The 1,153,433-nt window shown below is 39.1% G+C and overlaps 3 protein-coding genes and 3 long non-coding RNA genes across 26 annotated transcripts; 2 read left to right on the top strand and 4 right to left on the bottom strand.

The window, feature by feature from the left end:
- The first annotated feature begins 191,544 nt into the window (after positions 1-191,544).
- LOC100444581 (peptidyl-prolyl cis-trans isomerase A-like) lies at positions 191,545-192,042 on the top strand. Its single transcript, XM_054556423.2, has one exon. It carries the CDS (start codon positions 191,557-191,559, stop codon positions 192,040-192,042), a length of 486 nt encoding a protein of 161 aa, XP_054412398.2. The 5' UTR covers positions 191,545-191,556.
- A 24,032-nt stretch (positions 192,043-216,074) lies between these two features.
- MAST4 (microtubule associated serine/threonine kinase family member 4) lies at positions 216,075-785,402 on the top strand. 21 transcript variants are annotated; one of them, XM_054556424.2, is made up of 32 exons: positions 216,084-216,768; positions 375,731-375,884; positions 404,638-404,762; positions 486,418-486,492; positions 515,353-515,384; positions 533,204-533,239; positions 579,864-579,944; positions 669,849-669,937; positions 705,207-705,276; positions 710,980-711,058; positions 715,799-715,956; positions 717,898-717,973; positions 719,730-719,939; positions 725,457-725,558; positions 729,457-729,589; positions 734,042-734,109; positions 736,372-736,457; positions 745,557-745,765; positions 747,165-747,303; positions 748,918-749,050; positions 749,928-750,093; positions 751,977-752,078; positions 757,537-757,659; positions 757,843-757,955; positions 760,095-760,222; positions 760,570-760,805; positions 764,812-765,012; positions 768,054-768,283; positions 768,876-768,998; positions 775,857-775,993; positions 778,012-778,193; positions 778,529-785,402. In XM_054556424.2, the coding sequence occupies exons 1-32, from the start codon at positions 216,406-216,408 to the stop codon at positions 782,416-782,418; spliced, it is 8,049 nt and encodes a 2,682-aa protein (XP_054412399.2). In that variant the 5' UTR covers positions 216,084-216,405; the 3' UTR covers positions 782,419-785,402. The 21 variants fall into 21 exon arrangements, with proteins under 21 accessions (XP_024102826.3, XP_024102827.3, XP_054412399.2 ...); XM_054556425.2 differs by lacking the exon at positions 579,864-579,944; XM_054556427.2 differs by lacking the exons at positions 533,204-533,239; positions 579,864-579,944.
- On the bottom strand, positions 356,919-357,800 carry LOC129059689 (uncharacterized). Its single transcript, XR_008525709.2, has 2 exons — positions 357,475-357,800; positions 356,919-357,174 (listed from the first exon to the last, which is right to left on the bottom strand). It is a non-coding gene; the product is annotated as an uncharacterized LOC129059689 (long non-coding RNA).
- On the bottom strand, positions 362,335-365,225 carry LOC129059691 (uncharacterized). The gene is made up of 3 exons (XR_008525711.2): positions 364,988-365,225; positions 364,028-364,218; positions 362,335-363,946 (listed from the first exon to the last, which is right to left on the bottom strand). It is a non-coding gene; the product is annotated as an uncharacterized LOC129059691 (long non-coding RNA).
- Positions 602,252-610,140, bottom strand: LOC129059690 (uncharacterized). Its single transcript, XR_008525710.2, has 4 exons — positions 610,032-610,140; positions 607,118-607,221; positions 606,276-606,362; positions 602,252-602,408 (listed from the first exon to the last, which is right to left on the bottom strand). It is a non-coding gene; the product is annotated as an uncharacterized LOC129059690 (long non-coding RNA).
- Positions 785,403-796,493: 11,091 nt separating the features above from the next.
- Positions 796,494-810,988, bottom strand: CD180 (CD180 molecule). The gene is made up of 3 exons (XM_002815612.4): positions 810,734-810,988; positions 800,050-800,216; positions 796,494-798,798 (listed from the first exon to the last, which is right to left on the bottom strand). The coding sequence occupies exons 1-3, from the start codon at positions 810,821-810,823 to the stop codon at positions 797,070-797,072; spliced, it is 1,986 nt and encodes a 661-aa protein (XP_002815658.1). The 5' UTR covers positions 810,824-810,988; the 3' UTR covers positions 796,494-797,069.
- Between the last annotated feature and the right edge of the window lie 342,445 nt (positions 810,989-1,153,433).

Below are 1,153,433 nucleotides of genomic sequence, written 5' to 3' on the forward strand. Positions count from 1 at the left end.
GTAGCCCTGCTCCCAGAAAGGAGAAAACAACAGCTAACACCACTGCCTGCAACACCCTGGCTAACCAGAAGTCCTGAGTCTGTTAGCATTCAAGAAAACCAGCACATTAAGCCAATCTACAACCGAGGACTCTCACAGAGTCTACATCACTCTCCTGCCGCCTCTGTCAGAACAGGTGCTGGTATCCATGGCTAGGAGACCTGAAGATGGATCACATCAATGGACTCTTTGCATACATTGCCTAGCACCAGCTTGGAGCCTAGTAGCCCTGCTGGGTGGCTCAACCCAGAAGAGCAATAACAATCATTGCAGTCAAGCTCTCAGGAAGTCCCATTCCTAGGGGAAGGGACAGAGCACCACATCAAGGGATCACCCCATGGGACAAAAGACTCTGAACAGCAGGCCTTGAGTCCAGATCTTTCCATTGGTGAGAAGTTTCTCGCAACAGAGACACAATGGGAGTGCTGGGCATAGCAGGGGAAAGTCTGCACCTCTACCCCAACAGGCAGGCAGCCTCTGTAATCATGAAGGGACTTGGAAAAGGAGTCTTTGTTCCCCACTGGCACTCCACTGCAGACACAGCTGGGCTCCCCCGACAGGAATGCAGCATGGATGCACCTGTAGACAGCCCTCCTGGAACAATCCAGGGTGAGCACAGCCCCACAGGAGGAGAACCCCACAGATTCAGGCCTGCATGAGCAGCAGAGTCATAATTCCTCCCTACTTGGAAGGTCAACATTCCTATAGATGAAAAAAGCTCCCTGTCCGATCTGAATAGCCAAAACACTGGAACAGGAGTAAAGTTGTGAGGTGAATAGCTTTACTGTTTGCCTGGCAGGAGAGCTGAGGTAGCCCCCACTCTTCACCCTGATAAAACCTCAGCACATCTAATTGAGAGCTCCTCCAGCCACCCTCATCAAGTCTGGGACCTCAGCCCACCATTGGGTATTATATCTACTTACCTACCTTAGCAATAACCGGTGCCTCCCCAGCGTTACCTCTCCTACTGGCCTGAAGTCTGAATCATCAACTCAGTAAATAAAGTACTGGGGTAAAATTAAATAAACGAAGTGTACACCATGAGAACAAGATAAGTTTCAAGACATCCCTGCCATTCCAACTCCATAGGCGACAATGAACTTGCCCACACACCAAGAATATAAATACAACAACCAGCATTGGGGAAAGCCAGTGCACTGAGACGCTCTATAACTAAGGAACCCATACAAAGTCTTCACCTCTACAATCACCAAGAAATAAATTAGGCTAAAATAAACACTAAAGTCTGATCCTCAAGAAGGAAACATAAGAAATAAAAAAACCACACATTCCAATCAAAAATAAATTCAAAAACAACTTGAAGAAATAGTCTACCCAAATGAGAAGGAACCAGACAAGTAATTCTGGTAATTTGGAAAAAAGGTTCTATAACACCCCCAAAATGTCACCCTAGCTCCCTAGCAATGGATTCAAATAAAGAAGAAATCTGACTTGCCAAATAAAAAATTCAGAAGGTTGATGATTAAGCTAATCAAGGAGATACCAGAGAAAGGTGAAAACCAGCTTAAAGAAATTAAAAAATAATACAGGATATGGTTGAAAGATTTTCCAGAGAAATAAATATCACAAAGAAAAAATAATCACTATTTTTGGAAATGAAAGACACACTTAGGGAAATACAAACCACAGTGGAAAGTTTCAACAATAGACTAGAATGAGTGGAAGAAAGAAATTCAGAGTTTGAAGACAAGGCTTTTGAATTAACACAAACAGACAAAGACAAATAAAAAAGAAGTTAAAAAATTAACAGTCTCCAAGAAATATGGCATTATGGTAAATGGCCAAACCTAAGAATAATTGGTGTTCCTGAGGAAGAAGAGAAATCTAAAAGTTTGGAAAACCTATTTGAGGGGATAATTGAGGAAAATTTCCTGGCCTTGCTAGAGATCTACACATCCAAATACAAGAAGGTAAAAGAATTCCTAGGAAATTCATCACAAAAAGATAATCACCAAAGCACATAGTCATCAGGTTATCTAAATTCAAGATGAAGGAAAGAATCTTAAGAGGTGTGAGGCAAAAGCATTGGGTAACCTATAAAGAAAAACCTATCAGATCAACAGCAGATTTTGATTGGGGTCCTATCTTTAAACAAAATAATTGTCAGCCAACTATTTTGTATCCAGCAAAATGAAGCTTCATAAATGAAGAAGAGACAAAGTCTTTTTCAGACAAACAAATGCTGAGAGAATATGCCATTACCAAACCAGCACTGTAAGAAATGCTAAAAGGAGTTCTAAATCTTGAAATAAAACCTTGGAATACACCAAAATAGAACCTCCTTAAAGCATAAATCTCACAGGGCTTATAAAACAGTAGCACAATAGAAAACCAAGGTATTTAGGCAACAAGTAACATGATGAATAGAACAGTACGTCACATCTCAATACTGATGTTGAATGTAAATGGTGTAAATGCTCCACTTAAAATATACAGAATGGCAAAATGAATAAAAATCTACAAACAAATATCTGCTGTCTTCAAGAGATTCACCTAACACATAAGGACTCACATAAACTTAAGGTAGAGGGGTGGAAAAAGATATTCCATGCAAACTGAAACCAAAAGCAAGCAGAAGTAGCTATTCTTATAGCAGACAAAACAGACTTTAAAACCACAATGGTAAAAAAAAAAAAAAAAAGACAAAGAAGGACATTATATAATGATAAAAGGATTAGTCCAACAGGAAGATATTACAATCCTAAATATATATGCACCTAACACTGGAGGTTCCAAATTTATAAAATGATTACTACTAGACCTAAGACAGGAGACAGCAACACAATAATAGTGGGAGACTTCAATACTCCACTGACAGCACTTGACAGATCATCAAGACAGAAAGTCAACAAAGATACAATGGACTTAAACTATACCCTAGAATAAATGAACCTAACAGATATTTATAGAAAATTCTACCCGACAACTGTGGAATATACATTCTTTTCATCAGTACATGGAACATTCTCCAAGATAGACCATATGATGGGTCACAAAACAAGTCTCAATAAATTTAAGAAAATCAAAATCATATTAAGTATCTTCTCAAACCACAGTGGAATAAAACTGGAAATTAACTCCAAATGGATCCCTCAAAGTTACACAAGTATATGGAAATTAAATAATCTACTCTTGAATGATCTTTGGATTAACAATGAAATCAAGGTGGAAATTTAAAAATTCTTGAACTAAAGGATGATAGTGACACAACTTATCAAAACCTCTAGGATACAGCAAAAGCAGTGCTAAGAGGAAAGTTCATATCATTAAATGCCTACATTAAAAAGTCTGAAAAAGCACAAATAGACAACCTAATGTCACACCTTGAGGAACTAGAGAAACAAGAACAAACTAAACCCAACACCAACAGAAGAAAAAAATAACAGATTGGAGCAGAACTTAATAAAATTTAAACAAAAAAATGCAAAAGATAAATGAAACAAAAAGTTGCTTCTTTGAAAGGATAAATAAAATTGATAGACCATTAGTGAGATTAACCAAGAAAAGAAAAGAGGAGATCCAAATAAGCTCAATTAGAAGGGAAACAGGAGCTATTACAATCAATAATACAGAAATACCAAAGATCATTCAAGGCTACTATGAATACCTTTACACACACAAACTAGAAAATCTACAGGAGATGGATAAATTCCTGGAAATATGCAACCTTCCTAGATTAAATCAGGAAAAAATAGAAACTCTGAACAGAACAGTAACAAGTAGTAAGATTGAGTCAGTAATAAAAAAAATTTACCAACAAAAAAAGTTGAGGACCAGATAGATCCACAGCTGAATTCTATCAGACATTCAAAGAAGAATTGGTACCAGTCCTATTGAAACTATTCCAGAAGACAGAGAAAGAGGGAATCCTCCCTAAATCATTCTATGAAGCCAGCATCATCCTAATACCAAAACCAGAAAAGGACATAACAAAAAAGGAAAACTATAGACCAATATCCCCGAGGAACATAGATGCAAAAATCTTCCACAAAATACTAGCTAACTGAATCCAACAGCATATCAAAAAGATAAGACATCATGATCAACTGGGTATCATACCAGGGAAGCAGGGCTGGTTTAACATACATAAATCAATAAATGTGACACATTGCATAAACAAAGTTAAAAACAAAAATCATATGATCATTTCAATAGCAGAAAAATCATTTGACAAAATCCAGTATCCCTTTATGATAAAAACTCTCAACAAAATTGGCATAGAAGACATACCTCAAAGTAATAAAAGCCATCTATGACAAGCCCACAGCTAACATTATGTTGAATGGAGAAAAGGTGAAAGCATTCCCCCGAGACCTGGAACAAGACATGGATGCCCACTTTCACCATTCTGTTCAATATAATTCTGAAAGTTCTAGCCAGAGCAATCAGACAAGACAAATAAATAAAGGGCATCCAAATTGGAAAGGAGGAAGCCAAACTATTGCTGTTTGCTGATATGATTGTACACCTAGAAAATCCTAAAGACTTATCTGAAAGGCTCCTAGATATGACAAATGAATTCAGTAAAATCTAAGGATACAAAATCAATGTACATAATAAATGAGTAGCACTGCTATACACCCAACAATGCCCAAGCCAAGAATCAAATCAAGAACTCAATCTTTTTTACAACAGCTGCAAACAAACAAAACCAACTTAGGAATGTACTTCACCAAGTAGATGAAAGATCTCTGCAAGGAAAGCTACAAAACACTGCTGAAAGAAATCATAGATGACACAAATGGAAACACATCTTATGTTCATAAATGGGTAGAATCAATATTGTGAAAATGACTATACTGTCAAAAGCAATCTACAGATTCAATGAAACTCCCATGAAAACACTGTCATCATTCTTCACAGAACTAGAAAAAACAATCCTAAAATGTGTATGGAACAAAAGAGAGCCCACATAGCCAATACTAAGTAAAAAGAACAAATCAGGAGGCATCATATTACTTGACTTCAAATTATACTACAAGCCTGTAGTTACCAAAACAGCATTGTACTGGTATAAAAATAGGCATGTAGACCAATGGAACAGAATAGGGAACCCAGAAATAAAGCCAAATACTTACAGCCAACTGATCTTCGACAAAGCAAACAAAAACATAAAGTGGGGAAAGGACACTCTATTCAATAAGTGATGCTACTATAACTGGCACTCCACACGTAGAAGAATGAAACTGGATCCTCATCTCTCACCTTATACAAAAATCAACTCAAGATAGATCAAAGACTTAAATCTAAGACCTGAAAAAATTCTAGAAGATAATAGAAAAACTCTTCTAGACATTGGCTTAAGCAAAGAATTCATGACTAAGAACCCAAAAGCAAATGCAACAAAACAAAAATAAATACACGGGACCTAATTAAACTAAAAAACTTCAGCACAGCAAAAAGGACAGTCAGCAGAGTAAACAGACAACCCATAGAGTGGGAGAAAATATTCACAAACTATGCATCCGACAAAGGACTAATATTCAGAATCTATAAGGAACTCAAACGGATCAGCAAGAAAAAAAATAATCCCATTAAAAAGTGGGCTAAGGACATGAATAGGCAATTCTCAAAAGAAGATATACAAACAGCCAACAAACATATGAAAAAATGCTCAACATCACTAATTATCAGGGAAATGCAAATTAACATCACAATGAGATACCACCTTACTTCTGCAAGAATGGCCATAATTTAAAAATTCAAAAAATTATAAAATTTCCTTCAGTTCTGCTCTGATTTTAGTTATTTCTTGCCTTCTGCTAGCTTTTGAATGTGTTTGCTCTTGCTTTTCTAGTTCTTTTAATTGTGATGTTAGGGTGTCAATTTTGGATCTTTCCTGCTTTCTCTTGTGGGCATTTAGTGCTATAAATTTCCCTCTACACGCTGCTTTGAATGTGCCGCAGAGATCCTACTACGTTGTATCTTTGTTCTCGTTGGTTTCAAAGAACATCTTTATTTCTGCCTTCATTTCATTATGTACCCAGTAGTCATTCAGGAGCAGGTTATTCAGTTTCCATGTAGTTGAGCAGTTTTGAGTGAGTTTCTTAATCCTGAGTTCTAGTTTGATTGCACTGTGGTCTGAGAGACAGTTTGTTATAATTTCTGTTCTTTTACATTTGCTGAGGAGAGCTTTACTTCCAAGTATGTGGTCAATTTTGGAATAGGTGTGGTGTGGTGCTGGAAAGAATGTATATTCTGTTGATTTGGGGTGGAGAGTTCTGTAGATGTCTATTAGGTCTGCTTGGTGCAGAGCTGAGTTCAATTCCTGGGTATCCTTGTTAACTTTCTGTCTTGTTGATCTGTCTAATGATGACACTGGGGTGTTAAAGTCTCCCATTATTATTGTGTGGGAGTCTAAGTCTCTTTGTAGGTCACTCAGGACTTGCTTTATGAATCTGGGTGCTCCTGTATTGGGTGCATATATATTTAGGATAGTTAGCTCTTCTTGTTGAATTGATCCCTTTACCATTATGTAATGGCCTTCTTTGTCTCTTTTGATCTTTGTTGGTTTAAAGTCTGTTTTATCAGAGACTAGGATTGCAACCCCTGCCTTTTTTTGTTTTCCATTTGCTTGGTAGATCTTCCTCCATCCTTTTATTTTGAGCCTATGTGTGTCTCTGCACATGAGATGGGTTTCCTGAATACAGCACACTGGTGGGTCTTGAGTCTTTATCCCATTTGCCAGTCTGTGTCTTTTAATTGGAGCACTTAGTCCATTTACATTTAAAGTTAATATTGTTATGTGTGAACTTGATCCTGTCATTATGATGTTAGCTGGTTATTTTGCTCATTAGTTGATGCAGTTTCTTCCTAGTCTCAATGGTCTTTACATTTTGGCATGATTTTGCAGCGGCTGGTACGGGTTGTTCCTTTCTATGTTTAGTGCTTCATTCAGGAGGTCTTTTAGGGCAGGCCTGGTGGTGACAAAATCTGTCAGCATTTGCTTGTCTGTAAAGTATTTTATTTCTCCTTCACTTATGAAGCTTAGTTTGGCTGGATATGAAATTCTGGGTTGAAAATTCTTTTCTTTAAGAATGTTGAATATTGGCCCCCACTCTCTTCTGGCTTGTAGAGTTTCTGCCAAGAGATCCGCTGTTAGTCTGATGGGCTTCCCTTTGTGGGTAACCCGACCTTTCTCTCTGGCTGCCTTTAACATTTTTTAAAAACCCTTCAAAAAATTAATGAATCCAGGAGCTGGTTTTTTGAAAGGATCAACAAAATTGATAGACTACTAGCAAGACAAATAAAGAAAAAGGAGAGAAGAATCAAATAGATGCAATAAAAAATGATAAAGGGGATATCACCACCGATCCCACAGAAATACAAACTACCATCAGAGAATACTACAAACATCTCTATGCAAATAAACTAGAAAATCTAGAAGAAATGGATAAATTCCTCAACACATACACTCTCCCAGGACTAAACCAGGAAGAAGTTGAATCTCTGAATAGACCAATAACAGGATCTGAAATTGTGGCAATAATCAATAGCTTACCAACCGAAAAGAGTCCAGGACCAGATGGGTTCACAGCTGAATTCTACCAGAGGTACAAGGAGGAACTGGTACCATTCCTTCTGAAACTATTCCAATCAATAGAAAAAGAGGGAATCCTCCCTAACTCATTTTATGAGGCCAGCATCATCCTGATAGCAAAGCCGGGCAGAGACACAACCAAAAAAGAGAATTTTAGACCAATATCCTTGATGAACATTGATGCAAAAATCCTCAATAAAATACTGGCAAACCGAATCCAGCAGCACATCAAAAAGCTTATCCACCATGACCAAGTGGGCTTCATCCCTGGGATGCAAGGCTGGTTCAATATACGGAAATCAATAAATGTAATCCAGCATATAAAGAGAACCAAAGACAAAAACCACATGATTATCTCAATAGATGCAGAAAAGGCCTTTGACAAAATTCAACAACCCTTCATGCTAAAAACTCTCAATAAATTAGGTATTGATGGGACATATCTCAAAATAATAAGAGCTATCTATGACAAACCCACAGCCAGTATCATACTGAATGGGCAAAAACTGGAAACATTCTCTTTGAAAACTGGCACAAGACAGGGATGCCCTCTCTCACCACTCCTATTCAACATAGTGTTGGAAGTTCTGGCCAGGGCAATTAGGCAGGAGAAGGAAATAAAGGGTATTCAATTAGGAAAACAGGAAGTCAAATTGTCCCTGTTTGCAGATGACATGATTGTATATCTAGAAAACCCCATTGTCGCAGCCCAAAATCTCCTTAAGCTGATAAGCAACTTCAGCAAAGTCTCAGGATACAAAATCAATGTACAAAAATCACAAGCATTCTTATACACCAATAACAGACAAACAGAGAGCCAAATCATGAGTGAACTCCATTCACAATTGCTTCAAAGAGAATAAAATACCTAGGAATCCAACTTACAAGGGACATGAAGGACCTATTCAAGGAGAACTATAAACCACTGCTCTATGAAATGAAAGAGGATACAAACAAATGGAAGAACATTCCATGCTCATGGGTAGGAAGAATCAATATCACGAAAATGGCCATACTGCTCAAGGTCATTTATAGATTCAATGCCATCCCCATCAAGCTACCAATGACTTTCTTCACAGAATTGGAAAAAACTACTTTAAAGTTCATATGGAACCAAAAAAGAGCCTGCATCACCAAGTCAATCCTAAGCCAAAAGAACAAAGCTGGAGGCATCATGCTACCTGACTTCAAACTATACTACAAGGCTACAGTAACCAAAACAGCATGGTACTGGTACCAAAACAGAGATATAGATCAATGGAACAGAACAGAGCCATCAGAAATAACACCGCATATCTGCTACTATCTGATCTTTGACAAACCTGAGAAAAACAAGCAATGGGGAAAGGATTCCCTATTTAATAAATGGTGCTGGGAAAACTGGCTAGCCATATGTAGAAAGCTGAAACTGGATCCCTTCCTTACACCCTATACAAAAATTAATTCAAGATGGATTAAAGACTTAAACATTAGACCTAAAACCATAAAAACCCTAGAAAAAAACCTAGGCATTACCATTCAGGACATAGGCATGGGCAAGGACTTCATGTCTAAAACACCAAAAGCAATGGCAACAAAAGCCAAAATTGACATATGGGATCTAATTAAACTAAAGAGCTTCTGCACAGCAAAAGAAACTACCATCAGAGTGAACAGGCAACCTACAAAATGGGAGAAAATTTTCGCAACCTGCTCATCTGACAAAGGGCTAATATCCAGAATCTACAATGAACTCCTACAAATTTACAAGAAAAAAACAAACAACCCCATCAAAAAGTGGGTGAAGGATATGAAGAGACACTTCTCAAAAGAAGACATTTATGCAGGCAAAAGACACATGAAAAAATGCTCATCATCACTGGCCATCAGACAAATGCAAATCAAAACCGCAATGAGATACCATCTCACACCAGTTAGAATGGCAATCATTCAAAAGTCAGGAAACAACAGGTGCTGGAGAGGATGTGGAGAAATAGGAACACTTTTACACTGTTGGTGGGACTGTAAACTAGTTCAACCATTGTGGAAGTCAGTGTGGCAATTCCTCAGGGATCTAGAACTAGAAATACCATTTGACCCAGCCATCCCATTACTGGGTATATACCCAAAGGACTATAAATCATGCTGCTATAAAGACACATGCACGCGTATGTTTATTGCGGCACTATTCACAATAGCAAAGACTTGGAACCAACCCAAATGTCCAACAATGATAGACTGGATTAAGAAAATGTGGCACATATACACCACAGAATACTATGCAGCCATAAAAAATGATGAGTTCATGTCCTTTGTAGGGACATGGATGAAATTGGAAATCATCATTCTCAGTAAACTATCGCAAGGACAAAAAACCAAACACTGCATGTTCTCACTCATAGATGGGAATTGAACAATGAGAACACATGGACACAGGAAGGGGAACATCACACTCTGGGGACTGTTGTGTGGTGGGGGGAGTGGGGAGGGATAGCATTAGGAGATATACCTAAGGCTAAATGGCAAGTTAATGGGTGCAGCACACCAACATGGCACATGTATACATATATAACTAACCTGCATATTGTGTACATGTACCCTAAAACTTAAAGTATAATAATAATAATAATAATAATAATAATAATAATAATAAAAGAAAATGTAATAAAATGTCTTACAAAAAGGTAAAAAAAAAATTATAAAATTGATGTGGATGTGGTGAAAAGGCAACTCTTCTACACTGCTGGTGGGAATGCGAACTAGTACAACCATAATGTAAACAGTATGGAGATTCCTTAAAGAACTAAGAGTAGAACTAGTATTTGATTCAGCAACCCCACTACTGGGTATCTACCCAGAGGAAAAGAAGTCATTATATGAAAAAGACACATGCACATGCGTGTTTCTAGCAGCACAATTCGCAATTGCAAAAATATGGAACCAACCTTAATGCTCATCAACCAAGTGGATAAAGAAAATGTGATATATATATATATCACATTTATATATATATGGTGTATATATATACCATATCACATTTATATATCACATATATATACCATATCACATTTATATATATGGTATATATATATGGTATATAAATATATAAAGATATATGGTATATAAATATATACATACATATATACACACCATGGAATACTACACAGCCATAAAACGGAATGAAATAATGGCTGTTGCAGCATATTGGATGGAGTTGGAGGCCATTATTCTGAAGTAACTCAGAAATGGAAAACCAAATATTTTATGTCCTCACTTATAAGTGGGAGCTAAGGTATAAGGATGCAAAGGCATCAGAATTATATAATAAACTTTGGGGACTTTGGGGAAGAGTGGGAGGGCGGTGAGGGATAAAAGACTATATATTGGGTACAATGTACACTTCTCGGGTGATGGATGCACCAAAATCTCAGAAATCACCACTAAAGAACTTATTCATGTAACCAAACACCACCTGTTCCCCCCAAAACTATTTAAATAAAATTTAAAAGTTGTAAAAAAAAATGCAAAAAAATGTGGTACCAAATATACTGCAAAAAGAACACTTGTCTACAGTGTGAAAGGAAAATAAAAACTTGAGACCCCAAACTCATGTTGCCAAAGGGAAAAGTTAAGCTCAGAAACTGAGTCACACAAAAAGACTGCCTTTTTTTATTGTTCCTAAACAGACGGCTGTAAGATAGAAGGCCACACATTTCCCCAGGCAGCCTCCCTCACTCTGACAATGTAAATTAACAGCACATCTTCACAGGTACAGGACAAAGACAAGACTAGAAATTGTTCCTCTGCCTACCCAGGAGACAAATGCATATTTGACTTCTTCCACTACCCTATGTTTATCTTACCTTATGTAAAATGCACATTCATGAGAATGTGACCACTCACCTCACTACATACCCTTTCTCTTCTTTTTCTTTTCTCTTTTCCCTCCTGCCCATTTTTCCCCCTTTAAATATTGAAGCCTTCAAAACCCTCTTTAGAAAAAGTGGGGGCCACAGATCCTACTGTGACTTGTGTCTCTTTTTCCTGGGTGCATCTTCAACCTTGGCAAAATAAACCTCTACATTGATTGAGATCTATCTCAGACACTTTTCTGGTTTACAACATTATGAGAGTTGAGACAGGAAGGCCTTGTGGACCTCAACGTGGGACCTGCGTATTGGGCAGCTCAAATTTTTCACTGTTCTGCACGTGCCCATGAATGACTGTGAAGGCCCCCAACCTTGATTCTGAGATCACAAGCAGATTTTAGTAAGTAAGCAAATTTGCAAATTTGGAATCCATCAATGATGAGGGTCAATTGTATTTTGCTTTTGAAATATCGCTTTTTGCCCAGCTTTAAGTTTTAACTTGTGGACTTTGGTAGATTGATCTCACCGATGGCCTTCATATTGGTCTCCCACTGTCAGACCCCACCCTGCAACTCTTGGTTCCCTCCCACTTTGATTCCGGGCTTGGATTAACAAACCTGATATGAGCAGAAGCTTGAAAAGCACATGTGCATTTTCTCTTTCTCTTTTGGACCTCAGCCATCACCATGAGAACATGCCGGGCTCACCTGAAACAAGGGTAAGAGAGACAAATGGAAAGCAGAGTAGTCCCATACGAGACCATTCTAGACCAGACAACCCTGAGCAGCCCACTGGTTGCCCACAGAAGAATGAGAGAGCCCAGTTGAGATCACCCCAGCCCCGTTCTGGATCCAGAGACCACGAGAAATAATCAGTCATTTTTGGTTTAAGTCACTATGTCTTGGATGGTTTGTTGTCCATCTGTAACGAACTGATACGGGACTTGAGCATCTGTAGTTTCAATGTAGGGATGTTAGCATTCAAGATCTTCTGGAAGAGCACCAGGCAGCTATTGATACTACAGCTACAGATCAATGTCTCTGTCTTTCCATCACGTGGAAGGTGGAAAAGGAGCTCAATCATTTCAACATAGAACAGGGCTTGAGAAGAACTGAGAGTATGGTTTTTCACATCTGGTTTTCCCAGGCCTTGATGAGTAGGTGCTCGTTCCTTTTTTTCTTTTTCTTTTTTTTTTTTGAGATGTGGTCTCACTCTGTCGCCCAGGCTAAAGTACAGTGGTGTGACCTCGGCTCACTGCAACCCTTGGCTGACTGTAATCTCCACCTCCTGGGTTCAAGCAATTCTCCTGCCTCAGCCTCCTGAGTAGTTGGGACTACAGGTGAGCACCACCACGCTCAGCTTATTTTTGTATTTTTAGTAGAGATGGGGTTTCACCATATTGGTCAGGCTGGTCTGGAACTCCTGACCTCAGGTGATCCACCCACCTCGGCCTCCCAAAGTGCTGGGATTACAGGTGTGAGCCACCACATGCTGCTGGTGCTCATTCTTTTAATTGAGCTTTAGCTTGATTAAAACACAACAAGTTATTTTTTAAAATTCCACTGATAATGGTAGTTATTTTATTAATTTTGCACTGAAAGAAAAAAATCAGGCAGGAAAAAGGAGGGGTAGAGGTGGAAAAAAGGAAGGGAAATAATTTCTCATGTTACAGCCTCAGAACATGAAGGGAAATTCACAAGGGGTACAATACATCAATAACTACAGTATATTTCTCTAGAAAAGCTGCCGGCCCCAAGGCATAATAAAAGTTACACTTAAGAAGACCATAAGCCTTTTAAAAGTCACATTTTGAATAAAAATAATTTTCTTATAAAATATTAATTCTCAAAATGCGTTGTAAAATATGAACACAAAATGGCTTAGGCTATTTTTATTTCAGGCAATAAAGCTAAAAATTCTTAGAGAAAATGACAGCTACTAGAATGTAATTCTCAGAGTCAATGAGTGAAAATGTGAGTCTGAAATTCACTCAGATTTGATTGAATCTTGGAGTGCACATTTAGTGAGCAGCAGCAGGCTCTGTGCTAGGCACTGTAGGGCTCACCCATCCAGGCTGTCAGAGAAACCTCAAAATACAGCTGGAACTCAAAATGCAATTTCAGTGAAACTCATCATTGTTTGGTTGCTCTGAATTTATTTTCTGGACACTGAATTTTAAAAATGAAAAGGTAGATATGAACTAAAGACACAAACTAGAGGTAATTATTTAAAAACAGAAAAAAACCCAAACTCACTTATTAAAGAACAGCTCTCAGTGGAACTGAAAATTCTTTAATTAACTGAAAATTACCTTATGAAAATTTATGCGAATATGATACTTTTCAGTTACTGCCAAAAGGATCAGTTGCCAGTCTTATGAATTTTACTATTGAGGTTTTGGGTACAACAAATATTCATTTTATGATGCAGTCCTATAACAGTATGAGTCCCTGAAGTCAGACTCTCTGGGCTCAAATCTTAACTTTACCATTTATAAAATATAGATTTTAGGTAAGTTTCTTAACTGCTCTGGGCATCAATTTCCTAATATGTTAAATGGAGGTATTAATATCACCTGCTTCATATCTTTGCAATGTGCATTAAATGAGATGATATTTGTAAGTGTTCATTCTATGTTAACTATTAGTAAGTATACATTAGCCGCAGCCAAGAACAAGGCCTTTCTCTGACATTTTCCAAATCCATTCTCTGACCCATCCCTAGTGTTGGTTCCAGTTCCATCCATGTTAATGCTTTCCTCTTCTTTTCCCCAGTAGTAAACGGATTTCAGGTATTACTATGAGAATCGCACCAGGTACACTTCCCTCCCTAGAACATGTGAAATCAAATACTAGTCCTTCCAGATTTGGCTGACTACACCTAAATCAGCTTCTTTGAGTGGGAGACTAGAGGAAATGCGGACCAATGGTCTCAAGACTGTTCAAAGAACCTGTTCCTGGGCTGCTGCTGAACCCTATAATGCCACTCTCCTCTCCTCCCAAACTTTGCCCATCTCTTCCTGCCTCAACTTTCCTGCTTATCTGCTGCAACCTAGAAATCCCCCCTGGTTGTTGGATCTGCAAATTCTCTGCCCAGGGATGGGCCCTATTGATGACAGAGTAAACTGAATGTACATCCTTATTCTCCTCCTAACACTTTCAAATCTATTTAAGTGCAATTCCAGTCCAGAGCCTCTGGCAACTCCCTATTGGACTTGCTGAGCCAACCTCCTGATTGACTATCAATAGATCAATTCTCATCTTGCCTTATTTAACGTATATGCTCTCTTGAGCTCTTGTTACATAAGCAACATAAAGTGTTGGGGGGTCACGAGGGGTAAGAAGTAATTTAGAGTTGTAGGATGAGGTCCAATTTGGAAAGGCTTGACTTCAGCTGACCCAGCCTCTGGCCATAATTCCATGTCGCCGTCCACACTGACTGTCATCAATCTTTCCTCTTCCAATTAGCCCCCTTCCCTAAAGAACAGTGACTCACCCACAGTTACATGACATCCAGTACCAAAGCTAATTAGAAGTTAGGTCTCCAAGCAGTTCCTTTCCTTAGCAAAAATTCCTTGTGTTTTCAGAAACTGGGGTTTAAAACAAAGAGAAACAAAAAAATGCTGTGATAGAGGATAATGATGCCCCTTTGTGAAATGGAATCTGCATTTACATGCCAGCATGTTTGTTTGGGATTAATAAAAAATAAAGGAAGACTGAGGCAGCTGTAATATTATTTAAATCATCATAATAACAGTAATGGCTAACATTTATTCAGCATGTACAATAAGCCACACATTGTGGCAAGAGCTTTCCATATTTTATCTCAGTTTGATTGCCACCACCCTCACAACAACCCTATTTTTCATTTAAAAGACCTATAGTAGTGCTAACCATGCACTCGATAAATAAAGAATAATACAGATGTGACAGGGATAATATTTTCCAAATATTAAGCCAGTGCATTGGAATTTTTATCCTCTATAGTCCCTGGTAGCCATTTTCTCCCTTATTTTGTCCCTGGGAAAGGGGCAGGATTGTTTGATGTGACGTAGGAAGGTCAAGGATAGGAAGAAAGAGGAAGAGGAAATCCTTTTCCCTCCGTCCCCAGGGGCTGTGGGAGGAAGAAGGGGATCATATGGGGGAACAAAGTGATAGAAACATGAGGCCTCTGACTGCTTCCTCTGGCTGGAGTCCAGGGGGATGTGTGAATGTGTCTTTGTGGTGGGACGAAGGAACACTGTTAGTTGAGGTAAAAGTTGAAATCAGAGGAGATCCTGGTGAGACATCCTGTTTGGGACTCAGGGTGAAAACTGCCTTGCTGAATGAATGACAACCTGAGCAGCCAGGCTGTAAGGCGGAGAGAATGCCTGGACCCTGAATGGCAAGAAGCAGGTCAGCAGTGATGACTGAATAGCTCCCTACTGTTCATGCCGTTGGTCTTCTTAAGTAACAGAATCCCAATTTGGAGGTTATCATTGACTCAGTTAAAAGACTACTTTTCCCAGTCACCATTTCAGCTGGAGTGGCCATAGAACTAAGTTATGGACAATGGAATGTAAGCAAAATTGGAGTGGAACTTCTGGGAAGGCCTCTTAAAGGAAGCCAGCCTAGTAGGGAGATCCTTCCCATCCTTATTTCTATTATGTCCTATAAATTTCTATTGCATTATGCCCAGAAAACCGGACATAATGGCTGGAGCGACAGCTGCCATCTTGTCCCACAAGTTGATCTTGAGGACAGAAACATGTGCAACAAAGCAAACAGAGAGATAGCCTGGCTCCATGATGGCTTCATGGAACCACCACACAAACCCTGGATTATCTCCCTCTAGATTTTTTAAAGTAATAGACTTAAGCCTCATGCTCTAACCCTTCACTATTTTAGTTTTTTGTTAGCTAGAGCTGAGTGTGATACTAAGAGATAGAGCCTACTTTGTGTTAGGCTGAAGAGATCGTGGAGCAGGTGAGCATGAGGAAGTAAGTTCACAGTGATTGAGGTGAAGTGAAACTGCAGCTAAGGGCTGAGAGGCTGGCTGCTTAATCTGGGATTGAATGGGAGCCACAGCAGATTCCAGTAATTCACAGTTCCAGCAAGGGCCCGACTGAGGCCGAGTCAGCAGAGAAGGTTCACCAGGCTCTGCTTTAGCCAAGGGAATGGACAACATGAGAGACAGACACTGCCATTGGATAGCAATGGCCACCCTGCACCCAGGTGAAGAAGGGGGATCAGACGAGTCAGTAGACAGCACAAGGGTAAGCCCAGGTGGATCAGATTTCCCCAGAAAGCTCCCCAAAGGCCAGCTGTTACCATGAGAAGGAGAAACGGGAGGGAGAGAAATGGTGAAAGATTTGGTGTTAATCTGAGAGAGACTGAATTAACTAAAAAAACTTATAAATGTTGGACTGGGCTTATTCTCACTGGATTGGACTAAAGTTGTTTTCTTCCCCTACTATCTAGTTGGCAGTGAAAGGTATGAAAAAGATCAGTTCAGACACAGAAAAAACAGGTACTAGATACATTTGTTTTGTGGCAGTGAAAGGTATGAAAAGGATCAGTTCAGACACAGAAAAAACAGATACTAGATACATTTGTTTTACAGATCTGAGTATGGTGCCTAAATTGGCTTCACCATAACAAAGATATTTTTACCTCCATTTCACAGACGAGGAAACAAACTTGGAGTTCAGTAAATTTAAAGTCACATAGCTATTAATCATGCCCATACTTAGTATTTCTATGTCTAACAAATTTTAGATATGGGGATCCAACCTGCTTCAGTACAAGAGAAGAAGGATTGGGTAGTTTGCACAGCCAGAGTTTACTTGCTTTGTGTGTTCAGTGTTGGGTAGTGGATTGAATTAGAATTTATTTTCAGAGCCTCTCCAAATTCTAAACTCCTTTCTGCTAGGTTATGCAGTATTTAGGAACTCAGTGATCTTGATCTCACTCCAAAATATATCAGCATATGGATATAAACCTATCATTCTTGTCCACTAAGATTGTCAACATATACCTGATTTTTTAAATGAAAGTCAAAAGCCTATAGATTGGCTCCATACATAAAGTGGCAAAACTGAGTCTAATAGATTTAAGGGATACTGATTTATCAGGGTATAGCTAAAAGGAAGTGAGAAAGGCAAATCCTAAAACACTGGCCTTGGATCCTTGAGCAAGTCCCCATAGCTATGTTTTTCATTTTTCATGCATTTATTCATTCATCAAATTTTTTTTTTTTTTTTTTGCCTCCAATAAGCCAGGCACAGATTGAGTAGGGAAGAAAATAACTAGGAATAGCGGGTAGAGGCTGATCTCTCCATGCCCTATTATCTCTTTGTCATTTCTGCAACCTTTCCTACCTCAAATATGCCAATTATTCCAGAAAATTCTATTCAAGCCCTCAAAATAGAGAACATCTAAAATACAAACATCTTGTAAATTAAATGTCTAGGGTAAGAGAAAAAGTGAGAGAAATGAATACATAACACCTCCCAAAGGAAGGATTGCTCTCACTTAAATTCTAGACTTCAGTTCTACAAGTTATCAGTAATATCTGTATTTATGATTTATATACTTGATTTATGTATTTATAATTATGATTTATGTATATTTATCTATAAAATGTTAAATTATTAATTTGACTTCCTCTTTTCCTAATTGCATACGCTTTACTTCTTTCTCTTGCCTGATTGCCCTGGGCAGAACTTCCAATACTATGTTGAATAGGAATGGTGAAAAAAACCACGATTATCTCAATAGATGCAAAAAAGGCCTTCGACGAAATTCAATCCTAGGAATTTTTTATTTTTTTTAGATGGAGTCTTGCTCTGTTGCCCAGGCTGGAATGCAGTGGCATGATCTCGGCTCATTGCAACCTCTGCCTCCCAGGTTCAAGTGATTCTCCTGCCTCAGCACCCCAAGTAGCTGGGATTACAGGATTGTGCCACCACACTCTGCTAATTTTTGTACTTTTATTGGAGACGGGGTTTCATGATGTTGGTCAGGCTGTTGCTGGTCTCGAGCTCCTGACCTTGTGATCCACCTGCCTCGGCCTCCCAAAGTGCTGGGATTACAGGAGGAATTTATCTTTTATTATTATTATTATTATACTTTAAGTTCTGGGGTACATGTGCAGAACGTGCAGGTTTGTTACATAGCTATACATGTGCCATGGTGGTTTGCTGCACCCATCAACCTGTCATTTACATTAGGTCTTTCTCCTAATGCTATCCCTCCCCTAGCCCCTAACCAGTGACAGGCCCTGGTGTGTGATGTTCCCCACCCTGTGTTCATGTGTTCTCATTGCTCAACTCCCACTTATGAGTGAGAACATGCAGTGTTTGGTTTTCAGTTCTTGTGTTAGTTTGCTGAGAATGATGGTTTCCAGCTTCATCCATGTCCCTGCAAAGGACATGAACTCATCCTTTTTATGGCTACATAGTATTCCATGGTGTATATGTGCCACATTTTATTTATCCAATCTATCATTGACGGGCATTTGGGTTGGTTCCAAGTCTTTGCTATTGTGAACAGTGCCACAGTAAACATATGTGTGCATGTGTCTTTATAGTAGAATGATCTATAATCCTTTGGGTATATACTCTGTAATGGGATCACTGGGTCAAATGGTATTTCTAGTTCTAGATCCTTGAGGAATTGCCACACTGTCTTCCACAATGGTTGAACTAATTTACACTCCCACGAACAGTGTAAAAGCATTCCTATTTCTCCACATCCTCTCCAACATCTGTTGTTACCTGACTTTTTAATGATCAACATTCTAACTGGCATGAGACGGTATCTCATTGTGGTTTTGATTTGCATTTCTCTAATGACCAGTAATGATGAGTGTTTTTTCATGTGTCTGTTGGCTGCATAAATGTCTTCTTTTGAGAAGTGTCTGTTCATATCCTTCATCCATTTTTTGATGGGGTTTTTTCTTGTAAATTTATTTAAGTTCTTTGTAGATTCTGGATATTAGCCCTTTGTCAGATGGATAGATTGCAAAAATTTTCTCCCATTCTGTAGGTTGCCTGTTCACTCTGTTGATAGTTTCTTTTGCGTGCAGAAGCTCTTTAGTTTAATTAGATCCCATTTGTCAATTTTGGCTTTGTTGCCATTGCTTTTGGTGTTTTAGTCATGAAGTCTTTGCCCATGCCTATGTCTTGAATGGTATTGCCTAGGTTTTCTTCTAGGGTTTTTATGGTTTTACATCTTACATTTAAGTTTTTAATCCATCTTGAGTTGATTTTTGTATAAGGTGTAAGGAAGGGATCCAGTTTCAGCTTTCTGCATATGGCTAGCCAGTTTTCACAACACCATTTATTAAATAAGGGAATCCTTTCCCCATTTCTTGTTTTTGTCAGGTTTGTCAAAGATCAGATGGTTTTAGATGTGTGGTGTTATTTCTGAGGCCTCTGTTCTGTTCCATTGGTCTATATATATGTTTCGGTACCAGTACCATGCTATTTTTGTTACTGTAGCCTTGTAGTATAGTTTGAAGTCAGGTAGTGTGATGCCTCCAGCTTTGTTCTTTTTCTTACGGTTGTCTTGCCTATACAGGCTCTTTTTTGGTTCCATAAGAAATTTAAAGTAATGTTTTCCAATTCTGTGAGGAAAGTCAGTGGTTGCTTGATGGGGATAGCATTGAATCTATAAATTACTTTGGGCAGTATGGCCATTTTCACAGTATTGATTCTTCCTATCCATGAGCATGGAATGGTTTTCCATTTGTTTGTGTCCTCTCTTATTTCCTTGAGCAGTGGTTTGTAGTTCTCTTTAAAGAGGTCCTTTGCGTTGTTGTATTCCTAGGTATTTTATTCTCTTTGTAGCAATTGTGAATGGGAGTTCACTCATGATTTGGCTTCCTGTTTGTCTCTTATTGGTGTATAGGAATGCTTGTGATTTTTGCACATGGATTTTGTATCCTGAGAATTTGCTGAAGTTGCTTATCAGCTTAAGGAGATTTTGGGCTGAGATGATGGGGTTTTCTAAATATACAGTTATGTCATCTGCAAACAGAGACAATTTGATTCCTCTTTTCCTAATTGAATACCCTTTACTTCTTTCTCTTGCCTGATTGCCCTGGCCAGAACTTCCAATACTCTGTTGAATAGGAATGGTGAAAGAGGGCATACTTGTCTTGTGCCAGTTTTCAAAGGGAATGCTTCCAGTTTTTGCCCATTCAGTATGATATTGGCTGTGGGTTTGTCATAAATAGCTCTTATTATTTTGAGATACGTTCCATCAACACCTAGTTTATTGAGAGTTTTTAGCATGAAGTGCTGTTGAATTTCGTTGAAGGCCTTTTCTGCATCTATTGAGATAATCGTGGTTTCTGTCATTGGTTCTGTTTATGTGATGGATTACATTTACTGATTTGCATATATTGAACCAGCCTTGCATCCCAGGGATGAAGCCGACTTGATCATGGTGGATAAGCTTTTTGATGTGCTGCTGGATTTGGTTTGCCAGTATTTTATTGAGGATTTTCGCATTGATGTTCATCAGGGATATTGACCTGAAATTTTGTTTTTTTGTTGTGTCTCTGCCAGGTTTTGGTATTACGATAATGCTGGCCTCATAAAATGAGTTCGGGAGGATTCCCTCTTTTTCTATTGTTTGGAATAATTTCAGAAGGAATGGTACCAGCTCCTCTTTGTACCTCTGGTAGAATTCAGCTATGAATTCATATGGTCCTGGGCTTTTTTTTGGTTGGTAGGCTATTAATTGCTGCCTCAATTTCAGAACTTGTTATTGGTCTATTCAGGGGTTTGAGTTCTTCCTAGTTTAGTCTTGGGAGGGCATATGTGTCCAGGAGTATATCCATTTCTTCTAGATTTTCTAGTTTATTTGTGTAGAGGTGTTTATAGTATTCTCTGATGGTAGTTTGTATTTCTGTAGTATTGGTGGTGATATCCACTTTATCATTTTTTTATTGCATCTATTTGATTCTTCTCTCTTTTCTTCTTTATTAGTCTTGCTAGTGGTCTATCTGTTTTGATCTTTTCAAAAAAAACAGCTCCTAGAATCATAGATTTTTTGGAGGGTTTTTCGTGTCCCTGTCTCCTTCAGTTCTGCTCTGATCTTAGTTATTTCTTGTCTTCTACTAGCTTTTGAATTTGTTTGTTCTTGCTTCTCTAGTTCTTTTAATTGTGATGTTAGGGTGTTGATTTTAGATCTTTCCTGGTTTCTCTTCTGGGCATTTAGTGCCATAAATTTCCCTTTACACACTGCTTTAAATGTGTCCCAGAGATTCTGGTACATTGCGTCTTTGTTCTCATTATTTCCAAAGAACATCTTTATTTCTGCCTTAATTTTGTTATCTACCCAGTAGTCATTCAGGAGCAGGTTGTTCAGTTTCCATGTAGTTGTGTGGTTTTGAGTGAGTTTCCTTTTTTTTTTTTAATATTATTATTATACTTTAGGTTTTATGGTACATGTGTGCAATGTGCAGGTAAGTTACATATGTATACATGTGCCATGCTGGTGAGCTGCACCCACCAACTCGTCATCTAGCATTAGGTATATCTCCCAATGCTATCCCTCCCCCATCCCCCCACCCCGCAACAGTCCCCAAAGTGTGATGTTCCCCTTCCTGTGTCCATGTGTTCTCATTGTTCAATTCCCACCTATGAGTGAGAATATGCGGTGTTTGGTTTTTTGTTCTTGCGATAGTTTACTGAGAATGATGATTTCCAATTTCATCCATGTCCCTACAAAGGACGTGAACTCATCATTTTTTATGGCTGCATAGTATTCCATGGTGTATATGTGCCACATTTTCTTAATCCAGTCTATCATGGTGGGACATTTGGGTTGGTTCCAAGTCTTTGCTATTGTGAATAATGCCGCAATAAACATACGTGTGCATGTGTCTTTATAGCAGCATGATTTATAGTCCTTTGGGTATATACCCAATAATGGGATGGCTGGGTCAAATGGAATTTCTAGTTCTAGATCCCTGAGGAATCGCCACACTGACTTCCACAAGGGTTGAACTAGTTTACAGTCCCACCAACAGTGTAAAAGTGTTCCTATTTCTCCACATCCTCTCCAGCACCTGTTGTTTCCTGACTTTTGAATGATTGCCATTCTAACTGGTGTGAGATGGTATCTCATTGTGGTTTTGTTTTGCATTTCTCTGATGGCCAGTGATGGTGAGCATTTTTTCATGTGTCTTTTGGCTGCATAAATGTCTTCTTTTGAGAAGTGTCTGTTCATGTCCTTTGCCCACTTTTTGATGGGGTTGTTTGTTTTCTTCTTGTAAATTTGTTGCAGTTCACTGTCGATTCTGGATATTAGCCCTTTGTCAGTTGAGTAGGTTGCGAAAATTTTCTCCCGTTCTGTAGGTTGCCTGTTCACTCTGATGGTAGTTTCTTTTGCTGTGCAGAAGCTCTTTAGTTTAATTAGATCCCATTTGTCAATTTTGGCTTTTGTTGCCATTGCTTTTGGTGTTTTAGACATGAAGTCCTTGCCCATGCCTATGTCCTGAATGGTAATACCTAGGTTTTCTTCTAGGGTTTTTATGGTTTTAGGTCTAACATTTAAGTCTTTAATCCATCTTGAATTGATTTTTGTATAAGGTGTAAGGAAGGGATCCAGTTTCAGCTTTCTCCATATGGCTAGCCAGTTTTCCCAGCACCATTTATTAAATAGGGAATCCTTTCCCCATTTCTTGTTTTTTGCAGGTTTGTCAAAGATCAGATAGTTGTAGATATGTGGCATTATTTCTGATGGCTCTGTTCTGTTCCATTGATCTATATCTCTGTTTTGGTACCAGTACCATGCTGTTTTGGTTACTGTAGCCTTGTAGTATAGTTTGAAGTCAGGTAGTGTGATGCCTCCACCTTTGTTCTTTTGGCTTAGGATTGACTTGGTGATGCAGGCTCTTTTTTGGTTCCATATGAACTTTAAAGTAGTTTTTTCCAATTCTGTGAAGAAAGTCATTGGTAGCTTGATGGGGATGGCATTGAATCTGTCAATTACCTTGGGAAGTATGGCCATTTTCACGATATTCATTCTTCCTACCCATGAGCATGGAATGTTCTTCCATTTGTTTGTATCCTCTTTTATTTCCTTGAGCAGTGGTTTGTAGTTCTCCTTGAAGAGGTCCTTCACGTCTGTTGTAAGTTGGATTCCTAGGTATTCTATTCTCTTTGAAGCAATTGTGAATGGGAGTTCACTCATGATTTGGCTCTCTGTTTGTCTGTTATTGGTGTATAAGAATGCTTGTGATTTTTGTACATTGATTTTGTATGCTGAGACTTTGCTGAAGTTGCTTATCAGCTTAAGGAGATTTTGGGCTGAGACGATGGGGTTTTCTAGATATACAATCATGTCGTCTGCAAACAGGGACAATTTGATTTCCTCTTTTCCTAATTGAATACCTTTTATTTCCTTCTCCTGCCTAATTGCCCTGGCCAGAACTTCCAACACTATGTTGAATAGGAGTGGTGAGATTGGGCATCCCTGTCTTGTGCCCGTTTTCAAAGGGAATGCTTCCAGTTTTTGCCCATTCAGTATGATATTGGCTGTGGGTTTGTCATAGATAGCTCTTATTATTTTGAGATACGTCCCATCAATACCTAATTTATTGAGAGTTTTTAGCATGAAGCGTTGTTGAATTTTGTCAAAGACCTTTTCTGCATCTATTGAGATAATCATGTGGTTTTTGTCTTTGGTTCTGTTTATATGCTGGATTACATTTATTGATTTGCGTATATTGAACCAGCCTTGCATCCCAGGGATGAAGCCCACTTGATCATGGTGGATAAGCTTTTTGATGTGCTGCTGGATTCTGTTTGCCAGTATTTTATTGAGGATTTTTGCATCAATGTTCATCAAGGATATTGGTCTAAAATTCTCTTTTTTGGTTGTGTCTCTACCTGGCTTTGGTATCAGGATGATGCTGGCCTCACAAAATGAGTTAGGGAGGATTCCCTCTTTTTCTACTGATTGGAATAGTTTCAGAAGGAATGGTACCAGCTCCTCCTTGTATCTCTGGTAGAATTCGGCTGTGAACCCATCTGGTCCTGGACTTTTTTTGGTTGGTAAGCCATTGATTATTGCCACAATTTCAGATCCTGTTATTGGTCTATTCAGAGATTCAACTTCTTCCTGGTTTAGTCTTGGGAGGGTGTATGTGTTGAGGAATTTATCCATTTCCTCTAGATTTTCTAGTTTATTTGCGTAGAGGTGTTTGTAGTATTCTCTGATGGTAGTTTGTATTTCTGTGGGATCGGTGGTGATATCCCCTTTATCATTTTTATTGCATCTATTTGATTCTTCTCTCTTTTTTTCTTTGTTAATCTTGCTAGTGGTCTATCAATTTTGTTGATCCTTTCAAAAAACCAGATCCTGGATTCATTAATTTTTTGAAGGGTTTTTTGTGTCTCTATTTCCTTCAGTTCTGCCCTGATTTTAGTTATTTCTTGCCTTCTGCTAGCTTTTGAATGTGTTTGCTCTTGCTTTTCTAGTTCTTTTAATTGTGATGTTAGGGTGTCAATTTAGGATTTTTCCTGCTTTCTCTTAAGGGCATTTAGTGCTATAAATTTCCTTCTACACACTGCTTTGAATGTGTCCCAGAGATTCTGGTATGTTGTGTCTTGGTTTTCTTTGGTTTCAAAGAACATCTTTATTTCTGCCTTCATTTCGTTATGTACCCAGTAGTCATTCAGGAGCAGGTTGTTCAGTTTCCATGTAGTTGAGTGGTTTTGAGTGAGATTCTTAATCCTGAGTTCTAGCTTGATTGCACTGTGATCTGAGAGACAGTTTGTTATAATTTCTGTTCTTTTACATTTATTGAGGAGAGCTTTACTTCCAAGTATGTGTTCAATTTTGGAATAGGTGTGGTGTGGTGCTGAAAAAAATGTATATTCTGTTGATTTGGGGTGGAGAGTTCTGTAGATGTCTATTAGGTCTGCTTGGTGCAGAGCTGAGTTCAATTCCTGGGTATCCTTGTTGACTTTCTGTCTCGTTGATCTGTCTAATGTTGACAGTGGGGTGTTAAAGTCTCCCATTATTAATGTGTGGGAGTCTAAGTCTCTTTGTAGGTTACTCAGGACTTGCTTTATGAATCTGGGTGCTCCTGTATTGGGTGCATATATATTTAGGATAGTTAGCTCTTCTGTTGAATTAATCCCTTTACCATTATGTAATGGCCTTCTTTGTCTCTTTTGATCTTTGTTGGTTTAAAGTCTGTTTTATCAGAGACTAGGATTGCAACCCCTGCCTTTTTATGCTTTCCATTTGCTTGGTAGATCTTCCTCCATCCTTTTATTTTGAGCCTATGTGTGTCTCTGCACGTGAGATGGGTTTCCTGAATACAGCACACTGATGGGTCTTGACTCTTTATCCAATTTGCCAGTCTGTGTCTTTTAATTGGAGCATTTAGTCCATTTACATTTAAAGTTAATATTGTTATGTGTGAATTTGATCCTGTCATTATGATGTTAACTGGTTATTTTGCTCATTAGTTGATGCAGTCTCTTCCTAGTCTCGATGGTCTTTACATTTTGGCATGATTTTGCAGTGGCTGGTACCGGTTGTGCCTTTCCATGTTTAGCGCTTCCTTCAGGAGCTCTTTTAGGGCAGGCCTGGTGGTGACAAAATCTCTCAGCATTTGCTTGTCTGTAAAGTATTTTATTTCTCCTTCAGTTATGAAGCTTAGTTTGGCTGGATATGAAATTCTGGGTTGAAAATTCTTTCTTTAAGAATGTTGAATATTGGCCCCCACTCTCTTCTGGCTTGTAGGGTTTCTGCCGAGAGATCCGCTGTTAGTCTGATGGGCTTCCCTTTGATGGTAACCCGACCTTTCTCTCTGACTGCCCTTAACATTTTTTCCTTCATTTCAACTTTGGTGAATCTGACAATTATGTGTCTTGGAGTTGCTCTTCTCGAGGAGTATCTTTGTGGCATTCTCTGTATTTCCTGAATCTGAATGTTGGCCTGCCTTGCTAGATTGGGGAAGTTCTCCTGGATAATATCCTACAGAGTGTTTTCCAACTTGTTTCCATTCTCCCCGTCACTTTCAGGTACACCAATCAGACGTAGATTTGGTCTTTTCACATAGTCCCACATTTCTTGGAGGCTTTGCTCGTTTCTTTTTATTCTTTTTTCTCTAAACTTCCCTTCTCGCTTCATTTCATTCATTTCATCTTCCAGGGCTGATACCCTTTCTTCCATTTGATTGCATCAGCTCCTGAGGCTTCTGCATTCTTCACGTAGTTCTCGAGCCTTGGTTTTCAGCTCCATCAGCTCCTTTAAGCACTTCTCTGTATTGGTTATTTTAGTTATACATTCTAAATTTTTTTCAAAGTTTTCAACTTCTTTGCCTTTGGTTTGAATATCCTCCCGTAGCTCAGAGAATTTGATCATCTGAAGCCTTCTTCTCTCAGCTCGTCAAAGTCATTCTCCATCCAGCTTTGTTCCGTTGCTGGTGAGGAACTGCGTTCCTTTGGAGGAGGAGAGGTACTCTGCTTTGTAGAGTTTCCAGTTTTTCTGCTCTGTTTTTTCCCCATCTTTGTGGTTTTATCTACTTTTGGTTTTTGATGATGGTGATGTACAGATGGGTTTTTGGTGTGGATGTCCTTTCTGTTAGTTTTCCTTCTAACAGACAGGACCCTCAGCTGCAGGTCTGTTGGAGTACCTGGCCGGCCGTGTGAGGTGTCAGTCTGCCCCTGCTGGGGGGTGCCTCCCAGTTAGGCTGCTCAGGGGTCAGGGGTCAGGGACCCACTTGAGGAGGCAGTCTGCCTGTTCTCAGATCTCCAGCTGCGTGCTGGGAGAACCATTGCTCTCCTCAAAGCTGTCAGACAGGGACATTTAAGTCTGCAGAGGTTACTGCTGTCTTTTTGTTTGTCTGTGCCCTGCCCCCAGAGGTGGAGCCTACAGAGGCAGGCAGGCCTCCTTGAGCTGTGGTGGGCTCCACCCAGTTCAAGCTTCCCGGCTGCTTTGTTTACCTAAGCGAGCCTGGGCAATGGTGGGCGCCCCTCCCCCAACCTCTCTGCTGACTTGCTGTTTGATCTCAGACTGCTGTGCTAGCAATCAGTGAGACTCCGTGGGCGTAGGACCCTCTGAGCCAGGTGCGGGCTATAATCTCCTGAGGCACCGTTTCCTAAGCCCGTCGGAAAAGCACAGTATTCGGGTGGGAGTGGCCCGATTTTCCAGGTGCTGTCTGTCACCCCTGGAAAGGGAACTCCCTGACCCCTTGCGCTTCCCGAGTGAGGCAATGCCTTGCTCCTGCTTCGGCTCACGCACGGTGCAGTCACCCACTGACCTGCACCCACTGTCTGGCACTCCCTGGTGAGATGAATACAGTACCTCAGATGGAAATGCAGAAATCACCCGTCTTCTGCGTCACTCACGCTGGGAGCTGTAGACCGGAGCTCTTCCTATTTGGCCATCTTGGCTCCTCCCTTCTTGAGTGAGTTTCTTAATTCTGACTTCTAATTTGATTGCACTGTGGTCTGAGAGACTGTTTATTTTGATTTCCATTCTTTTGCATTTGCTGAGGAGTGTTTTGCTTCCAATTATGTGGTCAATTTTAGTGCGATGTGGTGCTGAGAAGAATGTATATTCTGTTGATCTGGGGTGGAGTGTTCTGTAGATGTCTATTAGGTCTGCTTGGTCTAGAGCTGAGTTCAAGTCCTAGATATTCTTGTTAATTTTCTGTCTCATTGATCTGTCTAATACTGACAGTGGAGTGTTAAAGTCTCCCACTGTTATTGTGTGGGAGTCTAAATCTCTTTTTAGGTCTCTAAGAACTTGCTTTATGAATCTGGGTGCTTCTGTATTGGGTGCATATATATTTAGGATAGTTAGCCCTTCTTGTTGCATTGATCCCTTTACCATTATGTAATGGCCTTCTTTGTCTCTTTTGATCTTTGTTGGTTTAAAGTCTGCTTTATCAGAGACTAGGATTGTATAGGATTGCAGCCCCTGTTTTTTTTTTTTTTTTTCTTTCTATTTGCTTGGTAAATCTTCCTTTATCCCTTTATTTTGAGCCTATGTGTGTCTTTGTACATAAGATGGATCTCCTGAATACAGCACACCAATAGGTCTTGACTCTTTATCCAATTTGCCAGTCTGTGTCCTTTAATTGGGGTATTTAGCCCACTTGCATTTAAGGTTAATATTGTTATGTGTGAATCTGATCCTGTCATTATGATGTTAGCTGGTTATTTTGCCCGTTAGTTGATGCAATTTCTTATAGTATTAATGGCCTTTATAATTTGGTATGTTTTTGCAGTGGCTGGTACCAGTTGTTCCTGTCCCTGTTTAGTGCTTCCTTCAGGATCTCTTGTAAGGCTGGCCTGGTGGTGACAAAATCTCTCAGCATTTGCTTGTCTGTAAAGGATTTTTTTTCTCCTTTGCTTATGAAGCTTAGTTTGGCTGGATATGAAATGCTGGGTTGAAAATTCTCTTCTTTAAGAATGTTGAATATTGGCCCCCACTCTCTTCTGACTTGTAGGGTTTCTGCTGAGAGATCCACTGTTTGTCTGATGGGCTTCCCTTTGTGGGTAACACAACCTTTCTCTCTGGCTGCCCTTAACATTTTTTCCTTCATTTCAACCTTGGTGAATCTGATGATTATATGTCTTGGGGTTGCTCTTCTCGAGGAGTATCTTTGTGGTGTTCTCTGTATTTCCTGAATTTGAATGTTGGCCTGCCTTGCTAGATTGGGGAAGTGCTCCTGGATAATATAGTGAAGAGTATTTTCCAGCTTGGTTCCATTCTCCCTGTCACTTTCAGGTACACCAATCAAACGTAGATTTGGTCTTTTTACATAGTCCCATATTTCCTGGATGCTTTGTTCATTTCTTTTCACTCTTTTTTCTCTAGTCTTGTCTTCTCACTTTATTTCATTGGGTTGATCTTCAATCTCTGATACCCTTTCTTCTGCTTGATTGATTCGGCTACTGATACTTGTGTATGTTTCACGAAGTTCTTGTGCTGTATTTTTCAGCTCCATCAGTTCATTTATGTTCTTCTCTAAACTGGTTATTGTAGTTAGCAATTCCTCTAACCTTTTTTCAAGGTTCTCAGCTTCCTTGCATTGGGTTAGAACGTGCTCCTTTAGCTGGGAGGAGTTTGTCATTACCCATCTTGTGAAGCCTACTTCTGTCAATTTGTCAAACTCATTCTCCATCTAGTTTTGTTCCCTTGCTGGCAAGGAGTTGTGATCCTTTGGAGGAGGAGAGGCATTCTAGTTTTGGGAATTTTCAGCCTTTTTGTGCTGGTTTCTCCCCATCTTCGTGGATTTATCTGCCTTTGGTCTTTGATGTTGGTGACCTTCAGATGGGGTCTCTGAGTGGGTGTTCTTTTTGTTGATGTTGATACTATTCCTTTCTCTTTATTAGTTTTTCTTGTAACAGTCAGGCCCCTCTGCCGCAGGTCTGCTAGAGTTTGCTGGAGGGCCACTCCAGACCCTGTTTGCCTGGATATTGCCAGTGGAGGCTGCAGAACAGCAAAGATTGCTGCCTGTTCCTTCCTCTGGAAGCTTCGTCCCAGAGGGACACCCGCCAGATGCCAGCGAGAGCTCTCCTGTATGAGGTGTCTGTCTGACCCTAATGGGAGGTGTCTCCCAGTCAGGATATATGGGAGTCAGGGACCCACTTGAGGAGGCAGCCTGTCACTTATCAGAGCTTGAATGCTGTGCTGGGAGGTCTGCTGCTCTCTTCAGAGCTGTCAGGCTGGGTCATTTAAGTCTGCTGAAGCTGCACCCACAGCTGCATCTTCCTCCAGGTACTCTGTCCCAGGGAGATGGGGGTTTTATCTATAAGTCCCTTACTGGGGCTGCTGCCTTTTTCTCAGAGATGCCCTGCCCAGAGAGAAGGAATCTAGAGAGGCAGTCTGCCTTGCTGAGCTGCGGTGGGCTCCGCCCAGTTTGAACTTCCCATTGGTTTTGTTTACACTGTGAGGGTAAAACCACCTACTCAAGCCTCAGCAATGGCGGACGCCCCACCCCTCACCAAGCTGGAGCATCCCAGGTCGACCTCAGACTGCTGTGCTGGCAGTGAGAATTTCAAGCCAGTGGATCTTAGCTTGCTGGGCTCTGTGGGGTGGAACCCGCCGAGCCAGACACCAGAGGGAATCTCCTGATCTGCTGGTTGTGAATACCATGGGAAAAGCACAGTATCTGGGCCAGAGTGTACTGTTCCTCCCAGTACAGTCTCTCACAGCTTCCCTTGGCTAGGAAAGGGAAATCTCCTGACCCCTTGCCCTTCCGGGTAAGGCAATGCCCCACCCTGCTTTGGCTCACTTTGTGTGGGCTGCACCCACTGTCCAACCAGTCCCAATGAGATGAACCAGGTACCTCAGTTGGAAACGCAGAAATCACCCACCTTCTGTGTCAGTCTTGGTGGGAGCTGCAGACTGGAGCTGTTCCTATTTGGCCATCTTGCCAGCTCTCCCTTTTTCTTTTTTTTTTTTTTTTTGAGACAGAGTCTCACTCTGTTGCACAGGCTGGAGTGCAGTGGCATCATCTTGGCTCACTGCAACCTCCACCCCCGGATTCAAGTGATTCTCCTGCCTCAGCCTCCTGAGTAGCTGGGATTACAGGTATGAGCCACGACACCTGGCCAATTTTTGTATTTTTAGTAGAGACAGGGTTTCACCATGTTGGTCAGGCTGGTCTTGAACTCCTGACCTCAGGTGATCCATCCACCTTGGCCTCCCAAAGTGCTGGGATTACAGGTATAAGCCACTGCACCCAGACAAAATTTATCTTTATAGATATATTTGAACATGTGCCAAAAGGTATTTGCTATAGCATTGTGTAAAATAAAAGAAGTCAGAAATAATCTAAGTGTCCATGAATATGGAACTGATGAAATAAATTAAAGTATATTTCTATAGTGGAATACTCTGCAGCCATCAATAAGACTGAAGTAGAACTAGAGATCAAGTTTTACAGATCTTACATGGGACTATTTTAGCACTTTGTTAAGTGAGAAAATTCAAGGGTCTTCCATATGTCAACATGATGTTATTATTTGATAATAGCCTGTGAGGTGGGAAAATTTATAAAGGAAACAAAAAAAGAAAGAAATGTTTCTTTCTCGTTATTGAAAAGCACTTGCTAGATGAAAAACCCTGAATTTGTGCGTTATGCCCTGAATGTGAGTCTAAAAAGCAAACTGGTTCCTTATATTAATATAGATCTCTACAGTCAGCTAAACATTTTAATGCTTATGATGTGGCTGAGATAAGCAGGAGCATCAATCAGGAGTCAGACTGCCTGTGGGTTCCCACCAGGTACTGTCCTTGCTTTTTTTCTGGGTGAAGCAGGAAGGAGTGTGAGGAAAGCCGAAGAGAGTTCAGAAGAATCTGGTGGAAACAAAATGGGGAAGGAGCAGTAGAAAGCGTGAGACAAGGGCACTACACGCCTTTGTCTCTCCATCGATCTCTCTCTGGTGTCTCTATCTGATCTTCTGTCAGCAGGAACACCTCCTAGTCTGGAGATGCTGCCCCATGGCCCATATTTGGAGCTGATGTGCCGAAGGATAGAGAGGAAGAGAAAGCTGTAGTTCCTCACCAGAGCCAAGCAGGCCCCCTGAGAGGGCGAGTCAACCAGGCATCCCTACAGCCTGTCCCGGCAACTTTATGTGCCTGGCATTTAGGGTTCATTAATCATTCAGTGGGACAGATTCATTGTAGCCAAACAGCTCTGTGTCACCATTTCCCTTGTGAATAGAATGTGAACATAATTAAATATTTGCAAAAGGTGGGCGACAGATGGGCTGTTTAGAACAGCCTCATTTATGGTCATTAAATTGGACTTTTTGAGAAAGAGCACCTGGAATGGTGATGGTCTCCTTCTGGGAAGGAATTGTAAACCCCACACTATCTGGTGTCCGGTTCCATGAGCTTTCCCAGAATCCCAAGCGACTTTCCCCACAGTCCCCCGCCCAGGTCCCCAGGTCTCCCCTCCCTAACCCAGATGCCACTATAGATCCTGCTTTCTTTCTCTCCCTGTCTCAGTACACAGGGACTCATCCAATACCGCTCAGGTCCTTCACTGCAGAGGAGCAGTTTTCAGCTCTTGGAGAGCAGACAGTGGGGGGATATGGGCCCTTACCTCTGGTGGCATGACGCACAGTCACCTCTGCTTTAGCTTGGCCCATTCCTGAATCTTCTTCCTTTCTTAATTGTGCTTGGGAGTGAGGTACTAAACTACAAATATTGTTATACAGCTTGTTTGTGGAAGTAATAAACAGCTCTCATGAGAAGGCTGACGCGCATTAGGCTCTGCGGGCATGGAGATGTCCCAGAGTCCTGGAATCTGCATGTCTGAACTGCAAGGGATGATGGAGGCCTAACTCCTCCTTTGGCATGTTTGGGTCCCAAGTTCAAGAGTTGTGAAGTGCTGTCTAAGGATGCACAGCTGGTCCTCAACACAGCTGCACTGGAAGCCAGTTTGTTCAATTTCAGAGGTGTGCTTAGACACAGTGATTTGATATGTGGGTGGGGTGGGAGGAGGTTAGTTTTCCAAGGAAAAGGGAGAGGCTCTACTTTGTGGTTTCTTTTATTCTGTGGCAACATTAGAGCCCTGCAGGAGTCAGACCCAAGGACATTAAATGCCTACATTAAACTCTGAGGGCTCATGCATTCCTTCACACTCTCATCCTAAGGCACCCAGTCTCCTCTAGAGCTTCAGCCACAAATGATCCCATGTCACCCTCCCTGCCTCCCTCATGCATCCAGTCATCCCTCCTGAAGGCCTAGGGCCTCCTTCTCTCTGAAATCCTCCCAGCAGCCCCCGCCAGCCTCCACCACTCCTGAGGAGCTTTTTTTCTTTTAGGTGGAGTCCTGCTGTGTTGCCCAGGCTAGAGTGCAGTGGCGCAATCTCGGCTCACTGCAACCTCCGCTTCCTGGGATCAAGTGATTCTCCTGCCTCAGCCTCCCAGGTAGCTGGGATGTAAGCGTGTGCCACCACGCTGAGCTAATTTTTGTATTTTTAGTTGAGACAGGGTTTCGCCATGTTGGCCAGGCTGGTTTCGCACTCCTGACCTCAGGTGGTCTGTCTGCCTTGGCCTCCCAAAGTGCTGGGATTACAGGCATGAGCCACTGAGGAGCATTTTATACTCTGATGGAAGTGTTGGTAGATTCTGCGTGTCTGTCCTGTCTTCTCAACCTGCTTTAAGGAACTTGCGAGCCATGTTTGAAAAGGACAATGAAGGCTGGTGAAGCACAAGTGCCACGAGCTTCATAGGGGCCTCATGGGCCCCTTGCAAATTTGACCTCCTGCTCCATGGCACCTGCTTTTCCTCGGGCTCCAGCAGAGGAAAAGTCACGTGGGTTGGGCCCTGAAGCAGGCGGCTCAGGGAAAGCTTGAGTGGAAACAGGCTGGCTCGTGTTCCTGTTCTCTTGCTTGATTTGCTTCTTTTCTTCATTGTCCATCTCTGACTTGCAGCCTTTAGCTCCAAGCTGGTTTCTGCTGCACCATCTAGGAGTGTGGCATTAGAGGAGATGGGCTACTGGGAGGTCTAAAGTTCCTACTTCTGCCACTATCAACTATAGGCCAAAATATTGAGGGAAAAGACAGAATAAGATGAGAGATTTCAGTGAGATGTGGGAAAGAACTTTTCAATCATTCTGGTACCTACAGCCATCAGCACACTCAGAATTTTTGAAACTCTACCCAGAAAGCCTTAAGGATGGCACAGGAGGAATCTTAGGTGTGATTCTGTTCTGAGGTGGAAGGATATATTAGAGCTGTGTTTTCCAAACATGGTATTGGATGCATCCAGTGAATCATATATATATTAGTCCATTCTCACACTGCTGATAAATACAAACCCGAGACTGGGTAATTTACAAAGAAAAAGAGGTTTAATGGACTCACAGTTCCATGTGGCTGGGGAGGCCTCACAATCATGGTGGAAGGCAAAAGGCATGGCTTACATGGTGGCAGGTGAGAGAGAGTGAGAGCCAAGTGAACAGGGAAACCCCTTCTAAAACCATCAGATCTCGTGAGACTTAATCACTACCATGAGAACAGTATGGGGGGAATTGTCCCCATGATGCAATTATCTCTCACCTGGCCCCTCCCACAACACATGGGAATTATGGGAGCTACAGTTTAAGATGAGATATGGGTGGGGACACAGCCAAACCATATCAATATACAAAACGTTAGATGATATATGGATCAACATTGCTTATTTTAGCATTAAATATCCTAATTTTAATTAATCAAATAAATATCCTAATTTTAATATGCATTAGAAAAAAGTATAACTAGCACAATTAAATTCTAATTTTATGGTTATTATAGCCTAGCATGAGGCTAAATAAAGGTGAATCAATGTATAGTTGATTTAGGAAAAAATATTAAATGAATAGAATTATAGGCATGATGCAGGAATGGCAAAAACCACAGAGGTGGCACACAGAGGGCAGAAGCCAGGGAAATGGTGGACTCTGTGACAGAGCTCCCACCCTGGTTTCTCACTCCCACAACCTTTGTAAAAGTCTCAGCATCATTTAGATATCGAAGGTCTCCTTTCACCCACTGTCAGTGTTAAAGGCATGGTGACAGGAGAGATTTCGCTTGGCTAATGTGAATTTTAGGTGTTTGGTGAGGAGGCCCCTCAGCCCGACCTAGGTAATGAAGAGCTCTTCTCCCTGGCAGCGGAGGCTGCTCATCATCCGCCATGCAGCATTGGGTGCACAGCCACTGATGAAGATAGAATGACCAGGCCTGCAGCATTATTAATGCCAGCGTCGGATCTTTGAGCATCTGTAAGTGAAACTGTGACATGCCCTTCATTTAAGCCCAGGAGGACAATGAAAGCTTGTGTGCAGCTTGAATGGAAGCCAGGATCAGGCCTGTTGTCAGAGTAAAGAAATTCATTAAAGAAGGTCTCATAGCAAGGGCTGAAGAGAGGAAAAAAAGAGGAGGTGGGTGCTGATGGAGAGGCAGCACATTAAAACTTTGTCCCTTGTGACAGGATGCAAAAATGTCCCTGCTACTTGAGGAGATTTATGACACGGAGGCCTGGGAGGGTTTTGTGAATGCTGCTGATTACCTAGTCACACATCTGTCAACCCTCCTACTCCCAAGTCATAGGCCCATTTGCCTTCTAGAATCAGAAAAAGGGCTATCATGACATTTCTGTACAGACAGTAAGATGGTCGAATTCCCATCAGGAGGGTGTGCACCCAACAGAGAATGAAGGCATCTGAAGTCCAGTACAGATAGTAAAATGATAGTTTGGGATCCAGACATTAGTATGCCTGGTACAAGTCTGCAAACTTAAAGGGGCAAGGCAAGTCACATAACTTGAAGTGTGCCAGGAGTAAAAGTGATGGGAAGCACCAGAGATCATGCCGCCCACCTGGAGGGCTCCGTGCCCCGTTTAAAGGGGCAGCCACTGCTTAGGACCAGCTAATTGTTTCAATAACGGAATTCAGGCCATTGTTCCTAGACCTCCTAAGGTCTCAGGAAAAGCTAGACATAGATATTTTTAAAATATATAAAATCTTCCCATTTGAAAACATTTAATTTACAGTTAAAAAATTTTTTTTTGAATTCTTAAACAAAAAAAAAAAAGAGAAAATACTAGGTGGATCAAACAAACCACATCCGTGGACTGAATCTGGCCTGCGGGCCTCTGTGGTAGGCAGAATAATGGTCACCCAAAGATGGCCATGTCCTAATCCCCAGGACCTGTGGATAGGTTATGTCACATGGCAAAGGAAAATTAAGGTTATAGATGGAATTCAGTTGCTAGCAAGCTGACCTTGAGATGGAGAATTCCCTGGATCACACAGGTGGGCCCCATGTAATCACAAGGATCCTTAAAAGTGGATGAGAGAGACAGAAGAGTCAGAGACAAAGTGATTTGATGTGAAGAAGATGCAGTGCAACATTGCAGGCTTTGAAGATGGAAGGGGCCATGAGCCAAGGAATACAGAAAGAACTGGAAGCTGGCAAGGGCAGGGAAACAGATTCTCCCCTCCAGCCTCCAGAGAAGAACACAGCCCTGTTGACGTGTTGATTTTAGCCCGGGAAAACCTGTTTTGGACTTCTGCACTACAGAACTATAAGGTGATGAGTTTGTGTTGTTTAAGTCACCAAATTTGTGTGAATTTGTTATGGCAGCAATAGGAAACTAGTACAGTCTCTATTTGCAAACTCTGATATAGAGACTGAGAGGGGGAATGGTAAATACAGTGAAAATAGAGGAATACTGTAAAACTCTATTTGTCTTTTCTAATAATGAGGGATAAATGGAGAGGATAAATGCTAGGCTTGGCTGCTTAACTTCCTTAGTGGCCAATTTGATTAAAAAATACCTGCCCAGTTAAGCAGATGCATCTGAACTTTTAACTATGAGACACCAAGGCCAATACCAGGGGCAGTTTTTGGATCAATGGCTCAGGGGATCTCTAAGGCAATGGTACCCAGTTTACAGTGGCAGAGATCCTTAGTGTTTACCACTATCTGTGGGATCTGCTGTATTTCTCTGCCTCCCTTGTGGTTGGGTTGGGGCCATATGGCCAAAGGGGTGTGGGCAAAAGTGACATAGGCTACTTTGAGGCCTGGTCCTTCAATAATCCCATATGATTTCCTCACTCTTTCCCCACTGTGGTCACCCTGGAGGCCTTATATTCCAGATGATTAAGCTATAAGATAGAGAAGGGCTGTTCCACCTGTGCCATGAGCAAGAAATATACTTTTGTTTTGTTGAACCACTAAGATTCTGGGACTGTCTGTGGCAACATTATTTACTCATTAGTTACTGAGTCTACAAAATGAATAAAACAAGATGGCAGAGTGGATGTGGAGAGACAAGTGAGTTGAAAACCCAGGAGAGATGTGTGCAATGGTTCAGAGTAGGACCATGTTTTGCCAAGTGTGATCTGTAAACCTCTAATGAAGACTGAACACAGGTAGGTGGCAAACAGAACATTCAAAAAAAGTTCATAGGCATACATTTATTTGACTATGTATTAGAAAATATTTTATCCAGCCTATATATCTACCCTGTAATTTCATAGATATTTTTTGCCTAGGAGTCAACTAGGAGTTTTATATTTTAGATTTAAAAATTATTAAATAAAAATATACAAGTGGTATATAGGTATGGAAGAAAAATGTGAAGGTGGCATTTGAATAACTGAAATTTGGGGACAATGGAAGTAGGCATAGGAAAATAAAGGTGGGTTGCAGTATATCACTGGAAAGAAAAGACAGCCACCATGGCTTTTGCTATAGGTAAGACACATTTTTTAGCTCTAAAATTCTAGGATTTAAAGGAGACCTCAAACTACCAGCTCCTTGTTTCCTGTAAAATCATGTACAACTTCTTATGCCTGGCATTAAAGACATTCTAGATATCTGAAATCTAACAATAGCTTAACCTGCCAGTTTAATTTCTATTGACCTGTGCACATGGTTCTACCATTGAATTCCACCCAACTTGTAAGGCACAGCTCAAATCCCATTTCCTCCATGAAGCTTTATGGTATTGCCCCCAGATAAGAGTGATTTCACCCTCTTTAAAAGTCTTAGGGCACCTATTCCTGGTACCACCCAGACATTTGGTCTTTAAGTAGAGTTCCTTGTGTAAGCGTCTTGCCTTCCCATTTAAATTGTAAGCTCCGATACCAAAGCCTCGCAGAGACACAACAAAAAAAGAGAATTTTAGACCAATATCCTTGATGAACATTGATGCAAAAATCCTCAATAAAATACTGGGAAACCGAATCCAGCAACACATCAAAAAGCTTATCCACCATGATCAAATGGGCTTCAACCCTGGGGTGCAAGGCTGGTTCAACATACGCAAATCAATAAATGTAATCCAGCATATAAACAGAACCAAAGACAAAAACCACATGATTATCTCAATAGATGCAGAAAAGGCCTTTGACAAAATTCAACAGCCCTTCATGTTGAAAACTCTCAATAAATTAGGTATTGATGGGACGTATCTCAAAATAATAAGAGCTATCTATGACAAACCCACAGCCAATATCATACTGAATGGACAAAAACTGGAGGCATTCCCTTTGAAAACTGGCACAAGACAGGGATGCCCTCTCTCACTACTCCTATTCAACATAGTGTTGGAATTTCTGGCCAGGGCAATCAGGCAGGAGAAGGAGATAAAGGGCATTCAATTAGGAAAAGAGGAAGTCAAATTGTCCCTGTTTGCAGATGACATGATTGTATGTCTAGAAAACCCCATCGTCTCAGCCCAAAATCTCCTTAAGCTGATAAGCAACTTCAGCAAAGTCTCAGGATACAAAATCAATGTACAAAAATCACAAGCATTCTTATACACCAATAACAGACAGAGAGCCAAATCATGAGTGAACTCCCATTCACAATTGCTTCAAAGAGAATAAAATACCTAGGAATCCAACTTACCAGGGATATGAAGGACCTCTTCAAGGAGAACTACAAACCACTGCTCAATGAAATAAAAGAGGATACAAACAAATGGAAAAACATTCCATGCTCATGGGTAGGAAGAATCAATATCGTGAAAATGGCCATACTGCCTAAGGTCATTTATAGATTCAATACCATCCCCATCAAGCTACCAATGACTTTCTTCACAGAATTGGAAAAAACTACTTTAAAGTTCATATGCAACCAAAAAAGAGCCCACGTCGCCAAGTCAATCCTAAGCCAAAAGAACAAAGCTGGAGGCATCACACTACCTGACTTCAAACTATACTACAAGGCTACAGTAACCAAAGCAGCATGGCACTGTTACCAAAACAGAGATATAGACCAATGGAACAGAACACAGCCCTCAGAAATAATGCCACATATCTACAACCATCTGATATTTGACAAACCTGAGAAAAACAAGCAATGGGGAAAGGATTCCCTATTTAATAAATGGTGCTGGGAAAACTGGCTAGCCATATGTAGAAAGCTGAAACTGGATCCCTTCCTTACACCTTATACAAAAATCAATTCAAGATGGATTAAAGACTTAAATGTTAGACCTAAAACCATAAAAACCCTAGAAGAAAACCTAGGCAATACCATTCAGCACATAGGCATGGGCAAGGACTTCATGTCTAAAACACCAAAAGCAATGGCAACAAAAGCCAAAATTGACAAATGGGATCTAATTAAACTCAAGAGCTTCTGCACAGCAAAAGAAACTACCATCAGAGTGAACAGGCAACCTACAGAATGGGAGAACATTTTTGCAACCTACTCATCTGACAAAGGGCTAATATCCAGAATCTACAATGAACTCCAACAAATTTACAAGAAAAAAACAAACAACCCCATCAAAAAGTGGGTGAAGGATATGAACAGACACTTCTCAAAAGAAGACATTTATGCAGCCAAAAAACACATGAAAAAATGCTCATCATCACTGGCCATCAGAGAAATGCAAATCAAAACCACAGTGAGATACCATCTCACACCAGTTAGAATGGCGATCATTAAAAAGTCAGGAAACAACGGGTGCTGCAGAGGATGTGGAGAAATAGGAACACTTTTACACTGTTGGTGGGACTGTAAACTAGTTCAACCCTTGTGGAAGTCAGTGTGGCGATTCCTCAGGGATCTAGAACTAGAAATACCATTTGACCCAGCCATCCCATTAGTGGTTATATACCCAAAGGATTATAAATCATGCTGTTATAAAGACACATGCACACGTGTGTTTATTGCAGCACTATTCACAATAGCAAAGACTTGGAACCAACCCAAATGTCCATCAGTGATAGACTGGATTAAGAAAATGTGGCACATATACACCACGGAATACTATGCAGCCATAAAAAATGATGAGTTCATGTCCTTTGTAGGGACATGGATAAAGCTGGAAACCATCATTCTCAGCAAACTATTGCAAGGACAAAAAACCAAACACCGCATGTTCTCACTCATAGGTGGGAATTGAACAATGAGAACACATGGACACAGGAAGGGGAACATCACACACCGGGTACTGTTGTGGGGTGGGGGAAAGGGGGGAGGGATAGCATTAGGAGATATACCTAATGCTAAATGACGAGTTAATGGGTGCAGCACACCAACATGGCACATGTATACATATGTAACAAACCTGCACGTTGTGCACATGTACCCTGAAACTTAAAGTATAATAATAATAAAAAAATACATTGTAAGCTCCTGAACAAGATTAATTTCATTAAATTTTTCATACTTCCTGACAATTTTCAGGAACATACAATCAACATATTCATTGTTACTTTTTGTTGTTAAACATCTGTTTCTCATGCTTCAGAGCTTTTCAAAACACAAGCCAAGAACTGCTAGATATAGTAGAATTGAGCTCTCCTATGACATGAGGGTAATTTATTAAGCTTTATGTTTGAAGAAATTTCTAGGCTTTAATGAAGATGGCTGTTCGGAATGTCACGAGGTTTGCTATTCTGTAGTTTATTAAAATGGTCAGACTGTTGGTGAAATGTTTTCAGGCAGGATGTTCAAATAATAGCAACTGCTTAAGCAAATAGACCTCATATTTAAATAATAGAATTTTATTTCTCACTTATCTAATAGTCAAAGCAAGTCAACTTTCCTTGACTGACTGGAATGTGGTCGTCCAGGAACCAAGCTTCCTTCTGTCCCATGGAAGAGAATGCCTTAGCCATTCTCTAAGACCTTGTCATGTGTATCCAGCTGGCAAAGATAAAACAGAATGTCAGGCAATGACAACAGGATTGCAACTCACAGCCCATGGGTGAAAACTAGTTACATGGCCACAGCTAGATGTTATAGGGATAGGAAATGTAATCCCTAGGTGCTTTCCATCACAACTCTTAATTGTGCATGCTCTTTAGTCCATAGTTAAGAATTAGGACAGCCCACCAGCTGTCTTCCAGGTTTACCCAGCACTTAATTTGACTTACAAAGAGATGTGGAGGGGTTTGGGAAATAATTGGAACAACAAAGGAAAACACGAGGGAATAAAATGACCTGAGAAACAGGTGAAACATAAACAAAGCCCATCTGGAACCTTAAATTGCTCTCTTAATATTTTTAGGAGATGAAGAAAGCTCAGGTACTGGAGTGCAGGTATGCTGAGTTCTGGAATAGGAGAAGCATGGAGGGAGTGTGGTTCCTTTAGTCTGTGTGTTTCTAAGAAGATTTATTTTGGGATTCCCATCAAGTGGAGGAGTAGAGTTGCCACGCACTTCCATCTGGATAGCTGGCCAGGATATGCTGCTTCTGTGATTGTAACTACTGGATATGGGAGAGAAGAGCAAATAGCACTGGCACTCAGGTAGAACACTATTTTCTTTCATTGCATTTTCACCTGTTCTTTTATTTGAACTTTAAAATAATTTGGTGTAATAGGGAATGTTACCATTTAACAGATTAGAAAAGTGAGACATGGAAATGACCCAAGACCTCTCATTAATGTCTGAGTCAGGACTAGACCCTAAATTTCCCAACTCTACATTCAAGGCCAATTCTATTACAACACAATCTACTTTCTGGGAAATAGTTGGTTTTAGGCAAACATGAGAAATAGGTCAATTCTGTTCTCCAATCTTTCAGATTTTCTCTTCTATATGCTTTTGCCATCTCAAAGATCAGTTCCCTAGTTTCAGACAACACTTGCTCTTATTCCCTTGGTTGTGTCAACTTGTCCCTCTCCTACGGCCATTGACTTTTTTTCCTAGGCTAAATCTAAAGAGATGTGGCTCTATGAGTGGGCATCCTATGGGAGGATCTTGGGAGCATGAGGGCCTGTTCCAGCACCTATGAAATGTAATTAGACAATCACATGCTTCATAAAGCCAGTTCTGCCTTCGGCCAGCATTGTCAGAACCATCACTTCTTGCCAAAGTATAAATCACACAAGTCAAATTTTATAGCTGTGAAGAATTTTAGAAATCAGCCAATCTAGCTATTTATGTTTTGGCAATAAATATATGAGTACTTGAAAAGACATTCATTTCCACTAGTGATCAGAACAATGCAGTTAAAATGAGAAGATAGTTTTTCCCTGTCAGATTGGCAAAACCAAAAATTTATCCAGTGTTAGAAGGGGTTTGGGAAAATTGGCTCTCTTTTTATGTTGTATGTGTAGATTAGTAGATTTTTTTTGGTGGGTGGTACTTTGGCACATTTCAAAGCAAAAATTTAAATATTGGTGGACATAGCAATTTTACATCCAAGAATCCCTATACCTACGGAGGTGCATAAAGTTATTTATGTTCATAAATAATTGTGATTAATTATAATGAAAAAATAGAGAAAACCTAAATGTATTTCAATAGAGGAAGGGTTAAATTAATTATGGAACATTTATATTGCCATATTGTGAAATTTTGTGAAATTATTAAAAAGAATGAGTTAAAAATGTAAAATGGTACAATTGCTTTGAAAACACTTGGTGGTTCCTCAAAAAGTTAAACAAAGAGTTACCATATGACTCAGCAGAATATACCCAAGAGTACTGAAAACATATGCCAACATAAAAACTTGTGCATGAATATTCACACAGCATTATTCATAATAGCCAACAAATAGAAACAACCCAAATGTCCATCAGTTGATGAATGAATAAGCAAAATGTGGTATATTCATAAAAAGAAATATTATTTAGCCATAAGAATAAGTATTGATATATGCTACAGTGCGGATCAGCCTTGAAAATATTAAACTAAGTGAAAGAAACCAGGCACAAAAGGCCACATATTGTATGATTCTGTTTATTTGAAATGTCTGGAAGAGGCAAATCCATAGAGACAAAACATAGATTGATAGGTTCCAGGGACTGGGGAGAGGAAGAGAATGAGGAGTGACTGCTAATTGGTATAGGGTTTCTTTTGATGATGATTAAAATATTCTGGAATTAGATAGTGGTAATGGTTGCACAACTTTGTGAATAATATACTAAAAACTAATGAACTATACACTTTAAAAGGGCAAATTTTATGGTATTTGAATTATATAATATCTCAATAAAAAAGAATGAATTAGATTTAGTTGTCTGAAATTAAGAGATGTCTCTGGTCCATTGTAGGGTTAAAGAACAAGTTGTAGAACAGTATATAGCCTATTCTTACAACATAACAAAACAAACTATATCAGTCATGGTCCAACCAGAAAAATAGAAAGCCCTCTAAATATTTAAAACAGAGGAAATTTAATTCAGGGAATTGATTGAAAACGTAAAAGGTACCCTACAAACTTAGGAGATAATATTATCACAGCCCAGATGCTGAGGCTGCTTATTGTGAGCAGGAACCACAGAGGGTCTTTCCAATGGGAGCTGAAGCCATAGAAAAATTGCAGCTACCACCAGAGATGTCAAAACAACCAGGGTGATGGGAAGAAAGGCTTTTGGCTTCTGTCTTCCTCCCACCCTCCAGTCTTACCCTATCACCTCGCCCCCGCCTCCCTGCCACACACACACACACACACACACACACATTGGTCATATCTACTTGGAAGCCAGAGGGAAAGAGAACCTGAGAAAGCAGTTCCCAGAATAGAGAAAATGTGGACCAAAGCATGGATATAAAAACAAACAGGCAGTTGCCCTACATGATCAACCCCTTTTGCAAACTGGCATTTATTCTTATTTGCCTAGCGAGGCATTTGTCATACAAATCAAAATGTTCTACTCTCTCCCAACAAGGGGAGACCCAAGGTCTCACTAGTTATCATATCCATTTCAAGTGCATGATTTCCAACTGAAATTATCCTTCCCAAAGGTCTGGATGCTGCTTCTCCTAGTCTAGATGCCTATTGACTTAGTTGAAAAGTTAAATATCACCAACAATCATCATTTTAAAAAAAGGGAAAAGGAAAGTAAAAGGAAATAATTGAATAATATAAACCTAACAAAAATATTTATAGCTGCTAGGGTCCTCATTTCTGTCACTGGTCATGAGACAACAGTTAATTTTTATAACTTCCTCTTTCTATCACCCATTCTCTGTCACCTTGCCCTTACTCAGCACTCCACCTGGTTGGGGTCCTTGACCTGGTAGGGCGACTGAAAACACAATTCCTAAAGTCTCTGAGTCTTTAGTGGCCATGCCTTTGCTGGATTGTTTTAGTCTTCTATTGATCTTTACTTGGAAGTAATAAGAGGCATCTCAGCATATCTTCTGGCTCCAATGATGGCCTCTTTACCTCCATTGTGTAGTAGCAACCCAATTTCCCCCTTGTTAATTTAAATCGATTTCATTTTCTGTGTTTTGGTGCAGTGACATGAGGAAATCCAAATAGCTAGATGGCAATTTCCCCTTCTACTTCCTGTCAAAGCAGTCCTCACCTGGAGACAACTCCAAGATTGCAGGAACAGGAAGCAAATCTCTAAGAATAGGTATAATAGTTAATGGAGTTGATCCTTATTCCTTCGTTCCCAGACTCATGTGTTCTGGCTACAGAAGAAAGAGCACCAACTGTTTGTTGCAGTTAAAAGCATATATTGCATTCTATAGCCTGGTACCAAACCTCACAGGGTGTTGTCTTTCATCTCGCACTGTAAGTGAGTCTGCAATGAGCCATTCCATCAGGCCAGCTGCTTCTGGGCAATTGAGGAATATGGTAAGGCTGGTAAATTCCATGAGTGTGAAGCCATTGCTGTACTTCCTTCAGTATAAAATGTATTACTTGCCCAGAATGTTATGTGAGATACCATGATGATAAATGAAGAACTCTTTAAGACAGTTCCCTAAGAACTCCATGGACAGTGGCGCTGACAGTGGTGCTGACAGAAGAATGCAGAGCTCATTATACCAGGGAAGTTTTGGCATCCTGATGTAATTGAATGTAGGCAGTTGAATCCAAGTTTCAGTCAACCAATCAAGAAAACTGTAGAAACTGTTTCCAGCTGCATGAGCTAGAACATTGTCTGGAATCTTGAGTAAGTGAATCCTTATTGATAAATTCAGCCTCATCTCATGTTATTTTCTATTCTTGGACTCTCATCCTTACAATTTACTTGCACAGCTGTTCTCCAGGTTCCTGCTCACACGAATTAGCATGATCTTACATTTCCTTTGGTGCATAAAATATTTTTTCCCAGAACGGATGTTATTGTTCTTCCCTGAGAGTACAGTGGTATCTAATTCTATTTATGCATCCAGAGCAATGAGAACTCATAGAAGTAGGTCTGGAGGAGAATAGTATCCCATTGCAGGAAGCTGCCTGAGATATGATCATTACATTAGAGATTTTAAGTAAGGGAAGGCTAGCTTTCACAGACAGGAGAAGCTGGTCTGGCTCCACAGAAAGGGGGCCCAGAGGGATTTGTCAGTTCAAGCTTCTAAGCATTGGCAAACTACCCAAATGTCCTCTCAAGACTTGGGATCCCATGTCTTCTCAACTAATGTCCTAACATTAGCCTGTGAGATGTGGCTAAGTTTTGTGTTAGTTTACATTGTAACTTGCAATGTGCACAATCAGATTTTGGGCCAAATCTTCAGCTGTCCACTCAGTGGTTACTGGAAATAGATTATTTTAAGGATGCTAAAGAAACCCATTGGTTCTGTACCTGTGCCTGAGCTGATAGTTTCTTTTCTGTAAATGTTCGGCACCTTTAGCAGCAGGAGCCACCCAATAGCTTATACCTATTGAGTGAACGAGTTACAGTTGTTATTTAATGACAAAGACATACTCTGAGAAATGCATCCTTAGGTGTACTTTCACAAACTTAGGTGGTACGGCCAACTGCTCCAACCACCATGGTATATGAGGTCTGTTGTTGACGGAAACATTGTTATGTGGCACATGACTGTATTTGATCTTCCAAAGCCCTCTCTTAACTGGCACATTATCCCGAGCAACCTTTAGGTGACAATTTAAGTAAATGTGTTGCCACTGCCTGCCACATTTTACTTCCATTTGCAAGGATAATCACAATATTTATGCTCTACCAGGTGAGCAACCCAAACCAGAATTTGTCTCTTCCTCCACCTTCCCCTCCTTCCTCCCTCCTCTCTCCTCCTCCTCCTTCTTCCTCCTCCTCCTCTTCCTCTTCTCTTTCTTCCTCTTCCTCCTCTTCTTTCAATAGTTTTTGGGGGAACAGGTGGTGTTTGGTTACATGGATAAGTTCTTTAGGTGTGATTTCTGAGACTTTGGTGCACCCATCACTCAAGCAGTGTACACTGCACCCTGTGTATTATTTTATGCCCCACCCCCTCCCACCCTTCCTCCCAAGTCTCCAGAGTCCATTGTATCATTCTTATGCCTTTGCATCCTCATAGCTTATGAGAATATACAGTGTTTGCTTTTCCATTCCTCAGTTACTGCACTTAGGATAATGGTCTCCAACTCCACCCAGGTTGATGTGGATGCCATTATTTCATTTCTTTTTATGGCTGAGTAGTATCCCACGGTGTGTGTGTGTGTGTGTGTGTGTGTGTGTGTGTGTGTGTATATATATATATATATATATATATATATATATACACCACGTTTTCTTTATCCACTCGTTGTTTGATGAGCATTTGGGCTGGTTCCGTATTTTTGCAATTGTGAATTGTGCTGCTATAAGCATGCATGTACAAGTATTTTTTTCATATAATGACTTATTTTCCTCTGGATAGATACCCAGTAGTGTGATTGCTGGATCAAATGGTATAAATAGTTCTAGTTTTAGTTCTTTAAGGAATCTCCATACTATTTTCCATTGTGGTTGTACTGGTTTACATTCCCACCAGCAGTGTAAGAATGTTCCCTTTTCACCACATCCACACCAACATCTATTTTTTTTTAATTTTTAAATTATGGCCATTCTTGCAGGAGTAAGGTGGTGTCACATTGTAGTTTTGATTTGCATTTCCCTGATAATTAGTGAGGTTGACTATTTTTTCATATGTTTGCTGGCCATTTATATATCTTCTTTTGAAAGTTGTTTATTCATGTCCTTAGCCCACTTTTTGATGGGATTATTTGTTTTTTTTCTTGCTGATTTGTTTGAGTTCCTTGTAGATTCTGGACCTTAGTCCTTTGTTGGATGTATAGATTGCAAAGATTTTCTCCCACTTCCTGGGTTGCCTGTTTACTCTGCTGATTATTTCTTTTGCTGTGTAGAAGCTTTTTGGTTAAATTAAGTCCCATCTATTTATCTTTGTTTTTGTTGCATTTGTTTTTGAGTTCTTAGTCATGAACTCTTTGCCTAGGCCAATGTCTACAAGAGTTTTTCCAATGCTATCTTCTATAATAGAATTCTTATGGTTTCAGGTCTTAGATTTAAGTCTTTGATTTTTGTATAAGGTGAGAGATGAGGATCCAGTTTCATTCTTCTACATGTGGTGTGCCAATTATCCCAGCACCATTTGTTGAATAGGGTGTCCTTTCCCCACTTTATGTTTTTGTTTGCTTTGGTTGGAGATCAGTTGGCTGTATTTGGCTTTATTTCTGTGTTCTCTATTCTGTTCCATTGGTCTATGTGCATGTTTTTATACCAGTTCCACGCTGTTTTGCTAACTATAGGCTTGTAATATAGTTTGAGGTTAGGTAATGTGATGTCTCCAGATTTGCTCTTTTTGCTTAGTCTCGCTTTGGCTATGAGGGCTCTTTTTTTGTTCCATATAAATTTTAGAATTTTTTTTTTTTTTAGTTCTGTGAAAAATCATGGTGGTATTTTGATGAGAATTGCATTAAATGTATAGATTGCTTTTGATAGTACGGTCATTTTCACAATATTGATTCTACCTATCCGTGAGCATAAGATGTGTTTCCGTTTGTTTGTGTCATCTATGATTTCTTTCAGCATTTTTTTGTAGATTTGCTTGTAGGGATCTTTCACCTTTTTGGTTAGGTATGTTCCTATTTTATTTTATTTTTTTGCAGTTGTTGTAAAAGAGGTTGAGTTCTTGATTTGATTCTCAGCCTGATTGCTGTTGGTGTATAGCAGTGCTACTGATTTGTGTATATTGATTTTGTATCCTGAAACTTTACTGAAGAATTTGTTTCTTAATTCAGAATCTGGTTCTTAAAACTTGTGCAAGAACTATATCATCCAGCAAAATAGAAATTTTCTGGTGTTTAAAACAAAATGAATCTGCAACAAGGTGAATACACTTAACACTACTGAACTGTACACTTAGAAATGGTGAAGATGGTAAATTTTATGTGATGTGTTTTTTAACCACAATTTAAAAAAACTAGTGTGAGTCTAGTATAGAGAATTGGTTTCATTCATGAGTAGGAAGTGAAAGAAGTAAATAGGAGAGAAGTCATCCAGTGATCAGCAGGAAGCCACTCCTGCCCCTCTGCTGGAGGGACAGAGGGAGGGGATAATGTTTCTGGACCTTCAAATCAAGGTCATCCTCTGGGAGTTGGAACCTAGTGGGCCTGTCATATGGGTTCCGAAGCTGAGGAGGAGGTGCCAGACAAAGCAGAGAGAGGCTCTTCCTCCCTCCTACCCTCCAATCTTGTGTCAGTGCCTTCCATTGGCAGAGGTGGCCAAGAGCCCATACAAAAGCAGAGCAGGAGAAGTGCAATCAGTCACTTGACCTGTGTGTTAATCTCTTTGTAGAGAGATGTAAATGCACAGAAATAGTCTCCAACAACAGACTTATAAAAAATAATACACATAGTATTCACTAACAATAGTATATTACTAGCCACTGCAGAGACAACCTATAGTCCCTGCCCACAAGAAAATTATCATCTGGGTTCGGGGTTGAAGGAGGAAACGGAGTTATGAAAAAATATAACACAAATAGGTTTTTGAGGTATATACAATACTGAAAGAGCACAGTGAAGAGAACTGTGCTTTCTTGGGGGCTAGGGGTCATCAATGAACACATCACGGAGTGAGTAAATTCTGACTGGGCTTTAAGGCCTGAGTAAGAAGTTTCCAGGCAGAAAAGGGGAGGAGATATATTCCAGGCAAAGGAATCATCGTGTACGACCAAACAGTTGTACAAAGATTGATTTGAGTTATTATTGACTATTTATTCTAAGTATGAGGTTCTATCTTTGATTAAATACATTGTATTAATTTGATCAGATTTCTTTTTTGATTTTGGGATTATCTTTTGTTGTCAAGTCTCAGACATTTTCAGAGGTCCTTAAAAATCCAATGGACCATAGCACTATGCCTGTGGTGTCTAATGTTTAAAACAGTCCTATCTGGCCCCAAAGAGAAGAAGCTATAACCATGTCAACAGGCTGTTCCATTCTTCTGTGCCAGGACATGTGGCAGCTCAGTACCTAAGAGGGCATACAAAAGGCCATCTTCCTGCCTCTGCTGATCTCCCACAGACTCCTCTGTAGCACATCTCAGGCCCTTTTCAGGTGGCACACATAGAGCAGAAGCCCCAGGAACTATGCCTTTTATTTTGGAAGAGAGGATGGTCAGTAACCAAAAATGACAGCTAAGCAGTCAACTGATCCCATGAGTGACCCACTTCACTTCTCCACCTGCACATTGGAAAGCTCCAGGCAACTGCTGGTGATATCAAGGGTAAAGTGGGGAGTAAAGGGTCCTAGCCCTTCCATTCACAAGTTAACACATGCACACACTCCCAAATAATGTTTTATCCAATTTGTGTGTTATGGACTGAATCATGTCACCTCCAAATTTATATTTGAAGTCTTAACCTATAACGTGACTATATTTGAAGATAGGGCCTATAAGGAATTAATAAGGTTAAGTCATAATGGTGGGTCCTTAATGTGATAAACGGGTTCCTTACAAGAAGGGGAAGAGACACCAGATCGCTAAACCTCTTCCCCATACCAGCATAAAGAAGACGCCATATGAGGGCACAGTGAGAAGGTGGCTGACTACAAGCCAAGAAGCAAGCCCTTGCCAGAAATCAACCCTGACAGCAGCACTGCCCAGTCAGTGGTGGTTGTTATGGCAGCCTGAGCTGACTAATACACTGTTCTTTAGATTTAAGTGATGTATTCCAGATTACATATAAAGTCCAAAGGGTGTTAGGGAATTGGAAGTTGGGTCTTTAGTAAGCCTTGCAACCTATTATAGTCTCTCTAGTTTCTAGGGGTGATCATGAGACAGAAAATATAAAAAATATAACAAAACAAAAAAGACAAACAATTGTAAATGAAAATCACAAAACTCATAGGAATCAAATGCTAAAAAAAGAGTACAGTGAACAATTAGGAAAAAATTCACCTAAAAAATTAATTTTATAAAACAATCTTACAAAGTATTTATAATAATGCTTAAAATATTCAAAGAGCTAAATTTAAAAAGAATCCATAATAAAACGTAAAACTTTGAAACAGCATTAACAAAGGAGAAGTGAAACAATAAGTGAATATGGAAAAGATTAAATTAGAATATTGGAAATAAAAAAATGTGATAACTGAAAATTTAAAAACCCAATAGATAAGATAAAACTTTAGGCTGGTCACAATCAAACATGGAATTAATGGATTTGAACGTAGTATTGAAGAATTCATCAGGATGCAACATAGAGACTGAAGAGAATTTTTTTTTAAAACTTGAAAGCACATTTGGGGGACAAAATAGATAAATAAGAAACCATAACAGATATCTAAATAGGGTTTCCAGAAGAAGAAGGGAATAACGAAGAGCAATCTTTGAAAATATAATAGCTGAGGATATTCTTGAATTGAAGAAAGACATGGTTTCTATTGAAAGTGCACCTGAGAAACAAATAGGATAAATAAAAGTAAGCCAACACTGAGACACATTATGGTGAAACTAAAAAATACCAAGGATAAAGCCAAAAATGCTCTTACAAGTGATCAGAAAGAAAAGACACTTTATCTACAAAGAGAAACCAGTAAGACTGACAGCAGACTTCTCATCAGCAACAATATATGCCAGAAGATAGTAGATTAATTTCCTGAATGCATGGGGAGGAATTAACAGTCAACATAATATTTTACAGTCATTTAAACTATTAATCAAGAGTGAGATAAAAATAATAAAACTGTTAGAGATACTGCCTCTAAAAGAGTTGACCATTCTCAGAAATAAATCATTACTTTTCTTTTTTGAGACATGATCTCACTGTCATTCAGGCTAGAGTGCAGTGGCATGATCTATAACTCACTGTAGCCCTGATCTCCCAGGCTCAAGTGATCCTCCCCCATCAGCCTCCCCAGTAGCTGGGACTACAGGCACGTACCACCAGGCCTAGCTAATTTTTCTGATTTTTTAGTAGAGATGAGGTCTTGCTATATTGCCCAGGTTGGTCTTGAACTCTCGAGCTCAAGCAATCCTACCTCCTCAGCTTCCCAAAGTGCTGGGATTACAGGCATGAGCCAAGGTAACCTCCTTAAAAAAAATCTTCTTTAAGATGAAAGCAAGCCCAGAGAAAAGGCTGAATTACAGTAAACAATTTTGTGCATACAAATAAATAAGTCTATTTTAGAAAATTGTTTCTTAAAAAAAATTTGTTTTTTTATTTCAATAAGTTTTTGGGGGAACAGGTGGTATTTGGTTACATTAATAAGTTATTTAGTGGTGATTTCTGAGATGTTGGTGCACCCATCACCCAAGCAGTGTACACAGTACCCAATATGTAGTCTTTTATCCCTTGCCAACCTCCACCCTTTCCCCCGAGTCTCCGAAGTCCAAAGCATATGCATCATTCTTTGCCTTCGTGTCTCAAAGCTTAGCTCCCACACATGAGTGAGAACATACTATGTTTGGTTTTCCATTCCTGAGTTATTTCACCTAGAATAATAGCCTCCAATTGCATCCAAGTTGCTGTGAATGTCATTATTTCATTCCTTTTTATGGCTGAGTAGTATTCCATGGTAATATATATACCACATTTTCTTTATCCACTGGGCATTTGGGCTGGTTCCATATTTTTGCAATGGCAAATTTGTATGTGCACAATTGTTTCTTGTAGCTATTTATTTATTTTTATGCACACAATTTATTACCAAGATGGTTCTTTCATAAAAACATGGTTCTTTCTTTAAAAAAGTTGGTAAATTTAACAATTTGTTTAAAAATAATTAAATTTTTTTTGTGTGTGTTGAAAATTTGAGGGTTAAAAAAGCATAAATAACCAGGTGGGGAAAGGGGGTGGCCATTGTTTAGTTAAAATGTGCTAAGTCCTTTTCATATTCTAGAGGAGGATAGAAATAATGAACAAATTTAGACTTTGTGAGAAAATTTATGGCTAAATGTTTATGTTAAAAATTTAAAGATAACTGCCAAAGAAGATAAACACAGTTTATAGATTGCAAGTCAGCAGAGGCAGGGAAAGCAGAAATATACAAAAATGTTATCAATCCAACAGAAGGCAGTAAAAGGGATAGGAAATAAAGATAAAGGATGGTAAGCAGAAACACAAAATGTAGTGGCAAAAATAACTCCAACTCTATCAGTGACCAGAATAAATGTAAGGAGATGAAATTCACCTATTAAAAGATAGATTATCTGACTGGATTTTTAAAAGAGAAAGACAAGTTATATGCTGCACACAATAGCTGCACTTAAAGGCTGAAAAGAAAGCATGGGAAAAGATATGGCAGGCAGAAACTATGCAGAAGAAAGCTGAGATTTCAAAGTAACTTGAATTTAAAGTGGAAAGCAGATGATTCTAAAATCTCAGATCTTCTCTTTCATTTTTCTTGAGGATTCCACAATGACCTACTGCATATCTATTCAGGGTCTCAGTTATCTGCAAGTGTGAGATGTGCCAAACTGACATCATTTTCCTTTCTAGGCTGTCTCTGAAGCAGTTACTGGCCCTACTCTCCACACAGCTGCCCAGTTACCTTTTGTCTTCAGGCCTGTCACTTTTCTCATTTGGTCTTGCATTGAGTATTAGGGCAACCAAAACATAGACTGTATTTCTCACCAGGGCCCAGAGGCTTCCTGGAAAAGGCATGAACTCATACCTTTGAGGAGAGTGCCCCACTGGAGTGCCAAGAGCAGAGGCAGGCTCCCTGCAGGCAGACACAGTCAGCAGCAAAGAAATTGGGACTGAACTTTCCTGTCAAAATTGGGTCCTGTCACCCCTGTCTTGTTTCTCTGATCCAGCTCTACCCAAGAAGGAGCAGAGTGGAGCAGCAATGCTGGCAAAGCCAACAGCAGAAAAGAAAGCTCTGCTGAGTGGTGAGAAGTGGCTTCAGGGGGACAGAGGCTGGGAGAACAGCGAGTGCTGTAAGGGTAGTGGGTGGGTGGTAGGGAAGGAAACTGCCGGATACAGACCCACCACTGTCAGTGTGTCAAATCCTAGCCCATCTGCACGCCTGCCTCAGATAAGACAGGAAGGGGGAAGCGGGGGCAGGAAGTGTGGAAGCCTCAGAATATTTTGGCCCTGCTTGTATTTGACTATGTCAGTTCCAAAATGTTCACCTCAATCTGGCAGACGACAGTGCCTTTTACAGCAACACAAATCAAATATTCTATTGGGTCGATGCAGAGCAGTCATTAAGCGACCCACCTCGGGGAATTGGATGCTTCATTGTCGTCAAACTGGTACTTTGCTGTCAAGCAGGCACACGTCCGACCGCTAAGGCATGGTTATTTCATGACCCAGACTCGACCACGGGGACAGTAGCTGCAGCACCCTTGTAAACCCCAGCCTTCGTTCTGCACAGATCAGCACTCTGCCTTAATTGAATTACGTAAATATTTATTTTTTAAAATGCAACAATGAGGCAATTGCTTAAACAGAATACATGCATTTTTGGTGGCTCTTTCTCTTCTGTACTTAAGGGGTCAAAGACAAGGCAACCCTCAAATAGTTTGCAATTCTGGGAGTGGCCAGAACATAGAAAAGTGTCTGAAGAGCAGGAAGGAAGCCCCTCGCTTTGACAGGCCTATGGGATTCCCCCAGGGGCTTAATTACTCTGCTGTCATGATCCTCTGTTGCTGGCCAGAGACTGAGGCATGGAGAGACGCTTGCACAGTTCGAACACACGCCTTCCCATCCTGGCTCTCGTTTGAAGGGGAAGCAGCCAGGGCCCTGAGCCCTAGGAAGACCCGAGGAGGTAAGGGCCCCACCTCCTCCAAGCCCCCAGTGGTGGGCCACTGAGGCCTGTCCATCTGCCACACTGCCTTGGTTTTAATGAAAACTGTCCATGTGCTGCTACCCACTCCTAATTATCTGTGCTCTGGCCTGGCTGGCTGACGTGTTTATTTTGTGGCTGCCAGACTGGTGGAGATGGTTCTTTCATAAAGAATCACACTGCTTTCAAGTTGAGTTTTCTTTTTGCCCATCATTTGTTTTTGCAAACATTTCAGGATTAATTGAACACTGTTCCCCCTTCCAACCAAAACACATGCTCGCCTTCCCTGCACAATATGGCGATCTTGGCATTTGATCATCTCTGCACACTTTCATTTCTGAGTCCCCAGTGCTGACAAAGACCAGTCTCAAGTAACCCCAGGCCGCTGTGTGGGAGAAAATTGAGTTTCATTTCAGATTAGCCTCTTCAGTTTCTGTCTCTGAAAAGCTCATTTTCTATAAATCTAAGTTTGGATATCTTCAGGTTCACCTTGAGCATGCAGCTGCATATCTTTTGCTCGTCTTTTTAATTATCACTATGGGTTTGGAAGTTTCTACAATATGTCATGTTTTGAGTAAGGGAAGAAGGAAGAAAAGAGTTAGCTCTGGGCAGACATTAGAAAGTGTCAAATAAAAATTGTTCTTCTCTAACATAATTTGACTATTAAGGCGCCACTGAAAAAAAGTAGCCAGGGATTAAAATGACTGTCTCCTTTATTTCTACTATTGCACACCTCATTTTGTAAAACAAAACAAAACCAAAAAACTTTCTATCAACCCCATTATCACCCCCTCTCTGTTTCTAGTGTTGCTTAATCCCAGTTGCACAGAAGAAACACTTGGGTGTTTTAAAATGTACCAATGTGTGGCAGGCAGAATAATGGCCTTCCAAAGATGTTCCCATCCTGACCTCCAGGATCTGCTGCCTTCCATGTGATTAAGTTAAAGATCTTAGGTGGGAAGACTATCCCGGATTATCCAGGTGGGCTCCAAAAGTAATCACAAGTGTTCTTAAAAATAGAAAAAGGAGGCAGAAGAAGAGCGTCAGAGTGAGATGTTACCATGGAAAAAATGCACAGAGAGATGCAACTTTGTTGCCTTTGAAGATGGAAGAAGGAGGTCTTTGGAGGTTTGAAAGGGCAAAGAGGCCAGGCACAGTGGCTCATGCCTGTAATCCCAGCACTTTGGGAGACAGAGGTGGGAGGCTCACTTGAGGCCAGGAGTTCGAGACCAGCCTGGGCCACATACTGAGACCCCATCTCTACAAAAAATAAAAACATTACTTGGGTGTGGTGGCATGCACCTGTAGTCACAGCTACTTGGGAGGCTGAGGTGGGAGGATGGGAGGATTGCTTAAGGGTAGGAGATTGAGGCTGCAGTGAGCCGTGATCATGTTACTACACTCCACCAGCTTGGGTGATGGAATGAGACTGTGTCTAAAAAACAAAAAAGGCAAGGAAACAGATTCTTAGAGTCTCTGGAAGGGTCTGTAGCTCTTCTGACACACTGAATTTAGCCCAATGAGACCTGTGTTGAACTTGTGACCTATAGAATTAGCAGATAATAAAATTGCATTGTTCTAAGCCGCTAAGTTTGTGGTAATTCATTTGCAGCAACCATAGGAAACTGATACATCATGTACATTTTCTCTAGACTACCTAAACCCAAATTCTGTGAGGTGGAGCTGAGGCATTAATAAGGGTTCAAAGCTCTGCAGGTGATTCTCTTGTGCAGCAGGACTGGCATCACTGGGTTGCACTGTTTCCAGGTCCTCACTCCTCCCTGCTCCTCAGCCCCTTACAATCTGCTGCTGGGCTCCCAAACGCCTCCGAAGCTCTTCTCACACACCAGTTGCCTCCTTGCTGACAAATCCCCTGGACACTTCTCCCTTCTTACTTTACTTAACACTGGACACTAGACCATTTCCCCATCCTGAAGCAGTCCCCTGCTTCAGCTTCCCAGACATCACGCATCTACTGTTTCCTTTGCCTCTCCCGTCATCCTTGTGACTCTCTGGCTGCTGCTTTTCCTTGGACCAATCCGTAAGTGTCGATGCTGGGAAGGCTGCACGTTAGGGTCTGTTCTCTTCTCACTCTCTATACTCTTCCCAGGATGTTTCATCTATCCCTTTGGCTTCTATGTAGTGATGGATACCTACCCTAAATCTTTTGCTCTGATCTCTTTCCTGCCTTTCACAGCCATATATTCAACCATCTATCTCAAGCCCACTATGTCTAATGCTGAACCCATTTTCTCTACCATAATTTCCTTCCTCTATGATGTTGTTATCCATGTGGCAACTCAAGCCAGAAACCTGGAAAGCATCCTGTCTCCTTCCACTCCCTTGCCTGTTCCTCACTCAAATCTGATGAATCACTTCTCTCCATCCATTCACTACCATCTTGGTTCAGGCTACCTTCATCTCTACCTGAATTATTGCAAGAGCCAAAGCCATCACTCAAAGACAAAAATGCCATGACTCTGTGTAAAATACTTTACACGGTATTTTATAGTGTGTAATTTATAATTGTATTTTATAATGTGTATTTATAATGTGTATTTTATAATTTTATATATGGCAAAAATGCCATGACTCTGTGTAAAATACTCTGTGTAAAATACTTTAACATCTCTCTCATTCTAAGGAATGAACTCCAGCTTTTCACTTGTCTTCAAGACATAGTGGCACTTTGCTCCTATTTTCATGTCCAGTGGCACCTCCTCCCTTGCTGGCCTCTATCCTCACCCCACCCTCTCTCCAAACTCTATGTCCAGGCCATTATGAACCACCGTACTTTAGTCATCTGAATTCACTATGCTTACTCTTACCTCAGGCTTTGTACATGCCAGTCTCTCTTCCTAAACATATTCTTGTCCCACTCTGGGACTAGCTAAGTCATCCCAGGCATTGATCACAACCTAGCTGCTGCCATGGACTTTTGTCATTTTTTTAGCTGCTTAGCATCCATTCATCCTTCCTTCAGTATCCTGATTTCCTTCTGGAGAATTAACCCTTTTTTCCTTTGTATCCCCTTGATTGGATGGTAAATCTATGTGTCAGGCCCCTGTTGCAGAAGCTAAAGGGTGTAAACTCATTTCTCTCATGGCCCTGGTACAAGGAGGTAGATGAGCTGTGACCTAAGCTGGTCAATTAGATGCTTTCTTCCAGGACTTTGAATCTTGTACAAATAGCGCAAGGATGAATGAAATTGAAATCCCTCCATATTAGTGGCAGGGCTCTGACCAGAGTGTTCTGGCTCAGAGATACTCCCTGGGTTCCTGCTTCCTAACCCTTCAAAGCTGCTTTTCTTTCTGCCCTTTATAAGCCTGTTTCCCAGATTTTCTGTTTGTACTCAGTACCCTTCCATTAAATTCTTTTATATTTAAGTTAGAAAAACTTGGGTTTCTCTTAGCTCTTTAACTATATTTTCTTTGGTTTTGTAGCCTGGATTAAAAGCCTCTCCTATGGGCTTATCCTTCTCATGGTAGTTATTTTTTTTTTATTTTTATTTTTTACAGAGACAGAGTCTCGCTGTGTCACCCAGGCTGGAGTGCAATGGTGCAGTCTCAGCTCACTGCAACCTCCGCCTCCTGGGTTCAAGCAATTCTCCTACCTCAGCCTCCCCAGTAGCTGGGACTATAGGCACACGCTGCCATGCCTGGCTAATTTTTTGTATTTTAGTAGAGACAGGGTTTCACCATGTTGCCCAGGCTGGTCTCAAACTCCTGAGCTCAGGCAATCCACCTGCCTCAGCCTCCCAAAGTGCTAGTATTACAGGCATGTGCCACCACACCCGGCCCTCATGGTAGATATTACAGTGTATTAAAATGGCACTTTACTTCTCTTTCTCTCCTACTAGACATAAGCTTTTTGAGAGCATGCACAATACCTTGTTTATTATTGTATACCCAATGCCAAGGACTGTGGCTGAGATATAGTAAGCATTCAATAAGCCTTTGAGAACAGTATGAATGCAGTTTCATCCTTTGATGTGAACAAATAAATGTGGAAAAAGCTTATAGTCTATTGATCCCAATTTTTCCAAACAAGTTATTGCCAGCTTATTTAAATGATTGCCAAAATTTTTCATTAAGGCTTCCTCTGCCTATGGGCAAAGCATGTAGACAATTGTGCAAAGTGTAAAGCAAACCAAATCAAACCCAAACTGAAAATATCAAAATAGAGACTTCCACTTCCAGGAAAATGAGTAGACATACTTTCCCCTATTCCATCCCCTAAATGCAGCAAGACTTCCTGGACAATATACATAAAACAAACATAAGAAGATTCTGAAAGATGGAGAGAAGAAGGCAGACCAATGAGGGACCTCAGAACTCATGCAGTGATGTGGTGATGAGTTCCCTGAGTTTCCTTTTTGCTTCATATGTCTCAGACTCAGAGCTGAAGAAGCTAGCAACCTGGAAACACTAATGTACACTAATGTATAGACAGAAAGAACTCCAGCAAAAACCTGTTCTGTCTAGGCAAAGGACCAAAAAAGGGATAGCCTAGCAATACCAACACTAGAGAAGGATGAGTGGGGAGCCTAGGATGTCAAGAGGTACCCAACTTCACTCCTGCTGGGGTGCTGTCAGAGAAGGCTGAGTGGGGAGCCAGGACTTTCATCCCCAATGGGTGGTAACGAGCACCTTCTTTTCTCCACATGGTATTAGTGGGAACCACCCAGGGAGGCTGGACTTTCACCTCCACATGGCAATAACAAGGTGTGTATTTCCCCTTCCAGCTGGGGAGGATTTGTGGCGGCCTACTGGGAATGCAGAACTCCCATCCCACCTAACAATAGTGAGTAGCTCCTTTCTCCAACCAAATGGAGCCTGTATGGAGAACACAGACTTAAACGCCCACTTGAAATTAATAAGTGATGCCCTTGTGTACCCTGCCAGAGTGGTGTCAGAGCAAGCCAACTAAAACAAGGTTTAAATAAGATCCCAAACCATAGTACATATTGTCTAAACTATCTAGGTTATTTGTTTGTTTGTTTGTTTGACACAGAGTTTTGCTCTTGTTACCCAGGCTAAAGTGCAAAGGGGTGATCTCGGCTCACTGCAGCCTCCGCTGCCGGGTTCAAGTGATTCTCCTGCCTCAGCCTCCCAAGTAGCTGGGATTATAGGCATGCACCACCCCATGCGGCTAATTTTGTATTTTTAGTAGAGATGGGGTTTCTCCATGTTAGTCAGGCTGGTCTTGAACTCCTGACCTCAGGTGATCCGCCCGCCTCAGCCTCCCAAAGTGCTGGGATTACAAGCGTGAGCCACCGCACACAGCCAAAATATCTAGGTTTTAATAGAAAAAAAATAGATTTTTTTAAAATAGAAATTTTATTGAATTTATTAAAAATAGATTTTTAATAGATTCATTATCACAAGAACCAGTGAGATCTAAAAGAAACACAATCATCAAGATGACACAGTTGTTAGAATTATATGACATAGATTTTAAAGGAGATATCATAAAAATGTCTCAACTATCAATTACAAATGCACATGAAACAAATGAAAAAACAAAACATCTCATCAAAGAAATATAAAACCTCAGCAAAGAAAGAGAAGCTATAAAGAAGAACTAAATGGAAATTTTAGAAGTGAAAAATATAATAACCAAAATGAAAAGCTCAGTTGACGGACTAAACAACAAAATAAAGACGAGAGAGGAAAGAGTCAGTGAACTGACAATAATAGGAATATCCAGTTTTTAAGAATTGTGCAAAATAGACGTACATAGTTTCAGGGTACAAGTGATGATGTGATACACTCATATAATTTGTAAAGATAGAATCAGCGCACTTACGATACCCATCTCCTTAAGTATTTGTCTTTTCTTTATACTAGAACCATTTAAATTTTTCTCTTGTAGCTATTTTGAAATATACAATAGACTAGTGTAAACTATAGTCATCCTCTTTAGGACAGACCTAAAGAAGCAAAGTGAAGACTTTGCTTTAGAAACTGAACTAATAATTACCATCCAAAGAAGGTGTATTAGCTCATTTTCACACTGCTATAAAGAACTACCCGAGACTGGGTAACTTCTGAAGAAAAGAGGTTTGATTGACTCACAGTTCTGCAGGCTGCATAGGAAGCATGGCTGAGAGGCCTCAGGAAGCTTACAATCATGGAGGAAGATGAAGGGGAAGCAAGCACATCTTACTATGGTGGGGCAGGAGAGAGAGAGCTAAGGGGGAAGTACCCCACACTTATAAATCAGCAGATTTCATGAGAACTTACTCACTATCATGAGAACAGCAAGGGGGAAATCTGCCCCCATGATCCAATCACCTCTCACCAGATCCCTCCCCCAACATTGGGAATTACAAGATTTGGGTGGGGACACAGAGCCAAACCACATCAGAAAGTGAGACAGTATTTGCAGTCTGAACCTAACCAGATTGATGACCTGCTAAAATAACAACAGCAGCAGCAAAATCATCACGCTACAAATGATTTTAACTGGAATGAAAGTCTACACAACAAAACATCACGTTGTCAGGATGCAATCCCGAATTACTCAATAAACAAAGAACCCAGAAATGTGACCAATTCTCAAGGGAAAAAACAGTCAATAAATGCCAACCCATGTAAACCAGACATTCGATTTATCAGACAAAGACTTTGAAGTATGAGTATGCTCTAATGAGGGAACATAAGCATACCTGAAATGAGAGGAAAGATAGACATCCTCAGCAGAGAAAGAGAAACTATAAAAAGAGCAAAATTGGACATTTTCAAACTGAAAAATACAATATCTGAAATTTAAAATGCACTGGATTGGCTCAGTAATAAAATGGGGAGGATAGAAAAGTCAGTTAGTGGGAAGCTAAATCTGCAGAAATTAACCAATTAAATGACAGAGGAAAAAGATTGTTCTTTTCAGTTCATTAAAATGTGTATGACTATTGAAAGGAAAAACTATAACATTGTTCAGTGGGATTTTCAACATATGCATATATAATACATATGTATATAATACATATGACAACTATGACATAAAGGTCAGCGATGGAGGCTAAAAGGATCTGTGTGGTTTTAAGACACCTACATTTTACTTGATGTAAAATATTAATTCAAAATAGAGTGTGACAAGTCAGGCAGGTATGTTGTAATTCCCAGAGAAACCACTAAAAAAATAAGAATTCTGAGATATATCCAAAATGCCAATAAATGAATTAAAGTGAAATTTAAACTAAAACATTTAAATTAAACTAAACTCAAGTAACCCCAAAGAAGGAAGGAATGAAGAAAAAGAGGAGCAAGAACAGATGACCTACACAGAAAACAAATAATAAAATGAAGACCTAATCAACCATATCAAAAATTAAATAAAGCATAAATTTAAGCACACCGAGAAATTCACTTTAAGTATAAAGGCATAAACTAAGAAGACAGTAAAGGATGCATCAAACAATAATAGAAGGCTGGAGTGGCTATATTAATATTAGACAAAGCAGACTTGAAAACAGGGAATATTACCAGCAGTAAAGGGGGGCATTAAATAATGAAAAAGATATATAAGGAGATCTAACACTTCTAAATATATATTCAGGAATTGTTGTATTAACAGTTTGATAAAAAAAAAGTTGATTATAATTTTTTTTTTTTTAAGACAGAGTCTCACTCTCTTGCCCAGGCTGGACTGCAATGGCATGAACTTGGCTCACTGCAACATCCACCTCTCAGATCCAAGACACTCTTCTGCCTCAGTCTTCCAAATAGCCGGGACTACAGGTGCTCACCACTACACCTGGCTAATTTTTGTATTTTTAGTAGAGACAGGGTTTCACCATGTTGGCTAGGCTGGTCTCGAACTCTTGACCTCAAGTGATCTGCCTGCCTGGACCTCCCAAAGTGTGGGATTACAGGTGTGAGCCACTGAGCCCAGCCTGATTAGAATTTTTAACAGCTTATCTTGGCAATGTAGGCAGAGTCTAAAAAGAATAAGTGTAGTCTTTATTGGAAATTTAAAAATAGTAATTATGGTATCCCGTCAGTTGTTTCCCAGTCTGTGAAACATCCCTTGGAATTGCTTGTTCTGCCATCAAACAGGGTAGGAATCTTGAGCCAATGTGGCAAATGGTTTCCGACAGGCTGACCCCTCATTTCTCACCCTAACAGGTGTGAGTGTTTGACACTATAACTTTGACCTGGCATGAGTAATCATAAATGATCCTACATGCTAACAACAATATTCTACTTATTGCCCTCAGTCCTAGTTTGCAGAATGCTTTCTGCCTACCAACTTACTGAAAGAGATACTGCTGGAAACCAAAGCCATGGCCTTGGAGAGTCTCTCATCTCCCAGCTTGCATGGCCCCCTCCTTCTTGACTGCAGGAGACCCCGATGGGTGTGTCTGACCTGACATGCCACTAGCAGGTGTTTCTTGAGTGTTCTTCTTTCCTGGGGTGGAGAGTCATGATCTGATTCTGATTCTTTTTATATTTTCTCACAAGGTAAGGGAGAAATTATGGGCCAGCCTATCTACTGGCTTTTGACCCATTTGCTAACTGTTCTACAAGTCACAGTATAGAATCTACAAAGGGAAGTCAGGAATCAAAAAATGTTGGTGGATTGCTGCAATTAAATAAAACCATGAGGGAATTATAAGAAATAAACATCAAGTCCAGGTTTATGTTTATTCTTTTCGTATCTTTTTTTCTTCCACCCCAAAGATATTGCAGGTTTATGTTTAAAAGATCAATTTCATTAAAATCAGCATATAGGAGGCCACTGTAAGAAGCCCTGAGAAAATTGGTAGCAAGGTCACTAAGAGTGAAGCAAGCAAAAATCAACTTTAAATGGATGAGGACAAAAAGCACACACATACCCACACGCACACATAAACCTACGGACTATTCTCAGTCATGACGATCATTGCCACAACCCTCAATAAAATGTGTGCAAACAGATAGCATATTAAAAGATTAATATTACATGACCGAAGGAATTTATTCCATGAATGTAAGGGTGTTTCAATATTTGTATGTTTATTAATATATTTCACATTAATGGATTCAAATATTATAGAAAGAGTTCCATCAATTTTTTGGGAAAATTCAACATCTATTCCTGATTTTTAAAAAAAGTTTTAATAAAATAAGATTTAATAGATATTACTCTGTTATGCAAAACCCAGTATTAAGCCTATCAGGAAAAGAGTAGAAGCATTCCTATTAAAATCAGGAACAAGGAAAGAACACAGCATCACTAGTGTAATTTATCATGGCCTAGTGGAGTTTTTCAGCACAATTAGAGAAGAGAAAGAAATGGATGGTTCAAAAGTTGGGATATAGGACATAAAGTTATAATTATTAGCAGATTTATTTGCCTCAAAAAATCGAAGAGACAATAAGTTGAAATACTGTTATAGTCAGCGAATGTAGCAAGGTAACTAAATAAAGGTCGTATATGGAAATCAATAGCTTTCATATATGCAAATTATAATCAATAAGAACAAGAGGCCCCCAAGGGCAAATACAAAATACGTGAAATACTTAAGAATAAACTTAAGAAATGTACAAGATTTATAGGATGAAAACTTTAAATACTAATGAGGATCACAAAAGGACACTTGAACAAATAAACAATATACTAAACTGATAGAAAATTATATCATTATAAAGATATTAATTCTCCTTAAGTAAACTAAATGTATAACATATTGTCAATAAAATGCAAACTGTAGTTTTTTTTGGAACTAGACAAGCTAATTCTAAAACTTATATGGCCCTGATTGCTTAACAGATAAGGCTTTGGCCTCCTAAAATTTATATGGAAAAAATAAACAATCCAGGAAAGCTAGGTAAGTTATGAAAAAAAATGAGGGAACTGTTTCTACTAGATATAAAAACATAATATTCAAAACAATGTGACACTGAATGTTAAGTAGATAAATAAACTAATGGAAAAAAATTAGTCTAGGAATAGATCCTCAAGCATTGAGGAATTTATTTTGTGATTTTTCAAAGCAGAGGGTGAGCCGATTATATGTTGCCATTTACCCCCATTCCCAACCTTCCATGCTCCCCTCTGCCACAAATATGCTGGCTGGAAGCCAGAGTGCCACATTTCTGGATTTTCTTGTCAGCTGCCTATGGTAAGGTTCTGCAACTGAGGGGCACTCACTGGTTGGAACTGAGGAACAAGAGGTGAGAAGGAGCCATTTTTCTGCTTCTGGTGCCTCTTCTGGCCGCAGGGTAGCATCAACAGCAGGTAACTTGGGCTCCACCAGCATTAGTAAGAATGGCGGTAGTTTGAGCAGCATCCTTAGAATGTAAGTTCCTGGGTTCCTGCTCAATGTCTACAGGAATGTTCCAAGAAAGCAATGGCCCTGCAGGCAGCACCTCAGCAGTGAAAATAAACTGTTGGTTTCCAGCCCAGGGGCACTAGCAGCATCATGATCACAGACTAATATCCCTTTCCCCTGTTGCTTCTTTAGCCCTTCCAATTCTTTGTCACAAACTGTTTCATTAATTTATTCTCTGCTGGAAATATCTAGAGTACTTCCACATTTCCTAACAGGACACTAGCTGATCAAAGGAGAACATAGCAATTATTCAACAAATGATATTGGTGAAACTAGGTACAGTAACTCCTCACTTAACATTGTCTATAGCAGGGGTCCCCAACCCCTGCTATCAGTTTGTGGCCTGTTAGGAACCAGGCTGCACAGCCCGAGATGAGTGGCAGGTGAGCATTATGGCCTAAGCTCCACCTCCTGTCAGATCAGCTGCAGCATTAGATTCTCACAGGAGCATGAACCCCATTGTGAATTGCACATGCGAGGGATCTAGGTTGCACACTCCTTATGAGAATCTAATGCCTGATAATCTGAGGTTGAACAGTTTCATCTTTAAACCATCCTCTGCCACCCTGGCCCATGGAAAAATTGTCTTTCATGAAACTGGTCCCTGGTGCCAAAAAAATTTGGGGACTGCTGGTCTATAGGTAACTGGAAACTGGACACATAATGAAACTAATTTTACCATAGGCTAATTGGGAGAAACAAGAACTAAGTTCCTATGGCATATTTCTGGCACAAAAAAAATCACCAAACTTCTAAATAAATATCCCCAACAGTTCTAATCTTAAACATTGAAATAAGTATGAGCTATACAAACATTTAAGAAAGATTAATAAGAATCAGTAAATGACTAGTCAATTTGTGGTAAGTCAGTGAGTAATGGCAGGTGTAGTGGTGGTGGGTTAAATGAAGGAATAAATGTTTGCAAAGTGAAAATTGTGAGGAGCATCTCTTGCCACTATGCAGTTCCAAAACAGTCGTCAATGTGGCAGGTTTGCTGAGTGCTTTTGTACCTCATCGTTTATTGTTGTGCATTTGCATGATTATTGAATACTTTATGAATTTTTACTTTACAATAATTTGTATTCATTCATTCCTTTTCCAGCCGACTTATTTCAGTTCAGGGTTGTGGTGGCCAGAGCCTATCTTGGCATCTCAGGGCATAAGAGGGGAACCAACTTTGGATAGGATGTCATCCCACCACAGGGCACACTCCCACGCACTCACTCTTGCTCACACTGGGACAATTTAGACACGCCAATAAACCTAAGGTGCATATCTCTGGGATGTTGGTAGAAACTAAAGTACCTGGAGAAAGCCCATGCGGATGTGGGGAGAATGTACAAATTCCACATAGAGAGTGGCTCTGGCTGGAAAGCAATTTATTTTTCTCGTCAATGTTATGAAGAAATGGTGAACTAAACAATGTTATTCAAGGATCTGCAGTCAACTTCTGGAACTAAAAAAAAGATTTGATTCCTTACCTCACAGCTTATACCAAAATATATTTTAGGTGAATCAAAGATTTGAATATAGAAGAAAATACACCACAAAAATATAGAAGAAAACAGACCAGGCACAGCAGTTCATGCCTGTAATCCCAGGACTTTGGGAGGCCAAGAAGGGAGGATCATTTGAGCCCAAGAGTTTGAGGCCACTCTGGGCAACACAGTGAGACCTGTCTCCACAAAAATTAAAAAATTAGCTGAGCGTGGTGATATGCAACTGTAGTCCCAGCTACTCAGGAGGCTGATGTGGGAGGATTGCTTCAGTCTCAGCTACTCAGGAGGCTGAAGTGGGAGGATTGCAGTGAGCCATGATCATGCCACTGCACTGCAGTCTGGGTGACAAAGCAAGACCTTGTTCCTCCACCAAAAAAGAACACACACACACACACACACACACACACACACACGTATGTGTATATATATGAACACATGGCAGATTGTTAACCATATGCTCAGAGAGCTGAAGGTCTTTCTTTCTTTCTTTTTTTGAGATGGAGTTTTGCTCTTGTTGCCCAAGCTGGAATAAAATGACACAATCTTGGCTCACTGCAACCTCTGCGTCCCGGGATCAAGCGATTCTCCTGCCTCTGCCTCCCCAGTAGCTGGGATTATAGGCATGCGCCATCACATCCAGCTAATATTGTATTTTCAGTAGAGATGGGGTTTCGCCATGTTGGTCAGGCTGGTCTTGAACTCCTGACCTCAGGTGATCTGCCCGCCTCGGCCTCCCAAAATGCTGGGATTACAGGTGTGAGCCACCGCACCTGGCCCTAAAGGTCTTTCTAAGATGCTCCAAATAATAGAAACATTTGAAAATTTAATTTCATAAGAAAGTTGGCATGAAAAAAAAATCCCACCACAGAGGAAGTTAACAGACAAACAGGGAAAATATTTGCAATTCATGTCCTCAGACAAACATCAAAACCCCAACAGAAAAATCAACAAAGGTAATGGACAGACAGTTTATAGAAAGGAAATATGAATGGTTTTCTTTTTCTAAAAAAAAAAATCAGAATTCATGAATGAAGCCATCTGGTCCTGAGCTTTTCTTTCTTGGGAATTTTTGAATTAATGATTCAATCTCCTTACTCATTATTGATCTGTTCAGATTTTCTATTTATTCGTGATTCAGTCTTGGTAGGTTGTATGTAACTAGAAATTTATCTGCTTCTTCCAGGTTATCCAATTTGTTGTGATGTCATTTTCCATACTACTCTCTTATGATCCTTTTAATTTCTGTGACATCAGCGCAAGGTCTCCTCTTTCGTTTCTGATTTCATTAACTTGAGTTGTCTCCCTCTTTTTCTTAATCTAGCTAAAGATTAGTCAATTTTGTTTATCTTGTAAGGTGTTGGATGTCTATTACCTTGATTGTGGTGATGAGATCATGGGTGTTTGCATATGTTCTAACTCATCAAATTGTACACATTAAATATGTGCAGTTTTTATATATCAATTATACCTCAATAAAGCTGTTAAAAAACTCACAATAAGGAAATTGCACATTAAAATCACAATAGATACCATTTCCACCTATCATATTGGCAAAGATAAAAGCAAGTTTGATAACTCACTGTGGCAGTTTTAAAATATATCCACAAATTCTTGGATACTCCTTTCCTTTAAGAGGTAGAGCTTAATTTGCCTCCCTGTGAATGTGGTTGGACTCAGCGACTCACTTCTAATGAATAAAACATAGCAGACATGGTGGTTTGTGGCTTCTGAGACTGTCATGAAAGGCGTGGCTATATCCTACTTGCTCTCTCTCTTGGATCACTCTCTCTGGGAAAGGCCAGTTGCTGTCAGGAGGACACTCAAGAAGTCCTGCAGAGAAGTCCACATTGCAAGGAACTGAGGCTTTCTGCCAATAGTCATATGAGATGTTTTGGAAGTGGATCCTCCCACCCTCGATGACTGCAGCGTTGTCCAACCTCAGAAGAGTCAGCGAGGCAGAACCACCCAACTAAGTTCCTTTAAATTCCTGACTCACAGAAACTGAGAGATGAGATAATATATGCTATTTTAAGCTATTTAGCATTGTGGTAATTTTTTTTTTCTCTGTGGCCCAGGCTGGAGTACAGTGATCTCGGCTCACTGCCACCTCCACCTCCTGGGTTCAAGCAATCCTTCCCCTTCAGCCTCCCACGTAGCTGGGACCACAGGCACAAGCCACTACATCCAGCTGATTTTTTGTGTTTTTGTAGAGATGGCGGTTTCACCATGTTGCCCAAGCTGATCTCAAACGCCTGGGCTCAAGCGATCCGCCCATCTTGGCCTCCCAAAGTGCAGGGATTATAGGCAGAGCCAGAGTGCACAGCCTACTGTTACTTTTTACACAGCAATAGATAACTAATGAACTCTTTCTGTAGTGAGGTGTGTGGGAATAGGCACCCTCATAAATTGCTAGTAAAAATATAAATCAGATCAACGTTATGGAGACATATTAGACAATATCTATTACAGTAAAAATGTAATTCCACATTTAGGAATTATTTAATTAATATTTCACACCTGTGCAAGTGTATCATCCAAAAATACACTTGCGCAGGTGTGAAATATTAACTAAACAATGTTATTTATTGTAGCAGTCTTTGTAATGACCAAGGACTGAAAACAATCTAAATGTGTGTCATTACTAGGACTAGTTAAATAAAGATGGTACATCTATATAATGAAATTCTACACAGCTATTACAGAGAATAATGTAATTCTATAAACAAAGAACAAAACCATGTGCACAGTATACTACCATTATATTATACAAAAGAAAAGAATGTGTATAGTTTATCTTTGGATAGATACACAACAGACTGGTAGTGGAAAACATGGGACGCAGGAGTGGGAGAGAACTTTTCACTGTATGTCTTTTTTTGATACTTTTTGAAAGACAATTATTTTATTATGTGTGTATATTAACTATTCCAAAAATGAAAGTATTAGAAAACTAAAATAGATGAAAGGTCATTCATGTTAAGAGAGTGTTTATAAAGTGTTGCTGAAATAAAAGCCTGGAAAGCATTCTACTAAAATCATGATAGCTAGGAGAATATCTTCATGCATGGAATATAACTTAAAGTTATGACCTAAGCCATTGTATTTCCCTCTGTCTAGAGGAAGAATCGATTTATAGGAGGTGGATGGTCTGCTTAGAGTCTAGATAAAGAGAAATCTAATAGGAAGGATTTGTTGGTTTTTACACAGACCACGAGAGAAAGGCAGTATTTAGCAGACATAAGTACTTTAATATTAGGGCAGTATACTTTATGTGATTCAAGAACATTCTGGTTTTTTTGTTTTTTGTTTAGGTTCCATGCTCAGTAAACTTTTAATTACTAATTGTTTCCCTAGGGTTTTACAAGCTATCTGCTTAATATTAGACACAAGCATCAGTCACTGCAAAAATATAGATCTCATTAGAAATTTTTAAAAGGTATTTTCCTTTATACATCAATCTTTTTGGAGTTGGATTTGTGTGAATCAGGCCAAAGAGCCAGAACAGCAATGACTGCTCTAATATGATGGAGTTTCTAGACACATAAAACTGAGGAGGAGAATCCACTTAGATTCCATCAGCCTCTGAGGCCTAGTAGAGTAGCCAGCCAATCTCTCTAGGAGAGTTTATTCTCAACTTCTAAAATGCAATAAGCATAATAGAGCAAAAAGGAGAGCATGTTGAATAGCAGTTCATCTGAAAAATCCCCATGTGGTTTGATGATGTGATCCAGCTAAGAAGGCTGATGAAAGCTCAGGACCCATCATTACATAGGGACCATATAATTGAAAATCATCACCTCCCCGGGTTCTTTTTCTATTTGGAAAATCTTTGACCTTTATAATTTGAAAGAGGTGTGACCTAAGATCCTGACAAATTTCCAGATTTTCTGGCACCATTATAGGATATCACTGGCACTATGAAATACATGCATAATAAAAGTCAAATTAAGATTTGGATATGGGGAAGTCAGCTAGGCTCACTCACTAGCTGGATGATTTAAATGACTTAACTGTTACACTAACCTGGTAGCATCAGTTCCATTTTGTTTTGTTTGTTTCTTCCATAACCATAAATGACTACATTGGATAGGCCTTTAGAGTCACTCACAAATAACTGAAACTGCAAATGTTAACTTGGTGATTGTCAAAAGCCAACTCTACTGACCCTAGCTCTGGGCACCTCACTTAAAGGAATCATTGACTAACTTGAGAGGTTGAGCAGGGGAATATTTGTGTTTACCTATACATTATCCATCCATTCACTTACTCATTTGTTTAACTTATATTTATTGAACATCTCTTTGCCAAGAGCTATAGTATGTTTTTGGTAATCTGCTACTAGAAACAGTAGAGGGAACTTCAGATGCACCACCAAAAAGAAGATTTAAAGGGGACATGACAGCTGTTTTCAATCATGTGAAGAGGGAGAAGGCTTATCTATGTTTTTCCAGAGGGCACAATTAGGGAAAGTGATAGTGATAAGAGGAGTCAGACTTGGGCATAAATTACAGAAGATCTTTGCCTTTGTGAGCTGACCAACAATGGAATCCACTGCATTGCAAAACCATCTTCTGGCAGGTCAAGAAAACTGCCAAAGCACAGATAAGGAAGATGGGGCCCAGAAAGATTTAGTGACCTGGACAAGGGCACATGGCCAGTGAATGGAGGGCCTGGCTTGGAACCCAGAATGCAAGGTAGTCCAGGTCATTCAACCCTTGGCCAGTAATGATTTTAATTTTTGCTTTTTCAACCACAAAGCTTCATGATGGATTGTAATTTTGATGGAGTACATGCTCCAAGGCGAATGTGTGGGAGTGAGTCCCTGAGCTAGCAAGTAAATACCCATATCTCAAACAGACTTTGAAGTTCCATGCATGTGGAATACACAATAATTCTTGTGATGTATAATAATTTCCTTTTGCTTCATTATGAAAAGCAGTTAATGCTTATGGTAATGAACAAAAAGTAAAGAAAACCAAGAAAGTGAAGGTTCCTATCAGAAATATGAAGGTTTGCATTAATTAGAGTGGCATGTTAAATTCAATGATGATATGCATCTGTGAGGTGCAATTGTTTCATTGAATGTTCCATAGTTTTGGCTGTCTGCCACAGGAGCATTTGAAATGTTTAAGGAAATGATCAAGAAGAACAAGTATTCTGTACTCATTCCATTGTTTTCCACAAGTTCCCTTGTTCTTTTGCTCTAAATAATTTGAACACTAGTTGTGGGGATAAAGAAAAGATCCCTAATCAATTCTTACAAAGTGTGGGGAGGTATTGCACACAGGTGTCTCTTGACACGTGGCTTCCCTGCAGGTCCACACAGCCCATGAAAGTCCCTGGCTCCTCTGACTTGTCAGATGTTCCGGGTTGGTGTGACTCCAAATACAGTCTCAAGGACAGACACCAAGTCTGAGATGTTTCTGCCTTTCCCTTTAAGGAATAGGCCTATTTTTGTCAGCTCTAGGCCTGAAGGCATTGTTTCAGAGTCAATCACTTTAAACATTTCCCCCAGGACAGCAGAGGCAATTCAAGCTTAAACAGTGAAGCCATAGCAAGACTTTTCTGGAACTTCCCAGCCCTCCATGTTTCCCTAACATAGTATTCTCAGAGAGCAGGCTGCAGATCACCAGCAGCAGCAGCAGCATTAGGGAACTTGTTAGAAATGCAAATTTTCAATCCCCACCCCCGAGGCACTGCATCATAAACTCTAGGGGAGGCCTCAATGAGCTGTGTTTTAGCAAGCCCTCCTAGTGATACTGATGCAAGCTGGAATTGGAGAGCTGTTAGAAGGCCTTCAGGAGCAGAAAGAGTGACTTGGGTTTAATGGTTGGTTTGATGTCCAATCTTGGCCAGCCAGCTTTTTCTCCCCCAAAGGAGTGCTCATGGAAGCCAAAAATGATCTGAACATCTCTGTGTGCATCAAGAATCTACAGGGTTTGTCTGGGATTTCCCGGAGCACAGGGCAGTAAGTAGAAAATGCTGTTAGATGCCCTCTGTTTGGCTCCCTGTGGTCTTGCTAAGGTTTAAGTGGCACCCAGATTTTTCATGAATGGAAACAGAGATGTCAGCACACCCATGATGAACCATGAACAGTGATCCAGCTCGTATAAGCTGTGCCGAGACCCCCAGACCAGCTGCTTTTTGTATATTTCTACCTACAAAGCTGTCAATGCAGCAATTTTGCCAGCTCCAATTTTACAAGAGAAAGCCAAAACCCAACCATTTATATGATTCATATCTTTTATTACTAGAACTTTACCAAATTAAATGTTCAATAACTAAAATAACAAATTCTCTGCCTCTCTGTATGTTGTTCACCTAGTAAATACTTCAGTCTCCGTTGCTTGCCTCCTCCCTTCCTCACTTGGTTCTTGTTTTTCTTCTTTATGGCAGGCTGCGTTTATGTGACAGCTGTTTTACATTGATATAAACATGCACCCCACTCCAACCGAATAAATGTCAAGAGAACAGCGGGAAGCTTATTTCTTCCTGTTACATCCTATCCCTGCTATCAATGTGTGCGCCCACTAATGACAAGCAACATTTGCAGAGGCCACACCTGGAAGGTTGTCCACATTCCAAGAGAGACCAGGGATAAGAGAGGTCTGAGTTATAAACCCAGAGTGGACTTTCCTCAGCAATAGTTGGTCACACCTGCTCCCCGTTTATATTGTCAGCATGTTTACTGAGGCCAGGGTAAAAAACCAGAGACTGCTAAGAGGGGAAGAGGTGCGGAGGAATAGGGTGGTGGAAGGGGAAGACCTGAACTCACATCAGCAACCCTGAAACAATGTCTCCATAATGCAGTGGTTTGTGATTTGGAGAGAGACCAGCAACACTTCCGGATTTTTTAAACAAAAAACATGATATTGGTCTGAAGTGTCATATTTCCAGGTGGTGCTCTGTGAGCAGAGGGTTAACTGTTTAATAAAGTCTTTCTCTTTTCATTGAAGGCAGTTGATTTCAGACTTTAACCCTGAAATCTCTGCTTTTTTCCCTGTGATCTGGAGGAAAGAAAGAGGGAAGGAAGGGGGGAAAATACCATAATTTAGATACTCATAAATTCTAGAGAGAGTCTTGAATACATGTTCTCACTGAAAAATTAACACTAAAACCTTGAGGTGTGGTTCCCTCCAGCTGGAAAGGGCTCGGGAGGCTCTCCTGTGCATTTTCCCTCAATTCCTGGCTGGAGGGCTTGGGGCCAAATAAGGAACCAGTCCTTGTTCCACTGCTTAAGTGATGCCTGTTGACAGCCTGTGTGAAGTAAACTTTGGGTTTGTGGATGAAAGTGGGCCTCTTCCTATAAACCTCTCCCTGGCAGTTAAAGAAAACACAATCTGTTATGAATAGACCAATCTGGGTTGGCCTTTACCTGGATGGCAGAATGCATTCTCTAGTTAATTGGTTTTTTTGTTTGTTTTTGGTTTTTTGTTTGTTTGTTTGTTTGTTTTTAACCAAACTCCATGTGCTAAATAAAGGTCAGTGGAACAGTAGGCAGCCTGTTTCATTCTATTATGTCTCTGTCTTGCTACAAACCAGTTTAGCCTCCAAATCTTCCTGACAATACAAGGCTTTGAGGGTGGTGCTGCCACAGAGCTCTGCATGGCAGGGCTGTCCTGCTGTTCTATTAAGAGTCAAGATCCTGAACAGCATCAGGATCCCGTGGAAGCTGGGGTGAGTGAGATTGTAGCTAAACTGTGGGGCAGGGTCTGACTCAAGCTCTTGGAGGGTCTTGTGCCCCCACTGGCATCCCCAACATGGAAACTTCCCCCCTAAACAAAATTCTGGGGCTGGGGGTTGTGGGTTGGCAGGGGGTTGTTTGGGAGAAAAGATCCAGTACATGGTTAATGTAAAGACAGTACATGGGTTATGAAATGGAGGGCATTCCTAAAGAAATGGGGGCCCCAGAGCATATCAGTTTATTTCCCCATATAGTTTACCATGTAACAATTAATTACATTAGAGTGAATTACAGTAGGAGCCCTGAAGGTAACATATATAGAGCGCATGCTATGTGCCTAGGCATTGTTCATAATACACATGCGAATTGTCTCTCCTGTCCTTAATACTATGGATTCTCTCATTTGATCCTCTTAATAATCCTCTCATGCAGACACTCTTATTGTCCCCAATTTCACAGATGGGTGAATGAAGTTTAAGTAATGTGCCTGGGGTCACATGAGTAATTTAAGTGGAAAACCAGGGGATTCTAAATCAGGTGCTGTAAACCTAGCCTTTAAGCTTGACCACTATCAAGAATGAATCTCAAACTTTAATAGGCAACGAATCATCTAGAGATCTTGTTAATAGCAGAAATGGATTCTGCTATTAACAGGTCTGAGATAGGACCTGGGATTCTGCATTTCCATCAGGCTCTCAGGAGCTGCTGGTGCTGCTGAGCTGCTCCAGGCTTCTGGCCACCTCTGGGTAAGAGGAAAACAATTGGCCCAAGGGCCCCGGGTCTGGCCTCCTCTCTCTGAGCAGTGTGTTTCCCATTGCACCATCTCTCCTCCCCTCCCTGAAACCCAGGAAGGAGACAGGGAAAGGAACATCTGAAATTTTCGCTGTGACACTTACTCCTAGACTTTGGAGGAGGCCTCTGCATCCATGGCTATGCATCCCACCCTCTTCCTGTCTTCATGACCCTAGGGGCCAGAGTGTCCAGCAGCAGGAACATTAAAGCTGTACCGCACAAGGCTGTTGATTTCCCAGCCCCAACCCCTACCCTTGTCTCTGTTCTGATAATTTAAACTACATCTTACAGCCACAAGAAAACATTTTTGTGCATTTCTCATCTGTACTACTAGTGTAATGGAAACCACCCTGGATTAGAAGGCAGGGGCTTGAGTTCCATCCCTAGTTCGCATCTTTTTTTTGCTCAGAGGCTAGAAGCTTAACGTTTCTAGGCCTTCATTTTTTCTATTTTTAAATGGAGCTAGTAAAACTCATATGGCTTGGATCTGTGGCCTCACCCAAATCTCATGTCAAATTGTAATCCCCAGTGTTGGAGATGGGGCCTGGTGGGAAGTGATTGAATCATGGGGGTGGATTACCCTTTTGGCACTGTTCTCATAATAGAGAGTGAGTTATTGTGAGATCTGATTGTTTAAAAGTGTGTAGCACCTCCCCCCTCTCTCTCTTCCTCCTGCTCTGGCCATGTAAAGACATTCATTCAGCTTCCTCTTTACCTTCTGCCATGATTGTAAGTTTCCTGAGGCCTCCTCAGCCATGCTTCCTGTATAGCCGGCAGAACCATGAGCCAATTAAACCTCTTTTCTTTATAAATTACCCAGTTTCAGGTAGTTCTTTATAACAGTGTGAGAATGGACTAATACAAAAACGAATCCCCAATGTGTGGCCTAGGGATACTCTAAGGACTAAGAAACTTGCATTTATGAAACAATTTGAGCTTCCTTGGAAATAAGTGCTCATTATGGAAATGTGTACATAATAATATAGGTATTGCCAAAGTCTGTGAATGCCTTCTGTGGCATTCAGCAACTTATTAGGCTTAATGAACAGTTCTCCTTCTGTTTGGTTTTAAAAACCTTACTCATTACAGCATTTCCCTGAAGTGGTCAAAGGAAGTGGCTTGCTTGAAATTCATATTTGATTTCATCATCAGTCAAATCCCACTCCAGTGCCAAGAAACTGCATTTCTAGAGACCGAATTCCCTATGGCCAACTCAAGCTGTAGTATCAGTGAGTGGCCAGGTTTCTATACATAAACAGGCAAAAACGGGACAATTCCATTGGCTGTACTAGAGGCAGACACCCTGAAATGGAACCCAAACTGCTTCTTTGTTTCCCTAAAAATAGCCAGTCATTTGGTGATTTCCAGACAGGTTCATATTCCCATCGCCAGTCTGGGGGAGGCGGGGCTGGATTCGTTAGAACAGCAAGAAAAGATTTTCCCAGCATTCTGGGAAGGAATGTAGGCTGAAGAATGTGTGTGACAGGCACTTTCAATTTCTATCCGAAGTGCCACTTTGCACTTCCTCTACAATGTGCGGAAAAATTGTTTTTTTGTCTAAGGGCATGATTGCTTTATTCAGAAAAGGAGACATTCGCCTGGAGCATTGTCTGCCTGGGAGTCGGGCAATCACGTTGTTGAGACGGTGATTTCTCTTGTACATGGAATGTCTTAACAATGTTTCTATGACTTCATTACAAAGTTATGTTTTTACTTCCTCTGTCTCTTGGCATACAGCGTGGAGTTCTCCTGCCTTTTCCCGTTTAATTTTCATTTGTTCCGCAGCTGAATGCATTGCAAAGTGAAGGGTTCACATTGCTGGTGATAAGGCTGTGGAATCAGAAATCATTGATAAGCATGGGGCAGGGCTGCACAAATCTAAATGCACTAAGAGACCTGAAGGGTTCGTTGGTTTGTTTCCTGCCACACAGATTATCTTTCAATTTCATGTAAAGAGATGAAATGGTATGTGGGGTTTGCAATTCACCAAATGTTCCTCAATCTAATCAGTCACCCCTCACACAGACCATCCCCTAAAGGCTGGTATATCTGGCTGCTCTGGTCTGCTTCTCTCATTTGTTGCCCACCTTTTCTAGGTTCCTCTATTTCCTCTTCCCTCCACTTCCTCTCTTTTTCTTCTTTTAAGTCTTTACTTTGTGTCTGGGACAGCCTCCCACTTTCCTCCCCACCTCACTTGAGATTGAAGTCAAGATGTTCTCCTCTAGTAAATCTGACTACTAGTCAGATTTATATCTAGATGTAACCCACTATGCAATCCCAGCATGCCCACCTCAATTTTCCTTTCCCCTCTAGTTTCCAAATATCTTTAAAAAAAAGTCAGAATTGGCTATTACCTCTCTTGATAGGTGTGAATCCAATATAGTGTTCCAAATATGAAAATGTACCTCTTTTCTATAATCCCAGCACTCTGAGAGACTAAGGCAGGTGGATTCCTTTGGCCTAGGAGTTCAAGACCAGCCTGGGCAATACAGTGAGACCCTGTCTCTACAAAAAATACCAAAATTAGCTGGGCATGGTAGTGTGTGCCTGTGGTCCCAACTACTTGGGAGGCTAAGGTGGAATGAGCTGTGATTTTTGCCCATGCACTCCAGCCTGGGTGACCTGTCTTGAAAAACAAGCGTGGGGGGATGGAGAAAGAAAATATGCTTCCAGTTGTTCTGAAAACAAAACCAATTCCTTATAATGTACACAAGTATTCCCTGCACCCAGGTTGTGTTTTGAGTCTGTCTAAATTGACCACTGTTGTCTTCTACCCAGTTCCCTTTTTGCCCTCTCCAGAGAGCAACACACTTAAGGGCTCAGGGAGGACTGGTTTATTTCAAAGTTCAAGATGCCCCATTCTTCAGAATTGGACTCCTTCTGCTGTAGCTTTCTCAAGTTGCTGGCCACTGCAGGGAAGCATGGGTCTCACCACCCGCTTCTTGATGGCTGTTTGACCTTGACCTTGCAAAAGAGGAATGATAGTATATACCATGTGGGATTGTTGTTAAGGCTAAGACAAAATAATTTATGTAAAATATGTAGCATGGAGTCTGGCGTATATTAATGGAAATGAAAATTTGTTAATTCTTTCATTTGTCAAATACCTACAAAGCATGGAAAGAAGTTCCATTTATGACATGAAAATGCCTTTGCCCACTCTCCCCCACCATGCACAGCCACTCCTCACTCCATAGGGAATGATTTCGATTCACAAATCAATTCTCCCTTCTCCACTCTCAACTTTTATTTTTGGCCCTGGAGGCTGATACGTTCCAGCATCCTAGCTAGCTGATACGTTCCAGCATCATAGCTAGAGCTGGCTACGACTCTATACCAGTGAAGAACCATAATAATCATTGTTGTTATGAGATGGACAAAAGTCCCCTCCTGACTTTTGGGGAAGACTTTGTCTATATGGCTTTGGAATTCTCTGTTTTTACATTTCTTTCTTTTTTTTTATTATTATACTTTAAGTTTTAGGGTACATGTGCACAACGTGCAGGTTAGTTACGTATGTATACATGTGCCATGTTGGTGTGCTGCACCCAGCAACTCGTCATTCAACATTAGGTATATCTCCCAATGCTATCCCTTTCCCCTCCCCCCACCCCACAACAGGCCCCAGTGTGTGATGTTCCCCTTCCTGTGTCCATGTGTTCTCATTGTTCTACCCACAAAGAGTTGGTTGACATAAAGCATACAAAATAGTTTGCATTTCCTTTACATTAAGAGATCTTCTCTCACTTATCCAACTCAGTGCATTTGGTAAGGTATATTTTTAAGACAACTTTTCCAACAGTGGAGGCAGCTGCTGGAAAGTTTTTTTTTTTTTTTTCATCCTAATAAAAACACTCAGGACACTGCCCTGGTCTCTCATGAATGTATTCTTGCTGGTAATATACTTTGGAGGCACTGTTTTACTTTCATTTTAAGTGCTTTGGACTTTAGGGAATTGAGTCTTGTTTTATTTTGATTTGTTTTAGTTTAGATGTGTGTGTGTATTTGGCAGGGGGTGGAGGGGTGTTTCATTGCCTGCCAGCCAGCCTGTCCTCTTCCCACTTTCTCACCTTTACTCTTTTCTATCTATCTTTTCTTAAGGCTTCTTTTCCCAAAGGAATGAACAATATCTATATACCTCTCAAGCACTCAGTAAGATTCAGCCCCTATCAAACTCTAGAACATCCTTCTTGGTAATTTAAAATAAGGATGCAGAGAGTATGGTCTCACATAATGAGCCCTGTCCAAGTTCTAAATCAGTTAATTCAATGGTCAATATACTGACCACATGCAGGTCAATTGCTCCATAATCACTAGCCCTTGATGTGATTTGATTTACCTAGATTGACCATTTGGCTTGACAACTTAACTGTTCTGCAATTTAATATGTTGTTTTTCTATTATTAATTATGACTGTGGAAATAGCCAATTAGAGAAGAAAACTATTCAATAGGGATACTAGGAGGACACTTCTAAATCTCTCTGTCAAAATCACTTTCAGCTGGAACAAATGTACACTAAAGCTCTGAACAAAATTCCTGGGCTGATCACTTTTGATTGATTTGGCTGCTTAATTTAGTCAAAGTACCTACCAATTTGATCAGGTGGCCAATCTGACTGATAATGTATATCTAACACTGCATGTACCCAACAGTGCATTCAAAATGGTCTCTATAGCAACTGTTTTCATTTATTCATTTACTCATTAATCCAACATATATTTATTGAGCATCCTACTGCGTTCTAGGGGTTCTGAAAACTGGAGCTACAATAAGAAACAAAATAGTCCTTGCCATCATGGAGTTATGTTCTGTGGGGAAATAGACCATAATCAGGAGAGCAAATAATCCATATAGTAATTTCATTTTTTATTTTTAATTAATTAATTATTTATTTTTGACTCAGGGTCTTGCTTTTTTGCCCAGGCTTGAGTGCAGTGGCACCATCACAGCTCAGTGCAGCCCCAACTTCCTGGGCTCCAGCAATCCTCCCCCCTCAGCATCCCAAGTAGCTGGGAGTGAAGGTACAGGCCACCTGGCTAATTTTTACATTTTTTGTAGAGACAGGGTCTCACTATGTTGTCCAGGCTGGTCGCAAACTCCTGGGCTCAAGCGAGCGAGTCTCCTGCCTCAACCTCCCAAAGTGCTCGTATTACAGGTGTGAGTCACCACACTCAGCCTGTATAGTAATTTTAACAGAGAGAGGTGCTCTAAAGAAAAAGAAGGCAAAGGGTTGGAGAACAATAAAGAAGATCATTTTATATTAAGTGATGACAGTGAGCCAGTCTGCAAAAGTGACATTTGAGTCAGTATGGCAAACCCACTATGTTGATCTCTTCCTGTCTGTCTACCCATTCTCTTCTGGGAGAAATCCTGGAAAATTTTAGTTTTAAATCAATTTCCCTAATATCTACAAAAATTACTTCTAAACTGGCACACACCATGGCTGTTTCTAGAGCTTTCATTTCTTCAGGTTTTATCAATTGTAGAAGATAGTGTAGATGAGCAGATTTTTTTGAAAGCCACAGTTTATGATCTCTTCTTTGTCCGTTCAAACAGGTCTTCTCTAATTTTTGCTTTCATTTGTGATTTAAGAGCCTTTATCTTCCCACAAAATAACATATATTTAAATAGAGCTTAAGCAAGTGCTCAGGCAAAAGTCCATTTCAGAATGTAGAGATGAAACAATTATACCACAAATAAAGTGTCTCTTCCTTCCCAATCCTACTTCTTAAATAACATTTTAGTCAAATCTCCCAAAGCTTATTCCAAAAAAGAAAATGTCTTTGAAATTCCTGTAGTTCCAACCATGAAATGTGTCTGTTGTGAGTTTTTAGTTTCCTGTCAAAGGTTTTTTCTTCCTTACCAAAATCATCTAAATAAAGTATCTGAAGCAATTGGGATTTGCCCACAGTTTGTTTAGTTGAACTGAGAGGCTAATTGGATTTAGGAGTTTTTCCAAGGGGAGACCATGGTTGCATGAATGAGTCATTGCCTACCCGTGTGGATTCAACATGTATAAAAGAGAAACATGCAGTTCTGTGCGTATATGGAAGCAGATTCCCTCAGGGCCATTCTTCAGAAATAATAATAACTAGCATTTATTAGTGCTCTCCAAGTGCCAGGTATTGTTCTAAAACTTTTTAAAACTTATTTTTCAAACTCTGTGATTATCTTCCTTTTATAGATAAGGAAACTGAGATGCAGAGAAGTTTAGTAACCATTCCAAGATCACACAGCTAGAATGGTCAGAACCAGGAATAGAACCTAAGTTGACCAGATCTGGAACTCACCCTCTTTGCCTCTCTTTATACAACCTCTCTCAGTGGCAATCACTGGGAGTTGCATATGCAGCCAGTGTGTACAAGTGTGACATCATGAGCTGCTTATGTCCTGGCATCCTTCCTGGTTAGTTGGTGGCCCATTCTGATTGGTAGGTGCCCGTGCCATACTGATTGCTAAAAATTTTGATTCTATGACAGCTTTAATCCACTTACCACATCTCCAAGCTCTGGCTCTATGTCCTATATCTCATTGCTGCAGAGGCTAACAGGGTGTCAATTTTGCTGCTCAATTGTAGCAGAAATACAGTACAGAAACTGAAAATGTTCTTTGTATTCTTTAAACTGTAATTCTTTAAACTTTGTATTCTTTAAACTCATTCTTTAAACGAGTAAGCTGCTTCCACTTACTCATTTGATACATGAGGAAACTGGGGCTCAAAAGTGAGAAGATGTCCCCAGATGCACTCAGCTCTGTCCTTGGTCTAGAACCCAGGTTTCCTAATCACTGGGCATCCTACTGTATACACCTTCTTCCTCCCCTCAACTTCTTCCATGAACTGTGGCCTCAGAAAAGCTCAGAGTGTAGACAGAGATTAGGGAGGGGGTTTGAGAAGGGTAAAGAAAGGTGGAGAAGGAGAGTAACATATTTGCGACATGGTATCCCATCAAAGCATTTTGAGATATTGCCAAAATGATTGATTTCCATGAAACTGCTCTACCTGGTCCTACTGATCACTCCTCTCTGGTCTCCTGTGTGGCTTCATTACCCCTCCCCCAATATATAATATTGATGCTCTCCAGGGGTCTCTTTCAAAGAATACATTCAAGCCTGTTCTCCTGGCCAAATTTAACTGACATCACTTTACTTACCAATGACACATCAATGATTTATATCTATTTCTAGGCTCCTCTCAAGATATTTCAAGCTGTCTATGGCCTCAATGGCTCCAGCTCAACATATCAAAAAATAAAACCCATTACTTCCTCCCCAAATCTAATCTTCCTCCAATATCCCTCCTCCATGACCCCGGTCTTGGTTACCACCAACACCATGAACCTGGCATTTGAAACACTATTGCCCTCTAACTCACCTTCTATTAATTGTCAAGACCTGTTGATTATACTGATGAAATCTCTCAAATCTATCTTCTTCCACCATACATTAATGCAGGCCTCCTTATCTTTCTCCTGCATTGAAAAACAATGTTGAATTAAGTCTAATATACATATACATTTAGTATACAAATAATTGTACACCTGAACATACCCATATGACCAACACCCAGAATCAAGAAGCATAGTATTACCTGAACTACATCGAAGTCCTACCTTCTCAAAGACTGGTGGCTGAAATTTCACTGCTGATGTTTGTTCATTTTCAGGCCCCAATAGTTACCAAAATTCAGATATCCAAGGTAGAGTAGTATTTCCAGCTATCATCAGTTAATGTATAGCTAAGTGTGTGAATGATTTAAGAGCACAGTTAATAAATACAGGGAGAAAGAGCATGGGCCACTGGGGAATTGAGAGACAGAAATTTACTCAAGGGTTGGAGGATTGTGAGAGAAGTGGTTGGAGTTGCTGATCTACACTGCCACAGATAAACCACCTGCCTGACTGTTTCATTGAGGACAGGCTCCTGTGGTAATGAAATAGGGTAATGATATCCCCTTGCTCCCAAGTGTTCTGCTCATTATTTGGATTCAGTGATTTGTTGTAGAACTTGAAGGAGTCAGAAATAATAATAACAAAAATAAACGTGAGGGTGAAACTCCTGAGGCCTTTGAAGTTACAGTAGGTGAGACCTGAGACCTTCAAAGTCAGAGTAGGTAAGACCAAAGAATTGAAAATCCATTTATGAGAGTTTACCGAACTCATGTTATATGAAGTTCATTCTCTGCCTCAAGATAGATCAAAGTAAAATTCTCTGTGTTGAACTGCATTTCAGGGAAGATCTTAAATAGTGCATTATCCGTAATTTAGTCCACGGGAAGGAGCACCTTGCAGCAAGGCTTGTATAGATAGCTTTCTTTTTCCTTTTCTGCAGGGGCCTCTTTCTCTAACCTTAAGATTGAAATTTTACCTCCAACTATATTTATGCTTTTGGCTACTACTGCCACAATCCTACCTATTTAAATAGCTATTTGTGTAGAAAAACTCTCTAGTTTTCTTTATAGCCATTAGAGAACACTCAGATTTATTTTTGATGACTTGAATATCGATTAATATTACTGGTTAAAGATTTTGAAAAAAGGGTCTGCTTTAGGCTGGCTCTCATGCCAAGAAGAATTGATACATGCCATGGAGTTATGTCAGAATAATTTTTAAGCCCAATTGAATAGTGAGAAAAAATTTTCAAACGCAATTGAGTTGCTCCCAACTCTATCAGACACTATTCAATTGCCCTTGAAGATATAAACAGGCAACTCAATTCCGTTTGATTTCTTCAGAAACAACAGGATGGCTGCTGAGTAACTCAACTGATTCTCACCTTCTCAGGCAGAGCTCAGTTATATTAAAAAAAATGAAGGACATATGATTAAAGGAATACTTAGTGGATGTCAGTTAGCAATTAATCAGATGCCTCTTTGCCCTGCAAAAGTTGGGGTATAATGATGAAAGGAAATATTTAGGATACAGTAGCACTCACATACCACACATTTATTCCTTCATTAAGCAGTCTATGCAATGCCAGGCAGTGTGCTAGGTGCTAAGGCTATAGAGATCAGGTAGAAAGACTACAGTCATTTATCTCCCCAGCTCTATTCTCCTTTTTCTGGTGACAGTCCCTGATTTGGGGATGGGGAATCCACCCTCCATGCTGAATCTGTGCAATCTAAAGACTTTTATCCCAAAATTTAGGGGTAGAACGTGTGATCTTGGCTTAAGCCAATTACTGCATTACATTCTTCTGGCCACAATAATTGATTTAAGAGATGCCACGAAGCCTAAACTGGTCTAATCAGAGTGAACCTCAGACTTTTAAGAGAGCTTTCCACAACGAATCTTGCTCTTTCTGCTACCTGAAAGAATGCTTGATCTTTTTTCCACCTGAAAGTTGTTGGCCAATAAGTTCATTTCACCAGCACAAAGAGAGAGCTCAAAGAAGTTAGGGCTCATGATGGAGCTTAAGCATTAAGCCACCGCAGCAGAAGGCTCAGCCAAGGGATGGTGAAGAGTGGTTACAGTGAATTATTTAAGCTCAGAATCTAATTGTAGTGGAAGCTAATTCTAAACCCCTGTACCTTATAGCCCCATATCCAACTTTTTGGGTAAGAGATTAGCATGAATTGCTCAGTGGATCTAGACAGAAAAAGAAAAAACCTGAGCTGAGTCTGTCTTCAATCTGTATTAACTTAGGATCAAGAAAACTGAGGTTGGTAGAAAGAGAGCAGTAGAAATATAATAATATTTATGGGGGGAAAAGGAGTGGTTGGATTCTTTCCTTCCCTTTATATGCTCTTCATCTTCAGGATGATACTGACTCAACTGAATGAAAAGTGAAAAAAACAGTTAAAATTTCTAAATATGTGACCCTAAGTAACCAGTACAGTCCCCCGGCTTTTTAGGGAATTGATTTGCTGTCTGAGTGACCTGGCCAAGTCAGGGACAAACAGCCTTAGTATAAGCCTTTAGAGTGTAAAATACATAGAAAGTAACCAACAACTCTGAAAGATCTTAATGTGACACTATGGAGTGAAGTGGAGAACCCCCTAGTTCACTCAAAATGCATGGTCTTCTGTGAAGTACAAATTGAAGCAGAAGAGTGGAGGGCTTGGTTACTGAGAACAGCCTGGAGAGACAGTGGGTAGTGGCTGACTCTGAGATGCAATTTGAGGGACACAAAGAAAGTCGCTTTTCTGACCTCATGATTTTGTTAGGAATTTGGGTCCATTTAATATAACAGGAGAAATGTACTGCCTAATAACAATCTAAGAGGAGGCATGAAATCACGTAGCCACGTCATATGGCTTTAAATGCTGCTAGATCATGTGTGTGGCAATGACAGCTGCTATCCCATGTATATAAATTTTAACATTGTCATCATCACTTTCATCATGATGGCAAATATGAGAAAAATGGGGCATGGGCACTCAACTTCTAGCTCTCTATCTGGTGTGCTTTCCTATTCTTCAGAGGCTGGAGAGCTAAAAGAAGCATTTGCTAAACACCCTTACAGCTAGAGTTCTTGATGACATTAGGTTTCTTTAACTAGATCCACCCAAAGGAGATTTGAAAGGAAAAAGTGAGGCATTGGACATCTTTCTACTGTTTTTGCAATATTTTTCTGGCAAGCACACTTGTGAAGGTGCTCCACAGCACCTTCTGTGGAGGATTTTCTGTAGCAGGATTCCGGTGTCCAGTCACTGGCTTCATGGGCATCAAGAGGTGAGGTGTGGAGCACTTTTTTTTTTTTTGAATTTTTTGCCAGTGCACATCTACACATCTAGCAGGCATGGGTGTAATCTTGGAGCTTCCAGTTGCAGCATCAGTAATGTCCTGATCCCTGGATCACAGCAAAGATACCATTGGGAAGTCAGAAATTCTAGCGGGAATCTTATGAGTATCTACTTTCCTGCCTGAGGCCAAGGTAGCAGTTCCCCCTGATGACCAGTTGCATAGGGTTGTTCTTGGAGGCCCAATCTAGCTCCCTATTCTAGCCTTTCTTATGAATTTGCAAGTACCTGTGACTCTCTACTAAATCTGCTTTCACTCAAGGTAGCTAGAGTGCTTTGTATTTTCTGCCAGTGAATGCTGATTGACACAATCACCATGATCCAAAAGACACACATTGAAAAGGTAGAAAATAGTGGGCAGGGGGTGGGAGGAAGAGAATACACAAAGTGACTGAGTTTTGTGCCCAAACTTAGTAGAGTGAGGAGAAATAATTAAAATCAGGAAATCTTCAAGCAAAAAAGAAAAACGAAGTTAGATCCTAACCTTACAGCATACACAGAAATTAACTCAAAATCTATCAAAGACATTAATGTAAGACTAAAACTATAAAACTGTTAGAGGAAAACAGAGGGGTAAAGTGTCACAATATTGAATTTGGCAATGATTTTTTCTTGGATATGACACCAGAGAAAGGCAATAATAGAAAAACTAGGTAAGTTGGACTTCATCAAAATTTAAAACTTGTGCATCAAAGGACAATGCCAACAGACTGAAAAGGCAACCCAGAGGCTGGGAGAAAATATCTTTAAGTCATATATGTGATAGGGTTTAATATCTATAATATGTATTTTTAAAACTCATACAGTTCAACAACAACAAAAAAATAAACAACCTGATTCAGAAATGGGTAAGGAACTTGAATAGACATTTCTTCAAAGAAGATATACAAATGTCCAATAAGCACATGAAAAGATGCTCCATGTCACTAGTTCATTGAGGAAATGCAATTTAAACCATAAGGAAATATCACTTCACACACATTATGATGACTATTATAAAAAGCCACCATAATCAGAATAAATTTGATTATTTGAAATCAAATAATCAGAAAATTACAAGTGTTGGTGAGGCTATGGAGAAATTGGAACACTTGTGTACTATTGGTGAGAATGTGAAGTGGTTCAGCCCCTGTGGAAAATGATATGGTGGTTCCTCAAAAAATTAAAAATAGAAATCACAATATGACCCAGCAATTCCACTTCTGGGTATATATCCAAAAGAAATGAAAGCAGGGTCTTGAACACATATTTGTATGCCCATGTTCATTGCAACATTATTCAAAATAGCTAAACGGTGGAAGCAATTCAAGGATTCTTCAGGGGATAAATGTATAAACAAACTGTGATATATACATGCTCTGGAATATTACTCAGCCTTAAAAAGAAAGGAAATTCTGGCCGGGTGCGGTGGCTCATGCCTGTAATCCCAGCACTTTGGGGAGGCCGAGGTGGGTGGATCATGAGGTCAGAAGATTGAGACCATCCTGGCCAACATGGTGAAACCCCATCTCTACTAAAAATACAAAAATTAGCTGGGCGTGGTGGCACACACCTGTAGTCCCAGCTACTTGGGAGACTGAGGCAGACTGAGAATCACTTGAACCCAGGAGGCAGAGGTTACAGTGAGCCAAGATCACGCCACTGCACTCCAGCCTGGGGACAGAGTGAGACTCCATCTCAAAACAAAAAAAAAAGAAGGGAAATTCTAACTTGTGCTACAATATGGACGAATCTTAAAGACATTATACTAGGTGAAATAAGCCAGGATAAATTACATGCTTCCACTTTTATGAGATATCTGGAGAAGTCAAATTCATAGAGGCAGAAAGTAGAATGGAGTGTGAACCCCGAATATCTGAGACAGGTCTCAGTTAATTTAGAAAGTTTATTTTCCCAAGGTTGAGGACGCACTCCCATGACATAGCCTTAGGAGGAGGTCTTGACGACACATGCCCAAGGTAGTCAGAGCACAGTGGTTTTATACATTTTAAAGAGACATGAGACATCAATCAACATATGTAAGATGAACATTGGTTTGGTCCAGGAAGGCGGGACCACTGGAAGAAAAGGTGGGAAAACTTGAAGCAGGGAGGAGGCTTCTAGGTCATAGGTAGATAAGAGATGAATGCTTGCATTCTTTTGAGTTTCTGATTAGCTTCTCCAAAGAAGGCAATCAGGTATGCATTTATCTCAGTGAGCAAGGGGTGACTGAAAACAATGCGAGGCAGGTTTGCCCTGAGCAGTTCCCAGCTTGACTTTTCCCTTTAGCTTGATGATTTTTGGGGCCCCAAGATTTATTTTCCTTGCACATTTCCCCCCGTTTTCTTTTTAAAAATCTTTTGGAGAAAGCATTTCAGAAGAAAATGAGTCTCTGGTCCCAGGTTTAGTCTGATCTCTCTTGGCTAGAATGGTTTATTCCTAAACAGTAGGTCCTGAGTTATAACGAAACTTCATTTTTAGCAGGTTGTGAGGTCTCATGTCCTATGAAGAGAAAATAGGGGGAGGAAGGGAGAAGAAGAAGAACAACAGACAAAAGAACAATCCTGGAAAATCAATAGGCTACATTACTCTGAAATCCATACATCAGCAGGAAGGTATGAAAATTGCAGTTGTTTTTATTTATTTATTTTTTTGAGACAGAGTCTCACTCTGTCACCCAGGCTGGAGTGTAATGGCACGATCTCGGCTCACTGCAACCTCTGCTTCCCAGGTTCAAGTGATTCTCCTGCCTCAGCCTCCTGAGTAGCTGGGATTACAGGCACGCACCACCACACCTGGCTAATTTTTGTATTTTTAGTAGAGATGGAGTTTCACCATGTTGGTCAGACTGGTCTCAAACTCCTGACCTTGTGATCTGCCTGCCTCAGCCATCCAAAGTGCTGGGATTACAGGCATGAGCCACCTCACCCAGACAGGTTCCTGTTATTTTCTTCTGAAATTTGAGTTGTCTAGCTTCAGTTCCCAGAGCTTTACAAAAGCACAGCTTAGTTTTCAGTGACTCCAAATTAGGAAAAATGGAGGAAAAAGAAGGAAAAAAATTGAAAACATTATTTTGAAGTCTTGTAGCAAAAAAATTAGAATTTGGTCCAAACTGTAGAAAATAATAAAAATGGAAAAACATTAAGCAAGACTAGAATCTAATTTTTCTTTCTCCAGTTTACCATTTTTATTAAAAACAAATCATGGTAGGACCGATTTGCTTTATTATACTTGGTCTGCTTATTTATATATGGTGTAGAAAGAATAATTATTTTTTACATAGGCTTTTAAATTGGCTTTGATGGAACTTTGTTCCATAGAAGGAATCTCAGACAAGACTTTTTTAAAGCTGAGCCCAGCCATGGATTTTTACCATCAAATATCTGTGAGTTGGGTGAATTCCTCTCCTCTTGAGGTTCCAAGATAAACATGGGGGCTCCCGGGCCTGTCAGAAAGTGTCATTCTTTACTTACCACAGGTCAGGAACCCTGTACAGGGACTGTATAGACAAGGTATGAGGCCAGTTTTCCCAAGGGGCTTTTATTGGCTCCATAAATCAAGTTTGATTCCTTAAAGGAAAGCACATCATTCCAGTCAAAGCCTTGGTAAAATAACCAGTTTCTCCAATTGTGCCCTATTATAAAGGAAAACAGATTCTTACTGCACTTACGCAAATAACTGTATTGCCATAAATTAAGAATAGTCACTAATAGTTTCCAAATTCTAGAGAAATCAGGTACAAAGGAACAAATATGTTCTAAATTTTGTTCATAGTATACTGAATTGTTAAAAGCTGTTAATAGCTCAAAAGAAAAGATTCCCTGACTCTGAAAAAACAAAACAGAGGATCAGCAACGTTTTAAGCAAAAAGTCAAAAAGATTACTTCAGTCTTCTACTAGTTCAGTCCATGTAGTTAATTCCTGTTCTGCTTGATAATCATGAATATTTTAGTTCTCCATGAGCCCTGAAAGTTTTTCTTTTGTTCTGATGTCATAATCTACAAAATTATCAAAAACTTGTATTCAAGAGCACCTGTTAAAGAGTTTTACAGCTGATTATAAAACGACCTTCTAAAGAGGACCAAAACAAGATAACAATTGTCTGTGAATGACAAAAACTGTTAGGGCAGCCATAATCAAAGACACAATTGAGAAGTAAATTTGTTACCTCAGTGGCACACAATAATTTAACATAACAATTATAATTATTACCGATAATGTACATGAAGTCATATCAGAATTATAGGAGTTTGCCATAATTTCAGAATGCATACAAATAACATATTTATATAAATACAGCTCAAAGAAAACAAACACCACTTCATATTTGACAACGTTCTTGTATAATTTTTATACCAAATAAGCCAAATTATATCATTTTTGGACTCTAGGAAAACTAATATCTTAAAGGATTAAGTCTGTCAGAAAAAGGCAGAATTTAAAATTTGATTTTGGAAAGTTTGTCAAATATCAAAGGTTTAGAACACTTGATATCACAGGACATTGTAAAATAAGTCATTCATTTGAACAAAGTAATAATGCAAGGATTTCAGAAAAAGGGCAAAAACCTTAATTGTTTGAGAGAGGAGACTTAATTTTCCAAACAATAAGCCCTAATAAAACAGCATGAATCCAAATTAAATTTGTTTTTCAAAAATTTATAGACAATGTATAAAATTTTAATCTTGATCATAAGATATAACTTCCATAAGCCTTTTATAAGCATTATACACTTGATTAAGGAGTTGGTTAATGCTTCAAGAAAACCTTGTTAATCTGACACAGGGATCCATGTGCTGGTCTTGCATCAGTGTGCCTTTGATATTAATGATTAATTTATAGAGAAACAGAACTTATTTTATCTCTCAAAATTGGCCCTTGCAATTGCACATGCCCACCTCTTCCATGATAGTCATTGGGCCTTGAGGAGTTAATAGCTTTAATTTCTGGCCCTGTGTCTTAGGAATGCAGTTTATTTTGATTGGCATCTTCTACCAGGCCTGAAGATGAGGCTTTAATTGCTGTCAGTGTTTAAAATTTAGCAGGACTTGGTGTCCTTTTTAGACCCAGGAGTCAAAACCCTGTAACTCAATGTCAAAAGTACTTTAAAAGCACATACAGAAAGATACACAGATGTAATAACCTTAACTAAAAAAAATTTTTTTAATCTCAGTTTTTTTCCTAAGCAAACCAAAACTTAATAATAATGGCATAGGAATTGTATTGATAAACCATAAAATCTGTCAGTTACCAAAAGGCAAAAGAAAAGATCTTCTGGACTGCACAGAATATTATTTTGGAAGAAAACACTTCCTTTAGACCTTTAAGAAAACATTGTTAGCATTAGGTCACTACAAACAGAACTCGAGGACAGAACTTACATGAACTGAAAGTGAGTTGAAGGAGAGCATTACTATTTCATACCCTTTAAAAGGAGAGAAAAGCCAGATATGGTGGCTCATGCCTGTAATCCAAGCACTTTGGGAGGTCGAGGCAGGTGTATCACTTGAGGTCAGGAGTTTGAGACCAGCCTGGCCAACGTGGCAAAACCCCATCTCTACTAAAAATACAAAAATTAGCCTGGCATGGTGGTGCACACCTGTAGTCTCAGCTACTTGGGAGGCTGAGGCAGGAGAATCGCTTGAACCTGGGAGGCAGAGATTGCAGTGAGCCGAGATCATGCTACTGCCCTCCAGCCTGGGTGAAAGAACTAGAGATGGTCTCAAAAAAAAGAGAGAAAGAAAACCAAAATAGTTTAACTTTAGGTTAAAAAATTAAAATCTCATATAATTTATTAAGAATAAGTCAATCCCTTGAGAAAATTTCATTGTTCTAACCAATTATTTAGTGTTTAAGTGTTTTTTTACATCAAGCCCAATCTCTAGAAAGATCATTGTAATTTCCCTTTAATTATAGACAACATGATCTTGTAAAAGTTTTTAAAATAAATCTTCTTATTGTGACTTACACAGGCCATACATGATATGCTTGGACTTTCTAGTTTGTCCTGAACATCCGTCTTCCTTAAACAACCAGTCATTTTATTCTAGGACTAAATTTACCATACAAGATTCTTTCTCCATAAAGTTATTTCTCTTAAGCTTTCTTACGAAAAAAAAAAAAAAAAAAAAACCTTTATTTTTATAACTTTCTTTACATCTGTCTTATTTCCTGGTTCCTTTTACCTCATTTTATACATAACCTTTAAATAAGCTTTGAATTAGATAAAAATTGTTCACCTTTTTAAAAAGGAAGCACATTTTTTGAAAGAATGTTTTCCTACAAATACATTTGTATTGGAAAATACCCAAATAATGAAATATCTATTATTATTACTATTTTTTTTGAGACTGAGTGTTGCTCTGTTACCCAGGTTGGAGTGCAGTGGCACAGTCTCAGCTCACTGCAACCTCCGCCTCCTGGGTTCAAGTGATTCTCCTGCCTCAGCCTTCAGAGTAGCTGGAATTACAGGCATGCACAACCATGTCCCACTAATTTTTGTATTTTTTGTAAAGGAGGGGTTTTGCCATGTTGGCCAGGCTGGTCTTGAATGCCTGACCTCAGGTGATCCACCCGCCTTGGCCTCCCACAATGTTGGGATTACAGGCGTGAGCCACTGCATCCAACCTGAAATATCTATTATTTAATTTAATATAAGTTCAGATTCTAAATTATGATGAGTTTGTCTACAAGTATTTATCCAGTTACATTTACCCAATTATTTTATTTTGATCATTTACGTAGATTATTTATGAAAACTGTGATTGTTATTATATAAAGTTATGGAACCACCACTGCAAAATTATAACTGAGACAATGAAAAAGATCTGACCTAACTGACTCCATCTTGCTTTTAACCTCCGAACTGTCCTTGTTCATTCCTGCGTGTAGGCTGAACTAACTTTGGGGGGAACTTAGTTTGTACTTTAGCTTTGAAACAAAGACAATAACAGTTCTTTCCCAAAACAAATGTTACTGCCTATGGACTAGACTGCCTAAAGCCACAAGATTAGAAGTTGTGGTGATCTTACTAAATTCAAGATGTAGCTATTTTCATTAAACCAATATCAATGTCTTATTTATTAAAAATTACACAAGCAAAGATCATCCTGTCTTGGGCTTGGTTTATAGTTTTTTAAACCCTATACCAAATTTTGACACCTTATAGTATTTGGCAGGGATAAGTATGAAACTGCTTAAGTAATAAATGCAAACAAGAATATATGCTGGCAATTCTTAAGACATTTCTAATATTATTATACTTTACCAATAAGTTTTAAAATAGCTTATTAAAAATTTTATTTAAGTTACATAAACTTGAAAAAGCATTTGACTACCTTTTCTTTTTTCCTTATAATAATTAGGGCTCTTTTATATATTTTCAGTAGTGAAATATTGGGTACACAACATATAAACACATAGATGTATTAGGTATGCTGATAGAAGTACTTCTTATAGATTCATAAAAACCTTTTTCCCCATCTTATACTTTCAAATTCTTGATAACCTGTTTCAATAGGTAACCTGTATCAATTCTTGATAACCCTAGGCAGTCGTCAGCTAAATAGTTTTAAATTTGCATATTAAAGGAAACAACTCAGGTGAAAATAAAATAGTAAAATTTACATCACAAGGTACGGAGAGAAAAAGTCTGGTGTGCTAGAGAGAAATGAAAATGGATTTAATTGCCAATTAAACATAAAATTACATACATTGTAAAGGCCTTTTAAATACACACACACACACACACACACACACACACACACACATCCTATAGCTTTTGCTTCAGAACTTTAACCATGAGATAAATACAAATTCACTGGCTTGCAAACAAAAAACCTATTGGGTCCAAACTGTGATTTTTTTTTTTTATCATAATAGAAAAATAACAGCAGATTTAAAGCAGGCAGAAAATAAAATAGAGAAAAAGGAGAACTTAGGAACTCTATAGTTTGCAGGTCGACTTTAGGGCTCTTTTTCTTTAATGTAAATGTGCACAAAGATGATATTACTTCCATTTTACATAAACTCTGGCAAGTAGAGGTGCCATAAAACCTACAGAGTGCTTGCAAGAGGGTCATTCTTCTTTTTTTCTCCTCATTCTTAGATTATTTGTTTCACACTTTTTTTTTCTTAAGAGAAGGAACTGAGCTGTAGCCTAGGGTTTTTGTGTGGTGGATTGATGTGTGCTGCTTGTAGACAGGACTCTACAGTGTGTCACCAGTGAGTTGTTTCCGCCCTGTTATGTATCTCAGTTTCTCTCTCCAGAGGTCTATGACCTCTGAGAGGGCTCCAAACACTGGGTGATCAGCCCTTATATGCATTTCCTAAATGAGGCTTTTTTTAAAAATTATTTTTTGTTGGGGATTACCCTTCAGGGATGCTGCATGTTGCAGAGGGTCAACCCCATAGACACTCCCATGAGGACCCTGATCACCCAGGGATGCCTTTCAGCTGGGAAGAGGAAAATGCCCTTTCTCTTCAGAGCTGAGAAAACTCAGTCTCTCATTTACCTATGGAAACAACAGTTCAGTACCTCATGCAAATGTGCACAGATGAACTGAACTGAGATTAATTTTGGGACAAAAAGCAAATAGAGAAGACCCTTTAGAATGCATCTTCAAACTAGAATTAGGATCTTTAAACAATAACTTTGTAGGAGGAAAAAAAACAACAGCCAAGACTACTTCCTTTAAACTGTGCTCAGCCACCCCTACTTTGTAGCTCTCATTCACCATTACACACGCCAAGGTCAAATCCTCTCACAGTACAAAGTAATCTCTGGTATCCCCAAAGCCAAAGAGGTCAGGTCATGCAATACAGGAAAACAGAGCTTTAGACCTAAGAAGAGTCTGCCCATGACTCTTGAAACTCCACAAAGGAAATGGAACACCCCAAAAGGGGTGAGTGGCACCTTTGTTCTGAACTCTTTAAAGAAGTTCAAGTCATTAGAAGCCTTCTCTAGATTTTTGGTACTGTAGATGCCAAAAGGGGGTGGGAGATATAAGGTGGAAGAAAATAAGTGAAAGAACTTTTTTTTGAAGACAGGAAGGCAAACGCAGAAACCAAGTGCATGTTTTTTGGGTCTTCCTGCTTTGCAGCTGGGAGGAATTTTAGCCAAATCAGAGAGGCTTTGTTAAACCGTAATTTGGAATTCTCACTTGGATTTGACCAAGTCAGGTAGAGTTGGTCAAATCTGTTGAGAGAAAGACCAGAACAAACAACAACACAACCCCCCAACAATATGATCACTGAGCGCTCTAATGGTAAGGAGAAATTAAGACAAGTTGGTTGTTAAACTTTAGCCAAGATAAAACCCCAATTCTGCTACTTACCTAAGGATGGGTCTCAGGCTGAAGACTGCCCTCTACCATCCTAGAAGCAGGAAAAAAACTCAAACTTGTCCTCTCTACTGGGAGTGAGCTCAAACTCCGTAAAGAAGTTACCTGCCTTCCATCGTCATGGAAACCAGAAATCTTGCCTTCCTTGTTGGAAGCAAGTAAAACTAAAAAAAAAAAAAAAAAAAAAAATGGGGTTGGGGGAGTTGTACAGCAAAATAAACTTTGGATCTTGACCAAAATTTGGGAGATCAGGGATTCTCTGGAGAGTGTGCTCCCAGATCTCAGCAAATTGTCCATAAAGTTAGCTCATGCTGATACCAAACACCAATAGAAGATTTGTCAGAATCCCTTCATGGTTACCAAAAATGTGAACCCTGAGTATCTGAGACAGGTCTCAGTAAATTTAGAAAGTTTATTTTGCCAAGGTTGAGGACACATGCCTGTGACACAGCCTCAGGAAGTCCTGATGACATGTGCCTAAGATGGTCAGAGCACAGTTTGGTTTTATACATTTTGGGGAGACATGAGACATCAATCAACATATGTAAGATGAACATTGGTTTGGTCCAGAAAGGCAGGACCACTCAAAGCTAAGGCAGGATGATTTGAAGCAGGTAGAGGACTTCCAGGTCATAGGCAGATAGGATAAGATGGTTGCATTCTTTTGAGTTTCTGATTAGCCTCTCCAAAGGAGGCAATCCGATATGCATTTTGTTTTCTTTTGAGATGGAGTCGTGCTCTGCCGCCCAGGCTGGAGTGCAGTGGCACAAAATCTTGGCTCACTGCAACCTCCGCCTTCCAGGTTCAAACAGTTCTCCTGCCTCAGCCTCCCAAGTAGCTGGGATTACAGGCACCCACCACCATGCCTGGCTAATTTTTGTAGTTTTTTTTTTGTTTGTTTGTTTTTTGTTTTTTTTTTAGTAGAGATGGGGTTTCACCATGTTGGTTAGGCTGGTCTCGAACTCCTGACCTCGTGATCCACCCACCTCAGCCTCCCAAAGTGGTGGGATTACAGGCGTATCTCAGTTGAGCAAGGGGTGACTTTGAATAGAGTGAGAGGCAGGTTTGCCCTGAACAGTTCCCAGCTTGACTTTTCCCTTTAGCTTAGTGATTTTGGGGCCCCAAGATTGATTTTCCTTTCACAGGTGGTTGCTGAGTGGGGAGCAGATGGGAAGTAATTGTTTAATAGGTACAAAGTTTTAGTTGGAGAAGATGAAAAAGTTTTGGAGATGAATGGTGGTGATGGTTTCATGACAATGTGAATGTACTGAATGTCACAGAACTGTTCCCTTAAATGTTAAAATGGTAAATTATAGTTATGTATATTTTACCATCATTTCAAAAAAATGAGGAAAAATCTAGGCGACAGGTTTTCATCAGGAAATACTAAAAGAGACCTTGGTATGATGTGGAGAAAGAAAGACTTAAGAGGCAAAATACAAAATCATGGGAGAGAAGTTCTTGGGTAGCTTGGAGAACAGATTTCATTATTTGAGAGTCACCTATCTCTAAACTTTTAGAAGAGCAATACATAAATATATTTCAGTTAGTATTATTATATTTTCAATGAGAAGTAATATACATTTGTATAATGTTGATGTGTGTTACACTCAAGACAGAATTTCATGGATCCCATATGTCCATGTTTAGATCTCAGACTTAATGCCCCAGTAGGACATTTTAATCTATTTACAATGTAAAATAATAATGATAATAATATAATTTGAGAATTGGCATGGAGTAATTGTCCAGGTTAACTTGTAATAGTACACCATGTATTTGCTGTAACTCTTCTGTGTGACATCATAGTGAAGATTTGATTCAATTATGGAAGATAATCTGTTGGGAAGAAGTGCCAATGATGTTTTTAAAAGAACCTGTGAGTCCTGGAATACTTTGATTTCAAAGTAATTAATTCCAAGGGGAAACTTTCTGAGATGAAATAGTGAGGTTATTTGGCTATGAGAGCTTTCGTAGTCATGAGGAAAAAGGGAAGCACAATTCTTTTGTTAAATTAGCATTGCATCACAAAAAAAGAGCTAAAAAATGATTGATTGCAAGTATAATGTAGGGAATAGAAGCATCTGGTTCAGGCATAAATAACGTGGCTCTTCAACATATGGCACTAATTTGCGTTTAAGCCTCTGTAATCTCACCTTTTCAAATTGCTATGACTTTCTCAAGATGGGCTACTCTGGGTATCAATGTGGAGCAGATAGCACAGGGGGAGAGCAAGTGTCTCCCTGGCCTGTCTCTGAGGAAGAAGTGTTCAGTATTAAGAAAGGGCTTGTGGCAAGTGTGTGTCTCTGGCTACAATTCAGCCACAATCACAGCTGAAACCCGAGAATGAAATGGCATTAAGTCCAGTCAGAAGGCTTTAAAGGTTTAAATTCTCCCTATTTCTGATGCAAAACTGAAAACCTAGCTTTGGCAAAGCACAAAAAGATAACTTGTTTTTTTTTTTAAGTCCTGCATCTCCATACCAAAGAGAGTTAGACTATATTTAGAGTCTAACTTTAACAAAACCAGAGAGGACTAAACAGCCCCTTCAAAGTTGGTGACATTGAATGGATCTTCCTTTTCTTGTCTCTTGAAGAAGAGTTGCAGCAACATTCCCTCTGACTGTGGTGTGTCTGCCTTCAGGCTTTCTTAACCTCCAGGCAGCCACGCAAACCCTGGACACTGGGCTTCTGCACTCTGCTTCTAACAACTCACAGAATAAGAAACTGGGAAAAAATACATTTGCAGAGAGGGCTGTAGATGCCCAGTATTTCTGAGATCATATAGGGTAATGTTTCCTTTGGATTTAACTATTGAGAAAAATGTCTCTTTGGGAGACATTTCTCCTCGGGTAATGCCACATTTAGGCCTAGCTTTCCTCGATTTTCGGAGGAAAGGGTTCTAACCCATGGCAGGATCCAGCCTGCTTCACTCTCAACCTGACCCTGACTCAAGGCAGCTCGGTTACTCAGCCAGCTGCAGCCATGATCTTTGGCATCATAATGCAGATTATGTCCTTTTTCTAATCTTTGGGAACAAGTTCTGTTCTTATAAACAGCCATCCTGTCTTCTCATGGGAGAAACTGTGCAACTTTTCATGACCCTTTCTCATAAATCTAATTTTTAAATTGATTTTTTGGTAAAATAAAACAATAAAAAAAAAGTTGTTCTCTGAACTGACTGGTTGCCTGTCTCCCTCTGGTCCGCCCCCTACCACTCTTGAGCAGGAGTCTCACACAAAGTCCCAAGTGCCCAGGGCTAAAAATGAAGCTTTACCAGCTCTGAACCTTTTCATATAGATTATCTCTAATGGTTAAGATAAATATTTGTCTTTTCATTTTTTTACTTCATTGCCGACACACTTGAATTTTCCTGACAGTAGAATTGCTGAGTCTTATCTCTTATCTCTTTGTTGGGGTAGTAGCTTTTATTTCATGTTCTGCTCCAGGGAAACACAAGCAACTGATTTTGTAGAATTTTTCTCCCTCAGAAATGACTCATGTAATTGAGGGTTTTGAGGCCATGTAGACGTAGCATATGCTTTCTCCACTTTTCTAATACTTGAAAAACCTCATATTGGCGTCTGATACATTTTTAATTACTGATTTTAGCTCAGATTTTCAAACTATAAAGCTCTTGTTAGATTCTAAAGTTATCTCTCAAAGATTTATAATCTTTGCTGGGTGTGGTGGTTCATGTCTGTAATCCCAGCACTTTGGAAGGCTGAGGTGGGCGGATCACCTGAGGTCAGGAGTTCAAGACCAGCCTGGCCAACATGGTGAAACCCTGTCTCTACTAAAAATACAGAAAAATTAGCTGGGCATGGTGGTGGGCTCCTGTAATCCCAGCTACTCCAGACCTCAGGCACGAGAATTGCTTGAACCTGCGAGGTGGAGGTTACAGTGAGCCAAGATCGCACCACTGTACTCCAGCCTGGGTGACAGCAAGACTCCGTCTCAAAAAAAAAAAAAAGGTTTATAATCTCCATGAAAGTCTGTCAACTGAATAGTAGATGAAAACCTAAGTTTGGATCCATAATAATTCCCTGCTGCAGTAAATACAAACGACCAACTGAAATACAAACAAACAACACCTTCTTGTCCAATTTATTTTTTCCTGTATATGTGATGGCTGCTAAACATGTTCATTTCCCCAGTAAACTGCTCTTCTTAAAGAGCATATACCAATAGACTGGGGGAGGGGATAATTTAGGGGACACAAGATGAATGAAGGTGTATCTGTGTTAAACTCCATGTGACTACCCCTATTGTGGAAACTGAATTATATTTGCCCAGATTACAAAAATTGATTATTTGCATACATTTCCGGCAAAACTTTGGAAATGCCGAATTATACCAGTTAGGACTTTCAGATTATAGGTTGAAAGCATGGTCAAATGTATTTGGTAAACATAACAGTTACTTGTTGTCTGTGTGGCAGCAAAAGCTCTGGAAAAATCTGCAGCCAGGAAGGCGATGAAAGGTTCTGGGCACTTGGTGCTTTCTAGAATGGAGTTGTGGCTCTGTACAGCACTTTAGAAAGCCAGAAGCAGCTGTCAGCTTGGGCAGGCTGGGAAAGTGCATGATATCAGATCAGTTTGAGCTTCTCTCATTATTATGCTTGAAAACTAAGCTCTGATTTTTTCTTATCTTGCCCAAATTCCTATCTAAGGGGTCTGGGGATTCATGAACTACAAATCATAAATTCTCATCAGATGGGTTTTATTTAACCCTATATATTGTGACTTACTTTCCAATCTGACTCTGGCATAATATTATGTGACAAAGAAGAAAATCAAAATATTTTACCCCAAAACATGTTTCTTTGCCATACTTTGAAATGACCCTGCAAAACCATCCTTTGTGGGGAAAAATTTGCATCTGTAAAGAACCTCTATTAAGATAGCTAGATCTTTTTTCTTCCAGGCCCTCCCAATCCTGAAGAGATTAACTGAGAGTCTAGCACCTTTTAAAGATCTGAATAGGAAACATGTGTCATCTATTGTCTCTCAGGGCAGCCACTATGAGACTTCAAAAGAACCTTGGTCTCCACAGTCTTTCATCTCACCCAGAACATTTCCTTTCTATTGATCCCAGGTCTTTTTTTTTTTTGAGATGGAGTCTCACTCTGTTGCCCAGGCTGGAGTACAGTGGGGTGATCTCCACTCACTGCAACCTCTGCCTCCCGGGTTCTAGCGATTCTCATGCCTCAGCCTCCCGAGTAGCTGGGATTACAGCTACTGCACCATCACACCTGACTTTTTTTTTAATTTTTAATTTTTTTATTTTTAGTAGAGACGAGGTCTCACCATGTTGGCTAGCCTGGTCTTGAACCCCCGACCTCAGGTGATCCGCCCGCCGCAGCCTCCCAAAGTGCTGGGATTATAGGCGTGAGCCACCCTGCCCTGCCGATCCCAGGTCTTTAGACAAATTCAACCAATTGTCAATCAGTCAACCAGAAAATGTTTACATTTACCTATAGCCTGGAAGCCCTGCCTCTCTGGACCAAACTAATGTATTTCTTAAATGTATTTGATTGATGTCCATGCCACCCTAAAATGTATAAAACCAAGCTGCACCCCAGCCACCGTGGGCACATGTTCTCAGGATCTCCTAAGGGCTATGTCATGGGCCATAGTCACTCATATTTGGCTCAAAATAAATCTCTTTAATTATTTTACAGCATTTGACTCTTCATCGACATGCTTCATCTAGGTGCTAAATCTGATTAAATCTAATGAAACTTTAAAAAACAACCTCTATGTTTTCACAGGAGTTATAAAAATTATCCATAGCAAAAAGAGTTATTCATGTAAAATTTTGGGGGACTTTGCATGTTTACTAGAAGATTGAGAAAGTGACTCTACTTTTGCAAGCTATTTAATTCTTTTTCTATTTATTTTCTTCTTCACTTTATTATTACAAAGAAGAGGCACTGTGCCAGAAGTTAGCTAATGTGAGCAATATCTAGGCATAGTTTGTATATGGGAAATATAGGTAATTAAATGAAAACATTACTTTTATAAATACTCAGTAACAAATGAACCCCATGGGAAGCTTCTGCTTTGTTTGTTCCCTTCTAAATTCACCTTTTGCTTTCCTGCCCCTTTTCCATTTGTCCCAGCTTGTACCTTCTCCCTGTCTCTACCTGTTAATATTACATGATATTATTACAGCACAAAACACGATCCTTTATGAGGGAAGATATGATCTCCACCTTTGACCTTCATACAACTTAATTTCTGTGCCAGGCACTTGACACATTCTGAGAAATGGCTTGTATTAGAGTTAACACAACAAAGGTCCTGATTTGATTGGGGCAGTCCAGATTTACCTCAGTTCCTGGCATCCCTTCTTATTTACCATTTGCCCTCATTTTTTTTTTTTTTTAACAAAGACTTACTAATAATGTCATTGAAATGAGCCAGGATGGGTTTCATAGATCTCCACTTTGCATTTCCACTTTATGCCACAATGTCATCTAGCAGTTTGGGGGATTTCACACACTGAACAGAGTTCTTACTTGAACATATAGTTAATTATAGAGATGACTAGTGGTAGTCTCTCTCTTTCCCTGATTTTTTTTTTTTTATTATACTTTAAGTTCTAGGGTACATGTGCACAACATACAGATTTGTTACATATATGCTTGTGGTGTGTACATATGTATACACGTGCCATGTTGGTTTGCTGCACCCATTAACTCCTCATTTACTTTAGGTATTTCTTCTAATGCTATCCCTCCCCCATCCCCTACCCCACAACAGGCCCCGGTGTGTGACGTTCCCCACCTTGTGTCCAAGTGTTCTCATTGTTCATTTCCCACCTATAAGCAAGAACATGCAGTGTCTGGTTTTCTGTCCTGGCGATAGTTTGCTCAGAATGATGGTTTCCAGCTTCATCCATGTCCCTACAAAGGACATGAACGCACCCTTTTTTATGGCTGCATAGTATTCCATGGTGTATATGTGCCACATTTTCTTAATCCAGTCTATCACTGATGGACATTTGGGTTGGTTCCAAGTCTTTGCTATTGTGAAGCGTGCCGCAATAAACATACGTGTGCATATGTCTTTATAGTAGCATGATTTATAATCCTTTGGGTATATACCCAGTAATGGGATCACTAGGTCAAATGGTATTTCTAGTTCTAAATCCTTGAGGAATCGCCACACTGTCTTCCACAATGGTTGAACTAGTTTACACTCATAAACAGTGTAAAAGTGTTTCTATTTCTCCACATCCTCTCCAGCACCTGTTGTTTCCTGACTTTTTAATGATCGCCATTCTAACTGGTGTGAGATGGTATCTCACTGTGGTTTTGATTTGCATTTCTCTGATGGCCAGTGATGATGAGCATTTTTTCATGTGTTTTTTGGCTGCATAAATGTCTTCTTCTGAGAAGTGTCTGTTCATATCCTTTGCCCACTTTTTGATGGGGTTGTTTGTTTTTTTCTTGTAAATTTGTTTGAGTTCTTTGTAGATTCTGGATATTAGCCCTTTGTCAGATGAGTAGATTGCAAAAATTTTCTCCCATTCTGTAGGTTGCCTGTTCACTCTGATGGTAGTTTCTTTTGCTGCACAGAAGCTCTTTAGTTTAATTAGATCCCATTTGTCTATTTTGGCTTTTGTTGCCATTGCTTTTGGTGTTTTAGTCATGAAGTCTTTGCCCATGCCTATGTCCTGAATGGTATTGCCTAGGTTTTCTTCTAGAGTTTTTATGGTTTTAGGTCTAACATTTAAGTCTTTAATCCCTCTTGAATTAATGTTTGTATAAGATGTAAGGCAGGGATCTAGTTTCAGCTTTCTACATATGGCTAGCCAGTTTTCCCAGCACCATTTATTAAATAGGGAATCCTTTCCTCATTTCTTGTTTTTCTCAGGTTTGCCAAAGATCAGATGGTTGTAGATGTGTGGTGTAATTTCTGAGGCCTCTGTTGTGTTCCATTGGTCTATATATCTGTTTTGGTACCAGTATCATGCTGTTTTGGTACCAGTACCATGCTGTTTTTGTTACTGTAGCCTTGTAGTATAGTTTGAAGTCAGGTAGTGTGAAGCCTCCAGCTTTGTTCTTTTGGCTTAGGATTGACTTGGCAATGCGGGCTCTTTTTTGGTTCCATATGAACTTTAAGGTAGTTTTTTCCAGTTCTGTGAAGAAAGTCATTGGTAGCTTGATGGGGATGGCATTGAATCTGTAAATTACCTTGGGCAGTATGGCCATTTTCACGATATTTATTCTTCCTATCCATGAGCATGGAATGTTCTTCCATTTGTTTGTGTCCTCTTTTATTTCATTGAGCAGTGGTTTGTAGTTCTCCTTGAAGAGGTCCTTTACATCCCTTGTAAGTTGGATTCCTAGGTATTTTATTCTCTTTGTAGCAATTGTGAATGTGAGTTCACTCCTGATTTGGCTCTCTGTTTGTCTGTTATTGGTGTATAAGAATGCTTCTGATTTTTGCACGTTGATTTTGTATCCTGAGACCAAGATGGCCAAATAGGAATAGCTCTGGTCTGCAGCTCCCAGTGTAATCGACACAGTAGACGGGTGATTTCTGCATTTCCAACTGAGGTACCTGGTTCATCTCACTGGGACTGGTTGGACAGTGGATGCAGCCTGCGGAGGGCAAGCCGAAAGAGGGCAGGGCATCGCCTCACCCAGGAAGCTCAAGGGGTCGGGAGATTTCCCTTTCTTAGCCAAGGGAAGCCATGACAGACTGTACTGGGAAAATTGGGACATTGCCACGTAAATACTGTGCTTTTCCAATGGTCTTAGCAAATGGCATACTAGGAGATTATTTCCCTGACATTTTTAAGATGTAGTGTCAACTAACATTTTCCTTTCAAGGACAGCTGGCAGGACACTCACTGATAAAAGCAAGTGCTTGAGATGCAGGCAGTGGAGGACAGCCTGCTCCTGCCAGCCTCAGGTGGTGGTGGGAGGGATTGACACTGTCACTCCAGCTGGACACTGGGGTGCTCCAGCTGAACAGTCCTGACATCCATTGTGCACAGAGAGAAGGTTGTTGAAATGCTCTTATGCAGCAGTTCTCTCCTTTATCATATGGTGCACACAAATGTTGATTTATTTTATTGTTTGGTAACACTTTTTTATTTCACAAAAAATCCTATCATCAGCTCATCAGCATGAGCTTTATTATTATTATTAAGATAAAACCCACAAACAAAGAAACCCCACTATTTTAACCAGTTTGAAATGTAAAACTCAGTAGTTTTTTAGGATACCTGCAATTTTATGTAACCACCACCGTCTAATTTCACATTTCCATCATGCAAAAAAAAAAAAAAAAAAAGCCTTGTACCTGTTAACAGTCACTCTCCACCTCCCTCTCCACCTGTTCTCTAGCAATCACCAGTCTATTTTCTGTCTTCAGGGACTTGACTATTCTGGATATTCCATAGAAATAGAATAGCAGAATATGTAGCCTTTTGTGTCTGGCTTCTTTCACTTAGCACAATGTTTTCCAGGTTCGTCCATGTCGTAGCATATACCAGTACTTCATACCTTATTATGGTTGAATAATATTCTCCCGTATGGATAAATTACATTTTATTTATCCATTCATCAATGAGTGAACATTTATGTTATTTCCACTTTTTTACTATTATGGATAATGCATCTATGAACATTTGTGTATACAACATGTTTTCCATTCTCTTGAGTAGATATCTAGGAATGGAATTATTGAATCATAGGGTAACTATGTCTAACTTTTTGAGATACTGCAGAAGTGTTTTCCAAAGTGGCTATACTATTTTACATTCCCACCAGGAATGGAATGTATGAGGGTTCCAATGTCTGCACATCCATGCCAACACTTGTTAATGTCTGCCTATTTGATTATAGCCATCCTAGTGGGTGTGAAGTGATATCTCATTTGGCTTTGATTTAAATTTACTTAATGACTAATGATGCTAAAAGTCTTTTCATGTGCATGTTGGACATTTGTGTATCTTCTTTGGAGAAATGTGCATCCAAATCCCTTGCTCATTTTTTAACTTAGGTGGCTTGTCTTTTTATTATTGAATTGTAAGACTTCATTATATGTTTGGATCTTAGACACTTATCAGATATATCATTTGCAAATACTTTCTCCCACCAGTGGGCTGTCTTCATTCTCTTGATAGTTTTTTTTGAAGTAAAAATGCTTTTAATTTTGATGAAGTCCAATTTACCTATTTTCTCTTTTGTTGCTCATGATTTTGGTGTCATATTTCAGAAACCATTGCCTAATTCAAGGTCATTAAGACTTATACCCATGTTTTTTTCTAAGGGTCTTATAGTTTTATCTTTTACATTTAGTTTTTTTTTTTTTTTTTTTTTTTTGTCCCTTTTGAGTTAATGTCTCTATATGGTATCAGGTAAGTGTCCAAATGTATTCTTTTCTTACGGATATTCAGTTGTTCCAGCAACATTTGTTGAAAAGACTATTCTTCCTCCAGTGAATGGTCTTGACATCCATAGTTATAGGATATTGCTGGACTCTCAATTCTATTCCATTGATCTATATATCTGTCTATCTTTATGCAAGTAGTACACTCTTTTGAATACTGTAACTTTGTAGTAAGTTTTGAAATCAGGAAGTATGAATCTTCTGATTTTGCTCTTCTTTTTCATAATTGTTTTTGGGTATTCAAGGTCCCTACTTTGCCTTAGCTTAATGTTCACTTAGTGATTAAATAAATATTGCTTTCAATGCCTGGAACCAAAAAAAAAAATTCCCAGTCTTTCCAGAGGGGCTCTGTTTGTGTATCAGGTTTGCCTTCAACACAGCCAGGATGTTTACTCCCCTGCTTTAGTCTGTACTTCCCACTTCTACAGAGGTCTTTCCTGAGCATGGACATAGCTCTGGGCATACATGTAACCTGCTAGTTTCCTAGGACTATGTCAGAGCTTTTCAAAGACCTTATTCCCTAAAGCATCTCACACCCAACATTTTTCTCTGAAATATTTTGGTTCATCTATTATTTGCCCCAGCTGTTATTAATATGTATTGCATCAGCAGGGACTGAAACATTTGCCCATAAATGTTTTTGATAAAAGTTTTCTGCTCCCGTATCAGCTTTATCACAAGGGGAGACTACCAGTCAGATGACATCAAGGTAAGCCATTTGCGCAGGTCTTCCAGGGAGCCAACAGACAGATCAACTAAGGACAATTTACATATGATGTGTTTTCTGCACTCTCCTCTCCTGGTAAGGTACAGGGAATGTAAGCTATTACTATTAAGGCTACCATTGAGATGGGGAATGGAGGATTGGACTAAGGTAGGTTAAGATGCCACAAAGCTCATTGTTACTGAGATCCAGCTCATTTTTCTTGAATAAGTGCTCTCTGTGTTGCTGCAAGCTTTTAGTTAGTTTTCAAAGTTCTAAAAAATTTGTGATCATTTTTGCCATTTTTTTTCATTGCTTTTATGGAGGAATGGGTTTTGGGAGTTCCTTATCCATCATCAATTTTCTCTCAGCAACGAGCTTTTTAAGAACACATTTAATAAAAAAATTAAGAACTGAATTTTAGTTTCTCAAGAAAATCAATGGTAGATGTATAATCTTGGCAAAAAACAATTCATTTTTACCATTCACCAAAGAGGTAGTGATGATTTTCCTGACCACTTGAATGCAGGAGATACAAATTTGCTGAAGAATTATCAAGATCTACTTTAGAAGTAGTTATTCTATGAAGACTGTATCTGAGACAATTTCACATGTGTAGCTGCAGAAGTTTATTTACATAGTACAATCTGAAATATGACTTTTTAAAAATAGAATGATTGCTATTCTAAATAGATTTCTCTCATTTTGACTCCTAAGTTCTCTTGTGTATGTACAAAAAATAGAATGATAACTGTCAATGTGTTGGGTCCATTAGCGAAAGAAGAAACTTACAAACATAACTGAGGACTGTTTAATATTTGTGATATCAGATGCTTCAGAGAGAAAAATCAGTCAAATTGATACAAATGGTGGTTCATTTTTTTCATCAAATTCATGGAGTCAAAGTATATCTTTTGAAAGTTCATTGCATTGAATTTGAAATATTTGACATCAATGTAGATTTTATTGTAAATACAGTTCAAAAGTTTAACATTGAAAATAAAATAATTTGTTTTTATACTGTTAATATAAATACAAACTTTGGTAGAACACAGCATTACAGCAATAGCAATGTTCTTAGTAAATTAGGAAACAGAGTAGAAATGTATTTGAAACTGGTTGTGTGCAAACACAATTGATAATTGTGTGTTCAAACAAGCTGCAGTATTCTACCAATCAAAATAGAAGTTTTAGTTATCAGGATTTACAAATATTTTTATACATGCACAGAGTAACAGAACTATGAAATTTTCTGACAAAGCTGATGCTGAATACAGAAAAATGGTTCAATTTGGCTGTAAAATATTTTCTCTCTTCATTGTCCTTCATCAGTTGGAATTTAGAAAATGCTGTGCCTTTGGAGAACTACTTTGTAAATGTGCCTAAGCAACCTAACATGGTAGTATGTTATTTTGTAAACAAGTCTTTCAAATTTTGACTGCATTTTGTTCAAAAGCTAGCATTTACTAATACACAGAAGCAACATCCTTGACAAATTTTATCCTATAAAATTAATTGCCAAAGAAAATTAGTCTGAATAGAGACAGAAAGGCAGTGCTTATGAAAATATTGAACTCAAATATTTATGCATTTTAATTTTTAAAGGTAGAATTGATGCTATCCTCCATTTAGTAGAATTTACTTTGAGCTTCCTGTATACCTCAGCTCCTGTAAGAGTGTATTTTCTAATCTAAAATATTATAGCCGGGCCAGGTGTGGTGGCTTATGCCTATAATCCCAGAACTTTGGGAGAACAAGGTGGGTGGATTGCTTGAGCCCAGGAGTTCAAGACCAGTCTGGGCAACATGACAAAACCCTGTGTTTACTAAAAATACAAAAATTAGCTGAGCATGGTGGCATATGCCTGTAGTCCCAGCTACTTGGGAGGCTGAGGCGGGAGGATCACTTAAGACTGGGAGGTTGAGGCTACAGTGAATTGTGATCGTGCCACTGCACTCCAGACTCCAGACTGGGTGACAGAGAGTGATCCTGTCTAAAAAAAAAGAAAAAGAAAAAATATATATGTAGTCTACCAAGAGAATTCTGTTTAAGATATCAACAATATCAAATTTAGTAATTATAAATGCAACTTTGAAAATATTAGAATAAATTTTATGAAAAATAAGGAAAAATTATACAAAATATACTTTAAAAAGTATATGGGTCAGAAAAATAACAATTATATACCATTAGAAAACAGACATAAATTTGAAAATTAATTAAAATACATGAATATGTTCTAGGAATCATTATTCTGTTGTTTAATGTTCAAATAATCAATATAAGAAATTTTTGAAAATTTCAGTTTAACATACATGGACATGTAATTTTGTTTGTGAATATGTTCATTTAAATTTTCTATAATTTAAATTATAGAAAGTTTATATTTGAAAAGTTTTTATATTTGAAAATAGTTTGAACAGAACAGTTTTGTTGATCCAGTTATATCATGATACCAATTTGTTAGTTAATAAGAAAAAGTCTGTAAAAATTATGTAACTGTGGTTATTCTTAGTGCCTTTTTACTCTCAATGATATCCTGGTTTGGATGATAAATTATATTACCCTAGTTATAATTATTCGTAATGTACTCAGAATGCCTGGACTTCTGGCTAATAACAATAAATTTATATTAAGTTCTCTCTCCTATAAAGCCCACCAAAATGGCTTAAGAGAATAAAATGCTTTAAGTCCATAAAGCCAAAGAGTAGAGGCATGGAAACAAAGAATGCAAAATGGCAAAAATTGCTGTAAGATTTAAGGCAGATGGATGGGGGTAACTTATTAAACAGAGCCAAGAGGCTTCAACCCACCTTTGTGCCTACAGAGGGGCAAGCCCATCACTCCGAAAACCCCAACAGCTTCAGGACGTGTAGAAAAGCATGGGTGAGGCATGAGGGTGAAAACCAGGGGTGTTACTGAGAGAGCCTGGGTAATGTAATGATTACCAGCCTTTCTCAACTGGGGATTCTGCAGAGGATTAAACCCTGCAGAAAATGGTTTGAGCTACTAATCTCTCAATTCTCCCAAGGATGGCACAAACTTACTGCCTCTCTCCATGCATGGGAGAGAAGTTTATTCATTCCCCATAATGGATGCCTTAGCACATCAGAGCTGAAGCCTCTTGCAGCACCCCAGCTTAGAAGGACCAGCTGGAACCTTCAGGGCTGCCTGCCACTCTGAGTAGATACTGTCGAAAACACTGAATTTTGAAGGCCTTGGGCCCCTTCCTCCACCTTACTTCCTGAATGCCAGCAACAGGATTTATACTCTGCTGAGGCAGATTAAAAGATTCTTCCCTGGGGAGATTGAAGAACTACAGAGAAAAGACCTACAAATACTGATAGTGAAACCCTCCAGTTGACAAGCCCTGCCCAGACCCCAAGTTTTCAATCAACATTTTAGAGTCTCCCTCTTACATATGAGTGTCAACAGATTGCCAGAGGTTTGAAGGAGCCATGGGTGTGAAAGACAAAGGCCAATATCAGCAAATAGAAGAAAATAAATTCCGAGGCAGCAGAGACAATGAGAAATTGCAAGCTTTAAAGTAACTGTTAACTAAAAGCCTCAGAGATACATTGCATCCATGAAACAAAAAGAGTCAGAAATGTGTTAGATATAAACGTTTCTGAAGAACATTTTGAAGATAAAGTTGAGGAAATCTGCTAGAAAACAATAGGAAAAAAAAGGAAAATAGGAGGAAAAAATGAAGAAAATTAGAGAATGAATTGAGAATCTAAAAAGAATTTTAGAGCTAAAACATAAAACGGAGAGGAAATCATTAAGGAAAGTATATAAGATTCCCTAGACTGAAGGACTCACATCTCTAGACATAGAAGGTTCTATCAAGTTCCCTGCACAAATAATAATTTCAAAATTATCCATATTAATGCATGTTAAAGAGGGAATAAAGCAGGTCACATGCAAAGGACGAGGAATCAGCCAGGCACATGGCTAATACCTGTACTCCCAGCATTTTGGGAGGCCACGGTGGAAGGATTGCTTGAGCCCAGGAGTTTGAGACCACCCTGTGCAACATGGCAAGACCCCATCTCTATAAAAAATTTAAAAATTAGTTGGGCATGGTAACATGTGCCTGTGGTACCAGCTACTTGAGAGGCTGAGGTGGGAGGATCACTTGAGCCTGAGAGGTTGAAGCTGCAGTGAGCTATGATTGCCACACTGCCCTCCAGCCTGGGCAATAGAGTGAGAGGCTATCTCAAAAAAAAAAAAAGGGAATCAAAGTGACAACAGGTATCTCATTGGCACCACAGAAAGCTTGAAGGCAATGGAGCAAGGCCTACAAAGTCTGAGAAAAAGAATCCATGTTTAGTTTGTATAGTGGAGCCAAACATACTGTTATTCTAAGCTCCTTGGCTATTGTTTTAAGCTACTATTAACCTCTTGCTCATCAAGTTGCTTATTTACTTCTCAGAGCTAGCAGGTATCTGGAGTTTCCCTTGAAAGAACCCAAGATTTTCCCTTATTTCCATGCTTGGGTGGCCTGCAGGCCCCTAAGAGGCATCCCTACTCCCAACCTAAAATTCTTAACCCAGATAAATTATCAATCAAATATGAGGGAAGAATAAAAACATTTTCAGACACTTACCTCCCATGCATACTTAAAGAGTAACTAGAAGATGTTATTTAGGAAAACAAAATGAGATGAAATAGTTCCCTTGACCCCTTTGTGGGACTCATGAAGGGATGGCTCACTTACTTAGCTCACAGTGCTCAAGCCCCTTGCAGGAAGGGGAGCACGCAGGTAAGCGGGTGCAGGAGCTGGGGTGAGTGCCTTTGGGAACTAGCAGGGACAAGCCCTGTACTGGCCTGTGGCAGTGTCTAGGGGTTGCCCGTGACCTCTAAAGCCCCAGAGGGCAGGTGTTACAGTGTGCTCTTTTAGCTTTGCTGTCCAAGGATGGCTTACATGTTAAACAGCTCAGTGGAGAGTCAGTGTGACAGCCTCTTGCACCCGGACTTGGGTCCTTATCCAGTGCCCAAGAAGAAAGAGATCACATGGACTTGAAGGATGAGGAATGTGGAGATTTTATTGAGCAGGGGAAGTGGCTTTCAGTGGATGGGGAGCTGGAAAGGGGATGGAGTGGGAAGGCGGTCTTCTCCTGACGGTAGTCTTTGACCATACTACTTCCCCAATCATAGTTTCTGATGTCCAGCTGCTTCTTCTCTCATTGGTCAGACACTTCTCTTTTCTGTGTGTATGTCCTTCTCTGCCACACTGCTCTGCTCCTCTGCCAGTGGAGCATATGGTTTTTATGGGCACAGCTTAGGGTTTTTATGGCCAGGCCAAAAGGCAACATTTGGGTGGGAAAACAGAAACGTGAAGTTCTCATTTAGGGCCGTGAGTTCAGGCTTGAGGGCAGAGCCCTTGCCAGGGATCCTGCCCTCTTCTACTTCTTCTACTCAGTATTTCCCTGCCTCTTGTCTGTATCAGAGGGACTAAATCAAGAAAAGAGGAGTCAAGAGATCCAGAAATGAAAATCCAAAAGCAGTGAAGAGAAGTCCCAGGATACCTGTGTACAGCAGCCTGGGTATCAATCAGCTCCCAATGAGACAGAAGGACCAGGGATGCCAGGAGGGAGGTCTCCAGGAATGAATTGTGACCAATAGATGTTGTAATAGGTCTGACTAATGAAAAATAGTGTCAAGAGCAGTTTTATAGAGCTGTTGGAACTGTAGGAAGAATCAGCAAAAGGCACACTGAAAATTGAGCAAATGGGAAAACAATAAGATCAAATAAAGAAAATCATAAACATTACTTGGCTTAGCAATACACAACATTCATTCAACCATAATTGTATACACCTTAGTATTAAGTAAACAAAAAATTGTGATTTAATCACTTTGGGAGATTGACAGTAGAGGAAAGGAACCAAAGTCGTAAATGAATCTGTCTGTAAAAAACACTTTCAACAAAACTTTACCAGGCTCCTGTTGTGTGTCCAGCTTTGTGCTAGGCTGAGAGAGCAAGGTGATGAAGATGTGTCTGTAAGGATTGCACAGTCTGATGGGAGAGATTGCAAATTAATTTCTGTTAATAAGCTGTTTCCAGCAAATTCCCTGAGGCCTTGGTTACAGGTGTGCCCATTCCTTTCTGAAAGCTCGAATCCTTTAAATGGATGGCAATTTACACTTTAAAAAGGATTCTTAAGTTAGCAATATTTTCACTGCAGGGACCTTTTCATTGTGAGCTTTTGGTACATTTACTATTTATTTACACACAGTTCAGTGTTGTATAAAGTTAGAGACAGGCTGCAATCCTGAATTTCCCTTCCCAACCAGGTAGAGTGTTATATCCTTGGATCTTAAATATACTCAAGGAATTGCTTAACTTTCTCCTCACTACTCTATATTTATCTCTTGGCAGGGGACTAAGCTCCACTAGGCTTGCCCATTTCCTTGGGCCTCTATGAGTACTATAGTTCCCCTAGGATTCATTGTATTTATGGAACACTTACATGATTCACTTGATTCAGAAACAAGATGATTGTCCTGCTTTAACATACCATTGGGAGGAGGTCTGGCAAGATCTGAAGGTGAACAACCTCTTTGACAAGAAAGAGGGCATTTCCTGGTAGGAAAATGTGATTTAAAAAAAAATTAAGCCATTGGACCTCTCCATCAGAAAATGAAATCTTGAATCTTTGAAATTTCTATCCAATAGAATATTCTGTGATATGAGAATGTTCTGTGCTGTCTAATACCTTAGCCCCTGTGGAATTGGATTTGTGTGACTATACAGCACATTGGACTATGAGGCTATTTAGTTTTTAACATGTGGTTGGTGAGAACAAGAAACAGAAGTTTTAATTTCATTTAACTTTAATTCATTTAAGTTTATAATTAAATGGCCACATGTGGCTAGTAGCTACCATGTGGGACAATGCAGGTCTAGAGAGAAGCTGTGTTATCTGGTTCAATAAGTCACTAGATAATTTTTTAGGATTTTCTGAACCTCTTATTTTCTCTTGTTTAGGAACTAATAATAAGAACCTAGAACTATAAGGGCCTGATTGATTATTTTAGAGAGAATGTAAAAAGGGAGAAGTAGAGATAGGCTTAGGAAATAAAATAATCCAAGGTGGAGGCTGAGGTAGCAGCTAGACATGAGAAAGACAAAAGTAGTGTCTTTGAAAGATGAGAGTGATGGGGTGGGGGAGGGAAGGAAAGGGAGGGAGGTTGAGGGGGAGAGAGGAGGGAGAAAGGGAAAAAGGAAAGAAGAAAAGAAGGAAAGAAAGGAAAGGAAGGAAAGGAAGGAAAGGAAGGAAAGGAAGGAAGGAAGGAAGGAAGGAAGGAGGGGCCCAGTGGGCTTTCGTTGCCTGCTGCCTAGACAGAGACAATTTATCAAGACGGGAATTGCAGTAGAGAAAGAATTTAATTTATGCAGAGCTGACTGTAGGGGAGACCATGGTTTTATTATTACCCACTCAAATCAGTCTCTCCAAGAATTCAGGAATCAGGGGTTTTAAGGACAATTTGGTGAGTAGGGGCCAGTGAGTCAGGAGTGCTGATTGGTTGAGTTGGAGATGAAGTCATAGGGAGTTGAAGCTGTCTCCTTGCACTGAGTCAGTTCCTGAGTGAGGGCCCACAAGACCAGATGAGCCAGTTTATCCATCTGGGTGGTGTCAACTGATCCACTGGGCCTGCAAAGTATCTAAGCACTCATCTTAGATTTTTCAATAGCGATGTTATCCCCAGGAGCCTCCAGCTACATGACTCCTAAACTATAACTTCTAATCTTGTAGCTAATTTGTTAGACCTACAAAGGCAGTTTAGTCCCCAGGCAGGAAGGGGGTTTGTTTTGGGAAAGGGCTGTTACCATCTTTGTTTCAAAGTTAAAGTTTAATCTAAAATCCTCCCAAAGTTAGTTTGGCCTATGCACACGAATGAACAAGGACAGCATGGAGATTAGAAGCAAGATGGAGTCGGTTAGGTCAGATCTCTTTCACTGTAATAATTTTCTCAGTTATAATTTTTGCAAAGGCAGTTTCAGAATGAAGGAAGGAACCAAGGAAGAAAGCTTAGAAAACATATCATTGATGAAAGACTGAGCCTGGGGGCTACAGGCTGCTAGGAGAACCCAGCCTACTGACAGATCACACTACAAGTAGTGTGAACTCAATTCTTTTATTCATCTTATCAAATTAACCACTCATTTATCTGAGTAATATCTTCCAGTTTAAACATTTACATTGCCATGAATAAATGAAAATGCATTTCACCTTGGTAAGCATAATCAAAGCTATAGTTTTCTTTAAAATTAATAGATGAAGTCTAATATATACATTTACTAATTAGCTATTTGAACACCATGTGCACAATGGTACATGTACACAAACACACACTGATAATCTTACCTTACCTCATTTCCATAAATTACCTAAATCTTCCCTTAATTTATTGACGGAAGAAATATGAGCAAAGAGCCCAAGGAATTTCCTGTCATTTCTCTAGAATGCATTATGTCTTCCCCTCAGCTTGGCAGTAAGGGGCCTTAACCTGAAATGTACAACTTGAAAATTTTTCACACACACACACACACACACACACACACACACACACACACGTGTGCTGCTTAGTTTTTAAATAAGTCTTTGGGTAAATGAATAGATGACCAAAATCATCTCGTAGCTTACTTTCTATCAGAAGAAATAGCAAGTTTCTTTGGTCCAGATTTGGTCAAATGCCTTTTGTCTTCAGAAAAGTATTAAAATTTATCCTAAATTATCATAGATCTGTAAATCTAGGCTCCAAAAGATACTCCCTTTGGAAAGTAAAATGTAATAAAATTTTAAATAATTCAAGTTTGACTCACAACATTACCAGGGCTCATTGCCTCAGAGAAACCATTACTACATCAAAGGGGACTGTAGGAAGAATTAGTTAAAACTCTGTAGGTTGATGAACAAGAATTGATTCAATGGTGTTTATTTATAATGAACACAAATATCTATAGCAATACTTGGAGTAATATGCTTAATTATATTTAGAACTTTATGCTGGGTTCTGAAACACTTGTTGACTTCTTTCAAAAGTCAAGACTCGCTCCACAAGTCTTTATTTAAAGTGCTTAAGAGATTGGCAGGTTAGCAAATTTCAGCAGATTAGTGGGAAAAAAACAGCACCATTCAGGAAAAGAAAAAACAGACATTTTGGATAAAATATTCTTCACAGGGGCTGAAATTTTAGCACCTTTTCTTTCTCAGCTTCTTCAGTTCTTGTACTAGAAAATTATAAGGGTACAGATACATTTACAGTGACATATATTTGTCAGTCAGTGACATTTATTGGGTCTGCCCTCTGCAGAAACGTGAACTGACATAGTGTGAGGGATTCAAAAGAACTGCAAGACCAGATCTTCCTCTCAAGAAATTGCACCTGAAAATAAATGAAAAGCATATTCATAGAATAACACAGCAAGAGCATATGAATAGCGTAAAATCTCTAGGTACATAATTAATGAAGGCTCATTGAGTAGAGGAATTAAGAGAACTGGGTCAAGTTAATCAGGAAAAGTTCTCAAGGAGTGACTTTAAAGCCAGATTTGAAAGGTGAGAAAGAGTTTAATGGAATGGGGTGAGAGGATACATCCCTCATTGCTTGCCTATCCCTGCTTACAGATGAGTGTAATTTGGGGCTTGTGCAGCCAATGTCATTCTTCATATTGGTTAATGGTGTGACTGAAGCAAGGCAGTGTTACACTGAAAATGCTGCTCAAGTGCCATGTTACAGGGCAGGCAGGGGACAGGTTGGTATTCTATGATCCTCCTCTCTGAATGGCAACTTCCAAGCTAACCTCAGATCAAAAGAAATAACAAGAGTACAGAGGCTTCTTAAGAAGAGGCAACTGAGGTCAGGAAAACATGCTGTCCATTTGGAAACAAAACAGTTGCTAAGCAGAGCTGACTGGAGGCACCATGAAAGAAGGAGGGCCCATAGGGGAATGCGCCCCCTCTGGACCACGGGGGTGGCAATGGAGCGAAAGGAAGCCCAGGTGTTCCCTACAAGGTAGGGAGGAAGTGTGTTGCTACCTACCAGGTGCCAAATACCTGCTTCTGCTCAGGTAAGGTGATTGCCCTCTCAAGGAGCAGGGATGGCCTGGGGGCGGTGGGTGGCAGGAAAGGCTATGAGTTCAGGCGATTATGATACGGTGTAGCAAATGTTATCCTGTAGGTGAGTGAGAACACAGTGAGGACCCAGGGACATGTGTTGCCTGGGAGATGTCTGAAGACCACAGAGCTTGTGAGTGACATTTGACTTTTGAATCAGGCCGTGAAGACTCAGTAGTCATTTTCTAGATAAAGAAGGTTGGGAGGTCATTTCAGGCGGCGGGATAAGCCAGTAAGAAAATATAGAAGCATGAAAGGGATGTTTGATGTTTAAATTATACATTTATTTTGTGAGATTTTTCTGTGTCTAAAAAGGCGCAATCTGCACCTTAGAGGAAAGACCCCTACCTTCTGGGCAAGGGAGAGAGAAGGAAGAAATGTTGGTCAGCATACTTGTGTAAAGTAAAGCAGTCTCATGAATCCAGCTGCTCATTTGTAGGAAATCCCAAGGTCAGAAGAACGTGTTGGACTGCACCATCAGGGAGCTGTCAGCAAAATCCGGACTGTGGCAACTCAACCGGCCCCACTTGCACTGTAAGGCAAAGAAAAGGACTGTGGAGGCGTCTGTAGGTCAAAAGAAATTTAAAACACATTAGTGAAAACCTGGACCAGACAGAACTATAGTTTTTGTCACTTGGTGAAAAGGAAAAACATAAAGGAACACAAGAAAGAGACTTCTATGGGAATTTGGGACCAGGGCACATGATGGGATTTTTGCAGTCACTGGAAAGTTCTTTTCTTGCTCTGAATGGTGGGTATAAGGGTGTTTGCTTTAATTGTTCATTAAGCTTAACATTTATTTTGTGAGGTTTTCTGTAGAAAAAAATTTTAAATAAAATTGTAAGTAAAGCTTTTCCAAGGGTGAACTGAGTTCCATGCAGAGATGAGTCTCACTTGTAGACAGAGGTCTTGCTGGAGCCAAACCCAGGACCATCTTAACTGAGCCAGAGAGAGTCTGACAGGAAAGATTGAGCCTGCTAAAGGCAGCAGAGATCAGCTCTGCCTTACTCTGGCTGTGAGAGCACTGATGCTGGAGGCACACTGACCCGCCTGGTGAGCCATCCGCTTCCACACCTGCCTTTCCCAAGACAGCAGTCTGTATCAAAAAACAGCCAAATAACAAACTATATGCATTATCCTAGGTTCTCCTTGCTAGAATGCAGCAGATATTTGATTCCTCCAATTACTAGGTAACTTTTAATTTTAGGTAAGTTGGCTGAAAGTGTATTCATTAACTCTTCAGTTTGCCTTTTAAGATGGAGATCAATGTGGGTCTAGGGCAGAAAAAAAAAAAAATAAAAGCATGTGCAATTCTCTCCTACCAATAATCTATGCATTGTGCAGGCTTGGTGTTGACTTTCAGATCACATCTCCCAGTTCCTGAGACAGTCGCACATGTTTGTTTTGTACTAAGGAGTTAAACATCTCAAATGGTAGGTGTCAGCATTCAGTGTACACGAGTGCAGCCAGACATTAAGCAGGATCTAATAAAGCAATAAGTAATATGGTTAAACAAATACATTCCCATTGCCCTTGTCTTCTTCAAACATCTAATGCAGATGTTTCCGTCCTTATTAGTTCAGTGCTTTGCTCTCTCTCTGCTTTTCCCCTGGCATGGTGGAAGCAGTGTGTCTCGAAGAGAGCTTTCACATAGAGAAGGCTGTCAGCCTCTCTTAAATATAAGCAAGTAAAAGTAACTAAGGACTGTTTGTGTGTGTGATGTTTTTGATACTGGTCCCTGTAGTCATTCTGGCTTGCTCGTTTTAATGAGTAAGGTTTGGTCCTTGCTGTCTTCATATGTATTATTAACTCCACACACACAGGTAGGGAGGATATGTAGGAATAACAAATCAAGGATCAGGTGCTTCAGGTCAACAGGATGTTCACAAACATACACTTTTCAATGTCATGACCAAGGTCAATTGAAACTGTAACACCACTTGGCAGACGGAGAAGAGACATAGGGAGAGCTTTCAAAGTTTAGAGGAATGAACCAGCAAAAGTTAGCCAGCATGTATTAGTTATTCATATAAGAGAGAGCTCACTTTAAATATTAGTTTTCATGCTGATCTTTTGTACAGAATTTGTGGGAGGCTAAAACCTCAGCTTCCTGGTATCCTTTTGAAATGAGTTATTCCGGATAGCTGAGCATAATGAATAGCCGAAAATTCATCTAATTAAGCACAAAATATTTTTAAAAGCTTATTGGGTGGAACTTTCTGGAAAATGTTTTATGTACTCTTCTGAGTGGCCAATAGAAAGAGTACAGACTTTATGTTCTCATTGTTCAATTCCCACCTATGAGTGAGAACATGCAGTGTTTGGTTTTCTGTCCTTGCAATAGTTTGCTCAGAATGATGGTTTCCAGCTTCATCCATGTCCCTACAAAGGACATGAACTCATCCTTTTTTATGGCTGCATAGTATTCCATGGTGTATATGTGCCACATTTTCTTAATCCAGTCTATCATTGATGGACATTTTGGTTGGTTCCAAGTCTTTGCTATTGTGAATAGTGCCGCAATAAACATACATGTGCATGTGTCTTTACAGCAGCATGATGGTGCCTGTCATGGGGTGGGGGGAGGGGAGAGGGATAGCATTAGGAGATATACCTAATGTAAATGACGAGTTAATGGATGCAGCACACCAACATGGCACATGTACACATATGTAACAAACCTGCATGTTGTGCACATGTACCCTAGAACTTAAAGTAGAAAATATTATAATAATAATAATTAAAAAAAAAAAGAAAAGAAAGAGTGCAGACTTTAAAAACCAAGAAAGCTGGAATACTCACAGCCCTATTTACTAATTCAATGTCCTTTGGTAAATTAATTATCTTACTGAGCTTCTGTTTCTTAACCCTGTAAAATGGGCACAATTGCATTATATAGTTGAGTATCAAGTGAATATTGGTTAATTGTGAGAACTCTTCATTACTGACCTCTCTTAGGCTACCAGCCTGGCTCCAGTCTTTCACATTTTAGAAAGACATTGTCAGCAGGGCACGGTGGCTGATGCCTCTAACCCCAACACTTTGAGAGGCCAAGGCAGGAGGATCACCTGAGGTCAGGAGTTCAAGACTAGCCTAGCCAACATGGCAAAACATTGTGTCTTCTAAAAATACAAAAATTAGCTGGGCGTGGTGGCAGGTGCCTGTAATCCCAGCTACTCAGGAGGCTGAGGCAGGAGAATCACTTGAACCCGGGAGGTGGAGGCTGCAGTGAACTGGCTGAGATCACACCACTGCACTCCAGCCTGGGAGACAGATGGAGACCCTTTCTCCAAAACAAACAAACAAAAACAAAAAACAAAAAAAGAAAGACATTGTCTGGAAAAATGCTGATGTCTCACCTGGAAGGCCACAGAAAGGGCGGAAGGATACACTTGACGAAGTTGGAAGAATCCACGGTCTGAGGGGTTCTAGAAGGAACTGGGATGTTTGTGTAGAGCTGGTTCTTAGAGCTGAGTATGCAGCATCTGTGTGATATGGTTGAGAACTGAAAGTTTCCCCTGCCATCTACCTACCACCATAGGATGCCCTTTTGGGGTAAGACATTAGTCCTCTAGAACTTTTTTATTACACGGGGTCTTAGAAGGTGTGTGACAGACATGGCAAGACAACACACAGATCCCTCTTCAAGGAAGGACATGCTGCCCAACTGCAAGGCGTGTGCTTAGCCACAGCTTCTAGCTGTTAATTCAGGATCAGCCTCAGCTTACTGGCCAAGATCACACTCTTTTTGGAACATCTGCCACCCAGTGTCTGAGCAAGGGGATGATAGCTGAGGGCACTGAGAGCATGCTTTTTTCTTCATGGCTTTCAGCCAATGACTTTGGAAGACAGCAGTGCTAGGCCCTGGCCATTTTGGCCCAACTTTGGAGCCCTCTGCTGGGCAGTAGCTCCCATTGGAATAGCAGAGACTGTCATATCTGTATCACCATCTGGGGTTCTTCCTGGCCGATCTTGTTTCCTCTTCTTTCCTTTCATAGTGTTATTCCCTAGTAAACCTTTTGTACACCTAACCCTGTCTCAGCATCTGTCTGCTTCCTGGAACAGAATGGGTCTCACGTCAGCTAGGGCGGGGAGGAAGCATTAGCACAGTTTAGACCAGTGAGTCAGGGACCAAGAATGGGGCAGACCTCTGCACAGTTTAAAGAGTATGAGAAAAGTTGTGAGGGCACATTAGGGGAGACTCCAGGCAGCCAGGAGACAGCTGCAAGAGTTGGGGTTAGGGAAGAGGGCAGTGCTGTCTTCTTCACCATGAGCTGAGGACCGGACATAGAGGGGATCCACTCAGGGTCACGACAATCAACCAGGAACGGGGACAGACACAAGGCAGGCAAGGAAGCTGCTGAACTGTGCTTTACACAGGTGATCTTCAACCTCACAATAACTCTGCTAAGTTCGATACAAATAAGAAAAAATGAGACCCAGACAGGTTTGATATTCGTTTGAGCTGGAAATGGTGAGAGTCAGCCTGTAGCTCCCTTGAGCTGAGACGCCTCTGGAAAGAAGAAGATGAATATTTCATACTTTTTTGGGTCCACACAGCATCGTTTGCCTTTGGCAATGGGTGGTATTCATGCAGCCCTGCCTTTCTCATGGTGAAGGGTGGGGGGCAGGGAGTGGCAGAACGCAGGCTGACCAATCAGATTACTCAAAACCCCTGGATTTAAGGAATGATCTGGGGAGAGCATGTGACCCAAAGGGGCCAATCAATGTATTACCCTGCCTAGGAAATGATTTGCTAGTGCAGTACTGCTAGGTCTAGGGTGTTTTGAAATGTTCTGAAGGGATTTTTGGTGACTTCCTTAAAACGAAGATGTCAACTTAAGTTTAACTACTATAGTCAGCAGATTCTCTATAATCTTAGAAATGGGAGGTATAAGGACAAGTTTTAATTGTTCAATACATAATACTTAAAAAGGAAGGGCAGGAGCAGTGGCTCAGGTCTATAATCCCAGCTACTCTGGAGGCTGAGGTAGGAGGATCACTTGAACCTGTAGGAGTTTGAGGCCAGCCTGGGCAACATAGCAAGACCTCCATCTTAAGAAAACAAAATAACTTAAAGGGAGGGTTGTTAAGTATTATTCTAGACTTGTACATGGAAAATAGATACTGTCTAGGCCTGAAATCCCAGACTCCAATGGCTGGTTTTATACCTGTCCCATCGTCAGGCTCCACTGAGCTGCTGTTTCGTGTCTCATTGGTTTTATGAAACACTTGCATTAGCTGGGGGTTATGGTAGTTCTACCCTCAGGGAAAGTGCTGCTGCTTCTTCTCTGGTTCTAAGATGATATATCTGACAGAGTCCTTGAAAGTACCTCTAGCACTCCTTGTTTCAAAGATTGTGAGCTGTATTGTACACAGTTACTCCTACGCCAACTCTACCCCCAGGGTTTGGTTTGAGAGATGCATTCAGTGTTCAGCCCATCACCCTCGATTGCTGACTTGCTGGCTTCCCCAGCTCTCTATTTCACTGTCTCCCACCCTCCACCACATCATAGTATTCAACAGCTCATTAGTATATGTAGTAATTAATTATACATTAATTATTATATGTAATAATAAACAGAGCAAATAGACTTGGCCTTGTTTTAGGTATTGAGGATACAATAGTGCACAAGACAGACAAGTAATTGCCTCCTTAGGGTTTCTATTCTTGGGATAACTCACAATTAAATGCAAGTTGACATTCAATTAACTGGCCCACCTTATTCCATAAACACACTTCTCTGTGTCCACATACATCCTTCCCCATGTCTTGGGGGAGAAACTGTCCCTCTACCTACCACTTTGTTACCTGGGATATTTCCTATCACCTCTTGATTCCTCATGGAAATTTCTCAGTAAATCAATTCCTCACTTGGTTTGCTAGTTTCTTCATTTGACTGGCTAATTCCCTCTGCATGTAAATATGAGCCAGTAAAGTGAAGGGCTCATATAGCCCAGTCTTTGGGTGGTACTAAGAAAACAAATGTGGCAATACAGGTAGAGATTGCATGAAAAGCAAATACCCTGTACACACATTAATGCATTTTATCCTTTAGTGTGTGTCATTAGTCAGATTTCTAGAACCCTTTTTGAATGAAAAAAAATTAAACTCTTGACAAATAGTGGTCTCACAAAGATGCTACCAACTGGTAAAGTCTTTCTGAAATAATTAGCTCTTTCCATTTTCTGATAATTCTGTCTAAATGTGCTTTATATATATTGAGACTATTTGGTTAGATGCACACAAATCCAAAATTGTTTTTTTAAAAAATTTTTGGTTAATTTCTTCCAATTATCAGAGCATGAAGTCCTGTTTTATGCCTAGTTATTACCTTAAAGTTTATTTTTTCTGGCAATATTGTCACAAATCTCTTTTATTATTCCCTTATTATATCACTGCTATCTCCTTATGTTTAAACATTCTGTGTTGCTAAGTTTCAGACATGACTCTTTTAAATAGCTTATAATTTGATTTAGTCTAGTTTAAAAAAAACACAAAACTAAACACGAGAGCCCCCGTCTTTTAAAGAAGTTGAATTCATCTACATTTGATGCAATTTCTGAGGTATTTGAATTTATTCTGCCTTTTATGTTGTGTTTTCCATGTATCATTGTTTGTATTTCCCTTTTGTTTCCTTTTCTGACTTCTATTGGGTTTAAACTTTTTAAAAAATCAACTTTTTTTTTTTTTACTAGTTTGGAAGCTACACATTTCATTTCTATTTTTGTGAGTTTTTCTTTAAAATTTTGACATGCACAGCTAACAACAAAATCTAAATTATTGTTGCTTAGTATTTTAGTTCCATCTTATTTTCAAAACTTTCAACATTAGAAATTATTATTAAAGCATATTGAATTTACCCACAGAAAAGAGGCCTCTTTACTCAACATTGCACAAAACTTCTTCCATCTGGGTTCAATTTACTTTTTTTTTCTGAATTATGCTTTATACTAGTTCTTTCCGTTGAGGCTATGTGGGTTGTAAACTCAGTATTTGTCTCGAAACGTCTTTATTTTGGCCTTACTCTTGAAGAATAACTTTGCAGGCCATAAAATTGTAAGTTGCCTTCTATTTTCTGTGAAGATTTGTTTCTATTTTTTTTTAATTCTATTTGTTGCTGATGAGAAATTTACTCTTAGCCATCCCTCTATAGACACTCTGTCTTCTCTGATTGTTTATAAAAAGTTTTTCTCTTGATCCTTGCATGCCGAAGTTTTGCTACAATATGACTCAGTGTGGATTTATTTATATTTACCTTGCTTGGGGCTCGGTATCAACCTAACGATCAAGCATGTAAAAATTCAGGAAAATTCCATACCATTTTTTCAAATATTGCTTGTCACTCATTTTCTTTGGACCAACGGTCAGCAAACTATGACTCATTGGCCAAACCTGTCCATTGCTTGTTTTTGCAAATAAAATTTTCCTGGAACCTAGCCACACACATTTATTTATATAATGTTTATGGCTGCGTTTGTACTACAACTGCAGACTTGAGTAGTTGTGACAGATTGTATGGCCTATGAAGTCTAAAATATTTACTGCTTATTTCTTTACAGAAAAAGTTTGACAACCTCTGCTCTAGACCCCCATTCTGAAACTTCTATTAGACATAAGTGGGCTTCATTCTCTACTTTGTGTCTTTAATTCCTAGTTTTCGTTTTTTATAATTTTATCTCTCTGTGCTGCATTCTGGGTAATTTTCTCTGGAACATGTTTTAGTTAATACATTCCTTTAAAATTATGTGTAATCTAATATTTAGTCCATCAATAGAATTATTTATTCAGTGATTATTTTTCATTGCTGGAAACGTGTTAATTAAATTTTAAAATCTGTTTGTTCTTTGCTCATTATGGCATCTATTCTCCACCTCTATTGCCCATTTTTAATGTTTTTAAATTGATTTATCGCCTTGAGTTTTTATGGTAGTTAACCTTCTGTTTGTATCTGCTGGCTCTTATTATGGCGCATCATGTCCTTTAGTGGCATGTTATTTTTGTTTGTGAGCTCATCTTCAGTGAAGATTTGATTTTTCTTCCTGTAGTATTTTAGTGTGTCCCTGGGTTTTGGACATATTGAGAGGTGACAGCGTGCTGGCAGCCCTTGCAGCCCTCGTTCTCGGCGCCTCCTCGGCCTTGGTGCCCACTCTGGCCATGCTTGAGGAGCCCTTCAGCCCACCGCTGCACTGTGGGAGCCCCTTTCTGGGCTGGCCAAGGCCGGAGCCAGCTCCCTCAGCTTGCAGGGAGGTGTGGAGGGAGAGGCCTGGGCGGGAACCGGGGCTGTGCACAGCGCTTGCAGGCCAGCACGAGTTCCGGGTGGGCATGGGCTCAGCGGCCCGGCACTCGGAGCGGCCAGCCGGCCAGCCGCCCCGGGCAGTGAGGGGCTTAGCACCTGGGCCAGCAGCTGCTGTGCTCGACTTCTCACTGGGCCTTAGCTGCCTCCCGGTGAGGCAGGGCTCGGGACCTGCAGCCTGCCATGCCTGAGCCCCCCCCCGCCCCAGACCCCCGCCACTGTGGGCTCCTGCGCGGCCCAAGCCTCCCCTACCAGCGCTGCCCCCTGCTCCACTGCTCCAGGGTGCCCAGTCCCATCGACCACCCAAGGGCTGAGGAGTGCGGGTGCACGGTGTGGGACTGGCAGGCAGCTCCACCTGCGGCACTGGTGCAGGATCCACTGGGTGAAGCCAGCTGGGCTTCTGAGTCTGGGGGGTACTTGGAGAACCTTTATGTCTAGCTAAGGGAATGTAAATACACCAATCCACACTCTGTATCTAGCTACTCTGGTGGGGACTTGGAGAACCTTTACCTCTAGCTAAGGGATTATAAATACACCAATCGGCACTCTGTATCTAGATCAAGGTTTGTAAACACACCAATCAGCACCCTGTGTCTAGCTCAGGGTTTGTGAATGCACCAATGGACACTCTGTATCTAGCTAATCTAGTGGGGAGGTGGGGAACTTTTGTGTCTAGCTCCGGGATTGTAAACGTACCAATCAGCACCCTGTCAAAACAGACCAATCAGCGCTCTGTAAAATGGACCAATCAGCTCTCTGTAAAATGGACCAATCAGCAGGATGTGGGTGGGGCCAGATAAAAGAATAAAAGCAGGCTGCCCCAGCTGGCAGTAGCAACCTGCTGGGGTCCCCTTCCGGGATGTGGAGGCTTTGTTCTTTTGCTCTTTGCAATAAATCTTGCTGCTGCTCACTCTTTGGGTCCACACTGCCTTTATGAGCTGTAACAGTCACTGCGAAGGTCTGCAGCTTCACTCCTGAAGCCAGCGAGACCACGAACCCACCGGAAGGAACAAACAACTCCAGACGTGCCCTCTTAAGAGCTGTAATACTCACCGTGAAGGTCTGCAGCTTCACTCCTGAGCCAGCGAGACCACGAACCCACCAGAAGGAAGAAACTCTGAACACATCCGAACATCAGAAGGAACAAACGCCAGACACGTCGCCTTTAAGAACAGTAACACTCACCGCGAGGGTCCGCGGCTTCGTTCTTGAAGTCAGTGAGACCAAGAACACACCAATTCCAGACACAATATCTTACTAGAGAAGTTTTAATTTTGCTTTTTTTCAGATATCTCAGAGATTCACTGCTCTGGAATCAATGTTTACATTAATTTCTTGGTTTAATAACTCCTGCACGTGTGAACAATGAAAATTTGCACTGCTTGTTGGTACATAGTATATAGGCTTGGGATTTGGATTTTTTTTTAACTGTAGACGTTTATCTCTCTACTCAGACCCCGTAATAGAGATAAACATCCTGTGCCTTACCATTTACTTTTCTGAGCCTGTGGCAAGAAGTTTGAAGTTTGTTGGGATACCTTTTCATCAAGGAGGCAACTCTTCCAGGGTTCCAATTTTGGCTGGAATCTTGTTTTCATGATTTTACCTTGAGGAGCACAAGGACACATTTTCTGTTCTCTATTCTGACCTCTAGCTTGGGATAGTGCCCTAACCAGGTTTGATTCCTGGATTCTATCTTCTACCATGTCCACTCACAAGTGTAGCACTCTGGCTTCTGTTCCTCATCATTTCCTTAAAAAAAACAAACCCCGAACATATAGTAAAGTTGGCATTTTTGAGGTTAGAGTTATATGAATTTTAATACATGCAAATTTGGGTAATTAGGATAGAGAACATTTCCATCATGGCAAATTTCCTCATCATTTCTTGCAGCTAGAGATTTATTTTAAGTTCAGCATTGTATTCACTTTTTATGTTGTCATTTATGTATCATTTCTATGTATGTGTTTTAGGAATGGGAGCCGGTTAACTCAGTTTGCCATGTTTTCAGGACCACAAGTCAGCCCGTGCCCATTCTAACCAAAACGCTCATGGTAGTCATCAACAAATAATCCAATCATCTCATGTATTAGGGTTCTCCAGAGAAACAGGCCTGTAGGATGTGTGAATGAATGTATACAAAGAGGTTTTATTTAAGAAATTGGCTCATACGATTACAGAGGTTGGTAAGTCCAAAATCTGTAAAGTAGGCTGTCAGGTTGGAGACCCAGTAAAGAGCTGATGTTGCAGTTCAAGTCTGAAGGCCATCTGTTTCAGAAGTCTCTTTCCTCAGGGAGGTCGGGCTTTTGTTCTATTCAGGTCTAGAACTGATGGGATGAGGCCCATCCACATAAGGCAGGGCAATCTGCTTTACTCAAAGTTATCTAATTTAAATGTTAATCTCACCCCAATACACTCTCGCCCAAACATCCAGAATAATGTTTGATCACATATCTAGGCACCAAGGCACAGTCAAGTTGACAGATTAAAATTAAGCATCACAAGTCTGTCCCTTGTCAACTTGGCACCCGTATGCATCTTCTTAAACCATACTTAATCATAAAAATAAAGACAATAACAGGGTCACATTTCCACCCAACATGATACAACTATCTCTTTTTTTGTTTATTTTTTGAGATGGAGTCTCATTCTGTTGCCCAGGCTGGAGTGCACTGGCGTGATCTCAGCTCACTGCAACCTCCACCACCCGGTTGAAGTGCTTCTCCTGCCTCAGCCTCCCAAGTAGCTGGGATTACAGGCACCCACCACCATGCCTGGCTAATTTTTTTGGTATTTTTAGTAGAGGCAGAGTTTCACCATGTTAGCCAGGCTGGTCTTGAACTCCTGACCTCAGGTAATCCTCCCACCTTGGCCTCCCAAAGTGCTGGGATTACAGGCGTGAGATACAACTATCTTACATATAAGTGAAAATGTACTACTACTTTCCCCAGAAGAGGATTCAAAGTCCCTGAGTGTTGCCTACTCTTCTCCTTGATATCTCAGAACTTAAATACTTTGATAAAGACAAGCTAAATATTATGATATATATCTTATGCTAGGTGATAAAGGGATAAGAGTAGGAAGAAAACAAAGATGTTCGATACACAGATACACATATAACAAAATAAGGAAGAAATGCTCATGTGAATGACAGTCCTTATTTCTGTAACGGGTCATGTGGCTGTAGCTGGTATTTATAACTGCCTTCTTTCACTACCTATTCCATGTTCCCTTTGTTCTCATCAAGCATCTTAGCTTGTTATAGTTATTTATAGTTCTTTACTTGAAAATGGGGGTGGGGATGACATCCAAATCCTTCATTCCTGAAGAGTCTGGGCCATTTGTAGCCCAGCCCAGATTGGATTATTGTAGTTTTCCATTGACTTTAATCACAGGACACTGTAATAACAAGAGATGCCTTAAGGGAACTCCTATATTCCCGATGTAGTCTTCATTACCTCCATTGTGGGATAGCAGTCTTATTTCTCCCTGGTAGTCAGAATCAACCACATTAGCTAGTATAGCAACACCCTTCATTGTCTGTTGATTTAAAGGCATAAGGATCCCAAAATGGCTGCATGGCAGAATCATTACTGTGATCCTGGTTGAACTAAAACCTCTAGGCTAGCAGAGCATAAGGTCACAGGGACAGAAAACATTTTGCTAGTGAGTCAGTAGGAGTAATAATGATGCCACTCCATTACCATCCCTTGATTCCTGGACCCACGAATCTTGGCTGTGAGTACTATACATCCAATAGTACTACATATTGGATACTGATTTAAAGTGTATACAGCCTTACAGAGAACCTTGCCCCAGCCCTGCAAGATGTTGCCACCTAGATGGCATGAAACTGTAAGGCCTACCTGTAACAGAGTCTTCAAAAGGCCATACCAGTGGTCCATCAAGCCAGCTTCTTAAGAATGATGGGGGACATGGTAAGACCAGTGAATTCCCTGAGCATGGGCCCATTGCCACACTTGATTTGCTGTGAAGTAATTTCCTGGATCAGAAGCAATGCTGTGTGGAATACCATGATGGTGGATAAGGCATTCTGTAAGTTCACAGATGGTAGTTTTGGCAGAAGCATTACGTACAGGGAAAGCAAATCTATATCCATAGCAGAGTCTTTTTATTTCTCCTAGCACATAATGTTCTGGGTCAATCCTCCTTTCTAAAACAGTATACAAACATAAACACAGCTTATTGACTTGTTGCAGGTACCATTAAAAAAAAAAAACTGGCAATGTGGAAAGCCCATGAAAGAATTAATGGTATTTAAAAACCAGAACAAATTTAATAACCCTTTATATAAATTTGCTGCATCCATGAAAGTATGGAAACATTCACATTCCAGAAATCAACCTCAGTTACAGAAGTTAAAACCTCTCCAAATACATACCCAATTTTCCCTGGTACTAAACACAGTCATCTTCTAGAAAGAAACACCAGTGACCCATATTTTAAACTAAAGCACACACTGCTTTTCGTAAAAAAGCAAAGTCATTTAAAGCAGCTAATTAAAATACCATTTAAGCAATTACAATGGGTAACAGGATCATAAAATCATTAGTAAAGTAGAAGTTTGTCACTGAAGATTCCACATGATCTTATAGACTAGAAGTAGACTGGTCAGGCTTCGTAGACATCAGCTAAGTGAAGGCACCAAACTCCATTAAGTCCTCAAATTTCAGTGTCTTTGTTTTTTCTGAGCATCACTAGAACAAGAAAGAAAAAGCAATGGTAAGAGAAATATTCCATGACCTATGATAGGGATTAGTTTGAAATTTTAGCCATAAAAGCTTAGTGTTGTTTATATATATATATAAGTCATCTAGGTCAAATACTTACTGAATACTTATATATGCTTGTGCTTTGCTGGCCATTCTGGGGAAGGATAAAAGAGGTATTCAATGCTATGAGACGCTTCAGCCTAACTGAAAAGACTTGGACAATTAAAGCTCAGGGCAGTGAGTATGACAGAGTACCAATTAGACGTGAGAGGTAGTGACTGCAGCAGATCTCAGGGAACTGTGAGATGCTGACCAACAGCACCCCACCCTTAGCAGCTATTCACAGCAAGGATGAATTCACGACCACAAATAAATTAGGTATTGTTTGGTTCTAATTTGGATAAAATATTTTTATAACTTAAACTACCCAGTCATCTGTGTTGCCTGGAACAAGAACTTCCTAGGAGGCCTAGGGATTCTGCCCTGCTTCAATTATAAATTCTATGCCCCACGGAGTTCTTATTCTTAAACCTGTAAGGCCTGGCCTAGACACTCCCAGGCAGGTGGTGAACAGTGTGAAAGGACAAGCTAGCAGAGAGCCTCTGCCCTGGGAGCAGCACATATCTTGGTGCAGCCTTCTTGCCAGTGCTATTCTCCCTAACTTTGAGCTTCCAAAGTCCCTCTGCCTAGGTGTTCCAGCTATACTTGATCCTTTTACATTTCCTGTTCTCTGGATGGTACTTGCCTGACTGATGGGGTTGGCCTCCTGTTTCCAGTTCCATCTACTTCCGTCCATGTCCTTCACGGCTTCTCTGACCTGTCATGCCAACAGATTGCTCATGTTGGTAGAGCTCTGAATCCTAAACAGCCTCTCTGAAGCCCAAATTCACTCTATTCTGGATGATTTCACTCTTTTGATCTGGAAAAGGAAGAAAAGTCTTTAAGTGATTGTCCTCAGAGGTACCGTGTTGGTGTTCTGCTCCACTTATGCTTTCAATGTGGCTGTGCCTCAGGCTCCTGGCTGCAGCCCATTTCTTTTCTCACCTCCACTCTCTCTCCCTGGACAATCTCATTCCCCTATGCCTGTAAGCTTCATCTTTCCTCTGATGAATCCCCAGCCCCTCCTCCAGGTTTTAGAGTATCTGAGCTGGCCAGGGACCTAAGCTGCAAGACACAGAGGCTAACTCAAGCACTAAAGTAAATTATCAAAGAGATATTGTGTAGCTCCCAGAGTTGTTCGAAAAACTGGAGAACAAGACAGGGAAAATAGGCTGGAAGAAAGGGAGGCAGAGCTAAGCCACAGCATTTGTCCAAGGAGGTCCCTACTGCCCCAAACACTGGACACTGCAGTTTGTTCTGCCAGTGTTACTCCTTGGGAAATGGGTGTTGTTGCCACCTCCAGAATGAATTCTCCACTGACCTTGCTTCTTTGAGCAACTTGCTCCTAATTCAGACTCTCAGATGGGTACATCTGATTGGCCAAACCTAGATCATGTGTACATATCCTAGCTGCAAGGGGGCCAGGAAAACAAAAATCTGGCCTTTTAAGATTTTATATTGGGATATGGGCTGTCCCTCATCAGGATGCATTCAGTGGGGAATTTTCCATCTATCCAAAGCAGATGACATTGGACAATAGAAATAAGTGAGAGAGAAAGGGAAAGCAAAGAATGGAAAGGAAAGAAAAAAACACAGAGACATGTTTTCAATTGCCCACTGTACAGCTTTACTAGATCTACAAATACCTCAAACTATGTGTCCAAAAGTGAACCCTCCATCATTTATCCCCAATGTATTCCTCCTCCTCTCTTTTTTTTCTTGGTATCTGATTGTTTCCTCATTCATCCAGTCACTCAAGCCCCTAAACTCGGTTATTCTCCCTCCCTTCTAATGACTCTTGTCATCAAATGCTTTGGATTACATATACTTTATGTTTCTAAAATACATCTCTTTTTCTGAAAGGTCACTGCCATTCCTTCAGGTCCAACACTCATCAGCTTTTGTCCAGATGAGCACAGGAGCTCCCTATTATTCTCCCAGCCTCTAACATTGCTCCATGGCACTTGTCACAGTTGCCATTGCATTTGTTATGGGATTATTTGATTGTCTGCTCCCCATCATCCTCTTGTTCTACTTAATTCTGCCCTCCTAATGCCAACTCTTCGGTTATCTAACAGTAGAACAGTGAGAGAACCATCTCTAAATAAATGGAATTAGGCTTTTTTATTAGAATCTCAGATGACTACCTTCTGCCTTTTCTCACCCTGAGAATTGTGACTATGGAGTCACAATGTTCCCCTGTAAACCTGACTCCTAGAAAAAAAGTAAACTGAAAGGAAACAAATGAGAGGCTAAGTACATCAAATTTCTTCTCAGGTCATCCTGAGTTCACTAGACCTGGAATGGAGCATGGTGCTTATTCTCACTGTTGAGTTAGAAGTATAATAACTAGTCTGTTAGATGGTGTCCAGTGGGCCACCTGTCTTAGTATGTATCCTTTTCTCTTCTCTCCTGCACTGAACCTGGACTGGACCTGTGACTCTCTTTAACCAATAGAACTTGGCAGAATCTAGTGCTGGTCCTGGAACTAAGTCTTGAGAAGACCTGGAGGCTTCCACTTCTGTGCTTTTGGAAATTCTGAGCTTCTGTGTTAGAAGAGTAGCTACCCTTCTGGAGACACTACATGGAAAGACCTCATGAAGAGGCCGTATGGAAAGGGAGAAGCCTTGTCCAACCATCTCCACCAAGGCCCCAGGCATATGAGGGAGCCAACTTGGACAATCTGGTCCTGTTGAGCCCCCAGATGCCCACAGTCTCAGTTGACAACATATGGAGCAGAAGAACTGCCCAGATGAGCCCAGTCAACCCAGTGAATCATGAGAATAAGGAAATGGTTTTTGCTTAAAGCTTTTGTTTTGAAGTGGTTCCTTATGCAGCAGTAGATATCTGAAACAGGGGGCATTGATTAGGTGTTTAGTCTTCTTTAATTATTCATTTAACTGAACTCCACTTCCAGGCATTTAGTATGTTCTTCTGTGGGTTGATATTAGCTATTGAATGCAAAACCCCTGTAGTTCACAATCAGCACAAGTCTTTGATTTTTTTTTAAAGGTGAACTCATTTGATGGCCCTTATCAATATTTGAAGCCCAGAAAAGCACATACATAACAAAACCAGGGCTTCAGGCTGTAAATGGAATTGGCTCGATTCTTCTTACTCTCTTCTGCATCAGCCTTAGCATGGCACCATTACTGTGGTCCATGAGATAGCTGTTTAGGGCCCTGAAATAGATTGATCTGAAGTTCCCTTGGCAAGGAATAAAGACAATAATAGGTAGAAGGATGAAGAAGTTTTAATTTAGAGAAATTTTATGAAGTAAGAAGGAAAATAAAAGTAAGCCAAACTGAATAATGTCCATCGTGTTTACAGATGCTAATTCAACCCACTGGCACCAGGGAATGAACCTTATCTTGTGTTGACATTCCTCCTCACATAAGTAGATTTGTCACTGGGAAGCAGCTGTCTGGCCAGGAACTGTGTCTCCCAGCACCCTCTGCATCTAGATGTGGCCACATGACTAGTACTTACCAACGGAATGTCAGTGGAAGTGACGTGTCACAATGAGCCATGGCTTTTAAGAAGTCATTATTTCTTTTCCATGTTCCCTTTCCCATTATGCTGGCTGGATATAAGTGACATCAAGGCCCTAGGGGATGGCAGAACTCCCAGATGGAAGAAAGCTGGATGTCTGAGTCGTGGCAAGGAGAGCCATTCACCAACTAGGAAACCACCTAGAAATATTCCACAGGAGAAATAAACTTTTGTTGTATTTGAGCATTTCAAAACTTGAGGTTTATTTGTTGTAGCAGCTAGCATTTCCCTAATGAATATAGTTGTTCACTTATTTGAAAATTCACATAGATTTTTCATAGAGGAGATCATTACTAGTTCTCAAATTATGGGGGAAGTTCATTCATTTTCCTTCACCTCTATTCTTACATCTATAAAATGGGGCTAATGCTCTGCATCTCCAAGGATTGTTCTCATACCAAATGAGACACTATGGTATCTCATTTATTGAACGTTACCATAAACCAGGCCCCATACAAAGCACTTTACGTACCTTATCTCATTGAATCATCCCAATAACCCTATGAAGTCATTTCAGTTAGCCTCCATATTTCACACATGAGAAAACAGAAGCTTAGAGAAGTTAAGTACTTGTCCCATGTTACACAGCTAGTCATGGCAAAGCTAGTAACTGAACATAGGCAGCCTGACTTCAGAGGCCACATGCCCAGCACCAGGCCTCTCTGCCTAGGACAATATAGAGCACCCAGCATGGAGCCTGATAAATAATAAATGAACAATAAACACGAATTTTATTTTCCCTCCACTTTAAAGAAAGAGACAATACAAAACCTAAGTGTAAACATATACATTTTTGGTTAAGTGCACAAAATACACACATACACAAATTTACACAACCTTCACTTTATTCACAGATATTCAGCTAGTATGTTTAAACTAGAAGTAAAACTAGAATTTCCTGGAGTTCATGGACAGCACTGCTGTACAACATACATACGTCATCTCAACCAAGAAGGTTATTTTGTACTCATAGCCCAGCTGTAGCTGCATGCTTCAAAGAAGCAGCAAGAACACTGAAGAAATGAATCCCAACATGACTAATGCATTTGAAAGTTGCTTGTGAAACATTCATGTTATCGATCTGCTGCAGGAAAACTGACAGAAAACCTAGCTCAGGGATGGACATTACTGCAGGAAGTGCAGAAACGCTGGGTCCCTAAAGTCTTTCTCATTTCATTTAATATACCACATATTTCTTGAAGCAAACTAGTTTAAACACCTAGTCTGAAGTATATCTTAGAAATAGAGTGAACTTGATAGTTTTGGTCATGCAGCACTTTGTATACCTGAAGTACTTTTTAAAAAATTACAAAACCATAATGGGAATGCTAGTGCTTTCTCTAAAGTCCTATCAACTATTATTAGACTGTCTATAGAACCCAAGCTCAGAGTGCTTTTTCAAAGAAGGTGCAGCAATTTTCCCCATTCTAATTGCCATACCAAGAGTAATCTGTCTTCTGGGCTTTGGAGCTGCTGAACCACTTTATTCTTTTGCCTGAAGTTTCATCAAGGCAATATGCTTAATCAATGTTTGCTGATGTTTATGGTCTAATGCCTACTGACAGCAGGTGCAAAAAGAAAAAAAACACAAAATGAATCCCCATTTGCATAAAAACCTTCCTTAAATTCACCAGCATGCTGTTTTGCTGTAATTTTAGTAGACAGGTGATTTTTCATGGCACCTTCATGAGTTGCTTTCTCCCCTGTCGCTGGCTCCATTTCTCTACCTGCTGTCCCCAGAAGCTGTGGTCTTATTTATGCCACATGTGGTAGCCCCTTTCAGACTATCTACTCCGCTCGTTGATCAACTCTCCTTAGTGCTTGATTTTCATATTCTGGCCCAGGAAACAGACTCTATCCCTGAGTAACTTAGAAGCTGTTGCTAACTTATGTGTCAAGCCATGCCAAAGGTGGGCTATGGGAGATAGGCGTGTTTGGTTCCAGACCACCACAAAAAAGTGAGTCACATGAATTTTTTTTGTTTCCCAGCGCATATAAAAATTATGTTTACATTACATTATAGTTTATTAAGTGTGCAGTAGCATTATGTCCAAAAATATATATTTACACCTTAATTTAAAATACTTTATTGGTTAAAAATTGCTAACAATCTGAGCCTTCAGTGAGTCATAATCTTTTTGCCAGTGAGGGGTCTTGTCTCCATGTTGATGGCTGCTGACTGATCAGGGTGGTGTTGCTGAAGATTGGCGTAGCTGTGCCAATTTCTTAAAATAAGAAAACAGGAAAGTTTGCCACACCAGTTGGCTCTTCTTTTAATGAAATATTTCTCTGTAGTATGTGATGCTGTTTGATAACATTTTACCCACAATAGAATTTTTTCAAAACTGGAGTCAGTCTCGTCAAACCCTGCCACTGCTTTTTCAACTAAGTTTAGATAATATTCTGAATCTTTTGTTGTCATCTCAACAATGTGCACAGAATCTTCACCAGGAGTAGATTCCATCTCAAGACACCATTTTCTTTGCTCATCCATAAGAGGTAACTCCTCATCTATTGAAGTTTGGTCATGAGATTGCAGCAATTCAGTCACATCTTTAGGCTCCACTTCTCATTCTTGTTCTCTTGCTATTTCCACTGCATCTGCAGTTACTTCTTCTACTGGTCTTGGGCTCCTCACAGTCATCCACAAGGATAGAAATCAACTTCTTCCAAGCTCCTGTTAGTGTTGATATTTTGACCTCCTCGCATGAATCATGCATGTTCTTAATGACATCTAGAATTGTGAATCCTTTCCAAAAGGTTTTCAATGTACTTTGCTAAGATTCATCAGTGGGGTCACTACTTGTGGCAGTTATAACCTTACAAAATGTATTTCTTAAGTAATAAGACTTGAAAGTTGAAATTTCTCCTTTCAACTGGGCTACAGAATGGTTGCTATGTTGGCAGGCTTGAAAAAAACATTAGTCGCTTTGTACATCTCTATCAGGGCTCTTGGGTGACCAGGTGCATTGTCAATGAGAAGTAATATTTTGAAAGAAATCTTTTTTTCTGAGCACTAGGCTCAACATGGACTTAAAATAGTCAGTAAACCATGCTGTAAACAGATGTGCTGTCATCCAGGCCCTGTTGTTCCATTTATAGGGCACAGGCAGAGTAGATTCAGCATAATTCTTAAGGGCCCTACGATTTTCAGAATGGATTTTCAGAATGGTAAATTGGCTTCAGCTTAATGTCACCAGCTGCATTACTCTCTTAACGGGAGAGTAAGCCTGTCCTTTGAAGCCAAGCACTTATTTCTCTCTAGCTATGAAAATTTTAGATGGCATCTTCTTCCATTAAAAGGTTATTTCATTTACACTGAAAATGTGTTTAGCGGTAGCCACCTTCATCAATGATCTCAGCTAGATCTTCTGGATAACTCGTTGCACCTTCTACGTCAGCCCTTGTTGCTTTACCTTGCGCTTTTATGTTGTGGCGACAGCTTCTTTCCTTAAACCTCATGAACCAAGCTCTGCTAGCTTCCAACTTTTCTTCTGCAGTTTCCTCACCTCTCTCAGCCTACATTGAACTGAAGAGTGTTAGGGCCTTGCTTGGGTTAGGCTTTGGCTTAATGGAATGTTGTGGCTGGTTTAATCAGGTTTCCGGAGTAGTCAAACTTTCTCCATCTTAGCAATAAGCCTGTTTCACTTTCTTATATCGCATGTGTTCACTGGAGTGGCACTTTTAACTTCCTTCATGAACTGTTCCTTTGCATTCACAACTTGGCTAACTGGCACAGAGACCTAGTTTTTGGCCTAGCCCAGCTTGCTACATGCCTTCCTCATCAAGCTTCATTGTTTCTAGCTTTTGATTTAAAGTGACAGATATACGACTCTTCCTTTCACTTGAACACTTAGAGACCATTGTAGGGTTATTAACTGTCCTAATTTTAATATTGTATCTCAGGGAATAGGGAGGCCTGAAGAAAGGGGGAGAGATGGGGAAACAGGAGACAGACAGGGAAGCGTACACAGCATTTATCAACTAAGTTAATTCACTATCTTTTGCGCTTGGTTTAAGGCACTCCAAAAATATTACAACAGTAAAATCAAAGGTCCCTGATCATAGATCACCATAATACATATAATAACAATGAAAAAATGTGAAATATGCCAAGAATTACCAAAATGTGACACAGACACGAAGTGAGCACATGCTGTTGGAAAAACGGTGCCAACAACTAGATGCAAGGTTGCCACAAACCTTCAATTTGTAAAAAAAAAAAAAAAAAAAAAAAGCGATATCTGCAAAGCACAATAAAATAAAAATGAAGCACAATCAAACAAGGTATGCCTGTATCTTTTCAGAGACCTCAGAATAGCTTCACTGACCCAAACAAATCTATTTCCAATGGTATACGATGGAAGGGAACTTAACCTAGGGAAGTCCATTAACCTTAATGATAGTCACTTAGCTAATTACCCTTCAATGTGCATCTAACTATAGCCTTGTCCTCATTATTATTTATTTATTTATTTGCTGAAGCGAGGGAGATGAGTGGCTCACCTTTCTGCTCCCCATTAGGGAATGGTAGCTGATAAACTGAAGACAGTGTACAGTGCTTCAGGCAGGCATTTTTTCACTTTGGCTTCTTTATTTCAGTTGACCTTAGATTCTTTTAGGCTAAGGTGACAGTTTATTGTCCATTTCTGTTAAAGGGGGAAAAAGGAGAAGAGCTTGGCCTCTTAGAAAAACTCTTATTGATTCTCTGGGTTATTAGTGTTTCCGTGTCTACTCCTGTCCTGCCAATATGCAGGGTTGCATTGAAGATCATGCAAACTCGAATGTCGGTTTTAAACATTAAAGTACTATTCAAAGTTAAAGCATTACTTTATCATGCAGAACTCTTAAAATTTTGGTAGCACCGTGCATTGACAGCAGACTGCTTTGAATCTCAGGGAGCTACAATTAAGGCTGCAAAATAGAACCACAACACTAAATGACTGTTTAGTTTGCTCTTTCTTGAGGCGGGGAAAAACACACCAACTGCCTTAAACAGAAGCACTTCACAGACTCCCTGAGGACATGATACACATTTGAAAACAACTGAGCTGTGAATGTACCACTGCTTCTCCACCTGTGTGGCTTCTCCCTCTACCACACATTATTTCTAAAACACTATAGGAAGATCTTGCTACATCAGCTTTAAAAAATAATTTATAAAAAAGAAAAAGAGATGGGGGTGGAAACCAAGTCCTTCAAGGGGTTCAAAGGCTAGGCACAGAACAACAAGGAAAGAGAATTAAACAAAGCCATGCGAGAGAAATCTCAAAACAAGATGCTTCAGAACCAATAGAAATGCAAGATCAATTGTGTCAGCAGATCAAAGACAAGACCCAGCATAGTGAAGAGTATTAACTATCACCAGGAGAGATGCATCCTACTTACTAGAGTGAAACAGACACTTTGTTCCTCTAAGGTGATAAGGCTGGCTTTTAAGTAAAGATCAACCAAACTGAGCAAAGCAGTTACATTTTCCCAGAAGACTGTGGTTAGGAACTGAAGAAAAGGTAAATTCGCTTTATAAAAAGCATTCTAGACAGCTTAGTTACCAGAAAATTTAGAGGCAAGAGTTCAGCCTCCCTGTTAGAGGAGCTATTGTATCTAAACAGGGTCTACATCCCCTTGGCAGGTATTTTGTAGGAAGATTTCCTCTGACTGTGCTTTAGTGAGTGACCCTTGCTGTTTATCTGGCAGGTACGCAAAAAACCTGTTCCTCAATTTTAATTTAGCAGACTTAAATAAATGTATTGTTGGCTAAGAATCAGGAGCATGGCATGATGGTAACAGTCAAGGTAGAAAGACTTGGCAGGAACTACTGGACAGATTTGTCCAGACTCTATTTAGAGACCTGCAGGAGATGGAGAGTGATAGCCTGCCAGTGCTCTGTCAAGCTACCAGGAGTCTGTATTCATCCCAGTACTGGAATACTTAAGACAATGCTTGAAATGAACCATACTGTTCATGCAGTGCCAATGATATGCATACCTAGAAAAGTAAAAAGGTAACCAAGTATAACTAAAACTGAAGTCTTCTGAATGTCTATCTTTTTGGTTAAGATAAGAAAGAGTGCTCTTTTACCAAGATATGATAAGTACCCATATTCCTGATGGCCCACAGTCAATAGTAAAATAATTCTCAATTCTAAGGAGCAGATGGTGTAAACAGAGATAAAGTATCATGAATGGCAAGTGTGATTAAGCAAATGATTCAAAATGCAATGGAACTGTCATATAGTGGTTATCAATGTTGATATTCACTATATAGCAATTCCATTGTATTTTCTAATAGATGAAGACAGAAAAATGGGACAATTTGGCTATTAATTGAATATTTGTGTGGGCTGGGAAATTATTGTATTGTAAAGTAAATTATCATTGCCATGGGGTACATGAGAAAACGGAACCACGGAGGAGTAAGTTCAGCCGATTTGTTCTAAGGAATGGGTAGGTGTGTGTGGAATGATAATCCAGCTTCGGATTTGTTGATTACCTCATTGTAACATAGTGCCTACCACTGCTAAGTCCATGTCAGGAATGTTTATCACAGACACAGTCTCATAAGTTCATAAATAGGTTGATTTGGAAAATTATCTCTATGAGATTCCAGACAGCTTGTCCTTCCTGGTCCCCTCCCCAAATCTCTCACTTGATAGAGTTTAGGCAGAGGTTGGATGAAAAACCTTAAGATTTCTGATTAAACTTGGCATTTACATTAATTTCTTTGGCTTGAATTATAACTTGGAACAATTTCTTTGATAGATTTTGTATTCTACTCAGAGCAAAGCGTCTAGCATACTTCTTACCTGTTGAATGAAGACGCCAAAGACATTAAATGAACTGATAAGCTAATTTACTTACTCTCAAAGTATTTTTAAATCTCCCAGTTGGATTGTGGATGCATCCACTGCTTCTTGAAGTGCTTTACATTTTTGCTCAATATTCTGAGACTATATTATTATATGTGAACAAATTGAGTGAGCCTACGCCTCTAGACTGTAAACTTCACAACTGCTTCTCAGTGCCCGCTGTGGGACAGGACAGCTAAAGCAGGCTGGAGTTAGGCATTTCTCTTCCCCCAGGTTAACTTCTGATAAAACCCCAGCAGGTTAGAGTCTGGTTAGAGTTTCTCCTGAGAGCAGGCCTTGTTAAGAACAGAGTGCTTCTGGCATATTTCCAAAGCATTCCTTTTCTCCTCCCATTACCGGAAGCATGAGGGGGATTTTCCTTTGATATTTACTATGAGAACCTGGTTAAGCCCCGGGAGATAAAACTCTCAAAAGTATGAGAACTTCTCTATGACTGGGCTTCTCTGGAATTGTTTTTAACTCTCAGACTTGTCCACACATAGCCTCCAGCAATTTGACAATTACAGTTCAGGATTTCCTACCCAAGGACTGGTTTCCAAGGCAGTTGCCACCAAGTCTTTGGTAAGTCTTGAGTACGCACACACATTTAAAATAATTTTTTCTTTCTGGTGAATGGAATATTTTATCTTTATAAAGTATCCCTCTTCATCTCTAATAATGCTTTTGCCTTAAATTTTACCTTTCTAATGTAGTCACAGTATTTTTATTTTGGTTAGTGTTTGGATGTTATATTTTTTTCCATTGTTTTGCTTTCAGTCTTTCTATATGCTGATTTTTTAATGTTATCTCTTATAATCATTTTTTTTTGTAAATTCTAGCTGCTGACCTTTGTCTTTTAATGGAAACATTGAGTTCATTTAATTGTTGCTGTGTTAGGAATTAAATCTACCATTTTATTTTATTCTTGTTATTTCCATCTTTCTTGCCATCTTTTAGATTGATTAGAGTAGTTTTTATTATTCCATTTCTCACCCTGCCCCTGGCATGGTGGCTGTTCTGATTATCTGTTGTTACATAACAAACCAACCCCAAACTTAATGACTTAGAACAACCATTTTAGTTTGGTCATAATTTTGTAAGTTGGGAACTCAAGGAAGGATTTGGTTGGGCAGGTGATTTCTGACCCACATGGCATGGCTGTGGAATGAACTTCTAAGATGGCTTCTTTACTCATATATCCAGGCCATGGTGCTCTTTGGCCAGTCTCTCACTCCCTACCTTCCACTCACTCCATATTGTGACTCATCTTGTAGAGTTTCCCCACGTGGCTTGTTCTTCTCACTGCACAGTTATTTAAAATACAGTCATCCCTTGGTAGCTATTGGGGATTGTTTCTAGGACCCTCTGCATATAGCAAAATCCAAAGATGCCTAAGTCCCTTTTATAAAATGACATAGTAGTATATGCATATATTAAGCACATCCTATCATACACTTTAAATCATCTCTAGATTATTTATAATACCTAATACAATGTAAATGCTGTGTAAATAGTTGTTATACTGTATTGGGAATAATGACCAAAAAAAGTTTTTACATGTTCAGTACAGGAGCAACAATTTAGATTTTTTTCAAATATTTCTGATTTGCAGTTTGTTGAATCCATGGATATGGAACCCACAGATACAGAGGGCTGACTGTAGTCACATTTACATGAAGGCTGGCTTCCATGAGGCAGAAGTAGGAGCTGTTAGACTAGTTTATGAATTTCTTGGAATTGACACAGCATCACTTTTGTCATACTCTTTGTCATATACTTTGTCACAAAGAAGTGACAGAGCCCACCCAAATTCAGGACAGTAGAGAAATAGTCCATCTCTTTTTAGGAGAGAGGCAGTATCACATTGCCAAAAAACACATGGGAAGATAGATATTGCTGTGGCCATACATCTGCCACTGATTATACATATACAAAATTATATATTTTTAAACTGTTTTTGTTTTGTTTTGCTGCTTGCCTAGGGGTGGAAACATATGTACTGACTTATTATGGTTTAGTATACATTAATACTTTTACCTCTTACTGGCCAATGAAAAGATCTTAGAACACTTTAAATCTCTCCATTCCCACATTTATGCCATTGTTTTTATGTATTTTAATTCTGCATTTAATTAGAATCACACCAGAAATTATTACCACTGTTTTATACATCAATATTCATTTAGCTTTTTCCACATATTTGCCCTTTGGTTGCTTTTCATTCTTTCCTGTATCTTTGAGCTTCCAACTGGAATCATTTTCATTGTATGTCCTTTAGTGTTTCTTATAATGTGTGTCTATCAGTCACAAATTAAGTTTGTATCTTCTTTTTTGTATATTTCACTTTCGTTTTTGAAATTCTTTTTACTGATTACAGATTTATAGTTTGCAGGTATTTTGAGGATATCATTCTATCATTCTATTGTCTATTGACTTTCATTGTCTCTGTAGAGAAGTGTGATGTTAATCTAACTGTTGCTTTGAAACTCCTTTGGCTGCTTTTAAGATTTTTCTTCTTTCTTTCTCTTCCTTCCTTCCTGATTGTTTGTTTGCTTGCTTGCTTTTAGTAATTTTGTCATTATATGTCTTGTGATTTTATATTGAATTATTCTGCTTGACATTTTTGGAGCTTCTTGAAAAGGAGGCTTCATGATTTTCACTATTTTTTGGAAAATTATCAGCCATTATCTCTTTAAATATGGTTTATGTCCTTTTCCCTTTATCTTATTCTTCTGGTACTTCCAGTACATGTATTTTAGATCTTTTTCACTGAACTCCTGTCTTTTATACTCTTTCTTATATTTTCTATCCTTTTTTGTTTCTGTGTTTCATTCTGGATATCTTCTTCTTCCAGTTCATGGATTCCCTCTTCAACTCTATCTAGTGTAAAATTAAGCATGTAATGAGTTTTTAATTTTAATTATTGTATTTTCCCAGTTCTAGATTTTACATTTTATTCTTTTAAAATATAGTATCCAGATCCAACATGGGACTATTTATAATGTCTATTATTTCTCTTGGTTTTAAATTGAATGTTCTTGTTGGTTCATGTGCCTGATTATTTTTTGCCATCTACTGGTGATTATATATTTTAAGATATAGAAATAACTTGAACCATAAGAGGATTTACCTTTATTCTTGGAAGGCAACAAGGGACATGGCTATTCCTTAATCTTAATGTAGGGATTGATATTATTTAAAGCTAGTCTTTAATCCCAGTGAGGGCCAGATTATTCTAGTTCACCTTTGTTTCTAAGTTACAGCTTCTAGGGGTTCTAACAAAAATCATGAAAGTTTATTTGGGACTTTCCTCTTTCATGGTTTCTGGATTCCAATTTTTATTTACTTGATGAGGCTAACAAAAATCTCTGCTTGGCTGGGCGTGGTGGCTCACACCTGTAATCCCAGCACTTTGGGAGGCTGAGGCTGGTGGATCACCTGAGGTCAGGAGTTCAAGACCAGCCTGGCAAACATGGTGAAAACCCGTCTCTACTAAAAATACAAAAATTAGCCAGGCATGGTGGTACACGCCTGTAATCCCAGCTACTTGGGAGGCTGGGGCAGGAGAATCACTTGAACCTAGGAGGTGGAGGTTGCGGTGAGCCAAGATTGTGCCACTGCACTCCAGCCTGGGCAACAGAATGAGACTCCATTAAAAGAACTATATGTATATTTTTAGTGTTTATATATATATATTTATATATTTATATATTTTATATATATATATTTATATATTTATATATTTTATATATATAATCTATAAAATATATATAAAATATATATTTAATATATATAATATATTAAATATATATATTATATATATTTTTATATGTTTTTATATATTTTTTATATAAAATATAAATATATATATATACTTCTCAGTTTCTCAGATGACTTATTAAATTGTCAATGCTCCCAGGAGATAAGCAGATTTAAGTGCTGAGCTTACTTCTCTGGTGTTTCTTTCTTCTGTATCTTTACCTCATAATTTTTCATTGTTTTACTAGTTCCCCTGTGTTTTCAATTTTCCTTATTAGATGGATGTTCCACATTACCCAGTCCAATATTGACAGAAACAGGAAGCCTAGTCTCAAATAATTTAATTATAAAACAAGTTTTGAATTTTACCTCATCCTCAATAGAACTGGGATTGAGTCAGAAAATAATGCAAATATTGAAATATATTCTAGTTTCCAGTTATTTTTTAAACACAATAGAATGTGTGAGGCTTAACTTTTCACAAAAGTCAAAGCAATCATAAACTGTTAAATAACAAATTGCCCCGTTTTAAGTTCTTATACCATTCTCACCCACCCATGTTAAACCTTCCAATTTACATGACAAAATCAGCCTCTATTTCAAAATGAACTTTTACGCTTGCAGAGAGAAGCAGAAAATCACTTTCACAATCCAGAAAAGGTCAATTCGGCACCACAAATGGAAAGGACAATAATTGATAACTGCTTATAATGCTCACAGCTCAAGTGAAAAGCAGTATCTAAAGAACACATTTTATGTAATTTTAAAACATCTATTGAGCAATTCCTGGCTATAAGAGAGTATGCTAAGTTCTACAGTTGATTCACAAAGATGAATGAATCATAGTCTTTCCTACAGAAAATTAAAAGTTTTTCAGAAATTTATAATTATCTATTATTCAAAGCAGAGTCCTACCTGATATTAAGATATGTATTATAAAGGGAGAGTACAATACAAAAGTGTGTTGCTTGTCAGGAACAGGCAGATGACCCAATGAAACAAAAAAGAAAGCCCATTAAAAGACTCATAAGTACCTGAAAACTTGGTATATAACGAGGTGACATCCCAAATCAATCTAGAAAGAAGGGGTTAGTCAATAAATTATCCTGAGACAAATGGCTTTCCACCTGAAAAACTGAAATTGATCTTGCACATCGAGTAGAATATATAAACCAAATGTAAAAAGTAAAATCACAAAGTTAATGAAAAAAATGAGAGAATGCCTTTATGACCTAAATTAAGAATCTCTTAAATAAGACTTAAGAAAGCATAAACCCCCCCAAAAATTAATGGGTTTGTATCAATATTAAAGATTTCTGAATAACAACAGGAACCATCAATAGAGTTAACAGATGAGTAACCTTCTTGTTTTTTTTTTTTTTTTTGAGGTGGAGTCTTGCTCCGTCGTCCAGGCTAGAGTGCAGTGGCATAATCTTGGCTCACTGCAACCTCCGCCTCCCGGGTTCAAGTGATTCTCCTGTCTCAGCCTCCTGAGTAGCTGGGACTACAGGCGCGTGCCACCACGCCCGACTAATTTTTATATTTTTAGTAGAGACGGGGTTTCACCATGTTGGCCAGGATGGTCTTGATCTCCTGACCTCGTGATCCGCCTGCCTCTGCGTCCCAAAGTGCTAGGATTACAGGCGTGAGCTGCTGTGCCCAGCCTACAGATGAGTAACCTTCTGTGAAAAGATATTTATGGCATCTAAAATGGACAAATGGTTAATAAACAGCATATACAAGTAATCCCTTATTCAGGTCTCTACCCAAATATTACCACCTCAGAGAAGACTTCCTTGAGTTTCTGAACACCACTGCCTCCTTACTGTCTATTCCTTTAACTTACTTTATTTTTCTTCATAACACCTATCAAACCCCAACATCATATTATATGATTATTTGTTCATTGTTCTTTCCCTTCCCTAATAAATTCTAAGCTCTATGAGGTAAAGGGTTTTTATCTGTTTTGCTGAATTTATTATCTTAGCACCTAGAACAATGCCTGACACACAGTACATGCTCAATAAAAATTTGTTAAAAATGAGTGAACAAACTTCTGAAAATGGACAATCCCACAGAAAAGCATCAAAAGACAAGTATAGGGAATTCCAGGAGGGGGAAATCTAAATGGCAAATATATGAGGAGATGGTTAGTCTGACATCAAAAAATGTGAATGAAAAGAAGCTTGAGAAAGCATTCTATGTCCACCAGATGGGCAAAAATTCAAAAGTCAGAAAATAAAAAGGGAAGTGGGCAAATGGAACCTCCTAAACACTGCTAGTAGGAATGTAAATTGGTACAGCCATTCTGGAAAGTCATCTGAAAACATTCAATAAAACTGAGTGTGTACATATCCTACAACCCTAATTACCCCACTCCTGGATGTATAACCAGAATAACTCTCACACTGATCCAAGAGGGGTAATGTATGCAGATGTCTATGGAAGCATTGTTTGAGGTAGCAAAACACAGGAAACACTCTACATGTACTTTAGTAAAAGACTGAAACAATATAATATGGCAAGTATATTCAATGGAATATTATGCATCAGTCAGATGTAACCAACTAAATTTACACATAACACCATGGAAAGAGATTTTCATTCCTTTTTCCTAATTAAAATAAAGTAATAGAATATTTTAAATACAATGGATTATCTAAAAGCAGGTAGACAAAATAAATGGCTCTCTGATGATTACATAATTTTTCTGAGTTTGTGGCTCTTGGTAGGAAAAAGATTCCTTATTTCTCATAAATACTTTTTTTTTTTTTAGCAATTTTGGGAGCCTAACATCTACTCATCCTAATCAGTTTGTTTGTATTCAGGAGACTCATTTTCATCTGCAAATTCTGGTCAGTTTTAGAATCTGTTTAATATCTACCTTGGGGAATGAAGGGCTATCCAGTGCTGTTTCTGGATCTTAATTCACATCATAGCTTTGAAATTGAACAAAATTTACTAATTCAAGGTCTCTCCAACTGGGAATGTTGTTAAAATGCAAATATGGATTCATTAGATCTGGAAGGACCTGAGATTCCACATTTCTGAAAAGCTCTAAAGTATGGCTAATGCCATGGATTCTCAGACCACACTTTATGGAAGGGGTTGTTCTTAGGGAATCTGAGATCTCACCCAGGGTCCAGGACAATCCCTAGATTTATGTACATTTAGCAGAAGACTGCTGAAGGGGCATCTGGGGAACTGTAATGTACAGCTTGCTCCCCAAAGTCAGAGTGGAGAAAGATGAACATGTTACTCTAAAGAGCTCCTGTGTAGGAGGTGCTGATGCTGGCTCACACCTGAGCCAACTGCATGCATCTCATCCTAACTCCATGTTTAGTGACATCCCATTGGTATTAATAGCTTGAATCAATATTATTAATATTAATAGCTTGAAATCAGTCTTGGGGTCAGTATTTACACTATGAAAATTGGCAAATGCTACAATTTAGGGCTCTCTCCCCAACTCTGCAGAGAGCCAGTCTACCAGTACACCACTCTGACCAGTATTCAGTAGGAAGACCACTACAGATGACCTTGGTGTGGACCCTGAACAGCACAAGTGGGAACTATAATTTCCCACCATGGTTTCTGGTTGTGATAAGAATCCAATTTTAGAAGAATCAAATAATAACCACCTCTGACAGAGAAACAGAGAAAGTTACATGGGAAAATAGAAAATAGGGCTTTAAAAAGAAAGTTCATTTCCCTACATCCATGTTCCTCACTCCAAGCATGTGTAGGCCAACAGTAAAGGAACATTACACTTGCAGAAGGGGTCTGCAGCAGGGGCTGATGAACTTTTAAAAACAAATTTATCATTTTAAGTATTCATACATATTAAAGTCAGGGAGGGAAAAATAGAGAAAATATATTATTTAGAACAGGAACACTTTCATTAAAGAATTAGTAAGTCTTTAGTGTTAGCTAAGAGCACAGAGGAATCAGTGCAGTAACTGAGTAGTTGAGTTCCTACTAAGAAATTCCTACTAAGAAATTGCTTCAACTTACATTTAATGGATTTAGACAAATTCTGTGCATTTTGGGGGGCCATATTTTCCTAGCTTGTAAAGTAAGACTAAAAATAGCTTTTGCCCATTTCACCTCCTCACAAGTTCCATAGCATGTTGGGATAATAAATTAGGTTGAAATGAAAGTTAGGAAATATCTGAAAATGATTTTGATTTAGAAATAAATGCCTATGTACTAGTTATTATTACCTGCAGTCAGAGGCTCATGTCTTCCTTGGGTAGATTCAGTCCTAATAAAGCCCAATTGGAAAGTATAGTAAGTATGTAAAAGAAGTAAAGGCTATGGAAAATCTCAGTGAGTGACCGCAGGAATGAGCAAAGAGACTGACTAACATTCCTCATCCCAATGATGTGTTGTCATCATTGTTACTCTCCTATATTACACAAAAAAGTCCTATATTATAGCCACTAGCTGTGTAATTAATGTCTGTTCAGTGGCCAACTCAGGGCTTTCATTCCTTCTTCTAGGCATTTATTAAATTAATATTTGCAAACATTTTAGGAGGTTGAACTTTGACATGCCTTTTCAAGGAACCAGTCTTGTCACATATAATTTATATTCAGATTCAAAATTGTAGAAAAATGGCAGTTACAAGAGGTATAAAATATAATCAAGTTTGCTAAAAGTAAAAGTAAATGGTAATCATATGTGCCTTTAAAAATATGGGAGACTATTTAACAAATTATTTCTATGGCTCTCTCAGGATGCTGGGATTATGGATGATACTGATTTTCTTTTATATATTTTGCTTCTCTTTCTAAATTTAAAAAAATAAAGATTTATTATCAGAACAAAAACCCACACTCTTTTTTGGGGGGGTCAGTTTTCCATGTTTAAATCTGACACTTTCAACAACATTTCATAAGACCTCAGATTTATAAGGCAACACCTTCAGAAAGAGTTAGGGCATGTAATTTGATTGTTCTTCTGTACTGCCAGAGAATTTTATATCTGGGATATATTTTGAAGCATCAACTAAAGCTTGTAGAGCCTCATAGCTCTACAAGAAGCTTTTGCTTAGATGATGAGTTGACATTTTAGAATAAGCTGATTTGTCAAGTCACAGCTGAAAGTGAAGATTTTCTATCTCACTCTCCAGCACTTCGTCTTCTGGTTCATTCTGCTTCTTTCTGTTCCTAAAATCCTATAACTTGCACAGGCACAGCTTGCCAGCTGGAACTAGAGTTATGGCAAACTAAGCATTGACATCATCTGGCCAAACACAGAGCCAAGGAAATGAACATGCCTGATATATGTGTATCCTGATTTACTTTGGAACACTATTCTATGGCTCAGAGAAAGTCAGTTGTACTTTTCCACATTACATCCCAAAACCCACATACCACTGGCCAAAGATAAGAGTGTTACAAATGGCAAGGAAAGACAGGAAAATCCACCATATCATATGTACTCTGAACTGTCTGATTAGGGAAAGATCGTGTCTTTGGTATTATGTTTAGAATATTTTAATTCCAGAATTTCCATTCTAGGCTATGTGACTTCACCTGCTTGTAATTTGCATTTTACGAAAAGAATCTGTAGCCCCTTAGGAGACATTACTTCTTCAATCCTCCCTGTGGTCCTCTGGGAGAGATGGGGTCAGGCATGTTAGGGAAGAGAAAGCAGAAATTAGGCTTTCTCTTAGGAAATCTATTTAGAGGCTTGGACCCCAGTTCAGAAAGGAATGTGAGCTCCTGAGTCCATTGCTGGGGTTCCTGCACCGGGGAACCCCTCAGGGAAGTAGCTCCTTTACTTCAGCACACCCTGTCTCTGATCCATACAGTGAATTTAAGGGACCTTCTGGTAGAAGCTCCACTCTTCATCAGTCTCTTTCCCCACAATTTCTTTAACTCCCCAGTGTATTCTCAAATCTCTTTTGAATTTAGCTCAAACATATAAATTATTTTGTTTGGTCCCCTAGTGTTGACTTGTGGTTTTCAGGGTCTTTATTCAAATTGAAAAAAAATTGTTTAACACAGGGATAGTATTTTATGATTTTTGCCACTATTCACAGCACCTGCCTAGCACAGCATAATGTACACCATATCCTGCACCTGTCTCATCCTTCACCTTCTCATAACTCCACCTATCTCATCCTTCACCTTCTCATACCTCCACCTATCTCATCTTCTACCTCTCATACCTCCACCTATCTCATCCTCCACCTTCTCATACCTCCACCTATCTCATCCTCCACCTTCTCATACCTCCACCTATCTCATCCTTCTCTTCTCCTTCACCCAGCATTATTTTCTGATTTGTACTTATTGCCTATTGTGTGTCTTCCCCCCACTAAAATGTAACTTCCTTGAGGCAGGGGCTTTCTCTGTTTGGTTCATTTCTGAATCCCCAATGCCTAGCCTAGAACAGGGCCTGGTACTGTGGAGGTCCTGAATAAATATTCACTGAAGGAAAGAACTAATGCTTAAAGGAGGTGTTCAGTAAATGCAGTATGTAGGATGTATATTTTTGTGATAACTGATTGTTGGGAGCTGGTTCTCCAGTTAGTCTGCTCAGATGTCTTTTTTTTTTTTTTTTTTTTTTATCTTGCTTGCAGAGTAACCAAGCAAAAGATCACAATTGATAGCTTTGGGGTTTACAGAGATGATGAGCCCATTTTTAATGGAGACTAGATGAAGGAGGGCAGAGGAAAGTCAGTTGAATTTCGTATTTAGAGGAGACACGTTTCCTGGCATTGAAGAAAGCTGTCAGCCCAAACAATTCAGAAAAATGTACCACCTAATAGAGGGGCCAGAGGGAGGTGCCACTGAGATGCAAATAGGGAATCAAGCACTTTGCATTTCCTCAGGTTTAAAGAACTTTAGCACAGGCTGCACCTGCAGGATACTTGAGATGAAGAAACTGGAGTGCAGGGAGATGAATTTACTCAATGTTGCCCAGTGACATAACATCGGAGCTGACTTCCAGTCAATGCAGTATACAAAATACTCTCTAAGAAGTATTAATTTAAAAATAAATCTATTGGTATCCCACACCTAGAAAACTTCTGTGGTTTCTCTTAATCCAAAAAGTATCTTAGTTTTACAGAGTCACTGATCATGTAGAATTGAGTGCAGCATTTTGTACAAGCTTCTGGTTGCAATCAGCTCAAACTAGGTTATACCTTGGTTTAGGTAAGTGAAGCAAACCTTATAGGAAGACAAAAGTTCCTAATCTCACAGAACACTTAAGTAGAAATCAATTTGTTCCAGCAGATACTTAAATTGCCTATAGCCAGTGAGTACAGGAATAATCATCATGTAGGAGTGCTCTTCAGGGCCCCAGCTTTGAGCCTCTCTCTCAAAAAGCTGAGCAGGAGTTGACTCTGTCACTTCCTACCAGGCTGACAGCTTGAGGGCTGCTTATTGACAAGGAGCAGGGCAGAAATGCTGTGCAGATGACCCGCACAGGCCTTGAAGTCCTAGAAGTCAAGATATCAGCAGGGCTGAGCTCTTTCTGGAGACTCTGTTTCCTTGCTATATTAGTCTATTCTCACATTGCTATAAAGAAATAGCTGAGACTGGGCAATTTATAAAGAAATGAGGTTTAATTGCCTCATGATTCTGCAGGCCGTACAGAAAGCATGATGCTGGCATCTGCTCGGTTTCTGGGGACACCTCAAGAAACTTACAACCATGACAGAAGGTGAACGTGGGGCCAGCACTTCACATGGCCAGAGTGGAGGAAAAGAAGATGGGGGACGTGGTACAGACTTTTAAACAAAAAAATCTCCTGAGAACTCACCATCACGAGAACAGCACAAAGGGGATGGTGCTAAATCATTCCTGAAGGATCCACCTACCATGATCCAATCAACTCCTGCCAGTCCCCATCTCCAGTGCTGGTGATTACAATTCAACAAAAGATTTGGGTGGGGACAACATCCAAACCATATCACTTACCTTTTTCAGCTTCTGGTGGCCATCAGCATTCCTGGCTCATAGTCCCTTCATTCATGTTAAAAGTCAGTGATGCAGCATCTTCAAACCTCTTCTCTCTCTGGCCTCTGCTTCCATCATCACATCTCCTCTGACTCTGACCCTTCTGTTTCCTTATAGAGACCACTGTGATTACATTGGGCCCACCCAGGTAATCCCGGAAATCTCCTCATCTCAATTCCTTACCTTAATTACATGGGAAAAATCCCTTTTGCCATGCCACATGGACATTTTTAGGAGCCATTATTCTTGGGTTTGTTTGTTTGTTTGTTTGTTTTTTTGAGATGGAGTCTCGCTCTGTCACCCAGGCTGGAATGCAGTGGCACGATCTCTGCTCACTGCAACTTCCGCCTCCTGATTTCAAGGGATTCTCCTACCTCAGCCTCCTGAGTAACTATGATTACAGGCACCCGCCACCACAACCAGCTAATTTTTGTATTTTTAGTAGAAATGGGGTTTCACCGTGTTGGCCAAGCTGGTCTCCAACTCCTGATCTCAAGTGATCCACCCGCCTTGGCCTCCCAAAGTGCTGGGATTACAGGTGTGAACCACTGCGCCTAGCCCATTATTCTTTTTACCACAGTGATCCCAGAAGCAAGTCACTGGCTTGAACATTCTCATTCAAAGAACAATCAGCCTTAGGTCCTCTTGTGAGAATGAGCTTAGTTTCCCAGAACAGAACTAATAAATACACGGGCACGGTCTTGCTTCTGGGTGAATCGTAGTCTAAAAATGATTTGGTTTGGAGAAAGTTGGAGCAGTGGCATGGTCAAGCAGAGCTTTAGCATACACCAGACTCAGGGTTTAAAGCCCAGCTTCACACTTGCTATAGGACCTTGGGTATGTTTGTTTAATTATAAGCAAACGTTTATTTTCTTAATTATAAGATGGGATTAATAACTCTTCCCTCATAGGGTTATAGGATTAAATAAAATTATATATATAAGAATACTTAGTATGATGCCTGGTCCATAGATAATGCTTCATAAGAGTTACTTCTTTTAACTCCTTCCTTAGTGATTAGACTGAAGGTCAAGAACGTAATTACAGTATGACCAAAAGTAATTAGGTTGAGAGTAATAAAATAGACGTTGAGCAATGATATTTTAAAGTAAACTCAGAGAACACACCCACACAATCTAATGGGGACTGACAAAATCTATTTCTTCTCGTCTGGCTTTAGTCTAATTACATTTTATGTGTCTAAATTGAATGAGGCTGTGCAAAGGAAAACCTGACCTGTCTCATGCTTATGCTTGAAGAATCGTAGAAACCAATTGGAATTTCTGCCATTCCCAAATTTGATTGAAACATATGATCTCAGGATTCAATCAGTCTTTAGGTATCATCCAGAACAATCTTCCAACAATGCCAGCATTCTTTGCTTGTCTTTGCTCAAGCATTTTCCACAACGAGAATTTCTCTGCCTTTTGAAGTAGTTCATTGCATTGTTGGCCAGTTCTCACTAGAAAGTTTCTCCTTATTTTTAGCCAAAAAACTAATTTCCTAAAGTTTCTATATTTTGATTCTAATTCTGCCCTCTAAATTTATAAAAACTTAATACAATTTTCATATAACAATTTACCCACTCTGACTCTTTTCCTCTCTAAGTTAAAATTCCAAACTTTCTTCAACCATTTGTTATTTACTATTGTTTTCAGATCTTTCTAAATCTCCTAGTTGCACTTCTCTTATTGTTCTCTGATTTATCAATGTCCCTCCCAAATTGGGTCACCCAGAGCTAAACAGAGTATTCGAGATGTGATTATATTCATGCACAATATGTGAAACATTTATTTTTGTTGGATCTGGATCATATGTCGATTGATGAATTCTGATTGCATAAGTTTTGTTCAAAGTAGTCACATAAGACTGTCATTTGGCTAATTACAAGCTTGTAGTCAATCATATCCCCAGGTTCTTCGTAAATAAGCATTTGTTTCCCCCATCCTTATCTGTTCAATTGATCTATTATAATGTTTGTTGTACAAACAGTGTTCCAAAATGATAGATAACAAGGAAATAAGTGACCCAGAATCTTACTAACATGACATCAGCAATTTTCAGTTGTTCATGTTCTCACACATATGCTTATATAAGTTTTATATAGTTTTCATCATAACCTAGATAACATTTCATACCCTGACTTTAAAGTATAATATATTAACATTTTCCCAAACTACTACACTATCTTTTATAATTGTATCTACCCAGGCTGGAGTGCAGTGGCATGACCATAGCTCATTGCAGCCTTGAACTCCTGGGTTCAGGCAATCCTCCTGCTTCAGCCTCCTGGTAGCATGCCACCATGCCCAGCTAATTTTTTAATTTTTTGAGGAGACAGGGTTTCACTATGTTGCTCAAGCTGGTCTCAAACTCCTGGCCTCAGGCAATCCTCCTGCCTTGGTCTCCCAAAGCACTGAGATTACAGATGTGAGCCATTGCATCTGGCCCTGTAATTATATATTAAAATAGCTGCATTAAATTCCATAGTAAGATGTATCATATTTATCCAACCATTCCCTGTCTTGGACAGGGAATTGAGGTTGTTCTATTATTTTACATAAAATTTTTTCCTTTGGGGGATTTTAATATGGTCCTTGAAATTAAATGACTCCTTCGGCCAAAAATCATAATTTTATATTATTCTGTTTTAAATTTCCTCCTTTTTAGTTTTATTCCTAGTCCAGATTTCTGTGAGATGGCTTTTCTAATCCCCTTCCTCCTTTTCACCTAACATCATCTTTCAATTCAGAACAAATATAACAGAGAGTAAGTAAGACAAGAACCTGAGACTTTAAGCTTTAATATCCACTTTAATTCCTTCAGGGAGCTCATGACTATCTCATACTCATGTAACAATCTCTATCAGTGCCAGCCTAAGAGCTCCTATTTCAGGGGCAGATAGGAAAACCATCCCTATCGCAAATATTCCTTTCATACTGGCCAGCTGATACCTGCAATTAGTGGAGGCCAAATTTTGTAAGTTAGTTGGAGGCAGGCTCTGTGTCACTTTCACGTAGTACTGTGTTCCCAATTAGTCATTGGAGGATCTCAGTGCATATTTGTTAGTAGAAGGAATGAAAGAATACAGTATAATTAAAGATAAGACTTAACAATTTAAATCAGCCTGGGGGAGATACCACTTCATTCACACTAATGAGTAAATTGCTGGTATTAGTTATTTCCCTGAGAACAGGTTTTACTATAAGGAAGAAAGTGTAGGAAGCACTCCGGTTCTGTTTGAGAGAAGAAAGTGATGGGCTTGGGACACGTAAGAAAAAAAAATACATTATAATTTTGCCTATGGCCAGCCTTGTACTTTATAAACCTATCTATTAGTGCTATTACTAACCATAGAGACTTGTAACTTGTAGGGCCTGTAGATTCTGCATTATAAAATGTGTGTGAGATGCGTTTGTAGCCTTCTGTGTATGATTTCTGACTGGCCTGTTTGACTTGGGCTGATGCTATTAAGTAACTGAACCTGCCTTTGATGTTACTACAGAAATGTCTGGGGGCGGAGGTAAGACAATGGGTAAAAGTAAAGACTTGATAGTGTGTATGTGTATAAAGCTCTACTACTACTTGCTAAAGATCCAGCAGGGTGTAGATGGTAGATTTGTATCCTTTCCTGACATTCTTCACTCAAGTCAGGATCTGACCTAGGTAGGAAGGAATATTAGGGTGACCAGTTGTCTGAATTTGCCCAGGATTCTCCAAGTTTTAATACTGAAAGTTCCATGTCCAGGAGCCCCTCAGTCCTGGGATAATGGAGACGATTACCCAGTCCAGGGGCTGTCAGCAGTTTGATTCTCTGAGAATTAAGTTGAAAAGGGGCAAAATATCCCCAGATTTTTAGATTGTATGGCCATGCCCTTTGGCGTGGTCTATGGAGGGACCGTGCTACTGCAGATTAACTCATTTGTATTTTCATTCATATTTGCATGAGTATGTTCACCAAACCATCACTTAGAACTGTGTTCTGAAGTTAGAGGACAGCTGATAGGAATATTCTGATGGGCCCAGGGAAGTGAGTATATGTCTGGGAGTGATGCTGTAGTGGGTACCTCAGTGGCACTTTCTGTCCAACCAGAGCAGTAAGAGACAATAGCTCCCTTGAAAAAGAATGGAAAGGCACCAGTTATTTATAATTCAGCTTATGATTTGTGTTGATTCATCTTTAGGTTCCAGAATAGAGACACTCTCCAAGTTACTAACTTAGACTTTCAACATTCATATAATTAGTAGGACGCTGCTTTTCCTCTTGCCTCAGAACAGCCACACTGCCCCAGCATTTGGGTCTCATTTATTAGAGCATCACAAGCTGTGCTGGGTTGGAAACATCTCCTGGTGGTGGATTCATGTCTTTATCCTCTTTTTTTGTTCTCTTTTGTTTTTTGATTTCCACAGATTAACTCATTACCTCTTCTATACACACATGTTGTTTTTAACTTCCCCTCTTCCCCTAATTTTCTAGTCATCTCAGAAAAAAATTTCTTTTGCCATGTTATCCTCTTTTTCCCATCCTGTTTGCCTTTTACAAGTATCTACGTTCATATGTGTGTGTTTATATGTACGAATATGTGTGTGTACACACACAGATATCTATATCCTCATAGCCTGCTTAGATACACCTGTTTCAAATAAAAACGAGGGGCAGAGATTTGAGTTAAATGTATTATAGTAAAAGACCGGGCGTGGTGGCTCATGCCTGTAATCTCAGTACTTTGGGAGGCCAAGACAGGCAGATCACCTGACGTCAGGAGTTCAAGACCAGCCTAGCCAACATGGTGAAACTCCATCTCTAGTAAAAATACAAAAAATTAGCTGGGCATGGTGGTGCTCACCTGTAATCCCAGCTACTCAGGAGGCTGAGGCAGGAGAATTGCTTGAGCCCAGGAAGTGGAGGTCGCAGTGAGCTGAAATCGTGCCACTGCACTCCAGCATGGGTGACAGAGCAAGACTCTGTCTCAAAAAACAAAAAACAAAACAAAACAAAACCAAAAAACTGTATTATAGTAAAAGCTCAGGACCTTCCATTTCTAGAGCACTTGGAAGTGCTTGAAAGATTTCCTTCAAAATTTTTACAAAAATTTTACCAAAAAAATATTATGCATCTGCTCCTTTGCTTTCTACTAATTTAACCATCCCTTTCTCAAACATGGTATTCAAAATAATAGAAGAAATAATTTCCTACTCATATTTTCTTGTTTTCTTTTTAGAAAATGATAGGTAGCATTGTAGTAGCACTATTTTCTATTTTTTGTTCTAAATCTAAGGCATATGCATCAATATTAGATGTTAAGGCTTTATGCAGTATATGAAAATGTAAGCACTATTTTGTCAGGAATCATTAGAAACAGAGGGAAAACAGGTGTTGGGGTGGTCTATGGAATGCTTCTAGATGTTTAGGGTAATAACAGGTTCAAGCACGTCAGGATTTTGTGCTGTGGGCCTTTATTTGTTATGGGAGAGGCCTCAGAAGTCTTTAAAAAAAGACCTGCAACCTTAGATGTGCTTGGAAATACAGCAGAGAGTCCCAGCATATTCTAGCAAGTTTTGTTATACTCCAGTGAGTTCCGGCCTGAGACCATCACTGAGGGTGCTACTAAGAGGATATCAGTCCTGCGTGAGCAAGAAGTGATCAGAATTGTGGATCTGTCCTGCAAGCGCAACGTCTCCCAGCCCATAAGTAAGGAAGGGGCATTTGTCTTGCCCTTGCAGCTGAATCTGCTTTCCCGGCTGTTGGAATGAGGAGGGCAGTTCTAGGCCATCAGAGTTCCAAACAAAGACTTAAATTACATTTGTATGCCAGAGACTTCTTGTGTTTTATGAAGGTCTTTTCATTAAATCCCATAGCAAACCTGTAAAACACAGCTATTATCACTATTTTATAGATGCTAAATAATTTACCCAAATTAATAGTATATTTGACTTCTCTCCCTCAGCTCCAAAGAATCAAAGCCCTGTTGATTTTTCCTTCAATATGCTATGCATGCTCATTGCTCCCCTGTCATTGTCACACCATCAACCCTGTTCCCAACCAGTGTCACTTCATGCCTACTCCCTGCAATCACCTCCTAACCACTCTCCTGTCTCCAGCCTGCCTTGGCATCAGGACATCTGAATAGCCAAACATTGCTGCTAGGGTTCAATGTTAGAGTCAATGTCATGAAACTGCTTTAGCTATGTCACTTCCCTATTCAAATTGTTCAATGACACCTCCGCCCCCATCCCTCTACAGGATAACGAACAAACTCTTCAGCTTGACATCCACCGTCTTCCATGATATTTCCTCAGCCTGCTTTTTCAGCTTTAGTTCCTCTCACCCTGTGTGACAGTCAAACTCTTTGTATCTTAAACAATTCTTACTCTCCACGTCCACACTTCTGCTTATCATGTTTCCCCCCACCTGAAATTCCATCTCTCCTTGCAGATATCCTCATGTTTCCCTGAAAAGCCACACTTAGGGTCTATACCACCCCACTGCTATTAATCTGTAGAGCCAGGTGACATCTTTTTCGTTTCTCTTTAATGTTGTTACTTTATTCTTTATGGTTATTAACTTTTCATGAATTTCCTTATTTTTCATGTTTTCTCAGTTATATAGGCAGCTTGGAGGCAAAAACCATGTTTTCAACTATTTTCATGTAGAAAGATAATATTTTGAAATATTAATCTTTGTGCTTTTGTTTTCTTCTTGTCCTTGGAAGTGACTTTCCTCCTTTCAGGCAGAGGCGTCCACACTGCCTCAAGCAGAAAGATGCGAGCAAAAGAAAAGCAAGAGATTGTCAATGTTCTTGGTGTGTTTTTTGTTTTTTAAACTTTTTTAAAAAATTGTTTAAACAGATTGTTTAATCTAACAATTAATTGTTAAAAACAGATTAATTGTTTAATCTAACAATTAATTGTTAAAAACAGATTATGTAATCTAACAATTAATTGTTAAAAACAGATTAATTGTTTAATCTAACAGTTAATTGTTAAAAACAGATTAATTGTTTAATCTAACAATTAATTGTTAAAAACAGATTAATTGTTTAATCTGTTTATACAGATTTTTTTTTAAGAATTAATGGGGAAAGTATGAGGGTTTTACACCATACCCAGAGTTTGTACCATAAAAATGGAATTGGAAAGAGGATGTGGCTTTCTAGAGGCCTGCATATTATTCATGGTGCACTCAGCCAAGGAGGCCTCTGTCTGTCTCAAGATTGTACCGACACCTATTCAAAATGATCCACAAAGACACCTACTGCTAATACCGTGGTCCAAGACATTCATGACAGCACCAACAACCCTCAAAGATGATGAAGGCTTTGATGCCCTGGGGGAGATGGAAACAGGAAGAAAAAGCCCAGCACTAAGACTTGGGCAGGACCTTGTATTCTACTCTCCTTGTGTCTGTGGTGTCCCACCCAGTGGTCACTAGCCATGTGTGGCTATTGGGCACTTGAAATGGGACAAGTGTGACTAAGGAATTGAACTAAATAGCCACGTGTGGCTAGTGGCTACTGTATTGGATAGAGAGGCTTTAGAGAGCCTGACCTAGTCTACCTGATTCTAATGACTATCAGTGTCCAGCATAATTCCTGATACATAGTAGTCACTCAATAAATATGTCTGGAATGAATTGATGATTCACACTGTACAAGTACTAAATACATGTTGACCACTGTTCAAGATGGATGTGAAGCCTGTCAGCTTCAATGTTCTCTATCTACTGATCTTATAGAAGAGACTGCAGCTTCTATGGGGAAAAAAAAAAAAAAAAACTATAGGAATTGATTTTTCTAGGGTTGCATAATTCCCAAACCATTAACATCAACAGATAGCTAGCTATTGGGCCTGACAATCACTATACTGCTTTGAATCTGAAAGCATTTAAACCAGGTTTGCCAAAGATTTAAATTACTTCCATTGTAACACTGGGAACAGAAGTTAGGTAACATGCTTTCTTACTTCTTCTGCTTAGTTCAGTGTTATTGTATATTATACGTGTAACCTAACTGTCCCAGATGTCTGTGGATAGAGACAGGGTCACATTAATATTGAAATCACAGCGCTGCAGTAGTTCAGCGTCTCTTCATGTCTCTCTGGTATTCTTACCAGTATTTCTGCTGCTGCTGCTTTGTAATAGAACACTCTCCAACTGGACAAAGCCTCCTTGCTCTGGGAGCCTCCCCAAGCCCTCAGATGGCCCAACCTTCAAGAACACCCTTAGCCCAAGGCTGAGCTCCATTTTGCTTCCTAGGCCCTGAAGCAGCTGTCTATGTTCCAAGTCTCATTACAGGTTTTATATTTACTTGTTTCATTTCATTTTGCTTTGCCTTAATAAACAAATAAACCTTTGAGCTTCTGGCTCACCCCAGTCTTTTGAGGCTCAAAAGCAGTTCATCAAGCCAAAAGATAGGCTGAATCAAGTAATCAACAAATACTTGTGGGCTCTACCATGTGTAAAACTTCTATCTTTTTCAACCGGTAGATACTGAATCCATACCATAACACTTAATATCTAGACATCTTGCCATACTCCTACCTTCCATGTCCCATTCCTTCATCTTGAAAACCTGCAACTCCTGTGCATCTCAGTCCATGGAGATACAGACCCATTCAGGATCACCAGTTACACAAGCAGACAGATGCCAAACCAGATTGGGTGCAGCTGGGAATCAGTACAAATCATTCCTTTAATCCAGAGGCTGTCAACCCTTCCTGAGGATCAGAATCACCTGCAGGGCTTGTTAAAACAGAGATTGCAGGGCCCCACTCCCAGAGTTTCTGATTTAGTCTTGGGTGTGACCCATGATGTTGCAGTTCCAACAAGTTCCCAGGTGATACTGGTACTCATCTGAGAAAAACACTTGGAAAACCATTGCCTTAATTATTTGGTGGCCAGCTTTCTGGGGGGGGAAAAAAAAGAAGCATATTTGGATTGGATGTATGATAGTCCTCCAACTTCATCTTAGCTTTCACATGCCCTAAAACATTCCTCAGTAAAGACCTTTCTTGCCTTAATCCAAGAAGACAACAAGTTTGAAATATGAGAATTCTTAATACCTTCATTCTCAGTTCTAAAAAAAAAATCAGCTCGTTTAGGGTTTCTGTAAGCTCTTGGGCAACTTGGTTTGTAGGTGGTAGAAAGCAGTGATTCACTGCTTTCTGTCAAGACATTGTCACTGTCAAGACATTGAGTCATTTAAGTAAATCCTACTGTAAAGACTTGACTAATTAGGTGGAGCTCTATCTGCCATGTGAGCCCATAAGAGTCCACTGTCAGATGGAGAGTGTTCTTCCAATGATATCACATAAATTACTGCAAAACAATGTAAAACAGAAAACAACTCATTTTCTTTTCATCATTTGGATAAAATTTCCCAAAAGCCACGAAACATTTACTTAGTTCAATTAATCCATTAACAAATCCAGTTATAATACAGATGTTTTATCCACAGCTCAGCTGGATGAAATGTTCACTATCACCAGATGTTTTGCTGTCAGGAAGATACAGCGTCACTTGAAATGTTTTAAGAACCTGGATTTTTCTCTATGTTTAATCACTCTTCTGGTCAATAAATTCTACCTTCAGTGTAACCACACTTCAGTATGGCAATTTAAACTCCTTTCTCCTCGTTTCTATCTTGTGTATCGGTAATGAGCAATAGTGTTAATTATCTATCAGTAATTATTCTTAATTTATTTGAAGACAGTCACTCTTTATCTTTTTCATGCAAAATTACTTCCAGCCCCTTTTTAAATTTCCCTCATAGATCCTAATTTCAACTCTTAATTTGTTCATAACTGTTCTCTAGGCTCTGTTTTTTCCAGGCCCTTCTTTGAAAGCTCAGACACAAATTGGGAATCCCTTGCTCCTAACTGACGTGCCCTCATCACATGGGTCCTGAGGTGAGGGCTCCTACTCCAGGCTCTTCAAGGAGCCTCTGGAATTCCTGGATGCCCCAGCCTTGTTCTGCTAAATCTCCCACCCACGACTTGGCAAAACTTTGCATCCGCATCTCCTCAGGTTTGAGGAACATGGTGATGTTGCAGGGTTTTGTTTTTAATAGTTAATTTAAAAAATATCAATGAATTCAAAGAGGCTACTAGTTTTATACAAATTGATTCAGTTCACAGTTAAGTGAAACTAACATTGAGTCCAATTAATGAATGCAGCTCTGCTTGGTTCATTTTCATTTGGGGTACACTTTAGTTTAAGATGAGTTTTACATAAATGAAAGTTAAGACAGCTCTCATGGATATGTGATGAAAATCATAACTATCTTTTTAACTGCGAGAAACCTATGGCTCTAGGCTACCCCTAGGGAAGAATCAAGCTATAGATAATGGCAGTGTCCTTCATTCTAATCCTCACCTACCCACTTAGTTACTGAAGCCTGAGGCCCTCCAGCCTCCTTTCTTCCAGCAGATTCTCAAATCTCTGGACAGCAGTTATCATTTTAAAAAAAATGATTCTGCTAGTTATGATAGAAGAGGATGAAGTTCTCTCCTCACAAATCACACTTAGATTGGCAATTATCGACCTTGGCTGCTATGTTAGTTATTGCTGAATAGCAAATTTCCCCACAACGTGGTGGCTTCATTCACCCTTTGTTACCTCACAGGTTTTGTGGGTCAAGAATCTAAGTACAGCTTAGATTGTGGATCCTCTAGCCGTGGGTCTCTCGCAAGGCTACAATCACTGAAGACTCTCCACTTCCCAGTTCACTCACATGATTGTTGCCAGAATTTATTTTCTCATGGGTTGTTGGTCTGAGGTCTCAGTTCCTACTGACCTTTTGGCTGGAGACCCCCCGCTTAGTTCCTTACCAGATGGCCTCTCCATAGAGTACCTTGCGTCATGGGGGCCTGCTTCAAGGGCCAGAAGCAAGAGGGCAGGAGACCAACAGTACCAGTCACATGACTGCTGTAGTCTTTAGTAATGGAATTATAGAAGTGGTATCCCATCACTTTTGCTGTTTTCTGTTTGTTAGAAGCAAGTCACTAGGTCCAGCCCACACTCAAAGAGGGGATTACACAAGAGCAAGAAAAACCAGAGTCAGGGACTATCGGGGTTCTGCCTACCACTACTGCATATTAGAATCACGTGGGGGAGGAGCACTTAAACACCCGTGCCCATCCTGCACCCCAGACCATTTAAATTAGTTTTTATCCATGAATAAGGTATAACTTACATATAGTAACAAAAGTACACAGTTGTTTAATTACCACCACAATCATAATATAGATTATTTCAATAACCCAGATAATTCCCTTGTACCCTTTTATAGTCAATCCACTTCCCTACTCCAGCCCCGGTAACCACTGATCTACTTTCAGTCACCACAGTTTTGCCTTTTCTAGAATTTCATGGAAGTAGAATCATATAGTACATAGTCTTTTGTGGTTTTTACTTAAAAGAACGCTTTTGAGATTCATTGATGTAGTTGCATGTATCAGTAGTTTCTTCCTTTTTTGTTATTGGGTAGTATTTCATTGCATGTATCTATGATCATTTATTTGTCCATTAATTGGTTGATGGACTTTGGATTGGTGTTTGGCTGTCATAAATAATACTGCTATGAACATATGAATATAAGTCTTTGTGCGAACATACATTTTTGTTTTTCTTGAATAAATACCTAAGGGTAATTGTGGGTCACATGGTAAGTGTATGTTTAACTTTACACAAAATTACCAAACTGTTTTCCAAAGTGGCTACTGCATTTTGCATTCTGACCAGTAATGTATGTGAATTCCAGTTGATCCACACCCTCACCAACACTTGGCAGGCTTTTAAACTTTAGCCATTCTGATGAGTGTGAAGTGATACTTCATTGTGGTTTTAATTTGCATTTCCCTAATGACTAATGATATTAAGCATCTTTTCATGTCCTCTTTTTTTTTTTTTTTGCAAATATTTTGCCCATTCTTAAAAAATTTGGAGTGTTTGTCTTCTTCTTATTGAATTGTAAGTGTTCTCTATATTATCTGGATACAAAGCATTTAACAGATCTATGTTTAACAAACATGTTTTCCAAGTCTGTGTCTTGCCTTTTCATTTGCAGGACAGTGTCTTTTAAAGCAGGAGTCCCCAGACCCCAGGCCCTATTCCTCTCGGGAACCAGGCTGCACAGCAGGAGGTGAGCAGCAGGCAGACAAGGGAAGCTTCATCTGTGTTTATAGCTGCTCCCCGTCACTTGCATTACCGCATTACCACCTGAGCTCCACCTGCTGTCAGATCAGTGTTGGCATTAGATTCTCACAGGAGCACAAACCCTATTGTGAACTGTGCATGCGAGGAATCTAGGTTGCGTGCTCCTTATGAGAATCTAATGCCTGATGATCTGTCACTGTGTCCCATCGTCCCCAGATGGGACCGTCTAGTTTCAGGGAAACAAACTTGGCGCTCCCACTGATTCTACACTATGGCGAGTTGTATAATTATTTCATTATATATTACAGTGTAATAATAGAAATGAAGCACACAATAAATGTACTGCACTTGAATCATCCCGAAACCATCTCCACCATCCCCCCAGCCCCCCGGTCTGTTTGTCTTCCATGAAACTGGCTCCTTGTGCCAAAAAGTTTGGGGATCACTGTTTTAAAGAGCAGTTTTTTTATTTTAATGGAGTCAAGTTTACTTTTTTTTTCCTTTATAGTTTGTGCTTTTTGTGTCTAAGAAATCTTTGCCTAATGTGAGGTCACAAATATTTTTTCCTGTGTTTTCTTTGAGAAGTTTTATAGTTTTAGCTCTTACATTAAGGTGTATGATCCATTTTGAGTTAATTTTTATGGGTGATGTAAGGTAAGGGCCATGTTTCTTTTCTTTCCTTATGAATGTCCAATTGTTCTACATGATTATTTCACTACAGAATTCCTTTGGTACTTTTATTGAAAACCAGTTGACCATACATTAGTGAGTGTATTTATGGACTCTGCTATGATCTATTGATTTAAATGCCTATTCTTACATAAATAGCATATTTTCTTATTGTAGCTTTGTAGTAAGTCTTAAAATCAGTTAGTGTAAGGTGTCCAACTTTGATCTTTCTTTACAAAATGTTTTGTCTGGTACAAGCCACTTGCATTGCCTTATAAATTTTAGAAAGAGCTTGTATATTTCTACAAAAAGACTGATGAGAGTTTGGGATTGCATTGAATCTATAGAGCAATTTGGAAAGAATTGACATCTTTACAAAATTAAATGTTCTAATGCATAAGCATGGTATACTTCTCCATTTTACATCTTTTTAAGTTCCTTGCTGCAATGTTTTACAATTTTCATTGTACAAATATTGTACATATTTTGTTAAATTAATATGTAAGTCTTTCATATGTTAGTGCTGTTATAAATGCTGTTGGATTTTTTAAGTTTAATTTCCAAATGTTGCTTAATAGTGTTTAGAATTACAGTTGATTTTGTATATTAGCTTTGTATTCTATAACCTTGTAAAAATCACTTATTTGTACTAGTAGCTATCTTTTTACATTTTTTAGGACTTTTTACATAGCCTGTTTCACTGCTTCCTTCCTAACACATATTTTATTTCTTTCTACTGTCCATTGTAATTTTACTGCTTTCTTTCCAATCTATATGCCTTTTATTTCTTTTCTTGCCTTTCTGCATGATTTTAAGCATGATTTTAGCTGTAGAGTTTTTTTGTACATGCCCTTTATCAGGCTAAAGAAGTTCCTTTCTATTTCTAGTTGGCTGTGAGTTATTATTCTTAGATGCTGGATTATGTCAAATCTTTTCCTGACATCTATTGAGATCATCATATGTTTGGTTTTTCATTTTGTTTTTAGTTTGCTAATATTGTGGGTTACATTAATTGATTTTTGAAGTTAAACTAACGTTACATTCTTGGAATTATATCCACGTGGTCATGATATATTATACATTGTATATATAGCTGGGTTTAATTTGCTAAAATCTTATTAAAATTTTATTATTGTTGGACCTTTATTTAAAAGGGATATTAGTTCTGTTGCTTTCCTTTCTTTGATTTTTTTTTTGTTTTGGTATTAAAATTAAAACAATGCTGACTTCTTAAAATGGAAATACTTGAATAGAATTTGTATTATTTCTTTCTTAAGTGTTTTGTAGAGTTCATCAATGAAACAGCCTAGGTTTGACATTTTCTTTGTGAGAAGGTCAAATTACAAATTTGGTTACTTTTCTAGATATGAGACTGTTCAAATGGTCTACCTTTTGGATGAGTTTGATTATTTTTATCTTTCAAGGAATTGATCCTACTAATCTAAGTTGTCAAAATTATTGGTAAAAAATTATTCATAATATTTTCTTATTATCCTTTTAACATTCATAAGATAACTCTTGATATTGGTAATTTGTGTTATATATTTTTAAAGTAATCAGTCTGGCTAGAGCCTTATCAATTTTATTGATCTTTTCAATAACCACATTTTTGTTTCACTGGTTTTTCTCCAGTTTTTTTTGTCTCATTTATTTCTGCTCTTGTCTTTTTCTTTTATTCTACTTATTTTAGTTACAATTTGCTCTTATTTTTCTTGTTTATTAAAATGAGAAGCTTAGATAATTAAATTGAGATCTTTTATCTTTTCTAACATAAGCATTTAATGCTATAAATTCCCTTCCAAGGAAATTTTAAACTGCTTCCCACACATTTTGATATTTTTTTGTTTTCATTTTTATTCCATTTAAAATATTTCTCATTTCTCTTATAGTTTCTTCTTTGTCTTCATTTGTTATTTAGAAGTATTGTATAATTTCTAAATATTTGACCATTTCCCAGATATCTTTTTGGTATTTTTCTCTAGTTTCATTCTTTTGTGGTTAGAAAACATATGTCATGTGACTTCAATTGTCTTTTTCTTTTATTCTACTTATTTTAGTTACAATTTGCTCTTATTTTTCTTGTTTATTAAGATGAGAGGCTTAGATAATTAAATTGAGATCTTTTATCTTTTCTAACATAAGCATTTAATGCTATAAATTCCCCTCCAAGGACATTTTAAACTGCATCCCACACATTTTGATATTTTTTTGTTTTCATTTTTATTCCATTTAAAATATTTCTCATTTCTCTTGTAGACTTGTTTTGGCTCAGAATATTATCTATTTTGGTGAATTTCAACGTGTGCTTTAAAAATATGTATTCTGCTATTATTGGATGAACTATTAAACATAGTTTCAAACAGAATCAATTATGTTAATTCGTTGATGGTGTTGATTAAGTCTTCTATACCTTTATTATTTCCTGTTTACTTGTTTTATCAATGACTAAGAATAGAATTTTAAAATCTCCAATATAATTTTGGTTTTATCTATTTCTTCTTTTGTTCTATCAGTTTTATTATACTTCATGTATTTTGAAGGTCTATTATTATATGCATATACCTTTAGGATTTTTATGTCTTTCTGTGAAATATCCTCTCATTACTATGAAATGTATTATTTCTTGCTCTAAAGTAGGACTGTCCAATCTTTTGTCTTCCCTAGACCACACTGGAAGAAGAATTGTCTTGGGCCACATATAAAATACACTAACAGTAACAATGGCTGATGAACTAAAAAAAGAAGTAGCAAAAAAAAAAAAAATCTCATAATGTTTTAAGAAAGTTTACAAACTTGAGCTGCATTCAAAGCCATCCTGGGCTGCATTCAAAGCCATCCTAGGCTGCATGCGGCCCACAGGCCATGATTTAGACAAGCTTGCTGTAAAGTCTACTTTGTCTGATACTAACACAGCTATTCTGGCTTTTTGTACTTAGTGTTTGCATGGTAAATATTTTTCAATTCTTTTACTCTTAACCTATCTTTGTCTGTACATTTAAAGTTAGTTTCTTTTTTTTTTGTAAAGGCATCATACAGTTGGGTCTTGCTCTTATTTTTTCTTAAAATCCCTGCCTTTTAATTAAAGTACTTAGGCTATTTACATTTAATGTAATTATTTCTATGGCTGAGCTTAAATATAATATATGACTATTTGTTTTTATGTTTGTTCTATCTACTCATTTCTTTTCTATTTCCAGTCTTCTTTTAGATTAATACTTTTTAAATGATTTCATTTTATTTCCACTCTTGGCTTATTAGTGACACCTGTTTGTTTTGTTTTTTTTAATGGTTACTCTAATGTTTACAATATACATTCTTATTTTATCTTGACTAATGTCAAATAATATTATACTATTTTACATATGGTTTATGAATCTTGTACCTGTTACTTGCACTTCTGTACTTTCACTGTGTGTAATTGATGCTATCAATTTTACTTCTTCATATGGTTTGTTTTACGTGTTTAGAATATATATTGTTTTACTTTAAACAGTCAATATTTTTTGTATATGATTTTTAAAAAGAGATAAAAGCAATATTTTGTATTTACTCACATACTTACCATTTCTGGCTCTCTTTAGTACTTTATGGATTTCCATCTGGTATCACTGAACTTCCTTTAATTTTGCTTATAATTCATGTTGGTTGGTAATGAATTTTGGTTGTTTAAAATATCTCTAGTTTGCTTTCAAATCTGAAGATATTTTTATGAGTAAAGATTTTTTTTTTTTTATTTAAGTTAGTTTATTTTTAATTTTTGTGGCTACATAGTAGGTGTACATATTTATGGGGTACATGAGATGTTTTAATATAGGCCTGCAATGCGTAATAATCACATCATGGAGAATGGGGTATCCATCCCCTCAAACATTTGTTCTTTGTGTTACAAACAATCCAATTACATTATTTTTAGTTATTTTTAAATGTACAATTAAGTTATTATCAACTGTAGTCACCCTGTTGTGGTATTAAATAGTAGGTCTTATTCATTCATTCTAACTATTTTTTTATACTCATTAACCATCCCCACCTCCCCAGGAAAGATTTTTAGATTGATATTTTGTTCTTTTCATATGTTAAAGATGGCTTACCATTGTCTTCTGACTTGCATAGTTTCTTGTAAGAAGCTTGATACTATTTTGTCATTATCCCTTTTTACATATAATATCTTTCTTCTCCAGCTACTTTAAAAAATTTTTTCTTTATCAATTGATTTTGGTAATTTAATTATAATGTGGAAAAGTACATTTTATTTCATTCTGCTTGAATTAATTGCGCTTCTTGAATCTGAAAGTTTATAGGTTTTATTAAATTTGGAAAATTTTGACCATTGTTTAAATATTTTTTGTTCCCTCCCCTCTTTTTTTCTGAGGCTCTAATTACACATATATTGGCCCACTTGATAGTGTCCCACAGGTCACTATTACCCTCTTCTTAGTTTTTCATTTGTTTTTCTGTTTCATTTTGGTTATTTCCATTATTATGCCTTCAAATGTATTGCTCTTTCCTTTCCAGTGTCTATTTACTATTAATTCTATACAGTGTATTTTTTATTTAAGATGCTAGATTTTTTTTCTTCAGTAGTTTATTTGGATCTGTTTTATATAATTAATTTTTTTCTCCATGTCATGGTCATGTTTTCCTTTATCTTCTTAAACATACAGAGCATATTTATAATAGCTATTCTAACAATTTTTTTTTCAGATTCTTGTCTGCTAGTTCCACCATCTCTGTCATTTCAGGCTATTTCTGTTAATTGAGTTTTCTCATGCATTTAGTTCTTATTTTCCTACTTTATTGTAAGCCTGTTAATTGGTTATTGGTTGCTAGATGTTGTGAATTTTACATTGTTGATTGCTGGATTTTGTGGTATTTGTTTTAATAGTGTTGGATTTTTGTCCTGGTGTACAATTAATTTACTTGGAATCAGTCAAATCTTTTAAAGACTTCATTTTAAGTTTGTTAAATTAAAAGAGTGGCCTTTAGTAGTATGGGGCTAAAGAATATCTGATTCCACCCTACACCTTATAGATTATGAGTACTTTCCACTCTTACTCTGTATAAACTCTGGGAATTGTTCTGCCTAAATATCCTGATGGTTATTTTCCTGGCCTCAGATAGTTTCTGCTCAGACACACACAGATGGGTATGCAGCCAAAGACTCAAGAGGACCCCGCTATAGATCTCGTGAGCTTTTTCTCTGGGCAACTAGTACTTTGACCAACAATATTTTACTGCCTCAGCCTCCCTGAACTCCTCTTCCTGTATTTTTACCTCAAAGAGACTACTGAACTTTGATTTCCTCATCTCTGCACTGCAGTCTGAACTGCCTCCTAAAGCAATAAACTGGTACAATTATTCAGCTGACCTTATTTGTTTACCCTCTGTCAGGAATCACAGTCTCTTGATATCTGCTGTTCAACATCTGTGTAGTAGGCACCTTCTAAGATGGCCCCTAATGCTCCCAGCTGTTATGGTTTGGCTCTGTGTCCCCACCCAAAACTCATCTCAAATTGTAATCCCCACAGGTTAAAGGAGGGACCTGTAATCTCCATGTGTCAAGGAACGGAAGTGATTGGATTATGGGGGTAGTTTCCTGCATGCTGTTCTTGTGATAATGAGTGAATTCTCACAAGAACTGATGGTTTTATAAATAGTAGTTTTTCCTGCACACTCACATTCTCTCCTGCTGCCGTGTGAGAAGTTCCAGCTTGCCTCCCCTTCACCTTCCACCATGATTGTAAGTTTCCTGAGGCATCCCCAGCCATGAGGAACTGTGAATCAACTAAACCTCTTTTCTTTATTAAATTACCCAGTCTTGGATATTTCCTTAGAGCAGTGTGAGAACAGACTAATACACCCTCCTACTGGCCTTTGTACTTATATAACCCCCTCCTCTTGAGAGTGGGATGGATCTAGTGACTAACAAATAGAATAAAAGCAAGTGTGATAGGATGTTACTTCTAAGATTAGGTTACAGAAGGCTATGACCTAACTCACAGCAGACTCATGCTGGCTTTTGATGAGGCAAGCTGCCATGTTGTAGAGGACCAGATGGCAAGGAACTGAGGGCAGCCTTTGGCAAACAGCCAGCAAGTAACAGAGGACCTCAGTCCAATGGCCCACAAGGAACTGAATCCTGCCAACCACCACCTGAGTGAGCTTAGAAATGGATCCTTTTCCAGTTGAGCTCTCAGATGAGACCACAGCACTGAATACCTTGGTTGCAGCCTTATGAGAGACCCTGAGCCCAAGGACCCAGTTAAAACATGCCTGGATTCCCGAACCACAAGAATGGTGAGACAAAAAATTGTGTGTTGTTTTAAGCTGCTAAGTTTTGGAGTAACTTTTTACTCAGCAATGGATAACTAATTTCATCTGAAAATCATTATTTTATATATTCTGTCTGTTTTTGTCCTGTCATTTAAGATATAAGGATAAATGAGGTCTTTGTTACTCTATCTAGGTCAGAAAGAAGTCCCAAACCATTCAAATTAATATCTCTAAAGACAAGACCAAGATATTAATAGTTTGTAAAGCTTTTCAGATGATATCAATATACAGTCAACTACAAAAGCCACTGTCTTAAATCAGTGATTCATAACCTTTAATATTTGTGTGAATCACCTGGGAATCTTGTTAAAATAAAAATCCTGTAATCCCAGCACTTTGGGAGGCCGAGGTGGGCGGATCACCTGAGGTCAGGAATTTGAGACCAGCCTGACCAACATGGTGAAACCCCGTCTCTACTAAAAATACAAAATTAACCAGGCATTGTGGCAGGCACCTGTAATCCCAACGACTTAGGAGGCTGAGGCAGGAGAATTGCTTGAACCTGGGAGACAGAGGTTGCAGTGAGCCAAGATCACGCCATTGCACTCTAGCCTGGGCAACAAGAGCGAAACTACTTCTCAAAAAAAAAAAAAAAAAAAAAAAAAAAAAATCCTGATTCAGTAGGTCTGTAATAGGACCTGGGATTTTGCATTTGCAACAAACTCCCAGATCATGCTGATGCTGCTGGTTTGTGGACCACATCTTGAAGAACAAGGATTTAGATTATTGAGTGCCTTCTGTTTATTTCATCTGTTGAGAAACTTTAAGTTTCTTAACATCTGTACCAAAAGATATTTGAGTAGCTTTATTCTCTAATTCAAAAACACAACTCTCCATTATTGAGTGTCTCATTAAGTTATTAATTCAGCAAATATATTTTTTATATTTCTTGTATGACAACCTCTTTGCTAGATGAATGAGACACGGCCCCCTATCCCTTGTAATCTGCAGCCATTCTCAGTTTAATGGAGAAAGCAGACATGTAAGGAAGTACTTTATAATGCAGGCAGATAAGTGCAAAACTAGAAGCACAAACTAATTATGAACTCTCTATTAGGGTGCAATGATCAGGGAGTCTTTTGAAGAGGTGATATTTAAGTTAGGTTTGGAGATATGAATGGCCTTCCCAATGTGTGAGTTGGAGAGCGATGTTCGAAGAGAGTAAATACTAGGACTTCCAGCTCTGCTTCCTCTCACTGCTGGAGAGCCTTAATCTTAGTGTTTCAGGTCTGGATTTTGAGGCCTCAGGCCCAGATAACTGTTTGTTGTCATGCAAATTGGATTCTTGGTGGTCTTCACTGAAGTCTTATAATCTGGAGATAGGTATGCAGATTACACCTCACTGTCTTCACCCTCTGTGTTTAAGCAAACAAATTTAAGAGATATTATCTTACTTTTAGTCTCAAATTGGTTTTATTATTAAAAAGTTTCAACTGTCAAAAATTAACATTTTTATCTCTACTCATTTTATCAGAGTGGAGTGTAGGGGCGGGGAGTGGAACAGATAGACAACGCATGCTTCACATTTATTTTATACTTATCAGTGTTCCTGACTGTTCCTATCAGGAGAAATACCTGTTGTGAAACTTCTTTCAACGCCCTTCCAAATATTTCAGATTAACAAATGAAAGTAATAGATGACCCTAACTATGCAGAAAGCAAAGCAGAAAAGTTTAAGCTTTTCTCTACTGGGACCGTAGGTAAGAGACTGTTAGCTTCCTTTGTGCAATGTAGGCTTATGAACTGAGGATAACCTAGAGTTTTTCCCCTTGAGGTGGAAAAATCAGTCCCTCTGTATCTCTCCACAATTTCTCAATAAATATTGGAGAGAAGAACAGTACTAGGTCCTCCCCACAGTTAGAACCTGAGGCCTCTTTGCTGTTGCTACACTGAGCCTAAACTCAGTGCGGCTAAGGGAATAAAATGTATACTTTCTAAGTATTCTGTGAGGTTTGTGGGCACTTTCCATCTAGACTAGCTTAGCTGAGTCCAGATGATTTGCATTGGCATCACTTATACACGTCAGGATTATTTAGGAATGGCTGGGACAGAGCTTCTATGTGATAGGTCTTTCATCCTCCAAAAGGCTAGCCCAGGCTTATTCACACAGTGGTGGAAGAATTCCCAGAGAGCAGCAGGAGACAGAAAATGCCAATGTGCAAGCAGTTTTCAAGCTTCTGCTTGCATCACATTTGCTAATGACCCACTTGCTAAAGCTAGTTACGTGATTGCAGATCCAAGTGATGAAATTTACTCCACCTCTTGATGAGAAGGCAGCAAAGTCACGTCGAAAAGGATATGCATATAAAGAATTGCAGTCCACCATAGGCAGCCACATCTTGCTTCTATTCTCAACACTCAGGTTAAATCATCCCGCACATCAGCTGTTCCTAGCCAGTCAAGTAAGTACAGGCTGGTCACTAATGGTAACTTTCAGAATTACTTGTTTGTTCATCTGCAAGCTTGACCCACTTGTTATTTATCTCCCACCACACAGCCACTTAAGTGGCTGCTCCTTTGAACTCTTGTCTCTTGTCTTGTTCACTCTCACTTGCTCACTCTTTTACCCTGAACACCTAACAATTCTGGCCTCTGCACATGTAGTTTCTTCAGGCTGGAAGGCCCTTCTACAGTTTATTCCTCTAATGAATGCCAATGCGTATTCTAATCCATAACTCATATATCTCTGCCATTCAATCCTCTCATGACCTCCTCAGCTGGATCGAGATAAGCTCTTACACCTGTGCTCTCAGGTCACCTCATGTATAACACTAGGGTTGCACTGTAACATCACGTCAAAATCCTTTATCACTCCCACTGGCCTATAAATCTCCAAGGTCAAAGAAAGCTTTTGGTCTTCTTCATCTTTCTGTAGATGCCCAGTAATTGTTGATTGAGTACATATGGTGCATAGTAAATAAGACATAAGTAACACCATACGCAGGTAGGTTATGTGGTCTGGTTGGAAAGACAATATATTTGCCTGTGAAACATCTGAAGAACAATATAAATTATTTGCTGCAAGAAATAAGAGAGGGAAAAAATATTTCCTAATTCAGTTTCCGGCGTCTTATCTACCTTAAGTTCTTCCCTTTCCATCATATCTTTTTGTCTCTCTCCACCACCAAATCTAGTCTGTCATCATTTCTCTGCAGCTCCAGTAACAGGCTCTTTGGGTTCCAATCCTGCTCACTTTTTGACCTCATACAAGTTACAGGTTATCCTCTGAAAATCTCCTTTTCTTCATCTGTTTTCTTAGGATCTGTGAGGATTAAATAAATCAAGACATCTAAAAGCACTTGGCCCAGTTCTTGATTCACAGGAGAGCTCAGTAAATATTAGTGTTTCTTAAGGTGCACAACATCACTGTTACGTTTCCAGGTCACTTCTACTGCTTTTGTTCTGTCCCTAGTAATTCCTTTCCTGAGTCATTACGATCACATTCTGGAGACTCTTTCCCCTAACCCATCCTGCAACTTTTACCTGTTTGCTTTTTCTAAAAGAAATCTGACCACATATTTTGCATGCTTCAAAACCTTCCTTGTTTTCCATTGCCTGCAGAATTCAATTGGAATTCTGGCTAAGGAGGCCAGAACCTGAAGGGGATGGGTTCCTAGAGCCAGAGCCGCTGGGAGGAGGTACTCATCCAACTATCACATCCCTGCTCCAGTGAAAGAGGACTGCCACTCAAGAGGGCTCATTTCTGGAGTGTTTACTCTATGCCAGGACTATACTGAATACTGTACCTGCCTGTACCTCCTTTAATCCTCTCAATACCCCTATGATGGCAATGTTATTGCTATCCTCATGTTATAAATGAGGAAACAGGCTCACAGGGCTTAAGTAATTTGCCCAAAGTTGCAGGTAGGAAAATAAAAGGTGCTAGGGTATTTTAAACCCTTGAACTCCACCAGCACTTCTCTTAAATCATCTAAAACCATTTTAGGGTCTATTTATTTTAAGACATTATTAACAAAATATGCCTAAAGTAATATTTAGTGCTTAAAGACATCACAAATTCTGCCAAAGTGGCAGAGAGGCTTCATTCACTCTTGTTAGCTCATTTAGCACCAAGATTTGCTTAGTTTTATCTTTTGTTCCCATGCCAAACCACAGTTAAATCTTGGTGTTTGGTGGAGGCTTTTCCTGAGCACCACGTTGCTTATAATTTAAATCTCTGTAGAACTGTTTGTGTTCCTGTAGGGAGATCCCTTTACCTGGAGTTTTCTGTAGTTGGCTCTGGGAATGCTGAGAGTGCACGCTTCATCCTAAGTATGTGCATGCACTGCTTCTCTCTGGCCAAATTGTGCTTACCCATAGCTATGTTGTACCTGGTTTCATTTCCCCAAGTATGTGGTTTTCTGCCCTTGTCAAAGCCAAGGATGAGTGGAGCAGTGAGTCACGTGTGATTGTCACTGTTTTCTCTACATTTTACAAGAGAACCCACAGAGACTTAACATGTTTCCATTCTTTTACCTGCTCCTTCTTAGATATAATAAGAGATCAGAGAAAAGTGCTGTGAATCACTTGGCAATGATGAACAATTGCCTACGGCAGAGAAATGAATATGTCAGGCGTGTGGTTTTTCCAAACCTAAAATATTTGCTTTCAATGCACTTAGCAGAGTTTTAATTACAGGGTGTTAAACCCTTGGAGGTGTCATGGTTACTCAGCACTCAATTTGATGATCATATGTAAAATAATAATAGCTTTATTGAGATGCAGTTTACATATATTCACAAAGTTGTGTGACCATCACCACTATCTAATTTCAGAACATTCTCATACTCCAGTAGCAAGCTCTGTATTCATCAGCTATCATTTTTATTATGCTCCTCCTCCAGCTCCTGGCAACCACTAGTCTACTTTTTGTCTCTATGAATTTGCCCATTCTGGACATTTTATAGAAATAAAATCATACAGCATGTGGTCTTTTGTGATTGGATTCTTTCACTTAGCATAATGAGTTCAAGGTCCACTCATTTTGTAGTATGTATCTGTACTACATTCCTTTTTATTGACAAATAATATTCCATTGTATGGATATACCACATTTAGTTTATCCTCTCATCAGTTAATGGATATCTGGGTTCTTTTCACTTTTGGGATGTTATGAGTAATGCGACAATGAACACTCATGTACAGTTTTCTGTGTGAACATATGCTTTCTGCTGTCTTAGATATAGACCTAGGAGTGGAACTGCTGGGTCATATGACAAATCTGTTTAGCTGTTTGAGAAACTGCCAGACTATTTTCCTAAGTGGCTGCATCATTTTACATTCCCACAAACAGTGTATGGGGGTTCCAATTTCTCCACATTCTTGCTGACATTTATAATTTGTTATTTTGATTATAGCCACGTAGTGGCTATGAAGTAGCATATCTTTCTGGTTTTTAATTTTTACTTTTTGCAATGGACTGAATGTTTGTCTCTTCCCCGTCTTTCTCCTCCACCTGCCATGTGAGGAAATCAGGAAGAGGGCTCTCACCAGAACCTCACCATGCTGGCCCCTGATCTCAGACCTCCCAGCCTCCAGAACTGTGAGAAATAAATGTCTGTTGCTTAAACCACTCAGTCTATGTTATTCTTGTGATAGCAGCCCAAACTGACTAAGACATCATGGTAAAATAGACATAAGATAAAGTTTATCATTTAACCATTTATAGGGTACAATTCAATGGTATTAACTGCATTTACAATGTTGTGCAACCATCACCACTATCTATTTCCAGAACTGTTGCTGTTTCCCAAACAGAAACTCTATAATCAATGAACAATAAATTTCCCATGTCCTTTCCCCATTGAGGTTTGACTTGTGTTTTGCTAATGGCTAATGATATTAAACATCTTTTCATGTGCTTATTGGCCATTTATATATAAATATATATATATATATATATCTTCTTTGGAAATATGTCTGTTATGTCTGTTCAAATCTCAGCTCACTGCAACCTCCGCATCCCAGGTTCAAGCAATTCTCCTGCTTCAGCCTCCTGAGTAGCCAGTTTTACAGGCACACGCCACCACCCCCAGCTAATTTTTGTATTTTTAGTAGAGACGGGGTTCCATCATGTTGGCCAGGCTGGTCTTGAACTCCTGACCTCAAGTGATCTGCCCACCTCAGCCTCCCAAAGTGCTGGGATTATAGGTGTGAGCCACTGAGCCTGGCCCCTTTGACCATTTTTAAATTGGGTCATTTCTCCTTTTATTGTTGAGTTATATATTCTGACTACAAGCTTACTATCAGGTATATTATTTACAAATATTTTCCCTGATTCCATGGTTTCACTTTCTTGGGGAAGAAAGCACAAGTTAGTAATTTTGATAAAGTTCCATTTACCTATTTTTGTTGTTGTTGTTTGCTTGTGCTTTTGGTATCATATCTGAGAAGCCATTGCCTAATCCAAGGTCACAATAATTTACCCCTGTATTTTCTCTAAGAGTTTTGTAACTTACATTTAGTTCTATGATCCATTTTGAGTTAATTTTTGTATATGGTGTGATGTAGGGATCCAACTTTATTTTTGCATGTGAATGTTTAGTTCTCACAGCACCATTTGTTGGAAAGCCTATTCTTTCCCCCATTGAATTGTCTGGCACCATGACTAAAAATTAATTAACTGCAAATGGACTTTCACATGTATTCCATTCATCATATGTCTTTCTTTGTGCCAGAACGACACTGTCTTGATTACTGCAGTTTGTAGTAAGTTTTAAAACTGGGAAGTATGAGTCCTCCAACTTTATTCTTACCTTTCAAGATTGACTTGGTTCTTTTGGGTCCCTTACATTTCCATATGAATTTCATGATCAGCTTGTCAATTTCTGCAAAAAAGCCAGTTGGGATTTTTATGGAGATTGTATTGAATTTATATATCAGTGTTAGTAGTTTTCCCATCTTAATAATACTATGTCTTTATACCCATGAAGATAATTTTCCATTTATTTAGGTCTTCTTTAGTTGATTTAAATATTGTTTTATAGTTTTCAGCATATAAGTCTTGCGCTACTTTCGTTAAATTTATCCCTATTTTATTGTTTTGATGCTATTACAACTGTAATTATTTTCTTAATTTCATATTTGGGTTGTTTACTGCTAGAAATACAATTGATTTTTGAATATTGACCTTCTATCCTGAAACCTTGCTAAAAGTGTTTATTTATTCTAATAGTGGTTTCTGGTGGATTCTTCAAGATTTTCTAAATATAAGATCATGTCATCTGCCATAGAGATAATTTTACTTCTTCCTGTCCAATTTAAATGCATTTATTTCTTTTATTTTCTTTCTTTCCTTTTCCTTGACTAATTTATTTTATTTTAATTTTTTTAGAGATGGGGGTCTTATTCTGTCGCCCAGACTATAGTGCGGTGGAGCCATCATAGCTCACTGCAGCTTCAAACTTGGGCTCAAGTGATCTTCCCATCTCGGCCTTCTGAGTAGCTGATACTATAGGCATGCACCACCATGCCTGGCTAGTTTTTTCTCATATTTTGTAGAGACAGGGTCTCACTATTGCTCAGGCTGGTCTTGAACTTGGGCGTCAAATGATTCTCCCACTTCGGCTTCCCAAAGTGCTGAGATTATAGGCATGAGCCACTGCAACCAGTCTAGAATTTCTTTAGTCAGAAGAGAAAAAGTCAAGAAGGGCAAGGCCAAGAATGTCTAGGAGCCCAGTATGTTGCAAATAAATCTATTTGTTGATATTCGTATTTTCTCATTCCCTGATTAAGAGATCTCTCTTCTCTGATTCCCCCATTTAGGAAGGAATGTGTAACTTAAGGCAGAGTACTTCTTTTAAAACATGTTGTTGGACGTTACCCAGTGATCCATCAACCAGCATTCAACCAATTGTCTTTCACCTCCAATCTCCTATCTTATCCTAAACCACCATGTTGGACACAAGGGGTAGAAAATATAAAATTTAAACAATAGAAACCGATGAACTTAGGTTGCTTTTCATTTGTGTACCCCAACCACCAGATTATGGTTATCAGTTTCTTCTTTTTGGCATCCTCACCCTAGCTTGTGATATCTGATATATATATTTTTTCTGTATACCCATCTATGTCAGTGTTGGGAAATAAATGTCCCAACTTCGGAGGCTATGTTTATCATCTGGCCTCTGCTGCATGTGTATTACTTAGCCTTCTTATTACCTGGCCAATATAGAGAATTTAAAGTGTCTTCATAAATCTAATTTTAATTTTCTCTCAATAAGAACTGGAAAATATGTCTAATTATAAGGATGCTATAGACTACAATAGAAGAATATTCAATTCCTACTAATAACCCTGAGAAGTCTGAAATAATGTGTTATTTTTGGAATTACTATATTACACTTTAGGCTGGCACAGCTATTTTTCAGGGAAGCAGCTGTAAAATAATAGAAAGAACAGTATGTTATGAGTGCAGTCCTGGGTTCTTGTTCTTCTGCAATTAGCTTGGTGTGTGGCCTTGGCTAAGTTATCACTTGAGCTCTCTGGGCCGGAAATGAAATGTTTGAACTAAAGAATCCCTCAAGCACTGATATTCCATGATCCTGTGATATGAATGAGAGGTGCTGTATGTAAGCCTAGTAAAGTGGGTCTGTATGCAAGCCAGTGCAAGAAGGCCGTAACTTTCAGGAAGCACACTGCAGAAATGATGTCACCATAGCTACCAGGGCAGCAGAGTCTCTTGAAGAAGGACTTGCATGAGAGTTTCAATTTTACATCCCAGCACACTAGCTTGCATTGTCTTTCCCTCCAAAGACCACAAAGCAGGAGGGGAAGCATATGACAACATATGGTACTGGAGCATGTATTCTGTATGAGATAATTCTTAAGAACAGAGTTCATCTAAGCAGAAGGCAATACAAATTCACAATCTCCTGAAGATCGTGAGTGTACAGCCTAGGGAGTTTCCTCTTTGATGTTCCTCCCACTCTAGCCTAATGGCCATCTTGGAGTAGGGTCAGAGGAAGGCCCAGAAAAGGTCCCCTAGCTATATGCTTGGAGCCATTGCTCACCAATATGTGGCATGTCCCAGTTTGACCAAGGCAGAGTTACTTGTTATATTAGTTCATTCTCACACTGCTATAAATACCTGAGACTGGATAATTTATAAAGAAAAGAGGTTTAATTGGCTCACAGTTCTGCAGGCTGTACAGGAAGCATAGTGGCTTCTGCTTCTGGGGAGGCCTCAGGAAGCTTTCAATCACAGCAGAAGGCAAAGCAGGAATGAGGTGTTTCACATAACAGAAGCAGTGCAAGGGGGTGTGGGAGGTGCCACACACTTTTAAACAACCAGAACTCACTATCACAAGGACAGCACCAAGTGGGGGATGGCGCTAAACCATTCATGAGAACTCCACCCCCATCATCCGGTCACCTCCCACCAGGCCCATCCTCCAACACTGGGGACTATAATTCGATATGCGATTTGGTGGGGACACAGATCCCAACCATATCACCTACTATCTCAGATTATTATTATTATTATTATTATTATTATTATTATCATTTTGAGATGGTGTCTCGCTCTGTCACCCAGGCTGGAGTGCAGTGGCATGATCTCAGCTCACTGCAACCTCTGCCTCCTGGGTTCAAGCAATTCTGCCTCAGCCTCCCGAGTAGCTGGGATTACGGGTAACTGCCACCACACCTGGCTAAGTTTTATATTTTTAGTAGACATGGGATTTCACCATGTTGGCCAGGCTAGTCTCTAACTCCTGACCTCAGGTGATCCGCCCACCTCGGCCTCCCAAAGGGCTGGGATTACAGGCATGAGCCACTGTGCCCAGCCTCAGATAATTATTAATAGGACCCTTCTCCTCTTTAAAGTCTCCTGGCTTAGACAATAGATTATATGATCACCATAAGAGCATGCTTATTCCTAGGTCCACCCATTTGTTTTTTTAAGTAATAAAATAAAATGTTGTTCAATTAAATCCCTTCACTTACTTCATTTTCTAACAGTATCAGCTTCCATCTATTGTGTACCCACTTGCAGCATGCTCTGGGCCAAGGTTTTAGACGTGAAATCTTATTCACAGTGCCTTAGAGGGTATCATTAGTCCCCTTTAGATATGAGGAAACTGGGGCTCTGAGAGGAGAAAAATAGCAGATCCAGAATTTGAACCTAGGTCTGTTGGCATCAGAAGCCTTTTGTCATTATGCTGCTCTGTGTTAAAAATAAATAAATAAATAAATAAATAAATAAATAAATAAAAGAAAAAAGAACAGAACAAAATATTTTTAACCTTCAGGAAAGGTATATTGTCTCATTTGTATTTTTAGATTTAGAATGCTGATTAGTGAAGCACTTCAGATCCTGGCATCGACACCCATTGTGTCTTCTCTCTGTTCCTCAGTTTCCTCTTTGGGAAAATGGGACTAATAGTAGTTTCTACCTCATGGCAGGGTTGTAAGGATTAAGAACTAATATACATAGAGTGCTTAGAACAGTGCCTGGTGCACTGCAATCTCTTCTTAACTGTTAGTGTTATTGTCATCATCACCACCACCATCATCACGTGATCATTTATACTTGAACGAAGCGCCCCCACTACACATGCTTCACTAATAAAGCTCCTGCTCTCCAGCACCCTCGGCTCTTTCCAACCGCTGCACCTCAGCCCGCCTGCCAGTTTCCACTTACCTTGCCATCTGTCTCTGGTTGTATAATTTCTCATTAACATCCTTTTGTTGTTATAATTTCAATGAGTACAAAATATGTAAGAATTTTATGTTTTTACTGCAGAAACATAGTTTTTCTCCTTCTGTCTACCACCTGATTCATCCAGCTTTGAAAAGCTGCAGGGCTCTGCAGCAATACTTGAAACATTATAACTTGAGGAGGGAGAAAACTGGGGTCTGTGTGACCATTTCTCAATTTTGCAATAATTCACAGTATCACTTCACCCCCTAGTCTCTTTAGCTCTGAAATGGAAAGAACAACATTTAGTTTTGAGATTCTTATACAGAAGTTATAGTCTTAAGGTAAAGAATTGGTAGATAACTATTGACTTAGGCATCATAATGGTTGAGGAACTTAAAATGTTGAGAATCACATAGAAAACATACAATTAAGTTAAACATAATCTTTTTCTTATTACTCAAAAGAATAAAATGTTCATTGTTATATCTTATTTTCATATATGTGTATTTCTAAATTGTGTGTATATATATAAACAAAAATGAGATCAAACTGAAGTACTGTTTTGCAGTCTGCTTTTTTCCTGTTACAAAGTACTGTAAACATCTTTCTATTCCAATAATATTCAGTTCTTTTTCAACTATTTTTGGCAGCAGAACTAATTTTCTGAAAGGAACCACCCTACATAAGACAGATAAAATTAAAGCTTTTGAGGTTGAAAAAGGAATGTGAGAGCCAGGGCATCATCCACTCTGTCTCCCACTGGTTTTCTTCTTCCCCACCCTCCAGTTGTTGCCCCTGCTATGGTTTGGATATGGGTTGTTTGTCCTCACCAAAGCTCGTGTTGAAATTTGATCCCTGGTGTGATGGTGTCGGGAGGTGGGGCATAGTAGGGGATGTGTAAGTCAAGAAGGCAGAGCCCTCATTAATGGGGCTATTTTGGTAGTGAATGTGTTCACATTCTAGAGAGACTGGCTTAGTTCAGGGGAATGGATGAGTTGTTATAAAGCCAGGAGGCCCTATGTTTCTCTCTTAACATGTGTCTGCTTCCCCTTGAGCTTCTCCGCCATGTTGTAACACAGCATGAAATCCCTGCCAGAAGCCAGGGCCATGACCCTGAACTTCTCAGCCTGCAGAACTCTGAGCCAAATAAACCTCTTTACTTTATAAATTACCCAGTTTCAGGTGTTCTTTTGTTGCAACACAGAATGAACTACGGCATCTGAGGCACCACCAAAGAACCCTGTGGATCCAAGGATCATTACAGCATGCCATTATATATTTAATGAGCGTCTCTTCATTTAGGTTATTTCCAATTTTTTTCTTTCATAAACAACACTGCAGTGAACATCCTTATAGCTAATCTTGGCATGTGTTATTTATTTATTTCCTCAGAACACCTTTTTAGAAGCAGAATTTCTGAGTTATAGTATAAATTTTTTTAAAAATCAATATTGCAAAAAATGTCTTTTTAGAAAGTCTGTACAAATTAACCTACTAACCTTGGGTATTTTCATTACAAAAAAATCTTGGCCAAATGTTTTGGTTCATGGCAAAACCAGAAAATTTAGAGGAAACACCAGATACCATTAAATAGAGGAAGAGAGACGAGAATCTGTCACCCCACCCTCTCTTTCCCCCCGATACTCCCTCCTTCCCTCAGTCTCCACTTCCCTCCCAAAGGAATTTTGTTCTTTAATGTTTGCAGAGATCTTGAAAGCAAAGGCCCTACCCTCTAAGAGCTTGCATTTTAAGGTTAAAAGATAATAAAATGTGGAGAAAAGTTTGCTCATTCCTATGAACTGGGCTTAGGACAAGTTCTAACATAGAAAACACTCTTGAAGTAGGAATTCAAGAGTCAAATGACCCTAAGAAAGTAGGCACTTTGGAAGAACATGGCTGGTAAGGGCAGATAGATACAACCTGGCCATATAATGTAGGCTTACCCACCATGATAATCATTCATTTGGGCCACTGGGCACTGGACCTATGACTTTAGTGTTCCCAGTTTAATAGGAAGTCCTTGAAAAAGCCATCTAGGAGACCCTTCACGAAATCACTTCCAGCTACCTGAGGGGAAAGTGCTGTTTCCGGTCGTCTGCCACATCACCTACAACTCTGAGATATCATGGTGTGAATAAAATCACACTGGGTTGGGGGAGCAGCCATGGGTAAACAAACTGTGAAATATCATCTCCTTCAATTTGGGTAGAATTTTTTTCCCTTTTTCCTCTTAAATAAGAAATTGGCTTAATTTTCTCAGGAGATTCTTATGTGCTTTGCATTGAATATCTTTTGAATTCAGGGAGATCTCTACAGATTTCTCTGTGGAGGGAAAAGAACTTGAGGAGAGAGTTGGTAGTGGTAACCTTGGGTACACAGCAATGCTTTACTTTTCTATTTGATTACTCCTATTTTAGTAGGTCTCTGAAGGTCTTTAAGCTAGCATTGTACATGCACTTCAAAGAACTTCTAAATTAAACTTAAAAGTCTTTCCACAACAATTTCCTAAGATATAAATCATCTGTTATACCACAGGTTACCAGAGACCCCCAACTCCAGATTCAATACTGCACCAGGGCAGTTGTACAGAACTGACTGCCTTTTTGAAAACCTGAAGCACACCTCATCTATTTGACTCTACTTTCCTAAAGATTCTCAATGCTGGCTGCACATACATTGGCACCACTTGGAGGACTTTAGTAAGAGATGCCTGAGCCAGCCCCTGATATTTGGACACAATTGGCCTGGGGTGGGGCTGGACATCAGACTGTTTTAGGAGTTCCCCAGATGATTCTGTCAGATTCCTTTGAACCAGAGCAACTCCATCTTAAATAGGAGCTAGGTAAAATGAAGCTGAGACCTACTGGGCTGCAATCCTAGATGGTTAAGGCATTCTAAGTCACAGGGTGAGAGATAGGAGGTCCGCACAAGATACAGGTCATAAAGACCTTGCTGATAAAAAAGGTTGCAGTAAAGAAGCCAGCCAAAACCCACTGAAACCAAGATGGCCACAAGAGTAACCTCTGGTCATCCTCACTGCTACCCTCCCACCAGCGCATTTACAAATGCCATGGCAACATAAGGAAGTTATCCTGTATGGTCTAAAAAGGGAAGGCATGAATAATCCAACCCTTGTTTAGCATATAATCCAGAAATAACCATAAAAAAGGGCAACCAGTAGCCCTTAGGACTGCTCTGTCTATGGAGTAGCCGTTCTCTTATTTCTTTACTTTCCTAATAAACTTGCTTTCACTTTGCTGTATGGACTCGCCCTGAATTCTTTCTTGCATGAGATCCAAGAACCCTCTCTTGGGGTCTGGACGGGGATCCCTTTCCTGATGGGGATCAATTTCCTGGATGGGGATCAATTTCGATTAAGAATCTTGAACTTTACCAAGTACTTCTCTAATTTCATCTTTTTGTCTAAGAATTGGGTTGAATTTAAAGTAGTCACTTTAAGGAAATTAAGAAAAATAAAGAGAAAGATTAGAAGAGAAAAATTTCTCCATTTTAACAATGCATTTCACTCTCCTAAAATACAGCATAAATATTAGGGCAAGGTCATTAACTTACCTGGAGGAAGGCCGAGCACTGGGGCAAGGACATGGGCAGTGTGGGAGGAGACAATATGATATTAAGATTGGTTTAACATATGAAACACCTTCTTACAGTGTCACTGCTAAATAGTTGGAATGGTTAAGAGCAATCATTCCAAGCCAAGTTCTTGGTGCTTCAGAAGGCTGCCATACTTTTTCCTCTGGATCAGGCGCTTAATTACTTCATTTGTCTGAGATCTCATCGTGGAACTCATTACTAAATCCATCAGGACCTTGAGGGTGTCAGGATGATGTAGCAGTCTTATAAATTTCTTTATATTATCTAGTAATTCTTATTGTACATTAAATGCTTCAGAATGACAGAAAGATGTAACTTATCATTGTGACTGGGAATGACTTTGAAAACATCTTTTTCTCGTTTTAAGAGGAGAAAAGAACAATGGAAAGAGTCTTTTAAATCTCCAAATTAGTATTTAACTAAGTTAGCACGAAACCTGTTCTCTTTCAAGCCTTTGATTGCTTTATTAGGAGTAATTGCTTATCTTGGTTTAAGAAAACCGTATATTTACTAATTCATTCTGTAGTACAGAAACAATAAAAGCTCCACAGTGAGTCAATACAAGCCTCTAATTTCTCCTTACCTAAGAAATTGGTAATTCTTCTTTAACTGTTGTAACAATGAGAAAAGTTTGGTGCAGGCTGGGTTACTTTCTTCCAACATAGTAGTGTATCCATGTAGTTGCCTCCTTTGATGTTTTTAGAGATGCTTTCCTTGTTGCAGGTCCCTTGTAACTAACTTCAGAGAGTTAGACTTTGTTTTTTTAACCTTGGGAAGGTCTGCTGTAGGTCTTGTTTATGAGAGCACTCCAAATGTTCCGTCTGTGGGATTTTCTTTCTCAGCTCTATAGCTTTGGGTAGGGTGTTCTAAAAACCTTTGAAGCAGAAGAGTCATTTCCTGTTTGGAGGCCTAAGAGTAAAGAAAGCCCTTTGTCATTGCTCAGAAATGGGGAGTCCATGACAATTGTTGTGCAAGAGCATTCAACACTCACCAGGTAGAAATGGGTAGATGGGGATGTTGCCCTTTAATCACTTCTTGCTCAACATCATGTAGGTTATAATCAGCACCGTTCTAGGCACTGGAGATGCAACAAAAGGCAGTGTTCCTAGCCCCAAGGAGCTTATAGTCTGGTGAGGGAGTCAGACAATTATGGAACCATGTGACTAGTGCTATGATAGAGGTATGCAGGCACGGGATGGGTGCTATGGGATCATAGAGAAAGGTTACTTAATCCAGAAAAGTTAAAAGCATTTAAAGTTTTGTTAAGTAGCATAACTTTTTGAAAGTTGATTACTCCAAAACAATCTGGGAACTTTCTCTAAGATATTTTGTAGTTCTATACTAAAATATATACGTAAATATATTTATAAAATAATGAATAATTTTTGTGCTATGTTTGTTAAGGTAGCATTTTATTATTATTCAATTTCTTTAACCTTTAAAATGTGAGATCTATCAGGAGGCTGTCAGGGAAGTTTTCCTATGAAGATCTTACCAAACCTGAGACCTACAGAACAAGTGTCAGTAAGCCAGAGAAAGCCAAGAAGGGGAGAGGGTGTGTTCTGTGTTCTGTAAATGGAAACAGCACATACAAAGGCTGGGAGAGGTAGGGCGTGATGGCTCATGCCTGTAATCCCAGCACTTTGGGAGGCCAAGGTGGGTGCATCACCTGAGGTCAGGAGCTTGAGACCAGCTTGGCCAACATCGTGAAACCCCGTCTCTACTAAAAATACAAAAATTAGCTGGCGTGGTGGTGCATACCTGTAATTCCAGCTACTGGGGAGGCAGAGGCGGGAGAATTACTTGAACCTGGGAGGCAGAGGTTGCAGCGAGCTGAGATGGTGCCATTGCAGTCTAACCTGGGTGACAGAGCAAGGCTCCATCTCAAAAAAAAAAAAAAAAAAAAAAAAAAAAAAAAAGGCTGGGAGACAAGAAGCAATGGATTGGGAAAGTTGGGTTACTTCTTCCCATCCTGCATTGAAGAGGGAAGCCTAGAAGTAGGATGGAAGGGGGTGGAAGAGTAAGCAGGGGTATGACAGTGGAGAACCTTATATGTTCAACAAGGAGTCCAGGCTTTATCCTGAAGCCAATGGAAGAAGAGGGGATAATAAAGGCCTTTGAACAGGACTGAGACAAGATTAGATTTTTGGAGGATGAATTGGAAGAAAAAGACTGGAGGCAGGAAGACCAAGGGGACGCTGATGCAATAAACCAGGGAAGAGAAGATGGCAGTGTGAACTTAGGCAAGGGTCATGGAGAATTGAAAGAGATGATGGACTACACAGTTACTTGGACTGGATTCGGTGACTGGCCAATGTGGGGATGAGAAAGAGGGGAGAATCCGATTCCACCTTGGTCACAGCCTGTGGGTCCAGGATGTTTTGTAGGTAGAAATGAGTTTTAGATATATGAGTCTAATTATACATATTTTAGGTAAATTTGCTGTAGAGACCAAGATAGCTTTTCCTTTCAAATCTCTATTGCATGAAATCACCTTCTAGCTTAGACATCTTAAAATGCAAATCTCAGGAGGTTTACTTCCCCAGGGAGGTACATCTGTTCTTTCTACCAATTGGCGTGGGTTTTGGACCTTGTTATTTTTGAATCAGTTACAGTCTCCCTGCCAGCTGAGGGCACATAACTTTTCATTACTGGCAATACTGGAGTCAAGGAGCCCTGCCTATCCTAACTCTAGGTCTGGAGTTAGAGCCCGTTGAGTCTGTGGTAGTTCCTTTTGCTTTTGGTATTTAGTTTGTAGGAAAACTGAGAGGATATTGAATTTCATTAACACTTCCTTAGAAGCACATTTCCTTAGAAGCGTGAATATTGCCTGAATTCTGAACACTCTGAATCTTCACCAAGAGAAGAAACAAAATGCCGTGGCAAAAGGGTAGGAGTTGTCTTTGGTTCTCCTTTAGCTCTAGTCCATTTCTTGACATAAGCTCCCTCCATCCTTGCAGACCTACCCCCCATTTGGTATCTATTGACCTTCATTATGCCCTAACCTGCCTTCCCTTCCCCTTTCCTTGAGAATTTTACATATTTTGCCTTTCCATGTTGAACTATGTGTATCCCCTTCCTCCTCGGCCCTCCCCACCATAACTGTGCTGTTGTGTTTCATCCATAAGATAGGCACTCTGCCCTATTCCAGCTCTTAAACCCTAGTGTTCTTCAGAATCACTGGAGATGCTTATTAAACTCCTGGGCCACTCGTCCTGTGTTTCTGAATCAGGAGAGCTGGGCCAGGGCCTAGGAATCTGCATTTTAACAGAAGGTACCCTCCCCTGCTCCAGGTGGTTCTGACTTGGTAAGACCACTCTTTGAGCAACCCCATACTCTGCTGTAGCAGAACAGCCCTGTTTTTTGGTCAGGAAACCTGGGTTTAGTTCCAGTGATGCCCTCCACCAGTCCTTTGGCTTTGGGGGAGTCACTTCAACTCCCTGAGCTTCTATTTCCTCATCTAAATCCTGAAGAAGCAGGGAGATACATTACACTGGAGACCTAAACTCGCTTGCCCCATGGCCTTCCCTTCTTTCCTGGCTAGAAAACCCCAAATCTGGATGGCTCTACTCTCTGCCTTCTCTTCCCTGCACCCAGGCTACTGAATGTGCTGAGAGAAAGTCATGGGCCCAGGCCAGTGGTGCTGCCCAGATTAGCTTTCAACACCATGCAAAGGATCATGGCCCTCCTCCTGTCAGCAACCTCTCTCCTGCCTTACCAAATGCTCTTCTTTCTCCTCAAATGTCAGGCCCAGCCATTCATCCTGCATCTTAACATGTGAACTTACGTTTCAACCTACAGAGAAAGTAGAAGCCACGACAGGAAATCCCTTAACTTCCTATCACCACACCTACAAATGCACCGGCTTCCATACCTGTCCTTTCCTGCTTCCTTCTATTGCATTGTCTCTCCTCTGGGATATATCATTTTTATCTCAGATGCTCTGGATCTTGCTCTTTCAGGTTCCTCTGTCTCTCCTGTATCTTCCACCTCTTCCCCTCTTCAGTTATATTCCTACCACCCAGAGATTTGTGCTGTTAACATATTGATATAATCCTTTCAGGTTTTTAAAAAATATGTGTAAGAGTACATTTTAGTATACCTCGTTGGAATTTTTATCAATTAAATTTCAAAATGGAGTTAGGGGGAGCAGAGTTACTATGTTATGGGACCTATAGGAATTGGGCCTTACAATTGTGGGAGGAGAGAAATGAAGGCCCGAGATGAGAAAATTGGAGAAAGACAGCAGTCATTTGTCAGTCATCTGAGAAGCCAAGCGTTTCCTCCTGGATTATCCAAGTGGGTCCAGTGTGACAACAAGCGTCCTTATAAGAGGGAGACAGAAGGATGTGACTAGAGTAGTAGGAAATGTGATGACAACTGGAGCCACGCGAGGGTGGGGACCTGAGGCAACACATGCAGGTGGCCTCCACAACTTAGAAAAAGCAAGGGAATGAATTCGCCCTTAGAGCCTCCAGAAGATACCAGCCCTGCTGACACCTTGCCATTAGCCCAGAGAAACTGATTTCAGACATCTGGACTCCAGAACTGTAAGAAAATCAGTTTGCATTGTTTTAAGCCACCAAGTTTGTGGTAATTTGTTGTAAGAGCCCTAGGAAACAAATGCACATATCCAGCCACAAAGGGAGACCACCAAGGGAGCATCTCTGGAGAAGTCTGTAGAAAGCTGCTGCCTCTGTAGTTATGTGCTCTAGAGATCTGCAGGCAGCTGGTGCTGGGCCTGGGACCACTGTTGGTTGGTCAGCAGGGCTAGAAACAAGAGGACCTGGACATAAGAGTAGAGGAGAACTGGACCCCACTAGACACTCCTTTGTCTGTCCTTACTACATCTGACCGAAAATACCTGCAGAAAGCAATGGCCACTTTGTCACCTCTAAATTTCACACAAGCTCCTCTTGAGCCAGGTTTAGCCCATATAGGGAACAGAACTCTGGGACCCATAGTTTCCACCTTAACCAAGTTGACACAGCACATTCCAATATAGGATCATATGGTTTTATTGGTCTCCCACCATACTGAACATTATGGCAAGAGCAGTTTACTATATCGCGGGATATTCTTCCAAACTAATTTAGAAGAAACTGTGATGAACCATTATTTATTTAACTTTCCTTCTATTATTGTTAACTTAGGATGTTTTCCATTTTTCTCTATCAGAAACAGTGCTGCAGCAACTCTCTGTGCATACAAATATTTGTCAGTATCTCTGACATTTCCTGGGAATGGATTCCTAGAAAGGAGATTACTAAATTAAAGGAAGTGAATTTCTACGGAGCTTGATGATTCCTGCCAGACTGCTTTCCAGAAGTGATGTATCAGTTTTCATTCCTATTAACATTGGGCTCAGGCCAGCATTGAATATTATATTTTAAATCTTTTCAAAGAGACATTTCTTGACTATCTCTGATACTGGTGATCATTATTGGCTCAGGAATTGGATGTAAAGTGAGCTAGCTGGACTGGTGACACCTTCCCTTTACCTCCGGTGGGTTCCTACACCTTCAGAAGCTGCACCCTTGATGAAAGGGGACAACCTGTTCTGGTGAGGAATCTAGCATCTTTCAGTCAAGAACTTGGGGGAAGTATGTTGCTTAAAAATTAAATACATCCTCAGTAAACACGTTACGCACAAGAAAAACTGATGTTCCTATATCAGAAATACAGAAACGGAAATAGAAAGCAAGTGACTTTCCCAGGTATAGCTAGCAAGTCCCTAGCAGGGTCACACTTAGCATTTACTTTCCTAAAATTTTCCATCATGATTTAAGACATTTCAAAGCATCTATATTGTGCCAAAAATTAGATTCTGCATCACATATAGGAAAGCACAATTTTTGGCTTATTGCTTAAATACTAAGTCACATTAATTGGCTGTTTCCCATTGCAAATATTTGATTTAATAAGGATCTTTTCATCACACATAATTTTAAATGATCTTTTTGATTTTCAGCTTTGCTGCAACACAGATGGAACTAAAACAAAATTGTATAATGCTGAAGTGACCCAAGGAGAAAACCTCTCACACAGATAATTTTGTGCAGAGAGTGAGTAAGCAGTCTATGCCACATCTTCCCCAAATTTATATTTTAGCTGAAATGTAATGGTTAGACAGATAGTCAGTAATTGGTACAGTGAGAAGAGAAATTAGTTCTGACTTATCTTCTCTCCAAACTGCAAAGTGTATTTTTATATACAATTTCAGAATTATAATAAAATGATCTAGTTTCCATTTATCAAAATGAGCGATGCTGAATGTCTGATGACTGGCTTGCTTTCTGAAATCTTATTTTAGAGTTATCAGACTGTCTGAGATCTTTGGGAAACTTCTGCATTAAGTGAGCCAATTGGCAAATAAACATCTACTTAACATGTACAAAACTATACAAGGCTGAGATACAGAGGATGTGGCAGAGATGATCAGTGGTTATCTCAGAATGGTCTCTGAACCAGCAGCATCAGCAGCACCTTGGAACTGATCAGAAATGCTTACCTTACACATAATGGATCAGAAACTCTATGGAGAGGCTGGGCAGTTGTGTTTTAACAAGCCCCATGATGTACGCTAAAGTTATCTAAGAACTCTGATCCCAAGAAACAACTTAAAACACGCACACACACAGGAGTCAGCTCTGGAAAAGAGGAAATATTGTGTCATTAGCATATCAGAAAATTTGAAGAAGCCCTGAAAGAGCAAAGCTGATGTGTTCACATTCGCAGAGGAAACCATAGCCCAAATAATGTAGAAAAAAATATATTAGTAAGGGAATGAGAATGTTTTAGGAGGAACTCCAGAATAGGAGAATACTAAAAATGGCAGGGGCAAAAAAAAAAAAAAAAAAAAAATCGAAGAAATAATATAAGAAAAATTCCCAGCAGAAGCCGCAGCGGCCAGGAGCCCTGTACTCTCAGCCATGGTGAATCCCACCGTGTTCTTCCACATTCCAGTGGACAGCGAGCCCTTGGGCCGCATCTCCTTCGAGCTGTTTGCAGATAAGTTTCCAAAGACAGCAGAAAACTTTCGTGCTCTGAGCACTGGAGAGAAAGGATTTGGTTATAAGGGTTCTTGCTTTCACAGAACTATTCCAGGGTTTATGTGTCAGGGTGATGACTTCACACGCCATAATGGCACTGGTGGCAAGTCCGTCTACGGGGAGAAATTTGATGATGAGAACTTCATTCTAAAGCATACAGGTCCTGGCATCTTGTCCATGGCAAATGCTGGACCCAACACAAACGGTTCCCAGTTTTTCATCTGCACTGCCAAGACTGAGTGGTTGGATGACATGCCTGTGGTCTTTGGCAAGGCGAAAGAAAGCATGAATATTGTGGAGGCCATGGAGCGCTTTGGGTCCAGGAATGGCAAGACCAGCAAGAAGATCACGAGTGGACAACTCTAATAAATTAGAGGGGACAACTCTAATAAATTTGACTTGTGTTTTATCTTAACCACCAGACCATTCTTTCTGTAGCTCAGGAGAGCAGCCCTCCACCCCATTTGCTCGCAGTATCCTAGAATCTTTGTGCTCTCGCTGCAATTCCCTTTGGGTTCCATGTTTTCCTTGTTCCCTTCCATGACTAGCTGGATTGCAGCATTGAATTAAGTTTATGATTATGAAATAAAAACTAAATAACAAAAAGAAAAGAAAAATTCCCAGAGCTGAACAGTGACACGTTTTCAGATTAAAAGTACCCACAAAATGCTAAGCAGGTTGGAATAGACACATCTTGGTGAAATTTCAAGACACTAAGGATGAAGAGAAAGTTTCTAGAGAGAGAGGAGAAAAAAGAGATTACTTAAACAGGAGAATCAGTTTGGCATCAGAAGTCTCATCAGAAACGCTGAAGACTAACAGGCGCTAAGGAATCACTTCAAAAATTTATGAAAAATATTTTGAACAAAGTATTGGGTTCCTGGAAAAACTAACATTCAAGTTAGAGGGCAACAAGAAAATGACAATTTTAAGCGCAAGAAGTCTTGTTGCATTAAAGAATTTACGAAGGGGTTAAAGTTTAAAAATATTGAGCCATTTGGGAAACTGTATTTTAGTTTGAGAGAAAGAAATATTTGGATTACTGTCAGAATAATTCCCAAGAGAACATTTAGCAAGATTACACATTTTTAAAAACAAAAGCAAGAATAAAAGAGAGAGAGAGAAAGAGGAAGAGGAAGGAAGGAGGGAAAGGGAGGGAGGGAGGAAGGAAGGAAGGAAAGGGAACGAAAGGGAAGGAAAGGAGGAAGGGAAGGAGGAAGGGAGGAAGGAAGGAGGGAGGAGAGGAAGGAGGGAGGGAGGAAAGGAAAGAGGGAGGGAGGGAGGGAGGAAGGAAAGGAGGAAAGGGATGGAAAGAAGGAAGGGAAGGAAGGAGGGGGAGAGGGGCAGGAGGGAGGGAGGGAGGAGAAAAGGGAGGGAGCAGAAAAGGGAGGGAGCAGAAAAGGGAGGGAGGGAGGAAGGAAAGGAGGAAAGGGATGGAAAGAAGGAAGGGAAGGAAGGAGGGGGAGAGGGGCAGGAGGGAGGGAGGGAGGAGAAAAGGGAGGGAGCAGAAAAGGGAGGGAGCAGAAAAGGGAGGGAGGGAGGAAGGAAGGAAGGAAGGAAGGAAAATTTAGGAACAAGTTCAGATTTAGCAGCTTAGTTAAGTGGCAGAGAAAAGCTATTACCCTCTGATATCCATTTAGTGGCTTATGTAAAATGAACCGGTTTTGAAGTCCAGTTTCTTCCACTTGGAATTTTGGGTTTTACATGCACAGCAAGTGTGGCTAGTACTGCATCCTTGTCCTCCCTTCCACGGCAAGGGCAAAGGGCAAAAAACAGATGGACTTCCCTAAAGATTCATCATTGTCACCAGAAGAATAGCTGAGTTTCCTATAAGAGACTAGATGCCGTCTTCCTTCATTTATGCAACTGGGGGACAGGAAAGGTATTGTTTGTCCTGTGCATCAGTAGAGCACTGGTTTCCTCACATACCCATATAGAGCAGCTGGTTGTACTCACTTTGTCTCCCTTATTCTGGCATACAGAGAGTGTACAACTCAGCCATTCAGTGACAGTAGTTTTTTGACCCTGAAATATGTAAACAGAAGGATGGTCCAAAGAAATCACGAAGTAATCCTCTCATAAAAGTAGTAATAGCTAGCTTTGTGTACAGACAGATTTCACATAATTCTGATGCAAGCTTCACAAACAGTCCCATGAGGTGAGAAAGAAATATAATCATTATTTTTTTTTACAGAAGAATAATTTTAGGCTCAGAGGATTAAATAAAACATTCAAGAACATGCAGCAAGTTAGTCAGTCTGTCTCACTTAGTGAGGACTTTCTGTGTGTCAGAACTTGCTGTTCTGAACACGTCTTTTAAAAAGGGAGGTAAGTCCCTCAATGGGGAATTTATTGGCTAGCAGAGGCAGATGGGTGGTAAACATGTAAGGATATAGCCATAAAGATAACTTTAGGTATGGGAGATTGCCATGAAGAGGATAAAATAAGTCAAGTCACAGGGGATGACTTGAGCTACGGTGGGAGAGGAGCTGCTGCTTCAGAGTGGGAGGAGTTGGGGAAATTCTCTGGATTGAGACCTGAATGTTGAGAGGAAGGCATAAGAGGATTGGGGAAAGAGCAACCCTTGCAGAGGAACAAGCCCCTTGAGACAGCAATGAACTTGGCATGTACAAGGGGTACAAAAACAGACCAGTGTAGCTGAAACGCAGTGAACAAAGACAAGGCTGGTAGGAGACAGGGTCCAAGAGGTAGGAAGAAGCCAGTCATGTAGAACTTTGTGAGCCATGATAAGGCGTTTCGGTTCGGGTTTTATTCTAAGTGTAATGAGAAGTTTTGTTTATTTGTCTTCTTAAACATCTTTACTAAGGTATATTTTATATATCATAAAATTCAACTGTTTTGAGTGTGCAATTCAATGATTTTTATAATTGAATTAATTAATTTATAATTATAATTATATATTAATTAATTATAATTCAGGAGAGCAACCATCAACATAAATCAGTTTTAGAACATTCTTATTCTTCCAATAAGATCCCTCAGCCCACTGAAAGTTATTCCTTTTTCCATGCAGCTGCTAATCTACATTCTGCCTCTCTAAATTTGTCTTTTCTGGGCATTTCTATAAATAGAATCATACAATATATGGACTCTGGTGCCTGTCTTCTTTCACCAGGCATAATGTTTTTGAGGTTAGGTAGGATATGTTAGTAGTCTGCTGTTTTTTTATTGCTGAACAGTGTTCCATTGTATGGATATGCCACAATTGGTTTATCCATTTATCTGTTGATGAACAGGTAGGTTGTTTCCAGTTTTTGACTATTGTGAATAATGAATGCTGCTATGAACAGTTGTGTACAAGTCTTTATGTGGACATGTTTTCTTTCATTCCTCTTGAATACATACCTATAAATGGAATTGCTGGGCTATATAGGAATTTCAGACATTGCCAAACTGTTTTCCAAAGTGACTGCACCATTTTATATTCTCACCAGGAATGTATGAAGCTTCTCATTTTTCAACTCACCAACATTTTTTGTTGTCTGTCTTATTTATGGTAACCATTCTAGTGGGTATGAAACTATACCTCATTGTGGACTGAATTTGCATTTCCTTAATAGTCGACTAATGATGTTGATCGTCTTTTCATGTCCTCCATTACCAATGGAAGAGTTGTAAGCAAGGGAAAAGATATGATATGATTTGTGCTTTGAAGACCAATCTGGTTACTAAATGGCAAGTAGATTATGGGCATTTGGCCAGTTAGGAGATGATTGCTATAATCCAGAGGGAGATAATAGTGTCTTAGACTTGGGTTATAATAATGGAGGTGAAGAGAAGGAGTTTGAATAGAGATACATTATGAAGGTAGAGACAGTGGAAGTGGCTGATGGATTGGATATGGGATGTGGGGAAGAGAGATATTTAGGCAAACAACTGGGTAGGTAGTGGTGCCATTTTTTTGCCAAGGGGAAGCCTGATGGTGGTGATACTGGGGGGTTGGTCCTAAACAATACCTATTTTGATCACACTGCATTTTTGGCATCTATTAGACATCCAAGAGGAAATGTTGAATATGTAATCAGGAGCTCAGGGGAGAGTTCTGAGCAAGAGATAGAAATTTGAGTCATCAGCATATAGAGGGAATTTAAAGCTTTAGGACCCAGGGAGAGAGTGTAGATAAAAGAGAATGGAGTGGAGAATAAAACCCCAGAGGCATTTTGAAAAAGTTGCTTATGGAGATCAGAGGGTAAGGAGGAAAATTTGAAAATTAGGATTGAGGTAAAGTTACGCTAAGGGAAGCATCAAGAAATATGTTCATTGACTGTACTGTCCATGATGTAACCACTAACCCATGTGGTTCAGTGAGCACTTGAAATGTGGCTTGTTGAATTGAGATGTAAGTACAAAATACATACTGAATTTTGAATATTTAGACAAAAACAGAAGAGTGAAGTCTCAGTAGTAATTGTTGAAATGATATTTTAGATATACTGGGTTTGATAAACTGTTATTAAAATTAATTTCACCTATTTGTGCTTTTAAAAATGTGGACACTAGAACATTTAAAATTGCATATGTGGCTCATATTATATATATTTTTTTGGGAGGCAGTACTAGTCTATAATGTTCTACCTACAGTCTCATCCTGGTTTTCCAGAAATGTTACTGTGGCACTTTAAGGCCTGTGTAGGAACTTGAATTTATATAAGAATTCTGTATTTCCCCCCTTCTCACTACTGCACTTGACTATTAAAAATTTTTTTTAAAATAATTCTGTAGATATTTGCTACAAAGCTTTCTTAAGGTGCTACTAGGCATAGATGACATCAACAACCTAAAAGAAGAGTGTCACTGTCTTGAGTATTTTGAGTATGTGTTTACATTGTGCAGACAGACCAATATTTTAGCAAAGACAAAGCCACATGGATCATTTGATCTTTGTTGAGCTGGGAAACTGCAGTTAAAATGGAGATACTGGCCGGGTGTGGTGGTTCATGCCTGTAATCCCAGCACCTTGGGAGGGCGAGGTGGGCGGATCACCTGAGGTCAGGAGTTCAACACCAGCCTGGCCAACATGGTGAATCCCCATCTCTACTAAAAATACAAAAATTAGCTGGGCGTGGTGGTACGTACCTGTAATCCCAGCTACTCGGGAGGCTGAGGCATGAGAATCACTTGAACCTGGGAGGTGGAGGTTGCAGTTAGCCGAGATTGCACCACTGCATTCCAGCCTGGGCAAAAAGAGTGAAACTCCGTCTCAAAAAAAAAAAAAAAAAAAAAAAATGGAGATACCATATCCTTGATAGTTGTAAGACTAACATGTCCTTGCTGGCTACAAAAAAGTTCAATCAAATAAATTCCTTCTTCCATCTGGTTAAATACAACTTGATTACATGAAGAGAAACTTAATTGTTTAATAAGGTCACCATATGAATTAGAAATGACTTGATTTTTTTTCTTTTCTTTATCATCTTTGAGATTCTTTACATACAATAAAAATCAGTTTTTCATCAAGTTCTTGTCCTATTGCTATTATGGCAAGAGTTTCCCTTTAGAAATAAGAATTCCCTTTGGCTGGAAATCATAGAGGCAAATTGTGCAGATACAAGGTGGTGAGACTTCTTCACTCTTTTCCCTCACCCCAGTGAATGAGGTCATTTGAACAAAGTAATTCCCTCAAAGGGGTAGAGTTACACTGTTTTTATGTTTTACACGACAGATGATTGGGCAGATTTCATACATAACCCCGTGGGAGATTTTGCAGTCTCAATATAGAAATTTCCCTAGTGCTTCTGATTAAAATACAGAATCAAGAGCTATAGTAACAGCTCATCCATTCAGTTCAATGGAGGATTGGAGGCTGAGTTTTGTATAGGTTGTTAGAAAATGGGAGCTAGGGCAGGGCACAGTGGCTCACACCTATAATCTCAGCACTTTGGGAGGCCAAGGCAGAAGGATTGCTTGAGCCCAGAAGTTCAAGACCAGACTGGGCAACATAGTGAGACCCTGTTTCTACAAAAAATATTTAAAAATTAGCTGGTTATGGTGGCACACACCTGTAGTCTCAGCTACATGGGAGGCCGAAGCAGGAAGCTCACCTGAGCCCAGGAGGTCAAGGCTGCAGTAATCTGTGATCGCACCATTGCACTCCAGCCTCGGTGACAGAGTGAGACCCTGTCTCAAAAAAAAAAAAAAAAAAAAGAAAAAAGAAAAAAGAAAGAAAAAGAAAAAGAGAAAAAAAATGAGTGTTAGAAAATATTATTAATCGGTCATATTGATCCAGGTTTCCAGGTGGTCATTTCTATAAGGCTAGATCCTGCCTGTCCTACATGTGGAAGTTCTCTGAGATTTTACAGTACCTTCCTCAGACAAACTTTTGGAAGAAGTATGACTTTTCTGGATGTAGAATACAAAAATTGTTCATTTACTGCTTTGGTTCCATGTATGACGACCTTTTCCATTTTAGTTTGCTGTAGCCCTTTTAGAGTTCTACTTTCTGTTAATATTTGTAACTGCTCTTAATATTCTATTATTTTGTGTGTTATACAAACACAGTTAACATAAGGAGGAGAGGGTTCAAATTTCTATCACTTAATTTTTGAAGATCTTGAAAAGAGATGGTTCTTTTATTTAGTTCAGGACTGAAGGTAGGGGGTTTTTGAAAACATGCTGCTGGGCTTCTGAGAGTAAACCTTATGTCAGCAACCCCTTTATATGTTAGATACATTTTAAGGGAAAGAGAGATCATTAAAGAGAGAAAGTGGTCATGCTCTTCAACTCTGTAGTCCTGGGAACCAGCCACAGGAATAATAGTGTTCCAGCCAGAGTAATCAGAGCAGATATGGCTAATAGATTTCAACCTGAGTTGAAATAATAAATGATTGATAGGAGCTGCCTGCAGCCCAGCTGTGTTAGAAAGGATTTTGAGGCCACATCTGGGTTCATAGGACAAAGTGTGATTAATGATGTCTGCCATGGTTGTGAGAGGAGGTAGTGGTGGTAGCCATGCCATGTATTTTTAATCCCCGAATGATAATCTTCTGATGAACAGAACTATTCATCCATGAGGTTTCCAGATTGCAGTCGGAAGATTATGGGCATATTCGGACAGCATGGAGATAAGATGCTAATTCTATTTGGGCTGAGTTTATTCAACTTGTAGTCAGAATGATTTCCTGACTTGCCAGAGCCAGTAAATTGGAGAATAAAGTATGTAATATCTGTATTCCCACTGCTTGGCTTAAACGTAAACACAGGACCATAATGCATCCCAATATAGGCGCAAATAGGATGTTACACAGAAAATGGGATATTAGGCTGTTTGAATTATCATTTTAATAAAAATCTTGTGTTCTAGAAGGTAGGGATGGATTCCTTTTTACTTGCCTTATTTTATGCTTTGTTTAGTCAACACATGGAAATGTAAAGAAGAGAGTAATATTTACCCATAATGCCTCTGCCAGAGATAAATATTGCTAATATTTTGGTGTGGAACCTTCTAGAGTCTTTGCTATGTATATGTTTAAATCTGTTAGGATTATATCATAGATCCTGTTTATAGCCTAAAGTTTTCATTTAACAGAATTTAGACTTCCTTCTAAGTTAATAAATATGACTGCATTATAGTATTTAATGGATCAGTAATACCATCACTTTGATGAATACCCTTGTATATAAATATTGTGCACTAATTACTTCCTTAGCATAATTTGCTAGAAAAGCATTTGCTAGGTCATATTTATAAATGTTTGTTTTTATTTTAAGGGCTTTGATACTGTCTTCCAAAAAAGTATTAGCAATATACTTGATAATTCTTGAAGAGTATGACATAAAAAGCCCAATGCATTTGCTAAGATTGCTACTCTGAGAGGACAAGACAGCCCGAGCTGCCCCATCCACACACCCACACAGTCTCTTTCTCTACTCGATGATATTATATATCTCGATTGTAGAGACCGTAATAATTCAAAACTGCAGCAGCCAATTCAGAAGCAGGTATGTGCACTTGGAGCCTATGGAGTGGAATTGGATAAGATCACAGCGGGTTGCTCGATTCTACAGACTAAGCATAGTTCCAGCTGTCCCAAGACTGCTGAGCTCTCCCAAGGAACCAAGCAATTCTGCCTTGTACTTCCTAGGACTTGCTGGGCTCATGCAGACAGATTATGCAGATCCCCTGCTTCCTTCTATTGATTAATCTTTGAGGTTACCTGCAAGCCTGTGGAGTTTGAGAGGCTGGAGAACGGAGAGCTGAAGTCTAGAGGAAGACTGGGATTCAATTTCCTGGGAGCGCTTCCCCTCAGAATGAACATTCTAAGGAGGGTGGAGTTAGTGACCTCCTTCAAGGAAGGCTCCCACTGTCAGTGGGTCAGTTTTATTTTATCCAAATGTCTTTTCTTTTCTTTCTTTCTTTTTTATTTGTATAAATTTAAAGGGTACAAGTACAGTTTATTCCTCCTGAGACGTATCTATCTTTATCCCATTCCATCATTTTATTTTGCCTTTGTCATTTGTGGCATCTGAACAAGTGTTCAGTGTTGCGTATAAATATAAAAATAAATGACTCATACATCATAGTTAACAGTATCTATAAAAAGTAGGAAATTAAACCTTAAATAATCTATGCCTATACAATTTAGGGGAAAAAGTTGTTACTGTTTCATTTTCAAATAATAGAATCAGTATTTTGTGATTCTAACTTCAGAGATTTCATTCTCCCTATAAATTGTTGTGTTGGTACCTTTTTAAAACTAGTAACCAGAGCAACTAGAGCTACCTCTGCACATTGGAATGAAGAGTGAGCTAGAAGGCATGATAGAAGACTGTGAGCTCACGATTTGCAGGGCGAGTTTCCAAACACACCCAGCCTGGAATGAACAGTCATTATCAGTGGTAACGGAGTTTAATTTCTGACCTAGAAAATCCATTGTGGAAACACACACACACACACACATACACACACACACACCCTTCCCAAGATACTAGATAAAGAGAGCAAATTTTCAAATTCCATTTGTTTTCTTTTGTCTTTCTTTTCTTTTTTTTTGAGACAGTCTTGCTCTGTCACCCAGGCTGGAGTGCAGTGGTGCGATCTTGGCTCACTGAAAACTTCCCCTCCTGGGTTCAAGTGATTCTCATGCCTCAGCTTCCCAAGTACTGGGATTACAGGTGCCTGCCACCATACCTGGCTAATTTTTGTATTTTTAGTAGAGATAGGGTTTTACCATGTTGACCAGGCTGGTCTCAAACTCCTGACCTCAAGTGATCCACCTGCCTCAGCCTCCTAAAGTGGTGGGATTACAGGCATAAGCCACCGTGCCTGGCCCCATTTGTTTTCTAAAAACAAATTTAAAAACTTTTAATTTCTTATTATCAGGCTATAAATAGATTTGATGCCTTTCCTAATATGTGGACTATGCTATATTGTTTGGAATTGTGCCATTTAACTTGACTTCTTTTTACAAACATTTTTAGTTTCACTAAATATTTTTTAAACATATGACTTTTAATGACTGCATAGTTTTCCACAAAATAGATATCAGATTAATTTGACCAATTTCCAAATTATTTCTTTTTATTATAATAAATTATATAATAAACATCTGTATACATAAATCTTTCTATGCATTTCTGATTCTTTTCTTAGGATAAAAATTAGAATTGAGCCAGTCTGAAGAATTTTATCCCATTTATATTTTAACTTATTTTTAAAAATTGAGATTATATTGTATATATAGACTGTCACTCAGATTTTTCACTTGGCAAGCTGTGGGCATTGTTCCATGTCATTAAGTATTTATTGAAAACATGATGGTCTGTTTTAGGGGCCACATGATAATGTACCTTTTGAATATACTGTTATTGATCCTTTTTTAAAGCCATTTTCCTCCTATTGAATTATCCAGTTGTTTCTACTTTTTTGATGTTATAAATATTGCCATTGTGGACATCCTTGCACATATACTTTATTTCATTAAGAAAACATTCTATCACCGAGCTTCTTAATTTTTTAAGAAATTAAAAGTTTTTAAATTTGTTTTTAGAAAACAAATGGGGCCAGGCACGGTGGCTTTTGCCTATAACTTCCAAATCTCCGTTTCCCAGTGGATTATTTTGAAGAAAATAGCCCAGGACATTTTTGTTTCATAAAGTACAATAGGAAAGTGATCATTTGGGGGCAGATAACAGCATTACAGGGTCTTTTTGTTGGACATATCTGAAGTTTTTAACTCGGCAATTTCTTAGAAAAGTCTTAGAAGATTCACAAGAAGTAGAAAACAACATTGTTAAAAAATGTGATTTTCAAGCAAACACACTGTTCTTAATTTTATATTAGTAAATTTTAGGTTTTGCCCGATTGTCTGAAAACAAAGGAGTCATCATTAGGATATTCTGGCCAAAGACTGAGATAGAGAAAGTAATTGCTGCCCTTCCTAAATAAGCAAATGTTACCTTCTGAATATCCATAAATGGTAAAAAGAGAAAATGCTAAATATAACTAGAAGACATATTTACTTTATAAATTGTGTAAAATGTTCTGTAATTTCACTTAATGCTTTTAGTGCTGCATGTAGGAAGAAAGAGAGGAAATGTGTGGTTCATAGGAGGAGAAAAACTGTTCATTATGAATTCTCTAGAAATGCAGTAACAGGCTTTTTAGAGTGTGATGTATCATGTACCCACCCACTCTGAGCTGTGTGAGGGAAACTAAAACTATAAACACATCCCTAAAATATTTAAGTACGTCAGAGATCAGGTATCAGTAACAGACACTCCCCATCCTTAGAATCCAGCCATATTATCGCTGCACAGAAAATTGTCAGCCTCTTTCTCACCCACACTCGCCAGCTTCCTCACAGAAGCTCCTTTCCTAGTTAGTCAACAAATATGTATTCATTACTCACAGATGATCCAACAAGATGTTAGGTCTTGCTGTTAAATCTTTCCATTCACAATACTATTAGATCAAAATTATTATTTCCAAACATAGGACCAATATTTCCTTAGTTCCATTTTTGAAACCATCTGTCTGCTTCCTCTTTTCTTCCCTCACTAACTTTAAGCCCTTTGGTCTCTCTTTGAAGCAGTCATATTCAGCCTTCTTTTCTTCTCTTGTTTTCTTTAGTAGCATGTTGTTTTCTTATTTATCCCACCATTTTTTTTTATTTTCAGCATTATTTTCCCAACTTTGTTCTATTTTCAGGCTGCCACCTAAGATTTGATTGAGTCTTACCTTATCAACCGCTCTCCCTTTACATCCTGGTAAAAAACAAAAACAAAAACAAAGCAAAATAAAAACAATAAAAACTACTGTCAAGGCCAAACATTCACCCCTAAAATTATTGCCTTGCTTTTCTGCTAGTGGAAAGTTAGCCCTACTAAGGTAAACTTATTTTATATATACCTTTATTAAAAATCATAAGTTCTAACTAGAAAAGGTAACTTTGGAAAAGCTTTGCTTTGTAACCCCAGACCATTTGGAAAGCAATTTTACATACAAAATCGTGATTCAGGATTGACTGCTCAAAACAGAATCAGAGACTTGAAGAGATGGTAAGAACTTCTAGTTTGGGGAAGAGAATGTCCTAGGATACTCATGCTGTAATTGCAGAGGAAATATCAATTTCCACTAATATTTGTAGAAATTTGGAAAGTGGGTGGGGAGGGAGAGGAACAAGGATGTGTTCTAAAAAGAAGAGAGCTACAGGAGAATTGCTTTATCAATAGTCTAGAAAAATAAGTGGTTTCAGGAATGTTCCATAATCAGAAATAGACAGAGATGTACTAATAAAGGAAAGTGATCCAGAAATTTAAGATTTGATTCTTAGGAGGATAAAGGGTAAGTTAATCCTATTTAAACTCAGGATAAACCCAGGATTAAATTAAGCAGTGATTAATAACAAGGATTATGAGAAAGGAAGATGCAATTGTATCAAGTATCTGACATTTCTTTAAATAATATCCTAATTATATGTCCTATTTAAACAGAGCAATTAGTAATACTAATAAATATTTGTGCTTGTCTGTTTTAATAAAAAATTTTACTTTCATGGACAGAAGCACAATTACAGGGGAAAACATACTGATCTTTCTCACTTAATAATGCTTATGGGACATCATTTCTGGGAGCAACAAAACCATAACCACCACTAACAATATGGCAGCTAACACTATTTATAGTTTAAACGTTTATAGTCCAAGTCCTAGTGATGGAATAGAGTTCTTTAAGAATTAACCTTAGAAACCAAAATTTACCAAATGATAGCAAATGCGAGGCCAACTAAGAAATAAGTAAGTTGCCTTTTTCCTAACAAATAATCATCAGCAAACATTTTAAATTATATAATTTGATCACTTATTATGTGCCTAACCAATGTACTTGTATAATACCTTTGAAATATTATCTAATGTATTTTTTGGTTCCTGTAAAGTCTTAGTTGCCCTGTTTCCTCCCCATTGTATCAAAGGTATTTATTGTCTAAGAAATGTTGTATACTGTAGAATAAAGCAAGTTTTACATTCAAGAAAGTTTTCAAAGTCCAAAGCAAAGAAAATAGGACGGGGAGTTCAGGAAGAGAATGTGTGGAGTGTTCTAATTATTATTATTGCATAACAAATCACCCCCAAACTTAGTAACTTAAAACAACCATTCGGTTTGCTTATGATTTGGGAGTCAGGAATTTGGGAAGGGCTTGCTGGAGGGATCCTGAGATACTGATGAGGGCTCCAGTCGTCAGAAGGCCTGACTCAGCTGAATGTCCAGGGCATCTTCCTCCTTGAAAAGCAATTATACTAGAGCTCACCTGGGCTCACCAGAGTGTCTACATGTGGTCTCTCCAGCATGGTAGTCTCAGGGTGTTTGGACTTCTTCTAGCTTCCCTAGAGCAACATTCCAAGAAAAACAGGTGGAAGCTACATGGCCACTTATGACAGGACCTTCCAACTTATGCAGCAATCCTTCTTTTGGTTAAAAGCATTCCATTAACTAATAGAGCATTCTATTGGTTAAGAGCAAATCCCTAAAGTCAACCCATATTTAAGCAGAGAGGACCTAAATCCCACCTTTCAGTGGGAGGAATATCAAATAATTGGAGGACATGTTTAAACTGCCCCCCAAGGGACTGGATCTTAGTTCAGTTTTGTCAGATCTATAGACTTCGAGTAGTTGTCAAATTGTTATGGTGGAGAGAAAGGCTGAACAGGATTCTAAGTATATAGACACTTATGGGAGAGAGACTGGAATAGAGTCCAGTGAATAATCTAGTTGGCAAGAGTGCAAGGTTTGTGGAGAAAGGTCGAGAAAGTGTACCTGAAAAGATTGTGGGAATTTGCATGCTAGGCTAAGAATTTTGGTATTTACCTTATTATCAGTGGGTAGCCCTTGACACACAGGAGAGTGGCATGATCAAGGCAGTATTTCCAAAAGATTGATCTGGCATGGAGGTACAAGATCATTGGAAGGGCCAGACTATAAGAAGGGAAGTCATTTATAAGGCTGTTGGAGTAATCTTAGAGTGATGGGGCTTACTTGAGTCAAGGAAATGGAATTTGACATGAGAAAGAAAGGATGATTGGAGAGTTATGGTAAGGAAAAGTCAACAGACTTGATGACTGATTGGTTATGGAGAAAATCTTGCCAACTGGAGAGTTAGTTGCATCCTATGGAGGCAACACAATGTAGCTCAGGTTTCCTGTGTGGGCAGCAATGTGAAGAATTCTTCAACTCTTGAGGAGGTAGCTCCTGTTCCTACACTAGACATCTAATTGTAATTAAATAAGTACAATTAATCTTCATCCAAGCAATATAATATGTAAGATCATGGTTTTAAATTAGGAACTGCAATAGGTCAACATAATTGTGAATTTCTTCATATTTTTATTTATAAAAAGCACTCAAGAAAACATAATAATAACATTGAGAACAATAGCAACCAACAATTGAACTTCATACTATCTGGAATTTTACCCTACTCAAGAAGAGCTCTTGGCTTCCCCTGTTGGTAATCCATATTTCCATTGGTATGAACAGGCTAAGAATGGATACAACTCACTGTTTTTATTTATGGTCCATTCTACAGCTTTGAAATTAAGTTGATATTGTGTGTTAGCAGATATTCATTACCTTTCTAAAATGCCACTTAAAAAACTGATTGCTTGGGGAGTAGGTGGCAAAGGAGAAATCTCATACTCAGATGGTTGATCCCATTCATAAAAGGCTACATTTAGAAATTCTCCTGTATTTACGGTATATACTGTTACTTCTACTAGTGGGCCAGGCTGATTCTCCTGGGCTTCTTTGCATCTTTTCTGTTTTAAAATAATCTTTATCTTGTTTCTGGAGTAAAGCTTTTGTGTTCTGTAAAATATTATGCATGTTGACAGCAAGATATAAATAATGAACCATCTAAAGCAACATTCCAGCTAGCTAACACAATTTGAGAGGCTGATTTATACTGGAATTTTCAAAAAAAGCACAACAAATGAAAAGGAGGGAAGAAACAACCACTAGAAATGAAAAAAATAAGATATAAACAAATCTTTCTTCACAAAGAACATCCCACGTGTGGATGCCTGTGAGACTCAGAAATTACTCAGTCCTAGAAGTTGTGAGCCAAGTCTTCTCTGAGGTGCTTTTCTTTCCCCCCAAAGAAGTCATAACAGGTATATATAGAGAGATCTATAATGCCCTTCTGTTGGGGAAATGAAAGTACTTTCAAAACAATCTCATAACATTGTGATGGAGGAAATGATGGCAGGTTTTATATTACCCCATCATACAGGTGATGGAGGCCCTGATAAATGGAGTCAGTGGCAAAGTCACAAATAGCAGCCAGGCTTTCTGATGTACAGCTAAGACTTCAGTAGTTAAATGAAAAATATGTTCCTGGTTTGCTCAGCCCTTTCTCATCTTTCAGACAGAAACTTTCTCATTGGTTTTAACCTTTGTTCATTCCAGCACAGACATGCATTCCCCCCACTTCCAAGAGACAGGGCTCTGGACTCTAATTTTAAATTTGAATCTTATATGACAAAATTATATCACAAATAATAAATGCTAAGATCAAACATCAAAAATACAGTTGGAGAGTCAAACTCATAAAAGCAGAAAGTAAAATGTTGGTTGCCTGGGGCTAAGGGGAGGGGAGATGGGAAGTTGCTGTTCAATGTGTATTGTTTCAGTTATATGAAAGAGTTCTAGATATCTGCTGTAAAACATTGTGCCTGTAGATAATGATAATGTTCTGTAAACAAAAATTTGTTGAGGCTGATTTCATGTCATGTGAGTTTTTTAACCCCAATTAAAAAAATATAATTGGAATATACCCCTGCCCCAACAATAATAGCTTTATGACCATATGACCATAAACTGACCTACTACAACTTTGGGGAGTACAGTGATACTTTACCATTTGGGGAGTTATACACCCCTTTTGAATCTGATAAAAGCTGTGCATGATCTCCCCAGAAAGATACACATCCACAATTACACAGGCTCCTGAAGCCACTTCCATGGTTCCATGAAAATCTTGGTTAAGAACCCAATATAGAAGGGAGAGCATGGACTTGAGAGAGACCTTGGATTAAATCTTTGCCCCATCTTACTGTGTGACTTTGAGAAAAACTATTTAATTTCTCAGCACTCATTTTTCTACTTGTAAAATGGGAATTATGCCCTTGAAGTGGGGTTATTGAGATTAAATACATAATGCACATAAAGCATTTAGTACAGTGTCTAGCATATAGAATGTGTTTAGTACGTGATAATTCTTTTCCCTGATGAGATATTTAGTGGAGAAATGACTCTAATGTTTGGAGCAGGCATGCTGAAGCTGATGCTCAGGCCCACATCTACCCGATGGCTGAAAACATTATGCTAGGGGCAGATTGGTACAATTAATCAAGGGTTGGAGCCTTTTAAAGTCAAATCATTTTGGTTTACCCTGTTAGCCAAATCTTTTAATACTCCTTCTACATTATGATGGTTCCCTGTGGTGTGAATCCCATCTTCCCAAGATAGCATGCAAAGCTCCCACATTTCTCAGTTTCTTTGCCGCCAGGGTGCAGTCATGTGACTTGGGTTCTGCTAATCAGATGCACATACAGAGATGCAGATACAGAAGTGATGCATATGAGGAAGCAGGTGGGGTACAGGACATCAATTCTGCAGGCACAGATGGTGGGAAAGCCAACATGGTTTTGGAATCATGAGGAACAGCCATTTCCTTCCCTGCCAGTTCTGCATTGACGTTCTGCAGACTGTGGAAGCTCACTCCAGAGCCTGTTTCTTCACTTCTTCCAAAGACTCAGTGAGTGTTCTAATGTCTTTTAATAATCCACTTCCTATTTAAACCAAATAGAATAGATTCCATGATTGGCAATTAAGAACCCTGACTTTCATAATGCTGATGTCCCACCATTTCATTTTATCTTTCTCCTGCCACAATTCCCTTGTTAATTCTGCAACAAGAATACGTGTAATAAGGGATCCTGATATTCTTACATGAGTGAAATTTACATAAGAATAGGGCTTTCCATAAACAAGGGGCATAGACTCTTCCCACCTTGATTAGTGTCCTGAGTGATGTCTTTGGGATGCCTGCAAGAAGAATTTTGCAGCTTTAGTCTCGAGAGCTCCTTAAGTGTTCCTTCCACCCTATTCACCATATTCATGCAAGCATTGCTTATTAATTTGGATGTTTTAGGAAGGCAAATAGTTGCAAAGAAACTACTATGAGCATGACAGAATAATAGTGGTTTGAATGGAAGCGTTCTATGCAATTGTTTTTTTATTAAAATGAAGTACTATTCAGGAACGAGGCCACTTTACTAAACAGATGCTTTTTTCCTCCTAAAATATTTTGGGTTCATTTGATCAGCCTATACAATCTTAAACTTTTTTTTCTGATAAACACAGACTTTTAATAAAGCTGGTTTAAAGTTGCATGGTGGCAATGTTCTCAATTCATTCAATAAGTATTTATCATGAACTACCATATGCCAGATACTGTGCTAGGTGCTAGCGCAAATAAGATGCCGAATCAGTAAGATGTAGTAAGCTCTCTTGCCCTCAAGACTCTTATAACCTAGTAGGAAGACAGACAGACAACTCCAACATAGCGTGGTGCTAGGATCTGCTTCTTCCAGAACTGGAAACGGTCTTCTTTTCTGCCAGGGCACTCTTTTTTTTTTTTTTTTAAGTAGTTTAACCTCCAGTAAGAGGGATTTCTTCTTATACCTGAAACGTTAATAAGATTGCTAAAATTTGGTGGAAACAGCACTCTTATCAAGGTCAGGAATACATCATTAAGTTTAGTATCATTAATAGCTTTTGGATTGCATTCAAAAATCCAGGTGGATTGCATTCCACCTGGACTGGGTGGAAATACAGGTCAGCACACCTGTATTTCTTAGGGTTCCTTGGTGGCAAGCAACTGCTGACTTTAGCTAATTCAATCAGAAGGAAGTTTAACGGTAGTTCAGAAAATGAAAGGAAAAGCTGGAGAATAAGACTTGGAAAAGTACTGGAACCATAGCTGCTCTGGATCTGGTTAATGGGAACTAATTGATAGTCTTGTCCAGATACCACTGATCTTGTGTTATTCTTCTCAAGATTCAAAGTCCAAAGATAGCCCACTCCTGGGTTGACAAGGTTGAGACTGCTCAGAAGGAAATATGTAATTCCTTAAAAATAAACTGGGATGTTCTCACCAAAAGAAAGCAGAATGGATATAGGCAGCCAGATTCCAAATATGTCTACCATTATGTTTATGCTTTGAGTATGAGATTCTCATGATGCTATCCATGGACATTTTCCTGGGTGGATATTGGCTTTGAACAGTGATGTTGCTACTTACAATGTTGTTCTCGACCCAAGCTTGGCCACTTGGTTAAGGCAAGATAGGAAAAAAAATTATTTTCCTTGTGTAAGGAGAAAGGAGGAAGGGAGGAATGGGGTCACTGAGGGCTGAAGTGGTAGTTCTCAATCTTGGCTACAATCAGCATTACCGAGGGACTTTTGCATTTTAATTATTTATTTTAAACTAATTTTAGACTTTAGAAAAGTTGTAAAAAAAAAAAACAAACAAAACCGAAGGAGTTCCCTAGTACCCTTTACCCTGCTTCTCCTAGTAACATAATTATAATAACAATATAATTATCAAGAACAGGCAATTAGCATTGGTACAATATTATTTAGTAAACTACGGATTTTTCACCATTTTTTTTCCTCATGTACTTTTTTTTTTATTCCAGGATCTTACCCAAGATCCCAAACTGTATTTAGGTGTTACTTTTTAGTTCCTGAAATGGTTCATCACACTTTAATTATCTTTCACAACCCTGATACTTCTGAAGAGTAAGAATAGTCATTCTGTACGATGCCCCTCAATTTGGGTTGGCTGTGTTTTCTCATGATTGAAGTTATGCATTTTTGTCAAGAATACCACAAAGGTGAGGTTGTGCATTATAGCAAGGGGCTCAGGATGTTGATATGTATTAATAGTGATGTTTCTATGGTTAAGTTGCTGTTTCCTAAGGTTTTCATTGTAAAGTGACTATCTTTGTACCGGTAAGTATGTTAGGGGAAGGATTTTAAGTCTATGCAAATCCTTTTCTTCTCAGACTTTTGCCCACAAATTTTGATGTACATTTTTGGGTCCTGTCAACCCAAAACAATGATTGCTGTGGTGTTCTAATGGTGGTTCTCTATCTCCCTCTTTTCTATGTTTATTAATTGGACTTCTATTGTGAGGAAGAGCTGTCTCTGCTCCTCTGCTTACTTTTAAATTTATTTCATTATTTATTTATATGAGTGTGGACTCATGGATATTTATTTTAGTCTATGACTTAAAACCCAATGCTATCATTATTTGTTATTATAATTTGAATTTATTATTCAAACTGCTCCAGCTTTGGCCATTGAGAGCTCCCTTAGACTGGCATCTGCTTTCTTTCAGTAAGATCCCATCTTTTGTTGAGCATTTCCTTAATTTGTGCACCATGAATTATTCAAGGCTTATCTTGTATTTTACCTGCTTCAGCCCTAAAATCAACCACTTCCCACCTGGGGAAGTCGTTAAATCCTAGTGTCCATACCCCAGTCCAAGCCAACCAAATCAGAAGAGCTTAGGGGTGGGACCCAGGTGTAGGTAGTTTTAAAAGTTCCACAGGTGATTCTAATGTGCAGCTGAGTTTAAAAATCACTGGACTAGAGTGGTACTCTGCTAACGTTAATGTGTCTATGAAGCCCCTGGGAATCTTATTAAGACTGATTGAGTAGGTCTGGGGCAGGGACCAAGAGTCTGCATTTCTAACAAGCTCCCACATCTGCTCATTGGCAGATTGCACACTAAGAAAAAAGGGGCTAGAAGATAGTATTTCTTCAAGTACCAAAAGCCTTAAAAAGTATTCACAGGGTTGCAAAGTGGCTTGTGGCTGCAGAGAAACTCACTATTTGCTAGCTAACTATTCAGCATTATTTTATTTTCTAATTAGTTGGCATTAGTGGTAGAAAGAACTACTTGCCATATAGCATAGATAGTCAAGGAGATTGCTCTAAGAATTGAAAATAGAAAATGACTCAGAAAGCAAACCTCCTTAATGAATAAAAGCTAGTAAATGTATTTGCCTGTCTTCTATTTCCTCAACAGGCAAAGAGTACTGAATACATCTTTTGGAAAAATGAAAAGTGATAAAAGAACATTTCATGCTGAAAGCATAGCAAGAAAATCCCAGATGTGAGTATCCATTTTGGAAAGACAAATGCAAAAGATTGGAGTCTTCTGTGGGAAATAGGTCACCATTTTGTATTTTGTTTAAACAGAATCCTCAAGGGAACATCATCCTCAGTTCTTTTTGTGTATTAGCTCAGATTTTCCAGCTGTTTTTAGAGCATGCATATTCCTGTCCAGCTGCTAAGCTGTCTTTGTCTCCTCAAGGTTGTTGGTCTCTAGGAGAATAAGAAACAGGTCCAAAGAGACACAAGGTGCAGTCAAGATCATTCCAACCACCTTCTTTCTATAGAGCCAGGCACATTTGTCCCATAAAATGTCTCTTTGATCTCCAAATTAGGCTCATCTTCAGTAATACTCAAGGCTCAGAATACTCGATACTTCTTTGGGGTAGTCCTTTAAAAATACAGATTCCCAGATCTTTGGGTGGGGCCAGGAAGTCAGCATCTCCCACTCCCCTGGTCATCTGATGCAAGTGTTCCACATATAACACATTCAGAAACTTTGATCAGGGAGATCAGATCAGCAGCATACTCCTCTTTGGTCCATCACAGGCTTGTTTTAATTCACTAACTTAGCTTACTTTCCCATCCTTCTCAACACCTAGGTCAGAGAACCCAACAGCGGCAATTCACATTATTCCTCTTCCTCCGCTGTTCTTTTTGACCATCATTTAAAAATTCTTTGACTTATCTTCTGGAGCTTTGTATAGTAACACTCGTTCCTTTCCTTAGATACAAACAAAAGCTTGAGAGGCTCCAGGGGCTATTCCTCCTGGCTGGATGATCAGAAACTTCCATGGTCTGTATCATGCTACATCCTCGGGTATAAATCAGAAACCCCAATCTAGTGCACCTCAACAGCCACCTTTTGATAGATGCTTACTTTGTCTTGAAATTTTACTTTATTAGTCATAGGGGAGTAGGCAAATCCATCATTAATAATGATAATAAAAATAGTCTACCAAAGTTGGATAATATAATCATCTTCATAATTCAAAGATAATCTGATATTTAGGATTTTTAGTGCATTAAATAGAAACATATTTACTTGTGATTTTGCAAAAATGTTCGTCTGAGTTCATGATGTTCTAATTTCATCTATGTAAGAAAGAAGGACAACTGACCTTCCTCCCAACCTAATGTTTGGGAGAAAGGTCATGACACTGGGAGTAGACTTAAGGGTATGGTGACTTTGCTGGAACATCGTTCATCTGGCAGAGACAGCTTGACATTCACAATAGGCCCCACCTACACAGCAGAGACTGGCAGAGACAACAGAGACTTCCAGAGGAAATGTCTCCCATCACTTCTGAGAAAAACATAGAAACCGGAGGGGGGCATTCAATCACAAAACACAATGAATACTTACTGGATTCCCAGGGGTGCTGTCCTTGAATCAAATACTTTGGGAGCATGTCTCACAGAACACATGGAAACTGATTACCTTGGAGTACGCTGACCTTGTTTCTCCTCGCCTTAGGCTAGTCTGGTTCTGTCATGTGACACTACATTATTGGCTTTTCAGGAGTTGTGATGATGTTGTTTTTATTTTTCCAGCTCCTGCCTATGGTGACACTGCAGAGAAAAAGCTGTGCTTTCACACTCACCTCTGGTCCCACAGTCTCCAACACTAGACACATTTATAAAAAGGTCTCTTGGAGGGGGCACATTCCTGACCACTGAGGAAAATATTTATTATTTAATTAACAAGATAGGAAAGTTGAACTTCAGGATTTAGATAAATCAAAACTGATTTTGGTCCAGTGGTTTGGCCATACCCCAGGAAATTTATCCATGGGTTTAACTAGGATACTTTTGGGGAACTATCCTGACTCTCTAGTCATGTTCTATTTATAGTTATCCTTTGAGTTGGCCCAGTTCTGGTCTGGATACTCTTAGCCTGAACTACAGTTTATTTCCCTCGCAGGTGGGTGTGGAGATGAACAAGTACACTTTTAAACTGCAAGTTTTGAAGTAGAGTTTGAAATCTATTTAGTGGACTACAACTAGCATCTTTATTTTTAATAAAATATAAATTTCAGGGTGCATTGCTTAAAGGATGGGTAAGTATTGTCTCATGACATTTTATTTGTATTTGTACATATGCATATGTGTCATGAGTTCCAGTGTGAAATATATTTCTTATTTGAGGTTCAGGTTTAAAAAGTTCAAGAAATACTGATCTAGTAATTGACTTTGATCTGTAGAGGTTAAGAGCACAAATGCTCGGACCAAATGTTCAAATCTGAATCCTGAGTCCATCATTTGCTAGCTGTGTGACTTTAGCTGAATTACTTAACTTCTCTGTCATAGTTTTCACATATTTCACAAATATGATATGAGAATAGTAATAGTAGCTACCTCATGGGCTGATATGAGAATTGAGTACATTAACATTTTGAAGTGCTTAAAATCCTGCCTGGCACAGAGTAAGTGCCTTAAAAATGTTTGTGGGAAAAACAAATATATTCCTCAAGTATTTTCTTTTACATATTGAATCAATACAGCAAAGTTTCTTCCCTATTGATATTTATAATATGGTATATACATATATATTTGAAAAAGCTGTCTGTTTTGAGTGGCATTGTATTAATACTAGAATGCCTAGGAAAGAGAGCCTTGGAATCAGATTGCTGGGTTCCAAACCACAGCTCCACTGCTTACTTGCTGTGTGACCTTTGCAGATCCTCAGTTTCTTAATCAATAAAGTGGGACTAATAGAATCTGTTTCACAAGGTTGTTGCCAGGATTAAATGAGACCATCCAGAGAAGACGCAGAAGACTCAGGCGATAATAACTATTGTCATTCTTGCTGTCAGTTATTCAGACCATGACCTTGCTCCTTATTTCCCTATGTACTGAAAAGCAACTCCTCCTCTTCTTTTATGTGCATGGCTGAAATTGTCATTTCAGTTCAGCTCTGGTGAATCAACCATGTAGGGGCTCAGATAAAGACCAGAACTCCTAAATAGGAAAGTAATTGTGAGGCCCGGGTTAAATTCGGACTGCCCCACTGTGCTCTCTCTTTAGCCTTGCTCTCACAACTTAGCTGCCACTAGACTTGACCTTTTGCCTCAGCAGGTCTTCATATCCCTGTGAATAATTCAGAAGCGTCACAATGAAAGCCTGACAACTGGAGTCCATTTTGCAGTATGGCTGTCTGAAGCAAGATAGACACATCGTATTTCCTTCCCCTTCATCTTGAGGGGAGGAAACTGATCAGGACAAAGGTTGCTGTCCAATATGATGAAGCCCTCTGTGTGATGTATCACTTGTAAATACCATGATAGCATGAAAGGCTCATTAGCTGAAGGGGCTTTCAATTAGGGTCCTCCAGTTCTTAAGGACCTTTGGCAAGGCTGCTCTGACAAAGAGAAATCTAAGATGCTCAAGGACCTGCTACTGTTTTTCTGTAACTCTTTCCTCTTCTCCCTCGCACATTTTTCCTGTATCACTTATCACAGCTTCTAAAATGGATAAGGGAGCTATATTATGCAGTATCAATCTCTCGCTTGACCATAAGCTGCTCAAGGGCAGGGGACCTGACTTATTAATCTTTGTATCCCCTGCACCTGGCACACATCTCAATCAACGTACATAGAACTGAGGCGGTTGAATTTATATCTCAGGTCACTGTGCCAGAGCTCAGAATGGGACTAGAGCTGAAGGCAAGAGAGGAATCATTTATTTCCCACTGCTGAGCTGAGTGCTGGCTTCCAAGGAAATTCCAGTCACCGGACAGGCAGCATCCTCCAGCCCCAGGGAAGGCCTTAAGGGTATTCTATTGGTACCTTTAGTGAAAGTTCTTTCTCCTAGTTCTTAGAGGTAAGGAAAATGAAGCAACCTGTCCTGTATCCTGTTGGTTTACAACCCAGGGCTAGGAGAATGTACATTGGAAAGTGAATCCTTTTCATCCTCTGCTTAGCTGATCATCCCGAGACAGACAATTGAGTAGGACCACAGAGCTTGGTCCTAATTAAATACAAGGACATACTTTGTTATCTTCCTCCCTATCAAAAGGTTCAAGTCTCAGACTTAACTTTTTAGTTTACAAACAGAAATAAAGACAGGAAATAGTCTTTTAAAAATGCTACGTGTATCCAAGCCTGGCACTTTGCTGATGCATTATATATATTTGCTCTAAGCCTGCCAAGACCAGTAGTAATGTAGCCATTTACAGTTGAGGAAACTGAGGCCCAAAGAGCTTAAACGGAAAAGCAGAGATTAGAGGTCACCCCCCTTTGGGTCCGCTCACTATACCACGAAGTTTCTGCCCTTTTCCTCCAACACGCTGGTGAGTCCGTGTGCGTGGGTGACTGTGTGTGTGTGGTTCCTTTTTTCCCTATAGAGCCCTCCTTCTTCTGGTCCGTCTTCTTGATTCCACTTTTTGGAGACAAGGCCCAGTTCTTCTCCAAGGTCTCACCATCCGCTCGCCGTCTCCCTCTGACGTCCCAAGGACGGTCAGCCACTCCCCCGCTAAGTTCGGAGTCTCAGCCCTTGGCTCCGATTCTGGGCTCCGCCCCCACCCTCCGGGGACCTCCGCCTGGTCCCTGTCCCCCGCGCCCAGGCGCTCCAGCGGGACCACGGCCCGCGCCTGGGCCCCGCCTCCCCTACCTGAGGCCCGCATGGCCGGGGGCGTCGCAGCCTCCGCCCACCAGCGCGCCTGCCCTGCCATTGGCTCTGCGGGCTGCCCGTCTCCTCGCTCCGTCCCGGAGGCAGGTTTTGCAAGGAGAAGCCGCAGTCCCGGCGGCTCGGGTGCAGCGCGGGAGCACAGTGGAGCGCAGATCGCGGACCCGAGCGGGCATGTCCCCGCGCGCGGGAGCCTCCGTTTGCCGCCGGGCCCGGGCGGCTGTGAACTTAGCAGCGGGCTCCTGCGGCCCCGTCACTGCCATGTAGTCGCCGGCGGGGCTCCCTGCAACCCGGGAGCGGCAGTGCCAGTGAGCCTGAGCCCAGGAGCCCGCGTCTTCCCCGGGAGGCGCTGAGTGCGCGCCGCTCCCCCGCCGCTCGGGAGGCACTTTGGGCCAGACAGGGAAATGGGGGAGAAAGTTTCGGAGGCGCCAGAGCCGGTGCCCCGCGGCTGCAGTGGCCACGGCAGCCGGACTCCAGCCTCTGCGCTGGTCGCCGCGTCCTCTGCGGGTGCTTCCTCGGCCGAGTCCTCCTCGGGCTCAGAAACTCTGTCGGAGGAAGGGGAGCCCGGCGGCTTCTCCAGAGAGCAGCAGCAGCCGCCGCCGCCGCCGTCGGGAGGCGCCCTGGGCGCCCGGCCGCCCGCCGCGTGGGCTCCGGCAATCGTGCTGCTCGAGCGCGGAGTCCTTGCGCTGCCGCCGCCGCCCCCCGGAGGAGCTGTGCCGCCCGCGCCCCGGGGCAGCAGCGCGTCCCAGGAGGAGCAGGACGAGGAGGTGGGCCTTTCCCCAGCTTGCCCACTCTGGGTTTCGGCAGCCGGGCGACCCCAGCTTCCCATCCTGCGCACAGGCAGTGGGCAGGAGAGCTCTGTGGCCTGGAGATAGGGAGGGACCACAAGCCCTCTGCCCCGAGCACGGGACAACGATAGTTAGGAGCCCCCCTATGGGTTATTGACTTCCCTGTGGTTGTTACCCCCGTGTGTATGTCTTCGTGTGCTGCCTGATGGTGTGTTTTTAAAATGTCAGAGAAGCAAACTCCTTCGTGTCTGTATCTGACTTGGTCGATCTGTGAGTGGATGCAATCTGGACGTCTGGCGTGTCCCCACAACTCAGCTCTGATTCTCCAAAGTGGGCGTTGTTTCCCACCGATGCGCTTGGGCCGAGGGGCAGGGAGTTGAGGGGGAGAAATGGTGCCTTGGGAGTAGGAGGCAGGGGTGGGCTGGGGGGCAGCGGTAGCCGCGGAGTTGCCCGCGGGGGTTTCAGTGGCGCCAGCCCCCTAGGATCGCCCGCGGGTGGTTTTGGCGCGTCCCCGCAGCGTCGGTCCTCTGGGAGAAGAGGACTCCCCGCGCTCCCTCGGTGGCGCGGGCGTGCGCGCCTGCAGCTCCCGTTCAGACTTGTTTCCAGCGTGTCCAGATGAACGCTTGTCACCAAACCGAGTACGGATCGTTTTACCTTTTGCGGGGCGGAGCAGGGTGGGGGATCTGTATCTGCCCAGTTTCCTGGAAGGATGTTCCTCCAGAACTTGTGGGTCGCTTCCTGACACACTGAGCATAGGACTCTGGTGTCCTCCTGGCTGCTCTGTCCGGCTTATTTTCTGCTTTTGGAGGACAGTTAAAGAAGTGTACAATTCTTCACGTCTCAGAGCCAGACTCAGTTTAAAAAAAAAAAGAAAGATTGTTTGCTTTGGACGTTTCTTGTGGGGAAGTCATCTTGATCAGGCAGGGCCACAAATAAAACATCAGCTTAACATAGACTTATTGTGAAATTAATTCCTGAGTGCCAGTGTTGTATTTTCCTCATCTTGGATGGGGTTAACTTTAGTAAATAATTGCTTTTGTCCCTTAGAGTAAGCAATCAGAGGCCCCCAGCCTGGAAGCAAAAACTGGATGTGGCACAACGTTGAGAGGAGGCGAGTCCTAGCCTGGCAAAGATGCAACAAGCCTTAGCTGCTTAGCTGGTTCTTGGCCAAGCCACTTGCAGTAACCATGACCCATTCCCTAATTCCCCTAAGCCCCCATTGCAAGGATCCTGGATAAGTGTCTGGAGGCCTGCTTTCTAAAACTGCCTCTGCTCCTGAGTAGTAAGACCTTGGGTATATCATTTCACTCCTCTGAGGTTCAGTTCTATAATCTGTAAAAGGAGGAGCTTCAAGGTAAAGTTCATTTTCACTCTCATACTCCTGTTTCGAATCAGGAATTTCAGATGAATCCATAGCTCCAAATCGATCCTAGTGGCGGGATGTCAGGAGTTTGCCGAGTGCCTCACCCACCGCAGAGCTACATCCTAGCAGAGATGATCAAACCCTGTACTGCCCCAGCGTTCCTCGCTGATTACATCTCCCTTTCAAGGTGCGGGGCATGTGCCACGTGTTTGCCTCTTAACTTCTGCCTCCACTTCTGGAGATGAGCACACTGGCACTGGGAAGCTGGGGGTGTACCCTAACTTAATGATTCACCAATAGATCCTAATTTAGTATTGCCGCTGGTGGAGAGTAGTTAGTTGCTTTATGTTCTCTATTTAGCTAGGAGGGTGCTCCATGGTAAGTGACATGGTCTTGCAGGTGGCGGGGAGGGATGTTGTTGGGGAACTTCTGATCCCCATTCTGTCGCTGATTTATTGCCTGGCCTCAGGGTGACAGTGCTTTGCTTTGTTGGAAGTGGATATAATGATAACTTATTTCACAGGCAGTGCAGTGAGAACTGGTTGATTGATTGAAACACATTTTGGAAAGTGGAATGATTAAATAACATGGGTCACTATTTGTGAAATCTCAGAATTGCGTGTAAACTGATACAGTATTGCAATTTGTTATGTAACTTAACCTGTGGCATGGGATGCTGGAAATTGCCCAGGAGCAAAATCTTGACTTGCTCTGAGAATTTTAAAGTGAAACGAAAACCAAACCGTGTAGTTTTGAGGAATGATAGTCTTTGTGAAAGGGGTTGAAGTCCAGTGTGCATTTTCTGATTCTTACACTGGTGATGGTATGGGGCAGGCGACTCTTCACCTTCACTGTTTGTGGGGTTGTGGGCCTCTTTAAGGAGCAAATGAAAACTCTTTTGCCCCTCTCCTCAAAAAGCACACCAGAGGATTCGGGAATGCCGGGTGATAAGCACTCAGTTTAGTGGAAAGACGTGGGTTTGATTTCTAGCTCTGCCACCTTGACCAGTTGTGGGATTGTGGACCATTCAACTTCTGCAAATCTCAGCTTTCCTACCTTTAATGGGAATAATAGCAATAGAGTTAGGCATTTTACACATGCTATCTGATTTAATCCTAGCACAGTAGCTAACATATAGCATCAAATGCCAAGTAAGTGTAAGTAAATATTAATTTTTTAAGGTCACTTTTGATGACATTTTGCAAAATAGGAATACAAAGTTGGGTTGTCCTGTTATTTTATTGCTGCATAACTTATATGCTACGTACTGTCAGAATTGGAGGCTATGTCTGCTTAGCTTATACTCATAAAACGGGAATAAACTGGGAAACAGTTTTTATTTGTCTCCAGTTATTTTGTGACAAGGCTATGTGAGTGTAATGTTATATTGTAGAAAGGCACTGAGTATAAAGCATTAAAAGACTTGTGTGCAACTCAAAAAATGGAAAGAGGTTCATTTAAAATTGTTATGTCTAGCTTGGGAAATTGATTATTTCTAAAGGGGTGTGTGTGTGTGTGTGTGTGTGTGTGTGTGTGTGTTTACAGTAACTTACTGTATCAAATTTTGAAGAGCAGCAAAATTCAAGTTTCTAGTATATTACAGCAGTGCTAATTTCTTTGGCAACCTTGTTAAACCTGTTTTGAATGTATTTAGTAATGTCAACAGAGTTTGACCTGTTTTTTACTTTATCTTACTGTCAATAATTATATAAACTTACAAAGTTTCACACACTTCAGTCTGTCCTTTAAGCTTTTGGTGTCTTAAAAACAGTAGTTTAATGTGACGGTAATGGTAGTTTTTATGTCAAACACATGACAGCTAGACATACAGCATGACTTTTGTTTAAGGAAACTTTATCTGACTTCTGCTCTTTCCCCAAACCTTTGAATTTGGGGTCCGTGTGTGTTGAGGAGGTAGCACACTTCATTTCTGGGAGTTAACACTGTCTAGATTGAAGGACTGTTCGCCTGATAACATCTCTGAGATTTGCCTTTAGGCATTCTGCCTTGTGCTTTTCCAAAACACCCTGTGATGACTTTAAGAAAGTACTTGGGTGCTGTTTGGTAACTGTCTCAGCAAACTGGCCCAGGGCAGGAATTTTGTCTTTGTATGCCTAGCACGGTACAGTTAATATATTAGTAGGGGCTCAGTAAATATATGCTGAATGAGTGAGAAAAAATGGCATCTATGAAAATAGTTGCACATTTGATTGAAGGGTGCCTGTGTGTATTCATTTATTTTGTCTTTTGTGAATTATGATATGCAAACCTCTAGATCTCTTATCAAGAGAAACATTGTGGATCACAGTGAGAAACGTACAATTTTTCCAGGTAAATTTTGAACAAAGTCAAATCACTGAGGTTCCATTCAGAATGCTTTTGAAGAGACTTGTATATTAACTGTTACTGACTCCTTTTCACTGTGTTTATTAGAACTTGAAATGTGCAGGGATCCTTAGAATGGCAGAAAAGGGCTTAGTAATTAAAAGGATTTCCAACTCAACAAGAGACAACCCATGTATACTCTGCTACACTAAGGGACTTATTTTGTTGATATAAGTTAGGAAATGGTTTCTCTTATTAACAGTAGGCTTACAGTGATAGGATGACTTTAAATTGTTCTATTAAGTGGTATATGAGCATGACGACTGCTTTTAATATTTTGGATGTGTGTATGGAGTGGGGGGTTTCCCACGTGGTACTAATGCAGTAGATGAGTTTCTGGTGTTTGTTGGTTAAGACATTAATAGCAAAAAGCAAGCAAGAATTCAGCAAAGCTTTTCATTGAATTTATATTTTATTAATCACAGAAGCTACATAATTCTAAAAGAGAAGTAGTGCATAAATCTTGGCATATTTATTATTTAGTCTACTTTTGGACTCTACCAAATTCAGTAAGAGCTACAAGATCAGAAAATCAGTCAACCAAAATGTATTGAGTCTGACTCTGAGACATTGTCCTGGGTGCAGAGATGGTTTTGACCCCGGGAAGCTTCAACTCTAGTTGGGGAGATAGTCACTAAATACATGATTATGAATTCATAGGTTTCAAAAAGTGGCAAATGGGGAACAGGCTGTGAGGCAGCATGTGGCTGCACTTGTAACTCACTGAGTCTGGTGTTAAGGACTGAGTCACTGAGGAAGTGATCTGTGAGCTGAGACCCCCAGGATGAGCAGGAGTTAGGTGAGGGAGGGACAGGTGTCATCCAGGTAGCAGGAGGCCTTGAAGCAGGAGAGAGCATGGGTCCATGGTTCTGAGAGGATTCTGAGTTGTTAGGTGTGGAGGAGAGAAGAGCATGACATCTCATGACATTTGATAGAGAAGCAGCAGCTGGGTCATACAGAGCTGTCTGGACTTTATTCTAAAGGCAATGGGAGCCATTGAAGGATTTGAAGCAAGGAAGTGACATGATCAGATTTGTATTTTGGGAGGGTCAGGAAGTATGAAGCCCACCTGCTGGGAACTGTTGGTATAGCCTGATTGTTCCAGAGTTGGAATTGATAACCTGAGAAGATGTTCCTTTAGTAAATTGTGTGGGGGTGAGATGGGATTGTCCCTAGTAGCTTAGGTACTCCAGGTATATACATATACCTATGAAATACATACATATGAAATACATATGAAATACAATATGAAAATACATACATATGAAATACTTTTGATCTGTTGAAGAGAACATCTTAGTGTTAATGCTACTTTTCACTGCTGTACCATTGTAACTCTAGTATTGAAGGAAAAACTTTATTGCCATGACGGGAGAGTGAGGAGAGGGCCTTGTGAATGCTCATTTCCAGAGTAAATTTCAGGGACAGAGTTACCTGGGGTGAGCATGAGGGGAGATGGTCTGAGGTTGTGCCTCTCTGTTACAGGAAGTGTGGTGTTTGGGTACTAACACGCATTACCAGAGTCTTTCTTGGATTTTCCTAAAGAGGAAAGGGTGAATACCAAAGAACGAAGGCTTTTACCCTTTCCACCTCTGGTCTGAGGTACTCCAGGGAATGTCAAATACTTAACATTTTGCCAGTGTTTTAGAGCCTGTAACAAAGGCTATCCACTCAGACCTAGTGGATACAGTGCAGGAATCCAGGTGGATTTTTTTTTTTCTAGTTTGGCTTTGTAAGGAAGGGCATGGAAGTGGGGTATAAAGCTGATAAACTGGAAAAAGAATCCTCGTAGGACGTGTCCCACAGTGAGAAGGGTCCATGACCTGGTGGCTTGGCCTTAGGGAAAGCTGAGTGGGGGCTAGGGGGTGTGCATCTTAGAAGAGATGATTGTATGTTTTAGATGAAAACCATCCTGTGTGTTTTCTGATTATGTTCTTACATTCTATAGTGTTGCCAGAAAGGGCTTGCGTTCTTTTCCTTCATCCGTTTGGAACTAGCAGCCAGTGTTTCCCTGCTCTGAGGTCAGAGTCCGTAGTGACTAAGGGGACAGACTTTGGCTAGGTTCTTATTGCTGAGGCTGTTTCCTCACCTGTAAAATGGGCATGTAGTTTTTATTCCTGAGGGTCATTATGAGGATTAATGAGATGTTTTATGTAGAGTACCCAGCATGGTGCGTGGTGCATCGTAAGCACTCCATAATGGTATTTGCTACTATTACTGAGTGTGGAAAAGCTGGTTTATGCGGAGTATTGGTACCGTCAGCAACATAGGCAGGTACATAATAAGCAAGAAACCTACAAGTCCCTTCCCTGATGGATTATGCTTCTAGCATATTTTGTTGGTAGTCCTGGTAGGCTCTTTCATTCATGAGTAGGTAGATATGTAACAGTTATCCCTTTTAATTTCATGGGCAGAGCATTCCTTATGAGGTACTAAGAGCAAAGCTTTATGGTACATGATTCATTAACACTTCTATTAAGACACCGTTTCTCTTTTGCTTATGGAACCTGTTCTTAGTGATCATTATTAAATAATATCCTGCAAGACTTTATGAACATGTAAATTACTAGCTGCACCCAGAGATTTAGTCAGAAGGCAGTGTGTCAGCGGTGTGCTGGGGCTAGTGACATGACTGTGTACTTCATTTCAGCTTCCTAGAATAATGATTTGGGGGATGAGAAGGAGTAGGAAGGAAATCAGGTGATTATCTGGAAGTCAACCTTGATTCATATAAGCATGAAAGATGGGGCAAGGCATGGTATGCAGCCATCCCAACTTCTCAGAGGGGAAATCTGTTAGGAATGCAATAGAACTTTCAAAAATACAAGAACTCCTGTATGCAGATTACCCAACACAAATTCTGTTTTGTCCCCTTGGAACAGTATAAACATTTTGGTTTTTAAGACAAAAATGCAAATAACCTAGTAGCCGTTTTGATATAACTCAAGCTGGTGCAGTGATTGCAGTTCACTTCTGTTCCAAACAACTAGTGTTCTGCTCTGTGCACTTGTTCAGGCTGACATTTACACAACTTTGCATCATTTAATTCGGAGGATCTTGTTCTCTTTTATGTGTCCAGTATTTTGTCTGGCTTCTTATTTGATGATGTTATTTTAGGTTAAAGTATACCAAAATACAAAATTAAGCAGAAGTTGGTTTCACCAACAGCTGCTGCGCATTTGTGTTTCTCCCTTTCTTCACCCTTCTCTCATCGCCCTCTCACCTGGTTCAGAATTCCTACGAGGGATTGGATAATAGTCACCTGTGCTTCCAGGGTTTGGAAAGAAAGCTATGCCCTAAATGTAAAATGCTGGTTCAGGACTGTGGTCCTTGGTACAGACACATACTCTGAAGTCACATCTAAGTTTATGGAACTTGTGTGAAATTCCTGGTGGCTATTCCAACCTCCCTTAATGAAAAGCAGTCACTGCTTATTTAATGATTTGAATTCATAACTAGACACGTGTCTGTGAGACAGCTTATAAATTTGTATCCTAGGCCTGTACTCTTGCCAGCCCATCAATTCCCCTCTCAGACACAGTCGATATAATTTTGATTATGATACTTACCTCCACTGAACCTTTCAGTCCAAATGCTTTGTAATGATACTGGGGAAGGGGGAATGATGGTAGGTGGGAGGGAAGATGGAATACTGACAAATCGAACTTCTTTTCTTAACTAATTTTATAGGCTATCATGTGGAAAATGAAAATTTAATTTTAATGTTCTTAGTTTGTGCTTTTGCGGTGTTTTCAGTGGGCAGCAAGATCACAAGTGCACGCAATTTAGTGTGGGTAGATGACTGTCTGTTAAACTCACGTCAGATGTGGGTCTTTTGGCCTCTGCCTTAGAACTTGGCTAGCTCCTTTTTTTAATAAGCTGAGAAGTTAGGTGTGTTCCTTTCTGGCTGGTGATTTTGTGCCTCTTTGTGTTTGTCTAACAAAAATAATCTCAGGCTTCCTTCTTAACATTTTTGTTTTCAGGCATTTCTTCATACAGAGATAGATGTATCTGCTGCAATGCAGGAAGGGCCTCAGGGCCTCATCAGTGATAGGGAAACTAAGTCAAATTGGGTTAAAGTTGGAGGTTAAACTATTATGTCGGTGTACACAGTCACTGAGACTGACGTTCACAAAATCCTCACATTTGAAATTACTTCTTAGGGCAGTCATAGCCAGTGAAATTGCATTATGGTATTGAAATGGATTGAAGTTGTGATGAAATCTATTTTGTGTATAAAAGTTCAACGACTAATTTCACAAATTAGTTTATGAAATAAATTAGTTCCCTATAAGCATATCTAGCTCCTACACAAGACAAACTCACAAAATTTGCTTTTTACTCACATACTTTTAGCTGGAGTGGCTTGATTGAAATAACCTGAGCCCTCATCTAGGCTTCATTTTAAGAGTGGCTCTGAGGATACTTAGATGCAGCCAAGAAGAGGAGAGGAGGATTGCTCTAGAGGAAAACTCAGCCCCAGAGAAAGAAATACAGAAAGGTTTTACTTCAAGAGGAGAGTTTCAGACATCCTAAATGAGCAGAATATATGCCTGCAAAACCCAAGAGAATGTTGACTTTCCTGTCCTCATGGCTCTTAGCAGACTAGTAAGTAGAAGCGCCCTGTTAAGTCTGTGCAACCTGAGTTTGAAAATTGAGGGTGCCTGAGGAGAGTGAATGAGAGGAAAATTACTTGTCAAGTAAGACTGTCCCTTTGCCTTACATTTTGGTACTTTACTGTTCAAAATACTACATTGGTAAATTTTAATTCACATACTTTTTTCTTTCCTTGGAATTACTTGGTTATTTGTTCTACAGTCATTGACCAAGTTTCCCTAATTGGATACCCTGGTTTATTGTTGCTTGGGGAGTGGGACAGTCCCCAAAGAGCCTGTAAGACCCCTGAGGGTCAGCTTTAATCCACGGTGATTGTTGGGTTCTCGCCACAATGCAGATTCCCTTTTCGGAGGACAAGGGATTAACGGGAAATTACAACTTTGAACTCTCTTGATTTTTCTCCTTAGAAACCTCAATATCATTTTTGTTTTCAATTTCCACTTTTGACATTAAAACATTTGTACCTAGAGAAGGCTTAGCCTAAGTGTGTGAGCAGCCTGAGGGCAACCGTTTTAGAATTATCAGGTAAGACTTGTTGGGAAGAGTTATGCTAGTAGAGTAACAACAATGACAATTTTGTAACCTGCTAAAATCATACCGTTTTATATTCTTTTAAAGTTATTTCTGAATCACCAGTTTCTGTGTATCAGATTACCTGTCATTCCTTGTTTTTATTCTTGCTTCTTTTTTTCTTCTTCTCTATCTATAGTTTTATCATCAGACCTTTAAAAAGAACACAACAAATGCTTTAGCTAGAAGATGGCAGAAAAGCCTCTTGTTAAACAGAATGTTTGGGGGCAAAGCCTTTTTTAGTTACTGAATTTTATGATTCATAAAAGATTAATTTGAAAGTTCTTTTTGTTCTCACCTTGTTGCTTACCTCTTTTTCTAGAATGTCATGGTATGTTTTCTTGCCTTATTCTGTGCTGAACAAGCTATTTTTTTTTTTTTTTAAATAATTGGACATCTTATAGTGTTTTAGGGCTCTCTGGCCATCAATCGTCTTTGAAAGCTATTGAAGATGTGAAGGTAGAAAGTGAGTATAAAATTGTGCTGTTAACAAAAGTAGTTATCTTGATTTCTCTTTTCTCACTTTAAAAGCTGAAGTTAGCAAAATAAGTTCTGTTTTTGGAGGGTTGTGCTGCATTATCTTTGTTCCCGCATTGTGCCAGGTTTTGCGTATATGTTGTTAATATTTGTAGTACTTACAGTTTTCACAGCCTTTTCTCATATTGCCTATTTTCTATAAATTTCTCTTTGTAAATCTCTCCCACTAGTTTGTGAACCCCTCAGGTGGAAACCATGTCGTATCAACTCAAATCTTTCAACAGGGAGGGTGCATGGCATATGGTGGGTAATAATAATAATAATACATTACACAAAATTGCAGTTGAGACATAATGTGTAGCAAAGCAACATTCTGAGAGTGAATTTACTCATTTAAATTAAATATTAAATGAGTATATGAATTTACTCAGTTTTTACACAAGCCTTTTTGAAATTCAATTGATAATTAAATTGGTCTACACTACCATGTTACGGCTAAGTGACCCATTCAACCTCATACAAGTGAGGAGGAGAATAGTAGGGAGATACTGGGACAAGGGCAGGTTTGAGGAGATCATCAAGCCTCTTGGTCGTCTCTGCATCCCAGAGCCTAGCACAGAACCTTGCATGATATGGCACACAATGATCAATTGCTGAATAAATGAGGATGCCATTTAGGGGATAGGTCCCTCTGCACTTAGCATAAAGGTTTAGATTAAGTGTCTGTAGAACTTTTGTTAAGGTTAGTACTAAGACATAAAGCTGCTATAATCCTGGGTTTTAGGACACCAGTTAATGGGATAAGTGAGTTTCTACAAATGAAGGAGTTTGCCTGTAACCCAATTCTTATTTACCTGTTGGCTTTGGGGAGTTGTATTCTGCCAGGATAATTCTTGGTTACTCATTAAAATCATACTTGTAGCAGTTAAGGCATTTTTGGCCACATGTTAAAAGGAATTATTTTGATTTCTGATGAAGTATTGACAGCTAGCTTTAACATGTTAACAGTAATATTGGGCTGTACTCAGTTCTCAGGGTAATGCTGCTGTGAGTGGAAACGGATTGCAGGAATTTCATCAGTAGTGAAAGTATTGGCCTGGAAATTGGGGAATCTGAACTCCTGCCTTGGCTTCTTGCTAGGCAAGTTATTAGCATCTCTGATCCTCATCTGTGATGAAATCAGAGGTCCTTCTTAGCTATAGTTTTTAATTTGCCTCTTATTACAAAATATTACCTTTAAAACTTAGTTTTCATCACTCTATACTTTTTTAGGAACTGTTGATTGACATTTTCCTTTTGACAGACTTGATAATTGGTGTTTTCTGATTTGTCAATAGGCACCTATTCTTCCTGTCCCACCTAGCTTTATTAAAGTATAATGGACAAAAATGTATATATTTATGGTGTACAACACGATGTTCTGATATGTATACATTGTGAAATGAAATTATTAAATCAAGCAAATTATATCCATCACCTCACATGCTTGCCTTTTTTTTTTTTTTTTCTTTTTTTTGGAGACAGAGTCTCTGTTGCCCAGGCTGGAGTGCAGTGGCGCTGTCTTGGCTCACTGCAACCTCTGCCTCCCTGATCCAGGTGATTCTCATGCCTCAGCCTCCCGAGTAGCTGGGATTACAGGTGTGCCACCATGTCTGGCTAATTTTTGTATTTTTAATAGAGACAGGGTTTCACCATGTTGGCCAGGCTGGTCTCAAGCTCCTGACCTCAGGTGATCCACCTGCCTTGGTCTCCCAAAGTGCTGGGATTACAGGCATGAACCACTGTGCCCGGCCTTTTTTTTTTTTTTTGATGGCAAGAACATTAAGGTCTATGTATACATTCTTGACAGGATTCTCACAAGGATCCTTACTCATGAATTCTGCCTTTCAGATAATGCTTATATAGGAAAATACGGATGACTTATATGTTCTGCTTTAATTCTTTTACACTTATTTGGTATGTCTCTGTCAGTATCCCTAGCAAGTGTTGAGGGTACTGTCTCTCACCTCCCAATCCCTGCGGAGGAGTTTGACTCCAGAGGACATGGTCAGTTCTGTGTTTGTCTTGATGCTGGAGCACTCTGTTGTGTCATCTCACCCATTCAAATGCTCAGGTTTCTGTGTGGCTTTTGAAATACTTAGATTCTTTGAATAGTCATTCTGAGCATGGCACGTCAGTTTTAGAATAAGTCTTGTAATAGATGGCTGGTAGAAGCAGCAGGGGAAAGTGGGGGGCGGGGTGTGGAGAATGTGAGTCTTCTTCTCAGTACAGGGTAACTTTAGAACCTGTGAATTAGGATCTTAACTGTCTGACCTAGGACTGTCCTTTAGAAAATGCTGTGGTGTGGCTATCTGTTGCGTTGTTTTTGAAGTAATCTTAACACTAGAAGATATTGTTCTAGATGGAATCACAAAGGATGGTTTTTGGCGCCAGCCCTTGGAGACTGAGTGTAGAATTGGATCTTTCTCCCTTAGATTTTTTTTTTTTTTTTTTTTTTTTTCTCCTGTAAATCCTTGGATCAGTGGCAGAGTCTGCAGGCTCCAAACAGAAAGACTTGGGTTTGGATTTTTCCTGCTGCTTGGGATGATTTTCCTTGGGCTACATGTCACAAGTCTATCACTCCTGTGTCCTAGACCAACTACTTCTGATTTTAAAAAGTTAATCTTTTATTTAAAAAGGTTTGTAGGATCTCCGTTTCCCTAGGCAGCCAGGGCTTTTCTGTATGTTCTGGACATTAGCTGCCCAGCCCTTAAAGTGGACTGAAAGTTTATTTGCACAGTTAAAGTGAAATCTATCAAAACTTGTTTTGTACCAATGCGCTACTTTTTTTTTGTTTTTGAGACCGCCTGGCTCTGTTTCCCAGACTGAAGTGCAGTGGGACCATCTCAGCTCACTGCAGCCTCTGCCTCCCAGGATCAAGCCGTCCTCCCACCTTAGCTTCACAAGTACCTGGGGCTACAGGTGCGTACTACCACGGCCAGCTAATTTTTTTTTTTTTGAAATACTGGGTTTTGCCATGCTGCCCAGGCTGGTCTTGAACTCCTGGGCTCAAGTGATCCACCCACCCTAGCCTCCCAAAGTGCAGGGATTACAGGAGCAAGCCACCATGCCCAGCCTGGTGTTTTTTTTGTTTTGTTTTGTTTTGTTTTTTTTTAAAACAAAGGCAGACAGTTCTCAGTTCTGGACTGAGCTATTGGTGAGTCATTTCATAAGTTTGTTTGAAAGTCAGTTTGGAACTTGGAGTGTATAGTACCATGCACTTCACACCCAAAACTAATGGGTGTGAAGCCAACCAAAAGAAACCACCATCTTGGCATACATCTGTGCTTTAGTTTCCTTTAGCGCCACTACAAAGTACCACACGTTAGGTGACTTAAGCAACAGAAATTTATTGTCTCACAGTTCTGGTGGTTAGAAGTCCAAAATCAAGGTGTTGGCAGGGTATTATTAGGTTGGTGCAAAATTATTTGCAGTTTTTGCCATTAAAGGGCAAAAACTGCAATTACTTTTGCACCACCCTAATGGTAATTGGTTTTAAATCACCATTTAAAGGAACGATCTGTTCCATGCCTCCTTGTCAGCTTCTGGTAGCCTCAGGTGCTCCTTGGTTGCAGATGGCCACCTTCTTCCAGTGTTCTCACATTTTCTCTCTGTACATGTCTGTCTCTGTCCACATTTCTCCTTTTTATAAGGATACCAGTCATTTTGGATTAGGGCTTACCCTAGAGACCCAGCTTGATTACCTCTGTAATCCTTGTCTACCTCCACATAGTTTTAAATGGTGATTTGGTTTCTAGATCAGCCTACAAAAGCCTAATTAGTCCCAGGATGATAAAGTCCTAGGAATGGGGTAATACTGCTAGAAATGGTGAAGAAGAAAAGGTGAATTTTGAACCTGAAAAGCCAAAGGCTGTTTTACACCCTGTTTTCCCCAGAGAGGTTGAGTGATACCTGGCCGCGAGCATCGCCAGGGCCCTCCGCCTCTTTGAGCTGCTCCTTCCCCTTAGTGCAGTGCGGCCTCTAGCTTTTTGTTAGAACACGAGTTCCATTGGGGGTGCTGAAGGCAGGTCTGTCTTTGCTATAGTGTTGGGCAATACACCAGCTTCTGAGGTGGATGACTATGCACAGGTAATTCTCAACATCTGCACACCTGGAAGAGCAGGGCTCTACCCTCCTAGGTGTTCTGAGTGAGGGAACAGGTAAGCTGGAAGAAGGAACCCACACATTCAGCCTTCACTTCCAGCCACATTGTGGCCCTGGGGAGCCTCTTGAAGACATGGCCATGACCTTTCTTTGTCTTTAGGACATCTTCATTGGATGCCCAAGACTCCTTCACAAATGGGGGCAAATAATTTTAACACAAAGCTAAATGTCTCCTACTGCTTTTCAGCTCATTTCTAACAGGAGATGACAGTGAAGGCTCAGAATTTTAAGAGACAAAGTGGTCACTTCAGAAAATCCATCAGAATGCCTTTAAAAATAAACCAAGTGCTATTACTAGAAATAGTTACAGCCAAGGGCCCTTTGTCCATAACATTTTTTTTCTTTGTGTAACAGAATTTCTTTCTGCAACATGTTCTCATTTGCATGTTCTGTCTCCTGCTCACCAGCAGACTTTAAGACTTTAAATTCTCTCATGGTTTTTCTTTGAGTTTAAACTCAGATAGTGGGATAGCTCCTGCAGATGAGGCTTTAAATAATTGCTACATGTCCTTGTTCCAGCGGCGACCTTACACTCAAATGTGTGTTTTTAGCAGCCTCTTTGTTTTTGGAACTCAGACCCACAGAGTTTGTGGACGGATGTCTGCATCATTTCAATGTTTTTATTTATTATGCTGCAAGCTGCTGGTTTTCTCTCCTCTTCTCTGCTTCCTCTTTCTGTCCTCCTCTCATGAGAGGGTTAACGCTGCATTGTGGAGTTAGTGCAATTTGTTCTTCTAAGAGATGGCAAAGGCCCCATCAAAGTAGTCTATAGTCAAGTTCTAGCAATGAGAGTGATTCCTTCAGAGCCTTTCTTGATATCTCTTTAGGGATCTTCTGTGGTATTTAAAAGGAAGTTGAAATATGGGTTTTAAAAAATGATAAAGACAGTTTTACCAGTTGATTTCATAATGAGAGGTGTAAGCCATTGCTGGGATACATCGGAAGGTGCTCGCTTTGTACTCTTGAAAAACCTGTAATCAGATGGGCACTGTCTTGAATTTTAAAATACTGTTACCTGCAGTTTTTAGAAATTTATTTTGACATTTAAGGACATCTAAAGATGTATATTTAATTACTACTGCTGCTTTCTTTTCATTTGAATGAAAAGTGGTGGATTATATAACAATTGCCACTAAGACAAGTTTTCTTAAATCTGAGTGTCATGGATGTTCAAAATTTTGTTTCTAAATGTGTAATACAGATTAATAACTTAAACTCTTAGATCTTGGGCAGTCAGAATAATTTGAATTTTGAGGGGTAGCTTTAACAGCTTCCCACTTAGGATGTCCTAGAAAATGAGGGCTTGATTACAGCAGGGTTTTGTGTGTATGGCTTGTTTTAACCCAAATTCACAGGCTGGAGCTATATCTCTGGCAGTGTTTAAAGTACTTGGGAGGTGAGTGGGTTGAGCCAAATCAACTTCTGAGGTTTAGGCTCCTTTTTTGCAGTGTTTCTTTTTCTTTCCCTTGCCTGCTCACTTGAACTTCTGAAGGGCAGAAAAGGAGGAAATATTGTTAGAGTACTGGGTGGGTGAAATGTAGGGTCCTGGAGAGCAAGGGTGTTATCTTTGCACTGTTTCACGTAACGAGTGCTGGTGAAGACTCCCTTATTGGTGGTGAGGTTTGGGACTCCCCTGAGTACCCTGGCTGCTGCCAACTCGGCTTGCTCTGGGGGTAGAGCTGGTGTGAAACTGCCAGTTCTTTTTCTTTGTCAAGTCTACAGGTATTGACCCTTGCTACTTGCAAAGGGCTGTAGGAGTTGGTGGGTGGGGAGGGAAGGAAGATGCAAAAGAGCTAATAGATCTGGTCAGGGCCTAAAGCAGCCTGTAGTTGGGTTAGGAGACAGAGCACACACAGTGACTTGACCTGAATGTGCACAGTGCACTATCAAGTGAACAATGTGAGTTAAGCTGAAAGTGCCTACAGGGAGGGAACCAACCTGATGGATTTATCTGTAAGTGGATTTTCCATGTGCCTTGATGATTTTAAGCATTGGAAAGAAGAAAAGGAGGAGGTTGTATCAGATTTAAATTATTTGGCCTATCAGATATCTTTGCTATAAATAGTTACAGTCTTAAGAAAGTCTTCTGCTTTTCTCTTTAAAAGTCATATTTAGGAGGAATATAATTGACATGTTGTGTCTTACATATTTTATGGGTAATTTTGTGTCTAATTAAAAATTACTGAAACAACATACTATGAAGATTGTAATGTTTTCTCTATTACCAGCTTATTTATGGCTTTGTGTCTTATCAAGAGTACTGTTTTTTAAAAAAGATTTGTATCTTGCTAGGTAATTAAACAATGTTTACAATTAATATATTTATATTTAAATAGAGACAGGGTCTTGCTGTGTAGCCCAGGCATTCTTGAACTCCTGGCCTCAAGCAATCTTCCTGCCTTGGCCTCCCAAAGTGCTAGGATTACAGGTGTGAGCCAGTGTGCCCGACCCAATTAATACCATCTAAGTCATTGTCTAAGGAACTTTTCGTTTCTGTTTGTTGTGGGGCCAGACTTTGGGAAGAAAGTATGTTTGATAAGAATTTATCAGATAACCCTTTTTTTTTTTTTTTGTAATATCTCTTTGGGATAGCATTTTCTTCCCCTGCTTTGGGATGTCTGTTGGTTACTCATTACTTGAAATTTGCCAAATTTAGGGTGGTGATGATTTTGGCCCAATTAGAATTTCAAACACCACTTCTGTCTCCCCTAAAGTATAGTTGGAAAAACTTCCTCAAGGAGAAACTCTCAGCCCCTGAGTTCTTGGCAGGAATCATGGCCCCCATCACAGTGGCGCTCCCTACATGGGTGAGGTCTTGATGTCCTTGTGGCCAGGCTGCCCCAGGCCCCAGGAGCTTTCTGAGATCTGTGAGCTGTGTGGACTTGCTGTTTGGCTGTTCTCAGCAGCCGCAGAGTAACTGGTCTTATAAAGCAGAGCCTGTGATTTTATAAGGTAGTTTCTCCAGGCCTCAAACCTGTCAGGGTGGCTAATTCTTGGTGTTTGCAGGTAGAGAGGGAAGTTAACCTATTGAGGAAAAACCTAATCTGTTAAACAAAAACAAACAAAAACAAAAAAAATCTTCTGGATTTTATATGTCTCTGTCAGTATTCTATAAGCATAGGGGAAAAATTCCTTCCTCACAGGGTTAGTGGATGCCAGTCATGGTTTACTGGTATGGGGCCATCTGTGGCAGCGTGGCTGCTCCCAAAATCCATGCAAATTTATAAAGCAAGGCAGCCAAGGGGACTGGTGAAAATGAGTTTATAGCATGAATGGGGAACACTTAAAGGAGAAGGTGCTAAGTATAAACGTCTAAGCCAGGATGGAACAATTAGGGCAGTTCAGCTTTTATAATTAACATTAAACTCCCAAAGGAACTTCTCTTTCACCCTACTTACTTTTCCCTGGCCCAGCACATCTTATCCTTCACCTTTCCCTCAGGAAAAATAACTATGAAAGCAGTCTGTGAGGCCCCGCGTGGGTGTCTGGCCAGTTCCACTACTTCAAAGATTCTCTGTCTCAGTTATTTTTATTATAACCACAGTGTGTACTCTGGATTTTTGAAATTTGTAGCTACAACCATGCTATTAATCTTAACTTTAAAAACTAAATATTCATCTTCTCTACCTGGAGCTCACAGACAACCTAGCACATGCATGAAATGATAGAATAGAAGCTATTCCTGAAGACTTTAGTCTTGGGGTATGTGAAGCCAAGGAGTTTATTGGCCCTTATTGAATTGGTATTTGGAATCTCTAGAACTCTTTGAGTCTTGATGAGGGCCATGAGATCCCAATCTTGGATTAAGTTTTGAGAAGAATTCTATTGGAGATTTTCTGTGTTGCAGAAGAGAAGACCATTTAAGGGACTCTCAATTTTCTCATTCCCTGGAGAGTAAGTTCCCTCTTGTCATTTGAACTGGCAGATTTCTTTTGTGCCAAAAAGACATGGTACTTCCTACACCTCCCAACGTGATGGGGCTGCCAGGATGCAGGTTTGGGGAGAGCAGGGACCTCATGGGACACATGCAGGGAGAGATCTATAGTTCCTTCGTGTTGGAAGGTGGTGGGGTTCTCTTGCTGGAGATGTTTTTGTCTGTAGCAAAAGACAAGGCATCCTTTCTGATGCTTTGTTTGGGGGTGGGGCACATGTGGCAAAATAACCTTTTTTTGAGCTGTTAAATCTGGGTCTTTCACTTTGTGTCGTCTTTTTCTGGTATTTCACACAGGAACCAGGACCCTTGTAAGGCCTTGCCTTGGGGATATTTGCCTGGCAGGAAACTGAAGCAGTTTGAATTTGAGGCTCCTCTTAGTTGCTTTGTAAAAAGTTTAAACCTACAGAAGAGAGAATGCTGTGTGTCCTGGTGTGGAGGGTGGTTTGTTTGTTTTGAGGGAAGAGAGAGAAAGTGAGCAGATTTCCCTGGGCGAGGAAGGGAGTCAAGATTAGTGGGTCCTGGGTTACAGGGGTTGGGGCCCAGTAAACCTTTTGGTGGCAGCCTGAGGCAACAGAGGACACTGGCTACTTGGTGGGTCTGGGGAGGCTGGACTTTAGACACTGGGTTTCCTGCCTGGCAGAGGTTCAGGTGCCATAGAAGCACAGATATGCTGATTTTACCGGCCTGTGGGTGACCATGAGGATTTTGTCAGCAAGCACAACAGGCTAGAGGCCCTTTTCTTTCTGTGACATCCCAGGAGTAGCTCTGAGGGATCAGTTTCTACCATAGGCCTTGGAATCAGAATGAGTTTGATCTCAAGAGAAAAGTGGCCAGGCATGGTGGCTCACGCCTGTAATCCAAGCACTTTGGGAGGCTGAGGTGGGAGGATCATTTGAGGCCAGGAGTTCAAGACCAGCTGGGCAACATAGTAAGACCCAGTCTCCCTTAAAAAAAAAAAAAAAATTAGCTGAGTATGGTGGTGCATGCCTGTAGTCCCAGCTACTTGGAAGGTTGAGACAGAGGACTGAGCCCAGGAATTTGAGGCTGCAGTGGGCTGTGATAGCACCACTGCACTGCAATCTGGGCAACAGAGCGAGATCCTTGACTCAAAGAAAGTAAGTATGGAGATCCAGACAGACTGAAAAGGATCTCTTATCTCAAAGGTCATGTTTTTCCTTCTATCCCTCCCATTTGCCTGCCCTCAGCAAGGTAGTTGCTTCTTGCATTTGGGCATTACCCAAAGGTCTGTTAATGAACTTACCCTTGCCATGTTGTGATGTTTTCTCCCCTTTCCAGTCTGCGAGCTACATGAGAGCAGAGCCCTTGCTTGTCTTATTCATCTTCATAGCCACAGCAGTTGCCTCCCAGTATGCAATAAATCTTTGTTGAACAAAGATTTGCACAGAGGAAAACTTTATTCTGCAGCTTAAGGGAAGTTGAAGCTCTGAAACAAATGCCAGCCACTCAGAGACTGATAGAAGAAGAACTCTAGGAAAGAGGTCCCTCACTTTACCACGTGGATCACAGGCAGGTGTGGTGCATGCACTTTTCACATTCAGTCCGTGTGACCCCCCTACCCCACAACCAGCCCCTATCAAGGTGAGCAGTTCAGAGTTGGATTCAAAGAAGAGATGTTTTAAATTTTTTTCTCTTAAATTTTAAGTATGATATGTTCAAATAATACATAGGAATTAGTTTCTAGACGTCTGGCGTTCTAGCTGGCCAGTTGTCACCCATTAGGCAGAACTGTCTCGAATAAGACCAGCTCAGGCTGGCTGGACATCTGGGACAGGTGTCTCAGGGCTCCTGGTTCTCTTCCCAAGGGCCTTCTCAGAGTGCTGGTTTAGGAGGGTGAAGCCCAGAGCCGGGCCTCTTTGGAGGTGAAGGGCTTCTCTTCTGGACTGACAAGTTCTGTAAAACCCCCAAGAAGCCAGGGTTTTGCTTTCTCAAGCTCCTGAACAGCAGGTGGCCGGGGCCTCTGTGTGAAGGGACAGCTTAAGAGAGTGCCTGGACACTGCACACTCTATCTTCTGAATAGGCACACATTTCAAAATGTTTGCAAAAGCAAATTCTGGACAAGAAGAGTAAGACTTCCTCGTGTAAATAATAAGTACTGCCCCTTTCTTTCCTTCTACTAATAAGTTTCCCTGACAGCACTGCTTGCTGGCAGCTCTTCTCTACAATTGGTTGCTGAATTGCAATGCTCAATTATCTGTGTAATAACATACTATAAAAACATAGAAAGCCAGGAAAAAATGGTTTTAACTAAAGTGGTTGAGTCTTGAAAAGAGACATCTTGCACATTCACATCTGGACTGAAAGGAGAACATTAAATCTGTCATTAATGATTTAATTGACTGGATTTTTTCTAAAAGGTAAAGGAAAGCATTAAAATGGAGTATGAGGCACTCAAATTACCTTCAAATACAACCAGGAGCAGTATCTCATTAAAATGTTTGAGTTTTCTGATGCCATTAATGAGAAGTGATTCTCTGTGGCTGTTTAGCTTTTGAAAGTGTGGCTAATGCATCGTAGCATGCTGTAGGCCTCCAAGAAGGCCAATGCTGAGCACTGCACAGTTGCTTTATGTGCATTATGGCATTTAATTCCATCCTCAATCTTCCACAGTAAGGTGGGGGGATATCGCCATTTCCTGGTTAAGGAAAGTGAAACTTACAGAGGTTAAATTTGCTCATGATTCACGTGATTTCAAAACCAGTGTTCTTTCACACTTTGGGTCAGTAAAAGCAGAGAGGGGTTATTTTTTTTTTCCTTTTAAAAGTTTGTCATGAATGGATGTATCAATTTATTAACAATTACTTTTAAAAATGTAGAAGATTATGTAGAGTGTAATTGCTGAGCTGTGCCTGAATTCCTGGCTCACAAAATTGTGAGTGAAAATGAAACAGTAGTGGTTTTAAGCCTCTAAACTTTGGGACAGTCTGTAGCACCCAGTAGATAACCATACCCTTTGTTCTTTCTGTTCCTCTTGTCCACATGCATGTTCACCCTCTGTCCACAATCCACCCGCTTGAGGAGCTTACCATAGAAGCACAGATTTGGAAAGGCCAGTGACCATTAACAAAGTAAAACATCAACGCATACTAATAAAGGGAGAAAGACAATGCTCAGGAAGGCCAGGAATGCAATAAGCAGAATATTTAGCTTGTGTTCCTGGCAGCTGGGGTTGGATAGGGAACTAGGTGCTGGGGCAGTATTTTTGGTCCCTGCTTTGACTCCATTCGAATCCCCTATGGAGCTTTGACATTGTCTATACTGGGAGACCCTGATTCTGGAAGGAATCGGGGAGGCCCATGACTGTGTGTGTCTGTGCGTGTTAAAAGGCCTGCCAGGTGGTTCTGTGAATGACCAGGGTTGTAAGAGCACTGGCGTCCCACCCGTTGCCTTGTGGAGAAAGAGAATCTTTACTGCCGAGTGCTCTTTCCTGCCCACGGCCTTTTCTGCGCAGGAGCTATGCTAGATGTTTGCATGCATCAGCCCTTTGATCCTCACAGCAAGTCTGAGGGTGCAGGGTAGTAGCCCCGTTTTATAGGTGAGAAAATGGGGGTTTCAGAGAACTCAAGTCACTGGGTCTTCCAGTAAGTGACAGGGATAGGATTTGAACCTGTTTGGCTTTCAAGTGTCTGACTTTGTTACTCTGATTTTCCCTGACCACCTCCCTCAGTGTAACAAAGGATTTTGGACACTTGGTTCTACTTGCATTGTTCATGACTATTTTTGTAACATGTAGAAGACTCTAGATTTTAGTGTATATGCTTTTGCTTAAATTTAAATACAAATTTATGTCACCATCCCAGCCTAACCTGTTGGATGAACATTAATGTCTCATTACAGAACTAAACACTTCGCTCTGTATTGAAGGGAGACAGACACGCTGGTTTAAAAGGCTTCAGATTAACTAGATGCGACTTTTGATGTTTACCCTGATCATTTTTGAGTGGATCCTCAAATAGCAAGGCAGCTATTAAAAGTGTTACTCCCATTAGGAATATTGTGCTTTTCATTCCCTTTAGTAGTCTGAGAATCACTAGTGCATGTTTTATAAAAAGAAAAGGATTTTTTTTTTCTGACTTAATTTTGCTGAACTGATGGATATTTGAGTATGTGAAGAGGGAGGAAACAGAGAAGGAAGCCTGCCTCTCCCTTTCCAGGGCATCAGTGTCTTTCTGTGGTCTGTAAGCCTGGAAAAGAATGTTTTCCAACAAAAACACCATTTTATAAATATAGTATTCTTTTCTTGGCAACGCACTAAATGCTGGCCTGTTACCCCAAGTCTTGTGGAGGGTAGTAGGGACAGTGGAAATAGAAGAAATTAGCAGGTGAAGAGAATAACACTGGTCTATCTAATACTTTTTGGTCATTTGTTAGTGCTTTGTTCCTCAAATAGAAGAATGGCCATTGTGAGAGAGTAACTTTTCCAGGAGTAATTATAGTAGATGGTTTTGCATTTGGGGACTTGACGGGGTCTTTGCTCCTGAATCTTTGAGCTCAAAAACACATCAGGGGCTTGCTGGGTACCAAATTATGCCTGTGCCACTCTCAGAGTAGGGACTTGGTGAGTGAGAGCCCCAGGGTATATGTATTTCACTCACTTGGAGCTGTCAGGTCTTATCAACCTTCGTTAGGAATATTTTTCTCCCTGAAAACGCATAAAAATTCATGTTGTAATATCAATGCCTGCAGGATCCTGTGGAATTTTGTTGAGCTGCTTATACCCTTTTCTCCTAATAGAAATATAGAGAATGATACATTCTCCTCAAATACACGGGTACAGATATGTGCTTGTGAATCTATACAGGAAGCTCATGTATGTGGCAAAGTAAGTTTGTTGAGGGGAATGAAATAAACTAATTTTCCCTCCACTGAGTCAATATGAATAAGATATTTCTATGCATAGTCTCAGAAGACTGTATTCTGGGGAATATTTTAAATTTTATTAACCTTGTACATATTTTGCCAGATTCCTATTCAGCATACTTCTTTATTTTATTACCATAGTGATGCTTTGTTTACTCATATATCTGGAAAGAAAATAATTTAGATTTAATTTTTTAAAAAAATTTATATCAAGGTCACCTTTTTTGTTGTTTGAAACAATAGATTTGTAAATTCTTACCAACACTGTATATGTCCTTGAGTCCTATAAAGAAAAAAGTGTTTTATATATTGTAAATATATATAAAATATCAGAAAGTAGGATATATATTATACAAGATATATAGAATATATGGGATATATATTATGCCAGAATTTTAGTATTTTAGTATTTTAAATATAGGTCTTAAATGGAATGAAAGACTTAGGTTGCTTTTTTTTGATGGAGTAAGGAAAGGGATAGTCCTTAAAAATAATTGTTACCTGGTGGTTATAGTTCACTGTTAGCAAAATATTCTATAGGACACATCATATCCCATGATGCTGAAGATGAAACCCTGGTATAGTAGAAGGTGGATGTTTGTGTTTTCTCTAGCACTTTCACAACAAAGTGATTATATTGTATTGCATGTAAATATTTGTGAGTGGGGAAAATATATAGAAGTCTACAACACTACTTTCCCTCCACATTAAAACCATATGAAGTTATGCCTACAAATTAAAATGTTGTAAAAGCTCAATACAGTTTTAAATTTTTCAACAGTTATGTAGTACTTCTTTATTCATAATAATAAAAAGTATCATTGTATGAAACTAGTATGGGCACATTATCTGTAATACTTGACGTTAATAATGGCACTGAACCCTAAGTGATGGCCTTTAAAAAAAACAACAAAGCATGGCCTTTAGTAAAACAAAACAATATGTAACATTTCTGTAGAAATGCTGTAGTAGAGAAAAATTTAGCTCTGTGAGCAGTAGTCTCATTTATGGGAATGGTAATTATCTGTAAGTTGAGACTTAAGATTTTTGTAGATTTTATGAGAAAATGTTTGCTAGTCCTTGTTTTTACATCTTTTTTTCCTCCTGCCTCTGTATCTATCTCTCTTTTCTCCACCTCATATGGGGACAATTCTGTTTTTACAGGTCCTGATTTTTTTTTTTTAATGTCTCACCAAAAGTGATAACTCATTTTGTTGGAATGGTAGGGAGCTCAAAAGTTGAGGATTGTGACTTTAGTTGTGGCTTAATCAGTCCAAGCAGGTGCATTCTAAGTAAAAGAGATACTGTTTTAATGCAAATGTCCCCCGTAATTCAGAGAAAGGGAGACATGTATAGGAAATGACACAGCAGTTAAGTCAGAATTGTTTCTAAATAGATTGTTTTTTTTTCCCCTGAATTCTCTGAGCACCAGCAGCAGTGTCTTGTTAAAGTGAAGAGAGATACAAATGAAGAGTTGAGGATGACTGTGTTAATTTTTTGTTCTGAAGGATCAGAAATACTTAAGAAAAATGAAGTCGGAGATTTACATAAATAGGTGGGAGCCTCAGTAGTGTCATGTTCATTTGAGAGTAGAATTTGATTCTGGGGACCTCAAATAACAGAAGATGATTATATTCAAAATGTCCAAGGCACTACTGTAAGGCAACTTTAACTTAAATGGCATGTGCCTTAACAGGGTGGCTTTGTGGTGAGGTTCTGGAATTTTTCTCATTCTTTTGTCTTGCAGTGTGCTATTGTATGAGTAGCAGTGAGAAAATGTTTGGATAGCATGTCTAAGAACCAGAGCATGCAGAGAAAACAGGGCTCTTATTCTACTTTGCATCTTAGTTAATTTGGTTTTTAGAGAAGCATACTATTTTGACTTGAAAGGCATTAGCCATATCTTCTTATTTACTTGAGTGGTGGTTACAAGAGTATTCTGTATTTATTTATTACACTTTGCTTTTATGTTTTTAGGTATTTTTTGCATATTTCACAATAAAAATGGTTAAAAAAAGTCACTAGTGTATTCTAGACCTTTCAAGTCAACCATACCAATTTATTCATTCCTCCGCCTACCCAACAAATACTAATTGAGCACCTACTGTGCATCGGGTACTGTTACTGGCACTGGGAATACAGTAATGAACAAAGCAAGCAAAAGTCCCTGGTCTCATGGGGTTTATATTGCATGGAGGGGAGGCAGATAATATGTTAGGCAATGGGTTAGAGCAGGAGTTGACAATCATCTTCTATAGAGGGCCAAATAGTAAATACTTCAGGCTTTGTGGGCCAGATGGTTTCTGTTGCAACTACTCAACTCTGCCACTGTAGTGTGAGAGCAGCCATAGCCAATACGTCCATGAAAGGGTATAGCTGTGTTCCAACAACACTGCTATTTACAGAATCATGCAGTGGGCCAGATTTGACCCACAGTCCTCCATAATTTGCAGACCTCTGTATTAGATGGTAGTGTACCCTAAGGAGAAAAAAAATGGAAAATGGAGTGCTGGGGTGTGGGGTGAGGGATATTTATAGTTTTTGACAGAATAGTTGAGGAAGATGTTTCCGTGAAAGTGACTTGTGTAAAGATTTGAACAAGATGATATGTTTGGACATGTGTCTTTCTGGAGAGACGGGGAAACAGCAAGTGCAAAGGCCTGAGATGGAACATATCTGGAGAATTCGAGGAATGGTAAGAAGACCAGAGTGGAGCAGAACGAGTGTGGGAGAGAGTTGTAGGAGATGAGATCAAAGGCTAGGAATGAAGTGTAAGGCCATGTCATGTGACCTTGTAGATCCTTGTAAGGCTTTTTTTTTTTTTTTCTCTCTAGCTTGGAAATCAGTTGCATAGTCACTGGAAGGTTTTAAGTAGAAGGGTGACAAGATCTAATTTTTAACAGGCTCACTGGCTTCTGTATGGATAATAGATTAATGAGGCTTGGAGTGAAAACAGAGAATCAGTTAAGGGTTACTGCAGTAATCAGGTGAGAGGTGATGGTGCTTGGAGCAGGTTGGTGGTAGAGGTGGTAAGAAGCAAACAGGCTCCGGATGTGTATTGAATATAAACTTGACAGGGTTTGTTCACAGAGTGAAAATGGGAGATGATAACTGGAAAAATCAAAGAGGACTTCCAAGTTTTTGGCCAGGTGAACTCAAAGGGGTAGAGTGCCATTTATGGAGTGGGGAAGATGTCGGACAACCAGCCTAATGACAACCTCGCTGCACAGAATCCCAGACCCAATAAAGCACCAGACTGAGATGTCAAGCTAACCAAAGTTATGCCATCTTCTGGGTTTGTGTGTGCCCTAATGGCCATAGGTGCCCTGTTCCTAAGGCTGCAGCTTGTGCTGTCCATGGTGGGGTTTGCTCATAGCCTTCAGTCTGTTGCTAAGTTATGGACTTTGTGTTACTATGGGTCCTTGAGAGTTCTGAATTCCTATGGGACAGGTGAAGATGACACAGATCCTTTGGGTGAATCCCTTTTGATCCATAAAGTTATCAGAAGAAACCCTGATATCCAGTGGGTCACCAGGGAAGCCCTCAAACACAGAGATGTGTGGGCTGACATCTGGTAGCTACAAGGGTTATGGCCTTATAAGAACCATTGTTCAAAAAACTAATACCAAGCCCTCTTAAATGCTTTTCAAAAAGTAGGATAGGGAACATTCCCAGACTCATTTTATGAGGCCAGTGTCACCCTGATTCCAAAGCCAGACAAAGACACCACAAGAGAAGAAAACTACAGGCTATAATCCCTGATAAACATAGATGCAAAAATCCTCAATAAAGTACTAGCAAATAACATTCAGTAGCACATTTTAAGGATCATACATCATGACCAAGTGGGATTTATCCCTGGGATGCAAGGATGGTTCAATGTGCATACAATGTGATATGCCACATTCACAGCATAGAAGATAAAAACATCATTTCAGCAGATGCAGAAAAAATATTTGACAAAATTTAACATTATTTTATGATTAAAAACTCTGAACCAAATAGGCATAAGAGGAACTTAGTAAAAGCCATGTATGAAGGACCCACAACTAATGCTATAATCAGTGGGCTAAAACTTAGTTTTTCCTCTAAGATTTGGAGCAAGGCAAGGATGCCGTATGTCATCACTTCTCTTCGACATTGTACTGGAAGTCCTAGGCAGAGAAAACAGACAGGAAAAAGAAAAGGCGTTCAAATTGGAAGGGAAGAGGCAAAATTATCTGTTTGCAGATGTCATGATCATATATACATAGAAAATCCTAAAGACTTTACAAAAACTGTTAGAACTGGTCAGTGAATTCAGTAAAGTAAGATATAAAAATCAACATACAAAAACAGTGGCATATCTATACATCAACAATAAACTCTCTGAAAGGAAAATTAAGAGAATCTTATTTACATTAGCAAGAAAAAGAATAACATACTTAGGAATTAAGGAGGTGAGAGACTTGTACATTTAATTATAAAATATTGATGAAGGAAATTTAAAACATAAATGGAAAGATCTCATGTTCACAGATTGGAAGAATTAATATTGTTACAATTTTTTTTTTTTTTTTTTTTTGAGATGGAGTCTTGCTTTGTCACCCAGGCTAGAGTGCAGTGGCATGATCTCGGCTCACTGCAAGCTCTGCCTCCTGGTTTCATGCCATTCTCCTGCCTCAGCCTCCCCAGCAGCTGGGACTACAGGCGCATGCTGCCACGCCTGGCTAATTTTTTTGTATTTTTAGTAGAGATGGGGTTTCACTGTGTTAGCCAGGATGGTCTCAATCTCCTGACCTCGTGATCTGCCCACCTCGGCCTCCCAAAGTGCTGGGATTATAGGCGTGAGCCACAGCACCAGGCCTGTTTAAATGTTTGTACTACCCCAAACTACAGATTCAAAGTAATTCCTATCAAACTCTCAATGGTATCTTTTACAGAAATAAAAAAACTAACCCTAAAATGTATATGGGACCACAAAAGACCCTGAATAGCCAAAACAATCTTGAGCAAGAAGAACAAAGCTGGAGGCATCCAACTTCCTGACTTCAAATTATATTACAACGCTATAGTAATCACAACAGCATGGTACTGCTATAAAAGCAGATATATTGGCCAGTGGAAAAGAATAGAGAGCCCAGAAGTAAACCTACATATTTATGGTCAACAATTTCTGTAAGAGTGCCAAGCGTGCAACGGGGAAAGGATAGCCTTTTCAGCAAAAGAATAAAATTGGACCCCGTCTCCCACTGGTCACAGAAATCAACTCAAAATGGATCAAAGACTTTAACACAAGACTTGCAATTGTAAAACTCCTAGAAGAAAACAGGAAAAACCTTGACCTTGGTCTTGGCAATAATTTTTTGGATATGGCAACAAAAGCAAAAATGGTATTACATAAAACTAAAAAGCTTCGGCATAGCAAAGGAAATAATCAAAATGAAGTGTTATTTTTTTGTACATGCAAAGATCTAGAGCACTACCTAGCATACAAAAAACATTAAATAACTATATTAATTCTCCTAACTCCGGTGGTCTCCCTGAGCTCACTGTGACACTTGGCGTTGTTGTTCCTTTCCTTCGTGTGTGTGTGTGTGTCTTCTCTAGCAAGATTATATTGCATATGGGATTCAGGTTGAGATAAATGAAAAGATAACCTACAGAATGGGAGAAAACCTACCTCTCTTGCATTCAGTTTCCTTCTGTGATCTTTAAGCCTGCAGAAGGATGTTTTCCAACAAAAGCACCATTTATAAATACAATATTTCTCATGGCAACACTATAAATGCTGGCCTGTCACCCCCATGACAGGGATATAATCCCTGTTGAGTAAAAATATTAGCAAACTGTATATCTGATAAGGGATTAACATCCAAAATATATAAAGAGCGAATACAACTCAATACCAAAAATACAAATAATCCAATTAAACGGGCAAAGTACCTAAATAGGTACTTGTCGAAAGAGAAAATTTAAATGGCTAACAGGTATATTTAAAGGTGCTCAACATCTTTCATCATCAGGAAAAAGAGTCAAAACCATAAAAAGACAACAGATAAATGTTGGCAAGGATATGGAGAAATGGGAATCCTAGTACACAGTTGGGAATGTAAATTAGTATAGCCATTATGGAAAACAGTATGGAAATTCCTCAGAAAATTAAAAAAGGAAGCACCATAGGGCCCAGCAATTCTACTTCTGGTTATATATTCAAAGGAACTGAAATCAGGATCATAAAGAGATATTTGCACTCATCTTCTTAGCATTATTCACAGTAACAAAGATGTAGAAATAACCTAAATGTCACTCAACAGTTGAGTAAAGAAAATGTGGTATATATGTGTACAATGGAATATTATTCTGCCTTTAAAAAGAAGGAAATCCTATTTGCAACAACATGGATGGAGCCAGAGGACATTATGCTAAGCAAAATGAGACACAGAAATATTGCATGATATAACTTAACGTAGAATCTAAAATATAATCTAAAATCTAAAACTTATAGAAGCAGAGAGGAGAGTAGTTATGGAATGATGTTAGTCAAAGGGTACAAAGTTTCAGTTATGGTAGATGAAGTTCTGAAGATCTAATGTACAGCATGTTGAAGATAATATTGTATTATATACTTAGAATTTGCTAAAAGGGTAGATCTTAAATCTTCTGATATACACATGTGTACAAATGGTACCTGTAGAGGTAATAGAGATGCATTTCACAATGTGTATGTTTTCCAAAGCATCAAGTTGTACCCCTTAAATACACAATTTTCGTGTTCACAATATGTAAATAGAGCTGTTAAAGAAAAATCATGGGTTCCATGCACTACTGATGGTTCTCACTGTATATCTTGGAGAAGGTGCAATACTCTTTTGCTGCACTGTTAGTACATTTAAGTAACATGTAAAATACAGCACCAATAACCAATTTAGGACAGTAATAACTGCTTAAAGTGTTCTGTAAATTCTCAGCTAGAACATTTGCAAGTTGTTTCCCAAATGCATTGCAAATTTGTGACAGTTAAAGTGCAGTAATGATTTAAAGACTGTAAGCAGTGTTTCCTGTATCTCATAAGACAAATGCTTTAGTCTTACCTTTATCTTATTAGAGAGTTATATGTCAGTGCTGAAAATGCCATGCTGTAAGGTATAAAAGGTATAAAATCCTTTCAAGGGGTGACGGTTGAGATTTCTGTTAAACGCGTAAGTGGAGATGTGAGGAAAAAAGTTGGATAAAAGCCTGGAAGTCAGGAAGGGACACCCAAGCGAGGGATGTTTGGGGAGCCTGCTGGTAGGGAAAGCTGTGGGACCAATGGGATCATTGGGATAGTTAGCAATGCCCAAGGCACTTCATGACTTACAGGTCAGGGAGATACGAAGCAACTAGCAAGGATACTAAGTCAAATGGCCAAGGATAGGAGGTTTGTATTAGTCTGTTCTCATGCTGCTAATAAAGTTGCAAGACTGGGTAATTTATAAAGGAAAGCGGCTTAATTGACTCACAGTTCAGCAGGGCTGGGGAGGCCTTAGGAAACTTACAATTTGGGCAGAAGGGGAAGCAAACATGTCCTTCTTCACATGCAGCAGCAAGAAGTGCCAGGCAAAAGGGGGAAAAGACCCTTATAAAGCCATCAGATCTTGTGAGAACTCACTCACTATCATGAGAAAGGCAGCATGGGGATAACTGCTCCCATTCTTCAATTACTTCCCACCAGGTCCTTCCCATGACACGTGGAGATTATGGGAACTAAAAGATGAGATTTGGGTGGGTTCACACCAAACCATATGAAGGTTTAAAAGGAAAACGGTGGTGTCCTGGAAGGAGCGTAAAATGGTATTTTGAGGAAGAGGATGTGATCAACCATGTTCAATGCTACTGAAAGGAAGGCAAAACTGAGAAGTAAGACTTCACCAGGGTAGCAGTCATAGATGACTTGGTTTAGAATACTGTAGATGGAATGGTGTGTTCGCGTGAGAATTTTTAGATCAATGGCTGCAAATAATTAAACTCGGCATACACAGTTTGGGCATCTGTGACCTGCATTAATGACGGCCATCTTTCTTCTAACCATTTATCATGGTCATTATCATTTTAGTATTATTAAAGAAAAAACTTCTAGCAAAAACTAGAGTTTATCTGTTAAAAAAAAAAAAAGCTGAAATAGGGAGCTGTAAAGCTGCTTTTACAACATTTTCATTGGTTTATTCCCAGTTAAGTCATGTGACTGTGGGATCTTGCATATTGTCAACCCAGTTTCATTGGGTTCACACCATGCTCTTTCAAACTTACTGGAAGTTTGAACAGATTAAGTACATTTCAGCACCTCTGGACAAAATGCCATCTGTGTTCTGCCCCCCAACCCACCCCACCCCCACCAATTGCTATTTTATGTTGCTAAAAACAAAACTTTCTTTGATTTTTAAAATTTTTTAAAATTGGTTTTTAAGTGTTTGTTGTTGTTGTTGTTGTTTCTTGTTTTAGAGACAGAGTTTTGCTCTGTTACCCAGACTGTAGTGCAGTGGTGTAATTATAGCTCACTGCAGCCTTGAATCTCCTGAGCTCAAGTGATCCTCCCACTGTAGCCTCCCAAGTAGCTAGGACTATAGGCACACGCCACCACACTGGATAAATATTGTTTATTTTTTGTGGAGGTGGGGTTTCACTATGTTGCCTAGGCTGGTCTCAAACTCCTAGGTTCAAGCATTCCTCCCGCCTTGACCTTCCAAAGTGCTGGAGTGACAAGCATGAGCCACGGTGCCTGGTTTTTTTCTTTTTTTTTTTTTGTAAGTAGGCTCCAGAACTGTAAAATAAGGTCATTGTGAGTAGATCAAAGATGTAGGGGGAAAATGCTGCTTATCTATTTAGCTAAAATGACACGTTGATTATTTACAGTGATTTCATCTAACGCACTCAGGTTGAATTCCTTCCTATTGATTATAGAGGGAATTCTACTTGTGCTCAGAGGATAAAATTAATAGATCGGGAAATTGGAGCAAAGGAAAAATTATTATTATTTTTTACCTTCAATCAACTTGCCCCAGCAAAGGGAAAATTAAAGGTAGAGGGGCGGGGGGAAAGTCATGGTGAAGTTAGCATACAAGAATGTATGATAGCAGATCCTATGTATTTGCTGGAAGAGGAGGGCCAAAACCTGCTTCTGGATTTCGTAGCATTATAACAGCCTTGGCAAAGAAGGAAACATGATTATGTGATTCAGTGTTCTGAAAGCAAAAGCAAAGCAGTTAGGAGAAGCAGAGCTTTTCTTGGTATTGAGGTCTGATAAAATTTTCCATAACATAGGAAATGTTGAATAGTGAACATACAGTGTACTCAACAATGTCCCTGCAATAGATAGTCCAGAGTTACCTAGAATTGTATAATATCTTACATTGAGAGATCATGCTAAAAGCATGATTACATTAGGGACCTAAACAATGTTATCATTTTTTTTGGAGAAAAACCTTCACAGCAGATATTGGTGTTGTCCACTTAAGGTCATCTTCATGTGCTTTGAAAGTTGAGAGGGAGAGTGCAGGCTGAGGTCTTTTGGAAATTGAGCCTGCATTGATAATCACCAGTATCCAGGGACAGACAGCCAAGGAAGGCTGGGCTTTTACTGGAATCCCTTTAGATAAAAGAAACATACTTGGCATATAAAATAAGTTCTCTTTGCACCCAGATTCCTGAAGAAGGCTTGTTGCAAAGTCTGGTTTTGACAGTGGTGGTTTTACTGCAAACTAGAAGAGGTGAGCATATTTTCAGGGAGATCTACATTTGATACCTGTGCAGTTAGCTCTGTGATGAGCCTGGCAGACTTGTGCCTTGGCCTCTCCCTTTGGAAGCCTTTTTCTTTCCAATCCCAGCTGTCCTGCTCTGCTCAAGTTTTAGCAAATTACTGAGAGCATTTCATATTTAAGATTTTGAACCATTTCCACCTGGGCCCACACATATCTCTATTTATCTCAGTGAAAGAATTTCAAGTGGAGCTTCAGTGTGTTTTACCACATTTATAGCAGCTGCTGTCTGCCTGTCTCCCATTGCATTGGTATAAATCGAAACGTGGTGTAATACTCTGAGATATTGTCAGACCACAAGGAATCGTCTGTTCATGGCCTCTGGCTGCTGGGAGCTGATGAAAGAATGGGAACTTGTGGACTAATATTAAAACACCTTATTAACAAGTTGTTATAGTGGTCAATAATTTTAACCAACTGGAAATATGTCTGAGTGGTTAATCACATTTGAATAGGAATATAGTTTTATTATCGCTTCTTGGCCTTTTGGTTAAGATCAAGTGTAGGAATATAGTTTTATTTTGAAACTTTGAAATATTTGCCTTAACTATTAACTTGTAAGTAACAAGGATGGAGTGGTGGGCTTTTTCAGAATGGGGTAAAAGGTTTAATACTAATTTTTAACTTGTTAGGTCAGATCTTTATAGATAAGAAAGGACCATACTAGGGTGTGGTTCTCAACACTGGGTGCATATTAGAATCGTTAGAGGAACTTGGAAAAAAAAATCCTTGGTCCCACTGTCTAGACCAATCAAATCAGACTCCTGGGAATGGGGCCTAGGTATTGCTAAAGTTCCCCAGGTGCTTCTGATGTGCAACCAGGGGTGAAAACCACTGCTCTAGGATGTTACAGACTCTGGCCATCAGAATGCAGTGATATCAAACCATAACTTTTTGGTTATAGACAATTAGTAAAGTCTTTAAAACTTGATCACTTTTGTTCTGCAGCATTATCATGTCAACTCCGCATCCTGTTTTCATCATTTTGGGAAAATTGTGGCTCTTCAAATACAATGGGGAATAGTTATAATTTTGGATTTTGTGATTTGGGGGGAGGTGACTTGGGTGGTATCTAAACTGAAGTTTATCCTTGTTCTATCTTGAAAAGGAGAGTTTGTTATAGGCAGCATAAACAAAGTTGTAAGGGGAGTTTAATATAGGTTATAAAACAAATTTACAAACACTTTAGAGTTTATGTTGAAATTTAAAGTATTCACATATATATTATTTTCTCTAAAGGTTCTATAAGGTTCCACCTGGCAAATCTCATTAACTGGTTTTTATCACAGTATGTATAGTTAGACTTGGACTATTTAGAGCTCTTTGAGAAAACATTATTTCATTATCTCAGTTTTCTCAGATAGCTTATCCCAGCAGAGAACATTAGTACTTAAAAATAAAGAAGTGGTTCCATAGAGTGATCTCTCTGAATCTCTGGTGCCATATACATTTCTAGATAATTAAACTGTTTAACATTGGCTCAGGAATAACATTGCAGACACATGTGCTAGGCCATAAAGGTGTTGCATTCAGGAGCAATTGGGAAGGCTGCTGTTTGTCCTTTTTCTGAGTGCCTTCAGACTACTGAGGTTTGGGTTCTACCTTATTTTTATTTTTATTTTTTAGTTTAAGCCTTGATCTGGCTTATACCTTATTTTTAATAGTTTTTCTACAGTAGCCTCCATGTTTTTTTCTCTTTTAATTTCTTCTAATCTGTCATGGATCTGGAAACCAGGTGATCAAATTAGTATTGTGGGCTAGTTAGAACTGTGGGTTAGTTAGAATTGTGCATCAAAAGGAATGAATAGGTTGTCAGTAAAGGCCTAAGGACTTCAACAAATAAAATCTGTGAGTTGCCATAAGTGGACTGAACTGACTTTTTGTTTGTTGTCTTCTGGTCCTTTACCTGTGTCCTAGAAAGCTGCGCTCGATGGTAATTTCTAAGTAGGGGGTAAGGAGTTGCTATACGTAACGTAGTAAATGAGGTATTAAATTAAAAACATTCCGGAATTTGGAGTTTCTGTGTTTTGTGTGTGCTTTTATTTCAATACTGGGTCTTGAATCTCTTATTTCAATCTGAATCTCTTATTTCAATACTGGGTCTTGCTGAGGAGGTAAGACACATATACACATGAAGGAAAGGAACCACAGTAGGGCTGAGTGTCACAGTGAGCTGTGGGAAAACAGAGTTGAGAGAGTGAATCATTAGGTAATGCCTTTTGTGTGCCAGGTAATACTTCGTGTGTACAATAAGCTCCCCAACAACACCCCCAAATAATGTAACTTTGGACATAAAGCTCTTGGTGATTGTTGGGTGCTTTGGAGCCAGGCTAACAGCAAAAGCTTGCCCTATATATAACCTCACAAGAAGATTATTTTACATTTTGCATGATTTAACATCTTGGACCCTTTATATAGTGTTGTGATGAGATTTTATTGTACGCATTTAATTCTTGAAAGAAACCTGTGAAGTAGATATTGCCATCCCCATTTTACCAAAGGGAAAATTGAACCAAAGAGAATTTAAATAATCTGCCAAGAGTTGTTCAGTTAATAATTGGCAGAGCTGGGATTTGAACTGAACCTAGGCAGTCTGACTTGAGACCCCCATGCTCCTACAAGCCATGCTCTGTTGTGTTGGGAGTTGCTTGAGAGTTCTATTCGTCAGTTGATTTTGAGTTTTTATTACAGTGATATGCTTAACATCATAAAATTTTTCTCCTTTGGATTATTTTCCTGGGAAAAATCCTTAAAATCTAGGTGTCATGGGTTAGATTGTAATTGCCTAAAATTTACATGTTGGAGTCCTAAGCCCCACCACTTCAGAATATGGTGCTATTGATAGTTCTACTGTTGTCAGCTTCTGAAGAAAGCTGTTAGAAGTAATGTAGAATTATTTCCTTAGTGTTTTTCATTTGTTCTTTTGCAAAGTAACTCTACTGGAGTGGTAGACATCTGGGGAGTATTTTTTAAATGCCAGCCCTAATGATGGGATTCATGTTATTAATAGAAATTGAGTAGGGGCTTTAGAGAAGTCATCTGGGCTAAAATCCCAGCTGTGAGATGGGAATGGCAGTGTTTGTCTAATGTGGTGTTTATTTAGTAGGTGGAGGGTATTAGCCATTATTCACCCCTACATTTGTGTACAGTGCACCCCTCTGCACACTGTCTGCAACCTAGAGATCTCGTTTCTAGTTTATCCAGGTAGTTCATTACAAAGTTCTACTGCTTAAGTTATTTTGATAAAGTGAGCTCTCTGTGTGTATGTATATATGTGTGTTTTATGGCTGATGTAGATACTTGGTAATACACAGTATAAAATATTTTCAAGACTAAAAATTATTTTGGCTTCGATATATAGAAGAATTTCTTATGTAATTCAGGAATTGTTGGTAAGTATGAAATGAAGTGTTTTATATATAGATAGGCAAAATACACATATACATATCTGTATAGATAAAACAGACATATAAATAGAATGATAAATCTAAAATAACAGGTAAAATACACAAATACACATAATATACACACTCATGTAAACTTAGTGCAAATGAGTTTGAATTTTTTTTCATTCATTAACCAGTAATTTATGTTAATTTTCCGGTAGTCTATTCAAATATCCTAAATTTAAATGACTACTTACCACTATGAAAAGGATGCTTTAGAAAAATGCACCACCTTTCTTCTGTGGCTTACATATTCACATCACCAGTCATGTACTCCTTGAGGCTCAAATACCCCAGTTTGAGAGTCTGATTCTGGGGCCTTCATTGCCCCTTTGCCCTTGTGTCTGAAAAGACCTTCAAGTTAATTTTTGAAGACAATCTGGTCATGCCTGTAGCTGTTTCTTTGAATGACTTTTCTACAAAGGTGAGAAGCCATCTTTTCAGGAAAAGATTCCTCAGCACTACCACCTCCAGGTTGTATGAGCTGTAAAACATTTGAATTTGTACTTGACAGGCACCCGAAAGATAAACATCGGGTATGTTACAGGGTGTACAACTGGGAATTCATAGACATGCAGTGATCTAACCAGATTGGGAGGGTAAGAGTTATGGAGAGTTGTCTGCAGGTTATACAGTCAATCCAATGTTTTTTAATTAAAAATATTTTATCACCATGCTTTCTTTGCCTGTCATTTGGTCCATTTGTATGGCAATATCAGGGGTTTCCAAAAGTCCCTCTGGCATCCTATTGGATTCTGTTGCTGGGAATGTTAGACTTTTAGTAATTAAAAACTTTAAAGATAGTTTCAAGAATTCAAATACTTTGTCAAAGCATTCATGGGGGGCTAGGTTTGTTTGTTTTCCAACTAGGTTACCTGCCTTTGTTGCTCAATTTATTTTTTTAAATATATGCCTATCATCTTCATTTTTTCGTTGCTGGATCAGTTCAGCCTACCAGACAGCTGATTCCTGAAAACCTAGTTTTAGATTTGGTTCTTCTGAATGGTGTTTTGGTGCAAGACCCTCAGCTTGCACTGTGGCACACTCCTGAGAAAAATCCCTGTGAAACCCTTATTTACCGTGAGGATCATGTTACACAGCTGCCTCATTATGAGGACACAGGGGAGACCTTCCCCTGCTCTCAGTACTGAAAGGAGTTGTGTTGTTCTAGAGTAACTGGTTTTTTTCTTCTTTTCCACTTATTTATTTATTTAGAGACAGAGTTTCACCCTTGTTGCCTAGGCTACTGTCCAGTGGTGCAATCTCGGCTCACCGCAACCTCCACCTCCTGGGTTCAAGTGATTCTCCTGCCTCAGCCTCCTGAGTAGCTGGGATTACAGGCATATGCCACCACGCCCAGCTAATTTTGTATTTTTAGTAGAGACAGGGTTTCTCCATGTTTGTCAGGCTGGTCTTGCACTCCTGACCTCAGGTGATCTGCCTGCCTCGGCCTCCCATAGTGCTGGGATTACAGATGTGAGCCACTGTACCCAGCCATGGTTTGTTTTTTTCTTAGGGACATTGTTTTTCATGCAACTCATCCTGTTTCTTCTTCACGTTGTCCATGACCACACAGCCACAAGGCCTTGCTATAGTGCCTAGAATTTCACATCATGGATTTTTTTTTGTTTTGATTCTTTAAAAAAATTAAATTCAGTCTTGTGCTCATCTTTTTTAAATTTTAGAAGATTCCTTTTTCCTGCTGATTTCTTCCCTCATAGAAAAAAATGCCCCCCTTTTTGGGGACTGCTGTGGGTGCTTTTTGGGACATGTTAGGGAGCAAATAATCATAATAGGCACTCAGTGAATGTTGAAGCCAATTTCATGTGGTCTTCTCAGCAATGAGCAATGGAAGTTGTTTACACTTTGTTGCAGCTACCTGAACCTTGGGGCTGTGTGAGAATGTTGGGCTGGGCCCAGGGTAGGGCTTGAGTGGTGGAATCAGCTCTATCTACCCCAGTTACTCTGTGCGGCCCAACTGGGCCCAATATTCTGAAGCCCAGTGTGAGCCCTCTGCTTCCTTCTCTTAGGACAGTGCTCTTCAGGGCTCCCTGGTGGTCCTGCCCCATCAGTGCTCCAGATGTGGCCAGATGTGCAGAAAACCCAATCCTGCCTCTGGGATGCAGGTCCTGCCATCCTAGTATTGTCTTTGAAAAGCTTTGGGCCTTCATTCACAAGTGACAGAGGTCTATAGCTTCTCATTGTTGTACATCAGGTACATCATTCTTGTTAGGCTAGGTTATACCGCACACCTAAAGAGCACCAAATCTTTCTGGCTTAAAACAGCATTATGTTGCCTATCACAGGTCCGTAGGAGACTCAGGCTCCCTGAGCAGCCGCCATTTCCAACCTTGCTGGTAACCATGCCAGAGTGAAAGAGCTCTGGGAAGTTTCTATCGGCAGTTAAATGGCCTGGTCTGGAAATGACACGTTAGTTTTGTTTGCAGCTTATTTGCTAGAACTTGATACCTGTTCCAGGCAATTCTGTTATGTTCCTGGAAAAGGAGACAACCAGAAATATTTGGTTCATCACGCTAATGACTAGATTTTGTAATTAGCATTATGTTTTGTTTTATTGTTTATACTTACCTTCCTACTTTTGTTCCAGAAAAATGTTTTCTAGGATATTTGAATTTCAGAAAAACAAGAAAGTTTGGGGCAGAAATTAGTATAGGAATATGAACTGGAATCAGGTGTGCAACTGTTGCAACATGTGCATCAAAACAAACTGTGTTTGTTGAAGGTAGACATTGAAAGCTAAACTTTCCAGCAGGCCATGTGAAAAGGAAACTTGTGAGATAGAAAACTTGACCCATAAGATTGTGGATTTTTTCTTTTCTTTTCTTCTTTTTTTTTTTTTTTTGAGACAGAGTTGCCCAGGCTGGAGTGCAATGGCGTGATCTTGGCTCACTGCAACCTCCGCCAAGATTGGGGATTCTTAACATGGAGATAGGGGAGATGTCTCTGAGTTCCCTGAAATTGTATGCAAAGTCTGGCATGTGTACACGGAGAGAGAGGAGTCATAGCTTTAATCAGATTCTCAGGGTTATGTATGACCATACTCCCTACCCAAGGTTAAAGATCACTGCATAAGATAGAGCCTTTATTTTTTTTCTTTTTTTTCTTTTTTTTTCTTTTTTTTTGAGACAGAGTCTTGCTCTGTCACCAGGCTAGAGTGCAGTGGTGCAATCTCAGCTCACTGCAACCTCCGCCTCCTGCGTTCAAGCGATTATTCTGCCTCAGCCTCCCAAGTAGCTGGGACTAAAGGCGCACACCACCACGCCCAGCTAATTTTTGTATTTTTAGTAGAGATGGGGTTTCACCGTGTTAGCCAGGATGGTCTTGGTCTCTTGACCTTGTGATCTGCCTGCCTCGGCCTCCCAAAGTGCTGGGATTACAGGCGTGAGCCACCGTGCCTGGCCAAATATAGACCTTTTAATCAGAAGATGCACCCTTGACTTCTGATGCTTAGCCCAAGCAGCAGTTCCTCCCCGGGGTAATTTTAGGAGATGGCAACGTAACAAGTATTTCCCGCACTTACAGTAGACATGATGAATTTCATAGACACGTTTATTACAGTGCTTTGCAATATAAGCTGATGAGATTCCACAGAAGCTAATTCAATAAAAGCAAATATGTGAGGGAGGGGGGAGGGTTGATACTCATTTGTGGTGGTGATTAGAACAATGAGATATGAGGCCAAACTACTTTTCTGCTGATCTGCCTAATCTAGATGCAGATGAGAGAAGAAAAGTTAGATTCCATAATCCTGTAGGCTAGGATCTCTAAACCCAGTTTTTGGTAAGTCATTGGTGGTAATGACATCGAGATTGTAGTTACCAATTGTGCCTGGGGTGTAGCTTTCCCGTGTTGCATGTTTTGTATGGCACAAATGGCCAGGATATACGGTATACTAAAGAGAATGTCATGCTACCTCCACTTGGAGATGAGCTGAAGGTGTGTCTGGAGAAGTGCTGAGATTGTCCTTAGAAATCTTTCTCTTGCTTAAGAGGATGGTTAGCTTCCATCTTTCTCTATGTTCCAGAACATTTTAAACATGCAGATTATATTGTTTGAAAGGTAAATACTTTATTAAAGTAATGTGTCATTATTGTTAAAATCTCAGAAACTTAAAATATAAAAAAAATCATTTGTATATACCAATGATCTAGAGATAATGCCATTGTGGAAATGTTGGTAGTCTTCTAGACTTTACGTACATGCATACACTTTTTATAAAACCAAACTGTGAATAATAAAAGACATATGATTTAGCAATCTAGTTTTTTCCCCCCACTTAAGCATTTTTCCATATTAGAAAAGCTAGACTTGTAAAAAGTAATTTTGTATTGTATAGATATACTAAAATGTAACTAATTTTCTATTCGGCATAGGATTATTTCCATTCTTTTTTTTTTTTTAATGTTGCAGTTGCAAACCATGCTTTGATTACACTTTCACATAAGTATTCCTGTTTGATCCTCTCCTTAGGATAAATTCCTGGAAGTCAAACTGGTGGGACAAAGAGTAGATACGTTTTTAAAATGTTGGATATGTATTGTCACATCATCCTTTAAAAAAGTAATATAATGTATATTAGTATTTTTTTCATGCTTGTGGGTAGCTTGCTTTTTTTCCTCCAATGTACTTGTGTCCTTGGACATTTTTCTATTAGGCAATCAGTCTTTCTCTTACTGACTTGTAAGAGGTGCAGATATTTTTAGAGTATTGATGTATTGATCCCTTCCTATCAAAGTTAGAAATTGTTATATTGGGGAAATTTTCCAGTTTTTTTGGTAGCTTGAAAATTTTATTTTTTTATTTTAAAACTTTCTTCTGTTACAGATAGTTTTGATATATCTTCTTTTTCTTTCTTTTTTTCTTTTGAGACAGGGTCTCACTCTGCCTCCCAGGCTGGAGTGCAGTGGCGTGCTCACAGCTGACTTTAACTTTGATTTCCTAGGTTCAAACTATCTGAACCTCCCACCTCAGCTTCCCTGGTAGCTGGTACCACAGGCACGTGCCACCACACTCAGCTAACTTTTGTATTTTTTGTAGAGGCGGGGTCTCACCATGTTACCCAGGCTGGTCTCAAGTTCAAGTGATCTGCCTGCCTTGGCCTCCCAAAGAACTGGGTTTACAGACGTGAGCCACCATGCCCAGCCTTTTGATATATCTTCTTCAGTTGTAATTTATTCCTCAGTTTTCTTAATTAAATTTTTATTGTTTTTGTTTCTGTATCAAATACTTCACATTAAATTAGCTGCCTAATCACTGTTAGGAACCTTCAAGAGCTCCTTACTCTTATACTTGTGGCAGCTCTACTCAGGGGTTCCTACCCTTCTTTGTGTCCTGAATTCCTTTGGCAGTCTGGGCAGGTCTTTGGCAGTGGTGTTCCCAGCCAGGAATGGTGGGAGTGATCCCTCCTGTTTGTAGGCAAAATGCAGATGCATGGTCTGGAGAGAATTTGAGGACAATATTAAAACTGACAAACAGCTGGCTTCTTTTTCTGTGCTGGCAATCTAAGTAAGTCAACAATAGAATGCCTCTCTCACTCTGGGTCACTCCTGCCTCTCTCCCCTCATTATACCTCTGTAGGGTAACTATCCCTTATCTGAAATTCTTGGGACCAGCAGTGTTTTAGATTTTTAAAAAAGATTTTCGAATATTTCTATATACATAATGAGATATCTTAGAAATAGGACCCAAGTCTAAGCAGAAAATTCATTTATGTTTCTTATATACCTTATACACATAGCCTGAAAGTAATTTATACCATACTTTAAATAATTTTGGGTAGCAAACAAAATTTCTGGACACTGAACTATTGGAAAGCAAAGGTATCACTCTCCCAGCCATCTCTGTGGACAATCACATCACCATCATTCCTGACTCTGAATCTATATGCCTACTGATAAGCAGTTATTTTCTTACACTTGTACTGTGACCTGTCTTGTGAGGTTAGGTGTAGGATTTTCTGCTTGGGATGTCCTGTCGGTGCTCAAAAGTTTCAAGGATGATGCTTGGGTTTTTGGTGTAATTGGGTGCCATTTACTAAGATGGGGAAACGAAGAACACTTTTGGGGGAAAAGCAGTAGTTAAGGGTTCTGTTTTGTACATGTTAAGTTTGGGATAGTTATTAGATCACTAAGTACCAAAGTTTAGTGGATGATTGGGTACTTGAGTTGGAAGCTCAGATAGCATGTAGATGATATTTAATGGCATAGGAATTGATGAATTGCATAGAGAGAAGAGAATGGGTCTTGGCTTAATCCTGAGGAGCTCTAATAGGTAGGGGTTTGGAAGAAGGGAACAATTAGGAGAGTAAGAAGGAAAAGCCAGGGAACTGAGGAAAAACCTAGATGGAATGATGTCATGGGAACCAAGAGAGGAGAGTATTTCAAGCAGGAAATGGTCAGTGTGTTGATTAGTACTGAGAGTCAGCTTGTGTGTGTGTGTGTGTGTTTTAAGAAGAAACAGAAAACTGGACAACAACAAAAAATTAGTTGGAGAAGGAAACAGAAGAGGAAACACACACCGTGTTTTGTACATTTGATTTTTGGAATTAAGTGTTTTACATAATTGTAAAGCAAAATTAAGACTTAATCCTTCAAAAGCAACATGTAACAAATGCACATAATTATATTGAGAAAGTGGTGTAACTATGTTCGGTGAAACTGTATCAAATGACTTTAAGCATGGTGTTTTAGTATATGCCTAAGGACAAAAAACAGCCCCAAAATGTTTCAAATGCTTTTAATAATCATATTGTTGATAATAGTGTTAGTTTCACTATTCTGAGACTGTTATATGTGTATGTGGGATAAAACAAATGAACTATTTTGGTGGTGTTCAGAACTGGGATTTTTGATGTGTTTATGAAAGGAGATAAAAATGTAAGATTAAAGCTAAGTAAGAACCTTGTAATCTTGAATTTAAATCAGTATTATCAGTATGAATTCATGATTTATTTTTATTTTAAAATTTTTGTTGTATATATTTAAAGCACATGACATGTTTTTATATTCATAGTGAAATGATTTGTACAGTGAAGCCAATTGATGTATCTATCATCTTACATGGTTACCTTTTTTGTGTGTGGTAAGAGCATCTAAACACTATTCTCAACAAATTTCCAATATATAATACAATATGATTATAGTCCCCATGCTGTACATTTGATCTTTAGACTAATTCATCCTACAAAACTGCAACTTTGTATCCTTTGACCTACATCTCCCCATTCCCCCTACCTCTATTCTGCTTCCTTTTTCTGTGTATACAACAACTATTTTTAGATTCCACATATGAGATAATGCAGTATTTTTCATCCTGTGTCTGGCTTTCTTCATTTAGCATAATGACCTCCTGGTTTATCCATATTGTCACAAATGGCAGAATCTCTTTCTTGAGGGCTAGTATTCCACTATTTGTGTAGATAGATGGATATCTCACAATTTCTTTCTTTCTTTTTTTTTTTTTTTTTGAGATGGAGTCTCGCTCTGTTGCCCAGGCTGCAGTGCAGTGGCACAATCTCGGCTCACTGCAAGCTCTGCCTCCTGGGTTCATGCCATTCTCCTGCCTCAGCCTCCCAAGTAGCTGGGACTACAGGCACCCGCCACCATGCCCGGCTAATTTTTTTGTATTTTTAGTAGAGACAGGGTTTCACTGTGTTAGCCAGGATGGTCTCGATCTCCTGACCTTGTGATCCTCCCACCTCAGCCTCCCAAAGTGCTGGGATTACAGGCGTGAGCCACCGCGCCCGGCGCACAATTTCTTTATCCAGTTGTCTGTTGATGAACACTCAGATTATTTCCATATCTTGGCTATTGTGACTAATGCTGCCATGAACGTGGGATTGACAGTGTCTCTATGAGGTGCTGATTTCATTTCCTTTGGGCATGTACCTAGAAAGGAGATTGCTGGACCGTATGGTGGTTCTATGTTTAATTTTTTGAGGAACTCTCATACTGTTTTTCATAATGGCTGTACTTTACAGTCCATTAGCAATGTACCAGGGTTCCCTTTTCCCTACACCCTCTCCAGCACTGTTGTCTCTTGGTGTTTTTGATAATAGCTATCCTAACATGTGTAAGATGATATCTCATTGTGGTTTTGATTTACATTTTCCTGATTATTAGAGAGTTTGAGCACCTGTTAGCCATTTGAATTTCCTCTTTTGAGACATGTCTCTTTAGGTCCTTCGCCCATTGTTAAATTGGATTATTCAGTTCTTTTGGCATTGAGTTGCCTGAGTTTTTCATATATTCAGTCAATGGACTGAATTTTGGATGTTCACCTCTTACCAGATATATGGTGTGCTCATTATTTATTTTTTATTTTTTGAAACAGGGTCTCACTCTGTCACCCAGGCTGAAATGCGGTGGTATGATCTTGGCTTATTGCAACCTTTGCCTCCTGGGTACAAGCAATTCTTGTGCCTCAGCCTCCTGAGTAGCTGTGACTATAGGCATGTGCTACCATGCCCGGCTAATTTTTCATATTTTATTTTTAGTAGAGACAGGATTTTGCTGTGTTGGCTAGCTGGTCTTGAACTCCTGGCCTCAAATGATCTGCCTGCCTCAGCCTCCCAAAGTGCTGGGATTACAGGTGTGAGCCACCGCACCTGGTCTCATGATAGATTTTAAAAATATATTTTCTTGTTCCTCCACTAAAAAGGCTTAGAAATAATGTTTAGTCCAGTGGCAGTGAGCATCCATAGCGCTCAGATTGCGGGTCTCTAAATATTACTTCCCAGCAAGAGGAACTAGGCTTTCTGGGAGAAATGGCTGATTCCAGGTCTGGTGTGGAAAATATAAATGATGAATCAGAAACAGCTTGTCAAACCAGAAAACAAGGAAGTTGTCAAAGACTAGTGAGGTTGTATTCAAAAGGATTCAGGAATCTCTCATTAGCTATAAATGTGACAGTTTGGAGATCAGTAAAAATAACAACTATAGAGGGTTGAAACACATTCAATATATTAAAATCTATAACTTCAAAATTATACAAAAAAACCTAATTAGTCACCTTTGAAGGATTGGCTTGTTACTTTGAAAATGATAAATAGGAAAAAATAACCAGTCTGCCTTTCCAATCAGAATTGCACCTCAGGATGATGAATAATTAATAATTTTCTCTTTATAGAAATATTTTAGCTAATAAATGAAGAATTGATACGTTTAGAATATTACCGTTTTGCACACCCTAATAAAATAATGGATTCAGGCAATGATCATTAATAACTCCTAATATCACACAGAGACAACTAGATGTTATGTATTTCCTGATGGAAGTAGACAGCACCACCTAGGATATATTCTTGAAAATAAGAATATAATTCTGTTCAAGTCTCTGGATCTAACTGCCAATTTATAAGAAATATAGTGGAAAGGGGAACATGTTTAATGATACCTTGTGGATGCAGTCAGAAAAATCTGAACCAGGGGAAACTGTGGATAGGACAAATTATAGAGTTTCTTCAGATAAATCACAAGTGATGAGAACATGGAAGGAGGAACCTCAACATTATAAAAAACTTAAGTGTATCAATTATAATGTATGAACATTATTTTCGTCTTGGTTCAGACGGACCAACATCTTCAGACAATTAGGGAAATTGGACAATGACTGCATATTTGATATTAAGGAATTACTATTCATTTTTTTAGGTGTGATAATGAGATTGTGGTTATGTTTAAAAAGAGTTATCTTTTAGAGAGATGTACAGAAACTTGATGATATGATGTCTGGGGAAGTGGGCAAGGACAGAGGAAACAAGAATGACTGCAGATTTATAATGGAAGCTGGATTTCTCTACTTGAAGTTGTTTCTTTTAAAAGTGACTGTTATTCTCACCCCCATCAAGAATAGCTAGATATAATTATGATGTTATTACTCATGATTATACACACTGAGAATACTCAGTTCTGAGACTATTCAAACAAAATTGGTGGCTGAGCATTTTGTCAAATATTGGTTCTGAATTGTGTATTGCACTCTCTTACAACACCTGATGTTTTTCCTCTGGGAGTTTAGGATGGGTGTGACGTTAATAATACCTTGGAGTGTTATTTGCTGTGGTTTCTATGTTGTTGTTTCTTATATCGCTGGAAAGCTGGGAAGAAGGGGTGCCATGCCATGAGTGTAAATTGAGCCATACCTTTTGAACATAAACTATCATGTAAATATGAATTTCAGAACATGGGCCATTTAATTTCTCTTTCAATGGACTGAATGATTGTTTAAAAAATATATATGGCTGACACGCTCAGATCTGTATTCTAGGGTAGAAATGTTTTTTGCTTGTCAGTTATCTGACATTATAGAATTAAACATAAAAACTACTTGCAGGATAGACTTAGAAAAAATCCACTTGGTATGTTTGTGTTTGCTTCCCATAAAATGTCAGGAACCATATTTTCTCAGAAGAAGGGACTATTTGGACTTCCAGGAGTGCTGACTTTAGGAAATCTGTGTGGAGCTTCCCTTATTACTGAATTGAAGCTCAGTAATATCTGTTGAAGCTATTAATGTGTTCCTGTGATATGAAAGAGACTATATATTACAATGCCCACATTTGTCTTCTATTTAAAAAAATTTGTTTTTCAGCGTTACTGTCACATGTAAGTTCAAGGTAGCAAAAAGAATTAAAAAGAGCCACAGTTGAAAACTGAAAGTAAACAAAATGGATATTTGAGAGGATTTTAGTGAGAGTGGTTTTCAGTAATTTATTGTTGTGCAGAGGACAGATACCCCATATTGCATCACCTTCAGACCAGGCCTCAGGTTGTATGTTTACATTTCTCTTTGGTTTCAGCTGTTTTTTTCTATGCCAGATTTTCCCTTTTGACATGATTTTGTTTTGCTAGTCAAAGTGAGTTTTTTTTTTAAACATCATACTCCTCTTGGTTCAATCTACCTCTGAAAAATTAAACTGTATTCATTCTGTTTAAGTCATGATTAAGTTTAAATGCAAATGGAAAATCCATTTGCTTTCCTAAATTGTTGCTGATGTTTCTGATTCTAAGGGATTTACTGAGCAGGAAAGAAGAGCAATAGCTTGTTTGTTTTTTTTTTTTCCCTTTAAATTACATTTGGGTGACCCAAATAGCCTTCAGAAGCATAAAATGAATTTTGACCAAGAGTTATATTAGTCATTATTGGCTATATGAGTTAATAATGTGTCCCATATTCTAGAGTCCTCTTATAAATAAAAGCGTTCATCTGTAAGCTTTAAAAAAAAATCTGTGTTCTTAGATTGTTAGTACCTACTGTATTTTAGTAGTCAGTAAACTGTTGGAGAAAAGTCCAGTTTGACTTGTTTTTTTTTTTCAGATTTAGAAGGAAAATTAAGATCCTACTAGATGTATGTATGAACAATATCCATAGCTTGTCAAATCTTAAATTCTTGGAATAGTAGCAAACAGCTTTATATAATAGGGATTTACTTACCAGACCTTCATTTCTCTGGGGATTATATTCAAGGGATATTTAGGAGATTATTGGCTTTATGGCCAGTTTGCATTTAGGCAGAGGAAAGGATGAAAATGCTGATTACAAAAGCTTACTGTGCCAATCAAAGTCTATGCTTTAGGTAACTTTTGTTCATACATTCCCACCATTTTTCTCTAGTTGCTTTGTTTCTTCATTCAACTTACTGAGAGAGAAATCTCTTTGGCTCAGCTTAGTTTAGAGATTGAATTTCCCTGAGACAGGTACCTACACTTTGTGGAATTATTATTGTTCCAGAATGGTAGTATCCCATCTGGTATGGTTGGCCTCCAAAGGATACAAGTAGGAATGGTCAAGCCTAAGGAAGCTGGAATCCAAACTGACACTATACAGTCTCCCAAATAGGGTTCTGGAAGAGATGACCATGAGGGCACAGTTCTGATGAGTTATGATTCTTTGTTTTGGACAGCTACATTTGAAGTAGTAGTTTTTTTTTTTTTTTTTTTTTTTGGTAAATGGAAATTAGATAAGATGTCATGTATAGGATATTCTTAGGTCTTTGAAATGTACTTGTCCATTGTCATTGCCAAACTCTGACTGTGGTGGGTATGGCCCAGTCTTTTAATTTTGGGAGGTAATTTATCAAGGGATAATACCCTGATGACAGTGTCAGAGTATCAGAACTAAGTGGAACCTTATGAATATTCCACTAGAAGGATTAGAGGTGGGGTCAGTGGATGAGCTTCTTGGGGGTGGGGGCTTGGAGGTTGGGGGAACTGGTCTATGTGCCCAGAGTCAAATAGAAAGTGTTGAGCGTGTGTCTGTTTCTTTTTGAAGGTGGGATGGGGAGGGGAGACACTGGGTCTTTAATCCAAATGATGGCACCTATGCCCAGGAAAGATTAGAACCACTCTAAACCAAACACTTTCATTTTGCAGATGATAAAACTAAGGCCCAGAGGGATGAAGAGCTGTACTTCAAGTCATTTTTCTGAGTCATTGGACAACTCTAGATTATGATCTAAGTTTCTATTACTCTGTCTGTTGTTTGTATAGGCACACTGATTCTTATAGACAGTTATCTAAAATGTGGCGTTATAAATTTCGTTCTTGAAGACTGTGAAGTGGATGGGGAAAAAGTTATTCCAGTTATTTCTCAGAATGAAGTGCAAAGACGATGCCTAGACCAATGTTATTTTAATAATATGATTAAAAATTCAGCTGGGGCTTTGGGGAAGTAGTAGTGGTGTTAGAAAGTTGAAAGTTGTGGAATATTTCTTTCACTTTTATTTTCAAGTACATATGTTGACCATTCTCAACCAGTGGAACATAGAGAAGGTATTTTATGCTTTAATTAATTTAGCAAATGTCTACATATAGAGGGACTTTAACACATTTTTTTCTCCCAACCACTCAAATATCTTGAAATCACACATAGTATTTGTTTAACAGCCCTTTTATTATTAAAAAAGTAAAGGTAAATTAGGTTCAAAGTTATGTGCTTTTATTATAAAAAAGTTTGAACTGCAGCGTTTACAATTTTACTTTTCACTTTTCAAATGCTGAAAACTTTTTGTCCTTCAAATTCTAGTCCATTCCACCTTTCTTTCCTTTTCCTCCTTTTCTCATATATGGAACATTCTTCGCAGATTTGAAATTTTTTCCATCTTTGGTTTTAAAACATTTTAGACAGAAATATTTTCTTCACATAAGACTTAAAATAGTTGTCTTTTGTTCTGTATTGCTAATGTTCTGATTTTGCTATAACAGGTTAAAATGTTCTGGAATTGAGATTGAGAGGATAGGAAATTATAGGGCATTTGCCAATAATTGAAACAATGAGATTTTTTTGTAGTCGAATTCCCCCTTCCCCATTTTATAGTCATCCACGCTACAACATGCAGTAGGTAAATGTTATAAACACTTTTTGCCATTCAACCAGATATTAGGATTAGAGAATATTTTGGTCATTAATCATTATTAATGGATATATTTTAAAAAATGTTTTATGATAAATCGTTTTTATTGTTTTTAGAGCCCAGCATTTATAAGGGATGCCATTGATTATAGGCAGACATCAGAAATTGAACTGTGACAACAACGTAGCAACATATATCTTAAATACCAATTATAGGCCCTGATTTTAACCCTTCTTACGGAAGCCTTGAGCTTCTCTAAGTGCTAAAAATTCTCTTCAATTGGTAGGCTTAAAAAAGTGACATTCTGTCCCTACTTGTCATTTCGGTTTATGTAGGAATAACAAAAACACGGTGATAAAGCATAAACCTAATATAATTTTTCCAGGAAGCTAGGATTGTAAGGAAGAATATAGCATTTATTACCAATATTCATAGAGATATTTTTTAATTCTGTTTTAACACCATGTATAAGAAAATCATTGTACCCTCTACTTCCTACTTAACTCTAATTCATGTTTCACTTATTTCTCAGCTTCAGTGGATGATGTCAGATGTGTCAAGAGCACTTTATGAAACCATTTATCATGACTGTGTAAGAATAGGGCAAATAACTCCAGAGTGCTGTAGCCCCAAGCAGCTCCGCTTGCTGACAGAAGCAAATGTCAGATTCAAGATAGACATCAGGTTTCTCTGTAATGCTGGGCTATATAACTTTAAAAGCTTATTGTTATCAATGTGATTGAAAATTTAAATGACTTAAAATAACCTTTAAATAAGGTGTCTTTCTTAGCTGTTTGTCTAAGTCATTCCTGTTGATTTCCTTTTTGGAGATATGCCCTCTGCTTCCAAATGTAATATAACATCCATTGGTTTTCCTAGCACACGTAACTGGCCATAATATTATAGGATTAAGATTTGGGGTTACGAATGTTAGTGCTTTGTATGCTGAATTTCTGGCCAAGTCAACTGCCTCTTCGTAGCCTGTGTCCCCATTCTCTCCTAAACACTTGGGATATTTTTCTAAAGTTTGGCTCCAGGATCACTGATTGGGACATCATTTAAATATTTTATACTTCTTAAACAAATCTTCAAATGTTTAAAGAAATGGTGAGGTAGGAGAGCCCTCTCTAACACTAGTCATTCTGGCCTCTGATTCACCTCTCCTCCTATTCCCCAGTGACTACCCCATGTCCTTGAGTACAACATCAAAACGTTTTTTTTTGTTTTCGTTGCAAAATATCTAAGAAGTTGTTTTTACCAAGTGACAGTGGGTATTGAATAAAAAATCAATAATGTATACAGGAGGTTCAAAGTTATTACCCAATGTTTTATATAAATAAACCAAATCTAAAAAATTTTATCTAGAATTATCTGCATTATTTCAAATAAGGAAAAAAAGAAGTTAAAATATCCTAAATAATCTAACTGTGGTGTAAGTGGTTTGTAGTTTGATTGAAGACTTAGTATTGGTATAATCAAACAAAATTCCTGTGGTGTGGGAGTGATGTGGGGTTCCTGGCTCCTGAACGTAGCACAGGAAGTAAATGCTCAATTATATACTCACACCTGGCCAGCTCCTGCCTCTTTTGCCATTGGCAGGCCATAAATGCTTCTTGAGAATTTACTACACCATTCACTTTTCATGCCTCTACTCTTATTGCCTTAAACATAAAGGAAAATATCTGGGTTTTTTAGTTGAACTTTAGAAATGTAGAGGGAAAGGTGGGAATTAAACCTAATTATAACTATCTGTACTTTAATTACTTCTGATAAGTCATTTACATTATTGATGCTCTACAACTTGAGGGAAATTCCTGACTTCATTTGAGTGGTTAATGTAGGCCTGTGTGTGTTAGGTAATGTGTGTGTGTGTGTGTGTGTGTGTGTGTGTGTGTGTGTGTGTGTGTGTGTGTGTGTGTGTGTCTGTGTGTGTGAGAGAGAGAGATTTAGTATTTCCTCTTTATTTTCAGGCTTTGTGGCAATGTGGTAATTTAGGCCATAATATAAAAAAAATCACAATTCTGAAGCTGCTTTTTGCTATAGATACCAGTCATTTTAGGGAAGCTTTACTCAGTTATTTTTACTGGAGTTTTCTGTGCTATGATTAGAACAAGAAGATTTGGGAAAGTTTAACTTGGCATGGCAAAGAAGGAGCTGAGCAGAAAAATATTTGGTGAAAAAAGAATCAAATGAACAGGATGCTCAAGAGTGAAGTTTGACAGAAGCAGGAAAATAAAACAGGGCGCCTGTGTTACGTCTCTTCCGTAATTTATATTTTGGTTTTTATACTGGAAATGCCTTAGGTGTATATTTAACGGTAGCAGAGAAAGACAGTAATGGCTTGGTGACTTTTTTTTTTTCTTAAATGAAATTATTCTGTTTTGTCTTTGGCATTCCTATTGAGTTTTTTACCCAAGACTCCAAAGAAAATGGCCTTATTAATTTTAATATTTCATTGCAGACTAACAATCTCAAAAGAATAGATTGGTGCTCGACTGAACTGTTTCCTGAGATGTTTCTAAATGAAAGCCTTGTCAAATATTTTATTTTTCTTCTGTGTTTCAATATTTGAATTGTCATCTGGTAGAATGACTTTAGTATGCTTGATTTACCAATGCTGCCAAAATGAAGTCGGTTTTTACATTATTTGTAGGGTAGTCATACTTGTAGAATTAGTTCTTGAAGTAAAAATCTTAATAGTAAGACTTGATGTTTTATGTTTATGACCATTCAGTATGAATTGGGGCTGTTTAAATTAAAAATATTTAAATTTTAAAAACCTTTAAATTTCATTTTTCTACTTAGAGTTGCTTAACTGGGTGTCTGGACATACCTTCAGAAGTATAAGTAATACGTGTATGCTTTAGATTTCAAAAAGTATATAAAGAATGTGGTGGTCTCCAAATGCCTGTGTTCTCTCCTTTGGTTGGGAGTTCAGAGTATTTCCACTTTTGTGATTCATGGAATGTGTTTTGTGATTCATAGAATGTGTTTCATGGAAGCCATTGCCCTAACACTGAATCAATCAACTTGGTTGTCTTGCCACTTGTAGAGAGTACTTGTGTATAAATCCTCTTATTTAATATGGGCCAAATTGTAGCTGTTGAGTTTTGTTACTCTGACATACTCAGGGTTGTCTGTCAGGTCAATGGATAAAGCATCAAATGAGAGGTGAGAACAATTGTATAATCAGTGCCTGAACACATGTGTTGGGCCAGGTTCTGTGCATGTCTCTCTGGTAAGTAGATGCACAGGAGTCTTCTATGAGTGGCCTCCACTTGATGTAGAGGAGCAGAAGTGGGCTATACCCTCACCCTTTTGGTGTTCACAGCCATCTGTGATGCCTTTGATCGAATCATCTGTCAAGTCCAGCCCATGTCTTATCTCTTCATTATAGTAGCTCTTCATGTTTTAGCCTTTAGTTATTTTAATTGAACTATTGGAGCATTCTCTGCTCAGAGATCATTTCCACTGGGAGGACTTCCCTGGTCCCATGAACTGGGTCACATCCTCTCCTGTGTGCTTCTGTAACACCCTGCCTTTGTTCTTTCTGCTGCCTCTTAGCACTCTGGACCATAGTGGCCTCTGTAATGACTGTTTCTCACTCCTCTGTAAGGACCTTGACTATAAGCACTCCCTGTTTCACTCTGAATCCACAGTGTCTGCTATAATCCCAGCACTTTGGGAGTCTGAGGTGGGTGGATTGCAGGAGCGCTGGAGTTCGAGATCAGTCAGTCAATACTGCCATCTCATACACTGCTATTTGGGGCATGATATTTTATCAATTTCTCAGTGATTGCCCATTGGCTTCTCACTTTCAGGGCCTATACCAATTCACCTTTTTTTTTTTTTTTTTCAAATGGCAGTCTAACCACTTCTTATAGGCTAATTGACCGTGCTCCAACTTGGACCATGTATTTCAGTCAACCATTGCCACAATAATGTTGAATAACACTGTCCCGTAAGTCAGCCTATTCAATAAACATTTATTCTCAGACTCCTGGTCTTGCTAGTTGGATATGGACTGACAGATCTAGGCTCAGCTTGGCTGGTGGCTCTGCTTCAAGCTGTGGTCTGGCCAAACTTGTCTCCTTGCTCTGGCTTGGGCTCATATCTGCTTCATATATGATCCTTCTTGGGTGCCCCAGGATGAAAGAGCAGAGACTACTAGGAAGCATTTCTCATGGTGATAGAAGCCTACCTGGCTCTATGGAAGAAAAGATACAGCCTGATCTGTAGCATTTGCCCATTTCTGTGGAGTAAATACTCCTACCACAGCCAATTTCAAGCCACCGATATGACATCACTGGAAAGAACAGCACAGTAGCATATCATTGTATAATATTTTTCATCATACAGCTAAAACAGACAACCTCAAAAGCATAAGTAATAGTAAAATGTAAAATAAGTTATGAATTTTGAGTATCATTGTTTTGCTATAATTTAATTCTAAGCTACTGTAATTTTTATTAGTATCTTTAGCCAACTGCCGTGTAAGTTCCTGAAAATTTAATCAGCATCATGAGCTGGTGCAAACTGGCTTCAGTATATCACTTAGCCCAAATACACACATGGAATACTCTAATACAGCAGTACTCCAGAACATCACTGGGTTAACACAAATACATAACATGGAATACTCCACTTTAATACATCAGTATTCTAATACATCACTGGGTTAACCCAAATACATGCGGTAAAACCTAGGCTCCAAACTGGCACATTGTCACTTCTGTTCATATCCCGTTGATCAAAACAAGTCTCATGGCAGAGCTCAAAGTAATTGGATGGGCAAGCACGCTCTGACTCTAGGAGGAGAAACTGCAGTCACATGGCAAAGGGTGTGGCTACATGGAGCGTGAAGAATTGGGGCCAGTGATTCAGTGAATCACTCCTGTTACATACTTGCCGTGTCACATAGTAGAGCAAAATCTATATTATGTTAACTGCACTTAATCCCATCTTTGAAGTGTTTAAATCATACTGCTGTGGGAGTACCCATGGCTATAAGTTCTGTTAGCAGATTTGATTGAGAATCTTTTTTTTTTTTTTTTTGAAAAAAGTATATCTCATACAGTGTAATAGCTGCTATTCAGGAAAGATTTAGGGGTAAAAAATGAAGTCTGAATTTTTACTCTCCATGTTGTGAGGCTTTCTCAGGAATTATAGATGCAGATTGTCATTTCCTAGTGGATTGCTACTTTATCATTTGATGTTTTTATACTTTTTCCCCTGAGGACCTTTGTCTGATATTATATACTCAGTCTTTGTCTCCCATGTTTTAACTTTGTGTGTCTTAAGTAGCGTTGATATCTTCATAAAATTTGTCAAAATTCCTTTTTTGATAGTTTTTAATTCACTTCTAATTTGGGACAGCAACCAATAGTGATTGTTACCATTGGCAACTTAATTAGATAAATTTCAGATATACTAGATGACAATGGATAAAAGATAGATTACTTTATTGCTGTGTGACAAATTCCTCCAAAATGTAGCAGCTTTAAACAGCATCATCTGCTGGTTTCTGGTGATCAGGAATCTGGATGTGGCTTAGCTGGGTGCCTTGGCCTCAACTCTTTCACAGCACTACACTGTAGGTGTCAAGCCAGGCCTGCAGTCTCATCTGAAAGCTCAGCTGGGGGAAGACCTACTTCCTAACTCACTCATGTACTTATTGCTAAGATTCACTTCCTCACTGCTATGGGACTGAGGGCCTCTCCTCACTGGCTGTTGGCCAGAGAACTCCCTCAGTTCTGTGCTATGTGGACCTCTCTCCATGGAGTGAGCAAAACAAGTCACAGTTTCTTTGTATGTCTGTAATGTTGGAAGTGATAGTCTATAATTTTGCCATGTTCTGGTCATCTGAAGCAAGTCACTAGGTCCAGCCCACATTTAAGGGGAGGGGATTGCCTAGGGACATCAATCTGAGGAGGTGGTGATTATTGAGGGCCATTTTAGTTGTTGCCTACCATAATTATGTTGTTGTATACTGGGTAAAATTGTTTCCCTTTTACAGATTAGGAAGTGAGGGAGCAAAGAAGTTAAATTATTTGTTTCAAGCCCTGGGCACTAGCACACAATATAACTGGTTTTTCAGCTTGGATCTTCTTCATCCAAGAAGACTATCTGAAACTTTGAGGTCAAAGCAAATGCTAGAATGTAAGCTGCATAAAGGAGATGTTCATTGTAATCATATCACACTGCATAGTGCCAGGAATGTAATAAGTATTTCATAAGTGCTTGTACTGAATGAATGATTAAATGTCAATGAGAGTATGACTTTCTTAGCTGTTCCTGTTCTCGTTTTCTTTGTGTTTATTTCCTTGACAACAGAAAAAGAGATGGTACAAACTAATGAACATTTAAATTAAAAAAGTTCATTAGCTTGGCTTATTTATATTATTGCAACTTGTTTAAAAATGGTTGCTCTGTTTTCCTAAGACTCAAGACTAAAGTAATATAACAAATTTGACAAAGTAGTTGTAATTAAAATTTGTTCTTTATTTCTAAAAAAGATGTAAAAAACAATTTATCTATCTACCTAAATATCCATGTTGCCTAAGAAATAGAATTCAATCTTTAATGCAAGCTGACAGAGAATAACATCGTTTTCCTAATTTATTTTTGTTGCCAGTTCTTAGCTCATAGTAGGTCTTAGGAATTCAGTTGCCTAAACGTTGTATGTCTGTTTATTTCCTTTTAACAATATGCCTGGCTTTGAGAATTGTCTTTGGAGTTTGGGCATAAATAATATTACATTTAGCTTTCTTTAGGTTCCTTTTTTTATTTGAGGGAAAAAAATTTGTTTGCTCTCTTTGAGGCAAGCGCTCTCATTGCTTCTCCCCACTGAGTACCAACCTTGAACATTTGAATCACTGTGCTCTTGATCTTTACCTTGTAATGTGTATGTCAATGCCTTTGTCAGCCCACGTGGCTCTGTCTGTAGGGAGCAGGTCATATCATAGCCTATGATGTCATAACTTTTCAAAAGGGCAGAGCTGTGCTAGATCCATAATAGATTTTCAATAGTTTATTCTTGCCGTCAATCTCATTTAGCTAGTCTTAAGTGTTACCAGTTGGTATAAGGACTTAAATATTCATCATTAATAGCGCTATGTTGTCTCATCTACCAGGGAATGGTAGTGTACATTCATCTGATGCAAATGATGCATGTTAATTCTTACTCCCACTAAAATCACATCATTTCTTCCCTTCTGCTTTTATCCCCTTTTACTGACCAAGAGGTGGCAGTTGTGGGAACTTGCATAGTCTTCAGTGTTTGTTACTTCTCTCTTTCCCTTGTCAGTACCTTAGCGACCGTTCCACCTTTGTTGGTCCACTGGCCTCCAGTCTTTTCTTACTTGGTGGATCCTGTAACTGCTGGGCCAGCCCCCTCACAGTGCCAGCATGACATTTCCTACTCAACCTGTGGAGGTTTCCTTTTGGTGATGTCAGATGTCAATACTTCAGTGTTGCATTCAAGGCTCTTTTTAATCTGGCCCTTCATAATCTGTTGCCATGCTGCCCAGCTTGCTCTCTGTTCAGCAGCATGAGTCTCACATGTGTCATTTCCAGATGGGCCAGGGTGGTTCACATCTCCTTCCTTGGCATCTGCTTTGCCGGCCTCCTCTCACTGTGCAAGGCCATCTAACTCTTCTCCAGCCCTAATTTAATTCCTCCACCAAAGCCCAGCATAAGTCTGGCTTTCTCCATGTATCCTCTGATGGCTACGGTCATTCATTTGTCTCTTTCTTCCTAGGTGCTTGCACACTTCCTAGGTGCTTGCACACTTTTGACAGTGTGCATTTTTATCTAGCTAGTGTGTCTTGTTTCTTCAATAAAGGTGTAAGTTCTGTAAAGGAGGAGCATACCTATTACTTTTTTCCTTAGAGCCTGGCATAGTGCTGAACCACATATGTGTCCCAGAATTCATTGTTCAACAATTATATATTGAATACTTGTGTTTTAAGAAACACTGTACCAGACATTCAGCCTCCATTGTTAAATGAATCAGATAAAGTCCTTGCCCTCATGGGGCTTACAGACTAGGGAAGGAAGCAGACATTAAATAAACACATGCTGTGATAAGTGCTGTCAAGGAATTGGTGTGCTGCGATAAAGAATAGGGGCTACAGATGGGATGGCCAGGGGAGACTCCTCTGAGGAGTAATGTTTAATAATGTCCTGATGCTAAAGTTTAGTGTCTGGGACATAGAAGTGATACAGAATAATCCTCCTTTAAGCAGTCAGAAGGGAGAGTGGTATCCATCAAACATCCTTCACCCCAGTCGTTTTTATGAGGCAACCAAAAGTGGTTTGGTTCTAAAGGACTGTGGTTGCTGTGGAGTAAGTAGATCTCTCCAGTAGCTTCATAAAAGGACTGGGAGCCCAGAGGTAGAGATGGAGTGGTCAGAGAAGAGACTGGGAGCTTGAAGATGAGGACAGAGCTACAGAAGGTGCTGTTTTGCAATTCTTGATTCAGAGGAGAAATGAGATAAGGGAAATGTTCAGGTGCACAGAGGAGATAGGAGAAAATTAAAGATTTAACTGTTGAAGTTTCTTTTGAATACAAATTAATTATCAAATACAAATTAAGAAATGAAGTTTAGAGGAAAGAATAATTTGCTACATCAATAAAACCATTTTAATAGAACAAATAACTTTTCATTTTATTGGTAGGTGGCTTTATTCAGAATTATGTTAAGATTGTTTTTAAGCAGGAAGCAAACAAGATTCAGCTCAAAGATGAGAGAATCACACAAAATTAAATATGGAAATTCTAGGTTGCTGGGATATGCTTTCTGTGATTATGTTTGGTTAGTGGCCAACAAGTGAATGCATCATTTCTTTTTTTTTTAGGGAATTTATGAATAGACTGAGTTCTGTCAACTTATTTACATTGAAATTGTAGGTTTTAATGAAAATCTAGGGACCTAGGTTCAGTTATATTTGTTTCAATATTATAAATAATAATAATAGTAGTATTTGTTGAGTGCTTTACTAAACGCCCAACATCGAGCTAAGTGTTTTGCATTCATTCCTTGGTTTTACCTTCACCACAGCAGCAACATTGTGAAGTAGGCACTGATTTTAGCTCCTGTGATCAGCTCAGACATGTTGCATTGTGATGGGAGTCTTAGAACTTTGGTGTTAAGTGCTTCATAACTGTCTTTAGGGTGTTGATGCTTTCATGTTAGAAGATTGCTGCTCATTAAAATAAAAAAAATTGGGGTTCATGGGATTTTCATAGATGAATAAGTTTAAGCATATTGTAGTTGAAGGAGTCGAAAGAAATGGAAGTGGTTTACCCAAGTTAGTGTAGCTGGATAGTAGCAGAGCTGGAACCAGAACCCAGATATTTGGTTCCTGGTCAGTAATAAAAGATGACAAAGAGCCAGTTTTAGAAACTGAGAGTTACTAGGAAGAACAGTAATCTGGATGTTGAGATTTCAGTTCTAGGAGTGAATTTGCCAGAGACCAATGATCTCAATGCAACGCAACCTTTTGTCCCAAGTTTCTTTGGCAGGAAACCAGTCTCAGGGTGGGTCCAGCCTGATTTGCCAGCAAATACGTAAACCTAGGGCTCCCTGAGGAGAGAATACAAAGATAGCTCTTTGCTACAAAGAAAGCACCTAGAGTAATTTCTCTCTCAAGTTTACACCCCAATTTTGGAAACAAGATGCATCACTTTGTAATTATTCTACACTTACTCATGCATCATAATGTGGTATGAAGTGCATGTGTGTTAACATTCATACTGTGGAAATTGCCTTATTAGTAAACAGGCCAACCTAGCTGAAACATGGTAGCTAGTATCTATTGTGAGGGCAAAAAATGGCCTGATGCAGAACTTTTAATATATTTAAAAAATTGCAGTCCACAAACTATTAGCAGTATTTCCCCCTATATTTATTTTTTTAACTTAGAAAATATTTATTGAAAATGTAAGCCCTTAGAAATTTAATGGCTTTGAAAGTTCAATAGTAGTGTATAAAAGCTGGGAATGGCATCTTGAAGGAGATAAACCAAGAATCTGGGAATGAAGAAAGCAGGGCATGTGACTTCCTAGAGGATTTGAGAAAGGCAGGCTTGGTGCAGGCAGCCACAGGTGGGCCAGAGGCACGAGAGGGCCTGGTGCAGCAGAGGGGCTGGAAGACCTTTCTGCTCTGTACTTGTCTTAATAATGGACTGACCACTGCATATCAAATATTGCTCTGGGTTAGAGTTTACTTAATTTTTTTACAGCCCTGAAATAATATAAATGTTGTCTCCACATTATCTTTCATAAGATTTGCCTTCTCTAGCATGTGTTCCTCAGAAATTGCCTGTTTGCTTGCTGATGAGGTTGGGAACGTTGTTAAATGCTGTTTCATTAAATTCTACATTTAACCCTTTTCCATTTAGACAGTAATTGCAATAGCTTCCCTGGGTATATTAACTCCATTTAACAGGGAAAAATAAGCTTGTATGTCTCACCCAGCAGTCACAGGGTTATCTGGTCTTTTGTAATTGGGCAAGAGGAAGCATTGAGGAATATTGATGAGAAGACTGTGGGGGTGGGACTCTAGATTCGATTAAAAAAACTCTGATATCCTCTCTTGATTAGGTTCACTGGTTTTTCCATGCAATGCAGAGACAATTCTAAGGTAGCTCACTTTATTGGCTAAAAGAATGCTTTTTGCATTGCAAGCGCACCTGCTTTCTGCTGTGTCTTGACTTTGTGAAGTAAGAATACCTCCTAGTTTTAAAGTACTCTAAAGTGTTAGGCCCACATATATTTTATAAATTACTAAGTGAAATGTTTTTCTTCTCTAGTGCCTTGGAAAGGAAAAACACCTTTGTTTATACCTGTGAGACATAATTCTTGGGTATGTAATGCATGTAAGTTCAGATATTAGGTGTAGTGGTTTCATTTTTCCCAAGCAGAATTGTATTTTGAGAGTTCGTATGTCTTACTTTACCCAGTAGTATCAAATCTCTCTCTCCTTTATCTATTTATTTTTGCAGTTACTGAGTAAATATTATTCACCCTGTTTCTAAGAAGATTCAATAAAGGTAGAAAACTTAAAAATGTTCATTCCAGAGGTTTTATGAATTATTTCTACTTCATGGATTGATTGCTGATCAGCTGAATAAATCATCGTCTTTGCCTTCTTTTAATGACTGAATCTAGTCACCATTCATTGTTGTTTGGGTGTTTGCATGTCCAGCCTAAATCAATAGCCTATCTAGTTTACTGAGAGACAAGTGTAGATAAAGATTATCATTGTTTTAACAGAGGACACTGTCTTATCACCAAGGAGATTATCTTCAGAGTCTCTAATAGTTTAGCAATCTGCAAACTGATTACAATTGGACAATACCCAGAGACCCCTTAACATTCTAATTGTATCCTCATGGAATAAATTTATTTCTATGCTAATATTGCTTAGAAAAGAAATTGCATATTCTGTGTTAATGTGCTGATATTCTATCCACCTCCCCCATTCAGTAGTAATATTTTTCTTCAGCATTTTACAAATGAAGGTAAAATAGGTATTTGTAGTATAATTTCCTGTATACATTTCCAGTTAATTGAATTTGCTTCTGTAAATGTATGGCTCTGAATGAAAGATAACATGTGTGAGTAATATCAGCAAGGAAAGTTTAATATCCATTCAGCTTGAGTTCTGTTTATTTCTATGTGTTCTTTCTTCTTACTTTGCTGCCTGTCATTTCCCTTATTCATGAAGATGACTGTAGAATGTGCCGTGGTTACTGATGGTTGTACAGGTTCCTTCATTCTAATGGAATGTGAGAAAACACAGAAATGGTTAAATGGACCCCACCCATACAGGTTGGGAGACGGCAAAGCAGAAAATAAATGAGGAAAGTAAAAAGTTGAAACATACTTCTTAAAATCCTCCATAGTGCTTTTATGTGGGGGAATATGTTTGTGTTAAACTATACGAAGAATAATTATATACAAGTTTAGTGTACGCATGTATATATTTATGTTATGGATACTAGTGAACTTTGGATGATCAGTTTGCATTTTCCAGTCCAAGGTAACCTGGTGCTGCCACTTCAGGACCTGCTGGTCATGCTGAAGAGAAGCATTAATTGGAATATATCCAGCGTATAAAGAGAGCTGAGGAATAGGAATAATTGAATACAGGCAATGTTTTTCTGCTTTTTAAAATCTGCATCACAAAAATATATAGGTTACATAGTTGGCTTTTAGGCATAATTGTGGACATACCTTTGATTCTTCAGCTAAACATTTTAGGTTGGCCTGTCCGGACTAAAAAGGAATGCAGTTCCATTCTTGAGAAAAACGAAGTGTTACAAAGACGGGCCTATTTCCAACCAAGTTTTATGTGAGCTTAAATGTGTTAATTGTAGAACTGTTATGGGTTTTTTTCCCTTCTTTCCTTTTAAATCAATATCAAATTAAACCTAAGTAAGTGGAATTGTCAAGGCAACAACTAGCATATAGTTTTTCAAGGAAAACACTTTACTGAGAAAAGAACAACCAGTATTGTTAAAATGAATTTGCAGAAAAGCAGCATTTTGTAAAATAAGCATTATGAGCTTGCAGGGTGTGGTGGGAAAAAAGCCTAGTCTTTGAGTTCAAACACTGTCTCTTTAATGGTTCCTTCATTAGTGACATTTGCATGTCCCCTGGGTGCCAGACACTATACTCTGGTTTAGGGATGCAGCAACAAATACTTTTAGCTGGTGGGATGGCTCACGCTTGTAATCCCAGCAGTTTAGGAGGCCAAGGTGGGAGGATCACTTTAGCCCAGGAGTTCCAGACTAGCCTGAGCAACATAGCGAGACCTAGTCTCTACAAAAAATTAAAGAATTAGCTGGGCATGGTGTTGCCCGCCTGTAGTCCCAGCTACTTGAAAGGCAGAGGCAGGAGGATTGCTTGAGTCCAGGAGTTCAAGGCTGCAGTGAGCTATGATTGTACCACTGCACTCCAGCCTGAGTGACAGAGCAAGACTCTGTTAAAAAAAATAAATAATTAAAAATTCTCACAACAGCTTGCAAGGTAGGTGGGGAAGCTACCTTGCAAGTAGCCTGGATGCCATGGATGGCATGTTGATGGTGGCAGGAGGCAGACAGGTTCCTGGGTGGGAAGGGGTGGGTCCCTGGTAAAACCCTTCCTTCAAGCCAGGAACAGCCTGAAGCCTGGGGACTGGGCTGCCAGTTCTGGGGGAATTCCACAGCCTGGAGTGAGAACTTCCTTGATGACTATTCGGCCATTCAGACGGTGGGAAGTATAGCTTCCTTGTTTGATAGCTGGGAAGTAGCAAGGCTGGGACTTGAACATGGTTCATCCGATTTCGACTCTGTTTTCACTGATGTATCACATTGCCGTATGTATCCATCTCAATTGGATGCTGTAGGCAATGAGACAATGGATTTGTAAACACATGTTAAAGTGTTTTCAATCTAAAAGCTGGTCTTAATATCCAGAGTTTTAAAAGATTTGTAGGCCAAATGGTGAGCTAAGCAACCCTGCATTTTCCTTTAAAGATTCTGTTTAAAGTCAGTTTAGGTTTATGTAGATCCTATAAGTCATAACTTAAATTCTGATGCATTTTTTGTCATCATGTATTTATTGAATCATTCATTTTGTCATTTGGCCAACATTGATTGATATTTTTCCATGTCTTTCATAGACTCTAGAGATGCAAAGATGAAGAAAGCATAGTCTTCATAAGCAGCTTACAGCCAAACAAGAGATCCATAAATAAGTAATGATAATGCTGTGTAGCACATGTGCCAGCAGAGGTGTGAATAACATACTGTGGGGATGACCTCACAAAGAGGACAAGACATTTGTTCTGGGTATCTTAGGATGAGTAGGAGTTTGCTGGGTGGGAAAGTGAAAGAGTGGCACTTGAAAGTGCCACATGCTTGTGAAGACATAGAGATGTGGTTGCTTCTGAAGACATAGAGATGTGGTTCACTGCTATATGTTATCCACAGATGGGTATTTGTTCTGGGTATCTTAGGATGAGTAGGAGTTTGCTGTGTGGGAAAGTGAAAGAGTGGCACATGAAAGTGCTACATGCGTGGCTGGGTGCGGTGGCTCACGCCTGTAATCCCAGCACTTTGGGTGGCCGAGGCGGGTGGATCGCCTGAGATCAGGAGTTCAAGACCAGCCTGACCAACATGGAGAAACCCCGTCTCTACTGAAATACAAAATTAGCCGGGCATGCTGGTGCATGCCTGTAATCCCAGCTACTCAGGAGGTTGAGGCACGAGAATCGCTTGAACCCAGGAGGCAGAGGTTGCAGTCAGCCAAGATCACGCCATAGCACTCCAGCCTGGACAAGAGTGAAACTCTGTCTCAAAAATGGCATATGCTTGTGAAGACATAGAGATGTGGTTCACTGCTATACATTATCCACAGGTGGGTATTTAGCCTCTCTATTCTCGAAAACCAGGGGATATGGGATTATAAAAGTCAAGCTTCACATCATCTGCAGCCTGATCATAACCGGGACTTACTTAGAGAGCATCTGTAAATATTTAGTAAAACTTCACTTCATGTTTGCAGTATCTTGAAATTTGTGGTAAATACAATAAAGCTGGCATGACTTGCCTGACCACGGTCTAGGAAACATTGTCTTCATTTACAAGTCAGTAGTTTTTGTAAGCCTTGGGAAGGATTTTAATTTGGGGGATAAAATTATTTTTTTGATGGTTGCAAATATTTTAGAAACATATACAAATAATTATATTGCTAATTACTAAAATAAAAGTAATATAATTAAATTCTGTAATTCAGACTTGTCAGTAATGGTGATTGGATTTCCCAACTCCTGTGTGAATTTCTAAAGTTAATTTCATTTAATAAAAAATGTGTCTTCTTGAAAACTTAATTTCTCTTAGCACCAGACTATTGCAGTCAGGCTTTCAATATTACTGCTTTGCTAAAATGTGAAAATTCACATGTTAGCATGTAGCATTTTTTTATTGCAGTAAATATGCTGAGTTTAATAAGTTTTGGGAGAGTAGTATTTCCTCATCCTCTAGTCATCCCTAATGTCTGTATCAGTCAGGATTAGATTCAGTGGCAAGAAATGCAACGTGAGCATAGTGGCTTTACCCTAACTAGAGGTTCTCTATATTCTCATTGAAGGAAACATGAGGTGGGCAGTCCACAGCTGGTACAGTGACTCCGATGTTCCTTTGGGAAATCCAGGCCCTTCTCTCCTGACATTCAGTCATCATTGGCATGTGTGTGTTCCCTCCTGGTCTTCAGATGATTGCTCCAGTTCTAGTAATTGCATCTGCCTTCCATGCGGGATGAAGGGGGAAGGGAAAAGACATGCTCCCGCTGTCTGCTTGGCTAGAAGCCCCTCTGGCCACCGTTTAAATTCCTGTCACTGGCCAGAACTGTTTTGTGGCTACTCATAGTTACAAAGGAGTTCAGGGAATGTAGATTTATTTTTTTTCCTTTAGTTTTTGCTAGGCAAGTTGCTCTTCTGAAATAACTCTGAACTTGGCTAATGAGAAAGAAAAGGAGGATATTTGGTGACTGCCTATAGTATTTGTTGCACTACCTGCCCCATCTAAGGGTTTTCAGATCTGCCTGTTCAGAGCCTGGGTCTTTCATGCACTTACCACATCACCTTTGGAGATGGAATTAATATTTCATCTGGCAAGAGAAAGACCAAAAAAGAAAACTCAAAGCCAAAGGAGACACCTGTATTTGCCCTTCATAAGTTAGGAAATGAAATGTGGTACAAAAAAGAATTTAATATTTTTAACCAAAGGGTACACTCTGAAGTATTTAGCAATGATTGAGTTCCAAGAGCTGTGGTCAATTTTATTAATAGGTCCACCTAAGTTTTTATTTTGAAAGAAACAGCGGGGTGTCATAATATTCTCTGTTATAAGCTAATATACTTTTTGGATGCAAACCAAACCAGAAGAGAGTCATGCATTATAGGTGATACTTCTTTAGTGGTGATAATCAAAACAAGTAGGTTTGCCCTATACTGTGCCCAGTATTCAGTGTACTAGTTAATCCCTTTTTTTTTTTTTTTTAATGAGCACTTATATCAGCCACTATTCTAGGCTCTGGGGATATAACAGTGAAGAAAACAGACATCTCTGCCTTCATAGAGCTTGAAATATAGAGTGTTGAGTGAATTCTATATTATCTGATAATTGGGGCTATTTAAAAAAAACACACAACATTCTTTGGACTATTCTTATTGCCCTTCCATTTTGCTTTCCTATCTTTCAGAGTTTTGTTGGCTATATGTGAGACATACTGGTTAATTAAGTTATAGTCTTCCATTTCAGAGAGGCAATCAAAAGTTGCGAGAGAAAGAGTTGTCTTTAGAGTCTGTCAAATCATTTAATTTTAAGCTCTTCATTTCACATTTCCATCATGTAAAGTACCTTAATTACAGAATCTTTTTTATTTTCTAATTAAATATTGTAATATAGTCAAGGATTTTAGTTCTGTAGACACTTCGTAATATGCTTAAGAGCACTTAATATTTTGAACTTTGGGCAATCCACAAACACAGTTTGTTTTAAAGATAAAGGGACAGTAGTATTTTAAAAGCTATAGTTTGGTAATTAGAATGGGAAGCATGCCGGATGTCTTTTATTGCTTCCATCTGTTTAAAGATAATGAAAATAAGAAATTGGAAAAAAAAATCTTCCAGGAGACTGTAGATTATTAGCCACAGAATATTCCCTTCTTTTGAAAAAATTGGGTAATCCCTTAAAGATATTTAGTGATAGTCCCTAGAGATATAAAGATATTTAGTGAAGTCTTTGATAATTTTTTGTTTTGTTTTGTTTTGAGACAGAGTCTCTGTTACCCAGGCTGGAGTGCAGTGGCTCAATCTTGGCTCACTGCAACCTCAGCCTCCCAGGTTCAAGTGATTCTCCTGCCTCAACCTCCCAAGTAGCTGGGATTACAGGCACCCACCATCACACCCAGTTAATTTTTGTATTTTTAGTAGAGACGGGGTTTCACCATGTTGGTAAGGCTGGTCTTGAACTCCTGACCTCAGGTGATCCACCCGCCTTGGCTTCCCACAGTGCTGGGAGCCACCACACCTGACCTCTTTGGTAATTGTGGTCTTTGCTTGCTGGGCCCTCAGGATTGTATATTTGTGCTTATGCTGTATGCCACCCACCTCAGTGCATGTGTGTATACATGGATTGTTTTAGTATCTTAATCACCAGCTCCTTTTTAGGAATGGTCTCCTTTGTGATACATTTATTTTTTAGGAGTGGTCTTCATCTATTGCTGATTTCTTAGCAGTGAACAAAACAGACAAAATTCCTGCCTTCATGGAGTTTCAATGTAGAAAGGAGACAATTAAACTTAACTTAAAAAATCGATGTCAAATGGAGAAAAATAAAGCAGGTTAAGGGAGATAGGGAGTGATGAGAAGAGTTGCTGTCTTTTACTGGTCAGTTATGGGAAGTATCCTTGAGATGATAGCATTTGAATAAAGAGCTGGAGGAAGTGAGGGGTGATTCACATGGATGTCAGGTGAAAGGGTGTTCAAGGCAGAGGCAAGAGAAGGTGCACAGCCCTGAAAGGAGCATGTCTGACTTCTGACTTGTTCAAGGAACAGTAGTGGAAGCCACTGTGGCTGGAATAGAGTGGGCAAGGGACATTATCAGAGAGAGAATGGGGCAGATTGTATAGGACCTGTGGGCCATTTTTAGAACTTTGCTTTTTATACTGGTTAAGAAAAAAAGTCAGTGGAAGGTTTTGAGCAAAGGAATGAAAGACATTTCTTAAGTCTTAAAACCAAGATTGCTCTGGCTGCCATGTTGAGGATAGATTGTGGGAGGCCAAGGTGGAAGGAGAAGACCATCTGGAGTTACTGCAGTGATACCCAGGAGTGGGGATGGTGCTGGGGCCAGGGTGGTGGTGGAGGTGGTGAGAAGTAACCAGAGTTGCATCCCATATGCATTTTGAAGATGAATTCAAAGATTCACTGATGGACTGGACGTGTAGGGTGTAAGAAAGAGAGGAGGTAACAAGAGTTTCTGGTGTGAGAATAGAATTGGCATTTACTGAGCTGTGGAAGATTGCTAGAAGAGAAGGTGCTGAAAATCAGGAGTTTGAGGCTGGGTGCGGTGGCTCATGCCTGTAATCCCAGCACTCTGGGAGGCCAAGGCAGGTGAATCACCTGAGAGGTCAGGAGTTCAAGACCAGCCTGGCCAACATGGTGAAATCCTGTCTCTAATAAAAATACAAAATTAGCTGGACGTGGTGATGGGCACTGGTAATCCCAACTATTCGTGAGGCTGAGGTAGATTCGCTTGAACCCGGGAGACGGAGGTTGCAGTGAGCTGAGATGGCACCATTGCACTCCAGCCTGGGCAACAATAGTGAAACTCCATTTCAAAAAAAAGAAAATAGAAAATCAGGAGTTTAGTTTTGGCCATATTAACTTTGATGATGGGCTTACAAGACAGCCAAGTGTAGCTATCTAGTAGGCAGAGGGATCTAAGAATCTGAAGTTAAGGGGAAAGAGCTAGAAATAGTACTTTGGGAATTATTATCATAAAGAAGTTATTTAAAGCCACAAGACTGGATGAGGCCGTGAACTTGTAGTGTAGATAGAGAAGAACAAGGAGAGGATAAGACTTGCTCAAAAACCAAGAGAAGAAAACACCCAGAATAGAAACATACAATTCAGAAAATGGGCACAGATTTTAAAATAAACTATCAGTATGTTCAAGGAATTAAAAGATGAGACTGTGAATTTTGTTAGGAGAACTGGAAATTTAAAAACAGATGGAAACATTACAACCAGAAAGTGAAATAGTCAAAATAAAGAACTTAATGGAAGATTAGACTCACCTGAAAAGAGAGTTAACTGGAAGGCAACTCAGATGGACATCTTCAGGCTGAAGCACAGATAAGAGCTGATGAGGTATGTGAAATGTGGGTGGAAAGTCTAATATACATGTCAGTGGAGTCTGAAAGAGGAGGAAAGGTGGAATAGAACAGAGCACTATTAGAAGAGGCAGTGGGTGAGAATTCCTCAAAACCAATTAAAGAGGAATGGGAGGAGAACTTGATATAGTGCATATAGAGAATATTTTCGAAGAGTTTTGTGTAAAAGAAATGAGGTAATAGCTATTGGGACATGGGGACAAGCAAGTTTTTCATTGTTTGTTTCTTTTTAGGTATTAGAGCATGCTTATATGCTAATAGGAATGATCCAGGAGGGAGACCAGTGGAACAAGAGAGAGTGGGGACAGTTGCACTCCATGTGCTATGTCTTTTAATGGCTAACAATGGCTGGGATCCAGTGGCAAGAGCAAGATGAACATTTCTTCATGACCATCTCCAAATCCCTATTTGCCTTTAAATTAATTAATGATGAAAGTAGATCTGCTGTAACAATACTGTTTCTTAGCAGAGAAGCATTTTAAATGGTATGATTCTTACTATCTTTTATTTGCTCTAGTTTTAATAACATATTTAATAGCAACATCTCTCTCGTGCCCTCACTCTGGTGATCACCTAACCCCCAACCCCGACAGACTTCTTCAGTATGAAGGCACTTAAGGACATCTCGGGATGTCTTTAGTGGTAGTATTTGAACTACAGAGTCGTTAAGACAGTCAACTTGGGAGACTGATAGCTGAGATTTGAATCACATTTTCTTCACTTATTGGGTGTGGAATTTTGGGCAGATTATGTAATCCTTCTGAGTCTCAGTTTCCTCATTGGTAAATGTGGTGGGACGGTATATTAGTATCTATTCTATGGGGTTATTGTGAGTATTGAATGAGACAATAAATATATATTCCTAGAGCAGTGCCTAGCACATAGAAAATAGTCCATAAATGCTTCTTGCAGCAATCTCTGGTTCTGGAAAAACCTATTGGAAGTAGAAGAGTAGTTCTTACATTGAATGTACGTTAGAGCCCCATTGGGGCTTTTCAAAAATGCCAATACATGGGTACTTTCCTTTGAAATTCTAGTTTAATTGGTTTAGGTCAGATCCGAACACTTCAGTTTTTCTAATTTGCAACCAGGGTTGCAGTGGTCCAGGAAGGTTATTCATTTAGTTATTCAGTATATTCCTGCCCCCAAGAATCTTTGTATTAGTCTTACATTTGCCAAGACCACATTTACAAAGGTACTTTTGATTGAGCCTTTAAACCTTGGCTCATATTTTTATTCTGGATGACTTGGAAATGTCTGTGATGGTAATGATGTTTTTCTCTTCAGACCGCTCTCTGATGGTAATGATGTTTATTCCTCCAGACTTCCAGTCAGCTAGAAGTGTACCATTCTTGCTTCCCATGTCATATCTGGTCATCTGTATTCTGCTGTATGATTCTCTTTCATGGAACTTGTAGTCTAATAAAAATTGCACAAATCACACCAAATGAATTGTGTGGTATGCCCCAAATAAAATGGAGTATTCATTGTTGCACATTTGCTTTTTTCATTTGACTTAAAATATACAGCCTTTGGGACAGTTGTTATCACATTAGCTCTACTATGGCAAGGAAAGCTAATTTAGTAGAGAAATTGGCTGGAGTGTCTCATCTAGTAGAAATAAGCATGAAACCACTTTGGTGTCTCTTCTTTTCAAGGACTGCTGTTTTTCCATAAAATGTATAAGCCAACAGTTTGATACTGAAGCCCCTATAATTCATGCAGCTGTGACTTTATCATTTTAAATATTACTTTCCTATAAATTAATAGTCCTGAGAAATGTGAGGCCATTTAAAAATCACAGCATGCAAATGAAATTTTGGAATAAACTTTTGGCGTAGCTAGTAAAGGGGCCAGGTGAGTAAACAGGTTGCCTATAATGAAGTGTCGCCAATGCTAGGGTAAGAATAAGGGTTGGTTTGTATGCAACCAAGTAGCAGGGCAGTCACTGGGACTTGACTGGCAGCCTGCCAGAAAGAGGCAGTGTCTACAGTGAGAGCTGCAGGATGAAGAGGCGTAGCCAGATGCAAAGGGAAGGAAAGAGGCGAACATCATGCTTTGGGCTAAGGGGAAGAGCATATGGGGGTCAGAAAACAGTGTGGTCAAAGGGAAGTTTGACCATACCTGTGTATGCCTGTCTTGCATAATTATGAATAGCCCCTTTTCACTCAGAGAAATGAAATGCTTTAGACCATGAGTTAGGTATCTAGTCTCTCTACTCATAGTTGAAATGGAAACTTGTACAAAGGAATGATAACAAGAAAATGTATGGACGTTTGATGCATTAGTTGCTCTTCTTTCAGATGGCCCCTCATTCACACCTAGGTAATTTCTCCATTTAGAAATAGTAGGTTATACTTAATACACTACTGTGCTATAACTGCTAGTATCTTGTTCCTCTGGGAGAAACCTTCTTTGTCTTGTTTTTCTTTTTTCATGAGATTCAGTCACATTTTAGGATATGTGATGATGTTTGCTGCTTATTACATTTCTCTCATCTTTTTATGTGGCCAGAACTAGGTCCCTAAATGCTGCTGGCAGAATTATAGAATGCAGTGATATCCACTTAGCAACCCCAGAGTCACAGTTTGTCGCCAATTCTCACCTAGTTAATTCTCTGTCCTTGTTGATGCCGAATTCCTACTCCACCACTTATGGTCAGTGAATTTTAATCTGTTCTTCATTTTACTGCAGACAGACTGAAATCTTAGGAACACTACCTATTTGCTTAATACGTTAGTCTATGGAATGTGGCTGCTGCTGCTAATAGCATCTCCAACAAATTATAATTGATTTTTTTCTGTTCTTCAGCAAGTGGTGAAGAAATCTGGTATTCACCTTGTCAAAATGCAATCCATTTTCATGTATTCATTGTAAATTAAAAATATTAAGGGCCAGGTCTAGTATTTATCAATAGTGAGCCTAGCTTTTAAAAGAATCGCATTTTGAAGTTTGCCTTATTTATTGAATCATTTCCTATTCACTATATGGTAAGGAAAATCTTCCATTTGAATTTAAATGAGGAAGTAATTCCATGGGATCAGTGAGTTGGTTCATGGCTTTGTACCAAATGCCAGATCACTCAGAGTACAGTGAAAGCTGTGCTAATTTGGAACAGTTTTATTTTATGATAACAACTGGAAATGTAAAGAAAGAATTAGAGTTATACTTTCTATCTTTGGCTTAATATTCTGTAATTAGATTTCAATACCTATGGTCACGAGGCCTAATGTAGGGAACTCTAATTTCTGAGTGGATTTTATACAGAATTTTTTATCCTGAGAGTCTTGTTTACAGCCTTTCTGAGTGTTAGTATCTTCTTTGCTTAATTACTTGCTTTGACTTTTAGTCTCCTTGCTTGTAGCAGATATGCAAGATGTTTGAAACTTAATCTCCAGGCTTTTTACTGACTTTATAGAAAGGGTTTGAAAGATCGCTTTTCTGCCTCAGTTGGTAATTTGTATCCATTTAAGAAGGGAGTATAGAGTAGGTTGTGGAGAGATGCTGAATTGGGGGTATGTTAGAGGGAACTAAGCAGATTTGCCACGTGTCCTAGTTAGATTTCCCCAAGGGGAAGACGACTCTTCTCTGTAAAATGGGGACAATAGTAGTACTAACCCCACAAGTTGATTGTGAGGTCTAAGTGTTAATTCGTGTAAAGTGTTTAGAATATTGCCTGGTACATAGCAAGTGCTGGAATGTTAATTGTTGGTTTGGTATAATTTTGTTTAAGAGAATCTTCAGGACATCAGACTTTCTCAAGAGAACTGTCCATGTTTGTGAAATATGATTTGTTTAATATTCAGAGGTAGTAGGAGGAAGCCGGAGGTGGGAGGAAACCTGGCTTTGACCAAATTTGATTGACAGCTCCTGGTTGCTGAGAGACTAGCAACAGTGGGACTTAGCAGATCTGCTTTGGCACAGTGGAAGGAGCTAGCGCGGGAGGAATCTCAAAACTACCCTAGACTTGCAGAGGGAAAAAAGCACCCAGGAAGTATCCAGAGCTCTAAAAATAAGGAGCTTACTGGATATAGTGAGACTGCAGCATCCTTAGTACATGTTCCTTTTTTCTAAATCTCAGTCTAGTGCCTGTATAAGAATTCAGTTAGAGGAAAACTGTAGAATCAGCATGAGAATTTCCTTCTCCTCCAGCATCTACCACATCTCAGGCTTAGTTTTCAGGGAAGCTGGTCTTAAAGAGATAGAAGGGTGATCTTCTCAACCTCTAGGTGGATGTGCTCTGGGGCGGGGATGCTGCTTGAAGACTCAACAATCTCGAAATGTGCCATAGCTTCTACAGAGTGGGCGCTCCTGGTGGAGAAGCGGGTATACCCTATGCGTATTTATTTAAAATGAGAAGAGATCAGTGGGTGTAGTGAAAAGTACCAGTTTCCACACAGCTCCTTTTCTTTGCAACACTGCCTGGGTAAAACATGTCTGAGGCTATTTGAGGATGGTTGCTGTGGGAGGAAGCAGGTGAGGATCACATACAAAGGACTGTAGAGTGTTGTAACCCAGTTGACATTCTCCCTCCTGGGCTCAGCAGCAGTGGGAGAGGTAGGGAGCAAATACCAGGAAAGCAGGGTAGAACTAAGGCTGCCTGGCTTTGGGCTGGGGAGTTGGACAGGTGAGGAGGGTCTGAACTTGAAGCTACTGGCTAAAGAAGGTATTTGAAGTGCTGCTTGCAGTGCCTGCATTGGAGAAAAGGAAACTGTTGAGGGCCTGGAGAGCTTGCAAGAGCCAAGAGGCACTGTTTCTGGAATGAGAGAACGAGAAGTACAGTGGGGGTGGGGGTGTGGAGGAAGGAGTTTTGCTTTTGGGTTGGGTTATTGGGTGTCGGCATTTGAAAGGTGACATTTGAGGTAAGCCTTGAATGAAGAATAGGTTTGCCAGGAAAAAATGGGCAAAGGCCAAGTCTGAGGATGAAGCTTATCTCCTTAGTGTGAAGTTGAGTGTCTGTCCGGCATTCAGGTAGTAGGAAGAAATGACAAGAGGTGAGCCTGGGAAGCCAGGTGACTGCTGGGACGTACCGGGTTTTCTAATGCCTTGCTCAAATTTGGTTGTTTACACTGCAGAATTGGGGTGAGTTCCAGCAAAGGTGTGGCAATTAACCTTTTGCACTGCCTGGTTATAATTTTTGTGAGGCCATTATGGAAAGTGACAGTCCTGTGCGTCTTCATCTTATTCAAAGGAAGTATAGGAGCAAATACGCCAAGGTCAAATATAAATGGCTCTTGGAGTTACTGTGATTTTTGGATTAGTCATAGCTCTTGCAGACTCTTCTCCAGTGGTACAAATAACCACTCCTTCATTGTGTATGGGTCTCAGTTTTAAGAAACATATAATTAAAATATTTTAATTTTTAATACAATCATACTAATTTGCAATAATTTACCAACTCCTAATAGTTGATTTACTTTTCTCTTAGGTGAATTGATTCCTTCCAGAGTTTATTATAAATCAGGATTGTGGAAGCCGTTTAATTATGTTACTTGGTGAACACAAACTATTATATTTTGGATAAAGTATACCACTTGACATGAAAGTTTGGCTGGGGAATTTCTCAGAAAAACTTTTTAATTGAAGGCATAAAGAAAAATATTAAGCAATAAATTTTCTTTTCCTTGAGGATGTCGGGCAGTGTATCTCACTAGAACTATTTTGCACTGACCTCCCTATAAGAACAAACAGAGAGTAAGTTCCCGAGAAGATGAAGGGCTGTGATTAGGCAGTCGACTAGAAAAAGTAAGCATGATTTTTTCTTTTTTTTTTTTTGCCCTTTTGTAACTCAAAAGGTGAGATAAGGATGTTACCTGAAAGTTTTCAAACAAACTAAAAACATTACTCACATATTACAGTTTGCCTGGGACAATCTCTATTTATACTTACCTCAGCATAATTATTAATAGTGCCCTTTCTCTCTGAAGTGTCCCAATTTGGAAAGATAAATCATTTTGTCACTATACCCTTCCACAGGCCTACCTCCTTGACACAACCATTTTTACACTGGTGTTGTATTTTAATATTTTACCATGCATTAGTTTTTTCTTATATGGTTGCTGTGATTGTGTGTGTGTGCCATTTCATAGTCTTGTTCACTTGATCTGTTATAAGCATTTTCTACTTTGCACAGTTTTTCTATTTTTTAAATTGCTGCTGTGTCAGTTAAAAATGCATTTAGGTAAAACCCAGCTGATAGTATCTTAACCAATAAGAAGTTTGTCTATTTATATTTCACTTGGCAAGGGCTGCTGCAGTTGCTCTAGGACATTACCAAGGATGGAGACTTCATCTTCCCATTCTTTTGTTCTTTGGAGCCTGTCTTTTATCCTCCTGCTGTGTTTCCAGCATCACATTTGTGTTCCAGTGTGAAGAGGGTACAAGAGTGAAGGGTAAAAGGGAACCTACCAGCTAAGTCTGTCCCTTGGCAGAAATCTTTCCCTAAGACCTATCTAGCAACTTCTCTGAATGTTTTCTTGGTTGGAACTGACTCCCGTGTTTACCCTAAGCTGCAAGAGTATCTGGGAAAATTTCCAATTCTGCATTGGAGGATGACCAGGAGGAAGGGGCTGTTAATGGCTTTTTGGTAGCCAGTCCACAAAGTCTGCTACAGCCATAAAATATGGTTTTGCCTTAATGTGGGAATATGGTTTTGGAGAGAATAATTTTCCTTCAAGAATTAACCACTCCCATACCACTACAAAACTCTATAATATCCATGACTGAGCAAGAGTGATGAGAGGTTAAATTAAGCTCTTTCAAGTGAGGTGCAGTGATCTTACACAAAGTCCAAGTTAATTTTTTTCCTAATGTAATTGTGAAAATAAAACCAACTAATTCACTCACTCTTTAAAGAGTGTGTTTCATTATCCTAGATTGTGGTGAGCCCGATCAACTTTAGAAGATCATTAAAAATGTGAAAAAAATGCTGTTTAATTTTTAAAAGCATCTTGTAATGTCAGTGTCTTACATTGGCAAACTATAATTTCTCCCATTTTTAGCTCAGTTAGAAACCCACCAATGATGTGCATGAATATTTTAACTTGTTCAAATCCTTCTAAGTGTCTTAATTTTGTTTGATTTAAACATGTAGTGTATTTTATTTAATATCTGCTGCTGCTGTGAATCCAAACCATGTTCAGTAAATTTTGGATACAAATAATGAAATATAATGGATTTACACACAGACATATGTAGGTTTTAGCTCACCATGTTTACCCAGATCATGTGTGCATATATGCATAACCTTCCTTGCCCTGAAGAAAAACTGCCCCTAACTATTGACACCTGGGAAACATCATCTTTTCATCAGTTAAAAGCTTTATTAAGTGAAATGTCCTTCCTTTTTCCCTCCCTTTGCTTTTATCCCATAGTCAATTTTTATTCTCTCCCATCCCCCACAGGCAATCATTTTAATGTACATCTTTTTATTTGAATGAGTTATTGCACAACCAGTATTGTTTCATTTGAATGTATTTTTGTTTTCTATCTTATATTGCTTATATTATTTGCATTTTAAAAAGGTATATATCCCCACGGATTTTGGAAGAAATCAGGAGAGAGAAAGGACACATAGTATCTTAAATTATACATTACGTAAATCACCATGTTTCTCAGGCCCCTTTTATATTGGCCTTTGTGCATACAGTTCTTGTCTCTTTCTGCCGCCTGTGATGCATCCACTGCAGTTTACTAACCACTTTCTCGTTGATGGGTTGCTTTTAACTTCTGGCCACCACAAAGAGTGCTCCAGTGAACATTTCTGTCCTCGTTGCCTTCTGGACCCGAGTGAGGAATTCCATGGGATTTATACCCAGGGGCAGGGCTGTTAAGTCATAGAATAATTATATACAGTACATCATTTTATAATACTTAATGCCTGATTGATCTCTCTAGTGGCCTGTCAGGTACATATCCCCCAGCCCTTACATGAGGGGTTCCCTGTCCCCCACATGCCTGTCAGCCCTTGGTATCTTTCAGCTTCCTGATATCTGCTGGTCTGATTGGTATAGAGTAGTAACTTTTTGTTTTAATTAGCGTTTCTCTAATTACCACTGTTTGAGCATGTCATCAAGTGCATATTATTTTGTGTGTGTGAGTGTTTTTCTCTTCAGTACATTGCCTTTCATATCCTTTGGCCATTTTTTTTAACTGGAATTTTTTTTGTTGATCTGTAGGGGTTTCTTGGGTATTGTAAAATTTAATCTTTTGTCAGTTTTATACATTTAAATTATCTGCTTACACTTTCTCAGCTGCTTATTAATTAACTTTGTCCATAGTGGTCTTCTTTAGATAGAAATTCTAAAGTTTGGTGTTGTTATAGTCATCAGTTTTATTGTTTTTTTGCAGATTCCTAGCCAATTACCTGTCTCCTTCTTCTTTTGTTGTTAGATGTTCTAAAAGTATTTATTGTATCTTAATTTTGCAGAAACATGATTTTTACTTAGCATCTTATGAGGTTACCATCTCTTTCTGAAACATAAATTGCTATATATTTATCTATTGGAACTACAGTAGGCTAGTGTGTTTTTTTTTGTTTTTTTTTTTTGAGACAGAGTCTTGCTCTGTCACCCAGGCTGGAGTGACGTGGCGTGATCTCAGCTCACTGCAACTTCCACCTCCTGAGTAGCTGGGATTACAGGCATGCGCTGCCACACCCTGCTAATTTTTTGTATTTTTAATAGAGACGAGGTTTCACCATGTTGGCCAGGCTGGTCTCAAACTCCTGACCTCTGCCTGCCTCGGCCTCCCAGAGTGCTGGGATTATAGGCGTGAGCCACTGCACCCTTCCTAGGCTAGATTTTTTTTTGAAAGATCTCTAGATGGAGTAGCTAAAACTTAATAGAAATGGAAAGTTTTAATTTCCTTCATGGCTTTTGAGCCTTCATCTTTCATTAGCATAACAAAGTGGTCATCTACATGAAACTATACCTTGTATTTTTATGTTAATTAAAAATTTAAAAACAGCATTATATAATGTAAGGCTCTCAGGATTACATAAAGTCTGAAAAAGTAATGAGTTGGAAAAGTCTATTCAACTTTGTTTCTCCAGAAGAGAACTTAGATACATAATGCGAAAGTTAAAACTTGACAAGAATGTGGTTAATCATTGGGTCGTACAACCTGATATTCCCTTAAAAACAGGAATGGTTATACTGCCTCGGAATTTTGATAATATAAACTTAGGAAGGATGACTTGGGAATTAAATGCTTTATTGTCCTATGCTGGAATAAAGTGTGATGACTAAGTTTTTTGGGGGAGGAAAAAGGTAGTAAGGCATGAGAGAGTAACTTTCTTTTAAATATATCCAGAGGCCAACCACCTGCTGTTTGCTGTAAGAGTGTTTCTGGACCCTCGTGGGCGAAGACCACTTAGCTATTCAAAGAAAAAAGCACAGGGATACATGACTACTACTTGGAGTTCTGGATCCATTGCGAAGGAAAAATACTACATTTCCTGTTTGTTTTTGTATTCTTGTTAAAGAGACTGATAAGATGATCGGAAACGGTGGGAACAAGCCTTGGTAAGAGAGATTAGAAACATAAGACAAGTGAAAAATTAGACGAATAGCACCTTTCAGTCTACATGAGTTCAGAGTCTCTCTTTTGGATGAATTGCATCCCAGTATCCTGAGAAAACCTGTAGATGGAATTGCTGAGCTTACAGCTGACCCATCTTTCAGAATTCCTGGGGAGTGAGAACAGTGTCAGAAGTGGAGATAGTCACTTCTCGTTTTCAAAAGGGGTAGGGGTGGATTCTGCTGTGTTGCTATGGACCCTGGGCAGAATTCTAGATTGATTAATCAATAGATTTGTAGGCTGTTGTCAGAGTCCTTGGTTGCAAACAACAGAAACCAAATCTGAATAACTTAAGTACAAACGAATATTTTTAGAAGGATATTGGATAACTTGATGGAAAAACTAGAGAGCCACTCTTAGAAAATGGCAGGCACCAGGAGAGGCCAGGCAGCTAAGAACACAGCCAGCCTGTGCTGAGGGAATGGAGGCATTAGAAGGCTGCCACAGTGCCCCTGCTATAGGATGGTCACTGCTGCTTGCTGGACTCTTGACTCTGCCTGCCGTATGAATTCTGAACTGCCCTCGCCTTCTGTGTCATGCACTCCAAACGCAGTCCTACATAGGCACACCTATTTGCTGAGCCTGGGTAAATTGTGCTCTAGCTGCCTGTGTTCTGTGAGACTATACATGTGTTTAGCTTCCTTTTTACATTCCTTAGTAGAAGGTGGAGTTCCCTCATCCCCACTAGGTCTCTCTCATTGGCAGAACCCTCAAACATAGGAAGGGTGTTCAGAAACTGGACATCCAAAAGGAACGGCAAACCTTCACTGCAGTAGTCCAGAAGAAGGGAAAGAGATTGCCACTGGAAACCAATGTGGTTAATGATGAGCCATTCATATCAGAGGAAATTCATCCTTTTTGATAGGATTTCTCAGGAAATGGTTGTGCTGAATTTTAGAAAGGCCTTTCCTGAACTCCCCCACAAGTCTCATGTCTCAAGTCTCATGTACAAGTCATAACTGATTGAGCATCTGAATCCAAAGAGTGTTGGGTAATGTGAGTGATGCCTGGAGGCATCTCCAGGGAGTGATCCTGGGCTCCTTGATGACTTGGCCAAGAACATCACAGGGAGGCTCATCAAATCTGCTTTTGAAGTTAAGCTGGAAGGGCTAGGGAGTGCATTGGCGAAGAGAATTAGGATCCAAAAAGATCCCTGTGAGCTGGAACAAAGAGCTGAATCTAACAGAATGAAATTTAATAGGGAATAAATATTACATCTTGTTCTGATGTTCAGGAAACCAGCTGCGTCTACGTGATGAATAAAGAAGGAGCCACTTCACAGCATCACATGTGAAAAATGCCTTCAACATTTTAGTTGAATGGAAATATGTGAGTCAAAAGTTTGACATCTTTTTAAAAACAAAAAACTCCTAGGGTGATCTTACAGTGTGTTAGTGGGAATCATGTGTGTCCATCACAAGGTAGAGATTTGCCTGATTTTGTGTGGCTTAGTTGACACATGAAATCTTCATTGATTTTTGGACACACTCAAGAATGCTTTTTTGGGCAGAGAGTGACCAAAATGCAAGTGGATATAAAAGTTTGGCATGTGCAGGGCAATTAAAACAGTGAGTTGTTACCCTTGAGACCTGGGAGACACATTAGCTATCTACAAATACAGGCAAGTGTCTGGAAGGAAGCACAGGTGGTGTGACCGTGGAGGGGAAGCGCTAGACCAGTGGATGTCAGTTGCAAAGAGGGAGGTTTACAATACTATGTACTGACTGTGCCTTGATGGAAAGTAGTAACTTGCACATCACTTGTGACCACTACTTGGGGCCAACTAGGCTCTTGGGGGATATTCAGATATTTAATGAGCATATTTGCCCATGTTACTTTCACAGGTCTTAAGTCTCCCTGAATGTTGAACTTCCCCAAGACTCTTTTCCTCACAAGGCTATTGAAAATTTTAACATCTTCATGGGGTTAGTGAAAGACTCAGAATAGCTTTCAGACCTGGGAATACGAATTCATCATAAAGCTGGAAAAGAAGGTCTTAATAGAGAGCAACATGAGACGTAAATATTTGATTTGAAAAGATGGGATCATAAACCAATCAGCGGAGCACTTGCTGAGAATGAAGTTTTTTCTTAATTGGCGCCAGGCTGCCATAACACAAGTGGCCGCTCTTTAGGAGCTTGTAGTTTTCACATTAAAGGCATTTTATTTTAAATGTATTTTCATCCTAAGATGTCAGTATGTAGAATTGCCTGACTGATCAAGGAAATTCTAAAGGTAATTGCTATGGGAGTTTAACTTGCCAGAGACCTAGAGAAGTCTCTTTCATACTTTAAAAGATATAAACAAGTTGCAAAATAATGGTTCTGTCAAGAAAATCACACATTGATTCATCATCCAGTATTGGGAGTTGGGCTAAATGTTTATAAAACATCTCCTTTTTGAAGGTCATCTGGTGGAGGGGTGGCTTTAGGATTTTGTAGATTTGCAGCCTGCATGATCGGCTTTCTCAATAGACATTTATTGAGTACCACCTGCAACCATTATTGCAACTGAGGAAAATTTTGGCACAAATACCCGGAATGGAAGTTAAAAGTTTTAAAAGTGGTATTTTCAAGGTTTTTGGCCTTTACAGTGCAAACAAGTACATGTATCTTCTCTAGCAATAGTATTTATTGAGAGAGATTAGCATAAAAGTAGTTAGCTTGCAGCACGATTTGAAAATTATAGCCTTGTAAAGGATCCCCAAGTTACAACGGCAATCACCAGAAACTGCATCGTAAAAGTCTGTGCTGGTGTCTGGACTAATTTCATTCCTTTGGCATTTCTCCTCCCTGTTTTCTAACCTCTCTTTTAGTTTATTGTTCTGGAATAATGAAAAACGTCTGAGGGTAAACACTGCCTGATATCCATTTTGCATTTGCTCAAAGTTTATGCCTTTGTTCATTTATTCAAAATTTGGTCAGCAACATTTATTGGGTGCCTACTGAGTGTCAGGGTACTAGTGGTGATTTAAAAAAATCCCTCTCTCCTGCATCTCTGAGACTAGTAAGAGAGATAGAAAAGGAAATCTAATGTGTTGTGTCTGCTATGCAAAGGGAGCTTGGGATGCCCAGAACAGAGGTGTGTGTCTGAGGAAGTGTTCCCAAAGAAGTGATGTTTAAACCATGTCTGGAAAAGTGAGTAGAAATGAGCCAGGCACATTTAAATGGCAGGGTGACTCCAGTTGAGAGATTAGAATAGCATCTGCAGAGGTTTGGAGGAGGAGGTGGTGGGCCTGGAGATGGATTTAGAAAGCATGAACTTTAGGGCAGGGTTCTTGTGATGTAGCTCTCTATCAGAATCGCCCGATGAACTTGTTGAAAATGCAGATTCCCGCATCCAATCCCTCCCCCTCCCCTTAAGATCAGTTTTTCTGGAAGTGGGACCGGGCATATCTGATTGTGAAGTCAGGCAGAGTTTGAGAATCTTCTTCTATAGGAATTGGAAGCATTGAAGAATCTAAAGCTGCAAGTGCTGTGACCAGGTGAGATTTTTAGGAAGATTTTTCTAATCTAATTTGCTGCAACATGGATGAACCTGGAGGACATTATGTTAACTGAAATAAGCCAGGCACAGAAAGACACATACTACATGATTTCGCTTACTCGTGGAATCTAAAAAAGCTGAACTCATAGAAGCAGAGAGTAGAATGGGGGTTGTCGGGGCTGGTGGGGGTGTGTACGGGGGGAATGGGGAGAAGTTGGTCAAAGGGTACAAAGTTAGGAAGGATAAGTTCTGAAGATCTGTTGTACCACAGTACTACAGTTAATAATTATACTTAAAAATTGCTAAGTAGATCCTAATTGCTGACCAATAAAAATTGCTAAGTAGATCCTCACACACACAAGTGTGTGAGGCAAGTATGTTCATTAGCTTGAGTTAAGCATTTCACAAGGTGTATACATATCAACTACAATTTTTTTTTTTGAGATGGAGTCTTGTTCTGTCGCCAGGCTGGAGTGCAGTGACATGATCTCGGCTCACTGCAACCTCTGCCTCCTGGGTTCAAGCAATTCTCCTGCCTCAACCTGCCAAGTAGTTGGGACTACCGGTGCATGCCACCACACCCAGCTGATTTTTGTATTTTTAGTAGAGACAGGGTTTCACCATGTTGGCCAGGATGGTCTCGATCTCTTGATCTCGTGATCCTCCCGCCTTGGCCTTCCAAAGTGCTGGATTACAGGTGTGAACCACCGCGCCCAGCCCCCCAATTTTTTTTTTTTTTTTTGAGACAGAGGCTCACTCTGTTGCCCAGGCTAGAGTGCAGTGGCGTGATCTCTGCCCATTACAACCTCCACCTCCTGGGCTTAAGCAGTTCTCCTGCCTCAGCCTCTCAAGTAGCTGGGATTACAGGCATGCACTACCATACCCTGGTAATTTTTGTATTTTTAGTAGAGACAGGGTTTTGCCATGTTGGCCGGGCTGGTCTCAAACTCCTGACCTCAGGTGATCGGCCTGCCTCGGCCTCCTGAAGTCTGGGATTACAGGGGTAAGTCACTGCTGGTAGCCTCAACTACAATTTCTGATTTGTCAATTATACCTTAATAAAGCTGGGGAGGGAGATGGTAAGAAAAGATTACTCTGACATGAAGTCAGGTGAAAATCATGCGAGCCTGGAGGCAGAGGGGATATTGAGATAGTTCAGGGGAGAGGTAAGGGCAGGGATTAAAGCTCTAGTGGGGGTTGGCAAGGAAAGCAACAAGTCTAAATCATGTAGAAGATAGAATTGGCCAGATTTAGTGGTCAATTACATGTGGCTAAGTGGGGACAACTCCTCAGTTTCTGGTAGAAATCAAAGACACCTTGTGCTCAGAGAGACATCGGGAGCACTGTTGTGGGAGCTGCCCTGGTGGCAGGTGTAGGCTGGGAGCAGCTTCTGTGTCAGAGTATTTTGCCCTCATTTCCTGAGAAAAGAAGATGGTATGTGTATAAACTCCACTGAAGAGGAGACCTGGTGAGATTTTTCTCTTCTTCATTTGTATACTCTCACCTTTCTTGCTTCCTCACTAAATATCAGTGTATTTGGCAATTCTGAAGTGAACCTGTTGCATGGAAATCATCCATAGTTATACCATTCCAATGATTCTAAAGAGGTGGAAGCTGTAGGCTTCTCGGTGAGGGTGTGGGGTTGCAGTCTCTCCAGTTGGGGAGGCACTTACCTTTGTATTCTGAGCATATATGCTTTGCATATGTCCTTCACAGCAGGCACGCAGCCTGCCACGTCCACGACTATTATTTGGCTCTAACCTTGACCACTGCCCCTGGGCTGATGGTGGAATTCATCGTCCTTCAAAGCCCATATTCTGAATTACTGAGCTCAATGTACACTTTTTTCTTTATGTTACAGTTAATATTACTTATATTATTTTTCTATTACACATAAACTTACAAACTCTCTGCATGTAAATTGGCTCCTTCCATCCCTTTTGGGTAAAGACTGATCATGAGCAGCTTGAAGAAAAAAGGAGAGCCTTCTATCCTTAGCAGAGAACCCAGTTTTATTTGTTTGGATTGGGCCTCTGGCCTAAATTTGAAAAGATGCACTTAAACTGGAGGTGAGCTGAGGAAAGGCTGAGAATTCACTTTGTTCTGAACTGGGGTCCCTCCTAATTTACTAGTTCCTGGCTCCTTTCATAGTGGAAGGATGTGTTAAATTGAAGCAGAGTTCTGTTGACTTTCTTTTTTAGAGGATTCACTTGTTTGTAATCTAATTTATTTGGTTGTCTTAGAAGAAAATAAGGGAAGAGCCACACAGCAGTTGCTAACCCTGTATCTGTGCTGTCATTCATTGTCTTTCCTGACTCCCTTTGTCCTCCAGGGTACTTCCTAAGCTCATTGACAGTCCCCTCCGTGTCTGCTGCCAGTGCCCCTCCTCCCTTAGTAATTAAAGAGGGAATGAGAATGTCAATTCAGCTTCTCACTGAGGGCTGGCGCTAACCACAGATCTTATTTTAGGGCAAGGCCTTTCCCCTCTAGCTTCTTTAAATCCCCTATTAATTCAGATGCTTTATTTACTGAACAAACAAGCTGTGATTTCACAGAGAACAGTGAACAGGGGCTATACTTCTGGGGGAGAGAAAAATAAAGCTCTTTGTGCCGTTCTGCTCATGCTGAAGCACGGGAGAGGTTTCTCCCCCTTCTTTGTGGTGTCACCCCCCAAAAAAGGCAAACCCGAGGGAGAAAGAGTAAAGAGTGCAGCAGTGTCCTGGTGGTTTTGATAAAAGTTCTTTTTATGGGCAAGATCTTTCAGGAGCCTCTTCCAGAGGAGGAGTCACCTTGACCTGGAGCAAGCGCACCCGAAGACATGCCACTCGGTCTGAATGCCCATGGGCTTGGGCCTCCCTGCCACCTGGGCTGGTCGTTGACACTCTTCTGGGCACAGTCCTCTGACCTCCCAGTCATGGTGGCACATGCCTTTGGCCACAAGGGGGACCAAGGCAGAGTATGTTTCCACTCCAGAAGGTATTAACAATGTGATACCACTCCCAAATCCAGCTTCACATTACCTCTCATACCTGGGCTGTGCATATGCATACCAAAGGTGCTAACTTCGCAAGTTTGTGAAGCAAAAATATATCGGGCTATCAGATTTAGTCTCAAAAGCAGTTTTCACAGTGACAGTGTTTCAGAGCTAGAAGAGATCCTTAGCATTTCCATTCTCCTTATTTAACAGAAAAAGACCCAGAAATATTAAATGATTTGCCTCAGGCCCTGTAACTTCTCAGTACTTATAAGTAACTGAGTCACAAAGTGAATCCAGGTCTCCCAGTACTACTACTAGATTTGCTTCCCCAGCTGCTGGGCAGGGATGACTTGAGTCAGAGTTTGGGCCAGTGTCGTCCAGGCCACCTGCATCAGATCACTTGGGGTCCATTGAGAATGCAGGTTCCTGGGCCCTACTTCAGAGTGACTGAGTCAGTATCCTGGTGGGGGCGACTCAGCAACCTGCATTTGAAACAAACTTCCCAGGTCCCTGTCACCACACTGGTGTTTGAAAATTGTTGTCGGAAGTCCTCAAACTGAACTTGGGCTCTGCCCTTGTTCAGTTGCAGGCTTCTTCCTGAATGTGCTTCTTTGGCCCTAATTCTTTGTATTTGTGCTTCTCATACAAAAAGGCACAGCTTGACTGATGAGAGGGCATTGCAGGAGGATCTGGGTGTTTTGGAAATGAACTATGGTGGGGATAGTGCAGTTAGTACTTACCCACCTATATCTCTGCTGTCTTCTCTGTCCTCCCAAGCTGCCTCTTCATTAAACAACAAACATTTTTAATTGTCATCGTTTTCCTGCACGTCTTTCCCCTAAGGGGCATTGGGCTCCCCTAGGTAGTTTTAGCATAATAAACTCAAGTTGGGCTTATTTGGGGGGTGGGTGATGATGCCTGGAGCATCAGTTAAGGTGACTGGTTACTCCAGAGAAGGCAGGAGGACTGGACAGCCAGACAGTCTATTGTGTGTGTGTGCTAACTGCTTAAATGTGTACACAGGTGTCCAGGCTTTATTTTACATCATAAACACATGTGCTCCCTGACCTACATGAGGGCATCTAGCTTGGACAGGCCTGCCGCCACTCTCTGGGATGAAGCTTCACATAGAAGTTATAAGGCTGCCCCATAGGTCAAGACCAAGAGCAGTCGTGAGTGGCCTCTCACCCCAGAAATGGATTAGAGTCCACACCTGGCTTTGAGTGGTTGGTGCCTGAACTGCGGAGGCACTGAGGTTAATATCATCAGCATTTTCATGAATACAAATTGGAGTTTCCGTGCCTTCTTGTTCTTATGAATTCTCAAAGAACAATGTGAGGAATCGCCTAGACGTTAAATGTTTTCACACATGAAAGGTGCTGTGTCAGTGCTGCTAACAGTGAATTGCATCAACAGCTGAGCTGAAAATAAAGATGGGTTCGTTGAATTAGGGCTCTGGAGTCAGATCTGCTTTGAATTCTGGGCCTACTGTGTGCCTAGCATTATAACTGGGAAAAGAGGACGGTAGTAGGGACTATCCTTAGAACTGTTATGTTAGATAATGCATAAAAGCATCTACTATAGTGCCTGGCAAAGAGTAAGGAGAGAAGTGAGCATTAGGTATTGTTGCCTTAGAGAGTGCCGTTGGTAGCAATCTACTTATCTGAAGAGGTGAAGGGGTAGGGAACAAATAACTGCATAAGTAAGCGAAGCAGACCATTTTTTTCCCCCTAAGAAAAAGAGGTCTTGCTATGTTGCCCAGACTGACCTCAAACTCCTGGGCTCATATGATCCTCAGCCTCCTGAGTAGCTGGGACTACTGGCCTATGCCACTGCACCCTGCTTCATCTGCATTTTAATTCCTCAAAGGCCCATCTTTGAGAAGGCTTTTTGTTGTATTGTAGATTGTTCTTTGGCTGTCCTCTTGGCTGGTGGTAATGAAGAACCCTGGATAGAATAAAGGGCAGGCGAAGGGATGGTGGGGCCTTTGGAGGAAAGGAAGACTCACTGGAGCAGTCCTACACCCAGGGCCTCCCTCCATCAGGAACAAGACCCTGAGTTTTAGTGTTGGGTATGCAGTCCCTTCTGATTCATCAGCATCTGTCTCACTGTCCCAAAGCATAAGCTTCTCTTACTCTGAGGTCTCATCAGCATCATTTTGGCTGCCCCGCAAAAATTAAATTCCTTAAACTTCCAATTCTAAATATGGAAGCTAGCCCTCTGACATCACTTAGGTTGAAGCAAGAATACCATTAAGAGCTAACTCTTGGATGCCCCTTTGGAGTTTACTTACTTTGATTTTTATTCTGGTCCATTGGACTGTTAAATGCTTTCTGTGGGCTGGCGACCCTTTGTATTTAAAAGGTACATGTAGTGGTGTTTCCCAGATTAACCTAGCATCTGGCACCTGACCTGATGTAGTAAACATCTGTCTCCATAGTGCTGTTCTTACATGTACTGTCCTGTCCTCTCTTAGTTGTCTTGCCTTCAGGCCTTTTCAAGCTAGGATCAAAGTTGATAGTTTACCAAAAGTAACGTAAGATGAAGATCTCAAAGGTAACTTTGTTGTCATGCTGGCATTTCTGGGGCAGATGTCCCTGAGCAGCCGTGCCCACCTGAAAACCACTCTGGATACATGCAGATGACCTGCCTTGGGGTTGTTAAGAATTGTCTGCCCCCAGAGGATTACCTGAGACTGGGATTTGATTTGCCCCAGGATAAGTAAGTTAGACTCCTGGGATCTGTCTTCCAGCTTGCTTTTCTAGCTCTGAAATAACCAGTAGGCCAAAGGTTGAACATTTGTTCCCCTTGGTACTATGAGGCAGGCTGACAGATGCTGCAGAGACTGGTATTCCCATCCACCTGGCACCCAAGCATGTTCTTCAGGATGAAAGAAAAGTTGGAGTGGAGGGAAGGGGGTTGTGCTGTGAAAGTAGGCATGATGCCTTAGGAATGACAGTGTCAGATCACATGAGTCGTGTGTTTTTCACTGTAATCTTTTAGATGTTGGAGAACAGGCTTTGCAACATTAAGTACTAATGTGGCCGTCTATTTTAAAAGACGTAGTAGAGTAAGAGGATGTTTAAGGAAGGTCAGTGGGTTGTGTTCCTCACTTCTGATGAAAGCTGGGGCAGTGCTTGCTCTGCAGAGCCTTTTTAAAACATCTTTCCATCCAAATAGGGCACAGATCTAAGTGGCCCTCTCCCTGCATGGCCATCCCGGCTAGCCTACCACAGGACTTAAAGGCTGACAATGAAATTGGAGGAAAGGGAAGGAATCTATTGTACAGTTGTTGGAGGGAAAATGTAGTTGTTTCTTTTCTTCCAGCTATACCAGGAGCTTTTTTTTTTTTTCTCTTTCCTTTTTTATGTTCTATTCTCAAAGAGTACTAGTTAATAATTCACATGCAGTTACCAATTAAGTAGAAATTTCATTTGAAGCGACAGTAGGTTCAATTAAATGCGTTTGGAAATCAGGTGCCTAAATTGCTCTGGAAGGAGTCTGAATATGTATGTATATATGCATTGTGAATGTGGGTGTAGGTGCATGTATGTTTTATACATACACATTTGAATAAAAGTCAGGGTTGAAAATCTGCCTAAAGGGCTAATTGCCAGTCACATGTCTAATTAATCACACATGTAAAATGTAACCCTTGCTTTGTGGGCTATAAGCAGAGAGATTTTCATTTTCATCCCAGTGTTCCTGGAAAGAGTAATGCTAGTAATTTTGGGGGGCTTACAATATAAAAGTTGGGGAAAGAGGAAGAGGGGTCACTGTCTCAGTTTAGAAATGCTGCAGAGAGCCAGCAGTTGATGGTTATTGAGTCAGCACCTGCTGCTCAGCGCTTGTGGGAGGTAAAAGGGCGTGATGCTGACTGCTACAATTCTAGTAAGTTCTTCTGGCATAAGAGCAAGAACAAATGGATATGGGGTTGGGCATGAGTATTTATAAAAAGAATAGCTGGCCAGGTGGGGTGGCTCATGCCTGTAACCCCAGCACTTTGGGAGGCCGAGGCAGGCAGATTGCTTGAGCTCAGGAGTTCAAGACCAGCCTGGGCAACATGGCGAAACCCTGTCTCTACAAAAAATACAAAAATTAGCTAGGTGCGGTGGTACACACTTGTAGTCCCAACTACTTGGGGAGGCTGAGGTGGGAGGATTGCTTGAGATGGGGAGGCAATTGTTGCAGTGAGCTGAGATCATACCACTGCACTCCAGCCTGGGTGACAGAGTAAGACCTTGTCTCAAAAAAAAAAAAAACCCCAAAATAACCTCCAAAAAGAATAGCTAAACACACAGTCAAATGAGTTATTCACAGATGATTTGGTGTATTTTAAAGGATCAGAATATAAAAGAGCTGGAAGAAATTCATAGGGATTAACAAAACATTTGCAGAATTGTTTTAATGGAGACAAACACAGTTGACAATTTTGCTTTCTTCCTAGAGAATTTTCTTCTAAAAGAAATCATTGATAAAATAAGGAAAGAAAAAAATCATTGATCAAACTAGGGAACAAAATTCCCCCACAGAATGGTAGTGATTAAGTAGGTGTTTCATAGAAACAACTAGGTTCACTGTAAGTTTGTCCTTTGAGTCGTCTTGGGGAACCATGTTTAGGAGAGAGAGCTTATTACCACATCCATTGCTATACAAAGAGATGTGCTTTCTACTAAAGTTTGCTTCAGAAGAAAGGGTAATGCTTGATCCTGTCACTTAACATAGAGGTTAAAAATGTGCACTTTAGAGCAGTGGTCCCCAGTCTTTTTGGTACCAGGAACCAGTTTTGTGGAAGACAGTTTTTCCATAGACTGGGAGGAGGGGTTTGGGGGGATGGTTTCAGGATGAAACTGTTCCACCTCAGATCATTAGGCATTAGTTGGATTCTCAAAGGGAGCACACAACCTATGAGAATTTATTGCCACCACTGATCTGACAGGGGGCGGAGTTCAGACGGTAGTGCTTGCTCACCTGTCGCTCACCTCCTGCTGTGGGGCTCACTTCCTAACAGGCCACGGACTGGTCTGTGGCCTGGGTGTTGTGGACCTCTGCTCTAGAGTCATACCACCCAGATTAAAATCTTGGCCCTGACAATATCTTTGTGACCTTTAGGGTAGTGTTAACCTCTCCAAGCCTCAGTTTCTTTATCGGTAAATGAGGAAAACATTACTCACCTCATAGGTGGCTGTAAGATTAACTGCATTATGTAGAACAGTACCCAGCACAGTAATCTAACAAATGTTAGCCATTAGTAGTTATTACTATTATTATTATTATTATATCATTATGGCTGTGTACACTTCCAAAAGTAGATGAAAAGTTTACGGAGAAGCCTTTCTGAGTAAGCAAACTAAAGAGTCCTAACAAATTTGCCAATTTTGAGATTTAAAAATGGGATCAAAAAACTGTCATGAAACTAAAGCTATTTTAATAAGACTTAAAGAATTGTTCCTTAACATTACTCAGCCATTCCCCATGAGGACAGGATTTTTCTTCATTAACTCTGCTGCCAGGATGGCATTTAAAAGTAGCACATTTTCTGGTATCAGGATTCCAGTTGGATGCTTCGGATTGGATTGCTTCCTCATTAGCCCATAGCCAGCTCTTCCCCTGTGATTCTTCCCTGCCCTCCAACCTACATTTTATGTTCTTTTAAAAAATTACTTTGTACGTTTCAGTCTCTCCCGGAAGTTGCCCCACCCCACTATCTTGTAAGAGTTTGTGAGCTCAGAGGGTAGGGACTACAGCTTATACATCTTTGGTATCACCAAATACCTAAGTTGGTGCCATGTACATAGAAGACATTTATACAAAATTTAAAAATTAAGAGTATTGCCACTGTATGTCAGTATTATTTAGCTAATTAAAAAAATTCATTTCTAGGGGTTTTCAACTTTTGTCATTTGTAAGACTGAAAGTCAAGTGTGCAAAGAATGTTCTTAATTTTTTTTTCAGTGGATTAGTGGAAATCCTAATTTCAACTAGTTGTTTGATTTCGTAGCTTATTTCTAGCAGCTTTTTTTTTGTTGTTGTTGTTATTTTAGATTCAGCGGGTATGTGCACAGGTTTGCTACATGGATAAATTTTTTAATGGTGAGGTTTGGGTTTCTAGTGAACCCGTCACCCGAATAGTGAACATTGTACCCAATACGTAGTTTTTAAACCTTCACCCCCTTCTTTTCCCTCATCCTTATGGGGTCCACAGTGTCTGTCATTGCCATCTTTGTCTATGCACACCGATTGTTTAGCTCCCACTTATAAATGAGAACATGCAGTATTTGATTTTCTGTTTCTGAGTTATTTCACTTAGGATAAAGGTCTTTGACTCCATCCATGTTGCTGCAAAGGACATGATTTCATTCATTTTTATGGCTGCATAGTATTCTACAGTATGTATGTGTGTGTGTGTATGTATGTATGTATACATATATATGTGTATATATGTATACATAGATATATGTGTGTGTGTGTGTGTGTGTGTGTATATATATATATATGCGCCACATTTTCATTATCCAATCAACTGTTGATGGATACTTTGGTTGAATCCATGGCTTTGCTATTGTGAATAGTGCTGTGATAAACATAACAGTGCAGGAATCTTTTTGATAAAACAATTCCTTTTCCTTTGAGTAAATACTCAGTAGTGGGATTTCTAGCAGCAATTTTATTTTTAAGGATGAAGTTTACCTTAAAAAATGACTCGATGTTAAGTTCAACTGATGTTTTTGTTTAAAGATGATGTGGCAGTTTTTCAGGTGCACAGGTGTGGCACACAGTGTTAGCTCATGATAGTCGTTGCATAAGTAGTTGGATTCTCCTTATGTCCAAATCTTATATCCATGAAAATTGTTGAGCATGTTCTCCATTGGGTAAACCTTTAGCTTGGTTTGGACATTAATATGGAATGGCCCACTCTCCATCTCTGGTCATGATAGCTTTTAGATTTGGCTTTTTAGCACACTTCCCAGTAGGTTCACGAGTCTCTGTCTTGGAGCATGTTGATGTCAAGTCTACCAAAAGGAATGGCCTATTTTCCAAGACTGCTGTGCCACATTGGTGTCAACTGGGCATATCAGTAAGGATGCCTGCAGTGATTTGAGACACCCACTCAAATGGATATGAAGTAACCTTAGGAATGTCCTGGCAGTCATATCTCCTGAAGTGCTGTCTGAATCTGATTCAGTCATATCTCCTGAAGTGCTATCTGGAAGTGCTACAATGGTTTCAGACCAAGTTTGGATGAACTGAGCCTTATCAGGCAGGCTAATTTCCACAGTTGCCATTTTGGAGGGCTGAATTCTGCAGCAGTTGAACTAGAAGGGGTAACTGGGACCTGACCTATGTTGAGAAGAGGTTGCTGTCTCTTTATACCTCTTATTCTGTTTCCTTGGACAAGACAAGTACCAGTCCCTCCAGAGACTCTCTTAGATCATTGGTGAGTAGAGTGCTATCTTTTTTAGTACTTCTGGAATGAGACAGAGGGAAGTATGATTTCTGTATGGTACCAAATTTACTTAGGGAAAAATGATTCCCATTCTAGTTTCAGTGATTTCAGGAGCTGAGAGCTAGTGTGACTTTGTGGACTCTTAGGCAATGGGAGGGGTGGGGAAGAACCTTGCTTATACTAAGACTGGCTGCTAAAGCCAATAGGACAGAGCCTGTGAGGACCTTCCCATGACAGCCCTAATAGTATGTTGGGACTAGGGATGTAGTTAACTGAAGAGGAACATTATGTGAAATTTAGCTGAAAAGCCCTACATTTACAAGTATGTCTCTACCTCTCATCAGAATAGAACCTCAAAAGGGCTTTTTTCCAAGCTTTTCAATGTTTATTCTATCCTTAGGAAAAAGTTGCAAAAGGATCTGAGGGTCTCTTAGTAACAATGTCTTCAGTGTCAGTAACTGTCTTGCTTAAACAGTTCCTTTTTTTTTTTTTTTTGCAATTTAAGCTTTAGTGAAAATTAAAACAGTGGGTTACTTTGATCTTTAGAAAATTTCTTCATATTTGTGAAGACCATTAATTGGCACTTAGTATTCTTGTCTTCAGGCTATCTGACCTGATGTTGCTTTATCATTCTGTCTTCTGAAACATCTTGTGAGCTCTTAGAAGAGAGACCAGGGTGAGGTGCAATCTCTACTGTCCCCTAATCAGAGTTTCTTCAAATCCAGGAAGAGGGGAAGATTTGTCTCCTTGGAGTACTCACTTAAACTGAGCCCTCATCCACAATTTAGTGCTTTTGCCTACTCTTGCCATTCCTGTCTATTGACTTTTATCATTTTTAGGTGAGCTTTTCCCTTCCCAGGTGTTTCTCTTTCTCTTACTTTGCTTTCCTTCCTAAACCTACCAGTGCTCTGTCTTCCCTGTTAAACTTCAGCCCAGTGCCTTATTGTTTATTTGACCCGCCTTGATCTGAAATATCCAGTGGCTTTGAAAGTCATTTGGAGTTCTAAGGCTGCCCTTGTCCCAGGTATGCTGGTTATCTTTTAGAGTTTGTCCGTCCCCAGAGTTGATAAATAACATCTCCAGTGACTATATAACTTTAGCTCAGCATTTCTGATTAAACCATTTACTGTTTACCCCAACAGTCATTAAAATGTACAGTGCCTGGTAGTGTATTGCACAGTGCTGACCATGTGGAAAGCATAAGGAGTGCAAGAAGGTAATGCCATCTCCAATTATATTTTTTGAGTATCCTACTAAGCCTACTGAGTAGTAGTAACTATAGGTCTTTTAGGCTTTTTTCACATGAATTGGGGACACCTAGACTTGGCCTCCTCTATTGGAAAGCTGCAGGTGTATCATAGGTCATGCTGTGGAAACTGAACAGCTGGAATCCTTTCAGTTGCATTAATCACCATAAGTAATGATTAATCTGTGTGAGACGATGGAAAAGCTCTGACTTAGGGAAACTCCACTCCTGTTCCCTCACTTACTGGGCATGTGACCTTGGACAAGTCATTAGCTTTTTATATCTCGGTTTTGTCATTCATCAAATAAGAACCACCATACTCGCCTTGTTTGCTGCAGAGAATTGTTAATTTGAGGGTCAAATAATGACTGTAGAAGCATTTGAAGAACTTTGGAAACTCTTGTCAGGGTAAGATATTCTGTGTTGCTATTTAGTAAGTATTATAGGATTCTGAAATCTGGGAAGGGGATGAATTTATATGCTTCTCTTATTTTAGAAACTCCACAACCCTTAATTGAGGAATTGTTGAAGTTTGTTTTCATTGTCCGGGATTAGAAAGGGCTTGCTGTATTTTTCTTCTAGTTATTGCTTCTCAGCCACGAGCTAAAATTTCAAATGCCACTGGCTAGCAGTTTTCGGAAGATTTTCAACTCCCTTTTCTACAAATACAAGAACGTTCTGAATGACCCTATGTTCCTTTCTCTTCCCTTGATTACAGTCACTTCATCCAAGCAATTTTAGCTTTTCTTCAGATACTTGTTTGTAGTTCTGAGAGAAGAAAACACCGTCATTTAAAGAACTTCTTATCTAGCACTGTTGAAAAATTGAGGAGGTGATTTTTAAGAGAGCCAGAGCAATGGAGGTTTTGGTGAAGGTGTCATCTGTACTTTGATAACCTCATTCCTTTTCTTCCGGAATATGAAGGTGTTCACTGGTGGTTCTGCTGATCACGCCTTTACAGGAGTGGCTACTCTTTCTCCAGCAATAGGTGTCCTGTGGGGCATCTTGAAGTAGAATGTTGATAATTGCTTTCAATTTTAGACTGGTAAATAAGAATTGGGCATTTGAATTTCAATATACTCACTGTGTAACTGTTATTGGGTATGCTTTAAGTGACCTGTAATACTGCTTCATTTAACTTTACCATCCTAATAACTCTCTTAGAGTGACAATAACTTAGGTTAGCCACTTGCCTAGGGTTCTGAAACCAAGTAAATGGTGGAGGTGGAATTGCTGTTGTTGTCAGTCGTTAGACTAGGTAGGTTTTCTTCTTCCTACAAATTTTATATACTAAAAAATTTTGAAAAAGACATTTTTCTTTGGGAAATTAGGGAATGTCAGATCCCTTTGGAGATGGTTTATTAAGAATTCAGTATCTTTTCAGTACCTATTGGTTATGATAGCTTAATTTTAAATTACTACTTTTTCAAGTGTCTTAACTCCCCTAGGGTTTTTGCCAACTCCAAAGAAATATCTCACATTAATGCCATTTTTTGATGTGCAAAGACTAAATTGAGTAAAAAACTTTTCAGAGTAGATGGATTACAGTAAATAAAATGGCTACATAAAAAATGAACTTGGTGTCTTAGTCCATTCAGGTTCCTATAACAGAATACTGTAGACTGGGTGACTTACAACAGAAAATGTATTTTGCACAATTCTGGAAGTTGGGAAGTTCAAGGTTAAGGTGCCACCAGATTCATTGTCTTGTTAGGGCCCATGTTCTGGTTCATGGATGGCTGACTTCTTGCTGTGTCTTCACTTGGTGGAAGGGCAGGCAAGGGACCTCCCTGAGATAGCTTTTATAAGGGCATTAATCCTATTATGAGGGGATCTGCTTTCATGACCCAATCACCCCCTCCACAAAGCCCTGCCTCCTAATACTGTCGCATTGGGAGTTAGGATTTCAATATGAATTTTGACGGAACACAGACATCCAGTCTGTTGTTCTTAGTAATGGCCATCTCTTCATTCTCTGTGGTAATGATTGTGAGTGTCCTAGGCTGAGAGTTTATTAAGAATGTACAGTGAATGCTGCACAATTTTATTTTGATTTTCCCCAGGGCAAGAATTTTACATGGGTAGGTGTAACAATTACAGGAACCCAAGGACATATATAAAATGTCTCTAGTGAAAGTCATCTTTTGTTTTTGTGTAGCCGCAAAAGATGCTACAGGTTACACTGCACTCTCAGGTATATTATATAAAGTATGCTTTTTGCGTTTTTGCACTCTCTCTCGCACTCTCGCTCATGTGCTCTGTCTCTCGCTCGCTTGCTCTCTCTCTCCAGAGCAATCTCTTAGGTGTTCAATTGCATAGTAAGAGAAACATCCCAAGAGTTATAAGAACATTTAACCTCAGTTCTAACTTCACTGGGCCTGAGACTTGAACACGCTTATTCTTTTCATTGCTTTTCTGTATCCCCTGTCTCCTTATATAAGCTCTTTTGTGCTCATGTTTTGTTTTTTGTTCAAATCCACTTCTCTTTTTGATTAGTCTCTCCTCTCTTGCTCTCTCTTTTTTTACTTTATTGTAGGGCTGTCCTGAGTCACATAGGCTAGACCCAGCTTGGGGAATAGCCCATGTTCATCTTCCATCCCTGGGAGATGAACCAGGGCTGTTCTGCAAGCTGGGCTTCCATCCTTTGAATATTCGAGGCAATAGGTGTTCCACATCAGAACACTTAAGCTAGTCTGTTACTTCTGCAGTGGACTCATTAAATCATTTTGCTAGGGGTCCTAATATATAAAACAACCAACTTGTTTGCATATCATCATCGCCTTTTGATTCCCTTACCGTTCTGCAATGATCCCACTGTGAGGGCTCTGGTCAGGGCCTGCTTTCTAGCTCATTGCTGACTTTCTTGCTATGTCCTCACTTGGTGGAAGGGGCAAGGGAGTATATACATACTCAAAGTATATATATACTTCAAAGTATTCCAGTGTGCTTTGAAGTAGGTTGGTGGTAGCTGTCAGCCAGCTAAGAAGAAAAGAGAAGAAGTGTGCTTACACAGTTGTCTGTCCATTGAATCATGAAGTCTATTGCTCATAAAAATATATTTCTCTGATTTTAAAGTTTTTTTTTTTTTGTTTTTGTTTTTTGTTTTGTTTTGTTTTGCTTCACTAACATGCTTCCAGGTGAACTGTAACAATGAATATCCACAATAGTACAAAGGTTACAAAATTCTACAAGATAGTTTCTAGGGATCAGCAGGTCTCTTGCTCTATTTAATATGTTATTGGGACTGAAAATGTGAAAGTGTGAATTTAGCAGCCAATCCCCCGGGAACACATTACTAATGTTCCTTGTCATGCTTTGCCTTGCTTTCAACAAGTCATTAAAGATCAGTGTTGTAATCACGTGAATTATAAATGTTTTACAAATGTTGACTGTGTTTGATACAGTTTTACAAGTGTAAGGCATCTAAACAAAAATCTAAGAATAAAATATTCCAAAAAGTGTGGAAGTTTTATAGGTATAACAAAAGCTGCAAAGTAAAGACTTTATTATTTATCTTTGTATTCTTTTAATAAGTTAAGCTCTTTTGGGAAAACCATGATTTGGAAATGAAATTGTTGAACTACCAAGTGTGTGTTTTGTTTTCGCTTCACCACAAGAAAATGAAAGAAATGCATTTGCCACAATTCACTAACAAGATGAGCAAGATGTGATTTTAGGAAGATTTGTTAAATGCCTACTGTTATAAAACGCAGTGCTAGATGCTATCAAATGTCTTAAGATTATAAAACAAAGTGCTAGATGCTATCAAATCTCTTAAGATTATTAAACAGTGCTAGATGCTATCAAATGTCTTAGGATTATTAAACAGTGCTAGATGCTATCAAATGTCTTAAGATTATAAAACAAAGTGCTAGACGCTATCAAATCTCTGAAGATATGGTCCTCGCTCTCCTAGAATTTTTAATCTAGATGGGGTGCCTTTAGAGAGCAAAAAAACTATAAGTGTACAAATGTGGAAAGAGAAACAAGCTAGCAAGTACTTTGGGAGGAGTAGGAAGTTCTTACCCAAAGTTGTAGTGATCACACAAAAAAAGCTTTATACAAGGGGAGGGATTTGCTCCAACACTGAAGTATGGAAACGGCTTAGGTAGCTAAGGATAGAATATTTTAGGCAAAGGGAATGGTACATGAACATACTTGAGGGGAAAACTCAAGCTAGATTTAAGTTGGCTAGACTGGAGGCTTACAGAGATTAAGTTCAAATTCATGGTGGCTGGGACTGGTTTTCAAGATGGACTAAGCATCAGAATTATCAGGGAGCGCATTGAAAGAATGAGATACACAGGACCCACCCTGGACATCTTGAATTTGAATTTCTTGGAATAGAGCCTGGAGCTTGGGTGTTTTTTCAAAAGCTCCCCAGCTGAGTCTGAGGTGTGGGGCTGTCTGGGAACCATGACATTGGCATGAGAAGCCAGTAAAAGTGTGCTGAAGTTCCACCCCTTTCAGTGGTTTCTGGCAGCCAACAGTCCCTCTCCCTTAGCTCATATAAGTCAGCTTGGAAGTAGGGAAGGTATTCTCCCTGCTGCTATTGCCACTTCCAAGCTACTGTTCTTTTTCCTTTAAAAATTTGCACTCCTCTAATGATCAGTGATGTTGAGCTTTTTTTTTTCTTTTTTTCCTTTTTTGAGTTGGAATCTCGCTCTGTTGACCAGGCCAGAGTGCAGTGGCACGATCTCGGTTCACTGCAACCTCTGCCTCCCGGGTTCAAGCGATTCTCCTGTCTCAGCCTCCTGAGTAGCTGGGACTACAGGCGTGTGCCACCATGCCCTGCTAATTTTTGTGTTTTTAGTAGAGATGGGTTTTTGCCATGTTGGCCAGGTCTTGAACTCCTGATCTCAGGTGATCTGCCTGCCTTGGCCTTCCAAAGTGGTGGGATTACAGGTGTGAGCCACCACGTCCAGCCAATCTTGAGCTTTTTCTCATGTGTTTTTGGCTGCATAAATGTCTTATATTGAGAAATGTCCATGTCCTTTGCCCATTTTTAATGCCTTTTTTTTCTTGTAAATTTGTTTAAGTTCCTTGTAGATTCTGGATATTAGACCTTTGTTAGATGGATAGATTGCAAAAATTTTCTCCCATTCTGTAGCTTGTCTGTTCACTCTGATGATAGTTTCTTTTGCCGTGCAGAAGCTCTTTAGTTTAATTAGGTCCCTTTTTACAATTTTTGCTTTTGTTGTAATTGCTTTTGACGCTTTTGTCATGAAATCTTTGCCTGTGCTTGTGTCCTGAATGGCATTTTCTAGATTTTCTTCTAGTGTTTTTATAGTTTTGCATTTTACATTTAAGTCTTTAATCCATCTTGAGTTAATTGTCTAAGATGTAAGGAAGGGCTTCAGTTTTAATTTTCTGCATATGGCTAGCCAGTTTTCCCAGTACCATTTTTAAATAGGGAATCCTTTCCCCATTGCTTGTTTTTGTCGGGTTTGCCGAAGATTGGATGGTTGTAGATGTGTGGTCTTGTTTCTGAGACCTCTATTCTGTTCCATTGGTCTATGTGTCTGTTTTTGTACCAGTACTATACTGTTTTGGTTACTGTCGCCTTGTAGTATAGTTTGAAGTTGGGTAGCATGTTCCCTCTATCTTTGTTCTTTTTGCTTAGGATTGTCTTGGCTATATGGGCTCTTTTTTGGTTCCATATGAATTTTAAAGTAGTTTTTTTCTAATTATGTGAAGAATGTCAATGGTAGTTTAATGTGAATAGCAATGAATCTGTAAATTACTTTGGGCAGTATGGCCATTTTCATGATACTGGTTTTTCCGAACGACAATGAGATACCATCTCATGCTAGTCAGAATGGTGATTTTAAAAAGTGAAGAAACAACAGATGCTGGCAAGGCTGTGGAGAAATAGGAACACTTTTACACTGTTGGTAGGTATCTAAATTAGTTCAACCATTGTGGAAGACAGTGGTAATTCTTGGAAGACCTAGAACCAGAAATATCATTTGACCCAGCAATCCCATTATTGGTTATATACCCAAAGGAATATAAATCATTCTATTATAAAGATACATGCACATGTATGTTGATTGCAGTACTATTCACAATAGCAAAGACATGGAATCAACCCAAATGCCCATCAATGACAGACTGGATAAAGAAAATGTGGTACATATACACCATGGAATACTATGCAGCCATAAAAAGGAATGAGATCATGTTCTTTGTAGGGACATGGATGGAAGTGGAAGCCATTATCCTCTCAAACTAACACAGGAACAGAAAACCAAACACTGCATGTTCTCACTTATAAGTGGGAGCTGAACAATGAGAACACATGGGGATATGGAGGGGAAAAACACACACTGGGGCCTGTTGGGGCGGGGGGTGGGAGGAGGGAGAGCATCAGGATAAATAGCTAAAGCATGCAGGGCTCAATACTTAGGTGATGGATTGATAGGTGCAGCAAATCACCATGGCACACATTTGCCTAGGTAACAAACCTACACGTCTTCCACGTGTATCCCAGAACTTTAAAAAAAAAAAAATCTGTACTCATTGAAGCACTTGTCTTTAGGCTTTAGCACCTCCTATGGGTTTTAGTATCAACCTCCTAGTCACACCCACTCATTCACTGATGTCATTCCTTCCTCCCTCACCTTTCACCCCTTTTCCTGAACACTTCTGTCATTCTCATAACTTGAACATCAACGTGATGGTCAAGTCAACATTCTGACCTCTCTGGTGCTCGGCTTCCTAAGTCCAACTATGTTTTCTTCCGCCAACTTCAGCTGCACACATGCATTCATGGCCATACTCTATTATAGCAATTGGTTCTCAAAGTGTGGTGAGTCACCCACTAGATCCTTTCAAAAATCTGCAAGATTAAAATTGTATTTATAATAATACTGAGACATCATCTGCATTTTTTTTTTTTTACTGCATTTACATTTGCACTGATTGGCAAAAGCAATGGTGAGTAAAATTGCTAGCACTCTAGTGTCCAACAACAGTACTAGTAGTTATTGTATCCTTCTGTCACTCACTTGCAGTAAATAATGACACTTTCACTTAATATCCTGATGAAGCACTAAAAAAAATTCTTAACTTTATTGTATCTTAACCCTTGAGAGTACTTTTAAAAAATATTCTGCGTGATGAAATGGGAAGTATGCATATAGCATTTCTGCACAATGAAATATGGTTGTCTCAAGGAAAAGCACTTGTGCAATTGGTGGACAGACTATGGTTATCAGATGTAGACATTTGGCAGACATTTTCTTGAATGGAAAGAAGTCAACTTCTCACTTCAAGGAAAACAACTGTACTTGTTGCCAGTGATTTTAAGTCTTCAAGTGAAAATTAGGGTTTTGGAAAACTTATATCTGCTACCCTGAACTTGAGAGTTTCCCAATATTTAAAGACTTTTCTCATGTGTCTGTTTTTGGAACATCTGTATAACTTAAGGAACCACTATTTTCCAAGTGACCGATATACGATGTTTCAAAATTATGCATGGATAAAAGATCCATTCAAAATGCAAGATAGACTAATACATTAATGATAACCATATCAGAAAGTTCATTGATATGGTTTGAAATTTTAATTACAAATAACCTTTAAGAAACTAGTACTTGTTGAGTTTTAGTGTAGTGTTGAAGAATATCCACAATTATCTGAAAGTCTGTTACAATAGTCCTTACTTTTTGCAACCACATGTGTCTGTGCAAGGGCAAATTTTCTTCAGGCAATTGAACCAAAATAAGATACCACAATAGATTGAGTGCAGAAGCAGATATGAGAATGCAGCTGTCTTTTAAGCTGGACACCCAAGAGATTTGCAGAAAGGTAAAAACAATGGCACTCTTTCACCATTATGCTAACATGTAATAGATTTATTTTTAAATGAATTATTATTTTTTATTTTCTTTGGTGCTTGAATCAGGGTGAACTATTATTTTTTAAATGTCTGCTTTAATTTCTAATATGGTAAATATCAACAGACATAATCACAAGGATTTATCATAGATATGACACCTAATAACATTTGTGAGTACAAAGGGGTCCTGAAACCAAAGTCTTCAAGAACTGCTGCTGTCCTAAGCTAAGTCAACACCCATAAGCTACAGCACCTCCTAACTCGATTCCCAACATTCCATGACCTAACCACCGCTTTCTATCCTTCCACTTGTGTGTACTGCATTTCTCCTTGGGAACCTCTGCTTCAGTGGCTCTACCTGTTTCGCTATCCACCACCCATCTCGTGGCCTGGCTTCCCTCCTAACCCACTTTAGAGTATGTAGTCTGGACTCCTGCAAAATCCCTTGCCTCTCCCTCACCTGATGGACTGGGCTTAACACAGCCCTGACTTTGTAAATCCAAGTACCCACACTCTCAGTTCCCGCAGCTGAGTATCTTGGAGACAGCTGAGTCATCAATCTCACTGGTGTAACCTCAGCTCTGCTGTCCCATCTTACTCATTCTCATTCCCTCCTCTCTCCTTGTCTCAACCCTACCCTCAGCTGTCTTACCCACCCCTTTCCACCCATCCCCACTCCTGCCCCCTCCCTTCTTAGGCTACTGCGTCCCTATCTGTTCCTGGCTGTCCTACCCCCTTGCTGGCGGCTGCTTCTCTCTCTTTTACAGGTACCTCTTTCTCTGCCCAGTCTACGGAGGTTGGAGTAGTTTCGGGTTTTATTCTTGGCTCTCTCCTCCATCTAGACATTTGCTTTAAGTGATGCAGCTATCCAGCCCTCAACTCTAAATACTGCCTGTAAGGAGTGTCTCCTGTATCTCTGGCTCCAGCACTGATCTCTCACAGGAACTCCATATTTATGATCCATCTGTCTGCCTGGCGTCTCCACTTGGATATCTGCTGGGCATCTTAGTAAGCATAACAGAGCTTTTGCTTCCCCATCTCATAAATGGCACCACCACATACCCTTAGACCCCCAAGATGTGAACTGTTCTTCATTCCCCTAGTGTTCTTCACATCCCCCACACAATTTCTGTGAGTTCTGTGGCCACTGCCTTTAAACTCTCCCTCCATGGCCATAACCCTCTTGTGGGACACCCTTATTCTCACTTGAACTCTTGTACTTCCTTGGTCTGTCTGCTTCCACTTTTACCTCCCTATGGTCCAATCTCTTGTCTGTCAGCTTTTATCTTGTTTAAAGTATAAACCAGTTTATATCATTTCTCTGCTTAAAATCTACTGATAGCATCTTAGTTCAACTAGGATACTAGTTTACCACCTCCAGGCCCTATGTGATCCAGTCCCCATCTTCCACCCTGACCCTGTCTCCAGCACAATCTCCCCCAGCCATGTTAGTCCTCTGTCTTCCTCGCTGGTACCCTGTTCTCTTCTCAGAGTCTTTGGGTTTGCTGTTATTTCTTCCTTAAATGTTCCCTGCCTTAGATCTTATAGTCACACCGTCTTATCATTTAATTCTCAGTCAAATGTTAGCTTTCTCAGAAGTCTGACTGCCCCAGCAGCACACCCTCCCCCAAGCCCTGGAATTCTTTAGCACATTGCCCTATTTTATTTTTTCTTCAGAGAACTGCAGGCCCTAAGGGGTGGAACTGTTTTTGTTGATGTTCATCCATCTCACTTTGAGCAGAAGTTCCAGAGGGATTTTTTTGTTAGTCACCAATCCATTAATTCTCTTTGTCTCATGGAACCAACCCAAATGCCCGTCAATGATAGACTGGATAAAGAAAATATGGTACATATACACCATGGAATACTATGCAGCCATAAAAAGGAGTGAGATCATGTCCTTTGTAGAGTCATGGATGAAGCTGGAAACCATCAGTCTTAGCAGACTAACACAGGAACAGAAAACCAAACACCACATGTTCTCACTCATAAGTGGGAGCTGAACAATGAGAACACATGGACACAGGGAGGGGAACAACACACACCAGGGCCTGTTGGTGGGGTGGGGTGGGGGGGGAAGGGAGGGAGAACATCAGGATAAATAGCTAATGCATGTGGGGCTTAATACCTAGGTGACGGGTTGATGGGTGCAGCAAACCACATGTTTGCCTGTGTAAGAAACGTGCATGTTCTGCACATATATCCCAGAACTGAAAAAAAAAAAAAACCCAAAACTCTTCGTCTCATAGTAGGTATACAACACATTTTTCTTGCATTAATGAATCAATTATTAACAGTGCAGCTGTGATTGTGAAACTAGATATATGATAGAAGCTGCATGGTTGCTGTTACAGACATTTTTGGTGTTGACTGCAGCCCAGTGTCTTCTGCTCTGTGGCTTTGCCTCTATTTCCCTCCCCTTCTCCCTTGAGACATAATAAGGGTGTTACGGCCAAAATGGAAACTGATAATTTTGTTTTCGCTATTGGCAGCAAAGAGAATAATTAACTGTAGTTCGAAAAGCAGAATTATATTACCTTTGCATTTCTTAGCAAGATATTTTATAGAAATGATTCTATTATTTCATTATGGAAAATTGTGATGGTTTATCACTCCATTGTAACCCCATACAAATTTTTGTTCTCGCTCTCTTTTTTTGTATTCAAATTATCTTTAATCTTGATAAAATCCTTTAAGCCTTAAATTTTGATATGATATACTTAAATGTTTTGAATTTTATATTAACCTTGTCAGAACTTGTTAAAATTAGGTAGGCTTTCGGAATTTTGTAAGCTACAAAGTCACACAGAAACAGAAAAACATTGCATATTGGAAGCCTTTATTAATAGTTAAAATATTTGGTACTTTTAAAAAACTTCCCAATGCAATGCTCGTATGGACCATTTAACAGTTTAAACCATTTGAAAGTATGGCTTTCTAGTCAGTTTCTCCCAAAGATTCTCTTGCATGAATGTGTATCTTCTCCAAGTGGCCTTTTGACTGAATATTCACCTGCTACGATGTGATGCAAAACTGACTGTGCCAGGCACGGTGGCTCATGCCTGTAATCCCAGCACTTTGGGAGGCCAAGGTGGGTGGATCACCTGAGGTCAGGAGTTCAAGACCAGCCTGGCCAACATGGCAAAACCTCACCTCTACTAAAAATATAAAAACTAGCCGGGCTGGTGGTAGTGGGCACCTGTAATCCCAGCTAACTTGGAGGCTGAGACACGAGAATTGCTTGAACCCAGGAGGCAGAGATTGCAGTGAGCCGAGATCGTGCCATTGCACTCCAGCCTGGGCAACAACAGAGTGAGACTCCGTCTCTCAAACAAAACAAAAAAACACAAAAAAACAACTGACTCTGAGCAAGTCCTTTCTCTGTATGGAAATGAGGCTGTGAGATTTAAAAAAAAAAAAAAAATATATATATATATATACACATATAGATACACATCGGTGTATTAGAACTTCTGAATAACATATTCAAGTGTCCTTTTATTTGTATAAAATGGATTGGTTATGGCTCTTTAGAGCTTTTAATATTAATATACTGAGATCATCTTGGGAATTATTTAAAACTGATTTGCAAATATGTTTTTAATGTTTTGTGTTGCATTATAAGTGCTATTTATATTTCCTAATAATAAAGCACATTAATCATGAATATAATCATTAATGTAATTAAGTAATTACCAAAATAATTATTGGTTATCATTACTATTGAAGTCATTACTAGTGCATTTTTGAACATGTTTCAACAAATCATGATTAACTTAAGGTTTGCATTCTAGCAAGTGACCAAAACTTGGCTGTTTCTTTTTATAGGTTGTATGGGCATGCAGTGATTCCCATGACCTTTGAGATAAATCATACAACTTGCTTTTTAATGAATTTACTTTAAATACATTTTGAGAGATTATGGAGCTGCTACTCAATGTCTTATAGTACCCAGCTGTGTTTTCTTTGTTGTTCTGCCTGGTTCTTTACAATTAGTAAGGTGCATCCCTGTGTCTCTCCTCACAGAGAGAGGTCTGTAGCTCTTATGTCTAATTTTCTGTTTCACTTCCTTGCTTATCTGTATTTCAAGCCTAGGTGTGTTTACCTGTCTAGTTTTTGTGGTACATTAGGCCTTGGTTTTCTGATGTAGCACATTGAGTTTCTCAAGAGTTCAAAGCCATTGCTATTTGAATTTGGATGCTTCTTTAGTTAAGTCTTCATTTCAAAGATTACTTTTTCTGTTTTCTGAACTTGGTTTTCTGTAAACACAACATAAATCATGGAAAAAGTAGTGCATTTGAAATAAAAAATAAGGTCAGGTCCTGATGCTGGAATTTCACTGCCTTGAGCGAGTTGCTTCAGCTTTTTTAACCTCCATCTATTATTTTATCAAATGGAAATGGTGATCATATCAACCTTATAGGTTGTAGGATTTTTTTTTGATGAAAATTCCCTATGAGAATTAGTTTTCACCTTTTAGAGGACTCTATACTACTTAAAACATGAACTTTGCAAGTTAAAAACTTTAGAAAATTAAATTCATATACAGTTCAAAATATACTAGACTTTTACATTCACTTTTGTCTTTATTCTTGTTACTGAAAAAATATTTTTCCCTGTGGAAATGTTTTGGGATATGATTGCTTTTGCTCAGATAATTGTGAGTCCTGAGTGAGTGCTACTCCCAGGAGCAGACTTTGAAGTTTCATGATAGAAAAAGTCTCTAATGTTGATTGGCTCCTTGGCCCTTTCCTCTTTCTCCCATCAGGGGATGGGAGCATTGGCTGCTGGACCTGCTGGCCCAGGAGTGGGTAACTGCCTTATGCAGAGCAGAGGATCCTCATCCCAGTGGTCCCTCGACTGCCATGGGGTTCACTCTTGTTTTTATTCACTTACTACCACCAAGTATTTATTTAGAACTTTCTACGGGCAGGCTCCATTCCAGGCTCTGAAGATAGTCTTTCCTCCCATGGAGCTGACATTAGGGTTAGAGGGAATGTGGAGATGGGCAACACAGAGATAGTTACGTTATGTCAGTGGTCCAGTGGCGTGCTAAGATAAAAATAAAGCAGGGAAGGAGGGCCATGGATGGATGCTGTGTGTGTATGTGGGGAGTGATAGTTTAGATAAGTTGGTCAAGGAAGGCCTTTCAGTTAGGGTAACATTTGGGTAGAGGCCAGAATGAAATGAGACAGCCAACTTTTAAGGGAATCTGCAGCAGGAGGCTTCCAGGCAGAGGAGCAGCAAGTGCAAAGACCCTGAGGCAGGACTGTGTTTGAAGATAAAGAGGTGAGTGTGGCTGGAGCAGAACAGGCAAGAAAGGAAGGGCAGGTTGACAGAGGAAATCAGAAAGTTACCAGAGACCTAATGAGGTAGGACCTTGAGGCCACTGTTAAGTCTTGGCCTTGTGTACTGAGTGGATGCAAAGCCACTGGAGGGTTTCAGTGTGAGGAGTAATATAATTCAACTTCACATTCTGAGAGAATCACTCTGGCTGCTGTGTTGAGAATAGACCACAGGAAAGTTGGTGGAAGCAGGGAGATCAGTGAAGATGCCCTTGTAGGAGTTCAGAAGGGGGATGACAGTGGCTTTACAAGGAAGTGGCCAGATGTGACCGGAACCTGGACCTATTTGAAGGGTGGACCTGTCAGGATTCATTATGGATTAAATGCACATCCTTGTGGCTCCCCTCCCCTGACGAGGTGGCTGGCGTAGCACTGCTAGTGCATTCTCCATCCTTCATGAGTGTGTTCCTCATGTGGGGAGGGGAGTAGGGGGTAGGAGGCTCTCAGCTTCTCAAGAATTCCTTTGGCATTTTGAGAAAGGCTTGATTCCCAGCAAACAGATTCAGGAAGAAGATGATGCTGACATGATAAGAGTTCTTAAGTTTTAAGCTTACTTTGTGCAGCATTTATGGCATGAGCAGCCTGAAAAATGATGCCTTTACCAAGTCACGTAAAAACAATAATATTGACCATCTTATATGTATGCATGGATGATCATTGTCATAAAATCACTTTACATTTTGAGTAATATCTAGGTTTATTAGTTGAATCGGTGGGAGCGTGGGGGTGTAGGGATAGGGAATGGGAGTAGCAAGATCAGCATTTTCTCTCCAGAGCCAGTGACCCAACTTCTGCGGGGTGAACTCTATAGGGATGCAGCAATGGATGCAGCAATGGAGTGTTGTTTTTTAACAGCTTTATTGGGATATACTTTATACACATAAAATGTGCTCATCTTGTGTGTACCATTCAATAATTTTTTAGTAAACATACAGAGTTGTTGCCCTCATGCTCATTTACAGTCACCCCCTGTTCCCTCCAGAAGAGTGGTTTTGTTATTCTTAGGCATGTCCAAGGTTCGGAAATAGTCATTAAGCTAGTATACAGGAGATCAAATCAGGAGGAAAGAAGTATGTTTATCTCTGCTCCAGTTTGATCTCTTTAGGCAATCAGAAAATGTGAGCTGTCTTGGAAACACAAAGATCGTAACATTTTGAGTCACAAACTTTTATAGGAACCTGAAGCATGAACACAACAAACAGCATTACCTTGTCCATTATTTTACATAAAGTACAAGAGCGTTATAGGTGGATGATGATGTTGGTCAGTGTGTTTTTAGTGATTGCCAGGGTAGAGGAAGGCCAAATAGACCAGTTTTCATTAACATTATAATGTTCCTAGGTTAGTATGTTCCAGAGTTTTATGATTAAGAAACACACTTCTTAAGTACCTGAGGTTTTTTTCCTCTGTAACCATTTGTATCTCATTTTATTAGACCACATCTATTTGGAGTGCTCAAATCACCCTTGCAGAAGTACACACAGTTGGGTTGACTCATTTGTTCATCAGAAAAATTAGCTGTAGTGTATCAAGTACGTACTAAGTGCCAAGTGTTCAACATCAGTTTCCTTATCTGTGAAATGGGGATCCTGAGAACTACCCATGGGTTGCATATAAATCAGTTAATAAGTTACTCCTGTCTATGTAACAGGCCTCAGTTTTGAGCTACAGGCTAGACTTTGTTGACCATAGAGCTGCTGTTCCATCCTTCATCTCTGTTGAAAGCTCCTTTCTTCTGCATCCTCCCTGTTGCTTGTTGCTCTGCTCTTCCACTCTTTTTTTTTTTTTGAGGTGGAGTCTCTCTCTGTTGCCCAGGCTAGATGGAGTGGATGGAGTGCAGTGGCACAATCTCAGCTCACTGCAAGTTCTGCCTTCCAGGTTCACGCCATTCTCCCGCCTCAGCCTCCCGAGTAGCTGGGACTACAGGCGCTCGCCACCATGCCTGGCTAATTTTTTGTATTTTTAGTAGAGACAGGGTTTTACCATGTTAGCCAGGATGGTCTCTATCTCCTGACCTCGTGATCTGCCTGCCTCAGCCTCCCAAAGTGCTGGGATTACAGGCGTGTCTTCCACTCTTAAAAGCTTGCTGCTAGTCACTGTTGTTCTTGCTCCTTCACTTTCCTCTTTCTTGTCTTTTGTGTATTCTTTTCATATGTGAGAATCTTGAGCTCGCTTCCTGGGAAGCAGTCAGGGAGAAGTTTCAGCTGTTTTAGAGTGCTAAGCAGTCCTAGAGGTGGGGGTCACTCAACCCAGCATGAGAGTTTTTGTGCTTCCTGGCCTAGGATCAAGCTGTGAATGTTAGGTGCCCACCAAGCCACAGAAATTGTTGCTCCACAGTCATCCATAGTTCCTCTACTGACCTAGTTCTTGGACGGAAATTCATTCCAGAAATGTCCCGTAAGCCATCTCTAGAGAGTGGAAATTGGAGGATCAGGTTTCCTGCTTTTTATTTACATGTGGTAGTTTGGAATTCTGCTTGCACAAATTCACTTGAGATTATCTAAAGACTAAACTTACTGTGGTGCTGTCTGCATTTCCTGTAGCTTTTTTCTGTTTTTAATGGGTATAGCATGAGCATGTTCAGAATGATAACACCAGAAACCTCACTGTAATTAAATACATGTGCTGCTTCAGTTCTAGAAAACTCCCAGGTGTGTTTCTAATCTCTGCTGTATATAGGGATTTTTTTAAAGATAAAAACAAAAGATATAAATGATAAAAGGAAATATGAGCCAAATATATAATTATACAGATGAATGTTGTGGTGTTATATTGGAGAGCAGAGTCAAATCATGTTTCACAGGAACGGTTTCAGGTTCCCCTGAGTCTACTTTGACACTTCCATTTAAAATGCTGTGAAATGAAAACCTAGTTGACTACAAAACTGCACTTTCAGAATGTATTTTTGTAGCCATATGCCTGGCACTTACCATTAACTATTATTTAAAAACTGAGCACTCAAAGCTTCATGATTTTTTAATCAGAAGATATGTTTTCCTGATTCCCTTACCATATATTCATTTTGCTGTAATAAAGGGTTAATCAGTCATGCAACGAAAATTAATAAATTCAAAACCCTTTTGCATATCATATGAATAGCTAGCACTTTTGAATACTTGCTATATGTTAGGCAGTGTTTGATGGTATGTATGTTATTTTGTGTCATTCTTTAATACTTCTTGGAGGTAGGTACTGTTATTATCCCCAATATTTAGGTAGGGAATCAAGGCTTAGTAAGGTGAAGTAACTTTCCCATGGTTACACATGATGTGCGTAACAGTGCTGGATTCTAAGCCAGTGGCCCTAGCAGGTTCTCTATGCTGCTTTGCATCTTAAAATATACTCAGAAAAAGAATCAATTGTGGAGTTTTAGTACTGTGAAGATTCCTAGGCTCTACTTTAAGTCACAAAATCTAGCCCCCCCCGCCCCAGATGATGCTAGTTAAGTTGATCCAGGGATATATCTTTGAGAAATATTGCCATACTATCCCCCAAATATGTTTTATCATCAACAGGACAAAGGATATCAACAGGACCAAGGACATTAGGGAAATGCAGAGACCTTAGATGAGTGAATCCATGCATTTGATAATGGCTGTAATCCACACCAGGGGCAGAGAGGATTCAGTAAGTGTCACAAAGTGAGTTGGAGGACAGAGCCAAGCCCCAACCAAACCCACCATTATTCATAATGCCATATGAAATGGGAGGGCAACTTAAAATTTAAAATTAAATTCATGAGAAGAAGAGGCAGTATTTGAGCTTCATAAGACACATTATCCTATATGTTCTTTTAAGGGACATTTAGTAATTATAATGAGTACTGTTCATAACTTCCTTTTGCTGAATGATATTCCACCAAAATGTAGAATTTTCCAAGAAAGTGTGTGTTCTGAGTAATGATGAAAGAAATAGTAAATTTTTTTTTTGTTAAAGTGATCAGGTAAAACCCTCAAACTAATGATTCATAAACATTCTTCATCTTCATTTAGTCCATTTTATTCTCCACACCTGGCTGTTTTGAATAGTTGCCATTATATGAAAAAGAGACTTAGCTCCCTGGTGTTGATCCAAAGGTTTTGACTTCGATTGATACATAGCTGTCTCAGAATTACTCATTGTTTATTAAATATGTTTATTATAAGAAACTTTACTTTTAGGCCTCATTAGAATGTTTAATAATAATAATTTCTTCATACTCTGATGTATGTTAGAGTTCGTAGTCAAGATGTATGTCAGATTTGTAGTCAAGAAACTACGGATGCTGTGCTAGCCTTTCAGAGTTACTGTAATTTCTACTTGGAGTTATAGGAACTTTCAAAGCTTTGTGGTGGTCTTGGACATTCAGAGTGTGGGGCTCCGTCTTCTGTCCCATAACCTGCTTTCCTGCAGAGAGGCCCTCCCCGTGAAGAGAGCCCATTGTCTTAATAAGATTCCAGTAAGAGGCTTCTGAATTCCAGTCCCTCCTTGGGGAGTCCTGTCAACTGGCCAGTGATGCTGAAAGTGCTAGAAGATGTTGCCCTTTTGTGGACTGGAAATACGTCACAAATGGGCTTCCGGCTCACCATTCATTTGTTTCAAGCTCACCACTCATTTCTTTCAAGCCATTGTTTCCAGCCAGGATTCTGACACCAGGTGCTGTGATAGTAGAGCCACAGCTGTGTGTTCCTCATCCCTGGGTTGGGCTGCCATTCAGAGAAGAGATCACTTGGTGGGTATACCAGTTTGCTAAGTCTGCTGTGACAAAGTACCACCAACAAGGGGGCCTTAAAAACAGAAATGAATTTTCTCATAGTTCTGGAGGCTGGAAGTTCAAGATCAAGGTGCCAGCAGGGTTGGTTTCATTATGAATCCTTGCTTCTCAGTTTGTGGTTGGCTCTCTTCTCTTTTTATCTTAACATATCCCTCTTTATCTTCCATACCTGGCTGTCCTAATTTCCTCTTCTTATAAGAACACCTGTCATATTGGATTAGCTACTTAACCTAAATACCTCTCTAAAGACCCTATCTCCAAATACAGTGAATTCTGAAGTTCTGGGGGTTAGGATGTCAACATGATTTTGGGGTATGGTGGTAGGGGGGAGCAGAATGTAATTCAGCTAATAATAGTGGGAAAATGTTAGCTCATAGACTGATGGAAACCAAGGGCAGGGGTGTGTGCTGTGGTAATGAATAGTGGCTTCTACACCCTGGAACCCAGGTTGATTTCTTTTGGTAGTATTTGCTCAGGAGTGCTTTATGAAAGACTTACCATGAAGACAGAACCTGTATTACCATTGATGACAGTAACAGCTACCGTTTGAGTACCTGTTTGTACCAGACTCTTTACACATCAACTCTGGTCCCCACAAGGACGAGGATGTTGCTGGTAGGTCCGTTTTAGAGAAGACTGAAATTCAAAATAATTAAATGACTTTTCTGAGTGTGCAACACCAACCTAGATTCAAACACAGCTCTGCAAAGCTAGTCCTAGTTTCACTACACTGTGTGGCCTCTGTGTCTTGCTTATTTTTATTTGCGGAAAGAGTGCAGGACTTGGGGTTGGAAGATGAGGTTCGTGCCTTAGCTTAACCATCGGAGTCTGACTACCTTGGGGCAAATTTAACTCTGTCTGAACTTTAGTTTCTTGACTGGTCACATGGTATTTGTGATAATATCTCTATCACTGGAAGTATAAGCATTACACAAGAGTGTGAACAAACCTCTCATAAGCTTTAGGTCATGTTGAATTTTGTTGTTAAAGGAGCAGTCCATAATTACACAGAGAATCTGGTAGTGGAGCCCATCATACCTAACAGACTTTAGGTGAGCCACTCTGAGCTTTAGTTACCTTTTCTTTAAAAAGGAAAGTAGTACCTGGCATGCGGTAGCCAGTGTAGACTGTTCTGACCTCCTTGTCTTAATTGAGTTTGCTGTTGGTTTCTGTTTTGTCTAAACTTCGCCTTCCATTTTCTGTTATTATGAGCACCAAGCATTCATTTTCCCTGGTGATAGTGAGCTGCATGTTTGGCTATTAAGGCTTTAGATGGGCAGGCTGTTGCAAACCTGTTTAGTAGTCATTAATCATTTAAAACAACAAAAGTACTATCCAGAAAGTGGAGTTTCAGTTTTCCATGCATTACCTTTGACCGTAAGTGAATTTATTTCCTGGGTGGTCGCAGTGTTTCTAAAAATATAAATGATCGGGGAAAAAAGCATTAAATGCTAAAATTCCTTAATAATGGGCAAATGGGATAGAAAATCAGTTGGCAATAAGAATTTTATATTGAGAGATAATTATGTCCTGTGCAGGCGTAATGCATATAACTTTCTTTACTAGTACCACAACTAGTTTTCAAATTTGGTGTTCTCTTTCCTCCATGTCTGTCACTTCTTTATTCCAAAGGCACCTGAAATATTTTTTTGCAGGTGGCTGTATTATAGAAATATTCAGTGACATTAATTTTTCCTTCTGTTGAAATTATGAAATATTACACATTTCCAGGAAAGCACCAAGAATATTGCAGATACCACCTAGATTTTGCTATTGCCGATATTTTGCTTTGTTAGAAATTAAAAAAAAAATTCTGAAGCTTAAAATTTACTGCCCTACTTTACAGGCACCAGGGAATTTGTTATGTTCAGGAATACTGAGGCATCAAAATGAATTTTTGAGACAGGATCTTGCTCTGTTGCCCAGGCTGGAGTGCAGAGGTGCAATCATAGCTTACTGTAACATCAAACTTCAGGGCACAAGCAATCCTCCTGACTCAGCCTCCCAACTAGCTGGGACTACAGGCATGTGCCACTGTGCCTGGCTAATTTTTTTCATTTTTTGTAGAGATGGGGTCTTGCTATGTTGTCCAGGGTGGTCTTGAACTCTGGGCCTCAAGCAGTCCTCCCATCTCAGCCTCCCAAAGTGCTAGGGTTATAAGCATGAGCCACCATATGCAGCCCACAAAATGAATGTTTAAGGCCAAATTGGCATTCTGGCTCTTTGTCTCTGTTTCTTTTTATAATTATTATAAAACATATCAATTATATAAATTCAGGTTATATATAAAATACTCATTTTGGTCAAATATTATAAAAAATAATCACCAGACTGTTTGAATCCCCACTTTATAACTTAGTAGCTTTGTGATTCCTAACCTCTCTGAGCCTTCTGTGGCACCTGTGGGTATTAAGGAGATTTTAAGCTTTAGAAAATGAAGTATTCCACCCAAATTTGGTGCCATACAGGCAAGTGGGCTGTGAGCCATTTTAGTGTTAGGACTGGCTGACCCCTTTTCCAGCCAGTGTTTTCTAGTGGCCCACCATATAGCTTGATACCCTTGACTCTCACAGTAAAAGGAGAGAGAAGTTCTGGTCTCCACTGCCTCTCTCCTTACTTTACTGAAGTCGGCCCTTGCCATCTGTGGAGTTGGTGTGATCCATTTCTGCTTTGATCCTACTGACAGTGCTGCAAGTTTAGCTGCTTCCATTTCTCTCCTGGATTTAGTAATTTTTAGTTGTAGAAGTGATGTGACTGCATTGAGATTCATCCTGATCTGATTTGCCAGAGGAAGCAAGCAATATTTGGTTTTCCAGATGGAGAAATATTGTGTGTTTTTTTAAACTCTCCCCGCAATAGACAGTGTCTGTTTTATAACATATAGTATACCATGTCAAGGTCAGACTATTTAGACTTTTATTCTTCTATTACTTGATAAGTGGACAAAAGAGAAGGGCACTTTAGTAGCATCTTGACCTTGTTAGGTGGCTGGGATTTTTCTCCCTAATCATTTTCCTTCTCTTTCATCTTTCTTCCTTAGATGTGGGTCTACAGACACACATTACATCTTCCATAGCCCAGGGAATTCCCTGGACTTGCCTACTAAATTCTTATTCTACTTTTGTTATATAAAATAATAGGCTGATTTTTTGGGGGAAAAATCTAGGTTATGGAGTCTTTTTTATTCACAAATAGGTATTCCTTCTGTGAAAAGCATTGGTTGGTTGGTTTGCCAGAAATGTAATTCCTTCTCTTGCGGATCCACTGTCTGGATTGTCAGTGGTCTTATCTTTCCCTTACTGTGTGAGAACAGCCAAGCTCCGGCATTGCTCCCAGGAGGTGCTTCCCCAAAAGGGATTTATTCTATGAGTCATTTGAATCTAATAATTAAAACAAAACAAAACAACATGTAGCTTTTTAAAAATTTGTTATTTATGTATCATGTATAGAGAGAACAGTATGCACATCATGTGCCTACAATTTGATGAATTTTCTCAAAGTGAATATGCCCGTGTAACCAGCACCCATGTTAAGAAAGCAGTTATTCCAGAAGCACCCTCACCTCCTTCAAGTCAGTGCCTCTTCCCTGAGATGAGCACTAACCTCTAACACTGTGGATTAGTTTGGCTAGTCTTTGAACTCTATATAAATGTCATCATACAGGATGTTCCATTGTGTCTTGCTTCATCTACCAAACGCTGCGTCCATGAGGATCATCCTTGTTGTGTGTGGCAATAGTTTATTCTTTCTCATTTCTGCACAGTTATGCCATTCTATTATTATTTACCTATTGTGATTGTGACAAATTATGACAAACTTAGTGGCTTAAGGCAGTACAAGTTACTTCTTTTCTGGTTCTAGAGGTCAGAAGTCCAAAATCAGTTTCACTGGGCAAAAATCAAGGTATTGGCAGGGCTCATTCCTTTTGCAGGATCTGGGGGAAGAATCAATTTCCTTGACTTTTCCAGCTTCTGATGGCCACCGAGATTCTTTGGCATGTGGCCCCTTCTTCCGTCCTTAAAGCATGTAATTCCAATATCTGTTGCCTTTTCATATCACCTTCTCCTCTTCTGTCATCAAATCTTCCTGCCTCCTCCTCATAAAGACGCTTTTGAGGCCCAGAGCAGTGGCTCATGCTTGTAATCCCAGCAATTTGGGAGGTCAAGGCAGGTGGATCACTTGAGGTCAGGAGTTTGAGAGCAGCCTGGCCAACATGGTGAAACCCCGTCTCCACTAAAAATACAATAATTAGCTGGGCATGGTGTTGGGTGCCTGTAATCCCTGCTACTCAGGAGGCTGACGCAGGAGAATTGCTTGAACCCGGGAGGCGGAGGTTGCAGTGTGCCGAGATCATGCCATTGCACTTTAGCCTGGGTTACAAAGTGAGACTCTGCCCCCCCCCCCAAAAAAAAAGACGCTTTGGATTATATTCAGGGCCTGCCTGGGTGATCTTGGATAATCTCCCCATTGCAAGACCCTTAATTTAATCACATCTGTAAAGTCTCTTGGCACGTAGAATAACGTTCACCAGTTCAGGAGATTAGGATGTAGATATTTTGGGGGGCCATTTTTCAGATTGCCATACCCATTGTGTGAAGATACTATCATTTATCCATTCTACTGTTGATGGACTTTTTGTGTTGTTTTCATTTTGGAGCTATTATTAATCATGCTGCATGAGTATTCTTAGTATTCTTGTGCATGTTGTTCTGTGACTGTTATACACACATGCTAGTGTGTGCATGCACCTACACAATGCACACTTATGTGGTATGTATATATTTAGGAACCAGTCACATGGTAAATGTAAGTTTAACCTTAGAACATAATGTCAAACAGTTTTCCAAAGTGGTTGTACCAACTTCTGCCCCTGCTAGTAGTATATGAGGGTGCCAGATGTCTTTTATAAAGAATAGAGCATAGTTTGGACCTGGCAGTTTTGTTCCAAAATTACACTCATTGTTAGCCCCCATTTTAGACCCTTTGTATGTATTCCAGGATTTTCCAAAGTGTGTTTAGATGAATAGGAATCTGCAGAGACTGTCAGAGAAAAGACTTGCTTGTCTTATTTTATCAAATGAATTACTGGACCTTGCTAGGAGCCTCACACTGCAGATGAACACGTTAAAGGTCTTAATCTTGTTTAACTTTATATTTGTTTGCTTTATGTCTGCCAAAGTGGATTGAACTTTGACTCAGTTTCCCTCTTTTGATATCTCAAAGAAATGGAGTTCCAAGAAATACCCTTTGAAAATTCTGGAATGAATCATAACTCAGAATGTTCTTTGCTGAAAAAGTAATGAGAAGTTTCCTTTTAGAAGGAAAAAATAAACCTACTAGTATGTCTTTGAGTATTCACTCCACAAAGACCTGTCTGTAGAGAAATAAAAACTATCAGAAAATGGGTTGAATTTGCTCCTGTTTGGTTTTGTTTTAGTGAAACCTATACGTTAGGGAAAGTTGATTTGCAACACTGCAATCTTAAATTTCACATCAAGGAACCCAATATAAGAAATAGTTTCTGGTAACTGAGAACAGTGTCAGTGGGATTCATCCAAAAATGTTTGTCCCTGATGTACTTATTTTTCCATCTGGATCTCTCCACATATTCCCCCATGCCTACCCCTGTTCTTACCTTTTTTTACTTCTGTAAATCAGCATGTAACAGAACAATCTGCCTCTTATTTCTTCTTTCTTTCGGTCTTTGTTTTTTTGTTTTTGTTGTTTATTTAAATTCTAATCTTGTTTGTATAGGTAATGGTTCTCCTTGTATCATATAAAGGTCAAGATCCTTGCTCTGGGGCACACAGCCCACCTGGAAGATACCCGGCTCTCCTTCCTTAAACAGCCCTGTACCTTTCCTGGGTCACACAGTAATCTGCTGATGGTGATCTGGGCAGGACAGGCTGACACTGATGGGACCATAGAATATGAGTAGAAGAAGCACTGAGAGTGGCTGAAATTTAGTTTTGAGGTTAAAATAACCAGTGTATGGATACCCCTGAGCATGAGCTCTATAATTACTTCACCCTTCTGCCTTGGCTTATGTTGAGTATCAAGCTAGACATGAATATATTCCTCAAATATTAGGAAATACATTACTCAAATAATATACTATGAAGTTTGGGCTTGTTTACCCTCCTCCATTTCCTTTGCATTTCTTCTTCAATTGAATCAACATCTTTACTAGAACTTTTTAAAAAGGTTTTAGTTTGTGCATTACTTATTGCAAATGTTTCCTAATATGCCCTTTTGTGGGGTATATTGTGATGCTTTTATTAGTATATTAGTTGTCAGTATTTATCTCTTTCCACAGTGACTGGTGAGGCAAGTGGAGAATTAGAACTGAGGTTCTAATCTAGTTTGGTGATCTCAGCTTTAGATCTGAAGACTTAGAAATGAGGCCTGGACCAGATGGCCTCTTAAGTTATTTTTTTTCATGATAGTCTAGTTCTGTCTCAGTGATGACAGTCACAATAGCTGAAATTTATTTCCATGTGACTGATACTCTCATAAATACCTTATATATATCTCAACTCATTTAATCCTGATGATAATTCCATGATGAAAGTATTCTTGTATTCCCATTTTACAGATAGGAAAGTTGAGACACAGAGCTTTAAGATCACCCAGATGGTAAGTGGAGGAGCCACCATTCACACATAGGTGTCTGACACCAAGTCCCCTCTACTTAGTCTTTCTGCTAAACTGCCTCTCTCTGGCTACACAGATGACTCACCCAAGCTGCTCTTTAGTCTCCAGTCTTTTTCAACTACTTAATATACAAGGGGGGAGACATGAGTCACCTGAGGGTGTGAAAATCAGGCCCTTTGCTAGTTGCACATGGATATGTTCTTGGTGGCCTAGTAGACTTCACTAGACACCAGTCTCTGTGCCTGTGCCTGTATCATCAAAACTGTCCATTAGGTTTTGGTGTTTTCTCCTTAGAGAACACAAGAATGAGGCTCTCTGACTTTAAAAATCTAGGAACTGAGAAGAACAGACCTCCCATTTATGAAGATAACATTGAGCACCTCTCTCTTGATGTGCCAGTGTCTGGACAGGCCTGGATGAATCCTGCAGCACAGTGATTTGAGTCATTGTCTTCCTTTCTTCATCTACATCTTACTTTGGTCCTGTGCTCATACTTGGCATTTCCTTCTGCTGGCAAATCTTGTTTCTCCACTGAAAGTGAATTCCTTGCATTTTCTTAAAGCCATAGCTGAATATAATATGTACAACTTTCTTCCATAGCTTTTTCTGCTGTTACTGCTTTTTTGTCTTTTTTAAACAATACCACTTTTTGGATAATGAATTGTTGCTTTGCTGCACACCGAGTGGGAGCCCCTGCTCACATCCGGTCACTGGAGAAACAGTCTGGTCTGTCTGTGGTACTTTATGTTCCCCACAGGTCCTACCTGTGGTTTTGCTGGGCTTGTTTGGTCTTCTGCCCTACTAAAGCATTGGCTTCTCTCATGTACGTTCTCTCCTTCCATTGATATTTGAATCTGTTTCCCCCACCTAAGGACAGAACTCTGGCAGACTGGTCTTTGAAGTCAACAGATATGGGTTTATGTTACCCCTGGGGTCCATGATGACTTTCCAAGAGGCACTGGGCCCATGGAGAGTAACAAGGAAATTATTTCAGATGTTCAGCTTCCCTATATACTCTTTCCCAAAACAGATCCACCTGGGGCACAACTGGACTAATGGGTTGCTTGGCTTTACCTCTCCCAAATCTCATCATGTAATGTTGTCACAGGAAGTAACCCCCACTCCTCAGAGTGCCAGAAAAAGGGACAATGAGAAGATTGTTGTATAGAGGGCATGAATCTAATGTCTTAGAAATTAGTCCTTTTGCAAATCAAATGTCTTCTAATTTTTTTAAACAAAACTGAACAGGACCCTGAACAGTTTGTCAAAAAATGATGATTATCATGTAATGTGCTTATGATTTTTTTTGGCGTAAATCTCAGGAATTTAAAGAATTAAGGGCCACAGCTATCACAACACTTCTTTCATTCTCATCAACTTATTGACATGAACAAGGCTTTTATTTTAATACCAAAAAATGGAGTGGAATTACTGTTGAAATATTGCTTATTCTGACAATAAAAATAATCATTTATGGATACAGATATCAAATTATCCTGTCCATCTCATTGAGGAATGCATTTCCAATAAAAATTTACTTTAATGCTATAACTTTTAATCATTATGAAATTATACATTTGTTCTGTCAAATTGCATTCTACTAATAGTTTTAATGATAATCTAGATTAGATTTTTAACATTTAGAACCATTTGGTCACAGGAAATAAAAAATACATTTTAATTTTCATAACTTTTTGTTGCAGAAGGAGTATGATAGTATGATCAATAAAAAACCCTAAAACATAAAAGTGTTTTGTTAGGATAAAATTCTGTGGGAGAAATGGAATGGAAATATAAATTGAAGGGAAAAAAAGGAACTATAAAAATTTGAGCGTAAAGGGAAAGGTTGTTCATGTATTTTAAACAACAATGGATACATTTAAAAGCTTGAATAAAAGCAGTTTCATTTTAAAATTTCAGTATTTACAGTATGCAAGAAATTATAAACCATGCCACTATTTAAACCTAGGATGAACAATTTTAGATTTGATCTCTCTCTGTGTGTGTGTGTGTGTGTGTGTATGTATGTGTGTTTTTAGAGAGGGGGTCTTACTCGGTTGCACAGCCTGGAGTGCAATGGTGCAGTCACACTTACTTCAAACTTATGAGCTCAAGCAATCCTCCTATGTCAGCCTCCTGAGTAGCTGGGACTACAGGTGCACATCACTGTGCCCAGCTAATTAAAAAAAAAATTTTTTTTTTTTTTTTTTTTTTTTCCTGTAGAGACAGGGTCTCCCTATATTACCCAGGCTGGTCTTGAACTCCTGGCCTCAAGCAGTCCTCCCACCTTGGCCTCCCAAAGTGCTGAGATTACAGGCGTGAGCCATTGTGCCCAGCCTAGATTTTGACTTTAAATTGTGTTAGAAGACATATGTATTTTAAAATTCTTTGTAGACCACTTCTCCAGGGCATCTGACCTGGACAGGTAGGGCTCATGATAGAAGCATACATCCCTTGTTCGTTGTGTTTTTTGGCTATCACCTTGACTACATTAACCATTGTAGTAGAATCCCATGACCAGAACTGATGTCACCTTTATCATTTATATCTTTCCCTTCTGTTTTGACTCAATTCCCAATAAGCCAAGCAATATCCATTCAACAAACACATGTCTCCTAGTGCATTATGCATGTGTCTCACAGGTGAAGAGGACAAAATTCTCCCTCAAGGAGCTCATTCCGTAGGGGGAGACCAGCCCTTATGATCCCAGATGATGAGTATTAAGCTGGAGGGAAGCAAGGCTTTCCATGGCACACTGGACCCTGAAGAGGAGGGTTTCCTAGAGGAGCCTGGACTTCAGGCTAAGCAGAGCCCTGGAGGATGGAGACCCAGGATGGGCCCAGGAATATCCAGCCAGGTGAGGGAGGAGGCTACCCTATAACTCTGTGGCTTGGAGGTGGAGAGAAGGGATTCATTCCTGGCAAAAATGCTGCTATTAAGATAGAAAGATAGCTATCATTCTTGAATTAGGGGTTAAGGGGGCAGGGAGATGCCTATTTCTATGGTTTTTAAAACATTTCTTCTCTAATTTTCTTATGTAGGCAAAGGTCAAAGTGGTTATTTTTACTATTATACATTAGTAGCTATGCCTATATTCATAAAGAAAAGCCTCCTTTTGCACTTTTAGTTTTGACTGTTTTCTAGCGAATTGTGGGTGAGTACCATATCCAATGTATTAATTGTGACGTATGGTTACACCCAGTGCAGCCTCAGCCAAGCAGTCCCTTGGGGTTACAAAGGCATAGAGTTAAATTTCCCAAGTTGGAAAAAGGCTTTCAGAAATGAGTTTGTCACTCCACTTGAAGTGGCTTTGCTACCGTTTCCCTGGGGAGGTTGCTAGGCATTTAATAGATCTCCATGTTAGGAAAATAAATTCTTTCTAGCATTGCAGTCTAAGGTGTTTTCCCCCACTCCTTTGCCTCAGATTTGTGGGGTGGAGGCTGCAGCTAATCTCCTTTATGTTTATATTTACAAAATGTTTCCAGATGATTATCTCTTCCTGATATCATTTGGCTAGTCCCAGGTATTCATTGTCTCAGTCATTCCCAGTTAGGCATAGCCCTGCTCACTGCCTGAGGGAAGGAAGGAGGTCGTGGGACCGCTGGGTCTAAGCCTAGTTCCCACCACCTCCCCACAGCTGTTAGCCTTCCTCCATCCCTGAGTTCTCACTGGGACATGAGGGACTGCGTTTCAGCTGTGACAGTATTTTGTTGCTCTTGGCCATTGCACAGTGGCTTACATCCTGTGTGCTTTAAAAAAAATGTCTCTTTCAAAGGCTCTTTTCAGAGTCTATAGGATGAGATGCACAGAGACAGACTATATATATTTAAAACCAGTGGGATTTTTTTTTCTTTCTTTTTTTTTTTTTTTTTTTCTTTTTGCTTTGCTGAGAAAAAGCATAAGCAAAGGAGAGGGACTCTATTTGAAGGTTTTTTTTTGTTTTTTTGTTTTTTTGAAAGCACCTTTTACAGCTTGTCTTTCAGTATAAATGATTAAGTTATGATGTCATCTTGCTCCTTAGACACATGCTCCTTCTTCTACATGCTGGCATTTTGGTATGGTGAAGGCTCTTTTGGTGTCTCCTGAACCTGAGGACCCCATGAGGGCCTGGGCCAGTTCAGGTGCCCAGGAGAGGCTGATATGAGCGAGTATGCTTGGCCCCGTGTGTGGTGGTATCTGTCTCAGGGCCCCTGGCTCTGGCAAGGTCATGTGGTACATAGCCTTTTCAGAGAGAGGGCCTGAGGGTTTTGTGGACAGCCTTAAAGATATCTATTACAGTGTTGTTTTTTCTCTTTGAAAATAAGAAAACTGAGCTGTTTTGAGAAATATCACTGAGGTTTTTTACTAATGCCTCATCTCCCCAAGTTTATCTGGACGTGCTCTGTTCTGGTAAAGCCGAGTTCCTATAAAGCTTCGTTATCCTCCTTGAATCTTCTTCCTCTTTTGTATCATGCATTCGAGGTCTTGTTCCCTCTTGTTCCCTCTTGAGCTATTCCATTTCTCTTCTGTGCTTCTTGCTTGACTTCGAGTATAGTTTGTGAGGGCAGCTCTGCATTTTGAAACCATGACTTGGCGTCATTCTTAGTAATAGCTTTGTAAATTCACATGCTTAACCATGTAGACTGTAACTTCCCTCTTCTTTGGTCTTTAACACCAAGCAGAGTTATACACTAGCATTACCTAAGCAACATCCAATTTCCAGAAGTGTCTAGAGGACAAGCGGCAGGTATTTCAAATGCAGAATGGTTAGGGTGAGTTATGGGAAGTGAACTGCATATGTTTGGGAATTATTTTCCTTTTGGGGGCTAAGAATCTAGCTACAGTGGACCAGTATGAGGTTGCATTGCTATAGGGCTAACCACCACCAAAAGGCACCGCCTTGGGTACCTCCTCTTGCTTGGCTATTTTAAAAACTTTCTCAAACCTAATGAGTTGTAAGAAAAGACATAACTATTTCTTTTTGGAGGAAATATAAACTAGTTTTTTTTCCCCTTATGAATCTTCCTCCCAATGGGAAATCGCAGAGAAACAGGGCGGGGAAGGAGGAATAAGAGTTTTAAAAGTTTTCTTCCCTAGGCTGAAGAATTTCCTATTTGTAAACTATCAGCTGACTAAACACTAAGACCAAGTGTTTAATGGGTTATACATTATTGTAAATTGTTTACAAAATGAGATGAAATCTTGTCCTATTGTTCAGTGTTTTACAGATTTGCTTTTCTTTTTCTTTTTTTCAATTTATTTTACTTTAAGTTCTGGGATACATGTGCTGAAAGTGCAGGTTTGTCACATAGGTATACAAGTGCCATGGTGGTTTGCTGCACCCATCAACCCGTCATCTAGGTTTTAAGCCCCACATGCATTAGGTATTTGTCCTAATGCTCTTCCTCCCCTTGTTCCCCACCCCCTGCTTTTCTTAATTCATTGAAATTTGGGCAAACACTATGATCTACTACATTGTTGAAACAAAATGCAATTAAACCAGACTTTTTTTTTTCCTTAAAGTATTTGTGTTTTGTGTTTTGTTTCAGAAAGATTTGTAATTACTTTGCCTGAATTTATTATGCTCGAGAATTTTCAAGCAGTTGTCATAGTCATTGTACCATTACCTCCTTTGAGGAGAGGGAAGAGTTATAGAGAGTTATGTATCAGCAGTAGGAACAGATATTCTTGTTCAAACGTAATAATAGTAATACCATTAATATTGCAGCTAATGCTTATTAAGCACTTATGTATTTCTGAGGTTAATGCAAAGGCCTTTGGTAGTTTATTGTGAAATAGGGTCTCATGTTTATTAATGATACATATTGTTTAATATGAGTTTATTAAAATTTTTTATCAGGAATGATAATTTTTTTTTCAAATGGAATGTTGGTATTTAACAATATGGTCACATATTTCTTGTGCAATTTTTTGAAGTTTTGATACCAAAGTTATGCTGACTTCTTTGAAAAATGAAATGGGGAAACTTTCCTTGATTTTTCTATACCATGTAACATTTTCAGTAGCATAAAAATTCCATTTAAAAAAAATTTGATAGTGTCCCCTGTAAATCATTGTCAGCATTGTCTATTTCCATATAGTTATTGAATTTTTCAGAGTCTACTTTGTGAATCAAATTTTGATAATTTATATTTTCTTAGGAATCCTCTCTTTGATTCAATGTATTTTAATTTTCAGCATAAAATTGTATATATTCTGTATACTTGTATTAAATTTCCTTTGTCTCTTTGGCTGTATCAATCTTCTTATTTCCTATGTTGTATAATTGTATTTTTTTCTCTTCCTTGATGAGCCTTGCAAGAGGTTTGTGTATTTTATTGATCTTTTCAAAGAACCAGCTGTTCCACTGTTTATATTCTAACTCTTTAATTTCTGCTTTTTATCTTTTTAATGCTTCTTTCTTTTGTTTCCCTGAAGTTTATTTGGCAGGGGTTTTTTCAGCTTGTTGAGTGGAATAATTTTTTATTTTCTTGTTTAATAATTTTTAAGGTGACTTTTTCTCATTTTCTCTCCCCTCAAACTTTAAACATCTGTCCTTTCAGCTTTGCTTTTAGCCGATGACCTTGATGCCTGCATTGGTGAGAAAATGGAAACAGAAGACAGCGTCCAGAGACTCCCTCATACCATTTCCCCACTGTCAGCATCGCCACTCCCACTCTCTCTTACTGCTTGTTTTCTTAGGTAACTATTCATGCTTCTGCCTAGAGCCAGTCCTTTCCTGTTCCCCATCCTGTCTCCTCTCGCTAGTCAAAAGAAACCTCCCAGCATTTCTCCCTACCTCTTACATCGTCAGACTTTCCTTCTCTCCTGCATGGTGAGTGTCCACACACAAGTATGCTGTCATTGTTTCATCTTCCATTAAGCTTCTCTTGCCCCCACTTTCTCACCAGATGGCTGCAATTTTATTGCTCTGCTGTGCAGTCAGATTCCTCTGGAGTTATACTTGTCTCAAATTCACCTCCCCCTACACTCTCTTGAACCCAGACTATAAGCTTTTATCCCTTGCTCCGTAGAGACTACTCTTGTCAATGTCGTAATCACTGCTCTCCACTGGTCATTGAAACATAATGGTCAATTCTCAGGCCTCATCTGGCATGACACAATAAGTTCTCACTCTTTTGTAATGTGTGGTCCTCACTTGGCCTCCGGGACACCTCCAACTCTTAGTTGTCTTCCTACCTCACTAGTTGCTCCTTATCACTCTCTTTTGCTGGTTCTTCCTTTTCTCCTTGACCTATTAATGTTAGAGTCCCAGAGTGTAGTCATAGTCCGTCTCTCTGATCTATTTTTACCCTGTCTTTGTGATCTATTATAATGGCCACCACCTATAAACTTATAGCCCCCGAATTTATATCTCTAGCTGTGAGATCTCTCACAAACTCCAGATCTGCGCATCTGACTGCTTACTCAATATCTCTACTCGAATGCCTGGTAGGTACCTCCAACTTAACCTGTGTCCTGAACTGAACTTCTCGTCTACCCACCAGTCCTGTTCTCCTGGACTCCTCCATCCCAGGAAATGCTTGCTTCATCTTGCTAGTTGCTGATGCTACATTGAAATCATTCTTTACTATTTATACTCCATATCTAGGCTATTGGGCAACTCTTTTTGCTTCACCTTCAAATATATCCAGAATCTCATCACTTCTCACCTTCTGCACTGCTGCTACCCTGGTCTAAAAGCAACTATTTCTCATTGCAAGTACTGCTGTAGTCTCCTAAGTGGTCTCCTTGCTTCCATCCCTGCCCTCTGCCATCTGCCCCACCCCCATGGTGTGTGCTCAACAGAGCAGCCAGAGTGATCCTTTTGAGATGTCAGCCAGACCACTCTTATGCTCAAACCTCTGAAGTTTTGAGTAAAAACCAAAATTCTTACATGTGACTTGGCCCCTGTTACTCCTCAGACCTTACCAACTCCTATTTTTTTAATCCCTCATTCCGCTCCAGCCATGTGCTTTCCGTGTCTTTTAGATGTGCCATGCTCTTGCCTCCTGGCTATTTTGAGCCTCCATGTAGAAATTTTTCCCCTGTGTAGGGGATAATTCCCTTAACTCCTTTAAATCTTCACCAAATGTTATCTTCTCCATGGGGCTTAGAGTGACCACCTGTTTAAACTGTAGTCCTTCTCCTTACCCATTTACCTGGTTCTGTTTTTTTTTTTTACATAGTATTTTAAATTATCTATCAAATTATATAATTTATATTTATTTATTGTCCACCTCTCTCATCAGAATGTGAATTCCAGCAGGGTAGGGATCTGTGTCTCTGTTTTCACTAATGTGACCCAAGCACAGAGAACAGTGCCTGGAATATTGAGGGAACTCAATGAATATTTGTTAAATAAATGAGTGAATTAAGGCTATGATTTTGCTGTGAGAAATATTGGCTGCAGCTCATAAAATTTTATATCCAGCATGCTCATTGTACTTAGTTTCTAACTAGTTTTCTGGGATTTGTAATCTATTTCTGAGTGGAGAGAGATGACTGGTTAGGGAGGCTGTCATAGCTGCATAGCGAGGGAGAGGTGTCTGGGGAGAGATACCCTCCTTACTTCCGAGTCAGAGTCTAAGGCAGAGAACGGGACACCTGCCAGATATGTAGCTGAAAAGGGATGTGTCTGAGTCGAGGAAGTGGTGGAATTATGAAGCAACTTCCCTCCATTTTAAATAAAATCTATTAATGGAGTGAAGTGAGGGTGTTATAAGCAGAAGCATGGGTATATTTCTGCCTTTTCATCACAGTGGGTACTTTTCAGATTCTGGCAGTAATTTGTGTTTTCAGCAGCCTTGGTTTCTGAAGGTAATATGAATATTTACTCCTACGTCTTCAGTGGCACTTCAGTGAGAAACTGGGAGAAGTAGCACCAGGAACTTAGGTACCATTTTAAATCAGGAATCTGTTAAGGTATAAGTTCTTGGAAGCCTTTGTCCAGAATGTTGGTTGACCATTTCTCAGTCCTAAAGGGTTCTTCTTTCTATTGGTAATTGAAATGATTCTTCCTAAACACAATGGGATCTATTTTAGATTCTAGAATCTTGCTCTCTCATATTAAGCCCTATTTATTAAATGTCCTGAGAAATAGCCTAGAACTAAGTTTGTTCCACTGCTGTAGAAGTGGCAGTGCTGTAGACTGTAATTGCTGAAAGAAGGGTTAGCTATGGAACTGCTGACTTTGCCCTTTCAGAAGGCTTCCTTCTGGAATTTTTAAACAATGGCATCAAACCTAATTGATAAGAAAGATGCTAATTATTTTTTACTTTTGATCACATATCGAGATGAGAAGAATTTGATTTATTAATGGAAAGTGCTTGTTCCCTTATGAAAAATTTGAGCTTTCATTATGGCTTTATGAATCCATGAACATGGGAGTCTTTGGAGATGCTACTTGTGTGCTTTTTCAAGGAATGATCATAAGTGGATTGTTCCTTTTTACTTTTTAATCAGAGATTCTTGTATAAAATTTTTCTTACCCAGGTCATTTAAGAGGAAAGACCAAATTACTTAAAACAAAATTACATTTTTATTAAAACATTGCAGGTTATGACTTCCTAGTTTGTTTCAGTCTCATTTGTAAGAAGAACATTTGGTGATGGTGAAATTTACGTCAGGCAGATTCTCCCCTAAGCAGTTGCTGGACTACCTCCCTATACCCCCACCCCTCTCTGCCAAAAACATGGCCAGGATATTTCTGGGGATGATGAGTTGAAGGGAAACAAGGGGGATATTTTAAAAGTTTGACTCAAGAATATAAAATATAAAATTGTCACTCTTAGTGGAATTATTCTCATTTTTTTTCTAAGCAAACATGCTGATTGCATGTTGGCCCACTTTACCAAGCAAGGTATTAATTTTCTTCCTAGCAGAGGAAAGAGCTCAGTTCGCTGTGTTCTCTTTCCTTTTACAACAGTTATAACAACATTTGATTCGTGATATTTTAGTTGTAGGTTGTTGATTTAAAAATACACTTAGAAGGTGTGGAGCACAGAGGGATACAGGGCATGGTTTTGTGTATTGACCTGTCAACCCTGGTTAACTAGGGTGTCACAAAGCAAGTTTTAAACTCAAATACAGTAAATTATCCAGGTGGGATTCTGGCCACCTGTGATGAGTTATGGATTTGGATTTGGATCATTCTTGCCCTAGCGTGGTAACGGGAGTGTATTTATGTATTATGAAATGTAAGACCTTTTCAAATAGTATTATGGTCATGTGTTACTCGTGGATGGGGATACATTCTGAGAAGCATGTCATTAAGCAATTTTGTCATTTTGCAAACATCATATAGTGTACTTCTACAAACTTAAATGGTGTAGCTTACTACATACCTAAGCTATATGGTATAGCCTATTGCTACTGGGCTACAAACCTGTATAGCTTGTTACTGTACTGAATACTGTAAGCAGTTGCAACACAATCATAAGTATTTTTACATCTAAATATATCTAAACACAGAAAAGGTACGCAAAAATATGGTATTATAATCTTTTATAATATATAATTATAATGTGGTCTGTGGTTGGTTGAAACATTATATAGCACTGACTGTATCTTAAATGGTCAATAATTTTTACTTAAAGAATCTTACTAGTTGATGGCTTCAAAGATTAGGGTCCTTCTATAGGCCACAGCCATCACTTTGTTTCTCTTTGCATGTTCTTTTCTTTTTGAGAATGCTTAAGATTATTATTTCCTTATTTTTCAGCTAATTCTGCCTTGTTCTTAATGAAATATTATTTCATTTTAAAGAAATAGTGGTGTTTCTGGCCATATCATTTTTCTGTTTTTTTTTTTAATTTTTAAATTTCTGCCAATTTTGTTCAATTGATATCTTAAGGACAAAGTGATACTGTATACTTTTTTAAAAAAACAAAACAAATTTTTTTGCTCAGAAAGTTTAAAAGATGAGTTTATGATTTTTTCTAATTGTAAGTATTGTTTACAAATTTGTGCTTTAATAAAAATTACTTAATACATGTGAGATTTAAACTTAAAGAACATATGCATATTTTATCCTTCTCCTTACATTTTTGATTTTTAAAATGATCATAAATATTGGATATGCCTATGACTTATTGTCAAATAAAAGCCTCCTTCCCCCAAAGAATAAGATGCCTGATGGTTCACTTGCTTCAGCTGCCATCTGAGCTTTAATGGTTCTATTATCAACATATGTGAGTGCTCAAAATAAGGATACTAAAAGGCCCTGTCCTTTGTACCTTCATGCTGAAAAAGATAATGTCTTTTCAAAATAGTATTAACTTCCAAGAGACACTTCTTTGACTTCTAAAACTTCTTAGATGGGCTGCCTGTACTGCAGGTGTGTGATATTATAACATTTCTGCTTTCTTTTGGTCAGCTAGCTGGTCTGTCTAGCCTTATATTTCTTTCTGTGTCTATTGAATGAGATAATATGAGGCAAAAAGATAATATTGAATGAGATAATATGAGGCATCGTATGTGAGTTTCCATTTTCACTTTTTAAAATGCAAATATTTATTGTGTACCAACTCTGCAGGAGGCACTATGATATGTGCCAGGGATTCAAAGATGAAATAGGTGTAATCTCTGATGTCGATGATATTCACTCATTTATTCATTGAGCAAATATTTTTTGAGTGCCTCTTATGTAACAGTAATAAAACAGACAAATAATTGAGCTGGCATTCCTGGTTGTGGAGATACACACAAACTAGATAATAAGTTAAAATCTGTATACATATATGAACATTTGTGTGTGTGTGTGTGTATGTGTGAAGATGTACACATAAATTAGATTATAGTAATAAGGGGAAAAAAAGAGAAACCAGTGGAGGGAGCTAGGAAAGGGGTGGGGAGGCAATGATAGATTGAAAATTTAGATAAGGTGGTCAGGGAAGGGAGGGAGGATCTCACTGAAGTGATATTTAAGACTTGGAGGAAGTAGATAAAATCTTTCTTGCCTAGTGGAAGTGGCAGGCATATAGGTAATCTAATTTTCTTGGGGGCAGGAGAGCAGAGAGATGTAGAAATAGAGTATGCTGGAGCCCAGAGTAGATTCACTTAACCACATTCCAAGGTTCCAGCAAGCCTCTCTAGAAGAAAAGACTCCTGAGTGGAATCTCAAAGGAAGAGGGAGAGCACAGAGGCAAGGAAATGAAAAGATAGCTGCTTGGGTGTTCCCACTGAGCGTTTATTGAGGCTGGAGTTGCAGTTGAATTTGGAAGGTGCTTGGGGTCAGTTTGTGAAGTACCTGTTACACCATGCTAAGGGAACTTTGATTTGATTCTATAGACACTGAAGGCCTTTAAGTTGGGGACTGACAGAGTCAGGTCTGCATTTCAAATAGATCAGGGGTCCCTAACCCCTGATCTAAGGTTCTTGCTGGTCCATGGCCTCTTAGGACCTAGGTCACACAGCAGGAGGTAAGCGACGAGCAAACGAGCATTACCACCTGAGCTCTGCCTCCTGTCAGATCAGTGGCATTAGATTATCATAGGAGCGTGAACCCTATTATGAACTGCGCATACTAGGGATCTAGGTTGTGTGCTTATGAGAATCTAATCCTGCCCCTACCCCCAGTCCATGGAAAAATTGTCTTCCATGAAACTGGTCCCTGGTGCCAAAAAGGTTGGGGACTGTTGAAATAGATCATTTGGCAGAGGGGTGGAGGCTGATTTAAGGGGACCATACAATGTAGTGGAGAAGGGTTTGGAGACTATTCCAATGGTTCTGGTGAGAGATATTGACCTTAGTTAGGAAGTGGTGTGCACAGGGAGGAGAACATAGTGGCCAGGATAGATTTAGGAAGAAAAGTCAGCAGAACTTGGTGGTTGCATGTAAGGGATGAAGATGTAGAAGAGTCAAGTGTGTTTTAAACTTATAGTGAAAAATACATTTATATCACAACCTGGTACACATGCTACCAACACACACATAACTAGCTGATCATAGAATATGTTGCTGAAACAAAGTTGCATGAAACAATATTTTACCTTACTGTAGCATACTCTGATATTTTCTCTTCCATTCTATTTCAATTTCTGAAAAATGCTATTCTATTTCAATTTCTGCAAAATGACTCTGCATTGATTCCACTAATGGGTCAAGACCCACGGTCTGAAAGTCACCTGCACAGGCTTCTCCAGGTTATCCTGCAATGGACAGGATGTTTTTTCCTCCTTAGATTTCTTTGTGGTCCAGTGTATCCAGACATCTTTCACTCAGTGGAGGGGAGAGAGGAGGAGGGCAGTAAAAAGTATTGTTTCCAAGTTCAGTGCACTATAGAAACATTTGAGGCAAAATTGTGCTGACCAGTTGGTGAGCCAACTGATGGCCACATGGTGAGACAGTTAAAGAGCTGCACACAAGGATGCATCACGACACCTCTGCCAAGAGGATGGTTATTTGTGTTGCAGATGTCATTTATGTGGATTTTTTGGAGGGAGGGGAGAGGGATATCGTTTTTTTTTTTCTACTCCCTTTGCTGCCAGAGTGCCTATTCTCATTAGAATACAGAGTTGGTAGAGTTTTGGGCGCCGGAAGGACCTCAGAGGTCATGAGTCCACAGGTCCCTGGTCCAAAACTAGTGACTACTTGGTGTTGCCTGTGGTCATGGGTCACTGCCAACTCCTTGCGACTCACTTGGATCACTCTTTATAATGTTGCAGTGGAAAGCCCCCTGCAGCTGTGTTGTTTGCTTCTGGGACTCTGGGTTGGGTTCATGTTGAAAACCGTTGTTGGTTTTCTCTGATCAAATAACTGAGGTTTTTAAGCTCTAAAATGGGGGATAATACCATATACTTGGTTTGATCGTTTCATGAGGATTAAATGAGACAACATGCAGAAAGTATAGTGTCTGAGGCACAGGAAACATTTAAAATAAATGGCTACTGTTATTTTCTTCCTGTAACTAAAATATTATGGACATTGGCCTACTTTGCTCATTTTAATTTGCACTAGGAAAGATGTGGAGTCTTTCTCACTTTCATATATAGAATGAGCTAAAATTAAAGTTCTTCTGTTGGTGTGTGCTGAAATTTTTAACAGTATAGAAATTTCCATGGAAAATAAAAATGCATTTGAATTCAGGAAGAAGGATACTAAAATACATCCAAGTTGAGATGGTTCCGTAGGTAGCTTCTTAAGGACCTCAGTTTCGAATTTGCTTAGGGTGAACAAAGCTATTCAACAGTGCTGGCTTTATGCCCATGAATGACATATACATATCTGTAATATGGAATACTTTAATTTACTTTTGCTATAGTCCTTTGCATCGTAGGTCTACAGTGCATGTCTAATGACTAAAAAAATTTTAGACATGAGATTTATTTGAATGATGGAAATGTCATGACTAAGAGATTGATTTCTTCTGACTAGTGCAAGTTAGAGTTTAGCTCAAATCATTAGTAGAAGTCTATGGAAAAAGGTAACAAACAAAGGACACCTTCATTGGAGGAATTTTATTGGGACCAGTTTTTATGTTCCCTTTAAGTCAAATGTGGAAGACAAGATGAAGGAATGTTATTTTCCTTTGGGAAACATGGCAAAATCTCCTTAATAGAAGTCATGATGGCTTTCTTTATACCAGTAGGTGGTATGTATAAGTTTCTAAGGAAATAACACCAAAAGTCTGTCCCTTCTGTTTGGCTCCCGTGGAGGGTATAGAGGCTTACACTGAGGGGAGGAAGGAGAGAAGATTGTTGAATGCTGTTTGGTTCTTGGGTTCCTTGGGTACCATCAGCTTTTTGATAATTTTTCTCTGTTTTGTAAACAAAATACTGTATTCTCAGGGAAGTTAAAGCAAAACCACCTAATATTGAGCTCTTAAATTTGCATTTTAGAAAAGGGAAAGAAGTGCAACAGCACTTAATTGACCCATTTGAAAGGAAGGATAAGATAAGTGTGTGTTTTATGTCAGTGAATGCAATGGTTATGCAATTAGGAATACTTAGGTATGAATTTGGTACTGTGATTTGAGTGAGAATAGTATAGCGTTTATTAATGCTCGTTTGAAAAGGGATATCTGTTAAATGATGGAGCACATTAGAAATCAGGTATTGGGGGGTATATGTGTTAATATGAACATTTACATTACAAATGAAATATCTGAACAGGCTTTGTTAGATAAATGATGCTGTTGATTAGCTTTATGCCTTGAAATTCTATATATTTAAACAGCTTGGTACTTGTTTTGCTTCTGTTCAGCAGTGTGCCCACACATTTGGTCTGACTACAGCATTCTTTTTTCATAATAAAATGTGTATTAACTATGCAGGCCCCTCATAGAGCAGTGTTTTAATCATTCTCTATTGATTTATACATCACATCAATGCTGCATATTGAGGGCCTCTTATTCTAAGTCTGCTTTACTGGGATTCTCATTCTGTCTACCTGATTTGCATAATGTTCTGGGACCCTTTTAATTTTTCCCCCCACTGTGGGAAGCCGTCATGATTAGGAAGGCACAAAAGATTAGACGTATCGTTGCTTTCTCTCAGCTTTCTGAGGTGCATAGGAGAAATAATGGGCTTAGAGAAATATTGTCATTGTCCATAACTGATAATAGGTATCAGAACTTATTTAAAATTAATAAATGCTGAGTTTCAAGCTTTGGCATGAGCCTGAATGATTTATTGCAAGCCACGGATGCCAAGAGAATGTTTTGCATTTACCAAAGCAGTAGGGTAATGACAAGAGGATTGTCAGGGAGCAGCCTCATGAACAGTGGTTGTTCTTTGAACCTAGGGTTGTTTCTACAAGCTGGCCAATACGAACGGGAATATTTTATTTTTTTTCTTTTGTCTTAATGTTAATTTTAGAGAGAGGAAGTATAGATCTGCTGGATGTGGATGAAGGATGCCTACATGGGCTTGAATAAATAAATCAAATCCCCTGACCTCTGCCTGCAACTTAGAATCTCATTTGGATTGAAAGACTAGAGCTAGATTTTGCACATGAAGAAAACTCTGCTCACTTCATTATTATTCATGGTGAAATCCCCAAATCTCCTCCCTGAAGAGGTGTATTCTTCCCAGCAAATTAAAAACATCCTCTTTTTTTAGAGGCCAAATGATGATGGTGTCAACTACTGATGAAGATGAATAGGTAATTCTTTTCTCAATTTATACATTTCCCCCCCCAACCCCCTCTACTGTTCAGGATGGGATTTACTCATTTAAACCAAGATCCAATATTTCATTTACTCCACTCTCGGTAGGTTGTTCGCATTGTGTAAATCTCCTGGTCAGGTAATGGAGGAAAATGTTTGAAAATGTGATAGCTCATTATAAGGGCATTTGACATAAGCATATTTGCTGATGACAGATTGCCGATCAGTGGTAATTTAAACGGATTCTGAGCAGTAGTTAAGGTAGAACATTTTCCTCAAATTAATCAGTTAAGATCAGGATAGCTTAAATTACAAACATCTTTAAAAGTCTGTAAGGAAAATGTAGATTTTGGAAGCGGATCATCCTGTGAATATACATACATACCCCTTATGCTTACCTACTGTGTGTGTGTGTGTGTGTGTGTGTGTGTGTGTGTTTCTCAATTCAATTATGAGAGAAAATGTTGGTTGACAACATGCCATTTTGCTTTATGGATCCACATATACCAACCCCTCCCCCCCCAAAAAAATAGGGAAAAGAGTACTTTACACAAATGTTGGAAAATGAGAAACTGGGACTAGAATGGGAGAGTTGGCTTTTAAAGTTGTCTAGATATTGGCAATAGAAATAGATGTCAAGTCCTACCTAAGTAGGTATTGGAACTTTAATCAAGTATGTCTTTACCAGTTTAACCTAGTTATACATACTATATAAAATAAGCATTAACCCACCTCTGAAAATTATTTCAGTTTTTGTTTATAAAAAAACTTAGATGGGCCACAGGTGAGTAATTGTTGTTTAGAGGCATTTTGGAGCTCCCATAGGGATACACAACTGAATAATAACACTTCAGTTTAATCACGACATGCTGTATGATAAAGTAGCATTGGGTGCAGCTTAGCAATATCCAAAGATCAGAACATCTGTTATCTGCAGAGACACTGGGGTATATCTATCAGACGTTTGCATATAGAACAAGGTGTTTCAGTTAATGTGTCATGATAGTTTAATTACATCACCTTTCTTGGGAGTTTGCTTGATTCTAGGTTCAAGAGCATCCCATGAGATGGCAACCTATCAGTTTTTCTTTCTTCACCAGCCTTCACTTATGCTATTGCTTAGTTAGGTTATATCTGCTTATTTCTAAAACATACATATAGAAAAAGAAGAAAATAGGTGCCCATCATTGTATTCAGCTTTTCTATGGCATTTAATCTTGGTTTTGAAAACCACTTTGTCTTTTTTCTCTTCAACTTTTTTTTTTGTTGTTAACAAAAGGCAGTCTTTTCCTCTGGCTTATAGTCTTCTAGCTATCCTCCCTCCTTAAATAGTGGTGGTCTCACCTTTGTCTCCACTCTCATTTCTCTTGTGGTTTCTATATTGCAACTCCCAAACGGATTGCTTCTGCTTGATTTCTCTCCTCTTCCTCTTAGCTGGATTTTCACCTGCTTTCTTGATAAATCCATTAGGGTGTCCCAGAGGCAACCTGAATTTAACATGTGCAAGAACAAATTTCCTGTCTTTCCTCCTCAAGGCCAAGCCACCCTTGCTCCCCACAAGTAAGAACCCCATGGAGATCTGTGACTCTGTCCTCCACCTTCCCTTCAGGTAGGCAGAAAGACTGTTCACTTTACTTTCCAAGTATCTGCCCAAGTGTTCTCCCTTCCTGTGATACCAGTCCCATGCACGCCCTTATGTCTCAACAGCTTCCTCACTGGCCTCTTTTCCTGACTCATCTCCTCTATCCAGTTCATTTCCTAGACTACTGCTTGTGTGGTCTTTCTGAGGCATGGGCCTAATTTGTACTATTTCTTAGCTTTACAGTGTCCGGTTTCCTATTGACCTTCAGTTACTGCTAGTCATTGTCAGCACTGGTTAGAAGACTAGTTCACAAACTAGTCCCAACTTCCTCTTCTGGCAGACTCTCCTTCCTACTGCCCTTTCTTCTACCTTCTCCATCTCTCCCCCCAAGCCTCATTTTCTGGCCCCATTCATCATTTCTTCTACATACCACCCACTTTTCAGGCTTCCCCAGTTTGCCTACGCTGTTGCCTCTGATAGAAAAGCTTTTCTTAACATTGCCTCTTCTTCCTGGAAGCCTCTGCTGACCCAGGCAGAACCACTTGCTGCACCTTGTGTGTTCCTCTAGCACTTTGGACACACCTCTCTCCTAGTACTGATCACTTTGTGCTGTACTTATTTGCTTACGAAGCTGGCTTCTGACTGGCTTCTTAAGGGCAAGGACAATGCTTTGTGAACTTTATACATCTGGTGCCTGCGATATGTAGGCAATCAACATTTGTTCTTTGAATAAAAAACTGAACAGATGCATACTCCATCTGCAGATGCTTAGCATCTGGACGTGTTGGGGATTGGGGACAGAGATTGTCCCTTTTTCCACTTGAGCCTTGGTCTGTTCTAGCTCATGAGGAAAACAAGTAGATCGGATGGGACCCATGTGGTTGTGGAGTGGGTTGATCCGCTTGCTTCTGTCTCTTGCTCAGCTGCACCTTTCCTTTAGCTTTCTTCTCAGTATTTCGCCGTTCGATCTCTAAAGCTCTGCTTGTTTTGGAAGATATGAGAATTATTTTTTCTGGTCCAATTTGAAAGTCCTGCTGTTTTCTCTGTCTGCACCCCACTCCCCCTTTTTCTTAGCATCATAATCCAGGTCTTCCCTTCATTGTGTTTGTTTTTTATGCTTCAACCTCCATGGCTGGCCTTCCAACTCCGAGTCTCGTTCCAAGGCCACATTCTCCAGAGCTACCAGGCAAATCTGCCCCAACCTTTGCTTTAAACAAAAATGGGTTCCTTTTGCCTATCAAATACAGGCATTACATGTAAGACTTTTCACTAAACAACCCTTCCAATTGTCCTGCCTCTGTCTCCCTGTCTCCTCCCTCCAACTCTTCTCTCTCTTCCTCTGACTATTCCTCTCCTGCTCCCTCTAACTTTTTCCGTTTCCCCTCCCTCTTCCCCCCCACCACACACATGCACAGAGTTTTCTAATCCTATTTTTACAAATATGGTTTCCTTTCTTCAGATAGATAATTTACCAATTCCTACCACAGAAATTCATCTTATAGATATCTTTCATTCTGTGGGTTGGAACCCATGAATGGGTCATAAAATTGGCTTAATGGGTCATTAAGCAAGGGAGTCACCCAGGCTGGAGTGCAGTGGCACGATCTCGGCTCACTGCAACCTCCACCTCTCAGGTTCAAGCGATTCTCCTGCCTCAGCCTTCCAAGTAGTGGGGATTACAGGCGCCCACCACCACGCCCAGATAAGTTTTTGTATTTTTAGTAGAGATGGGGTTTCGCTATGTTGGTCAGGCTGGTCTCGAACTCCTGACCTCAGGTGAGCCACCCACCTCGGCCTCCCAAAGTGCTGGGATTACAGGCATGAGCCACTGCGCCCAGCCAACTTGTGTTTTTTTAAAAGTGAAATTATAATAGAAGATATCAGAAAATGTACATTGTAGTATGGCTAAATTATTGCTTTGTGAAATGTTTACTTAGTATCCAGTATCCAGTATATGCCTACTGGATAATAATCGAAAATGTCTTAGTATGGTTCGCAGTTAAATAGTTTTGAAAGTTACTGACATACAGTAATAGAAAACCATTAATTTCTTCAATATTTAACTAAAAGCTTACTTCCTTCATGAACCCTTTTGTGACGAGATAATAGGCTGTACATATCCCTGTTATCTAAGCTTTTCTGTTACCTTGCTTTTTACCAAATTTTAAACAATTTTATGGCTCAAACTTTGCTTTTCTCCTTCTATACTATGTCACCTCTGCATTTTAAATGAAAAGTTGTTACTCTGTGACCTTGTATGTATCTGCATATTTTGTAATTCTCCCATAGTTACTGTGTGAGGCTTCTAAAACTCCCAAATTAGATTGCAGACTTTTGGGGGGCTTTTAGAGACTTGTGGGCACCAAGTCAGATAATAGATACTAGGAACTTGGTGCATACTGTTATTGGCTGGCAAGGAAGAATAATCCATGGAACTTCCACTGGTTTGGAAGCTCCTGAACTTGAATATCAGATGGAGTCCAGGGTATCATAGGCTATATTGTGTAATGTGGGCCATTCATCCATTGCACTCAAAATTCTTAATCTTAACTGTTTTCTACCTCATTTGCATCAATTTACCTTCTTTTATAAATAGAAGAACTTAGCTGAGAATGATGTATCTGTGAATCTGTGTACTTTCTGTTCAAGACTAAGTAACTTCTTAATGTTTTCTGGGCTCTCACTTTATAGAGTATTGCTGTCCAATAGAGCTTTCCGAGATGATAGAAATGTTCTATATTCTGCAGTGTCCAGTATGGTAGCCATTAGCCATATATGGCTTTTGAGCTCTGAAAACAGGCTAGTGCAACTGTGGAACTGAATTTTTAGTTTAAATTAACTCTACATAGCTACATGTGGTTAGTGGCCACTGTATTGGACGGCACAGTGTTGGAAGCTTGAAAACACATCAATTTGTATTTCTTTTTCTCCTATTTTCTAGCTGTCAGGACTCTCCCCACCCCTTGCAGTGTTGTTCTTTCTCTTTGTTCTAGTTATTCCTTAATTCTTCCACTGGACACCTGTTAGCATTCCACGCTCCACCCTTAAGAATATCCTCTGACCTGTATCCAAGAGCCTGTCTTAGAAGACACTGCAGAAACTATGAGAGGAGATTTTATTTTTATATTTTTTAAATCCTTGGTGCCTAAATCACTTGTCATTCCTGTTTTCTTTCTGACAGCATAAATGCAGTTTATGTAGAGAAACTGAGCTTTTTTAAAAAGGGAAACATACAGGTGAATCTTTTTTTCTGCCAGTCTTATAGCCCCAAATTATTTAAACCATTGAAACTAATAAGAAGTGCTCAGCTTGCTATCTTGGAACTACAGAAAATGTTTTATATTCAGAATTAATCATAGAAAATAATCATACTCAGTATAAGGATGAGGTTAAAAATGTAGATCTCACAAATTTACGTTTCATGCAGATTTCATTTTAGTTCAATTACTATTGCTTGTAAAAAGTGATACGAGAAATAATGGTAAATGTTAATTTTATATGTTACTTTTATATGAACATATGTATTTTGTCCTCTGTGATATTTGGTATACAATAAGATGGAAGGTGGTGTTTTCCGCTACTTGGAAGAGAGGCTAGGCTAATATCTAATGTTATATATTGTATGATACTTGCTTATTAAATGAAATCTTGTATTTTTTTCTCCTGGTAGAGCAAGATATACTTATCCTAGGATCCATGCACTTTGACAATTTATGGATAACCTAAATTTGTTGGCAAAACTTTGTTTTTATCTGAATATGTTTTTATATGTATATTTGGAGAGAAGTATAGGATTTACAAAGGGATCTGCGACTCTTAAAGGTTAAAAGTCACTTGTTAGGTTGAGAGATTCTTGACTGTAGGAGCTATGTTTATCACTGTACCCCCACCGCCATTCGTGGTGTAATGTCATAACACAGAGTAATTACTGGAGAAATGCTTTTGAAAGGGAATTGGAAACCATTTCTTTCACAGGTGACACACTGCCTTTCTTTTTAAGCAGAAGGAATCTATGAAGACCTTTATTGTTTCATGCTTCTGATGTTAGGTTTCCATTATTGCTACAAGATAGGGTGATATGGAACATTTAATCTTAGAGCAAATAGCTGTGGGATTTGGGGGATCTGGAGAAGTTATTTTTCCCATTTCTATCACTTGTTTTCAGATATCCTGTTTCAAAGCTGACTCCATGGCAGACCCTAGCACCATCTTGTTTGTTTTAACCTTACCTGCATACCATTGATCCTTCCTTTCCATCCTTATTCATAAACATTGTTACAGAAGTTAAACCAAACCTTGGGCTGCTTAATAATGGTCTCCCTGCTACCACTTATACTCCAACTAAGAAAGAGGCAAAAGATGCAGAATGCCAGGAGATGGAGAATACTTTGGCAACCATGTAGTGTGGGAATTTTTTTTTTGGTCCTTGTATGTGTGTGCCTTGCCTTATATGTGCCTCTTAGCCTGCTGACACACACACACACACAACTGGAGCTGTAGGTTGGCTCTGGGTCAGTCACTGAATTACTATTTAATAAAATAGCAAATTACCCAGAGAATGAAATGCAAGTTCTTGGGCAGGGAAGAAAGGTAGCAGCAATGATTCAGCTGCTGAAGCTGGCAGTAGGTCAGTGTAAGGGAAAGTGATTCCTACTAGGGCTATTTTACTAAGTTCTTTAAGTCTTTTTTTAGACAAAGGTAGAGTATGAGGACATAAGGATTAATGTAGTTTTTCTGCAGTCCTGCATTCAGGTACAGTTAACAGTGGTCTATTCTTTTCTTTGCTCTTTTGCAGTTCTTCAAGAGTTTGAGTTATGAAGTGTGAAGCCTAGAGATGGTGTTATACACAGAGATGAAACTGGTTTTCACAGGTGATAGATGGAAGGCTGTTTTCAAAAGATCAAGGTAGCAATGAAGGGTTCTACTCTTGTACACTTACATATGATGGATAGGAAAACCTAGGGTTAGGAACCAGAGAATGCTGTACTTGGTTGAACATATTTGCGTCCCCTCTGTAATATCTGAGTCATGTGGGTTGGTGTATAGTCCATTTTGTAAAGTCACTATGAACACATAATTTGTATAACATATGCATACACTCAGGCCGGAGGACACTTGATATAGCAGTTACCTTTTCCTGTGTAAGAAATTATCCCCCAAATTGAGTAGCTTAAAAAAAAGTTTTATCCCAGTTTTTTGAGTTAGGAATTCAGGAGTAGCTTAGCTGGTTGGGTGGCTCTGGGTAATTCAGGAAGGTGCAGCCAGGACTGCAGTCCTCTGATGGTTTGACTGGGGCTGGAGGATCCACTTCCAAGACAGTTCCTTTATGTTGCTGGCACATTGGTGTAGGCTGTTGTCAGGAAGCCTCAGTTCCTCACCATGTGGACCTGTCCATTGGGCTGCTGAGTGTCCTTGTGTTGTCCTTATCAATGAGAGAAAATGCAAAGAGGAAGCCACAATGCCTCTTACAGTGGAGCCTCAGAAATTACACACCAGTATTTATGTTGTGTTTTGTTTTTCAAAAGTAAGCCACTAAGTACAGCCTGCACTCAAGGGGAGGGTACTACCTCTTGAAAAGAGGCATACCAAGGAATTTGTCTGCCTATTATAAGATCACCGCGCCTGGGCAGCTGAAAGTCCCTCCTTGGCCTCGTATCTCTCCATGTACTTTGATCCCTTCTGTCTTCTACTTCTGGATTCTTTCTATGTCTAGGGTACGTACTGAAGAGGCTGCTTCATCCTTTGAGGTCCTGTGCTTTTATGGAAGGAGCTTTAGGCTCATTAGAGGTTTCTGAGTGATACCTCTACAAGACAAGCCTTTCTTTTGCTAATATTGATCACTCCTTACAGCTTAATTTTCAAGTCACTCTCTTGACTTTGATCAATCAGAGAATTCCTTAGGACCGCTTGAGGCAGATATGAAAAGAAGAGAGTGAGGCTGATTAGGAAAGAAAAAACCAAAAAGTCCTGCCTGTACCCTGACCTGCCATTTGGATTCTTCAAGAACATAGTTTTTGACTTAGTACCAGGAAGGACATGTGAGTTGTTCCAAATTAGAACGGGGTGCATTGTGAGCAAATAGGTCCCCTCGGAACTCATTATGCTGGATGAGCTGTGCAAAGAGAGCTGACAAATTCAGCCACAGATTTTTTACTGAATGCCTACCCTATCAGTTGGGAAGGGTGATGACAACCCGTGACATAAAGCACAAAAGTTTCTTACTTACTTATGCTTTATATACATTGTGGGTTGACTGAGGCTCTACCTGGCAGTGTCCTCACTCTGGGATAGGCTGACAGAGCAGCCCCCACTTGGAGCAAGCAGTCACTGAAGCAGAGCTAGGTAAGAGTGTTCTGGAGGATCTCACACCCATAATTTAATGTTTTAGCCTGGAAAGGACACACCCTGCCTTTTCTCACACTCACTGGTCAGACTTTGTCACCTAGCCCTGTCCAACCACAAGGAGCTAGAGAGTACAATATTATTGTATGCCCAGAAGGTGGAGAGCCCAAAAGAGTCTACTTGGCACTGTTGGCTTTCATACCTGCTATGTGCCTGGCCCCTCTTCTAGCCTCTGGGGATTCATCAGGGAGCAAAACAGACCCTGCCTTCATGAAACTTATGTTCTAATGGGGGAGGGAGACAATAAGCCAGCAAGTAAAATGTGCAGTGTGTTAGATGCTAGGTACGGTGGAGGAGAATATAGCAGGAGCAGGTGAAGAATGGGTTCTGTGTTGCAAACATGTTTAATGGAGGCCAGCGTAGGTGGTTACGATGCCCTCCTCCCGGTTGAAAGTGCTCCGACGCAGGTCTGCTTTCTCAGATCTTGACTGTGCTGAATACTCAGCTGCTGCCAGGCCTTTTGCACAGTGAACCACACCATACTTTTAGGCTGTTCATAAATCCCTTTCTTCTTCTTTGAACTTTTATTTCTAACTTAAGTACCATTGTTGTTTAAATTTTTGTTATGAGATATTGTGACTACATAAGACCGAATTGTAAGAAACCTTAGACGATTTTTAGTCAATTACTTCCCTCTTTTAGAGCAGTTATTGAAGTCTTAAATTATTGATACCTTCATTGCCATTTTCCTATAGATCTTTTTTTTTTTGCTTAATTAGCTACCTTGATGAAGAGTGCTTTTTTATCAAGCAAAAAAGGCCGCCACTTAAATGCATTTGTGTGATTTATGTAACAGTCATTCCTAAGTTTTCAAAAGTAATTTTTTAGAGTTGAATTTCCTGCTTTTTGCTATATTCTCATTCATTGTGAAAATGGGGAAATGGCACATAGTTCTCATTTTTAGTGAAATATCATTTATGTAACATAAAGTGTAAAATTATGTTACACTTCCTTCCTCAGAGGACACCCAGTTGTTTAGTCGCATCTTTCTTCGGTTGTGGGGGCAGCAGTCATTCTTGTTTAGTTTCCTTGACCTCTGTATTTCCTGGGGCAGGAATTCTTGGGAGAAAAAGAGGAGATGAGTAACACTGGTTTGCCTTAATCACAAAGGGTGGTAGAGAATGACTGGGGCCCTTCTTGACCTTGCTCCAAGGAATTTTTAGAAATAGCCAGCCCTCCTCTCTTTTCACATATACAGAGGCATTTCGACTTTATTTCAGTCTTCTCTTCACTCCCCCTCAACAGCACATCTCTCAACGCCCTGGGGTAGTTGTCATCTAATAACGTCAAGTATAAGTAGATGTTTATTCCTATGACACGTATACCAGATGTTAAATATGTCAAGCCTTTTGCTCAGTGTTGGGGGCCACACACAAGACATCGGGATTCAGAGCAGGCAGCGACCTATTAAGGAAGAATGGGATTACGTTTTCCCATGGCAAATGCTAAAACAGAAGAATCAGCTAAGCATTTTTGTACATGTTTTTTTTTTTTTCTGCCAAGCGGGATGTTATTTTCCATCACTCTTGTTTTTTTTTTTTTTTTTCCATCCTGCTTTTTGTAGGTGACATTTATTGAGGAAAACTTCCTCTCCAAGACATGCTGCTGTTGAAGTTTGTTGTGAATGATTTTTAGGTTTCTTAGTAGTATTATGTTTAGGGCTATACCAGGGAATTAATCCATATCCTTTGTCTTGGGAATGTTGGGAGGTAGTGAGAAGTCACCAAGAAGCATAACTGCCTGAGGGCTGCTAGGCCTGTGGGAGGAACTGAGTGTGGATGTGGGTGGGTGGCTGCTGGAGGACTCATCAGTTGTGCCCTGCATAAAGTTGAAACCCTAAATAAAGTCGAAAGGCCATCTCATCACATGAGGAAAGCATTAGAGGCTGATGTAAACTCTTAAAAGAGACAGAGGAGGCTGGTGGAAGGCAGCAGAGAACATGTTGTGAGGCAGGAAAGATTAGGAAGTTGCTGTATGTCTTGGCTCAGAACATTGGCTGATGATTGATCTTGAGGAACACAGTGAAAACGTGCTCTCTCTGAAATTTAAATTACGTTTGCTGTGGAGACTCCTCATGCAATTCCTGCTTGTGGAATGCACAGGTCCACATGGAAAATGCTGTATTTTTCTACCTTCATATTCTCATTAACCATCATCTCCCAGAAAGAAGGTCCACGGAGAGCTTGTTACATCTGTGCTTGGCTCACAGAAGGCCTGCAAATGTTCGTTCCATTTCTCCTTTCTTCTCTCCTATCCATCAGTCTTCCATAGCTTGGCTATTTGTTTTGGAGGTGATCTTAGGAGGCTTACATAAATGTGGAGGTGGAGGAAGTAGAGAAATTCAGTGAGAACATGATTCAAAAAAGCAGAGTAGAAAAGGAAGCAGGCCCAGTGGAGCCTCTTCCACCTGTGCAACTTGGATCAGGTACAGTCGTCGCTCAAGCTGTTTGTTGGTCTGTGGCTGGGTGACAGTGCTGGTGCTGCCTGCAGGAATATGGAATGGAAAACAGTTCGGGAACAGCTTGTGTTTGACAGCTAACTGTGGGTCTCTGATACCTTGGGCAAGTCACTTATAAGCTTTGAAAACCTCAGTTTCCTTATCTGTGAAATGGGGGTGATACTACCACATCAGAGGGTTGTTTTAAAGATCAAATGAGATAATGTTCTGAAAACACTTAAGATGGTGCCTGGCCTGTTTGGGAGAGGGCTGCTAGATTGTGACCATGGAGAAAGGAGACATTGCTCACCCACCTTGCTTGCTTTTTCTCAAACATACTGAATGCACTCTGACTTCAGGGCCTTGATACTTGCCATTTCCTTGGCCTGGAAGCTTCCACTCCCCGTGCAGCTCACCCTCTTCCTTCCTTTGGTTCTTTGTTCAAATGCCCCCCTCTTCAGAGCAGTCTTCTCTGGTCACTAATGTGATAGACTAACCCTCGTTCTCTGTCGCATCTCCTGCTTTCTTCTTCTTCACAGACCTTATTACCACCTGAAGAAAGGAGCTTTGTTCTGGTCACTGCTGTCTGCACAGTGGCCAAACCACACTTGGCACATAGTAGATGCTCAGTGAATTTATATAAATCAGGCACCCACAAACCTGTTCTATAAAGGGCCAGATAGTAAATATTTTAGGCTTTGTGGGCTATATGGTCTCAGTGGCAGCTGCTCAACTCTGCTATAGTAGGCAGCATGTAGACACAACATAACGAGTGTGGCTGTGGTCCAATAAAATTTTATTTGGCACACAGGCTGTGTTTGCCAATCCCTGGAATGTCAATAACAGTGAAGGTCAGGAATGTACCTTTAGTGGATATAGTGGTTTGAGCTTTGTGGGAATGGGACCTCTCAACAGTGGACTCTAAAGGTGACTGTAACCTTTAGAGAAATATGTGGAATTGGAGGAAAAAGAACCCCGTAGTCCTGGTGAGGAGGTGGCCTGGCTTCTGGCAGCTGTAATGATACTCATGGTCAAGGGATCGGTGTGCTTCACCAGCCAGGCCAGTCAGATGGGTACGTCCTCCTAAATCAGAGCTGTTTTTTCATTTCTTGTGAACTGATTTTTGTTAATTTTTAAACACTTACATGGCAGAGGAATTCATTGCTTTAAAATCCCTGTATAAGGAGAGGAAATTGAGTTGATGTACTGTAAGTTCAGGTTGTTATATACTAGAGCCCTAGATTTATTGAAAGGATGAGCATCTGTACCCTCAGAGCGGAGTGCTGTGTTCTCAGGCAATTTCAAGCTCTCACTTAGAAGTTTCCCCTTAGCTTGTCTCTTGTTTCCAGCCTTTCGATCCACACGCCTTCATTGCAGAGCTGGTCTACCAGCGAGGTGCAGGCAGGAATGGGAAAATAGACACTTGGAGCATGGGAGACGGAGCTGGGTCGGATGCTGACCGTACAGTTGCTCTCACGGTTCATCTGCCCGAGTCTGTTTTCAGAGTTCTTCAGATGCCAGTGTGTTCACGCTTCCCGAGGCGGCGACTGGTTGGCACTCAAGCTCATTAAGTTGTTCCCTGGGGTTCTTGTGTATTGGTGTATTTTGTTTTTGTCCTTTAGGGGGAAAGGAAACAGAATTGCTACTCTTATGGCTAAGATTGGTTGTAATTTTATTAATAATTTTAGAATAAAATTGTTTATAGACATGGTTAAAAAAACAAAAAGGAATGTGATACAACTCTCAAAGCTCCTGAGCGCTCCTCCAGCTGCTGCCTTGGCCTTATTTAGGCAACCCCACCCAGTCCTTGGGGGCTGCCTAGAAGACTCAAGGGACTCTTGACAATAAATTATTTTCTGTTTTTACTACACTGTGGCTTCTGGTGAATACTTCTTTTAGTGGAGTTGCGAACCTGTACCTAAAGGCGAAATCTTTTCCTTTCCTGATTGCATGTGGAGGTGGGGAACATCTTGAGTAACTCTGTGCTCTTGTAACTTACAGGAGAGTTTTCTTCTGGCAAGTGGAGGGGTCAGGCCTGTTTGGAGCCAGATCTTGTCGTCAAGAATAAATACATGGAGGAGGTTTGAGGAATGGTCGGTCAGCTAATCACAATTCAGAGTATAGTGTCATCAAGTTGCTCACATGCTCATAACCCCGGGTGAATAGTGGAATAGGAAGAAAAGTTCAAGTAGATTTGTTTTCTGGGGAAATCTATCAAGCTATTAATTGTGAATAGTAGCTTGCACTCGGAATACACTCTCACTTCAGGGCCTTGACACTTGCCAATTTCCTGGCCTGGAAGCTTCCACTCCCTGCGCGGCTCACCAGCTTCCTTCCTTTGGGTCTTTGTTCGAATGCCACATCTTCAGAGCAGCCTTCTCTAATCACTCATATGATAGAGCAGCCCTTGTTCTCTGTCCCATCTCCTGCTTTCTTCTTCTTCAACAGCCTTTTCTTCTTTTTCTTTTGTTTTTCTCATTGCATTTCCCACGTCCCCTCTTCCTCCTCATGTATGTGTTTCTGTCATTTTCTCCTTCCCGTTTTTCTCTAGTTCATGTTCCCTTGAAAGGTTGGCAGGTTAGACCTGGCTCATCTCTTGGGGACTGGGAATCCAGGTGGGGAAGGTTGCCTTGGGATTCAGCCCTGGGATGGCGTGACCTGGGAAGAGAGAAGCTGGGGTGTCAGTGCTATTATCCAAAGTTTTAAAGCAAGCCCTAAGTTCCTGTGTGCCTCCCACAGACGTGGGGCGGGCATTTGGAAGTGCTTTGGGCAGGCTGGTGGCACAGGCCTGGCACTGGGTCAGAGTCCAGTCCTCCACAGGCTGTGTTTCAGTGGCAGGAGTCAGTGCAGGACGCTGGGCACAGGGTGGCCCCCAGACCTGGAGTTCTGGGGACACAGGGCAGGGAGACTAGTAATGGAGAGGCAGAAACTCAGCCCAGGGAAGCAGGAGGATAGCAGGGCAGAAACCCAGTCAGATACAATTCAGGGGTAAGACGGATCTGTGCTGAGCCAGGGGGCTGCTGGTTTAAGGTCTTGGAATTTTAAGATCTGTTCTTGTAGATTATACTTATAATTATTTATTAATAGATATTTATTAAAATTGCATATTATGTATTGTTTTGGCTAAGAGAGAGATGATTGGTCTTTGGTTCTACAGTAGGACACAGCTTCAAGTGGAAGGGGGAGAGAACAGAGCTCTGGGGAACTCGGGAGCTAAGCAGGGCATTGCATTTTCTGAACATCTCTTATTTGGCCACTTTCTTCTCTTTTCCTCTTCTCCTCTCTCTCCTTTATCCCTCAGTCATTTCCTTCTCTTTCTTCACCATTCCCTTCACGTTTTCTGGTTATTTTTTCCCTTTAAGAAGAAATAAAGCTGATAAGATAGCTCAAATGACCCAGTGCCCCTCCATCCCCCAGGGCCATTTCACCCTCTTACCATTTGCCAGTTGCTCAGCGGTTGTCTTTCTGTGTCTTTCTGAATGATTTCCATTTTAACCACGTGGGGCCCCTGGGCTGCTGATAATTCGTGACTCATGTTTCTTAAGAATGCTTTTCTTAAGAACGTTTATTTTGCCTCTTGGGTCAGAGCTATCCACTGTAGAGTTCCTCAAACAGCTCGTTTTCCCTCTTAATATGAAGTCATGAAATGAATATTAATTTTTAGCATTTGTCCAGTTAAAGAGCTTAAACATTATTTTATAAGAAGTATGTATTAGTTCTTGCAGTACTATAAAGCAATACCTGAGTGAGTAATTTATAAGGAAAAGAGGTTTAATTGGCTTATAGTTGTGCAGGCTGTACAGGAAACATGGCAGCTTCTGCTTCTGGTAAGGCCTCAGGAAACTTAATGATCATGATGAAAGGTGAAGGGAAAGCAATGCATGTCTTACATGGCAGGAACAGGAGCAAAGGGATGCTACATACTTTTAAAACAACCAGATCTCAGGATAACTCACTCACTATCACCAGAACAGCACCTAGGGAATGGCGCTAACCCATTCATGAAGGATCTACCCACATGACCAATCACCTCCCACCAGGCCCCTCCTCCAACATTGGGGATTACATTTCAACATGAGATTTGGGTGGGGATACAGACTCAAACAATATCAAAGAATTTATTTTAAAGCTTTTTCCAGAAACTTGTTTAAAGTTTATTTTTGGCTTCGATGCATGTTATTGAACAGAAGGTCAACAATTGATTGTTTTCCTTTATAGTTCTGAAAAAATGTACTAGGCTAAGAAAGGGTGGGGAAGGGGAAGAGAATAAGCAGTTGAGAGCCTTTTTGGTGTCAGGTATGATCCCAGGAGCTGTATATTGATCATTAATTGACCAAGATCCTGTGAGGAGGATATAATTATCCTTATTTTATAGATGAAATTAAAACTTGTTCACCTTAAATTTATACGGCTGATAAGTGGCTGGATGAAGTCCCAGCTGTGGGCTTGCCTCAAACCACTGCCTTCCTCCTCACCACTGTTTTCTGATCCTTTTGGGTGGTGTAATGTGATGAGCTGCACGATGCCTTCAGCATCTGGTCCATAGGAAGCAGTTGCTGCCTAAAGAAGGGTAGATGTTTAGGATCTTAAAGGCCCACATTGTGATGTATGGTGCCCATGGAATGGGAGAGACTGCTCTTTCTCTCTTACCTCTTAGAATGTGGTGGATGGATTTGAAAAGCCCCCAGTCAGAAGGAAAATAATTATAGCATGTGTTTAGATACCACTAATTATCAATTAATTGATCATCAATTAATGATCAATATACAGCTCCGTACTGCTCTGTGCTCTATCCTGGACTGGCTTCTGGGTACCTGAGAAGCCTGTAACCTATGTGAGTAAATGCGATTGAAGGCATTCAGCAATACCAGCATTGCCCAGCCAACAAGGTAAGGAAAATAATTTATTAGGTGCTGGACCACAGCTCTGCTCAAAGCCGTAGAATTGCTTGTACCTGACTCTGTCCCGACTTTTGCCATGTTGTCTTAATGGTTGTGGTTTTGTGTCTGTGGACTTGGATGGAAGTGTCTCAAGGAAGATGACTGTATCTTTTCTGTTTTCTAGCTTTAACATTTAACGCAATGTCTAGTCTATAGTAGACATTTGGGTAAACAAATTTTTTTAAAGCAATTCTGGGTTGATAGAGTATGTAGGAATAGAAAACCAGAGGAAATCATACACTTGATTGTAACAGAGTGATGAATACTGCGGGACTGCAGGAAACACAGCGCATAGGCAGTAGGTTGTGGGTATAGAAATTTGGGTTCTGGTCTGCGTTCGTGCACCAGTCATCTTTCTAAATCTGGGCAGATCATTTGACTTGTCTGGGCCTCCATCTTCTGGTAAAACCAGGAAATTAGACTACAGATGATTTTTAGGTCCTTTCCACTGCTTAATGTTTTGTGATTCTGTAATTCTTACTTAAAAATTGCCACCATAGAAACCCTAGAAACTACTTGGGTAGCCAGCCAATTAGGATTGAACTGGATCATTTGGATTGGTTGACACCAGGTTCTAAGAATCCTCTTTGTGGAGTCTTCTCAGACTGAGGATGTAAGAGGAGGTTAAGGTTGACTTTCCAAGGCTTCGGGCACCTTGCCACAGTGTGCCTTTCTGGAACACAGTCGAACAGAGGAAGACATGTGGGCTTTGTAGTTGGGCATCTTGGGCTTGATTTCTCATAGTACCTCCTAATGAGCTGAGAGCTGTGAAGGATTTATCTTTCTGAATCCATTTCCTCTTTGGTAAAATGGGAATACTGTTGCCTAGTAGGGAGTCTACTTTTTCTCCCAAAGCTGGAAGTAGGCACATAACATCAGGTTTTGTGGCATCATGTGGGAATATTCCCCTCTGACTTTAAATGGAAGGAAGATGACTGGTGAGCAGTGTATTCTCTTCCTGCTTGTTAAGCATGGTCAGACTCTTTGTTTATGTTGCTGATGGGGACTTGATGGTATCAGGGCCATTTAATGACTTCAGGTAGGTAAACAACTTCAGGCATAGATCAAACACCTAAATAAAGGTCAAGGAAACATCTAGAATATTAAAGTGACAGGAAAACAGGTGATGTATATGCAAAATCAAATTAGTATTTTCCATGTTCTCCCAGTGTCATTGTTCCTAAACTTTGAGAAATGATTCATAATTTGAAAACTATGCACAAAGCGTGCCATGTTTTAAAAAACTATAAAATGGTACTAGCTTTTTTTTTTTTTTTTTTTTTTTAAATCTTTAGACTGTTGACTTTATTGCTTAATCACAGTCAGTTGCAATTAAATGCCTACAGTGTGGTGCTCTGTCCTTGGAGCTGTGATGAAATTGTATTGCTGGTGGTGGATGTGTGCATGCGCATTGTGTGTGTGTGTGTGTGTGTGTGTGTGTGTGTGTGTGTAGAGAAAAGGAATCGACTTTCTTGAAGTTGAGTTGACAGACAATCGTGAGATAGCAGTATCAAAGTGATAATTTACATATTTCTCTTGGAAGGGAACAGAGAAAATCAATTCTCTTAAGAAATGAAACTAGTGATACAGCTCTGTTTATGTGAATGCCACTGTGGTTTGATCTAATACTGTATTTTGGGATGTTTCTGAAACACTTCTTATATTTCTATTGAAGTTTGTGATTCAGAGAATTAATTATAAAACCAAAGATGGAAAATGATATTGGTATCTAGTACATCTTCTAGTTTAAACACATTCTATTGATGCATTCTTTCTTTAAAAATATGGACATTCATTGAGAAAGTGAATTGCAGTGAACAGTTAAATAGTTTGGGTAAATTGATGTTGCTCAGCAAATTATTTGCTTACCAAATCTTTGGTGGCATGAACAATTTTTGCTGAGATTCTGTCTGTGCTCTTCCTCTGTCCTGCTTCCTGTTCTCAAAAGGTTTTAGGATGACCTACAACCACACATAACTCAGCAAGGTGACGCACTCAAAAATAGGTGAAGAGAGACAAAAAGGAAAGTGAGTGTAAGGCGGGGGTTCTCAACAATGGCATTGCTGATGCTTTGAGCTGGATAGTTCTTTGTTGTGGGAAGCTGTCCCATGCATTGCAGGAAATTTAGTTAGCCTCCCTGGCCTGTAAGCAACCCAAGTTGTGACAACCAAAAATGGGTTCAGATACTGCCCCATGTCTTCTGAAGGGTGAGGGGGTGGAGGGAAAATCACTGTGAGTTCAGAACTGCTGGTTTAGAGGGTAAGATGAAATCTGGACCAAGGTTAGCACAGCAGATGGACCCTTGAAGTCTCAATTGGACATAGGACATGCTATGCTTGTTGGCAATGGAGTGTGGGCTTTGCCAGGGGATTTCTAGGGACTGAAGTAGAGAAACATGACTAGGTGTGTGGGTTATGGTGTTCCCAGGATAAAAACAGTCTTAATGCAAGGAACTGAAAGGATTTTCTCCAGATGTTCCTCTCCCCAACTCCAATGAAGCTCCCAGTGGGCAGGGATTTTTGTCTGTTTCGTTCTTTGCCCCTTTGCCAACTGCTGTGTCCAGAGCAATACCTGGCACACAGCCGCTTAATAAAGGTCTATAAAAAGAGATGAGTCTTCATAAGGAAGGATGCTATGCAATATAGGCCCTTCTTTACTTGTTTATAAGAACAGAGCAGCAGGATTTATAGGACCCCTTCCTTCCTTCCTTCCTTCCTTCCTTCTTTCCTCCTTCCCTCCCTCCCTCCCTCCCTTACTCCCTTCCTCCCTGCCTCCCTCCCTCCCTTACTCCCTTCCTCCCTCCTTCCTCCCTCCCTCCCTTACTCCCTTCCTCCCTTACTCCCTTCCTCCCTCTTTCCTCCTTCCTTCTCTTCCTTCTCTTCCTTCTCTTCCTTCTCTTCTTCTTAGATGGGGTCTCACTCTGTCACCAGGCTGGAGTGCAGTGGTGCGATCTCGGCTTACTGCAACCTCTGCCTCTCAGGTTCAAGCAGTTCTCCTACCTCAGCCTCCCAAGTAGCTGCGACTACAGGCGTGCGCCACCACACCCAGCTAATTTTTGTATTTTTAGTAGAGATGGGGGTTTCACCATGTTGGCCAAGATGGTCTCGATCTCTTGACCTCATGATCCACCTGCCTCGGCCTCCCAAAGTGCTGGGATTACAGGTGTAAGCCACCATGCCTGGCTGGGACCATTTCTTATAGTATCATTAAATGGAAGAATGCATTCTGGTTGGTATAATCCAACATTACTGACAGCAAAATCAATTAGTAGGTCCCAGGATGGTGTGGTCTAGGACTGTAGAGGTCGTGGTGGTCTGACTCAATCTATAGTTAGATTTTAAGATGCTAGGGAAGGGGCCTTGCATATTCTTCAGGCACTGCAGAGAATAATAAATGTTTTTCTATTCTTTGAGTGGTATAGAACAGAGATAAGAGTGCCTGAGAGGTACCACTCAGGAGGGCCAGTTAAATAGAGCTGTAAGTTGTAGCAGACATCAGGCCAAGGGAAGGGGAAGGAGACTTGAGCTGAGCCTGGGGTGATAGTGACATTTATCAGTATCACTTGTTACTGAGTGTGTCTGTGTGCCAGCTCTTTTCATGCATCATCTCTCTGCATCCTAACTGCATCTCTGAGGTCCAGTCTCAGAGAGAGGTAGCTTGCCCAGGACATGACATTGGGATTCTGTTCCTGGCAATTCCCACTGGGGCTAGGTCCCTCACCACTGTACTGCTCCACTTCATGCCAAAAACATAGCTGCAGATGCCCATAGCATAGGTGATCACGCCCTAGAATTCTGTGCTCTGGAATACAGGTATGAGCATTACAGTCTGAAATAACGTAAAAGCAGTTTAAATCAAATTCTCACTTGAGCCATAAAAACAAAACACAAACCAAAACCTTGGTACGATTGTAAAGAGTTTAATTTCCTTGTGAACCATTGACGATGATGTTCACTCACAGAGATGTTTGCCTAGACAATGAAGTGACTTACTACAGGACAATGATATTAATAACCATAGCTGTCATTCATGGTGCACTTCCTTTGTGCCGAGCACTGTCTTAGGTGCTTTACATATATGTACTGTCTTCATCCTTACTGCCACCCCAGGAGTTAGATATTTATTGTTACTAACATCTCGTGGTTGAGGAAACAGGTGCAGAAATAGTTAAATATCTTAATTAGGATAGTAAGTGTTGGCTCTCATCTGGGCTCCTAACGACTGTGGAATTAGTATGAAATGAATAATGAGTGTTTTAACTGTAGAAGCCTGTTCTATCAAATTTTAAAATATTGATTATAGGCTTTGGTTTAAAAGTAAATAAAATCCAATTTTGAAATAAAGTCATTTCAGGTTGCCAGTTTGATTCTTTATTGGGTGGCAGGGATGAGAGAGAGAGAGCAGTTAATTAGGATTACAGGCATAGTCTCTGCAGTTTTATAATCTATTTTCATATCTTTGGTTTCTTAAGATATTCAATATCTGAAGTTAACAGAATAACTGAACAATGTCTTCATAATCTATGTTATGAATCAGTCTCTTTCTCTTTTTTTAAGCATAAAAAGGACTTTACTGGTGAGCCTCTCATTATGTATGCAGATGACATTGGTGATCCCTTTGAACTAATGAACTTTGGCCTTAGGGCATGTGCATTCTGGATGAGTCTTTAAAATGTATGTGCTACATCTTGGGGATGAATGCGGGCTTACAGAAAAGAGGAGTGGAGTAGGAAAAGATTGGATTGATTTGGTCAAATATATATGCTAGCAGGGACACAGTTGAAAAGTTGAATGGTTATTTAGGAATTACCTTTGGAGTTAGCCGTGATCAAAAATTAGCATATTAGTTTGGTATATGGAACAGATTCTTTCAAATAATGTGGTTTGCCATAACCTAAGGGTCTTTTCCATACATGAAGTGTTCAGTTTGTCAAAATACTAGAGACTCACTTTAGTTTCCAGTATGTCACCTTGAATAACATTTAATATAATTTTATTCTATTTTTTCAATAATTAAAGCCCTTAATGGCATGTGTTTTCTGTTTTTTTCCTGTTATATTTTAAAGTACATATCAGAGATTTGCAATTGATTTGCTCTTTCCACCAATATTTACAGGTGCTTTTTATGTAGTTTGCAGTGTCCTAGGGATACAGCAGCGGACAAAACAACATAGTGCATAATTTCATGTAACTTGAATTTTAGCAGGGGGGAGAAGAGCAAGAAACAAGTACCAAAGATCTCATATGTCATGTGGTGATAGATGCTCTGAAGAAAAATAAGAACAAGGAATAAAGGTTGAGCGTGCTGTTTTACATAGGCATTTACAGAGGGCATCCCAAGAAGAGTGACATTTGAATAGAGACCCAGAGGACAGAGGGGGCACAATAGCTAATATCTGGAATGTGTCGCAGGTAGAGGAAATGATAAATGTAAGGTCCTGGGTGGGAAGAGCCTAGGGCATCCAAGGTCTGGCAAGAGACCAAGGTGGATTGAGTGGAGTGACAGGAGCTGGGACTGGAGAGAAGGACTCCAGCAGTGGAATTGGAGCATCTGGCTTCATGGTTTAGAAGGGTCACTGCTGTGGTGCTGAGAGAACGGAAGCACAGAGACCTCTTGAGATGCTATTGCGGGAGAGAAAGGGGATGGCAGGGACAAGGGTGGTAGGCATAGAAATGGTGAAGTGATCTTGGGTGTATTTTGGAAGTTGAGCCTGGAGGATTTCCTAGTTGGATATGGAGTGTGAAAGAGAAGTTAAGAACAACTGAAAGATTTTGTGACCTGAGTAGCTAGAGAAAACAGAATTGCCATTTACTGAAATTGGAAAAAGCTTTCTCTTTCTGCTTATATGACCACTGTTAATATTTAAAAACTATGAATTACAGAACCCATGTGCTTGGGAATAGAAGTGTCTGAAAATGAGGTCGGAGAAAATTGTCAGTTAAGAGGCTGAAAGTTCTGTGTTTGTGGACAGTTCTAATACGCCTTTTTATAGACAGATGGATGGTATTACTAGGGTATATAGCCATAGATAAAGAAATCTGTGGTCCATATTTGCAGATGGTCGTGATGGTGATGGTGGAGACATTAACAAAAATTAGATTAAGGCTTGTTAATGATGTGCCTTCATTTTTACTTTTCAAAATTTCTTTTAATTGAAAAATAAAAATTCTACATATGTATATGCATCATAATGTCTTAAAATATGTATGAATTGTGGAATGGCTAAATCAAGCTAATTAACATATGTATTACCTCACATGCTTATTTTTGGGGAGTGAGAACACTTAAATCTACTCTGTGATTTTCAAGAATACAATACATTGCTATTAAATATTAACTATGTGCTTTTAATTCATCTTCATTGATATGGCCAAGCCACAATGTCATCGTGGAGGATCTGTTTTTTTCTCAGCCTGATAATTTGTAAAACAGCGTATAATGGGTGGGGGCAGTAAATATAGAAAATATAGGTATAGAATTATGGTGATCGGCATTTCTATAAAACTGATAGTTTTGGAAACTTTCTTTCAATTCTGCCTCACACTTTCCTTGGTTATATACCTTTTATCCCTTAAGATGCTAACATGTTTCCTGTGATAAACTGCTAGCAAGAGCGGGTGTACATCCCTCACTTGTAGGTGGTATGCTGTGCCCCTGTCTGACTTCTGCATTCAATAATATTAAAGGAATCCTTCCAAATTTTCTGTGGCTCTTGTTGGAGGTGGTAAGAACTAATGTAGGAAATTTTAAGCAAGTCCAGTCACACAAATCAGTATTTACTATTGGTGCATGAAGTAAGGACATATTGCTGTTTCAATGCAGGATACTTTGTGGCCAGCAGCATGTAGGTGACCATGGAGTAGGACCTGGCCCTCTAAGAGTACACAGCCTGCTTAGGGAGAGGAACCGCAAGTATTTGAAGCAGGGGTATCATGCCCAGGCTTAAATGCCCTTGAACATCAGTGAAAGTTTCAAGACAGCCTCTGTCTTTAGTTCAACTCCTTGTAGTATAGACTTTGGGAGTCTGGAAAAGTTGGAAAACATTAAAATGGAATCATTTAAAGGACGAAGTCCAAAGTGACATGTTTGATGTCTACCATAAGCTCTAGGGTGTGATGAAGTGTCTTAAAAGGGATCATGAGTATTTGATTCAGGACAAAAAATGAGAAATAAATTGCAGGGCTGCAGTGGACCATTTTGAGAAGCTTTGACTAATTGTAGAAAGAATAGTAAAGCCACTGACAACAGAGCAAATTTGGAAAAATGATCTATTTAGAGAGAGCCCTGTTGGGAGTGTGATTGGATGTGAAGAGTAAATGGGATCTTGGAGCATTGCACTATGCTTGTAGGTTTTCTGCTCACACTGCCTGAAACATTGGCAGCCCTCACAGTTCACTGCCTCAATTTTCCCAGATTTAAAATAATACTCCCTTCTTGGGGTTGTGATTTTGATTAAAAACCTTGGCTTGTGGACAAATAGCTCATGTCTATATATGTGCGATATGTGGTGAATTAGGTTTTTTTTTCTGTTTTCTCCTTGATTTCCTTCTCTTTCTTCCACATTTGTTTAATGTCTTTTATGGCTTTGTTGGAAATATGTATGAAAATTACCTAATTCCTATTTAGGAATTATCTTCTTTCCTCTGCTTGTTTTTCTACCCGCTGTTAATTTGTGATACAACAGTCTTCCCCAGAGTAATTAATTGTAATTCTACAAGCTGAAAAAATTTAACTTCAGGTGAAAAATAAGTAGCAGATGCTGATGAACCTTAAATGAGAAATATTTGTATTTTATGCAGCTGTCACTCATAATTAAGAGAAAATAACTAAGTAGAATGGACCCTAACTTGTTTGATTGCTTCACAGGGCAGGCATCCATTCTTAGTACATTTACTAGGATTATTAAGTAGTAGCTGTTATGGAACATTTTGTTCAATGTCTATGGCACATTGCCACCTTGTGGCTGCAAATTTGTCTTGTAATGTAAAAGTAAATTTTTTAATGTTAAATCTACCTGATATAATCTTATGTTACATTTTTCCTAGTATTTATACTTTACCTTGCTCACAAAAGATTTGAGACACCTTATAAGACTACATCGAATATAGGATAGGAGAACTTAAGAGAATATTCTTGTTCTTAGAAGAGGCATGTTGAAGTATTTGGTGGGGGGTGAAGAATCATACTGCCTGCAACCAACAGTCCCGGTGCATGTGTTGAAGAGGAGAGAGAGCAAAAGTGGTGTGGCAAAAGGTTAACTCGCCATTGAGAATATGGGTGTTTACTGTTCCTGTAACTTTTCTGTAGTTGCAAATGTTTTTCTGAAAAGTTTCTAATTTAAAAATTGGCAGAAAAAATAATTGGGGTATGAGCACAAAATGGAGCCAAAAAGGAGGCAAAAATAATCTCTGCCTTCTTTAATGATCTGACTCCAGATGAACTCAGTGATTTGGTTCTGCATTTTCTAGAGGCTATATGGAAACTTCTCCTCGGAGGCCCTCCGAAATAGGACACTGATGTAATGAACAGCAGCCCTCGACAAATACCTTGTGATAAGTTCAGCTCTGCATTTGAAAGGGTGTGTTTTTTTTTTTTTTCCTTTTTCCCAAGTGCACTCTGGAGTCCCTTTTTCATACTGATCTGGCTCTGATCTTGGAGTGTATGGGCTGCTAGTTCTTCAAGGGCCTCTCACTAAAATACTGACCGGCAATGAGTGTGAGATGGTACTTACAGAGAAGTGCTTGAAATCCAGGTGTTAGATCTTACTAATGAATACAGTTATGCTTAGGGGAATCTTTTAGTAGCTGAGCTGATGATGTCTGTTCTATCTCAACTAACTTGGGAAGGGCTGCTCATAAACAGGATCAAATTTCCTTTTGTGCGATAGTTTTTATTTTGTTTATTTCTATTTATTTAATTATTTTTTATTTATTTTTTGAGATGGGGTCTTGCTCTGTTGCTCATGCTGGAGTGCAGTGCTGCAATCATGGCTCACTGTAGACTTGACCTGGACTCAAGAGAGTCTCCTGCCTTGGCTTCCCAAAATGCTAGGATTATTGATGTGAGCCACTGTGCTCGGCCTGTGCAATCACTTTGAATATGATGCAGTGCATGGACAGACAAAATGGATGACCTAGTCTCCAGATTTCTATTTCTTATAAATACATCCATGATAATCTTAACCTGAAAAAATTTGACAGGTATAACCAGGTGACTACCTCTTTTCCCCATGAAAACAAAACAAATCTCAGTGAAGCGACTCTTAAAATGCCCGGCTTTGAATAATGTTACCTGACTTTTCTGTTTTTAAATTTCTACAGAGTTAACCTTTTTATGTACTTTTTTGAGGGATCTTTAATAACTAACTGGACGGTTGTAGGTGTACATGAAAATTTTTGTCCTTTGCAACTATCTAAGACACATATTCATATGTACTTACTTGAAGGCAAACATTTTAGATGGTTCGGCTCTATTAAGTATGAGAGGCTTTCTTATAAAAACAGGCAGATCTTGAAATAAGTGTTGTGACACAAGGGATTCTTTTGTAGAATGCTGTCTCTTGAAGTGACTTTGGTTTCTCTGATTCTCGTGACAGGTTTTCTTTTAAAAAGCTATAAAGTGATGTAGGGATGTATTGATTTCCATTAAGGGCTAGGGTGCTTAGAAATTTCTCTCCTGTACAACATATATTTGTGAGCAATATGTGAATTTTCTTTTGTAACCAACTAAAGAGAGTGATCTATTGCTTCTCTATAGAGTGACATTGGGGGAGACCATGTACAGAAAGACATGTTTTATATAGTGACCTAGGATACACACACATACATGTATAACTGAATAAAACATTTCATGAAAACAATACTTTCCCTTTCTTCATTGGACTGTGATAATTTCTATTCTATTGCATTAAAAAATACCAGTCACAATCTACCAAATTTGATTCCATGACCCACTAATGTGCTGTGACCCACAGTTTAAAAATCACTGCTGTCGAGATTTTGCAGCAAGCCAGACTCTCTTTCGGATGGAAGATGTGACAGTGAAATTCTAAATTCTCTAACGTAGCAAAATTGAACACGGTGTTGGGAGAATGGAGTTTGAGAAGGAAAAGAAAGGAAGAAAAAGTGTGAATGATTGGTCTTTCATTCTAGGCTGTGTTGATGCCCTAGCCAGTGATGCCATTCTTCCTCTTTCTGCAGCTTGACCACATATTATCCCCTCCACCCATGCCGTTTCGGAAATGCAGCAACCCAGATGTGGCTTCTGGCCCTGGAAAATCACTGAAGTATAAAAGACAGCTGAGTGAGGATGGAAGACAGCTAAGGCGAGGGAGCCTGGGAGGAGCCCTGACTGGTGAGTCGGCGGTGGTTTGGATGAGAGAAGGAATTGAATTTCTTTACAAGGTCCTGCATGGCCCCAGAGTTCCACATGTAATCAGCTTGCTTAAGAATGGGCCTGCCTCTGCAGACCATTTCATAAAAATCTTATCCAATCCAGAAAGCAGTTAAATTGAAAATTTTATTAATAAACTTTGCTGAAACATAATTTACATGCAGTGACAATATCCCCAGTTTATTTATTTATTTATTTATTGAGACAGAGTCTCGCTCCGTTGCTAGGCTGGAGTGCAGTGGGTGTGGCATGATCTCGGCTCACTGCAACCTCCGCCTCCCAGGTTCAAGCAATTCTCCTGCCTCAGCCTCCTGAGGAGCTGGGATTACAGGCACATACCACCATGCCCAGCTAATTTTTGTATTTTTAGTAGAGACGGGGTTTCACCATGTTGGCCAAGATGGTCGTGATCTCTTGACCTCGTGATCTGCCTCCCTCAGCCTCCCAAAGTGCTGGGATTACAGGTGTGAGCCACCGCGCCTGGCCAATATCCCCAATTTTAAGTTTACATTTGGATGGATTTTTGCAAATTTATACCTCAGTTTAACTACTGCCGTGATCAGGATATAAAATGTTTCCTATGCTCTTCCTAGTCAAACCCACCCTCTACTGCCACCCTCAACTCCAAATCCTTGGCCCTAGGCAGCCATAGATCTGCTCTGTCATTATAGATTAGATGTACCTTATCAAGGGGTTTACATTAATGGAAGCAGAGTGTCTACTCCTTTGTGTCTGGATTCTTTTGCTCAATGTGATGTTTTTAAGATTCACCCATGTTGCTGCGTGTGTTAGTAGCTTATGTTTAACTTTATAAGAATAGGTTCTAGTGTTCTATACTACTGTAGGATAACTGTAGTTAACAATTATATATAATTTCAAATAGCTAGAGGAATGATATTGAATGTTCCCAACACAAAGAAATGATAAATGTTTGAGATGATGGATATGCTAACTACCCTGATCTGATCGCTATACATTATATGATTGAAACATCACTAATACCTCATGAATATGTATAAATTATTCTTTGTTAATAAAAATAAAATTAGAAAAGAAACTGACTGCTAAATGGTTTTCTAAAATTGTACCATTTTACATTCCTGACAGGTATGGATGAACGATCTAATTGCTATGCGTTCTTGCTAACCTGTGGTATTGCCAGTTTTAAAAATTTTAGCCATTTTCAGTGTTATATAGATGTATCACATTGTGGGTTTCATTTATGTTTCCTTGGTGACTAGATGATCTAGAACACCTTTTCAAGTGCTTATTGGACAATTATTTGTATTTTGTGAAGTATCGGTTCAATTCTTTCACCCCTTTTTAAATTTCATTGTTAAAATTGAGAAATTTTCAAATCCAGAAAACTCACAATTATTTTTGACTGCAAAATAGCCAAATTAAGATAAGTTAAAGCCTAGCTTTTAAAAGGTAACTCACCACTTAAAATTGTACGTTATTAACTATATACCACTGAAAGCTGGATTTCTGTTATTTCATCAGAGTACTTTTTCCTCTAGATATAAATATTTTCAGAGAACTTTGTTTCTTAAAATCCCCAAACAGAGTTTTCTTTCTACATGATGGTCTTGTCTACCAGTTTAAAAATGGCCTGGAAAGTAAGTTGAATTGCTCTTTTTTTTTTTTTTTTTTTTGGATATGGATTTTGACTTTTTGAAGCTGAAATTTCTGGGAACAGAAGTGCTGCTGCCACATGATTAGTGGAGTCTGGGACATCTGACCCAGTGTGCCACTCTGCTGGAACAAAAGGCCAAACTACCTCAGGCCAAGGGGGAGAAATTCATCAAAAAAACTGCGGCAGTTTAAGGCAAATCTTTTCCCTTGAGTTTACTGACGCTCTTCTAATGCTTGTTAGGATATTTTTCTTTGCTTTCGTTTCATAAATGCAGACTATTTGCTTTTTAAAGTAGGAGATCCCAAAGATTATTCTCTTATAGGTAAGACAGTTAAATCTTAAAGGTTAAAAGACTCATCCTCTTATTTATTAATTTCACTTAGGAAATTTACTTACCTTGATTCACCTATTTTTGATAGATAGGAGGGGCAGTAATGGTTCTATCCACTTTTGCTAAAGCAGTTTACATAAAGCTTTAAAATAATGCAAGGGTATGGCTGTTGATCAGATATATGATCTCAAACATGAAATTTGGCCTTTAGCTTTGAAAATAAATAGCTGGACTTGATTCTCGTGTCATAATTTTAACAGCTCTAGCAAGTCTATCCTTCGACAATTGTGTAGTTTGCTACACAATTATTTTTGGTAACTAAATCTTTGGTCAGATAATTTTTTTAAATGTTTAATAGTCCTTAGAAGAGCTAAAAAAAAAAAATCCATCGAACATCAGCCTGTTTTTGAAGACAGTTCCTTGAAAATTATATTAGAATATGAAAAAAAACCCATTTTTAATTGTTCCTCTGTATGGTTTAGCTGAAGATTTAATGAAATAATATATACAAAGCAGCTAGCCCAGGCAGCTGTTAGTATTATGTGCATAACTAATTGAATTTGGGGGGATTTGGAGTTGATGGGTGGCATGGGCTCATGGAAATGAGTTTGGTACCCTTATCGACTGGTTTGCTACTTGGTGTTAGGCACTGTGTTCACGTCAGGCTAGTGTCAGATGTTGGAGCACAGAGAAGACAGCATCTTCCCTGATCTTTAAAAAATGTGTTTTCCACTAGTTTTAGGTAACCAAATAATCACATGTGATCTCATCTTGGGACATACCCTGTTGCTAAACTTAAAATAAGTCATACTGGTTTTTCCATCAGAGGCCCGTGCCTGATTTAATCTGTTACTTAACAACTGACCACCTTCTCTTTGTTTTACTTTGTTTTAATCCAAGGATCTTTTCTTTGGCAGCATTCTACTTTCCTTAAAACAGATTTTTAGTTTATGGTTGGACAGTTTTGCCAACTAATTATCCTTGATAAGGTTCACTAAACTTTTAGCTTTTTGAAAGGAAGATCTGTGATCAATTTGTATATTTATCCCTTATAATGATAGCTAATATTAAAAGCTTACTGTGTAGCAGGCACTGTGTTTAGGGAATTATATTTATTGGCTTATTTAATCCTTACAACATCTCTGTGTGTCTATGAGGGAGACACTGTTAGCTCATTTTACACATGAGAACACTGAGGCACGGCAGGTTGAGTAACTTCCTTGAGGTCACAGTCCTCACAACAGAAGGCGAGGATTTGAACCCAGGCGTCGTGGCTCCAGAGTTCATGCTCACAACTGCTACACTGTTCCTAGCATAGTCAGTACCTACTAGGTTTTAAATGAACTCTTAATTCCAGCAGTATTAACTGGAGTGAATCTTAGGTGGGAAAATTGTTTACTCAGTTCAAATTTGTGGCTGGCTCAATCTGTAGGGCTCCCAGTCGTTTAATTGTAAAAATAAAGTAAAACTAGGCAATTATTACATATTTAAAACCTTAAAATTCATACATTGGTCAACCCAGAAATTTGACTTTTCAGAATTCATCACAAGGAAATAGTCGTATGTCAAGAGAATTAACCTTAGTTATATATAAAGCAGTACCATTTATAATAATTAAAATTTCATATTATCTACATAGCTGGCAAATGAATACTACTTAAACATATTATGGTATGCACATAAAATGGAAAACAATTGTAAACATTAAAAGTCATATTATAAAAAATGTTTTAATATTGAAAGAGACTCACAATATATTAATGTGAAATCCAATTGTTAAATGGTCTCATAGTGTCTCATACTTCCTAAGACTTACTGTATTTGTAATTAAATAATTGTATACAGACGGTCCCCCACTTACTATGGTTTGGCTTTTGACTTTTCAACTTTATGATGAGTTTAGTGGGGTATGGAATGCATTATTGACTTAAGATATTTTTTACTTCTGATGGGTTTATCTAGATGTAACCCCACTGTAAGATGAACAGCATCTGTCTTTAATGAGGAGGAGGAAAACAATTACTTTCTGCTAAGGAATTTTCTCAAACTGGAGTGATGGTTGAGTAGCCTCCCTTTAAAAATGGGCAAGTGAAGGATGCTATGGTCTTTTTTATACCCTGCAGCTTAATCCATGGGATAGTTTTTGAACCCGAGTTTTTCTGTGGTATTTGGTGGTATATCAGTCAGCAACAGTAATGTTGCATAACTGCAAACATCTCAATGGTAGACAACAAGAAGTATTTTTTTCTTGTTCAGATGGCTATAGGTCAGTTGGGGTTTGGCTGTAGGTCACTCTGGGCCCTACTGGGCTTGGTTCCAGGATGCAGTTTGAGTCCAGATTTGCTCTATGTGTCTACCTTCTTTAGACCAGCAGCTACCAAAGGCATCATCTCCTTATTAAAGACAGGAGCATGAGAGGGCAAGTTCTCCTGTACAGGCACATTTCAAGGTTCTGCTAGTGTCGTATCTGCTAATTTTATATTGGCTAAAGCAAACGGCATGGTCAAGCGCAGAGTCAAGGGGTAGAAGCACACTTCACCTTGATACCTTGTCCAGGATGCATGTACAGTCATGTGCCACATAAAGTCATTTTGGTCAGTGATGGGCCGTATATGTGACAGTGGTCCCATAAGATTATAATGGAACCGAAAAGCTCCTATTATATGGTAATGTCTAGATTATCCTGACTCAGTGTAGGCCTAGGCTAATGTGTTTGTGTCTTAGTTTTTAAACAAAAAAGTTTAAAAAGTAAAAGAAAAAAATAGAAAAAAAAAGCTTATAGAATAAGGATATAAAGAAGAAAATGTTTTTGTACAGCTCTGCAATGTGTTTGTATTTTAAGCTAAGTGTTATTACAAAAGTCAAAGTTTAAAATTAAGAGGTTTACAAAGTAAAAGTTACAGTAGGATAAGGTTAATTTATTAAAGAAAGAAAAATATTTTTTAAATCAGTGTAGCCTAAGTGTACATTGTTTCTAAAGTCTACAGTGATGTCCTGGTCTTCACATTCACTCACCACTCACTGACTCACCCGTAGCAACTTCTATTCCTGCAAACTCTATTCATGGCAAGTGTCCTATACAAGTGTACCACTTTTTATCTTTTATTTTATATTTTAAGGCAGCTTTTCTATGTTTAGATATGCACATACTGATCATTGTGTTGCAGTTGCCTACAGTATTAGGTGCAGTTGCATGCTATACACATTTGTAGCCTAGGAGTAATAGGCCATATACCCTGTAGTTTGGTTGCATAGTAGGCTACACCATCTAAGTTTGTATAAGTACACCCTATGATGTTTGCACAATGACAGAATTGCCTAAGGAAGCATTTCTCAGAATGTATCCTTTTTGCTAAGCAATGCATGACTGTATATACAGTTGTCCCTCAGTAGCCACAGATTCCAGGTTCCAGGATACTGAAGTTCATAGTTGCTCAAGTCACTGATACAAAATGGTGTAGTATCTGCATGTAACCTATGCATATCCTCCTGTAAGCTTTAAATCATCTCTAGGTGATTTATATCACCTAATACAATGTAAATATTAATATTCTATAAATAGTTGCTGTACTGTATTTTAACATTTGTATTATTTTTATCGTATCAATATTTATGTTTTTTCCAAATATTTTTGATCCACAGTTCGTTGAATCTGGATGTGACAGCTGACTGTAATGTTACTCCAGGGGAGTAAAGAATTGGAACTGATAATTCAGTCTATCCTAGTTAGCTTCTTAAAAAAAAACTTTTACAATAAAATATTTTATTTAAGTATTTTTAAGTTTCAAAGTTAATAAGTTTCAAAGAAAATACAGAACACTATAATGAAAAAGCCCAAAACCCCATAATTTCACTGTGCATAGATACTCATGATTGAAACGTTCACATTTTCCTCCCTAGCTAAACTTTTGAATCACTAAGGGCATTAGATTAAAGACGAGAAAATAACCAGTGCCTTTTTTGCAGGGCTGGCATTTAAACAATAGACCCGGAGCTCACTATGCACATTACTGCCTGGATTTTTATTTTAGAGGCTGATGTGTTTCCTGTCTTGAAGGTCCGCAGCTTGCTAAATAAGCACTAGAAGCCTCATGTAAACATTGACTGAACTTTGGAGCCCCCTGATGAGGAAGTGGAGCATTATTCTTATCATTATACAGACCCTTAAGTCTGGGCATGGATATTGTTGGTAATATGCCTCACAGCTCACAGTGAGGAAGCTGCAGAATGAAGGACAGAATCTTGGGATCTTGAATCCTGGCTTCTTGATATGCAAATGCATGCCCCAAATCCTTGTCCTGCATTCTACAGCTGTGATGTTTGTTGCAGCCTTAACAGCCAGAGAATGAGTGCTGCTTTTCTCCACGAAGAGAGTTGTGTTTTTTTTTTTCCCCCAAATGTTTGGGTTGGTTGGAATGTAAAAGAAAGACAAAAATCTATATACGTGTATAACATGCACATAATAATAAGAAATCAGCTTTGCAGACAATATAAACTAGAATTTTAAAGCTGTTAGCATCATGACGTTCTATCTTGAGAAGAAAGTTGAGAGGGTTTTCTTTTTTGGACTATGGAAATCAATCTGGAATGACGTCTGAAAATTTTTAAAAAGGCATTTTTTAGTGGTTTTTTTTTTTTTTTACTTGAAGAGAGAAAGGAACAACACAATCCCAGAAAACATTCTTTCCTTTAAAATTAACCTGGAAGCTATGGCTTTTAATTACTGTGTAGTACCCAGTGGGTTTCTCATCCTAAAGGCCTCCTTAGCTTAGTGGGCAAGCCTGAAATAATTCAGATTAAAGATAATTTATATAAAGTATGGCTGTTTTATGGGTAGCTTTGGTATTTACTAAATATCACACTTAAATATCACACTTAAATATCACACTTAAATACAACTTAAACTTTCCTATACACTCTAGATTTCTTCAGTTTGTTTTGTAGCACCATCAAAAGAATGCCTGTATAAAAATGGTGTGTGTTAAGATAATGCTACATGCTATGACAAGCAAACCAGAAAATATCAATGGATTAACACAATAGTAGTTTATTTCTTGCTCATGTAGTAGTTCAAAGTAAATGTTTGGGTTCATAGGCAACTCTTTTCCCGTGGTGACTCAGGGACCCACATTCCATCTTCTGGTTTTGCTCTTCTTAATAGCTTTGAGGTACCTTGTTTCCAGTTGGCAGAAGTGGAAAGAGAGAGGAGAAACCCTTTTGACTTCTTAAAAGTCCCAGCCTGGAAGAGACATGCTAATTTCCGTTCCTATTCTTTTAGAAAGATCTAATCACATGGTCACAGATGAATGTAAAGTGCGTGTGTGTGTGTGTGTTGGAGGGGTGCTAGGGAAATATGGTCCCTGCTGGCCTTGCCTCAGCATTCAGCTAGATAAGAGATAGGGGGAGCAGGGCACTTACTAAGTCAGGAAAGACTAGGAGAGAAACAGATTTTAACAAAGATGCAGGATGTGATGAATTCCTTTTTGAGTATGTTTGAAATGCCCGAAGACACATGCTAAATAGGCATGTCAAGTAGGACTGTGGAATCACAGAAGGAGAGAAGCATCTTCAGAGGAGGAAATGATGGCAAACCGTATATTGGCTGCATGTGAGAGAGTAAGATGAGGACAGGAAAGTCTCATTGGATGGGACAATGTAGTCACTGAGTAGTCTTGGACCTGGAGAGAATATTAGGGTTCTCTAGAGGGACAGAACTAATAGGACATATATATATAAAGGGGAGTTTATTAAGTATTAACTCGCATGATCACCAGGTCCCACAATAGGCCATCTGCAAGCTGAGGAGCAAGGAGAGCCAGTCCGAGTCCCAGAACTGGAGAACTTAGAGTCTGATGTTTGAGGGCTCCAGGGCAGGAAGCATCCAGCACGAGAGAAAGATGTAGGCTGGGAAGCTAGGCCAGTCTTGTCTTTTAATATTTTTCTGCCTGCCTATATTCTAGCCACGCTAGCAGCTAATTAGATAGTATCCACCCAGATTAAGGGTGGGTCTGCCTTTCCCAACCCACTGACTCAAATGTTAATCTCCTTTGGCAACACCCTCACAGACACATCCAGGATCCACACTTTACATCCTTCAATCAAGTTGACACCCAGTATCAACCATCACAAGTAGGGAAGTGCAGACAGAAGCGAGAGTGGGATGGGATAAGACAAAATGGTCATTAAGGAAACAGAGATGGCTTACATCTGGATAAACAGAGGTACAGATAACTCTTCTGAGAAGAAAATGTGCGATGAAAGGGACTAGAAATATAAAGTATGAGCTGGAAGGGTATGAAGGGTCAGTGAGATCCATCTTAATGTGGGAGTCATGAGAACTTGTTTATAAAGCACTGAAGATGGTTTGGGTGAGAGAGACAACAGCTGAAGAAGGTGTTTGAAGGAACAGGGCTGGGTATCCAGAGCACATGTAAAAGGGCTGACCTTTTATAGGAGGAGGGGCACTTCCTGCATTGTCACAGGAGGAAGGAGGAGAAAATAGATGCCAAAGCAGGTAGTTCAAGTGCACCTATACCATGGAATACTACTTCGCAGTAAAAAGGAACAACTGTTGATACATACAGCAATCTGGATGAATGTCCAGAAAATTATGTTAAGTGAAAAAGTCAGTCCAAAGAGGTTATGCTGTATAATTCCACTAATATATAACATTCTTACAATGATAAAATTATAGAACTGGAGGACTGATTCGTGGTTGGCAGGGATTAAGGAGGGGATGAGGTAGGAGGGAAGTAGGTATGGCTATAAAAGGGCAACATGAGGGATCCTTGTGATGATGGAAATGTTCTTTATCTTGACAGCGTCAATGTCCGTTCTTGGGTTGTGATATTGTACTAAGGTTTTTCAAGATGTTACCGTTGGGGAAACTGGGTAAAGAGTTCTGTATTATTTCTTGTAACTGCATGTATATCTATAATTATATCAAAACGAGATAATTTTAAAAATTATATCAGTAATCTTAATACATTTGCTTTAAAAAACAAAGCAGAGAGTTATTGGATTTAATGGCTTCATTTTTCTCAGTGCATTGTGAGAGACCATGGGGGGGAAGGGGTTCAGTTGGGAGGGTTATATGGGAATTGAGAAGAGGAGATATGACATAGTCTTGAAGAGTAAGAAGGGAAGCTATAAATGTAGTAGGATTTCTTGAAAGCATTGACAGCCCATTTAAAGTCTGAGATCATGAATTGAAAGTGAAGCTGGTCTACATGTTTGTGCAAAAGGTTAAAGCACCAGGGAAATTTATGTACTGGGTATACTGGTTCCAGAAAACAGAGGCCTGGTCAAGGGTCATTCATAAGAGTGGTGAAGAGGGTGGACCTGAGCTGTACAGGAATGAGAGGCAGTTAGTGCCCATGGTGTGGCTTTTGGCTCGAGCCAAAGCCAGTGGGAATTTGGAAAGAGGACTAGAAGCTGGGACTTGGGTGCATGGTGGGGCTGGGGAGTGAGCAGCGCGTGGACTGAGTTTGACTTAACCAGCCCCTGAAGGATGACTGAAATGTTAATATAGTCATGCATCACTTAATGGCAGAGATACATTTAGAGAATGTGATTTCCTAATGCAAACATCATAGACTTACACAAACCTACCTGGTTTAGCCTACTGTAACCTATTGCTCCTGGGCTACACACCTTTACAGCATGTTACTGTACCACATACCGTAGGCAACTGTAACACAATGTATAACAAAATGTAACATAAGTATTTATGTATCTGACATACCTAACATAGAAAAGGTCCAGTAAAAATACAATATTATACTGTTACAGGACCGCCCTCCTATGTGTAGTCCATTGTTGACCAAGACATTATTATGCGGTACATGACTATGTTTTGAAATTTGGCACCGTTTGAAATTTTTAAAGGGCAAAGATCTTTACAGTTCTCATGATGGTGCTCTCTTGTGATACTTCCAATTTGGGTTGTTGGCTCTTCGCCAACCAGAAGAAAAAGCCCAGATCTACATAGAATTTACACATAAAGTTTTACTGACTTAAAAACATCCTGCTGGTATTTGTTTTACTAGTTCTTAATACATATAAAATGGCTATGCTGAAGGCACATAACTAAGGACAAGAATTCTTTTGAGTCAGTCTAGTGTTGTTTTAGAACTTAAAAAATTGTGTAGTTCATCAGTAATAGCTTATGAAGCTGAAGAATCTCTCTACATATTTTTCTGAGTCACCAGGCAATAAACAGGCAATTCTGTTAGCATCTTCCTCCCGGTGACAATGCATGATTTTAAGAAGCTTTAAAACCATTTATTGTCTTTACTGCTCCTATGACAGTTTGTATCCTGGATATTTTGTTTGCTATCTAGGTGTTCTAAATAGAAGGTGTGACTATTTTGATGTATTTTTGTAAGTGTTGCAATTCCTCCTTGTCAGGAGTAGGCAGGTCTCATGAGACCTAGACTTAATGGGAGGTGCAGCTGTCAGCGAGTTCCTTTGGCAGATGCTGCCTCCCAGTGGCTCCCTGTCAGGGAGCCTTCTGCCGGAGCTCATCTCCCATGCAGATGGTCTACCGATGAGTCTACCGATGAGTCATTGCCCCTCTAACAGGCTCACGTGGTGGTTCCCAGACCCAGGTCACCTGCCACTTAGAAACTGCCAAGTGGCCACCACCTTGTTCAGAGCCAGGCTGCAGCCTTTTGGAAGCCCAAATCTCTCCTTCAGGCATTTTGCACCAGTGACAAGACAGGCATGAGGGGAAAATTAAGGAAAGAGGCTGAATGAAGACTTTAAGAATCAGTCATTTCTCTTATACCCGGGGCAGGAGAGAGACTGGGCTCTTTGCTTTGATGTGTACCTGAGCCCTGGATAGTGTTGGGAGCCATGCTTCATTAGCAAATTGGGCACTTCAAGAAATCAGTTTTACAGTTCTGTACCTGATAGTTTGAAAAACTTAACACTTGGACCTGAGTGTTAGTTAATGTTTTCCATAGGAGGCCCAGTTTCTCTTAAGATGCTTGAAGCCCCCTTTGCAGAGCAAAAGGTAACATAGGCTTTCAATCACCGTTGACATAGAATTTCAAGATGACTGGGGCAGGAAAATACTCAGATACAGCTAAACCATTATCAGCTGCAAAATACGTTGGCTATCTGGACCTTTGGCTCACTGTGTTAAATGTGGCAAACCAAACCCAGTAACTGGAATTCTTCAACATACACCAGAGAGGAGGATGTCTGGTAGTCATTTAAAGTTTTTTCTGGCATGGTTTTAAAAGTTGTATGTGTGTAAATATATTTCTTTCTTGTCTTTTTTTTTTCCTTTTTTTTTTTTTTTTTTTTTTGAGACAGAGTCTTGCTCTGTCGCCCAGGCTGGAATGCAGTGGTGCAATCTCGGCTCACTGCAAGCTCCGCCTCCCAGGTTCACACCATTCTCCTGCCTCAGCCTCCTGCGTAGCTGGGACTGCAGGCACCTGCCACCACGCCCAGCTAGTTTTTTTGTATTTTTGGTAGAGACAGGGTTTCACTGTGTTAGCTAGGATGGTCTTGATCTCCTGACCTTGTGATCCTCCCGCCTCGGCCTCCCAAAGTGCTGGGATTACAGGCATGAGCCACCGTGCCTGGCCTGTGTATAAATATATTTCTATCAGGAGGCTCTGTATGCCAATTAGGCTAATGAAGAAACTTAAACCAAAAATGTATAGAGTACAGGTTCCGTGAACAGAAGGCTTCCTCCCCCAACTCCCCTGCTCATTTCTTAGGTTCTAGCGTGATTCTACAAATAATGGGCTTTGGTCCTTCCTGAGGAAACAAGATTAATTTATTGAATCCATATATTAAAAATCTAAGTTGCTTTGTTCTTAAAATTCCCTTTAGAATAAGAAACTGGTTCTAGGGCTTTTTTTTTTTTTAACCTGTTATCAAGGTGTTGAGCTTTTTGGATGAGGCGTAATCATATTCCTTTTTCTTTTCACTGCTTTTTAGTTTTGCCTTTTTAGTACTTCCCTGAAACTCTCTTTTCTTCTGACAGGATAGACTGTGGCCCAGGCATGGGTGGGTATGGCTTTCCTATCCTTCATGCATTGTGCTCTTTTAGGTTCTGAAAAGCACACTGATCCGTGCTCATCTTCTCAGTTCCTTATATGTGTAGCCCCTCAGAGATGAAGTGGCTTTAGCTCCTCTGTGAGTCTTTAGTAGAGATGAGGAAGCCACAAACAATGACTTGATTATATTACAATTAACAGCGTGAAAGATTTATTGAAATACTAGAAAATTAGTATGAACTAGGAAATCTCACACTTCACGTCCTTGAGGTACTGGGGAGGAGGAGATAAGGTTGGGAAAGGTAAGAAGATGGTGGGTGGTGCCATTTCACACAACACTGGAACCCATTTACAGAGTTGGCCGTAGGTAACTGGCTCTTCTGGTGATGTTTCAGTTTCTATTTTACACTTTTCTTTTTCCCCTTCTTCATGTTTCAATTTATGTTTTTTTAAGATTTTACCCTCTTATAGGAAACATGGGGAAAGGCTATGTGGCTTGACATACGCTACTGGGTTCCAAAGTATAAACGGCCAGTGACATCTTATTTCATACAGTCAAACTGCAGTGCTAATGAGGTGCTAACTGCTCGTGTACTGGAATTGGTAAATTGCACTATACATGAATCCCCTGGACAACAGAGGCAGAGAGTAACAGGGTACAATACAGTAGAGAGTGGGGAGATGTAGATCAGAGAGAGAATGGGATCACTGAATTAAATGGAACAGAATTTAAAGAAAGCAAGTGACTTGCCTGGGTGGAGACAGCATCTTGCCATCTTTTACTGCTGTTTCAGGGTGTAAATGGAAGGACGTGAACTGGAGATCTGAGGCCCAGATTCTAGTCCCAAGTCAACTTCTAAGTAGCCTTCGTTGCTGGGTCTTAGTTTCTTCATCTGTAAAGTGAGTGGACTGGATCCTATACTCTCAAGGTCCCTTTGAGTTGAGTAGTAAATAATTTTAGCTACCATGGTGAGGGAGGGAAAGTCCTTGTAGAAAATGGGTTTTCTTCATTTTCTAGTTCCCGTACCCTCCCTTGAACCCCTGTGCACACACACATGCTTTATTTGTTGCTATGCAAGGAAGCCCACCTTTGCCTCTATCAGAGCTGCTGGTAGGTGTCCTGTCACTCGAGCATACCCAGGCCATTCATCTCTTGCTTACAGCTCATTTTTGGTGGCCAATCAAAGCCACTGGGAATGTAGAAGTTTTTTTAGCTTCCCAGTTGGAAACTGAAAATGATGCTGACTTTATGTCAGTTCCACAGGAAAAAGACTAGGTAAAGAAATGCAACCAACCAGGAAGTTGAAAGATTTATAAAAATTAGTGTTTCTGATATATTAATGACTTTGGTGGCAGTAGCCTGCATTTGTCATTGTCATGTTCCATTATCATTCAAGTACTTAATCACCACACATTATCAGGGCTAAATTTATTTTCTTGTGTCTGCCTAGCAAGATAATTTCTCTATTCTTTGACAGTATTGTCTCAGGCACCTGAATCAGACCTAAGCCTGAAGGGAGAGCAGAGGGTAAGTCCCCTCCTTGCATTTAACTCATTGCTGACTTGTGAAAGAGAGAATGATATTATTTAAATGTCTGTTTCCTTCTTTGAGTAAGAATATAGGGGGAATCATGTCATGGTTTGTGTCCTCTCTAAAATTCAGGTGTTGTCAGTTTGATAGTATTTAGAAGTAGGGCCTTTAAGAGATTATTAGGCTATACTAGGGCTGCTCCCTCATGAATGGGACTAAGACCCTCTTAAAAGAGGTTTCTTTTACACAGCAGCTTTTGGTGAGGTTGCCATTCATTCTCCTTCTGCCATGCGAGGATGCAAGAAGGCCCTCACCAGACCACATGCCAGTACCTTGATCTTGAACTTCCAGCCTCCACAGCTGTGAGAAATAAATTTCTGTTCTTTATAAATTACCCAGTCTCTGTTATTTTGTTGTAGTGGCACAAACTAAGACAAACTGTGACTGCTGTAAATTATTAATGCTGCACCCAATTCAGCTTTAAGAAGGATTTTGCATAAGGTTGTGCAGCTCCCAGCTTCCCAGTCTGTGTAAAGAGGCACGTATGTAAGTAACATACATGGACATTTATGTGTTTACATGTATGCATGCACACACTGCATTGCACCCTTGGTTTTTATTTAGTTCCAGTAATGTAGGATGGCCTGTATTTTTGCCCTTAATTACTCTGAAGGACAGTTAACAATTATGTATGTCATTGACCTTTTATTAAAACTTCTGAAACAAGTTTATCTGTACTCAGATCAAGGAAAAAGGGTTTGGATTGGTCTGATAAATTTGAATTATTCTTTTGTTAAATAATGAGAGCTGGGTAAACCCACTGTTTCTGTTTTTGTCTTGGTTGCCAGGAATCTCAGTGCAAAGTATTTTATTTTGGTTTTGCTCCATTTTGCTAGCTTTTGGCTGCAGTGGTGTATATGTAAATAACACTAAACAAAGGGGGGAATAATATATCATGCACATACCTGTGGCTATGAGTGTTGTTGTGCCCCTGCCCTCTTAGGTGTATAAACTGATAATGAAGCATGTAATCTTTAAGGCCTTTTTCTACATTCAGATTCCATTCCAAACACCTTCATGTTACTTTTGCTGACTCTTCCACCTCTCTCTCCTTTGGTACCATCTTAATGTTGTTCTTTTCTTAACAGAGATTACTTTTAATTTTTATTATTTGTGTACCTATCATTCCATTTGCTAGTTTATAAATTTCTTGAGGACTTTTTCCTTGTATCCTTAAAGCAAAGCCTTGTGCATTTCTAATTCTAATATGATTGCCAGATAAAATATAGGGTATCCAATTAAATTTTAATTCAGATAAGCAACTAATAATATTTTTAGTGTCCAGTGCTATATTAGCATACATATTCAAGTTTACTTGAATATAAATATAGGTATGCATCCTGTATTTTTATTTGCTAAATCTGGCCATCTTATCAATAAGTACTGGAATGGTTATGTGCCTAGGTGTTATCAGACATATAGTCTCATAGGTACAGGCATGGTATGAATGGCAAGTGTTTAGAGGCATTATACATAGACATTCGTTCAATATCCTTTTCCTGCATGTGTGTGTATGTGTGTGTATGTGTATGTGTGTGTTTTCCCCCTGTAGCTGCTTAGTTACATGGGAGTCAGGCAGCTCTGATATATGATATACTGTACTCTTTGATGTCTAAAAGTCTATGTGCATATGCCCTGTTACAATGCCTTCAGTAGTCACAGTGCTCTTTATGGATCAAATAATGGGAGATTTAATGCATTTAATGAAATGGCTAGAAGAAAATGACCTGGCTTTCAAGCTTGAGAGATGGCCATTTGGAGGGTGATTGGAGCAATCAAAAGACTACCTTTCCCCAACTCAGCCCACTGATTTCCCCATAAGCATGGCTGAATTTGCTAGAAGGGAATGCTAAGTAGCTGGCAAAACTGTTACTTTAAAACATGAGCCATTGACCCTGGAGTTCAGGGCTACTTAATGTCATCTGAGCTTTCAGAAGTTGTCAGTGGCTAAATGGTAGACCAGAAATGGAAAGGATGAATTCCAGCCCTACACCTACCATTAATTTTCAAGCACTGCTGAGGCAGTCATGATGCTAATCTTGGCTTCAACTTTTCTCATCTTAAGAACAAGGGCATTGTTTTGTGAAGCAATTGGCGGTTTGTTAGGATTTAATTCAGTGTGCAGGGTTGGATAACAGTGGTTCTTAGAAATGGTTATTTTGCTTTGAAACTAGGCAGAATGGGCATTAACTTTCCTCATAAGGGAGGAGGGAGAGCAGGTTACACAGTTCCTAATTGAGATCTCTCATTTCAGAAGTAGGGACCTTTAACAAATGGCCATTTGGAGGCACTGGGGGAGATGTACTCTGTAGTATTTTTGAGGAAATATTTTATGATTGTGCTCTAGGTTTCTTGCTTATTCATTGATCAATATTGACAAGCATTTCTTAAGACAAAAATACTACATTTTTCAGGTAGCATACATAGATATTGTTGAGAAAGAATTTGAAATCTATTGGAATAGACCTAGCATGGAACTAGAAAGTGTTCCAAAGAAATAGATGTGATTACATGATTATGAAATACATGATTATGTGAATTAGACTGTATGTAAGAGTTTCCTTGTAAAAATAGAGAATGTGTTAGGAAATTTAGACTTGTCTGGAAGTTTTTGCATAGGTTGTGATATGGAGTTTATTTCGTCACCTCTATGGCGGCTTTTGTTCTTTTTGTTTCTCTTGTAAAACTACTGGTCCCCAACTCCTTAGCCTCTGTCATAACTGTTTAGATGTCGGATGGTTGTCAGAAATGTTTTGTGTCTCAGGGTTGCCAGTGACATTTGAGTGCATCCATCAAAGCATTTTGGTGAGCAAAAGAGCATCATTGAGTAGCATTCATAATTTCTCCAAGAAGTAAGATACCAAATATAAGTTGTCCTCTGGGGTATTGAGGTTAATTAGCTTACCTTGAAAATAGACATTATATGTGAAGATGGTAGACTCTTTTTGAGATGGTTTTTAGAAGAGAAAATCAAAGTTATAAGAAGTGACACAGTCTCCTCCATATCAAGTTTAAGGCCTCTGAGGTTTCTTCATTATTGTTATCATTATAAAACAAACACTTGAGCCAAACTTAAATATTCTAGGCAGTGTGTAACTAAATAATAATGAAAAATATGATCCTTGGGAGAAATATAAATGAGAGACAGATGGAAAATCAATACACACAGACTTAAATATCTGGTTCTGTAAAGACTAGTGTGTTTCACATGCAGGATATTGTGCTAGGTGTGACGTGGGGCTACAAAAACAGATGAGATACAGAAGTTACAGTGTAGTAGAACATACTGCATACAGAAATAAATGGCACTCTGTACATGTGCACCCACACATAGCAGTGGGTGGTGTGATGGGGGAAGGTAAGGGTAATAGCCTTCCTGGTTGGCAGCATTGGCACTGAATCCTGCTTGTGGATTCAACCCAGAATGGGTAAAAGCATCCTGGAGGGGGACCTGAACTATCACTGAGCACAAATTCTGTGTTCAGTTTTGTGCTGGGCACTTTAACATGTGTTACCTACTATCATCATCACTGGAGGTGAGGAAATCGAAGCTCAGAGAGGTCAAGGTATTTATCCGGGGCCCTCTAGCTAATAAATGGTGAAAGGAGGATGCAAACTGATGTCTGACTGCTTTTCCATTTTGTACTCCTGAGTCCACCTGTTGGATGGAACAAGAACCAGGTATGCTCCAAGTTCCCAGTGCTGGAGAGAATTTGATCTGATCCGAAGATGACACCAAGGAGGAGGACTGTTGCCAGGAGGAGCTGTTTAACAGTGAAAAGTAGAGTGGATAAAAAGTAATAATTTATTTTGGGCCTTTTGTCAGACGATAGGTTCTTTGTTTACATTCTAAATTCTCATCACCTTGTAAGATTGGTATCATCGCCATTGTACAGCATGTTTATGGTAACTGAGGCTTAGAAGATTAAGCCTGTCCAAGGTCACACGGTGGATACATGATAGTAGTCAGGGTTTGATTTTAGGATTTAAACCTCGTGCCTGGGATCTTTGGTGATGGACTTGAAATCAACAGTTTGATTTTATGAGTTTAGAAATTAAGGGTCTTTCAAGGATCTGGAGGGGGCAGTGAACACATTTAGATGGAGTGAAATCTTAGAAAGGGTTGCACTGACTGGTTTGAGAAGTCAGAGTGTGATGGGGAGGAGGAAGAGATGACTCTTAATCATTTGATTATTATTTTAAAGAGGGCCAGGTACTGGTCCTTAGGGAGGTTTTAGAATGGTGTAGATAAGGCAGCTGGGGAGAGGGAGGATGAGGAGGAAGACAGAGAGGGAGCTGACAAGTAGTTTAACAGCTGTTCCACATATCCACAAAATGACTCTGAGAAAAAATGGTTCTATTTATTTGCTGTTTCCTTCCATATATCTTGCCGGCAGCATTCATCAATATCTGTCATTTCCCAGGGGGGTTAGACATGTCTAGCAATTCATTCTACTGAATTATATTTCAATACGCGAATTGAGGGAAGCCAGATTGCAGATGTTAACACTGACCTCTGCCTAGCATTGCTCAGACACCACCACTACCCACCTCTTGGGTACCCTCACTCAGGCAGACATTCATTCTCAGCAACGCTGCTTGATGTCAGAATCTTGTTACCATGTTCTCATTAGTGTAGGCTCTATTTAATACTTCTTTAAAAATCAATTTTAAGTTGTCACATTAGTCTTTGGTCTATGCAACTGGAGTTTGGGGCCAAACCATTATTTATTTTTTGATAAGAATTTTAAATCCAGAAAAATGCCACCTGATGGACAACTGCCTTGGTGGTCTAGGTAAAACAGGGAGTTGGTGGCCAGGGCTGGGCCTCAGTGCAGAATGGGAGAATTTGCTGGGTGTTGGTAAACCCAAAGGCAGTGATGTGCTTGTAATAATAGAAACATTACAGCTTACCAAGCTTTATTGCATGCATTAATTTGGTCCTAATATCTGCCCTTATTAGAATTTGAGAGTGATAATCTTGGTACATAAGAAGAAATAGTTTTTTTATGAACAAGTTAAGGGAAAGTAAAAGAAAGGTCAAATATATTTCTCTTTAAGTCTGACTTTAATGTGTTTCCATTTAAAAATAAACTATGTGTTAGCATTTTTGCTCTTTTATCATACGGCAAGAGTAACAGTGTGGCTATCTATGATTGAGGGTGAAAAGATGACTTTATCTTTGAATCACCTTGCCATATTACCCATACCAAAAATTATTCTTAACACTGCATCTCTGGTTCATAGTGGCAGTGGCAACTTGAGTTTCTGCTCCATAGCCTCATGGTTTGTTCAAAGACCTTGATTTCTGTATTGTAGACATGTATGTTCTGTCGTTTTTCACCCGTCCCTAGTTCTCTCACAGCATGGAATTGGACTTTTTAGTGACTCCTTAAAACATTTGTCAGGTACTTAGTCTGTCTGGGCCCACGTGAAAGAAAAACTTCTGATACCTGTCCCCCTTGCTAGGAGCTTCCTTTCACAGCAATGCTCTGACTTGCTCACCAGGCAAATTTTATAGTTAGCAATGTTGTGCTGGCATTCTGTGTTAAGTGTGGAATGCTGGTGATAATATTCTAAAAAGTGAAATTGGGCATCTCTGGTGGATTTCAGTCTTGTGGAAACATAGTTTAGCAAATAAATTTCAGTCTTACAGTCTTAAGACCTTGATGCCCTCTTGGCATCACCCTACTCCCAATACCAGCCTTCCAAAAGACTTGCAGCTGCTCTTGGTCCAGCTTTCAGTTTCCTTGTCAGTTGGAGATCATTGGTCAGTAGTCAGTGATGTCTTTGAGCACTTAGAGTCAAGGCTCTGCTTTGGACTTCCCTTGTGTGAGTAAACACATGGCACTTTTTTTTTTTTTTTTTTTTAAAGGCTAGAATAGCAGTTCAGTATAGGAGTCAGTGAATTTCTGCACTTTCTGATCACAGGTCTGTTGGTTTCTCAAATTGTATTCATTTATGCCATTAAGAAGAATGATTTAGCAGCATTGTTGTTGCTGTCTAGGTACGGTCATTCTTTTGCAGTGAGGACAAGAAATTGGAAGTCAGTCACCCATGTGAATGGCAGATGAAGGGAACCATGTCTCTGTTGTGGGAAGCACAGCTGAAGATGAATAAGGGAAGCTGTAATTGCCCATGAGGATGAGAGTCAGGACGATGAGGGAACAATGTTTAGGAGTGAGCAATGGGGCAGAGAAGAAGAATCTCTTGATGGTGATGGAATTAGGGTGATGGCTGCTGAGTCATGAATTCTGCCCAGATTTAGACAGTGACTCTTTGCGGTCATTGCCCCTTCTTCATTTCTTAAGTTTGACAGGTTCTTTAAAAACTCATTTCCCCTAACTTATAAATGATTGGGAGGGCTTATGTTATAAAGTATAATTTGCAAAAGCAGGTGGTATTATAGTTAATGTGGATACCTCCTTTTGGACAACAAAAGGGATCACCTTATTTTTTGTCTATAAGGTACAATGGTATTGGCCAAGCAAGGGACTGGGGGGCAGGCAGGTTAAACATTGTGGTAAAATATATACATAACAAAATTTACCATTTAACTATTTTTACATGTATAATTTAACGGCATTAAGTACAACCATCAGCACTATCCATCTCCAGAACATTTTCGTCATCCCAAACTGAAACTTTGTACCCATTAAACAGGGACTCCCCATTCCTCACTCCCCCCAGCCCCTGTAAACCACTGTTACACTTTCTATGAAAGAATGCATTTGACTATTCTGGGTACTTCACATAAATGGAATCATACTGTGTCCAGAATTGGTTCCTTCCGGTGGGTTCTTGGTCTCACTGACTTCAAGAATGAAGCTGCGGACCTTCGCGGTGAGTGTTACAGTTTTTAAAGATGGTGTGTCCGGAGTTTGTTCCTTCAGATGTGTCCAGAGTTTCTTCCTTCCAGTGGGCTCATGGTCTCGCTGACTTCAAGAATGAAGCTGCGGACCTTTGTGTCGAGTGTTACAGCTCTTAAAGGTGGTGAGGACCCAAAGAGTGAGCAGCAGCAAGATTTATTGTGAAGAGTGAAAGAACAAAGCTTCCACAGTGTGGAAGGGGACCCAAGCAGGTTGCTACTGCTGGCTCGGGTGGCCAGCTTTTAGTCCCTTATTTGGCCCTGCCCATGTCCTGCTGATTGGTCCATTTTACAGAGCGCTGATTTGTCCATTTTACAGAGTGCTGATTGGTCCATTTTACAGAGTGCTGATTGGTGCATTTACAATCCTTTAGCTAGACACAGAGTGCTGATTGGTGCATTTACAATCCTTTAGCTAGACCCAGAGCGCTGATTGGTGCATTTTTACAGAGTGCTGATTGGTGCATTTACAATCCTTTAGCTAGACACAGAGCACTGATTGGTGTGTTTACAATCCTCTAGCTAGACAGAAAAGTTCTCCAAGTCCCCACTCAACCCAGGAAGGTCCAGCTGGCTTCACCTCTCAATACAATATCTGACCTTTTGTGACTGGTTTATTTCTTTCAGCATGCCTCCAAGGTTCCTCCATGTTGTAACACAAGTCAGAATTACCTTCCTTTTTGAGGTTGAGTAATATTCCATTGCGCTCCATTCATCCCTCAATGAATACTTGAGTTGTTTCCTCCTTTCGGCTATTGTGACTAATGCTGCTATGAACATGGGAGTACAAATATCTATTTGAGCCCCTACTTTTACTTCCTTTGTGGATTTACCCAGAAGTGAGATTAAGCAAGGGAGGTTTTACTAGACACAGGGAAGGTAAAATGATGAGAATGTCCCTGCTCCCAGGTTAGTGGTGGGTGTAAACTCTCTGGGAGCTGTTCTGAGAGCTTCAGTAGAGATGTCTAGGCAAAGAGAGGCTGTTAGCCACAACCTATTAACCTATATACCTGTAAAGATATAGGACGAGAACAAGGTTTGGCAACAGAGCCTGTGCCCTGTCTGCCTGCTCATGGCACCAATTCAGTGCCAGCTTGCCATTGTTCTTTTTGTTTCTAGTCCCTTAACTTCTGCAGTGCTACCCCTGTTCTTCCTGCCTGCCTTTTATGGCTGTCCTTAAAATCTCCCCAAAACCCTTGAGAGTGATATCTGGGCCACTTCAGCTTCCCCTTTTCCTGGTTGGTACCTTAGAGGGATGTACACATTTTTTCAGAGTTCTCCTGTATGACTGAGAACCAGAAGTCACATCAAGAGAGAGCTTTGTTATATGGTTACTAGGTCTTATTTTCTCTTTGGTGTCCTGCTTATAGTCCAAGAAAAATCACCCAAAATTTAAGACTATGGATTGGCTACTAAATATATATTGCACTTCAGGTGATATGGAACTTTTTTAATGGAAGCTTTCAAATCTAGTCAGGTACCATTATTCCCCAATGATAAAGTAGATCTCCAGAGGCTATATTTAATTCTTTATATGGCCATTCTGCTAAAATTATTGCAGACTTGGTATTTTTCTACTTCAGAGGGATACTTCCAGCTTGTGCTTTGAAAGCATGTGTCGTGGCTGGGCACAGTGGCTCACACCTGTAACACTCCCAGCACTTTGGGAGGCCGAGGTGGGTGGATCACTTGAGGTCAGGAGTTTGAGGCCAGCCTGGCCAACATGGTGAAACCCTGTCTCTACTAAAAATATAAAAATTAGGCAGGCATGGTGGTGGGCGCCTGTAATCCCGGCTACTCGGGAGGCTGAGGCAGGAAAATCACTTGAACCCGGGAGGTGGAGGTTGCAGTGAGCCGAGATCATGCCACTGCACTCCAGCCTGGGGGACAAGAGTGAGACTTCGTCTCAAAAAAAAAAAAAAAAAGAAGGAAAAAAGAAAACAAAACACACTCTAGGAGAGGTCATATATAGCCTTGATAGAACCAAGGCATGATCTGGGTCTAGATTCAGTAATGTATTTATTTTAAAGTACATATAACCGTACAAGGCTACAGAACTTTACACTCTAACTCTGTTAACTGAGGCCCTTTGGCTAAAACAGCAAAAATAACCAGTACAAAAAGTCCATTCAAACAACCCACACCTCTATGGTTGAGACCTGACACGCTCTTGTATCAATCCGTCCAACTGATTCCAGCTTTAATACAGACCTTTATTTATTGCCTCTAAATTCTAGTCACGCCAGTAGAAAACATTTGATACATGTTTCAGTAAGCACAGTAGAATTTTGGAAACATTTTTCCAAAGAACACAGAGCTAATCCAGTTCCAATTGTAACAACAAGCTCAATTCGGTATTAAAATAGAGCAGCCAGATTGCTAGGCAAGCTCACCTCTCATACAACAAATTAGAAATGGTATTATCCATTAATTTCCACCCTGTGCAGCTGAATAATGCCATTGACAGATGCTAATTTTCTTAAATTGTAGGCAGCAAATGATGCATGAATACGACAGCAACACGCTTTTTAGAGGCTCTTGATAGTCATCAAAAAGTGAATTTATATAAAGTTTGATGTAATCACTATCAACTGTGGTATCATGTTAGTGCCTTCTAATGACTGTCTTAAATCCATCTGTTGTCCTCTTTTCTCTATTAACACTAATGGGGGTCTAGGCAGGAATAAAATATCCCATGTGTTGTATTAACAGACCCTCCAATTTATAACATTCATATGATTCCTCAGGACAAGACCTACGCAAATAACGACATCTAAAATCTAACCCATCATTGCATTATAGGCATTTCATTGTATATGTATATAAGTGCTTCCTAATTTTTTCCAGTGGTTTAACAAAATTTTATTTCTGCTCACTTTATAATCTAATGTGTGTTGGGTAGCTCTTGGTGTTTCTTATTTTTTAAGCTTATATTTATTGAGTGTTCATTGTATATTTTCTATTTTTTGATTTTACAACAGCCGTATAAGTTTGGCCCTGTTCTACTCAGGAACTTGAGGTTTGGAGAAGTTCATGTTATAAGTGATGGAATCAGTTTGGGAATTTAGAATAGGAACTCAGCAGTCTGACATTAAAGTCAACCACAACTAGAGCAATTAATTTTTACCATTACTGGCAAGGGTCTTTCTATCCTGTTGGGCTTGAAGAAGGTGTTATATAAGAACATGGGCTAAGGACAGATCAGTTACTGGATGTCAAAGTCTTGTCTTTTGGGTTAGGCTGTTGAGGTAACAAAAGAATTGAAAGCACACCTTTGGTCTTGTTACCAAGATTGGACTTTCACAAGATAGCCACAAATAAAATGTACATAATAATGTTAAATTGAGTGATTTCAGAGAAGGACAAGATGGCATGCATGTTTGTTCTCAGTGGTCTCTGCTTGCTTTACAATATCCTGTGAGATGTAACAAAACTGCAGTATTGAAAGCATGGCTCAGAGTGTGGGGAGAGAAAGGGCATGGCTCAGGTGTTCCTTTCTTTGTGTTCCCCAGCGCTGGGTGCTGGTTCTGGATTCTGTTCAGAGTCCAACTTCTCATTGAACCATGCTTGGTCTCATTGAGCCAGGATCCTAGCTTATGAATTTCCTGTACTGAGGCCTTACCTGGGAGTTTTGCCTGCTTTTGTTTTGCCCTCCCACTGGCAGAGAGAGAGCCTTTCCCAGTCCCTGTTGCTTTGACTTTGATGTTGAGATTCGTCGTGGTACCTCTTTGCTCCCATTCCCCATCAAATCTCTCCCCTGGCTCCTTGCTTTTCAACCTAGGAAGTAGGAGTCCTCCATGATCACCTAGACCTCTGGGGTCCCTGACCTGGGCCATAGGAACTACCATCTTGAGGAGTTGAGGGAATGTGCTCCTGGCCAGTTTGCCATGCAAGAATACAAAACGCATTTTTTGCTAGGAATTATTAAAAGTAATATTATAAAATATGTACAGAAATTAATAGAGAATAATTCTATACAACCCCATATACCTATCAGCCAGCTTTATCAAAGCTTAATATTTGCTACATTCTCCGGATACATTAAAAAATTTCATATTAAATTTATTAAAGCCACAAGTCAAAAACTTAATTCTTCATGTACACTTCTAAGTTGAAGTAGCAAACCCTATTATTCCCTGCTGGTAATTTTTAAAATAATAAAATATTACAGATCTAGCATACTCCTCCCTGCACCCACCCCTCATTTTTTCTGCCAGAGATGACTACAATTCTGAATTTGCTGTTTATCACTTACAAGAAGAAATATTATTTGTTTCAATATCTTTCCATATTATTCTTTTGTGTGTGTGTGACCCGGCCTAAGAACCCAGTTACCGTGTTTTATTCTGTTGCTATGGTGGTGGTGGAGGATGCAGGTCTTACAATAATATGAAGTGTGAGTTCATTGACTGCTTTTCCATGTCCTAGGTGGAGTGACTAAGTGTATTATCTCCTTTAATCTTATCTGCCACTTTGTAAGGTATTATCCCCCTTTTAGAGATGGGAATATTGGGGGCTTGGAACTAAATAAGTTGCTCAACTGCATGTGACTGTAAAAACTGGGTTGCAGATTGAGCATGGCGGCTCATGCCTGTAATCCCAACACTTTGGGAGGCTTAGGCGGGTGGATCACTTGAGGCCAGGAGGCAGAGGTTGCGGTGAGCTGAGATTGCGCCATTCTACATCATGGTAAAACCCCGTCTCTACTAAAAACAAAAATTAGCTGGGCATGGTGGTGCGTGCCTGTAATCCCAGCTACTTGGGAGGCTGAGGCAGGAGAATCACTTGAACCCGGGAGGCGGAGGTTGCAGTGAGCCAAGGTTGCGCCATTGTACTCCAGCCTGAGTGACAGAGTGAGACCCTGTCTCAAAAAACAAAACAAAACAAAAAATGCTAGGTTGCAGACCCATTTGTGCCTGATTCCAAGCCTGTGGTTTGAATCACTCTGTTCCCATCTTTCCAGGTGCTTTTCTCTTTATAAATAATATGTTATTTTTGTATAAATATAGAACATTCTGTCTTAATTTATAACTTGTTCTTCACCTAAACATATGTGATGAATATTTTCCTGGAGTAGATGGGGCTTTCGAGTCAGAATCCTGATTTTTGCCCATTTCTGTAGCTGTATCCTCTTGCCTAGTTATGTACCTCTCTGGGTTTAAACTGGAGATAATAATACCTATCCCATATGATTGTTAGGATGTTGCAGTGCCTGGTATATAATAAGGCCTCAATGTATTTTAGCTATTACTTTATACTTATAAAGGAAGTTTAAGAAAATTATCTGTTCAGTGGTTTTCTTCCTGTTGAGACTTGATCAAGTATTGTTCTAATAGTATGGTTTCCCTGCATTTCAGTCAACAAACATTTGTTGAGCATTTACTAAGTGCCAGGCCCTATAACAGGTACTGGGGATACAGAAAAGAATAAACTTATTTCCTCACATCAGGAGAATTATACAGAGACAGTCTAATAATTATTTTGTTTTGTATTATTATTATATTTGTTGAGATAGTGTCTCACTCTGTCACCCAGGGTGGAGTGCAGTGGTACAATCTTGGCTCACTGCAACCTCTGCCTCCTAGGCTTACGAGGTCCTCCCTTCTCAGCCTCCTGAGTAGCTGGGACCACAGATGTGTGCCACCACACCTGGCTAACTTTTTAATTTTTTGTAGAGACAGGGCCTCACTATGTTGCCCAGGCTGGTCTTGAACCCTTAGACTCGAGGGACCCGCTCACCTTGGCCTCCCAAAGTGTTGGTATTACAGGCGTGAGCCACTGCACCCAGCGTAATAATTATTTTCTACTAAAGGAAAAAAAGATTTTTTGAATTCTTCACTGAGTAAAAATACTTTGCCTTTAATTTTTTCTATTTTACATTAAATTCTCCCAAGTTTTTTTTTTTAAATCTACCTTCAGTTTTCTTTAAAATGAAGCATATGGAGGCAGAACAACAGTGAGGCTATAGTGGGTTCTCTCCATCATATAAACTGTGCATCATGTAGCTTCTGTACCTCTTATCATGCCCTTTTCCAAAACATGAACAAAGAAAATGCAAATAAAATACAAATAAATAAATACGAATAAAATATAGAAAATGACATAGGAGAGAGGAAAAAATGGATTCAGCTTATTAGAGGTTTTTATATTTTTAACAAGTGAGTCCTTCAAATATTGAGTGATTTCTGTATTAAGGAAACCATTTATTCCTGTAATATTAATGCAGCATTCCTAAATGCAGTCTATAGTTTTCCTGCTCTTCCTCATTAATTACCTGCCTTTGGGCCTGCAGGGGACCGACTTCTCAAAGCCGTTCTTAGTTCAGCTTTTAGTGTACATTTCAAAATAAGGAAAGGAAAAAATTAAAATTCTAGACTTCAAATGCAACATACCTTGCCCCAAAATATGTCTGAATGTTTTTGAGATGGTGATCAGAACCACAGAAGTTCACTGTCGTTGAATTTTCAATGGCAGTGTTTAAATTAATTGACATTTGCTACATTTATTTGCTTGGAAAAAGTCAATCTATTATGTAGGGTTGGCAGGAAGCAGGTGACAAAAATCAGTATCACATTTTTTTGCAAGAAAATATAGGTTGTAGAAAGAAAGTCTAGAGGAAAATCACTAAGGTGTTGATAGTGGTTTTCTCTGGTGTGATGATAGGTAATTTTTGTTCCTTTGTATATATTTGCATTTTCTTCTTGTGAATGAAAAGCCCATCCCAAATAAAGAAGATACTTTTCATTTTTACTGCTGTTATGGCTAAATAGTTAACATTTACTGAGTACTGTACTTACAAAATTCTCTGATCCCCTCAATAACTTTACATAGTCAAGTCTATCACCCCTATTTTACAGATGGAAAAATCAAGTCCAGGAGAGATTGACTAACTTTCCCAGTGTCATTCAGCTACAGAGCAGGATTTCAAAAGAAGATCTAATTTTTCTCCAGAGTCTGTGCTTTCACTCTATAATAAAAGAGTGAAAAAGCAATTTTGGCAAAAGAAGCCATTTTTTCCTCTGCAACTAAAATACAAATTTTTGAAAGCACTTGACTTAAATAAAGCAATGGACTTCTTCACATGGACAATTGACAGGAGATGCCCTTAGCTCCTGTGCTTTGACAGTGCTGGTAGTTAGCATGTGCGGTAATGGTAAACTGGTTAATATACTGCAATCATTATTAACTAGTACAATATGCTTGTGGGATGCATGCCTGAGGGAAAAATGAGGAACAGATGTTACCTGTGCTGCAGGGCCACCAGCTACGCATGCTGCAGTCCCTCATGATTCCGGAGAGGAATGAGGCTGGGGTCCCTAAGATGAGATTCTTTGTGTGGTCTGCCATCTTTTCATTGTCTGTTTTTTTGGAAGGAAATGTCTACATGTCCTTTCATCGTTTAGTAAATATTTATTGAGCAGCTATTATGGCCAGTAATTCTGCTAATATTGGGGCAAAGCAGATGAAAATTAAACACAGTCTCTACTTTTACTGACCTTTATTGCTATGTGAGTATTCATGTCCATCCTAACTTTCCTGAAGTCAAAAACTATCATTTCTCGTGTGTTAATATTAGTCAAGTCCATGTATCAAGGAAGTAACGTAGTGTGAATTGGGTTCAGCTGTTTGACTTTTAAAAACATATAGTTATATATTAGAGTTCAAGGTTGATGGAAATTACTCAGTGAACCTAGACTGACATTGATGTCCTGATTTATGCAAATGGATATGATTATGTATCCCACAGACACAGTTGGATGGCCACCTGCCCTTCAGAGAAAAAAGGAGCTGGGGGAGAGGCACCAGCCCCATTTCATCTTGATAGAATTCTGTTTCCTTTTGTTGGTCATGATCTCCACTTTGTAGATTATTTTATAACTGAGTCCTAGATCACTTTCCATATTAGATTTTTTCAAAGAACACTTAAAATGCACGCGCTTACTTCTGTGATGCGGAGAATGCTTTGTGTACTTATATATATTCTCAACGCATTCCCTTGGTATAGGCAGATGGGAAAAAAACACCTCATCCTACCTTGATGAGGCTACACTCATGCAGGAGATGATGTCGGAGGTCAGGGCCAGACCCTGCCACTGGATCTCCTGACTTAATTAGAACAAGTTTTCCCAGGTTGCTATTAATGTTATTACTGGGTATGGCAGAAGTAATACAGAACAAGGTTGGCCAGGAAGAGACACCCCACCCTCACCCCCATTGCAATAAGACTACTACTGTCTGCCTGTCACTTACATTTTCTTCTCTTTAACTCCAACAGGGAGGTACCTCCTTCCAAACCCGGTGGCGGGACAGGCCTGGCCGGCCTCTGCAGAGACGTCCAACCTCGTGCGCATGCGCAACCAGGCCCTGGGCCAGTCGGCACCGTCGCTCACCGCCAGCCTGGTGAGTGTCCGCGGGCGGCGGTGGAGGGTGCTCCAGCTCATCACCTCCCTAGGGACAATATAAGTTAATTGAGTTTAACTATATTTAAACTTACCCACATGTGACGTTAAGCACATATTTGGCAATGTGAAATTCCTTGCTTTCAATGTGCTAATTTCTGCACCTGTACCCAGTTTGGAGGATTTCTCTCAATTTTGGCCTCATCTCTACCCTTCTCCCAAAAGAAATGAAAGTATTTCTAGGCCTTTTTGTAGCTTTTTATTTGGAAATAATATAAAACTCATGGAAAAGTTGCAAGAATAAGAAAAATTATTAGAATACGGGTTTATCCTTTATCTAGATCTGACTAACACCTTGCCCAATTAGCTTCATAATTTCCTTTCTCTTTGTGTATATGTGTATGTATGTGTGTATGTGTACATACACACATGATTTTTTGAGGTATTTGAGAGTGCATCATCTATATATCATAGACCTTTGTTATCACCGTTATCAACTGGAGTAAATTTATGACTGACACAGTACGGTTATCTGCTCTGCCATCTGTATTTCAGTTTTATCAATTGACTCATTAATGTCCTTTATAGCATTTTCCCTCTTCCAGTGTAGGATCCAGTCTAGGGTCATGTGTTGCATTAAATTGTCCCTCCCTTTAGTCCCCTTTAATCTGGGATGTTTCCACAGTCTTTGTCTCTTATGACATTTGATATTTTTGAAGAATTTTTTAATGGCTTATTTTTAAGGGACTATTTCTCATATTTGTTTGCTCTCTCCTCACGGTGAGATTCAGGTTTTTGCATTCCAGGCAAGAATACGACACTGGTGATGTCATGTCCTCTTAAGGAATGAGGTCTGGAGGCCCATCACATCCATCTGCCCCTCTCTGTGATGTTAATTGTGATCATCCAGTCAAAGAGTTGCCTGATTTCTCCACTGTAGTTACCACTTTCTCTCCCGCAATCTATGAGCAACCTGGGAGGTACTTTTAAGCAATGCAAGTACGCTTTTCATCAAAATTTTCCCCAAGAATCCATTGGTGATTCTTGCCTGGATCACTCTTTTCTATGTTTGAAAATGGTGATTTTTCCAACTTCAGCACTCTCCATAAATATGTGTGTATTTGTTAGCAGCATGAATTCGCACATTTCTATTTTTTCCCTGGTGTAGACCTTTATATTTAACTTGCTTATTAGAATTTTTTTTTTGTTTTTGCTGGTGGGCCCTTCTTTGTTTTGGCCTTTGGCTCAGCTTAGAAGTCTGTACAAGTTACTTTTGCGTGGGTGGTAGGGTTGTATGATATGGAAATAGATTTTAAACACCTTTTATTGATGAAGATGCAAATGATATATAAATCAATGTATTGTGTCTTATAATTTTATGCATTGGTAATAAATTATGTTGGATATTTGGAAATAATGCAGTAATGGATGCAGATTTTGTTCAGGTCTAGCCTCTAGCCCTGCTTTTGCCATTAGATAGCTGTATAAACTTGGACAAGTCCGTTTCTCAAATTCTCTCACCTCATTTGTGCCTGTAAGATGAAAAGAGGCATTAAACAGTCTATAAAGTCCCTTTCTTCTCTGGAATTCCCTGATTCTTCTTTCAGAATAATTTCAAATGTGTGAAATAATTATCTTTAAAGAAATTTCTTTCAGGATAGTTTACAACTTCAAAATTGACTATTTAAACCAAAATTCATATTTTTTTCTCTCATGAAAATATTGGGACTTTTAGTTCATTTTTATTTTCATTTTTAGGGACAAAGTCTTGCTTTTTTGCCCAGGCTGGAATACAGTGGCACCATCATAGCTCACTGCCACCTCAAACTCCTGGGCTCAAGAGATCCTCCTGCCTCAGCCTCTTGAGTAGCTGGGACTACAGGCGCATGCTACTGTGCCTGGCTAGGGCTTATTTTTAAAAGATACAATTAACCTGATGGTAGAGAGCATTTTCCTCCATCCCATCCCCAAGTCCAAAGTGACTTTTTCTTCTTAGGGAATTTTATTTAAGAGCTTATTTTACTCTGATTATTTACTTTTTAAGGAAAGAGGAAAATACTTCACAATTCATGATTTTTTTTGACAGAGGTGCTTTTTTAGCCGCTGCAACATTATTCTTTACACCTAAATAGTAATCCTGTATGTTTATTGCCAAGTCAATCATTGTAATTCAAACAACACTGTCACAAAATAATATGTTTTCTTAAGTAATATATCTTCTTTTTGTTTGTTTGTTTTTTGAGATGGAGTTTCGCTCTTGTTGCCCAGGCTGGAGTGCAGTGGCACAGTCTTGGCTCACTGCAACCTCCGTCTTCTGGGTTCAGGCAATTCTCCTGCCTCAGCCTCCCAAGTAGCTGGGATTACAGGAGTACACCACCATGCCTGACTAATTTTTGCGTTTTTAGTAGAGACGGCGTTTTACCACGTTGGCCAGGCTCGTCACGAACTCCTGACCTCAGGTGATACGCCTGCTTCGGCCTCCCAAAGTGCTGGGATTACAGGCATTAGCCACCGTGTCCAGCCATTCTTAAGTAATATATCTTCTTACTAATACTAATAGTCACATACCAAGAAACAGAAACTGACTTATTCATTGATGAAATACATGTCACCTGACCTAAGATATTTGGGAAGAGGATGCAGTAAGAACTATTAATAGAAAACATGAGAAGAGTACCTCCCAAAATCTATCAGATGACATTGTTATCAAGGAATCACTTAAATTATTAGCTTGTTTACCTGCAGGTTTTTATGTTTATAGTGTTTGCTTAATATAACACTGGGGAAAATGCTGAAATACCATGTAGAAAAAACTTATTATAGTACCTGGCATATAACAAGTCACAAATGTTAGCAATATTATTATTTCTGTTGTTGTTATTATATTGTAGGTAAGCTTGGGCACAGAAGCCAGAATGTGATTAGTCATTTACTACTAGATAGTGAAGGTTTAAAATTTAACCCTTATCTTTCCCTTCAGAGAGTTCATTAGTTCCTAATTATAGTCTACAGAAAACTATTTGCCCATCACCTTCTGTTGTATTAAGAGCAGCAGCCAGAGGAGAGCTGCCAGACGGACGACCATCTTGATTTCCTTACTAATCTGCTGCCATGTGCCCAGATTTGGATGCCCTATCACTTACTTTGACGTGTCACTCAAGTACATGTTAGTGACCTTTTCCTGCTTTTGGTACCGCTTGTCGAACCACACAGCTAAAGGGGCATTAAAGTTGATCTGTTTCATGTTTCTGCCTCATTTAGATTGGATTATATCAAAATTATCTCTGCCAATTACAACTAATAGATCTGAGAGAGAATTGTGCTGAAGAGGTGGGAATGTACACCTTGTAGAATTTTTTCTTTTTCCTTCTTCTCTTTGGCTTTCTCTTTTCCTTGTCTTCCAAACAAATTGCCATTTGTGGAGGTGCGTTGTGCAGTAGAACATTCCTCATGCTGATGATCCTCTCCTCCTGGCCTCTCTGTCTACCCCTTGCGCCTGTCGTACAGCTGTAAGCCATCCTTCCCCTGACTCCGCCTGACATGTATCACGGCACACCTTCGTTTTTGTTCTTTGTGTTTATGCCGAATACCTCCCTGCTAGACTGCAAGCCCCTTGAGGGCAGAATTCTTGTCTGATTTTTACTTTCTACTTTTCACTGCTCTCAGGACAATGCCTTGCACATAGGAGGCATTCAATAAATAATGTTGAAGGAACAAATAATTATTTATGGAAAAGTGACTTTTTTTTTTTTAGTTGCAAGGTGAGCACGATGGTGTGATTCTTCATGCTGTAATGGGTGACCTAATAAGACCATCCGTCTAAAATCTCTATGGCTTTGCTGTTCAGTGTGCATCTTACAGCTGTGATTGGCCTTAAAGTCCATGTTACAGGCTAAATCCCATTTAGTTTCACATCAGCCACTCAAAAAATATGGTGACAAAATTTGTGAAGAGATTATTAGTGTCTACATTCAAGGAAATTTCATTAGTCTGCTTTTAAGCAATCATGTAGTCACATTTGTTTATATATTTTGATTCACTGACTAAGTTGAAGTGATGTGTGTGTTCAAGTATGGGGTACTGGAAAAAACAAGGAACCAAACTGGTTTATGTTCAGATGATAGCATTACACTCGATATAACAGTTCCCTGCCCAATTGCAACAAAATACATTTCAGAAAAGTATAGGCCCTCAACGTGAGAGGTATTAATATGTTAGTAAGATATAAATGAAGGCCCTGAGGTTTGGTAGGTATGAATTTTAGTAAATGCATGACGTTTAGTGATTTAAATGCCATAGGCAAGCTTGAAGGTATTGCTAACTACCTTCTCAAGGAGGAGATTAATTCCTAGCCTGAAGTATCTAGTTTTCCTTGGCAATGCTAAATGTAGTTGTGTTCCCTTTCCCAGACACAGTGGGCATTTCAGATAAATGGCATGTTGCCAATTCATCCTAAGTAGCCTGGTAGCTGGCAGAATACATGCTCAGCCAGTTTCTGCCTGCTGGGACACCAGCCGGGAGTGCTGATGAAGTGTCAGATGTATACTTCATATACATTAATCTGAAGAGAGGAAAACTCATTTTCCCATTTGCTTCTTCCATCTTTCTGTCCCTCCCCACACACATGGGTAGTTTATCACAGAAGTCACAGTCGTCAAAAGCCGGGGGATTTATACAGATGCTGCTTTCTGGCAAGAAAGATGGAAATTTCAGGAGGCAAAAGCAGGACCAGTGGCAACTTATTTCTTTGTAGGAAAATAAGGGTGTAAGCCTTGATGATGGAAGTTCAAAATGGCTATGTGGCCATCATCAGAAATATTCACTCCATTTGTACTTGGGAGTAATAGATAGATGGCAGAAGCACCATGAATATTAGTTTCTGGTATTTTTCTCTAATTTTCTGGTTGGTTGGAATCCTGTGCCTCATCTTTTTTGTGTGAAGTTTTCATTCACATTCTTCCCATTGAGGTCTTCCTTGACCATCCTGTTTCAAACTGTTCCCTATATTGCTTGCCACATATTTCATTTCCTTCATTCATTTTTTGCCATAGCTTATCACTGTCCAGTATACCATATCGTTTGCTTATTTTATTATATATCTCTTACTACTCTAATGTAAATTTCATGAAGGCAGAGATAATTCTGTTTTCCAAGCTGTCTCCTCAGTGCCTAGAATAGTGCCTGGCACATAGTAGGATGCTCAGTGAACTTGTTGAATGCATAAACATATGTCTCCTTTCTGTACATTTTCAGTGCTCTAGAACAGACTCTTGTATATTTATGGTTTTGTTTTTAATCTGTGATAAATTTTTTGCTTACATTATGTAGCCTTACCAAGAAGCTATTCTTCAAGCCAGAGAGAAATTAGTTATGGAAACCTTATTCAGGAATTAAGCTGTAATCATTCAGTTAGAAAATGAGAATGAAAGGGAAAAGCAGAGTGGTTGAGAACATGGGCTGCCTGAGCTCAACTCCAGCTTCTGCCATTTATTAGCCTCAGTTAGGGCTGTGTGGACTTCAGCTTCTTCCTTTGTGAAGTGGGGCTAATGGTTGTAATAACCTCAGAAGGTTATTGTGAGGATTAAATGAATGAACTCTTGTGCAGTACTTTGCATAGTGCCTGTCACTCAAGAAATGCTGTCATCAATGTTCTTGGGGTTGGTAGAAAAAGTGTTTCTTGGAGATTGTGAGGTAGCTTTAGGTGAGATGGTATTGTCCAGAATGGAAGAAAACAAGCACTTTTCCCTTAGATCATTTGAATTGAGGTAGGAATTTAACCTTTTTGTCCTTACTTGCATGATGTGGGAGTAGTTTGTTTCTTTCTTTCTTATCTTTACTCAAAATGTGCCAACCAAACTGAAAAATATCTTTCTAGAATTCTTAACTTTTTTGAAGGGACAAGGTGCTTTCAAATGCTGTATTTTAACTTTTAAATATTAGGTTAAGTGGCTTAATTTTATGTTTCTTTAGTGGCTGTCTTTTGACATCATATACATTTCTTTTAATGGAGAAATTATATTTCATGATGTTCTATAAATATTAAAACCAAACTATTTAAACTGTAATATATTCAAAGAGCCTTGATGAATATTCATCTTTTCCATTTGCAAAAAAGAAATGCATTATAAGAAGTCAGGGAAAATTTACTAAATGTATGCAAAAGTGTATTTTTCCTTTTTAATTCATTCAGAATGTAGAGACATAATGTCAGCATTTATTTAGGGTACAGACTTTATTTGCAGTCATTTAATATTATGTCAATACTTCATTAGCCTTATAGCTCAAAACCAAAAACCTGATCTGAAGTCCAATTAGTTAACTCTGAAAGAGTATCTGTTAAATATTGATGTAGGAACAATTTGAATGCCCTTGAATAAATTGCTTAACCAAAGTTGTAGAATTCATCTATGAATTAACATTTCTCTATTGCCATTATGACTCAATTTAAAGGCTGCATAATATTCCAGTATGTGGATTTATCATAATTTACTAAACTTTTCCCTTTAGGTTATTTCCAAGTTTTTCCTACTGCAAATAATGGTGATGAGTAGATTTTAAATAAGTCCTTATTCACCTCTAATGATTTCTTCAGGTAGATTCTTGGAGTGGGATTATTGGGGCAAAGAATATAAGCATTGTTGACATTCTCCATAGCTCTTGCTAAGCTGTTTCTAGGAATGCCGTACAAATTTATACTTTTAGATTGGTAAAGTGCATCTCACTATACCCTGGTCAGCAGTCAATAGTGTTATCTTTAAAACTTTGTTGGTTTGGTTATAAAATTATTCTTTTAAATTTATGCTTTAGTGAAATCAATATGGTTATTGGACCTGTTGAACTCTTATGCTAAAGTCAGTAGATAAAGCGAATGTGAAATTAGGGTTATTTGTGCTGCCTCCTATAACATCTTTCCTTTATTCCCTAAATCAGCTTACCAAACCAACTGTTGGTAGCCTGTATTGCTCTTGGGATACAGGAACTGCTGAGTGTGATTACAATGTGTGTAGCTGAAGGCATTATTCCACAGCTCAGAATTCTTTTTCATCTGGAAAGTAGTAATCTCAATTGTGAAATAGTGCCTTCAGCTGTGGACATTATAATCAGAGTCTCTGGAGTGCTTGTATTCATGGAGTAATACATCTCATAGTTATTACCCTCTGAGCTAGGTTCTGTTTATAGTGAAGGGATGAATTTTCATAACTCAGTGCTGAAATAGCAGTAGGGAGCCCTGAGCAGATTATTATAGGTCAGGCCTAATCCATGAAGATAAATCTCATTATAGGCTCACCTGAGTCCATCCACAGAGTAGCTGGTTTAACATGAGTCCGTAAATCAAAGATCAGCTTAAAATGAAGTCTAAAATCCTCTCTGTAATCCAACTGCTATCTCTGTGAAAAGATACTCTAAATGTGTATTCTTATTGTAAACACGGCTGGGTGCCCAATGGGTAATTAGCAGGCTTGTGAAGGGCATTGTGATTCAGTCTAAGAACGAGTGAAGAACTACATATTTGGGGGAGAAGTTTATTTTTCCTAAAATGAAATTCCACTCAGAGTAGTCACTTAAAATGTCGCCATGTCTTAGTTTTTTTTCTTCTTTTCATTTTGCAGAGGTTAAAAAATGTTCATTACCCTCTTTAGGTGTTGTCCTTCCTGGAAAGGATTGGGCACCAGCTGGAGCAGCTCTCTGCGTGGGTCTCTGCGTGGGTGTGCCTGGACAGACCAGTCAAGTGTGACTTCTTGTTATCAAAGGTCCATTTGACAGTGAGGCGAACGGTGTCCATATACATTATGTGGGATTTAAATAATAGAAACACATGCCCTCTTCTAATTGTTTACCAGCACAGAGGGGAGCAAAACAAACTTGGAACAGCAATACTACACATATATGTACATAGATCTCTGCATGTTAGAGCTTATTTATTACCTGTTTACCCAACTGGTGTGCCCATTTAGGAGGTGGACAGCTTGTCCACCAAGTATGAAGAGATGATCCGCAGGGTGGTAAATGCCTGCACTTACTGTACAGATACAGTAAGGAATACCTATTCCTTACTGTATCTGTAGCACCAGGGACAGTGCCTGGTCTGTGGTTAGTACTTAGAAAATAGTTGTTTATGAAAGGAACACTGAAGAGATCTTAATTCTGTTTCTGTCATTTTCAGAGGCTCCTGGTGCCCAAGACTAGCTAAATGGTTAGGCTGTTCAGGATTTTACTGGTTTCCATGTCTGAGGAAATGATTAAAATAATGTGGCAAAGTAGTGACGGCCGCTGTTATGGAAATGCCCACTGGTGTGGACAGGTTCCCCTCTGGTGGACTTGCTGGGGTGGCACAGCTTGTCCTTCTGGCATCCTATTTCCTCCCATGTTAAAATACCAGCATTGACCTGTTTGCTATCTTATTCTCAAAAGAAACCAAGAAACCCGTAATAATTAGACAGCAGTTTATTGGGGGAAAGATATGGGGATGTAGCATTTCCTGTCTTGGGAATAATGAAAAATTATCCTTTTACTTCAGAGACTTCTTAGGAAATCCCTGGTTATTGTGGCTCTGGGAAAACATGCCTCAATATGTTTCCTACCTTGCTTTTTCTAGATATAGTTTTGTGGTTAGTATAATGAGTAGTAGTGGTAATTATACTTATTCCGGGTTCATTGGCATGTGAAGCTTCAGTCTACTCTGGGATTCTGAATCAGTGTATTCCCCAGGATGCTTATTGATCAGTTAATTGGCTATTAATGGATTCCCTCTTATTTGACTAGTATGAAAAGCTTTACGAAACGTGGTCTTGCTTTTAAGGAGCCTATAAACTAGTTGGAAGAAGATTTTTGGGAAATCCAAGATCAAGGTAGAAGATAACATGCTGGAGAGTTTGCAGCCATGAGAATTCATAGAAGCAGAAAAATGACTTGACCTGCAGGTGTCTGGGAAAACTTTGCAACTTGAACTGAATGTTAAATGTTGAGTAGGTTTTGGTTAGGCAAGCTTCAAGGCCAAGTGGAAATTGCATACAGTGTGATGGGGTGGGGAGTGGTAGATAAAGGTGGACAGTGCAGTGGACAATAATGTTTCTTCTTAATGTGATATTTCTAGGATAGTTGAGAAGGCAGAGGAACTACCTGAAAACTCAGAGGCTCATGGATATCAGTGGTGAAGTGAGTTCTGACTTAATCTGCACCCTAGAATACCACCACCACCACTCATGGTGATGCCATATAAGGTGGATGGTGAGCCTTCACTTCATTTTCCTAAGTTAAGCTAGTCTTTTTAATTTAGGAAATCTCCAAGGTGGAAAGCATGGTATTTTCCAGGACTTTAGCCAAAAGGAAGTAAGTCTGTGCATTTGTTAGATTCAGTGGCTACATATTCATCATGGCCTACTGGACTGTGAGATCTTTGTGATCCGACACTGGTAATTTGTTTTTAAGTGAAATGTGGAGCAGTGTGGTAACGTCCAATTTAGCTACTTGGGATCTACTCAGTCTTTTATTGTTCAGGGTACATCAGCTTCCGTTAAAAAAAGTCTTCAACAATGAGTGCTAAGTAGTGGCAGGCATTTTTACAAATAATACGTAGAGGCATAAAGCCCTTGCTCAAGTTTTGATAATTCTGAACCCATACTAGGACTGGTTGTCATTCCAAGCCCTAGTGCTTCTTCAGGTTTGTTTCCTCAGATCCCAGACTTCTGTTCCTCCTGTCTGTCATTTACTTATTTGTCTCTGTATCTTTCCTTCCAATATGATTCACCAACAAAACTTGAATTCTTCTCTGGATGGTGTATGTTCTAGACAGTCTAAGAATTGAAGGTACATTACTGTTTTCACAGTAGAATTCTGTATTTAATGAGTAATAATTGGGTTCTAGTGTGTAATGGGTGAATCTGTAACCCTAAGAAAACAGGGGTATACATTTATCATTCTTTTCACAAGAATTAATGCCTCTTCTAGTACTCTTACGTATGAAATATCTCTTCATTGCCTGTAACCAACTTGTTTTCCTTTGATTAGAGACGCCTCCTGCCTTGTTTATATGGGTGCTTAGTTAGGTTTGTACGGGTATTTCTTTCCTTGTTTGTATAAGTGTAAGTTGGCATTTTTCCCCCTTTGGTTCCTAAATACAGTGATGAAGTTTAGCTTTATAAATAATGCTGAACAAGTGATACTTTGTACCCCCTTTTTATAAAGCTCTGATTTTAAAGTCATCAGTTAAACTTTAAAAAACCTCTGAGTTTTGTTCCTGTTTTCTGGACACATTCATCTCCTTGACAGATTCACACGATGAAGGGTTGAGGTTTCTCATCTTTAAGTGCTTCTGGAGTTTGTCAGAATAATGGGTGGTAGTGAACCACCTGCCATTCGTTCCTCCGACCTCAGACTCCTCTTCCCAGGCTCTTCCTTATTCCAGAAAGAAAACTCTTCTCTATGTAACTCTCTTCTCTGCCTGGACAATACCTGTCTGTACTTTAGTGTACGCACTGCCTCTTCCTTGCCCTCTTTACCCACCCTCACTCCAACCCAGGTTACATGACCCTCTTTGGAATAGTGCATATCGGAACCAAAGCATTTATTACATAATTCAGTAGGACTGGAAGCGTCTCTTCCTGCCTTCTCCCCCCTTCTCTCATCATCCTCAAAATGGCCTGAATGCCTAAAGAGCTCAGGAAAATGAGCTGTAGCTGTTGAAGATGTGAATCTAGGATATTTCCTTGGGTGGGCTCTTTTAAATGACACCAGATGAAATATCATGGACTTATATTTGGTTGTGCCCATAGCACCTCTACATTTTAATTGAACTTTGAGAGCTCTGCTTCTGAATATGAACCCTGTTATTGGAGAATTTCTTGGATGGAACGGATAGACCTTGGCTCACCCCTTTCCCATTGTCCAGAGAGATCATGCTCTGCTGTGGCCCTAACCTGAATTGTGATCAGTTGTGTAAGTACTTGATTTAGAATTTAATTGTTATAGGCAGTTTAGAGTAATGTTTAAGAGCATGGGCTCCAGTGCCTGGCTGCCTGGGTTGGAGTCTTGACCTTACCACCTACTAGATATGTGACGTTGACCAAAGAACATAACCTTCCTGTGCATCTGGAAAATGGGAATATTAATAGTACCTATCTCATGTCGTTGTTGCTGGAGTCAAGTGAGATCATACAACTGAGGATATCCACTTGGAACACATAAGAACACAATAAATATTAACTATTATTGTCATCTTGGACAAGAGGAGCTGATGTATTATTAGATTGTGGAATTTAAGTGTCATTAAATGTACATCCAAAGTGTATGATTTATAGAACTGATTAAGCTGGCCTTGTGACGATAAGCTTTTCTATGATTCTTTTCAGATAACTGCAGATTTGCCATGTTTTCTGCAGGATAACTTGTCAGATATAAGGCTTGTTTGAAATTAGAAGTTATGGGGGAAGGATAATAGAACATTTTTGACATGAGTAGACTTTAAGAGATGATGCCTTTAAAAAATAAAAAGACATTCTTTTAGTTACATTTTGGTAGATGGGATAAAGAAAATGTGGGTGCAGATACACTATGGAATATTATACAGCCGTAGCAATGAACAAGATCATGTCGTTTGCAGGAACATGGATGGAACTGGAGGCCATTATCCTCAGCAAGTTATCACAGGAACAGAAAACCAAATACTGCATGTTCTAACTTATAAGTGGGAGCTAAATGATGAGAAGACGTGGGCACAAAGTTGGGAACACCAGACACTGGGGCCTGCTTGAGGGTGGAGGGTGGGAGGACGGAGAGGATCAGGAAAAATAACTAATGGGTACTGGGCTTAACACCTGGGCGATGAAATAATCTGTACAACAAACCCCCATGACACAGGTTTACCTATGTAAACCTGTATTTGTACCCTGAACTTAAAAGTTAAAAAACACTAAATAAATAAATAAAAAGGCCACTAGAAAAAAGAAACCCAACTCATTTCTTTTCATTCTTCTCATTGGATTACACAGAAGATTACACAAAAGATAAGGATCCTGCTCTTCATGAATCTTCTTTTTGTATAAAAAATATGACTTGTAGGTGTTCACCATATACAACAAAAATGTGACTTGAACAGATGTCTTGCTTTCTTTTGAATTAACATTTTATATACTACTACCACACTACCTGTATATTTGGACCTTTAGAAGATTAACAGTCTTTTACTGAAAGTATTATTAATATTCCCATCTTTTTTTGCCTTTGCCAAATTTGGCTATCATTTGCCCAGGGGTAACAAAGTTAGAAGATGCCTGTTGTGCCTCTAACATTTTTTCTGGCTCAGCCCATCAGTAAAAACATTTTTCAGTAAGCATCCCTAATATGTAAATGTATTTTAAAGTGATTGTTATGTACTTAGAGGAGGTACTGAGAGAATTTTAACAGGCCTGTGTATCTCCACTAGGAAACTGTTAGAGAGGACATTTACTGTAGAATTTCAGAAGGGACCTGGAGGCAAATTCGGTTGCCACCATCACCGACAGGATTGGAGAATCCTGGGGTAGGTGATAGGGAGGTTAGGGTGTACTTGGAGTGTTTGTGGCTGTGACTATCAGCCAACCTGTAAGGAAGTGTGTTAGCCATCAGTACTGGTACATACCAGCTATCAGCTTCAATATCAGCATATGAAATGTTCTAAAACCAATAAGAAGAGATGTTAAAAAATGAAAAGTGATGTTCTAATATTTGTTTTCTAAACCCCAGTTGATTATATTGTGCACCACTGGGGTGCTCATACCCCGATTTTTAGACCCCTGGAATAAACTACAAGATCTGCTTTTTAAATCATCTGGAATAGAGCTTTACTGGTTAAAAAGAGTTTTAAATATTCAGTGAGGCTGCCTGTCTTTTCTTATTGGAAAGGTTTATTTTATTTTTAAGTGGAAAAAATAGCAGATCTTTGTTACACATGTCATTAACTGCCACTAAATTGACACAAGTGTTGACAGCTATTGTGAGAACTATTTCAAAGCTAATTATGTTAATTAGAATGTAACATACCAGTAATTGCATGTATTCAAACATCATACCATCACTTTTTGTGTTTTCTTTTCCAGATGTAAGACATTCATTTGTTGCTTGAAAAGCTGCAGAATTATAACTAAGATAACAAATAATTGTCAGCAAATAAAATTGGTTCCTTAGAAATATACTCTAATTGGTTAGCTATGTAAAAGACAGAAACAAATGTTAGCATGTTAAGAATATAAATTAGGAACATTGCTTATGAAATCCTTAGTTTTGGGCTTTTCATTTAAATAAGCCCTCTTATTGCAATTAATATTATCATTTGGTTTATGACCCTTAAAAATATATTCCCTTTCAGCATTTCTTGGGGTTCTAATTTAGCTTTCTTATACATGTTAGATGATTTGCAATTTAGATTTTAATTTGATTTCTATTCTTTCAAATACCATTTTTCTTGTATTTCATTTTTATTTAAAGCATGATTCTCTCTGTATTCATGGAAGCTGGGCATAAACAAACTGCTAGAAAAATCAAGCTATTAAGTGAGCTGAGAACATAAAACATTTTAATAGGAATTTCATATAACTAAGTATTTGAGAGCCCAACCAGGGAATTATGGCTCTTTGAAAACAAACTTTATGGGACTTAGTGTTCCTAGTCTACCCTCTATTACAGTTCTTAAAAAAAAATAGCATTTCTATCGTTGACTTTAAATCTTTGTCACTTCTTGCATATGTAAAGGGTTAAATGTGTCTCTGCTTAATGACTTGGGGGCCATATCTGTTTGAAGACTTAGTTTTGGTCTCTGTAGGTCTTTAGAGTTTAGAGTCTATTTTTTTCTATTGAGAGTCTTAGCGTGAGTGTCTCTCTTCTAATTTGGGAGTGTGGGGGATCGTTTTGTTTTTCCAGTTGTGATCCTCATAAATCACCCCAACACTTTCAGTGTCATGACCTTAATTCTCTAGGACATGCAATATACCTTTACCAATTAAGTGGACTCATGGTCTGGCTCAAGAGTGATACTCTCAGAACAGAAGAGCACTTCTTCCTGATCCCTCTTAGAATGACCAGTGTGTAATTCTGCTTGCCTACTTTTCTGCTAAGATTTTTATTCAGTGGTTTGGAGGCTGCTATCATATATAGGCTCTTTGCTTTGCTTTAGTAACTGTTCTTCAAAACACAGCAGATGATGAAAAAGACTGGTATGTTTGAGGGTGAGAAACTTAGGACTGAATTCTAGTGCTGACATTTCTCAGCTCTGTAATTTTGGACATCTGTCCCTTAACCTCGTCAGGCCTGGGGGTGTCCATTAGTAAAATAGGAATGGTTAATCCTGGCAACATTGTTGTAACAATTGAAGGTCATAATTCATATCAGAGCAGATTTCTAAGTATTGGGTGTATTTCTCTCTATATATGAGTCTGTTTCTGGGCTCCATTTTGTAGTCGGTCAATCCATCTGTCCCTGTGCCAATGTCACACTTCATTAATTACTGTAACTTTTAACAAGCCTAAATAACTGGTCAAGAAAGTTCCCTCATGCCATGGTTATTCTTCAAGAGCATTGGCTGTTTTTGGCAGGTTTATCTTCTGTTTAAATTTGCTCATGAAATTCTGTAAGCTGATTGAGATTTTGATTAAAATTACATTAAATGTGTAGATCAATTGGGGGAAATTGACATTTTTATTATGCTGAGTTTTACTATTCTAGACCATGGTATATTGCTCTGTTTACTTAGGACTTTAATGTTTTTCAATAAGGTTTTATTTTTTACAGAAAGAATTTGTACATCGTTTGTTAGATTTATTCTTAGTAACCTTAATATCCTTTAAAAATAAACATTTCTAGCTGTTTGCTAATGTATGGGAATTCAACTGGCTTTATTAAATTAAGATTGCTAATTTATAATGATTCTTATCTGTAGATTTGGAGGAGTGGGTAATTTTGCAAATAATAATCTGCAAGTAATAACAGCTTTGCTTTTTCCTTTTCCAATCTTTGTAGCTTTTCTTTCTTTTTTCTTATTTTCGCTAATTAGGACTTCCAGGATTAAGTTGAATAGACGTGGTGATACTACACATCCTTGTCTTAATCATGAAGAGAATGCTTTCCACATTGCATACTGAGTATGATAAATGCTATGGGCTCTTTTTTTTTTTTTAAAGCTCTGTATCAGGTGAAGAATACCCTTTTTCTTGTTTCTTAAATTTTTCTTTTGCTATTAAGTGCTTTTTCTACATTTATTGATGGCCATTAATCTTACATTTTCAGAAAAAAATACAACATTATCATGACAAATATGTTTATACAATATCTTCGTGCATTTGGTTTATTAATAATTTGCTTAGGATTTTTTGTGTTTACAAGTGGCATTAACCTGTAGTTTTCATTTTTTGGACTATCTTTGTCTAGTTTTAATATCAAGGTTATGGTAGCTGAACAAAGTAGGAATGTATATCAGCCAACTATTACTATAATAGGGCTGCATAATAAATCACAATTCTCCAGTGGCATGCATTAATAAGGATTTCTTGCTGTGGGCCTGTGTGTTGGTTGGATCAGTCCTGCTTTGGCCACGGGTCTGTGGTTGGCGTGGCTTCCATCCAGACTGCAGGTCCGATGTCTATCTCGTCTACATGTCTTCCCGTGGGACCCAGGTGGAAGGGCAGCACTTATCTGTGGTAAGTTCTTCACATGCTGAAGGTTGGAAACTCCTAGAGTGGTGAGCAGAAACAAGGACTAAACTTGGAACTGCCACAGTGTCACTTCTGCCCACTGGCCAAAGCAAGCCACATGATTAAGTCTGGCATCAGTGGAGTGGGGACGTCTATCCTTCCAATGCAAGTAGAGAGTGGGAAGGGTGTATTTGCTAAACAGTAATTTGATCTACCATTTTTTTTTCTCGTCTCTGGAAGGGTTTAAGAATGGACTCTTCTGTATGTTGCCTATAAAGGCATCTGGACTTGATATTTCCTTTGTGGGGGGACTTTTAATTGATCCAAATTTTTATTGGTTGTAGGACTATTCTGATTTTTAATTTTTTTCTTAATCAATTTGGTGTTTTATGACTTTATGGAAATTTGATCATTTACGTTTGAAAATTATCTGTTTTTGCATTCTATGTGGCATCTTCAGTTTTAAGTCTTTCTTCATTCTTAATATTGTTTAATTTTGTCTTCTCTCTCTCACTTTGTTAGTTTTTCCAGAGGTTTGTCTACTTCATTAATTTGAAGTGGCTTCTGAATTTCATGTCATGCTTAGAAAGATATTTACCATCTTCTCTAACAATACTGTCTCATATTTTCTTCTCATGTCTTTAGGGGTTAATATTTAGTGTTTAACTTGTTTGGAACTCATTTTTTAAAGGAGTAAAGGAGCGGTTCATCTTCTTCCTCTTTTTCCAGAGATAGCCAGTTATTCCAGCAGTATTACTGGGCAACTTTACTAATCTATAATACTACTTTTCACATATACTACATTCCTAAGTACATTATAGATCTGTTTCTTGACTCTGTTCTAGTCCTTTGATTTGTCTTCCTGTATTTGTATCACATCATCAAATTCTTCTCATTTCATGGTATGTTTAACATCTAAGTAGGACTGGTAGAGGAGCCTTATCATGCTTGCAGTTAAATTTATTTTCACTTACATTTAAAAGACTTCTCCTCATTTTAGCATTTTTATATCTCTGGCAGTATCTTTATCATTTTCTTTGAAAACCAGTGAGAAAAAAATCATCCCTTGTGAAAATATTGAACTGCAGCTACTTTTATATAGTCATAGTCCTTTTGGGTTGTCACTGGGGAAATTGTAGTTTTGTCAGTTTTCCTTGTTTAGCTCCTAGCCTGGGCACTGCAGTGTTGAAAGGCCATCCCCGAGGCTGATGTGACTAGTTCTGTTGGAGTTTTATGACACATAACCCTGGACCTTGTTGCTTCCTGGAGCAGAACTCAATGATGACTGCAGCCATCAGCCTGCGAAGCTGGACCAGGGTGGTGGCAGGTCTCCAAAGGCTGGGGATGTTTTCAGAGACAGGCGTTGAGATTGTGAGGTCCAGATCTTCTTTTCGACGTGGAAGTTTGCTTCCATTGCCAGTCTCAGGGGCTACTGCTTTGATTTTATGAAGGGAGAGACCAAGCTTCCTTTTAATTTGCAGTTGTGAAATTATAAATGCCTCCAACTGCCATGCTAGCTGTAGAGGTGTTCTCTGCTATGGAAACTTTTTCTTGCTGGCAGTGTCACAGGAGCCAACTAAAGGAGAAGCGAAACGTTAATGACTGCACCACTTTGCTGGGCACGAGCTTTTTCCCTAAACTGTCTCTACCCTGAGTTATTCAGAACATCCTCTGCCTCTTGTGCTGATGAGAAGGATGTGCTCAAAGGGGGATGGGTGCTGACAGCACGTCAGGAATAATTCCCCTCATCCATCAAGCCTGAAAACCCTTGGATTCCTTACCCTGTCAGAGCAGGGAGAGGCTTGGGCAGGCTTGAATGGTCCTCACTTGTCTGGCATTTTAAACAAATCTGCATCTGATATGAAATTAACTAGATGCAGCTGAAGTTGCTGATGGCAACAGTTTTCACCAAAGTCGGAAGCTTCTAACCTGTCCCACAGGCTGTGGAATGTCACACACTTGCATCTAAATTATGGGCATCATCTGTGCCCCGTCTGTGCTGCAAGCTCTTCATTAAGAGGGAAAGACTGAGAATCCGACACCAGGGCAAATAAAATCATGTTGTTGATCAGGTAGAACTTAATTTAGCTTCCTCTCTCAGGATCATAGATCCACTTGATCAGTTGGGAAATGTAGGATTAGATAATTTCTGCATGCTTTATTGAATATTTTCTATCATAAGTTGAAAAATTCCCATAGACAATTTTTAAAAATGTTCTTAAACTGGAGAAAAATCATGCATAATATACAACCATTCTTAACATCTTTAAGCGTACATTTTCTTTTTGTGCATCCTAGTAACGTGTGATAGAAAATATGTACTTTTTTATTACGTCTCCTGTTTTCCCCAAGATGCCAGTCTTGGGCTGAATTTCATATCTCCTTGGTTTTCTTGCCTGTGTGATTCTAATTTCTGCCTTTGGCTTTCTCTCTAACCCCATTTTCCTTTCCTGTGGTTCATAATCTGGCAGTGAAACTCTGAGGGCTTCCATGTGGTAGCAGGTACTAACCCTTTGTCCTGGGTACCATGTCTCACATCACTCTTATCTACATTAAATTTTTAAAAAGCTTTTAATTTTTGTGGGTACATAGTAGGTACATATAGTCATGGGGTACATGAGATGTTTTGATACAGACATGCAATGTGTAATAATCACATCATGGAGAAAGAGTATCCATCCCATCAAGCATTTGTCCTTCATGTTAAAAATCCAATTATACTCTTTCAGTTATTTAAAAATGTACGATTAAATTATTACATACTGTAGTCATCCTGTTGTGCTTTCATATAGTAGGTCTTATTCATTCTTTCTATTTTTATGTGTATCCATTAACCGTTCCCACATTTGATCTCTTCCCACTCATTCCTCTAATTCCCTCTGCCCCACTTTCCCTGCATAGAGGAATTTGCATTCTCGTGCTCATGGGAACCGTAGGGCTAAAGGCATCCTGTCTGTTGGGCATTTCCTCCTCGCCCTCTCCCTAAACCAGATGAGGACCTGGTTCCAGAAAGAATGTGTCCCTCAGGCAGCTGCTACCCTAAGACTGTGCCGTCTTCCACTTCCACTCCCATCAGTGCTTTTGTGTTGGCTGCATTGATATCAAAGCTGATATTCCTGGATATCTCTAGATGGCAGCATCCACCTCCCTCTGCCTTGAGGCTATGATGGAAAAGAACAGTTGACTAGCTCCAAGGATAATGTTTACCATGCCACCCTGGTCTTCACTGCACATGTTTTTCCTTGCCCTTTCTTCTGTTACCACATGTGTTTGAAACTCTGCAGACAGTCTTGAGGTGGAATGCCCAGTACACTCTTTCCCCGGCTTCCCTGTCACAGTCTTCAGCTCGCCAAGTCGGAGACATGAATCTAATCATTCTGTCGTGTTCAGTCCAGCGGAATTTTGTGGGAAGAGCATTGCTTTACACCACAGCCTGAGGTTGTTAGGTAGTTTTTTACAGGACTGCTCAGGGGGACTCGTGGGTAGTGCTGCTGTCTCATGAAGGAGGTGAAGTGTTAAAGGGCAGGTCCCATTCTCGTAGGCATGCCCTGTGCAGGCTGGGCAGCCCCTCTGGCTTGCGAAGCTCTGTTCTGGTTTTCTAAACAACTCGGTTTAACATTCATGTCAAATAGCCCCTATTAACTAAATTAGGATTTTTTTTGGTTCAGAATACTTTACATTTAAAGACAATGCAGAGGTCAAATCAAGCACAGAAGAATGTTCTGTTTTTAAAAGTAGTATTGTGTTGGAATTTTAGGCTAATTATACTTTTTGTTAACCTGCCTGTTCTCCCGTGAAACTCTGGACTCCTTGAAGCCCAGCCAGTGTCATGTCTCTGTGTCCTCTCCCATTGCCAGATCAGGGCCAGGACACAAGAGAGTGCTTCAGAAACATCACTTGCATTCACAGCATCCTTTTGCCCTGCATTTGGTAGTGCCTGATCCCGTAGCCCAGACATTTATCTCAGAATATTTAAACACACATTTTCTCTGCCTTACTTTCTGTGTTCTGGTGGAATCGTGTTCAGGTGGTTTAAACAAAATCTGGAGCAGCTCAGGAGGCGCCTGTGTTCTACTGGAGGTGGTGCATGTGTCCCAGGCCAGCCTTTTCCCTGCCTTCGTGGAAATAAAACCCACGCAATAGAGATGAGCCAGACTGAACTGTAAGAAGCATTTTTGTATAGCACTTCATTGGGAGCTGTACAGGTGGAAGAGGTATTTCTTTTCTGAGGGTACTTAAAAAATGAGACCTAGAATTTCTCCTTGGATCAGAGGGATCATTCCTAACTGTTGATTACACTGTAGCTGCCTGTCAGCAGGTATACATCCCCTTCATTCTACATTTTTCTTTCTTGATGTCTTTCTCTACATAGTTTGAAACAGAACTTCCCCTCAGCCACCAAAATGTGATGTTCAGACAGTTGGCTTTGGACTCAGAGGGAAAGGCATATGAATTCATCTGGGAGAAAATTTACGTGGAGCTGGCCCTTAAGGCATTTCTACAGTGATCACTAATTAGAAATGTTCTTGCCACATGTCACTTTTCTAATCAACTAGAGGAGTCTTAATGGTCACCCATGTCACCATTACAAATTCAGAACTGTATAGTTGTGATTGACAATCGATCAACAACAACTTGTAGTGTCCTCATTTGGGGGATAATCTTCCTGGGAGGAAGAGGTTCAGTCCTCCTATTGTCGTGTTCCTTCCTTCATCGCTGCTGATTTGCATTTTCACAGTAGCTTTTTAAATACAGGGATGTATGAGAAAGAAAAAGGTAGCCCACAGTGTTGCTATTCCATTGACATTTTTATAAGAAGTAATATATATGCAATATTAGAAAATCCCAAGAATACAGAAAGATATAAAATAAAAAATGATTCCTTTATCTCTTTCTTCTTCCTATGAGTAATTATTGCTATTTGTTTCTTGTTCCAGAAAAAAACTATGTACAATTAAAATATATGACCTTTTTTTTGTTTGTTTTCTGAGACAGAGTCTTGCTCTGTCGCCATGCTGGAGTGCAGTGGTGCAATATTGGCTCACTGCAACCTCCAACTCCCTGGTTCAAGCGATTCTTCTGCCTCAGCTTCCCAAGTAGCTGGGATTACAGGCACACACCACCACACCCAGGTAATTTTTGTATTTTTAGTAGAGATGGGGTATACACAGTTTGAGACTTGCTTTTGAACTTATTCTGAAGATCTTATAGTACTTACAACTTTCCTGTGTCCTTTTTAATAGTGGCAGAGTATGTCATTGCACAGATACACCATTGTATAAATTGTCTGACCAGTCCCTGGGGGGTGGACTCTCAAAAGTTTTAAAGCCTGTGAGTTCTGTGACGTCTGGTGTGAGAATGCTTGGCACACCATTACTTTTAGTTGTAAGGGGATTTGTAGTTGGTGGGGTAAGTCTTCTTCTGGTGTTTAGTCAGGATGCCTTAGAGTGTGTTGTGTTGTATTAAATGATGGATGGTGTAACAAATACACTTGAAGTTCTCACCGGCTTAACATAAGAAATTAGTTTCTTCCTTACCTACGGGCCATTTTTGCAGGCCCATTCTCCGTCCCACACGGTCACTCAGGCTGACAGACGTTCTGCTATCTTTATGTCACTTCCAAGGTCCCCCTGGGTGTTGACACCCTGATTGGGATATGGCAGAAGGAGTGCATGGGAAGTGTTAATGGGCCAGATCTTGAAGAGGGGCACATATCTACCCATATTCCATTGTCTGGAACTCAGTCTGGTGACCACACCTACTGCAAGGAAGGCTGGGAAATTTATTCTAGCTGTGTCCTCAGATGAACAAGTAAGTAGCCAGTTAATATGGCCAAAAGCATGAATAGGAGTGCCACCAAAGCATCTGTTGCCCTGAGAAGTGGTGTGTCTGGGCTGCCTGCCTTCTTCTCCAGTGTAGCCAGCATTGGGCCTACTGGCAACAGTTCTGGAAGGGCTGCTACCCACTCCTCTCTGCAATTCTTTCTGCCTTCCCTGCACCATCATAGGCTTTACTGACTGTCACAGGGTATTGGCCATATGTAGAGATTTTGATCCATACATGTGGCTGAACTTGAGCAGAGAGGGGAGGTAGCAAAGTGTGATGGGAAAGTGTCTGCTGAGTCCTCCAGAGGACTTCCGTGTGAAAGCAGAAGTTATGATAATGCTGCTATCACTTTGCAGAATGACTGCATCCTTTCCCTCTATTCTTCTAAGTGGGGACTGTTTGCAGGAAAAACATCACTAGGGGCTTTTCAGGCAATGGCTTTCTGGAATAGAGCAGGGCCAGGTGCGCACAGGAACCGGGCAGAGGCTTGGAGGATCTGCCAGGCAGAAGTGGCTCGTGTTGGCCTCTCCTGTGCGGCCACCTGGGCTCCCTCCCAGTTGGCCTCTGAGCACTGCAGAGAGAGATGTCAATAACGCTCTGCTGCTGAGGAATCCTAGGCTGGCTGTGGCCAGGAATAAACAGCTTATGGCCACATGCAGCTTGATTGTTTGCAAATTAGTGAAGGTAATATATTACTCTGCAACAGCACTCTGTTTTTTGTTTTTAATGACACCATTTTTGGGTAGGAGGGAAAAATAAAAAGCGGCCTATATTCATAAAAAAAATACCTAAAGGACAGACTCATCTAAACACATGAGAACTTTAACTGAGAAAATGATCCAGGAAAGGTTGGGAAATAGGTTCTTGGTCCCTCTACCCAGCCCCCTTCTTTGCCACTTTTCTTTGTTTTTATTCAAATAAATTGGATGCATTTCAGAGCTGGGGAAAGCCTCGGAGTATTTCTGATGTCTTGATAGAACGTATAATACATTCTGGGTAGGTTAACATCTGTTATCTTAAGCTTTTTAGTAGACAGTCATGTCAAGAAAGACTAATCTGGTGAACATCTTGATTTAGCCATCTGTTGGGTCCTAGTGCACTCGCATGTAAAGGGAGCAAATGGGCAATGAAAATGAGTTTGACCTGTTACTCTCAAACGATGAAGGCATTGCACACTCTAAATAATGGTACCTGTCAGGTTTTTGGATGCTTTCCTCAGAAAGGAGAAAAGATATTTAAAAGATAGCTGCAAATGCAGCAGGGGTGGGTAGAGAACCTGGTGACTTTAGGAATCAATACTGGAATTGTGTACCTAGGCTATAATTTAACAAAACGTCTCCAAGTATTTTACAGGGGAGTACGTGAGTGCCCTAATTTTACAAATGAAGCAATTGGTGGCTGTAAACTGCTTCTTAGCCATGGTCTAGGGCTGTGTTTGGGTCAGGAGGGAGAGAACCGCAAACAACATGATGCAAGGCGGGCGCAGGCTAGTTGGATAATGGTGAAATCTTATGCATTAGAAGGCCATCGATAAGTCTCATTACCACATAGCCACTGGGTACAGAGCTGACCGCTGAGCCACACCAGACCAGGAAGTATGCCAAGGAAACAATCAGTAGAAGATATATTACTGAAAATTAATATTCTGCTGCTGAATTATTTTTATCGATTTAGGGATTGTGAAAATGGCCTTAGATAGTTTTCTGAACAAAAAGCCTTTGTATTTCTTGAGTAGAAGACCAAAATAATAGAGGAAATCCCATCGCTAACACAAAACCTTGAAACATGGCCCAGGAAACAGAACACTTATCGTCTGTCCTCAGGAGAGCCTCTGCCTATGTTTACTTAGAGAGGTGGGTTATCTTGCAGAGCCACACGGGTACAGCTTCATTGCTGTGGTCAAATCTTGGCTCCGACAGAACCTGTGTTTAGGAAATAATCAGAAGAAACATTAATAGCATAATCTACAATGTGGAAAAATAGAAATGCTTGCATCGTGTGAAGTGGGTCAGACCGTTGAATTAGGGAGATGTAGGGCTGAGGGTGAATGTGTGGATTTTGAACATTTGGGAGTAAAAGGCTGTGGTTTGCTTAGATGGACAGCTCTTCTGCATTGTCCTTGGTACGTAGTAATGCTGTGTGCTGCGGGGCGCTGTCAGTGGGTTTTGGGAGCTGGTGCTCTTGACAATGTGTTGTTACCTGCTCCTGCTCCCTTCCATTCCCATCTTCCCTATTCTCTCCTTTTCCTTCTGAAGTCACCACCTCTCTTGCAGTTTAGAAGTGTATTATTTATGGGAAATAAAAAGTTAGTGCTGATAAGAAGCAGCATCACTGGAGCTCAGTTTGCACATCACTAAAATGGAGCATTTGAAACACATGGTTTCCAGCTCCGAAGTGGAATGTTTCTAGGATTCAGCTAAGACTGACCTTTCTTATGGAAGCATTTCCTGGAAAGTGTTAATGAGAATGCTGTTGCATTCCAAGAGCTTTGAGGAAATCTAATTCCTGACAAAAAATATTCTTAGGAAATCTTGCTAAATATATAGTTATTAACCTTTTATCACCTTCTTGTGGGGAGCTTTTCATCTCAAGACTTCTCTATTAAATTGAAAAAATTGTGTTCGGGATGTATTTTCACAAAATATGTATTGCAATTATAGAGGAATGTTCACATTTGCTGAATCTGGGTATAAGCATGTTTATTCTTCCAACTTTACTGGAGGTTTGAAAAATTTTAAACTAAAATATTGGAGAGTAAAACCAGACAAGTATATTTTTCCCTCCTTCAAGGAAACTAAGACAAATGAAAGGAAACAGTTTATTAACTGAGTTTTCCACAGTCATACAAGAGTGTAGTGGAAGAACCAGAAAGAGATTCCAGCTGTTCAGTTGCCTTGTACTTTTCGGCTATCTCTGCTCCCGTAGGAAAGGCAGATGCAGGAGAGTTTCCTCCAGGTGCAGCTTCTGAACAGAATATCTCTGAGTCTTGCAACATTGCCATGTATTTTTACTTATAAATTATCCAAATGGGAAAAGCAAGAGATTGGTACTTAAGTGTCAGTTTTATAAAACTGCTAATTACATGGCATTGAGTAGATATTTCACCTACTGAGAAGAAATAGGTGGTTTTAGCTCTGAACCTGGAATTTTTATTTCTGACAGCTTGAAACAGAAAAATGAGTCCATGGGAAGTAGTATTTAGTTGTGAAAGAAGGAATGTTAGATGCAAATCTAGTAGTTTGATGGGGAGACAAAGTAAGAATTGCATGCTGCACTCTTACATTGCTTTCAGAATTGTTTTTTTGGAAGGTTACTGGGAACATGAGATAGTGTGATAAGGTCTTTAATTATCCTGCTTGTCTGTCATCTCTGGAAAGTTAGGAGAGAGGAGCTGAACACTTTCTGCTTCACCTGATCCTGGGGATCTGTGCGGGTTAAGAGGAGTATGGGCCTCCGGGGGCCACTTCTCAGAGCAGACAGTGCTGTTTGGTTCCTTCTCTCTCCCCTGGGACCTTAGGGAAGGAGATATTTTTCAGTTTTGTGATGTTACCTGGCCTAGTAACAAATTATGAAATCAGAATAACCTGTTTATGATCAACATGTACTTCAAACATTTGGAAAAAGTAAAGAATTGCTGGGGGGAGTGGGGAGGGATAGCATTTGGAGATATACCTAATGCTAAATGACGAGTTAATGGGTGCAGCACACCAACATGGCACATGTATACATACGTAACAAACCTGCACATTGTGCACATGTACCCTAAAACTTAAAGTATAATAATAATAAAATAAAATAATAATAAAGAATTGCTTACTGTGCCTCCTCAGTGCCAGGGAGCTCTTCGTTGCTGGGTCATCAACGTGGGAGGGAGGTGATCACTTTCATTCTGGTCTCGGGCAAGCATTTTCCTGTTGTGGGGCTTTTTTCATCTTTGGCTACCTCCCTTATGCCTAATCAAGTATGAGGAGCAGCCACAGATATGTAAAAGAGGCCAGCCCTCCCTTCTGGCTCATTCAGAACATCACCTTCTAGAGCACCTTTGATGGGACAGGCTCAGCATTTCTCATTAGATGATCCTCTGAAATACATTTCTTCTGATCTTCATCTCCAGAGACAAGGTGAAATGCACTGATGAAGGTGGTATTTTGTCCACTAGGTGGCACATCAGCAAATCTCCTTTGCAAGGGATGGAGGTGAAAATGTTGGGGATTTTTTAAAAGATGCATCCGTCAAGCATGTGAGATAAAGGTATGCCCTATGTGCAAGGTGATTTGCTAAGTCAGCTGGGGGAAGAAAACATTCTAATTCTCTCATTGTAACAAAATTGCCAGGAAGAACTTTTTAAATGCTAATAGACTCGTTGAAATTAAAAAGCTTTATGATACATCCTGGAGATTTTTTTTTCCCCACAAAAGTTGGGCTGCAGATCACTGCTGCAAGTAAGAGAATGCTGTTAATCTTGCTAGCATTCTGAGTATATAGAATAATGTATGGAAGATGTTTAGACATCCTAGGTTTATATATTTGAATTACGTTCTGAAAATGGTGCATACTTGAGCTAGAGGGATTCCTACCAGTAACTTTTAAAAAAATTAGTGGAACATGTTAGGTGTAACTTACATTTGAAGGAATAGACTTCATGTTGCTAGAATGCATTATCAGTAATTCTTATTGCATGCACAACTAAACATAGCTAAATGAATAACTCCATGCTGAGCACATATTAGTTATGATTTTTATACCAAAATGTTTAAAAATACTTCTTTAGAAGCATATAAAGGAAGCAACATTTCTATTTCTTAATCCAAGTATCCCTTCTGAAAACTGAGCAGTAAAATTAGTAGCATATTCCCCTCTTATCTGAGGCTTGACTTTCTGTGGTTTAAATAGGTGAATACAGTACAGTATTTTGACAGATTACATTCACATGACTTTTATTACAGCATAGTTATAATTGTTCTATTTTATTGTTAATCTCTTACTGTACCTGATTTATAAATTAAACTTTATCATATGTATGTATATATTTTAATAGAAACAAACAGTATATATGGGGCTTGGTACTATCTGTGGTTTCAGGCATTCACCAGGCATCCTGGAACTTATCCCTGGAGTGTAAGGGGAGACTGCTTTACTTGTATTTCAGAAGACAAATAACGTTTTTAAAAAATTCTGCTTTCTGGTAAAGCATTCAGATTTTATTTTATTTTTCCCCCTAAAGAAATTGGTATTATTTCTGATGGCTTAGGGTATTGCTTTACAAATAAGAATCAGATTTAATTTATTAGGTTTGTCTGTAGGTAAAACAGGATACATACATCCTTTTGAATCCAGTTTTCTTTAGAGGACAGTTGAAGTGTACAATTAACAGGCTCCTCACAAACGTCCTTACCTGCTGTCCCAGAGGAGAGTGGTGACAGGTTTTCAGGGTTGTCAGGTAAAGTATGGAATCATCACCAGGGTTCAGGTGGCATTAGAGAAACCTCAAGGAGGAAAAGAAGGAGGAACCTGTTTGCTTTTAATAATTGAGTCATGTAATGTCTTTAGTAAAGCCAGGATAGACAGGACTTATCCAGTTCACCGAACTTCAATTTTAGAGGAAGATTGAGGAAAAGTGCCTTGCCTTTCCATACAAATGCTAGTCTTTGGTGAAAAGAGATTAAAAATGTTATTTTATGGCATGCTTGTCTAACCTCTGCAGCCCAGGACGGCTTTGAATGCAGCATAACACAAATTTGTAAACTTTCTTAAAACATTATGAGATTTTTTTTGTGATTCTTTTTTTTTTTTAAGCTCATCAGCTATTGTTAGTGTTAGTGTATTTTATGTGTGGTCCAAGACAATTCTTCGTCTTCCGATGTGGCTTAGGGAAGCCAAAAGACTGGACACCCCTGTTCACAGCCACAGGAATCAGTGCTTCCTTTCCCTCTGTTTCTCGTCAATCACTTCTCTCATCCCCTCACCTTTCCTTAAGTTTTATAATCATTTATGATAAATATTACAGGAACATAGTAGGAAAGTCTTTGAGGTATTTGAGCTGTTTTATGTAAGAGTGTAGTAAGCAGAAGGAAATTACACTCTGCGAACCTGGAAAGAGGGAAAGGGACAGAATTTGTGGGGTCTGGATTTGTACATCTGTACAGGTATCAAAGTCCAGGATAGTTTGAGGTTGGAGAGAATGGCTGCCTTTAGGAGCCAGGCCCACTGTACCCTGGCTGCCATCACACTGCATTTTCAGCTCCATTACCCATGTTTGTCTTTGCACATGCTGCTCTCTGGGCTTGGCATGCTTCCCCCAGCTCCCCATCCGTCCTCTACCCCACTTAGAATTTCTGCTTCCATTAGACTTGGGATTTCTAAACTTGTCTGCACTTTGGGATCACCTGGGGTGACTTCAGAAACTACTTTACTTCCAGAGATTGTGATTTAATTGGCCTGTTTGTGGCCTTAGTTTTTTTGAAATTTATGAAAGACCCTCCAGTGATTCTAATGTGCAGATAAATTTGAGAACTGCTGTTTTGGACTCTGTTCACCTCGTCTCTCAAACCTACCCTTACTCTCTACCCACCCTTCTGAGTTATTCCCTTCCTCAGTGCTTCTGCCCCACCAGCGCCTGGAGTATCTTGTCCCTGTGTCTCCACCTATCTCCTTGTATTTTATTTGTTTATCCATGTGTCTTGCCACCCCATGACTGCATTCTGGTAGGACTGAGCCTTTTTCCTCTTTCTGTTCTTAACATCCATCATAATGCCTGATTCATAGTAGATATTTAGTGATTGGCTTTTGAATCAAGGGGATAAAACAAAATAGTAATACAATGATTTAAACAAATTGATTCATGTACTTCTGACTCAGGGCATTTTTATTGCCCAGGTAGATATTTCTCCTTTACTTGAAAAACCATTGACTCCCTAATCTCCTGTCATTGCTTAAAGCAATGATAAGTATATAAAATTAAAGAGGAATATGTTCTGTTGTGTGGTATTAGCTTGAGTCACGAAAGCCAGCTTTAGATAAGGGGACAAAGAGGGCTAAGCCTATATTCAATAAAGCTCAAGGAAGTGAGAGTAAAGTGCTGTCAATTTCTAATAAAATAATTCCCCATTGCCTTACTTAAAGAATATTAATTTATCTAATTGATGATAATCTGGTCAATTTATTGTAGCGTTAAAAATGCAAATCAGTTAATATACCAAAATATTCATTGTCGTGCCTGAGAATTTTTTAATTTTATTTTATTTTATTAGGTGATAATGGGAGGGATAATTGTGAATGTTTGATTCTGGCAAAATACAATTACTTTCTGTGAAACACATTGTGCATTCATGATATCATTAAGATTAATGAATATAAATGAATGAGCTGGGGATTTCAGACAGAACAGAGGGACTTTATATCAGTGTATAAAACTTGAGATAGACTGCCTTGATTTTTAAGGATAATGTGCTAGAGCCCCTATTAAATTCTTATATAAGCTAGAGAGAAAATAAATCCAAGAAGTTAAATCAACTTCCAGAAGGATCAAACTTCTTAAACGTCTACTGTCATTTTTTGGAAGACTGTTGTAAATGGATTTTGGTAAAAGAAAGCCATCCTTAAATTTTACTTTAAGAACTACTTTAAAGACAACTTTTAATAGTAGTTTCCAGGTCCTGTATACGTAAGAGTGCATGTACATTTTGGTTATAAATCATTGCTCATTTAAATTAGATATGACTTTAGGGTGTTCTTGTATCTTCCTGATGTTCTACCGCAGACATCTATTACTTTTATAATTTTAAAATGTTATTAAGAAAACTAGGCTTATGTTTGCTTTTCTTGAACTAAGAGATGGAGAAAGGCAAAAGAGAGAGCACCTGCTCATCAGGGTCTTAGGGAAGAGCCATGGACTCAGTGTATACCCTGACCCCAAGAATCATATGGTATTTTGAGTATTGATGCTCGACTCTGTGGTTTTGTAGTATAAAGAGAAACTTTGCCACTAAAAATAAAACAAAAAACAGAACAGATTTCACTATGGTCTGTGCCCTTGTAGTTTAAACATTGTAATTTCCACATCTTCTTGCTCAACTAGATAAATACAAATACTGTGTCCTCAAGTGGTACTTAATGTGACTTCTTCCTATGTATATCTCCTTGGTCTGATCTTCACTTAATGCTTCTGTTTCTCCCACTATATGCATATGTATGTGTGGGTACACGCACATTTGGTTTTTTATTCGTTTGTGTGTCTATCTGAAAGTTCTGCAGGGCAGCGCTTGCCCTTGGATTGCTGCTGCAGTGGTGATGAGAAGGATGAGGAAAGTGCAGGAAGAAGGCGGGGAGGTGTTCAGGAACATGGCGGCCACCTCAGCCCTGCATTCTGGCCTGCAAAGCCTGAATTCTCTTGTTAGCTCTGCCTTTTTTTTTACTATTTTCATGACCTTGGGCTCTTCTTGGAACCTCATTGTCTCACTTTCTTCATTGGTAAATTGGACCGGTCTCTTTTCTTTCTACATCTCAAGAAACTGATGAGGATTAATGAGATAGAATCTGGAGCCCATTTTGTGTTAAAAAGAGTCCACTTAAGGGATGCTAGAAGACGGGGAAGAAGGGGAACACACATTGCTTACCGTGTTATGTGATAGAGTCTCAGGGAGCACTTCTCTTTCAACTGTTAACTGTTAACTAGTTGGCAGGTGGCAGCCTCATTTCTATTTGTATCTGAAATGGATGACATGTTAGTGCAGGATGATAGAAAGTCAAACCAAATGTAGGGACTGGTGGAATGATGAGCAAGATTCATGGGGGAACATCTAGCCTTCTGCATTGCTACCTGAAAGAAACTTAGCTATTTAAAAAATAATAATTTATATATACCTCTCAAACCTATTTGGCTGCTCAGTATTTGTGAAAGTCACCAGAAGTGCTTGGCTATGTGTGTGTAATGCAAACAAGATCAGAGTGAAGCTTGTGGTCAAAATCTCAGAATTCATTTAATGTGATGCCTCTAGGTAGACTAAGGCTGAAGACATGATCTTAAACTTAGGGTTTAAAATAGTCAGCTTGCGCAGGTGCTTCAGATCTATGTTGTAATGCCTGTCAATATAAAAACACAGATGTAAGAAAGAATGCTTGATTAATTCACATGAGGGATTCCATATTAATTTTAGTTAACATGTATGTCTTTGGTCAATCATATTTTAAATTCCAGGGTGACCAGCTTGGTTTTTCTCCTTAGAAAATTTTCCAGAGTTTTTTCCATTTTGTGTTTACATTTTTTTTTTTTTTTTTTTTTTGAGAAGTTTGGCTAGGCAACAGTGCATTTAACCTAGAACTTAGCTTCTCCTCACTGTGGGATTTTTTTTTCAACAGGGTCTCACTCTGTCCCCCAGGCTGGAGTGCACTGGTACGATCTCAGCTCACTGCTGCTTAGATCTCCCAGGCTCAATTGATCCTCCCACCTCAGCCTCCCAAGTAGCTGGGACTACAGGCACACAGCACCATACCCAGCTAATTTTTGTGGGTTTTTTTTTTTTTTTTTTTTGTAGAGATGGGGTTTCAAACTTCTTAAACATTACAAACTATGTTGCCCAGGCCTGTCTCGAACTCCTGGGCTAAAACAATCCTCCTGCCTTGGCCCCTCAAAGTGCCGGGATTATAGGTGTGCATCACTGCACTCAGCCACTGTGGGATTTTTTAAATACATGTATAACCTGAACGGGCTTTTCTAATCTCTGATGTAGTAGCTATACTTGGAATATAGAGTACAAAATTAAAAAAATAATAATTTTCCTTGATCTTTTATCTCTAGGTATATCTTTTCACTTTAGGGATAATTGTAGGAATCTGTGTTTCAGAAGCTCATAAAATACTTAGATGATGCCGGTAGTATTATCTTCAGTAAATATACATGTTAACATATGAGTTTCTAAAGCTTGTGCAATTGATAGGTATCATACAATGGCAATACTGCCAACATTACTTCACTCATCTATTCCTTTCTTAATCTATATATTAATATGACATATGGGACTTTACTAAATATTAGTTCATGGTCCCAGTGTTAGCTGTGCATCATTTAGACATGAAGGGACATAATTGGAAAAATATATATTGGAGCTATTTCCAATCATCAGATCTTCATAAACACTCTCGTATGAAAAAAATGAAGTTCTATTACCCAGTTTTATTAGAAATGCTATATTTTGTTGGATTCGTGTGTTTGCAAAGTAGAGAATATTTTCCTGCTGTGATTGATGTTAGGGCATTTATGAGGATAGTCTGCTATATTTCATATGTATATAATGGTGTCATTGTTAAAATGTTCAAAAGAAAATTATGTATGTGATTTATATTTTATTATTTCCTCCTAGGATGTAATTTTTTCAATACCATGATTCCTGTCATGTTGTCAGTAGTGATTTGATGGCTAATATGCCAGAAATAATTAGATAAAAAAAAGATGATGCAAACGTCAAGGCAATATAGCTTTCTTGTGAAAAGCCTTAAGCAAAATCATGCATGTTACATTGTAGAAATCACCAATTGCATACATTTAAGAAGTCTTCAGGATTGCAGGTGGGAAGGAAAACTGAACACGGGAAACATGGGATGCGGCATATTTCATAGGCCTATGCTTGCCACTGACCCCACCTGCAATTTTTGCTAAATGAAATGTGTTTTAGAAAATGCTACTCTTTGGATAAATTCAGACTTTGGTGTATTATCAGTGGGAATGTGTTAGACCCTCTCTTTTCTTTGGAGTGGGAAAAATTCCTTCTTTCCCTGGAAGGCAGACTGCCCCTTGTTATAGTCTTTCTGACAGGTTTAAAGTCTGTTTTATTTGGTGAGAAAAAGACATATACAGTACATGTCTGCTGTTTCTTTACCTTTGTTAACTTTAGAGGCTAGAACTTTATTTTAAAATTTCTAATGACTATTTTAAAATATAGGGAAAGAAAATCTGTGGTTTTGGTATTTGTTCCTGAGTGTAATATCTCCTGGTACTTTAAATACTGTGGAACCTGTTTCCAGATGTCATTTTACTTTTGAGTTTTGATGACACTGGTAATTAATATCTGGTTCATTTGTATGTTACTTTAATGAATAGTAAATATTCCTAAAGATTAGCCATTAATAACAGCAGGCAGTAATATTGTAATATTATGGCATTAATTTTATATGGTAATAAAGATTCATGTCAACCTTAGCTAAGGGTTTAACCTGTTCTCAGGGTGAACATTAATGCTGTAGTGTGTGTTTTAGGCATGTGAGGCTCAGCTCATCACTGGTTTCTGAGCTCTGCTGTCTGACTTGGGAGACTGGTGTTGAGGAGGGGCTGATGGGAAACCTCGGTGCCCTCCTCAGCCTTGAGCATGTTCAGGGCAGGATCCTTGAAGCCAGGAAGGTAGCTGAGCAGCTGTGTGAAGCAGATGCTTGGTGAGATGGTAATGGCCTGGAGGAAGATGGGGAGGGCTGGGAGACAGGACTGTGGGTTCAGTAGGGAGGGACCAGGTGTCCCCAGTGAGGGGCATGGGCTGTCCTTACCTTGAGGGCAGTGAGACCAGTTTCTCAATTTCCCAGAAGGTTGCCTCTTCTTCACTTCCCCAGCTTCCTGATGATAAGCCCATAATATTTTCATTTTACAAATGAGAAACCAGAGCTCAAGGAAGTTCAGGGACGTGCCCAGCCTCCCGGGTTTCTCTTTGGCAAAGCCTGCATGGGGACTGGCTCTCAGCACCTGGTGCTTCTAAGTACACTGGGGAGGCATGGCTTCTGGGAAGTCAAGGCATATGTCAGAGTTGGGGTTTTTCCTCCTTTCTTCCCAGAACTGCTCAGAACAGAGTGAGCAGCCTTGCCCTGAGTCATTTCACCTAAACGGAAAGAGAATTAAGGAGTTGCCTTCAATGGTAAATTCCAGAAAAAGCATCAGACTAGAAAATGAAGAGCTGCCAGAACCCCTGCAAGTTAGCAGGGATGTGTGTTATGCCTGGCATGGCAATGGAAAGGGTGCTCTTGGTTTTGTGGAATCCACTTGATTGTAAATAAATGTGTTATATTTAGGACTGTATAATTTTGAAGTCAGAAGGATGAAGAGTTGTTCAAACTCAGAGTGGAGGCCCAGAGACATTTAAGAGGAAAGTAGACAGAAGCCTGTTTCTGACCAGCCCTCTTCCTTCACCCCTCCTGCCCAGGGGGGTATCTCTAGTTTCCCCTCTAAAGTAGCTGGGGCCCTGCTGCTTTTCTCTTTTATAGGCACATGGCTCAGAGAATTGGGGATTCAGAATGTTCCTTCTGGTGTGTTCTGACCATTGACAACTTAGGGATATGCTCATTTTTCCTTAGGAGCTAAAGGATCTGACACCTTTCACATTATTAATTCACTTTGAAAGCACTGTTTCCTTCTTTATTTAAACTCCAAGAGGTGGTAGAGCATGATGTTAGGGGCCCAAACTCTGGAGTCAACCTGATCAAGGTTGGTATTGTATCCCAGCTAATATGGTTTGGCTTTGTGTCCCCAGCCAAGTCTCATCTTGAATTATAATCTTCATAATCCCCATGTGTCAAGGGAGAAATCAGATAGAGGTAACTGGATCATGGGGGCAGTTTCCCCCATGCTGTTCTCATGATAGTGAGTGAGTTCTCATGAGATTTAGTGGTTTTATAAGGGGCTCTTCCCTTCTTCACTTGGCACTTCTCCTTCCTGTCATGTCGTGAAGAAGGTGGCTTGCTTCCCCTTCACCTTCTGCTGTGATTGTAAGTTTCCTGAGGCCTCCCCAGCCATGCTGAACTGTGAGTCAATTAAACCTCTTTCCTTTATAAATTTTCCAGTCTCAGGCAGTTTTTAGGTAGTATGAAAATGGCTTGGCTGTGGAATCTAAGGGAGTTATTTAACTTCTCTGAGTGTTGATTCCTCATCTGTGAAATGGGTTTTATAATGGCTCTTCACTTAAGTGGTGAGGATTTGATGAGATGATACATATAAGTACTTACAGCAATGACTGGCATGTAATGTGATCAACAAATGTTGGCCATTGTTTTGTTTTGTTTTGTTTTGAGACTGAGTCTTGCTGTGTCGCTCAGGCAGGAGTGCAGTGACGTGATCTCGGCTCACTGCAACCTCCACTTCCTGGGTTCAAGAGATTCTCATGCCTCAGCCTCCTGAGTAGCTGGGATTACAGGTGTGTGCTGCCACATCCCACTAATTTTTATATGTTTAGTAGAGATGGAGTTTCACCATGTTGGCTAGGGTGGTCTCGAACTCCTGACCTCATCCACCTGCCTCGGCCTCTCAAAGTGTTGGGATTACAGGCGTGGACCATGGTGTCTGGCCGGCCATTGTTATTAATATTTAGAAGTGAAACATGGGGGAAAATAAAGTACAAAAATTAAGAAGGAATTTAAATGTAGACACTAATCTCACAGCTGTGTTGCTCTTTGGCATTCAAGATATGATTATAATCACAATAATGGATGTATGTATTTTCATGAATCATCTGTTTCTCCTTTGTAATCTTTTATGAGCTAATACAACATATTCATTGGCCACTGGCAGTTATCTATGAATGGAAAGAAGTAATCAGTGAATGAATGGAGATATTCATCCACTCGGTCATATTGACTTACCTCTGAATGAACATTTAGAGAGACATATGAACCCTTGGTCTGTTGTCTACAAGTAACCAATGGGATATTTATTTTATGGCTACCTTGTTGAGAAGTAGTGATCATGGTCACACTTAACGCAAGAAGATGTTTAGGAGAGATCCCACCCCAGATTGTAGTGATGGTATTGGAAATTACATTCCTAGCACACCAAGAACTCTGACTGGTGGGATGAGAGGCAGGGCAACACAGTGGCACTCCTTTCTGTCACTCCTCTGTCACTCTTCCTTCTGGCTAATGTGGTGGGAGAAACAGCTTTACCAGAGGACGATCCTCTCCACTGCCCTCCGACTTCAGCTCCCATTGCTTTTGGATAGGCAGTTCAGCGAGAGCTGCTGGATGGGGCTGGATTAGGCCAGTGGAGTGGAGTGGGAACTCCTCAAATGTTCCTCACAGCAGTTCCTCGATGAACATTTCAGTTGCTGAAGAATGGGTAACATCAGAAGGTTTGTTTACTTTGGGGTAACCAACACAGAACTAGTGAAGAGAGAGGTAACTTATTTCTAAGTACTGTCATGCGTCACTTAACAAGGACATGTTCCGAGAAATGTGTTGCTAGGTGATTTCATTGTTGTGTGAACATCGTTGAGTGTACTTACACAAACCTAGATGATATAGCCTATTGCTCCTAGTCTACAAACCTATACAGCATGTTATTGTACTGAATACGTAGTCAGTTGCAACACAATGGCAAGTATTCGTGTATCTAAACATAGAAAACATACCTTAAAAATACAATATAAAAGATATTTTATATCTGTATAGGGCACTTATGAATGGAGCTTGCAGGATTGGAAGTTGCTGTGGGTGAGTCAATGAGTGAGTGGTGAGTGAATGTGAAGACCTCTTACATTGCAGTGCACTACTGTAGACTTTACAAATAATGTACACTTAGGCTACACTGAATTTATAAACAATATTTTTCTTTATTCAATAATTAACCTTAGCTTACTGTAACCTTTTTACTTTATAGACTTTTTAATTTTAAAAACTTTTAAATTCTTTCGCAATATCACTTAGCTTAAAACACACATTATGTGGCTGTAGCAAAATATTTTTTTCTTTATATTCTTTAAGCTTTTTTCTATTTAAAAATGTATTTTTTAACTTTTTAACCTTTTTTGTTAAAAACTAAGACACACACACACACACACACACAAAGGCCTAGTCCTACACAGAGTCAGGATCATCAAAGTGTCATTAGGCAAAAGGATGTTTTCAGCCCTATTATAATCTTATGGGACCACCATCATACATGTGGCCCGTCATTGGCTGAAATGTCAGTATGTAGCACTTGACTGCATGTGAAAAATATCTGGCCATGTAAAGCAGAGGAGAGTCCATATCCTTGTACCAAACATCACTGTGGACAATATTACAAAATCTCAATGTACACTTTTTTGAAATGTGTCAACCAAACGTTTTCTTTCCCCGTGGTTTTTCTCAGTTGGTATTTGGAATTGTTTTTGTTTCTGTAAACCATTTAATTGCAATACTTCTTAAAATTTAAATTTGACCTTTATTACAGTGACCATGGATTTTGAGTATTCCAGGAAGTAAATTATGCTTATAATAGAGTGGGCATGTGGTGTATCCATACAAGTGATTTTTTTTAATGAAATACTGCAAAGCCCCTGGCTTTAGATTACAATTAATGACAAAGCCTACCAGATTTTATGATTTGAATACACATGTAAAAGCAATACATATGGAGGCTGGTACTTTGTGAATTGACTCACAATATTGTGAATATATTCCATGAAGGTATAAAATCACAAGAAAAATGAGTTTATTAATGGAAATTAGGCTAGATCCTAATTATTACCTGTGAATAGTGTCATCATTTGAAGTTTTTATTGCATTTTAACACATGGCTTATCTTGATGAGAAAATATATAGCAAAGGGTAAATGTAGCAATTTTCCTTTTACTGTTCCCTCTGCTAAGCCATTATTGCTTGATGTTATTTTTCAGCAGCCTTTCATTTTTGTCCCAAATGTTTTTGCCTCTGGCTGATTTTATTTCTTTAAAATGTATGTGTATCACTTCTCAAAATGATACATTTTGACAGGTAATCGATATTTTTTCATACTAGATTTGATGGTATGATGGTCATAATCCTCATTTTAGACTTAGTTAATGGTGGAACACTCACTTAGATTTTATCTCAAAATATTCCTTTGTTAAGAAAAATACTTTTCGTCCTTAGCCAGATTCCTATTTATCACTCCCACCACCTCCCAAACACCTCGAGCTGCAGAGTGCCTAAGATGCATGCACGTCAGCTGACATTTTCACAGTGTGTCCTCGAAATGTCTTCTGATAGTACTTCCAACTAGCTTACATGATTGGTCACAGAAAAGATACTTCTGGGCTCGCTCTCTACCTATTTTGTTTTGTTTTCCTGATGACCCGATTTGTGTTTCAAGGGGAAAACTGGTTTGTCCTCCCACGACCCCCCATCCCCCGTCTCTTTCTCTGTAGTGGGAACTTGTTGCCCTCCTCTAGACCCTAGTTTTTCTAGAAGGACCAGCACAATGAAGATTGTAGTCCTCAGAGTAGAAGTGTATGTGAGTACACCATGCCTGGCTTTTGCTTTTAAAATTTGGGCTTCTTGGGTCAAGATTTTTTCCAAAATCAGTCAGGACTTCCTTTTGCCTCTGTGGGCAGATAGCAATGACACCATAAGCTGGTAAATATATTTGGAGCTGCTGCCAAGGCTTTGTCTAAAACAACTCTTGACATTCAGGGAACTTTCTGTGCTCCTCTCTCAGGAGGTTGACTTGAGGGAGAAAGTGGGCAACAATTGTCATTCCCTTTGTTTTCACTGAAGAGCCAGATTTTCTCTTTGCAGGAACAGATTAAAGTGCAGGTGAGCCTGTGAAGTTTGGGGGTCTGTTCTCCACCAGCGTTACAGATTGCCAAAAGATAGAACAAGGCTGGCCCTTTCTCCCTCTCTTAGGTGGCTTTTGTTTCTGTTATTTTTGTCCTTTGATTTAAACAAAAAGCATAGTTTTAAAAATCTTTTTTAAAAATTCATTTGTGCTAGAGTTTGTTGATACACTTTGACTTGAAGAATGACCAGTTTTTGTGCTGTATTTTGCTTTAGAGATGATATTACTCCTCCACACATAAGCGAGAGCTAAAAACTCTCTGGGGTTTTCTTCCTTAAGTGGTATCAAATCAACATGCCTAAGTGGAAAAACACCCTGACACCCTTCTCTGCTGGGGTGGCATTTCTTGACAGGCTCCTCTTTGTATGTCTGGAGATAGATGCAAAGACTGTTTGGGAACATAAAATGCAATCAATTTTCCTCAGTAGTTAGATTCATAAATCCCTGAGCTATTTTTAATGACATAATCTAATCAATTGATAGCAAGCCTAATAGTGTGTTGACAGACAGAAAGAGATGGAAAACCAGTGGAATAGCAGGTAAATGGGTAGGGAACCACTAGACACTTCCCCTCTCCCACATTTAAACATCACTAGATAACTGGGTTAAGTAAAATCCAGGAGTTACTGATTTAAAAAAAGTTTATACCTGTCTTCCTAACTTTCAAGAAAAATAATTATTCTAATGGATAGAGTGAAAGAGGTAGTTCTTAGACAAAGTACAGTTAGTCCTTATATCTCTCTCAGGATCAAACTATTCTCTCAATTTAAATATCTTTAGAATAGACACCAAGAAGGAATAATTTATTATAAATTGGTAGTGTCGTACGTTGTTACTCCTGTGCCATGCTAGTAATGAAAACTTAATATTCATCTCTTGGTTGCTTTCAATTGAAATAAGATGAGGATGAACGGAGTAAACAAGCTGAAACAGACTGTGAAATTGCACACGATGGGAATTTTTTTTTTAGCTGCTTATAGACTGTACATAGGTTAAATATTCCAAGTAATGATGGCTCTTAGAATCCCCTCCACCCCACCTTTTTACATTTTGGTCAGGTATCAGCAGAACTAAGTTATTATCATGAGGGAAATTAAAATCTAAACTGTTTCTGTCTTTGGGCTAGGAACTGACGGGCAGGTATTTATGTAAATGAATGGGCTTTCATGCTGGGAGGTGTAAAGGGTTTGGTGGCTGCAGAGCAGCTGCCCTGAGCCCGCCGTTTTCAGGTTTGCAGGCAGCATGTGTGTTCTGCTACATTTTTGTTTTCTTTGATGCCTTCAGAAGAGATGAGCGCCAGGCATAGTGGTGCTGCTTGGCTGACCAGCTGTGCCCTAGTTTTTCACCATCCCAATCAGCGGCTGCCTTTTACACAGGTGTCTGTCACCGCTGATTTACTTAGCCACTGTGACCTTATAGTTGCTTCAGATGGGGCTTGACCTAAAGCTACTGCCGAAAGCCATTTCGTGGGCTCCTGGAATGCCACAGCCAGTATTTTGAAGAAGAGAAAACAAGGATTTCACGATTTCCTGTCCAATAGCAAGAGCCTCCTCCGCCTGGATAAATGCATTAGGTGTCTGAGCCCACTTGCTGCTCTCTCCCACCGAACTGCAAGCATCCGTGATCTCCGAAGTTGCTGGAGTGAATAACTAAGCTGGACCAGCTGACTCCGGGCTCCAATCAGCTAGAGCGTGATGTAAGTGTTTAGCAGCTGCCGGGCTCTGAATTAGCGTGCCGAAGTAGAGGTAGTACAGCATGGCTAGACTGTTGTGAGAGGCTCAGAGAAAGCAGAGGGTGATATGGATGAGTCCAGCATTCTAAGACGAAGAGGGCTCCAGGTAGGAGACTGCTCCATTCTTGACATGTAGCATTGTCAGTGGCCAGCCATTGAGGATTTCAAAGTTCCCTTGTCATTCCTTTACTGGGCACGAATATGTGCATAATTCTTAGTATCTACATGGCAACGCTATACGGAGTTTCTAGTTACAGGTATGACACATCACAGGGTTCAGTGAGGAAGCTGCTTTTGTCAGAGACAATAGATACGACTTTTAGTTTGACACTTTGGTGGTTTGTTTTTCTACGGGTTATTCAAAAATAGTTAAATCGTGGCTGGCAGTGACAGCTGATGCACTGATCTGGCATGCTGTCAAGTGTCTGGGAAGTCTGTAGAGGGGTAGCAACTCCTTTCAATTCTGGGAACACAGGACTCAATTTTGTGTCGGGATCAACCTCCGCTCGGCGGCATCTGTCTGATCGCCTTGCAGTTGTGTGCAGCTGCTGGGAATTTTCCCCGTCAGTGAAATGAAAGTTTTTGCTGGCAGCTCAATCAAAGTTTGCTGTAATTTGTTTATGTTGAGATGAGACAAGATATGTATCTCACTGCCTTGCTTTTTTGTGCCCAAGTTTCTCTAATGAAATTACTCTGACTTTATTGTACAAATACATTCTGAGTTAAAACTTGGCAAATCAGAAAACTTGGGGAAAAAACAACAACAAAACATCTGCTTGGCAGTTTATAAGTTTAAGGAAGCCAGAACATAAGTATGTTCAACATTAGTATGGTTAACTCCTGCATAACTCTTTGTCCTGTATATAAGTGATATTTTTCTTTGTGAAAGAATCTAATCATTAGCCATTGTTAAACTCTTATATATTATTTTGATATTAAAAAAATGCTTGGAATACAGAATATACAGCACATTTAGAAATGTTTCCTTAATATTAAGTCTTTGAATTTCAGCTGGTCTAGCTGTCTGCTTTTTGTTCTAAGTATCAATTATTAATACTAATATTCATATTACTATAATATTAATATTATAGGCAACTAAAGGATTATTTGCAGCTAAACAAAAGAGGGATTAGAGAAGTTGGGGTTACATACCATCTATTGTTCAAACCTAAGTAAACAGACTACCTCCTTAATAATTTCAGTGTGGTCATTGTTTTTGAATGCGCAGTGAGGTTAGTCACTGCTGTGGATTTCCTTTTCTTTGTTTTCATCACCTCTATAAAGTTCTGGTAATGCACAGCTGTTTGTGTCCACGTCCTCTTTGGGGTCACTTGTTAAATATGGAAAGGCCCTTTGTTAAAAAGATGATTAACTCTGTTAAACTCTGAATAGTTCAGATTATTAGTGACTGGATAGTAATTCTTCTGTGAGTTTTCTCTTTCCTTTAATTCATTTTAAATGATCTGAAAATGTGTTTTTCAGAAGAAATTCCTTTTTTGAGTTTTTGTTATTTCTGTAATATGTCTATTATCACAACTTCAAAGGAGATAGTTGAAGCATATGGTGCTTGTGAGGGGCATGGATTTCATGGGCCTTTAATTTTAGAAATAAAGGAATCATTATTTTTCATTAATTAAAATAATGGAGCTATTTTCTATTTAAAAGATTTGCTACAAAACAAAGGAATACTTGCTAATATATTATTAGAGTGCTAGGTTTTTATTGTACTTAATATACTTTTTCTACACCTGCCGTCCTCTGTATAGTGGATAAGGAATATTTTCTCTTCTGGATGAGATAAGTCTTCATGCTGTGAAAAATAACAACATAAAAGTGCTTAAAAGTTCTGCCACTTCATGGTTACAGCTTTACTGTGGCTTAATACAAAACCTATTTTGCTTTTACTCCCACTGCATCTAACATTTAAAGAAAGACATTACATAGAGTAGCTGTTTTTAGAAATTCCAATGTAAGGAAACTATTTACAGAATACACACTTTATGTATTTGTATTACCACACATGTCACTGTAGAGTTCATAAGAGTAACGCCACCTAGTGAATTTAAGAATTAAGTTAATTTACAAATATAGATGGCTATGTGGAACATCTGAACCTGCCAGTGAGGTATACCTGTGCTAGTAAAGCTAAGCTGAAACCTGCATCTCTCTATTCCTGGCTCCAATCCTATGTTGTGAGGTAATCCTGACACACCCTCTTGGTGTCTGTGTATTATTCTGTAAAATGCATGCTGTAATATATGACTTTTGAGTGTACTAAATAAGTAGATGGGTAGAGTTGAGTTCTTTAAAGTTAAGGGTCATATAATAAATGTACTAGCATCTAGGTGGAACCCAATAAATATTGTTGAAAACCAAGGGATGATTTCTATTCTCTATAACATTCCGTATCATTGCTTATGAAATGAACTTGTTGTATTTATATACCATGTTTGTTGTCTGAATTTGTCCTTAAGTTAGAACAGTTATCAGTAAACCTAGTAAACATTTATTTACAGGGATCATTATGACAGGCTAATATAGGAGAGTTTACATTATTTTAAAAAGCATCTGTGCATTGAATAGATACATAGTATGTGAGACAAACCAGCTCTTTAACTTAAAGCCCAGTGTCAAAAATCTGGAGTATACACTATTCTAATTCCCAATCTAATTTTACAATAATGTATTATGTGTTTAGTATAAAATGATGCAGTATGTATTTAGGACCAATTTTTAAAAGTTCAGTACCTCTAGTTTTTAAAACACGAGACTATTAGTGATGTTTTCAAAATTTGGACTTTGAAAAATTATTTTCAGTCAGAACATATAATTTCTCAAAGCATGACAAGCTCATAAAATGGCAGCACAACTGAGTTGTTCATCTTAAGTGACTGCACTTTTCCATCTTTTCTATGGACTGTATTAATATTTCCAGTACTACTGATAGCACTTCAATCACTGCCTTTGAAATGAGAATGAGAGAAAGCAGCCCCAGTGGTTTCCAGTGTTAGAATCTAGGAAACTTTTCAGATTGCATCTCAAAACATAGGAAATTCTGATGGATGAATGGGCTTGGGCCGACCTTGTACTTGGGGCAATTTGAATTTCTAGACAGGTCTAATTCATCAAGGGATAACTGGTTCCTTTTGGGCCTAATATTCCTCATACGTGGATCATATTTTTTAACTGTCAGGGAAATTAATTGTTTCAGTGATTTCTGTTATATGTTTCTCTTTGTTTGTTTTAATGAAAGTGTCCCTGTCCCTAATGTGATAGATCCTAAGGCTGGAGAACAATGAACAACAGGCATCGCAAGGCAGGCATGACTTACTAAAAGAGAAGGGCATCCCAGAGTGGCTGACGATGCCTTTCCTACCATCCTCTGGTGCTTTGCTCTGCCTGGCATCGTCTTCTTATGATCACCTTCCCACACACACCCCCCAGTTAAATATTACCATTTCCATCCACTTCCAGACTCTCACATGCAGCTAGAATGTGAAAAAATGTTTTCCCCAAATTTCCTCTATGATGCAGTTAAACATCAACAAAAAGCAATGAAATGTTTATTGTTTAGACTTCTAGATCTGTGAGTGTGTTTAGGTTTTTTTGTTTTGTTTGCTTCTCTTTCTTCTAAACCCGACTTCATACCCCCTACCCCTGTCCCCTGCCCTTCCCACCTTATTTAAAACAACAACAAAAAGATAACATTCTTACCCTGGCCTGGGCTCTGATTTTCCACTGGACTTGGTCTAGAATTCAGTTTTAGGAAACAAAATAGCAGATAGATTCTTGTGTTCTAACTGAGCATCAAACTGCCTCTGTCTCATGCTGCGTGAATGTATATTCAAGTCACAATGTCTCAGTGTTTCTTCTGTGTCAACCTTAATATAATTATGGGTATGTTTACACTTTACTTGAAATTCAATAGTAGGATCATTACATGGGAGTATTACTCTGTCTATGTTCATTTGAAGACTCTGAGTGGCTATAGGGAAGAAGTCTAGTTGGAGGATTATAATAGAAACATTTATGATAATATTAATTCATCTTTGGGATAAAACACTTTTGTTCTTCAGCAATTCCAGAAAGACATTGAGACTTCTTTGGGACAGGAAGTATCCAGATGGCAAATGAACTTTTTGCAGTTGTGGGTCCTTAGTTTATTAGACAAATCAATGCCATATCCGAGAGGTGTTTCTTGTCCATTGGAGGAGTTCAATTTCTGCCTCTGAAATAGATATAGTACTGTAGTTTCTATTTCCTGATCCTTAGGGGATAAAAATGGCATGTCCTCAAAATCTTGTGTTCAGAAAAAATTCTGTTTTATACTCTAAGAGTTGATTTTAACTGTAAAATAAACAAATTTGTTTACTGGCACCTCTTTTGCACCTTCTGGCTCTCTGGTATAATTGTTAATAAACCACAACATTGTCATCTCTGTATTTTGGTCAATGAAACAGCAATTCTCCAAGTCATTCTAGTTCCCACCTTTGATTTCCCCATCTCTTGACTCCTGTCACCAAACCCTGTCAATTCTACCGTCGAAGTATGTCTAGAGGCTAGGCCTAGCTTCTCGCACACCTGGATTTTGGAAATGTCTGGTACCCCACTGAACCCAGACCCATCTCCAATTCATCCTGCTTTTTAGCCCAGAGTCCATATCACTGCCCTGGTGTAAGATCCTCCTATGACTTCTCCTGATCTACTCCAGGGTAGGCTAAAAATGCATACTGTGAGTTTAGCCACAGTCTTCCTTTCAGGTCTCATCTCTAAATCTTTGCCTTTCAGATTCCTGTTTCATAACCTGTTTTCCCAGTGTTTGGAACCTCCAAACTGCATGTATCCCCTTTACCTACACTATCCTTTCTTTATTTTGCACACGTTCTTCTGCTTATTAGCGATTAATGTGAATTTTAATTTTCATGAAATTTTCTATATTTACTGCATTCTGTTCTGAACTTGATAATAGTCATGATTTTATTTATTTGCAATCTAATCCTATAACATGCATTATTTTAAATAATTTAAAATTATTTCATGTAGGAGTATGTTACACTGAAACTATAAAACCATTGAGGATTACTGGTTTTAGAGTCAGATATGTGTTTGGTGATATTGAATAGCTCTGTAACTTGTGTTAAGTTTCTTGACCACTCTGAATCTCCATGTCCACGTCTGTAAAATGGAGATAACTAAATGAGGCATTTAAAGATTGAAGGAGATTATAAATCTTTTATCACAATGCCTGGCACATTGTACTTAGTTAATGTTAGCTCTCTTCCCTCTATCACCACTAAGACTTGCACAGCAATTTTAAGTAATTAAATATGGGTATCAGGCAGGGTCCAGGCAATGAAAAGATGGCATACATATCTTAGATAATTTGAGAAGAACTTAATAGAGAGATTGTTGTAAAAACTATGGACAGGAATTGGGAAAATTTAAGGGATGTTGCAGTACCAGGAGCTAGAAGTGACAGGGAGCCATTACCACCTCTAGGCCCAAAGGGGTGAGAGAGGGAACAGTTATAGAACCCGGAGACAGCGAAGACGTGAGACAGGACCTGTGACCTTAGGTAAAAGGACACAGCCAGTCATATCTGCAGGGAGGTACCGGGGGTATCTCAACCTTATTTTCTGAACTCTTGTTGTGCTCCCCATTAGCAGAAGCCAGCTCAGACATCAGAGGGATAGGGAGCCCATGGATGTTGTCCATGCAGGCCAGACTCGGGGGCCCAGCATGGGGTGGAGAGTAGATCCAGATGGGCAAATGAAGTACACCTAACATGGTTTATAAGGAACACATGCTGGGCTGCCCCGTGCTCTTAGCATTTTGCAAGCCAAAGTCAGTGTTCAGGTGTTCATGGCCTACATTCACTGGGGCCTGAACAGTTCAGGAATTTGAACAGATTCAAAGCTGCTTTTCATGAAAAGCCATGGCCCCCAGGCATTGCCCACTGTTGTGTGAGATAACATAGACTGACTCTCCAATCAGGCTGTTAATCCTCATGGGAAAATGTTAGTTCATCCCCTTCCATTTTAGTATCTGAAGCACATGGCGCTCCTTTGAATCAATAATGCAGGATACCTGTGCTGCAGGTCGTGCAAGCAGTCTCAATTTTAAATTGCTCTGCTCTACAGATCCTGTGATAGCTTGGCTCAGAGAAGTGATGTGTGAGAGGAATAGCCCAGGAGACCTCTTACCATTTATCTCCTGGATTCCCAGGGGTCTGCCCTACAGCAGGTCCTATCACCGGAATGCAATGCACCTACACCACCCATCTCTGCTCCCCTTGAAACCCCTTACAGAATTACAACTTCACATTATGTCCTTGGCTTTTATTGAGTGTTGCTAAAAGGAATGACTGTGAGAAAACATCTTTGCGCTTTTTGTAAATCTCCCTTTGAAGTCTCATCCATTATGTTGTGCCCTGTCTCTTATATTAGGCCCACATGATAAATTAGCTTAGAGTTCAGCACTAAAAAAGTTTCTCCCTCTCTAGGTGAACCAGTTTACTTCTTTTAATCACATAATGAGAGCTGTGACCTATCCTGTATCTTTCCATTCTTGCCTTAGCTGTCCAGACCTGAGTTTCATGCTCAGTTGCAACAGCTTTCTAGATAAAATTAGCCACCACTTCATTATTAATCTTATGGTCCCTTTTTAAGAGTAGTGTGGTTTTATTTATTATATTAAAAAAAAGTTGCCTCAAAAGATTTCTTACGATGACCCAAATTTTTGATATTGCATTTAAAACAATAAAATTATTTGAAAGAATGACAAAAGACAAGGGAGACTGAAAGCCCAGCTAATCAATAAACTAGATAAACTATAAAAATTGAGAATTACATGAACTTAGGAAGATCAATATGCATGCAACCACCAATCATTTTGTTGTTAGCACTTAGAGCGTAACTAAATAAGATGTTTGAATTTACTTGAAACTTATATTTCAAATAAATTATATGTAACCATAGAGCTTTTTAAAGTGTCTTAGAAGTCACTTTTTGATTTTTGGAAGCAATCAAAATCATGGAGATTGGCAGGTAACATGAGATAACAGATGTTAGAGGACCACATTGCCGTTAAAATCATGCTTTTGGGATGGGTGCAATGGCTCATGCCTGTAATCCCAACATTTTGGGAGGCCGAGGTGGGTGGATCTCTTGAGCCCAGAAGTTCGAGATCAGCCTGGGCAACATAGTGAAAACTTGTCTCTACAAAAAAATACAAAAATTAGCCAGATGTGGTGATGTGCGCCTGTAGTCCCACGTACCTGGGAGACTGAGGCCAGAGGTTCGCTTGGGCCTGGGAGGTTGAAGCTGCAGTGAGCTGTGTTCGTGCCACCCAGCCTTGGTGACAAAGTGAGACCCTGTCTGGAAAAAAAAAAAAATCATGCTTTTGACAAATATTTAATGATATGGGGAAAAGCTGAAAATAGTGTCAAGTGAAAAGAGCAGGCTGTCTATATAATTTATGTACAGATCATTTAAAGTATGCATTATATGTTGGTGAAGTGTAGAGAAAACGCAATGTTTATACACTGCGGGTGAGAACATAGATTAGTTCGGCCACTGTGGAAAGCAGTTTGGCAGTTTCTCTAAGAATTTAAAATAGAACTACCATTTGACCCAGCAATTCCATTATTTGGGATGTATCCAAAGGAATATAAATTGTTCTATCATAAAACACATGCACGCATGTGTTCATTGTAGTGCTATTTACGATAGCAATGACATGGAATCAACCTAAATGCCCATCAATGGTAGACTGGATAAAGAAAATGTGGTACATATACAATATGGAATACGGCACAGCTGTAAAAATGAATGAGATCATGTCCTTTGCAGCAACATGGATGGACCTGGAGGCTGTTATCCTAAGCATACTAACAAAGGAACAGAAAACCAAATACTGCATGTTCTCACTTTCAAATGGGAGCTAAACACTGAGTACCCATGGACAAAAAGAAGGGAATTTAAGACACCAGAACCTACTTGAGGTTGGGAGGAGGGTGAGGACAAAAAAATGACATAGGGGGTGCCATGCTTATTACCTGGGTTATGGAAGAATCTGTACACTAAACCCTCATAACACACAATTTACCTGTAAAACAAACCACATGTACCCCTGAACCTAAAATAAAAGTTAAAAAGCAAATAAGATGTGCATCATACACAGATACATAGACATACATACATGTGTCTGGGTAAAAGACCATGCAGGATTGTGTGTGTGTGTGTGTGTGTGTGTGTGTATACTGTAGCCTAGTGGGATAGAAGGAAAGAGCATTCATGAGATTTCGAATGTTAACATTGTCTCTACCTCTTACTGCCTGATGTTGGCTAGGCGATTTAATTCCTCACCAATAAAACACTAGCACTTAATTTTAGCAGAGTTGCTAAGTATGAATTCAAATGAGGTATAGAAAGCTTTAAAATATTTATTGTAGCTAACATTGAGAACCTATTTTCTTTTTCTTCATCATTATCATCTAAAATAACATGAAAATGTACTAAAATGTTAATATTCATTATATCTTAGTGGGATATAAATTTTTCTTTGAACCATCCAACAGTAAGCATGTTTTACTTTATAATTAGTTAAATAAGTGGGTTTTGGGTGCCTGTTTTTAACTTTGCTTTCCTTCATTGTCTAAGAAAAGCCTTTATGTAGTATTTAGCACCATCAATGAAAGGTCATTAAAGGCTTTTTTCTATTTTGTGCCGTCTTTTGGAATTGAGCAAGATAAATCAACTTTAATTTGGTGCATGTCTCTAAACCTTAGGACGTGGTTCACCTGTAGCTGGCTGCCCTCTTGAACCACCTGGAAAGCTTTCTAAAGCCTATAGTTTAGATACAATCACAGCAATTCAATTAGCATCTCTCAGGGGTGTGCAGCCAGAGTTGAAACCCACTGCTCTTAAGGGATTAGGGGTCCAAGTAACTCCCAAATCATCAAACCTACAACTTCTCAATATCCAAAAGTAAGGTTTGACAGCCTTTAAAATGTATGTCAGTGCTTTGGTCTCCTTTCTGTCAAGTCTCAAGTGAGACTTGATTGTATATATATATATATATATTTTTTTTTTTTTTTTTAATGTGGAGGTGTTTGGAAGGTGGATATACTCACCATATTTGTTTGTTGAGCTTCCAAATAACAACAATGATAGTAACATGAGAGCTCAAACCATTAACCAATCTGCCTTGGGGGGCAATTATCATAGTGGAGTAGCTGGAGGCAGCTCTAGACCATTACCTTGAAGGGACCCATGGCACTGGTAGTGTCCAGGTGCAGTTTTATGTTTTTAAAATTGCTGGCACATGCTCCATGGTTTCCATTAGAAAACCACCTCCAGGGCATGATGAGACAGTTGCTTTGTCTCTTGAAATGTTATCCTAATGCTAGAGACAATAATGCCTGTGATTTGGAAACCTTTATCGTAGATACTCTTCAATAATGTGCATGTTTGAGCTCTCAAAACATTGGCTGTTTCACTTAGATTGTGAATGTATGTGCTTTTTTTATGAGGCAGTCAAGGACAGAACCCCATTCTTTGCTTTTCTTTCAACAAATGTTTAATAATAATAATAATAGCATATATTGAACTGTTTGTGTCAGAGAACTGTGTACTGTGTCTTAAACTTATTTACACTATTGTACTTTTATCTTAGACTCTAGCAGTACAAAAATGAGTGGAATATGACACTGACCTGTGAAGGGTTTCTATTATGGTAGGTGAGACAGACAACAGTTTCTGAAATAGCAAGTGCTACAACTATCATCAGTCAAGATACAGGGGCCTTGAGCATGGCACCCTGCTCTGCTGAAGTAGGCTGGGAAGGCTTCATGGAGGTGGAGATATTTCTGCCAGATGGTGAAGGATGAATAGGCACTGATTAGGCAAGATGAGGATTCTAGGTGGAGGAAGCAACAGTGTGTGCAAGGTGTGGTGGCTGAACAGGGTGCATCTTTTTCAAGGAATTGCAAATAGTGCATGTGGGAAGCAGGAAGTGATTAGCAGAGTCTCAAGAATGATGCTGTCTGTGTTCAGGGATTGGGGTCTCATAGTCTAGCAATAGGAAGCCATTGAAAGACTGTAATCAGGGCATAGAAATATTTTATCAACTGTGAACTATTCTGTCAACTATTAATGAAGAATGCTTGGGAAGAGGCCAAGAATAGAAGTAAGATAAACAGCTAGGAATTTAGAAATGAGGAGGTGGTAGATGATGCTGCTGGACCAAGGTGGTGACAGTGGAATGGAGAAAAGGCAACTGAAGGTAGAATTAACAGGACATGGTGACCTGTTGATGGTTGGCAAAAGAGAGATGAAAGAAGCTTGAGGTGACTCTATGGTTTCAGGAGTTAGGGATTAGAAACAAGAGCAAGATATAAATGTGACTTGGATGCTGAGAAGAGAATTAGTTCGTTCTGTGAATCTTGAGTTTGAAGTACCTGTGGAAGCCATCTAGGTACAGATGTTCAGTAAGCAGTTGGATATGTAGTTTTAGACTTCTAAAGAGAGCTCAAGCCTGGAGAGAGACTGTAAAGTTACCAACTATAATAATTAATTGAACTAGACTATGAATAAAGATAAAATGCAATTTCTCCCAGACTCATAGATTTCTGTTAGAATAGTTTTCAAGAATTGTACCATAATGTGTATTTTAACACTTATTTTGCAGGAATGGTTAAAATTACATGGTGCACAAAGTAGTTCTGTGGTTTAGTATCAGGCCTGGAAAATAATATGTCCAGCTTTGAAGATGTGTAGTTTTTTTTTCCCCAAATTGCTTCCAACTTTGACAACTTGCCTACAAGTCTCATTCCAATACAGTTTTTAAAAGGCAGAATGAAACATCTCAAACTAGAGGCTGTAATGGAAAAAGCAATTTATTTTTAAATGAAGATGATGAGGTTGGTGAACTGTATTGCTTGAACAGTGAGTGGATTTAAAAGAGTGAGATTACATCACATTCAGCCAAGATTTTTGTTCCATTTGAATGGAGTATCTGTAATTGAAGATGGGGGTTCAACTAAGAAAAACACATGACACGTACATTTTTATCAGTTTTCTTGCACTCTGTTTCCAGTTTCTTTGTGCATGTATGTGTGTGTGTGTTCACAAAGCCATTACATCATATTGATAATTTTTTTTTTAAACTGACACATTCTTGGGCAACAAATGAGAATACAAGCTTAATTTTATTAGCATCACTTTTTTTTTGAGCTTTGGCCTAGTAGTTTAGTGTGTTGAAAATATGTACTCCTCAGGAAAGTGGTAGGAAGTCAGAGGTAGAATCTGTAACAACTAACTCAAAATGATTAGAGAAAACATTAAATATTTTCTAATTGGAAATTTTAAAATGAAAATTTTTTAGCTTTGTGCTAAAATTTAGAAGCTAGGTCTAGAAATATTTCATTTTATATTTTCATTTTAACATTTTTCATGATGAGATAGTGATTGTTTTATCTTTTTTAATTATCTGTTTTCTCAGTTTTAGCATCGTTGTGAATGAAGGTAAAGATTGAATTATGTTGATTCAAGATTGATTTGACTCTATTTTTTCTTTAACACTTTATTCCAAATATAGATTGTTAAGCTCACAGATTCATTTTCCATTTCTGTTTAGCAATCAAGCTAAGAGAAAATATGGTTACTATGAATCAAACTTGGATAGTGTGATAGATTCAATCCTCTTAATTTTTTACTTCCTGTAATAGACATGTAAATGCGTTCCCTTTCTTGGCCTCATGATAGGCAGAGATACTCCTGCCCTTCACCTCCTGACTTTGGGCTCAGCCATGTGACAGTTCATTGGCCAATGAGCTATTAGTGGATGTGTCATGAGCAGAGGCTTAACATATGCTTCTGCATGTTCAAAGTCTTGTGCTGTGGTCATCTTCCTTGAGAAGAATATACCCAGGGTAGGCTACTGCCTGTTTACTCAGGGTCCCAGAACAACCCCCCGTGGAGCTGACCTACATAAACCTGTAGCCTGGAGTCAAGACCAACAGACCCACATTCTGCCTCTAGACCTACAAATGTGAGAATAAGCCACTAAGTTTTGTAATGAGTTGTTACCAAGCTTTATGATGACAAAGATGACTAACACGGGGGACAAGCATATGTTGTGGTTAAGAGCACTGAAGCACACTACTAGAAGCACTGAAGTCTATTAAATTTCTGTTTGAATGTTGGCCTACCACTTATTGACTTTATTTTCTTGGGCATGCTATTTTCTTCTAAGCTTTATTTTGCCATCAATAAGATATATTACTTACCTCCCAGGAATGTGGTAAAACTAAATAAGATGTGTGCATGTAAATTACTTAAAGCAGTGTGAAGCAGAAAGTAAAAACACCACAAGTTCCTAATAAGTTGTGGCTGCTGTTACTGTTGTATTTGTAGACAGCTGAGCCTCCTCTTCTCCTTCCCTTGCGTCATATGGCTTTCCCAAATCCTACATTTATGACTCTGGAGCAGGTTAAAACTTTTCTGAGGCTTAGTTTCCTTTTCTATAATATGAAGATACTAAAAATTACCTGACAGGATTATTACGATGACTATACCAATGGTAGGCAAATATCTAACTGTCTTAGTCATTTCTGACTGCTCTAACAAAATGGCATAGACTGTGTGGTGGGAACAGCAGACATTTGTTGCCCACAGTTCTGGAGACTCAGAAGTCTAAAATCAAGGTGCCAGCAGATTTGGTTTCTGGGGAGGGCTCTCTTCCTGGTTTGCAGACAGTTGCCTTCTTGCTATGTGGTGAGAAGAAATCTCATGTCTTTTCTGTTTTTAATAAGGGCATTAATCCCATCATGAGGGCCCCACCTTCATAACCTAATTTAATCCTAATTATCTCCCAAAGGCCCCATCTCTAAATGTTAATACCATCACTTTGTGGATTAGGGCATCAACATATGAACTTTGGGGAGGGGGATACACACATTGAGACCACAGGGTTAGCTCTGGCTAGGCGAATGGGTACTTAATAAAAATAGCTTTATTATGTTCACAATCCATATATTCCTTCATTCCCTTATTTACTCATTTCTTTAAACTCAGTTTTCCATGCCTAGTTTTTGAGTTTGTATTATGAGCCATACGTAAGGCCTTGTACTTTTGACTTAATTCTTGGTTTCTAGCAATCCCTGTTTTCATTACAATGAAATAAGAAAGACTGTGGAAGGCAGGAATTGAAGGAACGAAAGTGCTGCAATTAGGAAGGCATGATATATTAATAAGGTCATTCAAATAGTACTTGTGTGTTTATTGTACTATCCTTTTGCTCCCGTGGGCTTTAAAACAGTAATTCTTTGGAATAAGGGGATTTATAAATGGCAAGGAGTTGCTAATGTGGAACCAGTAAAGGCTTTTGATTGCAGAATTACAAAATGCAAATTAGTAGAGATTCAGCGTTAGAGGGCATGGTGAATAGGGTGGGGTGTGGAATCACAGGGGGCCTCATGTATAGCATGTCTCTATTAATCAATGTAGCAGAGATGGCATCTAAAATGCTTTTGTTTTAAATGGACAAAATTTGCCAAACACCTTTTTACCTTTCTGCCTGGAAAAATGTTTTGATGTGTTGGCTTCCCATCTCCTGATTTTTGTGTGTGGTTCCTTCCCCTACCCAGTCCCGCCCTGCCAAATGTTGTACACTGCTTTGTCTGTTTCATTTCCATGTGTGGGTTCACTGACCGCATTAGCTAGTAGCTCCTGGTATTGTATGCTTCCTATCCAGAATTTGTTCCATAGAAAACTTGTGTCGTCAGCATACTTTCTTTGAAATTATTTTGATCTGTATCAGCGGGAATAGGTTTTGAGATCCTGGATATTAACTTCTGGGTGCCACTCTCTCTAGAAGCTAATTGACTGATTTGTGGTGGAGGTGAGATGAGAGTCTATACATTTGACCAATTTCACAGAGCTTACCTTGCAAGCTATTGAAATGCAAATACAGACTAGCTTAGAGATTCTAAGAATTCACACATTCAGTTCTTTGTTTTTTTCTGAAAAATAAGCATTCAAAATTCATGCACATTCTATTATTCATGTGCCTCATATTTAGGTTCCGGTTGTATGTCTAGATAAATCTTATCACCATTATTTAAAATTTCATGAATGAAACTTTGCATCTTTAATACTAACACTAGCCTAGACCAATCAAAATAATTTGAAATGCAGCCCTTAAATGAAATCCTCCGTGTGTCTGTATATATACATTTACATATACACCTTTGCCATTGCCTTATCTACAACTGTCTTTTAAATCTACTCCATGTAAAATGGGTAACAATTCAAAACCTCTTTTATATTGTCGTGCCTCAGAAAAAAACGGAATCTTTGGAATGTGCTGCTTAAAAGGTTTCTATGAGATAGAACATTAATGTCAAAGCACATTTTCTTTGTTTGATAGTTGTCACATTAGTGGTCCTGAAACAGAATACTCTTTTCTGTGCCGTCCGTTCATTTGTATTTTTAAGTCATCCACCACTTTTCATTTGTCAAGCACTTTAAAAAGAACATTGTGTGTCAGCAAGATAGTTCCTCTGTCATTTGATCTACAAGTTAGCCTTCCAGAACAGTTAATGCCTTCAGAATCCTTTTTTTCTCTGAACCATGGTCACTTAACAGAGAGGAGAATGATTTTCTTAGCCAGATCCAAGACTCCCCCAACTGAGTCTACTGCCTAATGCCTATTGGTGCTAGCACTAACATTTTCTCATACAGTCTTCAATATGTGATGAGGCTGAGTATCTGGCATTAAGTTTGGAAGAAGGAACATAGACTTAAGTGAAGTTCTTTGTTAAGCCTTATGTCCCCATAGAGTGTTGATGATGGTTTGAATTGAGTCACTTTCTGTCACTTTCTGGGAGCCATATCAAAAAAGACTTTATCAGTTCTCTTTGCTGCCTTTGAAGTTCTGTAATTTCTAGGTAGGGTCAATTTTCTGGGAAAAATAACAAATATTCACGGGAATTTTGATACACAGCCAGGGTATATCAGTGGCTCATACTTGGAGCACAAAGTGGTTGCACAAAGTAATGGAATTGGACCCTCTTTCCTAGTTTCATGAATTATCTCAGGTTTTAGCTCCCCTCACCCCCAGGCTTTCGGATTTGCTCAGATGGATGTGCTGGCGGGGATAGTGGTGGTGGTGCCCAGTGGCTGCATCATTTCCTGCCTCCTCATGCAAGGAGGGTGTCTTTCATTATAATAGCCCTTCCCGTCATTGTCAGACACTTTCCTTAAGTTGTTCTAAACTGAAAGCTGGTGTGAAGTCTGGCATTCATCTTTAACAGCTGGTCCCAGTCAGTCGTGTATGTGTGTGTGTGTGTGTGTGTGTGTGTGTATGTGTGTGTGTTGGGGCGGGGGGATTATGGGTTGTTGGTTTCTGCTATCCACAGTTCCCCCTGCCTCCTGGGTTTTCTCAGTTATGGACTCCTATGACCTTTTCAGCTTTCAAATGCAGGCACACATTTGTGTTCTTTTCATCAGTATTAATGGAACCACTTTGGACATAGTATAAGAATGTTGATTTCTTGGAGCATCTTTGGATTTTATCTGTGTGCTGAAAACAGTAATCAGCTACATTCTTCCTAGTACTGTCGTTTCTTGGTATTAACTTGTGATCTACGGGAAGTGTTTTAGCTCTATGGGGTCATCATTGGACCAGTCTTATGGGAACATTCATTCACTCACCCAACAGATATTTGTTGTGCATTTTTGCTTTGTGCCAGGCTGGTTAAACAAGGACAAATAAGACCCAATTCTGGTTGTCTTCCGGGAGCTTATGGCCAGAAATGGAGATGGCAGACTGGTAACTAGACAATACAGAGTGAGTACTATGATGGTTAGCCTGACATGACACATAGTAGATGCTCAAGAAAGGGATAAGTAGATGAGTATAAAGAGTGCTGTAAGAGTACCTAAGAGGATGCTCATCCAGCTACGGAGTTATCAGGAGCCTGGCATCAGTGGTTGAGTTTGGCAATGATTATTGTTCCATTCACCTTACATTTTGGGTCCTATTGAGAAATTCAAAGGGAAAGATCCAATAGACAAGAAGGATAGAGAGCTTGGAGAGATAAGGATGCAAATGGCCTAGAGATAACAATCTAGGTGTCATTATCTTATGGGTGCTAAATGAAGCCATGGGAGTGGAGGAGATTACCCAGGGAAAGCCTGAGGCACAAGAAGAAAGGAGGACCTGGAAAATAACACTGACCCATTAAGGTCACTAATCTTTTTATATATATACACACTTTAAGTTCTAGGGTACATGTGCACAATGTGCAGGTTTGTTACATATGTATACATGTGCCGTGTTGGTTTGCTGCACCCATTAACTCGTCATTTACATTAGGTATTTCTCCTAATGCTATCCCTCACCCATCCCTCCACCCCACAACAGGCCCCGGTGTTTGATGTTCCCCGCCCTGTGTCCAAGTGTTCTCATTGTTCAGTTCCCACCTATGAGTGAGAACATGTGGTGTTTGGTTTTCTGTCCTTGTGAAAGTTTGCTCAGAATGATGGTTTCCAGCTTCATGTCACTACAAAGGACATGAACTCATCCTTTTTTATGGCTGCATAGTGTTCCATGGTGTATATGTGCCACATTTTCTTAATCCAGTCTATCATTGATGGACATTTGGGTTGGTTCCAAGTCTTTGCAATTGTGAATAGTGCCGCAATAAACATACGTGTACATGTGTCTTTATAGTAGCATGATTTAGAATCCTTTGCGTATATACCCAGTAATGGATGTCTGGGTCAAATGGTATTTCTAGTTCTAGATCCTTGAGGGATCGCCACACTGTCTTTCACAATGGTTGAACTAGTTTACACTCCCACCAACAGTGTAAAAGCGTTCCTATTTCTCCACATCCTCTCCAGCACCTGTTGTTTCCTGATAAGGTCACTAATCTTTAGGAACACTTTAAGATTAGTGGACCAAATGAATAAATAAATAGACATTTATTTATTGGGCGGTATATATTTGGCCCTCTTCTGTGCTGGGACTTCAAGGATGCTTTTGAAAATTGTATCCTATGAAAGAATTATAAACATAACGTTTATTGAACTTCTAAGTGCCAGGTGCCATTCTGAGTGCTTTACATGTATCAGTTCATTTCATTTCTACCACATACCCTTGGAGGAGGTGCTGCTATCCTCAGTTTTTAGAGAAGAAAACTGGAGAGTTACCTGACCTTTAGTGAATTCATAGAATTAATAAGTGACAGAGTCTGGCTTCAAATTTAGGTATCTGGATTCAAATCCAGAGAGTTTGGCCACATTCTTAATGGTCTTACGCTTTTTTGCGTTTCTGAAGTAGGCCAGACTGATGGCCCAACTTACAGTTATCATCCGCTGTGACAAGTTCAGTAGAAGTTGTATCCGGGATGACACGGAAGCTCAGAGATGGGTATGGTTAGGGTATCTATGCGAAGGTGGTTAGTTTGGTAGAAAAATTGTGATGAGTTCCACATATCCATACTTCTCCAATAGCCTTGAGGAGCTAAATCTATGGTGTATTTTTTTCAATTGTAGGCTTAGAGAGGGATATTAGTTCTTGATATTTTATCCATGAGAGGCAGGCTGAGATAATGTCCATTATACTAAGTGGCAGGCTTTCCTGGTCTATGGAGGTACAGCTAGTTTGTTGCTAGAGATTAATGACTTGAGTCCTGGAGAAAATAGAGTTAATCCATGACTGTAAATTATAAAGTATGTAATTGTATCAGAAGAGGTATGTATGTTATGGTATAACATTTCTGGAACATTCTCTTGAAGGCTGAATTCCATAAATTAGTTGGTATATGGAGAGTCAGGCTGGTAAACAGAAAAATGAATAAGGCCAGAAAAAGGAGATTTAAAATTTTAGTTGCTGTTTAAGTTAATTTTAGTTCTTGTAAGATAGGATGAAAGACATCTAAGGGGCTCATGGAGGTAAAATGGTGTCTGGAACATTTATTAATTTTATTATGGAAAATAATTTTGAGTTGTATATAATTTGCCTAGAACTTTGTATGACTTAACTAAATTCAGATCTCCCTGCATTAGAACGTGTGGTTCCCTGGTGGTGTCTACCTCCCTGGCACTCATTTCCCCAGTGCCTTCTTTATCAGCCCCCTTTTTTCCATTTGGGAAGGATTTTCTTTCTTAGTGGACATTAATTAGGAAATACGTAGCCTCAACAATAACTCAGAGCTATTTTGAGTGTTTAAAGAAAGCTTGTTTAGGAAGATGGCAGTGCCATGAAAAGTAGGGCCAAAAGATGGTTTTGGAAAAGTTGACATGGATCCAAATCTAGGGGAGCATTTGATGTAGATCTGTCTTAATTCTGTCCCAGGGACTACAAAGATGGCATGTGACCTACACTAAGTCTAGCAGAGTGAATTTCTGTCCCATTACTGGGACTGCTGAGGCAAAGATGCTTTTTCTTGTTGGACATTAATTGGGAGATACAAAACCTTAACAGGGCCAGGCATGGTGGCTCACGCCTGTAATCCCAGCATTTTGGGAGACCGAGGCAGGCAGGTCACCTGAGATCAGGAGTTCAAGACAAGCCTTGCCAACATGGCAAAACCCCATCTCTACTAAGTAATACAAAAATTAGCCAGGCATGGTAGTGGACGCCTGTAATTCCAGATAACTTGGGAAGCTGAGGCAGGGAGAATTGCTTGAACCCAGGAGGCAGGGGTTGCAATGTGCTGAAATCATGCCACTGCATTCCAGCCTGGGTGACAGAGCGAGACTCCATCTGAAAAAACAAAACAAAACAACAACAACAACAAAAACACAAATATTAGCTGGAGGTGGTGGTGGGAGCCTGTAATCCCAGCTACTTGGGGGGCTGAGGCACTAGAATCACTTGAACTCGGGAGGCGGAAGTTGCAGTGAGCTGAGATTGTGCCACTGCTCTCCAGCCTGGGTGCTGGAACAAGACTCCTTCTCAAAAAAAAAGAAAAAACAGAAAAGAAAAACCTTAACAGTAGCTCAAAGCTACACTGGGTGTGTGAAGAAAGATTGTTTTAGGAAAATGGCAGTGCCGTGAAAGGTGAGGCCAAGACTTGGAAAGAAATCATGTTCTTACAGCCACTGTAAGGCCACTGGATCACATGTTGTCCTAAGTAAAACCTCTTGCTGGACTTTTGTGTTGCACCAGTGGATAAATCCTTTATATTGTTTAAGTCACTGTGATTTGGGTATTTTGTTACTTGGAACGAAAAGTATCCTACTCTTTTGGGGTTTTAATTTGCTTACTATTTGCTTAAGATTTTTTTCTTTTGAATATTCAGAAATTTTTATTTTGGTGTCAAAGTAAATTTAGTGTATCCCCTTTCTAAAATGTCTTGCTTTTTTCTTCTACAAAGTTTTCTTATCCTTTGTTATTTTACAATTAAAACATGTTTTATATATAAATAGTTGGTTTATGATGAGGTTAGAAGAGGCAGAAAGAAGGCGATAAGGAATGCAAATTTATTTCAGTAACATTTGTCATAAAATACTAATTTTTTTCTTCTTTGAAGGATTAGTATATTTGTGCTTTTACTCTGCTAACCTCTTAAAAGCAGGCAGGTGGTTTCTTTTGTTTGTTTGTTTACTAAGAATTACTAGGCATGACTTCACCAATGATCAGTTAGCCTCTGTTATTATAATTTTTAACCTAAATGATTTGACAGTGATAAATAGCTGATGTGGCAAGTCTGCGAAAAGCTTTATATTGTTATTGCCTTTTATCACTTGTGCTCTAAATAATTGTTCTCATCTGTCGACTCTTAGATGCAGTTTTGTGAGGATTAGGATGTATGGAACAGAAAATCCTGCCTAGTGATTTTTAAAAATTCTCTATTTCTTTTCCTTCTTGTCTTCCTTGTTTTCTTCCTCTTCTCTCCAGTGTGTTTACTTATGAAAGTTGTACTCATGATTTAAGATCCAATTCCATAGACCCTCTTGCCAGACCACATGTATGTCTGTAGCTGCAGCATTTATACACATGGCACGAGCAGCTGGGATGTCTGGTGTGCTCATATCAGAAAACTCTGTCAAACATGTGGAGAGGATTGCCTTTTATGCTGCCTTCCCCAGCGTTATGCTCTTCCTGCATCATGAGTTGAAGCGATGGAATTTTGTGCAGGGAAAGAGCCTCTGCAAAACAGGAAACCTGTTGGACTCAGTGAAATAATGACTCTCAATATCCCCATTAAGGATAATTAGGGGTGTCCTTGCTCTAGGTTTCCTTGGCTCCTTTATGCATCTTTGTATTGTGATGAGGGGGTCATAAGCCAAACTGGGGTTCCATGTCTAGAGGCTGACCCTGCGGCATTGTTGCAGAGCTGATGGAAATTTGGGGGGGTTCTGTCTAGTTTTGTCCAGTTTGTTCTATTCTGGTTCGTACCCCAATTCGAAGCTGAGGAAGCAGGCAGAAACTAGAGTCTATCAAGTCTTCGCTAAGGAAACATCTGTGTCCTCCTCCTGAGGAGTCGTCTCTCCATTTGTTGGCTGGTTCTCCTTCCTTCTGCATCCAGTTCTCTCCTCCTGTCTATTCTCCCCTCCACATTCTGTTTCCCCTCTCTCTTCCCCCTACTCCTCTTCTGCTTCCCCCCACCCCCCTTTTCTCTTCTCCTGTCCTTTTTCATTTACTCCATCTCCTCCTTTCCTGGAGTTCGCTTGAGCATTTTTTTGCCCAGAGAAGTAAGCCAGGGTAAGGCGTTCCTTCTGCAGGCCCCCATCACCTAGCCGAGCTCTGGTGAGAGTCTGTGGAACTGCCTTTTGCCTGTCTCTTTCCACCCCGTGGTTCTGTAAACTTCTTAAGATCAAGAAAATTGTCTTGCCCCTGTTATATCTCCAATACATGGTCAATAAATATTTGTTGTTTTCAAGGGCTGGAGTTAGCAGTTGATTTTAATTCTCTTTGTGTTTTTGAGCTATTCCATTAGGAATCTATGTTATGTATTATTTTTATAATCAGGGCAGAAAGTTTAAAAAGAAATATAATTTGATAAAAGCTGTGTGCACAGTAGAGGAGACTCTCTGAAGGTCTGCTCAGATGTTAATGGGGTCCTTGGCAAAAGCATATTACCTCACAGGCATGAGGCAATTATTTATAGTGGTTACATCAGCCAGAATAAAGATGATGAATTCTGGATTCTTGTCCCTGCACATCCTCTGACTCACTGGAGAATTCCAGGTAAAGAATTTGCCTGATTTGCCTTTTATTGCCTCTGTTACTCCTCCAGGGTTCAAGTTTAGAGCTTTTCTTTTAAAAAATAAAAAATAAAGCATTCTTTTGCCTCAACAGCTGAAGCCCGAGGTGCTTTAGAATTAGAGAATTATAGAATTTTAAGTCTAGGAGAGAAACCTTTGATTTAATCTAGCTTCATTACTTCATCTTTCAGTTAAGAACACTGAATTTCAGAGAAATAAAATGAACTGAAGTTATCAAAATAGTGAATGTCAAAATCAGGGTGTTTTTGTTCATAGTCGTCAAACATTCCTTTGTTTGTTCGCTCTGTCTGTCTACACGTAGCCGATGCTTGAGTTCTTCTGTGTGGCCACATTGAACTACAGGTAGAGCATCTCTTATCTGAAAATCTGAAATTTGAAATGCTGTGAAACTGGAAACTTTTTGAATGCCAACATGATGCTACAAGTGGAAAACTCCATATCTGATCTCGTGTGTGGATTGGTCACAGTCAAACCACAGTCAACCTTGTTTCATGTACAAAATCATTAAAATTACCTTCAGGATATGTGTATAAGGTGTGTAAGAAGCACAAATGAATCTCATGTTTAGACTTGGGTCTTTTCCCCAAGGTGTCTCATTATATGCAAATATTCCCAAATCTCCCGAAATTTGAAACACTTCTGGTTCTAAGCATTTTGGAGAAGGATTACTTAACCTGTATACTTTTTTTAAAAAAAGGAACTAGTTCTTGCCTAACAGAAATTACTCCATTTCAGAGTGTTCATTAATATCCTTCAGTGTGTCTTCTGATTCAACTTACATTGCAAAACCCTGACCCAAGATGTTGCCACCATTTTAAGCCTTTTTTTTTTTTTGAAGAAAAAAATGCATACATGTGAGAAATGTGTTCTCTTATAATGGAGAGAGGGTTTCTCCCGCAAGTAGAGGCTGCTTAGACAGTATTTACACTCGGTGCATGCCCAGCAACATTTCCCCATGGATGATAATGTCTTTTACAATTTCGAATGGTTTCAAAACATTCTCAAATCAAATGGGATTTTAGCACAATATTCCATCTTGGCCCTGTTTATTGTAAGAGCCATAATCTAATCTTATCTATTATGTCCAAACATTCTGTAGTATTTCCCAAATCAACTACTTTGAAGTCTACACTCTCTATTTTCTGTCTGTCTGTCTTTGTATCTATCTATTCAAAGCCTCAGCAAAAAGGCTCAGAGAAGAGAAAAAGAGTTGGGTAGAGCATCTCCTTAACCAGGGTTTAATAGCAGGGTGGGCAGGAGCAGCAGTCTAATTTATTAGGCTGCTAGGCAATTTGAGGCAACCTCTTAGTAACAAATTTTTGTTACACAAAATTTAACACCTATGGCAAGAACCATAAGGATGCTTTGAGTAGCCTCAGATGCATTCTTTTTGTGTTGGCCATTGCTCTTAAAGGACAGTTTAATTCATGTGAGATACTGTTGCAGCTTGCTGTCCCTTTTATTCCTTGGGAAATGACTCTTCAGAGTCGCCGTTTTCTTAATGTTTTAAAAACCTGTGCTATGTATCTAAATCCCTTTTTATTTTTATTAACACCACCACTTATCAGTGGATAACTATAGTGCCTGCACTTCTCTTAGTGGAGCCCCTATTTGTATCAGCGTTTCCTTGGTGCAGACTTCCTCCTGAAAATGAGCGGTAGCTAATTGTGGAATAATTCTTTTTGGGAACATTTTTGTCTGTACCCTTCTTTTTGACTGTTTTCAGACTTGCTAAGTGTGCCTAATTTCATTGTGTTATTTATTTTAGAGCTAGATAGGTTTTGGAGGTTCCTTTAGTTTGATCCCCTTATTGTATAATCCGGCGAGGTTATCTCACATTAGCTAAACTCCCAGTATATTTAATGAATAGTAATTTCCATGAACAGTTTTAGTGCTGGGTTCAATGTGGTGGACTATTTTGAAATATGTAATAATCTACGAAGTTATAATGGAAGTTTACTAAATAGTAAATGTGCTAGACAGTGTATATATATAGATATATAAGCTGTAATCCTCAAAATGGCTAGGCATTATTAACTCCTTTTTTTTTTTTGAGATGAGGTCTCACTCTGTCACCCAGGCTGGAGTGCAGTGGTACGATCATGACTTACTGCAGCCTCAACTTCCCAGGCTCAGGTGGTCCTCCCACCACAGCCTGCTGAGTAGCTGGGACTACACGCATGCACTACCATGAGCTAATTTTTGTACTTTTTGTTGAGACGGGGTTTCGCCATGTTGCCCAGGGTGGCCTCAAACTCCTGGGCTCAAGCGGATCTGCTTTCCTTGACCTCCAAAAAAGGCTGATATTACAGGCATGAGCCACCGTGCCTGGCCTATTAACTCCATTTTATAGAAGAGGAAACCGAGGCTCAGAGATGTTTGACAAATTGCCTGGACACCGTAACGCTTGTCTGTGTGGATACAAATCCGTATCTCTTTGGCTTCACAATTTGTACCACGGTCTGGCCCTTTCTTACTGCAAAATGATTTTGAGGGAGAAGTTGGGCTGGATTTTTGCACAACTGAAATTCATTTAGACTATACTTTGGCTACATTTTTCCCCCAAATTAGAAACACAGATAAATCTTTTGTATAGAAAATACCACTGCAATGCAAGTTCTCGGAGCTCCATTGTGTCAGTGGGTTTAAGTAAGTTACAGAGATAGTTGTCAGTAATCTTCAAAGGATATCCTAATGAAATGTAAACTATCTTCTCTCCCTAAATAGAATTCTCATTATATTCCCTTTGGTGTGTGAAGAAAGAGGTATGCAGAAAATATGGTGAGCTGAAGAGGAAGACTGTAGGATCCTGTTTGAAAGTGGAAAACAGAAATGACATACTCTTCTCAACAGTGTCATAGTGGATGGTACACCCTGGTCAAAGCCCAGAGTGAGTCTTAAGAGGAGGGTGGTTAATAAATCAAGTCCCTTTGTGATTTTCCTCCCATATATTCTGGTTTCTATTCCTTAGTTCATGGCCTTGTGCCATGACTGGTAGAGAGTCAAGTTATTGCTTCTAATGAAAGTGAACTTTTGTTTAAGTCATGTTGGTTAAAGTGGATTCTATTAATGGGAAGAAAATAGAGGCATGTTTGAAAAGCCTGCATAAACAGTGTGATAATTTAATCTACCCGGAGTAAGTGTAACTGGTCTAGTCATAGGTTTAATAGGTCCCGTGGGTGTGTCTGTGTGTAGGTCACTGAAAAATCATTTCCCCATATCTTTGTTTTCTATTTATTCTAAATGATCATATTTCTTTAAGTAGGATGCTTAGGATTCTGTGGAAAAGCTGATGGTATTTTTAAAAATAAATAGTATTAAAGAAGTGTTTTATGAATAAGTGAGAAAGAACCCTCCTGTTTTTATGGGTTTGTCCCTTCTTGTTAGTATATGGTGAGAGGGAAAAGTTATATCACAGAAGATGGAAGTCTCACCTAAGTAATCTTGTTCAGTAATGCTTACATGTTTATTCTGAGTTCGTGCAGAAGTTACTAAGTCTCATCAGAAAGAGGAGAATGTAGACTTCAAAATAGTTTATTTGGAAAATATTACAGAATGTTTGGACATAAAGTTTTTCAATTCACTGCTTCATGGGTTTTCTGCCTGTGGGAATAGTTTTTTGAATGAATGGAAGGAAAAGACCTAATTCCTGCAAGGATTTTTTGTGGAAAAGGAAATCAGAATTCTTTTCTAAATATATAACTTATGTTTTAAACAGATTGAATAAACCTTTAAGTATCTTGCATCAAACATAAAGTGCATTTAATTTAGCAAAGCTATTTTAATTATATATTTAATAAATTACTTAAAGGGTCAGTAGAAATTAAACATTTATAACAAATCATAGTTTAAAATAAGTTAGGGAAGTTGCATAAATAGATTTGCTACAAATTTTGCAAATTTGCCTTTTCCACAAAGGCAAGGACTGACATTTTTATTTATTTATTTATTATTTTTATAAGAGATGGTGTCTCCCCATGTTGCCCAGGCTGGTCTTAACCTCCCCAGTAGCAGGATTGCAGGTGTGCACCACTGCCCCCGGCTAGTGTCATTTTTAAAAGTTAAGCTTTGTGCCTATACTGCCTAGCCACACAGTAGATGCTTATTGAATGACTATGTGAAAGAACAAGAATCAGGTATCAGACACTCTTTGCCTAGACTATTTATCCATGTTTTGGTGATTTAATATCATGATTAGTGTGTATACTGGTTATCTATGGAGTTGTGACCAGTGACTCCAAAACATATCTGCTTCAAACAACAAATATTTACCATGTCATAGTTTTTGTGAATCAGGAATCTAGATGCAGCTTAGCTGGGTGATCTGGCACCAGGTCTGTTACAAGGCTGATATCAAGGTATCGGCTGGGGCTGCAGCTACTTCAAGGCTGGACTGGGGCACCACCTGCTTTCCAAGCCCACTCAGATCCTTGTCATGTTGTTCTTCTCATAGCATGACAACTCACTTCCATCAGACGGAGCATGGGAGAGGGCAAGAGAGGACAGGCAGGTGACACCTTCTTGGAAGGAGAAGTTGCAGTCTTGTAACCTAATCTGGGAAGTGACACCTCCTCACTTTCATTGTATTCTAGTCCTTAGAAGTGAACCACTAAATCCCATACTCAAGGACAGACTAAAAAAAAGGTATGAAGACCAGGAGCCAAGGATGATTGGAAACCATTGTAAATGCTACCCTATCAGTTAGAAGAGGAAAAAGTCATGAGCTGGGAGCATCTCCACAAGCAGAAGCAGTCACCCTTTCCTCAGTGCTTTGGTATATTTTGTACCCGCCTTGACATTAGCCATTGTCACATTTTATGACAAGTGTGTGTGAATTCTGCCTTGCTAGATTTGTGAGTTCCTTGACGACAGAGACTTCATCCTGTTTATTTTTATGTCTGTGTTCACATGCTGTTTGACACTCAAATATTTAGAAAGTAGTAGTGCTATGGTTTGGGTCTGTGGCCCTACCAAATCTCATGTTGAAATGTAATCCCCAGCGTTGGAGGTGGGCCCTGGTGGGAGATGTTGGATTGTGGGGTGGGATCCCTCATGAATGGCTCAGAGCCATCCCCTTGGTGATGAGTGAGCTTTTGTGGGATCTGATGGCTAAAAGTGTGTGGCACCTTCCCCACCTGCCTCTCTCTTGCTCCCGCTATTGCCATGTGAGACTCCTCCTCCTTCACCTTCTGCTATGATTAAAAGCTCCCTGAGGCTTCCCCAGAAGCTGAGCAGATGCCAGCACCAACCTCTTTTCTTTATAAATTACCCAGTCTTAGATACTTCTTTATAGCAATGGAAGAATGGCCCAATACAAGTAGAATCCACGATTAAGAAAAATACATTTAGAGCTGGACTAGGTGGTGTTTGCTCGCTTCATTTGTGTTCTCTTGAGAACAGAGCTGGAGATGAGAATTTGATGGCAAGTAGCTTCGGGATGTTGTCAAGAAGCAGGAATGAGGGAGGAGAGATAAGGAAGCAATGCCAGTGTAAGGGTGCTGTGATAGGCAATGGGAATGTCATTTGACTGACACCTCCTGAGACACACTGAAAGAAACACTCTGGAATTGGCTACCCGAAGGACTCTTATTGGAAACCAGAGCATTTATCCACCACCAGCTCCTGTGCTCATTGGTTGATGGTTGTTCTCCCAGGGGAATGGACTTTGTTTCACTTCTGGGCCTTAGTAGGCTTACATGGTTTTGGAGAATGCCTGGGGCAGAAGAAGAAAAGTGTGTCTATTTGAGATGGGATACTTGGCCAGGCCTGGTGGCTCATGCCTGTAATCCCAGCACTTTGGGAGGCTGAGTTGGGAGGATCACTTGATCCCAGGAGTTTGAGACCAGTCTGGGCAACATAGCAAGACCCTATCTCTAGAAAAAAAATATTAAAAATTAGCCAGGTGTGGTGGTGTCTGCCTGTGGTCCCACTTAGAAGGCTCAGGTGGGAGTATTGCTTGAGCTCAGGAGTCTGAGGCTGCAGTGAGCCATGATTGCACCACTGCACTCCAGCCTGGGTGACAGAGCAAGGCCCTGTTTCAAAAACCAAAACAAAAGAGAGAGAGAGATTGGGCACTCTTTGCATGAGGTTAGTCCGAGCTTGCACTGAGTCCCCACTGTGGCTAAGGCTGATGTCAAAGGGTGCAGGGAGAACCTGCGGGGTGTGATGCAGGCCTCCCTGACTCCCGATTGTGTGGTGTAGGTGTCAGCTGCACTTACAGACAGAGCACTGAGGCCTGATCTCAGGTAGGACCTTGATGTTTGGATAGGAAAATGTGGGAGATCAGAGACATGCTTAGCTTTCACCTGGAACTTAAATGGAGAAATCCTTTTGTATAGTAGTTACTGGAAGTTTTAAGTTGATTTATTTACTGTTTCCACTTGAACAGAAAGAAAAGTGAGGTATTGGTCTCAGTTTTGAAGAGTTATTAATTGCCCTCACATGTGCCAGTCAATGTCAGTGCTGTCTGGAGGAAAAGATTAGAAGTTCCTGTGTGTTGCCTTTATCAGGAAGACACATACTGACTGATTGCCTTCTTGATTTTAAATCTGATTTTGCTTATATCTGATTTTGAGTCAAATACTGTGCATTTGCACAAAGACAGCCCTTATGCCCATATTACTGCAGGAAGATCTTTTGATTGTGCTTTTTATTAAATTAGACTGTCCTCTTGTTTTAAATATTGACCTAGACAAGAATTATGGTGATATGGCTACATGTCCAGCTGTTAAATGCAGTCTTTAAAATAATTAGAAAAGGTTGTGAAATGCTGAATAACATAGAGAAGGATATAACAAACACCTCTCTATCTGACATCTAAAATTAAAGTTTACATTTTGTCATTTTTCTTCAGAGAGTACTCTTTATAAAAGCAATTGGATATTATAAAAAGAAGAAAACTTAAAACATAAAGGAAATGTAACAGGACCGAAAACCCCTCCTCAGTCTTTTGTTCCCTTCTCTGCCCTTCCTCCCAGAAGCAAACGCTGTCGTAGATTTGATATGCACATTTCTAGTTTGTGTTTTTATTCTGTCATGTACATTTTGGAACTTTTTTTCCCCACTCAGTGTAGGTTTTTAGATATCTACATCGATTCATACAGGTTTAGTTCATTCATTTTAAGTGCTGGTTACTATTTCATCTCATGAATATACCACAGTTTATCCTTTCCCCTAACAATAAACATGTTAGGTGTGTCTAGTTTGGGTTTTTGTTTTCACTATTACAAACGATGCTTCAGTGGACATCCATGTGTGGATTGCTTGCTGTCTGTAGGTGAGTATGATTATAGGATCTATGCCAAGAAGCAGAATTGCTGGGTTCTATAGTATACACATTTTTAACCTTAATGGATATTGCAATAAACTTGTCAAAGTTCTGAATCATTGTACACTTCTACCAGCAGATCTGTTTTCTTTTATACCAACATTTTGAGACTTTTTGATTTGCACTATTCTGATGGGTGTGAAGTGATGACTTTGTTGTTTTACTTTAGTTTTTACTAAATGACACCAAAGAGGTTGTGTATCTTTTTATATGTCTAGTGGTCATTTTGGGTTTCAGCTATTCTAAGTTGTTGGGTCATATATTTTGCCCACTAATTTTATTATTTCCCTTTTACTATTAATGTATATGTTTTAGATATTAGAAATATCTTATTTCAGTCTGCTATTTTCTTTAAAATTTACTTATGGTGTCATTTGTCATGTAGAGGACCAAATTTTAATGCAGTTCAATTTGTCAGTCCTTTTTTATGAATTTTACTTTCTCTGCCTATTTAAGAAATATTTTCCTATTTATAGATCATAAAATATCTTTTTTTCTAAATTTATTTTTTCATTTTTTTATTTTTTTGAGATGGAGTCTCACTCTCTCACCCAGGCTGGAGTGCAGTGGTGCAGTCTCAGCTCACTGCAACCTCCACCTCCTGGGTTCAACCGATTCTTCTACTTCAGCCTCCTAAGTAGCTGTGACTGCAGGTGCATGCCACCACGCCTGGCTAGTTTTTATATTTTTTACATATTGTAAATACTTTTGTATTTTGTATTTTTAATAGAGACAGATTTTACCATCTCTACTAAAGATGGTTGGCCAGGCTGGTCTCAAACTCCTGGGCTCAAGTGATCCTCCCGCCTCAGCCTCCCAGAGTGCTGGGATTACAGGTGTGAGCTATCACACCCAGCCTTTTTTTTCTAAAATTTTAAAGTTGTGTTTTGACATTGTTTTTAATTCATCTGGTTTTTGTTTTGAGTATGGTGTGAGGTATGGATCAAATTTATTTTTCCAGGCAGAGAGTGAATCTTTGGCGTATCATTTACTTAGTGTGTCTTTTTTTCTTGTTTGTTTCACTACCTCCAGTTTATACTACATTCATATTGGTGTTAGGGTCTGTTTTTCAGTTCTCTACTTGCCCTAGTCTATTTATTTATGAGTGAATCCCACATGATTTAACAACTGCAGTTTTGTAATCAATCTTGACTTTTGTAGGGCACGTCTCTTATTTTTGTTCTTCTTTTATTTAGAATTGAGTTAGATATTTTTGGCTATTTATGCTTTTAAGTAAATTTTTAAAATTGTTTAATTTCATCAAAACATATCTACTTATAATTTTGGTTAGAATTACAGTGGCTCCTGAAATTAATTTGGGTAGTATTTGAGCCTTTCCTTCTATGTTGATGGTATATGTTTCTGTTAATTCTGTATTGATTTGTGCCTATTAAGCTGTTTTACACTTTTCACTATGTAGATGTTGTTCATCCTTTGATAGATGTGTCTCTAGATACCTTATGATTTTTATTGCTATTGTGAATTATATCATTTTTCCTTCAATGTTTTCTAGTTGGTTATTACTAGTATATATAAATACTATTTATTTTTGTATATTGATCTTGTATCTAAAATCTCTGAGCTCTTTTAATCAAATAATAATATGTATATTAATAGAATCTCATGATATTTTAGTAGAGACATTCTATCAACTGCAAATAGAATAACTTTCTAATTATTTGCTTCTTAATTTTTCTTCTATTGCATTAGTGAGGACTTTTAGTATCTTGATAAATCACAGCAATATAACACTTCTTATTTTGTTGTGCAGCATGAGAATTAAATACTGCCTCTTTTTCTTGTCTCTAATCTTCCTTTCTGTAATCTGTTAGACATACATTAAGATTTCTTATTGTGTCCTCTCTGTTGGTAATTACCATTCTACCTTTTTGGTATTTTGACATTCCTTAATACTATACTACATTTAAGTATTAAAATACTGGAGTTTTTGTTGGTGTTAGTACTTTTATTTAAGACACAGGTCAGTGTCTTCATTGACCCTTGGTTCTCTCTCCAATCCCACCACCCCTGTCCTTCCTTGCCTCCCCATTGCCTTAAACCTGTTACTTTTCCCATAAATCCCCAGGACTGTCAATTCATTGACATCTTTAGACTGTGTAACAGTTTAAGGGGCATCTGTATTTTACCACCTATTTTTATCAAATTCAAAGATAATTAGAAAGCAGTGATACTGAGGAATGAATTAAATGTTCTGGTTTTGAGGAAGCTGGGTGAAGGCTTGTCACTGAGTGCAATATCACATGAGATGAGTGATTTAAATACAAGAGGAAGAATAACTTTAACGAAGACAGCACAGTCCATGAGCATCTCACATCCTCAGAGTGTGAGTGACAGCAGTGATGGCAGAAGAGAGTGCCATGCTGCCTAAGGGCCTATCATCCTAAAAGTTAGGCAGGCATGCCTGAGACTGTAGGTCATATTGTTTATGGCTCTTTTAGAATTGGACTTTTAATAGAGCAATAGATTTTGGTTTAAGTAGTTACTTGGAAGTCCCCAAAACATCTCAGCATACTTGAGGTCACTGAACTTAAAATGTCAAACTGATAACTCAGTGCCACCTTAAATGATTTGATATATTTTATTAATCAGTTATGACTAAGGAGAGGCTCTTTGGGGTGGTGGTGAAGAGCACAGACCCTGGCCAAATTAGATTTGAATTCCAGCTCCACTTATCAGCTCTGTGACCTCAGACACATTTTTAAACCTTTTACACCTTTATTTTCTCATCTGTAAAATGGGCATAAAAATAGCATTTCCTAGGGCTGTTATAAACATTACAGTAGTTGATACATGTAATACACAACAGAGTGTAACACATAGGAACTGCTATATGTAACTGCTAACTATCTAAAAAATCATAGATCCACAAGGGTATTTGCTCTTTTAGAGAGCAAATTATTGCCTTGCAATTTTATTGAGGCAATAAAAAATGCTATCCTGGCATTTTATTTTTGCCCATAACAGAGGTTCATAATTATGAGAAGTGGTGCTCATAGCTATAGGTCATGGAATACTCCTTATTCCTTTGGCAATACTTCAGGATTAAGGATTAAGGAGTTAAAGACAGAAATCTTACGATGTTTCTTTAAATATCTTTCGGCTGCATAAGATTAGCACATTTTTCTTGGCAAAGATCACCTTTTTCGTTTTTTTTTTTCTGGAGAATTTTTCATCAGCAGCCTTTCTTGTTTTTCCTTCCAAACACTTCCTGTGCTTCTATCTTTCTGTCATCTGCCCTTATTCTATTCCCCATGCCTCAGCACTTCCCTCCCACCTCTTCCCAGCCTCGAACTAAAAAAAAAAAAAAAAAAAGAAAAAAACAAGTTTTGTTCATTGATTGTTTAGCATGCTTCCTTCCTACTTTGCATGCCACTAGGCGCCTGGGACAATCAGAGTGGAAGTGTGCTGACAGCATGGGAAAGGCGCTGTGGATGGCGGAAGCACTTTTATGATGGAGTTGGGATCCCTGGCTGGTGGGCAACAAAATGCAGCACCTGAGTCTGGTGCTAGGAAGGCCAGCTATGAGGCCATCTGCTCCTAGTCTGGAGTCACTGCTCAGTTATTTTCAAAGAGGTTTGCTCAGGATTTGCCTTATAATTGGGTCACAGTAACTGGAGGCACCTATTACATCCTTCTGCTACATGTGATTTATTTAGGTGAAGACGGGGGATCTGAGACATCAGTGGTTCCACAAAGTCTGGAGCTCATGGGCGTCTGAAGCCCCTATCTGGGCTCTAGTGCTTCCATTCAAAAATGTAAAAAATGCTCAAAATCCCTGTGAAATCAATTATGTGGAGTTTATAACTGGAAGTGAATTGGGTCAGTGTTAAAGGTGATACAAATCAGCAGGTGCTGAGAGCCTTCTCTGTGCCACTAATAACCAACATTTATGAAGTGTTTACTCATGCCAGGGATGTGCTGAATATGGCATAGGCATAATGTATCTGACGGCCCTATGGAGGTAGCTGTTATTATCCCCATTTTACAGATGGGGAAGCTGAGGCTCTGCTAGGCATGTAGAGCCAGAATACAAACATCTGTGGGTCATTTAGACCTTTTTCACTATGATAGAGTGCCTTCCACACACGCTATGTGAACCCCACAGGGCAAAGCCTAGCAGTGGAACCACTGTGGGGAGCCAAAATGCTGTGTTTTACATTCTCCTGGTAAAAGTAGGTGTTAAAGAGTACAGAATGACGTTATGGCAGGGTGACCTAAACATGCATGAGGATGATTTCATTTGCATTTGTTTGAAATACGCAGAGTTCATGTTTCCTGAGCCTCAGGGCTTTTATTAATAAGACGGAGGGATAAGATGACCTTTCATCCATATACCCCACCCTAGAATTTATAGTGATTACGCCCCGGCAGAAGATGTGATTATTGTTGTGTTATAGATTAACACTGTTCTATTAGGTGTTCAGTGTTGTAGTGATGATTGGTGTGTATGTGGGCTCTTCATCTGTTTCACATAGGAATCTGTGTGGTAAGAAACTGCCAGATGAGAGAGAGTTCAGATAAATGCTATCCTACCCCAATCTGCAAAGCCAGGCTGCTTCTCCTTTCCTGCGACCCTGGCCATTCTTTTCATGCCTGCTAGGACAAATGAAACAAGTCAAAACAGGTTTGAGGAGTGTAGCACATCCCCTGCTTCATTTAAACACCAATCAAGTCTAATTATCAGAGCCACATTACTTGCTGGCAATAATTTGCTTCGGGTACAACTTCGAGCTATGTTGAAAATTTTATTTTGCCTTCAGAAAATTGGTTTACCTTTAGATTTCCCCCCCAAATTTCCCTGTGGAAAATTGGTTCTCTTAATTTAGGTATCTTGTAATTTCACTCATTAAAAAATGTGTGCCATGTGATATCATTAGATTTTTTTCTAAACTGAAAGGACATAAGTGGGCTGACATATGTGCTGCAGTATAATTGTGCTGTGTTTTTGGAGCTCCAGTCAGTAATTACAACCATAAACTTATTGTCTATGGTAAAATATGTTAACTGCTATTTGACATAAAATTCATTAATTTGAATCGATATGTAATGTTTTAAAATGCTCTAACAAAAGATCATTGACCGATGGATATAATATAGTCTAAGACCCACACATTTCTCTATGAACAGCAGTCAAGGTAAATGTTTTCTAAATAGTTTGTCAATGCCGTGATTTCCAAAACACACATATTATGAAGGCCACCAGAAATTTGAACTATGACATGAGCCCAATAATTGAATTTACTCATGTGTAAAACAGAGTGTCTTGGATATTTTTGATCTTTGTAAAATTGAACTAGCTTTCAGGCAGAGTCTTGGAATTTCAGACTTCAAATCTCCATGCCTAATTACAGATTTGGAAGCTGAGGTCCAGGAAGGCTGAATGACTTGGCCCTGTATGTACCACCAGTTTGTGGCCAGGGGGAGAATTGTGTCAGTTTCTCTTCCTGCTATCCCTCAGAGAACTCCCTTCTTCATGGAATCTGAGTGGATTCTGTACAAAATAACTTTTCTACTTTCCTAATGTTGAATAACTTTAAAAGGTAAATTGAAGTATAACAGGGTTGGGAAGTAAATTTGAATTCAAAGTAAGAATTGCATCAGGAATCCAATCCCAGGGTTTTCTTTTGAGTTGAGACTGCAGACCTACAAAAATTACAGTAATGTGAAACCTTGACAAAAGAAAAATCCCAGTGATTAGATATGTGGGCTTCACAGATAATATCTAGTTCACCCCTTCAGCATTTCTGGGAAGTGAGAGCCAGAGGAGAAAAACTACTGTGCAGCTTCCCCGCCCAAATTGTTTGCCTCTCCTCCCATTAGGCACATAGGCACATCCACAGTGTTTGTTTCTAAAACAGAAAAATTTTGAAGGTGAAAACCACTTGCTCTTTAAAAAACTGGGACTGGGCAGAGAAGGAATAAGGAAAGGAGTCACTGTGGTTGCAGCTGCCTTTGGCCCAGTGATTGCGCAGGTGCCTTCTGGCTTCGGTCTGCCTCCAGATCACTTTGCACCTTTCCCCATGTCTCCCTCCTCCTTGTTTCCCTCTCTCTCCTCCCACCCCTATCTCTTTGCCTTTTTCTTTTCCTCTCCCCATTTCTCAATGCTTTCTTTTCTTCCCTCTACACCCTTCCTCCTTCTTCCTTTTTCCTTCTCCCACCTCCTCAGCTGCCACACGTCAGGCCTCTGGTGTCTGGTTGGGTTCAGCCCCATGGGGAGATCCTGGCAGGAGACAGGAGATAAGAAGGAGGGAGAATAGATAATGTGATCGAAATCATTGCTCCCTGGCTCCCTGCTGGTGGCTTTAGCACTGGATGGCTGAATGCTTTACTGAAAAAAGAAGGGCACCTGTCAGGTGACCTCTTCTCTTTTAGGTTCTGGAAGCAGCTTCCTCCCTTTTCCTCTTCTGGCCTAGGGGTGGAAAAAGAGCCCTACTCCTTTGTGAGTAATCCCTTAATCAAATTCTACTCAAGCCACCCAGTGTGAGAGTTCAATCTATGTTTTGCAGGAATCCTGACTGAAACACTGGGTATGGTTGAGCTGATGATGGGTAACTATGCATCCCACACACACATACACACTTACTTCATTGATTGGTTTAATAAATATTTATTGAACACCCACTAAGTGCCAGGTAGAAAACAAATGAGACAAAGTTCCTGGCTTTGTGGAGCTTACAGAAAGACAAACACATACATATACAGTATTATGTCCAGTAATAATAAATGTTATAATGTAAAGGAAGATGGGGAAAAGGAGTGATGGGAGCATTCCTCTTTTACAGGAGGGGACATTTGAACATTCCTGAATGAAGCATGGGCATTCTTTGCAAAATACTTAAGGGAATGTTTTCCAGTGAAGGGGGAATCCCAGAGATCCTGAGTTGAGAACGTTCTGGGAGAGGTTTAGGAACAGCGCAAAGACCAGTGTGGCTGCAGTGAAGTAAGAGCTGGGAGCGGGCGAGCCATAGGAATTCAGACAGGCCGCCAGGCTGGACCCAGAGAGTAGAGGGAAGGGCAGGGGAGGTTTGGGAGGAAAGTGACATGGTTTGTCTTATGAGGGCATCTTTGCATATTACGGCATCTGCCCTTGGTAGAATAGAGAGAGCAAAAGTAACGGAAGAGAGATATGAGGCTATTGCTGGAGTCTGGATGACTCAGATGATGTTATGGGTTGAATTATGTTCCCCCTGAAAATACGTGGAAGTCCTAACCCCCAATACTGCAGATGGGATGAAGACACAAGGAGAAGACAGCCATCTAGAGGCCAAAATGAGGCTTGGAACAGTTCCTTCCCTCAGCCAGCAGAAGAACCAACCCTGCCAATATCTTCATGTTAGACTTCTGGCCTCCAGACCTGTGAGACAGTTTCTGTTGTTGAAGCTACCCAGTTTATGGTACTGTGTTACAGCAGCCCTAGCAAACTGACACAGATGGCTTAGATGAGGTTGAGAACACTGGAAGTAAGAAAGGGTTGAATCTGTAATATATTATGAAGTTAAAACCAGTAGGATTTGCTGAGACATTAGACATAGGGGCAGTGCTAGTTGTTTGGCCCATGAAAGAGAGAACAGGAGAGAGAAACTGAGATCAAAGGTGGGACAGTAATGTTGACTCCCGAGTCATTAGAGCCACTGGGTAGATGGTGGTGTTCTTTGCTGGAGATGACAAACACTGAGGAAGGTGGATTTGGTGGGCAAAAGTCAAGAATTGTCAAGGGACGTGAAATTTGCAGTTCCTGTTTGACATCTCAGATAGCTGGAAATGTCAAGGAGATGTGTCAGAGTCATACATGCCAGCTATGGTGACCATCACATTCTACCACTGCTGCCTCTGAAACTGTAAAGCTTGGACCACTCATTTCCACTGAGAGCCATGCTTTAGTATTGGTTTTTCAGAGGTAGCGTGGGCACCACTGGTTGCATGCAGGATTACACTAGTCAGTACACAAATAGTTTTAATTTAGCATCTAATATTTTTAAATATGTATAAGAAAAAATGCATATTACAAAGACATGTTTTCAAGATGTTATTACATAGGCCATCATTAAAATTGAAGTATTTAAGTTTTTTTAAAAAGTCATCTATTTAAATAAAACTATTAAGAAAATATCACATATAGTATATGTAATAGTACTTGTAGTGCTACATGGATATGGGAAAAATTAATAAATGACTGAAAGTTTAGGACACAACCTAAAGCATTTATAATGAGTTCCCTAGCCCTGTCTCATCACAGTCTTAAAAACCACTTTCTTAGGGCTGTTTTTAATTACAAGTCACATCATCAATTTAGTAAGTAAAGACCAGCATTTGTTTGAAAAATCTGGAAATAGGCCAGGTGCGGTGGCTCATGCCTGTAATCCCAGCAATTTGGGAGGCCGAGGTGGGCGGATCACTTGAGGTCAGGAGTTCAAGACCAGCCTGGCCAACATGGTGAAATACCATCTTTACCAAAAATACGAAAATTAGCTGGGCGTGGTGGTGCATGCCTGTAATCCCAGCTAGTTGGGAGACTGAGGCAGGAGAATCGCTTGAACCCTGGGGGTGGAGATTGCAGTGAGCCTAGATCGCACCACCACACTCCAGCCTGGATGACAGAGTGGAACTCCATCTCAAAAAAAAAAAAGAAAAATCAGGAAATAGAGTACATTGCTGGTAGTTGCTGCGAAAAGTATTGGCAAGTATTGTTTCATGATGTAAAATATGAACGTTATGGTGAAAAAAGTTAGCTGCCGTCTTAGGGTCTGCATTTCAGTGATGGGGGTATCCCATTTTGGTGACTCACTTCTCAAGCTAATTTGAAAAGTCTGCATTTAACTGGACTTTTCTGGAGATGAGAGAAAATGATCTCGTCTCCTTACAAGGTTATTAATAATAGAAGTTTCATAAATTGTGATTAGTTCTATGGGTTTTTAGAAGCCTATGATGTCATAATTGAAAATGTGCTCTACTTCTAAGCGGCACATTTCTTTGATATTCATTTGGGTTTCTGATCCCTATTTTGATAGGCTTGATAATGGTTAAATCTCCCTGTCTTACAGATTCTATCAATTGATTTATTTTCATGGAATATTTTTGACTTTGTATAATCCTATATGGCTTTACTTATGTTCAGGGATCTCTTTAATAGTGCCTATTTGTGATAGCTTTGTTACATTTAAGTATAGTGTTTAGTAAGAGCTTTGGTTGGGGGTGAGATATAAACTATCTCAGAGGTGAGTAGATAAGTTTATTCTTCTCTGAAAATGCATGTGATTCTTTTCAGAATTAAAACTCTTTTTTATGTTGTTGCTTTTGTTTTTTCTTTTGAGCCTGGGTCTCGCCCCATCATCCAGGCTGGAGTGCAGTGCGTGATCATGGCTCACTGCAGCCTTGAACTCCTGGGCCCAAGTGATCCTCCTGCCTCAGCCTCTCGAGTAGCCAGGACCATAGGCGTGGGCTACCACGGCAGGCTTTTTTGTTTGTTTGTTGTTTTTTAGGTAGGTCTCCTCATGTTGCCCAGGCTGGTCTCAAACTCCTGAGTTGAAGGGATCCCCCAGCTTCAGCCTTCCAAAGTGCTAAGGTTACAGGCGTGAGCCACTTTGCCCAGCTAATTAAAACTCTTGAATGGACTTTTAAGAAGCAGGCTGGGACGCCCTCAAATATTTATATGCTCTGATATATGATTTTCTGGTTTTCTAGGCTAGAAATGCCTAATGACAGATTTTTTTTTAATGGAACTAATGCTAAAATTATAGATATACTTAAATTTTCCTTGTGCCTCTCATTTTGATATACAGTAACTTATACCTGATTTAAAGAATTAGGCTTTTATAAATCGTCTGATGTTAGCAACTAAATTCACTGGGCACCCATTATTTCATGCCTGATACATTGTTTTCCATAGAGCATTCTTGTAAATATGTTTACATGATGCAAATTAAGCTAAAGTACTAAGCTATCAGATCTGTAATGTTAGGGGAACAATAATTTATTTTAAAAGTATGATCTGTAGTGTTAAGGGATATTTATAATTTCTAAAATGACTTAATAGGAGAAGGCTTGGTGAAAGCATTTAGCATAGAGATGAAATATGTCTCATTAAGTTTCTTCATTATGCACATGTCACCTCTTCTTTTGTTAGTCTCTAAGAGTTTATTTACATAACTGAGAGTTGCTTCTTTTATTAATGATAGTTATCCCAGCAAAAATATTTTGGTTGGGTTCACCTGAGCAATAGAATGTGCTTCCTTTTCCACAAAACTAATGGTGAGGAATCCACCCCTTCCTCAGCCAGCTCCCGTTGCAGTGAAGAGCCCTATTTGCATATGTAAATAAGCCATTCAGTTTAGAGCTCTGTGGGGCTTGCCCAGGTCTAATTTGTTATTTTGCTGATGTTGATGGCATTAACCAGGAGGTAAGTGATACCAGGAGACTGATGTCTCAGTCTGGATTGACAGTACCAGAGTCTGAAGGCTGTCATTTAGAAAGAGAAACCCATTCTTAGAACTTAGAATTTGGGAAAATGAAGTCACAAATTTTGCCTTTAGTGTTGAGTGACATAATTTAATGTTTTCCTGAACACAGAAAGCTATGTGAACAAATCTGTTATATAGGATCGTCAGTTCCCTGTGATACCACTTATGAGATCCCTGTTTGCTTTTTCAAAAATGTATTAAGTATTACATAATTGAACTGATAATAGCTGTACTTAAATGACTAAGCTCAAAGGTTTAGAGTTTGTACCTTTCTTGGATGTGTCATAGGATCTGGTAGGTAGCAAGACTGGGAATAGGGAAACAAAAATATTTTCAGGTAGGATCTCCCTATAATGAAGAAGCAGGCATGTTCATCTTCTAAGGAATTAAATTCTTCTCAAAGTTTTCCATCTTGGATCTAGCTATGTGCACCTTTCCACAAAGTCTCAGTGTCACCATGTATATATATGTATATGTATACATATATGTGTGTATATATGTATATACATATATGCATATATATACACAAATAACCATCACAAACTTTTTCTTTTTCTTTCTTTTTTTTTTTTTTTTTAGCAATAGGATGCCAAGTGACTAGTTCATTGAAAATTAAGGTTAGTTTAAGGTATCAGTCACATGGAGAAAAACTTATGGTGAGCTGTTTACAGTTCCTTTATTTTCACTCCATGTGCAATTTATTAAATGACTTTAATCCTCCAGGCTCTTCCTTGTTTCTATGAAGATGTATTACTGGAATCTCTGTGTAAATACATTGATTATTTCATAGCCCTATTTGTTCATTACAAGCAGACTATTGTTACAGATTTATTGTACTTGAAAATAAATTAGGTAAAGTAGACACCAGGTTTCAAAAACCTAACCCTTGAAGGACGTGCTTGCCCTCTTTAAACTAGTCTCCCACCTACTGGGAGTTTAAGATTCAGATCCTGGGTTTAATATCAACATCTGCCCCCTGCCGAGTTCATGGTACAATTAGCTAATTAAAAAATAAAATAACATTTTCACCTTGGAGTCAGAAGAAGAGCAATAAACCACAGGCCCAGGATTTAGTTAATTTGCACATTGACTGTAATTGTGTATTTAATGCTGAAATTAATTTTTTTCCCGATAAGTAGGAGCCTGGCACTGTGCTTTGAAACTCTTAAATCAGTTGTAATCATTCCATAGGGAAGGTTAATAAGGGTGGTTCTTCACATAGATTAATGAGGATAATTATTTATTTATATTTGATAACGTCTTTTAGGGGGAAAAAAACTTTAAAATCACCTTCTGATAAACCATTAAGTTGAAAGGAGCACTTTCACATCAAACTAAATAAATAATCCATGATGCTTTTTTTCCAACACTGTATTTCTCATGTGAAAACTCTTGATTCTATGGAAATGGGAAGACATGCTCAGGTTTTTGCTTGGTTTTGTTTTGCTCAGTGGTCAAGTGAGTCAATGGATAGATTCTCTGTTCTTAAAGCTTTGGTGCATTTTCTAGGTCAGCCAAGTTTCAAGACTATTTCCTTGCATTTTTTTCCCAGAGAAGGTAGAGAAAGAATGCATGTTGGCAGGGCGGTTACTAGGAAAAACATAATCCTGACTGGCAATCTGCTACTTATAACATTTCCTTTTTGAAAGGTAAGCATTATACTGTGAACGCCGAAGCAGTGATTATGGGCAACTCAAGTGGGAGTGATTGATTCATGTCTTAAAAATATAGAGCTGTTATTTCTAGACGAAGAAGAAAAAGAATACTTAAGTATTGTAATATAGAAATTGCATTTTTATCTAAGGAGGTCTTTTCACCCTCCTCTGTTAAGAGAGCTGAGCAAATGCTAGCCCTCATCTGAGGGTCATTTCGCTGCTGGTGTTGGCTCTCACTTGCATGGGGCCTTTAAACCCAGGGATTTTGTGAGACCATCTCTCGGTTGCTTTCATCTCCCTTTCCCTGGAGTTAATGCTCACTGTGGGTAGTACTTGCTACTTAAGTTTGTTCACTGGTGTCCAGCTCTGAGAGGTGGAGAAGTAAAACTCTATACCATTAATGAGGCCCCATTCCAAACTTCCCTTTTAAAATATAGTACCTTGGGTGGTATGTTTGTGTGTTTGGCATGGAATGAATAATAGGAAGGTGTTACGCCTTTCCATGTGACGCATATGTCCAATATGTATATGAGGGCGTTAACAGGATCGGTCTTAGGAGAGACCACTCTTTTACATAGGTTTAAATTACAGACTTAATGCTAAATCTCTGTTTCAGCCAATAAAATACAATGTGCATTTAGGGGCAGTTTTTGGTGGCTGTCAGACACCATGAATTCTGCCAGGATGATGGACACAGGAGCTTCTGAGGCAGGAGACTTGTCATGGTTTGGAGGAAGATTGTGATTTCCACATCATTTTGTTCATATCTAAACGGGTGGGATGTCTAACCCTAAGAAGGCTCTGCAGTGCTTTCTGTTATTTCAGGAAGATGGACTTCATATTCAGAGAAATCATGTTCCAGTTTCCCTTAGTATTTTTGAAATACAGACAATTATCAAATAATAGGAAAATGAAGATTTGATGGGAAATATGTTAATACTGGGTTGTGTTTGTGACTTTATTACACACTTGCACATACAAGTTTGTTTATAATAAAATAACTTGCACATCACATGTGCTTTTGTGGGGGAGAACGTGTCTTGTGTTTTTGTTATTGATATTTAGCTAAAAGAAAATACAGTGCCGTTAAACACTGTCCCTCTCCCTTTTCTGACCATTTCTCCATCATCCCACACCCCACCTTCTCCCTTCCCACCTCTCGTTCACTCCCCATCTTCCATTCACTGTCAGGAAGGGCAGCCTCCGAAGAGCCATTTCAACTCAGCCCGACATCGCCAGAGACTAGTGGACCCAGCTGCTTCAAAAGTGAGTGTGTCCTGTTGCCCTGGGCAGCAGGTGTGCATGGCGGCGTGGTCCCGCTGCGGTAAACAGGGTGTGGGGTTTTATTTATGCTGGCATATTCCAGGGCTTTAGAATATGGATATTGAGAGGAGTCAAAGTCGTCTCTATTAAATCAAGACCATACACATCAGTGGTGTTCTGGTAAGTGTTCAACAACCAGTCCCGAAAAATGAAACAAATCCCTGATGGTAGCATTTGCTGGTTCCAGTTTCCAGTGCCAGTGTGACATCCCCGAACTCAGAGCTGGGAAGAGAGGCCCAGTGGAGCACTATTATGTAGTTGTATTATGTAGTTTTTCCACCATATAAATACAATTGATGTAAACCCTCTTAAAATGTAGCAAACTACATAGGAAGTGTATCAATTTTAAGTATGCATTACCCTTGTTTTCAATATAATATATTTACTTTAAATTTAGATATTTTAAATTCACAGTAATGGCTATTTTTAACAACTGGCTTGGAAAACTCCTGAAAATTTACCAAGCTGGGATGGGTTGGCTTCAGGGCAGCAGTTATACATGTTACGTACATGTTGAGAATAGTCTTAAGCCAATTGGTCATGCCCAACTCTTTTTAATAGATAGCAGTAGCCCCAGAAAAGTGGCTGAAGTTTTGTGTGAGGATTTGCTCATCCCACGCAGCTCAACTAAGTCTCAGGCCAGTTCTGTGTAACAGACTTTATTGAACAGTTATTAACAGACAGGCACGAAGCATTCATGAAGCCTGTCCTGTAAACTCAATGAAGTTCCAGCTTTCTGGCGTTTTTAAGTGCTCCAGTCAAATTTTTCCGGACAGTTCCACTCCAGGTCAACATGTCAACTTTCAAGAGGCAGGATTCTCTCACCTTTTTAGTGGACACCAGGGAATGGGAATCCTCTGACCCAGTTGCTGGACATAAGGCCATTTAGCAACTGATCATCAGATGTCCTGAGGGTAAAAGTTGTAGACATCCCTAGATTCTCATGCTCTGTTCATATAAGGGTGGAAAATTTTGCCAATTCACTTATCTTAAATACCACTAGTTTCATTGACGAAAGCCTGTTTTTAAACATCTGCCGTGTGAGCTGCAAGCCACTGATACTGATTTCACCAGTGAAAATCCATTTGAGTATGCCAATTAGCAAAATCTCTGGTGTTGACTAAGACACAGATACCTCTGATATAATGCTAGTTTACCACCTTTGAGAAGTAAATTCTGATTAGAACCACTGACTGTGTATAGGATATAAATTTGTTTGTTTGTTTGTTTGTTTTTTTGAGTCAAAGTCTCACTCTGTCACCCAGGCTGGAGTGCAGTGGCGTGATCTCGGCTCACTGCAACCTCCACCTCCTGGGTTCAAGTGATTCTCCTGTCTCAGCCTCCCAAGTAGCTGGGACTACAGGTGCCTGCCACCATGCCCGGCTAATTTTTGTATTTTTAGTAGAGATGGGGTTTCACCATGTTGGCCAGGCTGGTCTCGAACTCCTGACCTCAGGTGATCCACCTGCCTCGGCCTCCCAAAGTACTGGGATTACAGGCGTGAGCCACCACACCTGGCCAGAATATAATTTTAATCCATAAATATATTACATTGCCTATGCTGAAGTGTTTGTTTGAAACTAGACTACAGATGTCATAGCTCTTTGTCACATTTATTAAGTGTCTAGGGCATCCCTTCCCGCCGAGCCCCAGACAACTCGCTTTAGCTCAGTAGCATCGAGATGAAGTCATGAGAGTTCTATTGGTACATGAAGGAAAAAATAGACTAGCTTTGAATAAGTCATATGGTTTCATCATGTAAAATGTGAATTTTGCTAACGTAGAGCACAACTCAGAGTACGACGGGGCCTTCTTGGACCCTGCCTAAGAGTTTTCACTAATGAGGCACTAAAATACTGGGTGCATTAAGTACATCCACTGTTATACATAGCGTGCACCTCATGATCAGTGGTGTTTTAAGGACTCAGCTCAGCATGTGCTTTTGTTCCCCCTCTTTCTTTTGTCCTGTATTCATTTCATTCTGTCTTGGCATTTGCAGAAATACTGTGCCTCACCATGCAGTGTGTTCTATAGTACACTATAAATGAGCTAACTTTCTTCTACTGGTGGTGAGAGTCTTTTTGCTGTTCCATTTTGTTTTGAGCAAGAATCATGGCTTCTTTTTCTAGACAGACTTTAAGAGGAACTCATTAAACTGCCGCAGAGAAGATGTCTGTTGCCTTAATGTGCCGTGTGAATTGGTTCAGCCATGTTACCAAATAGGTTTAAAAGGTCACATTCTTTCCTCCTCAAAACACTGCAGTAGTAGAAATTTGAGGAGGGCCTAAAAATGTTTTCTAACATTAGGAAGCCATAGGAGAAGCCACGGTTTGCTGAGTGGCTGCATTACTTGAACAGTAAATGGCAAATGGAAATGTGCATGTATGTAGCTAGTGACCCTTCTTTATAAGCACACTTTGCTTAGATTCTGCACTATGTCATTTTCAACTCAATAACCTGAGTCGTAGTGAAGAATTCTTACAAATTACAGGTTCGTATATTCTGGGGGTCAGTAACAAATTACGGTAAACCAGCTGCCAAATCTTTTGAGAACATTGATTTTATTGTGAGTCTACGTTGAAGAAGTGTGTTCCGATAGAAATGTTTAGCTTTACAATGGCAATATGATACGGTGCAAATAATAGACTGGACTGGATTGTATGTTAGGCTTTGTCATTAACCAGCTCTGTGGACTTGGGTGATCATTTAACACTCAGCCCCATTGCTCTAGATTTTCTCATCTATGAGGAGAGTATAAGAAATGTACTGTTAATCAAATTATGGAATTGTTGCATTTTTCCACTAAGGCTCCTTGTAACTAGATATATCACCATGTAGTCTGAGGTTTTTGACTGGTATTTCTCAATCCTAAATATCTCTCTACACATGTCATTCCTTATTCCTTGCAAAGTATTATTATTAGGCAGTCTTCTCTCAGTATCTTCAGAGGAAGTTAATTTTTAAAAGAGAAATTACTTTAAAGCTATAGGGAAAATATGGGCCAGAAATAAGGGGCTCATTTTCTGCTCAAGGAGTTGGCTTTTTTTAGCCTGATTTTTTTCTTTGTCTTAGAAAGCCTTTTGTGCTTTGAGTATAGAAAAACAAGCTTTTAAATCTGTTTTATTTGAATAAGAGTAAAGGGTTAGGGGGAAAACAAAGATAAGTATTGTGCCTCTGATTGGCTAAGCTTGTCTGCTGGGAATTTCTAAAGTGCCTTTCACTTTGAGAATACGCTCACCTGTACTGTCCCTCAGTATGAGCTCTGTAATACAGCAAATGAACAAAGAATGAAGCAAAACGGGCAATAGGAATAGTAGTTCAAAGACCATGGAGCAGTTATTTGTAGAGCTGGTAAAGGCCTCTGTTAAATAAAAATCTATTTGATATGGGAGCATCAGGGACATGATCTGGTGGACAGAGGGGAACACGAGAGTGTACAGAGGATTAGTTTTCAAATCTCCTGGCATTTCAGCACAAAAGAATGATGAAGATTTTTTCTAGATGAGCTGTCATTTTACATTGGAAGCTTTGCTGATCCAGAATAAACAGGTTCATAAAGATGGTATGAGATTTTGAGTATGTGAGAGCAAATAGTGGTAGGCATAGCATCTGATCAATTTCAAAACCCGAAAGTGTTGTAACAGTCTACCCTTCTTTAAAAAACAAACCAAACTACCCAAATTCATAGATAATCCAACTTTATATAAACCTGCATATAATTCTAAAATACATTGTTTCAATCTGCTGTAGGGCTTGAAAATCTTTTATCCTAATTCTCAGCAATTTCTTTACCTTTCTCTAATGATAACAAGGTTTCTAAAACCTGGGCTTTCCTGCTGGGAAAATCAGCCCAGAGCTATCTCAGAGCAGATGGTCTTCTTTTCTCACTACTATAAACCTTTTAGGATTGATCCTTTTTTTCATTTTTACCTATCTGAGGAATAAGTGTCTTTGAGACCTTAGAAACCCACTGTTCACAGGGGACAAGAAGCTGCCTTGGCCAGAGTTCATAGTTGCATAGATGATATAATATAAAGGTAATGGAAAATCAGGGAATTGTGTTTTTGTCTGTAGCATCAAAAAAATAGGTTGATTTTTAAGCAGTAAGGGGATAGGCTTTAAAATATCTACATTTTTGAGCCTTATTATGCACTGAGTTTCTGGATGGTAATTAACACATTCCTAGTCTTAGGAATTTCAAGTGTTAAAGAATAATTTCTTCTTTTTCAGAGGGTGCAATACTTGTTACTATATTTAAGGACATAGAAAGATGAGGAAGGGATTGGAAGACTGGTTGCCATAATTATTCTGGGAGTATTTTAGTCACATAAAATGTTGTACTATGTAAACTTTATAAAAGCCTTCAGGGATGATAAATTTCTAATAGAAAATTCTGAGGCAGCTTATAGTTTCTTTGTGTTTTTACATCAGTCATCCATAAATTATCTTTGGTCCTAACTAAAATGAGCATGAATCTCATTTCTGAAGCTTATTAACCATGACTTTGAGTCAATTACTTGATCACCCTGAGAAAACCACAGCTTCCTCATCTGAAAAATAGGGAACAAAATAATCTCAATCTTATCAGGTTATTTTGAAGATTAAATGAGATAATGCATAAAAAATTTTTACCACATGGTCAGGCACTTAAATTATAACAATCTTTTGAGTTATGATTACTGTTACCATAGTTATTTGGTAATCATTATTTTTTCCCCTCATTTGTAAATAAGTGGTTAGTACCACATGATTGTTGAGGTAAAATGTCTGCATTATTAAAAGTCTATACAGTTCTATGTATTTTTTTATTAAAAATAATTTTAGAGACAGAGTCTCACTTTGTCACTCAGGCTGGAGTGTGGTAGCACAGTCTTAGCTCAGTGTGGTCTCTTAAGTCTTGGGTTCAGGTGATCCTCATGCCTCAGACTCCCAAGTAGCTAGGACTACAGGTGCACACTGTCACACCCAGCTCACATTTTTATTTTTATTTTGGTAAAGACAGGGTCTTGCTATGTTGCCCAGAAATGCTCTCAAACTCTGGGGCTCAAGCAATCCTCTTGCCTTGGCCACCCAAAGTGCTGGGATTACAGGTGTGAGCCACTGAGCCTGGCCCCAGTTCTACTATACTTTTTAAAAAAATGCTTATTGTACACTCAGCAGCGTGTTAGCCATGGAGGAATATAAATTGCAGTGTTTAATTCTTACCCCCTAGAGTGTCATTTAACTGGCAAAAATAAGTAAATGAAGCAGAGACAATAATGAATTGCCTGGTAAACACTATCAATGCAATGTTGATTTTGAGTGGAGGGAGATCTGAGTGGCAGCCAGAGGTGGTATCCTTGAAGTGGTGGTTTTCCATGTGGGCCTAGAAGGTGAGGTGGGACTTTTTAAACAGTGTGAGCTTAGGCCTGTCCATTATGTGAATGCATGCAGTAGTCATCAGTCGGGCCAGGAGATAGGGGATGTGACACAGGCCAAGATGAGGTGGAAGGTATGCTCTTGTCATGGCCCTCTGTGGTGGGAGACACTGCAGCTCCAAGGTCATGTGCCCTATTTTCAAATTGTGTGTACTAGCTATGAAGCCAAGGGAAAATTTTTTATCAGCACAATGGGGGAAGTCACACCATGTACCTCATTAGGAATGTTATAATTAGACGATCTGTTGAAGCTACTCCGTAGAGTGATCAGGCTGTTTTGGTCTAAGTACAGCCAGTACTTAGTTAAATGAGACATAGTCTGCCCTATGACCCAGCAGCCTCAATCCTAAAGAGGGCGTGTTTGTATGAGGCGTGTACCTAGGTGCCTTTTGGAGCATTGCCGTGACAGAAAGTCAGAGGTTTTGTGGGCATTGACAGTTGTGGGTGGTTGGATAAATGGGGGAATGTCATAGAGTACCATTTAGCCGTTGGAAGCAACAGCCCGAAGGAACACGCAGCAATGCGGATAGAGCTTAAAACATATCACTGTGTGGAACCAAGCTTAAAAAATCAATTCTGCAGTATCATACTTTTAATGTCAATCAATTAAAAGTACACACCACACAATGTACATTTTATAGGAGCATGTGCAAATAGCCGAATATCCATCAGATATAGAGAAAGATTGCTTGGAGGCAGGAGGGGAGGGCCTAGGACTGGAAAGTAGCCATGCAGGTAAGTAAACGGATGGGTGATTGAGGAGGAGGAGTCAGCCTACTCTCTCCTCTACACCTGGATCTCCACAAGAAGAAATTGGTAAGCAAAGAAATATGATGTAAGGGAGGCTTAAATGCTTGAGTGAGAAGTGGATGCAGCCACCTGTAAGGTAAGTACTGCTATGGGGAGCAATGGGATAGCTAGTACTGACACAGTACTCACATGGGCCCAGCATGCTTCTAGTTGCTTTAGACACATGTGAACCGCTTTCATCTGTACAGCAACCTGAGGATTTGGGGTACTGTTAGCACCATGTTGCAGATGAGGAAACTGAAGCAGGGTGAAGTTCAGTAACTTGCACAGGGTCTCACAGCTGATAAAAATAAAGCCAGGATTCAAGCCCGATTAATCTGACTTTAAGCCCCTGTTCTTAACCACTAAGCCTTGCTGACTCCTGATGGATGTAACTAAAGTGGAGATGAGAGGTAAAAATGCCTTCCACAGATGGTACCACCGGCATGGGCCTGGCATTCGCAACTGCTTCCTCTTTGTGGAGGCTGACCATTTTCTTTCAGTGTGTGCACATGTATATAAAACTTCTTATTGAAATATAATATGGACTCGTTAATGTACAGCTTGATGAATTTCCACAAACCGAACAAGATCAAACAACACAGAACAAGATGGACAGCCCTGAAAAACTAAGGAAAACAAAAACCTCTGTCATTTGTACTAGGTACTAAATTATGATGCTGGAAAACAACGTCATGAAAAACATAAGCCTTTAAAAGCAAAAACAATAGAAATGTAAAGCTTTCTGAAATTGCTAGAGGTATCAGATGTTCCTAAGGCATAGAAAAAGCCCTCTACCTTTTCATTGATTTTTTTTTACTACAGTCAGTTGCTTCTGTTATGACTGGCCGGGAGGAATGGATGACTCATGAAGGAAAGCAGAAAAATCTCTCAATGAATTTAAAGGCAGCCTCCTGTTATCAAAGGATGAAGCAGTTTGAGCTGCAAGCGTTAGTTAGACATAAATAAATAGATAAATACCTACCATGATTGGATCATAAGGAAGACCTTGCAGTGGCCAGATAAATGAATTTTCTTCTCTCCTGGTCATTGTTTAACTCTGTGGGACAACTGCCTTAGATGTTCAATGTCAATTCCTGTGGGCCACGTTTGCCAGTTTGCAGGACAAAGCTATGACAATGTGTATCACACTAAAAGGATAATGTTTTCCCATATTTCAAATGGTCAATTCTATATCCAGAAAAAGTATCATGTTGTGTTTTGGGGCTACTCTTAACACATCTTCTACCTACCTGGCAAATTTGTACACGACAATTCAGAACCTTTGGGCAGTGAGGTTAAATAACTCACACAAGATCCCAGAGCTAGTAAAAGGTGAAGCCAGGATTCAGACCAGTTAATCTCTGTACTTTGCCATCATAGCCTAGTCCTTGCCACCAACATCTAGGAAGGGCTTGGCCTCTTTCCTGGGGCATGGACTGTGCTGGGCAATGCAAGATTTCTCAGGGTTCAAGAGGAAGGCAACCACTATACCTTCCTTTTTTCTCTTTTAGCCTCAAGTAATCGTGATGTTCTTTTTACCTAAATGTCAGAGAACTCTTTTGGCCTAGATACCACTCTTCTGGCCCCTGGCTCCTATGGACCTAGGTAAAGCTGCAAAGCTGATGGAAGAGTGTTCATTCTCCTTATGGTTCCTAGCCCAGTTTACAAGGATTTTTTTGTCTCCGTTGGCTTTAACAAGAACTGCAGACCCCTAACAATTCTATTGAAAAATGGGTAAAGGAAACAAATGAACAGTTCACAGAAAAGCAAATATGAATAAATGGCTGATATGCATAGGAAATGATTCTCAACTACCCTTATAAGAAAAGTACAATGGGCCGGGCGTGGTGGCTCAAGCCTGTAATCCCAGCACTTTGGGAGGCCGAGGCAGGCGGATCACGAGGTCAGGAGATGGAGACCATCCTGGCCAACATGGTGAAACCCTGTCTCTACTAAAAATACAAAAAATTAGCCGGGCGTGGTGGCGGGTGCCTGTAGTCCCAGCTACTCGGGAGGCTGAGGCAGGAAAATGGCGTGAACCTGGGAGGCGGAGCTTGCAGTGAGCAGAGATTGCGCCACTGCACTCCAGCCTGGGTGACAGAGCAAGACTCCCAAAAAGTACAAATTAAAAATTGTACTGATATACATATATATATACACACATATATATATTCTTTATGTTTAAAATATATATACACACACACATACATATACATATATATATATAAATTACCTATTGGGTTGGCAAAAATCTAAACCTGGGAGTATTTCTGGTTTCTAAAACTGGAAATCTAAAACTAAAAGTATTTTGCAGCTATACTTTCTGGGAAAATAGCTTGCTTTCTTTGTTTTGTTTTGTTTTTTGAGACAAAGTCTCACTTTCTCACCAAGGCTAGAGTGCAATGGTGCCATCACTCACGGCTCACTATAGCCTCGACCTCCCCAGGCTCAGGTGATCCTCCCACGTCAGCCTTCTGAGTAGCTAGGACTACAGGCACACACCACCACGCCCAGATAATTTTTGTATTTTTGTAGAGATGGGATTTCGTGATGATGCCCAGGCTGGTCTCAAACTCCTGGGTTGAATCGATCCACCAGCCTTGGCCTCCCAAAGTTCTGGGATTACAGGCATGAGCCACTGGTCTGGGAAATAGCTTTCTTACTTATAATTCTGGTGGGAGTGTAGGTTAGAACAACTTCTGCAGATGGCAAATTGTCAATGTTAATCAAAATACATGTACCTTTTGACCTACCAGTTCCTCTTTGGGGAGTAAAGCCATCAGATAGACCAGTGTACATGCTGAATGAGTCCTGGAAAAGATTATTTATTATAGCATCCTTTTTAATAGCAAAAGATTGGAAACAACCCAAACATCTTTTAGTAGTTAAGTGGATAAACAAATTATGTTTCATTCGTGCTATGGAATACCATACAGCTATGTAAAAGACTGAGGGCTTTGCACTGATATAAAAGGATCTCCTGATCAGAGGGAAAAGTCAAAGGGCCAAATAGTAGGCTTAATATGTTTCATTTGCTGTAAAAGTAGGAGGGGAATAAGAGTACTCATTGGCTTATGTAGTCAAATATTACATATTTGCTCATATTTTGCTCATAAATTCTGGACAAGTTCATACAAAACTTAGAACAGTGGTTCTCTCTGGGAGAGTAATTTGGGAACTGGGTGAATTGGGGACTAGGATGGAAAGGAGTTTTTTAAAGACTAAATGCTTCTCTATACTTTATAGACTGTGGTAATATATTAACCATTCCAAAAAAAGTGGGTTTTTTTTAAACATAAAGAAATCCAGAGCTCTTGACCCAGAGTTTCTTCCTTTCATTCTGAGCCAGCTGCTAAACCTCCCTGTTCACTTCTAACTTCTACTGGATTCCTCCTGAATTGCCTAGCTTTCCCTTAAGAATGGACGTTTGAGGAGATTCACCATCCTCTAAAGTTTATTGCAACAAAAGGACGAGAAGGAGAAGTAGAAGACTATAGAGCTTATCTCATTTGTTTTCAGCCTAACATCTCTCTACTCAGACCCATACAAGTAATTCTAAGGAGAGTGGATTCCACTTATTTTCCATGATGCTTTGTATAAGGTATGATAGAAACACAGTATTAAAGCACTCAAAAATACTGAAGGTAAAAAATATCTTTGAAACTCAGTTCCACTAATGCAATATATACTGACATTCACTTTGTGGCCAGGCACTGTGCTAAGTGCTGGAGATTTAGTTCTTAGACTGGAAGGTGAGTATAGCCAGCTGACTTTTGAAGAATCACTCCGTCCCATAGATCTTGAACACTGTTTTATTTCTGTTGTAAGAGTAACACATATCCAGAAAAGTGCAAGTATTAATGAACTTTCACAAATTGACTCTACTCATGTAATCAGCACCAAGATTGAAAACAAAACAGCATCACCAGCACCCAGAAGATCCCATTGTGCTATCTTTGTGGCAGATCTTATAATTCTATTTTGAATTTTCTATTGTTTTGAAGTTTTGTTTTTGTTTTCAAAATCTTATATTTTTCATGATACTGCTTTCCAACGTTATAATTTATTATCCAGCAAAATGACAGCTGTTTTGGTATTTCTGTGTTTTTAAGGAAAGGATGGGATTGAGTTTCAGAACGTGTAAAATAAAGAATACGTGTAAAGATCATACTCATTATGGCTATTAAGATTTCAACTGCTGGAATTTCTATGTTAAGTCCACTTGAATATTGTGACCAAAAACATCTGGGAGGAAAATTATATTTAGTCCATTTCTCTTTCCTAACACAAGAATGCAATTATTTTTCTCCTATTTTGCAGCTGGCAAAAGTTGAGTATGCATAGGTGAATTGTGACAGCCCCACCTCTCCTATCCTTATGGGAATTTTTATTTTTAAAGACTTTAAAAAATTGGTGAATTATAATTCGTTGACTTTTCCCAGTCATCAGAGTTGTGCTTGCCAAAGACTTGTGTAACAGGAAATTTGCCAAGATAGGATTAGTAATTTGTTTGGAGAAAGGGTGTAGGAAATATTTTAAATCTAAAGGTGACAAGATCACAGACAAGGTTAAGTACAAGTTACTCAATTTGGCTTCTATTTACGAAGAACTGCTGAAATTATCCCTTTACCTTTAGGGACTTCTGTGCTTCATTTGCCCCCAAGTCCCCTTACCTGTCAGGCAAAAAGAAAAACAAGTCAAAACATAACCAGCAACTCTTTAAAAAAAATTAAGCATTTAACCAGGCAAGTTTTATCAAGTTTTGTTCTGCTTCTGTGGATTCTGGAAGGAGTCTGTTTCCCAGTAGTGCTTGAGAAGAGAAACCTGGCACAGGTTTTGCTGGCCAGTGATCAAAGGCCGGTGATAACTTTCAGTAACTGGTTTCAGTATCTTGATAACTCTGTTGCCTGTTTTAACATTTTTCAGGTTAATGTGTTTTGAGATTTTTAAATTTTATTTTATAGATACTCCCTTTCCATTACCTCACATACCTTTATCTATTTCCTGCCTGAAAAAGAGATTTGACTCTGATGTGCCCAAGTATAGTTTTCCTTGAATTTATTCTGCCTAGGATTTGCTGAGCCTCTAGGGTATGTGGATTAATGATTTTCATCAAATTTGGGGACGTCCTTGGACATTATCTACTTAAATACATCTTTTAAACCACTTTCTCTTCTCTCCTGGGACTCCATTTATATCTATATTAGGAAGTTTAATATTGTCCCACAGATCTTAGGCATTCTTTATATTTTTGTTTTGTTTTTGCTTTTTTTTTCTTGGCAATTCATTTGGGATAATTTCTATTATTTTGACTTAACTTTGCTGATCGTTTATTTTGCTTTACTCTGCCAGTTAGTAAGCCCATTTCATTGTTAGTAAGCCCATTTCATTCTAATATATTCTTCAGGCTAGATTTTTCTTTTTTGTTTTTGTAATACAATCTCTCTGCTAAAAATTCCCTCATCTTCTTTATGTTGCCATACATTTGCCACTGTATCCTTTAGCATACTTTTTAGTCTGTCTGATAACACCAGCATCTTGACTATCTCTGTATCTGTGTGTCTTCTCTTGACCATGGGTCATAACAATATCCAAATGTAGCTCAAGCAGGGAGCAGAATGACTCAGCACCCTACTACAGTGTATGACGCAGAAGAGGCATGCCTTTTTCTGAAGCTAAGTAGTATTTATCTCAGCATCAGTTTCTACCGAGATTTAAAATGTTTAGCACCTACTTGAAAAATTACTGATACGAGAAGAAGCAAAAACTCCTATTTCTGAGATTTCCTTTACCACTTAGGAGGTAGGCTATGACCAGGGACCACTGCTCTCAATCCTACGGTCAAAATAAGCTGGGTAAGTAATAAAAATCATAGTTTAAAAAATCATAAAATATGCTAAGGACATAAATAAACCTTGAAAAAGTAAATTCCAGAAATTGGCAAACTCTTCAAAGGACAGAAGAGGCCCATGGTTTCTCTCACCCCTGGTGGATTGGCAGGAGGAGGAGGAATCTGCCATGGATGGGGGTAAGAAGGAATCAGCCAAACTGAAAACCTACTTTTCACTTCTAGCTTTTCTTTCTATCTTCACTCATGTTGTGAGCAGTGGTCTCTTGTGATTGTTTACGTCCTACATGGAAGTCTCAGAAATAGGAAATTTGTTCAAAGAGACTAGGAAATTTGCCAATAGGGAAAAGAGAACAAAGATAAGCCTTGGCCATTAATAGGGCACAGTTGTGTTGTTCTGTCACTGTTTTGTTTGTTTGTTTGTTTTGTGTTTTTTTTTTTTTTTTTTTTTTTTGAGATGGAGTCTCCCTCTGTTGCCCAGGCTGGGGTGCAGTGGCGCGATCTCGGCTCACTGCAACCTCCGCCTCCCAGGTTCAAGTGATTCTCCTGCCTCAGCCTCCCGAGTAGCTGGTTTAACTACAGGTGCACACCACCAGGCCCAGCTAATTTTTGTATTTTTAGTAGAGACAGGATTTCACCATGTTGGTCAGGCTGGTCTCGAACTCCTGACCTTGTGATCCACCCACCTTGGCCTCCCAAAGTGCTGGGATTACAGGCATGAGCCACCACGCCCGGCTTTTATAAATGCACGGACATGGTAACACACCTTATTTTCTGGGTTTGTCTTTCATGTGAACTGCAGGCCTACCTATGGTATGGTAGTCATGTATTTTTATTCCTTGTGTTTATTTCTTTAGAGATTTGATCACTGTAGTACACAAGGGATTTGTTTCTGTAGCTCTTGCTTTTAGTCTTTTTTTTGGATTCGTTGCTGCAATCTTGCAAGTGTACAAAGGGACACTTTATTGAATTACATCGTAAGCCACCTGCCTCTTTCATCATAGCACAATTCAAGACTGAAATTCTAAGTTACTAAGTACAATAGCTGGTATATGGTGTGGCAATAACTTAGTCTCCATTTTCCTTGTGGTCATTCTATGATTGCACTAAAATTAGGGCTCATTTAAACCTCCATTTCTCAAAGTATATTCTTTCAGAAGCGCATCCTATGTTTTCCCAAAAAGTGTTTCATATTAAATTTGGGTAGCACCAGAGATTATGTTACTTGCTCTTAGAAAATAAAATGCTAATGATTGTAAAAAGTCTTGGGGAAATCTTAAAATAAGTAAATCCTTTAAGCTATGTTTAATTAAGTGTTTCTCAAACTTACTTGAATACAGAACCTTTTAGCAAAGGAACCTTAACTTTTTCTTGTCAAATAAAGCCATTCACAAAGTGCAGAACACTCTTTGGGGAAATGTTGAGTTAAATGGACTCTGTTGCTCTATATTTTGGGGAGTATGAGTAATTCATATTGGACTGTCATTCTGTACACCTGGAAAACATCTTCTCCGCTGTTTCCTGAGAAGGACCCGGGAAGCTTGCATTTGGAGGAAGGAAGAGCTCTAACCCAGAAACCTGTTTGGTTACAGCGTTATTGCTTAGGTCTCCTCATTATAAGTGTTAATGTTGTAGTGCTCTGCTACTGTAGGAGTATCCTGGTCTCAGCTGCCTGACTTGTCCAAGGACTGTCCTAGTTTGTTAGTCCAGGAAAATAAGCTAGGTCTGCTGTCATATCCTCTCAAATGAAAAAAGACAGCCAGCTGCCTAGACTGCAATTGGAAGGAAAGGTCAATCAATATATTACCTTTCTTTCCATGTGTTCCTTGGCCGCCGGCAGAGTTGTGCCTTCTCACTAGTGGTAATCTCTTCTGCTAAATTTTATTTTAACCTTGCAAATAGGTGAAAGGAAGGGCACAGTTAATAACGTCTTCCCCCATATACCTCTGAGCATATCATTTGGGCTGAATCTTGCCCCCCCTTCCCCTAGCAGTAAGCCCTGCGCGGTCCTGCTTCGACGGAGTGTTATGCAAGTAGCTGGTTTTATTTATTGTGGGAATTTCTCCTAGAGCTCTGTTATGCTCTTGCGCAGACAGAATGCAAACATTTTTGTGATTTTTGACAGTAGCTGGGATCTATGTGGAATAGGGGGTTTTCAAAACATTTCTCAGTCAATATGTTTACTCTACTTCACCAGCCATGCAGTGTGATACGGTGCATCACCAATACTTGAAATAGACTGCAACAGGAGGTCAGAATGGAGCACAGATTTTCTCACACAGCATGTTAGATGAAATGATTTTGTGTACGTTGAAGTGGAAAATTCAATCAGAATTTTCCACACTTTTTAGTTAAAGCAACACTTATTTATTGATGAAAGGTAGACTGAGAAAAATACAAAATGCAGAGTCTAGCATATTGTTCCTGGTCATAGCAAGAAATAGTTTTTCTCTTGTAATGTAATGAAAGCTATGCAAGATAAAAAGGGTCTGCTTAAAATATACAGCTATGGAATGCTTCAAACATATGCCAATATGTTTAGCATGTGGGTGGATAAAAATGGAATCCAGCTTTGTAAGAAGTTTGTTTTTCATTAAGAAATGGACTTCATGCTTGATAAATGGCAATTACAATTGCCCAAGTAATCCATTTTGGCTTAGTTTTAAAGTAGCAGAGTTCATTTAAAAGCACCTGAGAGTATCAATAATAAATTTAAGAATAGATTCTCTAAGTTTTCATTGAAGTAGGCTTAGATAATATTCAAATTTATTACTAGTTTTCATCTGTCCTTTGGTGCACTGAAGATACATCAGCATAACTACCTATTATGTAGATGAGTAATTTATACTTCCAAATTGCAAAACCTTAGGGTTGCGATGTCAGATTTGTGCATGAATATTTAAGATAGAACAATAATCTAATATTAGAGTGCTCAGTGTGTGCCAGTTACTTTTCTAGATGCTTTACATATATTATTTCATTTAGTCCTAACAACAACTCTGACTTCTCAAATCTACAATATCCAGCGACGCAAGAAAGCCACACAGAGGGTGGGTAGTTTACCCAAGGCCATATGGAAAGACGAGGCTGGCACTCACTTTGGCATGCAGACTCCCAAGCCAGACTTCTGAGCCACTCTGCCAGGCCATGTACCTGAATCTCTGCCACCTCAACATTTTCATCCTGGTGGTCCTAAGTAGGGGTGAGTAAGCCACTTAATTCAATTAGCATATAGGACTTTTGTTTTTAGATTCTTTCTTTAAAAGAGGCACAATTCTTCAAGAGTTTGTTTTACTCTAGCTACTGTTATTTTTTTCTGGTTGATACACAATTCAACTCTGTAATTCAGTTTTCTTTTTTAAACTAGCATTTAAAGTGACAGAACCATTTAAAAGTATTAGTGCAAATTCATCAACTTGTCCAAATAGTGTAACTTCAAATGATAGTTTAGGCTGCCTAAAACTTTGTGTTGTTCAAAGTTCCTTTGTTCTAACGTCGATTCTCCCCACCCCCTTTGTTAAAACTATTTTATATCATCAGTTTTTGTTGTTGCTGCTGTGTGTGTGTTTAAATTTTATTCTGAAGAAAGTGAGTCCAAAATCAACTATCAGTTTGATGTATCCAAGGCAGTCCAGTGTAATTCTGTGTAAAAACACATACCTTCTATGTGATTCGTTAAGCATGCCAATCCAATATGATCTAGTATGCTTTTTATTTTTCAAAAGAAGAACCTAGTTAGTATAATAGAAACTAAAGTGAAAACCACCTAAACTCATCCATACATTGCAGATGGCTGCATTCACATGTATTTAGGGTAGGGTCTTCTTGCTTGGAAATGACTTGATTTTTTTGGTTAACAAAAATAAGAGGCCACCTTATGAACATTTTCTTAAGTCTTAAAAATAAGTGTCCACTCAGTTGTATAGTCTTTCTGATCCCAAAAAACCACAGGGGATCATTTTGACTTTGAGGGAAGGATTCTGTCTTTGTAGTGAGAACAAAGTTTAGTCTTTAGGAAGAAGCAATTAAAACCCCAGAGCCTTTTATTGCTTTTGATGCTTTTTTTAAAAAAAAACAACAAAAAAACAAAAAAAAATCTCACTGCACTGAAATATTTTCTGCTAATTAACTGTCACAAATGTGATGCCATTAAGCTTGGACTCTCTTTGGTTAACTTCAAAGTCACTAACACACACTGTGCAGCCCTCCCAAATATATTTTAAAGGGAAACAACTTGACAGATGTATAATCAATGTCTTCAAGGCTTTTGTTTCTCATAGAACCTAATCCTGATTTAAGAACATTTGTTCATTTTCTTTGGATAACATGCACCAACCTTTATGATGCCAGGGTTGTGTTGATGTCTGGTGTGTATTTGGATACACTATTCCAAAGCTAATTTGCAAAGTTTATTTAGTGCTAGTATTAGCTAGGAATGTACTTAGCTGCAGGTAACAGAAAACCCAACTAATAGTAGCTTAAATAAATGGAGATTTATTTTTCTTATATAAAAATTTTGTTGGTAGAATGTCCAGGGCTGGTGCAATATGGAAACAGCATCATCAAGGGCCCTGGCTACTTTTGTCTTTGCCCTTCTGTTTTTAATGTGAAGACCCTGACCTTGGGCAAATCATGACATAACTTTCCTAATACTCAATTTCCCCATCTGAAAAAATACTGAACATTCTTCCTATAGTTGCAGGTTAGTGGTAAGTCTTACATGAAATCCTATATGAGAAAATGTCCCTTTCAAGAATAAAGTTGATTTTTAACACTGCAATGGCAGCCACACCTGTACTGGTTTTCACAGTGGTGATGGGTAGGGGAGGGTGTGAAATAGGAAATAGGGAATCTTACCTTAACCCATGGTCTTCATTCTCGAAGTTCTCAATTCCTGCATACTTCCAGATGATGTTATTTAAAATAGTACATTGGAGAAAATACTTTAAAAAATGGCAAGTACTGTACCCTGTAACAAATAGAATCTTTACTTATTAAGTGATATATATCTTCTATGAACTAATTGTTTATTCTGTGACCTCTTTTACAATAAATTTCAGTACCATTAAAGGCTTAAGTTTACATTATTGATTATTTGAATATGTGCGTCATTGATCTTCCATCATGCACATACATTTTATATGTACATTTTAAGTGTTGTTTTTGCATTTAGATGGAGAGGAATGGCCAGAAGAAAGTAGACTTGTGGGTATTAGCTTCATATAGCACTTCAAGAGGTCCCTTGAGCTGATTTGCCAGTAAATTTCTACACTAAAATAGGCTTTCAGAATAGGGACTGCTAGATAAACCACAAGGTGTCTGTAGTAAATAAAAATGATTAATCTCAGCAGAGTAAATTCACTATCACTTGTCAAATAGTCTCATCCAATTCTGTTTCCCGGTTCTATAAAAAGCCTTTTTCTTTTTGTATTAAGGTTGACTGTAATTTTAATAGAACACTTGAATTATTATCTGATTTTAAAAAATTGGTTCATAAGAGAATATTGATTCTTCAAATTAGGGGCAGTTGAAATGTACATTTATTAGCAAACTCGTCCCCTGATGGGTCCTGGAATGCCCTGTGAAGAAAACTCATCTTAAATCTATGTGAGAGACACAATTCTTAATGATTGGCTGTGAATTGGACAGCGAGGTTGGTGTGGAAATGCAAGTGAACTGAAAAGTGAAATTAGAAATCTGCTAAGCAGGGTTCTTTCTAGTTGCTGAGTTTTTATTCCCCATCATTGATATTCACTTCTTTCCCAGGGCATTTTCCTGGATAATGAGAAGACTCTAAAATCAAATAAAGCTTTTGAACATTGAAGATGTTTGCCACTGTTCTGTTGAAGAATCCAATAGATTTATAGTGATTCTAAAAGGTGTCTCATATCCACTATATTAACTAGCTTTTTAGAAGCTTATGAACATTGTAGCGTTTATTGATTCTAGGGAATTGGACCCAACAATAAGCAATAAAAGTCGATGGTAACTTTCTTCCCATATAGAGTTGTGCAGATCAATACTTTGAATTTACTGTAATTTGCTGGTAATGGATGGAAGAACTGAAAAAATTGTGGAGCCTTGTGGGGCACAGCTGTGCGGTGTTGCTTTTTTATCTAAGCTCACCGTAGGTCACAGGCTTTCCCAAGTAACAAGAAACATAGTTAAGTGGCAGGGCTGATACGCATATTTATCAAGAGCCTTCATAAATCGTTCTAAGGAAAAAAAGGAAATCATAAAAGTTGTCCACAATGACTTTAATTTTATAGAGATCCTGAAGGACCTCTAAATTTTCACTATCTTAAAGGCAATTAAAATTCTAAATATGTAACTAGCATTGGTGTTTGATCTCCTTCTGCTAAAGTAATTTTCCTACTGATTAATAGCAGGGTGTGTGATTTCACTGAAGTCTAATTTGCTTCGAATTTTCAAATGTATTCACAGCCCTCTGCCCAGGTTCAGTATTTAGAGGTGGAGAAGATGTGTGGGTCACATACCCTTGCTCTTTTATTGAGTCCGTGCTGTCTCTTTACCGTAGCTCTGTAGTTGTGCCCTAGATTCCTTCTTCTAATTCAAGCATTGCACTTAAATAGTCATAGCTGACACGGAGGGTGCTCTTAGGTTTAGGAGCTGTGCCACATGCAGGACATGTGTTAGCATTAATCTTCTCAACACCCCGTAAAATAAGCTATATTATCTTCATTTTGTAATTTTGGAAATTGAATCTTAGGGAAGTTAAAGTTTCTGAAGGATGCTTCCTGGCATTGGCTTGGATTAGAATATGGGTATGTCTGAATCCTGATCCTATTTGTTTAATCACTATGAAACATACAATTGACTTAAATAAGGATTGTTTTAAGCTTTGAGTTCAATTGATCTAATATGTGTTTTCTATTTTAGCTTCTTTTTTTATGAAGGACTGTGCCTTCTCTAATTTGATCAAAACTAGTTTCTTTAATTTTAAAAACGATGCAGAAACTTTTGCTTGAAAGAGAGAGTTCTTTTGTTCTTTGAGAACAAAGTGAGCACACAAAGTACAACATGACTGTGGGCTGGAAGCTATTAACCTTGATATAATAAACGCACTTCACTTAGTATATAATAAACAATAAACTAGAGCTGTTATTCATGTAAGTGTTGGCTACTACTCAGCAAAACCCTGCAGAGAAGCATGTAAACTTTGACTTAGGAGACATATTCCTCCTAGGTCATGCTGACTTGGAAGACAATATGTGTACAAATGTCTGATTCTCAAGCTCGATTTTGACATGAAGGGTATAACATGTTAGGAAGCATCAAAACCCATAATAATTGACTAGAAAGGAAGCTTGTTTCATTTGTCCATTTACTTGAGGTTAGCTGATTATTTGACTTGTTACGCTTCTTCTGCTTTAAAAGGTCTGTGTTAAAAGTAACATATTCACAGGGCTTTGGTTCAAATAAATCAGTCTCTAAAAATAAGTGTGAAATTTGCTTAGAAAGAGTTGCCGAGATCTGTGTTGTGTCTCTCCTAAGAGTAATTGACAGTGTGTTACCAACTATGAATGCAGCTTGATAGCCTACAGGAGGGGTCTGTTGTGCAAATGTATCAAGTCATTACTTGGTGATGAAAAATAATTAACATACTCTGGACTTGGGCAGATGTGGATTCAAAGACAAGCTAAGCCTTCTACCAGCTCTATGACCTTGTGTGAGTTACTTAGCCTGTCTGTGCCTCAGTTCTCTCATCTGTAAAATGAGAATAATAGTGAAGTTTAAATAAGATAATGTATGTACCGTGCAGTAAATGTGAGATGCCATTATTAAGGTAGTGAAGGTAGATGAGCTTAGTAAAGAAAGATAGTTCCCACTATTTGTGTAAAAAATTTCAAGTGGAAAAGTCGTGAATGATGTTTAAGTTTTCATCTAAGCAAAATCTGGGATTTTATCTTAGAATTTGTCTCATATTCCTGCTCATCAGGGACTCGCTGGTGTAACTTAAATGGTTTGCCATCTTTTCATCCACTTTCAGATTTTCATTACGTTTAACTTCCGAAAGGCCCTCAGTGCTTTTAGACAGTCTTTTTTCCTCATCTCTGGATGGTACCCTGTCCTGAGCTCCACCACAATTATTCTAAATCAGCCCGGGAGTTAAGCATTTCCTCTCAACTGTGGATCCTGTACACACATTTCTCTCTTGACTCTGCCCCTCCTCCTCCTCCTCACTGCCTCTCCCTTGTTCCTGGCCCTCAGCCATGCTTCCTGGAAAGGAAGTGTCCTAACTTCTCTCCCATGTTGCCCTCCCAGAGCCATGTGACACCCTAATGCCAGAGTAATCTTTTTTAACATGTTGATTAGGCCATCTTATTATCCTCTTTAAAATGTTCCATGAGTTCACCATTGCCTGTAAGATAAAGGCAGCCACTTCCAAAACCCTTGTATGATGTGGCCCTGTCCCTGCCTCCGTACTCCTGTCCTGCTGATGTTTCCTTCGTGATCTCTGTTCCAGCCATGTTGTTTCCTGAGTGTGTTCTGTTTCACTCCACCCTACCTGACTACGTCTGTTCTCTCTTCTGGAATTCCCCTTCCTCACCTACTCCCAAGGTTGCCTGGCTAATTCCCAGACATTGCAAAAGAAAGACCAGGCTCAAGTATCGTGTCACTTAGGAATTTTTGAATTGCAAAGACTAGAAAACACAAGTTAAACTGGTTTAAACAATAAAGAGACTCGATTGACTCATGTACCAGAGAAGTCCAAATACACGCAAGGGTAGATGTATTGTTTCAGAGATTTCATCCAAGACCCAGTTTCTACCAGGCTTTCTTGTCTGCCACCTGTGATGCTTATTCTTGTGGCTGCCATTAGTTTCGTGGGTTTAATGCTACTTCTTTCCCGTTAGCTCTCTCGGACAAGGGAGGAAGTTCTTTCCCAGAAGCCCTGAGCAAACATCATTTTGCATCTTATTTGCTCAGGTTAAGTCACGTGTTATCTTTAAACCAATTACTTTGATGAAAGCAGTGAGTTTTGTCATTAGTTTAATTGGAGCTTATCCTTGAGATTGAAGGTAGTATCAGTTCCACTGTATTTTGTTAGCATGAATAACAAGAAACATTGGGGAAGAAACAGTCCTGACCCTCCTCAAAGAAACTGATCACCCTCCTCCCTTTTGTATTACTGCATACTTTGAAAAGACCTCTATTCCAGGCCTTTTCACACTGGATTTTACAGTGAGTAAAGTCCTTTATCCCCAGTGTCTGGCGCAGCACCAGCCATATCCACCTTTACTAAAAAGTGTGTGATTGAATAAAGGAAACCCATTTTGTTTGCTTTAATCCCCAAATGTGCCCTTGCCTTTGCCCTTGGTAGAAGATTTTTGCCTTCTGTATTACTGAAATTACAGAACTTCAAGTGAATTGCTTCAGTTTTACTTTGCTCGTCTTTGAAAAGTACCTGTTTTCACCTGTTCCTTTCTTCCTCGTTAGGGGAAAGAGTGCCCTCTTTATTATCAGTACCAGCCCTCCCTGCTTGTGTATTTATTCAAACCTCTCCTTTCAGTTGCTCACATCACCACTGTCTCCCACTCTCTGACATTTCCGTGGTGGAGTATAGGGGAAAATATTAGAACTGGATGATACAGGTTCATTTGATTACACTATCTCATGGCTTTGCAACTCTGGTCAATTGCTGATCTCCTCTGGGCTTTCCATGGAGAGACTTGTGTGTCCTGTCCAGGCAGCCAGCTGATTTCGTGATGAAGTTTATAGACTCAGTTTATGATAAAATCTTAATAAACCACACTAGACAGTCATATTATGACTCAGAGACTTTGTCTGTATAAAGGGCTTATGAAAACTGATACCACAGTCTTGTTCATTTAGCTTTATGGCAGAAAAAGCCAACTTGGAAAGAAAGGAATAAGGTAGCTAATTTCTTTATTTTTCAAAGAAAGTGAGTGTTGTGGTTTTAATCCAATAAAATTTACATATAAACCCAGCAAGCATTTTGTTTTAGCCTTTTGTGGTTTATTTTGTTTGTTTTTGATGATGATGTTGTTTTAACACAGAGTGTTGCTCTTTAGCCCAGGCTGCAATGCTGTGGTACCATCTCGGCTCACTGCAACCTCCGCCTTCCGGGTTCAAGCGATTCTCCTGCCTCAGCCTCCTGAGTAGCTGGGACCACAGGCACGTGCCACCACACCCGGCTAATTTTTTTTTGTGTGTGTGTATTTTTTTTTTAGTAGAGACGGGTTTTGCCGTTTTGGCCAGGCTGGTCTCGAACTCCTGACCTCAAGTGATCCACCCGTCTCGGCCTCCCAAAATCCTGAGAGATTATAGGTGTGAGCCACTTGTGCCTGGCTGGTTAATTTTGCTTAACTTGACTAGCACAAATAAATATATGAAAGTGCATTATGATTATAGATACAAAAAGAAAATTAAATAAAATCTGTAAAAAGAGAAAGATAATTTAGGATTCTCCATCCATCTCACATTTCCCACAAGGATTTTACTGTTATTTTATAGGTTGGGTGGTTTGACTGTTCAGGCATTTCTATTGGGATCTCCCTACTGGTTTTCCAGCTTGACTACTGTCTTCATTTAGGAAAGCATGTACTTATGAGCAACTTACTGGATTTTTCAAGTGTTGTTAGAATGTAGACCATTTTTGCCTTCTGATGATTTACAGTCAAGCCCTGTGTAAGATCTGGTTCTATGGTATGAACTTTTTTGTCCTCTCCTTCTGCCTTCACAAGTGACTCTCAGAAATGCAGACCAGAAAAATGGCACCCAAAGCATTTCTTTAGGAGATCCTATCCCTGGATGAGCCTGTACACCCAGCTAATTTTATGCTTTGTCAAGTAGTGAGAGCTCCATTTTGAGTACCTTTCCTTGCCTCATACTGCTTCCCACTTGCAAAGGAAATAACTAAAAACCTGAAACTTTACCTCTGTAATGACCGCCTAGAAAATTAATATTCCCTAAAGAGAAAAACAATCCAAAGGCAAATGGTTTATGCAAACCAATAGTCCTTAGGGGGACTTAAAAGTACCAACGTCTAATAAACAACATACGCAAACCACTTTCTCTCTAGATCTCTAGGGGTGGGGCTCAGGTGTTAGTATTTTTAAAAACTCCCTAGGTGACATTAATGTGTCGCCAGGCTTCAGAATCACTGCTTGAGCTGAATTATCTCATTCCTTTTTATTTTCTCTCATCTGTTAGCATTTACACATTCAAGTAATACTGCATAATCTTGCACCTGGTGATTACTCTTTTGTTTTATATGTGTGTGTGTATGTTGCCCCAGCTAGCTTTTAAATGTGTTTTGTTTTTCCTCATGTGTCCCTAAAAGCACCTGATATACTGCCTTACACATCTTGGCTTCTTTGAACTCTTTTCCTAAATTAATTGTTAGTGCAGAGTACTTGCAGTAACTCAGTCATAGGATGAGGCCACCAATGACTAATGAAAGAAAGATGTTGATGGGGAAGTGCATGCACTTGAAATTCATTGGTGTCAGGAAAGTGGTGAGGGAATGGTGTGTACTGGACATTGCCACTCTGTTTCTACGTGGGGTTTGGGAGTGGTGGTGCAGAAGGCAAGTTGCTCAACTTCCAAATTCCCTTTGTTTTTTGGAGGAACTCCCCAAGTGTGGATCTTGGTAGACTTGGCCCTACCTCCCACTATACTAGTGAGGGAGCCAATATTCCTTTTTCCTGCCCACTTGGAAGCTGGGCAGAGACCCAGGTGTGATCATGTAACCCTCACAGGACATCCGCGAGGGGAGATGAAGTGAAGGTATGTGGGGGCAGTTAGAGATTCTTCCTGGAGGCTGAGCTCCCACTCAGTGTTCAGCTGCAGAGGTGTCCTAACTGGGCTGTTCCCTGGGTGTGGTCATACTTTCTGGGTTTAATTTTTTGGTTCCTGCCCACTTTCTGACCTTGTCTGCCCAACCGTCCTATTGCCTTCAGGGATGCGAGTAGCCATCCATACATTGATTGTTTACTTGTCAGTCTCATTCAATTTCTGTTGCTTTCAAGAACACCAGCTGCTGGGTAGAGCAACAGGTCAGTTAACAGTGTATAGCACAATCCTCCCTTCTTCTTTATTTTAAATGGCAAAGTCCCTGTGGCTTTGTAACCAGGTGTATCTGTTTTCCTTTTTCTATCCTCTCCATTTCATCCAGTCCCATGGCTTTACATACCATCTTAGTGTTAATGACTCCAAAATCTACCTCCAGCCTTAACCTTTTTCTTGCACCCAGATTCATGTGTCTAGTTGCGTGTTTGGAATCTTCTACTTGGAATTCTTACAGAGAGACATCTTGAATGTAGCATGTGAAAGCTGAACTGTTTTTCCATCAAACTCCATTTGCTCAGGCCAAAAACTTACGACTTCTTGCTTTCTCTTTCATGCTCCCCATCCAGTTTCTGTGTAAATCTTATGAAAACATACCTCAAATCTGACTACTCCTTGCCATCTTCATTGCTGGTCCTACCTAGAATCTCTCTCACCTACAGCATTTCTATAGCTTCCTAAAAAATTGATATTAAATATTGCCTTAAAGTAAGCTTAGAATATTTAGATATTTATGTGTTCATTTCTTCTGTTCTCCAGCTCCACACCAGTCTTCCCTTCTCCCTGTCTCCCCCTTTTGATACACTTTCTTTCACATTTTGGAATAATTTTAAAATTTACAGAACATTTACAATACAGCTCAGAAAATTATTGTATACCCTTCTTCCAGTCCCTCAAAATGTTGACATCATATGTAACCTTAATACATTTGTCAAAATCGTGACTTTAACATTGGTACATTGTTATCATCTAAACTGCAAACTTTATTTAGATATCACCAGGTTTTCCACTAATGTCCTTTTTCTGATTGAGAATCCAATTCAAGATTTTTCATTTATTCAGGATTCTTTATTGCCTTTAGCCACCCTTAGTCTTCTCCCATCTGTGGCAGTTGGTCAGTTTATTCTTGTTTTTCACAGCCTTGGCAGCTTTAAGGAGCATGGGTCAGACGTTTTCAGAAGCTCCCTCCATTTGGGTTCACCTGAGGCTTTTTCACGATTAGACTGGGGTTCTGGATTTTACAGATAATACCACAGGCATGAAGTGTTCTTCTCATCACGTCATATCAGAGGATAGCAGTGTGACGTCAGCGTGACTTACCACTGATGATGTTAACCTTGATCACTCAGTTATAGTGGTATCTGCGGGTTTCCCCACTATAATGTTGCTATTGTTCCCTTTCTCTATTCTATTATTTGGAAGTGAGTCACTAGGTCCCAACCCACTCTCAAAGAGAGGAGATTTAAGCTCTACCATTTGAAGAAGGGAGTATCTACATGTATTATTTGGGCTTCTGTAAATGTCCTCTTTTAAATCATAAATTTACCCTTAGTTAGAAAAGAAGCATTCAGAGATTCTCTAAACACATGCGGCATGTATAGCCATATTGTTTTGTCTATGAATAGCTGTTAAATACCAGAAATTATAAATAGTTTTAAAGTAACCACTGTGGCAATTGCTTGTACATGTAAAACGTTACAGTTTTCTCCCGTCTTCATGAATAAGATAGTTGCCTTCTCTTTTTGAAGCTAAGGATGGCTGACCGAAAGGAGCAGGATCATTTACCCTTCTTTCTTCTCAGACTCTCCATGAGTTTTCTTCCTGGATTGGAGGGGTCTTTTGGTATCCTCAGGTATATTGAGAGATCTCAAAAATAACAGGATTCTCAGGCAAGATTAATTTTATTTAATCTTTAATGCAAATATTTGCTAGTTAACACTTAAAAGTCTGGGGGGAGGATACAATATCAAGCAAGTAATGATAAACAGCAACTCTAAAAAATGTTAAACGTCATTGAGTCATCAAAATCAATGAAAATCTAGAAATTTTTAATCTTAAGAATTTCTTTAATCCAGTGTCAACAATTAGCATATTGTTTAGTTCAGATGGATATTTCTTGCTGTTTTTTTCTTTTTTCCCTTTTTCTTTCCTCCTCCAATTCTTACCTGACAGTAAATTTTTAACACACACTCCACATATGTCAAGCACAAGCTTGGGTTTATGATCCAGACCAATACCACGTCTTATCTAATTATCTAAGTATGTGTTAGTGACCTTATCCTGACATTAAGAAAATAAAATGAGGACACATACACAAAGTACCGCAGGGACTTTGGCGATAAAATGACTTGATGCCGTTCATTTACGTCCGACAGGTGCAGATTTATCAGCGTGTGGCCCTCATCCATTAGGGCAGGAGCAGCTCCCTGCTCAGGCTGCAATTGCTTAGCCCTCCTGGTATTTGTAGACTTTTGCAACTACTGTTCACAAGGTCTTGGCCACAGCACATTCATTTCTCTTGCTTTATTACCATCACATCTGATTCCAATTTGCTACCAAATTGAGTTTCCAGTCCTGAGCCTGACATTCAAGCCATCAGGTGGATTAGCTCCTACAGCTTGGTTAGCATGGTAGCTTCAGGTCAGTTGACAGTGGCCTATTAAATGTCCTTTGCTCCTCACCTTGGAATCTCGGCTGCCATCCTGTGGAGCAGCAGTGCTGGGTTACCCACTGTAACCTTTCTCCTTGTTTAGAACTCATAATTCTAGACCTACTGGAAAGACTTCTGATTAAAAAGAGTTGGTTTTTATCCCTTATCTTGCTGTTTCAGCAGCTTTTTCTCAGAGCAAAGCAGCCAGTTTATGCTCGGGTCATTTGGTGGAATATGATTGATGGAACTATTTGGGTCATTCATTTGGTCCCTTTCCTTTTGTATCTTCTGAGTGATCTATTTGCATATATAGTTGAAATAACATCTGATTTATTATTTTGTTGTTATTAATGATAACACCTCAGGTACCTTTTATGCGGCTGTCAGATCAACTTGTTGGACAGAGCAGTATTATTCATTTGGTTTCTAGGCCTTTTGCTCTGCACTAGTATCAATGCCTTTCTAGGAGAAATGGCCTGAGCCTGGTACAGTGTGGTGTATTTTGTAATCTCAGCTACTCATGAGGCTGAGGCAGGAGGATGCTTGAACCCAGGAGTTTGAGATCAGCTTGGGCAATGTAGTGAGACCTCATCCTAAAAATAAATAAAAATTAAAAAATGAAAGATACAGTGTGGTGAGCTATTGCTTCTAGGAAGTTCTCTCTTTTTAGTTTCTTTAACCTGAATACAGCACTGATTTCTCAATGCTTATCATAACCAAAGATCCATGTATATAGAAAATTACTCATTGGTTTTCTATTTATGTTTCAGTTCCCAAGGAAAACTGTCTTGGTCAGAGACTTTTCTCTTGTCATTAGAGGTTTTAGTAAATGAAGGTATATTTATGTTTCAGAATCAGGGAGTCAAGTTCAGCAAACACTATAATTTCTTGGAGCTAATCAAGGATTAAAGAAAAAAGCAAAGCAAAACAAAACAAAAAGCACTTTACCACTGAACCCTAGAGCCCTTGAAAAGGTTTGCTATTGGGAGAAAGAAGACGACATTTCATTCCTAAAATTGCTGATTGTTTTTCTTGCTTTTGAACAGCTATATGATTGCTGTAACTCTGTATGGAAATATATTTGCCAGTTAATAAGTAAGGCCTGCTGTATTTAAAGCAGCAGCCACAGAGCTCTCCTCCCCTCTGGTCTGATGCTCTCACTGCCACTTTCTGTAAGCTGTGCTGGAGTAAGTTGTGCTGTGGAAAAGTGATAGCTGAGCCTGCTGTCCATGACAAACATTGAAATATTCCATAAAAATAAGAGACAGGAAAGGTGAGTTTGAAGCTGATGGGGAAATACCTTTCAAAGGATAGTGCTCAAGCACCTGAAAGGCAGAAAAATAAATGAGAATTATGGGCATGAATAACCAAATTTAGTCATAGTGTGCTTCATTTTGAGTTTAAATAGCCAAATGACTCATTGCTTCCTATTCTTTAGTAATTGACAGCAAGTAATTATTCTTGAGCTTTGAAAACTTCATTAGTGGATAAGAGGTATTTCTGAATCTATTTTTGTTTATTTCTTTGGTTGGCTTGTTTTCTTGGGTGGTTTTTTGGTTTTCCACAGCCTCTTGATGATTAGGTAGGTAAGAATCTTAAAACTGAGATAAGTGTGAAGGCACCCTTTTAAAACTATGAAGCACTGTAATAATTGTCGTGGTTGTCTGATTACCTTTTGGAAGTTGATTAAGCTACTTTTAAATATCCCAAGGAATAAATGGATGTTTTGAGAAATAATACCAAAAGGAAAACTTTTCCATTATTATTTTAAAAATAGAAAGTACAATGTTTGGTATGCATAATATTTGCATGAATATACTTCTGTTGAGGGCAAATAGTTTGATTTAATTGTCCTTTTCATCGTACCTTTCATTTAATTATAATCCTGCAAAATGTCTCCTACCTCTTATAGTTTAAATCCTGTTTGGTTAAGTTTTTTGCTTCTTCAGACTTTCCTTATGCTCAATTGTAGGGCCATGTAACTCAACTCAGTATTTTACTGTAGTTGCTTTGGGAAGATTGATGGTTTTTCTGCTCTGGAATTCAGATAAGCTGTGTTTGTACCTTAAACACAGTGTGTAAAGAGAACCGTGTAAGAAGGGATCCAGCCTAAAATTATGACATTAAAGTGTTTTCAGTATAGGAAATGCCAAATCAAGGGTAATGAAGGATGATACGTTCTATGTTATCCATTTGGTATCCTAGTAATCTAAGGTTAATGCAGCATTGCTTATATATGGTTTTTTTTTTTTCTTTTGCAGAAGGAGCTGAGTCTCCCCAGAAGAGGAAGTTTGTAAGTAGTAGTATTTTGTTTCCTTGTTTTCTTTTTATTAATATATAGTTTATAGTATGATTCTTCTCTGATTCATTAGTGGCAATTATAAAATGAATGATAATCAACTGAAGAAAACAAAAAACTGAATTTATTTATAAAAGTCAAACAGTAGTAATGATTTCATAATTTCCAGGGTTTGTTCCATATGGGCATTGCAAACCTAAATGTATATTTATTCCTTGGAGAATCTTAATTTTTTAAATGCTGTTATATAATCAAGCAAAAACATTATTTGGTCAGGAGACAGTATACATTGATTTGAATCAAGAATTAGTGTTCTTTATGTTCTGAAATCCATAATTTTTCTTTATACTATGGATTTTATATGGAGTAAATTATGTACTTTTGAAAATGAATTGGAGACTTTGAATCAGTTAAACTTCCCATTGTTAGATCTAGATCTTATTGAACTGATTCATGTAATGACCTTGTATTAAAATAATGAATTTATGAACTTTGAAACTTGATTTCTTTATAGTGTGTTTTATTCTTTTATTTTTAAGGCCAATAATATATTTGCATAAATCATAATTTTTTCCATTAGCAGGTTGCAGAATAGAATTGAGGACAGAATTAACTACCCTCAACTAAGGTCGAATTTGTTATCCAATAGTACTGTGTAAGGGCTGGTCTGGAAACATTTACATTTGATGTCTGATTTAAGTTGAAGAAGTTAGTAGATGGAGCACCTCCTTTAAAAAAAATAGTATTTAAGATAAGTTTTTGCAACTCTCCTCTTGGAGGATTAGAAAAATATATGGTGACTGTTGAAATACAGGATTTATTCTAGGCTAAATTTTGGAAAATTTCAGCCTTTGCATCTAAGAACCAAAAATTCATCAGCTGTGAACATTTCATTACTGTCCATTTTGCTTCCTGTCTTTTGTACAAGTTTAGGCTGCCAGGCAGACACTGGATTATTATTTTTGGAGAATGTGCCTAGATAAATTGTCTCTAGCTTTCAGCTTCTATCTCCCTGTGCTAGAGTTTAACAGAAAATAGTTTGCTATAGGAAATGGACTTAGAATTAAACTCTTTCCTCTTCTGCATCGTGATTAGGACTCTGTTGCCTAAACTTGGAAAAGTCCAAACTTTTTGATATTTCCCATCATGATGAGACAAAAGAAAAACAGAAAACTACATGAAATACTTTTATAGAAAAAAATGTTATTTTTTTGTACTTTTATTTAAGGCTTAAACACCCTTTTTTATTTGAAAACTTCAGAACTTCAGTCAAATCTTGCTTTTAGCCTTTTTAATAGATTGCATGTGGGTTTTGTTTTTTGTTTCTTGTTTTATCATATTAGTGTTTCCAATAATATTATAAAGATTATGTTAATTACAGAATTAGATTTCATATTTCTATTTAAGGGTAATTTCCTCTTTTGCACTTGAGTAAGTCTCAATTCTGTTAATGTTAGCTGATAGCCATGAGTTGATGTGAAAATTATTTGATAAGGAAAGTATTTAAGTTTCTTTATTTGAGAAAATGGGATCTTTAGTGAAAAAAGAATAACGACATAAGTTTGTTTGGAGCCTATCCTTTGGCAACATAGTAAGAGAAAGTTTGAATTACATCAGAGCCATTTAAACTCCCCTCCCTATTAAAAGTCAATTGAGCATTCAGATGATGAGCATGAAGCACACTATATATGTATATGTGAACACAAATCTACTTTTTTAGTGAATTCTGGGAAAATTAATACTTTCAAGTGAGGTAAACCAAAAATAAACATGCTATTTTTTATTTTCTATTAAACACAAATATTCCCCAGAGAATTAATGATGCCTGATATAGCTGTGCTAGAACCCAGTGTCACTCAGCATTTTTAGTGAATACTGTACAGAATGCCAGTAATTACTCTCCTCATGCAAGGTTCTTTTATGACTTTGAGAAAGGGAAAATGCTTTTTAAAATAAATGCTAGAGTGATTTTATACAGATCTAATGAAGAAAGGCACAAATGTATCTTTATTAGTATCAGTTAGCCAACATAATAGTACCTGATAATTAAACCTGTTAGCACTTTCTTAGTTTATTTACTGCATACATGCCTCCTCCATAAGTGCTTTGAAATCTTTTTATATCTTCTCTCAGAAAGATTGGGGATTTGCTTCTGCTGTTCTTTTCAGTCTTTTTGTTGTTGTTGTTCCATATTAACAGTAAGCAACTGCACACAGTGTGATGTACTTCTTATTGTCTTTGGTTATACAGCCATGTGATCCAACTTGTTAGAGAGTGTGTACTTTGATAAAGGCTGAAAAGGCCTCTATTTTGATATATCTGCTGCTTCAAATCTGTATGTCTTGAAAGATAGTAGCTTTAAAATTGCATTTTCAGCATTCTGAAACTTACGGGGTTTTCCAAATTTTTTTGAAAAATTTGAATATCGCTTTAAATAAGCTTAGAGGTAACTTTTATATCCAGAATCATGGTAAAAAACATATATTAAATGGAAAGCTTTCAGAAATGAAAGACTGTAGGAAATTTTTTGTTATTAATTGAAAATATAAAAAAGCAAACTATTCTGTCTAGAAAAATTCAGATCCTCACTAATTTATTATTTACAATCATTTTAATGAGAACTAACTTGAAGACTCTCTTGTTTTATATACATTTTTAAAAGGGGCAGAAGCAATGATTGTGACTGGGTAATAGACAAGAGAAGTGAGAGAAACTGCTTTCTAGGCAAGATGCTGTTATGAGATTATCAAGTAACTCCAGATCACTTTTCCAGAGGCATTCCAGCTTCCTAGACAGCTGGATTTTAGCTATTTCTCTTCTTTTTCCATTCAACGAATAGCCATTTGCCAAGACTTCTTCTGATCCCAGATTCTTCCTGTACTTTCCCCCTCATTCTCCTTGGAACTAAAATTATCACATTGTCGTATCCCCCTCCTTCTAGCTACCTGTCAAAATCATAATATAGTCAGATAATGAAATATTGTACAGCAGGTAAAGTAACCAAACCAGAGTATACATATCAGCAGGTATAATTGCCAAGAATAGAATGATAAGCAAGTGCTAAAAGCAAATTCCAGGTACAAGATGGCATTTATATTATAAAACTTAAAAATATGCAAAACAATATGTTGTTTCTGAACACAGGCATTTACAGTAAAGGTATAAAACATGCATGGAAAGCAAGTTTATGATAAAGGTCACTTACTAGTGGAGAGAATGAAAGACATTGGATTTGAGAGGCCTCTGCAAGGAGTTTCACGTACATCATTAATGTGGTAGTGTATATATGGGTGTTTATATTATACCCTCTATATTTTTGGTATTCTTGAAATATTTTATGTAAAATACTCAGTGATTGTTTCGAAGTAGGATTCAAATTGCTTTAACCAAGTATTTATGTAGATTTTTAAGTAATTTGAATAACAATTATGTAAACATTCTATTTTGAATAAGAAACTATATCACACCTGTGTTTGTGTGTGTGTGTGTGTGTGTGTATTTGGTTCATTTTGTCTTATAATGAAGATTGCTCCAAATAAATATGATTTGACAGTAACTGAAATATCTACAGTGGCAGACACCAATTGGCTCTTGCCAGAACATCATAGAAAAAATTATGATGATAAATTGTGATAATCTTGAAATGCCTTAGTATATACTACCTCAAGCCAGGGGATGAAACACATGAGATAATAGCATTTATGATAGTATATTATTACACTTAGCTTCAGAGCTAGATTTGTTGCTTTAGATTTTTATCCCACTTTATCCATCAAAGAGATGTGACTCTGAATGCCTGTTCTTTGTGTTCAGCAAGGTATCCAGTATAATAACTACATAGTGCAGACATTTGTGGAGTCTGTACAAATCTGTCTCCCCTTCCTAGATTGGGAGCCTCCAAGCAGTGGACCTGCCCTGTTCTCTTAGGTTCTGTCACTGTGCCTGCTCCCTGAGCACAAGTGGTGATGCCATGGCTGGATGGCGGGTGCCAGATCCTTCATGGTTTCAATTCAGTGTGGTTTCAATTCTGCATGTTGTTTGATTTAGATTTTTCTAATAACGAATTTGTACTGTCTGTATTTATGAAAGTGCCGTTATTGTTGTGGTACTTTTTTTCACCTATATTTTGAATGTAAGTCCTGAAATTACATTTCTAAGTGGAAAAATTCACAGGGAAGTGTTTGTTTTTGGGCAAGGAAAGTGCAAAAAGTGGAAAAGCCCAAGATGATTAGGAGCAAAACCAAGGTGTCCCTGGCAGCCACTATTTATTTTTAAAGGACCCCTTTGTGTTTTGTTAATGGCCTAAATAAACAGCTCTCCAGGACAGAGAGGCTTCTTTTTTCATGGAATTCCCTAGAGTGCCTTGATGGTGTTTATACCCTGGAGAGAGGAGCAGGAAATAGGCTCAGGACAGCTCCTGTGCCTCCTCCTACTTTTAAGTGGTCTTTCAGATGTCTCCATATAGAGAAGAAGGAAACTGTACTATGTATTCTTAGCAAATAGATTCTCCTTGCTACTTAAAATGACCTTTCCTCCACCTTGTTTAATTATAAGCTGTGGTGCATTGTTTCGTGGCCTTGTGGGTCCGGGACCTACAAAATTATCTGCAATTATCTCTTCATTTTAGTAGAAGCAGTGACTGACACTTGGCAGTTTCTTAGCTTTAAGTTCTCTGGCCACACATGCTTGATTGCTGGCTTGCTTGATTGATGGATTGGTTTATGATATTTGATTGTGACAGCTGTTTTAAATTTATTTTTATTTAAAAAATTTTTCCAACTCTTTTGAAAAATAATTTCAACTTTTAGGTTCAGGAAGTACATGTGTAGATTTGCTACAGGAGTATATTGCATGACACTAAGGTTTGGGGTAAAAATGATCCTGACACCCAGGTAGTGAGTGAATATAGTACCCAAATGGTAGTTTTCCAGCCCTTTCCCCCTTGCCTCCCTGCACTAATAGACCTAGTAGACCCCGGTGTCTATTGTTCCCATCTTTATGTCCACACACATGCTTTAAGGATGCTTTTAAAGGAATATCCAAGGCCGGGCACAGTGGCTCACGCCTGTAATCCTAGCACTTTGGGAGGCCGAGGCAGGTGGATTATCTGAGGTCAGGAGTTCAGGACCAGCCTAGCCAACATGGTAAAACCCTACGTCTACTGAAAAATACAAAAATTAACCAGGCTTGGAGGTGCATGCCTGTAATTCCAGGTACTCCAGAGGCTGAGGCAGGAGAATCACTTCCACCCAGAAGGTGGAGGTTGCAGTGAGCCGTGATCGCGCCCACGCCAGCCTGGGCAACAGAGTGAGACTCTGTCTCAAAAAAAAAAAAAAAAAAAAAAAAAAGGAATATCCAGCAGCAGGAACCCAAAGCAGAAGCAGCTCCCAGTATGTATAGTAGTCCTGGAAAAGTATGTCTCTGCATGCTGAGGAATTGCTGAGAGTATTCAAATTATCCCAGAGGCAATTTAAAAGGTTTTGCTTATTTTAATTAACTGATCTAGCAACAATACTAGCAGCTGGTAACAGTATTCCTCTTTATAGAGTTTGTCAATGAAAGAGTGAAAGTCTGTAAAATATTTGAAGGGATTTATTCTGAGCTCAATATAAGCGACCAAGGCCTGAGGTCCTGAGAGGTCCTCAGAACATATGCCCAAGGTGGTTGGGTTACACTTGGCATCATACATTTTCAGGAAACATAAGACACCAGTCGATACATGTAAATTATGCATTGGTTTGGTCTGGAAAGGTGGGATAGCTGGGTGGGTGGTGCTTACAGATCATAGGTGGATTCAAAGATTTTCTGATATTGGTAATTGGTTGAAAGGATTATTATCTAAGACCTGGAATCAGTAGAAAGGAGTGTCTGGGTTAAGATAAGTGATTATGGAAACTAGGGTTCTTATTATGTAGAATAGATGGTAAATGTCTCTTGTCAGGCCTTAAAAGGTATCAGACTCTTAATCTCTCCTGGATCAGGAAAAGTCCTGGAAAAGGAAGAGATTCTCTACAAAATGTAGATTTTTCTCCACAAGAGACAGATTTGCAGAGCCATTTAAAAATGTGTCAAAAATATATTTTGGGGTGAAGTACTTGAATTTCTTTCAGGGCCTGCTATCTGTCATGTGATGCTACACTAGAGTCACATTGGAATTTGGTCTCTTATGCTCCAAAGAGCCTGTTTTGTCAGTCTTAAGATCTCTGTTTTAACATCAGCTGGTCGGTTGTGCTGAATTCCAAAGGCAAGGAGGGTATCATGAGGCATGTCTGACCCTCTCTTCTTATCATGGCCTGAACTAGTTTTTCAGGTTTACTTTGAAATGCCATTGGCTGAAAAAGGGGGATTCATTCAGTCCCATGGGGGACTTAGAATTTTGTATTTGGCTTACATGTTTTTATGATTTTTCTACATTCACCCTTTCATTATTCCTCTGAGAGTGGTTGGAGTCTATTAGGGCTGGCCTTGGAATAAGTGGGCTAGGTATCTACTGGCATTTGGTAGTTTCAGGTCTGCTAGGAGGTCAATCCCCTCTGACGGCAAAGGGGATTTCCATCTTAAACACATCTACCACATGTCAAACATTCCAGTATTAGAAATTCATTTTGCTGGATCTTGGAGATGTCTTTGGTACCTCACTGAAATGTATGTGCCTTTGGTCAGGGCAGGTTGTCGCCCAAACTAAATTTAGCACAGCAGAAGACAATTCATTAATGGGATGCTTCTGGTGAAGTGGCAAGAAACAAGGCTAGCAGAAAGTTGAGCAGGTATTGAGAACCATTTTACCATATGAATACATTAATAAATGTATGAAAAGAGTAATGAACTTATTTTACCACTTTCTAATTTTGCCTTTCTTGGTTAGGTACAGTAAAGGGTGTCCAGAGATGAGATGGAAGATGAGAGTGACCAACAGAGGGAGAAAATATTGTCAAAAAGTAGTTAGGACTACAAAGCAGGGGAACTTGATGGTAGCTTCTGGGTGGCGCTGGGTCTGCTAGACTTCTGAGATAGAGTTTGTCTTATAGTAGATGTATTTGTTGGAGAACTTTCTCCTTAGTTCAACTAAAACTGGGCTTTTATCACACGACCAGGAAAGATTAGGCTCGTGGACATATAGAAGGGTGGGGAAAATGGAATTTACTGGGTGAAAAGGAAAAATAACTCTCAGCAAAGCGAGAGAGAGAGAGAGAGAGAGAGAGAGAGTCCTGCTAGGAGGTTTCCCACTTCACAGATAGAATCCCAGGTCACCACACAGGAACAGAAGAGGCCAGGCTTCTCCCCGTTGCAAAGGGTGCAAACTTCCTGAGGCTTTACCTCATCCTCCCAGGGTGCAGGTGGGCATTACTCAGAATCAGTCGGGAAAGGGTGAGCTTCATCCAGGATCAGCAGTTTGGTATTTCAGCCTCCAGGCTGTTTTAGGCTTGAAAGTGGGATTTTGCCAGGGACCCTTGGCTGTCTCCTGTCTCAATCATATTGAATTGTGTGTATTGGATTAGGGTATTTCTAAAATTGGAATTTCTAATTTTGACACAAGATAGGAAGTGAACTTCTATATAACTGAATGGTCATAGGTTGATGCGTGTGTGTGTGTGTGTATTTTTTAAAAAGAAGACTTACATTCGGGCCTGTTATATATCAGAAAATACTGCCTTGACTGCCTGTCTAGAAAAGTAGTTTGAGTAAAATGAGATTATTTCTAGAAGGCAAGGAAAGGGAATCACCTTGGTTTTCAACTTACTTGAATTACATTTGTGAGATTTTCAGCAAAGTAAAGGCAATATTTCCTGAAAGAGAGGGAAAGAGTTTAATCCAAACAAAATAAAGGACGTGTAAACCATATTTGAATAAATTTAAAAATAAATTTAGTTTTCTTCTTAGCACTTTCTGTCCTCCCACCCCCACAAATATTGAAGCAAAAATTCAAAATATCTATTATCAAAGCCACATGGAAGTCCAGTGTCATTTTGAATGTTAGAAACCCAAAAACAAAACGAAGATAAAAATCGAGTGTCACATCTGAATTAGCATTTAAAGTGGCATGCTTATATAAAAAGAGAACGGTGTAATCTATCCTGAGAGTAAAGAGAGGATTTCAGAATGTGGAAGAATGTCAATTGCATTTATGTATTCATCGAATAGCCGGTTTGGTATTTGGCACGTATTTGCACCTTTCCTTATCACACATGCATTTGTCTTCTGTGAAGTGGATAGGGAAGAGATTTAGGATATAGAAACAATGTAGGATTGATCTTCTTACCTTTGAAAATTATATGAAGACCTTAGTTTTGTCCCGGGGGGAGGGTTAGGTCACCTGTGGGGAGGTTTATAAAAATCTGTGTGCATTGCCAAACACCCTTGGGAATGCAAATCAGAATCTAGTGTGTATTGAGGGCAGGGTAAGGTAGAGGCTTGAGTACTTTTAACCAGTTTTCAAGGTGAATCTAAAATGCCACTCCCAGTTGAGAATTAATGTTCTTAGAGTTTCGGGGGGTGTGCGTAGTGGTGAAGTGTGCTTTTGGATAGCTAAAAGCAGGGGCAGAAGTTCCCAATTTCATATTTACTGGAATAACTTTTTAGCAAATCAGAATCAAGTAGGATTGGGGGAAAGTTTTTTAGTGAGCAGTCCTTTTCAGCAACGCTTATTTAGAGTGACCCATTGAGAGAGGCAGATATCTGTGCTGCCTCACTAAAAGCCACCTTCTCATATCTGTTAATCAATAGGCAATCAATCACTGAGTAGCATTTTGGAGCGTGGACTCAGAAGTCACACTGCCTAGGTTTGAATCCTGTCTCTGCCACTTAGCCAGCTGCATGACCTTAACCTCTATGTGCCTTAGTTTCCTAAAGTAGAATGAGAATATTATTGTGTCCTCAAATTGTTTAGAGGATTAAATTAATATTTGTGAAGTGTTTATAACAGTACCTGGCATATAATTGCTGTATGTTTTCTTAAATAAATAAAATACATTGGGAATTATGCCCTTCTTTCTCTTCCCCCAAATCATTTATTTTTGTCCTGTTGAGTTAGGCAAAAGACCACAAAGTAGGCTGGGGAAGTCCCCTTAAAGTCAGATCATTGGAGTAGCATTTTCTCAGGGGCTGTTCCGTTTCCATCAAGAGGTGTGAAAGGGGCAGTTGACCCCATGTCCTTGGATAGATCTTTCACTTGTACCCTGCGTTGGTAACCCTAAGGACATAAGCTCTCTACATTGCTGTGGAGACAGATCACACATGTGTTCTGGCTCAGTATTATTAGGCCGTGAAGGAACTCACTCCCTGTCCTCAGTGGCCCCTCTATCAGATTTAAGCCATCTCTTCTCAGCAGGGTAATCAGGACACTCCTTGAAATTGTGTTTTGGGACTGACAGGTGTTGATAGAATAATATGGTATATTATAGTGGTCTATATGGAAAATTTTATCATAGAATTTCAGAGCTGGAAGTAAGCCTTAAGAGAAGTCTGACTGAAAATATCTTTATTTAGTAAACAAGGAACTAATGACTCAGAGAATTTGAGGCTTGCTTGTGCTCAGGGAGTATACATGTTGATTGCAAACCATGACCAAAATTTAGGGTTCCTAACTCCCAGGGACTGGCAAGCAGCCTTTCCTTTTTGAGGTCAACATGCTTGAGTTAGAAACATAGATATCAACAAGGGAGTGGGTACTGATATCGTTTGGCTGTGTCCCCACCCAAATCTCACCTTGAATTGTAAAAATCCCCACATGTCAAAGGTAGGGCCAGGTGGAGATAATTGAATGATGGAGATAGCTTCCCCCACACCATTGTCATGGTGGTGAATAAGTCTCACAAGATCTAATGGTTTTATAAATGGGAGTTCTTCTGCACAGGCTCTCTTGCCTGCCACCATGTAAGACATGACTTGCTCCTCCTTCACCTTCCGCCATGATTGTTGGGACTCTCGAGCCATGTGGACCTATGAGTCTATTGAACCTTTTTCCTTTATAAATTACCCAGTCTTGGGTATATCTTTATTAGCAGCATGAGAACAGACTAATACAGGTATGTTTTGTTTTATAAAGAAATGTGAGCATCAACACCCACAGTATGGACCCAATAAAGGGTAGACCTCACAGAGTTTGCTTGACTTCACCATGTTTGTCATAGTTTCTTTGAACATTTTGGAAAGCAAAGCCTCAAACTTGCCTTAAAAGCATACCCTTAACAGTAGCTGAAGGGGAAACCTGCAGCCACACACCCAGCACTACCAGGATGCTGAGTTTACCTCAGACTGTAAAGAGAATAGTGACAGCCACACTGGTGTGGTGTAATGGTCCCAGCTGCAGTAACTGGCAGTCCCCACATATATTCATTATCCAATTACCCATGTGAGCAGAGCAGCTGAATTCTGTATTGTTCTCTCTTTACCCCCGTTGTGTGGTAGCAAGTTGGGCCCTGGTAGCTCTAACAGGGAACTATGGAGAGGTAGGACTTCTCTTGTGTCCTGGTGTTTCTTGGAATCTGTGCCATCTCCTCTGCCATTTTGACTCTTGAGATTTAAATTCTTCTTTTACTCCATGGGGCAGTAGACTATCAGACCTAAGTAACTACGGGAAAATACCACACCAAATGGTTTTCAGGGTTTTTTTCTCTACTTTTCTGAGGTAGGGACCTCACCCTCTGAGGATTTTGGTGGGCCATTTTTTTTCCATCTGAATACACATGTGTTTTCTTTCTTTGTTTTTTTTTTGAGATGGAGTCTCACTCTGTCGCCAGGCCGGGGTGCAGTGGTGCAATCTTGGCTCACTGCAATCTCCGCCTCCCTTCAGGCGATTCTCCTGCCTCAGCCTCCCAAGTAGCTGGGACTACAGGCGCACGCCACCACACCCAGCTAATGTTTGTATTTTTAGTAGAGACAGGGTTTCACCATGTTGGCCAGGATGGTCTCGATCTTTTGACCTCGTGATCCGCCCACATTGGCCTCCCAAAGTGTTGGGATTACAGGCGTGAACCACTGTGCCCGGCCCATGTTTTCTTTTAATAAGTTGTTTTATGATGTCACCTCTTCTGGGATGATGTTGAGGGCTTTCCCATGCTTAAGTACAGGAACATGAGACAAACCCATGGAAATGCCAGTAACTGCACACTTCCTCCCAGTGGCTGTGTGAGCTCTGCTTCATCCCACGCATCACTCACGTAACTTTTGGCCAGCACCATAAGGAAGTTCTCTGCAGATAGTTCTGTGAACACATTTGCATGAGAGGAAAAAGTTTTATTGACTACAGTCTATATGTTTGATTTGCATGTGGAAATGAGTGGCAGAAATCTGACCTAGCATAGACAGACACATTTAAAAATTTTTTTAGATTGCAAATTCTAATAATAAATTCAGGCTGGGTGCACTGGCTCACTCCTATAATGCCAGCACTTGGAGACAGGGGGATCGCTCGAGGTCTGGAGTTGGAAACCAGGCTGGGCAAAATAACGAGACCCTGTCTCTACAAAAAAAAAAAAGAAAACCAAAAAACAACAACAAAAAATCCCCCAAAAAAGGTAGCTAGGCATGGTGGCATGTATCTATAGTCCTAGTTACTACGGAGGCTGAGGCTGGAGGATTGCTTGAACCCAGGAGTTTGAGGTAACTGAGCTGTGATCATGCCACTGCACTTTAGCCTGGGCAACAGAATGGGACCCTGTCTCTAAAAAGTAAATAAATGAATTAATTTAAACGTGTATTATAGAAATATAATCTGTCAAGAAATATTTACATATTTTGTAGATGTTTATGTGAAGATGTCCTTTATCAGAAAATACTAATTTAGCTTACGCTTTGTGCTCTTTATAGTGCAGAAAAAATGATTTTTAACTTTTGGTGTGTCATAGAGATCAATGGGATTAACCTTTTGGTAACATTAGCATTGAGTGCCTAACTCTTCCTAAACCCTGATTTTCCAATGCAGTCTTTTGTTGTTATTGGGGGTGGTGGTATATGCTTTTACTTAGAGGGGTCAGCTTTGAGGCAGGGATTATCTTCTAGATTTATTTTATTTTTAGGAAATTGAGGAGGGCATTTGATTTGAGAAATTAGTACTGTATGCCTTCCGTAGGTGGCTGCCATGGAACAAGTGGTAATGTTAATTGCAGGGAGAGTGGGACCTTCCCACTGGACTAGCAGCAGGACAAAGTGAGGGAGAGTTTTGCTCCTTTTCTCAGCTCCTTTTGGCCTCTCTCCCTAGGCAATAAATATTCAAGTTTGCTTTGCATGGGGCACATGAGTGGGTTTACCAGGGGGTTTGTATTTCAGCATATAAACCATAGTGTTTTGTATCTTAACAAATCAAGAGTCAGTTATCTGCAAGAATAAGCAGAAGGTTTTTTTTTATGTCTGGAATAAATTAGCTTAAATGCTAAAACCAGTCCTTGTGGATTAAAGAAGCACTTGGAAGCAATGAAGTATATTTTTAAAATGCACTTGACATCATACACTGGAATGAAATTAATAGATCACTACACAGTTTTCATGTCTTAGAGGAATAGTGGTGGCCTTTTAAGGTGGATTTCTTTTTTTTTTTTTTTTAATTTAATTTTATTTATTTATTTTTTTCTTTTATTATTATTATTATTATTATTATACTTTAGGTTTTATGGTACATGTGCGCAATGTGCAGGTAAGTTACATATGTACACATGTGCCATGCTGGTGCGCTGCACCCACCAACTCGTCATCTAGCATTAGGTATATCTCCCAGTGCTATCCCTCCCCCCTCCCCCCACCCCACAACAGTCCCCGAAGTGTGATGTTCCCCTTCCTGTGTCCATGTGTTCTCATTGTTCAATTCCCACCTATGAGTGAGAATATGCGGTGTTTGGTTTTTTGTTCTTGCGATAGTTTACTGAGAATGATGATTTCCAATTTCATCCATGTCCCTACAAAGGACATGAACTCATCATTTTTTACGGCTGCATAGTATTCCATGGTGTATATGTGCCACATTTTCTTAATCCAGTCTATCATTGTTGGACATTTGGGTTGGTTCCAAGTCTTTGCTATTGTGAATAATGCCGCAATAAACATACGTGTGCATGTGTCTTTATAGCAGCATGATTTATAGTCTTAAGGTGGATTTCTAAGGTACTACCAATACGTATGTAGATGTAGTTGAATTTGATAGAATCATGGGGAGAAATGCCATCAAACACCTGGTTAAAAGCATATTACTTAAGTATTATCTTTGAGAATTCAGGCCACTTAGCTTTATTCTATTTTTTTCTCTTTGTTTTGCTGAAAGATGTTGGTCGGACATACCTTTAAGATGATGGTGGTGATTGTCTTGGGAGGCACTTAAAAGGAGAATTAAAACAAAGAGACTTCAAATTGGTTTTCATAAGGGTCTAAGTTTTTCCCTCCCAACACACACCACATCTACTATTTAATATCATCTAGGCTGTATTATGTTCATGTAACCAAGAATTGTGAATTCTGTTTGTATTAACCCACAGAGGAATTTAAAACCACAAAACAAAACCTCTAAAACTGCTTCCTTTCATGGATTCCCAAGTAGCATGAACCAGTTTCAGCTGTCCCTACATGGTATAGCAGTGAGGTTTTCCCCAATAGCTAGCATTGCATTTCTCTCTTAAAAAAGTATTATTGAGACATAATTGGCATACAATAAACTGTACATAATTTAAAGTGCACAGTTTCATAAGTTGATATGTGTATACGCTCATGAAACCACCAGCACAGTTGAGATAATAAAATACCCATCTCCCCCAGAAGTTTTCTCCTGCCCCTTTGTCATTGCTCCCCCACCCCCACATCCCCAACCAGACAACTACCAATGCTTTCCATCCCTAAAAACTAGTTTGCATTTTTAAAAAATTTTACATAACTACAGTGATATTGTACGCACCCTTCTTTTAGGCCTGGCTTCTCACTCAGCATAATTATTTTGAGATTCGTCCATGTCATAGCATATGTCAATCATTTATTAGGGTTTTTTTGCTAAGTAATATCCTATTGAATGACTGTGTCAGTTTCATTAGTCTCTTGCCACTGGACATTTGGGTTGTTTATAGCTTTTGGCCATTATAAATAAACCTGATATATGTGATCTGTAAATGTTTTCTCCCAGCCTGTGGCTTGTGTTTTTATTCTCTTTATAGCATCTATTGAAGAGCAAAAGCTTTATTAATTCATTCTTAATTCGTTCTTTAAATGCTTTCGGTGTTGGAGCTAAGCCATCTTTCCCTAATCCAAGGTCACAAAGGTTTTCTCCTATGTTTTCTTCCAGAAGTTTTGTAGTTTTAGATTGTACATTTAGGTCTATGATTAATGTTAGTTGATTTTTATACATGGAGGGTGAGATATGGATTGAAGTTCATTTCTGCATACACATCTCTAATTGTTCCCACACCATTTGTTGAACAGGCTATTTTTTTCTCCACTGAAATGCTTCAAACTTTTGTCAAAAATTAGTTGTCTGTGTATTTGTGTTTCCATTTACAGACTATTTCATTGATTTGTCTTCACATCAATCTACTCTCTTGATTATTATAGCTTTATAATAAGTCTTGATCTCAGAAGCATTAGTATTCTAACTTTGTTTATCTTTTTTCAAAATTGTTTTGGCTGTTCTAGTTGCCTTAATTGTAGAATCAGTTTGTCAGCTTCTACAAAAAAAAAAGCTTGTTGATATTTTTATTGAGATCCTATTGAATCCATAGATCAATCTGAAGAGCTATGAAAAGTTGACCAGTACTTATACTGAAATTCTAGTCTTAGAGATGGATTAAAGAGGACAATGTGTAAGCTGATGCAGTGTGGAAAGATGGGATGGAATGGCCCCCAAGGTGTGCTGATGGAGGAGAAGGACTAGGCTGGAGAGACTGAGTTGAGGAATGAGTGATCATAAATGAGCAAATACTTGTCCAAAAAGCCCCTCAGGGAAGTACAAGGGATGTAGTTGGGTGGGTGGTTCAGGGAGTAGCTCAAGTAATGATTTGAAGCTGAAGTCAGAAGGAACTAGCCACATTTCTTCTAGAAAGAACTATAATGGAGAGCTCACGCTTAGCATAGAGAGGGGGTAGAAGAGGAAGAGTGTGACCAGAGGAGGTTCAGTGGCTGGGGAGAGAACCACGGGTCCAAAATGTTGTGATGCAGGGGACACAGAGGGTTACATCATGCTTTAATGATTGGTACATTGCCTGAGTCTGATACAACAATGAAGGTCAGTTATACACTTGAACTGATTGCTTGTCTAGGACAGTGGGTCTCAACTGGGGGTGATTTTACCCCCAAAGATGACATTTGACAATATCTAGAGACCTTTTTGGTTGTCACAACTATTTGGGGACCAGGGTTTCTCTCACTATCTTCTAGTGGACAGAGTGCTCCACTAGAAGCACTGTTTAGCAGTTTAGTTCACTGCTAAACACCTACAGTGAACAAGACAACCCCAAAGAATTATCTGCCCAAAATGTCAGTAGTGCTGAGGATGAGAAACTCTGATCTAGAAACCGAGAATCAGAAAAGAAGGTGGAGGCCCGGCGAGGTGGCTCACACCTGTAATCCCAGCACTTTGGGAGGCAGAGGCGGGTGGATCACTTGAGTTCAGGAGTTGGAGACCAGCCTGGTCAACATGGTGAGACCCTGTCTCACCTAAAAATACAAAAATTAGCCGGGCATTTGGGGGCGCACCCTTATAATCCCAGCTATTCAGGAGGCTGATGCGGGAGAATCACTTGAACTCGGGAGGCAGAGGTGAGCTGAGATCGTGCCGCTGCGTTCCAGCCTGGGCTTCAGAGTGAGACTCTGTCTCAAAAAAAAAAAAAAGTGGAACGAGAGCTGATTGTTTGCTCTGAGATTTCATGTTTTCTTCTGAGGAGAAATATTTGTTCTCTTGTATAGTGACTGTGGGATGTTTCCCTGGATGATAAGAAATTAGTCTGTGGGACTCCTCTTCAGGGATATTTTCAGAAGATTTCTAAAAAGGTTATCCTAGTGTAACAAAAGAATAACTTGACTAAAAGTAATTGGAAGAAAATTTTAGCATTTGAACTAGTGTACTTAAGAAAATTATTCTCTTTGGACATGGCATTGTCCATAGATGAGTTTGTCAATTAATGTACTTTTCAATACAAGTAATAGAAAACCTAACTCAAAGTGATTGGAGGAAAAAATTGCCAGCTGTGTAACTAAACAGTTGAGGCTGCACGCGGGCGCTGGTCCCGAGGCTCAGTGCTGTCTCAGGGACACAGGTCCTCCTGCACTGAGGGGCTAGTCCTGAGGCTCACTGCTGTCTCAGGGACACAGGTCCTCCTGCACTGGGGGGCTGGTCCTGAGGCTCACTGCTGTCTCAGGGACACAGGTCCTCCTGCACTGGGGGGCTGGTCCTGAGGCTCACTGCTGTCTCAGGGACACAGGTCCTCCTGCACTGGGGGGCTGGTCCTGAGGCTCACTGCTGTCTCAGGGACACAGGTCCTCCTGCACTGGGGGGCTGGTCCTGAGGCTCACTGCTGTCTCAGGGACACAGGTCCTCCTGCACTGGGGGGCTGGTCCTGAGGCTCACTGCTGTCTCAGGGACACAGGTCCTCCTGCACTGGGGGGCTGGTCCTGAGGCTCACTGCTGTCTCAGGGACACAGGTCCTCCTGCACTGGCTGCAGGCTTCCTTCCTGGCTCACCCCTCAGTGTCTGCCTGCAGTTTCCAGAGTTAATGGAAGAAGAAGAAATTTTCTTCTCCTACCATTATGGGTTTCTCTTCGATTGGACCATTTTAAATTATGTGTTTAATCCTGAACATGGGAGTGTTTCTAGCATTACCGAGATTAGGTTAGACCTGCGCTGTCCAGTGCAGTAGCCATTAGCCACATGTGGCTCTCAAGCTCTTGCAATGCGGCTAGTCCAAACTGAGATCCAGAAAAAGAATGCGAAATATCTCATTAGTAATTCTTATGTTAATAGCATGCTGAAATGATAGTATTTGTGGATATATTGGGTTAAATGTTATGAAAATTATGTTAACTTGTTTCTTTAAAAATAATTTTAATGTGACTACTAGAAAATTTTAAATTGTATAAGTGGCTCTGAATTGTATTTCTGGTGGAGAACAGTGGCTTAGAACATTCAGGAGTCCTTGGAAATGGAGTGTAGTCAGTTCCACCCAAACTACATGGCTGATACACAGGGGGGAAAGAGAGATGGAATGGATATTAAGCAAGTAGCCCCAAATGAACACAATGATGAGACTGGCATAGGCAAAGAATGTTTGTTCACTTGCTACTGTTTTACTGAAGATGAATGTATAGAAATACTACTGTACTACCATTTATAAAAGTTAATAACATAGTTTTGAAAATTATGAAATTACTATTGTGCTCATAGTAACTAGTGAAACAGCACAAAGATATACAAAGAGGAGGTAAATGATCTCCATCCCTTCCAATCCCTGTCTGTATCCACAACCTTAGGTAGTCATTGTTAGACTGGTGTGTATTCTTCCATTTTTCACTTCATGTGCATACAGGTGCAGGTACATTTGCATACATTGATTCATTGCAGTTGTTGCTACTACCTGTCTTAAACAAGATGTTAAGCACCCACTCTTCAATTTTCTTTTGTCACCTTATCAGTCTTCCAAGTCAGTAGATACAAATTTATCCCATTTATTTTAATAATTATATTATGTTCTACATTATAGATATACCACATTTTATTTAACCATTTTCCTATTAACTGACATTCTTGTTGTTTTCAGTACTCCCTTTCTCCCCTCCCCACAACAAACAATGCTGCAATAAACAATTTTTTTACCTATATCCTTACGTACTGGTCCTTTTTTCTCCTATAGGATAGATTCCCAGAAGTGGAATTGCTTGGTCAAACGGTATGTGTATTTCTAATTTTAATAGCTATCACTTTACCCAAAAGAATAGAAAATCACCTTCACCTATAAGAATGCCCATTTCCTACATTCTCACCAGCACTGGATGTCACTGCCCTTAATTCTTTCCAATCTTATTACGCCTGGTCATTACTTCAAATTGCATTTCCTTCACTACCACTGATGTTGAGTATATTTTCATATGTTTACTGTTCATTTACATTTCTCTTTTCTTCATTTCATGCTCATTTTCACTGCCCATTTTTCCATTTAGTAGTGTTTTTCTTTTTCAGTTTCTACAAACTCTTACATGAAAGTATTAATCCGTTGTTGTATGTGTGCAAATATCTTTGCAGTTTTTATCTGTTTATGATGTCTTTTGCCAAATGAAATTGTTAATTATTATTTAATCAAATGTCTTTTTCTTTATTGCTTCTGAATTATTTGTTTTGCTCAGAGTGGTATTGTCCACCCCAAGGTCATGCAGATATTCTCTTAAATTTTCTCACCATTTTTTAAAAAACATTCAATCTTCAACTTAAAATTTTGTACATGAGATGAGGTAGGATTCTCTTTCTTTTTTTTTTTCCCTAGATGGATGACCAGTTACTTAAGTCCTAGTTAATACAAGAAAATTTATTTTTCATGGGATTGAAATGTTGTCCTTGTCACATATAAAGATGCCATATATATTTGGAACTATTTCTGGACTCTCTATTCTGCTCCTATCTGTCTGTTTCTGTGCCAGCACCATTCTGTTTTGAATACACTGGCTTTTCTAGTGACTTATAATTTCTGGTAAGTTCTCCTTCACTCTCCTTTCATACTTTCATGAATTTTTTTAGCCAGTCATTTTTCCACATTGTTCTGGTTAAATTAAAAATTTAAAATTGAAGGAGTTTTATCTTAAATGCTTTTAAAATGAAAGGTAATATAACACTACTCAATACGTAGAACCAAAAATTTAATATTTCTTGGTGTGGGGATCTCTTTACCTGATGCCACTTATTGGAAAAATATTTACTGAGAAACTAAAGGTTACTACTTCTGTCAGTTTTAATTCTTTAAAAGTGATTTACTTTATCTCTGTGATAATTGTACAATTATGCCAAGATGCAAATATTGGGATACAGCCATGACTTTTTAATTATCCAATAATTATATTATTGCATTAAAGCTTAAGGGGTTAAAGTTTTCAATGAATGTAAGTTTTTAGTTTGTATGTCTGTTTATGTACCAAATTATGAAGTATACCCATAACTGGATTGGTTGAGAGATTTGTAAATATGATGTGAACAAAGAACTATAACTGAAGTGCATAATAAACTATGTACTTTGGAATCTTTTGTGACTTAATTCTTTTTAAGCTTAATGTTGAATATTACGTGGACTTTAGAAATTGTCACATTTGAAACTGGATAAAGTTTTCGAGTATTTGATATGCTTTTGACCATTCTTAACTTTTAATTTACACTGTATTAATATGATGTTAACTTAATTGTTTTTACTGAAATTCTTAATTACTTTTTGGAATTCATTAGCTGGTATAATACTAAAGTAATAAATACCTTGTGTTTTTCTAAAGGCATCTGAAATAGTGGAGCTAAATACTAAAACTGGGATAAAAATAATGGTAATTTTAGCTTACAAATAAAGACAAACAAATGTGAGGTCTCTATTTTACTTATGGAAGTAGAAGGACATCCTCATGTAGGTTCTACCTATGTTTACTTGATTAAGTAGAAAAAATTATTAGTTTATTCTGTAGCCAAAAATAAAATGGTGAAATGATTGGTATATATTATTGAGTGTTGTATATATAATGAATGGTATATATATTAATGATATACTTAGATAAAATAAAATTGTTTTAAAAATTGAGATTTTGTTCGTGACCAGCTTGGCCAACATGGTGAAACCTTGTCTCTATTAAAAATACAAAAATTAGCCGGGCATGGTGGCACGTGCCTGTAATCCCAGCTACTTGGAAGGCTGAGACGGGAGAATTACTTAAATCTGGGAGGCGGAGGTTGCAGTGAGCTGAGATCATGCCACTGTACTCCAGCCTGGGTGACAGAGCGAGACTCTCAACACACGCACACACACACACACACACACACACACAAATTTGAGATTCCTTCTAATTTTAATAGTAGTATAATTCACAGAAATAGATTGATATGGCACTTTCTTGAATGTATATGAATATTAAAGATGATAATTAGAAAAGAAGGGGAAATTAAATTACTTGCATTAAGACCAAAAAAGGACAGTCAACTTAGAGTTAAACTGAAACCTTCCATATAAACTTATCATCTTTACTAAATCAAAACAATTTTCCGTCTCATTCTAAAGAAGGTAATAAACAGGCCGGGCGTGGTGGCTCACACCTGTAATCCCAGAACTTTGGGAGGCCAAGGTGGGCAGATCACTTAAGGTCAGGAATTTGTGACCAGCCTGACCAACATGTTGAACCCCATCTCTACTAAAAATACAAAAAACTAGCCAGGCATGGTGGCATGCGCCTGTAATCTCAGCTACTTGGGAGGCTGAGGCAGGAGAATCGCTTGAACCCATGAGGCAGAGGTTGCAGTGAGCCGAGATCATCACTGCACTCCAGCCTGGGCAACAGAGCAAGACTCCATCACAGAAAAAAAAAAAAGAGAAAAAGATGATAAACAGTTACCTTCTCTAGTACTCATATAAAAAACTAATAGGCACTTTATTTACCCTGATTTTGGTCTCTAATATTATTCTCCACTAAAGGTCACCAGGACTGTTTTTGGAACATAACTGGATGTCATGATTGAAATAGGCAGAATTTTGTTGGAACATTTTCTGTTTTTGGAACTCTTTCTTTATCTTTCTCTGTTTTTCTCTTTCCTTCCTTCCTTCCCTCCCTCTCTTTCTCTCTCTCTGTCTCTCTTTCTCATGAACAAGGATGCTTTTAATGATGTGTGGAAGTTGAACAGATGAACCAAATTGAGGTAACTTCTGCTGGCTAGTAGTGAAAATTTAAGTAGCAAAGAGAAAAGTAATTATAAGCCATTTTAACAAACTGAACCTCTCAAAAGCCAAGAGTCAATCATGATATATTCAGAGGTGACAAATGATACAAACTATGCTAAATAAAAGGCATATTGTGTTTCCAGTATTTTCAAATAAGCTGCATTTTGATCAATTCAAATTGTGTTTCCCTACTCTCGTTTTAATCATTATCAAAATTGACAGTTGATAAACATAAATATAAAAAAATTAGAGTATATTTTAATATAATTATGCATATCTGTGTAAATTCCACATTGTTAATTTTAAGGTAAAATTGTTTTAAAATACAAGTAGAATCAGATTTTAAAACAGTAAAAATCAATAAATAACAGGTATCATAAGATTAACACTTGTTTCTTTTCTTTTATAATACTTGCATTTAAGTGTTATTAATATGTTTCTCTTATAATACCAACAGTGAAACATTGAATGTGCGATCTCAGCTCACCGCAACCTCCGCCTTCCAGGTTCAAACGATTCTCTTGCCTCAGCCTCCCGAGTAGCTGGGATTACAGGCCTGTGCCACCATGCCTGGCTAATTTTTGTGTTTTTAGTAGAGACAGGGTTTCTCCGTGTTGGTCAGGCTGGCCTCGAACTCCCGACCTCAGGGAATCCGCTCGCCTCAGCCTCCCAAAGTGCTGGGATTACAGGCGTGAAAATGTTTCTTTTATAATACTTATATTTAACCCTTGAATTTGTTCCAGGGCTGCCTAATTTCTAATGACTCTGGAAGATAGAGTCATTAGAATAGAGAACTTTTCTGTTTTTGTGAAACAAATAAACATAAACAACTAGAAAGCCTGGGGGTTGGAGCGAGGATTGGAGTACGCACAGTGCTGTGACTGTGGAGTTTATTATTTCCAAAGCCAGAAAAATCATAGCGGCTGCAGTGGACCAAGATGCCCAAAAAGCCACTTATGATTAGAGGGTACAAAGTGATAAGTTGGGATGCACTAGAATAATAAAATAATGTTCACATGACTTAAAGAATAAGGTCGGGTGGCAGGGGGGTTGCCCTAAAACTGCAACACTGGGTTAAAAAAAAATCATGTATGTTGATTTAAATGAATCAACTAAGGTTGTGTTAGAGCCCCTAAGTCTGACATAAGGATACTAAGCAAATGAGTATTCTGTGCTGACTAGAAAACAATAATATACCTCCAAAAATAGTTCAGGCCTCATGTTCAAAGCGGTACTCCATAAAGGCTGGGGAACATCACTCCTGGACCTAATGAGGTGAGGTAAACTGCAGCCCTCCTTCGTTCAGAGGCATTCTTAATTTATATCAAACTGAAATAAAACCCTTATGTGACATTGTAAAAGATGAAAAAATAGTACAACTAAAGATTAAAACTGTGGCCAGGCATGGTGGCTCACACCTGAAATCCCAGCACTTTGGAAGGCCGAGTCGGGCAGATCACTTGAGCTCAGGAATTCGAGACCAGCCTGGCCAACATGGTGAAACCTCATCTCTACTAAAAAAATACAAAAAATTAGCCGGTATGGTGGCGCACGCCTGTAATCCCAGCTACTCAGGAGGCTGAGGTGGGAGGATGGCTTGAGCCTGGGAGGTGAAGGTTGCAGTGATCCTAGATCATTCCACTGCACTTCAGCCTGAGTGACAGAGTGGGACCCCATCTCAAAAGAAAAAAATGAATCAAGATCAATGTTTTGCATGTATTAATTATCAATGTAAGACTTGTTAAGTTTGCGTATAAATGGCCAAGATAAAATGTAACTTCATGTAACGTTCTAATTAAATAATATTATCTTCTTGTGAAAATGCTGCCTTTATTCAATATTACTTTCATGTATTTGGTAAGATGGTACCATCTTAGATTGTCTCAAAATGAAATGCCAGCAGTCTTCCATCTTTATTTTGCCTTAGTCCACTGCTAGAGTATGTTAAGCCTCCTACACACAGGAGGTAGCAAATTACTGACACAACAGATTCAGTGCCTGTGTGGGACTTCCATATTGCTGAAATTTTAAATGGCTCTATCAGTGGGAAAGTATAGCATCCTAAGAGAAGATGCGGTTCTTTTGGAGTACGGATCCACTCTGTTTCTGGACTCGCTGTGGAAATTGTAAATCAGCTGTAATTGTGACCTGAGTGCTCGTCTTCCCTGTTATCGTGTCTTCTTCCTATTAAGAGATGAGTTGAGACTGCTCCATTTATTGGGGTGAAGCCATTGGGTCAGTAGTCAGTGACCCTTATTCTCTGTGTCTTAAAGAGAAATAGCCTCTTTCTTTTGGGAACCTATTGTGAGCTGGTGACATGTACTGCCAGCTGCATGTAACTTCCAGGTTAACTCATGTCAAAGGACTATCTTTTAAAGCGACACATTGAATTTGGTCCCTAGTTATGAATCCCCACAATACTAGTGTACATCTAAATGTTTAAATGTCAACCTCTTCTCCGTTTTCTGCTGTCATTTCTGCTAAAAATGACAAAAATTGTAATGAATGAAATAACTACTTGCAAAAAAATATACTGTCTCTTCTAGTATTGCCTTTGTTAAAGGCCAGCTTACTATTGCTTAGAAAGGGATAGGACTATTGAGATGTATGAATAGAAAACTTCAAAAGTGAAGCTGTCAAAGTAATGGAAAATAAAGATATTTTAAATATAATTGCAGTTGAATTCAGTAGTGAAAAAAAGTCAAAGGATTTCTACTTAATGCCATCCTGAGGTGTGGAACATTTTGTAAGAATGAGTAGGATATTCACAGAAAGGAGAGCACCTCAGCGTTCTCCAATTTAGAGCAGCACATGTTCCCCAACCTCCAATTTATCTGACCAGGTCTTCACTGTATCTGTTAAGACCCCTTCATTTTCATCTTCTCAGGCGTCCAGCCGTGGAGCATAAGATCACATTTGTTAGGGACACTGTGACTGAACAAATATTTTCTTTTACATGGTGCTTTCAGAAGAATTCTTTTATCTCCTAGATGGCCAGGCTCCTTGGAAGCCTGAACAATAAAATCTGAGCGATCTATTTCGGCACCAGAATCCTGTGAGCTCAACATACTTTGAAGCGGATTGCTCCCCATTGTGGGGCCACAATAAAAAGTGGGGTTTTTCATAGTCCTTGTATTAATGTCTGCAAAGCCAAATGGCTTTGTAAAATGAGTGCAAAAGCAGTATAACTGATTAAAAGAAATGCTGGGTAGTTAAAGGCTTTCATACCCAATGTGAGTCTGGCAGAAAGCACTGTCCTCTTGGGATACGTTAATATTGGGGAATCTCACTCTCCCGTCTTCAAGGGTCAGCCAAAGATAATCGAGACAGGTGTTGGTCACAGGAGCCTTCAACATGAAGGTTGAAAAAATATGTCTAGCTGGCCATTGAGAGAATTGCCACAAAACAAAATAATGCAACTGGTTGGTGAAGGAAGTGCTTTCTGTAGGTAGAACTTTCTGAGGTTGTGGCTATCACGTTGTTCTCTTTTTTCCTGGTTTTTTATTGTGGTCCTAAATCTGCATCCTCCTGTAACCCCCAGATTCCATTGTCTTATACCTAAGGGTAACCAAACTCATGCTTCTTCTCAGTATAGTCTAAATGACTCTTGAGGTTGTAAAGATCTTGCTTTTTGGTTGCTGCTCTAGAAATCATCCTGCCTGTGTTTGTAACCCTGCCTGCTGACCTTAACCTCACAACACAGTCATATATTTCAAGTTGTTTGGGGAGAAGGGGGTTGATGAAACCTGGTGTTGCACATAAAGGGATTCAGAGATGTGGCAAATTGTTCTCTGGCTTTATAAGCTATCATTCAATTATTGGGAAATGGCATTCAGGACCGAAGGAGCAAAAAGCTCATCTTAAGATGTGTTTTAAAAACCTGTCATAAAAGAGTTAGGTGGCCCCTGGTTTAGTTGCTTTTCCATCATCAGGAAACCCTTTAATCCTTCAGTGAATGACATATCATAGGGTTTTAAAAACCAAGCCACCTTGCTGTTCCATTTTCTCCTTGTTGCCATCTCATCTTCCTGACTCATCAGATTTGGTGCTGATCTGCTTGCAAAGTAGGAAAGGCAGAGGGCCTGGCACCTCTGTATTCAGTTGAAATAGCCAATTTCAGAAGAGTTTGTATGTTTTGACCTTTCTGAACTTCTGTGGATCCTTTTGAAGAGGGAAGTAATTCTAACCTGGAGGCATTCCCAGTAATTATTTTGGAGAATAAATTGATATGTGTATCCCTATTATTGTGGTCTATCTTTTGAGTAAAAATATAGAATTTATAATATTTTAATAGGACTAGTTGGTCTTTGTAGAAAATAATTTTTTTTTTTTTTTGAGACAGAGTCTGGCTCTGTCGCCCAGGCTGGAGTGCAGTGGCGCGATCTCGGCTCACTGTGAGCTCTGCCTCCCAGGTTCACGCCATTCTCCTGCCTCAGCCTCCCGAGTAGCTGGGACTACAGGCGTCCGCCACCGCACCCGGCTAATTTTTTGTATTTTTAGTAGAGACGGGGTTTCACTGTGGTTTCGATCTCCTGACCTTGTGATCCGCCCGCCTCTGCCTCCTAAAGTGGTGGGATTACAGGCGTGAGCCACCCCACTGGGCCTGTAGAAAATAATTTAAACAATATTTCAATTGATCATGTAGGTGGTCCTTTTAGAAAAACTAGAAAATACAGATAAGAAAAAATGCATTTAAAATTACCCCATGTTTTATCACTTAGGGAAAAGATAGTTTACAAAGCAGAGAACTGAGCTTTTACTTCTATCTTTTGATGCATTAAATAATTTTTCCTTTAGGTACTTTCAGTGTTACAGTCTCAGCATTTAAGAAATAGGATAACATTTTATTTTACTGTGAAAATTCTTAGATCATAAAGCATGGATCATTTTTTCTGAGTATTTATATTGTAGAAAAATATAGAAATGTGAAGAATAAGATAGTTTTTACCCATAATCTAACCATGTAGGATAGTTGGCACAAATGTTTTTCTATATACTTTTAGACTTTTTTCTAAATTCCTATTTGATAATTATTGATTCTTGGCATGCGTTTTCTTTCCAGCTGGGAAGTACTTTCTGCACGGACCAGTTGTGTATTAGTTGAGTGCTCTGCTTGCCCACAAAATTTGCTGCATCTTGAAACAGAAAAAGCCAGGAGAGCTAAGTGTTAGACAGTTTTTAGTGGTCATGTGTAGTTGTTGAGGGTACTGAGGCATTTCCTCAGTTTCAGTAATTCATTTTATGAAATTTCAAAAGGTAACATTTTTCCTTGAACTGTTGGTGATATTTGTTTAGGTTCAGGAAGGCTTTTACATTTTATGTGCAGGAAATCACTCTAAACAACACATTTAATAGGTTCCAGTAGTCAACAGAGATGCTATATTCATTTAGGGAAAATAACAGATTTTCTTTGTTTTGCCTTAACACTTGGGGCTTTATAAGATTTCCCCAGAAACCAGCACTGTAGCCATTCTTAGCCAAGTTATGATTTATAGAGTGATTTATTGATCATGGAAGATTTCCCAGAGTTCCTCAGGATATATCATTAATGTAACTTTGTATATACTGTCCTGCTGGAGTGGAGGCTCCCTAGGGGTAAGAAGTTTTGTTCCCTGCACTGTGCCTAGCATGTAACAGGTGTTCCATAAATATTTGTAGAATATTGTTTTGTGTGATTTTTAAAACATGTGTCTCCCTTATTGCCTAGCACTCTCATTGACTAACCCTATAATTGATCAAGTAATTATTGAATTCCTACATTAAATTGCTCCAACTTTTAATAAGAACATGCTATGCTTCAAATGTAACAGTGAATGTTGAGTCCTCCATTTAATGAGCTTCCAGCCTAGTACAATTTTTTTTTTTTTTGCATTTAAGTCTTTTATGAGAACAGATGAGTGATGGATTCACTACTGATTAATGTTTGACCAGTCTTCTATATAAAGGAATACAATTTAATTCTCATCCATTTGGGCTTTTTGTCAAGGAGAGATTTCGGCATAGGTGATGTAGGCTCCCATTTACTGGTATGAATTAAGGAGTTCCAGAAATAGATGACTATGCAAATTACTTCCAATTAGTCTGTCTTATGTCACAGCCTTATTGGTGGTGGAGACGGTGAGGTAATATAGGTAAAAAATAGATATCAGCTGATAGGAATAAAATTAAATTATTTTCTGGCTGGGCGCGGTGGCTCATGCCTGTAATCCCAGCACTTTGGGAGGCCGAGATGGGTGGATCACCTGAGGTCAGGAGTTCAAGGCCAGCCTGACAAATATGGTGAAACCCTATCTCTACTAAAAATACAAAAATTAGCGGGCATGGTGGCGTGCACCTGTAGTCTCAGCTACGTGGGAGCCTGAGCCAGGAGAATTGCTTGTACCTGGGAAGCAGAGGTTGCAGTTAGCTGAGATCACGCCACTGCAGTCCAGCCTGGGTAACAGAGCAAGACTCCATATCTCTTTCTCTCTCTCTCTCTCTGCATATATGTGTATGTGTATGTGTGTGTGTGTATATATATATATATACACACACACACATACACATACACATATATGTATATATGTATGTATATGTATATATGTGAGTATATATGTATATATGTGTGTGTGTATATATATATTTCCATTATTGTTCCTGTGGCTTGAATACATTGATAGTTTTTTTTTGTTTTTGTTTTTGCTATATGAAGGAAAAAAAGGAAAGAAAATGTTAAAACAAATGAAAGTGATAGGACTGTGGCCGAGGAGCACCATCATTTTGGGTGGGTTTTCTTTTTACTAAAAGTATAAAGACATGCTAGAGAATAATTACCAAATTTACATCAGTGGTTACATCTGAGAGGAGAGAGGGAAACTGAGATCAGAGAGAGTTGCCAGAGCCTTCAGCTGTGTTTATGTATGATTTATCAAGTTGAGTAGTGAATATACAGGTAGGTATTCATTATGTGATCTCCTTTCTATGTTTTTTAATTTAAAAAAATAAAACTGGAGAATGGATATGCGTGGAAGTGAGATTTCCTCTCGTTTTCTTTTATCATTAAAGGGTTTGGCTTTCTTCTCCAGCTTTTTAGCCTCTTCTATTTCCTATGTCTTCCAGACAGATCCTGTGGCAAGATGGCCAGGAGAAGGAAACAGAGATGTTATGGAAGCAGAGAATTACATTTAAGAGACAGTGACCCATAGAATACACTGAGATATTTGACCTTGTTGAATCCTCAGAAGTGAGCAGTTGTAATACCTCCAGATATGTAATTATTTACTTGTACTCTTCTTTCACTCAGTTGGTTTCTGTTTCTACGTAAGCCTTTGACAGCTACATATCCAGGTGTTAACATCACATGTGCAGGTTTTGAAATTTAGGTACCCAATTTAGCAGCATCTGACCTCATTTTCTTGCTCATAGTAGTATATGATCCCTGTCAGGATGGAGGGGCCCTGTGCCTGTCCCTTACTCTCAACCAGTGAATATTCCTGGAACCACCCCTGAAGTCTGCATGGCTGGAGCCCCATGTGTGTAAATGATGGTGCCTGAAGGGGCTTGAGATGTAACTTGGTGGAGACAGAGAGTGGGCAGAGAGTCACACACAATGATGTGGACGGACACTTGAGAGGAAAGGAAGCAATGTACTGGACCCAGGAAGTAGTTTGAAGATGTTCCATCTGCCTCATATATCAGTTTGCTAGGGTTGCCATGACGAAGTATCACAAATCAGGTGGCTTGAACTACAGAAATTTATTATCTCACATTCCGGAAGCTAGAAATCCGAGATCATAGTGTTTGCAGGTTCGATTCCTACTGAGGACTATGAGGGAGAACCTGTTCCATGCCTCTTCTAGCTTCTGGTGGTTTGTGGGCAATCTTTGGCTTTCCTTGGCTTGCAGAAGCATCACCTCCATCTCTGCTTTTATCTTACATGACGTTTCTCTGGTCTGTACGTCTATCCCTGTGTCAAAATTCCACTTTTTTATAAGGACACAGTTATATTGATTTAGTGTCCACCCTAATTAATCCGTCTGACCTTAATGATCAGCAAAGATCCTATTTCCAAATAAGGTCAAATTCAAAGGTACCAGGTGTTAGGACTTCAACAGCTTTCCAGGGGCACAATTCAATTCATAATACCCCTTCCATTCTCATCCCTACTGCTCAAGTCTAGAAGGCAGATTCCACCTGCCAGTAGACATGGCCCAATTGAGCATGTTGTGGTTTGCGGAATGTCTTTTCTTACTGAGTTCTTCAGAATGGGGTCCATAGTCCCATTGATAGAGAGTGAAAGGACTGTGGAAAAACACAGGGATAAGACAAATTACTTGCTGGGGAGAGGACAATTGAAGGGTTCATTTGCCAGATTGCAAAGTCAGAAAGAAGTACAAGTTGCTCTTCGCTGCTGTTTCTTTCATGCTCAATCCAGGCTTTTCTCCATAGCTCATTAAGGCAAAATCTAGTTTGTCAAAATCCAAACAGTTCCACTTTCAATAATGGCAAATAAATACCATCTCTACTACATTACCTGTTAAATTGGCCTTTGTGGGTAAACCTAGAAACCTCCCAGCTGTTTATAACATTGTTTCTCTAAGAATGTGGTCTGATTTCTCAAACTTATAGATGCACCTTCAGAGCACAGCTTTGTATGTTGTGGAGATTAGCTGGGGAAATAGGGGTTGGTCAGGACTAGGGGTCATGCCAGCCTTAATTCTTTTTCCATGTTGAGTGCTTCTGGAAAGATGCAGAGGGCCACTCTTCTGTGCTCTCTGTGCTAGAAGGCCATGGCCCACTCAGTAGTGGTGTCTCCTTGGTAAATGATGATTTCCCTGAGGTAGAGGACATCATGCTCATGCCCAGAATTAAAACTGGCTGGGTGACTGGGAGAAGCATCAGCTAACCCAAAGTCTGTGTGTATTAGCTGTGTTCTCCAGAGAGAACCAATAGGGGATGAATGGATGGATAAGACGGGATTGATTAGGGAAATCTGTTTACATGATTATGGAGCTTGAGAAGTCCTACAACAAGCTGTCTACAAGCTAGAAACCCTGGAATGACAGTAGCATGGTTCAGCACAATACAAGTCTGAAAGCCTCAGACACAGGGAAACTAATGGTGTAATTATCAGTCTGAGGCAGAAGGCCTGAGAATCTTGGGGGCCATTAGGGTAAGTCCTGGATTCCAAAGGCTGGAGAGTCTGGAGTTCTGATGTTCAAGGGTAGGAGAAGACACGTGTCCCACCTCTAGGAAATGGAGAGGAGGAAATCACCTTTCCTCTGTCTTTTTTGTTCTATCTGGGCCACCATCTGATTGGGTAGTGCCTGCCCACATTGAGAGAAAATCTTCTTCACTTAGTTCATGGACTCACATGTCAATCAGTCTCCTCTGGAAACACCCTCAAAGACACACTCAGAAATAATGCTTTACCAGTTCTCTCAGATGTTTCTTAATCCAGTCAAGTTGACACCCAAAATTAACCATCACACTGTACTTCCCCTTTGCCTTAATGATAAAACTCTGCTTTTTGTCAGGATGGTAATGTTTTCAGCTAAAAGGATATACTTATCATCAGCCTGCCTCTCTCACAGCTAGATACAGTTATGTTACTATATTCTGGCTGATGAGATGTAAGCAGAGGGAATTAAATTCAAGGGATAGACAGCTGGTTGGGGACCTTTTTCCTTTTCTCCTTTATCTGGAATGAATTTGTGTTGGCCAGAGCTCCAGCAGCTGTACTGGTCCATGAAATAAACATGAAGGTAGACTCTACATGCTAAGGATGATGGAACTGCAAGGTAGAAGTAGCTTGAGTCTGATGATTTGGTAGCTACCAAACCACCCCTGCTTCTGAACTTCTTTTACCTAATGAAGCGATAAACTATTTTGCTTAATCACTTATTTGGCTTCCCAGTTATCTGCAGCCCATTCTAACCCATACAGAGACCTTTCCGTAGGAACCCCATTCACTATCCTGTAGAGGATATAGTATGTTCAAAAATAAAGGCCAACCAAGTGGAATGAAGACAAGAGAATGACTTTCCAAGACCTAAAGAACAACGGGTCTGCTAAGAACAACGGGTCTGCTATGTGCCATGGTATCTTTTCCCCAAAGCATCTTGAATGAGAGCAGGAAGAGACAACTGAAACTGTGCCCCCTTTAGCTACTTCCTTATTTCCTCAAATTTCGCTTTTATCTAATACCATAGATAGTGTTGGCCATTACCATTTTCTGCTAGCTCACATTGAGTTAAAGCAGCAACAACATCTTGGCAGTAAAACACTGTTTTGAGTACTTCATTGCTTTTTACTGTTGTTTCAGAAAGGTGAGTAGAAAACAGAAGTATGTGCTGATTATCTGGTAAGAAGTGTAGTTCCCACAAACTAAATGCAGCTGACACCACAGGGAAATTATTTGGCTTTCCAAAAAGGTCTAATCTTTAGCTTCAGTAAGACATTCATTGTATTTGGTCCAGTGGTGTGTGTATATGATTGTGAATGAGAAGAACAAAGGTAAAGGATTTGAACAGATCGGAAGTATATCAATGAGGAGTATATGAGGAAGAATTAGAAAGTTTGAAATTTTTTATGTCTCAAGGAATAAAAACTTCCCTGACAATATATATTTGACCCTTTGACATGCTTTCAGGAATGTATGAAGCAGGAAAGTAAAGAGCTGCCTTTATACCATTCTATCTGGGTTCACTGTCTTTCAGCAACTGAGTGATTCTCTGATAGAACATTGTGGATTGAGAGGAAATTAGAATGGGTGTGCCTGCTTTAGGATTACATAGTGCTGGACCTTTGAGGAAAGAGAAGCAGAGATGGATAGAATTGTTGTGGCAGAACTGAGCTTGTATACTTGGTCCTGTGGGAGGGTATCCGCTCTCCTTCCAGCTGTGTAGGGTAAATAAAGGTTACTGTAAAGCTTCTTTATCTGTCTTGAATTATTCATGTTTCTCTCCATCTTTGGCTTTACAGCCAACCCTCAGAGATGAAGATTTTCATGGAGGACCAGATATAGGGGAAATATTGCTTCTGAGAACTTATTTTATCTGTAACAAGGCCAAGTCATTTTCTAAGTGTCTCATTTTAAAGTCACAATGATATGAGACCCTAAGTAATATCTACTGCTTGGGGAACTGAGAAGGCAATTCATGCTATCCATTTATACTTACCGAAGTATATAAAATGACATGTTTTCTCACTGAATGTGTTTATCCTTATTTTTATGGAGTTTCAGACATTTACAAGGGTTTTTTAAAGGTTTATTTCTGATCGCAGGTCCTAGTACCCTGTTTTTCCCTCAAGCTATTAATTTTTCCGATTGTGAGTTTACTTTTCTTGTTGCTTATCAGGAACCTAATTCTTTGTTGTGAGGGTGGAATTTCTGTACTGGGTTTGTGAAAATCTCTTCTTTCCTGTATCTTTTTTTGGGAGGGAGAAATGTTGCAATGAGGTTGGTGAAAGGAGCCGAGCTAACTCTGATTCTAACAGTTTTCTTAATATATTTCTAATGAGGTTATTATAGTTGTCACTTGCTGATGAAACAAGATTGAGCTAGACATTGTGTTGGATTTCATTTATTGATTTCTAGTTATTCCATGGCAATCTAGAAAGTTTGGAAATGGTGTTTTCTTTTTTCATGCAATACCTGGCCTCCATCACAGAAAATATTTAGCTCATATTGAAGATAGCATTGCTGCCTGAAAGGCATGTATATATTAGTACACTGTATTAAAAAAAAAAAAAGAGGAAATAGCATCCAATTTCCCCAGTGCAGGACTATAATAGTTTCCTACTGAAATTACAACCAGAATAATACTGACACCTGGTGATCCTGTAGCGTGATCTCACCAAAGCTTTAAAAGTACGTGGAAGGAGCCCTGAAACCATGTTATCTTCAGGGAATTATAGTTAGTATCCAGTTTTGTTTTTTCAGGGGTGAGCAGGAGTGGTATGAAGTATATCTTCAATAGCTTAGCTGGTAAGAAACATCACACTGACTTCCTCCTTCAGTGAACTATCCCTTCTGAATTGCTCTAAATAAAATCTTAAGTAATGAGGGCTTTTTATACATAATCTGTTTGTCAAACTGCAATTTGAATTATTTGAGAGATTTCTGAAGATGAGTAGGTAAAAAGTCTTCATCAGGTCTGTCACCATTATCAGAAACATGCCAAAACCTTATCAGTTTATATGAGGTTGGCCTTTTCATTCGGAATTCCCAATTGGGCATGGAGAGAGGGGTTCAGTCCTAGAAATGAAAGGCTTGTTTTATCTTCTAGTTTACTTACTCAAACAGTAAATTCATAAGATGGCTATTCCATAGAAGACTTCAGTTTCATTAGTTTATTTTAGCTGGATAACATGTGATTTTGGAAGTGAAGGTGACTGAGATCTCAAGGCTACCCCACAGGTTGTATATTTAAAGAAATAACAGTTTGTTTTCTCATGAAAATTAAAAGGGAAAAGTAGAGGAAAAAAAACGACATGAGATAAACACGTGTTGAAATTGTGCTTATGCTTTGAATTAAATTCCTTGCATGGCTGATTCTTATTTAAGGCCGGAAATGATGAAACCTTGATCTGAAAGCTGCATTATAAACTGAAGAGATGATGAAAGTTTTCTCCGTATTGGGGTTGGTAATTAGCTATGCGTGGGTCATGGGTTGATGATTAGTTCTGTTCCTCAGAGCATGTCTGCAATCTTTGATATCTACTTAAGCTATGTAAATAATTTACACAGTTTTTATTATGATTTTTCTATTAGTCTTTGATAGAGTGAAACCTGATATTTTCTCTGACAAACCATGAAATTTAGCAATTAAATCCTTTTATTCATCTGAAGTCTGTACTTGGTGAAAATAAGTCTCAACAAAACATTGTGTTGGGGCTTTCAAAATATTATTTAGTGGTTCTTTGGCATCTAGGAAACATAGCTTTTCATAATTATTTCTAATCTCCTCATAGTTATAGACTTTAATTCTCACCTAAATAAGAATCATATTTTGAAATCCATAGACATTGGGAAACCAGAGATTTTTTGCCTCTTCATCACCTTACTTTTGCATATCTCCAGTTTATTATTTATTACTACATTTAGTCTTCCATAGATTCTGTTCATATCTCTTTAACTAAAGTAAGCTAAGTACTTACAGTTCTGATAAACTCCCTATGCCTTCATTGCACTTATATGCCCCTTTTATATGGAAAAATCTCTAGTAAATATTTCAGTGGTGATGAATTATTTTCATAATTTGACTCACTGGAAGTGAGATCGTGAGATTTGGAATTGCAGATACATGCGTTTCAACTTCCATCAGCAAAACCTATTAATAATTGTTCCACATTCTTTTACTGCTGCAGAAAAAAATTATTTTTGGTCCCGACTTATTTTTCTCTTGATTGCATGCCATCATCTTGTCCTTATTAATGAAATAATGCACCTCTTACAAACTATTCTTATTCTCTCTTGTTTGGGTATTCTTATCCTGGAATCAGTGGATAGCTTTCTGGAGTCTGTGAATTCCCTGAAATTGTATATAAACATGTGTGCATGTTGCTCTCTCATGGACCTTCTCCCTCTTCCTAAATCTTAGGCTTCTTGTGGTACTGTGATCTGCCTGACACTTGTTCATTATGGAGTACCTAATGGCAAAGTGGCCACATGTGGAGATTGCTGAGTTCAGTGCTTCTCAAACCAAGTGGTAGTAGTTTGTCTTTATATTTAGAGGTATTCTTCTAATTTAAATAATGTATGAATGTCTTTAAAAGAAAAAGAATCCATACCCACAATGTTGACTTAAATAGTTTTTATTTTAATGATACGTTTTTTGCTTTTATTTATTTTTTTGAGATGAGGTCTTGCTGTGTTGCCCTGGGTGGTGTTGAACTCCTGGCTTCAAGTGATCCTCAAACCTCAGCCTCCTCCTGAGTAGCTGAGATTACAGGCATGAGCCACCACACCTGGCTTTAATGCTATTTTGTTTATAAAGAAAAAAGTCAGATATAAACTTCTGTGTTTGACAGTTTTTCTGCTAAAACAATTTAAAATAAATACAACATAATTGCAAAAAAAGTAGCATGTAAAGTAACAATATGAATTTAATATTGCATATTAATGACGATACTCTGCTGAGACTAAATCACCCTTTACAATATGAATATACTATTGACTACTGTGGCAGAGGCTTCCTTTATTTTATTTTATTTTGTTTTTTTGAGTTGGTATATTTATCATAGGCAATCTCAATTCTCCTATAACTTTTCTGATACAAAGCCTTTAGTGATGATTCCATGGTATTCCATGATATCATTTGGTCCTCACTTCATTTGTGTATTAGACCACTGATCTTTTCTCATTAGCTCAGGGAAATTGAAGTAGTAATATTTAGCCAACTTGATTATTAGCACATATGAAATATGGCACTGAAATCATGGGGCAGTCTGAAGTTAAAGGATAGTAATCATACATTTCTTGTTTTGTAAGACTTCATGACACGGCAACAAAATTTTTAAAAATGTATTAAGTATTCATATATCCCTGAAATTTTTTTTTCAGATTGCAGTTTGAGGAAGACTGGCATAGCATATACTAAGAGTAAGAATTGGTGCAGATTACTTTTAGTGGATTAACTGCATATACCTAAGCTTTGCATTTTTTGGTATTTGGCTTTGGCTGTCTCTTTTTCTAAACCCAGCCTTGCTCTTAGCTGTCTCATCTGCTACAGGTAAACTAACCTGGCAGCAAAGGGGGAATTCAAAGGGTGGGGTGGCAGAGAATGTTGTCAAACCACCAGCTCTGATGAGTAAAAAGGTCTCTGCCGTCAGTGGTAACATGGGACTTTTTACTGGGTGATTCTATAATTTCTGTAAATATGTTTCCCAAAGACATATGCATTTGAAAGCGATAATTACTATAGTTAGGATCATGTCCACAGTGCTTTTTCAGGAGGTAAGGCTGTCTTCCAATCTAGTTCTGCCACTTAGTAGCTGTATGACTTTGCCTCTGCTAAAATGGGAATTGTGGAAATAGGACCAATCTGAGGCTTTCGTGAGAGAGTATATAAAAAATGCTTTTCACAGTCCTTGGCTTACACTTGGCACCAGTGGATGTTTGCTCACTCCTAATGCCACTACCAGTACTACAAGAAAAATATTCCCAGTAACGATTCTTTGAATTCATTTAATATACAGAGAATACAAGTAAAGGTCTGAGACAGGCATCCCCATTTCTCAACTTGCGGTTAGTCGTTAGATTTTGATACTATCTGGTATGATGTTTTTAGCATAAAAGGTGGTATATTATCATTAGCTTTTTTATGAGAGTAATTACCATCTTCTAGGGTACCTACGGAGGCCAATTATAATGGAACCTTGCAACCTCATTACTACCCTCTGAATCTGACCTTTTGCCCTTTTCCAACCTGGTTATCCCTCCTTTAAATTCCCTTAGCTGTCGTTCTAGTGTGTCCTTTCTTCCCTTTCTGTCCCGGGGAAGCCTGAAGGAAGCTTGTCAGCTCAGTACTCAGTGTCCCACTTATTGCCAAAGCAGTTGTAGCTGCATTTGCCACCATTGTTCTAACTGTGCTCCTCAGTTGTCAGATGCTTCTCTATAGACATTTTTCTCCCTGAGTCTTTCTTTTTTGTTTGTTTGTTTCTTTTTTTTTGAGACAGTCTCGCTCTGTTGCCCAGGCTGGAGTGCAGTGGCACAATCTCAGTTCACTGCCACCTCTGCCTCCCGGGTTCAAGCAATTCTCCTGCCTCAGCCTCCCGAGTAGCTGGGATTACAGATGTGTGCCACCACGCCCAGCTAATTTTTGTATTTTTAGTAGAGACGGGGTTTCATCATGTTAGCCAGGCTGGTCTCAAACTCCTGACCTCAAATAATCCATTTACCTCTGCCTCCCAAAGTGCTGGGATTACAGGCATGAGCCACCGCACCCGGCCCCCAGTCTTTAATCCTAAGGTCAGGTTGCGTTGTCTCCATTTAACTGATGTGAACACCAAGGCCCAGAATGATTATTTAGCCTGCCTGGGATCTCAAGGCTAGTAACTGACAGAGGATCCAAACTCAGTCTTTATCACTTCTTTGACAGTTCCCCTATTTTCTTGTCTTTGTGTTATTCTGGTTTCAAAACGAGAAAGTGTGAATTTGCGTGGGGCAGGGTCACGTGTTTCAGATGGACTCTATCAATGGGAACATATTTATAACAGTCTGAGTTTAATTCCTGGCTTTGCCGTGTAATAGTTGCATGATCTTGAACAAGTTACTTAACATCTCTGGTCCTTACTGTCCTCACCTGTATGATGGAAATAGTCATAATGGCATGCTTATCATTTTCATGCACGTCTCTGTGAAGAGACTACCAAACAGGCTTTGTGTGAGCAATAAAGCTTTTAATCACCTGGGTGCAGGCGGACTGAGTCCGAAAAGAGAGTCAGCGAAGGGAGATAGGGGTGGGGATGTTTTATAAGATTTGGGTAGGTAAAGGAAAATTATAGTCAAAGGGGGTTGTTCTCTGGCAGGCAGGAGTGGGGTTCACAAGGTACTCAGTGGGGGAGCTTTTGAGCCAGGATGAGCCAGGAGAAGGAATTTCACAAGACAATGTCATCAGTTAAGGCAGGAACAGGCCATCTGGATGTGTACGTGAAGGTCACAGGGGATATGATGGCTTAGCTTAGGCTCAGAGGCCTGACAATCTTGGGTTGTTACAAAGATTAAATGAAGTGATATTTGTAAATGCACCTTAAACAATACCTGACGAATATTACCCTTTATGTGGGTATGTTAAATAACAATAAAAATGACTTCAAATTATAAATCAATGAAAAACTCTTTTTAAAATTTCTTTTCCCAGCATCATCTTTTTCTTAGATAACCTTCAGTGCTGAACTCCATATTACTCAGCCCTTTCTCCTGGATGCCCTCTCTCCTCCTCACTACAGTGCGGCTTTCACTAAATCTCCCACTGCTTTCTTTCTCTTTAATCACTCTGCAAAGGACAAATTCCAGTAAGCTTTCACTCATTGGAGATGGAAGGACAAGAATCCAGGCTTTACCATGGGAAACACAGAGAGGCACTCATGTTATTTTAAAACACTTACGGTACTTTACTATTTAATAAATATTTAAGCCCCTACTGTATGTCAAGCACTGCACATTTAAGTGTGAAAAATATTGGGGAGGTACAGTGAACAGGACAGACATGGCCCCTTCTAAACTTCATAAGTACTCATTCAAATTAGGAGAACAAAATCCCTCTCACCAGAAGGACTAAGGGGTACCTCAGTGCACGCTCATATGTACTGCTTCATTTATTGCACTATCAGACTGTCTTCCCATCTTTGAATCTCCAAGACCTCAAAGTATATGGCACCTAGTAGGCATGGAACAAATGTTAATGGTATAATGGATTGGGCATTTATTTTGGTGCGTAGTAGGATAACATTTTGTTCCCCTTTTGCTAACTACTTTCTCCTCCAATTACTTAGTAATCCTCCTCTCCTTAACAGAAATTCTTTCAGGTTTTGTGATCTGTATTTTCTTTAGCCATTACTACACTATTTTTAACAAGGGTAGACATATGTTTCTATATTTGCTCTTCTTTTACAGGTTTTTATGTAGTACATTCATCTACTCATTTTTTTTCAACTATTCATTTTTTTCTAGGTAAGTTAGAATCATGGTTGAGGTTCTCCCTTCATTCTGTATTTCCCTAAAGTGCATATTAAAAGTATACATTTTTATTTAGGAGAAAGTGTCATCCTGTGGCATCTAATTTTTTCTTCCAGAAACATTTTTTATATTCAGTCTAATGACACTGGTATTAGTTTCTCCTTCTAAAGTGTTTTCTTTTCCTTGTAGTTAACCCATATTTTTTTATAATTATACCCTTTATTTTAGTTTTGTTTTTATGTTAATAGTTTCTTCTTTTATACCACCTTTTCTTGTTGTCATTGGCAGCAAAACTGGAATTTTATATTTTTCTATGGGATCCATTCAGGGCACTTAGCTGTTATATTTATATTAATTCCAATAGTTTTTCAGTTGAGTCTGTTTGGTTTTCTAGATACAAAATTATGTACAAATAATGATAATTTTTCATCTTTTTCAATACTTTTACCTCTTTTAGAACTGTCATATTGCCTAGAATCTTATTCCAAATCAGCATTACATAATGATTATGGGTAGATGTTTTTTTTCTTATAATGCTTTTACTGCCTTATTAAGATAAATCTAGACTGTTAGTGTAAAATATGCTCTCTAGTATAAGAAATATTAAAATTTAAAATGCCATATAACTGAAAATTTGTTTTTAGTTACATGGTAATTTTGTCACATAGTGCCTTGTTCATATTTAAGTGAAAGCTTCTTGCTATCCGTAAAGAGAAAATGGCTTCAAGATAAGAAAAAATTGCCTGAATTTAATGGACCTGTATCTTTTAATCAGAAGAACACTGTCTAACTGGCTTTACAATGGTAATGATTGTGTTCTATTCATGAGTTTAAAGAGGAGTTGGGCAAAGGTCCACCAGGCTGTCTGTTGAAAACCCAGGGGGACCTTCACCCTGGGAACAGGGCCGAATCTGAGATACACCAAATTACACCTAAACCGTGACCAGCCTTGACTCAGCTCAGCCATGACTGCACTAAGGTGATTAATTCTCTATCTGCCTATATGAGGAAGAGTAATACTCTCTTGTAGAAAATAACATCCTTTAGAGCATGTGTTCTCAGTAGGCACAAGATTGGTTCTTCCAGTGCGAAACAAATATTAAATGATACAGTGATTTGTGGACCTTCAAAAACCCACAACACATAAACAGATACAACTGGCAGGTTGGGGAAATTAGTAACAAAAAGTCTATTAAAGTTCTTTATGGAGATAATAGTGAAAAATAAAGGTTGGGGAACACTGATTTAGAGCCTTTTCAGTTTTTTAGTATAATATCTGATAATTAAAAGTTATAGATATTCTAAAAGACAAAAACATGTGACCAAAAGACAGTAGACAGACAATATAATGTGCATTTGCAATTTTGCTCCAGAGATTGGAGTTAGAACATATGGACTTAAAAATACATAATTAATGTTAACTTATATTAATCAGTTAACAAAATATGTAAAAGAAAAACAGATGGAAATTTGGAAAATTTCATCAGAGAATTGAAATTTGTGAAGAGATAAACAAATAGAAAACTGAAAAGCATAGTATCTGAAATTAAGAACTCTCTGGATGGGTTTAAAGTTAATTAAACACAGTGGAAGACAGGATTAGTAAACTGGAAAACAGGTTAATAGAAAATAATCAAACTGAACCAGAGAGGAAATAATATATACATGTATTCCACTTGCAAACTGTTTGCGAAGTACCATCTTTTTCCGTATCCTTGCCAAAAATATGTATTTTAACAATGTTTATATTTTGCCAATTTCTTTGTAAAGCGATATCTCATTGTTAATTTAATCTGAATTTCACTAACAAATTTTACCTTTTCATTGTATTTTGCTAGTTAGTTATTCTTTTCTGAGAAATACCAATTCATATTTTGCCATTATGTATCTGGGGTCATTTGTATCAATTTGTAATTTTTTTCTGAGATAATCTTTTGTCATTTCTGTTACAGATAAATTTTCTAGATCTATAGATAAAACATTTGTGATGAATATACTGTTTTATTTTACAACAAATCTGGATTTATTTGTATACAAGATACCTCAGAGATATTGCTGGGGTTTTTTTTTCCCCCAGACCACTGCAGTAAAGTGACTGCAATAAAACAAATATCACAATAAAGCAGCACACAACTTTTTTGATTTCCCAGTGCATATAAAAGCTATGTGTAAACTATACTGTAGTCTATTAAATGTGCAGTAGCATTCTGTGTACAAAAACAATGTACATTAGCCAGGCTGTGGTGGCTCATACCTCCAGTCCCAGCTACACAGTAGTCTAGGGCAGGAGGATACCTTGATCCTAGGAGTACGAGGCTGCAGTGAGTTATGATCATGCTCCTACACTTCAGTCTGAGCAACAGAGCAAGACCCTGTCTCATAAATATATATATGTGTATATATATGTATATATGTATATGTATGTATATACACACACATCTCTTAATTTAAAAATACTTTATTGCTAAAAAACAAGATCCTGTGAGCCTTCAGCAAGTCATAATCTTTTTGCTGATGCAGGGTCTTGCCTTGATGTTGATGGCTGTTGATTCATCAGGGTGGTGGTTACTGAAGGTTGCGGTGACTGTGCCAATTTCTTGAAATAATTCAACAATGAGGTTGCCACAGCAGTGGACTCTTTCTTTCACAAAAGATTATCTGTAGCAGTCAATGCTATTTGGTAGCATTTTATCCACAGTAGAACTTCTTCCAAAATTGGAGTCAGCCTTCTCAAACCCTGCTATTGCTTTGTCAACTAAGTTTATGTAATATTCTAAATCCTTTGGTTTTATTTCAACATTGTTCATAGCATCTTCGTTAGGAGTAAATTCTACCTCAAGAAATAACTTTCTTTCTTATCCATAAGAAGCAACTCTTCATCCATTCAGGTTTTAACATTAAATTTTAACAATTCAGTCACATCTTCAGGCTCCATTTCTAATTTTCTATTTCTACTACATCTGCAGTTCCTTTTTTCACCGAAGTCTTGAAACCCTCCCAGTCATCTGTGAGAGTTGGAATCAATTTCTTCCACACTTCTGTTTAGGTTGCTATTTTGACCTCTTTTTATGACCTTTTTAGAAGGTTTCCAGTGTACTTTGCCCAGATCCATTAGAGGAATCATTACAGCTGCCATAGACTTAGGAAAAATATTTCTTAAATAACCCAACTTGGGAGTCAGAATTACTCCTTAATCCATGGGTTGCAGAGTGGATGTTTTGTTAGCAGGCATGAAAACAACATTAATTTCTTTGTACATCTTCAACAGAGCTCTTGGGTGAGAAGGTGTGTTGCCAAAGAGCAGTAATATCTCGAGAGGAATCTTTTTTTCTGAGCACTAGGTCTCAATCGTGAGCCTAAAATATTTCATAAATTATGCTGTGAACAGATATGCTGTCATCTAGGCTTTGTTGCTCTATGTATGGAGCGCAGGCAGAGCAGATTTACCGTAATTTTGAAGGGCCTTGGGATTTTCAGAATGGTAAATGAGCATTGGCATCAACTTAAAGTCACCAGTTGCATTAGTTCCTAAAGAGGGAGTCAGGCTGTCCTTTGAAGCTTTGAAGTAAGGCACTGACTTCTTCTCTCTAGCTATGAAAGTCCCAGAAGGCTGTATTGTCTACATTGATAATATGTTGTTTAGTGTAGCTAGATCTTCTGGATATCTTGCTGCAGCTTCTACATCAGCACTTGCTGCTTGCACTTTTATGGTATGGAGATGGCTTCTTTCCTTAAACCTCTGCTAGCTTCCATCTTACACAGCTTCCTCACCCCTCTTGGCTCTCATAGAATTGAAGAGAATTAAGACTTTGCTCTAGATTAGGCTTTGGCTTAAGGAAATGTTGTGGCTGATATAATCCTCTATTCAGACCACCAAAACTTTCTTCATATCAGCAAGAAGACTGTTTCACTTTCTTATCATTTGTGTGTTCACTGGAGTAGCACTTTCAATTTCCTTCAAGAACTTTTCCTTTGCGTTTACAACTTGGCTACCTGTTTGGTGCAGAAGGTCTAGCTTTCCACCTGTCTTGGCTTTTGACATTCCTCATGAAACATAATTGTTTTTAGCTTTTGATTGAAAATGAGAGGTGTGTGTCTCTTTCATTTTCACTTGAACACTTAGAAGCCATTGTAGGGTTACTAAATGGCCAAATTTAAAAGTTGTTGTGTCTCAGGAAACAGAAAGGCCCATGGAGAAGGAAAGAGATGGGGGAACGGCTGGTCGATCAAACAGTCAGAACACATACAACAATTATCAATTAAGTTCATTGTCTTATATGACACTGTTTGTGGTGCCCCAAAACAGTGATAAAAATAACATCAAAGATCATTGATCATAGATTATCATAAAAGATGTCATAATAATGAAAACATTAGAAATATTGGAAGAATTACCAAAATGTGACATAGAGGCATGAAGTGAGTACATGCTGTTGGAAAGATGGTGCTGATAGATTTGCTCTATGCAGGGTTACCGTAGATCTTCAATTTGTTAAAAAATGCAATTTTCTGCAGAGCACAATGAAACTAGGTATGTCTATTCTGAAAATTATACTGGAAGACTAATATGATAAAAAATTAGCTTTCACAACATATTCTAAGCAACATTGATAAGCATATAGTTATTATGTTCTAGATTCCAGACTGTCATACATGTTTTTATGTGCATGTTTCTGATAGTTACCCATGGTAATTTAGCTTGATGACAAAAGCTGTTGGGGAATCACAGTTAGGTTTCTTCATGACCACCTCCTTGGTCTTGGATTGATTATGTCAGGTTACTTTATGCTTAAAAATTAATATAACCATTGTCTGACTTGCAAATTTAAAAGTTATTTAGGTATAACTAGCTAGTGCTGTCATGCAGTGCAAAATATCACTGTTGATGCTGATATGAGAATGTGGGTGAAAGAGAGAGTGAGCATGTTGTACCCTTCCAGATCTAAAATTGTTTGATTATTGGCATACATGTGTACAAAAAAATGTTTATTGATCTCTTCCTGTCATGATAAAGTAGCCATGATCGATGTCATGCTTCCAGTGTTTGAATAAGGGTAGTTATGTCATGAACGATAGTATAACATAAAGATTAGTTCTTTTGCCTTTGGAGGTTGACTTTCTTAGTCCATTCAGGCAAGTATAACAAAATATATAAGCTGGGTGGCTTATAAACAGAAACTTATTTCTTACATTTCTGGTGACTGAGAAGTCCAAGATCAAGATGCTAGAAGATTCTGGTGAGACGCTCTTTCCTGTTCATAGATGGCCATCTTCTTGCTGTGTCTTCTTCATATGGCTGTAGGTAGAAAGGGGTGTGGCAGCTCTCTGCGGCCTCTTTTATAAGGTACTGATGCCATTTATGAGGGTCCTGCCACATGACCTAATCACCTTCCCCTTCCAAATACCATCATATTGGGGGGTAGGATTTTGGTGAAATGCAAACATTCAAACCATGGCACTGGCCATCTCCATTCTACCTCTTATCACCCCACTTAACATTAGAAAAGTTAAGTATCCCTTCTACATCTTAATTTCATTACTGGTGAAATGAGGTTGATAATAGTATCTACCTCACTGAATTAAATGTGATAATGCACATTGGGTGCTAGCCCAGAGCAACCATGTATAAATGGAAGCTATGGTTAGTATTTCTAGCAAAAATGCATGTTCTCATTGTGTTTAGTGTACAGGGTATTAAACAAGACTCTGAGATAAAGGAATATTTAAAGGTGCTTCCCCATTGTATAAAGTTAATTTTTTTTAAGCAAGCATTGAGTACAGGGAAGTTTCAGGAGCCTAAATAGATCTTTTCATTATCCCATGTACTCTATAGCATACAGTTGAAATCTATTTATATAAAATTAAGATAGTAGCAAATTTCAAGAGGCTCATTTGTTTAATGGAACAGCTTGGTGAATGCATTTCTCCGAGTTTTGTGTTTAAGCAAGAATTATTACTAATAGTACTTAAAACTTTTTAGTATTTATTTGAATAATTTTATTATCTCTCCAGGAACACTAGGATATCAATTACAATGCTGGGAAATGCGTGCTCAGAGAAAAAAAGTGCTGCCTTTTCCCTGTGGTAGCATTCTGAAAGGTTTTGAGGCTACGCTTGATGAGCATGCCTTTTTTTCCCAAAGAATCAAAGTTAGAGCATGATAAATGAAAGAAATTTCAAAATCGTTATGCAAGGTGTGTTTTGTATTCACTGGTCTTCTCTGATGAGTCAATTTCCATTTTTAAGGAATCTCAAGCATTCTTATAACGTCAATCTTGGGTTTGACATAGAGGTTGAGACTTCTTAAAGTACAGGTAACCATCTCCCCGTTCTTTGCTCTATTGATTTGTTAGAGTTGACATGTAAAATTCCTAGTTTTAAAACATTTTGAGGGTATTTTCTGATTTTGCTATTTTTAAAAAATAGTTTACAATTCCTGTTTCCTTCTGAATATCTTTGGTTCAGCTATTTGCTTTCTGCATGGCCACATGAGTTGCATTGCATCTGTTTCTAAAATAATGTGTTTAATTTTCCACCAGTACTGCAAGTTGGTCCTGAATTGCCTTATATGATAAACAAATGGGTTTGTAAAGTTGCTTCAAAGGTCACCATCTTCTACCCTTTGGTGGTGGTTCTGAGTACTTTTAAAATAAAAATCTTCAAAGCCATCTTTAGATGATACCCTTGCTTTCAATCATGATAATGAAATTAAAAATGTTATTAAATTGGTAGTAACTTGGCTTTAAATTGAAACTGTATTAGCATAATAGAAGGCTCTAGAACTTCTTTCTAAACAAGACTTTATTTGCAAGAGATAACATTTGTAAAGCATCTACCAGAGCGGCATAATAAATCTCAAATCTCTTGCCTTATTTTTCTTTTTCGCTTTCTAATATGTGTTTTGTATTACTTCTGATGTCTCATCTCCCTGTAGTTATAGAAACACATAGACTTATACCTAGGTTCTGTTATTAGTTTCTTATTGCTGTGTAACAATTTATTATAAACTTAATGGCTTAAAACACCCATGTATTATCTCACAGTTCTGTCAATCAGAAGCCTAGACAGGGCTCAGCTGGGTCCTCTTCCAAGCTCTCCTGGCTGTTGGCAGAATTCGTTTCCTTGCAAGAGTAGAAGCGCTTCCATGTTCTTTGGGGTTGGCAGTTCTCTGATGCTTCCCCTTCTTTTAAAGGACTTATCTGATTAGGTTAGACCCACCTAGTGTAATCTCCTTTTTGATTTAGTCAAAGATGATTGACTGATAGCCTCGTTATGGGAGTCATATCCCATCCTTTCCACAGGATCTGCCCACAGTTCACAGGACCATGGGGATTAAACAGAGTGTCAGTCATTGGGGAGGTCTTAGAATTTTGCCTGTCATATCCTGGGTTTTAAAACTTTTATATGGGGAAAGTCATTTAAGGAAGAAAGTAAATGAACATCTGTTGACTAGGTTGCTAGGTACAATGGTATGACTTCCATTTTATAAATGAGTAAAACTTACATTTGCGGAGACTGATTGGATCGAGATATCACTGACTTAAAGGGCTGAACAGACATTCTTAGAGGCAAAAGCTCCAGTTGAGTGAGAGTCTGGTTTTTAGTTGGTTTTTCCTAAGCAGTTCAAGTTTCAAATGAACTGTTTTTAAACAGTTCACATTCAGGGGTTGTTTAAAACCTATGAACATATTTCCCCATGGAAATCATGCTATAAATGATAAGTCCTCAGTTGGCTCCACAAAATCCAGCTTCACACATACTATCAGGAAAATTGTCTTCAGATTCATCCAGAACCTCTTGGGGCCTAATCCCTGTGCCCCACGAAGGTAACTGAGGTCTTACGGCCGCCTTGTGTGGGGACTGCCCCTCAGAGATGAAAGTAAACCATGACTCATCCAGGGACAAGGAGACACGCATGCCGTGCCCTTAGCTGTCTCTGTGTCTGCTAGAGGTAGGTGAAGGCACTGGCTACATCCACTCTGATTTGGTAGGGAAAGCTTCTAACACTGAGCATTGGGTTCATATTTAATTTGTCAATTAGGTAATTGTGGTATACCCTATATACAGAATCTTCCTGGCTGAATGATCTTTTATAGAGAATCATTATGTAGTGATAGTAGGTTTTTAAATGGTGCCCATTTAACTTGCACATAACTTGCACAGCAGGTTATGTGCTAAACCATTTAACGAGCATTTTTATCCTTCAGCTAGTTTCTTCAACTATGTCCCTTTGAATCCGTATAAAGAGATGGCTTGTAAGGTTTATTTCAAACAGATATTTATGTGTTAGGTAGAAGGGTTTCAAAATAACGCAGCCTCTCTTTTTCTCTTCTTCTCTTCTTCCCATCTTGAGTTCTCTCACGTTCTTCCTGTCTTTAAAATGTGCTTGAGAAAAGAGGGAGAAACATGAACAATTCCCAGGGAATCCCCACAGGAAGGAGGAACCACTCTCAAACTGAAATTATTGAAGAGAACCATCATGCTGCTCATGACTGGAATACAGAGGAGCTGTGTGTGTGGAAGGTCAGGCAGAAAGGTGACTGAGAAGGAAATAAGTCAGAGGAAGGAATATCTGGTTTTATTTTTCTTTAACTCTTTTTGTTGCTTTGATCTCTATTTTTATATCTCAGTTTCATGCTTTGTGACTTAGATGAAATTATTGAACTTCTTTATAGCTCTTACGAACAAGATATTGATGTTTGCCTAAATTTAGACCTTTCCTAATTCTAAATTTTAGTTTCTTTTCATTTACCGCCTCAGGTAAAATAAATAAATAAATGAATTCTATTCCCTTTTGATCTTCATTTCAGGTTATTCAAAATGTATGGCTGACAGCCTTCAAAGGAATGATACAGGCATTGGATGTTTTATTCAGTATATTGCTGCTCTGCCCTTTTGTGCAGCTATTCAAATTGCTGTAGAAGTGCCTGAAAGGTTGTCATGGATTTTGCCAACAGTAGATGACAAGCGGTAATATATATGGTGAATGTTCCAGGTGTATTGGAAATTACCGTTGCAGTTTCTATTTCATGGAAGTTTGTTTTTCACGTAATGTTAAAAGTTCAGTCTAAATTCTTTAGTCAGATAGATTCAGGTCTTACCTCACATGTAATATGTGGAGTAAAAATAATTCAGAATGCATTAACAGATTGTTTTTAATAATTCTGTGCCTTTGAGACAAATGACATTCTTTTTTTATGCCCTCCGCACTTTAGACGTCCACTTTCTCTTTCATTGGCTGCAGTGAAACTTTGGAAGATCATTACCTTAGTGCCCCCTAATGAGATGTAAATAAAATGAATGATTACAGCTTGATTATGGTCCAGTATTTATGAGGCTCCTGGTAACTTGCTGCATAAATTTAAGTATGTGAGTAAATTCTCTTAGGGACAGTCAGTGTGAGAGTATTTTATTTTTCTTTCTTATTTTTTATGATGTACTAATTCTTTTCACCTCTGGATTCTTTATTGTTGTTTCTGCCCTAGAAGAAGTAGGACCGTGGAAAATGAGTATATTTTTTCTGCATGACTTTTATGGTCCCTGTAGGGTTTGGACCAGACCTGAGTTCCTGCCTGATCCTGACATGTCAAGGAACATTGAAATAAAGGAATATGGTTTGTTTTTTTTTCTTCCTGTGCCCTATCCATCTCCCTACAAAGAAAAATGGATGAACATTTCTCTCTTCTGCTTTTTCTTATAAAGCACATCAAGTTTCAAGTCTGAGCTTTTGTGGAAATCACAGTGTAATGGGTTAACAGTCTTCTCTGATTCTTCGAGGTTTTGAGTATTTTAAGGTTTTTACTTTGCCATCTAGATATTGGAAGCTAACCTCCCACTCACTTTACTACTCAACGCTGCTTCTCTGTGCAGCCTCTTTCTAGAATTGTTATTATAGTGAAATATCCATAGGAGTCTCTTCCTTGCCTTATATAATCCTCCTCCGACCTGCAAAGCATTTCCCCATGGCGGGAGACAGCTTTTTTTCCTAAAGCTTGCATACGTTGGCAAAGCCTGGTTGGGTAGTGTATCCCGGACCCCACAGGAAAAGTAAGTTGATTTTTTATTTAGATTTGAGACCATGGGTATATTTTAATTCTTAATGTTGGGTCTCAAGAATTTCCCCTCTTTAGAGTCAGTAGCTGATGATGTGAGGAGGCAGCATGAGACTGAAATTGGTAAAGATACATTAATACTTATTTAATAATCTCATGTTGTCTGGAGACTTTTTAAAAAAATCTAATCTCTTTCCCCTGCAAAATACAAAGGAAAATAGAGTGTCTGGATGACAGAGTTCTCACATAAAGTGGACTGTCTCTCTTATGCACAAGCCAAGTGTCACAGGTTCCATTCCATCCTGCACACCCTGCATATAAAGAAGGGGTGGGTGACGAAGGAGGCTGGCAGCTTAAAGACTTAAACATGCTGAGGGACTAAGTTCCCAAGTTGGCGGAGCAGATAGAAAAGGAAAGGCAAGACGAGAACCCGTGCCACATTCCGAATTGGATTACCTGTTACAGAGCCAAAGACTGAGTTCCAAAGAACCAACGTTGGAGTGTGAGGATGATAAGATACGTGTGCAATCTGATTCCAGATTTTAGATTATCTAGAGAGGGGGAAGGCATTACTAGCATTCATATATAAAGTCCCTGTGTAATATCACCAGAGATTGCTCTTCAGTAGCTCTCTGCTTGTTTGGTTACTGAATTATCCAAACATGTACTCTTATACTTCTTTTCCACCTCCTGAAACCCAGAGCCTTTTGTTGTCCCCCCGTTCCCCAAGCTTAGGTAGGGCACAGCAAAGTCCCTCAGCCTGTCCTTTTCAGGGCAGCTTGCACCATTCCTCCACAGCACTTTCCAAGCCATGTAACTACTCTTGGTACTCACAAGCCATGTTGCTGGGCTTTAAAATGCCATCTGTGTCCACTGGTGCGGCTGGAGCTGAGTAAAACATGGCAAGCTGGACTTCTTAAGATGGCCCAGAGTAATTTGAATTTCTCTAGTCAAGAATGGGTAAATAAGCCATCTGGAAATAGTCTCCCAGTTGAATTTAACACCCCTTGTGACTATACTTTTAGTAATCTTTGTTAGCTAATTAGCTCTTTGCTTTGTCGAGTATTTATTGAGTGCCCACTCTGTGTGCGAGCATGGTGTTAAGCACTTAATATAAAACAGTGACTATGAAGACATGTGACTCCTGCCTTCACGGGGCATTTAATTGACACCCCCCCAACAATTTTTTAATAGCACTTTTGAAAACATTGCATAAAGTCAGATATATATATATTGGATATACATGCCAAAAGGTAAGCTGGAGGTACTTGTCAAAGAACTATGAATGCAAACAATAACAAATAGACAAAAATATTAAATTAATGAATACATTACCTGGAAAAATACTACTGGAATTGTTTTGTCAAACAACTTGTCCGTACTATGATCTGGAAAAGCATAGCTTACTACAGTAGAAAGAATGCAGTAGTTGGAGTCAGAACTGATTTCAAGCCCCAGCTCAATCACTTATTAACTGTTGATGTTGGGCAATGATATGGTTTTGCCCTGTGTCCCCACCCAGATCTCGCCTTGAATTGTAATGATCCCTACATGTCAAGGGCGGGACCAGGTGGAGATAATTGCATCATGGTGGTGGTTTACCTCATGCTGTTCTCATGGTAGTCAGTGAGTTCTCGTGAGATCTGATGGTTTTATTATATAAGGGGCTTCCGCCTTCACTCGGCACTTCTTTTTCCTGCTGCAATGTGAAGTAGAATGTGTTTGCTTCCCCTTCCGCCATGATTGTGAGTTTCCTGAGGCCTCCCAAACCATGCTGAACTGTGAGTCACTTAAACCTCTTGTTTTTGTAAATTACCCAGTCTCAGGTATGTCTATTAGCAGAGTGAGAACAGACTAATACAGGCAAGTAATTAATTATTTTGGTCACAGATAGTCTGTAAAAATTATCCCTTTAAGATTCTGTGTTTTCTGTTATACTTAGGGTTCTGTATTTTCCCATGGATTTGTCTTTTAATCCTATTTTTCGTGGTTCTGATTTAATTTACTTTTAATTTTCTACTTTGCTTCATTTGTTGGTTTAACAAAAAGTTACTGAGTAGTCTGTGTATGTGTGTATTCTTATGTATTGCCTCAAATCCTAGATGGCGTGATGCTGAGTATAAATAACTTTTTTAAAGAGGGAGTATATTTGAGAAGTGTCTGAAAGCTGTAAAACCTCTAAAATAGATTCTTTGCTTTATGAGAGCTGCAGCTTGAGACTTTGAGGAATCCCCAAATTCACAAGCTTGGAGAATGTTCACAAACTGCAACCAGCACATAGGAAACAGAACATGATTCTTGCCTTAGAACTCCCCTTTGAAAATTCTGCCACTACCTCATCCCACCCTACCCTACCCCACCCCACCCCATATTCCACCACCTTAACCACTATCCTGACTCTAATAGCATAGGTTGCTATTAGAACTTGAAGTCATATATATAAGTAGAGTCATAGGGTAAGTAAACTAGTATACTTTTTTTTTTCTTTTTTTTCTTAGTTGTGGAGAATATACCTAACATAAAATTTTTGTTTTGGCCATTTTTAAACATTCAATTCTGCGCCATTAAGTACATTCACAGAGTTGTGTAAGTATCACTGCCGTGCATCTGGAGAACTTTTTCATCTTTCCCAACTGAGACTTTTTCCATTAAACACTAACTTCCCATTTCCCCTTCCCCTAGTCTCTGACAATAGCCATTCCACTTTGTCTCTATGAATTTGACTACTATAGACTAGCCAAAATAGAGTAGTACCTACCTAGAGTAGCTAGCATAACAATATTTGCCCTTTTGTGTCTGGCTTATTTCACTTAGTGTAATGTCTTCATAGATCGTCCATGTTGTAATATGTGTCAGAATTTCTCTTCTTTTTAAGGCTGAATAATATTCTGTTGTATGGATAATACCACATTTTGCTCATCTATTCATCTGTCAATCGAAGCCTGGCTTGCTTCCACTTTTGGCTATTGTGAATCATGCTGCTGTGAAAATGGGTATATACATATCTGAGTTCCTGCCTCCATTTCTTTGGGTATATACCCAGAAGTGGAATTGCCAGATCGTATGGTAATTCTATGTTTAAGTTTCTGAGATGCTGCCATACCATTTTCTGCATCGGCTGCACCATTTTACATTTCCACAGTTATACTTCCTTTTGCTCAACATTGTGCTTAACATTATGTTTGCAAGGTTCATCCACATTGCTGCATGCAGTTGTGGGTCATTCAGTCTCATTGCTGTGTAGTGTTTTGTCATGTGAATGTGCCATAATGTACTTAGCCATTTTACTATTGATAAGCACTTGGGTAATTTTCAGTTTTGGGTTATTACAGGCAGTGCTACTATTAGAGGGCATTTAAAAATTAGGCCTTAAGGTTCTGTAGCTTTGTTATTTTCTTATGGAAAGGAAAGCATTAAATCGAAGACATTATTTGAACAACAACTCATAAAGCTTTCTGCTTGTATCACTTGGTAATTTTTGTAGCACAAGTGATGGAATACCCAACCCATGTTATCCTAAGAAAAGGGGACTTGCTTATCCATGACTGGAAAGTTTAGTTGTCCAGCTTCCAGCAACACTGACCTTATTCCTTGCCTCCTGGCCACATCAGTCCAACCTCTGCTTTTGTCACATCTTCTTCTCTGCGTCTCTTGAATCCTCCTTTTATTTTATGGGAAATCATGATTACATTGGGTCCACACAGACAATACAGAATAATCTCTTCATTTCAAGACTCTTAATCACATCAGCAAAGCCCCTTTTGTCATGTAAAATAATATATTCACAGGTTCTGGGGATTGCTACACCTTTAGAGAGGCCATTATTTTGCCTCCCATGATGTGTGTGTGTGTGTGTGTGTGTATTTTTTCCCACTGATGAACCAATGACAATGTTCCTCTCTTTTATAACTTTGTGCTTTTCTTTGGAGTTAGTAATTGGGGTGTTTTTCTTCTTTTTAGATTTTATGTAGCTGTCATGAATCCTTTCCACACTCTTCAATAGAACTATAAAACTCTTGTTTGCACTTTCTATGTTATCAAACATATCAGATAACCTATAAGTTTTTTTCTCAAAGCCTCTTCCTGGACCCTTCATTTTTTCTGTTCCAAGCTGGATGGTGTGCTATCTAGGTCTCCTGCATGGCGGCAGTTTTTGGTGATTTTTCTCACGCTCATTAACATGGTAATTCCCTTCGTCTCTCTCCGTGTTCCGCCCTTTCTTTGATCTCATGCATTTCTCTTAAATGGTTTATTTCATTGTTCATGTGGAGTATATCCTACAGGAGCTTCTTGAGAAGAGGTGTACAGGTGGCAAACTTGACACCTTAGATGACAATGATGAACCCTCTCTGAGGAGATAGGGGCCCATGTTGTCTGGGGAAGGAAGAGAAGCAGGAGAGAAGGATGAGAGAGAGACAGATGAGGCAGAGAGGAAGATGTTTCCACCCTGGTCTTTTCTCATAATGCCTCTGTAGGCCAAAGTCATGTCTTAGTAATTTTGCTTCTTTAATGCCTTGCCTACAGTGAATACTTAAGATATGTTCTTCAGTGAATGAATACATACAGATAGCCTCATATTTCCTGCTCTTTGAAGTGGTAGAGAGTCCTTAGAAGCCATTAGCCAGCTTCTTATAAAGACCTGCTCGAAAAATGAACTCCAGTTATTAAAAGATGCCACCAAAATCAAATCTGTTTCTTACCTCCTCATCATATAGAACATAAATCTGATCCCCCCCCCCGCCATTAACTTTTATTCTACTCTCCCTGCTTCGCCAGATGATACAATCCTTGAGACCCAAACTTGCATATGGTTCATCTTTGCATCCCTGATAATGCCATGCATTGTATAATTCTCACTAAAGGTTTGTTCAATGACTCTTCATCACACACATGGCCTTTCTGATGTGCATTGAATGAGCCTGCCTTGTTCCAGCGTCAGAGACTTTACAATTGCTGCTCCCTCTGCCTGCAGCACTCTTTCCCCGACTCTCATGACCTGGCAATTTTCATCCTGCAGATGAAGCTTGCCCATCATCTCATCTTCCCAGCCCGATCTAAAGATACTGTCTGTCCCCTGACCCACTGCCCATCATCCTGTGATGGGAGTACCTGTCATCATCAGAAATGACCTTATGTGTGTCTTTATTTATTTTCCCTGATAAATGGAGACTCTATAGATGTAGCTTTCTGTCTCATCCACTGCTGTATCACCACACCTAGAACAGGGGCTGCTGAATAAAAGTGTATTAAATGAACGATATGAGCTGTTGAGAGAATGACAATGTTAATAACTTCATCTAACCTTTGCTGGATTACATGAGTGGTTAGAGAGCACATACACATTCACCTTCTTTGAAAGTTTTCCTCAACCGTGCACACTTTTTAAGAATATAGAAATAATTGAACATTCAGGGAACATGATTGCCCTAAGATTTTGTGTGTTCCTTATGGATGCCTTGGATCTAGAAAGGAAAGAGGTGAGAAAATATTGCATTGGGGAGATCTGTCCCTTGAATTTCATCTGAGAAATCAAAACTCACACATTTAAATCCTGTCTGCCCAGGTGCCTCAGACACATACAACTGGCTTTACTCTTAAGTCAGCCTATTTAACTGTGCCCTCAAAATAAGCAATGGTGAAGCTTATTTTGTATGTAGTTTGGATCACGTTGCTTTTAAGAATTCCATATCTAGGTTGCTGTTCCTGTATGGCATGGAGACCCTGATAATTAGGTTTCTGTAACTTAGAGACAGTCTGAGGCTCTGTCTATAAAAAGCCATTCCTCCTGAAAACGGGACAGAAGTATATACATACACTAAAGTAATATTTCCAGAGAAGAAATGTGGCATGAGAAGCAAAACAGTTCGAGTGCCACTCCCTCGCCCCATTTGAGTGCAATGAAATCAGAATCAACATGTTAAAACTAGTCAGTGATGCCGAGGGTCCTGCAGAAATTGACCCTTGTCTCTAGAGCAAGATTTCTAGAATAGCACTTTTGATTTGGGGCTGGATAATTATTTGTTGTGGGGCAATATCTGTGTGCTATAGGATGTTTAGCGGCATCCCTGGCCACTACTCACTACATGCCAATAGCAGCAACCCCCTTATTCCCTGCTGCAAAGGGTAAAACCAAAAATGTCTTCAGACATTGCAAAACCTGGTTGAGAACCACTACTCTAGAGAATGCATAGAAGGGATCTAGCCTTAAACCATGCCTCTGGGTTTGTTTAAACCCCATATTTCCACCATTAATGCAGCAGTGGTAGGGAAGACTCCTTAACTTCCACCTTGTCTTATATATATGTCTTCTCAGTCATATCAAAGTACTGTGGTTTAAACCAATGTCCCCCCCAAACCCACCCAGCTCTACTGATAAAAATATATCACACTACTCTAGTGTAGCCTTAGGTTCCTCTTCTGCACACACATGTATACAGCTATTCCATGATGTATGCCTGCCAGCTGGCAAAGGTCTTTTCTGAGTCTTCATGTGGTTATCTGAACATGTCCCAATTCTCCATTTTCTTAGACCACTCTTTGAGGTCATTGCTCTGACACTGTTTAGTTATGTAACTCTGTGGTGAGCTACAATTATTTAAACAATGAAAAATCTCCTGAATTGGTGGTTTCTGCAATATAGGGAGGGTCATTCATTCATTTTCAGCACATATTTATTGAATATTTATGTGGGCTGCTCTTGGCACGGGGATTAAACAGCTACAAACAACACACAACACACTTGCCTTCTTGGAGCCTACACTCTGATAGGGGAAGACAGACAATAAATAAATATATGTTAGGTGAAAAATACATCAAGATGAGAAGACAGCCTGGGCGTGGTGTCTCTCACACATGTAATCCCAGCACTTTGGGAGGCTGAGGCGGGGGGATCACATGAGCCCAGGAGTTCAAGACAACCCTGGCCAACATGGTGAGACCCCATCTCTACTGAAAATACAAAAATTAGCTGCGTGTGATGGCATGTGCTTGTAGTTCCAGCTACTCAGGAGGCTGAGACAGGAGAATCGCTTGAACCCTGGAGATGGAGGTTGCAGTGAGCCGAGATTGCGCTACTGCACTCCAGCCTGGGCAACAGAGTAAGACTCTGTCTCAAAAAAAAAAAAAAAAAAAAAGGAGAAAGGCCAGATATGGTGGCTTATGCCTGTAATCCCAGCACTTTGAGAGGCCGAGGTGGGTGGATCACTTGAGTCCAGGAGTTTGAGAGCAGCCTGGGCAACATAGTGAAGCCCATCTCTACAAAAAATACACACACAAAAATTAGCTGGGCATGGTGGAATGTATCTGTGGTCCCAGTTGCTCAGGAGGCTGAGGTGAGAGGATTGTTTGAATCCAGGAGGTGGAGGCAGAGGTTGCGGTGAGCCATAATTGTGCCATTGGACTCCAGCCTGGGCGACAGAGTGAAACCTTGTCTCAAAAAAAAAAAGAAACACTAGATGAGGGAGTCTTGTGTTTTCAAATAGGGTCAAGCAAGATGTAAAGGAAGTTCAGGAGCAGGATGTTTGGACATCTCAGGGGAGAAGAGTTCTAGGCAGTGGGAACCGTAAGTGCAAAGGGCAAGAGGCAGGAGTGTGCTTGGTATATGTGAAGGGTAGTGAGGAGTGTCGGGTAGGGAGCTGTAGAAGAGGGGGTGTGGAGGTGTGGTATGAACATACCATATGGAGCTTTAGAGGCCTGGTGAGACTCTTCTTCAATTTTTTATAAGACAAAATTTCAAACATACACTGAAGTACAGAGAATAGTATAATGAACCCCTTATTTGCCTATTACCCAAGTTTAATAAATAGTAACCAAAGCCACTTTAATTTTATATACTCTTACTCCCCCTCCCCAGATCATTTGGAAGCAAACTCTATATGTATTACTTCATATGTAAATATTTTTGTATGTGTCTATAAAAGGGAATTAAAGGTGATCATGGTCCAATATTGTACTTTAAAATGATTGGCTAGTTTTATCAGATATCCAAACCATGTGTGTATATATATGCACATGCGTATATACATATACTCAATATATATTTTAGGCTGAAGTGTGTACATATACAATATCATGCTGATTATTTCCTGAATGCCTGATTATGTGTGTGTTTGTTTATAGTTTGATTAGTTCGATATCAGGACCCATTAAAAAGTTCATATATTACAATTAGTTGATATGTCTCTTAAGGTTTTTTTTTTTTTTTTTTTTTTTTTTTTTTTTTTTTTGTAAAGACAGGGTCTTGCTATGTTGCCCATGCTGGTCTCGAGCTCCTGGCCTCAAGTAATCCTCCCACCTCAGCCTCCCAACATGCTGGAATTACAGGCATGAGCCACTGTGCCTGGCCTTCTTTTAAATTTTGGGTTCCCCTTCCATCTTCCTCCCCCCCATTAAAATTTTAAGAAACCATGTCGTTTGTTCTGACTTTCGTATCTAGCTTTTGCTGATCACATCTCTGTGATATTGTTTAACACATTCCCTTGTCTCTAACCTGTAACTTGATATTTTGATGTAGAGGCTTGGTTGTATCCAGGGATGCTGGAGTCTTTTTGGTAAGACTGCTTCATGTGTGTTGTCTTGAGAAGCTCACAATGTCCAGGGTTTCTCTCTTTGTGATGTCAGCAGTCACTGATGATCATGGCTTAGATTCCCTGGGGTTCTTTAGAGTCTACAAAATTTTGATATTTTACGACCGCAGTTCCCCCTTTATTCACCAATTGGAATGCATCTATAAAGTGAATCATTTCCCCATCTGTGAGGTGTAACTCATAGGGAATGCAGGAGATGTGCTTGATTCTTTCCCTGTATCAGTTTTCAAGATTACTGCAGCAGTTCTCTAGCATCCTCTCAAGGTGACGTAACTTTCTCTTCTTGAACTCGTGACTTTAAACATTTGATATGTTGTAATGCATTACCATTGTTGTTCCTATTGATGCTTGATTATCCCATTTGGGGCCAAATGTCCTAAATTTGTGGCTTTTACTCACAGGGAAGCTGTTGGAGGATTTTGAACAGAAGAGTGACATATTCTGAAAGAGATCACTCTGGAGTTTATGTGGTCACCAAGGTGTAGAGGGTACCAGGGAGGAAGTAGACCAGTTAGGAATAATCTAGCCAAGATGCAATGTATTTTGGGTCAATGTATTTTGACATTAGGTGGAAATAATGGTGGCATTCTGGATATTTTACATTGAAAGGAGGCTTATTTTGGAGTTTTGGAGGGCAGGATGGTGAGTTTTCTTTTGGGTATGTTAAATTAGGGGTAGTAAAAGGAAACTGAAGTGAAAATGTATTGTAGTCCATTGGCTATATGGAACTGAAGTTTATTTCAGAAGATCTGTGTGTAGAAGGCTAATGAATAATATTCTAATGTGTTTCCTGAGATTAAGGTCTACCTTAAAAGTTAAAGAATTTGGGGATTTCACTTTATTTTTTGTTATAGGTTGGTAACTGATTTTTTTCTTTTCTTTATCATAACCTGGCTGTGACACCCATGCTTTCGAACTTTCCCCGACCAACTCTCCTAAGGAAAGTTGAGGCCTCTTTTTTGTGTTCTATTATATCTTGTTTGTTTGTTTGAGATGGAGTCTTGCTGTGTTGCCCAGGCTGGTCTCAAAACTGCTGGACTCAAGCAGTCTTCCCGCCTCAACCTTCTGAGTAGCTGGGATCCATTATATCTTCTTAGTATTTCCTTTTGTGATGCTTTTTCTACTAAATTACAATTACTTTTCACATCTCTATCTGCCTCTCTATGGAGTCAGTGACTATATTTCAAGTATGGATTTGTTACCTCCAAAGGGTAGGAGGACTGGTTGGTTCTGTGAGCTCACACTGAGAGAGAAGCTGGTACCTAGTTAACATTAACAAATGCCCCAGAGCAAGTTGATAGTTAAGGATGTAGAAAAGAGTTCTGAGAGTATCCTATAAACCTCCACTGGCCCATATGCACCTTTGTGGAGTTAGAAACAGGTAGCCCTCCAGAAGGGCACAGAGCTGAGAGAGACTTCGGGAAAATGAGAAAAATTGGAGTGGAAGAAGCCCAGAGCCAGGTGCAGGCATAAAACCATGGAAAGCAGACTAGATGTTGGTTCCCACTTCCATCCTTGCCCAGGGCACAACCTGAACAGCTACCTGTGGCATCCCTGCCTAGACAGGCCTCTGGGATAAGAGTAAATTTACAGACCAGGATCTAATCCTAGTATAGCTACCAACTGTGTGCCCTCAGTTTCTTCATCTGTAAAAAGACGGAGTTTGACTTCATAGCCTTTGAAATATAACTGCTTGAATATACTTGCTATTTTACCGCAGTTTGGCTCTGTCTCTCTCTCTGTCTTTGTGTGTGTGTGTATGTGTGAGAGAGAAAGAGAGAGAAAGAGAAAGAGATGCCTTGTAGTACTTGAAAATTAGAATTCTTGATACAATAAAGCTCTAATTTGTTCTAGTGTTTCTTCTCAACAAACCACGGGTTGCCAAGTTTTAAAACATTTTAAAATGCATTAGTGGAAGTGAGTCAGTTACGTTCTTCATACACTACAATGGAAGTACACTTAGTTCCAAGTTATGAATGCTGTGAAAAATTAGGTTCTTTGAATAAATACAAGATGAAACTTTCAGGCTTTCAAAATTCATGTTCTTTCTGTCCCTCATTCATATTAGATTGCTTTTGTAAAGTATACAGCACTGCGATCTTAAAAATGAGCGTCTCAAAAATAAAAATCCAAGTGCCTATCTCTTGCATTTCCAGTTGGTAGTTTCCTATCATCGGGTTTGCCTGTTCACACAAGTCTTTGCCGCACAACGGAGTCTGACTTCCCCCAAATTAATGCAGTTAGTTTATTCCTCGTTCTGATGATTGCCATATATAGAGAAAGATCTAATTATTTTTATGTGGCACTATTCCTCATTTCTTTCTTGGGGACTATGAGTGATTTAGTTAACTCCACCAAGGGAAGTGTAAGACGAGCCTCCTCAGGGTGGCTGAATTCTATTCGAGAGCATCACAGGGAGGTGGGGAATAGTTGACGTGTGCTGAGATAAACTCTTTTACAAGTATGACACTGTTGCTTTATTTTTTTGTCCCAGTCTGCAGGGTGAAAAGGACTTTTCATTTCACTGAGGTGAAAAGTGGGTTTGTGAGTAGAGCGACTTTCTTTAAAAAAGAAAAAAAAAATCAGAAACCAATTACTTGATATGCAGAGCTGCAAGCCTCGTTCCTTTAACAAAATCAGTGCAGTGTGCACTGCTGTTAACCTGAGGAAAGCAGCTGACATCTCTTGATTACGGCTAGAGGTGGAAGGACCCAAACTTGCAGACTCCCCCTCCCCCTCGAGAGAGTGTTAGTCCAGTCCTTTAGAGAGGTTCGGTTTGGCTCTCTGTCACCACCGGGACGCTGGCAGGGAGAGTGTGTCATGGTTACAATAGAGTGTGCTAACATATAACAACCATGAAAGCCCAGCGGGAAAGGCTGCAGATTCCGGGGCTGACCTTGGAGTAAGTATTGTCTGTCTTTAATATTTTAATGCTTTCTGCATGGCACTCGCTTTCCGGCGACCAATAGCTATTTAGCATTTGTTTGTACTGACAGCTTCAGAGCACTGCAGTGTGAGGTGGAGGAACATGTCTTAAATGCATGGCATTTGGTTTCAGCTAATGTGGACACCCAGACCAGCATTTTGCATTGCAGTCAGAGGAAAAGCATTGCTGCATATTTAAAGTTACTAAACCCCAGTTCTGGAAACATCTTAACAGCTCATTGTGAAAGAATGTATCAGTAGGCCATGGTGTATCTGTCTTTTTCTCCCTCTCTCTTACTGTTTGTTTATCCCTATGTTGCCTTTTTCTAAAGAAAGGCCTCTGTATGCATTGAATAATAGAAGACATTACAATGGATTAGAGTGCAAGAGAAGGGTTATTTGTGACGTTCATTAGATGTGATCCATGTTTTATCTGTGCAACAGAATATTAATGAACTGTGGTACATTTAGAATCCTCTCTGCAGAATCTCCAGCCACCGCATGCAATGTGTTTACCTAGTTGAGCTGTGTGTTTGCTTAGCTGTTTTTTTTTTTTTAACCCATTAACTCATCTGACTGCCTTCTGATGTGATGTAGCTACATGAACATTTCCACATCTAGTTTGTGGTGCAGAAGTTAGACATCTGTGATGCAGGAAGTGTCAGCAAATTTTTATTTTAAATCTGTTAGTCAAAGATGCAGAAGCTGTGAGTTAGTCTGTGCTGTCACACTTAAAATAATAAACAGTAAAATATAAATCCGGTAGACAAATATAAATATCCCTCTTTCTAACTTACAGCACAGATATAAAATTACGTTTTAGTGGAATCTGTACTGTCCCAATAATCTCATACTGGACTGTCTCCAGAAAGAGACTGCAGGATGAGAACTGTGCTTGTTTCTGAGGATTTATTATTCCTCTTGAATTTTGTAGATGCATCATACAAGAGAAATTATTTCCTTAATTAATAAAAGCATGACATTCTGAAGTGAATACTTTTCTAATCAGTCCTTGCTCTAAAATTGTGCCCTGATTTTATACTAACGAGGGGCTCACTTACAAAAAGTTAGAGGGCTCTCAGAACCTTCTTGCTAGCTGTGACATTCTTCATATTAGAGGTACGAATAGTATTTACCCATTGCCCTAACATTTCTCCCATCTCCACCCCACCCTAACATTCAGCTCTCACCATCTGTGTGGAATATTTTAGTGGCATGCACTCATTCTTCTACTTAACCCTCCTCTCTCTAGCTGGAAATGCATAACTAAGCCATAGCTCTGTGTTTAAAACCCAGGGGCATTAACCTCCAGCTTTGCTTTTGCCTCTGTTTTTTGTTGTGCTGTTTCCTGGTTGTTTTCTTTGGACTTAGTAGGTATCATTTCACATTAGGCTTTTTCTTTCTTTCCTCTTCTTCCTTTACTTTTTTTCTTTCTTTTTTCAATTTTGTCTACATTAAGAGGAGACACTTCAAATAACTTTTTAAAAATATGAACTCAGTTGTGTCAAACATTCCATTTTATGATTAGAAGGACTGAATTATGCCACAAGTTTTATGACCTTGCCAGCATCGACACAGGGCATAACAGTCAGCTAAACACAGGGGATCTTTGGATGTTGTTTTGGTATCAGGCCACGCCCCCTCCATCTATCCTCTTATCTTGGTAAATATTATTGTGCATTTAAAATAGATAATTCTGTTTGCCTAGGGAGCGTGAGAGTGGAATAGAGAATCACTCTTAAATATCATTGTAGTATTAGTATGTGATTTACTTTGAACATTTTGTTTACCTTGAAATGCAAAATTACTCTAAAATAGACATAGCTAACTTTACATTCACTCATGGAGAAAGCTAATTCTGCAGTCTTTGAGTAAATTCAACTTCTAGCCACTGCAGAGGAATGTTATAATGGAATGTCTTGTCACAGATTCTATTAAAAGCAGATTTAATGTATATAAATTTAATTATTTGGAAATCTTACAGTCTTAATTCACACAGCAAATGTGTAGAACAGCTTTTGAATGTTTGTTCATCAGATATTACTGTTTTTCTTTCAGAAGAGTTTATTCCATAAGCACTGCTTCTGTGGAGTATTATATGAGCCTATTTTATGCTCTGTAGATGCAATCTAGAATTTTCCATTGGATTTATCAATAAACACAGGGCAGTTTCTGATTCCTGTTTCAGATATTGAAATCTTAGGTGTGAGACATCAAATATATATTTCAGAAATTAATAAGTTGTTAATTTATACAGAAATTTATGATGCCTAAAGAGCCTATGCCTGGCTTTCCAGTTTCTGAGAAAGGTAGATTTTTTTTTTTCTTTTTTCATTGTAAGTATAGAATTGGGTACATAGACACTTCGTAGCACTCATCATGTGTGTTTCCGCATGGAGACGGGGAGCGGTGTTAGTGCCTATGCATGCCCATTTTAGGACCGGAAGGAATAGATAAGACTGTACTTAGACAAAATGATGGACATATCAGGAGACATTCCTGAGAGCTTTCCAATGAGCTGCTAAGTTAGAGTACAGCATGTTTAAGAGCAGCAGCTTTTGAATATGCTCTGAGTGTATAAGGAAAATAATTCCTTATTAATTACAAGTGCTGGTACCAAATCAGAGAATGGTCTTAGAAGATATAAAACTTTACTCTGTTGAAACATTATATTTTTTTAATTAGAGCATTTAAGCAATAATTTTATATTTTAGTTTAAGACAAATACAGCCAAGTCTCAATTATCCATATAATGGGAGACAAGGATGGCATTTAGAATTCGCAAACCATAGTAAGCCCAAATCTGACTTTAGCCATCATTGCCAACCCTCTGTGCCAATGAAGAGCACAACCAGCTTGAATCAACCAAAATGCAGCTCTGTTTCAAGACCTCATTCTCTGAGATAGGAAAACATGATACAGTGTAGAGCCATCGTCCAGCGGAGAGGCAAAATAACATTCTTTAAGAAACTCTCTGCACTAGCCAGGCACGGTGGTGCATGCCCATAGTTCTTGCTACTCAGGAGGCTGAGATGGAAAGCTCTCTTGAGCCCAGCAGTTCAACTTCAGCCTGGGAGGCATATGGAGACCCCATCTCTAAAAAAGGAAAAAGGCAACCACGGTGGCTTATGCCTGTAATCCCAGCACTTCGAGAGGCTGAAGCAGGAGAATCACTTGAGCCCAGGAGTTTGAGATCAGGCTGAGCAACATAGGGAAACCCCATCTCTACAAAAAATACAAAAATTAGCCAGGTATGGTTGTGTGTGCTTACAGTCCTGGCTACTTGGGAGGCCAAGGTAGGAGGATCACTTTGAGCCCAGGAGGTGGAGGCTGCAGTAAGCCACTACACTCCAGCCTGGGTGACTAGAGTGAGACCTTGTCTCAAAAAACAACAACAACAACAACAAAAGGACAGGAAAGAAACTCATTGCACTGTAGCAGGAGTTTCTGTTGCTCACTTCAGTCTTAGAGCTGGGGCCAGAATACCTACAGAATACTTAGCTAATTTTTACTTTGATTTTGCCATGTAAAAATAGTTGGTAACTGACTAGCATCAACTCCATGCTTTAATAGATCTATTAGATCTATTGGTTAAATTGTTGTACTGTATCTAATTTGAGTTTTATCTCCCTAAAAATAGAGACATGAGGCCAGAAAGAAAAAAAGAAAAATGACCTCTATTCCAACCACATTGTGATGAATATTTGAGAATTGGCTGGAATAATCGTGGTGGTTTGGATGAGTGGGTGGGGAGTAGGGGGTCAGGAATTATAATGGTTCATTGACAGTTGGATTTGAGAAGACCTCTCTGGAAGGTAAAATAATGTATAACTACATGTAATAATTTTTGAAATTATTTATTTTGAATATACGCATAGGAACACTTTTTATCATTGCCCCTGAGGATTAGATAAAATATTGGGTCTTTGTTATAAGGAAGACTTGTTTTTCCTTGCAAAAGTGCTTAAAAACATATCTTCCTATGTGGAAATGTTAGTTGCTTTGCTTTTTAAAAACTACGATATTTCACCTAAATTTTTATTTGCATTGTCTTCTTAATCTAGAATAAAATATACTCAATATAAAATGGCACTGGATTTTCTTTGATGCAAAAATCACATGTCAAAGATATCTGCCAAGTTGCTTTGTGACAAAGAAAAGGCTCAAATAAAAATGGCAGCTGTAGTTTTTAAAATGTAAATTTCAGCAGGAAGCATTTTACTTGTTCTGTATTTTAGAGCTGAAAAGGGCAAGTGATTAGATGATTACCTAGTGGTGTTGATAAGCTTGCCATAGTGATTCTGGCCTAAAGGGAACACAGTCCCTTAACTGAGCTATGCTATTTTTACTGCAATCAATTCTCCCACTTGGAATGACATTATTTTAACTTTCAGTCTCACTCCCAGGAGCCTGAGTCCAACCCCATCCAGCCCAGGCAGTCCTTGTAGTCCTCTCTTGGCCTTTCACTTTTGGAGGTAAGCATGCTCCAGGGCTTGCCCAGGGCTGCTTTGTCTTTCTGTTGCCCCGTTTCCCACCACCAGCATTTGATTACTTCAGACTCTGCAATCCACAATACACAGGGTGAGGAAACTGGTTGAATTGTTTACTTGGTGACTTACTTGATCACTTACTCTATTTAGCATATTTACTCATATTTCACTTGGTGTCTCTTGACTTGTTGTTCAATGTGTGTGTATATATGACAGTTTTTCATTTTGCTTTCTTAGAAAATGATCTGCACTGAATTCTGTAAGTTTTGATCAATATAAAGATATAATTTATTGGTTTCTAGAAAACATTTCCTAATTCCTATGAGAGTATTATAATACCTGTTGCCTCAAACTATTTTATACCCTATTATTTACAGGATAATGTATTTAAATTGTCTAAAGTGTTAATATTTTTTAAATCATTTTTTAGAACTCCAAGGTATATACTCCTACCCCCTCACTCATAGGCTGATTATATTCACTCTTCTCTGTTTGTTAGAGAAATATCCCCAAGGAACTCTTACATTTTAGGATAGTTTGTTATAAGAATACATGATAGAAAATACTGCTACTATAGTATCTGTAGTATGTATATTCTAATAGACTTTTCATGAATTCACTATTTATGGATATAGTGAATCTTCCCGTATCTAATCGGAAGACACACATAGAGTACCCAGCATCCCTTTCCCCCGTTTAAAAATCCTAATCCTATGGAGCTGGGCACGGTGGCTCATGCCTGTAATCCCAGCACTTTGGGAGGTTGAGGCGGGCGGATCACGAGGTCAGGAGATTGAGACCATCCTGGCTAACACGGTGAAACCCCGTCTCTATTAAACATACAAAAAATTAGCTGGGAGTGGTGGCGGGCGCCTTAGTCCCAGCTACTCAATGGGAGGCTGAGGCAGGAGAATGGCCTGAACCCGGGAGGCGGAGCTTGCAGTGAGCCGAGATCGCGCCACTGCACTCCAGCCTGGGCGAAAGAGTGACACTCTGTCTCAAAAAAAAAAAAAAAAATCTTACGGAAGAAAGTAGAATCAAATTATCCGTCGATGCAAAGGGCAACTTAAATTTTTTTATGAATACTTTTTATTTCATAAATGTGAATGAATGACGAATTTGCTAATTATGGCCACTTCTTTAAAAATATTAACTTACAAGCTTTAGATGATATCAGTGGGACAATTTAACAAATTTGTTTCTTTCATATTTCTAAAGTAACGCTGAACTGGAATCTGCAAAGAATAATTGACTAGGGAAACAATGCCTTGGAACTTTAGTTCTACTCTTCTGCTGATGGGATTATACTTATTGTAAAAGTGACTTTCGACATGAGAGTTTTGTGTAATAGCTTTTATACAGCATCCTCTGAATTTAATAGATCCTAAAACATAAGAGTAGTGTTTTTTTTTGTTGTTTTTTTTTTTTCTTTTTTTTTTCTTTTTCTATCTGGAGAATTCGTTTGCTCTTCTAATGTGTCCATTTTGGTTATCCAACTGCAAGAAATTGAACTGTGTCCTGAACTTTTTTTCTTTAGTGTAATGTGTTTTCATTAAATATAATACTCGTATTTCCTTTTCTTTATTCTTCCTAAAGGTAATAGGCTATTCAATACGAAGATGCCATCATTAGTAGAAGAGAAAAGAGAATTAGATTCAGTGCTAAGGTAGTGCAGAGGAGGATGAGGTTCTGAAGAGTGTTTTGAGGAAAAAGTTTTAGGGAACTGGTTGCATTTGAGCTGGACCTTGAAAAATCTTGGAGGTTCAGTGGTGAGGGATTGGTGGGGGTGGGGGGGCAATGAAGGATAAAACCAGACAGAGAAAAAAAAATCTAGGATGTAAGAAAGCATAGTATATGGTAGAAATAATGTGTTGTCACTAGGACATAGGATAGGTGAAATAGAAGAAAAGTTTGGAACTGTATAGAGATTGATATAAACTTAAAAATTAATTTGGGGGCATGCATGCTATGTAAGGCCTTGAATACTAAAGCTAAAAAGGTTGACTTTCGTTTTTGTAAGTGTTCAGGAGTCGGAAGATGTTTTGAATAAGGAAATGACCAATCTGAGTTCAAACTGAGGAAACGTACCGTATCAATATTAAGAATAGATTGTATTTTAGGCAGAAACTTCAATGAGGATGCTAGTACAATATATAATGAGTAACAGGTCTGGGATTAGGACAATTGCAATAAACTAAATTAAAATTTGCAAAGTTCTTTATAGTTGGCCAACTGGTTTTATATACATGGTTTCATTCCATTTAATCCACCCAACACTACGTGAGACAGAAATTAATATTGCCTTTGATTACAGATGAAAATGCTAACATATATAGAGATTAAATAGTAGCCTAGGACTGAAAATGAAGTCTCACATCTTTCCACTGTGACTAACTTAAGACATACACATGTTGCTCTGAGATCATTTATATTGAGTTTTAATTATCTGGTTTAGGTAGACCTTGTGACCTTCCTTAGTCATTTTTATTTCCCCAGTGCCTCACTCTATATATGGAATGTACTAAGTGTTTGAAAAAATGCTTATTAAAGAATGAATAAATGAGAGAATAAGAAATAGAAGATGTATTAGTTACAGTGCTGCTAATAACCACCAAATAAACATACAATGGCTCAAATACAATGGAATTGCATTGTTCACTCCTAGATGAAGGGTTTGCGGGAGGATCTGCTCCATAGAGTCATTAATGGATCCAGGGGGATCTTTAACCCATGGCCTTCAAGGATGCCTTGGCCATCAACATTTAGCTGGTGGAAAGGGAAAGAGCATGGAGGATGGTGCACTGACAGACCTGAAGGTGGCACACATCACTTCCATTCACATTTCATGGCCTAGAAGGTGGTATTCTGACTGTATCTAACAATAGGGAAGCCTGGTAAATATGGCTTGCTGGTGTCCAGGAAAAAGAGGAAATAAGTTTGGTTAAATAGTTAGCAATCTTTGTTGTAGAAGCTGATGAAATAAAGGTGCCCCATAGCGGGTGTTCAGTGGATACTTTTCAATGAATGAATTACTTACACTGCAATTTCTAGCATTAATGACTTGAACCCCCAAAAACAGAGTTGGTGAGGGAGGAAAATGTTGTAATGATGAGTCTGGTCATAAACACAGTGTGAAAGTTCTAGGTAGAGGTATCTGGTTGGCAGCTTGGAATTGGGTGTCTCTGATAGTGTGCCCCAAAATGATGGTCTAATATTGTAAATTGCAAGACTCCAAATATGTTCATGCTGTTACCACAAAAAAAGAGTGTATTGTATCCCTGCACAGATTTTGTTTTCCTACCATTGATTGTGATGGGTCAGATTTGTTCTTTATTCCTTTTTCATGAGTGGAGCTTAAAGGTCTAGGACAGAGTGGTGGTGGTGAGTATCACAGTGTCTGTGCCCTTTTGAGGTGCTGACACACAGAGTTTCTGAATATGGCAATGGAAGATTCTATTCTTTTCATAGTAAAACCCTGGAGGCAGGCTGTACAGAGACATGAGTCAGCTCTCCATCTCCAGTGGAACTCCAGGGGCTTCTCCAGGCCAGGCTTCCTGAAGGTTGGCCAGAAATAAGACATCTGCAGCTTCCAGGACAGCTCAGTTGCTAAATAGGACTTATGTTTTGTTTAGTATGTCTGGGTAATAAGACCTTGCACTGCCGTATGGAGGTTGTGGTAAGACAAATTTGGACTCAGTATGAAGGAAAGAATTTTCTAAGGAAGGTTTCTGAACTTTTAATGGGCTGCCTCATCAGACCATCAGGAAGGCCAGGCACCCACTGAGCTGGAAAGATGCAGACTGTATTCCTGTACTGAGCAGAGGATTAAACTACATTATTCTCAAAAGCCCTTCCATCTTGAAAATCTCACACTCCTTAAAAAAAAAAAAAAAAAAAAAAGAAAAAAATCTTCCATCAGGGCTGGAGAAATAGGCAAAATACACACTTTGTCTACAAACTAAGTATATATATATGGCCCTAAATATCAGTTTATTAGTTACCAGTGTGACAGAGAGCATCTTCAAGACCTTAAGTGGAATTTATGTACAACTTTGCTTTCCTCCTTCTGAGGCAACCATAACCACTCAGAATTTCTCATGACCCCAAGTACTTAATAAATTGGCTGCCACTTAGGAGCTGTTTGTATAATGGTGACATCAGTGCCTCCTGAGTAATATAGATGTGACTTGTGCCAGTTCCTAATCTGGACTGTGATTAGATAGCAAGATTCCAGAAGAAGCTATCTCATTTCATATTCTCAGTGTCTTTCTTGGCACCGAGCATGCCTTGCCATCAATAGGGACCCAGAAAGTAGCTGTAGGCTGGAACACCATTACTCAGTGGCCAAGTTTCTATTATGCCATAGTGATGTTCTTTTGTACTTCTGCTTCATCCCCCAGCATCTTCCTGGATGATAATCACTCGAGAGCCTGCTGGCTGCATGTCCTATGTTCCTTGTATTTTACTTCTTCCATCCTTTTCTTTGCATCTCCCTTTGGTTTCTGGAGTCTCAGAGTCGTAAACACACAGTCAGCTATGCCAGAGTTGGCAATAGAGAAGGTATGCTGTTTCTTCTCCTTCCATCTCCCAAATCTCTCTCTCCCTGTTTCAGCTGTGACTGAAAACACACATGCCATGTTGCTGGTAGGATATAGTACTACTTCCAGAGAAGAATATTATCACTGTGCTATCAGCTCCACAAGGACAACCATTTTTGTCTACTTTTTCACACATGTATCCACAAAACCTAAAATAGTTCTTGACATACATAGAGGCTCCATAAATATATATTGATTTAATGAATGAATGTATTATTCCCTGGGACTCAAGCCTGTTCTGATGTTTTCACCTATGCTTAAACATGAGATCGAGTTATATAGTAGGTATGTTTTGAGAGCAGTGCTGGCACCTTGAGAGAAAGGGCTTATTTTTTATTCTTCTATAAGTAGTAAGTTATAGCCATCAAAATGTAAAAACTGAGTAGGTATCAGTTATCTAGGACAAAGTAGAAAGTCATTGTTAATTAAAGTTAGACCCCAGCTTATATTAACAGATATGCCTAGCTATGGTGAGGGACAGAGAAAATGATACAGAAGTCATGGCAGATTACACACGGAAGAGGATAACTCACCCTAAGGAAGAGTAGTAGAATGTAAGCTCTGGAGGGCAAGGCCTGTCTGTCTTACATACTGCTGTCTCCCTAGCCCATGTAGCATAATTACTACATAACTAGGTACTAAATAAATTATTTAGTTGTCATTAAATGTACTTTGAAGCAATAAGAGAATTGTGAATTGGGGGCCGCTTTTAAAAACCGGAAGCCCTTCAGTGAGTCTGTGTTCCTTTGCAGCCACATTCTGTCTGTGGCTGGGTCCCTGTGGCACCTTTTAGAGCTGCCGTTCTCCATTTCAGCATAGACCCCACCTAGCTGGCTTCATTCATTCACAGTACCTGAAGTGGCCCTGGAGACACTTGAGTTTGAGACTTCACAGACTAGGAGTCATAATGCCTGAGTCTTGGTCACAGACCTCGCCACATATAAACTTTGTGACCTTGGGCAAGTGTTAAACTTCTTGAATGCTCATTGTCTTTATCTATGAATCCCCTGCCTCGTTGGCAATGTAAGAACAGTAGCTTACAGGTTTTTAGTGCCATAACTTTTTGTGAGCAAGAATGGAGCATATGTTGGTCCTAAGAATGATGGGCAGGAAAGGTAGACAGCACCTTAACAGGGAGGGCATCCAGCGTAATTCTCACCTAGTCCCATTTTGCCAAGAGCTGGCCTATTTGTCCTGTTGCTGCTTGGAAAGGTTACTGGGTATCCATGGCTGCCTGAATCCCCCTCACTTCACTTGTTGCCATGGTGAGGGGCAGACATCATAGGCATTTACCAAACACATGGCAGTATGTTGTGATTTTGTGTCTCCTTTTCACAGGGAACCTGTAAGACTGGGAAAGTCACCTGACGGCTAAACCACTAAACCCTTTTAGTTTCTTTCGCTTTTTAGGATGAGAGGGCCCATTTGTCTTTTTTATTCTATTTTTCCCCCTTTCACTTTGTGGAGAACATTGAAAAAATCTGAAGATGCTCGTACCAGATGGTAATTTCTTTGTACTCTACAGACACCAGTTCCTGTGCTTTTGTGAATGTGATGGTTTAATGAATTCCCGGAATTTTATTTCTGAATTGTCATATAGGATCGAATCTGTGTCATGCAGGGACTCTTAGGATTGGCTCAGCCAAGCAGAGATGAGCTTGATTATGAACACGGTGCCAGCCCTGTGGGTGTGGGGCGGGGGAGAGATGAGGAAGATTGGCAGTCTCAGCTGTCACTGGGGTGGTGTGGACAGGCCACTTAGCACTTCCCTCCACCCTACCCTTGCTGGTTTCTGCCAGTGCCACCACCTGGAGGCTTCCCTTGCTTAGTAAGAAAGAGGATGTGTGTGCGGTGCTCCAGAGGAGGACAGGGTGGGGTAGGAAACTTCAAGTGGGTAGCAGTAATGGGGAAGGGCAAGCATAATAAACTTACTGCAGAAAGGTTGTTTCCTTTGATTTTTCTGAAATGTACTATTTTTAAAATGGATATTATAAGCTCATCTGCTATAAACTTGCAGAACCTAGGGGATGAAGTCTTGTGAGGTCAGATGGCAAGCAGAGCTTTCAGGTCCGTGGTGTCCTGGCACAGCTGAGTCCCTGCAGCGCCCTCACTCATCCATGTGTAGACACCTACATGTTCCAGGCCCAGACAGCCATTCCAGGGCCATGTTGTTTGTCATGATGATTTGTGTTTTTTTCTCTATGCACTCACCTTTTCACATTAACTTTTCTGTTTTGTCTACCGACTTGAGTTAAAGGCCCAAATTACTAAGCTAGATATTTGCATGTGCAGCGGCTTAAGTGTCCAGCATTGATGGGAGCTTGCTACATGCCTGGCACTGTTCTTAGTGCTGCACGTATGTTAACTCACACAGTTTTCACCTTGTGGCTGGGAGGCAGGTACTGTCTTCATTTTACAGATGTGAAAACTAAGGCACAGAGACAGATTTATCTATGGAGCCCACACATCTCAGTTTGCCCAGATGCGGATTGATGTATGCCTTTTTTTCCAGTGTGATGCTCAAAAGCACTCCCCTTTCACTTTCAAAACCTCCAGGTTTGACCAACAGATTATGCCCTCTTCCCAATGTCTAGAAGGTGACCTGGTCTGGTTCAAGCTCAAGCATCTGGCTGGAGAGCCTGTGCCTCTATTTCTTCGGGACTTCAATTTGTGGTCATTTTCATTTGCATTCACAGTGTAAGATTCCATTTACTGGCAGGTGGATTTGTTACTGTGTCTGGCGCTTTCTTGCTTGGTTCCCTAGATGTTTTAGTCCTCTGTTAAGAGTGCATTCATGGGTATGAGGAGCATGTTTTGACTTGTGGAGCCCGATATTACTTTTTTAAAATTTTGTTTTGGACAGAGCCTAGGTGATACAAAAAAAGGTTAAATTGGGTTTGCTTTGGAAATCAGGCCATGGGCCCCAGCAACTCCAGTCTGAGCAGCCTGTGCCTTGTTCCCTCAGCCTGGGCCAGCCTGCTACTTCCCTGGGGGTGACAGTGTTCTCACCATTGCTGTGTTATTCAGAGGGCTCTGGGAGCCCTTTTAGGAGACCAGCCTCTTCAGGCCTGAGTAAGGATTCCCCACCCCGTTTGCAAGGAGCCTGGACACTTTCTTGACACTATCCACTCTTAAACATTTCTTTGGACCTCATAGCTCAAGATGATTCATTACTGTGTAGTCTTTTCTGGGCCAAATATTTTGACTACTTTACTTAAGTAACTTTTTAAATTTTGGTTTTTTAATATATTGAAATTATTCTATGGAGGCTTAACAGTTATCTTTTTTAGATCTTCTTGAGGTGAATAAAAATTTACTTTGTTGTGTGTGTGTGCATGTGCATGTGTGTGTTGGAGGAAAGTTATGTCCTATGTTCCAGTTTGTTAAGGCATTTCTTTGTGACAGGAGAAAAAGACATTTCACATCATTTAAAAAATCCTATTTCCAACATTTAAAATGTGGATACAGCCATTAACACCCACCCTGTTGATATGAGAATTAAGTTGTGATGTTCTTGGAAAGCATAAGATGGTGATGATAATGTGAAACTCAGAGATGCCTCAGTAAAAGGAGTAATACAAATGCGAAAACTTTAAAAAAATGTCAAGTTTCTCCAGCAGTAACATAGATAATAATGCCTCTTGGAGGTGGTTTAAGAATTAATTAGGTAGTGTATGTGAAATGTTCCAAGAAGAGTGTTCTGTTTTGTTATTATTAGTGTCATATCCTTCTTGCAACCCAGCATTCAAAATGAACTACAAAACCCGACCTTTGTATCAAGGATGTTGCATATTCTAATTGAAGTGATAGTGAATGATGAGGTATTATGAAACTGGAAGAGCTGTACTAATGGTCTCGGGTGAAAAGGAGATGAGCTAAATTTCATGGATTCTTAGGCTTTTCTACTTATTTCTCTGACAATTTGCTTAGCTGAATCATTACTGGCTCCAGTTAATAAAACATTATGGAGATACCCCACATTGAGAAGAACATTTATTTTCTAACAGTGGTATTGTTTTTTTCTCTCCTCTTTATATAAAATACAAGTTTGGCTCAACTTTAATCAAGCTCTGAGTCAAAAGCCATCTGTAATTCTTCCCTTTTAAAAATCTTTGCAGTGTGCACACTTGTGGATTTGGGGGCATGTGTGCATCATCCACTAGGAAGTCCTGTTGATTCTGCCTTCACAATATGCGATGCTGACCGCCTCTCCTATCCCACCTTAGTCTGAGCCGCTGCCATTTATCCCTAGATTTGTGTAGTAGTAGCCTCCTAGCATGTCTTCCTGCTTTAGTTCAACCTTTGTCCTCCTATGATCAGTCTCCGTCCAGCTCTTAGAGTGATTTTTGTGGAGTGTGAGCTGCTCTTGCTCAGAACCTTCCAGTGGATGCCCACTGTCTTCCGTGATCCGGCTTCCTGCCGTGTCTCACTCATTCCCTCTAGCCTCATTGGACTCTGCCTTTTCTTGAGCACTTCAAGCATGTTCCTGTGTCAGGGCTGATTATTCCGTTTCTAAAATACTCTCTTCCTACCCCTTCAACTTTTTTTTAAATCCCAAACCTGTTTTTAAAAAGTTGAAAAAATTGTACGACCATGTTCATCTTGATTCACCAGTTAACACTTGCCACATTTGCTCTTTCTCCCCTTCCTTCTCTCTTAGCCCCTAGATATATTTAAACATTTTTTTCTCCTGGTCCATTTGAGAGTAATTTGCAGACATTCAGACACTTCACCCCCAAATACTTAAGCATGTATCTCCTAAGAATGAGTATATTCTCCTATGTAACTATATTATTATTATGGCCTTAAAATTGAACATTATTATATGGGCTATGTCAGCTTCCTCCTGTTGTTTCAAAAACTGTGTCTGTAAAAGTTTTTTTTTTTTTTTTAATGTCAGAATCCAGTTAAAGATCATATGTTCCATTGAGTTGTTGTATCTCTTTCTTTAGTCTCCTTCAATTTAGAAAGTTATACTGTCTTTCTTCTTCCCTCGCTACTAGACAACTTTTCTGTTGAACATCCCACAATTTCAGTTTGTCTGATGGCTTTGTCATCTTTAGATTCAGGTTAAACATATTTGCCAAGAACAAGTGATGATGTCCTCCTCATAGCATCACACCAGGAAGTCCAAAAGCTGGTGTCTGCCAGATTTTCCCTTTATGGTGATTATGCCTTTACCTTATTAAGTAATCTCTGGGGTAAAATTTTTAGTCCATATGAATATACTCTTCCCAACAAGATTTCACCCAGTGGTTTTTGCATTCATTGATGACCTTGCTCAAATCATTTATTACATTGCTGTTTGTCACAGTTTTTTATTTCTATTAATTGGTGTTCTTCAGTTGAAGGATATTCCCTCCTTTCTCTCCCTTCATTTTTAGGAAGATTGACTCATATATTTTTCTATAGAATAAAATGGAAGACAAATATATATTTGATGTGTAATAATCTATAACCAGCATTCCTCTTTTTTTTGGTCAAGTTGTCCTAAAATTCATCAGTGGGAAGCGGAAGCCTTTTAAGCTGGCTCCTAGGTCCTGTTAACATGATGCAATTAATCTTTGAGCGCTTCCTCACTTTCTGGCACAAGATGTTCTAGCTGTCCAGAACAGCTAAAGGAACACTGAAATGATACCTGAATGGCGCTCTCCTTCACTTCCTTAGCGTCTGTACTAAATGTTACTGTATCAAAGGCCTTCCCCAGCCACTCTGTGAGAGCACCACCACCACCTTTTGGACTACTTCATGATATTTCTTATAGTGAATATCTCACCTGATATATAACATTTATTTATTTGTTCATTATTTATCCTACCCAACTAGCATGAAATCTACAAATTACAAGGGATTTGCCTATTTTGGTTATCATTGAGTCTCTAGTATCTGGCACATAATGTGACCTCAACAACTACTTGTTATAGGAATGAATGAATGAATCTATCCCCACCTTGAGCCTACATCAAGCTTTTCCAGATGAGCTGCCACTGCTTTTCTATTTCATGACACTGAGATGAATCAGACTGACTGCAAGGGGTTTACAGATGTTTGTCTGGAGTTCATTGCAATTTTGCTTCTAGTAGTTTTCCTGCCTTTCGGTTCTGGTAGTATTCGGAAGTATTACTAACAATGCGTTACAAATGACACTCACTGCAAGGCACTTGTCACGGACAGTGGAAACATTTTTTGATGCATTTCCTTCTCCAGCTTCTCTGAATAGAAGGTTTGGCCATTTTAGAAATAAAAAATGAAACACTTGACTGTGTTAGAACTTTTTACCATGGAATCTAATGCTGGCAACTAAAAATTGAGTAGAGTAAGGGTTTTATTTTCTAAATGGAAAAAAATAACTATTTGTTCTGTACATAATACCTTGAAAGTTTTCATGGGGTTTGCAAAGTATAAGAGTTGTTTCTTCAAAGAATTTCTATTCTAGCTGAGATGATAAGAATTAAGAGTATGGGGTGGGAATTGTGCATTAACACTTAATATAGCTGATGTATGTCATGGGCTGAATGGTGGCCCCAAAGATATCAGGTTCTAACCTCTGAAACCTGTAAACATTACCTTACTTAGGAAAAAAGGAGTCTTTGCAGATGTGATTAATTTAAGGATTTTGAGATGGGGTTGGTATTATCCTGGATTATCTCAATAGTTCCTAAATTCAATCATAAGTGTCCTTGTGAGAGAGGCCAGGGGGGATTTGGCCCACAGAGAAGCCAGAAGATGCAAGGAGCAGATTCTCCCTGAGAGCCTCACAGGGAGCCTGGCCTATTGACACCTTGATTTCAGCCCTTTGACACTGATCTCAGATTTCTGGCCTCCAGACTGGGAGAATATATTTCTATTGTTTTAAGCCAACAAATTTGTTGTCATTCGTTACATCTGCTGCAGGAAACAAATGCAATGGTAAACTGCATTCTCTTGTTTTTCCTGGGACCCCGAAATGACAAAGTGAGGGCAGTGTGGTGGGCACTTTCGCATTCATGTTACAGAAGAAGGAGCCCAGGGGTAAGGGAGCCCAGTGACTTAAACCAGCTTTTCCAACTCTGAGCCCAGTGCCCCTTTCACTGTGGCCCCCTGCCTCCACCTGGTGACTAGAACCAGTGCTCACAGAGCGCTCATCATGATAGTTTAAAAAAGACAGACCACTGTGACTGGAGAGATTAAGGACAAATGTGTGTAAGGTGGAAACACAAGGGCATCCTTAAAGGAGAAAAATATTGAGAGAGTCAGAACATGACCAGTCCTGCTTCCCACAGTCCAGGGATGTATTCCCTGCTTAAATGCTGTTTAGGCCGGTCACGGTGGCTCATGCCTGTAATCCCAGCACTTTGGGAGGCCGAAGCAGGTGGATCACCTGAGGTCAGGAGTTCGAGACCAGCCTGGCCAACATGGTAAAACCCCCTTCTCTACTAAAAATACAAAAATTAGCTGGGCTTGGTGGTGCATACCTGTAATTCCAGCTACTCGGGAGACTGAGGCATGAGAATTGCTTGAACTCAGGAGGCAGATGAGGTTGCAGTGAGCCAAGATCACACCACTGCACTCCAGCCTGGGTGACAGAGCTAGACTCCATCTAAAAAAAAAAAATGCTGTTTAACCTTCCAGGTGTTGGATGCCTCTGAGCATTGTATCCATGTGTCTGTCTGTGCATGGAGAAGAGAATCCCTTACCATGTAGTTGACAGCACGTTTTAGCTTTACTCATGGGATTGTTGCCTCTGCTGTTGCCATGTGCGTGTACCATGTATATGTGGGTAACACTAACATGAGACTCCAAGAAAAAGCCACGGGATGAACTGGATGGTTCCAGCCCTGCGAGGCATTACCCCTTTCTGGAAGGCACTCAGCTGGGCTCACTCCTTCTTCCTGGCAGCCATCAGAGTTCTCCTGCTGCAGGCCCTGCTGTGAACTGCTCCAGGCCTCTTGATCCACACTGCTGCCACCTCTGCATATATGATGGGGCCTTCCTGTTCTCTAGTTTACTAAACAGTCATTTTGCTTCTGTGAGCCAACCAAGCACAATACTAGGGAGATGAAAATTAAAAAGGATTCCATCCCTCGCCTCAGGGAGCTCTCAGACTTGTATGGGAAATAGAAAGGGAACTAGCTTGACTGAAGTGTGACAGCAGAAGTATGGAGACAGTAATCTTATACTCTCCCTCTGCCCGCAAGTTTGGAGAAAGGAACAATGTGTTTAATGCGCAGGTCTTTGCAGGCTCATCTGGGAACCAGGAGATAGAAGGGATTCCATAGGCTGTGGCATTCAGGAGGGAGATCTGGACAATTAACATCCCCACAGTGTTGATCTGGAGATTTTGGTGTGGTGATTATAATGGGTTATAATTCTTTACCCATGACCTTTATGAGACTTGTAAACTACCTGGGAGCCTTGATCCTGTGGGCTTCCTATTTAGCTCAGTTTGAGATTAAATAGAATATGGATAATTAAGTACCCTTTTTAACACTTTTAGTAGCCACTGACCCCTATCCTCAACTTCTTTGCCTCTATAGTTTTCTATTGATGATGATTGGAAATATAAAAGGAACTAAATTGTATAGACATCATGTAGAGAGTGGCAGGCCAAGAGCTTTAAACAAAGCTGCAGATCTCTGTGGCATTGGGGTGTAGGGTCATCAGGGCTGATATAGAAAGTCTCACCTTCATGAATATGGGGATCCTTTCTATTATCAGACTTTTTTTTTTTGAGACAGAGTTTCGCTCTTTTTGCCCGGACTGGAGTGCAATGGTGTGATCTCGGCTCGCCGTAACTTCTGCCTCCTGGGTTCAAGCAATTCTCCTGCCCCAGCCTCCCTAGTAGCTGGGATTACAGGCATGCGCCACCACACCTGGCTAATTTTGTATTTTTAATGGAGACGGTGTTTCTCCATGTTTGTCAGGCAGGTCTCTAACTCCCAACCTCAGGTGATCCACCCGCCTCAGCCTCCCAAAGTGCTGGGATTACGGGAGTGAGCCACCATGCCCGGCTATCAGACATTTTTATAACACCCCACATGATCTCTTGATTGAGAAAGTAGAAAAAGCAGAAAATGACTGCAACCTCAGAGCATTTAATTTTTTTTAATTTTATTGATCATAACAGCAGCTGTACACACTTGGGGGGAGAAAAACAAACCTCCTGCCCCTATGCATGATCTTGTTTATTCAGTTTATTGTCAGTGTTTAGACCCATAAATCCCTCATAATAGCTTCTTGGGCATGAGTCACTGTTCCTCACCTTGATGGTCCCCATCAAGTTCTGTTCTTGGGTTTACATTGGCTGTTGTTTCTTTCCAAAAGGAAAAAAGATTATATATGACTACTGTTAGAGAAATAAATGAAATGTCATTTGATTCTGTTAGTTTTTTGTGAAAACAGAATTGAAAGGCTTTGGCATAAAATATAGTTTATTGTTTTGTCAGTTCTGTGTATAGGTTTGTGCATTCCAGTGACATCTTAGAAAATACTGGCAACTACACAGGATTCAAACTCAGAACCTAGAACCCAGTGATCATCCTGTCTCCAAAGGCATTTTTATTTCTATTCTCTGCTTCTTTGAAGCTTCAAAGTAGATTTTCTTTTTCAGTGTAAAATCAGCTGCCTAAAGTACTGTTGCTGTAAAATCACACACATAAATTTTTATATTGGTTGCTTATTTTGAGGCATTGTTTTGTTACATGCACAAGTTTATGAATTTGACTATGAATGAACATGAAAGAAGATATACTTTGAAATCATTGTGGTCACTTTAACACAGAACTAAAAACTAAAATCAGAAATCTTTCTAGTAAAGTAAAATGCACTCCTCTATTCTTCCCTTCACTTTCTGAATTTTACAGTTTTTTAAGTACATCCAAGGTTGGGTGAGTTGTAGTAATGAGAGTAGGGTTTACTAAAGGAAGTAAAGACCTAAAATGCTCCTATTCTAGTTATTCTGTGTTTTAAAATCCGTCTTTAGGAAGTCTTAAAACTTTTTGTAAGCTACGGCATATCAGCAAATATAACGCACTTTTGTTAGGTTGCCGTACTAATGCTGTGGGAAGGATACCAAGAAGAGAAGATGTTCTTATTTTAGTTTTAAGTAACAGTTTAGTTAAGTTAGACAACTGAAAAGATGTACGGAGCTATGAATGCTACATGAGTGGTACAACCAGAGGCCATGAGAATTTAGGATCAGGATTTAAACTGGACTATGAAGGTTGATTCGGGGCTAAGTACATGGAAAGGAGGAGAGAAGATCACTGGGGATGAGCAGAAGGGTAAGAGTGAAAGGGATAATGTAGACATGTTTAAGGATGCTGGGTAAGCCAGCTTGCCTGAGAGCTTATATAAAGTCAGCATGAGGACAGAAGGGATTTTTGTGGAAGAGGAACATTGGGAATCGACTATAGTGTTTCACATGCTAGTCTTGAGTTTTCTTTTTTCGGTGTAGGACATGACTGGAGGTTTTTTAACTAGCAAAGTAGAATAACATGGTAGCTTAGTAAGATTTCTGCATGGGAGAAACTTGGTCTGAATAGAGTAGAAGGAAAGTGCAGAAAAGGAATGCTGAAGAGCTGAAGGAAGGCAGGCTTGAGAAGGGGAAGGAAGAATGGAAGGCATTGTGAAAGAAGAGTTGACAGGACCTGCTGAAGGATGGGAGGCTTTTTATGCAGATTGGGAGAATTGTGATATCTCAGATAGAAGCAGGGATAACAATCCATTTTGAAGATAACAGTTTCACTTTTAGCTGTGGTTAGTAATATCGAACCTAAAAATGATGGCACAGCAGCCAAGTAGAAAGGTGCAGCCTGCTGTTGGAGATGCACCCAAGGGAGAATGTTCGGAACTTCATATATAATGTAGATGAAGGTGTAGGAGGTGTCAACAGAGAGACACTGAGTCCTCTTTAAAATTGTGAGTAGCGGGGGCAGATGCTCGGCAAAATCCACCTTGCTCCTTGTTCCTGTGGTTTAGGTCTGGACTAAGAAAAAAAAAAAAGTCATTAGTTTGGGGAAGCATGTTCAGCTGCAACCTGCAACTGAGATTTCTTGAGTTCAGTTAACTAGGGAGTAAGTCTGGTGTTCTGCTTTGGAGAAACACCTGAATGGCCTTAAGGTCCAATTTGGGTTCACACTCTAGATCTGCTAGAGATGTCCCAGAAGCTAGAGAATGAGGCTTGGTTGTGGGGGCAGGGACACATTTGTTTGTTCTTTCTACTACTAGGATTGGGCTACTGGAATTGAATGTCATTAATGCATCAAACTAGCTGTCAAGAGACCAAATGAGCTTGCTTTTGAGGTCCTTTTCACACTCCGGATACTGGAATTTCAGGCAATAATTTGTCCACCTTGCAGGTGCTCTACATATATTATTAGAAAATGTCATTGAACTTTGTGAGAAACAATGGTTATTGGAGCTCTTCTAGCCCGGTGGCTCACAGTCATTAGGTGTGTAATTCACATATGTATAGAATACATTTAACTCAGAACTGTCTGCCTAATACGAGTACAGACAGTTGTTGTGGATTTGACCAAATTTTGCAGAACAATTCTGAGTGATGTCATCTTTAATTTGTCAAGGGAAAATCATTGTCAGGCACCACTATTATTGCAAGATTTTTGGTGTGTAGAAGTTATCTGAGGAAGAATATATGCCTTCCTAACTTCAAGCTACTTGCTGGATGCGAAATTCTGTTTGGATATAAAGAAATGCTTTATCAGTTCTGAATAGCTGGGCTGGGGGGAGTAGATGAAATTTACTGTCTCTTGCGGTCGCTGATATGAGATGTACATATCTGGCCAGAGGTAAATCCCCCAAGGGTCAAGGATGGCCTGGTGAGTAGAGCCAGCTACAGCCACAATGCTAGATGCATGACAACGCCTCACACTTGGCTGTGTGTTCATCACTTACACCCACCTCCTTTGAAAAGGATTTAAGGTAGTTTACAATAGAAACATACATATGAAATTAGTTAAAAAGGATAATCAAGAACTCAAACTCTAAGATACTTTTATGTGGCACTTGAGTAAGATAACTAATCTAATTGAGGTCTGAATTTAACTTAGTTTCTAATAATCAAAGCTAAAAGGGAAACAGAATTGATCCCATTGACTAAAGAAACCATGTGTGGTTTTGGAGCTCTATGCCTTGTCCTCACATGGAATTTTACGAGAAATCTTTCATGAAATGGCTGATGACCTCAATTCATCAGAAAGGGTGAAAATACATTTTAAACAAGTCCTTTTTAATATGGTTCAACAAAGAAGGTTGTAAGTTCTGTATTTGTTGGAAGAATATTGCTTTCCAGCAATGATCTAATTCATCTAGGGCCAGAACTCAGAGATATGTTTACGTAGCATGTCTCTCTTTGCCTTTCAGTTATCACACTTCTCCACCTAATTTCGATCATTTCCAAGGAATCTTCAGTTTTAGAATAAATGCTCCGGCTGGGCCTAGAAAGTGTAGGTATTCTGGGGCAGTCAAGAAGAGAGCCTTCTGCTTTTGATGCTGGCAAAGAGCCTGAGGACTGGCAGTAACAAGTCACCCCCTCTTACCCGAGGAAGTGAACTGCAGGGATGTTTGCTGATCAGGACATTTTTTTTTCTCATGAAAGAATAAAGACTATGCTAAAGAAAAAATAGTGCTGGACTGAGACTCCAAAGCTCTGCACAGTGGAGTATGGGAGAGATCATTTAGGCATAGAAATTTTAAAGTCATAAGTTTGTAACCCTGTACCTTTTCCATTTACCTCATAATATAGTAAAACATGTGACTTTGAGTGGCATCACTTATTTTTAAGCCTCCAAGTGGGAATTTTTTGCAAAATGTTACCTGGAATAGCTGAATATATCTATTTGATGAATATAGCTATTTAATAATGTTTTTATTTATTGGAAATTATCAGCTCAAAATAGAAATTTGTTTTGGAAAGACATTGGACTATGCAGTCAATTGTTCGTTTCTCTACTTTAGGAATGGCTAATAATAGATACTTGCCAACCACATCCACTCAGAACTTTGTGTTGAGAAAGATTCTGAGGCTCCATCTGGGACTTAGTGGCTGAAAACTGTATAATCAATCAGCAGTATTTACTGCGGTGATGGAAGGATGGGGGTGGGGATGGCAGCACCTGCGCCAGGGATTTGCCAATGGAAATTGCGTTCAGAAACTGGCAGAGTTGCATTGAATTTATTTTGTCAGAAATTGGCCAGAAGCTTCAGATGCTTCTAAAAACATCCTTAGTTTGTTGTTCTTGGAGAACATGGATTTCATAGCCCTATAAACAGATTTGGGTTTTTGAGAGAGAATGCAGACTAGGGCCAAGCTTATTTTTGCCCCATTTAAATTTGAGATTTCATTTTTCAAGAGAGGCTCTGACCCACTTTGATTTTGAGGGCTGTAAAGTAGTATTGCTTCTGGGGGAGCATTAAAAACTCAGTGTCTCTGCCAAGATCAATTGGCTCAGTAATTGTTAAGTGCTCTCTAATTTGAGGACACTTCTCACACACAAACTCTTATTTGATTCTCATAAAAACCCAATGAGATCATTCTTACTCTTTGTTTATTTGAACTTTATCCCATGATTTTTTATTGTGTTTGAGGCAGCCATAAAATGATTTGAGGCCTCAATTTTGTGGGAATAGGTAGAATAGGTAGAGTTGTTTGATGATGTTATTCTTATTTTAAAGTTGAGGAAATCAGGATTTACAGAGAGAGATTAACTTGTCCGGAGTCTTACAAACTAGGAAGTGGCAAGGCCAGGATCCAGTCTGCTCCTGTATAATGGCCTTGCACATCTCAGCTTTCTGTAGGTGACATGTTCTTTTTTCCTTTTACATCATTGGCCTTATCCCATTCTGAACCACGAGCATCCTGTGTTTGAGAGTGTGTGCTTTCTTTTAACTTCTCCATTTTTCCTTACTTCGGGAGACTAAAGTCGATTCTAATAACAATTTGGTAAAGTGTCTCACTTGGCATGGAGGGTCACTTAGAGATGTAATGTCGAGTGATCTGAATGTGTCTGGACACCGTGACCTGCCTAACTAGGAAAGTTATGTCATAAAAGAGTATTTATTTATTAAAGTGTGTATTTTTGAAGCCACTGTGACAATCTATTAGAATCTCCTGTTGGTAGTCAGGGAGAACTAGCCCATCCTAAAAAAATGACATCAATAAAAAGCACTTAAAGAGCTGACATTAGAAACAAAACTCATGTTCCCCTTGAGAATGTCATATTGCAGCTTAAGCCCATACCCTGGGCTGCCTTGGCTTAGTAACAGCATCTTTGACAGCCTTTTGTTCTCCCTAGCTGATAGTTTGGCGGCGGATATCAGCACATCAGTTAATGTGCTTTCCCTCCTGTAGGAACTGATTTGACTACAGTTATGTTAGCTCATATTTTCTCCCTCATTAAAGTGCCTATTTGCAATTTGTTCGAAGGAGGTTGCCAGCCTGCAACCACTGTTGGAGTGTGGTGCCCTTTTACTGGTGATTAATTTGCACAACTATACAGAGTTCATTGTCTAGCTGGATTTAGTTTTCATATCAATCTGAATTACACTAAAATGGATATCAAGGAATGCTGCCCCATTCATCAGAGAGTTATAGCTTTTATTAAGCACATAGCATTTATATAGCATTTTTATTTAGGAAGCTAAGTGGTGAGTATTGCCTTGACTATGTAGCTGACTTCATTTCGTGGAGGTAGATACATGGTTTCAAGTTCCAACCCTTTGCTGCCACTGAGCTTTTCTTGTGCTCTTCATACCTATATGTACCTTCTTCATTAGGAGGATATGAAATGTCAGAAGTAGTCAGTTTCTGCTCTAGGCAGCATTTGTGGGTGAGATCCCTGGTCAAACCAATGCATAGATTTAGTTTTGGAGACAATAGTTAATGTCACTTATTTCCGAGGAGCTGCTTTTCCATGATCACAGATGGCCATACCTTAGCTTTGTTCCAGAATCTGTATGTCTGACTTTGGAGCTGATCATTTTCATGATTTTGATAGAAGCTAGGATTTGGGATTCTGCTTTAATGGTGAAGAGAAGATTATTTCAGTATGCCTGGATCTCCCTCTGAGATATTTTAACCTACCATTTACATGACACTTGCTTTAAGGGACTTGGGGCTATTTGCATAGTATCTCTAAGTGCCAGTTTCCTTATCTGTATATTGGGGAAGTTCACATTAATCTTTCCATGTTTGAGGATCATTAAGTACCAGGCACAGGGGAAATGATTAGTAAGTAGTTTCTACAAAACTGAGGAGGAGGGTAATGGGAAGGGATTAGAGGTATTTGCTTATGTCATGTTGTGATTTGGTTATTTCATTACGTAATGTTGTGATTTGTCAACAGAGGTTTTATGCCAGTGTTATGACTTTACACAAAGCCTTAGTAGAGGTGGAGCTCCTGAAGGAATACAAAGATGTAACCTATGACTTCAGATAGTGGAGCTTACAGAGTGAAATATTGTTCAATTCAAACAGAGGAGGACAGAGAAAGAAGTCCTGGACCATGCCTCTCAAAATATTTTGGCTGACAGTGCTTAGCGGTAACACAGAGGAGGCACTGTGTTCATTCACACAATCTTCATTTCAGCAAGTGTTTTTGAGAAGCTACCACCAGCCAGGCTGTGTTCTAGGCTTTAGGGATACAGTAACAGACAGGATAGAGAAAGTCTCTGCTCTCATGGAGCTTATATCCCAGTGGGGTGCAGGGATTTGGAGAAGAGGATGTAACATAAACCAGAAAAACACTGGAGGAGTGACAAGTGAGCTGCAGAGAAGTAAAACAGGGGAGTCCATGGCTTCTTTCTTCCTGAAGGAGTGGCATGCAAGCTGGGACTAAATGACCAGAAGGCAACAGCCATGAGAAAACCAAAGCAAAAGCCTCCCAAGTAAAGAGGCCACCCAGGGCAGAAGCAAGCTAAAGAAGAATGGTGTGGGCACAGGGTACACATGTGGATGAGTGGGCAGAGAAGCAGGGCCAGGTCCACAGGACTTCATAATTTGGAGTAAGGAGATTTGGGCTTTCCTTTTAAGCAGGATGGAAAGAAAGCACTTGATATTTTTATTTTTTTATTTTAGGTTCCGGGATATAAGTGCAGAATGTGCAGGTTTGTTACATAGGTATACATGGAAAACACTTGATATTGTAAAGTAGGGTAATAACATAATCTGATTTGCCTCTTTAAAGTTTCCCTGGTTTCTGTGTAGAGGGTGGATTGAGCTCAAAAAGTAGCTTAGAATGAGAGAGAATGTTGCCTTGGACTACAGAGGTAAATAGTGAAATTGGAGAGAAGTAGATGGATTCAGGCTGTATTCTGAAGGGGAAATGTGTAGGGCTTGCCAAGGGATGAGTTGGAGGATGGGGGCGGGGCAGGGGGCATTGAGAGAAACAGCAAAAACAAGGATGGGTCCTAGATTGTCCACTGGACTAACAGAAGATCATGGTTCTGTTTACACAGGTGGGGAAGACTTGAGAGGGCGGGGAGCAGGACCGTGGAAGAAAATTAAAAGTTTTGTTTTGTTTGTGTTGAATTTGAGATCTTTATATGATACTCATGTGGAGTCTGGAATTCTAAGGAGAAGTTAGGTCTGGAGAAGTAAATTTGGGACTTTTAGGAGAGTAGGTGGTGTACCGGGCCAGGGGACTGGATGAAGTCAACTAGTGAGAAGTAGCTTCAGGACAGATTCCTGAGACACTGCAGATTGAAATGTCATGCTGAGGATCTGGAGGAGGCATGGCCAGAGATTAGGAGGAAGACCAGCCAGGTGATTTCAAAGAAGCAGAATGAAGGAGGAGTTTCACACAGGAGAATGGTCTTCTGTGTGGAGTGATGCTGATCCTTCATTAGGAGGATATGAAATGTCAGATGCTGAAAGGTCTATGCCCATCTGTGCACAGACCATGGAATTAAAGGACCATTTTGGGGAGGGTTCAGGAGAGGTAGGTGAGTAGAAGGTAGAATGCAGGTGCTGGAAGAAATGTTCAATCAAAGACAAAGGCCCTTAACATGCCAGCAGCTTGAGGGGCCCTAGATTTTCCTGCTGGGCAAATTGGAGTTCTGGATCTTTGAAAGGTACTGAGGAACTTTCCTTTTTGATGCCTTTCCCTTCTTTGTTACCAAATCAGGTTTATTTTTAGTGCCTGCCTTATCTGAGCAGTAGGCCTGGAATGATTTTATAACCTACCTATTTATTTTCCTTTAACCTGTAGCCTGCTTGTGTGTATCTCTATAGCTGAAAGAGACTTTGAAGTAGGTAAGATATGAGGTTGGGCTTAGAGGAAAGATTAGGTTTTGGGGTAAGTGGAACAAGGGTGTATGGGGTGGGAAAGGGAATCAAAACAAAGGCAGAGAAGGTAAAAATAACTTTCATATGTGGGGCTGCTTCCTATGTCGTTGAATTAGAAAAAATAAAATGGCAATGTATTTAGCATAGTAGTGAAAACTCCAGCAGATGGTATAGCAACAAGGGAAACCTGAGCTTCATTGACTCCTTGCATCTCACCTACTTCTAAAAAAGACTCAAGTCACCTACATGTAGACAGCACAGTGTAGAACTACTCATTCATCCTGTAAACATATATTGATTGCCAATAATGATCCCACAGTAGAGGCTGGGCTACCAAGTTGGGTGACCCATGACCTTACCTCAAGGAAAACATACGAAAACAGCTGTAATATAATAACAGACCAGAGGAAGGAGGTTTAATTCTGTTTAATTCCATTTCACCAGGATGTAGAATTTTGAAAAGCTGTCTATGAGGAAGAGAGGAGGAGGTAGTGAGGCATCCCTTGCTGGGCAGGGCAGGGTCACAGCGAGAGCAGAGTGCAGGGCAGGTCCCTGGGGAGCACAGTGCTGGGAAGGGCAAGGAAGAAGTGTTAAGTGCAGAGTCTGGAAAGGGAAACTGAGCCCAAGCGGGACTTGACTTTTGTAGAAAGTATGGATCCATATGTTTTTACACAGAGAAATACTTGCTCTTTATTTTAGAAAGAAAATCTGTAAATGTGCATCATATCACTCTGTCTTTTTCTCTGTTTATTTTTAGCCCTGTGTGTCCAAATGCTGGGAGAACATCACCCCTTGGATGAATTGCCACCACATTAAATAAAACATATCCAAAGCTCATGTTGTTTCCTTTCCAGTACTTTCTCTCTGTCTCTCCATAGAGACATATATATATTAAAAATATATGTATAAATTTATATATATATATATATATTTATTTATTTTGAGACAGGGTCTCGCTCTGTTGCTCAGGCTGGAGGGCAGTGACGTGATCATAGCTCACTGCAGCCTCATGCTCCTGGGTTCAGTTGATCCTCCCACTTCCTGAGTAGCTGGGACTACAGGTGCACATCACCATGCCTGGCTAATTTTTTATTTTTTAGAGATAGGGTCTCGCTATGTTGGTCAGACTGGTCTTGACCTCCTGGCCTCAAGCAGTGCTCCCACCTCAGCCACCTGAGAAGCTAGGATTATAGGCATAAGCCACCACGTCCAGCTAAACGTGTCTATATTTTGTTTCAAACAAATGTACACATGTATGCTCTTACCTCTCAAAATCTTAAAGAAAGTGTGAGATTATATATACTTACTAGATTCTTCATGGTGGTGTATGTGCTAGAGCAAATCTTCCTCAATGCTTGTATATTTAATAGCCTGAATAAATGTTTTTCTAATGGGCATATTTTAGCTGAGGTTTTTTTTTTTTAAGTCGAATATGTATGTAAGTATGTGTAAAGTTTATGTGAAAGAAACGAGAGCCTTGTTTTCAGAAGCTCTTCTGTGTCTTGAAGGTGACATGTTTTTGCTTTCTTAAGTGACTTTACAGATGAAAAAGGAGTCACACTTTTACAGTTGATTTGGTGTAACCCTCCTTCATCAGTATCTAGCATATAGAGTATGCTGATGAGTCATGTGCAATGTGTTTTGAAATTCAGAACTTTTCAGATGAGCTGGAGGCCTGGATGCCTGAAATGGCTTAGGACATAAACTGCTCAAAAATAATTATAATACTCTTTTTTTATAATTTTTTTCTACTTTTTTTTTAGGTGCTCTGTAAGTTCAGAGAAACTTCTCTAGTAACAGACTGAGAAATGGTCCCTAAAGTATGGTGTTTAATTTCAATACTCTTAAAGAAAATCCAGTTTCCTTTGTAAAACGTTCCTTATGTAACAAAACTGTACTGAAAAAATGTGGTATTTTTCTTTCTCTTTATTTTGTCTCCCTATACCACTGAGAAGTTAATGGTTTAAGGAAAATATTTCAAGCCTACAGATCATGTCAAATATTTGGTTTGGTAGGATTAATATTTTACTGCAGAGTGACAGTGCTAGTGCTGTCCTAGTTTTAGGGATGATTATGTAAACTAATGAGCCCCATCCATTAAAAAACTTAGGGAAACAAAAAGCTATTTATTATGTGGATTACACTGACTATAGTTAGGATTACACTGACTATAGTTAAGATATGGAAGTGTGAAATAGTTACAACGTGGTTGCGTTTAATTAAAGTTGCTCTTTTTGTGATGCTAAGGTTAGTAATTATGACACTGTGCAAATGTTTAATATTGCTTTATTTAAAAAAAAAAAAACTCAATGTTTTGTTGTTTTGTGCCTAGCTCTCCACTGGCCTAAAGCTGACTTTTCACTTAAGTTTACCATCCTCTGAATTATTTCCATTACAACAGATCTTAAGAATGACAGTTGGCTGGGGGCATTGTATTTGTATACTTCAGCCACTAGAGGGAAGAGACTCTAGTATTTATTCTGGGGAAAGAAAAGGTGCTTCATCTCTCTGATTCTGTCACTGACCTTTAATCTGAAGGGGGTTATCCTTAGCATTGGGATTACCCTTCTTCCTCTTTTAGAGAAAAAACTTCGGGAAGGAAAAGGTAGAATTAAGGATATTGGACCAGGGCTTGGTATATGGGTATATCTGCCTGAAATTTGGGGTTCATCCAGTTCCTTCAAGACAGCTTCCAGTGAGCAAGCAGCTTTGTTGGGGGAAGTGAGTGATTCTTCCAGAACTATTTTATCTGTTAGGTATAAAATAACAGTAACATGACTAACATTTCTGGAATATTAGACACTCTTTTAAATACTTTAAAAATACTAACTATCCTAGCAACAGTCCTATGAGGTAAGTACTATTATCCCCATTTTACAGAATAGGAAACTAAGGTACTTAGAGGTTAAGTAACTTATCCAAGACCACAGAACTAGAAACTACTGATATTGTAGTTAAAAACATGGGCAGTGGCTCCAGGATTTATGTTCTCAAGCACTGTACAATACTGCCTTTCCACTTATGCCCAGTTTCTCAAGCACGAAGAGACATTCACAGAATTTTGACAAGTTTGAGTCTACAAAGATGAGAGATATTTTGGTTGAAAACTACAAGAAAACTGTAGAATCAAAATTTATACCATAATTTACCTAGGAACACATACATTGTTCACATTTTAACGTTTCTAGAATCAGATTGTGGCTTACAGCTTTATTCAGGGAAATAAGACATATTTGTAAACATAATATACCAACTTCATTAATTGTTAAATTTAATGCTCACAAAAACGTATTTGAAAATAATTTCTATTTTAGATCTTTGTACTTCATGAGAATTCCCAAGTGTGTGTGAGGATTACTGAGATTTGAAGTGAAAATATAAAATACTTATATTTTAGAGGAAAAAAAGGTAATGTGGGATGTTGGTGTGTTTTAATTTGTTTGACAATATGTCAGATGGGGCTTCCAAAGGTAAGTTTCTAGGACCTTCACGTTGTTAAATGGCCTTGGATCCTGCCTCTTCTCTAGGATTCACAGAAGCATTTTCAAACCGCACCTGCCCCTCCTTATACCTCCTTGCTCATAATCAGGTTTAGGCTCCTTACTTTCCCTTCAGGAAGTCAGTTATTTTCATCAGGGCTTGATCTCCACCTTAGGGCATTTCTGTGCTCTCCAGCAAGCCCTCACAGGTTTCACAGGGAGACACAGAGGATTAAGACTTAGAATTTGCCAGCTGTTGACAGATCTATGGAAGAGTCAGTGTGGTAAGAAGTTAATTTTATAAAATAAAATTTATGAATTACCGATGGATTTCTATTATTCATGCTTGTTTTCTTTTAAAGACCTCTTTAAAAATGTATATGGCCTTAGAAACTATTGATTCTGTTTGGAAATTTTAAATACTTTAAAAATACTAACTATCCTAGCAACAGTCCTATGAGGTAAGTACTATTATTCCCATTTTACAGAATAGGAAACTAAGGTACTTAGAGGTTAAGTAACTTATCCAAGATCACAGAACTAGAAACTATAATAAACCTCAGAAATATAGTCTAGGTTGGGTATGGTGGCTCGCACCCATAATCCCAACACTTTGGGAAGCTGAGGCAGGAGGATCACTTGAGCCCAGGAGGTCAAGACCACCCTGGGAAAACATAGGGAGACCTCGTCTCTACATAGAATTTTTTAAAATTAATCAGATGTGGTGGCATATGCCTGTGGTCCCAGCTACCAAGGAGGGTGAGGTGGGAAGATCACTTGAGCCAGGGAGATCGAGGCTGCAGTGAGCTACGATTATGCCACTGCACTCCAGCCTGGGAGACAGAGGCCTTGTCTCCCCATCACAAAAAAGCTATGTATTAAGTTAGTTTATATTCAAATTTAAAGAGTCATATGAGCATTCTGTATTACTTGTCTCAGTTGTTGATAAACTTACCTGGTCATGTTTCTCTATGAGACTTTTTCTTAAGTTACTTGACTTGTAAGCTTCTAGGTGTAAATATGTTCTAGAGTTTCCTGGAAACTGACAGATAGAGTACATGTGATTTCTTTGGGGAAACAGATATTGTTTTATTTATTGGACTATTTCTTAGAGAAATAGTTATGAATTCAGTTATTCCCTATGAAAGGCTGGTTCTTTGGATAAAAAAATAGGTTCAGAATTATTTGAGTGAAAGCTTCTCAAAAATAATGACTCTGAAATTTAGGACCTTAAATTGCTACCACACTCAAAGAAGAAATTGTGTCCTAAACTGCTCTGAAGTATCAGTGAGTTGAGAGAAGGGATGTTACAGAGACTGTAGGCATGAAACAGTCTTCTGATACTTTGCCATTAGAAAAACTGGCTGGCTGGTTTGCATATTCTGGTCTATTCATTTGTTCACTGTTTCCCACTTGTTCTTTCATTTGCTTCCCTTGGAGAGTAACAAGTTGAAAAAAATTCAGTAGTTTTGGTATGGCTCATATTTAGGAAATGCCACCAAGAGTTCTTTTTCCTTTCTCCTCGAAAATTGCCCTTGTTTGGATACTTACATATTATATGATGGGCATAACCCCTGGGTCCCATGTTGACAGATGAGTATTAGATTCACCCAGAATATTACCTGTCTTATGTCTTTGAAGCACATACAAAATAGCCTTTGTGATTTGAGTGACTGGGCCAGTATTCTCCATTATGTGCAGCAGGCTTCACTCCCCAATAAAGCTGAAAGAACTTCACTCCCCAATAAAGCTGAAAGTAACAGACAATACCTCAAGTTTTAGGTACTTTACAGATACCTTGCAGCTCACTGAAGTATATCCAATCCTGTTTCTGGGACAAAATCACTGGATGGATCTTTCTGAGCCATGATTTTTGCAGTAATGTTTCTGAAGCTATAGCACTAGATACAAAGGATAAATAGAAAAATGATTATTTTGAAAGGGGAGAGAAAGGACTCTGGTGGTATCTGATGCCACTCTAGATGTTAAATGTGGTTATGTTTATCTTTTAGCCCCAGGCAGTTTATAGTTTAGGATTTTTGTACAATTGAAGGATATGCCTCCATGAGCCCTCACCAGAGACAGCCTGGGCCTTCCTACTTTTTTCTGTGTGTTTTGCATCAAGCAGTGTTATTTGAAGGTAGCTGTAGTTCCTTCAGGGAAGATGAGCTGGCAGCAAGGCAGACAGATATAGTCATGGAGCAAGTTACAAAAGACTTGTCAATCACTCTCAAAATACATAATGTGATTTAATATATATTAAAACAATGATAGAAGAAATAAATCATATAGGATGAACTGTTTTCAGTTTTCCATGATGCCTACAAATCTTTTTCTGTATGCATACATGATTTTATGATTGCAATCATAATACAGGTGCACTTTTTTCTGTTGTTTTTTCATGTAACATATTACCATGCTGCTATATAATCTGCATAATGATCATTTTTGGTGTTTGCATAATTAGTAAATAAGTCATCTACTCTTGATAACTATGAAGAAAATAAAAGAGATAGTGTCTATATCAAGGACTGATGTCCTTTTCAGTGTTTCGCATCTTCACTTCCGGTTTTCTCTAATGAAAAGAATTAGGGAGATGGAGTGATAGCTACCACTCCTTGGGAAGCCTGTCTCTAAATTCTGATGGGCAGCAACATCTACTAAACTCAGACTTCCGAAGTCATGGGCAGACTTTCCCCATCACCTATACCTTGCACTTTCATCTTAAAGTTTCAGTCCCCTCTAAACTGTAAAGCCAGCTAGATGGTCACATCCTCTACGTTATCAACTAAATGTTAATTCTTACTTATCAATCTCATCTAAAGCCTTAGGTGAGATTGATTGTCTGTGCAATACAGGCAAGAACAAGATGTAGGAACGGGCAGTTGTGAAAGAGGAAGAAGTGTGCTAGGAGAGGAGATGAACAGAGGGAACTGATTGTGAAACATTACTCAGATGAGCTGATCTGAAGTCTGTTCAACTTTGTAACCCCTCCTAAGTGCGATGGAAGGTTTCACTGGGTAAGCTGACATTTCTGAGCCAGGAGCCCCAGACTGTGAGGTGGTGGCCAGCAGATTGCAAACCTTGAGCACTGTTGATGTAGCACTCTTGATTCTCATCTGTTCTCTGCTATGGCTGTGTGTGTTGATCATGTTTCCAGCAGGATTGAGTTTCTACCTTGGAAAAAGGTCACCCTGCTCAAGTTCCTGTTTTTATTCATCTTTTTAGAGAAGACAAACTACACTTTACTTCAGCCATACTTATTGGGAAGGAACGTAAAAACCCAATAGTCGCGTTTGGTTCATTTATTAATAAACCTTTTAAATATGCCTGAATATCATGGACTTTCTATTGATCATTTTATTACTCATTACGAAGATTGTCAATAATGACAGTGCTTTAAAAGAAAAATCATCCAGCCAATTGACAAAGGCAACCTGATTTTGAAAGCATCCCTTAGGGCTTATCTGTAGAAGTTGGAAAAATAGAAAAATAACTGTTTTTGTTTTTAGTTAACCTTAGAAAAATGTGTGTGCAGCCATTCATTCAGCTGAGTGTCTGGTGTGTACTTTGAGACATACACAGATGAATAGAAACGGTCCTTGTACTTGGAGAGCTTTAAGCATAGTAGGGCATTAGACCTGTAAACACAGAATTGTGCTGCAGTGGAATGACTGGTAAAAAAGAGGCATGCATATGAATAAAATTCATTGGGGAGCCAGGAGAAAAACCTTTTATGTCTGCAGGAAAAAGTCAGGACCACTTTGCTGGAGAGGTGACCTTACAGCTCATGCTTGAAAGATGTGCCGGTTTCCAAGCAGAGGAGCTGGAAATTCTAGGAAGAGGAACAGGATGTGCAAAGGCAGTGAGGTGTGGCAGAGCTTACTGTGTCTGAGGAGCTTAAAGTAATCCAGTATTTCTGACAGGTACGTAAACAGCAGAGGGCACGTGTTAAGAGATGAGGCAGGAGAAATAACAAGGGATTATAGCATAAAATGTTCCATTAAAAGAGGTTTTGGTTTTGGTATTTTTGTCGAGTACCTCTCAAACTTTAAGAATCACCTGGACATTTTAGTAGAATGCAGATTTCTGGGCTGTACTTCCAGAATTATAGAATCAGTGGGTGTGCGGAAGACCCGCTCCCCCCCCCCCCCCCACCAAATCTGCATTTCTAACAAGCACTCCAGATGATTCAGTGATGGTAAGACAGAAACCATGTGTGGAGAAATACTGCTGTACAACAATGGGGACCCATTCAACTGTGTTTCATGGGAGAGTGATACGACTGCGTGAACCTGTTTGAGCTGAGCAGTTTTGAAAGAATGGTTTCACATTGACAGTGAGGAGCACCAAGAGGAAGGAACGGTACTGCATTAATCTACACGAGATCGTGGAAGCCATGACCAGGGTCATGGGAAGTGAGGAGAAGACATGAAAATCTATTGTTCCTTTATCATTTTTTATAGAGTGAAAACTTTTACCCAATTTTCTTTTATTTTCCAATTTTCCAATCTAGTGTATTTTTCAGCCACTTTTAAATGGGATTTGCTTTTCTTTTCAATTTTCTATTACTGCTGTGTACATGTTCTCTGGCCTTGTTTTTCTTTCTCCTTCGTATATTAGCATTCTTAATAATTCTGTACATACTTCATTTCCTAAAAGCTACTTATAAAGACAATTCTTGTTTCACATTCATTCATTCGTCACTCACCTGTCACTATATTGAGTAACTTGACTGGCTGTTGTTCTCATTCCTATTAACTGGAGTAACTTCTCTTTGAAAGTTTTTTGATCACCAGGAACTTTAATGTAGTTGTCTTCTATAACATGTATGACAGTACATTGAATACAAGAATATTTCTATGGTTGGTGGCAGAAACGTCGTCTTTACCTTTCAGTACTCTCAGTCTAACTATATACAGACAGTTAAAACTGAATTACCTAGTCTCATGGGAAATAACAAGTTAAGGTGTTTTGGAGAAAGGAGGAAGTAATCCCAAATTATAGCTATTTAATTCTTTGAAATGAAGAGCATCATTTTTTATTATATTCATGTCTAGATACTGTTAAAAGTAAGTTTGCTTCTCAAGAGTTCATGTTTTTTTTTGGGCAGTGAAAGAAAGCTTTTTCATTGTACAACATGACAGAGGGAAGCAGGTCTGGAATTCAAAATTGTTCACATAAATGCACAGCCTCACCAATCTGCAAATAATGACACATATATTCAAACAAAAGCAAAGCACTGCATGGATTTAAAGCCCAGTCGGCTTTGAAAATACCTGTTTGCCCAGTTGCCATAGCCAAGGTAGTAAGGATTTGTATCTAGAAATCAGAGATATTTTTCATTTTCATATTATAGAATTCCTGGGAGTAGGAAAGACTTCTTTTTAAAAGCAATTTAGTATTTATTTCCAAGACTCATAGAGCTTTTATTAAAATACCCGAGTAAAAGTGTGTATTGTTTTCTTAAGTTTGTAAACTCTTCAAAGTATTCTAAAATTCTCAGGAACTTGAACTTTCAGGTCATGATAATAGGACTGTCAAATTTGTGGCTCCTGGAAATCAGAAATTTTTTTGTCTGTTTGTTTTTGAGATGGAGTCTCGCGCTGTCTTCCAGGCTGGAGTGCAGTGGTGTGATCTTGGCTCACTGCAAAATCCACCTCCGGGTTCAAGTGATTCTCCTGCCTCAGCCTTCCAAGTAGCTGGGACTATCGGCACCCGCCACCATACCCAGCTAATTTTTGTATTTTTAGTAGAGATGGGGTTTCACCATGTTGGCCAGGATGGTCTCAATCTCTTGACGTTGTGATCCACCTGCCTCGGCCTCCCAAAGTGCTGGGATTACAGGCGTGAGCCACCATGCCCAGACAAAAATTTTTTAAATTTAAAACAACCTAGGCATAGCACAGTGGCTCATATGTGTAATCCCAACACTTTGGGAGGCTGAGACAGGAGGATCACATGAGCCCTGGAGTTGGAGGTTGCAGTGAGCCGTGATTTCACCACTGTACTCCAGCCTGAGAGACAGAGCAAGATGCTCTCTCAAAACACACTCACATACACACACACACACACACGCACACAAACTTGTAAAAAAACATAAGTATAAAAGAGGATAAATCATAATTCTGTACTTACAGATGTTCATTAAAAATACTTTGTTGGCCAGGCATGGTGGCTCATGCCTATAATCCCAACACTTTGGGAGGCTGCAGTGGGTGGATTGCCCGAGGTCAGGAGTTTGAGACCAGCCTGGCCAACATAGTGAAACCCTGTCTCTACTAAAAATACAAAAAATTAGCTGCGCATGGTGGCAGGCACCTGTAATCCCGGCTACTCGGGAGGCTGAGGCAGGAGAATTGCTTGAACCCCGGAGGCGGACGTTGCAGTGAGTCGAGATCGTGCCATTGCACTCCAGCCTGGGCAACAAGAGTAAAACTCCATCTCAAAAAAAAATATATATATATACTTTGTTGATTTCCATCATTTTTATTCATATATAACCATATATATAATATCTTAATGTAGATCATAGAACTTCATTTTTTTTTCTGATTTTAAAATATTACTTCAGGAGCATTTCCCATTTATTACATATTTTTTAAAAATATCATTGTTTTAGTTTCTTCTGGTTACTATAACAAATTATGACAAACTAGCTTAAAACTAGCTCATATTTATTTATTCTCTTAGAATTTTAAAGGTCAGAAGTCCGTAATCAATTTCTGTGCGCTGAAATCAAGGTGTCGGCTGGGCTGAGCGCCCTCTAGAAGTGCTGAGGCGGAATCTGTTTCCCTGCCTTTTCCAGCTCCTAGAGCTGCATTCCTTGCAGTTTTTTGGCTCTTCGCCCCTTCCTCCATCTTCAGGCCCAGCAGCCTAGCATCTTATTTCAGTGCCACATTGCTGCCTTCTTCAAGTATCCCTCTGCCTGACTTTCATAGAGACACTTGTGATTATATTTAAGGCCCACCTGGATAACCTAGGACCAGCTCCTTATCTCAAGATTCTTAATTACATCTGCAAAACTCTTCTTGCTATATAAGGTAACATATTCACAGGTTCCAGAGATTAGAACCTGGATATCTTTGGAATCTATTATTCAGCCTACTGTAATTCTAATTCTTTACTGGTTTTCTAAAATTCTATTTTGTGGCTGTTTTAGGATGTATTAACAATTGCCCTCGTCTGGTACCTTTGGCTTTTTCCCAATATTATGCTATTATAAGCAATTCTGAGATAAATTTCCATATCCACAAATCTTTGTGTGCATACTTGATTGTCTTTTGTATAAATATTGCATATTAAATTATAATTCAAATATATCTATGTATATATTATATGTACATGTATATATGGACACATACATTTATATATGTGTTTAGACACATACACATATGTGCCTACTACATGTATATATATGTACGTGACCATATATGGGTCTATGTGTGTATATGTTTTCATTCTCCAAATTGCCTTCCAGAAAGTTAGTAGAGAGTACTTATCTTCCCCATGTCCTTACCAACATTGAGTATTATCTTTTTTTAATCTTTACCAGTGAAACAGGTAAAATTGATACCTAATTAATGTGGTTTTTTTTCTTTTTTTTTTTGGAGATAGAGTTTCACTCTGTTGCCCAGGCTGGAGTGCAGTGGCATGATCTTGGCTCACTGCAACCTCCATCTCTGGGGTTCAAGCAATTCTCCTGTCTCAGCCTCCCAACTAGCTGGGATTACAGGCACCTGCCACCATGCTCAGCTAATTTTTTGTATTTTTAGTAGAGACGGGGTTTCACCACGTTGGCCAGGCTGGTTTTGAACTCCTGACCTCAGGTGCACCACCTGCCTCTGCCTCCCGAAGTGCTGGGATTATAGGTGTGAGCCACCGTGCCCAGCCTGATTGATGTTTTAATTACATTTTATGATAATAGTAAGAGTTAACACTTGTCATGCCTGACATTATATTTATACCCCTATGAATTAACATTTCTTTTAAACTTTTTGTTGGTATAGAAGTGATATAACTTAATAGAACTCCTTGACTAAATAACTTCATGTCCTCCCTGACATATTATCTTCTGATGTATGGAATAATTGGAATTGATCTTAGCAATGAAGGAAATTCCGATTGTTACAGAAGCATGTGATTTCTACCTCTGTATATGCTCTCTGTTTGGTACTTTGATGAAAACTCATACTTCTCATTTTAATGGCATAATTTTCCATAACTTTAGATGTATGATTTGGAAAAAATATTCAAGAAAAGAAGAACGGATAAATTAACCTTAATCTTAAATTACAGAAAGGTCTTAGTGTCAGCTACTAAAGGGCTAAATATAACCATGCTGACCCACTTAAACCAAATTGACACTTCTTATAATTGTACTATAATTCATGCTGAAGAGCTGTATAAGAAATGATGCACCTTAGACCCAAGCTTCTGGATCAAGAAGCACCTTGTCCTTGAAGTTAATTCCAGATTGAGCATCTAATGCAATGACTAGTAACCATGGTTCACTGTTACCATCAAAAAGCATTTAGCACTTCATACACAACTAGTTGTATATTTATACTTAAACGCAATTCGTTACATATCATGGTCTCTGTTGAGATTTTGAAATTTGAAACAATAGACCTACCTAATAGGTACAGCTTATATAGATAATGGAATGGACTCATGGACCCATGAAACTGAAATTGAAATAGACAGGAAAAGGTTTTTAAAACGCGTATAGGGTCAGTCTTTAAAATATTAGGCAGGTAGCCCTAACTTTGTTATCACACATCTTTCTAACCTGTAGCAAATCCATCCTCAATCTCTTCTTTCCCCTGCCCACCCCTTCACCCCCAATCCTTTCTCTATCTTTTGTTCCCTTTCTCCCTTTGCTTAATATTCATCCCAATGGTGGTAGTGATGGTTTAAAGATGAGGGGATAAAGCCCCTACCCTCAAGGAGCTCTTACTCTAATAGGGACTGATAACGTGCACAAAATGATTTGGATTTTGATACAGTGGAAGACCCCTTTCATGCAGGAGCTCTCAGGAGCACAGCCCAGTAGAGGGATATCTAATTCATTGGGGATGGGGGGCTCCCATGAAGGCTGCCTAAAGTGACAACAAGGTTGGTCTTAAAACAAGATAGGAGTTAGGTTTTCCGTTTGCTGGGTGATGTATTGATCTTCAAGTGTTGCTGTCTACTTCATAATTGGATTGCTGGCTTGGGTGGAGGCCAGTGCTCCACGTGGTTTATTGATGGATCTTCCAGACAGCTGTTTTAGAATGGAGAGATACACTCATCTCTGGATCTCGCCCAGTAGTCTCCTTCTTTTGCATGACCCCTTCATCCCTGTAAGGATGCCATGTGTTTTCTGGCAGTGTGTCCAGCTATTCTCCCACGGGGTGGAACTCTGTTGGGACTAAGCTATGGGGCTTCTCCCAGGAACTTCCCCTGCTTGAAAGTCAGAAGGTAGAGTGCTGGAGTGTGCTTGCAAGATGTGATTCTGCACCTTCCCCAGTCCTATGGGCTGTGTGCCATATATGTATTCTACTCTAATTATCAATCATACATATCAAGGAGTCACTCACTGCCTTGGGAGATAAGTGCTTCATTTCCCATATCTATGCACTGTCTTCTCTTATATTTTGTTAGCTTATAGGTTATCTGCTAATCTTTTCTGTGTCTCTGATTCTCCTGGGATCCAGAGAATGCCTGAGAAAGACCTTGCATTCTCTTCCCATTCTGGCCAGTCTTTAGCATGTCCTTTACTTGCTTCAGACTGTATCCTTTATACTACCTTTGGAGATTGTGTAGTTCTTTGCTCAGCCCATCAGGAAATAGAACTCTTATTTTGTTTCCTTTGTTTTGGGTTTTTTTTTTCCTTTTCCTTTTTTGCTTCCAGGTTAATGTTTCTTTCATTTTACTCATTCACTTTAAAAATCTGAACCTCTCTTACCTTGTAGCATTACTTTAAAATATTTTTTGGTATTTTCCAGGATGATACAACCTTGCCTATTACCGGTCTTAGTTTTCAGCATTCAGGCCTATCCCTACAAGTTAATTGTTGTCTATCTTTTTATCTTCCTCCATATTTTAGCATTGTGAGTGCAAATTTGTTTAATAATACCAGAAGCGCTTTCTTCAACCTGTTCCTAATTGATGTAACTTTCTTCCCATTTCTATCCCAGTATTAAGATTTATTTCTTGGGATGTACAAAATGATTACAAGGATTGCTCATTCAGGACAGCCAGTTTGCTGTTCACAGTTCTAGCCTCAAACTCTCAAGACCACATTTAGAAGGTGACCAAAGTGGACCTGAAGGTGTGGACAGCCCTGGGGAACTAGTCACTTCTAGGTGCCCTGAAAATGGGGATGGGAAGAGGTCAAAGTTAGTTTAGGGCAAAATCCTTAGAATAGGCCAGGATCAGGTAGAGTGCTTAGGAAATCTCAACTTAGTGTCTTATTGGGCATGGCCTCATGGACCGCGTGTCCTGCACAGGGAGCTGACAGCTTTGCAGACTTCACATCCACACTAGAAAACTGAGTCTTTTCATAGAATCTAAGTTCAAGACAAGACTCCAGGCATATTATCTTTTAACATTGTTCTATGTGGACTGGAGAAAACCCCTTCTTAAAGGGCATGTGTTGCCGGGTGTGGTGGCTCACGCCTGTAAGCACTTTGGGAGGCTGAGGCGGGTGGATTACTTGCAGTCAGGAGTTCGAGACCAGCCTGCCCAACATGGTGAAACCCCGTCCCTACTAAAAATACAAAAAATTAGTTGGGTGTGGTGGCGAGTGCCTGTAATCCCAGCTACTTGGGAGGCTGAGGCAGGAGAATCGCTTGAACCTGAGAGGCAGAGGTTGCAGTAAGCCAAGATCGCACCACTGCACTCCAGCCTGGGCGACAAGAGTGAAACTCTGTCTAAAAAAAAAAAGGGGGGGGGCTTGTATCAACAGGTGGGCAGTAGACAGAATTCAAGTCAGTAAAAAGGACCTGGCATTTTTTGTATGTAGAAGGGGAGGTAATAGTGAAGGATTTGACCCTTTCTTAAATACTTATTTCTTCCTAAGCTTGCATTTCAGTAGGATGACAAGCTTGTTTTTCAGTTTCATTTACCTTATAAAACCAATGGCTAACAATGTCATGCTGATTAAATGAATGAAAGTTCTGAACCACAAAGCTTGTCCATTGTTGTATAGGCTTAGTTGTTATGCAATAGAAAATCTTGCTGAATATCTGTATATTGACCTAGACCAGCTATAGTCTTAAGAATTTCCAATAATCTCAGTTCTCTCTTTGTTCTGCAGTTGAGTTTTACTGCAGTCACAACTATAGTTTCTGCCCATATAATTATTTTCTAGGAAAATGTCAGTAGTTTTGACAATTTTAATTCTTGTGTTTACCGACTGCTCTACCTTCTGAAGCATATGTAACCAAATCAAGTCAAACAGGTTAGAAGACAAGTCACACTTCAGTGTCATATCTACTCTTATCTTCATGAGTGTGGGAATGTACCATTCACTTTCACTCACTATATTAATTCATTCTGGCTCCTCATGTACTTAACCTATTTTTATTTTTTCAGTTTGGATACAACCCAAATCCTCTCAAGCCTTTTAAATGCAAAAAAAATAAATTTAAAGTATATGTAGTTAAAAATACTCATGTCTTTACTCATTCCTTTGAGAATTTCTGTAGAGGCTTTCTCAAAATGCAGAGTGGAGGCAGTCATAACATCTGATGCCTGCAGATTGGGGTATCTGTCATTTAATCAAGAGAAGAAATAAACATTTTATGTCATTGATTTATCCATTTTAGTTGCTATCATCTTTGTAGGTTATGCCCCAATACATGGGCTTTTCTAGAAAAACTATAGAGAATATGAGAGTTGGGAGGTATTGGAGTCCTCAGGTCTTCAAACCACCTACACGTTGTGTTCTACTCACTGTGTCTCCTTCAAGTTATCTCTGCTCAAACAGCTCTCAGAAAATCCACTCTTGTGTCAGCTCTTTCATCTTTGGATCCAAACACTCTTTCACATAGTTCTCATAGATTCACATAGTTGTATTCAACTACTGCTTGTTCCCTAAATTTTTTCTTCTCTACTTTCCACACAGAGTTCTTCAACCCATAACTTGTATAGCACAAGTTCATGTCCACCTTGATTACTCTTCTCCGTGCAGCTTATAATATGTAATTGTCCCTCTTGATCTTGGATACCTGCAAGTGAGCACAAAAAGTTATTCTCTGGGCTTGCTTTTGAGGAGGGGACATGGGACTCAAAGGGAATTCCCCTTGAGTTTGATTGTGACATTTCTTAGAGCCATGTAAAGACCTGAGGAATGTTAGCACTGATATCTTTCCAGCTACATGATATAGATACAAATAAGTCAGTAAGAGAAAGTCTTTAGAATTTACCATCTTCATGGGATTCTCAAAAATTCAGTATTCTTTGAGAATACAGATCTACTAGTACTAATAGTTTCAGTGCATCTTAAGAGAAATAAGAGATACTTGGGCTTCTGAAGTATCCATTCAAAAAGGATTTGCTAATATTAAATGCCTGTATAAACTGAGGGGCTGTCAGGTTCTGAAAATATGAAAATCAGCAAAATGTGACTTTAGCCTTGAGGAACTCAGACTAATAGGAAAGACAGCAGTAAACAGTCAATTATACACAGTGTGATCAGCAGCCTGGTTGAAGACTTTAGAGAGTAGAAAGAAGCACATGCGGGGTGTCCTCTGCTCCAGTCTTATGTCTGTCAGCATAGTATTCTTTCAGCTTCTGTATACTGCCTACATTTATGTGCAGTGTGTGTGTAGACATTGCATGAAAGGGCTTATGTATGCCATCTCCTCTTCATTTATGTATATTAGCCTCTTACAGGTTGGTCCTATTATGGACCCCATATTGCAGTTGGGGAAAATGGGAAGAGATTTAAGGTCATAGTAAGTGTTGTATCCAGAATTCAGACCCAAAATTTTTGCTCTAAACCAGTGCTCTGTATCACCCCTCTCAGAGAAGCCTTTATCTGGAGCAATGGTTCCCAACCAGGGGTGATTTTACCTCCCAAGGGACATTTGACAATGTCCTCAGACATTTTTAATTGTCAGCACTGGCATCTAGTAGGTTGAGGTCAGCAATGCTGCTAAACATCCTCCAATGTACAAGAAAGCTCCTCAGACAGAGAATTATCCAGCCTATGTCAACAGTGCTGAGGTCTAGAAACTGCTCCAGAGCACAGGGACTGTCTTTCGTGTCAACCTTCAAAACATCTTTTGCAATACTTAGAAACACTTTTTAAAAGAAGAGCATGGGGCAAAAATGCTGGACCAAGCTCATTAATATCTATTGAAGTGTGTTTTGTCATTTAATGTCCCTGAATGTTTGGGATAAAGTCCCAAATGTAAAATTGAGAAAATAATGCCTTCTTTGTCTACCTCTGTGGGTTGCAAGGATCTGTGGAGGCTCTGTAAGAATGTGAGGAGATAATGCATATGAAAGCCTTGGACACGAAACATCATCCAAAACTCTTGGAGTCCTTGGTGTGAAAATATTAATGTGGGCCACAAGAATTAGATAAAGAAGATCCCACAGCAGGCTTCTTTTTGTTTACCCCGCCTACCTTGTCAGCTTACACTCCCTCTTCCTTCTCTTTTTCCTCCCATTTTTGTAAGCGAGTTTGTTCCTGGTATTTACTGCATGGACTAAGCCATTTTTAGATGTATTTTTTGCTGAATATATACTTTTTTGATTTAGTATTTCTTGCCATATTATACCAGACTTAAGGCAGCTAATTTAAATTATATTTTTTCTTTATGTATTTTATACAAACATTCATGGATAGGGTGAGATATTTAAATACCATGCCTTTCTTCAAAATGAATAACAAGAACATTCAGCCCCCTTCATTCTGCCCTTTCAAGGTCTAACGTACTTGAAGGGGCAATACTTGTAGCATTTGCCTCATAAATGCCAGGTAGTGTCTTTCTACGTCGGGGCTCACCATTACCTAGATCTGTAGTTGCCGGCCATGAAGCCAAACAGGTGTGCACCGTGGTCATTGATGGAACAGATGTAAACTCATAAATTTAGTTTACTGAGGTTTTCGGTGTGTGTGGCTTCCCGTCCGCGTGCTTTTCCTATACAACCAGCGGCGTCCTGGCGGAGGAGTCACTGTGGACTTCCCCAGAGCGTTGTCACTGCCATCCCTCCCGCGGTGAATCACAGGTCGGCCTCAGGTGCGCGCAGCACACACCCGGAGCAGCCGCGGGTTTATTTATTTATTTCCGGGACGGATCCATTCCGGGCTCCGGGGAGGGGGAGCGGCGGCCCAGGCTGCGGGGCTGTCCCGGCACCGGCTGGGGTCGCGCCGCGGCCGCCTGCTCCCTTTCCCGTGAGCCCCCGCTCCCCAGGCGCGGCCGGGGCTGGTGGGGGGGTGGGGGTTGCGGGAAAGCTGGGGGCGCGGCCACCAAGCTGTCCAAGGACAAGGCCCTGCCGTCTCCTCCCAGCCGGACCCTGGAAGGGTCCACAAAGGTGTCAGGTTCAAGTCCTCCAATAGGCCCATTTTTTAAAAGTGCTTTCAAGTTTCCGCTTTTTTCAGGAGGGGAGGGCAAGAGCAGCTTTTTCTATTCAAATTCTTTTCCTTGTATGTAGATACCAAAAGGAAACTCGGCACTGGGCATGTTCGGATGTGAATGGTTTTGCTGATAAGCAACAGCCTCCGGAACCAAAGCCTCAAAATAGTCGTCTCCCCGCCCCCCGCAGAAGCGGCGAATGGTATCTGCCAAACAGATGACAAAGTACCTCGGACTGAATCCCACAGACAGCGTTTTGAGCAGAACGCACAGCTCAACTCTTGTAATTACTGTTTATAGCTGGCCGAGCCTGACTAGGAGAGGGCAGACCCGAGAGGAAATCAGTTTCCCGGACCTTTGAGAGGAGGCTGTGTGTTAATTAAAGGCTAGGACGGGACGAGTACTTCTCAGACATGCTCCAAGTTGTTCTTGAGATCACAGTTCCCATCACGTTTTCTCTGGAGGGAGTGAGTAGATAATTGGGATTTTTTTTTTATTTTTGGCCTTGTCTTTCTTCCTTTTCTTTTTCTTTTTCTTTTACCTCTCCCCATTTTAGTCATATGGCCTTGAACCCACAGTGAATTGAAGAGAGAAAGAAATGGATATGTCTGACCCCAATTTTTGGACTGTGCTCTCAAACTTTACTTTGCCTCATTTGAGGAGTGGGAACAGGCTTCGGCGAACACAAAGGTAAAAACGCGGGGATCTCTGCCTGGAGAGGGAATGCTTTCACTTCCCAGGGGCCCACAGGCGGAGCTGCCTGAGCCCCTCAGGAGCTGGGGTTTTGTGTATTGGGTGACACTTTGAAAAGTTTATGCCCCGCTAGGGGAGGGGGTACTGTTTCAGGTATTTCTTCGTCCCTGTGGTTTCCTGGGTAACCCTGATAAATATGCTTCTCATAGGTTTTCTCCTTTTGAAATGTGGATAATAAGACATTTCCTTGTGAGAGGTGGGGAGAGAAAAAGGGAAAGAGGAGGAGGTACTTTGTCTAAGTCTGTCCCTTTGATATGATTATGTTTATCCACTTCATTCACCCAATCATTGAGGCTTCTGGTACTTTTTGTTGAGCCCTTCAGATGTTCCTCTCTATTAAATATTTGACCTTTATAAGATGCAGATGTATGATGCAAGGAGAGCCCAGGTTAGCTATTTCATACTATCTGTGGAGAGGCAGATCTACATAACTTTGTCATTTTGATTTTTCAGTGGTTTGCTGGCATTTATTACTAATACAGGACTGGCCTTTTCATTTTGTAACGTATATTTGACAGAAAAGATGGGGAAAGAAAAAGAATTTTAAAGTCAAGATGAAGCTCATGCCACAAGTGACAGGCAGTTCCAAGAGTTTGCTGACACTTGTGTTGAGAGACTATGATTTTAAAGGAGGCATATCTCGCCACATTTGTGTCCAGCACAGAAAAGTAAGGTTGTTGTACTTTTAGAGGGGCACACCTTCTGAGTTGTGTTAATACTGATTCTTTGTTTTCCTTCAAAACTTGCCTTGCATGTACATGTGAACATGCATGAGAGCAACTTTGCAGTCAGATAAACAGGATGCAGGCTATCAGATTTGGAGCTTCGCAATCTCTATGCTTCAGTGTTCAAAGAACCCAAGAAAATGGTTCGTTCTTTTTGGTTATACCTGTAACTTTTTGTAGTATAAATGTGGATATGTGATACTTTAGAAAACTTAGTTTTTCCTTTTGAAGTTTTTCATGGTGTTTCTTACATTTCAGAAACATCCTGGAATACTCACATACACTGTTTATATACACGGGTGCACACACAAATCACATGTGCACCTGTGTGTGTGAGAGAGACATCTGGCAGGTTTCAAAGTCATATTTGCTTTTTGATGCAGTTTGAAGTGTTGATACCACTAAACTATGTTGGATTCTGAAGTTGTACCTTTTAAATAATGTGACTATGTTTTTCTCGTTCTGCCATATATGGTCAGAGACCCTCTCTTGTAGTATTGCCCATTTTGTAGTATTGCTCATCAAGTTGTGTCAACCGTGCACCAAACCTCCAAGACAACTAATAAAGTTGAAGAGAGATACATGCCACACATGAACGAGGCCACTGCTCAACATGGTGATAATTCGTATAATTTCTTACCATTTCAGCTTGACAGAATCCCTTAAATATTTCTGAGTTGTGTAGTCCTGGCTGCGGTACAGCCTCTACTCTTAACTGGAACCAGTTCTTAGAGAAGTCTGTTCTGGCATCGTAAGTGTGTGTCTGAACCTGTAGAGCAGTTGGAGCCTTTCTTCTTCCTACCTACCTGTTGATAGTATTATTGGAGAGAGTCAGATGCAGGAGGATTCTCAGGCTGCTCTGAGCCTGGCTTTAGGGCAGTACCTGTCCAGGCTGAACACTCCAATTCAGACAGCTCACACTGACAGAGAGCCTAGGTTCTAAGGAAACCTGAATTCTTCCCAGTAAAATGGGAGAGCATTGGGTGGGCTGTTTCCACCCCAAGTCATGAACTCGTATCTTCAATTTGGCAAAATAGAGAGGGAAGGGGATTTTCTTCTCCCCCTTTTAAGAGTAAAAGTTATGACAGCCTGTTTGTTGCTGGAGATTTTCAGGTGTTGCAGTTTGGAAATAAACATCCCAAAGATCATCTCTACATCCATCGAGTCATTGTCTGTCTCAAAGGGCTAGCATTGCTTTATATTTATTATGTAGATTCAGAAGGCTAGGTGTCCTCATCTCCAGGGCAGTGTATATGGCTATTGCATCCTGTTATTATACAGTGATCAATTCTGGCTCCATGTCCTTCCCTAAGGACATGAAACATGTGCTTACATTGTGACTTCCGCTTTTGGGATGCCCCTTAACTGTTCTAAATCCTGTTTCCTTTTCCAAGTCTAACCCTGTACCTTACCTGGCTGAGTAGTTTGTCTCCTTTCCAAAGGACCTTTCTGTTCGCAAGTTGTTCTGTTTTGCCATCCTCGATAAGGGTGTCCCCAGTGTCCAGGTGAGGACGCCTTGCTGTCATCATCAGTCAGATATGCCTTAACCCTTGAGATATCTCTCATTCCCAAACTAGTTCCTTTCCTGCACACTTGCTGACTTGTGTGACAGATTGTTCATTTTGAATATTTTATCCCAGCTATTTGTTCTGATTAACATTGTAATCTGGAGGACTTTATCTTAGCTTTTTCTTTAATATCAGCTTCTTGCATCTATCAAAGTAAAATTCAGCTTTGAGCCTATAAATGAGCATCTTAGAACTCATAAGGATAGAATGTTTGTCACACTTAAACGAGAGCTTGAATGGTTTCAGACTCTTACCTTAAACCTTTATTATGGTAGAAATTGTCATCATGGAAACTTTTGGTTTGCTACATTACGTTTGCCTTATAGTTCAATGTGATGCTGGTTTGTTAGTTTGTACTCTCAGAGAAAAATATTGAAGGTTTTTCTTACAGCCTACAACCCTACTTGTGCCTCTAACTCTTGGGGTTCCTGGGGAAAGAAGCCTACAGACATACTCTCAGGCCTAGATTCTGAAAGATGACATAGTACTGATGAACTGAAAGACTCTGTCCCTTGTGCTACGTCCCAAGGACAGTATATTATGCCCTTCATTCTTTTTCATCTTGACCATGGCAGACATGAGATTGTTGGGATGCACACTGGCTTTTGTCTACTGTTTTGCTGTATAGCTTACATGTTCCATTGGAAATACTTCCTTCTATATAAATGGCTTTGTCCTCCTCTCCCTTCCCCTCATTTCCTCAAGGTAGTCTCAGTACAGCCATTCACCTGCTGCTTTGAGGGACAGAAACCTAGGCATAAATGAAGAGACTTTTTATACCAAAACTTGTTGCTTTAGACTGAAGTAATGATTGCATGTTTCAGAGATTTTCAGTTTCATAGGTCTGTGGCTATTCCATTCATTGAGGATCCTCTCACAACTCAGAATGGAAATTAGTTGGCCTGCATTCATGTCACTGCTTATGTTTATAGTATCTTTTCTTTGCCCATTGGATTAAAAACTTTTGGGGGAAATGAATCATGCTTCTCTTTTAATTATATCTGTTCTCTGTCACACCTTAGGGAAAGGGCTACAATTGATTTCTAAATGTTGCTGCTAAGTTTTGAGTTGGGCCTTTAGTTTTGCTGAAGTGCAGTCTTGAGAATCCAGAAGATGCTTGTGTTTTAACCTTAATGTTTAGAAATCTGTCGTGTTTTCATTTTGCTTAATGATAATCTCTCAACCTTGATGACGCCTAAATCAGTAAAACCATTATCCATGCCGATGGGTAGTTTGTGACTCAGTTCATCACTTTGAGCAAGTTTCCAAATGTATTTTTCTGAGAACCAAAAAAGAAGTTTTTGGAGTTTTTATTTTGGTAGTTGTTTTTTGCAGAATTCACATTACTCAGTAATTGCTATGAACAGCAGGTACCTTCAGGGATCTTAAACTAAATCCTGTAGCTGTCAAGATGTATTGAATTTTTTATGCATTCGGCATCTTCCCTTCAGATACATCTGTAGTGTTTGATGAGTTTTTCCTTTGTTTTGCTCATGAATGTATGTCATGACTATGAGAACTATAGAGAATCCTCTTCCCTCTTGCCCTGGTATTCCAGGTGTTGGTAAACCTGTACTCACCCCTTTTACCCAAATCCCAATTAACTCCACATTTATTAAGCACCTATTGTGTACCTGGGCACTGTGACCCAATTTTGAAAGCCGTAGGGATGCTTTCAATGAAGACAAGTAAATGAATCATTGCAAACCAGGACAATCAAGAAGTATTTACAAGGTACATATAAGCCATAGGAGCGGTCAGTGGGTAAGAGAGAATTTGGTCTCAGGGAGCCAGAAGAGACACCACATAGAAAAGGTTTTGAAAGATATTTGGTGTTGACGAAAGTGAAGAACAGAGCCTTTCCAAGGGGCAGGAGAAATGGTGTGTACAAAGGCCTGGTGACCTTGGCAACACAGAGTTCCAGGAACTAGACATGGCTTAGTATTGCTGAAGCAGAGAGTTGGAAGGGGCAGTACTGCACAGTGGTTAAGAGGTTCGTTCTGAGCCCATTTACCTGGGTTAACATCTTGACTGTATGAGATTGGTTATGTTAACTTTGGACTTCACTTGCTCCGTCTATAAAATAGGGATAAGTATTTATCTTATAGGATTGTTGTGAGGATTAAAATGCATTCATATGTGTAAAACGCTTAATGAAATGACTGGCATATAAAAATTCTCAATAAATTTTAGCTGTTAATATTACTGCTGTCATTACAAACGAAGATGAGTAGTGGGTGGTGAAGCTGCGGAGGAGAGCTGAGGCACTTGGCATATGAGGGAGTTTGGTTTTGATCCTGTGCTGGGGAGACATGTCTAGCCACACTGGGGTTTAGGTCTGGGAGTGGGGGTGAGACCTGGAAGCCAGTTAATAAGTTCTGGGGGTAGTCTATTGAAAAGATTTTGTAGGGCTAGATAAAGAATGAAGTGAGATTGTGCCTTTGAGAGATATGAAGGATATGACATTGATAGAAGTTGATGATCCATTGACTCTGAGAGAAGAAGAAATAGTCCATGATGGCCCTGGGGTTTTTGACTCCAGGAACCAGGGAGAGGGAGGAACCACCTGTACTTATGAGAGTGAGGCGGGGAAAACACAAGAACCTATATTATACTTGCCCCTTTTTTCCCCTAAAGCTCAGTTATTCACATTTATTGAAGATCTATTGTGCACTGAATACCACGGGATATTTATTCCTTCATTCAGCCAATATCCCAACCCTGTATCCCATGCTGGTCAAGGGACACAGTGATAAACGAGATAGACGAGTACTTAGGCCTCACCAATAAACAAGTATCCAACTAAGTCAATTGCCAATGTGGTCAGTATTCCAGTGGCTGTAAGCAAGAGCCGAGATGAGAACATAACCCTGTGCGGTGATGATGGGAGTTACTTCAGATAACGTGGTCAGGGAAGGTCTTTCGAGAAGGTAATATTTAAAGGAGCCCTCAAGGATGAGAAAGAGCCTTCATGGGAGGAGTTTGGGGACAGGCATCTGGGAATATCAAAGGCACTGAGACTGGAAAGAAAGAGCCCCCTAGGCAGGCAGCTGAGTACATAAATCCAGAGCGCTCATGCAGGCTGTGCCAAAATAATAAACACGGGACTCACTATTAAGACCATCTGAGAAATACATCCGATTAATACATGGGAGAATTAAAGATACCCCGCTTAAGGAGTGGGCAGAAATGCAGCGAGGTACGGGAAAGGAGACTTAGTCGGAAAAAGTCCCCTAAGAAGGGAGGGGACCAGGAGGGTGCTGTCCTGGAAATCCCAGGAGGAAAATGGTCAACACCCCCAGCACTCCACAGAGAGTTGAAGTGAAGGTGTGTGTTGCAGCTGGCAACTGGTAACTCATGGATGACTTGAGCATGAACAGGTGCCCCAGGGTGGGGGTGTCATAACCCAGAAAAGAGTGAAGCAAGGACTTGGAGAACAGGGGTGGTGGCCACTCTCTGTGGGCAGCTAAATACAGCAGCAGCACAGCTATGATGTCCTTGCCTCTGCACATTCGTGGCTGGCCCGTCAGCCCTCCTCCCTGAATCATATCCCCTTACTCACTGTTGCTCACTTTGTTGTCTGCTTCATTGCCCAAATTGGCAATGAGTTTCCTTTTCACCTCCCTCTGGAAGCTCAAATTTCTTCCATAGCCTTATGACTGTTCCTTTGTGACATGTTTAGGTTTGGAGTTTCTCTTACTGTTACTGTAAAGCCCTGACCGAGCGTCTCTGGCTCCCACACACCACCTCTTGCTGTCCTCCTGAGGCCCTGGTACCCCAGCCCCTCCCCTGCAGCCTAGTCCGCAGGAGACTGAAGCCTGGCCCCACTTGTTGCTCCTCTCCTCCTCTCCACGCCTGACCTGCAGGCTCTGCCCCTCCCTGAGTCCCTGAGCCCATTTCCTCCCACTCCTTGCTTTGCCCAGGCCTGTTTCGTAGTTGCTTCCTTTCATCCTTGTACTTTATGCTCTTGACTGTGTCTTCTGCAGGCAGGACAGGCTTACAAATCATGCAGGGCTCGCCCCTTCAGTCCTTATCTCATTTCTAGTTAGCTCTCACGTTGCTAATATTCCATGACGCCATCCAGCAACCTGGGCTGCCCTTGCTCCTGACTGCCCCTCCCCCAGCCTGGTCAGGGATACCCCTAGAGCAGAGGAGAAAACTGAGCTCCAAGCCCAGAGCTTCCAGCAGCTGAGTGGCTCCTGTTGAGAGCCTGGCTGTCCCAACTGTGGCAGCATTCTGCAGATTCTGGGCATCTAAGGCTTACCAGATACAAAGGATGGAAGCAGAAATATGCACAGTTCAAAAATGTTGCTTTTAGCTTCTAGTGTGAAACTTACAATAGGAGATCACAGACTGTTTTGCCCCTGGAATATGTAGGTCTTTTGTGAGACAAGGGGGAGGGAGGAAGGGAGGAAAGAGTGAGAGAGAAGGGAGAGAGAAATGTGTGAGAGTGCAAAAAGTAGACTTCAAAAGAAATTCATTAAAAATAAAACATAAGAATTATGGAGCATATGCTGCATGGGGAGGCATGGTCTATTCACTGCTATCGTGTGTGTGAGAGAGAGAGTGTGTTTCTGTGTGTGTCTTCACTCAAGGCAGTGGTGGGAGTAGTGTATTGATAAGTGCACAGTGATGGGTAGAACATTATATTCTTTAATGGTTTTGCTTGCTTCTCTTTACACATCTATCCTGTTATCAGAAGCTCAAGTAATACCTTTAAACAGGAATTGTAAGCTTCAAGATAGAGACCATTTGCCTTCTGGGTTAAAGATTGACAGGTGTTGGGGTCAAGGAATCATTTGAATTCCTGTGTGGAGATGGCCCATAGAAGAGGAAGCTTGGAATAGGACTCAATCTGAATAATTTGGGAAAGTCCTTCTTCTTTTGGTTGAAATGGAAGTAGCTGGTGTCTCACAGAGATGGAAACTGGAGGCCCTGGACCTCAGCCTCACCCTCCATACACACCCATCTCTAGTGTGAGTAAGCATGTTATATTAATCTGAGCTGTCTTCACTACCTGTAACTAGTCATTTGGGAGTGACATCATGGTAACTGAGTAATCCTTTTGAAACTTAAATAGTAGAGCCAAGATATTAAAATGGTCCTGGGGCTACCTAGATGAAAGTAGATACAAAATGTGCATAAAATTGTCTACTAAAAGTAGAGTCAGTCTCTATCAGTAGGAACTTGGTTTTTGTGATAATGTGGTACATTTTGTAACTAGATAGATCTCAAAAGTTCATACATTTGTTAATACTTGTAGTTCTGGTACTCTCCTTATTTCCAGGCAGATAGAAGAAAAGAAAAGAAAAAAATTCCACTAGGAACTTGGTTGTAAATTCTGAAAATGTTGACCTTAAACCTTATTAATAGAATAAAAGGACCTGTGGGAATTTTAGCTACATTAATGTCTATTGGACATGCCTCTTTGAGAAGGTAATTATACTAATATCACAACTGACATATCATGGTTTTATTTTAAAGAAAAAAGACCATAGCAGAGAATTTAGGCTTTGATCAGTACTTGAAGGTAAAATAGATTGGTAAGAAGAATAGGCAGTCATTAATGTATATCTGTTATCTGAAGCACCCCATTGCTTACTTTATTATAGAATATTGGGAATTTTTACATTCTGCTTTGTGATCCTACATTTATCAGTGACTGATTTTGTCAAGAGTTTGGGTTCTCTTAGCAAACTGTAATTGCAGGCACTAGTACAAGCAAAATGCAGTTCTTGACATCTGGTAGGCCAACCACCATTTTTATTCTGAAGTTCTTGAATAAGCTTTTAGCTGTTCAAAGTAAGTACCAGCACCCTGTGCCCCTGGAAAGTTTCTAACCTGACATGGAAGTTCGAGTGGCAGTATCTTTTAGAGGTAGTATATTGGGTTCTGAATGAATCACCTAGGTGGAGGGAATGAGAAACTGAAAATGTGAAATTTGCTGAGGTCTCTTAGGGTCATAGAATTAGAAGGGGAAGAAAGCTGATGGATTTACCAGGCCCATTTTGCCACATGAGTATTTGTTGAAGCTATCAAACAAAACAAAAGCTGTAAAGAAGTATGCTTTATTCTATCTAATTTTAAATGTTACAGTGTATGTTTATGTCTCACGCTTTACTGGGTTTCTTCCTTAAGAGTCATTATTGGAATATTATCCAGTCATTGACAAATTTCTCAGCTATGAAATCTGTAGAAAATCACTGGATCCATAGCTTACATAAAAATCACTTATGCCCCTTTCATATTAATGTTTTCTAAAATGCAATATGATGGATATATTTAAATTGGGAATTATAATAATTAAATGTTTTACTTTTATAGATGTATGAAGGGGTTGAGGGAAAAAATTATGTTTGGCATGGGAAAAACTGCCAGCTGAATAAAGCACTCGAGGAAATATGGTAAATGAAGCCTTTGTTACTGTAAAACAATAGCCATTAAGTGGCTATTATGTAATGTTATTTCTTACGTCTGATTTGAGTGGCTTGTTGATCTTGGAACTTGAGATATAATTCCTGTAAAAATATTACTTTCACTTGGCTAATCTCAAGACTTTTGATACAAAAATCAAAGACTTTTCCAAATAGATTACCTAGATCAGGAACTAAGTACTGGAGCTACTGAAGCTATGTCAGATTTTTTTTTTCCATGTAAGGACTGATTTTATCTACTTACTATTCCGTATCCTAGTACCCATCCAGATAAACACAAGTAATTTGCTAACCCAAAAACTGGTTTATTGTAAAATTAACCTAGGCTTGCTCAACCACTGCAAAGGGCAGGCATGTGGCAAAACAATTGATAGGCACATCAGCTGCCTTGGCAAGTTGAATGGATGATTGTAAGTTCGCATTTCCATAGTAGGTCCCTAAGCAGAAGGATTTCTCATCTTTGATGTCAAATGGCCTTAGTGACCAGTGGAGCTAAACAGATGTGGGATAATTTGGGTGCTTTAGGTAGTAGTTCTTGTTATGGATTCTGCAAAATAAGCCTCTAAGCATATGAATCATAATTTCCTATATGTTTTAGGATTTGATGTCTGGGGTTACATATTTGAACCGTGGAATAAAAGTTGCCGTATTTTTACTGTGTGGCCTGTAAAACTTATATGTAGCATTCTTTCTCAGAAGATGCCTTCTCTCCTGTGAAGTTCAGGCAGGTTAGCCTTTGAAATCAAGGATTTTTAAAGTGAAAAATCAATAGTGGTTTTCTTAACATTGGAATCCAGGCTTAAGATCGGAGACCTGCTCTCTTCAGTCCAGTTCTTAGATCTTACTGCTTTTAATGCTATTTTACCAGCATAGCCATGGCCAAAATGCCATTTTAGCAGGTAGACTTCATTTTTCTATAACATTGTGATTATGTATTATTTGATGGCTTCTTATAGAGGCTGTTTAATCAAGAGCAATTGTGATTTTTCTTACCTTTTGAGATTTAACCTTACAATTAGTCTACCTTCTCACATCAGATCTAGGGTGATTTGGAGGTCAAAGGGAACAGATACTGAACTGGTTAGATATTAATATGATACAACTTTTTATGCCATTTCTAGGACATAGAAACATTCCATGGAATGGGTCCCAGGTTGGAAATCCATGAGGGAAAAGGGTTCTGACTCTTGGCACTGATAAACATATTCAGAAAGATTGTATTCCAGCCAGAGTAAATATATATGCCCTTTATACTTTTTTTCAGTTAGCAGAAGTTACTTCTAAACACTTATTTTGGCATTAAGGAAGCTCGTCATGACCTATTGTTCCAGAAAGATTATAGTCCTCATTTTAAGCCAGTTCTTTAGTTCCCATGTAAGTAGCATGCCCAGCCTGGAGCTGAAGAAACAACCTCTGCTTTTCAAACCTTCCATTCTTATAGGTGTGTCCAGCAGGCAGTGGCTTGTAGCTGTTCCTTCAGCCACTTAACAGGTTTGATTTCAAAGCTTTTTAATAGAGAAACTAACATGTTTGGAGGGGATTCATGGCCCAACATTTATGGATTTTGTTGGGAAGTCTCAGGTGTGTATTTATCTTAAGTATATGTTAAGGCCTATTAGACAAAAGTAATTGTTTGTACTTTGCTCTGTTTTGTTTTTGCCTTCTAGTCCTAGACTGAATTTCTTAAGATTATCTTAGGGATTGGATTGGGAGGGAGTAGTTCTGAGTCCCAAAGGCTATATATCTCCACTTTCAGTTCCTTTTCTTTGGCTGCCTAAAGAGGAGCACTAAAGAGGAGTCAAGTGATTATAAATTCGGCCAAAAGACAGAGAAACCAAGAGCTGGACGATTAACCTCTGAAACATGGGAAGTTAATTACATTTACAAATACTTGGAGGGGTAATTTATGAATCATGCATCTCTCTGTGACCCTTTTACTGCTTTGGGAGCTTGTGGATGAGGCTGAATCACTCTCTGAAACCTGATAACCTGATAACCTAGTTTGGCTAAGTTTGGCTTCTGTGAACAGGGTCTGAGGATTTATCACATCACGTCATTTTTTCATTTGTATGCCAAATATGTATTGAGTACCTTTTATGTGACCAGGGCTATGATTATCACCTGGGAAACAAAGATATGTGTAGCATGGTCGTTTTCTTCAAGTAGCTCAATCTAGTGGGCTTTAGACAGTAATACAAAGAATTAGAGTAACATGCGGTAACTGGTAGATCTACCAACATCAGCCGAGGAGGAGGGAGGGGGAGAATATCTGTGGAGACAGTTTGATATAGTCTCATTTAATCCTCACAACAATTCTGTGAAGAATATGTTATTATATTTATTATACAGATGAAAAAATTGAGGATTAGAGAAATTACTTAACTGTCCCTAAATCTCACCAGTAGTGAGTAGTGAATTTGGATAAAAACTTTACTATCTTATGGCCAAAAGAAATATAGCTCCAACAACATTCTAATTACTGAAAATAATATATGTAAAGCAAGATTTTAGTACCTTTTTAATTTTATAGGACAGTACCCTCTTGGCAATTCAAAGATATTTGTAGAATATAGAGCTCTGATAATTTTGATCTTTGATATAGAAAATGCTGCTGCTGTCTGAGGGAAGAGAGTGAAAAATAGAAGTAGGTTTTACTTTGTTTTAAGATTGCCACCTGCTGATTCTCTTTCCTATTAATGGAAATTGTGAATGTATTCTGCTGTAATTTCCTCATCTTAAAGTATCACAGTTTATGATGGTGTTTAAATGGGTTTGTGCTTTTAAATTGAAGCTTTACTTACTGTGCCGCTCTGCATAGCTGCTGTCTTCCAGGCCTTTGAATGAGTAACACCCCATGCACTCAGGCTTATTTTCCTGAGCTTTCCCTGTATGTGTTATAAAATCCTGCACATTCACATAAGTGTGTATGTTATCCACACATTTCAAAATCCATGCCGATCTTGTAATAATACATATAGTTCATCCCTTAGAAAGGACAAAAATTCTTTCTGATTATGGATGGCAATACAATGGGTATGCCAGAAAATATCTGTTGGGAGATTTTAGAGAAGAATTACTTATAGGCTTCTTTCCTTTTAAAAAATGTAATAATTCGTCTTGAAGGTGCTATTGCTAACTGTTTTTAAGGAGGAGATGACTCGATGGCACTCAAATATACCTTTTCCTTTGAGAAAATTACTGTGTTTAGAGAACGGAAAAGTAACTGCTTTGTAATACATAAAACAATTGCATAAGAATAGACTATAAATAATCTACAACACACAAAGGACACAAATATTGTGTCCAGAATTCTCTAAACCACACACACACACAAAAACTTTACTGGCCATCTCTTAGCTTTTGGTGATACAATATGTGAGCTGTTTTTGAGGAATAGCTGCCCCTACCTAAGGACGGAATGAAAGAAGTCTTCCCTTTAGGAACTTTGTTAAGGGTTAAAGAAAGTGTGTTTTATTACTATTAACCTAGGCCCAAGAGTTACTCAGATGTGTACTGACACAGGGTTTACCACTTGTATCAGGCAAGTAGGTGTTAGTTTTGTTTTGTTGAGACAAGTTTATTGAGATACAATTTACACATGGTAAAATCATCCTTTTTCAGGTATGTAGTTCAGTAAGTTTTAACAAAGTTATGTAGCTAACTAACATACAAGGAAAGATATAGAGTATTTCTTTCTTTCTTTCTTTTTTTTTTTTTTTTTTTTGAGACGGGCTCTCACCCTGTCACCCAGGCTGGAGTGCAATGGTGTGATCTCAGCTCACTGCAACCTCCGCCTCCCAGGTTCAAGCGATTCACCTGCCTTGGCCTCCCGAGTAGCTTACAGGTGTGCGCCACTATGCCCAGCTAATTTTTGTGTTTTTAGTAGAGACGGGGTTTCTTCATGTTGGTCAGGCTGGTCTGGAACTCCTAACCTCGTGATCCACCCGCCTCGGCCTCCCAAAGTGCAGGGATTGCAGGTGTGAGCCACCGCACCCGGCCGAGTATTTCTGTTACCTCAAAAAATTTTACATAGGTTGAGCAGTTTGATAATGCTAATATACGATTAGAATAAGACATTTTGTTTTGCTCTCCTTTCCTATTTTATAACTAAGCTTTACATTTTATTAATACTTCACAATTTTTTCCTAATATCCTTTTTCTATTCCATCCAGGATGCTATGGTACACTGTGTCATCCTCTTTAAAAATCATTTTTATGAGGAAATGATTAACACATAGTTAGATTACATGGTGATATTGTCAAGTGAAGTACCGGAAAAATACATCAGAATGAGATACTTGAAAGATAAGCAAAGTAAATTGTGTGGTCTACTATTAATATGTAGTAGCTCATTTGGACAGACACAGTTGTTTATGCCTGTAATTCCAGCACTTTGAGAGGCAGGAGGGTCATTTGAGCCCTGGAGTTCAAGACCAGCCTGGGCAATATAGGGAGAGCATTGTCTCCATAAAAAATTTTAAACATGCGTGCCTGTGGTCCCAGCTACTCTGGAGGCTGAGGCAGGAGGATTGCTTGAGCCCAAGAGGTCACAGCTGCAGTGAGCAATGATCGTGCCACTGCACTTCAGCCTGGGCGACAGAACAAGACCCTGTCTCAAAAAAAAAAAGGCCCTTTGATACTACATAGATGAAAAACTTGTAAGAAACCAGATAAACAGATTTGACTGGCAGGAAATTGTTAAAAATAATTTGGGGGTGTTTATTGGGGAAGGAAACAGGGCCTTGACAGTGGAGGACTTGGAAGACATGTAATTTAAGATATAGATTATGATTGTTGGAAAATAAGCATGGAGATCCAGAGGAATCTTAAGAGTTTTTCTATGCAAGTGAAGATGGAAGAAAATATGTATTTTACAAAAGATAAATTACAAGTACCTTATTTGCTTTGCAAAATAACTTATCATGTTCTTCCACTATTTTTATTATATTTTAATTTTAATGAAACTTATATAACCTTTAAACTAAATTTTAAACTAATACATGGCTCAAGACAAAAAAATGGGGAAAATGTTTTTTAAAAAATCACCCCAAGTCCTGGTACTCAGACATAACCACTATTACAAACTTGGCAGAGTAATATTTTTCCTGTCTGCATGTGTGCACACATGTGTGCATGCATACCACAAAGTAGATATTTTATTGTATCTCCTGGTTTATTATCTGCTTTTTTCCCTTAATGAGATTCTTTTAAATGCCCAACTTTGCAATGGTAAGATTTCTAGAAATTTTTAAAAAACCTATAGTATACAAGAAGATTGGGGCGGGTTGATAGTAAGTCCTGGGGCACATTGGAAAGGCGTCCAGAGGCTGCTGTGCTAATTAATGCGCAGCTGCACCCATTGTGGGCATGTCCACAGCCGGCTTCCTGGTATGCAGTGGAGACGGGCCCATTGACACTAGTGAAGGGACCCTGGATGGGCTCACATTTCAGGTCCTGTTTTTCTCCAACTGTATTTGGATCTCTCTTGAAATGCTCCCTTTAAAAATACTAATGCTAGCTCGGAAAGACTCCAATTACCATCTCCCCACAGGCTTAAATGTTAAACCTCAAGATCTAAACTTTATCCCTTATGTACGTGAGCAGGCTTGCCAGATGGCAGGCCAATTAATATATTTTTGCAAGGTGTAGAAATGTTTTTTCTCCATAGGGGAACAATGAATCCATCTGCTCCACATCTTCCTTTCCCTTCTGTCTTTTGGGGAAAACCATTATTTAATTTTCAGAGATAAGTTGTGCAACTTTGTAAGTGACACTTTCTGCTTTTTTAGGGAAGTAGCTTTAATAATTGGAACTTTTTTTTTAAACTATAGAGATGTGAAGAACCCTGTCACGGACTAAAATATATGGACATCTAAGTTCTATCCGGGGAATTACTTTTTTTGAAAGTTGGGTATATAGAGTTGTATGTTGAAAATCTGATTCATGGAGGTATAATCTGGAATAGACTTTCGAAAACGTCTAGTTGAACCCCCTCATTGTAAGATGAGGAAATTAATGTTCAGGTAACAAAATTTCAAGCTGGTAAACAACAGAGATGGTCTGGGAACCTTGTCTTCAGGTTCCAAAGTAGGACAACCATGGTGAAAATAGAATCTTTAATCTCTTGAGGGGAAAACCTAGTTAAGATTCAACTAGGAGAAGTATGCTCATATTTATGCCTGTTCTCCCTTGAGTTTCAGGCACTGAACTGTACATGTCACCTCTACAGTGTCTTTTTGCCCTCAAGTGGCAATTCAGATCAGCAGATAATTAACTGTTTAGTGACTATGCCTTGTTTCCCAGTTCTGTTGAAAGTTCCTGAAGGACAATTGCCACATCCTCTTTTAAAGTAGTTATGGATGGTGTACTACCTGGTCATGGAATGAATGAATTACTGAATATATAAATGTCAATGAGGTTGTTTTACAAAGTTCTCTCAGAGAGTGTTGGAATTCTAGGAGCATGACCACATTATAGCCTTCCCACAATCTGCCACATTATCATACAGAATTTGGTTTCTTTCCCCTTTGGTATGAAGGAATTTACCACTGACTATTCCAGAAGCTTCTCTTGGAAGGATTGTTTCGCCTGTTTACCAGCATGTTTAATGTCCTCCATATTTTGGGATAGATGGGCTTACATCAGCTACTGTTAAACAAGAAGGAAGGATTTAGACTTGGCATTTTTTCTTTTATTCAAGTTGACGCCTCTTCCTCTGTTTTCACACTAAGAGGCCCTTCTCATATAGTAGAAAGGGTTTAGAGTTTGGATTTGGACAGAAGGTTGGAATCCTGAGTTAGACTTGTGACCTTGGCAGGCCATCTCACCTATGATTCTTGGTTTCCTCATCTTTCAGTATGGAAAATAATCAGCAAGCCTTTTTTGTACCATAAGTAAAATGGATTGTGATGCACTTAGAGCAGGTGTAGACAGACTACAGCCTGCAGGCCCAATCTGGCCACTGCCTGGTTTTGTGTACTGACCTTTATTAGAACACAGCTACACTGATTCCCATGGGATGGTCTGTGGCTGTTTGTGCTACAATGACAGAGTCAAGTAGTTACCACAGAAACTCTGGACTGCAATTATCTGGCCCTTGACAGAAGGACTTTGCCAACCTCTTACCTAGGACAATCCCTAGCAAATATAGAGACTCAATAAATTGTAATTTTACCCTTTTTCCACTGATTGTTTGAAGTTCAGTCTTCTCTTTAGGCACTCTTTCAAGAAAGTTAGTTCAGGCATGGCCTTCTCTGGTAACCCTTCTACAGCCCTACCCCACTTCTGGAGTATAGCCAAGGCCTTGAGCCATGGTACAGGACAGAACATGTTGAAAGAGGTATCTTCATGGCCCCCACACCCTGATATGTATCATGTCCTGACTTGAATGTTGTGTATGTTACAGGAATAGAATTTTCTCTTATCCAAGTGTAAATACAGGCATGCTATATAGATTGCAACATATCCCAATTTAGCTTAGATTATTTCTCACTATCTATTGCAAGGTGAGTCCAGTCTATGCTTCTTCAAAAGCTTCTAAACACGTTTGAAAATACACTAAAAAAAATCATTACAAATTACAAATACCATATTTAGCAAGGGACCTTCTGAAATCTTAAACCAGGAATTTCTGAAGCGATTCTGAGCCATTTGAACAAAAAAGTTTTCAAAGGAGCAATAAGATTTTTTTGGTGTGTTTATTTTGCTTTGTGTTTTAAGCAAAGTGAATTCACAGTTTCTTAGCAGTTTTGATTAGGGACACCCTGGTGTCTGGTGGAAGACTAAGACTGAGAATAGACTGTGGTAGAATGTGCCAGGTGAGGACTTACTGATTGATTACCACACTCTAACTCCCACACACAGTGGAGAGAAAGATGAGGACTTCTGAGAGCTGCTAAAGGCAGTTATGTTTGCTTGATTTTTTTATTTTAAAAAATGTATTGAGGAGTCATTTTTCAGGATACTAAAAGGATTTATTTGTTCAATATTTTAACATTTCCTTGTGTCTTAAAAAATACTGAAGAAATTATAAGAGCATTACCCAAAATTTTGTAAAGTTCTTGATTCTCTCTGTCCCCTACTCCCTGCTTATTTTAATGTTTCTTTTGCTTTCACACATTCCTCAGTTAGCATTCATTCCAACATGTTGTAATTCTGTCTATACTTATCTGAATTCCAAGCTGACTGAGTGTCTTGAGACATAGACTTTATGCCAGCATAGTGCCTGGCACATAATAGACACTTAATAAAGGTTTATTGAATGAAAGCACTGCACAGTGAGCATATTCGTGCATATAGCTTTTTCTATCTTTTGGACTATGTCCTTAGGATAATTTCCCAGAATAGAGATTTCTATGCCAAAATGACGTGAACATGTTTATGAATCTTAATACATCATGCCAAGTAGCTTTTTGTCTACTTGAGGTGCCTTCCAAGTTTGTGACTCTCATATTGCATGGTACATTATTGCTAGAATGTCAGTCTTGTGTTCCCTATTTTCTCTACAAAAAAAAAAAAAATGACAGTAGGGTACGTTATTGCCAAATTCAAGTTTAGAATGAACGTTGCATATATTCTAGGACGAAGAGCTTCTAAAGAATAAAATTCCCTCATGTGGAACTTGGGAAACAGGGAGGCAGGCAGCAGGGGCAAGGTACTGGATAAAAGATATTTTTATAGGGGCAAAGGACTTCTGGAGTTTCATTACAACTATGAACCTTTACTGAATTGTCATCAGTATTTCAAGGAAACAATTGAATATTTTTGTTTACTTTTCCCCTTTAACACGTTTAATGTTCAAATACGAAACATTACTAAATGCAAATTGCTGTTAATGCACATTCCAAGGTCTGCTTTTAACAAAGTCTGAAACTGTTTGTGTAATGTATGATGCATTTCCATCTTCAATTGATCTGATTTGTGTGTGTGAAATAAGATTGAGCCTCCATGCTGTGACCTTGAGCAACAGTAGCTTTTTTTTTTCGAGTTTGATATTTCCCCTCTCACACACCTAGAATATGGCAGGCCCATAAATTACCAATGATAAATAGGCATATCTACCTTTTGGTGCAAGCATGTAAACACATAGAATCACCCAAGTGATACTTTATAAGATGGCATGTGAAGTTTGTGGGGTCTAAGCTAAATAGAGCAAGAACAATGTTCTATTAGAAATATCCTGTGGAGATTGATGTAGAATCATCAATTCATTAGAATATGAATAGGAAGGTTCAACAGATACTCTAAATAACTATGATTTATGATTAATCTAAGTTACATATTCCATTGTATATATGTTATTGTCCAGCTTAGCTTCAACCCACTTCAGTTTCTGGAGAGATAATGAGATAAAGGAATGAGAAAAACTTCTTACGTTGTAGGTCTAGCTTTCAGAAAATATCCCTCATCTTTTCTAGCAGTCTAGAGTCTGTGGGCCTTGACCTACTTGGACATTTTTAGGAGAATCTTTGAGAAGCCAATAATTATGTGGTAGCACATGATCATACGTTGGTCATTCCAAGACGTAGCTCTATAACAATGATGTCAGTGTTTCCAGAGCCCATTGCTTCAAGACCTTAAAGATACATCTAGGTGGCTCGTGGAGAATCAAAGTGAGAAAGTCTTTCTGTGGACCCTGGGTCCTATTATTTAGACAGAGCCAAATGAATCTTCATTATGTGGATCGGAGTGAACATGGTGGAGGACTAAGAACAGATCCTCCTAACCCAATGGCTTTAACTCTTTTGAGATGTGTATTTTTATTCTGAGTTATTTGCAAACTTATGGATGGAGGGCAGGATGGTGGGGTAATTATGATGTGATATTTTGAGTGTTTGAAAGATTGGCAAATGTAGGATAAATATGCCTCCTTAGCTTATTCATATTCTGTACTCAGGTTTTTTTTTAAATTTTTGTCCAATTACTGCTCCATCTCTTCTCCATTCTGTTCATGTCTTTTATTATTTTTTAGTATAGAAAAAAATGTTTAATTATGTACACATACAATTTACCATCTTGGCCATTTTTAAGTGTACACTTTAGTAGTGTTAAGTACATTTACAGTGCTGTGCAACCACAGAACTCCTTTCATCCTGCAAAACAAACTCTACTCATTAAAGAGCAACTGCCCATTCCCCCTCCCCCAACCCCTGGCCACCCCCATTCTAACTTTCTGTCTCTATGAATTTGACTACTCTAGGTACCTCATTTAAGTGGACTTATGTAGTAGTTGTCTTTTTGTGGCTTGCTTATTTCACTTAGCACAATGTTCTCAGGGTTCACCCATGTTGTAGAATGTGTTGGAATTTTCTTCCTTGTTTCTGGCTGAACAGTATTCCATCCACACACACGATGGAATACTGTTCAGCCTGAAACAAGGAAGATATATATATATCTATATATATATACACACACACATATAGATAGCTATATATGTACACACACACGATATATATCTATATATATATACACACACATACATAATCGTATAAGCATATATATGGAGGGTACACTGTTGTGCTCAAAATGTGAGGTGTGTATATATAGATATATACGTATATAGGTGTATATATATCTATATGTACACATTGAAAAGACTTTCAAATCTATTTTCTAGAAAGGATTGCACTATCTTCATCCTAAGTAATGTTTAAGTACTATTTGCAGTCATTGGGGATAATCCTCTTTGGTGGTAAATAGGTGAACTGATTTTCTGTTTCTTAGATGTTTGAGTTTTAACACTTAATATCTTAACTTGCTTTTGAATACCTTGAACGAAGAAACTGATAGGTCCACACATACTGATGATGACAAAAGATTTTAAGAAGGAAAAGGATGATGCATGTGAGAACCCAGTGCCTCATTCAGTGCCTAGAACATGCTTCCATTTTATGTTCTTTCTTTTGGGGATCCCATTTTTTTTTTTATTTTTAGCTAAGGTCATCTGGAATGAAATAGCGTAATGAGATGAGCCCTGAAGTATGACTCCAGAGATCTTGTTTTATATAACTGTGTACCCCATGAATATATACAATTATTATTTGTCCATTAAAAATAAGAATTTAAAAAGGGATCTTGTTTCTGTTCACGTTTCTGCCACTAACTAGTTGTGTGACATTGGCAAGACATTGTGGATTCTCTATTGCTTACCTGTTTTGTTTTTTTATTTTTTAATTAAAGATTCCATTGGCAGTATAGTAAAGCCTATGGATATAATTTCAGAATAATATTTTTAAATGCATAACATAATATACATAATATTATAAAGGAAACCAATTATAATGAAATAGTCATGAACACATTAAAATATTTGTGATATATGTGGTTCTTTATTAGCACATCAGATATCAAGATCTAGAGGCATGTCTAAGTAACTACCATAACTTTGAAGTGATAATGAATACAAATAAGTTTTTAATATATCTGCAACAATTGTTAATGTGATATGGAAAATACATGGCTAATACTGTGATGACAGATGTATAAATGAAGGAAACGTTACATTTCAGTTTCTAGTTAGTGAAAATAATAATTTTTTTAAACAAGCCAAGTTCATGGACCCAGTGAGTTCTATTCATAGACATCTTGGAAGTGCACAGACTCCAGGTCAGAAGTTCTCTGGTGTCTCCGGTGGCTTAAACACTAGTAGTGGAGTGAAAGGCTGACCCAGGTGGCCTCTGGAGTTTGTTACGAAACTTGATTATCAGGGGCCTGGCATAATTGTGGGGATGTTATACAAAAAAAGTAACCTTTGATTTACCTGGTCAGCACTCCAGTCAGAAAAGTGCTGGCTTTCGTCAGTTACGTTTACCTAGCATGTAGCTAGGAAAGCCCAGGAGTATATTAAAACAAAGAAGAACTATATGAAAGGAGTAGAGTAATTATCACCCACATCATGTGCCTCTGGAAGGCCCCAAGGCCGGGACTTGTGGAAATGTGACTGTGTCCCCTGTACTTCGCATAGTACTGTAAAGGAACCTGTATCTGTCAGCATCTCACCATTCCTTTGTCATAACTGCATGCTTTTCCCTAATTAAATGTGGCCATGAATGTATAAAGATTGTGTACTGCACCTACCTACTTGTCAGGCTTGAATTGGTGCTGCTCAGCTGGAAAGTAAAATCTTTGAAATACAAAAAAGCTGAAGAATAATATGGATAAAACACTTCTCATCTGTTAGTCTTAAAGCGGTTTTCTTTCCTAGAGTTTGTAAGTGTTTTAATGATCAAGGTCTAAATATATAATGAATAAGAGAAGTGGCGAGCAAAATTTATCCTAACCTTTTCAGAGGAGTGAAGACATTTCTTCTCATTACCTACATACCTACCACTTTCGATGCTACATTTTAGAGGGGAAAAAACATTTTAAGAGGCAAAGCCTCAAATGCTTTGACATGCCGTGCCACTTGCCTACTACAACAGCATCTCACAATAGTTTCTAATGGAGAGGAGCATTCTTTTTGGCTTTACAGCTGCTGCATAAATGCCTCTGTGTTAATTTGGGTACAGACTCACATCCTGATAGACTGGGGAGCAGAGCAAAGTGCAGAGATTGATTTGTCTATCTGCTGGTGAAATGTAATTCATGCAACCATCAGCAGAATGCTTTATAAACATGGAATTATTTTCAGGTTATAAGATCCTCTACTAAATTAGATAAGAAGCTTGAAGCATAGACTATAAGTAATTTTTCCTCCTTTAGTTGTTGCTATGGATCAATACATTTTATTGACTCTTCTAGGGTTTGCATACAGTTTTCTATCATGGTCATTTATGCTAATCAGCATGAGACAGAATAATTGTAAATCATAGCCCCTTAGGCACACTTCTGGAATATTTGAGACCACAGAATTCTGGTTTAAAAAGATGGAAAAAACAATTCATCATTTTTTAATGACTCATGGAGGCTGACACAGATGTGGAGGGCAAAGACTCCCTCTCTCCTTATCTTTGGGCCTCACCTTATATTAATATTTTAATTCTTAATGCAGATGAAAAAGAAATTCTTTGAAAAGAAATCAGGTTTAAATTAGCCAGTTACCTTTACTTGTGAAAATCCAAATATATCACGTTAAATATGGAAGGTAGAATATAATATATCCTATTTTTAATGATTTTACATAAGATTATTGTTATCTTCAAGAACACATTTTTATATAATTATTGTAAAATATCAGAGTTATTCCTACAAAATATGTAAGGATATTTATCTACATTTTTAATGATACAATTCAGAGAATTAGTGTAGAAGACAGCAGTTTTATACTTTAATGTTGTACTAAGAAAGGTGATTTGAGTGCTGTTTGTGTTTATTGGCAGTACTGAATTCATTGAAATACATAATTATTACAAAAAGAAAATAAACTATATCTTTCTTGACCAAGAGTTCATACAGATGTTTTTTATTCTCATCAGATTCCCAACTATGCTGTGGAAGCAAAGTTGAATCTAGCCACATACCATATCCCTGTATGCACTCACAGATGAACGTAAATATACGTTGTGCACATAAGGATCTGGAGGGCTAATGATACCTCCTGGTACAACTGCAAAAAGAAACATAGTTTAGTGATGGAGTCTTAGACATGGTTCCTGAAAGCACAGTTGATTCTAACCATAGAACTGCATCAAAGATGGCAGAGCTTCCTTCTAGTTTTCTTTTGATAATTCCAAATAAAACTTTACCTGTCAGAGTAAAAAGTAGAAGCTGTGCATTTTATAAGAATAAGCCTTTTCACCATAAGGGTTTTCAGTCTGAAAACATGTTTGTGGATTGTTAATGAATAGAGTTGGATGAAGAAGGAATTTTTTGACTTCTAGTCTGTATTAAGCAATTCAGATATGAAATATCCTTACTTCCTGGAAGCTACTGTTTAGGATAGGATCTGTTGTTATAACCACCTCTAAGTTTAAGACATGCAGAGGAGATTTCACTTGGAGATGAAGCTTGGAATTTGGAGCTGAGTGTAGTTGACTCTCCATCCTCTGCATTTATTTGTTCATTAGTTCAGTAATATTAGTTGAGCACCTTCCATGTGTTAGGGATTGTGCTGGAGAGGCAGTGGTGAAGGAGACAGATGAGTCTCTACCTTCTTGAGTTGCATCTTTATGGGAAATGCTGTGGAGTTGGGTGTAGAGACAGGAAAACACAAAGAAGTAACAGAATTTACAGTATCATGTGTGAGTATATGTCTGTCTTACTCCTTCTTAGCCATGCATGGTGGGGATTATAGTGGACTTTGAGGGCATCCAGGAGACACACAACAAAAAAGTGGGCTGTGAAAGAAGTAAACAACCTTGATGGGTGAGAGATCATTGAAATGTGGAAGACTGTAATCTAGGCAAAACAACAACAACAACAATACAAAACAAATAGCTATAGTACAAAGAGACTCGAGTGAGAGTTGAGGAGAAATTCCATTAGAGTGACAAACAGGAAATGTACTCTGAGGGTAGGAGGTGCCACTGAAGGGTTTTGTACAGGACAATAAGATCACATTTGCCCTTAGGAAAGATTCCTAGCAATGAGGGATTGAACTGGAGTTGTGCAAAAAGGAGTCCAGGATCTGAGTTAGAGCAAGCATCACGGGCTTCTGGGGCAGATGGTGATGATGCCACAAGCAGGTTGGTGACTGTGAGAATGAAGGGAGATGCTCAGGAAGTGGATTCTGCAAGACTGGATGACTAACTGAATGATTAGAGTGAAGAAGAGCTAAAGTGGAGGTTGTGCTCATAGTTCTGCTTTAGCCTGTTAGACAATGGTACCAATTACTGAAATTGGGAACACAGAAGCAAGACACGTTGGATGAAGATGATGACTTCAGTTTGGGATTCATTGGATTGGAGCTTCTATAGACACACTCAAGTGGAGATGCTGGATATGTGGATCTGGATGGAAGGCAAGAGAGTTCCAGATTGGAAATTAAGAGTCATCCACTGCTGGGCGTGGTGACTTATGCCTGTAATCCCAGCACATTAGGAGGCCCAAGTGGGTGAATCGCTTAAGCCAAGGAGTTCAAGACCAGCCTGGGCAACATGGCAAAACCCCATCTCTACAAAAATAAAAGATAAATAAATTAGCTAGGCATGGTGTCATGTGCCTGTAGTGCCAGCTACCTGAGATGCTGAAGTGGGAAGATCACTTGAGCCTGGGAGGTTGAGACTACAGGCAGCCATGATTACGTAACTACACCCAGCCTGGGCGACAGAACAAGACACTGTCTCCAAAAAAAAAAAAAAAAAAAAAAAAGTCATATACATAAAGATTAATGAAGAGCGCCAAAGGTAATTAGTGTTGAATATTTATTTTCCAGCAGCTTCAAGTATTTATGGTTTGCTTAGACCCAGGTCAGAGTCTAATGTTTCTGGCCCTCTGCATTCCCAAGAGAAATGGAGGTGGGGATGGGGAGACAATTTGTACATGATTTAAAAAGTGTTTTCTAGGAAGGACAAGCCATAGAGCCATCCATATACTTATGTTTCCCATAGGCATATATGTTTTGTTTTACTTTGGAGTAATATTCAGGATGTAAACATCTTTGTAGGAGGAGCAGTTACCTACTGAAATGTCATCAAACTGCTAGCATGTTTCTTTTAGTTAAGTATATTGAGGGACCTCACCATTCTGTGTTATTTCATCTCTAAGAAAAAGGAAATGAGGCTGGAGAGGTTTGAAAGAAATTGAGCAGGAAATTGGGGTTGCAAAATTCTATGGCAAGGTGATGGTGTTTTTTGATTGTTGGGTTTTGTTTGTTCATTTTTTGATAAGAACAAAAAGTGTTTGCTACTTAGAAAACCTTTATTGGCAGCATGATTTCGGTATCGATAAAGAATAAAAGTGAGGTGGACGGAATAGTAGGAGTTTTAGAAGGAAAGTACATTCCCTCATGTGAAAAAGGAGAAAGGAAAATATAAATTCATTGCTGTTGACTTTATAATTTGATATTAACATTATTGAAATTGCTGTGGACTTGAAAAGTTTGTCCTGTTTATGAGTTTGTATGAAGTTAATCCTAATTTTTCTGAAACTAAGACTTATATATTATTTTTATACATTTGAATTTCTCTAAATTATATACTTAAATTTTGTTTAATGAAATTTTTTCAATTAAATAAAAATGTATGTTTAAGGTTGAAATTTACTAGTATTTCACATGATTCCTTGTTAAGTGTTATATATATTTAGGAGCATCTAGGAAATTGTAAAACCAAATTTCAAATTAAATGTGTATTTTTATTATCTAAATATTTTGTATACATATGGGTCATTCACATCCTTATAGGTTTTTATTTAACAAATCATTTCTCAGGGCAATACAACATAAAGGCTCTATAGTTAATTTAGTAATAGCATGGTGTGATACCTCTATTCTGTATCTCGTTTGTTTTACAGTGTTACAAGCAATATTTGATGGTTTAGGGTTGTTTTCTTTTTAAACTTTGGCTTGAACCAGGTTAGCACTGAATGAGAGCTCTGAGATGACCATCTGATGTTTATTAGATAGCTGTGGTAAAATGACATAATCATCATTTTGGTTTTGAAGAGATAACCATAGCACTGGTGGCAAAAATAGATCATCTGAGTGACATTTTAACTCAGAAAATAAATACCTTTTCATTTCTGTACATCACCATTCCAGAGCAGGCCTGGGGCAAATTGGTCAGAGTCCCAAGGGAGTGATATTTAGAATAAGATCTGTTTTGTATTAGTAATGAGGTTGTGGTTTTAAGCCCTTCCATTCTGTTTTGTAGTTTCAAGGGAATTTAGTTTAAAACATTAAAACCATACAAACATTGTATATTTGGAACACCTAACGTCTTCTAAGTGTTCTGTACCTCAGCACTTTTTTTATCTTGGGTGTTTGTGTCACTCTCTTACAATGTCTCCTTTTATAAAGCCTTGGGTATCTCAATTGCTATGTTTTTATTTAGTATTTTAGTTCAATAGAACATTGTGCTAAAGAGGCCAAGGTCATGGGTGTTGATTCTATGCCAATTAACTGTTACGGTGAAATTTTTTTCCTGTAGCTTTAGCTGGTATTCCAGAACTTGCTAGAATTTGACTACTTTTGTTTAAAGTGTGGATAATGCTGCCTAACTCATTAACTGTCCTGTAAAAAGTAAAATTGGTGTCTATTGGGGATAACACTTCCACATAGGATATTTTTTTCCTATGTGAAAGAAAGCATTTACTTTCATCTGTGGATGATCTCTGACTAGACTAAAATGTATGCGTTTATTAAATAGATTAATATCAGTTCCTGGTGGGGGGAGATTATCAGTCTTTAAATTGCTACCCTTTGCTGCTGTCCTCTGCATAGATACAGAGAATCTGTCAGCTCCCTGGCTAGTCCAGCAGAAAGCCCTGGGCATTTCCCAGAGTTGATGGCAGAGGAGGGTCGTCTCTTGTCGCCTTTTTAGCCTGATTTATTGCCCTTGAATTTTTTAATAAGGACATACTTTAAGTTCTGTCTGGGGACTGAGGGCTTGGATCATTCATGTAGTGAACTTTGAATAAGTTGGAAAGATTGGCTGGTCTCTATTATCATAATGGATGGTGACTATTTGACATTTACAGTGGTATGCTCCATTTGCACTAAAATAAATGAATTTGTATTTAGAAATGATTTGCAAAATTTTTCCCTATCACACTTAAAGTAGAGGTTATTTGCGTTCAAAGTTAAACACTGAAAAACTGCGTGCAGACTTAGTGAAGATTTGTAAAATACATGTTAATTGGTTTAACACCATTAAACCTGATTGTGCTGATCTGTTAGCGGGAGAAAGAGCAGGAATCATCTTGCTCCCATATCCCTACAATCTAAATTGTTAGAGTTTCTAAAGACGGGGGACTTCTCTGAAGTGAATATTCCTGTCAGGCCTGTTGACCTTACTGCCTAGCAGAATGGCAGTTCTCCCTGCTGGGTCAGTTTTTATTCCACCTTCTTTTGTGAGAGAACTAATTTGTACAGCTCTTACAGGTGGAGAACTAGATCACTGGTGTCCTTTACTGCCTCTGATATATGTGGAAATGAGTCAGTGGAAAATTCAGTTACTCATCGTGACCTACTTCTGTCACTTTGCGTTGAAGGGGTGCTTATTTGTCAAAAGCAATCTGCCCCCCTTCCAAAAACTCTTGCTCCATGGCTGCTTTAACTCATTTAACCTATAGATTCTTTCAGAATGTTTGCAGTTGCTTAAATCTTTCTGTGAATTATCCTGCTGTACCTGTAATCCATTTTAGATTGAGCTTCTGGAGGCCAGTGAAAAAATCTGACTTTGTTACCTCTCAGCACAGCCTGACCCACAATCTCTGCTTTCTAATGAAGATTCTAGGATCTTTAGGAGAAACTGTGAAATGGAAACTTCCACTAATTTAAGAAGGGGGAGATTTAAGAAAGGTTAGGTTTTATTATGACTAAACTTCTCCACCCACGTTTTCAGCAAAATTTATCTTTTCTCATTTTTATTGGCTTATTTTTTCAAAATATTCATTTATTCAGCAAGGTTTAATTAAGCATGCCTCTGTGCCAGGTATTGCATTAGGGTCACAGAAAGAACAAGATATATGCTTGTCTGCAGTGCCTAGTAGGAGAGCTATAAGGTATCATGTTAGAATAAATAAGACCAGTTTTAAATGCCATTTTTATTTTGGGGGAGGGCCGAATTATTTTACATCAAGAACAAAATAAGGGTTACTTCTTACCTGACTTGATGATTTTTCAGCAGCATAGTCTGGTCTGTCTGGATCAGTGGGTTTACCTATTTCATATGGTCACATGTGTCAGTATGTACAATGGTTATTTACATAGACTTTTAGGTAAATGATGAGAAGATTATTGAGAACAACAGAATTCAAAACCCTTGAAAAAGAAAATGATGTGTATCTATATTTTAAGCAGAAATACACACACTCATAGTAACTACAAATAACATCTAGTAGCTCAGACCTATTGCCGTTTATTTCATGTCCAATATTGTACAGAGAGCAAACTATGAAAAGTGAGGTACCGTATTTATACGTATACAGGTGAATTTCAATCCAACATTAAGATAATTATTTTATGTTGTAGAATCATATATAAATACTTTTTGCCCTGTTCTAACCATGCTTACAAAGACTTTCAGATTAAGAATGAATGGTCATATTTAAAATAAATAGAAACTAGTATTTGATGAGGAGAATGGTATTCCTTTGGAAACCCATCTCATTCTTGGCAGTTAATTATTTCTTACTGTGAGCATCTAACCCTTAAAAAAAAAAAAAAAAAGAAAAACACTCTTGCTGACTTGGTAACACTTTTTAAAAAGTGGCAGCTATTAACATGAAAATAACAGTGAATTTTTTCTCTCAGCTAACTGATCGAGTTGTAAGGATTACTTTTTTGGGTTTTCATTTCTGTGTGTGTGTGTGTGTGTGTGTGTGTGTGTGGCTTTTTTTTTTTCAGATTGTTACAGATACTTCTCCTTTTTGAAGAAACTACACAGATTAAAAAAAAAAAGCAGTCAAGCTGAGCTAGTTTGGCATAGTATATTGCAACATAGGCATAGGCAGGATTTATATTCTAAAAAATATTCTGTGTTTTTTGGCCAAGGAACAGAAACTCCTGGTCAAAGTCATAAATGAAGCAGCAGATTCAGAAGTAGCTGAGTGTTAGTTTACATTAGTGCAACAGTTACAATGCTAAAGCAGTGATGTGTGGTGCCCTATGAATTTTGTTACATTACGGTGATCTAGATTTCGTTATATGATAAGCTGATTAACTTTGACTCTCCCGTGAGAAGACAGTCTGCCTGTGGGTTTTGTTTGTTTGTTTGTTTGTTTGTTTCTCTTTACCATTGCCACCTTTATCCTGGCTTTTGTAACCACATTCAGTGATAAGCAAAATAAGTTTAGGTTTCAAAGAAAAGTATCAGTTTATTGTCAAATAATATGGCATTGTGAATCCGCATCTACATATGCCATCCATCTGCAGATGGATGTAAACAATGAAGTATGAGAATAGATTTTTTAACTCTTATTTTATTTCATTTTAGATTTGTAACCCTGTTTATCTATTTGGTCTTGAATGAAAGAAGCCCTTCACAGCAGCTTACTCTTTACAGCAGACCACATTTCAAATAAGAGATTAGAGCACAAACCAGTTGGCCGGTGACTTAAATACAAAATGTCTCATCTAGCTTTGTACAGTCTATCCATTTAAACAACTTGCCTAAAAGGCTTCTGTCTTTTGTTGTGGTGTCATCACAAGCCACACCTAGAAAGTTTGTAATTCTTCCTTAGAGCTTATTCAGATGTTTTCTGCTAAGCTGCCTTTATGTAAGGTGCTGAAAGCCACCTGGACCCTGAACTCCTGACATAATAGAAATGCTCTTTGTCACCACAAAAGCATGGCATTTCTGCAACCTATATGGAAAGGGCTCAAGAAGGAAATGGACGGGATCCATGTCAGGTGATACTTGTGGGCCTCTTTAGGCTGGGTAGAGATGGGGTAGGGGTTACGTAAGAATGATTTCAAACCCACAACATCCCTTCATTCTCTCTGGTGCTAGATTCCTAACTTATGTGTTTGCTCCATCAGTTCTCTAGCCAGAAGTTCAATAGCGAGAGTCAGGTGACCTTCCTGAAATGTCAGACACTGCACTAACAGATAATTCAGTCCATCTCACTAACCCCAGGACTGTGAGCTTTAAGCTTTAACAAGTGACAGTGTGATTCTAGTTAGATTTGGCATTGCAGCTTTGACTTTGTAAGTTTTCTGCAAATTGGATGTGAGACAGTTTATATTCCAATGCAATATGATAATCACTGCCCAAATATAAATTCAGTAATTAAAGCTCCAAAAGGAGTGAATATATTTAACAATAAAAGCTGGGAAAAGATGACGTCTGTGGAGTTCTTTATTATTTTAGAGTAGCTGTTTATGTCTAGCACTATAAAAATTGTGTGCTCTGTGGATTTTCTAAAATGACAGTATCTTCATTGATGAGTGCACCCCTGTAACTCAGAGGGTTAATTTATAAACCAAAAAGAAAGTTCCCCTATAGGACTGCTGGTTTAGAGTGAACCATAGAGACATAGAGACAACCTGCATTCACTTTCAAATCTCTGCAACTCAAGTTGTGTTTTTTTTCAAACCTCTTCAACTCAAGTTCTGTTTCTGTTTTTTGCATTTTAAGTAAAGGAATCCTTTTTCTTTTGGCTTTGCTATTTCTGAAGTTCACCAAACCTGCCAAAGTCTGGCTGTGTCTTTCCCACATCATCAATAACTATTAGAATGGGCCTGGCTTGGCTTGGCTTTGATCAGCATTGCTGTGACTACTCAAGGAACAGCCATTGGATTGCAATTTAAGGGGTGCAAACAATTCCTTTCATTAGCAAACTGTACAGTCAGCATTCTGTGCTTTGTTTTTGTTTTCACGTTTTAAGTCAGGTTCTGAGGAGGAATAGACTTTGGCTAAAAAAAAATGGCATACAGTATATTGATAATTTCCTGAGAAAGACAGTTTGCTGGTATTCTGGGTTGTCGTTGAGTAAGTTAGGGCTGGCTGGTACTTCTCAAGCAAGCGGGATCTACTATGTCAAGTTTTCTACTGTAGCTGCTTGATGTAGCCTTTATGATGTGGTCAAGTGACACAGAAACCAGGAATCACTTCCTACTCATCAGTTACTTATTGTCCGAGCCCACATGGAGTGATGTTGCCTGTTTTAAGCTGGGATGTGGTCCTCTTTGATGCCCGTAGTGGGCAGGAACATCTGTAATTGGCACTTACAAAGTAAGCCTGGCTTCCTTTCTTCACTGTGTGTTGCTTACCTCTATCCCCCAGCCACACAATGCCCACCATGGAGCCTGTCATCTTCCACCACTTGGAGTCCTTCAGTGGAAAGGAGTAACAGGTCTTCGTTACTCACATGGTTAGCTACATGATCAGACACTACTGCATTTAAATCGTATCTAGGGTACTTATAACACCTAATACAATGTAAATGCTGTGGGGAGGCCAGACACCACTGCCTCCCTCATTCCCTACCCCAGTCTCAGGAAAGCAGACCCCTCTAGGCTTGAGAAGCTTACCCATTGCACTCCCTGTGGGAATGTCTCAGGAAAGAGCCTGGGTTGGGACTTGCTTTTAGCATGCCTCCCAATATCCACTCCCTTTCCTGGGACCAAAACGCATTAAATACCCTTTAAGGCCCAGGAGGCCAGACTCTGAATACAAAGACTTGGTATAGAGGAAGGAATAAATGCTTTTCATTCTCTTCCTGCAGAAAGAATGCCACAAATTAATATCTCAATAAAGTATCCTGTTGCAGGACCTATTGCCCACCCTCTCTAGCTTCTGCCTTTCTGCTTAGAAATTGTGGCTAGCAATATTTAAAAGGACATTGGCTTTTCTTTATAAAACTCACATTTTCCAGGTTAAGAGGTTAAAATATTCATGATTAAAAATTTTTGAAAACTAGAGCACAAGCATACATACATTCATACTCCCATATTCCTGCCACTGAGAAGTAATCACTATCATGATTTATGTACATTTTCTTCCTATTCATCCTCTTTGCATTCTCTATGCAGTAGTCCCTCAGTGTCCCGAGGAGTTGGTTCCAGGACCTCCCTTGGAAACCAAAATCTGAGGATGTTCAAAATCTGATATAAGATGGCATAGTATTTGCGTATAACCTACCCATATCCTCCTATATACTTTAAATCATCTGTAGGGTTCCTATAACACCTAATACAATGTAAATACTGTGTAAATAGATCTTATACTGTATTGTGTAGGGAATAATGACAAGAAAAAAATTGTATGTGTTCAGTACAGATGCAGTTTTTTTCACCAAGTATTTTCTGTCTGAATTTGTTTGAATCCATGAATGCATGACTCACGGATACAGAGACTGATGTTTAATATCAGCCTTTGGATGCTATATATTTTCTCCTATGTCTTTGTAAGCATTTTTGGAGTAATCCCATCTTGTGGTTATAGTATATCTTGACTACATTTTATTCAGGGTTTTTAGGAGAAAGAGACTAATCATTTGTCCTACACTGTCTTTTGTTCATTGTCATCCCAGAAAAAGGCCAAAAAGGGATGTATGTATAGGGGAGATTAGTTGTTAATTGGCTTGATTAGAAACAAAAACCTGCCACATAAAAGAGGCTGTTAATTCCATGGTGGTTGTTGAGTGGTCTTCAGTAAAAAGGAAAGGTCGGGTGCAGTGGCTCAAGCTTGTAATCCCAGAATTTTGGGAGGCTGAGGTAGGAGAATCACTTGAGCCCAGGTGTTCAAGACCATCCAGGCAACATAGCAAGACCCCATCTCCATAAAATGAAAAGAAGAAACGAAAAAGTTAGTGGCTAAGCAGAGAGATATTGTTGAGGGTTCCAGCTTCTCAGTTCTTGGAGGGCAAGCCTGTTCTGTGTCAGGCTTAGTCCTTGTTCTCTTTTGAAATGCCCTCTTTTCCCTCTAGACTTTGTCATCATTTGATTTTAGGCTGGTGTGACTCAGACAGAACTAGATCTGTATTGTGGAGTAGAGTATTATACATAGCTCATTTAGTACATAAAAAGCATTTGGAGGACAGAAGAAGCAAAAAATAAGCTATCCTAAGAAACGTTGTCAACCCTTTTTCTATTCCTGGATCTTATCAATTTTTAATAAAACATTTTAAAAAGATCAGGGAAGCAGTTTTCTTCATTTCTATACAAATTGATTAACTCTTTCTCCTGGATGAGCTAGAGATTAATCTTTTTGAGGTAAAATCATCTCTTAGAAGAGAGAGTAGAAAACTAATCAATGTTCTTTCTCTAAGAGGAAGTTTTAATGGTTGAAAAATGACCCATCTCTGAAGCAAGGCTTTGACAACAAGAGCCAGGAGAATTTGGGAGATAGAGTTATCATTTATAATTAATATATTATTAATTCTTTCTAACTATGATGCTAGACTCATTGCCCAGGGATTTTTTTTTCTTTTTTAAAACTGGAGCACAAACATTTATTGTTGGTTCTTCTGGTGTTTGCTGTGATACAATAATCCAAAAAAAAATTTCATAAGTGGAATTATGTTTTGTTTAACAATATATTATGGACACATTAAATAATCTTCCTAGAGACCTCTTCCATCCACCTTTTTCATATTTCTTAATGATAAAAAGAAATTTGCTTCTTTATCGAATATCTTCTCTTTCTACAGCATTTATTTCAGAAAACGCCTAAACCTAAGACAGGAACACTTTGTGTACCTGGCTATTGAAATCTTTCTCTAACAATTGCAGTTCTAGTTTAGATGATTTTATATGCTGCTTTATCTTTATTTTTGCCTTTAGTTTCTCTTTTTTTTTTTTTTTTTTTAACACAGCTTTTGTCAAATCTTAGGTAGACTGATTCTTGTTACTTATTTTTGTCCTCCCAGTTATACAAAGTCACTTAACTGAACAATGGATCTATTTAATAATGCAAGGAAAAGTCACCCTCCCTAGATTTCCTGATTACAAACTCCTTGTAAGCACTTGTCTTGAGCCCTGGTACCAGTCCTCTGCCTGGGGCAAGATACTCTAAAAACTGTTGGGGGATTTTTGGTGGAGTAACATGGCTACTTACACATCAGAAAAACAAGTTATCTTAAAACAAGAAAACCAAATGGATGATGGTGTTGATGGAGTGGAGTGGAAGTTAACTTTGTCCTATGAAACTGTTTATCACCAAGTGTCTAGTCTTCAATTTGTAGAAAGACAGCATAACCTCATGCTTACCACTCATCTCCCTTCTTATACATTATTTGAAAATATTGACACATTTAGATACAAAAATAGGTGCTCATGTGATTTTTTTTTAAAATGAAAATGATTTCTTATTTGAAATACACAGCATCAAATTTTTGGTGTACTGTCCATGAGGCAAGCTAATAGTACAATGTGTTTTTGCTCCTTACCATATACTTTTGTGAGTTCAGAAAACATTGCAGCCTATTGTAATAAATAGTCACTGAAGCTAGTATCTGAAGACCCAGGGCTCTGGAAAGAGATCTTTAATTTAAGGACATAGAAAACACTGTTTCTTTTATATAAACGAGCTCCACAATTTTATGATTATACTTGAATGAAAATATGTTATGACCACAAAGCCAAAGGAATGACTCACTTGGTAGCTATCGACAGGTTTTATTTTCAAGATGGATTTAACTGCATTGTTGTTTTCAGATGTATTTTACCCTTTCAGTAGGATTTAGGGTCTATTTAGAAAAATAATAAGTGGAAGTAAAATATAGAAGAGTTCATGTTTATTTCTTTCATAGTACCACTGATTTCTTTTCAGTAAGTTGAGGCATCCTAATTCTGGTCTTGATATGCAGTTTAATTTCATGTGGGTGAATTATTCACAATCCCTTTCAATATGGAAAGTTGACACAGTGGGGTGCCATCTGTCTACATACCATTGAATTTCTGCTTAGCAATGCTTCCATGTGAAGGCCAGGGATGCCACAGCTTTCATATGCAGGAATCCAGGGACACAATGAACAGGAACTCTCTGAGTCACTGCAGGGAATGCAGAATGAGTTTAGGTTGGGTGTCTGGTGAATATGGTGAGGAGGAATTGATGTGTTATCCTGGAGCCTGGAGTACTTACTGTTACGGACCAAATCTCAAGCTAGGGACGAATGAGTTCCTCTCATTAAACAGAAGGCTGGACCTGTGAGAATCAAGTGGTCGTACCTATAAGAGGCAGGCAGGAGATCTGGAAGTGACTGAAACCACAGTTAAACTTTTCCTTATTAGCTGAAGCACTCTGTCTCATCCCATCTCCTGCCATAGTTTTAATCTAATCCACACAATTTAGTGAGACCTCTTTCTACACACAGATCCCTCTCCTGTCTGCTTTCTTAGAGTCTAGGGAGTTCTTGGAGGACAGTAATGGTGGAAGATACCAGACTAAAGGAATAACATCTTGAAAGATTAAGTGCAACAGAAGAATCTACAATTTGGAGTTACAAGGCTATAAGATTTGTAAATATAAGATTTTTTACTGTTGAGTTTGCTTTATTTTGAGATTTTATATATATATGTGTGTATGTGTGTGTGTGTGTGTGTGTATATATATATATATATATATATACACATAAACTTGTCTCACTAATGCAGTCAGTATATCTTACTCTGATTTGCTGGCCAAATTTGCTTTCTGATGCATGTTACAATGTGGGCATTAGTTCTTCTTTTCCCCAAAGCCAGTGCTGTACAAGGATGCTTCATATCACAAATCTGATTTCTGGGTTCTCTTGAACACTGAGAGTGAGTTATCTAGAAATAAGAAACCAAAAAAGTCATATAAAAACAGGCATGATCCAGAAATATGGATTTGATTTTGAAATCCACTAAAAAACAATAGAACAAAAAAAAATCTGCTACATGCATAAACACAGTTCTCTCCAGAGAGCTGTGTCTGGCTAGATCTGTTGGTTTGGGCAGGGATAAGGAAGGAAGTGCCTGGTTGACATGGGTAATTCGTACGTTGGATCATCTACCTATGGATCTTTGAGAATACACTGTGGAGGAAGGAGTGTCTATATCGTGTCCACATCCCACCTGTCTACCATGAGCCTGAAAAATCTGTACACAAGTGTATCCTGGGATAAAACTCATGCCCCACTTGGTAATATTGGACTGTCTGTCCACCAGGGTCAGACTTACTGCCTCCAGAAAAACTTCACAATCTGATGTAAAGCTCCATAGCTTGAACCATCTCTTGTACCTGACCCTCATGCTAGAGACTCAAAAGTCTGGTTTGGTTGGTATCCCAAGTACCAGCTCCATCTCTTAAGTGTGGATTCCTAGTTACCAAGCTCATGTGATTTCTATGTATGAACAGAATGGTGAGATATTAATTTATAAGTGTACATATAATCATTATTGGGCCTAGGCCCTTCAAAGGTCTTATTCTCTGCTTTGTAGACAGTCTAGCAAGATTGTTAAAAACACAGGTTCCAAAGGCAGACTGCCTGGGTTTAGATCCCGGTTCTCCCACTTACTAGTTCTGTGATCTTGGACAAGTTACTGAACTTCTCAGTTCTTCAATTTTCACATCTATAAAGATGTGAATAAAAATAAGTCCTACCTTATAGGATTGTCATGAAAATTAAACCATTGCTTGGAGTGTGTTAAACGCTTTGTCAATGTTAGCAGTTATTATTATTTTTGTTTTTTTTAATCACTTTTGGGCAGACCTCTCCATGAAGCTAATCAGAAGGTTGTCTGGGGACTATGGTAGCAGAGCAAGATTGGGCTGATGTGCGCGGTTTTGACAGTTGTTCCAAATCACTGAAGTCTGTTGAGTGCAGTCCCTTGCATGTTGCTCCACCTTGATGTTGACAATTAGAAGCCCTTGGCCAGTGTTTGAGTGGATACTTTGAATTCGTGGTTCTGGAGCTTTTGTTTTTCTGTGTTTCTAAAGCCCACCAATTATACTTCTTACTGGTACCTTCTTTCTATAACTAGGATAATGTTTACATTTACCATGAAGCCTTGCTGCCCTAGAACTAGCCTCTTGTATGAAAACAAATATGCCTGAGAGAATGTATACCAGGGAGAAAGACCAAATATTTTGTTTTGTTCTTTTTTCTTCCACAACATCAAGTACTCTAGAATTATTTTGATGGCCAGGATTTGTAAAGCACTTGCTGTGTGCCAGGCACTATGATAATTTCTTTACATAAATTATCTCAGTTAATCTCCACATAGCCCTCTGTGGTCATTGATATTCTTTTGCTTTTTGTGACAGAGTCTTGCTTTGTCGCCCAGACTGGAGTGCAGTGGTGCGATCTCAGCTCACTGCAACCTCCGCCTCCCAGGTTCAAGCAATCCTTCTGCCTCAGCCTCCTGACTAGCTGGAATTACAGGCATGTGCCACCACACCCAGCTAATTTTTGTATTTTTAATATAGACAAGGTTTCGCCATGTTGGCCAGGCTGGTCTCAAACTCCTGACCTCAAGTGATCTGCCTGCCTCAGCTCCCAAAGTGCTGGGATTACAGGCATGAGCCACTGTGCCTAGCCATGGTTATTGATATTATTATCCCTGCTCTACAGATCAATAAATTGAGGCTTAGTGGGTTTGGAATTCAACAGTAGATCTACTAATGGCAAGTCCTTGTATTTCATGGCTGCATTCTCCTAAGAAACTGAGTCCATTTAATTTAAAACAGAACTGTCTCTTCCTTTGTAGAACAGAGTTACTGTATGTTCACATAAGAAGTAGTCAAGTATATCCATATGGCTCATGCAGATTTCTACCTTCCAATGTACCCTGGTTGTGGGAGCCACTTAACCTCCCTTCTTAGGCTCTGTTTGCCACTAATTGGTGGTGCTATGTTGGCAAGTCACTTCATTGTCTTCCAGACCTAAAATTCTGTTACCCCACAAATATCAACAGCAAGGAACACTCATTACCCAGACTGAATACTGAGCATCTTAAAGGCCAGCATCTTCTGGTAATTCCCCAGTCCTCCTGTCTTTAGCAACAGAATTGGTTCCTTGTGGCCAATTTCATCTTCGCAAAATGAGAGAATGACTGAGAAAACATTAGTGGATGCAAATGAGGAAAAGAAAAGACATCTGTCAAGTTAATTAAGGGAAAACATTCCTTTGACCTCTTTTTTTTTTCTTCCGTGCTTTTCACCAAGGTGGGCTATTCTTCGCTCCTTAGAGACTACTTCCCTTTTCGTGTTAGAAACAAATAGTAGGGACCAAGCACTAAAGTATGGGATAAACACACAACTAATTTTAATATCCATTTGGCAGTTTTCCTGTTGCTTCTCCATTTAGGAAACATTTTCTTCTACTTCTGCCCATTATCACAGCTTTGACATTCATGTCATTAACAGAATGTCGTTTTGCAAGATACTGAATTAGGAGCAGCTAGCAACAAAACATGCTGAACAGAAAGACAGTGGCTTTTTGCCACATGACTTCTCACAAAAAAGAACAAAGTGGAGCTCTGGTGTCGGTTTCTTATATTTGTATGTTTGTGTTCCGATTGTGGAGGCACATGAAATCAGGGACAGTTCACTTGTGGGCAGAACGTTATGCCAAACTGCTATATAAAAGCCAAATGCTGTAGAGCTGGGAGGTGTTAAATAGTCATGCTGTTCATTCTGGGCTTGAAATAAATTTCTGTTGAGTGTCATAAAAGGAGATTTGGTGGTCACGGAAGTAAACCCCCTTCCCTTTTGTGGGTCAAAAAGAAGTGGTCCTTGGGTCCTCGGAAGCAGAAGGAAGGAAGAGACCCCTTTATTTTTTTGGTTAGTGATTAGCTATGTAGCTAAATTATAGACCAAAATATATTCACCAAATTAAATAGTTCTAGTGTTAGCAAGTTAAACTGAGATTTAATTTCTGTATAGAGAAGGCTGAAATGGGTAAAACTATATTATAATAATTTAGTTGCTATGTGTATATTCAAATAAGTTTTGGATATAAGGACATTTCCCAATCAAGCTTTCTAAAGCCAATGACCATTTCATAAAAGCAATGCAAGTGGGACATGAGGTACAGGAGAAAAAAGTTAATAGTAAAATTTTACTGTGTTATTTCCAAAAAGGAAGATTGGAACATTAGATTTAAGTTATTGCATTAACTCTGGCTTGGGACTGCTACCACTGTCTAAGGTCTTTTTAAGAGTTACTTCCTTATCTCTGGCCAGTTGAGAATAATCTAATGCCATTAAATTAAATTGATTAAAGTAATTTTAACAGTAGGACTTTGAACTTGGTTTTTCTGCTACTTGGAAAAATATATCAAATTGTGAATTTAATATACTTATATTGAGTACAAAATACGGAAGTTAAAAACAAAAAACAACTTGTTTATGTCACACACATCTTCCCTACCCCCAGCACACACTTGTAAAGTAGAGGTTTATAAAACCATTAATTTGTGTTTTGTGTATCTTTTCTTAATTCCCCAGTATGTCTTTTGACTTCTCTTTGGTCCCTAATAATAACTGACCTATGGACAGCTGAACATTTGGATGTCTGTCTCATAGGTATTTGATTTGACCTTTCCCCCTGTTATAAAACTGGCTCCACCACCTCCACCTTTCCCCCAACTTTGCTACTTTGATAAGCCAGCTCTAGGTAGGGCCACCCAGGTCGTAGCCGCTCTTTATCCTTGCAGGGTAGATTACGCCATGTGAGTTTTGAGTGACTTTATACTATGTTTTAGGTAGCATCAGCCCTTGGAGAAGTTTACCAAGTTACAGCACATGCCCTTTATCTCTTAGAGATAATTACTGGCCTTTCCAGTACTCTCTTCCCATCTTCATCTCAAATGGTAACACTCTTTATTGTGTGTCTTTGATCTTTGGGCTGTTGTACTAATCTGAAATCCAAAAGCCGTCTCCATCATTGACTCTCCCAGCCCCTGAGGTCCTTCCTGTAAATACGTGACCTGCACCGATGACCTAGAATCCCTGGGGTGGGCATGCAGACTAGGTATCTCTTATGACTCATGTTGCAGATAAATTGCACTAAACAATTAATAGGCAATGAGATATAGGCCCTTCTCACATTAATTTTACTTCTAACATTTAAAAAACTTGGATTTATTCTGCTACTATAAATCCTTCCTTCCTCTCCGCTTTTTTTTTTTTTTTTTTTTTAAATTAGGGTCTTGCTCTATTGTCCAGGCTGGAATGCAGTGGAGTGATCATGGCTCACTGCAATCTCAAACTCCTAGGCTCAAGTTATCCTCCAGCCTCAGCCACCTGAGTAGTTGGGACTACGGCATACACCACCATGCCTAGCTATTTTTTAAAATATTTTATAGAGTGGGGTTTCCCTATGTTAACCAAGCTGGTTTCAGACTCCTGGCCTCAATGAACCCTCCTGCCTTGGCCACCCAAAGTGTTGGGATTACAGGTGTGAGCCATACAAATCCCATTATATCCAGCTTCTACTTGACTTTGATCATTGTGTCTTGCTCCCTCTTTTAATTAGACCGATGATCCCATTGCAGTTTTATTCAGAATGATATGTATGTTGATTGTTCCAGTATGATGTTTTGTACCATGCATCCAGCACCACAGACTTCGTCAGCTCTTTGTGTTTTCTTAGCTATGTACATTGCCTTGATCAATCCAGTAGTATTGGACTATATTATGTCATTTTAAATCAGTTTAGTCTTATAAGTTGGACTATATGTTTGTCCTCCAAGTTAAATTATAAACTTCTTGAAGGCAAAAGTATTTAATGTATTTCTATTCAACTAATCTTTTTTCTATGTTCTTCTGGGTATCCAAAGGGATTCAGTGTTACATAAAGTATAATCCTTGTTCTCAAAAAATTTGTAGCCCACTCCTAGGTTGTAAGCTTCACGTACAATTCCAAGTTATGTGTTGTGACCACCAAGTGATACTGTGCTTGCCAGGTTTACTGCAATATGACAAGGTGAATGTCAGCCACCAATGACACGTGCTAATACTATGACATCAGAGCCCACCAGGTTAGCCATGGAGAAATAGCTATGCCGATATGTCTAACTTTGAAATAGAGCCACGAAATGGAGAATAACTCAGGAGAAATGAGTTGCTAAAAATGTACACTTATACACAGTGTAACATTTCAGTCAACAACAGACCACATATATGAAGGACTGCATATACACAGGTGGTCCCACATGATTGTAATGCCATATTTTTACTGTACCTCTATGTTTAGATCCTGTCAACCTGAAAGGAAAAGTCCAAGGCAAAATTAAGATAAGTAGAGAGTTTCATTGGGGCTAAGTTTGAGGATTGCAACCCTGAGCATAGATTCAAGTTGCTCTGCATATACACTCCAATTAGCAGCAGTTACAGGTAGATTTTTAAAGGAAAAGAAGAGGTAGTTCCTAAATTGTTTACCAAGAATTTATGTTAAAATAACACAAGCTATTGTGTATACATTGTTATTTCTGTCATAAATTCCAGGAACGTGAAGATAATGAGTGAAGCAACTAGTCAGAAACAAAATGCCTTTAAACGATTGTCCCCCAGGCAAGGTGGGGATGTGACTGAAGTCCCTCCTCCTGTCTCTCTGGGCCTAATACATTTTGCGTAGTTCACGTAGCTCAGACTGCTCTGAGCTATTTTTCTTTTCTCAATACACAAATACCATTGTGTTGCAGTTGCCTCCAGTGTTCAGTACAGTAACATGCTATACAGGTTTGTAGCCTGGGGTCCATAGACTATCCCGTATAGCCTCAGTGTGCAGTAGGCTCTACCATCTAGGTTTGTATAAGTGCGCTCTGTGATGTTTGCACGAGGACAAAATAGCCTAACGAGGCATTTCTCCAAATGTATCCCTGCTAAGCAACAAGTGACTGTATTTTCATCAGGCAGATCACTGAAATTACGAGATTATTTAGGGAAGTCCTATGAAATGGATGGATAATCTGCAATGCATAGTACGTTCTGTAAAATTCTAGTGTTTATTGTTTATGAAAATGTGTTTAAAAGCTGAATGGGAATTTATCTCACACTTCAGCAGCAAATTTTTGTTGTATCTCTTTTCCAGATTCTGCCTTAGAGTCTAGTTATCTGTGAATCAGCCTTATCTCTCCTTTTATACTTTAAACACTTTGAAACAGCTTCATTTTCTTATCTCACACAGTACTTTGTACATGGGAATAGACATTCCAGAAATACTTGTTATATTGGATAGTGCCTTTTCTAATATCTACATGTTCAGCTGTTTTTCTTTTCTTCTATGAAGACAGAATTGGGCCAGACCTCACTGTGGATTTATCTTAATGGATTAGATATATTTCCAGAAAGTACTATATAAGGTAATATATATTTTCCTATTGACTTTCTTCAGAATTTTTGAAAGCTTATCCCTTTCTCTAGCTGTTGAAATTAGCCTAAATTTTTTTTTTGTTCATAGGTGAAAGCAGTGTAGGCAACCATTCATTCCCATTATAATTAATGCCTTTGAAGAGTTTTTCTCCTAATAGAAAAGTTAAGTTCAAGTATCAGGCCAATAATGTCAATAATTACATCCCCCTGATCACTATGACCTGAATCATTACATTGATACAAATATGGAAAGGCCTGAGGCACTCAGGCTGATACCTCAGTTATCAGCACTTGCTATTTCTCCAAGTTTTTTGAGGCTGTACAAAAGAGCACAGACTGATGTAACACTTGCATTGAATTTTGGAGCTGTTTTTATATAAACTAATTTTTACAGTAAAATACTATATTTGAAAGCAGAACCACAGGCGATAAGAGTGCATTCAAGATGCACATCAATTCGACATTCTAACTGGTCCTCCTGCTTCCTCCTTTTAATCTAGCAGCCAGAATGATTCTCTAAAAACAAAAGTCAGGTTATGTTCAGAACCTTCCAACAGCTTCCCTTGTCACTCAGGCTAAAAACCAGACTCTGCACTGTGGCCTGCAGGCTGCTGCAGACCTGCCTCCTGCCATGGCTCTACCATCCTCTGCTGGCACTCTTCCCTGGCTCTCTGCACACCTGCCATGCTGGTCTGCCTGCTGCTCCTAGAACACTCTGGCCTCAGGGCCTCTGCTCTTGCTGAATGCTCACTTCCTTGCTTTCTGGTCTTATCCTCTCTCACCTCCCTAGTGAGGCCTTTCCTGACCACCTGTTTGAAATTGTGAACTCCCACCCCTGCACTCTCTGTCCTACTTTGTGCATTATTTTTCCTCCATCGCTATCTCATGTACCACAGATTTTACAAATTTGTTATGTCCATTTTCTGCTTTTCTCTCCAAAATGTAAGCTCTCTTGAGAGCAGAGATTTTTGTTTGTTTAGAATAGTGCCTAGCATATCTTAGGCACTCAGAAAGTAATTTATTGAAGTAATTAATGAAAGCCTGGGAGGAGCTCTGATTTCATGGGCCATAGGGAAGATGATCCCAGCGAGTTTCTTAACTTCACATTAGTAGCAAAGGGTGTGTGACAAAGGCAGAGAACAGCTTTGTTGTTTGTCTCTGCTGCCTTCTAAGGAGGAATGGTGCTTATCCAGCCAGCTACTAGGTGTGGCCTTGTGTTATTCAGAAAAAGTGGTGATGTAGACTTGAAGATGCCTAGAAAGAAAGGGTTGACTGATTTACATAAGAAAGACAGTTATTTCTGGGAGAAGAGAACAGAATGTAGGCGAAAATAGAGATATCCAGGTGAAGCAGCAATAAGCAGGATGTGGGGAAGAGGTATCCAAAGGTTTTAAGAAATATTTGCTTTATGTTGCATGATATAATTTTTCTTTCAAATATAGCCTCTTATCAAAGACATTTTTCAAAGCTTTTTCAGTCAAATGCACAGAGTTCTAGGTCTTTAATGTTGCAAAGAGGAAAAAGAAATGTCCATGATATATAATTTTAGTGCATTTAGGAATCCTAAAATTTGCTTCAAAGGAATAATCTAAAAAAGGAATAATGAATTAGACCCATATTTACGTTGCCATGGTTAAACCTCAAAAACATAATGAGTGAAAAAAAAAGTAAGTTACAGAATATCTAATTCTGTAGATATTCATCCAAAAGTATAATTCATCCAAAAGTCAAAAACATGACTGTCATACAAATATGAAGTGAACATGTATCAAATATTTTGTTTAACGTATCAGTGAGGGCAGCAGTAACATATTAAAACAGGTTCAAAGAGATTTTTTTAAATCAGACATATATGAATATATATACATATATAGTCAGGAATTATGAAACAGATTTGCTCATAGATGCAAAATTAGTATCTTATAGGGCAGTGATAGTAAATATTTGAGGTCATCTTTCCTTGGGGTGGACATTAATTGTATCTTCACCAGATAAAGTTCATTTACATTATTATGGATGAGAATCATTTGCAGTACTGCCAGTTTTCTACTTAACTTCAGCTTCTACAGAGTTTTTAAATCACCTAGTCAATAGAAAAACAATGTGTATACCTTTACAGAATCAAATAATTTCCAGGGATCGTCTACTATACAAAGCCCAACAAGCCACTAAAAGGTAACTGTTAATTTCTTTTGTACAATTTCAAGTCTCTGTTTTTCCTGTTATGTGATACTACTAATGAAAAGTGGAAGCACACACATATAGTGTGGTTGTACATATAGCATATATATATATATATATATATATATATATATATATATATACACACTACCATACTAAGAATGAATGGGCAAGCTGCAAGCCCCAGTTCTTTCAATAGTTGCCTTTTGGGGACTGGAATATGTTATTGGTTTGGACTTCAGAGAGTACATTTTGTTCTCTCTCTAGTTTCTATATCTTTTTTAAAGATTGGAAACAAATAGCACAAATGATACAGTTGCTTGTTCCAGTGTGGTAGGATTTGTTGGATTATTTTTCTATTTTATTAAAATTTTTGAGACGAAAAAAGTAAGTTTATGAATATTTCATCTGTTTCAGCCCCTTCATTGTGAAGAAATGGAGACAGAAACCTGCTTAGTTCATAACATTTATGCAGCATTACCACATTAGCTAGACAACTTCTGCCTCCTGGTCATGCCCTATTTCTTCCACTTCAGGCTTCTTCTTTAAGAAATATTCAAATGTTCATCTTCTCTTAAGGTGTGAGGAAATAGTTAGCAGGTGTTCATGGACAGTAAAGCTTTGGTCTAGGATTGGTCTCCTGTGCAAATTTATCAAATTTTCATCAGGACAAAGTAATAATTCTAGCTTTCCAGAATTACCGGGGCCCCTCTTACTCAATTCACTATATTATTACTGCCCCTCAATGGTGGTTAGTCTTATGTTTTACTGAATGTTGACCTTTCAAGTCAGCTGTGAATGTAAAAATCACTGCCTGTTGGGGTTTCCTCTCTTCATTGTTCTTGCCATGGTCAGAAATGGTCAGAATTTATGTCTCAAAGTGAATGTAATTTAAAATTAAGTTGGATTTCAACTACTCAGAGTAACTGGAAAAGGCCACAGCCTGGCGGGCCTCACAGCTTTTAGAGACCTGGTAGGGGACGGCTAACAGGTTCTTCTGCCAGGACACAAGTGGCAGACCCAGGTGTGAAACTTTTACAGGTCCCACCAAGCCTTTCTAATGGAGCACAGAGCATAAGGACAACTTCTGCAGAAATGGAATGGGGTACTTGGAACCAAAAATACATACACCTCCTTCCCCACCTGCCTCCAGCTTAGTAGCCCATAGTCCTCTTTGTCCCTCACACTGAGCCAGGCCTGACTTAGATGATGAAATGCATGGCCTGTCTCTTCACCTTCCTAGCAAATGGGAGGTGCTGTTGGCAGTAATTAAGAAATTGAGAAGCTCCTTGTGAAACTGTTTTGGTGATGGTAATAGTGAACTCAGGGAGCAGGTGTGGTGCCTTGTTCAGTCCTCATTTCACCTGCCTGAGCAAAAACCATGCAGACAAATAAAACACTTCCTGGTGGTGACCTCATGTCACTCCAAAGCATCTCCACCCAAGCACCCGTTCAGCTGTGACATTCTTACACGCAGTGTTCTGTCCATGCCTGCTCACCTCCTGCCCCTCAGAGGCAGCCAGTCCTTCTCCCTCAAGGTCTTATCATCAGAACATCGTTTCCCCTTCCCATTCTTCTCAGATTCTGTAGTCAGCAAGGTGCATTTCTTGTGCTCTGTGTCTAAGTTATCTTTCTGTGCCTCATAGTTGCCCCTAGGAGGAACTTCCCAAGGAGGTACCAGATAAATGAAGTAAAAATAAATGCTTACTTGTGATCATCAGCTCCTGGCCTAATCCATTGTTTATGCCATTGTCTCAAGTTGTTATATGACTGTCTTCTCAGCCTAAATTCTGAATTTGCAAGTAGTGACTCTGTGCCATTGTGTTAATAGAACAATAGTTGTCACCTTCCAAATTCAGAGAACAAACTGTGCAACTTATCCACAGGAAAGTAAGTTTTACCATGTGCTGCTTCAACTGGATAACTGAGAGAGGGTACTTTGTGGGAAGTGGTTAGTCTCATGTTGGTCTTTCAGATCGGAGCATGGGCATGGTGAATGGCTTCTAGCTGTTGAAAAATGAAGTCAAAAGAATACATTTGGGGATGGAATAGCTGCAATTTGAGTTCATAAGTTTAGTTTCATTTTTGCGGTCATGTCCCTGTATCCCTGAGGATGAAAACTGGAGATAACTCTTTACAAGCTCAAATGCTTAGATAAGGGTGAATTATAAAGAAGAGATTTCTGCTACAGGAGAAGTAGTATTCATGTTTAATCTGGTCGGACATCACCTGTTTTTCCCTTGGGTGACTTTGCTTGAAGAAAAAAAGCAAGGCAGAATTGATTTAGTTGTTCTGGTGAAAAGGAAGGAGCCTTTAATTTGCCTGAGTGGAGATGTTTCCACTGTTTTATCATTTAATGGATTAAATGAGTAGGTGTGGCCATGAACACCTGGAGAGACTGCCTGACGTGCAGGTGCCATAAACTTTTGCTTTCATGGGCAGGAAAGTGTGTGATACCTGGAGGACAGAGGTCAGCTCAGCATTTTGCACCAATGTTATTATTAATGTGGGCATTGCCAGGTGCTGTGGCAACCTAGGTGGCAGATGCAGTTCTAACCCACTTGAAGTTTTCTTACTGTTGGGGTTAAGTGCAGATTTTAATTCATTTATTGGGAATCAGGTACTTAGAGTAATAAGATTAGGTGACTGTCAGATATCCCAGAAGCAGGTAATACTGAGATTGGATGACCCTTCCTTCCTGTACCCTGCAAAGGTTTTCTACAGAATATCTCAGTAGGGTCCTAGGATTTTAAAAGTATTTAGATATATATATCAAGATATAGGTATTTGGGAAGGAAATGCAGTGTTAAGTGTCCCTCTACCCTTGAAGATTTTAGCAACAAATTCATTCATAAGGCTAAGACCCCATTTCATAAGTATAGAGATTTATTTCATGTACATATGGAAATATATCAGCCTATATTATATAGACACTGGCTTTGCTACTTTGGGATCATTTGATGTTTAAAAGTTTTCTATTTCATTGTTGAGAGAGATTCCAGAAAGTTCCAAGTCTGTTGTAATTTTAATATCATCTTTAGCTTCATGTTGAAAGGAAAAAAGATGAGAGGAGACACTTTCAGTGATGAATTATGCCTTGATTATTCATGGCATTTGTCAATAAGATATACGTTCGATAATTTGTTTTGTGTAACATACTACCCATACCTTAAATATGGTACACTGTTCAAATTCTGAGGTAATTTGTTTTTAACTTCTCTTAACTTGCTCATGTATTCATAGATGAAGTAGCCTGTTTTCTTTCACTCTACATTGCATTCATAATGAATCATCTATTTATAAAGATTAGAAATCTGTATAGAGGAGTAGACGCACCCAGGATGACTGTAATGTAAATCTGTTTGTATATTGACCAAACAAGTATATTTTATTTGGGGGTTTTATTTAGACATTTCTTTTTGATTTTTTTTTAATCACATTTTTGAAATCACTTTTCTACCCCTTTTTGATAGACTTTAAATAACTAATGCAATTGTGACAGTTTGTTGTTCATGTTTTCATTTTTTAAAAAATCTAAATTGTTCACTGTTTTGCCTGTTGTGGTAGTGTATGTACCTTAGTACGTATGGTAGTGTTCGTTTCTTAGAAATTTTTTAAGTTTTTCTTAAATAACATTTTCTAAATTTAGTTTTAAGTATATCAGCATATTTCACTGATATACCTAGTTAAGATATTCATTAGATTATTTACATTGACACACATTTCTTATGAATTTTATTTATACATATAAACAATAAATATGTTGAAAAGATCTTTATGCATGATGTAGATCAAATGCTAAACATGAAAAAATGTAGCCATTTTTATAATAACCTGAATTTCAGTTAATTTGTTGAAAGAAGTTTGCTGACATTTCCGGGACATAAATCTGTCATTTATAATTTCTTCTATTAACATCAGCAAGTTAATATATTTAATATTTCTGTATTGGAATGAAAGGAGACATTAATTTGAATTAACACTGAATACATTATACAGTATCTTTTAAAACCAATCAGACTGTCTGATTTAATGATTGTGAAGTTAATAGGTTGAATACATACATTTCTTGATAGATGAGTTGATAATATCCAACCCACCTTCATAATTAAATATCAAAAGTCTATTCTTATTAACAACTGTTTTAAGGCTGAGTAAACATGATCTTAATTAAACTCACAGATAATACTAGGGGATGCTGATTGCTGCACTAAGGAAAATAAAGTGATGCAGCCTGACCTTAAGAAATTATAAACATGGGACTGTTGACAAATGATAATAAGCAGCAAACATCTAAGAGAAGATAACTCCCAAGTCTGTATTGCTGAAAGAAATTGGGTTTGTTTTTGAAATGTATTATTTGAATATTTAGAAATGTTATCTCACTGTACCTAAATTAGAAGTCCAGTGAAAATTCTTGTTTCAGGAATCTGGTAAAACAGAGGTCTGTCCTGCACTAAGAAGGCATTGCAATAAACTCCTAATGGTGGTTGAGGGCAGCATAGTGTAGAAGGATAGAAGCACAGAGCCCTGAGCCTTGTTATAGGTGAATTAAATGAGGTAACTTGCTGGGTTTTATTACCCTGCTCTGACTACTGTATTGCTAATAGAGAATGAAGTGCCAGTCTATTTTGAAGAAAAGCAAATGAAAATAAGATAATATCCACTTCACCCATCCGCCAGTTTTGTATTTATCTTATTCTTTAAGGCTTGTGAAAGTTACTTTAAAATCAAATTAGCCATTTTATAACTTCCTACTAGCAGAAACAGGAACAAATTGTTGCCCTGTGCCCATGTGTAGTAATTTATTTCTATGCTCTGGGTACTCAGGATAAAACCAGTAGGTAGCATGCTTGTGAAAGAGGACCATCACTATTATTTTAATACACTGGGATCTGATTTTATGATTCCAGAACATTTACCTTAATAAAGAATTTGTGAATGCCATATACAAGATGAAAAATGAATGAGTGGTAAGATACATTTATCTTAGCCATCAGCTATTCTACTGACAAAAGACACAAATAAGAAATTTGTCTAAATAATTAGATTTTTAATTAGTGCATCATTATAAGATTAATGTCATTGTGCTTCATTGCATGTAATTTTGTATTAGAAATTTTGTGTCAACAAAGATGCTACCTGTGGTTTGCTGATTTGAATCCTTAATTTATCACTTGTGTGTATGGCATATTACATATTTGCAGTCAAGCGCTGGAAGAAGGCATTTGATTATTGCTCCACTGGTGGTGAGGAATATTGATGGTGTTGTGCTATATGAATACATTATATTTTCTAATATTCTAGAGGCAGCCACCCCTCAAATATTAGTGAATGCATAATTGTAATAATTTTAACAATAACATGAGCAGATAGGCTGCTCAACCTGGTCCATGTCTACCTGGAACATGCTTGAACATTATTGATGCTATATTCTTTTTAAACTTTGTTTTTTCTTTCTTTTTGATAGTTGCCGAACAAGCAACCGGAAAAGCTTAATAGGCAATGGGCAATCAACAGCATTGCCTCGACCACACTCACCTCTCTCTGCTCATGCAGGTAATTGGTTACCATTTCTTGAGTTTTGTTTTATTTCTTTATTTGTTGGTTTTTTAAAATAAGTAATGCATTTTGATATTCGGTACGTCTTCACATGTTATCTTTGTTTTCCTGTTGTTTTATCCCTAAGTTGTTCTTTGCGATATGTTAGCCCAAATCTTATCCTCCCTGTTTAAGTGTTTGGACTCTAAAATACAGAATTCCTTTTTATATGGGGTCCCTTTTTAATTATTTCTTTCTCCATTTCTAAATGCCTGGATGATACAAGACATGGTTTCCATGTTAGGAATATCCTTGGGAAATGTAAACATAACTCATATGAAAAGTACTAATGTTAAGAACTGTTCAGCATATTTCTCCCTAAAATTGAACTTGTCTAATATATTGTGATGGTCATTTTAGGGACAATGAAGATTTAAGAGAAAGCCTTTGGCCTCAAGTACTTTATAGAATTATAAGGAAGGTTAGAGCAGTACTGTAAAAACTAGACAATGAAAACTGCTTTATATGCTGGGGTTTTTTTTTTTTTTTTTTTTCCTCAAAGTTCTATCTGTGGTGATGCAAAGAAGAGAAGGGTTAATTCCAATAAAGAAAGTCTGGAAGAGTTTAAAGGAGCCATTTGCCCAAGATGTTGAAAGATGAGCAAGACTTTGCTGGCTGGTAGAGATGGAGTGAGAGAAAGGGAATTCTCAGTGTATGGCTAGAGTGTGGGATGTGTGTACTTCGTTAAGAGAACATAAGGATGGAAAGGCAGAGGAAGGTCAGGAAGTGGGAGAAAGTTTGACTTTGAAGCCCTTTCAAGGGTTTTGAGGAGGATCTGTGTTATAGGAAGGTATCTTCAGGATTGTGAAGGATGAAGGTCAGAAGAATGAGCTCTTAGCCCTACTTCACTGTACTCTTGTGAAAACTCTAATTTGATACTCATGTGTTCTCAGATGATCTTGACCTTAAATGCAGGGCTACCACTCTCACCCAGAAAGCAGTTCTTAAGCTCAAGGGGCCTTTCAAGTTGAGACTGGGAGTTGTCTGTTATATTACTGGGGAGAAGAAGGGAGAGAAAAGTAGTTGCTCCTTTGGAGTGAAATTTTATTTTCTCTGTAGAAATAATTAAAGGTATTAAAGGTGGTAAAGTAAAAAGGTAAAAGATAGATAGATAAAATTATGACACTGTAAAATGACCACTAACATCTAGAAAGGCCTCTCCAAGGTAAAACCTTAGAGTTGGAGAAGCTCTTACACAGATGAAGACAAGTTCTAGACCACTCATAGCAGCAGCATCTGTAATAGCTAAACATTTGAAGTAACCTAACGATCTGTCACTTGGAAAATGGATAAATGAATTGTGGCATAGTTATACCCAAAACACACTGTGCACATAGAAAACAAGTGAACACTACTCAGATTTGCGTGGCTGAAACTCAAATATATTGTTGGACAACAAAAGTGAGTCACAAAAGAATATTATGTAAGCTTTTCATATAAAGTTAACATGCTACGTACAATATTTTGTTTAGGGATATATATATATGTACATGATATATACCCTATAATATGATTATATTCTATATATTCACTGTATTATATTTTATGTATTTTTATAATATAAGAGCCTAAAGCAAAACATGGTAATGTTAAAGACTGATTTCATGATAGTAGTTACCTCTGAGAGGGCGTGAGAGAGATGTAATTAGGGAGCGGGTGTAAGCAGTGGTAACATTATATTTCCAAGGCTACGTGATGAGGATACATTACTTCTATTACTACCATTTCTGTTTTTGAGATTGATATTACACCCGGTCATTAAAATCCTACAGAGGGTCAAACAGTGCCAGATACCTTACTTGGGACATTACTCTAGCACCCAGCACAGTGCGCAGCAGTGTATGCTAGATGCTAAGTGAATGATGATTCTGTTTTTTGGTATATAATTCTGTGATTTAAAGATTTTAATCTCACTCCTCTTTATAGTATTTATAGCAATTTCACCATCATTTATGTGCCTGTTGATTCGTCTTTTATACCTGTGATTTTCTTCACTTCTAATATTGAGAAGACAGAACATGTGGTTAAGACTTTAATGATCCTTTTAATTATTTTTCTTTTCTTTCATAGACTTAGCTTAAGTTCTTTCTCCTTCAACATTAATTTAGAATTTAATCAGAGGAATGGGCAGAGGGAAGCCTGTCATTCAGGTTCTAAGAGTGTTTGTTTTTGTTTTTGAGACGAAATCTACCTCTGTTGCCCAGGCTGGAGTGCAGAGGCACGATCTCAGCTAACTGTAACTTCTGCCTCCCGGGTTCAAGAGATTCTCGTGCCTCAGCCTCCTGAGTAGCTGGCATTATAGGCCATGCCACCATGCCCGGCTAATTTTTTTTTTTTTTTTTTTTGTATTTTTAGTAGAAGGTTTCGCCCTGTTGGCCAGGCTGGTCTCAAACTCCTGTGCTCAAGCAGTCCTCCTGCCTCAGCCACCCAAAGTGCTGGGATCATAGGCATGAGCCACCGCGCCGCACCCAGCATTGCTTTTCCTTATGTTATGGAGCCAACATGTTGTTGTTCTCTCAGAGGCAGTGGAAGCCTTTCAGACTTTCTGTGAAAGTGGCATTTATTACTGTCTGGTAGATTCCTATTTCTGTATAAAAAGAAGAAAAACATGTGGATACGATACAGGACCAGGCCTCACATCCTGATAACATGCAGTGCCTCTTCACTGGCCATACCTTTTGCCTCACCCTTTCTGTTGCTACGTTCTCTATCCTGCGTTGGACACAGAGTGCCAGGCGAGGTTTTCTAGGCATCTTCATTAAAACGAGAAGGAAAAACCTCCATCTCTCAGCACTTATTAACCTAAAAGATAAAGTTGCACTTTCTACTTTTCTTAGGTGGGGATTACATGAGCCCCGCCAGTCATCACGGACACATCGTTTGTACCTATCAAATGTATCAGTAGAGATGGGGACATTAATTTCTGTAGGGGTGTCAGCAGTGCCCTGGGGAGAAAGAGAGATATTGGCATACACAGTGGTCTGGAGCATGTCTTCACAAAATAGTGTTTGTGGGGAGCCGGAGATTCCTAAAAGAACAGTGAATAGGACAGTCTCATTAAAAAAAAAAAAAAAAGGAAGGAAGGAAAGAAAAGAAAACAAGGCATAGAAAATCACAGGCTCTTATGTCCAGGAAGATTCTAAGCATGAAAAATAATCCAGAAGTCCCAAAGGGAAAAGACTAGTGTACCTCTCTTACAATGAAAATTTCTGTATCAAAAACAAAAGAAATCAAAGTATGAAAAATGTTTGTGCCCATGACTGATTGCCAGTTTACATGAAGAAATTGTGTAAATTGATGTGAAATGGTGAATGCACCAATAGAAAAATGGGCAAAAGGTGCAAATAGCATGACAAAAGGAAAAAATAGCCAACAAAACATGAAATGATATGTCATTGCAATTATAAAAAAAAAGTGGCCAGGCACAGTGGTCACACTTGTGATTGCAGCACTGTGGGAGACTGAGGCAGGAGGATTGCTTGAGCCCAGGAGTTTGAGCCTAGATGACATAGTGAGACCTCATCTCTACAAAATTTCTAAAAATTACCCAGGCATGGTGGCACATGCCTGTGGTCCCAGCTACTCAGGAGGCTGAGGTGGGAGGATCGCCTGAGCTGGGGAGATCTAGGCTGCAGTGAGCTATAATGGGGCCACTGAACTCCACCATGAGTGAAGGAGATAGTATCATTCACCTAGCATGGGGTCAAAAACCTTTTTTAATTGATAAAATTCAGTGATAGCAAAGATATGGGAAAGCGGTCCCTTTCCCATGATCTAAGGGTATTAGTGTAACAATTTTGGTTAGTGGTTTTCAGTATTGGTGAATATTTCAAATGTGTTTACCCTTTTGCCCAGCAAATTAATGTAAAGGAATTTATCTTACTGATATTCTCATAAAATAACAGAAAATTATAAGTATAGCATGGCTTTTGTACCTAGCAAATGGAAAGGTACCAGTTTTTTATTTAAATTTTTCTTCAGTAATGGACTAGTTAAGTAAATAATGATTCAGGGGTATAACCCAGCACTACATAGTTGTTACAAAGAACAAGGTGGGGCTTTTATGTGCTGGTATTGGAAGGATACACAAGATACATTGTTAGGTGAAAACATTGCATGTTGTCATTTCATGTGCATCTGTGTTTTAGAGTGTGTATACACAGATGAAAGCACACTTGTATATTCATGCATAGTCATAGAAATTTGTGGAAAAGGAAAGGAGAAACTGTTAATTGTTTAGGGAATAAGAAAGTAGGGAAATTAGCACATAGTGCCTTTCTAATAAAAAGAAGGCTGTAAAAATAAAACCCATAAGAAAACAATATAATATCTGCAGTAGTTTTCTATTGCTGAGTAACAAATTACTCATAATTTACTGGTTTAAACCACATGCATTTATTAATCTTACAGTTCTTCAGGACAGAAGTCTGGGCAGGCTTGCCTGGGTTCTCTGCTCAGGGTATTATGAGGCCAAAATCAAGGTGTTTGTTGAGCTGGGCTCTTACCTGGAGGCTGGGAAAGAACTCACTTCCAAGCCCATGCAGGTGTGGACAGATTTAGGTCATTGCCTTTGTAGGACTGAGTTCCCTGCTTCACCCTGGCTATCAGCAAGGAGCTGCTTTTCAGCTCCTAGAGGCTGGCTGCCCTCTGCGATCTTGTAGCCAGCAGGGGCACATCCGGTCATTCTCACACTTCAAATCTGACTGCTCCTCCTTCCATCAACCAGAGAAAACTCTTGCTTTTAAAATGCTCACTTGGTTGGGTGAAGCCCCACTCAGATAATCTCTATACTTGAAGGTCAGCTGACTTGGGACAATTACAGCTAAAAAAATCTCTTCATACTAGTATTCATTTTTGATTGAATAACTAGGGGACTGGAATTTTGAGGAGACCATGGTTAGAATTCTGCCTACCACAGTAACACTTCATATTGTATTTTGATTTAAATGAGTAAAAGTAGGAGCTCTAAGAGTGATACTTAAGAGGATGAGCCACAGAGGAAAAGGAGATAAAAACTGAGGCACAGTGACTCCAGGCTTTTAAAGTGCTTAGGTAGCAACTGTAGCCCTGTTGGCCAAAATACCTATTTTCTGTGTCTTCAAAAGTTGTTTTACTGTGAATTTGCAGGTGGCTACTTTGATGTATTTTTAAAAGGGTTTCTGTAAGGAAGGATGGAAAGGAGTTTCACTTTTCTGTTGGGCAATTTTAGGAGTTATTAAAGATAGGAAATATCCCTAAATCTCTGTCTATGTGTATATATAGATTTAGGTCACAAAGAGACTTCATTTCTTAAGGGTTAGTCACCACTGTATTTATGCAGCTGTGTTCTGCTTGTTTTGGGTAGGCACATGGGGTTTGGGCAACAAAACAAAACATCCCGAATCCCACTCTTCTAAATGAATCACGTGAACATTTTAATGCACATCCCTTCATTATCTTCTCTGCCTCCCACCCGACAACCACCCATGGGGCTTTGACTTAACAAATAAAACTCAGCTTGTAACTTAGAGGGTTTCCGAGGAGAAACTACATGACACCATGTACATTTTTAAACATAATATCTTCATTATTTCGGAAAACTCTTAAGGACCTTTCTCCTTTTGATTTCTTTTAGAGTCTCTTTTTGAGCCATACATGAGAATTGTTTGCAACTTGCTCACCTTGCATTTCAGCTATATCAGTTCCACTCCCCTCAATCTTGCAACTCGTTCATTAGATGAGATACTAAATTGGACGGTGGTAAAGGCAATAGTTTTATAAACAGGCATGTTAATGCAAATAATTGAAAGTTAATAGTCTGGCAATAAGGTGGACATAGGGAAAAATAAACAAGGCAGACTAATGAATTCAGAGAAGACAGTCTGGGGTAGAACAGGGTAAGTAGATATTCCAGTGTGCCAGAGATACTCCTGGGAGTATCACAATTTTTTTTTTTTTTTTGAGACAGAGTCTCGCTCTGTCGCCCAGGCTGGAGTGCATCTCTGCTCACTGTAAGCTCTGCCTCCCAGGTTCACACCATTCTCCTGCCTCAGCCTCCCGTGTAACTGGGACTACAGGCGCTTGCCACCACGCCTGGCTAATTTTTTGTATTTTTAGTAGAGACGGGGTTTCACCGTGTTACCCAGGATGGTCTCGATCTCCTGACCTCGTGATCCACCCGCCTCGGCCTCCCAAAGTGGAGAGTATCACTGTTATAACCCAGTGCCATCCTTGATATCAGCATGAAACTTTGTAATATTCTACTGCCCCAGGACTTTAACCTTGGAGGATGTGTAGTTGGGCTGTAAGGGGTTTAGTAAAAGCTGAAATTTTGGCACATAATGCCAACCAAGCACTTATCTATTTACTAATATGCATATGACTGTTTCATTTTAAAATTTCAAGAGAGTTTATAGGCTATGTTGCCATGACTCTAATCTTCAAGGCTTGTTTGCTTTAAAAGCGTGAGTTTCTGATTATAACAGTAAAGCTAATAGTTTGTAAGAAATACAAGAAATCACCTGGGAAATATAAATCCTCTATCAACCTATTACTTGGAGATAACCCCTATTACCAGTTTATTGTATCTCTTTAGTCTTTTCCTGTATGTACTCTGTGTGTGTGTATGTGTGTGTGTGTGTGTGTGTGTGTGTCTGTCCATCTGAATGTGTGACAGAAATGCCTATGCTGAAACTTTTATTCCCCCCTTATCACCACCGAACATTACAGTGTTGAAGAGTCCATCAATACAAGCCAAACATAATATCTTAGTATTTGTAATGTACATGTTTTATTTCTATGGGATTTAGACATTTTCCGTACTCATTAACCATTTGTATCTCCTTTTATTATTTACCTTTATTTTTATCCTTGGTCCCTCTCTTTTGTTTAATTTTCATTTTATTGGCTTATAAGAAGTGAGAACTGATATTAATCTTTTATAATCTCACCAGTATCCTTTTTCAATTCGCCGTTTCCCTTTTTATAACAGTGAGGTTTTTTTTTTTTTTTTACTAACAGAAGTTATTATGTTTCATTTTGTGCATGTGTGTGTGGTCCAATCTGTCAGTCTTTTTTTTTTTTTTTCCTGATTTCTTCCATGTTTGTTGTTATGTATAGTTGTACAGAGTTTTGCTTTTTTGACAAGACTGGTCTTGCTCTCAGCATCTCCTGCTCTGATCTCATTGCTTCCCCTCCCTCTTTCTGCTTGACAAGTTCAGCATCAGTGACGCATTTCTTTACCTTTTCATACTCTTAGTCTGTCAGTATAGGGTGATGGTTTTCCTAAGCAGTGAAGAAGTTCTTGGGCAAAAAAAAAAAAAAATCTGAATTCTTTCTAAACTGTATTGGTGAGCCTACAAAGGAAGGAAGTCTGTAAGCCAAATGGGCATTACAACCATTTTTTCCACCTCCCCAGACTCCTGGAGTTGACTTATACACACACCTTTCTGCTCAGGTATTTGTGGTACCATCAGATTTTCATGCAGTGCTCAAAGGAGAGGCTATTACTTATGAATTTTAGTTTGCTGGTGAGAACAATTTAGTCATTAGAGATGAATGATCTTTAGGTGCCAGTGAAAGAATTATTTTTATAAGATGAGCCTGGGCTGGGCGCAGTGGCTCACGCCTGTAATCCCAGCACTTTGGGAGGCTGAGGCGGGCAGATCACGAGGTTGGGAGATCCAGACCATCCTGGCCAACATGGTGAAACCATCTTTACTAAAAATACAAAAATTAGCCGGGCGTGGTGGCACATGCCTGTAGTCCCAGCTACTCAGGAAGCTGAGGCAGGAGAATTGCTTGAACCCAGGAGGTGGAGGCTGCAGTGAGCGGAGATCACGCCACTGCACTCCAGCCTGGGTGACAGAGCAAGACTGTCTCAAAAAAAAAAGGTGAGACTGGAGACATGGCCCTGAGTGAAATATTGCCTTTGTTGTGTTTATTTTGTGACTTTCATTCAAAAGCCTTCAGCAGATTTTCCATGCTTGAAATATTATTTCCCAAATGTTTGAACCTGCTTTATAGATCTTTAATAAAAATGTTCATTCAGCAAGGCAATGACCTCCTTTGGCTGCATAGACATGATAGAAGACAAATAGTTCCCTTGCCTCTTTAAATTTGGGAAATAGGACAAAGGAAAATTAGGTGCTCACAGAGTCATAACAAATTAATTGTTAGCCTTAATAGGAATTAAGTTTCCTGGTGCCCCACATAACCACTGTTTCTTTAAAATAATATTAACTTTTTTTTTGTTTTTTCAAAGGGGTTTCTGACATATATTTCCTTTTTAAAAAAAAATGTCAGTCTCAACAAAATCAACTTGTAAAACCTTATCTTCAATTTAGAGCACCTTGCTGTCCTCCTTGTAGAGTGTCATTTTATGTTGGTAAAATAGGCAAATCATGTGGCTAAACTTTATCCAGGTGATTCCTTTAGTCAGCCATGGGTAGAGCATCACCTTGGAATCATCTAATTTTATTAAAACCCTTTTCACTGAGCCCCAAGATCAGATTTCTTATAGTGTGTATGTCCAAGCTATATCATTTCACAGTGCATCTGTTCTGTGATTTCATGTCATTTCATTAATAAGTTTCTCTGCATTATGGAGAATACCATCTTTATGTTCCATGCTGTACTCACTTTTTTTTTTTGTCCTTAGCCTTTGTGTAATTGCCGATTGTTACTTAAGTAATGACACATCTTGCCCTTCCTGCTTAAGGAAAAGAATGATAAAATCAGTTGGACTGACGTCAGTCAATGTGTTTTCCTAGTCTGGGGTATTGCTTTGTGTCGAGTCAATAATCGGGTGTATATACCAACATCATTAGTCTTTGTTAATTCCTTTATGCAGATCCATCTGCCCTGTGCCCTTCATTTATCGTTTTGGCCCTTTAAGAAGTCTGTAATGTTGATGTATAATCTATTCCTAGTAATAATTCAATGACATTGTTCATATTTCCCTAATCTCTGTGTGTAAGAAAATTTAATCTGAATGGCCTTTGATTTCGATTTTTATTCTCTCCTTTGTTATAAATTAAAGCTGTTGGAAACTGATGCCTACTTTTAATTTTAAAGCTCCCCCATGTTAACAGAAGTGGTAGCAACTTTTTTTTTTTTTTTGTAAGAACATGGGTCATCCTGGGCAGCCACCCATAGGGCAGGTTTTTCGTTCTGTTTAATTTTGCTTTTTAATCAAAATTTTGCAGCATTTTTGTTGTGTTTATATATCCACTGGGGACTTTGTTTAGCTAGGGTTGGTTGCTGAAGTCCCAGCTGGATCTTAGTTACATATTTTCCATGGTAGAATTGACAGTCCTTAAAGAAAGATTGGATGTGGGGTGAGAGAGAATTGATCAAAGGTGACTTCCAGCTTGCTGAGAATATGGAAGACTGGATGGGACATTTCTCAAGATGGAAGAAACAAGAAAAATGAATCAGAGGTCATACTTAAGAGTTCACTTTGCTGCATATTGGGCCAAGTTGCTCATGAGACATTCAAGTGATGTAGATAGGCAGTTGTTGTTACATAGGTCTGAAACTCAGAGGTTGCCTCTGTGTTGGCGAAGTCAGTTGGAAGCCATTAATTCACTGATGGTATTTAAAACCGTGAGAGGGGAGGAAATCATTGAAAGGAGAGTTGAAGTGAGAAGAAGCCAAAGCCTGGCTCTACAATGCTAACATTTTAAGGTCCTGAGAGGACACATGGCCAGCAGGAGACTGAGAAGCAGAAACCTGAGAGGCAGGAGGGAAGGTGGAGAATGCAGTGCCATAGAATCCAAGAGCAGACGGGTGCCCGCAATGAGGGAGGCGTCCATCTTAACATCAAGTCAGCCAGCCCTATCAGGCGCTTCACAGATGTTCACTGAAAGAATAAATAATTGTTTATAGATAAATGGCCAGAGACTCATTTGACTCTTAGGACCAAAAATGCAGCATGTGCCCTAATGCAAGTCAAGGATTACTTTCCCCCAAAAGAGGGAGTCTTCCTTAATACTGAAGTACCACAAAGCCCCGTACATCATACGTTATCTTAATTATTTTGAAAGTGGTTTTAGCAAATCTTTCATTTGCCTTGTCCATAATATAATCCATTTCAACCATTGCTAAGCTGAATGGAGGCTGTTGCCTTTCAAACTCTTCCGTAATTTAGTTGCCAAGGTGAGACTGATATACAACCTGCCAAGTCCAAAAAGCAGCCAAACAGGGCAGTGCTTCACCTAAAGCAAGGAAATCTGAAACTTTCTATTTTTGACAGAAAATCGACATTGGGAATTCTTGAGGTTACTTTTTCTGTGAGAAGAGATTCTTACAAATTTTAGAGAGGAGAAGAACTCTTGAAAAACTAGTCTCAAAATAGTCAACTTCTTGAAAGTTACTGATAGGATAATCTTTTTAATATCAAATTTTGTCAAAGAAATACAATTGGAAATTAAAATAATTGGTTTATCTACTTTGTCCATTTTTCTATTCGACATTTTCAGATTTAAATCTGGTGCAGCATATAATTACATATTTATTGCTTAAAATGTCTAAATTAATAAATAGTATAAATGACAATGTATTAGTATATATATTCTAAATCCCTAAAAGTTTATATATTCAAACTGGGAAAAATAATTTTCTCATCTGCTAGTTGAAAATGAGAAATTGCCTTGTGTCTAGGGTTGCTTTTGTTCTAAGATATCATCAGTGACCACCTAGAAAGTAAAAGGTACATTTAAAATTCTTACTAGTCGCCTTTCACTCTTGCGGTTTTGAGAACATGGTAGTCTCTAATGGGACAGTTTCAGTGACCGTCACAGTGATTTCTGTGGCTTTGGCTTTTCTGCTCCTAGCTCACTCGTCAGCAGTTTACTCTCAGGTTTATTTCTGAATTTGAGTTAGAAACCCTCAGCTGTATGTAAATAGAGACTGTCTTCCTCCAATCATTAGCTGGTGAGAGAGTGTGGATTTGTATCACAGGCAAACTAACTGTTCCACAGAGACAAAAGGACTTGAGACAGGGGCTCCATTAGCATGGGGATCAGCCAGCTGTCTTCATCAAGTGCCCAGTGCCATAGACAGAAGGCTGAATGCTCAACACAGCCACAGTGGCCTGTACCCATCAGGCAACCAGTAAGGGAAGTTTAAAAGTCTGTATCTTAAAATCAAGTATATATGCGAAAAGGCATTTTCTTTTTTTGGCACATTTAAATATCATGTACAGGAATGATATCTGTATCTTTGAACTTATTCATTCTGGCATAATTGCAGCTTCAGCTTTATGATGCTTTAATGCAGATTTTTAAAACTTACTACAGCAATGTAAGAGTACTTCTCTACAAAAGCCATGTAAACTGCAGGCTTTCAAGTTCTAAGCTTTCATGTTTGGAGTAGCAGTGGATAATTGCAGAGCTTGTCATGAAGTGTTCAGGTGTGCACATACTGTGGTAACCCAGAAGTTTAGAGGGTTCAAGCCTGGGAAGGAGGAGCCCATCAACACTCTGCACTGGAGTGGGTAGCATATTTTGGTTTCCCTAGTCAAGGGAGGAGAGAGGCTAATAAAATTTAGAAGTGTATAAATACAAGAACAGTCATATAGTTTTAGGGGGGAGAGATGAATTTTGCTTGAAAAAAATCTGAACTATTTTAGATGTCTTTAAAAATATCTTTAAAAACTTCTTCTATTTACAAAAGCTGTATATATTTAGTGTAGAAAACTTGGAAAACAAAAGACCAAAGAAGAATTGAAAAATCATCTATATTGTCCTCCTTAAAAGAAACATATAGGTAAAAGAAAATAGAAATAAATAAATATAAATCATCTATATTCTTATCCGTTACTCAGAATTAACTACTTAATATTTGAATGTATGTCTGTGCATTTTATATATCTATTATAATATTTATAACATCCTTCCATAAATTTCTCTATATAAACATGATTTATATATATACATTTGTATATACATGTATAAATGTATGATAAATATAATTTTATGTGTATATCATTTTCTTTTAGTGTTATGTTTTGACTGTTTTTATATGTCATTAAATATCTTTTTTCCCCTAATAGTTGGTTTCAAAGGATACAAAATATTCTATTTTATGAAAGTGCCATAACTGCCTCCCCCAATGGACATTCTGGCTGTTCCCAGTATTTTTGTTCTTATAAGTAATGCTGTGGTGAATAGCGTTTTTCATGAATCTTTGTGATCAACTCTGATTAGTTTCTCAGCTTAATCCAAGAAAAATGTTCTTTCAACTGTTGGCCTTTTATTGTCTTGTATTTGTGTTGTTGGGCTTTCCATTATTTCCTTACTTAGATTTTTGAGGCCCTAGAAGCCAGAGATTGTATCCACAGGAAATGCTCTTTAATGCTTGCTGCAAATGACATTTAATAAGCATCAAGAATGTGTTGTATAGGCACCAAGATAACTTTACACATATCTAAGTGCCTCTCCAGTATGTTCTCCCTAGCTGAAACAATAGCCAGTTGTGTTAAACTTCCAGGAACTTTGTACCCAGTGACATCATGATGACCTGATGATGTCAGTAAGATGAATGAGGAAGGAAATATTGCAGGAGGCTACAGAGCCTGTCACACTTTTGTTCCTGCCAGACATTGAGGACTATACTTTAGTGTAGAAACCTCCATCTACTATGTAACCCAGAAATTCTGCTACCTGAACCCTTTTGATTTTGAGATGGCTGACAATTAATGATATGCTAAATGGTGTACATAATAAACGCTGGACCTCAGGGTAAAAGATCTGGTCTTTACCTAGCCCTCCCAGTTAGCAGCAGTTCTACTTTGGGCAGTTCACTCTCTGGGTCTCAACCTCCTCATCTATCAAATGGAAGTAGTCAAACTTGCTCTTGGAACCTCATATGATTGTTTAAATGGGAAAGTATTTTCAGTATTATAAAGTACAACAACAGTGTCAAGTTTTAAGAAACTACCAGAGGATTATTATAACCAATCTGAATTTATAGCTAGAAATTTGTAGCTAGAAATGATATGACATCATAGTGTGTAAATACAAGCAAATTAGGACACAGGCTTATTGCCATCTCCAAGTGGATTATTGACAAAGACATGTGTCATCCATGTAACCAAGTCTCTGCTGGGACACACTTGCAATAGTCTGTGATATTTTCATTTTGGTATACCAACCTTTGGAGGTCCCTTTGCTGGTATGGTCACTCTGGTTTAGAGCTGATGTGGGAAATTAATGGCATTTAAAAAAAAATCAACTCCAGTAGATCAGAACCACAGCAGTTCCAGAGAGGCTGCCTCAGTGATAGGGAGTGGCAAGGGTGATCTGGTAGTGGGATTCACAGCCCCTACCCCACCTTTGCGTCATTCAACCAGAGAAGCTCAACCTGTCACGTTTTGGAATAAAGAGTAATCTTTTGCTTGAGCTGAAGACTCGGTGTACACACACATACACACACACGGGCTTGAAACCATTCTAGGAAACGGAGACTCAGTGTACCTAGTGTCCAGGATCCTGTGACTTGCTGTTATCTGAGCCAGCTCTGGAGCTCTGCTCCCCAGATCTCCGCATCTTGCACCCCTCCCAGTGAGGCCCTGGAATCTATCCCTAAAGATGCCTTCTAGAAGAATCAGGAAAGACCTGGGACATCTCCAGAGTGAGCCCTGATTCACTCCTCTCTGGGTCCTGAACACAGTGTTTAGATGAATGATTTTCTTCATTTATGTTTCATCTGTCCTATTCTGTTATATTAGTCTGTTCTCATGCTGCTGTGAAGAAATACTCGAGACTGGGTAATTTTTAAAGGAGAGGTTTAATTGACTCACAGTTCTGCATGGCTGGGAAGGCCTCAGGAAACTTACAATCATGGCGGAAGGTGAAGGGGAAGGGGAAGAAAGATACCTTATTCACAGGGCGGCAGGAAAGAGTGAGAGCAAGCAGGGGAAATGCCAGATGATTATGAGGCCATCAGATCTTGTGAGACTCACTCCCTATCACGAGAATAGCATGGGAGAAACCATCTCCATGATCCAATCACTTTCCCCTGGGTCTCTCCCACAACATGTGGGGATTATAGGAAGTACAATTCAAAATGAGATTTTGGGTGGGGACACAGCCAAACCATACTATCTGTCAAAGAACTTGGGTCCCCCACTTAAATAGATAGTGGTGGTGGGGTGGGAAGAAACCTTACTTTTCCAAAAAGAAATACAGGCATTTTTTTGTTTACAGTCATTTTGTTGCGATATTTATCATTTATGGGATGTTTTAAGTATAGAAAAAATTATAGTATTATTTTAGGAATGAACTATATTGCTGTGGTACATTAAAATAGTAGTCAAGAGATAAGCAAGGTAATAATAGTAAGCTAACAGGTCTCATGCAACTAAATCAGGCCAAGAATAGTCAGCAGGAGATGGCACCCACCTGAGAAACACGTGGGCTGAGAGAGGAAAACTTCCTAACCATTGTAATAAAAACCATGCATTTCCTAAGTATTCTGCTGACCCTCCTGCTGACACCCTTCTCGCTGGTGGAGAGTCACTGATACACATACACCTAAGGACGTCCCCAAAGCATGAGCATTCTAAAGTAGTCCATGTATTAAGGTATCAGATGTTGATGACCAGAGAGACTGGCATTTAATTACATGGACTCTGCTCATCTTTTATCCTTAGATATAAAGAAGTTATATTTCAGGTTAATTTTCTTAAAGTTTTATCATGGTCTGCTAACAATCAAATAAGACTTTGAACAATTCTCTTAACTTGGCTTTAATTTCCTTTTCTGTTAAAGGAGGAGATTGGAGATATATATATATAAAATTTTAAAATATTCCTTCTAAGGCTGTACCATCATATTTCTAGTTCTTTGGCTTTAAAGAATATTTTCTTTCACCCTGTGTTCTCAGGATTAATTTATACCTGCCCTGTGTTCTCCATTGGAGGCATGCTTTTAGTATTCCAGGTCTGATGAAAAATGACACTCTCAGCATCTAAAATATTAAAGAGAAAAGAATGGGTTAGCTGGTTGGGCCCAACAGACATAAGATGTGAGGGCATGCCCGAGTGACCCTCAGCATGTTCTGGATATGCACTCCGCATTTCATCAGCATCTGAGGATGGATGTGCCCTTTGGAAGGAATTTTGAGAAGAAAACCGGTTGTCTTGTGGACCGTGCCTCCCAGGAACTTTGAAGGCCAGGTATCCCCTTGTTTATCTGGAGAAGCAACACATCCCAGTTTGTGGTAGTTACATCTATCCGCTGGAACAATTAGGCCTAAAGCCTATTTTTGCACGTGTGGGAATGTACTGGAAGTCCTGCAATAGTTACCAGAGTGACCGGCCAGTGCCTGAAGGAATGAACGTAGTTTTGAAGGCTTTGAGAGAAAGTGTGTGTGTGTATGTGTGTGTGTGTGTGTTCCTCCGCAAAAGAACATGCCCTACTTCAGTGTTTAGAGATGCAAATCATCTTAAATAGGCCAAATGCAGGAAATGAAACAAGTTCCTTAATTGGTAAAAAGCCCACTTCCTTGTGGGATCAGTAATTTGGCTTGGGAATGCACACATTCCAGCATCCTTGAAATTGAAAGAGAAAAAAATAGGTGAATTGATTCACATTTGGTGCTCCTATGCCATTATTTCGGTAGGAAATGTGCGTTTTAAGCTTATCATTTCATTTGACAGTTTTGATTTCCAAAAGAGAAGGACCAAATGCAAATTTTTCTCCCTTCTCTGGAGACACAGGCGGACTTTTAACATCAAGAGATGTACATACCTCCCCTGACAACACATTTCACATAAGCAGTATCAGTCTGCCCTGTCAGTGGTTCTGTGAAGCTGTTTATTTCATCCTACTGTTCTTATTGTTGACAAAAATGAGGGATGTTCGTTTCTTCTAGTGATGTGGGCTTTAACTATTTCTGTCATGAGTGCAGTGTGCCTATCTAACCTGAATCCTGCTTACCATTCGTTTCCTGAAATTGTCTTTACTAGCAGGGTAGAAGTTACAATATCTAAATTTAAGTTGCTGACCTTTATTTACTTCAGAATAAGCAGTTCACTTGTGAGTTTATGTTTGATAGCTAATCATGCATTCTGCTTTTTATTAAAATACCCATAACATCTGCCACCACCGCTTATTTGTAAAACTGCTATAATACTGGAAACTAAGAACATACCAATGATCATTCACATCTTGAGTAGGAATGAATGCTGTTACCTGTGTCAACAGAAAATCTTGTGTCAGTAATCAGGTCATGGCTAGACCACAGAAACAGTATGATAGCGAGATAGGCAGGAGACAGAAGGTGGATTTCACCTTCCTGGACTGCATACCCTGACATCAGAGACTTTATACCTGTCCCCACGGTCAGAATATCTGGCAGTCACCACCCAACCCCACACCACAAAGAAGCCGCATTTTGTGCTGATCAGAGCCATCCATTGCCCTCCCAACAGTATTATCTTTCTGTAGGAAATTTAAGAAACGATACTTTCCAGTATTAAACATCCCACATCAGATAAGTTGGGGATTCATTTATTAATCTGTAATAATATGCCTTTTTGGTGGGGGAGCCAGATTAATGGAGCAAAGTCAATGATCAAAAATACTGTCATTGAAGACTTTGATAAGTCGGTTAACAGTAAAATCGGTACAAATAGTGGAAACAAACAAAACTTTGCTCTAGAGATAGTCTTGTGGCTTTTAAATTTTTAAGCAATGAAGGTGAAAGACCTACGAACAACTGAAACTATCTGAACAGGAAATAAAATAAAATAATTGCTAACAAAGTAATAAAATGCATGCTGACCTCAGTCATACCTTTCACTGCTAGATAATGATGTAATGACCGGAGAACTCTATTTGCTAAGAAGATGTGGGTAGGTAGGGAGGGAGGTAGGTAGATAGATAAAAATCATATATTCAAGAACACACAAATAACAGTCCATGGATCTTTCCTGGAAAAGTCACTTAAAGATATACAGAAGATGGCTGGGCGCGGTGGCTCACGCCTGTAATCCCAGCACTTTGGAAGGCCAAGGTGGGTGTATTACCTGAGGTCAGGAGTTCAAGACCAGCCTGACCAATATGGCAAAACCCCGTCTCTACTAAAAATACAAAAATTAGCCGGGTGTGGTGGCATGCACCTGTAGTCCCAGCTACCCAGGAGACTGAGGCAGGAGAATTGCTTGAACCTGGGAGGCGAAGGTTGCAGTGAGCCGAGATCGTGCTGCTGCACTCCAGCCTGGGCGACAGAGCGAGACTCCATCTCAAAAAAAAAAAAAAGGATTTACAGAAGATGACTGAAAAATTAAAATGAACTTAAATTGGAAAGATGAGTTATAAAAGTACTATAGTATTGATAGGAAAATGAAAGTTTAAAAAGATACTTTAAAATGTAGTATAAATGATAATTCACTAATATAGATCTAGAACTCATATTAACTAAGATCAGAGACAAGGGTGACAGAAGCACACATGTGCAAAGTTCCTTAACTTACTTTGAGGCATGGGGGAGGAAGTAAGAAGAAATACTGTATTTCTTCTCAACTCATTAATTAAAATATGCATGCATGTGTGTTTTTTAAACATTTTAGAATAAAAGTTACTAGCATGAAAAGCAATTGTTTCCTTTTATGTTACTGAAGAAAAAGAAGAAAAGTAACCAGCCAGCAAGGAATAAAAAAATTACCAACTTTACTTTGAAATATAAATGTTAAAAGTTGGTAGAACAGTGTAAGAATTATTTACTGTGAATTTTTGGGATTCTAAGAGTGCTGATTAGTTTAATGTTATAAACACTGTTAATACATCATAGCAGCGTGTCAAATGTTCATCTGAATAGACATTGAAAAAGCCCTTGATAAAATTAAACATCCATTTCTGCTAAAAATTATTTAGAAAATGAGAATGAATTGAGAAATCCATAATGTAGAAAGACATCTAATTTAGACTAACGGCCAGTGTCTTACTTTAGTGAAATACCAGAAGCATTCTGTTAAAATCTTTCCCCATTAATGTAACACTTTATTCTACACATTCTTTGCCGTCAGATAATACATAAAATGGAAACAAAATGTATAATTCAAAGATGGTAAAATTTGTTATATTCATATGACATAAAGAATCTAGAAAATCCAAGAGAATTCAGTGAATAAGTTCTAAAATTAATAATGAAGTAGGTTGTATACAAGATGGATATATAGAAGTTAATGCTGTTGTATATTACCAACTATGACAAGTAAGAAATGATAGTGGGAGAAAGGAGTGATATTCGGTGACAGCATTCCATGCCCTTTTCCCATAACCCCACCCCCACTGCCCACCCTCCAAAAGGGCAGAAAATATCGTGCTTTGAAATAACCAGAAGACTTGAAAGGGATTGCTATGAAAACACAACAAAACTTTATTTGAAAACTAAACTGTTATGAATAATGGAAAGATATGTCCTGTTCATTGGAGAAAAGGCTAAATATTGTTATTTTCCCGAAATTATAGTTCTGATGTACTTTCAATTAGACTTTTCATAAGTATGTATATGTGTGTTTAACTATTTTCTTTATTGCAAACACTGAATATACTCTGTCTGGTTTAAGCAGGGGAAGAATTATTAAAGTATGTTGGGTAGCTCACAGAATTAGTATTAGTACCAGAGAGTGAGCATTGGAGGCCAAATACCCTAGAAGAACACCCAGCCCACACCATGGCACTATGCCAGAGCAGGTCCAGCTCCTGCTGCTGCTGATCTCTGGGTTGCAGAAACTCTTGACACTGATGCTCCCCAAAAGGAATGCCTCTACTGCCACTTTTGTCATCAAAATAGATTTCTTTGGCAGGTCTTGTTATTATTGCATTGTTTCAAGCCAAAGTTGAGTTTAGCTTAAAAACTCAAAAAAAGCCTAGTCTATATTCTAACTGCAAGGAAAGTTGGAAAAGTGGGTGGTGGCATCAGCCTTGCAGAGGCAGGACTCGGCTCACGATATGGGAAATTCCTCTTACGTAGGGAGGTTGCTTAGAAGATAACTGGGGGCCATAAAGATGACAAATGCTTACAGTGGTAACTTGATGTAATGACCCCAGGGTACATCTAGAAAACTCAGTAGATACAATTAGCCAAATAAATCAGTGAGTTGGACCTGACCTACCTGAGATTAACACATATCAGAAAGTGACAATCCAAGCATTCATATATGAATAAGAACAGGAAGGAATGGATGAAGATATGTTGAAGAAAACATCACAAACCACTGCAAAGGAAATAGTTTAATCAACAAATGATACTGGGAAAAGTATATGAAAAATACTTAAGGTGAGCTTTTTTCATACTATATATATACTAAAATGATTCATATAGCTTTTAAGTTACCTGTAAAAATTAAATGCTAAAAAGTAAAATTAATATATAGTTGAACATTTAATATATTTAGGATGGAGAAATAATTTCTGAGTATGAAAAAGTAGAAGAAATCACTAAAAGATTGATAATAGAAATTTAAAATTCTGTAAGTTAAAAAATACTGTAAGCAAAATTAATACACTAACAAATAACTTAGGACATATCTACAAAAAGTATAACGGGCAGAAGATCAATATTGTTAAGTCATAAAGAGCTTTTTTTAATGAACGTATGAAAATACTACCCCACTAAATAGGCAAAGGACATGAACGGACATCTCAGAAAAGAAATAGAAATGACAGATAAACAGATGAAAAGTTCAACCTCTTATTAATCAAATAAATGTACGTCAAAATGATGAGACATCAGTTTTCACCTGATTTGCAAATATTAAACAGCAAACATGGTAATATTCATTTCTGATGATGATATACTGAAATGGATATTTTCACTACATTAATGTAAATTTACAGTGGTTTTAGAGAGCAGCTTGATACTTTATGTCAAGAGCCCTAAAAATAGTTCACATCACTTGAACTATTATTTTCATTTTATGAAATATAATTTAAGGAAATAATCAGAAAAGTACTCAAATGCATATTTTAGGATGTTAATTGCAGCATTAATTTGTAATAGTACAAAATTGGAAACACCCTAAACATTAAATACTAAGAAGGTTGATGGTTAAACTGTAGTCCATCTGTGTGATGGAATAATTTGTAGCCATTTAAAAATCACATTTTTAAAAAATATTTAATAGCATAGGAAGACTGTAATTATAACCTAATTATAGAGAGCAAGACACAAAACTGACTATGGTTTATGATCTAATTTGAAAGTATATTTGTATATACATGTATACACTGTCAAAAAATACACTACAATATTACATTAGGATTCTCAATTTCATTTGTATGCTTTAATGTATTTTGCAGATTCTCTGCCATGATCATGTGTTAGAGTCAGATTTTAAAAAGTTATTTTAAAGGTGAGCAGTTCTTTTCCTATGGATTTTAAACGTTTCACCAGAAAAATTCATGTGCATATTGCTTTTACCCTCACCATCTGCCTCAGTCTGAAACAGTTAAACAGTTTTATGTGTAGCATTTTCCAATATTAGTAGCAGTACTAAAGCTATCCCCTCAGTCTAATTTGTCCTTAGTCAGCCCCATGGTAGTGATGGGCATATGCTACTATCTTTTACCTAACATCCACCTAGAAATGTATGTGTCTGCTGGAGGTTAGTGTACGATGTGAATGAAGATTGAAATGGGTTTTTTTTTTTTTTCGTTTCTTTTTAGAGAGAGTTTTGCTCTGTCATCTAAGCTGGAGTGCAATGGCACGATCATGGCTCCCTGCAGCCTTGAACTCCCCAGGCTCAGGTGATCCTCCCACCTCAGCCTCCTTAGTAACTGAGAACTACAGGCATGTACCACCATACCTAGTTAACTTTTTGTATTTTTTGTAGAGACAGGATTTCTCCATGTTACCCAGGCTGGTCTTGAACCTCCTAGGCTCAAGTGATCCACTGACCTCAGCCTCCCAAAGTGCTGAGATTACAGGCATGAGCCACCACACCTGGCTTTGGAGTGTTTTTTAATGACATGCACTGCTGAATAAAAATGTCGTTGGTGGGGAGTTGAGTTAATTGATGTAAAATATTACAAAACTATTTAGCAGAAGTTTGTCGTCTTTATCTTTTAGAAAAAAAAGTAAATAAAAAATGGCCTAAGAAACATTGTTCTCCAGTAGGATTCCAAAATGATAAATCTGCTAGCCTATAAGGGAAAGGTCAAAATTTTGTTTTGCTGTAACTGTGTCATAAAATATAAAAGCTAAGCACTCCCTTAGGCATTATCTCACACATTTTTCCACTTGCTAGCACATTTTTAAGTTTTTAAAATCATATTATGAAGTGATTAGCTATTATAACATTTGAAGTTTTTTTATTTTTGAAATTATAATTTAATTAAATTAATAACCAAATGTAGATCTTGTTATTTATTATCTTTATTACATGTCTTGGTAAAACAGAGCCAGGAATTCCTACTGTAGTAGTCCTGGGAAACTAGTCCAGGTGTAACATTGCCCATGATTAATTGGTGATGTACTCAGGCCTGACACCATCCCACTCTACTGCTCCACGGTGGGAGATGCACCTTGATTGCCCAGTGGCCTAATCTAATCCAATGACTTCTTTCTGGGAAAGAAAAAAAAAAATTGAGCCTGAGCACCCTGCAGGATTTGATACCAGGAACCATCTCCAGTTTCTTGAGTAGTTGTCTTCTCTTGCTTCCTATGGTGCTTGCTTCTGTATTTCTGTTCTTGTTGGCTCCTTTTGCTTCTTCTGCCATTTTAACTATTGAAATCCCTTGGATCACATTCTCTGTCACACTTAATTGTGGCATAAACTCTTTTACCAAGGTCCTCTCTTTCATGCATGTGCCGATTTTTCCCACAGCCTTATCTTGGGTCTGAACATTTCTCCTGAACACAGATGCATGTGTCTGTTTACTGATAGTCTCTCCATCTGATTGTGTCCTACCAGCACCCCAAATCCAGCTGTTACCCAATACCAAATTTATTTTCTCCAATTTCTGTTTATTCTCCCTGTTATTAGCAACATCATCTACCTTGTCACTCAAATTAGAAATCTCAGTATCATTTTTTCTTACACCCTCTCTCCCACTTTCCCTCTGAAAAGTGTTTTATACCTGACCCCCCTCCCCAGAGCCACAGTCACTGGTTCTAGGATGTTGCAGTGACAGAGAACTGGGAGCCTGCTTTGGCACTTCCTGGGCTCCACCTCCATCATATCTCTCTCAGACATTGAAGCTCGTTTTTTTGAAAGACGTGAACTTAATTATGTCTTTTACCTAATGTAAAACATTTCATGGTTCATCGTGACATACAGGAGTATAATGGTTATTCAAGTGATTCCCAGATGAGCTGCAGTGTCCATCACCACCGCCACAGACTAGTTAGCAATACAAACTCTGAGGCTCCAACCCAGATCTACTAAGTAAGTAACTGTGGGGGGTGGTGCCCAGCACTCTGTGGTCTAACACATTTTCAAGGTGATTCTGACACTCTACAGTTGGAGAATTAACTGCCCTGTAGGTTCTAAAGGCTGGCTGTGCATTTGAGTCACATGTGGAACTTAAAGACATACCCAGACCCAAGGCCAATTAAGTCAGAAACTTAAGGTGTCTGGCCTGGCCTGGCCTATATCTTTTTAAAAGCTCCCCAGAGATTTTGATACAGAGTAAGGGTAGAGAACAACTTAAACTGTAACATTCACTATTTTTTTTTTCCAGCAGAATCTAAAGTAGTGTTTCTGAAACTTGAATGCACACTGGAGTCACCTGGGAAGCTTTAAAAATGACTGATGATTGCCCTCCACCTCCCTCCCCATTCTGATTTAATTGGTTTGCAGTGTGACTTGGGCTTTGGGGTTTTTTAAGTTCCCTAGGCTATTTTAATGTGAAGCCAAGGTTAAGATCACTGTTCTAAAGCTAGGATTCAGAAACACTATTGTGCCTAAGAAGCACCTGGAGTACTTGATAAAAATAAGGGCCCCACTCAGGTGACGAATCACCTGGAGTACTGCCCTAAAGAGTATTGCCAACTGGCCCCCGACTGTTGTAGTTACACTTTCATCCATCCGCTTTGCTCCTCACCATTCACTGCTCTGCCTTAATTTCCTACAACTCCCCGTCCATGACATCAGATTACTTCACTTTACTTAATTGTGTCTTGCTTAAGTCACTGGAAGGAAGTGTAGGTTATTCAAGCCAATAAATTGTCCTAAATCAATTGATTAGCCATTTGGAAAAGAGGTAAGCCAGACTGCTATCTTGCTCCTTACAAGAAATAAGCCCCATATAGATTTTAAAAAATGAATTAAACCATTAAAGTACTAGGAAAAGGCCAGGTGCAGTGGCTCATGCCTGTAATCCCAGCATTTTGGGAGGCTGAGATGGGTGGATCACCTCAGGTCAGGAGTTTGAGACCAGCCTGACCAACATGGTGAAACCCCGTCTCTACTAAATACAACAAAATAGCTGGGCATGGAGGTGGGCACCTGTATTCCCAGCTACTAGGGAGGCTGAGGCAGGAGAATCGCTTGAACCTGGGAGGCAGAGGTTACAGTGAGCCAAGATCACGCCATTGCACTCCAGCCTGGGCAACGAGGGCAAAACTCTCTCTCTCAAAAATAAATAATTAATTAACTAGAAAAAAATATGGATACATTTGGAAAATAATTTGAGATTGAAGCAGGCCTTTCCAAACAAGGTAAAACACCTAAAAGCCATAAAGGAAAGTGGTTGACAAATTTGATTAGATAAAAACTTTTCCACAGAAAAGTTACCATAAGTAACATTAAAAGATAAACACAGATGAGAAAACCAGTCTTCAATACATTGACAGGGTTGCCTTGATATGAAAAAAAAAAAAGTAACAATAAAAGACTAACAGAAGAACTCAGTGGAATAAAGTACAAACTCTGGGTAGTTTGTACAAAAAGAAACACAAATCGTCAGTTAACTTTAAAAGATGCTCAGCTTCACTCATAATCATCTGAAGAAACATGAAACGTTATATGAGGTGATGTCTAAGTTAATTAGCTTGATTGTGGTAATCATTTTATAATTGTATAGCAAAACATTACATTGTATACCTTAAATATGTACAATTTTTGTCAATTCAATAAAGCTGGAAATATATATATATATATAAAGCAATCTGATGTTATCTGTCAAATTACCAAAATCTGAAAAAATTTAGTATTGGCAAGGTGGAAGGTAAACAGCATCCTATATGTCACTAGCGAAAATATCAGTGCAATGTCTTTGGAGAGCAATTTAGTGAGAAGAACCAAAGTGAAAAGTGCACTGTACTCAACTGTACCCAAAGTTTTGCTCATAGGAATTTAGCTCTTGGAAGTACGTAAATATTTAGAAGATATTCATTGAATCTTCAAAACACAAAAATCAGTATAAATATTCATTCATAAAATACTAAGTAAATGATGCTAACTGAAATATTGGGATATTTGGTGCTGAAAGATGATAACAGAGATTTAGATGGGCTAACACAGAAAGTTATAGATAATTAAAAAATAGCAAATATAGAACTTTAAGCTGCGTAAATACAGAGCATTATATTTGATGTGGTATTATTTTGGGAGGAATTTTTTTATACACATATGCTTGTGAATATACACATATGCTTGTGAATATACACATATTTCTAGATAGGTACATACCCTATCAAAAGAGGTCACTTCTGAATTATAGGACTGGGGATGGGGAGGTAGAGGTGGGGATGCAAAGTCTGGTGCAGAGCCTGACACAAAAGTGTTTGAATGAACCAATGAATAACAGTCAGAGGTTGAGAGAGGTTTTTTGGCTTTATCGTATGTCTACTTGAATCATGTGAATTCTTTTCCATGTATATATCATTGCTTTTGTAATAAAAATTAAAACATGTAAAAATGTGCAACTCATTTTTGGGACTCTGTCCCTTCATTTTCCTCTGCCTTAAAGCCTCCTTTCCTTTCACTTTTCCTTCTAGATGCAGATCGAAGGTTGCCCCTGCAAAGCTATCCATTATTGTCTCTTCTGAATTCACATCTTCCTTAATTTATCCTTACCACCATGAACACAGAGTTCCACATGCTGGGTCTCTCTTCCTTACCCTCATGGGTTAGAGGCTTGTGGTCAGGGATGGTCTGATTCAGCCTTCTTTCTGCAAAGGCTACCAGGGGTCTGCAAAAAGGGAGGGAAAAGTGGCAGTACTTTACTGTCCAGCTTCTTAGCGCTAGTCTGCCTTAGAGTCACACCTGACCTGACGCACAAAATAATTCACCATTTCTGACTCCTTGAGTATTCTCAGAATACAAAGCTTTGGCTTCATTAAACACAGCCTTCAGAAAGGTTAGCATTCCATTGCATCCGTTGTCACTGCCAACATCACTTGAAGGAAGCCCCAGGTATCATTTGTCTTTGACTTTCTGGCCCTAGCAAAGTGTCCAGCATATATTAACTCTGCATAAGTGCTTTCCAAATGATTTAAAAATTTTAAATATGTGCCTTTTATGTACCTACTTTTTCATTCAAAGAGGGATTTAAAGACTCTGTCATATTCTTTAAGAGAATAATCACAACTTTTTTTCTCCCATCTCAGTTCGTCCCAGACAGAATACCTGAAGGATTCAACACCTTGCAGTAGTAACTGTGGCTGTGTAAGGTAGTGATTCTCTGAAGGTTGACGTTTGTGCTTACGGAATCTCAAGAGTTGTGTGTGGCTTAAAACAAGCTCCACTAATCACACATCAATTATTTTCAGATTGTCTACTAAAGATATCATGGATGCATGTACAGAACATAAATGAAAGGACCCGAAAGGCCGTGTTCCTATTATGAATAAAGGCAAATTATGTTTTATGCAAGAAGGAATGATAAGAAGAATTAGAGTGAATACTCTTAGTTTTGCTTCTGATAATCAGTTGTTGAATCTAGATCCCGTGCCTTGATTTTAACTGTCCTAATAGTTTTAAATATTATAATATTACATAGACCATATAATAGGCATTCTGCCTCAAAAAAAATGAAAGCAAGCATGAGATGCACAGATTTTAAGTCAAATATTCATGTTTGTTAGGTATGATTAAAATGGAAACTGGTTTGAACAAACATGAGTAAAGTTGATAGTGAAAATGTAAACATGGTTAATTAATGTTTTCTTTCATTATATATATTATATAATATTGTATATAATTGTATATATTATATATGTATTTTTAACAGAGGTTTTAAATCTTAACCCAGGAACACAGGAGCAATAGAAGCTTAGCATGTGGGGAGGGGTTCCTATTTTAGAGGGAAGGGAAAACTGTGCATATAATTGGGTAAGAGTAGCAATAGGATTTGCGGTGGGGGAGGTTATGTACCTGCCTAACCCAGGAGGATACCTGTGGGCATTTGGGACTTCTGGATAATTGACATGGTATGATATACTATTTGTTTGGTTTGATAGGGAAGGAATTTCAGGTCTTAATGCTGTTTTGAGAATACTTAGAGGTCAAAGTGAGGTGAATGTAAAACAGGCATCGAACTAGTATGATTGAGACAAGGAAGAAGAGATGCTGAATTACGGGAGGAAATAGGGAAGTGAAAAAAAAATGTTAAGACTTCCTGGTTCAGAACTCTCAGGGACAAGTGGAAGCTTAGAACATAATTTACAGTATACAAGAAATTCTGAGGCTGTGGTTCTCAACCCTGGCTGGCACATTAGAATTATCTCATTTAAAAGGGGTGGGCCAAATTCACCACTATGTAATATATCTCTGTAACACAACTGCACCTGCACCTCCAAAACTAGAAAAATAATTTTTTTCAAATGTTGACATATATAGTATTTGATTTTTAAATATTCTAGTGTGATAAAGCATACTTTTGTGAAAATAAAATTTCTATGCCCCAGACATTATATGGAAAGCTAATGTTGTGTAAATAAGATGGCAATTTTTCTATTACTTGTAATGACATTTTAAATGTGTTTCAGAAAGTGCCTGGGATTAATCACAAAGGGAAAAATAATAACTTGACAGTGAAGAACTGGTGGACACCACCTTAGCCATGTGACCAAAGTTATCGATAGCAAGATAAATCAATCTCATGTACCTCTGGGTATGTTACACTGAGAAAGATACTTCATCACTTACATGATATTGCTCCCCCACAAATTTCATAAACTGAATCTAGTTATAAGGAAATACTATGTAACCCAAATTGAGGGACATTCTGCAAAACAACTACCTGCAATCTTTTTTTTTTTGAGACGGAGTCTCACTCTGTCGTCAGGCTGGAGTGCAGTGGCGCAATCTCAGCTCACTGCAACTTCTGCCTCCGGGGTGCAAGCGATTCTCCTGCCTCAGCCTCCTGAGTAGCTGGGACTACAGGCACACGCCACCACGCCCAGCTAATTTTTGATGGGGTTTCACCATGTTGGCCAGGATGGTCTGCATCTCTTGACCTGGTGATCCACCTGCTTTGGCCTCCCAAAGTACTGGGATTACAGGCGTGAGCCGCCATGGCCAGCCTACATGCAATCTTTAAAAGTGTCAAGGGCATTAAGACAGAGGTACAATTGAGGAACTGTTTCAGACTGAATGAAACCAGAGAGACATAGCAACTAAATGCAATGTGAGATGCTGGATCAGATACTAAATCAAGAGAAGAGAATAGCTCTAAAGGACATTATTTGGACAATTGGTGAGATTAAATGTAAATATGGAGTGCAGATTAGATAATAACATTGTATCAATATTGTATTCCCTAATTTTGAAAATCGGACTGTGGGCATGTAAGAGGATGTCCTTGGTCATAGGACATATATACAAAAATTTAGAGTTATAAGACCATGTTTCTGACTTATTTAAATAATATTAAAATCCAAATTTAAAAATATGGAGAGAAATAGTAATAAAGTAATTGTAAATGTTAAACAGGTGAATCTGAGTAAAGAGAGCAGAAGCTCTCTGTACTATTCTTACAACTTTCCTCTAAATTTGAAATATTAAAATAAAAAGTCACCAAAAAGGGAGGTTGGGATAGGGCCTGGGTGTTAGCATTTTTAAAGCTTCAAAGGTGATTCTGATATGCAGTTCCCATTGACACCTGTTTATTGATCTAAGGAAATGGAGGAAGTGAGTGTGAGAAAAATATTAGAGGAATAAATATCTACAGGCCAAGAGTTTCCAAGATTTCCTGTGTGGTTTGTGGGAACTGAAAAGTCAGAATTCTGATTTGATAGATTCTTGGCACATCACATTTTATTATGAAGCAACAGGGTTAAGTGCTTTTGATCCTTTAAATCTGAACACACTTCTGAAGTTAGAAATTGAAAAATGATTAACTTAAAAGGAAAAAGAAAACACCTTTGCACATATTTTGCTTCTTCCAGATGGAATTCATGTGTACCAGAGGCAAACAAAACGTTTAGCATTTGTTAATGGGGCCACATTAAATTTAGTATTTATTTTTTAACAGCCAAAAGAAAGAGATTTATAATAGAGAATACCTTTAGATGGCATTTAGAAAGTTATATGGATATGTGTTTCATTTAAATACTTTCTCTTTGACTAGAAATTACTCAGCAGTTGAAACAAACAGTCTGAGAAAAACCCATTTCCTGGTAATATCCACCCTTCTAGGAAAAAGGGGGAATTCTTTGTGTCTAATTATGTTAAGGAATTAAATCCCTTCATGTAAGATAGAAAAAAAAAATACGAACGCATTAGGTTACATTCTTTAACTCAGAGTTTTATCTAGATTCAGTCTATAATTAATTATGTAAGATTAATAGAATGAATCAAGTTTCATGAAATTGCATGAAGCTTAGGAATATCTGTTACAGTGGCTATGTTCTTACCTCCCTTCCTTGACTTTACAAATGCTGCTCAGTAACTTTAAACAAGGGGTAAAAGTAATCTCTTCTCTGTTGCTAGGAAGATGAATTACTGTAGATGGGAGGAAAACATAGAACTTAAAATCAACTTTCTTCATCACTCTTGACATTCACCAGTCTTTACTTGGGATCACCTTGAGATGTGACATCAATTCAGAGTAATAAGGAGAAGGGTCAATGAAAAGCTAAAACATTCTCCAGAACCCATTATAACACATCTCCAAGGGTTTCCTGTCAATGCCACAGCATTTCAAATACAATACACAAGTTCCAGAGAAACAGCTTCATGAAATGGAGACAATGGGTATTGTGCGAGTCTTATGACAAGAAATTGACCTCTTATTGGGTCTCTCTTCAACTCCCTACATGTTTTTCTGTCTATAACCTCATCAGTCATTCCTTAGAAAACATTACATGTATGTCCATTTATCAACAGTCTATTGTGAAACAGTACATTTTCTGTATCTGTTGTTATTGGCAGGGTTTTCTTAAAAAGTAAGTATATTTAAGAGCGTTGATTTAAGAAAGTTTCTTTGTCACATGGATAAGGATCCAGAATTGATTTCACGAACTGAGTTTGGAGTTGGATATACACATCTGTATCTATCAGTAGATGTTTAGCTCTTTACATTGTGTTCATCTATGATCTGTTCTAGCAGATAGCTGAAAGCCCTGTGCATAAAAAGAACTTAATAAATAATTATTAAAGTAGAAAAAAACTATTTTCAGTTTGCTATATAACAGAGACGAGATTAGACACTGAGAACTCAAAGTACACTTTTTGTGTATCTAGATGTAGTACACTTTTTGTGTATCTAGATGTATAACTGGAGTTTATCCCTTACCATCACTTACAGTTATAAATTATTTAGAGAAAGAGAGAAGTGGAATATTGTCTGCCTATTGTTATATTCCATTTAGTTTTACTTATGGGGACAGGAGACAGAATGATTAAAATGATCATTATCCAAACTTTAATATTTAGCCTGTAGAATTTTTCTTCTCTACAAATATTTTACTTAGCATTGTTGACTGGTTTGAATGCCTGAAATAGATTAGGGCCATGAAATTCATTATGCATTAAATAATATGAGATTTAAAAATGTTATTTGCTCTAATGTACAATAAGAAAATTGTAACGGGATTCTTAAATGTTTAGGTAGTCTAAATGTTACCTATGAGAACTGCAATTAAATGTAACATTGTTACATATAATTGCATAATTGTGGACTATGAGCACATTTAATATATTTGAAATTATTTTATGTGGAACCTCTATAAGTAAAAACGACTAAAGCTTGCCCAGCTGTTCAAGTTTTGCCCTTAATTCTCTCTCACACTGATGAACTATATTCTCCCTCCGTCTTCTCTATCTCAATTAATGCCACCATATACCCATTTGCTTCTAAAATCTTGAAGTCTTTGTGTTCTTTTCCCCTTTGTTCCACTCAATCCCATTTTTCAGCAAATCCCATTGGCTCCGCTGCCAAAACATAACAGCTCTTCAATCACCCTATCTAAATCACCATCTGTCTTACCTTGTCTGTGCTGGTAGCCTCCTAACTCATCCCCCTGCTTCCACTCTTGCCTGCTTAAAGTTCTTCTTCTAGCTGTTCTTGCCGCTGGCCACAGAACAGCTAGAAGGCTCTTTCTAAAATGTAAATAAAATCATGTTATCCCTCTCTATAGAGCAGATGATTAGTAAATATTTGTTGGCTCAATCAGTCAAGCAGTGAGTAATGGTGCTATAGCTATGGAAGGGTCAATAAGACAGGGACAGGAAAAACCAAAGATTCAGGGAGCCCAGACTATAAGAAAGCCTTGATTCATTGTGTATAATTCTGTCTTTACTTGAAACTTAAGTATATGAGTCTACTTCTATTCATTGGCCTGCCTGTGAACACTTGACAACTTACCCAGAGAATTCCACTGATGGCCAATCAAGGTTTTTTTCTTGGCTGCTTAGAGTTGAAACAGCTGCCCAGGTTTAATTAATAGTCTACAATTATATCTGGAGAGGAACCAGTTTGAGACAGGTGTCTAAATGAAAGGGAGATTCCTAGCTCTTTTCATGAGTCACCTGTCTGGGTCTGGTGAGATAGACTCAAAGTTCTCAGGGGGAACGGAACTGTTATTTTAGAGTTCACTCAGGTTGAGGTTCCTGCATCGTGTTCCAGTGCCCACTTTATCTGCTGGTATTCATCATACAAGGAGATCCTAGGTTTGATTCTGTGAAGTTTGGTTTCAGGGTTTTTAAGCAGTGTCCATTTGCCAGGAATCTCCAACAAAGCAATAAGAAACACAGCACTGATTGTTATGGTGCAAATGTCACACCTCATTTAAGGGGATCATCAAATAATGACAACAAGGATTCAAATGGGGGCTTACTCCTTGATCCACCAGGAGTTTAAATGGCAATTATCATTAATTCTTGGATTCCCCCAGTCCTGATAGAAATTCAAGCTATCAGTAACTATCATTTCACAAACAGACAGCTATTAAAAGCACATTAATAATCTATAGAGGGCATAGCATATGCCTTTTAAAAAGATTTGCAGCTTCTATGTGGCGAAGACACAGGACTTCTCCAATCTAATTACAAAGCAATCAAACAATTTAATTAATCTGGAAATCACTTTCTTAACAATAGCTGTCGCTAAAATGAGGCACCCTGTGTAGTACCGTTAGGTAAAGTATGTTTTTCCTACACTGCTTATGAATTAGCCATGCTAGTTCCCCAGGGGGATCATGGAGTTAATTACCTACCTAATGCCTGACCACTACTAAGGTTTACTTTACCAGGTCAGAAACAGCAGCAGCGATACCAGCAGTCTATAAAGTGTCCTAGCACTCAAACATCCAAGAGCCAGCAAATCCCTGGGAGCAGCAGGATTTTAGTTATAAGCAAGTGCTGCACATATGGGCAGAGAATTAACTGGCACCAGTTTTCATTTGGGAGTCTCTCAGGTATTGCTTTGCAGATGGGTGGATGAATTCAGAGAGCAGTGCTATGAGGAGTGAAGGTCATGTATAGGACTCGGGTTTCACTCCTTCTTACTCTCATCCTGGGGAAGCACTGTGCATGTGCACAGCAGTCAAGTCCTCATTGCTGAGTTTAGAATATATAATATGTGCTTTATAATTTGGCCTGTTCTAAATTAGCAGTATTTTGATCACTGTATAACAAAATAGTATTGCTAAGTCTTCAGAGACTGAGTAGGAATCAATTTTTATTTCAAATAAGAACAAAGACTTCAGAGATTGACTTATACCTGCCTAATCTGCTAGTCTTATAATTCCTCCCTAAGGAAAATGGAGGAATTTCTGTAATAAGTAACACAGAAGTCTATAGAATGCTAATTTACCCTTTTCTTCTGTTACCACCACCACTCCATTTCTCTCCCAAAATTTCCTATTAGAGGGTCAGTCATTTTCCCAATCTACCCACATTGGAAACATCAGTCACTTTTTTAGCCTGTATCCTTTTTCACTTGTTTCCAATCCGCTAACGACTATGCTTGGTTTGTCCACCAGAATATCCTTTCTATTGACCTTCCATGTCCTGGTCTAGGTCCCTCCTCCTCTGCTACTCCCCTGGCCACCCATACCAGTTACACTCAGGCCAGCTTAGAACCTCTGGCACCTCTCTCTTGCCTCCAAGTGTTTCTTAAAGCCTCTAACTAATCAGTACCAATAAACACAGCTCATTGGCTTTCCCAGTCTGAATTCCCTTCAGCCAGAGAAACTGTCTCGACTGCCTTGCCCTACTGGGTTTGGGTTGTTTCTGACTCCTTCCTGAAGTCGCCTTCTGTTTCTCCTCTTACCTAAAACCTGCTAAACTGCCCTCAAATTGAGCTAGAGTCCCTTGTCCTCAAGGAATTATCTGTTGCTCTAGCCCATATCACTCTCACTCATTTTCTCTAATATCCTCTGACAGTTAAGAGCCTTAATGATAATTCATGTGTGTATGTGTATGTGTGTGTGTGTATACATATATATATATATTTGCATTTTAATTTAGCTTTTTGGTCTGACATGAAACAGGAACATCTGCGATTAGTAAGATAGAACCAACACCTCTATAGTCTTGAAGTTGAAGATATGGGAATTTAAGTTAGGTTTTACAGCAGTGTAGTAGATGAGAAGAAAATGAGGAAAATGTTCAAGCAATGGACCTAGAAAGGCAGCCTAAGATGCAAAGGCAAAATCTGAATATGGGAAATGGTTAATGGCAGCCTTGTTTTTTTTGTTGTTGTTGTTGTTTATTTTTTAGAGCAGAGTTCAATTCACCTCTTTATCTATATCTCTGCCCATTCTTCCTGAAGATGATGGGTCAGCATGGGGACCATTCACTAATATCCCTAAAAGTGAAAAGGGTTTTAAGTCAATTCCTTGTTTCTTCCTTCTTCAGATTAAAAAATATATATTAATAAGCTCTCTGTTGTTCTAGTTGATCACATTGCAATCTCCAGGTATAGTGTTTTATTTACAAAGAACACAGGGCTAAGAATTTGGTGCCAGGTTTCATTGGCCTTATGATTTCATTTTAAGTGAATAGGTGTAGCAGGGATTGTTCTTAGACTGTCTTGGCTTCAGATAATCAGTTATTGTGTTATGCCTAATTATTTACTGGTAGTTTGCTCTATATGGTGTGTGAGCAAATTGAACACTTTTCCCAATTGAAAAACAAAATTTATATGAATATTTCTGGCATTAGATTATTTACTTTAGGAAACAAAATTTTTAGCCATCTTGAAATTTGAGATTTTTAAAGGAATATGAAGAGAAATATACAAGCTAAATTAGGGGTGTCGGGAAAGGGGATGAAGGCTATTGAGAGAAGTTGAAAGAACTTAATTTAGCTGTGTGTAGATAAATGGACAAAATGAATCCTGGATTACTGGATGGTAAAAGCAGAATTCATTTCTCCAGGGGACCAAGGAATAACAGATGCAAAGCCATGATAAATTTCATTGCAGCAGGGGGAAAAATACTTCATGATTCTCTATCCATAAAGAAATGGGCTTCTCAGCACTTCCCAGTTAATTGGCTGTGATTGTGCTGTCTGTCATAAAGGTAATGTCATTTGTTGAAGACATCACTATAAAATTTGCAACCTTAAGTTAATTGAAAAATTTCAGTAGAGATATAGCCAGTCCAAAAGTCCTCAAGGTAACACTAAACTTATCCTCCTTAATGTGTTAGTCTGTGCTTTCTGCACACTGGTAATAAATTGTTTACCTTTACAGCCAGGTACTGACTTTGATGTAAAATCTTGTATTCCTTACACCCAATTACAATAGTCACTTTCATTAAGAAACCAGTAATGTGGCAATTGGCTTGCCCTTAGGGATTAAACGTAGCTTCCTGATTTCTTTTTCCTTTTTCTAGAAGGTACAGGATTGCGTTGCAGCCTTTCCTTACCCACTTATTTAAACCAGCTACAGTTCCATGTGGTCCTCAGACAATTCCGCCAATCTAATTAAACATGCAGAGGGAAGCAGGGTGGTCTGGAGTGTCCTGAACTTGCCCTCGCCAGCTGCTGGCCAAGCTTTCTCAATGATCAGCAGCAGGTTGAGTGGGCTAATGGGGAAAGTAACAAGCCCCAGAGGAGCTGCCCTCCTTCCAACGAGCAATCACTGCCCCACACCACCCCTGAAGGCCTGGGGAAGATGAGCTCTGCAAGCCTTTGTGTGGCTGTGGCTTTTTGAGGTTGCCTGGCCAGTCACAGTCCAGCTGCTTAGAAGCAGAGGGATTGTTGAGAAAAATAGTGACAACGGGTAATCCTGCTTGAGCCACTCGGCAATGCTGAGATAGATCTGGGTCATTGAGAAATAGGTCCAAACTGCTGTGGTTTTCACAGTGTTTTACAGCTAGTTCTGACACATCCACCTTTAAAATATGTGTTCAGAATATGAGGATTTATCTTCAGGAACTCAGACTCTTATTCATTCTACTGTAAACAAAAAGTACTAAGGCTGCCTGCTAAAACGGAAAACACCTCCAATTGAAGCATATGCTTACCCATGCATCCTGCTCATTGAAATGTTCGCATCTGGAGGGTCACAACCAAGACTTGTATATATTCATTACTCTATCAGATTGAAATATTTGTATTGTTATATCCATTCAGGACTCCTGGTTGGTGATATAGCTGAAAGTATTTATTCATGTGTCTTGCACACTTAGAAAGCCGTGCTGGAACTCATGCTCCCCCATCCCCATCTCCTCCCCCTCACCTACCCCACCATCCCTGGTCCAGGTAAAACTAAACCATTATTGGAGGAAAGGACGTTCTACAGAAATGTAAATAAACTTATTTCTAAGGAGAGAATTCTTGATATGGAAATGATATGCAAAATCATGTAGTAAATTTTTCTCTTTTCTCTCCCTCTAGGAAATAGCCCTCAAGATAGTCCAAGAAATTTCTCCCCCAGTGCCTCAGCCCATTTTTCATTTGCACGGAGGTAAGGATTTTTTGTGAGTGGAGGCATAAGGACTTATAGAGAGAATCCCATTTTCCTCTCCCCTTCCCCACTTCTCCCACTCCCCACTTCTCCCCCTCCCCACTTCTTTCCATCCCTACTTCTCCCCCTCCCCACTTCTCCCCCTCCCCACTTCTTTCCATCCCCACTTCTCCCCCTCCCCACTTCTCCCCCTCCCCACTTCTTTCCATCCCCACTTCTCCCCCTCCCCACTTCTCCCCCTCCCCACTTCTCCCCCTCCCCACTTCTCCCCCTCCCCACTTCTTTCCATCCCCACTTCTCCCCCTCCCCACTTCTCCCCCTCCCCACTTCTTTCCATCCCCACTTCTCCCTCTCCCCACTTCTTTCCATCCCCACTTCTCCCCCTCCCCACTTCTTTCCATCCCCACTTCTCCCCCTCCCCACTTCTCCCCCTCCCCACTTCCACTTCTCTCCCTCCCCACTTCCCCTTCTCCCCCTCCCCACTTTCCCCCCATCCCACGTCCCCCCTCCCGCTCCCTGCTTCTCCCCCTGCCTGCTTCTCCCCCTCCCCTGCTTCTCCCCCTCCCCTGCTCCGTGCCTTGTGAGGTCCTGCTCATTATTCTATAAGGCCTTCTGGAAAGCCCCACTGGCCAAAGAGCTTAGGCTGCCACAAAGCTTTGTTTTAACACACCTGCTTTAACAGTTTCAAGGCAGCAATTTAGTGATCCCATTGAGAAAAAGCCATGCATGGGCTATAGGATGTTTTCTGCTTTCTCTTCCTATCATGTTTGCAATTGGGCACCAGACGTCAAAGATAGATGTCTCATAATGGGACCACTGAGTCAAGAGGAAGTGTTTTCATTGTTCAGAGGATAGCAGGCACACAATGTCATGTCACACCATGTTCATTGTGGATTTTCTGCTATGACGTAGCCAAGTCAGAGGAGTGTGCACAGTCATCTCTTCTGTGTTCTGCATGTGGAATTCACCTGCTTCACCCTGTCAGATGAAATCTTCACCTTCCTGGGCTCCTTCATCCCTCTCATGTGCATAGCTTGTCCTCCTCTGCCCAGGAAAAACACTGAGAAAACAAAATGGCACCTTCAGCCAAGTTACTGAGTATTCAGGATAAACTTGGTTTATGGTCTGAATGTCCTAGATATTTGCTCAGTTTTCCTCAGAGGCCTAACTATATCCTGAAGTGGATTAAAGTAGCACTTAATAAAGACATATAGGTAGGTTAAAAAAAATACTTGTTCTTACACATGTGACTAGCCAGCAAAACTTGCAGTGCTCTCAACGACCGTTTGTCAGCATGTCATGCATTTTGCATTACTAAGTCTAGAAAAAAAAAGTTGCAGCATTTTCAGAGTTCTGTGTAATTAAGATTTCATTATAAATCTAATGTAAAAAAGTTTGTTCTTTCATAGTTTAGTTGTTTCCCATCATGTGTTAAATGCCTTTATGTATCTCACCATGGGGACAATACAAGAGCGATAAAAACATCATCTCCAGGGAACTTACTGAGACCCATACACTGTTTTTACCCCCAGCTCCAGCTTTTCTTTTTTTAGCTTATTTAGTACTGTAAGAAAATGTACTGGTCCCAGAAAGCCTGTTTACCCAATGAATATTAATTCATAATAGTGCTACTATTCCAAGTGGAAAAAATATCCTATAAAAATTGATAAATAAGTGTTTACTATAGTCTTGAAAACATATCTCTATAAAGGGGAGAATGCATTTAATTATTATAAGTAATAAGAAAAATGGAAATCTCATGGAGTGCATTTAAACATGACAGAAATCACAGTATCTTAATCCTGGCAGATTTATAAAAATGAAGAGAATCTAATAATTAAATAGGTGACTGAAGGACACGTGAATCTGGTTTCCATGCTATTTAAAAAATACATAACCCCCCCCCCCACCGGCATGTTAATTTTTGACAAATAAACCATAAACCGTGACAGGAGATTATCACAGGAGACCTCTAGTTCATTTTGCGTGAATTTCCGAATGGAACTCCCTCCACACTCTTCAAAAAGTATTAATTTAGATTAGGACATGAGTGATCATCATTTTAAACTGTTATTCAAGTAAACAGAACCCTGTGTTATGAAAACTCAAATTGGTGTATTTTTATATAACGTCTGGGATATTTCTCTCCATTTTAGAGTTGATTTTTCCTCAGGCAACATGGAGATTCCACTCCTAGGCCTCTGTTACCTTCCATTTGGTGTACATTGCTGAGCCTTTAAGAAGTAATGTCATTTTGAGACTCCCACATTTTATTGTTTTGTAAAATTTAGTCCAATTGAGGAAATATTGCTCTGTTTTAAAAAGTAGTCTTGGGTAAAGGGATAAAAGTCTGGCTTATTAATCTTTTCTGACCTTTCTTACCTTATGTGATAATACTTCCCTAGTAGCCATCCCTTGTAAGAAAATAGTCCAAGTATAGACTAGAAAGTATAATGACACAGACTTGCTTTCTATATTTTCAAATGCAGATTTGAGAGTGAAATTATCGAATTAATTTTTTACTATTAAGTAAAATAAAAGATGAAAGTGAGAACCATAGTATAGATTTTGTCTGGAGCAAGGAAACATTTTCACATTGCTAATTATGGTATTAATTTACAATCCACCTGATTGTGGACCTACTTAATCCTTTTTTCCCTGGTGGTAAAATGGAGGTTAAAAATACTCTCCTGCCTTTCCCAGAAGTTGTGGAAGTTTATGTATTGCAGACTGCTTTCACTTTTGATGGAAACATAGAGGTCTCCAAGAAATGTTGTGGGTCTCTCCTAGTTGCCTAGTTATTATGCACTAGGTTGAATCTCCAAGTGTATTTCCACAAGCAAATTACTACAACAAACTTGCCTGCTGAGTTCAGGTCATCAGACAATTGTTGAGTACTGGGCTGGAAGTCAGGCCTGCTAAAGATCATTGGCTCTGGTTATCAGTTTCCAGATGATCCTGTTTTTCCTGCTCCCTTTCTGTTTTTATTCATTTGGATCTGCTGAGTCTGATCATTGTAACCTCCCAGTTACACCTTCAGAATTCTGGAGTAGATTTTAGTTAGCTATATTGGCATAGTTCAACTTGTTCCAACATCAACTAGAATATTCGGTGTATCACTCCAGGTAACTATAACAATAAATCTCCTTCCTCTTTATACAGTTAGAATAGCCAGGTTGTTACTGGAACTTTTCATTCTTTCTTTGTTGTATACCATATTAATCTAAATTTTTGTGAGTGGTATTGAAATGAGGGTTGTTATTTTTTTGCTGATCTTTTTTGTGTCCCGTGTTCCCATCAGATGTTTTTCCCTTCTTACTTTTTCATTTAATGTAACACCAAGATTCCCACCCACAAGGAAAAAGACTCTTTTCAAAAAAGGCTTGTTGCATTGGCAAGAATGTAGTCTTGTCTTCCTATAACATTTTATTGGTAGCTACTGCAAAGAAAAGACAACATTGTTAGCAGGATCCAAACTGTACTGGTGTGATAGCTTTCTTGAAAAAGGGGCATGTTCTCTCTTAAGTACTGTAGATAGCATGTATAGCAACTTCTGATGTGCAGTTGTCATGGTGATGAAAATGCAGTGGTCCTTTGTGCTCCATTTGAGTAAATAGACACAGACAACTTAGGGAACTTTATGAGTTGTAAATTATTTCTGGGCCGTGGCTGTACAGAGTACTGAGCACATTCTTGTTTAAACATCTTTCTAGTTATGTGTTTTCCGGAGCAAGCAAATGTAATTTATGCTTCAGAACTAATAAGAACATGTCTTCTCTTGGAATTGCTCATTCATCTGAAATATGTTCATTGATATCTGAGGGGAAGGAGAGTTAATGAATCACAAAACAAAATCATGGTGGGGAGAAATAGTGTCCCTCACTCTTTCCAGAGACTAGTTTCTGATAATTGCTATTAAATGGACTGAATAATTCTTTTAAAATCATATCCTTTTCTTACTTTATCAAATTGGAGGTGTTTAAAATACATAGTGCAGGTATGGATTCTTAACTCTTTAATAAGTATCCAAATAAAATAATATCAACCAGTGTCCATTTAATAATCAAGTATCTTTATAAGCATGTTATTACAATTACTTTCTTCTTAAATCATTAACATTTTCAGTTGTTTAAAAGTATTTCAAAAGAACATATAACTTATCTCAATTTCTTTTATCTGGTATATTTACATACATCTTATTTTGCTTCTTTTTTTTAACATACTTGATTCAATTGTACTCCAATCATGGTACAGAAATGACAGGTAAATTTTACTAAAATCTTAACATTGTAGTAGTTCTGTGATTTGTCCACTTGAATTTTTCCGTTTTGTCTTTGTGGACCATTTGCATTTATTGGAGGTTACATCCATGGCAGCCTATAATTTTATTTTTCCATGAATATAAATTTAGGCTAAAATGTCAGTTTTTTACATTGACATCTAACTGTGACATTTCTCAAATTCAAGCCTAATGTTGTTGAATTCCCTAACTTCAACTTATTGTGAATGTATCTCTGGTAAATTTTGTCCACTCTTGTCGCTTGGCAAGTTAACATAATAACAAACGTAATAACACGAATTACAAAATGTCCATATATGACACTGCAGTCTTATTGATCTAAAAATGCGATGTTGCTTTTTTAAAAGTGTGTTTTTCCTTTTTTTGCCCCTTGACAAATTTGCATAGAACATTCAAAATGTTCTGTGGCTTTTGAGGCACAGTCTTATTCAAAATTGCATTTAAAGTAATAGCTCTGGAATGCCAGAGATTTCAGAAAATTTGCTTTCTGGTGTCCCCTTCCCTTTGCAGCAGTATTGTTTCTACTGCTGCATTCACTCATCTGAGACCCTTGTAATGACCGTTATTCACAGCCAAACTCCAACTGAGAAACCACCCATTCTATCATCACTTAAAGATAAAAACCACCCTTTTCATGGCTCCTCCCAGCTTTGCCTCTAAGACTGAGGCAAACAACTTTACTCTTTGCATTAAGTTCTATCACTGGTGGAGAAGGTTTCACTCTGCTCCCACTGCTAACTGGCCAGAGCTGGGCTGCATGCTCAAAGACTCTGCAGGAGGCTTTGCTGTAACAAGCCAGGTCATGTCCGAAGGCAGTAACTCTTAAGAGATTCTAAGCATAAGGTCAGTTACTTACTTAATGCTAAAGTTATTTGACACTTCAGGCCTGAGCCAGCCATGAGCCTAATGATCCCTTCTTCCCTAAGCATGATGAGTAGAACTGTTCTTGAAAATAATAAGCAGAAAGTGTTTCGGATGCAAAGAAAGTCCCCACAGGCCCTTGTGCCATGCTGGAAGTTAGCCCCTTCCAAAGATCATTTGCTCTGGTTATCAGCTTCCAGATGAGAGTGTTTTCCTCCTCCCTTTCTGTTCTTATTCATTTGAATCTGCTGAGTCTGACCATTGTAATTATCCCTGGTATTCATTTTGTCAGAATATATTAGTGAGACATCAATAATATGGATCAACCCATTCACTTTCTACTTGTTTGGTTGTATTGATTCAGTTTAAGTAAAAGTCAACCTACTGTATAATGTTTGTTTACCCTGACCCTTGCTGAACATTTCCACATCCTCACAGACTATGTTTGTGTCATTTGTTTGACTAAAAATACTTAGTTTCCCTGGGGTTCCCATGTGACAGTACGCCAGTGTTGGCCTAAGCTAAACTCACTTTCTCAATAGGACTGATGGACGCCGCTGGTCGTTGGCTTCTCTCCCTTCCTCTGGCTATGGGACAAACACACCCAGCTCTACGGTCTCTGTAAGTGCCTGACTTTTTTTTTTTTTTTTTTTTTCTCTTCCTCACAACAACAGAGCTATTACACCGGCAGTGTTTTCTCTGGGTGTTTCCCAGTAGGGAGGAGAAGATAAATTCTGCATGTCTGCCGTTCTGAATAAGTGACGCATCAAATGATGGCCAGAAAAAAATAAAAAGGACATACTTTCGCTGCAAGCTTTTAAATTGTAGTGCATAAATTGAGTAAGTTCCAGGATCACAAGTTTGGAGGAGACTGGAAGCTTTCATTTTAATAACATTTGGTGTAGTTTGGGGGAAAAAACACAATCTAGTTTTATTGCTTTGGTTCCATGCCAGTGACATTAGTGCTAAAAATGCCACTGAACTTTGATAGACTGGGTCTTTCTTCCTATGTGGCTTAGATAGAGGTTTGTTTTGTTTTCTTTCTCCTTCAAAGAAAAAAAAAAGGTAAGTCTTAATTTGTCTATGCCTTCTAGGTAAGAACTTTCTTTTAAGAAGGAATTAAAACAACTTAGAAGAAGGTTAAGATAAATAAAGACATGGTGGAATTATGAAAATAGGATAGAGGAAAATGGATACTCTTGCCCCAAACTATAACATTTCAACAAGAGACCTAGCAATTACTGGAAACAACTCAGTAGGTTAGATGTATGTTTTTTGAGTTTACATTAGTGATCATGTGGGATAACTGTATCTGCAGGGCTATAGAAACAAGGTGGTCATTTAGAAGGGCCTAGTAGGTTGCAGGTGTTCAATATATGGAGTGATCTGGCTGTCTTTGTACCAGCGAGGAATGTGGACCTAGAGCCTCACTTTGTCAAAATCTCTGGTTTATTGTTTAGGGATATCCATCTATTGTATTTTTTATAGCCCCAGCACTGCATTAAGCACATAGATTTAGCCACTTAATAACACTTGAATGACAAGAAACTACAGTTAAATAGATAAATTCTAACTGGTATCACCTCTGCCTTATACTGATGTATTTCCAGAATTCCAAGTATAATAATATAACGTAGATTTTCTGGAGTACCTTTAAAACCAAACTGTTAAAAGCTGTTGGGTTATTTTTACCATCGCTTTATGGTATTTCATTGAGCAGAGGTAATTTGTTTTTCTATCTATTATTCCATTTTGTTGTGATATATGAGTCTATTGTCCATTTAGATCATATTTTTAGAAACATCCTAACAACCTTGAGTAGTTTCAGAGGCATATCAGCATCAGTAAAAGATGCTTAAAAATCCTGAATAGCATGAATGAATAAAATTGTCAGTAAATAATAGTGAAGTCATCCTTGATTCTTATGGCAGTCACTATCAGTGGTTATTGGCGAGTATTTTAGACGTGTCTTTTAACTCCAAATTGGTTTTTTTTTATTTCAACTCTGTCACCTTGCATTGCCTTCAGTCAAGTTTTATTATAACTTGGACATAGAAGTCTCTCTTTTGCAAGAAAAATAGGGGCGAGTTCAGGATTTGTATTCTTTCCATCTTTAGTAAGTCATTCATCATTTTTAAAAGTGAATCCATAAAAAAAGGTGAGCTACATAAAACCAGACCCTGTTTGGTACAAATAATGTTTAAAATAATTTTGTTTTATAAGTACTTGTTATATGTCAGGTGCCGGTCTAAATTCTTAAAATGCATTGGCTCATTTAATCTTAGCAACATCCCATATCATGTAATTGCTCTTGTTTTTTTCATTGTATGGGCCAGAAATCTGAGGCACAGAGAGACTGTTTAACTGAGTGACTGTTTACTGTTCCCTTGTTTTCTCAGTAAGAATACGGTAAGCAGTTTTAGAACCCAGTCTCTAGGCTCTTTTAAAGGAATTTACATGGCATTTTTTCAGATAAACCTTGTAATTAATAAAGCTGACCTGGTCGTCAGTCAAAATGAAATCGTTGCTGTCTCTAAATTCTATATGTGCCTACGGAAGACACTCCAAGACCGGTTTTAGTCATACACACATACTTTGTGTTTCTAACAGCTCTTCTCTGAAGTGTTTATTTTACTGAAGACATTAGTATCATATAATTATTGGCCTCAACATTCCTATTTTTTCCTCCAAAATGAAATTTTAGCTTCCAGAATTACTCCTTTTGCCAACAGACAGAAGGAACTATTTAGATGATGGACTGCAGGTGCTGTAGTGTGAAAGTTCGATTATTTTTTCTCTTTATTGATTGTTGATAAAAGTGATGAGCGAAAACTAGAAAAGCTACTTCTCTATTTTTCTCAGTTTCTTTGTGTTTCTGTTCTTTAAATATTAGGGCAAAAACTGTGTAAAACTTCTTAGTAGTTGCAGGTTTTTCTTTTCTAAAGCTAAGCTGAATCACTCTTAGATTCTTATTTCCCTGGGTTAACTGTCATTTAGCCAATCAGAAATGTACCTTAACTATTTAAAAAATCAAAATGTCGAATATATACAAATAAAATTGCAAGCACTTTGAAAATATAGTTTAAACTTTACAGATAATTTCAGCTATTGTCTGAGTGCCAGACTGAAATGTAAACATTATAATATCTGTATCCTTTGGCTATTATGGAAACTGCAAAATTGCTAAATGTTAAAAATGCTATATTCTGAAATTTGAAAGATTTAGCCAGATGAAGTAAATCAGTCATCCCAGAGAATATTCAGTGTTGTGGTTTCTTGAAACATCACAGTTTGCAATTAAAATTAATTTGTGGAGCTTTTCCAATATGATATTCAGATAATTCTTAATTTTGAAATAAGTACTATAGATTGTAGCAGTAGGAAGACATTCTCCCATATGTTTCTTACCAGATTAATTATTTTCTGCTGAAAGTACAGAAATAAGAATATAAATACTCATAAAAATATGAGGTATGTCTACAAAATGATATGATTTAATAAAAAGTAGAAACTTGTATGTGCATATGAATACTATCCTTTGCAAAATGGTTACCTGGAGAGACTAAATGCTTACTGAATGATATCATGACTAAGAACGTGGTTTTGGAACTCTAATTGCCTTAAGAACTAGCAGCATAATTTTTTGTGTAAATCTCCATTCTTTGGACCCCTCTCTGAAGTCAATAGATACTGTTGCTGTGCAAGTACAGTTGCATGGTATCTTGAGCCTGGTGTGTTTTGGAATTTTCACATTTAGAAAGGTAACATCCCTGTTCTGTACATAACAGACCAGCAACAGTGGGGCCAGCTGCTCATAATCAAATACATTAATATTTCTGCAGCAGTTTGAATCAACATTCATACTAAGTAGATTAAATATTTTAAACAGCTTCCCATCAGTTCAGTTGGTGCTTTGCCACCAAAAGAGATTACTGTAAACTTAGGAACAAACTTGTGAGTTTGTGGGTTTTGAAATCTTGGATACAGGATTGTGGACATTGATTTACCTTTGAAACATATCTATAGATTCTTAATTCTGTTTTTCTATTTGCTAATTTCCTTATCTTTCCTCTTATCACCACTACTTATCTCCTGCTTGCATTGATTTTATTTTTTCTTGATTTCTTGACTTGATTTAGTTCATGTGTTTTATTTCTTTTTTCTTAGTGAAAAGTGTTTAAGGCTATGACTATACTTACTGAACAGAGCTTTGATTTATCTCATAAGTCTAGTAGTGCTCTCATTTTTTTATTGCTTGTAAAATAATCTCATTACAAAAATCCCTCTTTGTCTCAATATGTACTTAGTAAGATGTTTTATAATTTCAAGTTATAGGAACAATTTTTAAGCTTTAGGCATTAATTTCTAGTTTTGCTGCATTGCAATGTTTCAGTATTTATGAAGGATACTCTTAATATAATGATTTTTTTAAAAAAATGCTTACTAGAACTGACATTTTAAAATAAGTAGTATCTTTCAAAATACACTTATTCTAACTATGTTTCCATTTACTAAAAAATTTCTGAGTCTCTTTTATTAGAATTACTTAAGGAGTTTACCTCCGACTAAAAATGAAAACAATTAGTTTCTTTGCTTTTTAGTTAAATGTTTCAGATTGATTAAAAGCAGGGTTATTTAGCTGTTCATCTCTCCTGTCTTTTCTTGTTCCAAATGTTGAATGACGATTTTCAAAAAGCAAATCTACAGGCATGGAACAAAAAACTTACCACCACTTGAAGGTTTTTTTTTATTTTAAGTTATAGTCTCAGGCCCCCACTCCCCCCAAAGAAAAGAAAGAAAGAAAATTCAATTCCAGATTTTAAAACAGTGGCTTTATTGAGAAAAGGATCTTCTTTAATCCCTCCTCTATTTTATTCATGCCACACACTGATGCATTGTAAAGAGAGGTTTCATTGCCTTATTGATGATCTCACATCATACCATTTATTTCATGTTATTTACCTTAAAGTCAGCATTTGATTTTGAGCAGCAGTAAACTCGGGGGTGCCATGTTCAATTGAGAACTAATCTGTGATACAGTGCTCCCTAATGTCACTCCAGTGGTCGCTTTCTTGCTTTGACTTTGACTGGTTCCGATCCATTTTCAGAGCCTGGGTTTTCTCCAGAGAGAAAACTATCTTTTGGGAAATTATAAACAAATGAGTCAAAATATGGAAAGCATTTTGAACTCTGAGAGAGAACATCAAGTTATACATTTAGGCAGTCGTTCTTATGACTTTAACATGAAAAAGAAACAATAAAAATGGTGGTATCGCCCAAGTTTAACTCGTCGATCTCTCCTGTTCATTTGAAGAGTTTCTTTCTGAGGTAGTTATGTGACCTCACTTTGGTTTTTTTCAGTCATCCTGTTCCTCCCAGGAGAAGTTGCATCAGTTACCATACCAACCAACACCAGACGAGTTACACTTCTTATCGAAACATTTCTGTACCACCGAAAGCATCGCCACTGAGAACAGATGCAGGAACACGCCGATGCGCCCCCGTTCCCGAAGTCTGAGGTGTGTGGGCCTGGCTGAAAACCATTACTTAATTGGATTCTCTATTTTCAAACATTTTGAGTGAACACTTCGGTCCTTTAGGTCATATGTGTGTTAACTGACTTGCAAACTATTACAAATATAGTGTGCTGTTTCCATGTACACATAATATTGTTAATTACCACTGAAAGGCATCTTATAATTTTCCTTTTCAGTTGTCACAATTTGCTGATTGCAGCAGTAGTAGTAATCACGATGGTCTTGGGACTACCTATGAAAACGTCTAGCCACTGGAAATTTCAAGGCAGTGCAAAAGCAGTTAATGTTGTTATGTTAAGAGGTAACAGCTTGGTGGAAATAGGACACCAAGAATAGGAGGATTTTTTAAAATTCCAGATTCCATATTACAAAATATCTTTTTATTCTTTCTTCCCATCATAAGTCTTACTTTCTCTGAGACTGTGAACACATTTTTAGGAGTTTGTGTCACCTGAAGTTTGTGGATGCCAAATGTAGTCCACCTAACACTGAGTAGGGCCAGTTTTGCCGTGAGTTTGTTTCTTCAGGAAGCAGAATCTAAAACAGAGCTTCTTGTTCAGGATGTTTCTTAGGGAGTGCTTTTGAAATTATCACCTGTGGGAGGGAAGGGAGAGGCAGGATTGGGCAGAGTGAGAAGTCCAGCAGCCTTAGCCGACTCCATGTAGAGCTCAGGAATGACAGGACTCAGTAGAGTTGCTCCCCTGGGCCAAATGCGACTTCTTTTATATCCCTACTTCACAGTCACCGGGTCCCTCACTGGATGTGGCACCCTGGGAAAGACTCAGCCTCAGGCGAGATGACTCCTTGCAGCTGATGCCATCCCTGCAGGGACTGACAGCCGAAGGTTTCTGTGGACAGCACTCCCAGAAGCTGGGCAACGGGTCCCTCTTTAAGGAGGGATCAGGACAGGGCATCACCTTATCCGCTGCAGTATGAGATCTTGATGCTATAGAATTAGTGCACTTTGATATATTAAGGTTTTATTATATTAAAAAATAGCTTGTTTATTAGGTGGTCAGTTGAATATCAAAGTTTAATGAGAAGCAATTTCCCTTTGTACTTTTTGTCTTTACTTAGTCTCATAAACTAATACTAAATATAGGCACACTGGATAATTGTGAGTCATGTTAGATTATTCTGAGATATGGAATTAACAACTGGTTTTACTATTTCATCTACAGGCATCATGTTTTACTACATTGGTGCCATTTTTTGTTTTATTAAAGGAATTCCTAAGGTGTGTAGTATAAGCTGTATCCACTTAGGAATATAAACACACTGAAGTTGCACAACTGTATATCACTAGGAAGGAAGATAAACCTACTATTGAAAGAGTAAAGAAGAATGCACAATAGTTGTATGCCCCTGTTTCATATAATACATAATGCCTACCTCAGCATCCTAGATAAATATTTGCTAGGCTAGAAAATGGATTTCAATTATGACACCTGTGCCATGGAAGACTCTCAGACCTCTTCAGTGATGTGTGGCAGACCGCAGGTGTATGATAAAAGTGTGAAATTACACTGTTAAACGTGTCCTAGATGTTGCTCTTTGTAGCTACCCTATTTTATTTTATTTTGCAGTTTGTTAATTGTTTTCCAGATCTTATGCAAGCTCATATTACACGCAGAATATAATTTCAATTTACAAACATTTTCTGAACTAGTATTGTAACTATGATGATTTTGTGGCATTCCACTTCTTGAGCTTTCTTTTTCAGTCCTATTCAGAGTGTCTCTGTGTTTGTGGGAATGTATGTGTGCATGTGTACTAATGACTGATTTTGTAGTTTATTATCTAATATACTTTTCTTACAAAGGTTGCGTAGTACTTTTGATGCAACTGACTGTTTATAAATAAAGAGCTTATTTTCATTTCATGCTGTGGCAAGTTTAAAAGGGTAATTTGCTTTGCTTGCAGCCCTGGACGTTCTCCCGCCTGCTGTGACCATGAAATAATTATGATGAACCATGTCTACAAAGAAAGGTTCCCAAAGGTAATGAATTGAATTGAAGATGCCTAGCATCTAAACGAACAGGCACCATAGGTTTAGAGTCTGTAAGGTTGTTTTGTTATAGGAAGTAAGGGTCCAATCTAGTAATGATTTGCATAAAACAGCTCCATAGTCTTCTTAGAAAGAGAAAATAACTAAGAAAAAAAATGTTAAGCTAACAACTGCTGAGAACTAGCTGTGCTCTATGTGTGCTGAGCTGGCTCTAAAGTGAACCTGCCACTTGTGCACCACACACGGAGTGGGCCTGGTGAGGTGCCGTAGGGAGGGTCTACTTTGAAAGGCCTCTAGGCTGTGCACTTTGTACCCATATTCCGGGCCTTCTGCCATATTTTTAAGTAGAGACTGTTTTTCTCCATTAGAAGCCTGTAGATTGGTGTGTCATGAGAGTTGTTGTTGTTGTTGTTGTTGTTGTTTTTCCACATTACTTTTCTGTGATTTCCTATCTCTTCAGACATTGTATTTCTAAATCTATTAATTTAGAAGAGAAGGCACAGTTGTTGTGTTCTCCAGTTAGACTGGTAAAGGAACATGAATTGAGAGAGCAATTGTGAAGAGCTGCTGCCAAGCCCCTGGCTGCAAGGACCTGCTCTCAGATGGTCCCATTAGCTCACCTTGTTTCCACATCTTTCCCACCAAAGCATTTCTGCACATTTGGGAGAAGACCACTCTCCATGTTTTTCCGATCCACCCCCACAGCCTGTGTTGCCCTAAGCAGGAGAACAAATGAAAATCTTTGGTTTCATAAATCAAGAGTAGAGTACTTATTATTTGCAACTAACCCAACATTGATGTCATTGATTAAAGCTGTTTATCACATGTCACTTGCTCACCAGGGAAACAGATACTGACTGTTACCTAGTTAATGCAGGTTAGGAAATTAGAGGGGAGGAGGAGGGAGGAAGGAGAGAGAGTCTCCCTGCATATATAATTAATGTAAGCAAGGAATATGGATTAGGCAGTGGGTGACCAGAGAGAATGAAATGAAAGTTGGAAAGGAAATTTTAGATTTATTTTACCAAGGGAGTCCCCTGGGACTTTTACATAGGATGTAGCTTTTTGGCAAAAGAAGATGATATAAGATGTGTGCTCCTGGCACATTAAAACCTAGCCAAAAAGATACATTTTTAGCTTAGGTTGTGGAACTCTAGCAACAACCTGATGTTTAAATACAAAAACATAAAGAAATGTTTGATATTTTGGACAGTCCATCTGAAAGAGCCCAAGATCTTAAATGAAAGCATAACAATTCACAGATATAATTTGAGTTACTTGAAGAAGCTTACAGAGACCATTTTACGTTTGATAGAACACAGAAAAGGGAGATTATCATTCTGAAATAATTGATTTCACTTATGTACCCTCAGATCTGTATTTCACATGCTGAGGCTGCTGCTTTTTTAAAGCAACTTTTTAAGAACAGTTTTAGCTTCACAAAAAAATAGAGCAGAAGGTACAGAGATTTCTCATGTACCTGGGAAGGCTATGCATGAATGCCCCCAACATGCATTAGGGTTCATTCAGCCTCTGTGTTGTATAATCAATGGGTTCAGACAAATGTCTGATGACATGTATGTACCATTATTTTATCAGAATTGAGGCTTCTTTTAAATTTGATTTCTAGAATCCTATTTAACGACTTGTGGAGGTCTCTGAAAATGCTGTAAAAATGTGATGATCGAATTGTTTACATGTGTGTTTCCTCGTATTACATCTGTGTAAGTGTGTCTTCTCTATATAGGCTACAGCTCAGATGGAAGAACGTCTAAAGGAAATTATCACCAGCTACTCTCCTGACAACGTTCTACCCCTAGCAGATGGAGTGCTTAGTTTCACTCACCACCAGATTATTGAACTGGCTCGAGATTGCTTGGATAAATCCCACCAGGGCCTCATCACCTCACGATACTTCCTTGAATTACAGCACAAATTAGATAAGTTGCTACAGGAGGTAAGAACCATGTACCATATAGTTTTCTGATTTATTTTGCTTTTCCCTGAAAAAAATTTTTTTTTGCTTACAAGTTATAACCATGAAATGGAGTTCACATTCCAGAGAAGCAAAAAAGAAGGAAAAAAAAAAAACTCACCTGATTGCTACTTTTTATAAATTGATTCTGGTCATTATTTATAGTAATAGAAAATTAATGTAATAACCTTTAGAGGAATCTTAGGACCCAACAATCTATGATTCTAGAATAAGTGGATTGTGAAGGATTTTGAAGCAGTGATTTTTTCCCCCTTTAACCATAAAGTTATAAATTGCCTGAGCGTATGTGTGTTATTTGATGATGCTATCTAGTTCTATATCTGAAAAAGCTAAATGGAAAATTGCTGGCTTCTTCCAGGCTGTGTGTTCTATTAATTAACCTGCATGTGGTGTTGGGTAGTAAATGGCAACTTATATTTTCATTAGTGTCAGTTCTTCTTCTAACAAAATATCCAATTTCCAAAATGACAGATAAACACAGGACCTGTCTAGGCCTAACACTTGCATGCCTAGCACCTGATAACACCCAGGACAGGAAGAGAGTCTGTATGGGGGAATGGAATGCGTGTATCATATTGCTCTTATGCCTGAAATTGACCAGTCACAGCCTAAAATGAAACCTATTTAGTCTATGTATTTGTATATATTGTATTTTTGTATCTCACAGGGCACAAATTATGCCTTTGCAAACATAATTATAGATAGTTTTCTCTAGACATGAATATGTAAATAATTGCAGAAAACTGAAGGAAAATATTAGCATCCGAATTTTTGAGAACTCCATCTGTCCTTGCCCCTGCAGAATTTAGCCGGCGAGATAAGATCCTTCTCTGGCTGGCAGCCGCTGCTTTTCTCCCCTTTGCCCTCTAGGCCTTCTATACTCTTTCCCGATTTCTCACATTGCAACTGACTGCAGTCCACTGATGCAGTCCCTTTCAGACTATCCTTAGGGGTGAACACATTGTTTTGGGGTTTTTCTGTTAATTTCTAACTTGGCATGGACCTGTTCTCTCCCATAAACTATAAAAGGAAAATGAATTTTATAGGAAAATGATCATGCACTTGGGTTTCCTGGCAAAGTAAAATTGCTAAATGAGTTACATTACAATGTAAAATTTCTGTAAGAGTTGCCACATGCTTACACTTAAAATTGTACTTACCTCATCACGCACAGATAACAGTCGTGGACTGTTCCCAGTCCACAGGCTGCCCTTTGACTTCTCTACATTAGAGTATAAAGTCTCTGTGGACAGGGATATTATCTGCTTTGTTCACCTAGGATGGTGTGTGACACATAGAAGGACTTTAATATTTTTTGAGTGAATGGCTTCTGATACCCCTCAACTCACTGACATCCTCCTTATTGTCATATCCACTGGACATTTTACTGGAATATTACTGCATTCAGCAGGGTTAAAACCCTCCTTTTCTCTGCCTTTCTTTTAATTTATTATTCTTGGGACATCTCTGACCATTTCTTCTCTGCCTCTTCCAGGGGTTTCTCTTCTAACTCCTGTTTTCTACAAGTTTTCTCACGATCTCGTCTTTAGTCTACTCCTCCTCCCTCTCTCCTAGTGATCCTGTTGGCTGTCTTGGATTAAAGACCTATAGACTCTAATGGCTTCAAATCCTTACCTCAGACCAGTAGTCATCTCTCACATTTCAGAATCATGGATCCACCTGCCTACTGAATATCTTCCTACCTGGACAGCCCAATGAAGCAGCAGTCCCAACCTACATAAAACTAGACAGCATTTCCTCAACCACACATGCTTCTCCCGCATTCTTTTCATCCATCATTGGCACCGCCATCTACCCAGTCACCTGCTAGAACTCTGAGAATACTAGACTCCCTCTCTCCCTTCATCAAGCAACCCATTAGACCTTCATAGTTTACTTCCTAAATATTTCTACAACCCTTCTTTCCTGTTCTGTAATCACTACCTGGCTCAGACCCTCGTCCAGCTCAGACCCTCATCCTCACCAGTCTGCCTCCCTCCAGTCTTAACTCTTCAAATTCATACTTTTATGCAGCTGCAAGAATATCTATCTAAAACTCTTTATTGGCTCTATCTTGCCCATAAGTAAAACCATAACATGGCCCGTTGCTGTGCCCTTCCTCTCAATGCATTTAGCTATAATGAATTGTACTGACTTCTGCGGTCTCACTTTACCAGCAGACAGGGGGCTCTTTGAGCAACAGGAGTCACCTCTAACTCCCTGGTGCTGAGTTCAGTGCCTGGTGTTTATCGGTTCCTCAGAAACCATGGAAGGGAGGAAGGAAGAAAATAGATATGACTGCATGCCAAAATATTCAACCTATTTGGATGTATCAAGTAATCTAATTCCGCTGTTGCTTTAATCAAATCAGAGTCCAGAAAATGCTGGAAACACTATGCATATTACTATTTATGAGAATATTTTGAAAGTTATGTTTCCTAAATGGTGCACTTTTGAACAGAAGAGGCAGACACAGGAATTCTGTGATCAGCCTCTGTGAGATACTCCTAATTCTGCAATTCTGTCCCAGGATATTACCATAGTTACCAGCTTAGTCCTGTGTTTTTCATTCCTTTATAGGCATGCCCTGAAAAGGGTGGAATTGCTATCCAAAGCTATTTACACTGAAATCCCCTACTTAATTTTGTTTCTGTGACAGACGCGGCAGATTGTTTCATGACAATTAAAATAAAATCTTAGGGTTTCACAGATCGTGTGAATGGGTCCTATTATTATTTTTAAAATACTGATTTTTAAAGAAATTTCTTTTTTGGCCAGAGAAGCATGTATACTTGTGGCATAAAGGTCTTGTTGGGTATAAATAAGAATGGTTTCTTGTTTAGCTTTACAGATAAAGAGCTTCCTTCAGTCCTTTTGTAAAAATTTAAACTATTTGCATAATCACATTCACAGTATTTTTCCAGAACTTGGAGCTAATCCATTGCGGGGGGCCTGCCCTTTTTAGATAGAGCCAAATTGTGGAACTTGCCTTGGTTTCCCCAGGATGCAGTTGTCAGTTCCCAACTGTGACACTCTGTGCTCTGTAGGCCTGTCTCCTAGCCATTTTTCCCATTGTCTGTCTTTTGCATAACCCAGGTAAAATCCCCCTAAGGTTTGAGTAGCTTAATGCCTTTTTAAAGTCCTGAGGCCTAAGACAATTCCAGATGAATGCTTTTATGTCTCTTTTCTTTTTTGCACTTAGAGAAGTTTAGCCAAAGACAATAAAATACATAGCTTTAACCTACTCTCAAATCTGGGTCATGGTTATGTTTTGTAGTGGCCAACCCTTAAAATACAGACACAGGGTATCCGTTAGTGTTTCCCCTTTGGAGCTTGCTGGTAACAGCCAGGAACAAATTTCTCTTCACGGGCTAATCGTGTCTTTATTTTGTGTTGTTTTAACAGGGCTCCTTCTCCCCACTTAAGTTAGTAGATAAAATACTGTTTGAGTTAATGTGAATTATATGTTTTATCTTTGGTTATGGCTGATCATTCTTAGAACTAAGAAGTTAGAATGAACTGATTATGATTTTTGAAATGGAATTTAATCTAAACTGACTTTTTAAGTTTATTAAGATACAAAATTCTCATTTCACTTTGAAGGGACAATCCAGAATGTGTTTAGGCTTTTCAGATTTTCTTTATATTCCTGAATTTATAAACCAAAAATTATTATAGTAAGAAGAAAGTTCAGTATCCTGCCCAAAGTGTCAACTAAGAAGTTAGGTGTTTTTTTGCTTCATCTTTAAAGTTTTCTGTTTAGTTTGGTTGAGGATAAATCATAAAGAAGATGTAACCATGTTTTTTGGCATTCACTGGATCTTCCAAAAATCTATTTTTGTTGCAAAGCAAAAATTGGGAAGAAAATTTAAAGACAGTTTCAATATTTGAGATGTATATATATGTGCATCATTATATATGTCCTAGCGTCCTTCCTGGTTACTAGGACCTGTCGTTATAGTTACTAGTTGGTGTTCTTTGAACACTTTCTATTCTACGATTATTCACCAATGGTTGTTTTTCCTTTTATTTTAATGTCAAAAGTTAAGTGTTTTACTTTTGCCTGTATATGGTTTTTCTACGTGTGTTTTGGAAAATGTCTTTTAATTTGATGGCTTAAATTCAGCAGACATATTACTTCTGAGTACAACCATTTTTTATAAATTTGGTCTCTGCCAGTTCTTTTCATGGGGGTACGGGATTCTTCCTTGTCATGGTAAAGCACCTTCAAGAATGATTGTAAATATTTATTACTGTGTCTGTGAAATTGTATTGTACCAGCATCACAATGAAATGTTGTTTTTTAATCCTTAGAGGAAGGTAAATCATAAAAACAAAGATTAAGAAAGCCTAAAAGTGAACATACAGAGAAGTTTATGTTAAAACCTCTAAAACTTGTTTTATGCCTGTCTTGATACAGATTTATCTGATTTTTTTCAAGAAAATATTATTGAAAATTTAAATGACTATTAACAAACAGCTTTGCTCTCAGAATATTTGTTGTGCTTGGGCAATATATAAAATAAAATTTTAAAAGATTTTAAGTTAAATTTTACTAAACTAAGTGCCTAGGTATTATTTATTCAATATGTGAAACTGAATTCACATTTATATACCCAGGTATAGGTTGAGCATTCAAATTCCAAAATGCTCCAGAATATGAAACTTTTAAAGCACCAACATGATAACACAAGTGGAAATTCTCATACCTGACCTCATGTGATGAGTGCACAAAGTTCTTAAAAAATATTCTATAAATTTACCTTCAGGCTATGTGTATTAGGTGTACATGAAACATAAATGAATTTTTGTGTTGAGACTTGGATCCCCTTCTCAAGATATCTCATTATGTATATGCAAATATTCTAAAATTTGAAAAAAATCTAAAAGACTTGTGGTCCCAAGCATTTTGGATAAAGGATACTCAACTGGTATATACTTTATCCAGCTAACATTTGAAAAAAGCATTGCACACTTCTTAACATGTGATAATATAACTAATTTATAGGCGAATCATATTGTATATATGAAATATACTTCAAGAATGTGTTAAGTGTCCAGGATAAAAGCAGTCCTTCACTTTATTAGCCATTTCTTATGTCTAAGATGATCTTAACTGGAAAATCAAGGTTCTTGATCAGCTTCCCACTCTACTTGTACCGTGTGCTTAATGTGTCATAAACTTTTAATGTCTCCTTCATTCATGGTTCACATTAAGCGCCCTTTGATTTTTAGCACAGATAATATATCAGAGTTTTGCAATTAAGGTTTAGTTAATAGAAAGATTTTGTAGATATAGGCTTTTAATAGTGTCCATTTATATACAGATAATGTCGGTTTATCAATCTTTTAATAGCATTTTCTAAATTACTCGATTTTTGAACATTTGCAATGATCTAATTAGCATGCTTTGCTGATTTTCTTTTCCATTTAATGGAACAACTCTGCATCGTCACTCTCTTTATTGCTTTTTCATAGGCTCATGATCGTTCAGAAAGTGGAGAATTGGCATTTATTAAACAACTAGTTCGAAAGATCCTAATTGTTATTGCCCGCCCTGCTCGGTTATTAGAGTGCCTGGTAAGTTGCCCCTCGATGTGACTGCATTATTTATTGTTAACTGGGAAAGCAGTTACCGTCAGAAAGCTCCAGCTTGATTTGGTTTCCAGCACCAGAGCTAAATGGAAAGAGTCAAAGGGAATTACAACTTGTGAACGTTTATGATGATGTCGATATGTGACTTGTCCTTTCTGATTTTAAAGAGACTTCTAGGACTTTTGCTCTATTAAATGATGGTCATATTATATTCTAGTCAAACTTGAAATATAATCATAAAATAATGCACTTGACCTTATCTCAGCATAATTACTTTATGTCACAGCTAGTTTAAAACCCTTGTTGTACCACACTTTTTTGGAGTTGCCAAGATGCAGAGAAGGAATAGAGATAAATGCAGAGATAAATAGTGACCTGTGATTTATAATTATTATTTGTTTTAAAATGTGGCAAGTTAGAAGATAAGCTAACCATCCCATTTGGGAAAATACAGTAGAGCCTCATGCAGACCTGAAGGAATGAGACTTTTGTAGATGATGTTCATGTTAACAATTACATGTTCTTGGCTGGGCATGGTGGCTCACGCCTGTAATCCCAGCACTTTGGGAGGCCCAGACAGGCAGATCACCTGAGGTCAGGAGTTCCAGACCAGCCTGGCCAATATGGTGACACTCGGTCTCTACTAGAAATACAAAAATTAGCCAGGTGTGGTGGTGCATGCCTGTAATCCCAGCTACTTGGGAGGCTGAGGCAGGAGAATTGCTTGAACCCAGGAGGCGGAGGTTGCAATGAGCTGAGATTGCACCACTGCACTCCAGCCTGAGTGACAGAAAGACTTCATCTCAAAAAATAAAAAAAATTAAAATTAAAAATAAATACAACTATATATTTTTGGCCAGTGATCATTCTCCTATTTAAAAGTTTGTTTTATGAAATTTTGATTTGAGGTTTCAGTTAAAACTGTGAACAAATATTTATCTGTGAACCTAAGAATTATTTTAAGGATCTAGTAATATAGCATCAAAACTCACTTTAAAGTTCCACTGGCTATTAAAGTAATTATAACACCACATACAATACAGCTTTTCAGAAATACACACATACATACATACATAATACATATATGGTTGCAGTGCTTTGGTCTTGCCCTTATTTTAACTACCATCCATAATAATTTATAATAGTGAAATATTCGCAGCACCATAAATATATACTAGTGCCTTGTAAGACACAGAGGGAAAATCTTGAAGAGAAAGGTAGGGAGTTGGGAGGTGTAGGGAAGGGCTTTCTATCAATGGTGAGGACCCTTAGAATCATAGAATCAAACACACCATTTGGCATTGAGTGTCTCTGGAAGGCTAAAAGGAAAAAAAAATCTTGGATGCCTCAGACAGAACTGGGTGACTGGTAAATCCAGGTAGAAGGGTTAGTTAACTTTTTACTGCCTCTACTGTTGTAGCTTTTGAATTATGGACCACATGTTTGTACTTCCCACAATTGTTTAATTTAGGGGAAAGTGTCATTTAGCATTAAAACCTGTTTTTCTGGACAACAGCAGATATGCTAAGAGCAGATCTTGCTTTAAAGGAGGAAATTAGCTTTTTACAGTAATGATTCATAATCAGAGGAGAAAAAGTATAGCTTCTCAAAGATAGAAACAAGTGAACTTACAAGTAGCTTGGAAATATTGCTGCCTTCAAAGTATTCTTTAAAGCTTAGATGAAACTGGAGTTTCATAGTATTAGGGGATGCTTCCCCCAACCTATCACCTTATCCCTACAGTACCCAGGCTTGCTCTGTCAGTCATTGTAGTAGGTATGTATGTAAAGGCTCTCAGTATTTACATTGGTTTGACTTTACTCCATTTGCAGCAAGTTTTTTTTTTTTTTTTTTCTTTTCTTTTTATATGGCCTTTAGAAACTCCTGAGTAATTCTCAGGTGAAATGCTGAGATTCCAAAGTTGCCTATTTTGGGCATTAACCAAAATGGGAAAGATCCTGGGGGGAAAAATCCAGGAAATATATCTGAAATTAATAACTGGGCTTTAAGTCAATAAGCATAATTGTTTACAACACATAAATCCATGGCATCCCTTTGGGCATAGAGGAAAAACCAAACTCAGTTTCTCCTGCTGTGCTCTCACAACATGATTCTGACACCAGTTATGTGGGAACCCCACCCAACAAGCAAGCAAGCCATTCTGCAGCAGACACCAGCTGGGTGTTCTCCAATTCCATTCGAACACTGTCTACCCAGAGATAGCATCAGATCCCACAGGGTGAGCGGTCAGTTCCACAAGAGTGCCCCTACTTCCAATGCCAGTCGCAAGCTCCAGATGGTTTTACCTGTGCCTCTCACCGTCTGGCTGTAAACCAAGGTTTTTGTGACCCCCTCTCTGGGTTTGATTAGTTTGCTAGAGTGGTTCACAGAACTCAGGGAAACACTGAAGTTTACCAGTTTATTATGAAATACATTAAAAACTATACAGATGATGAGATGCATAGGGTGAAGCATGAGGAAAGGAGTGCAAAGCTCCCTGGCTGCACTGCCTTCCAGGAAACTCCACACATTCAGCTATCCGGAAGCTCCCCAAGTGCAGTCTTTTTGGGTTTTTATGGAAGCTTCATTACATAGGCATGTTTGATGACATCACTGGCCATTGGTGATCCACTTAACCTTCAGCCCCTCTCTGAAGTGGAGATGAGGATGGGGCTGCAACTCCCAACCCTATCATCATGTGGTAGGTTCCCCTGACAACCAGCCCTCTTCCAGAGGCTACCCAGGAGTGCCCAGCCACCAGTCAACTTACTAGAATACAAAAAGCCACTTATTACTTTGGAGATTCCAAGGGTTTCAGGAGTGGTATTTCAGAAAACAGGAATGAAGGCCAGGCGTGGTGGCTCACGCCTGTAATCCCAGCACTTTGGGAGACCGAGGCAGGTGGATCACGAGGTCAGGAGATCGAGACCATCCTGGCTAACTCGGTGAAACCCTGTCTCTCCTAAAAAATACAAAAAATTAGCCGGGCATGGTGGTGGGCGCCTGTAGTCCCAGCTACTAGGGGCACTGAGGCAGGAGAATGTCGTGAACCCGGGAGGCGAGCTTGCAGTGAGCTGAGATGGCACCACTGCACTCCAGCCTGGGCAACAGAGCGAGACTCCGTCTCAAAAAAAAAAAAAAAACAAAAACAAAACCGGGATGAAGACCAAAAATACATTTGATAGTATCACAACATCCATCTAGAGTGTGGTGAGCCTGAAGATTTTTATTACACACTAGAAGCAACAGGCAGCCACATACACACAAAAAATTAAATAGATAGGAAAAATATATTCCCAAAGTTTTATAGGAGACAGAGGCTTTAATTTCCCATTTTTCTTTCTTGGTCTTTACTTTATGTGAATAGTAGTAACTTAATTTTATAGTTAACTAATACAAAATGGTAACTTTGAAGTTTTTCTTTCTAATGTTTTTGGATACTTCTATATTAAGAGAGTCTCCTGCAGCATTTTTGAGTAAATATATTCTAACATTCCTTTTGTTGCTGGTTGAGTGGAGAGAGAAATTGAATCTCAAATCTTCTGGATGGAAATTCCCAGATTTTACAACTTTGCTAGAAAGGCACAATTAAAAATCAGACCTGTTTATTTCCGATGAGCGAGATCTTAAGTGGAGCATAGTACCTTTGTAGTTACTCATTATCTTTGGGTTACCATGTGCATAAATGTGTTGGCTTAGAATATGAATAGGCTTCAAATATGAAGTGAGAATTACATACTTTTTAAAGCCATTTGCCTCCTTTCTGTATAAGTAACTTACAGCCATGTATATCCAGCAGTTTTATTGTGAATGGGATTTATGTAATAAAACCTCAGACAATTTTGGCTCAAAGAAGTATCCATCTGTGATTGTCTTCGGCTAGGAATTTGATCCAGAAGAATTTTACTACCTATTGGAAGCAGCAGAAGGCCATGCCAAAGAAGGGCAGGGTATTAAAACCGACATTCCCAGGTACATCATTAGCCAACTGGGACTCAATAAGGATCCCTTGGAAGGTGAGTTCCTGGGTTGTTCCTACCTTTGACTTTGCTTATGCACTGTCGCCTCATAGAAGAAATCTAAGTGGCAAGTCTTTATTTTTCCCCATGTTTTGGCTCTATCTATTGATAAGTCCATATTTGGGATCTGGTTGCTATTTGAAGGAAATAGCCATAAATTGGGTCCTGAGACACGAATGAGCATGACCCATTTTGCGTCTACCTAGAGCGTGGGTCAGGCCTTGACGTCCCAGAAGCCTGTCAGCCTGAGAATGCCAGAGTGTCCCAGAAGGGTTTCAATTTCCGTCTTCACTGAGTAGTTTTTCTTGTGCAGAGCTCAGTTGAGCTCTTGAGAGTACTTCTAATTTTTAAAATGTTGCTAAAGAAATCATCATTAATTAAACTGACATTTAAATTTAATTTGGAAGTAATGCAATTGATGGTAGATTACTTTAAATTGAGTACAGTATTCATAGATATATTCTTGTTTACTTAAAATATAAAACATAGTAATATACAGGAGAGACAATAAAAATGTTTTTTTAAGCTTATAAAAGGATTTATGGGCTGGGCGCAGTGGCTCACGCCTGTAATCCCAGCACTTTGGGAGGCCTAAGTGGGTGGATCATGAGGTCAGGAGTTCCAGACCAGCCTGGCCAATATGGTGAAACCCTGTCTCTACTAAAAATGCAAAAATTAGCTGGGCATGGTGATGTGCACCTGTAGTCCCAGCTACTCAGGAGATTGAGGCAGAAGAATCGCTTGAACCCAGGAGGCGGAGGTTGCAGTGAACCGAGATCGCGCCACTGCACTCCAGCCTGGGTGACAGGCTGGAGACTCCGACTCAAAAAAAAAAAAAGGATTTATGGTTGATTCACATTTTAAAATAATATTATCAAATTAAATACAGAGAATAGGAAGCATCTTGTCAGTGAACTTTTAAAAATCTGATATTGGTAAACCAATCCCCCGACAACCTGTTCCTGCTCATGATTGTTTAGGATTATTATTTATAACATTTAGGTTATATACTCCCCAAAAAGACTCAAAAGCTATCATTGACTCCTTCATTCAAAATTGTCTTCCCGGTTCATTAAATTGAATTTGCAAACAGTGTTTACCTTGTTAAATTGTTTGTAATGGTGGTAAATGTTGGCACAGAGATTTTCCCATCTGAAGCCAGGGAACCTGCTGCTGTCTGCCCTGCTCTCCTGTTTCCCAGCTTTGTTTGCTCCTATGACCATCGTGTCTTTGCCTCCAGTGAAATGATGCATGCATTACTGTGAGATAATGCCAGATAAATTTATACTGTACTGAAAGCAATTCCACAACAGATTCATCACTTATCAGAGACTGGTGGCTGCTTTTCTGAAAAGTTCCCTAGGGAGAGATTTTTCCCCATGGCTTTTAAATTACCATCTTTACCTTTTTGAATCATGAGTCTTCAGAAATGGTTTAAATCAATGAAATAAAAAGGGCAGATGTTTAATGGTATTTAGATGAGTTTTAAAAATCACTTCAGGCATTGCAAAATGATGCCTCAGCTTCCTGCTTCAAAAGCTGACTCTTGGTTCCATTCCATTACTACCCACTGCTTACAAATAATATGTATTTCTCAGATAATAGTTATTTAGCAGAAATTCTATTTAAAACAGAACCATCTTTTAATTTGTTTCTTTTTTTATGAAAATAGTTGGAATGGGGGAGGCTGTCAAAGTAGATTATAGTGACTCTTCACGCTGGTATAGTTAAGATTGCATCAGCTCTTGAATTGTGGACCCAGTGAGTTCTTTAGTTTTCTTACCTGGCAATCACTGTAGGCTGAACTTTGGTAGGTGAATAATCTGAGGCCCATGTATAAACTAGCTTTCTAGAGGCTCTAAAGAAAACATGAATAGTGATCTTTGACAAGTTTGGAGATTAATCACTGGGAGTTGTGTTTTTAACTCTTGACACTTAATTTAAGATCTGAGGCTAGTTTTTTTTGTTTGTTTGTTTGTTTTGTTTTGTTTTGTTTTGGAGATGAAGTCTTGCTTCGTTGCCCAGGCTGGAGTGCAGTGGCATGATCTCAGCTCAGTGCAACCTCCGTCTCCTCAGTTCAAGTGATTCTCCTGCCTCAGCCTCCCGAGTATCTGGGATTACAGATGTGTGTCACCAGGCTCGGCAAATTTTTGTATTTTTAGTAGAGATAAGGTTTCACCATGTTGGCCAGGCTGGTCTTGAACTCCTAACCTCAGGTGATCTGTCTGCCTCGGCCTACCAAAGTGCTGGGATTACAGGCGTGAGCCACCGCACCTGGCCCTGAGGCTAGTTTTTAATCTATTTGTTAACATTTGAAATATGACTTCTCCAGGTAATTTGATAAGCAAATTGCACTGCGCTGAGTGGATCACCTGAGGTCAGGAGTTCGAGAGTAGCCTGGCCAACATGGTGAAACCTGTCTCTACTAAAAATACAAAAATTAGCTGGGCATGGTGGCACACACCTGTAGTCCCAGCTGCTTGGGAGGCTGAGGCAGGAGAATCGCTCGAACCCAGGAGGCAGAGGTTGCAGTGAACCAAGATGGCGCCATTGCACTACAGTCTGAGCGACAGAACAAGACTCCATCTCAAGAAATAAAAAATAAATGATTACAGACTCTGATTGTTTTACATTTGTTTCCCTTTCTTGTCAGCATCTAAACTAACATACCTTAGACCTGTCCTTTGAAGGTTAGGAATTGGGAGTTCTGGAGCTGGGCTGCCAGGTTGGCACCCTAAGCCAGCACTGCACGCTGTGTGAACCTTGACCATCCAAATTGATGCACCTCTTTGTGCCTCAGTTACTTCCATAAAAATGAGATAATAATAGTATCTATTTATAGAATTGTTTTGAGGATTCTATGTTTATCTTTGTAATTGCTTAGCATAGTGTTTAACAGATGTTAGCTGCTGTTGCTGTTTTATTTAAATACTACTAATTTTTGCCCCTTTCCTTGAGATCCCTTCCAACTAGATGCATTTTAGTTCACCTCCAAGTCCATAAATCTAAGGTGCTAGTCATATTGGATATTGACATCATTTGAATGAGACCAAGAAAATACATAGTTTGTGCTAAGCTCCTTTTTATTCTGGAATTTCCCCTATAGGTAAACTGAGAAAGTTATTGTCAATGTCCAGTTATTCCAGAATCTAGAATTTATAAATTTTTATCTAAAGGTAGTACTCCAATGTTGTTTTGCTTCATATCTCTTAGGCATAATGTCTGCCCAGAAGGGATGATCACATTTATAAGAACATGAATACATAAAATAAGAACCTAAGAAATAATTTTTTAATTATTTAATTTTAAATAAAATTAAGTTTTTTTAATTGAAAATTTTAAATATATTTAGATGCACACAAAAATATGTAACTAAAAACTATGACTTTTATTATGCATGTTCAATTTTGAAAAATTGGAAAGTACAAGTAAAAGAAGAAAATATTAATTATCTGTGATCCTATCACTCAGATAAGACCTATATAGATTTAGAGAAAATTATTTCATGTTTTTTAAGTAAAACATGATTTTTTAAAAGTATAGAAAAGAAAATGAACAGTAAAAGAATTTGATTGTCTCATCTACTTCTATAAATTCAAGGATGCCTTCCAATGTGAATTGATTAATTTAGACACCTTTGTCTCTTTTAACTAAATCGTCAGGGTAGTACTTAAAGCTGGTGTCAAGCATGTGATATCCAATCCAAGACTGATTACACAATATGATTAATAATAAATAACAATCAACATTTAATGAGCACTTAATTTTTGTTAGTATGCTAAGAGCTTTACATGCATTATCACATACAGTACAAAAAGCTCTAAGAAGTAAGATTGTTTACATTTTACAGGGGAAGAGCTTGAAATTAAAAGGTCAGTCAGTCAGTAAGTGCAGATAGTAGTGGTAACCTAAGTCTTTTAATCTCCAAATCCCTCTTAACCACCATTATTACTTCCTCTCTGACAAATTTCAAATTCTTAATGTCTTTGGCAGGGTATTTCTCAGTAGATATGAAGGAATGGAACACGAGATATGCACCACAACTTAAGAATCATTCCCTAGTTGTAGTCAGTGCTGCTTTGATGCTCGCCAGAGCCTGGAAAGATGTGCCTCTCTCAGATACCTGATTCTAAGCAGAGTTGTTGACCCACCAAAGGCTTTCCAAGCTGTGGTGATTGCATCAGCCAATGAGTTCCTATGCCCAGCCTCTAAAGTTCCTATGACTAGGTGTTTGCAAGAAATGGGGTTCTGGGGAGGAGTGTGCAGTGAACAATTTCAAAATACCAATTGCTGCCTTTTTTTAGATTTAAGATTTTCCCATGGGCACATTGGAGTATAGAGCAATTTTTTTAATATGGGAGAAACTATTTTTCTTTTGTTTCAGCTTAGTATTCTTATCCAATTGCAATATTTTTATTAAGCTTAACTTTTTTTTTTTTTTAAACTTAGAAATGGCTCAGTTGGGAAACTACGATAGTGGGACAGCAGAAACACCAGAAACAGATGAATCAGTGAGTGTAAGTATATTTCTTGATGGAATACGATGTTGGTTTTTCTGTTTAGGATCTGGAGACTTTGGCTGTGTTAGTTTATTCAACAAATGTTTATTGTGCTTCTATGTCAATTTATGAATAAGAATATGAATAAGATCTATGAAGAAAAAAGACCATGTGCTACCATTACGTAAAGATATTTGCCATAGTCTGTCCAGTCCCAAAAGATTTCCCAGGGAAATGGCACTTGAGCTAAACATAACAGATTACTAGAGTAAGAAGGGGCAAAAGGAACATTCCAGACACAGGCTACATCAGAGGACTAAGCAAGGGAGATGGCAGAAACTAGAGCACTTGAGTAAAAACTGGATGCTTAGGTCCCTGTTGTTCATGTTTGTCAGGTTTTTTGTTTTTGTTTTTTAAGAGCAATGGGAAGTGACTGAACTTTGGAGGAGGTATATGGGTATATGAGGGTGGGAGGAGTGGACAGGGAGATAACCCAGTCAGAGTTATGGCTTGAAAAAAATCACACTGACTGCAGTGCAGAAAGCAATGGGGTGGGAGGAGGAGGGAAGGGTGACCATGTGGAAGCCAGTTCAGAGGCTGCTGCCGTGGCACAGATGAGAGGCCCTGGATGCTGGTGCCATTCTCCTCAATTGTGAACACCAAAAGAGGAACCAGGATGCATCAGATTAGGGGTTAGGAAAGCAGGAGCAGTCTGTGTAGCCTGGGGGATAAGAACCCAGGCTCTGGAGTCAGGTTGCCTAGATTTGAAAACACTCAGCTTTCTACCAGCTAGGGGTGGGGGAAATTTCTCTGTGCCTCGGTTTCCCTGTTTGTAAAAGATTAAATGAGATTTTTATGTAAAACGGTTGGGACCGTATCACATAGTAAGTGCTAAATAAATGATAGCTGTTTTATTTTATTATCTGACTCATAATTTTGAATATATTGAGACTAAAGTTCCTTTGAAACATTAAAGAAGGTCCATCGAACTGGCAACTGTATATAAGGTCTGATATCTTCTGGCACTCACAGGGAGAGTTTTTGGTGGAGGTGAAAGTGACTTAGGAGTCATACATGAACATAAATGAGATCCCTCATGTAGGGAAGAGTTAATGAGATAAGAGAGCCTTGGACAGAGCCTTGCAGCCCAAACCCATGAAAGAGCAATAATAGTGAGTGAATTACCTTCTGAGCCAGTGCAAAGTAGATAAGAAAATAAAAAATAAAAAAAGAATAAAAAAATTAAAAGAGTAATAGTGAGTGACTAAACAAATAAGTGGTCCCAGTCTCGAAGTCTGTTTTCTCTGTGATGGAGCATTGGCAGGTGATGACTAAATAGATCCAGATCTTAGGGCCAGAGGCCAAGGGGGAGCAGAGGAAACAGATGGTTCAAGTTGAAGAGGTCAAGTAGCCTGGAGGCCAGAGTGTTGGGTGGGTTATCTATGTAGACACTGAAGTCACCCTGGATGGTGAGAGAGCTCTTGGGCAGAGAGGCAGGTGGGTAGCCAAGTCTTCCAAAGATGAGTGGGATGACAGGGTCAGCGATGACAGCACTGAGTTGAGGATGATGGCGCCCACACAGGGTTTCTTCCAAAACAATAGGAAGGGAATTCTGGACTCTTGCAGAGGGGAGCAAAGAGCTGGTAACTCCCTCTCCATGCTAAGATAAATGGGGCATGAGAGAATTTTTTTAAGCATTTTTTTCTATTCCCATCCTTTGAGCTAAACTTTTTAAAGAGCTGTCTTTTTGAAACTTGTTTTGTAAGCCATGTTAGATTTCTGGCTTGGAAGTAAAGAAAGGCAGGCATTCTGTACTTGGGTGTTCCATGTGTTGCCTACTACTTTTCTGAGCAATGAAGATTGCCACAGGAATGAAAGAGATGCTGTGTCAGGGATAGAGCCCCATGTAGAGCCACTCTGGCCCATTCTTTTTTGGCTGACAGAAACCAAAAGGAAAGCTTGGCATTTTGGAGTTAAATCCCAAAATGTTAAAAGACTAGGATAAGGCCAACCTGAGTAGTTTACAAAAGGAAATTAATATCAGGAATTGTCCTTGATTGCCTGGAAATGTGGATTCGCTTAAGTGACAGTGTCACAAGGAGTTTGTCAGCATTGCTGTGGATGATGGCTGTGTAAAGCTATCCCTCAGTTTCCTGTGGCTGGAATACTGTACTTCAATATATTATATAACAGCATGTCATTCAAATATTATCTATTATGCTGATAAAATAATTTTCTTAATTCTAAACTACTTTTTAACTTCCATATTTTGTTTCCAAGAGCTCTAATGCCTCCCTGAAACTTCAAAGGAAACCTCGGGAAAGTGATTTTGAAACGATTAAATTGATTAGCAATGGAGCCTATGGGTGAGTAATTCAAGAAAAGCTCTCTATTGTATTTCTACACACCCAAGTAATGTATTTATTCTTCACATTTGTCTAAGGCCAAATAGAGGCTGTATAGGGACTTGACTTCAGATCACTGCTCCTTTCCTGAGGCTTGTACTGTGCAGCCAAAATCACTTCTTACTGGACACCTCATCAGAAAACATGCCAAGTGACCAAGGAGTTACTTTAGAGGGTTGGAGAGAAAGACTTTCAAGGAAAAATTTTATTTGCCCTTGTTTCTGCCTCCTTCATTTTTGCCCTTTTGGGTTAAAAGAAATACCTGACTCTTGATTGAGATATATATGTATATATTAAATACTATATTATATATAATCATATATTTATAATTTTCTATATAGTATTACTACATGACAATTAGCCTGTATTTCATGTCTGACCAGCAGACAACCTTAAGATAAATGTCTTTAAATAAGTCTGGTTGAAGGTTTAGAGCAGGAGTGTCCAATCTTTTGTCTTCCCTGGGCCACATTGGAAGAAGAACTCTCTTGGGCCACACATAAAATACATGAACACGAACAACAGCTGATGACCTGAAAAAAAAAAAAAAATCACAAAAAACTCATAATATTTTCAGCAAGTTTACAAATTTGTGTTGGTCTGCATTCAAAGCCATCCTGGGTTGCATGCAGCCCTCAGGCTGGGGGTTGGATAAGTTTGATTTAGAGCAATGTATTTGTTTTGCTCTTTATTACACCAGGATTTTGTTATTGTTTTTGTTTTTCTAAAAATTTAATTTTTTTTTGTTTGAGACTAGGTCTTGCTCTGTCCCTCAGGCTGGAGTGCAGTGGTGCAATCATAGCTCACTCACTGCAGCCTTTAACTCCTACACCAGGATTTTCAAAATTGAACTGTATCCTAAATAATCTAATGATATTAATGGTGTTCCTTCCTTGATCCCTTTTTATAGACACATAATTTTCTCCCTGTGGCAGTAAACAGTGACAAGATTCTTCTGAGTTACTAATAGTTTAGAAGGGTAATTAATGCACAAACTATGACCTGATCCATTTTAGACAGCCCAAGAATTCTAGTTTAATTAAATATTAATCCCAATTCTATTTGTATATAAAGAACAATAAACAATCTCATTGACATTTATTGCCATTTATCACACAGATGAGCAGATGAAACAAAAGAGGTTTTTGTTGTGCCACAAGGGATGTTTCTGTTACCATTTTTTCACCTCAAATATTTTCCACACCATTAACTTAAGAACTTAAATATTTGTGAGTCCCTTCTATGCTTCACTGATTTGTTTTCAGGATATGTCAAATGCCATACTTCCTATTGTGGCTTATGAATGCTTTCTGATGTTGTATTTTTGCAATATTTTAGTTTTCAAGGACCTCATTGAAACTTTTCTACCTAGGAAGATGGTTCTAACATGCAATTGTTTGTGGTTTCTACTTGCTTATCATTTGCTTTTTAGTTCTTTACACTTTTGGAAATGACCTGAGGATTTCTTTCTTCATTAGGGAGAAGATTAAACTTTGATTTAATGGGTGTATGGGTTTGAGCACTGCTAGATTTTATTAGCAGTGGAATTCTGGAATAAGATTATCTGTGAAGCATTACTTTTAAGAATTCGGGCGTATATCTTAGCAGTATTTGGAGTTCTAACTGGTTGAGTAAACTCATTTGTAGTGCAATTAAACCACTGTATAGTGGATGAGGTATATCACACTTTGGGGAATAGTTGGGAATATACAAGAAGTTAAACAAGCTGTGAATCAGTAAACACCCAGGATGCAGGCCAAGTCATTAATGGACTCACAAGCTGCCTGTGGGAGTCTCTGCTGATCAGCCAAAACTCTTTTTTTCTTTTTCTCCTCTCAGATTTAATCTCTCATTATATTTCTGATAGATTTTCTCAACGTTTTAATAATCTTTAATTTGAAATTTGAATAGAACCACCCCCATTGGTTCACCCAGTCAGTGAGGCTGACTGCAGGCTTATGGGAACTGGCTGAACAAATGTATCCCACTACGGGTGGCTGAACTGGCCATTCTAGAGGCTTTCTTAGACATCCATTTACAGGGTCTACCACTCACCTCAGTGGCTCAGAGAGACACTGATTCCATGACTCCTCAAAAACTGGTGGAGCTGGGAACTAACCCTGTCATTAGGAAGGGCTTCTATCTGTAGTGCTAAAACATACATGGCTTTCTCAGCATCATACTTGGTGAAAATTCATGTTATAAAGCCAATTTGATAAACATCTGATTTCCTTCCCTGTTTAACACACTTCTGATCCCTGACTGGAAGTTAAACATGTCTTTTTGCCAACTTAGTGCTTTATAGAAAGCTGGTGCTATGTGCCTGGCACTGTGGTGGTTTCTTTATATATGTTCTCTTCTCACAAGAGCCCTTGTGTGGTAGTTGATATTATTTCCACTCACATGTGGGGAAGGAGAGGCCCAGAGACAGAGTCACGGATACGCTGATTCTAAGCGGAGTTCTCTTCTCTCTATAAGGTATCCATTTGTTAAAATGTTTAGCCATCCTAATTGGAGTTGTGGAGGTCCTACCTCTTCCAGTGAACACTTCCACCAGGATCTTTAAGTCATAACTTCAAATGTTTTCAAAGTAAAAGAATAAAATTGACTTAAAATTTTTAAAAGTAAAAAACTAATTTTGAAAGGTGCACCATTTCTCCCCCACTTTGCCTTTCCTTCTAATCTTGATGCACATGATTCTCTTTTACCTGTGAAGGGGCCCAGGACATGTCCCAAAGAGGCACATGTGTGCAAGTGGCATACGCCCTGTCTCCCACATGCTCTCTCTGTAGTCTTTCTCTAACTTTCCTCTGGCACACGCACCCTCCTTCCCACATGGAGATTTGCTAGCACGGAGTCACATATTGGGCTCTCAGAATCGTGCATAATTTTATACATGCTAGACATTCATGCTCGCGATAGGGCTGATTCATTCTGCTGTAGATCCTGTCAGCTTCTAGTTCTACTTCTCCCCACCCTCCCACACCTCAGTTCTGCATGGGTGGGGAGAAGCTTGGCTCAGAGAGCACTAGGGTCTTCGGTTACGTCTTCCCTGCCCCTCCACCTTCTACCCTTGGGTTTTCCTGTTTCACAGGGAGGTCAGTGTAGGAAGAGAGACAGAAGCAGCCTCTTCAAAGAAAGCACAACCTCTGGGACCAGAAAGCAGAAAAGAAATGTGGAGCCATATCAGTTCAGTACAACTTCTAACACTGGGAGGTTTACAGTCCACTTAATAGTGTTACATGTCTGGCTGTCGGTGGCTGTCGGATCTCTCCTTGTTTCTCTCTGTCTTTCTCTCTCTCTCTGCTAACTTTAAGCATATTTGGAACATCAACTTAAAAGAGAAAAGGTGTATGTGAGAGACAACAATTATTACTAAATAAACAAATTTCAACATGAAGAGTAATATGCCCAAAGCAATACAGAAATGTAAAAACCCAAGAACAGAAAACAACAACAAAAAAAATCCACCCACAATTACTTCTAATTAGGAAGTCTGTTTGACCTTTGTGACTTGATCAAGATATGCATGTCCTGAGGCAGCGATATCTCAAGCTACTTATAGGATTCTTTTAAATTGGTTTAGGTCGGTTTTCCCAAGGATTAACTGATTATTGTAAGTACATCATAGCAAGGGAAAGCAGAAAGTCAAACAAAGTTTTATGAACTGAAAATCTGAGAATAAAGACTAAAGCCGTTTTTTATATAGTGCCACAGAGAGACCCAGTCAGGATGCTGGTCGTATTGGGCCGGAGGCATCTTTGTCTTTTATTCTTTCATAAAATCATGGGTAAGTCCATTCTTCTTCCTTCACTTCCTATTCTCAAACATATTGCAGAGCAGTTATTTATGTAAGAAATGGTGATTCTTGATTGAAAATCAGAATGGCCACCTTGTGATCATCTGTGAAATTCATAATATATGTCTAAGGCTCCTCAGCACTAAACTTACTCACAAACAACTATTGAAGGAAGAGATGGTAAGCGGTATGCCAATTTACTCTCCAGAATAGGCAAGCTATAAAAGAAAGATGCTGGTTTCTCCCTGTCAGTATTTTAAATTCTAACTTTCATTTTAAAATATACATTTCCTGTTTGAAAAACCCCTTTTTTGGTTCTTTTTTTTTCATTATTATACTTTAAGTTCTGGGTGCATGTGCAGAACATGCAGGTTTGTTACATAGGTATACACATGCCATGGTGGTTTGCTGCACCCATCAACCCGTCATCTACATTAGGTATTTCTCCTAATGCTATCCCTCCCCTAGCCCCCAACTCCCCAACAGGCCCCAGTGTGTGATGTTCCCCTCCCTGTGTCCATGTGTTCTCATTGTTCAGCTTCCACTTATGAGTGAGAACATGTGGTATTTGGTTTTCTGTTCCTGTGTTCATTTGCTGAGAATGATGGTTTCCGGCTTCATCCATGTCCCTGTAAAGGACATGAACTCATTCCTTTATATGGCTACATAGTTTTCCATGGTGTATATATGCCACATTTTATTTATCCAGTCTATCATTGATGGGCATTTGGGTTGGTTCCAAGTCTTTGCTATTGTGAACAGTGCCACAATAAATATACGTGTGCATGTGTCTTAATAGTAGAATGATTTATATTCCTTTGAGTATATACCCAGTAAGGGGATTGCTGGGACAAATGGTGTTTCTAGTTCTAGATCCTTGAGGAATCGCCACACTGTCTTCCACAATGGTTGAACTAATTTACATTCCCACCAACAGTGTAAAAGCATTCCTGTTTTTCCACATCCTCTCCAGCATGTGTTGTTTCCTGACTTTTTAAGGATCACCATTCTAACTGGTGTGAGATGGTATCTCATTGTAGTTTTGATTTGCATTTCTCTAATGACCAGTGATGATGAGCTTTTTTTCATATGTTTGTTGGCTGCATAAATGTCTTCTTTTGAGAAGTGTCTGTTCATATCCTTCACCCATTTTTTGATGGAATTGTTTTTTTCTTGTAAATTTGTTTAAGTTCTCTGCAGAGTCTGGATATTAGCCATTTATCAGATGGATAGACTGCAAAAATTTTCTCCCATTCTGTAGGTTGCGTGTTCACTCTGATGATAGTTTCTTGTGCTGTGCAGAAGCTCTTTAGTTTAATTAGATCCCATTTGTCTATTTTGGCTTTTGTTGCCATTGCTTTTGGTGTTTTAGTCATGAAGTCTTTGCCCATACCTATGTCCTGAATGGTATTGCCTAGGTTTTCCTCTAGGGTTTTTATGGTTTTAGGTCTTACATTTAAGTCTTTAATCCATCTTGAGTTAATTTTTGTATAAGGCGTGAGGAAGGGATCCAGTTTCAGCTTTCTACATATGGCTAGCCAGTTTCCCAATACCATTTTAAATAGGGAATCCTCTCCCCATTGCTTGTTTTTGTCAAGTTTGTCAAAGATCAGATGGTTGTAGATGTATGGCATTATTTCTGAGCCCTCTGTTCTGTTCTATCGGTCTATATATCTGTTTTGGTACCAGTACCATGCTGTTTTGGTTACTATAGCCTTGTAGTATAGTTTGAAGTCAGGTAGCATGATGCCTCCAGCTTTGTTCTTTTGGCTTAGGATTGTCTTGGCTATGCAGGCTCTTTTTTGGTTCCCTATGAAATTTAAAGAAGTTTTTTCCAATTGTGTGAAAAAAGTCAGTGGCAGCTTGATGGGGATAACACTGAATCTATAAATTGCTTTGGGCAGTATGGCCATTTTCACGATACTGATTTTTCTATCCATGAGCATGGAATGTTTTTCCATTTGTTTGTGTCCTCTCTTACTTCCTTGAGCAGTGGTTTGTAGTTTTCCTTGAAGAGTTCCTTTACATCCCTTGTAAGTTGTATTCCTAGGTATTTTATTCTTTTTGTAGCAGTTGTGAATGGGAGTTCACTCATGATTTGACTGTTTGTCTATTACTGGTGTATAGGATTTTTGCACATTGGTTTTGTATCCTGAGACTTTGCTGAAGTTGCTTATCAGCTTAAGGAGATTTTGGGCTGAGACGATGGGATTTTCTAAATATACAGTCATGTCATCTGCAAACAGAGGCAATTTGACTTCTTCTTTTCCTAATTGAGTACAATTTATTTATTTCTCTTGCCTGATTGCCCTGGCCAGAACTTCCAATGCTGTGTTGAATAGGAGTGGTGAGAGTGGGCATCCTTGTCTGGTGCCGGTTTTCAAAGGGAATGCTTCCAGATTTTGCCCGTTCAGTATGTTATTGGCTGTGGGTTTGTCATAAATAGCTCTTATTATTTTGAGATACGTTCCATCAATACCTAGTTTATTGAGAGTTTTTAGCATGAAGGGCTGCTGAATTTTGTTGAAGGCCTTTTCTGCATCTATTGACATAATCATGTGGTTTTTGTGGTTGGTTCTGTTTATGTGATGGATTACGTTTATTGATTTGCGTATGTTGAACTAGCCTTCCATCTCGGGGATGAAGCTGACTTGATCGCGGTGGATAAAATGACAACATTTGTATATCAATGCTTATCTTCTATTTGAGGGATGGTCAAGTTATTTTCTGTGCTCCTTTGTATGTCTGTCCTGCTACCATCATCTGATTAGGAGCAATTCAAGTTATCTGTGGATTCTTGTTAGTATCTCATCAGTAGCTGAAAAAAAGAAAAATATGCTAAAAGCCTTTAATTTGATACAAAAAGAACTAGTAGTTGGTTGTTTAATTTAAAAGTTGGTCAAAGTAGGAAGTAATTTAAAAAGATATGTATTTTAAACGTTTCAGTTTAACCTAAATATACATAAATTTCCTAGTCTTTTGATGGAAGGCCTTTTCAAGAAAGCCAGTGTAAACCGGACTTACAATACATTGTTTCTGTTTTCCAATTTTAGCTTCTTTAATGGTGAAACAAGAACTTGAAGCAATATGAATGTAGGAATCTAGATTTTTGTTATTTTTTTCAACTTTTGCAAATCTTGTCACCCACATTAAATCAACAGGAATTTAATTTAGTAACTGACATTTATTAAGACTTTCTAAAACATTCGTTTAGTTTTCTGATAAGCAATAATGCTTTCCCTTTTTACACTCATGTTCCTGTTTAAATATTTGTTTAAATTAGTTAATCTTAATATCAAATCTAGCCAGCAAAACAGGTGTGGGAATCACTCAGAATGGTGGGAGCCCAAGGCTTTGCTCATCCTGAAAAGTACCACCAGTCAGCGTGGAAAGTGCTAGGCACCCAGCTGGCTGGTTTACAGTGGGAATAACAGCACTAGATCATTTGGTGCATCGATTATAGGAGGTATGGTTAAGAGAGTTTTTTACTACACAGTGAAGGAAGAACTAGAAAACCAAAGACATGGGAAGAGAAGAAAAATATGAGTAAAGCAAAAATAATAATAATGTTTAGACCGAGACAAAAATATAGATGTATGATTTGCCGAATAAAGGAAAAAGATGGGCATGATGACAAGACAGAGATAAAAATACACATTCATGAAAGAAAAAGTGATTCCAAGCTGAACACTTAAGGGAAAAATGTTAACATTGATTAAACTGGGATTGAATATAGTTGAAATTTATTTCAGTGAATCACCCTGATATGTTGATTGAGCAGGAGCATAGGTTGTTCTAGGCCCCCTTGCAGTCATTGTTCAGGGACTGCTAAGTAACTAGTGGAAAATCCATTTCAGATCACATACCCCCTGTTTTATAAGGTGGGCACTGGACATACTTTACTATGATTGATGGCTCTTCAGGTAAATGATTTCTTGTTTGATCATTGGAGATTTCAAACTTGTTCTCCCATGATATTGATAGGTGAGGAGGACTTGTGAGAGAGGAGCCCATCCAAGACATGTTCCTTGTTGCTCATCATTTCCACATGAGCTGTTAAGACTCCTTCTGATTCTCAAGCCTCATTGGGTCCCTTGTCTTTACTTAGACATAATTGGCTCTATGAAGTATTTGGGTGAGGCTTTAGGCGGAGATTGAGTGTAGCCTGGTCTGGTTGTAAAGTTCCCTGACACCTTGACCGTGGGTCTGAGAGAACAGAAATACAGCTCCATCGTTGGCCCGCTCTTATGCTGGGACATGCATTTCCTGTTGAAACGGCCATGGGGTAGCACATGCTGAGGACTGCAGTGAGGAAATATGCTACCCTTTGTTGCGGGACAGCCCCATATAATGTATTAAACACATACTTCTCATTTATCTGGAAATTTCTTTGGAAGTAAGTGTCTCTGAATTGGAAGCCAGATACTCTTAAGAAACTATGGGGTTTTTTGTGGATCCCAATGGTATCATTTAGAAAATTATTGCTTTAGGGTCCAGGCACGGTGGCTCATGCCTGTAATCCTAGCACTTTGGGAGGCCAAGGAGGGCAGATCACTTGAGGTCAGGAGTTCGAGACCAGCCTGGCCAACATGGTGAAACTCTGTCTCTACCAAAAAACACACAAAAAATTACCTGGGCATGGTGGCGTGCACCTGTAATCCCATCTACTCAGGAGGCTGAGGCACAAGAATCATATGAAACCAGGAGTCAGAGGTTGCAGTGAGCCGACATCATGCCACTGCACTCCAGCCTGGGTGACAGAGCAAGACTCCATCTCAAAAAAAAAAAAAAGGAGAAAAAAAAGAAAATTATTGCTTTAGTCGGTTGAGAAAAAGTGTCTAATATCTAATATCTAACGCTAGAAAGGATCTAGCTTGTTATATGTGTGTAACTTTGTTAATTCTTTTCTGTTCTGACATATATCGCATTTTGATGTGTTTGTGGAAAAACTGAAAATGTCAGCTAGCTATTAGGAAATAGCTCACTTTGGGGACTACTCATTTCCTTCCTTCAGTAGTGAAGATGAATCTGATGCCTGAATATGACCTTTGACCTTTAACTGAAAGAATTTGAAAAAAAATCAATCTAGCCAAAGGAGTTTAGCCTGGGATGGGATGTTTGTAGCTGCCAGCTTGTGTGAGCTACATTCCACCTGCTGTGGGAACTTTTAAAAAGTTGATGATTTATATGGTTTACTGTATCCCCAAAACATCCTTACTTTCTCTCCTCCTGTCAACCCCAATACTTCTGCTCCTTTTCAGGGCAGTCTACTTTGTTCGGCATAAAGAATCCCGGCAGAGGTTTGCCATGAAGAAGATTAATAAACAGAACCTCATCCTTAGAAACCAGATCCAGCAGGCCTTTGTGGAGCGGGATATCCTGACTTTTGCAGAAAACCCCTTTGTTGTCAGCATGTATTGCTCCTTTGAAACAAGGCGCCACTTGTGCATGGTCATGGAATATGTGGAAGGTATCTGACATGGAAAACATGACACCTGTACCCAGAAATCCCTTGCTCATTTGTGTTGTTGAAGCTTTCTGTATTTGTGCCACATAATGGCTGTATCCACCTAGGAACTGAAGCCAGGCAATGAGATGACTGTATTCCCTGTCATTATCTTCTGATAATTGCTTGTAAAGTGCCTGCTCTACTATAACAAAGGGAAAATTAGCGCTATCTGGAAAAAGGTTGTTTATCTTTTTTAATAGTGTTTAATCCTAACTACCTCCTCTCAATTGGTCATTAAAGTTGGAATATAGGTGATGGGATATTTTTCTGCTTATTTTTATTACATATCATAAAAGTACTCATCACAATTAGTCTTCTTACAGAAAGAAATATATATTCTTTTCAGTCTATGGTATGAAATAAAATGGAAAAGGAGATACGTTCAAGAAAATGCAGCCAGTCTTCCTGGTTTTTAGCTTTTTTTTTCCTTTCTTTAAGAGGTTTATGGACTACCTTTTCAATGCTCCAAGTAATCTTATTTCCATCAATTTTATATTAAGTTTCTGAGTTCAAGTGACCATGACTTGTTGATATAAAGTTAATAAGATGAATAGATCAGTAACAATTTCAAAGCATCTAATTTAAGCTGTTGTCATTGAACAGAATCCCAAAACTATACAACTCAAAGAAACATTAGATATCCTTTTAGTTTAACCTTTCCATTTCGTAAATGAGTGAAATAAAGTCCAAGAAAGGAAGATTTACTAGATAGAGTGGTAGATAAAAGACAAAAACGTAGCTTGCCTTATTTTCACCCAGTGTTCTTTCTACCACACCAATATTTTGCTTTTTTAACCTCTGTTGTGGTTATCTTAACAAAAACAATAACATTTATCACATATTTAATATGTGATATGTGTTGGGCAATATCCTAAGTTCTTTATATAGATTATCTCATTTAATTCTTGTAAGAATTCTAACAAGGATGGCATTATTACCATCCTCATGTTACAGGTGAAGGAACCAAGAGTAGTTTGCCTAGGATGTCTCAGCTGGTAAGAGGCAGAGCTAGAATTTGGACTCAGGTAGCCTGATTCTAGAATCCATGTTTTATGCTGGTATATTTTAAATTGTTATCATGGTCCTAAAATTATGCTAGCAGTTCTTTAAAGTACAGTTTCACTTCAGAGCCAAACCTCCCCTCTTATGAATACTACTTCTTAAATAAAAATCTGTATTTTCTCCATACCATGTCTTAGTTAGAAACATGACAGGTTAACAACACACAGACTCCAGTTGTGACTATGATATGCTGTGTCTATGGGTAGAGATGATTTCATCTTGAAATTCTGCAGTCTAAACTGATTTTCTCCATTAAGCCTTGATCCTATAGCTACTAACTCTTTTTCCTGTGTTACAGGGGGAGACTGTGCTACTTTAATGAAAAACATGGGTCCTCTCCCTGTTGATATGGCCAGAATGTACTTTGCTGAGACAGTCTTGGCCTTGGAATATTTACATAATTATGGAATTGTACACAGGGATTTGAAACCAGACAAGTATGTACACAAATGAAATATATGTCTTCTTTTGCCCAATACAAAGTTCTCGTATGTTTATAAAGATGTTTTCTTTTAATGCAATGTACATTTTTAAATTCTTCCATAATATCCAAAATGAGTTGTTTTAACAGTATATATGGTAATTTGTATGTAAATCTTTAAAAGATATGCTTATTTGAAGTTCAGGAAACTCATGGAAAAAAGGATACAATGCATATATATATTTTTTTATTATACTTTAAGTTCTGGGATACATGTGCAGAACGTGCAGGTTTGTTACATTGGTATACACATGCCATGCTGGTGTATGCTGCACCCATCAATCCGTCATCTACAGTAGGTATTTATCCTAATGTTATCCCTTCCCTACTTCCCCACCCCCAACGATGCTTATATTAATAACTTATCAGCAACAAAAGAAAAAGATAATGATAAAGCCAGAGTTAATTTTTTTAAGTTTTTTTTTCAAATGGTATAAATGTGATAATAGCTTCATAGAATGCTGCTGGTTGTTTTCTGGGTAGTTTCTTTATTTGGTGTCATACTTAGATTATCTTTTCCTATTCCAAGATGAAGTGCTTGATATTACATTCTATTTTACTCACAGTTTAATTTTTTAGTAATTTTTAATTTATGTGGAATTGATTTTGGCATCTGATTTGAGATACAGATAGACTTTTTTCCCCAGATGACTAGCTATTCATCTTGACATCATTTATTAAATATTTCATGCTTTCTCCACTAATTTGAGAAGCCTCTAAAAACATTACAAATTAATATGTAAAGACTTTAAGTGTGCTGAAAAGTTTATGATAAAATTGACTCAGGCTCATTCTACAAAATTTGAAAAATTCAGCGGAAAAAAGAGAAAAAAATTCATCTGCAATATTACCAAAGACAACTATTAAAATTTTGGGATATTTCCATCCAGTAGCTTTTTAAAAAATACCTCTATTCTTTTAATTTTTAAATTACTGTAATACTGTATATACTATTTAAACTTTTTATTTATATATACTGTATATACTATTTATATATACTGTATATATAAACTGTATATACTATTTAAACTTTAAAATGAAAAGTTTTAAATATATTTAATTGCAGATTCTTTGCATGTGTAAGAAATATAGGTTTTTTGCTTAATGAGTAGAAATTTAAATTAGAGATGGAAGTTGAAATCTGAAACAATACAATATTTTTCTATTTTTCTTTATCTTATGCCTCATTTGAATCACAAATGGGTTGCTTAGTTCCTGGTGTATGCCCTTTCTTTTTTATTTTCTTATTGTGAAAATGGAAAGAGATCAGAGTTTCATACTTGAATTTTTCTCAGAGTTTCAAAGTGTTATAAATGATGCTGTATGTGGCTGCTCAAAGAAAGATTAGCTACACCTTGTCTCTGGCCCTCCCTTGTGAATTACACTCAGCTGCTAGATGGAAGTATTTGACATCTTTGTGTGACTCCATCTCTTTCCAGGCTGGGTTTTGTAATAAGCTTGATGCCCATATATTAAATAGTCTTAGAAATTGATGGGGGTAGGGAGGAAATGAAAATAGATAACCAGCTTATAAAGTGATTATTGTGTTATATGTCCTTCTGCCTCATAGCTTGTTGGTTACCTCCATGGGGCACATAAAACTGACAGATTTTGGATTATCTAAGGTGGGACTAATGAGTATGACTACCAACCTTTACGAGGGTCATATTGAGAAGGATGCTCGAGAGTTCCTGGATAAACAGGTAAGCTTGGGTGCCATTTAGTTTATTGAGAAATACAAAGTATGGTATTGCCAGTGAAGTTCAGAATCAACTTGTGTGGGCCATCTTCACATTAGTGCTGGTGGTTTAGATGTCTGTATAAACCTTACATTTAATAAAGTGCAAATTGCTCCCATTTTTCTCCCTGGGCCTCTTTGAGTTGTCTGCTCCCTCTACGTTCCTCCCCCAACATTATGGTCTATTAGCAAGACGAACGATCTAATTGCACACAAGTGAGAGTGTGAGAGAGACAAATGGAATACTGTTTTTGTAAGGAATTCAGGAGTCTCAGTAGAGTACTTGTGAAACTCATGATGCATTGTACCATCATGGGTGCTAAATCCAAGCCACGGCCCATTTCCCTTTAAGCATGCCTCATTACCATGTGCCCACAATCTGTTCATTGTAAAGTTACTTAAGGTAAACACATCTCAACTGTCATTGCTTTTATGAAATAACCTGTGTGTGAATGTATTTTGGTCATATAGATACTAAAACTCTCTCTGACAATGACAAACTTAAAAATGCATTATTATTTTAAATTTAAGAATTATAAGTGGTTTTAATATTGTATAATAGGTAAAACTACCAAACAGGGTCAGATTCTCAATTTGAAAGTAAACATTACATATAATTTAACATTAGAGCAGAACTGTAAACTTCCCGTCTTTGGTAATAATTCTTTTTTTTGGTATTTTAAATATCTTTTTATAATTGGTGCTCTTAAGGTCTTTGTCCATGTGGTTCCATGTGGTTGAGCAGGTGCATTCTGGGCAAAATAATTGGTGACTAGCCATCTTGCTTATTTTAATTCATGTCTAATATTCCAAATTATTCTAATCTTGCAATTATCTTTTAGGTCTGTGGCACACCTGAATACATTGCACCAGAAGTGATTCTGAGGCAGGGTTATGGAAAGCCGGTGGACTGGTGGGCCATGGGGATTATCCTCTATGAATTTCTGGTTGGATGTGTGCCATTCTTTGGGGATACTCCAGAAGAGCTATTTGGACAAGTCATCAGTGGTAAATATCATCAGGAGTTATCTTTAAGTCACTGTTGGGAAGCAGCTATTTAATGTAAATCTGTTGAGTGTCACAGTTTTTACTACTAAAATGTTAACCTTTATCAAACAGTTGAGCCAACAAATTAAAATAACTCACTCATCAAAGCATATAACTGACATTCTTAATCTCAAGAGAGCAATTTTTGTTGAAAATTGATCTGAAGAAATGTTGTTAACATAGAATTTGGAAATGTACTAGCAACAAAACCATTTTTTATAGTGTGCTTTTTCTGCAAAGGAAATTGGTGTGGGATTTACAGGCAATTTAATTGCCATCCAGTCTTCCTTTCCATGATAGGAAAGTTGCACCAGGGAAGAAAAGGTTAATGTGGGTAACATTTACATAAATGGGGAAAATGGCTAATGGCATAATGAAGAAATTAACAAAAATGTAATAAACCCTAAAACAAATGTCTACCAAATAATAAATAATGAGAATGGGAAAGAAGCAAGTTGAATCCACAGATTGTTAATGATTTCATTGGTAGTTGTTATGGTGTAATGTTATTTCTGTAACAGCTGTTCATCTTTCATTTAAAATTCAATAACTTTTAGATCTTAACCTGCAAGCCGACCCTAACTATTGTATGTGGCCTGTGGCAAAACTAAATGATAATTAAATAGGGTGTATCACTACCCTACCTGCCGATTTTATAAATTTCCCTGGAACATAGATCAGAAAGGCCTCTCTTCTTGAAAGTTTGTCAGGCATCACTGACATCTTTATCAGCCATGTACGGTCTATTTGGACTGTGTTTACAAGGTCCAGCAGTGGAAGTAGGGGAAAAATTCATTTTGCATATGAGGGGCCCCTTTATCACAGCATTCTTTTCTATCTTTGACTTTGGAAGCCTGGCATATTTGTAAACTTTAACAAAGCAGATTTGTGAGTTGCCTGCAGTGTATGACCCCTTTATACAATATCTGAGCTGTTTATGGATTTATAACTAGGCTGTTTTCTGATATACTAAGGCCTGAATGGCAAAGGGAATCAACTGTTTAATTAACACAAGCAGCAAATGCTGGCTTTGTTCTTGATGCCTTACGGCTCAGATGCATATTCATGTTTTATTTTCCAAATCAGATTTAAACTGCAGCAGAGGAAGCTAGAGGCAGGCACACACAGAAATAACTCATGTTTTTATTGCATTTCCGTACACACAAGCATGCACACCTATCTTTAGGCAAACTCCTTCAGAATGAGAATGTATTCTTAATATTTATGACAGATTTTAAATACTTCTATTACTATGATTACTTTGTTTTTTTTTTTCTTCTTCTTCTTCTTCTTCAGTCTTAGCACTTTGACCTTTTTGTTTGTTTGTTTGTTTCTGGAAATAGTTATTTTTACAAAATTACTTCTTGCTTCTTAGAGCTGAAGAACTCTATGGCTGTGGCCAAATTCTCAGTTGAGGAAATTAAGAGAGAAAAATCTTACCCTGAGATAATCCCTGGATGGATATATTAGCCACCTGAAATGGAAGTGTTTAGAGTTTCTATTATTTTAAGTCTTTTAATAACTAGAGAGGCAACTTTTTGGAAGCCAATTCTTTGAAAGAAAAATGAATTTAAAAAGCAAATTAAAGATCTGCTTATTGAAATATTCTCTTCCTACCTTGTAAAAAATCTGTGCTACTTATGTCTTGTAAAATAATGCTTCTCAAACATGACTGTGTTTAGGAATCGACTGAAGATCTTGTGGAAATGCAGACTCTGATTTAGTAGGTCTGGAGTGGGCCTGAAATTCTGCCTTTCTGACAAATTCCCAGGTGATGTCCACGTTGCTGGGACCTGGATCCTCTTGTGAACAATATGGTTATAAACAACTTTTCTTCCTTCTAGATGAGATCAACTGGCCTGAGAAGGATGAGGCACCCCCACCTGATGCCCAGGATCTGATTACCTTACTCCTCAGGCAGAATCCCTTGGAGAGGCTGGGAACAGGTTAGAGCTCATGTGTTTTAATTTTGCTAATATGCAAGAAATAATGTCTACATGGAGCACTCTGAAGCTTTTGCTGTTGTTTTGCTTTTGCATAGGCAACATCTGTTAGTTGATGTAGAACATGACTGCAACACATTATAGCAATAATATTTTGGATTTTGTTTTCTGATTCAAAACAGTGTGTACGCTAAGAGGGTTGGTTGTTTGTCTTTGTTTTTTGTTGTTTTTGTGTTTGGCAAAGCAGAAATTATGCTTAATTTGTTTCAATAAATAAAGCTTCTCTGGAAGAAAACCTCAAAGGCACATGTAACTCTTCTATCCTGAAAAGCATGCATCTTAAATAACTTGAAACAGAGGATTCGATATTTGGAACTCTTTTTGTTTTTGTCTTTAAATATACATCCCCATACGGATTTGACCCAGCACGTTACTATACACAGGCTTTGAAATGGGTTATCAGTACTTGGACTAATTACTAGAAATGGGGGCCTGGGGTTGAACCATGCTGTCCTATCACAGTGATCAGCACCATGACCCAAGAAAGAGAATTAAAAACCACTGCCTTTCAGGATTAACGAGATAGTAGATTTGTGTCTTGCTGATTATTTTTTCTGACTGTTCTGCCAGCATTTTATTCCCTTTTCTTCTCTGTATTCTGAATAGACAGACTTAGCGATCCCAGTATAGAGTCCCAGTCTGCCCGAGTATGTGAATTTATGTAGATGAGACTAAATATTAAATATAAATGCATATAGTCTAGCCAGCAGCCATAATTTTCATCAGTGAAAAGTGTTGGCTTGATGGGTTGTTTACTCTGGGCTGTTTCATTCTACCCCCATTTTAATAGAAATAACAGAAAATAATGAAGAAATCACTTTCTCCTCCATTTGTTTCCAAGACAAAAATTTGAAACAGTTCCAAATAAATATTTATTGTATAGTATTCTCCACATTCACCCACCGATTCTCCTGTTGGAGGACTCTGTTCTTACCTAAGTATAGATGAATGCTGTGCTACTAGAGTTTATGATAATGCATTACAGCAAGGGTCAGCAAGCTATGGCCAGATTTGTCCCACAGCCTGGTATGGTAAATAAAGCGTTACTGAAACACCTCCATGTCCACTCATTTAGGTATTGTATGGCTGCTTTCATGCTACAAGGGCAGAGTTAGGTTGTCATGACAGACCGCATGCCCTGCAAAGACTGAAATGTTTACTGTTTTGCCCTTTACACAAAAGCTTTGCAGACCCTGCATTAGAGAATCCAAGAAGGCTAAATATTAGGGCTTGACTAGAAAACTTCTTTTAGTTGAGCCTCTCACTAGAGCACCTTGTGCCTTTTTTAGCTTTCTCAGTGGATGAGTGGACTTTTAACCTGAAAAGCCAATATAAATTGAGGTTGACAGCATAAACTCCACAGTCAGCTAGCCTGAGTTTAAATCTCAGCTGTATGACCCTGGACAGGTTACTTCTTTTTCCATTGCTCATCTCCTCATTTGTGAAAAGGAGCTTTCCGAAGTGCTACCTCATAGGATTATTATAAGGATAAAAACAAATCATTCTAGGGAAGAGGAGGCATTCTGCTGGATGGCTTTTTAAAACATTTCCTCCAGAGTCATCTGCCTCACTAACAACAGTTTTATCTTAGAATTATTTTCTAAGTTCATAAACTGACATGATTTTTTATTCTGTTATGAACACGTACTGCCCTAGTCCTTCAATAAGCCCATAATATGTGTTTTTTGTTTGGCTTTTGGTTGGTGGGTGGGTGGGGTGGTTTGTTTGTTTGTTTAGAGTTGGCATCTCGCTCTGTCACCCAGGCTGGAGTGCAGTGGTGCGATCTTGGTCCGTTACAACCTCCGCCTCCCAGGTTCAAACGATTCTCATGCCTAAGCCTCCCGAGTAGCTGGGGCCACAAGCACATGCCACCACGCCTGGCTACTTTTTGTATTTTTAGTAGAGATGGGATTTTGCCATGTTGGCCAGGCTGGTCTTGAACTCCTGGCCTCAAGTGATCCACCCACCTCGGCCTCCCAAAGTGCTGGGATTACAGGCATGAGCCATTGTGCCTGGCCCCATCATATATGTTTTAATCCCTGTTACCTGAGGTTAGGTGTGGAATTTTCCACTTGTGGTGTCATATTGGTGCTCAAAAAATTTCAGATTTTGGAGCATTTTGGATTTTAAATGTTCAGACTAAGGATGTTCAGCCTGTATTCTGCCCTGTATTTACTCCTCCAGGAAAACTTGGATTCTCGGTTGGGCTTGATTTAGCTAGACAAGGATGTGATAATGATCAGCATCTCTGTGTTTATAAATCATAGGCTGCAAGTTACTTCTCTGCACATTTTCTTGTTGACTGCTACTTTCAGTCTTTTTAGGGTTTGACAGTTTGAAGAACAAATCCCCTAACAGAAATCCAGAAGAGACATTTAAAAGACCCTACCCAAGCTCTTAGAATTGTCAAGTGCTTGCCAAACAGGCCAGTCCAACATGACAGGTCCCAGTAGGGCCCAGAGACTGAGGCTGAGAATCCTGCAGGCCTGCCATGCTGCTTCCAATGACAGCGTTTTGTATTTAATGCATATTTAGTGGGCAAAATAATGCACCGTGAAAATGTGCGAATGCACATTTGCCCAAGAGATTAGAGAGGCTGAGAAAAATGGTGTGACGAACATAATGGATGTTTAAGAAACTTCCATGAAAGGAGAGAAAAGGGAAAGTGTTAGTGTCAAAGCATAACTTGCAATTTGGGAGCTTGTCCTATTGGAACTACACTTTTGAACTTGTGGAATATTGAGTGGCAGTCTGACTCCCTGGACTTCAGAGCTGCTCAGATGTCACTGCTACCCATGTCTTGAATAGTTTCTTCATTGACCTGAGTCTCAGTTTCCTAGTCTATGGAAATGGGCATTTTATATACTTCACAGGATTATTGTGAGGAGTAAATGCAAAAATGTTCATGAAGGTATCTAGTTCATTTACTAAGTACCTAACAGGAGCTCAAGGTATAATCTTTCTTTTACCTTCATAATGAATTCTTACAATGAGAACTATCATTTGCATGAGTGATTTGTTTTTAGCTCACAATGCTATCACCTGTATTTTACCAAAAGTTTAGCCCAGAGGTCATTTTCCCCCAATTTGTCCCTTTCTTTTCTTCCTTATCTCTCCATAAGTGCCTGAGAAACTGGACCCACTGATACCAGCTTCTTGTAAGTGAGGCACAAAGGCCAAAGGGTGAGAAATGTGAGCTAAATCAACCATGGGCTGTAAGTCCTTGAGGAGGACCCATTTGTCATTGTCTACAGAGATGAAACGAAGGCTCTCAGCAGCTTGGGTCCCAGAGGATAGCAGGCAGGGGGTAAAACCCCCGACACTGGCTGCAGTCTGGTTGAGCTCTTGGCCCTAGAGAAACTGCTTTTCTGATAAAATCGAGCAACCCAAAATGTGAGGGCTGGGCCATTGATGTGGCCCCATGAGCAGCAGCTGAAGTGATAGTCATTGTGGTCTAGTGGAACCATCACTGCACTAGGAGTCCAGAAATGTGTGTTGTCGGCCACTAACTAGGGCTTTCCCTACCCAACACCCGCACTGTGCTGACGACCTCCATGTTGGATAGGGAAACAGTTAAGCCTCTTAGCTTTCGTATTCTGTTTCTCCAAGTAAAAGAGCACTAGAAGAAAATAAGATGGGCAGTTGTGCATACGGATATTGATTAGGGATAGGTGAGAGCAAGGATGCATGGTGGGCTGGAATGAGGCTCTCCAGAGGTGCTGTAGAACAGCCACATGAGTTGGCTCTTAGGCTCAGGTCCCCAGTATTGGCAGTTCTGAATCTGTTTGCAAAGTGATGCAAGGGAGGTGGTGGAGTAGGAACAAATTAAAGCATGCCTCTGCCTTATATGTGGCACTGAGGTTGGGCTTGGGTGTTTTTAGGCAGGCCTAGGTTCAGCCTTGAATCTTTACCCTCTGGGGGATCGTGGTCCATGGTGCTTTATTGCTTATGCTTCATTTCCATATCCACAAAAAGTGTTGTAATGCCCACTTCATGTGGTTATATTTGATGATTTAATTAAAGGAAACAAGACACCTGTCCTGTAGCATCTAGTGCAATACTTGTCACAAGTTGGCCCTCAGTCGTAGCTGCTCATGCTTACCGTCAGACTTCAGTATTTTGCTAGAAATGTGGAAACCACCTGTATAGAATATGGGGTAAAGATTCTAATTAAATGTTTTATAAAGAAGAATCCATTTCCCCCCTTTTTGGGTAGTTTCCTCACTTTGCTGTTTTCACTCCATTCCATCATTTTCAGAATACCAATTTGCCCTGGCTGGGTTTAGAGCTAGGGCTGACACTATGTCTTGTGCTAGAGGGGTCCAATGAGGACGGAGTCCAATCTTTGATCCACAGACAGCAACCCCCAACCAAGATTCACAGCCCATTTTGCATTCAACTTGGCATTTCTCATCCTATTCTTTTTGGACTCCGCAGAGGACAGGATGAGAGGCCTGGGTGACAACTACAAGAAAGAGGCATTTACTTGCACCTAGCAGAGACCTTTTGGCAGGGAGGCTGATTAGTTCCTGTCTTAGCTTCTCAGAAATCTCTCTTCTTAGAGGTTTTTTCAGGATTGATTCTTTGTTCTCTCTCTCTCTTCAACAATATGTGTGCTGGTGGCAGGGCAGGGGTCTGATTCTTACGCTATGATATTATAACATGTACCTTTTTTCTCTTTATATGGGGTATGGTGTTCATATTTTTGATGGCCTGTCCTTTAAAATCACTCTTTAAAATTATGAACTGAATTGAAAACATTTCACTGAATTATGCTTTCATGATGACTTGGAAAAAGAAGCCTAAAACTTGGAAATGGTGATGGATATTTTGGAGACATTAAAAGTCTATAAAACAGATTTGTCAGTTTCCTACTTACGAATCTGTAATCCACAGAATCTAATTCTTATCTATGTTAATGAGCAATCCAATAAAATTGAATGGTAACCCCTATAAATAGTATTTAGGAAAAATTTATCAATATTCACTTTACCTCCAGAGAAAATGTTGCTGTGAACACATTTTGCACCTTGTTAGAATTTCCCTGGGTTTTTAATGAGTGAGTCTGCTGTGGGCCAATATTTATCTACATCTCCAGGTTCAGCATAATGTGATTTTAAGTGGCCACATCATTAACCTTTGAAAAATGGAGGAAGTCATGGAAAAAACTAACAAAGAAAAACAGTGCCATAGCAACTGCTGTTAGCAACATCAAATCTCCTACTGATAAATTATCAGAAAAACTTGTGGGGCTTTGGTTGTAGAATGAAAAAGTATGATTTTCATGTCTGTATTTCTTTGCTGATATGTTCTCAAAAATGTTGTTAAAAACTGATGTTTGCCTTTGCTTAGTGGGGATAGTTTAACATTTTCCTCTCTGTCTCTACCTGCCCTCTTCCAGGTGGTGCATATGAAGTCAAACAGCATCGATTCTTCCGTTCTTTAGACTGGAACAGTTTGCTGAGACAGAAGGCAGAATTTATTCCCCAACTGGAATCTGAAGATGACACTAGTTATTTTGATAGTATGTGCTTTATCTGACATAAAACATTGTTTGGCCTTTACTCGATAAATAATTATCTTTGCTTTTGAACCTTTTCATATCTCTGAGTTCTTAAACATAATGTTGATACAGAAACTCATAATTAAAATATCTAAATGCTGAAAATCTGAGTAATTGGACCTGTTCCCAAACATTTCACTGTAGCTCGATCTGAGAAGTATCATCATATGGAAACGGAGGAAGAAGATGACACAAATGATGAAGACTTTAATGTGGAAATAAGGCAGTTTTCTTCATGTTCACACAGGTTTTCAAAAGTAAGTGAAATGTGGCATAAACATACAGAGTCTCTCTGGGAGGATCTCCCGCTGGCCAGATAGTATCCCCAACAGCTGGACACTTACCATTTTCCAGGGTTTGAGGTCTTCTGTGCTTAAACTTCCTTTTTGTTGAAGAAAAGTGACCTCCTCAACTTATAGTCTGTCCCTATCCCCTAGGCTTTTAGACCACCATTTTACCTTCTCTCTTTCCTGTGAGACAACAGAGATTCAGAGATAGCTGAGACCTTGGGCTTACCTGAGCTCTGATCCCCTTCAGGAACCCCGGCACCAATATATTTCTCTCTCCACAAATTAAGATATTGTTTTCTTAGAGGCATGGCGTTGCACCCACAGTCTTGTTTTTGGAGTGTGTGACTGCTACTTATATGATGACCTTGCCTTGAACGTCTCTCACCTGGCTCAATGCCAGGCTGCAGAGGCATCACTCATTGCTTTCAACTCAGGATGAAGAGCGTGAGCTTCACTGTGTACAGAGTCATCTCCTAGGGATTACACAGAGTACAACAAAAGGAGAAGGCTCAGTCCTTGACATAAGCAAAGATACCTGGGGACAGTTGACTGTAGGATTGTAAAGTCTCATAACTGCCAGGCATAGTGGCTCATGCCTCTAATCCCAGCACTTAGAGAGCCAGAGGCAAGAAGATAGCTTAAGCCCAGGAGTTCAAGACCGGCCCGGGCAATATAGCGAGATCCCATTCTCCACAAAAAGGAAAAAAAAAGCCAGAAAAAAAAGTCTCGTAACCAATAAACAGAAATTATAAGCCATATTGAAAAAGCAGTGGGAAGCCAAGCTAGAATCATTTAGATAATAAAACTGATGCTTGAGAAAGATGCCTTTTTACCAGTAGAGTAACAGTAAAAAAATAATTAATCCAAACAAAGAAAACTGATAGTACTGAAACAGAACAAGGCCCTAGGAAAAACGGAAATCAACCTGAGGGCACCCTACCTCCCTTTTGCTATTTTCAGGAGCTACATATTTTCTGTTGCCATGGCATTTTGCACGATTGTTGTTTAGCTTTTCTATAACATTTAGTGATTTTCAAGTGCTCTGTAGCTTTTTCTAAATGATTACCTAGATGCACCTGCAAATTGGCCAGCACTACCCTCCCTGTGTATGGGAATGGCATCGAGGTAAGGATTTCCCTGGAGAAGGTGGTAGCCAGTCTGTCCTAGAGCCAGGACAGAAGCTTTGCTAAGTGTGGACTCAGACCAGGACTGTTCTCTGGGCCATCAAAGACAACACTAAACACTGCTCCCTTCTTTGCCTTGGTGGGTATTTCATTTTCCCACCATCTCCTTTTCTTTAACCACTTTCCTGCTATTGCTAGTAGATTATAGGAGGCCTGAGGTCCATTCCCATGAGAAAAGCAAGTGTCTGAGCAAGGCAGTAGGGAGCGCTTCCTGCCCTAGGCTCTTAGACGCCCATTTTACCTTCTCTCTTATAAGACAACAGAGATTCAGAGATAGCTGAGACCTTGGGCTTAACTGAGCTCTGATCCCCTTCAGGAACCCCAGCACCAACATAGGAAACTGCCTGTCTATAGGTGTGATTTGTAAGCAAAACAAATACCTCTGGCTCTTATAATGAAATATGTACTGCATCCTTGCCACACTACCACGCAGTCTTGAAACATAATTTATTCTTCTGTTTGCACCCAATTCCAATTCATTTTTCTTCTTCCCACCCCTGACTGGTGGCCATTAAATCTTTTTCTCTGTTATTTTCTTTTTCCAGTTGACTTCATGGTTAAAAAGTAATCAAGATGTGCATTGATCCCGAGGCCTAGAAACTCCACTGCATCTGTGGATTTTGTTTGCAGATACAAAGTCTGCAACAAGATATGACGAGAGGATGATGAATTCATACCTCCCTATTTGTATATATGTACACACACGCACACACACACACACACACACACACACTCACTCACTCACTCACTCTGACCCTTCCTCTATGGATTCTGGTCAACAACACTGGAAAGTACTTTCTGAATGCACAATATTAGTTCAGAATTTAGTTATCCTCTCAGGTTTTCCTCCCAAGACTTGGAGTGTTTTTCTGACAAATTCTTTTTAGTAGATATTAATAAGCACCGATTATTTGCCTTCCAGGTTTTCAGCAGTATAGATCGAATCACTCAGAATTCAACAGAAGAGAAGGAAGACTCTGGGGACAAAACCAAAAGCACAACCTTGCCATCCACAGAAACACTGAGCTGGAGTTCAGAATATTCTGAAATGTATGTGAAATGCCTTTTAAGTAATATAAGCAGTAGCTACTAGAGCAGAGTTTCTTAAACTTTAGTGAGCATCAGAATACCTGCGGGGCTTGTTAAAACAAAGATCTCCCACCTCCAGAGTTTCTCATCCAGTAGATCTAGGGTAGGGCCTGAAAATGTGCATTTCTTAAAAGTATCCAGATTATGCAGATGTTGCTGCTCTGGGTACCACACATTAAGAACCATTGCACTAGACATCTCTTGGTTAGGCTTATCCAAGTCCAATTTTCACCTGGTTTCTTCCAAAATTCACCTTTAACACAGTTTTCTAGTATGTATATATGACTTTGTTTTTGCTTTTAATTAAGGCAACAGCTATCAACATCCAACTCTTCAGATACTGAAAGCAACAGACATAAACTCAGTTCTGGCCTACTTCCCAAACTGGCTATTTCAACAGAGGGAGAGCAAGATGAAGCTGCCTCCTGCCCTGGAGACCCCCATGAGGAGCCAGGAAAGCCAGCCCTTCCTCCTGAAGAGTGTGCCCAAGAGGAGCCTGAGGTCACCACCCCAGCCAGCACCATCAGCAGCTCCACCCTGTCAGGTAAGCCCCGGGCCATAGTGCCTGCTGTCCTCCTCACCACACTAAGTGTCTCCTAGTGCTCAGTCCCAGGGCGGGCCTCGCCAGGCAGTAAAGATGGGTGTTTTATGCTGCTAGACTTTCTCCATGGCCTCAGTCCTTAGGCTTGGGACATGATCTTCTGAGAGCTAAGATCAGATGTCTCAGACCCCTCCTCAGTGCTCGGCCATGCAGCAAAACTGTTATTGCTTCAGTTTGACCTTGGGGCCAAACTTCACTTTCTCAGCCAGGTTGCAGGGGATCTTTTGAGGGAAGTCAGAATGTGCTAAGGGAGCGTGTTCTCAGTTGTTGATGCAAAGGTATGTCTTATGCAGTTGCATCTAACTCAAAGTTCAGTGTAAGAGCCAGTATCAAGTAGTCAGCTTGTCAAAATTACCCTTGAAGATGTCTTGAATCACCTGTAAGGCACAGTATAAAGCCAGGTTTCTCTCTAGCATTGAAATGGATGGTTGCTTCTTTGATGGAGTTGGCTTTTGTTAAAGGGTTATGTTGTACCAAATAATTTCTCTCTCCACACTAGACTCAGTGCAGGCTGAGTGCAGCAAGACGCTTAATGCTGTTCTGGTCCATCTAGGACTAAGGAGGAGAAAGGGGAGTCAGAAATACCAACATGATTTAAATTGATAGTTTACGTGCATATGAAATAACTCCACTGAAGACAAAAGTTACCTTCCCCATCTCTGGGTAATTGGAGTAAGAAACTCTGGGTAATTGGAGTAAGAAACTCCTGAGACATCTTTGCGTTTCTGGGAGGCAGCCAAGGGGGCTTGGGCCTTTGAAAGCACTTTTTAAATGTTACCTTTGTGTGATGTAACCTTCCTGACAAGAGGAACAGTGTCTTCACAGATTTTTAAGGAGCTTAATATATCATGGATACTTGCTGGTCATTAGTAATGGAGGTATCCTCACTAGATAATCAAACTTGCAATTAATTGCACTAGAACAAGCCTCTTAAGTTCATTTAAAATATCATTTGATTTATAAAAATTTTATGCACAGCGTATTCTTCTATAGAGTATGTGCATTTATGCTTTTTCAAAAAATAAAAGATGTATATGGCTTAGAATTGCTATAATGAATGTTTTCATTAAGCTACATTCAATATGCTGTATTGATAACCATGAATGATTCCAAGATTTTTCATCAACATTTTTTAAACTAACTGAATATTCATAGTGTAAGCTTTTTTTAAATCATTTCAAGAAAAATTTTATGGGCTGGATTTATTTCAACCTCACTAAGAAGTTTGGATCTGTGAAGCTTCACATGTGCTTATAGTTTATTGTAGGGGAAAATAATGTTGGATTTTCTTCTCTCTCTTCACTTCAGTTCGTTTTCATGTTGCGTAATTCCACTTATCCTAACCATAAAGCCAAGAGAACAGCAATGAGGAAGTAGTGTAAAGGCAACCTATTAGACTAAGATTCCTGACCATCTCTAGTTCATGCTGATGCTCAGATCACATGTAGATATCTTGGTATTTTCTATTCCTGGTTACAAAGGCCTTTATATGGTTCTTAGTTACCTTACTCTGAATAGAGTATATTCACCTCCATTTAAAATTTTTTCTTAATATAGTGAACTGTTTACTATCTCTTAGTCTCCTCAGCCTGCTCACTACCAGAAAGGTAGGAGGGGAAGGGAGGGGAATCGTGTCTAAGCATTTGATTGATTACTTTCATAATTAAAAAAAAAATTCACCTAGGTCCTGCCATGCATTTTGATTAATAGATTCACACCATCTTTCTCTCTCTCTCTCTCTCTCCCCCATACGCACACTAAAAATAATCAAAAGCCTTGGGGGCTGTGCAGAATAGAGAAATGAGCTGATTTGCTTATAGCCAAGGGTAATTAGGGAGTCTGAAAACCGTGACTGTAGTAAAATTAAATTTGTTGATTTTTATATTGCTCCACCACCAAAAAGAAGGAACCCTTGACATTTAGAGAACGTTAAAGTGACATTATCTACCATTGGCAGAAAAGAAGCTCACGCTTATATGCAGTGCTGCAAAATGAGATGGCAGAGGCAAGAGGGAGAGGTGACACAAGGTTGTATATCCACACTCTGGCATTTAGGGAAGTACAACTTTATACATGTTTCTCTTTTATCATGACTACATTGTGTTTGAAGCCGTGAAAAATAAACGTCTTGAAGTCTTAGGTGTAGGGGTCAAATGTATCCAACAATTACTCATTGTAAAGAGATTCAGCTTTTCATTTTATACTTGTCAGTGATCCCATCCAAACCAAATTACAAAGAAGGAAGTGTGTACCTTACTCAATGGGAAGCTTAAGTTTTGTGAGATGAGATTTATTACTTGCGAAGCAGTTTTTATCAAGACCTTCAGTAGCTGATTTCTGTAAGAAAATGGAATATTCTGTTAAATGAGAATGAGTTTAGCATATAGGAGTAAAAAGATTGATATTTGCCTTAAGGTTATCTCCCTTTGTTGGTCAGATGGGTGTTATGTGGAAGTCCATGAATCTTTTCCTGTACATATGCACAGTAGATGACCACAAAGTGTGCTATGCTTAAAGCTGCTGTCCAAGTTCCCAGCTACCCTTAGCCTAGACCACAGCTGTAAGATCTGAACTTTGTCCATGAGCTTGGGCCAAACTACAACCATACCGCTGAGTGGTGTATAGACAGCAGTATAAGAGAAACGCTAGTTAAGTCTAAGTCTAACTCTTTCCCAGGCAAACAGTGTCATATGGTCAGCACTTCGAAATGTGCTGGCCGCTCTTTCAAAGGATCGTTTATAATGGTGGTAATACTCTGCATGGATTGTATCTCTAAAGATGAAGAGACAGTTGATGATTTTAAACACATGGGGCTTACAATGTAGCATGTAGAAGTAAAATGAGATGAGCATTGTCTCTCCTGGATGGACAAAAATGTGCTATCAATGATGTTTTTAAAGAAAAACAAGATAGAAAACCGATAACCTGGGAAAGAAAGAGTAGGACACATCAAAAGGAATAGCTGTTCAGCTTCCTTCTGGGGGACTCAACATGTGACCCTGCTGCAGAGCTTTCTTTACCCTCGGCCTCTGCATCCACCAGACCAGCATCAGTGATGTTCCATTTCTGCACCCACCTCCATATTTATCCTCTCTTATGCTCCGTTGTTGAGGGAAGCCCTCATTTTTTTAAGTTAAAAATAACTCCAGTTTATATTAAAGATTAACAAAATTAAAAGTAAAGAAGGTGTGGTTTAGAGGGGAAAGGAAATAGCATGAGGGAGGATCAGCATATGATACGCTGGATTAAAAGCCAGGAGGATGAAGTGAGCTTGAGTAATGGAGGGAGTAATATCCTTTGTCTTGCTTGTCCTTTGAAATGTACAGGGAGCTTAGAATGAAAGGAGGCATATGGCCTGAGAAGTGAGAAGAGACACTTTAGGCACTTTTCTATCAGTTACTTGCCTCAGCCTAGTATGAGTTGTGTTCTAACAGCACAGATGTAAGTCTACAGGGAGTGATGAAAAAATGTCCATGGGTCAAAATTATGATTAACAGCATTGATAATGATAATCATCAGTATCATAAGGTAATCACAGTATAAAGTGGGTGGCCATGGTGTTTGGGAGGTAATATTTGATTCATGGCACAGCCTTTCATGGTATGGGGGGTAGGGGCACCAGAATTATCTCTGCAAGGTTTCAAAAATATAGATTGTTGAAAGAAACTAATTCCTCTGGTTAAATGGAGTCATGGATTGAGAATTAGCAGACTTGTGTACAGGTAGAATGAAGCCTGAATAGATGCCTCTTCCATCTCTTCCTCCTCCACGTCACCTTTCTCAAAGCAATCACATGTTGTTAGTGTTTGCCTGACACTGTCTGGACTTACTGGCCACATAGGAGTATGTTCTCCGGCATTTACTCTTCCTGCTGTCTCTCTCTTCCCTTCTTCCCACCTCTCCTATCCTGGATTTTCCTGAACGTGTTTATCCCTTCTTCTTTGTACAGTTGGCAGTTTTTCAGAGCACTTGGATCAGATAAATGGACGAAGCGAGTGTGTGGACAGTACAGATAATTCCTCAAAGCCATCCAGTGAACCCGCTTCTCACATGGCTCGGCAGCGATTAGAAAGCACAGAAAAAAAGAAAATCTCGGGGAAAGTCACAAAGTCCCTCTCTGCCAGTGCTCTTTCCCTCATGATCCCAGGAGGTAGAGAGATACTACTTGCATGAAATTGTGTGATTTGTGCATGTGGTCCCGTCCCTCCTCTCCCAGTTTGGAATGCTGAATGAGATGCAAGATTGCTTGAAGTAATAACGGGTCATGTCCCAGGACAGCTCTTGAGAGCTTCTGCCTGCAGACTCTGAATTCTTCCTGCAGGATTTGTAGGGCCCCCAAGGAGCATTTTGGCCTATCTCATCTCACTTTCTGCACCAGGGGTACAAGAGAGGCTTCCTTCCCATGAAAGCTTGTTTCTGTTTTGTTTCCTTTCCTTTTCTTTTCTCTCTCCAAGTTAAATGATAAATTTTCCTTCCTTGAATAATTTTTTTCTCTAGACTATGTATAATTTATACACTTTATAGAGCTGTTTACAACATTTGTGTTGGAAAGCTAAGTATATAGTTTTTCTCATCTAATTAATGAGGAAAATAGTTAAGCTTTTCATTTCTGGAGATAGAGTCACAGACAGCATTGAAATTGTAGGTTTTCCCAACCCTGTCAGTTGAGCTATGCTTCCTCCTACTGGTAGCAAATCATCTGCCCTGTTTTGGAAAACTGGGCTTAATTAAGGTTTTGTTGCATTGTAGTATTTTCCCACAAACTGGTTTTGCCTCTACTGATCACTAATTCTGTAGTAATCCCACTGGCAGAAATGAAATATACACCCTGATGGTTGTGATATCACTCAAATGACAGCAAGAGAGTAAAATGGGACTTGAATTATATTGCAGATGGCTTGTTTTTGGAAGAATACAGATCATGTATAAAAGGGATTGTTTATGTTTTTAAAGTTTCATATTTGTGCAGAAAGCAATTTGACATAAACAAATGCTCATTTGGGAATAGTGCTCAATCTAGCAGATTCAGTTTCTGGGAGGTGTCCTGTTTAGCACCATAAAACAAACACCTGTATCCCTAGTCTGTGTGACTCTTCATAAGCTGAAGATGATGGTCCCGGTGCAGCTGCACAGACGGGAAGGTAAGTTGGATATGGGCCAGTGCAGTTTTGAAAGCTGGTGAGGAAGCCCGTACTTTGGTAGAATAAGGAAATTATTCAATTTGGGGAGATAAGGGAGACCATCAGAAGGTAAAGAAGTGGGGGCCTGGCCTTCCAGCAGTTTGGGATCTATGTGTGTCCACAGTGTCCTCCTCCCACCTGCATGTCTTGAAGTTCCCTGCCTGCCAGCATGCATCTCTTCACCTGTCCTTTGATTAGACAGAAGGGAGCCAGCAGAAGACAGCCAAGATGCTACATGAAGTCAGAGAGGGAAGGAGCATGGGTTGTGATACGGTTGGCTTTGCTCTTCTTTGAACAAGCGTAAGAATTGAAATAGTTGGGTAGTATGGATACTTTCAGCTTACGGTAGCCACAGTGGAACTCACCACACCCTGGTGAGCCTTCAGTAGCACTGGGAACTTTGTAGCCTGGCTCCAACTGAGCTCATGTTTAAACCGCAGCATGTTTTGTAGATTATTCTGCCTTTTCTCAAGTGCACACACACACACACACAGTTTCACATGACCAGTTAAGATCTGTTTAGATTCACATAGATGAAACAGGGATATGAACTAAAAATAAAAGCATTCATTTCTGCTGCTATAACAAAATACTTTAGACTGGGTAAGGTATAAATAACAGAATTTGTTGATCACAGTTCTGGAGTCTGGGAAGTCCAAGATCAAGGTGGCGACAGTTTCAGCATCTGACGAGGGCTTGTTCCTCATGGACAGCACTTTCTCTATTTCCTCACATGGCAGAAGGGAAGAACGAGCTCTCTCCAGCCTCTTGTATAAGGCCACTAATTCATTTATGAGGGGCAGAGCCCTCATGACCTAATCACCTCCCAGAGGCCCCACCTCTTAAAACCATTACCTTGGGGGTTAGGTTTCAACATAGGAATTTTAGGGGGACACAAACATTCAGGGAATAGCAGTTTGCTTCTAAAACAAAGAAAGCAGTAGATTTGGTGTTTTGGAATATGCAATGAGATTCTCTTCAGGTTTCTCTATCTCACCTGCATTATCCTCTCAGAAACCTTATTAGAATTGCAAGTAATATATGAAGAGAATCAGTTGTCACCACAGTAATGTTATTCATTTATAGAGAAGTCACCACTTCATTGTTTTCCTGATTAAAATTTCTTTCCTTTTTTTTTTCTTTCTTTTTTTTTTTTTTTTTGAGATAGGGTCTTGCTCTGTCGCCTAGGCTGGAGTGCCATGGCACAGTCACGGCTCACTGCAGCCTCGACCTCCCAGGCTCAGGTGATCCTCTCACCTCAGTCTCCCAGGTAGCTGGGACTACAGGCACATGCCACCTTTCTGGCTAATTTTTTTGTATTATTGTAGAGACAGGGTTTAGCCATATTACCTGGCTGGTTTTGAACTCCTGGGCTCAAGCGACCAGCCCACCTTGGCCTCTTAAAAGTGCTGGGATTACAGGTGTGAGCAACTACACCCGGCCAGTTAAAATTCTTTAATCAGTATTCATTCAATAGCATTGTAGAAATCAGCTGGTAAATTGATAAATTGCTTTCCTGGCCATATGTGTTGAAAAGGACCATGTTAAAATTGTTTAGTGAAGAGTTTGGAATCCACTATCTGTTAACATAATACATACGGTCTTCTCCACATGAAGACATACTTGAAATATACGCATCTATGATTTATTTCTTTACTTAAAATAAAACATTAAGTAAAAATGTCACAGCCAGAGGCTAATCTTTGTGGTGTCTTTTAATAAGCATAGAAACAAAAAAATTATAACATGAGAGTATTGAAATTTCTTTATCTTTCCTAACTGAAAAATTAGTTAAAATAGCAACACTCTTGAAGTTTGACAGTTTTGGAATTCATGCTAGTTACTGATAGAAACATTTTTGTATTATTTCGTCTTCATTTTGCTATTGGAAACAAATGGATTTGTATTGTGACTATGCCCCCAGTCCTGGCAGGGCTCATGGGGTGAGGGTTGCCTGCATGGATGCTTGTGTGAGCCACATGGGCTTTGATGACTGGCTTCTTTGTTACAGATATGTTTGCTGTTTCCCCTCTGGGAAGTCCAATGTCTCCCCATTCCCTGTCCTCGGACCCTTCTTCTTCACGAGATTCCTCTCCCAGCCGAGATTCCTCAGCAGCTTCTGCCAGTCCACATCAGCCGATTGTGATCCACAGTTCGGGGAAGAACTACGGCTTTACCATCCGAGCCATCCGGGTGTATGTGGGAGACAGTGACATCTATACAGTACACCATATCGTCTGGGTAAGACCTGCATGTCTCACACTTGGGATTTTTCATTTCCAGCCAAGCTGGAGAGTGGATAGCTTGGCTGATAAATAGCAAATATATTTACTTTTAAGCTTGCGTTTGCAACCTGTTTCATTTTCCTTTTAGAGCTCCATCTCTGTATGTATACGGTGGAATTGAATTTAGCAAAAACGAATATCTCATAATTCTGTCCAGTTTTCATATTTGATTGTTCTTTCTTACATACCAAGCTGGCTGACGTAGTCAAAGGCAATCCTATTTCCATCCTTTTTTTATTTTATCATTTTTTCCTAGCCTTCTTTTTAAAAATGACCTTCTCAAATCACCTGAAATGTTTTGGTCATTCATTTTTTTTTTCTTTGTGGCTCTGGTACTTTCAGTCTGAATCACCTGAAAATTTCTAAGTACCATAGAAAGTTTCCTATTTTAGAATAATGATAGAATAGGAATAGTAAACATACCTGTTAGATTTTCTATTAGAGGCTTAGGACATTTGCTAATTAACTCATTATTCTTCCAGAAGACACAGTAGGTGTTAGAGTTGTCATTTGTTTGCCTACAAATATCCTCTCCTCTTGGACTTTAGAATGTAGAAGAAGGAAGTCCGGCATGCCAGGCAGGACTGAAGGCTGGAGATCTTATCACACACATCAATGGAGAACCAGTGCATGGACTTGTCCACACAGAAGTTATAGAACTCCTACTGAAGGTATTGTATGTTTTATGTCAGGGCCATGCTGATGAGACAGGCAGCCCAAAGGGGCTAGTACCAGGAGATTGATTTCCCTGTGTCATACCCATGTCTGATTACTGAGAAAGTATTCAGTACTCTCAAGTTTAAAGACAAAGATATTATGAATTCTCTGGTTTTATGTCATGAAATAATGTCCTTATATCTGCATACTCATTCCCTAATTTAATTTTGCTTCTCATTCTAAATCGTAAGTAGTAAGAATTCTGTTTGTTTATATACCTTACACAGTGACATCTATTTGGGAGTCACCTATCCTAAAGGTGACTTTCTTCAGGAACTTCTAACAGGTTTCATTCTAGTATACTAGAAGACAAAATTGTATTAAACTGTGAGGTTTGATCTGAAGGTTTAGTCTGAGAATTAGAGTTCCTTTGAAAGACAAAATTGTAAATATATACACATGTACTATAAATTATAAAAAATAAGTGGTACTGAAAGAAGTTCTAGCAATTATTAGGCCTCCCTCCCCACCATACAAATTAACTGAAGTAGGGATCAATTTCTATTTAAAATGTAAGCTGAATAGAGTCTGTAGAGTCAGAAGGTCACAGGAAGCATGACTGTAAATGGAGAGAGAGAAGGGACACACACTGATCCTCTCAGATAGTTCTCAGGTAGTTCTGTTCAGTTATTTGATTTGTCTTCTTCATTCTTTATAGCAGCGTTGTATTTTACGCAGAACAGCTCCTTCGACAGCATATCTCTAGATAGTATGATATGTCTGTTCACAACATCAGAATAAGAAATAATATACTGAAATATATATATTGAGAAGTATACATTTGCTTATTTTGCTGAGACATAATTGATCACTTTCATGTTTTATTTTGTAAAGTATTTTAATAGAATTCTGTATTTTAAAACTTCTCTTCCTGCTTCTATGAAATTTGAATGTGTATTTCCCCTAGAGGACTCTGGCAAGGTCTCTTAGCAGACTCAGATGATCCCATTTCTATTGTCTTGCCATCATCCGGCTATGGAGCACCTTGCACAACCCAGAGCCTTCATTTCTGGATGCAGTCGATGTGTGTCACTGAAACTGCTTAAACATAGTGGAGTGGAGAGCCATTGGCACCCTTTGAAGCCATGGTGTACTCTGTCACAAATCCAAAGAACATCCTGCCTGTGTTCATAAAGGAAGCACTCAAGAGGAGTAAGCAATGTCATGAAACCAAGAGGATACAAGGGATTTAATTATCTTCCCAGTGAACTGTGTAATCATGCAGCTTCCTTCCAAATTTAACCAGTGACTCTTGAAATCACAGTATTAAGTGACTAGTGTCAGTGCTGGGCTCCTGTGTGCCTTCATTGGTTTAACAGCAGGGAAGTTGGCTGTATTATGGTACTCTCAAATGCTGTTTACACAGTGTTTTATACTTGCAAAGGACTTTACGGAACGTCGTGGCAGTCTCAGAGAAAGGTGGAGAAGTCCTGACAGAGGGGTGTAGGTGTATGTTTAGAACTGCATGACTACCTGTATAGTGTTTGTCTTTTGGATTATGAATATAGTAAGCATTTTCCATGTTTCATAGATTCACATTTGGTCTTGTTTACCTTCACAACTTCAAAGTGAACCTGCTATGGGAGCACTGTCTTCCATGCATAAGCAAACTTGTCCAAAGTCACTCAGCATCCTCGATTCATGGAATTATAAAATGTGATGGTTATCCAGTTCAGCTCCCCATTGGCTATGTGAATCCCTGACAGTGTCCTCCTTCAGCTTTACCTCAAAGCTTTCCTGCCATGAGGAAAGCTTTTAGACAGCATCAGTCTTTCTAAAAACAACTTTTTAAGTAGACTGAGGTCATTCTTCACCCACTAGCATTACAGGTGGAGACGATACTTGGCCCAGTCCCATTACCTGTTCCAGTTAGCCAGGCTTAACTTCTGTGATCTAAGAAACTTTCTTTTCAACCAAGTTGCTTTTTAAGTATAGTATTAGTTTAAATCCCCAGTGCATAGGAGAAGCCGTAAAATTTTACCAGCCTCTGCTTCAGAAATTTCCTTTCCATGGACACTGGGGAGCTTCAGTGTACTAAAATGGGGGCCATCAAATAGCTTGATTACCATCCTCCCATATCTGTCAAACCCCTGATATGCACAGAGCCTTGTGCAAAATACTGCAAGGGCCAAACAAAAATAACACATAAGGGCCAGGCACAGTGGCTCATGCCCATAATCCCAGCACTTTGGGAGGCCGAGGTGGGGGGATCACGAGGTCAGGAGTTCAAGACCAGCCTGGCCAAGATGTTGAAACCCCATCTCTACTAAAAGTACAAAAATTAGCTGGGAGTGGTGGTGGGCGCCTGTAATCCCAGCTACTCAGGAGGCTGAGACAGAGAATTTCTTGAACCCGGGAGGCGGAGGTTGCAGTGAGCCAAGATAGCACCACTGCACTCCAGCCTGGGCGACAGAGTGAGATTCCGTCTCAAGAAAAAAAAAAAAGACACATAAGGATAATAGTTGTTGGGGCAAGAGCTCTTGATGCCTGCCACACTCTTGTCAGTGGTTTTACGGGAATAAACGCATGTAATCCAAACAGTTACCTTCTGAGGTAGGTGCTATAAATATAAATGTTCCCATTTCACAGGTGAAAAAAACAAAAGCAGAAGAAGATAACAAAGCAATCTAAGCTTATCTGCTGGAAAGGAGTATAAGATGATTTGCACCCAGGTGGTGTAGCTCCGGAGCCTGCACTTTCCACTACCACAGCACACTGCTCTACATGTGTGCTGTACATACTCTCCAGCTGCCAGTAACTTAAAGTCTAATGTTCACAGGGGGAAACAGTGGCCATACCAGGCTAAAATCAAAGTGTTCAACTTAAGTAACAGACTGTAAACACGGCAGAAGTTCCGAAAGAGGGATGACTTTTTTCCAGGGTGGACAGGAATGGCGTCAAAGAATTGAGGGTTATCTGTGCAAGGCTTTGATGGATGAGTGGCAATTCAATATATAGTCAGGGGTGCGGGATAGTCTAGGCCAAAGGATGAGGTGTGTAAACAAGAGGACAGGAGATCTCAAGGTTTATGAATTATACAAGTGAACCAGCAGGCTGAAGCCTCGGTTAATGTGAGGATACAGTGTGCAAGATGGCCAAGATTGGGTAGTGAAGGGGTTGAGGCCGCAGGGATGCAGTGGGCCCATCTCCCATCTATATTTTCCAGAGAAGGAAATGCAAAAACAGTCGTTTGGTGAGTTACCCAGGGCCAAACTGATAAGTTAACTTAGAGCCAGACCCAGAGAAGAAATTGGACAGCCTGACTTCTGCTATTGTATTCAATTCCGGCAACTTGAAATAATTTTCTTCACACTGTGCACCAGTCATGAAAATAGTTTAAAGTAAAAGTGAATTAATTGAACATTCAACAGTCTGCCAGCTGCATTTTTGTTATTTTTTAAGCAAGTGCTACAGAAATTCTTCTATACAAGGTCAGTCATTAACCAAGAGAAGTTAATTGTGGGTAAATCGACCTAGTAAGCCACCTTGAGCAGTTCAGGTAGCACTCGCTGTAGCTGGATGGATCCACCAGGTGGCAGGCTTCACAAATCTCACCTATCATTTTTCCAATCATTTACCATTTTTGTAACCATTAATGCTTCCAACCTAATTATTGTACCCTGCATCCTTTGTGTCTGTATTTCCCCTTAGAGAAGTTGTCTTTGGCATATGCCTGTAAGTTAAATGAATTTTCCTCTGGAACAGCCATGTGTGGAGACAAGACAGAACTGGGCTTGGTCTTTATAGGGGTAGGAGCATTTGTACTGAGTCTAGTGATGTGCTGTCATTTAGCAAGCCCTGGTCTTCACTATTTTCTGATGATAAGTATGTTGAGGATTTATATGTGTCTCATACAATTTTATATGTTTATGGCTCCTTCATTTTATCTTGACAGTCTTATACTTTGACCATGCCACATGTCAATCAAATGCCTGTTTCCCTTACCGCCACTCATTAAGTACCAGCTATGCACTGTGCCAGGCTCAGGAGAGGTGGAGAGGACTGGGGGGCATTCCCTGCCCACATGGAGCGGGGTTTGGTAGGAGGAGCGTTGGGTGTGAGCAGCAAGAGAGCCAGCGTGGGCTCTTCCACTGGACTCTCAGTGACCTTGGGAAACAAGAACCTTGTTGTCTGTTGTCTCAGAATCCGTTTTCTTCACCTGTAAAGGAAGGATAACAAACTCTTCCAGGCCATGAGGGTAAAACAAACAACCCTTATGCTTGTTTGTGAAAATAAATTTAGAGAATATATATGAAAATGGTTTAAAAATAAATATATGCTTTTAAAAAGTCAACCCTGAATTGTATTAGAAAAGAGTGGAACTGGATTCCAGCTCTAGTGGCACACATGATAGAATAGCCCCAGTGATCATTATGGTTCTGCACGTCCACTCTCTGCATATGGAAGAGGACTGAAGAAACATCAGTGACACAGGAACTCGCCATGCTTGTTGCCCCTTTCCTTCACCACAGGAAATACTAAAATTTCAGCATGGCCTCAATTTGTGAAGACAAGACCCCAGTCCAATAAACCTTCAATGGTAGACCTTACATACTTACAAAATGATTTTTCTCATTAAAGAACAAATAGAATGCAATCTCTACTATCAGATAAAGGTTTATTTTTAATGTTTTGGGGCTTGCATAAAGAATGTTTATTATTTTGCAATAGAAAACAAAATAAACTTTTTTCTCTTGTTGAAGTTAAAGCCCCCTTTCCCTAAAGTATTTCCTGCAAATATGACATTAGGTATGAAAGTATATTGTCTTCAACATACACAGAATTCTAAGTCAGCCGTGGTTGTGTGCTCCTGTAATCCCAGCTACTCAGAGGGTGAGGCAGGAGGACTGCTTGAGCCCAGGAGTTTGAGGCTGTGGTGAGCTGTGATCACACCACTGCACTCCAACCTGGGCAACAGAGCAAGACCCCATCTCAAAAAAATTTTTTTTAATTAAAAAAAATTAAAGAACTCTAAAACTAATAATAAAATACTAAGACTTTCCAATAAACTGGATGTAAGACTGAATAAATCATTTCTTAAAGAAATACAAATAACCAAACTAAATAAGGGACAACATCAAACTGTGTAAGAATTTAAACATAGAAAATAATCAGCTGGGCACGGTAGCTCACGCCTGTAATCCCAGCACTTTGGGAGGCCAACACAGGCAGATCGCCTGAGGTCAGGAGTTCAAGACCAGCCTGACCAACATGGAGAAACCCCGTCTTTACTAAAAATACAAAATTAGCCAGGCCTGGTTGCACATGCCTGTAATCCCAGCTACCTGGGAGGCTGAGGCAGGAGAATCACTTGAACCTGGGAGGCAGAGTTTGCAGTGAGCCGAGATCGTGCCATTGCACTCCAGCCTGGGCAACAAGAGCAAAACTGTGTCTCAAAAAACAAAAAAAAAGAGAACAATAGCAGTAAGGAAATATTACATAATTTTGATTCACCCATCTGATAGGATATATTGCTCAGCTAGTAAAAATCATGTTTTTAAAGATTATTTAATGATAAAGGGAAAATTTTTCCAAATTATATAATGTGCAATGAAAAAGCAACATAAAGCTGTAAACTGAGATTTAAATTAGTTATAAAGCATGTGTACATATGTGCCTGTTTACACATGCGTGAGAAAAGACCAGCAGGAAATATACTGAAATATGACTAGTGGTTGGGTGGTAAGCTTCTCAATGTTTTTTTTAATACTTTCCTATTGTCTTCTTACTGTAGCATGGATTACTTCCCAAATCAAGGGGGAAGGTAGATGCTATCTTTAAGACAGTCATTCCCTGTCTTTTCAGTCCTCTGCTGCCACCACACGTAACTCCCCCTAACTCCCCTTCACTTGGTACCATGTTGAGCTGAGCTCTAGGTATCTTCCAGGCATGGGCCTTTAAAAAGATCCTTTTTCTTGTACCTCTTGTACTTTCATGGTAATCGGAGCCATCTGTGACCTTGAAAGGACAGGTTTCTCCCCTGGTTATTATGAAATTCAGGAAGGGTAATTGATGCCAGGGACTACCCACCTGCCCAGGGCCCCCCTCGGCCTGACTGCTAACTCCACGCTCAGTTCCATCCCTAGAGGCTGCCCAGCAAGCCCCTTCCCAGGATTGAGAGAAAGGACACCGAAACTCACCAGAAATTACCTTACCCTGTATGACTTGGTTAAAAAGAGGTTTCCTACTGGCTGGCATAAATGTTCCAGCTCTGCAAACTGACAGGTTTTATGGTGATAGAAAAGGAGCCTTTTAAAATAATTAAAAATAAAAGTCTCATTCGGTTTTGTTACTCTACAATTTTTAGGCCAAAGGAAAAACACAAAAAGGAGAAAAAAGAAAAATCAACGAAGAGCAGCCAGCCACTGGGCACATTAATACTTAATACCTGTGGAAGAAGTAGTTATCTTATTTATAGTGTTCTTTCCTGGTGTTGCATTGGGTGCAAAAGGCTTTACAGACTTGCTCTCATGTGATCCTCAAATGAGCCCCAGGAGATAGGTAGGATTATATTGTTAATTGGTACAGGAAGTTGAGGGTAGGGAGGGTAGCAGCCGGGTAAGGGCACAGTGCTTGCATTTGAACTCAGATCTGTGGACTCCAGAGCTCACCCTCTTAAAGAAACTTCATATTTTGCTTCCACCCAGTTTGTATTCTGGCAGGACTTCTTTGATTGAAGGGTTATTTAGAAACAAAAGGCCTTTTATATGTATGCTCCTTTCTATTTGTATTTGTCTATGAACCTCTCATCTCTGTTCTGATCTTGCTTCATCACAGCATTTCCCTTTAATAACACCTCATCTTTTCTATAGAGTGGGAATAAGGTGTCAATCACTACTACCCCATTTGAAAACACATCAATCAAAACTGGACCAGCCAGGAGAAACAGCTATAAGAGCCGGATGGTGAGGCGGAGCAAGAAATCCAAGAAGAAAGAAAGTCTCGAAAGGTTAGTAAAATCAGTATTCTTTGTAAGTTTGGTGTATACCTATGTTGGGGAAAAGTTATCCCTTAATTAAATGCTTACATGTGAAGAAGATCTATTTTTCTGTGAGAAATTTTATGTTATGGTTCACATATATGTATACATTAAAGTCCCTATTCATAATAGCATTAATTTCCATAGTAAAAGGATTTACATATTTACATTGTGGAAGGATTCAGATTGTTTTTTATCATGTGTGAATGTCAGGAAAAGCCCTTTGCTGTTTTTTAAGCCTCTTCACTTGATTTCAGTTGAGTTGGATGGAGGAACTGGATCTTCAGGCGGTTTTTAACATTAAATCTACATTTAAAATGTCCTTTACATTATCAAAAAACAAACAGTTGCTATTTTTAAAATGCCAGATATTCTAAAATTACCATATCTTTAAAGGTTCCGAATAAGCCTAGAAATAAAAGGGCTTTGTTTTACTCACTGAAAAATGAACTAGCTTATATACTTTTGTAGCCTGGGAAGCACTGATCAGTATCTTTTTGTGCTGCTTGCAGACACTAGCAAGAGGTATGTGTTTCTGGCAGGGCTGTTTCTTGCCAGGCAGCTCTCTGGGTGTGCCTCCTTTGCAATGCCACAGCATTTCTTTACCCAATTGGGCCTGATGAGTCACATCATATTAAAAGGATTTTTGATGATAGAAACGTAGAAAAACAAACGAAAAACCATGTATTAACTCTGGGGGGAAAAATAAAGTTATACAAGAAAGGAACAGAATTATGTTTCATATGGCCCAGCTGTGAACATTATTTATAATGTAAGATAAAATACCGGCCGTTTTTCTAACCAGAAATTTTGCTTTCGCTATATTGGGAAGAATAGAAAAGGGGAAATATATTTGGTTGCAAAGTAGAAGGGGGTTGTATAAGAGATTAATTGTCATCTTTCATAGTAGAAAATCAACAGGTAATTTCTAAAACCGAAAAACTAAAAAATAGCAGTGTACAAACATTTAGCAATATGTAGACAAATGGGAGAAGAAACAGGTAAAAGAATACAAAGCGACTTCTTTGGGGAGTAGAGAAAAATTCGAGTAGAGGAGTTGCTGTTTTTCATTGTATGTTTATAGAACTATTTGGCTTTTTCACCCAAGTACATTTATTACTCTGATTAAAATTACACACACTCAAGATCTTCTCTTCTTTATTATTATGCTTTACATTTTGGCTGTGCTTTAAATCATTTAGAACAAATTGTTTCAAGGGCTAGCAACCAGAAACTTTCTGTTTTAAGCTTATGTGGAGTGGGTTAGATCTTACCATATATAGGCTTATATGGTAAAAGAACTTTGCACAGCCCGATGCCCTGCTAAGGTGTCAGAAGCTGTGATTTTGCCTTAAGATGTGCTCATTGAGTACCAAATCCGCATTTGCTTCTGCTGCAGTACAGTGTCTGCTGCCCTGCTGATACGATACGCTTCAGCTTCACCTTTCTCAGTTTTTCTATGTCGTTGTACAGCCTGCATTGTTGTTAGGAATATTCAAGAGCCCACAATGGAATAAGCACAGCAAATAGCCCTTCATTGGCCTCTGCCCAGCCTATCACCATTAAAGAATTTGATTTCCAATACAATGGTTTTGCTTCCAGAGGTTTACTTTGTATTATCTCTTAGTTAAGTTGTGTTCGCATATTTAGGGGTAGGTACTCAGAAGCTTTCAAGCAAAGAACATCCTCCTCATATACCTAACAAGTAAATGAATGTATTTTTAATACATTTTATATTTTTCCTATTTTCCCAGCTCTTCTTAAGTGTTTGGAATTGAGAGAGTCTCCATTGTCTACTATTAAATACTCTTCCTTTACATGTCATAAGAAAGTTTCTAATAGGAAAGTGGTGTTGTGCTCTTTAATAGGATCTGCTGTTGTATCCCTGTCCCTCACACGGAGTTATTGAACTGAGCACACTGGTATTTTGGGGAGGCAGCAGTAGATCTGAAAGAAGACTCAACAATTTTTTCCTGTTTTTGCTGTAGGAGGAGATCTCTTTTCAAAAAGCTAGCCAAGCAGCCTTCTCCTTTACTCCACACCAGCCGAAGTTTCTCCTGCTTGAACAGATCCCTGTCATCGGGTGAGAGCCTCCCAGGTTCCCCCACTCATAGCTTGTCTCCCCGGTCTCCAACACCAAGCTACCGCTCCACCCCTGACTTCCCATCTGGTGAGTGAGTCTCCTGGTCTAAAGTCATGTGAGGTCCCCAAAAAACATGAAGCTTGTTCCAGCTGAAAGAAAGCAGGTTGAAGGTGTAAATTATAAAGACAGATTTATAGAGAGGTCATAAGATGTGGCTATTCTGACCAATCAAATAAGTCAAGAAGTATGGGGCTAAACCCTGGTCTGGAGAGGTTTATCTGAAAAGTGTTTATTCCATTAGTTAAATGCTGAGACAATTTGCTGACCTTACCTGGCCTTACCTAATACAGTATGGGCTACAACTGTGAAAAAAAGGGGAAAATGACCATGGATGCTCACAGCCTTCTGTTTTCCATCCACAGGTACTAATTCCTCCCAGAGCAGCTCCCCTAGTTCTAGTGCCCCCAATTCCCCAGCAGGGTCCGGGCACATCCGGCCCAGCACTCTCCACGGTCTTGCACCCAAACTCGGTGGGCAGCGGTACCGGTCCGGAAGGCGAAAGTCCGCCGGCAACATCCCACTGTCCCCGCTTGCCCGGACGCCCTCTCCAACCCCGCAACCCACCTCCCCGCAGCGGTCACCATCTCCTCTTCTGGGACACTCACTGGGCAATTCCAAGATCGCGCAAGCCTTTCCCAGCAAGATGCACTCCCCGCCCACCATCGTCAGACACATCGTGAGGCCCAAGAGTGCGGAGCCCCCCAGGTCCCCGCTGCTCAAGCGCGTGCAGTCCGAGGAGAAGCTGTCGCCCTCTTACGGCAGTGACAAGAAGCACCTGTGCTCCCGCAAGCACAGCCTGGAGGTGACCCAAGAGGAGGTGCAGCGGGAGCAGTCCCAGCGGGAGGCGCCGCTGCAGAGCTTGGACGAGAACGTGTGCGACGTGCCGCCGCTCAGCCGCGCCCGGCCCGTGGAGCAAGGCTGCCTGAAACGCCCGGTCTCCCGGAAGCTGGGCCGCCAGGAGTCTGTGGACGACCTGGACCGCGACAAGCTGAAGGCCAAGGTGGTGGTGAAGAAGCCAGACGGCTTCCCAGAGAAACAGGAATCCCACCAGAAATCCCATGGACCCGGGAGTGATTTGGAAAACTTCTCTCTGTTTAAGCTGGAAGAGAGAGAGAAGAAAATCTATCCGAAGGCTGTGGAAAGGTCAAGTCCTTTTGAAAACAAAGTGTCTATGCAGGAGGCGCCACTGCTGGGCAGCCTGCTGAAGGACGCTCTTCACAAGCAGGCCAGCGTGCGCGCCAGCGAGGGTGCGACATCGGATGGCCCGGTGCCTGCGGAGCACGGCCAGGGTGGTGGGGACTTAAGACGGGCCCCCGCTCCTGGCACCCTCCAGGATGGTCTCTGCCACTCCCTCGACAGGGGCATCTCTGGGAAGGGGGAAGGCACGGAGAAGGCCTCCCAGGCCAAGGAGCTTCTCCGATGTGAGAAGTTAGACAGCAAGCTGGCCAACATCGATTACCTCCGAAAGAAAATGTCACTTGAGGACAAAGAGGACAACCTCTGCCCTGTGCTGAAGCCCAAGATGACAGCTAGTGCCCACGAATGCCTGCCAGGGAACCCAGTCCGACCCATGGGTGGGCAGCAGGAGCCCCCGCCAGCTTCTGAGAGCCGAGCTTTTGTCAGCAGCACTCATGCAGCTCAGATGAGCGCCGTCTCTTTTGTTCCCCTCAAGGCCTTAACAGGCCGGGTGGACAGTGGAACGGAGAAGCCTGGCTTGGTTGCTCCTGAGTCCCCTGTTAGGAAGAGCCCCTCCGAGTATAAGCTGGAAGGTAGGTCTGTCTCATGCCTGAAGCCGATTGAGGGCACTCTGGACATTGCTCTCCTGTCCGGACCTCAGGCCTCCAAGACAGAACTGCCTTCCCCGGAGTCTGCACAGAGCCCCAGCCCAGGTGGTGATGTGAGGCCCTCTGTGCCACCAGCTCTCCCCAGCAGCAGTGGGAAAAAGAGTGATACCACCAGTGCAAGAGAGCTTTCTCCTTCCAGCTTAAAGATGAATAAATCCTACCTGTTGGAGCCTCGGTTCCTGCCCCCCAGCCGGGGTCTCCAGAATTCACCAGCAGTTTCCCTGCCTGACCCGGAGTTAAAGAGGGACAGGAAAGGTCCCCATCCTATTGCCAGGAGCCCCGCAACAGTCATGGAAAGCAATCCCCAACAGAGAGAAGGCAGCTCCCCTAAACACCAAGACCACACCACCGACCCCAAGCTTCTGACCTGCCTGGGGCAGAACCTCCACAGCGCTGACCTGGCCAGGCCACGCTGTCCGCTCCCACCTGAAGCTTCCCCGTCAAGGGAGAGGCCAGGCCTGAGGGAATCGTCTGAAAGAGGCCCTCCCACAGCCAGAAGCGAGCGCTCTGCTGCGAGGGCTGACACAGGCAGAGAGCCCTCCATGGAACTGTGCTTTCCAGAAACTGCGAAAACCAGTGACAACTGCAAAAATCTCCTCTCTCTGGGAAGGACCCACCCAGATTTCTATACACAGACCCAGGCCATGGAGAAAGCATGGGCGCCGGGTGGGAAAACGAACCACAAAGATGGCCCAGATGAGGCGAGGTCCCCGCCCAGAGACAACTCCTCTCTGCACTCAGCTGGAATTCCCTGTGAGAAGGAGCTGGGCAAGGTGAGGCGTGGCGTGGAACCCAAGCCCGAAGCCTTTCTTGCCAGGCGGTCTCTGCAGCCACCTGGAATTGAGAGTGAGAAGAGTGAAAAGCTGCCCAGTTTCCCATCTTTGCAGAAAGATGGTGCCGAGGAACCTGAAAAGAAGGAGCAGCCTCTACAAAGGCATCCCAGCAGCATCCCTCCGCCCCCTCTCACGGCCAAAGACCTGTCCAGCCCGGCTGCCAGGCAGCATTGCAGTTCCCCAAGCCACGCTTCTGGCAGAGAGCCGGGGGCCAAGCCCAGCACTGCAGAGCCCAGCCTGAGCCCCCAGGACCCTCCCAAGCCTGTTGCTGCGCACAGTGAAAGTAGCAGCCACAAGCCCCGGCCTGGCCCTGACCCGGGCCCTCCAAAGACTAAGCACCCCGACCGGTCCCTCTCCTCTCAGAAACCAAGTGTCGGGGCCACAAAGGGCAAAGAGCCTGCCACTCAGTCCCTCGGGGGCTCTAGCAGAGAGGGGAAAGGCCACAGTAAGAGTGGGCCGGCTGTGTTTCCTGCTACCCTAGGCTCCCAGAACAAAGCCAGCGATGGGATTGGCCAGGGAGAAAGTGGGCCCTCTGTCCCACTGCACACTGACAAGGGTCCTCTAGACGCCAAGCCACAACCCACCAGTGGTGGGCGGCCCCTGGAGGTGCTGGAGAAGCCTGTGCATTTGCCAAGGCCGGGACACCCAGGGCCTAGTGAGCCAGCGGACCAGAAACTGTCCGCTGTTGGTGAAAAGCAAACCCTGTCTCCAAAGCACCCCAAACCATCCACTGTGAAAGACTGCCCCACCCTGTGCAAACAGACAGACAAAAGCCCGAGTCAGCCGGCCGCCAACACCGACAGAAGGGCGGAAGGGAAGAAATGCACTGAAGCACTTTATGCTCCAGCAGAGGGCGACAAGCTCGAGGCTGGCCTTTCTTTTGCGCATAGCGAGGCCCGGTTGAAAGGCGTGGAGCGGCCAGCCGCGGGGGTGGGGAAGGGCTTCCCTGAGGCCAGAGGGAAAGGGCCCGGTCCCCAGAAGCCACCGGCGGAAGCAGACAAGCCCAATGGCATGAAACGGTCCCCTTCAGCCACTGGGCAGAGTTCTTTCCGATCCACGGCCCTCCCGGAAAAGTCTCTGAGCTGCTCCTCCAGCTTCCCTGAAACCAGGGCCGGAGTTAGAGAGGCCTCTGCAGCCAGCAGCGGCACCTCTTCTGCCAAGGCCGCCAGCGGCGTGCTGGAGCTTCTAGCCCCCAGCAACAGGGACCATAGGAAGGCTCAGCCGGCCGGGGAGGGCCGAACCCACATGACAAAGAGTGACTCCCTGCCCTCCTTCAGGGTCTCCACCCTGCCTCTGGAGTCACACCACCCCGACCCAAACACCATGGGCGGAGCCAGCCACCGGGACAGGGCTGTCTTGGTGACTGCCACCGTAGGGGAAACCAAAGGGAAGGACCCTGCCCCAGCCCAGCCTCCCCCAGCTAGGAAACAGAATGTGGGCAGAGACGTGACCAAGCCATCCCCAGCCCCAAACACTGACCGCCCCATCTCCCTTTCTAATGAGAAGGACTTTGTGGTACGGCAGAGGCGGGGAAAAGAGAGTTTGCGTAGCAGCCCTCACAAAAAGGCCTTGTAACGGGGAGGGCCCCGGGGCAGGACTGTGGAGACCCGTCGTTAACGGGCGACTGTCTTGACTACCTTCAAAACCAGCACTGTGTGGGAATGTCCGCCAGGCAGAGCTCGGAGCCTCATTGAGACACGTGAGAGAGAAAGACAAAAGAGGGGACCTTCTTCCAGATGCCTTCCCAGTTGTAACCGGTAAAACTGTTACCAGATAGTGTTTGTACCAAAAAAAAAAAAAAAAAAAAAAAAAAATTACCTTTACAGTTGAGGGTTGTTGAGGAAAATGATTTTCTCTGTAAATATATAGCATCGTGTTTGGTTTGGGATGTAGAGTCTATACCTGGCTGCTGATTGCGTCGTTTACTACAGTTTTTTTTAAATAAGATTTTTGCTTTACCATTTATCATAATGTAGTAATGAAGCAAAATGGTCAAAACGGTGTGTGTGAACAGAGATACACCCATATTCGTGTATATACACATCCACCTACATGTTTTGGTCTGTGGTTTAAGAGACTATTTCAAAGTTCCATTTTTATAAGCTAAAACATTTTAAGTAAAGATGGAAGAAAGCCCTAAACACAGTAGATTGTGAGTTTTTATGTGTATTTTAATCAGAGTTTCTGATAGTACTGTATCTGGCTACCTATATTTCCAGATCTAAAGCAAGAACTACTCTAAGTACTGCATTTGGAATCCTCCTCCATTAGGTATGGCCAGGACAAGTGGAGCTAGCCATTTTCATTATACAGCCATCCCAATGGACACTGGATCCCTAGTCCAACTGTCTAAAAGGCTAGTTGTTCCTTTCTGTGGCTGTGGATGTCTGGCCTTCACCTGAGGTAGAGTGGGGACTATAGACACACATCAACTTTCTTTGTTTGCTTTCTTTTCCTTCTTTTCAAACTCTTAAACTCAGGCCTTTATGCTGTGGGTGACTAGTCCAAGAAGCACACATTTTGTAGTAGTCCTGCACCAGCCCTGCTCTTGAATAAAAAGGAAAACTACTGGCTGCACCCAAATCTTCTAGTACTTGAGTAATAAGCATCAGGCATTGGAAGAGGTTTTAAATTTGCTTTTTTGAGGAAAAGAACTGGGGGTGGATTTTGGCATCGTAGCATATCGATTAAGGAATAATCAGGACATCAGATACATTTTAATACATAGCTGGGGCCTTATGTTGTAGATGAAGCTTGCTGTTTTTAGCAAGTTCCTGGGTTTCACATTCATTTCTGATGCATCTAGTAGCTCCACACATTTCATAACCTGATCTCTTTATTTGTATGCAAAAAATACTGTCTTAATACAGAGCAGCATTTTTGTAACAAAGAGACTCCCTGGAGCTATTTGGTGCTTGAATGTGACCATCCTTTTTACTTTTGCTAAGCCTTATTTAAATTTTGTATACCGTGGAATATGTAGAATGTGTCAAATCATTTTAGTGCTGAAGGTTTTGATTTTTTGTTTTTGTTTTTGTTGTTGCAGTTTCTTTGGTGGCTTGTTTTGTATTGTAAGATGGCACTTGCTGATACAAGTACTAAGGCACTAAGAGAAAATACAGATAAGTATTTATAAGTTGCTTGGGAACCATAGCAGAATTTGGTTTTGTAAGAGAAAAAAAATTACCAATAAATAACTAATCTAGCACCCAAACTCTCTAGGGGATGTCTTAGTATCTTCAGGCTATAAAATTTTTCATCTAAGCACAGCATCATCTTATGGCCTTATGGATTGTAAATCTTCTAGTGAGGCTGTAAACTCCACTCTGAAAACAAAGGTATAACTTAACTGACTGCTCAGTTGTCCTTCGTTGTAAAATGAATTGGCATTGGGAAAAAGGAAAAAAACAAAAAAAGAAAAAGAAAAAAGCCTCCTCCTTGCTCCTAATTTTTTTTTTTCCATATGGTTTTAGCCATTCCCCATCACTATATTGTGAAGCTGTAAAAAAATATATATATATACTTTACAAGAGTTTAAATGGATTTCAAAACTGGTCTCAACATTTATAATACATATCTGTGTTTGGCAGTCGTCATAACCCAATCCTACATTCAGCCATCGGGACAGGTCTATCGGGGAGGTAGTTCATGGTTTACAAGCCTTTGCTTTTTAACTGTCCAGTTTCCTTTAAAGCACAACTAGCTATTTGTTTACAAATGATATTTTTATGTATATTTTGTATAGTGTATCATCATTTTTGCCAAATACGTTTTTCATTATGAATGAGTAAAGAGTACTTAAGGTTGCATTCATGTATTACATGTTTGTTGTTGTAAACCTCTCCAATCAGCTGGTAGAAATTCTCCTCATTGTGTTCTGTTTGGTCAGTCTCTGTGTGATTGTAGGATGTGCTCCTTGGTAGTACTCCCAGCTGTAGATTTACCAGCTTAAAAGTTTGTTAGGATCTGTGCAATAAAGTGTTTGCAGTCTTATTTTCTCTAAGAAATTCCTTATGGACGTCATAATTGTTGTATATTGAACAAAATATTTATACTTATGCAGTTGCATAACATTGAAATAAAAATTTAGCATGAAAAGATAATGACTCGTAAGTTTTTTTCTAATATACTCATATACATTCCACCTCCAAAAAATATTACTGATTATTACTCTGGTATTATGGAAAGGATAGGTTTTTACAAATTACTTTTTGCTGAGTGGAACAGTTTGCCTTTTTTTAAAAAAAATGTACACAAATATTCTTCAACATTAAGTCCTTTAGCTGGGCATAGTGGTGCTCACTTGTAGTCCTAGTTACTTGGGAGTCTTAAGGCAGGAAGATGGCTTCAGCTAGGAGTTGGAGACCAACCTGGGCAACATAGACCCTATCTCTACAAAGACTTGAAAAATTAGCTGGGTATGGTGGTGTATGCCTATTGTCCCAGCTACTCAGGAGGCTGAGGTAGGAGAATTACTTGAACCCGTAATTTCAAGGCTGCAGTGAACAAGCTATAATTGTGCCGTTGCATTCCAGCCTGGGCAACAGAGCGAGACCCTATCTCCAAAAAAAAAAAAAAAGATTAAGTCCTCCTTTAACATCTTCCTACCAACCTTTTTCCTTGCCTGCAGAACTTACCAACTTCTACACTCACACTCACCATCTTCCCACACTCGGGGTCTTGAGTCTCCTTTCTGTCTGACACCACCACTACCTCCTCATTCTCTCACTAACTTGCTCCATCAATTACCATAGACTGCCTCAGCATTCTCTTTTTTCCTCCCCAACTGTCTCTTTCCTTTCAGAAAACCCTTTCTTTACCTGGCCTTTTCCCTCTGTCCCTTCTCAGGTGACATCCTACAAGAGGAGTCTGCAGTTAGTATTTTTGGGTCTTCACCCCTTTGAAACCTGGCTCTGTCACCCATGCCATCAACGTTGCTCTGGCAGTGGTCACCAGTAACACAGCTGACTCTAAATCCCCCTTGTCAAGACATCACTTCAGTAGACCATCTTGAGAACCGGTCTGTCCCTGACAGCCCTCTCTCCTAGTTGTCATCAACCTTTTTTTCCTCTCTGGAGAACTTCATCCTTGTCCTCTTGTCCCTTTAAATACTGGTGTTCCCTGAGTTCATCCTTGGTCGTTGAGCATTTCAACTTGGCTTAGGCACCTCACACTCAAAATGTCCAAAAATGTGCTTATTTTGGTGCCCCTTCTCTCAAAGCTCACTGTATTCCCCATCTTTTCTCCAAGTCAGATCCTAGATTTCTGCCTAAACTCTTCTTTCTTGCCTTACATCTTAAAAAAAAAAAAAAAAAAAAAAAGCCTCACTGATTTCACAGTATACTCTTCTGTGCAATCCATGTCCCATCACTATTGTGCTACTGGCAGCCTTAGTTTGGTCTCTATCATAGTCTCTCTCCAGGTGACCTCAACAGCCTCCTAACTGGTTTTCTTGCCTTCGCTCTTACCCCTTCTAGTCTGTTCTTCACAATGTCCCTAGAGCGATGTTGCTCAAGTGTAAGCACACCATGTTACTATCCTGCTTTAAACCTTTAAGTAGCACCCATATTCTTTGGTAAAGGCCAGTTCCTTAAACGTATCCTTACCCTAGATAACTCCAGCTCAGCGTGTATGCTGGACTCAGACATCTGGAGGAAGCCTTTTGGAAAGGCCTGGACTGACCTGTGGACCCTCTTTGCTTCACTGTGTATCTGCCTCATGGCACTCACTGCATTATTTTGGAGTTACGTTTCTACATGTGTACCTTCTTTGCTAGACTTCAAGCTCCCTGGTTCTCTGTCTTGTTTTTTACTTCTAGGACAAAGCACATCAGAGACATCAATAAATATTTGCTGATATGGTTAGGCTTTGTGTCCCCACCCAAATTTCCTCTTAAATTGTAACCCCCATAATTCCCACATGTCAAGGGAGAGACGAGGTGGCGTAACTGAATCAAGGGGGCAGTTTCCCTCATGCTGTTCTCATGATAGTAAGTTCTCATGAGAACTGATGGTTTTATAAGGGGCTTTTCCCCACCCTTCGCTCAGCACTTCTCTCCTTCCTGCCGCCGTGTGAAGAAGGTGGCTTGCTTCCCCTTTGCCTTCCGCCATGATTGTCAGTTTCCTGAGGCCTCCCCAGCCATGCTGAACTATGAGTCAATTAGACCTCTTTCCTTTATAAATTACCCAGTCTTGAGCAGTTCTTTATAGCAGTGTGAGAACCGACTAATACATTTGCTGAACCGAATTGAACAAGAAAGGAAGTATTAGTAGTTGCTACTGTTTGTAGCACATTTACCAGAAGCCAAGTAACACACTAAATACTTTATTTCCATCTTCTCATTTAATCTCCGTGCCATTTGAACTATACATTGCTTCATTTTATAAATTAGGAAGCCAAAACTCAGAAAGAGGTTAAGTGACTAACCCTCGTGATTGGCAGGACTGAGGCTTGAACTCAAGCGATCTGACTGGACAGCCCATACATTTAACCTCTACCATTAGACGAGACCTGCCTCCTCCCACACACTATTCTACTACAATATAAATTGCAAGATGAAACGGGACAGAATCATGACAGTGTTTTTCACTGCCTGCGTGATGTAGTTTTCCCTGCCTAGAGGAACCCTCTCTGCTAAGATTCACAGTTTTTAAAAGTAAGTATGGAAATGGTCATTTTAATGGGACTTGGTATCATGCTATGCAGAAAAGTCGGTCTTCACCATAAAAGAAAAAACCCACAAAGGATATTAAGTACACACATCACAGAGCCAATAATGGCCATAGCAAGAGCTATTAAGTGAACAACCAGTTTAGAGCGAATACATAAAAGAAACTTTAAATGAAAAGCAAGAGATTGAAGTTTTAAAGGTATTTACCTTGAGCTAGACCAGGTAAAACTAATGAGGTCATTAAAGGGCAAACAATTAGACATGCTCTTGTGGGTCTAGCCAGTCTGGGGCACAATTTCTTGTACCATATTTTCAGCATCCACGTAGTGTTATTTTATCTTATTTGGGATTTTAAAAAATTGAAATGTAGCTAAATATGTGTTTGGGTGTATAATATTTCCCTAATAAACTGAGGGCTACCTCTTTTAAGCCCAAGGCTTTTTTTTAAAGAGACATGGGTTGCCCATGCTGGCCTCAAACCCCTGGGCTCAAGGGATCCTCTCCGCTCAGCCTCTCGAGTACCTGGGACTACAAGGGTGCCCAGCTCTTCAAGGCACTATTTTTCCTTTTTTATAACAATGTAAGCACAATGTGATGCAGCCTACAAAAATTACAAGTTCTCCCTTTTGGAGGGGGCATGATGTGGGGACATGGGGCAAGACTATCAAGAGGACCAGAGAATTCATGAACTAGAAATAGGAATTAAAGTAAGGAGAAATCACTTCTAAAAATAGTACTAACCCTCCCACAGGGGGCAATGGCAGCTTCCCTTGGCTGTTGAGCACTGAACTGCCAAGCATTTACAAGAAGAAAAGGGGTTGGCTTGAAGACTTCAGGTGAGGCAGCACATCTCAGCTCTAACATGCACATGATTCATGTGGGATCTTGCTAATTCCGGTCCAGAAGGCCTATGATAGTGCAGAAAATTCTAACAAGCTCTTCTCAAATGACTCAGATGCTGCCTGCCTGTTGATCACATGAATGCCCTGCCTGGCCACACCAGGGAGTTGGAATCTCTGAAGACTGGGCCTAGGCATCTGTAATTAAAAAATAATAAAATAACTTCCACAGGTGGTTCTAATGTGCATTCAAGGTTGAAAAGCAAAAACAAATTTCCCAGCTAGAAGATGACACTTGACTCATTCTACCTCAACATGAAATCATCATGAACAGAGCTTGAAGACATTTCCCATATAACTGCTGGTCCAGTTAAGCCCTAAGGACCCTTTCCACTCAAAGTGTGGTCCTCAGACCAGCAACATCTGCGTGACCTGGGAGTGTGTTAGGAATGCAGAATCTCAGTCCCCTGACCCCCTGCCTTCCCCATCCCTGGACCTGCTGATTTTCTGCATTTCCATGATAGCCAAGTAATTTGCTTGCCCTTCAAAATTTGAGAAGCATTGTTATCACTACTCCCCAAACTTCCTAGAAGATGAGAATTACTTGGAATATTTGTTAAAAATACAAGTTTCTAGACCTCATCGCTGATCCACTCACTCAAAAATCTCTAGGACAAGGCCTGAGAAACTGGGTTTATAATCAGTGGACATGAGGGGCAGGTGATTCTTATCTGGGAGGCATGGGCAATAGTAATATAAGAGTATATTTACCATCTGTGCTCAAATTTGTCTCCAGCTAAAGTCTACTAGGATGATTATTACTGTTTTTTAAGCCCTTGGGCATAGAAAACTCAAAAACCATTGAAACCATCAGGAACACAGCAACCTAAACACTTATTGTCCACCTACTGTATGTGTGTGGGTATACATATATACATAGTACTAAGCATGTGTGCATACACACACACATATATGTGCTTAGTACTGAGCAAGATGCTTTTCATCTGCCCTCTGACTTAAACATCAACACAATTCTCAAACCCAGTGGTGCCATTCCCGTTTCATAGTTGAGAAATCAGGCCCAGCCAGGCTACATCGTTTGTTTAACATACACCCTGGAAAGAGAGCTTGGATTAGAATCTGAATTTTTCTGGTTCTGAAGCTCTTGACCTTTCTCAGTATTACCAGGTGTCATGTAATTGAATTCAGATTCAGGCCCCTCTGTGAATAATCTAAGCTATCTTATTTCCTCTTTGCATGTAGAAAAATCATATGGTGCTAAATTATGAATTTGATGATTGGTGGGAAACCTTAAGTGAAGGAAGCTAATCGTTGTCTGTAATAGGGCTTCTTTATCAGTTCTAATTAATCAGTAGACAATTTCTCATCTAGCATTTTCGGTTCACAACACAAATGTAACATGAAAACGTGTAGCTATAGTAACTACGGAAATTTGCTTCCTTCATTCTCAGCCAGGCATTGGTAGGAAATCTATGGTAAGGCAGTTCTCTAAATTTCATTTCCCTCCTGCCAGGATGTTTTTATTCCTCAAAGCAATCATTTTGTGTTATTGCTTTCTTTCTCTACCCCCTACATGTCTCATATATCTAGAAAATTGGGAAATGACCAAGGCTTTGCCAAACCTTGGTTTGATTACGTTTTGTATGCTGAAAGCCAATCAGCCTGACCCACGATCAAGTTCTCTGGCAGCTGAGACACCTCAGACCTTGAACTGGAGTCATTAGCTCTATTCCTTATAGGAAAACAGCAACATCTCACTGATTTCTGAGACCCAGCATTTCAAAAGACAAGATCACTATCTCTTACAACATCACTGCCCGATGTTGGGGCTGTCAATTCCCATACTTGTATGCAGGCAAGCACTTGAAAAAGGGGATGGGTCCCAAGACTGAAGTTCTCTGTACACTCTGTGACATGCCAGTTTAGTATGTCCAGACATGGGAAGAAGATCTGTTGCATATGGTTACAAGTTATCACCCCACACAGCTTGACGAAATGTCTATTGCTCTTGTAAAGCTGAAAGCCTCTAACAAATAGTCATCTGCCATTTCATTAAGCGCTGCCAGGAGATGGCTGTCAACATCTGGGAAAGGAAGAATGAAAAGATGTTTGCAAGGCCTGCAGCAAGCATGTTGCAGCTACAAAGTCTGCATATGTCAGGCTGGCATCACCATACCCTCCAGCCTTAACCTGTCTAAATAAAAATCATTTGCCTTAAAGTTCTGTCCTTTTGGAATACGTATGCTGTGTTAAACAGTGCTGTACTGAAGTAATTTTCCTGAATTGGAGACATACCTACTCCTGTTGGGGCTGGAGGCAGTTCTGTGGACACCCCCTGTAATGCATGTCCTACTGCCCCATTCAAATAGGGATCTTTAGAACAGCTATGGCTCCCTCTGTTCCCTCAAAGCTTGGGCTTTACCATTTGCATTTGAAAACACAAAGCCTTTGAAAAACACTGCCTCCTTTTCAGTACCTCTACATTCTCACAACCGATGATCTCTGTTTTTTATCTTTTTAAAAGCAAAACTCTTCCTTAAAAACATAATTCCTTTTTCTCCTTATTGCCCAGACCTGGTCATTGAAGGCATGTTGGAAATATAGATGAGAAGAAAGTATTTGAAGCCCTGAAATCCTACCAGCCACTCTGTTTCTTTAACTTATAGGTATTTTTTTGTTTTGCTGAATAATGAAATAACAGTGGGCATGCTCTTTAGCCCACTCTTCTGCTCTTCTACTTGTGTCAGCAAAACACCAGGGGTTTTGGTCTAGGTCCTGCTGCTCACTGCATAAAAAGCCAACCACTGACATGACATGTGTCACCAAGGAAGAAGGCTTTAATTGAGTGATGCAGCAGAGGAGAGGAAAGCTCAGTTTCAAATCCATCTCCCTGACCAGCTAAAACCAAGGGTTTATATAGCACACAAAAAAATGTAACAATGTGTAAGAAAACAGGAACTTGGGAGGGGCAAGGAAGCAATCATAGTGAATGAGGGGTAGGGCATCTGGTGTGGTAATCTGGTTTCAGTTCTTTGATACTTTTTGTGAGAGGCCTGAAGGTCATTTCCTGAGAAAGGAACTCAGATAAAACAAATATAAGTTTCAAGCTTTAGCAGCAGAAGGGTCCGTATCTATGTTTATCCAAAAGCAACTGTCTATGAAACTCTTGGGCCAGTTTCACTTTAATATTAAAACAAATATATTTCAATGTTTATAAGCAAACTTCTGCAATATGTATAATGGCTGCATGGTGTTTCATTATACCTTTGAGCCATACCACTTTATTTCCTGTGGTATGGCTTTCTTTCAATAAATGTGTTTCCTTTCTTTCAATAAAGGTGTTAGAGAGCCTCAGGTGCAGACCATGGAGGCCATCGTACTCTTCTGTTCCTGGCAGATCAACCTTCGCCTATTCTAAGGTTCATTTAATTATCCCAACAGCCCCTTCCATTCTCCACCACCACCCCATAAGCAATTATGTTAATGGTTTATCTTTTTGTTTTTGTTCCTGAAAAATGTATGTATCATTGTTTTTATGCATGCTTTTTTAAGTTACATGGATGACCATGTTAATATATTATTTTATTGGCCGGGTGCGGTGGCTCACGCCTGTAATCCCAACAGTTTGGGAGGCCGAAGCGGATAGATTACGAGGTCAAGAGATCAAGACCATCCTGGCCAACATGGTGAAACCCTGTCTCTACTAAAAATACAAAAATTAGCTGGGCATGGTGGTGTATGCCTATAGTCCCAGCTACTCAGGAGGCTGAGGCAGGAGAGTTGCTTGAACCTGGGAGGCAGAGGTTGCAGTGAGCCAAGATGGTGCCACTGAACTCCAGCCTGGCGACAGAGTGAGACTCTCAAAAAAAAAAAAAAAAAAATATATATATATATATACACACACACAGATATATACACATATATATATACACACATTATATATAAAATTTTGTTTTTTCCCATTAAGTTCTATATGTTTACGATTCAGCTACGTTGCTATGGCTGCATCTAATACACTGCTTCTAACTACTGTCTAGTGCTTCCTGTCTTGAGCATCTTCCCCATTTTACCCACCTACTTCCTAGTGCAGAACACTCAAATTGCTGTGAACTTTCCCCTCCACAAATAATGCTGCAATGAATCACTCTGTGGACATATGATGCTTTCTTGGGAAAAAACCCCAGAGCAGTTTGTGGGTAATACATTTAATTTGATTAATTGTTGCCAGATGGTCCTAGAATGGCTGTACCGGTCTACATCCCCATAATCAGGGCATGTAGTTCCTAAAACCCCACAGCCCCAACTACACTATCATCTAGCTTTCTCTTTTTGCCAGTCCAATAGATATAAACATTTATCTCATTTTAACTTGTATTTCTCTGATTGCTAATAGAATCAACATATTTTTAGTGTTAAGATGTTCCACCTAAGAGCATGGAGTATCTCCTCATTTATTCAGATCATCTAATATCCTTAATAATTTATCTATTGTTGCACATTTAGGTTCTCTCCAAGGAAGAGAGAAAGAGAAAAAGGGAGACCTAATTTATTTAGAAAGCCCATTAATCACCATAAAGGGCGGAGGAGGAGATGGAATGGATGCTCTGGTGGCCACTTGTCCTCTGCTTACCTTTGCAGGATCCAGCCAAGTGCTCAGAGAACATTAACCAAAGATGGGGAGGATTGGAGGACGGTGTTCGATGAACTTCACTGCTTAATCATTCATGAGCAATAACAGCTTTTAAATAGAATATGTAGATTAATTCTTACCTTTATCAAGTTCCACAGTATTCAATAAATGATTTCAAATTGTCAATAGCTAGGATAAAGTGGAGTGGGTGGGAGTGGGTGGGAGAGCAGGGTGGCTTTAGGAGCAGGGTCTTGGAGGATGGCGGTGACGGCAGAAGGGACTAACGAGCCACCTGACCAGGACGTTTCACCCTTGTATTTGAGGGTTCCTTAGTGCTTTTTCCCCATTTTGTTAAGAAATTTCCTCTTATGGGATATGGAGCAATTCTCCAGCTCATTTGACTCATGGGGACTAATATATACTTCTGCCATTGGTTGATAACATTAAGATAAGGGAAGTATTTTACATGCTGAGAGTCCAGGGCCAATCCCAGTCTAACAGAATCCCAATATCTAGGGGTGAAGCACAGGAATCTGTTTTGTAAAGAAGTCCCCCGATTATTCTGGTGTTAAACTGGAACAGCCCACTGGCTCATCCATTCCTCCACTGCCTTCAGGCTAACTCTCACCACGTTACACCTTCATACTCTTAACATGTCAGGCAATCAACTCCAGCCCAACACTTGGGACCCCCCAAGTCATGACTTGCTAAGAAACAACCACATCCCTTCTTGCTATAATTCAAGTTTCTATTCAGCATTCAGGGCCAAACAATGTCAGTTACCCCTCTTGAACACTATACTAATATAGGAAAACATTCAAGAGCCATTTGTTTCATACTTTTATAAACATCAAAATTGCAAACAACACTGATTGGAGAGTTGGACAAATAAGAATAGCATGAGAGTTTTCTGTCTTGGAATTTTACAGATAGTGACTGTGTTCAAGGGCTGTGCTGTACTAAGCAGTGGCTGCTGGCACAGGGAAAGGTGTAATTCTCTCCTGGGTTGTAGGAGTTGCAGCTCATGCAGAGAGTCCTCTGTGATGGAGGCCAGTCAGCTTTTATGGACTTCAATGCTATTTGCTTCAGTACCCTTTGAAATGCAGGGTCAGCTCACTGAGCTACATCATGCAATAATAACACATTTTTATAGGAGTAGCTTGTCAGAGCAGCAACAACATGCAATACATAAAACCAATAAACACACCATGTTACAGATTCTATCCTAGTAAACAGGATAAAGCAATAAAATTGACAGCAGCCATCAAAAAGCTCCCTTCCTGACTTTGTGGGGTGAATTTACTGTTGCTTAAAACAGAGGAGCTGTCACAACGCCTTAGATCAGTTACGGAGCTGCAAGCTGCATCGCATGGAAGGGAGCGGGCCTGAGAAGTGAAAGCAGGATGGGCAATTATGCTTTGCTAAGGCCTGGGCCCCTTTCATTGTTAGTGTGATGTAATTCACATCAGAGATTTTCTACAGAATTGTTTCATTTTTCCAAGTTACATATTAAATATTATGGAGGGCAGTATGTCTATGGGTTGGTAAACCAGCAATTAGTATTTTCCATCTGCAGCTTAAATCCCTAAGGCAAGAAAGAGCTTACCTGTGACAGAATATGCAGGGACTCAATGGGTTGGTGCTGTCTAAAACTGGATTCTTAGAGTTTGGACCTTCCACATTTTACATGGAATCATTTGGCTGGGAACCCTGAGCCAACCTCAGTCCAACAGAATCTCAGTAACTGGGGGTGAGGCCTGGGAATCCATTTTGTAAAAACTTCCCTAGGAGATGCCAGTGAAAAACATGTGGGAGGCCCAGGAAAGCGTGGAGAGGTCAGGAGCTAAGAGTCAGCGGCATGGGCATGGTGGCAGAACTAGGAGCTAATAAAGGCTCAGGGATCAGCACATATTAAAAATATATTGAGTCTTGGCCGGGCACGATGGCTCTCACCTGTAATCCCAGCACTTTGGGAGGCCAAGGCGGGCACATCACTTGAGGTCAGGAGTTCAAGACCAGCCTGGCCAACATGGTGAAACCCCATCTCTACTAAAAATACAAAAATTAGCCAGGCATGGTTGTGGGCACCTGTAATCCCAGCTACTCAGGAGGCTGAGGCAGGAGAATCGCTGGAACCTGGGAGGCAGAGGTTACAGCGAGCCAAGATCGCACCATAGCACTCCAGCCTGGGTGACAGAGCAAGACTCGGTCTCCAAAAAAAAAAATTTATATATATATATATATATGCACACATATGCAGAGAGAGAGACAGAGAGTCCTTACTATGTCCCAGGCATGTTCTAGGGTATCTTTGGGCAAAGACCCTCCCATGGCACTTGTATTTGGGAGAGACAAGACAAGACAAACTAATTAAAACAAATGAAGAAGTTAATTCCAAACACTGATAAGCATTATAAAGATTATAAAACCAGGTGAGGCATAGAGGTTGCTTTGGATTAGCTAGGTCAGAGAAGAACTCCCTGAAAGGAGAAAATATTAGCACTGAAATCTCAAGGAGATGAAGGAAGGAGTCATTTGGAGGTTAATGGCAGTAACTTCCAGGCAAAGGAAAGAGCAAGTGTGAAGGCCTGAAATCCCTGAGCAAGGAAGAGGCTCACCCACTGCTGTTCCCTGCCTGCCCTGCTTTTCCTGGGGGTGAAGAGACAAAGAGGATGACCCCCAAGTTTCCACTCTGTTATGATGTCCCACTAGTATGCCCTCAATTTAAGGACTAATATATTCTGATTGGTTAGATCCATTTTTACTTTGTTAGCTTATCAGAATTTCATAACTATAAGTCACCATCTCTATCTCTACCCTAAAATTGGCTATTGAACAGAATCCAGGCCTTATCAATGCACCACTTGAGTCCAGGAGCTCCTGCCAAGCTTGTCTGGCAATCAGGACTTCAGAAGATAGAGGCCTGTGTGAGTATGGCCCTTTAGGCCTAAGTCATGACATTGCTCTTTGTCTATCTGCATTCAGTGGTCCAGGCCCCTGTCCATTGCTGGTGTGATCTTTGGTGACATCCCCAGCCTCAACAGAAACCACTTCTCACTAAGCCAGCTTTACTGTGTTCCCAACAGCTAGCATGAAGGGATGTCTTCTTCCTCATTTTCATGTAAAGGTGCTATTTCAAATGCTCTCTGGAGCAAATAGGCTTTTAAGGGCGAGCCTGAGAACCAAACCACCATTTATTTCACAGTTCTCCTGGAAAAGAGGCTTCTAGGAACCAGATGCCCAAATGAGAAGAGCATTTTGGGTCACAGCCCACCTGCAAATTAGGATCTGTAACATAAGAGCCAGAACATCAGATAGGCAGAGAGAGCCTGCCTGGTTCCTGAACTGAGTGAGGCAAATGTGGAAGAAATTCTAAACCTTGGGGGTGGGTTCTTTTTTTTACAGCCATTCGCACCCTAGGGGCATTACAGAGACCTTACAGACCTAAGGATTAAGAAGATTAATGGAGTCAATTTGATACCAAGTTTCATTTCTCAGACTTTTCTTTTAAATTTATTATGCTTTTCTTTTTTCATTTAAAATAAGGATTGACACTTTGTCCCCAACTAAGTTTCTCAAATGGCTACATTACTGAGAACCCAGACCCAAGCACAATGCTGTAGGGGGGGTGGGTAGCGGGCTGGCTTCAGCTCTGCCAAATTGTGGGGGCTGAAGATCTCCTTTCAGGGGCGGGGTGTGTGGTGCTGGGAGGGATGTCGGTGACTAGAAGGGGAATGGCCTCCCTGTGGGAGACTCCGGGGCCAGCAGTCCTTGCCCAGCCCCTCCCTCTGCTTCCTCCCACTCTTCCACATGCGGAAAGGGCTCTGTGCCTCTCACAGCAGCATCTGACCCTCTGGCCTGAGTGGTTTGGTGTATGTACTTGCCTAGAAGGTTCTTTAGCTCTGGGACTCACAGGAGTAAGAAGCCCAGAAAAGCACAGTGAGTCCCTGCCCAGCTCCAGGAAGCAATCTGAAAAGTCTGATCTGGTCAACAGCAGATGCCAGTTCCTTCACTTAGAGCAATTTTGCTAAGCACATTTATTTGCTTTCTCTGGAAACTTTCAGCACTAAATGTGTTGGTATTTCCACCTGAGAAGGTATTTAACTGCAAAAAACAGCAGAATAGCCAACAATAATAAAAATACTATAAGAAAGAAAATGCCTATGGCTGTAATCCCACAGGACAGCTTGACATCAGATAGCTTAACTCCCCTTAGAGATGGCGGGTTTGCACACGTGGTCTCCTCCAAGCCTTCAAGTTTGTGCAGGTTTTCTTTGTACCATGTTAAGAAATGAATATTCGAGCAAGTGCAGTCCAGGGGGTTATGACTTAAATTAATGGTGCTCTGCTGGGACAAGATGGGGAGGAGATGGGGTGAGATGATGTTAATGTTGTTGGCAGCCAGATTGAGGTAGATTCCCTTAAGATGGCTAAGAGAATCAATGCTGTCGCATGTCAGGCTGTTGTGGCTTAAGTCTACGTGGCTCATTTTTCCCAAGCTGTGGAATGCTTGCCGGTCTATAGAGAGGAGACCACAGAAGGATAAAATCAGAACCTCCAAGCTGTCCATGGTCTGAAGTAGGTTGGTCCTCGTGATAGTCCCATCTTGAAAGTGATTCCCTTTTAAGTTGAGATGCCGGAGAACTGGTAGACCTGCTAGAAGATGCTGATTGCTGGTATCAAGGAAGCAGTAAGTGAGATTCAGAACCTGAAGGAAATGGAGGTTTTGGAAGGGACTTTGTGGAGCATTAATGTGTAAGCGGGTAAACGCCAAATCGAGGAGTTCTAGCTGAGGACATTCTTTGAATGCCTGACTCTGGAGACCAAGAGGCTCATTGTGGCTCAGGTTTAAAGTGTGCAAGTGGGACAGGTTTTTGAGTTGCAGACTGCAGCAGTCAGAAGCCTCTATGTCATTATGGCTTAAATCAAGTGTCTGAAGGTTTCCTAGTTTCTCCAAGCAGCCAACACCAAGGTCAAGTTTCTTCACGTTGCCTCTGATGTAGAGGTGTGTAAGGGAGGGGAAATTGGCAGCACTGATTTGACACAATTGGTCAAAATGATTTACACTGAGAACTAATTTCTTGAGCAAGTTCAGACCCTTAATCCCAGAGGGTAGCCCTTTCAAGTGAGTTGCTGTCAGATCCAATTCCTGGATTTGGGTGAAGCACTGAAATGTGGTGGATGAGATGTCAGAGAAGTGGTGTTTCTGCAGGTTGAGGCTCTCAACAGACATTTCACAGAGTCCCTTGAGCATGGCTGAACTAATGTCTTCATCACCAATGTCCTCAAATGTTCCCAGCCAGAGAGACTGAGTAGTAGAGTTCTGCAGACCATTGAATATAACAGACAAATTTGGAGTTCCTCCAAAGTTCAAACTTTGGAAGACTGTTGAATCAAAAGCCCCAAGCTCAATACCTTTAACATTATTGCCATTGAAGTTCAGACTTAGGTTGGTGGCCTGCTCCAGAGACCTCATGTCTTCTCTAGAGAGGTGGTGTATAGCATTATTCTGAAAATCTAGTACTTTCAGATTCCGTGCTGGGAAGTCTTTGGGGAACTTAATGGAGGAAATATGGTTGCTTCCAAGATACAAGCTTTCCAAGTTTTCCAGATTGTGCACTGGAATAAACTCAAGATTGGATATTCCCGTTTGGATTAAGAAAAGATGCTTCAGTGACTTGGGCCCATTAAGCGATGTTTCTGCCATGAATATCAGGGGATTTCCAGTTAACACAAGTGTGCTCAATTGATGATGGCTTTGAAAAGTGTCTTCGTGTATCCAGTTAATCTGGCACCTTGAAAAGATAATCGTATTTAACAATAATTCATTTGAAAAAAGGAAAAAAATACTTTACAGTGACACACATTAACAAAGTCATCTTTTGTATCATTCAAAATCAAATATAAGAACTTTCTTCAGTATCAACAGATGGCCTATTGAAGAAATTAATTAATAGCCTCACTTCTGAACACTCCGATCTAGATTTTTTTCCAGGTATCTCACCCCTTAGATTGAACCCTCAGAGGTTTGTGCTTGTATTCTAACGAACCATGGGTCATTTGATTGTGGCAAAAATCAAATTATTATTTACTGTTTTAAGTAATACAAAATATATCATATAGATGCATAATAGATAATATATGGTATAAAATACATATATATATATAAATCTGTGTCATCCTGGGCAAGTTACAACTTTTCTCAACCTCTGTATTTTCATCTGAGAAAACCATCCTGGTATTGCACCTAAAAATACTGGATTACACACACACACACACACACACACACACACACACACACACAGATGGCCTCCTCATCTAACCATAAGTTGGATGATACTATGCACCATGGAACCTCACACTGGTGGTTTTAAAGATGAAGCGGTACTATGGATGTGGACATTCTGTCCACAGAATCTGAAGTTGAAGGACAAAATAGAAGAAGTAGAACTGCCGCAAAGGGTGCAGACTGCAGGTACACGCAGAGCCTGTCCCCTCTTAAACACACACACACACACACACACTGTATAGCCCTTTCATTTTCTTCCCTTATTTTCTTGTAATACTTCTTCCTACTGGTTCTCAAACACTGGCTCAGCATGTGGAATCCCAATTATGCCACTATAACAAAACAATGGAACTCATTTTCCAGTTTGTAGGGGGGGCAAAGTAGATGGTGTGCTTTTCTCCTAGAAATTTTTCTTAAATGTCATTACCCAAAAATAAACTATGCCAAAATTTAGCATAGTTTGGCATCTGATTTAGTACAATATTATTTTCATTTTTGCTATCAGTATTCCTTAGAACTGCTCGAACAGTACTATTGATGCAACTAGTTTGAGAGCAATCCACTTTCCTCTCCATTGGTTGATGTTTATTTAAATTATATTTCACCCACATAGAAGTATTTCATGGGGAGGCGTAAACATGTAGTATAAGCAGATTGTCCCTGGGCCCCCCAAAAAGGTCCTGCAAATAAATTGAGCACATACTGTATTTTAACTTAAATAAAATATCAAGAGCACACAAATAACTCAGATACATACCTAGTTAAATCCAAAAAGGTAAGATTCATGAGTCTGCTGAAGGTTCTATTGTGAATTGTAGGCAAAAAATTAAAGCTGAATTCCAAAAATTCTGTTGTGTTTGGTAGAGTGTCAGGGATTTCACTGAGACCTAAATTTTCACAATTATACGTTTTGTTGGCTTCTTTCTGATGGGAGAAACAAAGTAAATTAATATTAGACTTAATAATTTTATAGACTACCTAGCAAAATGATATATGTTTTACCTTCCGAGCAGCAATCGTACTTCTAGTAATCTTTACCAAATATACCCTTGCCAAAAACAAGATGATGAATGCACATTGTTAACTGTAGTACTTTTTTTGTAATAGCAAAATTGACAATAACCAGACTATTCATCAATATAGGACTACTTGAACAAAACATGGTACATTCACAAAATGGAATCCTCTAAAACTGAAAAAAATTTAAAAAAACCCTCCATATATTGATATGGAGTGATATCTGGGATATATTTCAAGGTGAAAAAAGCAAAATGCAGAACAATATATGTAGTGTATAGAGTATACAGTATGTAGTATAATGTACAGAGTATGCCTTTTGTGTAAGAAAGGTATGTGTGAATTTTCTTATATTTGTTAAAACAAATCATGCAAAAACCCAAAAACTGATTGCCTTTAAGAAGAGGGAAGAGACCAGATAGAAGAGCAGGGATAGATGTGAGACTTCTCTGAATGCACTTGGTTTTACAGTTTTGATTTTGGTTGAATGGAAATGTTTAATTTCAGTTTGAAACAAACAAATCAACCTTAGATAAGCACCACCAAAATAAGACAATCAAACATTACATACTTTCGGATGTGAGACAATGTGAGGTATATAGCATTGTCTATGAAGTATTCTTGCCAAAAACATAATTAAACTTGAAACTCATCAAGATTTTAGGTTTAACTTCACATCTCAAAGTGATATGGTGGATTTAAATGGGACATTCTATAGAACAACTGACTTTGTTTTATCTGTGTGTGTGCGTGTGTGAGAGAGAGAGAGAGAGAGAATGAGAGAGGAGATAGTGCTTGTTAAAAGACACAGAGATATAAGATCTACTGAAGAGACATAACCATCAAATAATAGAGTAGCCCTCATTTAGATCCTGATCCAAATAAAGCAGTTCAAAAAGGCATTTTATAGACTGTCAGGTAATTTTGAATGAGGACAGAATTCGATGATATTAAGGAATTCTGGATTTTGTTAATGACAGTGGACTTGTGGTTATTTAAAAGAAATGTTCTTATTCTTCTGAGATGCATATTTAAATATTTAGGAGTAAAACAGCATGATGTTGGAAATGGCTTTAAAATAATCTGGCAAAAAAGGAGGAGAGGAATGTAGAGATGAAGTGAGTGGGCAAAATGCTTATGATTGTCGAATATTGAGATTCTTTGTTACTATTTTTGTATATGTTTAACATTTTTTCTTAACACAATGCTTAAAAAAACTAGCAGGGTGGCATAGACCTGAGGCCTTGCAATCTTGAAGTATGAATTAATTTTAGATCTCTGTATTTGTAGGCTGCTGATACCAGACAGTAGGCTTTTGGGCACAACCCTACACATAAGTACAGATAACTTCGTCATCCTGTGCCCCAGGGTAGTCATGTATTCTGAAGCCTGCCAATCACGTCCTAACACAAGTTATGTGTTGAACTAAGTAGGTAAAAATGGGAGGTGGTTTTTTAGAAGGCTGTAGAACTGTGGGGTCATTATTTATCTGGCTAATGCTTTAAGATGAAGGGTAGTGGGGAAAATAGGAAGGTCTGACAGGGCAGGTATGAAAGTCTGATGGAGTATATTTTGCCTGTGGAGTCTCCTTGGAAAGATACAAATGATCTCTAGGGAAAGTTCCTGCTATGCTTTGAATATGTCCTCCAGAGTTCATGTGTTGAAAACTTAATTGCCATTGTAATACTAAGAGGTGAGGCCTTTGAGAGGTGATTGGATCATGAAGATTCCACACTCATGAATGAATTAATACTATTACTGCAGAGTGGGTTAGTTATCGAGGGACTGGACTCCTGATAAAGCGAGTAAGTTATTGGGTGGCCGAGGTGGGCAGATCACAAGGTCAGGAGTTCAAGACCATCCTGGCTAACATAGCAAAACCCTGTCTCTACTTAAAATACAAAAATTAGGTGGGCATGGTTGCGCATGCCTGTAATCCCAGCTACTCAGGAGGCTGAGGCAGGAGAATCACTTGAACCAGGGAGTCAGAGGTTGCAGTGAGCCAAGATTGCACCACTGCACTCCAGCCTGGCCACAGAGTGAGACTCTGTCTCAAAAAAAAAAAAAAAAAAAGGTGAGGGTAAGTTAGGCCTCCATTTGCTCTGTCCACATGCTTGCTTTCACCTTCATGCATGGAATCACACAGCAAGAAGGCCCTCACCAGATACCAGAGCCAGGCTCTTGGACTTCCTAGCTCCCAACTATGAGAAATAAGTTACTTTTCTGTACAAATTACCCAGGCTGTGGCATTCTGTGATAGCAGCAGGAAACCGACTAAGACAGTGACCTTGGAGGCACAAGAACAAGGACATCCCGGGACCTTGGGCCATCTCTCAGATCATCTCAGGCTCCAGGTGAGTTCATTCAACCTTCCAGCCCCTGCCTTTGCCTGACACATAGGGGTTCACCAGAAGCCCCACTGAGACTTCCCTGGCCTGGAAAAGATCTACTCTGTTATGGACTCCAGATCAGTGGCTTTTCTTATGCTGAGTTACAAACAGATCTGCTTAGTGAGAAACAGAAGTGCACACATCTTGCTTTGCTTTGAAGCAGGAGGCTTTTGAGATGTCACCATTGTAACCTCATTTTCTTTCACTCCAATTTCTGCTTAGCGATGCACTTTCTTGTAGCCACAGAACATGCTCATCTACAGAAAGTCACCAGTTTTCTTTGATATTGTGACAACATTATAACTGCCACTGATGAAAATGCTTTATTTATATGTCCTTGTAATTTATTCTTCATTTTATAGACCCAAAGTCCTCCAGGCACTGCCACAAATCCGCATAATGTCCTTGAAATGCACACTTTGCATTTAAAACTTAGATTTAGCTGACTGGTTGGGGAAAAAACCACGTGTTGCCAGACCTATCCTTGGTGCCCATGAATATGGACGACCCAGAGAGAATATGCATGTGCAGCTGCTGCCCCAATAGTTGCAAAGGTGCTGATTAGCTTAGAGGAGACATTTTTCTTTTCTGGTCTCCTTTGGCATAACTGATGTCACATACGGTTGGAGAAAAGGGACTTCCTCAGTTTGTCTCACTCTATTCTGGCCCTACAGCAAAAGGCTCAATGCTGTCATTTCCCTCCTTCTCCTGAATATGTAAGTGCCCATGATACCTAAATTATTCTGTGCCTCAGCCTTTTGTGTGCTTTACTAAGCACTTTACTGCACTAATGTGATGCAGAAGATTGAGAATCCAGGAGGAGCTCTGCTAAGCCAGTGGCCTGAGTGAGCTCCTTGAAAATAGAAAGCAGGTAAATGAAGTAGCTTGGTTTCAACCCAGTGAAAAACTGATAACGAGTGGATGACGCTACCAAGAGGATCAAGAAGGCCACCATGAGCCTGTGCCATAATATTGAATCATCTCTGGTTAGGTGGAAATGGCAATAGATCCTGTGCCTTTGATTTCTAGGAGAAAGAGGCAAGTGACAAGAAACACAGCTGATGAGAGAATTTAGAAACCAAACACATTTTAGAGAATGTCTAGGGCTCAGCATACACGTAGCCCTTCCCTTATAGCTTTTATAATCACAATTGTATCATCAAAATGGCCACGATGATAGAGGCACCAAAGCACCACATGCTCTGGAATTATCTAGGAAGCATTAGATTGTTTTCAGACTATTGTAATTTTTTAAGGCAGAAGGTACATACACATGCACACACACACTATTATTCACATTCTTTTTGATTGAGAGTACGCTACTGACATCATGACCCTTAAGCCCTATACACCAATGTTTATATATCCTAAAAACAGGGATATTATGTGACTACAGTGCCATTATGAAATTCAAGATATTTAATATTGATACAATGTTATTATCCAACATACTGTCTATATCCAAATTTTGCCAATTGTCCCATTATTGTTCTTTATAGTAATTTTTGTTTTTCCAATCCAGGATCACACACTGCATTTAGTTGTTGTATCTCCTTAGACTCCTTTAATCTGAGACAGTTCCTCAGCCTTTGTCTTTCACAACATGAATGTCTTTTGAAGAATGCAGGCTTATATTTTGCAGAATGTCCCAGTTATGGGTTTGTATGTTCCTCATAATTTGACCCTGGTTATACATTTTTGGTAGAAATACTGCATTAGTAAGGGTGTCTCATTCTCCCTATCAATATTCAAATGAAACATTTTTGAGCATGAGTTCTGGTAGCCAGGGTTCCAGAACAGCACAATGGTAATGCAACAGAGAGTGAAAGGACAAGATGCAGAGAAGGAACACTGGGCGCCAGCAGACAGCATGGCCACCGCCAGGACCATGTGCTTCTGTTACTTTTTCCAGGCAGACACCCACTACCATTGCAGTTTCTCGGATCTCCACATGACCATTTCCTATAAACCCGGCCTTCTCTTCCTAGAGAAGTCTAGAGATGTGGTCAATTTCCAAAGTCCCTTTCTCACCTCTCTGCTTCTGCTGGCTCCAGTGCAGATGGGACTTCTTGATGTGAACTCACACAGCAAGCAGAGCTGTGGCAAGGCCACGCGGTATTCATGACAATTGCCTCATGCCCATCACTATTCTAAGTCAAGGGGCATTCGCTTGACACCCACTGTGCACTGGGACCTGTGTCATCTGCTTTGTCTCCAGCTCTGTCTCAGAGCTGCGCTCCTAGAGCTACATCTGTATTTGCAATCCCTTTTCCCTCTAGGTATTCATTTGCATTTTTTCAATCAGGCTCTTATTTTCCTCCCTTCTGCTGTATATCTAACTCCCTCTCATCCCACTGTATTTTCTTTCCTTGAAAGTGTTGAAACATTTTCTAATTTGGAACTCTGAATTTCACTCAAGTGCTTATTCTCACCTTTTCGGATTTCTCATCTGCGCTTAACACATGCAGCAGCCACCTCCCCATGCATCAGAAGTCTGGGACACTGACCTCCAACCCTTCCTCATTAATCATGCCTCCATCCAAGATAGAGCAAGTCGACTGAGCCAAATCCCAGAGCAACAGTTACTCTCTGAAAACAAAACAAACACTCCCTAGAGAGCACATCCCTATAACTTCGTTGTCAGTCTGATTCCTCCAGGCAAAGGGCATTCCAGTTGCATGCACTTTATTTTCTGTTTGTCTGTAAAGTCAGACTGCTTGGGTTCAAATCCTAGCTCTCAACCACCGAGCTGTGTTCTCTGAGCCTCCCTTTTCCTCAAATGTAGATTGAGGTTAGGAACTTCACCTTGCAAGTTTACTGTGAGGATTAATGCGATAATGTGTGTCAGCACTAAACAAGAAGAGTTAGCGTTTAACTGGATCATCACAACCTCACATCATTATCGAAAGCTATTGGGAAGCCCTTGTGTCTACGAACTTGGAGTTCCTTTCAAAAAAGAGCTCTGCTAACCAGTCCCCCACCCACACCTAGGGACTGAAGGGCTCACTTCTATCATAGTTTTGAGGGAAAAGGATGGCCAAGCTGAGCTCACTTGAAAAGGGGAGGCATGCCCACATTCCCAAGTAAATATTTCAAGAGTGCATCTAAAATGATACTACAATCCAAATCACAGAACACAAATTCCAGCTGCTCTTTGCATATTTATCAGCTTCCAAAGACTTGATACGGGTCGTAATATTTTTGCTTAAGTCACACATATACAGGGACACAAACATTCACCGAGAGAGAGAGACAGAGAGAGAAAACATGTAGCATTTGACAATGGAAGAATCTATGTAGACTACAGGTGTTCACTGTAATAGTCTTAGAACTTGTAGGTGGGTTTGGATATTTTTCCAAATAAAAAGTTTTATTTAAAACTTGTATGTAAAAAACAAAACAATTTTGATCCATCTAAATGTGAAACCTAGAAATAGAAAATAAATACAAAACAATAAAGCTTCTAGAAGAAACATGGGATAATATCACAGTCTTGAGGTAGGCACAAGATTTCTCAAACAGGACAGAAATGTACTGAAAATACAGGAAAAAAAATAAGTTGAGGTATATTAAAATTAAGAACTTTGGGGCCGGGCACGGTGGCTCACGCCTGTAATCCCAGCACTTTGGGAGGCTGAGGGGCGGATCAGGAGGTCAGGAGATCAAGACCATCCTGGCTAACACGGTGAAACCCCGTCTCTACTAAAAATATAAAAAATTAGCCGGGTGTGGTGGCGGGTGCCTGTAGTCCCAGCTACTGGAGAGGCTGAGGCAGGAGAATGGCGTGAACCAGGGAGGTGGAGCTTGCAGTGAGCTGAGATCACGCCACTGCACTCCAGCCTGGGCAACAGAGTGAGACTCCGTCTCAAAAGAAAAAAAGAAAAAAAAAAAAAAAAGAAATACTCAGTACTGCGTAATTTATAAAGAAAAGAGGCCTAATTGGCTCACTGCTCTGCAGGCTCTACAGGAAGCACGGTGCTGGCATCTGCTTGGCTTCTGGGGAGGACTTGAGACGCTTACAATCATGGCAGAAGGCAGACGGAGAGCAGGCACGCTGCATGGTGAAAGCAGGAGAGAGAGAATGACAGAGGAGGTGCCACTCTTTTCGATGACCAGATCTCAGGAGAACTCATTATCACCAAGACAGCACCAAGCTGTGACGGAGCTGCCCCCACACGCCTCCCACCAGGCCCTACCTCCACCACTGGGGATTACAATCCAACATGAGATCTGGGCAGGGACACAGATCCAAACTATATCAGATCCCAAGTGGCGAACTGGGCCTAAATTTTAAATAGAGCCAAGCAGCCACTTGCTGACTAGAGGTCACACATGTACTCTGAGTTTCTGAAAACCCCCATCTGTGTTTAATTTTTGAACTTTTTGATCTCACCTGAACCAACCAATCAGGGCTCAGCTTTATCAACCAGTCAGGGTCCAGCTGCACCAACCGATCAGAACTAAGCAAGTTTGAATCTTTCCGCTGCATAAATGAATTTGATTGGGAAGCTGAGTGGGAAATTTCTCTCTATGGAGGCCAAGTTCGTCATTTGTTCCCTGGAATGCACCTTCCAAAGGCTACGTGCCGAAGGCCGTGTCTCCTCAGTTTGCGAACTGTTCATTGGAATAAAGTCTCCTTCCTCAAATTCCACTTCAGATAACTTTTGTTCACAGGCTTAATAGGGTAATGGCGGTCACATGAACATGCAGACACTGCGTGGTTAACTATGCATGAGCTGAAGGGGGAAGAAGAAAAGAGGAAAGGAAAGCAGCTGGGAAGGGTGAGTAAAGTTCGGGGTAATTTACCCTTGAAAAACGGCCAAACCCTTAAGTCAAAGGCAAGAGTTTATTCTTTCAGCCACCCCTCCTTTTATCCCTTGCCAGCAGCCTGGAAAGTTCCAGACTCTCAGGAATAAGTTCCATTTGTCTTTGCATCCCCCAACTCCCCCCCTAGTATCCACACAGTAGAAAGGGCTCCCTAAACAGCCTTAGAATCTTGTTCTTGAGAGCTCACTCACACATGATAGTTGAAACAAAAGAAAATACAGATCTGATGCTAACTGAATAGCTGACAAGGTCATTTAAAATCAGACTTCTTTCAGAGGGAGGGCTGCAGGAAGGTTGTTGTATTGGAAGGTTTCAGTTTCATCTGGCTTATCCAAAAAGGAAAGACTTTGCTGTCACACAGGGCTAGGCTTGCAGGCCCTAGAACCCTGAGCACCACTCCTGAGACATGAATAGCACTGAAGGCCCCAGAACAGGCAGCCAAAGGACTAGGGGGCCTCCCCCGATGCAAGGATTTCAGAGTTAAACTTGTAGGTGTTTTAAGAGTGGGGCATTTAAAACAGCCTGCTTCCCAATGAGCTGGAATTAAATGGTGATGTTATCCTATTGGAGGCTGTCGCCTGGAAGTGATAACCTATGTTCCTGATCACTGGGGGGATGGTGCCCTCATTCCTACCCATTTGTCATGCCTCCCAAATGTCTGTATGACATTGACCTGAAACCACCTTTGCAAAATTATGACAGCAAGAGAAATATGACATAGTTGACTCCATCTTACTTCTAACCTCCAGTTTCTCCTTGGTCATTCCTGGGTGTAGACCAAGCTGAATTTGGGATGAATTTAGTTTATAGTTTAACCTTAAAGCAAGGATGATAATAGCCCTTCTTAAAACAAAAGCACCTTTTTAAAACTAAAGAAAGGTCACCCGTTAGGATTATGAGAGGGACTTGAATTTGCCTAAGATGTTGGCATAGTTACTCCTTACTGTTCAGGAGCCATGTGGCCAGAGGTCAGAAGATTTGTGACTTCCCCAATTACTCCTGTAGATAACATCACTATTATAGCATCTAAGAATTTTTTTGAGATATCTTTCAGACTAACCCCACCCAGACTCCTGACTCACCCCATCCTGTGGCCTCACCCAGAAGTGGACTCAGAACTGAGGACCATTTTCCAAAACCTTATGACTTCTTCCCCAACCAGTCAACATTTGCCATTCCCGTGTACCCTGCCCACCAAACAATCCTTGAAAACTCCTAATCTCCAAGACTTTGGAGTGATTGATTTGAGTAATAACTCTGTCTCCCACCTGGCGTGGCCAGTCTCACATCAATTAAACTTTCTTTACTGCAGTGCCATAGTCTCAGTGGATTGATTTTATCTGGGCAGTGGGCAGGAAGAACTTGTCTGGCAATTGCAGACCTTCCAACCTGAAGGATGAGGGGACAGCCTTCTGGGGCTGATAGAAATGTCTTACTCTTCTCCTTCTGTTATGGGCTGAATTTTGTCTCCCCCACCACCAAATTCATATGTTGAAATCCTAACCCACAGGACCTCAGAATGTGACTGTATTTAGAGACAGGGCCTTTAAAGAGGTCATTAAGGGAAGCTGAGGTCATATAGGTGGGCCCTAATCCAATCTGACTGGAGTCCTTAAAAGATGAGGACATTTGGACAAACAAAAAGACACCAGGGACGCTCATGCACACAGGAAAGGCCATGAGAGGACACAGAGAGAAGATGGCCATCTGCATGCCAGGGAGCGAGGGTGCAGAAGAAGCAAACTCTGCCAACACCTTGATCTTGAAATTCCAGCCTCCAGAACTGTGAGGCAATCAATTTCTCTTGTTTAAGTCACCTAGTCTGTGCTATTCAGGTTTTTTGTTTGTTTGTTTTTGTTTTTTGGTGTATTTTTTGTTTGTTTGTTTTAAGACAGAGTCTTGCTCTGTCGCCGAGGCTGGAGTGCGGTGGCACAATCACGGCTCACTGCAACCTCTGCCTCCCGGGTTTGAGTGATTCTCCTGCCTCAGCCTCCCGAGTAGTTGGGATTACAGGCATGTGCCACCATGCCCAGCTAATATTTGTATTTTTAGTACAGACGGGGTTTTGCCATGTTGCCCAGACTGGTCTCAAACTCCCAGTCTCAAGGCATACACCCACCTTGGCCTCCCAAAGTGCTGGGATTATAGGCGTGAGCCACCACACCTGGCCCAGTCTGTGGCATTTGTCATGACAGCCCAAGCAAACCAACACACACCTTCCCAGCCTTCATTTCTCATTGGCATGATGCCTCCTCTTGGACTGCTGCTGATTCCGTCCTAATACCAGACCAACAAGACTCTGCTTACCCAGCTCTGAGCCTTACCCCAGCGCTGGCTTTGCTCTGCTCTTCCTGATCCTCTGATCTTCTAGTCCTGCCCCAGGGCAACTCCACATCTGGCTACTCTTGGCTCTTACTCTTCTTTTTTACCTCAACCCAGACCAGCAGCTCACCAAGCCACCGAGACTCATGGTTCCTCCTGTATGTAGCCCTTGTCTGACAGACCACGTGATATTGATCACTTGCGGGGTCAGAGAAAGCGGGAGGAAGTTTGAAGCATTTTAGAGGATGGCAAGAGAAGGAGGCCCTTCTCCTTTTTCTCTCATCACCCCCTCCAAGAACTTCCCACAGGTTGATAAATATTGCTATGGTCCGAAACAGAAGGTGCAATTTGGCTCTATTCTCAGATTTTCCTCCTATGGGTTTGTAAAACAGATGGAGGGCTGTCCAAGTCGAGGAGAGAGCCAGACTCATTCAGAGTGATCTTTTCAATGCTCGAAAACCTGGCACAGCCCTGTCTTTACTAATTCTCACCCTGAGAGTCAGGAGACCAAAGGACTCATTGGGATAGTGGCCATGTGAGAGTGGGGATGTTAAACCAACAGCTCCCCCAGTTTGAGGCAGGTTTAGGGGTCTGCTTTGTGCACAGAGACCCTATTAATATCTTATGACCCGCTTGGGATTATTTGGGTGGAATTGTTTGAAGAGGAGAAAAATTCTCATTGCTTCCTATTAAGATGCCACCAGATGATCCCCTGGCAGAGTTCTTTGGCTCCTTTCTCACAATAATGAAAAAATTATATATATACCTCATTTCCTTTTTAAAGACACTAGATATTGGGATGCCAAGGCTCAGATTGGACTGCGTGCTAAATCTCAAAATTTTCAGACAGTTTAATCTGCATAAAGACAAACAGTTTGGACTCACCTCAACGCACATCTGATCCAAGGAGGTGATGACTTTACAGCCAGCAGAAAACAGCACCACCCAAAAGAAGCAGCTGACGTCAAACGCCATCACAGGACCGGTGCAATCCTAGCTTGGTGGGTTTACCTAATGCTTGGAGCTGAGAAATGGAATCAAACTGTGAAGGCCCTGGCAATTTGGCAGCCAGAGAGGTACTCAGAAGGGTGATCTTGGAACAAGAAATGCTGTTGACTGCTCAGCAATCTGTGGCTCTGTGCTGAAAAAAAAAAAAAAAAAAAAGGAAGTCCCTTTTGCATACCACCCATCTTTGCCAAAAATAACTGAGGGCCCAGCCCCAGAATGGCCCATTGCATTTCCTGGCACTGAACATGAATCAGTTGTGCAGTCCCTTTGGGCTGATCACACAGACTCTCATTGTGATGGTTCCAATTGACTTTATGCCAACTTCAAGCACTTGGCCAACTCCAACAGCTTCTGGTCCTTTTCCCCGAGAGGGGCTGTGGAAGCGAGGGAGCAGGCTTGAGAGTGTATCTGCTCCTTGAGCCTCAGCTGCTGCCCTGTCCACCTTGTCCGTCCCCACCTCTGGTCTTCATATAGGAGGAAGATTACTTCATCTCTTGACCTGGCGGTTCAGGCTTGTTAAAGCAGTTGGGGTGGACTCCTCTCTTGTTCCCTCCTAACCTGGCCTGGGGAAGTAGGAGACACTGCCATAGATAGAGCAGCCTGGCTAAAGGAGAGTAGAGTTAGGGATGCCAGCCTTGGCTCTGTTTCTTCTTAGAAATAGCTTTGAAGCAGGATTACAATTACCTTTATTATGGAGCAAGATGTGGCAATGATTAAAGAAAGCCAAAGTTCAAACATTCCTCAATAGGCTGCATTTAGCTACCTGTTCTGTCTGTTCTTCAACCCTCTGGCATACAGGATATATTTGGTGTTACTGTTCTCCCACTCCATTTCCAAGAGCCCAGTTCTTAGTATCAGAGTTCACAATGACTTAATTACTACCACCACCACCACCACCACCTCTACCGTATTACTATGATGAATCAAATGACTATAGCATCTGCCATTTATTGAGTCCTTACTATGTGTCAGACACTGGGTCAGGTTTAATGCAGTTTTTTGCTGCATTTTCCTATCCTCGAATATTTCCACATATTCTATAAAAGAGATGTTATTATTTCCCTCATTTTATAGATGTAGAAACTGATGCTTAAGAGAAATTAAATGATCTCTCCAAGCCACACAATTAGAGAGTGGTGGATTAGGGCTTCAGATCCAGAAAATCTCACTGCAGAGACTATGCTGCTACTCTTCACGGTTTAAGAAAGGACTTTGCCTCCTGAAGGAGCTGAAGAGTAGATGGGGCGAAGAATGTTGTTCATCTGGAGATTTCAGAAAAGATGCTAAAAAGCAGAGGGGATTGGAGGAAATATGTACTTGGCAGTCTGCTACGCCCGCTACACATATTTGGGCTTTTCCTGGTCACCCTTAAAATGCCATCTTCATCAACAAAATCATCTCTGAAGATGCTATCAGCAAGACACAGTCTAAGCGAACCCAGACCAATGACAGACCACCTTGCTTCAAATAAGACTTCCATCAGTGTATATTAGGAAGAGCTGAGGACTGGGAAGGGTCTAGTGCTAGACCACAGATCCTTGCTTACCAACTGAGTGACCTTGGGCAAGTCATTTCACTTCTCTAAGTCCGTTTTCCCATCTGAAAAACAAGAATTATAATTCCTGTTCTGCCTACATCACAGAGTAATTATGAGGATCAAATAGGATCATGTATGTGAAAATGCTTTTCTTACCTTAAAGTCCCACATAAATATGCAGAATGTGAGGCAAAGACTGAGTAACGAGTTCCGATGTCATGTAAATATCACTCTCAGGAAATTGTCTCCTGCCCCAGAGATGTTGAAAGGCATATTACTTTCCTTCTTAAAGAAAGGTCTGATGGCTCAGTTAAGGCCATCAGATTTTGTCATTTTCTGAGGCTATATCATTTGCATATGATTTACATGTGTTTGCATAATGAATTCAAAAGACTCACTGCAAGTATATAAGAGTAAAATGAAATGAATGAATATGAGTGACCTTCTGCCACAGTATTCAAATCACATATTCAGGGCATAATACCCTGAAATATGAAATAGATTAAAATTTAAACTATTGCAAACAGATGAGAAGATAGGTTTTAGAGTTTAGAGGCAAGAATGAAACTCTTATTTGGTCCCAGAATTTGGATATAAAAAACCACATCCTCTTACAGGTCACCCCATCCAAATGATGTTCATGCCTGAATTCTCTCCTACACACCCCTTAATTCACCCCTCTCTGTAGACAAAAACATACTCTCTGAATTATTTTTCAGTCTATTCTGAAATGCCTCAGGTGACAGAAAGCTCATCATCCCTCACCCCCCAATGGTTTTGGCCAAGTTTGACTGTTTAAAAGGTTTTATCTTATATTGAACTGTCAAAGTCTCCTTTGGCTAACAGAGTAAGTTCAAGGCCTTTTCTACCTTCAAGTATTTGAAAATAGCTACCACGTCCCTGAATCTTTCTCTTTCTAGGTTAAAAATCTCTAGTTCCTCAAACTATGTCATAAATTCATGTATTACAACCCCTAGCAGGCTGTTTATCTAAATGTTTTCCCAATTGCCCAAGAAAAGCACTGACTTGAATTTTAATCCCAGCTTTGCCACTCACTGGTTGTGTGTCACTGGGGCAGTCTCTCAGTCTCAATTTACTTACCTGCGAAATTATGGAGTTTAACTAGCTTGTTAACAAGGTACTTCTTTATTTAAAACTCCATTACTCTATTTCAAAACTATGATTTCCAATTTACTTTTGTAACAGAGTTTTTGGCTTGAGCCAATAATATTGAGTTACACTTGATTTTTGTTAATAATCTGCTCTTTCTTCTTCCAGGTAGTCTCACATCTTCTTGGCAAACAAAAATTAGAAAGAGAAGTTTGGCTGAGTGATGGGCACCGTGATTTCTGCAATCCCAGTTGACTCACAGTGCCATTAAGGGATCAAACTGCCATCACCCATGCTGAGAAACAGTTCTTGCAGAGATATGGAGAGGGAGAAGAGAACATGAGAAAAGGCACCAGAAATGTATTTATTTCTACTGATCAGCATCCATTTCAGTAAGGAAACAACAGACTATGGGCCCCAGAAGTTTTCAAAAGTTCAAGCATCCTTATGTTAGGTATTAACATATATTTACATACAAATCCCAAATCATTGTTTTTGTTGTTGTGCTGTCTTTTATTCTACTACATTTGCGTGCAGTTCGTCCCTTGTGGTCAGCTGTCTCCCCATGGATGACCCCATAGAACTACCCAATTTCCTGTCTGGCGAGGCCCATACATTCACTTCCTTGTTGCCATGTATTTATAATCTGGGAGTGATTTGGGGTCCTAGAACACTTTATTTGGCTCTTCAAGCTCTTTCCTGGTGATAACTCAAAGGCTAATGTACTTTCTTTCAAGGATGTGCAAACCAAAATATGCTTTTGTGATCTAAGTTTAGCAAAAAGCTAGATATTTTTAAAACAATTTCATTAGGGAATTAAAACAATAATTTATATTATATCTATGGGCACCAGTTGGTATTAAACTGACCTATATTTTTCCCCTCTACATTTAGTTGTAGTTCTGCTTTTTGTTCAAGCCTGCTTTTCTGCCTCCAGATGGTTATGTTTATGTGCATCTAAAATTTTACATGAATATTTTAAATATCGTATGGTCAATTTTACTCTTTATCATTATATTTCCCAATATATGTTTGTTTATTTTATTTTATTATTTTTTTTTCCGACGAAGTCTTGCTCTGTCACCCAGGCTGGAGTGCATTGGTGTGATCTCAGCTCACTGCAACCTTGCCTGCCAGGTTCAAGTGATTCTCCTTCCTCAGCCTCCTGAATAGCTGGGATTACAGGTGTTTGCCACCATGCCCGGCTAATTTTTGTATTTTTAGTACAGATGGGGTTTCACTATGTTGGCCAGGCTGGTCTTGAACTCCTGACCTCAGGTGATCCGCCTGCCTCAGCCTCCCAAAATGCTTGGATTACAGGCGTGAGCCACCATGCCCAGCCTGTTTATTTTTTAAATCAAATTATTATAACCCAAGGTTCAGAGCCATAAGGGCCCAAAGTCAAGCCCACCTCTCTCTGAGGGTTATTGTTGTGCTGCTTCATGAGTGCACCAGAACAAAGCCATCTGTTCCTGTACTCCTGCCTTCTTGTCATGCTGCTTTTGCTTCTGTCTTTGTGGTTGATGATGCTCATGAGGGCACCAGGCTAGACAGACCAAGTGATGGTGATGCTCCTCTCACACCTCGAGAGGAGACAGGGCTCTCCTCATGTCTGGCTTGATTTTATAGGGGAAGAAAGACTTTTCCTCTGCCCTCTTTGGTTGTCAGACTGGAGCCTGTAAATTGAACTGACAAAAGACAGATTAACAGGAGAAAAAGCATAATAATTTTATTTGATGTTAATATTTTTATGTGGCACAAGGACTTCCTAGAAAGACAGGAAGATCCCAAAAAGGCAGTTGGACCCAGAGGATTACATACCATTTTAACAAAGAGCAATCAATTGTGGAGATGTGACAAGACAAAGGAAAAAGGGATTTGAGCTAGGAGCAGTAAATTGTGGGAAAGTGACTGGGAAATGTATGGGGAAAATTAATGAAAGGTAAAGGTTAAGTAAGGTCTGTTTTGACTCCTTGTCTCCAGTGATAAGAATATTCTCTTATTCCTGGTACAGGAATGGCACCTTTCTCATGGGAAATTTATATTCTGTTTTTAGGTAAAAATGGGGAGGGCAGGAAGCCTCTCCTACATCTGCAATTTCTCAGTTACTTTCAGGTCAGAAAAATCAACACATCAAAGTGGTGTATTTTGAGGTGTTATGTTCTGGTCCCCTTCAATTTCAAGCTCAGCTGTGTAGTTTTGAAGCTGGACAGGCTTGTGATGCTGACCCTCATCCAGAACTTGACTATTTCTCTGCACTGTTTTTTTTTTTTTTTTTTGAGACGGAGTTTCGTTCTTGTAGCCCAGGCTGGAGTACAATGGCACAATCTTGGCTCACTGCAACCTCTGCCGCCCGGGTTCAAACAATTCTCCAGCCTCAGCCTCCCAAGTAGTTGGGATTACAGGTGCCTGCCATCATGCCCAACTAATTTTTTTGTATTTTTAGTAGATACAGCGTTTCACCATGTTGGCCAGGCTGGTCTTGAACTCCTGACCTCAGGTGATCTGCCTGCCTCGGGCTCCCAAAGTGCTGGGTTTACAAGCGTGAGCCGCCATGCCTGGCCTTCTCTGAACTATTATTGGCACTGCTGCCAATGCCACCACCAACAATGCAAGCACAGTACTTTCACATGACATAGAAAATTTTTTTGTGACAGAGGTGAGCTGTCTAAGTCCTTTCATGTGCCTCTGAGCCTAAATCTTCTGTGCTTCCATACTCAGGGGAAGGGGAGGTCTTTACCTGTCTGATCCAAGGACATTTGCACTCCCTGTCCCAGGATTTACCTCTTCCCAAGATGAGTGATATTGGAAATATTCATTCTCTGGGCCTTCATTATAGCAATTTGAAAACTATCTGGTGTTGGAACATTTCCCCAAATCTGGGTTTCACTATTTTTGGTGGTCATCCGGTTACATATATATAGTTCTGAAAATATGTGTAGCATGTTAGAATATTTGTCAAGCTTTAACTTTCAATTAACCATAACATCAGTGCCATTCACTAACTTCTCTTTCATCTGATGCATTTTTTGAAGGCAGAAATGTTAAAGGCATTGTTAGGGTTTTTCTCTCAAACTGTAAATGAATGTGATATTAAAAGGAACTGAGATACAGGGACTACAGTGAGTACAGGGCTGGGAATTGGGATTCTGAGATAAACGCTCAACTCTGAAGTAAAATAGTTTAAATAGTGGTGCATTAAAATCAGAAATTTTAAACTAAAAATAAGTTTTAAAATAATCTAATCCAACCCTGTCATTTTTTCATTAAGAATGTAAATGAACAACCTATGAGTTTAACAGTCCCAAAAGTTGAGATTACTTATATTATTATTCAACTTACTTATATTATTATTTACTTTTAGCCCTTCAGGAACATTTTTCACATCCTGTCTTATGTCAGGCTTTTTACTGTGAGCATTGTATTAGATTAAATTCCCACAGCCCTTTACAGTGAGCGTGGGAGGAAAGGATTGCCCAAGCTAGCTAAGAGGTGGGCAACAACTTCCGCAAATGGCAATGTGGTATCCTTCCTTCATTCTAGTGAACCTCAGAAATGCCCCATCAGTATGACTGGTAGCATTTGTTACAAGCAGGATGGGGTAAGGGAACCTTTTGTTTGTTCCTCTGCTCGGTGTGCAGCCCTGTCTTCCTCTTGTGAGCAGGATTAGCAGCAGACAAGAGTACAACAACCTTCATGGGTTTCTATCTTCAGACACAGATACCTATTTGACCTTGGACATATCATTAGACTCTAAGTGTTTCAACTTTTTCTACAAAAGAGAAATACTGTCTCCCCTCCTTACCTCTGAAGAGTGCTTGTGAAAGAAAGGACTATAGAGAATAACCCATAAAGGACTATAGAGAATTATTTTTATTTTATGTATTAAAAAAATTTTTTTTCTGGCTGGGCATAGTAGCTCACGCCTGTAATTCCAGCACTTTGGGAGGCTGAAACAGGCAGCTTGCCTGACTTCAGGAGTCCCAGACCAGCCTGGGCACCATGGCAAAACCCTGTCTCTACAAAAAATACAAAAATCAGCCAGGTGTGGAGGCACATACCTGTGGTCCCAGCTAGTTGAGAGGCTGAAGCAAGAGGATTGCCTGAGCCCAGGAGGTCGAGGCTGCAGTGAGCTGAGATCGCACCATGGTACTACAGTCTGAGTGACAGAGTAAGCCCCTGTCTCTAAAAAAAATAAATTACAAAAATAGTAATTAAAAAAAATATTTTTATAGGCAGAATTCTCGCTGTGTTCCTGCCTCAGCCTCTTGAGTAGCTGGCATTACAGGCATGAGCCACCATGCTTGGCAAGAATTACGTGTTATTTCTAGCATAAAGCATATGTGAGTGACCAGGCTGATTTATTGTCCATATTCAGTTTGTGGTTTTAAGGAGCAGCTCCTCAGGAGGCAAAGTAAAAGGAAGAGCAAAAATAAAATATATGTAGGGAATACAGACTATATGCCAGGTACTCTTGTAAACACTTGATGTGCATTATTTATCGCATATAATTTCAGAACTACTTGTTGATGTAGGTCCTTTTTTTTTTCTTTTTGAGACGGAGTCTTGCTCTGTTGCCCAGGCTGGAATGCAGTGACACGATCTTGGCTCACTGCTAGCTCCACCTCCCGGGTTCACGCGATGTAGGTCCTATTTTTATCCCAAATCTGTAGATGAGTACAGCAAGGTTAGAGTGGTTCAGAAATACACGCAAGGTCGCAGGTCAGAAAGTGGAAGTTCCAGGGCTCCTAACTCTCTCTGTCTGATCCCAGACTCACTCTTGCTCCCCACCATACTGCTTCTCAAGAAATCCCCTTGCTTGTAGTGGAAAGAATCCCAGGACCCCAGCCATATGGCAGGAAATGTGTTCAGCGCGGACTTCTCAGGCGCTCAGGTTTGCATTCAGGCCCTCCCAGTTTGCCGTCCTCTGTGGGGATTCTTTCTGGCACTTATCTGACAACCACATTTCATAGGATGGAGAGTGTATTTGGAAGAGATGTCAGCCTTAGAAATTTAATCAGCTGGGCCAAAAGCAATCAAGATGCCATCTGGACAGGCTCTGACTTCCTGCCCAGAAGATAAAGACATCTGGACTTAATAAATGCCAAGGACATGCTGACTTGGTCCCCAGGCCCGTGGGCCACTCCTCGCTTCATGCAGATGTATTTTCTTAATTGCACAGAATCTACGGGCTCTGAGCTACTGCCGGGACCACTGAGTGCCTATTGCTGTTGACCACCAAAGTAAACACTGCAAGCTGTAGTGACTTTCCAGTGCTAAGGAGATGGAGTGACTGCAAAGGCCACAGTAAATAGGACTCTTTAATGACAGGGCAGGAGGAGGCTGCCCCAGGCCCAATTTATTGTTGATACAGAGTCTCTGAATTAGGGCACATGATGACTGCTGATCGTTAAGTAGGGCTGCGAGGAAATGTTTGTACATATGAAGAAGCTAATTAAGGTGGCTTACCAGGTCTGCATACTCAATCTCTGCTTATCGAGGCTTCTTCCTCCTGTGAGGGAGGCTCTCTCCAATCACGTAAGATCTCCGGCAGTCATCCTGCATGTGAGTGCCCTGGGTAGAATATGAAGGGGCTCGGGGACGAGCTTGGGAACTAGAAGTAAATGGTTAAGATTCTGCAGAGGGCTTTTATTGTGGCAATATCTGAACATTTGCACATATTTTCTAAACATCTTTCTAGAAATGACTTGAATCTCACATACCTGTTTCTGTTTATTTTAAAGCAGAGTTTGGGTCCTTCCAATAAGTGCCCAAAGTCACCAAATTTGGTATAGCTGGGACCAAAATGCTTTGCTTTTCCCCAATAAATTCCCCAGAGAAAAGTGCTACTTGCTCTAAGTAGACTCGTGAGATTTCCATTTTATAAATAACACTGATCAAAACTATTGTAAATAGTTCTCTTTCAGTTCCTGCACGGCTGGAACATATGTAAGATTTTTAGGTTTTTGAGATTTGCTAGTTTGGGTCAATTTACATTTGGGGGTTTTAATTTCAAAATAATAAAAATTACTGAATGTTTCCCTAGTTTTCGATTCTAGCCTAAGATCTGGAAAAAACTATCATTTCTGACTTAAGAACAAAACCAAACCAGCCCCAGTCGCAGAAATGTATCACTTTATTATGTGGAGATTGATGGAGAGTTGGTCAAAACCTTCCTCAATCCCTGTGACCTCCGTGCTCAGGAAAACACATCTTCATTATTTTTCTTTGATTTTTATAGGTTGCATTTGTTTCTTTGCCTGTCATTCATTTCAGTTTGATTGCATTTTCTTTCTGAAAGTCTTTTTCCTGTAAGGCCAGTTTGGTCAGCATTCAGTTATTGCTTTAATTGGGCCTATCTCTTTAAGCTTTCCTCCCCTCAGATTTTTATATTCGTTTTTATTGTTGAACCTCATTTTAAGCTGTGGCTTTTCATTGTTGTACCTTCCCATTTGTTCCTCATTCACCAGAACTTTGTTTCTGTGGGATCATCATCTTTCTTGGTCTGTGGAAGGCCCAGGTAGCACCTATTTGTTTTCTTCCCTCGGTGTCTCATTGGGGCCTACTCATCTGAGTCCTTGGGGTTGCTCAGATGCCTGATCATCTCAGCAGCCAGCACCATCAAAGAGGAAACCTGCCTGAGATCCTGGCTCTGAGGTTATTCCAGTTCAGTGTCTGGGACCTAGTGGCCAGCTGAGGCACTGTGGGATGTGTTTGTAGGAGGTAAGTCAGGGAGTGGAGGGCTCCAGCCCCCTGAGATGTGACATGCCCCACAGCCCTGACATTGGCCAATGCAGTAGGCAATTCACCTCTGAGGTAGGGCAAATCTAGCTTTTTGACTTTTTTTCCCAAATGAGATGCAAGATATGAAGCCTATGGAGAAGAAAATAAGAAGCTAAGAACTGGTGTGTCTTGGGTTTTCAACCAGAGAAAAAAATCCAGTTTATATTGCAGAATAAGCATATACCATGATCAGACCAGCCATAAACAGACATCAAGGTAGAGAAAAAGTCCTTACAGAGAGATACCATCAACAATGGCCAAGTATGGTGATATTCTAACATTCTAGTTTCAAATTCTAGCATAGTTTTTCTCATTGGAATGTTAACTACTGTAGTTCCTGTTGCAGTCTATAATTAATGAACAAACAAACAAAAAAAGAAGTAAAAAGAGGAAATTGTAAAATTCCTGTTCCCACCTTCTAAATATAGTTTAATTTGCTTTAAGCAACTCTACCATAACACTTTTAATTTGTAGAACTGATAAACATTATTTTATCAAAGGACTCATATTATTTGTGACTGTGCTCACAGAATAGAGTTCCTTGTAGAATTTCTTTAAACTGTAACAAACCTGGTGCAGGTTTTTTGATGACTTGATTTTTAAAAATTTAACTACACATATCTTGGCTGTATAAAGAGAGGCTGACTTGTAACTTTGAAACACACATTAAATAGTCAAGAGTCAATAAAGAAACTGAGCAAATGACAAAAAATGTTTGCTTCAAGTGAGTCAGTCATGTCAAAACTACTCTCAGAATTGATTTGGAGATAGCCTAGGCTGTGGTTTTCAGAGAAACCTGTACAGCCGGGTGGGGCACTGTGGTTTGGTAGTTTCTGGAGAGGTCAAAATGTGAAGTCAAAATGGTGTGCTGATATGGGAAATGACTGAGCTGCATTGCAGTTCAGACCTATGACAAGGGGTTAAGGCACCTGCTATCCCCAGGCCTCAAGCTCTGTGTGGGTGCAGTGGAGCTGGATACTTGAAGAGCTGGTTGTTTTCCAGGGCAGGAGGTGGCCCGCTCCCAATCCAGAATTCTACCAAGAAAATAGCCTGGCCATGGCCCACACTTCCCAAATAGATGCTTCTTTTTTTTTTGGATTGTCACCTTTTTAAAAAAATACATATACTTTCATCAGCAGAACTGAATTTGGAAGGTTGCTGATGTTTTTTAAATTAATAGAATATGAAGCATTTACCATTTTCATAAGAAAGTTCATTAAAATATTACCTTTTATCCCCTTCTTGTCTGAGAAATGAGTAGCATATAGTGCTTACTATTGCCAGGTACTGTTCTAAGTATTTTAGAGATGCAAACTAATGTAATCCTATGCCTAGACTCTGAGTAGTCTTTTCTAGGCAAAGAAACACAAGGAAGCTAAGTAAATTGCTCAAGGTCATTCACTGTATGGATGGGTTGGGGCTTGAACCTAGGGAGTCTGGCCCCAGAGATCAAACAAGAGAAAGAAGGCATCAGGGAAGCCCGAAGAAGGGAAAAAAACCACCAAAACAACCAGTTTTGCCCAATGCTTTGAAGAAAACTTTGAATCCTGTCTCCTTCTTTGCCCATGAAAAATGTCCATTTAGTCATAGTCAGGGTCAAGGGGAGGGTGAGGTGGGAGAGTGCCAGCCTGATGCTCTGTGACCCCACCCCAGCCTCGTCCCCTAGGCTTTCTCTTATGCAGTGCTCTTCCAGCCTCTGTCATCTCCTTAAACATGGGTCTCCTTGCCTGGGTGAACCCTGCACATCCTTCTGAGCAGCACTGCCCAGTAGAAATGGGAGCCACATATGCAACTGTAAGTTTTCTAGTAGCCCCCCTTAGAAAGAAAAAAAAAAAATCACCAAACAAAGAAATCTGTCATTGCTTTCTTCTTCCACATTTTGCTTTTTAAACTTGTGTTTAAGTTTTTTACTTTAAAAAAATTCCCAAAAAGGAGACAGAAAACAGCTCCTGGAAGAATTTACAACCAACTGCATTGGGGTCTGGGAAACTGGACCAGGGTGGGGATGAGTGGATGGGAAGGGGTCCCCTTTAGTCACTGCGACCTCACTGGAAGACCGAGGGAGCAGGGGGATTCTTCAGTCAAAACGGAGGCAGGGAAGATAAGTGGGAGGAGGGAAAGGAGGTGGGAGTTGGGTGGTTGGAGGAGATGAACAGAAAATAAAATGTCATTGTTGTCTGGTTGAATCCAGAGAAAAATACCTGGCCCTGTATGGAGGGAAGATGCCCTTCCAAGGGGAGGGAGGGAGTCTGGAGGGAAACAGGGTAGGGAGGCCGCCCTGAGACCCTGGGCAGGCCCTGGTGGAGGAAGCGGGCAGGGGCCTCCGGGACTGTGGGACACGCTAGCTATTGTGTTCTTGTGCCATCACCCTGTGTGTTCCCAGAGCAGCTCCTTGCTTCATTTTGCTTTCTCTTAATAAATGACATGGCAGTCCTCCCTGCCCCAAAGTGAAAAATTAATTAATTTCAGGAATATATTTTATTTAACTCAATATATCAAAATATTATTGCAATCATATAAAATCAATGTAACTGATGTGAAATATTGACGAGATGTTCACCTTCTAACTTCATACTATGTCTTCAAAATCCAGGGCTTGTTTTACGTTTCCAGCACATCTCAATTTTGGCACTATATTTTCATCGGAAATATTTGATCTGTATTTAGATTTCGTAAAATTCATAGCCAAAAAACTAGATTGACATAACCAAGTTGTTCCAGGCACACTTAAAAGTTTTTCAACCACTGAATCGAGTAATAATATTTAATGTTTAAACAAGTTAAAATGAAATAAAATTCAATATTCAGTTTCTCAGTCTACATTTCAAGTGCTCAAGAGGCACATATGAACTGGAGAGAAATGAAACCAAATACACACGGGCTAGTGAGTTCAGATTAAACAGCCACCTGAAATCATCATTGACTGATTACTCTTCTTGCTGGCTACCTCAGCACAGCAAACTGCAGGCAGGCCTGGAAGCTTGGGTTTTTGGCATGGAGTGTTGTCAGGTTCATTCCTACACGGTAGGCAGTGGCAGGAGTTATTTTGCAAATGTTAACCCTGCCACCTAGTGACCACTTTCTGAATGTCACTTGAAGATTACCACCTGAAAATTCGTGTTGACCTCAGCCTTGCCGCCCTTCCAGACTTTCTCCTGCTTGGAGGCCCCATGTGGCACGGTGCTGCTGATGTGTCATAACTGTTTTGGGGCTGCGTTAGTGATCCCTGGAGGATACGGACTGAGTTGTATCTCCTTTTGTTTTCCCACAACAGTAAGGTGCTTGGAGATCAAGGAGCATGTCTCAGGAGCATCCTATGTGCCGAGGAGATGGCTTCTGTCTCCCCAAGGGTTAGAGTTCCCAATTTCTCTTGTGTGACTCAATTGTAGCACCTGAATCTTCTGTTTGTTAATATGTGTGTCCCTCCTCCATTGAACTGCGAAATCTGTGAGGTCAGGGACAATGTCTTTCTTATGTTTAAGCCCCATCCCCTAGTTTGGTATCTGCCTGACAACTGTCAGGGGAATGAATGGCTGGATGGCATGGCTATAAACTCCCAGTCTGCCCAGAATTCTTGCCATAGTTCTCCAGATGGGGCATCTTCCCTTTTCCACTCTCAGGATGAACTGTGTCATCTTTACGTTTCTTCACCCCTTAGCCTCCCCCTTCTTCCATTACATGTTCAGCACATGCTTAGTATATGACCTTGCCTTGAATTTTGGAAATACAAAGCTGAAGTTAGGAACTCCTTAATTTACACCCACCAAACCTTCAAACCTACCTATCCATGTGCCAGCACATGCACCTGGATGCACTGCCACACCTTCCAAGTGTGCTCTGAATCCCCAGAACCACTCATTGGGATCACCTGGGGAGCTTTGACAATGATTGATGCCTGGGTTCCAAATCAAAAAGTCTGATGTCTCACGTCTGTAATCACAGCACTTTGGGAGGCCGAGGCGGGCGGATCACGAAGTCGGGAGACCGAGACCATCCTGGCTAACACAGTGAAACTCCGTCTCTACTAAAAATACAAAAAAAAAAAAAAAAATTAGCTGTGTGTGGTGGCGGGCGCCTGTAGTCCCAGCTACTCGGGAGGCTAAGGCAAGAGAATGGCGTGAACCTGGGAGGCGGAGCTTGCAGTGAGCCGAGATCACGCCACTGAACTCCAGCCTGGGCGACAGAGCAAGACTCTGTCTCCAAGAAAAAAAAAAAAAAAGTCTGATGTCATTTGTCTTGGGTTTAGGCTGGGTATGAGGATTTTTAAAAAATGTCCCCAGAGGATCCCAAACTACAGCCAGGATTGAGACCTGCTCTCTGAATCCTCCGTTTCTGCCTTCTCAGCCTTCAGCAGGTAGTCCCACTCTTACCTGCATTTCCAACCATTTCTGTTTTTGGGTCATTTTCCAAATCATATGGAATTGCCCTAAACTCTGCCATATGAAAATAAGAATTAAAAAAAGCTTTCCTGGATCCAATATTCATAGCAACTATCTGCTTTCTTTATGCACTTTCCAGGCAAAACTTCAAGAATAAGTCACCCACACAGGCTGTTTCTGCTTCCTCCTCATCCTTATCATAAAATGTACTCCAGATTGGATTCTGTTCCAGGGATGATCACCTTGTCATTCAAAATGACTCACCTCCCTTGGCCTCCAAGACCCCATGTTCTCCTAGTTTCTTTCTCAAGCTACCTTTCCACCTGATCTGCCAATGTTGAGAGTTCCTCAGGACACGTGCTTGGCTGTCTTTCTTTCTCACTTCACTTCCCACAGCTTTTCAGTCCCTGGGACTTTGGAACTTCAAGCCTGTGCTCAGACCATTCTATCAGTCTCATACCTGCATATCCAAATCCCTATTTGGCCTTCCTTTCCAGAGGCGTGTGCTAGACATCTCAGATTTCATGTTCCAAATGGAATTTTAAAAAATTAATTAATTAATTAATTAATTTTTTGAGACGGAGTCTCGCTTTCTCGCCCAGGCTGGAGTGCAGTGGCACGATCTCGGCTCACTGCAAGCTCCGCCTCCCAGGTTCATGCCATTCTTCTGCCTCAGCCTCCCGAGTAGCTGGGACTACAGGCACCCGCTACCACGCCTGGCTAATTTTTTTTGTACTTTTAGTAGAGACAGGGTTTCACCACGTTGGCCAGGATGGTCTCGATCTCCTGACCTTGTGATCCACCCACCTTGGCTTCCCAAAGTGCTGGGGGTTACAGGTGTGAGCCACCACGTCCGGCCTAAAAAATTTATTTTAATTTATTATTATTTTTTTGAGACAGAGTCTCACTCTGTCACCCAGGCTGGAGTGTGGTGGCACGATCTTGGCTTACTGCAATCTCCACCTCCTGGGTTCAAGCGATTCTCCTGCCTTAGCCTCCGGAGTAGCAGGGATTATAGGTGCACACCACCACACCCAGCTAATTTTTGTATTTTTAGGTAGAGATGAGGTTTTGCCATGTTGGCCAGGCAGGTCTTGAACTCCTCACCTCAGGTAATCCACCTGCCTCGGCCTCCCAAAGTGCTGGGATTACAGGCGTGAGCCACCATGCCTGTCCCAGATGGAATCTTGATACACCACCCCCCGACACTTAGACTCTTCTTGTATAATAGTTCCTATTGTATTAATTTCCTATGGCTTCTGTAATAAATTACTAAAAATGAGCTGACTTAACCCAGCACATGATTTTCTCATAGTCCTGGAGGCCAGAAATCTAAAATCAATTCCTCTGCATTGAAATCAAGGTGTTGGCAGGGCTGTACTCCCTCTGGAGCCTTAGGGGTGAATGTGTTCCTTGCCTCTTACTGCTCCTGTTAGCTGCTGGCATTCTTTGGTGTATTAGTCAGGATTCTCCCAAGAAACAGAACCAATAGGATCAAACTGTCTCTCTAGAGAAGACCAATGCTCCAGCTCATGCAGTCATATAAGAGAAATTCCCTCTTATTTGGCCTTTTTCTTCAACTCTGATCTCCAATTGATTGAATGAGGCCGGGCCACTTTGGCGAGGGTAATATACTTTACTCAGTCTATTCATTTAAATGTTAATCTCAACCAGAAACACCTTCACAGTCACATTAAAAATAATGTTTGGTCAAATGTCTGGGCACTCCATGGCCCAGTCAAGTTGACATATAAAATTAATTGTCACACTTGGCTTGTGGTGGCATCACTCCTATCTTGGAGGCCAGCATCTTCAATTCTCTTTCTGCCCTGTCTTTACATAGCTTTCTCCTCTGTGTGTGTGTATGTGTTTTAATCACCTTCTGCCTCTTTTTTATAAGGATACAGGTGACTGCATTTAGGTTCCACCTAGATAATCCAAGATCATCTCCCCATCTCAAGATCCTCAATCACATCTACAAAGACTATTTTTTTTTCCAAATAAGAGAACATTTACAGGTCCCAGGGATTAAGACATGAATTTCTTGGGAGGACCATTATTCAGCCTATTACATCAATTCATACAACAGCAATTTTATCCACCCAATGTCTTAAGTCAGAAATTTGGAACTCACATTTGTCATAAAATTCTCCTCAACACCATTTAATCCAGCCATAACTCCTGTATTTTCTTTTAAAAAGTCTTTTTTTTCAAGATCACCAGGTTCTCATAAATAAATCTTAAATCTCCCCAGTAATTTCCCTCTCCTCTTTCACCAACCTAACCCAAAACATAATATCTTTCCGATTCTTTTTTTTCTTTTTTTTTTTTTTGAGACAGAGTCTTGCTCTGTCACCCAGGCTGGACTGCGGTGGCCTGATCTTGGCTCACTGCAACCTCCGCCTTCTGGGTTCAAGCGATTCTCTGCCTCACCCTCCTGAGTAGCTGGGATTACAGGCGCCCGCCACCACGCCCGGCTAATTATTGTATTTTTAGTAGAGACAGAGTTTCACCATCTTGGCCAGGCTGGTCTTGAACTCCTGACCTCGTGATCCACCCGCCTTGGCCTCCCAAAGTGCTGGGATTACAGGCTTGAGCCACCGCACCTGGCCCCCATTCTTATTTTAATAGTTCATTTATGCCCATTGTAATTTTCTCTTTATTTGTGATGTTGTTAAGTGTCTGTCTCTAGTCACTAGATTATTGGCGTTGTGAAGGCAGGACCATACATATTTTGTTCATCATTATATTTTAGGTCTCAGCATAGTGCTTAGTACAGAGTAGATGCTCAATAAATATTTAACATATATATTATATATATTAATAGATGGATGGCACCTTTTCCACCATGAGGAAGCTCCCAGTCTGGTAAAGGGACCATTAAATATATACACTTTTTTTTTTTTTTTTTGAGATGGAGTCTTGCTCTGTTGCCCAGGCTGGAGTGCAGAGGCGCTATCTCGGCTCACTGCAAGCTCTGCCTTCCGGGTTCACACCACTCTCCTGCCTCAGCCTCCTGAGTAGCTGGGACTACAGGCGTCCACCACCACGCCTGGCTAATTTTTTTGTATATTTGGTAGAGACGGGGTTTCACCCTGTTAGCCAGGATGGTCTCACTCTCCTGACATCGTGATCTACCTGCCTCGGCCTCCCAAAGTGCTGGGATTACAGGTTTGAGCCACCGCACCCAGCCTAAATATATTTTTTAAACTCTAAATTACTTTGTTGATTTAAACTGTTCCCATTGAGAACCATCTATATGCCAGACATTGTATTGAGCTCACAGGATCCACTAATTAACACATAATATGAAATTCCTTGTTTTCGCAGAGCTTTTACCTTTTAGCTTGGGAGAAGACAGATAAAGGCATAATAAATACATAATAAATGCATTTTATGTATGTATATGTGCTTAAATATAACCTTAGAAAGGGAAAAGTGATGTGAGAAAAATAGAGCAGTTTAGAGAAGGGTTGTGTACATTTGCAATTTTTAGATGATGCAGAGCTTTTTGAGAAGTTGAAATTTGAGAAAAGGCCTGAAGGAGCTGAGGAGGTGGGTGAGTCATGAATGCATCTTGGGAAGGAGTTCCCCAGGCTGAGGGAGCTGCACCTGAGGAAACTCAGGAGGCAAAGGTGGTCCTGGTCAGGACCGATGAGGAGGCCGGTGTGGCTGGAGCACGTGAGCTAGGTGGAGAGAGGCGGTAGATGAGGGCAGAGCTGCCGCGGGAGCCAAACGTGTAGGATCTTTTAGGGCAGTGAAAGGACGTTGGTTTCTTGCAGCAGAGAAGGGACATCATCTGACATATTTTAAAAGTATCTCTCCGGCTCTCTTGTGGACTGTAAGGGACCAAGAGTTGAAACAGGCACCCAGGAGGAGTCCTTCCAGCAACTGAAGTGAGAGATGATGGTGGCTCGGACCAGGGTGACAGCAACGGAGGTGCTGAGAAATAATTAGATTTTGGATACATTTTGAAAACAGGGCCAATAGGAATTTCTGACAAATTGGATATGGAGGAGTGGGGATTTGGGCGAAGAGAGAGAGAGAAGAGAGAGGTCAAGAATATCACCAAGGTTTTTGGCTCATGAAACTGAAAGCTAGCCTAAATTCAGAGTTTTGTCTGGAAATTCTACCCCAAACATCTTAATTCCCTAAAGTCATTGGAATGGCTCAACAGCGCTGAACTTTCCAGACAGCTGCATTGAGTTGTCATCCATCCTTCTCTGGAGAGTGTCTGATCCCTTCTCTAAACTTATGCCCTACTCCTCTCCCCCATCTGTGCACAGAGGACTTGGTCTGATTCTACCTCCAGAACAATGCTCAGCCCACAGCCCTCATTCCCTCCGTGATGAACAGTAACTGTGGACCTTTGACCTTCCTCTTGAGGTTGGTCTGAGTCTTGGCATTTACACCCACGGCTCTAGGTAAGGACATGCTTTGGGGTGTCTTTCTGGCCCTTGCCTTTGCATTTGCGCATAGGGCTCTAGTGGCCCAATTATGTTGTTGCAGTAAAGTTTCTCCTTGTTCTGGTCTGGAGCAGTTGAGGTCATTCAGCCCCTGGATCTCTGTTGGCACAGGTGGCTTGGCTGAGTGCCACTTTAGGTAACTGTGACCTGTTTACTCAACTTCTTCCTGGAGTTTTGATATTCTTGTTGTCAGGGCCTTTGGGAAAGTTTATACGATGGGCTCAGTGAAGAAGCCGCAGCTGTTCTGAAATTAGGCTCCTTTGCCCGTGAATGTGCAGCTATGCGGCTGTGTGGATCAGGTGCACAGGGCTTTGAGGAATGTGGTGGAGACTCAGTGGCAAGAACAGTTGTCTGTGATTGCAGGGCCTTGTTTTGACCCAGTCCCTCACCCCACATAAGCCTCTCAGCGAGGAACATGGAAGGGTCAGGCCTCTCACGTTTCCTCCCCTGTGAGATTGGGTCGCCACTGTGATGGCATTTCTCCCCATCTTCAGTTGCCGGGCAGACCCTGCGTGTGTGCGCATATGTCCATGAGCCCACAACCCTTGCGTATTTGCAACGAAAGTCTCTGGGGAGAATGAATTTAAATGGACTCTCGACTATTTGTTCTGGAGCGGCACGTGTTTACTTAAGTCACCAGCCTCCTTCCTAAATGCAGTCACGAGCTCTCCCAAACTCCACAGACACCCAAACAACCAAATATTCAGAAAGCCCGTACCCTTGCCCTGCTTCAGCCCCACAGCCCTGCCTGGGTTGCTGGTCTGACCCGGAGCCGGCTGGGCAGGGTGGCTGTGAGCTGCCGGTGCGGCCCCAGGCAAGTGAAAGGGTCCTCGGTGTTCAACAACAGGAAGTGCTGGCAGGCTTCCCTCTCGAGGGAACTGAAAGTGGTGACAACAGAGGATGTGTTCTTCAGGCTATCAGATAAAGCCCTCTGCACTGAGAACTGCTTCCGACGAGGAACAGAGACTTCACTGGTCTCTTCCCCATGCCTTGCCCTTGCCCTAATTAACTTCTGAATTTACATCACCTGTGAGTTCTGCTCTAATTCAGGGACTTGGGCGGAGAGGTTTCAGACAGTGGCCAAAAGCAAGGGACTGTCCGCATGACCCTTTAGAAACACCCATGACCTGGTGCAGAGCTGAGCCAGCTTTGGCCACACTGTTTGGGATGCTGACTCAACACAGCTCATTATATCTGATTGAATTTATCTTTCATTACCATGCAATCCAATTAAAGGGCAAGAAGGGATTTTTCTCAGTTTTCTGAAAGTGATTGCAGCAAAACCCACTATGAAGCATTTATTTCTTGTATTGTTTAGACTGGGCAGAATCAGAGGGAGGTAGGTGTGTGACTTCGTTTAGGAGAAGGTGAGCTCTGTTGGCAATATTTTCTCCAAATGCCACACATGAAGTGGGAGAGGTGACAGCCAAGCCTGCAGGGACTCTATCTCTGAAAATGTGAGTGGAACAAAGCACCTCTGGGCTCTGGATCATTTTCTTGTGTGCTCCTGGGGTCTAGTTGGTTTAAACTCTTGAAGGCTGCAGTGTGTTTTTGATATACCCTCATGTGAAGGGACATTTATTTAGCATAAACTATGGACTGGGCACTGTTCTAAGGGCTTTGCATGTATTCACTTAGATTTACAAATTACTGAATATTGTTAAGAACAAAACCTAAGGAGCACAGGAGTGTGCACTGTGTTCTTTTGTTCCTATAAAAACAGCAATCGTTCCATTGCAAGTGAGGGAAAAGTGGAAGGGTACCCAAGAAAATGGTAGAGTGGTTGTCTTTGAGGAGATGAACTCAGGGACTGTGGTGTGGGAGGGAGACTTTTCATTGAATACACACTCTGCTCCGTTTGAATGATGTTTGACTATGTGGCATGCATTCTTGTTTCAGTATAAAAACACTGCATTTATTTTTAAGGGAACAAAATGAAAATTTTATAGGCCAAGGCAACGTTGTGGGTCAGATCCTGGGGGCTGAATCCTGGAGTAGGGCAGGTCCAAGGCAATACTGTGTGTAGAATGGCGGGATGGGAGAGGGAACTTAGAGAACTATTTTTCTTCAGACAAAAAGACACAAAAGAGCTTGCTATCCTGGTGACTAAGAAATAGTTCTAATCTCAAATTGGAAGCTAGAAATTTAGGAAGGAGAACTCAAAATAGTAGTCAAGTCCAGTTGATGTGAACCAGTGTCAAGGTAAAACGAGAAATGTGAGCCCACCGCTGTAACTCACCTGCTATGTATGTGTTGTTCTAATTCCAAGATTTCCTCACTCTGCAAGTCAGGCAGGCCTCACTTTCCCATCCTACCAGACTCAGACCCAGCTGATGAAAACCTACAATGTGCCTATTACACATATAGTCAGAACACTGGCCCAGTCATCTGGTCCTCAAGTATATGTATTATAGATGGAGGTTACTGTGCTAGGGTTGTGTGGAAGCCAAGACAGATGGGACTCAAAGCCTGCCACTCCTGGAAACCATTCTCGACAAGGATAACACATGCATCAGAAACTCTAATGGAGAACTGACTATGATTAGGACCACCAGAGGAATAGGTAGAGGGGAATAGGGTTTCAGAGAAGAGAAGGATTACATTAATCAAGAAGCAATTGAGACATTCAAAAAGGGTTTTGCTTGCCATTGGAATTTTGGTAGAGGGAAGGAAGGATATTTCATGCAGAGAGAGTGGCTTAAGCAGGGAGAGCCAGGTGTGTTTAGGGAACAGGTACAGAAGTGGTTGAAATGCATTGGAAAGGGAGTGGAGGGAGAGCAGCCTGGAAAGATAGGGAAGGGTAAGCTCACAGGGGGTCTTGAAGTTATACATTCTGTGTAAGCAATGGGAAGTCATTTCATTGTTCCAAGCAGAGGAGTGACAGGTTGAGTTGCAGTGCAGCAGAGGGGAAGAGGTAAGAATGAGGGTTTGGGAAATGGATATGGAAGCTTTGGAATTCATGGTCCAGCTGAGAGCTAGTGAGAGTAGAAGCAGAAGGAAGGAAAAGAAGCCATTAATGACAGATTTTTCAAAAAGAAGAAAAGAGAAATGACAATTCATTGGGTGTCAGAATAGAGGGAGCAAGGGGTGAAGTTTTGCACCTGATTTATCAAGAAGAAAGGGCTGGAATAAGCAAGTTAGGAGGCAATGGTGCCCAGGAAGATGATGAGTTCGCACAGGGATTTTGGGGGTCTTGCACACAACACAGAAAAGTCTGAGACTGGAGCTGAGCAGAGGAGCTAGATATATTTTTGGGAGTGACCTCTGTAGCTGAAACAGTCCAAGCCCAAAGAATAGATGATCTTTGCAATTAAAGATTTTTGAAAGGGGAAAAAAGAACATGATCTGGCAAGGTAAGCCAAAGAAAGAGGAGACAAGACAGAATAAGAAGTGGAAAGTGGAGTCACGGAATCATCATAGTTCTGGCAGTGCAACACAGGAGTTTGTGATAAAACTTGCTACACGCACAGAAGTTTGAGGAGGATGAGATGAGAAAGGCCACTGTTTAAGGCAGCTCAGAGGTCACTGGTGACCTTTAAGAGAACTGTTTTTGGAGAGCATTGGGTTTAAACAAAAGGTTTAAAGCATAGTTTGCAAATTTCAGCACCATAGGTTGAATTTGACAAGAAGTATTTTATTTGATCCTCAACACTTAAAATATCAAATAAACTTATAACATTTAAAAATTGGTAGCTTTCACATAAAAATTCATTATTCCAAACCCACGCGATCTGAGGGACCAGAATGGTCCCTCCCTGAGGAATGGGCTCTCATTCCTCTGTAGCTGGGTGTTGGCTGGAGCTCTTCTAGCAGAGGCATGGGTCGGGGAGGTAAGTGGAGTTGCCCCCTCTGTAAATGCAGGACCAGCCCAAACTGGGCCTACTCTGTTGATAAGGGAATGTCAAGTTACCTTGTAGGTAGAACAGAGCCAAACTGCAAGTCATATAGCCTGGGCTGGTTGCAATAGAAAAACATCTAACAACACCTGGAACCAACAGTTCCTCCCCATGGAACCAGGAAGACTGTGACATGACTCAAACCTGAATACTGGAACCCTTTCAAAAGCGAAGGGGCCATTGGCCCAGAAGATTTGGGTATAAAATCCACCTCAACATACTTTACTGTAAATGGTCAATTTTTTTTTTTTTTTTTTTTGAGACGGAGTCTCGCTCTCGCCCAGGCTGGAGTGCAGTGGTGCGACCTCAGCTCACTGCAAGCTCTGCCTCCTGGGTTCACGCCATTCTCCTGCCTCAGCCTCCCAAGTAGCTGGGACTACAGGCGCCCGCTACCATGTCCAGCTAATTTTTTTGTATTTTTAGTAGAGACGGAGTTTCACCATGTTTACCAGGATGGTCTCGATCTCCTGACTTCGTGATCTGCCCACCTCGGCCTCCCAAAGTGCTGGGATTACAGGCATGTAAATGGTCAAATTTGAATCCGTCCAATCAGACCCTTCTAAGCCAACATTCCAAAATCCTCTCCCTTGCCCTATGACCCCTTAAATCTTGCTCTAGACCCCAGACTGAGGAGGCAGATTTGAGCATCTCCTGTCTCCTTGCTGGCCAGTCTTGCAGTCAAGACTTTCTTTTCTTAAAAGCTGATGCCACAGTATTGGTTTTTTGTGCATCCGGCAGTGAGCCCCTTGCTCTGTGACACCTCCATTGTGCCCCAGCCCCAGCTGGTCTGGCTCTCTCAACTCCACTGCCTGTCTGTTTGCACTTCTGGTGAAAGCATGTGGAGGTGGTGAAGGAATACAGGTTATTTACACAGACGATGCCTTTGGATGTTTGGAGATGACGTGTAGAAAAGAAAGAGGATAGTAAATCAGGGTCTTGGGGAGGAGAAAATGTGTGTGTGTTTGGACAAGGCAGACTCAGGCCCTTTCTAGTGTTTCCCAAGGGGAAGGACTTAAGTAAAGAATAGGGGACACAAGAGATGAGAGAGAAAATGACTGATAAACTCATAATTCGATGTGGGAACTAATAAAGAAGCAGCTTTGGAAAGGAGGAGGAACGTCTGCCTTTGAAGTAGGAAAGAGAGCAAAGCACAGAAATGGCTCAGTTTAGGGCAACTTTAAGAAGCAGAGGAGAGGGTCAGGCATGGGGGTTCATGCCTGTAATCCCAAGACTTTGGGAGACTGAGTGGGCGGATCACTTGAAGTCAGGAGTTTGAGACCAGCCTGGCCAACATGGCGAAACCCCGTCTCTGCTAAAAATAGAAAATTAGCTGGGCGTGGTGGTGGGCACCTATAATCCCAGCTACTAGGGAGGCTGAGGCGGGAGAATCACTTGAACCTGGGAGGCAGAGGTTGCAGTGGGCTGAGACCGTCCCATTGCACTCCAGTCTGGGGGATAGAGTGAGACTCTGTCTCAAAAAAAAAAAAAAAAAAAAAGGAGAGGAGGGAGGGGATGCAGGAGAAGAGCTGGGATAATGTTCCTTGCTGGGCATGCTAATAAAATGGGGCTTCTGTCAAGGTGAATCAGCACATGTGGGGGGGATTCTGGGGCAGAGCAATAATTTGGTGGTCCTCAACTGGATCTTCTTTGAGTATTTATCCAATAGCCATTTTGTGATGGCAAGGAGATGCCAATTTTCTCTTTAAAACATTGCATACCTATGTTTTACATACACTGAATATAGTATATCACTTAGGTGAAATTGTCTTTCACCTCACATTTTCTGTAGTGTTAGGCACTCCCATTTACTACGTATGGAGAACGTTACATGGACAGTAACATTTTTTTCAAAATGTATTTAATGGCTGTTTTGTAAAATCTCACATCCATGAGAGCAAAACATTTTCTTTAGTTCTTTGGTCCGTTCTCTCTCTTTTTTTTTTTTAAGACCGAGTCTCGCTCTGTTGCCAGGCTGGAGTGCAGTGGCGTGATCTCGGCTCACTGCAACCTCTGTCTCCTGGGTTCAAGTGATTCTTGTGCCTCAGCCTCCCAAGTAGCTGGGATTACAGTCACGCGCCACCACACCCAGCTATTTTTTTTTATTTTTAGTAGAGACGGGGTTTCACCATGTTTAGTGAAACACCAGGATGTTTCACCAGGAGATCACCAGGATGGTCTTGATCTCCTGACCTTGTGATCCACCCAGCTTGGCTTCCCAAAGTGCTGGGATTACAGGTGTGAGACACCGTGCCTGGCCATATTTTTTTTTTTTGAGATTTTTTTTTGTCTGAACCAGACAACTTCCTAGGAGACTTATTAGAGTTAATTGCATTGAGATAATAGAGTAAGCAACTGACTGGTAAATGAGACTGCAGCTTGCATTGTGCAGTGTCTGTATTTCCTTAGCTCCTCAAGTGTGCCAGGATCTCCAGATCTAATCCCAAGATCTGTGATTCTGTCTGCGCTGAACCATCCAAGGTGCTGGCATGTGCCACAGAGAAAGGTCGTGTCGTGCAGAATGCTTTTAACTTTACACATTGGTAGGAACCAGGAGTGGGCTTTCATTTGGCCGGCGATGTGAAGAGTGTCATGTGGAAAGCTAAAGTCACGGACAACATATTGCAGCTTTATTTCTCTGTTGGTTTAGTTCCCCTTTCTGATATATTGGCAGCTGTAGTAGCTGGCCCACTCCTTCATCTGAATTTGGATGGGGTTTGGGCTCAATATGGAATTGGTTTGCTGTCAGTATTGCTGAGGATACAAAAGGAGGTCTCTTCAAGGTAAATGAAAGGACCACAAAGCCTCAGACAGGAAGCTGCAGATCTGTGGCAAAGGCAGAGATCAGAATGATTGTCTCAAGAGGCTAGCAGGGTGAGCGTGACTGAAATGACAGGCCTTGCAGGCTCTTGTGGGGCCAGACTTACGTGTGGACTGGTGGTGGCCGGGGGTGGGGGGTGGCTGGGAAGGGAAAGAAAGAAAACTAGAAGTATAGAAGTACGGGAAGCTGTAATCAGATTTCGGAATTCTAGTCTCTATTGTTGTAGTGAAATCTTTTCAAAGTCTCTTTTTTTAAAGTACAGTTTGGAGGCTGGATGACTCAAACTTGTAATCTCAGCACCTTCAGAAGGTGAGGCAAGAGGATTTATTGAGGCCAAGAATTTGAGACTAGTCTGGGCAACATAGTGAGACCCCTGGGCCACATACAGAGACCCCATCTCTAACAAAATAAAAAATTAGCTGGCTGTGGTGGTGCAGCTGTAACTACTCAGGGGGCTGAGAGGGGAGGATCACTCTAGCCCAGGAGTTTGAGCTATGACTGTGCCACTGCACTCCAGCCTGGGTGAAGAAAGAAGACTCTGTCTCTAAAAAACAAAAAAACAAAGTACAGTCCTATAAAATGATAATTTCAAAAACACTTGGTCTATGATATGTGAATTGCTCTGAGGACTGTCACCATAAAAGTTTCATGTCACTAAAACACTTCCTGTTTCCAAATTGCCTTTGGTCTGATGTGAGCATCCAAATCGTAAAACAGTTGTGGCAACCTCCAAAATAATGCATTTCTCATGTGATGGAACATGACACATCACTTTACCTTTCATTTTACTTTTTTATTAATCATAACTGAGTAGCATTGCTCACTTATACCTATTGATGAGAGAGGCAGGCTTTCTGGATATATTTACATCTTATTAAAATCATGTAATTAGCATTCGAAGAGGGAGGAGACACATCATGATAATTATGGCCATTGGTTAAGCTCCCTGGGTCTTGATTTCCTTATTGTAAACTCTGGAGGACTGATGGTGGGTGGGCTGGAGAGTTTCTAAAGCACCTTCCCCTTTTTAAATGTCTGAAAACATGACAAAAGCTAAGATGGTGTTTAGGACTGCGTTTGAATGTTTCTGATAAGCAGGCAGCAGCACAAATGTCTCAGGTTGGGATTTGTATTTGCTTGTTTTTCTGTTAGGAAAATAGGCCATTTGTATCATTACCTCAAAAAACTCTTGTGAACTGCAAGAAGGCAATTATTGTCCATTACATGTTTAAAGCTCCCCATAGCTGGGATGTACATTTGTAGGCTGAATACAATAGAGCTCTTTAGAGAACAGTGGGAGGCCTTATATAATCAGTGTGAACAATATATTTACTCTCATTTTGTAGGATTTAGGATATGGCATTACTACTTTAAGTGAGTCTGGAGGCTGTGGGTTTTTCTTCCTTGTTTGCTATGGATTGTGTGATGCTACTGATGTCCAAGATCTGGTGCAAGGACCTCTGAATGGCATGTATCTTTCCTGAAATGATTCCACTCTACGGCCCCCACAAGAATGGAAACTTTCCCAGGGAACTTTTTAAGGAATGTTTCAGGCCCCAATTTCTGTGGTTTTACTTATTTCCCCTTTTTGAAGCAGTCAGCTTTCAAGCATTGCCCTTCTGCTAGTGATCACTGGCATATTGCTAGCCAACATGGGTGAACCCTGAGAGTAAGAAAACCTTGCCGACTCCAACTGGATACCCCCTTTAATGGTCAGAATCCCACATTTTCCAAGTCAGCATATTGATCTAATCCACAGAAATGGTGTGGTAGCCCAATTTTTCTTCTGTCTGCTTCCACCTTGGAAACTGCATTGGAATGTGTCTCCTGCTGGTTGCACTTACTGAAGGTCATAAGGAAATAGTTGATGAATTCTGGTTACCTGATATTTATTTGCCAGGTCCCCTAAAACCTCATTTCTGGTGGGCAAGTCATCTGAATCCCATAGCACAATATGCTGTCATTTAATCAACCACTTCATTACCACAATATGTGGTAATGAAGTGGTTCTCATCCTGGCTGGCTTCTCATCCTGGACTAAGGAAGTCCTTAGTGCAGTCCACTTTGAAAATGGGGACTAAGGCCAGGAGCGGTGGCTCATGCCTGTAATCCCAGCACTTTGGGAGGCTGAGGTGGGTGATCACCTGAGGTCAGGAGTTCAAGACCAGCCAGGCCAACATGGTGAAACCCCATCTCTACTAAAAATAAAAAATTAGCCAGGTGTGGTGGCACGCACCTGTAGTCCCAGCTACTGGGGAGGCTGAGGCAGGAGAATCACCTGAAACCAGGAGGCAGAGGTTGCAGTGAGCCGAGATTGTGCCACTGCACTCCAGCCTGGGCAACAGAGCAACTCTGTCTCAAAAAATAAATAAATAAATAAATAAATAAAAAAGAAAATGGGGACTAGAAATCAAACAGAGTTCTCTTTAACTCTGTGGGTCTGGGGTTAGATACCCTGAGAATTTTTGGTACCTAGTGATGTCAAAGTTTAAGTTTTGAAGGTATGGGCTATGAGTGGCAAGTAAACAACAGGATAGGTGTAGTTGTGTGTATATATATGTGTGTATGTGAGAGAGAGAGAGAGAGAGAGAGAGAGAGAAGGAGATTTGCAAAGATAGGGCTATGAAAAGATTTTCTTTTGGCCATTTTGTTGAGTTTCCCTATAGAAGGCATGGTTTAGAAATCATTGCACTATATTCTCGTTGATAGCTTTACTAATCATATATGTGGATATTGTGGAGGTACATGGCCCTGCATTGTTTTTATACAGCTTCCAGGTAGGGTCTAAGCCAGGAGGAGAGTGACACACTTTCCTCCCAGAGTCTCTCTAACAATTGTATGGTGCATGATAGAAGTGCCTCACTATAGCTGGGAAAGCAAGATTTTTTATTTTATTATTATTATTTTTAAATTATACTTTAAGTTTTAGGGTACATGTGCACAATGTGCAGGTTTGTTACATATGTATACATGTGCCATGTTGGTGTGCTGCACCCATTAACTCGTCATTTAACATTAGGTATATCTCCTAATGCTATCCCTCCCCACTTCCCCCACCCCAAAACAGGCCCCAGTGTGTGATGTTCCCCTTCCTGTGTCCATGTGTTCTCATTGTTCAATTCCCACCTATGAGTGAGAACATATGGTGTTTGGTTTTTTGTCCTTGCAATAGTTTGCTGAGAATGATGGTTTCCAGCTTCATCCATGTCCCTACAAAGGACATGAACTCATCATTTTTTATGGCTGCATAGTATTCCATGATGTATGTGTGCCACATTTTCTTAATCCAGTCTATCATTGTTGGACATTTGGGTTGGTTCCAAGTCTTTGCTGTTGTGAATAGTGCTGCAATAAACATACATGTGCATGTGTCTTTATAGCAGCATGATTTATAATCCTTTGGGTATATACCCAGTAATGGGATGGCTGGGTCAAATGGTATTTCTAGTTCTAGATCCCTGAGGAATGGCCACACTGACTTCCACAATGGTTGAACTAGTTTACATTCCCAGCAACAGTGTAAAAGTGTTCCTATTTCTCCACATCCTCTCCAGCACCTGTTGTTTCCTGACTTTTTAATGATTGCCATTCTAACTGGTGTGAGATGGTATCTCATTATGGTTTTGATTTGCATTTCTCTGATGGCCAGTGATGATGAGCATTTTTTCATGTGTCTTTTGGCTGCATAAATGTCTTCTTTTGAGAAGTGTCTGTTCATATCCTTCGCCCACTTTTTGATGGGGTTGTTTGTATTTTTCTTGTAAATTTGTTTGAGTTCTTTGTAGATTCTGGATATTAGCCCTTTGTCAGATGAGTAGATTGCAAAAATTTTCTCCCATTCTGTAGGCTGCCTGTTCACTCTGATGGTAGTTTCTTTTGCTGTGCAGAAGCTCTTTAGTTTAATTAGATCCCATTTATCAATTTTGGCTTTTGTTGCCATTGCTTTTGGTATTTTAGACATGAAGTCCTTGCCCATGCCTATGTCCTGAATGGTAATGCCTAGGTTTTCTTCTAGGGTTTTTATGGTTTTAGGTCTAGCATTTAAGTCTTTAATCCATCTTGAATTAATTTTTGTATAAGGTGTAAGGAAGGGATCCAGTTTCAGCTTTCTACATATAGCTAGCCTGTTTTCCCAGCACCATTTATTAAATAGGGAATCCTTTCCCCATTGCTTGTTTTTGTCAGGTTTGTCAAAGATCAGATAGTTGTAGATATGTGGCATTATTTCTGAGGGCTCTGTTCTGTTCCATTGGTCTATGTCTCTGTTTTGGTACCAGTACCATGCTGTTTTGGTTACTGTAGCCTTATAGTATAGTTTGAACTCAGGTAGCGTGATGCCTCCAGCTTTGTTCTTTTGGCTTAGGATTGACTTGGCGATGCGGGCTCTTTTTTGGTTCCATATAAACTTTAAAGTAGTTTTTTCCAATTCTGTGAAAAACGTCATTGGTAGCTTGATGGGGATGGCATTGAATCTATAAATTACCTTGGGCAGTATGGCCATTTCCACGATATTGATTCTTCCTACCCATGAGCATGGAATGTTCTTCCATTTGTTTGTATCCTCTTTTATTTCATTGAGCAGTGGTTTGTAGTTCTCCTTGAAGAGGTCCTTCAAATCCCTCGTAAGTTGGATTCCTAGGTATTTTATTCTCTTTGAAGCAATTGTGAATGGGAGTTCACTCATGATTTGGCTCTCTGTTTGTCTGTCGTTGGTGTATAAGAATGCTTGTGATTTTTGCACATTGATTTTGTATCCTGAGACTTTGCTGAAAGTGCTTATCATCTTAAGGAGATTTTGGGCTGAGACAATGGAGTTTTCTAGATATACAATCATGTCATCTGCAAACAGGGACAATTTGACTTCCTCCTTTCCTAATTGAATACCCTTTATTTCCTTCTCCTGCCTGATTGCCCTGGCCAGAACTTCCAACACTATGTTGAATAGGAGTGGTGAGAGAGGGCATCCCTGTCTTGTGCCAGTTTTCAAAGGGAATGCTTACAGTTTTTGTTCATTCAGTATGATATTGGCTGTGGGTTTGTTACAGATAGCTCTTATTATTGTGAGATACATCCCATCAATACCTAATTTATTGAGAGATTTTAGCATGAAGGGTTGTTGAATTTTGTCAAAGGGCTTTTCTGCATCTGTTGAGATAATCATGTGGTTTTTGTCTTTGGTTCTGTTTATATGCTGGATTACGTTTATTGATTTTCATATGTTGAACCAGCCTTGCATCCCAGGGATGAAGCCCACTTGATCATGGTGGATAAGCTTTTTAATGTGCTGCTGGATTCGGTTTGCCAGTATTTTATTGAGGATTTTTGCATCGATGTTCATCAGGATATTGGTCTAAAATTCTCTTTTTTTGTTGCGTCTCTGCCAGGCTTTGGTATCAGGATGATGCTGGCCTCATAAAATGAGTTAGGGAGGATTCCCTCTTTTTCTGTTGGTTGGAATAGTTTCAGAAGGAATGGTACCAGCTCCTCCATATACCTCTGGTAGAATTCGGCTGTGAATCCATCTGGTCCTGGACTTTTTTTTGGTTGGTAAGCTATTAATGATTGCCTCAATTTCAGAGCATGTTATTGGTCTATTCAGAGATTCAACTTCTTCCTGATGTAGTCTTGGGAGGGTGTATGTGTCGAGGAATTTATCCACTTCTTCTAGATTTTCTAGTTTATTTGCGTAGAGGTGTTTATAGTATTCTCTGATGGTAGTTTGTATTTCTGTGGGATCGGTGGTGATATCCCCTTTATCATTTTTTATTGCATCTATTTGATTCTTCTCTCTTTTCTTCTTTATTAATCTTGCTAGTAGTCTATCAATTTTGTTGATCTTTCCAAAAACCAGCTCCTGGATTCATTGATTTTTTTGAAGGCTTTTTTGTGTCTCTGTTTCCTTCAGTTCTGCTCTGATCTTAGTAATTTCTTGCCTTCTGCTAGTTTTTGAATGTGTTTGTTCTTGCTTCTCTAGTTCTTTTATTTGTGATGTTAGGATGTCAATTTTAGATCTTTCCTGCTTTCTCTTGTGGGCATTTAGTGCTATAAATTTCCCTCTACACACTGCTTTGAATGTGTCCCAGAGATTCTGGTATGTTGTGTCTTTGTTCTCGTTGGTTTCAAAGAACATCTTTATTTCTGCCTTCATTTCATTATGTACCCAGTAGTCATTCAGGAGCACATTGTTCAGTTTCCATGTAGTTGAGCGGTTTTGAATGAGTTTCTTAATCCTGAGTTCTAGTTTGATTGTACTGTGGTCTGAAAGACAGTTTGTTATAATATATGTTCTTTTACATTTGCTGAGGAGTGCTTTACTTCCAACTATGTGGTCAATTTTGGAATAAGTGCGATGTGGTGCTGAGAAGAATGTATATTCTGTTGATTTGGGGTGGAGAGTTCTCTAGATGTCTATTAGTTCCACTTGGTGCAGAGCTGAGTTCAATTCCTGGATATCCTTGTTAACTTTCTGTCTCATTGATCTGTCTAATGTTGACAGTGGGGTGTTAAAGTCTCCCATTATTATTGTGTGGGAGTCTAAGTCTCTTTATAGGTCTCTAAGGACTTGCTTTATGAATCTGGGTGCTCCTGTATTGGGTGCATATATATTTAGGATAGTTAGCTCTTCTTGTTGAACTAATCCCTTTACCATTATGTAATGGCCTTCTTTGTCTCTTTTGATCTTTGTTGGTTTAAAGTCTGTTTTATCAGAGACTAGGATTGCAACCCCTGCCTTTTTTTGTTTTCCATGTGCTTGGTAGATCTTCCTCCATCCCTTTATTTTGAGCCTATGTGTGTCTCTGCACATGAGATGGGTCTCCTGAATACAGCACACTGATGGGTCTTGACTCTTTATCCAATTTTCCAGTCTGTGTCTTTTAATTGGAGCATTTAGCCCATTTACATTTAAGGTTAATATTGTTATGTGTGAATTTGATCCTGTCATTATGATGTTAGCTGGTTATTTTGCTCATTAGTTGATGCAGTTTTTTCCTAGCCTTGATGGTCTTTACAATTTGGCATGTTTTTGCAGTGGCTGGTACCAGTTGTGCCTTTCCATGTTTAGTGCTTCCTTCAGGAGCTCTTTTAGGGCAGGCCTGGTGGTGACAAAATCTCTCAGCATTTGCTTGTCTATAAAGTATTTTATTTCTCCTTCACTTATGAAGCCTAGTTTGGCTGGATATGAAATTCTGGATTGAAAATTCTTTTCTTTAAGAATGTTGAATATTGGCCCCACTCTCTTCTGGCTTGCAGAGTTTCTGCTGAGAGATCCGCTGTTAGTCTGATGGGCTTCCCTTTGTGGGCAACCCGACCTTTCTCTCTGGCTGCCCTTAACATTTTTTCCTTCATTTCAACTTTGGCGAATCTGACAATTATGTGTCTTGGAGTTGCTCTTCTCGAGGAGTATCTTTGTGGTGTTCTCTGTATTTCCTGAATTTGGGTGTTGGCCTGCCTTGCTGGATTGGGGAAGTTCTCCTGGATAATATCCTGCAGAGCATTTTCAAACTTGGTTCCATTCTCCCCATGACTTTCAGGTACACCAGTCAGACATAGATTTGGTCTTTTCACATAGTCCCATATTTCTTGGAGGCTTTTTTCATTTCTTTTCATTCTTTTTTCTCTAAACTTCTCTTCTCACTTCATTTCCTTCATTTGATCTTCTGTCACTGACACCCTTCCTTCCAGTTGATCGAATCGGCTACAGAAGCTTGTGCATTCATCACGTAGTTCTCGTGCCACGGCTTTCAGCTCCATCAGGTCATTTAAGGACTTCTCTACACTGATTATTCTAGTTAGTCATTAATCTAATCTTTTTTCAACGTTTTTAACTTCTTTGCCATGGGTTCGAACTTCCTCATTTAGCTCGGAGTAGTTTGATCATCTAAAGCCTTCTTCTCTCAACTCGTGAAAGTCATTCTCTGTCCAGCTTTGGTCCGTTGCTGGTGAGGAGCTGCATTCCTTTGGAGGAGGAGAAGCACTCTGATTGTTAGAATTTTCAGTTTTTCTGCTCTGTTTTTTCCCCATCTTTGTGGTTTTATCTACCTTTGGTCTTTGATGATGGTGATGTACAGATGGGGTTTTGGTGTGGATGTCCTTTCTGTTTGTTAGTTTTCCTTCTAACAGTCAGGACCCTCAGCTGCAAGTCTGTTGGAGTTTGCCAGAGGTCCATTCCAGACCCTGTTTGCCTGGGTATCAGCAGCGGAGGCTGCAGAACAGCGGATATCGGTGAACAGCAAATGGTGCTGCCTCATCGTTCCTCTGGAAGTTTTGTCTCAGAGGAGTACCCAGCCATGTGAGGTGTCAGTCTGCCCCTACTGGGGGGTGCCTCCCATTTAGGCTACTCGGGGGTCAGGGACCCACTTGAGGAGGCAGTCTGTCCATTCTCAGATCTCAAGCTGCTTGCTGGGAGAATGACTACCCTCTTCAAAGCTGTCAGACAGGGACATTTAAGTCTGCAGAGGTTTCTGCTGCCTTTTGTTTGGCTATGCCCTGCCCCCAGAGGTGGAGTCTACAGAGGCAGGCAGGCCTCCTTGAGCTGCGGTGGGCTCCACCTAGTTCAAGCTTCCCAGCCTCTTTGTTTACCTACTCAAGCCTCGGCAATGGCAGGCGCCCCTCCCCCAGCCTCGCTGCAGCCTTGCAGTTTGATCTCAGACTGCTGTGCTAGCAACGAGCAAGTGTCCGTGGGTGTGGGACCCTCCAAGCCAGGCACAGGATATAATCTCCTGGTGTGCTATTTGCTAAGACTATCAGAAAAGCACAGTATTAGGGTGGGAGTGACCTGATTTTCCAGGTGCCGTCTGTCACCCCTTTCCTTGGCTAGGAAAGGGAATTCCCTGACCCCTTGCGCTTCCTAGGTGAGGTGATGCCTCGCCCTGCTTCCGCTCATGCTCAGTGTGCTACACCCACTGTCCTGCACCCACTTTCTGACACTCCCCAGTGAGATGAACCTGGTACCTCAGTTGGAAATGCAGAAATCATTTGTCTTCTGTGTCGCTCACGCTGGGAGCTGTAGATTGGAGCTGTTCCTATTCGGCTATCTTGGCTCCACCAAAGCAAGATTATTATCCTTGTCTCCAACACTAGCATAATGGTGGAAATCCTCCTGCAAATTTCTATGGCATGTATTTTTGAGTACTTTATTTAAATACATTTGGAAATGGTACATACTTTTTACTTTCTGCTAGAATTGTGAGGGTGTTAATCATTCCATTCAGGTTTGACTTCTGAATCTAAATATAATGGCGTCTTAGAATCTAGGCAGAGTTACTAGGAAGGTGGAAGATCAACATGGCACCAGGAAGACCTGGATTTGACTTTCTCTCCCCCTGGTCATTGATTGAATGACCTTCTGAAGGTACTTTGCTTCTATGGTATCTATACACCTGGGAAAATGGTGTCTACCCTTAAAAAAATTCACAACAAGATAATTTCAATTAGGCGTATCTACAGGTAGTTGCTTTTACATGAGTGGAATTGTAGCTATAATTACTATTATTCCTCCTTCTCTCCTGAAGCCTGATTTGTCACCTGACTTCAGATGTTTCAGCCACTGCCCGTGACGTTGGACTGACCAGTAAGGCAAGGCATGATATTGTTCTTGAGGACAATGATTTCTAAACTAGAAGTAGTGTGAATGAACATCCCTGTCTTGTTCCTGATTATGCAGGGGAGCACATCCAATATTTTCACATGAAGTATGATGTTAGCTGGAGGTTTATCAGAGATGCTCTTTGTCTTAATGAGGAGGCTCCTTTCTATTCCTGGTCTGCTGATAGATTTTGTGATGAATGGATGTGGAATCTTGTCATAAGTTTCGCTGCATCTATGGTGATGATTCTGTGGTTTTCTCCTTTGTTCTGTTAATGTGGCAAATTGCATTGGATAATTTTTGAATATTGAACTAATCTTGCGTTCCTAGGATGATACCCGTTTGGTCATGAGGTATTATCTCTTTTATATGTTGTAGATTGTTATTTACTAATATTTAAAGACCTTTGAATCTATGTTCATAAATGATATCAATATGCAAATTTCTCTTTGTAATGTCTATCAGATTTCCATATCAGGGTTAGTCTGGCTTTAGATTTTCTGAAGCACTGTGTAAGACTGATATTATTTTCATCTGAAATGTTTGATGGAACTCATTAGTAAAAGTTATCTGGGCCATCAGCTTTCTTGGTGGTAAGGTCTTTAATCACAAATTTAATTTCCTTAATAGGTAAACTAGATAATAAATAAATTTAATAAACTCAATAAAGTAAATTTAATAAATAGATATTTCAGATTTTTGTATTTATTCTTGTTCTTTCATAAATTACATTTTCTGGGAATTTGTTCATTTCCCTTAAATTGCCAAATTGATTAGTGTAATTTTTAAAATAATATGCCATTATTATCTTTTAATAACAGCTGTAGTAACTATACTGACAGACCTTTAAATCTGTTATTGATAATTTGTATTTTCTATTTTTTTTCCTTGATCAACCTTTCTAGGAATTTTTAAATTTAACGAATGTTTTAAAACACAGTGTTTTCTGTTTGTTGTTTGTTAGCTCATCAGTGACTGCTTTTGCTGTGGCCGGATGGTTGGCTAGTTTTAATTTGTTGTGTTAGAGATCTGCTTCACAGTGCTGTTAGGGGATTATAATAGCGAATGATAACTAACAGCTAATAATAAGCTACTTACCAAACTTCCTAGGGCACAGGTTACCATGTCACTTACTTTACACAGATCATCTCTAATCTTCCATGCTAAGTTAGGTATTATTTTACCAATTTTGCTAGGATGAAATGGAAGTTTGGAAAGGTCGCATGCCTTGCCTAGGGTCACACAACTAGCAGTGGCTGACCAGGAGTTGGGAACCTGCTGCCTGCTAAGCCTGTGAGATTTCCTCTCTACCATGTTGTTTCTCTGCAGGGCTTGAAGGGATTCTGGTGAGTTCATGGATTTGATTTCTCTTGTCTCCAGCTTTTTCCTAGCCTTCCACTCTCACTCATGTGCTCCTCAGACAGAATGTCCTCTACCCTCTGTCAGAACATATCCCTACTAATTTAAACCCCAGTTAAACACTCAACTCCTCTTCAAAGCAAGTACTGACTCAACCTCACCTCACTGTGATAAACTGTCCAAGTGCAGGTGTTCTGGTTCCAAGTCTGCAGATGAGGCCTGAAAGCATGATTTTATCTTTAAAGATAATTCAGTTAAGTAATACAAATTTATTAAACAGAAGTTAATTTATCATGGTTTTTAATGACTTATACTCATCTAATTCCAAAAACTATACCAGACAGCTTAAAGCAGCATGCGTAACATTGTGCTAGACTTTATTTATATTACTCCTTGTCCCCACAAAAATCCCATGAGGAAGGGATTATTATTCTTTTCCAAGTTCATATAATGAGAAAGCAGCAGGTTCAAATTCATGCCTCCTTTCTCCACTGCCTATGCTTTTTATCACACCCTGCCTATTTACTATTTATACCATACAGCAAGAAAGATAATTAAAAATATAAATCATGCAAAAGTTGTTTATAACATTGAAACTGTCTTTGCAAAAGTATGACGGAGACAGTGAAAAAGATCTAACTTAACCGACTCCATCTTGCTTTAACCTCCAAGCTGTCCTTGTTCATTCCTGGGCTTAGGCCGAACTAATTTTGGGAGAAACTTAGTTTATGGTTTAAACAAAGACAGTAACAGCCCTTTCCCAAAGCAGACCTCCTTCTTGCCTGGGGACTAGATTGCCTTTGTAGGACTAACATTAGCTAGAAGATTAGAAATTATGTTTTAGGAGTCATGCAGCTGGAGGCTTCAAGATTCTGACCCTCCTTAAACTGCTCCTAAGATCAGTGCTTGAGATATTTCGCAGACTCTGTACTTGATGGATCAGCTGGCACCACCTAGATTAATAAACTGGCCCATCTGATCTTTTGGCCCCCACCCAGGAACTGACTCAGAGCAAGAGGACAGCTTCAATTCCCTATGATTTCATCTCTGACCAATCAGCACTCCTGGCTCACTGGCTTCCCTCCACCCACCGAGTTATCCTTAAAAACTCTGCTCCCCGAATGCTCGGGGAGACTGATTTGAGTAATAATAAAACTCCAGTCTTCCACAGAGCCTGCTCTGGTGAATTTTTCTTTATCTATTGCAGTTCGCCTGTCTTGATGAATCGGCTCTGTCTAGGCAGGGGGCAAGGTGAACCCCTTGGGCGGTTTCAATATTAGTGACCAGATTCTACCTCCGTTACATTAATGTTTGGAGATTAGCACAAAAACTTGCTTTGAGCTTCCTAGTAGGAAGGAAAAAAAAAGAGAGAGAGATAGACCTATGTGCTTACACATTTAAACATATTTAAACATAAATTTACAGTGGTAAATTTGATGAGGAACTTTACACTTAATTAAAAAGTCAGACTGTAGTTCAATGAAAAATATTTGAAGTCACTGTTATTCAGTTTCAAAATGTTTTAAAAGTAGATTGTTTAAATCATAATCAATTCTGAATAACACAGTTTACTAAAAGTACAGAGCTCAAATTAATAAGAAACAGCCAAATTTCTACTCATTTTGTGCTGTGTAGACCCTGCTAGTCTCCTGTGCCTATTCAAGAAGCTGTGGAGGAAATATCGGCATTAGAAAGAAAAGACCTGGGTTTTCCTCCTGGAACTGTCACCTACCACCAGATGGACATGTGGCACATTAATTGCTGCCGAATCTCCCTTGCTTCAAGGGTCCTCTACCTCTATCTCCAACCCCTTGCAAGAGTACCTTCTCTGAGCATCTCAGATTGGAGTTTCCTTCTTCAATCAGATTCTGTTTTTCCTCTTTCCAGGATTCCTTACAGTTTATGGCCCATGGGAAGATTCCTAATCTTGTCTCTGAATACATATATATGTATGCACGTACATGCATGTGCATATATGTATTTGTAAGTATACACATGTGTGTGTGTGTTTCTATCATTTCTAAGGACCTGGAACAGGAGAACACTGTGTGTGCTTAGTCCACCTTCTTGTACCTTTCAGAGCCTACTTTCAAATAATTACATAAAGGAGCCGTGCAACTAGAAAGCAAATAAAAGTCTTATAAAAAATAGATTGTTTTAAAGCACTGAATGAAATCCCATGCCACCCCTGCTCCTTTAGTGGACAAGTTCTAGATGCCAATCTGTAGATGATGTCACCTATTTGCAGAAAAACCTATTGATCACAAGGTTTTTCTATGTGTGTGTAATACAATAATTGTATCACCATTTTGTTTATTGTTATATATTTTTTTTGTCTTCACCCTAGATTATAAACTCCTCATGGGTGGAGACCCCTTTTCTAGATCTCTCAGATCCTTTTGGGAAACATATCAGAAGCAGGCCCAGGAAATTCTCACTAAATACTGGTAGACGCTAGTCTGAAGTACTTTGAGGCCATGACAGGAGACATTTAGTAAACAGGTGAGAAAAAAGATGACTTAGATGCCTGGTGGGAGAGAAAAATTGTGCAGCCTCACCGTCTGCTTGCAGGACTTCTTATTTAGGCTTCAGCAACCTCAGATGGAGAGATTACAGCGCTTCATGCTGTTCCCCTCCCCTCCTCGGTGGAAGTGACACTTGGTGGGGTCGTTAGGCAGCTGTGATCTGCCATAACTCCAGGTTGGGTGGATATTCAGGCAGATATTTGTTTTTTGAACAACCAGACAGGCTGTCTCCTGAGATCTGACCAAAACTGGAACTTGGAGGAGATTCAACTGGCTTTGGTTCAAACCAGAAAAACTGAAACAATGCTAATAGCCCGGGAAGGAACGGCGAGAAATGCTTACTCATCTTCAGCCCATAGTCTATAAACTCTTAGCATGAGGATTTGAGTAGCCTAGGGTCCCCTGTGGATACCCTCACTATGCAGAATTATGAATTCAAGTTCCTTTATGGGGAAGAATGATAGCTAAAAATTTATAATAATAACATTAAGTGATATTGTAGCTATGTGGACATGTCACGGCCACAGGTAAAAATGACAGCAGCGCATTCACAACGTGGAAGGTTCTTAGGCTGTAGACAATCAGACCAAATTCCCTCAAGAAATCCTAACAATGCTATGTATTGAGTGCTGACCATGACCGAAATGTCAGGCACATCTAACTGTCTGGACTCAAGTGGGTGAAAAATAAAATGTCTCCTAAGTTGGAAATAAAATGGAGGGGCGAATTGGCAAGAATGTTGTTTATGTTTGTCAGTGCTTTGGAAGCAGGTGGCCTGTTCAAGCTAGTGGCAGCCTGCTGTGGCCCTGTGGACCCGGTGCCTAATCCTTGTGCATTATATAGTCTTCCGTTTGTGTCAGAAGATTTCTAGCTTGCGTTAGTTTGTGCTAGCTTGAAGCACAGCAGCCAGGCAAATTCTATGTCTTCTATGTCTCTCTGTCTGTGTCTCTCTCTGTTTCTTTCTCTTTCTGTCTCTGTCTCACACACACACACACACACACACACACACACGTATGAGGGAGAGCAAGGTGGAACAGAGAATGTGGTTTAAATTTCACAGCCTTAAATGAGAACTTCTTTGTTAGTGAAAAGCAAACTGAGCAAACTGCACATGGGGTCAACGTGCTCTGGAATGCAGAATTGTTTGTCCCCAGTCAAACAGCCGCCTGATGTTGAGTTTACATGGTATTTCAGCAAACCGAAAAAATGAGGACATTTACCATTAACTCCAGGCCTTAGCCATAAAGTCAGGATGTAGAAGATCAGGGTTACTAACTCTGATCCTTAAGGCTCTCAGCAAACAGCTCTACCCAGCTACTTAGACCAAGTCATCCAAGTTTATTAAACACCTAGTCTTTTGCCACAGACTCCGTGGATACAAAGCTGGACAGACCCAAGCTTCTTCATAGGGCATGCCTTTAAGGACCCTGTTGAGGTCCAGCTGAAGACAGAAAAGCAAACAATGGTGATGTGATTTTTGTTAAAATGATATTCATTTTAAACACAATGTCCAGTTTGACTATAGCAGAAGGAAGTTCAGAAAAGTTTCCAAGGGGAGGTAGCATTTGAGTTGAAACTTGAAGGAAGAGTAGAAGTTTGCCAGGATGGCACACTGGAGATGATGGGGTAGGAGCGGAGGTGCATGCTGGACAGAAGGTGAAGTAAGTGCGAGGCGTGAGGAGAACAGTCATCCCAGAAACTGCTACACATAATTTAGTATTGTCAAGGTGGAGGTGGGGATGGCAGGGGATGGGGGCTGGGAAGATGGTAGCCGGATCAGGAAGGGTGTTCTGCATAGATCAGCCTGGGTGCTCCCCCTGTGGAAGGAGGGATGCCAGTGAAATATTTTGAGCAGAGGGAAAGGCTTGGCCATCTTTGCTTCTTAGAAAGATCAGTGGCCTCAGGAGGACAGGTTGCAGGGTGGGTGGCTAGAGGAGGTGATGTGGTTCTATAGGGAAAGGGAGGGCAAGTTTGTAGTGCACACTGGCTAGGAGCCTCTGAGGCCCAGTTGAATGATCAGAGACTGATACAGGTAGCTATGGGGATTGTGAGGAGAAGAGTGGGACAGTGGGAGTGGGATGGTTGTCAGCCCTGGCTCTGAGCTGCTCCAGGGCCTTACCCCTGCCTGGCTTCTGACAGCTGTTCTCCCTGCTGGACAGTGGCTTCACCACTGGCCTGGGGCAGCAGGGGCTGGATAACCAGGTCATGTCAACTATAAGAGGGACATCTGATATATGCTTCTCTGCAGTGTCTAGAGTTCAATGGTAGGTTTTAATAAATATTTGCTAATTCAGTGGAGTCAAACTCTGGTATATGAACTGGGGGTGCAGTCGTGAGGAAATCACAGCAAAACCCTGTCCTTGGAGAACACATATTCCAGGTGATGAGACAGGAAATCAGCAATAGAAATAAAACACATAGAAAGCTAGGTGGTAAAATGTGCCATAAAGAAAAAGTAAGGTTGGGAAGGTGGTTTGCAATTTTAGATGAGGTGGCGAAGGAAGGCTTCTCTGAGCAAAGACCTTCAGGATGGAAGGGGCCATGGTTTTGAGATGTGAGAGAAAAGCATTTCAAGAAAAGGGGAGAATTTGTGTCAAGATTTCAAGCTGGGTATGCACTTAGCATATTGGGGAACAGCAAAAAGGCCGGCATGGCAGCAGGGGGAGTCTGTGGGGGGTGGGAAGTGGGGTGCTGGGCACATTTTATAGGCCTGAGTGGACTTGGCCCTCCACTCCGCGTGAGATGGAAAGTCAAATGTGTTCTGCTGACCGTTGCTCTGCACAACTCTCTTCTGCCCTTCCAGTTGCAACTCACCCATGCTCAGTGTGGGATATTTTGTAAGACAACTGGCCTGGACACATGTAAAAAAGTCACTATCATTAAAATAAAAGGTAAGAGAACTGCTCTTTATTAAAAGTGCCTAAAGAGCTATAGTAATCAAACACCATGCTTGAGTTTTTGGGATAAGGAAAGCTATTGGAATATGGACTAACAGTAGGTGATATTATGAATTACTCTTAATTTATTAGGTGTGATAATGGTATTAAAGTCATGTAAGAGAACGTCCTTATTTTGAGAAAACAAATGCTGTGAAATATAGGGGTGAAGTGTCATGATATTGGCAACTTACTTTTAAAGGGTAAGGCCAACACACACACGGCCACACATACACATAAGATCAAATGGATACATAGGTAGATAAAGCAAAAAATGCTGAAATATGAGCACTTGGTGAGTGTAGGTAATGGGTGGGTATGTATTTGTTGTACTAGTCTATCGCCTTTCATTTTTGAACATTTTTATATTAAAAAGTTGGGGGAAAATCATCTATGCTATGGTCTGTTTCTTTTGGGTCTGTTTTTGGTTGCTGTTATTTATTCTCATGAATTTCTGTCCAGCCCCCTAGGCCATCTATTTACTCCAGATGGGAAACGTTTGCTGTGGGAGACTCAAAGGAGACACTGAGTGCAAGGATTTGGGTGAGGTGTCAGAGTGGGTGGCATTCCAAACCCTATTGGGCTGGTAGGCCCCTAACAGGACAGGACTGGGAGTGAAAGTATGGCGGATGCCTCACAATTTTACGAGACACTTCCAGGACAAGGAGAAGGCAAAGGAGAGATGCAGCCTTGGAGAGCCTAATTCCTCTCTGGAGTGCGTGCTTTTCCCTGATGTCAAGATTCTAAATTATTCCACTGTTTACCTGCTGCGTGACTTGACAAAAGGGTAATGTGATTTAGAAACTCAGCGGTCATCCAGAAAGTCTATTTTCAGCCAGGCAGTTACCAGGCAATGTCAGGGGATTGGACTCTGCTGTGTTAAATCCCAAATTTAATCCAGGAGCTGATGTGTCTGTGAGTATCAGAAAAGCGCAACAGCCTTTTGCATGGGTCATATCAATTCCATACATTATTTTCCTTGCGGAAGTAAGAATTAACACATCCAGAAAGCTAGGCTTAGCACCTTTGGATCTCCTGATGAAAATTTCAACATATTGTTAGGATGTGAGCATTTATATACATACCCTGCTCTGCCTGCTACACAAGACAGAAAAATAAAAAATTACCCTGGAAGAATAACTTAGATCTTGGAGAAAAGAAGAATGCAGGTGGCAATATATAAAGAATTCCCTGAAGATACAGTTTGCAGCCTTTTACTTTGTTTTTTTTTTGTTTTTTTTTTGTTTTTTTTTTTTTATATTTATAAAAATTTATTTTTAATATGTATTTTACAAGATCATATACAGGTGGAAGTATTTTTTTTTTTTTATTTTCAATTCAAAAACGACTTTTTTTTTTTCTTTTATTATTATTATTATTATTATTATACTTTAGGTTTTATGGTACATGTGCGCAATGTTTTAAAAAGTCTTTTGTTTTGCTGCAGCAATAGAAATAAAATATAAACATAATTTGAAAGTAAGAGAAGAAGCAGAAAGATAGTCTTTGTTCATAGGTTTGTCTGTTTTTGAGAAGGTAATCATAATGGCAAACCCAAGGACAGCTAACATTTATTGAGTGCCTACTGTGTGCCAGGCATAATAAGCACTTTATACCCTTAACTAATTTAATTGCTGTGACAAACCTATTAGGAAGCTGCTATTATTATCCTCATTTTAAGGGAGCTGAGGCCCAGAGAAATTAAACAACTTGTGCAAGATCACATGGCCAGTAATTAACAGAGATAGTATTCAAACTGTCTCTTGAGGTAAGCTAAATAAAACTCTATCCTATTTTTTGTAGAGCCATATATCTTTATTCTCTCCTTTCACTATGGTAAAGTTTGTTCTGGTCCCTCTGTAGGATTACAATATGTTGAAAATGTGGGTCCCACGTAATTCTACCAAGTCAGATCACTAAGTAGCATTGTCAGGGGAGGGGTTCCCAATCCGTGACTCTGGACCTTGGGGCATCAATGATTTATTGTTATCACTAACAATAGCTTGCTATGTGTCATGTCTTCTGCTACATATTTTATGTTTTATTTCAGCTTTTAAAAAGATTCATGATTGTTGTAAAGCAGGACTAGGCTATATGTGCATATTTGAAATGAAAGTTTCACAAAACATCATTTACCTTTACTATGTGTGACACACTTTGCTATTTTTCATTTAATCTATTTTATTTAAACATGCTGACTGTGGCCGAGTGCAGTAGCTCATGCCTGTAATCCCAGCACTTTGGGAGGCTGAGGCGGGTGCATCACCTGAGGTCTGAAGTTCGAGATCAGCCTGGCCAACATGGGGAAACCCTATCTCTACTAAAAATAAAAAATCAGCCAGGTGTGGTGGCACACGCCTGTAGTCCCAGCTACTTGGGAGGCTGAGGCAGGAGAATCGCTTGAACCCAGGAGGCAGACTTTGCAGTGAACCAAGATGGTGCCACTGCACTCCAGCCTGGGCGCCAAGAGCAAAACTCTGTCTCAAAAAAAAAAAAAAAAAAAATGCTGGCTGTGACATGCTAATTGATTTTATGTCCTCCTAAATGGTTTAAGAAAACACTTCTTTAGCTCATTTTGGTTTTCACAAGAATCTTATGAAGTCAATATGATTTTAATAGTCATTTTACAGATGAGAAAACTGAGTTAATTTGCTCAGTCATGCAGAGAAACCAAAGTCCATAGCTTATACTTTGCACTGTATTCCTTTTTCAAAACAGATTTAGTTGGGTTAAAGAAACAGCTTTCCAAATTCTTATGTACTTAGTGCATTGCGTGTGGACTGAATAAATACAAGATCTTGCACATATGTGTGTATGGATACTGTTCTAGATCTAAAATATACAGATGGTGTTGTGATTTACAAAAATAAAATATTCCTAAGTACATTTAAATTTACTGTAGGTTTAGTTATTATGCATGTTTTCAATCAAATGATTAAAAATTACAGCTTCTAATACACAACAATCTAAGAAATTATTTGAAATTAGAATTTCTTTTTTTCCCCAGGAAATAGATTGAAAGACAGAGGCCACACTTCAGAAGAAGTAGGCTTAACCAGGGATTTATGAGTTACAGTTTTAGTTTCACCAAACTTAGCATATACATCAATTATTAGTAGACAGCTACAGCAGTATTAGAATATAGGACTTTGTCATCAATAGAAATTGCTGATATTTTCGTATCATCTCACAATGTTGCAAATATTCCAAAATATCATCCATGCTCATTATCACATCAAAATTATGCTAGTTATTAGACCCACCATTAGATATTAATATTTAATGCATTGATAAAAAACCACTTGCATTAGTATATCACAAATTTGTTTTGTAACATTTTGATTGATAATTAAATTTCAATATAATTGTATGCATTCAAATACATTATAAAAGAAAAATAGGAATATAAAAAGGATTCCCTGGCCTCACCAGATGTCCAAAGTGGGACATGGCTCCAAAATAGATGAAGGCTTTAGCTAGAGCAGGGGGAGGGGCTTCAACATAGCTGATGGTCTGTGGATTGCCTCTTTAGAACTGGGTCATCTTTCTGGCTACCCAACAGCAACATCAATTATTGTGAACCATCTGGCAAAGGGGCAAATGGGGTGCCATTTCTAGGAGAGATGGAAATTGATGAGGCACAGTGAGTAGTTTGGTCCTTTAAGTCTTTCTCTGGTCTCTAGTCTGCCCCTCCTGTTTCAGTATAACATCTTTGTTGTCTTATTCCCCATGATGTGCCTCTGCCTCTTGTATTTACCACACAAACTCATGTAAGGAACTTAGAATTAATCACTGTGTTTTGCTGAATTTCAGTTGAGAAAAGTCAACATGGCTTATTGGATGCTCATTGTTCCTGGTCTCAACAAGAAACCAACATGACTGATTTTCTTCAGAACAGGGTGGCAGAAGCCTACATTTCTGGACTGAGTCCTGGCATTAGTCTTCTTAAATTATATTGCTTCACAGAAATAAAAGGCTGGGGAATTGACCAGTGGTTTAAATTATCTCTAGGCCAGCATTGTAAAGTGCTGTGAACACTAAATAATAAATAACAGACCTACATGCTCACAAAAGTCTCTGCTTTGATGAAGCCTTGTGATGGTTTTCATTTGTGGTGTTAAATTTAGCCATAATGTTCTGTACATTTACAAAAAAACAGATTATTGTATGATCTATGAATTTAAATGTTTGACAGAGCAGAATTATTTTTATCTTGGGATCATAAAAATACACTAGCTTTAATTTACCTCTGAAATTCCTTTGTGATGGTATAAACTACATGATATTATCACAGTTGTCTTTCTTAAAAGAAAACTGAATTACTCCCTCCTCCTTTACAGTCTTCCATGTTCCTCTACTGTCGATAGGTTGGAGTTGAACGTTTTTAGGATGGAATCCAGTGTTCATGGTCTGGGATCTGCCTACGTCTTCCACTTCATGGTTGACCATTTCCCCACATGTATTTCTGTTTTAACCTTACTAATGGTATTTTGCATTTTCCTGCACACATTTCGACTTCTCCAACTTGCATGACTCTGCACAGGCTATTCAATCTGCCTTCCTGCTTTACTTCCTAGAAAACAGCTATTGGTCCTTTGAAACAACTCTCAGGCTTTACGTTCATTCTGAAGACTTCCTTTATATTGACCTCCATTCACTGCTACCCATCCATTGTAAGTACGAGAATCTGTCTGTGTTCTCCTGTTAACTGACAGTGTTGATCTGAATGCATTCAAATGGTTCATTAGCACAAAAAGAGTGTCTTCATCTCTATTTCAGGTGCCCAGGATATGGCAGAGGCATATATGATGTTGAGGGAGCATTGCAGTTACACTTACCTAACTGATGGCATGTTGGGAGGATGGAGTAGTACAATTTAAGGATTTCATGCTGTATGGATCACTTCTTGTACCCTTTCTTACATCCTCTTAGCCTACCTTTTGACTCCAGGCATTGCTGTGATGACTGTGTGGTTGTAACCTATCAGCCTCTCCCTTCAGCTGCACCACCAAACTCTTGCTTTCTGACCTGGGGCTTCTCTGAGGCTGTTGCTGACTTTGCAGAAACCAGGTTAGCCATTCTGCCCTATGCACACACTGGAAGTGGGAATGAATGAAAACCCCATGGGGGCAATGATGGGAGCTGACGATAGTACTTCCCTTGGCATCCCTTAGAAAGACATATGAGGGACTCATTCGGCAAGGCAACCCAAAGCATCCCAAGAGGGGGGCGCCTCACTTGCCTATACCAGTAATCAGCTCAGTAAAAGACCTCTGGATTGGCTTTCCCTCCCCGTTTCAATCTGCCTTGTTCTTTCCTCCCGTTCTTTGGAATCATTTCCCAAAATAAACTCTTGTCTCAGGCCCAGCTTTTGGAGAGAACCCAGACTAAGACAGCTTATTTAAAATCAGCTGTACTCGGCCAGCGTGGTGGGTCACACCTGTAATCCCAGCACTTTGGGAGGCCGAGGCGGGCGGAGCACGAGGTCAGGAGATCGAGACCATCCTGCCTAACACGGTGAAACCCCGTCTCCACTAAAAATCCAAAAAAAAAAAAAAAAATTAGCCAGGCGTGGTGGCAGTTGCCTGTAGTCCCAGCTACTCGGGAGGCTGAGGCAGGAGAATGGCGTGAACCCGGGAGGTGGAGCTTACAGTGAGCTGAGATTGCGCCATTGCATTCCAGCCTGGGCAACAGAGTGAGACTGTGTCTCAAAAAAAAAAAAAAAAAAAAAATCAGCTTTACTCAGTTAACTTTTTCTTAGATTTAGAGATGTCTGGAAACTATTTGCAAGGCTCCTAAAATAAACACTAAATAAAGATGGTATAGAAAACAAGTAAATAGGGTGGCATCCATTATATTGTATGTAAATGTGCTATAAAGTATGAAGTGTTTTGTGAATTAGGCATTCTTCTTTCTTCAGTCAGGAGACAGACTCAGACAATTGCTTAGTTTTGTTAAAACATTTCTCCATAATTCTACAGCTGTGTCTTAGATGGTAACTGAATAGTAATGTTTTGATTACAGCTTTGCAGATGTTGAGGCCCTAGACACAGCAGCTTTCTTCAATCAAGTGGTGAGGCCCTAGAAGACACATGTCTTTCCTCTAGGTCAGTGCAAGGATGTTGAGCATGAAACCCTATGCTCAGAGCAGTGGGCTGGAAGGCTTGCTCCAGTGTGTGTGTGTATGTTTGCATGTGTGTGAGTGTGTGTGCATGTGTCTGTGCCTGCATGTGTGTATGTTTCTTTCTGTGTAAGCATAAAGTGTGGATTCCAGTGTAATTATTTTATATACCACCATCTTTGGATTACAAATAGAAAAATGACATTTCTTTTGGGAATGGAAAGTATTGGACAGTAAAATTGATATCTGAAACCCTGTGCATTACCAATCGCTTAAACCACAGAATTTTTGTATCTTTTGCAGCTAGAAGAGACATTCAAGTTCACTCAGTGCTACAGATCTAGATCGTTTCTAACAGAGAGCAGCACTAGAACCAGGCCTTTGGAGGCCCCTTCTCATGGTCCTTCTGGCATATCACGCAGCCTTCTCTTAATGATCCTGCTTTTAAACCAGAGGTCAGCAACCTTTTTCTGTAAACGGCAAAGTAGTAAATTATTTTGGCTTTGCAGGCCAATAGTCTCTGTTGCAGTTGCTCAACTCTGCCATTGTTGTGCAAAAGTGGTGGTAGAGGATACTTAAAGAAATGAGTGTAGCTGTGTTCCAATAAAGGTTTATTTACAAACATAGGTATAGGTCTGACTTGGCCCACAGTCTGTAGTTTCCTGAACCCAGTTTTATACCGTTGAAGTCATGACAATTTCTGTTTGATGGTCACTAAAAGGCTATTGGGTCTTAGAAAGTCAAAGCTACCACCTAGCCTGGTGGTAAGGTGAGCTGTTGCATCACAGTCCCCATGACTTGGCTTCTTTCCAGACTTGGGTATGCTCAGATCTCCAGCAGCCAAGAGAGTGGGCTTGGCTCCCACAGTGCTCCAGTTTCCAAAAGGAATCACACATTCCCTTCCTGTGCAGATAAAAGAACAATTGGACCATGAGAGAACTTACTGGAAAGTAATGCAAGGTCACCAGGAAGGAACAGGAATTCACTCCTCGGTCACAGTCTTCATAGTCTAATTGGGAGTCAATCAGATCTAAAAAGGTCAGTGAGAAATGCATGTCTGACTTTGGCAGGCTTCCAGCGCCTTACAGTCACGGAATAGTGTGTTGGGTTGTAGTTATTTCCAGAGCCTATTCAGAGCTTCCTTTGGCTGCTCTAGCCATGTCAGCTTCCTCACACCGCCGCCCCACCACTATTTTCCCCTCACTTATTGTCTGTCAATGCAAAGCTATTGTTCCCGTTAACTAAAATCACCAATAAACAAAGATTTTTTTTTCTCTCCATTTCATCTTCCATAAAACTTGACTTTCAGGTCTTTTCCCCTGTACCCTCGTCTCTGGGAGCTGGTCCCAGGTCTCAGGCCCTAGAAAGCAAACAACTTCCATAAAAGGTCAGTGCAGAGAGTTTAGGTGAAACCTTATGCTGATGCAAATGGGCTAGATGATTGCTCTGGTGATTGTGTAGATTCATGTGTGTACACATGTGTGTGTACGTGTGTGTCTGATTCTGATCTTTAAATTAGGCTTCTTCCCTGGGCCCCTGCTGAAGGAAGTTCTTTCAGCAGCCTGGGTGCTGTTGGTTAGCCTCCGGGTAGACATATTCTCTTCATTATTGTCAAGTCTTCATTCTGTCCCTCCCATTTTTCACCACGTGAATCCACCTTATGATCTGTTTCAAAGTTGAACAAGATGAGAACTTTCAAAGGCTGGATGAAGGATGGAATTTTCAATGAATTTAATGACCTAATTCTCAAAAAGGTACGTGCAAAAAAAAAATTAAAAAGATATCTGCAGTTACCTGTTCTCCTGTCTTTTTTTTTTTTTTTGCCCTGATTGCATCATCTCTAAAGTTGCCTTTCTTGATGATCAACTGGCCAGATCTGTAAAGGGGCATAAGTTGCTAATGGGTCCTTGGAGTTGAAGTGATTTAGGGAAAAAAATCCTACATTATTATTATTTTCCCCAAGTAGCACTCTGATGCCTGGGGAGAGGGATGCTGGTAGTTGTGTGAGAAGCGGCCGAAATGAGGAGGAAGGAAGGAAGGAAGGAAGGAATATTTGATTATTTCTTCATAAACAACCAATTCCTTTAGCACCTGCTATGGTTCCTGCTGCTGTGAGAGGAATATCAATGGCTTCAATATTCCATTGTTTGTGACTGAGAAGCATTTGCCTGCTGTTCTGGGCTGCTTAGTTTTTAGACTGGCCACAAGGCAGAAAATGTGGCAGATATAAAAGGAAAATGTTGGCCAACATGCCCTACATCAGGTGAGTTTTCTCTCTAAAGCCCATTTTGGAGTTACTGCCTCTCCTCTTTTTGTTTCTTCACAGCCTTTTGTTGATTTTTAGTTACATTTCTTTTCCCTGATGAGTGGCACACCCTTAAGTGTGCAGGTTCTACTGTTCTGCTCACATTAACACTTTTGTTAGTTTTTTTGTAATAGCCTACTTTGTTTTGATAAAATCATTACTTTCTTCAGCAACACTAATGCAAAGGAATGATTCATGAATACAAATGAAAGAAACAGCTCACAAAACAGAGGAGAAAAGGTGAGGAAAGAGGTTATGTTGGGTACTTGAAATAGAACATTACCACCAGGTGGCGCTATTAAAACACCTCATTTTAAAATCCTAAACAGGGTTGCAAATAAGGAAAATGCAAAATTAGAGTCTTTCACAGAGGAAATACTTTTTATCAAAGAGAGAGAGAGAGTGTGTGTGTGTGTGTATGTGTGTGTGTGTTTAGAACGTAATTGTTTTAGGAAGAAGTAAATATTATGGGAAGTGGTGATAGTTTTTAGAAAGGTGGCTCACAATTGATATTCTTGTAAGTTAAATACTAAAGCTTTTGAATATAAATATATTTAATTCTAGCTAGACCTTTTTCTAGAATCTTCTGAAGCATGACATTGTAGACATCAGAAAGATGGTTTACTTTTACCATTCCTCGACTCACTTTCATTCTACAGACAGAGCTTGCACAGTGGGGACATTTATGTGAAAACAATTAGTACCCCATTAGGGGAAACATGAAGCCTGCAGGTCTCAGATGTTCTTGACTGCTTTGGGAACTTGGCATGTAGAAAGCTGGTAAATTAATACTCCATGGAAGAGGATTCTTTACTTTAAAACATGTTGTGTATTATGTGACTCCCTGCTGGTGGTACCATTGTTATTTAGAGTAGACATTTTCATGTTTGTGCATTCTGTATGTGCATAGGGTATCCATTTACTGACAGAGAGATGAAAAGCTGATAATTCACATGTTTGTACATCAAAGATAGGGTGTTGATATAATGGTCCAGATAATCTTACACTTGAAGAAAGGCCAGGAGTAGAAAGTGATCTAACACAAAAAAGCATTAACGCCCCGAATTTTACATTGATTCTCCCTTATTTCAGCCCCAGAGCAACTCTCTGAATCAGATGATGCTGCTAACTCCATTCTTAAGGCAAGGCTCCAGGAAGTTAAATAAGTTGTCAGTTGTCACAAAGCCACACTATATGACAGAATCAGGAGTTAAGCTCAGAAATTATTCCAGGGAGAAAAAATGCAATAAAATGAAAGGGAAAAGACCTACGTTGTTTTGCAATTTGTATTTAGATAAAATAATGTGGATAGCTTTGAAAGAAAGTGGAAAGAGACATACATATATATATTCATTCTACTTTTCTTATGTAATTTTTATCAATTCTATCTCAGCATACTATAACATATTCCATCATCCACAAAGCAGGAAGCCTGGGAAGACTGCTGGGTTTTTCTATACCTGGGGAAGACAATACAAGTTGCTCATGAAAGTTGTAGCTGTGATAGCTCCCACATAATTCACACTACAGAGGCATTGACCCAGCTGGAAATGCAATGCATTATATAGAAATCAGTTGGTCCCTACCTGGAAGAATGTATGTTAGTGGGAATATGTGACTCCAACGAGAATGCCTGGTATATTCTAGACATTCAACATGTTGGCAGGATCTGAGCCTACAGCAATATAAAACCGACAACTTTATATTGTTTTGAAGTATCTGATGAACTCTATATTTCTTGTTAGAGTTTCTAATTGAATTGTATTTAGGGTAGCGGTTTTTAGCCAAATTTTGCAGAGACGCTTCTGTATCCACCTGGGAAGTTATATGGGGGAAAGATTGTGTATAGGGGGCAGTGGCGTGTGTGGTGGGGGAGTGGGCTTTGCCATCCACCCTAGCTTATGTTAGAGCAGGTGGGCTATTTCTGATACATGCGACATTTCTAATACTGTGCTTGCATATTTTGAATACTTAATTTTGGTGTCAAGTCCTATAATACATCAGGGATTTAAGTGATTTATTTGAAACAATTCATCACTTAAAAGATTATACTTAAAAGATTCAGACCCTTTATGATTTTTTAAAAATGATAAAAGATCCCGTGTGTTCTATGGTTATCAGAATTGAAGGTGACACAATACCTGAAAAGAAAAAAAATCGTTATATATCTCAGAGAGATGTGTCACAAAGGAATTTAATTCCTAATTTGATAAAAATGAAAAGAATCTGATTCTTTGATGATAAATCTTGAATCAGCTGGAGACTGATTAATATATATAGAAGTAAGAGCAACTAAAAAGTGTTTTGACAGAAGCAGAAGACCTGGGGCTTATGTTGAAGTTTCTGATTATGTCCTCTAATGGTTCTGAAACATGGCTAGGAATGCCATTTATTTATTTGTTTCTTTGTTCACTTATATATTCATATGTATTCTGAGGGGGAGTTTTTTTTTTTTGGAGACAGGGTCTTGCCTGTTGCTGAGGCTGGAGTGTAGTGGAGCAATCACAGCTCACCGCAGCCCGACCTCCTGGACTCAAGTGATCCTCCCACCTCAGCCTCCCACATAGCTGGGACTATAGGCACACACCATCACGCCTGGCTAATTTTTAAATTTTTTGTAGAGACCGGGTCTTGCTATGTTGCCCAGGCTGATCTTGAACTCCTGGGCTAAGGGGGTCTTAAAAGGTGTGCTGTTCATATTCTAGCCTAGTAATTGTGTTTTCAGTCATTGGTGTCACAGAAGTGCCACCTGTCTATTGTTCCACTTGCACTGTTACCACTTGCCTATTTTGCTAATGGTTTGCTACAGTTGACACATGGTATGATTTGGTCTAGCTTCCAGCTCCCAGAGACCACAGGAAACACAGACAGGTACATGCTTGATCCTCCCAAGCTGCAGACATTCCTGGGTGTGTGCTGGGCAGTACACACTGTACTTCCTGTGTCATGCCCACATCCAGCTGTCAGGCCCTCACCCCTGAGGGCTTGGGGGATACATGGGAGAAGTTTGTTGATTTGGGCTCGAGGTCAAGGCCGTCTATTTTAGAAACCTTAGGAGACTTAGTTTGAAGAGTATTAAAAGGTCTCATAAAAGAGATTTGTAAGGTTGGCTAGCAGTTGATTTGTTATGAGATGGAAGAGTCATACATTATCTTGGTATTTAATCAGTTAATAAATTGCTTCAATATGGTATATCCTTTTCTTCTTAAAGCAGTTTTTTTCCTAATAGCAAAAGATGCCAAGATTATTGCAATCTTTGGTAATCTCCTGTGAAATATGCCCTTTGCATTTCTTTTCATGAGTTTCCACCCTTCCCAGTATCAAGAAACAACAGAGGAGGGGAAAAAAAACATTTAGGGAAAATCACCAAATGCAGAGTCAGGAATCAAATTGAGATTTTCAGGCTCCAAGTCCAGAATACCATGTTGACATTATAAATAGCCAACTAGGTATTTAATAGCTTATCACTAAGAGCTTGAGATTGTGGCTCCGGTTTTGAGACTCACATACGCCAAAAGCCAACTGTTAGGGAGCGACCCCTAAGGTGCACATGTATTACTGATTTATTTACACAAAACCTCATTCCATAAAGGAAATAAAGTGGTCTGCAACAATAACATGTGCCGTATAATAATGGTAAAATGTCATACCGAGGAACCGAAAGATAAAGATCAGGATAAAAGGCTGATACGAGCTTAACCAAAGGACTTCAAGTATGTTATGAGGGCTCAGACAGCTGTTACAATCCAGCCTCATATCTGGAAGCAAGCCAAACTGAATTCAAGTGTGAAGGGGGCCATGAGACAAAAAGTAAGAAGCACAGAGCTTTCTCTGACAAAACATTTAGTCTCTGAGTACTCAGAATTTTCGTTGCTCCTTAAATCACTCATTTCACTGCACACTAGACAGCACAATAGTTTAATCCTACTAATTTGTCTCTATATGAAATCACCACTTATTGTTAGAGAAAGGGGCCTAAGCAGGTAAGTTTTATTGCCCAAAGAAGGTCAGGTCAGGAGCTTAGCACCTGGAAGCTGAGTCCAGGCAGGCAACCCGAATGGCTTGGAACCTGGGCAGGGAGAGAGAAGTGTGAAGCCAAGGAGCTCTGATGACAAATGTGATCTACATCACAGTTTTTGTCTTTGTTTTCTAGCATTGGTCCTGGTGTCACTGACTGCAAAGTAAAAGTAAGGAAAGGATTTATAATTGCTTGGTAGAGAAATATATACTCTTAGTTCTAAGAAAAGAAAGAAAGTAGTTAAGAGATGCTCTCTTACTACACAGGAAGATACAGAAAACTTTTATTTGATGTTAGCTATAACAGGATCATTCTAATAAGGCCACATTAAGACCCAGGGAAGCAAAGAATTCAGGTGAGCATGATTTTATTTCCCAGTGATATAGTTTGGCTCTGTGTCTCCACCCAAATCTCATCTCCAATTATAATCCCCATGTAGGGAGGGAGGGACTTTTAATCCCCATGTGTCAAGGGAGGGAGGTGATTAGATTATGGGGGTGGTTTCCCCCATGCTGTTCTCATGACAGTGAGTTCTCACAAGATCTGATGGTTTTATAAGGGGATCTTCCCCCTTCGCTTTCTCCTCTCTCTCCTGCTACCATGTGAGACATGCCTGCTTCCCCTTCTGCCATGACTGTAAGTTTTCTGAGGCCTCCCAGCCATGCAGAATTGTGAGTCAATTAAACCTCTTTTCTTTATAAATTACCCACTGTGAAAATTCACTAATACACCCAGTCCTTCACAAACTTTCATGTATCAAATTGTGATGCAAGGAACAGGTATCTGCAAATGACCTCAGGTGCCCACTTTGGGTTGCCTTGACAAAGACTCACTGGTACTGAGGGCTTACCCTCTATTAATGGGAGAGGCTGTGCCCAAGCTCAGCTTCTCTCATCTGGCATCTATACCCAGATCACCTAGCATGCAGAAGTCTCTCTGTACTCCCTGTAAGAAGGCCACTTTCTCATGTATACCCTTAAAAAAGGTATAGAGACAGGGGCGTGGGTTCCTTTAGTGGAATGTAAGCCATGCTGCTTGTCCAGCAGAGTGCCTTGGCCCACAACTCTGTGGGGACAGTGGGTGACCCCAGCCTCCTCTGCTGTTGTGGAGCCTAGCTGTGCAAGTTTCCATTTTCTACACTAAAGCCCTTTCCTTAATTCATACTTTGAGGCTTCGTGGCGTTCCCTCTAAGCTCCACACATGACAGGTTGCAATCCATAAGAGACTCAAATTTAGAACAACTGTTCTGAAGCCAACAGAAATGGGAATCTTTTAGAGCCTAGGTTTACATTGTGACCCAGAGGTCTGTTGAATAACAGCAAAATGGCATTTTCTTTATTATTAAAAATTCTCTTGTGTTCAGGGTTAATTCTCATCATGAAGCTAATTGACTCTTCTTAGGCGCCATGATTTAGCCTCACAGGGTAAAATGCTCCCTCTACTTAAATTCTCATCTCATTACAGTTAATTGTGTTTTTCTCTGTAGGTAAGTACTTACTAGGCGATAAAAAGAAGTGCTTCTGGTCAAATTTCGTATTGACTCTGAAGTGAATGATGTGGCACACTGTAGAAGGCCTTGTCAATGCAATCGCTGTCACTAATGATTATTTCTCCAGCTCAAGGAGGTGCTCTGCTGGGCTGGCTGCATGCTGAGTGAATTCTTGCATTGGTGACAAATACAGGCTCTAATGTCATGAAAACAGTGCAGTCTTATGCAAGTGTAAGTCATCACTGGGTTAGTATTCTTTTTATTGTTGTTGGAACATTGGTTAATTCAATTCTGTCTCTGAATTGAACTTTAGGATTTGTTTTTATGACAACTAAGAGCATTGCTCATAAATGAGAGAAAATGAGGATTGCATTGGTTTTCACAAGTCTTTCTTTTAACGTTGTGTCTGAATATAGTAGAATTGTGTGGTTCTTGTGGTTGTTTTAGCATGGTTTACTATGTAGGTTCAAATAGTTCCTGAGTCCATAATGTCCCCGAAAATAGAACATCTGCTTATACGAAGCCCATTTAGGTGTATTCAGCTCTATATATCTACCACTTTCAACATTAACAAAGGATTTTGAGTTTTAGACAAAAATCTAAATCATTAAGTGCAATAAAAAACAGTGCTATTTAAGCTGAATTGCTATAAACATAAATATTATGATAATAGATCAAGGATTATACATTGCAGGAAGATTTTATTTTTGTACACCTAGGTGCACAGAATTTTATTGATATTCATCATAATCTTTGGTTCAAGAAATATATGGTTCAATATTTTTAATAATATAATGAACATCCAGGAACCCACTGCCCAACCCCAGAGCAAGAACATCACCAAAAGTAAAATCTATTGTTACTATTACTCTTTATTAACTTGTATTGTCCCCTACTGGTTGTTTTAATTATCATCATCATCATAATTTTATTGAGGCTGAGCAACACCAGCACATAGATTTTTGAAATATATCAGTTATTAAATTTTACTCCCACAAGCTATGTAAACTGCATGCTGCAGAAGATTAAGCTAATACAACCAATACTACACACTTGCGGTCAATCAAAAAATATCATGCTCCTTTGGGAGTTCTCTATTTGCAATTGCAGCCTAAACTGCAGACCTCGTGAGAGAATTCTACTCCTAGCAGGTATCAATATCCCACATCCCTGAGCCTGTGTGACTGTGTAGTTGCCATCTCGGTCCTTCCACCTATTCATTTATTCAGAGGAAATTTTCTGAGCATCAGACACTGGGCTTTTTACCAGGGTTTCAAACACAAAATGGGGGAGGCCAAGTTGCGGAGAGATCATTGTAATCTGAAGTAATAAGTATGAGAAAAGCTGTGTGCTAAGGAGGTGGTTTGAGCAGGAGAAAGGAAACTTACTTCTTTCTGTTCTGGGAATGTTAGGGAAGGCAACCAGAGAAGGTGATGTTGACATGAGGATTTTCCCGATGAAGAAGAGGCGGAAGTTTAACACAACACTGAATAAAGTTACTTTAATGGAGAATGGGGAGGGAGATTTGAGACAACTCTTCTTCCTCCTCTGAAAGCCTGCTAGCTTTGTCCAGTTGTTTTCACCTGCCACTAGTCAGAGAAGGAAAGACTTCAAACTTCAAAATACTCTGAGACCCCATCTCTTAGTTGGGGTTTCTTCTGTGCAGATGCTATTGGAGCTCAGATTTTTTTGAACAAATGGAAAGATATACTTGTACTGTCTCAGAATGTGCCATGTATAAATATAATGAGCAGCAAGCATATAGTTGGGAGAAACCACTGTGGATCCAACATCTTTACTAACCCCAAGGATAAAAGACTGTCCTATAATTATCAGTGATATTACAGTGCCATTCCAGAAGTAGCTGCCCTTCTGTCTCTTAAGCAGGTACACAGTTTTGTCTTTTCTCCAATGGAAGTACAAAATGCATTTGGAAAACTCCCAAGAACCAGACAGAGCCGTGTCCCCTGAGTCTCCTACCTCACCTGCTTGCTGGAGATAATGGGGGAAAGACTAGTAACCAAGGATTAGAAAATCACATTTGGAGTCTATATAATGATGCCGTGGCAACAATTCTTTGTTTCTTATAGTAATTGAGTCAAAGGCTTATAGTAATATGATTCTACAGCCAGAGCAGACAGCAGATTTCTGTGGATCTTACTCTCTCAATTAGATTTCTGTGGCTTAGCCACAGGAAGCCATCAGAGGTTAAAGACTTAATTTTTCTCAATGGTGTGTCCTGAAGAAAAATGATCAGTATGCAGTTTTCCTACTGCCTCTATGTCTTGTAACATTTTAGTTTATCTTCCCTTTCCTGCCATTGTCATTATGGCTATTTATTATTATGGTTGTGATAAATGGGCTGATGGTGTCCTTGTTCTCACTTTCTGGGATTATCCTCTAGTTTGAAGAGTCTGCCCTGTGTGCTGGGAGACACACAGTTCATCCGGACTGACCCCAAATCTTCTTTAATTGGCATGGGTTAGATTCACAAAGTTCATTTTCTCTTCCCCTTCATAAACCTTAGTTTTAAAATCACCCCCATCTGGTGGTAAAGAAATTCATTCAGAGGATTCATTTAAATTTCCTCTCAGCAGATGGAAACAATGGACTTTTGTGGACTGTGCTGAAAGTTATTTTCAGTTTTCAAAAACACCAACCAGTATTCGTGGGCAAGGGTAAGATATAACAAGACAATGAGTGGTAAGGTGCAGGGCATGATCTAATTGATACTTGGAAGATGCTTGGAGGGTTCTTTTCCATGCTTTATAATCTTGAGAGCATTAGAATGTTGTTACCTTATTTTCCTTCTTCAGACTCCATGGGGGCCCTCTAAGGTGAAGATTTGGATATTCTGCATTTTGCTGAGCAATGAAAACTTACCATCAGGAGCTGTGCCCTGAGAATCGGTCATGATTTGTAATGATACCTGCAGAAAGTCACAGGGAGGGCTGGAAATCAGAAAACCACGATTCAATTTCTGCATCTCCCTTTGATTCTAAAGGCAAATGGCACTGGATTTTTTTTTAATTCATTTCACTTATTGTGATGATTAATTTTATGTGTCCACTTGATTGCCCAGAGAGCTGGTAAAACATTATTTCTGGGTGTGTCTGTGAGGGTGTTTCTGGAAGATAATAGCGTTGGAATTCTAGTAAAGAGGATCTGTCCTCACTAATGTGGGTGGGCATCATCCAATCCATTGGAGGCCCAAATAGAACAAAAAGGCAGAGGAAGGATGAATTCTCTCTTCTCGAGCAGAAGCATCCATCTTCTCCTGCCCTCTGACATCAGAGTTCCTAATTCTTGGGCTTTTGGACTGCAGGACTTAACAACAGCAATTCTCAGGCCTTTGGCCTTGGACTGGGAGTTACACCATGGTCTTGCCTGGTTTTTGAGCCTTTGGACTCAGACTGAATTACACTCCTGGCTTTCTTGGTTTTCTACCTTGCAAATGACAGGTGGTAGAATTTTCTGGCCTCCACAATCTTGTGAGCCAATTCCCATGATAAATCTCCTTTGAGGTATCTCCTGCTCTCTTTCCCTCTTTCTTTCTTTTCTTTTCTTTCTTTCTCTCTCTGTCTCTCTTTTCTTGTTGGTTCTGTTTCTCTAGAAAATCCTTACTAATACACTTATGCCAGTTTTTTGTTTATTTATAGAAGTGAGTGGATGACTCAGGTTTACCTCTTCTACCTTGTGAGACAAGGTACAGAAAGTTCCTGTTCCTCACACCCACTAAGGGTGGGGAAAGACATTTGTCACCACCTCTTCCCTTCCTTCTTAGGACACAAGTTCACAGAAAAAAAAACCATGAAAAATCTCCCATGAGTTATCTTTGAGTTACACAAGAGCTTCAATAAGCTTTCCTGAGTTCCTTACAAATCCTCACACATTGGATTCTCTTTGCAACATTATGATGTAGGTGTGATTATCATTCCCGGTTTGCAGACGAGAATACTGAGGCACAGAAGGGTAAAGTAACTTTCTTAAGTTCACACAGCTAGTGAGATGTGGAACAGGAATTCAAACTAAATAGTTTATTCTGGATACCCCACCCTCAGTCTCTACACTTGGCTTGTTCTTCTCTAGTATTTCTTAGATAAATATATGCCACACGTCTGTTTAAAAAGCAAAGAAGCCAACATGCACGTACAACTTCTTTATTATCAGAGGTAATAAAGAGACTGGTAATTTTGTGCCCACCATTTTCCAAGTACAGTGAGCCCTGATCCTAACTAAGTCCACTGACAACTTGGAGGGTGCCACAAACAATATTGTTGGCTGTTTTGTTGACCAGCCTACCCTTCCTAAGATTTAGGAAAATTGTGTCCATAAGCTCAAACCCCAAAAGTATTAATCGATCAAAACAAAATGAATGGGCTTCTCAATTGTAAACTCCAAAGGAAAGTATAGAATAAGCAATGGCGGTGTTTCGATAGTCAAGGTCAAAGAATTCATTTCCTTTTTCAGAATGAACCACTTTTACTGTGTCAGACTTTATAGTCTTGTATAATTTATGTACTCCCCTGATGTTGGAGGTTTATGGAAATTCAATGAAATTGCTCTAGGAAACCATAATCATCGATTTATTGAATTTTGGATCCTCCTCTGGGGATTATGTTTAATGCCCCCTTTTATAATTCCAATGTTCTGTGTGACATCTGAGCAATGAGTATTTTCCCCTAATGTGGTATTAAGATTACAGACCCAAATTGTGTTGATTTGTAGCAAAATGACAGTTATTTGTTGACTCATTTGACTGTCCTTGTCTTGGACTCTATGTTCCAGTATAGGGTAGGGAATAAATTGCTGAAATGTCTATTCTCTCTGAATTTCAGAAAACAAATCGCAACACAGACCTATCCCAAATTAAGTGTACTTCCTGTTTTCCACTTAATTTGGAAATTTCATTTAATCTAATGCTTTCTGGGCATTAAATTCCACAGCTCCCCACTGTAAAAGACAACATAGGTAAAGATGCTAGCTGGTGAGTGAAAATAGCTCAGGAATGGGTAAAAAGCTAACGTATCGTGAGTATCTACTGTGTGCCAGGAATGATACTAGTGCTTTATAGTATAAAGCCAATTCTCAAACCAATCCTATTAGATGGTTAGTAATCACATCGTTTTATGACTAAAGAAAGCAATATTCTAAGACTTTGAGTATTTTTCCCATAGGTTCAATTAAATAAGGACTGAGGCTGAGATGCAAATATGGGTCAGGCTGTTGTAACATGTGTTCTTCTTCCATCAAACAATGCCCACCATGAATCAGAAGATCTGGATTTGTTCATTCATCCATTTATTCCACAGATTTTTTCTTGAGCACCTACTATGTGCCAGTTACTCTTCTAGTCTCAGCAGTTCAACAGTATTCAAGATAGAAATTCTGACTTTTCTAAATCCTTGCCTTGAAGGTGGTGATGAGGGGCAGGTTGAGGGGAGATGATACACAATACACAAATAAATAAAATTTATAATATACATTCTTATGAAAATAAAACAATGAGATTTCCTCTAGATTGAATGGTCAGGGAGTACCTTGTTGAACAGGTGGCATGGCGAATTTGATCAGAAGGAGCAGCTATCTGGGAGAAGAGCTTCCAGGTAGAGGGCACAGCTTGTATAAAAAGACCCTAAGGAGGAAATGTGTACATGGGCAACTGAAAGAAGGAAAGGGTGGTGAAGCACGATGAGCAAGGGGAGAGCAGGCAGGAAATGTGGCTGGAAAGGTATGTGGCGCTCACATCATGTATAGCCTCACTGGCCAGAGGAACATGTTTGGACTTTTAATGTGTTACAGGAAGCACCTGGAGGGTGCTAAACAGGGGATTGATATAACTTGTTCATTTCTGAAATCCAAAGAATGGGTTAAAGGGGGAAGTGTGGAATTGAGAGGACCAGTTAGGTAGTTATAATACTAACAAGACAGACAAAAGTCGCTGGTGCCTCCACAAGGGTGGTGGCAATGGAGATGGGGAAAAGTGGACTATTTAGAAAGGAATCCTGGAGACAGACTCATCAGGACTAGGTGGTGCCTCTATATGCTAGGTTTTGTTGCATAGGAAATGGGGGACTTTTCAAAGTAGTATTGCTGGGCATCAACCTTGTAAAAATGAAGACTAATTGGATTCCAGTTGTTTAAGTCTAAGTTTCACAATAAGCAGTTGTAAAATATAACAGGGAGGAGGTTCCAGTCACATAAAAGCAGACATGAAGAAAGCGAATGCATTATTGAGAGAAGACAAAGAAAACTCGAATATATAGACACACTTTGCTTTTCCTGGAAGGAACAATTTACTCAAATTATAAGGTTATCAGTTCTTTCGAAATTATACCAATAGTGTAACAAAATTCTAACCATAAAAACATTTTTTTGAAAACAGAATGATTTTTAAATGCATTTAAATGAATAAACAGTTGGTAATAATGAAGAGAAAACTGCCATCTGAGACATTAATATGGCTTATAAAGCTATAATAATGAAAATAGATAATAGTGGCATAGGAATCAGGACAAAAGTCTATGAAATGGAGCAGTAATTCTAGATATAAACAGAATTATATATAATGTTTTAGTATAAAATACAGATCTAATTTTAAATGAGTTATGGATTGACAGATTGTGTAGTAAATATTGTTGTGACATTTGGCTTAGTAAATAAAGTAGATCTTACATCAAAAAATGCTGCAAAATTTAAACATTTCAATTTAAAAAATAGTTTGGAAGTACAAGAAGAAAATTTAGGTGAGTATTTTTATAACTTTGAAGTAGAGAGAGATTCTTTTTAAAGATATCAAAAATAGAAACCAAAGAAGAAAGACAAAAATTTAAGTTATCTGTAATTAAAACAATTAAAAATTAAAAGCAAATGAAATAATTTGGAGAAATATACTGGACACATTATTTTGGCAAGCAATTACTACACAACAAACCCTGAAAGAAAAATAAACCATTGACATGAGTAGGGATTTCACAAACGGTGTGATACTAATCCCAAAGAACACAGGAAAAATGTTTCACCCAGTAATAATTAAGGAAGACAAATAAAGCGTTGGTGAGATCTTATTATTTCCCCATTCAAATTGGCAAAGATGATAAAATGCCTATATCCATTGTTGATAATAGTGTGCAGAAAAGGGGGGTTTAATACATTGCTGAGGGAATGAACATTCATGTACTTTCCCCAGGCAATTTGGCAATATGTGAAAAATGCGCATTTTGTTTCTAGGAATTTATCCTAAAGAGATAAAAGTGTGTGTAAGGATGTACCTATTAGAATATTTATCACAGCAGTCTGTATAAGACCCATGATGTCCAAGAATTGCTTACCTACATTATGGTACAGGGATAACCATGGAAACCAGTATTAAATATGATGTGGTAGAAATGTATTTATTGATGTAAAAAGATCTCCACAAGGTATTTCAAATGAAAATACAAAGCTCATACAACAGTAAATGAAGCATGATCTCCATCCTCCTTTTCTGTTAAATTGTGAATATATGTAGAGTGTATGTTTGTAGAAGAGATTTTGTAAAGTTATACCTGAGCAAATATGGATATACAGTTGACCTTGAACAACACAGAGGGTAAGGGAGCCGACCCCAACCACAGTTGAAAATCCTAGTATAACTTTTGATTCTCTCCAAATTTAGCTACAAATAGTCTACTGGTGACTGGAAGCCTCACTGATAGCATAAAGAACTGATTAACACATATTTTGTATGCTATATGTATTATATACTACATTCTTAAAGTAAGCTAGAGAAAAGAAAATGTTAAGAAAATCATAAGGAAGAGAAAATATATTTCCCATTCACTAAGAGAAAGTGGGCCATCATAGAGGTCTTTATCCTCATCATCATCTTGTTGAGTGGGCTCAGGAGGAGGAAGAAGGGAAGGGTTTGGGGGTGCTATCTCTGGAGTGGCAGAGGTGAAAGAAAATCCACTTATAAGTCGGCCCATGCAGTTCAAACCATGTTGTTCAAGGGTCAGCTATAGTTGTTTTTGTTCTCCTTTTTAATGTGGCTAATTAAAAAAATTTCTATTATCAACCTATTTGAAAGTGTGGGCTCTGGATTCAGGAGGACCTGTGTATATCTTGACACCAAGAGAGTTAACTAACATAACCTCAAGCTTTCACCTATAAAACATATATGCAGTTGTACACCACATAATGACATTTTGATCAATGACAAAATGCTCATACATAAGTGTATCATATGCTTATACATAAGATTATAAGGGAGCTGAAAAATTTATATCACACAAATACTTACCATTGTGTTACTATTTCCTTACACTATTTAGTACAGTAACATGCTGTGCAGGTTTTCAGTCTAGGAGCAATAGGCTGTACCATATAGCCTAGGTGTGTAGTAGGCTATACCATCTAGGTTTGCCTAAGTATACTCCACGATGTTTGCACAACAACAAAATTGGCTAACAATGCATTTCTCAGAACATATCCTTGTCATGAAGTGACTCGTGACTATATTTCTTATTTCTCACCTGTGTCAAAGAGTGTCACCATGCAGGTTGCCAACAGCCAGGGCAATGCAATGATCACTTTGGGAGGATATATCTCAGGATATAATTCCTGAGAGTGCCACATCCTCTACAGTTTCAGTTGATCAGCTGGGGAAACTAGTTGATTTTGGAGAAAAATAGGCTAGGAATAGCATCTGTAAACACTTTTAAGTAGTTTTAATGTTTTCCTACATGATGGATAAGCAAGATATAGCATATTAAAGCAACAGTGAGAGAATTTAAAAATTTGGTTTGCTTCAAAGGGTTTGTGATACAAACACAGTGCATGTGATTCCTTCTGAAATATGCCCTGAAAGGGGCAGGGACCAGTCTGTGGGTTATTTATCCCCAAGGGTGTCTTTGTTCAGACCCATGGTCATGCCATTCATGTTTCAAGAAATAATATTTTCCAAAGTGGTGCCTCTTAAGCTTTTGTTTAGTTATATTTCCAGTTCTCTGGGGCTGAAGGTAAGAAGGGAGGATTAATTATGCCTCAGATGAATGTCCTTTTGCCATTAAACTCTTGGCTCCTTACTCTCCTTTTCTTCTCTTGCTCAATTTCTTCTTTCTTCACCTTATCTGTGAAACACATTAGTCCCCTATTATCAGTTTTTCATGCAGGAATAGATAGACTTGACTGTTATAGAGGAATGCTTTATCCACACTTTTTTCATATTTTTCATGTGCATAAATGCATTCTTCCATCTGAAGGTTGCAGGGAACAGGGTGATCATGAGTTATAGAACCTCTTTGTCTAGCCAAGGAATGCCACCAGAAGTTTTAAAGGAGCTTCCCATCTAGTCCTTTAGGCTAAGAAAGTGGGTGAGTCTGGGAATGGCCTGTAGATTTTTTTTTTTTCCCCAACAGGCATTCATTTTAGTTGCAAGAGAAGAACTGGAGCCAGTGAAATATATACAGGCTGAGAAGTGGCTTATTTGAGTTAATATGGAAAAATACAAAATAATGGGAACTAGGTCAAAAATGGCAAAGGGATTATAGCTTAAATGGAGACAGCCTTCCAGACATTGAAGGGAAGAGGGTCTGGTAGTAATAGTGTCTATAAACCCATACCCATCAGCTTCACATCTGGTGGTAAGTAGGAGGCCAAAGGAATACTGTGATGAATCGACAGATGACAAAAATGGAAATGAGAAAGAGTTGTTAGGCTCTGCGGAGCTGGATGGATGTACAGAGGATGAGGAGGGCTTGAGTTAGGAGAATGCAGGGGAGCTTCTTTTCCAGTCTCTTCATGGGTGGCCAGGTGATTGACACACAGGAGATGAGAGGGAGGCAGAATGGCAGGTGGAAGGAATGGTGAGAGGATGTGCATGGGATTTCCTGTTGCAATGACCTGCTGGGAGTTCAGGTGTCACCACCTGTGACTTCTTCAGATACTCCAGTTTTTCCCCCTGTGAGCCTTGTGGCTTTTCTGTCCTGTTAATTTGCAGCAGTCTCCTTGAAACCAGACACCAGAAAGAAGTCAACTACTAAGTAGGGTCCTTCTTAGCTAGGACCCCTGCATCTTCCCTAATATCCTGTTACTCAGTCTTTTTCTCTCCAGCCTCCTGCCTCCCAGGGAGGCCATGCACACTCAGACATGACAGCCTTTAAGACTTTAGCACTGATTCTCCAAGCTTTGCCAGTCTCTTCCATTACTGAACCAGGACACATACCAGCTGGGTTTAAGAGAGCAGCTGGATGCCTTTCAAGACTCATCTGAACTTCAGCTGCAGTGTATTTTTTGTGTGTTTGTCTACATTAGGGATGTCTGTTCACGCTGGGAAGCTGAGCAGGAATCCTTTCTTTTCTACTTGCTCTGCAGAACGCCATGTGAAGGAGTGTCCAGTCAATACTCTAAGGTAGTTAGGATTCCTACAGAAACAAGGGAATGGACTGTACAAAAATAACCAAAGGCTCAAATATAGACATGCTGAGCTCTGGAATATGAATTCAAATGTGGCTCTTTGGCATTTGAAACCAATACGATGTCCCAGGAGGATGAGGAAAACACAGTCCGTAGAGTGCTTTTGTCAAGTCAGTCCCCAGCAGGGTTGGGTTGATGCTCTGAGGCCTCTTAAGGTGTAAGAGAAATATCAAACAGCCAAGCTTAGCAAGGTCCATCCTAAGGGAGGGGCATGAATTCTCATGGATCAACTGAAATGCTCATAGTTCCTTTACCAGTAATGACTTAGGCACTGGCCCCCAAATGTGAGGACAATTCTTACTGTGAGGACAATCAGATGGCTCACATGGACTGTGTCTCCTGATAAGCCTTCATGATAGTTTGATGCCTGGTTGCATGACAGTGGATGTCGTGATTCTGAGATTTCTTTCATGTTTGTCTTTCAGAGTGCTTCCTAGTTACCAAGATACGCAGTCTCAGCCAACCCTTTAAAAACTAAATTTATTCAATTGGAAATAAGCACCATCTAAGGCACTGAGAGATAAAGCCATGAAGAAAAACCCCATAGATTTTTGCTTTCAAGGCTCAGACGTTCTTGTAGGTGGTGAGGGGAAATGCATAATTAATAAGTTATTGCCTCGATAGTATAATAAATTGTGGTAAGTACTAAAAAAAGGAAAGGCAAGAAGGGCTTAGAAAGTGTAGGGAGGGTTGACTTTGATTGTCTTAAAATATTCAGGTGTTTAGCAGTACACAGACACAATTTTTGATGTCTTGGTGATTATTTTCAAGTTATGTTCAGTTTGGGTGAATAATATGAGATTTGCATAACACATAATTTTCAAAGCACTTTCATATTTATTATTTCCACAAACTTTGCCTTCACCAGTCTCATGTAGATAACTATCTTGCTCCATTCAGGCTCAGATTCGAACTATATTAAAGGTAGTCTTTACAATGTATTTAGGTGATTACTGAAAAAATGCTGTGTTCCACCTTATGACTGTCTCATAGTGAACTGCATCAAGCATTCCTTCAGGAAGCCTAAGAATGAGACATCTCTCCAATGTCCTGGTGGACTGTTAAGAAGCTCTGGAGTAGGGAGTTGTTGTTGAACACATCGGCATGCTAGTGTTCTATTACATGGCCTGGGATATTTTTGAGGATAATCTTCCTCCTTCATGGATTTGGATCATGTAAGTGACAGAGAGACCCTGCAGACCATCACAGTCACATATGTGCGGACATTTCACAATGATTGTCGTGCCCAGCCTCTGATACTCCAGCTCAGCTGTGCATTTCTCCTTGGTTGTCCTACTTTTCATATCAAATTCAACTTGTCTAAATGAAGCTCATCCTCCTCTGCTGGACCCTTTCCATCTGGCTTTTACTTTTGAATCTTAAATCTTGGAGGATTCTTTACATCCCCTACCATACCTCCCCACCAACCCAATTAGAAATCTGCTCATTTTCCTTTCCTTTCTTCCAATTGCCCGTGGGCCAGTTCAGGACTTACAAACTCTGAACACACATGTGGTAAATGGTGATAGTCTCCACCTCTCTGATCACCTCAATGTCAGTTTCAATCTTCTCTTCCTTCTGTTTGGCCTCCCATCCTCTGTGGGCATAAACCTCATGCCCTAATTAGACCAATCTGAAAATGCCTGGCAGGTTTCCATTTTCTGTGCGCTTTGCTTATCACCCCTCCTGCTGATCCCAAGTTAGGAGAACAAGTTTCCCTTCTCTCTGTCCTCTCTAAATTTGACTCATCTTTCAAGATCTTGCTCAAATGCAGCCTTCTCAAAGATAGGGTTGCTAGATAAAGTACAGAACACTCAGTGACATGTGAATTTCAGATAAACAAATACTTTTTTTTTTTTACTATAAGTATTTCTTAAACATTGCATGGGGCATGTACTAAGAAAGCATTTGTTGCTTATCTGAAATTGAAATTTAGCTAGGCATCTTATATTGTAATTTGCTATATCTGGCAACTCTTCTCCATGGAGTTCTCTTTGACTACTCTGTCCTTCACAGAGCTTGGTTTTGGTCTCAGTGCAGGGCCTGCAGCACTTACAACCTTGAATCTTTTTACGAGAAAGTAGAGTGTAACTAGAAAATTAAAAATGAGCACTGGAGCCAGGTGCAGTGGCTGACGTCTATAATCCCAGCACTTTGGGAGGCTGAGGTGGGAGGATCTCTTGACTCCAGGAGTTTGAGACCAGCTTGGGCAACATAGGGAGAACATGTCTGTACAAAAAATAAAAAATCAGCCAAGCATGGTTTGTATGCCTGTGGTTTCAACTACTTGGGAGGTTGAGATGGGAAGATCACTTGAGCCCAGGAGGTTGAGGTTGCAGTGTGACATGATCACACCACTGCACTCCAGCCTGGGCAACAGAGTGAGATCCTGTCTCCAAAAAAAAGCGCACTGTTTTTATTCTTTAATTCAGATGTTACTGAAAATCTACTATGTGCCAGGAAGGGTGTAAGGGTGTAAGGTAGTATGGACACCAGGATAAAACATGGTCTCTGTTCTCAAGAATCATCTAGTGCAGCAGGCCCCACCAGCACACAATTATGTGGTAGCATATTGGTAGCCACTGGTGTTCACTATATGCTTGCCTGAGCTTGAACTTGAAGGATGACTAGATGTGGGGGAGCCACGACAAAGGTCATTTTGGGCTAAGAGAGAAAGATGTGCAAAGGCCCGGATGAGGGAGAAATTATGGAATGACCAGGAATTTGAAAGAAGTTCATTGTCACTTGAGGGGGAGTGTGAGTCGTATAAGATAACGCAGTGGTATGTCTGCAGGTATGCTTGTTAAACATTTACCAGCATATCCCTGAAGATGAGGTTTGGAAAGTGGACAAAAAACCAGATCATGAAGATTTTGCATGTCATGCTCAGGAGGCTGAGTTTTATCCTGAAAGCCATGGAGAGCTATTGGACCATTTAGGGTAGAGGCATGCTCAGATTTAGATTTAGAAAGATAACTCAGAGAATGGACAAGATTGGCATTAGGGAGACAAACTGATAGGCAGCTACGGTGGTCAGGCTAGAGCTATTGAGGTTGGTGCTATTGGGGTGGGGGCAAAACATTCAAGAGATGCTAAGGGTGTATCATCAACAGGGCCCGGTGGCCAAGTTGGATATGCATGGTGATAAAGGGGGAGACCTGGTCTTTTCCGGCTTGGACAACTGTGGAGATGGCAGACACATACCTCAAGTTAGAGGATATGGAAAGATAAGCAGGCTATGAGCATGAGGATTATGAGGAGCTCTGTTTAAACTTGTTTTATCTCATATTTGGCATTTACTATATTTTTTGTTGTATTTTGTTACTCATCCTTTTAGGTGGACTCTGATCCTTCTGAGGTCCTGGATCAGATTAACCAACGTGGGTATGCCCCGCACCTTTCACTCATTACCACCCCTCAAAAGGTCACTTTGCCAAACATGAGTACATGAGCCCCCACGCTAAGCCTGTGAGCAGCTGCAAGCCATATCATCTGCACAGTTGAGCACGGCAGGAACTTTGAACCAGGACCCAATTTCACCCCGAGGATGTGCTTCTCCTCTGAGGGAAGCAAAGCCCCTGGCTTGACCTGGCTCCCTTCTGGGAGGGAGGACCACGTCTCAATTTGACAGCAGGAGGCTGTAGGTCAGTGGGGTGATGACCTGGCCCTGGGAGACCTGCTCTTTCTCTCAGCAGAACCCCATAAATCCTTCAAAAGGAAGTAAGTAATTCCCTCGGGATCAAGAGAGCCCTCCGCATTCTTGAAATAAATGAAGGCAAAATGTACAGGGATTTCTGAGAAAAGTAAATGTGGTGTGAGCATGATCCCTGGGTGTTACTATGCACAGAAAAGGCTTTCTTTTTTTTTTTTTTTCCCCCTCTCCTGAATGGTGTTCTTTGCTCTCAAGTTAACTCATGCACTGGATTTGGTCCAAGTACATTTTGTTTCTTGATTTCCAGCCAGGCTTCTCTCAGTTGTGATGCATTCTCTTCTTTGCTTCCCTCCTTCCCCAGTCCTGTTCTCTCTTTTTATAATGCTTTCAACTTTTCCATGTGACTGAACCAACACAGAGGAAAACCCACCGGCTTAGGTAGGGCTTCCACAAGAGTGGGGCCAGAGGGACTTCTTTGTGAACGGCCAGCCCCTCACATAGCCCCGGCCTGCACGGCGAGGTTTGTCTGAGGCAGCTGAAGCAGAAAGCATTTGAACTCTGCCCTCTACCAAACGATTTCCAGATGTGTAAGCCCCAGCCTCCTGCTGCACTCTGACTGTAGCCCTGCCAACGTACATCTGCAGATTCCTAGTGCACAGGAAACTTGAAAGAGTATCTTTACAACATCTGCTGTCTTTTCCCAGCTCTCCCTCTCTGCCTTCTCGGACTTTGCCCCATATTTTATATCCTCTGTTCAACAAATCCATTACAGAACCGCTGCACAGCCCTTCTTGGCTCACAGATGCCAGCTGTCTGTTTCACCCCAGAGCCTGTTCTTGGCTCTCTCAAGCACCACTAGAATCATTGACCGAAGCACCACTAGAATCATTAAAGAAGCTTATTGGGCTCATGGAGGGGAAAAAAGGACCAAGTTTTCTCCATTGGATTGGTGCCAGTCCACAAGCTGCAAAGGGAGATTTAGCCATAAGGAGATCAGAGCAGAGCCCTAAAGATGGAAACACGAGTTTGCATGGAGAGTTTGCCTGCTATACCTGAGAGAAGGTGAGGTCTGCTTATAGGGGGAACCTTTTTCCATGGACATTCAGTTTCTTGGAACAAACAAGGCAGGCTTCTGTAAAATGGGAAGTATTGATGTACAGAATGAGTTCCTTGCCTTCCCCTTCCCTAGGGCATGCTATCCATCAAGCTAAGAGGCCAGAAGAGAATCTTTTTATAATGTAACTCAACAGAGGGGAGAAAAGAGCCAGAGACCCTTTTAACATAATGCAGCAGATGATTTTTACTGAGGCGTGCACTCTCACCAGGGAAATGGCTTGATTGCTGTGTAAATAGATGCTTGACCTTCATCCTGCCATTCATCCATATGGACCCTAAATGCTCTCCATCTCCATCCTAGGGGACATGGAATGGAGGCAAGTGTCAAGGAAAAGAGGGTGCACTATAGAAGGGAGCAGAGAATTCAATGGGCCTATGAGCTCAGGAGCCTCAGGGAGGAACAGTTATAGCTGAGAGGTCCCCACCTACATGGGACCTATGCCCTAAGCATGCAGGCCTACCTGGGAGGCAGTGAGCTAGCTGGGTTAGGGAAAACTGTTCCTTATTGCCACCCATGGTGGGTCTAGTGTGGCTTAAGAGGTGACTTTCTGGTCCCTGGTAAGACCGTCTCACCCTCTTATCTGCAGGACATAATAGTAAGTGGGTGACATTTATATTTTCTGCTTCAATAGTCCCAAATACTTTAGATAGACTGAGGCTCTCAGATGAAGCCCTGTGACTTGGCTGACTTGCTGCCACAGTAGCCTCCCTATTTACAAAAACAAAAACAAAATCCACCAAAACACATTGGCCTTGTACTTCAAGCAGGAAATATAAGAAAAACAAGGGGAAGAGATAAAGCAGGTTTTGGAATTCCTTTCCTTCACCTGTATCTTTCCTTACAGGTTTTCCAAAGACATTGGAACACCCCTGTAGCCATAGTAGCTCTTTTTTAAAGAGGAGAGGAATCTGTAGATTCTTTCATATGAGGGTGGGTGAGTAAAAGTTAAGCAAACCATTTCCTTGTGCATGATTATTTAACTTATGGTGAACCTATGGTTAACTGTGGAACTCTGATACTCTGGCAACCTCCTAAGGGTAGAATGCAAACTCCGTTTCTAGGCAGCATTGCTGATGATAAAAACGACCCCTGATTGGTAGATTGCATCTGGACTGGGAGGAACCATAAACAAATCATAATATCTGCCTGGGACGCGATACTTTGTGGTTCCCTGAATGTGGTTACGTTTTTAAGGTGCATCTTGGGGCAATAAAAGCAATGTCTAGGGAGTTGTCTCAGGAGATATTGGCTCCTTTGAAGAGTGAGCTTTTTAATCAGGTTAGCCCTCTCATCTGCCCAATGTGGAACTCATCCCTCATACCTGAACTGCCTCTGGGTAGAAGAAAATGCTGGACGGCTGTGAGTTGAGAGGATTTGAAATGGAACACAAAGTGTATTTGATACACCTCAGCCCAGGGTCAGACAGATTCTAAGCTAGTCCTGGGTGATGATCTCTACCTCCTAGTATTGTATAATCCTTCCCCTCGAGTAACTTGCTTCTAACAAATAGAATATGCAATATTGAAGGTGTTACTTCTGTTACTAGGTTACAAAAATTATGATTTCTGTCTTGTTAGCAAATTCTTTCTCTTAGTGGCTTTGATGAAGTAAGTTGATATGTTAGAGAGGCCTACCTGGCAAAGAACTGAGGGCACCATATCGTTCACAGTTAGCAAGCAACCAGAGTCTTCATTCCAGAGCCTTTGAGGAACAAAATCCTGCCCACAACCACATAAGTGAGTTTGGAAGCAAATCTTCCTTTAGTCAAACCTTCAGATGAGATCTCAGCCCTATCTGACACCTTGGTTGCAGTCTTGTGAGAGTCTTAATGTAGAAGTCTAGCTAAGCTCTCCCTGTATTCTTGACTCTCAGGAACTGTGAGATAAAAAAAATATATATATTATTTTAAGGTGATAAATTTTAGGGTAGTTTGTTACTAGGATGACCAACAGTGTTGGTTTGCCTAAGACTAACTCAAGACTGTCCCAGTTCTGGCACTGATAATCCTGAGTTCCAGTAAATCCCTCAACCTTGGAAAAACTGGAACAATTGTTACTCCATTTGTCACAGACAATTAGTACATATATGCATATGTTATTTCTCACTTAAGCAAGTGTATCTTCAAGATAGACTCCTAGAAGTGGGTTTTTGGGGTCTAAACAGTAAAGTCACCAGGAATTTTATGTTTCTAAATTCCCCTTCATAAGGTTTGTACCATTTTGTACTCTCATCTGCAAGATGAAAATGCTTGTTTCTCCATGGTCTCCTGTTTTCATTACCATTTTATTTGATAATTAAAGCAATTTAATCTTTTATTATCTAAGTGTAAGCTGATTCATAGTCTCTTAGAATAAAGAAATACATTTAAACATTAATTAACACTTGTAGAATTGAACTGCATGATTTATACTTTATTTCAATGAACACATTTCGCTGAATATACTAAGAGAAACAAACAAATTTAACTGAATGTAGTCAGACTGTCATTGTGTGTGTGCGCATGTGAGTGTCTCTTCTACCTCCTTCCCCCATAACTTGGTCTCATATAACTGATTGGTCTTTCAATTTCATAATCATTCTTTTACTCGATCATGAGTATAATTAGCCCAAATGGCATGTTTACCTGCTGTAGTGGATTGGGACACCAAAAGAACATGTGATGTGGTGGAAGAAAAGGTAGCGGTTTGAGTGGACCCCTTTGTGATTGCTAGCAGAGTTGCAAGTTCAAATGTCTATATCGTCAGGCAGATAACTCAAGGAAACGAGCATGGCTGGGTTGGGAAGCCAGTGAGCTGTATAGCATATGCCCTGTCTAAGCAATCAATTCCAGCCATCCTGTGGCCAGGGAGGGATGCAGCCCCGTTTGCTACTGCAGTTTTTCAAGATAAACTGGAATTAGAGTTTTAGGAAATCTTCAATTGTGACTCCTTACAGCAGAAAAAGAAGAACACAAGATTCAGCAAAAACCATATCTATAGGCCGGCACTGACCTGCAGGCTGCCAGTCTGGAGATGTGGAAATGTGGAAAAGAGAAAAATAAATCAGCATTTACTGAGCACCTGTGGGCCATTGTTTCTCACCTAATGCTGGGATACATGCATTATTAACCCAATTTTCTGATCAGGACACTGACGCTCACAGAAGTTAAATAACTGGTCTAAGATGATCTAGCAAAACAGTGGCAGATCCGTGGCCAAGTCTTTAGATCCCTAAGTCTCTATTCTTTTCACTCTACCAAGCCATGGTTGGTACCCTCTCTCGTAAAAGTGATCTTTCAGTTTTCTTTAGAAAGCATGTTCCAGAGCTGAAATAAAAAAGCAATATCCCCATTCCTCTTAACTTGGTTATCCAGTGGCATAAACTACACAGATACACTTGCGTTTGCAATTGTTTGGGAAGTGTTCTTGGGTGGTTCCCTGGGCAAGACTCCATGGAGTGTCATCCTCGGTGTGTGTACAGTGGCTTCCTTTCAGCTGGAAGGGCAAGGAACAAAAACCTTTCAGTTTTTATTTCCCCTGTACTGGTTCGAACCCCCTTCTAAGAACCATTATGGGGATGAAGGAAATGCAAACGCAGGTAAAATTAGATTCTAAGCCCAGCATAGATGAGTGGTTCTGCCTTAGGCCCTGTGCCTGGCGGGGCTTGCGATCTTGTTTATTAGCCTCCTGTTTATAGTCCCTGCATTCCCCAGATTGCTTCCCTAGTCAGCCTGGGAGGTGGTATGAGTGGAGGATTTGTGAAATGGTGTGAACGGGGCTCTTGTAAACAGAAATGATGCTGAGAAGGTTCAGACCCAATGGCAATCAGTTATACTAGCTGCTGGTCCTCTTTGCATTTTATAACCTAAAGAGGTTCTTTTATTATGTTTATCATTTCTTTCAGTTATTCTTTCATAAATCTGCTTTTGAGCTCTTCAATAAGCAATTCTCCCTATTCTTTCCACTCATCTGGGGCCTAATTTTTTTTTTTTTTTTAAGGTTTTGGAACTTATAACTTTATCCCTGTTTTGTAGATTTAATTATGTTTGCAATGATTTGGAGAAAATTGTCTGCGTTCTTTATAGTCCAATTAAGTCAGCCTCTACAAAATGCATAGTTTTGTAGTTTAGTAGGATGTGTTTTGATGTTCTTTGAGTGCATTGAGTATTAATATAAGAGGATGGGCGAAGTTAGTAATTTGGCTGCTAAAGTAACTTTTTCCTGGTTTGCAGCAAGTAACAGAGCTGGGTGCTCTTTTCATGCAGTTCTGGAGACACGGAGAAGTGTGACTTGTAACTTACATGATTGTCTTCATTTTCTGTTTAACTGAAAAAGAAAGGTGAGATCAGCAAAGTAAAATAATAGAAATATCATATGACATCAGCAAATGTGTTTTCTGAAAGCTGAACCAGGCGAAAAATCATGCTATCAACAACGTTTCATTTTTAACGTTCTCTCTCTAGTTTTCGGTATCATTTGATAAAGTTAATTAGACCCTGGAATAAGTTAGGAATTGCTTTGGATTGCTACTAAGTGAGACATTAACAAAATAAGGCCTTGTGTGTTTCCTCTCATGTGAAACAGAAGCAAGGAGTCTAGGACTGTGACAGCAGCTCTGTGGTCATCAGGAGCCCAGGCTCCTTCTGAGTGTTTTACTCCTCTGTCCTCAGTGCTTGCTTGCTATGTTTGAGGTTACCTCACTGCTGAGAGATGGCTGCTTGCTGGAGGTCATTCCATCATTTCTGCCTTGCTGACATCAGGACAAAGGAAGGGAGATGGAGATAGGCACTGGCGACCCCCATGAATCAACTTCTTTTGAAACATTCAAAATGTTTCCCTGAAACATTCACTGATAACTTCTGCTTCATTTGCCAGCAACCTGCATCTGTAAGAGGGGTTTGGAAATGTCGTTTTCAGCTGGGCACACTGCAAGGCCTAATCATGCAGGTGGCGGTTACTAAGAAGAAGGTGGAACAGCTGGTGGGTGGGGAAGTAGCAGCTTCTGCTGCAATCCCTGTGCCTGACTCCTGGCTCTCCTGCCCATTCCGGGAAGGCCTAGCACTCTGGGGGTGATGGTGATGGTAGGGAGGACAATCCAAGCAACAGGCTACCATGGTCAGTACAGTATGAGATGAACTCACACAAGGCCTGCTTCTGCGGCCAAATTAGCCATGTATACCCATATCCTTGTATTACCATATCATTACCATGTGATGTATTAGTTTCCTATGGCTTATGGCTGCTGTCACAAATTACCACAAATTTGGTGGCTAAAAGCAACAGATTTTTTTTTTTTTTTTTTTTAAACAATTCTGAAGGCTAGAAGTCCAAAGGCAGTTTCACTGAGCTGAAATCAAGGCATGTACAAGGCTGTGCTCCCTCTGGGGAGTAATATAGAGGAGAACCATTTCTTGCCTCTTTCAGCTTCTTGCAGCTGCCAGCAGTATTGGGCTTGTGGCTACATCACTCCAACCTCTTCCTCTGTCTTCACGTTCTTCTCTGTGTCTCAAAACTCCTTTCCATATACAGATGCATGTGACTACGGGTAGGACAGACCCAGACAATTCAGGAGAAGAATGACTCTCAAGACTAATAACTTAATCACACCTTTTGCCATAAGGTAATATTCACAGGTTCTGAGGATTAGGATTTGAGCATGTCCTTTGGGGGCTACCATTCAGCCCACTACATCTGAGGAATAGTTTGTACACTAAAATATCTTGTCTGGCATCTATGTAAAAATTTTTTTCTCACTGATAACCCTAAGGCTAGTTGGTTTTCTTCCAAGTATATGAAAATATATTGTACATATATGATCAAAATCATACTAAGAACCATATATTTATCTTCTTGTATATGTTAGAGACATCAGGTAGTGTTAAATTTACTTGTCAGTTATTATGACCTTGGATTTTTGGTTCTGGTTGTTTTGTTATTGTTTTGTGTATTTTTTTTCTTAGGTTTTTTTTTTTTTTTTTACAATAAGGTTTATCAAAGTATAGTTTACACACAATAGAAGTCACTCATTTTAGGCATACAGTTCTATGAGTTTCGAGTAATATATACGGGTATATAGTCCCACCAAAACCAAGATATAGAATATTTCCATCATCCCAAAAAGTTTCCCCATGCTCCTTTATAATTAATCCCTACCCTCTCTGGAAACCACTGGTCTGATTTTACTTCCTACAGCTTTTGCCTTTTCAGTAATGTCATAAAAATGGAATAATAGAGTACATGGCCTTTTGTATCTCATTTCTTTCACTGAAAATGATACTTTTGAAATTCATCCAGGTTGTTGCATGTATCAGTAGTTTATCCCTTTTTCACTGCTGAATAGTATTCTGATGTATATATGTACCACAATTTATCTATTTCCTAGTTGATATTCACATGTGTTGTTTCCAGTTTTTGACAATTATGAATAAAGATGCTCTAAACATTTTTGTATAGTTTTTTGCATGAATATATATTTTCATTTCTTTGTGATAAATGCCTAGGAGTGGGATATTGCTAGGTTGTATGGAAAATGTATGTTTGACTTTCTAAGAAACTGCCTAAGAGTTTTCCAAAATGGCTGTACCTTTTTGTGTGTCACTGGCAAAATATGAGAGTTCTAGGGCTTTGCATTCCTGCCAGCCCGTGATAATGACAGCTTTTTGTTGTTTGCTTATGTAGTGTTATCTTGCTATGATTTTAATGTACATGTGCCTAATGACTAACAATTTTGTGCATCTTTTAATTTGCTTATCTGCCCTCTGTATCTCTGTGATGAAGTGTCTCTTCAAATGTTTTTCCCATTTTTCAATAAGATGGTTTATTTTCTTTTTATTATGTTGTGAGAGATCTTTATGTATTCTGAATAGCAGTCCATTATCAGATATGTGTTTTGTAAGTATTCTCTTACAGTCTTCGCTTCTGTTTCCATTTTCTCAACTTTTATGCAGCAGAAACTTAATTTTGATGACGTTCAGTTTATCAGTTTTTTCGTTCATGATTCATACTCTTCTGTCCTATCAGAGAAACCTTTGCCTAACCCAGTTTTGCAAAGATTTTCTCCAATGTTTTCTTCTAGAAATTTTGTAGACTTAAGATTTTATTCTGAGGCATATGACCTATTTACAGTTAATTTTTGTATGTAGTATGAGGTATGAGTTAAGGTTTATTTTTTGCATATGAATGTTCAAATTTTCCAGCATCATTTGTTGGAAAGACTATCCTTTCTCCTTACCTTCACACCTTTGTCAGAAAAACAATTGACCATATATCTGTGGGTCTTCTGTTTCTTTGTGTGTGTTTATCCTTTCGCGAGTACCATACTGTCTTGATATTGTCTTGATAAGAAATCTTGAAATTAGGTAGTGATAGTTCTCCACCTTTCTTTTTCAAAAGTATTTTGGCTATTTCAGGTTTTTACTTTTCCATAAAACTTTTAGAATCAGCTTGTCAATTTCTTCAACTAAGCCTTCTGGGATTTTCAGTGGGTTTGCAATGAAACTATAGATTAATTCAGAGAGAATTGGCATCTTAACTATATATGCATATATACACACATCCATATGCATATATAGTTAAGATACCAATTTGAGATAGATACATATATATGAGATAGGGTCTCACTCTGTCGCCAAGAGGGACTGCTTGATGAGATCACGGCTCATTGCAGCCTAGACCTCCTGGGCTCAAGCAATCCTCCCACCTCAGCCTCCTGAGTATCTGGGACCACAGGCGAGCACCACCCACCCAGCTAATTTTAAAACTTCATGTAGTGACAGGATCTCCCTATATTGGTCAGGCTGGTCTTGAACTCCGGGGCTCAAGGAATCCTCCCACTTCGGCCTCCCAGAGTGGATTACAGATGTGAGCCACTTTGCCTGGCCGTCTTTACTATATTGAGTCTTCCAATTTCTGAACATGTTAGGCTCTCCTCTCCATTTATTTAGGTCTTTTTGTAAATCTACTTAAAAACTTTCAATTTGTAATTGTTTATTTTTTGTATATAAAAGTTACAATTAAAAATATTGGCCTAGTATTCTAAGACCTTGGTAAAGTCACTTATTAATTCTTGCAGCTTTTTTTGGTGTGAATTCCTTAGAATTTTCTATGTAGGAATCATATTTTTCTGGGTATAGAGGCAGTTTTATTCCTTGTGCTGCAATCTGGATGCCTTTTATTTCTTTTGGTGCCTTATTGCACTGGCCAGGACCTCTAGTAATATGTTAAATAGGAGTGGTGGGAGTGGATATTCTTGCTTGCTCCCAACTTTAGGGGAGAAGTATTCATTCTCACAATGTGAAGTATGGTATTAGCTGTAGGCTTTCCATAGATAACCCTTATCAATGTGAGGAAGTTCTTTTCTAAGTTTTCTGAGAGTGTGTCTCATAAATGGGTGCTAAAATTTATCAATTCTATTTCTGCATCTGTTGAGATGATTATATGGTTTTTTTTAGCCTGTGATATGGTGATTTTTGAATGTTGAGCCAATTTTTCATTTCTGGGATAAATCCCACATGGTGATAACATATTATTCTATTCATATATTGCTAGTTCAATTCATTCATGTTTTGTTAAGGATTCATATTTTGTTACATTCCCGAGGGATATTGGTCTGTAGTTTTCTTGTAATATCTATGTTGAGTTTTGGTATCAGAATACTGCTATTTTCTCCTCTGCATATTGTTAATTCTACTTATTTGGGAGGTTTCTCAAACTGGCTTTTGTATTCTGTTTTATTCTCCATCACTTTTAATCTTTAAATAGGTCACCAGGACACCTTCCCCAAGTTGATCTTTCTATACATGTTTTTTTCTAATATGAATATTAAACATATACCATAAATAAACATGTTGAAAATATGTTATCATTTACCCTCGTATTTATAAACTCTAATATCCCTAAAAATATCAGTAGCAAAGGGAGGAATAGTGTAGGGAGAGAAACAGTGTTTGTGTAAGAGCATAGGGCTTCTGTCCTGGTTTTGTTTGTACCTTTCTATTTGCCTCCACTGATTGTATGAGATCTGTGTTCTAGAAACTGTGTTTAAAAATACTTTATGTACTTTGCCTCATATTCTTCCTTACATCATTCATATAAAGAATTTGTATTTTTCCACTTAACAGGTGAGGAAACCAAGGGCTAGATGCGTTAACTTGTCCAAAATAATCCTCTCAGTAGGAATTTGAAGCAAGGCTGCTCCATCCCTCCCAGCTTTGGCATTTAAAGACAGAGGGGGCCGCCCTCACTGGTGTCCACTGACTTGTGACTGATAATCTTCCCTCCATGCAGTGAGCCTGAGGAGGCCTGGCCCAACTTTCCCTACCACATCTTATTTCTGGCATTCAGTGACATGCAAAAGTTTCCATGAAGAGTAAATTGTACAGCAGATGGCAGAATATTTCCCTTTTTGTACCCATCTCCTCTTTTAGACCCAGCAGGTGAAGCTCCCTAGCGGGAGAGGGGAAATCCCTGTGGGATGGTAGAGCTCATGAATAAGAAACCTGTGACCCACAGAGCCGAGGAAACCTCCCCCAACACACACACTTGAGGCCAACAGTAAGGACAGAGAATCAGGGGCAAGGAGTGTGGGAGAGGGAAGGGTGAAGTGAGCCAAAAGTATGCAGCAGCTCAGTGGGTAGAGAAGGGGTTAGGGAGAGGCATGCCTGAGATACAAGGGCATTTGGTGCATTTCCTTCTCCTGGGTCTCTGTTGTGCAGAATGTGTGGCCCAGAGACATAGAAGCCATGGGGCATCTTTCCAGGCACTCAGGGGTGTGTCCAGTATGCTCCCCCTCCACAAGGAAATTAACAGAGCCTTAATGGGTAGAAAGCATCTGTAATGAGAAAAACTTGGAATTATATTAAGAAAACTTTCCCCCAACCACGAGGGGTGCCAAGAAACCAAAGAATGACTCAGACAAGTCCAGCTTGGCAAGTAGGTGAGATTATTAGAACTTACATACGAGGTGCTCCCAGATGGCAGCAGAGCAGCTATACATATCCATGCCGCCTCCCATTCCTAAGCTGCTTTGAAGCTAATGTTCTGACTCTTTGCCTATTGTGTGTGTGCTTAATGGGACTGTTTGCCTTGGTAGGTTCTCAGATACTATGCAGGACATTTGGGTTCTCAGGAACACCTGCTCCTCGGCTGGGCACCATGGTCTTGGCTCACAGCCTGGCCTTCAGGGTTCAGGCAGCAGATATACACCCTTTAGTAACTGGGTGGGGGAACTGTCACACGACAGCACCTCTTGGGAAAAGGCTAGGATTTAGAATACAGAGGCTGTGGAGTAGGGCATTTGTTGGGGTTTGAAAAGCTGAGGAGGTGAAACTGCTCAGGGAGCCTCCCTCCATTTCTCCAGTATACAGTTCCATCACGTTTTTCTGAAAAGCTGACTTGATAACATTCATGGAGCTGCTCGTCTCAACATGGGAAACTGTGAGCTAATACGGCTTCCTCTTCTTAAGACCCATTCCCACTGACTGCCTTCAGTGGCATTTCCATAGCCCTCCTACTCCACCAGCCTGCAGCCAACCCAGGCATCAATTCCTTTCTCAGACCACTCTCTTCCACCCTGCAGTGCCTCACGCTGTGAACACTCCTGGGTTACCCACTGCTCCCAAGGCACTGTGGCCCCAAGTCCCTATTACTGGCCCTTGGGGACACCTCTCAGCATTTCCTTTCATCCTAAGCTCATCTCTGCCATTTTTCATTCCAGTACATACATTCTAATTGCCAAGATTTCCTGAAAATGGTTGGAGCTTAAGGTCTTTTTTTTTTTTTTCTTTTGAGATAGAATCTCGCTCTGTCGCCCAGGCTGGAGTGCAGTGGTGCGATCTCGGCTCACTGCCAGCTCCGTCTCGCGAGTTCACGCCTTTCTCCTGCCTCAGCCTCCCAAGTAACTGGCACTACAGGCGCCCACCACCATGCCCGGCCAATTTTTTGTATTTTTAGTAGAGACAGGGTTTCACCGTGTTAGCCAGGATGGTCTCAATCTCCTGACCTCGTGATCCGCCCACTTCCCAAAGTGCTGGGATTACAGGCATGAGCCACCGTGCCCGGCCGTGCTTAAGATCTTAAAGTGGCCAGACCCAGCCACCCTTCTTATTTCCTCAGTGGGAAAAAAGGATGATTTTCTGATCATGCAAAAATGTGAAGATGAAGAAAAGCGTAAGTGGAAATGAAAGTCACCCATAACTTAACACTCAGAACTACCACTAATATTTTGTTGAATTTTCTTATTTCTAATTTTTCTTTTTAAAAATGTATTTTACAATCAAGGTTTGTATCCTATTTTTGTCACTTAATATTTGTTATCAAGAATATTTCCTCACTGGGCGTGGTGGCTCACGCCTGTAATCCCAGCACTTTGGGAGGCTGAGGTGGGCGGATCACCTGACATCAGGAGTTTGAAACCATCCTGGCCAACATGGTGAAACCCCATCTCTACTAAAAATACAAAAATTAGCCAGGTGTGCTAGTGCACGCCTGTAATGCCAGCTACTCAAGAGGCTGAGTCAAGAGAATCGTTTGAACCCGGGAGACAGAGGTTGCAGTGAGCCGAGATCATGCTGTTGCACTCCAGCCTGGGTGACAGAGCAAGACTGTCAAAAAAAAAAAAAATTCCTCTTTCTTTAAATATCACTTGAAGATAAATTTTAAATGGCTACAGAGTATTCTACTGTATAGATGCAAAATAATTTAGTCTACTATTGTTGGATATTTGTATTGCTTAAAGGATAAATACCCAGAGTTGGGATTATGGGGAAAAATAGAATATTTTAAAGATATGTATTGCCAAGTTTCTTTACAGAGAGGTTGTCCCAATGTGTACCCAGAGTAGAGGTACATGGGATGTACATCTAGCCACAACAGCCAAGGATTCGGTTCTATGCTTGCCAATTGCATAGATAATTAACAGCAATCCCTTGAATCAGTCAGTTCATTAGTCAACCTATGTGCTTATGGCTGAGCTCTGCCAATTACTATTTGGATGACCTTTGGTATGTGGCCTTTCTATCTATAACAGCAAAATGGAGAATTTTAAAAATCGGTAGAGTCTTTATAGTTCCTTTGCTTTCATTTCAGATGGTTTGATAAATAAAATAAAAACTGAAAAATATTTTTATAAACCATAAAGCATCATCCAAACATAGTAAGCACTGCTGCATGGCCAGTAATCTTTTTGAACCTGGGGGAGAAGGGATGTAAGGAATATATGGAGCATCATTCTTATAATTCAAGAGCTTTAACAATTGATAATATTCTACATGTGGCATCATTGCAACAACCATGTGTCCGGGATTTCCTGGAAATGTCCTCCCTCTCCCTGAAAAGTCCATGTGCCAGACATTGTGTCTCAATTTTTGGTTCTGAAATATATTAATTACAGACATAATGTCTATTTTATAATAGGAAAGTTTATAAACCTCATTGAAGTTAATAGGTTTAAGGATGATTTCTGTAATAATGTAAATTTTTTTAGTTTTGAAAGATGAAAAAGGCTAGTTGCATAAATATATTACTTCCTTTGCTTTTGGTGAGTCTGAAACATTGTGTGTATGTGTGTATCTGTGTCTGCATATGTAAATATGTACATACACATATATTTTTGTACATATGTATATACACATATTTTTTTAATTGACAAAAATTCTCTCCTTTCAGATTTGTAGTACTTGATTAGTTTCTTTTTCCTTCCTTTAATATAAAGTTGATTTCAAATCAACTAAGCACAAATGAGTGTTTTCACTCAAGTGTCCTTCCCTTCCCTTCCTTTCCCTTCCCTTCCCTTCCTCCTTCTCCTTCCCTTCCTCCTTCCCCCTTCCCCCTTCTCCGTTCCCCCTTTCCCTTTCCCTTTTCTTTCCCTTTTTCCTTTCCTTTCCTTTTTCCTCTCCTTTCTTCTTTCCTTTCCTAACTTGATCCAGTCAAGTGAAAATCATCCATCTCGGCCAAAAGTTTGTTGGTAAACTAATATTATCCTACAGTGCCATCCTGAAAGACACAGTTTTTGCTGAAGGTAAAAGTTTTATAAAAGAAAGCATTTTCATAAAGAAAGTAAGTCCTGTTTTATTTTGTTTCTGTGGCATTGCTGAGTTGGACAGCAAGTTTAGCTCACTGATGTCCACATAAGTAGGTACACCAAGGAACAAATGTTATTCTCACGATGACTCCAGCAGCTGTGATCATGGTGAGCTCTGATGGCCAACCAACAACACTGTTCAAGATTTTGACAGGAAATGTGTGCATCGTGTCTTCTCAAACACAAAAATTTTAAATGACTGCATCATTACAAACATCCTACTTGTCTGTCTACTTCTTCCTGGTCTTTTCTGAAGTAAAACCTAAGCAGAAGCCTTCTAAATTAGTTGTGTTTTCAAGGGCTTATTGCTCTAACTGTACCTGACACAAACATATACAAAGTCAAACACGTAAGTTCCTAGCCTCAGGGATCTCCACCTGGATTCTGGGGCTTCTTTGGATAGAGATTCTGGAAATTGGATGAAGAGGTTGAAAGGAATTGGGTTCTTCTCATCCCTGCCCACCCACTCCCCTCATTTATCCTACTCCTCCTCTACCATCAAGGACCCCTCGCATCCTTCCCTAGGGAACCTGAACATCCCGGGAGACACTCCCCACAACCTACATCCTCTAACTCTCCTCCAAGCCCAGATGGTAGTGGTTGGACGTAGATTATCTCAATACAGATAAAAGGCTTTAAACAGATAATTTACTGAGTAGATAAGTCAAGGAGTATCCCTTGGTTAGGCCTAATGATTCCTGCCAAAGTCCTGGAAGTGGGAACATCAGGGAAACCTTGTGTGGAATCAAGATCTGGTGGCCTGGGACCACTCAGTCATTGCCAGATTCTGGCATTCTCCTACTTGAATACACCTTTGGGCTAGAGCGAGGCCAAAGAAAGAAATGAGACTCAAGTGCCCCAGCCTGCACCACAGAGGCCCTTCATTGCAGCAATTGTCAGTTGTGGTGTGGGAGGACAGCAGAACCTTTGTGAACCATACATTCCTGCAGAGTTTATATATATTTTTAATTGGTAAAAATTAAAAATATATTAAAATTATATATTAAACATTAAAAACATATTTTGCTTCAGCCCCGACTAACTCCTTTGTTAAAAATCATGGCCCTGGTGAGCAATGTTTTTGATTAACAGATGTCACATCCCTTAGGTGAGTTGGGGATGAAAAAAAGTTGAGAACAACTTTGCTAGTGGACTTTGTAATGCCATGGGCTTGTGATCTTTGCCCATTCCCAAATCACTCTAGGCTGAGCTGCAAAGTCCAGGAGCACGATAGGCAAGGACTTATGTAACAGGAGAACAAAGCACCAAACACTCAGAAGGATTACTTTAATATGGAAACCTCTCCTTTCCGCAAATCTGTGCCCATGCAGCCGCCACAACAAACGGAGATATAAACAAAGCCAATTGTGCTGACTTCACAGCACCCATAGATTGCAGCCACTTCTCAGATTCATTTTAACAAAGGGATAAATCGAACTTGTTGTCGGCTAACAATCCCACATTGTCTTCCCTCTCTCTCGCTACATTCTCAGAGCTCTAAGAAGCACTGAATGCTTGGATACAAAACCCCATGTGACAGTAGATACATGCCAGCTACCCCAAGATCCAGACTTGCTTGACACTTGATCTGAACATGACCATAACAGCAGCATTAAAACCTTTAATCCAAGTAATGTTCATCTACGGAGAGTCTTTTTATCAACAAGCCTAGTTCAGAGGTCTCTGCCCTGGCAGGCATGTGGAATGTCTAACACATTACTCAGCCCAGTGCCACAAACTGGGGGACCATTTTCCTGTTTCTTCCTCCTCAGTGTTTAGTGGATATAATCACACATTTGTGTGATTACAGTGTGTTATTTACCATGAGATAATAGGTTGGCCAAAGCAGCTTGAGTGCAGGAATTGAAAATGCACAGATCATTTACTTTAATGGCTGCACAACCTTGGAAATTGTCAGAGGGTCAGAATTTCATGACAGAGTAGCTTATCTCAGGTCTCAGCATCCAATAGGAACATGGCCTCTGGGTTCTCTGCCTTGGTGAAGGAATCTTTAATGGGGAAAACAAACCTCTCCCCTTGTGGTCCCTGGAAAGGCATCAGAAGGCTCCCTTTTCTTATCTGTCCCTCTCCTGTGATGCTGCAGAGAAGTGGACAACTTTTTGTAAAGAGCCAGCTCTTAGGGTTTGTGAGCCGTAAGCTCTATATTCAATTCTTTCAATGTAGCACACAAGTAGCCATAGAAAACACAATACATGAATGAGGGGGGCTGTGTTCCAATAACATTTTATTTATAGACACTGAAATCTTTGAATTTCACATAATTTTTCAGCGTGACAAAATGTCCTTCTTTTGATTTTTCAGCCACTTAAAGATGTGAAAACCATTCTTAGCTTACAATTCATACTAAAATAGGTAGCAGACTGGTTTGGCCTGCAGGCTGTCGTTGGCTGACCCTTGTCTTAGAGCATCTCAAGATGCGACATGGAATTTGGAAAGGAAAGCTCCTGCAGGGCTCCTTCCAGCCATGAGGATCTGACATTTGGGTAGAAAAGCCTTATGCCTGGCCCGAAGGAGCTTGGCCTTAGTGTTCTCATCTTTTCTCTTGGGCTACCCTTATTTCCGTAGCAGTCTGATTTAGGAATAAACTAATGATAATGAAGTCCTCAAAGGAACATGAATTCACGTTCAAACATCTTTTACATTGTGACTTCTTTCTTTCTCGAATTCATTGTGGTTTTGAAACATTTTATTCCTCTTTAGCCAACTGTTCTGAGAGTATTGTTGGCTTTGAAAATTGTAGTAGTTTCAATGAGATAAGCTTGTCAGATTTTTGAAGCAAAGAAAGGTGTGAAAAGTCACTGAATGTCAACACACCAATGGGGCCACTTTAGGTTCTGCTGAGTGCCCAGTGGAGCCCACTTAAAAGCTTTGTCTCTTGTCCATTTCTCTGTTCTTGTGTCTGCATAGAAAAAAACCTTTCTTCAGATATCTTTTGGTTTTCATTGATATATTGCTTTTGTGAAGCTTTCAATGAAAGAAATAGTTTTGAACATCTATGTGTCAGGTTCTATACTTGAAAATATAACAGACCCTTTGGATAAGATTCCTTGTGAGAACTTAACGACGACTTATAATTTTCTTTTGTGGAGCTGAACAACCTTTAATATGCCTTTAATTTTGTTACCTCTGAGGATTTCAGGCTCCCTGACCTCAGATAAAAGACCAGTATATGGGAATAAGAAAAGGTGAATTGATCACAAAAGGCCTGTCTTGCCTTTGCCTGCACTGAATCTGTCCTTACAAAGGAGCTAAGAGAGATAAGCCTACAAGATGCTGTCATCCTTCTGTCAGAGACTAGGGTTGTACCAACACAGGCCCCTCTCTCTGATTTTTTTTGGCAAAGAAAGACAGAAGGCAATAGTTTAGTCCTTTTTAATGCACATAAGTTTGAAAAGGATTTTGAAGCACAGTTTAGCACAATTAGACTGAAAGTCTTAATGTCGTTCTTCATGAAAACGTTGCATGGCTTCTGAAAATGCTCAATAGCTTTATCAGCCGCATTCAAAACTTCAGCAAGCAAGCAAGGCCTTCTCTCTCAGCCTGCCTGGTTCAGACACACTGAAGGGCCCAGTGCTGAGCTGAGTAGCCCTGGGCCAGGGATCAGTCCGTGGACCCAAACAGAGTCCAACCCTGGACAATTGTTAATGGGTTTCAGGGTTGTTCTCAGCAAAAGGGAAGCAGGTTTTCTATGCCGCCTGCCCTCAGGTGGGTGCAGGCAGCCTTGAGTGCAGACAGTCGTTCCCAGCCTAGAGGGAGGGAATATTCACAGGACTTGGACATTTGAAGGCAGTGACTAAGAATTTGCTCTTCCTCAGTTTCAATTTTACCTGTAAATGTGACATGATGATTTCTGCCAACAGTGACTGGCACAGAGGAACTTGGAAACACAGGAACTTCAGGCATCGACACACACTTCCTGGTTCGTTCTGACAACCTATTGTCCCTATCTAAGAGTTAGTCCTTATGTTTTTTTCTGTGTCCTCATCTCTCTTTCCCTACCTCACACGCATGAACACACATACATACACATGCACACACAAATTTGCTACTTGACCTGTGGCTAGACATAGTGGTCATCCACAAACTATACAACACATTGACCACATGTTGGTGGTGGGAGGGCCAACTGTCAATACTAAACCGAGCAAGTTCACGCTCTAAGCCATGAGTACTGTTCCTCTCATTGGCTGCCACACAAATACTATTAAAGGTGGTTTGCATTTCTATTTCCTATTCCACCTCCTACCAAGAAATAGAATGATTGGTTCCATGTAAGATGTGAAAAGCATTCCTATTATATCCAGTATTGACTGAGTGATTACTACATGCCAGGCACTGAGCTAGAGATAAGGATTTGAGTGATGAGATAAAAAAGATTTGCCACTCTCCGGGCCACAAATTATGTGTGTAACCTTCTTAGGCAAGTCTTTGAACTTCTCTGGGCTGAATCTCTAGGATTGGCGCCTGGTCTGATAGTCTAGGAATTCAACAGAAATGGGGAAGCAGGAGGGAAAGTAGCTTTGGTGTCCGGAGAAGAAACGACTCCTGGAGAAATGTTTGTTCAGTGACAATACTATCCAGAGGAAAGAATGAGAAAACAGTAAATGAGGTAACAGCCACCTGGACATGAGGAGAGAGCAGCCCATTGTCAAGGGAATTGACCAGAATTTGGAGATCCCCTTCAGAAATGGATCATTTGCCTCTTTCAAAATAAGGAGCTCTTCCACCTGCACGGGTTGCTTACAAGGGGAAGAAGAGGAGTTTTCCTCTTCTTCGGTTGGTTGTTGACTTGGTCCTCTGTCCCTTCTCTGAATAGACCAAGAGATCTAAGTAACTTTCAACAAGTGGATGCTCGAGTATGGAGGGTTTGGAATGGAAATGAAGCATAGGAAGAAAAGTACAAGTCTTGAAGCCACTAAAAGCAGCCTTCAGTCACACTCTTTAATGACTTCTTGGGCCATCTAGGCAAACTTTTAAATCTCTGTTTGTCTTTATTTCCTCCTTTTTACAAAGGGGGCTAATAGGAATTCTTCCTGTTTGGATAAGGATTTACAGTTTTCATATGTGTGCTCATTTAACTTCACGTGGGAGGTAGGTGGAAAGGAAGACAGATGCTAATTTGTTCAAATCCTTTGATAATAGGCTGTCCTGTGAACAATTAGCTATAAGAAGCATTTGAACTAGAGTCCTAGTCTATTTGGAGCAACTTTTAAATTCATCTTTTAGGAGGCTTTCAACCGTGAGGTCCCTTTGAACTTATAGCCATTCTAAGAGTGGTTATTATAAATGTAATTACCCACACATAACACAAGATTCCAGCTCTGCACATAACAAGAGATAGACTTATCTCTAAGAAGCGTGTCACTGTATTTCTTCCAGCTGGTACAATAAGCTCTTGGAAGAATTAAACACTACTGAGACAGGCATGGGGGATTCTAGATGCATTGAGCTTGTACTTCCCAGGTGGCTGGCTTTGTAGATAAAGCACCTAGCACAGCATAAGTGGTTGGTTCTTCCACTTAGTTTGTCTCTAACCCTTCAGGATGAACTTAAGAATGAAACAGCAATTTCTTTGTTCTCCATCCCAATAGAATTTTGAAGGATTCTTGCTGTATTGTGCATGGAAAGCCCTCATTAGCAATGCAAGCACTTCAGAAGGCAATGAGTGACTCATACAAGGTCCAGAAATAGTACTGAGGAAAATTGCTTTTATGTAATTTTTTTCTCAGAATGTCATACTGTGAATACTTATCATCTCAGCAGAAACACGTGGGAAAGATCACATCTTCCTGGGCCTGCAGGGATGTTCTGTCTCTCAGAGTCATGTCACTGCCTCACAGGCCTCCAGGAGCCACCAGAAATTTGAAGGAAGCTGTTTAAGCACAACAGGGGAGTGAATAAATGCAGGGCATATGTGAGCAGTAACTCATATCTTCAGTTTTAATAGTAATGCATTCATCACGTTTCCTTCGGTTTATGTTTTGTTAGTCTTGTTTTTGCTCCCTGAGGTAGACTTAAACATTTCAGAAAAAAATTGTGTTAAAATATAAATGATATGAAAATTACCATTTTAATAATTTTTAAGTATAGTTTTCAGTGACATTAAGTACATACACTTTTTTTTTTTGATACAGAGTCTCGCTCTGTCATCCAGGCTGGAGTGCAGTGGCGTGATCTTGGCTCACTGCAACCTCTGCCTCCTGGGTTCAAGCGATTCTCCTGCCTAAGCCTCCCGAGTAGCTGGGATCACAGGCATGTGCCGCCATGCCCAACTAACTTTTTGTATTTTTAGTAGAGTCGGGGTTTCACTGTGTTAGCCAGGATGGTCTTGATCTCCTGACCTTGTGATCCACCCACCTCGGCCTCCCAAAGTGCTGAGATTACAGATGTGAGCCACCACACCTGGCCAAGTACATGCACATTTTTGTGACGCCATCACCAATATCCATCTCCAGAGCTTTTTCATCTTCACAAACTGAAAGTCTATACCCATTAAATAGTAACTTCCCATTTCCCTCCCCTGAGTCCCTGGCAATCACCATTTTTCGTTCTGTTTCTGTAACTGTGACTATTTTTAGGTACGTTATATGAGGGGAATCACACAATATTTGTCCTTTTGTGATTTGCTTATTTTACTTATAATGTCTGCAAGGTTTAGTCATGTTGTAGCATGTATAGGACTTTCATTTCATTTTAGTCTGAACGATGTTCTCTCATACGTATATAACACATTTTGTTTATCCATTCACCCATCAAAGGACACTTAGGTTGCTTCCACTTTTTGGCTATTGTGAAGAATGCTGCTATGAACATGAGTATAGAAGTATCTGAGACTCTGCTTTCACTTTGGGGAGTTATATACCCAGTGGAATTGCCAAAAATAGATTCTTGAAAAGGGAAGATCCTAAGGGAAGTAGGTGATACAATTTTTACTCCATCAATAAATTAGAGAAAGGGCAGAAGTATATGATCCAGGACTCTGAACCTAGTGAGATGGATGGAGGCAGTCACACAGCCAGGGTAGGGAAGGAGAGAGGGGCAGGCTTGATCTAAAAGGAGGTCAAGCTATTGGCAGGTTGAGATTTAGGCCTTAAAACATTCCTTGGAGAGGCTGTAGCCAGCTTAGAAGGAGCTCTAGAAAGCTGAGCCAGGGTCAGCACATCCAGGGGCCATTTGAATGGATACTAACAGGTGCTCATTCAGAAGACTGACACCAGATCTCTCTCCTTCACTGCTGAGTGAGGTCCTGTCATGGACAGCTCTGCCCATAGCCCAGTGATTACCCAGCAGCAGGATGTCTGCCAGTTTTCCCTGAGCAAGAAAAAGGTGTGACCTCGAAGTGTTCTGAGTTGAACGCTGTCTTGGAGTGGAAGGGATGGACACATTTCCTGCAGCTTCCTGGATTCAATTGGCCATTGGGAGCCAAATCAGACTCTGGAGCTTAACACATGGTTTCCAAGGAGTCCCCAAAGGGTGACTCTGCTGTGTGCAGCATTCCCAGCTGTGAAAAGCATGTGGGTTGGAAGGCGGATGAGATGGGGGTAAGCACGGAAGACATAGCAAAAGCTTAGGATGGTCACCCTTGGTGGACTAGACTAGTCTGACCTGGCACTAGAACCTGTCCTCCCTGGGGCAGGCCCAGCTGGCGCCCCAAGGACTTGCATTTTGTTCCATGCAGCCTCTTGCATTAGGCAATGACCATAGCACCCTGGATAATGACCACTCTTGGAAAGATTAGCATTCTACATACTTAGTTTTTGAAAAAAATTACGTAACTGGTGTTCTACTTTTTCCTAGAATCTTTGCCTCTCTAAGGACAAGTCTTTGCTCTTGTAAAGGGAGAAAGGGATCCAAAAAAATATTGGTATGCAGTAATTTTTGATTACCATCCCTAGCCAAGTGATAAAGATATATTACATGCTCTGAAATTCTACAAGAGCCCACCCAAATCCCTGATTCATTGCCTAAAGGGGCCCTTTGCAACACAATAGCTTACACTTCAGGCCCAGATTTCAAGAGGACCCATTAATCAGTGATGTGAGGTGGTGAGCGAGAGGGTTTGGCCCCATGACAACTTGGAAAGTTTGCCATGATTTGGAAAGAACAGCAGCCCACATTCTGAATAGAGAAAGGGAAAAGGGGACAGAATTCTCTGCTGAACAATAATGAGAATAAGATGGAACTGCTTCAAAAAGATGTCCAGCCAGCAGTAGACGAGTACACCTGTGCATATGGCAAATGCTGGGGTCCAGGCTTGGTCACAGTCACGTCTGGGAACAAACTGATGGGGATCAATGGGATGCTCACTTTAAGAGTATCTAGGTAGCTGTCATAAGAATGTGTTTTATTCAGAATCAAAAAAAATCACTGTGTTTGTAAAAACAAGGATGTTCTTGTTTAGTTGTCTAGGTTTCTGACATTTTGACTTGTGGCTCCTTGAGACTTGAGTGGCAGCAGAGATATTAATTTTTATGCATGTTGGACATGAGATATAAACAAAGTAGATATTTCCTTTATGATTAACAAAGTAGTGGAAAGGATTCTGCTTTAAGAATTGGGCAATGGAGCTAACTCTGCTGCCCTGCTGCAACTCCATTTGAAACTATGATGTATTATTTTACCCGTCAGGGCCTCTGCTTCCTCACATCATTATGGGATGGGAATGGATGGAAGGTAGCTGGGTTAGATGTCTTTTATTCATGACCCAGAGGGCTTCAGAGATCTTGCCAGCCCTCTGGAATAGTTTATAATATGTTATGTCTTTGTGGATATAAGCATTTTTTTCTCAAAAGAAGGCTTATTGCTTTTATCACATATTCTAAAGTGGTCTGTGGCTCCCCAAATGTTAAGAACTCTTGTACTAGATCGCTAAATATCTCCATCTCCTCTAACTCTTACGGTCCTTGAATATGCTGTTGCACATCTGTGACTCTAAGGTTAATCCGGTTTATTATGAGAGGTGACTGTGATGGTATCTTCCGTAAATCTGTTTTGTTTCATTGTAATGTGAGAAAAGTTGCAGGAATGTGGACTTCCCTAGTTCATTCTCATTTTCTGGACTCAGCTGGCCTTTCTTGGGAAAAATAATTGAAAAGTAGGAAATGGGCATCTTTAGCCCCTTTAATCTTTGCAACTCCTGATTGTGTCTGCTCATCCCACTTCGCAGGGTCTCACACAGCCCCATTGTGAAGCCCAAGCAGATTTCTGCTCTCAGCTCTTTTCTCGTTGATCCCTTTCTGCCTTCACCCCACCCTCACTCCAGTCTTCCACCCAGACAGATGCTCCTTGACTTACAGTGGAACTGCATCCTGATAAGTTAGTAGTAGATGTTCCTTTACCAGACACAGAGGAGATCCTGGAGGTATTAAAAGGTTGATCCACTGAAGGCTGAAAATGCATTTAATACACGTGATCCATCAAACATCAAAGCTTAGCCTAGTCCACTTTAAATGCACTCAGAACACAAATTTACAATTGGACAATAATCATCGAGCAACCCAGTACACTGCAGAGTGTCGGTGTTTACTCTCGTGACTGGGAGCTGTGGCTCGCTGCCACCGCCCAGCATCATGAGAGAGCATTGCACTGCATGTAGCTAGCCAGAAAAAAAGGAAAATTCAACACTCAACGATTTCTATAAATGCGTATTTCTTTTGCATTGACATAAAGTCAAAAAATTGTTAAGTTGAAGCATTGTAAATCAGGGGCCATCTTAATGCCCATTCTACATCTACTCTTTAAACAACTGACTTTAATTGAAAAGCTAAATGGAGAATGATCTTTGAGCAGGCGAATCTTTTAATACCTCCAGGATCCCCTCTGCATCTGGTAAAGGAACATCTACTACTAACTTATTGACCTCTGCACGTGCAAAAGGAGGTGGAGATGGAGGGATGTGTTGTTTCTGAAGGGGAGAGTTCCTGGTGCAGATTTCTAACTGGCTAAACTTGCTGGAAACACCCACAGACCATTCTGTGCACAAGCATTTTAAATGCACATCAGACCATTCTTCCCACAAGCATTTAAAAATAAAAATGAAATCAAATGATCCTCTGTTTGACATACACAAAATTCACTGTTTCAAAAGCACTTTCAAGATGATTTTTGTTCCTTTAGATTTCTCATTCCAGGGATTTTGCCCCGCCCAGCAGGGGAATTACTGAGTATTCTGAGAACTGTGTCTTCTGCCCTGAGAGTGACCTTCTCAGTGTAACGCCATGCCTCAGGGATGGTCACAGACAGAGCACGGGTCTTCCTAATGGAAGTGAGAGAGTATGTGTGGTAGGGGGAGGGTGGAGAGAGAGTTTTGGCAATACTACTATCTCTGTTCACTAGCAATATTCACAGCTTTGCTTTCTTTGATTTGTGGGAAAACTCTTTTTGTGAAATGACACCTGAGACTGTCCAATTTTAAGGCACAGGGTGAAGTAAACTGATAGAGAAGTTGATAGGGCACTGCTGTTACAAGTTATCTTGTACCTGCTTTGCAAAACTTGCTGAAGTATGAGCTGGATGGTGCAATAGTGAGATCTTTCTGTGCTCTCTCACAGGCACCCTGATTTTGTTTTCAGAGGATAAAAATTCATTTAAGCCATTTAAAATTCTGAAAACCATGGAATTTCTTTTTTCTTCTCCTTTCTAAAACAAAAGTTCTTCTCCATCTAAGATACATTAAATGTACAATTTTTTTTAAAGGAATTACTTTGTGAAAACAAGTTCATGGATTCAATTTTAGACCTCTTATTCTCAATGTTTCCACACCTATCAACAGGAACACATGTGGCCCCACAATTCACCATTTATGCAGGCTACATTTCAACGTAGGGGGCAGTTAACCTTTTCCCTTCCATTTGTTGAGTCTCTTTACCAGCTTTCTTTATTTCTTGTAGAATATTTTAAAAAAGAAAATGTGGGAGACATTTCTATTCACATCACATGTCGTCAAAGCCCTCTTGTGGGATGCGGTTTAACTCTTTAACAGTGGCCCTTTGATAGCTAAAAATGTGATGTTCAGCAATTACTGCTTTTTGAGAACTCCAAGTACATCCAGCATTGCAGTTTTTTTAAACAATTGGCTCTTTTTTTCTGGGTCCATTTCTCATCTCACTTGGCTCCCCATAGAGATATGAGACAGGCCCTCTGTTTCTATTGAAGTAGAACAACTGACATTTATGGCTCAGCTGGAAGTAGAGAGGTGGATTGACTGATTCAGGCTTTCATTTTTTTTTTTTCAACTGAAAATGTGATATGGGTTTGTTATGTTTGCTTAATCTTATTTCAGGCTCCCCTATAAAAATCCTGGTGGGAGAAAGAAAGCAGAGCATCAGCATATGTGTTGAACTTGGAATAAGAAACTTTAATCCTTGGAAAAATGGTATTGTGTAAATTCCAACTTGTAACTCGTCCCAATATATTCAGACAGTGGCAGGAACATTTTATTTTTTGTTTTAATGCTCCGTTCACACAATAGTGCATTAAAGTGGCCTTTTGAATGCTTATTTCCCTTAACTTTTCTTTAGGCCTATATTTATTTTATTTGACAGAAACCCTACTGCCTTATATGAAGTAAAGCAGATGTTTTGCATTTACAGATGGTGCACCTGACAGTCAGAGGTTGAGCAGGTTTGCTAGTGGCCAGCTGTTTGCTCGTGCCCTCAGCATCGGTATATATTTTGACTGCAGAGAGCAAATAAAAGGCTCTATTGATCGAGCACTTATGTGCTGAGCCCTGTGCTGCACTCTTCGGGTTCATTGGTGAATTTAGGACTTACAAGATCCTATGAGGTAGGTCTTCTTAACAGCCTACCACTTTATTATTGAGGAAACTGTGGATCAGAGAAGAAAAATAGCTTTTCCAAGGTCACATTTGAAGTTAGGAAGCAAAGGGGGGTGCCTGAGTACAAATCACTACTATGTTATATCACTTTGACTCAAATGTCAGATGGAGCCCCTCTTGCCACTTCAAAACAAGATTGCCTTGAAATCTACCCCCATCCAAAAATATGAGGAAAAGTTCAATAGCATTGCGTGTGTTCATGGGATGTATCATCTTCAGGAGAGGTGGTTCAGCTGAGTGATGAAGAGCCTGGGGTCTGGAGCATGTTACTCAATCTCCCAAGCCTCGCCTCCCCCATCTAGAACATGGAGGTCAGAATAGCTTCTACGTCAGATGGTTGTCATGAGGATGCGACTGGTTCTTTCATGCCACAGATATTGTGCCTCAGGGCAGTCCTTAGCCCATGGCCATGCTTCACGTCAGCCCTGTTGATTATTGTGGATGTCAGTTCTAGATTGGCTCTCCTGCCTCTGCTTCGGGGTATGAATGATCTCATCCTTGGTACCTAGGACTTACCTGTGTCAACCCTGACAAAGGGCTTAGCCGTTTTGATTTTCCTAAAACTACCCCTATTTCTCCAGGCCCCACCCTCTCTCTCTGTGTGTGTGTGTGTGTTTTAGGTGTTACCAAGGGTTTGAGGGAATCAGGGAAGAATGTTACATTTTCACGTCTCAGTAAAGCACATGACCTCAGTTGAGAGTTAGATGTACTTTTTCTTAAAAGTCCACATTGTTCATGTCATATTTCTGATTGCCTTGTCTCCTGCTAACCCTTGTCCTCACATTCTCCTATCCTACCTTCTGAAGTTGTTTTCATAAAGAAACAGTTTTCTAAAGAGAATTCTGGAGCTATCTGTTAAGGTAATTTCTTTTAAACTCTAACACTGACTTCAGGAAAGGGAAGCCTTTTTGTTGTTGTTGCTGGTTCTTTCCTTCTTTTCTTTTCCCCTCCTCTTCCCTCCCTTTCTTTTCTCCCTCCCTCCCTTCCTTCTTTCCTTCCATCTTCCAAAACATAAGGAAAGTGCAAAAGTAACTGATTGGGTATTTTCTAATATCAAGAAAAATATGTGTCTTGAAATGTGATTTTATCCCTTTCTAGTGCTATTGAATTTTCAGAGATGTTTTTCCTTCTTCTGCTAATTACCTCTTGGAAGCGTGTATTTATCATATTCACCACCTAGCTCAACACAGACTGATGGTGGAGCCACTGCAGAACTGTTATCTGAGAGCAAGTTGCTCCCCTCAGCTGGACATCCTCAGTGTGCCCCCCACTCACGATTTCATCTCCCCACTGGCTCTATGGTGCTAAAGCAGGATGGCTGGTGAGGGGCAGGATGCTCTTTCTACATGGCCTCCCTCCCCTCAAGATAGGAGCCCACTGCCTTGGGGAAGAGAAGCAGGAAAAAAGTGAAAAGATGCCGGTGGCTTAAAGAGAGGAGGGAAGAGCCTGGACAAAGAAGAGAGGAAATGACTATAGCTGGACTGACCTAGCAGAAGTGTGGTTAATAGATAATATGTGTGTGTGTGTGTGTGTGTGTGTACGCACGCACACACACACACGCAAGCACACATAGTTATATAACTATTTTTCTAATTGCATAACTAATACATGTAAAATAATTTGGTTAGGAAAACATGAAAAGAAACCCAAAAGAGATCAATAAAAATATTCATAATTTCACCACCCAGAGAAAATCTCTGCTGAAATGTTGCAATATTTTTTTGCAGTTGTCTTTTGGTGACTGTACACACACAAATATAACGTATATTTTAGATCAGAAATGAACATGAAATCTGCTCACTATCGATAACACTATTTAGAACAAAGCAGAATAAATATGTCTTTTGCCTGACAAAGGGAGCTTGCTCCCTGCTCATCATGATGTTCTGGGAGCCTCTGCTTCTTTCGAGTGAGCTCACCATTTTGTAGAATTCACTCAGCTCAGTCATGTGTATCTCAGTGTTTGCTTCCCTACTCATCCTCTTGCATCCACTCTCTTCACTCTTTAGTTAATTCTAAATATCCTCAACTCTCTGTGCATCATCTGGCCTCATCTGGAGCGTCACAGATTGAAGTGCCTATTTGCAAAAGTTTTTACACATGGATGATCTGCAAGAGACACCTACTGTTTTTTCATAGGTGCCTGTGAAATGTATCATTTCAACATTCAAAAGTAAAGCAGGATAATATCCAGTTTGGAGGTACAGTCTCTGAAGGCAGGCAGATGTAGGTTTGGGTTCCTTTTTTTAGCCACAGTTTTATCATCAGCAAAATGGTAAATTAAAAGTGAGAACTTTACTCTGAATTACTATAAAGATTCAATGAGATAACCTGGGACATGTGCTCAGTACAACATGTGGAGAGTACTCAATTTGTGAATATAATTGTTCAGCTGCAAGATCTTAGAACAAAGTAATGAGCAGTGTTTGTATGATATTTTCCCAAGGTGAACCAGACAAGATTGAACTTTCCTGCAAATAACTGACATTGAGGTGAGCTGAAGTAGTTGTAACAGTGCAATATGATAGTAGCAATAGCTACCTGAGTACTTCATACAACCCCAGCACTTCACGGCATTTCATTTAATTTTCACTGCAATCCTGTGAAAAGGTTACCAGCATTTTGTCAGTTAGGATATTTGAACCAGTTAGGAAGCTGGTTTAAATGATGAGAAACCATGACAAGAAGTCCAGAATTAGATCAGTCTGCAGAGTTGGTTGATTCAGTAATCCAAAATGTCAAGTGCAGTCCTCATCCTTTCTCACTGTTCTGCCATCTCCTCCACTGGCTTCACTCTAAGGCTAGAAGCAAGATGGCGGCAGCAGTTTCAGACATCACAGCCAAACATAGCAAAGTCCAGAGTGAGACCATCTGTTCATGTGCCTCTCTCTTAGAAGTGAGAAATATTTCTCCAAATGTCTGCAGCAGATTTTTCTCTCTGTTTTATTGTTTAGAATTTTGCCCATTTATGAACCAATCATTGGGAAAGCAAATGGAATTACTCTTAGATCAATCAGGTCTACTCCCTTCTGGAGTTAAGGGTGGGATAAGCTCCTGTGGGGCTCATGGCTGTATGAAAAGGGGCAGATACTTGTCAAAACTGGAGTTTTGTTGTGAAAGAAGAATGAAAGCAGTTTTGGCACCCAACTTAAAGGATTGGCCCTATTTTTTAAATGAGGAAATGGCAGTCAAAAATCTTGAGTAGAGTGTCTGAAATCCTGTGGCCAGCAAGGGACAGAGACTAAATCCTAATCCATGGTTCATCTGACTCTAATGATTACACGTATCTCTAAAACAGGTAAACCTAAAGCTTGTCCTGTGTCTTTTGAAAATATTCAAGCCATGAGACTGCACTAAGCAAGATTATTTTAGGAGGTTGTAAAAGCTTATGGACCAACCGAAGCTAACACTTTGCAATGTAGGATGCTGAGAAGCCATGTGCAGCCAGCATGATCTGGCATGGAGCCAGAAATGGAGTGGCATCTCTGGAGAAGCCGTGGAGGTGACAAGGTGGATCCTTCTACAGTGACAGGTCATACAAAGAACATGTGTGGTCTTGTCCCAGAGTCCAAGCTGTGGCAAGGATAGCGAGACAGGAAGTAGTGTCCCCATTACCCATCAGTGATGTTTCCAGTACCAGCTTCCAGGCTCCCTATTCTTCACAGATGTTTACTGAGCTGTTTAACAAGAGAGCCAATAGAGAGAAACAGTCTTCTCATCAATATGCTTGGTGAAAAGGAGAGTCAAATGTTAGCATGAGGTCTGAATTAGAACCAGAGTCCCCTGGCCGAGTGCTCTAACCACATTCCTGTCTCTCTCACAGCTCCATCAGCTGCCCCACTTTGTGTTCCCTGGGATTCCATCCTTGACCTTTCCTTGACTTTATGTGCCCTCCCCAACTATCTTCAAAGACAACCTGGATGCCAGTGACATTTATTGACATGTTGCAGACTCCTGTCTTTTACGTAAACTCTAGGGCTTGGTCCCACCTATCTTTGTGTACCTTCATCTGATTACTTCATAGGCTTTTCAAACTCAGTATGTCCAAATACATCTGTATCTTTCACCACTCCCACCCAAAACACAAGAGAAATGTTTGTTTCTATTCCTTCTGGCTGTTGGTCCAAGAATAGAATCCCTGGGCTCATTTTGACTCTGAAGTCCTAACAGACATCTCAGTAGTTGACACTTCCTGGTCCTATTCAGCCATCTCCATCTTTCCACCTGTTGACTCCATCCTAGTTCAGGCTTCATCCTTTCATACTTAGGCTATTTCAGTAGTCTTTGCCTTGTCATCCCTCCTTTGATCTTTCTGCCCCATCAAACCCATATTCCACACTGTCACTAAAGGTATCTTTCTGAAACGTAGACATGGGCCCACTACTTCACTGAGTAAACTCTGGAAGTGTTCTCCAGTGTCTACAGGGTAAAGTTAATCCTCTTCAGAATATCATATAAGGCCATTCACAGTTATTGTCCCACTTTATCCTTAGAGAATTTTCTTATCCTTTAAAGAACTCATACCTATCTTTTAAGACTCAGCACACGTATTCCTCCAGATTTCCCAGGTAGAACTAACCATTCCTTTTCTGTATTCCTCCAGTGCTTTGTGCACACCCTGGTGCTCTGACACTGTGCTTGGAGCATTATATTGTAATGCCTCATTTTTAGGCTGTGCCCCTCTAAACAGTGAGGATCATATTTCTCTTTATATTTGCATCTCCCATTTAGCTAGTGGTATTTGGAAGACAAGTGTTGTTGGAAAGGAAATAACTTCTTTCAGCTATGTGCGGTGAATGTTCATAGCAAAACACTAAACTAATCAATGCCTGTATTTCAGTTGTTCTTTTACTAATTTTTTAACCTTCACATTGTTCATGTAGGAAACATATAACCTTTGTAACAACTTTAATTTTTGGTAGTGATCCTCACCCTTAGACAAGAGGGTAGATGGAGGCACTCCTTCCTCCTTCCTCCATGTTTCTAGAACATTACTGCTCTATACTATTATAGATAGGTTTAAAATCTTAAAAGCTATCAGTTTTAAGTTCATATCATGTACCAGACTTTGTTCCTCATTGTTGTACATGTATTACCTCATTTATTTTAATTATTTCAATAACTCAATGACCATAGTACTACTCTTTCCACAATTTACAAATGAGGAAATTAACGCACAGAGAGGTTAAGTAACTTGACCAAGATCACACACTCAATAAGTGATGAAACAGGGATGTGAGTCCAGGCTGTCTTGTGCTAGAACCAATGATCTTGGCCACTAATGGCCTCTGGAACCACTAATGACAGCCTTGTTTTTATTTTATAGTCACAGTTAATCATTTGTTTTCACAAAAGATGTGACACCTCAATTAAAATCTTTAGTGGTCAGGAGCAAATGTGAATATGTTTGAATTTCTTGCTTTTGGCATCTTCTAGTTTGGATTCTGTTCTAATCAACACATTCTTCTACTGATACATGGAATCAAGGCATTTCATCTCACACTCACTTAAGTTAACAAATGATCACTTCTCACGGATGCGGGTAACAAGAGATCTGAGTCATTAATTTGCTAAAATGTTTTCCCCATTGTGAACTTTAAATCTTTTCTCTTTTATCCTCATAATAACACACGTATTTTTACCCCATGTACCCTGATAAATAACAGAGAATCTTGCTACAGACTAGAAATTCACTGACTCGGACCTTGAGGAGGAAAGTAAAGGGAATGCACTCCCAACCGACAACCATTAAAGGCAAAGGAGGAGAAGGGCTCTAATTATTCTGCTGGAACTGGAACCCATGGTTACAGGGTTCTGAGCATTTGAAACCCTCAGGTTGAAAAATCCCTTAACTTTCTGCTATGTGTGTGTATTGTGGGGCTGGGTTGTGCGGAAGGAAAGGAGTAAAATAAAATCCATTTCAAATTCAGAGTTCACTATCATTTTGCTTATACTCTGGAGAGAAGAAAAATGATTCTGTCACTTTAAATATAGCATAGACTGCCATATAGATCATATTTTTCGTTCTTTCATATTTTCTTCCTTTTCCCTCCCACCATCCCTCCCTCTCTTTGCCTCCCTCTCCCTCTGTTTGTATGTCATTAGCTCACAGTTTTTCCTTGTTCTGCTATTGAAGTCACTTTGCTGTTTCTTTGCATTTGTTTTGGGATCATTCTGCATGTTTGTGTGCTCTCTCCTTATCTAGAAGGCCCACCCTTCATATCTGCTTGTTTCCTCTCCACACTACCCACTTAGGATACAATTTTGGGTATGAATATGTGTGCTAAGCAGTGGCTTGGGAACAAATTCCCTCTGCAGATAGCCAAAGCCCTGCACTCCTGGGCCAGTGGTTGAAGAATTCTCCTTTCATGGTGTACAGCCTTCCTTGTTTTGTGGGTTTGCATTTTTGCCTCTAATTGAGTGTCTCTGTTTAAAATCAGTAAGACTACATGAGGGCTGATTCTGAGAATTGGAAGGCACTGGGATGGAAAAAGTCGTAAATGTGTAGGACTGGGAAGCCCAAGGTCTGATTTGTTCAAATTAAGTGAGATAAACCCCATAGAATACTTAGAAGAGAGATCGGCATATTCAGGTACTGACCAATGTTTTCTTCCCTTCTTTTAATCGCTCCCTCAATTATTTTTCTCCATAAACACTTAATATCTGCTCATGCTTTCCGGGGGAAGAGTGCGTTTTTGGGGGCAGATGGGGGTGTAAGGATGGGATAGCTTACAAAATGCATAGATAGAAACTCATTCAAGCCCACTTGGTGATGTGATATTTGTTAGATTCTACGTTGACAAGTTTTCATTTTTACTCCACATCATGGGTTGATTTTGGGATATTTAAGTCTCATTCTTTCTGTGATATTTAAGTCTCAATCATTCCACGTGGGGAGGTGGAAGGACAGAGAACATACAAAACATACACAAAAAAAACCCTCTGACAAACACAGGTAGAATGCCATGTAAAAACCAAGGCAGGGATATGGGTGATGCTTGTGTAAGCCAAGAAATGTCAAAGATTGAGAGCAAACCACCGGCAGCTGGGAGCGAGGTATGGAACAGATTTCTCCTCACAGCCTTCAGAAGGAACCAACCTTCTGACACCTTGATCTCAGGATCCTAGCCTCTAGAACAGGGAGACAATATATTTCTGTTGTTTAAGCCAAAAAATAAAAATAGAAAACAAAAATAATCCTCTCATGATTTACTGTTCTGTGGAGCTTGAAGGGGAAGCGACACCACATGTTAAAATTCCCAGCCCAGTGGTCATGAGTTTCTCACATGCTGGGTTGCACAGGCCTTCCCTATATGATTGAGGTCTGTTGAGAAATTCTGAGTGTTGGAGGCCTTTCCAGGGCCGCCCTCAGGAGAGAGAAATCCTGCTGCAGGGTAACTCCCTAAGATTAGAAAAATGTAGCTTCGCTGGCCAACTGAAGCAAGGAATGATTCATTTCCTGTCATTAACAGAGTGAGAAAGATGTCGTTCACTAAGTTCTTTAAGCTGGAAAAGCACATTATGTGAAATACTCAATTTCCTGATGGATGGCATCAACTCTCCTAACTTGCCTTTCAGCAGCAGCATTGCTTCTGGACAGTTCCAGATTCTGGGGGCTGTTGGGTCACATGCTAACTGGCTCAGGTGCCTGATGTGCAATTAGTTGGGGGAGAAAGGACATTATGCTAACTCAACCCTGGGTTAAAATAATGACCTCGGCTATCCCCTGGATGATGTAGCGATGTTTAATCCTCAAGTTGCTATATAACATTTCTAAATATTTAGCAACCAGATTGCAAGTTAAAACTTTCATGTTCAGGCTTTTCTGGTTAAAAATCAGCTAAAACAAAACAAATCAAACTAAAAAACGAAAGACCAAAAACTGAACCTCGAATTTAAAATTGTGCTGGTTATTATTTGTAGATAATCCCTTCTTGGTGGACTAATCTTTTCCCTCGAAAAACAAGTTTACATCACATAGTCTACTTAGCTTACTTTCTGATATTGCCAGATTATATAATCATAGGTTTGAATTGATAGAACACTCCTTTTTAAGGAGCTGAAAGAATTTAATCTTCTTTCCTATTTAGTTGCAGAATGCCCACAGGAGAAACAAGATGGCAACTAAATTTCCTTTTTTACAGGTGCCAAAGAGCCTATAGTTACAGAGAGGGTAAGTAATTTGCCTAGGATCACACAGCTAGAATTGGGATGTGGTATAAAAACCTAGGTGCTGTTTGCAGTTTAATGCTGCCAGCACTTGGCACTGATACCCCATCTTGAATGACTAATAATCTCTGTGTATGAAGTACCTGAAGAATATGGCCTAGGCTGTCTATCCCTGGGGCTTCCAAATGATACTTACTTCATCACCACAAGAATTTTATGATGTTGGCATTTTTATCCCCATTTCACAGGTGAGAAAATTGAGGCTTAGGGTCATATAGTTGGCAGAAGCAGAGATAGGGTTTGAACTCGAATCTACCTGACCACGTTATCCACTGCCTCTGGAACATATATAAGAAAAGATATCTGGACATGAAACATACAACAAGCAGTGGTTCAATGACATCCAGGAGTCAGTATTCTGGGAGAAACTGAAAAGTAAACATTTTAAATAAATGTTTATTTTCTGGCTCCTGATTATAATAAAATTGTTAGTTTGTGTTTCCTTTTAGCCAGAGTTAATATTCTAAAAGAAAGTGAGAGTTGCAGCTAACAGAGTTTTTATATAAGAGGGAAAATAAAAAGAGCACAAAAAGGAAAGGAGGATACTTGAAGACAACTTCCACGCAGTGTGGCATTGGCCAGTCCTGAATGGCTTTGGAGAGATCAATTTTGGGCAAGGACACTGGACAGAGAGGGAGAAGGGGTAGGGAAGGCATCACTGGCAAGATATAACTAGACTTTACGAGCCTCAGGGCCCTCCTCACCTCAGTCAGAAAGACAGCAATACCACCTAAATGCCAAAATCCCAGAGGGGAAACAGTTAAAACCCAAGACACTCAAAAGTTTTGGAAATGCCAACAGGAGAAAAAAAGATTTTCCTGACTCAGGCCCTCTTTGATGACCTAGGAAAACTGGCTTGGGAATCAAAGTAGGGTGAAGTATGGTCCTGGTATCAGCATCACTTGGGAGCTTCTTAGAAACCAAATTCTCAGGCCTTACCCCAGACCTACTGAATCAGGAATGTTGTGTGGGGCCCTGCTGTCAAGGCTTGAGTCAGCCCGGCAGGTTTTGGATGTACCTAATCTTTGAGAAACACCACTCTGGAACATACAGAGGTGAGCCCTGGGCAAAAGGGTGGAGAGAGAAGCTTGTCCCAGGTACACCTTTACATTTATTAATGTGATTATTTGATTCATAGCCATGTGTCCTTCTAGGCTGTAAGTCAGACTGTGTGGCACACAGGAAGATACATTACTTAGCTTCCTTTGCAGTCAGATTGGAGCCATGTGATTGGGTTCTGGCCAATGGAATGTCATGGAAGTGAGGTCATCCATGTCAAAGCCAGGGTCCTGGTTGGGATATGGCCAGCCTGTATGAGGACTCTGAGAAATAAACTTATATGAGGCAACTACGATCTGGGGGTTGTTTTTCACAGCAGCTTCATTTCCCTGATTAATACAGGCTATGAGCAAAAAATTGGGCAAGGTCTGATCCGTTTTTGCTTGTGATTATATTCAGGGTGATCGCTGAAATGTTAACCAACCCTGTGTCAGTGGGACCAGTCACTCTACACAGACACTGACCACAGGGCTTATAGGGTCCTGCAGGACCTCTGAATTGCCATAGTTAACCCTTTAGATCAGGGATTTGGGGAAGCTCCAGAGGTTCAGAGGGAGAGGGCATTGGCTGGGACAGTACAGAAGAACTTCAGTATTTTAACAACCCATACAGCTGTACTGGTGCATGCCAATTGTATCACTAATATTCAGTACAGTCATGACACAAGTAGGCAGACAGCAAATACTTTTTTGAATCAAAACCAGATAATTTGAACATAATGTAGTTAGGGTCCTATTGAGCATTGAAGATAACAATTGCAGACATCTGTTAGGAGTCTCCCCTGGAAGAAATTGTCTACAGAATCTACAGGCATCCATGTGGGCTCCATTTGACCCACTTCCTTACTCTAAAAGATGGATGGAGACCTCCCTTTAGAATGGAAGTCCTTGGCTTTGTTGGGTTTCTGAATCCCTTCGGTGTTTAATTTGAGCTCCTTTCCTGAACAAATGCACATATACCCGTAAATATAAGGATGTGGATACTGTTTTAGGGGGTTCGTATGTCCTTTGGGCTCCATCTCCAGGAATGAAAAGTAAAACAAGGAGGAAAAAATTCCTGGAAGTGGCTAAGTGTGAACCAGGACCTATTTGCCTTTGAGCATAGAATATGTGTAAATTGCAAAACCAGGACTTAACGAGGTTTCTGCGGCATCGATAACTTTCATGACATTTTATTTTCTCGGTTCCTATCTTCTCATCTGTAGTGAATAGCAATATAAACTCTTAAAAAAACAGAAAAGAGTGTTGCAGCTTTGTGTAGAAATGGGTATTAGCATTCATGTCATAATTTGTAAATTGAGTTTGACTTATATATCAAGGCAACGTATAAAAATGCTGCATGGGGTGCTCAGGCACTTCCTTCTCTGTCTCAGCTTCTTAGAGCTACAAGAGGTTCTTCATGCTTCCAGACCTTGTTTATTTTAACATCCACCATAGGGGACCCATCTTCCTGTTTCCCCACTGGATATAAAAACTGTTGGATGGTGAATCCTGCAGATCTGACGGGAGGAATTTCTGGCTAGTGGGAGGTGGAATGATTCACTTACTGATGTTAGTGCACGAGAAAAATCTCATTCATAAATGTTCTGTCACTTACGGCAACTTTAGCTTTACTATGTTTTTATTACTGGATCATTCCAGAACCTGATGAGTCTTTGGCATGATCTAGAAGGATGTGAGGACACTTGCTATTCCACAGTGGCCTCTTTAAGGAATAGTGGGCACTCCAGGGACCAGAGGTAGATAGTCATCCTGAAACAGAGGTCAAGGTTATGCTTGACAAAATGAAGCATCAGTTTTTTTTTTTTTTTTTTTTTTTTTTTTTTAGGATGATGTAAGTCAAAAATCAACTTCCATTGAGGTTAAAAAAAGTTCTGGCTGCCTAACCCTGTTGCTGTCAAAGGAGCCCTCATTTTCTCAAGCCTGAGAATTGAGTATTTTAGGGAAAGAACTTTAGAGGCCTTCTGCAATTTGCAGATGAGCTTGAAGTCCTGGGAGATGAAAGAACTTGCTAAAGGCCAGTGTCTGTCCAGGGTCTGCCTTGCCGCTTGGCAAGGGCAGGTTTTTTTGTGGAGAGGTATAATAGGGAAAAGGTGAAGTGTGGCCAAAGGAAGGGGTGCGGGTAAGTTTGGAAAGGATTTGTGCTTAATCCCGGGAACTATAAAACATTACTCAAGATCTCTGAGAGTGAGGGAACAAGTGCCAGGATTTGTCCATGAGATCAGTTGAGAGGGGAACAGAGAGGGCACATGTGGTGAATGTGTGGAAACAAATCACCTGATTAGTAATTTTTCCTTGAGGCTACCATGAGTTTGGTGCTCAAACTCAGGGCAGTCCTCACCCACACACCCCGGAGGGGTCCCCTGCACACGTGATGGGCTGGCGAAGCTGAGCCAAGGACAGGGGTGATCAGGGAAGGAGGACATGGTGCCAGGAATAAGAGAAGCAAAGTAGAGGCGAGGGGTGAGGGAATAAACAAAACTGTAACAAGGGAGGATGCCAAAGTTCCTAGAATCATGATCCGTCAGGAGCTGAGGAGCTTGTGGGATTTGGAGATCCTCACAGTGTAGCTCATCGAAGCCAGGGCACAAAGGCAGACCACCAGTCTCTGGAGAAAGAAAAGGTGCTGGGCCTGGGGCACAGGCATGGTGTTCTGTGCCCACTGACTCATTGCCTGCTGAGTCTCAGGGAGGTTTGGTTATTTATCCTCAATTACACTTCTTAACTCTGCAAATGTTGGCACTAGGATGTAGGCCCCTCTTCCATTGGTTTTAGTTGCAATCAGGTAGGAAAAGGAACAGATTAGTGCCTGACATAGAGTTAAGTCCTCAAAAATGTTTAGATGCGAGCACCTTGTTGGTAATGATGTTGATAGCTCACTGCTATCCATTTTCACATTAGCGAAGAGTCATTTCTCATGTTAACCTGGGAAGGTGGCACTGAGTAGAGATATCTTGGTGGGGATAGAGCTTACAAAGAGAGAATTTTGATGGGGCTCCCTGGAGGAGTGAGAGAGTACCATGCCTGAAAAATTGCTTATTAGGTGGTGAAATAAAGCTCTTGGATTACTCAGTGCAGGAAGTGAGTTGCACAGTAGATAATGAGGGGGAATTTCCTCCCCAGCTATGGCCTAGTGAAAATGTAGACCAAGCCTCAGTAGTCAAGGTGGTGAAGGGGCGAAGTGAAGGGAGAAAGACGAAGAGGGGCGGGATGGATGCTCTCAGCTAGAAGCACAGTGGAAACTCGTCTCAAACAGGAGATAGCACATGGACTGGCGTTAAAAGTCCTGCTTAGAGGCTCTATGTGAGGCCCCATGAAAAAGCTTATTGCCTAGATGTGACATTTTAATGTGATTAAAATGAGCCTTGACAAAGTTGAGTCAGATGGGAGTCAGGGAGTGGGGATGGCCTGTGCACTCCAGCTGTTTGTGAAGTGAAGAGAATGTATATAAATTCTCTAAAAAGCCTCAGCAGACCAGTAACTGCAGATTTTGTGTAGTTCTAATGAGACAGCATTTTAGTTTGGCAAACACATCAGTACTGTGTGTCCCCAAAGCCCAGTGGTATTTGCCTGCTTAGTTTTTGAACTCTGAGAAGTGGTAGAGCAATCTCCAGTGAGCACAGGAGATTTCAGATCACCAATAGGTTTATACGAGGAACATCTTAGCACATGGCTTAAGAAAACCTCACACTAATTACATGCTGAAAAAGATCGTTGTGCGGAATTTCCTAAGAAGAATTCCAGTGTTTCCTACAGAGAGGCTTGCAGGCTGAGGCCATTGTGACATCCTGCTGTAAAGCCAGTTTTTTGTGCAATTTCCATGGAAAAGTGGGGAAGAATTCTATAGCCATGAAGTCTATGTGAATTTGGAATGCTGCTTCTTCTAGCAGAAGCTCTTTGGTAATGAGATTCTAAGGGAGTGATGTATATGGAAAAAGTGGGCGGATTTTGAAGATTTAAAAATAACACATTCTTGGGGTCCATGTGACTCTACAACTCTATTGTGCGGTTTCTTTGAAGTGCTGGGTCTTTGGACTGAAATTTTAAATTCATCTCACTGTGGCCTTTGGAAACAGAGCATTAAACCTCTGTCGTGCACGTCAATGCTGGGGCAAAAGAGGACAGAAGATAATTGTATTCCTCAATATTCACACTATTTTTAGATTAGGGAGGGTGAGCACTCGTTTTAGAGGGTGTAGGTTTGTGTCACTTTTCTGAATCTTATACAGGATGCAGCAATCATGCGATGATCGCCAGGTTGCACAAGATCACTAAGGCCACGAGAGGCAGTGGATGAAAACTTCAGTGGGTTTTGGGTATCTGGGGTATTGGCAGGCAGCAAACCTATACATGTCTCTAGGGCAAGGTCTAATTGTACACGCATGTTAGTGAGAGGGTTAGTCTTATTTCAGTATATTTTGTCCTATGGTTATGTAGGGCTGAAGTTACCTGTGTAGACAGACTTATCTGGCAGGGAAATAGCTCTAGAAGGTTTGAGGTGAGCAGATTTTATGTCAGAGCAAAGACCCTTTTTAGAGGCAGTCACCAGTGAAGGTGTTTTCTAAAATAACGTTAAGACTTCTCACTTACTGTGTTGACACCTACTAGGGTTTCTGTTACTACTATAATTGGACTTCTTAGATCCAGAGTCCAAAGCCCTGAGTGCCCTGGGAGCTGACTTCCAGCTTTGAGCATGGCATTACTTCTCTTCAGCCAGCCATACCTCTTACCTTCCTCCTACTGTTGACAGAACACTCATTGATCACCCATTAGGTGTTTCTCATCATATTCTCTGGTTGCTTTATTCCTGGTAGTGCCTCAGCTTTTCTAGGATGGAAAGTGAAAGGCTTGTTGCTTGGTCCCATGGAGGGTTTTTCTATTTGCTGGCACAGCCTGTAGAGTATAGAACATAGCACAAAAACATAAGTGCTATTTGCCAAATACTTCTAGTTCTTCTCCCTCCCGCCTACTTGTGTGGGCTGCATATCTCAGCCCCCTTGTGGTTGGGAAGGGTCATCTAAATAGGTCTGGCCAATGAGTTGTGAGCAAAGCAACATACATCACTTCTGAGTTGGAATATGTCATTGTCAATGTGAGACCCTCCAGAGCTCTCCCTTACTTCTGGGAAATGCTTAAGATCAGTGACCTGACTATTATAAACAGCCCTTCTGCTGACCCATGATAAGATATCTGCAATGCTTAAAGTCACTAAAATTTTGGGTTGTTATTGCAGCATAACCTGACTCTTCTAGACCAATTTAGACAGTTCCCTTTTATGAGATTCAGGATCTTCTTCCCTGTTGGGGAGTAGCCTGTTGTGATTTTAGAGGTTTCAGAAAGGCTATTCTACTTCAGAATATCACCATATCTGCATATCTCCTAAACCAGCCCCTGAGCTTCCCACACCTACCTGAAGTTATGTGACTTAGGGCAACTCATTCTTTGTCTTTCTGAGCCTTTGCACTCCAGAATGAAAGATTGGAGGAGGTGACCTCCAGGGCCACACACAGCTGGCTTTCTCTCAAAGGCAAATTGTTCTCCTAGGCACCTATTCTGGTAAGACTAACAGCCTGAGATGGGCTTTGCAGAGTTTATGGATCCTTCTTTAAGGCAACAAATGTTTCTGCCCTTTGTTCATTCTTACATCAAGGTCTTTGCATGTTTTATTTCTTCTGCCTTAATTACTCAGGCTCAGGGATCTCAATTGTTGTCTCCCAAGAGATACCCAATGTGACACAAGTTACTCACTCATATTACCCAATTTCATTTTCACCAAGGCCCTTAATAGTGCTTGCAATAGTCAATTCTGTAGATTATTTTATCGTGTAGAAAATAAACTGCACTAGAGCAAGGAGCTTGTCTTTTTCATTCATGGCTATATTTTCAGTACTTACAACTGAACCTGGCACATGGTGGCCTTCAGTTAATACTGGTTGAATTAATGACTCCCATGCTAGTTTATCCCATGCTAGGAGCTGGATAAACTAAAGGGAACAACAGCCCGAACCATGTGTGAGCAGGCCCAGGTGTCACAATAAGCAAGCTGCCATCCATGTGCTTGCTCTTCTGGGCAGAGTCTGTACACAAGAACTGGTTTGTTGGGAGCCTAATAAAAATAAATAGAAGTATTTCCCCTGGTGATTCCTACACCTGGAGAACCAAATTCATAGAAGGTATTCCTGTTAAGGTATAGTTTGGGTGTTTGACGCAAAAAAGGAACAGTCCTACAAGCCAGAAGAGACTGGGGGCCTATATTCAACATTCTCCTTTTTTTTTTTTTTGAGAGGGAGTCTTGCTCTGTTGCCTAGGCTGGAGTGCAGTGGCACAATCTCGGCTCACTGCAAGTCTGCCTCCCAGGTTCACACTATTATCCTGCCTCAGCCTCCCGAGTAGCTGGGATTAGCCTGCCACCACGCTCGGCTAATTTTTTGTATTTTTAGTAGAGATGGGGTTTCACCGTGTTAGCCAGGATGGTCTCGATCTCCTGACCTCATGATCTGCCCACCTCAGCCTCCTAAAGTGCTGGGATTACAGGCATGAGCCACCACATCTGGCCTATATTCAACATTCTTAAAGAAAAAGAAACTCCAACCAAGAATTTCATATCCAGTCAAACTAAACTTTATAAGTGAAATTGAAATAAGATCCTCTTTCAGACAAGCAAATGCTAAGAGAGTTCATCAGTACCAGACATGCGTTGTAAGAGGTCCTTAAGAGACTGTTAAATATGTAAACAGAAGACCATTACCAGCCACCACAAAACACACTTAAGTACATAGACCATTGACACTATAAAGCAACTACACAATCAAGTCTGCATAATAACCAGCTAACAACATGATGACAGGATCAAATCCACACATATCAATATTAACCTTGAATGTATGTGGGCTAAATGCCCAAATTAAAAGGCACAGAGTTGCAGGTTGGATAAAGAAGCAAGACTCAATGGTATGCTGTCTTCAAGAGATCTATCTCACATGCAATAACACCTATAGGTTCAAAGTAAAGGGATGGGGAAATATCTATCTTCTAAGAGACTGAAAAATAAAAAAAAGCAGTGGTTGCTATTCTAATTTTAGACAAAACAGATTTAAATAAAAAATGATCAAGAAAGACAAGGGCATTACATAATTGTAGAGTTCAATTCAACAAGAAGATTTAACTATCCTAAATATATATGCATCCAACACAGGAGCACTAAGATTCATATAACCATTCTTAGAGACCTATGTAGAGACTTAGGTAACCACACAATAGTAGTGGGAGACTTTAATACCCCATTGACAGTATTAGACAAATCATCAAGGTAGAAAAATAGCAAAGATATTCAGGACCTAAACTCAACACTTGACTAAATGGACCTAATAGACATGTACAGAACTCTCCACCCAAACCCAGTAGAATATACATTCTTCTCATCTGCACTTGGCACATACTCTAAAATCAACCACATAATAGGCCACAAAACAATTCTCAGCAAGTAAAAAAAAAAAAAAAACAAAAACTGAAATCATACCAACCACATTCTCAGACTACAGTGCCTGTGGTCCTAATAAAAATAGAACTTATGAACACAAAGAAACAAACAACAGACATTGGGCTCTACTTCACCGGGGAGGGGAGGAGAGGAGAGTGGGGCAGAAAAGATAACTATTAGGTACTGGGCTTAATGCCTGAGTGATGAAATAACGTGCACAACAAACTCCCATGACATGTGTTTACCTATGTAACACACTTTCATGTGTACCCCCAAACCTAAAATAAAAGTTAAAAAAATAAAAGTTAATACTAAGAAAACCATACAATTCCATGAAAAACAAACAACCAGTTCTTGAATGACTTCTGGGTAAACAGTGAAATTAAGGCAAAAATTGAGAAATTCTTTGAAATGAATAAGGACAAAGATACAACATATCAGAATCTCTGGGACACAGCTAAAACAGTGTAAAGAGGAAACCTTGTAATGCTTAACACCCACATCAAAAAGCTAGAAAGATCTCTAATTAACAACTAACATCACACTTTGAAAAACTAGAAAAAGAAGTGCAAACCAACCCCAAAGCTAGCAGAAGAAAAGAAATAACAAAAATCAGAGCTGAACTGAATAAAATTGAGATGTTAAAAAACCAGAGGAAATATCAACAAAACCAGAAGTTGGCTTTTTGAAAGATTAAATAAGATTGATAGATTGTTCTCTAGACTACTAAAGAAAAAAAGAGAGAAGATCCAAATAAACACAATCAGAAATGACCAAAGGGACATTACCACCCACCCCACAGAAATGCAAACACCACTCAGAGACTATAATGTACACCTTTATGTGCACAAACTAGAAAACATACAAGAAATGGATAAATTTCGGAAAACATACAACCTTCCAAGATTGAACCAGGAAGAAATAGAATGTCTGAACAGACTAATTCTACCAGTTGCATAAAGAAAAGCTGGCACCATTGCTACTGAAAGTATTCCAAAAAATTGAGGAGGAGGGACTCATTCTCAGCTCATTCTATGGGATCAGCATCATCCTGATACTAAAGCCTGTCAGAGATGCAACAAAAAAGAAAACTTCAGGCCAATATTCTTGTTGAACATAGATGCAAATATCTTCAACAAAACACTAGCAAACCAAATCCAGCAGCATAATGAAAAAGCTAATTCATAATGATCACGTAGGCTTTATTCCTGGGATGCAAGTTTGATTTAACATATGCAAAACAATAAAGGTGATTTATCACATAAACAGAACTAAAAAAAAACAATGTGATAATCTCAATGGATGTGGAAAAGACTTTCAATAAAATTCAGGATTCCTTTATGTTAAAAATGCTCAACAAGACCGGTGAGCTGGCTCACACCTGTAATCCCAGCACTTTGGGAGGCTCAGGTGGGTGGATCTTTTGAGGTAAGGAGTTTGAGACCAGCCTGGCCAACATGTGAAACCCATCTCGACTAAAAATACAAAAATTAGCCAGGTGTGGTGATGCACACCTGTAGTCCCAGCTACTCTATGTGGGAGGCTGAGGCAGGAGAATTTCTTGGATCCAGGAGGTGGAGGTTGCAGTGAGCCGAGATCGTGCCACTGCACTCCAGCCTGGGCGACAGAGTGAGACTTCATCTCAAATGAATGAATGAATGAATGAATAAATAAAACCCTCAACAAACTAGAGATTGAAGGAACATATCTCAAAATAATAACAGCCATCTATGACAAACCCTCAGCCAACATCATACCGAATGGGCAGACACTGGAAGCATTACCCTGAGCACAAGAACGAGACAAAGATGACCACTCTCACCACTCCTATTCAACATAGTAGTGGAAGTCCTAGCCAGAGCAATCAGGCAAAGAAAGAAATAAAAGGCATCCAAATAGGAAGAGAGGAAGTCAAACTATCCCTGTTTGTAGACAATATGATTGTGTATCTAGAAAACCCATAGTCTTGGCCCAAAAGCTCATTCAACTGATAAACAACTTTAGCAAAGTTTCAGGACACAAAATTCACATACAAAAAATCACTAGCATTCCTATACATGAATGACAGCCAAGCTGAGAGTCAAGTCAGGAACAGAATCCCATTCACAATTGCCACAAAAAGAATAAAATACCTAGGAATTCAGCTAACCAAGGAGGTGAATGATGTCAACAATGAAAATTACAAAATACTGCTGAAAGAAATCAGAGATGACACAAATGAAAAAAACATTCCATGTTCATGGATAGGAAGAATTGATATTGTTAAAATGGCAATACTGCTCAAAGCAATTTACAGACTCAATGGTATTCTTCTCAGAATTAGAAAAAAAATTCTAAAATTCACATGGAATCAAACAAGAGGCCAAATAGCCAAAGCAATCCTAAGGAAAAAGGTTAAAGCTGGAGGCATCATGTTACCTGACTTCAAACTATACTACAAGGCTATGGTAACTGCAACAGCATGGTACTGGTACAAAAACAGACACACAGACCAATGAAATAGAATAGCGAGCCCAGAAATAATGCTATACAACTATCTGATCTTTGATACAGTCAACAAAAACAAGCAATGGGGAAAGGACTCCCTATTCAATAAATGCTGCTGGGATAACTGGCTAGCCATATACAGAAGAATAAAACCTGACCCCTTCCTTATGCCATAAACAAAAGTCAACTCAAGATGGATTAAAGACTTAAATGTGAACTATAAAAACCCTTGAAGAAAACCTAGAAAATACCATTCTGGACATAGGCCCTGGCAAAGATTTCATGATGAAGATGCCAAAAGCAATTGCAACCAAAATGAAAATTGACAAATGGGACCTAATTAAACTAAAGAGCTTCTGCACAGCAAAAAGAAACTATCAACAGAGTAAGCAGACAATCTACAGAATTGGAGAAAATATTTGCAAACTATGCGTCTGACAAAGGTCTAATATCCACAATCTATAACGAATGTAAACAAATTTACAAGCAAAAACCAAACAACCCCAGTAAAAAGTGGGTAAAGAACATGAACACTTTTCAAAAGAAGACATACATGCAGCCAAGAAGCATATGAACAAATGTTCAATATCACTAATCATTAGAGAAATGCAAATCAAAACCACAATGAGTTATCATCTCACATCAGTTTTTTTAAATGGTTATTATTAAATTGTAACAGGTGCTGGCAAGGCTGCGGAGAAAAGGGAATGCTTATAAACTGCTAGTGGGAATATAAATTAGTTCAGCCACTATGGAAAGCAGTTTGGAGATTTCTGAAAGAACTTAAAGCAGGCCAACCATTTGGCCCAGCAATCCCATTATTGGGTATATACCCCAAGGAATATGAATCATTCTATTATAAAGACACATGCATGTGTAAGTTTGTTGCAGCACTATTCACAATAGCAAAACATGAAATTAACCTAAATGCCCATCAATGGTAGACTGGATAAAGGACATGTGGTACATATACGCCATGGAACACTATGCAGTCATAAAGAAGAACAAGATCTTATTCTTTGCAGCAATACGGATGGAACTGGAGGCCAGTATCCTAAGAAAACTAATGCAGGAATAGAAACCAAATACCACATGTTCTTTCCTATAAGTGGGAGATAAACATTGAGTACACATGGTCACAAAGAAGAAAACAATAGACACTGGGACCTACTTAAAGGTAGAGGATGGGAGGAGAGTGAGGATCAAAAAACTACCTATTGGGTACTATTGCTTATTACCTGGGTGATGAAAGAAATGTGTACACCAATCCCCTGTCACACACAATTTATCTATATAACAAACCTGCATATGTACCCCTAAAACTAATATAAAAGTTGAAAAAAACATTAAAAAACAGATTTTTAGAGTGTCTAGCTTCTTTAGAAAACATCCATTCATTGTCAAATGTCTGTCAGTCTGTTGGGTACTAATAATATAGTCCTATAACTTACAAGGATGTCAGGCAAAAAGCTGGCTAAGCAACTAGGGGATCAGCTCAATTGACAGATGTGTTCATACTGCCTATAAGCCTCTGAAAAGTCAATGAATCCAATATGTGATTCAGAAATTAGAATTAATTTTTTTAAAAATATGGCTTTTATGCATAATGATTTTTCATTTTCTTCTTCTGGAACATGGAGGGAATGGACAACCTAATGACTCCGCCTTTCTAGCTACGCTAGATGACTAGCCATCTCTAGCTACCCTGGAGAACTTTTCACCAGCCAGAGAATTCGGTTTGCATGTGATATGGCTGGTGAGCCTGTTGAGGCTGCTCTCAGCTTGGTGCAGAGGATTGGGTTTAGCATACTCTCAGCACAAGGGCCAGTTATTCAGGCCTCACTGTTGGCAAAGCAGCAAATTGCTCTTTTGTGGGGCTTGGGGAAGTCACAATTGGTTGTCTGTTTCTTGATGGACACAATAAAGAGGCAGAGCAGCTCCATCTCCCCGAGCCCAGTACAAGAATTCACGCACTTTGGCTCCTGCCTCCAGCTCTCCCACTAAAGGGCTCTCCCTGCAGAGTCAGTCAGCCAACCCTCTGTGACTCAGCTCCTTCCTTTGCAAAGTGGGGATGGTCAGATTTATTCAGGAGCCGTGAGGCATGCTTAAAAAGGCCTTCAAAAATGCCAGCTCCCACAGATTATTCTATGATTTGTGAACTGGCAAAAAGGTTGGGGAATTTCCCTTTGTTGGGTGTAGGTCTTGGCTTTCTGTGCGGAAGTAGGGCTGGCTGGCATAGAATTCCTTTGATTTCTTCTACTTCCTCTTGGGACATGGGTCGCATGGAAGGCAGCCTTATCCTTGGCTGTCAGAACCCCATAAGCCCAACCATATCCTAGGCCTCTCCTTGTCTCCTCTTATTTCTCATACAAACTCACTTCTAACTCTCAAAGGATTTGAACAGATGGTTTACATAGAGGAAATGTAGTAAATGAAACATCACATGGAAGAAATACGTAGCCTTGAAATTGAGGAAATGAAAATGAAAGCAACTTGAATTACCAATAATTATAACTGATCCAACCCAATAGGCTAAAGGGACACATGCCCATTAATTGCTTTGTTAGAGGCTCTCTATTGTTCTAGTCTTCTGAGCAGTCATCCGCCATGGTGTAATAAAAGTTACACACACACTTTGAGGAATATATTCCAAAAATGAAAAAGAATTATTATTTAAAAATGCCCATAGCGATGAGGTATACTGATTAATACATTAAAAAGAGGCCAGGCCTAGTGGCTCATGCCTATAATCCTAGCACTTTGGGGGGCCAAGGAAGGAGGATAGCTTGAACCCAGGAGTTCAAGACCAGCCTGGGCAAGAGAGTGAGATCCCATCTTGACAAAAATTTAAAAAATTAGCCAGGCATGGTGGTGCTTAACTGTAATCCTAGCTTGGAAGACTGAGGCAGGAGGATAGCTTGAGCCCAGAAAGTCAAGGCTGCAGTGAGCTATGGTTATACCACTGCACTCCAGCCTGGGCAACAGAGTGAGATTCCATCTGAAAACACAAAACAAAACAAAACATATATTAAAAAAAGGAACAATAACCCAATGAGCCATTGTCTCTGGTAGGAGATTGTCACCTTCATAAGATATATTGAAACAGAAAAACAGATAAAATTACTGTTACATACAATTACTGAAATTTTAACATATAAGTTCAGGGAATTACATGATATATGTGACATAATATTTATTGAAAAATATTTTGTGCACATTATAACTGTGTGAAAAGGCATTTATATGTTCTTATGACTATCCAAAATGCACTCAGAATCATATACAATGATATAAATTTGTTTCAATATTTACTTATTAAAAATATAGAATTTTAGAAAAAAAATTAATAATAACCAAACAGACAAAACAAGCCCAATTTTCCAGTGTGTCTCTCTCCTGGAAAGAGGCATGAATTTTTGCTCCTCCTTTCCCCAGCACATGGTACAGTGCCTGGCATTTAGTAAATGCTCAATGTACATTGGCCAAAAGTTGTCAAATAACAGCCAATTACTTTAGGACTAGGCTTTCTGCCAATGAATCTATGCAAGTGTATTTACTAGCTAATATATAACCATTTCTGTTGCTGTCTTCCCCACTTAATGGTTTTATTCAGACTAGATTCACATGTATTCAGAGGGATCTTTTTTTTTTTTTTTTCGAGACAGAGTTTTGCTCTTGTTGCCCAGGCTGGACAACTCCAGCAACCTCCGCCTCCCAGATTCAAGTGATTCTCCTGTCTCTGCCTCCCAAGTAGCTGGGATTACAGGCATACACCACCATGCCCAGCTAATTTTTGTATTTTTAGTAGAGATAGGTTTCACCATGTTGGCCAGGCTGGTCTTGAACTCTTGACCTCAGGTGATCCACCTGCCTCAGCCTCCCAAAGTGCTGGGATTATAGGTGTGAGCCACCATATATATATATGGTTTTGGTCTGAATGGTTTTGGTGAGAAATTTTTTCCATTCAAATAGCTAAATTTAAGAAGTCCTCCAGTAGGCCTTGTCCTGGCAAAACAATAATGAGGGAAGAATGATATCTCCTTGTCATGATCTGTCTTGTGATGCTCTATGGTGACACACAAGGAAATGGGGAGCCATATAAGGAGTTTTAATTGTTCAGTTGAAACAGACTTCTGAATACTTATGATTCCCTCATCCTCATAGAATACTCTGGGGTTTTCCCTGAAAGAAGTATCACTGCTTTTTAAGACAGGAAATAAGGTGGCTCTTGAGATTAGAGTAGGGAGATGCTTTCTCCACTACTCTCAAAAGTGACACCAATGTCATGGGGTTGGTGGGGAGGGGACATCTGAACACAGTATGGTTAATGATTGAAGCTCCTCTGTCCTAGCTCTTCTGGCCCTGGGGTTGGGGTGTGGTGTGTTCTTGGTGATAATGTGACTGTGTGTGTGTGTGTGTGTGTGTGTGTGTGTGTGTCTATGTATGTATGTCTGTGTACTGAAAGTATGGTGTAACTAACTGCAGTAGCATTGGGAGTCCAGGCTACAATGATACAGAATAAATAGAGTTGCAATATGAATTTTCTCCATTTACTGGAAATCTGGGGCTCTTCATTTTAATAACAGAGATGCAGTGTTAGCCTAGGTTCACTAGGAAACAGCCCGAGGCAAAAGCTAATGTGCTTTTCTGTACTTTATGGAGGGAGTACTATTCCAGGGAAGCAAGAGTGAGGAAGAAAAAAGAGGCGAGACAGAGGAGGGAGAGAAAATACAGTGGGGCTCATGTTACTGCATGGACTACAGCTTCATACCATGCCCAGCTGACTACTCAGCCACTGGGATGTCTTTGTAGAGGCTGCATGAAGAGGCAGCTCAGAACCACCCATACCCCTTGCACTTCTGGGTTGTGTAACTGGTCACTCTAGGAAACAGCTGGGGAAGCCAAGGCCTCTGTGGGTCCAGCCAGCCAGTGCACGGTTCTCCTTGTCAGTTGTGGATTGAGGGTCCACTGGTCAATATAGTGGCAATGGTGGCAGTAGCACCAGTGACAACAGAAGTCTTAGCTTTCTTCTATGGGAACACCTTGAGCCATTGCTAGGGCTTCTGTGGCCTAGGTATAAAAGACCTGTCTAAGGCTGAGGGGGAATAGGTGGGTCCAAGCAGCACACACTGAGTCTAGTGCAGGTGGGCATATGCTGATATGGCCACAGTTCCTCTAACTCTTTATTCAGTACATAGAACTGAAGCAAGCTGTTAGAATGCCAGTGTCAGTGGAGGGAGGGACATGCCTAGTTCATTGCATGTTTCCCAGCAGTGGACAATGATTCTGAGAGGTGACAGCATGCTAGCAGCCCTTGCTGGCTCTCGGGGCTTCCTCGGCCTCGGCGCCCACTCTGGCCACGCTTGAGGAGCCCTTCAGCCCGCTGCTGCACTATGGGAGCCCCTCTCTGGGCTCGCCCAGGCTGGAGCCTGCTCCCTCTGCTTGTAGGGAGGAGTGGAGTGAGAGGCGCCAGCGGGAACCCAGGCTGCCTGCCGTGCTCCTGGCGCTTGCAGGCCAGTGCGAGTTCCGGGTGGGCATGGGCTCCGCGGGCCCTACACTTGGAGCTGCCGGCTGGCGCCACTGGCCCCAGGCAGTGAGGGGTTTAGCACCAGGGCCAGCAGCTGCGGAGCGTGCACTGGGTCCCCCAGCAGTGTCAACCCGCTGGCGCTGCGCTTGAATTCTCGCAGGGCCTCAGCTGCCTCCCTGTGGGACAGGGATCCAGACCTGCAGCCCTCCATGTCAAGGTTTGTAAACACACCAATCAGCACCCTGTGTCTAGCTCAAGGTTTGTAAATGCACCAATCAGTGTTCTGTGTCTAGCTAATCTAGTGGGGACTTGGAGAACTTTATGTCTAGCTAAGGGATTGTAAATACACCAATCAGCACTCTGTGTCTAGCTCAAGGTTTGTAAATGCACCAATCAGCACTCTGTATCCAGCTAATCTGGTGGGGACTTGGAGAACCTTTATGTCTAGCTAAGGGATTGTAAATACACCAATCAGCATCCTGTGTCTAGCTCAAGGTTTGTAAACACACCAATCAGTGCTCTGTGTCTAGTTAAAGTAGTGGAGACTTGGAGAACTTTTGTGTCTTGCTCAGGGATTGTAAATGCACCAATCAGCACCCTGTCAAAACAGACCAATCAGCTCCCTGTAAAACAGACCAATCAGCTCTCTGTAAAATGGACCAATCAGCAGGATGTGGGTGGGGCCAGATGAGGGAATAAAAGCAGGCTGCCTGAGCCAGCAGTGGCAACCTCATGGGGTGTCCTTCCACCCCAGCCAGTAGTGGCAACCTGCTGGGGTCTCCTTGCACACCATGGGAGCTTTGTTCTTTCGCTCTTTGCAATAAATTTTGCTGCTGCTTACTCTTTGGGTCTGCACTGCCTTTATGAGCTGTAACACTCACTGCAAAGGTCTGCAGCTTCATTCCTGGGCCAGCGAGACCGCAAACCCACCAGAAGGAAGAAACTCCAAACATGTCCGAACATCAGAATGAACAAACTCCAGACACGCCGTCTTTAATTAAGAACTGTAACACTCACCGCGAGGGTCCGCGGCTTCATTGTTGAAGTCAGTGAGACCAAGAACCCACCAATTTTGGACACAATTCTGCTGAGCTGCTAGATCACTTATTTTCAACAACACCACGTAATGGTTCTGGATATGACAACAGCAGAAACTTTGGCCCTATACATGGTGGATGCTAAGACTGATTTTGTGGTTTTCTCCATGAGATATCATGAGGACTGATTCCCTGCTGGGTCCACTCTGAGGTGTTGGACTTATCAGAGGAAGGGAAAGAAAGTTACTCATCCTTGATAAGGAAGCTTGGAATCATTTAATTAGAATAGTTAAAAAATATGACCTAATTTTTATATCTCAACTTAATAAAAAGGGACCTACCCATGGTCTATAATCATCCATGCATCCTGATCACATTTTGAGGCATGAATGAGTTACTTTGTTAGGGTAAAAAGTGAGAACGCAGAAAGTGGAAGAATAGAAGAGGACTTAGTATTTAAATGTTCCTTGGTAGTGATTTTAAGTTAGTACAGATGTAGTGGCACCAATGGCACTCTAATTATAACTTGGTAGGGCTCCGCACATAGATTGAGACATACACATTCCAAGAATTCAGCTTTTGTCAGCATGTGGAATACACCTTAGTCACTTAGTCAAGATAATGGAATCCATACCCTTCCCCATATGTAATGTGTTAGTTTATATGTGCCATGCTATTTTGGAGAATAAATAATAATTGGATGTGGGAAACCTGAATGATAAAAATGTATTATGTGAGTAGCAATTTTATTTTTTCAGTAACCAATAAATGCTTATTAAGTACTCAGTTGAGTTTTAAATGGTCTTTGGTTAGGCCCAAAATAGGTTTTTTTTATGTTGATGTTATGTATTTTCAAACATTGAGGTTAGAGTCGATCAATGAACTTTCCATTTAGAAGGTCTGGCATTTCTCCCATGAGTCCTGTCAGTTAAATAAAAGATATTAAGATTGAAAGTCCTATAATGTCAAACACTTTCTGTCTTGAGGACTTGCTTTGTCTTCTGGGTGTATGATGCCACCGGAATATCTCATTCCTATTCTTACTGGCCTAATCATCTTGGTGAATTTATAGCTGTGGCTACTTAAGACAGTGATAGCATTAGACCACACAATGAATTGTTGATTTAAAATGAGTATTGATTAGAACCCAATCCATGAAGAATAAGAAAATATATATATTTTTTCTGTGTAGAAGGAGGTTAGTGTTATTTAAGAATGGAATAATAAGTCTCTGGGTTTTGTTTGATTTCTGTTTTTCTATGTCTGGACAAGACTGAGACTTGTATTCACAGTATCCTGTGGCATCAATCACATTCTGCTTTGTACTGAGGCTGTTTTGCAACCCTCACAAATGGTTTGGCGCTGTGTCCCCACTCAAATCTCATCTCCAATTGTAATCTCCACGAATTTTAATCCCCACATGTCAAGGCAGGGACCTTGTGGGAGGTGATTGGATCATGGGGACGGTTTCCCCCATACTGTTCTCATGATAGTGAGTGAGTTCTCATGAGAGATGATGGTTTTAAAAGTGTTTGGCGGGTCCCTCTTTGCTCTCTGTCTCTCCTGCCGCCATGTGAGATGTGCCGTGCTTCCCCTTTGTTTTCTGCCATGATTGTAAGTTTCCTGAGGCCTCCTCAGCCACGTGGAACTATAGGTAATTAAACCTCCTTTTAAAATAAATTACCCTGTCTCAGGTAGTATCTTTAGAGCAGTGTAAAAATGGACTAATACACTCACTTTTTTTTTTTTTTTTTGATGTAGAGTCTTGCTCTGTTGCCCAGGCTAGAGTGCAGTGGTGGAATCCCAGCTCACTGCAACCTCTGCCTCCCAGGTTCAAGCAATTCTCCTGCCTTAGCCTTCTGAGTAGCTAGGACTACAGGCATGCACCACCACATCTGGCTAATTTTTGTATTTTTAGTAGAGATGGGGATTCACGATGTTAGCTAGGCTAGTCTTGAACTCCTGGCCTGAAGTGATCCGCCCACCTTGGCCTCCCAAAGTGCTGGGATTACAGGGATAAGCCACTGTGCCTAGCCTACACTCACTTTTTCACCTAGATTTTAATCTGCTTGAGGTCAGTGATGGTTTGTAGTATCCCTTAGAGAGTCTTGAATTTAGTAATTCATGCTCTTGATTGCATAATAACTGAAATTTCTAGTAAATTATCCAAGGTTAGCTAAGGGTGCATTTTAATTGCCTCAGTACTCTGAAGCTTTGTAGAAGCATTCTGACAGCTTGCCTTGAATCACATTTCAATAAAGATTCTTATGAACTATTTCCAAGCAGGTGAACTTTTTTGAATGTCATATGTAAGGAACCATATGGGAGTAACATTGGCACCCCCAGTGACACTAAAGATATGTTCCAAGCATGCCTGATTACAAAGCCCATTGATTATGTCTGCAAATGTCCTGGATCGTTGAAGAAAGTATAACCATTTATATACTTGCTTCCTTTAAGCAGAGTCCTTTATTTGTTTGGAAAACACTGGTTCATGTGCTACTCTGAAAACAGGGCTAAGACTAGGGAATTGACAGGGAGGATTCAGAATTGCTTCTGGAAAGAAAGACAGGCATTCAAATTCTCTTGGAATGAAGTTTTAGTTAAATCACAACTCTTTATTTGGTCCTGCATAGTCAGAACCCAGGTTTCTTTTGAGGTATAGTCCTAGGAGCTGTTAGTACCAGTGACCTTCTAAAGTCATGCCAAGGCTTAGCGAGAGAGAGTGCTGGAGCTCAGACTAAAGACTATGAGAAGCTTGAACGTATTCTGAGGAGCCATCTTTGTCTGGTTCTGTTTTTTATGGTTGCTTTGAGCCATAAGCCCCCAGATGTTCGGCTGATCCTTGAAGACAGTGGTGTTTGAATCAAGGACTCCATTGGTCACCCTCAGCCCAATGGACTCTTCAATGTAAACCAGGTGGAGGACTATATTACCACTAACATATACAACATTTACTTCTTTTTATGCCTTTGGAGTTTACATCCTTCCTCCTCATTTCAAAATATTGGATTCAAAGGGCATGTGTCTGTTTTTATGTTTCTTTGGTGATGGGGTAGAGATATGTGTGATCACACATGTTGCTTTTTTTCTTTGAATCTTGAACTTTCAAACCCTTTCTAAGGATATCACAATGAGTCCAGGCTGCCTAATACTTCTTCCCCAGACCCTCTCCAGGATTTTGAGCCAAGTGTCCTCAAGGGAACTGTGTACCCATCATGCCTGAATGAAGGAGAGAAAAATGTGCCCTCTAGACATTGCAGTGGATGTCATGAATGCTCAGAACATTGTTGCATTTGCATCAATCTTGCTTAGTGCTAAAAGAGTGAAATTGGAATCTTCCTAACACAAATAAATGACAAATGCTTGTGGTGATGAATACCCCTATTGCCTTGATTTAATCATTACTCATCATATGCTTGCATCAAAATATCACATGTACCCCATAAATATGTACAGCTTTTATGTATCCATAATAATTAAAAATAAAAAATTTAAAAATCTTGTTTAGTGCTTTCATTAGGGGAATCTGCCCATGCAGGTGGTCTCCTAATGCATAGAGGTTCCTCTCCACCCCTCCCTGTCCAAGGCTAGATATGAATATGCATGAATTTGACTATAATTAGGTCACAGAAGAGATGCTGTGAATCATATCATTACCAGGGGAAATGATATATGGTACTGCTTTTGACAGAAACAATGTTTCATCCACATTTGGAGCTTCTTGCTTTCATTTACCAGGCGATTGTAAAGGAAGGTCTAGTATAAGGCAGAAATACCTACCTTCTCTTGAAAATAGGTCTCTCTCAGGGACAGACATTATCTGGCATGGGAGGACTTGCTTTCTTGTGCCAATGGTGATTAAACAACAGCAACTAGAAAATAGCCTTGGTACATAGTGCCTGTTGCCGTTTCTCATTATTGTCAGAATGTCTTAAATTGCCCAGAGGTGTTTTTTCCTTGTTGTTATTGGTTTAATTATGGCAATGCCATCCTATGGGAGAGAACTAATTAACCTTCTGTCAAGAAACCAACTCTGCTATATTGCATATGACATTAATGGCTCAGAGTGTTTCAGGGCAACTTTTTAAAGCTACTTTTCTGTTTTGTTATTGTTGACACCTTCAAAAAAAAAGGTGGTTTTTTTTTGTTTTGTTTTGTTTTTTAGCAAATACAGTTGTTGTATGCAACCTTTTGAAGCTGATATGGGTATTGCTGCTGATAATTTTTATTAAAAAAAGATGAAAAATAAAGGTCAATTTAGTGAACTGCAAGAGTTTCTCACAGGAGTGTTTACCATCTGAAATAAAGGGAAAGGAGATACTGAAGTGAGGAAAGAGAGGGGAAGGAAGATGACATTCTGCAGTTGCCAACCAAACATAAGATACTTCATATCTCCACAACCCTGCAAAGTAGGATTTATTTTCTTCTTTGTATAGATGAGAAAATTCAAAGTTCTGAGAGGATGTAAAAGTAAACTACAGAGCCAGTGGTCACATACAATCGGCATGATTTCAAAGGCTGGGCTTTCCCACAAAAACAAATGACAATTGAGTAGTGCTTAATATCTTATGAGGCACTCTTTTGCCTGTTAAGCCACTTACTGTTGACAGTTTTTGCATTTGTGGCTTACCTGTAGCATATTTTTATGTCTCTATGAGATGAAATATGTTAGCTTCATTCTGAATTCCATTTTATATCCTGTCTTGTTTTTTTTCTGTCTTTCCTTAGTCCCATTTCTTGTATCATCTTATATTCTTACATATTCATGTCAGCTGTCTTAACTCCTTTCTGAAAAAATCGTAAGGTATAAATAAATAAAAATAATTTTCTCAATGACCCTGTAAGGTAAACGTAACCACTACTGTTACTTTATAAAGGGTGAAGAAGTTAGACAGCTCCTTCTAGGAAGAAACAGCTTCCCAGCCTTGGAGAAAATGCCTGGTACTAATGTATTTCCCTTTCCAAGAGGAAATTATACTGAAATAGCCTGGTCAGATTTCAAGACACTCATGGGGGCCACATTTTCTAGTGGGAGAAGTCCCACTCATGAATATGGCTCTCCCTGCTGCTTCCTCCATCTAAACAATGACTAGGATAAGAACTTGGCTCAGACCTGTTTTTTCTTCCCCTTCTTGATGGCGAGGTAGCCAGGTTCTTCTCAAAAACACATTTTTGTATTTGGGAGTTCTCATCACATTTAACTTGGTGGCTGAAAGGAAAAGACCACACTGAGGTCTTAAGCTCATGTCAAGGACTCTTGTCCCAATTTACCGGGAAACTCTGGTTTGCAGGTGATGTGCTTCTGGCAAATGGTAAAGTGGAGTCTTATTTCCCAGTTCTCATTGTCCTATGCGTGTGTGTGTATATATATATATATATATATATATATATCTCCCATAGAAAACCACAAAGTTGGAGGCAGGTGGAGGGATGCAGATGGTGGTGAGGATATAGGGCAATACTTACTGGGCCAAGACAGAATTTGGACTTTTTGGCATCCTGGCTGTATTGCCACTTTACTATCTCAGCCCAATTTCTTCCTTTTTTTTTTTTTATTTTTTAGATGTATAAATGACAGTGACTCTGTGTTTTTTCTTATGTTTTATTTTCTTTTTAATTGACAGATAATAATTGTGTATATTTATGGAGTATACTGTGATGTTATAGAGTATAGGGTGGATTTACAGATTTACGGAGTACAGTGTGATTCCACATGTATACTTAGTGGAATGATCAATTAGGCTAATTCACATATCCATCACCTCAAATATTTAACATTTCTTTTTGGTGAGAACATAGAAAATTCTCTTTTAGCAGCTTTGAAATCTACATCATTATTTACTATAGTCATCATTCTGTGCAACAGGTCACCAGAACTTATTCGTCTTGCCTACTGAAAGTTTGTGCCCATTGACCATTGTCTCCCCTTTCTCCCTCTATCTCCTATCCCCCAGCTTCTGGGAACCGCCATTTTTCTCTGTACTTCTCTGAGTTTGACTTTTCCTAGATTCTACAAATAAATGAGATTATATGGTATTTGTCTCTCTGTGCCTGGCTTATTTCACTTAGTATAATGTCTTCTAGGTTCATCCATGTTGTTGCAAATGACAGAATTTCCTGCTCTTTAAAGCCGAATAGTATTTCACTGTATACACACTATGTTTAAAAACTCCATTCATCTGTTGATATGCAATTTCGTAGTTTACATGTCTTGGCTGTTGTGAATAAGGCTACAATGAATATGAGGGTGCAGACATCTCTTTGACATACTGATGTCAGTTCCTTTGGATATATACCCAGAAGTGGGATTGCTGTATTGTATGGTAATTTTACTTTTAGTTTTTTTGAGAAACTTTCCCACTGTTTTTCAAAGAGGCTGTATTAATTTATAATACCACTGGCAGTGTGTAAGTGTTCCTTTTTCTTCTCATCTTCTCCAACACTAATCTTTTTTTTTTTGGTAATAGTCTAACAGGTTTGAGTTGATATCTCATTGTTTTAATTTGCATTTCTCTGATGATTAAAGATGTTGAGCATTCTTTATGTATCTGTTGGCCATTTGTATATCTTCTTTTGTTTAACGCCTATTCTGGTCCTTTGCACATCTTTTATAGGATTTTTTGTTTTCCTTTTATTGAGTAGTTTGAGTTCCTTGTTTATTTGGGGTATTAGCCCCTAATTCAATAGATGATTTGCAAATATTTTCCCCAATTTGTGAGTTGTTTCTTCCTTCTGTCAGTGGTTTCCTTTGTTGTGCTGTGTTGTTTCCATTTTTAGTTTGATCAAATCCAGTTTGTCTATTTTTGCTTTCATTGCCTGTGTTTTGGGGTCTTACCTAACAAATCACTGCCAAGACCAATGTTATGGAGCTTTCACCTATGTTTTCTTCTAGTAGTTCTACAGTTTCAAGTCTTACATTTAAGTTTTTAATCCATTTTAATTCTTATATAAGAGGTAAGATAAAGGCCTATTTTCACTCTTCTGCCTATGGATATACAGTTTTCTTGATACTATTAATTAAAGACTGTCCTTTCCCCACCATGTGTTCTTGGTATGTGTATAAAAAATCAATTGATCATAAATGTGCAGGGCTATTTCTGGGCTCTCCATCCTAATCCATTGGTTAGTGTGTCTGTTTTTATGCCAGTGCCATGTTGTTTTGACTACAATAGCTTTGTAATATATTTTGAAATCTAGTAGTGTGATGCTTCCAGCTTTGTTCTTTTGCTTAAAATGGCTTTGGTTATTTGGGGCTTTTTGTGGTTCCATATAAATTTTATAAATGTTTGGATCTATTTTTGTGAATAATGTTATTGAAATTTTGATAGTGATTTCATTGAATTTGTAGCTTGCTTGGGTAGTATGGGCATTTTAGCAATATTAATTCTTCTAATCCATGAACCTGGGATATCTTTCCATTTATTTGTGTCTTCTTCAATTTCTTTTATCAATGTTTTATACTTTTCAGTATACAGATCTTTAACCTCCTTTGTTAAATTTACTTATAAGTATTTAATTTTTTGATGCTATTGTAAATGAGATTATTTTCTTAATTTCTTTTTCAGATAGTTTGTTGTTATGTAAAAATGCTACTGATTTTTATAAGTTGATTGTTTATCTTGACATTTTACTGAATTCCTTTATTCAGTAAAGGAATAAATTACTAAAAATACAATTTGGCTTTGTAATACATTCCTAAATATATTACAAAGCTATGGTAGTTCCACCTTTGCATATATGTGTGTGTGTGTGTGTGTGAAGTCTTTAGAGTTTTCTAAGAACAGGCCATCAACAGAGACAATCACTTCTTTCTTTCCTATTTGAATGTCTTTCATTTCTTTTCTTTTGCCTAATTGCTCTGGCTGCTAGAACTTTCAGTACTATGCTGAATAGAAGGGGTGAAAATAGGCATCTTTGTCTTACCCTTGATCTTAGAGGCAACGCCTTCAACTTTTCACTACTGAGTATAATGTTAGCCGTGGGCTTGTCTTATGTGACCTTTATTGTGTTGAAGAATATTCCTTCTATACGTAATTTTTGAGAGTTCTTGATTATGAAAGAATGTTGAATTTTGTCAAATGCTGGTTTTTTTTGGCAACTATTGAGATGATCCTATGGTTTTTGGCCTTCATTCTGTTAATATAGTGAATCACATTTATTGATTTGTGTATGTTGAATCATCCTTGAATCCCAGGGGTAAATCCCACTTGATCATGGTGAATGAAGGATCATTTTGAATCTTTTTAAATCATTTTGAAGGATTGTGGAATACAGTTTTATAGTATTCTGTTGAGGATTTTTGCATCTATGTTCATCAGGGATATTGGCTTGTAGTTTTCATGGAGTGTCTTTGTCCAGCTTTGTTAGCAAGGTAATGCAGGCCTCATAAAATGAGTTTGGAAGTATCCTCTCCTCTTCAATTTTTTTGAAAGAATTTGAAAATGATTGATATTCATTCTTTAAATGATAGGTGGAATTTATCCATGAAGCCATCTGGTCCTGGGATTTTCTTTGATGGGAGATTTTAATCACTAATTTAATCTCCTTACTTGCTTTGATTTGTTCAGATTTTCTATTTCTTTGTAATTCAGCCTTGGTAGGTTTATGATTCTAGGAATTTATCCATTTCTTCCAGGTTGTCCAATTTGTTGGCATGTAGTTGTTCATAGTAGTCTCTTATGATCCTTTATATGTTTGTGTTATCAGTTATAATGTTTCCTCTTTCATTTCTGATTTTATTTATTTGAGTCTTCTGTCATTTTTCCTTAGTCCAGCTAAGGATTTGTCAATTTTGTTCAGCTTTTCAAAAAACCAACCCTTAGTTTCATTCATCTTTTCTACTGTTTTTCTATTCTGTATTTCATTTATTTCTGCTCTGATCTTTGTTTTATCTGTTAATATTGGGCTATTAATATTGGGCTTAGCATGTCCTCCCCACCCCCAGGTTCCTTGAGGTATAAAGTTAGGTTGCTTATTTGGGATTTTTGTTTTCTTTTTTGATGTAGGTCTTTATTACTATAAACTTCCCTCTTGAAGCTGCTTTTGCTGCATCTTATAATTTTTCTTAATTCCTCTTGTTATTGATTTCTAGTTTCATACCATTGTGATCAGAAAAAAAGTTTGATATTATTTTGATCTTCCTAAATTTGTTTAGACCTGTTTTGTGACCTAACATATCGTCTATCGTGGAGAATGTTCCCAGTGCACTTGAAAAGAATATGCATTCTATTGTTGTTAAATGGAATGTTCTGTATATGTCTGTTAGGTCCATTTGGTCTAAAGTGTAGTTCAAGTCCAATGTTTCCTTACTGAATTTATTTTTTTTTGAGACAGAGTCTTACTCTGTCACCTAGGCTGGAGTGCAGTGGCGCGATCTTGGCTCATTGCAACCTCTGCTTCCCAGGTTCAAGCGATTCTCCTGCTTCAGCCTCTTGAGTAACTGGGATTACAGATGCGCCACCATACCTGGCTAATTTTCTATTTTTAGTAGAAATGGGGTTTCTTCATGTTGGCCAGGCTGGTCTCAAACTCCTGACCTCATGTGATCCACCCACTTCAGCCCCACAAAGTGCTGGGATTACAAGCATGAGCCACCATGCCCAGCCTCCTTATTGAATTTTGCCTAGATGATTCGCCTGTTGTTGAAAGTGAGGTATTTAATCCCTTATAATTATCGTGCTGCAGTCTATGTCTCCTTTCAGATCTCTTCATGTTTGCTTCATATATTTAGTTACTCATCCCAATTTCCTTTTTTTTTTTTTTTTTTTTTTTTTTTTTGGCAGAGAAATAACTTGCTATAAGAAAAGTTTGCTGAGTTCAACATTTTCTCAAAGTGTGGTCTAGAATAAAATTGCTAAATGCCTGGAGAAAGGATAACCCTCCTCCCTTCTGCATTTCATAGCAAACACTGAAAACAACTTCCCTATTTTCTGCTAAGCTTCAAGTGGCTTCACAATCACAGACTATATCCTTATTCTGTCAGTCATTACCTATTGATGAGAGATGGCATACATTAGAAACATAGTCACCAATTTGGATGAATTAACCAGGGCTCTTGTCTTGTAAAATACTTAAGAAATTCTGGCTCCAGAGTGTAAAAAGTTGGGGGAAAGTATCAAAGACCTGTAGATTACCTTGCTAATCTGTGCTCCATCTGTACTACCAATCATCAATTGATTAATATATATACATACACATATTAAACACATGTATACATATCTCATTTTCTCTCTTTCCTTACCCTCCTTTATTATTCTTACTCAGTATGTGCCTAAAATTAAAGTATATATTTATTCACTTGATTCTGTCTTCCTTGTAATAATTAAAACTTTACTGGGCAGAGGTCTGCTTGTGTACTACTCTATCTTTAGCCTTTAGAACTGCAGTTGGCTCATTATATATGCTTATAAATATTTGTTGAATAAATGAATAAATATATGAATGAGTGTAAATGAGACTCATTACTTTTTAAATTTATTTTTAATGAAGCCAGAAAGAAAAAAACCTCGGTTCCACTGAATGCCAATTAGGAAGTATTCATCCATGGGAGCTGCATTGGGAAAATCCACTCTGAGAATGGAGGCACCACTGAGAATATGGAAAAAAGAAATTTAGGGACAAAACAAGCCTCAGTCCTATTGCTTGAGCCCAAGATAGAGACTGGTTCAAAACCTGCCCTACATCTGTATTTTCTAGTAATTGATCTTAAAAAAAACCTCTTGTATTATCTAAGGTGCTTTGAGATGGAATTTTTGTTAATTGCAACTGAGGTTATTATATATCTGTAGGGATGACGTCTGTGACGAGAAAGTTTGGATTCAGAGAGGAAAGAAGAAGGGCAAAGCAGGAGCTTAGAGTAGGGCCAGATAAATAGAAGCTGCAGGTACTTCAAAATTTTGTCTACAGTAGGCTTGATCTCTCTTGCCTCCTCCTCCCCAATGTTTTTTTAAAGGCAATATGAGCTATGATAGGAGACGATGCTGAGCTCAAATCCCTTATCTAGCACTGTCAGAAGTGTGACCTTATCTCAGACCTAAGCTTCTTTGTGTGTAAAAGGAGGATAACACCTGATTACAGGGGTTGGGGGAAATTAATAAAATAAGCACGTGTCATTCCTAGCACCTAGACTGTGCTCAGTGATGTAAATGTTCTCTTGCTTTGGTGATCTGACAAAGGAAAGTTGAACGATTATGTCCCGGATGGATGCTGAAAAATTTATTCAAAAGTAGTTAATCCTATGTAAATAGTGTTTCTAAATTGCTGCCAGTTTTTGAAGAACTAGAGTTTCATATAATTAATTGATGACTTTCAAAATAACTTCTCAACAGTAATAATCTCAATGAGAGGAGCAAAATCTTCTTTTGGAGGAGAAACTGGAAAATTTCCTACATTTTATTAGGAACAGCTATGGTGCAATTCCTTTTACATGCCTTTGCTCCCCTAAAACATAGTGGGGCTGATTGAAGGATACATAAATTAATTAGGAAAGACCTCCTATTGTTGCCTGGAGCAAATTTATAACTACAGAGGATACTTGAAGTCATGTGTTTTATTCACTATAATGTTCAACAAGTTTATGTGTATGAGCTCAACATTTTTTTTTTCTGGAACTTTGAGTGAATGGAACCTAGTATATAGCAAGATCTAGGTGCTGTGCTACTTTCCCATGATAAACTGAATGCTTTCCCTAAAAATAGTTGATCTATTGAGTTTAATGACAATTTCCAACATTTCCTTTTTAACATTAGATTCAGGTGATCGTGCATGTTGCAATTAATTTCATTTTTGGTCAGTTTTGTGGAATGCCTACTGTGTGCTTGATAGAAGGAGGTTTTACAGCTGACTGCTCTACCCCAGAGCACTATAGTCTCTGTGGTCTCTTTTGGAATTTCTCCTTAAGTTTATTACAGGAGTTTTATTTATGTCATTTATTTTGCATATTATGCTGTTCCAAGTTGTAAACATGCCACAAGTAATTTCCCTTTCTCTTCTTCTAAGCCTTATTTATGTTCTTTGGAATTCATACAGACACATCTTGATGTTCTGAGGAGCTGTTACTAATGTGCCCCTCTGGGATCAGACTGATTTTGACTGTGAGAATTGGCATCTTTGAGATCTCATTAAAAAGAGCCCCACATCAGAACTCCAGACCTGGGAAATGCCATCCCATTGTTCCATCGAATGAATGCGGGCCAGACCGAGACAGAATGATAGACGTACTATAATTCCTTGAGGCTGTGGATGAACTTTTTTTTTTAAATACATTTTTATTTCAGAATAGTGCTAGATTCACAGAAAAGTTTCAAAGAAAATACAGGTGTTCCCAAATATTCTTCACCCAGTTTTTCCCATTGTTAATATCTTTCCTTACCATGATACATTTGTCAAATCTAACAAACCAACATTGTTGTAGTGCTATTATTAACTAAACTCGATATTTTTTTGTTTTTCACAAATTTCCACATTAATGTCCCTTTTCTGTGCCATGAGTGAATCCAGGATATCATGTTGCATTTCGTTTTCATGTCTTCATAATCTCTGGTGTGTGACAGTTTCTCACACAGTTTCTTGACAGTCTTGAAGAGGGCTGGTCAGGTATTTTGTAGGTATTCTGCATTTTGGATTTGTTTTATGTTTTTCTCACAGTTAGACTGGAGTTATGAGTGAGAGAAGAAGTTCCTAACCAATAATCTGTCAAGTGAAAGGGACATGTTATTGACATGATTTATCACCGATAGGTTAACCTTGATCATTGGGTTAAGGTAGTGTTTTTCAGGTTTCTCCACTGTGAAGTTATTATTTTTCCCTTTCATAGTCTATTCTTTGGAGGCAAATCCCTGAGTCCAGCTCACGTTCAAGGTGGGAAGGGTTTTAAGCTCCACTTCCTGGATGGAGTATTATCTACGTGTAGTAGATGGAATTCTTCTGTAAGAAAGAATTGTCCCTTCTCTTCCAATTTTTTTTTTTTTTTTGAGATACTGATGGGATGGATGTCTTCAAAATCACTAAGAGGCCTAGTGCTATTTTTTTGAGAGATGTATAAACATTGATTTTCCCACCTGTTTCTTTGAGAGCATCGGGAGACTCGAGAAAATTCCTGGGGCAAATATTTCTGCTTCACGCAGACAAAAGCAGGCTTGCCATGGGCCCATGCTTCAGCTCCCCTTCAGCATTTTTTTTTTTGAGATGGAGTCTTGTTCTGTCGCCAGGCTGGAGTGCAGTGGTGCCATATCGGCTCACTGAAACCTCCGTGTCCCGGGTTCAAGCGATTCTCCTGCCTCAGCATCCTGAGTAGCTGGGACTACAGTTGTGCGCCACCATGCCTGGCTAATTTTTGTATTTTTGGTAGAGATGGGGTTTCACCATGTTGGCCAGGATTGTCTCGATCTCTTGATCTCGTGATCTGCCCGCCTCAGCCTCCCAAAGTGCTGGGATTACAGGCGTGAGCCACCGTGCCCAGCCCCTGTCAGCTTGTATCTGGGCCTGCTTTTCCCTAAGTGCTCACCAGGAGCCTGCAGCACCCTTTGAAGACCATGCCCCAGGTACCCAGGACTTTGGAATTGTCTTAGCCCGAATGGCTCTGAGCCTACTTCCAGAATCTCCATGATCTTCTTCTGTGGGCCTTTTCTTCAAAAGGAAGCCTGGGCCACTGATGTACATACTCCTTGGCCTGAGGGGTAGTCAGATGGCTGCTGTGGATGGAGTCTGGATATGCAGTCTGGGATATGTGGAGGAAGAAAAATCCTCTCCTCATCAACATGCCACATTATTCAGGAAGATGATATCAACATGATTTATCATGGATGTGGTTAACCTTGATCGTTGGATCAAGGTAGTTTTTCAAATGAAAAGCAAACATCAGAAAATTGACCAGTGCCTCTTTCAAAAGCTTTTTCCACTGGGATTCTTACTGCTTAGAAGTTGTTTTGAAAGTGATTAATCAATTACATGAAACTCTAGGCCTTCCAAAATTCTGAAGCAGTTTAGAAACAATATTTATATAGGATAGAGGTGTAGAATAGAGCTGAGTTTGGGGAAAAAAAAGGACAGTAATTGGGTCAGAGGCTGGCATTGGCTCTCCTCTAGATGCCATGTTCTGAGGCCACATTCTGGTGCAAATTCTAGTAATTTGGAATTTGGACATCCAGGTCATTTGAAAGAATATATTTGTTAAGGTAGGAGAAAAGAGCACATTGTATTTAGTAGTTTATTTGCTTGATTTATAATTTAGACATACGGTGTATGAGCTTGCCATAGGCCCTGACAATTTGAGGCAGGCCTGTTTCTGTGAGCAAAGTTAAATGAAGAAAATGTCAGGGCTGTTGACCATAATCTGTCCCCCAACTCCAGCCCTGTGGAATGTAATACCCTCAAGACAACAGCTGTCACTGGGCCTCTGTGGACTTCCCTTGTGGCACACAATTTTCTTCACATTCCTTGAGAGGCCTGAGTGGAGGGCTTTGCCACTGACAAAATAGAGGGCTTGTCTTTGTATTTGTCTACTGAGAATTTCCTTTATTCACCTAGAATCCCATGCTTACTCTTTTCTACCTACCCAACCCTCCACTATCTGGAATTCTACTTCTTCCGTGAAGTTTTCCTTAATTCCACAAATCCCCTTCGCAGAAATGTGATAAGGTCACTTAGTTGCAGTTGTGGGTTTCCACAGATGGCTGCCTCTTTCCTCTAGGCATTTTGAATGCAGTGCTGGTAGGAGGTCACAAGGGAAATAGTGGCTCCAAGATCAGAGGGCTGTGTGGCCCCAACCTCTACGTCCTCCTCAGGCACACTCAGCATGGCTTTATACTCAAGGGGCTGAATATAAATGTGCTATTTTAAAATCTATTTAAATAAGATGTGTATTAGAGCAAGGCTGAGATAAATGCTTAAGAATAGGTACAAATTGATGATTATTCACTAGTCACTATTGATACACTAATCATGATTTTCTCCTAGATTTATTAAAATGTTTTTTGTAAGTCATCTGCAATTAATTACTTGAGTCAAAATCTCTTTTGGAGCAAGATGTGGAACTCTAGTATTTCAAGTAACTCTAGGAGGTGCCAAAACCCTGTGGTCATATCCTAATCAAAATGACTTACTGGGTCTTGAGGATCATTTTTCTTTTCCAGCCATGCATGGGATTTCAGCTGTCCTCTTTCTCTTCATCTTTTTCTCTCTCTCGTTTTTTCAGTAGGTATATGGGAACTCTTTTTGTTTTTAGGGTTGAACAAAAATACACAGAGAATAATGTCCAGGTTGGAAGGAACTCTTCCTTTTCTTGTTCCTCCCAACACTGACTTTCTTTAGTAAAGTACTAAGGGTATGTTGTTTTTACTACTTGTTTTCACAGCTTAGTTTCTCTAAAGATAATATATTCCACTTTTTTCTTTTTTAAAAAGCTTTATTGAGCTATAATTGATAAAGAAATAATTATAGATATTTAATATGTACAATTTAGTGACTCTGAACATGTAAAAACACTCATGATACTATCACCACAATCAAGGTAAGACATATTCAATATCTCCCTTTATTGGGACACCAAAAACAGAGGTCCCTCCCTCCCTCCTTCCCTTTCTCCTTCCCTCTGTCTTCCTCCCTTCCTCTCTCTCTCCTTTCTTTCTCCCCTTTCTTTTCTTTCTTCCCTTTCTCTCTCTTTCTTTCTCTTTTCCTTCCTTCTTTTTTCTTTCTTCCTCCTTTCTTTCCTTTTCTTTCTTTCTCCCCTTTACTCTCTTTTCCTTCTTTCCTTTTTTCTCCCTCCCTCCCTTTCTTTTCTTTTTTCTTTTTCCTTCCTTCCTTTCTCCCTTTCCCTTTCCCTTCCTTCTTTCTTTTTTTTCTTCCTCCTTTCTTTCCTTTTCTTTCTCCCCTTTACTCTCTTTTCCTTCTTTCCTTTTTTCTCCCTCTCTCCCTTTCTTTTTCTTTTTTCTTTTTCCTGCCTTCCTTTCTTCCTTTCCCTTTCCCCTTTCCTTTTCCTTTTGCTTTTCCTTTTCCTTTTCTCCTTCCCTCCTTCCTTCCTTCCTTCCTTTTTTTCCTTCCTTCCTTTTTTTCCTTCCTTCCTTTTTTTCCTTCCTTCCTTTTTTTCCTTCCTTCCTTCCTCTCTTTCTGTAGAAGGACTTAATATGAGACCTACCCTCTTAACAAGTTTTGAAGTGTACAATATTATATGGTTAATTATAGGCAGTAGATTTTACAGATTTCTAGAACTTACCCATATAGCACAACTGAAACTTTAAACCCGTTGAACAATGAGTTTTTCAATATATTTCTCTTCTGTGCTTACTAATCTTTGTTTTTGAAAATAAGGTCACTGTGACTATAGAAGTACATACCTAAAAGGTAGCAAAATGTATCAAGGTTTTAAAATAGAGATATAAAATGTATTCATTGTAAAACTCCCATTATATATGTTTTCAATTTCACATCGTTTAACATTTAATTATACTCTATCTTTCACTGTCCTTCACTTGTTTTATTCATTCATGTATCAAATATGTATTAAGCACCTATTATTCTAGGTCCTAAGGATATAGCAGTGAACATACAGACAAAAATTATCAGCGTTATGAAAAAAAATAAAATAAGAAACAAGGATAAGAAGTGCTGAAGTGAGAGTGGAAAGTTGTAGTTTAAACAAGATGATCATGGAAGGTCTTACAGAAAGGGGATACTTAAGCAAAGGTTGATGGAGATGAGGGTTCAAGGCATTTGGATCTGGGAGAAAAGGCATTGGAAATAGCAAGTGCACAGTCCCTGAGGGAGCAGGCCTGGTGTGTTTGAATAGGGAGGATGCTAGGGGAGAGCAGGGTGAGTAAAGAAGGACAGAGAAGAACAGTCTGGGCAGCAAGTGAGACCACCTGCGTAAGGTCTTGTAGGATATTTAGCACCATCCCTGGCCCTACACACAAGAGGCCAGTAGTACTTCCTCACCAGCTGTAGAAACCAGAACTGTCCCCTATGGGGCAAAAGCACTGCCATTAGAAAAATGCTGCCTCAAGACAACATGTGGCAACTATGACTGTGGTCCCTTCCAGGTCTAAAATGCAATTATTTTGAACCTACTGTATATGCGTTCCTTCACTCATGTATATACACAATGTTTTAAATTCCATCTAATACCAGACTTACTAAACTTAGGATCACTTGCATTTTTCTTTCTCTCTTTCTTCTATTTTTTCTCCCCCTTTTTTATCTGTGAGCCATAGAACGATGACACTTGTGGGAAATAAGTATAAGAATTGAGGCAAAGTTACATATTTTGTGAGAAAAAGAAAAATCAGAAGTTTTAATTTAAAAACACCATAAAGAATCAATGCTATCCATTTTAAAGCTCTAACAAATATACAAAAGCCAGGATCTGCAATATCTTCTGTTCCTACCAAATAGTCTTTTGATTCAAACTCTCCCTTAGGCACCAACATTCAACCTTAAGCATCAGGTTGAATAAGAACCCATCTGGATTTAATATTTCATGGTCATAGTTAATTAGTAACATTATAAGAATATGGCTTCCCACTCCGAGGGTCTACCTTGGGAACAGAGCTACCACTGAAGGAATCATATTAGGAAAATACACACTTGAAGTTCCAATAAAAGGCTTTGAAATGAACTTTGGAAAAATGATTTATAAGCATATGAGAGCATCTGCTTTTTATGATTGACTTATAGCATAGACTTAGTGCACAGTTCTGTGGAACTGAGTGTGTCCCAGTGTGGCTTTAAAACAATTTTGTTTCTGGTTCATGAAATAGAGAATTGAGATGAACAGTGCTAAGAATGGTTCCTGACACCACTCAATGACATCCATTACCTTCTCCAGTAAGTGCTTCTTTACTAGGTATTGTGAAGAGTTAAACAAGAAGTCAGGGTCCCTGAGTATGTTCTGTCTATAGAGCAGGCAAGAAAAATATAAAAATGTACAGAAAATGCAAATATACATAAAGCCATCTATGTTCCATCATCCTGGGAGCTAAATAGCTGTGCCTGGTGGGAATAAAATAAATAACAGGGGCCAAATGGGGTCAGTCAATAACACCCAGAATAAATTGCTAATCAGAAGTGGAGCTAGCACAGGCTGATAAATAACAAGGTTACTTTATCCGAAGAAAGAACCTGCATTTCCTCATGTTGGTAATTATATCAATACAGAGAAAGAGACAATTTGGCATTCACTGGGTTATCGCCAGATGATGTTCTAAATTGATGACATGTTCTCAGGCATCCTCTCCTCCAGTCGCCTGGCTCAAGTATAAGTGGCAGCTAATTCCAGTTTGCATTACCTGAGTAGCTTGATAATCGCCTTTGTGCCTAGTGTGTGTTTGTCCTGAAAACTTGGGCTCAAATCCATGCAGAGCAGTGCTTTCAGACTTCACCGTGTATGCTAATTACGTGGGGATCTGGTTAAAATGCAAATTCTAATTCAATAGGTCTGGGTAGAGTCTTGAGATTCTGAGTCTCTAATAAGCTCCCAGGTGAAGCCAATGCTGCTGATTCATGGAACACAATTTCTTTTTTAAGCAGCCACACTGAGCATGAGCCCCAAGCAATTGGTTCATGGGGGTGCACCACCTGTGTAACTTGAAGAGCTGACAGGTGATACCCCCACCACATTTGATCAGAAGAGTATTGGGCTGAAGAGTCCATCAAGGGGAGGGAGAGATAATTTGAAAGCAGTGGCAATAGAAGTAAGAAGTGTGGATTTAGGGTGATGTCAACAAGACAGCTGACTAGAAGTGCCTAATGCTCATGCCCCCTAACAAAAAAAGAACCAAAACAACAAACATACAACTACATCTTAACTAGAGTGACTAAAAGAGAGTGCTGGAGTACAGCAAGAGAGTGGTGGAAACCCTGGGAAGCATAGAAACTCAGGGCAGCCACATAGAGAAGGGAAGAAAATGCCTTGCCTCTGGCATCCTATCCCCCAGTCAGGAGCAGCTCAGAAACAGAAGGGGCGTCTCTCTGTTGGAAGATAAGCAGGAGGCCCCTGGAGGCCTCTGTCACTGCTGTGTATACCTGCAGTTTTGGATACTGGAGAATCCTGAAATCCTCACAGGCCCTGAGCCCAGCTTTGGGAGATGCTTGGAGTTCACACAGCTGTGCTACTCCAGAGAAGGCTCCCACTTGTGCCCTGCCCCCCATGGCCCAAGCTGTTACTGTGCTGCACCATCTTGAAACTAGAGCCACTGCTAGGATGTGTACTGCTCCAGGGCCCCGTAGCCACTACATCCCTGAGGCTCTACCATCGTTGCAGCATGCTCGCATACATGGTAGCATGTTGTACCCCAGCCAAGCTGCTGTAGCTCCCTACTGCCTGGGAACAAGCTGCCTAGGAGGCAATTCATCTCTCCCGTCCCAGTGGCTGCAACATCCTGGCTACTTGGAGCCTGGGTCCAGTGGAGCAGCCACATTCCCTGGACACCAGAACCAACTTGATGCCGCACACTGAGGGAACTGGAACTTCAGCCTAGGGGATCAGCCTCATCCCCTGTGCCTAAGCTCACACAATGCTTTGCCCTTTGGGGATCAAGTGCACTGGTCCAATGGAGAAGCCACACCAGAAAGGCAGAGCCATACCCCTCACTGCCTGAACCAAGCTGGTACCCTGACCCGCTGGGAATCAGAGTCTAGGGGTCTCTTGCTTACTTTTTTTCCCACAAGGAGAAGCCCCTTCTAGTTTTGAGCTGATCCTAACTGGGGGATAGGGTGGCAGAGAGGCACGGCATTTCCTTCCCTTCTGTATGTGGCTGCCCTGAGTTTCCATGCTTCACAGGGTTGCCACCACACCCTTGCTGTACTCCAGCACTCCCTTAGGCACTCTAGTCAAGACATAGGTGAGTATTTATTTTGGTTCTTTTTTGTTGGGGTTGGGGATGAGCATCATGCACCTCAGTCAGCTTTCTTGTTTACATCACTCTAAATCCCCACCCTTCCTACTTTTATTCCCAGTTATTTCAAATTTCACTTCTTCCTCTCCTTGATAGACTCTTCTTCAGCCCATTATTCTTCTAAAAACGTGTTCAATTGGAGCAGCTGTACCCCCCAGTGCCTAAGCCAAAGTGAAACCCTACCCTTTGAGGAACTGGGGAACTGGGGCCCTGGCCCAGCAGAGTATCTGTCCCTCCAGGTACCTGAGCTGATGTGGCACCCTGCCTCCTAGGAAGACAAAAACTTGTTTGAGTTGTGCCACCACATGCTCTGGACCAAAAAGCCACAGCACCCCTTCTTGCTGGATCTGGATCAGCCCTCTAGAGTCAAATTACTGAGGTGCTATACCTCCCTGGGGCACGGAGCCATTGTTGCACTGCTTCCTCTTCCCCGGAGCCCAAGCCACTGCTGTGTCCTGTCATTCCTGGGTCCTTGTTGCCACCGCACCTGGCCTTGCAGAGCCTGGGTTACTTCTGTGTCCCATCACTTCAGGGTTCAGAGGCACCACTACACAGCGCCCCCTCTCCTGGTGCCCAAGTTGCCACTCTCCAGAAAGCAAGCATCTTGAACACCCCGTCTTCCTTGGAGCCATGCCAGGGCTACACCCTTGTTCCCAAGATCAGAGTTACAGCTACACTCTTGTCCTCCTGGGCCTTAGCTACTGGGGAGTGCCTCAGAGTCACAGTCCTTAGCTTGGTGGAAGAGCTGCATCACCTGTGTTTCAGAGAGTAAACCCATTCAGAGTCTTTCCCTGTGAAAGCCACTATAAATTTGGAATAGATGACTATTCTATCAGATGTGCAGATATCAGCACAGGAACACAAAAACCATGAGAAAGCAAGAAAACGTGATGCCACCAAAGGAACACAATAATTCTCCAGTAACTGGCACCAAAGAAATGAAAATTATGAGTTGCCTGGAAAGGAATTCAAATAATCTCTAGGAAGCTTGGTGAGATACATAAGAGTACAGATAGACAATTCAATAAAATTAGGAAAACAATCCATGATCTGAATGAGAAATTCAACAGAGATAGATATCTTAAAAAACAAGTAAATATTAATAGCATTCTTGGAGCTGAAGAACTCAGTGAAATAAAAATTACAACTAAGAACTTCAACAGAAGACTAGATCAAGTAGAAGAAAGACTCTCTGAGCTTGAAAAATAGGTCTTTTGAAGTAACCTAGTTGAAGGGGAAAAAAGAAAAATAATGGAACAAAGTGAAGAAAGTCTACAGAACTTATAGGACATCCTTAAGTGAGCAAATTTTTGCACAAGGGAGTTCCAGATGGAGAAGAGATGAAGAAAGACACAAAAAAATTAATAAAATAATGCTGAGAATTTCCCAACCCTTAGGAAAGATATTGACATCCAGATTGATGAAACTCAAAGGTTCCAAAACAGGATCAATCAAAGAGGTCCTCACCAAGGCACAGTATAATAAAAATGTCAAAGTCAAAGACAGAGAGAATTTCAAAAGCATCAAGAGAAAAGTGTCAAAGGGCATACAAGAGAATCTTCATTAGACTATAAGTGGATCTTTCTCTCTTTCTTTCTTTCTTTCTTTCTCTCTCCCTCTCTCTCTTTCTTTCTCTGTCTCTCTCTTTCTCTCTCTGTTTGTTTTGTTTTGTTTTCTGAGATGGAGTCTCAGTCTGTTGCCTAGGCTGGAATGCAGTGGTGTTATCTTGGTTGACTGCAAACTTTGCCTCCTGGGTTCAAGTGATTTTCCTGCTTCAGCCTCCAGAGTAACTGGGATTATAGGTGTGCACCATCACACCTGACTAATCTTTATATTTTTAGTAAAGACAGGGTTTTGCCATGTTGGCTGGGCTGGTCTTGAACGCCCAACCTCAGGTGATCTTCCTGCCTTGGCCTCCCAAAGTGCTAGGATTACAGGTGTGAGCTTCTGTGCTCAGCCCAAGACTATCAGTGGATTTCTAAGCAGAAAAGTTGCAGGCCAGAGACAATGGCATGACATATTCAAAGTAATCAAAGAAAAAAAAACAACCTGGCAGCCAACAATAGTATAACCACAAGTCTGTTCTTCAGAAATGATGGTGAAATGAAGTGTTTTTCAGAAAAGCAAAAGCTGAGGAAATTTATCACCACTAGACCTACCTTACGAGAAATGCTTAAGGGAGTTCTTCAGCTGTAAACAATGAAAACATATCATCATGAAAACATGAAAGTATAAAACTCACTAGTAGAGGTAAATACATAGTCAAATTCAGAATATTCCATTAATGTAATTGTGGTGTGTAAACCTTTTAAACTTCTAATGTGAAGGTTAAAAGTTGGAATAATTAAAAATATACCTACAATAAATTGTGCAGGAATATACAATATAAGAAGCTGTAAATTCTGACCACAAAATTATAAATAATGGAGGGAAGGGTAAAAGTCTAGAGTATTTGTAAGTGACCAAAGTTAAGTCATTATCAGTTAAAAGTAGTCTATTATAACTGTAAGATGTTTCGCATAAGGCCCATGTTAACCACAAAGCAAAAAAAAAAAAAAAACCAAAAACAACAAAAAAAAAGCAAAACTACAGCAGATACACAAAGGGGAAAGAGAAAGGAATAAAAGCTTAGCAGTATAGAAAATCACCAATTCACAAAGGAAGACAAACGTGAAGGAAGGGAACAAAGGATCTACAAAACAACCAGAAAACAACAAAATGACAGCAGTTAAGTTCTTACCTATCAATACTAACTTTGAATGTAAATGGATTAAACTTTTAATCAAAAGACATACTAGCTTAATGAATAAAAAAACAAGATTCAACTATATGTTGCCAATAAGAGGCCCATTTTAGCTTTAAGGACGCCCATAGGCTGAAAGTGAATAAATGGAAGAAGATATTCTTTGCAACTGGTAAACAAAAGAGAGAAGGAATGGTTATACTTTTATCAGATAAAATAGAATTCAAGCAAAAAATCATTACAAAAGAAAAAGGTCATTATTTAATGATAAACGAGTCAACTGATCAAGAGAAACAACAATTGTAAACTTTCTCGTACCCAGTATCTGAGCACCTAAATATATAAATTGAACATTACCAAATATGAAGGGAGAAATAGATAGCAATGCAATAATAGGGGACACCAATAGCCCCACTTTCAACAATGGATAGACCAACCAGATAGAAAATTAATGAAGAAATATTGGATTTGAACTGCACTTTATACCAAATGACCTAGCAGTCATATATAAAACTTTCAATCCAAGAGCAGTAGAATATACATTATTCTCTTGTGAACATGAAACACTCTCCAGGATAGACCATTTATTAGACCACAAAACAAGTCTCAGCAAATTCAAGAGGATTGAAATCGTATCTAGTAATGCTTCTGACTACAACAATATGAAACTAGAAATCAATAACACGAGGAATCTTGGAACATTAAAAAAATAAGTGGAACTTAAACCATATGCTCATGAACAACCAACGAGTCAAAGAAGAAATCAAAAAGGAAATAAAGAGTATCTTGAGACAAACAACAATGAAAACAGAACATATCAAAACATATGAGATGCAGCAAAAGTAGTTTGAAGAGGGAAGTTTATAGCAACAAATGCCTACATCAAAAAAGAAGAAAGATTCCTAAATAAATAGCCTAAGATTACATCTCAAGGAGAGAGAAAAATAACATACTAAATTGAAAGTTAGCAGAAGGGAGGAAATAATAAAGATCAGAACAGAAATAAATAGAGGATAGAAATATCATAGAAAGAATGAATAAAATCAAGAATTGGTTCTTGATAAAATAAAATTAACAAAACAAAACCCCTAGCTAGGCTAATAGACTAAGAAAAAAGAGAATAGACTCAAATAAAATCAGAAATGAAAGTGGAGATATTACAACATATGCCTCAGAAATTAAAAGGATCCTAAGGGACTATTCTGAACAATGACATGCCAACAAATTGGATAACCCTGAGGAAATGGACAAATTCCTAGAAAAATATTACCTACCAAGATTGAATCAGGAAGAAATAGAAAGCTTAAACAGACCAATAGCAAATGAAGATACTGAAGATGTAATTAAAAACCTTCCAACAAAGAATAGCATAAGACCAGATGGCTTTGCGGCTGAATTCTACCAAACGTTCAGAGAAAAATTACCAATACTTCTTAAATTTTTCTGAAAAAATAGAGCTAAAAGGAATACTTCCAAATACATTTTATGAAGTCAGCATCACCTTGATACCTAAGCCAAACTAAGAAAGACACTGCGAGAAAATAAAACTGCAGATGAATTTTTCTGATGAACATTGATGTAGAAATCTTCAGTAGAATATTAGCAAACTGAATTCAATAGCACATCAAAACAATTATACATAATGACCAACTGGGATTTATCACTGGCAATTAAAGCTGGCTTAACATATGCAAATAAATCAATGTGATACATCACATCAACAGAATGAAAGATAAAAACCACATGGTCATCTCAATTGGCATGAAAAAAGCATTTGCCTTTCTTTACGGTTTAGGCATAGAAGGAAAGTTCCTCAACATAATAAAGGCCATTAAAAAAAACCCCACAGTTAAAATTTCAATGAACAGGGAACAACTGAAAACTTTTCCACTAAGATCAGGCACAAAGCAGGAATGCCCACTCTTGCCCCTTCTATTCAATATGGTACCGGAAGTACAAAAGCAATCAGACAATAAAAATCAATAAAAGGTATCCAAATCAGAAAGGAAGAAGTGAAATTATTTGCAGATGACATAATCCTATATGTAGAAAAACTTAAAGATAACACAGAAAAATTATTAAAACTAATAAGTGAAATCAGTAAAGTTGCAGGATACAAAATCAACATACAAATATTGGTAGCTTTTCTATATACAAATAGTGACCTAGCTGAAAAAGAAATCAAGATAATAATCCAATTTAAAATAGCATAAAAAATACTTAGGAAAATTTTAATCACATAGGTGAATAATTTGTGCACTAAAAACTCTAAAAGATTGCTGAAAAAATTGAGAGTCACAAATAAATGGAAAGATATCTGTGTTCATGTATTGAAAGAATTAATATTGTTAAAATGTCCCTACTATACAAAGCAATATACAAATTTACCACAACCCTTATCAAAATTCCAATGGCAATCTTCACAGAAATAGAAAAGAAATCTTAAAATGTACATGCAATCACAAAAAACCTTGAGTAGCCAAAGTAATACGGATAAAAAAGTTGGAGGCATCACACTTCCTTCCTGATTTAAAATTATATTATAAAACTACAGTAATCAGAAGAGTATGGCATGGGCATATAAACATAACGTAGACCAAGAGAATATAATAGTTCAGAAATAAATCCAAACATACACAGCCAACTAATTTTGGACAAGGGCACCAAAAGGACACAATGGGGAAAGAATGGTCTTTTCAATAAATGGTGCTCGGAAAACTGGATTTTCCTACATGTAAAAGAATGAAATTGGCTCCTTATCTTACAACATACACAAAAAGCAACTCAAAATGGATAAAGAATCCATATGTAATACTTGAAGCTATAAAACTCCTCGATGAGAACGTAGGGGAAATGCTCTATGACATTGACCTTAGCCATGAGTTTTTTTGATATTATACCAAACTCTCAAGCTACAAAAGCAAAAACAAATGAATGTAACTACCTCAAACTAAAAAACTTCTATACAACAAAGGAAACAATCAACAAAATGAAAAGACAACCTATGGACTAGGAAAATATACTTGCAAGCCACATATCTGATAAGGGATTAATATCTAAAAGGTATAAAGAACCCTTACAACTCAATAGCAGAACTTTTTTTAAATGAGCAAAGGATCTGAATTAACATTTCTCCAAAGAAGACATAAAAATGGCCAACAGGTATATGAAAAGGTGCTTATCATCACTAATTGACAACATATAGGTTCTTTATCCATGTGCACATTGCACTAATGTGCAACGTGAAGACTATAGTTAATAAAATTGTACTGTATTAGGAATTTTTGTTAAGTAAATTTTAGCTGCTCTTTTCATGAAAAAGTAACAATGTGAGATGTCAGATAAGTTAATTTGTGTCACTATAGTAACTATTTTATTATCTGTATGTATCCCACAACATCATGTTGTAAACCTCAAATATACTCAAAAAAATTTACTTAAGAAAGAAGTTGTGAATTTAATTCTTCTCTCCATCCAGTTCCTCATTTTTTTTATTTTCTATTTTTCTCTTTCCTTTCTTCAGGGCTGCATGCTCCTGCTCTTTCCTTCTGCCCAGCCCCTTACACACACTAGACCAAGAAAACTGATTTAATTGCTTTGGGCTGGGACCCAGGCATTCTCATTGCTAACTCCTCCCTAGATGATTATGAAATGCATATCTATTTGAGATATACTATCCTCTTAAAAAATACTTTATTTTTGAAACAGTCTTACTTCAACACCTAGAATTGCTATATGCAATTAAATTCATAATATTGATTCTTGTTGATGATAACCAACATCTCACATTTAACAAAGCTGATCCTATTCCACACCGCTGCAGAATGTAGCATCCTTGTCACCTGGACTCCTAGGTGAAAGCCTCCTAGCTGGACTCCTTCCCCACAGCCCCTCCTCACACCATGGCTAGTTCTCTAGGTTCTGGAGAATCCGTGGCGCTAGTATCACTGGGAGCTTGAGATGCAGAATTCTAGGCCTTGTCCCAGATCTAGTGAACTCAAATCTGCATTTTAACAAGCGCCCTACCTTCACATTTCTGGGGCAATATTTTAAAACACAGTTCTTTCCATTGACTCTCTGGGTACCCCCTGTGTTGCGCTCCTTATTTTGTGTGTCTGGAGTCCAGCTCAGGGCTCCCATGTCTGCTGAGGACAATGGAGGGAGGGACCTGCTTTCCTTCCCAACACTTTGCCCGCATCATTCTGCAGTTTTCAGTCTGCCAGATGGTGGCATGACTTCCTTCATCGTATGAAACTGTGCACCGGTAGGTGGAAATTTTTCCCTGAAGAGGTGAAATTCTGACTAAATGAATTTGCTTTTGGGTCTGCACTTATTTCTGAACATCAGGATAGGTAGCAGGGGTCAGCGTGGTCCTGAAATTCTCATTCAGGTTGCCTCGATGGGTATCGAGGCTTGTGGTCCCCATGGAGCATCTTGCATTCTAGGTGTCAGCCTTCTGCTCACAGATGGCCTCTTCAGCACAGCGCTCCGGCCGTGATGGGCCTCTGTTGCTCCTTTCTAGAATATCTTCTTGACAGCCCAGGTTTCATAAATGTCCTCATCGATGAATGGAAGTATCTGTATTCAAAAATGAACATGCCAAAGACAGCTCAGACTATTTTTCCCCCTGCAGCTTCCTGTCATTTGTGGTGTTCTCTTCATAAACCGCAGGGCTCGGCAGTAACGAGTGGCTGTTTACAGAGCTCTGGCTGTAATTAAGTCAAATTGGGTCTGCTCTCTGAGTATGGTGAGGAAATATACTGACATCCATTATGCACAAGCTGGATGGGGGAAAAACACAATTCTTGTCGGTTTTGATACATGTTCAAGCTGGAGGACATGTGAAGGAAGAAAAACTTTTGTGGATCAAAATAATGTGTTATGTTAGAAGCAGAGCTGCCAAGGAGCTCCTGGCGTTGAGGTCAGGAAGAGAAGGGAGGAAAGGCCATGTATCTGTGGCTGGGAGGAGAAGAACATGACAGTGGAAGGGACTCTGGAGTGACATGGTTGGATTGGAGAGAAGGTTAGTAGGTAGTATCAATACTTTCCGTGTGAATGTCCCAGAAATATCTCATCCTAAAAGTTGATATTGCCCTGGGTTCTACCCTGGTCACTCTTTATCACATAACTCTGTTTTTCTTTTTATAGAATTGATCACAATCTGAAGTAATCATATTGATTTATTTGGTTACTTACTTATTGTTTGTCTTCTCTAGAAAACTGAAGCTACATGAGAATAGAGACCTTAACGTTTCGTGCTATTGCTATACTTAATGCTTGGTATGGTGACTAGAAAATACTAGGAGCTGTGTTAGTTTTCTGCGGCTGCCATAACAAATTACTAAAAACGAGGTGGCTGGAAACAGCAGAAATTTGCTCTCTTGCAGTTCAGGAGTCCAGAAGTCCAAAATCAAGGTGTTGGCAGGGTCGGTTCCTTCTGGAGACTCTGAGGCACAATCTATTCCAGGCCTCCCTTCTAGTCTCTGGTGGTTGCTGCCAATCCATGGGGTTAACTCCTTGGCCTGTAGCTGTATCACTCCAATCTCTGCCTCCACCATCATGTGGCCTTCTTCCCTGTATGTATCTCTGTGTGTCATCTCCTTTTCTTATAATGACATCAGTCATTGGATTTAGAATCTACCCTACTCCAGTATGACTTCATATTAACTTAATAATTAACATTTGTAAAGACACTCTATCCAAATCAGGTCACATTCTGAGGTTTGAGGTAAACACTATTCAATGCACAATAGATGCTCAACAAACATTTGTTGAATAAATGAGCCATATGAAGTTTCCTGTGAGCTTCAGGTTTAAGCTCAAGGGCAAATAGAGGACAAAAAAAGGAAGAGGCTACTTTTCGTTCTAAATAATCTAGAGGGCAGCTCAACCTTGTTTGCGGAGTGCAAAAATCCCATTGTTCTCAGAAATACTCTAGTAGGAAGACATTGGGGAGTAGACATTGTTCTTTAACTATGGGAAGGTTGGTGGATTTCTAAGCAGAAGCAGCTATAATGTTAGCAAGGCTCTTGGACTAATCTACTCATGTATAACTGGGGGCTCTGACACTGGACCCAGAGCTAGGGTTCCCCTCAAGCTGTGTGGGCTTGGGGCACCAGCAAACAAAGATGTCAAAAAAAAATGACAGCATTTTGAGAAAGTATTTGAATTAAACATTTGTTTGAGAAAACACCAAAATCATCATCATGATAAAAATGATAATTTAGTTAGATTACTTTATACTTATTCTTTAAAACTTTTAATTTTGAATCCCACATGATCTAGGGACACTGTAATATTCTCAGTGCTCTCCAATGGTTTTAATCCAGGCCTTATTGAACCCCCATACTTCTGAAACCTCCATCAGAATAAAGCAGGGGCCAGGGAAGATAGCTGCTTTTTGTATGCTGCTGGCAGTTTCTGTTTAGCTGGAGGTTTAAGTTGACTATCAAGTCTGTAAATCAGTGCATGTGAGATAAAGCCAAAATCAGATTCTGGACCATGGGAAGTCAAGAAGCTGTGCTTGATAATATGGAAGTCACCCTTCTTGAAGTCAGAATGGCATCTCTGAGAGACGATGACCAGAAGGCCAACCAGTGACCAAGGGCAAAGAGGAAGCTGTGTTCTAACGGAGATGCTCAGGGGTCCTGGGCTCCCTGAAGTTCAACCAGAGTAAAGTAAGATCTCCCTTCCGTCACCCACAACAGTTGGGTGGTCTGAGAAGACTGAGGCATGAGCTGATCACACCATCTACGGAATGGCCTGGTTTGTGGATCCTTTGGTGGGAAATGTTCTGTTTAAGGTTTTTATTCTACATGGTTATTCCCTTGGGTATCCCCTGAATTATCTATTGTTAGACATCATATCCTGGGCTCAGTCATTTTTGAGATTGCTAATGCTTAGCAAGAAGTAATTCAGGGAAAAAGATAACAGTCTGGACAGCTGTTGTGGGTTGGCAAGAATTGACCCACTGGAAGGGAAGAGTCACTGAGAAGAAGATGGCTCATTGAGGTGGCAAGCGACAGCCAGGACTGATTTGTGTAATGTGTAAGTATCTCCAGAGAGATTGAAGGGATAAACTTTTCAAAAGACTGCACTTGATTTCTTGAAGTTCTGCAGAATGGGTTCTCAGACTACTGGGTATTGAAGGCAGAAATGACTTGTGACAACTAAAGTGTTGGGAAACCTGGATTGCACACTCTAATTCAAATTCTTCCAAAGTTACTGGCTTTTCATATATCTTGATTCAACTTGTCTGCTGTTGGCATTTTTTTTCTCATCTACCATTATTCATTGACCACAACTAATTCATTTCTCCAGTTGATCTGTGTGTTGCCAATAAATTGCCACATCAACAACCATTGTACCAGCAAAGTGAGGCTTAGCTGTTGAGGTCTGACAGCTAGCTTAAACAACGCTGTGTGTGGGACTCCTTGGGGACTGGGACTTTGCCAAGTCCTGAAAGGCAGTAAATGATGTTTACTCACAGACGTGCTGGCTGTGGTAAGGTATTGCATGGAAGAATAATTAGCATATGATTTTTAAAGAGTTTCTTAATTCAGAGGAGCTGTGTTTGTTTTTATGTAAATAACAGAGAATGTCCTGTTCAGCGGACTCCGGAAATGAATGCTTCAAAGCATGCGACCTCTTAGAAAAGAACTGGAAATTTGCACACATTTGCATTGCATGATTATATACTTGTGAGTAAAACAGGAACATGGACAACTGTAGTGCCTGACCCGTCGCACCCTCCCCTTACGGTGAGGAGAGCTGCTCTGTTCTAGGGTGACTGAGGTTCCTGCACATGCAGAGCCTCTTTGGGCACTTAGTTAATCTCAAGGACCCCATTTGCTTTTGAGTCAGTAACATCTTTGGTTCCCAGCAGAAGGCTGAGTGTGAACTTTCTATGGGCCCTGACAACAGCTGGGGATTCCTTTCCTTCCCTTTCTGTTTTCCTGCCTCCCACAAACTCCCAGGAGGCAGGATAAAAGAGTGCGGCGTGGCTTTTCCTTTCTTCTCTAGCTTTGATTTCCTCCTCTTCCTTTGTGTTTCTGAATACTTTAAAACAAGCAAACAAATAAAGTATAACTCATACCCTCCTAAGCCTTGCTGTCCTTCCTGGTGTGTTCCCCCTTTATTGTCCTACCTTATTTTCCTGCTGACTTGTTTCTCAGTTCCTCAATTCTCTTCTCTCTCTTCGTATTAGTTAGGATTTGGGTTTGGCTGCTTCAAAGTAGAATAAATAACAGTGGCTCAAACTAGATCAAAGTGGATTTCTCTCTCATATAACAGTATGAGCTGGTAGGTGATCAGAGGAGTGGGGCAGTTGGCTCTGTGTGGGGGTCTAGGAACCCAGGCTCCTTGTAGCTTGTCCTGCCATCCCGTAGCGGGGTTGCTCTCATGCTCTTCGTCATGTTGACGCTCCATGACCTCTACATCTGAATTCTCTTCTGAAGAAAGGAAGAGGGAAGATGTAGAGGTAAAGGGCAACCTGGTAGGTCCTGGAAATTGCATTTAGCACTTCCACTGGCATCCTTTTTGTTATGTTTAGGCACAAGAGAGTTTGGGAGAAGTCTCCAGGTGGTGGCCAAGCACTCAGGTAAAACTCATGGGGCTCTATTATTAAAGAGAAGAAGTGGAGAATGATGTGAGGAGACACAAAATAGGAGGTTAGCTTGTCAAAATACTAGCTTATGCAGTGGGAAGGAGAAGAGAAAGAAATACAAAATATTTCAGAAGGATGCCTCAGCAAAACAGCCCCAGTCTTAGTGTGTGGATGTAGTCGGGCCGCATCTTTAATTTATGCTGAGTGCTCTGTGTAGAAGACCAGCCTTGCAATTTACTTTAAAAACATAAATTTAATATATCTGAAAGGTCTCCTTCCTATTGAGTAAAATCAGAGTGCAGATCAATAACGGCTTTCTGGTCAGTCTGCCTGAATCTTGTCAGAGCTGGGTCCACCTAGGAATGTTGCTAAGTAGGTGCGATGTGTTCTAATTTCGTGGCTCTTTTTGCTAAGCTGTCAGTAAGAGTCCCAGTGGGGAGAGCAAGTCATAGTACATGGATGTATTTCCAGTCGGTTAGCTCAATATTTAAACCCTTTTATACAGACTGGTAAATAGTCCTCCGATGGTAGTGACTTGTAATTGTAGCTGACGAGGAGAAAACAATAATGGAGCCAGTTATTTAGATTGCATCTCTTCAATCCCTTGGAGCAATCTAGTCATTTAGAACAGTCTGCCATTCAGGATGCATAATTTCTAAACTAAAGGTTCTATTAAATTTGCACTGGGCAGCTCTGGTGAACGAATGCATTGGTAAAAATCCTTTGATGTTCTGGACGCTTTTTAGCAACCGGTTAGTCCCCGTGGTTTCTCTCCTATAATTGTGCACAGCAGGCTGACGTGAAGAGCATAACCTTTCTTTTGAGGTGTGAAAATGCATTAACTTGTGCTATTATTTCGAAGTCATGGCTACTGTTGGGGTGAGCAATATGGAATAAATATACACCCCTGAGTCTTCACTGTTAAGAGCTTTTGTAACCTCTTCTGTTCTCCCTTTTCCTGAAAACACCCTTGCAATTACTTCTTTTTAGGCTTTAAAGAAAAAATTTTGGGTGGTAATATATATCAGAATAAAGCCCCAACTTTATTTTCAGGATCACATTCATTTATTTATTAAACATTGATTGAACAGTGACTGCATGCTGAGCCCTGTGCTGAGTATAAGTAAATGAAGACAAATAGGACATAAACCATGCCCTTAAGAAACTCACGTATTATGAGTAAGATAAATTAGTGTTACCATATTGCATGGTTTCTTGATTGTAATAAAGAAGGAAAAAGCAATTTGTAATTCATACAAATTATCCAGATATAAATGATAACCCCTTCAAAACACTAGTTGCACATATAATCTTTTACTGTCATGCACACTTGCTTTGCATGATAAAGATATTAAAGAGAAAATCTGCTTTTATTATAGGCATCAATATTCGAACTCTAAATTATTCTGCTAAAGGCTTGCAACACCAAATTTGATTTATTTTCGTGGCATCTGGGACATTTCAAAAGCCTGAGATACTGTTGCTACTGACACTGTAGGCTTACCTGCATTGCCTTTATTCCTCCCTTTTCACCTTATTTTGCAGTGAGGAAGGTGTCTCTCTTCCTATCCAAGGTTAATTTTTGTCCACTTTTTTCTTAGTCCAATCTTTTCCTACTGCTCCAAGATGTCTACCTTGAGTCCTTGTCCACCTTTCTGCTTCTATAGGAAGTTCTCTGCCTGCTAGGGCAAATTCCACCAAGATGTCAATGTGCCAGAAACTCTCCATATTAAAATATTCTGTTTCTCAACCTCATGCCCCCTCTGGTAATTGCCCTATCTCTTGCCTTCTCTTCATATCCAGTCTTCTAGAATTTCCAGATTTTCTCCTTTTTTTTTCCTATGTCATTGCTACCATCCACAAATCCAGCCTTATCACTTCGCTGAAGATTTCTTTCTTTCTTTCTTTCTTTTTTTTTTTTTTGACACAAGGTTTGGCTCTGTTGCTTAGGTTGGAGTGCAGTGGTGCAATGTTCGTTCACCGGATGCAACCTCTGCCTCCCAGGCTCAAGCCATCCTCCTGCCGCAGTCCCCCATGTAGCTGGGAATACAGGCGCATGCCACCACACCCAGCTAATTTTTGTAGTTTTTTCTAGGGACTGGGTTTCCCCATGTTGCCCAGGCTGGTCTTGAATTCTTGAGCTCAAGCAATCCACCTGCCTCAGCTTCCCAAAGTGCTAGAATCACAGGCATGAGCCACCATGCCCGGCCACTGAAAATATTTCTATTAATTCACTAATGACCTCCTTGTTGCAAAGCTAATTAATATTTTTCATTTTGATTTTACTTTATTTATCTGCAGTACTGATACTGACAACAATTCTCTTTCTTTTTAATTAGCTTAAAAACTATACAAATGCAAGATACACTCAAGGTAAAATATTCTACCAATATTGGAGGTATATTAAGTGGTAATTTGCAGCCCCCTTTTCTCTGTGACTCTTAAGTCTTATTTCTTAAAGACCTATTTTTGGCCATCTCTTCTGTATTTCTCCAGAAATATTCATTCAGATTCAGTATTCAAAAATATACAATGAGATCATACCACACATATTGTTCTTCAGCCTGCTCTTTTCATGCAATGTAGTTTGAACATCTTCACATTATCTGCACATACAGGATCCATTCTTGATAACTGCAGCATATTGTTGTAAACTACTCCTTCTGAAAAGCTTCCGCTCTCCAGACCACCGCAGTGTCCCTCCTTCCCTCTGTGAGCATTTTCTGTCTCCTCTGCAAGATCCAGTTCCTGTTCCGGTGTAAGTGTGCTGAGCATAATGGCTCACTTATAAGTGGGAGCTGAACAATGAGAACACATGGACACAGGGCAGTGAACGACACAAACTGGGGCCTGTCGGGGGTTGGGGGGTGGTAGGAGGGAGAGCATCAGGATAAATAGCTAATGCATGTGGAGCTTAATACCTAGGTGATGGGTTGATAGGTGCAGCAAACCACCATGGCACACATTTACCTATGTAACAAACCTGTACATCCTACATATGTATCCTGAAACTTAAAAATTAAAAAAAAGTAAAAAAAAAATCCAGTTCCTGTTCTAAGTCTCAACTCCTACTCCCATCTTCTCCATGGTAGATGTCATTTACTCCCATTGTCACTATTATGTGCTGTTGACCCTCTGATGTTTATCCTTTGTTCAGATCTCTCTTCTAACCTCCATACACAACTGTCTATGCATATTCCCACTTGTATATACTGCAAAAATCTAGAACTGAAAACATCAGGAACTCAACTCATTATCCTCCTTTGATCCCGTTCCCCAAACCTACTTCTTCTCTCGAGTTTCCTATCACAGTGAATGCTATTCCCATCCAACAAACTGCTAATGTCAGACACATGGGGTCCTTCTTAGTTTTGCTGTCTCCTCAGTCTTCCTGTTATCACCATTCTATTTTTAAATTTTTTATTTATTTATTTTTAGATTTCAATAGCATTTGGGGTACAGGTGGTTTTTGGTTACGTGGATGAATTATACAGTGGTGAATTCTGAGATTTTAGTGCACCTGTCACCGGAATAGTGTATATTATACCCAACATGTAGATTTTTTTTTCCTTTACTCCGTCCCATCCTTCCCCTTCTGAATCTCCAAAGTTCATTATATCACTCTGTATGCCTTTGCTTACTCATAGTTTAGCTCCCACTTGTAAGTAAGAACATATGGTATTCTGTTTTCCGTTCCTGAGTTACTTCACTTAGAATAATGGCCTCCAGCTCCATTTAAGTTGCTGAAAAGGACATTTCATTCCTTTTTATGGCTGAGTAGTTCCATGGTGTATATATACCATGTTTTCTTTTATCCACTTATTGGTCAATGGGCACTTAAGTTTGTTCCATGTCTTTGCAACTGTAGATTGGTAATCACCAATTCTTATTGAGGCGAATTCCTAAATATTTTTTTAACAACCACTTATTTACACTCTCATTGTTATTTCCGTAACAAAAGCCAACATAATTCCTCATCTAAATTACTGGAATAAGCCTCCTAATCAATAACCCTTCCTCTAGTCTTCTCCCCTTTTAATCCATTCTTTTCACTATGAGTGACATTTCTAAGACACAAGACATGACAAAGTCTTAATTTCTCCATGCAGCCAATAAGAGCCTTAAAAGTTCAAACATTGTTTTTCTGGTCTCATATTCATCACTTTGTGTATCAGTTCTACACAAGCTAGGATAAACTTCTTTTGCAGTCCTAAACGGGCCCGACCATCTCCCATTCCTGGGCCTTTGCCCATGCTGTTGCTTTCTCCCAGAACCCATTTCCTCTGTGCATATTCTCTTTCTGCAACTTGACCAACTTTTGTTCAACTTCTGGTCTCAGCTTGGATATAATTTCCTGCAGCAATGTTTTTTTCACTCTCCCCTAAATCTAGTTGGCTGTCCATTTCACATGTCTGCACCTCCCTTCACACACATTACAATTCTAATGACATTGCTTTGTAAGTTCTTGTTTCCATGACTTCATCTCTTGCTATACTGTAAGCTTGCTGAAGACAACAATCATGGCAATGTTATTTGCAGCTCTATCTGCCCATATTGCTTAGGCAGGGTAGATTATTAAATATTTATAGAGTAATTCAGTTTCATGAAATAATGTCAACTTCATGAGAATTTACAGTCCTTTCCTAATTTTCTTTCTGTTGATTGGGATGGGGATGTAATATGCTGTATCCTTTCTCCCATTCCGTGCTTATCCCCAAATGGTACATATTTTTATTTCTTTAGGGAACTCAAGTAGAAACTAGACTCCCAGATTCTTAATAGAATCAGGAAATGACTGATAACTTTTTCCAGCTTTTCCCAAATTGATATGCATATCTCTTCTGTGATAGTGTCCTCCCAAGGCACAGAGGGCCCAAGGTCACATGCCTGCCAGTGGCATTGGAAACCTCTGTGGGTACCACTTGTCCCAGTCATGAGGCTGCAGGACTACTCTGACTCTCAGTGGACCCCTTCTCTATAGCAAATAGACAGTGATGGCATTGGTCTGGCCAAGATATGAATCTTAAGATTCTTATGAGCTAATTACCTGCTAAAAGAAAGCTAGGAGGGTGATAAGAATGTAAAATTTCAGGAAAAAATTAAAATGCCCAGCACTTTGCTACAAGGTAAACATTAATTTCTGGAAGAAAAAAATGTGTGGCCAGAAAGGGGATCTGTTTACAGAACTCTCCTTATGGAATGCCACCATGGAGTCCTATGTATTCTAGATTTAATTACTGCCATTAGCCTGGGGCCATGTTGGAGCTGCTTATTGAATATTTTGCTGCTTTGACTTAGAGACGGAGAAGTATAATAAATTCATAAAATATCTGGAATGCAAAATTTATAGGATTGTGATTGAATTTGAGAAATGAGTGGGATATATTGGGAATAGGTTTCTAATGTGGATAACTAGATAGATGTGGGCTCCACAAAAGTGTAGGAAACAGAATGAGAAGTAGATTTGAAGGCAGGAAAGGAATCATATGATTTTAGACATTTTCAGTTTCACTTTTCTGTGGACTGTTCACGGGAAGATGGCCAGTAAGATAAAGAGTTGAGAAGTTCATGAGAAATACCGTGCTAGAGATAGAGATTTCAGGATTCCTCAGCACAGAAATGGGAGCTGAAACCACGGCAACAGAAAAAAATTGGCTCTTAATTTTCTCTAACTGGTCGTTCAGGCATGGATCCCCTATTCAACTCTGGTACCTCTTTACTTGAAATTTCCAAGCCAGGTCCTCTCCATTCCTGCATCCAGTAACACCTTCTGAAATCCCAGAACATTTATGATTCACTTTCGGATCTCCTGGTGCTTCTTTCTGCCTGGGATGGAGAAAGTGAGAGTGAGTATGTGTAGCATGAGGAAAGAAGAGGTAGACAGAGGCAGGGGAACTCACCGAGGAAACAGAAAATAATTAATCATAAAAGCAGGAGCAACTCCAGGAAGCTGAGAGGGGAGAGCTTCAAGAAGGAAGGAGTGGTTAGAAAACAACTCCTTTGGATTTTCTTCTGAGCTGGTAAAATCTGAGTTTCCTTCTCCCAGAGGACAGTGACCACAATTGCCCTATTGCTTGCTGCTTGCTATGATATTTTTCATCTTTAAGAATATTTCTAGAAGGAGCCAGAGTGAAGTAAGATGAAAGGTCTCCCTTGGAAAAGTGTGATACATGAGAGAACGAACTACTTTGGGAAATTACATTTAAAATGATCCTCATACTAATTTATCCTATGGATGGGAGGCTCAGCTGGTTCCTTCTCAGATGTGCATCCCCTAGCAAGTTGCTTCATTGGCTTTCTACCTTGAGCAAGGCTGCTTTGCTCGGCATGGCTCGGCATCTGAGAATACCTTACTTGGTTGTCACCGGCTTCCTTGTCAACCACAAAGATGGGTGCATGTTACTTGGAAAGTAACCTTTACCCATATGTTTCAACTAGGTTATGAAAGTGAGCATTAAATTTCCAGTTTAGCAAAACTCTCAAGGAATGTGGGAAATAGCCATCCTCACTCCTTCTCTTGAGAAAGCGGTTCAGGGTTGAGGTGAGGATCATGGATAAAGTAGAAGGTCGGCAATGTCTGCCTTGCTGCCTTGCACATCACTTTGTAATCTTTTTTTTTTTTTGAGACAGAGTCTCGCTTTGTCGCCCAGGCTGGAGTGCAGTGGCACAATCTTGACTCACTGCAACCTCTGCCTCCCAGGTTCAAGCAATTCATGTGCCTCAGCCTCCCGAGTAGCTGGGATTACAGGCACGCACTACCACGCCCAGCTAATTTTTCTGTATTTTTAGTAGACACAGGGTTTCACCATGTTGCCCAGGCTGGTCTTGAACTCCTGAGCTCAGGCGATCTGCCCACCTCGGCCTCCCAAAGTGCTAGGATTACAGGCATGAGCCAATTTTTTAAAGTCATTTTTCATTTTGTTCATAGTAGTTTTGACGAGACTATGTCCTAATATTCTCTTCAAATAAACAGTTTAGTCAGAATGCCTTGCTTTGGTAAAATAGATCCCAAGTACATGCCTTACAGATTGGAGAGGGACTGGATGGTTGGGATGGGATAGGACAGACAGGAGTGGCAGCAGTTCCTTCAGTGTGGAACAGACATTTAAGCCACTTGTGGCCGTGTATATTTTAAGGGGAATGGAAAAGGAGTTATTGAATATCACCGTGTTGGGTGCTTCCCACACATGTGTTATTGTGTAGGTATTATTGTTCCCATTTTACCTGAAAGGGAAATGACAGTAAGATGAACTTGTCCAAGGCCACACTGTAGGTCACAAACATTCTGACTCATGAAGTTCCCAATGCAGGAAGATTTCTTATGAAAAAGATGAGGCATACACTTGATTTGAGTAACACAATGCCTTGATCAGAGCGTTATTTTTGTTTCAGTGCCAATAACCACAGTATTTTTCCAGCGAGATACTGATGTTTTGTCTTTTTTCCTCACTTGCTCAAATGAGTCAGAGTCACAGACTTTTAAAAGCTTAAAAAGGTAATTGAATAAACTGTCCTTGTAAAAGCACTCTGGGCTTAAGGAGGTTTGACTGTTCTGGCTTATGTTAAAGACAGAGAATTACATTTTAAAGATAATTGCATGCTCTTTTTGATAAACCAAAACATTCACAAACACAGGCACAGTGTCAGCCTCCTCTGCTGAGCCAGCTGATGGCTGCGATTAGCTTGGGGGTAATGACTCTTCTATTCCTTAGGGAGAAGAGAGTCCTGCAGGATCTTAGTGGGTAAAGGGAGAACAGACTGGCTCAGTGGGCCAGCCTTCACATGTAACTCCACACTGCTTTCGGAATCCAGTACATTAATTCAGAAGGCTGTGAGTGAACACTACACTACACACTCATAGTTAAGTTATACAGGAGGCCCTAGGAAATGACACACAACTGAAGTAACACAGCCACTTGCAGTATATTATTTCATCTCTCTGATTGCTACCATAATATGTATTGAACTAATACTCACTGATTGCTCCTTCTCTGTGTCCTTTGCTAGTTTGCCTGTATCTTCCAGATCTCCATGCTTTCCAGGGCTAGGATCCACTTCTCTTTATCTGATTCATTTACTGAGCTATCTTATCACAGCTCACCAAATACCATCTGGAAGCTGGTGACTTCCAAAGGTAAATCTTCAACCCAACTTCTCCTCCAAACTCCAGGCTCATATCTAATGGCCTCCTTGACATTTCCTCTTGATTTCTAATAGACTTTCTAAACCCAATATGTTCAAAATGGACTGACTTCCTAATCACCAACCTTCCACCTTCCATCAGCCTATTTCTTTCTGTATCTTAGTAAAAATCTGTCCAGTTTCTCAGACTAAATAAATTTTGAATTATCCTTTACTTCTCTCTTTTTATTACTCTCCACATCTAAACCATCAACACATTACATTAGTTCTATCTCTAGAATATATCTGGAATCCAACCACTTTTCACCATGTATTTCTGTATCATCTGAGTCTGAGCCACTGTTGTCTCTCATCACCCTTGCACAGCAACCAGAGTGATCCCTTTAAATGAGATTTAAAAGACATTATGTTCTGCTCAAAACCCTCCAGTGGGTTTCTTATCACTTGGAACATAAGTAAAAATTCTTACAGTGGCCGACGATACTCCCTGCTCCTACCACCACCCTATCTCTTCTTTGACCATATCTCTTCCTATTCTTCGTCTGGCTCACTTCACTCCTCCCACACTCATCTCCCTGCTAGTCATTGAACATATCAGGCACACTCACTAAGAAGCTTTGTTAAAACACAGATTTCTTCCATGCAGAAGGTCTGGGGTGTGACTGGTTAAAATGCATTTTTAGAAATGCAAATTGTTAGAAATACAAACCTAGAAAGGTTCTAGGTGATGTAACTACGTGGTGCTATGGTGATGAACCAAATATCTGGGTGAGTGGATAGAAGCTCTGACTTACTGTGTTTGCTGATTTCTGTGATGTGAATGCTTCCACCACAGCCAATATCAAACTGATCAATTGGATCACACAATTCCTGAAGATTTAACAATCGGCTATCACGAGTGCACCACCATAGCCTCTGGTCCAGAAGAACTCTCCAGGGCCTACTTGGGGGAAAGAGTGAGGAAGGGAGCAATTATCTATTGAGGATTTATGATATGCCAGTCACTGTTCTGGTCCTTGACATAAAACGTTTCACTTGGTCCTCAACAAATGTATGAGATTATGTTTTGCAATTTTAGTTTTTTAGAGGAGGAAACTGAGAAGTAAAATTACTTGAGTCACACCCCTGAGATTTGAAACTAGAAACCCAAAGTCCTTCTGCTTCTAAAACAAAACACAACAAAACAATACCTTGGGCCTCTTTGGGTGGCACCATATCACTGAGGACGTCACTGTAAGGCTGGGGGATGAAAGATGGGAGAAGCTGAAGGTAACCTATGGCATAGATATAGTCTGACCTTAAAGGTGACAAAATGTTGTCCAATTGAGTTTTTAGAAGGGAGCTGAGATGAGTAAACCTATACTTGAAGTAGGTTAACCACATGGGGGCTGCAGCTCTCTGAGCTGATCACAGCCAATGAGCCAAGTGCAGCTAGAGAACATGTTCCCTTCCCTGGTTACTGCCTGATAATCCAGGAACTAGTAATTTCAGATCAAAGGAGACTGCAAAGCTCATATATTGAGAATTCTGATGCCAGGTGCTAAAATAACCTTCCTTTGAGGGCAAATAAATTCCCTCAATTGATGGAACAGAAGTTGCTCCAGGCAAAGGTCCCACTTGTTCCTCTGCTTAATTGCCTTGCTACCCTCCTTCTGGATGGAGCTTCAATCACTGTACTTTCTAAGCTTGGAACCCCTGGGACAGGTTTCCACTGGCATGCTTTGTAAGCAACTGGGGTGATTATCCAGGCATCAAAATTGCTTTCCTCGGGCTTTTTTTGAAAGCCAAGTTTAGTTTCTGCTCTTCTGAATCGTCTGGAACATTGCCCTCTGCCTCACCATCCTGTGCCAGTGGAGAACCGGTCTCAGGCTGGGCAGCTGAGCTACCTGGCCTAAACAAAAAGGCTCCAGGCCCTAAAGGTTACAGACCTTATGCTGACCCAAGAGTCCAGCGCAATGCAAAGCAAAGTCCAGGGTGATGAAAATGAAGTTGCATTTTCTGAGCTGCCTTGTTCTTCACAGTTTTTATTAGATTATTTTATGGAGAGCTCTGGACTCTTGCAGCCCCTGAGGCATTTTGATGGAGCTTAAAGTGGCAGAGGAAAAGTAACCCTGAAGAGGAACAGGGAAGGCTCCATCTCTCTTCTGTAGATGGGCAAGCAAAGGATATTCCATTTCTTTCATCACTACACATTCATTCATTTATTCACTCACTCACTCATTCAAATGCCGTTAGAGCAAGTACGATGGAAAACTAGAGGAAGGAGACATTACTCTGTATATGAGAGAACATTTCTTGGAAAGCTTTAAGAATAGCTTTTCGAGATATAGTTATGAGGACATGCTAGGTGGGAGGAAGGGAGAGACCCAAGGCTCAGAACCTCCAAATGTCAGAATGCGTATGTGTGTGTTTTTTTAACCCACCCTAAAGGACAAGAATCAAGTTAAAGCCACCAAAATGTGGAATTCTTTTAACTTGTTATGTTTCATCTAAGCCCTTCTTACAGTCCTCAGGATGGATTGAGAAATGTGCTGCCATTTCCTTTTCTCCTCGTAAGGCCTCCTGTACCTCAAAGCCAAAAAGCAGAAATGGATATAAGGTTTTGTCTGACATGAATCTGCTTAGAGAGAGTGAAGGCTAATTTTTGGAGTTCATATGACTACTTCTTACATGCAGGGGGTTCTTTGAGAGGACCTAATAACAGAGAATCAAAATGTCACCTTAGTGACTAGATGACCTAGGGATGCTGAGCCGAGACTAAGCACACTCACCTACCCAAGCCCTGACAGGAGGAGCGGTGGAGGCGTGGCCCCTGGTGAGAAAGAAGCAAGGTGCTGGGAGAAGCAGCCTGTGTTTATTCTTCCCATTACCTCATTACCACTCCACTTCCCCCAGGAGAGTGTGAAAAGGCAGGGTGGGGGGCGGGGAGCCAGACCAGCATTGTAACCCCAGTGGGGTCCCCTCCACCAGGACCATGGGAGTGAGGAAGAAGCATTTAACCCTAATATCATGCACTGGTTAGAGAAAGGAAACATGGCTGGAGGTTATGGTTGTCCTCAAATGAGGAAAGGTGAACTTCTTCTACAAATCAGGGTCATCATAAAACATCTCCAGCGGAGCGTTTCTTTTTTCTTCTTCCATGAGATGTAGAGATAGGAAAAGCTTACCTTACAGAAAGTAGTCCTGGGCAGGCAGCCGACCCTCGGTGGGTTTTGTTGACAGTGATTCCTGGCAGGCAAAGGAGGAGTGAGAAGAGGAGTAAGAAGGGTTAAGAGAGAAAGGGCCTGGTGCAGCGAGAGATGGGCCTGGGGAGCCTTTGAGGCTTTGGGAATGAAGCAGATGTAACTTGACTGTATCTCTCCAGGAGTTTATAAAAGAGAAAAGGATGATGGCAATTTTGTAGGGCAAGAGTAGAATAAGGCTGAGTTTGTGCTCTCTTATGCATTCAAAGAGAAGGAAGGAAAGAAGGACCAAATATGGAATTGGACTTCATTTCTAAGCGTGAACCTTCATCACTTTCATCAGTAGCCATCTGGCATGCTGCGTTCCATGGCATTTCTCTAAAATGACTGGCAACCTCCAACAGTTTCCTTGGCACTGCCACTGAGAAGCCTCCGTCCTTAGCGATGTGCTGGAAATAGTCAAAGCTCAACACACGCAGGTAATGATACTTCGATTATCAGCACCTTATTCAACCCCAATACAGCGAAGCCCTCCCCTCTGTGTGATACTTCCAGATGCAGATTCAGAACTTCTTTGTTTTTGTCTCCTTCTCATGAAGCTTCTAGAAAGAGTGCCAGTAATGGAGAAGAATAGCAATGCACAGATACATATAAAAATATTCCCCTCCTTTAGGTTTCCATATCACTGTATTCACATATCTTTACAGCACTTATTATATGGTACTATAATTATCTGTTTATATGTCTGTATCTTCCAGTAGATTTTAGCACTTAGAGAAGTGAAAATACATCCAATTCATCTGTGCATCCTCATCACTGAGCACAGATGCTCAAGGAAGGCTTGGATGGACAAATTTTTCAGCTTTATGCTTTCTACCCTTAGTACAACTGGTTCACAACAGGCAAAGCAATCACCCATTTTCAGAATATAAATGAAACTCTTAACTTTTCCAAAAATAGATAATTCTGAAGAAGATTTTCTTTTGTTTTCTAAGAAGTATGGACCTTTCTCCAGGTGCTATGAGAGGAACCAAGCCAACACCCAAAGCAGCCCTGACCAAGAAAACCAGGACATTTTCTACAAGCATAAAAGTGTTCTGGTATTCCAGCCAACATTTGGATTTGGCAATTGATTTGACTGACTTGGTCCAAGAATTTATTCAGGCTTTCAAGACACCAAACTGAATCTCTCAGCATTTTGGAAGAGAGAAAAAAATATATACACACGAAAAAAATCACACGAAGATTTGACAGACCGATAAAAGTTTACAATAATCGTGTCATAAGAAGTTTACTTTATGCTAGAGGGAAGAGAAAACATACAGAACCAAGATTTGGACAGAACTAAGTTCTCTGAAGAATGGAGCCCATAGATTGGCAAGCCCCTGTAACATTTTATGAAAAAAATTTTGATTGAGCAAATAGCTTTTATTGATTAAATTTGTATGTCCAAATGAAACTCTGCTTCTTTTATGTTATAGTTGGTTTCTAAACCTGCTGCTTTATGTTTGTATCTGTGGGTGCACATGCATACCATCTACTCAGTAATATTCAGTGGTGTCAAATGCCTTGCTGAAAAAAATGGATGTGTCTGTAAACCTCAGGCAATGGCTAAATTATGTGTAACAATATTTGACACAGCAAAAATTCCTGAGCAAGTGAAGAACTTGGGGCATATCTTGGAGATATCACCATGGTTTTTGACTTGTAATCAAATTTTCTTGTAAGAGTTTTCAGACTATTAATTCTCTGATGTGAAGTAGCTTCTCTAGTTGACAATACTTTCTGAAACTGTCTAAGCTCTGACGAAATTTGTTTGTGGTGGCATTTGGATAGCCTCCTCCAGGATCTACTTTGCAGAAATTTCACTACGGAGATGCACATGTAAATACCCCCAAAATTGGAATATCTGTACCAAGCATGCATTTTCCATTTTATTGCCTCCCAAACAACAAGGACTGGTTTGTTAAACCAGCTAGATATCACTTCTGGAAAGCAATATTTCTCAAGCTCTGAAACAAAATAGGCTTCTTTAAAACATTTAAAAACAATAATTTCAACTTTTATTATAGAGTCAGGGAGTACATGTGCAGGTTTGTTACCTGGGTATAGTGTGTGGTTCTGAGGATTAGGGTAGTGAGCCTAGCACCCAATAGCTGGTTTTTCAACACGTGTTGCCCTCCCTCCCACCCGCCTCTAGTAGTCCCCAGTATTTATTGTTGCCATCTTTATATCCCTGAGTACCCAATGTTTAGCTCCCACTTATAAGTGAGAATACGTGGTATTTGGTTTTCTGTTGCTGTGTTAATTTGCTTAGAATAATGGCCTCCAGCTACATTCATGTTGCTGCAAATGACATAATTTAGTTATTTCTTGTGGCTGTGTAGTATTCCATGATATATATGTACCACATTTTCTTTATAAGCCTATTGATAGGCACCTAGGTTGAATCTATGTCTTTGCTATTGTGGCTAGTGCTGTGATGAACATACAAGTGCGTGTGTCATTTTGGTGCAACAGTTTATTTTTATAACAGAAATGTCTGTTCATGTCTTTTGCCTGCATTTTAATGGTTTTTGTTTTGTTTTGTTTTGTTGCTTGTTGAATGATTTAAGTTCCTTACAGATCCTGGATATTAGACCTTTGTCAGATGCATAGTTTGCAATTATTTTCTCCTATTCAGTACGTTGTCTGTTTACTCTGTTGATAGTTTCTTTTGCTGTGCAGCAGCTCTTTAATTAGGTCCTACTTGTTTCATTTTTTTTTTTAGCGATGGGGTCTCACTTTGTCACCCAGGTTGGAGTGCATGGTACAACCATAGTTTACTGTAAACTTGTTCAGGAGATTCTCCTGTCTCAGTCTCCTGAGCAGCTGGGACTACGGGTGAACACCACAGTGCCTGGCTAATATTTGAAATTTTTTGTAGAGATGGGGTCTCACTGTGTTGCCCAGGTTTGTCTCAAACTCCTGGCGTCAAGTGATCCTCTTGCCTCGGCCTCCCAAAATGCTGGGCTTAGAGGTGTGAGCCACTGCACCCTGCTTCTTTTAAAAACAAAAGAAAATTCTTGAAGATTCCCTTGGGGGTCCTTGGATCCCAGTTGGACTGCCACTGATTTAAGAAATTAGAGTTCCAACTCATGAAAATATCTTTTCAAAGAGAATCTCAAAGATCAATTTTCCTCTGATATTGAAATAAGGAAACATATAGTAATCATTTGATAGATTTTTTACAACCAGAGTTATGAAAAATGCTGAGAACAAAGGATGCATCTACAAATAAAAGACTCTTTTCAGAAGTCTGAGTATTTTGAATCTCAGTTAAGTAAATGATGGAAAAGAACTAATGATTTCTCACTTTGAAGACCTAAAGGTTAAAGAGAAGTTAATAAGCTTTTGAATTGTATGTAGACAGTTATTTAAACCTTCTTTCAGAGATTTAGAGTCCATTATTGGGCTTCTATTGTTGGTAGTTCCATAGTAGAGTAAGAGTGTGGATTTTGGAGTTAGACACATGCAGGAGTAGATGTATAGCTTGCTGTCTTAGAAATTAGTGGTGAGATCTTAGGCAAGTTATTTAACCACTCCTAGTCTCATTTTTCTCAAGGTAAAATGGGATTAACCACTGTTTAGGAATTTTGTGAGGTCTAGAAAAAACCATACAGTATGTTTCTTATCATAAATAAACAGTAAGTGGTTATGATTATTTTTACTGTATATATGTTTGTTTCTCATTGTACTTTCACCTACTTGACGTCAGAGACTGTCTTACCCACATTAATATGTCCAGCATGTCAAAATTCAGACCAGGGTAGTGGTTTAACAAAGGTAACTGAAAGAATGAATGAATGAATGAATGAGTGAGTGAGTGGAGAAGTATCAGAGAGAAAGTAAAACTGCCTCCTAAGTATTCAGCTTACAGCCTACACTTTTAAATAATGGAAGACTTCATGCCCATTCTCAAAGCTTGTTTTAATTAAAAAAAAAATCAGGTTATTCAATTAGAGCCTAATGCTAAAAAACTTGGGGCCTTTGATTCCTAAATGAAAAAGAAATTAACTATATCCCCAACATCACTGGAAGTATTGTTAACTACAGATAATTATTTTAAAATGTTTGCCATTACTCTTCTGGTGATTTGGGTGAGACACACACGCACATACACACACACACACACACATACACACACACAGAGAAAGAGAAAGAGAGGGAGAGGGAGAGGGTGAGGAGTATGATCAACTCAACAGATTTAAAAAATAGTCAACAGTCAATCAGTATGTTTGCCTACTAACGGGAGGAATTTTACTTTAGAAGTTATATCCTAGAGGTGGCACTACAACTAGAGAACTGATGAATCAGATAATCAGAGGGTTATAGGATTATACCCATGACCCTTGAATCTTAGCCTGAATCTTAACTGGGTACCCTGACTGCAATGATGAATTTTATATATCAACTCAGCTGATCTTAGTGCCCAGATATTCAGTCAAATATTATTATGAATATTTCTGTGAGGACGTTTTTGGGTAAGATTTACATTTAAATTAGTGGACTTTGAGTAAGGCAGAGAACCGTCCATAATGTGGGTGGGTCTCATCTAGTCAGCTGAAAGCTTGAATAGAATATAAGGATGATCTTCCATGAGCAAGAGGGAATTCTGTAGCAATGGCCTTTGGACTTTTATGGGCTCTTCCTGGTTCCCATAAAGGTAGCAGACTACCTTTAAACTTAAACTACAACTGTTTTCTGAGCCACCAGCCTGCCAATCTCCCCCCATTAGATTTTGGACTCCCCAAGCCTCCAGAATCATCCAATTTTTAAAAGTGCATCTCTTTCTATATATCTGCACATCCTATTGGTTCTGTTTCTCTGGAGAGCCCTAATACACTAACCAATGAGATCTATAAGTTTACTAATTGATGATGATTATATTACTTTGTTCTGGCTGTATCATTAAGAAAACTCAGCCCAACTTTTGTCTAGTGCTTTTCAGAGTTTCCCACAGGGCCCTAACTCACTGGATTCTATACATGTCCAGTGGACTGCCTACATCAGATTACCTGGGGGCTTAGAAAAATTCATATTTCTAGGTTCTACTTCAGATATATTGAATTAGAATCTCTATGGTGGGACTTGGCAATCTGTGTTTTTGACAAATTCTTCTTCTAATTCTTGTGCATATGAAGTTTGAGAACTACTGGTCCACTGGATTCTATGGTCTATGTTTCTGATTTTGTATGGATAGTGAAATTACTGGGAAAGAGACTATTATAATTAAGACCAAAACTAGTAGCTGAAGAAAGATTCAGCAGTGGGAATAACAAGCATTTAGATAATAAATGCTATATGGATATACATTTCTTTCTACATATGGGTTATAGTTGTGTTATATATTTATTTTAAATATGGAATCTAATTGCTGTTATTAGATAGGATTATATGACAGATTCAAATTGAAAACATCCCAGAAATAGCCCACAATTCTTTGATTTAAAGGAAAATTGGGAAAACACTAAGGGAATGTGCAAAGATGCAAAAGAAAGTGACACTGAGGGCCATGAAGAAGAAACAGGTAGTTATGTAGAACAGCAGGAAAAGACTGACTGTCACCTAGGGCCTGGTTTAGAAATGCACCTGCAGGAATTGATGGAGCACATGGAGTATCCACCTTCTGGCTGTGGCCAATTTTTTATTCTGTAAAGGAAGGTAGGGGAAGGGAAAGGGGGATGGACCTTATTTCTATGGTGTCGATGCCAATGGTGTAACGTACTACACATGGGATATGCTTTTCAATACTGTGCCAGAAAGATTTTGACTCACCTGATCATAGAAATGAGTAGGTTTGCGAAACAATTAGCATATGGAATAGATGATGAAGCTGGTTATCTTAGCATCTGGCTTACTGATACTCCACATTTCCTATAAATCTAGAACGTAAGAACAGCAATTCCCGTAACAGATGTAGGCCAATAACATAAGAAGAACGACTTATTTTCACCCAGGGTGACCCTTGTAGTTATTAACATGGCATTGATTTCCTGTTTGCCTTTTCTGAATTGACATGGACAATGATCTTTAACCCCTAAATTCATGAAGACTAAATAGTCAGACAAGTGAATGTTGAGGAAAGAACCTAACTCTTTATATTCATTTTGACTTTTCTGTGAGCTATTCATATGAGCTGATTAATTTTTCAGAGGAAGACTTACTGGTTAAGTTCAAAGTGATGACAAGTAGTAAAGTTGAGCTTAAGATGCTGAAAAGTCCCATTTTCTCTCCGTTTTATATCCAGAAATTTTTGGAAATAAGGACACCATGCAAAATCCTTGGAAATTTAGACTACATAAGATATTTTTAAGTTAAAGGGATTATACTGAATGTTTTCTCTTCATAGAAATATAGTCAAACTATTTAGTTATTTTAGGCAGACCTGTTAGTTTTGGGACCTATAAATTCTAAATTTATTTTTAAAACCTTTGGGAAGAGAATTGACTAAAAAGAAAGCATCCAAATTCCTATGGTTACCACTATTGAACAAAGAAACAAACACTACACACTCCTCGTCTCTGCAATCAAAAACAAAAACTAGTTATAAAGCCTGAAGGCATTTTAATTTTTTTTTGGTTTATAGAACAGGGTGAAAAATAAAATGCAAATAATGGATCAGCAAAATTGTTCTAGTTCAGGGGTTGACAAACTCTGGCCTGCAGGCAAATCCAGCCCACTGCCTGTTTTTAATATGGCATGTGAGCCAAGAATTATTTTTACATTCTTAAGAGATTGTGAAAAATATAATAAAGAAGAATAGGCAACAGAAGCCATATGTTGCCCACAAAGACTAAAATATTTACTATCCTTCCTTTTTTAGAAAACATTTGCTGACCCCAATCTAGTCTAAATAAGAAAATATTTGGAAGCATTCTGTTATCTCTATGATCCCTGACAATCTGCATGTCTCCTCTGAGCCTGCTCCCTTAGCTGGGATTTTGGGATGATTAAATCTGATCAAACTTACAAATAAAAAAAACCTATCATTTACCAACCTCTCCCACTTCCCCCATCCTCCTCCCCAGCCTCTGGCAACCACTATTCTATTTTTGCTTCTGTGAGATTTGGTGATCTGTTGTACAGCAAGGTGACTATCATTGACAATAATGTATTATATACCTCAAAATAGCTAGAAGAGAGGATTTTCAATATTCCCACCACAAGGAAATGACAGGTGTTTGAGGTAATGAATAGGCTAATTATCTTGACTTGATCATTACACAATGTATACATGTATCAAAATATCATGGTCTGCATAAATATATACAATTATTATGTCTTGAAGACAAAACTTAAAAATGATGAGAACAAAAAGAAAATGGAGGGAATTTGAAAACCGTTACTTGTCACTAGACATTGGTCAGTCACATCACCTAAAACTTGCAGCCTCTTTGCATCAATAAATAAAGGTTTTGATAGAACTGATTTTAGACTGTGGGGAGGGAATTGGGGAAGATGAACTTTTATTTTTGAGGAGCTTTATTTTAGGGATATTGCTTTTCATCAAATAATTTGCTTTGAGGACACATTGGATATTTATCCCAAACCAAACTCTGATACTTTGGACCAAGTCAAGCAATGGTTTATCTTTGTTGGGTAAATGAGGTCATCCTTCATAGATTGTGCCAATTATCACCATATGAAAATTGCCTGTGTGAGTGGAGGAAGGGGAGAAGAATATTGAACATACTTGAAAACAAAATCCTTTGGAACATCCTCACTTTGGAGGTGTGAAGATGATACAGGGTCCTGGATGTTGGGGAATTACTGAGACCCAGACATGTGTGAAATGACAATGTCTGGAACAGGGAAAAGGTGGACATTAACTTTCTACTGAGAACTGAGAAAGTTAAGAGGAGACTCAAAGCCCTGGCAAATAAGGTGAGAATATCCATTGGCATGGAGGAAGCAGAGTGAGGCAATATAGTTATTCACAAATTGAAATAATGAAAATGATTGTATACTCAATGCCACACTCCAGAAACTGGGCTAGCTAACCACTTTATTATCTCACTTAATCTTCACCACCACATTGTAGGTAGGCAAAATTATCATTCTTTTATAGGTGAAAAGGCTGAGAAAGGCCACAGAGAACTGAAGAAGCTTGTTAAGGTTAAACTAGACAAGAGTACCCAGGAAGTCCCAGGAAGGGAAGAGTAGGAGAAAAGAGATAACTGGCTGACACCCTGACACCTCAATTTGGATCATGAAATGTCTGGATTTTACTGCATTGTTTTCATCTGTCATCCTGATGATACCATATCCTAAATGGTATAAGTGAAGGGCCCTGCTGATGGTGATAACAAACCTGATTAAGTAGCAAATTTGAGGCAGGGAGAAGAGGAAGCAGTTTAGAGTTTTTTGGTTTTGTTTCCATTTTTAAACAATCCATTCATATGCAAATTAGTGAAGTGAGAAAAGCCGTGTTTTATCTCTTGACTAAGGTAGGTTCTTTACTAGGCAATAATTTGTCAGCCTAGTTTGAGTAACAGTGGTATACTTGAAAGTAACACAACTTCTTTCAAGTATTTTACAATTTAGATTGTTGTGAATTTATGCCAATTCTCCATAGAACATGGTAATTCAAACAGTTCAAGTGAGGGCTTGCTGTACATAGACTCAAGGTTACAGGAACACTACATCCCTATTCACTAATATCCCAGATCTTTGTATCATCGTATTTCATGGTGTTGGACACAGAAGAAATTTCAGGGGCATTGGGTCCAACCCTCCTGATTATTCACAAAAGGAAACTAAGGTACATAGAGGTCATGTGGTTTGCCCGAGGTCATGTAGTGCCTATAGGTAGTGTAGATGGAGTGGCAGATACGAACTGTGCATGACTTAGATGTAGCCTCTGCTGTCTCTGAATGGCCTACCTGTCTGAAAGAGAGCTAAATCTGAGCCCTTAATATAGGATATTCTTTGAGGAGTCTAACTGGCCAGTTGGTGGCAAGGTGTCTACATTGGGTCCATCTGGAAAGGGCAAGTGGTTCATCCTCACAGGGATGGATATCTACTCTGGGTATGTGGATGCCTTTCCTGTTCACAGAATCTCAGCCAGCACAACTATCTGGGGATCCATAGAGTCTCAGCCAGCACTGCTATCTAGTCTGAACTACCAAATGTGAATCCAACCAGGGATCTAACTTTACAGCAAAGGAGGAGTAAGAGAGGAATCACCATAGGATCCACTGATTTTATCACATACTTTCCTGCCTACCGTCCAGAAGGAGCTAGCCTCAAAAAGCTGTGGAATGGCCATCTGAAGGCCTGGTTGAAGCACTAGCTCAGAGGCAACTCTCTGAAAGGATGGGGTGCTATCTTTCAAGATGCAGTATATGCATTAAATCAGAGACCTCTCTATGACACCATGTGCCCAACAGAAAGAATGTATTGGTCTGGGAACTAAGGGGTGAAAGCAGAACTGGCTTAACTTAGCATCATTCCCAGTGATCCACTGGAGATTTTGTGCTTCCTGTTCCTGAAACTCTGGGCTCTCTGAATTGGAGGTTCTGGACCCCAGACAGGATAGCCTTCTTCCAGGGGACATAGTCAGGTCCTATTGAAGTCCAAGGTACCCCTCTTGCCAAAGCACTCTGGACAACTTTGTTAGGGACCAGTAGGCAAGAAGAAAATTCACTATCCTGGCAGGGGTAATGGCTCCTGACCAGCAGGGGGCATAGGGCTGCCTTTGCACTATGGGGGCAGGGAGGAATGTGGGTGGAACCTTCTGATCCACTTTGGCATCTGCTGACACTCTCTACACTATTCGACCTGTGAATGGATATGACAGCAACTCCAAGCCCAGAAAGGTATGCCTGTCAAGAGTTCAGATCGTTCAGGAATGAATGATGATAGTGAGGGTGGTGGAATTTCGAATGGATAGTGGAGGTGGGAGAGGATGAGAGCCTGTAGTGACTCTCAGGCCAACTAACATCCTTAAGTAAGAGGGGCTTCAAGGAGCCATGGAGCAGCTGCTCCTAAGGCTGTGTGCGGAATAGATCTGTGCAGTAGAAGAGGAAGTGGTGGCCATAAAAAGGAACTCTCAGATCTCCTGCTGTGAGTGTATTATTGACTAATGCCTCCATTTGTCATCTGTTCCCACTGAGGCCACACTTCCCACAGGCTTCTCTCAGCCCAAGACTGAGCACTGCAGGGATTAATGCAAGCTCTTCCCTGCAGGATGAGAGCCCCCTCTGATGGGTGACTTGGCTTGAGGATTTCCTATTAGCTTGGCCAAGACTTCCCTGGAGGTGCACTGAAATCTGAGATCCCTTCTTCCCATCCTTCTTTCCTTCCCCATCTCCTTCACAGGGCTTAGACCCACATCACAGTCTGAATGGTTGCTGCACATAAACATTCCCAGCTCATTTGAATCCCCTGCCTCATCTGGTTCCCTTCCCCTTTTCCTTCACAAGTGTTTCCTCCATAAATCTTGTGCATATAAAATCCAATCTTGGTTTCTGCTTCTCAGAGGACTTGAACTAACACAGCAGTGCTGTTAACACTTCTCACTGAGTCTTCTGTGACTGATGTTGGTGTGTGAGATATTTTCTTCCTGCATCTTCTTCTTTCTTCTCCTCCTGACATTTCTCAATTCTCTCAACCCAAAGTTTTTTTCCCGATGGAGTAGAAACCTCCTGAAGGTTCTTTTATTTCTCCTTATTTCCTACCACCACCAGCTCAGATTTTTATATCCAAATTCTTGAGTTAAAGTCTTTCTTCAGTAAACTACATGCTACCATCAGCCTCTTTTTCCTGGAAGGTCCTACTGTAGGACCTTCTTCTTCACAGTGTGTCCCACATCGATGAGGAACATTCTCAAAATGTGGTGGCCATTCCTATCCTGCAGATATGTGCAGACCCAGACTTGCCATGGCCTCTTAGTGCTGCTCATCAGTTCAGCATTCCTTGTAGGTATTTAGTTAATCCTTGCAAAAGTTCCGTGAGGTATGTGCTATCATTATGCTCTTTTTACAGATGGTGAAATAAAGGGCAGAGTATTTAAATAACTTGCCATGAACCTACAGCTAGTAAATTCTATGGATGCCAGATCTGAACCAAAGCACTATAAGGAAGAGAGAAAGGAGATGACAATTAGAGAAGGAGATTGGATCAAGGAAGGCCTTTTTTTTTCTTTTCCTTTTTTTAAAAAAAATCAGAGATTTGAGTTCCCCTCTCCTTTTCCCAGTTCTGGACCTACTTTAATTAATTAATTATAATTCACTAAATCATTCATTCATTTATATTTTGATTTAGCAAAATGCATGTGTTGAGCACAACAATTTCCGATTTATTCATTGCTGCTTACTTGCTTGTTTGTTTGATGACAGGAAAAGACCCACTGAGCTGCAGAATTCTCTGTGATTCTTAGTCTTTCTTGCCTTGTCTACTCTTGGCTCTTCTTGCATTGATACTGCAAAGAACATAGTTCCTGGACATTCTCAATTTGCAGATGTACCAGCTTCAACCAAAACCTCTTGATACTGCAAAAATCTGGTTGTTTACTCTTTGTTGTTGTTTGTCTTTAAACAAAAATAAAGAGTATACAAGAACTCTTATAGGACCCTACACAATAGAAAGCTGTGACAGATGGATGTCTTTCTCACATGAGTTTCTGGACACCATGCATGAGCCCTCTGGCAGGCAGTGCCGCCTGTGTGCAGGGAAGGGGTGGTGATGAGCATTTTCAGGAAAGTCCCTCATGTCACTAGCCTGGGGCCCTCCCAATACCCAGCACATTGGAACAGGGTTAAATAGAGCTTCAAGGATTTGTGCAGGTGGAGTGGAACAAAAGGACAGAAACAGCTGATCAGCTTTAAATGTCTAGGCGGCTAAATCAGGATTAACCTTTTTGGCTTTTGTGCTGATGAGATTTAGAGAGCCCTGCACGTCGCCCAGCTTAGAAGCAGATTTTTCACTAAATAAGATTTGTACTGTTTTATAAATATCAGCCACTAGATAACTCGATTCACACCACTAGTTAAAAAATAATAATGCTCCTGAGTTGAAACCTATATGTTAATTTTATATTCTGTTTAAATTAATTGAATTGATATGGAGATAAAAATATTTGTCAATGTGTGTTTCAAGCTGTGCATTACTGGGAAGGGTTAAAAAAAACCACAGACATTTTATCCAACCTCATTTTTCAGTTTGCCTGTGGATGATGTTATCTTTCTTCCAGCCAGATAATTAAGTACTTGATGGCACTTGTTCATCCATTGTGTAGCATGCAGCAAGTCTTAAAAATATATGTCATGACCAGTCTCCTTCTTCATCTAAATGAATGAAAATTATGTCAGGGGAAGTAATATTCATAAGCTGACTATATGCCAGACACTTCATTTTCTGTGTAACCTGTTTAATTCTTAAAGCATCCTGTTAAAATGAAGACTCAGAGATTCAAAGATGTTAAGTAATTTGCTTGCAGTAGGTGGCAGAGCCAACTTGAGACTCACATACTGGGACTCCAGACCCAGTGATTTATTCTCCCACTGTGTTCTTACTTTGCTGTGGACAGACTCCATAGAAAAGTATAGAAAACCATGGACTCTGGAGCCAGAAAAACTCATGATCAAAAGGTACATCTGCTACTGTCATATTTACGAGACCTTTGGAAGTCATTTAGTCTAAGATTCTATTTCCATATCTGTAACATGGAGATACTTTTTAACATAGTGAGTTGTTTTAGTGATGACATGACATAGTATAGGTAAAACGTTTAGGATGCTGTATGGTACATCATTAACTATATCACTCAATGGTACTGATATCCAGTTTTTTTTTTTAAGTCAGTCCATTGGATATTCTTGGCTTTTAACAACACATAGGAAATAATATTTCATCTTATTTTTAAAAATAACACCCGTTTTTGAAATATCTTCAAACCTTTCAGATTTTACATTTTACCATATCTCCCCTTGTAATGGAGTTCTATACACACAAGGTGTTATGGGAAAGGGAAATAAAGTTGATACTGAGGTGGTTAGATCTTAACATTATTAATTGTAGGGCACTGGGGTTTGGTTAATGGCCTCATGTTAGAGCACCAACTGGATTCACCTGGCCTTTGTACATTTGTTGAAGGATTCTTTCTGTTCCAATTTCTTTGCAGACCAGATCAGAAGGCTTAGGTCAAAGTTGAAACCCTGTAGCATTAGGATTCGGATATTTGGAGAGCTAAGCTAAGGGATGAGATCTCAGCAATAACTTAAAAGGACTGACTCCACTTCCAATGACCAACAGTGACCTTGCCATCAGAAAGAACCTCATCAGGAAGGACTTTGAGCTCTTAATTAACCCACCCCTTGGAGAGGCTCTACTTGGACCCACCAAATTCCAATCTGTAGGAAAAAAGGTACAGCTAATTTTCAGGCCACTTCCAAATACTACATGAGCTAGTTTGGTGTCTAATGTAACAATTGTTTTAGTGGCTCCACAGTTAGACTTGTTGGACACTAAGGAAGCCATCTATCAGAGAGTGGGTGAGTTCATAATTTAATGAATACCCTTCCTTTTATCACTGTTACCATTATTCTGCATTTTCTTAAGCTGTATTTATTTGGACGATTCTAGCTACCTGTGGTTCTCAGAGGCTACAACTTTTATTTCCTACAAAATAGTTATTCCTTCTTACTTTTATCGTCTTCCTTTTAGAGATGCCTAAGCAATGTGTGTTGTTTGTTTAGAGAAAACTTATGAATATTTCTGGTTTTGTAACATTACCATTTGACCTTAGGGGCAAATCATGCTTACAATGTCCTTTGTTCTCTGAATCAAGCCATATAATTTCCATCACTGGCAATGCAGCCCAACTGTAAGTGGAGACAGAGAGTACTACAATATGCTGATTTGATTTCATAAACATTTGGTTCTACTCACATCATGTGCATATTATCATGTGAAATATATACAAAGGCTTAGGCTCTCATAACCTGAGGATTTATTCTGTCTGTCCCCTTTATTCATCTTTGTTTTGCTGCTTGGAGGTTGGCATTTGTGCACAGATTGTTGTGAAAATGCCCATTAACGCCTAGAGAATATAAGAAATGGCTTGGGCAGATGTAGGCAGCTGATGCTGATTTGGGTTAACAGCCCCTTTATGTCAATGCCCACATTCTGGAGCTGATTAAAAATAAGATTTTTCTATAACTCAGAACTTATCAGCTATGTGCATAAGTATTTTTGTGTCAGTATGTATGAACCTAGAGAGAGATGTAGAATACAGTTAATTTTTAACATGGGTTATCACAGCTGGCTAGGATGGGGTTGATTATTAACTTTTTACATATACAATTTTACATTGTTTGATGTATTACATCAGACACATAGTACTTTAAGAAAAACCAAGTAAAGTCAAACAAAACACAAAGTACAGTTCTACAAAGGAAAAGTGTTATAAACTAAATCAGTGATTCTCCAAATTTTATGTGCATACCTGTGGATCTTGTTAAACTGCACATTCTGATTCAGTCAGTGTTGTCGAGTGGAGCCTCTGTTGTTGTAGTTCTAGCAAGCTCCCAGGTGATGCCAATTCCACGGACCAATCTAGGGACCACACTTTTCAATAGCAAGGAATTAAAACTGGAGGAAGGCAACAGAACTTGTTCCTCATCAGTAAAAACCAGATGGAAGTAGTGTTGTCATTTTTTCTATTTCTGTTCCTCCTTAAAAATATTCTAGTAATTTCTAAAATCTAGATAAAATTTAAAATACTTCTTCAAACGAGACTAGAGAAATGATTTAATAGGCAGTTGATTTCTGCAGCACAGTGCTAGCAGAGTAAGCATCCTGTATAAGCAATTATATTTAATTCAGTCAAGCATACATTTACTAGAAAATCATTTGCTTTAGGAGAATTCAATGCCGTCGGTTTTCCCCAATAATTTATGTTCTTATCATAAAAATAAGACTTAAAAATTATTCTTGGCTGGAAAAGAGTAGCATTGTTTGTAGGAAAATGGTAGACATAACAGTTTAAAGTCAAATATAAGGTTAGTACAGGGAGCATGCAAAGAAGGTTGGGATCACCCAGACGAGCAGCTGAACTTGGACTAAGTTTACAGGCCCAGTAGGGCTGGATGGTATAAAGAGCCCAGGTTGCCTCTTTAGATGAAGTCATTGTCTCTAGAAGGTGACTCTTGGATGCTTGAGAGAGAGAAGCTTAGAGTTTTTCCTAGGTTCAGGTTTCACGCAGCCAAAGTGAGATTAGCTGCTGATTAGCCAGGAATTGCTGACTAGGATCAGCTCTGTTCAGCAAAATCTCATTCTCCCCGTCACATCCTCATATTCAATTACTCTGACTAAAATAAGTATTTGGGTTGTGTCTGCCAGATGGTCAGCTTTCTTTTCCCTAGAAGAGCTGTTCATTAAAGTGGATTAGGGAGAAAAATACTTGGTAGAAAATGTATAAATAAATGAATTACTTATTATATCTTTGTTCTGTAATTTGAAGATCCCATAAGGGAAATAGAAAAGAACAGAAATACTGTTCAGCTTGAATTCCTGCTGCCTCCAAAGCAGATTAGGCGAGACAGTATGCCAGACTGCCTGTATCTTTTAATACCACACTGCAAGCATGGCTTATGATGCATATATATAGTTCATGACTTATTGCAGTATGGATTTGTTAGTAATGTTTTGTCCATTGTCATTAATGAAATGGATAGCTTTTTAAAAATATTATTCTCATTTGATATTTCAAAGTACATTTTGTTTGTATATGACTTTATTTCATTTAGGGACCTAATTTTTTTCACAAAGAAAGAAAATGTAATTTGTATGAAATCCAATGAGAAGAAAGAATTGCTACCACAGAAATTGGATTTAAATCATTTTTCACAATTGTGTTCATGGTATTAAGCTGAGGCTACTGATATTACCATATGCAATTAAAATAAAACTAATTCTGTAGCATAGAAGGGATGGATTTTTCACATTTCCAATTAGCTGTGGTGAATTGGTGACAATTTCATTCAATGACCCAGTCAAGTCTGTGACCAGTGACAGTGAGTAGTATAGTGAGTATGTCAATAAGTGAACATTTGCAAATTAATGTTCACCTTACAAAATCAAGTAAATTTGGGATTACTTGAATTTGCTTTGAGTAAAGAATTTTGATGAACTGTATTTACTGATTCTGTTTTCAGACTTAGCTTTTTGTGTCTTATTTATTTTCATTTTGTTGCCTTCATTTTGAAAGTTCTACTAGTAGAATCTGTGTAAAGCTGCTTTTTAATACAGAGTTGTGAGATTCTAAGCATTTTTATCTGTATTAAAAAAATGATAAATGAACCTATACTTAGTTGCCAAGCGATCTCTTATGTCAAATTAACTTCCATTTGCTACCCATTAAAATAATGTGTTTCCTTAGTGCATCTGGCAAAGCTGTTTGCTCTTTTCTTTCTTCATTTCTGCCCTCACACTGCCTATTCATTTCTGATCTCACCCTGCCTATCCATTTCTGATGTGATCGTCACCTCTATGTGGTCAGCTTTCACATCTATCCTCTGAGCATGGTTTCTTTCCTAAGCTTCAACTTCACTTCTCTTTCTTCCTGATGACTTGGTAGTCTTCCCACTTAAAATTGAACTCACCTTTTGATCGTAAAATCATGTCCTACTCTAGGTTTCCATATTTCTTTTCAATGTGCCCCCACTCTTACTGCAACTCAAAACTTTAGTCTTCATGTCTTCCTTTCCTTCCCATGCTTAACATACATCCCTATCATTCAGGCCCTATCCCATTGACTTCATTCTCATTTGTTATTTCCCACCACCACCACCCCCGACCCTACTCTTCTCATGCTTGACTGATCTCCCCATTTGTTCCCACTCACCCCTCTTTCCTCATTTCCCATCTGGTTAATATGTGCATTAAGGACAGAGCTATCCCTTAGAATTCTTGTATCCTCAGAAGAGAAATTCCCACAATATAGTATTCAAATCTTGTTTTTTCAAAAGGACAAGAGGTCATTTCTGATATTCACCATATGTCTCTGGTTAGAAATTTGTAACTAAATATGGCACAGACTTCATTTTTAAAATGTTATGCAGAACAGTTAATTTTCTGTGATTATCAGTTGGCTTGGAAGATCTCTATGTTTTTTCTCAACTTCTAAATTTCTCAACCCTAAATTTTCATAATAATGGTAGTATAAGCAGGATCTACATGAGCAGCACATTGTAGAAAAATCTGTAATTTAGTATACATTTTTATTTGATAAAATATATAAATTTAGCAAGAGCATCTTTTTCTCTTATTTTTTCTAGTTACTTAAAGATTTTTAACTAAAATGGTAGATTCAACTGTAAAAAGAAAAAATACTTATAAAATATGGATTTTAAACAACTATTTAAATGTAAGGAGAAAAAATTAAATCTGCCAAATGGTCTTTTAAAAAAACCAGAGAGGAAATGCCTGAAATTGACCAATAGTGATTCTTAGTTATAGTAGGACGCAAAATATTTGCTCTGAGAAAAAAAATCTTAATTTGTTTAATCTTTCTTCAGTAAGAATAACTTGAGAACATAGCACATGTATCTGAAACTTTTTCCTAGAAACATGACACCTATGCTTTACAGAAAAAATATGCCAGTTACAGATGGACTTAGTTTTAAAAGATCATTTTATTCATTAGCAAAACAAATGACAATGATAACAAAACAAGAAAACCCACCACCACTGCCCTATAGCCAGCAAACAAGAAACTCCGTATCTGTTTTACACTGTTTTAAATCTAATGTTTTCTCACACTTCTCTGACTGGTAAAATCAATGTTATGTGATGATTTATCAGACTTCTCTCCTCCACCCTGTCTCCTAATTGCACATATCCATTGTGAAAGGAGCCCTGTGAAGGTTGCTGGATATATGTCTTCAAAGATCACTCATTATTTATTTTTGTATTCAATGGAAGTTTTAAACTTTTTCTTATCTGAAGGATGTATAAATCTCATGAGAATGCAGCTCATTCCAAGAACATAAATTCCTACATCTTTGTGGCAGATATCACATGTAACCCTTTGTATCAATTAACTGAACAAATCCTTAAGAGATCCAGGCCATCTTGGTGGCCTGAGTTTGCATTCAAAAGCAGAGGAATCATGTGGTAGGATCATTTTCTGTACCTCAGTCTCAACCCAGAAACATTTTTCACTGAAGTTATCAATAACTTCCCAAATTGCTAAATCCAGTGGACATTTTAGTCATTTTCTGTGACCTCTCAATGGTTACCTACACCCTTTCTTTGAAAATTTTTTCTCTGTCTTCATAATACCACTCTTTTTTGAATCCTTCCTTGTCTTCTGACTGCTCTTTCCCAGTCTCCTTTGATGGTGTCTCCTTTTCTTACCAGCCAATAACTGGAGCTACAGACTGAGTCCTGGGCCCCTTTCTGGTTCAATTCATACTCTTCCTCTAGGCATTTTCATCTATATCATGGTTTAAATACTAGCTCTATATAGATAAATCCCAAATTTCAATTTCAGATTCACCCAGAGACCAGACCACATATTCAAAAATCTATTCTAAAATTCATTTGAATGTACCATTGGCATCTCAAACATAATCTTTTCTCCAAAGATGCTCCTTAGCTTTCCTTCTCTCCATAAATGGCACTTCTATCAACCCAGTTGTGTAAGCCAGAAGTTGGAAGTCATCTTTGACATCTCTTTCTCCCTCAATCCCCACATCCTGATGATTTCTTCAAGCTTATTTTCAATCTCTCTGTGTCTCTCCATCTTTTTCTTCCCTATGCTGGCTCAACTCACAGTCACATTTCTCCTGCAAATATTTCCACAGCTTCCTGCCTTGAGCATCCTAATTGTTCTTTATTTTGCTAATAGCTCTTCATCGTCCTTACTTTTGTTCTCAATTCTTTTTCCACACTGCAGAAGGAAATTTCACTTCTGTTTGAAGTTTGCAATAACTTCTTATTGAACTTAGAATAAAACCCAAACTTGTCCACATGGCTGGTGCACAAGGTTCAGTGGGATCTGACTCTCACCTGCTTCTCTGGCCTCATGTTGTGCTTCTTTCTTTGCTCATGATAGGTTCTTAGTTCTTAATTTTTGAAACATGTATTTTTCCCATCTCATGGGCCTGGTATTTCAATTCCTGGGACACCTTTCCCCACCTTTGACTGAAAATACCTGCTCATTCTTTAGTAATCAGCCCAAAAGTCACCTCTTCAAAAATGTCCCTTAACTAGGTTTCCCTGTGATAATCTCTTATTATACTCCTTATTGTAAATTCTTATAAATCTCTTATTATTTATTTTTCACTCCTAGAATCTATATTGTCCTGTATTTGAGAGATTGTATCTCTCACGTCTCATTTCCTAGAAAACTCAAGCCCTGAAGTTTCTCTCTCACTCACTCTAGCTTTTGTTTTCTCCTTTCCTAATGCTAGATACATAGAATAGTGCTCTGAATATGCCCATCTCTTCCTAGCAACCTGCTTAACAAAATTATACTGGGAGCTTGGAATAATAGGAGAATTTAAACCATGTAAATTAGTAAATGTTATAAATCAGATACCCCTCTCCCCAGCTAGTTATTAAACATTTGCTACCAAAGCACGGTACATGTATAAATGCATATACAGTTTACTGAGCAATTGTGTTAAGCACCTAACTGGTATGCATATTTTCTCATTTAATAGAGTAATCATGTAGTAGATATTGTTATATCTCCATTTTACAGGTAAGGAAATAACTTTGGAATTGCAAGATGTTCATCACCTCATACAGCATATAATTGGCATTGAATAAATATTTTTATGCAGTTGAATGAATAACTTGGGGAAGATATGGGTGCAAAAAATTATGTACCCTTTTTCTATTCTCTTTAATAAGATTCTGCTGCTGCCCACCTGCAAATTTTGGTAATGTTAATCTTCTGTTTTAAACATTTTTAAATTGTAGAAGATATTTATGTTTTTTTAAGTACCTTAATTCCAAATACCTTCTCCATAGCAGTAATAAGTAATATAAGACAGTTTAATATTCTCTAGAAAGTTCAAGGGAAATAAATAAGAAGTGAAATTCATGTATCAGATCAAATTGCCTTTCAGGTCTAAAGGCAACAGACTGACCTCCTTGAAAATAAAATAATTCAGGAAAATAGAGCTCTTCTTGAATAATATTCCATACTATGAAATTCAGCCAACCAAGAGGTGAATCAAACAAAGAACAAGTGGAAAAGTTGTGGTAATAGAACTAACATTATGCTTTAGATCTTTTTCACTTTAAAACTGGCAACAACTGTGAGAATTTTGATTGTAGAACTGAATCAAGGTGGTAGAAACATTAAGCATATAAAATAATGTAACTAATGAAAAACAAGATGTGAAGGAAGATAAGGAGGAAGAAATGTAAGATTAAAACTTTTTATCTTACAGAGTTTCAATGAGTATCGACTAAAGTTAAAATTGTTCTAATTCTTAAAGGTTTTACATATTATATTTTTAACTGGAAGAATCTGTCTGAAGTATAGCTATTTCTTCAGTTTTACTTTGTTTTCTTCTGTTACATTCAAGTAAAATCAAATTCAAGCTTTCTATTCAAAAGTACACTATATAATATGGATCTAGTTTAATAAAAGATCTTTGTCTGTCTGTAAATCCCATCTGCCCATTTTCTTTCCTGCTTTCATGAAGCTGATTTTTGAGAGAGAGGAGGCAAGCTCCATCCCCAGCCCCTAATAATGGCTTATAGTCATGAGTCCTCAGTAAATAGTAATGGTGGCAGTAGAGCTAGAACGGTGGTGGAGGTGGTGTTGACGTGGAAGTGGTGGTGGTAGTGACGGTGTTTTGCATCAAGGTATGTTCATTAAAGATCACTAACCAACGACATTCTCATCATTAATTATTTATGCTATGTAGAGTACTGTAGGGAGGCTATGGAGGAAAATTGTTAACAGCCCAGCATTTAAAATTAGATTTGAATCCTAGCTTCTTCACTGAATTGACTGATAACTACGGTTACCTCTAAACTTCTGCTTCATTAACTTTAAAATATTATCTACATCTTGGGACTCTTCTTAGAATTAAATGAGATAATGTGTTTCCCTGACATCAATATGAAGTGTTCAATGCATGCTAATTGGTGTAGCTGTCATTTCTGCTGCTGCTCTTATTCCCTATTAAGATAAAACACATGTTTCTTGTTAGTAAATTGATATTTATAAGTGTAATTTGCTTCTAGCTAGCAAGGCTCTAGAAATTCAAACACATTCTGATTTCCTGGACGTTAAAAACTCTAATGACTAATGAAGGGAAAGCTTAGTTTGAAACAAAACAAAAGATTAGATTTGGACCTACAGACTTCCAGTCTGCTTGGCTTCCTAAGTTCACACCTTAACATCCCCCCCTGCTTCAAACATGTAGCAATGATAGATAGAAAGTTTAAACAAGAAAACCAACCAGACATAGCTGTCATTCAAAGCAAGAGGAATATCTCTTTGGCCCCCAAATGTATAGAAATGAATGAGAATCAGTGCATGAGGCTGAAGCCACATCTTTCTGAATTCTACTTTGGAAGCAGGCAGTGGCAACCTGGAGTTCAGCTCCTCTGGCATACTGGGGCCCGAAATTGTCCTGCCAAGGCGAAATGCCAAAACCAGGCTCGTTACTTGAAAACTGATTTCCAACTGGGGATGATTTTACTCCCCAGGGAACATTTGACTATGCCTGGAGACATTTTTGTTTGTCATAACTTGGCAGGGCTGTGGCGGTGCTATTGGCATCTAGGGATGCTGCTAAACATCCTGAAAAGCACAGGACAACCCCCACAACAAAGAATTATCCAGTTCAAAATAGCCTTCGTACCAAGGTGAAAAAGCCCCGACTAAAGGGTGAGGCGGGTCCTCCTACTAAAAGGAGACTGATAAAGTTGTCTTGGGCCACAGCCCGAAACTACATCTTTTAAAAATTATTTATTTTTGCTAATTGACAAGTAAAACTATGTGTGTGTATGTGTGTGTGTGAGTGTGTGTATGTATGTATGTATGTATGTATATATGTATATATGGTTTATGACATGATGTTTATATAATATACACACAGGCACATTGTGGAATAGTTATATTAAGCTATTTAACATATGCATTACCTCACATACTTATTTCCTTGTAGTGAGAACACTTAAAATCTCTTTTGGCAATTTTCAAATATATAATGTATTGTAATTAAATCTAGTTACCATGATGTAGAATAGATCTCTTGAACTTATTTCTTCTAACTGAAATTTGGTGTTCTTTTACTTCCATCCCCCAGCCTCTAGTAGTCTCCATTTTACTCTCTGTTTCTATGAGTTTGTCTTTTCTAACACTCCACACATAAGATTCTATGATTTTTGTCTTTCTGTGCCTGGTTTATTTCACTTGACGTAATGTCCTCCAAGTTCATCAATGTTGTTGCAAATGGCAAGATTTTCTTCTTTTGTAATGGAGAATAGTATTCCAGTCTCTCTCTCTGTGTGTGTGTGTGTGTGTGTGTGTGTGTATCACATTTTCTTTGTTTATTTATCCACTAGTGAAAACTTAGGTTGATTCCATATCTTGGCTGTTGTGAATAATGCAATGAACATGGTAGTGCAGATGTCTCTTTGACAACTGGTTTTAATTCCTTTGGATATAAACTAAAGTGGGATTGCTGGGTTGTATGGTAGTTCTATTTTTAATTATTTTGAGGATCCTCCATAATATCTTCCATTATGGCCATACTTGTTTACATTCCTAGCAACGGTGGACAAAGATTCCCTTTTCTTCACATTCTTGCCAACACTTGTTACTTTTTGTCTTCTTAGTAATAGCCATTTTAATAGGTGTGAGGTGATATCTCATTGTGGGTTTAATTTGCATTTCTCTAATGATTAGTGATGTTGAGCATTTTTTCGTATATTTGGCCATTTGTATGTCTTCTTTTGAGAAATGTCTGCTCAGGTCTCTTTATAGGGTTATTTGCTTTCTTGCTATTGAATTGTTTGAGTTCCTTATGCATTCTGGATATTAACCCTTTATTAGTTGTAGGTTTGCAAATATATTCTCTCATTTTATAGATTGTCTCTTCACTCTGCTGATTCCTTCCTTGGTTGTACAGAGGCTTCTTAGTTTGATGTACTCTTATTAGACTATTTTGCTTTTGTTGCCTATGCTTTTGGCATCATACTAAAAAAAATTTGCCCTGACAATTGTCATGGAGATTTTCTCTTATGTTTTCTTGAAATAGTTTTAATTTTAGGTCTTACATTTAAGTCTTTAACCCGGTTGGAGTTGATTTTTGTGTATAGTGTGATAAGGGTGTCTCATTTCTTTCTTCTGCATGTGGATATTCAGTTTTTCTAACGCCATTTATTGATGAGACTATCCTTTCCCCATTTTATATTCTTCATATCTTTGTTGAAAATCAATTGACTAAATGTACTGATTTATTTCTGGTGTTTCTCTCCTGTTTCATTGGTCTATGTGTCTGTTTTTATGTTAGTAACCATGTTATTTTACTTACTATAGCTTTGTAGTAGATTTTCAAATCAGGTAGTATGATGCCTCCAGTTTTGATCTTTTTTTGCTCCAGATTGCTTTGGCTATTAGGTTGATTTGTGGTTATTCAATACAAATTTTAGGATAGCTTTTATTATTTCTGTAAAAATGCCATTGGAATTTTGATAATGATTGCATTGAATATACAGATTACTTTGGGTAGTATGGACATTTGAACAATATTATTCCAATCTATGAACCTGAGATATCTTTCTTTTTATTTGTGTTTATTTCTTTCATCAGTGTTTAATGGTTTTCAATGTACATATCTTTCATCTTTTCGGTTAAATGTATTCCTAAGTATTTTTTGTAGCTATTATAAATGGGATTGTTTTCTTGATTTCTTTTTCAGATAGTATGTTGTTAGTGTATAGAAATATCACTGATTTTGTATGTTGATTTTGTGTCCTGCAACTTTACTGAATTAATTTATTAGTTCTAATAGTTTCTTTGTGGGAGTCTTTAGGGTTTTCTATATATAAAAGAAATGAGAGTTTTCTATACATAAAAGAAAAAAGAAAATGAGTCAAAGTGAAAATATTAATTTATTTGAACTTGTATCATTGTTTTCAGATAAAAACTGTTAGTGACTGGTATGGTTTTTTCAGCATATCCTGACATACAAAAAGCCAGACACACAAATGTCATCTGTAAACAGAGACAATTTAACTTCTTCACTATCAAGTATGATGTTAACTATGAGCTTGTTGTATACGGCTTTGACAATCTTTTATTTGTCCATTTGCCTAGAGAGACACCTAGAAAGTTGTCTATTGAACATCAATGTTGATTTGAGAAATTATGGTGATTTTTGAAATTACCTGTTATAACTTGATTTATTCGTGAGCAGGCATCACTTTTACAAAAACAATACATTCTTTACTTTTCAATTTGTTTATTGCTTTAAGTATGGTGATTGCAAAGAATTTGTGCTTAGACAAAATATCACCTAGAGAGTAATTTTGTTTTGTGTGTTTTAATCAGACATATTGGTGAATAAAGAATCAACCCTGAGCTACTTTTAAAGTATAAGTAATTTGGATATTGGAAATGAACTCTCTGCTTTGAATCCAATTGAAGAGCAAGGTTTACCAAATCTCTGCTCTCTCCATTAGTGGGAAGAATGATGAGGCAGCCCAGGGCATGTTCATGGAAAGCAAATGGTATGATTTCCCCATTTAGCCACAGTTGGCTAATTATGTTAATTATAAGACTGCAGGAGAGCTGCAGGGAGTAAGCAACTCCCCTTCAGCATGATGACTTAAATTTTACTCTAAAAACTAGTTTTAAGTTGCTAATCAGAGGCAAAGAATGAAATATTATAGTTATTTCTTTACCTATAATAGATATATAGCCAAGAGAAGAGAGAAAATTGGGTGGGTAGTCATGAGACTTGATCTTAAGATTGAGAAGCCTTTTAACAAAAGACTGTAGAAACAGGACTTAAAACCAGAGTAAACTCAAATATTTATAGTTGGTATGCTTTTAGTGGGTATGTCAATACTTTGAAAACTATTGTCCTCACTAATTGATAAATTGTACAATGTTTCCCATCATGCTCTGTTTTTTTTCTTGATGCTATCTTTTCCTTTCTCCAATTCAACTGATGTGGACTTTTTCTTGGCAAATGAGTCACAATAAAATTACTAATTTATTTGAACTGATTTCACTGTTCTTAAGATGAAAACTGCTAGTGTGCTGGAGTGATTTTTCAGCATATGCTGATATACACACAAAAAAACATAATATTTTTGATGCTAGTGATTGTGAAGGAGAGTGGCATTTTGGGCTAGAACTTATGTCCTCCTGTTGTGTGGTTTTTTATTGTGAAGGCTCTCCTTGTTAGGATGACCACTGAATGCTTTTACTCTTCAAAGGCACTCTTTATGGTTTTAAATCACGAGCTTATAAATCAGCAATTGCAACCTTTTACTAATATGGTTTTCTGCTTCTTTGTGTTGTAAAGGTAAACAATATTAGCTACATTATTTGTTAAAGTCTTTCACAGGCTATGCTAGAGACCTAACTAAAACCTCTAACATTATTTTAGGAGGAAAATGGGCTTGAATTTCAAGTTCAAGTTTAAAAATAACAGTTTGGAACACAAATCTTTTTAAAACTGTGGAAAATTAAAAAAAAAAAAGGTAGAGCTCTGTATTCAGTTTATACTGAACACGTATTATGGGCAGGGTATATCAGGAGGAAACAAAATATCTGCCCTGGGGGAAAATACAACCTGTTAAGGAACTTGTAATTTAATGAAAACATTAATAAGATATAACAATGTTATCTTATAATGTTTTGAGTGTTAAATGGGTTGTATCGAATATACATGTTATTAAAGGTCAGACTCATGAAATTATTCAACTGAGAGAATATACTGCAGTCTGTCCAGACTTGCCTTTCTTAAATCACTTGCCATGTACTCGCTTGTATCAGGAAGGAACTGTACATGGAAAATGTTTAAAAATTATTTCCCTTATTGAAATTATGAAGAGTCTTCCCATGGAAGTAAAAACATCAACTGTAGATCTCACTTGCTTATGCTATTATAATTATATATTTTTACATATTGCATGTAATGAGTATTTATTGATTTGTAGTGGGTGGAAAGGATACCTATGAACCCTTTTCTAACAACAGTTTGCAGAAGTCATTTGGATCTGCATTATAACTTGTATTCAATATAAGTGTCACACAGTTACGAAGTACAAGAGGTCAGAGAATTACTCTGGTAAATTTTCTCCAGGAGAATGACACCTTGGTTCTTCTCTTTTTTATTCCTCTGCTCTTCCAGGAGTATATGACTTATGTTTTTACAGTAGGTCCATGTGACAATAAGGCATTTGATATTTTGGATACTGGTAGGGCTGATTGTAGAAAACCTCAAAATAGGTAGCATGTATTCCCTCAATAGTTCCTTTTTAGAGTCCTCTTCATGCCTTTCAGTATCTTTCTTGTTAGCATTTTCCATTGTAAATATACAGGGGAAAGACCTAGGCATCCAGGGCAAGCTCAGCTCTTCCATCTTTCCTAGAACTCAACCCTTTGGTAGTAATCAACATTCATTCTCCTTGCTTTCCTGTTTCAAGAGAGTCCTAATTTGGTTTAGGCATTTATCCTTGGCACGTTGGCCATTTGCTTCAGGAGAGGCTGACCTACCCTCAGTCCCTGAGAGTAGATTCTGATTGATCTAACCAGTCATGGCAATTTCACTTGCCTTGCCAATGACTGGTTCAGGTACCGCCTTGTGATATGTTTTGGGCCAAAGCTATGTGAATAAAAGTGTTCTATGGGCTTTTAGGAAAAGCTTCCTTGTTCTTACAAGAAGACACAAGAAAAATATGGCTTATATTCTGTCTAGAAATATTGTCATGCTTGCATGTGACACCTGTGACCTGGAGTGGGTACAAAGGCTGGGCACAGAGCCAATACATGAATGAGAGGAAAGCCTAGAGAGTCACAGGAAGATAGAGGTATAGCAGGGGTTAGCAACTATTTTTCTGTAAAGGTCCAGATAATAAATATTTTAGGCTCTGTGGGCTATGTGATCTGTGTCACAACTACTCATCTCTCTTGTTGCAGCACAGAACAATACATAAATTAATGTCCTTGGCTGTGTATTACATAAACAATACATTAATGAATGGCCTTGGCTGTGTTCCAATAAAACTTTATTTACAAAGAAAAGTAGTAGGCCAGATTTGGCCTGCGGGTTGCAGTTTGCAGAGCTGCAAACCAGAACCCAGTTTGGTATGTGTCTAGAACTCATCTGAATGTACAGTTCTTGATATGTGAAGATTTAAATTGTCTAACTGATTAAGGCAGTTGCATCTGTGTTTTTTGCTACTTGAAGCCAAAGCATCCTTAGAATTATTATCTTGGGTAAGGGAATAAGACTTGTCTTCTCTGCTCTGGAGTAATTCCTGTATTGCAAAAGAAGCTTTCTGAAAACAATGTCATTGTCTTTGTTGTTTAACTGACTTTTGCTTCTGATGCCTTGAGTCTAAGGCTTGATCAGAGGTGAGCAGAACCCTAAATTGGTAAAAGATTAGTTATTCTAGGACGAATTAGGCCTTATAGAGAATCCTAAGTGTGATATGGCTTGGCTCTGTGACCCCATCCAAATCTCACCTTGAATTGTCATGATCCCCACTTGTCAAAGTGGGACCAGGTGGAGATAATTGAATCATGGGGATGGTTTCTCCCATGCTGTTTTCCTGAGAGTGAGTGAGTTCTCACAAGATCTGATGGTTTTATAAGGGGCTTCCCTCTTTGCTTGGCGCTCATTGCTCTCTCCTCCTGCCCTGTGAAGAGGTGCCTTCCACCACGATTGTAAGTTTCCTGAGGCCTCCCCAGCCATATGGAACTGTGAGTCAATTAAACCTCTTTTTTAATAAGTTACCCAGTCTCAGGTGTTTCTTCATAACAGCATGAGAATGGGCTAATACAAAGTGTCATTGTGTTAGAAGCTGCTCACCTTGCTCATACAGCCAGGCACAGTGTGTTTTACTGGATGTGTACTCTGATTGGTGTTTTGTGACTATTGAGCACTCTAGACATGGATACTCTCATTATCTTCCCTCATTGAAAATCTGAACATGACAGCTTTGCCACTCCCCATTGGTGTCTCTTGTGAACTTGATAGGGCATTTGAAAAAGTTAATGTAAATACTATTCAGAAATGGTGAAAAATGTTTTTGTGAAAGAGGAGAGTATTGATTCCTTGGGAAAGACGTAATTAAGATCCTCTGTGATTAAGTCTTTCCTGGCTTGGTCACTTCTTGCTTCTAGCTTTGGTGTAAATCTTCATAATGTAACTATGAAGTTTGTAATTTAATTCTTCTGACCACTTTGGAGTACACCAGGAAGATTTTAATTACTTTTTATGGATTATGGTCCATATTTCCTCAGGGGCTGCCTCTTTTGAGTAATTCCAGGCTTTTGAATTACATGCTGTTATCCTTAAAATTGCAGTTATTCTAGGCTATTGTTATTTAATTGATGCTTCCTCTCTCTCCCCTTTTCATATTGTATTCTTAACTGAGTGTAGAATCTATTTGAGAACCATTGTGTAGGAGGTCCGAGTACTATTAATTATTTTGAAATAGAGGAAAGCAAAAGTAAGGAAAGGAGGTATATAAGAAAGAAAACTTAATGGTAAAGACAATGAAAGAAATCTGTTAGAACTTTCAAAACTCAAAAATGCCTAAGAAATCTAATAAATTGAGACCCTGACCAACCAATCTTCAATCTTCCTTCTTGAGGTTACGACACACACACACCTCTGCACTCAGGGTGGGAGCCACACTTCTTCCCTCTTATTCTACTCCTCAGATCAGCTCCATTTGTCCTCCAGGTATTCAGTTAAATTGTCTTTCTCAGATACAGTGTATCTCAGATGTTTAAAAATGGTGAATAATGTTAATGTCTGCTTGTATTATACCTACTAAGTAACACATCCTTCTACGAGAATGAAGATTTTACCGTGCCATATCTTCTCTTCTTGCAAAATTAGAGTCACAGTTACTATAGGATCAGGAATGGCAACCAGAAGAGAAATTCCTTGAGAATCAATAGCTTATCTTCCTATGGCCTTGTAGGAGTCCTAGCATGTACCTGAGTAGTGACATTTAGAATTGTTTTTTCTTTTTCATATATCTGAAGCTCAATTTTTGTCTTCTCTACTTGTACCCACCCTGGAAACACTTAGATTTCTGAAATGACTAAGTAGAAGGGATAGTTGCAGTCTAGGGTATGAAAACAAGAATACAAAAACAAAAACTAAACATTAAGTGTTATCCAATACTTGACCTCATCTTTAAATTCTCAGGGGAGTCTATTTGATAAATTAGAATTTAGTGAATTTGAATTTGGTCTGCTATGAAAAGTGGAAAAGGAAAGAATAACGTTAAATATCAGACAGCAAGAAACAGCCTTGCCTGACTGCAACATTTTTTCTCTTCCAAAGTCTAGATGCTCCCTAGCTTATAGTGACACCAGGAAACAGCACCCCCCACTGTTTTTTTCTCTAGTTCTTTATTTTGGATTTTACTAGTTTTTGATGCCTCCAAGGCTAAGAAGTTTGAATTAATTGAATTAAACAAAAGGATGAAAAGTTTTTTAGTTCACTGGAATTTTTCCTTAGAAATCAAAATATAAATTTTGCCATTGGAAATAGTGGTTATGTGAACAGTTTTGTTTTCCCTAAGCATATCCAGCCACTGGGTGTGGGGATGGGAGATGGGGAAGGAAATGGTCATAGTCTAGGGGTTGTTTTTTCCCTAAAGTGAGATAATCTCTATTTGGTCAATAAAAAACAACTTTCGATTCACTCTCCCCACTTTATTCTTGATAAGAACAGATAAATTCAGAGTTAAAAATTACTTGTCTATTATCTGTGGGAGGATTTAGTATAATACTTTTTTCATATTTATTAAAATCTCATTTCAACACACTGTGGTGGGAGCTGAAGAAATATTTGTCAGCATAGGGAGGCTGGTCTTCTAAGACTTATTCCAGTTTTCCTTCCATTCCTGCATATCCCAATTCTCTGCTGTCTCTCTCACTAAACATGCCAGAATTTAGGTACAGTGTACATCCTGAAAAGACTTAAGTATGTATTTTGTATGGCACTTGAGAATCTGATGAAACAGTTATGTTTTAATCCAAGACTGAGTTGAAATTGTAAACACACATATTATCAGTTCTTGGAGGGAAATAAATCTCCTGTTGTTGGAGATAGTATTTTATTTTCTGATGTTCTTAATGTTCCTAATTGGAACACTCAGATTAGAGTATAACATGATAAAAAGAGAATGGGAACTGTACGAAAACATTTTAAATGGTCCATTTTCAAGGCATGATAAATCTAAGCACCGGCAGCCAGCCTGTGGATGTAACAAGCCACACAGCTCATGCTCCTAGAAAGTCATGATAAGCGAACAGAATGTAGACGAGGGGTCAGCCCATAAAAGAGAAGAAAGTTTCATTATTGGGAAATCAAAACTTCAGCAGAGAAGGGGATGGGCTATATCCTTATAAGGGGGATAATGAAGCTTAGGCGACATCCGAGAAGATTGTAACCTCATAATACTCAACCAATAAGGAACTAGGAGAGGGACTTGAGTGCTAGGAGATAAATTACCTGCTGTAGCTGCCCTGGGTGTGCCTGCCTACCAGACACCCGATCTTGCAAGACCACTATTAAAAGTCTCACTTTCGCTGTTCTTTGTACCTCTGAGTATGCCCTTTGGGTTTGGATGGGTGAACATGTTTCTCACAGGGACCCTCAGAGGACGAAGATGATGAAAAGAGAATTGAGACCCGCCTTAGAGAACAAAGTCCATTGCTCATCCCTTAACGTTGGTATTCCCAAAGCCCTACTTTCTCACTTATTTCTTAATCCAAGATCTCTTCCTGGGCATTCTCGCCCACTCCCTTAGCCTCAATTCTCTCCTAAATATGCTTATGATTCCAATATCTTTATCTCCAACCCATATCTCTCTCCTGAAATCAAGCACTGTAGATGTATCCACTTCTGAAATGTGCGATTTGCTGCCCCATAAGATATGTTCAGATCTCAAATCATTGTCTTTCTTCTTTTTTTTTTTTTGAGACAGAGTATCGCTCTGTCGCCGAGGCTGGAGTGCAGTGGCGCGATCTCCGCTCACTGTAAGTTCCGCCTCCTGGGTTCACGCCATCCTCCTGCCTCAGCCTCCCGAGTAGCTGGGACTACAGGCGCCCCCCCACCACGCCCAGCTATTTTTTTTTTTTTTTTGTATTTTTAGTAGAGACGGGGTTTCACCATGTTAGCCAGGATGGTCTCGATCTCCTGACTTTACGATCTGCCTGCCTCAGCCTCCCAAAGTGTTGGGATTACAGGCGTGAGCCACCGCTCTTGGCCTGTCTTTCTTCTTTAATCAGAACCTGTGTTCCTTAATGCTGCTCATAGTTACACTATACACCCTGTTGCCCAGTTGTCCATTCAACTTCAGAAGCAAAGCTTATATCCGTGTATTCTCTTCATTCTCAAAGTTATCTCTGTAGCTCTGTACTTAATCATTTTTTCACTTCTCTATGTCATTATCTCCTAGATGAATGAATTCCTGCCTCACCATCTCAACCTTGATTGTAATTACTTTTTGCAATTTTTTTCAGATTTACTGAAATATAATTGGCATATAATAAACTACAGATATTTAGAGTGTACAGTTTGAGGAGTTTTGAAACCATAACCACAATAAAAATAATAACCATATCCTTCATCCTCAGATGTTTCCATGTACCCCTTTGTAATCTCTCCCTCCCCCTCCTCTCCACATACCTCCATTCCCAGGCAATTATTGATCTGCTTTTTAATAGATGGCTTGTATTTTTTAGAATTTAATGTAAGTGGAGTGTTCTCTTTTTTTCTAAAGTCTTTGAGCGTAATTACTTCTTCCGTTCTAATTAGGATTCCTTTGTTTCTCCATCTTGCTTTATTAGTTTTGCTAGAATCTCTAGTACAATGTTAAATAGAAGGGATGAGAGAGAACATTTTTCCCTTGTTCTTGATGCCAGTCTTTCAACATTAAATATAATGTAGCTGTTGGTTTTTGTAGCTGTCTTTAATCAGGCTGAAGAATTCTTTCTATTTTTAATTTGGAATTGTTTTCATATATCTTCTATTATGTCATAAATCCTATAACACATTGTAATTGTTTTGGCCTTAATTATCTTTTAAAAAACATTTAAAAAGAATTTTAAAAAATCATTTCCAGTGTTATTCATTACTTTTATATCCAGCTTTCCATCCGGCATTAATTTCCCTCATCCTGAAAGACTTCTTTTAACATTTCTTATAGTACGGGGCTGCTGATTATAAATTCTTTCAGCTTTTCTATGTTATGAAAAAGTCTTTATTTTATTTTATTTATTTGTTTGTTTATTTATTTATTTATTTATTTTTTGAGACGGAGTCTTGCTCTATTACCCAGGCTGGAGTGCAGTGGCGCAATCTCAGCTCACTGCAACCTCTGCCTCCTGGGTTCAGGCCATTCTCCTGCCTCAGCCTCCTGAGTAGCTGGGCCTACAGGCACCCGCCACAACACCCGGCTAATTTTTTGTATTTTTGGTAGAGATGGGGTTTCACCGTGTTAGCCAGGATGGTCTCAATCTCCTGACCTTGTGATCCGCCCGCCTCGTCCTCCCAAAGTGCTGGGATTACAGGCGTGAGCCACCGCGCCCAGTGAAAAAGTCTTTATTTTATCTTGGTTTTGGAAAAATATTTTTCCTGGGTATAAAATTCCAGGTTGATAGTTTTTTTCTTTTCTTCCAATCTTTTAAAAAATATTTCTCAATGCCTTCTGCCTTACATTATTTCCAAAGAGAATCCTGCTGTTATTCTGGTCTTTGTTCTTCAACTTTTATATCTTCAGTATGTAATGTGTAATTTTCTCCCATGGCTGATTTTAAATTTTTCTGTTTATCACTGTTTTAAAACAAAGAGGATTATGATAAACTTCAGTATTTTTTTTACGCATGTTTCTTATGCTCGGGTCCATTTAACTCTGATTCTGTGGGTTTATAGTTTATATCCACTTTGAAAAATTTTGTCCAGTATTTTTTCAAATACTTTTTCTGTCCATCCTCCCTTTCTTTTCTTCAGTGACTCCAATGCATGTGTATCAGGAAGGTTGAAGTTCTCCCACAGCTCACTATACTTATTTCAATGGTGGGGGGAGGTCACTATTTTTATACTATGTTTTCAGGTTTGCTGATAATTTTTTCAATAGTGTCTAACCTTCTGTTACTCCTATCTAGTTTATTCTTCATCTCCAACATTATTATTTTTTTGTTTTCATGGCTCTAGAGGTTTAGTTTAGGTACTTTAAAAACTTTTATATCTGTATTTAGCATGCTCAAGCATTCTTCTACTTCAGTATTTGGATATTTGGAATATAGTTACCACTTTTAATATACTTGTCAACCAATTCTGTTACAGTTATCATCTCTGGGTCTGTTTCTGTTGATTTTTTTCCCCTTCATTGTGGGTTATATCTTCCTTCTCTTATGCTAAAGCCTGGAACTTCTTTCCATATGGGAATCTGGGCCATAATAGGGCTCAGTTCATTTTGTTCTCCTCTCTCAGGAGTCACTGTCTGGCAATCCCTATTGTCAATTTCTGAAAACCTTGTTTTATATATTTTATCTAGGGTTTTTTTTTTGTTGTTGTTTCAGGCAGAATGTTAAATCTGGTTCCTGTTATTCAATCTTGACCTAAAGTTTCTTTATAATTTATTTTGTGTGCTGTGGCTTGAATTATTGTTCTGAATCTGTTTTGATTTTGTCATTGTCCTGCTTAAAAAGTTTTGCTGATAACTCTTTATCTTCAAACCAAAGTTCTAACCTTTAGTAGGGCATCTAAGGCCCTTTATGTTATGGCTCTTTCCACCCTAATTTTTGACCATTAGTTTACCCCTTTCCCACCCACACTACCTCCTACACACATAGGCACCTATAATCAAGTCATACTCAATTAGCCACAGTTCCTAAAATATACCACTCTATTGTTTTTATGATGTGTTTTTCTTTATCTATACTACTTTCCCTCTCATGTTGATGAAATCTGACCTACTTTACAAGTCCACAAGTCCTACTTCAAATATAACCTATTCTTAAAACCTTATGTGACTTCTTCCCTCCCCTCTCCTATTCTCTTCCCCCTATTGCCCCTGGAAAGATTGTAGCCTTCTTCTCCTAGTTACTTCACCAGGACATTTCTGTTCCCTACAGAGCCAAAACTTGGAAAATGTATTCTGTAAAGTACCAGATAGCAAATATTTTAGACTTTGAGGGCCATGACATGTATTTGTTGCATATTCTTCTTCTTCTTCATTTTTTTTAATTTAAAAAAACCTTTTAAAATATAAAATTCCTTCTTAGCTTAGCGACCAAGCAAAAACATGCTGCAGTTGGCTGCAGCTTTCTGATCCCACCGTTAGAGGATAGAGGTCATATTTCATTCTTCCACCCCATAGAGTGCCTGTCCCGAGAGTGTGCTCAATAAGGATATGCAGTTATTTAATAATGAACATAAAATAATCCGTATTATTTGAGTGCTTAAAGTGTGATAGTGACTATTCTAAGAATGTAAAGTAGGTTATATCATTTGGTCTGCACAAAATCAGGTTATATTGTTAGCACAATTTCATAGATGAGGCAGTTGAAGCATGGAGAAGTTGAGGGATTTGCCAAAGGTCACGCAGCTAAATCTCTTTAAGAAGTTGGAAAACGAATGGGACTGGGACAGGAGGCAATTTTATATGTTTATCCTCTGTTGGGGTAGACTCCCAAAGAGGATAGAATGTCTCTGAGATCGACATACTCAACATCCCTGTCTCTGATGAGAAACAAATGTAGATAGACATGTAGCTACAGAGTCTTCGACGTAAAAATTGGATGAGCTTCAAGAATAAGTAACACATCTGTTCCCTTTTATGTTTATCACACAGTTTAGAGAACATAGCAAAACTGAGTTTCTATTACTTTTTAAAACATGAAAAGTCTTGAATATATTACCATCTTCATATTTTTTTTCTTTAAAATCCAGATAAATCCTGTTCCTCTTTAAATATAATAATATCCTTCAAACAAAACACTTTGTCTAAACTAGTTTACTCCAAAAGCATATCTGGTTTTGAGTAAGAAGCTAAGGAAACATATCATTTGAAGCCACATACAAATGTTTTGTTTTTTTAAATTTTTTTGACAAAAAAGGAAAAGATAATCATCTTTGTGTTTTATAAACAACGTCACCTCATGGCTGACAGTTTTGTGACAGAGTGAAATAATGTGAGTTGATATTAAAGATTTTGATGCTGCTTTTTGGAAATCCCAACAGACTAGACTCCTTAGCACAGTGGGATTGGAACTTCAATAATCAATCAAACCATCGTCATGAACCAAAATACCCTCAAAGCAGCTGCAATTTACAATTAAGTGATAATGATCTTTATAGGAAAAATTACAAGGACATAAAAGGCACCTGCTGTCAAAATTAGGTTTTTCAAAAAGCAGAAGCTGTTTCACTGTGGTAACTTTAAGCAATGATTATTATTAGGGCAATTTAAAGCAAATTAGTAGATGTTTGGAATTCAAAAAACGATATATTTACATCAAGAGCAGTATTGTGAAGACAGTTAAATTTTCCCACTGGGAATTAAATGTGTTTTATCAAATGGCAACTGTGCCCTTTCCTGCATTGAATTCCACCAGCTGAAATGCAGATGCAAGAGAGCAACTCAGAACAGGAGCATTGAATCTAAGGTGCCCAACAAAGGCCTATTCTTTGAAATTAGAGAAATAAGTGGCATTTTGTTTCAGTTTCTAGATGTTAATATCTTTGACTTTTAGTCACTGACATTTTTCCTTTCCCCAGAATTTCCTGTTGCTTATGTTATTGTATTCCTAGGCATTGTTACTGACAGCCAAGTAAACAAAAAGCAATGAAATAAACGAAAGAGAAAATGATGTGGTAGCAGCATAAATATGGACTGCAGATAGGTTGTCACCTGGTGGGCATTGCCTATTCTCACAACTATCATGGTTACCTCTGAGAATTAAGGAAAATTAGAATTGTAGATGTAGAGCATCATTCCTTCAAAATAGGCACTTTCAATGTGTTCTTCACTGAGGACACATTGTTTCTAATCACTGGTTCAACTCAAGTTGGGTCTTGTGGTCGAAAACTGGAGAGGACTGTGTCTCTGTTGCTGACATAGTCAAGGGACTGGTTGAGAGAAACGTGGGAGGGGTTTGCTACTGAGTCCATGTCCTCGGCTTACCTGGCATAAAGTCACCCAAAGGATAAAATTAGCCATCACACGATGGGGATGAGGTAAAACTCTTTTCCCTTATTAAATTAAAAAAAGAATTTCTCACATATTTCACCTGGGGAGTAACAGCACATTCAATGGCAGGTGGGGCTGAGAGGAATGACTATTTGATTGGTGGACTTGTTCATTTGGTAACGCATTTCTAAAGAGTTGAGCAAATGCTGTAGGTAAGCTGGGCATATTTATTTTACTTGTTACATATTTTATTTACCAACTTGTTATTTTTTATTACATATACAACCTGTGACTCCCTGAGAGGATTATTAACCAGTGGCCAAGTTATGTCAATCTTATTTCTGCAGGAGAGCAGTATTATAGAATGATTAAGCAATAAGACTCTAGACCCAGAGATGAGCCGCTAAATGGGTGACCTCAGGTGATTTTTAATCTGTTTCTCAGATTTTGCAACTGTAAAACTGAAATGATAAAACTTACTTTATAGGAATGTTGTGAAGATTAAATAAGCTAATGACTTAGGCTCAGAACAGTACAGGGTACATAGTAAACACCAATAGATGTTAGCTTTTATTGTGATTATTATTAGTTTTTCGATCTGCCCTTTTTTCTCCATTCTCACTGAAATGATGCTTCAGCTACTTGTTAGTTCTTGGTTAGACTTTGAAGTCATTCCTCACTGACCTCTCCATACTTGGGATCTTCTCAGCTGCATTCCTCTTACATCCTACTGCCAGATTAATCTGGTAGATGGCTAAGGTTTTTACTCTCCTGCTCAAAAAGACTGAACTTAGAAAATAAAGTCTTTAATTTCTGTGCTTGGCACTGATGACTATACTAGTTTCCATTGTCATTTACCATTGCTGCCCTCTGAGACTTTTCAACCCAGCCAAAATGGACTTTTTTTCTCTTCTCCATTTATGTACTGCATTCTTCCACCTCCTTGCTTGGCTCATGGTGAACCATCTGCCTGTATCAACTTCCTCTTCACACTCTTCCCTATTTGGCCAAGACTTACTTATTTTTGAAGCCCACCTCACAGGGCTCTATCTATGGAGACTTCTTGACCCCTTCCATAGTTCCACAAGAGGTAATATACCCTTTCTCCTACCTTTCATACCAATTTATCTGTATAACTCTTATGTTTCTTTTTATTTATTTATTTATTTATGTTTTAGTTACTTAAATACTTTATTAGTCATTAGTTTAGAGCAAATTTATGCTTGATACAACTTTAAATTTCCTTCACATTTACACAGCACCTTATTCATAACCAGTGTTCAGTGCACACACACTGAGTCAATGAATGACTCTCCTTGGCTCTTCAGGCCCAGCAAGGGGCTTTCAGCTAATAGATGTTCTGTGTCTTAAAATGTCTTATATGATTTGAAAAAAGAAACAAAAAAATTATTATTCGTTTTCAACCAGCATTATTAATTATTCATAGTATAGTCTCTCTGACTTTTTCTAGTAAGAATTGCATTTTGAACTTACAGAAATCACAGTCTTTGGGAGTCTACATAGACCTTAGAGGGCATGGTCCAATCCCCTGTGGGAAAAACTAAGGCCTAGACGGGGAGAGTGACTAATCCAAGATACAGGTAAGTTATTGATAAAGCTGAGACTGTTAATGAGGTCTGTACTCACGGGCTAGCATGTTTTCTTTTCTATTGTCATAAAATCTCTTTGTGGTCTAAGAGTAGTAATCAGAGAGTTTGAATAAAGTCCTTTTCAAACTCTAAAATAATTTTCAAAGGGAAGCGTAATTTATCATTTATAAAGAAGTTATAATTAGTATAATGGCAAATCTTGAAGAATGAGACAATTTAGACTGCAAAATATTTGTGAAACTTAAATATAAGAAATGTTGAAAACTGGGATAGGAAGACATCTGTGTACATTGGCTCTTCCTGAATGACAATAGCTGACTCACACTTTTCATATGTATGAATAGTCATCTACACACTCACTGACTTCCCTTCCCTCCATTGCAAAGTCATTGTTTGTTTTTCTCTTTCTCCAAATAGTAACCAGTTATTTTCTCAGAGAAGGATTTTCCTCATCTGTAAAATGTAGATGGTAATTTTTACCTCATTGTATTTATGAGGATTTAAGCGATTGTCTGAAGCACCTGATGCGAAGCAAGTGGTGGTGATTGTTAGTCCCATTTCCTCCGTCTGCCTGGCCAAGAGATAGCAAATGCATCGCATATGTTTCTATTCCCTATTTTAAGACCAGGTTAGACAATAAGAATCTTCATAATACTTTCGAGCCCAAAAAGAGCCTTAGCATCCCTTTCAGCACAACACTTTAGACAGCTACCATCAATCAGATGGAGTTTACACATGAGAGAACGTATTCGTCATCTTGTCCTAGATTATAAACTCTTTGAAGGGATAAGTGAGAGATGATATTTTCCTCTCATTTCTAAATATGGTTCTGCTACATCTGTCTGCTTAGTTTCCACCCCATCTCAGTCTAGCACTTTGCCTTCTGACTTTTGTTTTATTCTGGCTCTAACCATGCTCTTGATTTCTATTTCTTTTCCCATATTCTAATGTGATTCCAAGAAACCAAAATTGTCATTTACTAGGCTATAGATATATAAAGTTATACTCTGCTGAGTTGACTGTAGCAACTTTGTTAATTTGTTATTTTTCCATTTTCTCAAAAGAAAATAAGCATTTCCCTCCCTTTTGTTTTTAACAAAGAAAAAAAAGAAAATATTTTAATCCAAGACACAATTTTGAAAGTATAAAGATCTGACTAAAAACCAAAAAAAACAAAAATTAAAAGCTGAATGTGATATTTTGCAGACACTTCCTTATATATCGGAAAAACATTGGTCTGAACATATTCTCTTTTTGAGTTTTGGAAATTCCTTGCGAGTAATTTCTGCTCCTTAATTGTGATTCTAAACATGTTAGTTAATATTGTTCAAAATGATGTGGAGGTGGCTAATATCCAACATTCAACAGCAGTGCTGAGATTCAAACCCTATTTTGACTGGACCCAAAGTCCCATCCTATTGACTACCTCATAGTACTGTACTGCCTCCCTAGACTAAACTGTCTCTCCGAGCTGGTTCTGCCACTTACTGTGTACCTCAGGTAAGTGTTTGAATTTTCCAATCCTCAGTTTTCTTATCGTAAAACCAGGAATGTGTCATGAGGGCTTATGGGAAATATTTGTAATGAGTTCTTACTGAGCGCAAGGCATGTCCAAAATACCACAGAAATCATCATTAATTTCTCCAAGTGTATTTTCAATGTAAAAAACAAGGAAAATATTTATGCAAATTTTCCACTGGGAAAATAGCGTTTTATTTCCTTCTTCTGGAAGAATGCATGACCTTTGACAAAAATCTCAAACTTAAGCAAAAAATTGCTTAATAAGCTAGAGTTTGTCAGACTTAGTGAGAGATGTAATGAAAGATAATTTGCATTTGAATCCCTTTTTTCTTTCTTTTTAATAAAATAATCATCTTCAAATACTTTATAGAAAGCTAGGATTTTTTAAAAAAAAACGAAAACAGTCTTAGCCTGAGTAAATGGTAAAAAGGAATTCGTTAAGTTTTAATTCATTTAGTATTGAATGAATATATAATTAAAAGTATACTTTTAATTTAAATGTGTCTCAGGGGAAGGATGTACATTAAACTGTTAAAATAATGTATCTTGATGGTGATAGAAATATAGTTGGAGATGAAAGTAAGAATTATTTTTTCTTTATTTTTGTATTAATTGAATTGTTACAATAAGCATGTACTAATATTTTCAATAGTGAATATTTTAAAAAGCATTAAATTTTTAATTTTAATTATTTTTAGTTTTGGCCCTTTGTAAAATTATGAGGCAGCTGAAGTTTGTACTGTGTGTGTTCTGCCTCTTTGTTCAATAATATTTTATCACATTTTCCTCTCTCCTTACTGCAGCATCTATATTATTTTTCTATCAAAGTTTACTGCCAAAAAGGGTATGAGAAATTACTACACCCTAAATATAGAAAATTTCTCACAATAAACATTTCTGCCTCTCCAAAGGATATTTGCTATTCAACAAAGGTTAAAGTGATAAGATCAGACATAAAGAGCCTCTTCCTTGAATGTCTATTATCCATTGGCAAGAGGGGCACAAGTGTTTGAAAGTGAGGAAGACTTTCTGGCTCCTTAATGTCATATAATCCAGATGTTGGAAGTGTCCTATTTTGCTATATGCATAAATATGGACCTGGTTACTGGACCATATGGTAGGATTATTGAATGACTGATGGTGGTGGTTTTGCCCCAGTATATGTAGACCATATACACCATTATGAAAACTTTTTTTTTTTTTTTGAGACCATCTTGCTCTATCACCTAGGCTGGAGTGCAGTGGCATGATCTCAGCTCACTGCAGCCATGACCTCCGAGGCTCAGGTGATCCTCCCACTTCAGCCTCCCAAGCAGCTGGGACTACAGGTGCGCACCATCATGCCTGGCTAATTTATTTATTTGTTTATTTATTTATTTATTTTGTACAGACAGGGTTTCACCATATTGCCCAGGCAAACTCCTGGAGTCAAGTGATCCTCCTGCCTCGGCCTCCCAAAGTTCTGGGATTACCAGCATGAGCCACTGTGCTGGCTGTAGCCTCCCCTCCCCTCCCCTTCCCTTCCCTCCCCTCGCCTCCCCTCCCTTCCCCTCCCCTCCCCTCTTCTCTTCTCTTTTTTTTTTTTTTTTTTTAAGTGAAACTAGGAGCCATTGCAAGGGGTTGAGCAGATGAGAAATAAACTAACTGCTTTAAGTTTTAAAATGATTACTCTGTTGGGTTGAGACTAGGCTGCAGAGACTAAGGATTGGAAATAGATCACTAAGAGGCTGTTGCAGTGATGTAGTTGAGAACTTGCATTGAGTGAAAGCAGTGGTGGTAATAAGGATTGCTCAGATTCTGGATATATTTAAAGGTAGAGCCAACTGGTATTTGACACCAATTCTTGACAAGGTCTTGGTGAAAAGTTTAGCTAGAAGGGGCTAAAAGAAGTATTGGTTCTAGTCTACATTGTCTTCTCTTTCTTCTTCTGGTTCTGAGAAATCCTTCAGTTCCTTCCAATTTGTATTTGATTTAGGTCAAATGAATAACATTCTCTTATCAGTATTAATAGACTAAAGAAAGTTTATCACTCTCTTTCATTGCTGAAAATTGAAATTTTAAGTACAGAATCTTCATAAACTATCTTAATAAAGCTATGATGATTTATGTTCTCTTTAGTATTTACAGGTCCGTATGGTACTAGAATTTAAGGAAATGCGGTTCTCTAATATCTATACTGCAAACAAATGTCTGCTGCAGAGCTCTGGAAATTTTAAGAATGTCTGTTTTTTATCACTGCAGTGCATTAGTATTGCATTATTAAATGTTATTCCCTGGCCAAAACTGCATCAGTGGCTTTTATTTCCATTTAGGTTTCTCCTGTCTACTTATGTAAGAATGACATCAAACTAATCAAGCCACTGTGGGAAATCTGCCACTGATACATAATTATTTACTTATATTACCCGTAAGGAGAACATTGTCTGTTTCTTATCCATTTAATTAAGAAGAAAGACTACAGAAGATATTTGTTTATTTCTCCTTTAAAAAATGTTTTCTAGCTGGCCATGGCTATAAGACAAATAAAGGTTTTAAAAAATTTTTCAAGATCATTATTGTACTTTCTCTTTAGTACCCCAATGGCATGAGAACATTTTGTGATATTTTCTCACTTCAGTCAAAGAAATCAATGGAAACCAAGCTGAATGGCTGTAAAATGTTCTGGAACAACTGTTAAATAGAAGCCAGGGACCAATAGAAGAGAGCTGGGGATGCTTTATGTTGCAAACCTCTTTGAAAGAGAATATGGATAACATCTTTTTCAAGGACTAGTATAAAGCTGTTTCTTTAACAAACTATTTTAGTCCTCAAATGATCTTTCCTTCCTTTTCTTCTTTGGCTGCTTAGTAGTCACACTAATCACAATGAAGTAAACAACCTTAAAGTACGATTTTACTTTGCTGCATCAGACAAGAGCCCTTAATGAATGAATACAATATAACAAATAATGTAATTGGTTGAATAGGACCTGAACACCATTTCTCCAACTTTCTAGAGAAAAGATGAAATCAACTTAATATGCCTATCAAGAAAAATGGCAAAGCATATTTTTTCTTTCTTGCTCTATCTTCTCTTCCCGTTTCTCTCCTTATCCCCTCACTCACATGTGCAGAATATACACAATGATAATACCTGCATTTAGTGTGAAGTGGTCTTTCAAAACATGACACACTACTCTATCAAGTATAACCTGACAGAGAATATACTAAAGGGAAGTGACAACTGGCCACTTGGAACTGGTAGATCTATAAGCATCCTCAGACCTCTGTTTCTTTAAAGAAAAAACAGTAACAGACTTTCCTATAACATGCTGAGTACAAGTAGTTTAAAGAGGTATTAGAATCACTTTCCTTTCCTTCCTCCACAGCTCCAAGCAGGGAACCATCTTATGACTATTTCCTTACCAGCACGACATAAGTAGGGTGACCATATGTTATATTGCATGACTCTTGTGCTTGCATAATTATTAAAACTGTCAACGTGTCCCAGTTTAGATAATAAGTTATTTGGTGGCCTTTGCCATAAGAGATTCTGATCTTTAAAGGAGTTGCACTTTGACTCAAGGAATGGGCTAAATGTCACTGTAGAGGTTATCAGAGAGGCATGTATGTGGAATGATAGTCATGTACGGGAACACATTTAGACTAGTTTGACAATCCAGGTGGTCAAATTTCTGTAGTTCCATGCCATAGAAAGTCAACATAAACTACCTTTTTTTCTAATTTCTTAACTTCCTTAAAATATAACTGACAAAAGTAAAAATATCAACAATTAACTTGAGACTTATAATGTGTAGTTCTAAAATATATGACAATAATAGCACAAAGAACACAAATCATATATGTGAGATTGTATAATTGGAACAAAACTACCAACTATCTTAACCAAATTGACATTTATAGAACAATTCATCTGACAACTTCACAATAAGAATTCTTTGCAAGAGGACACAGAACATTTACCAAGACAGATCAGATCATATGTTGAGGTATAAAATAATTAAATTCAAAAGATTGAAATCTTACTACAACAGAATTACCTTAGAAATCAATAACTACATGACATTTAGAAAATTTTGAAGTATTTGAAAATTAAATAGCATACTTGTATATTGGTAAAAAAAATGAGAAATTTTAAGATATTTCTAATTAAATAATAATAAAAACCAAACTAAAAAAAATGTGGGATGCAGGTAAACCAGCAATTAGAGTGAAACTGATTGATTTAAATGCATATTTTAGAAAATAAAAAATAGACTAAATATACAAGTATATAAATATATAAAAACGTGTGCATTTGTATTGGTCAGGGTTCTCCAGAGAGACAGAACAAATAGGATATCTATGTGTGTATGTATGCATGTATCTATCTATCTATCTAGCTAGCTAGCTAGCTAAGAGGGGATTTATTAGGACAACTGGCTTATGGAATTATGGAGGTGAAGAAGTCCTGTGATATACCATCTACAAGCTGGAGAAGCAGGGAAGCCAGTAGTGTGGCTCAGTCCAAGTCCTAAAGCTCTTGAATCAGGAAAACGGATGTTGTACCTCTCATTCTGAGACTGAAGGCCTGAGAATCTGAAGGGCTGCCAGTGCAAGCCCTGGAGTCTGAAGTCTGGAGAACTTGAAGTTCTGATGTTCAAGGGCAGGAGAAGAAAAGTGTGCCAGCTCCTGGAAAGAGAGAGAGTGAGTTCACCTTTTCTCTGCCTTTTTTGCTCTATGTGAGCCCTCAGATGATGGAATAGTGCCTGCGCACATTGTCCTCTGAGTTAAATGCAAATTTCTTCTGGAAACATCCTCACAGAAATGTCCAGAAATAATGCTTTATCAGCTATAATAGTATCCCTTAATCTAGCCAAGGTGACATCTAAACTTAACCATCACAGTATGTCTGTGTGTGTGTGTGTGTGTGTGTGTGTGTGTGTGTGTGTATAAAATGCATATACATATATAAAAATACATAAGCATATATAAATTAGGCCGGGCACAGCGGCTCATGCCTGTAATCTCAGTACTTTGGGAGGCCGAGGTGGTTGGATCACCTGAGGTCATGAGTTTGAGACCAGCCTGGCCAACATGATGAAACCCTGTCTCTACTAAAAATACAAAAATTAGCAGGGCATGGTTGTGGGCACCTGTAGTCCCAGCTACTTGGGAGGCTGGGGCAGGAGAATTGCTTGAACCCAGGAGGCGGAGGTTGCAGTGAGCTGAGATTGTGCCACTGCATTCCAGCCTGGGCAACAAGCAAAACTCCATCTCAAATATTTTTTTAAAAAGATATATACACATATATAAAAATAGATATATATACATATAGAAATATAAATATATATGCAAATATATATAAAAATAGAAACAAATTAATGATCACAAAAAAATGTTCTGTCTTTTCAGCAAGGATAGTGGAAGGAAAGGGCACTTCCTGCATCCTAAGGGATGGGAAGAGATGGGAGGCGAATTCTCCGCAGTTCCAAGCAGAAAGTCACTGGTTCAACATGAAATACACTAAATTAATGAGATTTCTTGGCCTTTGGTCACTCTGTGTTGGAAGGAATGGTGACACTGAGTTGAGGTGTTTTGCATGAGTTCTGAGATAATGCAGAGTTCATTTCCTCTCTGATTTATAGCTCACTGTGGAAGTGTTGTCCAGAACTAATTTGGAAGTCAAATGGTAGATGAGCATTGGTCTTAAACCCAGCACCATCTTAGCTATGCTGAGTTAAGGTATTTGTGTCAAGTCATTAGCCTCTCTAGACAGAATAATATACATTCCATCAGATGATACTTGTCAAGAATATGTAGGAATGAAAAGTGTTGACGACACCATTGGTCATTATTTTATGACTATGAAAGCATACATTCTCTTTCTCTTACAGAAACTGGGCTCTTAAAGTAACTGATTCATATTGTTTACTCACAAAGAATTGTCTGTTTTGTTGATAATTCTGGGTGTGCTTGGTAAGTAACTGTGTAACTATTAAAACACTTACTATACCCTGGCTCTTCTCCACGGTTTTTTTTTTTTTTTAGAATTAAGAGTTTGCCCTCCCTTATAGAGAAGACCTGCTTTTAATAAGCAGTGCTTTAATCAGTCTTGAAACTCAGAATGAAGATGGGACCTCTAGGAGGGTTTTATTTAAAGAGAACACTTAAAGCCCAGAGTCAATGTGTTTCTATTTTTAGCCTCTTTCTAGTAAAAATCCACCAAGACTCTCTCAGGATAAAAAGTCTTATTAAATTAATAATATAATTTAATCAAGCCCTAATCATGAAAGTATCTTAATTGCTCTTCCCATAGAGCAAGTTATGGCTTCTGGCCTGGCATGCTCGCGGCCACCTTTAGGGCTCAGTAATGACTGTTGTCTCCCTTTAAAACCTGCCTCTGTTGGAGTCCCTTGGTTAAGCTTTGTGTGTTGATTTCTTTCTCTTCTGGGGTTTTATAGCTTCTACTGGAGGGCAAGAGCTATGTTTTATTCATCTTTGTAACTACAAGGGTGGTGTCTAGCACACCATGCTAAATATTTGCTAGATTAATAGACAAAAATCAGTGAATATATAAAGTAAGCACATGAAGTTTTTGAAGTAGATTGAAGCGTTCAGGAAAAAAAGGGGTTTTTCTTTTTAAGAAAGTGTTCCACGAGCATTTTATAAAGGAACCTCCATTAAAAATAACAATATATTTAAAATGATCTACAGATATTCTTGGACTTATGATGGCATTACATCTCAATAAACCCATTGTAAGTCGAAAATATAAATCAAATGCATTTAATGCACCTAACCTACTGAACATAGTTTGCCTAGCCTACTCCTAGATATTTAAGGTATAAATGTACTCAGAATACTACATTAGCTTACAGTTGGGCACCATCATCTAACACAAAGCCTGTTTTATATAAAGTGTTGAATATCTCATGTAATTTACTGAGTATTTTACTGAAAGTGAAAAACAGAGTGGTTGTATAGTTACTTAAAGTACGGTTTCTACTGAAGGCATATGGCTTTTATACCATCTTAAGGTTGAAAAATCTTAAGTTGAACAATTGTAAGTTGAGGACTGTTTGTATTAATGATGTTTGTTGCTTTCTTGTTTGTTTTCTGAGACAGGGTGTTACTCTGTCACCCAGGCTGGAGTACAGTGGTTCACTGCAGCCTCTACCTTCTGGCTTCAAGTGATCCACCTGCCTCATTCTCCCAAGTAGCTGAGACCACAGGGGCATGCCACCACACCCAGCTGTTTTTATTTTTTGTAGAGATAGGTTTCACCATGTTTCCGTGGCTGGTCTCAAACTCCTGGGCTCAAGTGATCCTCTTGCCTTGGCATCCCAAAGTGCTGAAATTATAGGCATGAGCCACCATGCCTGACAAGTTTGTTTTTCTATCTAGAATGAATGAATATGAGTACTTTAGTTTACATGGCATAAAAGAAGCCACCTTCTCTCATTACCTGCAATCATGGGGTTGTGTCCTAGATGAGTTGTCTCAACTACCCAACATAAGGCCACTTTTACCAGCAATCTAAGGGGTTTAATAAAAACACATAATATGTTTTTCTGGCTTCTGTGTAGAGTATTATTATGTCTAATTGAGAATTATTACCTAGTATTTATTTATTTAGGCTACATTTATGGTCAGCTGAGTGACTAATGTCTGTTTGACTGCCCTGTTTTCTTTTCTCAGTGGAGCTGGGGTTCTTGATAGATAAAACACCAATATTGTCTGTGATTTATAAATGAGTCTTTTGTATTGTTGGTTGACATTTTCAATCCCGCAACCAGATTCCATAGCTTCCTAGCTAGGGAAAAGGAAGCACAAGAATGTACTGTGGGGCACTGGGGAAATGCAAGACTGCTTGAATATTGCCAGATTACAATACCCACCATGTAATTTTGGTGATTCTCAATGTTCTTGCAATCACTTATATGATACGTGCTTTCCTGATGAGACTCACAGTTACATAGGAACTAGGTCATTGTGTATTTTATTACTATTGTATTCCCCACATCCTTACACTTTGTGAGCAAGTAATAAGTAATTCTCAAATGAATGAATGAATTGGGATAGGAAATGCACATCGAATGTTATTTCCTTCTTTAGTCTCTCTCTTCCTCCATAGCTTTCTACTTCCTGGCACTAAAAGTAATCTCTGTATACTGATATTTAAAAAAAAAATCTTAGCACGTAGTATTTTCTCTGGGCAGTTCTTACTTAATTTACTTTCCACTTATATTGTGGTTATTTAAGAGGATATCTAATCGTACTACTAGATTGTCAGTTTCTTGTCCAGAGGATATATTTCTAATTTACTTTTAGATTTCCTATAGTGCCTATGCATTTTCAGCAGTCAGTTAGGTAGCTTGTTGAATGAATGAATCATAAGGAGCCTGGTAAAACTTAAAGTGACATTTACTGAGTTCTACGTATTAATATTCAATGAATATTTTATTGGGAAAGCAAGGAATCTTACTTTCATTTGTATTAAATCAATCCAGCATCTAGTCAATGACCACTGCTTTTCCTTCTAGCCTTGTGACATGCGGAGACTCTGGGGGGCGCCTTGTTTAAGTAGGACACACTACATGTAAGCACACCCCTCTGTGATTTTCTAATTCCATTATTCAAAACTTCTTTAATTACATTGCCCTTCTATTAGACAAATGTGTTGATTATCACGGAGTGCTGACAGGCAAAAGATGCTTTTAATTACATATCAATTTAGCTTTTGACTGATCAGCAACAAGGTTCTGGTTACTGGGTAATAAAATTAAGCATGTGGCCTCTGAACCTTGGGTCCTTGTCATGTAGCCTGTAATGACAGAGGTAGAAAGTTTTCCTATTTGTTCCCACTTTGGGGAATATCTTGGCAGTGAATTCTGTGAGTCTTCTTTTGACTCCTTGGGCAACTTCATTCAGCCTGAGATTATGAATGCCTCAACTCGAGGAAAATGCATGGCATTTTGAAATGCATCTGCATGCCTTCCTTCAGAGTCTTTTCTGATCTCAACCCTTAAAACATCTTATATTTGCAAATAGGAGCAAGTGAGTTTTCTCTGAGATGGGATTTGGAGTGGCTCATAGGCTTTTAAATCTTTTTTTGTTGTTGCTGTAACAAGAATGGGGAAAAACAGCAAAACAGAATGAGGGATGGGATGAGCAGAATGACCTGTAAGTAGAACCAAGGGAAAAAAAGTAGCAAGTGGAGAAATAAAGAGAAACCAAAACCCTGGAATGTCCCAAGGTCCAAAGGCATGGAGAGTTTCAAGAAGGGAAACACTTGAAGCCTGTCAGTGGAGTGAAGGGCTACTGTCTTAGTCTGCTTTAACTGCTATAGCAAAGTACCGTAAATTGAGTGGCTTATAAACAACAAATGTTTATTTCTCACAGTTCTGGAGGCTGGAAAGTCCAAGATCAAGTCCTGGTTGATTTGGTTTATGGTGAGGGCTAGGATTTTGATTCATAAATGGTGCCTTCTTTTTTTTCAGTCTGTCACCCAGGCTGGAGTGTAATGGTGCAATCATGGCTCACTGTAGCCTTGACCTCCTGGGCTCAATAGATCCTCCCACCTCAGCCTCCCGAGTAGCCTGAACCACAGGCACACACCACCATGCCTGGCTAGTTTTTTGTATTTTTAGTAGAGATAGGGTTTCACCATGTTGCTGGGGCTGGTCCTGAGCTTCTGAGCTGGAGCAATACATCTGCCTTGGCCTCCCAAAATGCTGGGATTACAGGTGTGAGCCACTATGCCCAGCAATGGTGCCTTCTTGCTCTGTCCTCACATGGTAGAAAAAGCAAGGCAGCCCTCTGGGGTCTCTTTTATAAGGGCACTAGTTCCATGTATGAGGGCTGCACTGCCATAAATGAATCACCTCCCAAAGACCTCACCTTCTGATACCATCATTCTGGGGGTGAGGATTTCAACATAAGAATTTTGAGGAGACAGAAACATTTAGACCATAGCAGCCATGCAGAGAAAGCAGAGAACAAGGACAGAAAATAAGCAACTTGGTTTGTCAGAAAGACTGTTGGAGACCCCAAAGTGTGCCCTTTAAAAACAGTGAGAGAGAAGCTGACTATAAAGAAGTAATGAAGAAACAAATGGTGAAGATACATAAGCAATTATTATATCCTGCTCATTCTAGAAATGTGGCCATGTTCTCTGGAACTCATTTTTTTATGTCTGTTCACCTTTACTTTTCCATTCTGTTGGCCCAATTTGACTTATTAAAAAAAACTTCTCCTTTGAGTCAGGGAGGGGAAATAACTTTGTGTAGTTGGGGAATTTGAGCAAGTCGGCAGGTGACCTCTTTGACCATCTTCACATTTAACTTTTCCTCTATTTTAAGAAAATTGAGTGATGATGAGTGGTTCTGTTTTGACATTAGAACTACTTTTATGGTTTTCACATGTGAGGAGATTATACCTGAGCCTCTAAATGGGCTTAAAAAAAAAAAGACCACAGTGACTATAGGAAGGGGGTAAGAGGAGAAAGCTTATGGAAGCCAGTTGAAAAGGCTAAGATTTTGAAGATGTGATGGTGGAGCCGGAGGGCATGCATTTATTTTAAAGGCAGAGATTTAGAGTTTCAGTGCCTGGCACTGGCCTTGGGTTAGATCCATGGGCTTGCTTGTTGATGCTCTCTTAATGAAAGTCAAGAGAAAAGATTACCATGTCAATGGTTTTGTTTTCTTTGATCTTCTGTGGCTGTGTGCCACACTGATTTTGTCTGGGAAGCCCCAAGGCAGTTTTTGTAATAACCCAGTGTTATGTTGTTGAAGGAAGGTCTGTTTACCCTTTGCCTCTCACACTGCTTCAAGGGATGGAGCCGGGGGGAGGTCACTAAGTGAGAGGTCATAAAGGTTGAGTTCTGGTGATCATGCTGTGTTATTTGCCTTATGAGTTTTATCCAGCCACCTGGCATTTCTAAAACTTAGTGTTTTTTTGTCTGTAAAACGGCTTTAAGAATACCTCCCTATCTTCTAGGGTGATGGTAGAATCAGATGAAATATGTTAAAAAACACGTTAAAACCAAAGAAGAATGCATTATAAATAAAATGCAATGTTATCAAGCAACCAAAGAAGGGAAGTAGAAGACAATGAGGAATTGAAGCAGGGCTAAACATTCCTTCTCTTTCTCATTATCCTCATCCCTATAGGGGTAGCTGAGAACCAGCCTCCCTTGTGGGCCCCATAATTCAATTGAACTGACTTCACACTGAGCCAGGAAGTGAGGGGGCAGGGTCCAAAGCTGGAAATGGAAGGTCTGGGATTCTGTGTGGTTTGTACGAAATGCCTTTCATTGGGCCTCACACATATTTAGCACTCAGTAAATGTTTATGTTATTACCTCTTCTTGTCTGCTCTCTTTCCAGCCATATATTTAATGTTACTCACACATAGGTTCAGGCTTCTGGGGTCCAAAGCATATACAATATTGGAGAATCTCTTCAAGTAGAAAAATATAAAAATATCCTCTTTTACAAATTTAATCAAGACATTTGGTCAGGTGGGCACATTCTTAGGAACCACCCAAGGCCTTGCAAGTGGTCTACACAAGTGAGGATTCTTGAAGCTTCTGCTTTGGATGGTGATGAAATGCCCAGTGTATATATCCTGTTTACTGCAATGTTCAGCAACTTTTGTTTGTGTGTATATGTGTGTTTGTGCATATACACATGAATTGGCAGTCTATTCACATAATATGCATATGCACACACAAACTCCTAAATGAACTACATTGTATGTATATTATTTAACATTTAAAAAATTAAAGTGAGTTAACGTGTTTAGTTTGAGAGTTTTATAACATCTATTGAAATCATTCAAGAGCTTTTGAATCTCTAGAATATCAAATGTGAGAATCTTTGCTCCAGGTTACTTTTTACTTAAAACTATCTGAAAATTCAAGCTATAAATGTGTTGTTCAGGTTACAAAACATTAGGCTATGTTTTCCTCTCTATAGTGATAGAGCAGAAGATAATTTGAGTGACTTAGTCTAGTCGGCTGCCTTTAGCAAACCTCATAGATGTCTTGCTTGACACATAAGACACTGTCCTATTTTTAGAAAGGAGCTCTCCTTACCTTGCTTTGAAAACTAGCACCCGTGTTAGGAATTTCCTCCTATGGCGAACCTAAAATCTCCAGGGTGTAACAATGCTATGTGAGTTGCCATTCAGAATGCACCTGTATATTAAGGTCAGGAAGACATCTAGTAAGTGCTTGCTAATTTTATTGTTAAGAAAATTCACTTCTTTGAATCTCTAGTCTGCTTTCCCATTTTTTGTTTGTTTTGCTTTTAGTAAAACTGACAGAAAGTTCCAGCCAGTGTTCCACCATCGTCAAGTTCTAGTTAGTGGAATCATGGTGCATCATCTACTGTACACAATCTTTATGATGAATATCCACAACAGAAAGGATATTTTCCTGGGAATTGATGGTAACATACTGTGCAGTAGATGTCAGAACTCAGTTTATGATTTGGCTTAAAAATATTTTTACCTTCATTGTGAAAGATATAAAAAACTTGGAAAGTAAATAAATATAGAAGGAAAACAGAAATCATTGATATTTCACAGCCTACATATAACAACTATTAATATTTTGATGTGCTTTATTCTGTTTTCTTATTTATGGACACACACAGATATTCATAGCAGACAGAACATTTTATCCTTCTCTTTACTCCACTTAGTAATATATAATGAACATTTTCTCATATCACTAAAATTTATCCAGAAACATTAATCTTAATAGGCATATGATATTTCATCTTGTGGATGTGCTTTTTTCATTGCTATTTTCTTTGATCTGGTTCTTTATTTATGTAGGGTTTGCAGAACATTAATAATAGTTTTATATGTGTTTTAAAGATTATAACAAGCAAAACACCATTGCATTCTCATTTAAAAAGTCTCAGATAATTAAATAAAGTCCTCCAGTATTTCTCATCCTCAGAAGTTACTGTTCTTATCAGTTTTGTGTCTGTGTAGTTTTCTTATGTATTAACACTTATATATGTGAGCATTCAGAAAATACAGTTTTTTTATCATTTGTTGCTTCATAATTTATTTGAGAAACTGTTTATTATCGATTATCCAGATTCTTTCTAATTTTGATTTTCATAAATAATAACAAATGACTTTGTACATAGATGTTCAGTGCATCTCTGATCATTTCTTCTGGATTAAATTTATAGAATTATTGGGTCAAAGAATATGGCTCAATAGAGACTATCTTTAATAAGAAAGTATATACTAACATACATGTTTCATTATTATAAACCTGGAAGTTTTCAGTGCTGAATTAAAGTATTTCTCTGTCAAATAAGAATAAAAAAGCAAAACAAATGAAAATTTGGGAAAAAGTTATAGTAGCAAACCATGGGGTAAGCTAAAATATAGCATTATTCTGAGTGATTAATGGAGTGTAAGAAACAACTTAATGAAACCACCAAGCCAGTTCTTCAATGGACAGGGAATTCAGGAAGCAGAGACTGATAATCTTAACACATGAGTAATTTTTCTGTGTTTAATGTTGCCATAATCACTGTTAGCTTTAGGCATCCCCATGTAATTTGTATATTTTATGTTATTTTGCTTGGAGCTTAGCATTCCATTATTACTGTTTTCTTGAAAACTCATCCTATCGGTAAGTTTATGCAATGCAGTGTTATGCAATGCCTGAACCACAGGCACACACAAACATGCCTGGCTAGTTTTTTTGTATTTTTAGTAGAGACGGGGTTTCACCATGTTGCTGGGGCTGGTCTTGAACTTCTGAGCTGAAGCAATACATCTGCCTTGGCCTCCCAAAATGCTGGGATTACAGGTGTGAGCCACTGTGCCCAGCAATGGTGCCTTCTTGCTCTGTCCTCACATGGTTTTGCCATGTTGTCCAGGCTGTTCTTGAACTTCTAGGTTCAAGCAATCTGCCTGCCTCAGCTTTCCAAAGTGCTGGGATTATAGGTGTGAGTCACCTCACAGGTCTTTCTTCACTGTCTTCAATGAAAGAAATTATTATGTTTTCAGAGGTTTTGTGTATTTTTAACAAAATAGGGTGAGATATTTATGGTTGGTTATGAGTTTGTTTAGACTCTTGCTTTTCTTTTTTTTTTTTTGAGACCTAGTCTTGCTCTGTCGCCCTAGCTGGAGTGCAGTGGTGTGATCTCAGCTACTGCAACCTCTACCTCCCGGGTTCAAGCAATTCTCCTGGCTCAGCCTCCTGAGTAGCTGGGACTACTCAGAGCCGTTATCCCAGTTTTCCTATTTTGCTGCTCATGTTGAAATGCTTGTTGTCCTTTGAGCTCTATGAAATAACCCAAGGAAATGGCTGGGTACCCACCTTTTTTAGGGCTCTAGATAGTTTGCTTCAGTATGATTGTCATATGTTGATAAATCAGTTATTTTACCTTGCTAGAGCCAGAATTTTAAAAATATAATCAAGCCTAAATAAGTCTTAGGAAATATTTGCAAAATATAACTAAAATATGTCTTTATAGGAGAAAAATGGATGACTTTTAAACAACTAAATATTAAGATTACAGTGCTGTTATTATAGTGGGTAGCATTGCATTACATAAAATTGAGCTGTATATGAAATACAACATTAAAAATTTTTGTTTCTAATTTGAGTCCTAATTTGTCTGGGAAGTGAAAACAAATCCCAGTTAGTTCTGATTCTCTCACTCCTCCATTTTCACCTGAGTTGCATCTATATTCCAGGTTTTATCTAGTGCCATAAATGTGTTAGTATGGGTATTTACAAGAGGAGGAGAGTTAAGCATTGACGAGATTCAATTAAGACCTTACAACCTGATCACAATTAAAAATATTTTTTTCCCTTGGGAGGCCGAGGCAGGCAGATTGCTTGAGCTCAGGAGTTCGAGACTAGCCTGGGCAACATGGTGAAACCCTCTCTCTGCAAAAAATAAAAATAGAAATAGCTGGGCCTGGTGGCATGCATCTGTAGTCCTAGCTACTCAGGAGGCTAAGGCAGGAGGATCACTTGAGCCTAGGAGGTTGAGGCCACAGTGAGCTATGAGTGTGCCATTGCAAGACCCTGTCTCAAAAAAGAAAATACTTTTTCCCTCCTCTTGCAGGTTGTCAAGACTGATTTTAAGTCAAAGAATAAAGTCAGTAAAGCCTCTCTTGGAAACCACATAAGCTTCTCATATGACCCCTTCTCCACCTTCACCCTCTCAGCACAGTAGGGGTGAGGAGGCCCTCTTACTGAGCAGCATTCAAAGACCTTATGCTTAGGCCAAGACTGTCCCCGTTTCCTGCTTCATTAAGCTCAGGATATTTACACCAGTAACTCCTGGAAAGAGACTAGGATGCAGCAAAGTTAGTTCTAAGAGGGAAATTCACAATGATAAATGCCTAAATTAAGAAAGAAAGAAAGATGTCAAATAAAAAACCTAACTGTATATCTCAAGGAACTAGAAAAAGAAAACAAATTAATCCCAAAGTCAGCAGAAGGAAGGAAATAATAAAGATTAAAATGGAAATGAATGAAACAGAGACTAGAAAAACAATAGAAAAGTTCAATAAAACTGAGGTGGTATTTTGAAAAGATAAACAAAACTGACAAGCCTTTAGGTAGACCAACTTAAGAAAAAAGAGAAGAGGCAAATAAAATTATAAATAAAAGAGGAAATATTATAACTGATATCACAGAAATACAAAGGATCATAAGAGACTACTATGAACAATTGTATGACAAAAAATGGATAATCTAGACGTGATTGACACATTTCTAAAAGCACACAACCTACCTACCAACAGTGAATCATGAATAAATAAAGAGAAAATCTGAATAGACCAATAATGAGTAAGGAGATTGAATCAGTAATCAAAAAACTCCCAAAAAAGAAATGTGTAGGACCTGATGGCTTCACTGGTGAGTTCTACCAAACATTTAGGAAGAATTAACATGAATTATCCTCAAACTCTTTCAAAAAATTGAAGAGAAGGAAACACTTTCAAACTAATTTGATGAGATCAGTGTTACCCTGATTCCAAAGCCAGACAAAGACACTACAAGAAAGGAAAAATACAGGCCAATATCCTTCATGAACAGAGATGCAAAAATTATCAACAAAACACTAGCAAAACAAATTCAACAACACATTAAAAGAACCATAGACATAATTAAATAGGACTTATTTGTAGGATGCAAGAATGATTCAACATACACAATCTATAAATGTGATTAGCCACTGTATTAGCTTGTTCTTGCATTGCTATAAAGAAATACCTGAGACAGTAATTTAAAAAGAAAAGAGGTTTAATTGGTTCATGGTTCTGCAGCCTGTACAGGAAGCATGGTGGTGTCATCCACTCAGCTTCTGGGAAGGCCTCAGGAAGCTTCAATCATGGGGGAAGGTGAAAGGAGAGCAGACACATTACATGGTCAGAGCAGGAGCAAGAAAGAGAAAGACAGGAGGTGCTACCACTTTTAAACAACCAGATTTCACATGAATTTACTCACTATCACAAGCACAGCACCAAAAAGATGGTGCTAAACCATTCATGAGAAATCCACCCCCATGATCCACTGACCTGCCACCAGGCCCCACCTCCAACACTGGGGATTACAATTTGACATGAGATTTGGATGAGGACACAGATCCAAACCATATCAACCACATTAACAGAATGAAGGATAAAAATCATATGATCATCTCAGTAGATACAGCAAAGCATTTGGCAAACTTCAACATCCTTTCATGATAGAACCTTTCAACAAATTATGTACAGGAGAAATGTATCTCAAGATAATAAAAACTGTATATGACAAACACACAGCTAACATCAGACTCAGTGGTAAAAAGCTGAAGGCCTTATCTCTAAGATGATAAATAACACAAGAATGCCCAGTCTAATCACTTGTATTTAATATAGTACCAGACATCCTAGCCAGATAACTTAGGCAAGGGAAATAAATAAATGACATCCAAGATAGAACAAAAAAAATTTTAATTGCTTCTATTTGCAGATGATATGATCTTACATATAGAAAACCCTGAAGTCTCCACCAAAAAACTGTTAGAACCAATAAATTTAGTAAAGGTACAAAATCAACATTAAAAATCAGTAATGTTCTTGTACACTAACAAGGAAGTATCTAAAAAATAAATCAAGAATACAACCCTATTTACAATAGCCTCAAAACCCTAAAGTTCTTAGGAATAAGTTTATCCAAGGAGGTGAAAGACTGGTACATTGAAAACCAAAGGAGGTGATTAAGTCCTGAGGGCTCTGCCCTCTGAATGAGATTAATGACCTTATAAAAGAGGCTTGTGGTAACCCTTTTCTCCTTCCCTCATGTGAGGACACAGTGAGAAAATGCCATCTTTGAAGTGGACAGCAAACCCTCATTGGACACTGAACCTTCTGGTGCTTTAATCTTAGATATCCCAGCCTTTAGAACTGTGAGAAATAAATTTTTGTGGCTTATAAATTACTTAGTCTAAAATATTTTGTTATAGCAGAATGAATGAACTAAGTACTCAAAGCAATCTATAGATTTCTGTTGCAATCTCTATTAAAATTCAAGTGACATTTTTCACAGAAATAGAAAAATCCTAAAATTTTTATTGAATCACTAAAGGCTCTGAATAGCCAAATTAATCTTGAGCAAGAAGAACAAAGCCGGAGGTATCATACTACTTGATTTCAAAATATTTTGAAAACTATAGTAATCAAAGCAGCATGGTACTGGCATTAAAAACAGACAAACTGAACATAATAGAGAGCCCAGAAATAAATCCATGCCCTTATGGTTGCTACAGTTTGAGTGTGTCCCCTCCACAATTTACACTGAAATTTAATTTCTATTGTAGTGATATTTAGAGGTGGTATAATTACTTCCTTTAGAGAAGTGATTAAGTCATGAGGGCTCCAGCCTCATGAATGGATTAGTGCTTTATAAAAGAGCTGGAGGAAACTAGGCCTTGATTTTCTTCCTCCACGTAAGAAAACAGCAATCCTCCCTTTGCCCTTCTTCTGCCTTCTGCCACGTGAGGACACAGCAAGAAGGGCCTCACCAGACACCAAATGCTGGTGCCTTGATCTTGGACTTCCCAGCCTCCAGAACTACAATAAATAAATTTCTGATTTTTAAAATAAATTGCTCAGTCTCAGATATTTAGTTATAGTAGCACACATGAACTAAGACAATAATCACTTGATCTTTGACAAAGGGGGAAAGAACACACAATGGAAAAAGGGTAGTCTTTTCAATAAATAGTGTTGAGAAAACTGGATATCCACATGCAAAATAATGAAATTGAACCCCTATCTTATACACAAAAATTAACTCAAAATAGATTAAAAACTTAAAGACCTGAAATTCTAAAACTGCTAGAAGAAAACAGAAAATAAACACCTTTCTTGACATTTTTCTGGGCAATGGTTTTTTAAATATGTCCCCAAAGCACAGGCAACAAATGCAAAATAAGATTGGATCAAACTAAAAAACTTCTACACACAAGGGAAACAACCTAATGAAGTGATAACCTATGGAATGGGAGAATATATTTGCAAATGACACATCTGACAAAGGGTTAATACATAAAATATGTAAGAAATGCAAACAATTCAATAGCAAGAAAACAACCCCATTGAAAAATGGGCATAGCCAGGTGTGGTGGCTCATGCTTATAATTCCAACACTTTGGGAGTCCAAGGCAGGTGGATCATTTTAGGTCAGGAGTTTGAGACCAGCCTGTCCAACATGGTGAAACCTTGTCTCTACTTAAAAAAAAAAAATACGGTGAAACCCTATCTCTACTAAAAAAAAATAGAAAAAATTAGCCAGGCATGGTGGCGGGCACCTGTAGTCCCAGCTACTAGGGAGGCTGAGGCGAGAGAATGGCGTGAACCCAGGAGGCGGAGCTTGCAGTGAGCAGAGATCACACCACTGCACTCCAGCCTGGGCGACAGAGCGAGACTCCGTCTCAAAAAAAAAAAAAAAAAAGCTGGATTTGATGGTGTGCCTGTAGCCCAGCTTCTCAGGAGGCTGAGGCAGGAGAATCACTTGAACCTGGGAGGAGGATGTTGTAGTGAGCGGAGATCATGCCACTGCACCCCAGCCTGGTCAACAGAGTGACTCTGTCTAAAATAATAATAATAAGAAGAAGAAAAATAAATTAAAAATGGGCAGGGGACCTGAATAGACATTTCTCAAGAGAAAACATACAAATGACCACCAGGAAGATGAAAAAAATGCTCAGTATCACTGATAATCAGGGAAATACAAATCAAAACCACAATGAGATACCACCTCACACCTGTTGGAATGGCTATGATGAAAAAGATGAAAGATAAACTATTACTAGCATAGATGTGGAGAACAGGGAACCCTTACGCACTATTGGTGGAAATGTAAATTATTGCAACCAGTATGGAGATTCCTCAAAAAATTAAAAATAGAACTACCATAAGATCCAGCAAACCAACCTCTGGGTATATATCCAAAGGAAATGAAATTAATATGTCAAAGATATATTTGCACTCCATTTATATTGCAGCACCGTTCATAACAGCCAAGATATGGAATCAAGCTAAGTGTCCATGGATGAGTGAATGGATAAAGAAAATGTGGAACACACCTCAGCCTGGAACACTGTTCAGCCTTACGAAAGAAGGAAATCCTGTCATTTGCAATAACATGGATAAATCTGAAGGAAATTCTGTTAAATGAGTAAGCCAGGCACAGAAAGACAAATACCACATGATCCCACTTATGTGCAATTTAAACCCATGGAAGCAGAGAGTAGAATGGTGGTTTCCAGGGGCTGGGTAAGATTGGGGAGGATGGAGAGGTATTGGTCCAAAGGTATAAACTTTCAGTTACATGGGATGAATAAGTTCTGGAAAACTTTGTATAGCACAAAACACAATTTATTGTATACTTGAATATACCTAAGGGAGTAGATCTTACATTTTTAATTTTTCCCAGCTTTATTATGGTGTAACTGACAAATAAAAATTGAATATATTTACTGTGTACAGAGTGATGCTTTGATATACATATACATTGTGAAATAATTAACACAAACCAGCTAATTAACCTATCTGTTACCTCACGGTTACTTTTTTTTTTTTGGTAAGTGGTGAGAATATTTAAGATCTACTGTCTTACAAATTTCAAGTATATGATATAGTGTTATGAACTACAGTCACCACACTGTACATTACATCCTTAGAACTTATTCATCTTTTAAATGGAAGTTTGTACCCTTTGACCCAATTTCTCCCTCCACCCAGCCCCTGGCAACCACCATTCTAATTCTGATAGTAGACTTTAATGTTCTGACAACATACACACAGAAAATGATAACTATGTGAGGTGATGTATATGTTAATTGGCTTGATTGTGGGAATCTTTTCACAATGTATACATATATGAAGACACCACATTGTACACTGAAAATATATACCTCAATAAAGAAAAAAGTAACAAGAAATGAAAAAAATAATAAAACAACGAAAAAACCCTCAAAGACCTCATGCTGTTTGAAAGAGACAAGAAACTAGGCAGGCCTCTGTGTGCAAGCCCAGGCTCTGCCCTGTTCCCTGTTAGTTTTCACCCCTTCCTTCCTTTAAATCCTTCTTTTCCCCAATGCTTTGGACTCAAATAACTATTAGGAGGAAAGAAGTGAAAATAAACTAACATGTGTAGAGCATGTACTATACACCAGACGTTAGACTTTGTTCTCCATTGTTTATATTCTCCGACCCATCATCGAATCCTGTCCCTTTAACCTTCACAATATCTCCAGAATCCAGACACTGCTCCCCATCTTCCTGCTACCACCCTGGACCAAGCCACTAGCACCTCCCTCTCAGATTACTGCCTTGGCCTTCTAAGTGGACCCTGCTTCTGGTCTTGCCTTTAGTTTCATCATAGCATGAGAGCCAGTGATTCCCTCAGAAAGTCATACCATATCCTGCCTCTGCTTAGAACTTCCAGAGCTCCAGTCTTTTGCAGAGTAAAACCCAAAGCCCTTACATTAGCCTTCAAGGCTCTACAAGATCTGCAACCCACTTATTTATTTGACTTCATCCCCCACCTCTCCCTTCCTGTTCCACTCTGATCTAGCCATCCTGGTATCTTCATTGTCGTGTGAAAATGCAAACACTTTCCTGACTCAGAGCCTTTGTACCTGAGGTTCCAGCTGCCAGAAAGAGTGCCCCATCAAATATATGCATGAACAGGTAGAGGTCATTGCTAATCACCTTCTATAAAAAATGCAATGCTCTACCGCACTTACCATCAGGCAACCATTTATTTATTTGCTATTGTCTGTCTCCTTGAACCCTATCTTGCCTCTATTGTCTTTTCCAAGAGGGCAGGGATGTTTTGTGCACTGCTGTGGCCCCAGCTCCTGGAAAAGTGGTTGGCATGAAGTAGGTCTGATTACATGTTTATGGAATGAATCAGTGAATTGGCACAACAATTGGTGGAGATAAATACTTTCTCCTGTTTCTACAAATGGGGTCAATGCTGCTCAGAATGACAAAGTAATTTATGAATACTCAGCTTCTAAGAGGTGGAAACAGAAACAGACCCCAGGAAGGTTTTCTAGTCAAGATAGAAAGAAACCAGGAGAATAGTTATGAAGTGGTCTTACAGATAAATAATTTATTATTAAACTATCTTTCCTAACATTGAGATGAGTTTAAAGAGGTTACTTAGAAACAGGCAGTGTCTTATCTCAGGGTAATTGCTAACTGTTTCTGGAAACACTCTCCAAGACAGACCAGAAATAATGTTTAACCAGATATCTCGGCACCCTGTGGCCCAGTCAAATTGATAGATAAAATTAATCACCACATCACTCTAGGTCACAGAAAGGCAGGTAGAAAAGAAGGGAATAGCAGGTGTTTTGTTTTGTTTTGTTTTGCCTGCCTGCTGGCCGGCCTTCCTTCCTTCCTTCCTTCCTTTCTTCCTTCGTTCCTTCCTTTTTTTCCTTCCTTCCTTCCTCTCTCTTCTCTCCATTCCCTTCCCTTTTTCCTTTCCTTTCCTTTTTCCTTTCTTTCCTCTTTTTCTCATCCCCCACCCCTCCTTTACCCGCCTATTTCTTAGTTTTCTTTCCTCTCCTCGCCATTATGCTTTCTTCCATTCTCCCACCTTGGGTTTAACCTACTGGGCCCTGACTTCCTTGAAAGACTTTCTCTTTGAAACTTATCTTACCACTTGTGATTAGAGCTTCACTTTTAACTGTGTTTCCCCTTCTCTAAATCATTCTCCTCTCACCCCCCTACTCTATCCCCTTGGAAGCTCCTTCTCCAACTGAACACATGAGAAGTTATACAACTGTAAATGAAATAGAATGGAAAGAGAATTTAGGTCTGGGTGAAACTTGAACAGGAGTAAGGGAGAAGTAATGGGGTCGACCTGTCTTGCTAATTCTTCCTCTCTGCTTTGTTCACTCCATCTACTCTGACGTATAAACGTCAACCCCTGGGATTTACATGGGGTAAACTAGATGCCCACACAGAGTAAATGTAGGCAGTAGAAAACATGTTGAATGATGATAGGAAAGATCATGTACCCATGGTGCAACATTTTGAGTGATTCTAATTTTAACATTTTATATTGATTTTCATTTATTTGTAAGTTATTTTAAATTTTTATTTTTAGAGACAGGGTCTTTCTCTGTCACCCAGGCTAGGGTGTAGTGATACAACCATAGCTGACTGTAACCTCGAACTCCTGGGCTCAAGGAATCCTCCACTTCAGCCTCCCAAGTAGCAGGGACTATAGGTGCGTGCCACCATGCCTAGCTAATTTTATAAATTTTTGGTAGATGGGGGTCTTGCTATATTGCTCAGGGTGGTCTTGAACTCCTAAGCTCAAGTGGCCCTTTTGCCTTGGCCTCCCAAAATGCTGGGATTACAGGCATGAGCACTGTGCCCAGACAGTTTTAATTAAATTAAATTTAATTAAAATAAATTTTATTTGTCTGTTTTCTGGTTCTTTCTCAGAGCATGTATTTTTTAACAGGAAAAATGCTTATGTTGTATTGCTAAGTAAAAATAAAAATTTAGCATTAAATACAATCTAGCTACAAATATATAAAAATTATAGCAGGAAAATAAAATAGAAAGGGAACATACCAGCTTGTTAAGGGTGATTGTGTTTGAATGGTGGTTCTAAGACTTATGTGGATATTGGGGAATATTGTTGCTAGTGTTGTATTGTCCAATTTTGTTCAAATGTGCATGTTTTATTTTTATATAGAAAATGTAAAGCATACTTCACTAAAATGATGTCTTTTCTCTCCATTTGTATTAATGTCTTGGGTCCCCAAAAAGCCAATATAAATTATAAAGAGGGCTTATAGGCAACATTACTTGCTTCTTAGTTATTTTCATTTGAAAAAGGCGTACATTTAATTAAAATGCTGTATGAAATATAATTTTACTAGTCTTTCTCTTCCATAAAACAGCACCATGTAGCACTGTAAAAAGAATATTAGACAAGAGTTAGGCAATTTAAATCTCAGTTCTGTATCTACCCCCAGTGACCTTAAACAAAACAGCTTCCTCCCTACTTCAGTTTCCCAATATATGATCCTGAGTAGGTTGGGCCAGCTGGTGCCTTCTAGTTCTCCCTGCCTCTAAAATATCCTTGCAGCACCCTCTCCTCTTCTGGGGCATTGTAACTAACTTCCCTGCTATCTCTCCCCTTCCTCTCTTCTCTCTAAGAGGACATAGTGACAATGGTCTAAGATATCGCAGCCTCGGGGATTTTAGCAAAATGTGAGAAATATATTTTAATTTTTATTTTTCGTGAGTACATATTAGGTGTATATATTTAGGGAATACATATAATATTTTGACACAGGAATGCAATGCATAATAATCACATCAGGGTAATGGGGTATCCATCACCTCAAGCATTTATCCTTTGTGTTACAAACAATACACTTACACCTTTTATTTCAAATGACAATAAATTTATTATTGACTACAGTTACCCAGTTATGCTATCAAATACTAGTTCTTATTCATTCTATTTTTTGTACCCGTTAAAAAATTTTTAAATAAGCAAGATTACACATGAGGTGAGTTTTGTGACAGATCTAAACCTGTGATACAACTATATTTTTGCCCATGCATATAGTGCCATTCCCCTAGTGCTGCTTTTCCAGCTTTGAGAACCAAAGATACTATAAAGCTCAGCAATATGTCTCTAAAGAAATCATTTCCTAGCCCATCTACAAAATGATTGGCGATGAATGGAAACAGTAGTATTATACATTTACTGTTACTTCCAGGGGACATTTGATGGAATTCTACAGGAAGAGTCTTGGTGATGGAGAATGTTCTAAGAGCATAATGCAAGCAGATAGTGACTCTTCTAACCTAACATGGTTGAAAGAAAACCCTGGTACACTCCTGATAAGGCCATTTGGTCTTTTGAGGCTTTTTCTTGTGAAAGTTTACTCTATTAGGTTGGTGCAAAAGTAATTGCGGTTTTTACAATTAAAAGTAATATAGTAATTAAATTAATAAAGTAATTAAATTAATTAATATGAATTGGGTCATTCTTGTCATACTCAACTAAATCAGAGTCGAGAGGCCAGGGGTAAAAAGTATCCACAAGCCCAGCTGCTGAAATGGCCTGCTGTACCCACCAAGACCAGTTCTAACTAGCAGCTGCTGACATGGCCTGTTGTGATTCTAAACTAGGTTTCGAATCAGAGCTTGCCAGCTCCCAAGAACTTCTCTAGTGCCAATGAGCTTTCTTTCAAAACAACAAGTAACATTTCTCCTTCTAATAAAACCCTCAACCTTTCCTTTGTTCTTCAGGCATACTAAAGACCACCTGGTCTGTGTGCATGCCCTAATTTGCAATTCTTGCTTCCCAAATAAAACATTAAATTTGAAGACTATCTTAATATTCTATTTTGATTTTGACACTCTATTTGCCTTATTTGTCTAGTCAGTTTGACTACTGCTACTAGACATGGATGTACATCTATTAAAAGTACAGAACATGCAAACCATGGAGCAGAAGGAAGACTGGAATTTCGAAACTATGTAGCTTGTTTGCATATCTGTAAGAAAAGAGTTTGTTCCTGCTGAGACGGTCCAGGAACTAGAAGAGCCGGGCAAATGATGATATTATTGATGACGGTGATAACAGTGGCTCTTAGTGAGCACTTCCTGTGTTCTAAGCATTGCTCTAAAAATGTTGAAGGTTTTGTGTTATTTAATCTTCATGATGGATGGCCTTATGAGTAAGGTGTCATTGTTATCTCTATTTGTCTGAGGAGAAGACATAGGGAGGATAAATAACTTGCTCGAGTTCATATGAGTGGTAAATAGAAAAATTGGGGTCATAATCAGATGAATGTGACTCTAGAACATGTGCTCTTAGCCACATGACTATTCCCTTTCTGCTAGTCAGTATTTGGCAATTGGTGCAGAATTTACACGTGAGTCAGGAGCCACCTAGGCATTCTGGATTTTGTCTGTTGCTCACTTTCTGTTCCTATACTGGAGGCTTCAGCCTGCTGTCCCCGTACCTTTCTGCCACATGAGGTTAGGGTTAGGGTCAGGAAGAATATATTGATACCTATATACCACCCTCTCCTCACACTGCCCCACCCTAATCTGGCCTCTTTCTATCCACATCCCTCTTTCTATTTACGTCCAATCCCCTCAAGTGAAAGCATACAACTAGAAACTAAAATAGGAATTTTAACAGACACACTGGTGTATGTTTATTCTTCTTTACTCTGTGTTATTTTTTGCCCATTCTAGATTATATTTGCATTTTTTAGTCATTAATTTAATTATCAGATATTTGAAATATAAAGACAATTTAGAAAATAAAATATATTCCCACCTTCTATTTTTAACAAATGTTAATATTTCCCCCTACTTGCTCAGATTGTTTTCTTTGGTGAAGAAATAAATGTTACAGAGGTTGTCAATGCCTACCCCCATCCTGCCTCCAGCATCTTGATATTTGTTAAGGAAAATACTTCAGGAATATTGACGTTTGCCTTGCCAAAAATGGCATTACTTAAGCACTGTATGAGACCTTAGGGATCATATACTCCAACTTCTTTTGACGACTAAGTGCTGGAGATTCTAGGAAGTAGGGTTCTGGGAATACAGCAGCGTTGGTCACCTAACAATGTTGGTTTTCCTATTACTGATTGACCTGCTGCTATGTCAGGAGTGTTTGCATGAGTGTTGGGCTGAGGGTACCATTCCCATTTGGATCTTTAGAGTTTGTCATATCTCTTGGCCCTGTTTACTCATTTTCCTTCCCACTGCAGCTGGGTTAATTCAAGCCCTCGTTAACTCCAGATGATAGTAGTAGCTGCTCTGCAGGCCTTCCTGCCCCTCAGCTTAACACAGCTCTTACGCATCACATACATCTCACATCTGGGTGTCAGCAAGTCTCTTTTGAGCTCCCTGGTGTGCCCACCTCCATGTGAACTTCAGTAAAGGGGATACAAAGGGGGAAGAGATTCTGGTGTCTGATGTAATAATAATCATCATCATAATAAAAATAATAATAATAAAGATCTCTAACATTCATTGGTGGCTTACCATCTGACGGGAATTGTTCCGTAAACTTACATGAATTAATTCATTAAATTCTCATAGCGTCTCTATGGCATAGGTACTATATAATTATCCCTATTTTAGAGATGAAGACATTTAGGCTCTAAAAGAGTAAGTGACTTGTTCAAGTTTTCCCAGCTAGTATGTGGCAGAGCTAAAATTTGGACGTGAGCCATCTGGCTTCAAAGCCTGTGTTATTCACCACCATTGCGGTCCTGCCTTTCAATGAAGCTGTTGATGACAATGAATGGGAGAGCAAGCCCATTTAGGGGCTCCCATTTTTGTTAGTTCTTAATGCATAGAGCACTCTGTCAGATTCTTCAATAGTTAGTGTTTTACATCTTTTGAATGAGTTCTGTTGGAAATCATTTTGAAATCGAATTATCTGTGACACTGACATATTTCTCCATAGGAAAAATGTCATTGGTACTACTCTTTAGTAGTTAAATTTCAAGAAAAATCCATAGTTTAAGCCATGATTCAACTGACTACCCCCATTTGCAATGAAATACAAGAAAAAGAGGAATGCTATCACATTATCAGCAAAATGAGAAAGCTAAATGTTATTATATTTTAATCTGAAATGATTGTGCTTGAAGGAGAAAAGGATAAGGAAGTAGATATAAATGCTGGAGAAGATTTTAGATTTGTGAATATTTTCAAGGGCTTTGAAGATAGATGTTTATTTGATCTAATTTCACTTCAAATTTAAAAGATTTCCTTTTACTTGATATAATTGTACATGTAATAATTTTTTATACTTCTAGAGTTCCAAAACAACAAGAACTTTTAGTTGTTGTCATTTACAAATATAACCAAGAGAGGCTGTGTACGGTGGCTCACACCTGTAATTCCAGCACTTTAAGAGGCTGAGGCGTGGATGGCTTGAGCCAAGGAATTTGAGACCAGTCTGGTTAACATGGAGAAACTCCATTGCTACAAAAAAATACAAAAATTAGCCTGGTATGGTGGCGTGTGCCTGTAGTCTCAACTACCTGGGAGGCTAAGGTGGGAGGATCACCTGAGTCCAGGAAGTCGAGGCTGCAGTGAGTCATGATTGTGCTACTGCACTCCAGGCTGGGTGACAGAGTAAGACCCTGTCTCAAAATAAAATAAATAAAATAAAATAAAATAAAATAAAATAAAATAAAATAAAATAAATACCAAGAAAAGATGAGAGATTTTGCTGGAGTAATTAGAGAAGAGGTAGAAAGAAAGGGAGAAGGGGGAAAGGAATTATAGAGAATATAGACACTTGTTTTGTAAACAGATCTTTTAAGCTGTAATTAGCTTAAAAAATAGGAAAGGTAGAGTAGGTGATGAGTGTATATGCCTTCCAAGTGGAAAAATGATTGTGAGGAAGAGATTTTTCAGTAACACATTTCCTTCTGCCAGTTGATAGTAGCACCATTGACTAAACCAACATGGTGGATGGAAGGAGGAGAAAAGTGTGCAACCAGCTAGAAGAAGCTGATATTCCCAGAGAGGCATTTGCAATTTTACAAGTACTTTGCATTTTTCTGATGTAAAGTATATTCTTTCATGTTGGAAATGGATTAGGCATGCTTTTGAGGAAATGACATTAAAATTCTTTCGTAGAATACAAAAGAGAATGTGTTAGATAATTATTTTTTTTCACTAGCAGAAATTTCCCTTCTCTTTTCTTTATTTTTCATGCCTCTGCTGAGGTGCCTCTGCAGGGCCTCTTCTTTTAAGTCTAGTTATTCCTGAGTTCTTATTATGAGGGATGTAAGGAGAATTGCAAGAGTGCTTTCAAATAATCTGCTGTTTATTGTGGCTGTGGAAAGCTTACCCAGTTATTTAGGCGCTGCTCTGTTCCTATTCCACCTTCCTTATCTTTTGCTTCTTTGTTTCATGACACAGTTAGTCACTGGGGTGGAAATACATCTTTTAGCTACCGTAACAGAAAACTTTCCTCCTCATTATCCATGGAGCTGGAGTTAAAACTCAACCTTGGCTGCAGAGAAGAGGAAGTCCTGGATTTGACATTGCTAAGGGAGTTAGAAATATTGCTATTTTTCAAAACATGTCACCAGGTCATTAATTAAACACTAAAACAAGTAACTTCAATCAGTTCGAGAGAACCCTTTCCCCCACAGCTCTCATTTTGGCCCATATACAATACACTTGATTTAAATCTTATTGAAAACATCTAAGGCTTCCAATCGTCAGTACTACAGATACTAACATAATTTTTTCCAGTTTGTGAAAGGAGAAAAAATGGACCTAAAATATTTGATTATTTCCACTTTCATTGTCTAGCTAATGATAGCAGCATAATTATTGATTTAAGATACCTACTGATTTGAAGTGCTTGTGGCATAAAGCTTTTTAAGTTCTGGTTATGTGATTTGCTTTGAGATTAGTCCTGGAAGCACTTTATTCTTAGGAGATGCTGGGATGGGCTTCTAAATGGGGACATCCATTCTGCAGAGAGTATAAAATCTGATTTGCCTAGAATTCTTGGAGGAGTGATAAATACCATGGCATCTTATTTATTTTTTACTTTCTACTTAGAACTGCAACTCTGAAATGTTCCAATGAAATTGTTCAATTGCATCATGCAACTCAAGTCAGGGGATGCAAAGCTTTTTCTCTTGATTTCTGGATTTATAGGTCCCAAGTGAACTGAAACTGGTGATTTCTTTCTGCTGAATAGCAATTTGGAGATGGTGCTTTTGAAGTTTTGTAAAGTAACATTTCAAAGAAGTTCCTTTGGCCCTTTTTCCTGGGATATAGTAAGCAGGAGGGAAAAACATGGCTAGCCTTTACAATTCTTTTACTGGATAAATATTAAAACACTCTAATTTCACGCTGATGTTTCTAAAAGTTTTTGTGCAAGAACCTTGAAAAACACTATATATGCATATACTTCATACCACTTCTTTTTTTTTCAGTTAGAGATAGTATTAAACATGACCTTTAAATGCTTATTAGTAAAGTATATTTTACTAGTAAAAATAAAATTAGTAAAGGTGATTTTTTCCATTTCCATTTGTATATGCAACCCCTTTAGTTGTAGAAATGCAAATTTTAGCTGTTTGCTGAAGTATTTTCTTTTTTTAAATTCCTTCAATAATATGTATTTAGTTGTAATTTACTATTTTCCACTAAATGTTACATAAATTCTCACTGGAGAAGCCATTGGAAGAATGAGCCATGCACTGCGGAGACCCTTCATTATGGAGTTCTAGTGGATTGGGTGGGTGTGCATCCTGTTTAGATGGGGTATATCCTGTGGCAGGGACAATAAGATAAATTTTGGTGACTGGCTTAGCAGGGTCACATCTGGTTAGTAGCATCACATTAATTTTCCTAAGGCAAACTAGAAAAAACATATAAGTCAAGTATAAATTAGCAGAGATGAAAGTGTTCAGAGGAAAGAGCTGTACATTCACATTCAGAATGATCCCTTCACCATGTGGCCTGGAAATACCAGAATGATCTAACATCACTGAACCCGTTGTTCCAACTATAAAATGCAGGCAGTGGCCATTTGCTGTGGAAATTCAATGAGATTCTCTCTATATAAATGTTTTTTATTCTCTAAGATCATGTACCATTGTAACATGCCTTATAACTTTGTCATGTCTTATGCTTTGGTCAAATGGATACCCATTTCTTTAATGGACTTCATTTAAAAAAATTAACTTGTAAAGGAACAATGGTAGATTAGTAGAATTGAGGTCTGAGATATGAAATGTATTTGCAAGGACAAAACACAGCAGCTATGTTGGCTTGTACCCCACTGCCCTCTCTCTAGAGGGAAGTGTCAAGGAAAATTTGACCCAGAAGGATAAGGCTGAAGCTTGACTGTGCCATTTATTAGCTGTGTGATGTGAGGCTAATTACCGGACTCCTCTGAAACTTTTTCCTCTTTTAGGTGTTGTAATAGCCCTATCTCTTACAGTTATATTGAGGATTAGCTAAGACACTAGCATACCTAATATATAATGCTCAGCAGATGAAAATAAACATGACTTACAAATAGGGCTTACTGTGTATCAGGTATGGTTTTAAACACCTTAAAGGTATGAACTCTTTGATTTCTCACAGTATCCCAAGAGATTGATGAAATTTTAATCACCATTTTATAGGTGGAAAAACTGATGAAAATAAGATTAATCAATTTGCTCAGTATCAGACATCAAATAAGTGGCAGAACCAAGCTTTAAATGCAGGGCAGACTGGTATTGGGTTATGTGTGCCTAACCATTACACCAACCTATCTCTCTAACCAGGAAGGATCCGTTCTATAAAGAAATCAAAAGGCTTTGATTTTGATTCATGGAACATGTATGCCTTAGTTATATGCATGATACTTTAAATTCTGCAGAAACTTCTTGCAGAAACTTTCCTAAAATAATGACCTAGAATAACATAATTATTGTGTAGTAATAAACAAGGTATGATGGATTCACAGCATATACAGATTTTCAAATACTTAGATTCTTACATACACCAGCTGAGAGAAGCAGTGCATTATTTGATTAGATTAACTACCAATGCTATCCTTGTAATTGTATTAGCACATTCTTCAATGGTCTGTTTTCTTGGAGATTTCTTTAGTACCATGTAATTTAATGGTTTGCATCAAAAGTTACTGCCCAAGACCATGGGAACCCACCTCTTGCATCAGCATGACCTGGATGTGAGACATGGAATCAAAGGAGATCATTTTGGAGCTTTAAGATTTGACTGCCCTGCTGGATTTTGGACTTGCATGGGGCCTGTAGCCTCCTTGTTTTGGACAACTTCTCCCATTCAGAATGGCTATATTTACCCAATGCCTGTACCCACATTGTATCTAGGAAGTAACTAACTTGCTTTTGATTTTACAGGCTCATAGGCAGAAGGAAGTTGCCTTTTCTCAGATGAGACTTTGGACTGGACATTTGAGTTAATACTGAAATGAGCTAAGACTTTGGGGGACTGTTGGAAAGGCATGATTGGTTTTGAAATGTGAGGACATGAGATTTGGGAGAGACCAGGGCCAAATAATATGGTTTGGCTGTGTCCCCACCCAAGTCTTATCTTGAATTCCCATGTGTTGTGGGAGGGACCCAGTAGGAGGTAATTGAATCATAGATGCAGGTCTTTCCTGTGCTGTTCTTGTGATAGTGAATAAGACTCATGAGATCCGATAGTTTTAAATAGGAGAGTTTTCCTTCACAAGCTCTTTTTTTTCTGTCTGTCACCATGTAAGCGTGCCTTTCAACTTCCGCCGTGATTGTGAGGCCTTCCCAGCCACATGAAACTATAAGCCCACTAAATCTCTTTCTTTTGTAAATTGCCCAGTCTTGGGTATGTCTTTATCAGCAGCATGAAAACGAACTAATACGGTTACTTCAGTAAGAGTTTTTGTACATCTGCAGAAGTAGGCTGGAGTTAGAAGACTTTATTAGTTTGTGGCTTTGGACAAATCCCATAAATTCTCTGAGTCCTATTAGTATTCTAATCTGCAAAGCAGGAAATATCCTTCCTGTGTCTACAGTGAGAATCAGATGAGAACATTGATGTAAACATCTTCTGCAAACTCTCAAGTGCTATCTAAATGTTAAGGATCCTTATTTAGTGTCAAGGGAGTTCCAGGATTTCATGTGATTGCTCATTTAAGTGCCTAGAGAGCTGGGATGTGAAATCTACATTTCTCAATTTAAAATCTTGGCCAGTCATCCAAGATATCACCCCCTTGGGAATCTATGGAGCTTAGACCACGTTGCTTAACTGATTCCCATGGGAGGTGTTGGCTCATCAGGAGAGATGGTTTCTATGAATCAGATAAGGGCTGGCGTAGTTGACCTCCATGATCCCAACTCTGAGAATTTAGACTTTGAAAATTAAAACAGGGGAAGATTTTCTGCAACTTTACTGAACCTGCAAATTAAAACTTCAAGGTTATTTAGTAATAGCAATTTATAGCAGAACATTTGCAAAGAAAACTAAACACAGTCACCACCAGTGTTTTGAGTGACCTCCAATTTTCCACAGGAAATGGAGGACTCTTTTTCATTTTAGCCGTAGGAGCTGGTATTGTTTATTTCCTCATCCATATGTTTTGTGTCTGGAAATGTTTCAAGATCCTCCAGCCCAGCAGGTCGTCTTCTCTCCTCCTTCTTGAAGTTCACTCATCTTCTCCTCTTCTCCTTACAGTTCCTACAGGTTCCCAACTGTTCTCTTCCTCTTACTCAGTGTTCTTCACATTTTTCCTGCCCCCATCTCTCAGTCCTCCCTTCTTTTTCTCATGTGCTGAGTTTTAATTATGCACATCTAAAAGCATTGTGAATTAAAGTCAGTAGCTCTAGTTCTACTATCTTTTCCTCCAGCATCAAATGAGATGTACCTGTGGAATTGGAGGCAAGGGAGGAACAAATGAGCCTGTAATCAGAGACGAACCATTTTGGAGAGAGTAGACAACATTGTCTTTCAAACAAGGGCAGGCTGCCTGCTTTTGGCCTCCTTGGAGGAGCTCTGTCTACCAAGCCTTGTGCTTTCATGACAGCAGCCTATCCCCAGACTTTCCTGGCTGTCCCCTGGCTGTCCTTCAGCCCCTCTCTGCTCCCTCTTTATGCCTTTCTGACCTCTTCACAATTCTACTGCCAGTTTCAGAATGATTGATGATTTCTGTTTCCAAAATAGTAGTTCTAGAAAAAGATCTCCCTGGTGTCCTGCTCTCATTTTGCTGGGATGTTCACTATCCTAAGCCAGAGAATGGGACAGGAAAAAAGTTAATATTTGTGCTAGCTCTTGTCCTGTTTCACTGACAGGTTGTCACTTTTTCTGAAGTTTCCAGGCCTGATGTGAACGTCGTGGTCTGAAGCATAAATGTTCCCACTTGGTGACTCTGTTCATTTCACATTCAAAATAAGGCAAATGTGTGCTATTATTTATTTTATAATGCTCTTGCTTTCAGCTAAAAATTACATTAATGATATTTGAAGAATTAAAATTCTTCATTTGGCCTCATCAGATTATTTTGTGTCATTGATGTCTTTGACTTTCCTTTGGATAATATTGTATTCGATTTTGTTGTAGTTAGAAAAGTTGTTTTTTGTTCTCAGATTTAAGTCTGCCTGTCCCCCTGTTTGCTATGTCATTCCTAATTATATCCACTTTCCCCTTACCAAGACCACCCATTATAATTTCTTCCTTTCTGGAGTGTTTAGAGTTTTTAAAATCTTGCACATCATAAATGAAAAATTTTGCAAGTACAAATACTCAGTGGAGAGTCAATACAGTATAAGGGTATGACAAATGAAACTGTGTTTTTGACATGACTGTTTGTTCTTATAAATTCAAGTGATTCTTGACCCGCTAGTGCTGCAGCCTAAACTATAAGAAACCCCTTAAATATTTTAATACTGCCACATGTTGATTTCTATCACATTCTCTGAAGGACTTTGGTAACATTCATGACAGTCACAATGTGTTGCCTCTTTTACTTAAGCTCAACAATTTATTCTCTGCCCACATTTTAGAAATGTAAAAGGCACTTTTACTGCTAATATTTAGGTTAAATTGTAGTATTTGATTTTTTTAAGCAAAGATCTTGGCATGTATATTTTTCAGATTATAATTTGTTCAGATGTAGTAGGATGGGTATATAACTTTATTAATGAAGAAAGTTAATAAAAGCAAATTGGCAGAACCGGAGAAGATACAGCAGGTAGAGAATACTAAAACCCCATGTTTACATAAAATGTAAATACATCTGTTTGAGTACCTCAGTGTGGCCTTACCATTAGTTCTGTTAATAAACATTCCAAACTTACTGGGTTTTACAAACATTTCTTAGCACTACAGCTTCATCTGAAAAATAATAATAAATTATACTTTCTAAAATGCCTACTGCATACCCGACACTATATTAAACACCTACACATGTTACCACATTTTATCCTTAGGACAACTTGTTGCCATAGATATTATTATTGTCATCTTAAAATATATATATCTAGGGGTGTGGTTAGAGAAATCAGGTAACTTGCTAAGTTATACGGCAGTTTAAGCCAGAGTTTGAGTGCATTTCTTTCAGGCTAGAGACCTCGTCCTCAAGTATGTTGTTCATTTGGAGGAAAACTCATCTTTGAAGAAGCTGAGAGCCTCTCACAAAGGGTACCATGTTAACCTGTGGAAAGTGGACTTCTTTTCCTTGTTTCCTTCCTTGTCAGAGCCCATTGACCTGACAAGAGAGAGATAGAAGATCCTTTCCAAATGAATCTTAAATATCTTAAATACATATCTTTTTCTTGAGCACACTGGAGTTTACCACTCTTCTCTCTCTTTTGTAAAAATAGAGTCTTAAATGATTAAACTGTAGCGCATTTCCCAATCAAATTTCCCTTCTGGTTGAGGAGGAAAGTAAAAGACGAGCATTAGTCTCCAGTTTTGGAGCAGTTAGTATGAGATACATGAGAGTGGTAAGAGTGATCATATAGATGAAAAGTGGTGAAACGATCGCAGTATTTCAACATTCTGTTTATTTCAACACTTGAGGCTTAAGGAAAGGCCAAGATTTTGATCAAGTGCTCTACTTTTATTGTTAGTGGAGGAGCTGCAGTATGGAATAATTCTAAAAGGCCAGATGTTTGTTCTAGAAAAATTTGGAACATTATGTTTGATTCTCATATAGAATGTCATGGGAATACTAGGATAAAGTCTGGTAGCACTGAAGAATAGTGGAATCTTTATGTGGGAAAGAAATAGAATTATTGAGGTCAGATCGACTAACAAGTTCAGATTGATTCAGGTCAGGGCCATAGTTATCCATTTGGTTGACTATAGCATAAAGATCCACATTAGGAAACTTTTTCTGGTTAATTGTCTAATGTTGTTTCATTCTGTCCTTGGTAAATACGGTGTGAGGTTACTTACATGCTGGCAAAGAAATATGTTTTACTTGCAAAAATTATGATGATTTACATATTTTAAAAATGGGCCTGGGAAATTATTTGCAAAACCATGGGAGAATAAACTGATGCCTTGTTATTTGCCATACACAGAAAAAAATTGTATTACTTTGCCTTCTTTTAATGTAAGATACAATCATTTTCTAATGTAGAAACAGTTGAGCCTTATTTTATTTCTTTGAAAAGTACTTTATAATTGAGAGCATTAACAAACCATAAACTCAAAATGTGGAAAAAAATTCTGACTGGTTAAATATTAGTGAGCTCTTAAAATCAACCGCATGTTGATTAGAGCATCTTTGGAAAGGTAGAAAGAAGTTGGAAAAATGTTCAGTTAGCACCTCTGTATTCCTAATCAATTCTATACTTTCTGTAAGATTAAAACTTTCTTCAATGATTTTCTCTTGGGAATTTCATTAATAAATTTAGAAGGTGTAAGGTTTTGGAATCAAAAGAATCTGTTCCAGTTGTAGCTTTGTCGTTTACTAGTCATACATCTTTAATGCTTACCTTAATTATTTTTTCACTTATTTATTTTTAGTTTTTCTCTTCTGTACAATGGAAATAAACAGTATTTCCCTCATAGGATGGTTGTGAAGAGTAACAACCAATGCATACAAGTTACTTAACAAGTTAATCATATGTAGGAACTGATAATTTTGTAAAGGGAGTATATATTTTATTATCATCAACATTAATAAAGGTCAATTATTGTTTAACTTTTATTAAATAAATACTGAACTAAGATATAGTCTCAGATGTGTACAGAGAATTACACTACTCTCTTTGGTCTTTATGTTTTATCTCAAGGCATATGAATAATGGCAATCCCAAATTAATGTAATCTGAACCACATGGGGTATCATTTCCTATCCAAATGGTTCTCAGGTTTGGAATGGCTGTGAAAGTGAACTTTTGTCCAACAAGGAGAAGGGCTGGGAGTGGATGAAAGGTGTCTGTGAGCATGGGCCAGCCTCTCAGGAATTGAACCAGGCTGGCTCCCACCTACTTAGCTCTGCTGTGGTACCTCTTCTTGGTGCCCCTTTCTCTACTTCAGTTTAATACTTCAGTTGGGGTTTTTATGTCCCCTTGCATGCCCACCACCTGACCCACCCTCAGAAATTCTCTGAGATCAAATACTCTCCAATGTATAAAGTTGCAGTTCTACCCCTGTAGTGCTGCCTTGCTGGGGTGTAGGCCTTAGCAGGAGAAGGGATGTCAGAGTTATGGTCAGAAGCAAGTGAAGTATTCCCAGTCTCCAGGGCCATCTCCTCCTAAACAATGTGTTGCTTAATAATGACCTGGGGAAACACATCTCTTTATAGTGGTAGGCTTAAATAACTCAGCCCCCAAATGCTAATTTTAGATACTTAATAAAATGCTCTGTTTCAAGGTATGTTCTTCTTTCATAGTTGGAAAAACCATCTCTTGTGGGTTGTCTTGGAGGTTCCATTTCAGGATGGAAAACTTGTCCATCCATATTTCTACCAGAAATTTCTTTTGTTCTTCACTCTCATCTGGTTAGAACTGTGCCCTGCATATTTTTTTTTTTCTCTCTGATATTTCAGTGGGTAGCCAGGCACAAGGACCAAAGGGCTATCTGAAATATGAACATGGGTTTACTGTAGTGTTTTTTAAAAAAACAAAGTTCCTTTTAAGAACTTTCTTAAATTTGTCCATCAAAATGGCCATGAATACAATTTTCTGAGAGTTCGCATGAAGCCATAATACAACACAAAGGATTTCAATTAATATTTGGTCAAAAGGTTACATGTTATATTTTAAGTACTGTGCATTTCAAATGCATGAGAATTGCTTTTATATTGAATAGTGATGTAATCAAATGAAGCAAATTTCAGTGGTCCAGGGAAGGTAACAGAACAGCTGTGTAAATTCAATCACTCTCCTCCATTTCCATTCTTCTGGGTGGTTTCACTATGAGCATGATGAGCTAACCAGTTACTTGATTCACTAGCAGGAGAAGTCCTACCCATCACAACTGGTAAGCTTTATAATCTTTTGTTGAAAGTTAACAGAGCCCTGTGGACATTCTAAACAACTTTGGCACTAAAAGAACTTTCATAGCCATTTCCTGTAGAAAATGGCAAGGGTATTATAGCAGAGTTGAGGATTTTCCTCAGAGAATAAGGGCAATTTGGAACTTCAGCTCATATTTTAAAATCGATCTTTATGTAAGGTGAGCATGTCTTAGCACATACCTATTGTCCTGGCATAATTATTAGTAGTGCCCCTTCTGACTGTCAAAGTGCCTGGTTTGGGACAGTTAATTTTATGGTCGCACTAATAACGAGGTACATATATGGGAATTTGGAGCCTGAGCAATGCCTCTGCCATTTTAATATCAATATTAGAGTATATATAAAAGATGTAAACCTGGCAGCAAATATGACTTATAGAATTATTAATGTTCTTAAAAGTTCTATGGTAATAAATACTCTTTGTCAGATGTCTAGTATCTAAGTTTTTAATTATGTTCTTTGTGCAAACCTTGAATTAACCACAGACTAAAATGTTTATTATTTATACCTCATCTCATTTTAAACAGAGTAGAGATGTCCTATAAAAACAAAGAAAACAGGAAAAAATAAGCGAAGAAAATTGGTGACAGAAGGGAGTGAAGTTAGTAAAAGTAAAATGAATCCTGGAATATATTTATTACTCTAAAGATATGCTTTAAAGTCTTGTAGCAACAGGCAGAAATTCTGTTTCTTAGGTTCTTGGAAGCCAGTAGAATAAGTGTGATCAGTTACATGATTCACAGTGTCTACACGAAGAAAAAAAATGGTAGGGGTATGAGAGACATTCATATTGTTCAAGATCAATAATAAGTACAATGGAGTCGTCAAGGTGCTCCTGATGCTTCCCCTTCCTCTGGCAGCCCTGCCGTAGCAATTCCCCTCAATTTGTTCCCCAAAGTCCAACCCTCATACTATTTCAATATTTCCTTGCATCATTTTTTTCACCTGGCTGTCAACTGGGCCAGAATGTGATAGACTACTTCCTTATGTAAGCCACAGCAGTCAGTGAAATAACTTATCAATCAGGGTTTTTTTGTATTCAAGTTAACCTGACTCTGCATCTGTCATCCCAGGCCACTTCCTTAAACACCAGCTTCTCTAGGAATCCATTCTATTACTCTTTCCCTTTATTGCCTGCCCTCCTTGCCTGGTGCCTTCCCCTCCCTATCTTTTCTTCTACTGCCTTTCATCTCAACCCTTCTCACACATTTTCCCTTCACCAATATCCCCAGTATCTTCTTCCCTTCTATTTTATCCTGTGATGTTGCTCTCTCTTTTATATGCCTCATTCCCTTGGGCCTGGATTGGATTGGGTCTCCCTACATTATTTTTCTACTTCCAGGTCAATACATCCTTATTTCTGTGTAAAAGTGTTTATTCTTTGAGGTCAATTTTACTGTTAAGTGATCATCCATTTCTTGCCCCAATTTCTGCATATGAGGTCTTATATTTAGGTCTTATATCTATTTTGAGTTTTGTTTTTGTGTATGGCGCAAGATAAAGGTCCAGTTTCATTCTTTTGCATGTGGAAATTGAGTTTTCTCAGCACCATTTATTGAAGACACCATCCTTCCCCTGTTGTATCCTCTTGGTGCCCTTGCCACCAAAAATTCGTTGACCATATATGTTTGGATTTATTTCTGAAACACTCTATTCTGCTCCACTGGTCTATAAGTCTGTTTTTATGCCAGTATCATATTGTTTTGATTACTATAGCTTTATAATATAATTTTAAATCAGGAAGTGTGATGTCTCCAACTTATTTTTTCTTTCTTAGAATTGTTTTGATTATTTGGGTTCTTTTATAGTTCTATACAAGTTTTAGTATTATTATCCTATTTCTAAGAATGCCATTAAGATTTTGACAGAGACTGTGTTAAATATGTATATTGCTTTGAGTAATATGGACATTCTAACAATATTAATTTTTGTGATTCATGAGCATGGGGTATCTTTCATTTATTTGTGTCTTCTTCAGTTTCTCTCATCAATGTTTTGTAGTTCTCAGTGTACAGATTTTTCACCTCCTTGCTTAAATTTATTCTTAGGTATTTTGTTTTATTTTTTGGATGCTATTGAAAATGAGATTGTTTCTTGATTTGTTTTTTCAGTTAGTTGTTTTTTGTGTATACAAATGCTACTGATTTTGGTATGTCAATTTTATATTCTGAAAGTTTATTAAATTCATTTATTAGTTTTAACAGTTTTGGGGTAGAATCTTTGGGGTTTTCTACATATAGGATCATGTTATCTGCAAAGAGAGATAATTGCATTTCTTTATTTGGATCTCTTTTTTTTTTCTTGTCTGATTGCTTTGCTGTTATTTCCAGTACAATGTTGAATATAAGTGGTGAGAGTGGGCATCCTTGTTTTGCACTGGATCTTAGTAGATAACGTTTCAGTTTTTCTCCATTGATTATAATGTTAGCTGTGGGTTTTTCATAAATGGCCTTTATTATGTTGAGGACCTTTTCTTTTGTACCCAAATCGTTGAGAGTTTTTTTTTTTTTTAATCAAGAAAGGATGTTGGACTTTGTCCAATGCTTTTTCCCCATCAATTGAGATGATCCTGTGGTTTTTAACTTTTTATTTTGTAAATATGATGTATCACACTGATGGATGTGTGTATTTTAAGCCAGCCTTGCCATGCCAGGGATAAATCCCATTTAGTCATGATGTATAATCTTTTTGATATGTTGTTGGATTTGGTTAGCTAGTATTTTACCTAGCATTTTTCCATCAGTGTTCATCAGAGAAACTGATCAGTAGTTTTATTTTCTTGTGATATCCTTCTCTGGCTTAGGTATTAAGGTGATGCTAACCTCATAAAATGTGTTTAAAATCATTTTCTCAAGGTCTGTTTTTCTCAGTAGAGTTTAAGAAGTATTGATATTGATTCTTATTTGAATGTTTACTAGAATTCAATTGTGAAGGCATCTGGTCTTAGGCTTTTCTTTGTTGGAGGTTTTTGATTCTTTAATTTATTTATTTGTTATTGGTCTGCTCAGGCTTTCCATTTCTTCTTAATTCAATCTTGGTAGGTTTTATCTTTCTAGGAATTTATTCATTTCCTCTAGATTATTCAATTTGTTGGCATATAATTATTCATCATAATTCCTTATTTTTTTATTTGAGGCATGTGTTTTACTTTCTTCACTTTCATTCCTGATTTTATTTATTTGAGTCTTCTTTCTTTTTTTCTTAGATTAGCAAGGGCTTGTCAATTTTGTTTTTTTTTAAAAAAACAAACTTTTAGTTTTATTGATTTGTTTTATGGTTTTTCTCTATTTGATTTATTTCTATTATGACTTTTATTATTTTGTTCCTTCTGCTAATTTTTGGTTTAATTTGTTCTTTTTCTAGTTTCTTGAGGTATAATATTAGACTATTTATTTGGAATCTTTCTTCTTTTTTAATGTAACTTTCTTCTTTTTTAATGTAATAAGTGTTTATTGCCATAAAATTCTTAGAGTTGTTTTTGGTACATTCCACAGATTTTGGTATGTTATGTTTATATTTTCATTTGTATCAAGATATGTTTTAATTTCCATTTTGATCTCTTCTTTTATTCATTGGATTTTCAGGAGCATGTTGTTTCATTTCCACATATTTTTCAATTTTCCAGGATTCCTCCTGCTATTAATTTCTAGTTTCATATTATTGTGGTCTGAAATGATATGAGAGACAATTTTAATCTTCTTAAATTTGTTAAGACTTGTTTTGTGGCCTAACATATGGCTTATACTGGAAAATGTTCCATGTGCACTGGAGAAAATATGCATCCTGCTGTTGTTGGATGGAAAGTTCTTTGTAGGTTTGTTAGGTCTATTTGGTCAAAACTGCAATTTAAATCCAATATTTCTTTATTAATTTCCTGTGTGTTTGAGCTATGACTTGTTGAAATTGGGATATTGAAATAATCTACAGCTGGGCATGGTGGCTTGTGCCTGTAATCATAGCACTTTGGGAGGCCAAGGTGGGATGATCACTTGAACTTAGGAGATTGAGACCAGCCTCGGTAACATAGTGAGAACCTGACTCTACAAAAAAAAAAGTGCATGCCTGTAGTCCCAGCTCCTTGGGAAGCTGAGAGGATCACTTAAGCCCAGGAAGTTGAGGTTGCAGTGAACTATGATTGTGCCACTGTACTCCAGCCTGGGCAACAGAGTGAGAACCTGTCAAAAGAAGGAAAGAAAGAAAGTAAGCAAGTAAGCAAGAAAGAGAGAGAGAGAAATGAAAGGAAGGCAGGAAAGAAAGAAAGAAAAAAGAAAAGGAAGAAAGAGAGAAACAAAGGAAGAAAGAAGGGAAAAAAGGAAGGAAGAAAGGAAGAGAGAAAAGAAAGGAAAAAAGGAAGAAAAGAAAGAGAAGGGAAGAAAGAAAGGAAGAAAAAAGGAAGGAAGAAAGGAAGGAAGGGAAAAGGAAAGAAGAAAGGAAGGAAGGAAGAAAAAGAAGTTTTCTTCTATTGTCATATTATTGTCTGTTTCACCCTTCATGTTTATTAATTTTGCTTTATGTATTCATGTGTTCTGATGTTAGGTCCATATATGTTTACAATGAATATGTACTCTTAGTGAGTTGACCCCTTTATCATTAAATAATGATCTTTGTTTCTTGCAACAGTTTTTGACTTGAAGTCTATTTTATCAGATAAAAGTGTAGCCACTCCTACTCTCTTTAGGTTTCCATTTGCATGGAATATCTTTTCATCCTTTCACTTTTGTCCTTAAAGTCTAACTGGGTCTCTTGTAGGCAGCATGTAGCTGGATCTTGGGTGTGTTTTTTTTTTAATCCATTAAGCTATGCTATGTCTTTTGATTGAATAATTTAATTCATTTATATTTAAGGTTATTATTGATAGGTCAGGAATTATCACTGTCACTTTGTTCTTGTTTTCTGGTTGTTTAGTAGTTCCTTTGTTTCTTCCTCTCTTGTTGTCTTCCTCTTTGACTTGACAATGTTCTAGACTGCTAAGCTTTGATTCCTTTCTTTTTATCATTTGTGTATCTGCTGTAGTTCTTTTGTCTTGTGGCTATCATGAGGCTTACATAAAACATTAGTTACAATATATTCCAAGCTGTTAACAACTTCTGTTGCATATAAAAACTCTAGACTTTTACCCTCCAGTTCCACAATTTGTCTTGATGTTACAATGTATATCTTTCTATATTGTGTATTTCTTAGCAACTTATTGCAGCTTTAATTATTTTTGACCATTTTTACTTTTAACCTATATACTGGAAATAGGTATGATTTACACACCACCTTTATGGAATTGGTGTATTCTGGATTTGATGCATTTACCCCTACCAGTGAGTTTTATACTTTCATGTTTGTTCATGATAGTATTATTCTCCTTTAATTTCTGCTTGAAGAACTCCCTTAAGCATTTCTTATAAGGCAAGTCTCGTAATAATAAATTCTCTCAGCTTTTGCTTGTCTGGGAAAGACTTTTTCTATTCATTTCTGAAGGGCAGATTTTTTGTGCATAGTATTCTTGGCTACCAGTTTTTTTTTCTTTCTTTCAGCACTTTATATCATCCCATCGTCTCCTGGCCTGCAAGGTTTTTGCTTGGAAATCTTCTGGTAGTTTAATGGGCATTCCTTTATATGTAACTTGATGCTTTTTCCCTTGCTGGCTTTTTAAGTTCTCTTTTTGTCTTTGAATTTTGACAGTTCTGGTTTCAAGATTCCAGTTCCCTTAGGGACAAGGCGTTACTTCAGCTTGACTTTAAATGGAGGATGCATCAATGACTGGTGGGGGTCATGAAGTGGCTCTGTGGTAGCTTGTCCTTAGTAGGTAGGATGTAACAGCACCTCTGCTTGGGTATGGCATGATATGAGGTGGGCATGGTGCAGTAGCAGCTGAGCCTCAGGAATGGAGAGATACAATACCTATTTGCCCCCAGAGAATGATGTACTTTGGCAGTGACTCAAGTTACAAGATGTTGCAGAGCAGTAGAAGCTTGGGCCATGAGGTGCAATGCACAGTGTCATCTCCTTCTTTAGGAGCATCTCACTTGTGTGGGCTCTGCGAGCTTCCTTAGCTGGGCTTAGAGCCTTTGAGGGCTGCAGGAATCTCCAAAAGCAAAGACCCAGTTGTCCATGGTGGTAATGGGGTCTTCTGTGGTCCTTTTGCTTACCTTTTCCCTGCAGGGCGAAGACACTCCTGGTTCTAAACTGGTCAAAACGGGGAGTGAAGTGGCAGAGGTGAAGTGCCTCCTTCCTTTTTCTGTGTGCCCATCCTGGGTTTCTATGCTCTACAGGATTTCTATTGCTTCTCTGCTGTTCTCTGGTGCTCTCCTTTAGTTACTTTAGTAGTTATTTGTTTTTTGTTTTTTTTTTTTTTTTGAGGGGCAAAGGAGTGCTAGGAGCTTCTAGTTTGCCATCTTGCTGATGTCACTCCCAATTTTTAAATTACACATTATATATAAGATAAAATTTAAATCTCTCTCTATATATATATGAAGTTGTTCTCTATAAAAGCTTAGACACAACTTTCCATGTCATTACTGTACAACCTCTAGTGGTATCACAATTTATTTTATCATTAAATCCTGTTCAATTTCTCACTATCTAAATGCTTTTTGGCTCATTCCAGATGGTACTTCTATTTTCACAGCACTTTAGTATTTAAAGGGCCTACATATCATGAGAGGACATGACCCAGATATACTGAAATCTTATTTCTAGTGTCTACAACAGGTTACCCCTACCTCATTTAACTTTGGACTTATGGACTTTCAATCTGAGACTCTGGGGCACTTGATTTGCATTAGCTATATACAGTTTCCAGCTTTCTGGAAGTCCAGAATTGCATAATCTTGAGGGAAGGAAATTTAGCAATGTGCTATTTGTGTGTGTGTGTGTGTGTGTGTGTGTGTGTGTGAATTATACCTATAGTGATTGGCTTGCTCCAGCTTTCTCTTTTTCTTTTTTACTTGGGATTGTGTTTCCTGTTTATATGAACTGGGGTGATCCAGAGGCCTCCAGAGGCAATAAATCCTGCAAGGGCAGAAAAGACAGGAAAATGTTCTTTCCCCTAACACGATTCATAAGGTGGCTCTGGAGCCTGCAGTACAGTTTTTGTGGTTTTAAAAATTTCTAATGTGGATGTGCCCAAGGAAGAACTAAGAGCAGCAGAGCATTTCTCTATTCCAATTCTCATTCAGAAAAAGCTCTAGGAAGCAGATAAGAGATTATGGACAGGAATAGAATCATATTTGATCTGATGACTGAAGTTTAATTATGAATAGAATCAGGGAGAAATTTATTTCTGAAATCTCTCTTTCCTCCCTGTAGTTGAATTTTCCAAGATAGAAGAAAATGTGTATGCTTTATCTACAAATGAGCTGCATCTAGAGAAAGGATTTTCTCTCCTTTATGGATTATTTAATTTACTAGAGTGCACCAAATAACAGACATTTGGGTTGTTTTCCTGTCAATACTCTTGTTTTATAGATGAAGAAACTGAGGCCCAAAAAGAGAGTAGATTCTCTTTTCTTAATATACAGTCTTCCCTCTTTTCCCATTCATCTCTAAATCTTTTTAACATACATTCACATTTCTTGCCTACCCCACCCCCTCCACACTTTCATGTTACTGATCTTGGTTTTGTCCAGGCCTCATTGGCAACAGCAGGTTGAATATAACGGTGAGATTCCTGAAGTGTCAACAAATAGTGATTGAGCAGTTAAAACTCAAATCACATTCACTGCAATTATAAGAGATTGAACAGAGCAGGCACGTGCTCCTCAAGCTCTCCTGAGTCTAGAAGGAGAAATTTTTAAGGAAGCACATCTCAAATCCCTGAGACAACCCATGATGCTCAATGAAAGCAATCAAAGATCCAATATCTGGAAGAAAAAAAAAATCTGGCTGGGTGCAGTGGCTCATGCCTGTAATCCAAGGACTTTTGGAGGCTGAGGTGGGCAGATCATAAGGTCAGGAGATTGAAACCATCCTGGCCAACATGGTGAAACCCATCTCTACTAAAATATAAAAAATTAGCTGGGCATGGTGGTGGGCGCCTGTAGTCCCAGCTACTCGGAAGGCTGAGGCAGGAGGATAGCGTGAACCTGGGAGACAGAGCTTGCAGTGAGCCAAGATTGTGCCACTGCACTCCAGCCTGGGTGACAGAGAGAGAGACTCCATCTCAAAAAAAAAAAAAAAAAAAAAAAAATTCCAAGAACTTCCAACGGTGGTTTGACTGTTTTTGGTAAGTAAAAGTGTTAGAGGAGATGTGAAGTTGTAGAGAAGAAAATGCAAGTGTGTACAGAGAAGAGTTAAAAAAAGAGACAACTCCCTCAAGTGACCAAATGGCCCAGGGCTGGGAAATAAATCTCTTGACAGTTTTTCAAAGTCTAAGAAATCTGTGTTTATAAGTTAGCTAAAACACCTGCTCAAGTTTCACTTTTGGGTGACTTATGTTCTGTAGAATTTAGCTTGAGTTTTAAAAGGTGATGAGTGATTAGTGAAGCTGACCCTGATCCCTATTGAGTTTTTCAAATTAAATGGATTGCATTTTGCATAGATAACATGTGTTGTGGTTAAAGTATCAGGCATCAGCTTCTCTGAAGAGGGATAAACAATGGAATGAACTCTCAACATTTCCATTAACTTTTTTATTTTGAACTGGTTATAGACTCACAAAAAGTTGCAAAAATAGTGTGGAGAGGTCTTGTGTACTTTTCAAACAGCTACCTTCCTCTCACTTCCCATGGTAATATTTTATATAACTAGAGTTCATTACTAAAACCAGGAAATTGACATTGATATAATACAATTAACTAGTCTACAGATCTTACTCAAATTTCATCAGTTTTTACAAGTACTCATTTTTTATGTGTGTAGTCATAAGAAAATTTATAAGATACTATGTCGAATGTAGTGATGGCCTCTCTGTCTGGTCCTATTGAGTGAGAATTTTGACCAATTCATGCAATAATTTTCCTGTTTATAGAGTTTCAGTTGATGTTCTGACATTCCATTTTTCTTTATATATATATATATGTATATATATATACATTTCTTTATATATGTGTATATATATGTATCTCTTGGATAAACTAAAGAGGGTCTTAAAGGTTCATTTTCTTATGGGACAGAAAGAAAATACATTTTTGGAAATTCTTTAAAGGTTAAAAAAGGTTAAAAATCAGATGGTGTTAAAGCAGGCATTTCATATGCATATGCTTGGTAAGCAGACAAGTCATGTACAAGTGTGAAAATGCAGAATACAAATAATGGGAACCTATGACATATTAATGGAATTTGGACTCAAGTAAAGCTCAGTTGGCCAAACAAAGCTCATAAGACAGCCTAATTCAACTTGCAAACCACAAATGTACAGTTACTATCTTTAAGAAAGAGATGAATAAGTTTCAAAACTTTGAAAAAATTAGAATTTATCTCAGGAAAATAATGACATTCCATAAGGAGAACTTCCTACAAATAAGTTAAATCTTCCTCTTGCCTTCCATTGCTGAGCTGGGTTCATGTGATGTAATCATAGAATGAAGAGGGATAAACCAAGCCAAAAGAGGCCAGAAAGGGGACAGGCTCAGGACAAAGGGAAAGAGAAAAGATACGTTTAAAACATCAGTCAGACCCTTTCTGGACCTCGTACTTCCTCAGTTTCAGCACCAGAGTTAGTGTAGATGTTTATTTTGTGGTTTTCATTCTTCTCTCCGCAAAAACATTCTTCCTGATAAAGTTGGCCATGATATTCCAGCAGGACTGCCCACCAATTTGAGAGGGCTGCTCATGATGGGCAAATCTTCAGTTGTGAGTGATGACTCTCTTTCTCAGCCTGGGTCTTCGTGGGAATGGGGAGTTCCAAGGCAGGTAGTCAGGCAAATAGCAGCCATGGTAAAGGTCTATGTCCAAGCCAGGACCAGAAAAGCAAACTCAATTATTTCTATGCAAGCTCATTGTCTGGTTCCTCATCTGTTTTAATGCATGGGACAGATCTTTTTAGATAAAAAGATAAAAAAACACTGGGCCCAATTTGAGCTTTTTAGTTTATTTTTTGAGTAATTCTGTTTATTTATAAAGGTTGGTATATCATGATTTTTATTTTTGTCTTTGATGTTTCCCAAGGAACAAAGAAAAAAATTTACTTACTCTTTTAAAAGATATAATAAAACTGATTTTATATTACAATTATTATATGGCTCCATCTGATGTCAATCAGTATTTTCTCAATCTAATACAGGTTATTGAATTTCAGTGATCTTACTTTCCGGTATATTATCAATTATTCCTAACTACAATGAAAAAGAATGGTGAAATAGCCCAGAGGAATAATGAAATAGTCAAATAAATCATTACTATTATACCGTCCTTCAGTTTTTTTCATTGTTTTGCTTAAAGTTTTATATCATCTTTTAAGAAGGTATAAAAGAAGTCTGGAACCATCATCTTTATAGTTTCTTAGCTTTTATTAAATACTGTTGAGAATCCAGGAATTTTTGAATGTTTCTCCATAAGAAACATAAAAGAAGGAGTTGACAAAGAAACAGTTTACAAATTGGCTAGATGAAGATAAATGCAAGGAGACAAGAGTGGTCTTTGACATTCTAATAATGGTGTAAAATTGATTGTATAATAAAAATTTTAGCGAGGCTTCAGATAACAGTATCTTAGGTAAATTTTCCCAAATTCAGTACTAGATGAATGAATTACACATTTCTAAGGGCAAAACGAAAACGTGGTATTTTCATTGTCATGCAACAGAAAGGATTTTATTATGCAAATATTTTGTGACCAAAATCTAGACTATTCTATTGTGCCAAAAGGCATATTACACATTCTTTCATCGTTCATAAAGCTTGTGCACTGAAATTTACTTGATATCATTAATAAATGGTAGACAGTTGTATATACAAAGTTGAGTGGTAAGAAATAGATGCTGTAGTAATGAAAAAATTAATTGTATTCATCATTCTAATTGGTATTTATAAATCTAAAAATTAAAATATGTTATAATTACAGAGCAAATAAGATGACCATTTTCTTTTCAATAAAATTATGTACCATTGAATTTTATAAAGTATCACATTTTGATGATACAACTGCATGAAGCAGAATTAGACGTAATGACAAGACACAGCCTAGCAGAGATATATTTGAAATCTGAGATCAGAATTTATAAGTTAGATATGTCTCTCTAGTTGAATTCAAAGGACATTGACTTTTCTCCTCCCTCCCTCCCTCCCTTCCCTCCTTCCCTCCTTCCCTCCTTTCCTCCTTCCTTCCTTCTTTTTCTGTGTCTACCTATCTGTCTCTCTTTAAAATCAGGAACATATGGAATAAAAATTTGGGTGTGCTATATTTAATTCTTATTAAAATGTCTAATAGGGATTTTCCATTCTACCTTTATGCTTACTTTCGTAATTATTCATGAGATGACAAACATATACAAAATAAAAAGGGGCTATTGTGCCCAGACGGTAGTTATATCTATTTTCCTGGTATATTGTGGGTTAAATGGGGTAGAAAAAACAATACTTACTCAGTGTACATTAAGAGCTCCTGGACTTTATTGTCTACTTTTCTTATTTAAACATGTATTTGATATAAATTTTGTGAAACAACATGACATATATTATGAGGAGTATTAGCCTGAAGCTGATACAATGTGAGTCTAGCCCTCATTTTGCCACACTGCTATGTGATCTTAAGTAAATGATTTTGTTTTTCTGGACCTTAATTTTCTAATTTTGTAAAATGAGTGGGTAAGAAAGTTTTTCTGTCTCATGCACGATGAAAGATGTAGTCATGTTGAAATGAATAAAATCTGCTGTTTTCTTTTGTAGGCCATCAACACATATGTGGGCCAATTCTATTTCTTAAATTGTTTTGTTGGAGGCTGAAGCAGATATTATCCCATCATCTTTCTCATAAGCCAATCTTTCATTTAACTGTTCAGTCCTTCAGCCACCATACTTAAGTACCTGTTCCATGTCAGCTGCTGAGGAAAAAAATCAGACCTTTAAAGTCCTTAAAAGTCAGATGTGTCAGAAGTAAACTCAGCAAAGAATGTAAGTGTTGTGAAGTGAATCTAAGATACAGAAGAAGTTCAAAGAAGGAAGTCATGTAGTCTCTGGGTGCATTGATGGTGAGAGTAGATATGAGAAGAAAAGGGATACGGAAAAAGGTGATCCTTGAGCTCATATTCATACCAGCTAGTATAGTAATTCTTTCATTTTTACTATGTGTTCCATGGCAGAGGAATCTGTTACTGAGAAAAGGGGCTCACTGCTCAATGTGCTAGAAGCCAATACTATGACACTGGGTTTTTGAGTAAACAAATTATTTTTATTGCAGGTTGACCAATAAGGAGACAGGAGTGTACCTCAAATCTGTCTCCCTGTGCTGGTTTTAAGGCTGTATTCTTATTAGAAACAGTTTGGGGGATGAATTCTGAGATTAGTAGGTGATTGACGCAAGGAAAGGGGATGTCTGGAAAGTCCTCAGGCATGCAGAGTTATCTCTTCATTTTTCTTCATGGGTCACATGTGCAATTTCAGTGGGAGTTAGTTTGAAACATGCTGTGGAAATTTGGTCCCTGACACCAGCAAATTCTGTGCAGACTCCAGTCAGCCATATTGGTTTTAATGGATTCAGCCAGCATTTTAATCTCACTAGCAGAGAGTTTCAGCATTTCAACAAGTTACATTTTTTCTTATCTGTCTTCCTGTGAGGTCAAGAGTTTCTATCAGTCACTGGTTTCTTTAACTCTTTGGGGTATGGCTTCAAATCCACAATGGCCAGGTGGCAGTCTCAACTTCCATCTTAATGGAATCATTGTCAATTCACCTGAAATAATCATCTCTTCCTTGGGAACTAGAACCCCTAAGCCAACAGAACTCAACACTATAGGAATGAAAAGTAAATATCTGCGTGTTATTATTAGATTTAGTAGTGAAGGGAGACACTCCTACTTCCATTCCTTGATTCTCAAACTGTATTTCCTAGTTTTAGGGGAACTAAGTTTCAGGAAGCCATTACATTGTTCTATGCCAAAGTGAACATCATTGCACTTCTTTTGCTGTGAAATATTACTTGGTTAAAAGCATTTTTTTGTGTGTGAAATATCATAAAAGTGAACACAACATCCCAACCTCACAGTTGGTTGGGATGACAGAAGCATTGTAGGTTGGCAGGGAATATCCATATTCAGAATACGTACACCCTTTTTGGAAGGGGTATCATGAAACCAATCCTTCATGATGTGGCTGGCTGGTCTTCCTAGGGAATAGTGTTACATCAGGGCTTTGCTTTTAGCCTCTGCTATTGGATGATTATGCATTTAGAAGTAGCAGTCACCAGATCAGACTTGGTAAGGAAGAGTCCTTTTGGTGGTTTCAAAATTTGTTCACAAATTCTTTCACATACTTCCCTTCAAAAGGTAGGGCCAAATTCCCCGCCTTCAATGTGTGATAAACAAAATGATTTGAATCTAATGAATAGAGTGTGGCAGGAATGGTGCATTTGACTTCAAAGCCTAGGTCACAAAAGGATGGATTCTGCTGATTCTCTGGGGATGTAGGAGTGTGCAGAGAAGAAGCCATGTTTTGAGGACACTCAAGCAACCTTTGGAGAGGCCCACATGGGAAGGAACTGAAACCTCCTACCAAAAACCAGCGCTAATTTGCCAGTCATGTGAGTAAGCCACAGTGAAAGAGAGCCTCCAGTGTTGGTCAAATCTTTAGATGCTGCAGTACATCTGACAATTTAAATGTGACTTCGTGAGAGATCCTGTACCAGAACCACCCAGTTAAACCATTCCCAAATTCCAATAGGAAGAGGTACCCTTGGAATAGATTCTGTATTTTCTAATCCAAATTCCCTCTTTATATATCATCCTAGATATTAACAACAACAAAAAATAGGCCCTTATTCTTTCTTGCTGCCTTATTTTATACTTGTAGTAAGATTGAATGAACTGTGATTTTTGCTCTCTTTCTCACATCACATACTGTGTTTTTTGCTCACTTTCTCATACACAAACATATCAGATAAATATTTACATTAAATAAATACATTTTTTGTACATAATGTTTTGCAGATAATATAGGGACCACATTAGAGATTCCCTGCCTTACTTTTCTCATCTCTACTAGAAATCTTAATGAGAGATAAGACATAGAAGTAAAACACATTAATATAATTTTAAATATCACAGTATGGATTACTGTATCAAAAGCTGGATTATGAAATATGTATTTACAATTCTAACAATTCAGATTAAAAAATTAACTTCTTTCATTGCACATGTTAATTGGAGAAATATATATAAGTACAAAAAAATTAGGAATCCTAAATAAATTAGAAAACATGCATAATTCCATTTCCCACAGTAAATAGTATTAATATGTTATGTCTTACGCTTCTCTCTATGTATTTTTAAACATGGATCGTGTAGCAATTACTCTTTTATAATCTCTATTTTACATACTGTTAATGAACACAATTCTGTCAGTAAATACTCTTATGCTTCATATTTAATAGATATATATTATATACACAAAATTATTTATTGAGTCAATCTATTAGATAGCTATTTAGGGTGTTTCCAATATTTTTACTATTCACAGTGACACAAATAAATATTACATATATTGAAAATTATTTTCTTAGGGCAATAGAGTGAAAGAATTTAGAGTAGGTTTACTAGCAATTGCCCTCAGGAAAGGTTTCAATAAAAACCTTTGTCATGAGTTGATATCATGAATGCTGCTACAAATTCTTAAGAGGTAAAAGATCAAGTCCCTTTATCCTGACAATTAACTAGATTAACTTTTTGTTGGTAGGGTTTGGATTTACCTGAGACCATGCAGGTTCATTATGTTTCTTATAGTTAAAAACCTAAGAAAGCTGTTACATGTGTAAACACATCAGACCAGTCTGGTTCAACTTTCATGTAACAAAATTGTGAGTTGTTTTTCAGTTGCCATGGCCTCCCAGGTTGAAGGTCATATAACATTAGCACTGGTGGAACCTAAGTGCTCACACTAAGGAACGGTGGTTTAATTAAGAAGCAGACACTATATGGTAGGATCCAAGGTCTAATCAGATTGAGCTCTGGCATCACTTCATCGAAGGATCCAGTTCGAGCAGGTCTCCTGGCATCACAACATCACAAGATCCAATCAGAGCACACTTCATTACCCTCTGACTATAAAACCTGTCCCAACCCTAAGCTTGGGGAAACAGATTTAAGCTTTTCCTTCTGTCTTCTTGCCTGTTGACTTGCAATAAAGCTTTTCTTTTCTCAAAGCTGATGCCATAGTAGTGCCTTCTATGCACATGGGTTAGTGAGCTCATTGATTGCTCAGTAACACATAAATAGACTAGGAAAAATCCTAGGCCTTGCTATTTGCAAGATGAAGTTTTGGCAGATGAGACTCTATTTACCATTGTGGATGCCTCTCTACACTGTGCTTTACTGCACTGCAGAGAGTAGCTCACCAGGATTCTGCCCAATATTCTCAGGGAAGGTATTGTATAAAGCAAAGCTGGTTCCACTAACAATGCCTTAGTGGAAAAGCTGTTGGTTAAAAAGAATGGCAAATCTTGAATGTTTACTTAGAAGCTCCTGAAACCAAGAGGTCATTGATCGCTAATCTTGAACCAGTGGCTCCTAAACTTTATCATGGATAATTATGACTGAGGTGCTGATTAAAATGTCTCAAACAAACTCTTTCTGTTTATTAAGGCCTGAGATAATACCTACTCTTCTTATCAAACCCTCTAAGTGTTTTTGATGCAGGTGATCTTGCCTATAGCCCACATTTTTAAAAATGTGCTCCAAGATTGTGTAGTCTACCACTCTCATTTTGATAGTGATGAAAACCGAACCCAGAGCAATGATTAAATGCCATTCCATGAAACTCACACAAGTGTCTGACTAGAACTTGACTCTCCTCACTTCCAAGTTAATAGTTAGTATTAAAATGATACCCAAGAACCTCACTTTTTTAAAAGAGAAAAAAATGCATGATTATTGGCTTACGAGATTTTTCTCTTAACAACAATAATAAAAGTTGTTTGGCTAGAAATCATGAAAACTTGAACTAGCATGTCCCAAACATCAAACAGAAAAAGGCTGCTCCTGTGGAAAGAACGCATAGGCAACACGGCACTAAGAGGCTGATGATTCCTGCAAGGACAAAGTCTCAGAATACAAGTGACAAACTATGTTCGCACAGTTTTCCTAGGAACTTAAAGCACTCGGTAGACAATTTTTTATCACAAATAATTCTTACACTGGACTTGTTATTACTGATTCCATCTTACTGCCATGGAGACAAAAATTGAAAGAGAAGTGTCTGGTTTGTGATAATGAAGGCTGTAGTGCACACAGCTTAGGGGCTGAGGAGCTGCCTCAACTTCTGTTAAGATGGCTTGCCCAGTGGCAGTCACCTGTAGTCCCTCCCAGCTACTCCAGAGGCTGAGGCAGGAGAATGGCGTGAACCCTGGAGGCGGAGCTTGTAGTGAGCCGAGATAGCGCCACTGCACTCCAGCCTGGGCGACAGAACGAGTCTCAAAAAAAAAAAAAAAAAGATGGCTTGCCCATAATCAAATGAGCCCTCAGGTCTCCACTTAGCATAGGAGAATCACTTTTAAATATGATCTGAGCATACGCCTTGCCCTGTAGATTTAAGATTCCTTTATAGGCCTATTGTTTTAAGCTCCTATAGCCTAACGTCTATGTACAGATAGATACATATAAAGATAGTTGTAACCACCTGTATCCCAAGCAGATTAGATATAACTTAGAATAACCACTGTCAGTGCTGGAAGTAATGAAAGTAGAATAGAGAAGGAGAAGCAGGTTAATTTACATATTGATTTGTCACCATGCCACCTGTGTGGGAAGTACAGGATGATGTACAAAGAAATTACCTACAGGACCGTAAAAAAATGGTCTTGGAACTCCTGGTTCCAGTATATAGGTTATCAGGTTTAATTTGAGCACTAGAGTATGAGCCTTACCTTTCTATTTTACTTTTTAATATTTGGGGAAAAAGAAAATTGCCATATGTCGAAAATCAGTCAATATATTGTTCACTGTTTTCAGTACCTGAGAATAACTTAATTTTAAAAATAGGTTGCATGTTTGAAACTTATAAGTTGCCATTGTGAGTTATAAAGTTCTGAGGTTTGTTTACTTTTTATAACTTATAAGAAGTTGCCACTACTTTGCATTTATTTATTCTATTGCTATGTATTGCACACCTCAATGGAAACAATGGTCCCTGGAAACAATGGGGTCAATGGAAACAATGGTAATACTGCTCAAAGTGAATAACCTGTTTCTATTTATTAATTAAAAGTTTTATATAATATGTTTACTTATTCTATTTCTATGCAATTAATAACAGTTTTAGGCAAATAGTCTCATTAGAAGGATTGGGTTAATGACTATGAAGAATGGAAGCCCAAAATTAATTGTTTAGTGAATTAAAAAGGTGAATAACATTTGTCTAAATCTTTTCTTGGCCTAATGAACAGATATTTTCTACTTTGCAATAAATGTCTTCCTTTAGACACATTTTTGTAATCCTGATCTTTAATATAGACTCAATTATCTGGCTAAGTGGAGCTTCTCTGCATTTTATTGCCATCTTATAAACCATAGAATTTTTATTTTGCCCGAGGAAAGGATAAAAATGAGAATGATTGATGATTCCTAGTTATCTTGAACACTGAAAAAATTTAATGCCGTATTTGCTTCTGTCGTCAGTATTTTCATTTTAGTGTCATGGGGGAAAATTGTGCAGCAATGGTTCCATATCATATTATAAAATTGTTTTTTTCTTAAATGTACATAGAATACTTGCTTTCCCAGACAACCTTCTGTTCTTCTTCCTTTCCACCAAGTTGTTCATAATTTAGATAATAAAGTCAACTTGGCAATGGAGAAACTCAGACATAGAAAGATATTTAATAACACTCTCAAGCTAGTACAAGCAATTTGTGACTTAGATGTGATCAGAATAGGTGGTTTTTCTTTTTCACCAAGTCACATATCCATTTGAATGTGAAATACAGAATATTCTTAATGTTGAAATGTTCTCTCAATTATATAATAATGTTTGAAACATGTAATGTCTTTGCAAGTCATGCCATATGGAGATGCTATTCCCAGTAGACCATGAATATGTGTATGCATCTGTAATTAGTGATAAAATCTTACTTGTTGTGATCACATTGGAAAGAATGAAGCACATTCTTTTCATGCTATCCTGAATATCTCTGCAGATTTATTGCTTAGAACATATTTACTTGGGGGGAGGAGCCAAGATGGCCGAATAGGAACAACTCCGGTCTACAGCTCCCAGCGTGAGCGACACAGAAGACGGGTGATTTCTGCATTTCCATCTGAGGTACCGGGTTCATCTCACTAGGGAGTGCCAGACAGTGGGCACAAGTCAGTGGGTGCGCGCACCGTGCGTGAGCCGAAGAAGGGCGAGGCATTGCCTCACTCGGGAAGTGCAAGGGGTCAGGGAGTTCCCATTCCTGGTCAAAGAAAGGGGTGACAGATGGCACCTGGAAAATCGAGTCACTCCCACCCGAATACTGTGCTTTTCCAACGGGCTTAAAAAACAGCGCACCAGGAGATTACATCCCGCACCTGGCTCAGAGGGTCCTATGCCCACAGAGTCTCGCTGATTGCTAGCACAGCAGTCTGAGATCAAACTGCAAGGCGGCAGCAAGGCTGGGGGAGGGGCGCCCGCCATTGCCCAGGCTTGCTTAGGTAAACAAAGCAGCTGGGAAGCTCGAACTGGGTGGAGCCCACCACAGCTCAAGGAGGCCTGCCTGCCTCTGTAGGCTCCACCTCTGGGGTCAGGGCACAGACAAACAAAAAGACAGCAGTAACCTCTGCAGACTTAAATGTGCCTGTCTGACAGCTTTGAAGAGAGCAGTGGTTCTCCCAGCATGCAGCTGGAGATCTTAGAACCAGCAGACTGCCTCCTCAAGTGGGTCCCTGACCCCTGACCCCCGAGCAGCCTAACTGGGAGGCACCCCCCCAGCAGGGGCAGACTGACACCACACATGGCCGGGTACTCCAACAGACCTGCAGCTGAGGGTCCTGTCTGTTAGAAGGAAAACTAACAAACAGAAAGGACATCCACACCAAAAACCCATCTGTACATCACCATCATCAAAGACCAAAAGTAGATAAAACCACAAAGATGGGGAAAAAACAGAGCAGAAAAACTGGAAACTCTAAAAAGCAGAGCGCCTCTCCTCCTCCAAAGGAACGCAGTTCCTCACCAGCAACGGAACAAAGCTGGACGGAGAATGACTTTGACGAGCTGAGAGAAGGCTTCAGACCATCAAATTACTCCGAGCTATGGGAGGATATTCAAACCAAAGGCAAAGAAGTTGAAAACTTTGAAAAAAATTTAGAAGAATGTATAACTAGAATAACCAGTACAGAGAAGTGCTTAAAGGAGCTGATGGAGCTGAAAACCAAGGCTCGAGAACTACGTGAAGAATGCAGAAGCCTCAGAAGCCGATGCGATTAAATGGAAGAAAGGGTATCAGTGATGGAAGATGAAATGAATGAAATGAAGCGAGAAGGGAAGTTTAGAGAAAAAAGAATAAAAAGAAATGAGCAAAGCCTCCAAGAAATATGGGACTATGTGAAAAGACCAAATCTACGTCTGACTGGTGTACCTGAAAGTGACGGGGAAAATGGAACCAAGTTGGAAAACACTCTGCAGGATATTATCCAGGAGAACTTCCCCAATCTAGCAAGGCAGGCCAACATTCAGATTCAGGAAATACAGAGAACGCCACAAAGATACTCCTCGAGAAGAGCAACTCCAAGACACGTAATTGTCAGATTCACCAAAGTTGAAATGAAGGAAAAAATGCTAAGGGCAGCCAGAGAGAAAGGTCGGGTTACCCTCAAAGGGAAGCCCATCAGACTAACAGCGGATCTCTCGGCAGAAACTCTGCAAGCCAGAAGAGAGTGGGGGCCAATATTCAACATTCTTAAAGAAAAGAATTTTCAACCCAGAATTTCATATCCAGCCAAACTAAGCTTCATAAGAGAAGGAGAAATAAAATACTTTACAGACAAGCAAATGCTGAGAGATTTTGTCACCACCAGGCCTGCCCTAAAAGAGCTCCTGAAGGAAGCACTAAACATAGAAAGGCACAACCGGTACCAGCTGCTGCAAAATCATGCCAAAATGTAAAGACCATCGAGACTAGGAAGAGACTGCATCAACTAACGAGCAAAATAACCAGCTAACATCATAATGACAGGATCAAATTCACACATAACAATATTAACTTTAAATGTAAATGGACTAAATGCTCCAATTAAAAGACACAGACTGGCAAATTGGATAAAGAGTCATGACCCATCAGAGTGCTGTATTCAGGAAACCCATCTCACGTGCAGAGACACACATAGGCTCAAAATAAAAGGATGGAGGAAGATCTACCAAGCAAATGGAAAGCAAAAAAAGGCAGGGGTTGCAATCCTAGTCTCTGATAAAATAGACTTTAAACCAACAAAGATCAAAAGAGACAAAGAAGGCCATTACATAATGGTAAAGGGATCAATTCAACAAGAAAAGCTAACTATCCTAAATATATATGCACCCAATACAGGAGCACCCAGATTCATAAAGCAAGTCCTGAGTGACCTACACAGAGACATAGACTGCCACACATTAATAATGGGAGACTTTAACACCCCACTGTCAACATTAGACAGATCAACGAGACAGAAAGTCAACAAGGATACCCAGGAATTGAACTCAGCTCTGCACCAAGCAGACCTAATAGACATCTACAGAACTCTCCACCCCAAATCAACAGAATATACATTTTTTTCAGCACCACACCACACCTATTCCAAAATTGACCACATAGTTGGAGGTAAAGCTCTCCTCAGCAAATGTAAAAGAACAGAAATTATAACAAACTATCTCTCTGATCACAGCGCAATCAAGCTAGAACTCAGGATTAAGAAACTCACTCAAAACCGCTCAACTACATGGAAACTGAACAACTTGCTCCTGAATGACTACTGGGTACATAATGAAATGAAGGCAGAAATAAAGATGTTCTTTGAAACCAACGAGAACCAAGACACAACATACCAGAATCTCTGGGATGCATTCAAAGCAGTGTGTAGAGGGAAATCTATAGCACTAAATGCCCACAAGAGAAAGCAGGAAAGATCCAAAATTGACACCCTAACATCACAATTAAAAGAACTAGAAAACCAGAGCAAACACATTCAAAAGCTAGCAGAAGGCAAGAAATAACTAAAATCAGAGCAGAACTGAAGGAAACAGAGACACAAAAAACCCTTCAAGAAATGAATGAATCCAGGAGCTGGTTTTTTGATACGATCAACAAAATTGATAGACTGCTAGCAAGACTAATAAAGAAAAAAAGAGAGAAGAATCAAATAGATGCAATAAAAAATGATAAAGGGGATATCACCACCGATCCCACAGAAATACAAACTACCATCAGAGAATATTACAAACACCTCTATGCAAACAAACTAGAAAATCTAGAAGAAATGGATAAATTCCTCGACACATACACTCTCCCAAAACTAAACCAGGAAGAAGTTGAATCTCTGAATAGACCAACAACAGGCTCTGAAATTGTGGCAATAATCAATAGCTTACCAACCAAAAAGAGTCCAGGACCAGATGGATTCACAGCCGAATTCTACCAGAGGTACAAGGAGGAGCTGGTACCATTCCTTCTGAAACTATTCCAATCAATAGAAAAAGAGGGAATCCTCCCTAACTCATTTTATGAGGCCAGCATCATCCTGATACCAAAGCCTGGCAGAGACACAACCAAAAAAGAGAATTTTAGACCAATATCCTTGATGAACATTGATGCGAAAATCCTCAATAAAATACTGGCAAACTGAATCCAGCAGCACATCAAAAAGCTTATCCACCATAATCAAGTGGGCTTCATCCCTGGGATGCAAGGCTGGTTCAATATATGCAAATCAATAAATGTAATCCAGCATATAAACAGAACCAAAGACAAAAACCACATGATTATCTCAATAGATGCAGAAAAGCCCTTCGACAAAATTCAACAACCCTTCATGCTAAAAACTCTGAATAAATTAGGTACTGATGGGACGTATCTCAAAATAATAAGAGGTATCTATGACAAACCCACAGCCAATATCATACTGAATGGGCAAAAACTGGAAGCATTCCCTTTGAAAACTGGCACAAGACAGGGATGCCCTCTCTTACCACTCCTATTCAACATAGTGTTGGAAGTTCTGGCCAGGGCAATTAGGCAAGAGAAGGAAATAAAGGGTATTCAATTAGGAAAAGAGGAAGTCAAATTGTCCCTGTTTGCAGACGACATGATGGTATATCTAGAAAACCTCACTGTCTCAGCCCAAAATCTCCTTAAGCTGATAAGCGACTTCAGCAAAGTCTCAGGATACAAAATTAATGTACAAAAATCACAAGCATTCTTATACACCAACAACAGACAAACAGAGAGCCAAATCATGAGTGAACTCCCATTCACAATTGCTTCAAAGAGAATAAAATACCTAGGAATCCAACTTACAAGGGACGTGAAGGACCTCTTCAAGGAGAACTACAAACCACTGCTCAAGGAAATAAAAGAGGATACAAACAAATGGAAAAACATTCCATGCTCATGGGTAGGAAGAATCAATATCGTGAAAATGGCCATACTGCCCAAGGTAATTTACAGATTCAATGCCATCCCCACCAAGCTACCAATGACTTTCTTCACAGAATTGGAAAAAACTACTTTAAAGTTCATATGGAACCAAAAAAGAGCCTGCATTGCCAAGTCAATCCTAAGCCAAAAGAACAAAGCTGGAGGCATCACACTACCTGACTTCAAACTATACTACAAGGCTACAGTAACCAAAACAGCATGGTACTGGTACCAAAACAGAGACATAGATAAATGGAACAGAACAGAGCCCTCAGAAATAACGCCGCATATCAACAACTATCTGATCTTTGACAAACCTGAGAAAAACAAGCAATGGGGAAAGGATTCCCTATTTAATAAATGGTGCTGGGAAAACTGGCTGGCCATATGTAGAAAGCTGAAACTGGATCCCTTCCTTACACCTTATACAAAAATCAATTCAAGATGGATTAAAGACTTAAACGTTAGACCTAAAACCATAAAAACCCTAGAAGAAAACCTAGGCATTACCATTCAGGACAGAGGCATGGGCAAGGACTTCATGTCTAAAACACCAAAAGCAATGGCAACAAAAGCCAAAATTGACAAATGGGATCTAATTATACTAAAGAGCTTCTGCACAGCAAAAGAAACTACCATCAGAGTGAACAGGCAACCTACAAAATGGGAGAAAATTTTTGTAACCTACTCATCTGACAAAGGGCTAATATCCAGAATCTACAATGAACTCCAACAAATTTACAAGAAAAAAACAAACAACCCCATCAAAAAGTGGGCGAAGGACATGAACAGACACTTCTCAAAAGAAGACATTTATGCAGCCAAAAAACACATGAAAAAATGCTCACCATCACTGGCCATCAGAGAAATGCAAATCAAAACCACAATGAGATACCATCTCACACCAGTTAGAATGGCAATCATTAAAAAATCAGGAAACAAGAGGTGCTGGAGAGGATGTGGAGAAATAGGAACACTTTTACACTGTTGGTGGGACTGTAAACTAGTTCAACCATTGTGGAAGTCAGTGTGGTGATTCCTCAGGGATCTAGAACTAGAAATACCATTTGACCCAGCCATCCCATTACTGGGTTTACACCCAAAGGACTGTAAATCATGCTGCTATAAAGACACATGCATATGTATGTTTATTGCGGCATTATTCACAATAGCAAAGACTTGGAACCAACCCAAATGTCCAACAATGATAGACTGGATTAAGAAAATGTGGCACATATACACCATGGAATACTATGCAGCCATAAAAAATGATGAGTTCATGTCCTTTGTAGGGACATGGATGAAATTGGAAATCATCATTCTCAGTAAACTATCGCAAGAACAAAAAAGCAAACACTGCATATTCTCACTCATAGGTGGGAATTGAACAATGAGAACACATGGACACAGGAAGGGGAACATCACACTCTGGGGACTGTTGTGGGGTGGGGGGAGGGGGGAGGGGGGAGGGATAGCATTGGGAGATATACTTAAAGTATAATAATAATAAATAAAAATAAAAATAAAAAAATGCAAAAAAAAAAAAAAACATATTTACTTGTTTGTTGCAACATCTGCTAAACCTGTCTGTGTCTTGTTAAAATAGCAGACCTAAGTGTCAAGTGGTATCATTGGACATCACTCTTGGGTTGGTTCCACAAGTTTAATCGGGTAAAGGTCATGTTTGAAACATGTGACCCTCACTGTTTTCATAAGTTAGATTCTGCTCATTTCAATAACAAAGCTATTCTGATAACTGGTGTTGAGAATTGCACAGAATTCTACATAACCTTCACCCCACAGACATGGATTAACAGTGGTGTTGATAATGATTTGCAGAGGACATAATTGTTTCCAAATGAATTCAATATGTACTACCTCATAGACAGAGTCGATATATATAAGGGAGGCAATGGATACCAGGCATCCATATGGAGCTTTACCCAACTTGAACAGATTCAAGCAGCTTTTTAATTAAACCTTGGTAATTTTCCCCTATTGGAGGCAGCTGGAAGTCTTGGAAGACTCCTCTAGAAGCTTATCACATTTTTCAGCTTATCTCAATCCTATCACTTTTTCAGTTTCTCTCTCTAAATAAATATCCCTGATTTTTCTAGTCCATTCTTTCTCTCTGATTTCTGATCTCTTAAAACATTTATTGTCAGCATCCCATTATTTAATACTTGAATACATCCTGCCATTATTATATAATACTTACAGAGTTATGTTCCACATTGTTGGTTCCTGAGCGATATCACAGGCTAATGTACAGTGTAGTAAAGTCCTTTTTTTGAAGGGAACATAAGCCAACCAAATAATCTCCAAATTCTGTTTTCTTGCACCCACTGCCCTCATAAACCACTCCAAAGTGCTCCAATGTTTCTCTTCTCAATGACCCAATAAACACCTGTATAGTATCTTGTTATATGTATATACCACATTTTAATTATACATTCAATTGTTGATGGATATTTGAGTTGTTTCCACATCTTGGTTAGTATGAATAGTGCTGCAATGAATATAGAAGTGCTAATGTCTCCTTGAGGTCTTGTTTTTATTCCATTAGGTAAATACTTAGAAGTGGGATTGCTGGATCATATAGTAGTTCAATTCTTACGTTTTTGAAGAACTTCCATACTGTTTTCCATAGCAGCTGTGCCATTTTGGATTCCCATCAACAGCATTCAAAAGTTCAAAAGTTCCTTTTGTCCACATTTTCGCCAACACTTCTTCTCTTTTAAAAAAATTATAGTCATTCCACCAGGTGTCAGGTGATATCTTGTTGTGGTTTTGATTTCCTTTCCCCGATGATTAGTGGCATTGATCATTTTTTCATCTACCTGTTGGCCATTTGCATGTCTTCTTTAGACAGATATCTATGTGAGTCTTTAGCGCATTTAAAAATTGAGTTATTATATGTTTTTTAAACCATTGAGTTGCAGGAGTTCCTTAGATATTTTGGAAATTAACCATTATACCATTAAGTTGTAGGCGTTACTTAGATATTTTGGAAATTAATCAACATATGATATATAGTTTGCAAATATTTTTCTCTCTTTCTGTAGGTTACCTTTTCACTGTGTTGCAATAAACTATTACTCTTCAATAAAAATGAATGAACTTTGAAGGATGAGGTCTACTTGGCTTGGTTGGGATAAAAAGAAAGACTAATCTTACTTAGGGGCCTGTGTTCTGCCAGATGCAGTGCAGTTACTTACCCCACTATTTAAAAAAATAGTTATTTTTTATAGTAAATGTTATTTGTCTTACCAAAAAAAGAACTACTGAAACACTATAAAACCTGAATTTATCTCAAAAATATCATGCTGAGTGAAAGAATACAGATGCATATGAGAATATGTTTTGTGATTCCACTAATATGAAATTTCAGAATAGGCAAAACGAACCTACAGTAACAGGAAACACATCAATGATTACTTGAGGCTAGAACTTCAATGTGCTTGAGAGGTCATAGTGGGATGATTGAAGTGTTTTATACTACATTTGGGCTGATGGTAGCTTAGGCATATACATTTGTCAAAACTCATTTTGTTATACACTTAAAATGGGTGTATTTAATTATATTTAAATTATGTACTCTAATGAATTTAAACCTTTGAAAAAAGGTGCTAAACATTAAGAAGAAAATATTCTTCTAGCTTTTGCCACCATGTGTCCCTTGCCTTATAGTAGAATAGTCCCTTGAACTATTAGGTTGGTGCAAAGGTAGTCACAGTTTTTGCTATCGAAGGTAATGGCAAAAGCCGCAATTACCTTTGCACCAAACTAATACTGTTCTCCTACTTCATCCTGATTCTCTGTTGCAAGAGTCCAAGCACTTAAGTGGTTAGGAAGGAGTTTCTTGAATGTTAGGAAAGGAAATAGGCAAGACACAATTAACCAAGCTGGAATTATCTCTTGCTGTAAGAGGTAAGCAGAATGGCAGGAAAACTCACATATCATTTTCATTGTGTCACAGCTGTAATGCTTTTACTGATTACTCGATGTATGAATTAGACCCAGCTTCTTTTTCAAGAACCTTACAGTACTATTAAGAGGGAAAAGTCATGTGGAAAGGGTCACCACAAAAGAAGTATGGAGTGTTATGTAAGTTCATGTGTATTTCTGACAGAGTTTTGACACGGCGTTGTGCTCAAGGTCAGCCTTATTTCTTAAAGTAAATTTTCAAAAAAGAGCAGGGATAATTTCTTATATTTCTACTATTAATGAAAGGGCAAATCCCAAATTTTAAGAATAGAAAGTGCTCAATAAATTTATAATAATTGCTTGATAAGCTTTTAAATTAGTGTTAGGTTTGGCAGAATCCTCTGAACAAAAAACCCAAATAATCATGACATTAAAAAGACACAGGTGTCCTTTTCCTCTTCCTCTCTCCTGTAAGAGGTCTAGAGATGAGACGTCCAGGACTCCACACTCACTTTCTCATCCTTGGTGTCACTCATTCATCTTCAAAATACAGGATGGCTGCTAGGGTGCTACTGTCTGTCATGTGCTTGTTTCAGTGAGAAAGAAAAAAGTGGTTAGTGGTGGAGAGGGCCACAAATGAACACCCTCCCCAGGGAACTGGCTCCCTTTAAAGAACGTTCCCAGAAGCCCCCCTCAATTATTTCCATCCACTTAAGTCTCAGTCACACAAACTTGCAGAAAGACTAGTGCTATGGTTTAAATGTGCCCCCAAAAGTGTGTATTAAAAACTCAATCACCAATGCGACAGCATTGGAGGCAGGGCCTAATGGGAGGTGTTTAGGTCATGAGGGCTCCACCCTCTTGAATGGGTTAATGACAATTATGAAAGGGCTTGAGGCTGCAAGTTTGATCTCTTGCTCTCTCTTGTGCATGCTTTCCTGCTCTTCCTCCTTTATCCATGGGATGATGCCAAGAAGGCCCTCTCCAGATGCTAAGCAGATGCTGGCACCATTCCCTTTGACTTCCCAGGCTCAAGAACCATGAGCCAAATAAATTTATTTTCTTTATTAATTACCTAGTCTGTGGTATTCTGTTATAGCAACACAAAACAGACTAAGACAAGTAGGAAATATAATCTCTTAGCTGGGCATGTTGCCTCCTTGGATAAAATGAGATTCTGTCAATAAGAAAGAGGAAAGGATATGCAAACTAAGTGGCCAACTAGCAATTCTCACCACAATGTTTTTTCAGTAATCTCAGATGGTGAGGGCTAATGTGGCTGTTGTCAACCACAACAGGTAATTTATGTGTATCCTTTCCTCTACTCTGTGTGCTGTGTGGGGGAAATTGCTAATTCATCCATTAGGCCCCCAAAAGTGGCCATATCAAAGAAGAACTCTGTTCAAATAAAGCTGCCAAATAAATACTTATATTTCCCAACTGTTTGTCTTTTTATAAAGTTCTTATAAATTTGATAATCCCCTGCTCAGGTTATGGGTTATACCAATAAATTCCCTTTTTTTCTTTTTCTTTTTGTTTTTTTGAGAGTTTCACTTCATTGCCCAGACTGAACTGCAGTGGCGCCAGCTGGGCTCACTGCAACCCCCGCCTCCCAGGTTCAAGTGATTCTCCTGCCTCAGCCTTCCGAGTAGCTGGGATTACAGGTGCCCACCACCACGCCTGGCTAATTTTTGTATTTTTAGTAGAGATGGGGTTTCACCATGTTGGCCAGGCTGGTCTTGAACTCCTGACCTCAGGTGACCTGCCTGCCTCAGTCTCCCTAAGTGCTGGGATTACAAGCATGAGCCACAGCACCTGGCAGATTCCCTTCTTACAGCATAAAATAACCCTATTAATTGTGGCAAATGCTGAAGTTTTTTTAGGTTCCATGCGTACTTCTCTTCTGTAGTGCTGAGATTTTTCTTGGCACATAGGAGAAACAGCTTTCATGAAGTGCCAAAAAAAAAACAAAACACGAGACTGAGAATTATCTCTACTAAAGCAATGTCGTGGGGATATTATGGATAATGCAAAGGTAAACTGATTAGAAATCAGCATCTATAATTTTATATGAAATGGTCAGTGTCAAAGTAAAAAGTTGGTTGTGCTAGGAGTTACCTGAGAAAAGTGTGTATGCGTCAGACTGGTCCTCTTCCCAAAATTCAAAATGGGCTAATTATCCTGCAAAACAAAATAGAAAAATGCAGTTAACTGTAATTTACAAGCACTAGCTGGTGCCAAATGGCTAGAGATAATAATTAATATTAGCTGTCAAGGTCTCAGTAATACTAAGAAAATTGAATTATTAACTTTATTGGTCTCTCAAATAGGATGATAGGATATTTTTCTAAATCTTTTTGATCCATGGCAGGAAGAATGTTGTTCCATTTGAAAGCACTGCTATTATCAACAATAATGGAAAGGACAGCAAATGGCACCCAGACCTAGGGCATCTCATCATGACACAATTTTTCACTACATCAGCTCTGTAGCAGGTGCTATGCTGAATGAAGTTTAAGTATGGTTTCTGCCCTGTGGCCCAGATCCATTTTGCAGTCATTACTCTGTTTTTCAGGACTAAATGGCTGATTGTGTAGTTAGGTTCTTGCCAGTGCATTTATCTACAGCAGCAGCATCCATTTTCGTGATGAGTGGTATGTACAAAATTGAACAGGAAGAGGAAAAATAAATGAATCACAAAGCCTGTTAGAGGCTCTTGAACATTTGGCCCAAGTGCTAGTAAATGCTAAAGGGGAACATATTTACTGTAGTAGAGATAGATTAAATGGATTAAATTGGTAGATAATTGGGAAAGGTATGTGGGAAAATTGAATGAGTGTAATAGGTAAATAGCATAGTACAAATGGAACAAGTTTCTGATATCTAAATTGGGCACAGCCAAGGCCAGTGCTTACATCACCCAGATGAAGAGACTGCAATTTGCTAAGGCTAGAGTGTTTTAGCCTGCCACAAACATTTGGTTTGACACATTTTAAACTCAGCAGTGCCTTTCAGAAGAAATGCTTTAATTAGGCAGAGAAAAGGGATACAGTGTAAGATAATGGGTCTATGAGAAGGCCCAGAGACCATAGACTTAATCTGTTCATCTCAGGGGAGAGATACAGAAGAAGGTGGAGTTTGTGGACATACCATTAGCATTCTGAAATGCTATGATTAGCATCTTGCATAAGCAGGCAGAATTTTTTTAAGCTTTTTTTCACAGCTGTTTTTGCATTCATTCCTTCATTAATTCATTCATTCAACATTTATTTCTTAAGTAAGTGCTTCCCACATATAAAATGCTGAAAAGTAAAAAACATTTTTTATTAAAGTTATGGTCAGTGTTTGAAGGGTCAAGACATTTATACTTGGGAAGATAAAATATAAAGAACATTCATTTTGCAGGAAATTGGGTGACAAATGGCAGCTAGGTCATTGGTAATGCTCATTACTTGAGACTTTTTTCCTAGGAAGTGTTTTAAAATATCCTTTGAGGAATGAAACAAAGCATAGAACCTTAAGATTAAGAATTACAGCCATCAGCTTTCCTTCTTTGTGGTTCATAAACACCTGTTGAACTTTTTTTTCTGATTTTGTGGCTGACAAAGTAATGATGACTTCATTGTATATTCCTTATGTTTTAGCACTAGTGGACTTTTCACACTTTGCAAAAGGTTATCTCCAGTGGAACTGGCTTTTAGTTGAGTGAATATTCTGATTATCTGAGCATTTTGATATATACATTTGAATTTAATATAATACAGTTAGCAATAAAACTATCCCAGAAATGATATAATCTGATTTGAATTATTAGATACTTCAGGAATTTCCAAAATAATACACAAAACACAAAACCACTAGATCAACCGAGTAATTACAATGCAGGACTACATATGTGGAAGCTGCAAGAAGTGGAGCTAAGCCTATACTAAACCTAGAAGATATCCCTAGAAATTATTTTCAAATGAATCTCTGATATTAGCTTATGTTTTGACTCTTTTTCATAGAAACGGAGTGCAGAAAATATAGAAAAGAAAAGAACATAAGCAAAAGCCAGGCAAATGAGGAAGAGTGACACTGATGCATTAGATATATCAAGAAAAACTGTGCTGGGATGGTGTATATATAAGTTTTATCAAAACTTAAAAGCAAAGGAAGGTCTTGTTTCTTTCTTATCTCTTAACACTACTTTACAACCATGTCAGCTCTCAGCTCCCCCCTAGACTCTTGCCCTAAGCAATATTATCATTGCCCACAAAGTGCCATCTTCTTTTATTCCAGCCTTTTTCATAACAGCAGAATAACAGTCCTCTCTTCCTCTATCCTTGGTGTAGTCAGTATGGGGATTGATACAAGGGCTGATCAAAAAGAGAATGAAGCCATATCAGAAAAGCTATTCTGCTTGCCTAGTAGCTTAAGGTGTGGTGGCTGCTCAGAGAGCTCACTTCTTTGTCCAAAGTATGGATGAAGTTGCTACCATCTTAAATTACAGATTTTAAAGTTTGATTTTTAGTAATAGGGGCATATTGTAAATTCCAGGAATGGCTGAAACATTTCCTAAATTTGCAATGCCAAATACAGTGTTTAAAAATTTTGTATTTTTAAAATTATCATACAGTAAAATTTACTTTTTTGGTGTACAATATTACAATTTTAACACATACAGATTTGTATAATCACTACTGTAATCAGGATATGGAACAGTTTCAACAACCCTACAAAAGTGCCCCTATGTTATCCCTTTATCATTACACTCTCTCCCAATCCATGACCAATGGCAACCACTGATTTCCATCACTACAGTTTTGTTTGTTTGATAGTTTTCTTTTGAGATGGAGTCTCACTCCGTCTCCCAGGCAGGAGTGCAGTGGTACCATCTTGGCTTACTGCAACCTCCACCTCCTGGGTTCAAGCGATTCTCCTACCTCAGCCTCCCGAGTAGCTGGGATTACAGGTGTGCACCACCACACCCAGCTAATTTTTGTATTTTTAGTAGAGACAGGTTTTCACTGTGTTACCCAGGCTGATTCCTAACTCCTGAGCTCAAGTTGTCCTCCTGCCTTGGCCTCCCAAAGTACTGGAATTACAGGCATTGGCCACTGTGAATGTAACATAAATAAAATTAGTGAGAATGTAGTACAAATAAAATCAAAGAGTATATACACTTTTGAGACTGGCTTCTTTCACTTAACACTATGTCTTCGAGATTCATTCATGTATCAGCAGTTGATCCATTTTAATTGTGAGTAGTATTCCATTACAAGGATGTACCACTCCATACTGTCCATTCTCTCGTTGAAGAACATTTGGGTTGCTTTCAGTTTTTGGCTATTACATATAAAGCTGCTACAATCGTGTACAAATTTTCGTGTGAACATAATTTCTATTTTTCCAGGAATATGATTGCTGCATTAGATAGTAAGTGCATGCTTACCTGCCAAACTCTTTTTTCCAGAGTGAGTATGCCAGTATGTATCAGCAATGTATGAGAGTTTTGGTTTCCTTGCACTTTGCTAGCACTTGGTATTATCAGTACCTTTTATTTTAGCCATTCTAATAAATGTGTAGTGGCATCTCATTGTGATTGTAATTTGCATTTCCCTAACGGTCAATAATGTCGTATGTTTTTTCAAGTGCTTAACTGCCATCCTTACATCCTCTTTGGTCCTTTACCCACTTTTAAATTGGGTTGTTATTTATTTATTTTTAAATTGACAATTGTATTTAATTATTGGGTGCAATGTGATGTAATTATACATGTATACATTATAGAATGTTTAAATCAGGCTAATGAACATACCTATCACCTCACATACTTATCCTTTATTTCTGGTGAAAACATTTAAAATCTAGCAATTTTGAAATATATAATATGTAATTATTAACTATAGTCACCATCCTGTGCCATAGAACACAAAAATTTAATCATCCTAACTGAAATTTTGTACACTTTGACTGATATCTCCCCTTTCCTGTCCATCTCCCACCCTCAGCCTCTTGTAACCACCATCCTACTCTCTACTTCTATGAGTTCAAATTTTTAGGTCCCACATATAAGTGAGTTAATGTGGTATTTGCTGAATTTTGAGTTCTTTATATTCTGAATACAAGTCCTTTGTTGTTTTTTGTGATTTGAAAATATTTTATCTCAGTCTGTAGTTTTATTCTCTTGACAGTGTTTTTTGGCCGTAACAGTTTTTAATTTCAATAAAGTCCAATTTATCAATTTATATTTTTATGAACTGTGCTTTTTGTTTCATTTCTAAGAACTTTTTGCCTAAATGCAAGCCATGAATATTTATGCCTATTTTTTTAGAAGTTTTATAATTTTACATTTAGGTATTTGTTCATTTTGAGTTAATCTGTGTATAAAGTATAAAATTTAGGTATAGGTTCAATTTTTGCATATGGTACAATTTTTCTAACAACATATCTAAATTATCCTATCTCATTGAATTGCTTTTATACCTTTGTCAAAATCAAATGGCCATGTTTGTGTAGATTTATTCCTGAACTCTCTATTAGTCTGTGCATTAATCCACATGTCTATCCCTCCATCAAGACCACATTCTGTTGATTACCATAGCTTTATAGTAAGTCTTAATATTGGATAGTGCGATTTGTACAATTTTGTTTTCTTTTTCATTTTTTTTCTAGTTTTTTTCTAGTTTATCTGCCTTTCTATATACATTTTAGAATCAGTCTGTCTATACCTATATAAAATTCTCCTGGAATTTTGGTAGGAATTGCATTAAATCTATAAGTCATTTTGGGGACAATTGATTATGTTAGGCTTCCTAATCCATAAACATGGTATACCTTGAAGTCAGGGTCTTCTTTGATTTGTTTAATCAACATTTTGTGTTTAACATGCAAGCCCTGACCATATTTTTAAGTTTTTAATATTTTGTATCTAAGTTTGTAATATTTTGATCTGATTATAAATGGTAACATATTTAATTTTTGTTTTTTAATTGTTTACTGATTGTATATAGAAATAGAATTGATTTTTGTGTGTTGACCCCTAACACATAACCTTGCTAAATGCACTTATTAGTGGCACATGGAAAATTTTTAAAGATACTGTTATGAATTAGCATAAGAAGATGCCCTGAGGAAAAGAATAAGAGGGGGAATTTGTTCAGAGGAGTCCAAGCCCTCACTAGAGGAATCTCACTGAGTGTTCTTTATACACAAAAAATTGGAAATCTCAAAAGGGACGGGCTTTTCTAAGCAGTGAAAGTCTTTCTCCCCAAGTTTTCCTTCTGTTTCTCTCCTAGTCAATAAATTTGATTATGAAATTGTCAGTCATTTTTACATGCAAATATTGGAATTGTGTAAGATTATTTTTCTTTGCCCAAGAATATATCACATGGGTTTATACTTGATTCATTCCATCAATAAAAAGAGTATGGTTCAAGGATAATTTGGGGTGGTCTCACCCCTATGTTTAAGTTCCTCATAGCTTCTTTTTCTCAGGTTGTTATATGTTAATTTTCCTATTCTGTCTTTCATCTAGAAAAAGATTTAGTTTAATAATATCATACCTATTTTATTATTTAATAGTATATCACTTAGTTTGATGAGACAGGAGTTTATAGTTTGTAAAGGTATAACTCTGTGATGCCATTTAGTTTCTTGCCCCAATTTCTAGCAGCTTGGGATAATGTATCTATTACATTACAATAGCTATATACCTTTCTCCCTCCCTCCCTTCTTCCATCCTGCCTTCCCTCTCTCCCTCCCTCCCTTACTTCCACCCTCCTTCCCTCCCTCACTCTCTCTTTTCTTTCTTTTTTTTGCTGAAAAATCTCCAGGGGAAAAAACTCTCGTTCTTGAGTGATGCATTCCATTGTGTAAAGACTCAGTAAAAGAAGAAAACAGATGGTTATTCTTCTCCAACATTAGCTTTACAAAAAGAATGCCACTGGTGTTTGCACCAGCAGCAAAGTAAACTAACCCTCAGTTATCTATTGTGGCCTTTTATTGGGCTCAGCAAAGCACATTGCACATTAAGGTGGCCATGTACTAAAAATTAAACTACACAGATATTTCTGAAACAAAACAAAACAAAATAAACAAACCAGCAGAGCACTGCTAGATGTAATTGGCAAATTCAAATAAAATAAACATGTGCAATCAAAGTGAAATTAACATTTTAATTTTATCAAATTTTGTAGAAACGCTCAATGCTCGAAAATATATATATTTTTCTCTCAGAATATAAAGAATACTAACTTACCTTTACATAAATGTATTTAACTTACCACTACATTATGTGTATTGTATGCCCTTCACAATTGTGCCTTTTTTGTTACGGGTCTTATCCGAGTGAATATTCTCTATCACCATCACATATTTGAAATTAGAAAACCGAACCAGGCCCCAACCCCAACCACACCCAATAACAATGTCTTACTATTGAACAGTTTTAATATTTAATGAATATTTGAAAATGTCAGTCATGATGAAACAAAATTGATTTGACTCTATTTCAGGTGTCAATATTCAATGAGAAGTGATAATTAGATATCAGACTTAAATATAATTATTAGCCACTAGCAACCTGTCCATATTCCTTTTTTCTTTTGCTAGTTAGAGAATTTTAACATCTAACACCACCAGCAGCATGGATATGTTTAACTAAATTCCATTAATACAAAAAATTTATTTAGCACCAACTGTGTATTTGGTACTATTTTGTGATCATCATTGCTCAAAGATGAACAAAGAATTATTTCTCTCTTCAAGGAGCATACATGAGTGTAGGAGTGATAAAACAAATAATAAAATGAATATTGTATATGTAAAATAAATTCTAGTTTACAGTTATTGAACCTATTATTTGTTAGGCGCTATACTATGTTTCATGTATTTCAAGTCATTCAGTGTCATAAAGAGTTTATGTGGTAGAGATTATTAATATATAAAATTTTTCATATGAGGAACTTGAAGCTCAGAAATATAAATAACTTGCCCACAGTCATATAACTAGAAGAACAGAAATTCTACCCCATGATATCTGACATCTTTGTTCTTGACCTGACACTTTAAGCATGAACCTTTTACCTATCAACCCTTTTATGGTTTGTAAAGGCATAACCCAGTAATCCTTAATGAAACACCACAAACGTAGTTATGTGTGATAGGGTATCAGTCATTATGTAGGAATTTAAAAGTTGTCATTATTAATCTCCTTGAATCTATGGATTTTTATAGTTCTTCCTAAAACTCTACCTCATGACAACTTTGTCCTCAGAAAGAAGTTAGTAGTTTCTTCCAACGTGCCACTACAGCTGCAGTTTTGAATAAAATGTTTATTGCCATTTTCTTCCATTTCAATTTCACCTTTAACCAAAGAGTTACATAGAAGTGCATTTTGGGTTTTTAAATATATTAATAAATTATCTTTTAATTATCATTCATCTTAATTACATTGTCAAGTATAGTCTTTATTATACAGATGATTTGACATTTGAGAGATTTGTTTTGTGGCTTAGTTTGTCATCAATTTTTATAAGATTTCCTCATGAATGGGGAAAAATTATTGTGATAATTGGGTGCAATATTCTAAAGCTAAAGATGTATATGTCTTGTTAATTTTTGATTTAAATCTTCTATGGTACAAGTGTTTTTTGTCTGATAGAGGACTTAAAATATCCTACTCTGATATTGTAAATTTGTTAATTGCTCATTATTCTGTCAGTTTCTATCCAATTAATATTGAGACTTTATCATTTGTAGCAAATAAGCTCATATGTGTTAGAACTCCTTGGTGACATAGTTATTTTATTATTGTAAAGTATTCCTCTTGATCTTTACTAATTTTGCCTTAAATTCTACTTTATCTCCCTTTATTTTGCCACAATAGCTATTTTCCATACCTTTGTTTTCAGCATTTCTGAAATATAAGCAGAATTTAGCTGCATTTTAATCTGCCTATATCTTTTCGGGGGATTTTATTTGTATATTTCCCCCATCGTTGCTATTTGTTGGGAGCAGAAGGTCGGCATCAGAGGGCTAACTTTCAGCTCTGCTTGGCTAGAAGTCTTCTGTTGGGCTTTTGATGGTAGCTGGAAGTCAAGTATTCCATGTTACGCATCCCCAAAGAGCTGGTATTCCATGTTACTGGCCCCCAGTGTGCTGATATTCCACGTTACTGACCCCCAGAAAACTAGTGTTCGGTGTTATTGACCCCTAGAATCCTGGTATGCCATTATTGCCCCTTAGTCTGTTGACATTACATGTTATACATCCATAGAGCACTGGCTGTTCATGTTACTCAACCCCAGAGCACCGGCCTTCCGCGTTACCAGTCCCGATGAACATTGGCAACCACAGGGTCTCGTGGTGCAGTTGAACAAAAGGTTATCCTACCACTTCATGCCACTGGATTTGTAGAGGTCCCTGTAGAGAGAACCAGGGCTTTCCTGAAAATTTAGGGAGTTGGATTTGTAAAGTGTGGCTGACAGAATGTAGCCAGTAATTTTTTTTTCTAATAAATAGACGAAAAACCAATAACCTAGAATGAGGGAAAAATCATAACTGTACATGTCACCAAATGTAATTTTTTCAAAAGTCAAGTATAATGCAACCGGGAAACAAACACAGAATTAGTTTATTTAGAGAAAGCAAATGTACCAATAGAGAAAACAAATGAATTGTAACCAGGAATGACTTACCTTACGAGACAATTTAAGATCACTTAAGGAAGCTATGCCTTGGTACTTTTCTCAGGAAGAACTGAAAGTAAATGTTAGTGGTCTCCATAAAAGTTCTGCCTCATCGTTTGGCATCTTGAGAATTTACCCTGATGGCTGCGTGAGAGAAGCTGTCCAACCCTATTAATCACTTCTCCTCGACCCAGTTTGCAATGATTACATTTTTAATATTTAAGGAAGTCTTCTAATTATAGCCTCCTGGCTTGATTGATGCAGAAGCATGGAAGTAAATCAAGTCAGCATGGTAACTCCATCCCAGGCCATGCTTAACCGACAGTATCCTGTGAAGAACTCAATGTTCTCTTCTGTCTAATGTGCAACAGCATATGTGAAATGGAACAACTGTTAATGAGCAGAAAAGTTTATTAAATACGAGTACTATTTTAAATACGAAAGTGGATCTAGGGATATTAGGTTTCCAATGTTAATATCCATGTAAGTACTTGTATGAAAGTATTTCTAGGTCAAATTAGTACATGCAGCATACTTTGTGATGTTTTAAAGATCAGTGTAAATGTCAGTAAACAAAACAGCAGAAAAGGCAAGGCACAGTTCTGTAATGATTCTAAATTGTCCAAACTGGATGATGTTTGTTACTCATTCTAGTATCTTTTAAATTGAAATCTCGAGGGCAACGTAATGACCTCCTGACATCAATGGCTTCCTAGTTATATGGTCTTTTTCTATATCAGCAAGGGAAATCTTCTTATTTCAGTTTAAACCAGTGAGTCTCAATGTGCCTCAAATTTACTTACATTACAAATTAGGTAAAATTAGGAAAATATAGTAAGTTTTAAATTTCTAAATTACTTCCTTGTTTATATATTCAGGTTATATATGTTTCTTACTTTTGGGGTGTTCAAAATAATTTTGAAAAATAGTAAAATGAAGACAGTACTTGGAAATTTTTAATGTGCTTTCTTAGCGTAAACAATAACTTATGAAACTGCATAATTTTTTTTCTAATTTTCCGGTATTGTGAAATTTAAAACTCTGGAATCATTGACTCAAGTCATTCTTTGGGAACAAAAGTAGTTATTTCAGAGAGTAAGCAGATTAAGTGGTATTTTTAAGACTGGAAATAGTATTTCCAACATTCTTATGGAATAAAAAGTGGCATTTGATTAAAGTATACTTGATTTGAGTACACTGAAAGTGTTTTGTAGCTCTCCCCTCATCTACCCACTAGTTGTGCTCAAACCAAAAAGGAGCAGATAAATGGGCCTAAAAGGAATTTAAGCCAAAGCAAGGCACTTAAGTCTTCAGAAGAAAAATCAGTATTATGTCATTTCCAAGGCAGTAAAAATGGAAGACTTTGAAGTGGCTGTGCCCTCAAGCATTTCTTGTCCTTGCTTATACCATGGGTAGTCTCTCTGAGATGATTCAGTTTGCCTTATGAGAAAAATATGTAGGACAAATTTGAGACACTTGTCCAAGTTGACAATTCACTCTCTTTGGAGGAATCAAGAAGTAGAACTCTTTAGCCAATATGAGGAAACACACACACACACATACACACACACACACTCAGTTCCCATTTTTTATTTTAAATGCAAATGTACTGTAAATGAATGAGCACATACATAGGCACATCACACACACTGATTCTTTTTTAAATCTGCATTTCTCTCCACATGTTGGCAAAATCCTTTACCTACTGGGGCTGAGAAACGACATCTTAGCTTTGGTGCTGGTCCTGGTTTGAGCCATCCTCTGCATCCTGCTAGTCCTCACTGGGCTGCTTTTCCTATAATAGTAACGTCTCCTCTATGAGGATGTTGATGACTAGAGCTTTTCAAATCAATGTTTTTAGCCTTGCTACCATGGCTGCTCCAGTTATGACTACTTTTTATCATTCATGTTCTTTGTGCATCTCATATGTTTGTATATTTGGATAGTTTGAAAAAGATGTATAGTCATCTTTTTGTCAGATAGCTTTTACACATGGTGATCAATGCTGGGTCACCTTCCTGTACTTTGCTAAACAGTTTTCTCTTCTCCAGCTGTACTGGGAATCTGTTTCCCTAGACTATACTTTCTCTTGGGCATCTTGGATTCCAAGTCAAGAAGAGTTAGATTTCCTTGTCCTTTAAAACATGGTGCCCTCACTGGGTCCTTTTTTTTTTTTTTTTTTTTTGAGACAGAGTCTCACTTTGTTGCCTGGGTTGGAGTGCAGTGGTGCAATCTTGGCTCACTGCAACCTCTGCCTCCCAGGTTCAAGCAATGCCCATGCCTCACCCTCCTGAGTAGCTGGGATTACAGGTGTGTGCCATCATCACCCGGATAATTTTTTTTTTTTGGTAGAGACAGGTTTTCACCATGTTGGCCAGGCCGGTCTCAAATTCCTGACCTCAAGTGATCTGCTTGCCTTGGCTTCCCAGAATTCTGGGATTACAGGCATGAACCACTGTGCCCAGCCTCCATTACCTTTTAAGAGACCTCCCTGACCGCTCATGATTCCTCTGTTAACACCAGCCACATGTATTGGTAGCTGCAAAGACTATACTGTATGTTACTTCATGGATTGTTTTCTAGATTCTAAGGTCTTTATGATTCCTCTAGGAACTGACAGTTATTTGCCACTGTGATTTGAGAAGAGGTAGACTGTAGACTGTGGTAAAGCTCTTCCAAATGAATTGTTTTCTAGGAAAGAACAGATCTTCCTAGCATCATGTTTGTACTATTTCCTTTTTAACTATATCAGTCCTTCATCCCATGGAGCTTCTGTGCAAGAGCTGTGACTTATATTCTAATTCTCTATCCTAGGATAAAAGCCTTTCTGTGCACTTTTAACTCTACTATTGTACTAAGATTGACAAGATCTTCAGAAATTTTTCTTCATGTTTGAAGAAGCTTGCTTAGATTTGCCTTTTTTTTCCTTTTTATTTGTCCAAATTTATGGGGTACAAATCTGTGCACTGTATTACATACATAGATTGTGTAGTGATCAAGTCAGGGCTTTTATGGTATACATCATACCCATTAACCAATTTCTCATCATCCTCCCCTCTCCCACTCTCTTACCCTTCTGAGTTTCCATTATCTATCATTCCACTTTTTACATACATATGAACACATTTTTCACCATGCTCTTATGAGTGAGAACATGTGATATTTTTCTTTCTGTGCCTGGCTTGTTTCACTCAAGATAATGACCTTCACTTCCACTCATGTTTTGAAGGGGTCCTGAGACCTTGTAAGTGTTTTCCTACAGCTGACAATAAAAAAGATTAAACAATTATCACATGAAAGAACTTTTAAGGACTCATGTATGTAAATTTAAGGAACAGGAACATTAGGATGACCTTAAGATATGTTTACACATGAAAGTGTCCAAGCCTATAACAGTTTATTATTTTAGCATTTACAGAGTACTTTTGCTAGGTACTTTGCTAGCTTCTTGAGACTTAATGTTGAATTAGACATGGCTTTTGTCTGAAAGGAGGCTCAAAGTTTGCCAAAGCTCCAAACCTCTGGAAAACAGACACTCAAAAATACAGGACCTAGATATAGTTAAACATAGGCAGTTAATATCTCATGGATGAGAAACAAAGAAGCCATTCAATATGATCCCATTTACTTTCTCCATACGTACACTACAGGTAGTTATATTAGACAACTATAGCTGTTCTACAGTTAGAAATTATGAAGCCAATAAAAATGCTTTAATTGCTGTTCTTTTGCATTTCATCTCAAAGCAACTTTAACTTGAACTCTTCAAGTGAGATTTCTTGTGGAGATATCCCTGAGAAGAACCTGTGCGCTGTGAACTTCCTCACGCTCATGCCCATTGCTTGGTTGGCACCCCACGCTGAACTAGAAGGAGCCAGGACAAGAAGCTCAGCATCCCTGGCACCCTAGTGTTAAATCCATGGGCCAGTCTGCAGGGCAGGGAGAGTTTAGATTTAAATCAACCCAGCACAGGGCGTGGGGCCAGGGGAACAGAAGTAGTCCCTATCAGCCATAGCAGTCTTCTGGCCGTCTGTGGCCCAGCCCTGAAAGCTTTTACCCAGTAAATTTTTTAAGCTTTCATTTTGGCTGCCTAGACAGATGTTCCAAATTTATATCTGCTTCACTTAGTGCAAGAACCAGGTAATGAGCAAGAGGCCAGTTCCAGTAAATGATCCCCAAGGCTACGGTCCTTTCCATTTGGGCAAATAGATGATAAAATCTGTACAGCATTCCACTAATGCTCAAAGTCAGTTTCTTCAGTGGAAGTACACTTCAAATAACAAATGTAACAGCAATGAGCAGGGGTCTGCCTCACAGGAGGGTAGCACCTTTTATTTAAAAGCCTTGTTTTTGTGAAAAACAAGAGGGGCCTCATTTATGAATGCAAATGATGGCTTGCTTTTGTTTTACAAAATATTGAGAGATGGTATTAGATGCTATGATTGAATATGCACACAACATGCAGGCACATACACACACACACACACACACACACACATCCACAGCCACTCAATGCATTTGTGAGCAAGTCAGAGACAAACATTTTATATACTAGGATATTCAGTGCTTCTAAGTTTATGGAGACTGATGAAAAATATAAGTTATCCCCAAGTGAGGGAGTTTTCATAATTGATGGTTTTGGACTTCAGAGACCAAAATTGACCTTCTGATCCTTTGGTTGCCCAGGGTGGATGGGGAAATCAGGCTCTGCTTTTATCTGTCATCTGATACTTCCTTCACGTATGACCTATCCCTGAGTGCTGGGACCTTGTGTCTTCCTACAAGTGCAAAATATGTACTCCTTGCAGGTTAAAATCAAGACCTTGGCTTCATTTTGAAAACAGCATGCACTAACCAATTATTTTAATGTTTCACATTTTCCACTTATGGTGATTATAACCTGTTTGGAACTTTGTTTTTAGACCAAGATAATTTTTAATAAATGGTCTGAAAGCTTCAAATCTGTTGATTTAATTATCAAAATCCGCGTTCCTGTTAAAAAACTCAAGAGAACATTTTGATTATGGGGATGGCTTAATAGACAATTAGGTAGGTAAAGTGATTTGGCAGAAGCAGCATAGTCAAGGCTCTTTCGCAAGGCAACTTGGCTCCACAGAAGGCAAAACTCTTCAACCAATGGGAACTTGGGCATAGACTTTTTCTTCTCACAGTTTTTTTGCTTACTGAAATAAAGGGTGCATGAAATCGTGAGCAGGCAAATTAACTAGACAAAGCACTTAGAAGCTGAATTTAAAATGCCAATGGAGACCATTGAAAAACTGTATTGAGTGCTTTTAGTGAAAATTCTACCCATTAATGATGTAGTAAAGAAAATGTGGTACGTATATACCATGGAATACTATGCAGCCATAAAAAAGAAGGTAATCAATGTGAGTGAATTAACACAGGAACAGAAAACTAACTTACAAGTGGGAGCTAAACATTGAGTACACATGGACTTAAAGATGGCAACTACAGACATTGGGGGGACTACCAGAGGGTGTAGCGGGGGAGAGGGGCAAGGGTTGATAAACTACCTATTGGGTACTATGCTCACTACCTGGGTGACAGGATGATTGTACACCAAACCTCAACATTATGCAATCTACCCATATAACAAACCTGGACGTGTAATCCCTTGACCTAAAATAAAAGTTGAAAAAAAAGTTTACTTGCTCAGTTGTAGGCCAAGAGATGTAGTCTTATAACTGGCGAGGACTGTGAAGAAGGGCATGGCATGACATACAGAGACAGGATGAATACAGGGTGAATATGATTCCCATGTCTTGATTCAGATTAGAACTATCCATTGGTATGGGAAGTACCTTATCGGGATCCATTCCCTTAGAAATGGTTCCAGAGATTTGTCCAGAGATAGTGGAAAATATCCCACAAACCCATGAGTTATTTTCTGAACACCTTACTTATTAATACAATGATCACGTAAGTTATTTAAAATTTCATCTGGGAAGAAGGTAAAATTAGATGCAATGCTGAGATTCCACTGGACATGATGAGAAGCATGACCACAGTAGTTGTGAAGAACTTGCTCAATGGACTAGGTGCCAGGTGATAGAGGAGTGACTGATGGCTCTTCCATCATGTCTCCGTGTGAACAGAAAAAAATAATTATAATGCTGCAGTTTCCCATTCTTTTGACTCATGCTCCTGTCTAGCCAGCAGCAAGCTGCCACAGGCAAACCTTCTTGAAAGAAGGAAACAACTCAGGTTTTGGTATTTATGTTGCAGTCGTTTGTTAAACTTTTTTGAAGCAATTTTTACTTCTGAGTATCTACAGCAGTGGCTTTCAACATACATCTCATTGTAACATCCTAGCATGTAATAATTTGTGAGGTATGTCACAAGAAATATGCAAGGTACTAAAATGTGTAATATGTCATTTTGCATAAATTCACTTGAATTCAAGGTTATTGGTATAATGATACAAGTCACACTTACTGATATTGCAAAATGCTTTCTGGAAAAACAAAATGGGTTGGAGCTTGGGAATCAGCTAATCTTATTTTTAAAATCTGGTTGAGTTGGACAGAATGTCTTCTGTGCCATTGAGTCTCTTACCAGTGTTCCACCAGGGGAAAAAAAATTGAGAATCTGTGTTCCACTTATCTATTGCTGCATAACAAACCACTCCAAAATGTAATGTCCTAAAACAAAACAATATTCATTTTGCTTGTGAATCTGCAACTTGAGCAGGGCTCAGTGGGGATAGCTGTTTTTCTGCTCCCCTCGGAATCAACAGGGTCAGCTCTAAGGCTCAGGGCAGGAATCATCTGAATGCTTACTTACTGTCACGTCTCGGGAAGGTATGTGAGTTGTTGTGGCCAGGGGATGGACTGTGGCACATTGTATTTTCCAAAAGTGGCCATAGCTAAATTTCTAGTCCTACATGCTCTTCCAGAACTTTGGCACTCACCTATCAAAATGTGGGGTGAATGTTCCTTCCCCTTGATCCTGGGAAGGATGGTGAATACTCTGACCAATAACGTATGGCAGAAATCTTGCCAGCCTTGAGTTTAGAGGCTGAGCTGCAAATGGTAATGTGACTTCCATTTGAAATTTCTCTCATGATGCTCAGTCTACGAAGCCCCGGCTACATGAAGAGGACATTGGTAAGTGGCTGACAATCCCAGCTAAATTCTCAACTAACAACTAGGATCAACTATCTGACATGAGTAAAGGAGTCTTCCCCTCACTCCAGCCTCGAGATTTGAACCTTCCTAAGCTGACACCCTGTGGAGCTGAGATGAGTTACCCCCACCCTGCCCCAGAGTCTTGTCCAAATTGCAGATGTGTGAGTAAAATAAGTAGATAACTGTAATAGGTAGCTGCAACTCTGCTTTAAAGATTAAAGAGGGGATGTGCTCAAAATTTTCTGAAGATCCGAGAGGTTATTCTGAAACAAAAGTTGTTTTATTGATTATTGCTGCTTATGTATTTTTCCTGTCTAATTAGCAATGGGCACCAATCTCTTGTCAAAATTCACTCCTTTCCACTAAAGTATATACTCCCATTCTCTAATTTTCTAGATAGCATCTTTGTGGTAAAATGTGAACTCAACATTGCTAAATTGACAATCTGTAGATTTTTGTTATTTTTGGCAGTCTGTGTCCTAGAATTCTTTACTTCTGTTCTCTAACTTATTTCTGAATTGTTAGATAAGATGAACTATAATTTTTGAACTGAATGGTAATGTGGTTATTATATTAGTGTTTGGTAGATTTAAAGATTTCAGGGCTTTCTTGTTAGCATAAGTACAATTTGATCAGACACCAAAGAGTATATAGGGATATTATGTGATGGTGTGTAATGCAAGATAAACAAGGCCACGATTCTTTTAAATAGAATTTTGATATCTTCACCAAGTTTTATGTTAAATAGGAACACAATGGCATATAGTTTTTGCTTCTGAAATGTCACTGTGTTGTTTCTTTATCAAAAGAATTCTGATAAATGACAGAAGTCTCCCCTTTCAGAGATAATAATTGATAAACAATGCTGTAAAATTTCCACAAATTTATCGTGAAAGAATTTTTTTTATAGGCATTGTCCATCCTTCATTCTGTCCTCTAAGTAGATTTTTAAGGATCTGCATCAAACATAAGCCAAAGCATTTTCAAACATTAGCATTCATTAGAATCATCTAGAAAGCTTAAGTCACCGACTGCTATGCCCAAGCCCCATAGCTTCTGATTCACTAGTAGGGTGAATCCCAAGAAACTGCATTTCTAACGGTGCTGCTCATCCCAAGACCACACTATGAAGATTACTGATCTAGAGAAACAAGATAAAAGCCTAATATGTGGAGATATTTTTCTAACCACTACTCTCTGAAACATACTCAAATTTAAAGCAGCTTTCAAGTAATCCCGTGACAAAATAGTTTTCATTCATTCAAAGGTTAGACAAGTGATTTCTCTTAACTACATTTTCTCACATACTGGAGAAAAGTGCAAGAAGAAACAAATTGATTTTTTCAGTCTGAATGTCATCAAGTTCTAAATGGGTTCTAGAATTGAGAATGTGTTATAAGAGAGAAGCGCAAGCCATTTTTCACCAATGCACAACCAAAGAATTTGGTTAGTTTTACCAGTTTAGAAAATAGCCAGAATTCTGTATCAAACATTTCAGTAATAAAAGATGGAATAGACAAAATTAGATTATGACTGGGAGCTTAAAGACCAAATTTGTTCTGGTCTAGATGCCTCAGACATCTGATTCTCAAGAAATCCTCACTGTCTTCAGGAAAAGTATGAAAGATCTCTTTCCTCAACTCCTGAGAAGGAAACAGATCTGTTACCCTGAAGGTTTTCCTTCCGTATTCTAAATATTTTAAACTAAATTAACCTAATTGAATTACACAAAGAATTGGCCAAATCAGAACCAACCCAAATGTCCATCAATGATAGACTGGATTAAGAAAATGTGGCATATATACACCATGGAATACTGTGCAGCCATAAAAAAGGATGAGTTCATGTCCTTTGTAGGGACATGGATGAAGCTGGAAACCATCATTCTCAGTAACTATTGCAAGGACAAAAAACCAAACCCGCATGTTATCACTCATAGGTGGGAATTGAACAATGAGAACACTTGGACACAGGAAGGGGAACATCACACACTGGGGCCTATTGTGGGGTGGGGGGAGGGGGAGAGAGAGCATTAGGAGATATACCTAATGTAAATGACGAGTTAATGGATGCAGCACACCAACATGGCACATGTATACATATGTAACAAACCTGCACATTGTGCACATGTACCCTAGAACTTAACGTATAATTAAAAAAAAAAGAATTGGCCAAGTCAGCAGTGCTTTAGGTTGGCTCTGGAATTATTAAGGTCTTTCTGTCCACAGACTTTCCATTGACTCCTTCTCCATCCTTAATTTAGTTGTTTCTTTCTAGTTTAACTCTTTCATAATTGGATAATTAGAGTTTCCATTTTCCAGTGTGGACCATCTTGCTTTGACTTGCTGAAATGCATGTTTATGAATGTATGCTTTCTATTAGTGCTTTGCTAAATGTCTCATTTATTTAAAAAATTTTCTCTTTTATTATAATAAGAAATACATGCTCATTGTAGGGAAAATACCAAGATATTAAAGAAAAATTAATATCCCAAAGGCTATCATTAAGAGATATGTAGTAAATATTGTGATGATTTTCTTTACACTCATTTTATGTATATGCTCACTATATATATATTTGGAATTTTCAAAAATATAAATTAAGAGTTACCTACGAATAAACTTAACCAAAAAAGTGAAAGATCTCTACAATAAGAACTACAAAACATTGATGAAAGAAGTTGAAGAAAACACAGACAAGTGGAAAAATGTTTCATGTTCATGGATAGGAAGAATTAATATTGTTAAAATGTCCATACTATCCAAAATGATCTACAGATTCAATGCAATCCCTATCAAAACACCAATGACATTATTCATAGAAATAGAAAAAACAAGCCTAAAATTTGTATGAAACTACAGAAGATCCCAAATAACCAAACAAGTCTTCAACAAAAAGAAGAAAGCTTGAGACATCACACTATCTGACATCAAAATATATTACAAAGCAGTAGCAACCAAAACAGCCTGATACTGGTATAAAAACAGACACACAGACCAATGGAACAGAATGGAGAACCCAGATGTAACTTCATACATTTACAGCCAACAAAAGCACCAAGAACACACATTGGGGAAAGAACAATCTCCAATAAATGGTGCTGGGAAAACCGAATATCAACATGCAGAAGAATGAAACTAGACCTGTATCTCTCATTATTTACAAAAATCAACTCAAAATGGATTAAAGACTTAAATGTAAGGCCTGAAACTATGAAACTACTAGAAGAAAACATCAAGAAAATGCTTCATGATATTGATCTGGGCAAAGATTTTTTGGATGAAACCTCAGAAGCATAGGCAAAAATAAACAAATATGATTACATCAAACTAAAAATCTTCTGTACAACAAACAAACCTAAGTGAAGAGACAGTTTACAGAATGAGAGAAAATATTTGCAAACTATGCATCTGACAAAAGGTTAATAGCTAGAATGTACTAAGAAACTCAAATAACTCAATAGCAAAAAACCAAATAACTCAATTTTTAAGAAGGCAAAAAATCTGAGTAGATATTTCTTAAAAGAAGACATATAAATGGCCAGCAGGTATATGAAAAAATGCTCAGCATCACGAATCATCTGGGAAATGCAGATCAAAACTGCAATGAGATATTATCTCACCCCAATTAGAAGGGCTGTTATTAAAAAGATGAAACATAACAAGTTCTGGTGAGGATATGGAGAAAGAGGAATACTTACATGTGGTTGGTGGGAATGTAAGTTAGCACAGTCACTATGGAAAACAGTGAAGTTCCTCAAAACATTAAAAATAGAACCGTCAGGCCAGGCACGGTGGCTCATGCCTGTAATCCCAGCACCTTGGGAGGCCAAGGTGGGCAGATCACCTGAGGTCAGGAGTTAGAGACCAGCCTGGCCAACATGGTGAAACCCTGTTTTGATTAGAAATACAAAAAATTAGCCAGGCAAGGTGGCGTGCGCCTGTAATCCCAGTTACTTGAGAGGCTGAGGCAGGAGAATTGCTTGAACTCAGGAGGAGGAGGTTGCAGTGAGCCAAGATCGCACCATTGCACTCCAGCTTGGTCAACGAGAGAAACTCCGTCTCAAAAAAAAAAAAAAAAAAAATCAAAAAAGAGAAAGGCTGGGTGCGGTGGCTCATGCCTATAATCTCAGCCCTTTGGGAGGCCGAGGAGGGCAGATCACGAGGTTAAGAGATAGAGAACATCCTGGCCAACATGATGAAATCCCTTCTCTACTAAAAATACAAAAAAAAAAAAAAAAAAAAAAAAAATTAGCTGGGTATGGTGGCACACACCTGTAGTCCCAGATACTCAAGAGGCAGAGGCAGAAGAATTGCTTGAACCCAGGAGGCAGAGGTTACTGTGAGCCGAGATCATGCCACTGCACTCCAGCCTGGTGACAGAGTGAGAGTGAGACTCCCTGTGAAAAAAAAAAAAAAACGGAACTGCCATATGATCCAGCAATCCCGCTATTGGCTATATATCCAAAGGAAAAGAAATCAGTAGGCCAAAGAGATATCTGCACTCCCATGTTTATTGCAGCACTATTCACATTAGCCAAGATATGAAGTCAAACTAAGTGTCCGTCAATAGATGATTGGATTAAAAAATTAGTATATTTACACAATTGAATACTATTTATCCATAAAAAAGAATGAAATCCTGTCACTATAATTTTTTAAATTAAGGGTTATATTATAAAATTTTAAATTAGTCAAATGGTTTTTATTTTTCATTACTTTATACTTATCATTACTGTTATTAATATTAGTAGTAAAATTTATGAATGTTTACTAAATACTAGACACTATGCTAAGTTCTTTACATGTATTACCCTTTTTTAAAAAAATTCAACGTTTAGATAAGGGGTACATGTGCAGGTTTGTTACATGGGTGTAAAATTAGAACATGTAAATAGAAAAAAATGAAGAAAATTATAACTTATAATAAATACCATTCCTTCCCATCACAAATACTATCTTTATTTACATTTTAGGGTTATATGTGAAGATATTTTATATGCCTATGAATGCATTTTTTGAATTTGAATTGAATAGAATTTTTTTGAATTGAATAGAATTTTCTGTACAGATTGCTATGTATGGATGGAGGGGTGAATTACGAAGGAGCACAAGAAAGCTTTTGTGGGATGCATACATTTAGTATCTTCATTAGTATCTTCCTATTATGGTGTATGATAATGTCAAAATTTATCAAGTTGTACACCTTAAATATTTGCAACATATTGCATGTCAAGCATACCTTAATAAAGCTGCTAATCTTTTTTTGAAAAAGGAAAACAACATGTTTTTGGCCACAATTGTGGTGGAATGTGAGTCCACATTGTATGTAAGACTCTGCAAGGTGGTTACTCTTCCAGAAGCATAATGATTGGGCAATGGCTGTATAAGCATAAGAGGATGAAACTATATCAGCTCATAAAACAGAATCGAGGGAGAAGAGGGAGTAGGGTTCAGGTGGCAGAACCAACTTTTATCAAAGTAGGAATAGTAGCTGTTTTATGTTTTGGTATTCTTGGAGAAGTCAGAGGTTTTCATATTCTCCCCAGCAGGGGCCCATTTAATGACCTAACAGCAAGTGTTTATTTAGATTGTGCTTCTCACTCACAACCCATCAACTCACACAGGAGGCAGGACACAATAATAAAAACTGGAAAATTGACAAGGGACTAAAATGAGGGCTTTTGGGGTATTTCCCCCAATCCTGGTTCAACAGACATTTACTTGTTACTTACTACGTATATTTGCTACCTTTTATGTATCTATAAAATATATGTGACAGAAACAGATAGGTTTCTGCCTCTCTAATTAGCTCAGAGGTAAATAAATAAATAGATACTTATACTTGAGGGTTCTTGAAGCACAATTCTGTTAGAAACAGAGGTGAAGAGAGGCATCTGTATACAGTAAACTGTGTCAGATTAGCAAATTTCTTGGCCAATTTAGTTTTACTTTAGGGTAAGAAATATGTACTCTATTACTGATCCATTTCCATTTCTAACTGATTCCCCTAATTATCCTAAGGAATTTTCTGTAGTAAATACCAAACCTATTTCAACAGAAATAATAAAAGTGGGATTTTATTTTCAAATTCAATAGAATTGTCTTGGGAGGTCATCAAAGCCCCAAGTCCAGAGGGTATACGTCATGGTAACTGTTTATTCTCAGCCACTCAATCAGAAAATATTTACTATGCTTTTATTAAATAACATTTGTTATATAACCAACCTTCTATTAATGGGCACTTAAGTTTTTTCCAACTTTTTCCTATTACAAACAAATGGCAAACACACATTGTGTGTGTGTGTGTGTGTGTGTGTGTGATCTTTGCTTGTCTGCATTTTTTTCCATTAAACATATTCCTGAAAGTGGAATTGCTGGGTCAATGAATATAAATATTTTAAATTCGTATAGCTATTGCCAAATTTCTTTTCTGCATTGAGTGGATTCAGCCATGGATTTTTGTCTTTGACCTTGACTAGAAAAGTTCCAGTGGAAACAGTCTGAAGCCAGATTATAGAAATTCAAGGAGGGGAAGAGAAGGCAGCCTGTGAAAATAACTCTTTCCAAAAGTTCGCTGATGATACTGGAGTATAAAGGCCTTTTTCCTTTATCCCAATTGAGGAAAACTTTGCAGAGAAATCTCAGCTTCAAAGCTCCCCATGGGGACAGCTGAGGCCTTTGTTGTGACACCATGACACAGCTCAACTTCTCCTTCTGCTCAGTCCTTATTCCTTCATCCTCCCAAAGGCATTCATCAGGGGAGATGAGCATCCTATACACACTAATCTTCATCATATAGTTTCTTTCCCAGAGAACCGGACTTCAAGTGTCTGTCAACCTATATTCCATACCAAGTAAATATATTCTTCAAAAACAAACTCCTTTTTGGACAATCAAAAGCCAAGAGAATTCATTGCCAATAAGTTTGCCCTGCAAGAATACTAAAAGAAGTTCTTCAAATGAAGGGAAATTATTCTACATGAAAGCACAGATCTTCAGGGAGAAATGAAGAGCACCAGAAAGGATATATATGTGGGTGCACGTAAAATTCTATTTTTTTATAAAAAGGCAAACAATGAAATAACAATGTATTGTGGGGTTTATAACATATGTAGAAATAAAATATATAACAACAATAACAAAAGGCACAGGAATTGGTAAAAACAATGTTTGTGATATGGTAAAATATTCAAGGCAAATTATAATAAATTGTGGGTGCATATTTTAACTTCCAGTGTAACTAAAATAATACAAAAACATATAGCTAAAAAGCCAATGGAGAAATATCATGAATAATAAAAATATTTGCTTAATTCAAGATAAGTAAGGAAGAGAAGAATAAAAGTTCAAAGAACAGATAGACAAGTAGAAAAGAAAAAGCAAGATGGTAGAAAAATCCCAATTGTATCAGTAATTACCTTTAGTGTAAATGAAGTAAACACAGCAATTAAAGAAATTGTCAGAATGGATTAAAACACACACGTGCACACACACATACCTGTGCACACTCATATGGCCCAAATACATACTGTTTACACGAGACATACTTCAAATATAAAGACGTGGTTAAGTTGAAGGTCAAAGAGTGGGCAATCATATGTAAATATTAACCACTCGAATTCTATGGCTACTCTTCTTTACAAAGGTGGGATTTCCTTGTAGGGCTTCAGGGAGGGGAAAGAATAGCAATTAAGAAGAGAAGAAGAGCTAGAAAAGAGTATGAAGAGAGGGAGGGGAGAAAAAGAAAAATGGAGAAGAGAAAAGGAAGGAGAGAGAGGATTTGGAAAATTAGAGGGTCAAGAGTTAAAGGGAAAAGTAGGGAAGTAGAAAAGAATACTGAAGGACAAATAGGATGGAGAGTTACTGCTATAAATTTCACAGGTAATTTCTCTTTGGCAATCAAGTTTCTCGTAGACCCATGTATTAGTTTGTTTTCATGCTGCTGATAAAGACATACCTGAGACTGGTAAGAAAAAGAGGTTTAATTGGACTTACAGTTCCACCTGGCTGGGGAGATCTCAGAATCACGGGGGAGGTGAAAGAAACTTCCTACGTGGCAGCTGGCAAGAGAAAAATGAGGAAGAAGCAAAAGCAAAACCCCTGATAAACCCATCAGATCTCGTGAGACTTACTCACTATCACGAGAATAGCACAGGAAAGACCGGCTCCCATGATTCAGTTACCTCCTCCTGGGTCCCTACCCCAGCATGTGGGAATTCTGGGAGCTACAATTCAAGTTGAGATTTGGGTGGGGAGACAGCCAAACCATATCAACCCATCTCCCAACTCCAGACAGTGTTTTTTAATAGGGCTACTCCCTAACTTGTTCCTTTTCATTTTTCTATATATCACATTTTTAAATATCCAACCTTTTTGTTTTAAATGTGAAAAAGGGCCTCTGCTGGGTGCGGAAATACAACAAAATGCTTTACAATGTACAAGTGCCACTAATTACTTCAACTGCTTGCATTTTCCTGAGCCACACCTTGGGAATGCTAAGTACCCCATTCCAGGCTACATGGCCAACACTCAATCTTCTGCTGAGGGAGTGTTTTTAATAAGTGAATTCTCAACTACAGGATTTTGAAATGAACTTTATGAGAAAGATTTATGTTTGAAATGACTATGAATCTACGATTACTGACAGCACAAAGCTACAGATGTAAGTGAAAGGATTAGAAGCAACTGATCCAAAAACAATGCAGTCTCAATATAAGGCCTTAGGCGAGATTTTTTTTAAATTAACATTTATATGGAAGGAGAGAACTTGTTTATTTCAGATTGTTGTCTTGGATTGACCTCAAAATAGAGGAAGCACATTGTAGGGTTTTAAAGCTGTCCTTGAACTGGAATTAGCTGCATAAATTTTGCCTATAGAATATTTGGCATTAGCTTTTGGAGCTAAAAGGAGTTAGAGTTTTCTTATGATAACTGAACCACCCTGCAGCTATTTTTTTTTTCACAAATATGTGAACATTATCCAAAGGTGTTAGAATTGAGAATAGCAAATACATGTTACACATCCCTGTATTTCCCTGTATGCATGGCCAACATTGCTAATTAAGCTTGGCATGCCTTTTTCTGGTTCTTTCGAATCCTTCTTGATGTATCACCTGGGCTGTACCACCAATCATCTAGGCATGATGTGCAATTTCTCAGCATTTTTTTGGTGCCACATTCTCCTTCAGCAGTCTGTGCCTACGGACTCCTCACAATAATGTTATTTATTTTATTTTTTAAAAAATGTATAAAATAAAATGCATAGGATTATTCTGACATGCAGTTACCAAGATATTTATAAAAATCTGTGGTATAGTAATAAATTTGCTTCATTATAAATACACTAAAAAATCTACCAGTGGATTTAATAAAAACTGTTGAATTTTAACACAGTGATGAGCATAAATAATTCATCTGTATGTACTGCTATAATGTGACATAAAAATAGTTATATTTTATACTTTTGACAAAGTCACAGGTACCACTACAACTGTGGGTTCTTTCTTTCATTCTCTCTTTCCTTCTTTTTGCCTTTATTCACAATTGAAGGAATACTAAATTTTTGCTACATGTAAATAAAAATAGTATGTAATTATTTTTCCATCCATGTGGTCTCCAGGTTAGAAACCCTGGGAAGGTTTCATGACTGAGGAATCATGAAAGTTTGAAACCTAGATTTTCAGCAAAAGCAATTAGTAGACTAGATAGAAGCAAAGAGAGTTAAATGACTTTTCTTTATGGCATAAGAATTTCCCATAATAGGAAATACATAAGAAATCTGAAGCTCAATATTAAAGATGAGTATTAAATATTTATCATATCAGTAGTAGTAATAGATACATTTTAGGCCTCTAATGCCTTTTATCACTTTTTACCGTGTTTGTTTCTCCTACTTTACAACAGGAGGCAGGCCTTTCCCTTCCAAAGTTGTGCTCTTCATAATGGTAGTTAAAATCTCTTGAGATTTCCATACTTGGAATGTGTTTTGGGATATTGTGGGTATCCTAGATATGAAAATATAAATGACATATATTCTAGTAAATGTTGGCTATATGGTCATATATTAAAAAAAAATTCTTTCCCTTTCTGGTCCTAGAGGATCGATTCTATATGTGATGGATTTCGTATAGACTGATAAGGAATTGGATGCAGCAAGCCCCACATGGTAAGGTCCTCTCCGCCCGGTAAGCATACACAGTCAAGTGTCAGCAATGTGGGTCTGCAGCCCTTGGGTTTATATCTCATCTGGCCCTTTTTAAGAAAACTGGAGGGAGCAGAAGCCCCAGACCAAAATGCAAAGCCCAGGTCAGATCTGCTTTGACATCATCTTCCCTTTCCTTCTCTAGTAATGTGGTGATGGCAACACCCTCTTATTGTGAAATTGGCCTTTACCATCCATCGTGCAGATGAAAAATTTAATTAGTGGGAATGGTGGGGAATATGAAGTACATTGAAAACATCTGACTATTAAGACAAAGTTGTCCAAAGCAGGGATAATATCCCTTTAAGGGTGAAAAAGAAAACTTTCCCAAGAAGGAAATTTAGAAGAGGATATATAATTCAGTGACCAAACAAGCCTTGTCAAGTTTTTAAAAAGTACAGTTTAGAAAATTAATGGTTAGGATTTCAGTGGGGCATGTTCATCAGCAAAATGCTATAATGTTAGAAACAGTGTCTACTGTTGGAACCAGGCAGGGGCCTATTTTTACTGGTTTAGAACGGCGTATTTTCTTAGCTATATTAATTCTGTTAAAAATAATTCATTTTCCACTTTTGTTTTTCTTTCTCCCATTGAAACTGCAAAGACGTTAAATAGAAAAGCAGTAGATTAAATTAATTTCTTATCTGGGGAGAAGTTATTAAAAGTTACACAGTTATAGTCATAATAAATAGCATATGTAATATAGGAAACTTCATATGATTACTGGTATACCTCATGGCATTCTAAGATAAGGTTCTCCCTTGAAATGAAAAATATGTACTCTTAATAAACCATTTGGGAATTGCTGCTGGAAGTATTTGTTGGATTGACTGGAGTAGCACTTCTGTAGTTGATACACGTACAGCGTAGCCTTGCCAAGAAAGCCATGTTTTACCATACCACAGAAGTTTTCATGAGCTTGCTCACTCTTTGCCAACCCAGTTAATCCCCAAAGAGAACCATTTGTTGAGGACAGCAGCTCCCTAACCTCACAGATCCTAGGCTTACCATAGGCACACAGGATTCTGTAGTCAGCGCAGCAAAAGATTCCTTGCAGGCAGCACCAGCTGGTGGCACTGTCATATTGCCATGAACAGTCTTCTCTGATTGGTGATCCCAGAAAGGCAGGAGGAGGAAGAGCCATCACTGGGACACAGGTTTTCTACCACAGCAGGGCAGCAGCTATGTCCACGTATACCAACCACTCGTGGCCAAGGCAGTGCCTGGACATGTGTTCCTACACTTTCCTTCGATCTTCCAGGGGATATTTACTTAACTGTCTCATTTCCTACAACAAATCTTAAACTTTCCCTATAGTAGAAAAAGGGGAAACAGTTTTCACCAGTTCTGGCACAAGCTTTGCCTCTGGTGGCATCAGTTCTCTTCAGCTGCTTTGCTGGTCCCACTGTCAGAGGTGGCGTGCCAGCTCTGCATTATTCACACCTGGGTCAGGCAGCTTGCCCTCGAACCTGACTAGCTGACGGGGCAACCTGGGAGTGGAACTCGATGCCATGATCTGCAGCTCCTGCGTGTGATTTGAGATGCCAAGCATGTGTGCACAATGTCTGTAATGAGTCATCTTTTTGTATTGTGCTGGTTAGGCCTTGTCTTGCCAAGCACCACTTAGAGCCTTTGTTGGCGGGGCCTGTTACCTTCACTTACACCACATGATGTGCTTAAGTATCACTTATCCAAGCAACATGGCCTCTCTTCACTGAGGCAACTGAAGCTCTTACATTTCAATATCTCTCCGACTGGTGAAAAATAAGCCCTTCAGCAGGGCCAGTGTCTTTAGAGCTCAGAGCCACACTGCTCTGCAGCTCTGCAGGCTTTGCTGAATCCTTTGAGGGGATCAATAGGAGCCGGGTTGCATGGTTCCTGGCCCTGGCACGGACCCTTTCTGTAATGTGATAATCTCAGCAGGCCAGCCCTGAGAAGGAGGTGGCCAGCATGCCGTCCTTAGAAATCAACTTCTGACCTCCTGGCTTTCTTCCCCTTTCCCCAAAACTATTTTGTTTAAAATGCTAGCTTCTCTGTCATAAATTATTCTTTAGTTAAGGGGTTTGGCTCCTGTGTGAGTTACTGTGGTTTGAAAAGAAAAAGGAAAAAGAAAAAGGAACATCTTAGTTTAGCCAAGACCCAAACCCTAACCAAGAAAAAGTGGAAACAGGCTGGGAAAGGTAAAGTAGCAGGCAGGGAGTGGGTTTTTATTCACATGCTGTTTTAAACTGTGCAGCCCATTACTTGTTGGTAATGTGCATTTTAGAAGTGTCTTTTCTGTACCCGAACTTCTCCAGGGAGTGGGCTAAGAAGAATATGCGTTTTGATGGTAGCATTGGATTCTTTGGGTTATCACCCTGCTTAGAGCTGCTTCTCTAACATGCCCCTGAAAGTCCAGAAACAGGCCAGGGACCAGAACTTCTCAGACAGAAGTTTTCCTGAGGTCCACGGAGATCATGGCCATGAGTAGAACAAGAGCAAGTGGCATGGATCCACCAGTGTGACCAGGAGAGCTTGTCAGTGGCATCTCCACTTGATTTTGCAGAGAAAGCTTTTGTTTGTGATTTAGCTGGCATTTTCCGTGCCATTACTGGTTGTTTAGCAGGAAAACAAAAATTAACCCAATGTCCAATCCAATTTAATGTTTTACTCTTAATTCTAATCATTTAAAAACTCTCTTCACATAGTATAAAGTCTCTTTTGAATAAAAATGCTCAGTCTTTCCAAAGCCTCCTCCTCCCTCATTTCTCTCTTTTCAATAGCCTCTGGTTGTGTGAGGCCTTGGGAGGAAATAGGCTCCTAGCTTCTGGCTTACCCTTATGCATAGTGACTGGTAGTGGCAGCAGGTCTCCTAGGCACTGTGCCTTGACCCCCGGGTGGTCCTGGCCTCACTGGCTCCATATTCTGCAGCAAAGAAGTATGTGGCCTCTTCTTTTGGCTTCGGATGTTTCATGGCGCCTCCACCACCTTCTTGCTGCTTTGGCCTCCCATCATGCTCCCTAGCCGTGGAGCTTCACCCTCTGGCCTCAGTACCCCCTGCCTTTGCAAGAGCACCTTGCCTGTCCCTAGTAGGGTCCCCAGCAGGCCCATTCTCTCCCGACTCAGCATGCAGGCTACTGGGGGTTGAGACCAGCTCAAGAGCCAAGCTCAGGGCCTCTCTTGACCCCACTGGGATGCCTTATCCGGCTTAGGGGTACCTTGCAGCCTGAGAGGTAGCACCTTCTCAGAGACCATGGTGGGCAGCCAGGCAAAAGCCACCTGACTTCTCTGTTCTGTCTCATGTCTCCCACCATTGGGAACAAAACCCAGGGAGGGGCAGCCAGAAGACACATGTCTGATTGCTGTGCCTTCCTGCCTAGGTGTTGCCTGATTTTTTCCCAGGGAAGAGATTAAGGAGTGAAATATCCCTGCATTTCTGTCTTCCTGTTTGTTCTAATTAAGCCTTCAACAAGGGTACTTGGCGTATCACTTCTATCACAGAAGATGTCAATTAGCTGGGCTTCCTAGGATGGCTCTCCACCTGCCAAAGGAATAGAACAAAGGAATTAAGCAAAGCCTCTCTTTCCACAAAGCCTGGTATTAAAACCCCAAATCTCCCTAAGAAGTGAAATGCCAGCCTTACCATGGGGTGATATTTCTAATAGCTTGACCTTTAGGATGAGAAATTGCAATAAAATATCCATTAAAGAAGAAAGTAAAAATGATGTCTGCCAAAGGCTGAGGCAAGAGAATCGCTCGAACCCGGGAGGCAGAGGTTGCAGTGAGCCAAGATTGCACCACTGCATTCCAGCCTGGGCGACAGAGTGAGACTCTGTCTAAAAATAAATAAATAAACAAATAGATAGATAGATAGATAGATAGGATTTTCAATATTTAAACCTCATGAGGCCAGAACTGCCTCACTGCACAACTCCGGGAGGAAAGGATGGGCAACCCCTGGAATTGTGGCATGTGTCACTATTATCTGTTCTTTTAAATGCATGTGTCCATCTGGGGTAGAGCTGCAAGTCAAAGGAAAGGATGACAGAGGTAAAAATCTTTTTAGAATGAAGTGTTAGTCAAATGTTTAGCCATGATCTTTTCTTCTTAATACTGTTTGCGCCTGTGATGGGGGAATAATCAGGAAAAAGGAAAGTTACATTCAAGTTAAGCAGCAAGAAGCTCCAGGTGAAACATATTGTAATTATCCTGTTCCTGACCTTCTTCATTGAGAATGCTTCTTTCTAGTGTTTTTTGTCTAGTGTTCTTCCCTCAGCTGTGCCCGTACTCCTAGGATACGATCCTGATGTTACTGTATTTCAATCCTTTGCCTGAACAGAAAGTCTTTCTGTGCCTTAAGCTTCCTTTGGTAGTTTCCCATGAAAGTTTAAAAATGAATGTTAAAATAAATGACATGCTGAAGTATGCACTTTCAAAGGGTGAATTACATCAATAACGCTGTTATTTTCGAAGAGAAAAAAAGACATGCAATATCCACACACAGTATTTTTTTTTCTCATTAAAGAGGATGGGACATATTAAAAACAAGGTCATATCACATGAGAGTCTTTGAATGTTGATTTACTTACTGAACCATAAATGGGAAATTTCTCTGAATTAATTCACATAATGTAACACAGTCTTTTTAATATTACTGAATACATTTTATGGATGTAGTGACACACACATGTTCAAGAATTCCTCTTTTGATAAACACCTTATTTCTGTTTTTTTTTTTTAACTAAAGTAAGTATTTATTTAAACACTTAGTAAATAAATACATTATGTGCTATTATTACCGTAGAATAAATTCATAGGAGTGGAATTGTGTGGCTTATGGTATATGTATTTGCAATTTAATAGATATAGCCAGGTTACTTTTCAAAAAAGACTAGTAATTCATAATTCCACAAGCAACATAGTAAAATTTTTTTCCGTATCCCTGATAAAAATAGGTGTTACAATTCTTTATTTTTTACATTCTAATGGATTTAAATTATCTCATTGTTGCTTCAACAGAATTGAGTGCTTTTTGATATTCTGCTTGCAATTTACTATTTATATTGATTATTCCAACATCTATTGGGTTGTTTTCTTTTTTGTTATTAATTTATAAAAATTTATAAAAGCTATTCATATAAAAAGATATTAATCATTTTTCTGTCATATGTGTTACAAAATGTTTCCCAATGTGATCTCTTTTTCAAACAAATCTTTTAATTTCAAATATTTAAATATATCTATACGTGTGTGTTCTCAGAATTGGTAAAATCATCTCCCCTGCCTTTAAGATTGTACATATAACATTTTTGAAATATTTTATTGTTTTATTTTTTACATATAAGTCTTCTATCCATCTGGAATTTATTTTTACGTTTGGTGTGAATTAAGGGTTCAACTTAATTTTCTTCCAGATGGATAACCAGTTGTTCGAGCTCCATTTATGAAATAAGCCACCTCTTCCCACTGTTTGAAATATCACCATAGTCATATATTAAACTTCAGTTTATTCCAGGATTTATTTCTCTTTACTCTCTTTATTGCACTAACTTGTCTATTCCTATGCCAGGACTATAGTCTTTTGTTTGCAGTAGCTTTACAGAGTGTTTTCATTTCTGATAGGGCAGGTCCTTCCTTCAATAGTTTCAGTGACCAGCAAGAAATGTATAAAAGATTACCCATCAAGTTGCTTACTTTAGTTCATGAGGGGCAGGAGGAGGAGCTATTGGAGAAGTCATGTAAGATGAAGATGGAAAAGGAAAGGAAAAGGGAAGTGGAAAAAAACACTGCAAGGTAAAATTTATTCCTATGTATATATGGAAAATCTCATCCACCTCTTTTCCTTCTTCCCATTCCATAGAGGATGATGGTATGAATATTAGCAGTGAAATACATTATCACCATCATCATCATTTCCAAATGAGCATCTTTTTGTGATACCCAACTGTTACAATTGGTAAGGCCCACTTTCTAGTGGCTGATACCTCTGCCATACTAGCTGTGAGTTTGCTGAATTCCGAGAGGAATATAGTTGATAAAATCTGGCCCTCTGAAAGGAGAACCATCTTCTACTCCAAAATGATCAACCACACTAAATTATTACTTTTCAAAAAAGAAAAGCAAATTTTTATTTTTTAATTGACAAAAATTGTTCATATTTATCATGTACAACATGATGTTTTGAAATATGTGTACGTTATAGAATGGTTCAGTTGAGCTAGTAAATATATGCATTACTACACATTTTTGATAACAAATTCCCAGAAGAATGGTAATAATATTGTGCTAAAATCTGCTACATATATTGTTTTAAAATTCAAAAGGCTCATTTGTTTTCTGCCTGAAAATGGATGAGATTAAATGTGCTTCTGATAAGTCTGTTTTGAATGGATCATTCAATACGGTTTGATATTCATTTTTAAAGCCAAATAACATATAAAATTATAATATTTTGTTTTCTTTTTATAGATTCAATTTTTATTTTAGATTCAGGGGTTATATGTGCAGGTTTGTTACTTGAGTATATTGTGTCATGCTGAGATATGGAGTATGATGGATTCCATCACTGAGCATAGTACCCAATTGCTAGTTTTTGAACTCTCTCTCTCCCTCTCCCATCTTATGTTCCATGGTATCTATTGTTGCCATCTTTATGCCCATGAATACCCATTGCTTAGCTCTGACTTATAGGTGTGGGCATGCAGTATTTGGTTTTCTGTTCCTGCATTAATCCACTTAGGATAATGACTTCCAGTTGCATCCATATTTCTGCAAAAAAAAAAAAAAAAGAGATCCCATTCTTTTTTATGGCTACGTAATATTCCACAGTGTATATGTACTATATTTTCTTTATCCAGTTCAGCATTGATGGGCACCAAGGTTGATTTCATGTCTTTGCTATTATGAATAGTGCTGTAATGAACATACAAGTACATATGTCTTTTTGGTGAAATGATTTTTTTTTGGGGGGTATATACAAAATAATGGGATTGTTGGGTCAAATGGTAGCTCTAAGTTCTTTGAGAAATCTCCAAATGGTTTTCCATAGTGGCTGAATTAATTCATATTCTCACTAACAGTGCATAAGTGTTCCCATTTCTCCACAGCCTTGCCAGCATTTGTTAACTTTTTATTAATAGCCATTCTGACTGGTGTGAGATAATATCTCATTGTAGTTTTGATTTGCATTTCTCTGATGATTAGGGATGTTGAGCATTTTTTAATATGTTCGTTGACCACTTGTGTGTCTTCTTTTGAGAAGTGTCTGTTCATGTCTTTTGCCCATTTCTTAATGGGTTATTTGTTTTTTGCTTTTTCAATTGTTTAAGTTCCTTATGGATTCTAGATATTAGACCTTTGTTGGCTCCATAGTTTGCAAATATTTTCTCCCATTCAGTAGGTTGTCAGTTTGCTCTGTTTGTAATTTATTTTGCTGTGCAGAAGCTCTTTAGGTTGTTCTCACTTGTCAATTTTTGTTTTTGTTGCAATTGCTTTTGAGGACTTAGTCATAAGTTATTTTCCAAGACCCATGTTTAGAATGATGTTTCCTAGGTCTTCTTCTAGAATTCTTATAGTTTGAGATCTTACATTAAAATCTTTAATCCATCTTCAGTTAGTTTTTGTGTATGGTGAAAGGTAGAGGTTCAGTTTCAATCCTTATATGGCTAGCCAGCTATCCCAGCACCATTTAATGAATAGGGAGTCCATTTCCTCTTGCTTGTTTTCGTCAACTTTGTAGAAGATCAGATGACTATAGATGTGTGACTTTATTTCTAGGCACTCTATTCTGTTCCATTTGTCTGCTTCTGTTTTTGTACAAGTACCATGTCATTTTGGTAACTGTAGCCTTATAGCATAGTTGGATGTTGAGTAAAGTGATGCCTCTGGATCTATTGTTTTTGTTTAGGTTTGCATTGACTATTTGTGCTCTTTTTTGGTTCCATATGAATTTTAGAATAGTTTTTGCTAGTTCTGTGAAAAATGACGTTGGTAGCTTGATGGGAGTAGTGTTGAATCTGTAGATTGTTTTGGGCAGTATGACCATTTTAGTGATACTGATTCTTCCAATCCATGAACATGGAATGTTTTTCCATTTATTTATGTCATCTATGATTTCTTTTAACAGTGGTTTCTAATGTTCCTTGTAGAGATCTTTGATCTACATGGTTAGAGAAGTTTTTTTGCAACTATCATAAAAGGGATTGCATTCTTGATTTGGCTCTCAGCTTAAACTTTATTGGTATATAGAAATGGTATACATTTTTGTATATTGATTTTGTATCATGTAACTTTGCTGATTTTTTTTATCAGTTCTAGGAGACTTTTGGCAGTCTTTAGGGTTTTCCAGGTACAGAATCATATTGTCAGCAAAGATAGATAGTTTGACTTCTTCTTTTCCTATTTGGATACCTTTCTACACTACATTATTAACAGCAGAGCCGAATATCATTTTGGAAGTTAAATATCCTGATGGACAAAACTCATTATTGCACATTTAGCTAAATGCAGAAAGAGAAAATTATTTTAGGAAACAAATCTTGAATTTCTCCCTTGAGTAAAAGGATCCTTTCTGCTTCAGGAGGTTTTATTTACACCAGCAACCCCAAGGGTCTCTCCATCCACTCATTCTTTCTCACAGCCTCAGTTAGTATGCTGTGTTAAGAGTACGCATTTACATAATTGGCTATTCCTGATTGGAATAGATGTATTTTAACCCATTTTGGGAAGCATGCAATAAAAAACTCGCATTGTAGATTTTTGGAAGCCTAATTGTTTCTTTTTTTCATTCAAATTATCTCTCTTTTTAAAAAAATTCCTGATGCTTCTTCAGTCTTGATGATTTTTTTTCTTGTTTAGTTAATGTGGTTATATTCTCTATGAAACTATTATAGACTTACTCTTTATCTTATTGCCAAGGAGAATGTATAATTAAATCCTTGATTTAATGTATAGATTTTGTGTTCAAGGAATGGCATGGGAAAATTTAATGAAGTCATTTTAGTGAAGCAATTAGCAGTCATTTTGTATGTGAAACTTAATTGGGAAAATTGGGGGTGACTGTAGAAATAAGATGATGTATGGAAACCTAAATGCTCACTTTCTCTTTTTCTTTTTGTGTTACCTATTACTGCATCACCTACATTGCTCTTACTAGAATGGTTTATGTATAGTTCTCCTTGAGAAAAAGTAGGTACCATAGACCATATGTTTTCATAACTTTTTTTTTGAGTGTTTAAGTTAGAATCACCAGAAAGATGTACTTGAGATGGCATTCTAGATTGTTAATGTGAAAAATATATGTCAAGAGTCATATATAAGATGAAGGTTTCAAATGATAGGTGTTTAGTTTCTATGTAGAGCTTTTGCTGCCCTCCACAACTACATCAAAAGATATATTTCAAGTCCCCTTGGCTAGCTCTTCTGAGGAGATTTTACACAAAAGCCCCTTAACTGGCTGTCAGTGAGTAACACCTAGTTCTTTTCCTGTCCATAAGATGTGGGAGAAAAAAAGAGAGACATAAACTCAACAATATAATATTGTTGGAAATTATCTTATAGACACGAGCTTTGATTCCACATCTGCAGACTTGTGACTAGCAGGCAAGGAGCCCCCTCCCCTTCCTTTCACCATTACTCTAAAGCTGGTCTCAATTCAAGATAAAAAGAAAGTTCTAAACTTTAAGATTATTTTAATATCAAAGGGAGATAATGAAAACGGCATTTCCATCAAAATTATAAGCTTATGTTTTATTTTTAAATTAAACATGCTTAAAAAGCCAATCTCCAAATTTTAGCACAGATGATCACAAAGGACAGAGGCAATGGTTATTTAGCCAAGGGGGTTAATAATTAAGTGTTTTATTAAGCTGGCCTAATTTACATTTTAACTCAAAAAGAATATTATAAATTAAAAGGAAAAAGCATGTTTCTAAAAAAAAGTCAAAAATCAAATATCAAAATAAAGATCAATCCTTTGAATTTGGTTCAAAAATTTTTGAGATGAGTAAGATATAGTAAGAGGACTGTGTGATAGGAACATATTTCTGAAATCCTTATCCAATTTTTTTCTTTAAATATTTTCTATTTTCTCTCCTAGCTAGGAGAGATAATTGTGATAGATAGCTGGAACTCATTGTTTCCTAGACGTTTTTTCAGTTTAAAATTCCTAAGACCCAAGTTGTAAGAAAAATAGATGGCATGGATTTGGAGAGAATGGAATTTTCTTTGGAAGACAGAAAACATCTTTTTGGGCTAAGGAAGAGAAAGACTCTGCAACCTGGACAGAGGGACCCTGAGCACTGCTTCCTGGGCAGTGCCACGTAGGTAATAGAACACCAGATGGATCTGGCAGGCACTAGAAGAGAGCTTGAAATCTGTTATGGCTGTATTCCAGTAAGATCCTGGACCACTCCTTCTGCACAGAAGCAGAAGAATAGTTCCCATGCTCTGGAGTAGAGCTTCTTCAGAAGTAGTGAAGACACAGTTCTAAAAAGCCAAGCAGACAGCAAAGAGGCCTCTCTTCAGGGATCCAACTGAGTGCCCAAAAGGACAATGAATGGTTCAGTGTATGTTTATGTAGTATTAAGGCTTGAAGAATCAGACGAATGCCATATACTACACCAAGTCTTCATACTCAGTACTAAAGATGAGAGGGAAAGGACACGGCAAACTGATGGAAATGAAGCTTCTGTCATCTGACACAGTGGGAGTTCAAAATGGAAATTTAGTTGAATTATACACAATAAAGTTATAACGTCTCACTTACCTGGGAGTGTGGATTGAGATTTATTCTCACGGTATTTGAAAATGATGGGGGAAGATGGAGATGAGTACCACAATATCAACTGATTTCTATCACTTTATCACTGTTAGCTGAAGTTAAAGAAGAATAGTTCCTTTCTCTAACAAGAACATAACTCTCTTTGATAGCTGTTTGAAAGGATAGTCTGCATCAGTATAATGGCAAGAATTTTTAAAAGTTCCTTAAGGTTCTTTGTCTCCATGTTCTGCTGTGAGATACTTTGCTGCCAGAAGCCTGTTGTCAGCAAGGCATCAACATTTTTTCTTCTTTTTCATTTTCTTAATTCAGTTTGCTTATTTATTGAGGCTGTCTTCTGTTTTATCACCCAGAAACTAAGTAATATTTTAAAATATATCTTTGCTATGATATAGACTGTATAATACCTTGAAATTAGTTTACCTGCTTCTCCAAGTTTCCATTTTTATCCTTTAATATGTGTTATTTGCATTGCCTTAAAGTTTTATTGACATTTAATTTTTCCCTTTACTTTTTTCTCTTTTAAATTCATCTTTACTTTACTTGTTATTATTCACTTCTGTTGTAATTTTTTTCTTTTTTGTAGCTTTGTGTTTTGAATATATTGTTTATTTTTATTTTTATCTTAGTTTTAATTTTAGTTCCTATATTATTTTTTTCTCTAAAATATTTTATCCTGGTAGTTATGTTTACCTTTTCATGGTCTTAAGATTCAATTTCTTTATTCTTTGACATTTATCCTATTATTTTATTTTATATTGTCTTCCTTTCTCTTAAAGAAAGTATGACTTATTTTCTAAATAGCAATATAAGAAACAGAGTTCAGAGCATGGAAGCGGTGAAGAACACTGAACAGAGGTTGGAAGGTTGAAGTTGAATGAGGTGGTATTATTATCTGATTAAGTAGATGTTTGCTGATATTAACATAGCATTTTTGCAGGTTAAAATTATTGTAGTCTTATGATTTAGGGTTTCAGAAATAAACAGTTGTCTGTTTGTTCATGAACTGGAGCAGACCCTCAAATTTATTTTTGGGGAAAATCTCTTGGACTTTTGACTCAGTCTTATTCTACAACAGGATGCATTATATACTTAATGAGGTTTCCAACTCTCCAAAAAGAATAGCAATACTAGCTGAAAATGAAAGTATTTAGATCCTTCTTTGGAAAAAATCCTCTTTGATGAGCAATTTGAAAAAGTATGCTGACATTTGAAATATGCACAGAACAATTCCACATTGAAGAACAGAGATGAAATTCTATGGCAATTTCACAAAATACTTATTATGTTATTTAGCAGGGCATTTCATTTTCTTCTTTGGGTATATATGATGTGTATGTTAAAAAAGAGTAAGTTGGTCCTCTGGTTCCAGCAACATAAAAGATTGAACTTCTGATGCCCTTTGCTCATTGCAAACAGAAAATTCAGGATAAAAATGCATATTTTAAAAAATTTTCAAAATATCTTTGGGAAAGCATCTCTAGGAGCCAACAACATAAAAAGGGCAACTCCATGAGGTGATGACATGGTGGTCTTCGTAGGATTTTAGTCTAAGATATAAGACCAAATATTTGGGGATAACAATTAAAAAACACATGTAGAGAGAAAAGTTGTATCCTTGGAACCTATTTCTATAGAGGTCACTGGGTAGATTAAGTTAAAAGAGAGAGAGCTTAATGCAGATTTAGAAATAATTTCTAGGGAAGGGATAGTGTAAAGCCTTACAATTGCAAGTGTTCATTGTCATTATAGATAAGCCTTTTAAAGGTCACTTTAAAAAGTTAGAAAAGGATTTTGGGAAAATGTTGAAGTGATATAATTTTTGAGTCTTCCAGAATTCCTCTATAAATAATACTGCATTAAATTATTTTCTCACACTTTCCCTTTTAAAAGTGATTCTACTCAGTTACCTCTATAGGAATAAGTTGAGGGATACGTGTGGTTTTTATTTTTATTTATTTATTTTTTTTAGATGGAGTCTCGCTCTGTTGCCCAGGCTGGAGTGCAGTGGTGGGATCTTGGCTCACTGCAACCTCCGCCTCCTGGGTTCAAGTGATTCTCCTGCCTCAGCCTCCTGAGTAGCTGGGATTACTGACACCTACCACCACACCTGGCTAATTTTTCTATTTTTAGTAGAGACACAGGGTTTGCCCATGTTGGCCAGGCTGGTCTCGAACTCCTGACCTCAGGTGATTTGCCCACTTTGCCCCCACCAAAGTGCTGGGATTACAAGTGTGAGCCACCAAGCCTGTCTCCCTACATGTGATTTTTAATTGTTATTCCCAAATATTTGGTCCCATATCTTTGACTAAAATCCTGGCAAGGCTGCCATATCATCACTTCATAGACTTACCATTCTGGCTTTAGTTTTTTTTTTCTGTGTTATTGGCTCCTAAATTTTTTTTTCAGCTGACCAGCAACTAGGATTGTTACTTTGGGCGAAAAAGGACAATATCTACAGTAGTAGGAGACAAGGTATTAGAAGACCCACACATTAGAGGAGGTAAAGAAATTATGACATTGCAAAATCCCAGTGGGCAAGCAGAAAGAAGAAACAAACAAGAGTATTCCAAAGTAGTAAACAGCAACTTACTGGAAAGTACTACAGGCCAACTTGAGAACAGCAGTTGAAATTGGAAAAAGTTTTTACCCACACGAATTTGAAGATGAGTACAGGGGATACGGTAAGGTCTGAAAAGGCCAGAGCAGCTCCATAAACTTTCAAAATGAAACACAAACGTCTGAGAAACCAACAGGAATATAGTTCAAATTAGGCAGAGCAGTGAGAGTGGGAGTAAAAAGCAAAAGTTGAGGGAGGGGAACAAAGCCAGAAGATTGTCAAAAAGTCAGAGGCTATAGCTGTTAACACTTCATTAAACCTATAGGGCAGAGTTCTAGATTAGTGTTGCCAAAAGAATTTGCATTCCACCCATTCATTCTATAAGTTAAGGAAAAATAAAGTTGAATTTGATATGAAGTTATTATAAGAAAAAGAGAGAGAGAAGAAGGAACATACTAATGTCCTTACAGACAATTGAAGCCAGAGAGACACGTTTATAAAACAAAAAGTATAACCTGAAATCTTAATATTTCAAAATGAGCTAAAAATTAAGAAAGTGATAGATGATATGAAAGAAAAAAATAACTTAGACATAAGATGTTAGAAGTCAGGAAAGAATTAGTAATCAAAGGAAAAAATAATTTCAGAAATGATGACTAATTTGAATAAACACAAAAATAAACACAACAAATAACACCTGAAGATAAATAGAAAAAAATAAAATGCAGGAAGGGAAAATAATTTTTTAAAAAGTGAAAGATAAAGAAGATAGGCAGAAAAGACTGAACATGAGTATAATAGGAACTTCTGAATAAGAAAACCAAAACAATGGGAATAAAAACAAATACTAAAATTATAACTTAAGAAAATAGTTTTCCGAGGCAGGCAGATCACAAGGTCAGGAGTTTGAGACCAGCCTCACCAACATGGTGAAACCCCATCTGTACTAAAAATACAAAAATTAGCCAGGTGTGGTGGTACATGCCTGTAATCTGAGCTACTCAGGAGGCTGAGGCAGGAGAATCACTTGAACCCCGGAGGCAGAGGTTGCAGTGAGCTGAGATTGAGCCACTGCACTTTAGCCTGGGTGACAGAGCAAGACTCCATCTCAACAAAAAAAAAAAAAAAAAGAACGAAAGAAAAAAATAGTTTTGAAATTAAAAACAAGTCAAAAGTGCATATTGAAAGAGCTCACTATTTATATATTTATATGACAAATTTGACGTAGAAATATGTTATTTAAAATATGCACAAAGCAAGGCATTTTATAGTAATGGACTGTAAAGAAAAAGAAAAGGAAATGAAATAAATTGAAAACTAGGCAAAAAGCCCAAGACATTTATCAGGAAAAGTAACACAGTGTCATCAAACTTTTTGATAGGAATGCTGTTTGCCAGAAAACAATAGAGTAGCATATTGGAAGATACTCAATAAAAGAAAGCGTGAGCCAATGGCTTTATGTCCAGCCCAAATGACTTTCTGTTTAAAAACTGCACACAAACCATTATAAACATGCAATAATTTAGGTGATTTTTTTTTTGAGAAATCTAAAGAATGAGCTTCAGGCTAATTCTTCAACAATAAAGAATGAAGAAAAATTTACATAAGTAATGGTGATAAGTACTGAATACGTAACTACATGTAGAATTACAACTAGATGGTAATTATATGACAGAGTATAATATGTAATGGCTATATGCTCTGAAAATAATTTCATAGTACAACTTTCAAAATATTAGAGGAGAGTAGGGAAAACATGAAAAGTAGGAAAAGCTTACTGTTTACTTCATAGTTATTATTTGAGAGTAAATTAATATAGTTTGAAACCAGATGTTGGGGAGATGCAGGGAAAAGAGCAAAAGAGGGTGTTACCTCTTAATATGGCTCATAGTAAGAACCAAATAAAAAATAACCAAAAAAGGGGAAAGTGCTATAGCTATGTTACAACATATAAGAAATTAATATATAAGTGTTGAAGGCAAACTGTTAATCATATTAAAAAAATAAAATGGGATTAATTTATCTATTAATTTTTTTGATTGGTAAACAAAACAACATCCAACACTATATTATATAAGAAGCACATCCAAAACAAAGAGATTTGGAGTGGTTTAAAATAAACTAATTGTTAAAGTATTATCAGGAAAATAAAAAGAAAGCAGTGGCTAAAATATTGATATCTGACTAGGTAGAATTCAAACTGGAAAATAAGAAGAGATGAAGATACTTTGTAAAGCTAAATGTTAAAACACAATGAAAATAAAGCAGTTATTCATATTTAAAACACAGAAGCATCTTTCACACTACAGGAGATTGAAGGGGAAAGAGAAGCAGTAATACTAGAAAATTTTAACACACTTTTAAAATCCAAACCAGATGAATTAGACTAAAAATTAGTGATGATATAGAACAGGGTCATCAAATATTTTCTATGAAAGGCCTGATAGTAAATATTTCAGATTTCATGAGCCATGCTGTCCCTGTTGCTTCTGCTCAACTTTGGTGTTGTAGTGCAAAAGTACTCAGAGACAATACATAAAGAAACAAGAATGGCTATTTTCCAATATTTTATTTAGTTTGCTAACCCCTGATATAAAAAACCTAAATAACATCATCAAATAAACTTTATGCATGTATGTATGTGTAATTGTGCATATAACAACATATATGCATATGTATCTTTCAGTGAAATCAGATTATAGCTATCTAATCAAATATGTATATATATATATATATATATATATATATGTATTTTTAACAGTATGAGGAACACTCACAAAAATTGACCTTAATTTAAACCATAGAAAAATCCATGAATTCCAAAGGTTAGATTTAACGCAGGACCATTTTCTTACCATAGGGCAATAAAACTAGAAATTAATGACAGAAAGCCACCACAAACATTTTAACACCTGCAAACTTTTGAAATTGAATCCTGCATCCATAAGACTAAAAATGAAAAATAAAGAATTAAAAAAACAATTCAACATGTTAGATATTAAAACACAAAAACGGCTCAACATTACTAATCATTAGAGAAATACAAATCAAAATCAGAGCGAGATATCATCTCACACCAGTCAGAATGGCTATTATTAAAAAGTCAAAATATAACAGATGCTGATGAGGTTGCAGAGGAAAGGAAACACATTCTGCTGGTGGGAATGTAAATCAGTTAAACCACTATGAAAAGCATTTTGGCAATTTCTCAAAAAACTTAGAATTACCATTCAATCCAGCAATCCCATTATCAGGTATATATCCAAAGGAATATAAATTGTTCTACCGTAAAGACACACACACGTATGTTCATCACAGTACTATTCACAAGAGCAAAGATATAAAATTAACCTAGATGCCCATCAACAGTAGACTGGATAAAGGAAACGGGTACATATACACCACGGAATATTACACAACCATAAAAAATAACAAAATCATGTCCTTTGCAGCCACATGGATGGAGCTGGACACCATTATCCTAGGCAAACTCATTCAGAAATGGAAAAAAAAATACCACATATTTTCACCTATAAATGGGAGCTAAACATTAAATACACACAGACATACAAAACAGAACAACAGACATGGGGGCCTACTTGAGGGTGGAGAGTGGAAGGAGGGTAAGGATCGAATAACTGCCTATTGGGTACCATGCTTATTACATGGGTGAGGAAATAATCTGTACACCAAACCCCCATGACACATAATTGGCCTGTATAACAAATCTGCACGTCCCCCTGAAACTGAAAGTTTTTTTTTTTAAGATGTGCAAAAGTTCTGAAAAAACTCCTCACTTAGAAGATACACAGATGGCAAATAAGCATATGGAAAGATGCTCAACATTATATGTCACTAGATTATTTCAAATTAAAACAATGAGATACCACTTCCCACATACTAGAATGGCTAAAATTCAAAACACTGACAAGACCAAACCACTGGCAAGGATGTGAAACAATGGGAACTCTCATTCATTGCTGGAGGGAATGCAAAATGGCATAGTCACTTTAGAAGGCAGTTTGGCAGTTTCTTACAAAGTCAAACAGTCTTGCCATACAATCCAGCAATTGGACTTTGAAGTATTTATCCAATTTAGTTTAAAATTTATGTCCATACAAAAACCTGCACACAGATGTTTATGGCATTGTTACTCATAATGGCTAAAAATTGGAAGCAACTAAGGTGTCTCTCAATAGGGGAGTAAATAAAGGAACTGTGTTAAATCCACAGAACAGGATATTACTCATCTCTTAAAAAATGAGCTATCAAGCCATAGAGAGACCTGGAGGAAGCTTTAATACATGTTGTTAAATGAGAGAAGCCAATCTGAAAAGGCTATACTATATTATATGATTCCAACTATATTATGTTCTGGAAAAGGTAAAACTATAGAGACAGGAAAAAAAGATTAAGTGGTTGCCAGGGTTTGGTAGGTAGGTAGAGGGATGAATAGGTAAAGTACAGAGAATTTTTAGAGCAGCAAAAATTATTCTGTATGATGCTGTAATGGTGGATACATGACACTAACATTTGACAAACCTATGTAACTGTACAACACAAAGAGTGAAACCTTGATATAAACTATAGATATTCGTTAATAATAATGTAGCAATATTGGCTCATTAGTTTCAACAAATAAACCACATGAATGCAAAATATTAATCTCAGGAGAGATTGTGTGTGAGAGAAGGGTTATATGAGGACTCTTCTCTTTAAATTTTCTATAAACTTAAATTTTCTCTAGAAATAAAGTTTATTATAAGAGAAAAAAATAATAAATGCAAAAGTCAACAAGTCAGAAAACAGAAATACTGTAAAACTAAAAACTGGGTTTTTGAAAAATAAAACAATAAAATAGATAAGCTGCTAACCAACCTAATTTTAAAAAATGAGGGAGAAATGGTAAATATACACAATTAGGACAAAAGAGAAATAATCATGGAAACAGAAAAAATTAAAATAACTTTAAGCAACTACTTACAATAGCTCTATGGAAATAACTTTGAAAACCTAAATTAAGTAGATGAGTTTGTAGAAAAAAAATGCAGGTTACTAAAATTGACCCCAGTGGAGACAGTCTACACAGACAAATGATCTCAAATAGAGAAAGTAACTGAGTAGACCCCCATAAAGAGAAGATCTCCAGATTGTTTCATTGAAGAATTCAATCAAGTCTTTAATAATAACATAATTATAATGCTACTTAAATTATTTCAAATCATGAAAGAGAAAAAAATTAGAATTTATTTTTGTGAAGTAGGTATTACATTGATCTCCGAAGTTGACACGTACTATACCAGAAAAGAAACAACAGACTAGTCATATGAATTTTGGATACAAGAGTCTTAAATAAAATTAAATACTAAAGAACAGACTCCACTGGTACATTTAAAAAGAAGTATGAACAAGTGGGTTTCATATTAGAAAAAACATCAAGAGTTCATCCTATTCATAAAGCAACATTACAAAATCATTTTGATTATTTCCACAGATGCACAAAAGGCAACATCCAAGGACATTGGTGTCAAGAATACTCAATAAAATGAATTGATGGATACTTCTGTAATATGGTAAAACACATATCTATAACATAACTCTACCTTAGGATCCAGAAATTCCACTAAATAATCATCAACAGATATTGTTGTAGATTCATTCAATAGACTATTGTGCAGTAGTTAATAGGAACTAGCTAGGGCTAAATAGACTGGCTATGCACCTACCTGCTAATTTCTATCTGTGTGACCTTGGCAAATCTACTTAATTTCCCTGAGCTTTGGTGTTTCTATCTGTAAAATGGAGATAATGATATCTACCTTCCAGTGCTTCAGTAAGAATTAGAATTAACATATGTGTAAAGCTCTTTGCACAGTGTGAAACATGGCAGGCACTCAGGTGATGATCTGAGAAGTGCACTAATGCTGCCAAGTTTATTTAACTAGGTTATAGCAAGCGGACTAAATAGAGCTTTAATAATAAGGTAAAAGTTACCAGATCCTTTTCATAATGTTGCCTTAGCTGAGGTTCATATCTCTTATTGCTTGAATTACAACAACCTCCTATCTGATCTTATTGACTCCAGTCTTTCTTCTTATCAAAGTCTGGATGTATAGGGGGAACAGGAGAAAATCAAAATGTGATGTCAAGATTCTAAAATTAGAGGGTTGTGACATCAATTTAGTAGGCCAAAGCCAGAATTTTAAACAATCAAATAGATTAGAAAATGTCAGTGCATTCTATATAGTAAAATTACATGCTCTTTTGTGAAACTATTTTTTTAAGTTCTATTTCTATGTATGCCTGCCGAATTTGGTATGAGAGCATTTACTGTGGGTGACAAAGTTTGATAGTCTTGGCATACTGTCCATTCTCTATAAGTCAGCTGGAGTGATCTACTCTACTTGACAATATGTCAAGCCATTAGTTTTCAAAGAAGTGACATCTTGTTGATAATGAAGATTCCTTTAGATAGGTTGCATATGGATCTAATATAAATAAAATATACTATTACTTTTCAAATATGGATCTTCTAGGTTTTAGGCCATTTTTACTTTACAATTTCCCTCTCATTTCCTGCCTTTGGATCGTTTCTTTATAGTTAGCAACTTTGTAAGAGCAGTATTATAGGGAGAACAGGGGAGAATCAAAACGTGATGTCAAGTTTCTAAAATTTATAAAAATGACTGTTAAGTACTACTCAACACTTACTGTGTTGGGATTATAAGAAGGAATTATAAGAAGTACTGCTATCTCATCATTATGACATCATTATCATTATCATCATACATTACCTCATTAAATCCTCACACCAACCCTACAAGCCTAAGGTGGAGGAATTAAAATTTGTCAAAGTAATCTGCCACAGTTGTGTAATTCAAGCTGGTTTCTCATTTTTATATTTAAAATGACAAAAGTGGGGTCACAGCAAAGGTGGAAATGAGGGGCCAAATTGAAAATTTAAGTTGAATTTTGTAGTTGATTTATCAAAAAAAAAAAAAACACCTTCCTGTCCATGGGTTATAGAGAATAGTCTGGACAGTGGATATCATGCTGTACCTCACAGTGTTTTTACTTTGTCTGGTACATTTTGCTGTACCATGGAGAAATTAATAAGAATTAAGAAACTAATATCACTCACTCATTCATCTTTTAGGGACATTTAGAAACATGTTAAGCAAATAGGAAAAATTAAAATCATAGTCAAGGAGTTAGGCATGTAAGTGAAAGATACAGCCTTGCAGTTAAAGATAGAGCTGCTATGAACATGAGAACGTAAGAGAGAAAAGATTGATCATTTAAGCCTTTAACTCCCCTGGAGCAATCAGAGAAGACTTTCTGAAGAGATGGCACTTGAACTGAGTATTGATGGATGAACAAGAGATTGCCAATTGAATTCTTAACGGGCACGTTGAAAAATACAGAGCCTGTGGCAGAAGTGGCTCCAAAAGGCTGCAGCAAAGAGCAAACATCTGGAAAGCTGATAAAAGCAGTAGCCAGGTGATCAGAGCTAGAGCATGACAACTTCCTTGATGCTTCCTATTCCCCAGACTTTAAAATCTTTGAAATGAACTTGCTTTATAAGCACTGATGGAAGTATGGTGGTGGGAAATAAAGGAAGTATTTGGAACGAAGAAGTTTGACAACTGTTCTGAAGTACTGTGTGCCTCATCATTTTCAGATTCAATTTCTTTTTTCATTGAATGAGGCACAATCGTAACAATTCCATTACTCTTAACATTTACAGTTCATTCCCAGATAATATGATAAGGATTATCCTCCTGCTGCCCTGCATCCCTGCTTCACTGCTTTTGAATTCTTGACAATAGCATTGTCAGGAGACCAAAGGCATATCATTAATTACCCTTAAATTTCTTGGAAGTACTGATTTGAGGGAAAGCCCTAAAGGATCTTTCAGCTATTTGTTTTTGGACACAATAAATAATGGAAAAGAATAAAATCAAGAATAGGACCTGTTTTACTTTTCCAGATCCCCTTGGCTCAAGTGTAAAAGAAACCACAGACGGAAGCCCACAGATGGAGGCTCCTGATCATACAGCTGCGTCTTTGTTGGTACAGAAAACCAATTGTGGGTAGGAGCCATGGAGGAAGAGGCAATATTAGAATGCAATGGCATTTTAATTATACTTACCATAATTCTAATGTTCTCTTCTGTGGTGAAGTGTTTGGGGAGTTGTCTTGAAATTAGAATCCAGTCCTGCAAACTTGAATCCATTAGAGCAGTGCTGTTTGGAAATATACAGAGAAGCAAGTTTGAAAAAGATTTTCCAATAATCTTGCTTTGTAGTGTTTAGACTTCCTCTGATGACTGGAGAGGAGAAGGAAGAGAGAAAGCCAGGAGATTAAGTGGCCCATTTCTGTTCCTTAGGGATGTCCACCGGAGAACAACCTTAACTCCTTGAACTATTTAAACTGCCTCTGAACATTCTTACAGAAGCCTGGTGTACTGGACATGAATCCTATTTTCCCGAAAGAGGTAATATAGTTCTAAGCTGGTGCTACTATTCCTATTTTCCAGGACTGGAAACTTCAGAGCCAATTAAGTAGGCTACCTACTAAGAGTCATACTGAATTTCATTTCATAGGTATTTATGAGCCTGCTATGTTCCAGGCACAGGGGTGAGTGAAAGAGATGGTGGTCTTGCCCTCCCGGAGCTTGTTGTCTAGTAGGAAAAACATATATTAAGCTAATGAATTAATTACATGGCAACACTTGTGATAAATGCAAAGTAAAGAGGGATATGAGAACACGTAAGAGTAGGACTAGAAATGGATGAAGGGGTCATCGGAGGCTATCCTGGCTAACATAAGCCTTTTGTACTGAACAGATTACTCAGTTTAATAGGGAGGGAAGCAAGCTTCAAGTAGAGGTAACAGCATGTGTGAAGACTCAGTGGCTGAAAAGAGTGTGATTTAAACCACAATCTTCAAAGTGTGAAGGAAGCAGACTCATCTTACGTGGCTAAAACAGGAGAAAGAGAGAGATGGGGGAGGTGCCACACAGTTTTAAACAACCAAATCTCATGAGCAGTCACTATCATGGGAGCCACACTGAGGGGGAAATCAGGAAGGGAAGACTGGGATGACTGGAGTACAGAGAGCTAGCACATGAGGCCAGGAAGGGGTGGAGATTAAACTGGAGAGCCCTGTGATACGGTCTGGGTCTGTGTGCCCCCGGCCCAAATCTCATGTCAAATTGTAATCCCTAATGTTGGAGATGGGGCCTGGTGGGAGGTGATTGGATCATGGGGGCCCTCAGTGCGGCTCTCATGATAGTGAGTGCTCCAAATGAGATTTGGTTGTTTAAAACTGTGTAGCACCTCCGCCATCTCTCTCTTCCTCCTGCTCCAGGCATGAAAGATGAGTCTGTTTCCTTCACCTTCTGGCATGATTGTAAGTTTCCTGAGGCCTCCCAAGTCGTGCTTCCTATAGAGCCTGTGGAACCATGAGCCAATGAAACCTCTTTTCTTTACAAATTATCAGTCTCAGGTATTTCTTTATAGCACTGCAAGAATGAACTAATACACCCTGTAAGCCGTACTAATGATATTTCACTTTATTCTAAGATTCTAAGATGGGAAACCGACAACTTTAAATGCTCTGACCTGAGCATTTTTGAAAGGTCTATTTGGTGATTATGTGTAGGTTGATTTGGAAGGTGGCAGGTGTGGAAGGAGTTTTAGTTGAGGTGTTTGTGGCAGTGGTGATGAAGAGAATCTAACAGATTCAAGAGAGGTTTAAGAATCATGTTAGCAAGGTTTGGTGACCGATTTGATATGACCTATGAAAAAGGAAGTGGTGGCAGGGCACAGTGGCTCACGCCTGCAATCCCAGCACTTTGGGAGGCCAAGGCGGGTGGATCACCTGAGGTCAGAAGTTGGAGACCAGCCTGGCCAACATGATGAAACTTCATCTCTACTAAAAATATAAAAATTAGCCAGGTGTGGTGGTGCATGCCTGTAACCCCAGCTACTCAGGAGGCTGAGGCAGGAGAATTGCTTGAACCAGGGAGGTGGAGGTTGCAGTGAGCAGTGAGCCGAGAGATCAGGCCACTGCACTCTAGCTTGGGCAACAGAGTAAGACTCCCTCTCAAAAAAAAAAAAAAAAAAAAAAGACAGAAAAGAAAAGAAAAGAAAAAGAAAAAGGAAACGGTTCAGGGTGACCCTAAGTTTTCTTAATAAATGAGTAGATATTTTGTTGTACATTTGCTGACATTAAGACTCAAGAGAAGGACCAAGAATGGAGAGTGAGTGCTGGAAAGAAAAACTCTGAGTTCAAATTTGGGCAGTAGAATTTAGGGTGCTTCCAAAAGACCAGGGCCACTGAAGGGCGATAAACCTGAGCTTGGGATCCCCATTCTGCTATTTACTATCCATGACACCTTAGTCAAGTTTCGAAATAACTTTATACATCAATTTCCTGATCTGTAAAATGGGAATAAGAATAACAGTACCTTCACTGAGTTGTGAAGAATAAGTGAGAATACATACCAGACTGGTAACCATCCATGGGGCCAGGAGTGGGATGAGGTGGTCTAGGAAGGGGAACACTGGGTAAATTGAGATGGCTTTTCCTCTTTGTTATTAGTTAAATTTGTATAATAATGTATGTTATTACATATACACCTAGAAATGAATACAATAATATATGAAAAGAATATAAAAGACTATATAAAAATATCCATGTATAGCACTCAGCCTGGCACTTGGAGAACAGTCAATAAATGTGATCTGTGTGTAGATAAAAGGGACCTGGGGTTCAGAGAGAGGGCTGGTCTAGAGGTGTGCATTTAGTAGTTCTGGCTATTCTAATGATAACAAGAGCTGTGGGAGTTGATGAAATCATCTCAAGAGAGAACATTGGGTTAAAGGGGGACAAGGGTTGAATGTTGAGGAATTTCAACTATTAAAGATCAAGTGGAGAGGAATGAATCAGCAAAGGAGTCTTAGAAGGGGCAGCCAGGAAGGCAGGAGGAAATCTCTGCCCATGTACTCAAGGTGCATTTATATTCAGAAGAGGTCAATGGTATGGCATGCTGTCACAAGCTCTAATAAGTGGCAACCTGTGAAGTATGCTTTCGATAAGCAGACTCTTTGGATAATCAGGCAACAAGCTTTTGTTTCAATTGTCTGGTTCTTTATTTTAAATCAAATCTTGGCTTCTGTCCTGGAAACGGGGCCAGTCAGCTGGTGGAAGCTGAATTCATATTTCTTACAGATTCTCTGTCTATAGGGAGGGGCTGCTTAAAAGTGAGTTTGCTGATGTTGAAGAGGAAAACAAAATGGTACAAAGAAAAGGAATCTCAGTCCAGGCACAGTGGCTTATGCCTGTAATCCCAGCACTTTGGGAGGCTGAAGTGGGAGGATCACTTGAGGTGAGGAGTTCAAGACCAGCCTGGCCAACATGTTGAAAACTCATCTCTACTAAAAATACAAAAAAATTAGCTGGGCATGGTTGCATTTGCCTGTAATCCCAGCTACTCAAGAGGCTGAGGCAGGAGAATCACTTGAACCCAGGAGGTGGAGTTTACAGTGAGCCGAGATTGTGCCACTATATGCCCAGCCTGGACTACAGAAAGAGACTCCGTCTCAAAAAAAGCAAAAAAAAAAAAAAAAAGAGATTCTACTCATTCCATTATTTCTATGCTGGTCAATTTATAACCTTTAATGTTTTTCAACAAAAATAGTTTATTTTCTCGAATTCTTATTCTATAGACAGCCATCTCTCTAATTTTCTTTCTTTTTAATAAAAATGGGCACATTTCCCCCTTATTGTTGGAAAAAAGATGATTGACCTTCATAAAAAAGAGGTGAGTCTTGTTTATAATATTACAATAAAAAGTTATAATAAAGCCAGTTCATTTCAGATAAGTGGAAAACTTCCAAAGGGAGGGAGGAGTTAAATTCTATGTTCTGTTGTTTAATTCTATACAATTTTGTTTTAAGAGACAAAAATGCTAATTTGTATTAGGAAATAAAATAACCCTAAACACACCATGGGGAGACTGAGAAATGAATGACATAAATGGGTGGCAATGAATTAGTGGCTCAAGTTGGCATGCTGAATGGCAGGAGTCAGAGCTCCACATTCTGCTTAGATCCCGAGCCACAGTGGTGGAGGGAATGAGGGTTAAGATGCTTTAAACAGCCCATCCTACTCTGCTTCAGTTCTGCACATTCAGGGTGCCCGAGGGCACAGGGCTAAAGTCCTGTGTTTTGCACCTTTAACCTCATACTGGTGTGTATTCTATTCCAGGCAAGTTGTTTACGTCTATGAACATCACTTTCCTAATCTTGTGATTTGGTGATAATTGTCTTGCCATCCTCATAGGCTGTTAGGAGGAATGGATAAATTAATTCAGGCATAGCTCTTGGTATATACAAAACTTCCATGTAGTGTAGTCAATTTTTTTTTTTTCTTGAGACGGAATTTCCCTCTTGTTGCCCAGGTTAGAGTGCAATGGTGCTATCTTGGCTCACTGCAGCCTCCACCTCCCGAGTTCAAATGATTCTCCTGCCTCAGCCTCCCAAGTAGCTGGGATTACAGGCACCTACCACCACACCCAACTAATTTTTGTATTTTTAGTAGAGACAGGGTTTCACCATGTTGGCCAGGCTGGTCTCGAACTCCTAACCTCGTGATCTACCTGTCTTGGCCTCCCAGAGTGTCGGGATTTCAGGCGTGAGCCACCGTGCCCGGCTGTGTAGTCAATATTCTTAAACATGAGAATTATCTCAGTAGAATGGTTAATTTGCTCATTTTCATCTGTCTTAAATTTATTTAAGAAATATCCTTCTTTTCTCCCTAATCTATTCCCAAATTTTAATATTGGCTTTACAAACATTACAGATATGACCTTCAATTGACATACTCAGTTATGCAAAACAAATTTTTTATTTTGCTCAAATTTAACTTGATTTTTATTTTGAGATCTTATTTGTCTAGGGAGGTAGAAATTTAGTCCCATCAATTTGGGAATCTCTCTTCTCCCTTTTTCCCCTCCTTTCCCTGGGGTTTTAAGTAAATCTGTCAAGCATCTATAACAGTGAAACTTCGGAAGGAGGGACATTCGTCCTTAAATATGCAAAGAGTGGCTTCTAGGTCCATGCTCTGGCCCAGTCCTGGTCATCCATCATCAGTAGTCCCACTGGGAAGTGGTTTTTGTTTGTTTTGTTTTTTTCTGCATGGTTTCATCATGTCTGATATCTCCCTAATGGCGTATGTGCCAGCCTGTGGGACCCCTTCCCTAGGTTAGGGAAGCCATGCTTTCTTACAGCTTCTCCTCATTATTTGGTTTTACTCTGACCTTCCAGGGTCTTCTAAAATCTTTGGCTTTTGTAATATTAAAATCAAAGACTTGTGTTACTTCTGCTCTCTCACCTGTCACCTTCCTTCTGTGTAGCAATGTCATGCAAAGCCACTTACATACCTGGTGAGAGAATAGAGAAGGGGACTCCGAGACAGGAAAATACTGAAGGCCAGTACCTCACATGGACTGCCCTGGCCCTTGCATTTACAGATAGGCTGTGGAAGTCCGTGCTGTCAACCATGGAGCACACAGAGAGGACAGGTAGTAAACGAAATGTACAGAATTTATTATGTATACACAACTCGGCAGAAAGATGTTTTAAAAGTGCAAGTTTTGTTTTTCTTAGAATGGACCACAACTGTATATACTGACTTAATGAATTTTAAAATATCCCATAAATAATACAAGAAGGCTCATTACACAGCCTAGTGAGAGGAATCCTGAAGCTAAAATTGACACACCTATATCAAAGAGACAGATGAGGCCCAAACATTACAAATGCTTTGGAAAAATACACTCATTTTCTTTGGTGTTTGTGCTTTGACTAAACATCTGACTCTGCTTTTTCAGCATTAGAAGACTTTTTCTTTAGTTTTTCTGGACCCAATAATTCTACGAATTTAACAAGAGAGAAAACAAATGTTTTCCTTCACCCACTATGGTCTGCTCTTATAATGTGGCTTTCCTGTTTCCTGTTTACTTTTTGCGTTAACAGTAATCGGAGGGAAAATAAAATCAAAATTTGGTTTGTATAGGGGACAAAAGGGTTCAGAAACGTTATTTACCTACTCAACTGAAGCAGACCTTGGTGGCCATCTGGTACGCCATATTTTTGGGTAATTAACATGCATCCACACTTCTATTTTGTTTCCTTTTTGAAGTGAATCTGAAAATGTGTGCTAACAGACTGTCTGTAACACAAAGGAGCCAATGTTAAAAAATGATTATACTCCTCTCCTTTTAAAAAACAATGAAAAAAAAAAAAACCCCACAAACTTTGTTTTGCCACCAAAGGCAGAAGCTGCCTTCCAAGCTGCCAAAGACTATGGGTCCCAGACGGAATTGCTTGTTCTCTTTAGTCACCACATTTGGTGAGCAATGTTGTAGGCCCAGTATTCCCCCTTCCTTTCCATCACACTTGTCATCCAGAGCCTTCGGGGGAACATTTACATGATCAAATGTTCACGGCCACAGTGGTGCAGCCCCATTCATGGTTTGAATTGAATCTGGGATTAGTTCTCAGTGCCTAACAGCTTGAGTTTGTTTTTCCAAATGACTTTATCATAACTATAAATTCAAGTGAGTCAACTTATTGGATGATGGCTCTGTGTGTCTGTGTGTTGGCAATATATATTCAATTTAATCTATACTGAGAAGAAATTATTCTTTCTGGCATAAAGCCTTCCAGGAGAAATCAACGAATAGGTCACATAAACAAGTTTAAACAATTTCTTGCTGGAAGATTTTGCTGTACAATATGTCAGTGCAGTTGCTTCATCCACAAAATATCTAGATGTATTTTAGGTCAACCTGAACAAATAGATGAGAAAACTCAGGCTGTTGTGGTGAATTTAAGCAAAAATGTTTATGCTATAAATAAAAAATTGCAGATGAATAAAGTGCTTGATGAGTAAAGTTGGGAATTAAATGAAATTGTATTGTAGAACATTAATCTCACAATATGAACTTTGAAAACTAAATTGTTGGTTTCTGATACAAACTGATATTTAATATTTACTTTATTAAAATGTAGAATGGTTAGCTTGTTTTGGTTGAACACATTTTCTGATTTAAAAGCAGTTGTTATTTTATATTTTATGTAGAGTTATATATACTAGAAAATAAATATTTTAGAGGCATTACTGCACCCCCTTTTACTGATGAGAAAACTGAGGGTTTAGAAGCATTGCATTACTTGTTCATGTTTACTTGTCTAGTTAGACCTTAAAATAAAATGAAACTTAATTTCATTTAATCCTTCTTCCCTCTCTTTCTTCCTCCTTGAATTATTTTATGCCTGCCATGATTCTGCTGTTAAGATAGATGCTTGGGATCCAAAGACACATAGATAATAAGACCAAAATAGGATTCTAATTCAAGAAAGACAAGATAATATACAAGCTATACAGGTGTGGGTATGGAGATCCTTGCAAATAGTGTTCAAATGTGTGTGTGTGTGTGTGTGCATGTTATGTGCACACATGTGCGTGTGTGGTGTGTTGGTGGGAAGGAATCCAGCGAGTTCTAAAGATCCACAGGAATAGAGAATTCTGCAAGTGTTTGCTCCAAGCAAAATAAAATACAACTGTTGTCTCGTTACTCTCCGTTGGTTCCCTTTTATAAATGTATTCAATTCCAATGGCACCAGAGAAAAAGCCATAATTTGGGCTAATGTCTAAAATGACACTTCTCTTGTGAGAATTTCAAGTTCGAGATATCTGTGCCACACCCCCACGGAAATGTGAATCTTATAGTGTTACACAAAAAAATGCTACGGAAGAAAATGTTTAGTTCATCCAATTACTATTTAAATCCTCAAGAAAGCTATTCTGTTTTCAAAACCATATGAGGGAAAAATTTTAGAGCCTTTTTCTTACTTAGATGAGGTGATACATTTTACTTCTATAATGAACACTTAAAATATAATAAAATTCTTGTGGTAATATTTTAAATCTCTCATTCCGATCTGTTCAACCCATTTCATCTTTGCTTGACCGAATGGAGAAGAAACACAGCTGGTTTTCACACACTCTGTAATGAATGCTTGCTATTCTTATTGAGGTTAAAGTGGCTCAATTGCTTCTAACTTTATACAGTGGCTGTATTTTTTAAGGAGATAGATATGGATGAATATGCATTATATTATATATTTATTATTATATGTACTATATATAGCATAGATATGTATGTATTCACACACACACACACACACACACACACACACACACACACACACACACCCCTCCACAGCAATGTAGGCTATGCTTTGGTTGATTTTAAAGCATTGCTAATAGAACTAGTTGGCATAAGTAATGTTCTGGAAGACATATTAGAAGCTATGGATGAGTAATTCTCAATGCTATATTCATTGGTTTTAAGCCAGCTTTGCCATTAACTATCTGGATGATCTTAGGCATATCATAAAGCCTCCTCTGTAAAATGAGGAGCTTAGATTAGATGAAATCTAAAGATTTTTCCTGAACCAGCAGTTTTTGACAGTGGTTTCCAAACTGTTCATGCCCTGGAGTTGTAAGATTTCATAAAGGTGTCATTGAATTGAGGGAAACAGTGTCCAAATGAGAACTTCGAGTAAGCCTTCCAGAACTCTCATTCCCCCACTTCAAACACAGCAGCAAGGCTTTATGTGTTTTCCAGTTGAGTTTCAGTGTAAGATTCTCATTTTAAAAAAACTTTAAATTTTGCAAACATCTGTCTCTGATAAAAGATAGGATCAGCTAAGTCAGGTACATGTAATATAAACAGGAAAAAGCAATGTTTGTTTATTGAAGTTTAAATACTTTTATTATAAAACATGACATGCAGAAAATTGCATAAGATTGTAGGTATGTTTTAGCATTTGTCTGTAAAGCAAACATCCATATAACCCCATCAAGTCATGAAATAAAACATTGCTGGAACCATAGACTTTCCCTTATATGTCTTACCACTCTGTCTTCACCACTCATTCATCATAAAGTAATTATGTAATTCTAGTACTCCTTTTTTTAAAAAATAATTCTTGCCCTCCTTAAAAAGTACATCAGTTCTGCCTGTTCTTGAACTATATATAGGTAGAATGTTGTTATTAGTACTTTACAACTTGCCTTTTTCTGGCCACACATTTGTAAATTTATCTATATATCTGTAGTTGATTCAAATCTGTTTCAATATAGAGTCCCATTGTAAGAACATAAAACATATACTCGCAATATTGCTATGAACAGTCTTAAGCATAAATCTTGGTATACATAATCAAACATATCTTTTAAGATATATATGCAAAAGTGGAACTATTGGATCTTAGTTCCATTTTTTTTTTTAATTATACTTTAAGTTCTGGGATACGTGTGCAGAATGTGTAGGTTTGTTATATAGGTATACACGTGCCATGGTGGTTTGCTGCACCCATCAACCCACCATCTACATTAGGTATTTCTCCTAATGCTATCCCTCCCCTAGCCCTCCAGCCCCCAACAGGCCCCAGTGAGTGATGTTCCCCTTCCTGAGTCCATGTGTTCTCATTGTTCAACTCAAACTTATGAGTGAGAACATGCAGTGTTTGGTTTTCTGTTCTTGTGTTAGTTTGCTGAGAATGATGGTTTCCAGCTTCATCCATGTCCCTGCAAAGGACATGAAGTCATCCTTTTTTATGGCCATATAGTATTCCATGGTGTATATGTGCCACATTTTCTTTACCCAGTCTATCATTGATGGGCATTTGTGTTGGTTCCAAGTTTTTGCTATTGTGAAGAGTGCTGCCATAGATCATAGTTCAGCATGTATTTTTACCAGACACACAGTTTTCTAAAGGTTCTGAAACAATTTTCCCTCCTACCAGTATAAGAGCTCCTGTTGCTTATATACTTGCCCACATTAATTCAGAATTTTACTTTTTCTCAATTGGATAGGTATGTAGTGGTATCTTATGATAATAAGTCTTGTTTTCCTAATGACTAGTTTTGTTCGGCACCTCTTTATTTGGTTACCAGCTATTTATATTTCTCCTTTTGTAAAGTGCCTGTTAAAGACAATTGCTCATTTTTCTATTGAGTTGTTTACTCTCTTCTAATTGAATTACAGGAGTTCCTTATATAGTCTGAAAAATAATTATTTTTTGGTTAATATGTTTCAAATAACTCCATTTTTCTTTTTACTCTATGTGGTGTCTTCCAAATGAACAGAAATTTTAATTTTAATGTGATTAAATTGATCATTCTTCTACTCTACTAAAATTTGTGTCTCCTTTAAAAATCTTTCTATAGATCTACAACAAAGTAGGAATAAAAGGAAAATTTCTCAACTTGATAAATGATATCTACAAAAAACCCTATCTAACATCACATTTAATGATGAAAGACCGAATGCTTTTTTCCTAAGACCACAAGACAAAGATGTTCATTCTTGCCACTTCTATTCACCATTGTACTGGAGGTTCTAGCCAGTGCAATTAGGCAAGAAAAAATGATAAAAGGCATCTAGACAGGAAAGAAACATACAAAATTATCTCTATTCACAAGTGAGATGATCTTGTATGTAGAAAATCCTAAGAAATACACTAAAAAAATTAATAGAACTAATCAATAAGTTCAGCAAAGCTTTAGGATACAAGATTAATATATAAAATAATTGTTTTTTGTATGCACAATGAGCAATATGAGAATAAAATTAAGAAAAAATCCCGTTTACAATAGCACCAAAAAAAATAAAAAGAATAAAATTCTTGAGCATGGAAGGTTCTTCCATTTGTTTGTGTCCTCTTTTATTTCGTTGAGAAGTGGTTTGTAGTTCTCCTTGAGAAGGTCCTTCACATCCCTTGTAAGTTGGATTCCTAGGTATTTTATTCTCTTTGAAGCAATTGTGAATAGGAGTTCACTCATGATTTGGCTCTCTGTCTGTTATTGGTGTATAGGAATGCGTGTGATTTTTGCACATTGATTTTGTATCCTGAAACTTTGCTGAAGTTGCTTATCAGTTTAAGGAGATTTTGGGCTGAGACGATGGGGTTTTCTAGATATACAATCATGTCATCTGCAAACATGGCACATGTATAAATATGTAACAAACCTGCCTGTTGTGCACATGTACCCTAGAACTTAAAGTATAATAAAAAAATAAAGAATAAAATTCTTAGGAGTTTTATTAAAATTTTATAAAAGAAGTAAAAGTCTTGTGCAGCTACAAAACTTTATTGAAAGACATTTAAAAAGACATAAGTCAATAGAAAGACATTTTATATTCATGGATTTAAAGATTTACTATTGTTAAAATGAAAATATGGCTCAAAATGATCTACACATTCAATGCAATTCCTATCAAAATTCAAGTTACCTTTTTAGCAGTAAATGACAAACCAATCCTAAAATTCATATGGAATTTCAAGGGACCCAGAATAGCTAAAGTAATCTGAAAACAGAACATAGAGCCTTACACTTTTTCATTTCAAAACTTACTACAAAGATACAGTAATTGAATGCTATAGTGTGGTAGTGCTATAAGAATACACATATAGATGAGTAGAATACAATTGAGAATACAGACATAAATTCTCACTTTTATGGTCAATTGATTTTCAACAAGGGTGCCAATATCATTCAATGAGGGATAAAACAGTCTTCTCAACAAATGGTGCTGTGAAACTGAATATTGACATTCAAAATAATGAATTTGAAGTTCTATCTCATACCATACACAATGAACTCAAAATGGATCACAATTTTCAGAGCTAAAACTATAAAACTCTCAAAAGTAAACACAGCAGTAAATCTGTGACCTTCAGTTAGACAATGGTTTTTAAGATACAACACCAAGGCCGGACACGGTGGCTCACGCCTGTAATCCCAGCACTTTGGGAGGCCGAGGCGGGCAGATCACGACATCAGGAGATCGAGACCATCTGGCTATGGTGAAACCCAGTCGCTACTAAAAATACAAAAAATTAGCTGGGTGTGGTGGCTGGTGCCTGTAGTCCCACCTACTTGGGAGGCTGAGGAAGGAGAATGGCGTGAACTCGGGAGGCGGCGCTTGCAGTGAGCCAAGATGGTGCCACTGCACTCCAGCCTGGGTAGCGGAGTGAGACTCTGTCTCAAAAAAAAAAAAAAAAAAAAAAACCACCAAAAACACAAGCAACAAAAGAAAAAGATAGGCAAATTGGACTTATTAAAAAGTTAACACTTGCGTTCTTCAAAGGACATCATTATGAAAATGGAAAGACAAGTGACAAAATAGGGGAAAATATTTTTAAATTATGAGCCTGATACAAAACATATACCCAGAATACATAAGGAACTCTTACAATTCATCAATAAAAACACAACCTAAATTAAAAAACCTGGGCAAAGGATTTGAATAGACATTTCTTCAAAGAAAATATGCAAATGGTCAATAAGCATGTAAAAAGATACTCAACATCCTTACTTGTTAAAAAAAAATACAAATCAAAACCACAGGGGGATATCACTTTACAATCACTAACATGGCTAACATTTAAAAAGACAAAATAACAAGTGTTGACAAAATCATGGAGAAAGTGAAACCCTCATATATTGCAGGTAGGAATGTAAAATGGTGTAGCCACTATGGAAAAACAGTTTGGCAGTTCTTCCAAATGTTAAACATAGAGATATCACATGACACATCAGTTATATTCCTAAGAAATAAAGACACAGGAGAAATAAAAACACACACCCACAAAAAGACTTGTAGATGAACATTCATAGAAACATTATTCATAATACCTGAAAAGTGAAAGCAACCAAAATCATCAACTGATGGATTAATTTAAAAATTGTGGTATATATATATAATGGAATATTCTTTAGTCATAAAAAAGAATTATTGATATGTACTACAAATATATGAACCTTGAAAACATTATGCTAAATGAAAGAATGTAGTCACAGAAGACCAAATACTGTATAATTCCTTTTAAATGAGATTTTCAGAATGGTCAAATTGAGAGAGACAAAAAGTAGATTAGTGGCTGTCAGGGACTGAGAGGAGGAGAGAATAGGGTTGATGGCTAATGGGCACAGGGTATTTTTTTTTAGTGTGAATTGGAAATATTTTACAATTGGATAGAGCTGATAGTTTTATAAGTCTGAGAATGTACTAAAAATCACTGACTTGCACCAGAATTGCACTGAATTTATAAATCAGTCTGGGGAGAATTGACATCTTTTCAAAATCTTACAAATCATGAAGATAATAAATGTCTTGTTCATTAAATTTTAATATTTCCCACTAAAGTGTTATAACTTTTATCTAGAGCTCCTGCACATCTTTGATAAGTTTTACTCCTTGGTTCTTGATATTTTGGAGGCTTTGGTAAATAAATTCACTCTTAAAATGTTGTTTTCTAACTGTTACTGGTATACAGAAAAGCAGTTGATTTTTGTATATTGAATTTTGTATCAGTAACTCTCTAAATTCTCCTATTAATTTTAAGGTTTACATGTAGATGCTTTTGGATTTTCTACATACTTAATCCTATCATCTGCAAATAGTGACAATTTTTCCTCCTTTCCAATTCTTATATCCTTTTAAAAATTCATAATTCACTGAACATACTCAATGTTGCATAGAAGTGATGATAGCAGGAAATCTTGTCTTATATCTAATACCAAAAGAAAAACTTCCAACTTTTTATCATGTTATATGATGTTGGCTGTGAAGTTTGGATCATTGTTTCCAATTCTTTATTCCTTCCCTGTATTAGAATCATACATTCACACATTATGTCATGTAAATGCTTATTGCTTCTTATTGTTGGTGGAATTTATTTCTCCATTCCTTGATGTTGACCATGTGACCTTTCTTTGGCCTAGGAGATATTAGTGAATATGATGTAAGCAAGTATTTTAAGTGTGGTTGCATGTTTTATTGTCTTCCTCTTTTATCACTATGAGAAAAAAATATGCTTTGATAGCTGCTTTTTTGAGCAGAATCAGAAAATACATAGAACAGAACTAATCACAGCATTCAGCCTGAGATAAGCCCAACCAATCACAGCTGAGCCCATCAGAGCCTTACCCTACCCCATGGCTTGTAATCAGTGTTATAAGCCACCAAGATTTGGAGTTTGGAGTTTGTTTGTTAAACAGTACTATTATAGTGAAAAACCTCCCTGGTATGCTATCTAGTTCTAGTTCACTAAGAGTTTGTATTATAAATGAACTTTGAATTTTATCAAATGCTTTATCTGCATTTATTGAGATAATAATATAAATTTTCCCTCATCCTATTAATGTGGTAATTTATCTTGTTTGATTTTTGAATGCTAACAAACCCTGTATTCCTAGATTTAAACAGACAAAAAGACTTAGTACTGAGGTATTATTCTCTGTATTTTGCTGAATTCAGCTTGCTTATTTAATTTTTTAGTTTGTGCATCTATGTTTGTGAAAGAAATTGATTCATAAATTTATTTCATCATATTGTTCTTATCTGATTTTATTACCAATGTTATGCCATTCTTTGGAAGAGTTTGGCCACGACTAGAATGATTTCTTCCTCGAATAACATTTATAACATTCTCCAATGAAGATATGTAAGCCTAGGATTTTCTTTGAGTAAATATTTATAACCTAATAATTCATTTAAAAATTATAAAGTAATCAAAACTTCTATTTCTTTTTTAGTGAGTTTAATTAGAATTTGTGTTTGCTTTTGTCAGACACTGTCAATTTTGCTGTAGAACTTGTTCTACCTAAAGTTCCACCATTGGGCTGCCTCAAACCCAGTTCTGGGTCTCCGGAATAAGTCTCGTGTCATACTCTAGGTCCAGATTCATGCTAGCATTGTTCTGAAGTCACAGCCCCTCAGGGACAGCATTTTTTCTTCCTTTCTTTTTACCTCTTCAGCATCGTGTGTTATCAAGACAGCTCTCTCTGTAGTTCGCCACAGTTGAGAGGAGATGGGTCATGTCTAGGTCTTTAAATCAGAGAGAGTAGGCTCCTGGGACCCCATCTCAATAGACAGAAGTTCTCTTACAAGTCTCCCAGCTCCGGACAGAGCCTGGACCTTTGAACTCTCTCTCTCTGATCCCAGCTAGAAACAGAGTTTAAACAGTAGATTTCCAGGTAAAAGCGGCTTTTGAAACTATGACATCTTCTTTAACCTTCTGCTTATAGATTTTCAACCAAAATTTGGCCCAGGAGCTACCCTATGTCTTTTTTTGAAGACTTTATTATTTTTTTTTAGAGAAGTTTTAGGTTTACAGCAAAATTGACAGTAAGGTACAGCGACATCCCATTCCCTGCCTCCACACATGCAGGGGCTCCCTTATTATCAACATCCCCTACCAGAGTGTTAGAACTTGTTATGATTGATGAACCTGCATTGATAAAGCATTATCAACTCAAGTCCACAGTTTACATTAGGGCTCACTCTTAATATTGTCTATTCTGTGGGTTTGGACAAATTTATGACATGTATCCACCACTATCAGAATCATACGAAGTATTTTCACTGCCCTAAAAATCTTCTGTGCCCTATTTATCCTCCCTTTGTATTTTTAGGTTTGTAATGGGAAAGAGTCAGAGTATAATAAAATGAAAATAACACAAAGGGGAGATAACAAAACTCAAAAGATGTTTATAATAGGAATCAAGGGACTATGATCCCTGATGTTCTCTGACAATGATAAATGGAAGATATTTTGCACTTCTACTTTCTTTTTATTTATGTGAGTGAGATGTTCCGTGTTCCATTTTCAAACCCACTATCAGCTAAAGCATTGAGAATCCCTCCTTTCCAGGACAAAGCCTTCCACCAACTGGAAGGGCAGTATATGGGCAGTAAAAGAACTGTTTAACCAGCTACAGTTCTCTCTGGGAATCCATTAGATTTTCTAGGATAACTCGGTACATATTATAAAAGGAGGATAAAGAGGATACGGAGGCCTAGGTACACTCCCAGCTCTTTTTGTTTTCTAATTAAAGTTGCTGGCAAAAATAGCAACCACGCCTTTCTGGAAAGAAGCTTCTTATGGCCACTGAGTCAGACAAAATACCAATCTGGGTCAATTTTTGGTGTATCTGAGAATGGCATTTCTTTTTAGAATCTAGCAGATAATCACCTCTAGGGCTGTCATACTTTTCTTCCAGTAAAGACATCTCTTTCTGAGCACTGCTTATTCTCCTGCCTGCATGGTTTGGTTTCTTAGTCTTAGCTGTCTATTTGCATTTTGCCTTTGCATAAAGGGCTTCTATATGTTTTTTCCCTCTATTTGAGACAAGCTTTTCTCATTTTTATAGAAGCAGCTATGATATTTGAGGTGTATGATATAGCATTAAGAGAGAAGAAAGGAAACTAGTTAAATAAGCAGAGCTACTAATAACTTCCCAGTGACTTGGGAATTTATCCTTTTCTCCCAGCCCGCATTGTCATGCCAGGAGTCACTGCCACATAACAATGATGGTGACTGATGGTATGGCAGTGCCTTCTGGGGCCAATTCATCACACACAAACTCAGCTCAGTGCTGCTTCACTTGCGCTAAATGTGGCCTCCGAGACTGGAGTTTGGCTCTGCTCCAAGGCCCCTTTCTGGCTTCTGTCCTGGAGTTTTTATATATGATCTGCAGGTGTTACTGATATAATTTGTCCAGGAGTTATATATGATGTCATGCTTACTAACCTAGATTTTCCTGTGGTCAGTATAGTATAGAAGAAAACTGTAAAAATGATATTACTGATGATTACACAATAAAATAATATCCTAGAAATAGCTTTGTGTGCCTGTTGCTGAAATGAGAGCATATGGCTATCACTAATTTAGAGTTGCCTTTGAGAATTAATTTAATTTGGAATAAGAGATCCAGGCAGTATTTAGCATCAAACATATGATTATAATTTTAGAATTATGAAGAGAGATTTTACCTCATCAGTGCATTTTAGAGTTAAGATGCTTTAAAGAAGATAGAGGAGGTTCTTGACTTGAGGTGGTCTGAGATGTTATGGATTGAAATTAAGGATGGGTTTTAATCACACTGAATGAAAGCATGTTTTTATTGGCCATTATGTTGACTTGTGAAATTTATTCCAAGCACTGCAAACATCTACTGTCTCCACCTTTCTATCCTAAAACCAATCTAGGTGGTGAATGGAATATACTAGGGCATGTGTCAATAAAGAAGAGTGACTTCTGGGAATATAATATGACTTCATGTTACAATGACTATAAAATGGCTTCACTTGGGGCTTTTAATGTATTTAGATTTATAATTTAAATATATGAAAGGAAAATTAGAAAAAAAAAAAGACCTTCGTGTAAATTTTAACACCATGTGCTTTCATCATTTGCTTATAACCAAACAGAAACAGGAGGAGAAAAGGATCTTTGGGATCCTTGGAGTTAATAATATTTGTGGCAGCTCCCATCTTTGTTACATAATATCTTCGCCCCTTCCAGAGAACTATGAGAAGTCTGGTAAAAAAATTCAGGAAAGTTGAATTAAATGAAATGTTCTAGAAAATGAGCCAGGACATTAGACTGGATGTGGATGCTTTCTGTCCCTAAAAAATCTCATCCTTGTTTTTACTTTGCTTGTTCTCCAGCTAGCTTGTAGAAAAAAATATTTCCTTATACAAATAGTTGTTTTTACTCAAAATAATTTGGATGTTCTTAGTTGTAGCAGTAATAATGAGGTTTCAAATATGTAATATATATTGAGCATCTTCTGTATATTAGATATTATTAATATTTTACATATATGATTGATTTTGAATTCTTAGCAAATCCTAGGTTAGCTAGTGTTTTCCCTATTTTACAGATTTGAGAAAGCTGAAGCTCAGAGAGGTTATTTTGCTCAGGTTTAAACAGATGGCAAGTGATAAAGTAGAGACCTGAATACAGATCTGATTGGTTCTACATCTGTGCTCTTTTCACTACACCTTGCTGCCTTTCCTACTAACATATAATACTCACTCATTTACAGTAAACAAGCATACCACACTCTCTCAGTTAATCCAATACTGCAGTTAATCCAATACTGCAGAAGCTCTCAGTTAATCCAATACTGCAGAAGCTATTTCGGTATTTTAGTTGAGAAATTAAGAAATCGAAGTCCAGGAAATTGAGGGATGTTCCGAAGTTTACTCAACTAGAAAGAAACACAATTTGCATCTGAATTTAAACATCAGGATTCTCATCTCTGATGCTTCAAACTTAGCTTGGCCCACAAGACTGCAGATTAGCAGGCAACTTTAGATAATGCAATTTCTAAGTAGTAAATGTTGCTGCTCTTTCAAAAGTAATCAGAACAATTAAAAGGAGAAACCACTTATCAAATAAGTACTTGCTGACCTTTTTCTTCACTTTGTAGTCACTTGAATTTAAGTTTAATCTAGTGTTTGCCTCCAGTCAAAGAATTACACTGAGTGTCTTTTTAAGAAAGGTTTTCTCTCAAAGGCTACATTCCTATAGGGATCAAATAACAAAGATGCAAACAAGAACACAGAAAAATTTATGACCGTAAAAGAAAATAAAAATTCCCAGGATACATTGTATAAAGCCTGGAATAAACACATCTGAGTCTGGCAAATCAGCTCCTGGGAGTAGGTGACACAGCTACACAGGCCAATAACTGCAGGGATCAATATTTACTGGTCAAATGACAGTGGTGTGTGCAGTAAAAGCTGTTCTGGAGGATTAGCTCAGCTGATTAGCACAGTCATAGATGTTTTACTCAGAAGGAATATTTGTTGTATGCCCAGATTCCTCTTAATACAATAGTTGGTAATTGCAACGTGTGTTTGTGTGTGTGTGTGTGTGTGTGTGTGTGTGTGTGTGTGTAGGACAGAGGAGGGAGAAAGGAAATGAACAGAGTGGAACTATCAGGTTCCACAGGTTCAGCAAGACCTCTTAGAGAGGATAATGTGTATTATTTGCCTTTGATTTTAACTTTCATTCTTTCCTCAATTTGCTGAAAATGTAAAGCCATTGTTGACTTATAAGTTGTCAAAGTCAATCATTATTTTACTTGATTTCTTTGTAGCTTTTTGAGCTTGTTGATCATACATTCACCTTTTGACAAAATGCTTTTCCCTTGGCTCCTTCACATCCTATTTCTTCATTCATAATATCATTTCCGGGCTATATTAATGTATGTATTCTTTACATGTTCCCATTTCCCCCAAAATAAGTCAATAATATAAAACCAACTGTACATTTAAAACACAAATAAATCTAAATATCAATTGCAGTAATAAAAGTGGATGAAATTCCTATTAAAAGACACAGACTCCCAAAATAAAATAAAACAAAAACATTAAAAGTACAAGGAAGGGCAGAGTTGTATTAGGGACATGCTAACAAAAAGTAGAAATTGTTATGCTAGCATAAAAAAGATTTAAGGTAGAAATTACTACCAAAACCCAGGAAGGTTATATTTCTATATTGATTGAGGATTAAATTTGTGATGAAAATATCATACTTTCCACTAACAAGTATATTTTTATATATTTGCTTGCTTGTTGTATTGACTGACTACCTGATTAGAACGTGAGCTTTGCAAGGCAAGGAACATTGTTAGAAATTAAGGAGAAGTTGCTGAACACAATGAAACCCAACTATAGTGAAGATTTTAGCTGTCTTTGATGGGGTACCTGAAAGTCAAACAAAATGCAAAGAGATAAAGGGGCTGGATAATATAACTAACAAAATTGGTTTATCAGATGTATGTTGAATGATGTCTCTTGCAACATAAAATTAAATAATTATTTAACAAATACTTATTATAAACACCTGCTAGTTGAAATAACAAGACACTCTTGATTCTTAATATGCCAGGGAATCTGGCCTAGTTTGGAGGAGATTGGAATCTTTTTTTCTGAGGAAATGGCTTTTAATATGAGACCTGGAGCATGAGTTGACACTTGAGTGAATGGTGAGAGAACATCTTTAAGAATGGGGACTAATGTGTGCAAAATACCAACATGAAAAGGATGTATGTTGACATATCTGTCTACAAACTCAGAGAAATAGCAGAAATGCTGCACACCAAATTGTCAATACCAATTACCTTGAAAAAAAATGATACTTTCATTTACTATCCTATGTAATTGTTTAAATGGTAAGATTATGGTGAGTATAAGCACTATTCAAAGTAAACAAACAAAGTCTAGTGATTGCAATTTTTTTTTTTTTTTGAGACAGAGTCTCGCTCTGTTGCCAGGCTGGAGTGCAGTGGCATGATCTCGGCTCACTGCAACCTCTGCCTCCCGGGTTCAAGCAATTCTCCTGCCTCAGCCTCCCAAGTAGCTGGGATTACAGGTGCATGCTACCATGCCCAGCTAATTTTTTTCCTGTGCCTCTTTCTATCTGTCAAGCTATTTCTCTTTCTCTAAGTCTCAGCTCATAGAAGCCTTTCAGATCAGTCAGGCCTTAGATTCTCCAATTGTGTTCCTCCAACAGCAGAGTTTCTCAAACTACTGAGCAAAAATCCCTCAGGTCATTATTAGACATGCAGTTTCCTGAGCCCAGCTCCAGAAGATAAGGATTAACTTGGTCTAGGGTGGAAATCCAGTTACAAGCTTCCAGAAAGGTTCTGAGATAGCTGGTTCTGGAACTTAATTTAGAAATGTGTTCTTTCTATTCTATCAACAAGTATGGTGCTCCATAGATATTTGGTATATAAGTGAATGTATGTTCCCTTCCTCCTTTTACTTTGTGACTATAAAAGTTATAAATGCCTCATATAGAAAACATGTAGATATTAAAAAGTATGGAAAAATAGAAAAAAGTTACTCGTCATCCTACCACTGAAAGGCCAACATTTTCTGAATTTTAACATATTTCTTTCAGATATTTTTTCGGGTACGTTTTGTTTCACTTGGCTTAGAACACATCGTGTATGTATTCTACCCTAAATACTTTTTGGGAATAGAAAAGATAAAGATGTTTTTTGTAGCATCACTCAGTTAAATGTATTTTTTCAAGTGCTAAGTTGGACAGTCTTTCACACTTTTCCTTCTCTATGATTGACTCATTCTTTGACAGTAATTTACCAATAAATAAATAAATACAAAAAACATTATTCTCTGAATTTGGGGATCCTGTATTTCATCTTCTCAATTCATGTTTTATCTCTTTAAAGATCATTCCAGATAGAAACAATTTCTCATTTTCCAGAAATTTGCAACGGAAGGATTTCCAGAAGTAGCCATTTTCTTTCCTATATAGTTAAATCACCATGATTTTTACACGATAATTAAGGCTTCTGTGTTGCCTTTTTGACCTCTGCCCAAAAACTGTGTCAAGATGTTGACATTTGCACAGCAGAATTATAAGGTAGGTGCTTGCATACTGAGCACCCTAGAACTACTTCTTTTGTCCTTGAAAAACCCAGCCAAAGGCATCATCTTACTTTTATCTCCACAAATCATGTTGTCTTCAATAAGTTAGCAAAGCACAAAGGACAGGTGAGATGTAATTCTTTTCCTGCCAGCAATGTTGTATTTTATTTAGAAATAGTATATTAACTTATCTCCTTATCCCTTTTCTTTTCCTTAGAGATAAACGTAATTCACCTATTACTCTCCCTATTATATGCAGAGATAGATTCGAAAGTCATTTGTATTTTGAATTTATGAACAAATGCTGTTAATTGATAGAAAAGTACAAGTTTGTTCCCTAAAAGAGACTTTTAATTTAATAATAATCTAGCCCTAAGTAGCCTAGAAAAGTTAAATCAATTCTTCCATTGCTCTGAGTTTACTTCCAAAAAGTAATTTAGCCCCCAGGAGAAAACTGACTCCATGTATCAGTATAACAAAATATAAAATACCTCTCCCCATGCTTGGGCAAATTTGTTGAACCTTGTGAGCATAAGTATTTATTGTTGCTAAGCCTTGATAATGATGAAGATGACTTCTTCCCCAAAAGGACATTGCGTATGAAAGGGAAAAATAAATACAGCATATATATGGATTTTATAGCATCCAGTTAGGTCTCTGATTGTTCTGAAAACTTGTAGCCAAATTCTACCTGGCCACAGTGGCATTGGGTAATCATTAAGTGAAAACAGGACCATGTGGGTGGTTACTCTAGATGATTTATTCAGGCCTAAGGTGGAGGGGATTGAGCATGACCAATTTTTACTGAGCTTTCTTCATCTTCAAGCATCACTGTACCAGATTACCTGAAATGACTTCCAACAGTACTCTGAACTCTACATCTCCACATAACTCTGGCATATTCAGAAATTTAATTTTCTGAACTTTTTTTGTCCAAACAGAGAGAAATGACATGTGATAACTGAAACTGGTTGAGGACTAGGAAACAGAACATTATCAAATGTTTGGTATTGATCTATTCATGCAGATGATCTTGTTTAGGATCATCAATTTATAATCCTGTAACCAAATTGATCATTCTAATAATCACAATAAATGCATTGCAGAGAGAGAGAGAGAGAGTGAGAGAGAGACAGAGAGAAATAGATTACTAAATACTTTTAATAACTCTCAAGACAAAAAGGATAAGATAATTAACCTTTTACAGTAAAACTTGACATTTTGAAAGACTGCATTCCAAACTTAGGACTTTGACTTTTTTCTGTAAGAGTTCAAAGCTCATAAATATATTTCATTCTATGGCAGGTACTAAGTATTTCGCTTGGTTATATATTACATGGAAAAACTTTTTCAAAACCTAAATGTATACACCAACCTTCTTATGTTTCAGAAATACTGGCAGAGGAAATATGTTTTTAATTTTTTTTGAGTGTTCCCAGGAGGCTAAGACCCTTTGACTTCTCATTTCAATTCCTTGGAAAGAGAAATTGAAGTCATTCCTTTCCAGGAACGAGGGCAGTCTATTTTTAGCCTTCACTGATTAAGACTGTGCTATTTAAGTAGAAATGAATTTGAACTGCCTGTACCTTTTACTCCCGAACAGTACTTATGGGGTTTCCATGATACCAACAGGGTATGTTCTCGAATCTATGCTTGCACAGTAAATTGCCCTTATTTGAGTTCACTGAGGAACACTGCTGGGTCAAGTTAGGTCAAGTTAGGTCAACCTTTCTTTGAATTGTGCTTTTATTTTGTGCTTTTCAAGGGAAATTCAGTTAAAATCAAATCTTCATAAAAATTTCATTTTTCTAAGGTAGGTGATGAAATTTGTTCAACTAATAAGGGATCAGATAGATTAAAAAATTTGCTAAGGCTAAAAAGAGAAAACCAGGAAATTATAATTTATGTGGGTAAAGCAAAAAAAAAAAAAAAAAGAAGCCAACATCATGACAGTGGCAGATGAGATGCAGGAAGCAAGAAATAATAAATATGGAGGATGGATGCCGCACCATTAAATGGAAGGAGAGGAACAGTGAGGCTCAAATGCAGAGCTTTGTGCAAGTGGGAAATGAAGGGGCAGGAGGCAGACGGAGAGCTCCTTGGAGGAAAGGATTGAAAGTGAAACCATAAATGTACCAGAAATGAGAGGCAGAGAAAGTACCATTATTAAAATAGTGATGTTGCCAGAATTAGAGACTTGGAAGAATAAAAATTATCTGTTTGTAAATTCAGAACTATGTTTGGCCATTTATGCCCATGATTTTAGGAGAAATATAAAGGAGAAACAGCTGTTGTGTAGATTTAAATGACAAAATAGAATTATAGGGAATGAGAAGACCCCAGGAAAGGAAATTATAGGCAATGAGAAGACCCTAGTGAAAAAGACTGCTGCTTTTTCTCCTCCTTGATAGAGGCAGATAGTATTCGAGAAGGGAGAGCAACTTTAGGGGAGTGTAGCCGAGTCAGCGGGAGAAAGGCAGGTAATAGCCAAGGTACTTAGAACAGTACCTGGATTTTCCACATCTGTTGGCTACCTCAAATCTTATTTCTTCCTTTTCTCCTGAGACCCAAAATGCTCTCTCCCCTCTCTGCAGGTTCCTTAAACAATGACAACTTTAAAAGACTCCAGATGGCTTTGAAAAAACTTGAAAGCCATCCAGGGTGCACTGTAGGCCTTTGTAGACACCCCATGTGGAGCTAGTCTGAAAACTCTATGGTTTTTCTGTTTGGATTATGTCCTGGGGATGAGCTGCAGGGCCAGCACACACACGCGCGCACACACACACACACACACACACACACACACACACACCCCTAAAAATTAAAAATGAGCCAGCCCTAACCCATGTGTACTCAGAAGTAAAAAGGTAAGCTCTTTTTGCTGTGAGCTCTTGTAACCATTGGCCTTGGTATTCATCACTCTGTACCCTGCCTGGCCGTGCTGTGAGCAGAAGGCAGAGGACATAGAGATCAGCTGAATAACTCACTCTTTGCTTCTTAAATGTCAGTTTATAACCCACTGCTTCGGTGGATTTACTGTTTGGATAGAAATTTAACCCACCATGGCTTCACTGGGAATATACTAGAAAGATTGATAGACTCAACCAATTTTGCCTAATTTTTCTCTAGGACTATTAAAATATCATTATCAATTATCTATAGCCAATCTCTAGAGGGAGTTATATTGAAATGACTTTAATAATAACCAATGGGTATAAGCAGCTACTTTTAGAGGATGGGCAGCTTTTATAAAGCTGAATTTAATATTGTATTTTCCCAGGAACAAAGTGGTTAAGAATTGAAGAACTGTGTAAGAATCATCTGGAGTCACTGGTTTCTTGGAAAGAAATAATCCAAAGTCTTAAGATAATATGAAAATGCAAGAACTTTGAAGGAAAAGATAAATTCACATGCAGAATCAAATTCTAAGAAAAGCAAAGGTTGAGTGTGTGTGTGTTGTGTGTATGTGTGTGTAAGAGAGGGAGAGTGCAAGTGGAGGAATGAAATGTTTGTTCTCTTGTCGTGTTGATTGATTTATAACAAGATTATTTGTGCTAAAAATATCTGTTTCAGGCTGTCCGGCCCCCCTTTCAGCAGGCAGGTTGATGGGGTGATTGTGGAGGGCAAAAGGTTGAATAGCAAAGTCTAGGTGTTACATGAGCATTACTTTTAACTGTGCTTAAACTTATGGGGAGATAGTTTATTTTTAACACTATTTCAACATCAGTACATCTTGTATTCCATCTGTGGACATGAGACACAAGGGATTGAGGGATGCATTGAGAGACTAGTTCAGCTGACAAAGTTGACCTACCTAAAATATTCTTTTCAACCCCTTCCAGGATAGTAATGACAGATGCCAGAATTTTTATTAGAATTCCAGCCTTTAGGCAAATAAAAAGTAGAGTAACATCCTTCGGTCACCATGGAGGCTCTTTACACTCCAATTATAAGCATCAAAGAAATCCTTGGAGCAGTCATCAAGTAATCAGGGGAATGCAGTGTGTTCATGGTGGCTGCTTATTTTTCTCCAATTCACATGCGGAAGATTTTTAAGGGATTAAGGGGAACTTGCAGATTCAATGGGGACTCAGATCACATATTATTTATTGATAGGATAATATCATCTGGAAAGTATTTAGACACAGGCAGAAATTACCATCTATAAGACAAAGATAAAAATCACCAGTAACTGTGGCGTTCTGAGCAACCCACTATCTAGTGATATCAGAATCTAGCAGCAAGAAGGAAATGGAAAGTTTGCCATCAGCTTCTATGAGTCAA

The sequence above is a fragment of the Pongo abelii genome, chromosome 4, assembly GCF_028885655.2.
Source record: "Pongo abelii isolate AG06213 chromosome 4, NHGRI_mPonAbe1-v2.0_pri, whole genome shotgun sequence".
Lineage (NCBI taxonomy): Eukaryota > Metazoa > Chordata > Mammalia > Primates > Hominidae > Pongo > Pongo abelii.

Excerpts from the sequence above, each read along its gene's own strand:
- LOC100444581 (XM_054556423.2), top strand. The coding sequence starts at position 191,557 with ATGGTGAATCCCACCGTGTTCTTCCACATTCCAGTGGACAGCGAGCCC.
- CD180 (XM_002815612.4), bottom strand. The coding sequence starts at position 810,823 with ATGGCGTTTGACGTCAGCTGCTTCTTTTGGGTGGTGCTGTTTTCTGCT. Across the intron at positions 800,217-810,733 it reads TGGATCAGATGTGCGTTGAG|AAAGAAGCCAACAAAACGTA; the intron begins GTGAGTCCAAAC and ends TTCTCCCATCAG. Across the intron at positions 798,799-800,049 it reads ACCTTTTTGGATTTAACTAG|GTGCCAGATTAACTGGATAC; the intron begins GTATGTATCTGA and ends TATCTTTTCAAG.
- MAST4 (XM_054556424.2), top strand. The coding sequence starts at position 216,406 with ATGGGGGAGAAAGTTTCGGAGGCGCCAGAGCCGGTGCCCCGCGGCTGC. Across the intron at positions 669,938-705,206 it reads ACCTCTCTCTGCTCATGCAG|GAAATAGCCCTCAAGATAGT; the intron begins GTAATTGGTTAC and ends CTCTCCCTCTAG. Across the intron at positions 711,059-715,798 it reads CACCCAGCTCTACGGTCTCT|TCATCCTGTTCCTCCCAGGA; the intron begins GTAAGTGCCTGA and ends GGTTTTTTTCAG.